Source organism: Hemitrygon akajei, chromosome 1, assembly GCF_048418815.1.
Source record: "Hemitrygon akajei chromosome 1, sHemAka1.3, whole genome shotgun sequence".
NCBI classification, from domain to species: domain Eukaryota; kingdom Metazoa; phylum Chordata; class Chondrichthyes; order Myliobatiformes; family Dasyatidae; genus Hemitrygon; species Hemitrygon akajei.
The window spans coordinates 34,361,908-35,255,834 of NC_133124.1; the positions used below are offsets into that span (position 1 = coordinate 34,361,908).

Sequence of the window (893,927 nt, forward strand, 5' to 3'; positions counted from 1 at the left end):
TACTCACTAGTAGTAGCAAGATGCTCTCTGTGGCCAGCAAGTCCAGGCAGGCTCCTGATATTCCGAAGACTGGGTCCCTAAGCTATACTTTAAATTAGATGCATCTTTACAGGGCTGAAACTGCTGAATTTGAATTGGTCAATGGTCCAGAAACCAAGACTGCCGGACCGTGAAATGTCAAAAGCTGCTGATGGGCAAAGATAAAAGACAAAGCTGAATTCGACTGGTTGGCCCATCACATCTTCTCCACGATTCCATCATTTATTATTCTCTCAATCCCATTTTCCTGCCTTCTCCCTGTGACCACTGATGCCCCTCCTAATCAAGAACCTATCAACCTCTGCTTTAAAAACGCCCAATGACCTGGCCTCCACATCCTGTCATGGCAATGAATTCCACAGATCCAACACTCTCTGGCTAAATAAATTCCTCCTCATCTTTGTTGTAAAGGTATGTTCCTCTATTCTGAGGCTATGCCTAGACTTATGCCCACTATAGGAAGCATCCTCCCCACATTCACCATCTAGGCCTTTCAATAGGTTTCAATGAGATCACCCCTTATTCTTTTAAACTTCAGTGAGTACAGCCCCCAAGCCATATGCTAACCCTTTCATTCCCAGTACTATTTTCATGAACCTCCTCTGGATCCTCTCCAATGCCAGCACATCTTTTAGATAAAAGGCCCAAAACTACTCGATATCCCCAGTGTGGTCTGACCAATGCATAAAAAGCCTCTGCATTAAATCCTTACTTTATATTCTAGTCCACTAGAAAAGAAGGTCGTCCCTACCTCCAACTCAACCTGTAAGTTAACCTTTAGGGAAGTCTGCACGAAGACTCTGTCCCTTTGCCCCTCTGATTTCTGAATTTCCATCCTGTTCAGAAAACGGTCTCAGTCTTTATTCTTTCTACCAAAGTACATAACTATACACTTCTCTACAATTTATCCTATCTACCACTTATTTGCCCATTCCCTTCTGTCAACGTCCTTCTGCAGATTCCCTGCATCCTCAACTGTAGCTGCCACCTCTACCAATGTTCATATGATCACAAAGCCATCAATTCCATCATCCAAATCATTGACATACAACATGAAAAGAAGTGGTCCCAATACCACTGTTCCCTCTGAGCTGTGTGGCTAACCAAAGTGCTCCTGCGCATAGACCACTTGTTGCAGTGCAGCTGGAATTTTCTTTTATATAACGTTTTAATAAAGTGCTGCACAGTTTTCAGGCCATGTAAAAAATTTCCTGCTCAGGAAACCATGTGCCTCAAAGTACTCCAAAACTTCATCCTTAATTGTGGACTTGAACATCTTCCCAACCACTGGCCTATCATTTTCTTCTGTCTGCCTCCCTCCCTTCTTAAAAAGTGGAGAGACATTTGCAATTTTCCAGTCCTCCAGATCCATTCCAAAATCTAGTGATTCTTGAAAGATCATTACTAATGCCTCCACAATCTCTTCAGCCACCTCTTTCAGAATCCCAAGATCTAACCCATCTGGTTCAGGTGATTTATCAAGCTTCAAACCTTTCAGGTTCTTAAGCACCTTCTCCTTAATAATAGCAACTACACTCAGTTCTCCCATAGAACCATAGAACATTACAGCACAGAAACAGGCCTTTTGGCCCTTCTTGGCTGTGCCAAACCATTTTTCTGCCTAGTCCCACTGACCTGCACCTGGGCCATATCCCTCCAAACCCCTCTCATCCATATACCTGTCCAAGTTTTTCTTAAATGTCAAAAGTGAGCCCACATTCACCACTTCATCTGGCAGCTCATTCCACACTCCCACCACTCTCTGCGTGAAGCCCCCCCCCCCCCATGTTCCCTTTAAACTTCTCCCCCCTTCACCCATGACCTCTGGTTTTTTTCTCCCCCTGGCATTGTCAAATTTCTAGCTACAGCTAGTGTCATCCACAGTGAAGACTGACACAAAATGCTTAAGTTTGTCTGCCATTTCTTTGTCCACAATTACTACGTCATTATTGTTATGTCCCAGTAGTCCGATATCCACTCTCACCTCTCTTACTCTTTACATGTCTCAAAAAAAATTTGGTATCCTCTTTGATATTATTGGCCAGCTTAATTTCATATTTCATCTTTTCTCTCCTTATTGCTCTTTTAGTTGCCTCCTGTTGTTTTTAAAAGGTTCCAATTCTCACACTTACCACTAAATGTTTGCTATATTATATGCCTTCTCTTTTGCCTTTATGCTGTCTGACCTCCCTTGTCAGCCACAGTCGCCTCATCCTCTCTTTAGAATACTACTACTTTTGGGATGTATCTATTATGTGCCATCTGAATTGTTCCCAGAAACTCAAGCCATTGCTGTTCTGCTGTCAACCGTGCTAATGTCTCCTTCCAATCAACTTGGGCCAGCTGCTCTCCCATGCCTCTGTAATCCCCTTTACTCCACTGTAATACTGATACAACTGACATTATCTGCTCCCTCTCAAACTTTAGTGAATCCCATCATATTATGATTACTGCCTTCCAAGGGTTCCTTCACCTTGTGTACCCTAATCAAATCTGGTACATCACACAACACCCACCAGACTGCCTTTCCCTCAGTGGGCTCAACCATTAGCTGCTCTTTAAAAAAAATCTCAGGCATACTACAAATTCCCTCTGTTGGGATCCAGTACCAACCTGATTTTCCCAACCTATCAGCATACTGAAATCCCCTTTGACTATCGTAGCATTGCCCTTTTTACGAAAAGTAATCCCAACCACCCTCCCCCAAAGGTTTTCACAATCTATTGTTTTACAGCATTGAATCACAGTGGACTTAATTCAGCTTTTTTTTCCACATCGATCAACAGAAAAGATACTTATGTCAAAAGTATCTACAAATTCGTCTAAATGTATTACAATTATTAAACACAACATAATTGATTGCATAATTACTCACCCACTTCAAGTCAGTATTTAGTAGATGCACCTTTGGCAGCAATTACAACCTTGAGTCTGTGTGGATAGGTTTCTATTAGCTTTGCACATTTGGACAACTGTAAATTTTCCCCATTCTTCTTTACAAAACTTCTCAAGTTCTGTCAGATTGCATGGGGATCGTGAGCCCTTTTCAAATCCAGCCGCAAATTCTTAACTGCTTTGAGGACTGGACTCTGAATTGCCACTACAAGATATTAACCTTGTTTTTAAGCCAGTCCTGTGTAGCTTTGGCTTATACTTGGGGTCAGTGCCTTGCTGGAAAATAAATCTTCTCCCAAACAGCAGTTCTCTTGTAGACTGCATCAGGTTTTCCTCCAGGATTTCCCTGTGTTTTGCTGCATTCATTTTACCTTCACAAGCCTTCCAGGGCTTGCTGCAGTAAAGCATCTCCATAGCATGATGCAGCCGCCACCATACTTCATGGTAAAGGATGGTGTGTTTTTTGATGATGTTGCAGTATTTGGCTTACGCCAAACAGTGTTTAGTCTGGTGGCCAAAAAGCTCAATTTCATCAGACCATAGAATCTTCTTCTAGCTGACTTCAGAGTCTACCACAGCCCTTCTGGCAAACTCTAGCCAAGATTTCTTGTGACTTGTTTTTGTCCAACTGTGTCTTTCTCTTTGACACTCTCACATAAAGCAGCAACTGGTGAAACACCTGGGCAACGGTTGTTGTCTGCACAGTCTCTCCCATCTTAGCCACTGAAGCTTGTCACTCCTCCAGAATTGTCACAGGTTTCTTGGTGGCCTCTCTCACTAATCCCCTTCTTGCACACTCAGTTTTTGAAGACAGCCTGCTCTAGGCAGATTTATAGCTGTGTCATATTCTTTCCATTTCTTGATGATTGACTTAACTGTCCTCCAGGGGATATTCAGTGGCTTCAAAATTTTCTTGCATCCATCTCTTGACTTGTGCTTTTCAATATCTTTTTCACAGAGTTGCTTGGAGTGTTCTTTTGTCTTCACGATGCAGTTTTTGCCAGGATACTGACTCACCAGCAGTTGAACCTTCCAGATACAGGTGTATTTTTACCACAATCAATTGAAACACCTTGACTGCACATAGGTCTCCAAAAAAAAAATCTCCATTTAATTAATTATGTGACTTCTAAAACCAATTGGCTACAGCAGGAATGATTTGGTGTGTCATATTAAAGAGAGGCTGAATACTTACGCAATCAATTATTTTGTTTTATATTTATAATCATTTAGATCACTTTGTAGAGATCTGTTTTCACTTTGAAACAAAATTTTTTTTTTCTGTTGACAGTGTCAAAAAAGCCAAATTAAATCCATTGTAATTCAATGCTGTAAAACAATAAGCATGAAAACTTCCGGGGTGGGGGGGGGGGGGGGCATGGCATGAATCCTTTTTATAGGCACTCTATAGGCCTTTTCTATCTAATTTGTTCTGCGATATCCTGGGTACTGTTCAGAGGCCTGTATATAACTCTCATCTGGGTCTTTTTATCTTTGCAGTTTCTTAACTCTACCAATAAGGATCCCACCATATTCCGTTCAAGTGTTACTTCTTTCTAAGGATGTACCTGGGGTAACAATGTAGACATACAATGGAACCAAGTGGTTGTAGATAGTTGCCTGTGACTAGTGGTGTGCCACAAGGATCGGTGCTGGGACCATTGTTCATTGTCATCTATATCAATGATCTGTATGATAATGTGGTAAACTGGATCGCCAGATTTCAAGATGAGAACAAGATCGGAGGTGTAATGGACAGTGAGGAAGACTCTCAAAGCTTGCAGTGGGAAGTGGCGAAATGGCCTGAAAAGTGGCAATGGAAGTTAATGCGGACAAGCATGAGGTGTTGCACCTTGGGAGGACCAACCAGGGTAGGACTTGCGCAGGGAGCGGTAGGGCACCGGGGAGTGCAGTAGAATAGAGCGATCTAGGGATACAGGTCCATAACTCCTTGAAAGTGGCATCACAGGTAGATAGGGTCATAAAGAGTTTTTCCCCATTGGCCTTCATAAATCAATGTACTGAGTACAGGAGTTGGGATGTTATGTTGAAATTGTGTAAGGTGTTGGTAATGCCTAATGTGGAGTATTGTGTAGTTTTTGTCATCTACCTACAGGAAATGTGTAAATAAGATTGAAAAGAGTGCAGAAAAATATTACAAGCATGTTGCCGAGACTTGAGGACCTGAGTTGTAAGGAAAGGCTGAATAAGTTAAGACTATTTCCTAAAATATAGAAGACTGAGGGGAGATTTGATAGAGGTATACAAAATTACGCAGTGTGTAGATAGGGTGAATACAAGCAGGCTCTACCCACTGAAGTTGGGCGAGACTAGAAGTCGAGGTCATGGGTTAAGGATGAAAGGTGAAATGTTTAAGGGGATCATGAGGGGGAACTTCTTCGATCATGGAGACGGGAGTGTAGCACAAGCTGCCAGTACAAGTGGTGGATTCAGGGTCAATTACATAACAACACAAGAAATAGGAGCAGGAATAGGTCATCTAACCCAGCGAGCCTGCTTCGCCATTCAATAAGTTCATGGCTGATCTGGCCATGGACTCATCTCCACCTACCCGACTTTTTCCCATAACCCTTAATTCCCCTACTATACAAAAATCTATCCACCCTTGTCTTAAATATATTTACTGAGGTAGCCTCCACTGCTTCATTGGACAGAGAATTCCACAGATTCACCACTCTCTGGGAAAAGCAGCTCCTTGTCTCCATCCTAAATCTACTCTGCCGAATCTTGAGGCTATGTCCCCTAGTTCTATTCTCACCTAACCAGTGGAAACAACTTTCCTGCCTCTATCTATCCCTTTCCTAATTTTATGTTTCTATAAGATCTCTACTCATTCTTCTGAATTCCAGTGGGTACAGTCCCAGGCGACTCAATCTCTCCTCATAGTCTAACCCCCTCATCTCTGGAATCAACCTGGTGAACCTCCTCTGCGCTGACTCCAAAGCCAGTATATCCTTCCTCAAGTATGGAGACCAGAACTGCACACAGTACTCTATGCTACAACTGTACTGGGTACTAATGAGGCTGCAGCTAACCTCCTGCTCTTAAATTTAATCACTCTAGCAATGAAGACCAACATTCCTTCTTGATAGCCTGCTGCACCTGCAAACCAATCTTTTGTAATTCATGCACAATCACTCCCCAGTCCCTCTGCACAGCAGCACACTGCAATTTTAATATTTAAATAATAACCTGAATCTTCCATTTTTCCTTCCAAAGTGGATGAAATTGCATTTACAAACATTCTACTCTATCTGCCAGACCCTTGCCCACTCACTTAACCTATCTATATCTCTCTGCAGACTCTCCATATCTTCTACACAATTTGCTTTTCCACTGAATTTAGTGTCATCAACAAACTTAGATACGCTACACTTGGTCCCCTCTTCCAGATTAATGTACATTGTGAACAGTACTGACTCCTGCGGCACACCGTTCACTGATTGCCAACCAGAGTAACACCCATGTATCCCAACTTTCTGCTTTCTATTAGTTAACCAATCCTCTATCTGTGCAAACCATCACTCCCAACTCCATGCATCCTTATCTTCTGGACAAGTCTTTTTAAAATGCAGCACCTTATCGAACACCTTCTGGAAATTCAAGTAACATCCATTTGTTCCCCTCTACCCACTGCACTCGTTATATCCTCAAAGAACTCGCCTAAGTTTGTCAGACAGGATCTGCCGTTGCTGAATCCATGCAGTGTCTACTTCATGGATCTATTTCTTTCCAGATGCCGCGCTATTTCATCCTTAATGATAACTTCAAGCATTATCCCAACTACACGTGTAACGCACTGTGAGGTTTCACTGCTAATGTAATGGTTAGAGATGTAATGACTAGAGATTGTGGGGCCTTGGAATGAGGGATGTTGTTGTTTCTTGTGGGTCTGGGAGAACGGATTTTGCAGTCTTTTGCCAGGGAGAGATGGAGCGAATGGAGAGAGTTGGTAGATCGCCGGACAGAGTGGACTTGGAGCGAGGGTCTGAGGGTCGGTTTTGCTGGGAGGAGGTTGACAGGAAACCAGTGGATTGAACCATGAGCTCCAATGTTCTGCATTAGACTGTTTCATGAGAATGGGCCCTTTTCTTTGTTTTGTTTCTTTACTAACCATATCGTCAAATTAATTATAAAGCTCAATCGTTTAATTGCATATTGTGTACTGTTTGTTATTTTGTGGTACTGATTTGTAACAGGGGAACACATCACGCAGCATCCACTCAAATGAGATTTCTCAAGTTTGGCCGGGCAGGAAGCTATCATCCCCTAGATTAAGCCACTAGCTCATATATGTCAAACTCAAGGCCCGCGGGCCAAATCTGGCCCGCGGTGGAATTATCTTTGGCCCGCGAGATAATATCTAATTACTATTAAAGCTGGCCCCAGTAATCGAAGCGCCTATGGCGTATGATATGGCTAATGCTGAGTTTATTCAGGTACCAGGTTTTCAGGGTTTTTAGTGTTTATTTGGCAGTCTTGCTCGGCAGTCTTCTTCATAAGAAATGGAATTTGTAAAGTGAAACACTTTGTAGTTATAGCAGAGACTGAGACACATGAGAGCAGGCTGAAAAAACGGAGGCAACGAAAGCTGCGTTCGCACGCGTCTGACTGATCCGGCCCGCGTGAAGCTGCATTTTGCTCAATCCGGCCCGTGACCTAAAATGAGTTTGACACCCCTGCTAGTAGCTGAAGTGAGAGTTACACATGTTAAACTAACTGGCCTATAGTTACCTGTCTATTACCTACATCCTTTTTTGAACAGTGGTGTGACATTAGCTATTTTCCAATCCACCGGGACCTGCCCAAAGTCCAGAGTATTTTGGCAAATTGTCACCAAAGCCTCTGCTATAACTTCTGCCATTTCTTTCAGTACCCTGGGATGCATTCCATCAGGACCAGGGGACTTGTCTATCTTCAGGCTCACAAGTTTGCTCAGCACTACCTCTTTAGTGATAGCTATTGTATCGAGGTCCTCACCTCCCATCGCAACCATAACATCTCACTTTAGCATGTTAGATGTCTCCTCCACAGTGAAGACCGATATAAAACAGTCATTCAAAGCCTTGGCCATTTCCTCATTACCCAATATCAATTCCCCCTTTTCATCCTCCAAGGGACCTACATTCACTTTAGTCACCCTTTTCCACTTTATGTAATTATAAAACCTTTTACTATCCATTTTTATATTTTGTGCTAGTTTATTTTCATAATCTATCTTCCCTTTCTTTATTGCTTGCTCAGTGGTACCTTGTTACTTTTTAAAGTTTTCCCCAACCTTCCAGTTTCCCACTACTCTTGGTGACTTTGTACACTCAAGATTTTAGTTTAATGACTTTTTACTTTCTTAGTTATGCAAAGCTGGATCTCCCCACCCTTACTCTCCCTGCTTTTAACTGGAATATTGTTGAGCACCATGAAAAATTTCTTTGAAATTCTTCCACTGTTCCTCAACTGTCCCACCATATAATCTGTGTTCCCAGTCTACACTAGCCAAATCCTCCCTCATCCCATTGTAGTCTCCATTGTTTAGGCATAATGTACTGGTTTTAGATTGAACTATTGCACCCTCCATTTGTACGAGAAACTCAATCCTACTGTGATCACTCTTTCCAAGAGGATCCCTAACTACTAATTTTACCTGTCTCATTGCACGGGACCAGATCTAAGATAGCACATTCCCTTGTAGGTTCAGTAACATGCTGTTCAAGAAAGCTATCACCGATGCATTCTATGAAGTCCTCCTCAAGACTGCCTCAACCAACTTGATTCACTCAATTTATGTGCAATTTAAAGTCCCCCATGATAGCTGCTGTTCCATTCTTACGTGCCTCGGATATTTGTTTATTGCCTGTGCCAGTGTAAAGTTATTACTTGGAGGCCGATAGACAACTCCCACCAGTGATTTTTCCCTTTACTATTCCTAATCTCTATCCAGATGCACCTTAGATTTTATATCGTTTCTATCGCCCAGATCTCATCTTCACTTACGAGTGCTACCTCACCTCCCTTACCTTCCTGCCTATCCTTCCGTATTACCTGATATCCTTGGATATTTAATTCCCAATCCTCTCCACCCTGCAACCATGTTTCTGTAATGGCCACTAAATCATACCTCTTTGTACTGATCTGTGCCATAAGTTCAACATTTGAGAGAAATTTGATAGGTATATGGAGGGTTATGGTCTGGGTGTTGGTCAGTGGGACTAGGCAGATTAATGGTTTGGCATGGAGCAGATGGGAGAAGAGACTGTCTCGGTGCTGTAGTGTTCTATGACTCTATGAAGAAGAACCCTCACTTGAGTTGCATCTTATGCAAAGAATATTTCTTATTATTTGAGGTTACTCACTCCATCCAGGATATCACTGTAGGAGATCCATAGTATGTTGTCCTAGCCCCAGCCATCTTCACCAATGTCTCTCTTCTAGGTCAGAAGAGGGGATGTTTACTTATTGCACAATATTCAATTTGGTTTGCCCTCTTACATGCCTGTACATGTGAAGATCTAGATAACATTTGGGCATCAATTGATAAATATTGTGACATTCAAACCATGAGTGTCAGGTAATGACTAGGCCCAGCAAATGAGAACCTAGCCCTCTATCCATGATATTCAATGACATTGTCACTGTTTAAACCAGCTTCCTGGAGTTCACTATTTGCCCACAAATTTTTATGGGCTGATAATGTTGTGGCTGTACTAGCAGATCAGATGTTAGGTATCCTCACCACCTGACTGCCCAAAGTCTTTCCAGCGTCTGCAAGTCAGGAGTGTGATGGTTTGCTCTCCACTTGTCTGGATGAACGCTTTCCAACACTTAAATAAGATCAATGCTATCCAGGTCAAAGCAGCCTGCTTGATTTACAATCCATTCATTCCTTCTGCCGCTGGCGCACAGTGGCTGAGGTAAATGCACTGCAGTCTATTTTCCAACAAATTCCTCACCCATGCCTTCCATCACAAACACTTAATGGGGAAATCCCTTCCCCTGAAGACATATTTGTCTGATTTGAAAATATTTTGTTACTCATTAAAACTGACTAAATATAAATTCTGGAAGTCTTGTTCCCAACAATGTCGGGAGTATGTTCTCACAAGGACTGCAGTGGATCCAAAAAGTTCCTCATCGTCATCACCATCCCTGTGGTGTTTGCTGAAGGGCAATAAACAGTAATCTTCCAATTGGCATCCTCATACCACAGATTAATATTCATTCTGTGGGATTATTCAGTACAGTCCACCTCAGTGAATGGCACGCTGATGACCCACCGTAACCACCTTCAGCAGCTGACTGGTCTCCAAAGTCAACTCTGCATTGACAAGGCTCTGTGCAGTGGAAATGTACGGTCAGGAATGCTTTGACAGCTGATTAAACTGCACCCCGGACTTGCTGGCCGTAAAAACAGCTTTGGGAATGGGACATGCAATTTAAAGGGACTGATCTTTTACTGAACAAAGCTTTAGGCATCTGTGAATATCTCTGAGGCATTAAGATAAATCAAGACTATTTAAAGAAGTTAAGGATAAATATTTAAGTTAGGAACAAACACTTTTTTTTAAACAGCAGATAAATCAGATTTATAACAACTACAAATTTTAACCAATGAAAAATTGTAAATTATACAAAGCTTGCCTATATCCATTGGAGCTGCCCTTCTCTATCAAGATGAATAGAGTTGCTAAGCTAGCCCCAGAGCACACAATATAATGCCCAGATTTGCCAGTGTGAAAGCAAAGAATCAGCAGGAAGGTTGTGATGTGCTGGTGGACACCTTGACAAGTCCCAAATTGCGACACAGTCAGAATGACAGTGACAAGGAGAGCTTAAGAAGTTTAGAACTCATGCACTCATGTGAGCTTTGGCCAGAAATGACTCTGGTTTTCAATGTGACTTCCTCCGGATAAAGCAGGTTGTACCCACCTATTTAGATGTTGATGGAGGAGGTTAGAATATATATAAACTAACAGAATGAAAGAATAAGCATGACCTTGAAGTTCTCAATTTTTCACCACAGGAATCATCAATTATACTTTTTTTCTTAATTTCCAAAACAATTTATTTTGTCCCTATAAAATATGTAAAAGGACAACCACAAGAAAGCCAAGTGAGTGGCTTCCAAGTCGAAGAAGATTTAAAAAATCTATCAGCTTGCACTGAGAACCAGTGGTGTGTGTTCCAAAGGAGTATCCAAGTTACAAATGCACTGCTTCCAAGGGTTCCAGTTACATACAAAAGACCTTAACATTTTCCACCATAAATCACAACCTGGATTCCCTGGAAAATAAAGCCCCTTCCTCATTACAAGGGATGTAGACTCCTGCAATTCCGACCACAAACTTTATTCCTATTCTCACTGGCTTAGTCGAAGAGATGATCCAGCAAATGAATGGTTATGAGGGTACACTCTTCACCCTTTGGGTAAACTGTCTTCTGTAAACCGTCTGTAATAAACTTGAGCATCTCCGGTCGATTGGGGTTGAAGATTCAGGGCTAAAGTACAATCCCTGTTTTCATATTGGCAATCCATTCCACTTGTGTTATGGCCCCTCTCTAATTTTAGTGTCCCCTCTAATTTTTATCTCATGTGATATTGTGATATTGTGATATTCTCTGTAGGAAGCACATGAACGGAGTCATTCATTTTGTTATTCATGAGGTAGATGGTAGACGATTGAATGGTACTGCACAGTGCAGGCCTATCGGCACAAGATATTATGTCCATCTTTTAACCTACTTGAAGGCAAATTTAATCCTCCTACATAGTCCTCCATTTGCTTTCATCCATGGCCTAACTAAGCATCTCTTAAATGTCCCTCATGTATCTGCCTCTACTGCCAATCCTGGCAACACATTCTATACACACTGTACCATTTTCTGTAAGAACAAAAGAATCCTACTTCTGACATTCTCCCCGCCCCTCAATATTTTCCTCTAAATACCTTGAAATTATGTTTTTATTCCCTTGTGCATTGGGGAATTTCCACCCTGGTAAAAATGTATTGGCTATCCACATTATCAATGCCTCGTATCATCATATACACTAGTATCAAATCACCTCTCAAATCTGTGATAAACTATTTGTCTGTGATGGCTACTCTGTCCAAGATGACACATTAGGACAGGGATTGTTAGTGTTCATGGGTTCATTGCCTGTTCAGAAATCTGATGGTGGAGGGGTAGAGTTGTTCCTAAAATGTTGAATGTACGTCTTCAGGCTCCTGTACCTCCTCCATGATGGTAGCAATGAGAAGAGGCCATGCCCTGGGTGGTGGAGGAGCTTAATGATGGATGCTGCCTTGTTGAGTCATTGCATTGAGTTGATACATTCTCTACTTTTTTCTTCCTTTTAAGGTGCCCTTCTTCAAACAATATTTTTGGATCTTTGTCCTAATATCTGCTACTTTGCCTGATATTTTTTGAGTTTGATAATGCAATTCCATTGGATATTTTGGCTATGTTAAAGGTGCTATATAACTGGAAGTTATTTTCAAACTATTCCATTGCAGGAATATCACAGTCTCTGAGAAAATGCTTTGAGGAAAAAATACTGAAAAATCTGCTATATCTGATTTTCTTTCTAAGGGCAAAAATCAAGAGATTTCTGAGAGAAGGTGTTTAACGCAGAGAATATGTATAGAAATGACGAAAAAGGGCAACCACATTTTTATGGCACTGATTCTAAAAAATGGGAAGCTAACAAGAACGTAAAAACAAATATGTTTAAGAAATTAACTTGCAAGGGAAGTTTGGATACTCTAGGCATTTATCCGTAGTGATTAATGTATATGGGATCTCAGTGAGAGAATGGATGTGGAGATGGTGTTTGTTCTTGTAGGAGATTCCAGTACCAGAAGTCACACTTTAAAAGCAAAGGGGTTGGCTCATTCAAGACAGAAAGGAGACAAACATTCTCCAAGAAAATTGTTTTTCTCTGCGGTTCTAAGTCTTTGTACCTTCTTCCTCAAAAGTAGCAGAAACAGAATCTTTGAATACTCTTAATACAGAGACAGACGCTTGATGAGCAAAGGGTTGAACAGTTATGAGTAAACAGGAATGTGGAATTGAGAATACAATCAGATCTAACATGACCTTATTAATTGGCAGAGCAGGGTCAAGGGGCTGATGGCCGACTGCTAATTCATATTCGGGTGAAATAAGGAAGGGAAATGGAAAACAGCAGATTGGGGTGAGGGGAGAGGCCATTCAGCACATCTAGTCAATGTCTATAATTGTACAGAACAATCCCATTTCCTTGCTGCATCTCTACAGCTCTGTAAATTATCTCAAATGTCACTGCAGTTCCCTTTTGAAAGACTAATACAATGTTTTCTGTAGTCCTTAAGCCAGTGAGTTCCTAATTATAGCTATTCACTATGTAAAACAGGTTTTCCTCATAATCAATCTGCATCTTTTTCTTTCACTTTATATGGTGCCCATAAGAAGTATCTCTTCCCCCTGCGTTCATTTTACCCACTCCCTTCACAAGCCTTCCAGGGCCTGCTGCAGTGAAGCAACCCCACAGCGTGAAGCAGCCGCCACCATGCTTCAGTGTAGGGGTGGTGTGCCTTTGATGATGTGCGGTGTTTGGCTGATGGCCAAAAAGCTCAATTTTGGTTTCAACAAACCATAGAACCTTTTTCCAGCTGAGTCGACAAGCCTTCTGGCAAACTCTAGCTGAGATTTCATGTAAGTTTTCTGTCCCCCAACAGTAGCTTTCTCTTTGCCATTCAAAATAAAGCCGTGACTGGTGGAGCACCCGGCAACAGTCCTATGTGCAGTCTCTCCCATCTCAGCCACTGAAGCTTGTAACTCCACCAGAGATGTAATAGGTCTCCCTGGTGACTTCTCACTAACCCTCTTCTTGCACACTCGGTTTTTGGCCTGCTCTAGGCAGATTTACAGCAGTGCTGTATTCTTTCCATTTCTTGATGATTGACTTAACTAGATTTCAAGGGATACTCAGTGACTTCGAAATTTTCTTTCATCCATCTCCTGAATTGTGCTTTTCAATAAACCTTTTCGCAGAGTTCGTTTGGAGTGTTGTTTTGTCTTCATGGTGTAGTGTTTGCCGGGATACTGACTCACCAGCAGTTGGATCCTCCAGATACAGGTTTATTTTCAATTGAAACAACTTGAATGCACACAGGTCCAAAAACAGATCTCCATTTAACTAATTATGTGACTTCTCAAACCAATTGGTTGCACCATTGATGACTTGGTGTGTCATATTAAAGGGGGTGGTGCTGAATACTTCTGCAATTATTTTGTGTTTTATATTTGTAATTAATTTAGAACACTATACAGATCTGTTTTCACTTCGACACACAAGAGTCTCTTTCAGTTGGTCAGTGTCAAAAAAGCCAAATTAAATCCACTGTGATTCAATGTTGTAAAACAATAAAACATGAAAACTTCCAAGGGGTGGTGGGGGAGGTGAATACTTTTTATAGGCACTGTATCTGCATCCCTGGTCCATGAAACACCTGCTCATGAGAACAGCTTCACACTATTTAGACCATCCCAGCCCAAGTTCATCAACTATTATCAATTCTTCTCTCAAACTTCTTTGCTCCAAGTACTCTTCTCCAGTCTAAATCTCTCATCCCTGGGAACATCCAATAAATATTTTCTAGATTCTCTTTAGGACAGTTCTATCCTTCTTAAAACATGCAGAATTCAAGCAAATTGTGGACTTTTATAAATATTTAACATCACCGCTTGGTATGTAAAGAGGAAATAGGAGAGAAGCAGTAAAGCGCAGGATTCCATTTTCTTTAATAATGTCCTGCTGTTTTCAGGTTTATCTGCAAATGCACCCAACTCCTGTTTTTGTTTGTATCAATATGTCAAAATTGTTCCTCCTCATCTTTTCTATCAAAATGTTTCACTTCACACAACTGCCTTATCTCCTCTTACTGCCTGCCTATCTTGACACCTTACCATCCATTATGGGAGTAAGGGAGATGAACTTAGAGAGTGGATCAATATGTGGAACTATGATGTTGCAGCCACAGCATAGGTTTGGTTGAGAGACGGACAGAAGTGGCTGCTTAATGTTCCAGTGTTTTGATGTTTTAGAGGAGTTAGAGGGGGAGAGATTGTATTTCTAATCAAGGAAAATATCATGGTTGCACTCAGAGGGCTCAACACTGATTTTATATGGGTAGAACTCAAAAATAAAAAAAGTATAATCACTTTGATGGGATTATACAATAGACACTCCAATAGCCACAGAAACATTGAGGAATAGATATGCAGGCAGTTTAGTGAAGGGTGCAGAAACAGCAGTGTTATTGTAGTAAGTGACTTCAACTTCACCAATATAGACTGAGACAACATTAGTATAAGAAGATTAGACAGGGTACAATTTGTTCAGGGCACCTATTGTCAGAGAGAGTTAATTGGGAACAGTTATTTTGGTGAAAGTCCACATCTGAAATATGGAGTTTGTTAAAAGACCAGCTGCACAAAATACAGGACTGGTATATTCCAGTAAGAAGGAAGGAAAGATAATGACAAAATAAGGGAGTTTTGGATGATGTGAGAGGTTGTGAATTTAGTCAACAACAAAAAGGAAGCATATGAAAGTTTTAGGAAGCTAAAAATTAACAGGGCCCATGAGGAATATAAAGAAGGCTGAGAGGAACTCAAAAGGGATTTAAAAGAGCTAGAAGAGGTCATAAAAATCCGGAAAGTACAGTAGGATTAAAGAGAATATCAAGTCATGCTATATACAGCATATATTGAATAGGAGTGTAACCACAGGAGAAGGATAAACAAAGGAATATGTGCTTGGAGCCAGAGGTTCTAAGTGAGTATTTTGCATTGGTATTCACCAAGGAGAAAGACACAGAAGATACTGAGAGCAGTTTGGGCCATGGTAATAACTTGGCCATTTGGATTTGCTGATTTCCTCCAGCATTGTGTTGCATTGTTGCTTTGGATTCAGAATTGGCTTGCCCATTGATGGAAGAGCACAGTGGTTGAAGAGTCACATGACTAACAGTGTCATCAGGAATCTGTACTGGGACTTCTGTTTGTGATACGTCTCCACATCCAATCTATCAAGGCTTTTCACCATCCGATGAAGGTCACCCCTCATTCTTCTGAATTATAGTGAATACAGGACCAGACCCAGCAGGCGCTCTTCATACGACAAGCCATTCAATCCTGGAATCATTTACCTGAACCTCCTTTGAATCCTCTACAGCTTCAGCACATCCTTTCTAAGATAAGGGACCCAAATCTGCTCACGTACTCCAAGTGAGGCCTCACCAGTGCTTTTGAAAGTTTCAACATTACATCCTTGCTTTTATATTCTAGTCCTCTTGAAATGAATGCTATTGTTACATTTGGCTTCCTCAACTTGCAAATTAACCTTTAGGGAAACCTGCACAAGGACTCCCAAGTCCCTTTGCAACTCCATTTTTTGTATTTTCTCTCCATTTAGAAAATGATCAGCTTTCATTTCTTCTATCAAAGTGCATGACCATACACTTCTTGACACTGTAATCCATCTATTTCTTAGCCCATTCTCCTAATCTGCAAGTCCTTCTGTAGCCTCTCTACTTTCTCAAAACTACCTTCCCCTCCACCTATGTTCATATCATCTGCAAACTTTGCAGCAAAACCATCAATTCCATCATTCAGATCAATGACACATCACGTAAAAAGATTTGGTCCCATCACAGAACCCTGTGGAAAACCATTAGTCACTGGCAGCCAGTCAGAAAAGGGTCCCTTTATCCCAGTCTTTGCCTTCTACCAATCAGCCACTGCTTTATCCATGCTAAAGTCTTTCCTGTAATATCATGGGCTTATAGCTTGTTAAGCAACCTCACTTGTGGCACCTTGTCAAAGGCCTTCTGAAAATCCAAGTACACAGCATCAACTGATTCTCCTTTATCTATCCTGCTTGTTATTTCTTCAAAGAATTCCAACAGATTTGTCAGGCAAGATTTTCTCTTGAGGAAACCATGCTGTCTACGGCCTATTTTATCATGCCTCCAAGTGCCCTGAGACCTCATCCTTAATAATTGACTCCACTATCTTCCCAACCACTGAGGTCAGACTATCTGACCTATAGTTTCCTTTTTTTCTGCCTCTCTTCCTTACTAAAGAGTGCAGTAACATTTGCAATTTTTCAGTCTTCTGGACCCATTCCAGAATCTAGTGATTCTTGAAAGATCATTACTAATTCTCCACAATCTCTTCAGCCTCCTCTTTCAGAACCCTGGAGTGTACACCATCTGGTCCAGGTGACTTGTCTACCTTCAGACCTTTCAGTTTCCCAAGAACCTTCTCTCTATTTATGGTAACTTCATGCCCCCCGACACCTGGAACTTCCACCATACTGCTAGTGCATTCTTCACTGAAAAGTGGTGCAAAATACTTATTCAGTTCATCTGCTGTTTACTTGTCCCCCTGTACTACCTCCCCAGTATCATTTTTTAGCAGTCCGATATCCATTCTCACCTCTCTTTTACACTTTATGTATCTGAAGAATCTTTTGGTATCCCCTTCAATATTATTGGCTAGCTTACTTTCATATTCCATCTTTACCTTCTTAATGACTTTTTAGTTGCCCTCTGTTGGTTTTTAAAAGCTTCCCATTCCTCTACCTTCCCACTAATCTTTGATCTATTTAATGCCCTCTCTTTGGCTTTTATGTTGTCTTTGGCTTTGACTTCTCTTGTTATCAATAGTTGTGTCATCTTTCCTCTAGAATACTTCTCCTTCTTTGGGATGTACTACATATATATATCCTGAGCCTTCCCTTATTGCTTCCAGAAATTCCAGCTATTGCTGCTCTGCCATCATCCCTGCCAGTGTTCTTTTGAAATCAATTCTGGCCAATTCCTCTCTCATGTCTCTGTAATTTCCTTTACTCCACTGCAATACTGATACATCTGACTTTAGGTTCTCCTTCTCAAATTTCAGGGTGAATTTGATCATATTGTGATCACTTGGCCCCAAGGGTTCTCTTACCTTGAACCCTCTAATCAATTCTGGTTCATTTTATAATACTCAATCCAGAATAGCTGATCCTCTAGTGGGCTCAACCGTGAGCTGCTCTAAAAAGTCATCTCATAGGCACTTTTGAAATTCCTTCTCCTGGAATCCAGCAGCAACCTGACTTCCCTCATCTACTTGCATATTGAAGATGATTGCAACATTGCCCTTTTGACATATGTTTTCTTTCTCTTGTTGTAATTTGTAGACCACATCCTTACTACTGTTTGGGGGTTTGTATACAACTCCCAACAGCGTCTTTTTACCCTTGCAGTTCCTTAGCTCTATCCACACCTTCCGACCCTTTGTTACCTCTTTCTGATGATTTGATTTCATTATTTACCAACAGAGCAACACTGCCCCCTCCACTTTGTTGCCCATCCTTTTGATGTAATATTTATCCTTGGACATTAAGCTCCCAGCTACAATCTTTCAGCCATAATTCAGTGATGCCTACAACATCATACCTGCCAATCTGCAACTGTGCATCAAGTTCATCTACCTTATTCCATATACTGTGTGCATTCAGATACAACACCTTCAGTTCTGTATTCACCTTTTTCGATTTTGTTGCACCATGCTGAACCTTTTGATTCCTAACTTTGTCTAAGGTCTTACTAACATCTGCCTCTACAACCTCTCTGCGTACTGTTCTGGCACTCTCATCTCCCATCCCCCTGCAACTCTCATTTAAACCCACCAAGCAGCATTAACAAACCTTCCCACTATGATATTGGCCCCCTCCATTTCAGGTGCAAACCATCCCTTCTGTACTGGTCCCACCTTCCCTGGAAAAGAACCCAATAATCCAAAAATCTTACACCCTCCCTCCTACACCAACTCCTTAGCCAAGTAGTAAACTGTATAACCTTCCTAGTTCTAGCCTCACTAGCACCTGGGTATAGATCAATTGCAGGTGTACCTTAATGTATCCAAATGCGAGGCACTGCACTTTGGGTGATCAAAATGTAAAGTACACAGTTAATAAGAGGACCTTTAACAGTCTTGATGTGCAGAGAAATCTTGGGGTCCAAGTCTATTGCTCCCTGAAAGTGGTCACACAAGTTGATAACATGGGAGAAGTGGTGTATGGAATATTTACCTTTATTAGTTGAGACAGAGTTCAAGAATCAGGAAAGATAAGAGTAGGAAAGTCATGTTGCAGCTTTATAAATTCCTGGTTAGGCTGCATCTAGATTCCTGCATTCACTTCTGGTCACCACTTTTTCGAAAGGCTTTGGAGAAGGTGCTGAAAAAATTTACCAAGATATTTCCTGGATTGGAGGATATGTGCTATTAAGAAGAAAGTTGGTCAACTTGGGTTGTTCTCTCTGGAGCACTGGAGGCTGAGGGAAGACCTGGCAGAATTTTATAAAATTATGAGAAGCAGAGATTGTTGTTTCCCCAAGAGTCAAAATGTCAAGCATACACTTAAGGTGAGTGGGAAATCTTCAGAGAAGATGCATGGAACAAGAGTTTTATTGAGAGTGACGGTTATCTGCAATGTGCTGCAAGGAACGGTGGTAGAGGCAGATATGACAAAGCCACTCAAGAGGCAATTAAGGTACTATTTAAAAGACAGAATATGTAGAGAATGGTAGGAGATGGACCACATGCAGGCAGAATGGATTAGTTTAATTAGCTGTCATTAGCTTAACTGGTTAACAGTGGGAAGCTAGAGAGGACATTGTGGGAGTCCTGGCTGAGATATGGTTAGTGATTGGTGAAGTACCTGTAATCAGAGAGCTGTGCCTGTCCTGTGACAGCACTGCCCTCACCTGCTCAGCAGTCACACCACCTGTCAGTCAACATTTCGCCCCTCCCAACTAATCAATGCACACTTAACCATTGGCCACCTTAATTGGATTCACCTGTCTAGCACCAAGCCGTTGGCCCCCTGACCTGACATGTGCTTGGTTCGCTCTCTTTTGCCATCCTCGAAGGACTACCCTTCTTCACTCCAGGTAAGGTGTGCATTGAATAGGGTTGTGGGAGCGTTTATTGTTGTCCCTTTAGCAAAGAGCCGTGCTTGGGGTGGCAAGTATTGTAGTTACTTTTCCCCTGCTTGTATGTGTACCTGTACACCGTCCCCACACCGTTTTCCCATGTATTGTACTGCAGACCCAACATTTTCCCACGCTCCTCCATTCTAAGCGTGTTTGTACGAATACTATAGCCGCTTGTGTTTTATCTGTGGCAGTTAAGTTATATGAGCAGATACTTTTTTTAAGGATTTCGAAGAGGACAAGACAGTTGACAATGTCTATAATCAGGGTATCCCAACATTTTTTAATGCCGTGGACCAATGCCATTAAGCAAGGGGTCCATGGGCCTCAGGTTGGGAACCTTTGGTCTATGTGGACAACATAAGATCTTTGATAAGGTCCCACACTATAAGAAAGTTAGACCACATGAGATCCAGGGAGAGCTAGATACAGATTTGTCTCAATGATAGAAAGCAAAGCGTGATATGGTTCCTATTTCACCAATTTTACTCTTATAGATAACATTTTGAGGGACAAAGATAGCTTGTGGTCTCTTTCCCAAGGTTTGGGAATCAAGAACTAGAGGGTGAGAGGGAACAGAGTTAATAGGAACCTGAGGAGCAACATTTGTGGAAGTGGTTCAGGCAGGTACCTTGACAATATTCACAGCTCTTGGGTTGCATTCCCTGGAGTTCCGGAGAATGAAGGGGGATCTCATTGAAACATTCTAAATGTTAAAAGACCTAAACAGGTTAGATATGGCAAAGTTATTTCCCATGGTAGAGGAGCCTAGGACAAGAGGACACGACTTCAGGATTAAAGGGCGCCCGTTTAGAACAGAGATACTGAGAAATTATTTTAGTCAGAGGGTGGTAAATCTGTGGAATTTGTTGCCATGAGTGGCTATGGAGGCCAAGTCATTGGGTGTATTTAAGGCAGAAATAGATAGGTTCTTGATTTGCCAGGGAATCAAAGGGTATGGGGAGAAGGTAGGGGAGTGGGGATGACTGGAAGAATTGGATCAGCCTGTGATTGAATGGCGGAGCAGACCTGATGGGCTGAATGGCCTACTTGGCTCCTATATCTTATAGTCTTATATAAAAGGTAATTGGACAGCTACATGGACAGAAAAGGTTTGGAGAGATATGGGCCAAACGCAGACAAATGGGACAAGCTTAGATAGGAATCTTGGCTGGCATGGACAAGTCTATGAGGGGCCTGTTTTTGTGCTGTACTGTTTATGTCCTAAGTTCACAGCTCTGTGTTCTGTTAGTAGAAAAGGTGATCTGTGAGGAATTAGTTATGGTCATAACCATCCTGCACATTTACAGTATCTACAGTACAACCAATCATTTCAAGATGAAGACAATTTATATTGTTAAGGCAGGAACACTTTTAGAAGACATCCAGATCTGATTCCTTGATGCTATACATTTCTGCTTGATGAAACTATAAAAATGCTTAATTTTGTACTAAGAAATGAAATGTGTATAGTTGATGATGGAATACAAGAAAAATTGAGAAATAGGAACCAAGTCATAATGTTTGGTACAAGTATCCAAAAGGAAAACAAAGAATTCAAATTAAGTCTTGACTGGAAAGCAGGTGCATTAATATAAAAGATCAGCCCTGGACCAACAAGGCATTAATATCACTAACAGTTTAGCAGCGCAAAATCTTCAGATATGCAGTGGAAAGAACCTGAACTAAACACAGTAACCACTTTATTCGGGGCCTCTTATCACAAAAAAGTGGCTACTGTGGGTATGTTTGTGGTTGTCTGCTGCTGTAACCTATCCACTTCAAAGTTCAACGTGTTGCAGATTCAGGGACAGTCTTCTGTACACCGCTGTTGCAACACGTGGTTACCTGAGTTACTGTCACCTTCCTGTCAGCTTGTACCAGTCTGGCTACACTTCTCTGACCACTCTCGCTAACAAGGTCTTTCCCTGGATGTTTTTGTGGGGGGGTTTTTTTGCACCATTCTCCGTAAACTCTTGAGCAGGGGTTCCCAACCTTTTATATGCCATGAACCCCTACCATTAACTGAGGTCCATGGTCAGCAAATTGGGAGCCCCTGCTCTAGAGCCTGTTGTGCGTGAAAATCCCAGGAGATCAGCAGTTTCTGAAATGCTCAAATCACACCAACAATCATTACACGGTCAAAGTTACTCAGATCACATTACTTCCACGTTCCGATGTTTGTTCAGATGACTGCTGAACCTCCTGACCATGTCTGCATGCTTTAATGCATTGGGTTGCTACCACATGATTGGTTGATTAGATGTTTGCATTAGCGAGCAGGCTACTGAGTACAGATGTGCAGTGAAAACAAGATACATTAAAAAGTGGAATTAGATGAATAAATAAAGGCTAACATGCTGAAAAAGTGGTGGTTAGGAGGTTAAATGATAAAGCTTGAGCTACCAGAGCATATAAAAGCAACAGGAAGAGGAAAAGGAAGTGGCTTAAAAGGAAAGAGGAAGGAAACAAAGATGGGCCACAGTTTTATGCAAGGAACGACTCCAAGTGTCTGTCATTGATTCGACCTACCTTCTGCATTTAGGTTTCAATTCTTCTCAAAAGTGGCATGTCACTTAAAGTGCGAGCTTTCAGTCACAGCAAGTGGTAGTAAGGTAAACTGAGGAGCTGGAGTCTGAGAAAAGAGGCAACTATCTGACTGCCTCCTCATTTACTCGTCTGAGAAGGAAGTGTAAATATGAGTTTGAGTATCGAATGAAAGAGTCAGTACAGAAAGTGAGAGGAAAGCAAAATGTTACTGGAAAAGGGAGAAATGAAAATAAAACAATTATAACATGCTGTGTTTTATTTAAAATATAAAGCAATCATTTCATACAGAACAGATTTCTGTGCCTGCATGAAACAATCACAATAAGTAACACAATTTATTATCAAAAGAGTACATTGAAACAACAGTCATATAGAGTTGTATAGCATAGAAATTTACTATCCATAGTAATCCTATTTGCCTGCATTAATCCCATATCCCTCTATGCCTTGTTCATTCAACTATTGTCCATGTGCCTCGAAATGTCATTACATTTTTGCGTCCATCATCTTCTCTGGCAGCTCATTCCAGCTATCACTGACTCATTGTGCAAAATATTTACATCTCAAATGCCCTTTAAACCTCCCCCTCTCACTTAAATCTACGCCCTGTAGCTTTAGACACCACTATCACAGAAGCAGACGCTGGCTATCTAGCTTCTTTATGCCTCTCAGAATTTTACGCATCTCTAACATACCAATTGTCAACCGCCTTTGCTCCAAGGAAATCAAGCTCAGTCTATCCAAACTCTGCTTTTTACTCAAGCCCTCCAAGCAAGGTAACATCCTTGTAAATCTCCTCTGCACCCTGCTGACTTAATCACCTCTTTCCTGTACATGCCAACCAGATCAGCACAGCATCCTATACAATAATGACTTGCATGCTAAAACGTCCCAAAGAACTCAAGGACCAACTATGTGCCGTAGACATTTACATGTCTTAGGAGTTTGCTGTGATTTATTAGTTAAGATGGGACATGCAACAAAAAACCAAAATTCAACCATTATAAAGAATAACAAATTGTATAAAAATAAATTTAAAGGCTAAAGTACGGATATGGAATAAAATACATAAATGCCAATATATATTGACAATATATTAGCATTATAAAAAGTAGTTTAAAATGTTTACAGTACAGTGACGGGGTAATAGATAGAGACAGGTGGGGAAACAAAATGGAATGGATGATCAGATCAACTCCCTGGGGGAAGAAACTTTTAAAATAATGTGGAGTTTTTGTTTTAATAGCACTTTTCAGAAGGGAGTTTTTGGAAAAGACAGTTTGCAGGGTAGGTAATGTCTGCAATTAATTTTTCTGCCCACTACTTTGTCCTGGATACATACAAGTCCTGCCTTAATGGTTGACCCCAGCCAATGACCTTTTCTGCTGACCTGACATTTTGCTGTAGTGCTTGCATATTGTGAAGGACGCTGCACCAAACGAGACAGTACTAACTGTCTCTCTATGTTGGCAGTGTAGAACTGCACCAGTATGTTCTGGCACATCACAGGAGCTAACAAAGTATAATGCCAAGCCACATGAGGAGATAATAGGACAAAGGTGGTGTTAAAGTAGAGAGACCTGGCACTTTAGAGAGGAAAGAATCCAGAGGTTAGTGTCTTGTTGACTGAAGACATGCCACCTTTCTGAAGGTTAGCAAGTGATTGTTCCCAGGATCAATACAGACACTACTTCTGATCCTGCTGTGGAATGCTAGTTTGTAATTGAGGTTTGCATATGAAAGATTTAGAAAATGAATCTTTTAGCAGGGAGAAAGCAGTGAGGATTACAATATAAGAAAAAATGGAGGCAAGGAGGAGTTATTTCACAATTATTTACCACATGTAGCCACTGAGGCAAGATCATTGCATTTTTAATTAAGACTTCATAAAGATCTGTAAGTGTGATTAAATTTAGATTGTTCTGTCAGGTACTTCTATGAAAACTTATTTCAGAACTGAACTCCCAAAGGACTATGGAACTGAGAGGTCAGTGCTCAGTTAGGAACGTGGCTTGACCGAATGAAGAGATGAGGGCTAAGAGCTAGGAGCTGGTGCAGATGGCCTTGATTTTAAAAACAAAGGGCTCCCTGCATTTAGTGTCAGATGTGAGGGTGGTGTACATGTCACTTTATAATGGGGGGAAAAAAATGCTTGTTATTGTTCTCAGGGCATGGTCCAAAAGAGCAGTGATGGTTGAATCTGAGCTTTGGTGAGGTGCTGTAAATTTTCTTCCAAAGTAGTATTAAATTTAACTCTGCTACAGTAGCAAATTTAAAAATGCAGGATGGAAACACACTTAAATGATCTATGTGAAAGAAACAACCAATAGATGGCACTTTAAGACAAGTCATAAGATTCGAGATTGTTCATGTAATATCTCATACACAAGTGTAAAGGAGAATGAATTAATTGTTACACCCGATCTGATGCAGCTCACAAAAAAAATGATAAAGAACATAATAATAATTAAAAACACAAATATAAGTACATGAGCGCTTATAGACATCGTATGTCCATGAAGTGACATGATGTACATAAGGTGACTGACCGGAAAGTAATAAAGTTATGGTGGTGTTAATGGGTGGAGGAGTTGCTCAGCCTTACTGCTTGTGGAAAGTAACTGCTTTTGAGCCTGGTGATCCTGGCATGGATGCTACATAGTCTGACTGGTGGGAGTGGGATGAACAGGGTGGGTGAGTTCCTTTACAGACAGACAGACATACTTTATTGATCCCGAGGGAAACTGGGTTTCGTTACAGTCGCACCAACCAAGAATAGAGTAGAAATATAGCAAAATAAAACCAGAACTAATTAAATAATAAGTAAGTTATGCCAAGTGGAAATTAGTCCAGGATCAGCCTATTGGCTCAGGGTATCTGACACGCCAAGGGAGAAGTTGTAAAGTTTGATGGCCACAGGCAGGAATGACTTCCTATGACACTCAGTGTTGCATCTCAGTGGAATGAGTCTCTGGCTGAATGTACTCCCGTGCCTAACCAGTACATTATGGAGTAGATGGGAGACATTGTCCAAGATGGCATGCAACTTGGACAGCATCCTCTTTTCAGACACCACCATCAGAGAGTCCAGTTCCACCCCCACAACATCACTGGCCTTACGAATGAGTTTGTTGATTCTGTTGGTGTCTGCTACCCTCAGCCTGCTGCCCCAGCACACAACACCAAACATGATAGCACTGGCCACCACAGACTCGTAGAACATCCTCAGCATCGTCCGGCAGATGTTAAAGAACCTCAGTCTCCTCAGGAAGTAGAGACGGCTCTGACCCTTCTTGTAGACAGTCTCAGTGTTCTTTGACCAGTCCAGTTTATTGTCAGTTCGTGTCCCCAGGTATCTGTAATCCTCCACCATGTCCACACGGACCCCTTGGATGGAAACAGGGGTCACCAGTGCCTTAGCCCTCCTCAGGTCCACCACCAGCTCCTTAGTCTTTTTCACATTAAGCTACAGATGATTCTACTCACACCACGTGACAAAGTTTCCCACCGTAACCCTGTACTCAGCCTCATCTCCCTTGCTGATGCATCCAACTATGGCAGAGTCATCAGAAAACTTTATGATATTACCAGCCCTTTTCCAGCACCTTTCTGTACGTATGTCCTTGAAGGCAGGTAGGCTGGTGTAGGTGATGCGTCGAGCAGTTTTGTCTACCCATTGTAGACAACCCATTGTATCTGCTGCAGTGCCATTTCTGTACAAAGTAGTGATGCAGCTCGTCAGGATGCTCGTTAGTGCCCATCTGTAGAATGCCGTGTGACTGGATATACAAAGTCCAGCTCTCCTCAGCCTCTTCAGAAAGCAGAGGTGTTGGTGAGCTTTCCTGACTGTGTAGGATGTGTTCTGGGACCATGAGAGGCTTTGTGTGACGTGCATTCCAAGGAATTTGAAAATGCTTGCCATTTCCACTGCTGTGCTGCCAAAGCAAGGGGGAGGGCCAGTGAGTTCTTGTAGTTGATAACCATCTTTGTCTTGTTGACACTGAGGAAGAAGTTCTTTGCCTGGCACCAGGCCTCGAGCTCTTCTACTTCCAGTCCATTGGCCATCCCATCGTTGTTGGTGGTGAGCCCCACCACTGTCGTGTCATCGGTGAACCTGATTGCGCGGGTGTTTGGCCATGCAGTCACGTGAGCAGAGTGTACAGCAATGGGCGCAGCACACAGCCCTGGAGGCACCTGTGTTTAGGATGATAGGGTGGAGGAGCGAATCCAGGATTTCTGAAGTCTGGTTGTGAGGAAGTTGGACTGCACAATGGTGTACTGTATTTATATTGAGGTGTAGGACTTTGTTCACCAAGTCTGTGGGACAATAGTGTTGAATACTGCACTAAAATCCAAAGTGTGTGTACATCCAACTAAAATGACACTGGAACCAAAAATATATGTAAAGGTAGGTAACACACATTCCAAAATAAATCTAAGTGACGGAATGCCTATGAATTGACTAAAACAATCAATCAATATCACTGAATCCGAAAAGAAATGCTATGAAAATATAAGCCAGGCTTCAAATTAATATTTTACGAGTCTGTAGCACTGGAACCGCACTCAAGGACTTCATTAATGCTTTATGTCGTTTAATTATTTTTAAAGAAGAAATTACAGACCAACTAATCTAGAGAGCAAGACCAATTCACTACAGCAGAACTCTACTTTGAATTAAATTAACTGGCACCATGAATATGTTGCAAATTTCACAAGATATTTTACTTTAGGGTTTTAAAGAAGATATCGAATTGATGACAGTTTGGCAAAAGGGATTGAGGATATGCTTCAATGAAGAAATAGGAACTGATGTTGAGAGAGCTGTCTCTGTCTGTACTGGTTAGGTATGGAAGTGATAGAGACACTTGAGCAAAGATATGTGTCTCTGGTTCAGTTTCATTAGTCAGATGATTTCAGCCAGTGTGAAGCTCCTGCTGAACTCAAAACCTCACAGCTATGGAAATATAAATCTGGATTACCAAACGTTTTGAAGTATTTGTATGAGAGATTGGGTCGGATGATAAGCAGTGTAATTGCAATGCTCTCTGCTCGTCCCCACCTTACCCCGTTCACTGATACGGTCAATTCACCAAAATGGTGGAAGTACAGGAGAAAGGCAAAAAGAAAATTAACAGGAAAGGAACACACAAGAAATTGATGGCTAATAATAGAAAGGCATATCAACCAGATTCAAGCTTGAAGTACGTTTATTATTGAAGAACGTATACTATACACAACCTTGAGATTCCTCTCCTTACAGGCAGCCACAAAACAAAGGAACCCAATAGAACCCATTCAAAAATAGACCGTCAAACACCCAATGTGCAGAAAAAAATCCTGCAAATAATAAAAAGTAACATTCGGAACTGAAGTTTAGGAAAGTGTTCACAGCCAAGAAGCCAGTCACAACCAATCCAGAACCCCATTAGTTGCAGGCCACAGCCTCCGCTTTAAGAAGAGAAACATAAAGAACAGCAGTGAAAATAGAACAGGGATGTTTTCATTTTTTTTAAAAAGTGTTTACTATTTGGACCATAAAGTCATTTAAAAAAAAATGTTGGTAGTTTAATTCTGAATACTTTGAGAAGCTGTACCATGTAGCTTGGGATTAAAAGGCAAGTTCTAAGTTATCAACCTCCAGACAGTCGAGCATGGTAAAGCACTTTTAGGTTGGAATTAACGGGATACGAAGTTTTTAATATTACATTCTCCAGGGAGCCAGTCACCAACCACTGCGCTAAATCTGTCTTACGAACTCAGGTAGTGTTTGCGATCCTTTCTCACAATCCGACTCGTCTTGAGAGGAAGTGCATTATATCTGGCCTGGAAATATGCACAGAGCAACATTGTATAGAGGGCAAAATTAAAATCTGAAGGTAACAGAGCACGAGTTAAAATACTTCTATAGGTCCAGTCGACCGTCATTTACTGAATTAAAAATATCCATGAAGATATTTTATTTAACAGCTGAATATAAACAATAAAGATTCACAAATTTCTCGGAGACTTACCAGCAACGGGGACAGTCGGCAATCTGCAATATCGTATTAACCATTTCCTCCGCTTTCTCCGAGCTAACCCTGATGGTTCAGTTTACAGGGATGGTATGCATTTAGGTAGTTAATACTGATCCTATAGGTGATTTTAATAACTTCTGAGAAATTTCAGACTATTAGCGTGACGCTATTCCAACCCGGCGCGTTCCGGAGTTCGAACATTCTCCACGTGAACTGCGTGGATATTCCTTCCGGGCGCTTCGGTTTCCGCCAATAGTCCAAAGGCTCACGGGTGAATAAGTAATCGGAAATCGATTATACTAGTGTTAAATAGTGGGTTGTTGGGTGGAGAGGCTCGTTGGCCGGAGGGGCCTATTCGCGTTGTATCAATCAATATAATAAAGTAAGTACATCACCGATAATCTTTCCGTCAGCCGATCACAAATTATATCGCGAAAAGATTAAAAGCAGAATGTATCTTATTTACCAATGACTGATGAAATAGAGGAAGATTAGAAAACACCTGTTTTAAATGAATTGATCTTAAAGAAAAGTTTTAGCTATTGGAATACAAATTATTTCAGCTGGTGTTCGACAAAAAATCAATTAAAGAAAATATTGAGAACGATAACCTTACACTCAGACGCAACCTTACCGTCATCCAACCTCCTGGCTCCTCAAAATGTTGGGAATACACAGCAGGCCCCTCAGCATCTGAACGGATTTGACCAGGAGAGGGAAAGGTTCTTCACACGCGCTCACAACTTTCTAAAGGCTGCCCGACCTGCTGTGTATTTCCTGCTTGTAATACCCAACATCTGCAGTTTTTCCCTCTTGCTCTATCTATTCTCCTTGCACCTGAGCCCTAGGACAAGAACATCGCCAATCTTCCAAAAAAACCAATGCGCTCAACGAAATACTTTAATGACGTTAATACTACCGATAAAAAAAACATCCATTATCCCTCCTTCACACGCTGGGTCTCAGTGTTGATGTAACAAAGCTCTGTCATCGGGAGCTCCGAAATGTACTACATTTGTATATATTTTTGCGAATGAGTGGAGAGAGATTGTTCTACCCGCCCCAGCCTAGTTACTTATGTAGACAGTTGAGTTTCACCTGCCGGCATGAATGCAGTAAATTCGGATATCCAATGAAAATCCGTTAGTGCCATTACTTCCTAAAAACTAACCTAAGATTGAGCTTAACTGATGTTGAAGTCTGTGTAGATTGCATAACACAGATCTTCCAGTTATGTTTTACGGGATATAAAGTTACGAAAACCATAAATCCGATCACTTTAATTAAAGGTTTTTGTGTTACAAGTAGCAGAGATAAATATATATAATATGGAAAGGGAGGGGGAACGCCTGCGCCTGTAATATTGTCTGCATAGCACAGTTTTTTTTCGAAAAAGCTAATTTCAAAGTAAACGACGTTCATGCTAACAATCTCCCTATGGATTCATTAGAATTTTAAACTTTGAAATAATCGCTATGGTTTGGTACATTTCCATAGTATTTCAAATATTTTTAAAAGAATGTTTACTTAATTTGGCAAAGTTATTCTCCCAGAAGCAGACATACTTTAAGCGTTGCCGTTTAGTACGGATTCATTAATGATCCGTAATCTGATCGGAGCTGTTGAGGGGAACAATACTGATTCAGTTCGGCCGATTCAATTTTGGCAAATAAAATCACTTCGTTTTCATTATGAGTTCAGATTTCGCCATATATTTCACGTAATGTGTGCTGAATAAATCTGTTTTGTAATCGACATGTTCCAAACCCAAATATTCTTGTATTCCGACCATACCGACCTTTTCAGTCGCAGGGTTCTGCACTTTCTGTTCCCTCTCCTTGACCAAATATTTGGTTTTATTCGGCATCTAGTCTCTTGTGACTCCTTTGGTTCTATCTATTGGAAGTGCTTTTTGCACCAAGTATATCGAACGTATAACATTTAGTATAATTTACTATGGAGTTGTTACAGAATGAAAACAAAATCTCAGAAACAGGGATAGTGGACAAGGTGTGAATCGTTGTGATCTTAAATTAATATTTGTTAGAAGTCTAATTCGAATAAAAATGGACATCAGACTGAAAATGTCATGTCAATGTGAAGACATTGGATAGGGGTTACATCTGTTTTAGATTCTTTCACCAAGCGGTGGCTTCCTTGTCTTTTTTTATTGCGGTGTTTTGGCCGAAGAAGCGAAATGTCCGGCTTCAGGCAGCAGGCAGGCTCGTGAGGTGGTCGGGCGAGTACATCTCGATTTTACTGGCGAATTCATCGAGTTTTACCAGCAAAGGTGTCCGAAGATTTCAAATGATATTTTGCTGTGCTTGAGATTATTGGTTGGGTCTGCACCGACAACCACAGTTTACTCTCAGCCACAACGTTTGCGAGGGTCGGGAGATGCGGTGACGGCGAGCTGTAGGCTTCTAATGTGTTAAAGTGCAGTCCCCAAGGAGGTCTCTCTCTTTCTCTCCTCTCTCTGTTTTCTCCACTCTCTGCCTCCGACCAATCGTCAGTGAAGGGAGATGCCGCAGCCCCTCCTGTTCCCTACACTCCTGCCATCTGCCCTCAGCTGACCACACGCACAGCTCAAGTTTTTTTTTGTAAACAGCAACCCGTTAAAATACAAGACCCGTGCCGATCACCAAGTCGCTACAATAAAGGAACTCCTACAAATTTCGTATTTGTAGCCAATGCTCTGAAGGATTTAGATGACCTCACGGCAAAATAGGTAAGTGACAGCTGCTTTCTGCGAAATGTTCCTTTTAGCGACCTCGGTAATGCTATAAAATTGCATCATTAAAAAATGCGGGTTAAGTTCTTGCATCCGAGGCAATGAGAACATTAAAAAGTAATTGATCAAACTGGCGTTTTGTTTACTCAATACTTAACCAAGGCGTTAGATGTGTTCATGATCTCGTTTCCCCCTGACCTCTGCGATTGACCCGATGTTCTTTAATTTAAATGTCACGACCCTGTTGTGTCTCAATTGTTGGCGAATATTGATCCCAATGGATAATATCGAATTCATGGCACTTCGAACGGAATACTGAGATTGTCAACTTTGTACTCGGCGGAAGATAGTGTTTCAGCCCTGCTTTAAATCCATATAATTTCGACAATTATCGGCCAGCCGGTCTCTTTGCACTAAAGAGATACAGCACGAAACAAACTGTAACATGTTTCTTTAAATCAAATGGCGTGATGGGAATTGTTGAAAAAAATATTGTTTACGTCTCCTGGAAGATGCATGTGTTTCAAAACATCGACGGAATCGTACTTCGTAATCTCATTCACCTTGGTGCAATTCATCAAGCGGAAAAATGATGCTTCAGTTCTGTGATTTGTTTCGGAGAGTCGGGAAAATCTACCGAGCACTGAATTTAATAAGGCGAACTTCCCAGTAAGTGCAAATTTCTTGCACTTTCAAGCGAACGGTTAAGACTAGTTGATTTGTTTTCTCGTCGCGATTTGTAGCATGCGGAAGATACAAAACATCGCCGCATCACTGAGTGACAGCGGGTTCTTGGAAAAACATACAACATTGGGGAGAGATCGTTCAGGTCTGTCTTGGGGATGGGCGTGGGGTGGAAATGCAGTCTATACACCCAACTGAATCGAAATCAGAATCAGGTTTAATATCACCGGCTTAGTCGTGAAATTTGTGAACTAGTTAATATTGCTTTGGGATACCAATTTTTCCAGATACAGAAACCATGATTCTCCGCAATTCTGGAAATAACACGAACTGCTTGTTTCATGGTCAGACTTTGCTGAAATTGTATTTCAATTTTCTTCTTATAGCCGGCAACCTTGCCTTCTTTCTGTCCTTGACTGGTTAATCGCTGCGGGCTATTCATTTAGAAACGAGCCTGCAGTCTGTTAATTATTCGTCTTTAGAGTCGCGCCACGATTTGGGACCCGATTATTTACCGGGTTTTTAGTTCTGCATAAAAGTTTTTATATTGTTTCTTCCCGCACACGTCGGTTCACCTCGTTTGTAGTAGAGTAATTTCGTTCCATGTTAGAGTTTTGCATTTGCCGCTTGGAACTAAAATACTGTTGAAAGTAATTTTAAAGCATTCAGTATAAACTTCGTTGCGTCGCTTTTCCTCAAGATGAAATTCAGGCAATTTCCTCCGGTTAGTTTCGTATGTACGCGCATATATTTTCAGAGTTGCTGTAGTGATAATCAGATTTCAAATACAATATTTTACAGTGGGGCTTTAATGTGTATAATTAATTTTGCACCAAATTGTTTCCAATAGCTGTCTTCCGTTGATAACTGCTTTCCCGGAGATTTAGTTCTCGAATTGAGTAAATGTTCTAACTGCTGCTTTGGAAAGCCTTGCCTGGAAACGAACTGGGGATATCGTACTGACCCTTGGAAAAACAGCCCCTTGTCCGTGCAACCCGCGGGGTGGGAAATACACCGGTTTACGGGATCAGCCAGCTACTCACAACCCGTACCCGCCAGCCAGCAGGCAGGGTCCTAGAAAGGACGGTACGAGAGGCAAATGTCAGATTGACCTGAGATTTTCTAAACTGTACAGAGATCCTCTTTCAAACTCCAATTCCCAGAAATGTTTGTACTAACGTTCGGTGATGACCCTGGGAGCGGGAGTCGCGGGAGCAGTGGGGGGAATGGTCACCCATTTAGTCTGATTAGTTTGAGCCATGATTGCAGGAATTTGGGCGACGGAAGCGCTCCTTACTTATGTTAATCCAAGCTTGTATTCACAATGGTGACGGTTTCTTTCTGCTCAATTCACAGGCGAGCGGGCTGCCGCGCAGTTGCAACGGGAATGTCCCTGTCACTGGATGGGCAAGGTTATCCATCTGCAACTGTAAAGACGGCGCCCCCTCCAAGGGTGCCTGGTTATTACCCCTCCATCCAGCCCCATGCCCACTACCTGGACGTGCTGCACTCCTCGGAAGAAGTGCTGCAGCCTCTCAAATCCCTGGGCAGGCTGGTCAGTGACTCCAGCCCAGTCATGCCCCTCACCCTCAGCGGCTTCTCGTTCCTCAGCGGATCTCCGCCGGCCACCGAGCGGATCTGCAGCGTCCTGCCTGCCGGCCCGCTTTCCTTCTTCGGTAAGATGCCGAGCAGCATTGACCCGGCTCACCTCCGAAGCCGAGAGAAGCCGGGCGTTACCGGGTCCCGAACGGCTGCCCCGACAAGTCCCGGAGACCTGCGGTGTCGGCGCCACCGCATGCCGCCGAACTCCGGCGGTGAGCCACCGGGTTCTCAGCGCTACCCGGGGGAGGCAAATGCAGTCGCCCTGCACCACCAATCCGGCCACTTCACCGAGGAAGACCTCAACACTGTTCTTTACGGTCGTATGAACTCAGGCAATGACGATCGGGCAGTTGGTCACGCCATCTCAGGGCTGCGAATCTCCGGAAACACAGGTACCCACAACCTGGTCAGAGAGCAGGGAGGGAGGGGGGGACTAAGATTGACCTCGACCCCGTCACCTGTAACTCAACTTCTCTCAGTCAAATACTTGGTAAAATATCCCAGTGACATTTCTGCGCTTCTCCCCTCTGCAGGTGGACACGAGACCCAGATTCAGCTCCTGGACAGAGACTCCCTCCAGATCCCCGTGGGTGAGCGAGCGAAGGAGCGCGGATAGGTGGGAAGCGAGAAAGGAGGACGGTTGAGGGAACGGAACAACGAGAGGGTGGGGAAGAAAGCGCGGGGAGGCATGGGGAAGGAGGGAGGAGGATTGGGCTGAGTCAAGTGGGGGGTGATACTGGGTTGTACGAAGGAGGCAGGGAGTTGGTGAACGGGGTGGGGGAATGGGGACGGGCGGCTGGAGTGGGTGTAAGAGAGAGGTCTGAGGTTGGAGAGAGGGAAGAACCAGGAATGAGGAAGGGAGGGGTGGAGTGAGAGAGAGAGAGAGAGAGAGGAGAAAGATAAAGGAAGGAGTGAGAGAGGCAGCAGTGAATGAGATACGCGCTAGGATGTGGAGGAGAGAGAAATGGAGCCAAGAATTGCAATAGGGAGGAGGGAGAATTGAGAGAGTGTGTTCCGGTCTGAGCATCTCTCGGTTCAAAGACAGCGCACAAAATCCTGGAGGAACTCAGCTGGTCAGGTATGGAGAGAATGAATAGTGGACGTTTCGGATCGAGACCCTTCATCAGGACTCAGGACTCATCAGAGGTCCCGGTGACGTCAACATTTTATTCCCCCTCCACGGATGCTGCCTGACCTGCTGAGTTCCTCCAGCATTTGTTTGTGTGTTTGTGTGTGTGTTACTCGGTTCAATCCTTCGCAAGTGACCGGAATCTCCCTGCTCTCCTCCCCCCAGGGCTCATTGTCTCTCACACTTACTACGGTGGAGTTCCTCATCACGGCGTCTTCTGTTGTCAAAATCTAATCCCTAAGGGGGTCCGGTTCGGACCTTTTACAGGAAAAGTGGTGAATATGAGTGAAATTAAAACCTATGACGACAACTCCTACATGTGGGAGGTGAGGATTACACGTGGGTTTCGTTCTGAGGGTAAGATGTCTGATTACGTTGAAATCGGTACCGCTTACGAATTGCTGCGTTTAACCTGGGCATTCCGAGCTGGTCAGACGCACGTTGTTTATCCCAGCGCGGTTGAGTTGTGGGTGTCCGGAGCAGCCCTAATCATTTCATCGGCTCGGCCAATTCATTTTACAGATATTTGAAGACGGCCGCTTGAGTCACTTTATCGACGGCAAAGGGGCGGCGAGTAACTGGATGGCCTTGGTAAACTGCGCCAGGTCGCCGGAAGAGCAGAACTTGACTGCCGTGCAGAGCGACGGAAAGATCTATTACGAAACCTGCAAGGATGTGCGAGAGAACCAGGAGCTGCTGGTGTGGTATGGAGACTGCTACCTGCAGTTTATGGGAATACCGGTCACTTTAAAGGAAATGACTGAAAGCCCATTCACTGAGCAAGCCGAAGGTTAAAACACTTAAACGATTTTCTGCCCTTCTGCGGTTTACTGTCATTAGCTGCGATCTTTTGACTGAAATGTGACTTTTATTCCTTTGCCAGAGTCCGGAGAGGGCTTTAAATGTGAGCGGTGTGGCAAGGTATTCGCTTACAAGTACTACAGAGACAAGCATCTGAAGTACACGCGGTGCGTGGATCAGGGCGACCGCAAATACCCCTGCCACCTGTGCAGCAGGTCGTTCGAAAAGAGGGACCGGCTGAGGATCCACATCCTGCACGTGCACGAGAAGCACCGGCCGCACAAAGTGAGCAGCGTCCGCCCAGACCGGTCCGACCCAACCGCACCCTCGTCTCCCAACCCTGTGACTGTATTTTGTTGGAATTCATACTTCAGTGTCTGATCAGTGCTGGGTCCACGTCGCACTAACAGAAAAACAGGATGGAAGTATTCCAAACAATTTGTCCCGGGGGCAATTCCTGCTAACAAGTAGAAACGGAATGTTGCTATAACATTATGACTTTTGGTTTGCTTCTTTAGTCATAGCCTTTTGGACGGTAGAGGAGCTGACAATATATAACATGGCCTCTTATTTAAATATTGTCTCCAGTTTCCATGTTATTTTCTGTCTGCTCATTTCTATCAGGTGAACTTCGCCATTTGGTATAGTATGCTTTAGTTTTAACTGTATTTACACTGCTTTGGGGACGTTAAATCCTCTGTCCACGTCAGCTTATCAAGGACAAATTAGAGAAATACAAAATAAATACTTTATCCTGGATCAATTCAAAACCACATTTGTATGTCATTCCACATCTACTGTCTATAAAGTTCATACTATTCAGGTCCCATCTTTCTACAAATTTTTACGCTGTAATCCCATCAACAGTTCCTCAACTCCACACAATTCAGTATAGCATAGGCAATATGTTTAGCTTATGTGAAAAATATTTGCTGGAAACTTTGTGAAGTCAGTCAGGGAACAATTAGTTCTACACTTTCCAACCTGTGACTCTCTCTGTTGGACAGTGCACGGTGTGCGGAAAGAGCTTCTCGCAATCCTCCAGCCTTAACAAACACATGAGGGTCCACTCAGGAGAGCGGCCATACAAGTGTGTCTACTGCAACAAGGTAGGTGGGCCATTTTCTCCAACCATTTTAAATATTACAAGGATATGAACAAAATGTTTTTTCCTGGGAACGTGGGAAAATTAAACTGCATGGCATGTGTAAAATATTTTTCAAACAAATCCAAGAATTTCTTTAGCACAAGAGATTTTGGAGATGCTGAAAATCCAGGAGCAACACACATAAAATGATAGAGAAACTCTACAGGTCTCTCTCTCTCTCTCTCTCTCTCTCTCTCTCTTCTCATTAAAGTTACACTTGCCCTTCCAAAGTGTCACATCTGTTCACATCTGTAGCTAACAAAGTGGACAGCAACTCTGTACTAAGCATCACACAGAAAATGTTGGAGAAACTCACTAGGCCAGGCAGCATCTCTGGAAGAGAGTAGAGTTGACATTTCGGCCCAAGGCCCTTCCTGCTGAACAACACTCTGTACTCTCTCTACTTCTGCTGACTGGAGAACAAATGATGAGGTCAGACTTAGAGAGTGGGGGAGGAAGAAACACAGGGTGATAGGTGAAACTGGGGGGGGGGTGAAGTAAAGGGCTGGGAAGTTAATTGGTGAAAGAGATACAGGGCTGGAGAAAGGGGAATCTGGTAGGAGAGGACAAGGTCATGAAAGAAAGAAAAGGGGAGGAGCACCAGAGAGAGGTGATGGGCAGGTAATGACATAAGGTGAGAGAGGGAAAAGGGAATGGTGAAGTGGGGAAAGGCATTACTGGAAGTTTGAGAAATTGATGTTCAAGCCATCAGGTTGGAGGCTACCCAGATGGAATATAAGGTGTTGCTCCTCCAACCGGTGAGTATGGCCTGGGTTTATTAAGTTTGACGGTGAAAAGTTTCACATTTTATCAGTTCTCCTTGGCTGCTGGCTATGGATGTGTTGTTAAGGGAGTAAAAGAGAATGTCTGGGTATTAGACATGTCACATGTTGGAATATCCTATTTGGTGGGTATAACTGTGACAAGAACATGAGGTTTCATAGTTTAACTGGATACTGTAGTGAGCAAGTTTCGATGTTGTGCTGAATTTCATCCAGTATTTTGTATGTGTGACTCTGGATTTCCAGCATCTGCAGAACCCCTTGTGCTTTCAATTACTTGGCTTGATGGTTCTGAGCATCACTAATTCTTTTCCACCCTTTCATCTCCCCCCCCCACCCCCCCCCCCAGGCTTTCACTGCCTCAAGCATCTTACGAACCCATATCCGTCAGCACTCTGGAGAAAAACCCTTTAAATGCCGTCACTGCGGCAAAGCCTTCGCTTCTCATGCAGCCCATGACAGCCACGTGAGGCGCACACATTCGAGAGACAAAATGTTTTCCTGTGACGTCTGCACCAAGACCTTTATGGAAGCACATGAGCTCAGTTATCACCAGATGCAGCTGCATGCAGGTTAGTACCAGGGAGCACTGGGTGGGGTCAAGGGCACCTCGTGTCTGGCATTCCATTACACCCACCACGGCCCTAACACTTAAGGTTTAAGGAATATCATTTTTAAATGATTTATTATGCACAAGCATTTCTCTCTTCTGTAACATTGAAGTCTGCCATAGGTTTGTCTTGGTCTTGTAAACACTGCAGTATTACTCATTCTGAATAAGGGTGCAGGTGGCACTTCAGCTTGGCACCACACATGTATTTTGCAATCGTTGCCATCAGAAATCTGTACATCTCACTTTCTCTTCCAGGGTTTTCTCACCCTCTCTCTCCTGAAAGTAATGCTTCAGCTGCAGCAGGAATGTACCCTGTTCTGAGTAGGATGGCTGAGTCATGAAATGAGGGGAAACCCAGCTTTTGATTTTTTTCCCCTTTGAAAATAAAGAGCTTTAATAGCGTGGATTTAGAATCTTTTTGCTAATCCAAATGTCATTGCTTGTCTATTCCATAAATGTGGTAAATTGGTTTATTATTGCCACATATACTGAGATACAGTGAAAAACCTTGTTATTTATTTATTGCGATACACTGTAGAATTGGCTCTTCCAGCCTTTCGAGCCATGCCACCCAGCAAACCCTGATTTAATCCAGCCTAATCACAGGACAATTTACAGTGACCAATTAACCTAAAAAAACAGTACATCTTCGGACTGTGGGGGGAAACCTGCGGTCATGCAGAGAGTGTACAAACTTCTTTAAAGATTTGTGTGTCACGATCATTTTATTACAACAGAGCATTGAGGTAGTAAAAAGGAAAGCAATCTCAGAGGGCAGAATAAAGTGTTATAGTTTCAAAGAAAGTATTCTACAGGTAGGCAATAAAGTGCAAGGCCGTAATGAGATAGATTGTAATGTCAAGAGTCCATTTTTCATACTGGGGTACTGTTCAATAGTTTTGTAACAATGGGCTAGAAGCTGTTCTTGAGCTTGGTGGTGTGTGCTCTCAGGCTTTTGTATCTTCTGCCCAATGGAAGGGGTGGAGGGAGAATATCCAGAGGCTATTTGGTTTTAAATACCCTACTCATCCAGATTTGGATTAAGCATGAAGCTGTAGTTACTGATCCAGACGGTGAATTCAGAGCAACTATTTGATACCAGTGGCAATCTATCTAAGACATTATTTCTATCTCTGCTCCTTTTAAATTTGTATTGGGCAACCTCTTAAGTAGCAGTTGGATACAAGAATTCTGCCCGTGACTAATGTGGGGATGCTGAGGGAAGTGATCATCCTTCTAAGATCCAACAAGTCAGAACAGTAGAACAAATCAAACCTAAGATTTATTTTCTTGTTTGGAACATTTCACACTTGGGATATTGACTGATTGATTATCCATGAAGATGCAGCTATTTTCATTTAGTGAGATATGCATAGATTTTGGAGAACTTGCTTGTTGCATTGAACTATAAACATATACAGGCAGAGAAGCAACAAAGTCTGTTGTGAAAATATACTTGCCTTTCTATATATTCATGCTTATTCCAATTAATTAACTATGCACTATGACGAAAAAAATCATTTACCAGTACCAGCTAGCAGACCTGTGATAGACGCAAACTGACTGTAATCATTAACTATCATCACTCTTAATCTGGTTTAAACCCAGATTAAATAATGACTTGTATTTATCATCGATGTATTGAGCCAGCATTATGTTTTTCATTTTTAATGATGGATTTTGGGATGCAAGTCCACAGCTCCCTGAAAGTGGCATATTAAGTAGATAAATGACATACTTTGCCTTCATAGATAGGAGCATGAATAATAAAGTTGGCAAGTCCAGTTGCCGCTGTATAAATTTTTGGTTAGGCCACTTTTGTGCGGTTCTGGTCCGCGTGCTACAGGAGTGATGTGGAGGCTTTGGAGAGGGTGCAGAAGAGTTTCGCCACAGTTACCTGTATTAGAGAAGAGGTCAGACAACCTTGGATTTTTTTCGCTGGAGCACTGGGGGTTGGGGGAGCAATCTTATTGAAGTATATACGATTATGAGAGACATACTTGAGTAGCTAGTCGGTCTTTTTTTCCCAGGGTAGAAATGTCAAAAGCTGGAAGAAGTGGCTTTAAGGTGAGTGGAAGAAAGTTTAAAGGTGAGTTACAAGGAAAGTTTTTTTTTATGCACAGGGGAAGGGGGTGGGGTGGAAGCAGATACAATAGTAATGCTTAAGAGGCTTTCAGATGGATATGAACAGGCAGTGAATGAAGTAGACCACATGCAGGTAATTGTGATTAGTATCATGATCTGTACAGACATCATTGCCAAAGGGCCTATTTCTGTGCAGTATTCTATAAACTGTACTCTGCCATGCTCTATAAACCACCTTGTATACCTGTTCAGACAGAAGTGTGCAGAGGTTCCAAATGTTACCTCAGAATGATATGCAGGTAGCCACTCGCATGTTAATTTGCTGGTTCTAACATTACTCTTTTTCAAGCTAGATTATCTGTCAATAAAAATTTGATGCTGAGTTCTGCGTAGTAACTTCAGAGTGCTAATTTAGCATTGACAAGTGTTGATGGTTCATTTGGATTCCCACCAACACAAAGAATAGTCAACGGTAATTTTAAATATCCATCAGGAAAAATGGCTTGCCTAGGAACTTTTAAAATCTTTCAACATAGCACAAGATATTTGTTGCTATCTTCTGACTTTATATTCGCTAAATTATCTGTTGTTTGTCAATATATGAAGTCAATATTTAATATATTGGAACATAAGAAGCAGCAACATAAGAAGGCCATTCGGCCCCTCACACCTACTCCATCTTACAATATCATGATCGAAATTTTACCTCACCAACAATATTTGTACCAAGTCTATAAACATTGATTCCCCTAATATATAAAGTGCTGGAGGAACTCAGCAGGCCTGGCAGTTTTTTTTGAAAAAAAGTACAGTTGATATTTCAGGCCATAAGACATGGGAGCAGAATTAGGCCATTTGGCTCATCAAGTCTGCTCCGCCATTCAATCATGGCTGATCCTTATTTTTTTCTCTCCTCCTCAGCCTCATTTCCTGGCCTTTTCCACGTAATCTTTGATGCCATGTCCAATCAAAACTAACCTTAAAAACACCCAATGACCTGGCCTCCACAGCTGCACATGGCAACAGATTTCACAAATTCACTACTCTCTGGCTAAAGAAATTTCTCTGCATCTCCTTTTTGAAAGGACCCCAGCTGAAGGGTCTCGGCCTGAAACACCAACTGTACTTTTTTCCATAGATGCTGCCAGGCCTGCTGAGTTCCTCCAGCATTTGCAGATTTTCTCTTGCCTACAAAGAATATCAGTCTCTTTCTTGAATATACTTAACTAAACTCTGGTGATTAGTGGTGTGTCACAGTGGTTAGTGTTGGGACCACTTCTCTTCATATTATATGTCAATAACTTGGATGACAGCATTGATGGTTTTGTGGTTAAGTTTGTGGATGATATGGAATCAGGTGGAGGGGCAGATAGTACTGAGAAAGCAGAAAGTCATGTTAGCATTCAGTGTGAGAGGGCTAGAATACAAGAGCAAGGATGTGATGCTGAGGCTTTCTAAGACATTGGTCAGATTACACTTGGAGATTTGCCTAGAGTTTTTGGCACCTTGTCCAAGAAAAAAAATGTTTTGGCATTGGGGACGGTCCAGAGGTGGTTCGTGAGAATGATCTAGGAATGAAACGATTAATGTATGAGGAGCATTTGATAGCTCTAGGCCTGTACTTGTTCAAGTTCAGAAGAATGAGGTGGAATTCTCATTGAAACTTATTGAATATTGAATGACCTAATTCTGCTCCTATGTGTTACGTTCTCGTGGTCTATGGCCTACTTACATTGAATTTAAAAGAACTAAAGAAATTTCTTTTTGTTTCCAATCTGAATGATCGGCCCTTATTTTGAAACTATTTCTTATTCTAGACATCCCAGTAAGGAAAACATCACCTCTGCATCTATTCTGTCAAGATTGCAAGGATATGTTTGTGTCAAGAGATTACTTTTCATTCTTTTAAGCTCAAGAGTATATAGCCCCAAAGAACTTTAATCTCTCCTCGTGGCACAATAACCCCTATTTCAAGAATTAGCTTGGAGAACTTTTGTTGCAATCCTAATATCAGGTAGGCAGGGAGGAGAGCAGAGCTGTACACAATCTTCCAGAGGTCCTATAATTGCGATAAGAGATCATTGCTCCTGCACTCAAGTCATCTTGCAATAAAGGCCAAAGGCCTGTGATGTGATGTGACTTGGATAGGCTGGGTGAGTGGGCAGATACTTGGCAGATGACGTTTAATGTGAATAAGTGTGAGGTTATCCACTTTGGGAGTAAGAACAGGAAGGCAGATTATTATCTGAATGGTGTAGAGTTAGGTAAGGGAGAAATACAAAGAGATTTAGGAGTCCTTGTTCATCAGTCACTGAAGGTGAATGAGCAAGTGCAGCAGGCAGTGAAGAAGGCTAATGGAATGTTGGCCTTTATTACAAAGGGAATTGAGTACAAGAGCAAGGAAATCCTCCTGCATTTGTACAGAGCCTTGGTGAGACCACACCTGGAGTATTGTGTACAGTTTTGGTCTCCAGGGTTAAGGAAGGACATCCTGGCTGTAGAGGAAGTGCAGCGTAGATTCACGAGGTTAATTCCTGGGATGTCTGGACTGTCTTACGCAGAGAGGTTAGAGAGACTGGGCTTGTACATGCTGGAATTAAGGAGATTGAGAGGGGATCTGATTGAAACATATAAGATTATTAAGGGATTGGACAAGATAGAGGCAGGAAATATGTTCCAGATGCTGGGAGAGTCCAGCATGGTTTGAGAATAAGGGGTAGGTCATTTAGGACAGAGTTAAGGAAAAAACTTCTTCTCCCAGAGAGTTGTGGGGGTCTGGAATGCACTGCCTCGGAAGGTAGTGGAGGCCAATTCTCTGGATGCTTTCAAGAAGGAGCTAGATAGGTATCTTATGGATAGGGGAATCAAGGGATATGGGGACAAGGCAGGAACCGGGTATTGATAGTAGATGATTAGCCATGATCTCAAAATGGTGGTGCAGGCTCGAAGGGCCGAATGGTCTACTTCTGCACCTATTGTCTATTGTCTATCACATAGGTTGGTTAGAACAAGAACCTATTTCAATCTCTTATTTAAAAAAAATACTTTCCCTTTCTCTTTTTCTACCAAAATAGATGTTTTTTTCATTTTTCACATATTCCACCTGACATTTGCTCATGAGTTCATTTAGCTTGTCCATATTTCCCTATATCAGGGGCTCCCAACCTGGGGGCCATGGATCCCCTGCTTACTGGTATTGGTCCAGCGCATAAAAAAGTTTGAGAATCTCTGCCCTATAACCTCATTGCAGCATTGGCATCAGGCCTTGTATTAGTACTAACAATAATATCAACTGGATGGAAGGGGAAAATCAGGGCTCTGACAATTATGGTTTCTACACTTTAATAGATGTCGGTAGTAAGCATCCATTAAAATTACAATTATTTGACTATTCTTAACAGGAAGAAACAATTCAGAGCAATTCATGTTACCTTTGGTGTTGAAGATCTATGTAATTAATAGTTGAGACCATTCAGTCTCCAACTTAGATTGGTTACATGTGGGCAATGACTGGGTTTAATTAAGTTCACTGCAATTCTTTTGCACTGGGGCTGTGAAACTCAGCTGATAATTTATTCCTCTGATTGATATCCAGAATCCTGATGTCAGTATCCTCAGTGAGAGAGGATCAAACTGAGTGGGCACAGAATTGGGTTTAACTCTAATGGAACTCCCTAGTTAGTTGCCAATTCTGAATTGTTGGTTTATGCATCTTACAGTCCTGTGAGTAGATAGTAGGGGTGTTGCTGATCCTTAGAATCAAATCTCAGGAAAGATCAGATCTATTTTTTTACAAAAGAAAGATGTTCAAAGTAGGATAGGTATATCACACATACTACCCTGAGATTCTTTTTTTTTTGTAGGCATTTACAGTAGAACAAAATGTGCAATAGAATCAATGACAACTACACACAAAGACTGACAACCAATGTGCAAAAGAAGACAAACTGCATAAACAAATAATAATAATTAATAAACTGAGAACATGCGTTGTAGAGTGAGTCCAACGGCTGTGGAATCAGATCAGTGTTGAGGTCAGTGAAATGCAGACATTACCTTTCCAATTCCCTTCTGTGTACTTCCCTCAGTTTTACGTAGAAATTGGAAAAAATAACACAGAATTGCAAAATGAAACAGGTTTGGCGATTATCGAAACCGAAACCCATCTTATCCAAACCAAATCTGCATATATGCATTTAAAGTTAGCATTTTAATGCTAATTGGTTACTCCCAATCAGCATCTAAATGATTTCCTCCTCTCAAATCCTCCTTGGCCCTGCAGCCAACTAAGGTGTCGCTATGGCCATTCTGGGTGAAGTAAGCCAAAACACCACCCCCTCAGGGATGCATCTGTAACTTTACTGCCTTGTATGATTCAAACCACTCTATGTCCTAATGAGTCAAGCCACCAGAGAGCTGTATAGCTGTTTGAAGGCTTCCTGTCTTCATGATACTAAAGGGATTGGTCACCAGCAAAACTTCTTTAATGGTGAGCCATAGCCCCTTAAAACATAGTGGATCAGATTCCTTAGACCAAGTTCTGAGATGATGGTACACTGTAAATCTGCATTCGGGAACAGCTCTACAGAACGTTGCCATTTTTCTTAAATTTAGCCAAGAAAGTGGTGTTAGTTGATGTAAAATAAATGTTTGCTTCCAATACTTGAAGCACATGATATTAGCCTGACATGAGTGCTTAAAAAATTGGCAAAAGTAATATTTCTGCACACGTTCTCTTGTTTGCTAACAATAATCTGTTGGCCCAGGAGTGGATATGGCCTGGTCCACCATGGCTAGATCCCTCCCCACCATTGAGCACATCTACACGGAGTGTTGTCGCAGGAAAGCAGTATTCATCATTAGGGACTCCCGTCATCCAGGTCATGCTCTCATCTCGCTGCTGCCATCAGAAAGGAGGTACAGGAGCCTCAGGACTCACACCACCAGGTTCAGGATTAGTTATTACCCTTCAACCATCAGGCTCTTGATCTAAGGGGGAAAACCTCACTCAATTTCACTTGCACCATCACTGAATTGAAATGTTTCCATAACATATGGACTCACTTTCAAGTATTACTCACCTCATATTCTTGATATTTAATGCTTATTTATTTGTTATTATTATAATTTCTTTTTGTATTTGCAGCTTATTGTGTTTTGCACAATGGTTGTTCACCCTGTTGGTGCAATCTTTCATTGACTCTGTTATGGTTATTGGATTTATTGAGTATGCCTACAAGAAAATGAATCTCAGGGTTGTATATGGTGAGATATACGTACTTTGATAATAAATTAACTTTGAACTGTTGAAGTTTAGCCTCTGGAATGTAGCTCTTACTAAGTTTGCGATGCCAATCATTTACCTATGTAGAGAGAGAGAGGGTGCATTTTTAGATTTCAGTTTGGGATCCTGAGTTTAAATTCACCCACAACAATGTGGAAATTCTCTGCTTGAATTGACAGTCAGTCTGAATAACAGTTTCTCATGGACAAGGACAATAAATCACAGCACAGAGGTTTCCTCAAAATTTCCTCTGGATTAGCAGCCTAAGTAATGAAGATGGCTGGAGAAAATACTATACTCTAATTGAAAATTTATCACAAGTAATTATGAATCTGGTGCACAATAGGTGTAGAAGATGATAAGAGACATTGGTTAAGTGGACAGCTAGAGACTTTCTCCAAGGATGTAAGTGGCTAATACAAAGGGTATAATTTTAAGGTGATTGGAAGAAAGTATATGAGTATGTCAGAGGTAGGTTTTCTACACAGAGAGTGGAGAATGCATGGAATATGCTTCCAGACAGGTGTTGGAGGGAGATGCATTAGGGGCATTACTAAACTCTTGGAAAGGCACATGGATAATAGAAAAATGAAGGGCTAAGTTGAAGAGAAGGGTTAGATTGACACAGTACCGTGGGCTAAAAGGCCTGTACTGTGTTGTGTTCTTTAGAGAAGTGGTGACTTTACTCTGCGTTTGGTAAACCTGAGTCCTGAAGAAGGGTCTCAGCCCGAACTGTCAACTGTTTGCTCTTTTCCATCGAAGCTGCCTGACCTCATGAGGTCCTCCAGCATTTTCTGTGATTTGATTTGCTAAACATGTCCTGGGACTTTTCACAGGTGACACTGAGTGTCCGAAATCACTGAATGTCTTCATTCCCACTCTAAAGAACTCTGCGTTACTCCAGTTCTTATCTTTTCTACCTGTAGTTTGATAATACTGCCAAGGGTTTTCATTCCTAAAGCTGCTTAACGCTGGAATTCATTTTGTAAGACCTCTCTGCCTTATTGCATCTTTTTTCCTTTAAGAATGTCGCTGAAAGCTTATTTTCTAATATCTCTACATGGGGCGCAATTTCACTCTTTGTTTAACAGTGCTCCTGAGGAACACCTTGGGGCACTTTGTTGTGTTAAAGATGTTATTTCCTGGAAATCCAATCACAAGGTGCTGCTTTTCTTTGTCCTTTGTGTATAGACATGGGTAGGACAGGAACAGACCCCTTCAGGTGACAATGTCCTGAACTAATAAGCATAATTAATAATTGATGCATGAGCATTAACTCTCTCCCCCCCCCCCCCATTTGAAGCACTGATACAATGTTTTCTGGGTCAATTATTGCCACTCAAGAAATTCCATCTGGCAAGCCGGCCGTGTATTCGGTATTAGTAAAGCACATAACGTCATTGTTCCTTGTCCAATGCAAGGACATTGTCAGGAGATAGTATTCACTGAATGAGGTTCTGAAGTGCTCCTGTCATGTCCCAATGCAGATTAGGGAAATTGAGACAGGCAAGTTTCCTTTAGCTTGCTTCCAGGCATGACCCTAATTATACAACATTACCCATGTAAACTTACAGTGATTGCATGATCCAATCCTTCTATTCATTTCCTGATCCACAATTTCCAGGCCCTGCTTTCAAACCCTGATCCTTAACTACTGCCCCCCAAACTGTGATTGCCTTATCTACTGTCCCCCCCCCACCATCTCCAACATACTAACCTCACACCAACCCTTTACAGACAAGCTTCCCAACCAGCAATATCTCTCTATCTGGAAATTGGTCCCGATTCAGCCGCCTCCATATTCAACAAACTTGCAGTTTTAGGCCCAGTGCCACCAACCTGTTGTGAAGATCTCTTGCTTCTAATTCTCCATCCCTGAACGCACCTCCCAGGCTGTTTTTTCTACACAATCCCCCAAATCCAGGTTTACCATTTCATTTCATACTCTGGCCGGAGTGGTGTGTGGAGGACAATCGATCAGTAATGGCCGATGCCTTGGGTCGTTTTGCTGCAGATCAAGGACAAGGGATTTGCACCTCTTCAGCTGCTGACAATCTTGTACATTTAAAATTCTTGCTTTTGTTCTGGAAAATAGAAGCTTCCTATAAAGTTTAATCACAGCCTGACACCCAAAGAACAAAACCAAATACAAATATAATCAAAGTCTGGTTATTGAAAATATACTTCAAGGCTTATTTTTTATATCAAACTTACACACATAGTGCTGCACAGAAGCCTTGGGCACATATACATAGCTAGCCCCTGATGAAGGGTCTCGGCCCGAAACATTGACTGCTCGTTTCAATGGATGCGACCCGACCTGCTGAGTTCCTCCAGCTTGTTTGTACATGTACATAGCTAGGGTGCCTAAGGCATTTGCCCAGTACTGTAGTCATTTTATGTATTGCATTGTACTGTTGCCACAAAATAAAACAAATTTCATGATATATGTGAGTGATGATAATGATTCTGATATGGGTCTCTTTTGTGGATGGAGAGTAGGAAGGGGGCAGGGAGAAGGGAATCATAATTGGGGGAAAAAGGGAATGGAGAGCAGGGGGAGCGGAAAGCACCACAGAGACATTCTGTAATGATCAATAAACCAATTGTTTGGAATGAAATGACCTTGCCAAGTGTCTCAGGGCTGGGTGGGTCTGCACCCACGCCAATCCCCCTTCCCTGGCACTCATTCTCAGCCACTTATCCCACACGTCTCCCGGAGCACTCCACCCCTCCCAATTCCCAACATCCTTTGCTCTTTGAGTCCTGACAAAGGGTCTCGGCCCGAAACGTCGACAGTGCTTCTCCCTGTAGATGGTGCCTGGCCTGCTGTGTTCCACCAGCATTTTGTGTGTATCCTTTGCTCTTGCTAGATTTACAAATTCACACTCTACTCCAAGATGATAAATAAATTACTGGACAAAAGTCTTGGGCACCCTATCCAATATTTATATGCCTAAGACCTTTGCCCAGTAATAACCAGACTGTGATTGTATTTATAATTTTATTTAAAATAGTCCTTTTTTATGATAATTGCATGTTCATGCATAGGCAGCCCATTTGTACTCCCTTATTATCTCAAGATTCTCATGATATTTTGACATTCAGCCTCTACAAATTCACACCTTTCTACATACTTGTTGCTGTATTTCATCCCTTTTTACCTTACCATTCATCTTTGTTCTCAGCCTGGGGACCTGGCCCGCCTACTCTAATTAAGACAACCACTGCTCCAGAAACACAATGGAAATGGGATGTGAAGGTGGCACCTGACTGAAGTACTCAAGGACAAACTTCTTAGTCATTTTATTCACAAGTACTCATTGGGAAAATTGGTATCTAATTTGAAAACCACTGTGATTTTTAATTAGAAGTCATGTCACAAAAGCTGTTCACTTGTTTGGGGCAGCCATACTTAGAGTATTTCTGGGCCTAAGAATCAAACGGCATGCATTTGTTCCATTGCATTTGTTTCATTAATTTAACGATGGACTTCTGCTGTAGATTCTGCTCCACCCCCCACCAGACTTTGTGCCAGATGAAATTGCATGGAACTGGATTTGCAAATGCATAAAAGAGACTCAGTGTTTGATACTCGAAAGAGGAGACACTTGTTCTGACTGTAGTTCGCAAGACTTTTAGAAACCTGGTTCTCTGCTCCATTTTGTCCATAAGACAGAGGACAATTTGGCTTATTAAATCTGCTCCATTAATCATGGCTGATTTACTTTCCCTCTCAACATTGTTCTGCAATTTCCCTGAAACCTTTGACCTCTTACTAATGAAGGACTTATGAACCTCTTCTTTAAATATACCCAATAACCTGGTCTCCACAGACGACTGTGGCAGCCTCTGGATAAAGTAATTTCTCTGCCTCTGCTCTGAAGGGACACTCCTCTATTCTGAGGCTGTGTCCTCTGGTCCTGGACTCTTCCACTATTGGAAACATCCTCTCCACATCCACTTTTGGCCTTTCAATGTTCAGTATCTTGTCCTGTGAAGATTGGATTGTTAATGGTTCAGTGCAATGCCATGTGCCTACAGTGAGTATCACTTTATCTGAGGAAAACTACCCGGTAGGATCATAGAATAATGCTGATTCTAATTCTTCTCCACGATAGGAAGTTACCCTCACAACAGCAAATGTAATCATTTCTATGTTCTAAATCCAACATTGAAAGTCGCAACTTGGATGCAGCTATAAGTATCTCATTTTCTCTGCTCCAATCATTCTGTCTTGTTTCTCTGCTAACCCTGGGGAGAGAGTGGCCACAGCTGAAACAGCCAACTTGTACTGCTGTTTGTGAGCCATCACGATGGTTGACTATTCTGTAATGGAGGGAACTTTGAATGGAATTACATCTAATCTGACTGTGACACACACACTCGTTCACACATACATGTACATATCCATACAGACACATATACACACGAGTTGCTATGCAGTGCAAGTATTTTACAGGTATGAAAATTAAGTAATTTACTTGCCAATGTCTGTTTCAGGTTTTCCAATAGTATTTGCACAGTACCTTTGGATGGTAATGGATGTTGTTTTGAAAGAAAGAACAAAGTGTTAGCTTGCAGTAAAATCTCAGAGCAGGAGTGATTTTTGAGGTCTGAATGGTAGTGATCCCTGGGACTGAGATATAGGAAGCTGATGGACATGTGATTGCTGATGTGACACCAAAACTTTGCTGAAAATCAATTGACCCAGGAGTAGGTGGAGGTGGAACTCCCACAAAATTCAAACGCAATGCCATGGAAGGGTATGGAGGGAATACCTTACCCAGTTGTTAAATTACGTTGGCTCAGCCTAACCAACCACCCAGTGACACGGATATCAGATGGTGCAGTTACTGAAACAAGCCGCAGAGTTGTAAACTTAGCCAGTTCTATCATGGGCTCTAGCCTCCGTAGTATCCAGGACATCTTCAGGAAGTGATACCTCAAATCCATCATTAAGCATCCCCATTTCCTGGGTCATGCCTTGTTCTCATTGTTACCATCAGGAAGGAGATACAGAAGCCTGAACGCACACACTCAACAATTCAGGAACAGCTTCTTCTCCTCTGCCATCCAATTTCTGAATGGACACTGAACCCTTAAACACTACCTCACTACTTTTTTTAATCTCTATTTTTGCACTACTTATTTAACTGTTTAATATATGCAGTATATACTTCAATTCACAGTTTTTTTTCTATTATTTTGTATTGTATTGTTTTGCTGCAAAGATGACAAATTTCATGACATATGCTGGTAATATTAAACATTATTCTGACTCCGACCTCCGATGTTCTCTGTGTGGAGTTTGCGTGAGTCATTTCCTCTGGGTTCTTCCCATGTCCCAAAGATAAGCTGTTAGGAGGTTAACTGGCCACTGTAAATTGTGCCTGGTATAATCTGGGTAGCTCAATCTGCGGGGAGTTGAAAGAACTGTGATGAGAATAAATGGGATTAGTGTAAAATTCTGCTTGAGGGAGAGTGTAGGCTGGAGGGCGAGTTTCCATGCCATGTGACTGTGTGGCGTTACCTGTCCTCCTCTTGACGCTCTAAGATGCACCTTGGTGACATGGACGCCTGCCGCTAATGCGAATCCAACCCATCCGATTCTGAGCATTGCGGAAATATCCATAACCACCAGTGGGAATTCATCTGCTCTCACAGTGGGGCTGGCTAATGACTTTCAGCACCTGTGTATTTCATTTTGTTCCCATTGAACATTCTAGTTTTGTGCTTCTTTTTCTTGCCAATTAAACCGACATATACACGAGAAGATGTTGGAGCTATACACAAAAAGGAACACGGGTATCATTTCCTGAATTGCAAAGGGAAGTATTATTTTTTAAGTTTTTTTATGTTCTTTTTAACAGTGGTTCTCTAAATTGTTCTGATCTGGAAATGTAATGATTTGCTCAGCATTTATGTATCATATTTGGTACATTTTAATTAAAAGGAATAGTTATGGAAAATCAGAGATCTTCTGCTCTGCAATTCTCAATACATTTTGGATTCTTTTTAACTCCACAGGGCAGCGCTGGTGGGATTGACATACTGAAAGTCTAGAATGAACCGGAGCCCGTCTGGGGGAGTGGGATGGGGGGAAGAAAGCCGAATCAGCGAAAGCATGAGTTTGAAAATTGCACAGACATAGGAACAGAACTAGACTATTTGGGCCCATTAAATCTGCTTTGCCACTGCATCATGGCTGATTTATTATCCTTCTCAACTCCATTCTCAGGCCATCTTATTAGGGCCTGAGTCCTGTTCACTACCCACTTACTGATATGGATTATCTTGTTATTATACCATTGCTTCTGATTGAGTTACAAAGCAAAAATCCTGAATGAAGTGTCCTGTTGAAATTTATACCCTGTTTAATCCAAAACAGTGCAGTTACTCTCATTAAGATTGCTCATTTACTTCCTCTGAGAAACTTGTGTGTGCTTCCAGTTCTAACGTTATATTCATTTGCTAATCAGGTGAGGGGCTCCAGGTAGGTGCTTCTGCCACCCAAGAATTGCACAGCATGCCGACCAATCAGACAGACTCTATGAATGGAGATTACCTTTACAATTCAAGTGAGGAGCCGTTGACAACCCCCCTGAATCCAGACAAAGAGGAGAGCAACCCCTACCGAGCGACCACAGGAGTCTCCATACTGCATAATGATGGCTACAGACCCTGGAATTAGCAAACCATTGACAACCTAACCTCAGGGTATTTGCTAAACTACAGCGCACATGTAGGTGGTTCCTTATCTGCTCTCAGGGTTAGCAAATATCTGGTTTGAAGCAGTATGGGAATTAAGAATTTTGCACACTTCGCCTGTTACGGATCCTTTTAATTTCTTTTGCCAAGATATTACTTTGCAATAATGCACGCCTTGACATAGTTTTGCACTGACTGAATCTGCTGTACGTTGGGAACTGCAGAGTGGGAGTTACAGTCAAACTACAGTATGAAAGTGAGATTTTTTTGTGACCATATAGAAGCATTCTTGATCATAAAATAAACTATCCTTTCTTAATCTATGCTGATTCAAATTAATATTAATTAATTTGAAATTGAACACAACAACCTAAACATCCAGTAGTTGCTCATACCTTTGTTAGATAAAGTGTAACACTTAGAAATAAAACAGAATTGTTACTACTAATTATTCTGCTAATATTTCAGTAAGTTAACCCAGTTGACCAACCAGGTCCCTGTTTAAGTTGGCTGATCTTGGACCGAGCCCTGGTGACTGTAGCTTGATCCTGATGGGCTTCATAAATTACATTTATTTCTTGAGTTTTTGTGAATTTTAGTTTTCAGGATCATTTTATAGACAATAGACAGTAGGTGCGGGAGTGGGCCATTCGGCCCTTCTAGCCAGCACCGCCATTCATTGTGATTATGGCTGATCATACACAATCAGTACCCCGTTCCTGCCCTCTCTAGAGCTCTATCTAACTCTTTTAGCTCTTCTTTTACTCCAGTCATGTAAACATTTATGACATTCCAGTAAAATTCTATGTTCTGTTATTTTAATTTGTGGGAAGAGGAATTCTGAGCTGAATTTATTAAGTGGGGATTTAGAGGAGGCCTTTGGCCTACTTTTCCCACTAGAGTCATAGTTATACAACATGGAAACAGGTCCTTCAGGCCAAGTGATCCACGCTGATCAAGATGTCCCAGCCAAGCCAGACCCAGACCCACTTGCCAGTGTTCCGCCCATAACCTTACGAACCTCCCCAACATATGTACCTGCTCTACTGTCTTAAAATTTACTTAACTGCCTTAATTACTTCTGCCGGCAGCTCATTTCTTATTCTTCTGGCAGCTCATGAAACTCTTGTGTAAGAACGTTGCTCCTGAAATTCCTGTTAAACCCTTCCCCTCGCTTTAAACCTGTGTTCTCTAGTTCTTGATCCCTAATCCTGGGCAGAAGAGTACATTCACCCTTTCTTTGCCCCTCATGATTTTATACATTTCTATAAAATCACCTCTCAGATCCCTACACTCTAAGGAATAAAGTCTAGCCTGTGTAAGTCTTTCACTGAGTCAGTTCATCAAGTCCAGGCGATATCCTTGCAAATACTTACTACCCTCTTACCAGTTAAACAGCATCTTTCTTATAGCAGGCTGACAGCAGTTTCATGCACAAATTAACTTTCCAATTTGCTCCAAATTCCCTGACTTACGAAAACCACTACCTAGAGTTCTGCAAATATTTCCTTTACAAACATACATCCAATTCCAATTTTAAAGGTGCTGTAGTACTTATTACATGACCATTTTCAGAGCTATGCATCCTGGTTCATGATACACACAGCACTCATGATACAACATCTAGTGTACAGTGATGTTTAACATTCTGCTGATTATTTTAAACCACTGATCAGTTGCATGACACAAATTTCTAGATAATTTTGCCATATTTAGATAATCGGCTAAATACCTAGAAAAATTTGCAATATTAGGTAAATAGAAGGCCACATAATAACCTGGATAGTTGGAAACTGTTTCATAAATGTTTCCTCAATGTCAGGTTCCCCCCCAAATACTTAGTAATATCAGAACCAACTCACAAAATAGTTCAATTGTAGCCTAGAATGATTCTCAGTGGCATCATTGTACCCTCTGATATTGTCAAGGGACTCTTTATAGTAATCACCTTTCCCTTTAAATAGTCAAAGATCAATGTTATCCGATTTTATTATTTATATCAGCAAATTACAAGTAATTCAACTGAAAGTAATTCATCTCTCTCAATGAATAGTCTTCTGTCTAGCTGGATGCTTTCAGTTAAAATTTCATTTTGAATGTAAACAAGAAAACACTTAATTTGCAGTCACAGATGCTTTCCTGTATGTACTGTGCTGTAGTATTTTTATAATGGTAAAGTATTGATACAGTGATTGTACCAGTGATTTTAATCTTGACAATGATGAACCTCCCTTTCACTTTATCATTCACTCAGCCAAAAACACAAAGTACTGTCCTGAAATGACACCTAAATTAAATCACACAGTTGGCCAGGCATTGAATAAACTGCGTGCACTGTTGAAATCTTATTGGCAGCACCAGCATCATAAATGAGCTATTCTCCAATTGGCTCTTTGGTGACCTTCTGATCCCAGTTACAGAATAGTTCGGACTAGAGCTGAGGTGGCTTCACATTAGGAGGAGCTGAATAGTGTCGCACTCTTTTACACCACATAATCGAGCTGTTAATGTGTGATGACGTAGAGGACATTCATCCCTAAATAACATTTAAGAATTGTTGTGTGGTAGAGCATGATGATCACAGAATTATGAGGAAACTGTGGAGCTGAGAGTTTTTAATCTATGTAATTCAACAGTCTATTTTATTCAAGTAATCTTTAGTATCATTCGTGGGAATTATGCAACCATAATACTACCTCAAATCTTTACATAGCTCTGATAATTTAACTGTTTTACAATGCAATGAAGAGTTTGTAAGTAAGTGTATTAGTGTTGTGTTAATTATACTGTATATTTCCATAACAATGTGTGCTTCACTATAGCATTGGGAGCTGTATGTGGTTTGTGGTATTTTATGTGGATGTAGACTTAGTCCTTTTATAAAGATTCCTTTACAGCAATTCACAACAGTACAAAGACAAGTACAGATGTTTAGTGGTATCAAGAATACAGAAATGAAAATATTCCCATGTTTCCTACAGATTTAATATTTGTATTTCGCTATGTTCTAGCAATATATTGTACACTTGTTAAATTTCTTAAAATATCTTACTTGTAATGTTACTTCTACTTTAATCTTATGCAAAGCAATTTAAATTGTAAAGCTGCTAATTTAAAATGCTCTTTGTTTAGGGATCCCTACTTATGCTGTCCTCCAGCTTATATGCAGACACACTTGTTTAAAGGTTGTTTTAAGATATTGTGTATAATTGGAAATGAAAAAAAAGGAATAAAATGTAACCCTATGATGAAGTCTTGATTATTTTTCTCCACACATCCGTTATTGTCCCAAGAGATTAATAGTGAAAGTTTCTGACAAATTAAAGCTGAACAAATCTGTTAGTGAGTTAAAACACGAATATTCATGAGCATGCAAAGAGCCAAGTTGGAGACCTTTCCAATGGGACCCCACAGCTGTTAGCTCCATTAAACTCAAGCCTCATGTATAACAAGTAGGTTAAATTCCTTTCCAGGCAAGAAACTTAGCTTTAAAGATGGAAGTGGTCTACATTAAGTAAACCTAGTAGCAGCTGCTTTTGCAGAGTACTGCACAGATAGATGATGAAAGAAAAGCAAAAATGAAAACCAACACCATATTGCTTGAACTTCATGACAATAGTTTGGAACAAAGCTGTGGATTTGCTGGTGTTGGAACAAAGGACTTTGGACTGGTGACATCTGCTGCCCTTGGAGAACTCCATCGTATTACCAAATATCTAAAGTTTGTTTTTTCAGACGCTCTCCAACAATTCCTCACTGGGAGTCTCATCTCCAAGAAAAAGTCCAGCTAGCTCAGTAATGCATAATGCTGCTAAAAGATATTGATTAGGGTCAATAAACAAGGTAAAGCATTTTCGGCTGTGAGATCTGCACTGTTAGTGTTGTTCGCTAATGAAACGGTAAAACAAGATCACTGCATTAAACCTTCAGGTTTCTGCCTCCCCACCCCCAGTCCCCACATGTCTGGCCAAGCTTGAGTATCTTCTTTCCTTTGCTGTTGTGAATGTTATTTATTGTTGCTTTAATATTGCTTCGGCTCACTCAAAAACAGTCTTCTCTGGTACTGGGGAAAGTGAAGCAAATGTGAACTAAAAAAGAAAACACCGGCAACACAAAGTAGTCTCATTATTATACTAAAGTGGAAAAAGACAGGCATAAGCCCTTCAGATTCAGGTGTAAACCCTTTGGATTCAGGACCAGGTGTAAACCCTTTGGATTCAGGTTCAGATTCATTTATTTATTGCATGTACATCGAAATATGCAGCGAAATGGCTTGTATGCGTTAATGACCAACACAACCTCAGTATGTGCTAGGAAAAGCCCACAAGTGTAGCCACATATTCCGGTGCCAATATAGCATGTCCATAATTTTCAGTAGGACAACATAGGCGGCAACAACAGTAACACAAGAAGCACAGAAAAGCAAGCCCTTTTCCTTCCCCTGTCCCCCCACCCCAGGACAGGCTACATCTGAAACATGAGCTGTCATTTTTCATTTTCCAGATCTTCACTGAATTGTTGGGTTCTTCCAGGATTTTTGTTTATCTTTCACACATTCACACTAGATTGCAGTACTGTATTTGATTTTCATTTATTTTAAACAGCCAATCAGTAAATGAACCATGGCCGATGAGCTTCTGAATCCCAGGTAATGCCCTGATCCAGGACCTCAACCTGAAACACCGACAATTCCTCTCCCCGCCCCTCCCACAGTTGCTGAGTTCCTCCGACATATTGCTTGTCGCTCCAGATCCCAGCACCTTCAGCTTCTTGTGCCAGGAGGTGTACGGTATGATCAGCCATATTCTGCTGTGTGACTGTCACGGGTGCTTCTATGAGACAAGATGGTTCATTTATCTTCTGCTTTTTAGGTTGTAAACACTAAAGAAATTCCCATGAGGAACACATTTTTTCCCAATGCGTTTGACCCATGGACCCTCTTCAAATGACTACCTGTCAATTCTTGTTTCAGTACTCCTTACTCCATTGAGGCTGATATATTACCCACATTGATTGTTTAATAGCTGTCACGATGGATGGCAAGTAGTCCTAATTTACTAGGCTCACTGACAGATCATAACTCAGATTCAGATTCAGTTTATTGTCATTTAGAAACCACAAATGCAATGCAGTTAAAAAATGAGACAACGTTCCTCCAGAATGATATCACAAAAGCACATGACAAAACAGACTACACCAGAAAATCCATATAACGTTTGGCAATCCCCAATCCAGAGTCCGGAGAGGCTGCTGCGTATTAATATCGCACTACCGTCTAGCACGTTCCCCGGAAAGGAGCTCCAAATCCACCAGACAAATACAAGACCAAAAACTGAAGCTACAAGACCTGCACAAAACCACATAATTACAACATATAGTTACAACAGTGCAAACAATAGCATAATTGATAAAAAAACAAACTATGGGCACAGTAAAAATAGTCCAAGATGTTAAAGGACTGTAAGTTCAAAAGAAATCACCACAGTTTCCAAGTCCCCAGGGTCCCGACAGACTCGCCATCCCACGCCGACGGCAGAAGGGAATACCCCCGCTATGGACTTCCAAGACACCGCCCAACTCAGCCTCGCAGACACAGCACACAATGAAAGCAACCTGAGTCCATCGACCCTCCGAGCACTGTCCTCTGCTGAGCGTATTAAGACGGCCCCGCCAACGGCCACTGGCAACGTGACCCCGAGGACTGGGGGCCTGTTCTTCCCAGCAGAGTCCCGGACCTCACAGCAGCAGCAGCAACGAAGAAGGTCTTCCTGGAATTTCCGGATGTTTCTCCGTGCTTCCACGTCCGTTTTCAATCAATTATGATTGCACACGGCACCCCACTTCACAAATAACAGATAATCAGTTCCGGAGTGGCCGCTGCATAAGAGAAAAAGAGGTGCCCTGTTTCACAGCAAGAGGGGAAACATAACAAACAACTCACTGATTTACGATGTTAGAGGTCTGTTGTGTCGCCTTTTCAGAGTTCTGTGCCCAGCCAGCAGTCAGCAGTCTTTCTGTCTCCCACGACGCATCAAGTGGCAACGGCACTGACCTCGAATCCGCCTGCCTCCAGAGCCATGAAAATCCGGCACCCTGAAGGCGTGCTAGTCTTCATTGAGGGTTGCCATGTAGACCCGAGTCAGTGTGGGGTCTTCTCTGGCTTCTTTTTGGATCATCTCTGCCGTGATAAGAAGACTTTCAATTTGCATTAGGGAGAATATATCATGAGGAGTGTCCTCTTTTGTAAATTTTTCAGGTATTTCCTTTTGCAAGGGCAAATGGGATAATCCATCAGCATTTCCACGTAATTGTGTCCTCTGAGAAACAAAGCCCACCTCTGCATTTGTGCTGCTGCTGTTAGTGAGACATCCTTCTGTAGATTGAAAATGGACACCAAAGGTCGATGATCATCAATGCCCCTTCCGTCACTGGTGTTTATGGCAGCAATGAAGGTCATCCATATCTGGTGGTGTACAGTGCTTCCATAATCGTGTCCGTAGCTTCCTTTTAGTTTTCACTACTGTTAGTCATGCAAGTCCTGTGTAGAGACTTGGGAGCATCACTGCACTCAGATGTAGAAGGATTCTTCTTTGCTGTTCCTGTAACAATTTTGTTTTTTACCAGTCGGGGTTGTAAACCTGGAGAACCAGTGGACCACTCAGTCTGTCCTCTACTCTTTGACCTGTTTGGCATGGGTGACCCTACCACGAGCTAAAGCACAAGGCCCTGACTCCAGCCAGCATAGTTCTCCAGGTCATTGTGGCAGGCAAGCCTCCAAACCATGACAAGGCTGTGGTCCTCTTGGAGGGACTGAGGGTAAATGCTTTCCCACACAGGTACTGGTTGCAAAGTTTTACACTACAAGCAAGACTCAAGGCCTCTCTGTCATCCTGCTCATTTTTCTCTGTAGCGATAAGGGAACATGGTGCAAGGGCTATGGACGTTCACGTCCATCTCTCATAACATGTGACATCACTACACCTGTACCATAAGGCGAGGTGACACAGGCAAGATTCACTGGACAATGTGGACCATAATGTGTGAGTACAGCATCTGATATCACCAATTCTTTTGCCTTTTGGAAAGCCGCCTCACACTGCTATGTCCATTGCCATTTCTTCCAGATCTGTAGTAGTGAATTCAAGGGGTGGAGCACAGTAGCCAGGCTTGGCTGGAACCTGTTATGCTAATTGCCAAAACCAAAAGGTCCATCAACTGTGAAACGTCCTTTCTCCTTAGGGTATCCACCACTGCTTAAATGTTCTCAGCACACTTGTGTAATTTTAGTGTGTCAATGGTGTAACCACAGTAAGTGATGCTTGGTTTAAAGAATGCACACATGTCTTGCCATGGTCTGAGTCCATCATCTTCTAATCTTTTTAACGCTGTCTTTAGATTTTGGAGATTTTCCTTGTCATCCTTACAATGAGTGCCTTGCAGTTCCTGGCCCATTGTTACCTGCCAGGTTGCCAGTGCAGATGCTGCTCCAAAAAGAAGCCTATTATAGTGATAAAGCCTTTTGTGACTTCTATGGTGAGAAATATTTTACACTCTTCTTCCATCTCCTTCTGTAGATAGGCCTTTAGCTGAGTTACTGTGCCGAGGTGTTTCCCTCCAGTAAGATTTGCAAAGATAGAGATGGAGACCTTAAAATCACCACAGCTCCGTTATTCTTTGCTACTGGGACAAATGACATTGCACATGAGCTCCATACAACCCTGGAAAGAATTCCTTCAGCCTTTACGCATTCTAGTTCACTGGCCACTTTATCACGGATGGTATAAGGAACCCAATTGTCTTTGTAAAACTTGGATTTGACATTTTAATTTACACTATTTTATCCTTGATTTGTTTGGAGTTTTCCAATGCCATCCTTGAACACTGCTGTGGCTTCATCCAGTACCTTTCTTAATACACTTTCAGTGCCAGAACAGTTAGTGGAGAGATTGTGACAGCAGATGTTGGTAAGACTTCAGACCAGTCAGGAATCAAAAGGTTAAGCGTGGTGCGAATAGTGTCCTGAGCTGCCTATATTTCAATGCAGGAAGACCATAAGACCATAATATAAGATATAGGAGCAGAATTAGGCTATTTGGCCCATTGAGTCTACTCCGCCATTAAATCATGGTTGATCCTTTTTTCCACTGCTCAGCCCCATTCCCTAGCCTTCTCCCCATAACCTTTGATGCCATGTCCAACCAAAAACCTACCAAGCTCTGCCTTAAATACACCCACCAACCTGGCCTCCACAGCTGCGTGAGGCAACAAATTCCACAAATTCACAACCCTTTGGCTAAAGAAATTTCTCCACATCTCTGTTTGAAATGAACACCTCTCTATCCTGAGTCTGTGCCCTCTTGTCCTAGACTCCCCCACCTGTCCATGTCTACTCTGTCTAGGCCTTTCAAGATTCAAAAGATTTCAATGAGGTCCACTCCTCATCATTCTAAATTCCAGCAAGTACAGACCCAGAGCTATCAAACGTTCATCATATAAAAGACCTTTCATTCCTAGAATCATCCTTGTGAACCTCCTCTGGACCCTCTCCAATGCCAGCACATCTTTTCTATGATGAGGGGCCCAAAACTGTTCTCAATACTCAAGGTAAGGCCTCACCAGTGCCTTATAAAGCCTCAGCATCACAACCTTGCTCTTGTATTCTAGACCTCTTGAAATGAATGCTAACATGGCATTTGCCTTCCTCACCACCGACTCAACCTGCAAATTAACCTTTAGGGTGTTCTGCACAAGGACTCCCAAGTCTCTCTGCACCTTAGAATCCTGGATTTTCTCCCCATTTACAAAATAGCCCACACATTTATTTCTACTACCAAAGTGCATGACCATGCATTTTCCAACATTGTATCTCATCTGTCACTTTCTTGCCCATTCTCCTAATCTATCCAAGTCCTTCTGCATCCTACCTGTTTTCTCAACACTCCCTGCCCCTCCACCAATCTTCATATCATCTGCAAACTTGGCAACAAAGCAATTTATTCCATCATCTAAATAATTGATATACAGCATATAAAGAAGCGGTCCCAACAAAGACCCCTGCATAACACCACTAGTCACAGGCAGCCAACCAGAAAAGGATCCTTTTTATTCCCACTCACTGCCTCCTACCAATCAGCCAATGCTCCTACCATGCCAGAAAATTCCTGCAATGCCATGGGCTCTTAACTTGGTAAGTGGCCTCTTGTGTGGCACCTTGTCAAAGGCCTCAGAAAGTCCAAAGATACAACATACACTCCATCTCCTTTATCAATCCTCTGTGTAATCTCCTCAAAGAATTCCAACAGGTTTATGAGGCAGGATTTTCTCTTAAGGAAACCATGTTGACTTTGTCCTGTGTCACCAAGTACTCCATAATCTCATCTTTAACGACTGACTCCAACATCTTCACTACCCTTGGGGTCAGGCTAACTGGTCTATAATTTCCTTTTTGCTGCTTCTCTCCTTTCTTATAGAGTGGAGTGACATTTTCAATTTCCCGTCCTCTGGCACTATAGACCAGTTAGCCTGACATCAGTGGTGGAGAAGATGCTGAAGTAAATTATAAAAGATGAAATAATGGTACATTTGGATAGCAGTAACAGGATCGGTCCAAGTCAGCATGGATTTACAAAGAGGAAATCATGTTTGACTAATCTTCTGGAATTTTTTGAGGATGTAACTATGAAAATGGACAAGGGAGAGCCAATGGATGTAGTGTACCTGGACTTTCAGAAAGCCTTTGATAAGGTCCCACACAGGAGATTAGTGGGCAAAATTAAAGCACATGGTATTGGGGGTAGGGTACTCACATGGATAGAAAATTGGTTGGCAGACAGGAAACAAAGAGTAGGGATTAACTGGTCCTTTTCAAAATGGCAGGCAGTGACTAGTGGGGTACCGCAAGGCTCGGTGCTGGGACCACAGCTATTCACAATACACATTAATGATTTAGATGAAGGGATTAAAAGTACCATTAGCAAATTTGCAGATGACACAAAGCTGGGTGGTAGTGTGAAATCTGAGGAGGATGTTAGGAGAATGCAAGGTGACTTGGACAGGTTGGGTGATTGGGCAGATGCATGGCAGATGCAGTTTAATGTGGATAAATGTGAGGTTATCCACTTTGGTGGCAAGAACAGGAAGGCAGATTACTATCTGAATGGTGTCAAGTTAAGAAAAGGGGAAGTACAACAAGATCTAGGTGTCCTTGTTCATCAGTCACTGAAAGTAAGCATGCAGGTACAGCAGGCAGTGAAGAAAGCTAATGGCATGTTGGCCTTCATAACAAGCGGAGTTGAGTATAGGAGCAAAGAGGTCCTTCTGCAGTTGTACAGGGCCCTGGTGAGACCACACCTGGAGTATTGTGTTCAGTTTTGGTCTCCAAATTTGAGGAAGGAAATTATTGCTATTGAGGGAGTGCAGCGTAGGTTCACGAGGTTAATTCCCGGGATGGCAGGACTGTCATATGTTGAAAGATTGGAGCGACTGGGCTTGTATACATTAGAATTTAGAAGGATGAGAGGGGATCTGATTGAAACATATAAGATTATTAAGGGATTGGACACGCTAGAGGCAGGAAACATGTTCCCAATGTTGGGGGAGTGCAGAACCAAAGGCCACAGTTTAAGAATAAGGGGTAGGCCATTTAGAACAGAGTTGAGGAAAAACTTTTTCACCCAGAGAGTTGTGGATCTATGGAATGCACTACCTCAGAAGGCGGTGGAGGCCAATTCTCTGGATGCTTTCAAGTAAGAGTTAGATAGAGCTCTTAAAGATAGCGAAGGGATATGGGGAGAAGGCAGGACCAGGGTACTGATTGTGGATGATCAGCCATGATCACATTGAATGGCGGTGCTGGTTCAAAGGGCTGAATGGCCTACTCCTGCACCTATTGTCTGTTGACTATGCTAGACTCCAATGATTCTTGAAACATGTTTTCTAGTGCCTCCACAATGTCTACCATTACCCCTTTCAAGACCCTAGGATGCAGTTCATCTGGTCCAGGTGACTTATGCACCCTTAGATCTTTCAGCTTTTTGAGCACCTTCTCCCTTGTAATAGTAACTGCACTCACTTCTCTTCCCTCACACCCTTCAACACCTGGCACACTGCTACTGTCTTCTATAGTGAAGACTGATACAAAATACTCATTTAGTTCATCTGCCATCTCCTTGACCCCCATTATTATTTTTCTGGCCTAATTTTCTAGCAGTCCTATATCCATTCTCATTTCAATTTTATTTTATACATACTTGAAAAAGCTTTTACTATCCACTTTGATACAGTTTGCTAGTTTGCTTTCATATTTCATCTTTTCCCCCTTAATGATTCTTCTAGTTGTTTTCTGTAGGATTTTAAAAAGCTCCCAATCCTCTGTCTTCCCACTAATTTTTGCTCTGTTGTATGCCTTCTCTTTTGCTTTTACATTAACCTTGACTTCCCTTGTCAGCCAAGGTTGTACTATTTTGCCATTTGAGTTATTTCTTTGTTTTTGGAATACAAGTATCCTGCACCTTCTTCATTTTTTCTAGAGACTCACACCATTGCTGCTCTGTTGTCATCCCTGCCAGCAGCTCCTTCCAATTTACTTCAGACAACTCCTATCTCATACCACTGTAATTTCCCTTACTCCACTGAAATACTGCTACATCAGACTTACTTTCTCCCTATCAGATTTCAAGTTGAACTCAGTCATATTCTAATCACTGGTTCCTAAGGGTTCTTTTACCTTAAGCTCCCTAATCACCTCTAGTTCAATACGTAACACCGAATTGCTTGTCTTGTGTTAGTTTTCACATTATAAATCTCAAGGCTAGCCAGTCCTGTGTTGCTCTCACCTTTATCAGCTTTTTCATGAAGAGCATGCAGATTAGTGTTCATTTTGAAACCGTCTTTTTATCTTTTTCTCTTCCCTGTGCAGTCACATTTATTTTAGTTTGCCAATATGTTCTTTGTATGTGTCCTACATTGTTATATTTTCTGCAAGTTTCAACTTTAAACCTGTATTGGTCTGACGTATCTGAGCCCCTAACAAATGTTAACACAATTTGTTCAGCCAAGCAGGTTTCTGCTTACATGTTGCAATTTTGTTCACGCACACTTTTGTTCCTGACTGTAACTCAATTGCGTCTCTGGTTGTTGTTTTCTTTCATACAGGAATTTCAACTGCTCTTTTAAATGTGAATCGTGCTTCCGATAGGAGCCATATTTGAATGATTTTTTTTAGGATTCCACAAACTAAATGATCCCTTGGTGCATCATTTTGCCCATTACTGAACTGACAATGCTCAAACAGTTTCTTCAATTCAGCCATATACGTTGAAATGGACTCCCCTTCTTTTTGGTGCCTTTTATAAAACCTAAAGCAAAAATGGTTTCAGTTCTAAATGTTCCTGCGATATCAGCAAAGTTCATTTCAGCTGGTTTGGTTGCAAAAGTTAAATCTCTAAACTTACTGTATGCTTTTCCACCCAGTGCACTCAGCAACACTGGCACTTGCTTTGCATTAGCTATTTCATTTGTTTCAAAATACTGCTCAATTATTTCAGTATACATCATCCAGTTATTTGTTGTGCAATTGAAAACATCTGTCCTTCCAATATGGCTAGATATTTCTGCTTTTAAAAATTTTATTATTATTATTATCATCACTCAGTATTCGCTGTTTATGAACCTATAGCTGTTGCAGTTGCTTCTGAACTTAATCAGTTTTCTGCCTTTTTTATAAACTTGAATGTCTCCTTCCCATTCTGAAGAAAAACGTGCTGCATTTCAACAGGTAGGTAGTCATCTCGAGTTTTTTCAAACTTCCTTATTGCCACTGTTATGCTTTGTAACCGCAGAGACTAATTGAAACAAAAACACAGGAGTTGGGATACTTGTCTACTTAGTTTTTTTTAGTGGGACCCTCACATCTGATGTGGTGACATCATGACATATGCCATTCACATACTTCTTACATATCTGGGAGGCAGGGTTTAAGGGTTGGCACAACATGGTGGGCCGAAGGGCCTGTACTGTGCTGTATTGTTCTATGTTCTATGTTAACCCATTATGAATTATGTAAACAAACAAAGAATATTTATTCAAACAATATATTGACAATATTACTCCGATATTACTGAAACACTGAATACACTACAGTAACTTCCATTGCAGTACATAAACTTCTGGAACAGAACTTGTCATTAAAATATATTCAACAATATTATTTTGGTTTGAAGCTCCAAGGTGTACTCCTAAAACTGAATGAAATGCATTAACAAACATGTAAACAAATTTAATTTGTACATGGTCCCTGAGGCCACTTTGAAATCATGCACAAGTTGGTTCACTGTCTTTCATTCACAGGACATGCATATCAGTTACAAGATCTAAATTTATTGCCAATTCCTAGCTGCCCTTGAAAGGTGGTGAAATGCTTCCTTAAACAGTTAAAGCCTTGCAGTGAAGTTTCTGACATTATGCCATTAAATGGAGAACTCCAGGATTTGGAGGATCTTGTGGAAGAATACAAATGTACTTTTAGACCTGACCTGACTCTGATGTCACCTGCATAATATTGTTTATCCGAGGTAGGTGAGTGGGTCTTGCACATCAAAGTAGGCCTTGAGCGAAGGCTTGTTTCAAGTTTAAAGTTCAAAGTACATTTATTATCAAAGTATGATTGAACCTCAGGTCTTCCTCGCTCTAAGCATTGGCTCTGCCACATCAAGTTGCTTCCAAGTCGAAAAGGAAGTTACAGGCTACTGTTTGCAATGGTTGTTGTGGTTCATCTGATTGTAGTCAAGAGTCAGACATCTACATCTTCAGGTAGGTTCTCCCTTAAGAGGTGTTCTTCGCATTATTCCAAGCTCCTTCCCTCAAAGTAGATGACCCTAGGGGCCTCAATCACCACTCATCCCAACACCTGATCAACGCTTTAACTTCTCCCTGCTCTCCAATCATCTATCCATACCAATTGTCACACCCTACACTGATCTTCTTTCTATCCAACCCCTGGTTTGATTTTATGACATTATCCTCTTTATCAAATACTCCTCATCCCCAGCTGTCTCGCCGCTCCTCTGTGGCATCAAAGTTCAATGATTTGGACCTCTTAAGTGACAGAATGTTTCTGCTGGAAAGCCTCAAGCAAAATTAGGCCAACACTGTGCTAACACACTGTTCTGACTACTGTATAATTGCAGCCCAGCATCTCTGACAGTACAGTGTTTATTCAATACTACACAGGAGTGTCAGCTAAGTCTTTGCACTCAGGTGTCTTGCCTAGGAATTGAACCTACAATCTCATGACTGAGTGACAGCTGGCAATGTGTCATCCACAATTAGTTAATAACCTGAGATGTGGGAATGGGGAACAATTTGCTAAGATGCTACATATCAAATTTAACATCCTTAGTTTAGGAAAGGGTGAAATCTGCCAAATGTCCTTAACCCTGTGTCTACTCATAACTGGAGGCACAGATGCTGATGAAATCTGAGCCAGGCAAAACTAAATACTGAAAGTTCTCAGTTGCTCAGTTGGTATCTGTGGAGATTGAAAGGGACTTAATGGTTTAGGTCAGTAAACTTACATCAAAAAGTAAGAAAATTGTTTTCATTGTCTTAAAATATCATTTGTCTTCATAGATTGGAGGAAGTAGTCATTGGGCTTACTCACTTGTTCAGTAAATGCATCTCATGTGGTGTTATAACAGAAATATTAACTAATGCCAAATTACTGCTGCTCTCTTCAATTTTAAAATTGCTATTGAGCTAAACATTAACATGGTTAAACATTAACTCCCGTACATTACTGCAATGCACAGCCTAAACAGCTACAATGGTGACATCATCTGTCTTCCTATGCACAGCTGAAGAGTATGACATCAATCGCTAACTTTAATAATGGAAGTGTTTTCATTGTGTCAAAGATGACCAAATTAGGGTGACAGGAGAAAGGTTAAGTGAAATGTGTGGGGCGAGTTTGTTACACTGAGCCGTAGGTGCCTGGAGTGGGCTGGCAGTGGTAGTGGTGAAAGCAAACATGAGAATGTCTTTCGTAAGAAGACTTTAGAAAGACACGGGTATGTGACAATGAGACACATGTAGGGAATGGAGGGATATGTATCCTGAGGAAGTGGAAAGTTTTAGTTTAACATGGTATCATGTTTGCCAGATATCGTGTGTTGGAGGGCCTTTTCCTGCACTCTACTGTTCTATATACAGTAAATGATAATGAAACACTCATCCTTGTACTATGGTAGAAAATAATAATAAAAAATAAGAGATACATACTTGTGTTATAAGAGGGGTTGATTTATAATATCTTTGAAAATCTATCTATTCCCTTTTTCCCTCACCCTTTCACCCTCTCTCCCTCTCTCCCTTCCCTTCCACTTCCCCTCCCTGCCTCTCCCTCTCCCTCTCACCCGCCCTCACATCCTCCCATCCCCCTCTCCCTCTTGCCTTCTCTCTCTCACCTTCCTCCTCTCTCCCTCTCTCTCTCATTCCCTGCCTCTCTCCCACTTCCTCTTACCCTCCCTCTCCCTCTTTCCCTCCCTATCTCCCCCTCTCCCTGTCCCACTCACCCACTCTCCCTCCCTCTCTCCCCCCCCTTCATTGTGAGGGAATGCTGCACTGCTGGAGGGCACATCTTTCAGCAAATCAAGCTCTTGAAGTAAAAGATGCCTCAGCTTTATTTTAAGAAGAACAGGAGAATCATCTGCTGTGTCCTACCCAATGTTAATCTCTCAATCAACATTTCTAAAACAGGTTATCTGCTCCTTAATACATCTCTGTTTGTAAGCATGCTGTGAGTAAATTTGTGTGTATTTCTCTTTCCCTTATCCTTGCTGCACTCAGCAACTCCTCCCATTCTTATTCCTATTGACTTTGAAGCTGATGATACCGAATTGTGGAAGCAATTCTTGGACAAATCTGGGAAGAATTTTGCATATCCAGTAAGTTTTGTTGGGAATTACTGGTAATGGGCTCTCCCACTGTAACGTTTTGTAACTTCAAAACATTAAACCGATTTGAAGGAAGATGTAGGAGTCCGAAATGAGAGTGTAACTTTGGGTTTACTTTAAGCAAGGTGTGCATGTACATGTGGTAGTGTGATGACATCTGCAATTAACATAGTTTTACATATAACTTGTAATTAATTAACAGAGAGCGTTGCTGGGCAACGTGGTCTCGGCCTGGGACCCTTCATAGCAGCGGTGCCCGAGTCCTAGAGCGAGGTACAAGGCGCTGTTTAGACAATTTAAACACCGGTCCAAATCGGAGGCGAAAACTGATGTTTACTCCTCTCTCTAGGAAATTGGAGCCCTTCGCTTTTCTGTTGTTGGGTCAATTTAAATGCCCCAACAGTTTGACTGAAAAGACAGGGTTAGGATGAGAGCCAATTTCACTCATTCACTGCAATGGTCATCTCCATAGCACTGAGGCTATGAAAACTGCCCCAGCTGCTGTGCTCCATGCCTGCTAAAATGATAAACTGATAAGTGGGGCTTTGGGCCTACACTGGGCTGATCCAGGGTTCAGATCTGAGGACTAATTTTTGGTTTGGAAGACTGTTCTTCAATTATTTGCATGACTTATATTTTTTTTTAATTCCTCTTGCGCATCGAGTATTGGTCTTTTACTTTTATTTTAATTTTTTTCTTTATTGGGTTCTTTCAGGTTTCTTGCTTTGTGAGCAAGTGAATCTCAAGAGTGTACAATTTATACTTTCTTTGAAAATAAATGTACTTGGATCTTGAATCTATAAATATTACCTAAATATTAAATACACAACACCTACAATCACCCCAGCTGAAGGACAGGCTGGTGAATCAACTAATTACTTTTCTGTATGAACTGAGGAATTAAGCTCATATTGAATAATTAAGTGCTGGAGAAGGAAGTTATTTGACTATCAGTCCTGAAGCAGGATTTTGACATGAAATACCAACAATTCCTTTGCCCAAGCAGATGCTGCTGGACCTACTGAGTTCCTCCAGTGGACTGTTGCAACTATGATGCCTGTTGGGTCAATTCACAATTGCATGGATTATTTCATTGCAACTGAAAAGAGGAGAGGATTGGGGGGAAATGGAATAAGATAAAAAATTATAACACAATTAAAGTAAGAGTATAATAAAGAATATATTTAATAGCTAAGGTAGATGATGAGAATAAACTAGCTAAGAAGTATAGTAAACTGAAATATTTTCTCCAAGTGCATTATATAAAAAGAGAGCAGATAAGTTGTTAGTCCTTTAGCAAGTAACGTGGAGAATTAATCTGGAAAGTTTGGATTTAGGAGGGACTGTGAACAAACATTTCTTATTCATGTCCATGGAAGAAGATGCAAATTCATCCCAATACATGTAGGAAAACTGGGAGCAAAAGAGAGGGAAGAACTTAAAACAATCACTGTCACTGGAGAAAATCTATCAGGCAAACTAATGGGACTAAAGGCTGACAACTCCCCTGGGTGTGATAGATTTCATCCAAGAGTCTTAAAAGTAGTGGATGCAGAAAGAGAGGATGTATTGATTGTGATCTTCCAAAGTTCCCTGGTTCTGGAAATGTCCCAGTGGATTGGAAAACTGCAAATGTATTGTCCCTATTCAAGAAAGGAGACAGAAAACAGGAAAATACAGGTCAATTAGGCTGACATCTGTGTTGTAAAATCCATTACTAAGGAAACAGAGGCAGGGTATTCAGAAAATCAAAATACAATTCCATGGAGTCAATATGGTATGATGAAAAGGAAATCATGTTTGACATTTACTAGAGTTCTTTGAAAATACAACGAGCTGGCTAGATAAAGGAAAACTAGTAGATGCGGTGTATCTGGATTTTTAGAAGATGTTGAGATACCATGAAACACCAAATAAAAGATTATTGCTTACTAATTAATAGAGATCATGCTAATTAAATGAATTGGTTAATTTACAGAAATCAGCATGGGATAAATAGGAGGCAACTGATGAATAAATGATACTAATTATACCGTAACATATTTTCTGACCATACAAAAATAGATGGAAAAGCAGTTGTGCAGAAGCTGCAGAGTTTGAAAGGGGTATTAGGCAGTGGCTACCATTGATTTCTCTAACTTCTGGTCACCAGTCCCCTCTGTCTCCATACCCTCCTCCCCCACTATCATTTCCCTTTATCTCTCAGAGAATTCATTGTGTCAAAGAATGTACACAAAGGAAGCAAATCCTTCAGCCCTCTTCCTTTTTCCTCATGAATACTGTCTTCATCACAACTGCATTTCTCCACATAAGCCAATCAAGATTTCAATTGGTCTGAGGCTGGTCTGCATCTCAGCTTAATTTATCAGCCTAATATCCTCTGATGTGCTGAGCTGTCAGCCTCAGTGTTGAGTGTTTCAGTTAACTCAGCAATCTCACCTATCGCAGAAGAAGGTACCAGAAGGTTGTGGTATAGAGGTCGATGGTCCGGGTGCAGGTTGATGGGAGTAACCCATTTAAATAAAATAGTTCAGCACGGACTAGATGGGCTGAATGCCCTTTTTTGTGCTATACTTATCTATGACTCTGTTTCTTTTACACCTTCTGTGTGAAGAATTGTTTTCTTATGTTATCCTGTACAAAGTGCTATTGATGCTTGATTCTGAAATAGAAGCAGAAATCACTGGAAACACTCACCAGATTAGGTAGCATCTGTGGAGTCAAAGCCAGAGTTAAATCAAATGCTTCAATAGTCCTTTCGTCGTTTCACTTCTCAGCGTGACCATTCCCTCTGTGATATTCTAATCCTATCAATATTCACTCCTCTTCAATGGCGTCTTCCACACAACTAATGGAGATGACGTATTTGCTCCTTTGATCTTCCCTGTCAGCATTGGAGAGACCAAAAGCAGATGATCAACCATTTTATTAGCCACCTCTCTTTCTTCTTCAGACATAACCACATGCATGCAGTCACCTGTCACTTCAATTCTCTAATCCACTCCCACCAAACCCGTTCTTACATTATTTGAAAGAAACACTATTAAAGTTTGAGGATCAAACTCAGCTGAACTTGTCCCATTTGCACCATGGCCTCAAAGCTCTTGGGTTTAACACTGGCCTCGGTTGCTCTTAGTGTGGAGTTTGCATGTTTTCCCTGTGACCATGTGGGTTTGGATGGTTGTTTTAGTTACTTCTCATATCCTAAAAATGTGCTGAATAGGTGATTGGTTACTGGCAATTCCCTACTTCCTCAGTGTGGGTAAATGGGAAAACAAGTCAGAGAGTCGACAGATGTGTGAGAGGGAGTAAACGGCACAAAGATGCGAAAATAGAGAAAGGGATTGAGTTAGAACATCTGGGATCCAGTAGGCTGAATGGTTTCCATGCGCGTCAAAATAAGTAGGAAATTCTCCTTCACTTCTCTATATAAGAGTGAATAAAACTACATTTTTGTGCTGTATGCCTGTTTTGGACCAGCAACACTCTAGTGATTTTCCATTCTCTCCTGCCTTAACCACCAATTAGACTATATGTCCACTTTACCAACTCAGATGCCACCAACAATTTCGGGCCTATGACTTACACTACAAACCTGTCTTCAATTCCACACACTTTACTTTCTCACAATCTATCTTCTTTATGGATCTGTGCCAATGCCTTGACAAAGATTTGCTTTAAGTTCTCTTTTCTTTTTTTCCCTCCCTGCTCCACACTTAATTCTCCTAGTATGCTGAATTTCCACTATTGGCATGCTTTTAAGCATCTTCTTCCATTTTATTTTCTATTGCAATTGACCAACAAGGCATTTTTTAAGTTTTCACTCCAACTTCCTGATTGGGTTTCTGGCCAACTAATGCTGAAGTCATATTATAGATCAATATCCAGTGCAATATCCACAAGCAATTCTATCTATGTAACTGGCTAGATTTTAGATATTGCCTTTTTAGTCCTGCTAAACTGGTGTCTGTGTGTAAAAGCAAATGTACAGCTCAAGGGCTTCCCTCTGGAAAGTGGACTGAGGAACCAAGGTGGCGTGATACTATTCATGTACTTCACCTCTGTGGGAGCAGCATTGATAGTGATGGGTGTCTGGATTGGTTGGTGGGAGTGCTGGCACCATTGGTGGAGATGTTGTTCTGGCAGTATGTCGGAAGGCTGGATGAGACTCTGGGCTGTGGATTGGAAGGAAGATGCCACTGAAGGTTTGTTTGAGCGGTTTAGCTGGTACATTGTTGGGAGTTTAAGCTTGATGAGTGAAGGGTATGGATTGATTATCAATAGTCAGTGGTGAAGGAGTGAGGCTATGGTGGTGCTAGGGAAGGGGAATTCAGATTAGTAGACTGGTGGTCGGTAGCCGTCAAGCAGGGTCGTGAGCAGAGAGATGAGAGAACTGTCACAGACTGTCAGTACAGTAAGGTAGTGTAGCCGTTAACATTTTGTTTTACAGTGTTGGCTAGGGATCACTGATTGGGGTTCAAATCCCGCTGCTGCCTGTAAGGAGTTTGTATGCTCCCCCTATGACTGTAAGGGCTTCCTCAGGGTGCTTTGGTTTCCTGCCTTATTCCAAAGATGAACTTCTCGGGTTAGCGATTTGTGGCATGCTAAGTTGGCATTGGAAGTGAAGCGGTATACGTGGGCTGCCCAACACAATCATTGCAGATTTTATCTGAGGCAAATGACCCATTTCACTGTATGTTACGTAACAAATAAAGATTCAAAGTGCACTTATTATCAAAGTATGTATGCAGTACACAACTCTGAGTTTCCTCTTCCCACAGACAGCCATGAAACAAAGAAAGACATCAAATACCACCCCCACAACATGCAAAATAAAAGCAAATTGTGTAAACTGCAACAAAAACAAACGAGTGAAAAACACAGAATATAAAACACAAAAATCAAAAGAGTCCAGTCCAGCTCAGGGTTTGTTATCTGTAGGCAATCCTAATTCAAAGTCACCCAAAATAGCAACAAAAAAATGAGTGACCAGAAACCAGAAACACATCACTGCAGAGCCCAATCCATAAACAGCGTTGATTAAATCTTGCCCAGAGCATCCTCTGACAGCATCGAGTGAGACAGAGGCCATGTGAACACAAGGATCTTCCTCTGGGAGCAGCGAGTCGGGGGGGGGGGGGGGGTGCGGAGAGAAGAGAGAGAGAGGGAGAGAGGGAGAGAGGAAGAGAGGGAGAGAGAAAGAGAGGGAGAGAGAGAGAGAGGGAGAGAGAGAGAGAGAGAGAGAGGGGAGAGAGAGAGAGAGAGGGAGGGAGAGAGAGAGAGAGAGGGAGGCAGAGAGAGAGAGAGAGAGAGTGAGTGAGTGAGTTTCACCCAGACACCTTCCTCTGGTCCCAGTGAGCAACAGGCTGATAGACTTCACCAAATACTTGCTGCCTTCTGCTTTCACCTCGTTGATTTCAATCTTCTTTGGCGATTTAATCAGTGAGAAATGGTCAATAGTGGGCTCGCATCCTTGGCTTTGAAGCTGCACGCTTCACTCGAAGCCTCATGGAATTCTCTCGGAGTCACCAAAGCGTCAGATCTCTCAATTGGCTTGAAAACACACCACCAAAATGTAGAACACAGGCTCCAACAGAAGCGGAACCACATATGGAAGAAAAAGAAAGACGTAAAAGAAATGAAAGAAGTAGTTTTGTGAACTATCTGGAGGATGCTGCCCTTGGTCGTGTTGTTTTCTGGCACCATCTTCTTCTGGATAAAGCTAATCTTTAAAAAGGTAGGGTGTGTAGGGGTGGGAGATCCCAGGAAGGCAGGTCCATTTACAGCTACCTATAGTTATAAACTTATAGTTTATAGAAAACTTATAGTTTTCTACTTTCCCTTGTTGGTGAACTCCTTCAGTCCCTGATACCAATGTGACCCTGAATTCCATACCACAAGAGATTGTCCCCCTCCCCATGAACTCTATACCCAACCCTCAAGGTCCTGATCCTTTTCCACTGCCTGAAGCTCGGATTCTATACGCCCTTCCTCCAGGTCTCTTCACCCTAAGGCCTGTGATCTGTCTGCTCTCTGAGTTCTCCCACACTTGTTTTGACCTGACAGTGTGTGCAGCATTATAGTGGAGATGCATACACATTCAGATCATTGGTTTACGCACCATTCGTGCCATGGATAATTTTCAAAGCCAGGGTTCCAGTACTGGACAACGTTGCCTCAGGAATGGGTAAGGCAAAGACTGCTGCATCTTTTAGGAAAAACTAAATAAATGAAGGAGGTGAGGATGCAGGACCGCGGGGGAGGACGCTGTACATTGCGGAGAGCACTGGGTTATGGGAGTGGGGGGATATCGGCCTTTCAGAGGGGGAATTTAAGTTTAGCCTTAAATTTTATCACAAAGACAAAGCCTGACTTGTTTCGTTCTATGCTGTGCTATAACCAGTTCTGGCTTCATTTTTCGCAAACGAGGAACAAGGTCTCTAACGAATAACTATCACTAAAACAAGTAGCTACCATTGAACACACCAGCCAGGAACTGCCGCTGAAAATAAGTACCACTGTGTGTCAGGCAGTAAGGAATTTCCAACGTGGGGTTGGAAGGAGAAAAGATTACTGCTGCACCTGCTGGACCAAAGAAAAAGAATAAATCTGTTCCGTTGGATAGAGCGATGAACTGATCTTTGAATGTGCTCTCCACTGAGGGTCTGAGCTTCAGTTTACCATTCATTAAATTTAATCCACTGCATAAAACACCCCAGAGAGCTTTGTTTATGAATGTACATATCAATAAACAGAAGAGCTTACCCCAAAGAGCTTGACCCAGTGCTCTAAATGCTTTCTATTTTCATGTGAATTTTACTGTTGCTCAATCATTCACTTTGACACCGGGCAAGACGTGGGAACAGATAAATCACTGCTCTGAGACTACGTGCCTGGAACACAGCATGCCCGCATACGGCCTGCATCGGGAGGTGACACTTTGACACTTTGACACTTTGCCCCGAAATTCCCCTCAGGCACTCGAGTGAGTCCCGGTCTGAAAGTTGTCCTCTGTCAATTAACCTGCCATGCTCAGCTCACAATTAGGTATAACATAGAGGGAATCTATTCTGTCCTTTCCTTCTGTAATGGCTCTTCCATGATCCAGTTCACTTTCCCAGTGCCTCTGCTTCTTCCCTTAGGACCCGTCTTTCTCAAACTAGAACAGAAAGCTGCAAGTATTTGAAATCAGAAGTGAAGAACTAATGCTGAGTATTCATAAAAGAGATGGCTGAAGAGATTGTGGAGGCATTAGTAATGATCTTTCAAGAATCACTAGATTCTGGAATAGTTAGGAAAGACTGGAAAATTGCAAATATCACTCTACTCTTCAAGAAGGGAGAGAGGAAGAAGAAAGGAAAATATTGTCCAGTGGTTGAGAAGACGTTGCAGTTGATTATTAAGGACAAAGTCTCAGGGTACTTGGAGGCACATGATAAAACAGGCTGTAGACAGCATGATTTCCTCAAGGGAAAATCTTGCCTGACAAATCTGTTGGAATTCTTTGAAGAAATAATGAGCAGGATCGACACAGGAGAATCAGTTGATATTGTATACTTGGATCTTCAGAAGGCCTTTGACAAGGTGCCACACATGAGGCTGCTTAACAAGCTACAGGCCCATAGTATTACAAGAAAGATTCTAGCATGGATAAAGCAGTGGCTGATTGGCAGCAGTCAAAGACAGGGAATGAAGGGAGCCTTTTCTGACTGGCTGCCGGTGACCAGTACTGTTCCACAGGGGTCTGTGTTGGGACAGATTCTTTTTATGTTATATGCCAATTAACTGGATGATGGAATTGATGGTTTTGTTGCAAAGTCTGCAAACAATATGAAGATAGGTGGAGGGGCAGGTAGTTTTAAGGAAGTAGAGAGGCTACAGAAGGACAGACAAATTAGAAGAATGGGCAAAGAAATGGCAGATAGAATACAGTATTGGGAATTGTATGGTCATGGACTTTGTAGAAGAAATGAAAGGGTTGACTATTATCTAAATGGAGAGAAAATACAAAAAACTGAGGTGCAAAGGGACTTGGGGGCCCTTGTGCAGAATTCCCTAAAGGTCAATTTGCAGGTTGAGTCGGTGGTGAGGAAGGCCAATGCAATGTTAGCATTCATTTCCAGAGGACTAGAATATAAAAGCGAGGATGTAATATTGAGACTTTGTAAAGCACTGTTGAGGCCTCACCTAGAGTAGTGTGAGCAGGTTTGGGTCCCTTGCCTTAGAAAGGATGTGCTGAAACTGTAGAAAGTATAACAGAGGTTCACGAAAATGATTCCAGCATTGAATGGTTTGTCATGTGAAGAGCGTTTGATGGTTCTAGGCGAGTATTCGCTGCTATTCAGAAGAACAAGGGGTGACCTCATTGAAACCCATCAAATAGTGAAAAGCATTATTAGTGTGGATCAGGAGACAATGTTTGCTATGGTGGGTGCTAAGACCAGAGGATACAGCCTTAGAGTAGAGGGGCATCTTTTTAGAATTGAGATGAGGAGGAATTTCTTTAGCCAGAGAGTGGTGAATCTGTGGAATTCTTTGTCATAGGCGACTGTGGCAATGAAGCCTTTATGTATATTTAAGGCAGAGGTTGATAGATCCTTGTTTTTTCAGGGCATGAAGGGATACGGGGAGAAGGCAGGGAATTGGGGCTGAGAGGAAAATTGGATCAGCCATGATGAAATGGCAGACTCGATGGGCCAAATGGCCTAATTCTGCTCCTATAGCTTACGGTCTTTTGCCAGGAGGCGTGTTAACTACTCCTGCATTCAATGGACCTCCCTGTGTTGCTGAGGGGAGAGCGTAGCACCGTGTAGTATTAAGCTACTCTTAGGTTGTACTGTCTGCACACCCACTTCAGGGCTTCTCTGAGTTTGTTCTCTTCATTTTCACATTGTGTCAGAAAGTGCAAGCTTTCAAATTCCCAGTGTCTGGCTTCACTTCTCCCTCATGTCCTTCATGTTTCTGTGGAGAGAGCAGGTAAGAAGACAACCCATTTTTGAAAGGCCGCGGATGCTCCAGGCTGACTTTGCACTGGTGTCCTTGGCCAGTGCACTAGCACTAGCAAAAAACCGGCACTTGGCAGGCAAATGGAAAGGAAGTAATTAATTTTGTAAAGCAATAGCACAAGCAATAGATACTGCCTTGTTAAATTCTTTAAGCTGTAGGCACTCTCTGAGGTATAATTCAGACTTTATATTGCTGTCTTTGTCATAATAACATTCTGTTTATTATAAACAGCATCAGCTCTTACTGGGAAGTGACACAGGAATTCTGGGGTAGGAATGCTGTAGCAGTGAGCCATAGACTGGAAAAGGGAAAATATTAGATATGGTCCCCTCTCTGCTTAATATGCAATAGCCCTACAAGAAAAATAAATGTCTGAGTTTCGGTACTAGGCACCTTGCTATGGTTAACGTCCTAATAACCAAAGCCCAATATTGGTTATCTGGTAGAATAATGTAAATTAAATCATATCATTTGAAAAACATAAAGTTTGCTAATTTTTCCATGTTTTGAAAATCTGAAAAAAATTTTGAACCCTAGGTTATCAATGAGCACATCTGTGCATTAGATAGATGTGGTTTCATTAAGAGTTTGCCTGACCTTCAGCATCTTGTTTGTTGCTCGGATTCCCGTGTCTGCAGTCTGTTGTCTCCCCACTTAGCATGAGTTATTAATTTTATCTTTACTTTGAGGTACAGCACGGCCTCAGGCCCTTCCGGTGCAAGTCCACGTAACCAATTACACCCACGTGACCAATTAACCCGTTCACCCGCGTGCACTTGGAACGTGGAAGGAACCCGGAGAACCCGGAAGAAACCCGTGCAGTCACGGGGAGAAAGTACAAACTGTCTACAGACGGTGACGGGAATTGAACCCACATCTCTGGCACTGTTATAACCTACTGAATACCCTAAAGATTAACCACCAGGTTGGATCAGCAGTAAGGAAAGCGAATGCTACATTGGCATTCATTTCAAGAGGAACAGTGTATAAGGGTAAGGAGGTGTTGATGAGGCTCTATGGGGCACTGGTGAGACCCCATCTGGAATACTGTGTGCAGTTTTGGGCCCCCTATCTTAGAAGGGATGTACCGATGTTGGAGAGAGTTCAGAGAAGATTTACAAGGATGATTCTTGAATGCAGGGGCTAACATATGAGGAGCGTTTGTCGGTTCTTGGACTGAATTCATTAGAGTATAGAAGAATGAGAGGGGATCTGATAGAAACATTTTGAATGTTGAAACGGTTGGACAGAGTAGATGTGGAAAGGCTGTTTCCCTTTGTGGGTGAGTCCAGGACAAGAGGCCACAGTCTTATAATTAGAGGATACCCATTTAAAACAGAGATGAGGAGAAAGTTTTTTAGCCAGAGGTTCATGGATTTATGGAATTCGTTGCCACATACAACTGTGGAGGCCCGATCATTGAGGGTGTTTAAGGAGGAGATTGATAGGTATCTAATTTGTCAGGGTATCAAGGGATATGGGGAAAAAGCTGGAAATTGGAACTAGACGGGAGAATAGTTTAGCTCATGGTGGAGTGGCGGAGCAGACTCGATGGGCCGAATGACCTACTTCTGCTCCTTTGTCTTGTGATAACCTTGTGATTTTGTTAACTGCTATGCTGCCAGTATTGCATTTGGTTCCCTTGCCCTCTCCCACTTTCTTGCTTTGAGTAAGCAAATAATCCGCGCAGAGGGATCTCCCTCTCTGCAGTGCTGCTCAGGAAAGGAGGAGGAGTGACACTACAATGCAGGTTAACAGAGGGAGGACATTGTGAGTACTGAGGCTGGCACAGTGGCCCGGCTGATGGAACTGCTGCCTCACACAGTTCCACCTGGCCATGATCAATCTTGACCACTGGTGCTGACTGTTTGGAGTTTGCATGCTCTTTCTGTGACTGGTTTCCTCCCAAATTCCAAAGAGGTGTGGATCAGTTGGTTAACTGGCCACAGTGAACTGTCCCCAGTGTACACGTGAGTGATAGCATCTGGGAGAACTGATGGGAATGGGGGGAAAAGTGTAACTGGGCAGGATGGTAGCATAGTGTTCAGCACGACTCTTTTACAGTCCCAGTAACCGGGGTTCAATTCCCACCGCTGTCTGTAAGGAGTTTGTACCTTCTCCCTGTAACCACATGGGTTTCCTCTGGGTGCTCTGATTTCCTCCCATAGTCCAAAGATCATTGGTTTAGGGGTAAATTGGGGATGGCTGGGCAGTGCAGCTTTAAGGGCCAGAAGGGCCTGTTCCACGTTGTATCTCAATTAATAAATAAATTAGTATACATGGGTGCTTGATGTGGATTCAGAGAGAATGGCCTGTGGCACTATTATGATTTTATAACTAATCTTTCAAATTGGAGGAGCATTGACTTATCTGAACATTGTGCATTTTTAAAATATTGTCTGGACATTAATGATCCCAGCGCCACTGAATATCCTGCAATATGAACCCCAGCCCTACTGACTCCGGAGAACGATGAAAAAAGCTCCTCTAACTGCTTAAATTATAAATCTTAATTTTCTTAAGTTTGCATATCTTAAAGATGCATGACTGTTTTAGCCACATATCAGGAAACAACAAAAAAAACAATCCCAGGAAGTGAGAACATAGAACAGTGAGATCTGTTTGAATGAATACAGACAATAGAACAGCTGTATTTTTTTGCCATATTATGTTGGAAAAGCCAGAGCTATTTGTCCCTTTTATATTTTAGTGGGGAATAATATCCCAGTACCCTGACACCATTGTCCTGTCCAGATAACTGAAAAAAAAATGCAATTAAGTAACATTTTGGCAGTTCTCCCTCTGGGATTTTTCGAGGTCTTCAATATCCTGGGTTATGTGAGAGAATTAAACTGGGCTCAATAGTCAAAATGAGTTGTATCGTCCATGAAGTATTTCAAAGAAGGTAAGAAATCCCCCCAGTGCTCAGACCGATATTCAATCCTTAACCACGATTATTAAAGAAAAAGATTTTCTTCACTGACTTCACACAATCTGAAGGTATTTGCTTTACATAAATTGGCTCTTAGATATTTGTCTTATATCAGTTGTGGATTGCATTCAAAAATACTTCCATGAACGTGAAAAATTTTGGGACAAACTGACCTGACATCACAAAAAAAACTTATATAAATCCCAATTATTTATTTTCCTTTATTTCACATAGAGCATCCTGTCCGTAATTTAAAAAGGGTGAGTGTTGAATTCCAGTCCTGTACTTTATTATCTCTGCTATACATCTCAATCTTCTCTACAGTCTCATGATGCTCATCAGTGATTTCCAGCATTTCATAAGCAGTCAACTCCATTAATAAAACATATTTCATATTCTAACTTAAATAGTCTTATCTCATTTATCCAGCTTTGATTATCAATAAGAAATCACTTAGAACTTATGAGAGTTGGGCCCTTAAGCCTGAGGTCAAACAACCTGATTGCTGCACCTTATTTGTGACCCACTGCACCACAGGCATTCATTTATATACTTGATTAAAAATTTAGATTTCCTGGTCTATGGTCCGAGGGCAGTTATACTGGATTAGTATGAAAGGGTGGTTGAAAGGAAGGTTGCCAATGATGGCCTTAGTGCAGGAGCAGAAGTCCAATAATCAAGTCCCTGGTGCACAATCTGCTGATAAGAGCACGTATACGGCAAGGGTATTACTGCACGACTGATCACAAATGCACTGGCCTCGCTGTTGTCCTCCTGATGGATGGAAGGGGTGGTAAACTTAATGCATCAATAAATGTCACTTGGAATTAACAAAGCAGGTACAAAAATAGTCAAAGAGGGTAAATTTATCTACGAACCACTCCCCTCCCCCTTCCTTCTAATGCTGGTGTTCACTGATATAGTGTATAGGGCTGTAGCAGTTTCGCAAGTAATCATGACAATGACTGTGATAATGGTCATCCCCATAAGGCTATCTGCCCCAGGCCTAAATAGTTTGCATGTATAAGTAGCCCATTCACATATCAATGGGCTGTATCTGTTCTCTTAATGTAGTGTGGGTTCAGATACGGAATCAGGTTTATTTATTGAGATACAGCACAGAATGCCCCTCTGGCCCTTCGAACCATGCTGCCCAGCCATCCCTGGATTTAAATCTAGGCTAATTATGGGACAATTTACAATGACCAATTAACCTACCAACCAGCACAATTTTGGACTGTGGGAGGAAACTGGAGCACCAGGAAGAACCCCATACAGTATCAGGGAGAACGTACAAATTTCCTACAGGCAGCAGTGAGAATTGAAACCCAGTTCACTGGTACTGTAAAGCATTGCGCTAACCACTACACTGTGTGCCAAGGTTTATTGTCTATATATGACGTAAAATTTGTAGTCATATGGCAGCAGTACAGTGCAAACAAATAAAATTGCTATCAATTACAAAGAAATCTGATGGCAGAGGGAAAGAAGTCAAAACTGAATCATTGAGTTGGGTCTTCAAGCTCCTCTCCCTCCGCCCTGATGGTAGAAACAAGAAGGGGGCATATCATATAACATATAACAATCACAGCACGGAAACAGGCCATTCCGGCCCTCCTAGTCCGTGCCGAACTCTTAATCTCACCTAGTCCCACCTACCCGCACTCAGCCCATAACCCTCCACTCCTTTCCTGTCCATATACCTATCCAATTTTACCTTAAATGACACAACTGAACTGGCCTCTACTACTTCTACAGGAAGTTCATTCCACACATATCCTGGATGGTGATGATCCTCAGTAATAGATTTCACCACCTCATGAAAATATGCTCAATTTTACTGAATTAACTCTTCAGCATTTTTTGGTAGTGATCTCGTGGTGGGTTTACTAAATTTGTTTCTTCTAATCTTAGAGAAAAGACTGAATGGGGGAGCTGTCTCCTTCTCTCCTGCCTCCTCTGCCTCATGCGTGGCAAAAGCTGTATGTGCTGCTGCCGAGTGGGTCCTTTGAGGTGGACGACTTTAAGGAATGACACACCTCTGCGGTTGTTGTACAGTTTTGGGAGCTGTGCTAAACTGTGTGAAATGCCATCGGAATTGTGTAGATCCCATAAGAGCACTGGCTTCTGGGTGTGAACCAGTCCAACATCGCTTTACATTGGATTTTGGCTACTTTTATAAGGGGGGGGGGGGGGTGTGTGTGTGTGTGTGTGTGTGTGTGTGTGTGTGTGTGTGTGTGTGTGTGTGTGTGTGTGTGTGTGTGTGTGTGTGTGTGTGTGTGTGTGTGTGTGTGTGTGTGTGTGTGTGAGAGAGAGAGAGAGAGAGATGGTGAGGGTGATGGGGAACATGAGTTGACGACCGCGTGTTAGTGCACCAAAAATAGCAATCCAATTCAGTTGTAGAAACATACAGCACAGAAATAGTCCCTCGCAGCCACTCACATCCATGCCAAACATTTTGTCCATTGACATTAATCCCATTTGCTTTCACTAAAGATAAAGATTGGCTTTATTTATCACATCGAAACATCAAATCTTACAGTGAAATGCTTTATTTGCGTCAAATCAAGTCAGCAAGGATCAGCCCGCAGATGTTGCCATACTTCTGGCACCAACATAGCATGCCCACGAATCGATTGTGCTAACTGCTGTGCTACCATGCTGATCTTTCAATGCCTTGCCAATTAAGGTGCTAATCTAAATGTTCCTTAAACATGGTAATTCTATTTGACTCTGACACCTCCACTGACAGCATGTTCCTGATATCAATCACTCTCTTGTGAATATTTTCTAGACTAATATTCTGACAGCAAAATGGGAGCAGTTTTGATTTGGGAATTAAAATATGCATTTTTTCATCGGAATATATAACCTAAGGAAACCCAAAGCAAGACACACAGAATGCTGGAGGTCAGGCAGCTTCTATGGAAAAGAAAATGTTTTGGGCCGAGAAGGAAGGGGGAAGATGCCGGAATGAAAGGGAGAGGGCTGGAGAAAGAGGCTAGCTGGAATGTGATAGGTGAAGCCAGGTGGGTGGGAAAGGTCAAGGCCTGGAGAAGAAGGAATCTGATAGGACAGGAGAGTGGACCTTAGGAGAAAGGGAAGGAAGGGGAAATAATAGGCAGGTGGGTAGAAGTGAAAGGTCAGATTGGGGAATAGAGGAGGGGGCCGGAATTTGTTCACTGGGAGGAGAAATTGACATTCATGCCATCAGGTTAGAGGGACCTCAGTCAGTCCGGATTGGGAGCAGCATCTCCAACACCATCACACTGCGCACGGGGGCCCTCCAGGGCTGTGTGCTCAGTCCACTGCTGTTCACTCTGCTGACCCACAACTGTGCTGCAACACACAGCTCAAACCACATCATCAAGTTCACCGATGACACGACCGTGGTGGGTCTCATCAGCAAGAACGACGAGTCAGCATACAGAGAGGAGGTGCAGCGGCTAACAGACTGGTACAGAGCCAACAACCTGTCTCTGAATGTGAACAAGACAAAAGAGATGGTTGTTGACTTCAGGAGGGCACGGAGCGACCACTCTCTGCTGAACATTGACGGCTCCTCGGTAGAGATCGTAAAGAGCACCAAATTTCTTGGTGTTCACCTGACGGAGAATCTCACCTGGTCCCTCAACACCAGCTCCATAGCAAAGAAAGCCCAGCAGTGTCTTTACTTTCTGCGAAGGCTGAGTAAAGTCCATCTCCCACCCCCCATCCTTGCCCTATTCTACAGAGGTTGTATTGAGAGCAGCTGCATCACTGCCTGGTTCAGAAATTGCACCATCTCGGATCGCAAGACCCTGCAGCGGAAAGTGAGGTCAGCTGAGAAGATCATCGGGGTCTCTCCTCCCGCCATTACGGACATTTACACGACATGCTGCATCTGCAAAGCAAACAGCATTATGAAGGACCCACACACCCCTCATACAAACTCTTCTCCCTCCTGCCATCTGGGAAAAGGCTCCGAAGCATTCTGGCTCTCACGACCAGACTATGTAACAGTTTCTTCCCCCAAGCCATCAGACTCCTCAATACCCAGAGCCTGGACTGACACCAACTTACTGCCCTCTACTGTGCCTATTGTCTTGTTTACTATTTATTGTAATGCCTGCACTGTTTTGTGCACTTTATGCAGTCCTGGGTAGGTCTGTAGTCTAGTGTCATTTTTTTCCTGTTGTTTTACTAGTTCGGTGTAGTTTTTGTATTGTTTCATGTAGCACCATGGTCCTGAAAAACATTGTCTCGTTTTTACTGTGTACTGTACCAGCAGTTAAGGTTGAAATGACAATAAAAAGTGACTTGACTTGATATAAGGTGTTGCTCCTTCGCCCTGAGGGTGGCCTATTCTTAGCACAAGAGGAGGCCATGGACTGACATGTCGGAATGGGAATTAAAGTGTTTGGCAACCGGGAAGTGCCGCTTGTAGTGGATGGTGCAGAGGTGCGCATAAAGTGATCCTTCCAACTTTCCACAGCAGCATTTCCTGACATTCAATGGCCACTTTATTAGGTACTCCTGCACACTAGCTCGTTAAATGCAAACAGCGAATATCTGAATGCTTTCAATGCACGATCTGATGCAGTGAATGATGTGACGTCAGGGAAGGCCTCTTTCTCCCTGTCTGGCCACAGCCGAAGTGAGGAGGGTCCTAGCAACGCAAACAAGATGCTGGAGGAACTCAGCAGGCCAGGCAGCATCTATGGAAAAGAATAAACTGTCGACGTTTTGGGCTGAGACCCTTCATCAGGATTTCCAGCATCTGCAGATTTTCTTGTCTTTGAGGAGGATCCTAGGCAGGGTAAACCCACGCAAAGCTGTGGAGTGAGACAACATACTTGGTCAGGTGCTGAGGGATTGTGCAGCCCAGCTAACAGAGGTCTTAACATCTCTTAGCAACAGTCCATGGACCTTGCAGGCTTCAAGATAGCCACCATCATTCTGGTGTCTAGGAGAGCGCTGGTAAATGGCCTAAATGATTACCGCACAGTGGCACTGATCTCGGCAATCACAAAGCACTTTGAGCAGCTGGTAATGGATTGTATAAAATCCCACCCTTCAGCTGCTTTGGACGATTTCCAGCTCACCTCCTGCCGATGATGCCATAGCCACAGCCCTGTGCTCTGTCCTTTACCACCCGGAAAATGACGCCTCCAACGCCAGGATGTTGTTCTTCGACTCCAGCCCAGTGTTTATCACGATCATCCCTCAGAGGCTGGTGGGTTAACTGTCCTCTTGGGGACCCAACACCACACTCTGGAACTAGGCCTTAGAGTCCCCGATGGAAAGACCGCAGTCAGCCCGAGTTGGTAGCAACAGCTCAAGCTCCAGTGTTAGGACCGCCAGACCGGGTAACAGCTTTTTCCCTCAGACTGTGAGAATAATAAATACCCTACCACCGCCGAGGCCTCGTCACCAGTACAGTGAATTACTGTTGCCTGTGCTGCGCAGTATGTGCATTTTTAATTATATTTGATTAACTTATTTGTGGTAATACCTTGTTTTGTGTGCTGTGTGTGATGTATGTTTTATGAATGCTCTGTGGTCTGAAGAAACGTTGTTTAATTTGGTTGTATATGTGTAGGCAGGTGATAACAAACTTGACTGTGGAATGATTGTTGGTGCCAGGTGGGGTGATCTGAGTATCTCCAAAACTGCTGATCTCCTGGAATTTTTCTGTTTCTAGAGTTTACAGAAATTCAAAGAATTTGTAAATCCAGTGAGTGGTGCTCTGTGAGCAAAAAATGTCTTGTTAATAAAAGAGGTCAGAGGAAAATGGCCTGATTGGTTCAAGCTGCTCAGACATCCGTGGTGTACAGAAGAGTGTCCCTGAGCGTACAGCAAGTCAAACATTGAAGTGGGTGGGCCACAGGGGCATCAAAGCACACCAGGTTCCTCTCCAGTACCAAATAAAGTGGCCACTGAGTGTTTATGTGTTAAAGAACGATCCTCATTTTGCCCTTGCAGTGTTCAGCATCAGTGCTCCATTGATCAGAATTAGGAAGTTAATAAGGTCTGGGATAATGAATCAGGTGGGTAGGAACTGGAACAGCATGCAAGGCTTAATCAAGTCATCAAGGATCTTAAACCATGAAAAAGGTAATTAAAGGAAAAGACTGCATGTAAGTTGGTTGGAGGGATCTAGGCAGAGGTGGAAGGAAGATAGAGAACCTACATTTCTCCCTGTCCGTGTTCAAGATATAAATCAGGATAAATGACCAAAGAGCAACAAAGTTAACATTTAAATTATTCTAATAGAAAATACTCATTTTTGTTTTAAGGTCTTAGATATAATCAATACAGCAAGCAGAGTAGAAGGTATATATCTTGCCGGTAATAATTACTGTGTGAATAGTAAAATGTCTTTAGGCTTGTGATACATTGGCTTTGGTGCAAAGTTGATGGCTCTCATTAATGATGAATTTATCAGGGAAATCACTAGTAATTACTCCAGTCATCTTTTCCAAAACATTGCAGTGACTGTAGCAATGTTAATGGGACTCAAGCGCAAATGAAAGGCTTTATGGAGTGCCTTAAAGGGGGAAAAAATCGGTAGAATAAATAAAAGCTCCAGCAAGGTAATTCCATGGTTTGTTGGTTGGACTGTTAAAGGTATGACTGCCAGCAGCTTGTGGATTGGAAAACTCAAGTTCAGATGGAATTGTAGGATGAAAGCACACAGAATGGAAAGGACAAGAATGGCTCCAAAACAATAATGAAGATGTTAAATTAGGAGGCCTTTGGCATAACTGCCATTATGGGTCAACTTGGGACATCTTGATAAATGACATTCACTGTGAGCATGGAAACAGATTTTTAAATGAAGATACAAGAAAATCTGCAGATGGTGGAAATCTGGAGCAAAACACAAAAAAATGCTTGAGGAATCAGCAGGTCAGCCAGCATTTTTGAAAGGAAACAAGCAGTCGATGTTTAGGGCCAAGAGCCTTCATCAGGATCCAGTTGAACAAATTTGAATGAGCTCCAAATACATGAAGGTGGGAAGTTGTCCAAAACTTAGGGAGATAGTAAATGCAAGATGGATTGAAGCAGAGATGGATATGAATGAAAGAATGAAAGTTGGCGAATACTTGGATGCATCTGACTCAAAGTTAAATAATGACCAGCGAAGGCAATGGAATGGAAGAGCTGCTGATTAGCTTTCCCGGCCAGGCCTCAAAGCAATAGCTTTAGTCTTCCCACTAATCAAGTGGAGAAAGTATCCACTCATCAAAGCATGTAACAATTCACAGGAACCAGAAGCATTTATGGTGAAATAGGGCAAAATGCCATCTGTGCCCTGGTGGAATCAGATATTGAGGCAAATCACACTCAACCTGGGCTGTGCATTGTGCTTCTTATCCTAGCAAATGGACAGGGAGTTCCAAAGATTACAGCCTTGTGTTACTGCCTTGTGTAGCCTTGTACAGCCTTGTGTAACACTGCCAAGTCAGTGTTACAGCCTTGTTTGTTCCACGAGTGAGAATGGACTGTACATGCTAAACCAGGCACAGGTGTCAATACTGGAAAACCCAACACAGGAAATACAGATGTACCGTCAAAGGCCTTTGCACTACAGCCCCTTCCACTCCGTCATACCTGTGCTGTGTGCAGAGGGTTGTACACCTGTCCCTTTTTCCTGGGAGTTAGATGGGCAGAGCACAAGGTTTCCATGGTGTTAAGTCAGTGGCTCATTCCTGGAATATGCTGAGAACCTTTGATAGGACAAAGACTGGGCTGAACATTGGCTCCCATCAAATCTGAGAGCATTTGCAACAGCCTTTAAATTTCCACAAATATCAGCTACATAAAGTTACTTACATGTAGGGGCAATGAAAAAACAATTGGCCGCATTTAAAAAAATACGGAGATTAAGGAAAAAAAAATTCTAAACATTTAAAAACATTAGGAAATGATTAGAGTTAGTTAAATTTCCCCCTCTAATCTATAGCTTTGGAATCTCAAGCCTGCTGACTGGGCACAGTGCTGGGATGTCCCAAAGCACTCAAGCTCCATTGTTGGGCACCACATGCAGTCTGGCATTAAACATCTACTAGTCAGCTCTTTCCTTCAAACCTGCAGACTTCAGCACAATTCAGCCCGTTAAAAATTAGCAAGTCAAATCCTCAGGCTGGATGATCAGTGTCTTGTTTCATAATTAGCTTGACCTGACACTAATTTGTGGATGGGGTGGGATGAGTAGTGGTGGCTGAATGTAGACCATAACACCATAAAACATAGGAACAGAATTAGGCCACTTGGCCCAACATGTCTGCTCCGCCGTCCAATCATGGCTGATCCTTTTTTTCCCCCCTCTCACTCCCCAGCCTTTTCCTCATAATCTTTGATGTGGTGGCCGGTCAAGAACCTATCAACCTCTGCCTTAAATACACCCAATGACCTGGCCTCAACAGCTGCTTGTGATTAAAAATTCCGCAAATTTACCACCCTCTGGCTAAAGAAATATCTCTGCATCTCTGATTTGAATGGACACCCCTCTCTACGGAGGGGTGTCCTAGACTGTCCCACCATGGGAAACATCCTTTCCACATCTACTCTGTCTAGGCCTTTCAACATTCGAAAGGTGTCAATGAGATCCCCTCTCATCCTTCTAAATTCCAGCGAGTACAGGTCCAGAGCCATGAAATGTTCCTCATAAGATAAGGCTTACATTCCCAGTATCATCCTTGTGAACCTACTCTGGACCACCTCCAATGCCAGCACATCTTTTCTTAGATAAGGAGCCCAAAACTGTTCAATATACCCAAGGTGAGGCTTCACCAGAGCCTTATAAATCCTCAGCATCACATCCCTGCTTTTATATTCAAGACCTCTTGAAATAAATGCTAACATTGCATTTGCCTTCCTCACCAGTGACTCAACCTGTGAGTTAACCTTTAGTGTGTTCTGCAAGAGGATTCCCAAGTCCCTTTGCACCAGAAAAGGATCCTTTTATTCCCACTTGCTGCCTCCTACCAATCAGCCAATGCTCTAACTATGCTAGTAACTTTACAGTAATACCATGGGCTCTTAACTTGGTAAGCAACCTCATGTGTGGCACCTTGTCAAAGGCCTTCTGAAAATCCTGTACTCCATAATCTCATCCTTAACAATTGACTCCAACATCTTCCCAACCACTGAGGTCAGGCTAACTGGTCTATAATTTCCTTTCTGTTGCCTTCCTCCTTACTTAAAGAGTGGAGTGAGATTTGCAATTTTCCAGTCCTCCAGAACCATGCTAGAGTCCAATGATTCTTAAATGACCATTACTAATGCTTCCACAATCTCTACCTCTTTCAGAACTCTAATGTGTAGTTCATTTGGTCTGGGTGACTCACGTACCTTTAAGTCTTCCAGCTTTTTGAGCACCATCCCCATTGTAGTAGTACCTGCACTCTCTTCCCTCACACCCTTCAACACCTGGCATATTGCTACAGTCCTTCACAGTGAGGACTGGTGCTAAATACTCATTTGGTTAACCTGCTATCTCATTGTCCCTCGTTATTGTTTCCCTGGCCTCATTTTCTAGTGGTCCTATATCCACTCTCATCTCTCTTTTATTTTTTATATACTTGAAAAAGCTTTTTCCATCCACCTTGATGTTACTTGCTAGCTTGCTTTCATATTTCATCTTTTCCCTCCTAATGATTTTTAGTTCCTTTCTGTGGGTTTTTAAAAGCTTCCCAATCCTTTATCTTCCTGCTAATGTTTGCTTTGTTGTATGGCTTCTCTTCTGCTTTTACATTAGCTTTGACTTCCCTTGTTAGCCACAGTTATACTATTTTGCTATTTGAATATTCCTTTGTTTTTGGAACACATCTATTCTGCACCTTCCTCATTTTACCTTGAAACTCAAGCCATTTCTGCATTGCTGTCATCCCTGTCAGCATCTCCTTCCAATTTACTTCGGCCAACTCTTCTTTCACAACACAGTAATTTCCTTTACTCCGTTGAAATATTGCTATGTCGGACTTTTACTTTTTCCCTATCAACTTTCAAATTGAACTCAATCACATTATGATCACTGCCTCTTAAGGGTTCCTTTACCTTAAGCTCCCTATCACCTCCTGTTCATTACATAACACCCAATCCAATATAGCTGATACCCTAGTAGGCACAATGACAAACTGCTCTAAAACACCATCTCTCAGGCTTTCAACAATTTCACTCTCTTGAGATCCATTACCAATCTAATTTTCCTAATCTACTTGCATGTTAAAATTTCCCGAGACTATCATAACATTGCCCTTTTGACACACCTTTTCTATTTCCCTTTGTAATCTGTAGTCCACATGCCAGCTACTGTTTGGAGGCCTGTATATAACTGCCATCAGAGTCCTTTTACCCTTGCAGTTTCTTAACTCAACCCACAAGGGTTTAATGTCTTCTGATCCCATGTCACATCTTTCTACTGATTTGATTCCATTCTTTACCAGCAGAACCACATCACCCCCTTCTGCATAACTTGCTATTCCTCTGATACAATGTATAAACTTGGACATTGAGCTCCCAACTACAACCATCCTTCAGCCATGATTCAGTGATGGCCTCAACATCATACTCGACAATCTGTAGAAGTGCAACAAGATTATCCACCTTATTTCTTATGCTCTGTGTATTGAGATATAATACTTGGCTTACTGTATTTGCTACCCTTTTTGATTCTGCATCCCTAATGCACTGATACTCAGCCTGCTGGCTACCATTCTGCCTGCCCTTCCTGACAGTCTGACTGCACGCTATCTTTGCTTTTTTTTAACCATCCGTCCTATCCTGAGTCCCTTCACTCCAGTTCCCATATCCCTCCCAAATTAGCTTAAACCCTTCCCAACAACTCTAACAAGCCAGCCTACAAGAATATTGGTCCCCCTCCCTTTTTTACAAGTCATAACCTCCACCAGAAGAGATCCCAATGATCCAAGAAGCCCTGACCCCTGTACCAGCTTCTCAGCTACGCATTTATCTGTCAAATCATCCTGTTTCTACCCTCATTGGTGCCTGGCACAGGTAGCAATCCAGAAATTACTACCCTGCAGGGAAGGTCTTGCTTCTCAGCTTTCTGCTGAGATCTCTAATTTCTCTCTTCAGGATCTCATTGCTTTTCGTTCCTATGTCATTGGTACCAATATGTACCAAGAAATCTGGCTGCTCTCCCTCCCTCTCCAAAATGCTGTGTACACGATTCGAGACATCCCTGACCCTGGCACCTGGGAGGCAACATACAATCTGGGTGTCCGGTTCATTTCCACAGAATCTTCTGTCTGTTCCTCTGACTATTTAATGTAACCTCCTGTAATGGGAAGGGTAAAGGTGTTGCTTTTTAAATCCAATTTATCTGGTGAGGATGGAATGGGTTTGGGCGAAATCAGTTTGTGAAATATATAGCTCAATGCTTCATCAGAGCCAATGGAGCATTCCTGAAGGCAGCTTTTAAAGAAGATTGGCTTTATTGGTCATATGTACATCAAAACTTTCAACCATAAGATAAAATGTGTCATTTACATCAAATCAAATCAGCAAGGATTGAGCTGCAAGTTGCCATGTTTCCAGCACCAGCATAGCATGCCCATACACACTATCTCTAACTGCACATCTTTCGAATGTGGGAGGAAACTGGAGGAACCCATGCAGCCATGGGGAGAATGAAGGAGTCATGGGGAGTCCTTACAGACAGTAGCAGGAATCAAAACCCAATTTTAGCAACACATACAACAAGCTGGAGGAACTCAGCAGGTCGGGCAGCATCTGTGGAAACGAGCAGTCAATGCTTCAGGCCGAGACCCTTCATCAGGACTGAAGAGGGAGGGGGCAGAGGCCCTATAAAGAAGGTGGTGGGGTGGGAAGGAGAAGGCTGGTAGGTGCCAGGTGAAAAACCAGTAAGAGGAAAGATCGGGGGGGGGGGGGAGGGGAAGCAGAGAGGGGAAAGGCAGAAAAGGTGAAGAAGGAATGTAAGAAGGGTAAGAATGTACAATGGGTAGTAGAAGAAGGTGGAATTGTGAAAGGCAGCTGGAGGAGGAGGCAGAGTGAAACTGGGATGGGGAAGGGAGGGGGAGGCAATTACCAGAAGCTGGAGAATTCAATGTTCATGCCAAGGGGCTGGAGACTACCCAGATGGTATATGAGGTGTTGCTCCTCCAACCTGAGTTTGGCCTCATCATGGCAGTAGAGGAGGCCATGTATGGACATATCTGAATGGGAATGTGAAGCTGAGTTGAAGTGGGTGGCAACCGGAAGATCCTATCTGTTGTGGCAGACGGAGTGGAGGTGCTTGACGAAGCGGTCCCCCAATATGCGTTGGGTCTCCCAGATGGAGGCTGCACCGGGAGCACAGGATGCAATAGATGACCCCAACAGACTCACAAGTGAAGTGTTGCCTTACCTGGAATGGTGAAACCCCAATTTTAGCCACCTATGACTGCGTGGTGAAGCACAGCTCCAATACCATATTCGCTTGCTGATGATACCACTGTTGAGGGCTGAGTCAAAGGTGGTGATGAATCAGTATACAAGCAGGAGATTGAAAATTTGGCTGAGTCAGAATCAGAATCAGGTTTATTATCATTGGCATGTGTCTTGAAATTTTGTTAACTTAGCAGCAGTAGTTCAATGCAATACATACTTTTGAAAAAATAGGTACAAATAAATAAATTACAGTTGATGTATATTGAATAGATTAAAAATCATGCAAAAGCAGAAATAATATATATTAGAAGAGTAAGGTAGTGTTCATGGGTTCAGTGTCCATTTAGGAATCGGATGGCAGAGGGGAAGAAGCTGTTCTTGAATCACTGAGTGTGTGCCTTCAAGCTTCTGTACCTCCTACCTGATGGTAACAGTGAGAAAAGGGCATGCCCTGGGTGCTGGAGGTCCTTAATAATGGACACTGCCTTTCTGAGACACCGCTCCCTAAAGATGTCCTGGGTACTTTGTAGGCTAGTGCCCAAGATGGAGCTGACTAGATTTACAACCTTCTGCAGCTTCTTTCGGTCCTGTGCAGTAGCCCCTCCATACCAGACAGTGATGCAGCCTGTCAGAATGCTCTCCACAGTACATCTATGGAAGTTTTTGAGTGTTCTTGTTGACATATAAAATCTCTTCAAACTCCTAATGAAGTATAGTTGCTGTCTTGCCTTCTTTATAGCTGCATTGATATGTTGGGACCAGGTTAGATCCTCAGAGATCTTGACACTCAGGAACTTGAAACTGCTCACTCTCTCCACCTCTGATCCCTCTATGAGGATTGGTATGTGTTCCTTTGTCTTACCCTTCCTGAAGTCTACAATCAGCTCTTTTGCCTTATTGATGTTGAGTGAGAGGTTGTTGCTGCGACACCACTCCACTAGTCAGTATATGTCACCCCTGTACGCCCTCTCATCTCCATCTGAGATTCTACCAACAATGGTTGTATCATCAGCAAATTTAAAGATGGTATTTGAGCCATGCCTAGCCATACAGTCATGTGTATAGAAAGAGTAGAGCAGTGGGCTAAGCACACACCCCTGAGGTAATGATAACACTGATGATGTAACCCTGAGGTGCACCATTGTTATCATTACTCCGCACAGGTTGTGGTCTTCTGGTTAGGAACTTGAGGATCCAATTGCAGATGGAGGTACAGAGGCCCAGATTCTGTAACTTATCAATCAGGAGTGTGGAATGATGGTGTTAAATGCTGAGCTATATAGTTGATGAACAGCATCCTGACATTGGTGTTTATATTGTCTAGGTGGTCTAAGGCCTTTTGAAGAGCCATTGAGATTGTATCTGCCATTGACCTATGGTGGCGATAGGTAAATTGCAGTGGGTCCAGGTCCTTGCTGAGGCAGGAGTTCAGTCTAATCATGACCAACCTCTCAAAGCATGAGTGGTGTCGTAACAACAACCTCTCACTCAATGTCAGCAAGACCAAGGAGTTGATTGTAGGTTTCAGGAGAGGGAAACCAGAGGTCCATGAGCCAGTATTCATTGGAGGATCAGAACTGGAGATTAGCACTTTTAAATTCCTGGGTGTTACTATTTCAGAGGATCTGCCCTGGACCCAGCACTTAAATGCAATTGTGACGAAAGCATGGCAGCACCTCTACTCCCTAAGGAGTCTGCAGTGATTTAGCATGTCATCTAAAACTTTGAAAAACTTAATAGATGCGTAGTGAAAAGTGTATTGACTGGCTGCATCAGAGCCTGGTATGGAAACACCAATGCCGTTAAATGGAAAATCCTACGAAAGATAGTGGATTCGGCCCAGTACATCATGAGTAAAGCCTTCTCAACCACCAACTGTTGAGCACATCTACACAAAACACTGCTGTAGGAAAGCAGCATCCATCATCAGAGATCCTCACCACCTAGGTCATGCCCTTTTCTTGCTAGTGCCATCCGGTAGAAGGTACAAGAGCCTCAGGACTTGCACTACAAGGTTCAAGAACAGTTAAGCTTTTGAACAAAACTGCACACACTTGCCCATCCATTGGGACGGTCCCACAACCAAGGGTCTCACTTTAAGGACTCTTCATCTTGGTAGCTCATGTTCTTGTTATTTACTGCTACAGTATTTATTTATATTTGCAGTTTGTTGTCTTCTGTACTTTGCTTGATCTTTCAATGATCCTGTTATAGTTACTATTCTATAGATTTGCTGAGTATGCCCCAGGAAAATGATTCTCAAGGTTGTATATGCTGTCATATATGTACTTTGATAATAACTGGACGTTGTACTGGTGCATGTTGTAAAGTGTTGAGCCAACCACTTTTTCTTCCCATTCTGCATTTTGTGCCTTGCATAGGGCTCTCCTCATATTCTTAGGACTATCATTGGGTGAACTCTCACTTCCAATGAACTTACCCTACCATTGGTAGCTCAGTACATTGATACACCTAGCATACTTATATGGCCGTGAAGCACACCCATACACTGTTCCCATAGTAATTAGGCAGAATGGTAGCATTGTGATTAGAGTAATGCTATCACACACCAGCAACCCATATTCAGTCCTGCCACTGCCTGTAAGGAACTTGTACGTTCTCCCTGTGACCTCAAGGGTTTACTCTGGGTGCCCCAGTTTCCTCCCACATTCCAAAGGCATATTCATTGGTAGGCTAATTGGGCATCATAAGCTCGGTAGGCTGAAAAGGCCAGTTATTGTGTTGTATTTTTAAATAAAATAAAAATAAAATTATTGGTAATCAAGCAGATTCTTTATTAGTTGTTGCACAATTCTTGACTGAAAATCAAACAGCCATTTTTCACACAAACACCTACTACAAACTCACTGTCTCCCACAGATACCTTACCACAACTTCTCCCACTCTGTCACTGACATAGAAGCCATTCCTTTTTCTGAGTTCCTCCATCTCTGCTGCATTTGTTCTTGAGATGAGGCCTTCAATTCCAGGGCATCACTTCCTTACCACTATTATTAATAAGAGCCTTCAACCTCATTTTCTCCATTTCCTGCACTTCTGATCTTAACTTCCCCCCATCCCAAATGTAACAGAGATAGAGTATCGAGTTCCCCTGGTTCTCATCAATCACCTCACCAGCCTATGCATCTAGCATGCCATTCTTCTGCATCCATCCACAATGTGATTCCACTACCAGACACAACTCCACCCCCTATACCTTTCTGCTTTCTGCATGGATCACTCTCTCCGTGACTCGCTGATCTGCTTATCCCTCCACACCTATTCCCCTTTCTCCCATGATCTCCATTCTCCTAAGATTGTCACTATCATCCAGGGCCTTAAACAGCCCTTCCAAGTGAGCCTGTCTCTCATACCCCCCCAGTCTTGTTTCATTTAGTGCTCCTGATGTGGCCTCCTCACTGTGGTAACTTGGTAACTGCTTTGCTGTGCACCTGCGCTCCATCCACCATGGCCATCTGGATCTCCCGGTTGTCAGCCATTTTTGTTCTCCTCCCCTTTCCAGTGCTGACACATCTGTCCTTGACAGGATGAAGCTAGGTACAAACTAAAGGAGCAGCACCCCATAATTCCCATGGGTAGTTTACGACCTGATGACCTGAACATCGTATTCTCCAATTTCCAGTAAACATCTCCCCTAAGTTCCATTTTCTCTTTTCTCTTGATCTACCATTGCCATTTTTCCATATTTCCCATTGCCTTCTTTTCTCTCCATTTGTCCATCACCCACACACTCCTCCCACTGCTCCCCCCAATACTTCCACCTGCCTTCCTCAAATCCCAACCTTTATTCGCTCCACTTTCCTCTCCTATCAGATTTCACTTTCTTTAGCCCTTTATCATTTCCACCTATCACCTCGCAGCTTTTAGCACTAACCCACTCTCATCTCTTAATTATCACCCTTCGTAGCTGGATCCACCTATCACCCTTTCCTTCCACCTTTTTATTTTGGCTATTTCCACTCTATCTTTCAGTGCAAATGAAGGGTCTCAACCCAAAACATCAACCGTTCATTTCCCTCAGTAGATGCTGCCTGACCTGTTGGGTTTCTCCGGTATTTTACATGTTGCTCAAGATCAAGCACCTCTGGTCTTTTGTGTCTCTGCAGATCCATTTTCCCATGCCTGATATTTTACTATTTAAATCTAGTAATCTAAGAACACATTTGAATGACACAATTTTGTTATTGCTCTTACATTTCATTCTGTTGAGTTGTTTAGGTCAATGTCCTAGAATATGATCTTTAAGTTCTGGAGACACCAGGATGTTTTGTAGCACTTGTAATTTAGCTGCTAAAGAAATAACAGCAAAAACATTCAGAGGAATGTACAAGATGGAATAATCAATAGTGATGAGACTATATGGTGTGCAAGATTTAGTGTCATTTGGTTTGAGGGCATATGAAATCAAACAATTTCAGCATTTGTTTCATTTTGGACTTTTTAACAATGAATTTAGATGTTACAATTGTACTACACAACAATGAAATATAGCCTCCACCTAAATTCTGCTTAACTTTAGAAAATTTGGATTATGGTTTAATTTTGAGATATATTCAATGCCAGGGAAGATAAATGCAGAAGTCAACATTTAGAAGAAAGGGTTTAGACAAGGCCACAACCTGATGGAGCCAAACAAATCAATCTCATGTATTAAAGGCAAACCTATTCATGCAGCTAATTTTCTTTTGCTAACTCTTGTTTTTCAGCGGAGATGAGAAAATAGCTGTTATTGAGTATTGATTATTGAAGTTGTTGTAGGCTTTCTTAACCCCTTGCGGTACAATCCCAAAATAAGAATGTAAGGTGTAGTTCCTGAGTGAGACCACTGGGTCTGAAGATCTGAGTATCTTGCTATGCTGGGGTAATTGCTCTCAGCCAGGATTCCAAGAAGAACATTTCCAATGGGTCACTGCTCCCTGGAGGAACCTTATGCCTCATTGTAATTTATAGTATAGTTTATGTATTGCACTGTAATGCTGCAGCAAAACAACTTTCACCACATATGTCAGTGATAATAAACCTGATTCTGAGAACAGTCTGTGATAATTTTTTGTGTATGGTAGAGCGGATACTAAATGATTTTTTTTTTGTGCCTCATCCAAATAACTACACATGTTGAATGAGCAGAGATCTTCAAACTTAGCAGGTTTTATTTCTGTGGGTAATGTGGAAACCGAGCCAATGTTTCATTCAAGGTCTGCATGTGCACAGTCCCCCAAAGTTACATTTAGCAGTGATCAAGAGAAAACATACTCGATGCTTTTTCATTTATTAATTTTATCCAGGTGAACTGCAAATAACTTTGACTGAAGGTGGGAAAAGTCAGCATGGGCTGGGGATGAAATCTGAACCCTTCCTGAATAAATATGGCCAGTGCACTGTATATCGAATGGTTAACTAGCAGGGTAATCTCAGTCCTAAAACAGAATAGACAGACAGACGTACTTTATTGTGGTTCTACTTTTGTGTGACCACTATATTACAGGGTCACCAGGTAAGTATGGATGCTGGTGGGAGTTGGTGTTGGGTTTTTGAGTGCTTGCTGAGTTTTCTATTAATATCGAATAGACAGGGAGAGGAAGTCCAGTAGGTTTTGACACACTAAAGAATGTAACAATGGAAGTTGTTTACAAGCCCATTGAAGTTGAGCATATGCTTCTAGATATATTAACAATTGATTGCACATAGGAACTATCAGCACATAAGTGATAGCTCTTCTCGCTACTGCCATCAGGAAAAGGGGTACAGAAGCCTGAAGACCCGTACCACCAGGTTCAGGAAAACTTATTACCCCTCAGCCATCAGGCTCTTGAACCGGAGGAGTTAACTTCACTCAGCTTCATTCATCCCAACACCGAACTGTTCTCACCACCTGTGGAATCACTTTCAAGGACTGTTCATTCAACTTATGTTCTTGATATTTACTATTTATTTATAATTATTATTTTGTTTCTTTTTCTTTTTGTATTTGTACAGTTGTCTTTTGCACACTGGTTGTTTGTCTGTCTTGATGTGTGAGGTTTTCCATTGTGTTTCTTTGAATTTAGTGAATGCCTGAAAGAAAATGAATCTCAGGGTTGTATAAGGTGACATACATGTACTTTGACAATAAATTTATTTTGAACTCTGAACTTTTGAACTTTGGAATGGAGCACCAGAAATGCACTATTATGTATTGCACTGTAATGCTGCAACAAAACAACTTTCACCACGTATGTCAGTGATTCTGAGAACAGTCTGTGATAATTTTTTGTGTATGGTAGAGCGGATACTGTATGTGACCATGTGGGTAGGGCAGAGGTCCCTGGAGTTAGTGTAATACTATGTTATGACAACTACGGAGGAAGCAAAGAATGAACAGCACTCTGAAGATGGGCACTGGATGAGACTTATTAAAGTGGTTAAAACTGTCAAAACAGTTTTGAAGTTGAGGAGAAGGAAGGGAAGAGGAAGGAAATTAAGGTCAAAATCACACAAAATGGTGCCAAAGGCAAAAGGTTGAAAAGGCAAAATCGATTATAGTTTTAATGCTGAGCGTGGTAGAATTCAGAGATCATTCCAATGCATAAAACATCATGATCTCCCAGCACAATATCCAACTGCTTCTTTGAAGATCTCAATGTTTTTTTTTGCCAGGCATATGTTTCTTAGGGACACATTCCATGCATGGGGTACTCCTGATGAAAAGGAACGCAACAATAAAAATTGGTGATGAAATGAGGAGCAAATTACATTCCCATTTCATGCACATTATGTTCAGAGCTAGCAGAATGTAAATGCTTCATTATGTGCATTTAAACGGCTCCAAGCATTAAATATAAATGCTCTTCTGTAAAATAGCAGATAATATGTGGAAACCAGGAATACCAGTCATGAAAGTAAAGAGCTAAATAATAGATAACTTTCCATTAAAAATCCACCTTTTGAAACATTTTGTACTACTATACTGCAGAATTCAACAGTAACTGTTTAAAAAATTAACTATAGTATATATTTGTGTTTAAAGCGCATAAAGATTTATCACTGCAATTTTGTCATTGTATGTGATGGTAAAAATTAGTGTGAAGGGTTCTAGCCAAGATATTTCTCTGAGGGTTAATTTTTATCTTGCACGGCCCATGCATAGGTCATTTCTTTTTATAAATCATAATAAACAAGTTATTTGGCCTGACTTCCCCAGGACAAAAACAACAGGTGTAATTATCTCATCAGTTCTTGGAGGCAAAATCAACCTTAATTTACCTTTTTTTTTGTTCACATGTTGAAACACAATATGTGATACTCATATTAGTCAACTAATAAGCCACTGAGGGCATTACCTGCACCTCAGCTCAAATTATTGATTTGGAACTTGAGTCAGTGAGCCATAAAAAAGTAATGATGGAAATGCTCAGAGATTGCCTAACTTCCCCTGGATGGGGGGGGGGGGGCGGGGGGGTGAAGAACTGATAAATTTGCCACTATACCGTCCAAATATAAGGGCATTCTCACTGATGATTCAAAGGGTCAATGTCACATGTTGTGTATGCTACACTAATTGGATTAGGACCTCATTGATCAAGAAAGAGACACTAATCCAGTTGGTTTAGTGCAGACAACATATGGTGAGTGTGCCCTTTCCCAATTATTATCTTTTAAATATCACTGGAAAGGGCATGGGGAGTCTAAAATAAAAGGGCATTTTATTAAGGTAAGAAAGGAAAGATTTAAAGGGGACCGAAGAGTGAAATCATTCCACACAGGAGGTAAAGGGTATGGGGGATCGTGCCCAAGATTACAGAACTTTCGAGTATGGCACTCATATCTCTTCACCATGAAACACTACAGATATCATTCACAGAAAAAAATCCATTGCCTTCTCTGAACTCTCATTCAGGTAAGATCAAATCTTACCTTGGTGCCCACTTGCTTTTATTAAACCACGGATAGTTTTCTTACTAATCAGCATGTCAGCTCGCAGACCCCGTCACTCCATTCAGGCAAACATTTTTCACAGTCTCTCCCACCTACCCACCTTTCTGCTCACCTGATCTCATCTATCACCTGGCAACTTGTACTCTTTCCCCTCCCCCACCTTCCTTTCCAGGCCTGGTGAAGGGCCTCGGCCAGAAACTTTGACTGTTTATTCCCCTCCATACAGCAGATCCTGGCCGATGAGCTGAGCTTCTCCAGCATTTTGTGCAAGTTGCTTATGTAACGCACTATACTGTTTCATGCTAATGAAATAGTTTCTCTGTAGCAGAAGTGTTTGGGTTATGACTATAGATAATGGGGACTTTGGAATGTGCGCTGGCCAATGAGGGGAGATGTTTCTCTTTCTTGTGTGCCTGAGCGAAGGTTTCGCTGTCTTTTGCTTGGCGGAAGATGGAGAGAGAAGATGCCAGAACGGGGAAGTCGTAGTCTTCAGGACAGACCAGAGTAGACTCAGAATGGGGTTGGAAGTCGACTCCCGAGGAGAAAAATGATGGAGAACTAACTGATGGGAAAACCGTGAGCTCCAACTTTGCGCATTAGATGGTTTCATGAGAATGGGCCCTTTTTCTTTTTTGTTCCTTTACTAACCCTATAGCCAAATTAAAAATGAAAAAGCTCAATCGTTTAATTGCATATTGTGTACGGTTTGTTATTTCGTGGTACTGATTTGTAACAGGGGAACACATCACACAGCATCCACCCAAACAAGGTTTCTCAAGTTGGCTGGGCTGGAGGCTGTCTTCCCCTAGATTCAGCGCTAGCCGTACCTCAGGGTTACACTTGAGATTTTCAGTTTCAGCAGAATCTCCTGTGTTTATGATTTATCACAGTTTATTTGCTGCCAGCAACTTCTGTTACCCAGGCTGACCATCCCCACTCCAATCTTGGCAAATCAGTGCCTAAGGGCTGTCTGGGATAAAGATTACACATTACATCTTTTGGGGGAAATTGTTTCTCACTTACAGAAAACTCAGTAAGTGGATGGTTTTCAGGAAGCAAGCCCTTGTGTAACCCAGCTGCCTTTGTGGAATGAGCTGGCAGAGAAAATGATAGAGACAGAAACTTAAAGACAGTTGGATAGACACATGAATAGTAAAGGTACAGAGGGATATACCGTTGGTCAAAAGCAGGGAAATGGGACTACACTGGGTATAGACTTTAGTTGACATATATGAGTTAGGCTGAAGGGCTTGCTTCCATGTTGTATGACTGCATAACTTTGGGACTTCAGGAAAGATTACATTTGAATCGAGTGTTTGAATATTTGAATGATATCCAGTCCTGATGAAGGGGCTCGGCCGGAAACTATTTATTCCCGTCCATTGATGCTGCCTGAGCTTCTGAGCTCCTGTAGCACATTACCTGCATTGCTCCAGGTTTTCAGCACCTGCAGTGCCTCTTGTGTCTTATATTTGAACAAATGTTACCTAAACTCACTGAGTGGCATGGAAATTCTTGTTGTGAACTACCGGTACATGCTGGGATTTTATCAAATGGGCTTCAGAAAAATTTAAACAAAACTGATTTTCTTTGTATTTTTGAGACTGCGCAATTATGTGCAGATCGCTACAATGACCAATCTCCCTGCAAGTGTCTGTATGTGGTGTCTAGTAACTTCCTTCTCAGACAGTCCCTTGGGATTGAGGAGGACTTGCTTCTTCTCCGATTCAGTAGGTTCTGTGAATATGACCCACGGAGAGAGGCATTGGTAATTTAGAAGATTGTGCATCACTTATACTGCTTACACTGGGCATCCTATGTGCTCCATGAAGTCAGGATTTTAATGGTATTGGAAATGCCCGGTCTGGTGTTGGACGTGCAAATACTGTGGCCTACCCAGCATAGCTGAATGAGTGAACTGACAATAGACGCTGAGGTGAGTCAGTCAATCCTTTAATGAGTTTGGAGAATTTTGCAGAGAGAGTGTTGATGTATCTTTTGAAAGCTTTGAGGTGCTGCTATTGATAGTCCTTGTCCTAGAAAAGTACAGAACGACAAGGATCTCATTGATCATGAGCTTGAATTCTTGAAATTTAGGGATATATAGAAATTAACAATAAAACACTGTTTTACTCAGGCAGCACTGAAGGGTTGGCGCAGACTGTTTATAGAACTCTTAAATACTACTGAAATATTAAGTACACAACCGAGGTGGTGAATTTATTAATCGATATTTGTCCTGTCGTTAAAAGGTGACCACCAGTATAGGGGAAGCAGTGAACATATGCCAGAATCTTGATGTGGATCTTCATTTTTGGACAGCAATATATTGTTTAGTAGGATTAGGTTGATAGAGGATTTTTGTTTTTTGGATGTTATACATTACTTATATGAGGAAATGATGGAAGCAACCATGGAGCGTAGAGCCTTGGAGCTTACTCTTCAATTACGCCTGTAGACAAGTGTCTTCTGCATATTAGAATTTGATGACTGAAGTTGGGGTGACGTTGATTTTGGAATGGAAAGCAAGTAGATTGCTTTAGGTGGCACGGTAGCATAGTGGTTAGCACAACGTTTTACAGTACCAGCCACCCAGGTTCAATTCCCACCACTGTCTCTAAGTTCTCCCCATGACCATGCAGTTTTCCTCCAGGTGCCTCGATTTCCATTTATAGTCCCAAAATATATTGCTTGATAGGCTAAATTGCACTGTGATTAGGCAAGAGTTAAATTGGGTGTTGCCAGAAATGTGTATTCCACACCGTATGTCAATAGATAAATCTAATAAATGATTGAGGTGTTTTTCATTGGTCTTACAGATAAGTTCCACTCCAGCTAGGTGCTTGCTGGAAGTGGGCAACATGGATTGAGAAACGTGTTGGGAGTACGATGTGGCCTCTCTTGACAGCAGTCTGTACTGAGTTTAGTCTGCTGTTGATCCATTGGATAAGACCATGAAACAAAATCTGCTGCAAAGTATAATTAATTCTCATTTTGAGGGTGCAGCATATCAAAATAAATCCAAGTTGTTTTTTTCTCTGCTTAGTAGCATTATTCTGGGCACATCAGCCAATATTCATCTACGATTGATCAACTACCAGGTAATTATCACATTACCGTTTCTAGGAGCTTGCTGTGTACAAATTGACTGCTGCATTTGCCACATTATAACTTGTTGATAAAACATTTTGCATCACCTTTAGCCACCTATTTTTCCTTCTACCGCTCAGACTCTTGTTCCCTCATATTCTTCGAGACAGGTACATTATCTGACGGTTATCCACGTTGAACTTTACTTGAATTGTCACCACCAAAGTGCCATGTTCTTGCATCACTTTTCTCTGTAATGTTAACCCCACTGCCACTTTGGTGTCATCCACAATTTTGGATACCATATTTCTGAATCCTAATTCCAGAATATTTACAGGACTTATGAACATTTGTATGGTCCCATCATAATCATATCAAATGTTATTTGATTGAAGGAAAACCATCACAGTTGTCTCACAACTCAATTGATCCTTGTTCAGCCCTTGCCTCTGATGCTGCCTGTAAGGAGTTTGTATGTTCTTCCTGTAACTGCATTAACACATATCAAGTCCAACCTTCCAGTCTGTTAGCTTTTGTAACTTAAACTAATTGAAAGGAAAACATGGGAGCCTGAAATGTGGGTCTAACTTCGGGTTTACTTTAAGTGAGGCATACATGTATCATGTGATAGCATGATGACATATGCAATTCACATATTTATACATATAACCTGTAATGAATTATTTAAACAAACAAGAATGCTTAGTCAACCAGTTTACATACAAGATTATTTAAATATTAAATTCACAACACAGGCAATCTCGACACACTGCAATTTGCCTACCACAAATGGAGGTCAATGGCAGATGCCATCTCCATGGCCCTACACTCATCTCTGGAGCACCTAGTAATGACATCTACATTTGAATACAGTTTATTGATTGCAGCTTCGCTCCTATAATTCCAAGCAAACTCACCTCTGAACTCCTAGACATGTAACTGGATTCCTGACTTCCTGACCAACAGACTTCAATCAGTAAGGATAGGCAGCAGCATCTCTGCCATGATTATCCTCTGCAGACTGCTCTATTCCCTATACAGTCATGAGTGTCTGGCCAGATTCTAATCCAACTGCACCTGCAGATTTGTAGATGAGAAGACCGTAGTGTGCCAAATCTCAAATAATGACAAGTTAGTACAGGAAGGAGAAAGGCAGCCTAGTGGCATGGTGTCATGACAACAACCCATCTCTCATTGTCAGCAAAACAAACGAGCTGGTCATTGACTTCAGGAAGGTTGGCGGTGAACAAAATGGAGAGAAACTGAGGCGAGTGCTTTGTGTGGCTGAAACTTTGGCCACTAATAGTAGGGATTTATCACAGATGTTGACAAAAGGCAACATTTAAAGGATTTAAGGATGCAGGTGAGATACAAGAATAGTAGATGATTGGGAGGGTTGGGTGGACTGAGTAGGGTGGGGGTGGTGGTGACAATATGTACAGGGTAAGATGAGGTAGGAGTTTCAGTGACAATATTGCAAATGGATTGGATATGGATGAATGATTGTTCTATAAGGATCTAGAACTTCAGGAAAGTTGAGTTCAGGAACAGGTACAACATTGGATTAACCACTGTATTTTTATTATTATTAACTGGAAACAGAACCAGTGCTGTAGTTAAGTAACAGAAGGGTGGGTCCAGTATGATAAGGCAGGAGCAGCTGCACCTCATGTATACTGCTTTTCTCTGTGTGGACAGGATTGTGAGTCAGCAAATGGTTAATGGGGGGTTCGTGGACAGGATATTGCTTCAGCCCTCAGCTTACAGGAGGCAAAAGTATTTCAGCCAAAGTAGATAGAGAGCTTGATAGTCTATATATTGTATTAAACAGCAGACATTTCCTGTTGGAATATATTATTGGAAATGAAGAAGAGGCATTTTGTTGGTAATCACTATTGTACAGGGAGGGGATTTGCATTGCCTTTGAGAGATTAAAATTCTCCAAACAGTCCCCTATTTAAAAAGTTAAATTTATGTAACCTTAATAAGAAAATGGATAATATGTTGATTTTTGACTCAATGTAAATACAATTGTTTTGTTGTACAATAAAGCACATTTATAGACGACACAACTTTTACCTGATAACTAAAACTAATAGATAATTTATAGATTATACTATTTGCATATTCACCATTCCTTAAAATTAAATCCTTTTTTTCCCAAGTTAGTCTAAAACAATTCAAAAATATATGATTTCTATCTTCTTAATCAAGGATGAATTCAAGCCAAGGTTATGTCAACCCTTGGATAAGAGACGATCTATTTGTGCTGAACCTGGCAGGTACAGGAGCTAAGCGCATATGTCTGTAATTAAACACCAGAAGTAACAGGAAAGCTCTCTGAGGGCCAGCTTACAGTTGGATTGGCCAGCTGTTGTACAAAGCATAGGGCAATAGATGTTGCCGCACCTGCTAGTCGTTGTCACCCACTGTGTGGAAACTGTTAAAAGCATTTAATAAATGTATCTCCATACAAGTAGGAATGTCCAATTCTGAACTTCAGGTCTGTTGAATTAAGGAAAATGCAATCCTCAAGATTCAGTACTGATTACTGTTGGTGACCTCTGCTGGAAGTGTACTCAAAATACTTTAATCTGTATCCCTGCTACATGAGTTACATATGGGATCTGCTAACAAATAAAAGAAGTCGCAACAAAAAGGGTGATTGGAAAGAGGAAACTAAAATTATCTGACTCCACATTAAATTAAATCTTCTCACTTCAAATATTTTTGGAATTTAATTGCTGCAGAATGTTACAGAACATCTGTGAGTTTGAGGTTTTGACAGGCTTCACCTGGCTAAAATTTCATCAATGGAGAAAGAAAAACTCAAAACTCACCAAGGTGAAAAGTAATTAAATTACTCAAGAACACAAAACATAGACAGATATATAATTTCCAGAAACAACCTCTCCTAATTTTTCCTGAGAAGGGTTGATTGTAATCATGGAGCTTGTTGTGCTTCTGTTAACAGAGTAAGATGATTAAAATTGCTAAAGAAATAAGAATGATTCATGTTCTAACAAAAAAAATGGCAACAGTTAACAGTAAAGGTGGAGTAGTTTACTCCAAAAAGAAATCCATCACAAGAGGTTTTAAATATATTCATAAAACATAAATGGATTAATTTATATAAGAAAAAGTTAATTGGAGGTTTTTTGTTCTAGTCATTCAGTTGACTATAAATTAGATTGGATTTCTCCTAGACAGTTCACTGAGACTTAAGGCAGGCAATTAAAACCTGGAACTTTGGTTAAGAAGAGCCCTGAGACCATTTTCCAGCATCAGAATACTACAAATGGAGCACTTAACAATAAAAAACTGACTTTATAGAAAATGATTTCAAGATAGATATTTTCATCAAAAAAGTAAAAGTGGCTCAGGACTTCCAATTATTCTGTTGCAGAATGAACCGAGGGATAGAGCCAAGCCAGCACACAGTTAACGGTCCTTCCGATGGTCACAATGCAAGTAAGAAACATTGTCATTTAGATAATGTGATTGGAGTTTTGACAACAGTGGGGCAAGTGGGGGATGGGTGCTTATGGGCTCCAGGCTTTTTCTGTAGGATTGAGTTAAGATGTGCATCTTCAATAACAGTGGAGAGAGAAGAATATTTGGTTGTCTGTACTCCAGTTAGTTGGCTGTTACATATAGAACATGAGTCCAGAAAGGCAGAATGATTAAATTAAAGAACGAAGTGTTAACTGTAATATGAAATATAATGTAATTGAATTGGTGAATTTATGATAAGAAGATTTATTAATACTTTAAAAACCTTTAGTTTATTTGAATAATTATTTATATTGATAAAGATACAGTAGGAAAAAAGGACCAGATTTATTTAGCATTCAACTCTAATTTTATAAGGAACAAGCAATACTGATTTCTTTTCCATGCGATAACTAGAAATAAAGAAGTTGATGAAGTAAATTAACATAATGTCCCCAGCTTCAAAGCAGCTGAGAGGCTCTCTGATAATGAGTTTTATTAACTCTCATAATGTCAGCAAAATAGCGCTGCATCAAAGTATTGAATCTATTGTGTAGTCACTCCCAGAAGAGCCACTTACAGGAGCATGTGGGTCAATGAGTAATTGATCTGTGAAAGGTTCCTTGTTTCCACTCTTTGCAAAAGCTGCAAGAAAACAGCAATACAGGATGCACTATCCAGCCCCTTCTGCGACATTGTAAGATATAGTGTTGGGTACACCGTTTGTTAATTCCCTTCTCTTTTGAGGGCAACATTTTCTTGAACACTATTATGTGTTTGTTGCAAAATTAAACTAAAATCTATTTAAACAGTTCTTTTCTGCCATGAAACATTTTAGCTTTGGTGGTAATAAGTGGATGGCTTTGCTCATGGTATGTTGGAGACTACATATGGATAAAGCAATAGGAGAAAGAATGTCACATTGATTGCAATGGTAGCCATGCCTGGGAATTTTAGTTAATCTGAAAATATAACCTAATGGTAATGAGAGATGGCCTCTTATTTTCTCATTTGGGGATGCCAGGAAAATGTGTTCCAGAAATCATGTATCAATGTTTAGGACCAATAACAGAAGATGCCCATGTCTGAAGACAGTGGTGATGGTCTATTGAGGTTTTGTAGCTATTGTGGGATAAGAAAACTTGCTCAGAAAGTAGGAAGGATGAAGAATGAGAGAGAATGAGAGAGAATGAACTACCGAGGATCGAAAGGATTTGGTGGAAGTTATTTGTCCAACCAGTGACTGTTGGAATCAAAGTGTGTTTTGGAAATAGGTGGGAAATGAAGTATCAGGGGACTAGGACCTCATCCATCATTAACCATGAGGTATTAAACTCCCGTTTGTTCTATGGATCATTTATCTTTACCAATTACCAGCCATACCCAATTTATTTTTGCAATGCAGTTTTTCTTTCCAGTTCTTCAGTTTCTGAGGAGGTGCTGTGGCCAATATTGGATGCAATAACTGTGCCACTGGTGGGGCGGAAAGTGCTTGCCAAAATGGGTAGGTGGGAGGTTTGGGAGGTGGTGCACTCCCTTTCTTCTTTGCACTGAGCTACTTGTGTTCCAAAAATGGATGTGGAGTTTCCAGTGCCATCCCAAAAGCTCATTCTCCATTTTCAGAGGTCATGAACTTGGATTTCCCAGGTGTCAGTGGGGATATTCCACTACCTCTAACGAGATTTTGAGAAAATATTTGAACTCATTTCTATGTCTACCCTTGTCACGATAGAGCTTAGAGTCAACAAACTGTTTTGGTGATCTGAGGTCAGGTGTGTAGACGACCCATTGGAACTGATTGAATCTAATTAGTACATCAGTACTAGGGATGTTGGCCTGGATGAGGTTCGACATTGGTTTGCCTATTTTGCAGTGGGTTTGGATGATTTTGTGTTGGTGATGTCTCATCATTATTTTGAGGTGGTGCATGTTTCAGAAGCTTAAAGGAGGACAGGAAACATTGCCACCAGTTCCTCGGTCCTGTGTTTGAAAACCTTGAACTATTTAGATCCTACTCTGCAAATGTCCAGGGCAATGATGCAGCATTATTTCATAGCAGTTTGCACTGAGATTAAGTCAATTATGGGTACAATAGTTTTGATAATGGCTTCCATGCATTCACGTTGGAGATAAATGATAATTTTTATTCTGTGGGGAGCCCATAATTGGAAGATGTTTAAGTTTCATGCTTATTTAAGAACTCAGAATTTTCTGTGAGGTCCAAAGGTCATGTTTAGTGTAGTGTGTCTAATATTTCAGCAATATTTGAGTACTATTGTAAATATATTTGATTAAGCATCCTTTGTTGTTTACATAATTCATTATAGGTTATATGTAAGAAGTACGTGAATGGCATCCATCATTATGCCACCACATGATATGTGCATACCTCACTAGAGTCAAACGAAGTAGAAGCATGTATCTCTGGCTCCTGTGTTTTTTTTCCCCCAATTAGTTTCTGGAGTTACAAAACATAACAGTGGTGATGAGGATAATTTAAACCAAACCTGAGACAACTATCTACCTGTTGAAATGCAGTATGTACTTTTTCTTCACAAGGGGATTGAGAGGGACATTCAAGTTAAAAAAAAATCCAGCACGTGTTTCTTCAGAAAGGGAGAGAGACAGTCAAGTTGAAAGAAAAGGCAGAAAATAGACAAAATTCACGGGTTCATAACAGTGAGTTGTGGGTGATAATAATAATAAAATGGAAAAAAAGCAGAAATAGCTAACTACTTTGGAAAGACAGATGTGTTTGATAATACAAGAGATAACTGGATGATGTATACTGAATGAATTGAGCAGTATTTTGAAGTAAATGAAATAGCCAATGAAAAACAAGTGCCAGTGTTGCTGAGTGTAATAGGTGGAAAAGCAAACAGATTGCTTAAAAGTTTAACTGTTCCAAATAAATCAGCCAAAATAACTTTGCTAATATCGTGAATATAATGCAGGAACACTTAGAACCAAAAACCACTGAAGATTGAAGAACATTTTAGGTTTGATCAGCGGAATCAAAAGGAAGAGAAGTTCATTTCAGCTAACGTGGCTGAATTGAAGAAGTGTCCAAGCATTGTCAGTTCAGTGATGGGCCTAATGATGCACCAAGAGATCATTTAGTTTGTGGAATCTTACAAGAAAGCATTCAAAAAAGGTTCCTAACTGAAGCAAATACACATTTAAAAGAGCAGTTGAAATTGCCCTATCAATGGAAACAGCAATTAGAGACATAATTGAATAGCAGGCTGGAATGAAAGTGAGCATGAACAAAATTGCAACATCTAAACAGAAATCTGCCTGCCCTAATAAATTGTGTTACTGTTGTGGCAGGGGCTCACAGACCAATGCAAGTTTAAAGGTGAAAATTGCAGAAAATGAAACAAAGAGCACATCAGGCCAACAATAATAAATGGACTGCACAGGGATGAGAAAAAGAGAAAACTTCAAGTTGCAGTTTCAAAAAGAGCACTAATCTGTATGCTGCTGATGAAAAATCTGCTAACAACAAGAGTGACACAGGACTAACTAGCCTTGATACTTACAATGCGAAAACTAACTGTAGACAAGCAATATGGCTTACACCAGAAGTGAACAAAAAATTAATTAAAACGGAATTGGACATCAGCTTGGGGGTTTGTCATTGCACAAAATGAGTTTGATGGCATTTTAAAGATACTGAACTGAAGCCCACAGATATCCTAAGCATTTATACTGGAGAAAAGATGACTCCTGTGTGAATGACATTCTTTACACAGGTGTTAATTATTATGGACTTCAGACAGTCTACATGCTTGGGACACTCTGCTGCTCGCTCCTGCTGGTGGGGAGGGGGGGGGGTCATCAGGTTATCTGTGAGGAACTGTCTAAGAGCCATCTGTACTGTGTCCTTGGGACTTTCAACATTGATTTTCTTTTGCAGCAGTGTTTCTGTTGCCACCAATATTTTAGGAAATGGGTTGAACCTGATTTGATTGGGGAGCTGAAGGAAAAAGAACCCTTAGGAGACAGTGCTCAAAATATAAGGAAAGAAACATGCTGTTTGAAAGAAAGGAACTAAAATCAGACATATCAGTATTACAGTGGAGTAGAAGGAACTGCAAAGGGATGAGAAAGGAGCGACCGACGTTAATTGGAAGGGGACACTAGCAGGGATGACAGCAGAACAGCAATGGCTGGAGTTTCTGGAAGCAATTTGGAACACACAGGATAGATTCGTCCCAAAGAAGAAGCATCCTAAGGGAGAATGATACAACTGTGACTGAGAAGGGAAGTCAAAGACAGCATAAAAGCAAAAAAAAAGTATATAAGAGGGCATGCCTCAGACAGCTGTACTTGCTGGAGTTTGAGAGGGGGGGATTTCACTGAAACTTACTGAATACTGAAAGTCTAGGTAGAATGAATGTGAAGAGGATGTCTTCTATAGTGGGGGAGTATAGGACCACAGGGCACAGATAGAGTGGACATGGAGAGGATGTCTCCTATAGTGGGGGAGTCTAGGACCACAGGGCAGAGCCTCAGAATAGAAGGATGCTCCTTTAGACCAGAGGTGACTCCTTTGTCTATCCTACCTGCCATTTCCTCAAAGAATTCCAACAGATACGTCAGGTAAGATTTCTCCTTAAGGAAACCATGTTGACTTTCATCCTTTATTATCATGTGCCTCCAAGCACGCTGAAACCTCGTCTTTAATAATGGACTCCAACATCTCACCAGCCACTAAAGTCAGGTGAACTGGCCTATAATTTCTCCCTCCCTTCTTAAAGAGGGAGTGACATTGCAATTTTCCAGCCCTCTGGAACCATTCCAGAATCTAGTGATTCAGGAAAGATCACTACTAATGCATTCACAATTTCTTCAGCTATCTGTTTCAGAACCTTAGAGTGTAGTCTATCTGGTCCAGGTGACTTACCTAACTTAAGTTCTTTAAGCTTCCCAAGCACCTTCTCATTAGTAATAGCAACTGCACTCACTTCTGCCCTTAACACTCTCGAATTTTCAGCATACTGCTGGTATGTGAAGACGGGTGCAAAATACTTATTGAGTTCATTGCTATTTCTTTGTCCCCCATTACTACCACTCCAGCATCAATTTACAGTGGTCCAATAACCATACACTCTATTTTACTCTTTATATATCTGAAAAAACTGTTTTCTTGTATATTATTGGGTAGCCTGCCTTCATATTTCATCTTTTCTCTCTTTATTGGTTGCTTTAGTTGCCTTCTGTTTGTTTTAAAAATATTCCCAATCCTCTAACTTCTCACTATTTTTTCCCTTTATTAGCATAAGATCATAAGGCATAGCAGCAGGCCATTCTGCCCATCGAGTCTGCTGCGCCATTCCATCATGGCTGATTTGTTGTTCCTCTCAACTCCATTCTCCTGCTGTCTCCTCGTAACCTTTGATGCCCTAACTAATCAAGAACCTATCAACCTCTGCTCTAAATATACTCAATGACTTGGCCTCTGCAGCCAACTGTTGCAATGAGTTCCACAGATTCACCACCATTTGGCCAAAGAATTTCTCCTCATTTCTGTTCTAAAGGGACATCCTTGTATTCTTAGGTTGTGCCTTCTGGTCCTAGACTCCCCCATTATAGAAAACATTCTCTCCCTGTCCACCCTATCTAGGTTTCTCAGTATTCGATAGGTTTCTATGAGATCCCCCCTCCCCCATTCTTCTGACCTCCAGTGAGTACCGGCCCAGGGCCATCAAATACTCCTCATATTTCATTCCTGGGATCATTCTTGAAAACCTCCTCTGGACCCTCTCCAATGCCAGCACATCTTTTTTTAGATAATGGGCCCAAAACTGCTCACAATACTCCCAAGTGTGGTCTGACTAATGCCTTGTACAGCCTCAGCATTACATTGTTGCTTTTGTATTCTAGTCCTCTCAAAGTGAATGCTAACATTGCATTTCCTTTCTTACCATCAACTCAACCTGCAAGTTAGCTTTTAAAGTATCTTGCATGAGGACTCCTGATTTCTGAATTTGCTTTCCAGTTAAAAAATAGACCTCGCCTTTATTCCTTGTACCAAAGTACATGAACATATACTTCACTACATCTGCCACTTCTTTGCCCCTTTTCCTAGTCTGTCTAAGTCCTTCTGCAGGCTCCCTGCTTCCTCAACACGGCCCCTCCACCTATCTTGGTATCCGCAAACTTGGTCACAAAGCTAATAATTCCATCATCCAAATCATTGATATATAATGTGAAAAGCATCAGTCCCAACTCCAAACCCTGTGGAACTGCACTAGTTTCTGCCAGCCAACCAGAAAACACACACACACACACACACACACACACACACACACACACACACACACACACACACACACACACACACACACACACACACACACACACACACACACACACACACACACCACCACCACCACCACCACCACCACCACCACCACCACCACCACCACCACCACCACCACCCCACCAGGCTTGCCAGTGCTTTGTCCTTGTTCCCGTCTTTCCCTCTTCACTAACGATCTCTGCTTCCCCTGAAACTCTTTTGCTTTGCCATCCCCCCCTTTGCCCTCCCACCTGCCACATTCGCATCCTTTTTTACCTGCACCAAATACTCCTCCCACACACCTTCCTTTGGCCCTCTGCATTATCGGGAAGTGGAATTATTTTTTTTCAGCATAATGGTCACTACTAGTTAGCACAGATGCTGCTCAGCTCTTTTCCATAGTAATGGTGGTGATCTTGGTACCAATACTATACAATGCCACATGTAAACAAACAGCACACATTCCGAAGAAGTGGACTTGAGCAGATCTGAATGGGCCTTTAGAGTATTAGCAAAGCTTAATGACTTTAGCTGCAGGGTATTCTTTAACAATAGTAATAGCAGCATTTCCCTTTTGTTTTGGAAGCTTACTACAGAACATTTGCAAATGCTGCAAGCTAATTTTCTTTTTCATTGGTTGCAGATCTTTCTAAACCACTTTTATTCGGGCCCTAGCAGGGTGCCAGTGCCATTGGCTTCTGACACCCACATCTCCCACTAAAAGCACAGACCATATGTCCAGCAGATTGTCTGCTGCTCCAGATTCCAGTATATGCAGCCTCTTATGTCTCTATAGTCATTATAAATATTATGATAGTAATGCTGTTTCCTGATAGTTTACAGTCACTGAGTTACCAGGTTAACAGCACAGAATTTATATCAATAGTAAATTTACAGTAAACTCACTGTAGCAGGCAAGCAGAAAGATACCTTTTGTGCTGCATTTTAAGAAAATGAACTTCAGTAAGTGCAGCAAGGTTATTAAAACATGTTTTTCATGATATAGAAAATTTCACAACTCCCATATTCTCCAAAAGACAACTAATGAAGTATTATAGAAGCAACACACACAAAATGCTGGAGGAACTCAGCAGGTCTGGCAGCACCTATGGAAATAAATAGTCAATGTTTTGGGCCAAGACCCTTTTTCGGGAAGTATTATAGATGACCAGTTGTAACTGCAATGTATGACTTTGACCAGAATAAGGCCCCCAGTGATCTGATTTCTGTGATGTTGATTGGGAGACTGGGAAATATTTCCTGCTCCTATTTGAATATTACTACGGGATCTTCTATCCCCAAAGAGAGTAGATAGGGCTCCTTTTAGCATCGTACCTGAAAGGTGGTGCTTCTGACAGTGACAATGGTCCTGAGTATTGCATGGAAGTTTCAGGTTAATTTTATGCCTTATGAGAATAGGTTGAGTGTACGTGGCCTTTTCTCCTTGGAGCGACGGAGGATGAGAGGTGACCTAATAGAGGTGTATAAGATGATGAGAGGCATTGATCATGTGAATAGTCAGAGGCTTTTTCCCCAGGGTGGAAATGGCTAACACGAGGGGCTATAGTTTTAAGGTGCTTGGAAGTAGGTACAAGGGGGACATCAGAGGTAAGTTTTTCACACAGAGAGTGGTGGGTGAGTGGAATGCACTGCTGGCAACGGTGGTATTTGCGGGTCTTTCAGGAGACTCTTAGATAGGTACATGAAGCTTAGAAAAATAGAGAGCTATGTGCTAGGGAAATTCCAGGCAGTTTCTAGAGTAGATTACATGGTTGGTACAACATTGTGGGCCGAAGGGCCTGTAATGTGCTTTAGATTTCTATGTTTCTTTACCTGGTTTCCATATTGTATTTTTTCTCATTAACATTTCTCACTCCTTGAGTCTTCACCCCTCCTTCTTCAGTTTTGATATTGCATTTGTCTTGGTGAAAACAAGACAACTCCACCCTTGTAAAATAGACCCTCCACCAAGCTCCCTTTCATTTCCTCCTTGAATACGCCTTCCTCACCGAATCAAGTCTGAATTCTTTCCTTTAATCCTTCAAATCAGGCTTCTGTCATTACAAAATTATTTATTAACAGCTATTATCATAAACACCAATAGCATTCTATGAAATGGTCCACAGGCCCTCATGAAAGCAAGTTAAATGCTGGGAAATAGTATCAATAGACAATAGACAATAGGTGCAGAAGTAGACCATTCGGCCCTTCGAGCCTGCACTGCCATTTTGAGATCATGGCTGATCATCTACTATCAATACCCGGTTCCTGCCTTGTCCCCATATCCCTTGATTCCCCTATCCATAAGATACCTATCTAGCTCCTTCTTGAAAGCATCCAGAGAATTGACCTCCACTGCCTTCCGAGGCAGTGCATTCCAGACCCCCACAACTCTCTGGGAGAAGAAGTTTTTCCTTAACTCTGTCCTAAATGACCTACCCCTTATTCTCAAACCATGCCCTTTGGTACTGAACTCTCCCAGCATCTGGAACATATTTCCAGCCTCTAACTTGTCCAATCCCTTAATAAACTTATATGTTTCAATCAGATCCCCTCTCAATCTCCTTAATTCTGAAGGATGTTGAATCCCATTTCAAAGTAAGCAAAAATGTATTAATTGTTCATATTTTATGAGCAAACAGATGGTAACATATTTAAGAAAGCAGCATGTATATGATCATGTAAAGTTGCCTACTCTTCTTGGACGTAATGCTGTGATATTTAATCACCAGGCTCCAACTATCTGATTCAGTCAAACCGTCTTTTACCTATTTTCAATATAATTGACAAGTGTAGAAAGGTAATGAAAAAATGTATACTTTTAAAGATTTTATTATCTTTCAGCTGAAATGCTGTCAGCTGTCTTCAGAAAGTTAATCAGTAATTCTTGGCAGCAGTGATGCACCAAAAACTCAATCATCCTGTTCTTTCCACTCTCCCCAGTGTCCTTGTCTCCTCTGCTGGGGGATGATTCTGTTCAGCATTTACATATACAAGACACATCACAAATATTCTTGAACTTCATAAATTTGGCTCTATCAAATAATTAATGTTGGTCATGCTTTTTGGTTACAGTTGCTGAAGGTATATGTGTGTGATATTTTCTCTGTCCCTGTCTGTGTTTTGTATTCTAATCGGATAGCATTAACTACCAGAGGCATGCACTGCTTGATGACAGGAACTATGTGGGCCCAATGAGATAAATAAAAGAAATCAGCAGAGAAATGACAGTAACTGTAACAGTAATACCTTAAGATATTGCCTCTATTGTACCAAAGCATGGCAAGGCACTTCACAGTAGTAAAACTAAACATAATTAAACCCACCTCAGGAAATATTAGGACATACAACTCAAAGCTTGGTCAGAGAGATGGTTTTTAAAGAGTTTTACAGAGTATTTAAGGAACAAACAGGTTAAGGAGAGACAGAAAGGTGGAAGGAGGAAAAACTAGAGTTTAGGAGTTTAGGCCCTTGATAACCGAAGGCCCAGCTATCAAGGGTTGTAGTAATAAAATCTGAGGGTAATCAAAAGGCCAGAATTGGAAAATCACAGTTATCACTTGAGGGTTTTAGGGCTGAGGAGATTAAAGATGGGGAGGGGCAAGGCTGTGGAAGTATTTGAAAACAGAAATGAAAAGAATAGTGCCTTTAAATTTTGCCAAGGACAACTTAGAGATTTCAGAAGGAGGCTTTGTTTCCTCAGTACAATATGGCAAAGATTGTATTTAATTTAAATTTGATACTTTATATTTTGGGAAAATTGAACCTGGTCCCAACATATCAATGTAGTCATAAAGGAGACAAGACAGCTGCTATACTTTATTAGGAGTTTGAAGAGATTTGGCATGTCAACAAATACACTCAAAAACTTCTATAGATGTACCGTGGACAGCATTCTGACATACAGTATACAGTACTTCTGTTTTTGCACATTTAAAAAAAATCTACTCAATATAAATATTTACTTGTTTATTTATTATTACGTTTTATCATTATCATTATTTTTCTCTCTCTGCTAGATTATATATCGCATTGAACTGCTGCTGCTAAGTTAACAAATTTCACGTCATATGCCGGTGATAATAAACCTGATTCTGAAATTATTAAATGAAAATTCATGAGAATGACTCGCATTTGCTTGAGATTAGGCTTCTTAGAGGCTGTGAATTGGTGGGGGCAGGGGGTGGTCTTTATTTTAGCAAATAGCCTAAGCACTTAGCATAGGTTTTATACAAATCACAGTGGCTGTGTTGTAATGCATTTACCCTGCTGGGCCATTATCTCCTCTTCCTTCAAGTACAGTTCTTATCTAATGTCACCTATAGATATCTCTTGGTGAGCTTGGATAAAGCTCCTAAAAAATAATGTAAAAAAGGATATTAATGCACCTGTCAAAAAGACAGATTTGTCTCTAACTGGCACCAATACAATATGAAAAAGCAATAAGGCAGTGTTAAGCATTTGTTATAAACCAGTTTTATTGATTTCTATATTGAAATGCAGTTTTCAGTAATTTAGACTGAAATATGCTTTTTTTTCACTAATGTTTTATCTCCTCACTCCCCAGTGTATTACTCCAAACAGTCCTGCTGACTCTTCAAGGTTAGAAACTACTTGTATTTTTATATATTGCATTATCCGAAACAGCTATATTCTAACAAGGGGAACATCCTGATAGACAGAAAATAGTAAAAGCATGTATTATGCAGAATCTGTAGGGACAGCGAAGTTAATGTTTCAAGTATAATTTTCATTCAGAATATCATTAAGACTGAAATAATAACTTGTCTGTCTAACTGCCCAAGTATTTCCTACATATTGTGTCTTCAATATTTATTTTTAATCACTTTTATAATTTATTTAATTAATTTATCATATTCTGCGATGAATATTTTGATAAAGTATGGGAGATTAGTACAGATTGTAATGGTAATGTTCAATAGGATTTTTGCATATTAGTGTAAAGGAAAGGAATGGAAAGAAATAGAGTATTTAGTAAATGAGGCTTAAGAATTCTTGTTTGTTCTATCATGATTCCAGAAGCCATGGTAGTGGTTATCTTCATTACAACCAGCGAATAGTAAACTTGTGAAACTAATCTTATAAATAGCAATAATAGGACAAAACACGAAAATAGGATGACTTTAGGAAACTTGACTATAAAAGCTGCAACACACACAAAATGCTGGAGGAACTCAGCAGGCCGGCAGCATCTATGGAAAAAAAGCACAGTTGATGTTTTGGGCTGAGACCCTGCATCATGTTCTGAAAAGTTGATTGTTTACCCTCTTCCAAAGATGTTGCCTGGCATTCTGAGTTCCTCCAGCATTTTGAGTGCGTTGCTTGGATTTCCCGCATCTGTAGATTTCCCATGTTTATAAAAGCTGCAATATACTTAATGTAGACTGCTTGTAGACCATATTCTCAATCAGAAAATAAACACGGCGCTCTCTTATTATTGGAATGTGTGAGGATGTTAAATAAGGCATGCATTTATATACTGCTTATATGTTTTTTGAAACCTCAAGACTTTGCAAAGTGTTCACATAAATGAAAATTCTTTGCAGTGCCCGTGCCAATCACACAATCAGCAATATTATACTGATTAGGTAACTGGGAACAAATTCTCCTTGGTCTCATGCATTGAATGAGTAATATAGTGAAAGACAAATACAAGAAAATCTGCAGATGCTGGAAATCCAAAACAACACAGGTACAATGGAGGAACTCAGCAGGCCAGGTAGCATCTATGGGAAAGAGTGAGCAGTCAACGTTTTGGGCCGAGACCCTTCATCAGGACTGGAAAGGAAGGGGAGCAGTCAGAATAACAAGGTGGGAGGAGGGAAGGAAGAATTACAAAGTGGCAGGTGATAGGTGAAACTGGGAAAAGGGAAGGAGATGAAATAAAGAGCTCAGAAATTGAATGGTGAAAGAGATAAAGCTCTGGATAAGGGGGAATCTGATAGGAGAGCACAGAAGACCATGGAAAAAAGGGAAGGGGGAAGAGCACCAGGGGGAGGTGATGGACAGGTAAGAAGAGATGGTGAGAGAGGGAAACAGGAAAGGGGAATGGTGAAGTGGGAAAATTCGAGTAATTGACGTCCGTGCCATCAATTTGGAGGCTACCCAGACAGAATATAAGGTGTTGCTCCTCCAACCTAAGTGTGGCCTCTTCTCGGCATTAGAGAAGGCCACGGACTGACATGTTGGAATGGGAATGGGAAGTAGAATTGAAATGGGTGGCCACCAGGCAATCATGCTTTTTGTGGTTGTCGGAGAGAGGTTGTAAGATGTGTGCAGAACTTCCGACACTTAGTTCCAGTGAAATGAGAAAAACATACATAAGCATGACTCTTAAAGTTGTAATTTAGAGGCTAACAACAAAATTCAAGCCACTTATATTTCAATCGAATTGATCAAGGGTTAAATATTGGGAAAGTCATGGGTCAGTTTGCCTGCTCAGCTTCAAAGTAGGCTGTAGAATCTATTACATCCACCTGAGGAAGCAGAATCAGCTCCTGCCTAAATAGGACCCGGACTCACTGCAATTTGTCTATTGCCACAATAGGTCCACAGTGGATACAATCTCACAGGCTCTCCACTTGCCCTTGGAGCACCTGGACAACGGCAATACACACATCAGGCTGGTGTTTATTGATTACAGCTCAACATTCAACACAATCATACCCTTCGTTCTAATCAAAAAGCTCCAATCTTGGGCCCCTGTACCTCCCTTGAGTTTCTCACCAGGAGTCCACAGTCTATGCAAGTTGCAGATAACATCTCCTCCTTGCCGACAATCAACACTGATGCCCCTTAAGGATGTGTGCTTATCCCACTGCTCTACTCTCTCTGTACCCACGACAGTGTGGCTAGGTACCACTCAAATGCCATCTATAAACCTGCTAATGACACTACTATTGTTGGCAGAATTTCAGATGGTGTTGATGGCTTACAGGAGTGAGATAGATCAGCTAGTTGAGCAGAACTACAGCAACAACCTCACACTCAATGTCAGTAAGAGCAAGGAATCGACTGTGGACTACAGGAAGGGAAGTCGAGGGAACACACACCAGTCCTCATTGAGGGATGAGAAGTGGAGAGGGTGAGCAGTTTCAAGTTCCTGGGTGTCAACATCACTGAGGATCTATCCTGGGCCCAACAGACTGATACAATTACAAAGAAGGCATGACAATGGCTATACTTCATTAGGAGTCTGAAGAAAATAGGTGTGTCACCGAAGACACTCAATAATTTCTACAGATGTACGGTGGAGAGCACTGACTGTTGCATCACCTTCTGGTATGGAGTGGCCACTGCAAAGGATCGGAAAAACCTGCAGGAAGTTGTAAACTCAGCCAGCTTCATCGTGGGCACTAGCAAGCCTTCAAAAGGTGATACCTCAAAAAGGCAGCATCCGTCACCCAGGACATGCCCACTTCTCATTGCTACTGTCGAGGAGCAGGTACAGGAGACTGGAGACAAACACTCAACATTTCAGGAGCAGCTTCTTTCCATCAGATTTCTGAATGGACGATGAAGGCATGAACACTTCCTCTGCATTTTACTCCCTCCCCTTTTGCACTACTTATTTCATTTATATGTATATGTATATCTTTTATTAATATGTATTGCAATGTACTGCTGCCGCAAAACAACAAATTTCATGACATATTCCAGTGATATTAAACCTGATTCTGACCTTGGTTTAAAAAGAATCATCACTCTGCTGAGTCAAATTAATTGAACAAATTTAATTTGATTCAGCAGATTAAGTTGGCCAAATTTGACGAATGTATTATGATTTAAAAATCCAATAAAGAATGAAAAATGTACAGAGAACTGGTGGAAGGAGAACACACATTCTTATAAACGCAATTTAATTCAGACCTGTTCTCTGTCTTACAAATTGGTCTGAATTTGAGATTTGATGGAAATGGCAGACCTTATGGGCACTCATTTTGCCCATATTCATTGACTAGAAACACTTACTAAAAACGCTAGTGGCCTGCAGCATAAATTGGTAAATTTGTTTTGCATTGTGTTAGTGAGCCATGGATATTAGAAACACCCATACTTTTGGACCATGATTAAGATAACAGGCTTCTGATTAAGAGAAGAGTTAATTTCTGTTCAGTATCTAAATACAGAGGGATCTTGGACTGTCAGTGCTTGAAAGAGAAAACACTTGAAAGAGGAATACTGTATCCTTGTCTTCATCAGCTGGGGCATTGAGTATAAAATTCAGCAAGCCATGCTACAGCTGTGTAAAACTTTGGTTATGAGTATAGTGTCCATTCCATCTGAGATTAGATGTGGAGAGGATGTTTTCATTCATAGGAGAGTCTAGGGTCTGAGGGCACAGCCTCTGAAGAAAGAGGTAGCCCCTTAAAATAGAGATGGAGGAATTTCTTCAGCTAGAAGGCGATTAATCTGTGGAAATTGTTGCCACAGAGGGCAGTGAGGTCAAGTCCTTGGGTGTATTTAAGACAGTGATTGATATGTTCTTGATTGGTAAGGCGGTTAAGTGTTATGTTAAAATGGTGGGAGAATGGGATTGAGAAAAAAATCAGCCATTGAATGACAGAGCAGACTCTACAGACCAAATGGACAAACATTACTTCTATATCTCATGGTCTTTGAGCTCAGTGATGATCGGGCTCCGCAGCTGTGGACTCACTCTCAGTGACTCTGCAGTTGATGTTCCATGCGTTTTTGTTTACTTTTCTTCACCATTTGTTCGATCCGTCCTCTTTTGCAAATTGGACACGTGGCAGTCTTGTAGTGTGTGTTTTTGAGTGAATTCTATTGTATTTCTTTGTTTTGTGAGTGCCTGCAAGAGGACGAATCTCAAGATTGTATATGGTTTACATACTTGGAGAATAAATTAGAACTTTGAGTATTCAGGAAGAATGCGGAGGCTTTGGAGAGGATGCCGAAGAGGTTTACTAGGATATCGCTGGTCTAGAGTGCATTGAATGCAAGGACAGGCTGCACAATCATGGATTATTTTCTCTGATGTTTCAGAGGCTGAGGGCTGGCCAGATAAAAGTATATAAGAGGCAAAGGTAGATAGTCCGAGTTTTTTTCAGGATTGAAATATCAAAATACTAGAGGGTATAGCTTTAAGAGGGGGAAAGTTTAAAGGAAACTTACAGGGTAACTTTATTTTACAGAGATTGGTAAATGGCTGGTACGCTTTTCTAAGGAAGGAGATGGAAAGAACATTTCAGAGGTACTTATACATTTGAACAAACAGGGACTGGATGGATATGTCAGTTGGGATTAGGTTAAATTGGCATCATGGCTAATTCAGATATTATAGGCCGAATGGCCTACTCTTGTGCTGCACTGTTCTATGTTCTATGGTCTCAGTGTGAGTTGAATCACTTAGACAACTAAGTGATGAGAAATTGTGAGACTAACTGTTTACAAGAAATTAAGAATAAGAAACAGCCGAAGGTCATATGGCCTCTTGAGTTCGCTCTGCCATTCAATAAATTCATGATTGACTCTAACCTAATTCTGCCCATGCTCAAATCCTTTGAATCCCTTGGTGTTCAAAAATCTATCAGTTTCAGCCTTGAATATGCACAATTATGCATACACAAACATTTTGATAGAGGACTGTAAATATTCGGCTCTTTGAATCAAGAGATTTCTCTTCATCTCAGTCCTAAATATTCAATCAGCTCACTCTGAGATTATGTCCAGACTGTATTGTCGGTGGAAATAGTCAGTAATAACCCTATTAATCCCTCTTGTATATTTCAATGTGATGATCTATTACCAATCTAAACTCTAGTGAAATCAGGTATATTTTAATACTCCCTTCCATGCTATGAAGACTAAATGTATACATCATTCTCCAGGTGATATCTTAGCAAATACCTGCAGTACTTCACAACTTAACATCGTGTCAGAAGTCGGCGTTAGGTCTAAACAGGGAGCATAAATGAATACCGCAAGTTACTGAGAATGACTGTCCAATGTGAATTCGGGGATTTGGCTGTGTGTGCAGAGCTGAACTGTCAGGAGCGGAACACATAATCTTCATAGTGAACAGGTTTGAGATTCCAGTGTGGCTATGCAAGGAAGTGCTACAGAAGATACATGAAGGGCATCTTGATGAGGAGAATTGTAAACGAAGAGCTTGTAAAGTGATGTACTGGCCAAAAATGAACCAAGGCATCAGCCAGACCACTGCTTCATGTGAAATATGCCTTACCTGCAGACCAAAGCAGGAAGCAGAACCATTTACACCACACCCTGTACCAGACAGGCGGAACTTCAAAGTTGGAGTGGATTTGTTTGAATGCAATGGGAAGAGTCACATTGTTGTAACAGACTACTTTTCCAATTACCCAGAGGTTGCAACACTGCAATCAACATCCAGCAAAATGGTCATCACTTTCCTGAAAGCTGAGTCTGGGAAGCATGGAGTTCCATGTGAGATAGTAATCAGGCAATGGTCCACAATTTTCGAGCGGTGAATTTGAGTCCTTTGCCAATGATCGGGGGTTTTGACATATAACGTTAAGACCACGTCACCTGGAATCTAATGGCCTAGAAGAGAGTTCGGTCAAGGTAGCAAAGGGCCTCATGAAGAATGTGCAAGATGGACAAGAGAGCTTCCACAGAAGTCTGATGCCTTACAGAAGTGTGTCGCTGCAGATGGGTCAATGCATACGTACTGACCTTCCACTGCACAAAAACCTATTGACACCTAAAGGTGCACACAAGGTCAACTTGACTAAAGAGAAAGGGGAAGAAAAACAGAAACATAATCATGACAAAAAGCCTACCAGTCCTGAAGCCCAGAGATCAAGCACGAATCCAAGATCATGATCATGGTTATAGCACATGGTCCATTCAAGGATATGTGCAAGAAGAAGTTGCTCCACATTCCTACCAAATCCAGAAGGAGCGAGGACCACCTCTGAGCAGGAATCATGTGGATCTACGACCACAAGCTCCAACCCATATCTGTGATACATCACCTGTCAGTCAGTACACCACAAGGATCTGCAGATGTGAAAAATAAACTTGTTGTTCGAAGTTCTCAGAATGACATTAATATTAACACAACAAGTGAAAGCAAGACGTCTGTGGATATAAACAGCAGACCCAAAAGGACCATCAAACCACCTCAGAGACTGATTGAGAGATGTTGAGTGAAAAAGGGACTGTATTTGCTCATTACAATTGAAGTTACTGTAAATATCTATGTTGGAAAGCATTATTGTTGCGTGCAGGTTTATGAGGACATAGTTTTGTGTTTGTTTTCTTTAAAGGGGGAATATGTGTTATTATATGTGCACATAATAAAGAACTGCAATTCTTACTGTGCAATGCGGGCAGTTCACCTGGAACCCGATGTGATGTTGGTGGGCTAGTCGCACACACTCATGTTGGCTGGAGTGTCTAGAATAAAAGTGTGTTAGTTTTTACCCATGCTGTTCGTCTTTATTAACAACAAACATAGTAATACTTGTATGTAACCTTCTGTGCTTTATATACCATGACACACTGATCGCCCATTTTCAGACTACATAAACTGAGCCAGCAGTCACTCAGCCCAACTAAGCTTACTGATTGCTGGTCTTCAAAGCGTAACATTTTATGCAGTGTCTCCTTGAGACTGAATGTTTGTGAGTGCCTTTTACATTCACGAACATTAAAAAAAATGGATAAACAATTGAAATATTTTAAATTATTTGCTACTATTAGATTTAGGAACATCAGAAATAACTGTACATTTAAAAAACAATTAAATTAAATAAAAAGGAAATTACATTCAACTTACTCTCTTGACCACAGACCAAGCATACGAGAATTAGTTTAATCCATATTTGACACTGAAAGTATAAAGGATTCAATGGTGCAACTAGGTGTTCAAATGTCAAACAGCTGGGTGAGAGGTACAATCTCTGTTTATAAGATCATCTTGAACTACCCAGTTAAACTGGTAAAAGTCAGCATTTCCAAGCGGAATTGCTAGCTTTTAAGCAGGAACTCAATTCCACTATTTTGTCCAAAATATTATTTACTGGTCAAACCAGAAAATTAAAAAATAACACAAGGAAAAAAATTACACCAGTGGAACTGGGGATTCAATTCCCTCTCTCATATATGAAAAACATTATCTGTCCAACAACAATGGCTTGAACCAAGGACCAATATCTCCTGCACAACTGCCTAGAATGGAAGTAATAAGTAACTACCGGTAATGTGTTCTCAAATGTTGTATATAGAATTTTCAAATTTATTTATTTTCAAATAAGTAGTATTTCTGTGAAAAAAACTGTAAACAGCAGTCTTGATAACCAAATAATTCAAATATATCATTGGTTGGAGTATGATTATGTGTAATGTCTTGACATAAATTATATGTAGTAATTATCTCCCATTCATTCCCAACTACTCTCTTGAATACACTGTGGCACGATTCCCCAGGTACTGGTTATTCTCCTGTATCTTATCTGCACGAGCTGGATTTAGGATTGCTTTTGGACAATAAACATCTCCCATCTGAGAAGAAAAGAGTGATGCATTTTTAATGTCACCAAACCTGGTCAAGTGGCCTGTAGCTAACTGCATTTCCTTATCCTCTCCAGTTGAGATCAGCTAACAGCACCCAGGGGATCAAACTTGGTCAGTACAAATCAGCTACTGTCAACTATGCAAGTGAACATAGGTGAGTGGCTAGCTACTGATATTCTGCAGTATCAAAATGTTTTCTGTGAGGTTTGAGTAGGGGTTCCTCAGGAAATGTTTGCATTCACAAGAGTGGGATGAAAGCCCCACTTGTGTTACTAGAGATTCTGTTCACCTCAAGTAGGAGCTGTTCTGAGGAAATACCCATCAGTTAACCAGGAGCATTCTAAGGGAAAATTTAGGTTACAGGCACAGAAGACTTGATTGAGACAAAAACAATTCCTCATTCCTCCGAAGAGATAAAATTTGGCCGCTACTTTCTATTTGTGAGATGATGGACATGAAGCCTTAAATCTTTTGTGAAGTCACAGCACGTACTGGATTTCTGGTAATGACTCAGTAAATTGTTTCTGTGAAAATAGAGCTACTCCTAAGTGCCATAATTCCATTGCCATAGGACAACCTACAGTCCATGGCCATGCTTATGATGCTGTTCTCTACTGTGGAATTACGATCCCTACTTATAGCCAATGGTATCATTTCTTCTATCATCAGCTAGCTTCCCACTAAGCAAGGACAAGATTGAAGACGTTCATATCCCTTTCACTAACACACACGAGTCCCTTGTTGATTTCTACGTTTGGTCACCTACCTGTGCATCATGTCCTTGGGACGTGGCCACCTTTCACCCTGTGCAGATAGCTGAGCTGATGTAACTCACCCCTTTGCCTCAATAGGAAGACTTCTCTCAGAGCCATTTTAAAGAGGCTTCTCCAGTTAGTTGACTGGACAGCTCTAGAGCACAATTAGCTTTGGATCAGGTAGGTTGGTGGTGGATGTGATCTTACGTCAGCTGCAAGAGTCGAGGAGAGGAGGCAGCAAACTCCACTCTGCACTGTTCCTCTGAATGGCACCCAAAATGCTGCAAGGACCAGATGCAGGAGAAAACTATCTATCCCCAAATCTTTAACATGCATAGAAAGATACTATTTTGCCACTTCCCTTATGTTAGCTTGGAGGAACATAGAACTGTACAGCTCAGGAACAGAGCCTTTGGCTGACAGTGTTGTGCTGAACAACTGAAATAGCTGCTGACACTACATCCATATCCTTCTATTTCCTGCACACTCAAGTGTCTATTTAGAAGCTCTTGAATGCCCCTATTGTTCTTCCCTCCACCTTCACCCCAGGCACTCAACACTCTATATAAAAAATATTGTCCCACACATCTTCTTTGTACTTACCCCTCTTACCATAAATTGATGCCCTTTGGTATTAGACATTTCAAATGTGGGGAAAAAGATACTCTAACTATGCCTCTCATAATCTTATAAACCTCTGCCAGATCTCCAGAGAAAACAACCCAAATATGTACAAGCTCTCTTTAAAGCACATGCCCTCTAATCCAGGCAGTATCCCAGTAGACCTCTTCTGTGGCCTACCTAGAGTTTTATAAAGCAGCAACGTAACTTGCTGAGCCTTGAACTCAATTCCTAGTGAATAAAGGCAAGCATGCCATATGTCTTCTTTACCACTCTATTAACCTGCACGGTCACTTTCAGAAAGCTGTGGACTTGAACCCCAAAACCCCTCTGCACTTCAGCACCATTAAGGGTCTTACCATTAACAATGTACTGTCTCTTTGCATTTGATCTCCCAAAGTGCATACCTTCACATTTATTTGGAGAAATGTCAAATGGTTAAACTCCATTTGCCATTTCGCCACCTACATTTGTAAACGATCTTTATTCCTCTGTATTCCTTGTGTTAGTCTTATACATTATCCATACCAGCACCAATTATCATATCATCTGCAAACTTACTAACTAACTTCTCTATGTTTTCATCCAGGTCAGTTATATCTATCACAAACAGCAGAGGTCCCAGTACAAATCCCTGCGGAACACCACTAGCCACAGACTTCCAGCCCGAATAGGCCCCATCAACCACTACCCACTGAAGCCAATTCTGAATCCAAACATTAAATTCACCATTAATTCCATGCATCTTAATCTTCTGGATAAGTCTCATGTGATGGACTTTGTCAAATAACTTACTAAAATACAATATTCTCAGCTCCACCTTCATTACCTCCTCAAAAACTCAATCAATTTAGTAGGACACAATTTCCTCTACACAGACAGTGCTGCCTGTCCCCAATAAAGGCCACGGTTTTCCAATTACTCTTAAATCTGATCCCTGAAAATCCTCTCAGGTAACTTCTCTGCCACTGACATGATAATAACTGGTCTGTAGTTTCCAGGATTATTCCTGTTTCCCCTCTTGAATAATGGAACAATATTACCTATCGCCCATCCCCTGGGACCTCTTGTGTATCTAGAAAGGATATAAAGATATTGTTCAAGATGAAGAACATGTGAAACAGGACTATACTGGTCCTCATGCAGTTGGGTACCTTTTGCTCTGCACTATTTACCATGCAGGTCTACAGGGAACATGTATGGCCCATGGTCAGCCAGAGAACAAACAGGGGAAAGAAATAAGGAACCAGAAAGCTATTTTTTCATGTCTTTTTGTGCTCTTGCAAAACCGCTTATTTTAAATAAAAACAATGACCCTACTGTGTTTTGAATGTGGCCTATGCACATTCACAACATTTGCAGCCTGATATTATTCAGTCACTCTTAATGGAGAGCAAATCAAGAGCTGCTTCTTCTTTTGACCTTTACTGGTGATTGGCAGTCCAACTTAAAGGCACATACCACCACCAGCTGGACTGGTGTGTGGTGTAGAGAATTGGGGAAAAAAAACATTACTACTTTTTTCAAATGAAAGCAAAATTATCCCCAAAAGCCCTCTAGATTGTAAAGTGTATAGTGAAAGACAATACTTACTATATTAAAGTCTCTGAGTCTTTATGTGTATTTAAGGCAGAGGTTGATAGATTCTTGATTGGTCAAGGCATGAAGGGATATGGGGGGAAGACAAGAAGTTGGGGCTGAGAGGAAAATTGAATTAACCATGATGAAATGGCAGCTCATTCGATGGGCCAAATGGCCTCATTCCATTCCTGTATCTTATGGTCTTAATAATGTTTTTAAATGAAAACTATCAACCCCCAAAGATTGAAATGAAGCCTGTAATTGATTTCTTTCAACTTTATATGCTTCAAACTGCAATAGCATGTGTCCAACTGTTTCATAATGATGACCAAAGCAAAAGCTACTGGTCAGGCAGGCAATGTATTCAAGCCATTTCAGAGCATTAATTGAAAAAGCTAATCTGGAGTCATTTCCTAATTGGAAAGAATAAGACGACTGATTTGTTGATCTGATGTCTGGTTGTTACCAGAGTATTAGTAGGTAACAGCAGCAGATGGGTGATTAAAGCCATCATTAAACTAAGTCAAGGTATCAACAAATTAATGATCACATAAATGCCCCATGTTTAATGCCACTTTCAAAGGGTGAAGAAGCAATTTTCATACAAGTGATCTATGCATTGATACAATGCAGGAAATTGATGTAACTGTTTATGAGCATGTAATTACACTGGGTCCTTTTTGTGAGTTTAAATCACCTGATAATTATTTTGATTTCCTCACTGTAATTGGTATTTTGCATGGAATAGTACATTGCAGCAAGTTGGAAGCCTAAAGCATATTAAAATGGTAAATGTTCCAAGTTATTTAATGAGGTAGGGTACTGATGTAAGAAATAATCATACCTGTGTTCTACCAGGTAACTTTTGAGCTATCTTTTGAAGTAAGTGGAGAGAAGTAACAAGGTGGAGGGGTTTGGGTAGAGAGTTTGAGAGAGGGGCTGAGTTTGTTGGTCAGTTTGGGTATTAAAATGATGAGTGGAGGACTACGTTAAGCCCTTGTGTACTGAAATCAAAAATAGAGCCAATAAAGCAGTTTTTTTAATATAAGTCAAGTGTTATTATAAGGAAAATCTACAAGGATGTTGCTGGGACTTGAGTTATAGGAAAAGGTTAAATAGGTTAGGATTTTATTCCTTGGAAGAGAGGTTCCCAATCTGCTTTCATAGATCACTCAGTTAACAGTAGGGGTCCATGACATAAAAAAGTTTGGAACCCCCTAGCCTAGAATGAGGGGGAGATTTGACATAGGAACACAAAATTAAGAGGGGTATAAGATAGGGTAAATGTAAGCAGGCTTTTCCTGCTGAGGTTGGGTGAAACTACAACTAAAAATCATGAGTTAATGGTGCTTAAGTGGAACATGAGGGAGAACTTCAGAGGGTGGTGAGAGTGTGGAATGAGGTGCCAGCACAAGTGGTGGATGTGGGTTTGATTTTAACAATTTTAAAAGAAATTTGGATAGACATATGGATTGGAGGGCTGTGGTCCTGGTGTAGGTTGATGCAATTAGGTCGACTTAATAGTCTGGCATGGAGTAAATGGGGCAAAGGGTGTGCTTTTACACCCGCAGAGTTCACAGACTCTCCGACTCTTCTGTGACTAACTATACCAACAGAGTCCTCTAGTGGAGATACATTGCCTAACAAACATCCTTTCTTAAGAGGGTATCTGAGCCTAGCTGCAAAACAAAACTACCGTATTCATTTTAAAATGATTCTGTGCCACAGTAATGGTTCTCAGCATTTTTGTCTGCTTATTAGCAACAACCACATGCAGTGAAGTCAAACAGCTTCCAAAGGTGCTTGTTATAGGCACCAGCAAATTAGATGGGATCAGCAGCTCTAATAAGTGATACTGCCAACCAGAATGGAGGTAATTAGATAATACCTTTATTGATACAATTTGGTGGCCATTTTGCTTCAAATAACTGAGTTTAATTTTATGCACCTAATTTACAGAAAACTATCCCCATATTCACTATATTTTTTCAACTTAGATTAACTTTGTTTAATTGGTGTTAGTTACTGTAGTTTGTTCTTCTGCCCTTTAATTTGTCTCTGTTTCTGACAAACTTGCTTTGGAATTGATTATGTATATAAGCTATCTTATGTATTTATACTTAGTGTTTTTTTTATTAATGTGTTCTTTATCTTATTGTGCGTTTTTCGGTGTGGACAACAATTATTTTGTTCTCCTTTACACTTGTGTACTAGAAATGACATTAAACAATCTTGAATCTTGACTATTTGTCACGCGTTTCGTGTGTCTATTCATCGGCTGACAGCATACCAGGGACTTAATGTCATGCAGCTTTTGGTCATCTAAAATTTGGATGTAAAGGATGGAAGTCAAATCTGTGGAGCTGAAAACTAGCCTGAAATGCACAAGATGTTAATGTAGTTTCAACTAAACTGGGTTGAGGTGGTGGTGGGTTTGGGGGTAGGAGGTTTGTGAGGGAGGAGGAAAATGGGCAGTTTTTGAGGTGGACAAGGCATGAAAAAGGAAACAGCTTGAAACTGATTATGACTATTGAATGCAGACAGCCTGGTTTAGTCAGATAGTTACGTTTGGTAGTAAGATAATTTTTTTAGCAATCACATGGAATTTACTGCATGCCCTGGAAGAAATCTGTTCAAGGGGGAACTGAGCTACATGAGAGCGACTTCCATGCCAGTGTAGGAGGCTGATGGTTGAGGGTAATAAGTATTGCTGAACCTGGTGGTGTAGGAGCTGAAGGTATCTCCTGCCTGATGGTAGTAATGAGAAGAAAGCACAGCCTGGATGGTGGGGGGACCTTGATGATAAATGCTGCTTTCTTGCAGCAGCACTCTTTGTAAGTGTGTTCAATGGCGAGGACAGTTTTGCTTGTGGTGAACTGGGCTGCATCCAGAACTTTCTGTACACCTTTCCATTCCTGGGCATTGGTGTTTCCATACCAGGCTGTGATGAAATCAGTTGGGATACTCTCCACTATGCGTCTATAGAAGTTTGTCAAAGTTTTATATGACATGCTGAATCTGCGAAAACTTTGAAGAAATCATGCTTTCTTGAGATGGCACTTGCGGGCAGGCAAGGCTGCTCTAAATTTGAGAAGGAATAATTCCAAGGCTTTTTTGTGGAAACATGAGGCAATGTTTTACAGGACATGAGACGGAAGGTATGTGTTTTCAGGAGCTTTGTGGGGAAAAATGAATTTGAATAGAGAAGAACAGCATTTGAGAGGGAATCATTTATAATATCAGCTGGCACAATGGTCAGAGAGGGGTACACTGTGGCTGGTAGTTTAAGGGGGTTATGGTAACCAGGTGGATTTCCTGAATGAGATGAACTTAGAAGGGGCATGGGAAGATGAGTGTGAAGTTAGAGAAAGACATGGTACAGGACTTACTGCAAGGGTAAAGGTGCAGCCGAGGCACCAAAAGAAATTGGTTTAATGTGGGTACCAAGGAAGTCCATAATCCTTGCAATTATTGGAAATGGAGTGGAGAGAGAGTAGAGGAGAAGATTATATGGGATGGGTCAGAGGTGGAGAAAAGCAACTGGGGTTATCTTTAAGAACCTATCTGATCCTGGCATGGTGGCTATTTTCAGAAAAGGGAAGTGACAATTGATAGAATTTGCTCTGTTCTAGCCACATGGATGTACCTGTAATGTGTATCCATTGGATTCAAGTAGTTAAAATTGATTCCTACTGAGAGTGAGCTTAAATAGAGAAAACATACGTTTTGGAATTAATGGCATTTTCTGCATTGATGGTTGAAGAAATCAAAGTGCACGAGTTTTGTGGTTAACAGACCATTGAAAGTTTTATGATCCTGGTTCTTGCTTTCTTCATTGGATGGAAATAGGCTTTAAGAAATGTCCATCATCTACATGGACTTTGGAAATGTTTCTGTTATTTAGTGATGGAGGAGCTTACAAAAATTCCAAAGTTAATTCTGTGAAAGATGCCCAGGCTAAGAATAAAAATATTTTAAGATTGTAAGACAAAATGCTCTTAAGGATTCAATGATACCTATTTCCCAAGCTGTTCAGCTGCAAGTAAGTCATTACATATGTATTAACCAATATGCATCCAGGGGCATAACCCATCGTAAAATTACTTACAGTTATGAAAAGACTCTAGACATTATTGTAGTATAGTGACATTTGGGTGTAACCACAAATACATGAAATTGAAAAAAATCAACAAATAGACATAAATATTTGCACTCACATCATTCTATAACAGGCCTCATTTGTTGTTGCTGCTGTTCTTGCTTAGAAGCATTTTATACAATACAAAACAAACTTCCAACAATTCCCTTCCCTTTGATTAGCATTTCAGTTGGGGCAGGTTATACAAATCAGCTATCTCCTTGACAAACTGACTTTTTCCTCTAAGTCTTGGTAAGGTAAGCATTTTTGTCTAGACACAATTTATCAGAGGCATTTGGAGTCATAGAACACTACAGCATAGCCTTTCTGCCCATCTAGTCTGTCCTGAACCATTAATCTGCCTAGTCCCATAACCCTCCATACACTTCCCATCCACGTACCAATCCAAATTTCTTTTAAATGCTTAGATTGACCCTGCATGCTAAATGCTAGAAAAGATCTTTTCTTTCAGTTAGTCCTGACGAAGGGTCTCAGCCCGAAACATTGACTGTACTTCCTCCTTTAGATGCTGCCTGGCCTGCTGCGTTCCACCAGCATTTTGTGTGCGTTACTTGAATTTCCAGCATCTGCAGATTTCCTCGTGTCCACACAGAGTATGGTGGTTATATAGAATGAGATGCCGGAGTAAGCTGTACAGGCAGATACAATTACAATGTTTAAAAGGCATTTAGACAAGTGGATAGGAAAGGTTTAGATTGGGATATGGATCAAATGCTGGATAATGGGACAAACTTAAATGGAGCGAGACATCAGAACCAGGTTTAATATCACTGGCATATGTCATGAAATTTGTTGACTGTGCAGCAGCATTACAATGCAATACATAATAATAGAGTGAAAAAACATGAATTACAGTAAATAAATATTAAATAGTTCAATTTAATAAGTAGAGCAAAAAACAGATATAAAAAAGTAGTGAGGTAGTGTTCATGGGTTCAAAGTCCATTCAGAAAATGGATGACAGAGGCAAAGAAGCTGTTCCTGAATCATTGAGTGTGTATATTTAGGCTTCTGTTCCTCCTTCCTGATGGTAACAATGAGAACAAGCTATGATCTGGGTGATTGGGGGGGGGGGGGGGGGTCCTCGATGCTGGATGTCACCTTTCTGAAGCATTGCCCTTTGAAGATGTCCTGGATGCTGGTTAAGTCTTGGACATGGATATTTCTGACTCTTCAACCCTATGACTAATTCAGCAGCTCTGGCACCATTAGTGGAGAAAGAAAGTTTCCTGAAAGGTCATTGGTCTGAAACAGTGGAATAAGGTGCGCGTTTCTTTTGCCAGTGGTTTCACGGTCAGTTAATCCCTGATTTCTGTGTCTTCACACTGGAACTAGAACATGGACGACAACTAAATGTCCAGTGCCAGAGCATCAACCTCCAGTCCTGCATCACTGAGCTAGGGGGTGGCTGGAGTAGAGATTTAGTGAGAAGAGAGTCTGCATACGTTGCAACAGACCTCTCAACTCATTAGCTAGGATTGGCATATGTGATGTGGCAATGTTCGTTTGATGGCCATGCCGACTTCAGTTGAAAAGCTGGTTAGTTTTTTTTTCTTTATTTTTCTTTAATATATATTTACATGTATTTTAGGTCACCAAAATTTAATTTTTGATTGCTTTTTAAAACCATTTGTCCCTTTGAATTGTTTTCAAATATCTTTGATAATCAACGACTTAAAAACAGTTTCAATTAATAAAAACAGTTTCCATTAGGCTTTACAATTCAACTGCCAGGACTTAAGAACTTTTTTTTTATTTTTTTTTTTTTAAAGCTATTATTAATGCTTTTTGAGTTAGTGATTTAGATGCATATCATATTATTACTGAGTTAAGTATTGTATGTAATGAGTTTTTGCTACAACAAGTGTATGGGACATTGGAAAAAATGTTGAATTTCCCCATGGGGATGAATAAAGTATCTATCTATCTATCTATCTATCTATCTAGGCCATCAAGATGGTTTCACTCCCGGAGCTCAGGATTTGTCTGGTGTAACTTCCAGAACTCTTCCTTGTGGGATGACAGCAGCACCAACACCCAGAATGAGTTTGAAACTACAGGGTTGCAAGAGAAGTGTGACTGTGCGAACAATGCCAGAGTTAGCACAAAGAGTAATGCACAATCCAAAATTCAAAGGAAACTTATTATCAAAGTACATACTCGCCATGCACCGAGATTCATTTTTTGTGGACATACACAGTAAATCCAAGAAACGCATTAGAGTAAATGAAGGACTGCACCCAAAGGACAGACAACCAGTATGCAAGAGATAACAAACTCTGCAGAAATGGAAAATAATAATAATAATAATAAACAATAAATATTGTGAGCATGAGACGAAGAGTCCGTGAAAGTGAGTCTCTGGGTTGTGGGAACAGTTCAGTGATGGGGTGAATGAAGCTATCTCCTCTGACTGAAGAGGCTGATGGCTGAGGGGTACGACTGTTCCTGAACCAGGTGGTGAGGCTCCTCTACTTCCTTCCTGATGGCAGCAGCGAGAAGAGAGCATGGACTGGATGGTGGAGGTCCTTGATGATGAATGGTGACAGCGCTCCTTATAGATGTGTCAATGGTGGGGAGGGCTTTACCTGTGATGGACTCTAAATCCATTAACTGCTGTGTCTCTCCACAAATGCTACTGACCTGTTGTGTCTTTCTACAGACTTGCAGTTTCAATGTTAGTTTACATCTGCAGTGGATACAATATCATGGGCTGGTGTTTCCTTAGTGTCTCATCACATGCTGGAAATATGCATGCACATTAAATATAAAACAAATAATAAGTCATTAACAGTCTTCTCCTTCCACAACTGCTGTCTGACCTGCTGAGTTTTTCCAGTATTTTCTGCTTTTTATATTTTGATTTTCAGTGGCTTTTTCCCCCAGTGGGACTAGAAATGAAGGTCACAGGTTAAGGGTGAAAGGAGAAATGTTTAAGGGGAACATGAGGGGGAGCTTCTTCACTGAGGTTAGTGAGAGTGTGGAACGAGCTGCCAATGGAAGTGGTGGATTTCAACATTTAAGAGAAGTTTGGGTATGTATATGGATTGGAGGGGTATGGAGGTCTATGGTCCAGGTCCAGGTCGATGGGACTAAACGAAATAATAGTTTCACATAGACCAGATGGGCTGATGGAACTGTTTCTGTGCTGTAGTGCTCTATGACTCTAAATCAAAACATTAAAAGCAGAAATATAAAATTAAATATAAAATATTCAAATCAAAATATGAAAATGGAAAATATAGTAGTAAAATTGAAGAGTTAGATTTTCATATATCTGCCTGTGTGGTACTTTTGTAAGTTAGCTTCAGCAGCTGAGCCACCAAAGGTGCAGTGTAAAGGTGGTCACAAAATAATAGGCACAACTGTTCAGTATACTATGCTACCATGCCTTTGCATGAGCTGGCAAGAATACCAGGATTATACTGGAGCATTTTGTTCAAATAGACAAGTCTAGGCTGGTGGAACATCCAAAGAGAGTGTGCTCTGTTGAATCCTGTAACGAGTTTATAAAATTACAGAAAGAGAACCAGATAGTTCATGCAACAACTTCCTGAGCCAATGTAGAAAATGTGAAAAGCAGCTATAATCATGTTGAAAGAACTGTATTTAAAGGATATTTTCCTGAATTCAGAGGTAAAGTTATACATCACAGAAAAAGTAGCAACTCCTCTGGCTGGGACAAGGTGATGGGAAAAAAATCCTTTAAAGACTGAAAGATTGACTTTATTTGTCACATCTATATCAAAACATACAATGAAATGCTTTGTTTTGCGTCAAATCAAATCAGTGAGGATTGTAAACACGAGGAAATCTGCAGATGCTGGAAATTCAAGCAACAAACACAAAATGCTGGTGGAACGCAGCAGGCCAGGCAGCATCTATAGGGAGAAGCGCTGTCGACGTTTCGAGCCGAGACGTTTAGGGCACCCCCAAGTGTTGTCACAGTTCTGTTGTCAGCTGCTCACTAACCTTAACCTTTGGAAGGTGGGAGGAAACAGGAGCACTAGGATGAAACCCATGTGGTCACGAGGAGAATGTACTGACTCCTTACAGACAGCGGCAGGAATCAAACGTTGATCTCACAGTAAATTGTTGCGCTAACCCCTACACTGCCATGCCACCCCTCCTGAGGGCTTAGCCAGATCACAAGTGTATGGGTAGAATTACAATGGAGTAAAGTTAGCAGATACAATGAAGAAGGAAATAAAGACAGTGAACCAAACAATCGAAATATAGCGCCGCTTTTCTCACATGTTGTGACTGCTCAAAAATACAGGCCACATGCACTAAAGTAACTTGAATTCTATACACAGTAATTGCATATAAACTATTATGAAGTAACAGCCGTGGCTGGTAGTGTTAAATGTGCTGTATGGTACATTAATACATTTTACTCTTATCTTGGAAATTCATTCTAATTACAGCTATTTAGTAGGCTTTGCGGGGAATACATTTTAGATCTTTTTTATGAATGGCAACATGGTGATCACATTTGTTTAACAATTTCAAAGCACAATGTTCAATCTGGGTTGTGTACTATTTATAGAGATTAAAAGATTGAGCCTCTTTTGAGCATGTTTCAGACAGTTTATTATTTAACTTAATTTGAAGCTAAAATTTATTTGAAACTAAAGCAATCATTTCTACAGATCACATTAAAAAGATTATCATTTTTTGACATATTTGTTGAACATTAAAGGATCTCTATACTTGCAAGCAGTGATATAAATAAGTATCAAATGACTCAATCCCACGAGGACTACCATCAACAAAATATAAATAATTACCATAAATAATAGGGAAGAAACATACTTGTTTTATTGTAAACACATCGTGCCTCAATATAAATCCCAGGGTATTAGCAGATTATTGCCATGTAGATTATAATGAGTTTGGTAACCCTTAATGATCTGGTCATGAAGCTCTCCTGTACAATATAATGAGAGATCTGGGAATGGCAAATCCTCTCATTTATGTAAGTCAGGCAACACAACATCAAAATTTCTCACTGATTAACAAGGAGACTATCTGCGCTGTTTATGTCTTATGTAAGGTCTTTCCAATTATACACTTTAAAGTGAGGTCATTTGAAATCGCTCATTATCTGAGCATTTTCTTATTAGTAATTACTAATGCAAAATTTTACATCTTATTCAATGTATTTGTATTTCTCTTAAGAAATCTTCCATTGTTGAATTTATTCTACCTTACGCATTGATAAATCCTTGCAGCATTCTGAAGGAAAAGCAACCATATTTCGGTGAACAGTTTCCCTCTCATTATTGTGTGCATATGTTGAAATATTTTCCTCCTGATGTTCACAAGTGACAAACCAGCCATCATTGTCAATATAATATGCAAAATTTTGTTGGTTTCAATTGCAAAGCTATATTTGCTACGTTCCTTTTTTAAAACTAAGTTCACGAAAGTATTGATTGCGCAAGGTGAGATGGCTGTTTAGTCTTTCCTTAATCAATGTTTTCAAAACTATTGCATGAAGTTACCTGGAGAATATTCTGTCCATTCAAACTTGCTTAATTCATTCTGGTTTTAAAAGGTGTAAAGCTAATCATCCAATCATTTGGCTGCAACTCACTGCATTAAATCATGGAGACATGGCTAAGATGTCTCTGGAGTTTACAGAGAATGGTGCGAAAAACAAGAAACATCCATGGAGTGGCAGTTCTTTGGATAAAAATGCCTTGTTGATGAGAAAGGTCAGAGGGCAATGGCCATACAAGTTCAAACTGATAGGAAGATGACAGTAACTCAAATAACTACGCATTACAACATAAGAGCATCTCTGTAAACCTAACCCATCAATCCTTGAAGTGGATGGTCTTCGGCGGTAGAAGACCGTGAACATATTAGGTAAAGTCGGCATCAACCAAAGTGGCCACTGAATGCAACTGGATTTACAGAAGGCATTTGACAAGGTTCCAAAAGAGACTGCAGCATAAGAGCTCATGATATTGGGAGAGAATTATTATCATAGATTTAAAATTGATCAAAATATAGAAGGCAGAACTGGACTAAACAGGAGTTGTTCAGGTTGGAAGGATATAGCTAGCAAAGTGCCTTGATAATCAGTTATTGACTCTAATATTCAGTACCTTATAATAATTCAGTATTACCCTGGAGGAGGACACAGAATGTAATATTTCCAAACTTGCTGATGACATGAAAATAGGTAAGAGGGCATTTGAAACTATTTTGACTCTGAAATAGAATATGGGTTGAGTGAATGGGTGAAAATTTGGAATGTGGAAAAGTGTTAGATCAAGCACCTCAGAAAGAGACTAAGAAAAAGATTACAGATGAGCAAATTACAGAGGGATCTCGGTTTCTGATGGAATTATAAAAAGTTAGAAACCAGGTGAAACACTTTGGTCATTATTGCAAGAAGATGAGAGTTTAGGAATGAAGAAATATTGTTACAATAGTACAGAGTACCATTGAGGTCACATTTGGAATATTGTGGAGAGTTTTGATCCTTTTATTTAAGGAAGTACTGTATATGCTGGCAATGGATGCAGATCAAAAGAAATTTATTTGGCTATATTCTGGGATGAGAGAGTTGTCCTATCATGATCTGTATTCTCTGTCATTTAGGGGTGATCTTGTTGAAACATATTAGATCATTTGGGGGCACAGCAGGATAGATGCCAAGGTGTGCCCAATGGCTTTGATCACAGCTGTATTAGAACTGGCCACATCTGTTAGAAGTCATCTGTCTATGAAATTGGGTCAGATTTTCTCCGTCGGTTAACACAACCTGAACTGCTGGGTTTGTCCAAGAGCTACGCATTTCACAACATTTAGCATTCTTTTATCTCTATGATCACTCCCTCATTGCCACTATTAACCACTGGACCACTTGTTCCCATGTCATCCTGACCTCATCGTAGTGCAGATTTTTTTTGTCCTATATATATAGCTTCCTACCTTCTTTGTAACATCTAACTTGGCTCTTTCTTTCCCATTCTAATGATGGGTTTTTGACCTTAGATGTTGCCTGACCTGTCGAGCATTGGCAGAGAACTGGCTGAATGGCCTAATTTTGCTCCTATGTCTTATAGTCTCATTTCCTGCATTTTCTGTTTCTGCTTCAGATTTCCACATTTACAGGTTTCCAATTACTGTACCCGACTTCTCTCTACTCTTTTTCTGAGATCTCCATTCTTAGTTTCATTCTGCTAAATCACTTACCTGCTGTTCTCAAGCACAAACACCCCATTTTCAGACCCAGTCTGCTGCCAGTGGCTTTCTGTAATGCCGCTGCAAGCTGACAGTCAGTCAGAGGTACATCAAGAACAGAATTTCCTTTATCAAACACACTGCCTCTCAACTGGACAACAGTATTACAGCGTGTGGTGCAGTAAGTTTCTCAGAGATACTTGTGTACACAGGCGCAGCAGCTCACAATCCCGTCTCTCCTTGAACAGTTAAGATGGTTTGACAGCTAGCATATGACTGTAATTCATCTAACTACTCAACATTAAAAATAATTTCCCAAAAATGATATTCTGATAACCAGAGAAAAATGTTACTGCATTTGATTAAACAATTTCAATAAAATTGTTTAAGTTTTAATAGTCAGTGACTCCACCCACCCTTTTTGTCCACTCCCATCAGTGAGGAGGCAACATAGCATCCACACCAGGACCAACAGACGCAAAAACACTTGCCCCAAGTAGTAAGGCTGATCAACACCTCCACCCACTCAACTCCCCACCTCCATACCCCCAGACACCACTATTTTATCATTTCCTGTCAGTCACCTCATGTAAAGACATTCCTGTGCCTAATGTCACTTTATGGATATACAATCATTCTATGTATATAAGGTATCTTATGTACTTACACTTATTGTGTGTTTTTAAGCTTACCGCGATTCCTTAAGGCTGTCATAGCCAGGGGAGGTGGAGGGAATAAGCTCTCACTACCCATTAAATGCTCCCGATAGCCTCCGACAACCAGTCCACCTCTTGGACTTCCCGGGTGGTTTAGCTACTAAGCCCAATGGAACAGCTTCTACTGACAGGAGAAAGGGCAAAGGCAGGTCACTGGTACCTTAAAACCAGTTGGTTTGGGCAGGTGGGGCTCATCAGCCGTGGTTGGCAGCTCACCTAGGAGAAGGAAAACTCTGATCTCAAACTTCCACCGCCTTGTGGCTATATCCACTCATGGGGAAGGCCTCAGGAATAAACCCCGAGGAGAAATCTGGAGCTGGTGACCCTAGGGCAGTCCACCGTTAAGTTCAAAGCTGACCGGTAACTCCTGCGATGCCGCTGGTGCCACAGTGTGTTGGTCTCCGCCGTTCCTTTGGATTCGTCAGCTGTGCGGAGACGGGGAGTCTGCCGCACGGGCAACAGCTCGTTCTCCGTTAAATACGGACCCTGGCTTGCATGTAGGCAGCTGGAACGCAAACTCCGTTATCAACCCTGACCAAAAGAGGGCTTCAATATTTTATTGTGCTGCATCAGATCCAGGGTAACAATGATTTCATTTCCCTTTACACTTGTGTACGGGAAATGACATTAAGCAATCTTGAATTTTAATACTGTTATTAAATGTAGGTAATTGATAAGAAAAAATAATGAGGGACCAACAAAGACCATTGACCGATGTTGACTATATTATTTGAAACAAACTGCTCCATTACACCTGAATAATTTTATAACATGACGTTCTTATAGTTTTAAAAAATGAAGCCGGACGTTAATTAGCCCAGTGCAGGTCCTCCCAGACTGACTTGTGCACAGCCTGTTTGAATGAATGAACGTTTGGGAGACCTGGCAAGAAGAATCTGTTGGCTGCTACAGGGCTGCAGACATCTTCTGCCGCCCGGGACATTGGCTTCTGGATACATTTCTGACTTGCCAGCTGTCCGGGTCGAGAGCAGGTTATTTGAGGTTTCCTATATCTGTGCGATGTGCGCATCCACCACCAGAGAGCAGCAACTCAGTGTTAATCTTATCGCAGTCCCTCAGGGTCCCAGGTACCGTATCTGCTTCCATTCCAGATCTGCGGTGGCTACCGAGTCTAACGTCGGACTCATAGATTTTGACACAGGTGAGAAAGGATACGTTCGGTGGCATGTTCCTCCTGTCTGGTGCAGCATAAAGTGTATGGAAAGACAGCTGATAGTAATTCCAGATAAAAACTAAAATACTGGTATTTTAAATTTGAAAATCAGAACATAAGATATTGGAAAAGTTTGTTTTCCTGTTCCTGCTCTGCTATTCAATAAGATCACGGCTGATCTCAGCACCACCTTCCTGTACCACCCTCTCTATCCCGGGGTTCCTGTAAATTCCGGAAATCTGTTGATCTTTTAAAAAATTTTCTCAGGAGCTCTCTATACAGCCCTTTTGGGTACAGAATTCCAAAAGTTTACTACATGCCACCGGCACAGTAGTGCATTGCTATTACAGTGTCGGCGACTTGGGTTCAATCCCACCGCAGTCTGTCAATGTTTGTTCGTCTCCCCGTGACTGTGTGGGTTTGCCCCCACATTCCATTGGCGTACGGATTAGCAGGTTAATTGGTCAAATGTCTGTAATGGGATAGCACGGTCTCGATGGGCCAGAATGCGCTCTATCTCCAAATAAATAAATAACATTTCATCTCAGTCCTGAAAGGCAAACTTCACCCCCCCCCCCCCCAAATGGCCGTCAACCTTGCAGTTAACTATAAGAGATTGGCATCTTTCAATCACATCATATCACATTCTGTAAATTCAAGTCTGTGTTCAATCTGTATCATTCATCCTCATGCAACAGATCATCATCCCTGGGAACAATCTTCACTACAGTCCAAGTGATGGTCCCGATTCATTGTCTGCAAAGCCCCAAATTCTGAAGGAGATTTTAAGCCTTATCCCATTTCCCTACCCTCACTATCGGGGGCATTATACTGTATCAAGCTACTTTTCAAAGACTGGCTTATTTCCCTGTCTATTCTCTGTGGTGAGGTCCAGCTGCCAATACCCACTATCTGAGTAGTGGGGTTTTCCTTCCTTCCTGAGGAGGAGGTATGTCCAGCTAACAAGGTAGTTTACACACAGTGTATTTTATTTTTAATGCTACTCATTAACCCTTATACGTATCCTTTTTGTATCATTCTCACAGTTGGCACTGTAATGCAACTTTAAATCATAAGCATACTTGGAAATATTACATTCACCCTATGATCCAAAGAATGTATGGATTATGAAGAGCTTTAATCCTCATAGAACAACACAACACAGCCTCCCACCATAAAATGAGCTATCCATTCCTAATTTAACCTTCTGTTCATTAATCTGTCCTCCATCCATGTCAGTGTACTCTAATTTTGCACTCTACACCACACACTCTACTTTTGTTTTGATGCCTTTTGTATGATACTCTTATAGAAGGCCTTCATATATCACATCAATCAATTTATCATGGAACAATATAGCACAGGAGCAGGTTCTTTGGTCCAAGGCATGTGCCAGACATGATACTGAATTAAGCTACATCACCTCTGCCTGCTATCTACTGTATATGCATTCTCATCTGTTCTGCTAGTTACAACCTTAAGAAACTCCAACAGATTTGTCAAACAAGATATCCCTTTCATGAATGCCTACTTACTCTGATCATTCCTATTTATTTTCTAAATAAGAATGAATTAAGATAACTTGAATGGCTTTGTCATCAAAAATATTTTGACTTAATAAGCACTATTACTGAATCATCCCGCAGAGACTAGTGGAGAAACTGTCGCTGCTTGGCCTTAACATTGCCATGTGTCGATGGATTCTGGATTTCTTGACAGAGAGACCACAGTCAGTCCGTGTTGGCAGGAACATCTCTGACTCCATCACACTGAGCACTGGATCCCCACAAGGCTGTGTGCTTATCCCATTGCTGCTTACACTGCTAACACATGACTGTGCAGCCAGATTCAAGGAGAACCTGATCATTAAATTTGCTGATGATACCACAGTGGTGGGGCTCATCAGCAAAAATGATGAAACAATGTACAGGGAGGAGGTCAAACACCTAGAGAGCTGGTGCAGTGACAACAACTTGATGCTTAATGTCACCAAAACCAAGGAGATGATCGTCAATTTCAGATGGTCTCAGCCTGAGCACACACCCCTCAGCATCAGCGGCTCCACAGTGGAGAGAGTGGAAAACATCAAGTTCCTTGGGGTGCAGATCTCAGACAATCTCACCTGGTCCAGGAACACCACTGGGATTGTGAAACGAGCCCAGCAGAGATTGCACTTTTTGAGGAAGCTTAAACAAGCAGCACTCCCCACTAACATCTTAACTACATTCTACAGAGGAGTGGTTGAGAGTGTGCTGACCTTTTGCATCACAACCAGGTACTCCAGCTGCAGTGCTGCCGACAAAAAAGCCTTGCAGAGGGTGGTTAGGGGAGCAGAGAAGGTTATTGGGGTCTCCCTACCTACTGTCCAAGACCTCTTTCAGAGTCAATGCCTCCAGAAGACATGGTACATCATTAAAGACCCCTCACACCCTCTCCATGAACTGTTTGTTCTTCTGCCATCAGGTAAACGTTACAGGAGCATCAAAACTAAAACCACAAGGCTACTAAACAGCTTCCTCCCACAGGCAGTCAGACTGCTAAATAGCTGCTCTACCTGACTCTGCTTTGGACACTTTTAACTTGCACTGGACATTTATAACTTGTTTTTAACTGACATGTGGCTGTTGTGTTTTACTATTTATTGTTATGTTTATTATTTAGTGTTGCGTTTGTTATGTTATGATTGCACTACTCCTACTCGCTGTCTCATTTTGCCCTGCAGAGCTGATGTACGGTTAGAATGACATAAAGTTTTTGAATCTTGAATAGCATTGAGTAATGCTGTTAAAAACAGTTTTTCAAAAGTTGAAGAGTTTAAATAAATTAGCATTATTTAAAAAATAGCAATGGAGAAATTAATGGAAAAGAAAGAAAATAAATCCTCAGGTCCTGAATACCCTCTGTTGGGGTATGATAACAACCCAGTGCATCTATTAAATTCCATAGGTTCTAGAACATTTTCCACAGATTGGAAGGCAGCAAATGTAACAACGTTATTTAAGTAAGTACAGAGAGCTACTGATTGTTAGTCTGGAATTGGTTAAAAGAAAATTCTTTTGTTATTTACTTTTTTTACAGTTGACAGTATTTTCATCGCACTGATTTCAAGTTAACGGAAAACATCTGCAGGACTTCCTGTGAACCGGCTCTGCCTCTTTTGTGTCGTAGTCCCAGACAAAATGTCACTGTGACTCCTCAAACATCTGATCCATGTGGGAGAATGTTGCAAGCATCCCTCCAGTGTATGTTTAAAAGATTTTCATCTGTCTTGTTGCTTTGCACTTAAACCTACACTTTACTTGGTTGCTTCACCAAACTCAAAGCAGATACAGTTTTCTCATCTGACAACAGACCCTCTGTTTCAACTTAATATGGTGACTAGGCAGCAGAGAAGGGTGCTTGGATATATGAGATTTCAAAGTTCAAAGTACATTTATTATCGAAGTACGTACACCTTGAGATTTATCTTGCAGACAGCCACTAAAACAAAGAAACACACATGGAATCCATGAAAAAGCCCCACACAAAAATACTGTCAAACATCCAATGTGCAAAAAGAACAGGTCATGCAAACTATGTTAAAAAATTAACAAATAGCACGCAGAACATAAACAGCAGAGTCCCTGAAAGTGAGTCCACAGTCGCTGAGCCAGTTCAGTGCTTCAACTGGTCCAGGAGCCTGATGGCCGCAGGCACAGTCACAGAGCCACAGGTGAGTGCCGATGGGTGCAGGCCACAGCTGCAGAGGCAGTTCAGTGCCAGGATGATGCCTGGATCATAAAGTATGTCTTCTCTAATTAGAGAAGCGATTTACATTTTGGAAGTTTGCAGCCTGAAACAGGAAAATGCTTTGGACACTTGTCCATAGATCATTTTCATTAAGCGGAGGAATTTTGTGGTAGAACAGTCCCATTAATGGTAGGCAACATACATTAACATCCAGTCTGTGGTGAGTTTCTGCAACCAATCTGGATGTGAATCAGGGACAGCATTACCCTTCTCATCATTTCCTAGAGCTTTTCTTCTGAAACTCACTGGTCAATAAACAGAATGTGTACATTACTGCAATGTCAAATATTGTGTGCAACAAAATGGCCAGCATAAAGAATCAGCTGAAGAGCTGGGAGGGAAGTGGTTGAGAATCAGCCATGGAGTTTGGATCTAGTCCTTGCAGGCTGTTCAAGGGCACTGAGAAGGAATAGTTATGATTGACAATTGGGAAAGAGGTGAGGGTTTTATCAGATTGAAGATCTTGGGGGCTTTGGAAGGGAAATGAGGATTGTAACGTGGGCTCACCAAGAGAGATAACCCCTTCTAACGCTGTTTCCTAGAAGTAGATGCCATGGTTTGAGACTTGCTTGAGCATCTTAGCTCTGAATATTGAAAAGTAGGACCTCCAAAGCAACTAAAATGAGTGCTAGAGCTATGTTCAAATTATTAAGCAGGTTTTAGCTGAATGCATGCAACACTGAGTGGTGTAAGAGACACTAATTTATATTCATAGAGCCTCAGGAAAAGTTATTTTGTTGGCTCCACTTAACCAGGTGAAAACCAGTATCCTGGTTTTCTTTTTTCCATGGCCTTCTGTCCTCTCCTATCAGATTCCCCATTCTCTAACCTTGTATCTCTTTCGCTAATCAACTTCCCAGCTCTTTACTTCACTCCTCCCCGTCCCTCCTGGTGGTTCTTCCTCTCTTCCCCCCCACTTTCTAATTCTGACTCCTCATCTTGTTTTTCTCCAGTCCTGCTGAAGGGTCTCGGCCTGAAACGACGACTGTACTTGTTTCTATAGATGCTGCCTGGCCTGCTGAGTTCCTCCAGCATTTTGTGTGTGTTGCTTGGATTTCCAGCATCTGCAGATTATCTCTTATTTGTGATTCTGGGGAATTGAGTGATGATGGGTAGGTGTTTAAATTTAAAAAAAAGAAATGAATGAATGAGAAGATTCAGGCTTCAGATATGAGGAAAATATTTATGGCTACAGAGTAAAGGAAAGGGCATTAATAAGCAGGACAGAATGGAGAAGGGAATTTAAGACCATAAAACCAAAAGATATAGCAGCTGAATTAGGCCATTTGGCCTATTCAGTCTGCTCTGCTGTTTGGTCACGGCTGATCCATTTCCCTCTCAACTTCAGTCTCCAGCCTTCACTACATAACCTTTCATGTGCTGACTTAACACGATTCTATCAAACTCTGCCTTAAATACACCCAATAATCAGGCCTCCACGGCCACCTGTGGCAACAAATTCCACAGATTCACCATCTTCTAGCTAAAGAAATACCTCCTCATCTTCATTCTAAATGGATCCCCTCTATTCTGAGGTTGTGCCCTCTGGTCGTAGAATTCCGCTACTATAGAAAACTTATGCTTTACACCCACTCTGTCTAGTCCTTTCAACATTCGATTTGTTTCAATGAGACACCCCCCCCCAATCTTCTAAAATCCAATGAATAGAGCGCTAGACACATCAAATGTTCCTCGTATGATAAGCCTTTTATTCCCAGAATCATTTTTGTGAATCTCCTTTGAACCCTGGCCAGTTTCAGCACATCCTTTCTAAGATAAGGGGCCCAAAACTGTTCACAATACTCCAAGTTGGGTCTCACTAGTGCTTTATAAAGCCTCAGCATTACATCTTTTTATAATCTAATCATCTCAAAATGAATGCTAACATTGCATTTTCATTCCTCATCAGTGACTCAACCTATAAGTTAACCTTTAGGGAATCCTGCACCTTGGAGTTTTGAATTTTCACCCTGTTTAGAAAGTAGTCTATACTTTAATTCCTTCTATCAAAGTGTATGATCATACATTTCCCGACACTCTATTTAATCTGCCACCTCTTTGCCCAACCTCCTAATCTGTCTAAACCTTTCTGCAGCCTCCCTATTCCTCAACACTACCTGTCCCTCCACCTACAGTATTTTCATATCGTCCACAAACTTGGCCACAAAACCATCAATTCTGTCATCCAAATCATTGACATACAACATAAAAGAAGCAGTCCAAACACCAACCCCTGCAGAACACAACAAGTCACAGTCATCTAATCAGAAAAGTCTCTCTTTATTCCAACACTTTACCTCCTACCAGTCAGCCAATGCTCTGTCCATGCTAATATCTTTCCTGTAATACCATGGGCTTTTATCTTGTTAAGCAGCCTCATGTGCAGCACCTTGTCAAAGGCCTTCTGAAAATCAAAGTACACAACATCCACCAATTCCCCTTTGTCTATCCAACTTGTTATTTCCTCAAAGAACCCCAACAAATTTGTCAGGTAAGAGTCTCCCTTAAGGAAGCCATGCTGACTTTGGCTTATTTTATCATGAGCTTCAATGTAACCTGAAAACTCACCCTTAGCGATAGACCCCAACATCTTCTCAACCACTGAGGTCAGACTAACTGGGCTATAATTACCTTTCTTCTGCCTCCCTCCCTTCTTAAAGAGTGGAGTAATATTTGCAATTTTCCAGTCCTGCAGCAACATGCCAGAATCTAGTGATTCTTGAAAGATCATTACTAATGCCTCCACAATTGCTTCAGCTACTTTTTTTCAGAACCCTGAGGTATAGTCCATCTGGTCCAGGTGACTTCTCTGCTTTCAGCTTCCCAAGCACCTTCTCCCTCATAATAGCAACTGCACTCACTTCCACCCCTTGACACTTTCAAACTTCCAGCATACTGTTAGTGCATTCCACAGCAAGACTGATGCAAAATACTTATTCAGTTCATCTGTCATTTCCTTGTCCCCCATTACTACCTCTCTGGCCTCATTTTCCAGTGGTCCAATATCTACTCTTACCCCTCTTTCACTCTCTCTCTCTCACTCTATATATAAAATTTGTAAAACTTTTGGTATCCTCTTATTATTGGCTAGCTTCAAATGTCATCTTTCCTGGTTTTGTGGCTTTTTTAATTGCCTTCTGTTAGTTTTTTTTTAAAGCTTCCCAAACCTCTAACTTCCCACTGTGTTTTTTTTTTGCTCTATTACATGCCTTCTCTTTTGCTTTTATGTTGGCTTTGACTTTCCTTGTCAGTCATGGTTGCATCATCCTGCCTTAGAATACCACTTCTTCTTAGGGATGTATCCATCCTCCACCTTCTGAATTGCTGCCAGAAACTGCAACCATTTCTGCTCTGCCATCAGCCCAGCTAGTGTCCCCTTCCAATCAATTTTGGCCAGCCCCTCACTCATGCCTCTGTAATTCCCTTTATTCAAAGGATTCAAAGGTTCACTTATTATCAAAATGTAAATCTCTGAAATTCATTTGACTTCATCTTCTCCGTCTCAAATTGCAGGGTGAATTCTATCATATTATGACCACTGCGTCCTGAAGGTTTCATAACACCATAAGTATATAAGACGTAGGAGCAGAACCTAGCCATTCAGCCCATCGAGTCTGCTCCACCATTCCATCATGGCTGATCCCAGATCGCACTCAACCCTATACACCTGCCTTCTCACCATATCCTTTGATGCCCTGACTGATTAGGAAACTATCAACTTCCACCTTAAATATACCAATGGACTTCGCCTCCACCGCAGTCTGTGGCAGAGCAATCCAAAGATACACCATTTTCTGGCTAAAAAACATCCTCCTTACCTCTGTTCTGAAAGGTTGCCCCTTATTTTGAGTCTGTGCCTTATAGTTCTGGATACCCCACCATAGGAAACATCCTTTCCACATCCACTTTCTCTAGTCCTTTCACCATTCCTTAGCTTTCAATGAGATATCCCAATATTCTTCTAAATACCAGGGAGTACAGGCCCAAAGCTGCCAAACAGTCCTCATATGTTAAAACTTTCATTCTGCGAATCATCCTCGTGAACCTCCTCTGGACTCTCTCCAGTGACAACAATTCCTTTCTGAGATATGGGGCTCAAAAATGTTGACAATACTCCCAAGTGCAGCCTGACTAGTGTCCTATAAAGACTCAGCATTATCTCCTTGCTTTTATATTCTATTCCCCTTGAAATAAATGCCAACATTGCATTTTCCTTCTTTACCACAGACTCAAGCTGTAAATTAACCTTCTGCAAGTCTTGCATGAGGACTCCTAAGTCCGTCTGCACCTCTGAAGTTTGAACCTTCTCCCCATTTAGATAGTAGTCCGCACTATTGTTCCTTTTACCAAAATGCATTATCAAGCATTTCCCAACACTGTATTCCATCTGCCACTTTTTTGCCCATTCGTCCAATTTGTCTAGGTCCTGCTGCAATTGCATTGCTTCCTCAGCACTACCTACCCCTCCACCTATCTTCATATCACCCATAAACTTTGCCATAAAGCCTTCAATACCATGATCAAAATCAATGATGAACAATGTGAAAAATAGGTGTCCCAATACTGACCCCGAGGAACACCACTAGTCACTGACAGCAAACCAGAAAAGGCCTCTTTTATTCCCACTCATTGCCTCCTGCCTGTCAGCCATTCCTCTATCCATTATCTTTCCTGTAATGCCATAGGATTTTATCTTGTTAAGCAGCCTCATGTGAGGCACCTGATCAAATACCTTCTGAAAATTCAAGTAAACGACATCCACTGCCTCTCCTTTGCCCGCCCTGCTTGCTACTTCCTCAAATAACTCTAACAGATCTGTCAGGCAAGATTTCCCTTTACAGAATTCATGCTGACTTTGACTTATTTTATCTTTAGTCTCAAAGTACCCTGAAACCTCATCCTTAATAATAGATTTCAACACGTTCCCAACCACCAAAGTTAGGCTAACTGGCCTGTAATTTCCTTTCTTTTGCCCTTCTCCCTTCTTAAAGCGTGGAGTGACATTTGCAATCTTCCAGTCCTCCGGGACCATGCCTGACTCAATTGATTCCTGAAAGATCATGACCAATGCATCTGTTCCTCAGCCACATATTTATCTGCCAAATCATCTAATTCTTACCCTCACTGGAGTGCGACACAGGCAGTAATCCAGAGACTACTACCCTGGAAATCTTGCTTTTCAGTTTTCTACCTACTTCCCTAAATTCTCTCTCCAGTACCCCCCCCCCCCCCACCCCACCTTTTCCTACCTACATGATTGGTGCCAATATGTACCAAGACTTCTGGTTGCTCAGCCATCCCCTTTAGAATGCCATTGACCTGACTCGCCATATCCTTGACCCTAGCATCTGGGAGGAAACATACCATCAGGGTGTCTCTATCACATGCACATAATCTGATGTCTTCTACTCTAACCATGGAATCCCCAATCACTACTGGAGTCCTCTTCTCCTCCCCCTTGCTTATGAGCCACAGCACCAGACTTAAGTGTCAGAAATTCAGTCACTGTGGCTTTCCCAGGTAGTTTGTCCCCCCAACAGTATCCAAACCTTGTTCCACCTATTATTGAGGGAAATGGCCACAGAGACACTCCGTTGTTGTTTTTCCTTTCCATGCCTCGTGGTGCATCAGGCAGCAACCTTTCCATTTCTTTCACAAACAACAGAAAATCTGCAGATGCTGGAAATCCAAGAAACATTCACAAAATGCTGGAGGAACTCAGCAGGCCAGGCAGCACCTATGGGAAAAAAAGTACAGTTGACATTTTGAGCCGAGACCCTTTGGCATCATGCCTTTAGCGTTTTTGTCTGCTTTTTATGAGGCTGAGTTGCTAGCTCAGCACGGACGGAAAGCGTGCAAGGAGTGAGCCAGATTTGAACCTGCGACCGCTCACCTCAAAGTCCGGTGCGGATGCTGCCACACAACAGGCTGGCTGGGATACTCTGTACTGGCTGTCTATTTCCTTTCCCTCTCCTGACAGTCACCCAGGTACCTGCCTCCTGCAACTTAGGGGTGACTACCTCTCTGTAGCTCCTATCTATTACTTCCTCGGTTTCCATACGAGCTGAAGGTCATCGAGCTGCTGCTCTCGTTTCTTAATATGTTCTCTAAGGAGCTGCAGCTCAGTGCACCTAGTGCAGCTGTGATTATATGGGAGGCTGGAGATCTTCAGAATTCCCACATCTCACACAAAGAACACAACACAGCCCCTTGAGCCATTCTCACTGCTACAACTATGTACCAATAGATGAAGAATGAAGAAGAAACTTAACAGATACATACCTCGCCCCAGCCTGATGAGCTAAAGCATGTCCACTCACACAATGGCCCCTTTGCTTTTCCCTGCCTTATTTTCATTTGCCCTTGCTAATAAATAGCTATTTGATTGGCTTGACAGAAAATGCCGAAAGTCCAGGAACGCTCCTCTTTCAATCTCTCTCATGGACTTGTGAGTCGCCTCTGCTCCTAGTCTTGAGTCAATTGAGCCACCAGAAAAATGAGTAAAAGAGTTCCAGGGAATAAAAAAAATTGTGGTATTATAGTAAAATGTTAGAATTAAAGACGTCTTGAACTTATTGAAGCATTCATAACAAGATACACCAAATCAGTGGGACAAATAGAGATCAGTTTATTCATTCAAACATACATTTACAAAGATGGGATAGTGACCATGGCTGGAAATTAAATATTTATTGGAACTTGAAATATGTTATTTTTGTTTTTACCTCACTTCATGGTTTGGAATAGTCCAGGTCCTGCCATGCCATGCTCTTCATGACTCTAAGAAGCAAAAGGCTTTTCAGCATCATCTTCAAATTGATCATATTGATGGGGTTGCATTTCTTTCAGTTACAATCTTTTCCAAAGTCAGTGTATGTTGTTGGCTTACTGCCAACCCAAAAAAATGCATATTGTTCAGATTCTCCTTCATTGATTCAGTCTCGATTTTTGATTTATTATGCTCCTGTAAATTATCTCTGAATATTATACCATTTTAAAGACAGTATATAAAATCCATTGGTCACAACTGAGTTCATTATTTTGCACAAAGACTATAAACAGGAACTATTTGATGGAAGTCTTTCGGCTGCTGGAGAAGATTGTTTTTAGATGCATTTCTTTAAAAAATTGTTATCTTGCTACTGCCTCATTTTAATAGATAACAGGAATAAACACTTGTGCAAGTAAAATTAACTTTACCAGTCATTATGCAGATAGATAAATTTATAACACTGAAAGGATACAAAGCTAATAATTATCTGAATGCAAAGGCAATAATTATTCTAAGAGGATTGGCTAGATTTTCCTCCTGATAGTTGGCAGAGGTAATTACATTGAAAATCCATGTAATTACTGCTGCCAATGTGATAATGTGCAATTTCACACTGTAACTGTAGGGATAAACTTAGCCGATTAGTCAAATTCAAGCCAAAATCAAGCTATATTATTAACTACGGCCTTTTTTGATGATTTCATCAGAAAACCACTGGTCTAATTCTTTATCTGTCGTTGTTTCCTAGCTTACCTTGATAAATTGCTGACAGAACATAAACACAATCTAGAAAAGAAAACAAGCCAGGATTCCTAATTCTAATAATTGGTCAGTGACTTTGGACATTGTATTACGTTTACCTTGGATAGTCCCCATCAAATTGCCTTAAATTCTGTTTATGACTTCTCTGAAATGATGCAAAAATATATTCTACTGTAGTGTCTACTAATGAATAACTAAACCATATAGACCTGCAATGCACACAAAATGCTGGTGGAACGCAGCAGGCCAGGCAGCATCTATTAGAGGTACAGTCAATGTTTCGGGCCGAGACCCTTCGTCAGGACTAACGGAAAGAAGAGATAGTAAGAGATTTGAAAGTAGTGGGGGGAGGGGGAGATTTGAAATGATAGGAGAAGACAGGAGGGGGAGGGATGAAGCTAAGAGCTGGAAAGTTGATTGGCAAAAGGGATACACAACTGGAGAAGGGAAAGGATCATGGGATGGGAGGCCTAGAGAGAAAGAAAAAGGGAGGGGAGCACCAGAGAGAGATGGAGAGCAGGCAAGGAGTGATTGTGAGAGGGACAGAGAGAGAGAAGAAGGAAAAAAAGGGAACAAATAAATAAGGGATAGGGTAAGAAGGGGAGGGGGGTCATTAATGGAAGTTAGAGAAATCAATGTTCATGCCATCAGGCTAGAGGCTACCCAGATGGAATATAGGTGTTCCTCCAACCTGAGTGTGGCTTCATCTTGACAGTAGAGGAGGCCAAGGATAGACATATCAAAATGGGACTGGGACGTGGAATTAACCTGTATAGATCATATAGACCTGTATAGTCTTAGGGCCATTGAGCTGTGGTAGAGGTGCTGTGAGATAATTGTGAGGGATGCTGTGACTTGCCTCACCAGAACGAAGAAACCCATAATGTAACTATAATTGTACAGAAAGCACAACAGTGCCTCTACTTCCTCAGGAGCCTGTGGAGATTCGGCAAGTCATCATAAACCTTGGCAAACTTCTACAGACGTGTAGTGGAAAGTGTACTGACTGGCTGCATTACAGCCTGGTAATGGGAACACCAAGGCCTTTGAGCTGAAATTCCTACCAAAGGTAGTGGATTCAGCCCAGCACATCACAGGTAAAACCCTCCCAATCATGAGCACATCTACGTGAAATGTTGCCATGGAAAAGCAGCATCCATCATCAAAGATCCTCCCCACCCAGAGTATGCTCTTTCCTCGCTGCTGCCATCAAGTAGAAAGTACAGGAGCCTCAGGACTCACACTACCAGGATCAAGAACAGTTGTTACCCCCTCAACCATCAGACTCTTGAACAAAAGAAGATACCCCTACACACTCACTGCTTATGCTGTTCCCATAGCTGATGGTCTTACTTTAAGGACTCTTTATCTTGTTAGTTAATGCTTGCTATTTATTTATATCTGCATTTGTACAGTTTGCTGTCCATTGATCCTGCTTACTGCTCTATAGATTTGCTAAGTATGCCGCAGTAAAAGAATCTGGGTTGTATGTGGTGACATGCATGTACTCTGATGAAAAAAATTACTTTGAATTTTAAAAGGGAGTAGGGAAAGCTGTGGGAATTATCGACCCTTGTGTCTTACTTCAGTAGCGGGCAAATTATTGGAGAACATTCTTAGAGACAGGATTTATGAGCATTTGTAGAAGCATAATCTAATTAGGGATAGCCAGCATGGCTTTGTGAGGGGCAGTCATGCTACATTAGCCTGATTGAATTCTTTGAGTATGCGACAAAACACATTGATGAAAACAAAGGAATGGATGTAATTATATGGATTTTAATAAGGTTCCCCATAGTAGGCTCATTCATAAAGTCATAAGGCATGGGATCCAGGGAAACTTGGTTGCATGGATTCAGAATTGGCTTGCAAAGAGAAGACGGAGGGTGGTTTTAGATGGGGTGTATTCTGCCTGGAGGTCAGCGACCAACGGTATTCTGTAGGGATCTGTTCTGGGAATCCTGCTCTTAGTGATTTTTATAAATGACTTGGATGAGGAAGTGGAAGGGTTGTTTAGTAAGTCTGCAGATGGCATGAGGTTTGGTGGTATTGTGAATAATGTAGAACCATTGCCGAAGACTTCTGGTCAAGATGGCACCTGCGTACAACACTCCTTCAGTTGACATCTCCTGGATAGATCATGGAACCCTGCATTTCACTTCTTTAATGTCTTTTACGTTTGTTTTTTTTTGGTCTTGAATGCGATTCTGGAACTGTTAGAGCCTGTGGTTTGCTGTTTAGAGATTACTTGGGTGTTCCAGCACTCTGCCGTCTTCTAGAAGATTCCGGGAGGCAGAGTCAGAGGCTGCAAACCAATGTTTGACTTCATCTCGACCATTAAATCTTCCATTGTTCACCGATTAAAGCAAACATCGAGGCGAGGCGAGTGCAAATGCTTGCAGATCGTTTGGGAGTTCCAGAGGATTCTAGGAGACAGAGAGAGTGTGTGCAAACTTCAAGGCGAGAAGCCAACAGGACAGGGCTTAAGCCGTTGTTTGACTCCATTAAAGCTTCCATTGTTCGCTGATTAAAGTGATGTGGGAGATTGAAGCATTGAGGTGAGTGCAGATGATGAGCAATGGCTGCCTGTCTTTAGAGCACTCTGCTATGGGGAGGGAAAGGTCTGCTGCTGGACCTGGAGAGCGTTCCCCAGGTTTTCTGCATTTTGGATGTGGACTTGGACTATAGACTTTTTTTTCCAGTCTTATAGTTTTTTTTATAGTGTGTTTTTTTTGACTGATCTTTCTTGTTTTTCTTTTGTGCAGGGAGAGGGATTTGGGGGTCGGTGTACCTGTCCTGTTTTGTTCATTAGTTTTGTGTGGGGAGGGTTATTTAGGGTTGGACGCGCCTGTCCTATTTTGTTTGTATTTTTGTGCAGGAGGAGGGATTTGGTTGTTGGTGTGCTCATTCCATTTTGTTTGTTTTTTTTGTGTGGGAGGAGGGAGGAGGGGGTTGATGTATCTGTTCCATTTTTGTTCATTTTTTATGCTGGGAGTGGGGAGTTTGGGGGTTGATGATCGTGCTGCCTTTCTTTTCTTTCTTGGTTTCATGGCTACCCAGAGAAGAAGAACTTCAAGTTGTATATATTGATAATAAGTGGACCTCTGGACCTTTTAGAAGGTTGTCATACAGTAGGTTACAAAAGGACTTTGATAGGATGCTTAGCTGGGCTGAGAAGTGGTAGAGGGATTTCAGTCTGGAGAAGTGAGAAGGGAAAGCCGAATCTGAAGACAGAATACAGGCTAATGGCAGGATTCTTGGCAGTGTGGAGGAACAGAGGGACCTTTGGGTGGACATCCCCAAGGATCCCTCAGTGTGACCCCGAAAGGGCCGTTAAGAAGACTTCCGGTCTGTCCATCTTCATTAGTTGAGGGATTGAGGTCAAGAGCTGCATGGTAATGTTGTAGCTCTATAAACTCCTTATTAGATCACAGTTGGAATACTGTATTCAGTTCTCATCATATCATTACAGGGAAGACATGGAAGCTATTTCCTTTGGAGTGAAGGAGGATGAGAGGCGATTTGATAGAGGTGTAGAAGCTAATAAGAAGCACAGTTGAATGGACAGCTAGAAATTTTTTCCCCAGGGTGGAACTGTCTAATATGAGGGAGCCAATGTTAAGGTGATTGAAAGAAAACATATGGGGAGGGGATGTCAGAGGTTATCTCTTTTTACACAGAGAATGGTGGGCGTGTGGAATGCTCTACCAGGGGTGGGAGTAAAGCAGATACATTAGGAAGGCTCTTAAATAGGCACATGGAGGATAAAAAAAAAAATGGAAGACTATGTGGGAGGGAAGAGTTAGATTTATCTCGGAGTAGGTTAAAAGGTCTGTACAATGTGGGCCAAAGTGCCTTCACTGTGGAGTCATGTTCTTTGCTCTATGTAACTAGTTTGGCAAGAGCAAAACATTTCCACTCTTGATCACCCTAGTACAGGGGTTAGGCAACCTTAAGTGCAAATGATTTCTAGCATGCATTATTCATTCATTTGAGGCAAAACTTAACTAGATGTATTTAAATGGATAATTCCCATATTTCAAGTTTTTTTAATGGCATTTATCTGGCCCACCGTCTGTGCATTATTACGTGATCTGGCCCACAGAGGCAAAAAGGTTGCCGACCCCTGTTCTAGTCAATACGTGGATATTAAAAGGCAGCGCAATTAGTTATCTGAAGGTTGACTGCACACGTAGAATTATTTGAGACTTCAAGAGAGGAAGGAAAAAGAGACTTCTAAAAGGTGTAGGAAACTCTGAGACACTTTGCATCAATTTGGTAGCATCATTGCTTCCTGGTTACAAAGGTATATGGTCCCACTCACTGCGGAACTTGAGCACAGGCACTACAAAATGATACTAGAAAGTAAACTCTGAGATTAGATTGTCCTTAAGTATTTTACAAACCATGAGGTCTCAGTTACAAATTTTACTTAAGAAACAATGTAGCAAGTGTCAACTTCCACTGGCGGTGCCACGAGATTTTTAATATCTTCCCAAACAGACAGATTAAGATTAAGTTTAACATATAAAAGACCTCTGCTAATGTAACAATCCCCTGTGCAATCAGCTATGATTATGAGCAGTCATGTCAGAGTGAAAATAAAATCAATTAGACTTGGAGAGGAAAGTCACTCTGCTTTCGTACTGTACCTAATGGGAAGAGCAGCACATCTTAGAGGATTCTGGATAACTCATTTAAAGTTAATTGTTTCAGGCAAGCATAAACAAATCTTTGAAACCAGACATTTCATTCATATTCAGAATCAGAATCCTGTTTACTATCCAGCATGTCGGACAATCAGTATCTCAGCACTGCATTGCATGTGACTCCTGTGTACTAGTTCATAGCAGATGCAGTATATAGATACCAAAGGAAAAACTAGAAATACTGGGAAGTATATATTGGGCCGATAAGAATTTTAAAAAAGTAATGGGTAACATGCTGAATCTGAAAGAGAAAAATTGCATAAATATTTTAACTGTAAAATGTTAAAGCTCTACAAGACTTTAGTTAGACCCCACTTGGAGTATTGTGTTCATTTCTGGTCACCTCACTACAGGAAGGAGAGAGAGTGTGGAGAGAGTGCAGAGGCGATTTAAAAGGATGTTGCCTGGATTGGAGAGATGCCTTATGAGAGGAGGTTGAATGAACTTGGTCTTTTCTCCTTGGAGCGACGGAGGATAAAAGGTAACCTGATAGATGTGTATAAGATGATGAGAGGCATTGATTTTGTGGATAGGCAGAAGCTTTTTCTCGGGGCTGAAAATGGCTAACATGAGGGGGCATAGTTTTAGGGTACAGGGGATGTCAGAGGCAAGTTTTCACACAGAGAGTGGTGGGTGTGTGGAATGCACTGCCAGCAACGGTGGTAGAGGCGGATACAATAGGGTATTTTAATAGACTCTTAGAAAAATAGAAGGCTATGCGGTAGGGAAATTCTAGGCAGTTCCTTGAATAGACGGCACAACATTGTGGGCCAATGGGCCTGTAATGTGCTGTAGGTTTCTATGTTTTATGTTCAAATTAAAGGAATCTACACCATATATTCGGTGGCCACTTTATTAGGTACACCTTCTCAGTAATGCAAATATCTAACCAGTCAATTATCTGGCAGCAACTTAATGCATAAAACCATGCAGACATGGTTAAGAGGTTGAGTCGTTTTCAGACCAGACATCAGAATGCGGAAGAAATGTGATCTAAGTGACTTTGACTGTGGAATGATTGTTGGTGGCAAACACGGTGGTCAGAAACTGATCTCTTGGGATTTTCATGCACAACCATTTCTAGAACTTACGGAGAATAATACAAAGAACAAAAAATACAGAGAGCACCAGTTCTGTGGGTGAAAACACTTTGTTAATAAGAGAGGTCAGAGGAGAATGGCCAGACCGTTTAAGCTGACAGGAAGGCAACAGTAATTCAAATAACTATATGTTACAACAGTGGTGTATAGAACAGCATCTCTGAATTTACATGTTAAACCTTGAAGTGGATGAGCTACAACAGCAGAAGACCACAAACATACGCTATTAGGTACATCCAGTGTACTTAACTGTAGCTCTTTTACCAACTCCAAGAGATCTATACCAAACATATCTGTAGCAGAGTTACTTGTAAAACTGGGAAATTAAAATGGGGTGGTCCCCTACTTGGTAAAATTGTCCATCTATCACTGTCATATTAGTGCCACGGTTGTTAGTATCTGGTTAAATTAACTTATTTTGCCAATTTGATAACATAATTTTATTTTGCTGATTCTAAGACTTAATATATCCTTATCTAAGAGAAATAATTAGCTTGTTGACTCCAATGGCTTCCAACCTCACAATCTCTCAAAATTATTCAGACACTAAACTACTCAAATGTGCTGATTGTATCTGGTACAGAATACAGTAGAAAGTGTATTTTTGTTCAGATAGCAGCTAAGGAAGGCACTGACCACTCATCTATCATTTGTCTATAACTGCCTTTCTTCATAAAATGCTAATGCTTGCTGGTGCCTTGTCCATGTGCATTTTGCAAGAAAAATCAATGTTTATGCATAAATCTGGTGGCTAGTTGTTCTTGAGAGCATGAGAGCTGATACTGTACACTTTTAAAGTCAATATGTACACATTTTCCAGTAGGGGATTACAAACTGGAAGTTGGTTCATTTTTCTTTGCCCTAATGCAGTAAAGCTGAAATCAATTGCAGTGTCTAGCTGCTCCAGCTGAGATCAGCTCTTTCACCAAAGAATAGGCCAGTTTATTTTGATGGTTAGTTCAATGTGACATAACTTTACAAACTAGATCATCTGATGAACAATCTGTCTCCTGTATTATATTGATATGGTTGCCTATGCTCCTGTTTTTCCAAGTTGTGGGTAGGATGTCCAATGGGTTCACAGTCCTGTCCACATCCCACTGGATTGCAACTGCATTTGACAAAAGTCTCATTTCCCTGGAATGCAAAACTATGGGATTCTTTTGTCTTCCTTCACCTTATAATCTTCACTAGTTTCTACGTCTTTCAGTTTTCAAAGACCTAATGACTACTCTGACCTAGAACACACAATCAAAGGAGAAGTTATGGCCCTAGGCATTCGTTCTGCTGACAGCTGCCCACAGAGTTTTTGTTATCCTTTTGAGGTTTGCTGTCATTGGGTGTTTGATTTGGCTCTATGCCCTCTACAGGGAATTTGTGAATAGAACAAGCAATCAGAATGAATTATTCTGATTGCGCAGAGACACCGAATACTGTATGAACTATAAATTAGATTTAAACCTCTCAGATTATAAAAGTAAGAAACAAGTATGAATGTATAACCAAAAGTAATTGTTACAAATTTTGTTCTTGTGTTTGACAATGATAATGCTCTGTCATGTTAAACGTTCATTTACACCTAATACACCAAGTCTAAGGATTTCTGGCGTGTTTACCAATGGGTAAAAAATGGAATTTCTCACATTTACCTGGATGTCTTTGCTCGCACGCCACCTGGAAACGGGGCAACCGGAGAACTTGCAGCTCGCATTCGGCGCATGTGCGAACTCCAGAAGTTGTCCTATTTACTCTGAAAGTGACGGAGCATTGATTGGAACTACATAATCACTTAATGCAAAATTAACCCGTACGGTATTCTTTTCTATGGACATCGATCCTTTTAAATTAGGGGTCATCAAATTTGAAAAAAAAATACCAAGAACGCCCTACAACTTGTTCCAAGGACAACCATTATTCTTAAAGGAGCACCGAACCAGCGCTCTTAATCTTCTGCGAATGAGAATTTATCAAGGTGGGGGGGGGGGGGGATTTATCGCGCAGACACAGCAGCGTAACACGTTCACTACTTTTTGAAATAATCAAAACAATGTTTGAAATAAAAATGTTGATTATTATTTTGAACAGTAGTGAAACGGTGTCCGAATTATTTTCAGCCGCATGCCAACATATTCCGCATATGTTCCAGATCCTCTACTCACGGGTTAATCGAATTAAGCGTTTGTGTTTCATTTTAATGGAAATTACTTTGCGAATAAATTTTCCATTGTACTAGACATAGATTTCTTCATGCTTATTAAAACCGCGGAATTTGATGGCGGTGTTAGCTCGAGTGCCTGTCGTCACCCCGGGTTACGAACCTGTGGAGAATTAGGCTTGCATTTAGCTTCTTTCAAAAAATTGTAATTATAATGTCGAGCTGGGGATGCAGGGCACTTCTCTGATATACTTGTCCTATGTAGCATCCGGCGTACCACGAAACACAATTCATTCATAAATAATAGCCGGGGAGGAACAAAGCGCAATACCCAACGACGCTTGAGTGGGGCGCCCGTGGTGACAGTGGCAGGCAGCATTCGTCCGCCTGGGGAACGCTGCGCAAACTCCATTGTCCACATTGCGCCCTCCCCCCATCTACAACCCTCCCACTCAGTGCGTTTGAGGGTAGTTAATCATCATCTCGCCTGGCCACCGGTCGAAGCTCTCTTGGCGATGGAGCCGGCGACAGCTCAGCAGCCCGGCATCTCCGGCCACCCGCTGTGGCACCGGTGAGAAGAAAGCAGCCAGTGCCGGTCCGCCATGAGCAGCCAGTCGGTCCGCCTGCCCGCACCGCGCCGCCAGCTGTCACTCCGTGCCCCGGCCCCGGCGCCGGGCACACACCGGCTCCAGCCTCCAGACCACTGCTCGCTGCCCCCCGCTGCCCCGACTCGCGTGGCGATCCAGCAGCCTTGATTCTTCTCTGTCGACGGGGAGCAGTGTAGACGGAGCGGGAATCGTCGCCGGCAGCAGCGGGGAGCGAGGATGGCTTCGGCCGGCTCGCTGCGGGAAGATGCCGCTCAGCTCCGCGGGCAGGAACCGGCGCCCAGTCAGTCCAGAAGTTTGCCGGCGTTGAACGGCCCTTATGATTGGTCCCTGGGAGTCGGCCAGCCCGGGTCGCCGACTGCCAGGGGCGCTAACCTGGCCGCCGTTACAGCCCGAACCCCGGGTAGCGGCAGCTGTGCAACGACGCCGGGGCGGAAGGAGAGCCGGTGCCGGGTGCTCAGCGACTCCCGTTGTTTCCTGGCGTGTATGTGTTGCCTGACCTTCATCCAATCACTCATGGTGTCCGGCTACCTCAGCAGCGTCATCACCACCATCGAGAAGCGCTACAACCTGAAGAGCTCCGAGTCCGGTCTCCTAGTAAGCTGCTTCGACATCGGCAGCCTGCTGGTGGTGGTCTTCATCAGCTACTTCGGGGGTCGGGGTCGCAGACCCCGCTGGCTGGCCGTGGGCGGCTTCCTCATCGCCGTCGGAGCCGCTCTCTTCACTCTCCCTCACTTCATCTCCCCCACTTACGAGATCCAGGAGCTGAACACCACCTCGTCCGGGCAGGGTTTGTGCAGCGCCAGCAATGGCACCGGCGCCAGAGACTCGGGGTCTGGCTGTGCGGGCAGACACTCCTCCGGCCGACAGCACTCACTCTACGTGGCTCTTTTTGTCTGCGCCCAGCTGCTCATCGGCGTGGGCTCAACCCCCATTTACACGCTGGGGCCCACTTATTTGGACGACAACGTTAAAGCTGAGAACGCATCCCTCTACTTGGGTAAGTGAGAATTTACAGCAGTCACCTGCCAACTTTAGCAGTAAGAATGACCCTTTAACTTGTATTGAGGCGGATAACGTACTGGATTTTAAATGTGAACTGAACCGAAACCCAGTTTCATCGCTATTCAGTATTACTGTATTCTCTCTTTGTATTTTCATAATCCAAAACTGATTAGTAATTCTCTACGACTGTAGTACAAGTTCTTTTTGTTGTGTACATACAAGATTATTACTTTGTGGCATCTTTCTGACTGCTCTTATCGGATGTATAAAAGGGTGTATAAATAAACACTGCAATTTCATTGAAAAATTTGGAAGGAATGATGATTAAGGAATCTATTGATCATTTCACGTTTGATTCAAAGATCGTGGCATGAGACTGAATTATTTACTCAACAGCAAGCTATTGGCACTGATCTGTTAATTAACAAATTCTGTAAGAAGGCACACGTAATCATGGTAGCTTAGAATATAGACGAAACATAAATGACTGCTTAGATTCCGATGTCTGATATTTTAACAGTATCATGAATGCCAAAACAAATTTATAGAAACGATACTACACTGAAAATACCACCAGTCCTGTTCAAGACCAGGAATATATTAAATAGTTGAACATTCTTCTGTGATTTACTCATTCACTTGACAGATTCTGGTGCAAACTTGTGCTAGGAGTCTTGAATAAGAAAGAATTGTCTTGGTTATTAATGTGATAGTTTGATTAACAAAAGTTGCATGGTATCTGATATGTTGCAGAAATAACCTTGATTATTAACCGAAGAATAATATTGCTTCACACATTCTTGGTAAATTCTGAAACAGTGACAGAAATTTGTTTGTGAATTTGTGAAGCGGGACAATACAGGCCATTTGTTTATCAGAAGTAAATTTCATTAATGAGTCCTTGTTCATCTTTCAGCAGTCTAGTAATATTGAGGGGTTCCTTGTAGAAAGTTGCTTGTTGGCAGAGCAATGGTATCTCGCTTCGCAAGAGAAAATGTATGATTTTTAATAAATTATAGAGATTGATAATTTGTAATGTTAGTGTACAGACTGCAAACTAAGATAATTTTCTCTCAACTTTAAGTCTGAAAATGTTTCATAAATCTAGATTTCAAACTCCAGAGTATTTAAAGGAATTTATGACACTGGTAAAGCATTGTCCTTTGTACTTGCTCTTAGAACTAGTGTTTCAGTAGTGATTCACCTATTGAAGCTGATAATCACACTATTTTAATAACAAATGTTATGTATTGAAACTGCATTGGTTTTGTATTTGGGAAGGTAGATTTTACATGCTGATTGTACAGTCGTTAAGTCATTGAACTGTATTTGCACTTGATGCAAAAATAGATGACATTCTCTTCTACAGGTCAGGGAATTCCAACTGGTAGGACTTTATAATATCACAGCATGAACACATGTTGCACTGAATTCAGTGGAGAAGTTAGTATGGCTAAGATCCAATGCTATTCTGTTTGTATTTAATTTATCTAAATATTTGTGCCCACAATACCAGGCAGTTCAACCACTGTTAATCATTGTGAAATAAATCAGCAATTGTCAGTAAAGCCACTGACTTACTAGATAATGCAATATTTTCCTCTGTCTGAACTAGTTATTCTCCATATTATATACAATCTGCTATGGATTTTTCTCCCTGTGACCGAAAAGATGCCATTCCCCTTTAAACTATTTTCTTTCTCCTTTGTGAGGGACAGAACAGCTGTAGGTGTAAGTCTTTGTGGGACATAGATGCTTATAACAGCTGTGAAATTTCTCAAGCTTGAGCAGGCGTAGCAATACAGATGAGAAATCAGGGCTCAGAGTCCTATACTATAGTTGGCACAAATCATACAGAACAGAGACAATCTTTTGTTTCTTGGAAAAGACTGGTTATCACAAGCACTATACTAACGTATAATCTGGCCAACAAAAAACAATTATCAATAGTAGAATAGTTGAACAAAATATATATGTAGAAGCGGGCATTAATGAAAATAGCTTGGATTTACGTATGTTTTCTTTGTAATTATAAATAATTATGTTAGCAGCAAAACTAGATTCATTGCCTAGATATGTATTAAATACACATTTGCTGTCACTACATATAAACTTGCATTCCTATTAGGGATTTCCCATACCTTTGTTTGTTTTAAAAGGAATGATTGTTTCATTACTTCATGGTTTTGAATAATTCTTTGATTCTATTGATATTTGTAAGGAAGTAGTACTTGGTGAACAGAACAGTATTCGATATTTTCTTCCTGTCCTAGTTTGATAAACTACTTTGTCTTTTGATGCATTCTTTATAGTGTATGCAATATTCAGTGTACTATCAGGAACACAGCTTCCCGTCTCTCAAAGATGGTGAGGTAAAAAATGGGTTTTTAGCAGATTCTATCCAGTTAAATAGATCAAAATTACAATTTGTAATGAGTAGTTAACATAGAAACATAGAAAACCTACAGCACAATACAGGCCCTTTGGCCCACAAAGCTGTGCCGAACATGTCCTTACCTGAGAAATTACCTAGGGTTACCCATAGCCCTCTATTTTTCTGAGCTCCATATACCTGTCCAGGAGTCTCTTAAAAGACCCTATCATATCCACCTCCACCACCATCGCTGGCAGCCCATTCCACGCACTCACCACTCTCTGTGTAAGAAAAAAACACTTGCCCCTGATATCTCCTCTGTACCTGCTTCCAAGCAAATTAAAACTGTGCCCTCTCGTGCTAGCTATTTCAGCCCTGGGAAAAAGCCTCTGACTATCCACATGATCAATGCCTCTCATCATGTTATACACCTCTATCGGGAAACTGAATATAGAAATAATAATGTACAAACATTTATCCATGATACCTATAGTACATGGGTCTGAATATGGCTTACCAGAATATAAACTCTTCGGTGCTGATTTGATATATTTTCAGGGGGAAGTGTTAGCATGGACAGATTTGCAGGGGCCAGGACTTTCCATTAGTTAGTAAACACTTACAGATACAAGACATTGTAAGATATATTTCTAAATACAAGGGATGGTAAAGGTTTTGAAATCCTACAGTTGGCAGTTGATGAAATGCCAAAGTTTTGATTTGATTTGATACAGAACAATGCAATTCTCTCTATCTTTCAATGTTCCTGTACAAATAAAGGTAATCTCTGTCTTTAATCTCACTCTAATTTTAAACCTCAGACTGATAGACCAAATGCTGTTGATGATCAAATGCTATTAAGGCATTGTGGAGCAGAGCAGTATACTAGAATTAAATCATTAATCGGCCATAATCATATTGAATGACTGATCAGGTTTGAGAGGCAAAATGCACGTGTTGGTGTGTTCCATTGAAAATGTTGGAAGCAATCAGAAGTGGTACTAACTTTTACTTTTTAAAAACTTGTGAGGTGTTGAATGAGAAATACATTTTGAGAATATTTCCCATGTTTTCAGGTTAAGTTCTGTTCAAACGAGTGAGTGTTGGAACAGAGAAGACAGATGTGCTATTTGATATCCAGAAAGGCACTGGTGGGAAAGCAGTCTGCAAATCCTCTTTGTCTATATCCAAAACTATAGTTGGTGCTTCAGTTTTCTTCAGGAATGCTAATTTAACAGCAGAAGTGCAACACTGTAAAGTCAGATGTTTATTTCACAACCATCATAATGTAGAACTAAAGGAGAGAGTGGGATCTTTGTTAATATTAATAGCCTAGAAACATTAAAGACGTAAATAACTTTCATATTTTGACTTTATCGTGTTTCAGATTATATAACATGCCTGAATGGAATGTAGTTTGTAAATTCAAAAAGAAAACTAGTGACCTAGAAATTCTATCACATAATGCGGTGCTATATGACTAAACTTCATTCAGTAGAAGGCTGGTCACTTGTCTTTCATTAAGTTTGTGGTTTTGCTTTTGAGTCCTCAGGACATATGACTTGGCAATGAATGGAGGCACCTGCGTGTGTGGAATATTTTAACATGCAGCACATATCAGGACGTCACTTGCGTGGACTCTAGGAATGAGAAGCGGTTGCAGCTAATTCCACTTCAAAGTTTTTTTAAAAAAAGTTCCTCATTATGGCTTTCCCGTGGGAGCAGATTAAAATCGCAAAGAATGTGAAGTCACATGGTACAGAATCTCAGGAGGACAGGAAGGAAGCAATAATAGTTGTACATATTAAGGACCCCTCTTGGTGAGAATTTTTTTTATTGTATGGGTGGGCAGCTGATTTTAAATGGTGTAATAAGATGAGATGCTCAGAGGAAGAGTAGGGCAAACAGGAGCAGGTAGCCACTGCAACAGTATGGACCGGACAAGTGTTCGAAGGTGCAGCCAGGCATTGCTCGTAATCTCCAGGGTTTCCTGGCAAGATCACTATGTCAATGCAGCCATTCACAGTTTACAACTGAATGAGCATTCTGGAGAGAATTGTGGCAAGAGACAGAATTGATAGATCTGCTGGCTATCATCTCCTCAATAGCTTAACGTACATAGGATCACATAATACAATGCACTGAGAAATGAGCCACTCATCCCTACCATTTTATTCCAGTATATTTGTTATATATGAGCCTCCTTCCACCTCTCTTCACCTACATTTCTCAGCATAACCCTCTATCCTTTGTTTGACACTGTTTACTGTCTTAAAGGGTTGCCTTCCTTACAAATTAAACTAGTTTCTGCATTCTCTCTATCAAAACCCTTCACAATTTCAAAGACCTCATGTTTACCCATTGTTTCTAAGAGAAAGATGATTCAGTCTGTTCACACATTTCGATATTTATACCCACGTATTTCAAATCTCGTTTGCATAAACCTTTTCTGCCATCCTTCCAGTATTTCTATATCCTTTTTATAAAATGGCAACCAGAGGTGCGTAAAAGCTCTGTCACAGGAAGAGATCACAAACTGGACAGAGGAAAAGATTGAAGGATAATCCTTAAAGGCTTTTTACAGGACATTGGGCATGTCTGGCTAAATGAAGAAGAAACATCTTTGATTGTACTAGAACCTTCTGTCCATACATTGGGAATGTAAGTGACAGAAGGAGCTTACCATCTTATCAACTACCCTTCAGTCTGCCCAAACAGGGATCCTTGCAAATCTGTGGAAAAGTCTAGTGTTACAACATTGGCCTCTTCAGAGCCAAAGAGCAGACAAGTTTTCCGAATTCCTAAGGGACTGGGCAAAAGGAAAAAGCGGTGTTCCAAGGCTGCATGCAAATTTTGCACAGTTTACCAACTTTTGAGTTCCATTTCTCTAAAAATAAACTTCAGTGCTTTGTTTACTTTCTTTATGGCTTGCTGATCTCTGGCACATTTTACTAATTGATGCCTTTGTGCTACAGTCTTCCTTTGTTCCTCTGCATCAATTTGATTCGCATCCAGTAATGTGACCTACCCATTCTTCCTTGTAAAATGTACTGTTATCTGTACTGAACTTCGTTTGGCCAATCTGCAAGTTTATTAATGTCTTTTATTTCTTTGCAGTCCTCTTCACTAGTGACTGTCTGACAGTTAACCCAAACTTGTAATTGATCTCATTTGCAAATTTAGTTGATGTTTTGATTTTATGTTTAAAAATTTTTATAATGTAAGTTCTGAACAGCAGCAGTTCCAGCACTGGTCCTTGAAGAGCATTACCAATCTTTATTCCTTTTCATGCTCCTTATTTCTTCTTGTTTTATTTTGAGGAATATTTCTAAACTCTTAACAAGGTGAGGTAAGAGGTCAGAGTGGGGAATAAAAGAGGGAAGGGAGAAGGAAAAAAAAATAGAAGAAGAAATCGATGATGTTCATTCCGTTAGACTGGAGGTTATCTAGATGGAATATGAGGCGTTGCTTCTCCACCCTGAGAGTGGCCTCATCATGGCAGAAGAGGAGGCCATGGACTAACATGTCAGTATGGGAATGGGAACTAAAATGGTTTGTCACTGAGAAATTCCATTTTCGGCAGATGGAGCAGAGATGCTCAACAAAGCCCTCCTCCCCAGTTTCTGTCTGGTCTCACCAATGTAGAGGAGGCTGCATTGTGAACACTGGATACAATAGACGACCCCAAGAGATTAATAGCTGAGTTGTTGCCTCACTTGGAAGTACTTTTTAGGGCCCTTAATGAAGGTGAGGGAGGAGGTGAATGAACAAGTGTAGTATTTTTGTCTCCTTCCCTTTTCATCCATTCCCAATTCTGGTCTCCTAAATCTCCTCACCTCCCCCGGTGCTCCTCCTTCTTCCTGTTCTCCCATGGTCCACTCTCCAAGTCTATCAGATTCCCTATTTTCCAGCTCTTTACCTTTCTCACCCACCTGGATTCACCTATCACCTTCTAGCTGGTCCCCCTTCACTTCCCCCGACCTTTTTATTCTGGTGTTTTCTGCCTACTTTCCCAGTCCTGATGAAGTGTCTCAACCGAAACATCAACGGTTTATTAATTTCTGTAGATGCTGCCCAACCTCCTCCAGCATTTTTTTCTGTGTTGCTCTGGATTTCTAGCATCTGCAGAATCTCTTGTATTTGCATGATTTCTGTGATTAGTTGATTTGGATTGCTTTCTAAGGAATCATCTTTTATACTTAAATTGCAAATACAAAATGGTTGGGAACAATACTTTTGAAAGAATGAGGGTAATAGTTGGTGGGTGCCTAATAAGTAATGGCAATTATGTGCAGTGCACTTCAGCAAAGTATTGTAGCATCTCTTGAACATCAATAAATGCGAAGTGAATCTCAAGATCATTAATCAATAGAAAGAGCATTTGGCCAAACAGCGGTCCTATTGGATACTGGAGACTGTCCAATACAACATCGCAATCCAAGTGTCATGACTTAGCGCTTTTTCCCTTCAACCAAGTTGTAGATACGTTATCACTGCCTCCAGATTATGCAGAGAAATCTTGTGTGCAACACCTCTTTGAAAGCTTTTTGAAAATTCACTAATACTGTAGTGTCTTTGTCAAAAGAAACAATCAGAATTCCAAGGCAATACTTAAGATGACTCTGACAGAGAACTTTGGTCATAGATAGGTACATGGGACAGGTATATGAAAGCTTTTAAAGAAACATGGTTAAGGGATGTGCAGGGTTGGTAGCTTAATGTTCTGGGGTCCAGATGCTACCAGTGTGATAAGAATGAGGTAAGAAAGAAGTGGAATTGCATTTTTGAGGAAGGTGAGCATAATGAGAATACTTGGGATGTTCCTGGGATTGAGGCTATATGGGTGAAACTTAAGGCTGATTTATACTTGTGTGTACGGGCTATGCCGTAGCGCTGAATTTCACTTCTGTGTCGCTCTATGCTGTAGCAAGCATGTGGTGGTGTGCGCCAAAATGCTAGTTGGCGGTGGGGTTTCAATGCCACTGTGTTGAGTTTCTCCGTGAGAGATGTGGACGAGAAAATGCATTTCAAACATTTTTGCATGTCGGCAGGTAGATTTGACAAGTTGGTTCATCTATTTCGCATTGGTGTACAGACATGGCGGAGAAGAAGCAACCGGAAATGCGTAGGAGGAATTGCGATGCTACCAAGCGGACCAATCACAGCTGTTGTGGTCTGCATCGCCGTGACGCGTGAGTGAGTTTTTTGGGGAGGTGCACGTCACCCTACGGTGTAGAGTACAGCGTAGGGTACACGGTACCTATGGCGTAGATACGACACGCAAGTATAAATCTGCCTTTAGGGAGTGATCACTTTGATGAGGTTGTACTTTAGGCCCCTCAACAATCAGTGTAAATTAGATGAATAAGGATGTAGGGAGATTGCAGAAAGCTGAAAGAATAATAAGGTTGTAATAGTAGGTGATTTTAACTTCCTAGATATCGACTGTGGGTGGCTAGGTGGAGGTACGTCCCCAGCAAAGCAGGTGTAAAGCACTCCTTCCCTCCGCTAGTCAACCAGTTACCTTTAAATACTTTTATCTTCAGATTACTCTGTTCTACAACATTCTCCATGAACCTGTTACTTACTGTGCATGTCCTGCCCTGGTTTAACTTACCAAAATGCAACACATTGCACTTGTCCAAGTTAAATTCCATCTGCCATGTTTGGCCCGTTTTCCTGGTTGATCTAGATCCTGTTTTGATCTTAGCTAACCTTCTTCACTCTCCACTATACCACTGACAACCCTTTACCTACTCTCTCACTGACACTTGTCTTGCCTCATTTCCCAAGAAGATGGTTATGTTACCCCTCTCTACTATAGTTATCTACATAATACATGAGAAAATGGTCCTGGACATATTTAACAAATTCTATCCCATCCAAACTCTGGCAGTCCAAGTTCAATATTCATCATTATTATCATATGTCATGTCGTATGACATGGGCCACCTTGATCTCATAAGCATGACTGTTCTTGGCCAACTTTTCTACAGAAGTGGTTTGCCATTGCCTTCTTCTGGGCAGTGTCTTTCCAAGACGGGTGACCCCAGCCATTATCAATACTCTTCAGTGATTGTCTGCCTGGTGTCGGGATTTGTGATATGCACCAGCTGCTCATACGACCACCCACCACCTGCTCCCATGGCTTCATGTGACCCTAAACAGGGGGCTAAGCAGGTGCTACACCTTGCCCAAGGATGATCTGCAGGCTAACAGAGGGAAGCAGTGCCTTATACCTTCTGTAGATTTCTATGTTGTATGTAAGTTTGGACAAAATGCATCCTACTTGTTTTTGGAGATAGAGCACAGTAAGAGGCCCTTCCAGCCCAACGAGCCTGAACCGCCCAATTACACCTATGTGAGCAATCAGCATTCTCACCCATCCATCTTTGGGGTGTTGGTGGAAACTGGAGCACACAAAGGAAGCCCATGTGGGCACAGGGAGAGTACACAAACTCCTTACTTACAGCCCGGTCGCTGGCATTGTGTGCTGCCCATTGTGTGAAGGTTATCATCCAGGTTGCTTCAAGATCGTATTTTCCTGAAGTAATAATAAAATATTTTTTTAAAATTTGATGTTAAATATGTAAATCAATTGGTCACGTTTTTGAATTCAGGAGTAGAGAAAAATTGAAAGTGCTGACTTTTTTTCTCCCCTCCCCCACCTTTCAAATCTACTCCTCATCTTTTTGTCTCCAGTCCTGCTGAAGGGTCTCGGCCTAAAACGTAGACTGTACTTTTACTCGTAGATGCTGCCTGGCCTGCTGAGTTGCTCCAGCATTTTGTGTTTGTTGCTCAGATTTCCAGCCTCTGCAGATTTTCTTTTGTTTGTGATAGAAAATGCTTATTTCAGTTTTTTTTGTCAAAACTGTTTATTTCCTTGTGATCTGTTCTTGACCATCTTTAATGATAGATAGATAGATAGATAGATACTTTATTCATCCCCATGGGGAAATTCCAACTTTTTTCCAATGTCCCATACACTTGTTGTAGCAAAACTAATTACATACAATACTTAACTCAGTAAAAAAATATGATATGCATCTAAATCACTATCTCAAAAGCATTAATAATAGCTTTTAAAAAGTTCTTAAGTCCTGGCGGTTGAATTGTAAAGCCTAATGGCATTGGGGAGTATTGACCTCTTCATCCTGTCTGAGGAGCATTGCATCGATAGTAACCTGTCGCTGAAACTGCTTCTCTGTCTCTGGATGGTGCTATGTAGAGGATGTTCAGAGTTATCCATAATTGACCGTAGCCTACTCAGCGCCCTTCGCTCAGCTACCGATGTTAAACTCTCCAGTACTTTGCCCACAACAGAGCCCGCCTTCCTTACCAGCTTATTAAGACGTGAGGAGTCCCTCTTCTTAATGCTTCCTCCCCAACACGCCACCACAAAGAAGAGGGCGCTCTCCACAACTGACCTATAGAACATCTTCAGCATCTCACTACAGACATTGAATGACGCCAACCTTCTTAGGAAGTACAGTCGACTCTGTGCCTTCCTGCACAAGGCATCTGTGTTGGCAGTCCAGTCTAGCTTCTCGTCTAACTGTACTCCCAGATACTTGTAGGTCTTAACCTGCTCCACACATTCTCCATTAATGATCACTGGCTCCATATGAGGCCTAGATCTCCTAAAGTCCACCACCATCTCCTTGGTCTTGGTGATATTGAGACGCAGGTAGTTTGAGTTGCACCATATCACAAAGTCCTGTATCAGTTTCCTATACTCCTCCTCCTGTCCATTCCTGACACACCCCACTATGGCCGTGTCATCAGCGAACTTCTGCACATGGCAGGACTCCGAGTTATATTGGAAGTCTGATGTGTACAGGGTGAACAGGACCGGAGAGAGTACGGTTCCCTGCGGCGCCCCTGTGCTGCTGACCACCGTGTCAGAACTACAGTCTCCCAACCGCACATACTGAGGTCTATCTGTCAAGTAGTCCACTATCCAATCCACCATGTGAGAGTCTACTCCCATCTCCGTTAGTTTGTGCCTTAAGATCTTGGGCTGGATGGTGTTAAAGGCACTAGAGAAGTCAAGGAATGTAATCCTCACAGCACAACTGACCCCCTCTAGGTGAGAGAGTGATTTGTGCAGCAAATACGTGATAGCATCCTCCACTCTCACCTTCTCCTTATACGCAAACTGAAGAGGATCCTGGGCGTGCCTGGTTTGTGGCCTCAGATTCTGTATTATCAGCCGCTCCATGGTCTGATATACTCACTAACTCTTCTCAAAACTGCAAGATGTTTCTTGTTACTGCTATGACTGTCTATTTCAACATTTTCTTTAACATTTTAGTACTCTTAACAGCCGTCATCATCTTCTCAAGCTGAGAACAATTACAGCTTATAAAATTATAGATGTTCATGCCAAGGTCAAAGATGCTTCTGGAAAGTTTACAGCTTGTGAGAGCAGGTTTAGAAGATTTCACACTTGGTACAGATTAATACTATGCTTGCGTGCTTAATTTCTGTAGGCAAATGTTTAATAATGGTCTTAAAGTGATAAAACAATTAAAGCTACGGTCTGGCAGTTTCTAAGGAAAGGAATATGCAGTCCATGTTTCAGGCCAAGACTCTACATAGATGCTGCTTGACCTGCTGTGTTCCTTTTAGCATTTTGTGTGTGTTACTCTGCAGTTCCAGCACCTGCAGAGTCTCTTGTGTTTATGAAAAGCTAATTGAAAACTTGTCTTTTATACCTCTTTAAAAATTATGCATAAATTTTGTAGTCATTTCCGGACTCCCAAATAAATGAACTTGGTTATTAAGCAGTGATTACATGTACAGTATGCTGGAACCTGGAATCTTCGGATTCAGCTGCGCATTCTGTGATGGCCATGTGAAAAATGCCACACTGTTTTCGACTTTCCATTAGTCCTCCAGATTGTAGGTCTGAAATTGGCCGGGGCCAATTTATTAGTCCCTCTCTTGCTTTTCATTTTGAGCAATTTTAGTGGACTGTTCTCGTACCTATAATAGATCTGAAAATCATCCCTGTGAGCAGATACCGTAGAACAGTACAGCTTCGTCCAACAATGTTCGTGACACGATGCAGAATTAAACTAATTCTCTTCTGCCTGAATATGATTCATATCTCTCCATTCCTTACATATTTATGTATCTATCAGCTTCTTAGACATCACTACTGTATCTGCTTACACCACTCCCCACAGCAGCCTGTTCCAGGCACCTACCATCTCCGTGTTTCTTAAAAAAAAAACTTGCCCCACAAATTTCCTTTAAACTTTCCTCCTCTCACCTTAGACCATGATCTTCAGTTCTTGACATCGCTACCCTGAGGGGAATAACGATTTTCTCTTGTCTCTTTCAAAATCAAAGACGAGTTTTTAAATTACACACAAACACACATGCACAGGTGCAATGAAAAACTTGCACAACTTTGCAGCTACATTGCATTATATAAGCAGCATTCATAAGGCCGTTTTATACCTCTCATAGTCTTATGAACCTTTATTAGATCTCCTCTCAGCCTTTGAAGCTCCAGAGAAAGCAACACAAGTTTTTTCCAGCCTCTCCTTATTGCTCAGAAACTCGAATCCAGGCATTATCCAGTTAAAACACACAATCTGCTGGAGGAACTCAGTGGGTCGAGCTGCATTTGTGGGAGGAAAGGAACTGTTGACTTTTGGGTCGAAAAACTGGCATTGGGACCAAAAGTGGAGAGGCAACATGGTCAACATAGAGAGGTGAAGGGGAGTGGCGAGAAAGGATTATGAGGTTTATGAGGTGATTGGTGGACTGAGGAGGGGTGTAAGATGCCAGGCAGGTAGGGGAGGTGAGTAGGGCTGTGAGGCTGTGGCAGGTGAATGATGGATAGGGAAAAAAAAGCATCTGGTGAATGTCTTCTGCACAATTTCCAAAACCCCAACATTCCTCCTGAAACTGGGTGACCAGAATTGCACATAATATTCCAAGTGTAGCCAAGCAGAATTTTATATAGCTATAATTTCCTGACTCTTATTATCAGTACTCTGACTAGTATAGCATCTGCATTCTTTACCACACCATCTACTTGTGTAGCCACTTTCAATGACCTGAAGATTTGGACCCCATGATCCCTCTTTTACATCAATGCCCTACCGTGAAATGTGCACTTTCCCCTTTCGTTAGACCTCTCAGTGTAACTTCTCACACTTATTCAGATTAAACTCCATTTACTATTTCTCTGATCATATCTGTAACTTTTCAACATTCTGTTGTATCCTTGGACAGTCCTGTAAACTGTCCGTAACTGGAGCAGTCTTTGTGTCAGAGCCAGAGTAATGCAGAATGGAAACAAGCTCATGTGTGCACTCTTGGTTCTACACTCATATCACATTCTCAAGGATTTTATTTTACTCCTGTTATGACATTTCAAGGCAAAATCAATGTATAGTTCAACAGTGTCTTGAAACAGAATCTCTAGGATGATATGTAGAGTGGCATTTTTTTTTTACAGCCCCTGCCCCCCTGACAAAGGTGGTTTGATGCAGTTCCTCAATGGTCATTTAAGCTCCATTCTGAAAAAAAACATACATTAATATCTGCAGTACGTCCTACCAACCGATATGATTTGCGTCGGCTCCTGGATTCCGGATGATACTCAGAAATGGCCAATAAATAATGGAAAGAATAAGACTCTTTATTTTAATATAGGCTTGTGCTCATTTGCTGAACCTGTGTATGCCTTGTGATTGGAGGAATGGAAGTCAGCACATTTAGTTCTTTAAGTCCATCGAAGTGTATTAGCACAAAAGGCCCCATTTGCCCAGGAAGTCTATGCTGCTCCTGAATAAAGCAATCCCATTGGACTCATTCTCCACCATTCCGCAAATTGTTCTTAAGTTGCAGAAGGCAACTGGGGAATTGTACCACTGGAACAGAAAGGGGTGGAGTGGCACCACATTATGGAAAACACTGCATTTCAACCAACAAAGTAACATAATACACAAAGCTTGAACTCTCTCTTTTCATTTTTCCTTGACCTTTAAGAGTCTCGCAAAGCCTGAAAGAACATGTTCTTTCAAAATACTGTAATCATTCTGAATATAAATGCTTTATTAAGATGCATTAGGTTTGTTTAGTTTACACTGATGTTGAATTGTTTAGATCTGGGGACACTTCATGACGTTCCTTAAGCAAACATTTGCTAAATGAAATGTGCAAGGTAGTAAGGCTCCTGTGGACATTTTTTACAAGATGGCAGGGAGATTCAAGTTAATTAAAAGCAAGTAAATCAAAGTGTCTATCTTTAATTACCTTCACCAATGCTTCGTCATCTGCTGTCTGTGACACACTGTAAACTTACTAACCTGCCAATCTACATTTTAAATCTAAGTCATTCCTATACATCACAGGGGCTGCTCATGGACGTCCAGTCAGAATAACAGCCTTACAGCAACACCCTCTGTCTATGCTATGTGCAAGCCAGTTCTGAATCCCCAATGATTAAGTCACCATGAATCCCATGTACCTTAACCATCTGGATAACCATGAGGGACCTACCTAAATCCACGTAGACTATATCCACTGCCCTAGTCTCAGCAGTCAGCTCTGTTACTTCCTCAAAAAAAATCAGTTAAGTTTTGGGGTGCAACCTGTCATGCACAAAACCATGTTGACCATCCCTAATCGGGTTATGTTTTCCAAATGTGTGTAAATTCTACCCGTAAGGCTCCTCTCCAACAGCTTCTCTACCAATATATGAACTTACTGAGCTGTAATTTCCTTGATCATCCCTATTTCCCTTCTTGAACATAGAAACAACATTGTATTATCGTAACTATACCCCTCATAATTTTGTATACCTCTATCAAATCTCCCTCATTCTCCTATGCTTCAGGCAGTAAAGTCCTGACCTGTGCAACCTTTCCCTATAACTCAGGTCCCTGAATCCTGGCAAAATCCCTGTGTCTGAGAAAAGTTATTTGTCATCTGTTTGACCGCCACCTCACCACCAAATCTAACAAATGAATGTATAGCATATGCCAGAAGAATGTTGAATTGATATTAATTAAATCACACTTTTTATTGTGCACTGGACCAAACCAATTCCATGACAATAAAATTGATTGCAATGAATGCTCGTGTACAGTTTGCTAACACTATCCCGACAGACTGTGTTGTCTACTCAATACTCATCCATATCTGACTCATGGTGCATTTTTATCTTCCCTTAGCACAGAGATTCCCAACTTGGGGTCCATGGACTCCTTGATTAATGGTAAGACTCCATGACATAAAAAGAGATTGGGAACACCTGCCTTAACATTATTGAGGCCCTCAGTTAGCTGGAGTTGACCATGGAGATTGCATCCTAGCGGTCTACATGATACACAAGCCAGAGCAGTGTGATATGGAGAGCAAGCTGGTGAGTCCAAAGGAACAGCAGAGACTGATACGGTTTGGCACTAACTGTGTAGCAGGAGCGGCCAGTCAACATTGAACTCAATCTGAGACTGCCTTAGGGACTCCAGCTCTGGGTTTTTCCTTGGGAAATTTTTCCTCCTGAGGCCTTCTGCATGAGTGTGCAAGGCAGCGGAAGTTTGAGATCAGAGTTTTTCTTCTAGATGAGCTGCCAACCACGGCTGATGAGATCCATTTGCCCAAAGCGATTGTTTTTAAGGCACCAGTAACCCACCTTTGACCCTTATCCTGTTTGAGGAAGGGTTCTGCTGGACTTGGTGGCTAAGCCACATGTGAAGGCAAGGAACTGGATTTGTTAGTCAGAGGCTATTTGATATGCACACCATTGGAAGCATTTAATAGGTAGTGCGAGCTTATCCCCACTATCTTCCTTGGCTATGACAACCTTAAAGGACCACCCCTTTCTCAGACTGAGGAAATCTTGCTTCCAGTCCAGAACTGTGATTGCTGAGATGGCAGATGAGATAATTATAGGACTTATGGACTACTCTGCAGGTGGAACAAGAAGGTCTTGATATGTATGTGGCTGGGTGATATGAGAAATGGTAGTCTATAATCATCGTTTTCACTGGGTTTCACGTCTTCCCAATGAAGAGATTTGTCAAATGAAAATCAGATAACGAAATGGGGAGGGAAATTGACATTACATTCATCACAGTCATCAAATGCTTCTGCTGACTGTTGATAAGGCTTGAGGAATGAGTACTAGTGAAAGCCTAATTAGCTTTTTTGCAAACACATGAACTATCATTGACCTGAAGCATCAACTCTGTTTCTTTCTCTGCTGATGACTTAGACACCAGTATATTATTACATCATGACATCTGTTTGAGAGCAAGTACTGTACATGTTTTGAGGAGAGCTGAATAACTTTGAGGGTTTTTTTTTACTGGTAAAAGGAAGCAGCCTTTGTTCTTGGATTATAGGTCAGTAGGTATATCAGTATCAAAGGAATAGTTTTGTCCCTTGATGTGCAATAGCCTGAATGAATCTAATCAAGGAAAGAACATCAGCATGTTGAGGTATTAAACTTCCTATGCTGACAATTTATGAGATGCACTTATGTTGTGTCTGAAGCATATTGAAAGCATATTTCCCTTGGGTTTTTGACTTCTCAGGACTGGGAGTGCAGAGCTGCCAAAGTACTTGTAAATTTAAGGCAGGACTTTCATCTTGTACATGCTCTCGTGCAGTGCAGCAAGAGGGCAATCTATCGCTTTGTGCAGTAAAAGTTCAGCGGCTTTAAAACTGTCCGTGTTCTAGGTGCTTCTTTAATGACATTTGGTCCTCGAGTTGCTCACTTGTTTTACCGGATAATTTTTGAGAAATTTGTAATCAAACCTATCCTGACTAACATTGAGGAGATCAGACACATTGCTTGTTTTACCTCATACTGACTTCAGTTTTCAGTGAAGTTAGGTGTAAAGACAAAGATTTATCTGAGGCTTCAGGTTCCAGGTTAAAAGAATCTGGTTCTTGCACTCTAAAGGAGGTAGATGAAAATGAAGAAATCCCCCAAGAAAGAAACTTTAAGTTCTCTTTTTGAGTGTCCATAAAGACAAGGAAAACTCAACAAATCCATATAAAAATAATTTGGGATCTTCTCCACTTCCTCATCCACTATTTACTTTGATCGCAGTTGGGCATCCTGATGTTGACCTGATTCTGCATGGGGTTGAAACAGAGTACAGTTCTATTTAGGTGAGACCCAGCAGTTTACAATGTTTCCAGGTTTCTTGCTGCCAGGACAGGCACCTGTCAGTGAGTCTGCTGATCAGCCACCCAACAGTTGGAGTTGACCCTCTACTCGCTCTTATAGCTGGAGGGCCTTCAGAGAATGTCTGTCTCAACAAGGCTGCATTGTTGCATGACTGTAGGAATCCTTCTCGGGTTTTTTAAACTGTTAGGCTTTCTAACCAACACAAGAAGAGGGTCTGTTGCATTAGATAGTGTGATAATTTTGGTACAAAAGCCACAATCATCAGGAATGGAATTTTACTCCCATTTGCTTCAGGCTGTAGACTGAAGCTACCATGAACTGGATGAAAGAAGTTTCCTTTTTTCAAATTTAGATTGAGAAACCAGAATCTATCATACTTAAGGGTGAAGAAATTTCGTCTCACCATGACCTGAATGAGTGGCCCTATGTTTTGAGATTCTGCCCCCTACTTTTATGGACTTCCACCAGTGGAGAGTCGCAGAGTGATACAGCAGGGAAACATGTTCTTGGGCCCACTGAGTCTGTGCCAACCATCAATAACCCATTTACACTAACCCTGCATTAACCCAGAATTCCTCCCTCTCTTCTACCACTCATCTGTAGACTATCAGCAATTTACAATGGCCAATTAACCTGAACTAATTTGTGATGTGTGAAGAATATGGAGCACCCAGAGGAAGCTCACAAGGTCATTGAGGGAAAATGCAAACTACATATAGATAGCTTCCAATGTCAAGGTTGAACTTGGGTCTCTAGTGTTGCTAGGTAGTGGAGGTACTATCTGTACCACTGCCCCACCCCTGCATCAAACCAGTCAATCATTAGATTTCTGAATGTTTCAGCAAGTTCACCTTGCAATCTTCTAAACTCATATATAATCATGTCATCCTGGAGTCAACCTGGGGAATCTTTGCTGCAAGTCCTTTATTACTAATGTATTTTTCCTCAGATAGAGTGTCTTCATCTCCAAGCTCAGAGACGTGGATTCAACACCTCCCTTGCAATTGGATCCTTGACTTCCTGACCAACAGATAGCAAGTAGTAAGGATAGAGAGCATCACCTCTGCCAAGGTTATTCTCAACATTAGTGCTCCATAAGGCTTCACCCTCAGCTCCCTACACTGTTCCCCATACACTTACGACAATGTGGCCAGACTCTGCTCCAGCTCCATTTACAAATTTGCAGATGACCCCATCTTGTCTCAAAGAATGATGTTAGGGTACAGGAATAAATTAGAGAGCATATTAGCATGGTGTCATGAACAACCTTTCCCTCAGTGTCAGCAAAACAAGAGAACTGGTCACTGACTTCAGGAACGGGAGCAGTGCACATACTTCCGTTTACATTAGTGGTACTGAGGTCAATAGAGTTGAAAGCTTCATTCCCAAGCGTGAACATCACCAATAACCTGTCACCAACAATGGACAGGCTATTAGTGTTGCCATGACAAAGGAAGCTCACCAGAGCGTCCACTTCTTCAGGATGTTAAAGAAATTTGGTATGTACCCTTTAACCCTCATTAATTTTTATCAACGCATGAGAGAAAACATTCTATCTGGATGCATAATGACTTGGTGTGGCAGCTGCTCTGTCTGAGACCGTAAGAAGCTGCAGAGCATTGTGGACATGGCTTAGCATGTCATGGAAACCTGCCTCCCCACCATGAACTCTGTCTGCACTAAATGCTGAATTAGCAGACTGCTTTCCTTTCTGCTACCTCAGTGCACTTTTGTACTGGAATGTTTGTATGAATGGTACGCAAAACAAAGTTTATCACTGCGCCTCGGTACATATGACAAAAATAAGCCAATTTACCAATTCGTATTCCAGCGAACCAGGATTCGGTGTTATTAGACCAGCACATCACTAATCAATAGAGTCTATCATAGAATTTTCTTTTGTATTTATAGTGGATTTTGATTCAAAGTATTCTGATAATTCTGATCCATCAGAGTAATGGGATTCACAAACACATTTTCCTTTGTTTTCATGGAAGAGGCAATAGAGGGTTTTTTGGATATGTGATAGAGTGGACACTGAGATTAAATCCTCAATTCATAAACAAAATCATAATTGTCTTTATAATGCAGTGCTATCACTTTTCTAACCATCCACAAATGGCCTGATACTTGACCTCAGTCTTTGCTGCACGATAATAATCAATTGTTCTTTGCCTTTTGTTCTTTCTTTAACCATTTCTGAGTGTAAGGGAGAAGGAAGATGAAATTCATCATTTTTATGGTGGGAATGGCACGAAAGGTGATATCATTCACAATGGAGAAAAATAAGTAAAGATTTTTGGGGAGACATTTGCCTTTTTTGGCTACTGGTTGCACTCCTCTTTGTAAATCTACTTCCATTGATTTTATTTAGACATCGACTTCAATGCCTAACTTTCGACTGTGAAGGCAGTTTTCAGATAAGGGGCTGGAATTATTGTGGAAAGTGTATACTTGTGCAAAGGTGTTGCTCATTGATAAATTAAGCTGGGGCAGGACTTGTCTAGTAAGTGGTAGGTCCCTGGAGGTTGTTGTAGAACAAAGAGAGACTTTGGGGAGCTGGAAGTGGGGATATGGTTGGACATGTTGGTGAAGAAGGAACTTGGCATGCATGCTTTCATCGATCATGGTACTGAGCACAGGAGTTGGGATGTCAAGTTACAACTGTACAAATTGTTAGTGAGGCTGCGCTTGGAGTTCTGGTTGCCCACCTATAGGAAGGATGTCACTCGGAAAGTGTGGAGAAAAGATGGGTGAGGAAAGGCTGTGCAAGCTAGCGCTTCTCTCTTTAGAGCGAGGGAGGATGACAGATGTTTGGTAGATGTAAACGTGTGTAAGATTGTTAGGATGATGGCCATTGCCTTTTTCCCAAGGCAGCAGTGGTTAAAACCAGAGGACATGCTTTTAAGGTTAGTGGAGGAGTGTTTAGAAGAGATGTCAGAGGTAGATTTCTTAGATGGAGCGTGGTGGCGTACACTGCTGGAGGTGGTGATAGGGGCTGACACATTAGGGACATTTGAGAGATTCTTAGATAGGGACGTAAATGAAAAATTATTGAGGGTTATGGGCTATGTCGGAGGGAAGGGTTAGATTGATCATGGTTGGCACAATATGGAAATCATATATGGGCATCCAAATAGTGGCCAAGATGTGGGGTTGAAATTGCAAAGGGAGCTGGAAAAGGCTTGTAATAAGGGCAGTGACACACTTGTATTGGGGGACTTCAATATGCAAGGGAATTGGGCATGTCAGGTTGGTGTTGGATTGCAAGAGTGGGAATTTGTTGAGTGCCTACGAGATTGCTTTTTAGAGCAGCTTGTGCACGAGCCTACACGGGGAAAGGCTGTCTTCGATTGGGTGTTGTGTGATAACCCAGATTTTATTAGGGAGCTTAATATAATGGAACCCTTGGGAGACACTGATCATAATATGATTGAATTCATACTGCATAACTCAAATGTATCTGTATCACAATGGAATAAAGGGAATTACAGAGGTATGAGAGAGGAGCTTGACCAGGTGGATTGGAGGAGGATACTGGTGGAGATGATGGCAGAGCAGAGATGGCTGAAGTTTCTGGAACTAGTTCACAAGGCACAGGATAGATATGTCCCACAGAGGAAGAAGTTCTGAAATGGCAGGGACAGGCAACTGTGGCCAACAAAGGAACTTAAGGACTGCAAAAGAGCCAAGGAAAGGGCCTATCAGGTAGCAAAAGTGAGTGGGAAGTTGGATGATCAGGAAGCTTTTAAAATCCAACAAAAAAAAACTAAAAAAGCTATAGGGAGGGAAAAGGTGAAATATGAGGGCAAATAATATAAAATAAGGTACCAAAATTTTTTTCAGTTATATAAGGAGTTAAAGGGAGGTGAGAGTTGATATTGGATCTCTGGAATCTCTGGAAAATGATGCTGGTGAGGTAGTAATAGGGGACAAAGAAATGGCAGATGAACTTACTGGGTATTTTGCATCTGTCTTCACTGTGGAGGACACCAGGTCCGTGAGTGTCAGGGAGCAGGAGTGAGTGCCATTGTTATTACAAAGGGAAATGTGCTAGGCAAGCTTGAAGGTCTTAAGGTGAATAAGTCACCTGCTCCAGATGGACTACATCCATTGTTCTGAGAGAGGTTGCTGAAGAGATAACGGATGCATTGGTCATGATATTTCAATAATCACTTGATTCTGGAATGGTCCCGGAGGACTGGAAAATTGCAAGATGTCACTCCACTGTTTAAGAATGGAGGAAAGCAAAAGAGAGGAAATTATAGGCCAGTTAGCCTAACCTTAGTGGTTGGGAAAATGGTGTTGGAGTCTATTATTAAGAATGAGTTTTCGAGGTACTTGAAGACTAATGACAAAATAAGTTAAGGTCAGCATGGTTTCTGTAAAAGGAACTCTTGCCTGACAAATCTGTTAGAATTCTTCAAGGAAGTAACAAGCAGGGTGGACAAAGGAGAGGCAGTGGATATCATTTACTTGGATTTTCAGAAGACCTTTGATAAGATGCCACTCATGAGGCTGCTTAACAAGGTAAAAACCTATGGCATTACAGGAAAGATACTGGCATTGTTAGCGGGTTGGCTGCCGGTGAATAGTGGTGTTCTTCAGGAGTTAGTATTGGGACCACTGCTTTTCACGTTTTTTTGTCAATAATTTAGATAATGGATTAAGGACTTTGTGGCAAGGTTTGCGGATGATACGAAGATAGGTGGAAGGGTAGGTAGTGCTGAGGAAGCAATGCGATTGCGGCAGGCAGACAAATTGGAAGAATGGGCAAAAAATGCCAGATGAAATCCAGTGTTGGGAAATGTATGATAAAATTTTGGTAAAAGGAACAATAGTGCAGACTCTGATCTAAATGGGAAGAAAATTCAAACATCAGAGGTGTAGAGGGACTTGGGAGTCCTCATGCAAGACTCCCAGAAGGTTAATTTACTGCTCGAGTCTGTGGTAAAGGAGGCAAATACAATGTTGGCATTTATTTAAAATGGAATAGAATATAAAAGCAAGGAGATAATGCTAAGCCTTTGAAAGACATCAGTCAGGGCACAATGGGAGTATTGTAAACAGTTTTGGGCCCCATATCTCAGAAAGGATACTCTCTCATTAGAGACAGTTCAGAGGAGGTTCACGAGGATGATTCCGGGAATCATATGAGCGTTTGGCAGCCTTGGGATTATGTTTCCTATGATAGGGATATCCAGAACTAGAGGGCACAACCTCAAAATTGCGGGGTGACCCTTTAGAACAGAGGTAAGGAATTATTATTATTATTATTATTATTATTATTATTATTATTATTATTATGTGCCATGTCATATAACATGGGCGATCTTTGCAAGATGGGTGACCCCAGCCATTATCAGTACTCTTCAGGGATTGTCTGCCTGGCGTTAGTGGTTGCATAACCAGTACTTGTGATTTGCACCAGCTGCTCATGTGACCATCCACCACATGTTCAGTGGCTTTATGTGACTCTGATAGACTGATTGTTGGGAAGGGGTGTGGCTAAGTAGGTGCTACACCTCACCCAAGGGTGACCTGCAGGTTAGCAGACTGAAGGAAATCCTTGCACCTCCTTTGGTAGAGACGTATCTCCACACTGCCACTCATGGTCGGTGAGTTTAAAACTAGAGGATGTAGGTTTAAAATGAGAGAGTAAAATTTTAAAAGAGGACCAGAAGGGCAACTTTTTTCCGGAGTGGACATGGGTGCCAGGAGGAAGCTGTAACTTGTACTTAATTTTTTTTTGGATTTGCACAAAGGGGTCATTCAACACATTTCTGGGATGTTGGAGGTTCTGGAGTACCTGGAGGAAACTCATCAGATCATGGGGAGAAACTACAACTCTGCAAACTGTATCTGAGATCAGCATTGAATCTGGGTCGCTGGAGCTTTGAGACAACTATACCTACTGCTGCACCGCTGTACTAAACAGCCAATGAGGTAGCTGTGGTTCACAGAAACAATGGGAAATAGCAATGGTTTCTGAAAGTCAGACTGAAAAGAGTAAACTATACAAACTCATTTCAGATAAAAGGATTGCTGTTGATTTCGCAAGAGATTCTGCAGATGCTGAAATCTTGAGCAACACACACAAGATATTTGGAGGAACTTGGCAAGTCAGGCAGCATCTGTTCAGGAGAATAAACTGTTGACTTTTCGGATGAGATCTTCATCAGGATTGGAAAGGAAAGGGGGAAAAGCCAAAATAAGGTGGAGAGGAGAGGGGAAGATGATAAGTGAGCCCAGATGATGGGGGATGGGGGGATGAAGTGAGAAGCAGGAATGGGATAGAAGAGGTAAAGGGCTATAGAAGAAGGAATCTAATAGGACAGTGGAGCATTAAAGAATGGGAAGGAAGAGAGGAACCAGAGGGAGGTGATGGGCGGGTGAGGAGGAAAAAAGGGATGAGATGGTAACCAGAATGAGGAATGGAAAAAGAGAGAATGAGGGAGGGGACAGAAATTACTGGAAGTCAGAGAAATAGAGACGTTCATGCCAGTTGAACACTTGGAGGAAATCCAACTGGTCACTGGGGAAACGCATAACCTCTTTAGAGACAGGGGCAGAGCTGTAGAGCCGTAAAGAAGTACAGCACAGAAACAGGCCCTTTGGCCCATCTTGTCTGTGCTGAAAGCATTTAAACTGTCTACTCTCATCAACTTGCACAGGGACCATTGCCCTCCATACCCGTACCGTCCATGTACTTCTCTTAAACACTGAGAATGAGCTTGCATGCGCCACGTGCTGGCAGCTTGTTCTGAGTGAAGAGGTTTCCCCTCATTTTCCCCCTAAACTTTTGACCTTTCACCCTTAACCCATCACTCTGATTGTAGTCCCACCCAGCCACAGTGAAAAAAGTCTTCTTGCATTTGCCCTTTTATACCCCTCATAATTTTGTATACCTCTATCAAATCTCCTCACAATCTCTACAAATGAAGTCCTAACCTATTCAATTGTTCCATATAACTCAGGTCCTGCAGACCCAGCAACTTCGTTGTAAATTTTCTCTGTACTCTTTCTGTCTTATTTACATCTTTCCTGTAGGTAGGTGACCAAAACTGCACACAATACTCCAATTTAGGTCTCACCAACTTCTTGTACAACTTCAACATAACATCCCAACTCCTGTGCTCAGTACCTTGATTTATGAAGGCCAATGTGTCAAAAGCTTTCTTTATGACCCTATCTACCTATGACTCCATTTTCAATGAATCATGGACCTGTATTCCCAGATCCCTTTCTTCTACCATGCTCCGTCACTGTGTAAGACCTACCTGGTTGGTCCTACTGAAATGCAACACCTCACACTTGTCTGCATTAAATTCCATCTGCCATTTTTCAACCCATTTTTCCTGCTGTTGCAGATCCCTAAGCAAGCCGTGATAGCCTTCCTCACTGTCCACTATACCTCCAATCTTGTTGTCATCCACAAATTTGCTGATCCAGTTAAGCACATTATCATCACGATCATTGATGTAAATGACAAACAGCGATGGATCAAGCACCGATCCCTGTGGTACACTACTACCGCAGGTCTCCAGTCAGAGGCAACCATCTACTACCACTCTCCGGCTTTTCTCACAAAGCGAATGTCTAATCCAATTTAATAATATCAAAACCAATGTCTAATCTAGTTTAATAACAAAACCAACATCTAATCTAATTTAACAACTGTAATTACGTTATGCTAACCGCTACATTACTGCGCTACCTTTACGTTCCTTGTCTTGACTGAATATTGAAGAGCAGGTGGATTGCAGGATCCTGTGAACCAGAATTCTGTGGCTCACATCATTGTGTGGCTGGAAGCTCTAATGGAAAGTGGACGGGAGGCTGGAATCAGGAGCGAGATAGATCCACTGGCTGAGTGATGTTGCAGCAACAACTTTGTATTCAATATCAGTAAGAGCAAGGAACCGATGGTGGGAGTACGACAACGTGTCTCAATGTGGATGGGACAATGTGGAAAGATGATTGTGGACTTTAGGAAGGTTAGGCTGATCACACCCCACTGCACATGTACAGCTCCTCCATGGAGAAAAGTAGGAGCGCCAAGTCTCTGAGTGTTCACAGAATGGATGATCTCACTCGATCCCTCAGCACCACCTCCTTAGACAGAGTCAACACTTCCTGAGGAGGCTGAGGCTTCCATTCTAACCAATTTTTACAGGAGCATCATTGAGAGTGTACTGACTAGCCACATCCCGGTGTGGTATGGGAATTGCAAGGCATCTGACCTGAAGCCCCTACAAAGGATTGCGAGGACTGCTGAGAGGATCATTTGGACCTTTCTTCCACCTACCTGAGATAGGTATTTACCAGGGACAATGCATATGCAGGGCCTTAGCATTGTTAATGATCCCTACCATCTCCTTCACCTCCTACCAATAGGCAGGAGGTACCATAGCATTAGGACAAAGACTGTTCGGATGGGATCCAGCTTCTTCCCCTAGACTGTGAGACTTCTGAACTCCCTGCCACCACACAGGTATCACTATGTATGAAGTTCCAGTAGTGTTATACACTTTGGTATTTAACTTGTGATGTAAGTGCATCTTATTATTTGTTAATTTATTGGCAGTAATATTATTTTTCTTGTGTGAGTATTATGAAGAGTGTTGTGCACCTTGGCCCAGAGATCTTCATGTATACAGTGGAAATGACAATAAACTTGAACTTTAACTTACCATATTTTGGATAATAGAATTGTTCTAGAGGTATGACAGCCAGCAAACATGATAGAAAGTGTAAACACAAGAAAGTTTGCCGATGCTGGAAATCCAAAGTAATACAGGTAAAATGCTGGAGGAACTCAGCAGGCCAGGCAGTGTTTATGGAAATAAATAATAGTCGATGTTTCAGTCCAAGACCCTTCTTATGGAAAGTGAAATGGAATAAATTGATGGAGCTAAAATTGGTTTAAATGCATGAAGGGAAAAGAATATTTAATCAAATAAAATAGAAGTATAATAAAAAAAATTGACATCTGTCCAAAAAGGGATGGTCAGTATTGAACAGCCTTATTAAATTATTTGAAGGAGTAACTGTGGGTAGTGTTACAAGGATGTTGCTGGGACTGGAGGACCTGAGTTATAAGGAAAGATTGAATATGTTAGGACTTTATTTCTTGGAACATAGAAGATTGAGGACCTATGCTTAGCTACACTTTCATAGATATAAAGCAGGTAGAGCAGGGGGGCTAAGCACATGACCTTGTGATGCCACTGTGCTGATGGAGATCACGGAGAAGATGTTGTTGCCAATCTGAACTGACTGGGGTCTACAAGTGAGGACATCAAGGAATCAATTGTAAAAGGAGGTATTGAGGCCTGGGTCTTGAAGCTTAATGATTAGTGTAGAGGAGATGATGGTATTGAATGCTGAGCTGTAGTCGATAAAGAGCATCCTGATGTTTGCACCTTTGCTGTTCAGATGTTTCAGGGTCAAGTGGGGAGCCAATGAGATGGCATTTGCTGTGGGCCTGTTGCTCCGGTAAGCAAATTGGAGTGGATTCTCTTCTCAGGCAGGAGTTGATATATTTCATCACCACTTCTTAAAATGGATGTAAGTGCCACCAGATGATAGGCACTGGTATAATTGAAGCAGATGGGTAACACAGACTGCCAAAGCGAGAGGTTAAAGATCGCCATGAGCACTCCAGCCTGTTGATGACCACATTTCTTTAGTACTTGGCTGGGTACCCCATCTGGGCCAGATGCTTTTCAAGGGATCACCCTCCTGAAGACTGCTTGCACATTGGCCTCACTGGGGGCTGTGGGGATTTGTGATGGTTCCTCCAAGTTTTGATGGTCAAATAGTGAGCATCTATGGAGTTGATATTGTGGGCTGAGACCCTTCATCAGTCTTGATGCAGGGTCCAGGCCTGAAACGTTGACTTTACTTTAGATGATACTTGCTGAATTTCACTTGTGTGAACTTGGGACTGGGGCGGGGGGGAAGCACACAATGTAGCAATTGCATCTAAAACAGCAGATTATTTTGACCCAGAAAGGGTAAGTTGAAGTCTTTAATTCAATGCAGAAAAGATGATTTCAGCAGTGGGATGTCTGCCAGCTTTTTGGGATAATTCTGTTTTGTTCCTTTTGTGTGGCATGAGGAGCAAGGCAGAAGGAGGTTTGGAAATACTGCTCTTTTTTTCAGTAATGTATGTTCTGAGAAAAATCCACCCCCATCCCCCTCTCCACTGGTATCATGTTTATTTAATCTCTTGAGAGTTTCTTATTTCCACCAACTGAAAAAAGGCACCTGAAGGCAAATTAGAAAGGCACTGTTTGGATGATGGGGGATGGAATGTTTCAAACCCTGGTGTCATCATTTAGATAAAACAGTGGACAGTGAATTTGATTTTGGAAGTTTAGAGATGTGGGATCCTCTTTACTAAAGTGACCTGGGTGAGTGCATCTGGGCATGGATGAGAAGGGCATAGAGGGGTATGGTCTGGGTGCAGGTTGATGGGACTAGGCAGATCAATGGTCTGGCACAGACTAGGTAGGCTGAAGAGCCTGTTTCTGTGCTGTGGAGTTCTGTGACTCTATTCCGTTAAAATTTGCATTAACTGGTATGTAAACAGACACTGTTGGAGTGTTGCCAGCAATCTCTTGCAAATTTGAAACCTTTTGTTATAAATAATACACTGTAAAATAGAAAAGTAGATTTAACTAATGCATGCAATTCACAATGTAACCCAAATGAAGACATTTTTAAAATGCTATTGATCACAGGAGTAAATACTTATCATCAGTGTAACAGATGGTCCGTTGAAAGTGTAGGGCTAAAAACAGCTTGTCTGGGGGAGGGAACTGAAACATCTTCTGGGAGCCAATGGCCAAGGCATACTAGAGGAAACTACTTAAGAGATATGGGAATGGATTTTTTTAATGAACTTTTATGAATTATTTTCTATTTTGCTATCTCCACAGTAAAGAATGTACATTAAGAGAGTCTGGATGCAGGAAGACATTCCTGATTTATTTTCTATGGGGAGATGGTGTTTGTGGGGAGGCAGAAAGTGAGCAAGGAATCTGGTGAGATGGAGCTGAAGATGTGGCGATCCTATCGAACCAGCAGGTTCACTGTCTATTGTTTACCTTCCAATTTCTTGCCCTGCCGCTGGCCGGCTATTCAGCCTGTGAGAGGCTGCAGAGTGAGCAGGAGCCACAGCCAACAATCTGTTTGTGTGGCTTCCGAATACTAAGAGAGTTCAAGGCTTGGATGAGGGAGAATGTGGTTGTGATCACAGCATAATGAGATCTTATTGAAGAGGTGTAGAGAGACAGGACAGAGAGGTGGTCGGTTGGTGATCAGTTCGGGGGTGCGTACTGACAGGAAGTCAGTAGTGATTAGAGTCATAGGGTCTTTTTGGAGAAGTCTCTAATATCTTTGCACAAAGTAGTGGAGCAAAATTTACCTATTCCTCTTTGCAAAATTACTCAAGTTGCACCAGGTTAGTTGGGGAGCAGCGGTGGACAAAGATGTTCAATTGGGTTAAGGTCAGGACTCTGACTGGACCACTCAAGGACACCAGTTTTCTTCATGTGAAGCCACTCCATGGTTACTCTGGCAGTGTGCTTTGGGTTGTTGTCCTGCTGAATGATGAACTTCCCAGTTTAAGCTTTCTGGCAGAGGCTATCAGGTTTTTTTTTCCAGACCTCTCCGTGTTTAGCAGCATTCATCTCCCTATCAATCCTGACCAGATTTCCAGACCCTGCTGCTGAAAAGCTTCCCTATAGTATTATGCTACCTCTGCCATACTTTACAGTAGGGATGGTGTTACCTGGCTGATGCACAGTATTAGATTTACATCACACGTATCGCTTAGTGTTGAGGCCGAAAAGTTTCATTTCAGTCGCATCAGACTACAAGATCTTTTTCAACATCTTTACATTATCTTCTGAGCAAAGTCTTCATGGGCTGCAAGGATATGCCCCTTTTTTTAGCCAGGGCTTCTTTCTTGCCACTCTTCCAAAATACCCTGTTTGTGCAAGGCCTTAAAGACTGTGGAGTCATGAACTTCATCTCCACTTGCAGTCAATAACTTCTGCAGCTCACTCAGAATGAGCTGACTGAGTGATTTTGGTGTCACAGTAACAGGGTCCAGACCTCAATAATAGTCTGCTTGAGATAGGTGACGAGGTCCTCCAAAGTAAATTCAGAGAGTTAGGAGCTAACTAAAAGTACAGGAAACCCAGAGTTGTGATCTCAGGATAGCTACCCATGCCATGTACTAGTGAGGAATTTCATACAGTTTAATACAGTTTTTGTGGGTAAGGTGTTGGTGCAGGTGGGTGGGCTTCAGATTTTTGGATCATTGGACTCTCTTCCAGGGGAGGTGGGGCCTGTACAAAAGGGATGGTTTGCACTTGAACTGGATGGGGTCTAATAACCTAGTGGGAAGGTTTGCTAGTGCTGCCTGGAGTGGTTTAAACTAGAGTTGTTGGGGGGAGAGGCAGTGGGAACCAGAGAGCCAGAACAGATAGTGGAGTGGTTGTGGAGCAAGATGTTAAGTCTACATACAAGATCAGCAATCAAATAGTCAAACGTGGTGGGACTAATGTTCTGAACTGTGTATATTTCACAGCAAGGAGTATGACAGGAAAAGCAGATGAGTTTAGGGCATGGATTAGCATGTGGAATTATGACATCGTAGCCATTAGTGGTTGCAGGAGGGGCATGACTGGCAGCTCAATGTTCTGGGGATCTGTTGTTTTCTTGGTATGATAGAACAAGCAAGATTAAAGGGAGAAGGGTGACATGACTGGCCAGGGAAAATGCCACAGCAATGCTCAGTCAGGACAGACTGGAGAGCTTGTTTAGTGAGGCTTTATAGTGTTACGTTCCCCAGTAACCGGGTGACTTATCAGCAAAGATAGATAGGTCCGCTGAAGCCTGATGCTACTATTTTCAAACGTTTTTATTTATAAAGGGGCACAAACATATGGTTAATACAAAACATTCAGATCATATATGTCGTCACAACTCAATCTAAAGCACAGGTATAGTAATAATCAATCAGAAATAAGCTCTATCGTTGTCTAGGGGTAATGTAGATATATATTGTTTACTGGATATCTAACAGTCTTTTATGGTCACTGCAGTTCCACCAGCTGCCGTCGTTGTGGTGTCGCGTTGGTGCACTTTTGTTAGAAAGAGAGAGAGAGATGGGATGAAAGAGTTACCCGACCGGTTTTCCAACCTGGAGGAGTTCGGTTTGTCGGAGCCTCGTTGGGGGAATGAACGCTCATCTGTGGCCTCCCCTGTAGCTAAGCCGTTCTTCCGTTGTGGGGTCGCCAATCCCAGGCAAGGAAAAGACGCACATGGACCCCACCACCGGCTGTCGCTATCAAAACGCTGTCTTCTGGTGCGTCTCTGGCCCCGCCTCGGCAGCCCACCTTTTATCTTCCTCACGGGATCGCCGGTGTCAATCTCTCTCTCAACCAGCCCACGTTGCCCGAGGGCTTTACACGTGGTCTTCATGAGACAATAGTCAGAGTCACTTTATTCTGCTTCCCGGGGGAACGTGGTCTTCCGCACGTCTCCCTCTCTCTCCCATTTTCCTGTGTCTATTCAGCACGTCTCTCCCCCTCTTGGGTCATTTGACCCCCCCTTGACTAGGGCTCTTGCGATTCTCACAAAGGAGGGGGCTGGGGTCATAACAATAGGTTGAACTGAAAATTAAGAAAGGTATGACCATGTTAATGGGATTATATTATAGACCACCCAAAAGTCTGCATGATTTAAGGGAGCAAATTTGTGGAGAAATATCAGACTGTTGCAAGAAACATAAGGTTGTAATAGTAGGTGATTTTAACTTTCCACATACAGTATTGTCTGGGGCTCCCAAACTGTAAAAAGGCTGGATGGTAAAGATTGTGTCAAATCTGTTCATGGAAGTCCCAGCTTGAGAGAGTGCATTACTAGATCTCTTATTGGTGTTAGGGAATGAGACAAAAGTTTGTGTAGGGGAGCAATTAACATCTAGTGATCATAAAGCCTTTAGTTTCAAGATAATTATGGAAAAGGGTAGGTCTGGTCTGCAAGTTGAGATTCTCAATTAGAGAAAGGCCAATTTTGATGGCATCAGAAAGGATCTGACTCGTGTGGATTAAGACAGGTTGTTTTCTGGCAAAGGGGTACTTGGTAAGAAAGAGGCCTTCAAAAGCGAAATTTTGTGAGTGCAAAGTTTGTATTTTGTCAGAATAAAAGGTAAGGATAACATATTTAAGGAACCTTGGTTTTTGAGTGATATTGAAGCCGTGGTTAAGAAAAAGAAGGAGGTGCATTGCAAGTATGGGCAAACAGGAACAAATGACGAACTTGAGTATAAAAAAATGCAAGAGAACACAAAAAGGAAATCAGGAGGGCTAAAAGAAGACACAAGGTTGCTCCAGCAGACAAGCTGAAGGAGAATCCTAAGGGCTTATAAGGATACAGTGTCTTGAAAATGTATTCAACCCCCACAACTGTTTTCACATTTTAAGGTGTGATTTTCTAAATTTAAGATGTATTGAAGTAGGATTTTTTGAGCTAATCTACAAAACATTGTGCATTTCAAATCAAAAGAAAAATTACAAATCCTGTCAACAATTTACTAAAAATTAAAAAACAAGGTTTGTGAGGCTGAAAAACCACTCATTCCCTTAGTCACGTGTTAAACTGCATGATGTTCCTATTTCTGACCTCATTAGCAGGTGGTATGGGTAACAGTCCTGAGATGACAACCCTGGAGCTCTTGTCCTTTAAACTAGCACTTAAATCCCCGACAGGATCCTATCCATGTCATTGGTGCCAATGTGGGCCACAACGCCTGGCTACTCACCCTCCCTTCAAAAAAATGCTGTGGACTTGATGTCCCTAAACCTGGCACTTGGGAGGCAACAAACCCTCTGGGAATCTAGTTCTTGTTCAAAGAACCTCTCTCTATTCCCACACCAAATAATTTCCCTAATCACTACAGCTTGCCTCTTGTCCCCCACCTTCCTTTCTGAGTCACAGATCTAGACTCAGTGTGAGACGTCTGCTCATGTGGCTACTCCCTGGTAGGTAGTCCTCCCCCAGTGGTATCCAAAGCAGTAGACATTATTGAGGGGAACAGCTACAGGTACTCTGCACTGGCAGCCTATTCCCTTTCCTATTCCATGAGACCATAAGACATAGGAGTAGAATTAGGCCATTGGCCCATCGAGTCTGATCCACCATTTCATCTTGGCTGATCCAATTTTCCTCTCAGCCCCAATCTCCTGCCTTTTCGCCATATCCCTTCATGTCCTGACCAATCAAGAATCTATCTGCCTTAAAAATACATAAAGACTTGGTCTCCGCAGCTGCCTTTTGCAAAGAATTCCACAGATTCACCACTGGCTAAAGAAAGTCTCCTGACAGTCACCCAGATATCTGCCTCCTGCAACATAGGGGTGACCACCTCCCTGTGGCTTCTATCTTCTACCCCTTCATGCTCCCATACGTGCTGAAGGTCATCCAGTTGCTGCTCCAGTCCCTTAATATGGTCTCTAAGGAGCTACGGCTCGGTGCATTTTATGCAGATGTAGTTATGAGGGAGACTGGCGATCTCCCAAGTTCCCACAACTCACACAAGGAACATGCCACTAACTAATTAACTAATAAACTGGACTATGTTACCAAAGTGCCTCAGTTCTCCAGGGCACCATGAAATCTGCTATAAATACAACAAAATTATGTACAGTACATGACTTATTTATCTCTGTGTTACTACCCAAATCATTGGGGAGAACCGATTTCTCCGGAATGGGAACAAAGTCAAATCTTGTTAACTAATGGGACTCTGCCATTTTGTGGTTCCTGGGTCAAAATAAAAATTGGTGTTCCTTATCATAAAGTATTGCTGAAAACTCTGCCAATAAAGCCTCTCACAAGTCTCTGCAGTTCTTCTGTGGAGAGCTTTCCGACTGGTTGCATCACTGTCTGGTATCGAGGGGAAACGCACAAGATCCAAGAAAGCTGTTGTAAATTCAGTCGGCTTTAACATGGGCACTAGCCTCCCCACTATCAAGGACATCTTCGAAAGGTGATCCTCTTCTGATTACTATCATCAGGGAGGAGGACAGGAACCTGAGTATCTTCCCTCCATAAGATTTTGGAACAGTGAACACAGCCTCACTATTTTTGCTCCCTTTTTCCATTATTTAATATTATTTTTCTTACTGTAACTTACAGCACTACTGTACAACAAATTTCATGACATGTGATGCACCATCAATAACTCACTCTGAGACATAAGAAGTGAGGTATCGGCTTTTATTGACTGGAAGAATGAACAACACTACATCCTGGAGAAGAGGCCGGGCATCAGGCCTCAATTGCCTTTATACAGGGGTCTGTGGGAGGAGCCACAGGAACAGTCCAGACAGGTATATGTAGTTCACCACAACATGTCTGTGTTAATAAACATTATTCTGATTCTGCCATAATAGGGTAATTTGTTGAAGGTAGATCTTGCCCAAAGGACCATGAAAGGCACTTGCCTTTTAAAAATCCTCTTTACAGGGTGCATGTATAAAATTATAATTGTAAATAAAAACTGAGCTGCAAACCTCCAAATGTTGATATTCTAATTTTTTTACATTAGAATTACCACCCTAAAGATAAAATATCTATTTTTGATTTTTTTTTTTAAAGAGCTCTTCCAGCTTTATTGGAACCTGCTGAGGGGATCTTGTCTGAATTCAAGGCAGATTCTTGTTAGTGAAAGGCAGTGTTAGTTTATTTAGAGCACATTAATCACTTCCTGGAAAGATGATATTTTGCTACTGAGTGAAATTGACAATAAATTGACAAGGTTCCACACGGAAGGTTAGTTAGGAAGGTTCAATCGTTAGGTATTAATATTGAAGTAGTAAAATTGATTCAACAGTGGCTGGATGGGAGATGCCAGAGAGTAGTGGTGGATAACTGTTGGTCAGGTTGGAGGCTGGTGACTAGTGGTGTGCCTCAAGGATCTGTACTGGGTCCAATGTTGTTTGTCATATACATTAATGATCTGGATGATGGGGTGGTAAATTGGATTAGTAAGTATGCAGATGATACTAAGATAGGTGGCGTTGTGGATAATGAAGTAAGTTTTCAAAGCTTGCAGAGAGATTTAGGCCAGTTATAAGAGTGGGCTAAAAGATGGCAGATGGAGTTTAATGCTGATAAGTGTGAGGTGCTACATTTTGGTAGGACTAATCAAAATAGGACATGCATGGTAAATGGTAGGGCATTGAGGAATGCAGTAGAATAGAGTGATCTAGGAATAATGGTGCATAGTTCCCTGAAGGTGGAATCTCATGTGGATAAGGTGGTGAAGAAAGCTTTTGGTGTGCTGGCCTTTATAAATCAGAGCATTGAGTATAGGAGTTGGGATGTAATGTTAAAATTGTACAAGGCATTGGTAAGGCCGAATTTGGAGTATTGTGTACAGTTCTGGTCACCGAATTATAGGAAAGATGTCAACAAAATAGAGAGAGTACAGAGGAGATTTACTAGAATGTTACCTGGGTTTCAGCACCTAAGTTACAGAGAAAGGTTGAACAAATTAGGTTTTTATTCTTTGGAGCGTAGAAGGTTGAGGGGGAACTTGATAGAGGTATTTAAAATTATGAGGGAGTAGATAGAGTTGACGTGGATAGGCTTTTTCCATTGAGAGTAGGGCAGATTCAAGCAAGAGGACATTAGTTGAGAGTTAAGGGGCAAAAGTTTAAGGGTAACATGAGGGGGAACTTCTTTATTCAGAGAGTGGTAGCTGTGTGGAACAAGCTTTCAGTAGAAGTGGTAGAGGCAGGTTCGATTTTGTCATTTTTAAAAAAATTGGATAGGTATATGAACAGGAAAGGAATGGAGGGTTATGGGCTGAGTGCAGGTAGGTGGGACTAGGTGAGAGGAAGCATTCGACACGGACTAGAAGGGCCAAGATGGCCTGTTGCCATGCTGTAATTGTTATATGGTTATAATTGCAAGGATGTTTTGCTAGATTCTGCGCCCTGTTTATGTGCACCTAGAGACAGCTAATTCAATTGTTAAAGTTTTTAATAACCTGTTGTGGTTGACCTTAGCCAGCTGGTGGTGTAGTGGTGTCAGCACCCTCCTTCGAGGCGAATAGTCCTGGGTTCAAATCTGGCCAGGCTCTTGCGTGCTTTTCATCTATGCTGGGTTGAGCGTTGAGCTTGCAACTTGGCCTTGTAAAAAAAAACAAATGCTAAGGAAACAGCAAAAAAATGCCGCCTGATGCACCACAAGGCGTGCTGAGGAACAACGAGTTATGATGGTCCAAACGTGTTGAATTCGCAGCCAAGAAAGTTAACCAACTTCCCCAGGAGGCTAAAGAAATTTGGCATGTTCCCATCAACCCCTAGTAATTTTTATCAATGCACCATAGAAAGCATTCTTTCTGGATGCATAATGGCTTGGTAATGCATCTGCTCTGAACATGACTGCAAGAAACTGCAATGAGTTGTGGACACAGCTGATCACGTGGGTTTCCTCCAGGTGCTACGGTTTCCTCCCACAGTCCAAAGACGTACCAGTTGGTAGGTTAATTGGTCATTGTAAATTGACCCATGATTAGGCTAGGATAAAATCGGGATTGTGGGTGGTGTAGCTGTAAGGGCTTATTCTGTGCTGTATCTCAATAAAAATAAGTAAACACGGGGACCAGTTTCCCCTTTAAGGGCTAATCAAAGATGGCAGTGCAACGCAGTTTGCAGCGGCCTCTCTGGAGTTGATATGTTATTTGTTAAGCGGGGTGCCGTGCACAATCCTAATCTGATGTAAAAAGGACGTAGGAGCACAGAGGAACATCTGGAAATTTCCAGGAAGGCCTTCTTGGTTGCTGCTGATGTTGTGAGGCCCAGGTCTCTGCTGAGAAGAACAGGCCCCCAGTCCTCGGGGTCGCGTTGCTGGTGCCCGGTGGCGGGGGCGTCAGAGTGCGCTCGGCAGAGGATGGTGCTCGGAGAGGCTGTGCCAGAGGGGATGGGCGGAGGCTTGGAGGTTCGACGGACTCGGAGTCCACTGCGATTGGGGCGCTTTCGTTGTATGCTGCATCTGCGAGGCTGGGTCCGGCGGCGCCTTGGAAGTCCATAGTGGGGGTATTCCCTTCTGCCGCCTGCGTGGGATGACGAGTCTGTCAGGACCCTGAGGACTTGTGGAAACTGTGTGGTGGTTTCTTTCAAACTTATAGTCTTTTAACATCTTTGGACTATTTTTACTGTGCCCATGGTCTTTTTTAAAATCAATTATGGTATTGTTTGCACTATTGTAACTATATGTTGTAACTATCTGGTTTTGTGTATGTCTTGTAGCTTTAGTTTTTGGTTTGTTGGGTGGTAGAGTTGGTCTCCTGACTTGGTTTGTCTGGGTAGTCTTATTTTGTCTGGTGGGTTTGGAGCTCCTTTCCGGGGAATGCGCTAAGATGGTAGCACGATATTAATACACAGCAGCCTCTCCGGACTCTGGATTTGGGGATTGCCAAACGTTATGTGGATTTCCTAGTGTAGTCTGTTTTGTCGTGTGCTTTTGTGGTATCATTCTGGAGGGGCGTTGTCTCATTTTTTAACTGCATTGCATTTGTGGTTTCTAAATGACAATAAACTGAAATTCAATTCAATTCAATTCTCTGCTGTCTTAGTAAAGTAACTAGCATAATCATAGACCCTAACCACCCCAAGGATTCTTTTCTCCCCTTTCTCAATGGGCAAAAGATTAAAAAAAAGCTTGAATACTTTCAGGCTCAAGGACACCTTCTATCCCATTGTTATCAGACTTTTAAATGGACCTCCTCTATAAGATAGACTTTTTGTCTCTGAATTTACAGGTTGTGATCTTGCACTTTATCATTTACCTTCCCTACTTTTTTTTTCCCCAGTAGCTTTTAATAATTATTATCCCTATTGCATTGTATAATGATTTAATCTGTATGAGCAGTATGCAAGACAAGCTTTTCATTGTATTTTGGTTCATGGTGACAATAATATACCAATGCCATTGAATCTTAAGTTGTATTTGAATATTTTAGAACTTGTCTGGTAAGGTTATGTCAACAGTTTAATTATTGGACTCTATAACTGTATAAATGTATCTGTCCAGTGACTTATAGTTTTAAAAGGTGCATCCAGTATTCAGGAGTTGTTCAGCATTTTTGGATTTTTAGTAAATTCAATTTACAAATAGTAGCTATATGCGTCTATACTCATTTGTCATCATATTATGATATATAATTAATCTGGATCATGGCAGCAGTCCCCAAGTTATTTCAGGGATTGAAAATTGGATCTGTGAAGATGATTACTGACAAATAAGTAATAGCTTAAAAAGCCTTAAATAATAGTAATGTTGATATCACAAGTGGAAGATTCTACTAAAGGTAACCACAATAGATTCTGCAGATGCTGGAAATCCAGAGCAACACACACAAAATGCTGGAGGAACTCAGCCGGTCAGGCAGCATCTATGGAAATGAATTTGGGAGGAGATGATAGGAAGATGAGGAGAAGAGATGAGAGGCCAGAGTGGGGAATAGAAGAGGAAAGGGGGAGGGAAAAAGTACTGGAAGGAGAAATCGATGTTCATGCCACCAGGTTGGAGTCTACCTTGATGGATATGAAGTGTTGCTTCTCGACCCTGATCACAGCAAAAGAGGAGGCCATGGATTGATTTCAGAATAGGAATGGGGATAGGAATTAAAATGGTTAATTCTGCTTTTGGCAGATGGAGTGGAGGTGCTTGACAAAGTGGTCCCCCAATTAACAGTTTTCGAATAAACAAGTGTATCTGAGAAATACAAATGAAGCCTAATTGAATGTTTGATGGAGAGTGGCTGGGCTGCTCAGTTCCCAGGGGAATTGCTGTCTGTGCCTTGTCTACAGCTGTGGACTCCCATGGTTTTGACATTTGGATCCTGTTCAGCGGCAGCAAGAGGGGCATTGACAGATGTGATAACATCACGATTGTTTTAGTCAGTGCGACTGACCCGGAGGGATTGGGCCAGCTGTCTCTGATTTTTCTACTGCAATTCTATAAATAATAATAAAAAAAAGAAAATATATCAAAAGTAACCTGAGAGAAATTATATGAATTAGTGACATAATTTCTCATATAATAGTGCTCTTTCAACTGAAAATGTGCCTACTAGCATTGTAATTACTTCAAAATGCATATTGAATATTACAGTGTATGATATATAAAATATGTAAACTATAATAACCAATATAGTTTTCCTGTGAATACAATTATGATATTTGCATTTAATGGATGAATAAGTGGACAATGAAGTTATTTATGAAAACAAACAATAAGACCATTCCTAATATATTCAGTGATCCAGGTATAATATGGATTTATAACATGTAATGTGCTTGTGTGCATAAATATGTCAACATGACTGTCATGGAATGTTTGGATTTCAGAATTGTATGAAGTTTTAAATTGCGATCTTGTCTCCTTGACCAGGTGTTTGTAAGTAATTACAGATACAAAAGTTCAGGAGAACTGCACATTCTCCAGGTGTCCTGGCAGCATTTTGCCTCTGCTATGCCATTAAAAGTAGATGAACTGCACACTTTGCTCAGTTCGTTGAATTAGTGTTTTATTAGTTTATCTGACAATATAAAATATTAATCTCCTGATTGTGTGAAGGCATAAATAAATGAATGTTCTAGGATGGTTAGGTCAAAAATCTCTCAATGTGTCTGTTTTTTGTTCATTTTTTTGTGTCAGGGAGAGATTTGGGGGTTGATGTCCCTGTTCTGTTTTTGTTCATTTTTTTTGTGCTGCGAGAGGGGATTTGGGGGATGATGACTGTGCTGCCTTCCTTTTCTTTCTTGGCTTCATGGTTACCCGGAGAAGAAGGATTTCAATTAGTATACTTTAATAATAAATGGACCTTTGAACCTTTGAATCCATCAAGGGTCACTTTCACTTTTAGTGGTTGTGGGAAACTCTCAGCTAAGCGCATAAAATACTGGTAGAACATAGCAGGTCAGGCAGTATCTATGGAGAGGAATAAACAGTCGACATTTCAGGCCAAAATCCTTTTTCAGGATGTGGGAAGATGATAGAATAAAACAGTGGGGGTAAGGGAGGGAGGATAGCTAGAAAGTGATAAGCTGAAGCTAAGAGGAATGAACCTGATAGAAGATTTGAGTGGACCACAGGAGAAGGGGAAGGAGGAGGGCACACGGGGGGATGTGATAGGCAGGTGAGAAGAGTTAAGCCAGTTTCTCCTTTAGTCCACTCTCCTCACCAATCAGATTTCTTCCTCTCCAGCCTTTTACCTTTCCTACCCTTTGGCTTCACCTATCACCTATATATCCTCCTTCCCTTCTTTCCGCACCCCCCCACCATTTATTCTGTCATCTTCCCTCTTCCTTTCCAGTGTTGTTTTTTTCTTCAAGCATCTGCAGAATTGCTCCTGACCATTAAACACTGGAGCATCTATGAAGAAGAATCAACAGTTGACATTTCGGCCAAGTTTCTTCAACAAGACTGGTGGCCATTCATTTTAACTCTACTTCCCATTCCCATTCCGATACGTTGGTCCATGTCACCTTTTACTGTTATGGTGAGTCCATTCTCAGGTTGAGGGAGCAACACTTCATATTCTGTTTGGGTAACCTCCAACCTGACAGTGTGAATGTCAATTTCTCTAACTTCTGGTAATTTCTCCCCTCTTCCCATTTCCTCTATTTATTTCATTTACCACTCGGACTACTGGATACTTCTGTTGATTGTAGTTGGATTTAATTAGGACATAATTTGTGGAAGATTTTGCAATTCTGAAGGAAGTTGATGGTTTGGCATCATTATAGTAATCAGATGAGAGATATAAAAATGAAAGTGTAAAGGGAGCAAATCTGCATTTGTAACAAGGAGAGACAGAGTAGGACACATTTTGGTGTGCAATTTTCATTGTTCAGGAACGGTAACCTGCAGTTTGTTCCTTACAGATATTGATCTGCTGTACATTTTTAGGTTTCATTTTTGTGTTTCAGATTTCCTGCATTTGAGGCTTTTTCCCTATTTACATTACAGATGCAAGATATCACAAACTCCTGAAACTGAATACCTGAGGCTGCATTTCCCTGCTCTCATCCTTTGAGGGTAGAGTTATTTGAATCACTGTTTTCTTTAATTTTTAAAAATAGTTAAAAATTTGGCCTGGTACACTTGACAAGCACAGGCAGGAAAACTGGATAGAAACCAAGTCAAGGCACTTTTTATTGTCATTTTGACCATAACTGCTGGTACAGTACACAATAAAAACGAGACTATGTTTTTCAGGACCATGGTGCTACATGAAACAATACAAAAACTACACTGAACTACGTAAAACAACACAAAGACTACACTAGACTACAAACTACCCAGGACTGCATAAAGTGCACAAAATAGTGCAGGCATTACAATAAATAATAAACAAGACAATAGGCACAGTAGAGGGCAGTAGGTTGGTGTCAGTCCAGACTCTGGGTATTGAGGAGTCTGATAGCTTGGAGGAAGAAACTGTTACATAGTCTGGTCGTGAGAGCCCGAATGCTTTGGTGCCTTTTCCCAGATGGCAGGAGGGAGAAGAGTTTGTATGAGGGGTGCGTGGGGTCCTTCATAATGCTGTCCGCTTTGCGGATGTAGCGTGTCGTGTAAATGTCCGTAATGGTGGGAAGAGAGACCCCGATGATCTTCTAAGCTGACTTCGCTATCCACTGCAGGGTCTTGAGATCCGAGATGGTGGAACTTCCGAACCAGGCAGTGATGCAGCTGCTCAGGATGCTCTCAATATAACCTCTGTAGAATGTGATTAGGATTGGGGGTGGGAGGTGGACTTTCCTCAGCCTTCGCAGAAAGAAGAGATGCTGCTGGGCTTTCTTTACGATGGAGCTGGTGTTGAGGGACCAGGTGAGTTTCTCTGCCAGGTGAACACCAAGAAATTTGGTGCTCTTAATGATCTCTACCGAGGAGCTATTGATGTTCAGTGGAGAGTGGTCGCTCCGTGCCCTGTTTTGTTCCATTCAGAGACAGGTTGTTGGCTCTGCACCAGTCCGTTAGCCGCTGCACCTCCTCTCTGTATGCTGACTCGTCGTTCTTGCCGATGAGACCCGCCACGGTCGTGTCATCGGCAAACTTGATGATGTGGTTCGAGCTGTGTGTTGCAGCACTGCGTGGGTCAGCAGAGTGAACAGCAGTGGACTGAGCACACAGCCCTGGGCGGCCCCTGTGCTCAGTGTGATGGTATTGGAGATGCTGCTCCCGGTCCAGCTGAGGACTGACTGAGGCCCCCCAGTCAGAAAGCCTAGTATCCAGATGCAGAGGGAGGTGTTCAGGCCCAGTAGGCTCGGCTTTCCAGTCAGTTTCTGAGGGATGATTGTGTTGAATGCTGAACTGAAATTGCAAAATTCAAATGCAGTTCATTTGAACTGCTGTCAAATGAACAGCATTTGAACATACGTGTCTTCTTTGTCCAGGTGGGTTAAGGAAATGGGATGGAACCAAAAGATAGAAAGTGAGCTTTGCTCTATAGAGGACCAAGATATGATCAGGCATACAAATGCTCCTTTAAATAGAGAACAATTTATCCAGGACTTACAAAATGGGTCTCACTTGAGACTCATCCAAAACTGATGCAGACACTGAACTCTCGCAATATGGTTTCTGTTTTTGGAAAAACAAAATTACAAGTGGTACCCATTTCTCACTACCCACTGAAGATAGCATCCTGTTTATTCTAAGCACAAACCCAGCAAACATTAACTCTTTTTGCATTCAGAGATATTGGTAATAGTTTTCAGATAGCCGGTATAAATAACTTTATCCGCGGGAATATTAAATCAATTCAAAATGCAAGTGTAAATTACATATTATCATGCTTCAGTAGTCAAGGTATTAAGTTTATCAGCAAGATGTCTTCAAATGTCTTGCAGGATTGCATAAGATCCTAGGATTTGAGTGGCTCAGTAGGTAAGAGAATGCTCATTTCCCTTCCTATATCCAGGCTCAGATTCAATCTGAATAAGAAGATGCTAGCTCCTCTCGGGTATAAGGACCCTTTATGATTTAATGAGGACAACTTGAGCTGCAGCACTAAATTATTCTTAACAATGCCATCTGCCAGTCTCACTTAAACAAGATATTGTCATACCAGAGCTGAGAAAGGATGAGGCTGAGCCAAGCCTTTAAAATACTACATCCATTACATTATTAGTTAGATGAAAACATGAGCATGTATATAATCTGTTGTTTAATTTCCAGGAAAAGCATAACTGGAAATAAACATTTAAAAAACATTTAATTACCAATATGGAGATGCACAAGACTGCAGATGCTGGAATCTAGAGTAACAAATCATCTCCAGAGGAACTTAGTGTGTTAAACAGGATCAGTGAAAAGAGTTGTCAACATTTTGTGTCAAAACCAAAGTCACAGTTGAGTTGATTGTCATATGTACAGGAACATGCATGCAACGAAAAGCCTAGTTGAAGCAGCAACACAGGCACAGAGCATAGGGTGATGATAACCTGATGCAAGGATTTGACCCAAAATGTCAACTGTTCCTAACCCACCCACAGATGGTGCTCAACTTGTTGATCTCCTCCAGCAGATGATTTTTTTTTTGCAGTTTTGCAAGTGTATTTTGTCTAGCATGTTCAATATAGAATGACTGAAACTTATGGTTTTGATTACTTGAAATACATTGTGTGTAAACTGAACAAGTTTCTATCTGGAGACACTGGAAAGTTAGCTTCTTAACCGGGTAAAATATTCAATAGCGCACCATACAGCCACTATTCCCACATACTTCGGATGCTTTGTATTTAGTGCTTTCATGTCTCTTTACACTGACCCGGTCCAGGAACTGAGACAATTAACCTGTAAACATGAGGAATGTAAGGAAAAATGTTTGCAGTTTTCTCTTCAGCTTGATTTGGATTTCCCATTTCAATGTCAGTTGCGTCAAATTAGTGGGACTGTTCAAGTTCAGTTTATTGTCATTCAGCCATGAGCATTTATACCATCAAATGAAGCAATGTTCCTCTAGCACTGTACAAATAACTCACATACAGCACATATAGTAATATTACCACAAATAATTTAACAAATAATAAGGTGCAGCTGTGGCACAGTTAGTATTGTGTCATTTAATACCTTGACTACTGAAGCAAGGAGTATTACACAACAGGTACTTAATATATAATGAGTCTAGGGTGATGGCAGTGAATTCATTAGTCTTACAGCCTGGGGGAAGAAGCTGTTTTCCATCCTAACAGTATCAGCCTAACGTCATGTTATGTCCTGCCTGATAGTTGGGGGTGGGGGGGGGGAGGGGTCAAAGTGACTGTTGGATGGATGTGAGGGAGCAGTAATAATGTCAAGTGCATATACAGCACTCTGGACAAATATCTCTAATGGGTGGAAGAGTGACCCCGATAATCCTCTCAGCAGTCCTCAGAATCCTTGGTGGGGTTCTGTGGTCAGGTGCCTTGTTATTTCCGTACCAGAAGGTGGTGCAGCAGCTGCTCTGGGTACTCTCGATGTTACTCCTATGAAATTGGTTAGAATGGGTTGGGGGAAGGTGGGAGGCTGTCTCAGCTCAATCTCCTCAGGAAGTGAAGATGCTGCTCTGCCTTCTTGTGCAAAAAGATGGTGTTGAGGAACCAGGTATAATCGCCCATCATGTGCAGTCCCAGAAACTTGGTGCTCCTAACCATTTATGTTCAGTGAGGAGTGTAGCCTGCACCGTCCTAAAATCCACAATCATCTCTTTGGTCTTGTCCATACGGAGACTCGGGTTGTAGTGCTGTCACCATTCTACCTCTACCTTCTCTCTGTACGCTGTCTCATCATCATCGTCGATGGGAACCAAACGTGTCATCAGCAAACTTGATGGTTCAGTTCAAACTGGATCTAGCAGAGCAGTCACTCTGTCAGCATCGCAAGCAGCAGCAGGCTGAGCATGCAGCCCTGTGGACGGTGGTGCTGACCGTGCTAAAACAAGGGAAATGCTGGCTAGTGCTGGCTGTCGGGAAGTCCAGATCCGGTTACAGAAGGAGGTGTTGAGATCCAACGAGGACGATTTACCCACCAGCTTCTGTGTGATGATCACTGAGGCACGTGAGGCACCATTTTCCAGGTGGGGCAGGACGGAGTGGAATGGCATCGTCAGTGGACCGATTTGAGTAATAAGCGAATTGGAAAGGCTCCAGTGTGGCAGAAAGATAGGATTTAATGCAATCTATAACCAGCTGCTCAAAACACTTCATTGCTATTGAGGTCAGTGCCACTTGCCAGTAGTCACTGAGGCAGATTATTTCTTGGATGCTGGTGGCCACTTTGAAGCCTGCAGGGACTGTGGATTGTTGCAGAGAGATGTTGAAGATGTTAGTACCTCAGATAACTGGGCTGCACAGTCCTTCAGCAGGCATGTTATCAGGTGCTACAGCTTTACATGGTATATCTGCTCCTATGCCAATGCTCCATATATTTCGACCAGTAGATAATGTTCATTTTCTCTCTTTTACCATCGCACCAGCATTTTCTCTCTCCCCATGCTTTATTATCCAGAAATCTTTAACAATTTAAACAATTTCCATTTCAACTTGCATGGATGTTTAACGTAGGAAAACATCCCATAGTACTTTACAGAAATATTATCAATCAAAATTTGATACTTCATGAACTGATTATGGGACAAGTGACTAAAACCTTGGTCAAAGAGTGCCTTAACCGAGGGGAGAGTGATTCACAGGTAGACAGATTTAGGGAAGGAATTAAAAAGCTTAAAATTTTGACAGTTGATTGCATGGCTGCTGGTTTGTGTTTGATCAAGAGGCAGAATAGGCTCATGGGATTATGGATCAGATAACAAAGGGCAAAATCATAGAGGACATTGGGGGTGAATAAGGGTCAAAATTTATTGTCAGTGCATTGCTTAATTGGATTTGAGTATACACAAGAGAACTAAGAAATAGACAATCTACTTTTGAAGGAACTCAAGTAGACAGAGAGTAGAATGAAAAAGGTTGACTAGGAAGATACTGATGCGGTTAAGTCAAGATTTGGTGAAGGATTGGATGCAGATGACTTGAGTCTGTGGTGGAATTTGGCAATGATATGAAAGTGGAAATATTTGGTGTAATGATGGTAGGAATCTGGCTTTGAAGCTTATTTTTGGGTCAAATATGTCACTTAAGGCTGTGAATAATTTGGTTCAGTTCGTAGGGTAATGCCACAAGAGTAAGTTACTCGACTAGCAGCTGGATTCTGTGACCTTCGATCCAGATACGTTAAGTTTGAAGCTCTTCATTGTGGCTGGGGAATTTAAATAAAAAATGCTAATTTCACTAATATTAAACATGAAACCATAAGATTGCCTTGAAAACACAGATTTGCTGGCATTCTTAGTGGACGTCGGGGGAAATCTGTCATCCTGACTGTTTCATAGACCTGTTCCATAGAACACTACAGCACAATACAGGCCCTTCGGTCCATGATATAATGCTAACATTATAACCTACTCTAAGATCAAGCTAACCCTTCCCTCCTACGTAGCCCTTCATTTTTCTATCATCCATGTGATAGATCACGGTGACATTAGACTCAATAATATGGTTGAATCTTGGCTGCCTCCTGACATTAAGAGCAATTATTGAACAAAGAATAAGTAAAGCAATAATGTCAGGGAAAGAAAGTGTATGGTGAGGATCAAAGACAATGGCTTTAGATCACTCATATTCAAATAGAGAAATCTTCTACTCATCTGGGAGTAAATGGTACAATGTCTTAAGAGAGAAAAAAAATATATATATCATGGTTAGTCATTCTCTGCTTCCTGCAGTAGCAGAAGTTATTTTGTGTCTTTAGTCATTGTCTCACATTAAATTTATCACAATCTATTCAGTTAGTGCAATTTCCTGTTTCCTTTCAGTCTAGCATAATTGTTAAAGCTGTAAAATTGTAATGATAAAATAGACACCATACACTATTTTCTCTACATAATAAGCAGTCCCTCATTTTCTTTTCAGAAACCTTGTAGGAAATGAAATGTAAGGATGATATCTGTTCCATCAGAATCCTCTGTAAAAGAGGTAGAAAAAAAGTGATGTGGCTAGTTTAGATGATCTTCCAGATGACTTCAAATTTGTCATTAAACATTCTTTGCTTGACATTCATTTTTTATTCCTGAGGCATAAGCTGAAAATACTCAGATGAGCAATGAAATATGATACCAATGTCAAACTGACAGTAAAATCCAGCTCTTGCTTGAAGAAATAGATTGCATCAGCATCTACTGCATGACCCGGCAGCCTGATTTGTAAATTCACTAATTGTGAAGAGCATCATGCTGCTCTGCTATAACTATGCAAAAAATTGTGACTGTTGTGCTTGCCACCCTGTCACATTGTACTAATGAGACTATTGCTCTCTGCTCCCTTGTACACCATGACCAGATTATTCCAATCTCTGCCCAGTTTATTACGACCATCCTGATAGAAAACATACTTTATATTGGAATCGTCCACTACAGTCTTCCCAAAGTGAGGAGACTTGAGCTAGATTTTGATGTTCGATGTAAGATTATCTAAGGTCTTAGACAAGAACTAAATGCTATCCATTGTTTTACAGTGAATAGTTATTTTAAAATAACCCAGCACTATATGCACTTTTAGATTGCAGCATTGTTCAGGAATCTTTAGAAACCTGGACACCACAGCACACATTCCCTGCTTTTGCTCTTAACCCAGCACCCGTATAGGGGAAGACGTACTTTAGCGGTCATTCCAGTGTGTTCATCCAACTAAGTGACTTGATGTTTCATTCTCTCTCTCAACAGCAGAACACACCATTTGTCTTGGGAATCTTGTAAAGCTTACTCTACAGTTATCAATGTTATTTCATAACGCAATGCAGAATAACACAATACCATTGATTCCAAATGGTAATAACAATAGTTCTCTGTGCTACTTGTTAAAATATTTGGAAATCTTGCACCATCCTCATGCCAAGTTCACTTGTAGCACCTGTGTGTCTGCCTTTGCATTGTTATCTGCTGTGATTTGCTTGCTAGTTTACTGCTGCTCATTTGACAAGACTGTTAATCCAAATAACCATTGTTGGTAGAATCTCCAATGAAGGCGAGAGGACATACAGGGAGCGAGATATACCAACTAGTGGATTGGTGTTGCACTCAATGTCAGTAAGACGAAAGAGCTGATTGTGGACTTCAGGAAGGGTAAGACAAAGGAACACATACCAATCCTCATAGAGGGATCAGAAGTGGAGAGAGTGAGCAGTTTCAAGTTCCTGGATGTCAAGATCTCTGAGAACCTAACCTGGTCCCAGCATATTGATGCAGCTATAAAGAAGGCAAGACAGCGACTATACTTCATTAGGAGTTTGAAGAGATTTAGTATGTCAACAAAAACACTCAAAAATTTCTATAGATATACCTTGGGGAGTATTCTGACAGGCTGCATCACTGTCTGGTATGGGGAGACTACTGCACAGGACCGAAAGAAGTTGCAGAGGGTCATAAATTTAGTCAGCTCCATGTGGGGTACAGGTCTGCAAAGCACCCAGGACATCTTTAGAGAGTGGTGTTTCAGAAAGGCAGCATCCATTATTATTAAGGACCCCCAGCACCTGGGGCATGCTCTTTTGTCATTGTTACCATCAGGTAGGAGATACAGAAGCCTGAAGGCACACACTCAGTGATTGAGGAACAGCTTCTTTCCCTCTGCCATCCAATTCCTAAATGGACAGTGAAGCCGTCAACACTACCTCACTTTTTAAATATATATTATTTCTGCTTTTGCACGATCTTTAAACTATTCAATATACATATATTGTAATTGATTTTTATTTATTTTTCTTCTATATTATATATTCTATTGAACTGCTGTTGCTAAGTTAACAAATTTCAAGACACATGCTGGTGATAATAAACCTGATTCTGATTCTGAATTGGTGTGATGGCTTTCAATAACCATGGGATTGAGTTCAAGAGACATGAGGTAATGTTAAAGCTATATAAGACAGTTACTTGGAGTACTGTGTTCAGTTCTGGTCACCTCACTACAGGAATCATGTGGAAACTATAGAGAGAGTGCCAAGGAAATTTACAAGGATGTTGCCTGAATGCCTTAGGAGAATAGGTTGAGTGAACTTGGCCTTTTCTTCTTGGAGTGATGGTGGGTGAGAGGTGATCTGTTAGAGGTGCGTAAGATGATGAGAGGCATTGATCGTGTGGATAGCCGGAGGCTTTTTCCCAGGGCTGAAATGGCTAACACGAGGGGCATATTTTTAAGGTGCTTGGAAGTTGATACAGGGGGATGTCAAAGGTAAGTTTTCAGACAGAGAGTGGTGAGTGCGTGGAATGCACTGCCAGCAACGGTGGTAGAGGCGGATACAATAGGGTCTTTTAAGAGAGTCTTGTATAGGTACATGGAGCTTAGGAAAATAGAGGGCTATGCGGCAGGGAAATTCTAGGCAGTTTCTAGAGTAGGTCACATGGTCAGCAAAACATTGTGGGCCGAAGGGCCTGTTCTTTGCTGTAGATTTCTGTGCTCTATCACACACAAAATACTGGAGGAACTCAGCAGGTCAGGCAGCATCTATGGAAAAGTGTAAACAGTCAATGTTTTGGGCTGAGACCCTTGATCAGGACCTGCGGGCATACTCATCAAATTTATAGAATAGTAACTTTACCAGGATCAATGAAAGAGCAAGAGCATAGAAGCCAACAAACTGTGCAAATACAAATATAAATAAACAGCAATAAATACCAAGAGCATAAAATAACAAGATAAAGAGTCCTTAAAGTGAGATCATTGGTTGTGGGAGCATCTCAGTAGATGAGTGTAGTTATCCCCTTTTGTTCAAGAGCCTGATGGTTGAGGGGTAATAACTGTTCTTGAACCTGGTGGTACAAGTAGCTGTCAGTAATTACTTTATTGGCAAATGGGTTACCTATTCAAGTAAGGGTTACAGGTAACAGTTCCTATTCTATGCCATGACTGAAGATCGTCAGAATTATCACCGGTCTCCCAGTCTTTTTGGTCAATTTTCAAGAGGGTTTGGGGTGGCCTACACACCTTATTCCCATGGCATCCCCTCCTGGTGTGTACATTCTGTGGCTGCCCTACCACTGAAAGGATCCAGCTTACTGTGTTCACTCCCATCTATGCTGGAGAAACTGCCTTAAGATGCTGCAAATATCTTCTCTCATCTGGCCATTGTAGTTGTGGAACTTGCTGCCTTCCCCATTTACTCGGACCCCTTCCTATCTATTTCCCAATATCTTTCTACTTTGATTTATTTTGCTAAACTCCTACCTCCCAGAACCAGCATTCATTACAAAGTAAAATTACTGTTACACTTTAAAACGTTTATCGCAGCTTCTAACACATGCTGTTCCCATTCCCTTTCATTCATATGTCTGGCCCCAACAGGAGAGGTCTGATGTGAAGCAACAGACTGCTGTTCATCATTGAAATTCCCTGTAATGATATTGTTACTGGATGGGCTTGGTTTCTTGGTCTGTCTGTGAGGGCGAGGAGAAGATGAGTTACACCCTTTCCCCAACTGTGGTCTATCCACCTGGGAGCAAACCCTATCTTTTCAGGAAGCTCGGTTACCATGGCACCAGTTGTGGGAGGATTACTTTCTCCTCCTCTGGCTCTCTCTGGTCAGCAGTATGTTGCTGTTTTGCTTGGCCCCTGCACACTTTAACCTAGTTACAATGGCCCTGAATATCTCCACATGATCTCATTAAATTGACTTCAGTAGTTTGTTTTTTCAGTTCTAGTTTCTCTGATCTCCTGATGTGCTGCCCTTTTTACCCGAGTTCGTCCTGCTCTTTTCCTTTATGGTGTATCTTTAATTACAGCTTCCTCTGCTTCTAATACCTCTTCTCTGTGTTTAGCCCCTACCCTGATGTGATTCACACACATTGCCTCATCTCCTGTTCCTGCTAGAAACTGTTGTTTTTGTGGATCGTACATGTTCACTGCCCCTGCCTCAGCCATATAAAACGGTCCCCTTCGTGATTCTGTGATAGTACTTTCCTTACTTTGCCTGCCTGTCCTCAGGACTGTGTTCTCATTGTTTGGACATACCCACAACTTCACTGGGAGTTGCACTCCCTCTATCTGGAGTACCTGAGGCTGACTTCTTTCTGTTCTCGTTTGTTTTGCTCCTACACTGGTAATGTAAGTCGCGTCTCTAGTTGTGGTCAAGGGTATGTCTGCTATTGACACTGATGATCATGTGTCCACTAACATTTCATATTGCTGGCCCCCTAATAAAATTCTTCTGAACCTTTGTGGGAGACCAGTAATGGCAACGTAGGCTGCTACAGGACATTTGTCTGACCTGGCTGCTGTCCTCATTAGCTCTATGTCCTGGTCAGCAATTAAACTGGACAGCAAGGGCACTATTATAGTTTTTCGATGCACCACAGATAGGTGACTGGAAGGTGACTGCTCTGCGCGTGACTGCAAGAAACTGCAGTAAGTATGGACATAGCTCAGCACATCATGGAAATCAGCGTCCCCTCTGTCTACTTAACACTACAGTGAAGCAGCCAGCATAATCAAAGAACCCACCCACCCCAAACATTCTGTCTTTGCCCCTCTTTCATTGGGCAGAAGATACAAAAACCTGAAAGCATGTACCAACAGGCTACTATGCTGCTATAAGATTATTAAATCTTTCTTAATATGATATGATGGACTCTTGACCTCACGATCGACCTCATTATGATCTTGTACCTTGTTTTTTCACCTGCACTGCACTTTCGCTCTTGCTGTTCCACTTTATTTTGCATTATTACTGTTTTAATTAGTTCTACCTCACCTTTGGTGCCAACCATCTGCTGGGAGAACTCAAGAACATTTTCAACCTTTCTCTGCTATAGTCAGAAGTTCCCACTTGCTTCAAAAAGGCAACAGTTATGCAAGTGTCTAAAAAGAGGGCAGGTCTCCAGGCAGGTCCCAGCGCATTGGAAGACAGCAAATGTCACGCCACTTTTTAAAAGAGGATGTAGGCAAAAGATGGGCAATTATAGGCCAGTTAGCTTAATATCTGTAGATAGGAAAATGTTTGAAGCTGTCATTAAGGAAGAAATAACGAAACATTTAGAAACGAGTGCTTCCACTAGACAGAGGCAGCATGGATTCAGAAAGGGCAGGTCCTGTTTGACAAACTTACTGGAGTTCTTTGAGGGCATGATGGGTGAAGCAGATAGAGGGGAACAGGTGGATGTTGTATACTTGGATTTCCAGAAGGTGTTTGATAAGGTACCGCAGAAGAGACTTATAAATAAGATACAGATGCATGGAGTCGGAGGAAGTGTATTGGCATGGATAGTGGATTGGTTAATAGAAGGCAGAGAGTTGGGATACATGGGTGTTTCTCCCGTTGGCAATCAGTGGAGAGTGGGGTGCTGCAGGGGTCGGTGCTGGGCCCGCAGCTGTTTACCATTTACACTGATCATTTGGAAGAGGGGACTGAGTGTAGCGTAGCAAAATTTGCTGATGACACTAAACTGAGTGGAATAGCAAATTGTACAGAGGATGTGGAGAGTCTGCAGAGGGATATAGATAGGTTAAGTGAGTGGGCCAAGGTCTGGCAGATGGAATACAACATTGGTAAATGCGAGATCATCCACTTTGGAAAGAATAATAGAAGAGCAGATTATTATTTAATGGTGAAAGATTGCAGCATGCTGTTGTGCAGAGGGACTTGGGAGTGCTTGTTCATGAATCGCAAAATGTTGGCTTGCAGGTACAATAGGTTATTAAGAATGTAAACAGAATGTTGGCCTTCATTGCTAGAGGGATTGAATTCAAGAGCAGGGAGGTCATGCTGCAACTATACAGGGTACTGATGAGGCCGCAGCGGAGTACTGTGTGCCGTTCTGGTCTCCATACTTGAGGAAGGATATACTGGCTTTGGAGGCAGTGCAGAGGAGGTTCACCGGGTTGATTCCAGAGATGAAGGGGTTAACCTATGAGGAGCGATTGAGTCGCCTGGGACTATACTCACTGGAATTGAGAAGAATGAGAGGGGATCTTATAGAAACATACAAAATTTTGAAAGGGATAGATAAGATAGAAGTAGAAAAGTTATTTCCATTGGCAGATGAAACTAGAACTAGGGGACCTTGCCTCAAGGTTCAGGGGAGAAGATTTAGGATGGAGATGAGGAGAAACTGTTTTTCCCAGAGAGTGGTGAATCAGTGGAATTCTCTGCCCAGGGAAGCAGTTGAGGCTTCTTCACTAAATATATTTAAGATGCAGTTAGACAGATTTTTACATAGTAGGGGAATTAAGGGTAATGGGGAAAAGGCAGGTAGATGGAGCTGAGTTTACGGACAGATCAGCTATGATCTTATTGAATGGCGGGGCAGGCTCAATGGGCTGGATGGCCCACTCCTGCTCCTACTTCTTATGTTCTAAGAATTGTATGGGCTGCCTTAATGACTATCGCCCAGTAGCTCTCACATCTACAGTGATGAAATGCTTTGAGAGGTTGGTCATGACTAGACTGAACTCCTGCCTCAGCAAGGACCTGGACCCACAGCAATTTGCTTGTCACCGCAATAGGTCTACGCAGATGCAATTTCAATGTCTCTTCACATGGCCTTCAATCACCTGGCCAATATAAATACCTATGTCAGGATGCTGTTCATTGACTATAATGTAGCTCAGTGTTTAACATCATCATTCTCACTGTCCTGATTGAAAAGCTACAGAATCTGGGCCTCTACCTCCCTCTACAATTGAATCCTTGACTTCCTAACTGGAAGTCCACAATCTGTGTGGATTGGTGATAATATCACCTTCTCACTGATCAACACAGGTGCATCTCAGGGTATGTGCTTAACCCACTGCTCTACTCCCTCTAAACATATGACTGTGTGGCTAGCTTCTGTAGTATCCAAGACATCTTCAAGGAATGGTGCCTCAGAAAGGCGGCGTCCATCATTCAGGACCCCCATCACCCAGGGCATGCCCTCTTCTAATTGTTACTGTCAGGTAGGAGCCTGAAGGCACACGCTCAGCGATTCAGGGACAGCTTCTTCCCCTCTCCCATCTCATTCCTAAACGGACATTGAACCCATGAACACTGCCTCATTTAACAAATATGTTATTTCTGTTTTTGCATGATTTTAATCTATTCCATATACATATGCAGTAATCTATTTATTCTTCTATATTATGTATTGCATTGTCCTGCTGCTGTTAAGTTAACAAATTTCACATCACATGCTGATGATAATAAACCTTTTTGTCTGTCTTCCTACCTTTCATATCTAGTTTTGATTTATAAAGAAACTTATAAGTCAAATCTATAAGTATTCATAATGGGGGGGGGGGAGGGAGTAGGGGCTGGTGCGCTCCACTGGGTCGTTGTGGTTGACTAAAGTTTTCAATGGGCGGGGAGCAGTTCAGACTATATACAAGCAGAAGTTAACAAAACTAAAGAGAAGGTTTTTGAGAAACTGAAAGGTCTAAAGGTAGATTAGTCACCTGGACCAAAAGGTGGACAAGCAGCATTCTGAAAGAGGATCTGAAGGTATATAAAACACCAAGACCAGATTGTGTACACACCAGGGTTGTGGCGGTATTAGTAATGATCTTACAAGAATCAGTAGATTATGGAATGGTTCCAGAAGACTATAAAATTACAAATGTTACTCCACTCTTCAAGAAGGGAGAGAAGTAGAAGAAAGGAAACTAAAGGCCAGTTAGTCTGACTTCAGAGGCTGGGAAGATGTTGGAGTCAATTACTAAGGACGAGTTGTCAGAGTACTTGGAGGCACATGATAAAATAGGCTGTAGTCTAGCAAGGTTTCGTCAAGAGAATATCTTGCCTGACACATCTTTTGGAATTATTTGAAGAAAGAACAAGCAGGATAGAGAAAGGAGAATTGGTTGATATAGTGTACTTGGATTTACCGAAGGCCTTTGCTAAGGTGCCACACATGAGGCTGCTTAACAAGCTACAAGTCCATAATATTACAGGGGGAAAAGAGTGGGAATAAATGGAGCCTTTTCTCATTGGCTGCTGGTGACCAGTACTGTTCCACAGGGGTCTGTGTTGGGATCGATTCTTTTTATGTTATATGTCAATGATTTAGATGATAGAATTGATGGCTTTGTTGCAAGGTTTGCAGATGATATGAAGACAAGTGGAGGGGCAGGTAGTTTTAAGGAAGTAGAGAGGCTACAGAAGGACTTAGACAGATTAGGAGAATGGGCAAAGAAATGGCAGATGGAATACAGTGTCAGGAAGTGCATGGTCATGCACTTTGGTAGAAGAAATGAAAGAGTCGACTATTTTCTAGATGGAGAGAAAATACAAAATACTGAGGTGCATAGGGACTTGGGAATCCTTGTGCAGGAATCCCTAAAGGTTAATTCACTGGTTGAGTCTGTGGTGTGGAAGGCAAATGTGATGCTAGCATTCATTTCAAGAAGACTAGAGTATAAAGGCAAGAATGTAATACTAAAAGTTCGTAAAGCACTGTTAAGTCCACGCTTGGAGTGTTGTGAGAAGTTTTGGGCTCCTTATCTCAGAAAGGATTTGCTGAAACTGGAGAGGTTTCAAAGGAGATTCACAAAAATGATGCCAGGATGGAATGGCTTGTCATGTGAAGAGCATTTGATGGCTCTGGGCTTGTATTCACTGGAATTCCAAAGAACGAGGGGTGACCTCATTGGAACTTATCAAATGGCGAAAGGCCTTGATAGAGTGGATGTTGCGAGGATGTTTTCTGTGGTGGGAGACTAGAGGGCTCAGCCTCAGGATAGAGAGATGTCCTTTTTGGATGGAGATGAGGAGAATTTCTTTAGGCAGAGGGTGGTGAATCTGTGGAATTCTTTGCCACAGGCATCTGTGGAGGCCAACCCTGATGATTAAACATATAATATATTTATTCCTTAAGTTTGTTATAGCTGGGGGTGGTAATGGGGACAAACTCCCTCTGCCTATTAATTGCCCCCAAATGGTGTGCACCACAAATAGCAATCTGATAACCAAGTCCAACTCCTGGCCTTCTGGTGTAGCTTAGTTACTAAGTCCAGTGGAACTGTTTCTACAGACAGCAGAAGAGGCAAAGGCAGGTTACTGGTACCTTCAAACTAGTCGCTTTGGGCAGATAGGTCTCATCAGTCATGATTGGCAGCTCATCTTGGAGAAGGGAAACGCTGATCTCAAATCTCTGCTGCCTTGCAGCTATACCCACTCATGGGGAAGGCTTCGGGCGTACACCCCAAGTGAAATATCCGGAGCTGGGTTCCCTAAGGCAGTTTTACTGTGAGTTCAAAGCTGACTGGCAGCTCCTGTGATGCTGCTGGTACCAAACTGTTATCGGTCTCTGCCGTTCCTTTGGGTTCATCAGATGTGTGGAGAGGGGGAGCTTGCTACATGGGCAACAGCTTGCTCTCCATATCATACTGCCCAGGCTTGCATATCTAGACAGCTAGGATGAAATATCCATGGTCAAATCAACAGAGGCCTCAGACAAACAGATTTATTCAGGAAGGTTTCAGATTTAGTCACCAGTCCATGCTGACTTTTGCCACCTTCATTTAGGTTTACAATGAGGTATTTGCTGTTCACCTGTATAGAATTAGTAAATGAAAGAGCATCAACTATGTCTTCTCTTGATCACTGTTAAGATCATAAGACATTGGAGCAGAACTAGACCATTCAGCCTATTGAGTCAGCTCCACCATTCCGTCATGGCTGATTCCAGATCGCACTCAACCCCATACACCTGCCTTCTCACCAGAACCTTTGATGCCCTGACCAATCAGTAAACTATCAATTGTTGCTTTAAATATACCCATGGTCTTAGCCTCCATAGCTATCTGTGGCAGAGCATTACATAGATTCACTATCCTTTGGCTAAAAAAATATGTCCTTACCTCTGTTCTAAAGGGACATCCCTCAATTTTGTTCCAGACACCCCACCATAAGGAACACCCTTTCTGCATCCACTTTATCTAGTCCTTTCAACATTGGTTAGATTTCAATGAGATTCCCTGGCATTCTTTTAAATTCCAGTAAGCAGAGGCTCAAAGTTGCCAAATGCTCCTCATATGTTAATCTCTTAATTCCCGGAATCATCCTTGTAAACCTCCTCTGCACTCTGTCCAATGACAATATATCCTTTCTGAGATACAAGGTCCAAAACCGTAGACAATACTCGAAGTGTGGCCCCACTACTGTCTCTCATAAAGTCTCAGCATTATTTCCTTGTTTTATATTCTATTACCCTTTAAATAAATGCCAACATTGCATTTGCCTTCTTTACCATAGACTCGACCTATAAATTAACCTTCTGGGAGTCTTGCAAAGTCCCTTTGAATTTTCTCTCCATTTAGATAATAGTCTGCACTATTGTGCCTTTTACCAAAATATATTATCATACATTTCCCAGCACTGTATTCCATCTGCCACTTTTTTGCCTATTCTTCCAATTTGTCTCAATCCTGCTGCAATCGCATTGCTTCTTCTGCATTACCTACCCCTCCACCTATCTTTGTATCATCTGCAAATTTTGCCACAAAGCCATCGTCCATGATCAAAATCATTGACAAACAATGTGAAAAGTAGAAGTTCCAATACTGACCCCTGGGGAATACCACTAGTCACTGACAGCCGACCAGAAAAGGCCCCTTTTCTCCCACTTGTTACCTCCTGTCTGTCAGCCATTCCTCCATCCATTGCCAGTCTTTTTCCTGTAATAACATGGGATTTTATCTTGTTAAGTAGCCTCATGTGTAGCACCTTATCAAATGCCTTTTGAAAATCCAAGTAAATGACATTTACTGCCTCTCCTTTGTCCACCGTGCTTGTTATTTCCTTGAAGAACTCTAACAAATCTGTTAGGCAAGATTTCCCTTTACAAAAACATGCTGACTTTGATTTACTTTAACATTAGTTTCCAAGTACCCTGAAACCTCATCCTTAATAATAGACTCCAATACTTTCCTAACCAATGAGATTAGGCTTAACTGGCCTATAATTTCCTTTCTTTTGCCTTCTTAAGTAGCAGAGTGACATTTGCAATTTTCCAGCTCTCCAGAACCATGCCAGAATCAAGTGATTCTTGAAAGATCAAAGCCAATGCATCTGCAATCTCTTCAGCAACCTCTCTCAAGACTCTGGGATGTAGTCCTTCTGGTCCAGTTGACTTATCAACCTTAAGACCTTTCAGTTTGTGTAGGACTTTTTCTTTTGTAATAGCAATGTCCTGCTCCCTGACACTCATGAACCTCTGGCATACAGCTGGTGTCCTCCACAGTGAAGACAGATGCGAAGTACCCATTAAGTTCATATGCTATTTCCTTGTTCCACATTACTACTTCACCGGCATTATTTTCCAGTGGTCCAATATCAACTTGGCTCCCTTTTACTCTTTATATAACTGAAAAAAAACTTTTAGTATCCTGCTTTATATTATGGGCATGTTTTCCCTCATATTTCATCTCTATAGCTTTTTTAGATGCCTCTTGTTGGATTTTAAAAACTTCCCAATCATCCAACATCCCACTACTTTTGCTACCATAAATGCCCTTTCCTTGGCTTTTATCCAGTCCTTAACTTCCTTTGTCAGCCATGGTTGCCTACCACTGCCATTTGAGAACTACTTCTTCTGTGGGACATATCTATTCTTCGCCTTGTGAACTATTCCTGAAATGTCAGTCACCTCTGTTGTGCTGTTGTCCCTGCCAGTAACCTCCTTCAGTCTCCCTGAGCAAGCTCCTCTCTAAAGCCTCTAACCTTGTGGGATTGTGCACATGCAGAACTTGAATAAAACATTGGGGTCAGTTTCCAAGTCTTTATGTATACTTAGGGCAGAGGTTGATAGATTCTTTATAGGTCAGGGCATGAAGGGATACGAGGAGAAGGCAGTAGATTAGGGTTGAGAGGAAAATTGGATTAGCCATGATGAAATGGTGAGGAGACTTGATGGGCTAAATGTCCTAATTCTGCTCCTATATCTTATGGTCTTATGGTTTATATTTTGTGTAGTTGTATTTTTTCTAATATCCTATATGGGCTTGTAGTCATGTATGTGTGTGGACCGGGCATCGGGCTGTGGTGTTTCTGGGACGAGAGGATTTCAGGGGCATTTGAGTGGGTGCCCATGCTGGAGGATATGAGTTCTAAAGTAGTTGACTGTGGATTAATGGTGCAAGTTTTGACTCTTTTATTGCGTGATATCTGTGATACTCTTTGTGCTTTCTATCTTTTGGGTGATTTGTGCTGTACATGACTGTTTGTACTGTGTTTTGCACTTGTCCCTGTAGAAATGCTGTTTTGTTTGGCTCTATTCATGAGTGTTCTTGTATGGTTGAATGACAATTAAACTTGAATTGAATTGAAATTTGATTGTGTTAGGCTCTAGTTCTTCATCTCAGCTACAAATATTTAATACAGACAGTAGAGACCTTAAGTCTGATCCTTATAGTGTACTAGTGAAAAGCTTTTCCACCTGAAAAGGACTCACTTAAGGATCATCAGCTAATTTCCTAGCCATGTTAATATATTATCACCAACTTAATAAGCATCTATCTCAAATAAAACCTTTTGTGCAGTACTTTAACAAATATCTTTTGAAACTCTAGCACTTTCCGTGCTTGTGTCCTTTAATCAACCCTGCCAATCACATCTGCAAAAAATTGTGAACTAGTATTTTATTTAATAAAGATATATTGGTACCCACTGATGTTATGAATTTCCAAGAGCCCCATTAACACGTTCTTAATACAGGTTGAGAACCCCTTTTCCAAAATGCTTGAGGCCGGATGTGTTTCAGATTTTGGATTTATTTTTGATTTTGGAATATAGTTTGGGGTTGCCATAATTTCCAACTCTGAATTTATGTGCTGCTGGTTCATCACACATGCGTACTGATGCAGTCATTCGGTGTGTGAGATTTATGTCAGTGATGATCTTCCAAGCTAAAGTAAAATTTATTATCAGATTACATAGAACCCTGAGACTTTTCCTGCGTGCACACTCAGAAAATCTATAGAATAGTAACTGTAAACAGGATCAATGAAAGAACAAGAGCATAGAAGAACAACAAACTGTGCAAATCAACTACAGTATAATTAAATAGCAACAAATAACGAGAGCATGAAGTAACAAGATGAAGAGTCCTTAAAGTGATTTAATTGGTTGTTGGAACTTCTCAATAGATCAGTGTAATTATCCCCTTTTGTTCAAGAGCCTGATGGTTGAGGAGTAGTAACTGTACTTGAACCTGGTGGTGTTGGTCCTGAGGCACCTGTACCTTCTACCTGATGGCAGCAGTGAGAAAAGAGCACGGCCTGGGTGGTGAGGATCTTTGCTGATAGATGCTATTTTATTATGACAGTGTTTCAATGGTTGGGAGGGCTTTACCTGATCTTGGCAAACTCATCAATGAATTTTTTATGCTGCTTCATGATCTGCAGATACTTTATCACTGCAAATCTTTAAAAAAATTAAAATTTAAAAATGCCTTAAATTTCTGCAACTAATCTGATGAACATTCACAATTACTTCAATTTTCAGTTCATTGTGATAGATCTTTCCGTGTTTCATGATCAGCATTTTAAACAGTATGTGATCACTCTCTGAAGCTGATTGATGAATCTACTCTTTCAATACGTGACCAAGATCTTCATTTTTTGCTTTATGCAGTGTTTTTATTTTTCATTATCTTCTTTTCATTACATATGTGAGATCACTTCTCAGAACTGTCCATGTTGCACAGACACCTGTGCGTCACCTGGGAACCTTCCCATCCCCTTGCGGAATTTTCCTTTTGTGATGTTATGTCAGTGCTAAAAAAATTCTGGATTTTGGTTCTTGGAATTTCAGTTAAGGGCTACTCAACCTGTAATATATTCTGGCATTTCCTGACAATTGGTGGCCTAATTGGTCTTCCATTGTCTGTTTTTTTTCCTATATACCTGCTGCTGAGATTGAGTAATAAAATGATCCATGTTTTGGAATATTTGCTGTACCTGGAGGAATAATTTGTATATTTAATTTAACATTTAAATATTTAATTTGCATATTCCATGATTAGAATAGCCCAGATCAAATTTATCTTTTGCAGCAATCTTATCTCAGAATATTAAGTGTATTTTCTTTGTTTTATATAGAGGCTGCCTAATTCAGTTTGTATTGGAATATATTCTTAAAGAAGAATGGCATTTTTATTGAAGAGTTATTTTAATGAAGTATTAATTTTTATTTTAGCTTCTCTTGCATCATTGAATAGCCATAGCTTCCAACGCATTCAGCGATTACTGCGTGACTGATCAGGGGAGGCTGGCAGATGGTACTTATTTAAAGTAGACTGAATCCTCTGTTTGAAATTGTATTGTGCCTGTGTAGTCACAGAGCTGCCTGTTGTGTTGTAGCTGAAACAAACAGTCCCAACACTAGCTCAACAATGGAGTTCCAGTTGAATCAAGCTGTTGATTCTCATGAGTTCTATAAGCCTAATGCATAGCTTTTTGAGGCTCCGAATTAAGAAACTGGCTGTTCATGCTGAGACACTCATTTAGTAGCTGAGGTATTTATTTAGGTCTGACATGGTAATCAATTAAAAATTGGAAACTTTTAAGGCGTTATCTTCAGTGACCACAAAATATGCAAATTATTGTCTTCAATATTAATTCAAAGCATTTAATTTAATGTGAAGCTTTATTGTATTGCTTTTACATGTTCTTGAATGCAATTTAATTATTTTTCTTTTTTATTCCGATTCCTTTCTGTGTATAATTGCCATTTAAAGGATAAATTTCAGGCTAATCAATTCTGTAATCTTTAGCGGATTAATTCCTGAGGCTGCACTTTTCTGTCTGAGAAGCACAACCACCTAAGTGTTTTAAAAGTGATAGTGATTTCTGAAGATGAAAATTTATGCAAAAACCCTCCAGCAAAATAAAAGGGCTTAATTTTTATTAATTCTTAGTGATTTCAGTCAAACCCATAGCTGATAACAGAATGTGATACAAAGCTTACAATGGAGACGCCAGATGAGCTGTTTTAAGTTAAATGTCAATTATGATATTCAAAAGTTTCAAAGTTCCATTTATTATCAAAATATACAACTCTGAAATTTTTCTTCTCATGAAACCAAGAAAGAAAACAACAATAACATAATCATCAACCCCCAAATCCACCACCCCCACAAAAAAATACAAACAAAATGGAACAGGCACGCTGATCCCTAAATCCACCTCCCCCGCACAAAAAAAAACACAAAGTTCAGGTGAAAAGCACAGAATATAAGATACTATAAGATTGAGAAAAAAGTTCATAGTCCAAGTCCATATTCATATCCATGACCAAAATGCAGATAAACCAGGGTAACGTTCTCTGAGCACAGTGGCAGGCCACACAGACTTCCCTCTCTGGCAGCAGAGTGATCCCACCAGCGATGAGAAGGCAGTCTCTCCTCTCTGGCAGCAGAGCGATCCCACCAGCGATGAGAAGACAGTCTCTCCTCTCTGGCAACAGAGTGATCCCACCAGCGATGAGAAGACAGTCTCTCCTCTCTGGCAGCAGAGTGATCCCACCAGTGGTGAGAAGACAGTCTCTCCTCTCTGGCAGCAGAGTGATCCCACCAGCGATGAGAAGACAGTCTCTCCTCTCTGGCAGCAGAGTGATCCCACCAGCGATGAGAAGACAGTCTCTCCTCTCTGGCAGCAGAGTGATCCCACCAGCGGTGAGAAGGCAGTCTCTCCTCTCTGGCGGCAGAGTGATCCCACCAGTGATGAGAAGGCAGTCTCTCCTCTCTGGCAGCAGAGTGATCCCACCAGTGGTGAGAAGGCAGTCTCTCCTCTCTGGCGGCAGAGTGATCCCACCAGCGATGAGAAGGCAGGCAGCCAGCATTCACCCTCTGCATTCACCTCGCTGTTTCAGTCTCCCTCATCACTTTAATCAAAGCATAATGAAAGCTTTAACTGGTAAAATGGAGTCAAGCATCAGCTCGTGCCCCATCTCCTCACCACAAGGCTCACTGCCTCGGCCTCTTGGAATCCTCTCAGAGACTGCAGAGCACTGGATCACCCAAACAATCTGCAAACTGCAAATCACAGGCTCCAGCAATATTGGATCAAATATTGTCAATGATTTGTCTGTAAACAGAAGAATAATGGACAGGAAACATAGGCTGTTGAGAAGACAACATTTCCATCTTAAAATACTATGATGAGGCAGGAGACTTGCTATGAAAATGGAGCAATTTGCAACAGTGAATTTACGTGGTATACACATCTGGTGTAACCGTTTTATGTCCTCCACCAGATCTGAACTTTTTGATGGTTGGCTTCACACGGCAGAGACAGAGAACTTTCTGATTGTGGATTAGACACCTGTTGTAGCATCAGCAGTTTTTTTCCTTTTCAATGACTGTAAATTCCTAGCGACTCTGATATATTCCTGTCAATAGTAAGGGTTCACTACTAAGCAATTTGAAGCTTTTGATTCTCTCCTTTAAAAATTATAAAATTGATTTGGAGGAATCTTTTCACAAATTGGAGTTATTATTTTGAGGTATGTGCACCAGGTTCAGTAAGTAAAAATATCTATTTCTGCAAAGTCAGCTGGAAGAAGATGACTTAACCTTGTGATATCATCCTTTCCTGCCTGGTGTTACAGGATGATGCCTATAATTTTACACCTCATTATGTTAGAGCTTCTCAGAGAAGGTATTAACTTACAGTCAATGCTCAAGGGCTTAGGGACATCGGGAATGATGCCAGCCGTTGAAAGGTGAAATGGTATTGCTGGGGATATAAATGAATGAAGGAAAGGAACTGGTAGAAACATCAAATTACCAGTGTAGGAGGTGGAGTGGGCTGTGGAGCACCTTAAAACCATTTTCTTCTTTATTAGTTAATGAAAAGAAAGATTGCAATTGCTGGAAGTCTGAGCTGAAAACAGAAAATGCTGGAATCACACAGCAGATCAGGTAGAGTCTATAGAAAGAGAAACAGAATTAATCATTCAGCTTGAAGTACCTTTGTGCAAAGCATTCTTTGACTCTTTCACAGATGTTGCGTGACCTGCTGAGTCTTTTCTTTAGTTTCAGATTTTACTAGATTGGAATTAATCTATGTGTTAACAGCATTAACTTTGATGAAATTCATTCAGAGGATGTGGAAATTATAATTGCAGCATCAAGGTTCAGACTCAGATTTATTGATCACATGTACATTGAAACATAAAGTGAAACGTGTCATTTGCGTTAACAACGGATACATCCAAGGGTGCACTGGGGGAAGCCCGCAAGTGTAGCTGCCCACAGTTGTCAGCAGAACATAAGCCAAGCAACAGCAGCAAAATAAGCTCCTTTCCTCACTTCCATCCACCCACTCACACAAGAGTTAGTCCTTTAACCCCCGGATAGACCGAGCCTCCAGCGTTCATTGGATTCACAAACTCACAGACTTGCATTTATTGCCATCTCTTGAAGAGGGCAGTTGCCACTTTCTTGAACTATCACTGTCAGGGATGGTGGACCTTTTTGAGAAGGTGTGTCCAAATAGGTGATAATCTTCTAAAAAAAAAATACTCCTGCATGCCAGGATAATTTTCAGCAGGTACTAGCATTGAGTACTGAATTAGTAACAATAATTGCAGGCATATTTAAGGAAAAAGGATGAGTCCTGTTGCTTATGTATGTTTATTCATTGTTTAAATATTAATAAAATATAGCAGAGACATATTGAAATAAATGAAGTGTCTTCAAAAACTTAAATGATTAATATTAATCTATTAAAAAGACAACCAATAATAACATCATTTCTAAATAGTATTGTTAGAATTGAGGGGTGACTCTGCATAATGTGAGTCAACACAATTTTGCATGTGCTATCGGTTGGCCACTCCTGATTACTGTCCTTAAGAGCAGGAATTTGGTAGTGAGATCTAGGTTTTGAAAAAGGACAGTGATTTCCTAGTTAGTGTGATAAGTAGTTTTGAATGTAATGTATAGGTGACATTGTCTTCATTTACCGTTTTCTACATCTTCTGGAGGTGGTAGAGTTGGTAAATTTGGGTAGTTTGAACAAGTCTTAATGTTCCAGCAATGCATTTTGCAAGTGGTATATCCTGCAATTCTGTTCACTGGTGGAGCCGAGTGAATATTTAGCGTTGTGAATGGGGAGTCATTCAATTGGGATACTTTACCTGGTGCAAATTGTTGTGTGTTTCACATCCTTAATTATTGTCTTGGTTGTAGGTCTTTAAGAGTTAAATTAGTCTCTGCAGAACTTCTCATTGAATCAGAATCAGGTTTATTATCACCGGCATGTGATGTGAAATTTGTTAACTTAGTAGCAGCAGTTCAATGCAATACATAATCTAGCAGAGAGAGAGAGAGAGAAAAAATAAAATAAAATAAATAATAAATAAGCAAGTGTTGATCGTCAGTCAATCCAGTCCTATGGAAGAATCTTCACTATAATCACTGCCACAGCTCAAGCGAGAATGCCATCAATGTGAATTTCTCTGCTGGACTTCCCTCTCGACAGCATTAGGGCTGATCAGTGGAAAGTGGACTCACAGTGTTACAAACATCCAGTGACATCTTAGTTTCCTTCCTGTCCAGCCTTCTTGAGGTTGCTGATTTTCCCGGGGTTTCATGGGTCATATCACTGACAGAATCACAGAACTGGTACAGCACAAAAGGAGGCCATTGGCCTGTGAGTATATGTAAGAATGATGTAGATCGCCCCACACCCAGCCTGCAGGTTCTTTCTTTTCACATATTTAACCACACTGATGAAGTGGACACCAAACCAAATCATCATTCCAAACATTTGAAATGAAAGTCCTCACCTGAGTGCTTTGGAGACATTGAGACTTATCTTTCAGCTCACTAGAACCACGGACTCCTTTACATTTGCCCTTTATATACTTATAAATATAAGCTGCAGTTCACAAAGTGTCAAAGTATCAGTCATGTTGTTATGAGTGGCAAATCAAATGATGAGTCCCGTCTTCATTGTTTTTTTGATGCACACAATGAGGCCTTTTCTGAAGGACACCCTCTGAGGGTCTTTATCACTCTCCCTTCTATTGCCAAGCTCTCTGAGTGTTGTGATCTCTGGTTTCTCAGTACCAAATTTAAAAATATCAGAAACAAAAGCCCATCTACTAACCCTAACCCTGCCTGACAAGTGGGCTCTCAGAGATTCTTAAATTGGTTCATATTTATAATGTTCTACTCAATTTAGTTCCACTCAAAGCAGATAGTATATAAGATTTACATATTTTATAATATATCCAATAGATGCAGCACATGTTGTGAAGATTAAAATTTCCCACACGGCAATATTAATAATGACCTGAATTCTTACTTTCTTCTTCAGTTTGTCCTGAACATTTCATGTTCTATCTCTAATTAATGTTCTTTGATTGCTGCTTCCAGTAACACCAGAGCAAACAGCTAGTTTGATAGCAATAAATGATCTGCTGGAGGAATTTAGCAGATCGAGCAGCATCTGTGAAAGGTAAGGAGTTGTCAGAGTTTTGGGCTGAAGCCCTGCATACCATTAATACTGATCAAATCATTACAGGTGGTACATACTTTAAGTTTCTTTTTAACTTTCTGACCGATGGAAGAGGGAAGAAGAGAGAATGTCCAGGGTGAATTGGGTCTTTGATTATGCTGGCTTTTTAACCGAGGCAGTGAAAATCCAAAGAGAGGAGGCTTGTTCCCTTGACATGCTGAGCTGGTTAACAGTGTTGCCTGATTCAGAGAATAAAGACAAATTCATGTTTGGTATCCCCCTGTTGTAACTTTTGCAAAATTTACAAGAGCCCCTTTAAGCCACGTTAGAGGAACTTCATCTCAAAAGGGTATTTACCGGTTAGGAGCTTTGTTTGGGTTTTTAAAACAGCTATTCCAGCCTTTTGTCATTGTCATTAGTTTGGCAACCCAACATCACATTAGTCGAAATAAGTCAGTTGTGAACTTGAACTGAATACTTCTTTCCAAGTGTGGGATACAAATTTGTTGCTGTCTTTTGTATTTGTGCATTCTTTATCAGCTCTGAATGCCGTTACACTTAAAGCAATGGTGCACGAAGCATGAGTGCATTCCCCCTGGTTTTTCTGGTTACCCCAACCTTATCTAGTGTACTGCAAGGTCAGAGCAGTTTGTAATCAAGTGTCACTGCTCTCTCTTCTCCATGTTGTCTTTGAATATTATCTTTCTTAAGTGATTACTTCAAAGGAGTGAAAAGCACACTTCTGAAATAGAACACAAGTACCAAATGTACTCAGTGGAGAGAACAAAGCCTATTTGTAAATTGAGACAATAAGTAGTTTGTTTCAGACACATAAATCAATTATTGAGCGGACTTGCTAAGCATTGTGCCCGGGATTGTTGTTGTTCAGTTGGTGAAGATTATGCTTGTGAAGAGAGTGCAGATACTCTGCCAGCCTGTCCTTAACTTTACATAGTTACTTCAACGTAACTAGATAATATTATGAGTATTAGCTATACCTACTACAGAAACAGTAAATATTGGGTACACTTAGTAATAGAGTTGATATTTTGTGTTAAGAGCTCTTAATCAGAAATTTTAAAAGTTGATAAGCCACCATGTGTTAAATTGAACAGAAGGGAGGGCAGAGCGAATAAAAGGAATATCTGTTATAAGAGGACATCATAAACCAATTGTATAGAATGTCTTATCATCAGATTGGGTAGCTGAATTACAGAACACCTTCAATCGGCAAGGGCAATGCTGAGTTTCTAGTCCTTATCTCATTAAATGCTGAACATTTTCATTCCGATTCCCATTCTGACTTGTTGGTCCATGATCTCCTCTTGTGCCACGTTAGGCCACCCTCAGGGTGGAGGAGCAACACCTTGTATTCCGCCTGGGTAGCCTCCAACCTGATGGCTTGAATATTGATTTCTTATTCTGGTAAACAATTACCTCCCTCTCTATTTCCTACTCTGACTTTTACCTCTTCTCACCTGCCTATTACCTCCCCCGGGTTCCTTCCTCCTTCCCTTTCTCCTATGGTCCACTCTCCTCTCCTATCAGGTTCCTTTTTCTCCAGCCAGTGACCTTTCCCATCCACCTGGCTTCACCTATCACCTTCCATCTAGCCTCCTCCCCTCTCCCCCAACTTCTTATTCTGCTATCCTTCCCCGTTCCTGCTCAGACCTGAAGAAGGGCCTCGGCCCGAAACGTCAATTCCTTATTCATTTTCATAGTGCTGCCTGTCCTGCTGAGTTTCTCCAGCATTTTGCATGTGTTACATTAATTCTCTTACTGCTCCCCCTCTGGGAACTCTGTCTCCAGCATCTTGCATTGCTTCAGTTTCCCAATGTAAACTTGAGACACAGCACCTCATCTTTCATTGCAGACCTGGGGATCTTAATATTTCAGGTAAGTTTTTCCCCTTTCTCTCTCCATGGATGTGGTTGTACCTTTGTGCTTCAATTGGTTTTTTATTCTTTTCTGGCACCAAGTGCTGTTTTTTAAAATAATTGTTGTCTTGCTAGCCTTGGTTTGTGCTCTGTCACAGACATCCCCTTCATTTTTGCCTGGTCTGCAACCTGGAAGTCCTGTTCATTCAGTTTTTTAGTTCTCGGGGAGGGTTCCTGACATCTGTCCTCACAGACACTGCCTGACCTGCTGATTGCTGCCGGAATTTTCTCTTTCCATTTGATTTTCCAGAAATTGCAGTCTTTTGGTCCAACTATAAGGGCAAATTGATGGGAGTCGATGTTATTATTGTTCCATGTTGAAAGGAGTCTGAGATTGAGCAATTATTATCCCAGAGCATCATTCAAAGAAGAGCAGTGAAATGATCTCTAATCTCCTGGCCATTTTTTTAAAATCTCATGACCAACATCTCTAAGATAGGCTCTTAAGTCATCATCTCATTGTTATTTCAGGGAGCATGCTCAAAGTAAGTTAGCTGTTGTGAAGACTGTGAAAAAGTGGTTTATTAATGTAATTTTTTTCTTATGATTACTCATACATCAATTGGAATTTGCTCTATGTTTTTCTGGAAAGAAGAAAGATGGATTTTACGTCATGGTACTTAGGTTATGTTGGAATCTTGGCCAAATTACTGATATAATCCTCAGCTGAGTTTTGTTCTGAATAGCTTCATTGTGTCCTCTTCCACTCGAGATACAGATGCTGCTGATGCTTCTCCTACAGCTGTGCTGTTTGGTGAAAAATACTTGAGGATCAACTACAAACCTTTTTCCAACAACAACACACACAAAATGCTGGTGGAACACAGCAGGCCAGGCAGCACCTATAAGGAGAAGCGCTGTCGACGTTTCGGGCTGAGACCCTTCGTCAGGACTAACCGAAAGGAAAGATAGTAAGAGATTTGAAAGTAGTGGGGGGAGGGGGAAATGGGAAATGATAGGAGAAGACCGGAGGGGGTGGGGTGAAGCTAAGAGCTGGAAAGGTGATTGGCGAAAGTGATACAGAGCTGGAGAAGGGAAAGGATCATGGGACGGGAGGCCTCAGGAGAAAGAAAGGGGGGAGGGAGCACCAGAGGGAGATGGAGATCAGGCAAACAACTAAATATGTCAGGGATGGGGTAAGAAGGGGAGGAGGGGCATTAACGGAAGTTAGAGAAGTCAATGTTCATGCCATCAGGTTGGAGGCTACCCAGCCGGTATATAAGGTGTTGTTCCTCCAACCTGAGTTTGGATTCATTTTGACAGTAGAGGAGGCCATGGATAGACATATCAGAATGGGAATGGGACGTGGAATTAAAATGTGTGGCCACTGGGAGAATCCTGCTTTTTCTGGCGGACCGAGTGTAGGTGCTCAGCGAAACAGTCTCCCAGTCTGCGTCGGGTCTCACCAATATATAAAAGGCCACACCGGGAACACCGGACGCAGTATACCACACCAGCCGACTAACAAGTGAAGTGTCGCCTCACCTGGAAGGACTGTCTGGGGCCCTGAATGGTGGTGAGGGAGGAAGTGTAAGGGCAGGTGTAGCACTTGTTCCGTTTACAAGGATAAGTGCCAGGAGGGAGATCGGTGGGAAGGGATGGGGGGGACGAGTGGACAAGGGAGTCGCGTAGGGAGCGATCCCTGCGAAAAGTAGAAGGGGGGGGGGGGGGAGGGAAAAATGTGTTTGGTAGTGGGATCCCTTTGGAGGTGGTGGAAGTTACGGAAAATTATACGTTGGATCTGGAGGCTGGTGGAGTGGTAGGTGAGGACAAGGGGAACCCTATCCCGAGTGGGGTGGCGGGTGGATGGGGTGAGGGCAGATGTGCGGGAAATGGGAGAGATGCATTTGAGAGCAGAGTTGATGGTGGACGAAGGGAAGCCCCTTTGTTTAAAAAAGGAAGACATCTCCTTCGTCCTGGAATGAAAAGCCTCATCTTGAGAGCAGATGCGGCAGAGATGGAGGAATTGTGAGAAGGGGATAGCCTTTTTGCAAGAGTCAGGGTGGGAAGAGGAATAGTCCAGGTAGCTGTGAGAGTCTGTAGGCTTACAGTAGATATCAGTAGATAGGCCGTCTCCAGAGATGGAGACAGAAAGATCAAGAAAGGGGAGGGGTTGTCGGAAATGGACCAGGTAAATTTGAGGGCAGGGTGAAAGTTGGAGGCAAAGTTAATGAAGTCGATGAGCTCAGCATGCGTGCAGGAGACAGCGCCAATGCAGCCGTCGATGTAGCGAAGGAAAAGAGGGAGATGGATACCCGTATAGACTTGGAACATGGACTGTTCCACAAAGCCAACAAAAAGGCAGGCATAACTGGGACCCATGGCTACACCCTTGGTTTGGAGGAAGTGGGAGGAGCCAAAGGAGAAATTGTTGAGAGTAAGAACTAATTCCGCTAGACGGAGGAGAGTGGTGGTAGAGGGGAATTAGTTAGGTCTGGAATCCAAAAAAAAGCGAAGAGCTTCGAGACCATCTCGGTGGGGGATGGAGGTATATAGGGACTGGACGTCCATGGTGAAAATAAGACGGTGGGGGCCAGGGAACTTAAAATCATTGAAAAAATTCAAAGCATGAGAAGTGTTACGAACATAGGTGGGAAGAGTTTGAACGGGGGGGATAAGACAGTGTCAAGGTATGCAGAAATGAGTTCGGTGGGGCAGGAGCAAGCTGAGACAATAGGTCTACCTGGACAGGCAGGTTTGTGGATCTTGGGTAGGAGGTAGAAACGGGAAGTGCGGGGTGTAGGAACTATGAGGTTGGTGGCAGTGGATGGGAGATCCCCAGAGCTGATAAGGTTGGTGATGGTATAGGAAACAATGGCCTGGTGCTCCTTAGTGAGGTCGTGATCAAGGGGTAAATAAGAGGAGTTATCAGAGAGTTGTCGCTGTGCCTCGGCCAGGTAGAGGTCAGTATGCCAGACAACAACAGCTCCCCCCTTATCAGCAGGTTTTATAGTGAGGTTGGGATTGGTGCGGAGGGAGCAGAGAGCAGTGCGTTCGGAAGGAGTGAGGTTGGAATTGGAACAGGGTGTCGTGAAGTCAAGACGGTTGATGTCCCGTCGACAATTAGCAATAAAGAGATCCAGAGCAGGTAGAAGACCAGAGCAGGGTGTCCATGAAGAGGAGGAGGGTTGAAGATTGCAGAAGGGGTCATCGGTGGGTGTAGGAGAGTCCTTGTCAAAGAAGTAAGCTCGGAGACGGAGCCGGCAGAAGAAGAGTTCAGCGTCATGGCGTACGCAGAACTCACTGAGGTGTGGGCGAAGGGGGACAAAGCTGAGGCCCTTACTGAGGACAAAGTGCTCTGCCTCAGAGAGTTGAAGGTCGGAGGGAATGGTAAAGACCCGGCACGGATGAGAGATGGGATCAGAGGGGGGAGGGAGGCTGGTAATGTCAGTGGAGAGGGAAGGGTTGGGGTGAGAGGAAGATGGAGCCTCTGAGGGCCCAGGAGCTGACAATGGGATCTGAGGGAGAGGGGATTGCAGAGAGGTGGTGGGGGAGGGGGAGACTGGAGTCACAATCGCAGCATATGAAGACCCGGCCTGGAGTTCAAGGCTGGAGTCGCAGTCGGTGGTTGCGCAATCGCTTTGAATCTGTCCATGGCCATTGGAACCCGCGTTGATGGCGCTGGAGTCCGGGTTTTCAATATGCCCTAGGTCGCTGGGGCAGCCAAGATCAACTACCGGGGCTGGGGACGTGATACGAAGACCATGCTCTGGGGTCTGCAGATGGAATATCTTGCGATCCTTGCAGGACGTGAGAAAGTCAAAGAAACGGCGATTGCATGCATGGATCCGACGGAGGATGAAATAACGGACAGGTCCATTGTAAACGGAGAAAAAGGTGTCCCGGAGGCGTGGAAGGGATTGTCATAGGGACGCCAGGTACCTTCTCATGGCGGAGAGTGTCGCCCTCAGAGCTCGACTTGAGAAACAACGGGAGGCAGAGTCAATTAAATGTGAGTACCTGGGATCCTCAGAAGGTCCAAATTGAGAAGCTCGAAAACGGATCCTGAAGCCAACTGGAGTCAGTTGGCGGCGGAGACACGTTCCAAGGAAGGATATATGGCTGTAATAGCGGGTCTGGGTCAAAATATGATCGAAAAGTTGAAGGGCCAAAGGAATTATAGATGGGGAGCAGTGAGAGAGGGTTTCACTGAACTCCCGTCGAAGAGGAGATTTAAACTTCTTCAGTGTAGGCATCACTGGCAGAGGCTCCGCAGTAGTGAATTTAAAGAGCAAACACGAGGAAATCTGCAGATGCTGGAAATTCAAACAACAACACACACAAAATGCTGGTGGAACACAGCAGGCCAGGCAGCATCTATAGGGAGAAGCACTGAACTCCCGTCGAAAAGAAGATTTAAACTTCTTCAACTGAACTCCCGTCGCACCTTTTTCCAAATTGGTTCTAACCACTGATGTCAAGGTGGTGTTTTATTTTTAATTTGATGGATTTTATTTTGTCCTCTGTGCTTCTACATTGAACCATCGTTGGTTACCTTTGTCATTTGCCACTTCGCACTTGCTCCCTTGTGCTTGTTGTGGCTTTGTTGCTGTTTATATTTCCTGAAGACTGGGAAAATTATTGAATATGTCTTTCCTGTGATTTTTCGAAGATGGTCCTCGGCTTACATTTATAGAACTTGTGAAACTTTGAGAAGAACATGTTAGGTGGTTTCAAAAATGCCTAAAGGATTTCTCTTAGCTGGATTTGTTTCTTCTCTACCATTATTGTCAAGAGAATGTAAATTGGAAGAAGTAGAACATTATTCATATAAACAGAAACAAAAATTTTTGCAAAGTGGGTTTGATTAATTGAAAATTGTGTCTTAGTGTTTTTATGCATTTTTGATGGAAAAGGTTTGAATGTTTCTTATTTCAAATCCATGTCAGTGTTAAAAGTGAATCAGATTCAGTTTTATTGTTACTGTCACGTCATGAAATTTGTTACTTGAGGAGATGATGGTGTTGAATGCCAAGCTGTAGTTGATAAACAGCAGCATGACATGATGTATTGCTGTTGTTCAGGTGGTCCAAAGCCCAGAGGAGAGTCTGTGAGATTGCATCTGCTGTAGACCTATTTTTCTAGTAGGCAAAATGCAGTGGACTCAGGTTCTTGCTGAGGCAAGAGTTAATTCTGCCTATCACCAACCTCTCAAAGCTATTACGAGAAAATCTGCAGATGCTGGAAATTCAAGCAGCACACACAAAATGCTGGTGGAATGCAGCAGGCCAGGCAGCATCTATAGGGAGAAGTACAGTAGATGTTTTGGGCCGAGACCCTTCGTCAGGACTCAAAGCAATTCATCATAGTAAATGTGCAAGCGATTGGGTGATAGTCATTGAAGTAGTTCACCCTCCTCTTCTTGGGCACCGGTAAGACTGATGCCCTTTTGAAGCCAGTGGGAACTTCCAGCTGTAGGAATGAGAGGTTGAAGATGTCCTTGAATATTCCAGCCAGTTGGTTGGCACAGTTTTTCAGTACCCTGACAGTGGGTGTGGTTAAATGCAACTTAAGGTTAGCTATGGTAGTTACAACAAATAATCTTTAATCAGATCTTGACCAATTAGAAAAATGGGCTGCAAAATGGCAGATGGAATTTAACCCAGACAAGTATGAGTGTTGCACTTTGTAGGATAAACCAGGGTAATACTTACACAGTGAATGGCAGGTCTCAGGTGTGTCATAAAACAAAGGGATCTGGAAATACAGTTGCATAAATTCTTGAAAGTGGAATGACAGGGTCATAAAGAGAGCTTTTGGCACATTGGTCATCATAAGTCAGGACACAGAGTACAAGAGTTGGAACGTTATATCAAAGTTTTACAAGACATGTATGAGGTCAAATTTAAATTATAATGTGCAATTCTGGCTGTCTACCCACAGGAAAAGTACTAATAAGTTTTAAAGAGTGCAGAGAAAATTTACGAGGAGTTTGCCATGACTTGAAGACCTGAGTTATAGGGAAAGATTGAATAGGCTTGGACGTTGCTCCCCGGAGGAAAATGAGGGGAAATTTTATAGAGAGATACAAAATTATGAGAGGTAAGGTCAATGCATGCAGGATTTTTCCCTTCAGGTAAAATAGAATAGTATAGAATTTCATTGCCATTGCTCAAGGCAACAGTCCCAGCAAAACAGGTATTTCAACTATTTACAATGCATGCTGTATGACAATTTTTAAAAATCCTATATTTACATGCAATGTGACTTTGATAGTCCATAACACTTAAAGGCCATTGGCAAGCCGGGGAGTAGCATTATTCAGCTGCATAACAGCCCTTTGGAAGAAGCTGTTTTTCAGTTTTACTTCTTAGCCAAGATGTTTCTGTATCTCCTACCAGATGGCAGAAGATTGAACAGACAGTGTGCGGGATGGGTGGGTCATTAATGAAGTTACAAGCATGCCATAGGCATTCGAGAGTTATAGATTGTCTCCAGGTCCGGTAGTTGAATCCCAGTGATGTGCCAAGCCATTCTAATCATCCACTGGAGTCCTTTGAGATCTGTCTTGCTGCAGCTCGAGTTCTACACTGTCATTCCGTATGTCAGAATGCTGTCCATCGCACATCGATAAAAGTTGCCCATTGATTTTTGGAGCAGATTAGCTCTCCTTAAACATCTCGGGTGATATAGTCTCAGAAAGGCAGTGTCCATTATGAAGGACTTCCAGCACCCAGGGCATGCCCTCTTCTCACTTAGGAGATGCAGAATCCTGAAGGCATACACTCAGCGATTCAGGAACAGCTTCTTCCTGTCTGCCATCTGATTCCTAAATAGACTTTGAAGCTTTGGACACTAACTCACTTTATTAATATACAGTATTTCTGTTCTTGCACATTAAAAAAAAATTCAATATATGTAATTGATTTACTTGTTTATTTATTATTATGTTTTATTTTATTTATTATTATTTTTTCCCTCTCTCTGCTAGATTATGTATTACATTGAACTGCTGCTGCTAAGTTAACACATTTCATGTTACATGCTGGTGATAATAAACATGATTCTGATTCTCTTGTGCTTTCCCTACTATTGAAGTTGTGTTGAAAGACTAAGAGAGCTGGTGATGTTCATTCCCAAAAACTTGAAACTGGAGACTCTTTCCACTACCTCACCATTTATGAAAAGTGGGGCTTGTTTGGGACCTCTGCCTTCCTGAAGTCAATTGTCATTTCTTTTGTCGGCTTGACGTTGAGTGATAGGTTGTGGTTTCTGTACCAATTGCACAGTTTCTGCACCTCCTCGCTATGTGCAGATTCATTATAGTTTGTGATTAGGCCAGTCACAGTTAAGTCTTTTGAAAATTTGATGATTGAGTTTGTGCATGAGCAGGAGTGCAGTCATACTTGAGGAGAGAGTAGAGAGAGAACTTCACTCAGAGGGTGATGCGCCTGCGGACTGAACCAACTGCGGAAGTGGTCAATTGTAACATTTAAGAGAAGTTTGAATAGGTATATGGATGGGAGCAGTTTGAAGTGATATGGTCTGGGAGCAGGTAGATGGGATTAGGCGGCAAATCAGGTTGGCATGGACTAGATGGGTCAAAGGGTCTGTTTCTTTGCTGTAGATGTGACTCTTATGATTCAAAGAAGTACTTGCTACCATGCTAAAGTGAAGCTTGCAGTTTCTTTATATTCATTGAAAATTCAAATATAAATCAAATATCACCCCAATTTCAAACTACGCTGAATACACAGACCACCTGTATATGACATCAATACCATTGTACATTTTTCTGTGCAACTGCACAAGAAGATTGGAACAGTAAAGGGTTCATGAGCTCATAATCTACTTCATTCAAAGTTCAATTTATTAATCTGACATGAGCTTCTCTTCCATATTAACTGATGACAATCTCCTTTGCTGAAAGTCATGTTGCTTTTTTTTTCAGTCTAAAGTAAAAAAAAACAGGTATTAAATTTTAAACAAGTTTTAAATATTACAGTCTGTTTCAGTAAAATACTCATTTAGTCCTATCATAGAAGTGGCAATTAATCTCAAGTTCATCATACATACTAACTGATAAAAAGATAAAGCTTCTAATAAATGTGTCTTCTGAATTGTGGAATAATCACCTTTAGTCCTGTCTTTATTTAAGATTAATTGTGCATTATTCATCAACTCATTCCTATTTCTGGGTTTTCAGATTAATAGAGCATATTTACCCTTTGTTATTTCCTCCTGCAAAATTAAGATTAATGGCAATAGTTGTGATCTGAAATCATCCCAGCCAATATTTTTCCTAAATCCCTTTGTTCTGGCTCAGTTAAAAAAAAATGCAGAGTAGATGGGAGCATACTGTCTTGTCAGTGTGAAGTCTGTACAATGGGGTGTGCTGGCCAGCAGTGTAGTTGCAGCAGCTCTGGACTTCGAGGTCAAAACGGCCGAGTTCATATCTGGCTCGTTCCTTACATGCTTTCCATCTGCATCAAAATGCTACAGAAATGGCAAAAACACTGCCCAATGCACTACAAGGCGCAGACGGTTCAGCGATCTGCGGTATCAGATTTTTAAAAATACAAGTAATTAGTGTTTACAGAATTTGGTCAGTAAGTAGGCTCTAGACAACTTAATCGTAAATGCTAACTTACATAATTTGTCCATTTGATCGTTGCTTCCCACTGACCAGAATATTGAACATAATATCGCTCAGATTCCCTCTCATACACTATTTAGAGTGATTGAATAAAAGACAGAGGTTGTTTAACCCACCATGTCCATGCTGGTTGAAAATTAAATTAGTCTCACGTCCAAGTCTTCAGATTATGGGCCCATCCAGTTTGCTCATCCAGTTTCTTTTTAAAAATGATCTGGGCTTTTGCCCCCCACCACCCTTTTAGGCTGTGAATTCTACCTTGCACCCAAGTGAAATAATTTTATTCTCTGACATTCTTCCAACCCTCCCAGTTAAGTCAATTTTATGCAGTTGATTTGTGAAATAGGTCCTTTTTGTTTACCTTAATCCCTCAAAATACAATTCGGTAATATTCCCCTTCAGACTGTTTTATTCTGAAGAGAAATGTTCCAGTACTGATAGTCTCTTCTAATAATTATAGGTCTCTAGTCCTGACAACCCCAAGGCCAACATCCTTCATTGGTCTTATTACGTCCTTCCTGTGGTGTAGTAACTGGAGTTTACACACTATTCTAGCTGTGACCTAAATAAAATTCTGTAGCTTGAGCTCCATACTTCTGAAATCTTGGCTTATCCAATAAAGGTAATTATCCCATTTAATTTCTTAATCACTTTGTCTACCTGTCAGGCTAATTGAAACACATCACCAATAAGATGACTTAGTAAATTTTTTACAGTTGAAAGTGATGCGTTCATGTAATGCCATGCGAGCCCTGACACAGCTATTAGAACCATAGAACATTACAGCACAGAAACAGGCCTTTTGGCTCTTCTTGGCTGTGCCCAACCATTTTTCTGCCTAGTCCCACTGACCTGCACCTAGACCATATCCCTCCATACCCCTCTCATCCATGTACCTGTCCAGGTTTTTCTTAAATGCTAAAAGTTCACCACTTTAACTGGCAGCTCATTCCACACTCCCACTACTCTGTGTGAAGAAGCTCCCCCTAATATTTCCTTTAAACTTTTCCCTTTTCAACCTTAACCCATGTCCTCTGTTTTTTTTTCTCCCCTAGCCTCGGTGGAAAAAGCCTGCTTGCATTCACTCTATCTATACCCATCATAATTTTACACACCTTTATCAAATCTTCCCTCATTCTTCTATGCTCCAGGGAATAAAGTCCTAACCTATTCAACCTTTCTCTGTAACTCAGTTTCTCAAGTCCCGGCAACATCCTTGTAAACCTTCTCTGCACTCCTTCAACCTTATTAATATCCTTCCTGTAATTAGGTGACCAAAACTGCACACAGTACTCCAAATTCACCCTCACCAATGTCTTATACAACCTCACCATAACATTTGAACTCTTATACTCACTACTTTGATTTATAAACGTCTATGTGCCAAAAGCTCTCTTTATGACCCTATCTACCTGTGATGCCACTTTTAGGGAATTTTGTATCTGTATTCCCAGATCCCTCTGTTCTACTGCACTCCTCAGTGTCCTACCATTTACCTTGTATGTTCTACCTTGGTTTGTCCTTCCAAAGTGTAATACCTCACACTTGTCTGCATTAAACTCCCATCTGCCATTTGTCAGCCCATTTTTCCAGCTGGTCCAAATCCCTCTGCCAGCTTTGAAAACCTTCCTCACTGTCCACTATACCTCCAATCTTTGTATCATCAGCAAACTTGCTGATCCAATTTACCACATTATCATCCAGATCATTGATATAGATGACAAATAACAATGGACCCAGCACTGATCCCTGTGGCACACCACTAGTCACAGGCCTCCACTCAGAGAAGCAATCCTCCATTACCACTCTCTGGCTTCTCCTATTGAGCCAATGTCTAATCCAATTTACTACCTCACCATGTATACCTAGTGACTGAATTTTCCTAACTAACCTCCCATGCAGGACCTTGTCAAAGGCCTTACTGAAGCCCATGTAGACAACATCCACTGCCTTCCCTTCATTCACTTTCCTGGTAACCTCCTCGAAAAACTCTAATAGATTGGTTAAACATGACCTACCACGCACAAAGCTATGTTGACTCTCCCTTATCAGTACTTGTCTATCCAAATACTTGTAGTTCCTATCTCTTAGTACTACTTCCAATAATTTACCTGCTACTGATGTCAAATTTACCGGCCTATAATTTCCTGGATTACTTTTAGAGCCTTTTTTACATCCAATTGTGTCTCAAAAATCACACAGAATTATCTTTTTTCTCTTGTGTAGGGTTCTGGATCACTGGTCTTGAATGCCACAGGTTCTGCGAATTTCCTGATTTATCCAGGACTTTCTCGCCTGTAATATTTCCATATCTGTTTATACCTGTCCTTCAATCATTACTCTACAAGCTGATGGAATGTTTTCATATCACACTCGTCAGCTTTCAGAACAGAGTAAATAAAATTAGTGGATAATGTCAAGTTGTGATTAACAGGGTTGAGGCTACATGGCTGATTCTATACAGGAACATATAGCTGCTCAGAGAGTCTAGAGCAGATTTATATCCTTACCCAAAAGGCACGGTCAGAGTTTGACACCACTGGAGGTGAGGTGCTAGAATTTAGAGTTTGGGCAGGTATTCAACAGAAAATGATAACTCCCCTAAACGTATATTCCTTTCATCATTCCAGAACATTACCTTCTAAGAAGTATCTATGTGATTGAAGTCTGATTTAAAAGCAAGAGCCATTGAACAGAATGCTAAAATCCAACGGAAAATTAATTAGACCATCAATGAGAGTGCAATAATGACTTATCACACAGCTTCCTGGGCTATACCAGACTGGGCATATTTACGAAAAAATACTGATACATTGAAGTATTTTATAAGTGCACAAGTACATAACTTGGATTCCACAGCTTATGTAGTTTACAATTTATCGAACACTTTTCAGGCAGCCTGTGTAGTTCAATGTAGATCGACTACAGCTCAGCATTCAATATTATCATCCCCTGAAAACTAATCAATAAGCTTCAAGACCTTGGCCTCAATACATCCCTGTGCAATTGGATTCTCGATTTCCTAACATGCAGACCCCAGTCAGCCTGGATTGGCCTCCTCAGCAGTCCCTATCTGCACAGGAGCACCACAAGGCTGTGTACGTAGACACCTGCTCTACTCGCTTTACACTAATTACTGTGTGGCTAAGCATGGCCCCAATGCCCTATTCAAGTTTGCTGATGACGCCACTGTCGTAGGCCAAATAAGAGGAAGAATGAAAATCTGGCTGAGCGGTGCCGCAATAACAATCTCTCGCTCAATGTCAGCAAGACAAAGGAGCCGATTATTGAATTCAAGAGGAGGAAACCAGAGGTCCAGTTCTCATTGGAGGATCAGAGGTGAAGAGGGTCAGCAACTTAAAATTCCTCAGTGTCATCATTTTGAAGGTCCTGTCCTGGGCCTAGCATGTAAGGGAAATCATGAAGAAAGCACGGCAGTGTCTCTACTTCCTTAGATGTTTGCGAAGATTCGGTTTTACATCTAAAACTTTGACCAACTTCTATAGATGTGTGGTGGACAGTATATTGGCTGGTTGCATCATAGCCTGGTATGAAAACACCAATGTCCATGAATGGAAAATCCTACAAAAAGTAGTAGGTTCTGCCCAGTCCATCACAGGTAAAGCCGTCCCCAGCACTGAGCACATCCACGTGAAGTGTTGTTGCAGGAAAGCAAGGATCAATAAATGGGTTTTGAGGTGGTATTTATGTGGTGAACTAGATATACCTGTCTGACTGCTCCTGTGGCTCCTCCCAAGACCCTGCTGACTACCCCTGTGGCTCCTCCCACAGACCCCTGTATAAAGGCGACTGTGGCCTGCTGCTCTCCCTCATTTCCCCAGGATGTAGTGTTCTTCAGTCAATAAAAGCCGATATCTCACTTCCTAAGTCTCGGCGTGAGTTATTGATGGTGCATCAATTTTATTGACTGAAAGTTACAACATGGAAACCGCTTTACGCCCAGAACGCCTAGACTTGGACCCCCGAGACCCTGGAGCAGCTCTTGCCTTTGAACACTGGCTGGTGTGCTTCCAATCGTACTTAGAGGAGGTTCGTGCCACCGACTCGGCTGTTCGGCACAAACTTCTCTTCTCGAGGGTCGCCCCAAAAGTTTATTCGTTCATCAGGGACATATCCACCTACGAGGAGGCGCTTGCCGCCCTCCAAAGACAGTACCTGCGGCCAGTAAATCCAGTTTATGCACGGCACCGCTTGGCAACGCGAAAACAGCGGCCTACGGAGTCGACTGCTGAATTTTTCCGCGAGTTACTGACCCTAGCGCGGGACTGTGACTGCAAAGCGCTCACAGCGGAACAGCATAAGGAACACTTGGTCCGAGACGCTTTTGTGACTGGGGTTCGGTCAGTGTGTATCCGCCAGCGGCTGCTGGAAAAAGCTGATCTTACCTTACGCTCCGCGATAGAGACGGCCGATTCGATAGAGGCTGCGCAACTGTACGCCGAAGAAGTCCAATCGAGCCATTCCCCGGTTCCGAGCGAATTCGCCAACGCCGCTGCCAGTCGCGGTATCTCAAACCCCACGAATTCGCCAGGTACGAAACTCTGTTACTTCTGTGGGCTTCGGAAACATGCCCGGGTAAGCTGTCCGGCGCGCGAAGCGACGTGTTCCAGCTGTGGGAAGAAGGGCCATTTCGCCAAGGTCTGTAAATCTAAACCGCGCCCGGGGTCGAGCAGCGCCGCGTCTGAGACCTGGGGGCCGCCATTTTGCATGACCGGATGTGGACAACCATCTTTGCCGACGTCACCAGGCCCCGCCCCCGACTCGCCATCTTGCATGACCGGATGTGGACAACCATCTTTGCCGGCGTCACCAGGCCCCGCCCCTACCTACCCGTGTGCGACCTGGGAGCCGCCATCTTGCATGCCCGGATGTGAGCGGCCATCTTTGCTGGCGTCACCAGGCCCCGCCCCCGACACGCCCCGTTCTACGCTGGCTTCCGTGACCCTCGATCAAAGCGCCCCGCACCAGCTCGCAAGGTCGATGATGGACATCCTGGTGGAGGGGCACAGGACTAGCTGCCTGTTTGACACGGGCAGCACTGAGAGTTTTATTGACCCGGCCACAGTGAAACGCTGCGGACTCGTGACACGGCCGGTCCGTCGGAAGATCACCTTGGCTTCAGGGTCGCATTCCACAGACATCCGGGGGGGTTGTGTAGCGACATTGGTGGTGCAGGGCACAGAATATCGGAACTTTGCGTTCCTGGTCATGCCTCGACTGTGCGCACCTGTGCTATTGGGGCTGGACTTCCAGAGCCATCTCGAAAGTGTGACTATGGCATATGACGGGCCCCACCCGCCACTCACTGTCAGGAATCCTCAGTTTGGTGGGACTTTGCCATATACTCCGTTACCACACGCACATACACCCCGAACCCCACATCCCGCCCAGCACCATGTCGATAGCTGTGCTGCTGACACTATTTGCAACCTCTCCACCCTCAAGATCCCTCCCCCATCGCTGTTCACCAACCTGACCCCCGACTGTAAACCTGTGGCAACTAAAAGTAGGAGGTACAGTGCGGGGGACAGGGCCTTTATTCATTCAGAGGTGCAGCGGCTGCTCAGGGAGGGGATCATTGAGCCAAGCACAAGCCCATGGCGGTCCCAGGTGGTCATTGTTCGGACTGGGCAGAAAAATAGGATGGTTGTGGACTACAGCCAGACCATCAATAGATTCACGCAGCTTGACGCGTACCCCCTACCCCGCATCGCGGATATGGTCAACCAGATAGCTCAGTACAAGGTGTACTCGACAATTGATCTGAAATCCGCTTATCACCAGCTCCCCATCCGCCCAGAGGACCGCCCCTACACCGCCTTCGAGGCGGGTGGCAGGCTCTATCACTTTCTGCGCGTCCCGTTTGGTGTCACAAATGGGGTCTCGGTCTTCCAGAGGGAGATGGACCGGATGGTGGACCAGTACAAACTGACGGCCACATTTCCCTATCTAGATAACATCACCATCTGTGGTCGCGACTGGTCGGACCATGACGCCAACCTCCAACGTTTTTTCCAGGTGGCCGATGCTTTGAACCTGACTTATAACAAGGACAAGCGTGTGTTCAGAACCACACGACTCGCTATCCTTGGGTATGTCGTGGAGAACGGGGTCATTGGCCCTGACCCCGACCGTATGCGCCCCCTGTTAGAACTCCCTCTTCCCACTACTCTCAAGGCCCTCCGGCGGTGCCTGGGTTTTTTTTCCTATTACGCCCAATGGGTTCCCCATTACGCAGACAAGGCCCGCCCCCTGGTCAAGTCTACCACCTTTCCCCTCTCTGCCGAGGCCCGCGCGGCCTTCAGCTGCATTAAAGGGGACATTGCCAAAGCAACGATGCATGCGGTAGACGAGACCATTCCCTTCCAAGTAGAGAGTGACGCCTCTGACGTCGCGCTGGCTGCTACCCTCAATCAGGAAGGCAGGCCAGTGGCGTTTTTTTCCCGTACCCTTCAAGGCTCTGAACTTCGGCACTCCACGGTGGAGAAAGAAGCCCAAGCCATAGTGGAAGCTATTCGGCACTGGAGGCACTATCTCGCCGGCAGAAGGTTCACCTTGCTGACCGACCAGCGCTCGGTTGCGTTCATGTTCAGCAGCCAACAGCGGGGCAAAATCAAAAATGATAAAATTTTGCGATGGAGAATAGAACTCTCCACCTATACTTACGATATCCTGTACCGGCCTGGCAGGCTCAATGAACCGTCTGATGCCCTATCCCGGGGACCGTGTGCTAGTGCCCAGCTCGACCAGCTGTATGCCCTTCATGCCCAACTTTGCCACCCGGGGGTCACCCGGTTTTATCACTTCATTAAAGCCCGGAACCTGCCGTACTCCCTGGAGGACATCAGGACGATGACCAGGGACTGCCAGATCTGCGCTGAGTGCAAACCGCACTTCTACCGTCCTGACACTGCGCAGCTTGTCAAGGCCACCCGCCCTTTTGAGCGACTGAGTATTGACTTTAAGGGCCCCCTTCCCTCCACCGACCGCAATGTCTACTTTCTCAGTATTATTGACGAGTACTCGCGATTCCCCTTTGCCGTTCCCTGCCCCGACACTACTACCACGTCGGTCATAAAAGTCCTGCGCCAGCTCTTCACACTGTTCGGATATCCCTGCTATGTCCACAGTGATAGAGGGTCCTCCTTTATGAGTGACGAGTTGCGCCGGTTCCTGCTTGCTAGGGGCATAGCTACTAGTCGCACCACGAGTTATAATCCCCGGGGGAATGGCCAGGTGGAGAGGGAGAATGCCACGGTGTGGAAGGCCATACTTTTAGCCCTTAAGTCACAAGGGTTGCCGGTCTCCCGATGGCAGGAGGTCCTCCCTGAGGCACTCCACTCTATCCGCTCCCTGTTGTGTACGTCCACTAATGCCACCCCTCACGAACGCTTATTCTCTTTTCCCAGGAAGTCTGTCACTGGGACCACCCTGCCAGTTTGGCTGACGTCCCCGGGGCCAGTGCTGCTGCGTAAACATGCGAGGAGTAATAAGTACTCACCACTGGTCGAGAAGGTTCACCTCCTGCATGCTAATCCCCAGTATGCCTACGTGGTCTTGCCTGATGGGCGGGAGGACACGGTCTCTGTCCGCGACCTGGCGCCCGCCGGAGCAGCAGACCACTACCCCGAGCACTCCACGGTAACTTTGCACCCTGTACCCGAAGTGACTCCGCGCGCACCGTGCCCCACACAGACTCCGTATGCGTCTGTTCCAGGGCCCTCGCTCACACGCGAGGGATCCCTGACACCTCCTGTTGGGACAGAATTAACCCACTCTCCGCCTTCGGAGCACACACCACCTCCGGCACCTGTGCTGTCATCACCTCCGGCTCCTGTGCAATTGCAGCCGGAGCTCCGTAGATCGCAGCGAACGATTCGACCACCTGATCGACTTAACCTGTAAATATACTTGGGAATTTTTTTTTAAACAAAGGAGGGGTGAATGTGGTGAACTAGATATACCTGTCTGACTGCTCCTGTGGCTCCTCCCAAGACCCTGCTGACTACCCCTGTGGCTCCTCCCACAGACCCCTGTATAAAGGCGACTGTGGCCTGCTGCTCTCCCTCATTTCCCCAGGATGTAGTGTTCTTCAGTCAATAAAAGCCGATATCTCACTTCCTAAGTCTCGGCGTGAGTTATTGATGGTGCATCAATTTAAAAGCGTCAATTCAGTTTATAGTTTTAGGTACAGTATTGTGTAATTCAAAAAAGCTGATCTGCCAATTATCTTTTGAGGGAGATTGTTTAAATTTAAGAGACCGGCGGCAGGGGACAAAGACCACAAGACATAGGAGCAGAATTAGGTTGTTTGTCCCATCAAGTCTGCTCCACTATTTCATCATGGCTGATCCAATTTTTCTTTCAGTCCCAGTCTCCTGCCTTCTCTTTGTATCCCTGGCCAATCAAGAATCTGTCAACCTCGGCCTTAATATACATAAAGACTCGGCCTCTACAGCTGCCTGTGGCAATGAATTCCGCAGATTCACCACACTCTGTCTAAAGAAATTCCTCCTCATCTCATAAGGCTTTTATTTGTGAAAGTCTTTGTAAGCCAAAAAGGGTCTTGTACTTTCCCGCTGTATATGACGAATAAACTCTTCTCGAGCTTCCAGCCAGGTACAGGTATCAATTATAGACAATGTTTTGATACAAACTCCAGCATCTTCCTAACCCTGATGAATATTGCGGAGTCTGTCATTGAAACATCGGCTATAATCAATTTGTATGAAGTGTGATGCTTTGTGCAGCTGGAGAAGTAATTGTGGTTTATTATTGGGAGTTTAAGGTTAGCTATGCTCAAGAGTTAGAAGGTGGCATCTTGGAACAATCTGCACAAAGATCAACAGAAACATCCAGGCGACATACAGTAGATGTAGAGATGAGTCCATGAGAACCAAAATGCCAATAGGGTATAGATGTATAGGGTGAAGGTATAACTTGATAAATGATGTGGTCACTAAAGAAGTTTGTTTGACCACAGACGTTGACAGTCATCAAATTGCACATGCTATTTTTGTCTCTTTGAAGGCACACAAGCTTTGACCTTCATCAAGCTGCAATTACAATGCTAGCTGGTGACAAAGTGCACACAAACAACAGAACAATCGCTTGCATTTACTCAAATATATTCACTCTCACCAGAAATTTCATTGTTTAGTCCCAGAAAGGTATAGTGGGGCTAGTCTTTGGGAATGTGAAGTCATTAATGAATTCCCTAGGTATTTATGCAGTGAGTTGTTTCTGCAGTGCTTGGTTTCAGTGCATATTAGTTCTGTGGGTTTTGTAGAACAAGGAATGTGTATGGTTATTTGCCTTTGTTGAGCAGGAATGGACATGTGGAGACAAGATAATCATCTGGCAAGCTATCTGCATTGAACTGGAATATTGCTGTCTCGGCATTAAGCTTCATGAAAAATGTCAATAATTATGGACATTTATCTGCATCTGCTTTTAACATGAACTAAACCTTACACACATTACCTGAAGCCCAACATTAACCATATAACAATTACAGCACAGAAACAGGCCATTTCGGCCCTTCTAGTCCGTGCCGAATGCTTACTCTCACCTAGTCCCACCGACCCGCACTCAGCACATAACTCTCCATTCCTTTCCTGTCCATATATATCCTGCCACATGGATGTTCTACATATTAGTGCAAGCAGAGCATCTATAAGTTCAGGTGAGCCAAGGAGAGTTGTCAACCTTAACAGAAGATGTGAGTAAAGAACATTGTGAATTGTTTGGAACAACATAAGAAGCAGAAGTGGGCATAAATTGGGGGAACACTTCATTGAGCACCTATGCTCCATCCACCAAAAGTGGAACTTCCTGGTGGCCAAACATTTTAATTACCATTCCCATTCCGACATGGCATCCTCTTCTGCATCCTCAGGATCGAGGAGGAGCACTTTATATTCTGTCTTCATTGCATCCAACCTGATGGCATGAATATTGATTTCTCCTTCTGGTAAAAAAAAATTCCCCTACCCCTCCCCTCTTCTTCTATTCCCCACTCTGGCCCTTTGCCTCTTCTAACCTGCCTATAACATCTACTTGGGCCCCCTCCTTGTTCCCTTTCTCCTATGATCCATTATCCTCTCCTATCAGATTCCTTCTCCAGCCCTTCGCCTTTCCTAACCACCTGGTTTCACGTATCACTTTTTAGCAATCCTCCTTTCCTCCTCCACCATTTTATTCTGTTGTCTACCCCTTCCTTTCCAGTCTCAAAGAAGGGTCTTGGCCTGAAACGCCAACTGATTTTCATAGATGCTGCCTGACTTGCAGAGTTCTTCAAGCATTTTGTGTGCGTTGCTTTGGACTTCCAGCATCTGCAGAATGACACTACAGACAGACTTTGACTATTAACATTTTTGTGATTATCATCAGAGTAGTATATATTAGTCTGAACTTAGAACTCTGTTGTACACATTTATTGATAACATTTTCTCAACTCAAGCATTTGGGATTTCCATCAAACAGACAGCAAATCTGTTCTGAGCAAACTTACCCTGAGTTTGAACTCGTGCTACAGAATGTTGTTATAATCCTTTCCCACCAGAACACTTGAGTCTCTACAGCAGGGGTTCCTATCTTTTTATGCCACGGACTCGTATCATTAACCATGGACCCCAGGTTTGCTCTACAGTCTTTAGTTGTCCTATAAAAGACAAGTCATAGTGGAAATTGTGAGAGAATGTTTGAATTTCTTGGTAGAGATGGGAGTTGGTCTTCCCAGAGCTACATAGTTGGCAGCCACAGGATAGGAAATGTAGTGGTATGGTTAGGTTCTCACAGGGAAATTCACAGAAACTAATTTAAATCACATTTCTGTTTTGTGTCTTTAAATCAGGAAGTTTCATTCCCATCAATCAATCCTTGTATTGTGTAAAGATATGACATTTTCGTTTGCATTAAACAGAATAAAGCATTTTAATTTTATTTAGTCTGACTGTCTACCTTTTTAAATTGGGGAAGTCAATCAATTGCACTGCGGTGCCTTGATCTGCACTAATTCAGTCAAAAGTTAAAGTCTCTGCATGAAGAAATCTTGCTAATTTTAGGAGTTGAGGATTTCATTTCATGAGGACTTTTCTGCTTGAACAGTATTTTCTAGCATCATCACACAAGGCACTCTTGCCGGTTATGTTATGAGTCCACATAAGGTTAGGCATTCTAGTTTATAGATATTGCGTCAGAAAACAAACTCTGCTCTTGGCAGCAGCTGGCTCTTTCTGCGTTCTCTTAAATAGTTAATTTTATTGTAGTATGAAGTGTGCACAGGTGCAGCTGTTTCGAAATCTTACATAACAACAATATTTGCAAAGCTTTTTGGTAGATGGACAGTGGTGCCACGATGATTCATATCCCGTAAGTAGGTCACTCAGCAGTTCATGAAGGTTGTTTTGGAAATGTGAAGATGATCTTCACTGTTCTATTGCACTGATATGTCAGATATCACAGGGATGTTTAATGCTTTCTTGGCTGTGAAATATTTCAGATACAATGTTGATGATAGGTTGAGGGATGGCTCAGAGTTAACAAACCGGACCTACAGAGCTGTAGGTGTAGGCTAGAAAATAATGCATTTCAAGCATGAGTAGCTTCTTAATTAGCAAGAGTTCAAAGTGAAACATTGCTGGTTGTGAGGGATTGTGATTTTTTTTCACAAGTTTGTGCTGAAGTTCACACTGCACTACTAGAATGCAGGGTTGTCGTATTATTGTCATCATTGGGTGAGGGTCTTGCAAAAGAACTATGTGACCAAAATGAATGGAACTCCAGACTAAGTTTGCAGATAAAGTCACAGAAGATAGAGCACTTACAGAAATACAGAGATCATTGAAGGGCAGTGTTGTAGAGCACTCTTTTCTAGCAGCAGTGCTGCCACACTATAACCCATGTTTCTACCTTTTATATGTAAGCTTCTCAGTGGGAGAGCTTTTTGGAGATAGTGATCACAATTCTATCTCCTTTACTGTAGCATTGGAGAGGGATAGGAACAGACAAGTTAGGAAAGCATTTAATTGGAGTAAGGGGAAATATGAGGCTATCAGGCAGTAACTCGAAAGCATAAATTGGGAACAGATGTTCTCAGGGAAATCAAAGAGCAAACACGAGGAAATCTGCAGATGCTGGAAATTCAAACAACACGCACAAAATGCTGGTGGAACACAGCAGGCCAGGCAGCGTCTATAAGGAGAAGCACTGTCGACGTTTCAGGCCGAGACCCTTCAGCCCGAAACTTCGACAGTGCTTCTCCTTATAGATGCTGCCTGGCCTGCTGTGTTCCACCAGCATTTTGTGTGTGTGTTGTTCTCAGGGAAATGTATGGAAGAGATGTGGCAAATGTTCAGGGGATATTTGCGTGGAGTTCTGCATAGGTACGTTCCAATGAGATGGAAAGGATGGTAGGGTACAGGACCTGTGGTGTACAAAAGCTTTTGTAAATCTAGTCAAGAAGAAAAGAAGAGCTTACAAGAGATTCAAAAAACTAGGTAATGATGAAAATCTAGAAGATTATAAGGCTAGCAGGAAGGAGCCTAAGAAAGAAATTAGGAGAGCCAGAAGAGGCCATGAGAAGGCCTTGGGGGACAGGATTAAGGAAAACCCCAAGGTATTCTACAAGTATGTGAAGAGCAAGAGGATAAGACGTGAGGGAATAGGACCAATCAAGTGTGACAGTGGAAAAGTGTGTATGGAACCGGAGGAGATAGCAGAGGTACTTAATGAGCACTTTGCTTCAGTATTCACTACGGAAAATGATCTTAGTGATTGTATGGATAACTTACAGTGGACTGAAAAGCCTGAGTATGTAGATATTAAGAAAGAGGATGTGCTGGAGCTTTCGGAAAGCATTAAGTTGGATGAGTCACCAGGCTACTGTGGGAGGCGAGGGAGAAGATTGCTGATCTTTGCATTATCAATGGAGGTCGGGAGAGGTTCTGGAGGATTGGAGTGTTGCGGATGTTGTTCCAGTATTCAAGAAAGGGCATAGAGATAGCCCAGGAAATTATAGACCAGTGAGTCTTACTTCAGTGGCTGATAAGTTGATGGAGAATATCCTGAGAGGCAGGATTTATGAACATTTGGCGAGGCATAATATGATTAGGAATAGTCAGCATGGCTTTGTCAAAGGCAGGTCGTGCCTTACGAGCCTGATATTTTGAGGATGTGACTAAACACATTGATGAAGGTAGAGCAGTATATGTAGTGCATATGGGTTTCAGCAAGGCATTTGACAAGGTACCCCATGCAAGGCTTAATGAGAAAGTAAGGAGGCATGGAATAGAAGGGGATATTGCTTTGTGGATCCAGAACTGGTGTGCCTCAGGGATTTGTTCTGGGACCACTTCTCTTCGTGATTTTTATAAATGACCTGGATGAGAAAGTGGAGGGATGGGTTAGTAAATTTGCTGATGACCCAAAAGTTGGGGGTGTTGTGGATAGTATGGAGGGCTGTCAGAAGTTACAGCGGGATATTGATAGGATGCAAAACTGGGCTGAGAAGTGGCAGATGGAGTTCAACCCATGTAAGTGTGAGGTGGTTCATTTTGGTAGGTCAAATATGATGGCAGAATATGTATTAATGGTAAGACTCTTGGCAATATGGAGGATCAGCAGGATCTTGGGGTCTGAGTGCATAAGACACTCAAAGCTGCTGCACAGGTTAACTCTGTGGTTAAGAAAGCATATAGTGCATTGGCCTTCATCAATTGTGGGACTGAGTTTTGGAGCCGAGAAGTAATGTTGCAGCTATATAGGACCCTGGTCAGACCCCACTTGGAATACTGTGCTCAGTTCTGGTTGCCTCACTGCAGGAAGGATGTGGAAACCATAGAAAGGGTGCAGAGGAGATTTACAAGGATGTTGCCTAGAGAGGGGAGCATGCCTAATGAGAATAGGTTGAGTGAACTCGTCCTTTTTTTCTTGGAGTGACGGAGGATGAGAGGTGACCTGATAGAGGTGTACAAGATGATGAGAGGCATTGATCATGTGGATAGTCAGAATCTTTTTCCTAGGGCTGAAATGGCTAGCACGAGAGGGCACAGTTTTAAGGTGCTTGGAAGTAGGTACAGAGGAGACGTCAAGGGTAAGTTTTTTGTACAAAGAGTGGTGAGTGAGTGGAATGGGCTTCCGGCGATGGTGGTGGAGGCGGATACAATAGGATATTTTAAGAGACTCCTGGACAGGCACATCGAGCTTAGAAAAATAGAGTGCTATGGGTAACCCTGGTAATTTCTAAAGTAAGTACGTGTTCGGCACAGCATTGTGGGCTGAAGGGACTTTATTGTGCTGTAGTTTTTCTATGTTCTATTCCCTTAGTAATCTTAAAAATGGTGTGTAAGGTGTGCCAAAGATTCCTGAAATTGTCACTACCTTTAATTCTTGCCACGTGTTCTGAGAGTGTACGCCTTGCTTAGCTAAAATTATGCCTTTGCACATGATGCCTGAGCATATTTTACATATGGGTGAGTTTAAGCATGTTCCTTCAGACCATGTTGACTATCCTTTTGGATGAGTCTGAATATTCATGAGGGTATTTTTCTGGGAGCATGTTTTGGTGGGCCTTTTGATCAGCATCTGGAAAGCTGCAAAAATGGAAAGTGGTGCTTGTCATGAAGATATTCGCCATTTGATAAGACTATTTATAGAATTGACAGGTGGTATTTGTGGAGATTGATGTGCGTAGATGGAATTGTTTCAAACAGCCTTCACAGAGTGTATTGAGATCAGAATAAGCATAATTAAGCAATCAGCCTGGTATGATCAAAATTCCTTTGGTCTCAGTGCAAGCTATGTTACAGAGTGTATTTGGTAGAGAAACACTACATCAATTGGAAGGTTTTTTTGAATCATTAATGATTAATGAGCTGGAGCTGATAAAGTGCTTCTAAATGGCTAGTTGTCCCAGTGTTTATTAATATTTCTGGAATATTGCATTTCCTTAAATTTCTTTGCTGTATATTCCCACAAGTTGGCCTTGCTCATTTGATAGCTAGATTGTGGAGTCATCAGCAATGATTGCAAAAAAATGTGTCCCTAGTTAATAAGTATTCCAGTTGCACACCCAAACTAATGAGGACAGCAAAATCTCACTTTGAGAAGATGAGTTGTGGCCTCCACTAAATTCCTAGTGGTTCCTTACAGTGGGACTCATTTGCATTGTCTGAAGTTGACAGAGTGAGAATCTATTTCAAGTGTGTATATTTCCTACGGCCTGATATTCATCCTTCTGTATGGCATGAAAGATGCTGGGAAATGTAACTGTCTTAGAATGAATGTACCTGTGTGACTTCAGCTGACTGTGAGAAAATTCCTATGATGTCTGTCCACATATTGAGTTGGTAAGTGCTAAATAATATTTAAACCACATCAATGTTAGACAGCAAAGGTCTCCAACTAGTGGATGTCTAACCGCATACTCTTGACATTCTGCACTTCCGTCTTTGAGTCCCGTATTATTGATGATCAGTAACTCAACCTGACCAGCCACAACTGTTCAGCTAGAAGTGTAATTCAGAGGCTGGGCATCCCCTTTTTTTCTCCTGACACCACAAATACTCCTACTACCTATAAAACACAAGTCAGAAGTTGTGACAGAGTACTCTTCATTTGCTCCAATAACACTCTTCACTTGGTCCAAATACAGTCAAGAATCTTGAAGGTCATCCGGGATGAAGCAACTTGTTCACCACATTAAACACTTATTCCCTCCAGTACAGTCTGTGATGTGTACTACTAGTATAAGCAATTTTGCCAGCTTCTCCCACACCTGAGGCCTCTACCAGCAAGAAGGGTTAAAGGCTTACTTGCATGAGAATATCATAACCTCTGTGTATATACCTTTCCAACCTACTCACTTTTGTGACTTGAAAATATGCTGGTGATCCATCACGGTCATGTGGTCGAAAGCCCAGAGCTCCCTACCCACCAGCACTGTGGGAGTAACTTCAGCCTGCAGCAGTTTATAAACGTGGCTCACTACCACTTTTTCAAGGGCAGTTCAGGGTGGGCAATAGATTCAAACCTTGTAAATGAGAATAAATGAAAAAAAAGGATGCGACTGTATTAAAGAACAAGGCAGCTCTGAGAAACTTATTGGGCATAGCCTTCGTATGTTTACACTTCAGGGAAACCTTCAATGGTTATAGATCTCCATTCCTGTGCTTTGTGATCCTGTCTGCAGGAGGAAAGGTTGATGAAGTTTTCTGTCCTTTTGTGTGTAGCATCAGTGACCTCCCTAATGCAGTGGTGGGCAGCAGATTGTGAGTTGCAGCAAATTTATTTGAGGTGGCGGATATTATTGGATCTGGGGAAATACTGTTCAACAGAAACATACAGTACTGTGCAAAAGTCTTGGGTACATATATATAGCTAGGATGCCCAAGACTTCTGCACAGTACTCTATTTGTCAATGTGGAGTGGAGAGCGAGTTTGTAAATCTGGTGGGAGCAAAGGATGTTCCGAATGGTGAGGCTGGACTACTGCAGGAGGGGTGTGGGGACAGTTGGCAGTGAATGAGTGCCAGGACAGGGGTTGGCACATGTTGAGATACACTCAGCCCTGAGACACCGGGCAAGGTCACTTAGTCCCAAACAACTGGTTTATTAATCATTACAGACTGTCTCTCTGCAGCTTTCCACTCCCTTCCGCTTTTCCCAACCATGATTCCCCCTCTCCTTGTTCCCTTTCCACTCTCAGTCCACAGTAGAGACCCATATCAGAATCAAGTTTATCGTCACTCACATAGATCATGAACTTTCTTTTGTGGCAGCTGTATAGTGCAATGTATAAAATTATTTTTTTTGCACTTATTTAACTTGGTTATATATATGTATACACATCATACTGTAATTCATAGATTTGATTATTATGTATTGCAGTGTACTGCTGCATAACAATAAATGTCGTGACATATGCTGGTGATATTACACCTGATTCTGATTCTGAAAATTACTACAATACTGTGCAAAAGTCTTAGGCTCTATAGCTGTATAGATTGCACAGTACTGTAGTTTCTCAGTAATTGTTTTTCAGACAACTTTAGAAATGAACATGAATCTTTGGCACTGAATGTTGGTGCTTCTAATAACAAAGGGTCATTGTGTCTGCTGTGGTTCCTCTATTGTTCATTTCTAGGTCTTACGGAAACAGGAGTCGTTGATCCAGGTTGAAGTCCATTGCAATTAACTTTTGCGTGCTAAAATGTCATTGCAGTTTGAAGGTGTGCAAGCAGACTGTAGAATAAATAAACAGGACCTATAAAGCTGCGGATGTAGGCTTGCAAATAATGCACTTTAAGTGTGAGTGGCTTCTTAATTAGCAAAACTTCCAAGTGAAACATTGCTAGTTGTGAGGGACAAGTGATAGTGTTTTTTTCCACAAGTATGTGCTGAAGTTCGCATTGCCATGCTGGAATTCTGGGTTGTCGTGTTATTGTCATCATTGGGTGAGGATCTTGCAACAGAACCATGTGACCAAAATGAATGGAACTCCAGAATAGGTTTGCAGATAAAGACAGGTAATTTTATTTCACACAAAGTGAAAGAAATTTACAGCTTTACTAGTAATTGTTGGACTTCTAGATTAATCTGAGATGTATAAAAAAAAGTAGTTAAATATCACAAGTAACTTTACGACTTTGGAAGTGCAGTAGAATACTTATTGTTGTATGGCCATGTTTATATTCCATACCAATTCTTTTTCTTTTTCCATGATCCCTTTTCACCTTGCCATAATGCTGTATAACATAATTCACATTTATGGAGCAATTTTGTCCCTTAACTGCATCTGTGCATCTTCACCTATTTAAATACAGTGAGAAATTCTGCAATCTCATTTCTCTCCAAGAAAGTTCTTTCTGATTTCATTATCTGATCTAACTGACTATATCATAGACAACCCAGTTAATCTAGATTTACCCACTCATGGGAACATTTTCTCTCGTATTCATCCTTCATGCAACTTCATTATCTTATAAACTTTCAACACATTTCTTCTTGGCCTTTGTTGCGTAAACATCCCAGAGCCTGCTCAATCTTTCCTGATAGTACCATTTAAAAAAAAGATATCATCTTTGTAAATAAATCTTCCAATATCTAATTTTATATAAGGAGAATCCTCACAGTACATGGTACTTTGGGTCTGTTCAAAATTTGTTACAAAATTTAACCTACCCATAATTTTGTATTGCGTTCATCTATTATGAATGTCATTATACGCTTTTTCTCTGTATATAATTATGTTGCGCATTTTAGTCTAAATGATATGAATACTTCTATTTTGTTTCCCGGTGAAAAGAATTCAGTTTATAAAGCCCTCTGCTTAAGACAGCTCAATATATAAATTCTACCTCTTGCTGCATTTCAACCTACAATTGAATAGGTCATTGTGAAATGGGGATTTCTAAACACATTGGAAGTAGTGTTTTGTATAATGAACAGCTTTTAAAATCCTTTGTATGTTCAGTGGCAATTCTGGGCATTTCTTTTGAAAAGATGTTGTCGGAACTGCTGAGGACTGATTTTATTTGAATGGGCACAGCAGAAACACGACAAGGTCCAGTGACTGTTCTTTGCAAGTGCTTGGGAAGGGTGAGAGGGTCTAGATATAGAATATTGTATTTAATTTATATAGGACATTAAAATAATGCAGAAAAATGAATTTGTGATTGGCTAGTAAATTTTTGGAGGCATTTGTAAGGATTATGCAGTCTGAAGTCTTCATTGTCATCATTCTGTTTGGATGTGAAAAGTGAAATTACAATCTTAAACTAATCTTGGTGAGAATGGTTTCATTTCAAGTTGGATTCTTCCTAAAACCAGAAGACAAAGGAGCAGAATTAGGACACTCAGCTCATTGAGTCTGTTCCATCAATCCATCATGACTGATTTATTATCTCTCACTCTATTCTCCTGCCTTCTCCCCATATCCTGATCTGCAGAGGAATTTGCAGTGGGAGGGGAAAGTTCCAGTTGACGTGGTCCATATGGGTACCAACGATAAAAGCAGAACGAGGAAAGAGGTTTTGAGGGAATTTGAGCAGCTAGGGACTAAATTAAAAAGCAGAACCAAAAAAGGTAGTAATCTCTTGATGGCTACCTGAGCCACATGCAAATTGGTACAGGGTCAAGAAGATTAGAGAGTTAAATGCATGGCTCAGGGATTGGCGTGGGACAAGTGGGCTTGAATTCATGGGAAATTGGCACCAGTATTGGGGAAGGAGGGAGCTGTACCAGTGGGATGAGCTCCACCTGAACCGTGATGGGACCTGGATCCTAGTGAATTGCATAACTAGGGCTGTGGATAGGGCTTTAAGTTAAATAGTAGGCGGGTGGGTTCAACAGATTGGGGAAGTGTGGATAAAGATAAAGACAAAAAACAAAAGATAAAATAGAGAGAAAAAAGAGTGGAGTGAAGAAAAGTCAAGTGCAAAAGAGTAAAAGATTGCAAGATTTGAAAAGCACAGTGAGAGTAAGGGCACTATATTTGAATGCCCATAGTATTCGAAACAAGGTCAGTGAACTTGTGGTTCAAATCAGTACAAAGAGGTATGATTTAGTGGCCATTACAGAGATGTGGTTGCAGGGTGGAGCAAATTGGGAATTAAATATCCAAGGATATCAGGTAATGCGGAAGGTTAGGCAGGAAGGTAAGGGAGGCGGGGTAATGCTCTTACTTAAAGATGAGATCAGGGCGATAGTGAGAGATGATAGAAGATCTAAGAAACAGAATGTTGAATCCATCTGGATAGAGATTAGGAATAGAAAAGGGGAAAAATCACTGCTGGGAGTTATCTATCAGCCACTGAATAATAACATTACAGTGACACAGGCAATAAACATCTCAGGCACGTAAGAATGGAACAGCAGCTATCATGGGGGACTTTAAATTGCACATAAATTGAGTGACTCAAGTTGATTGAAGCAGTCTTGAGGAGGACTTCATGGAATGCATCGGTGATAGCTTTCTTGAACAGCATGTTACTGAACCTACAAGGGAATGTACTATCTTAGATCTGGTCCTGTGCAATGAGACAGGTAAAATTAGTGGCCTTGTAGTTAGGGATCCTCTTGGAATGAGTGATCACAGTAGGATTGAGTTTCGCATGCAAATGGAGGGTGCAATAATTTACTCTCAACCCAGTGTATTATGTCTATACAATGGAGACCACAATGGGATGAGGGTGGATATGGCTAGTGTAGACTGGGAACACCAGCTATATGTTGGGACAGTTGAGGAATAGTGGAAGACTTTCGAAGAGATTTTCACGGTGCTCAGCAAAAGTATATTCCAGTTAAAAGCAAGGAGAGTAAGGGTGGGGAGATCCAGCACTGGATAACGAAGGAAATAAAAGAAGTCATCAAATTGAAAGCTCATGCGTACAAAGTTGCCAAGAGTAGTGGGAAACTGGAAGATTGGAAAAACTTTAAAAAGCAACAAGGTACCACTAAGTGAGCAATAAAGAAAGGGAAGCTAGATTATGAAAATAAACTAGCACAAAATATAAAAATGGATAGTAAAAGTTTTTATAATTATACAAAGGGGAAAAGGGTGGCTAAAATGAATGTAGATCCTTTGGAGAATAAGAAGGGGGAATTGATATTGGGTAATGAGGAAATGGCCGAGGCTTTCAATAACTATTTTATGTCGGTCTTCACAGTGAAGGACACGTCTAACATGATGGGCGATGGGAGTTGAGGACCTCGATACAATAGATACAACTACCACTGAAGAGGTAGTGCTGAGCAAACCTATGGGCCTGAAGATAGATAATTCCCCTGGTCCTGATGGAATGCATCCCAGGATACTGAAAGAAATGGCAGAAATTATAGAAGAGGCTTTGGTGATGATTTACCAAAATTCTCTGGATTCTGGGCAGGTCCTGGCGGAATGGAAGATGGGGAATGTCATGCTGCTTTTCAAAAAGGGATGTAGGTCAAAGACAGGTAATTAAAGGCCTGTTATTTTAACATCTGTAGTTGGGAAAATGCTTGAAGCTGTCATTAAAGAGGAAATAGCGAGGCTTCTGGAAAAAAATGGATCCATCAAGCAGATTCAGCATGGATTCAGCAAAGGCAGGTCCTGTTTAACAAACTTACTGGCTTTCTTTGAGGATATAATGAACACAATGGATAGAAGGGAACAGATGGATGCTATTTACTTGAATTTCCAGAAGGCATTTGATAAGGTGCCACATAAAAGACTTATCCATAAGATGAGGATGCATAGAGTTGGGGATGATGTATTAGCATGGATAGAGGATTGCTTAACTAATAGAAAGCAGAGAGTTGGGATATGTGGGTATTACTCTGGTTGGCAATCAGTGGTAAGCGGTGTGTCGCAGGGGTCGGTGCTGGGCCCGCAACTGTTCACGATATGCATTAACGATCTGGAAGAGAGGACCAAGTGTAGTGTATCTAAGTCTGCTGATGATACTAAATTGAGTGGAATAGCAAATTGTGCAGAAGATACGGAGAGTCTGCAGAGAGATATAGATAGGTTAAGTGAGTGGGCAAGGGTCTGGCAGATAGAGTACAATGTTGGTAAATGCGAGGTCATCCACTTTGGAAGGAAAAATGAAACAGCAGGTTATTATTTGTGTGGCATCCGTCGGTCTCGAGAGACAATGGATCTGCGCCTGGAGAGTTTTGATTCAGCTGCTGATGGTGGTGCAGCGTCTGTTGTGGCTGTACAGGCCCACACGGGAGTGACAGTCTTGGTTGCAGCGATTGCATTTGAAGACGCTCTTCTCCAATGTTGCCGTGTTGTTGTTTATCGGCAAGCGTGCTTTTCCTCGGCGGCAAGCCTCAGTTTCTCTTCTCCTCGCCCCAGCCCTCTTTGTAGTTCTCGTCTCCAGCGTGAGCGATCGTTCGCAACGTCTTCCCATCTTTTGACGTCCAGGTCCATTGACTTCATGTCCCTTTTGCAGACGTCTTTGAAACAAAGATGAGGACGTCCTCGTGCTGTCTTGCCGGTGGTCAGTTCCCCGTACAGTAGGTCTTTCGGAATCCTCCCGTCCGGCATGCGATGTACGTGTCCCAGCCAACGGAGTCGGCGTTGATGGAGAAGGGTGAAGAGGCTGGGTAACTGGACACGGGTAAGGACTTCGGTGTTGGTGACTCGGTTGGTCCATTTGATGCCCAGAACGTGTCTCAGGCTGTGAAGGTGGAAGGCATTGAGACATCGCTCCTGCCTGGAGTAGAGGCTCCAGGTCTCGCTGCAGTAGAGCAGTGTGCTGAGGACACATGCCCTGTAGACTGCAATTTTGGTGTTTGTAATTAGCTTTCTGTTCTGCCAGACTCTCTTGGTCAGCCTGGCGAATGTGGTGGCTGCTCATCCAATCTGCCTGTTGATCTCGGAGTCCAGGGAGAGGCTGTCCGTGATGGTGGAGCCGAGGTATGTGAATTCGTGGACTACCTCCAGCTCGTAATTGTTGATGTTGATGACGGGGAGTTGTTCAACGCCTTGGCCCATCACGTTGGTCTTCTTCAGACTGATGGTTAGGCTGAATTCCTGGCAGGCTCTTGAGAGGTTGTCCATAAGTCGCTGTAGTTGCTCTTCAGAGTGTGTCGCCAACGCTGCGTCGTCTGCAGACAGCATGTCTCTGACGAGTACTTCACGGACCTTGGATTTTGCCCTCGGCTGGGACAGACTGAACAGCCTTCTGTCCGATCTGGTATGAAGGTAAACTCCATCGGTTGAAGTTCCAAACGCATGTTTCAGCATGACTGCGAAGAAGATGCCGAATAGGGTGGGAGCAAGTACACAGCCCTGCTTCACATCGCTGCAGGTGTTGAAAGCCTCTGAAGAAGAGCCGTCAAATTGAACGACGCCTTTCATATCCGCATGAAACGATTGGACGATCTTGAGGAGCCTCGGAGGACAACCAATCCTGGCGAGGATTTTAAACAAGCCGTCTCTACTAACAAGGTCGAATGCCTTTGTGAGGTTGATGAAAGCGACGTAGAGTGGTTGTCTTTGCTCTTGGCATTTCTCTTGTAGCTGTTGAAGAGAGAAGATCATGTTGATTGTGGAATGTTCCAACTTGAAACTGCACTGAGATTCGGGGTATACCCTTTCGGCGATTTTCTGTAGTCTGCCCAGGACCATGCGGGCGAAGACCTTCCCAACGATGTTCACCAGCGAGATTCCTCTGTAGTTGTTACAATCGCTTCTGTCCCCCCTGTTCTTATAGAGGGTGACAATGTTGCAGTCTCTCATGTCTTGCGGCACCATTCCCCCCTCCCAGCACTGACAGAGTAGTTCCGGCAGGTGGTTGAACAGAACTCCCTTTGCACACTTGATGACCTCAGGTGGGATGCCATCCAACCCTGGTGCCTTTCCAGTGGGTAATCTGTCGATGGCTCTGCTCAGCTCTTCAGCAGTCAGCAGTACGTCCAGCTCCTCCACGACAGGTAGGCATTCCACGGTGGCTAACGCGTTGTCCGAGATATCATTTTCCCTGGAGTAGAGTTCAGAGTAGTGCTCCACCCACCTCTCCATCTGCTTTCTTTTGTCTTTGATGACCTCGCCTGTCCTGGATTTCAGTGGAGCTGTCTTGCTCTGGGTTGGACCGATGGCTTTCTTGATCCCCTCATACATTCTGCGAATGTTGCCTGTGTTGATTGATAACTGGATGCTTTCGCATAGTTGTAGCCAGTAGCCATTTGTACAGCATCTGGCTGTCTTCTGTGCGTTGTTCCTAGCTGTCCTCAACGCTTGCAACATTGCCTGAGTGGGTCGGTGTTTGTGCTTCAACAGTGCAACACGCTTCTCCTCGATGGTCGCATTGAGCTCATTCGCGCTTGCCTCGAACCAATCCTGTGTCTTGCTCCACTTCCTCCCGAAGGTCTCCAATGCAGTGCTGTGGATGGTGTCCCTGAGAGAATCCCATCTCCGCTGAACAGCTCCTCCTGGTGGGTCTGCAAGGATGGCGTCCTCCAGTGACTTGATGAATACCTCCGCTTTGGTTAAGTTTTGGATCGGAGTAGCATTGATTGTTTGCCTAGAGGCTTGGCGCAGTGGAGTCTGAGTTTGCAGCAAACCAGGGAGTGATCCGTGTCACAGTCAGCACTCTGAAAGGACCGAGTCATGAGCACGTTTTTCAGGTGGTTGCGTCTTGTGTGGAATGTAGGGTTGGGGCGTAAGCGCTAATAAGGTTGGCGGGCCGATCGGAGGTGTGCAGCCGCAGTAAGTAGATGCGCTCCGATCCATCCTTGCTGGGTTCCACCATCTTCAGCAGCGAGTTTTTCACAGCAAAGCCGACACCATGCTCTCTGGTCTCGTCCTTGCCTTTCCCCTGCCAGAAGAAGGTGTACTCTCTCTCACGAAGGGTCCCCAATTCTGGAAGCCGCATCTCTTGGAGCGCTGTGATGCCCACTTGAAGACGAAGCAGTTGGTTGTTAATCACTGCTGTTTTGCGGGTGTCAGTGATCTCGCGAAGGTCGTCTGATAGACCGGTTGTCATAGTCCGTATGTTCCAACGTACGAGTCTGAATGCTGGCTTCTTGCCTTGTTTCCTTGTTGTTTTGCTTGGTGCAGTGTTTACAGACCGCGATTCAGGATACTTGTATCCCTAAGCCCCACACATCCAGCGAAGCGGGCGGACTGTGGCGGGACAGCATCTTATTGGCTGGGGGCTGCCCAGCTTGAGGCGGGCGGTAGCTGTCTAGTGAGGCACGATGGCCTCTCCCTCTGTTGAAAACAACCCCTGGCGCCTTGCTCTACGCCAATCGAGCGCAGGCTTATAACCGGTAGACTGCTGCTTTCCATGTTTTGCCGCCACGGTGAGGCGACGCTGGATTGTCCTCTCCAGGGCGCAGGCCTGGGCAAGGTTTTATGAGAGATCGGCAGTTGCCCATGCAGCACGTCTCCCCTCTCCATGCCACCGGTGCTGTCCAAGGGAAAGGCAGGGGCCGATACAGCTTGACACTGGCGTCGTCGCAGGAGTTGCCAGAACGAGGTTGAATGTAACATCGGACTGCCTTAGGGACTCCGGCTCTGGATTTATCCTCAGGGTTTACTCCCGAAGCCTTTCCCATGAGTGGGTATGGCCGCAAGGCAGCGGAGGTTTGAAATTAGAGTTTTCCTTCTCTTAGATGGACTGCCCTCCCAGGCTGACGAGCTCCATCTACCCGAAGCACTGGTTTTAAGGCACCAGGACCCGCCTTCACCCCTTTTCCTGTCAGTAGAAACAGTTCCGCCGGGCTTGCAGGCTAAGCCACACGAGAAGGCCAGGAGTTGGACCTGGTTTCCAGAGGCTGTTTGAGACACATGCCGTGAGGAGCACTTTTTAAGCAGTGGGAGCTTATCCCCACTACCACTCCTCGGCTTGGCAACCTTGGAACCAGTTTATTATTTAAATGGTTAAAAAATTGCAGCATGCTGCTGTGCAGAGGGACTTGGGAGTGTTTGTGTATGAATCACAGAAGGTTGGTTTGCAGGTGCAGCAGGCTATCAAGAAGGCCTCCATTACTAGAAGGATTGAATTTAAGAGCAAGAGGTTATGCTGCAACTGTACAGGGTACTGGTGAGGCCGCACCTGGAGTACTGTGTGCGGTTCTGGTCTCCTTACTTGAGGAATGATACACTGGCTTTAGAGGAAGTTCACGAGGTTGATTCCAGGGATGAGGGGGTTAGACTATGACAAGAGATTGAGTTACCTGGGACTGTACTCACTGGAATTCAGAAGAATCAGAGGAAATCTTAGAGAAGCATATACAATTATGAAAGGGATAGATAAGATAGAAGCAGAAAGTTGTTTCCACTGGTAGGTGAGACTAGAACCAAAAGACATAGCCTTAAGATTCAGGGGAGCAGATTCAGGATGGAGATGAGGAGGAAATGCTTTTCCCAGAGAGTGGTGTTCTCTACCCAGTGAAGCAGTGAAGGCTACCTCAGTAAATATATTTAAGACAAGGTTGGATATATTTATGCTTAGTAGGGGAATTAAAGGTTATGGTGAAAAGGTAGGTAGGTGGAGATGAGTCCATGGCCAGATCAGCCAAGATCTTATTGAATGACGGAGCTGGCTTGACAGGCCAGGTGGCCTACTTCTGCTCCAATTTCTTATGTTCTTACAACCTTTGATGCCCTTACTAATCAAGAACCTATCGACCTCCAGAACCCTCTGTGACAATGAATTTCACACATTCAACCCCTCTGACTAAAGAGGGTAGCGGTTGATCAACTGGAGAAGTGAGATAAAATCATGTTTTCTCATGTTAGAGAGCCGGTGTGGTGAGCAAGAGGGGTGGAGTTAACAGAGAAAATGCTGGTGTTCGGGTGGAAACCAAACCATCAAAGTGACAGAAGAGGGGAGAGAGAGAGAGAGTGGTGGGGGAGGAGAAACACACGAGAACACAATCATACTGGAGCTGAGAGACAAAGAGCACTACAGTCGCGAGAAATCTGCAATCAAAGAGAATGCTGGAAGCCCTCAGCAGGCATTATAGAGAGGGGAGATCTGAGTTCCAAGTTGGTGATCTCAGATCAAAATTGGAAATTTTAGAAATGCAGTCTGGAGGTCTGAGGCTGTAACAGAAGATGAGGTGCTGTTTTTCAAACTTGCATTTTCCTTTGTTGGAACATTAGAATCAGAGGCGGAAAGATCAGATTGGTAATGTGATGGAGAATTAAAGTGTCAATAAACTGGAAGGTCAGAATTGCTATTATGAACTTAATGGATGTGTTCTGGCAAAGGGGCACCCAACCAGTGGTTTGATCCCTGGTACAGAAGAGATCTCATTGTCAGGATAGAATTTCGGTATGCTGATTAAAATCAATACAAGTGAATTATTGCTTTACCTGGAAGGAGTGATTTTGTTCCTGGATAATGTGAAGGGAAAAATTAAAAGTGTAGGTATTGAATCTTCATGACACCAGTGCATTTGATACATCAGTCCTGATGAAGGGTATCTGCCTGAAATGTCGACTGTACTCTGTCGACTAGATGCTGCCTGGCCTGCTGAGATCCTCCAGCATTTTGTGTGTGTTGCGTTGATTTCTGTTGGTCCTTGCAGTATCTTAGCCATTTCCTCAGTTTGGCCTACCTCTTCTCCTTCAGCAAATGTAAGCATGCTTGTTTCCCAGTTATGATGAAAAGCTATTGACCTGAAGCATTAACTCTCTCTTACAAATGCTGCCAGATGTATTGTAAAAACACAAAATGGTGGCAGAACTCAGCAGGCCAGACATCATCTATGGGAGGAGGTAGTGACGACGTTTCGGGCTGAAACCCTTCATCAGGAGTGAAGTAACATGGGATGGTGGAGAGGGGATAAGAAGTGGGGGGAGGGATGAAGTAGAGAGTTGGGAAGTGATAGGCTGGAGGGAAATGGGCTAGAGGGAAGGGGGAATTCTCCGCCTTCCCCCTAGCCTATCACTTCCCAACTCTCAACTTCATCCCTCCCCCCACTTCTTATCCCCTCTCCACCATCCCATGTTACTTCACTCCTGATGAAGGGTTTCGGCCCGAATCGTCGTCACTACCTCCTCCCATAGATGCTGTCTGGCCTGCTGAGTTCTGCCAGCATTTTGTGTTTTTATTTATTTCCATCATCTGCAGATTCACTCGTGTGCCAGATGTATTGTGCTCTCCCAGTAATCTCTGTTTTTGCTTCATATGTCCAATGTATGGTCTATAAATATCTCTTATATTGGCCAGAAAAAAAATTGACAGAGTTCTCCAAAAGTAGTACAATGAATTCTGCCAGCTGGGTTATATTTTAGAATTATTTGCGCTTTTGAGAAGTTAACAATGTACACAAATCTTTGAAGTCAGCAGGACAAGTTAATGGGCCCTTTTTGTCAGTAACAAGCATGTATTACCGATGGGTTTAGACATTCAGTACAAATATAATGTATTTATTTTGAGCCAGTGGTTGGGCACCATGTGGAGCTTTGTACTTAAGGAAGATGTCAAGACGTGTCCTAGATTTTCCCTCAAGAGGAAACATCCATTCCACATCACCCTGTCAAGACCCCTCAGAATCTGAATTCTATGCCTGTGTTTTTTCCCTTGCTGCTCTATAATTAACAACTATGAACACACTCACTGAATGTTCTTATCCACAAACCTGCCTACTAACTGACGGCTATCTGAAAATTTAGTTATTAAGGTAAGATTATCAATGCAGATAATTCAGAGAAAAAAACTCAACTATTTTTAAATGGAGTGAGAATGTTGGAAATTTGAAATAAAATAAAATGCTGGAGATATTTAGCAGATCAGGGAGTATCTGTGGAGAAAGAAGCATAGTTTACAGAGACAGATACCTTTCATCCTGGTCAGGCAATGCTAGAAAACAAGTATTTTTTAAATTGGTAGGAAAGCAGAGAATAACCGTTAAATTGCAGTCCACAAGAGATGAAGTGTGAACTGTATTGTCAGCTGAGAGAGGGCGATGAAGGTTTGTTTAACCCCTGATGAACAATGTGAAGGAGATGTAAATAGGAGGAAATGAATTGGGACAAAAGACAGGCAAAGCAAAATAACACATACAAAATGCAGGAGGAACTCAGCAAATCAGGCAGCATCTATGGAAATGACTACAGTCTCCACAAAATTTAGAAACATCTCAGGGACCATGAGTTGCCCTGCTCCATTCCCAAACAAAATGCTGGAATTGTTAGATGATAGAAATCATAAATAAAAAAAGGATGCTTGAAATACCGAGCAGGTCAGGTAATACCTGTAACGTTTTGGGAAAAAAAACAGAGGTCGTTTTCCAGAATTGCAAAATTGCATGGCTTTCTAAGTAATGGGACCACTGCCCTGTAACTCCAGGAACATGGGTCCAATCCTGACCTCCAGTGCTGTCTGTGTGAACTTTGCACCTTGTTTTGGGACCCCTTCTCCTTGTGATTTTCATAAATAACCTGGATGAGGAAGTAGAAGGGTGGGTTAGTAAGTTTGCTGATGACTGAAAGTGTGGGGGGTGTTGTGGATAGTGTGGAGGGTTGTCTGAAGTTACAGCGGGACATCGATAGGATGCAGAACTGGCTGAGAAGTGTCAGATGGAGTTCAACCCAATTAAGTATGAAGTGGTTCATTTTGGGAGGTCAGATTTGAAGACAGTGTATAGATTCAAAGGTCAAAGGTTCAATTTAATGTCAGAGAAATTTATACAATATATATTCTGAAATGCTTTTTCTTCACAAGCATCCACAAAAACCGAGAAGTGCCCCAAAGAATGAATGACATTTAAACGTGAGAATCCCAAAATCCACCCCCCCCACGTAAGCGGCAGCGAGCAACAATCCCCCTCCCCCCACTGGCAAAAAAAAAGCAGGCATCAGCACTGTCACCGAGCACTCAAGCGGGAACAAAGCAATAGCAAAGACACAGATGTGCAGTTACCTCAAAGGCTTTGCATTTCACCCGGTATTCGACATCCCACAGGTTCTCTCTCTCCCTAATAAGGGAGAAGGAGGTGTCTCCATTTTCCCAGCGAGCGGGGAGACATAACATCCAGTTTCTGGTTTGCGATGTTAAAAGTCCGTTATGTTGCTTTTATTGAGCTCTGTGCCTGAAGATCTTAAAGATCTTGGGTCTTCAGGTCCACAGCAGTAGATGATCTGACTCTCTCGACGACACACGGGTCTCCTGCCGTGACACTGACCCTCGATCCGCCTGTCTCCAGAGCCCTGAGATCTTAGGCTTCCGAATCCGAGCCGGACTCTCAGGTCGATCCCTTGGCACACCAAACAACAGCCAGTCCTGAAACACTGAGAAAGGGTCCCATTCCTGCAAGAACCGAAGTCTGCCTGTAACTCCAGGTCAGGGTCTTCTAAATAACCCTGAAAGGGAAAAATAAAGATATTAAAGATGGAAATAGAGCTGTTTCCAAAGATGCAAAGGAGTCGCTGTTTAGTGCCATCTTAACTCCTACTTCCTCATACAGGTCATTTATAATCGTATTATTGGTAAGACTCTTGGCAATGTAGAGGATCAGAGAAATCTTGGAGTCCATGTCCATAGGATACTCAAAGCTGCTGTGCACATTGACAGTGTTGGTAAGAAGACGTATGGCGTGTTGGCATTCATCAACCATTGGATTAAATTCAAGAACTGTGAAGTAATGTTTCAGCTATATAAGACCTTGGTCAGACCTCATTTGGAGTACTGTGTTCAGGTCTAGGCACTTCACTAAAGGATGTGGACAGAATGCAGAGGAGATTTACAAGAATATTGTCTGGACTGGAGAGCATACCTTATGAGTATTGGTTTAATGAACTTGACCTTTTCTCCTTGGAGCGATGGAGGATGAGAGGTGATCTGATGGAAGTGTATAAGATGATGAGAGGCATTGATCATGTGGATAGCCAGAGGCTTTTTTCACAGGGCTGAAATGGCTATTATGAAGGGGTATAGTTTTAAGGTGCTTGGAAGTAGGTACAGAGGGGATATCAGAGGAATCAATGAAAGACCACACATAGCAGGACAGACATACAACAACCAATGTGCAAAAGATAACAATCTGCAAAATACAAAAAGGGAAAAAAAAGAAAAAGATTAACAATAAATATTAAGAATATGAAATAAAGAGTTCTTCAAAGTGAATCCATAGGTTGTAGGAATAGTTCAGTGTTGAGGTGAGTGATGTTATACCCTGTGGTTCAAGAGCCTGATGGCTGTGGTAATAACTGTTCCTGAACTTGGTTTTGTCGGCCCTGAGGCTACTGTACCTCCTTCCTGATGACAGCACTGAGAAGAGAGCATGGCATGGATGGTGGCGGTCCTTGATGCTGCTGCTTTCTTATAACAGTGCTGCATATGGATGTGTTCAGTGATGGGGAGGGCTTTACCAGCGAGAGTCTGGTCTATATTCATTACTTTATATAGTTCGTTCAAGGGCACTGGTGTTTCCATAGCAAACTGTGAAGCAGCCAGGCAATACACTCTCCATTGTGCTTCTATAGAAGTCTGCCAAAGTTTTAGATAACATGACAAATCTTCACAAACTTCTAAGAAAGTAAAGGTGTTATCTTGCTTTTTTTGTAATGGACCTAGTTAGGGCATATCCTTTGAAAGTATAACACTGAGGAATTTAAAGTTGCTTACCCTCTCCACCTCTGATTCCCCAATGAGGACTCCAGTTTCCTCTTTCTGTGTTCAATAATCAGCTCCTTGATTTTGCTGACACTCAGCCAAATTTTCCGTCTCCTTCCTATATGCTGATTCATCACACCTTTGATTTCTCCAATAACAGTGGTGTCATCAGCAAACTTAAGTATGTAGCTAAGCAGAATGAAAATCAGAATCAGGTTTATTATTGCTGACGTATGCCAGTAAATTTGTTGTTCTGCAGCAGCAATACAGTGCAAGATATTCACATCACACTGTAAATTACAAAAACTAAAATGTGAGCAGCACAGAAGAGAAATAACGGGCAGTATTCATAGGTTCACGGATCATTCAGAAATGATTTCGCTGATTATGATAAATGATAAACACTGCTGTGTGACTCTAAATCTGATAGAAGAGGAGAAGAAGTTGTTCCTAAAATGTCCAAGAGGTTGAATGTGAGTCTGCTGTGTGGTTTCTTATTACTGTGTCGGAAGTCTAGGGCAAGCCCTCTGTGCCAGACGTGCAAAGAAAGATTGCTTCCTGACATTAACAAGCTAAACTGGTGCAGATGGTGCAGAAATGTTTTGATGTGTGTTTGTTAGTTCAGAAGAATTTATGGAGATTATGTTTTACTCTTCTAGAGGTGGTGAAGTTTGGCTCACTGCATAACCAGTTTGCGAGTTTAAAAGATTCAGAAGGTTATACGTCTCAATGCCAGGAACCTCCTTTTTTTGATTTACCGTACTTCGGCACTGCTAATGAATATTCCTATGGCTTCTTTGAACTAGAGGAAGAATTTTAGCTTCAATTACAGGCCAGGTGAGAGTTGACATAACAACCTTTCAGAGTGCAAACTTGAAGCCGGGATCTAATTTGTCTTGGTCTCGCAAAGAAAGGCTTGTTTTAATGAGTAACTCAAACCACTCACACAGGGATTAAAGATACCAAAAATAATTTCCTTTATACTGGTAACATTGGTACAGACATAAACAGCTGTGTACATTATTTCTAGACACGCTGGCTCAGATAGTGACAGGGTTTCCAGGAGGACAGACACCATCATTTATGTTCACATGGCCTAGTGGCTTGGAAGGTACAACTGGCAAAATTCAATTACTGTATCTGCATTCAATCATGGACTTTGGTGCTGCCTGTGGTGAAGTTTGCATGTTGTCCCTGTAACTATGACACAAATTTCCTCCAGTTATTCTGGTTTCCTCCCATGCCCTACAGTTATAGACAGATACTTTATTGATCCCAAAGGAAACACGGTGTCACAGTAGCATTTCAAGTGCATAGATATACAAATATTAGAAGAGAAGTAAGAAAGAATAAAAAAAAGTTACCTTAGAAATAAGATGTACAAGATTACAAGCCAAAGGTCATAAGATCTACAAGATTTCCGAGTTCACACTGATAAGATGGTACTGCAGTTTAGAAGATTACTTGGCCAATATAATTGTGGGTGAATGTAGTAGCAGTTATAAAATAGTGACAAATTGCTGGGAACATCTGTAAAAGGGTATGGGGTAGCAGCATGGTAGTGTAGCAGCTAAAGTAATGCTTTACAGTTCCAGTGACCTTGGTTCAATTCCTGCCGCTGTCTGTAAGGAGTTTATATGTTCTCCCTGTGATTTTGTGGGTTGCCACAGGTGCTCCGGTTTCCCCCTATGTTCCAAATATACATAGGCTAGTAGGTTAATTGGTCACATGGCTGTATTGGGGAGCATGGCTTTGTTGGGCTGGAAGGTTAAAAGTACCATGCTGTATCTCTAAATAATAAAACAAAACCAAATCACTGTATTTTACCACTCAGGGTTGTCAGCTCTAAGCTGAACGCCTGAACCTGGAGGACTGGTGGACAACTCTTAATTTAACCTCTAACCTTTGACCAGTTTGGCATGGGTGACCCTACCATTAAATCCTATCTCCAGCCAACATTGCTCTCTGGGTCAGTGAGACATGCAAGCCTCCAAACAACAGCAAGGGCTGTGGTCCTCTTGGAGGACTTTTGAGTGTAACTACAATGATTTTGAGGACCAAAGTTTTCTAAGAGGTGCCAACAGGAATTTACCATGTTTTTGCAGTAGGCACCAATGTCAGATACTAGACTGCACAACGAAGAAAAGGTCTTTCAATTGTTCTGTGTTCCCCCCTAGATTATTGTCTTACTGAGAGCAGGCGCCTTGGTGTGAATGGGCCAATACAACACACGTGTGTATGTGGATTCTGTATGAATTTTTATAGTACAATTGAATAAATAAAGAGACAAATATTGCAGTATGAGGAAAATGTGACAGGAGTGGCAGAGAAATGAGCTGTCTCGAGGTGCTGAGTGACTGGTGTGATGAGCTAAATCTATAACAGTACAGTGGGATTTTATGAAAGGAAAACAGCTCTCAAAACTGCACCGACATATAAAAATATAGTTTCTATATAATAACTCTTCTGTTAGCAACATTTAAATTAATAATAACTTTTAATAGCTGTTCTTTAGGGAGGTATCATTTATACTTAAAGTATATGATATTATTTATGCCCAAAACATGTTGAAAAAATATTTAGTAGCGGACGAACTTCCTTTGAAGAGTCATTTATATTCTGTTGGGAAATTTAACAGTCCATTTGCACACAGCAAGGTCTCACAAGGCACCTGTGAGATGATGATTCTTCAGTCTTTTCCAATGTTGTTAAACATTAAATACCTAATTTGATAGTTGGAAAACTTCCCACTCTATTTCTGCAACAGTGCCATGAAATCTCTTCAATTACCTGGAGGAGTCCTGCAGTAATGGAGGTAACACTCTTCATATGAACCAGTGGATAGGTTTTTCAACGTTAGTGGGGATAAAACAACCTGTCTGGAGCCACTACACTGAGTCTCGGTGAAATTCCAGAAAATTGCTGACAAAATATTTATTTGGGAACAATAATGGTAAATGAAAACAATCGAAGACAGCTATCGGCGCTGCTTAAAGGCACACAACATGATGTAAGTTTAATTAGTGAAATAGATTGAGTGCTCTTGGTAGCCTTGACATGAAATACTGAAAATCCAAACTGGTCCAGTTGACCAGTTGAAGGGTTTCAACCTGAAGCATTGACCGTCCATTTCCCTTCACAAATGGTGCCTGATCTGCTGAGTTCCTCCAGTGCTTGTGTGGTGCTCCAGGTTTCAGCATCTGCAGTCTCTTCTATTTTCAAACTGCTTGTCTTATACCCACCAATGTTGGAGGCTGTGCCTACTGTATCATATGAAAAGTGGCATCTCCACTGCTGCAGCACTCCTTCAGCACAACTAATTTATGAGACCGGAACTGCTAAACTATCAGACCCAACTGCAATGGTTACCACTGAACCTGGATGTCACTGTTGTAAGATACTATTTGTGAAGTGGGGTGCCGTGCGCAATCATAATCAATTGAAAACGGACGTGGGAGCACGGAGGAACATCGGGAAATCTCCAGGAAGACCTTCTTCGTTGCTGCTGCTGAGGTCCGGGACTCTGCTGGGAAGAACAGGCCCCCAGCCCTCAGGGTCGTGTTGCGGATGGCCGTTGGCGGGGGTGTCTTAATACGCTCGGCAGAGGATGGTGCTCTGAGAAGCGGTGCCGGAGGGGATGGTCATCAGCTCAGAGGTTTGATGGACTCAGAGTCCGCTGCGGTCAGGTCGCTTTCAGTGTGTGCTGTATCTGCGAGGCTGGGTTTGACGGAGCTTTCATTGTGTGCTGCGTCTGCGAGGCTGAGTCGGGGGACATCATGGAAGTCCATTGCAGGGGTACTCCCTTCTGCCGCCGGCTTGGGATGGCGAGTCTGTCAGGACCCTGGGGACTTGTGGAAACTGTGTGGTAATTTCTTTTGAACTTATAGTCCTTTAACATCTTTGGACTATTTTTACCGTGTCCATGGTCTGTTTTTTAATCAATTATGCTATTGTTTGCACTGTTGTAACTAAATGTAACTATGTGGTTTTGTGCAGGTCTTGTAGCTTTAGTTTTTGGTCTTGTTTGTCTGGTGGAATTGGAGCTCCTTTCCGGGGAACGCGCTAAGATGGTAGCGCGATATTAATACGCAGCAGCCTCTCCGGACTCTGGATTGAGGATTGCCAAACATTATGTGGATTTTCTAGTGTAGTCTGTTTTGTCATATGCTTTTGTGATATAATTCTGGGGGAACGTTGTCTCATTTTTTAACTGCATTGCATTTGTGGTTTCTAAATGACAATAATCTGAATCTGAATCTGAATTAGTACCCAGATTAATTTGGGGTTTATATTTTCTATTTTGAATTAGTACATATATTGTTCCTAGTATTTTATTTAATATATTATCTCTTCTTTCCAGCAATTATGTATGTTATGGGAGCATTGGGCCCTGCAGCAGGATATCTTCTTGGCGGTGTCTTGATTGGCTTCTATGTAGATCCCAGGGCCACAATTCAGATTGACCAGACTGACCCACGCTTCATTGGAAATTGGTAAGAGATAGCAGCAACCTTTTATTTTCCTGTTTTTGCATACCACAGGAATCCATATCTTACAGTGAATGAATGAATGGAACAAGTTAAAAGACATATTAGTTTTAACTCCATAAGGTCATTTGTTGTAAACTTGAAGGCCCCTGAATAACAAAACCAAACAGGCATTGATTCAAAAAGGATGATAACTTCTGAGAAAATAAGAAAATGTATAGAAAGGTCAAGGAATATGTTTCAATTTGACACTGCAGGATATCCTATAGTATAAACACAAGATACTTGGATGCTGGAAATCCAGAGCAACACACACAAAATGCTGGAGGAACTCAGCAGGTCAGGCAGCATCTATGGAAATGAATAAATAGTTGACATTTTGGGCTGAGACCTTTCTTCAGGATGGGAAAGCAAGCAGGAAGATCGGAATAAAAAGGTTGGGGGGGTGGGTGGAGGATTAACCAGGAGGTGATAGGTGAAGCCAGGTGGGTGGAAAAGGTAAAGGGCTGGAGAAGAAGGATAGGGGAGAGAAAACATTACTGGAAGGAGAAATCGATGTCCATGCCATCAGGTTGGAGGCTACCTAGAATATGGGGCGTTGCTCCTCCACCCTGAGAGTAGCCTCATCGTGCCAAAAGAGGAGGCCATGGACTAACATGTCGAAATGGGAATGGGAATTAAATTGGTTGGCAACCAGGAAATTCCGCTTCTGGTGGCCCCTCAATTTACTTCGGGTCTCACCAATGTAGAGAAGGCCGTCGGGAGCACTGGATACAATAGACTACCCCAACAGATTCACAGGTGAAGCGTTACCTCACCTGGAAGGACTGCTTGGGGTCTTGAATGGAGGTAAGGGAGGAGGTAGGTAGACATTTGTAGCATTTCTGTTGCTTATTGGGATATGTGCCAGGATTACGTGAAAGCGGAGAGTCGGGGGAGGTAAGGATGTGTTTGGTGGTAGGATCCTATTGAGGATGCTGGAAAGTGCGGAGAATGATGTGTTGGATTTGAAGTCTCATGGGGTGGTAGGTGAGGAGGAGAGGAACTCTATTCCTGTTAAGGTGGCAGGAAAATGGGGAGAGCGTGGATACCCAGGAAACGCAGGAGAGGCGGGTGAGGGTAGCATCAGTGGTGGAAGAAGGGAAACCCCATTCTATGAAGAAATAAGGACATCTCTGGTGTCCTGGAAAAAGAAAGCTTCAACCTGGGAACAGATGTGATGGAGATAAAGGAACTGAGAAAAAAGCATAGTATTTTATGATTATACCATTTTGACAAACAAGAGTAGGGCTCTGTGATGTTTTTTAATATTCCCTTACCACATTGAAGGAGACCACTTGACCTATCTATGGTCTATCAATCTCACTCCTCTCCCCCACTCTCCATGCCATCTGTTCTCTCTTACACGCCCATCAAATCCATTCTAATATTCTTGCCACCCAATTCAGGGTTACAGTGTTGATGAAGGCTCTTGGCTCAAAACATTGACGGTTTACTCTTTTCCGTCGACATCCCCCCACAGCACATTGCCTCGGGCCTAGATTTCACTGCCGGAGAAGCCCTTTTCGAGCTCTCCAAATCAGCTTGGCACTTAGAGCGAGCTAGCTCGACACCCTGCCTTTCCAGTCTTTCTAGCCCGACATTTAAATTGTCCAAACATCATTTTATACCTCAGATTAGGATCCAGGCGTCGCCGTAGTGAATCACTTCGGGCCTAGAACGGGTGCTCAGTGATTTGCTTCGGACCTGGATTTTGCTGCCGAAGAAGCGGTTCCCTACCTCTCTAAATTGGCTCGCCGCTTAGAGCAATTCACCCTCGCACCAGAGTAAGTTGGACGGGCATTGGATCTCCTCTGCCTCGACTTCTCCCCTCCGAATCACTCATTGCAACTTCAAGTACGTCGATATTGCAGCTCACCAGCAGGGCACATCTCTTGAGTTCACTTCACCCTCACTCGCCTCTTCAGTGTTTGTGGTGATAGTCTACCACAATTTACTTCAGAAAAAGTGTTACTAATAATGTTTTTAATTGAATTCCTTTGCTTTCGAACCACAAGTAAGCTGTTGCACGTCTTCAGTAGTGCCATCTTAAATTGGAAGGGTAGATATCTGGATATATAATTGAGATATCAAAGATTTATCGATATATGGAATATAATTTTAGAAAGGGTAACAGAGAAAGAAAGAGCAAGCACTCCTTAAGAAGTGGTTTGATGCTATGTGGAATGAGTCCAGTTGAGCAAAATAATGCTCACCTGAGATTATCTTCTCATTATGGAGTTTCCTCATCACTAAAAACACTTCTGTGATTTGTGTTTTGTGCCTTGTCATTCCCCCTTTGGATTCAGATGGGATGCATTACTTGCCTGGGGCAAATAGGAAGATGTGAAGCAGGAAAACAGTGCTGAGAAGTCAGTGCGCTGGCCTCCAGCACACAGATTACTGGCTGTAAGTGAGGCTGAGAGAGGAAAGTGACTGAGCTAATTTCCTTCCCCGCCAGGATACAGAGAGAAAAAAAATCAGTACCTTTCTAGGCTCCTCAGTAGTGGCTCCCCGTGGTAACACTCCTTTTTTAATCTCAACCATGAATTAAGTTTGAGATGCTGCATAGCCATAAGACTGTTCTCATTGTCAAGATTGCCATCACTGCTTGATATGCATATTAAAAGGGAACACTTCATCCTTGGGCAGGTCTCTCATCATCTGTTTAAAAGAGCAACATACAGTATGTTAATAACCTTTGGAGAATCAGTGAATTTATTAAGGGCAAGGCACTATGGTCATCCATATGATGTTTGCTGTAATGGAGAATGTTAAGATTTTCCCTCAAGTTCCTGTTTTCTTTGGAGGCAACTATGTGTGTAAGAAATTTCTGCCTGGGAGTTCATTGCCAAGAGCACTTACTGTACAGATCAATAACATTAGAAAGTTATATCTGAAATTAATTCTGTTAGTTTCAGTGGAACGTAATTTAGAAGGTAATTGCAATGTGCTGATCCTAAAGTTGGTGTTCTATGGATATAATTGGGGTGCAATAATTCAATGCACACAAAATGCTGGAGGAGCTCGGTGGGCCAGGCAGCATCTATGGAAAAGAGTAAACAGTTGACGTTTCGGGCTGAGACCCTTCATCAGAACTGAACTGTATTCATACAGAATTCTCCAAGGCAAGCTCCTGTCAGGGACACGTGATCCCCAGTATTCTCAGTGGCTTTCTTGCACAAAACCATGCTTCTGCTCCAGCTCCCTCTGGAAATGCTCTCCTTGCTCTTTCCCATCTCTCCCATGTGATATATGCTTCTATGCGCTGGCCTCAGCTGTGACAACTTGCAGCATTGTGTGGGAAACACTGCGTTCAGACCAACAATATTATTTCCACTGAGACGTTATACAGAGAACTCCCAACAATGTTGTTCTGTGAACCTCCCATTTGAAATTCTCCCTCTTTATGCAATTTTCAAAAACAGCATTATGCTGACCTACAATAATTATATTCAAAGGTAATCATAAAATTTCTAGATATTCCAGCTGTAGATTGTGTTCCATTTTTCAACAATTAAGGGTGATCCAGGACAATTGAATATTCCTCCAGTGATAATATTGAGACCGATCACCAAACAACTTCCCAGTCCAAATTATTTATGTGGAATAGGGTTGCATTGTTTTGTGTTCCTGAAATAGCCTCTGCCCCTCCCCCACCGGTCAATAGGGAATTACTCTGAGTAACATTGAAATCGATAAATATGCAGTACTTTATGCTCTTAAATCCTTGCTTATTTGTATTGAGTTATAATAAACCTGCCGTGCCCGTGCTTTACTGGAAGATATTGTTTTGATCATGCTGACCAATGATTCCATTGACAGCTCCCAGCTACCTACAGATTCCGTGTCAGCATGGTCTAAACCCCTACCTGCCTACTGTTCTGTAGCAATGCAGAACACACAGGAAGTGAGATGTGGGCACACATTCACTTTTAGATGTGCCCCTGGGCTCTATAGTCAGTGTTTGGCCTACTGAACCAGAAGGCCAGATACACCACATGTCTGGCAAGCTGGCTTTCCACTGCAGCTCCTTTCGATCGAGTGGGTTTCCTACTTTCATTAAAAAGGCAAACATTGCTTATTTCACTATATATTTATGCTTTTGTTAATGATAATTTATTGCTTTCAACTTTTAAAAAGTTAATTTTAAAGCAATTTTAATGTTTGATTTTCAGAGGCAAATAGACAGAATAAGGTATCTGTTTAACACGAGCATAACGGAGGTCTCAACAGGGACCTGCCTAGTTGTAAATTAGTTACAGGGTTAGAATGTTGTGGTAGGGCTGAGAGGAGTGTGAGTGAGAGGTTAGATTGAACATGATCAGCTCCATAATGTTTCTTTTAAGCCGGCATTCTAAACGAGGTTATGCTTCATATATTTTAAAGCTAAATTGTTTTCCTACTTTTATATTTCTCATAAAATTTGAGATTCAACATAGCATACAGTGTTTCTTCTTAGGCAGTCCCTCAGGTTAAGAATATACACTTTGATTTGTGTCCCACTGCAAAACAAATTCTCTGAAGATGTTGCTTGGCCCGTTGAGTATCTCTCACATTTTCTGCTTTTATTTTTCCAGCGTCGGCTTTACCGATCTCGAGTTCTCTTCACGTATTTTGTCAAGTTGTCTTGTTCTTTCTGAAACTTCACAGGTGGAGTGGATTTTTGCTATGTGCGGTTACTATGCTCCTTGTTATAGTGCCAATGTTCACCTTCCCTCAAAGACTTCCACCTCGACAGAAGAGGAAGAAGAAAATGGTCTCAAATAATTTGAATAGTGACAATGAGATGATGAAAGGGAAACCTGAGAACAGAGAACACAAAAGAAGCACTGTGACTTCCTCCATGGGTTTTGGAAAGGATATTAAAGGTGGGTAAAATTGATATGCCATTTTGTGAAATTATCAAAGTATAGCTGAATTCATTTGTACAATTGTGATCAATCCTTCACAGTCGTGATTTTATTAAGCACAGCAATGCAAGGTGATGCACGTTTATGAGATTAAGGCATAGAAATTAATTGTATCTTAAAACAGTTTTAAAAGAACAATCTCTTGTAAAGTTTTTTTGAGCATCTCCAAGTTCATCAGTGACACTTAAAGATGGTGTTGTCAAGCCCCTTCATGCAAACCACAGTTTATTCAGAAAGGCAGGTATAATTGGTCAGAAACCTGGCTGAGATACACAGCTGAGCTTCTGAAGCTGCAAGCTCATAACACCCCCAGCACACTTTCAACTACTCGATAGTGTTGCTTAATTTAGTTGTGGGTGCATCAATGATTCCTGCGGACAGGAAAGTTCTTCCTGGGTTGATTAATGTGAAGCTACTGAATCACATTATCTATGCAAGAGATGTTGTTTGTTTAAGAGGGTGAGATTCACAAGTCTTCAATTGCTGACACTGCATTTAAAAAGAATGAGGGGTGGCTTTCTGAGCTACCAGTAGTAGCTGATAATACTTTGGCACTGTTCACCTACATTGAGCAGGAGTACTTCTCTCTATTACAATCGGGTCTTCTTGTGCAGAAGTCCTTTGCATGAATGGCCAGTCTGCCTGCTTCTGCTGATGGAGAGCTGAATGGAACCTGACTGTAGATGTCAGTGACCTCTGAAAAGCAACAATAAACTTTCATATGTGGTGTGTGTCAGCAGCTGTTGGCTGCGTGATCCTGAATCTAAGTTGAGAATGACTTTCCATTGTGCGATCGGGTGTGTGAGTTTATACTTGAGGCTTTCCCAGGTCAAGGTCAGGAGTGACAACCATCTTGTGGACGCATAACCTGAATAGTCATTGCAGCCCCAAGAAGTGTTGATCAGGGTGTGTCTCCCTGTGAAGTGCAGACAGATCAGCTAGTATGTGCTGTCTCTTGTCTCCCAACCGTGGATATTCATCAGGACTCAAGGGTTTCTACCCTAAGTAATGACTGTTTACTCTTTTCCATAGAGGCTGCCTGGCCTGCTGAGTTTCTCCTGAATTTTTTTGTGTGATACTTTTGGTGCCTGGGAGTATTCTTTTCATGTAAAAATGCATGTTGTAACTCAGTTTTGGGTATAGCAAAGTGTTTGAAGATGCAGTGTAACTTAAGGTCTGAGTGCATAGAGTGTGTGCAGTAGCCTGGCTGCTGGAGGTTTGGTGTGACTGGCTTGGTAATTAATGAACATTCAGCATTGTTTAAAAGAGTGGATCTTCTGCCTGTGAACAATACCCACTTTTATCCAGACCACTGAGGAGAATGAATTGAGAGCATTGTAATTGCTGGTGTCATTTGGAGTGACACGGGCAATGAAGAAGTGTTAGGAACAAGAGAGGAATCTCAGAAAAATGAGCATATGAACGGTGTTAATGAAAGGTGTTAAGACACCGAGAGAAATGTACAGAGTTGTTCATGAGTTCTCCCAACTTTGCAATTCCACTTTTCTCAGTACTGTGCTTATTTATTTCTAGACGAAGTATTTTAGTTTTCTTTCTCTGACGTAAGAGGCAGTGCAAAAATATCTCTTGTTGTATGAAGTATTTTGCACCTGTGACAGGCATAATGATATACTGGTATAGATAAGAAAGAAAAAGGTGGCCTAGTCACCTTTGTTGTGAATGCTCATTACATTGCAAAGGAAGGCTATTAATATATTGGTATTGCATCTGTCTAATTCTGTACCCCGCATTGGTGAAGAAGGGAAGGAGAAAATGGATGGTGTAATAATAGTCTTTTAAATTCTGTTAGGGCTTCCTTGCCTTAAAAACATATAAATGGACCACAACATTTAGTTTTGTGTGTCTGATAGTTCACATAGAGCTGTAGAACACTACAGCCACAGAAACAGACCCTTTGACCGATCCAGTCCGTGCCAAACCATTGATCAGCCTGGATCCATTGACCTGCACCCGGATATAGCCCTTCACTTCCCTCCTATCCATATACCAACCTAGCCATGTCATTGGGGCCAACATGGAACATAACTTTTAGCTGCTCACCTTCCCACTTCAGAGTGCTGTGGACTCGATCTGAGATGTCCCTGACCCTGAAGCATACTATTCAGGAATATCATTCTCATTCACAGAACTTCCTTGTTGTTCCCCTAACTGATGTATTCCTTATCACTAATACCCACCTCTTCTTCCCCCTTCCCTTTTGAGCCACAGAGCCAGGCTCAGTGCCAGAGACCTGATTGCTGTGAGGTCATTCACCACCCCCCACCCGCAAACTGTATCCAAAACAGTATCCACATCTCCACAATTCTATTGTTAGAAAACCAGGTAACTAAAGCCTCTCTTATGAAGGAAGTTATGAAAAAGTCTCAGATTAGTAAATGTTTGATGTACTTTTTGGGCAAATATGCTGAGACCGCCCCAAAGAATGTACTTGTCTTTCTTTGTTAACATGTTACACTTATTGCTACAGTTCCAGAAGTTTATTTCTTCTTGTCTCCTGGTCTTATTTTCTTTTTTAAGCATTGCAAATCCCTCTCCAGACCCTCTAACACCTTCCTCATTTTCTTTCCTTTGTACTGCTTTAAATATTTTATTTCTTTCTCACTCTCTTTAACGCACAACTATTTCTTTTGACTTTCCTGTGTGTTCATTTGAATCTATTCATTGATCCCACAATTCCCACTTTTTCCTTGCGGAGAAGTCTCTCTCCCATCCCATTGACAATCACCCAATCTCCCTGCCACCCACCTATATTGGGGCAATTTACAGTAGCTAATTTACCAAGCAGCTCAGCCCAGGGCAACAAAACAAGGCAAGCCCAGGGAAAACTCGCATGGAGAGAATGTACAGATTCGATCCAAAGTTAGGATCAGCTGAAGCTGGGATGCTGTAGTACTAACAGGCATACCACTGTGTCACACTAACTCTAAGCTTATAGAATTTCCTTGCTCTAGATTTTAAAAAATTGATTGGACAATTCCACTGCCCAGTAATTGGACACACTTGCGTGATTCAGCTCAGAGAAGCAGTCCAGTGCATGATTTAAGTTTATGTTCGAAGTAGGAATTAGTTCATGAATTTATGTGTAGCATCATTTGCAGCCTGCTGATGACACAGTTGATGTTCATCGTAGATTCAGCTGCATAAATTGGGCTTTAGGGATGCAACGTAATCGATGCAATGCTCCTCAGACAGGATGAAGAGGTCAATACTCCCCAATGCCATTAGGCTTTACAATTCTACCGCCAGGACTTAAGAACTTTTTAAAAGCTATTATTAATGCTTTTTGAGATAGTGATTTAGATGCATATCATATTTTTTACTGAGTTAAGTATTGTATGTAATTAGTTTTGCTACAACAAGTGTATGGGACATTGGAAAAAAAGTTGAATTTCCCCATGGGGATGAATAAAGTATCTATCTATCTATCTTTCATTGTTCATTCAAAGTTCAGCTCTCAGTATGTTGAACTACTCTGCATTTGCTTTCTGGCTTAAAAGGACATAATTGATAATGGGACTCCTGACAGGGCACCTTCAAAATTTAGTGATTGCTGCTCAGACATCATAAAAGGTCTGTGGATTCTGTTGCAGCTCAAAGTGAGTGTTTTTTTCCCATCATTTAATTTAATTGTTTACATACTGATGCACAGAATGCTCACATCATGGGACCTGTCAAAGTGGTGAGGATTGACATGTGTGGTGAACTGGCAATCATAGGGAAACACCCCCCCCATTAAAACACATCTTTTCTGGAAGTCTTCAGAAGCACTGTACCTTATGTAAACTTGTTAGATAAACAATTTCTTCACAGGGTCGGCTTTTCTAAGTATACCATATGGAGTTATGGTGAGAAAATAAGCTGAAGAAGCCATTCAGCCCTTGTATTACTCTTTTCAGGTGCACATGCGTTGTTAAATGTACAACGCTGAATGGTTCCTCACCTTATTTTCTGAGAAACCTCTGAGTGAAGGGGTTTGTGAAATGATCTGGAGCTCGCTCAAGGCAGGCTGGCGAAAAGAAGCCTCTCTCTCTAAGGAGGCCCATTTTGCCTTTATACTGGCAGCCTTCCTCCATTGCACTGCAAGGAGATTAATGGTGTGGATGTTCATTGAGGAAAATTCCCACGAACCAAGATTGCAGTGGCTTGATGCAGTGGCTGTAATACCAGTTGAGTGGCATTTATTTAAAAGAGCATTAACTTCTTGGAAAAAGAAACACTTGTTCTTGCTTGTTCTTTAAACATAATCCTTGTTTCTGACATTGAGCCCTTTGGACTTAAGCTCAAGATTGATGGCTGCTAGAAAACAAAGTAAACACTACAGCAGTGAAGTCATGCATTTTACAACAATTTGATCAGGTTGGCATTTAATGGGTATGGAGACTCTTTGAATTATTTATATTTTACATTCAACATCATACACAAATAAGATATCGTTCTTGGCATTTCTTTTGAGGATTGTGTTGACTGATTGCACGAAAGGACCATTTCAGGTGGACACAGCTGTTATTAGCAGGTGGTGTCATAAGCTGCCAGAAAATTGCTCTGCTCGGTACGTTGTGTCACTTCCCTGCACAATCCATCACTTAACACCAGATCTCTTGCAGTGGAGTCTGCCTGGGTGGCCCCTCAGCCAGACAGAGTTCCAACAGATGGGGCACATTCCATCTCGTCCAACAATCTTCCTCATGTTTAGCTGTGTCTTCCCTGAGTTCTCGTCTTAGATAACTATAAGACCCAGGAGCATAATTAGGCTATGTGGCCCATTGAGTCTGCTCTGCAATTCCATTATGACTGATTTATTAACCCTCACAACCTTATTCTACTGCCTTCTTCCCATATCTTTGATGCACGGATTAATCAAAAACCTATCAACCTGTGCCTTAATTAATGGCCTGCACGGCCATCAGTGGCAAAGAATTCCACATATTCACCACTCTCTGGCTAAAGAAAATGGTCCTCATCTCTGTTCTAAGTGGACATCTCTCAATTCTGAGGCTGTGCCCTCTGGTCCAGACTCCCCCACTACAAGCGTCATTCTATCCAGATTTTTCAATATTCAATGGGTTTCAATGAGAAACCCCTCATTCTTCTACACTCCACTGAGTATAGGTCCAGAGCCATCAAGCACTCCTGATATGTTAACCCTTTCATTTCCTCTTCAATGGCACTACATCCTTTCTCAGACAAAGGGCCAAAAATGCTCACAATACTCCAAGTGTGGTCTGACCAGTGCCTTATAAAGCTTCAACATAGTATTCCCCAAATGAATGCTAACGTTTTATTTGCCTCTCTACCACCCACTTAACCTTTAGGGAAACCTACACAAGGACTGCCAAGTACGTACCTCTGTACATCTGAGTTGTGAATTTTCTCTCCATTTGCAAAACAGTCCATGTCTTTATTCCTTCTGCCAAAGTGAGTGACCACTTCCCTACATCATAATGCATGTCCCTAAATTATATTCCATCTGCCACATTTTTCCCCATTCCCTTGTGGTCTTTAGGAACCATGGCAGAATCTAGTGATTCTTGAAAGATCATTACTAATGCCTCCACAGTCTCTTTAGTTAACTACCTGCATCTGGTCCAGGTAACTTAACTACCTTCAGACTTTTCAGATTCTCAAGCGACAACACTCACTTCTGCCCCTTGACACTCCCATATTTCTGGCATTCTTCTAGTGCCTTCCACAGTGAACACTGACATAAGATACTTATTAAATTCCTCTGCCATTTATTTATCCCCTTTACTACTGCTCCAGTGTAATTTACCAGCAGTCTGATATCCAATCTCATCTCTCCGTTATTCCTGATATTTCTGAAAAAAAAATGTTGTATTCTCTTTTACATTGCTGGTTAGCTTACCTTTGTATTTCATCTTTTCTCTCTTTATGGCTTTTCTAGTTTCCTTCTGCTGGTTTTGAAAAGATTCCCAATTCTCTACCTTCCCACTATTTTTTGTTATATTATATGCCCTCTCTTTTGCTCTTATGGCTGTCTTTGAGTTCCCTTGTCATCCACAGTTGCCTCATTTTCCCTTTGAAATACTTCTCTGTTTTTTTTTGAATATTTTTGTCTTGTGCCTTCCAACTTTCCCCCAGAAACACCAGCCATTGCTGCTGTGCCGTCATCCCTGCTAGTGTTTCCTTTCAATCAACTTTATCCAACTCCTCTCTCATGCCTCTGCAATTCCCTTTACCCCACTGTAATACTGATTCATCTGACCTTATCTTCTCCCTCTCAAACTGCAGGGTGAATTTTATCATATTTGATTACTACCTCCTAAACGTTCCTTATATGTATAAGGAAAGTTGATGAAGGCAAGGCAGTGGATGTTGCCTACATAGACTTTAGTAAGGCATTTGACAAGTTCCTGCATGGGAGGTTGGTCAAGAATATTCAGTTGCTCGGTATTCAAGATGAGGTAGTAAATTGGATTGGACATTGGCCTTGTGGCACAAGCCAGCGAGTGGTAGTAGATGGTTGCTTGTCTGACCAGAAGCCTGTGACTAGTGGAGTGCTGCAGGGATCGGTGCTGGTCTATTGTTGTTTGTCATCTATACCAATGATCTGGATGATAATGTGGATAACTGAATCAGCAAATTTGTGGATAACACCAAGTTTAGGGTTCTAGTGGACTGCAAGGAAAGCTATCATGGCTTACAGTGGGATCTAGACCTGCTGGAAAAATGGGCTGAAAAAGGCAGATAAAATTTAATGCAGGCAAGTGTGAGGTGTTGCACCTCGGTGCAACCAACCAGAGTAGGTCCTACAATGTGAGTGGTAGGGCACTGAGGGATGTGGTAGAACAAAGGGATCAGGGAGTACAGGTCCCTAATTGTTGAAAGTGCCATCACAGGTAAATAGGGTCATAAAGAAAGCTTTTGGCACATTGGCCTTCATGGATCAAAGTACTGAGTATTGGAGATGGGATGTTAAGTTGAAGTTGTATAAGACATTGGTGAGGCCTGATTTGGAGGACTGTATCGCATGCAGTTTTGGTCACTTTCTTACAGAAAAGATGTAAGTAAGGTTGAAAGAGTACAGACAAAATTTACAAGGATGTTGCCATGTCTGGAGGACCTGAGTTATAAGGAAAGATTTAATAGGATAAGACTTTATCCCTCTGAATGTGGAAGATTGAGAGGAGATTTGATAGAGTTGTACAAAATTGTGAGAGGTATAGATAGGGTAAATGCAAGCAGGCTTTTTCTACTGAGGTTGGGTTGGACTACAACCAGAGGTCATGGATTAAGGGTGAAAGGTGAAAAGTTTAAGCAGAACATAAGGGAGATCTTCTTCACTCAGAAGGTCGTGAGAGTTCTGAATGAGCTGCCAGTGCAAATGGTGCATGCATGCAAACTCTATTTCAACGTTTAGGAGAAGTTTGGATAGGTACATGCATGGTAGGGTTATGGAGGGTTATGGTCTTGGTGCAGGTAGCTAGGAGTAAACCGTTTAAATGGTTTGGCATAGACTGGTTGGGCAGATAGGCCTGTTTCTTTACTGTATTTTGTATGACTCTATGACAATGTGTGTTCTTGGATGTTAAGCTTCCAACCATGATCTACTTTCAGCCATGACTCAGAGATGCCCACAATGCCATACCTGCCAATCTCTAACTGCACTACGAGATCATTTATCTTATTCTGTTTACTGTGCATTCAGATATAATACTTTCAGTCCTGTTTTCATCACCCTTTTTGATTTTGTCCCCCTTTGACATTGTAACTGTAACTGTAATTTTGCCCTATCATTAGCCTGACCTTGCTCGCAGTCTCATTACACAATACCTCTGTTTATATGCCAACTGCTACATCCTCAGCCCTTTCACTTCAGTTCTCATTCCCCTGCCAAATAAGGTAAAACCCTCCTTAACAACTCTGGCAAACCTGCCCATAAGGATGTTGGCCCCCCTCTGTTCAGGTGCGACCCGTCCCTTTTGTACAGGCCATACCTTCCCTAGAAGAGATCCCAATAATCCAGATATCTGAGCCCCTGCCCCCTGCACCAGTTCCTTGGCCACACATTTACCTGCCAAGTGCTCCTATTCTTACATTTACCGGTGCGTGGCACAGGCAGAAATCCAGAGATTACTACCCTGGCTATTCTGCTTTTCAGCTTTCTACCTACCTAAAATCTTTCTTCCGGACCGCTTCACCTTTTCTACCTCTGTTATTGGTGCCAATATGTACCAAGACTTATGGATGCTCACCCTCCCCCTTCGAATGCCATGGACCCGATCCAAGATATCCCTGACTCTGCCACCTGGGAGGCAGTATACCATCTGGGGTGTCTCTATCACATCTAAAGAATCTTGTCTCTATTTCCCTAAGCATGGAATCTCCTATCACTACTGTAGCCCTCTTCTGAGCACAGCAGCAGACAGCGCCTGGGACCCGGCCACTGTGGCTCCCCCTGGTAGGTTGTCCACCTCAGCAGTATCAAAAAAGGTATACTTATTATTGAGGGGAATAGCCACTGAAGTACTCTGTACTGGCTGCCCATTTCCATTCCTTCTCCTGACAGTCACCCAGTTATCTTCTGCAACCCAGGGGTGACACCCCTATCACATCCTCAGTCTCCTGTATGGGCTGAATATCATCAAGCTGCAGCTTCAGTTCCTTAACACGTCTTTTGAGGAGCTGCAGCTTGGTGCACTTGGTGCAGATGTGGTTATCTGGGAGGCAGTATTCCCACATCTCACACAAACAACATAACACTGGCCCTGGAGTTCTTCTCACTGCTTTAACTATGCCCTAATAGACAAGGGATGAAGAATATAAAGAAGAAGAAGAAACTTACCAGATACTTACCTCTCCTAAGCCTGATAAGCCAAAACTGCCCCACTCCAACAATGGCCGGGCCACAACCTCTGCAATATATTCTTATTCGCTCTTGTTAATAAATCCTGTTCACTGATTTGTCACAGTTCAAACTTCATCTTGAATCTTCATCACAAATAGCGTAGCACAAAATGCTGGAGGGATTCAACGGGTCAAGCAGCATTCTATGGAAGGAAATGGACAATTGATATTTTGGGTTGGGAACCTTTAGCTGGACCATTTCATGTTTTGCTTCTGATTTCCAGCATCTGCAGTCTTTCTTGCTTTTATTTCCATTTCAGATATGTAGCTCCTGCATTTTTTTTCACTTTTCTATTACTTTTGGGGAGTGTTGTTGTTTGTGAATTCAAATAAACCACTGTTTCTTTTTACTGCTTAAAATTGGAGTATTTATTTGCAAATAATGCTTAAGTTTAATTAAGATTTATAAAAATGTATATTTAACATTTTATAGAATACATGCCCCCCTCCCGGTGCCCTCTCAGATATATCAGGCACTCCAGTTCTTGTTTTCACATGTTGTGTTCCTAGCCCTGTTCAGCAATGGAAAATCACTATTATCTCTATAAACATATTTTGCCTTGTTAACTTTTAACAATTTGGAGATTTTTTTTGGCTGGGCATTGTTCCTTCTTACCCTACTTCTTGTGAATTTTTCTCTTCCTGCTTTCAATGAAACCTTGTCGGTGACTAATCACATCTGTATTTAAAATATTATTTTGGCATTATATTGCTTCATTGGCGAGTGCAGTACTGAATTGAAATAAAGGTATTTAGACTAGGAAAATCTACACTAGCTGGCTTTTTTGCAAAGAAAGCAGTACACTAGGGCTTGTGGTCTAAGTTAGGGAGGCATGTCCTGGGTCCCTTCTGTTTATTTTGCAGGGATTTCCAGAAATTCATATGGTCAAGGTTGACCATCACAAAATAGCTCACCAAATCCGGATCCTAATTGTGAAGAACTTCCACATTTCTTAAGTAAGCAAGCAGGATTAAAAACTTTTGGAAGTGAAGATAGATTATTATATATTGAATTAAAGCTGTTATATTTTGATTTCTGGGAAATCAAAATGTATACAATATACGACCTGAAATTCTTACTCATTGCAACATCCACGAAACAGAAAAAACCTCAAAAAATGAATGTCATAAAATATTAGAATCCCAAGGCACCAAAGAATGTGGACAGATGCCAGCAGCAGAGAGCAATAAATTTGTTTCTCCACTGCGTATGTGTATCAGTGTAGAGCTGTCAACACCTGTCATGGCCCACAGAGGAAATTTGTGCAGCATGAGAACAGGTGGCTGGGCCACTGACCCTGCATGGGAGGTGGGAATGAGGAAGAATGAGTTGCAATCAACATCAGCCTGAGCTGGAATATGATTACATTGGAATTTGAACAAAGAATGAGCTTCTAAAACCTTCACTTTATGTTAGATGCATCAATACCTGTTGAATAGACCTGAAATGAGCATATTTGTGTTCAGAAGCACTGAACTGTGATATCAGACCTATTTCCCTTTGAATCCCATGTTATAAGGGGAGATGTTTTTGCTTGGGGTAGTTTTCTCTCAACTGTAATCCCACTGGTACCACAGCTGCTGCCTCACAGTGGCAGGGAGTTATGTAAGAGACTGCATTGTCAGTTTTTTAATGTTTAAGTTTTCCTGTTCTGTTTTCATGTGGTTGTGTTCCAAACCCTGTCAGAGGCCATCAGCTGTGTTTGGACACACAAACACCTGCAGATGCTGTTAACTGGAACAAAAATTAGGTTGAAGGCTGGAGGGAAGTCGACAGATAAGGATCACATCAATCACTGGTTGTACTTATCATCTTCAAATCTTCAGTTAAGTTTACAATTTGCACTTAAACCTGATGGCCTGTTTCAGACATCTTTACAGTAAATGATATGGGAAAACAATTGTTAAACAGCAAAATGAATCCTGTCGTGCTTAAAAATAATATCACATTGGAAATCAATTGGAAAAGATGTAGTTCAGGTGATTGACAGTTTGGTTCAGTTGTTCTCCGATCTTGGCAATTTACTTGCAAACATTTTGTCACCATTCTAGGAGACATAATCAGTGCACAGTTAACATCCGTCATGAAATGTGAATTGAAAATAAATAAAAGAAGACAAAATGTATTGTTTCTTTTGCATTTGTGTTTATTTCTTACATATTTTCCATAAGATAATTCCATCATGAAGTAGGTTAAAAGGTTGGCAAAACATCGGGAACAGAAGGGACTGTATAGTACTCTACTGTTCTATGTTCTAAGAGCAAATTTTACTGTGTATCTCAGAATTTTTAGGTAGTAATTTGTGAATGCCATAAAGGTGAGTTTCCATAACCTGAATGCCCATAATGCTTGGTACACTCAGCAGTGTTGCTATCAGTGCTACCAATTTTGGTTTGTGATATAAATGAGTGTATTTGATAGGAACCACAAAAGACTGCAGCATTGCTCAGTTTCTGCAAAAAACTACATCAATCTATAACCACTCGTTTAAATATCAGATATGAGTTGGATTTTCCTTTTAATATGATGACCTATAATGCTGCAGTTCCACAATTTGCCCATCTTGTGCCACAGCAGGCTATGGTGTTTCTCACCGGATAGATACATTGATTACTTCACTGATGATGTTTTGGCTCTGAAGATTTAATAGTTACAACATTTTTGAGCTCTAGTCAATTTTTAACCAAAGTCATTGTCTCTTGTTGCTTGCCCACAAATCATCTATCAGTTCTATAATTACTAAGCTTATGCTGGTACCATTGTATCTTCTGATGAGATTACTCATCTGGATTCACCATTCCATTGTTCTTACCATCTGCTGTTGACCACAGTACATTCGCACATTAGTGCAGATCCACATCACTGCCTTCATTAAGTATCTGTTTCATCTCAAAGGTTATTCATCACTGGTATATTTGACCCAAGGAAGGATCTCTGATCTGAAACATTGACTTGTGCTTGTCTTTAAATGCAATATGATTTGGCATTTCCATCTTCTACCTCAACAATTTAATCATCAGATTCAAAGGGAAAGAATTCAGATTCATAGTGTCATCTTCCAAATGTAGACAAAAATCCAACTTTAAAGAGTGTAAAGAAAACTACACAAATGGAAAATAAATTTTAATTGCACACAACAATGTGCTGAAAGCTGATCACTTGAGGGTGAATAAGGCAGTGAAGGTTTAGGTGTGGAATTACTGGCTAAAACCTGAAAGTAAAGTCATTGGATCAGACTCAAAGATTTTGGATTGACTAAACAATAAATTATAAGATACGGGTTTTATATTTCAAAATTGCCTACTGGGCAGGTGTCCTGTTCAATAATCCACTACTTTAAGTCTTGGAGAGTCAGTGCAGAATTGGCATTTATAGAATCCAGCAGATGTTTAGGATGGATGACCAGAGAGCAAAGGAATTTAACGTGCACCCTGGAGTTATCAAGGAGTGTAACCTGGAGAAGCAGAGACATGCATTTCCCTGGTTGTGGAAAGAAGAATCCAGTGCCCTTCGCCAGACGAGATAGCTGAGGAGATGAAGAGCAGGAGAGTGCTGACCAGGCCTTGGGACGGAGAACTGCAAATTATATAATGACCTAAGCCAAGTCAGGAAAAGTAAGTATATTTTTTGATGGACCTGCATCCTTTGTTTTAAGCTTTATATCCTTCCACTCTGTCTTGATGAACATCTGCTTGGCACCACTCCTCATTCTCAATCAATTTTTATCTATCCCAGTCTTTGCTATCAACGCAACAGTCTATCCATTCATTCATTTCATGCTGTCTCCTACTCCACTCCCATGTGAGCTGATGTGTTTGCCTCATTATCACTCTCACCAAATACATGCGGAAATCTGAACTTCGTTTATTGGTTCTTTTTGCCGCCAGCAGGCAAAGAGTGGTGATGGGGTTGCCTCAACAAGAGGTGAAAATCACAGTTACAGAGGTGTCAGCGGGGGAAATCAGACTTTCTTAGTCAGTGATACAGAAGCCGGGAACTTTCAGATAGCTGGTGACTGTATTACAAGTAAATCTGGCACATCTATGCTGACTTTATTTCATCAGTGACTGAACTGTGAGAATGCCAAGAATGGTGAGTGTCAGATTGTGACTTTGCCACAACTGAATCATATCCCTTTTGTCTTCTAGGACCTTCATGCATATGGCAAGCTTTGCTGGACATGCACAAGGACAGTTCCTCGGAGGATTAAGTTCCTTCAGAAGATTCACTGTAGCAGCACACAGCTGTGCCCCAGTGCAGGTACTCACATTTCAGTGGGTGCAGTTAGACAGCTGACTAGGATTTCACCTGGAGGTGCACTAGCAGATGGCAGAGACAGGAACCCTTGTGGAAAGTCTGTGTCAGGGGCACACTCCTCTCCAGGCTCAGCTCAGCTGGGCACATAATCTCTACTTTGATGACTGGGGTTGAGAAGTAGATGGTGTTGAAGTGCAACAACAACTTTAAGAGGTTCCGTCAGATACTCCACTCCCATACTCCATACTCCACAAAGACAAAGAAGATGATGGTGTGAAACAAGTAATTACAAGAATATCTGCTTTGAAAAAAAGTGGGCAGCCACTTAACACTCAAATAACGCCACACAAGACGGGATCACAATGTGCAGATTTTGAACAGAGGCTTTTCTGCTGCTTTTATGTGCACCATTGTTTTCATCAATACTATGATTTTAATAAGAAAATGCATTGTTCATCAAACCATCCATATTTTGTGTTAGTAACTGCAGCTGTTGTATCTGATCATGTGACTTTAATTGCAGAGTTGTGGCGACCCACTTCCTAGCGCACTCGAACCGGCTCACAAATAGCCAGCGCGCAGGCACAAAGGCCAGGTCCGCAACAAAGGGAAAAAGCCTGCGGGGGTTTGTGAGTACGTGTCCCTTACAGCATCTGCGCCCGGGGAGGGCGGGATGAGGGAGGCTTTAAAGCAAGGCTGTGAAGTTCGAATAAAATCATCTTTAATTGCAGTTTACCGACTCTGTGTTGTTATTTTAGCGCTGCGTGTAGCACACCGCTACAATTGGTGACCCCGACGGTCCAAATGAGTTTTGGACCGGAGATGATCGACGCCGCATCTGTTCATGTGGTTTCGTTGAAACTGCCAAGCTTCTGGACACTGCGACCTCACCTATGGTTCCAGCAAGCAGAAGCCCAATTCCACGTTCGGCAGATAACCTCAGAGGACACACGTTACTACTACATGGTGAGCTTCCTCGACCAGGACACAGCGGCCCAGGTTGCGGAGTTCGTACGGTCTCCCCTGGCGGACGGCAAGTACATGGAATTCAAAGCCCTGCTCCTAAGGACTTTCGGACTCTCACGGCGCGAGCGAGCTGCCCGCTTACTGCACCTGGATGGCTTGGGAGACAGACCTCCATCGGCTTTAATGAATGAGATGTTGTCTTTGGCCGGCGGACACACACCCTGCCTCATGTTTGAGCAGGCTTTCCTGGAGCAGCTGCCCGAGGACATACGCCTGCTGCTGTCCGACGCGGATTTCAGCGACCCCCGGAAGGTGGCAACCCGGGCGGATGTGCTGTGGAAAGCCAAGAAGGAGAGTGGGGCGTCCATCGCACAGATCACCAGGCCATGCTCACAGCAGCAAACCAGTCCAGGCCCGGCCGCAGAGCCCGCTAAACCCAGAGGCCAGGGTGTGGAGCCCAACGAACACTGGTGTTTCTACCACCAGCGGTGGGGCGCAGAAGCCCGCCGTTGTCGCCCGCCCTGCCAGTTCCCGGGAAACGCCAGGGCCAGCCACAGCTGATGGCTACGGCGGCTGGCCGTTGGGATAGCCTCCTGTATGTGTGGGACAAGAGGTCGGGACGCCATTTTTTGGTCGACACCGGTGCCGAGATCAGCGTCTTACCTCCGACGAGTTACGACACCCGCAACAGGACACTGGGTCCCCCCCGAGGGCCGTGAACGGCAGCACGGTAAGGACCTAAGGCAGCTGTATGGTGCAGCTACAGTTCGGCTCCAGCCGGTTCACGTGGGACTTCACACTGGCCGCCGTAGCCCAACCGCTTCTGGGCGCGGATTTTTTGCGGGCTCACAGCCTGCTGGTCGATCTGCCGAGGCAGAGGCTGGTCCACGCCGAGACCTTTCAGACGTTCTCCCTGGAAGAAGCCCAGTTGCCAGCCCCACACCTCGGCTCCATCACGCTGTCTGACAATGACTTCACCAGAGTCCTGGCGGATTTCCCATCGGTTCTGGCACCGCAGTTCACGGCAGCCATGCCCCGACATGGCGTACAGCACCACATCCCGGCCCAGGGACCACCCCTCCACGCCCGTGCTCGGCGGCTTCCCCCGGACAAGCTCCGACTGGCGAAGGAGGAGTTCAAGAGGATGGAGGAATTGGGGATCATACGGAGGTCCGACAGCCCATGAGCCTCCCCCCTGCACATGGTGCCCAAAGCGACAGGGGGCTGGAGACCGTGCGGCGACTACCGCAGGCTGAACGAGGCTACAACACTGGACCGCTACCCTGTGCCGCACATACAGGATTTTGCAGCAAACCTGCACGGCGCATGGATCTTCTCCAAGGTAGACCTCATCCGAGGATACCATCAAATCCCGATGCATCCGGACGACGTCCCCAAAACGGCTCTCATCACCCCGTTCGGCCTTTTCGAGTTCCTCCGCATGCTGTTCAGCCTGAAGAATGCCGCACAGACGTTCCAGCGGTTAATGGACGTGGTGGGACGCGACCTGGACTTCGCATTCATCTATTTGGACGACATTCTCATAGCCAGCAGCAGTCGTCAGGAGCATCTGTCCCACCTCCGTCAACTCTATTCCCGGCTGAGTGACTACGGTCTAACAATCAACCCGGCCAAATGCCAGTTCGGGCTCGACACCATTGACTTCCTGGGCTACAGGATTACTAAAGACGGGGCAATCCCTCTGCCCGCTAAGGTAGATGCGGTCCGCCATTTCCCCCGACCCACCACGATCAAAGGCCTTCAGGAATTCGTAGGTATGGTCAATTTCTACCACCGCTTCCTCCCTTCAGCTGCCCGAATCATGCGCCCCCTGTTCGCCCTGCTGTCGGGTCCGGGCAAGGACATTGCCTGGGACGAGGAGTCCGCCGCCGCTTTCATTCAAACGAAGGAAGCCTTGGCGAACACCGCGATGCTAGTGCACCCCAGAATGGACGTCCCTACCGCCCTCACAGTGGACGCATCTAACATGGCAGTCGGTGGGGTGCTGGAACAACTCATCGAGGGGTGCTGGCAACCCCTGGCGTTTTTCAGCAAACACCTGTGGCCACCCGAGCTCAAATACAGTGCTTTCGACCGGGAACTGTTGGAATGCCTGGCAATCTGGCATTTCAGGTACTTCTTAGAAGGTAGGCCCTTCACCGCGTTCACGGACCACAAGCTGCTTACCTTTACGTTCACGAAGGTGTCCGATCCCTGGTCGTCCCGCCAGCAGCGCCATCTGTCCTACATCTCTGAATACACAACGGATGTCCGACACGTCTTGGGTAAGGACAATGTCATGGCGGATGCGCCCTCTCGCCCTAACATTCATGCCCTTTCCCAAGGGGTAGACTTTGAGACGCTGGCAGAGGCACAGCAGGCAGATGAGGAGATCCCGAGTTACAGGACCGCAGTCTCTGGTTTGCAGCTCCAGGACCTCCCTGTAGGCCCAGGTGAGAGGACCCTACTCTGTGACGTCGCCACTGGCCAGCCTCGTCCTGTCGTCCTGGCAAACTGGCGGCGCCGTGTTTTCGACTCCATTCATAACTTAGCGCACCCCTCCATCAAGACAACTGTCCAGATGGTAGCCAACCGGTTCGTTTGGCACGGACTCCGCAAGCAGGTCAGTGAATGGGCCAGAACGTGCATGCACTGCCAGACGGCCAAGGTGCAGCGACACACCAAAGCTCTGCCGCAGCAGTTCCACCCCACCCGCCAGCGTTTCGACCACATTCATGTGGATATCGTGGGCCCCCTGCCAGTGTCGCGTGGAGCACGGCACCTCCTGACTATCGTGGACCGGTTCACAAGATGGCCAGAGGCGATCCCGCTCACAGACACCACCTCCGAATCTTGTGCCCAGGCACTGATTGCCACCTGGGTGTCCCGCTTTGGTGTACCGGCCCAGATTATCTCCGACAGAGGCGCCCAGTTCACCTCCAGCCTGTGATCAGCTATGGCCAGCCTTTTGGGGACACAGCTGCACCACACCACTGCCTACCACCCACAGTCGAACGGCCTGGTGGAGCGTTTCCACCGTCACCTAAAGTCAGCTCTCATGGCCCACCTGCGAGGAGCTAACTGGGCGGACAAGCTTCCCTGGGTCCTGCTCGGCATCCGCACGGCACCCAAAGACGATCTGCACGCTTCGTCGGCCGAGTTGGTGTACGGCGCACCCCTGATCATTCCCAGGGAGTTCATACCAGCCCCAAGGGGGCAAGAGGAAGAACCCGCAGCAGTCCTGGGCAGACTACGCGAGAGGCTCGGTGACCTGGCCCCCATACTCACTTCGCAGCATGGGCAGAACCCGACCTGCGTACCCAAAGACCTGCAGAACTGTAAGTTTGTGTTTGTACGACGGGGCGGGCATCGGCCACCGCTGCAACGGCCCTACGAGGGGCCGTTCATGGTGCTCAAGAACAACGGGTCCACGTTCGTGCTGGACGTTGGGGGGAGAGAGGAGGTTTTCACAGTGGACCGACTCAAACCGGCCCATGTGGACCTGGCGCAACCGGTGGAGTTTCCGGCACTGCGGCGCAGAGGCCGACCTCCCAAACAGGGTCCGGCCCAGACTGTGGACATTGGGGGGGTGTGTCGCCAGTTCTGGGGGGGGGGGGGGTTATGTGGCGACCCACTTCCTAGCGCTCTCGAACTGGCTAACAAATAGCCAGCGCGCAGGCACAAAGGCCAGGTCCGCAACAAAGGGAAAAAGCCTGCGGGGGTTTGTGAGTACGTGTCTCTTGGAGCATCCGCGCCCGGGGAGGGCGGGATGAGGGAGGCTTTAAAGCAAGGCTGTGAAGTTCGAATAAAATCATCTTTAATTGCAGTTTACCGACTCCGTGTCGTTATTTTAGCGCTGCGTGTAGCACACCGCTACAGAGTAATTCTTTCCAATTTAGCTTAATTTAGGGAATTAAGCAATGTTTAGGGAAATTTATGCATAGATTCTATGAAATATAATCTGTGGTCCAGGTTCTTTTTTGTACATTTGTGCATGTAGAATAGATTTGCTAAAAACAGTAACTGTCCCAACCGCCATCATACTTGGTTACAGTCTTTTGAGGAAGTTTAGAAAAAATAATCTGGATTGATAGGCTCAAGGGCACAAGACAGAAAATTTTAAGACATGTTTTATGTCATGTTTTTGATGAACAAAAAAACCTGCCTTCTGTTCTCTATTGGCTCTCCAATGGCTGAAGAGGCAAGCTGTGGTGATAAGGGGTTTATTGGTTTGAGGAACAAACAGGTGATTCTGTGGATGAGAATGACATTCCTGGATGGTATGTTGCCCCCCCGGTGCCACAGTCATGGACATCTCAGACTGAGTCCACAGCATTCTTTAAGTAGGAGGGTGAGCAGCCAGTTGTGGTCCATGTCAGTACCAATGTAATTGGCTGGAAGGGTAACAAAGTCCTTCAAAATGGGTTCACGGAGTTAGGTGCTAAATTAAAGGAGAGAACCTCCAGGTTTGTGACCTCAGGATTGCTCCCCATGCTATGTGCTAGTGAGGCCAGAAACAGGAAGATCACACAGTCTAACACATGGCTGAGGAGATGGTGCATGGTTAAGACTTCAGATTTTTGGATTATTAGGCTCTCTTCCAGGGAAGGTAGGACCTGTACAGAAGGGCCTGTTTGCATCTGAGCTCGAGGGGCACTAATATCCTTGCTGAAAGGTTCGTTAGTGTTGCATGCTGGGGTTGGGGTTGGGTTTAAGTTGGAGTTACAGGAGGATGAAAACCAGAACAGTAGAGCAGATAGTTGGGTAGTTGTGGGGAAAGATGTTGTAAAGCCTACAGACAAAGTTAGGAATCAAACGGTTGAGCATGGTGGGACTAATGTTTTGAGCTGCGTCTATTTCAGTGCAAGGAGTATTATAGGAAAGGCGGATGAGTTTAGAGCATGGATCAACACATGGAATTATGACATTGTAGCTAATAGTGAGACTTGGGTTGCAGGAGTGGCAGGACTGGCAACTCAATGATCCGGAGTCCATTGGTTCAGATGTGATAGAGCAGGAGGCATTAAAAAGGGAGAGGTGGCATTACTAGTCAGGGAACATGTCATAGCAGTACTCAGACTGGGTAACTAGAGAATTCATCTACTTGATGCTATACGGGTGGAACTGCGAAATAAGATAACCACATTAATGAGATTATATTATAGACCACCCAACAGTCTGCGTGATTTAGAAGACCAAATTTGTAGAGAGATCACAGACTGTTGCAAGAAACAAGGTTGTGATAATAGGTGATTTTAATTTTCCACATATTGAGCAGGACTCACCTACTGTAAAAGGGCTGGATGGGAAAGTGTTTGTCAAATGTATTTGGGAAAGATTCCTTGATCAATATACAGAGGATCCACCTAGAGAGACCTCGATATCTGATCTCCTATAAGGGAATAAGACAAGGCAGGTGACACTTAGCATCTAGTAATCATAATGCCATTAGTTTTGAGGTAATTATGGAAAAGGATAGGTCTGGTCCTTGGGTTCAGATTCTAAATTGGAGAAAGGCCTATTTTGATGGTGTCAGAAAGGATCTGAAATACATGGATCAATACAGGTTGTGTTCTGGCAAGGATGTACTTGGTAAGTAGGAGACCAGAAGTGAAATTTTGTAAGTACAGAGTTTGTATGGTTTTGTCAAAAGGCAAGGATAACAGGTTTAGAAAATCTTAGGTTTTGAGAGATATTGAGGCCTTATTTAAGAAAAAGAAGGAGGCGCTTTCCTGGTACAGGCAGTAGGAGCAAATGAGGAGTATAGAAAATGTAAGAGAATACTTGAGAAGGAAATCAGGAGGGCTAATAGAAGGCATGAGGTTGTTCCAGCAGACAAAGTGAAGGAGGATCCCAATGGCCTCTACAGACACTAAGAGCAAAAGATAGCAAGAGAAAAAAATTGGTCCTCTGAAAGATCTGTGCATGGAGCTGAAAGAGATGTGGAGATCTTAAATGAATTTTTTGCATCTGTATGTACTTGGGTAACAGACACAGAGCCTATAGAAACGAGTAAAATTAGTGGTGAGATTATAGATCGTATGCAGATTACAGAGGAGCAAGTGTATGCTATCTTGAGGCAAGTTAGTGTGGATAAATCCCTATGGCCTGACAAGGTATTCCCTCAGACCCTGTGCAGAAATTGTGGGGGCCCTATCCGAGATATTTAAAACATCCTTAGCCGTGTATGACGATGGGAGGATAGCTGATGTTTTTGTGCTGTTTAAGGAAGGCTCTAAGAATAAGCCAGGAAATTATAGACCAGTGAGCCTGACGTCAGTAGTGGGTAAGTTATTGGAGGGTATTCTAAGGGACCGGATATATGAGTATTTGGATAGACAGGGACTGATCTAGGGATAGTCAGGCAGCATCTATAAGGAGAAGCACTGTCGACGTTTCGGGCCGAGACCCTTCGTCAGGACTAACTGAAAGGAGAGATAGTAAGAGATTTGAAAGTAGTGGGGGGAGGGGGAAGTGCGAAATGATAGAAGACCGGAGGGGGTGGGATGAAGTTAAGAGCTGGAAAGGTGATTGGCGAAAGTGATACAGAGCTGGAGAAGGGAAAGGATCATGGGACGGGAGGCCTCGGGAGAAAGGAAGGGGGGGGGGGGGGGAGGGAAGCACCAGAGGGAGATGGAGAACAGGCAAACAACTAAATATGTCAGGGATGTGGTAAGAAGGGGAGGAGGGGCATTAATGGAAGTTGGAGAAGTCAATGTTCATGCCATCAGGTTGGAGGCTACCCAGCCGGTATATAAGGTGTTGTTCCTCCAACCTGAGTGTGGTTTGTCCTGACGAAGGGTCTCGGCCCAAAACATCGACAGTGCTTCTCCTTATAGATGCTGCCTGGCCTGCTGTGTTCCACCAGCAATTTGTGTGTGTTGTTGTTTGAATTTCCAGCATCTGCGGATTTCCTCGTGTTTGCTCTAGGGATAGTCAGCATGGCTTTGCGCATGGTAGTTTGTGTCTAACCAATCTTGCAGAGTCTTTTGAGGAGGTTTGCTGGAAAGTTGATGAAGACAAAAGAGTGAATGTTGCCAACGGACTTTATGCAAGCCCTTTGACAAGATCCCACATGGGAGGTTGGTCAAAAGAGTTCCATTGCTTGGCATTCAAGATGAGGTAATAAATTGGATGAAACATCGGTTTTGTGGGAGAAGCCAGAGACTGGTAGTTGATGGTTGCCTAACTGACAGGAGGCCTGTGACTAGAGGTTTGCTGCAGGGGTCGGAGCTGGTTCCATTGTTGTTGGTCATCAATATCAGTGATCTGGATGATAATGTGATAAACTGGATCAGCATATTTGCTGAATAGACAGCAAAGATGGCTATCAAAGCTTGCAGTGGAATCTAGACCAGCTGGAAAAGTGGGCTGAATAATGGCAGATGGAATTTAATGCAGACAAGTGTGAGTTGTTGTGCTTTCAGATAACAAATCAGGATAGGATTTGCATGGCTGGCAGTAGGGTTCTGTGGAGTGTGGTTGACCAGCGGCATTTGGGAATACAGATGCATAATTCCTTGAAATCCTTGGATTCGGACAGGTGGGGTTTGTCAGCCTTGGACGGCAGCCCACCTAGGAGAAGGAAAACTCTGATTTTAAACCTCCGCTGCCTTGTGGCCATACCCACCCATGGGAAAGGCTTCGGGAGTAAACCATGAGGAAGAAATCCAGATCCGGGGTCCCTGAGGCAGTTTGATGTAGTTTACAACTTCACTCTGGCAACCTCTGCGATGACACCGGTGCCAAGCTGTATCGGTGCTTGCCCTTCCCTTGGACTACATCAGTGATTTCGAGAGGGGGAGCCCGCTTCATGGGCAACAGCCAGTTCTTCAAATCTTCCGGCCCAGGCTTGCGCCCTGGAGAGGACACAGTCCACCAGACGCGCAAATCCATGATCCCCTGGGATTGATGGCTGCCTACAATTCCTTGAAAGTGGCGTCACAGGTAACTCGGGTCAAAAAGAAAGCTTTCCGCACATCGGCCTTCATAACTCAAAAGTACTGAGTACAGGATGTTATGTTGAAATTGTATAAGGTGTTGGTGAGGCCTAATTGGGAGTTTTGTCATCTACAGTACTTACAGGAGAGATGTCAATTAGATTGAAAGAGTGCAGAGAAAATTTACAATGATGTTGCCAGAACTTCAGGACATGAGTCATAGGGAAAGGTTGAAGAGATTAGGATTTTATTCCTCAGAGAGTGGGAGAATGAAGAGAGATTTGATAGAGGTATACAAAATTATAAAGGGTATAGATCGGGTAAATACTAGCGAGCTTTTTCCCACTGAGTCTAGAACAAGAGGTCATGGGTTAAGGGCAAAGGTGAAATGTTTAAGGGGAACATGAGGAAGAACTTCTTTACTCAGAAGTCAGTGAGAATGTGGAACGAGCTGCCAGCATATGTATTGGATGCGGGTTTGATTTCAACATTTAAGAGAAATCTGGATAGGTGCATGGATGGGAAGGGTATAGAGGGCTGTGGTCCGGGTGCAGGTCGATGGGACTAGTCAGGTTAATAATTTGGCATGCACTAGATGGACTGAAGGGCCTGTTTCTGTGCTGTAGTGTTCTATGACTTTATGTTTCAGTATATTTAAAATAAGTGTGGTTGGACAGAGTGAGTTTATGTGATTAGTACACTTCGAACAGATTAATCAAATTGTGCAATTATTCCTCTTAAAAACATCGGGTTATTGTTTACAGCTGAATCTTAGTTTTTTAAAAGAATGTATCTAAACTGCTCAATTGTACAGGTTCATGACAAATTATGTGCTGGCTGGTGACAAATGAAATTGTGTGAGAACATGCAAATACTTTTCAAACCAAGAATAATTTTGAAGTGCGATTTTTTACCTGTTTTTCACAATGCCACCAGTCTGCAGCTCCACTCTGCACCCAGTTCAAAGCCACAAGGTGGTGATGACCTGGCAGCGAGACACTGAATCTTTACTGGGCATCGCATTACTACATCATCTCAGTTGTCTGGAGCTCTCCGGACTGCACGTTCTCACTAATATGTAATTTTTACTTGTGTGCATTTGAGGGATCAAGCAACGTTTCAGTTGAGTTCACTTTCAGTATTTCCATCGGCCTTGTATTGCATTAACAATTTGCTGCTTTTCATCTCCTTTGTAGGCCTCAATCCACATCAAGGCTGGCACTATGGCAGAGCTAGAAGAGCCACTGCCACACAGTGCCAGAGGCCCATGACCAATCCTGACCTTCAGTGTTTTCTGTGGAGAGTCTGCAGGTTCCTCCTGTGACCCCCCCAGTGCTTCCTCTGAGTGTTCCGGTTTCCTATGGATGTGTAGTTTGTTAGGTTCACTAGCCTCTCTGCCTCTAGTGAGTAGGTGAGAGGTAGAAGTTGGCGAAGGGGTGGGGGGGGGGGGAGTTAATTTGATTGGAATGTGGGGACGAAAAGAAAAATCATATTAATAAAGGATTCGTGTAAATGGGTGCTTAACTGTTTCTGCAGAATCAGTGGACTGGAGGATCTGTTGCATTGTAGTATCTCTCTATAATTCTATGTGTCTAACTTAACATTTGGTGTCCAGATTCTTGTTCATTTGACCCCATATAAAGAAGTTGCTCTCCCATGTTTTTAATATTATTATCTCTTTTGAATCTGATTTTAAAAAGACATCAGTTCAGTTTTGAAATCAGTTTATTTTTAATAATAGTTTTGTTCTGATAGTACCTCCTGCCTCCCAATATACTTCTTGAAACAGTATGTTAAATTACATACTTGTGAATTGACTTATCAAGATTATGCATTGTTTGAATGTTAATTCACCAGATTTTCTTGCTATAGCAACTGCACATAGTAAGGGACCATATCCTATAGCATACAAATCCACAAACCTACAGTAGAATCTATGAAGAGAAAGTGTTTAAAAAAAACATTTGACAGAACAAGCCAATTTGTGAATAGTCTAGTGTCTTGTCTTGGGCTTTGTAATGGACATTTTGTGGATTCATTTTGGTCCTGTGCATAAGATTGTATTTTAACCTTTAGCTGTGGATCAAACAATGACCTCAGTTGATGAACATTGACGGTCTTTTCCCAAAAAGTTGATAATGTTTAAGCTTTGTCTTTATCATTCTGCCAGTTAGGTCTCCAGTTTGGCTTGAGACACAAAGTAGAGATGATAGTTGAGCAAGACTGCAATGTCTGAAAGGAGATTGAGACAGGTTCAGTGAGTGAAAAAAAAAGGCAACTAATGTGGGAAAATGCAAAGTTATAGAAAAGCGGAATATTATTTAAATAGTGTAAGACTGATGAATGCTGTTCATTGAGATCAAGAGCTGTCACACAAGGAAATCATTATGCAACAAGTCATTGGGAAGAAAGAAAGAATGTTTTCCTTTGTTGGTTGAGTGAGAGAGTACAACAGTGGGGGAGTCCTATAATAACTGTTCTTTCGCACTGTATCATCCTTATTTAAGGAAGGACATACTTGCCTTTGATCTTTTAAAAGATTAAAAGCTATTTAATCATTCAGATGAAAGAAACTGAAAGATCTTTAATCTTTAAGTTGTGCTTATTTTTTGAGTTCTTGTGATTCTTCTTGGTTAATTTTATTAATTTTATGCCAGCGCTATTCTGATGATGAGTTAAGATGAGTAAGTGGTCAGGATGTGCCCGACCTTGCACTTTGCTGGCAGGATGCTCACAAATGCATCAACTTTCACCACTTGCTCCTGACAGTGTCCTGGCTTGCCGTAGCTGTCCTTCGAGGGACAATAGAGCACAAACTGTGAGGGGTTCCTCTTTAATTAAACGGTGTTTGAAGTATGTGGATCAGTTATTAGAATGAAAACTTACCTGCCACAGTCCAACAAGCTATTCATCATCATCAAAACTTCAGTTAGATCAACATAATGTCTAATTTGCTAAACTCTTTAACAACTTAACTATGACGCTATGAATAATCTTTGGTTGTATATACTGCAATGGTTCTTTAGGGATAATAATTCTTTATGTGGTTTGAGGACAGCAGCAACATGTTATTTGACATATTAGATCTATCCCTGCTGGGGTTGTCGAACAACTAAACAATATCATCGGTGTTTAGGAGGGCGAACATTTTTACTATTGTCCAAAGTTACTGGATTCCTCCAATTGTTTCAGTGTGATGTGAAGAGGAAGCTCAGACAGAGGGTCTGTCCCACAGAGACAATGCCGTTGCCTTCTGACTGTTCCAGCCGACTGGTGATATTTTAAAAGCATTACCATCTTGTGGTCTTCACTCACACACCTCTCAGCTTCAGACCCAGTCCAACCTCACCACCTAAGCATAGGAAACAGGGGTGAGATGGATTTTGCTTTGTCTCACTGCAATGAGTTGTGGTTTGACTGCTGCGCAAACCGCAAAACTATTTTGCCATTGCCTCGTCTTTAGCAAAACCCAGTATTTTTTAAAACACTCTTTTCCTTTTAACATCTGTGCTTAACATGTTCTTAAGAAATAACTTAATTTGTAAATGTTTTATTTGTTTTGTTTTATTTATATATCACCTACTGTGTGTCCTACCTCACAGCAAATATTAATACCGTTCCACAATTTGGTCAGTGTTTCTAAGTTAGATTAGAAAGGGAAACGATGTCTGAGCCATATGTTCACCCTTGGCTCAATCACAATAAAGGAAATAGATAGAGGTTCTTTGGTAAGCCAGCCAAGGCATTGCCATTCAGCAGTCTTGGCAGCTATGGTAGCTGTAAATCAGCAATCTTGCCCTTCGGAAGGCAAAGGACTCATTTCAGAATTGAGAGCACAGAACTTTCAGCTGACTGTTCAGTCTAGTAGCTAAGAAGTGGTGTAGTATTAGAGATGCATTTGAGTATGATAATGCATTTCTGTAACAGTGCAGACTATTATCTAACTGGGGAGAAGGTTCAAACATCAGAGGTGCAGAGGGACTCAGGAGTCCTTGTGCAAGACTCCCAGAAGGTTAATATACGGGTTGAGTCTGTGGTAAAGAAGGGGGATGCAACGTTGGCATTTATTTCAAGGGGAATAGAATATAAAAACAAGGAGATAATGCTGAGCCTTTTCAGAAACTAGTCAGACCACAGGAGTATTGTCAACAGTTTTGAGACCCATATCTCAGAAAGGATATGTTGTCATTGGAGCGAGTCCAGAGAAGGTTCACGAGGATAATTCTGGGAATGAAGGGGTTAACATATGAGGAGCGTTTGACAGCTTTGGGCTGTTCTCGCTGCAATTTAGAAGAATGCGGGGGGGGGGGGTCTCATTGAAACTTATCAAATGTTGAAAGGACTTGATAGGGTGGATGTGGAGAGGATGTTTCCTGTGGTGGGGGTATCCAGAACTAGAGGGCACAGCCTCACAATTGAGGGGCGACCTTTTAGAACAGAGATAAGGAGGAACTTTTTAGACAGAAAATAGTGAATCTGTGGAATGCTGTGCCACAGACTGCAGTGGAGGCCAAGTCTGTGAGTATATTTAAGGCAGAAGTTGATCGTCTCCTGATCGGTCAGGACATCAAAGGATATGGCGAGAAGGCAGGTGTTTGGAGTTGAGTGATATCCAGATGAGCCATGAGGGAATGGCGGAACAGACTCGATGGGCTGAATGGCCTAATTCTGCTCCTGTGTCTTATGGTCTATGTGCTGTCTTTCACATGAGGTGTTTAAATGCACAGGTCATCAAAAGTATGTTTATCAACATCACAAGAATAGATTATCCAATTATTGCAGAATCTTGTTTTGTACAAATTGGCTGCAATATTTCCTTCAAAAGTACCATTGACCATGAGGAGCTTTAGGCTAAACTGTGTTCTTGAAATTCACCAGGTAAATATTCCTTTCTTTTTTTAAACATGTACCTGCCCACCCTAATGTTCAGTCTCTGCAATCTGTCATGTATAGGTTGGAAGGCAGCAGACTGCAAAAGGTACCTCCCAAGCCTGTAATCTCTAGCACTTTGAGGGACAAGGAGAGAGGTTTGAAGAAAGTTCAAAGTAAAAACTATTATCAGGATGCATACATGTCACCACATACAACCCTGAGATTCATTTATCTGCGAGCTTCACCTCCAACATACTCCAAGTCACACATCATCCTTCGATACTTCCTTCACCTAATAGGGCATTGGGATCAAATTTACAAGGCTAAGTTCAATGGTTCGTTCTACTACCTCCTCATGGCGATTAGGGATGGGCAATAATTGCTAGCATTGTCGGCAGAATCTACATCTGTGAAAGAACATATAAGACAAAAATATCTTTGCTTCTAACAGTGAGAGAAGTGAATGACGTCCATCTGACAAAGCTACAAGTATTTCACATTTCCATTCTATTATCATTTCAGTGCTTGCCTTTGGCAGAACTCTGCTCAGTATGAATCCTTGTTACATTAGGAAAATAATAAACAGTATAATAAACAGGATTTCCTCTTTCCACGTCGCAGAGACATGCTGGAAGGTTGATTAGCTACTTTAAATTGCCTCTGGTACGAGTGAATGGTAGGAGAAGTGGTGGTGAGTCACTAGGCACGTGAGAGAGAGTTGGCTGCTAGGTGATAAATGGAAGAATGGAATGAATGTGTGTGTTCTGAGAGTCAGTGTGGCTGGATGATCTGCTGTATTGCAAGGAAAGACGTGAAATAGAGTGCCCTATCTTTTTCATCTGGAATTTACATTTCACAGATTGTGCTAATTTTGAGGTATTAAACCCCTCTCTTCTTTACTGTAATCAAATAATAATTGGATTATTTTGTGTTTTGACTTTGATATTGCGACGCACAGGTGCTTATTTGCCTTTGGAACATTATATTGCTGGGAGGAAAGTAGGGTTTGGACAACAGGAGAACCTGGATGGGCTGAGACTGCTGAGAGCTTACTGCCTTTCGTGGCAGGGCCCCACCACTATATCTTAGATCAGTTTCCCACCTGACAGCCCAGTTAATTTGCATAGCTAAGACGGAAAGCTAATAACTGTAATATTGGAGGACAGAGAGAGATCAGCAACTGCAACATAGAAAAGAAGGCATCATAACCAAAGGATGGGACAGGGTGGCTGCAAATGTGTAGTCTGGAAGTTGTAGAAATGGCAATGTGCAGGATGGGTTTGGTTAATTTGACAATTTAGCCACATTCCTGAGACTCGACCTCCTAGTGTTTGGCTGAGGGGGAAAAATAAAAAAAGCATGTTTTTTTGCTCAAAAAAAAAACAACACACTACAGAAACTGGAAATCTGAAGTAACAACAGAACATACATCAGGCAAGACAGCGTCAGTGAAGAGAGATCAACAAGTCTAAGGCCATTGAACTGAAACATTTAACTCTTATTCTCTCTGCTTGACCTACTGGGTTTTTTCTGTGCTCATATCTTGTTTTAGGCAATCAAATGCTGTTGCTTATCTTTGATTCAAAAGCATCTTTGAGCTGTTCATTTATTACCTCTGTTTGAAAAACAATAAAAAATATGAGAGAAGAGCTCTGTAGGGCAAGCGCCAGTTCTCTTAAAAGGCCTGACATTGCTTACAGCTTGTGTATGCCGCATTATATCATATGCATGATGCATAAAGTTTACATTTGACTTTGTTTGGCTTTTATGTATGAAGGTGATCGTACACATTTTTAAAATTAAGAGTTCCAGGTCCAAAGAAAGCTGCTAAAATGCCAGGAATTTGATTTATATTATCACCAATGTTCCAAAGGCCTATATTACATTTGTGGTTAATTGTTAATATTGAGCAATGTCTATTTAACTTAATGCGTGATATGTCCAGTTGTTAGCCTTTTAATTTGCACTAGAAGCTACATTTTTCAACTCATGACAAATGATTTTCCTGGGACTATTTCAACTACAATCAATGAAAAGGTATATCCTGGATGTTTGGACTCCAAACTACTTTCCATTTATTTTCACTATATGCCCAGCTTCAAATGTTGCCGTAGCAACCACACTGTCATCTGCGAAGAGTAAACTTGCTTACATTGTTCAGTTAGAAATGTTGATGCACGGCTATGGCAATAATACACATGAAATTATATCTGGTGTTGCACTTTGCAAAAAAAATTGAAAAGATGCTATGCCGTCAGCTAACTGGCTATGACAAAGATGGCAGCAGAGTAAATTAAAGAGCAAGAATCATTCCATTAGACCAAATGGACTCTCTTACTGAGTCAATACAGTTTGGTGATTCAATGGCATTGTTTAGCTTTATTAAGCACTTAAGATATGCCTTAATTTATATCAATAATGGAAAACACACTTACAATGTGCATGCTGTATAGGCCTAGTTAATGAGTGTGAGTTCCCTCCTCACTTTATCTTCTTGAGCCCATCTGATAGTTGTCTTATTCAAGAAGGTATGTGTGTGCAAAGGCTGTTGTTTAATTGGTTTAAACAAGGTAGTAAATGGAAAGGAGTTCAGTGGAATTCTGTGGTAAAGTACCAACGTTCCATTTGTTTTGGGAATAGATCTCACTTTGCCTTGCATACATTTTCTGTTTTACAAATGCACGTGCCACCATTTCCAGTGAGCGAATGGACCTCTTTACATTAGCTGCAAAGCTTCTCAGTGTCTGAATGCTTCCCTCCATTGTGTTTCATTCATGGTGAAAGTGTTTCTCTTGTCATTTTTATAGACATTCCCAAAGCTGCTGTCAGGATCTTGAGCAACATGACATTCCTGTTTGTGAGCTTGTCATACACTGCAGAAAGTGCCATCGTCACCGCTTTTATTACCTTCATACCCAAGTTCATTGAATCTCAGTTTGGCATCCCAGCATCTAATGCAAGCATTTACACTGGTAAGATGTGCACATTCCCACATATTTTGGGAACTGAAGTTATTTAAAACAACAAAAATGTGTGTTGTGCCATAGAATGGATGCAATCGTTTTGAGGATTTTACATCTCCATGGATCAGTTTGAAAAAGGTGTATTATGAATCCATGCCTTATGTGTATCGTATGAGTCAGATTGTCCTGTTCTCTTTGTTAGATGTATTTGAATGCTAGATGCATGGAGGTTTAAAAACTCTGAAATAATTAGCAGAGACAACTTGGATAGTTGTCATTTATATGTTGATTTTAGATTTTTTGTAATACGCTACATGAAACTCAGTTGTATTGTGACAAGAACAAACAAATGAAGTGTTGGAAATAAAAAAACGAAAAATATCAGAACTGCTCAGCAGCCTGTGTGGGGTTAGAAACCGAATTAGCAGATCAGGTTGATAAGTTTTAATCAGAACTGGAAAAATTTAGAGAGAACTAGAAAAATAATGAGAGGCAGTGATCGTGTGGATAGTCAGAGGCTTTTTCCCAGGGCTGAAATGGTTGCCACAAGAGGACACAGGTTTAAGGTGCTGGGGGGTAGGTACAGAGGAGATGTCAGTGGTAAGTTTTTTTAAGCAGATAGTGGTGAGGTGCGTGGAATGGGCTGCCGGCAACGGTGGTGGAGGCAGATACGACAGGGTCTTTTAAGAGATTTTTGGATAGGTACATGGAGCTTAGAAAAATAGAGGGCTGTGGGTAAGCCTAGTAATATCTAAGGTAGGGACATGTTCAGCACAACTTTATGGGCCGAAGGGCCTATATTGTGCCGTAGGTTTTCTATGTTTCTATCAAATGAGTTCTAAATTGCAGAGGATGAGGAGTGTGGAGAGATTAAAGGGAATCTATGACAGAATAAAAGACTCGGTAAAACCAAATGGCACAAGAGATGGTCGTACCACTTGCACAGAGTGATGCGAGATTGTTAATCACATGTCATCTGTCGAGAGAGGATGCTGTTCAATGGCAGCATTAATGCCATTTCTGTCTCTCAATCTCTCTGGGTCTTCATCATATCAAAGGCTTCTTCCTGTACTCTGGAACAAAATGTGCTAGTTCTGATGGAAGGATTTTAACAGAGGTCAAATCTTTTTTGTTCTCCAGACATGCTGCCTGACCTACTCAGTGCTTCCACCATTTTCCGCATTTATTCTACATCTCCAGCTTGTCAAGTGAAATATTATCACTGAAGTTTTGGTAAAATTTCAAATACAAATCTTGTGACAAAATCCAATCCTTATTCGTTTAAAGACAACTCATTTTCAGATGTTTCTAGTTTGATGGTAATTTAGTTGAAGTAAAACGGATGATGGTGCAAACCAGCTATCACCAGTACACCAAATGTCATTGCAGTGTTTAGTAAGGACAGACTGAAGAGCTCACCTAAGGAGGCCTTGTGAGTAGAACTAAGAAAGGCATGACCACATTAATTGGATTACATTATAGACTACCCCACAATCTGAAGGATTTAGTTTGTAGAGAGATTGCAAACCGTTGCAAGAAACATAAGGTTGCGATAATAGGTGATTTTAATTTTCCACATATTGACTGGGACTCCCATACTATAAAAGGGCTGAATGGGAAAGAGTTTGTCAAATGTGTTCAGGAAAGTTTCCTTAATCAGTCATAAAAAGTCATAACAAGAGAGAGAGAGTGGTACTACATTTCCTATTAGGGAATAAGACAGAACAGGTGACAGATGTTTGTGTAGGGGAACTCTTTCCATCTGGTCTGGTCCTTGGGATAATATTCTAAATTGGAGAAAGGCCAATTTTGATGGTATTATAAAGGATCTGGCAAGTGTGGATTGGGACAGGTTGTTTACTGACAAAGGTGTACTTGGTAAGTGGAAGGCTTTAATAGTGAAATTGTGAGAGTACAGTTTGTGTGTTCCTGTCAGAATAAAAGGCAAGGATAACAGGTTTAGGGAACCTTGTTGGAGAGATATTGAGGCCCTGGTTAAGAAGAAGAAGGAGGTGCATAGCAGGTGGAGGCAGGTAGGAACAAATGAGGTACTTGAGTATAAGAAATGCAAGACAACACTAAAGGAGGAAATTAGGAGGGCTAAAATAAGGCATCAGATTGCTCTAGAAGACTAGGTGAAGGAGAATCCTAAGGGCTTCTACAGATACATTATACTAAGAACAAAAGGTCAGCAAGGGACAACATGGAAGATCAGAGTGGTAATCTATGCGTGGAGCTGAAAGAAATGGGGGAGATCTAAAATGGATTTTTTGCATCTGTATCTACCTGGGAGACAGACACAGAGCCTATAGAAGTGAGGCAAAGCAGCAGTGAGGAAATGAACCCCATACAGATTATAGAGGAGGAGGTGCTCGCTGTCTTGAGGCAAATTAGGGTGGATAAATCCCCAGGGCCTGACAAGATGTTTCCTCAGACTCTGTAGGAGGCTAGCACAGAAATTGCAGGGGACCTAGCAGAGATACAAACGTTAGTATTTAAAACATCCCTAGGCATAGGTGAGGTGCCAGAGGATTGGAGGATAGCTAATTTGTTATGTTGTTTAAGAAAGGCTCTGCAAACAAACCAGAAAATCATAGGCCAGTGAGCCTGACATCATTAGTAGCAAAGTTATTGGAAAGTATTCTAAGGAATTGGACATATAAGCATTTGGATAGACAGGGTCTGATTAAGCATCGTCAACATGGATTTATGTGTGGTAAGTTGTGTCTAACCAGTCTTAGAGTTTTTGAGACGGTTACCAGGAAAGTTGATGAAGGCAGGACAGTGAAAGTTGTCTACATGAACTTTAGCAAGATCTTTGCAAGGTCCTGCATGAGAGGTTGGTCGAGAAGGTTCAGTCGCTTGGCGTTCAAGATAAGGTAGTAAATTAGATTAGATGTTGGCTTTGTGGTTGAAGCCAGAGAGCGGTAGTAGACTGGAGGCTTGTGACTAGTGGTGTGCTGCAGGTATTGGTGCTGGGTCTGTTGTTTGTTATTTATATCAATGATATGGATGATTGCTGTGGTAAACTGGATCAGCATATTTGCGGATAACACCAAGTTAGGGGATGCAATGGACAGCAAGGAAGACTATCAAAGCTTGCACTGGGATCTGGTCCAATTGGGGAAATGGACTGAAAAATAGCACAGACCCTGTGGGAGGCTAATGTTGCACCTTGGGATAACCAACCAGGGTAGGTCTTACAAGGTGAGAGGTACAGCACTGAGGAGTGTGGTAGAACAAAGGGATCTGGGAAAACAGGTCCTCAATTCATTGAAAAAGGTGTTACGGGTAGATAGCATCGTAAAGAAAGCTTTTGGCACATTGGCCTTCATAAATCAATGTATTGAGTACAGGATGTTAAGTAGAAATTGTATAAGACATTGGTGAGGCCTAATTTGGAGTTTTGTGTCTAGTTTTGGTCACCTGCTTACAGAAGAGATGTAAGTAAGATTGAAAGAGTGCAGGGAGAATTTACAAAGATTGTTGCTGAGACTTGAGGATGAGTTATAGGGTAAGTATGAATAGGTTAGGACTTTATTTTCTAGAACTTAGAAGATTGAGGGGAGATATGATAGAGGTATAGATAGTGCAAGCAGAGAAATTTGGATAGATACTTGGGTAGGAGGGTGCTGTGGTCTAAGTGCAGGTCAATGGGATTAGGCAAATTAATGGTTCGGCACGGAGTAGCTAGGCCGAAGGGCTTGTCTCTTTGCTGTAGTGTTCTATGACTCCATGACTATATCAGCAGTAAAATAATGTACAATATGCTTCATGAACATTATGAAGGAGCTGCTATCTTCCAGCTTGCATTGCATTAGGATGATTTGCTCATCATCTTCTGTTTTCGCCATGAGATTTATCTGTACTTGTGTGTGTAAGTATACAGCGTGTGAAGCTATTTCTAGTCTGATTGAGAATGCTAACCTTATTTATGATTGTCAGGGATTTTTAAAAAAGATTTACCACTAATTCCTTTCTTTAGTGAAGGAATTTACTGAAGGCTTTGGTGAATACTGGGCCTCAGTGAGAATGGCGAGTAGCAACAAGGCAAAACTTTTCCTTCTTTCCCAAGTGGACTAGTTTATTAAAAGGAGCAGTAATGTCAGTCTGTGATGACGTATCCTCCTCCTGTCAGATGTGGGAGATCAAAGAGCCAGATTACTGTGTTTGCAGGCCATGTGTTCCGCTGCTGCTCCTCTCAGACCATATGGATCAGAAGGAATTGTAGTGGGATTCCCTGAGGAAAATACAGGAGACAGGAAGTTTTATAGTACCATAGAACACTACAGCACAGAAAACAGGCCATTTGGCCCTTCTAAACGGTGCTGAAACTTTATTCCGCTAGTCCCATTGACCTGCACCCAGTCCATAACCCTCCAGACCTCTCCCATCCATGTATCTATCCAATTTATTCTTAAAACTTAAGAGTGAGCCTGTATTTACCATGTCAGATGGCGGCTCGTTCCACACTCCCACCGCTCTCTGAGTGAAGAAGTTCCCCCTAGTGTTCCCCCTAAACCTTTCCCCTTTCACCCTAAAGCCATGTCCTCTCGTATTTATCTCTCCTAATCTAAGTGGAAAGAGCCTACTCACATTTACTCTGTCTATACCCCTCATAATTTTGTAAACCTCTCTCAAATCTCCTCCCTCATTCTTCTACGCTCCAAGGAGTAAAGTCCTAACCTGTTCAATCTTTCCCTGTATCTCAACTCCTGAAGACCTGGCAACATCCTAGTAAATCTTCTCTGCACTATTTCAATCATACTGATATCCTTCCTATAGTTAGGTGACCACAACTGTACACAGTACTCCAAATTTGGCCTCACTAATGTCTTATACAAACTCATTATAACATCCCAACTCTGATACACAATACTTTGATTTATGAATGCCAGAATACCAAAAGCCTTCTTTACAACCCTGTCTACCTGTGACGCCACTTTCAGAGAATTATGTATCTGAACTCCCAGATCCCTTTGTTCCTCCGCACTCCTCAGTGCCCTACCATTTACTGTGTATGTTCTACTTTGATTTGTCCTTCCAAAATGCAACACCTCACAATTGTCTGCATTAAATTCCATCTGCCATTTTTTGGCCCATTTTTTCCAGTTGGTCCAGATCCCTCTGCAAACTTTGAAAGCCTTCCTCGCTGTCCACAACGTCTCCAATCTTAGGGTCATCAGCAAACTTGCTGATCCACTTTACCATATTATCATCTAGATCATTGAAATAGACAACAAACAACAATGGTCCCAGCACAGGTCCATGAGGCACACCACTAGTCAAAGGCCTCCAGTCTGAGAAACAATCATCCACTACCACTCTCTGTCTTCTCCCACACAGCCAATTTTGAATCCAGTTTACAACTTCTCCATGGATACCTAGTGTCTGAACCTTCTGAACTAACCTCCCATGTGGAGCCTTGTCAAAGGCTTTACTAAAGTCCATGTAGACAACATCCACTGCCTTTCCTTCATTTACTTTCTTGGTAACCTCCTCGAAAAACTCTACAAGATTTGTTAAACACGATCTACCAGGCACAAAGGCATGCTGTCTATCCTTAATCAGCTTTTGGCTGTCCAAATACTTGTATATCCGATCTCTCAGAACACTTTCCAATAACTTACCTACTACTGATGTCAGGCTCACCGGCCTGTAATTACCTGGTTTATTTTTGGAGCGATTTTAAACAACGGAACAACACGAGCTACCCTCCAATCCTCCGGCACCGCACCCGTGACTAAGGACATTTTGAATAATTCTGCCAGGGCCCCTGCAATTTCTACACTAGTCTCTCTCAAGGTCCAAGGAAGAATTATGTTAGGCCTGGGGGATTTATCTACATTTATTCGCTGTAAGGCAGCAAACACCTCCACCTCTTTAATCTCTATATGTTCCATGACACTACTACTTGTTTCCCTTCCTTCCATATACGCTATGCCAGTTTCCTGAGTAAATACTGATGCAAAAAAACTGTTTAAGATCTCCCCCATCTCGTAAGGCTCCACATGTAGACGACCACTCTGATCTTCTAGAGCAGGGGTCACCAACCTTTTTAGCACTTCGAAACGGTTTAATATTGACAATATTCTTGTGGACCGGCTGACGAGTGGGGGGGCAGGTGTTGTTAATCACGACCGGAATATAGGTGATAGGTCAACTATAAGTCACTTACAAGTGGCTAATACACTCAATTCACTCAATTTCGTTTCTAAAAGGGTTTATCTGACGAATTTAATATTAAACACACAGCACATATTTTCCTTGCATGAATATAGTGGTAAGTCAGTTATAAGTCATTTATAAGTCAATAGCATCATAACATTTTAAGTAACGTTTGGATATTAAACACACAGCGCATATTTTCCCCGTATGAACATATAAAATCATTGCAACAGTGGGAGCCCTGGGCTAGCTTCCCTGCAACAAGATGTGTGATGGGAGACGGCGATTCTTGAAGGGGGTTCCTTATGTCCAGTCTATTCCGCAATTTAGTTTTCATTGCAGAAAACCCCACTTTGCAGAGATATGATGTTGGAAACGGAAGCAATGTGCTTTTGTGGCTATCTCAGGATATTCGGCCTTGACTTTGATCCAGAATGCTGGCAGAGATGTTATGTCAAACATACTTTTCAGCCCACCGTCATTTGCAAGCTCGAGGAGTTGATCTTCTTCCCATGCTGACATGGATGATTCACCGGGGACATTCACAAATGGGTCACAGACCCATTCCTTCGCACGTCTTGAGTCATTTGCAGTTGGGAAGTAATGCTCGAATTCTGTCGACAGCGAAGATAGGTGATCGCGCACCAGTTGTGAGAAGGACGGTGCAGCCTCAGTCTCTCCCAAAATCCCAGCTGATGTTGGGAACATGTCAAATATGCCCCTGTCCGCTCGCCGTGCCCACAGTTCCAGTTTGGCTTTGAAAGCAGACACTTTATCTGCCAACTTGAAGACAGTTGTCATTCTCCCCTGAAGTGACAAATTGTGTTCATTCAGCAGGTTGATGGTGTCACAGAGATAAGCGAGTTTTGCTATCCACTCCTCGTCACTGAAGTGTGCTGCCAGTAGTGACTTTTTTCCTGAAAGAAATCTCTGTAGCGGCTCTCTTAACTGAAAAACCCTGGCCAGGGCTCTCCCCCTCGATAGCCACCTGACTTCAGTGTGAAAGAGAAGGCGTTTGTGCTCTGCATCCATTTCCACGCAAAGCTGCTCAAACAGACGTGAGTTAAGGGCTTTTGCTTTGATGTGATTGATAACTTCAACAACGTCACTCAATATGCTGTTAAGATCCGGTGACATTTTTCGGCTAGCCAGCATTTCCCTGTGTATGACATAGTGTGTAGACTGGCATTCATGAACAACCTCTTTGACTCGGGGAGTGAAACCAGACAGCTGTCCAGTCATAGCTGCAGCCCCGTCTATGCATATTCCAACACAGAATGACTAGTCCAGTTTGCCTGACGTGTAGTCATTCAAAGACTTGAATAGTTCTGCCCCAGTTGTGTTAGTTGGCAGTGGCAGTGCACACAACATATCGTGCACATCGTCTTGAAATATATATCGCACATAAAACAGCAGTATTGCCTTGTTGTCGACACAGGTAGACTGGTCGACCTGGATGGCATACCATGGTGATTCGTTAAGCCGTTCCAATAGTTGATGTCCTCCGCTATGTCATCAATTCTCCTTGAAACCATGGTAGCTGAAAGAGAAACCTGTGCCATCTTGTTAGCTGCAGCTTCTCCCAACAGTTCACGGCACACGTCCTTGGCAGCAGGTGAATCAATTCTTCACCAACAGTGAGAGGCTTCTTAGCCTTAGCGATACGGCTAGCCACTAAGTACGACGCTCTCAGAGCAGCAGCATTTGTGGAGGTGGTGGCTCTCAGCACTTGCTTCTGTCCCGCTTGCTCACGTTTTTTCCGCTCAAAAAACTCAACGGGTTTGTCTTTAAGTGCAGGGTGCTTGGACTCAAGGTGCTGAAGCAGTTTTGAGGGCTTCATTGTCTCATTAGACAGCTTGTCTCCACATATCACACAAAGGGGGCTTGGAGCGTGTGAGTCACCGCTCGCATTAAAGGCATATTTTGTGTACGACTTGTCGTATTTCCTGTTGAAGGAAGCTTTCTTTTTTTTGCAGTCTCAGCCTCAGCTGTCTCTGCGTTATCATCATCGTTAGGCCTTTTATGATCCCTACCACCTCTTCCAAAGAACCTCTCAAGCGACATTTGGTTTTTATTCATCGAGTAGTTGTGGGTTAATGACAGACTGATGACCTTGTGTGGGTTATGATCTCGCGTGTGTTCAAGTTCAACAGTGGGCGTGACAGGGAATGAGGAAAGGTGCAGCTGACTCATATCATTTCATATTGCCAAATCATATTGTTTCACATTGCCAAATTTTATCATTTCCTCGCGTCCCAATAGCACATGCTTTGCAGCCTGGTACCGGTCCATGGCTTGGTGGTTGGGGACCACTGTTCCAGAGGACCAATTTTGTCCCTTACTATCCTTTTACCCTTAATATACTTGTAAAAACCCTTCAGGTTTACCTTCACATTATCTGCCAAAGCAACCTCATGTCTTTTTGCCTTTCTGATTTCCTTCTTTAGTATTTTCTTACATTTTCTATACTCTTCAAGTACCACATTTGTTCCTTGTTGCCTATACCTGCTATACACCTCTCTTTTTCTTTACCAGATCGCCAATATCCCCTGAAAACCAAGTTTCCCTATGCCTTTTAATTTTGCTTTAATCCTGGAAGGAACATGAAACTCTGCACTCTCAAAATTTCACCTTTGAAGGCCTTCCACTTACTGATCACATCATTGCCAATAAACAACTTATCCCAATCTATTCTTCCTAAATTCTTTCTCATTTCCACAAAATTGGCCCTTCTCCAATTTAGAACCTCAACTCAAGGACCAGACCTACCCTTATCCGTAATTAACTTGAAACTAATGGCATTATGGTCACTGGACCCAAAATGTTTGCCTACACATACTTCTGTCACCTGACCTGTCTGGTTCCCTATTAGGAGATCAAGTATTGCATCCGCTGTCATAGGTACCTCTATATATTGATTTAGAAAACTTTCCTGAACACATTTGACGAACTCTAAGCCATCTAGCCCTTTCAGTGTGGGAGTCCCAGTCAATATGTGGAAAGTTAAAGTGCCCTACTATTACAACTTACGGTTCCTTACATCAGTCTGCTATCTCTCTACAGATTTGCTCCTCCAATTCTCTCTGACTATTGGGCGGTCTATAGTACAACCCTATTAGTGTGGTGACACCTTCTCGTTCCTCAGCTCCACCCATATAGCCTCTGTAGACAAACCCTCCAGGCTGTCCAGTCTACGCACAGCTGTGATATTTTTCCTGATTAGTAATGCCACTCCTCCCACTTCATCCACCCCCTCTATCACGTCTGAAACAACGGAACCCTGGAACATTAAGCTGCCAATCCTGCCCCTCCTGCAATCAAGTCTCACTAATAGCAATAATGTCGTAATCCCACGTGCCAATCCACGCCCTAAGCTCATCTGCTTTACCTACAATACCCCTTGCATTGAAATAGATGCACCTGAGAACATTTCTATCACATACAAACCTTTGATTTCTGTCTATACATGCAGTCCTCGCATGACCTTTATCCTCCTCCACCTCACTATCTGCTCTAACACTCTGGTTCCCTTCCCCATGCAAATCTAGTTTAAACCCCCCAGAGCAGCACTAGCAAACCTTCCCGCAAGGATGTTAGTCCCCCTCCAGTTCAGGTACAAACCATCCTGTCGGAACAGGTCCCACCTTCCCTGGAACAAAGTCCAATTGCTGCACATTCCTGACCTCATGAACTTTCGGTGCTGCAGTTTCATTATTGTTTCATTAAGCCATTCCGCTTTAAATGAACTCGCAGCTCTTTTGTGCTTCATGCCTTTTGCTTCTTTGGAATTCCACAGAGCGAATCAATAACTTCTTCAATAGAAACAGTATGAATAAGCCTGTTCTAAAATTAGCAGACAAATTCATCGCAAACTCCATGTTGTCAAAACCGTCTGCATCAGAAACTGGAAAAGGAAGTGTGATTGTGAATGATTGTGAAATATACTCAGTAAGCCAACGGGGTAAAAGGTGACAAACAGTTTAAATTCCTTTGTGCGCAGGTAGCAAAGGATGTGTGTGTGGCACACACGCACGCCTGAGAGGGAACATTGTTTGGTTGCTGCCCTCCATCCCTCTCTCTGGCACTGCTCTGTCAGATCCTGATATTTGGCCTTCTTCCGCTCAAATCGTCTTCAATTTGGTCTTCCCAAGGCACTGTCAGTTCCACATGACCACATTCTTCGATGTTTCTGAGAGAATGACTATTTTGGCCTCTGATGATAATGTGATGAGGTCAGGGAATTTCAATTGCTTGCCAAGATCAAGTTTCAGTTGCCAGTCAGATGCCACGGCGAGCAAATCTGCTGGTGACCTAGGCTGAGGCAGTGGCTGGTCTCCAGCTTTTTGGGTTGGCGGCATTGCTCACTGTTGTTAATGGTGGAGGAGATACATCGACATACACACCAAAGTGTTAGATGTCACAGTAATTTGCTGATCACACATCTAATTTGGTGAAGAAAATGGCAGAAAATCACCTGATAGATGCAGAATCTTCAAAATAGCAGTGTAATCACAAGAAGTTAAGACATAGGAGCAGAATTAAGCCATTTGGCCCAGTGAGTCTGCTCCGACATCTCATCTCATCATAGCTGATCCTTTATTCCTCTCAGCCCCAATCTCTCATCTTATCCCTGTATCCCTTCATGCCTTGACTAATCAAGAATGGATCGAACACTCCAATATTTGTAAAGACTTGTCCCCCACAGCTGCCTGTGGCAACGAATTCCACAGACTCACCACCCTCTGGCGAAAGAAATACCTCATCATCTCTGTTCTAAAAGGATGCCCCTCTATTCTGAGGCTGTGTCCTCTGGTCTTAGTCTCCGCCATCATAGGCAACATTCTCACCATGTCCACTTTGTCAAGACCTTTCACCATTCTATAGGTTTCAATTAGTTCACCTCTCATTCCTCTGAATTCTAGTGAATACAGGCCTCGAACCATCAAATGTTCTTCATATGACAAGCTGTTCAATTGTGGAATTATTTTTGTGAAACCCCTTTAAATACTCTCCAGTTTCAGCACATCCTTTCCAAGATAAAGGACCCAAAACTGCTCACAATACACTAAGTGAAGCCCCACCAGTGCTTTTTCAAAGCTTAACATTATATCCTTGTTATTATATTCTAGTCCTTGAAATGAATGCCAACATTGCATTTGCTTTTCTCACCACAATCTCAAAGGGGAAATTAACCTTTAGGGAAGCCTGCACAAGGACTCCCAAGTCCCTTTGTGCCTCAGATTTTTGAATTTTCCCTCCAGTTAGAAAATAGTCTATCCTTTAATTTCTTCTACCCAAGTGCATGATCATACAGTTCCCAACACTGCATTCCTTCTGCCATTTCTTTGCCCATTCTCCTAATCTGTCTAAGTCCTTCTATTTCCTCAAAACTACCTGCTCCTCCACCTATCTTTGTACTGTCCGCAAACTTTGCAAATAGACCATCAATTCATCATCTGAGTCATTGACATGTAACGTAAAAAGAAGCAGTCCCAACACAGATTGCGATGGTCACCACTAACAGCCAACCAGAAAAGGTTCCCTTTTTTTCTCACTCTGCATCCTGCCAATCAGCAACTGCTTTAACCATGCTAGAATCTTTCTTGTAATACCATGGCCTCATGTAGGGCACGTTGTCAAAGGCCTTCTAAAAATTCAAGTATATAACAACTGATTCTCCCTTGTCTATCCTGTGGTTATTTCAAATAATTCCAACAGGTTTGTCAGTCAATATTTTCCCTTGAGTAAACCATGCTGACTGCGGCCTATTTTATCATGTGCCTCCAAGTACCTCGAAATCACTTCCTTAACAATTGAGTCTAACATCTTCTCAACCACTGAAGTCAGACTAACTGGCCTATAAATTCCTTTCTTCTGCCTCTTTCCCTTCTTGCAGAGTGGAGTGCATTTGCAATTTTACAGTCTTCCAGAACCATTCCAGAATCTTGTGATTCTTGAAAGATCATTATAAGTGGCTCCACAATCTCTTCAGCCACCTCAGAACCCTGATGTGAACATAATCAGGTCCTGGCGAATTTATAAACCTTTAGACCTTTCAGCTTCCCAAGAACGATCTCCCTATTAGTGACAACTTCAGACCCCTGACAGTCTGGAGCTTCCACTATACCGTTAGAGTCTTCCACAGTGAGGACTGATGCAAAATACTCATTCAGTTTGTCTGCCATTTCCTTGTCCCCATTGCTACCTCTCCAGCATCGTTTTCCAACAGTCTGTTATCTACTCTCACTTTTCTTTTATACTTTATGTATCTGAAGAAACTTCTGGTATCCTCTTTAATATTATTGGCTAGCTTACTTTCATATCCCATCTTTTCCTTCCTGGTTACTTTTTTGTTGGTTTTTAAAAACTTCCTAATCCTCTAACCTCCCGCTATTTTTTGCTCTATTATAGTGGTTGCCAATCCGTCGATCGCGATTGACTGGTCGATCTTTGAGAATTTCCCAGTTGATCCCGAAAAAAAAAGAAAAATAAATACACAAATACTGTTGAGAGATTGTTTCTGGGTTGCGGGGTTTTAGTTCCGTTCTTTCTGCCCAGTGCGCATGCGTGTAGCTCCCCCGCACTACACAGTGTGCTTCCGCGGTCCCCAACCACCGGGCCGCGAGGAAACGATAGGAGTCAGCTGCACCTTTCCTCATTCCCTCTCACGCCCACTGTTGAACTTGAATACATGCGAGGTCATCAGTCTCCTAAACGCAGTGATACTCTCGCGCCAGGGATCACCGGTTGGCCTCGGGCGGTCGGCGGGAAGTACCGTTGCTACTGGCCCCGAGCGGTGCCTCTAAACCTGTTTATCACACCAAATGTTCGTGGGGAACCCGGTGCTAAAATATTCGCAGACAACCTAATTCAGGGTTTCGTAAGTATCAGAGTAGCTACCACGCTGCGATTTACTGAAACAAACTTTTGTCAGCCGATAGATCCTACAAGGGGGGCGGGTGGGCGCTCTGTCGCACTCCCCGCTCGGTTGGCCACTCGCTCCGGACTGCGACCGCTGCGGCCCCAGTACGGGCACCTCCGGCCCTGACCTTGTCCTCTCACCCCATCCAGGACCAGCTGCACCTGGCCAAGGCGGCTGGTGGCGGGCGGGCGGGCGGGAGGCTGTCTAATGAGGCAATGTCTCAAAACTGCTTCGGTACCCTGAGTCCAAGCACCCCACACTCAAAAACAAACCTGCTGAGTTTGTTCAGTGGAAAAAACGCGAGCAGCGCAAGACAGAAGCCGAGAGCCGCGAAAGCTAAATTGCAGAATAGGCTGGACATAAGGAATCTGCTTCGAGTATCGCTGTATTCCGGTCGTGTTTACCCTCCCTCCCCATTGGCCGGTCCGCAAGAATATTGTCAATATTAAACCGGTCCGCGGTGCAAAAAAAAGGTGGGTACCCTCGGTGTTTATACATTATTTCTACTTCCGGGTTGCGGGGTTTTTACTTCCGGTCTTTTCTGCCCCAGTGCGCATGCGTGTAACTAATTGATGTGTGGTCGATCTTGCCTTTTACTAAGGTCGAGGTAGGGGATCTTGGGCTTAAAAAGGTTGGTGACCTTTACTCTATCTTATGCCCTCTCTTTGGCTTTTATGTTGGCTTTGACTTCTCTTGTTAGCCATGGTTGTGTCATCTTGCCTTTAGAATACTTGTTCCTCTTTGGGATGTATATATCCTGTGCCTTCCGAATTGCTGCCAGAGATTTCAGCCATTGTTACCCTTCCTTGCCAGTGCTCTTTTCTAATCAGTTTTGGCCAACTCCTCTCTCATGCTTCTGTAATTCCATTTTCTCCACTGTAATACTAATACATCTGTCTTTAGCTTCTCTTTCTCAAATTTCAGAGTGAATCTGATTATATTATGATCACTTGCCCCTCAGGGTTCTTTTACCTTAAGCTCTCTAATCAATTCCAGTCCATTGCACAACACCCAATCCAGAATAGCAGGTCCCCTAGTGGGCTCAACCATGGGCTGCCTTTAAAAGCCATCTCACAGGCAGTCTACAAACTCCCCCTCTTGGGATCCAGCACCAACCTGATTTTCCTAATCTACCTGCATATTGAAATCCATCATGACCATTGTAACATTGCCCTTTTGGCATGCATTTTCTACCTCCTTTTGTAATTTGTAGGCCACACCCTTACTACAGTGTGAGGGTCTATGTATAACTCAAGGACTGTCCTTAGCTCTATCCACAACAATTCAACACCTTCTGGCCCTATGTCACCTCTTTCTAGTATTTGATTGTATTTTTTACCAACAGAGAAACACCATCCCCTCTACCTACCTGCCTGCCCTTTTGATACAATGTGTTTCCTTGGACATTAAGCTCCCAGCTATAATCTTCTTTTGTCATGATTCAGTGATGCCTACAATATCATACATGCCTACCTGTAACTGTGCTACATGTTGATCTACCTTATTCTGTATACTGTGCACATTCAAATATAACATCTTCAGTCCTGTATTCACCCTTTTTGATTTTGTCTGCCTTTTACATTGCAGCACATCCTGTTGACTGCTATTTTGCCCTAACATCAGCCTGTCTTTATTAGTAGTTACGCTATACATCGCCTGTTTGTAAACCAACTACCTCATCTTGCACACTATCACTCTGGTTCCCAACCCCCTGCCAAATCAGTTTAAACCCTCCCAAAAACTCTAGCAAACCTGCCCGCAAGGATATTGGCCCCTCTCAGTTTAATTGTAACCCGTCCCTTTGTACCTTCCCAGAAGAGATCCCTAAGATCCATAAATCTGAATCACTGCTTCATGCACCAGTTTCTCAGCCACACTGTCACCTGCCAACTCATCCTATTCTTACCCTCACTGGCACATGACACAGGCAGCACTCCAGAGATAACTATCCTGTTTTTCAGATTTCTACCTAGCTCCCCAAAATCACTCTTCAGGACCTCCTCACCTTGTCTACCTATGCCATTGGTGCCAGAATGCACCAAGACTTCTGGCTGCTCACATTCACTCTTGAAAATGCAATAGACCTGATCTGAGACATCACTGACCCCGGCACTAGGGAGGCCACGTACCATCGGGGTGTCTCTACTGTTCTCACAGAACCTTGTCTCTGTTCCTCTGACTATGGAACCTCCTATCAACACTGCAGTCCTCTTCACGTTTCTACTCTTCTGAGCCACAGCAACAGACTCAGTCTTAGAGACCTGCGAAGGTCGTTCCCCTCAACAGTATCGGAAGTTGTATGCATTGTTAAGGGGAATAGTCACAGGTGTACTCTACACTGGCTGTCATTTCCCTCCCTTCTCCTGACAGTTGCCTGTCTCCTGCAACCAATGGGTGACTACCTCCCTGTGGCTCCTACCTATCACTTCCTCATTTTCCCATACGAGTTGAAGGTCATCGAGCTGCAGCTCCAGTTCCTTAATATGTTCTCACAGGTGCTGCAGCTTAGTGCACCTGGTGCAGATGTCTTTATCCAGGAGACTGGAGATCTCCCAGAATTCCCATATCCCACACAGTGCAGAACTCTGCCCCTGAAGCCATTCTCACCACACTGCTATGCCCTAACAGATGAGGAATGAAGGAAAAAGATCTAGTGCTTTCCTGGCGTATATGACGAATAAACTCTTCTCGGGTTTTCAGCTGGGTACAGGTATTAATTATGACTGATATTTCAATGACAGACTCTGCCTTCTTCTTCAGGGATAATGCCTGGGCAAGTCTAGTCTAGTGGTATTTGTATTCCTGTATTCCGCCCCTCCTGATTGGTTAGATTTTCATGGTTTCAGGAAGGATCGCCAGGATCATGAAGAGATACTGGATTAATACCATCTACAAACCAGTAAGGAAGCTTAAATAGGGTCAAAAATGACCGAGGACTTAGATCAGCTGGCATTTACAGGATTCCTTGTGAATTTGAAGCAGCTTTGTCGGCCAAACAGGAGACACAGTGTAAACCCGGATCAAGGAGTACAGGAGGTACATCCGTTTGGGTTACCTGGAAAAATCGGCGGTAGCAGAAAACTGCAATGGCCTTAGGATTGACTTTGATGGACTATTGCGACCATCTGTTAAAGGAAGCCATTGAAATAAAACTAGAGGAAAAGAATTTTAACAAAGATGAAGGTCTCACTTTAAGTAAGAACTGGAATTAAATTGTAAACAAGGTGGGAGAGTGGAAACCAGATTGGATGAAGACTAATTAATCAGGAGCGATGGAATACAGGGGTATAAATGCCACCAGACTTGACATCATCCAGACTAGCCCAGGCATCATCACTGAAGAAGATAGCAGAGTTTGTCATCGAAATGTTGGCTATAATTGATACCTGTACCCAGCTGGGAGCCTGAGAAGAATTTATTTGAGGAATGACAAAATAGGAAGAAGGAGAAAGTTGGCAGATACTTTACGTCACCCAACCTTGATGTCACCCAAGCTTGATGAGCCAAAGCCACTCTAAACACCGGCACGCTCACAGGAATGGCCACTCCTTGCACCTGTGTTACTTTTATTCACCCCTTCCAATGAATCCCTTTGTGTTGATTGGTCCCCACACAATTCAGAAAAAATGCTGCAAAGCCCTGCCTTTTAAATCTTGATTGTGGACCTGATTGAAAAGGCAGCCCCTTTTACACATTCCCTCTCTGTTGATTGGCCACCACACAACTTATTAATGTAAGGGATCTTCAACCACTCATTTAAGTTATTTGACTTTCTGGATGAGGAATTTCACTTGCTTATCTGTGAAGCTACCATGATAACGTAGTGAGCTGGGTAAGCTTTGCCAACTGGTTCCTCAGTCAGCAAACTGATTCAACCCCACAATGTATGTAATTCACTTTTATTTGAATTGAATTGAAGTGAATGATCTTTATTGTCATTATACATAGGTCAATGAAACTCTGTTATGCTTCCTCTCAGGCAATTAAATAAAGCGGTAGATAAAAACAAGACAGTAATAGAAAAACAGTATTAAATAGACAAGTAGCAGAAAATAAGTTGCAGCAGCACCAGAATATCACAGTAATGAACAAAGTGCCGTTAGTGCAAGTATTTGAGTCCTTGTGTGAGCTCACAGTTTCAGTCATTGTTCTGTGGGAGTGGTGTGATGGAGGCCACAGCTCTGGGGTAGAAGCTGTTCCTCAGTCTATTTGTTCTGGCTTATAGTTTTTCTCAGTTTTTGGGGGAAAAGTTAGAATGTATAACTAAAGTGGGCATAAAGTTGTTTCAAAAAAATAATACGAATTATGGGGAGAAAATGGTTTCCTTCTATGCATAAGAACTTACAGATTGCTAGGAAAGGCACGTCAGAGTGGCACTGCAAGAAGATTGTACCAGATTTGTATGGGACATTGCCTCTATGCACTAAGACCCTGAATGAACAAATCAGGTTGGAATCACGTTGTTAAGGACAAGGATAGAGAAGATCAGGTTTGACATAAGAACGTTAGAAACATTGGTGATTGGTGCGGGGTGGGAAGGTAGCCTGAGATCTGGGACATCAGTACCCATTGCATCATATTGCATAAGCCATGAGGGATGCAGAAAGACTAAGTAATCAGTATATGGGTTACAGTGAGATGCGAACAGTGGCTCCAAGAATGTTGGCAGTGAGGAAGAGTGTGTGTGGGGGGAGCAAGTACCAAGGAAACCCTTTAAAATAAGGATCTTTCTGCAAAATGATGGGCACTTTGGAAATACTGGCTAAAGACGAGTTAAAATGGTGTCCCCAACAAATATTGAAGCAGACACCAATTCTCGGTTAAAGTGTGCTTTACTGAGAGTGAGCCTAAATGCATAAAATGAGATCCCTGCTCATACAAACACATTCTGCGCATAGGTGTGGCAGACTCAGATGAAATTTGAGGATTTGGGGAATTTGAGGATATGTTACCACTTTTGAATGAGAATGTTTCTCTCTCCAGTTTGCTCTTTTACCCTGGCTGCTTCTACGTTAGTATAAAACTAACATGAACCATTCAAACATATTGTGCAAGAATTTCTAGTCAGCTTTTTTGAGGGAGTCACAAAACTTGAGATCTGCAGAGTTTCAAAATAACCAGCTCCAGTTTAAAATGATGCCGATAATGTTCAGGCTAAATAGTATTAGCATATGATGAATTTCCATTCCGTGAAAGATAACTAAATCAGAAAAAATAATCAACTTGTCTTTCTTGACCCAGCTAAATGTATATAAAGAATGGGTGGGAAGTAGACCTAGTTGTTTTTTTTCATTTCTGATAGTTGGATTTTGTTATAGGTACATTATACATACACCATATTTTCCACATTGCAGCCTTGACTGTGCTTCACATTATTTTAAAACAAGGTTGGGTAGCTTTTTGCATAGTAGAAGAATTAAGGGTTATGGGGAAAAGGCAGGCACGTGGAAATGAGTCCATAGCCAGATCAGCCATGATCTTATTGAATGGCAGAGCAGGCTCAACGGGCCAGATGGCCTACTCCTGCTCCTATTTCTTATGTTCTATTCAATTGGCTGTAAAACATTTTGGCACATTCACAAGTTGTGAAAAATGTTTCTTCTGTTCACCCTGTCTTGATGTAATTGCACATTTCAGTCACGTTTGCTTCACCTGGTAACTTCAGAACCTCCAACTGAACTGTTACTGGTATATATAATTTCAGGTTTAAAATTAGAAGTTCTCTTCTCATCTTTTTCTTGTCATTCAGGTTTACCCTGGCTACTTCTACAGTAACATTTATGATAGCTTGTTGGTCAGAATGATATGCTATAGCACATGGAATTTTTAGGCCACACAACACAGGAGCAGAATTAGGCCATTCAATCCATTGAGTCTGCTCTGCCATTCCATCTTGACTGATTTATTATCTCTCTCAACCCCATTTTCCTCCCTTCTCCCCAAAATCTTTGATGCTCTGATTAATCAATAACCTATCAACCGCTGCATTAAGTATGCCCAATGACTTGGTCTTATTGTCTGTGGCAAAAAGTTCCATAGATTCACCACCCAATGGCTAAAGAATTTTCCTTCATCTCTGTTTTAAATATGAGCACTTTTGGGTTCCTTATCTAAGAAAAGATGTGCTAGCATTGGAGAGGGTGGTGAATCTGTGGAATTCATTACCACAGATGGCTGTGCAGGCCAATTCATTGGGCATATTTAAGACGGTTTTTGATAGGTTCTTGATTCTGAAGCTGTGCCCTCTGGTCCTAGTCACCTACTATTGGAAACATCCTCTCCACATTCAGATTATCCAGACCTTTCAATATTTGATAGGTTGCAATGTGATCTCCCCTCACTCTTCTGAACTCCAGTGAGTACAGGCCCAGATCTATCAAATGCTCCTCATGTATTAACCCTTTCATTCCTGAGATAATTCTCATGAACTTCCTCGGGACCCTCTCCAATGTTAGCACTTCTTTTCTTAGATAAGGGACCCAAAACTGCTCACCATATACCAAATGCAGTCTGACCAATGACTTATAAAGCCTCAGAGTTACATCCTTGCTTTTGTATTCTGGTCCTGTCGAAATGAATGGTAACATTTGCTTTCCTTACCACCAACTCAACCTGCAAGTTAACCTTGAGGTTAACACGAGGACTCCCAAGTCTCTCTGCACCTCTGATTTTGATTTTTCTCCCCATCTAGAAAATAGTCTATGTCTCTATTTCTTCTGCCAAAATGCTTGACTGTGCACTTCCCTATGTTCCCCATATTCGATCTGCAACTTCTTTGCCCATTTTCCCAATATGTCTAACTCCTTCTGCAGAAATCCTGCTCCTTCAACACTACCTGCCCCTTCAACCTATCTTTGTATCATTTGCAAACCTGGACACAAAGCCATCAATTTCTTCCCTTAAATCATTGACATGTATTGTGAAAAGAAATGGTCCCAACACCAAACCCTGTGGCACGCCACTGATCACTAACAGCCAACTGGAAAAGGCCCACTTTATTCCCACTCTTTGCCTTCTGCTCATCAGCTAATTTTCTATCCATGCTAGTACCTTTCTTGTAATACCATGGGCTGTAGTTATGCAGCCTCCTGTGCCTTCTGAAAATCTAAACACAAAACGTCCACTGACTCCTTACTCTGTCCTGGCTGTTATTTCCTCAAAAAGTTCCAAAAGATTTGTCAGGCAAGATTTTGCCTTTACAAAACCATACTCTCTTTGGCCTATTTTATCATGTGCTTCCCAAGTATCCCAAAACCTGTTCCTTAATAATAACTCCAACATCTTCCCAACCAGTAAAGTCAGGCTAACCAGCCTGTTATTTCCTTTCTTCTGCTTCCCTCCCTTTTCAAGAGTGAAGCAAAACTTACAATTTTCCTGTCCTCAGGATTAATTCCAGAATCTAATGATTCTCGAAAGATCACTACTAATGCCTCCACAATCTCCTCAGTCACCACTTTCAGAACCCTGGGGTGTAGTTCATCTGGTCCAAGTGACTTATACATGTTGAGGCCTTTTAGCTTCCCAAATACATTCTCCACATAATAGCAACAGCACTCACTTCTGCCTCCTGACACTCACTTCTGCCTCCTGACACTCACTTCTGCCTCCTGACACTCACTTCTGCCCCCGACACTCACTTCTGCCTCCTGACACTCATGCATCTAACATTCCACTAGTGTCTTCCACAGTGAAGACTGACGCAAAATACTGGTAAAGGAAGCCATTGAAATAAAGCTAGAGGAAAATAACTTTAACAAAAATGAAGGTCTCTCTCTAAGTAAGAACTGGAATTTGATTGTAAACAAGGTGGGAGACTGAAAACCTGATTGGGTTGTTACGTACCCCGTAACTGGGTCACTTACCAGCAAAGATAGAGAGGTCCGTTGAAGTCTGATGGTACTATTTTTAACAGTATTTATTGATAAAAATACACAAAAAGAATATCAATGCAAACATACAGATAATATACGTCGTCACTACTAAGTCTCAAAGCACGGGTATAATAATAATCACTAAGAAATAGCTCTATCGTTGTCTAGGGGATAATGTATTGTCCGATGAAAATATAAAAGTCACTCAAGTTCATGCAGGCTGCAGCCTTTGGTTGGAGTCAAGAGAGAGAGAGTTTAAAACTTGCCCATTCCTTTTATGATGTCAATCCTTCGAGAGTCGTTGGGGCTGATTTCTCCTTTGTTTTAGCTAAAGCCGTTCTTCCGTGGTAAGGCCCACCAGTTCCGAGGCAAATGGAAAAGGACGCACGTGGGCTTTCCACTGGCTGTCGCTATTACGCTGTTATAGGATTTCTAGCGTTTCTTCTGGTGCGTCTAAAGGGGCTGTTCCCCAGACCCTCTTTTATCCTGACTCACAGGGTCTCAGATGTCAATCAGGTTGGAAGGATGCCACCCCTCAACCAGCCCACTTTTGGTCATTCCCTCAGGGCTTCAAATAAATAGCACAGTACTCAATACACAATTCCGTCTCCAAGAGACAATGGCCGTTTCCCGTGGCTTTGTATCGCTGAGGGGCCAAGACATTCCAAATGTCTCTCTCTCATTTCCTGGGTCTCCTGACCTGAATTAATAGCGACCTTGCGATTCTCAAAAAGGAGGTGGCTACTTTGGACCCTTCGGCCCCTCAGAGTTGGGGGCACAGGCATAACAGGGTGAAGACTAACCAATCAGGAGGGACGGACTATGGGGTTATAAGTACCACCAGTCTAGACATGCCCAGGCATCATCCCTGAAGAAGATGGCAGAGTTTGTCATCAAAATGTCAGTTATAATCACTATCTGTACCCCTGGTAGCCCAAGAAGAGTTTATTCATCATATAGGCTGGGAAAGCTTTAGATCCTTTTTCTCCTTTCCATTACCAGTAGCCATATTTCTGAGGCCTGTCTGGGGGGGCATCTCAGAATATTTTAACAATAAAGAAATGATACATAAATGCAACTTGATAGTAGAGCAAACCAGAACTGTCACTGATGTATTTGGTAATAATATTATAAATTTCCTAATACTTCTCAATTGTAAAACTTTTAAAGGAAAATATAGCTTAATATTTCAGTCAAAAGATAAGCTCTATTGGAAAAATATGGCAGCATTTCTCAAATAATGGCATCTGCAATAAGTTAAGCCTAGAATCTTCTTTGAAAGGAAGGTAAATTTAAAATTCTCAGTGGTATATTGTAGAAATCTTTAAGGTGAACAGTGCATTGTTAGATTGAAAATGTTCAGGAGCTCCATTTCTAATGAATAACTGTATTTGTCTTGTCTGCTAATAAAACTAAATTACATTTCTGTGAGGAAATGTGTAAGTTAAAATGATCTACAGGATTATTTAGAGGATGACAGTAAGAACAAGGAACTGTTAAAGAGGGGTGTTAATTACAAAATAGGATCTTGTCCATCCTGTGAATGTACCAAGGTTTAAGTAACAAAATTAGGTAGTTTATAAATGCTTTATATGTAACTGGAAGGAAAATCTATGAAGCTGTCAAACTTGGCTCACTCATACATTGCACTTTAGAAATGATGCGTAGTTCTCTATATGTGAATAATTTATAAATTGATGCTTGATTTAATTGCAGGTGTGGTCATCGTTCCCAGTGCTGGTGTTGGCATTATCCTTGGGGGCTACATTATTAAAAAACTCAAGCTTGGCGCACGAGAATCAGCTAAGCTTGCTATGATCTGCAGTGGGGTTTCTTTGCTGTGCTTCTCCACACTCTTTATTGTTGGCTGTGAAAGCATTAATCTCGGAGGCATTAATATACCCTACACCACAGGGTAAGAAATATCTTACTTTACATTTTGAACTTCTTGTGATTGCCGAGTTCTGTCTGTCATAACGTTTGAGAGTAAAATTGGTTAAAAAAAAAAGAATGGTAACGGTAAATTGGCAGCTGTTTGTTTATTGGACCTGGTATCCTTTATCTCAGTTTTAAAGTGAAAAAATATTTGGGCACAGTGGAAAATGAGAATCATTTGTGGTTTCAAACAGCCAGCAAAATCAATTTCCTTCTCATTGACCAAATCAAGTCACACAGTTCTGGTTATGCAGCAGGAAGTACATAAAGTGTTCTGGTCATATTGATGGATCCAAGTGAAACTGCAGTTTTGGTCAATTTGTATTAAAAACAGAAATATGCCAGTGATATTAAACCAGATTCTGGTGTGATTAAGAGTAGTGTACAGAGTTTTCCTTCATGGTTCGTTCATAATCATTGGATTAAAAATAAGAATACTCATCAGGCAGGTTAAGTGGCATCAGTTGATGGTGGACATCAAGCTTGATAAATGTTTAATCCTTCATTAAAGTTCAAAGTACGTTTATTACCTAAGTATGCATATATTATGCAACCTAACAGGCAGCCATGAAACAAAGAAAACCCAAACAATCCATTTTAAAAAAGATTGTTGAACGCCCAATGCGCAGAGAGAAAACAAGCACATCATGTAGACACAGCACTTCAGTCCCGACCAAACATAGAGTTCAGTTGAATTAGAATGCTGTGGTACCTGGACCTCGCTGCCTCGATACGGATTTCAGCACGGTGTTAAAACGTTCGAACCTTTTGGCGATGGGTTCGAGGCTCGTCTTGCCTCGGTTCTGCCACGCCGAGTTGCCTTCAAGTCCAAAGGAAAGTTACGGACTATTACTTACCATGATCATTTGCAAGGCAAAATGTGATTAACAATGTATTTAGTTGCTATCTTTGTTTCGCTAGCCACCAGCCAGAAGTCGCTGAGGGTCACCAGCGCCATCTTAAACCAGAAGTTGATTTCCAGCCCTTTTTAAAAAAATAGAACCTGTAGTGTTCTCGCACAGGTGTAAAAGAACTCTGAACTAAACACCAAGCATAAACCAGTCAATGAGGCGGTCCCAGTGAGATTAACCGTTTACTGTTCACTCTTCCACATTAACGTATGGTGAAAACTGTTGATAAAACAATACAAAATATATACAGTATTTGTTTCCTTCTTGACATCACATTTACATCATAAATACTTGCAAAAGTAAAACTACAACAACTATATTACATTAAAGTGCAACATACAGTCAGAATCTACCTACGCCATCGACTGGCTTTAAATACACTTCAACACAAACTATCCGCAACTCTTTAAATAACAAAAAACATAAACTTTATCAATCATCATTACTTTTAACAGAATCAGCGTTAACATTTTAAATTCAACATATCGATTATCTCATGAACTTACGGCGTTGCTTCACTGATGTTTCTAGTGCGTAGAAAGAAAACTTTTCTCGCGCTGATCCTGCACATGTGAGCCCCCTCCTTCCCGTTTCTCCAAACCAGTATTTTCCCACAAGACGTGGCGTAACCGAGTGTGACGTCATCGCATGCCGCGATATATCACAGACAACGAATATACTTTAAACAACCTTAACTTTAACTAGAAAACGATAACAAACGAATTACTAAAGCGAAAATATAATAAGCTAAACAAATGCCTTAAAGGCAACACAGAACCTGTTTACTGGCTTCATCTATTTATAAATATGGATAGATGTAAACAAAAGTTTACTTCCAGTTATGGGACATATGGAGCAACTTAATCCTTTAAGATCTTTATCTTTGTAAACAGCAAGGTTAATGATCCACAAATGATTCTGGTGTCCTGATATTTTTCACTTTCTGGTATCAGAATTAGAATCAGGTTTATTATCACTGGCCTAAGTTGTTCAAGTTGATGTTTTATGGCATTGAAACAGTTCAAGACATAAAAATCACTATGCTGTAATAAATAAATAAATAGATAGATAGTGATAAAGGGAACGATGAGTTACTGCTCATGGACAGTTAGAAATCTGATGGTGACTGGGAAAAAACTTTCCTAAAATGTCGAGCAAACACGAGGAAATCTTTCCTCTCGGTTAGTCCTGACGAAGGGTCTCGGCCCGAAACGTCGACAGTGCTTCTCCCTATAGATGCTGCCTTCTTGAGGCTTTGTCCCTTAAAGATGTCTTGGAGACATACCTTTCCCAGCTTGGATTTCAGAGCTATTCTAAACTATTTACCGCCAATACTGTGTGCTCAGTAATTCACTCTAGTTCCCTGTCAAACATTTAGTCAAGACCCCAGAAGGTCAGGATCATTGTAAGAGACTATTTTAGGAGATGACAAAAAGCATGCTTGTAGGCAGAATACACTTAAGAGGGGAATCGGAAAGGCATAGAGAGAGAATGGGATAAATCTGGCAAGCGTGTTTAAGGAAAATCCCAAGAGGTTCTTTTGCTATACTAAAGTAAGAGGGGACCTAGGAGAGAGTAGGTCCCCTTAGAGATGAACAGGGACACCTATGTATAGAGCCACAGTAAATGACTGAGATTTTTAAAATAATGCTTATCTTCTGAGTTTACTAAGCAGAAAATTATGGTTGACAATAGACAATAGGTGCAGGAGCCAGCACCGCCATTCAATATGATCATGGCTGATCATCCACAACCAGTACCCCGTTCCTGCCTTCTCCCCATATCCCTTGACTCTGCTATGTTTAAGAGCTCTGTCTAACTCTTTCTTGAAAGCATCCAGAGAACTGGCCTCCACCGCCTTCTGAGGCAGAGTGTTCCATAGATCCACAACTCTCTGGGTGAAAAAGTTTTTCCTCAACTCTGTTCTAAGTGGCCTACCCCTTATTCTTAAACTGTGGCCTCTGGTTCTGGACTTCCCCCAACATCGGGAACATGTTTCCTGCCTCTAGCGTGTCCAATCACTTAATAATCTTATACATTTCAATCAAGAGATTGCTCAAGAGATAATGGAAACAATTGGAGATGTTTTGGAAAACATCTGTATTACAGGTGGAGGTACTTGTAACTTTACAGTGCATTAAGGCAGATAAATCACCAGAGCCTGACCAAGTGGACTTTATGAATAGAGGCTACAGAAGGAATTTTGTAGGTCTTTGCTAATGTCATTTCATTGCTTAAGAAGGATAGCAAGGACAAGCCAGTGAACTCCAGGCACACCTGTCAAACACCAGTGATGGAAAATGCTAGAGGGCATTCTGAGGAACGGGATGTACCAGCATTTGAGAGAGTGATGAGCAGGATTCAACATAGCTTTGTCTGGAAAGTCAGGCTTGATGAACCCTTTAGAGTTCTTTGAGGAAGGAACTAGAGGGATATATGAGGGCAGGGCGGTGGATTTTGTCTATTTTAGTTTAGCTAAACCTTCAAAGATGTCCTGCTGGCCTGGAAGGTTAGACCCCACGGAATCTGGGGAGAGCTTGTTAGGTGCATTCAACATTGGCTTGGAGGTAGGAAGCAGAGGCTGGTGGTTGAAGATTGTTTCTTAGAATGATGGCCATTGGTATTCTGCGGGGATTGGTGTTAGGACCCTTGTTTTTCATTATTTATATAAATGATTTGAAAGCGAATATTTAGTTGGATAAGTATATATTTAGCCACCTTCCCTGCTCACTGCCACAACCACGCTGATGAAAAGTATTCAAATGCAGAGTTAACCATCTCCCAGTGGCCAGCCATTTTAATTCCCCTTCCCACTCCCACACTGACGTATCTGCCCTCAGCCTCTCCACTGTTTGGTTGAGGCTAGATGCAGATTTGAGGAACAAATCCTCACCGTCCTCCAACCTAAGGCATAAACATTGATTCCTGTAGCTTCCACTAACCACTGTCCCTTTCCTCCCACTGATACCCTTCCCCACCTCCTTGTCTTTATTTCCTGTTCATTTATCATCTCCTATCAGAACCCATTTTCTTCAGGCCTTCTTCACTTTCAGCTATCAGCTCCCAACTTCATACAGCATTCCCACACTCCTCCCTCCCTCAACTGCAGATCACGCCTTTTAGCTGGATCCAACTGCACGCATCAGCAACTTCCCATTCCTTTCCCCACAGCTATCTCCCCTGAATATTTTCAGTCCAGATGAAGGATTTCAACCTGAATTTTCAACTGTGAAAATTTTCAACCTGACCTGCTAAGTTCCTTCAGCTCCTTAGAGTCTTGTTCCGAGAAACCCGTGCCTCACCTTTTTTTTTAAATTGTTAAGGGTTTTAAAATATAGTCGGCCCTCCTTATCCATGGGGGATTGGTTCTGGGACCCCCCCCCCCCAGTGGATACCAAAAAACGTGGATGCTCAAGTCCCTTATTTAACCTGGCTGAGTGCGGTGGTCTTTAGGACCCAGCGGAACCCTGGACTTTATTTAACATCTCGGTGCAGTGGACATTAGGACCTGGCAGCGCAGCTCTGAATCTGCAGTGTTTCTGTTCACGAAAATAATCACGATCATGATTGAAAATAAGGTGGAAGTAATAAAGCGATTGGAAAGAGGTGAAACGCCATCAGTCATTGGAAGAGCGTTAGGTCTTCCACAATTGGTCAGCGATCAGAACAATTTTAATGGAGCATGTGAAAGGCCCTGCCCCGATGAAAGCTACAATTATTACTAAGCAATGCAGTGCTTGAATTATTGAAATATGCATGTTTCTTAAGTGTTTTATATGCATAGAAAGGTAAAGTATGTACTATATACTAAGAAAAACGTTTGACTAACTGACGTTAAATAATACTGGATGTACCTGTTCCGACTTCGAATCCGACTTAAATACGGACTCAGGAATGGAACTCATTCATAATCCGGGGACTGCCTGTACTTTTAAGTCATTTCTAGATTACTTCTAATACCTAATACATGTAAGTACTATGTAAATAGTTGTTATACTGTATTGTTTAGGGAATGATGACAAGGAAAAATAGTCTGTACATGCTCAAACAACGAGTGCTGGAGAGAGAACTTCCGGGTTTTCCCGATCCACGGTTGGTTGAATCCGCGCATGCGGAATCGGCGGATAAGGAGCTCCGACTCTAATCTAGTATTGATCAGTGACTCTGCTAGAGGAGTAATCTTTCCTTATTCGCTATCAGATCTGTTCATAAATTTAAATACCAAGTCGCCATGGTGGTGTGAAAGTCAAAAGAAGCTTTAATAGTACAGGGAAAACTTGAAAAATGTAAATTATTGGAATATACTAGGCTGAAAATTTCTTTATTCTTTCCTTAGTTTAGAGTCATAGAGTTATATAATAACCATATAACCATATAACAATCACAGCACGGAAACAGGCCAACAACAGAACTACAACAACACTGAATACTACATAATACTGAATAATACTACAACACTGAAACAAAGCCCTTCAGCCCATCCAGTCAATGTCGATCTAGACCTGGCCCATATCAATCCAAACCCCTTCTATCCAAACTTAAGTGTTGAAATTGATCCCATATCCGCCACTTCCATTGGCAGCTCATCCTACACTGGTATAACCCTCTGAATGAAAAGTTTCCCTTCAGATTCCTCTTGAATATTTCACCTTTCTCCCCTAAAACTATGACCTCTAGTCTCGGCCAACCTGAGGGGAAAAGTCTGCAAGCATTCATCAGTATTTATTGAATATTGAGCTATCATTCGGCAACCCTACATGGAGATTCACTTGGAGATCATGCCTGCCTAAACCTTTCCAGTCCCACTGGAAAAGAATAATTCTTCTTTGTTTAGTGTTTAAGAATGATGACTAGGCAAGCTCGGGAGTCTATGGTAGAAGAATTAAGGCAGAAGCTGCTCTTTTTGTTTACTTTTCAGCCCTTCACTTACAATGGCGCACAGAAATCTAACTGGTGACTGCAATGTAAACTGTGGATGCAGAATCCATGATTATGAACCTGTCTGTGGATCAGATGGGATAACATACTTCAGTCCTTGTCTGGCTGGTTGCTCAGTCCTCGTCAATGAAAGCACAAGGGTGAGTATCGAGTTTGTTAGTTTTTCTCCTGAAGCAATGAAAGACTAAGGTTTATGCTGGAGAAACTCAGCACTCAGGCAGCAGCCATGGGGAGGAATAAACAGTTGAAGGTTCAAGCTGAGATCCTTCATCAGGACTGGAACGGAAGGGTGAAGGTACCAGAGTTAGAAGGTGGGGGGGAGGAGAGGAGTAAAATCTAGAATGTGATAGGTGAAGCCAGGAGGGTGGGGGAGGGGATGAAGTAAGAAGCTGGGAGGATATTGGTGGAAATGGTGAAGGGCTGGAGAAGAAAGAATCTGACTGGAGAGGAGAGTAGACCATGGGAGAAAGGGAGGGAGGATGTGTACCAAGGGGAGGTGATAGGCAGGTGAGGAGAAGAGGTAAAGCGGGGGCCAAGTGGGAGATTGACCAAGGGAAAGGGGGGGGGGAATGACCAGATGTGGGAGAAATTGATGTTCATGCCATCAGGTTGGAGGCTACCTAGATGGAGAATGAGGTGTTGCTCCTCCAACCTGAGCGTGGCCTTACTGCGTCAGAAGAAGAGACCATGGACTGACCTTTCAGAATTGGAATGGCGGTAGGAATAAAAATGATTTGCCTCCGGGAAATCCTGCTTTTTGCAAATGGAGTGAAGGTATTCAACAAATCAGTCCCCAGTCTACATCGGGTTTCACCATTGTAGAGGAGCTACATTGGGAGCATTGGATATGGTAGGTGACCCCCTCCCCCCCCCAGAAGATTCGCAGGTGAAGTATTGCCTCACCTGGAAGGACTGTCTGGGGTCCTGAATGGAGATGAGCGAGGAGGTGAATACGCTCACAGGGATAAGTGCCAGGAGGGAGATTAGTGAGGAGGGATAACTGGACAAGAGTATCATGGAGGGAACAACCCCTGTGGAAAGCAGTGTGTGGGGGAGGTAAATATGTGTTTGGTGGTAGGGTACCATTGAAGATAGAGGATGTTGCAGAGGCTGATGTGTCTGAATTGGCATGTAGAGGCTCATGGGGTGGTACATAGGTGAGGACGAGTGGAACTTCTTCCCTGTTAAGGTAGCGGGAAGATGGGGTAAATGTGGATGTCTGGGAAATGGAGGAAATGTGCGTGAGGGTAGAAGAAGGGAAACACAGTTTTTGTTTGAAGAAGGACGTCTCTAATGTCCTGGAAAAGAAAGCATCATCCTGGGAATAGACACAATGTAGACGAAGGAACCGAGAGAAGAGAATGGCATTTTTACAGGAGACAGGGTGGGAAAACTTAAAGTCAAGATAGCTGTGGGAATTGGTAAGGTTTATTAAAGAATTTGATAGATGGTTTGTCTCCAGACATGGAGACAGAGAGATCAAGAAAGGGGAGAGAGGTGTTAGAAATGGACCGAGTGAGTTTAAGGGCTGGGTGGAGGTTGGGGAGAAGGTTTTTGAAATTGACGAGCTCAGCATGGATGCATGAAGCAGCAGCAATGCACTTGCCAGTGTAGTGCAGAAAGAGTTGGAAGCATTACCAGGGAAGGGCTGGAACATGGACTGTTCCATGTAGTCAATGAAAAGGCAGTCAAGCAACACAGAGAAAATGCTGGTAGAATGCAGCAGGCCAGGCAGCATCTATAGGAACAATAGGATCATTTCGGATTTCCCTCTCCCCCTCCCACTTTCAAATCTCTTACTATCTTTTCTTTCAGTTAGTCCTGATGGAGGGTCTCGGCCCGAAATGTCAACTGTACTTCTCCCTAGAGATGCTGCCTGGCCTGCTGCAGTCCACCAGCATTTTGTGTGTGTTGCTTGAATTTCCAGCAACTGCAGATTTCCCCATGTTTGCGTTTTTAAAAGGCAGTCAAAGCTGGGACCCATGCGGGTGCCCATGGCTACATCTTGAGTTTGGAGAAAGTGGGATATTGAAACAGGAATTGTTGAATGTGAAGACCATTACTATCAAATGCAGGAGTGTGATGGTGGAAAGGAACTGGTCGGGTCTGTTGTCAAGAAAGGAGAGCATTAAGGCATTTTTGATGGAAGATAGAAGTGTATAGGGACTGGGCATCCACGGTGAAAATGAGGCAATCTGGGCCAAAGAATGGAAAGCTGAGGAGATTGAGAGCATGTGAAGTGTCACAGATGTAGCTGTGAAGGGAGACGGAATCAAGGTATGAGGACACAAGTTCAGTGGGGGAAAAGCAGGCAGAAACAATGGGCCTACCTGGACTGGCAGATTTGTGGATCTTGGGTAGGAGATACAGTGGGTTGAATGACCGTTTGCTGTTCTATGAGATAGAAACAAGTAGAGGGGGGTAAGGAAACTATGAAGTTGGTGGCAGTGGATGAAAGATTTCCAGAGTTGATGAGGTTTCAAGAGTTCAAAGGTTCATTTTAATGTCAGAGAAATGTATACAGTATACTTCCTGAAAAGCTTTTTCTTTGCAAAACATCCTCGAAAACAGAGAAGTGCCCCAAAGGATGAACGACAGTTAAACGTGAGAACCCCAAAGTCCCCCCTCCCGCGCAAAAGCAGCGGCAAGTAACAATTCCCCCCCCCCCCCCCCGGCAAAACAAAAAGCACACCCGCTACTGAGCATAAAGGTGAGCTAAGAGATAGCGAAGACACAGACCTTGCAGTTACCCCAAAGACAATCGCAATCCATCCGGCATTCAACAACCCACATGCTCCCTCTCTCCCTGGTTTGTGATGATGGCAGAGACCATCATCGATGGTCCTGAGTGAGGTTCTTTTCAAGGGGTAAGTAAGAGGAGGTGTCTGAGAGTTGCCGCTTGACCTCATTAAGGTAGAGGTCAGTTCGCCGGACTACAACGGCAGCCCCTTTGTCTGTGGGTGTGATGCTGAGGATGGGATTGGTGCAGAGAGAGTGGAGTGCAGTGCGTTCAGAAGGGCTAAGGTTCGCAGAGAAGAGAGTGCTGAAGTTGAACTGGTTGATGTCTCATCGCAGTTTTAGATGAAAGGATCCAGAATAGGCAGAAAACCAGAGTGGGGTATCCAAGAAGAAGAGGAAGCTTGCTAAAGAAGTGGGCTCAGAGATGGTGGTGATGGAGTAAGAACTCGGAGTTGTGGCAGGCATGAAAATAACTGAGGTGCAGGTGAAGGGGAGCAAGCTCTTGCTGAGGACAGAACATTCAGGACGGGGGGGGGGGTGGCGGTGGTGAAGACATGGCAGGGATTAGAGCTGGGATCAAAGGGGGGAAGGGAGTTGAAGGCCTCAAAGGAGATGGGAGAGTTGGGATCTTCAGGAAAAGTAGGGTGGGAGAATCCAAGAGGTTATGGAGAAGCCCTGAGGGACCTAGGGTTAGGGGGAGGGAAGGAGGGCCCAGGGACCCAGTAGCAGTGAGAAGTGAATTGGCCTGGGGTTGGGGCTGGAGCTGGAGGCCAGGTAATGTGTGGTCTGATGGCACCAGTGGTCATCGGACCAGAGATGCCAATGGTAGGATACCCGGTCTGGAGCTATCTGGAATCCTTGGAGCCAGAATTAGCAACAGTGGTATCCATGGTCTGGAATCTCAGTCTGGGAAGTCTGGGAAGACTGAGGTTCCCATATGAACAGCAGAGCCAGGCACTTAGTTGGGGTAATGTTGACCTGTTGTAGTTTCAATTGAGCAATGATGAAAATGATTATTACTGAGATTCTTCTGCTCATTGGCATCAGCTGACTGAATTCCCATTTTGCCAAATGTCATTGAAACAATTAAGTTCTGTGTTCTGAATCATGCTCCTCTTATTAAATTAAAAAATAAGACAATTTATTAGTCAAATCTGTTAGTAAATATGGATAGAAATAAACACAATTTTGCTACAAAATTTAGTGCAAATAAACAAGTATCAATGATCCACAGACAATTAATGCCTCATTATATTTTCTATTTTTGCTCTAAGTAATGGCGGACTGTGAAGGAGGTCACTGCAGATTTCAGACAATTGTATACATGAAACATCCACATCCGCTCTATGGTACCCCAGTTGCCCCAAAATAAAGCCATTTCACCTTAAAGACATTACAGTTGCAGAGTATCAGTACACCACCCATCCAGACAAACCCCTAAGCCTTGTCTGATTCCCCAAAGGCCATACATCAGTGAACAGTAATGATCTTTCAAGAATCAATAGAGTCTGGAATAGTTCCGTAGGACTAGAAATTAACAAATTTCACTCCATTCTTGAAGAAGGGAGGGAGGCGAAGAAAGAAAATTATAGGCCAATTAGCCTGACCTCAGTGGTTGGGAAGATATTGAAGTCCATTATAAAGGGAGAGGTTTCGAAATACTTGGTGTCACATGATAAAGTAGGCCAAGCTCTGCACAGTTTATTTAAGGTGGAGTCTTGCCAAACATATCTGTTAGAATTCTTTGAGGAAATAACAGGCAGTATAGATAAAGGCGAGTCTGTTGATGTTGTTTACATGGATTTTCAGAAAACCTTTGACCAGGTGACCCAGATGAGGCTGATTAACAAGATAAAGCCCATGGTATTACAGGAAAGATACTGGCTTGATACTAGCATGACTGAAATAATCAGAAGATCAGAGAGCTAAATAACTTCAAACATATGGCATTCCAGCACTGTGGAATCCAACATTGGGTGACTGGCTGGAGGCAGAGTTGGAAAAGGGGGCCTTCTGTGGTTGGCTGCTAGTGACTAGTGGTATTCTGCAGGGGTTGGTAATGGGACTTCTTCTTTTCACATTTTATGGCAATAATTTGAATGTTTGCAGACGATACGTGGAGCAACAGGTAGTGTTGAGGAAGCATGAAGTCTGCAAAAGGAGTTTGACTGGTTGGAAGAATGGGCAAAGAAGTGGCAGATGGAATATAGTGTAGGGAAGTGTACGGTCGTGCACTTGGGTAGGAGGAATAAAGGTGTAGACCATTTTCTATGCAGGGAGAAAATTCAAAGGTTAGAGGTGCAAAGGAAATTGTGAGACCTTGTGCAGGATTCCCTGAAGTTTAACTTACAAGTTGAGCTGGTAATAAGGAAGGCAAAGATGTAATACTGTGGCTTTACAAGGCATTGAGTAGACCGTGTTTGGAGTATTGTGAGCAATTTTGGACCCCTTATCTAAGAAAAGATGTGCTAGCATTGAAGAGGGTCTAGAGGAGGTTCACAGGAATAATAACAGAAATGAAAGGGTTAATGTATGAGGAACATTTGATGGCTCAGGGCCTGTACTCGCTAGAGTTTAAAAGAATGAGTGGTGATCTAATCAAAACTTGTCAAATACTGAAAATCCTAGATAGACTGGATATGGAATAGCTGTTTCGTACAGTGGATGAGTCTAGGACCAGGGAGGACAGCCTCAGAATAGATGAACATCTATTTAGAACAGAGATGAGGAAGAATTTCTTTAGCCAGAGGGTGGTGAATCTGTGTAATTCATTGCCATGGACAGCTGTGGAGGTCAAGTCATTGAGTATATAGAAAGCGAAGTTTCATAGGTTCCTGATTAGTCAGGTTGTCAAAGGTTACAGGAGGAAAGCAGGAGAATGGGATTGAGAGGGATAGTAAATCAGCCATGGTGGAATGGTGAAGCAGACTGAATGGGCCAAATGGCCTAACTTTACTACTATGCCTTGTAGTTTTATGGTCTAAATAGATATGCTGCCTGGTCACCATGCTATAGGAAGTATGAGATTAACATAAACAAGAGACCCGGCACAGATTCCTTTGTCACACGTTTGGTCGCAAGCCTTCAATCTGAAAAACAGCTTTTCACTACCACCATCTGAGTCCTACCTCAATCCAATGTTCTATTGGTCTAGCTCACCTTGGATCCCATGTTATCCAATGTTCCAGCCCAGCTGATCATGAGGGACCTTGTCAAAGGCTTTGACAAAGTCCATGATAAACCTGTTGGTTTTATAGAGGTTGTGGTGAAGTATAATACTTTATAGTTAAAGTAGGAAGGTATGAGCATCTAATGAAATCTGAAGCTAATGAGAGTCAGCATGTCCAACCAACAATTTTGATTTTTAGAAGAAGTATCATTTTTGTGAATTTCTAGAATGCCTTCATTGAATTCCACATGACAGCTGTTGACTAAAGAAAAAAATCTCATAGAAAATGCAGTTGATCAGCAGTTTTATTAAGCAGCAAAGAAAAGATAACCTTTTACCAATTGAAAAGTCAATGCTAGTATCCTATGAAGATCTGCATTGGGACATCAGCTATTTGGTATATTTATTCAAATGTTGGATTAAAGACTCGGTGATATATTAATTATACATGTTGATGACAATAAATGTAGATGGTGATCAAACTGAATGGCAGAAGAGCTGGATGGGTAGAATGACTTACTTCTGTTTAATGTGTTTAAATCACTAATGCACACCTTGAAGATGTCTACTTTCAGATCTTGGAACTAATAGTTCCCTAGTGAGGTATTGTTTAAATAACCGGCTGTATCTGTTGTGAAAGAGTTATCTTTTTCAGTACGAACTGTCTTTAGTTGATAGGACATAGGTCAGTAAAGCATGGGAACAGGCCCTTGTGCCCATACTCTTGTGCCAAACCAGCTAAAAAGTAGATCAAAAAACCCTGAAAACCAATTCCTTCTACCTACACAATGTCCCTATCCCTCCATCTTCCTCATATTCATGTGTCTATCTAAACGCCTGTTAAAATCTTCTAATGTATTTGCTTCTACCACCATACCGGGCAGTACATTCCAGGCATCCATCACTCTCTGAGTTTAAAAAAAAACATACCCCTCATATCCCCTTTGAACCTACCCTCCTCTCATCTTCTATGCATGCCCTCTAGTATTAGACATTCCTACCTTAGGGAAAAAAGATACTTCCTGTTTATTCTATCAATGCCTGTCATTATCTTATCAACCCCTATCAGATTTCCCCTCAGCATCCACAGATCTAAAGCAAGCAATCAAAGTTTGTCCAGCCTTTCATGATAGTATATGACCTCAAAACCAGGCAGCATCTTGGTTAACCTCTTCTGCACCCTCTCCAAAGTTTCAACATCCTTCCTATAGTGGGGCGACCAGAAATGTCTGCAGTACTCTTGATTTGGCCTAACCAGAGGTTCTATAAAGTTGTAGCATAATCTCTTGACTTTTGAACTAATAACAGCAAGTATTCCATAAGCCTTCTTAACCATCCTGTCAACTTGTGTAGCCTCTTTCATGAAGCTATGAACTTGGATGCCAAGATTTCTCTTGCCCTTAACAGTGTCCAGCCACCTTGCATTTGCCCTACTAATGTGCAACACCTCACACTTATCTGGGTTAAACACCATCTGCTATTTCTCTGCCCATATCCGCAACTGATCAATATTGTGCTGTATTTTAAATCTGTTGATATTGCAAACTAGAGATCTGAAGGACACTAGTTTTAGCTCATAGATCCAGTGTACAAGAAAAGTAATTACTGACTTAAGTAATGAAATGGGGAATAACTGATATAATGTAAATTATATTATATTGGTTAATAGCTTTTCTCTATTTCCATAGCACTTGCGATTATGCTATTATAGAGAATAGCTATTAACCAATATAATGTAGAAGTGATTTTCCTTTGATAGTAGCTGTTTGGTTTTACAGTAAAAATGACAAAAGCTGCTATTATTTCCTTCAAGTATAGAGTGCGGCTGTTTTGTAGGACAGGAATTAGATTATAATATTTTACCATTATTCCTTCGCACATTTACTAACTCAGACTTTTTGCAGTGACTAAAACAAGCTTAGTTAATTTTTGGCAGTGCCTCTTTCTGAAGAATAATAATGCTTATTTTCCACAGATGAGGAACTATACTGACTGTGCCTGCGTTCAAAGTCGGCAAGTGATAACCCCGCCTACAGTAGGGCAAAAGAATCAGCTCCGATTGGTCATTGTGAAAACGTATCTGAATGAGAATGGATACGCAGTGTCTGGCAAGTGTGAGCGGACATGCAATACCTTGATCCCTTTTCTAGTATTTCTCTTCATCGTCACGTTAATTACAGCTTGTGCACAGCCATCGGTAATCATAGTAACACTCAGGTAAGAGCTCCCTGCTGCTAAAACTCTTGTCATTGATGCTTTGGCTTCGTTGGTCTAACGTCACTGGAAGTTGTAAGGAAACTTCATGCTGATGTGGTGAAGTGGGAGAGACAGAAGTGAAGAAGTATTTTAGTCCTTCTGTCCCAGCCATCTCACTCTCCCCGTCATTGTGTGGAGTCCTCTTGAAGGAACAGGCCATCTCACTCTCTCCATCATTGTTGTGTCTTTGTATGCAAGGCTGACGTGCCAATGTGTGCTGTATAATGGCTAATTTTTGAATAATCACTAAGCTAACCAAAACAGCGTTCATGTATTTTAAAACATGTCCTTAAAACTATTTTATGAACTTCTTTAACAGTGTTGTTGGTTCTTTTCCAAATGGTACCATACTAATTATAACCAATCAGTGTTTTACAAAATAAAGAATCAAAAGGCATTCTTGTAGATATTTCAATCAGTTTGCCTGACAAACCTAGTGCAATTTTTTGAGGAAATTACAAATAGGCTGGACAAGGGAGATGCAGTGGATGTTGGGTATTTGGATTTTCAGAAGGCCTTTTACAAGGTGCCGCACATGAGGCTGCTAAACAAGATAAGAGCCCATGGAATTACGGGAAAGTTACATACGTGGATAGAGCGTTGGTTGATTGGCAGGAAACAGAGTGGGAATAAAGGGATCCCATTCTGGTTGGCTGCCGGTTACCAGTGGTGTTCCACAGGGGTCCGTGTTGGGGCCGCTTCTTTTTACATAGTATATCAACAATTTGGATTATGGAATAGATGGCTTTGGGGCTAAGTTTGCTGAAGATACGAAGATAAGTGGAGGGGCCAGTAGTGCTGAGGAAACAGAGACTGCAGAGAGACTTGGATAGATTGGGGGAATGGGCAAAGAAGTGGCAAATGAATTACAATGTCGGAAAGTGTATGGTCATGCACTTTGCTAGAAGAAATAAACGGGTGGACTGTTATTTAAATGGGGAGAGGATTCAAAGTTCTGAGATGCAACGGGACTTGGGAGTCCTCGTGCAGGATACCCTTAAGGTTAACCTCCAGGTTGAGTCGGTGGTGAAGAAGGCGAATGCAATGTTGGCATTCATTTCTAGAGGAATAGAGTATAGGAGCAGGGATGTGATGTTGAGGCTCTATAAGGCACTGGTAAGACCTCACTTGGAATACTGTGTGCAGTTTTGGGCTCCTTATTTAAGAAAGGATGTGCTGACATTGGAGAGGGTTCAGAGAAGATTCACTAGAATAATTCCGGGAATGAGAGGGTTAACATATGAGGAACATTTGACCGCTCTTGGACTGTACTCCTTGGAGTTTAGAAGAATGAGGGGAGACCTCATAGAAACATTTTGAATGTTGAAAGGCATGGACAGTGGATGTGGCAAAGTTGTTTCCCTGGTGGGGGAGTCTAGTATGAGTGGACATGACTTGAGGATTGCAGGGCGTCCATTCAGGACAGAGATGTGAAAAAATTTTTTTAGCCGGAGGGTGCTGAATCCGTGGAATTTGTTGCCATGGGCGGCAGTGGAAGCCAAGTCAGTGGGTGTATTTAAGGCGGAGATTGATAGGTATCTGAGTAGTCAGGACATCAAAGGTTATGGTGAGATGGTGGTGGAATGGGACTAAAGGGGAGATTGGATCAGCTCATGATGAAATGGCGGAGCAGACTCAATGGGCCGAATGACTGACTTCTGCTCCTTTGTCTTATGGTCTCAAAAGCCATTTATGCTGTTTAAAGTTATTCCTCTATCAGCAGAGCCCACAGTGAATATCATAAGAATCAGATATGATGGACATACCTTCTTTCTAGATGATGATGTCAAGGACAGAAATAAAATGTTGAATTATTTAGAACATAGAAATCTACAGCATATTACAGGCCCTTTGGCCCACAATGTTGTGCTGACCATAACCTACTCTAGAAACTGCCTAGAATTTCCCTACAGCATAGCCCTCTATATTTTTTCTATGGTCAGTGTACCTATCTAAGAATCTTTTAAAAGACCCTATTGTATCCGCATCTACCACCATCACTGGCAGTGTATTCCATACACCAGTACTCTCTGTTGGAAAAAACCTACCCCTGATATCCCCTCTGTACCTGCTTCCAAGCACCTTAAAACTATGCCCCCTCGTGTTAGCCATTTCAGCCCTGGGAAAAAGCCTCTGGCTATCCATACGATCAATGCCTCTCATCATCTTATACACCTCTATCAGGTCACGAATCATCCTCTATCGCTCCAAGGAGAAAAGGCCGAGTTCACTCAACCTATTCTCATAAGGCATGCTCGTCAATCCAGGCAACATCCTTGTAAATCTCCTCTGCACCCTTTCTATAGTATCCACATCCTGGTGACCAGAACTGAACATAATACTCCAGTTCGGGTCTAACTAAGTCATATCATTGTAACATTACCTCACGGCCCTTGAGTTCCGTCCCATGGTTGATGAAGGTCAACACATCGTACGCCTTCTTAACAATACTGTCAACCTGTGCAGAACTTTGAGTGTACTATGGACACAGACTCCAAGATTTCTCTAATCCTCCACACTGCCAAGAGTCTTACCGTTAATATTATATTTCATCAGCAAATTTGACCTACCAAAATGAACCACTTCACACTTACTGGGTTGAACTCCATCTGCCACTTCTCAGCCCAGTTCTGCATCCTATCAATATCCCTCTGTCACCTCTGACAGCCCTCCACACTATCCACAACACCTCCAAACTTTGTGTTATCAGCAAACTTACTAACCCATCCCTCCACTTCCTCATCCAAGTCACTTATAAAAATCACAAAGAGGAGGGGTCGCAGAACAGATCCCTGCGGAGCACCACTGTTCACTGACCTCTACAACCATCTACAACCACCCTTTGCCTTCTGTGGGCAAGCCAATTCTGGATCCACAAAGCAAGGTCTCCTTGGATCCTATGCCTCATCACCTTCTGAAGGAGCCTTGCATGAGGAACTTTATCAAATGCCTCACTGAAATCCATATACACTACATTCACTGTTCTACCTTCATCAGTGTGTTTTGTTACATTCTTAAAGAATTCATTCAGGCTCGTAAGGCATGACCTGCCCTTGACAAAGCCATGCAGACTATCCCTAATCAGATTATGTCTGTCCAAATGCTCATAAATCCTGCCTCTCAGGATCTTCTCCAACAACTTGCCCACCATTGAAGTAAGACTCACTGGTCTATGTTTTCTTGGGTTATCTCTACTCCCTTTCTTGAACAAAGGAACATTTGCAACCCTCCAAACCGCTGGTACTTCTCCCATCTCTATTGATGATGCAAAGATCATCACCAGAGGTACAGCAATCTCCTCCCTCACTTTCCACAGTAGCCTGGGGTTTATCTCATCTGGACCTGGCGACTTCTCTAATTTACTGCTTTTCAAAAGCTCCATCACATCCCTTTTCTATGAAAGTGTGATCCTCTTGCTCTTCACATACTTGTAGAATGCCTTGGGATTTTCCTTAATCCTGCTCACCAAGGCTCACCATGGTTCTTTCTAACTCTCCTAATTTCAGTCTTAAGCTTCTTCCTGGCAACCTAGTAATTTTCTAGAGCTCTAACAGTACCTAGTTACTTGAACCTTTTGTAAGCTTTCCTTTTCTTCTTAACTAGATTTTCTATGTCCTTTGTACACAATGGTTCTTTTACCCTACCATCCTTCCCCTACCTCAATGGAATGTACCTACGCAGAATGTCATGCAAATGTTCCCTGAACATTTGCCTCATTTCTGCCATGCATTTCCCTGAGAACATCTGCTCCCAATTTATGTTCCCAAGTTCCTGCCTAATAGCATCATATTTCCCCCTATCCTAATTAAATGTCTTTCCAAAATTGTCTGCTCCTATCCCTCCCCAACACTACGGTGAAGGAGATAGAGTTGCGATCACTAACTACAAAATGCTCTCCCACTGAGACACCTGCTCAGGTTCATTTCCCAATACCAGATCAAGTACAGCCTCTCCTCTAGTTGGCTTATCTACATGTTGTGTCAGGAAACCTTCCTGAACACACCTAACAAACTCCACCCCATCCAAAATCCTTGCTCTAAGTAGATGACAGTCAGTATTAGGCAAGTTAAAATCAAGCATCACAACAACCCTATTATTAATGCATTGTTCCAGAATCTGCCTCCCTATCTGCTCCTCAATGTCTCTGCTTCTATTGCCCCCCCCATAGTATATAGCGGGGAGGGGGTGGGTATATAGCGGGGTTTATAAAACATATATAGTTTATAGCGGGGTCTATAAAACATCCAGTAGAGTTATTGCCCCTTCCTGTTTCTAACTTACACCCACAATGACTCAGTAGACCACCCCTCCATGTCTTCCTCCTTTTGTGCAGCCATGATACTATCCCCAATTAGAAATGCCATGCGCCCAACTCTTTTGCCTCCCTCCCTGGCCTTCTTGAAACATCTAAAGCGTGGCACACTCAGCAGCCATTCCAGCCCCTAAGACATCCAAGTCTCTTGTAATAGTCACAATGGCACAGTTCCACGTATTGATCCATGCTCTAAGTTCACCCACCTTGTTTATCATACTTCTTGCATTAAAATGGACACATCTCAAACCATCTGGCTGAGTGCATCTTTGCTCTATCATCTGTCATCCTTCCTCACAAACTCCCTCTCTACTTGTGTGCCAACTCCTCCATCTTCTGCCTCTTCACTTCTAGTTTAAACCCTCCCCAATAGCAAACCTCCCTCTCAGGATATTTGTCACCCCTTCCCAGAAAAGGTTCCAATGATCCAAGAACTTGAAACCTTGCCTCCTGCACCATCTCCTCAGCCACTCATTCGTCCACGCTATCTTCCTGTTCTGACCTTCCCGAGCTTGTTGCACCACAAATAATCTGGAGATTACCACCTTGGAAGTTCTGCTCTTCAATTTCCTTCCTAATTCCCTAAACTTACTGTGTAAAACCTCTACCCCTCTCCTGCCTATGTCATTGGTGCCATGTCCTCTGGCTGCTCACCTTCCCCTTCAAGAATATTCTGTAACCACTCAGAGACATCCTGGACCCTGGTACCCAGGAGGCAACACACTACCCTGGCATCTCTTTTGCTGCCACATAGTCTCCTATCTGTCTCCTATGACTATTGCTCTGCCTGACTTCACCCTATCCTTCTGAGGCTCAGAACTGAAACTGCTGCTGAGGGAAATGGCCACGGGGGACCCTGCATTGACTTCCTTCTCTCTTACCTCTCTTGGTTTTCACCCATCAACTCCCTGAATTCTGCATTCTGTGTGTAACCACCTGCTCAAAAGTCTTATCTGACAATTGCTCTGCCTCCCGGATGATCCTTAATTCATCCAACTCCAGCTCAAGCTCCTTAATGCGGTCTTTCAGGAGCTAGAGTTGGCTGCACTTCCCACAGGTGTAGTCGTCAGGGAAACCATCAGGTTACATGAGTTCCCACATCCTACAAGAGGAATATTCCACTGCCACAGCTGCCATCCTGCCTGCACTGTACAATGGGCAACCAAGACCAAATCAGCAATAATGAAAGGAAAACCCTACCCTTCTTACCTGTTTCTTTGGCCTCAGTCTTTTCTCGTTGAAGCCTCTAAGTTCCCACGTTGACTCTAGCCCCACTCTGATGATGGTCAGTCTGCTTGACCCCATCTCTCTTTTATGGTTTTAAAAACACGCACACAAGGAGAAAGAACTCACTGTGTTTGGTGGCATTCCGCCTGCCTTCTGCTGCCACCGATCCCTATTTTGTGCAGTATTCCCAGTATCTAGTTAACATGTCCAAATGAAAATGAAAACAATATCTTCAGACAGTGGAAATTTGAGTTAAAAACAGAAAACACTGGAAAAACTCAGGTCAGGCAGCGTTGTTGAGATTCTGTATTTCAGGTCTGAGATCCTTATCAGAACTCAGAGGGTCTTGGCCCGAAACATTGACTGTTTATTCCCCTTCACAAATGCTGCCTGACTTACTGAGTTCCTCCAGCGGTTTGTATATGTGAATAGGTATCCCTATTCCCGATCCAAAATGTTGGTCCATGGCCGCCTCTTCAACCATGATGAAGCCATTCTCAGGGTGGAGGAACAGCAAATCATATTCTGTCTAGGTAGTCTCCAATGTGATGGCACGAACATCTATTTCACCTTTTGATAATTTTGTTTTCTCATTTCCCCTCCCCCTTCCCTCTTCTATTCCCCACTCTTCTCTCCTCATCGGCCTGTTATCTTCCCCTGGTGCCCCTCCTTCCCTTTCACCATGGTCCACTGTCCTCTGCTGTCAGATTACTTCTTTTCAAGTCCTTGACCTTTCCCACCCTGCTGGCTTCACCTATCACCTTCTAAGTAGTCCTTCCTCTGCCTCCCCACCATCTTTTTATTCTGGTGTCTTCCCTTTCTTTTCAGTCCTCTTGAAGGGTCTCAGCCTGAAGCATCAATTGTTCATTCATTTCCCCGTATTGTGCATGACCAGCTGAGTTCCTCCAGCATTGTGTGTCTGTTATTTTGTTCTATACAACCACAAACAGTTGAAAACTCAGCAGGCCAGCCAGCATCTGCTAAAAGAGAAACCTTATGATTGCCATATACATGATCACAACTACCAAGGTTGAAAGGAATGCTTGGATACATTATGCAGTATGATTTTCATGATTTAATGGAACAAATTAAATTAAATACTTTTCTATTTTAGGTCCGTAGAAGATCAGGAGAGACCTTTTGCGCTGGGTATGCAATTTGTTCTCCTACGAACTCTTGGTAAGCAACTAAGTTATGTGGACTGGTAGTTACATACATTTTAAAATCCAGTAGATAATTATCTTTTATAATATTTATCATTTCCACTCGAGCAAGGCAGAGTGCAATAATTCCTCAATGGGTCTTTAGTTTTGGATTTATTAAATGTATTAATTCAAACTCTGGGCAAGTGAATCGAGCTGAAAAGTTGAAAATCTACTGCAAAATCCCATGGTACCATTTTGGAGAGGAACAACAGAGCAGTGGAATTAGACAGTGAAATATTGTTATGATACCCTTCCTAGCACCTGGATGGCCCAGATTGTTCATAGAACATAAGACATAGGGCACAATACAAGCCCTCCGGCCCACAAAGCTGTGCTGAACATGTCCCTACCTTAGAACTACCTAGGCTTACCCACAGCCCTCTATTTTTCTAAGCTCCATGTATCCATCCAAGAGTCTCTTAAAGGACCCTATCATTTCGCTTTCCACCATGGCTGCCGGCAGCCCATTCCATGCACTCACTACTCTCTGCGTAAAAAGCTTACCCCTGACATCTCCTCTGGACCTACTTCCAAGTACCTTAAAACTGTGCTCTCCCGTGTTAGCCATTTCAGCCCTGGGAAAAAGCCTCTGACTATCCACACGATCAATGCCTCTCATTATCTTGTATACCTCTATCAGGTCACCTCTCATCCTCCTTCACTCCAAGGAGAAAAGGCCGAGTTCACTCAAACTATTCTCATAAGACATGCTCCCCAATCCAGGCAACATCCTTGTAAATCTCCTCTGCACCCTTTCTATAGTTTCCACATCCTTCCTGTAGTAAGGTAACTAGAATTGAGCACAGTACTCCAAGTGGGGTCTGAACAGGGTCCTATATAGCTGCAACATTACCTCTCGGCTCTTAAACTCAGTCTCACGATTGATGAAGGCCAATGCACCGTATGCCTTCTTAACCACAGAGTCAACCTGCGCAGCAGCTTTGAGTGTCCTATGGACTCAGAGCCCAAGATCCCTCTGATCCGCCACACTGCCATTAATGCTATATTCTGCCATCATATTTGACCTACCAAAATCAACCACCTCACACTTATCTGAGTTGAACTCCTTTTTCTACTTCTCAGCCCAGTTTTGCATCCTATCAATGTCCCGTTGTAAATTCTGACAGCCCTCCACACTATCCACGACACCCCCAACCTTTGTGTCATCAGCAAACTTACTAACCCATCCCTCCACTTCCTCATCCAGGTCATTTATAAAAATCACAAAGAGTAAGGGTCCCAGAACAGATGCCTGAGGCACACCACTGGTCACCGGCCTCCATGCAGGATATGACCCGTCTACAACCACTCTTTGCCTTCTGTGGGCAAGCCAGTTCTGGATCCACAAAGCAATGTCCCCTTGGATCCCATGCCTCCTTACTTTCTCAATAAGCTTTGCATGGGGTACCTTGTCAAATGCTTTGCTAAAATCCATATACACTACATCTGCTGCTCTACCTTCATTAATGTGTTCAATCTAATAAATTCATTTTCAAGTGTAGCCTCTGTTTTGTCTGTAGCTTTCAGTCTGCATGATTCCATAACCTGTTAAACGGATACTGGTGGAAGGATGACAACTGTTCTGAACACCGGGATTCCAACCCCCACCCCACCATACCCTCTTTGACTCTTTAGGACACTGCCATGGGATCTTTAGTAGTTTTAGTTCTTTGCTCCTGAATGATAACCCACATCCGGAAGGCAGGGAGAGAAATGTTTGGCTGAATCGTACATCTTTCATACTCTTTTTCATTCAGATTTTTTTTTGGAAGTGTGTGATTAATTTCTCACACACAATTTCTCACTCAACCTTCCATTCAGGTGATGCTGAAGACCAAGTGGCCATTTATCATAGAATCATAAAAATCTACAGCACATTACAGGCCCTTCGGCCCACAATGTTGTGCTGACCATGTAACCTAGAAACTGTCTAGAATTACCCTACCGTGTAGCCCTCTCTTTTTCTAAGCTTCACGTACCTGGCTAAGAGTCTCATAAAAGACCCTATTGTATCCACTTCCACCACCGCCACTGGCAGTGCGTTCCACACACCCACCACTCTCTGTGTAAAGAAACTTACCACTGACATCCCCCTTGAACCTATTTCCAAGCGCCTTAAAACTATGCCCCATCGCGTTAGCCATTTCAACCCTGGGAAAAAGCTTCTGGCTATCCACACGATCAATGCAATTTATGTTGACTGATAAACCTGCTTCTAAACTTACAAACAGTTTTTTGATTACTTGTATTTGGTTAAATGAAGGAACTAGAGAAGCTGGGATTGTTCTGCTTTGAGCAAAGAAGTTTAAGGGGTTAAATGAAAACTACAGATATTGTAAAGCTGAAGTAAAAATTGAAAAGACTGAGAATATTCAGCAGGTTGGGCAGCATTTTGTGGAGAGAGAAATCAGATCATTTCAAGTTGATGGTCTTTATTGCTTAAGATACGTTAGAGGTGTTCAAAATGTGGAAGAGTTTTTTAATGGAGTTAATTAGAGATTAACTGGCAGAAGGGTATAGACTTATAGTCATTGTGACAGAGCCAGAGGTGATGTGGGGAAAGGCACTTTCATCCCGGATGCTCTGACAATGTGACGTGCAATGCCTCATACTGCAGAGGCAGCAGACTGTGCAACACACTCAAAATGCTGGAGGAACTCAGCAGGCCGGGCAATATCAATGGAAAAAAGCGCAGTTGATGTTTTGGGCTGAAATCCTTCAGCAGGACTGCTGCAATACTTTTAAAAGTAGATATGGTTAAGTACTTTAAAAATAAGAAAAAATGGAATTCTGTGGAGAAACTGCCAAGGAAGGAGGCTTCACGATTCAGAAATTTTATGGTACAAATCAGACATGAGTTTAGGCATTACAATAGTGCCACCCTCTGACAAGCAAATGAAACTGCATCAAAATTACTGATACTTTTTACACTAGTTCATGGGGAAAGTCACATTGCTCATACCTAGTTGCTCTTGAGAATATGGTAAAGAAATGTTTTATTGAATCACTGTAGTCAATGTTTGCAGTCAGTGCTGTGTTGGATATAGATCTTCAGGACTTCAGATCTTCAGAGCCAGAATAAAGGAATGTGTGTCCAAAGTGTGATGATGTGTGCCTTGACTAAAAATTGAAGATGATGATGCTTCCTGTATTGTTGCTGTTGTCCTTGATGATGAAGGAGGTTGTGTATTTGGGAGCATGTGTTGAAGACCGTTGGAGTTACTATATGCTACCTTGTCAATGGCCCAGCCTGCAGCAGTAGTGGAAAGGTGATTCCACCTTTCCTCAGTGCACTCAGCACATGTTGCATATAATGGTAATGCCCATTCAGATTTGTGCAAACAAAAAGTACAAGATGGTTTACACACAGATTAGAGTACTAAACTAAAGGCCATATGGTTTCCAATGGGAGTATCACAAAATCTTCCAGCTGATCTGTCTTTGCTACCATAAGACTATAAAGGAACTTGCTCCATTGAAGTCACAGTACATCAGGATAGAAGTCTGGAAGGAAAGCATAGGGGAGAAGTGAGAAGGGAAACCTTTTACATTTCTGAACCGACACACACAAAATACTGGAGGAACTCAGTAGGTCAAGCAGCATCTATGGAGAATAGAAAATAGTCAGTGTTTTGGGCTGAGACCCTTCTTCAGGAAGGAGTCCTGAAGAAAGGTCTCAACCGGAAACGTCAACTGTTTAAATTTTTGCGCAGTTTATGGAATAAAGTTGATGAACTTGTAGCGCAGTTGCAGGCTGGCACGTATGAAGCTGTAGGCATCACTGCATCATAGCTGGAAGAAGATTATAGCTGGGAGCTTAATGTCCAAGGATACACATTGTATCAAAGGACAGGCAGGTAGGGAGAGGGGGTGGCATGGCTCTGTTGGTTTAAAAAAAATGAAATCGAATCACTAGAAAGAGGTGACCTAGGGTCAGAAGGTGTTGAGTCATTGTGGGTAGAGCTAAGGAACTGCAAGGGTTAAAAGACCCTGAAGGGAGTTGTATACAGACCCCCAAACAGTAGTAAGGATTTTATCTACAAATTATAAAGGGAGGTAGAAAATGCATGTCAAAAGGACAATTACCAATATTCGTGGGGAAGTTCAGTATGCAGGTAGTTTGAGGAAATCGGGTTGGTGCTGAATCCCAAGAAGGAGTATTTTTAGAATGCCTAGAGATGGCTTTCCAGAGCAACTCGTGTTTGAGCCCACTTGGGGATCAGCTGTTCTCGATCGGGTGTTGTGCAATGAACCGGAATTGATTAAGAGAGCTTAAGGTAAAATAACCCTTAAGGTAAAAGAACACTGAAGGGAAAGTGAATATAGTAAGTTTGAATTCACGCTGAAATTGGAGAAGGAGAAGGTAAAGTCAGATGTATCAGTATTACAGTGGAGTAAAGGGAATTACAGAGGCATGAGAGAGGGGTAAGCTTGGAAAATTGCAAATGCCATTCCACTGTTCAAGAAAGAAGAGAGGCTGAAGAAAGGGAATTGTAGGCTGGTTAGCCTGACCTCAGTGGTTGGGGAAAATGTTGGAATCAGTTGCTAAGGATATGGTTTTAGGGGTGGTTTTAGGGCTAAGGATGTGGTTTTAGGGTACTTGGAGGTAGAGGATAAAGTAGGCTGTAGTCAGCATGGTTTCCTCAAAGGAAAATCTTGCCTGATAAATCTGTTGGAATTCGTTGAAAAAATAACAAGCAGGATAGACAAAGGAGTATCAGTTGATGATATGTTCTTGGATTTTCAGAACACCTTTGACAAGGTGCCATACAGGAGGCCCAATAACAGGTTACGAGCACATGGCATTACAGGAAAGATACTAGCATGGATAAAGCAGTGGTTGATTGGCAGGAGGCAAAGAGTGAAAATAAAGGGAGCCTTTTCTGGATGGCTGCCAGTGACTTGTGGTATTTTACAGGGGTCTGTGTTGGGCCTGCTTCTTTTTATGTTATAGTTCAATGACTTGGATGATGGAATTGGTGGCTTTGTTGCAGTTTGCAGATGATATGAAGATAGGTGGAATAGTAGGTAGTTTTGTCGAAGAAGAGAGGCTACAGAAGGACTTAGACAGATTAGGAGAATGGGCAAAGAAGTGGCAGTTGGAACAGTGTTGGGATGTGTACAGTGATGCACTTTGTTAGATTCCAGGATTGAACTGCTTGTTGTATGAAGAGCATTTGATGGTTCTTGGCCTGTATTCACTAGAATTCAGAAGAATGAGGGGCAATCTAATTGAAACCTACTGAATGGTGAAAGACCTTGATGAAGTGGATGTGGAGAGGATGCTTCCTATGGTAGGAGATTCTAAGACAAGAGTACACAGCCTCAGAATAGAGGGGAGTCCTTTTAGAATGGAAATGAGGAAGAATTTCTTTAGCCAGAAAGTGGTGAATCTGTGGAATTCGCTGTGGAGTCCAAGTCTTTAAGTATATTTAAGTTTCTTGATTGGTCAGGGCATGAAAGAGTATAGAGGGAAGGCAGGAGATTGGGGCTGAGAGGAAAAATAGATCAGCCATGATGAAATGGTGGAGTGGACTCTGTGGGCTAAGTGGCATAATTCTGTCCTATATATTATGATCTTATGGTTTACGTTTTTCCATAGATGCTGAGTTCATCCAGTATTTTCTGTGTGTTGCTTCAAATTTCCAGCATCTGCAGACTTTCTCTTGTTTGTAATTTACTTCTGCATATCCATCTTGCATACTTCCCAGAGAATTGTCTGCCTTAGTGAATCCAGTGCTGCATTGATTTTGGCCAGCTCCTCTCTCGTGCCTCTGTAATTCCCTTTACTCCACTGTAATACTGATAAATCTGACTTTATCTTCTCTCTCTCAAACTGCAGGGTGAATTCCATGATATCATGCTCACTTTCTCTTAAGTGTTCCTTTACCTTAAGCTCTCTATTCAAACCTGGTTCGTGATAACACCTAATCCAGTATTCCCTAGTGGGCTCAATCACACACAGGCTGCTCTAAAAAGACATCTCATAGGCATCCTGCAAGTTCCCTCTCTTGGGAGACGCAGGGATGATGGCAGAACAGTAATGGCTGGAGTTTCTGGGGGCAATTTGGGAGGAGCAAGACTGACACATACCAAAGAAGAAGTATTCTAAAGGGAGGATGAGGCAACTGTGGCTGATAAGCGAAGTCAAAGACAGCATAAAAGCAAAAGAGAGGATATATAATAGAGCACCATTTAGTGGGAAATTAGAGGATTGGGAAACTTTTAAAAACCAACAGAAGGAACAAAAAATCCATAGATTTAATAGAGGTATGCAAAATTATGCAGGCTCTACATAGGGTAAATACAAGTTGGCATTTCCACTGAGGTTGGGTGGGACCACAACCAGAGGTCGTGGGTTAAGTTTGAAAGGTGGAACGTAAGAGGAATAAGAGGGGAAACTTCTTCACTCAGAGGCTCATGAGAGTGTGCACTGAGCTACCAGCACAAGTGGTGCATGCAAGCCCGATTTCAATGTTTAAGAGAAAATTGGTTAGGTACATAGATGGTAGTGGTATGGAGTCCTATGCTCCTGGTGCAGGTTGATGGGAGTTGGCAGTTTAAATAGTTTTGCATGGAGTAGATTAGGCGAAGAGGTTGTTTCTGTGCTGTACTTTTCTATGACTCTAGGACTGTCTGAGGTAAATTAAATCCAGTGCTATTCTGGTATCAGGTTCACCTCCTCAGTGTAGCTGTTTTGGATCAAGACTGTAAAGAGGTTCAATATAGAGCTGTCTTGGTACAGCACAAACTAAGTTGTGTTTGATAAATTCCGTGTTCACTAAAATTGTAGTGTTCCTCATTCGAGAACACTTTTTTGATCAGGAAAACATAAATCCAGCTCTTATGGACCCAACCTTCCATTGCAATCTAACAGTTTGTAGTATTGGAGGAAACGTAAACCAAAAAGTGAATTAAAAAGTCTACAGCAATGCTTGGATAAGAAAAAATTGCAGATTATGACCAGCACTCCTCCACTAACCAAACACTACCAAAAAAATGATCGAGAAATATACTACTCACTAACTGAACTGACACGGGCACATCAAAACAATTCTCCGAGTGGAGTATTTTGAGATGCTTTTATAGAGGCACTAATTAACGTAATTACAGAGTGGAAGAATTATTCTGAGCTTGCAGACAGCAGTTGTTTTGCTGACGCCACAGCTATTTATAAGGTTTTAGTGACATTCCATTACTGTTCCAGCAGAAGTGAATGCGTCTTCCCACTCTTCAGTGTTAAATTTACACTTGATTGGCCAATCTAAGATTAAAAATGTACACACGAAAAGGGAGGCTTTGAATCTTTCAGGATCAGGTTTATTATCACCAGCCTGTGACGTGAAATTTGTTAACTTAGCAGCAGCAGTTCAATGCAATACATAATCTAGCAGAGAGAGAGAAAATAATAATAATAATAATAATAGTGTCCAGGTTATCAGAGCAGTCATGTTTTGAGGAATTCTTTCAACATGCTTACTCAAAGAGTTTACAAAGTACACACACTAGGCCAATTCTGATCTGACATCCCCTTTTTAAAAATTGTTATAAAGATCAAGTTATTATTACATTAATATGCTGTCGGTGGTGAAAAAATTACTCTGCATTCCTTAAAGCTGGATATCAATTGTCTTGGAAACATGGAAGATAGTGTGTTGGCATGCAGTTACTGAACAGCAGGATTAAGGTTTTCCAGTTTACAAGAGCTGCATAGATTACAGTGAATGTCTCCCCTTCAAATTAACATTTTAATTGTTCCTGTATGCAGGTGGCATAGTGAACCTGTAATGCTTCAGTTACATAACTGTTGCTTATTTAGAGCCAACAAGACATCTCAGGATAGATTGCAAACAGCTTTATGCCACTTTTAACCATTATGTTTTTCTATTGCCCGTTTAATATTGACATTAAATGAGTGTTTTCTTAAAAAATAAGTTTTACACTGCACCTGAGTTTCTTCATTTGACCATAACCATTTTGTTGCTTCCAGCTTACATTCCAACACCAATTTACTTCGGAGCTGTGATCGACACGACTTGCATGCTTTGGCAACAGGAATGTGGCATTGTCGGCTCCTGCTGGGAATACGATGTGACCTCCTTCAGATTTGTCTACTTTGGGCTGGCAGCAGGCCTCAAGTTTGCCGGCTTTGTTTTTATCTCTTTTGCCTGGCACTCAATCAAACAGAAAGAAACCCATCTGCAAAGGTGGCGACGGAGAGCTTCACCCATAAGCACTGTCAGTGAACTGCTCAGTAACCCAGGGAACCGCCACAACTATGCACAGACTCGATCATGTCCTTCCTTTCAAATAAGAGCCGAACACAATGAACACCTACCACAGTCTGGAAAAGTTCAGCATGTAGCATAGACATTATCTGATATCCCAGGAAAAAATAATATACACGGTTAAGAACACTGAACAAAGTGGTAATTGACACAGGTGAATTCACATATACTGTATGTTGTCTTAGGGATTTAGTTGTCAAAAAATTACTGATGGTTGTTCTTAAGTTTAATTCTTTGACAAAGCACCATTTGGAAAGTTTCTCCAGGTAAACAACAAAACCTGTGCCTTTTTAATTTAAAAAGTGACATCCACTGACTAAAGGAAATGGATTATCACATCAACTATGGCACACTGGAGGGCTGGTTACCTCAATGTGATTTGAATTCACAGATAACTTGTGTCATTTTTAATCTTATGGAGTGATGATTTGCACTCAAGTCAATTTAAGGATAATCTCTGAAAGAATGAGAAACAGAGAACAAACTTACATAACATTTTTTAAAAATAAATTCTATTTTGATCTGTTCTAGATTGTTAGAAACTAATTAAGTACTCCAAGATACAAAGTGGGTAAATTCTTAACTTGGTAGTTTTGAAATAAAATTGAGGTCTGTTCCCCATTATAGGATCTGCAATCCTATGACCTCTTCAGTGACTTCCTTCAGAAACAAACAGCCAGCAAGTTTAAAATCTGTCCCCATATCCTTGAACTGGGTCTAATGCTTTATGTGTAAATGGACATCTTTTAACATACTGTAATCAGTAAAAATCTGTGCAGCTTACAGTACTGTACAAATGTCTTAGGCACCCTAGATTTTTTAAATATGGTTTCAGATGGTATGGTCTCCACAGAGCTGTGACCTGAACACCATCAGTACCTGGAGAGAGAGAATCAAGCAGGACAGTCAAAGTCTGCTGAAGAACTGTAGCAAGAGAATTGAAGCAGGTTTAAAAGCAAAGGGTAGTCACACCAAATATTGATTTGATTTCGTTTTTTACTGTTTACTGCTCTTCATAGTAATTTTTTTTGATATCTAGAAACTTTACTCATTTCATTTTTGAAAGCATTTTCGCTTTACAAAGTTTTCTTTCATGTGCCTAAGACTTTTGCTCAGTACTGTATTACAAGATAGTAAATTCCAACAGTCTGTAAAAGTATGTTAAAAACATTGCAAAGGTTTGAAAAATGGATCGGGTTTTGACTGACAGGTTGTGCTCTTCCAGCTTTTTCTGTTCCTGTTATGTGTAATGTTGATGAGTCTGGACCGTGTGCCTTTGCCACAGATAGGGGCAACAAATTCCTGAAGTTCTAGTGCTTACCAGTAGGTGGCAATAATGACCTGGTTCAAAGAAGCACCACCTGTGCTTAGAATACAGAGTCAAAGGTCCAACCAACACCGTTAATGTGACAAGCAGTTGGTATTGCTGGCACCCGCTGTTGGAAATGGGTATGAAAAGAACATGCAGGTATTTCAGGAATAAATAAAAACGAAGTTTGTTGAAAGCAGATTTACCATATCTATAACAGAGAAAGATAGATCTTACAGATTCTGAAATGCTAACTTCTGTCTTTTAGATCCTGACAGATCTGCTGTGTGTTTTGAGCATCTTTCTGTGTTTTGTATCAGTGGATATGTGTGGGATCATAGGATATTAGCTGGTTATTTTGCATAGGATGATGAAAAGGATGGTTACTGTAAAAGTAAATGGAAATCACTGTACAAAGTTAAGCTGTTGCTAGTCAACCGTACCTTAGTCATAAAAATAATCCAAGTGTTGATACTGTGTGCTGAATGTTAATGTTCCAAAGCCATGGGAGCAGGACCCAGGAAACCCAGCTGTTTCTGCAGCATATTTATTAGTAATCAAGCTACCACTTTAACCTCACATTTCAGCTTTATTTTCCATTAATTACATTGAGCAGGCAGGTTCAATTTCAGGTTCACGGGTTAAATAGACATTTCAGACAAAGGTTGACGGAGTCGGCTGCAGAGAGAAAAGGAGCGCGCAGAGCTCAGGATGCTCCATTCTGAGGACAGAAGGGCACGCAGAAGCACGAATACTCCCACTGCCGGGAAGAGCAGGCAGGAACAGAGCTAGTCTTCGGAGAGAGTAGCGCCGGCATGGTTTCCTGCTGCTGGATTCTAGGTGAAAGAGAGTTTAGTGCCTTCGTATGATTAGGAAAAGTGAGCACTGTGGTTCATGTGTGTTACCGTAACTCCATAACTCTACTCCTATTCCTCTTGCCCCGCGTATTCACATGTGGGGACAGCCATCATCTTGTATCTGCATTCCCCCACACCCTTATGCAATGCCTTATCTTCACCCCAAACAAATGTTCATACATTTATGTCTTCTCCTTCCCTCGTCACTAAAGACAGTGTGGTGTAGTAGGGAGAGGGAGGAACTCAGAGATGACCTCTTACGTCTGCAGGGGAGTACTGCCAGATGGTTGGTCAGTGAAGATGTGCAGATGCCTTCCCTCCATTGCCCGATGCCAGTTTTGAATTTTATCCAGCCATGTAGCATGCAATTTGAACCGGCAGTGGCTCATCACTGGGAGAGGAGTGGCTACTGATGCACCATCAATAACTCACTCTGAGACGTAAGAAGCGAGATATCGGCTTTTATTGACTGGAAGAATGAACAACACTACAAACCTGGAGAATGAGGCCGGGCTCAGGCCTCAATCGCCTTTATACAGGGGTCTGTGGGAGGAGCCACAGGAGCAGTCCAGACAGGTATATGTAGTTCACCACAGCTACATTTGTAGAATATGCAAACACTTGGAGGGAGGTTCAGGGTAAGTTAGACTTTGTTTATGACATGGAGCTTGGGGGAGGTTTAGAGTGACTGGGGTGGAAATGTTGTGATCTGGATATATGAGGGAATAAGATAAATCCATTGTTTCTTGATGCTGCAGCTGGTGCAGTAAATCTTTTTCAAAGGCTTTCACATATTATAATACTCAGCTTCATGTTAAATCAAGAAAATATAGTTAAAACAGGGACAGCACATTTGTCAACAGTTTTGAGCACTGAGAACAGATTTATTGACCAACATTTGACTCTCCTCCATTATAACTGGACATGAGTAGGGAGGGTTTTTACATTTTAAGACTTTTAGCATTGCCTTTGTCCCCTTTCTATTTACTTCTGGGAATTTAAAAAAAAAATCTCTTCAGAACCTTCTGCAGTGGAGTCTGCTTCCAGGAGGCTGAAATTAGGACTCAGGATAGAGATGGTGTCGATGCCTCTGAAGGTTGAACCATCTGTTTACATGGAGTACTCTGAAGCAGTGTATGAGGTCTGCAGCCTGGGACCACCCCAGTAGTGATTGACTATATATGTCCAAAAATTGGATGTGGAGCTAGATGGTATATTCAAACACAGCACTCATTGACTCCATGAAAATACAGAGCCTCTCACTAACCAAACAACTGTATTGCTGCAGTGCCAACCGTACAATCTGGGGCAGCTGGGGATGGCCAAGGCCATGGCCATTTGTGCAGCCCAAAACACACACATAAACATCATGCTTGTTGAAAAAGGAAGCACGCTGTGCCTCATTTAGCTTTGGTTGGTTCAGCCGCTATCATCAGCCTCTTTATTAAAGGGGTGCATAACCAGGTATATTTTGGTCACCTTCCGCAGTGTCAGCAGCCTAAGTGTTCCTCTCAGGAGGGGATAAGGGTGACGATGGCTGATTGAGGGGTAATAGTTTTGTGACGGAGTTAGGACAATGCCCACCTTGCTACCTGCCTGGCTCAGTGGGAAGGTTAATCTGAATTCTGTTTCCCAAACTTGACACTCATCAACAATTTCTGAAAGTTGTACAGTGTCTCTTACCTTGTTTTGCCTCTCTCTGTAAAGCCCATTCATATAGTGTTTTAGGAGGCCTTAAATTAACTCATCCCAATAAAAGATCTTACTGTTCATTCTTACTATGTCCATTCTACATCTATGATCCCAGATTTTTCTTTTGATTCTTGTGCATTGAGCTCCCCCATGTGAAGGGGATAAAGACTGAATGGTCTCAAGTGCTACTTGCAATAAATTTACCAGGATATTTCTCAACCAATCATGAACAGATGAAGTGTTTGCTCAGATAAACTAGATTACGTCTTGAGATTTCATAAAATGTTTATCAATATTTTTGTCGCCTTTGGTAATTTTTTGTTAGAGTAAATGAGCACAGAAACAAGCTTCTCTGCCTATCCAAATCAGTACCGAGCATTAACCTTGCAACTAGAAATCCTCAGGGAGTTCAAAAGGGAATCATTTCCAGGGGACTCTTTACCCCGGCACTCAAAAAAACAAAGTCAAAAATTGTGAAATTATCCACCAATTTCGCCTTCCAAAGGTGATCCAGTAGAGTTGACACTTTTTTAACACCACCATGTTCTAACCAACAAATCCATTGCTCTCATTAACACCAATTCCACGCCCCCCCCCCCCCACAGATTCTGCCACACATTTACAGTTTATAGTTGCCAATTAAACCACCAAACTGCACCTCTCTGGGATCCACTGGAAATCCCTGCAGCTACAGGAAACTTGGAAACTCCACGCAGACAATATCCAAGGTCAGGTTTGAATCCAGATCTCTGGCACTGCAAAGAAGCACCCCTACTAGCAGCGCCACAGTACTAAAACATAATTCATTTTATACCATCACAAAATATTTGTAAATGAGAAAGAAAGCTTTGCCACAAATGTTATTATGAAGTCTGTTTCCTCAAGTATAAAAATGTGAGATCATATTTTCAGGTCCCACTATATATTATAATTTTACATCATAGGATAATAAATAGGAATTGCTAGCGCTGGAAATTCACTTTTATTATATGAACAAATGAATACTTAATATGAGTCACTTAAGGCCATTTGTTCTGTAGATGAACGCAGGGGTTAAGGTATTATTCTTAATTTTTTTTTGCTTCTCTAAGAATGCCACAGGGGCACAGTAAGCATTCATCAGCTACATTTGCCAAGGCAACTTCTGGATTGAGACCAGAGTAAGCAGGGATTTTCTTCTTCAATTATACTGAGTGCATGGCACATTCAAGACACATTATCAAAACTGCACACAGCAAAGCATCCTTCAACGCTATTGAAAGGACATGCTGAAGTGAAATGTAGTGGTCTTCACAAATAAGAATGAAAATTAATGCCAAATATCTGCAAAAAAACTGGAACATTTGGTCTCATTTTCAGCTATCTCATTGAAGTACTGCCTACTGTAAACATATTTAAGTACTTTGCTATGTTTTGTTACTTATCAAGTGACCTGATTTTTAACTTGAATAAGATCAAATAGAATTTGAGAAGAATTCATATTGCACTTAAGAGCTGAGAAAACAATTGGTTTGGAACATGTGATTTATTTCCAAAGTGTGTGTTTTTATAACTGCAACCTTATTTTGTTATAGCTGAAGCGGGGAAAACTAAAAAAAACTTGAATTTTGATGTTCAGTATTTCCTGCTTACTACTACTGTTTCAGGTATATGCACCAGTGTTCCATCTTAGCAGTCACTTTCTCACACAAACCTGCTCAACTTCTTTGATGTACCCTACAGAATGGTATTTAAATTGTACTCTCACATTAGCTCAAATTCTAAAAGTTGAAGATACTTTTCATATTTGTGTAGTTTAGATCTCACAATTAGGTCCTGTAGAAATTAGATCTAATTCAATTGTCAAGAAGTGCACAGTAATGCATATTTGCCTGCAATAAACAATTTAGCTTAAATTCTACACTGATTGCAAATGTATCCCGACATAGAGTTTTTTCCTGTTAACGGCACCAACATGCAGTACAGTTGCACTGGTGCATCGTGCTTTTTTTCAGAAACTGCTTCTATTAAAATTAACAATGGAGCCATATTTCAGAGCAAAATATTCAATGCATTAAGGACAAAGTATTGAGGACAACTTTCTACCGTATGACTATAGTATTGCAGTTTTTATACTCTGAGCTCATATTACTATGATCCTTCTATTTTGATTTTCCTTTCTCTCTGCTCTTTACAAAGCTGGATTCACGTGTGTGTGTGTGTGTGTGTGTGTGTGAGAGTGTGTGTATCTGTTTAGCCTGATGCTCAGGGCAATATATTTATGGATATATATCTTACATATTACTCTCATGAGATATCATATCTTGTTATTCAATTTATACAAATACTGTATTTCAAAAGCAAACAAAACACTATGGCATAATACACGTAATTGCAAATCCTAATGCTGTTGTATTTTTACTGTGTGTAAAATTACTAACTTGAAATTCTCATTGTGTTACTGACATGCATTTATTCATATTTATGGAGTGGAAGGTTGCATTTTGATAAAACACGGAATTTGGTGCAATTCTTTTTGGTGTCAGGTTCTGAACTGAAAGATCAAGCTGTTGGAACTGTGGAGCAAGGGCAGCTGATGGCAACTGATCTGGTAATAGTTATCCTGTACTATACGTGGTCCTTTGGTATATTTGCAGTTGTGATTTATAGGAAAACAGTGTGAGAAGAAAGGTGAGTTATAATTTACGGGAAGACTCCTTGGCAAACGGCCATGGGCTGCATTATATATGTAGGATTAACTCTGCCAGCAAACGTACTGTAGATGGCTTTCTGGTCACATATATGTTCTTGCCAGTTTTTTTTCTCTCTGATGACATTATGCGTATCCTTATATCCAGAAGGCAATGTCTCTTTGCAGAGATTTGATGAGTGCTTACTCCTCTCAGGTACCTCCTTGGATGAATGAGTGTTGACAGGGAACGATAGCAGGTTGCTCAGCCAGCAGAGGGCTTTGTGACTGAGCCTAACCCACCCTGACACATTTAACTCTTCCGCGGGGGACAACAACCACCAGGATTCATGTCTCTCAGCCCAGACACTGTAGTATCTTTTACTGCTGGCTAAAATCAGCTACTTGAGCACATACATCAGGCCTTAGGAATTACATGAATTAAAAACATGATTCACTGAGTGCAGGTAAATTGAATTCTTGTATAATTTTCAGAATGGGCATTTTTATTAGATCTGTTACCTCCACCAGCAGGAGCAATCTCCTCCTTGAATAGGTGGGAACTTTCACTGGGACGAGGAGTTGACTTGTATTTTTAAAAAACAGTGTTTATAAGCTTATTGCATCAATTGTACTGGATGTATATGTGGTGTGATTGTGATAAGCAAAGGGGCAAGAAGTGATTGGTTATTTTAAGTCCTTTTAATTTTGAAATATACTGTAGTCAATATTTGAGTTTTCTAAATGATTGGTCATTTTTATTTATTTCAAATGTAGTATTAATGACAGTATTGTAAAACCTTTCATTTTATCAGGAAAATCAGTAATCATTATATTTGTTAACAACTGTTTACAGTAAATGCTTGATTCCTTGTCAATAATAAAAAGTTCATGCAAATGGCTTAATATTGCTCCATGTTTAATTGGATCGAATGGAAATAAACTGTAGAAAACTTGGGAAGATTTTATGGTGTATTTTATGTATGGTAAACATACCATGTGCTTTGAGTCTGGATACCAGGCTTGTTCTAGATTCCAACATCTGGAGGCTCATGTCCTGACATCGAAGAAAAGCAGCTGATTTTACCATGGTGCTCTGGTTAATATTTAACCTTCAGCTAAAGTCTGAGGAGCCTTATCTTGAGAAAAGAGCTCTCAGGGCTCTAGTGAAGACTGAATTTAATATCATCCATTTCAATGGGTGTTGCTAAGCACGTGATGAAAACAAATAGTCTGATCAAACAATCAGATTGAACAGTTCTCACAATTCAGGACATATAAAATAAATACCGCGGTATATACATGGAATTATGGTAAAGACTGAAATATTAACAAACTTTAGTTATTTCAGAGATGATTGATTTTTAACTGATTCTGCTGGATCGCATTCCAATGTTGCATGTTTTTATTCAGCAGATAACTGTGAGCACTGTGAGAATCTCAAGCATAACTACAGGGCAGAATAGTTTCAATGGGACTTACAGTGAGAAATGTGTGCAAAAATATATTAAGTTCATATTAAATCACTTGCTGTTGACTTCAAATTCAAACATGGTATCAGTTCACCGAGGATTGAAGCAAGACGCAGCATGAGCAGATTTCTGCAACAACTCTGCATGTGCAGATATGGTAGGCTGCTGTCAGTTTTATATTATTATGAAGTTCAGTACTAACGATCATCCTCCAATCATGCAAAGTTAACACTTTCAATTATGTATGATCTTCAGGGGACACTGATATTGGCTTGGTTCTTCTGCCAATGAACTTGAAGGATCTTGAGGAGGCAATGTAAATAATACTTATCCTGAAGATCCAAGTGTACTCCACCATTAAAGTTGACAAAATGTGAGGACTATTTTATCTGACTATTACTAACATGCAGCATCATCTGCTGGGAGATAAAACCAGCATTATTTTCCATTTCCCAATATATGCAACCGTACAGGAAACTTCCCATTAAATTTAACTTCTAACTCAACTCAGAAGGTGATGAAAGTGTGGAACGGACTGCCAATGGAAGTGATGGATGTGGGTTTGATTTTAACTTATAAGAGAAATTTGGATAGGTACATGCATGGGAGGGGTATGGAAGGCTATGGTCCAGATGCAGGTCAATAAGAATAGGCAGAGTAATGGTTTGCATAGACTAGATAGACCAAAGGGTTTATTTCTGTGTTGTAGGGTTCTAATATCTCTGACTCAACTCTTACTAGGTTTTTCATTGTGCAAGCTTCTTGAGACAGTTTCTTATTATCTTGAGACAGGACCATGGCAGTGCCAAGTCAGTGTGTTGTACAGCAGCAGCAAGTTGGTAGAGAACTTTTTGTTTAGAAGATCTTGCAGGTGTAATGCAGGCAGGCAGGAATGTAGGATGCTAGAGAGCATGTCTAAGATCACCATAAGATATAGGAACAGAATTAGGCCATTTGGCCCATCGAGTCTGCTCCGCCAGTTCATCATGGATGGCTGATTCAATTTTCCTCTCTGCACCAATCTCCTACTTTTTCCCTGTATCCCTTCATGCCATCAAGATTCTGTCAACCTCTGCCTTAAATATACAGGAAAAACTTAGCCTCCACAGCTGGCTGTGGCAAAGAATTCCACAGATTCACCGGTCTCTGGCTAAAGAAATTCCTCCTCATCTCTATTCTAAAAGGGTGTCCCTCTATGCTGAGGCTGTGTCCTTTGGTCTTCGAATCTCCTGCCACAGGAAACATCCTCTACATATCTACTCTACCAAGACCTTTCACCATTTGATACGTTTCATCGAGGTTGCCCCTCATTCTTCTGAATTCCAGCAAATACAGGCCCAGAGCCATCAAACACTCTTCATATGACAAGCTAATCAATCCTGGAATCATTTTCGTGTACCTCCTTTGAACCCTCCCCAGTGTCAGCACATCCTTTCTAAGTTGAGGGCCAAACTGCTCACAATACTCCAAATGAGGCCTCACCAGTGCTTGAAGTTTCCACACTACATCTTTGCTTTTATATTCTAGTCCTCTTGAAATGAATGCTAAAATCACATTCGCCGCCTTCTCCACAGACAACCTGCAAATTAACCTTTAGAGAATCCTGCACAAGGATTCACAAGTCCTTTTGCACCTCAGTTTTTTGTATTTTCTCTCCATTTAGAAAATAGCAAGCCCTTCCATTTCTTCTACCAAAGTCATCCTACTTCTTCAAAACTACCTGCCCATCTTTAGACCATCTGCAAACTTTGCAACAATTTCCATCCTTCAAATCATTGACATATAACATAAAAAGAATTGTTCCCAACAGAGACGCCTGTGGAACACCACTAGTCATAGGCAGCCAGCCACAAAAGGCTCCCTTTATTCCTACACTTTGCCTCCTGCCAACAAGCCACTGTGTTATCCATGCTGGAATCTTTCCTGTAATACTGTGGGTTTTTTTTAACTTGTTAAGAGCTGCATATGTGGCACCTTGTCAAAGGCCTTCTTAAAATCCAAGTACACAACATCAACTGATTCACCTTTGTGCACCTGCTTGTTATTTCTTCAAAGGATTCCAGCAGATTTGAGAGGCAAGATTTTCCCTTGAGGAAACCATGCTGACTACAGCCTATTTTCTCATGTGCCTCCAACTACCTTGACACCTCATTATTAATAATTGACTCCCAACATCATCCCAACCACTGAGGTCAGACTAACCAGCCTATAGTTTCCTTTGTTCTGCCTCCCATCTTGAAGAGTGCAGTGACAGTTGCAATTTTCCAGTCTTCTGGAACCACTCCAGAATCTATTGATTTTAGAAGGAACATTACTAATACCTCCATGATCTCTTCAGCCCTCTCTTTCAGAACTCTGGGGTGTACACCAACTGGTCCAGGTGTCTTATCTACCCTCAGACTTTTCAGTTTCCCAAGAACCTTCGCTTTAGTTATGGTAACTTCACACACTTCATGCACCCTAACACCTGGAACTTGCACCATACTGCTAATGAAGACTGATGTAAAATACTTATTCATTTTCATCTGCCATTTCCTTGTCCCCCATCACTACCTCTCCAGTATCATTTTCCAGCTGTCCAATATCCACCCTCACCTCTCTTTTACACTTCATGTACCTGAGGAAACTTTTGCTATCTTTAATATTATTGGCTAGCTTAATTTTGTATTCTATCTTTACCTTAATTACTTTAGTTGCCTACTCTTGGCTTCAAGAAGCTTCCAAATCTCATTAACCTTTGCTCTATTATATGCCCTCTCTTTGGCTTTTACATTGGCTTTGACTTCTGTTGTTGGCCTCAGTTTTATCATCTTTCCTTAGAATACTTCTTTCTATTTGGGATGTATACATCCTCTGCCTTCCGAACTGCTTCCAGAAATTCCAGCCATTGCTGCTCTGCCGTCATCCCTGCCAGTGTTCTTTTCAGGTCAATTCTGGCCAACTGCTCTCTCATCAGAACATAGAAAAACCTACAGCACAATACAAGCCCTTCAGCTCACAATGCTGTGCCAAACATGTACTTACTTTAGAAATTACCTAGGGTTACCCATAACCCCTTATTTTTCTAAGCTCCATGTACCTATCCAGGAGTCTCTTAAAGGACCCTATTGTATCCGCCTCCACCACAGTCATCGGCAGCCCATTCCACGCACTCACCACTCTCTGTGTAAAAAATCTTACCCCTGACATCCCCTCTGTACCTACTTCCAAGCACCTTAAAACTATGCCCTCGTGTGTTAGCTATTTCAGCCCTTAGAAAAAGCCTCTGACTATCCACACAATCAATGCCTCTCATCATCTTATACACCTCTATCAGGTCACCTCTCATCATCACTCCAAGCAGAAAAGGCTAAATTCACTCAACCTGTTCTCATAAGGCATGCTTCACAATCCAGGCAATATCCTTATAAATCTCTTCTGCACCCTTTCTATAGTTTCCACATCCTTCCTGTAGTGAGGTAACCAGAACTCCAAGTGGGGTCTGACCAGGGTCCTATATAGCTGTTACATTACCTCTTGGCTCCTAAATTCAATTCCACGATTGATGAAGGCCAATACACCATACGCCTTCTTAACCACAGAGACAGCTTGAGCAGCAGCTTTGAGTGTCCTATGGACTCGGACCCCAAGATCCCTCTGATCCTCCATACTTCCAAGAGTCTTACCATTAATGCTATATTCTGCCACCATATTTGACCTACCAAAATGAACCACCTCACACTTATCTGGGTTGAACTCCATCTGCCACTTCTCAGCCCAGTTTTGCATCCTATCAATGTCCCACTGTAATCTCTGACAGCCCTCCATACTACCCACAACACCCCCAACCTTTGTGTCATCAGCAAATTTACTAACCCATCCCTCCATTTCCTCATTCATTTATAAAAATCATGAAGAGAAGGGGTCGCAGAACAGATCCCTGAGGAACACCACTGTCTTGCCTCTTTAATTTCCTTTACTCCACTGTAATACTAATACATCTGACTTTAGCTTCTCTTTCTCATATTTCAGGCCATGGTCACTTTCCCCTAACAGTCCTTTTACCTTAAGCTCTCTACTCAATTCTGGTCCATTGCACAACACTCAATCCAGAATAGCTGACACTCCAGTGGATTCAACCACGAGCTGCTCTAAAAAGTCATCTCATAGGCACTCTAGAAATTCCTCCTCCTGGAATCCAGAACCAACCTGATTTTCCCAATCAACCTGCATATTGAAATCCCCATGACTATTGTTCCATTGCCCTTTTGGCTTGCATTTTCTATCTTTTTTAACTTGTAGGCCACATCCTTATTACTGTTTGGGGGTCTGTATACAACTCCCATCAGGGTCTTTTTACCCTTGCAGTTCCTTAGCTCTACCTACAACGACTCAACACCTTCCGGCCCTATGTCGCCTCTTTCTAATGATTTGATTTCAATTTTTACAAACCGAGCAAAGCTGCCTCCTCTCCCTTCCTCTCTGATCTTTCACTAAAATGTGTATCCTTGGACATTAAGCTCCCATTATAATCTTCTTTCAGCCATGATTCAGTGATGCCTACAACATCATACCTGCCAATCTGCAACTGTGCTATGTTGATCCACCTTGTTCCATATACTGTGTGCATTCAAATACACCTTCAGTCCTATATTCACCCTTTTCAGTTTTGCCTGCCCTTTACTTTGACTGCAATTTTGCCCTATCAACAGCCTCTCTCCACAGTGCCTCTGTTTGTAAAGCAGCTCCCTCATCCTGACCACTACAAAACCTTCTGTCCATTCCTCTAACAAATTCCCTATCACCACAGCGTGCCTCTTCCCGTGCCCCCCCTTCCCTTCTGAGTCACAGTGTCAGAGACTCGACACTGTGAGGTCAAGCCCCCAATAGTATCCCAAGTGATATACCTGTTGTTGAGGGGAATGACCACAGGGATACTCTGCACTGGCTCATTAACTCCTTTCCTCTTCCTGGCTGTCATCCAGTTTCCTATGCCCTGCAGCTTGGTGTAACTCTCCTTCAATACGTCCTATACCCCTTCAGCACCGCGAATGATCCGAAGTTCATCCCATTCCAGCTCCAACTCTTTAATGCTGTTTGTTAGAAGTTGCAGCTGGGTGTACGACTCGAAGCTGTGGTTGTCAGGGACACTGGAGGTCTCTCTGCCTTCCCACATCCCACAAGAAGAGCATTCCACTAGCCTGCCTATCATCTCTACTGTCCTAGTCAAGCTGATATAGAGAACAGAACAAAGAAACTTGAGCTTTTCTTTCCTTTGCTTTCTCTGACCGAAGCCTCGAAGAGCTAAAGCCTCAATGTCACCACTCTGACTAGGTCCATTCAGAAGCTTGCCTTCGCCTTCCTTTAATTTGTTCTTATTCATCAATCCCAAACGCCGATTGGTCGCTGGCCAAAACTCCTCTTCGCTGTACTTATCCAGTGCTGCCTTTTATCCGTGGGCAATGGACCTGATTGAAGTATCCTCCTCTCAAAACCTGAGATGTCCGGATTGGCCACTGGTCAAAGCTCTCTTCTGAAGTGTTGAAGTGTTGAAGTGTTGGGATGGTGTATCCAGAGATACCGGCCACGTGACAGACGCACTGCCACCTGGCTGGTTGGAGGACACACCACATGCCAATCAACATTTGGTCCCTCCCAACTAATCAATGCACACCTAAATTATTGGTCACCTTAATTGGATTATCTCGCCCAGCCCCATGTTATAAAAGGTGAGACTTGCCCCTGGCTCGGTCTCTCTTACAGACCACCTCATTGAAGGTAAGTGCATTGATTTATGTTTGGGAAGGTCTATCGTTTGTCCTGGTAAGGGAGCCGCAGCTATCCAAGGTCAAGGGGGATAGCTGTTGTAGTGCTTTTCCCTTGTTCTTTGTTTGTGTAACCGTACCCTGTCCCCACACCACTTCCTGTGTATTGTAGTTGCTTGTGTTGACCCGACTTCCCCTTGTAAATAAATTCCTTATTATTAAAACTGTGTGTGTCCAGGCCTCTACTGTTGAGACTCAAAGAACCAGTTATTTTCCATCACAACAGATGGACAGTAGTTTGAAATGGACTCTATTGCTTGCATGGTGAGTGTTGGGATTTGCTGCTTTTGCTGGTGCAAGTGGGGGGGAGGTGGAAGGGGGTGGGTTGTTATTTTTGCTGCTGCTTGTGTGTGGGACGATGGCTTTGGGGTGCTAACATCTGCCATTCATTCTTTGAGGTATTTACTGTTTCATGGATGTCTGTGAGAGTAAGAGTTTCAGGTCTCACTGGAGCAATGGCTATCTGTACAATGAGTAACGGCTTCCAACAACAGGCATGCTGCATTGTAGATTTTAGGAAGCCTGACTGTCCATGGGGTCTGTGAACCAGTTTGTAGAAATCTCCATCTTAGTTTAAAAACTACCTGACTGGGCCATCAAATTGCACTCCATTCATCACTTCCCTTCGTCAACCTTAACAATCATCAACACTCGATTCCCTAACTTAAAACTCAGTTTCGTTCTCAGCCAGTGACTGATGGCTTACCCTCCCTCCTATAGAATGCTTCCTATAGTGGGGGAGTCTAAGACCAGAGGGCACAGCCTCACAGTACAAGTACATCACTTTAGAGTAAGAGATGAGGAGGAATTTCTTCAGCCGCAATGTGGTGAATCTGTGGAATTGATTGCCATAAATGGCTGTGGAGGCCAAGTCATTCGGTGTGTTTAAAGCAGAGGTTCTTGATTATTAAGAATGTCAAAGATAATAGACAATAGACAATAGGTGCAGAAGTAGACCATTCGGCCCTTCGAGCCTGCACCGCCATTTTGAGTTCATGGCTGATCAATTCCTATCAATACCCAGTTCCTGCCTTGTCCCCATATCCCTTGATTCCCCTATCCATAAGAAACCTATCTAGCTCCTTCTTGAAAGCATCCAGAGAATTGGCCTCCACTACCTTCCGAGGCAGTGCATTCCAGACCCCCACAACTCTCTGGGAGAAGAAGTTTTTCTTTAACTCTGTCCTAAATGACCTACCCCTTATTCTCAAACCATGCCCTCAGGTACTGGACTCTCCCAGCATCTGGAACATATTTCCTGCCTCTATCTTGTCCAATCCCTTAATAATCTTATATGTTTCAATCAGATCCCCTCTCAATCTCCTTAATTCCAGCGTGTACAAGCCCAGTCTCTCTAACCTCTCTGCATAAGACAGTCCAGACATCCCAGGAATTAACCTCGTGAATCTACGCTGCACTTCCTCTACAGCCAGGATGTCCTTCCTTAACCCTGGAGACCAAAACTGTACACAATACTCCAGGTGTGGTCTCACCAGGGCTCTGTACAAATGCAAGAGGATTTCCTTGCTCTTGTACTCAATTCCCTTTGTAATAAAGGCCAAAGCCTTCTTCACTGCCTGCTGCACTTGCTCATTCACCTTCAGTGACTGATGAACAAGGACTCCTAGATCTCTTTGTATTTCTCCCTTACCCAACTCTATACCGTTCAGATAATAATCTGCCTTCCTGTTCTTACTCCCAAAGTGGATAACCTCACACTTATTCACATTAAACGTCATCTGCCAAGTATCTGCCCACTCACCCAGCCTATTCAAGTCACCCAGAATTCTCCTAACATCCTCATCACATGTCACACTGCCACCCAGCTTAGTATCATCAGCAAATTTGCCGATGTTATTTTCTATGCCTTCATCCAAATCGTTAACGTAAATGGTAAACAGCTGTGGTCCCAATACCGAGCCCTGTGGCACCCCACTAGTCACCACCTGCCATTCCGAGAAACACCCATTCACCGTTACCCTTTGCTTTCTATCTGCCAACCAGTTTTCTATCCATGTCAATGCCTTCCCCCCAATGCCCTGAGCTTTGATTTTACCCACCAATCTTCTATGTGGGACCTTATCAAATGCCTTCTGGAAATCGAGGTACACTACATCCACTGGATCTCCCCCGTCTAACTTCCTGGTTACATCCTCGAAAAACTCCAACAGATTAGTCAAGCATGATTTACCCTTGGTAAATCCATGCTGGCTCGGCCCAATCCTATCACTGCTATCTAGATATGCCACTATTTCATCCTTAATAATGGACTCTAGCATCTTTCCCACCACCGATGTCAGGCTGATAGGTCGATAGTTCTCTGTTTTCTCCCTCCCTCCTTTCTTAAAAAGTGGGATAACATTAGCCATTCTCCAATCCTCAGGAACTGATCCTGAATCTAAGGAACATTGGAAAATGATTACCAATGCATCTGCAATTTCCAGGACCACCTCCTTTAGTACCCTAGGGTGCAGACCATCTGGACCTGGGGATTTGTCAGCCTTCAGTCCCATCAGTCTTCTCATCACCGTTTCCTTCCTAATGTCAATCTGTTTCATTTCCTCTGTTACCCTATGTCCTTGGCCCATCCATACATCTGGGAGATTGCTTGTGTCTTCCTTAGTGAAAACAGATCTAAAGTACTCATTAAATTCTTCTGCCATTTCTCTGTTTCCCTTAACAATTTCACCCAATTCATTCTTCAAGGGCCCAACATTGTTCTTAACTATCTTCTTTCTTTTCACATACCTTTATATTAAAAAAAAAGCTTTTGCTATCTTCCTTTATATTCCTGGCTAGTTTGTGTTTGTACCTCATTTTTTCTCCCCGTATTGTCTTTTTAGTTAAGTTCTGTTGTTCCTTAAAAACTTCCCAATCATCTGTCCTCCCACTCACCTTAGCTCTGTCATATTTCCTTTTTTTTTAATGCTATGCAGTCTCTGACTTCCCTTGTCAACCACTGAGGCCCCTTTCCCCCCTTTGAATCCTTCCTTCTCTGGGGGATGAACTGATTTTGCACCTTGTGCATTATTCCCAAGAATACCTGCCATTGCTGTTCCACTGTCTTTTCTGCTAGGCTATCCGTCCAGACAACTTTGGCCAGCTCCTCCCTCATGGCTCCATAGTTTCCCCTGTTCATCTGCAACACTGACACCTCCGAGCTGCCCTTATCCTTCTCAAATTGCAGATAAAAGCTTATCATATTGTGATCACTACCTCCTAATGGCTCCTTTACTGCAAGATCGCTTATCAAATCCTGTTCATTACATAACACTAAATCCAGAATAGTCTTGTCCCTGGTTGGCTCTCGTACAAGCTGTTCCAAGAATGCATCCCGTAGGCACTCTACAAACTCCCTATCCTGTGGTCCAGCACCAACCTGATTCTCCCAGTTCACCTGCATGTTGAAATCCCCCATAACTACTGCGACATTACCTTTGCCACATGCCAATGTTAACTCCCTATTCAACTTGCACCCAATATCCATGCTACTGTTTGGTGGCCTGTAGACAACACCCATTTGGGTCCTTTTGCCCTTACTGTTCCTCAGTTCTATCCACACAGACTCTACTTCTCCTGACCCTATGTCCCTATGATAACATATCGACCACAATTAAATGGCGGAGCAGACTCAATAGACTAAATGCCCTCACTCTGTTCCTATATCATATGGTCTCTCACCTCTGGGTGAGAAAGGGTCAACCACAAAAAGTGACCTATAGCCCAAAAAAAAGTGATCAACCTGCCTTGTTTGCTCAGTCCTAGTTCCTCAGCAGTGTGCTCCTGGGGGAAACTTCTAATGGAATGCCACACAAAGAAAAACTTAATGCTCTATTCCAGGTGTTGAAGAAATTCCAGCCCTCCTCCTTTTTCAAATCTTACCACTAGGTTTGGCACATTTTCTCCTTACTTAATGAACTGCATGGGTTAACTCTTAATATCATCAAAATCAATCATTGTGCAAATGACTCTGATCTGACTTTGTTTCATATTTCAATCCACTTGTACAAAATGTTTTAATTTTAGATGTTTTACGGAAAATAATGAGTACTTGTGAGCAAATGCAGCCGTGATTTGAATGAGTGCCTTAAATGATACAAGTCAATACATTTTAAATGTGGTTCATTTACTAATGAAAAGGAGTTTGTAAATCCATTTGCGTGCATTTGATAGTGTAATGATCTCATAAAAGATGTTCCTACATTTGCTGCAAATTTTATGCAGGCAATTTTAATTTTGGTTAATATAAGCGGTGTTGAATTAGGCTTCTGTTATTATTGAATTAGGTGTGGGTTATGCACCTTGGCCGATTTTAAGAGAGCAATATGATTATTTAGAAAATTGCTCCATCATCACTGAAAGTCAATATGGTTTTAAAGTTATTTATTCACAAATTTACCACTACGAGGTAAGAGCTCATAGCACTTATGGCAGTGGTTCCTAACCTTGGGTCCACGGACCCCTTGCTTAATGGTATTGATCCATGGTTGGGAACCCTGATTTTGGGCAATATATTAGCATAAATAGAGAATAGAAAATAGTGTCTGGATCAGTGTCATTTTTGGGTTGTCAAGGTGTAACTAGTTATGAAGATCAGTGCTGAGGCCTCAAGCACTTACTATCAATGTGGAGAAATTAGATGAAGTGGATGAGTATATCGTCATCAATAGAAAGTCAGGGGAAAGAAACAAGTTGTGACAAGGGCGCAAAGAATACAAAGGGATATCGACAGGTTAAGCGAACTTGGCAGATGGACAATAATACGGGGAAATGTGAGCTTATCCATTTTGGTGGGAAGGACAGAAAATTAGAATATTATTTAAATAGATGAGAACCAACAGAATATTGCTGTAGAGAGGGATATGTGTGTCCCTGCTCAGACAGCACAGACCATTAGACTGAAGATAAAGCAGTAATTAAATGGAATGTTGGCCTTTATTATGAAGACAATGATGAATAAAGACAGCTGCATTAAGTCTCACTACAACTGTACAGGGTATTAGTGAATCCACATCTAGGGCACTGTATAGTTTTAATCTGCCTGTTAAAGTGGCTTGTGCTTGATTGAAGCCAGCGTGGGAAGTCTCAGAAGAAAGGAGGATGTTTTTATGAGGAATGATTGAGCATCATGAGAGCTCAGAAGGAGAGGTATTGTTATTAGAAAACATTAAATTTTGAGGGTGATTGACAAGAATAGATGCTGTGAGAATGCTTCCCCCTCATAGGGAATCTCAAACTACAGTCATAGATGTAAAATGTAAGGCCACCACTTAAGACAGATTTGAAGAGGAATTTCTTCAGATTCTTGAGCATTTGATGGCTCTGGGCCTGTATTTACTAGAATTCAGAAAAATGAGGGGCGACCTCATTGAAACCTGTTGAATGGTGAAAAGGCTTGATTGAGTGGATGTCAAGAGTATGTTTCCTATGGTGGGAAAGTCTAAGACCAGAGGACATAGCCTCAGAATGGGGGGGGGGGGGGGGGGGCGTCCTTTTAGAACAGAGATGAGGAGGAAATCCTTTAGCCAGAACGTGATGAATCTGTGGAATCCTTTACCACAGGCAGCTGTGGAGACCAAGTCTTTATGTATATTTAAGATGGAGTTTGGTAGATTTTTAATTGGTCAGAGCATGAAGAGATAATGGGGGAAGGCAGGAGATTGGGGCTGAGAGAAAAAATGGATCAGCCATGACAAAACGGTGGAGCAGACTCAATGGGCCAAATGGCCTAATTCTGCTCCTATATCTTATGGCTTTAAATAGTTGTGGAGACTAAGCCATTGAATATGTTCAAGTTCCATAGTGAAGTTCAAGAGTGTGAGGGACAAGCAGGAAAGTGGTCACTTTATATATAATCTTCCTGAATGATGGTGAGGGCTTCAGAGATCGTAAGGTCGACTCCTGCTTTTATTCTTGTCTTTCATTTAAATTAATGGAAGAAAGAAGTTGAACAGGGTGCACAATGGCAGCCAGTTAAGTATTGTACCTTTTACATGATCAAAACAGAGGTCAAGGGAATTGCAACACAAATCAGAAATTGTATGTAACTCAAAAGCCCAAATTGTTGATTAGACTTAATTTTCAACGGATCATGCAACGCAGAAAAACGTTGATGCAACCCAACCCAATTTATTGGCATGTAACTTCTAGAAACATTTTGGGGATTAATGGAGTATGGGACTCTTCTTGCATATAGAAACCAATTCCTCAGCTATGATAGGTCACCTATAATTAGACATGCACTGTTATGAACTGTATGGTGTTTTTAATTCCCATTTTGACTCCGGAGAAAACACTCTGTATCAGTAATAACACTTACATTCTCAATGAAAGATTAAGCATTGTGTTTTAATCACTGCATGTTTATCCAGAAACAAGCAACAGGTAATTATCAGTAAATAGTATGGCCAGTGTATATTACAGACAAAAATAAAACACCGCTACAAATTTTGTCCTCTGAAGAACATAGTATGAATTGCACTAGTCTGATCTCTCCAACCTATGCACATTGATTACATTGGCTTTGTAATGTATGGGTTTTACCGCCATATAATAAAAAAAATTAAAACATCTGTGACCACTGTAAAAACCTACACAGATTATATAAACCATGCAAATGAATCTAAGGATCGTGCTAAACGAGCCTTCCAAACTATAAACAGATTTATTAAAACAGTTACACATCAAGTATATTGTAAGCAGTTTTACCTACTTTTCAATCTTAAAGAGGCACCATATTTATGAAAATTGCTTGGAAACTTTATAGTAATGCATCTGTCACATAGTAATTTCATTAAAAGTGCATCATTATGACCCTTGCACTCAATGCTCCTCCTACGTCCCTCTAAAAAGACAAATTAGAACATTTTTTTCACAAAGATTATACCCCTTTAAGATGATGAGGGAAATAATAAGAAAAAGTAATAAACTGAAACAAAATACAATACATTGGCTTTATCTTGTTCCTTCATTAAAGAAGAATTCTAAAATGCGCCAAGGCATAAAAAGATACTAAGACAAAAATAAGACAATGCTAAATAATTTTAGAAGTGAAACAACTGATAAGTGAGAGCATGTTACAGCATGAAGGACACAGAATAAGATTTCCTTTACACATTACAGCTGAAATCGTCAGCTGGAACAACTCACTGAACCAATGCTCTGCACTGTTAATACATCCACATTTGCAAATGTTTTGTGAAGAACTTCGAAAGTGCAATTTATTTTATGAGAGGAAACACTGCTGTACTCAATACTTGTCAGGTGAAGAATGTATGATGAGAGCTTTTTGGAATGGACAGCTCACGGATCTCAACACTCATAAAGGCCAGGCTAAAGCAGCTAGATACTGAACCGCCAACAGGAGGCTTCAAGGACTTTACACACCTTTAGGACGTGTCTATTGTAGACACCTGACATTGAATATTTAAATACATATTTATATAGCTGACTGCAAAACATTAGTTATAAGAGGAATATCTGTTTCTTGTTCCCAGGCAATGTAAATAAAGTAAAAGTGTGTGTGATATTTTGACCACTGTCAGCCTGTTATGAAATGTACCTCCAATGGAAATGGAATGTGCTTTGCTTCAACCTCACAGTGAAAGCTGTTAAATTTAAAGCTATAATACAGAAGATTATAGTTGTTCCTCAATAAATAATTAGTGGGCTGAGAGTTGATGAAAGGATGGAGGGGGCAAGGCACTGCCTTCTGCATTGAAACTTTCTTGTGTTCCCTCTCCACTACTCTGGGGGTCTTCCTGAAGCTGAACGTTTACCAATTTCTCTTTGTTACTGACCCTGATTTCTCGGGGGACTGTGAAAGTTTTACTATGAAGGTGACCAACTGACCCAGCAGGAAGATACATTTGCCCTTCAAAGATGTCCTCTTTCTCCTCCACTTCATTCTGGATGCTACGTGATGGAAACAGAGCACTCTGCTGAAGGAAGAGGCTGTTTCTGGTCTCAATCTCCACCAGACCGTTACCACTGACACCTTCGTCGTATTCCAGCTCCGCCCATTCTTTTATCAACTCTTTCGTCCGATTTCGTCGCCACCACTCAGTAGCTGAGAAATGCTTTTCGGGTATATGATTGTAATTTATCGCATCCTCATTTGGATCCTTGCCACTTTTAAGGGCTGGGCTCGTGGTTGCCCCTTCAGAGTCAGCAAGTACAGCAGGTCGTGCTTCTGTTGCCTCCCATACAGTCATGCCACTAGATTCATCCTCAGGCTCAGTAGAGAACACATTGCCCAAAACAGGCAGTGGAGTTGGTGCCATTTCCAGTGCTGTGGTGTCAATGCTTAAATCAAGAGTCCCGCCCTTATTTAGCGCAATGGCCTCAGAAGTTTGAATGTGTCCAGAGAAAGTCTTAAGCAGTGCAAACATTCTATCTACATCCTTCCAGTAATTAGTCCAGTCACCAAGGCTAAGGCTATAATTATGCCTGTGTTCAAACAAGCTTTCATCCACACTGTACAAAGTTTCAAGTCCTCCCCAGTTGATATTTTCTGTGAAGTTTGGCAGTTTAAGTGGATTAACCTTCCCATCCATCCCATAGCTGTCCCCTGCTGGCAGAAACAAAGATTCACAGTAGTTTATTTTCAAGTCTGTACATCGCTCCTCTGTAGTTGCTGAAGCACATGCACCTGCTCCACTATCACATGGTTATTTAAAGCAAAATTAGAGATAGCATGTCTCACCACACAAAGACTTTAGCAAAGATGCAGAGCAGGAGCAGATTTAAACCATACACCGCAACATGAGAAACTGGAAGAATGCTCAAAGAAAGATATGATTTTTAAAACAAAGGAATGTACATAAAAAGATTTCATAAAGTAAATATCAAATATGTAGCCATATTGATTTTGCGGACAGCAAGCATGCTATCGGTGTGCAAGTTTATTTTACTGCCTTTACTATTTGATTACTATACAATCAAATATTTTTTGCACAAAGGGGTTGATACTTGCATTATTTTGATCTCTCTCAAATACACACATGCATGCACACATACCAATATATAGTATATAGACATTTGCTTTATTTAATTTATTTGCATGTCCCTGTATTAACACTTATTGGACCAATTCATTCAACAAAATACAATCTCTATTCCAACACATTTCCTTATTTAATATATCCAGTATCTCAGAATCCACTGCCAGATTGTAAACAATCTGTGGTCTAATCACCTCAAAGTGCCAGTGGGTTTGAGGAAAGTTCAGATGACTGCATGCCTATTCCCGACCAGTAGCACTAAATATATATATGTCTTAACAAACTTTGTGTTCTATTCCTCATGGAAATTTGATTCCAGGCTTTCCCGAAAATGTGGGGACAACAGGGAGAAATTGTAATGCATTATTGCAAAGCAGCAGGAAGAACATGCATAGAGAGAGCTAAGTGATTTTGCAATCAGTTCAAGCTCTGTCGTCCAGTCATCTTCTAATGATGAATGGTAGAACACAATTAAAAGATAGTAAGAGAATTTCCCCATCCTCAATGAAATGGGCCAAAAAGTGAGTACTAGAGGATGTTCCCTATAGAGGGGAAGTCTAGGACCAGAGGGCCCTGCCTCGGAATAGAAGGACTTCCCTTGAGATTGGAGATGATCCCTTTAGCTAGAGGATGGTGAATCTGTGGAATTCATTGCTGCAGATGGCCATGGAGGCAGTCATTGAATATATTTAAAGTGGAGGTAGATAAGTTCTTGATTACTAAGAGCATCAAATGTTACGCAGAGAAGGCAGGAGAATGGGATTGAGAAGGATAATGAAACAGCCATGATGGAATTGTGGAGCGGACTTGATGGTCTGAATGACTTAATTCTGCTCCTGTGTCTGACAGTCTTAGAGATGAGGATGAAACAATAGCAGTCATGTCCAGCTCAAACCAGTGAGCCATCTGAGCTTCTTACTGAGATTGCTACCATCACACAATCCATTCTTCATCCAGCTTGATCACTTCATGTAATTTCAAGACATTATTATCTGAACCCTCTTGGCTGAGAGTACTGGAGACAGCAAAGGCTTCAGGATCAGAGCCTCAATCCATAACTAAGATATTCCAGACAGTTACAACACTGGCCTCTGCACGATAATAAGGAAATATGTTTACTATAAACAAGACAAATGCATTCTGAGTAATTACTGCCCTGTCAACCATCAACCGTTGCTAAATGGTGGAAGCCATAAATGTTTATTCTTTCCACCACTTGCACAAAGTGGATTGCTGTGCAATCTGCTGCAAGATGCATTTCAGTTATCCCCACAGGCTATTCCAGCAACACCTCCCTGATCCACAACCTCCATCACTAAGAAGGAGAATGGCTTCAGGTTCATGGAAACACCACCTCCGCCCTGAGCTGTACACTATCCAGACTTGGAAATACATAGCATTTCTTCTTTTTATCTTGACTGAAACTCCAATCCAGAACATCTCACCGATTATTAGGGATGAATACCTAGGAAGTTGCATCCTTATACAAACTATATGCATCAGAGCATGATGTCCACTAATTTGACTATCTTCAGCATCTCCTTTTCTTTATCTACTCTCTCAAATCATTAGACCCTTGCCTTATTGGGAATCTTTGTCTTATTGCTTTTCCCAGTAATTGTGGTCACTTGAAAGAGACAGCATTCCTCTTACAGTTAACAATTGCTCCAGAGAAGTTTCAACAATCATAAGAACTTGTATTTATATAATAGCTATAATGCAATCACCAATTCCACATTTTTCAAAGGATTTGACATCCTGCTATATACATAATGCAGAGGCAGGTTTTCAAAGAAGTAGTAATGTCTTAAAGTAGAAAAATGAGAGGCAAGACTTTGTAGGGAGATGCAAGAAAGAAGAGAATTAAAAAAAAATGTAGTGTCGCATAAGTGGCAGCCAGTGTAGGACAGAGAATGGATGACAGCACAAAAGGGCATAAGAGATTGAGATTATCTCAGGTTTATAGGAGTAGAAAGCAACATGATGGCTGAGGGTGTATTGGGCCAGTCTCTGCCAGAGCAAGTACAAAGATTGATTGACCTGAACTGGGGGGACATGCACTAGATTTTCTTAATATGGAAATCCCCAACCTTCATTTCAATTGAATTATTTTCAACATGAATTTATTACCAAGTATTAAGGAAAACTGAAAGGATGGGGTTAAGCATGTTAGGTTACTTGCTAAAAGATCAGAAGTTGGTTAGCGACAATGTCAAGAATCCAAGCTTGTAAATAAATCTGAAATCTGATTTATTTGACCAAGTTTAAAAAGTATCATATGGGTATCTAGTGGGATGAAGAGGCATCATGTCCACTTGGGAAGATAGAGACAGAGGTGAGGCAAACCACATTCAGATCAGATCTTTTCTGAAGCCATGAAAAGGGAGAAAGGTCAAGGAGAAACATTAGGTAGATGTTTTGCACCATCAAATATAGTTTTGTCTCAGACTCAGAATTATGAACTCTGTAGAAAACACATTGAGCCTCTATTATTTCCCACCTCTAATACTGTAACGAATAAGAATAGAAATTAAGAAATAAATTTGATAAGACATTGTTGGTGACCAATAATGCCAGTTCAAAGCCCAGTTTTTAAATTGCATTAGTAAAAGAAACTTCCATCATTATCAAAGATTCCACAGTGGAAATATTTTCCTCACATTTTATTCAGGTTAGGAACAACTTTGGCTTGGTCCTGCTGGGATCCTTGTAGTATGGCTACTGTTCAGAGATCATTAGGTTGGAGCTTCTTTTTGATTCCTGCCTACTCTTCCCCCCCCCCCCCCATTATTCCAAGGTACCTTTCACAGGGTTGCTTTAATTCAATTTTGAGGTATTAATCTATCAGAGGACATCTGATGATGCTCTGCTCGAGTTAAATGCATTTTGTGTCCTAAGCCTGGCCTCTCATGGACAGTAATCCCACTTCTACCAAAAATTCAAAATTGGCCCCATGAAGTTTCCTAAACCAGTATTTTACATCACTTAAATGATCTGTTATGAATATAAAATGTCATAATGGCAAACTGAGAAAAGCATGTTACTGGGTCAGGGGAAAGGTAGATATGTAACGCAAGGCAGTTTGTGAGATCCTGTGAGAGTTAGGAAGTTTCAAAGCTAAAAATAAAATCAAAAGCAAACACAAAGAAAATCAACAATAAGGCAGGACAGCCAATAATCTTCCAGCTGGATGGAGAGGATTCTCCCTAGGGAAATAAAACAATGAAAGATGGCGTGCAGGGCAAGCTGACAAGCAATGCAGCAGCAGCAACACGACAGACCTACATGCTAAAGAAAAGTTTAATTAGTGAAATGGGCAATGGATGAGAGTGATGTGAATCCAATGACATGACGAGCTGCAACTTATTGGCATGAACTGATTTATCCTCTAGCATGGCCACCAGAGAAATACACAAGCCCAGAAACGATCACTTTGGTCCATTCATTAGATACATACAGTCCATTTTCCATTAAATCACAGCAACTTTTACTTTCACAATTTAATTTGAACTTTGATCAATTCTGCCTCTCCACCGTCTACTCTCATGCAAAAGAAGCTAAACTGCAAGGAGAGCTAATGATATTGGAAGAATAGGGGAAGCTTTGTTAATTCTTTTCACTCAGTTTCTTTTACCATTCTGTTGCTACAATGGAGCAATATTTTTGAAGCCATAGTTGGCTGCTGAGGCTGGCACAGAGACCTTGGTAAAACGTGGATTGAATGTCAGTGATAATTAAAATTATAGACAACTATCAAGTAAACTTCCCTTGGTCAAAGAATTGGGGCCTATGCATCTGGAATTTTCAGATATGAAAAATATAAATTGCCTTGCGTTTATACAGTTCCTTTAATGCTGCATGATCCATTACAAACCCAAGGAGCACAAGGAATACGACAGGCAGTTTGTGCAGAACAAGTACGCACAACCACTCAATTACACATGCATTTCGGTGCATTTAGCCATGAAAAGCAGGACTATTCTGCCTTACTTTCAGGGGTTTCATGAAATCTTTTACATATGCTTGAAAAAGACTGGATCGCATCCAAAAGACAGGGCAGGTGCATCTGCCTAGGTTCTTTGCACAAGACCCTGGTGTGAAGTTTGAATATGTGACTCAGAACAGAAAGTTTCTGAAGGTTATGGATGAAGAGAAATGTGAGATTCTGTAAACAGATCATTTAAACATATGTTTACATAGAAAATTATTCTGTGGGATGCTTTGTCAAAACAAATGGGTTCATGCCTCTGCTACAATAGCAGAGCGGACAGATCTAGCATTCTGAGTGTTTATACTCTTCTAATAAATGGCAGCGTAGGATCAGGACAGCGGTGAAATGTCATCCACCCGTGCGTGTGAGTGTAAATGGCCTTCGGTACTCGATCACATGAACAATGCATAAGGAGAGAATGGAAGTGATGGGTGTTAAAGTCTGCAAATGTATTTTCATTGTAATCTGTATATTTACAGCAGAGGTTGATAGGTTCTTGATTAGTAAGGGTGTCAAAGGTTACAGGAAGAAGGCAGGAAAATGGGGTTGAGAGGGGTAATAAATTAGCCATGTTAGAACAGTGGAGCAGACTTGATGGGCTGAATTCTGCTCCTATATCTCATAGTCTTATTGTCTTATAGTCTAATCTCTACACTGTACCTCATTTTCACTGGGATCAAGGGAGCATAGTGTTTATTTAATCACTTTTCTTTTATCCATATCCATGGGACTTCTCTGCATGATGTTTTATGATTTTTTTCCTGGGCAGCTGGGAGATGTTGCAGATCAGACATTAGTCTGGGAAAAGGCTTTTGCCTCTACATATTACATTGTTCTGGGGGAAAGATGTGAGAAGGTCCAGGACTGAACCAGCATATTCACCTCCATGGCTGTTCCATTAAGAACTGCACTCTCTTCAACCTACCATTCCCCATCTACCACTCTCCCAACAAATCAATCCTCCAGTGAAAGAAGTTCAATAACAGAAAGAGCCAGCCCTGTACAAAAGGAATTTAATAAAATATGGCTTGCAGCATAAAGCAAAAGAGGCCCTTTTGTTGAAAATGGTAAAGCAGCGGGAAGAGACACAGCACTGAAAAATCTTTTATTCGTTGCTACATGTCCATCCTCAAAAGCACACTCATGTTGTGCATGTTAACTACAATGTCAATATTCACACAGCAGAATACCACAAGTTATCAATTCCTTGCAATCCCAGCTACTGTCACTTCTGAACAGCTTTTAGCCAATTATACAGAAATAATAAATATTTTGCTGCTGGTACATTTTAAGAAGGAAGTAGAAATAGAACTGTTACAGCCACAGTATTGATTTGGGGATGCATATGAATTGAAAACTTAAGAGTTAGGTTAAGTCACCACCTTAACAGTGATTTCTTCCCTACTGGTTACTAAAGAATAGCTTTTAGTCACTCACAAGGACTTGAAGCTCGGCCTCCTCAACTTTGGCCACTTTCGATGCTGCTGTAGCCTGGCAACCAGGTAGCAGGAACAAAAAGAGGCAAAGATCAAACAGTTAGATTCTAAAGTTAAGATTATCTTGGTACATTTATTCATTTTCTGATTCTCTATATAAATATATTCATTTTTATCTGCTAGGTTATCTCAAATAAAATACACTTATTGCCAGGTAATTATTTGCAATATATGTTAGGATAATTTCATTAGTTTATTAAATGCTTTGTCTTTCCACCTATTTGCACTCACTTCCTCCAAGTGTCATCGAGTCTAATGAACACCTCGTGTATTTTTCTACTTGTTTATTCTTTTTTCTCTCCCCCTTTAGCATTCTCCTATCCTACACACAATTTTAGAACTAAGAGAAGAGATAAATGAAAGTTCTCAAAAGACTCTGGAATCTGTGAGAGAAACATTCGTCAACTGTTCAAGCAAGTGTTGGGGGAAACTCTTCCCTTAGCACTTCCTTGAGCAACACTTATCAAGTATTGTATAGGTACTGCAGATACAAATTAATTTTGTTAGTTCTATGAAGCTTGTGCTTTTACTGAATAACACAGTTTAGTAAATTTATATTAGATTTTAGAACCTATATGCAAGATGAGAAGAGAATGTGAAGCTTACCAGTTGTACAGAGAAGGAAAGTTTGTAAAATAAATTACAAAGGCACCAGAAGTTTAATTTTGGCTCATTGTCTGTTTTTGACATATGTAAATTTGAAAAAAATTATCAAGAGTATCTGTCACAATAATTTACTGAATCACAGTACAAACTAGGGGAAAGAATTAAAATATTCAACCTTATCTGGATATTATATCCTTGGTGTAGGATAGTGGACACAAGGTGGTGATTAAGTAGAATCTAAATCCATTGTTAATTGATACAAAGAATGTTTTACAGAAGATTAAAATGATATTACAAATTTTCATTTGAGGAGTTAGTAGAATGGTTCCTAAAGCACAGTGATTGAATTCCCTGAAAACATTGGGTAGGGTTTCTCCTGTGGACATACTGTACAGTATTAATAATTGTGATTGTTCTGTGGTGTGAGCGTACGGCTCATGATCTCAAAGAAACATTTGTATTATCATAAATGTAAAATCATCCATGAACCTAAGTAACCGGGAAAGGATTTTAAAACATAATTATAACTTTATTTTGTAATTCCAACAAACTCTAGATGCTGTAAATCTGAAATAAGAATAAAATATGCGGGAAACACTCAGTTGAGGCAACACGTGTGGATAGAGATACTTATCAGGTTGGACGGCCTTCATTAGGATCTACTTTGACTCCATTTCTTTTTCCATGGATGATTTCAGCATCCGATGGCGTTATGATTTTATTTTTCTTCGTGTTTAAATACATTTCTAATATATTTACTTTCTGGGGTTTTATTGTCACTGCAAAAATTGTTAGCACAAAAACTAAACATTTACTTTGCGTCTTGTCCACCAATTTTGAGTAAACTGACTTTATCTAACCAAATATAATAAACACAAGAAAATCTGCAGATGCTGGAAATCCAAAGCAACACATACAAAATGCTGGAGGAACTCAGCAGGTCAGGCAGCATCTATGGAAATGAACAAACAGTCGACATTTCGACAAAGCATTCAGTAATTTCACTGGTGCACAGGGTTCAGCATCTTAGTAAATTATCTTTTGTTATTTAAAAACATATAAAGGGTGCCTCTAAATGCAGCCAAACTTTAGGAATTGCCATTAAGGTCCTTGGATAGGCACAGTATGATATTCTTTAAATACTGCTCCATCGGACAGCTGGGACAAATGTGTGGTTTCAAACTGAACGCTTTCTAATTCAATGTCGAAGAGCATGGCATTGGATTTGTTTTGAACATAATTTGAGCTTAAGCTTTGCCATTTTTTTAAAGATGGTTATGTCCAATTTGGGATAAATATAAAGTCTACCTACACACCGTTCAGTTTTCTAGTAATCGAATGGCTGTGTTAGTGTGCAAATGTAAAATGTGAGTGTGTATGTGCATAAATTTACGTGTATATGTGTGCAAAATGTATGGAGGGAATGGTAGGATCAGACAAATTTTTTTCACTTTGAAATCACTTCCATCTTTAAAGAGCAACAAATGAGCTGGGTTCATAACAGAAGCAAATTATTAGGACTCCTGTGGTTCCCAAAGAGCAGAGTTGAGTAAAGCAGATGGTCTGAAATAAGATTCAGTTGTTATTTGTTAAAGGATGTGTTATCATGCATCAAAGGTTGCTGAATGGAACAGACAATACAAGCAAAAGAAGCTTCAATGGGCCAGCCCATGCAATTGGTTGAAAAGATAGTTGTTCAAGAGAATAAAAAGTAAGGATACCTGTGCTGATCAAAGCTTCCTCCATCTTTATTTCCTGATTAGGAAAATACAAGAGTAATTAAGGTTAATGTTTTTTAGAATGGTAAAACTATTCACAATGTAGTTGTCCATGCATTACCTGAGGAAAAATGTCAAGTGGTTAAAATAGAAAGAGAAGGTAACCTTTGACATGAGAAATAATTAAGAGAACATGGTTTGGAAATCCAAACTAAAAGGGGGGAACAATATCAGTCTTGTTTTAATGTAAATTAGATCAGTTAGGATGGTAAGACTCTATACACACTTCCTCAGCAGTGATAACATGGGTAGGCTTCAACTTCAGTGTAAGTGTAAACCGGGTGATAGCAAATCACCTGTGCCTTTCAATCTCTCCTGCCTGATATTCCCAGTCACTTAAATGAAAAGAAAAAAAAGGGGAAATAGTTGTCAGTACACATCTTGCGCAATCAACTGTCAAATTTATCCCTATGGCACTGTGTATCTAATTTTAACCTAAATTTCAACAACAGGGCAAGTTCCATGCTGAGAATAGCTGCTTATATGACTGCATTAAATATATATTTCTCTGTGTCCCTTTCGTAGACTGTTATATCACTTCCAGACCAGACACCCTGCCATAGAGTAATACAGCATGGAAACAGGCCTTTCAACCCATCGAGTCCATGTTGTCAATACACTTACATTAATCCTATGTTAATCTCATTTTATTCTCTCCACAATCTCATCAACCCACTCCCCACCCCCACCAAGATTCTACCACTCACCTACACACTAAGGTCAGTTTACAATGGTCAACTAACCTACTAATCTACACATCTTGGGAATGTGAGAGGAACGTAGACTCCCTGAAATTTATACTCTATGTGAATCCATAGCAGACCTTCCCTGGTTGCAATTATCAAGACGACTTTTTTCCTCTTTGTCAAAACAAGGGAGTGGCAAATAAATTAATTAATCCTCTTTAAAAATAAGCTGCTGAAAATATGTTGACCATTAATATGTTAAAATCAATGAGCTTTCAAGACTCAGCAATAACAGAGCATACAAAATGATATGCCTGGCTTTGTTGGCAGTTTCATGACTAAAAACAGAGTTTTCAGTAAGTTTTCCTCAGTCAAAAATGTGGATGTAGTAAATACTTCATTTTTTATGGATGCACAGATGGTCACTCTCTTATGAAGTGTTTGTAATTATACTGGCCCCATTGTTAATAACCATTGACATTAATGTGTAGAAATGTACACCAGGAATTTTTTGAAAATGAACCCAGGAAGTATAGATTTTTATGACTGACAGGAAAAACAGAGTGAACCAGTAGGTTTAAAAACTGATATATTTTAGTGTCATATTCTGTGCTGTCAGGTCCTATATAGCATTGTGCTTTACTTACACTGGACTATCAAGATAGATATGTCAATGAAAGTTCTCAGTCATCCAGGTAATTGAATATCAAACAGTAATGAATCGAGGCAAATGCACTTGCTGTGTTGTCTAGAAGACGTTTTGTCACTCATTCAAGAGGGGTTCTTCAGATCTGATCCATGGTGGGCAGTTTTCCAGTTTATAAACTTTGAGTTGTTTAAAAGTATAGCAATCACGCGAGGATCATTGAGTCATAGAGGTAATGAGAGAGTCATTAGTCTTATCCTTGCATGAATGGAGGTGTGAACTGTTGTGGAGATGCTGGGATAAAGATGTTAGGACTGCACTGTAAGTAGCTGATAGTGTTGTTGTACCCCACACCCTCGGTTCAGGGATGTGTTTTCCAGTTTGACAAAGACAGCTTCCTGAACCGAGGGGTGGGGAATGACAACACCTATCAGCTACTCACAATGTAGTCCTAACATCTCTAGCTCAGCGTCTCCACAACAGTTCACACCTCCATTCATGTAAAGATAAGACTAATGAACCTCTCATGATCTCCATAACGACCCTCATGTGATTGCTATACCTTTAAACAACCCACAGAGTTTATAAACTGGAAAACTACCCACCATGGATCAGATCTGAAGAAGCCTCACGGATGAGTGGTGAAACGTCTTCTAGACAACACAGCAAGTCCAGTTGCCTTGATTTACTACTGCTTGATACTCAAGATAGATAGAACCCACTTTGTCAGAAAGTTGAACTGAAAGTAAGTGTTAAATAAAGAGTAGTGCAGCATTCCGATCCATTTCAAATACTGCAGACTTTCATGAGGATTTCACCTGAAAAGTGAAGAACAATGGGGATGAATTCAATTTTACTGGTGAAGAGCAAATTCACATACAGTATGCAGGCAAGAATAGAAATACACAGGCAACACGAGTGAATCTGCAGATGCTGGAAATAAATAAAAACACAAAACGCTGCCAGAATTCAACAGGCCAGACAGCATCTATGGGGGGAGGTAGTGACGATGTTTCGGGCTGAAACCCTTCATCAGGAGTGAAGTAACATGGGATGGTCATGGGGGGGATAAAAAGTGGGGGGAGGGATGAAGTAGAGAGCTGGGAAGTGATAGGCTGGAGGGAAATGGGCTAGGGGGAAGGTGGAGAATTATGGGAAATAAAAGAGAAAGAAAGGTAGGGCTGGGGGGAGATTATAGCGAGGGGGGAGAAAGAGAGAGAAAGAGAACCAGACTAAAATTATAGATAGGGATAGGGTAAGTGGGGGGCAGGGGTATCAACGGAGGTCTGTGAGTTGAATGTTCATGCCGGCAGGCAGGAGGCTACCTAGGCGGGAGATAAGGTATTGCTCCATCAACCTGCGCGTGGCCTCATCTTGACGGTAGAGGAGGCCATGGACAGACATGTCGGAGTGGGAGTGGTCTGTGGAATTGAAGTGTGGCCACAGGGAGATCCCGCCACTGCTGGAGGACTGAGCGCCGGTGTTCAGCGAAACGGTCTCCCAGTCTGCGGCGGGTCTCCCCAATGTATAAGTGGCCACATCGGGAACACCAGATACAATATATCACCCCAGTTGACTCGCAGGTGAAGTGGTGCCTCACCTGAAAGGACTGTCTGGGGCCTGGGATGGTGGTGAGGGAAGAACTGTGGGGGCAGGTGTAGCACTTCTTCCATTTGTAGGGATAGAAATACACATTTGGTTTTATAATTCTCTTACTATTAGGCAATGACTCCCTGTGAAGAGAGCTTAGAACAATGGTCATACATTGTCATCAGAAAATTACGATAAGTGTTACCTGTTTCCGCACCCTTAGTCCGGGGAGTGCATTGTTTGTGCCCTTGGCAACTTCTTAGTTCCATTAACTGTAAATGCAACTGATTAAGGATTTCCCGGTCAACCATGTGTACTGTATTTGTCAGCTGAAACCACAAAACCAAAATAGAACATTTCAATGAATGATGCTCTTTACATCTACATTGTCAGAACTGATTACTTAAACTGTGTTTAAATGAGGGGAATCTTTATTCCCAAAATATTTAGTGATAACATTTCTGAGTCCAAGTACAGGACAAAGACCATAGGAGCTGGGAAGGACTTGTTACACAATTTTAAGAATACATTGTATCTGTGAAATCGGCACCATTTAAGTCTGTGTCTGTAATGGCGATCATGAGATGATGTGAAAAAATGTAAAGGATTAAAACGATAAATTATAATCAAAGGCCTGTTGAGTCATCAACAGGAGATATTTTCTGTTCTTGGGCTGGATATCATATCAGGCCAAGGCAGGACTACACACCCCAGGCTGAATGTGGTTTGTTGCTGTCTACAGAGATAGCTTCAGAGACACTTAGCTACTTCAACAGTGCAGAGGGATTGATGTTTTAGATTAGCACAAGGGAAGCAAATCTCCCTACTTCACCAATGTCATGTTGTCCATCTCTCTTGGGTTTGATGCAAGGTTCACCTACATACATCTGTCAGGTCAGGACAGCAGAAAGGGTTACTGGCTGCAATCTACCATCACTGCAGGACTTTTCATAGAGTCATAGAAAAACAGCCCAGAAACAGGCCCTTTGGCCCATCTAGTCCGTGCTGAACCATTTAAGCTGCCTACTCCCATCAACCTGCACTGGAACCATAGCCTTCCATATCTCCACCATCCATGTACCTATCCAAACTTCTCTTAGACATTGAAATCAAGCTCGCATGCACGACTTGCGCTGGCAGTTGGTTCCACACCCTCATGACCCTCCCTCTGAGTGAACAAGACTCCCCTCGTGTTCCTTTTAAACTTTTCACCTTTCACCTTTAACCCATGACCTTTAATTGCAGTCCCAACAAACCTCAGTGAAGGTGTATGTGTCCAGGACAAAGAAGCTGGCAGGAAAATCATTACAGACATTACCCAACCAGCAAACTGGGCTTTCCAAAAGCTCCCTTCTGGAAAGTGTTATAGGGCTATTAAAACAAAAACTTCACGCCATGTTAAAAGTTTCTTCCCCAGGCAGTTAATATGATCAACCATTTTAGTTAGCCCCTCCCAACCCCTTTACCTATTACCTCAGTCACTGCTTTAAACTGTAAACACTTTAAACTACTTTTATTCCATATCTGTACTTTAACCTCCAAGTTCATTTTTTATAATTCTTTATTTTATTAATAATTGTTGAATGTTGTTATTTTTGCTGCATGTCATGCCAACACACCACAGAAAATTTCTAATGTATGTAAATGTATACAGATAAAGTTGGTCTTTGATCCTTGATGCTCTGCATTTTTATGTGTCATTTTTGTTGTCCTTGTAGGAAGACATCCTTCCTGTTGCATGGAATACATATTCACCCAGGTCTGTCAACTCCCTAATGTTAATTTCCATCAGATATCTATAAAGCAGCCACTTTAAGAGAATCAGAAGTAACAGTTATTGCAGTTTTGCACGATTTGATAACATTGAAACAGATTCTTTGATTTTGTAAGTTAAGGAAGCACGCGCTTTGACTGAGGCTACGTCCACACTACACCGGATAAATCTGTAACCGAAGCTTTTTCTCTTCGTTTTTACCCTCCGTACACACTAAAACGGCGTTTTCGTCCCCTGAAACCAGAGCTTTTCAGAAACTGTTTCCTGGGTGTGTACTTTTGAAAACTCCCCTCGGGCAGATCAGTGTGGACGGGGTAACTGGAGAAATCTGAAAACGCTGTCAGACGGCAGCACGTCATTTCATTGTTTTCTTGAATGCAATCCAACAATTTCAGAACAGATGGCAACAAGACTGAAGCCAGAAATGTAGTCACCAAATACTTTGACACATAACTTACTGAATAAATAAGTATACTGTACTCACTTTGCCCTGTTTTCTGTCCTTGCTCGTATGAAGGTGGTTTCCCTATTTATGCAAGTACTTCTCTGACAATAGATGTGTAACAGCCTAATGTAACATTGTATGGAAATACAAGATAATACTGATGCAGACATGTTTTATACATTTAACAAGGTGCTTTATTAATGCAACAGAGTTAGTCAGTTTTTCACCGTTCATCGTCAGCCAGGTCATACAATCTGTGAACTCCCTGTCGGTTGCCTCCATACGCTTCAGTATTTGTTTTTTTTAACTTTTAAATTCTCCTGCGCGAGAGCCAACAGCTGTCCGATATTTAAGTTTTTCTAGTCTGTAACTGAACAAACACGCATTGTCTTTCACGGCGAGATTCGACACCAAACGTGTCGCTTGTTTTTGGTAGATGTGTCCTGCGCATGTGCAGTAGGAGGAGATTCACCAAAATCTCCATTTCAATACGGACAGAAATCTTTTTAAAAACGCATAGTGTGGACGCCTATCGTTTTTACACGAAACCGGCGTTTTCAAAATTATCTGGTCTAGTGTGGATGTAGCCTGAGTCTCTTTCCACCTTTCTTGAGCTCATCTCATGAACTTGCCACATTTCCTATGTTATTTATTTACTTATTCATTAACAATACAGCTGAGAATAGGCCTTTCTAGCCCAACGAGCTGTATGGCCCAGCAGCCTATTATTTAACCCTAGCCTAATTATGGGACAATTTACAACGATCTATTAATCTACTAATCAGTCTTTGGAAGGTGCGAGGAATCCCACGCTTTCACAGGGAGGACTAATAAACTCTTTACAGTTGTCATTGGAACAGAACTCTGTATTCCTCCATCCTGAGCTCTAATAGTGTTGCGTAATAATATCTCTACCAATTACTAATGGCAATTATTTTGGGGAAATCATAACATTTTACCATTGACTGCTCTTCGGATACATATAAGGGGAAATGCTCTCTTCAGTTTGCAGGTCACAGTGTATGGGTCCGTGGTGCAGAAGGGAAAGAGGGAGAAGTGGTGAACGTGGTGATAGGGGACTCAATAGTCAGAGAAGCAGACAGGAGATTCTGTGGACGTGAAAGGGCCACCTGAATGGTATGTTGTCTCTCAGGTGTCTTGGATCGTGCTCACAGCTCTTTGGAGGGTGAGGGAGAGCAGCCAGATGTCTTGGTATATATTGGTACCAATGGCATAGGAAGGAAAAGCAAAGAGGTCCTGAACAGAAAATTTAGAGAGCTGGGTAGAAACTTGAGAAAAAGGACATCCAGGGTAGTAATTTCTGGAGTGTTACCTGTGCCAGGCGCCAGTGAGGGTAGAAACAGGATGATTTGGCAGATTATTGCGTGGCTGAGAAGCTGGTGCAGGGAGCAGGGCTTCAGGTGTTGGATCATTCAGATCTCCTCTGGGGGAGGTCTGAGCTGTTCAAAAGTGACGGATTGCACCTGAACCCAAGGGGGTCCAATATTCTTGTGGGCAGATTTGTTAGTTAGAGCTGTTGGGGAGGTTTAAACTCATTTGGCAGGGGGATAGGAACTAGAGTGAAGGGACTCAGGATAGGACAGGTGGTGAAAAAGCAAAGATAGTGTGCAGTCAGACTGTCAGGATAGATGCAGAGGATGTAGTGGATGTTGTATATTTGGACTTTCAGAAGGACTTTGACAAGGTGTCACACATGAGGCTGCTTACCAAGTTAAGAGCCCATGGCATTACAGGAAAGTTACTGGCATGGTTAGAGCATTGGCTGGTTTATAACCATATAACATATAACAATCACAGCACGGAAACAGGCCATCTCGGCCCTCCTAGTCCGTGCCGAACTCTTAATCTCACCTAGTCCCACCTACCCGCACTCAGCCCATAACCCTCCACTCCTTTCCTGTCCATATACCTATCCAATTTTACCTTCAATGACACAACTGAACTGGCCTCTACTACTTCTACAGGAAGCAAGTGGAAATAAAAGGATCACTGTCTGCTTGGCTGCCAGTGACTAGTGATGTCCGCAGGGGTCGGTGTCGGGATTGCTTCTTTTTATGCTGTATATCAATAACTTAGATGACGGAATAAATGGCTTTGTTGTCAAGTTTGCAGATGATACAAAGATTGGTGGAGGAGCAGGTAGTACTGTGGGAACAGGAAGGCTGCAGAAGGACGTAGTCAGATTAGGAGAATGGGCAAGAAAGTAGCAAATGAAATACAGTCTTGGAAAATGCATGGTCTTGCACTTTGGTAGTATAAATAAATGTGAGGACTATTTTCTAAACAGGGAGAAAATCCAAAAATCTGAGATGCAAAGGGAATCTTTGTGCAGAACACCCTAAAAGCTAACTTGCAGGTTGAGTCGGTGGTAGGGAAAGCAAATGCAATGTTAACATTCATTTCAATAAGTCTCGAATACAAGAGCAGGGATGTGATGCTGAGGCTTTATAAGGCACTGGTGAGGCCTCACCTTGAGTATTGTGAACAGTTCTGGGTTCCTCATCTAAGAAAAGATGTGCTGGCATTGGAGAGGGTTCAGAGGAGGTTCATAAGAGTGGTTTCAGGAATTAAAGGGTTATCATACAAGGAACGTTTGATGGCTCTGGGTCTGTACTCACTGGAATTTAGAGGGGGGAGGGGATCTCATTGAAACCTTTCGGATTTTGAAAGGCCTAGACAGAGTAGATGTGGAAAGGATGTTTCCCATGGTGGGAGAGTCTAGGATAAGAGGGCACAGCCTCAGGATAAAGGGGCGTCCATTTAAAACAGAGATGCGGAGAAATTTCTTTAGCCAGAAGGTGGTGAATTTATGGAATTTGTTACCACAGGCAGCTGTGGAGGCCAGGTTGTTGGATGTACTTAAGGTGGAGCTTGATAGGTTCTTGATTGGCCACGGCATCAAAGGTTACAGGTAGAAGGCTGGGGAGTGGGAGGGGAAAAAAAGGATCAGTCATGATAAAATGGTGGAGCAGACTCTGCTACAATGTCTTATGGTCATTTCAAAGAAAGAAAGAGAGATCAGTTAGACAAAATAACTTGGGAAATACGAATGTTAGAAAATACTGTACTGGGAAATGTGTACACTTCATGAATGGTATAAAATTGATTTTAGATAACTCATTAATAAACACATTACTGTGAAACACCATCCAAACAGAGTATGTCAGAAGATCTGGAAGAAATTGCACATGACACTATGGTGTCCTTACAAGCAGTATTTTCAGGCTTTGGAACTTTGAAAATGGCCTTTAGTTTTTTTTTCTTCACTGGCTATAAGCATTGGCAACAACCTTCAAATCAATGTTAAGAAACCTCTCATTGGAAAAACATGCATTTGCTTCACATTCAGTCAGGATTCGTATAATCTCTTGAACAGTCTTTTCCTGTGTTTGTGCTCAAGGCATTCATCAGATCAGCTTGGTTACAACAATAATGATCTAGTCTTTTCAATACCTTATCCACGATGGCTTGGAAAATTACAGGCCAGCTTGACTTCTTAGGATAAGTTTGTTGCATGCTGAATGTAGAGTTCATTGTAAGTTTTTATGGCTGGGTCCTGTGAACTGTCATTTTCAATCATAAACATGAGAAAGTCTGTGGATGCTGGAAATCCAGAGCAATACACACAATGATGGAGGAGCTCAGTGGTCAGGCAGCATCCATGGAAATAAATAAACAAGCGACGTTTTGGGCCGAGACCATTCTTCAGTTCTGGGAAGGAATGGGGAAGAATCAAAAAAGGTGGGCGTAGGGGATGGAGGCCAACTGGAAGGTGATAGGTGAAGGCTGGTGAGTGGGAAAGGTCAAGGGCTAGAGAAGAAGAAATCTGATAGGAGGGGAGAGTAGACCATAGGAGAAAGGGAAGGAGGAGGGGATTCGGGGGAAGTGATAGGCTGGTGAAAAGAGGTATATGGTCAAAGTGGGGAATAGGGGAGGGGGGGTATTTTTTTATTGGAAGGACAAATCGATATTCATGCCATTAGATTGGAAGCTCCTCAGACGGACTGTAATGTGTTGCTCCTCCACCTCGAGGATGGCCTCATCTTGACATGAGAAGAGGCATGGCAATGCTTGCCAACAGAGATGTCAGGGGCAAGGTTTTTACGCAGAGGGTGGTGAGGGCGTGGAATAGGCTAGCAGTGATGGTGGTGGAGGCAGATACAATAGGGTCTCTTAAGAGACACCTGGATAGGTACATGGAGCTTAGAAAAATAGAGAGCTATGGGTAATCCTAGGTGATTTCTAAAATAAGTCTTTTTCATTCAGCGTTGCTGCTTTTGTCATTTTTGGCATAGCACATCTAGTCAGTTTTCATACACCATTTTGTTTAACTTATGAATTTTTTTTCAGCTTGACACAGAGTACACAGGATTGGTCAGAGCTTGCATTACACCAGGTCTACATCTGATCTGTTTTATTTGTATACAATGCCTCTGTTACTCTAATGAAGCTGTCTCTGAACATGTTGTCTTACATTTCCTGAAATGTGTCAAGGTGAGATTGACGTGTCAAGCACGCTTTCAATCTGTCTTCAGTTGCCTCCACTCTTTTTTCATAGTTTGCTGCATTGATTGTCAGCTGTACTTGTTGCCTGAGTAACACACACAAAATGCTGGAGGAACCCACTAGGTCAGGCTGCTTCTATGGAGAGAAATAAACAGTCGATGTTTTGGCTGTGACCCTTCATCAAGGCTCATCTGTACCTGAAACATCAACCTTTCATTCCTCTCCATAGATGCTGCCCGATCTGCTGAGTTCCTCCTGCAATTTTTGTGTGTTACTCTGGGTTTCCAGCATCTGCAGAATCTCTAGTATGTATGAACAAATTGCCTAATGCTTTGCACTCTCCACACCAGTTCAGCTTGGTCATAAATGTTGCGGTTCATAACATAACCTGTCAGAAGATCCACCAGTGACATGGCTAAGCATAGCATATGCTACATGGCAGCCTATGAACATGGTACATGCAGAGGCCTTACACAAAGGAGGTTCCATGCTAACACTGCAAAGAAAAAAGAACAGTTTTGGAGGGACAGTTGCCAAGCAAGAGCTTTCAGTGGTCTTCAACAATCCCAAATAGACCACCATCCCCTATGTCAGTTTGGAAAAAAAACCCATGAGTGCATTGAGACACACATACAAAGAAATAATGGCCCATTAGCTAGACAGAATACTTTGATTTGAACATGTATGCACTTCAAGCTGCAGATGCACACTGAACGTTCCAGACTGCATGTGATTATGCAGTATTGCATTGCTCAAAGTTTGCGTAGCATATGGCCAACCCTATCTGTTGAATTGTAATTTAAACAAGCATGCACGTGAATATGATTCATGCTTAAAAATGCACCACTCTGCTCTTTTTCTAGTGCTTGGTTCGAACTCCTTCTCCTGCACTGTTACATTTACCCTTTTAAGCAGCAGAAAGTTCTGCACCTACTAGCCCTTCAGCTGTTTTCTACGCAAGTCCACCCAACTTATTTCAGGCCTGAATTCTTGTTGATGAGAGTTTCCTGCCCTTAACCACCCCCTTCTGTATCCCTTTCCACTGAACACAATGTATTCTGAACTGTGCTTAGACAGCATCTAAGTCTTTAAGCATAATTTTGGGCAGGTTTATTGCTAAGATATATAGCGGCTGCAAATGTCACCACAGCCCTATGTCTTCTTGTAAGGCAATGGAACAATCAGAACTTTAAATCTAGGTTTCAACAGTAGATAAACTCAAACAAAGGCTTCCATCATCTGCATCATCATTTTGTGATGAATGTAGTTTTGATTGCTGATGACAAAGTACAAAATCTCCTTACTTGATACGGATCGTTGTTCATGTCAAAATACTCAAGAAAGCCAGTGGCAAATTCACAGAAAAGGATGTTGTGAGTCTCGTTGATGGTTCGTAGACACCAATATGTGTTATTGTTGGAACTTGTACATGCACAGAAAGATCCTACTGTAATAAAAAGGAAAAAAATGTTTTCAGTTTAATGTCAACAGAAAGACGATGTTTCTGAATGCAGTCCAACTAACGGGTGCAAGAGGTAGATGGTAGGGTATTTATCAGCTCTTGTACCAAGTCCACGTATCCTTTTCCTTTCCTTTGAAGGCAAAGTGTTTAATAAGTGCTTGAACCACTGCCACCTGCTTTTTGCTCCCTATAGAGTTGCAGATTATTTCTAGCAAGTTCAAAGGAGAATTCTCCTGCTGTGTACAGACAAAGAACTTCACAATCAGAATGAAAACCAACGATGGATGTGTAATTTCATTAATGCACACACTTTTTATTTTGGTCCTGTTTTATTTGAATCACCACAATGAATTATTTTAATTAACAATTAAGGAATTAAATTAATCAATTTCAATGAATTAAATTGACTAGTTGAGAACATCGGACTCAAAAGGGTCAAATCGTCTAATCAGTAAAAGGCTGAAATAAAAGGACCATGAAGAAGTTTGCACAAACAAATTTTGCTCATTTATAAAGGTACATAGCAGCAGAATTGTGGTCTTTGTTCTTTGCACACGTTGAACTCTGCTTTTGAAATTCAATTCCACTGAAATAAATAGAAATGAGGAATGTTTATGTCCATATACACCCAGATACATCCTGCCCTGGCAGTTTCTTAGAAATCCTGGAACAGAGAAATACATAAACATTTTTTTCTAAAATGCATATTTGACCACTGAAGCGTATGATTCTGGCATTTTCTTACACAGCTGTGATATGGTCTAAATCATACTGAGCTTAATTGGAGAATGCAAGTAGCATATGGTCCACAACATAAGACTTTTGATGAAGAACGCTGCATCCTGTATAGGACAGATGAGCCTGACATTTGTAGTGGGAAAGTTATTGGAAAGTATTCTAAGGGACCAGATAAATGAGCATTTTGATAGACATGGGCTGATTAAGGATAGTCAGCATGGCTTTGTGAATGGTAGGTTGTGTCTAAGCAATCTTTTTTGAGGAAGTTACTAAAAAAGTTGATGAAGGCAAGGCAGTGAATGTTGTCCACATGGACCACAGCGGAAGGCACTTGACAAAGTCCTGCACGGGAGGTTGTTAAGAAGGTTCAATCGCTCAGCATTCAAGATGAGTTTGTAAATTGGATTAGATATTGGTTTTGTGGGAGAAGCCAGAGAGTGGTAGTAGATGGTTGCCTCTCCGACTGGAGTTTTGCGACTAGTGCCGCAGGGATCGGTGCTGGGTCTGTTGTTGTTTGTCATTTATATCAACGATCTGGATTATAATGTGGTTATCTGTATTAGCAAACTTGCTGATGACAACAAGATTGGGGGTATAGTGGACAGTGAGGAAGGCTATCATGGCTTGCAGCTAGAAAAATGGGCTGAAAATTGTCAGGTGGAAACCAATGCAGAGCTGTAAGAGGTGTTGAGCTTTGGTAGGACCAACCAGGGTAGGTCTTACACAGTGAGCGGTAGGGCACTGAGGAGTGTGCTAGAACAAAGGCATTTGGAAATGCAGGTCCATAATTCATTGAAAGTGGTGGTGCAGGTAGATAGTGTCGTGAAAAAAGCTTTTGCTACTTTGGCCTTCATAAATCAATGTGCTGAGTACAGGAGATGGGATGTTCTGTTTAAGTTCTCTGAGACATTGGTGAGGCCTAATTTGGAGTATTGTGTGCATCTTTGCTCACCGACCTACAGGAAAGACAGACAGACAGACATACTTTATTGATCCCGAGAGAAATTGGGTTTCGTTACAGTCGCACCAACCAAGAATAGTGTAGAAATATTGCAATATAAAACCATAAATAATTAAATAATAATAAGTAAATTATGCCAAGTGGAAATAAGTCCAGGACCAGCCTATTGGCTCAGGTTGTCTGACACTCCGAGGGAGGAGTTGTAAAGTTTGATGGCCACAGGCAGGAATGACTTCCTATGACGCTCTGTGTTGCATCTCGGTGGAATGAGTCTCTGGCTGAATGAACTCCTGTGCTTAACCAGTACATTATGGAGTGGATGGGAGACATTGTCCAAGATGGCATGCAACTTGGACAGCATCCTCTTTTCAGACACTACCATCAGAGAGCCCAGTTCCACCCCCACAACATCACTGGTCTTACGAATGAGTTTGTTGATTCTGTTGGTGTCTGCTACCCTCAGCCTGCTGCCCCAGCACACAACAGCAAACATGATAGCACTGGCCACCACAGACTCATAGAACATCCTCAGCATCGTCCGGCAGATGTTAAAGGACCTCAGTCTCCTCAGGAAGTAGAGACGGCTCTGACCCTTCTTGTAGACAGCCTCAGTGTTCTTTGACCAGTCCAGTTTATTGTCAATTTGTATCCCCAGGTATCTGTAATCCTTCACCATGTCCACACTGACCCCTTGGATGGAAACAGGGGTCACCGATGCCTTAGCCCTCCTCAGGACCACCACCAGCTCCTTAGTCTTTTTCACATTAAGCTGCAGATGATTCTGCTCGCACCATGTGACAAAGTTTCCCACCTTAGCCCTGTACTCAGCCTCATCTCCCTTGCTGATGCATCCAACAATGTAAATAAGGTTGAAAGAGTACAGAGAAAATTTATAAGGATATTGCCAGATCTGGAGGACCTGGATTATAAGGAAAGATTGAATAGGATAGGACTTTATTCCTTGGAATGTGGATGGTTGAGGGGAGAGTTGATAGAGGTATACAAAATTATGATTGGTACAGAAAGGGTAAATGTAAGCAGACTTTTTCCACTGAGGTTGGGTGAGACTACAACTAGAGGTCATAGGTTAAGGGTGAAAGGTGAAAAGTTTAAGGGGAACATGAGGGAAAACTACTTCACCCAGAGGGTGTTGAGTGTATGGAATGAGCTGCCAGCACAAGTGGTGCTGTAAACTTGATTTCAATGTTTAAGACAAGTTTGGATAGGTATACTTATGGTAGGGGTATGGAGGACTTTGTTCTGGGTGCAGGACAATGAGAGCAGGCAGTTTAAATGTTTCGGCATGGATGTGCTCAAGGGCATGTTTCTATGCTGTATTTTCAATGACTATGATGGCAGACGATAGTTGAAATTGTCAGCAGCCAGTCGTGGCAGCAGTAGAGATATTGATCAGGTGGTGAGATACAAGATCCACCATGGAGAGGATCATGAAATTTAAGTTTTGTTGTCCCCTCTGCTACCTCCATAATGGCAGGGAAACCTTGTTGATGGTTGATTATGGAAGGAGTTTGCAGTCAAGAAGAAAAATGGTGGGTAATCACCAAGCTTCAGTTGGTTAGGCAAAGCTACAACTTTAAAATTTCATCTTTGCTGCCAACAGAAGTCCTTTGGACTTCCCCTTTCTCTGTAATCTGCTTCAACCTTCTCTGTAAGCATGGTTGATGTTCATTCCTTCACCACTGAAGACCATGCCTTTAACTGACAAAGCTCAGAAATCCCATTTCACAAATGCCTTCATCTTCCTTCCTTTCTCTTTTTAGCCTAGGAAGCCCCAGAGCTCTGGGCACACATTTGTTCATTTGGCTTAAATTTTCTATGGTATTAGTTCAGACTCGGGTTTTAAATTCTAAAGTGCTGCATAAGATGACTTTCATTGTGTTAATAAATATAAAACTTGTATTTGATAAATATTTGTTTGCCATCAAACCATGATGGCTTCAAGGGAAGTGTGGAGAAGTATGTGAAGCCAGTATATATTTTGGCAAAGGGAAGGTTCTAAGGTAGTTTTGAACTGTTGTAACAAAATGTTGCAGAGACATGGTGAACTGTTTGGCCACCATTTTTGCTATAAATTTTAATGCCCCCTCTGTAGAACCAAGGAAAGTTGTGTCAAATGATTACCTTGTAATTCAGTGGAATTAATGAACATCTGAATCTACAAAAACAGATATGCTGATTCACAAAAAAAATCTATTTCATGTTTATCCCAGTACCTGCAACCATCTAAAATGTTTCTGTTTTTATTTCATTATTGAAAGCTGGTGCTAAAGTGGCTTTAAAAACCAGTCATCTCTGCAACAGTTTTAATGAATCCATGATGATAACTTCTGTGACCTGCTTACAATCCTGTGATGATTAATGCAGGGAAGATGACATTTAGATATAAAAGCCAAAATAAATAAGTATCTATTTTAGACATACAGTATATTGCTACAGAATTTACTGGTGGGAGGTTAAATATGATAGAGACGCTTACAGACTCTTTGATAGGTACAGGAATATGCAGCTAATGCAGATAGAAGGACTAGTTTAGTAGGCTTTTAGTTATTGGTTTAATTAGATCAGTACAATATTGTAGGCTTAAACTAATGTTCCTGTGCTCTACTGTTCTAAGTGAGAAAGTGGTGCCTCAGGGTAATAACAGGCTGGTACTATTTAAACATAACTCAGATGTTTATGATGTAACCCACAGAATCAAACTCTACTTACAGTTCCAGTATGGCGGCGTCTGCCAGTGCTCATTATTGTGTGTGAAGCAGGTGAGGCCAGGAAGGCTACAACTATCCCCCTTCCTCAGCCGCTTCTTTATCTTACGGTCTTTCTTCTTCCTCCGATTTTCCTTGAACAACTGGAGCTTACTGTCCACCTCCTGAGCCACTTCCCTGCAGAGAGTGAGAATGCAATGTGAAGGGAAGTGTAAGACAACTCGAGGTTTCACCAAGGTTCCCTCCTCTTCACCAGACGGCATCGTGAGCAATATGCACCATCTTGCTTTTGAATTTTTTTTTTGATTTTGTTGCTTTTGCAGGAAATAAGAGGAAGGAGCCCCACGTTTACCTTGCTGCAGTAGGGATTTTACACCAGAATAACCAGCTGGCTGACAAGTGAGGGATTGTCTTTTCCCAGATGAAGGTAGCTGTCAGCATTAGGAGAACTAGTGATGATGAGGTGGGACGGAGGTGAGATTGGCTGAATGATGGAAGAAGGGGTGGTGAGGAAAGCATTGGGTAAGGGTGCAACAAGACTTACTTATGGAGAAAAGCACTGATTCCCCAGGCCCTAAAGCAAACAAACCTAAAGAATATTTTCTTTCTTAGAGCTTTATTTCTGATTGGCATCATTGACGGTATTGAGTAATAGTTGGCCCATCAGATGGCACCTGAAGGGTTAGAAATATTTTGGTGCATTCTGTGTACTCCAAGATTCATTAAGAAACTGCAGAGGATATGGTTAATGTTTCAGGTTAATGACCTTTCATCAGAACTTTCTGATAAAAGGTCCTCTCCTCGAAACATTAACACTCTCTCCACAGCTGCTGTACAACCCCTCTGTATTTCCAGCAGTCTCTGTTTTCCTGCACATGGAAACCATACATTGATGGATCTTTGAAGCAAGCTGAACAAGCTTTGCTCCTATAAGACCATAAGATACAGGAGCAGAGGTAGGCCATTCAGCTCATCAAGTCTACTCCACCATTCAATCATGGGCTGATCCAATTCTTCCAGCCTTCCCCACTCCCCTGCCTTTTCCCCATACTCTTCGATTCCCTGGCTAACCAAAAACCTATCTATCTCTGCCTTAAATGCACCCAATGACTTGGCCTCGTGGCAACAAATTCCACAGATTTACCTGTGGAACTCTGCCTCTCATTCCCATCTAGATATGTCCATACATGGCCTCCTCTACTGCTATGATGAGGCCAAACTCAGGTTGGAGGAGCAACACCTCATCTACCATCTGGGTAGCCTCCAGCCTGGTGGTATGAACATAGAATTCTCCAATTTCTGGTAATTCCCTCCCCCTCCCCCTATCCCAGGTCCCTCTCTGCCTCTCTCCCCTTTCAACTTTCTACTTCTTTATCTCTACAGTTCTTTCATGCTTATCCCCTCCCCCCTTATCTTTTCTCTGATTGGTTTTCCACCTGGCGCCTCTAGGCCCTACCCTCTCCCCTATCTCTATTACTGGGCTTCGGCCCTCTCTTCCCCCACCATTCCTGATGAAGGGTCTCGGCCCGAAACGTTGGCTACTCTTTTCTCATGGATGCTGCCTGACCTGTTGAGTTCTTCCAGTGTTGTGTACGTATTCTTTGATCTACAGCATCTGCAGTTGTATTTTTGTGCAACAGATTTACCACCCTCTGACTAAAGTCATTTGTCCGCATCACTGTTCTAACTGGACATCCTTCAATCCTAAAGTCATCCCCTCTTGTCCTGGACTCCCCTACCATGGAAAATAACTTTGCCATATCTAATTTGTTCAGGCCTTTTAACATTTGGAACGTTTCTATGAGATCCCCCTCATTATCTTGAACACCAGGGAATACAGCCCAAGAGCTGCCAGACGTTCCTCATATGGTAACCCTTTCATTCCTGGAAACATTCTTGTAAATCTTCTCTGAACCCTCTCCAATGTCAGTATATCCTTTCTAAAATAAGGAGCCCTAAACTGCACACAGTACTCTAAGTGTGATCTCACGAGTGCCTTATAGAGCCTCAGCATAACATCCCTGCTCTTGTATTCTATATCTCCAGAAATGAATGCCAACATTGCATTCGCCTTCTTCACCATCAACTCAACTTGGAGGTTAACCTTTAGGGTATTCTGCACAAGGACTCCCAAGTCCCTTTGTATCTCTGCATTTTGAATTCTCTCCCCATCTAAATAATAGTCTGCCTGTTTATTTCTTCCACCAAATTGCATGACCATTCACTTTCCAACATTGTATTTCATTTGCCACTTCTTTGCCCATTCCTCTAAACTATCTAAGTCACTCTGCAGGCTCTCTGTTTCCTCAACACTACCTGCTCCTTCACCTATCTTTGTATCATCGGCAAATTTAGCAACAGATCCATTAATCCTATAGTCCAAATCATTGACATACATCGTAAAAAGCAGTGGTCCCAACACCGACCCCTATGGAATTCCACTGGTAACTGGCAGCCAGCCAGAATAGGATCCCTTTATTCCCACTCTCTGTTTTCTACCGATCAGCCAAAGCTCCACCCATGCTAGTTACACCCCTGTAATTCCATGGAATCTTATCTTGCTAAGCAGCCTTATGTGTGGCACCTTGTCAAAGGCCTTCTGAAAATCCAAGTACACCACACCTACTGCATCTCCTTTGTCTACGCTGTTTGTAATTTCCTCAAAAAATTGCAGTAGGTTAGTCAGGCAGGATTTTCCTTTCAGGAAACCATGCTGGCTTTGGTCTATCTTGTCATGTGCCTCCAGGTACTCTGTAATCTCATCCCTAACAATGGATTCTAACAACTTCCCAACCACTGATGTCAGGCTAACAGGTCTATAGTTTCCTTTCTGCTGCCTCCCACCCTTCTTAAATACCGGAGTAACATTTGCAATTTTCTAGTCATCCGGTACAATGCCAGAATCTATCAATTCTTGAAAGATCATTGTTAATGCCTCCACAATCTCTCCAGCTACTTCCTTCAGAACCCGAGGCTGCATTCCATCAGGTCCAGGAGATTTATCCACCCTCAGATCATTAAGCTTCCTGAGCACCTTCTCAGTTGTAATTTTCACTGCACATACTTCACTTCCGTGACACTCTTGAATGTCCGGTATAATGCAGACATCTTCCACTGTGAAGACTGATGCAAAATACGCATTCAGTTCCTCTGCTATCTCTGCATCTCTCATTACAATATCTCCAGTGTCACTTTCTATTGGTCCTAGATCTACCCTCAACTCTCTTTTAACCTTTATATACTTAAAAAGCTTTTAGTATCTTCTTTGATATTAGTCGCCAGCTTCCTTTCATAATTCATCTTTTCCTTCCTAATGACCTTCTTCATTTCCTTCTGCAAGTTTTTATAAGCTTCCCAATCCTCTATCTTCACACTGGCTTTGGCTTCCTTGTATGCCTTTTCTTTTGCTTTTACTTTGGCTAGGACTTCATTTGTCAGCCACGGTAGAGTCCTTCAATTTGAAAATTTCTTCTTATTTGGAATATATCTGTCTTGCACTTCCCTCATTTTTCACAGAAACTCCAGCCATTGCTGCTCTGCCGTCCTTCCTGCTAGTGTCTCTCTCCAGTCAACCTTGGCCAGATCCCCTCTCATGCCATTGTAATTTCCTTTATTCTACTGAAATACCGACGCATTGGAATTTAGTTTCTCCTTCTCAAATTTCAAAGTGAACTCAATCATATTGTGATCACTGTTTTGTAAGGGTTCCTTAACCTTAAGCTCTCTTATCACCTCTGGATCATTGCACAACTCCCAATTCAGCACAGCCGATCCCCTAGTGGGCTCAACAACAAGCTGTTCTAAAAAGCATCCCTTAGACATTCAACAAATTCTCTCTCGAGGTACAGTACTGACCTGGTTTTCCCAATCCACTTTTAACCTCTCAGGATTTCATTAGGGCTGCTTCCTCATCGCTCCAGCAACCCATGTCTAGTCCTGATCTTCCATGCTGGCAATGCAGAGTATGTCTGTCCTCCTTGTGATCAGGTGGATTTTCTTTAAGTGCTGGTTAAGCAGCTATCATAAATTGCTCCTGAGTGTCAGTGGCAATAGGGAGTTGAAGGACATATGTGAGTAATTCAATGCTGCTTAGAAACAGAGCACAGCAGCACCTCCACCTCCTGAGGAACCTGAGGCAACCCATGCCTCCCCCCCCCCCCCACCATTCTCACCACACTCTACCGGAGCACCAGCATCTGGCATGGGAATTGCAATGCATCAGATCGCAAAACCCTGCAATGGATAGTGAGGACTGCTGAAAACATCATCAGTGTTTCTCTACCTCCCCCATTCAGGACATCTATCAGAAGCACTGCACACACAGTGCCTTCAGCATTAGCAAAGACACCTCTTTGACCTCGCCTTTAACAGCTTCCTCCCCAAGGCTGTTAAACTTCTTAACACCCTTCTTCCATCAAGCACGCACTCTGAATGTCCTGTCACCACCACCCCTCTCCACTCTCACTTTTCATCTTTTATTGATGCAGTTTCACATATTTACACCACTGCTTGTTTTGTTATGATAGTGCCAGAAATATTATACTCTGTCACATAAACCTGCACCTCACACTTTATGTCAATCTGTCAATCTTCAGGCCATGGCATTCAGGGACTTGCTAAAATTATTTTTGTGGCTGCTACATGCTGGATCATAACTATATGTACAGAGTGTGACTATATGTACTACATTTTGCTCCTTGGCCCCAAAGGAACAGTGTTTCGTTTAGCTGTATACGTGTGTACGATTGAATTACAATAAGTTTTATTGTGAACCTGAAATACACAGCTCTGATCAAAGCTGGTATGGACATGATGGGCCAAATGGCATTAGACAGGAAACAACACAACATTCGTATTGCTCCTATAATTCACGTACAGCTGGAGAAAGTCAGCAGGTCAGTCGAGATCTTTCATATGGACTCTTTGTCTCCATTTAGTGTTGTTTGCAGTCGGCAGCAAAAGATGCCATCATTCTTTTGTTAGTAGAAACTCCAGGAGGGAACAATGATAAAATCATTTCATTTAGTTTTTAAAAAAAAATAAATAAATAAATTGTGAACCATTTCAAGATAATTCCCCGCTTCTTTGGAAAATAAGGCAAATTTTGCCTTATGTGAATAAGTGAACATGAGAGAGACCTGCCACCAGTCAGTGGGACTGTGACCAATTCTACACCTCAAATCCATGTCCTGCCCAGGCTGGTTCTGGAACAGAGGTTCACTTACCTGAAGGGGTGGAGATGGCTGTTCTTGTTCTTCAGTTTCCCCTGGTTTCTCATTCCTTTATCTCTAAAATAACTACAGATAACAGAAATAAATTTCACGTATTAAAGATTAAAGTTCTTGTGGTAAGATTAAGAAACCAATATTTCCAGGACAGTAGAGAAATGATGTGCAGATTCAGTAGCCATTTAGTGTGCTGTAATTTTGTTCCATGAAGGGCGGGGGCCAGTGCCACTAGCCGCTGCCCTTAGATGACATTGCTTCATTGAGGGTGGTCCTGAGCACTGCCTTCTGTTGGGGAGTTGGCTCCCGATTGATGAGAGAAGCTCAGCTCTGAGGCTAACCTGTGTAAGTGGCTGGCAGCCTTGACAGCTGGTGCCGCCCGGCCTTGAGAATTACCAGCTGTCAAAGCTGCCACTGAAATAAAATGTTTGTAAATGGCTTTGACATTAATCACAATCAGTCAAAAGCATCTGGGTGCTATTAACAAAAATAAAGAACAAAATGTTATTTTACAATTAAAATATTGAAATCCAAGCAGTTAGAAGTAATTACAGGGATTTAAACTAACAAAATTAAATCAAGTAAAAAGGTCCAGTTACTTAGTCTCCTGTGGGCAATTTCTCCCCATTGCTTTTCAATGAGGTGGCAATACTTGTGCCAGGTTTAACCTGATGCCAGATCATCTGAAATCTTGCTGATCCTGAGAATTGGGAAGTCTGTATAAGATGTTATGCTCTGCTGGGCTCCACAAGGAGTCACTGGTGGAGCCCAAAAGGCAGAGGCAGCATTGGAAAAATGCTGGTATTGACTTAAGCCTGGACCAACGCTGGGCTCTGGGACCACCAAGGGAGGGTAAATCTGGCATCCATGCTGGTGGCCAGATGTAATCTCTGCTTCAATGTCACAGGGCAAATGAGAATCTTGCTCATGTCCTTTGGGAGATGTAGCTCCCTGCAAGGAGCTGATAACCCTGGATAGATGGGATCTATATTGTTCCAGCATATGTGTTGTTCATCTCCTTTTCACTGCCATCATGCTCAGACATTTCAAATTTACTCTATATAGGAGATAACAGTAAGATGTTGGAGATCTGGCATTCAAAACAGAAAATGTGAGGAACACTCTGCATCTAAACAGGGAGAGGGAGAGGGAGAAGGAGAGGGGAGGAGGAAAGGAAGAGGGAGAGGGGGAGAGAGAGAGAAGGAGGGGGAGAGAAAAGTGGAGAGAGTGAGAGAAAACATTTGGTTTAGTCCCATGACCTGTAACTTTAGCTCTGTTCCAGTCAATTTTGACCATGTGAGACCATAAAACATAGGAGAAGGATTAGGCCATCGAGTTGCTCCGCACACTTTTCCTCTACCTGCCATTTCAGGAATAACAATGGATGTTGGAACGCATCCAGTATTGAGGGCAGTAGGCACGGGGCTGAGGAATTTGACTTTATAACTGTTGCTAGGGACACAGACCTTTTCCTGTCGCAGTGACATTCCTCGGGCTTCTTTCTTTTCAGGTGACCTCGCACTTCCCTCAGGTTCTTTATCTTATCCTGAAGAGCTTCAATCTACAATGCAGACGCAAATAACACAAGGTTTCTTTCTAGCTTTAAAAATCACCAAAATAATTTTATTCCGTGAATTTTGTTGGGAGTAATTTTCAGGTCGACGGTGTACCCAAAGTCTGATTTTGCCCATGACAGAACCAGGCTTGTGTCCATTGCATTATGTTCCCTCAGATGTCTGCAGAAGGCATGATGCCTCAGAACTCACTTAGCAATTTATTAGTCAGGTGACATTCCGTGGGTGTTGTCACAGCTCCTGAATTTCTATCATGAATGCTGGGATGGTGTGACAGGAAGTTTTAGACTGCCCATCCTGCCAATAAATGGAAATTTATCTTTGCTAAGAATGCCTTCCAAAATGTATCTGAGCTTTGTCCTTAGAGCAGGGGTTCCCAACCTTTTTTATGCCATGGAGCCTTACCATTAACCAAAGGGGTCCATGGGCCCCAGTTTGGGAACCCCTGCCTTAGAGGAAATCTATCTGTTCCTCATCTCAGCATACAAAAAGGTTGATTAAGGTTAACTTTAAGGATGTCTGAGAAGTTTTCAGCCCATACTTTGGTGCATAACTGAGATATCCATCTGTTGGTTTCCTGCCATTGGAAGTTGGCCATTTCTTGGCATTCCCGTAGGAATTTACAATTATCAGTTCCTGCCCCTTCCCACTGGCAACAACCGGCCTGTCATTGACAAAATCTGCTGACCGCCAACTCGAAAATTGTCTTCCTGAACGTCATCTAACCTCTTTGTCTATGTAACTCTTGTGGTCCTTCCATGCTCTAGCTGACTGATACAGCTCTTTCTCACAATGCACTGTTTCATTGGCAAGAATGTAACACCTTCAGAGGAAAGAAATAAGTACAGAAGATAAAAGACCACATCAATATACAGTCCAGCAAAATCCAAAAGTGAATCCAGGAGTTCTATAACATGCTTACTCAAATAAACTCATTCAGGATATTGAGAGAATAACTCCAAATCTTTCTGTGGTAGGTTTAGGGCGTATTCTGGAGTTATGGTATCTAGTAAGTATTAACTTTAACAGCAACCAGCTTTCAGAACTGAACATGATTGTAGATTGAATTTAAAATGCAGCCCAGAACAATGGTCTTCCTAGAGCTGCAGACTGGCATTATTGCAAACCAGGAAACATCCATTCACCTGTGCTGTCTGCCTGCATATACATGAATGCAGCTGTAGTGTCAGTGGAGATTAACATTCATTTTGGGTGTCTGGAGCGTGGGTGTGAAGTTGGAGGTATTTGAAAATTATATGTAATTCAAAGGAAGCATCGTAGATACATGTAACTATAGAATTGTCCTCCTGTTACGTTTGATCTTCAGCATATAAAAATGTTGTGTAATGTTGGGTCAAGCAGGTCTCTTCTTCCAAGTGTCTCAAGTATGATGCCTGCTGCTTTTCTTTTGCTAAATAAAGACTTCTGCATCCGGCAGCTTCAGTGTCTCTCGGGTGACTTCGTTCACAGTCACAACGGTAGGTAGGAGGGGAGGAAGGCAGTTTGGAAGGGGAGCACAGACTGGGAGGTAGTTAGTCTTGAGGGGAAGGTGACGGACTGGTGTCAGGTTGGAAGTGTAGCTGATTGGGAGTTGGATTATGGTTGGTGAAGGTTTAAACTGGATAGGCAAGGGCCAAAGGGGAAGTGTGTGACAGAGATGGGGGTAAATATATCACTTGAGGGCAATCTCCCAAAGCCAGGTTCCCCAGTGTGAGGAATGCTCAGTCAGGCTCCCTTTGAGTAACATCAATGAGTAATATAGAAACAGGCCCTTGGGTCTAACTGGGCCATGCTAACCACAGCATACTCCCTGAAAGCATTGTGAATGGCTGCAAAAGTTGCCCATAGCTGATGCAGCTGTATATGTGCCTGTTGAAATCCTGGCAGAGGTTCCAGGCGTGGACAGAAAATCTCTGCACATGTCTGGGCTCCTCTGTGGGCTGATGAATCAGACACAACACCTCAGAAGGAAAATCACAGGCTTAGTGCTTAAAGTTCATTTACTACTGATTTTTCATTAACAATGAATTGTGCAATTTCTAAGCATAGCTCTGAAATGTTATAGAATATGGCTGTTCAGGGTATAAGCCAAACTTACTTGTGTGTGACTTTAACTGAATCTGTCACTGATTCATGGGTCTTACTACTGTCTTCAGCGATTACTTTGCTGCCTTGCTCTCCTTCACCAGCTGTTTTCTCTTCTTGAGAAAGGCCCATGCTAATATTTTTTGGCATCAGCGACTCAAGTTCTTCGATTTCCAGATCAATGTCATACACCTCGCCTTCCAATTCGACAGAAACTGAGCGGATCGGGCGAGTGCGGAGGAAGCGGTGCTTAAATTCTGTTTCACAGGAGAGACACATTTTTAATATACAGATATTCATCGTGCACATACACCCATATCACTAAAGAACTGTGTACAGTGGGAAACTCTCAGTGAGAATTTTTCATATTATCTTGCTTTAACAATGGCTGCCCTCATCGTGGAAGGGGTTGAACCATCTAATTGTTAGTGAAGAGTCAGGGTGGTGGACCTAGTTATCAGAAAATCATTAAAAAAGACAGGCCAGTGTTTTTTTTCTACCATTCACACTACCATAGTTTTTCCAGCTGTTAAGAAATCCAGCCCTATAGCTTTGCCAACACATCTTTAAGCTTTCCTGGTTCTTTCAAGGCAGGACAGGCCTTCATCAGCAGTCCTTACAAAGGGTGTTGACCCAATGCCATTCGGCTTTACAATTCAACCGCCAGGAGTAAGATATGTTAAAGTGCCGGGGTTAGGACTCAATGTATTTAAGTAAACTACTTAAGAACTTTTTAAAAGCTATTATTAATGCTTTTTGAGAGGGTGATTTTAGATGCATATCATATTTTTACTGAGTTAAGTATTGTATGTAATTAGTTTTGCTACAATAAGTGTATGGGACATTGGAAAAAAAGTTGAATTTCCCCATGGGGATGAATAAAGTATCTATCTATCTATCTATCTATTCCCTCCATGGAAACTGCCTGACTTGCTGAGCTCCCCCAGCATTTTGTGTGTTCCTCAAGATTTTCAGCATCTACAGAATCTTTTGTGTTTTTGAAAAAGTTAACTAAATAGTTTTATTGATATTTTAAAACCAAATGGAGCAGGAATGCTTTGCTCGTGACTCAGAACTTCCCTTGTTGGAGTTGCCCTAAATGTCTGCAGGCATCTGAGTGGCCATTATAGCATGTGGAATCTGCAGTCCACTGGATTAGCTGGGAGTTGTCCTCCTTTCCGGAGACGGTGCCCAGAAGCAACCACAAGAATCTCTTTGCCTAAGCATGCAGCAAATGAGCCTAGGCAACATGCTTGTCCTTGGCTGACCTGACCCTAGATCTTCTGGGTAATAAACTATTAAAACTGACCTAGTGTTAAGGATGGAAATGATTTGTCTGCCACTAGGTGGCACCAGAGACCCGTTTCCAGGGAGGTGCCACCATGTTAACCCACTGTGTACTCACTGTGAGCTGAGTGGATGCTGAGGAATTGTCTCTGGTTCCTCCTCTCCAACGGACGTGTCCTGTAGCTGCTGCCTGAGCAGTCGCAGTCGTTACTGCCGTAGGCCTGACCACGCAGACTTTTACTTTTCTTGCTGCCTGTGTGCACTTTGCTCGTGCCTTTGCACTTGTGAAGCCGGAGTCTTCCTGCAGCATCTTCAACGCATTGCCACTTCTGATTTATAAAGAGCAAGACGTTACAAACCCCAATTAACAATGAACACTGAGAAGTCAAACTTCAGAAGTTCCTTTCTATTCATTATTTTATACTAATTAGTATGTGAAAAGAGAGCTGGCATTTCTATTACATCTTTCCTGACTGCAAAACACCTCAAAGCCACTGTTACATTATCTGAACATAGGCGTGGGATATCAGTACTTGTATGTTTATTTTAGTTGCTCATTTAAAACACGTAGGTTAATCCCACTCAATGGCCAAGGGGCTTTGGCAACCTATAATGTGTTAAATATTTGTACAATGGGATGTATTGACATCGAACATTCCCGAATCAGGTCTGTTGGGGAAATTTGACACCATTATGTTGAATTGCCTGAATCATTAATTGAGGATCATGTGGTCATCTCATTGTTAATCTGTTTGGCCAGACAAATTAACAAATTAACTATCAGTCCATTTGGAGGACAAATGGACTGATAGTAATGCAGCAAGTTATCTTAGTGTCAGCTGCTCGAAACCAGAGCACAGCTCAAATTGAATAATACACCCTACAGGTAAGGGTAGAGTGTACTTTGCAACAACAAACAACAATATGGCAAACAAGGAGCAAGGCAAAACCCAGAGCTGTCCATTGTCGTCATGTGTTTAAAACAAAGTATAGTTTAATCCTTCAATCAGGAATCTAATGTCTTTATTACCGTAATTGGATGCCTCTACCTGCATTTGATACCAGGCCGGGCCTTCACATTTTATTAGCTGGACATCAGACCAAGGCAATATAGTAGAGACATGGAGTATACCAGGGTCTGTGGTCAAACAAAAGAGTTTACCAGCTCCATTGCTTTCCACAGAACTCTCGTCTTATTGATGTTTCTGTATTTGTTCTGTTCCTCTGCTGAATTTGACACCATGCTCACATGAGCAAGCAGTTTTAGCTACCTCAGGAAACTCAAACAAGTGGAGACCTTTCTGCTGAATGTAGTCACTATTATAGTTTAGGACTTAATGACTTAAAGAATAATCCACCGAACATGACCAGGGTACTCAATGGTATCCTCAAAATAATTAATAGTGCCTTATAATTTTTGTCAACACCTGAGAAAGAAATATTAATCAAAACAATTTACTTTGTCTACATTTTTTAATTCTGATAGGATTTTTTCCACCATGTTATTTATTTCCCCTCAGATCTGCTTGATATTTGACATGTGTATTACATTCCAATCTTCATCCTAATGAACCTTCTTTCTCTCTCTCTCCAGACATTATAAATGTAATATTTATTCTTTGTTACTGTTTTTTTCTGCACACCATGTTTAAGGGAAGTCTGAGCTTGTCAAGTGAAGGTGTGCACATCTCTTTGTCCTGCAGCTCTTTTCACTGCAGTTTAGGTCAGGTCGAACAACCCCTTCATTAATTTATTTGATTTTTCTCTTTTCTTTGAAATCTGCTTATAGTAAATAACCAGCTCCTCTTTGCAATATCTGAATCACTGATTTGCACCAATCCTCTAGTGGTTGATGGTTGACAGCGAGTTCAAAAGCTGCACCATCCATTCCTCCCGTGTCAGAGTCTCATTAATAAAAGCGAATGCAACAAGTCTGCTCTGTCGCCTGTTCTTGTGTGGCTGTTCCGAGTTACACCCCCAGCTTCCAAGTGATGATTTGCAGTAATGGAGTTGGGCATTACACAAGCAATGACATCATCAGACTTAATAAAGTGAACAGAAATGCCTGATTTGCACACATGAATTAGGCATAAGTATCTGACAGAAAGTGTACAATACCAGTCACTGAAGAGGAGTGTAGGAATATCAGCTGGATTTCCCTGACTGATCTTCGTATTGCCTGGCCCTCAGCCACACATTAGGGAATTTGCATGTTACTATCTTCTTGGTCACCAATTAATGTCCCATATAATTAAATCTCCTGTGTTGGGCAATGAAGCAAAGTGACAGCACGGCTTTTCACAGCAGATAGGAACTCTCCGATTTGGTGTGGGGGGGGTGTGGGGGGGTGGTGGATGTCGGACATACTGGTTGAATCCAGACTGCCTGGAGCAACTCCTTAAGGGTGTGGGAGCAAAGAAAAACAAAGGGGTGTGTGGAATAGAATCAATGAACAAAATAAAAGCACTCGATAAACTCGCACAACTTTAGCAATGAGTACCTATACTGAATGGCCTTAAGAATCAGTAAATCAAAGACTCGCGTAATACTGCGACCTAATCTAATACTAAACCTTCTTAGAAGATACAAAGTCATTCAACACTCCTTTTTCACAATGTCTCTTCAGAATATCCATAAAACGCTGGAGGAACTCAGTTTTGGGCCGAGACACTTCATCAGGATTCTTGCTGAAGGGTCTCTGCCCGAAACGTTGACTGTTTACACTTTTCCACAGATGCTGCCTGGCCTGCTGAGTTCCTCCAGCAATTTGTGTGTATTGCTTTGATTTCCAGCATCTGCAGATTTTTCCCTTGTTTAGAATGCCTATTATTATATGTGTACAATGTGAAAATGATGGGGAAAAGCTGGGCAGCCTCTCATGTCAACCTGATCTAGACCTGATGCAAGCTGATTACACTTTCAGCCTGGCTCCTTATAGCTACATCTCTTTAGGTGATGTAGACATGTAAAAAGAGAGTTCTCATATGCATCTTTCTCTATGTTAGATCATGACTGTATTTCAGTCGCTATTGATGAATGCCATTCGATAGCATTCAGTGTGAGCCAAGCACTCATGTAAAATGTGATGCTCCCAGTTCACAGGCTGCTGGTATTCTGGAGGTAGTGTTACACCTTCTGACACCTAGAGAAAACCCAGGTCTTTCTATTAATCTGCAAAGCAATTAATTTGCCTGCATGAGCGCAGTTCCAACAACCTGCTCAAGACAAATCACATCATCCACCGTCTTACACATTCACTGCTTGCGATCTGATGCAGCTTTACTGTTCTAAGTATTAGCGACACGATGGTTGACGCAAACAATTGAGGAAAGTTCCAGAAAATAAAGAATTGCTAAGTATGCCCACAGAAAAATGAATCTTAGGGTTGTACATGGTGACATATATGTACTTAAATAATAAAATTTACTTTGAACTTTTTGAGCTTTGAACAGCCAGTACAAGGATGTGTATCTAGTGACAATGAAGTGGTGTAGCAGGACGTGATGTTGCCTCATAGCTTCACCTGCCTGATTCAATCCTGAACTCTGCTGCTGGTGGTTTGGAGCTCTACTTTCTTCCTGTGACCATCTGGGTTGTCCTCAGGCTGTCCGGAAGATATGCTAGTTGGTAGGGTAATTGGTTGCTGTATTCCTGGAGGAGTTTATTTATTGAGACACAGCGCAGAATAGGCCCTTCGAGCCATGCCGCCCAGCAATCCCCCTATTTAATCCTAGCCTAATCATGGGAGAATGTACAATGACCAATTAACCGACCAACCGGTACGTCTTTGGACTGTGGGAGGAACCTGGAACACCTGGATGAAAGCCATACAGTTACGGGGACAATGTGCAAACTCCTCACATGCAACGGCTTGATGAGCAAATGAAAGGGAATAAGCTATAGTGGGGAAATGGGATCAATCTGTCAGCCAGCATCGACTCAATAGATCAAATGGTCTCCTTCCACATCAGAAAGATCCCTTCCACAATACACGTCAGCCTAAGTAGAGAGTGCACACTGCCTGTTACTATCACATTTTGAAACATTTCAAGAAGCCTTGAACATGCAAAGTGATGGGAAATAACAATCACCCAAAGCTTCACATTAAGTGTTACATAGGAGAATTAAAACTGCCTACCTCTGACACTACTACCTTTCCTGCACTGCCATTGACTCCACTCCTGAACCATTCTAACCAAACAGAACTGCTACCACCATTTTCTTGAAGGTGGATTGGGCAACAGGTACTGGCCTTGCCAACTGTGCCCACAGTTAATGAATGAACAAAATATATAAAGACATTTCACAGGTTTCTATAAACTGTATTTTGATCGGAAGATTTCATTACGGCCTCATTTCAGTCTGAGTTTGCAGTTTGGCCTGAAATGACATTGTATGCAATGACTATGCAGTTGGTGAATCAGGGTGGATGCTGATTTTGGACAACTCTTAAAGAACAAAAGCTCATCGAGAAAATAGCCAGGTTTCTTTCATTTATTTAGGACACTATGCTGCTTAGTTAGGGCAGGAGACTGTTGCTGAACAGTGTCTCACTAAGTTTCTAACTACATGTGCACTTGTGTGGCTGTTAGTCTCTACACTGTGCTTAAAGTGAACAATTTTAAAATATCTTCAATTGTATATGCTTGTGTTCAAAAAGTGATTTTTGCCACTGATGGTTGGTGAGATATAAACAGTAGGACAGTTCAAAACTGTTTTGCTCACTGCAGTTTCAAGCATTCAGGCTTGGAGATCCTAGAAACAGCCGGAAGTGAAAATGCAATATTTCACTACTTCAACAAGTTAGAAACTATGAAGAATTTGAAGGTATCATCAATCATCTTGAATGGTACAATGAAAAAGATTTGGAGGATGCTATCATCAATAGCATTGTATGAAGGCAGTCCATTATCTATGCTAGGTGTCCGCACTGGTTTTGTTCATATACAGTCAATCAAAAGAACGTGGCAGTGTACATTGAATTAATTCCTCCATTGATAAATATTAGGAACAAATACACAGTTTTATAGTACAGTATTGATAGTGCTCTAATTTGTTCTGTATTCCATTTGATTACATAATTTGTTGCCCAATTAAACAGTAGTTTGTCTTTTATATACCTTTAACACCATTCAATGAAACTTTGGCTAATTGGCTCAAAATGGACTGGTCCCGATTAACTGGAACCCACTGTAATAATTTTCGGCATCTAATACAACAACACAACTCAATGTTGTATTGAAAAACACATGACATACTAGCGTAATTGTGCTGCGAAGTGAACGGCTTTGACATATCAGTTCGCCGAGGCCAACTCGGACAGACATCTTCCACTCACACGTAAAGCAAAGGGAAATAAAAACAGTGTAAGGGGCCAAATAGTTTTTCCATGTTAATGTTTCCATTTTCCTGCTAATATTTGCCAATAGCTTTACAACAAAAGAGTTTTTAAAACCGTAGCCCTGCTATTTCTTTCTTTACTTGTCCCCATCTTCCCTCTCCTCTGTCCTCAAATTGTCACTTAACTTCTCCCTGGTTTCCAACTCTACTCTGCCTTCCATTTCTCTTCCTCTTTTCTCTCCCAACTTTCCTAGTACTGTCCTATAGTCAGTCCCCTGGTAGCTCTGTTTGACTCCATCATTTATTTCCCTTCTTCACCTCTCCTGTGGTCCCCCCCCCATTCCATTCCTTTCTATCTCATTCTTCATCTGTTCCTTTCTGCCCTTTGTTCCTTTCACCCTTCTCTCAATTTTCCATTCCTCTGAACCATTCTCCATTCTATTTCTGGCCATCTCTCACCCTAATGTTTTTCCTCCCTCCCTCTTCCCAGTTTTCTCTTCACTGATTATATTTCTCCTTCAGCACTCTCTTTTCTTTTATGTCTTTTTCTCCCTATCTTTCTAACCTCTATTCCTTTCCTTCCCTCATCTCCCTCACCTCTGTCTTATCCTTCTCTATATTTCGTCTCATCTCTTCTCCTGTGTATTTGGTAAGTTGTTTTCTAAGTAACTCCAAGGCAACTGTCAAAGTCTGACTGTTGCTCCCATGCATCAATTACTAAAGGAAAGGAATGAATGTTTTCCTGCTACTATTTGATGTTACAAAATGAAATACTAATCTGAATTTGCCCGAACAAATTCAGTAGGAGTATTATTGGCTTAGCTTTTCTCTCTTCCCTTGCACAGCCCAACGGGTTTGGCATTCCTGATAGCTCTGCATTTCACAGTTCTGATATCACTTTGTTTCTGTTTTCTCTGCCTGACTGCTCTCATCTCACTGTTTTTAGGTTTCTTTGCTCTTGTTCTCTCACTATAATTTCCCTCATTAATCCAACACCCAGATCACTTCATCAACGGCTTGTCCTCACAGCAGCCCTGACCTCCCTCCTTTGTCCTATCCATTCCTCTCTACAACTTAAAAACAGATTCATTTTTGCTCTCTCCTGATCTGCACAAAGGGACTTCGACCTGAAACAGTAACTGTCTCTCTTCTTTCAGATGCTGCCTGACCTGTTGGCCGTTTCAGGACTTTCTGTGTTTGTTCAGGCTTCCCAGTATCTGCAGTTTTTGATTTTCACAGGCTTCGAAAGGTCACGGTCTGCAGCCAGAGTAAGGAGTGAAATGTAGCATCAAATAAATTCTAATACTGGGCCAATAAACCAAAATGTTTTCTTTGGCTTTGACCAGCATAAACATACTGTAGATGTTGAATCAGATCCATGTATTATATTTCTGCAATTGACTTAAATGATTTATTATGCAAGATTTTAATCCTTGCCTTTTAATCTCACTTTTACAACCTTTTACGTGTCTCTTTGGTAAGTACTTCCAAATATAAATTATTTCTCAGCACAAATGTCATGCAACTTAAACTCATTAATCTCAGTTAAATGGAATTAGCAAAAGCCTAACATGTCCAATCATAGCATATAATTGGCAATGTGGACTTTAATGTATATTGTTTCTTTCAAAAAGCACATACCATGTAGAGCGAACAACTTTCATTTCTGTTGAAAAGTTCTCTGTTGTGGTCAGCTCACATCCAGTGAAAGCTCCATAGCTTTTATACTTTCTTGTTTTTAATGCTTAAGATTGCCTGCCATGAAATATTAACTTATTGCAACATAGTCAAGTAAATCTTCAGTAGATTTGCTCGTAAACATTTATGGATTTCTATCCATAGGAAGCTATTCAAAGATGCTGCATTATTTTATTTTTAGCAGATATTAGATTACATTTCTTTCAAAGGCATTCTTTTCAATACCAGCTCCACACCCTCACCAACTGCTATATTGGAAATTAAAAGGTGCAGTTTTATTCTGTTTAAGTAATATTACTTTCCTAAAGAGGACACTTGTGTGGATGAAAAGATCCATATGGCCTTATCCCAAGGGCACATGAAATTTTCCTGTGAATCTTCTAGCTGCCAGTTGGATAATATGGTAGCGTTTCTGCCCACTGCTTTGGCCTACTCATGCTTAATCCCAAATATCAAAAAAAAGAATTACACCCCATCACTTATCAGCGCATCACACTTATTTTGCTGCTGGACATTCGAGAAAGGGGCTGATTTCCAGACTTCTAACTACAACAATCTTTCAGTTTTGAAAGATTTAATTAACCCTGCTTCTTGGAGAAGCATTCGAGATTTCTTACTTGGCATTGTGTGAAAACATGCTGCCTTCTGCCTGCTTTCTTAATTATAGGATTGTTCCTTATCGTTCTGGTTTTCTTCACTAGGGTTCATGTAATCATCTCTCCACTCCATGAAGTCCCTTTACAGTTATAATCAGCTCGACTAGCCTATTGTTCTGCCTTGTACACTTGAGGGAATACAAGTCAACTTTGAACAACCTGGCCTAATAATTTTAACATTTTAGGACCCAGTGTGGTTTTATGGCCTTCTTCTATTACCATGCATTGATTTCCCCTCCATGCTCAAAGTGCAACAGTGGGCTACATGCAACTTAAGTATTAATTTCTGCAGGCTTTCCTCCAGCTCCAAGTCTACTAAACTTACAGGGCTTTTCATGATTCTACTTGGCTATTTAAACTTCATTCCTGATGTAGATCTGCCACATGGCTTCGACTTCCAACATTTATTTGCTCTAATTATTATGCACCGAATGATAAGCCATTATCAACTTAATTCTGTCATTTCTCACATATCTGGCATCACTTGGATTCTCTCTTCAACTTCCTGAATCTGAGTTCTTCTTATCAACTGGAGGCCGTGTTGCTCCAACTTCATGACACACAGTATCATACTCAAGCAACTCTCTAATTCCTGAAAGTAATTTCTCCAGTGAGTACTCCTTTTTAAAACTCTGCCACATGAACGTAGGTTTTAACTGCTTCACTCAGGTGAATTTCCTGATAGGGATCCATCCAGCCTTGTGTGTTTGCATAATATTTAAAAGGGTGTTATCACCTCAGTGGGAAGCAGCAGGCTTGGCTAAGTTCCTGAAACATCGCGCTCTGAACATTCCTTTTATAATTGTGTTGTCGTTGGCTTCTAGGCAATTTGCTGCTGCAACGGATGTTGCACCTGCTGCATTACAATCTTCAGCCAAGTCCTTTGCATTATTTTTCAAATTTAGTTAATGGCATGAATGGTAATGTAATTATATCCCTAAAGCATTAATTTCCGCATTCTCCTCTTTATATTCACCCACTCTATGTTAATAGAAACATAGAAAATCTACAGCATGTTACAGGCCCCTCAGCCCACGATGCTGTGCCGAATATGTACTTACTTTAGAAATTACCTAGGAGTACCCATAGCCCTCTATTTTTCTAAGCTTCATGTACCATTCCAGGAGCCTCTTAAAAGACCCTATTGTATCTGACTCCACCACAGTTGCCGGCAGCCTATTCCACGTACTCACCACTCTCTGCGAAAAAACTTACCCCTGACGTCCCCTCTGTACCTACTCCAAGCACCTTAAAACTGTGCCCTCTCGTGTTAGCTATTTCAGTCCTGGGAAAAAGCCTCTGTCTATCCACATGATCAATGCTTATCATCATCATCTTGTACACCTCTATCAGGTCACCTCTCATCCTCTGTCGCTCCAAGGAGAAAAGGCCGAGTTCACTCAACCTATTCTCATAAGGCATACTCCCCAATCCAGGCACCATCCTTGTAAATCTCCTCTGCACCCTTTCTATGATTTCCACATTCTGCCTGTAGTGAGGCGACCTGAACTGATCACAGTACTCCAAGTGGGGTCTGACTAGGGTCCTATACGGCTGTAACATTACCTCTTGGCTCTTGAACTCAATCCCTCAGGGAAGGCCAAAGCACTGTATGCCTTCTGAAGCACACTGTTAGGCTGTGCAGCAGCTCTGAGTGTCCTATGGACTTGGACCCCAAGATCCCTCTGATCCTCCACACTGCCAAGAGTCTTACCATTAATACTAAATTCTGCCATCATATTTGACCTACCAAAATGAACCACCTCACATTTATCTGGGTTGAACTCCATCTGCCACTTCTCAGCCCAGTTTTGCATCCTATCGATGTCCTGCTGCAACCTCAGATAGCCTTTCACACTATCCACAACACCTCCAACCTTTGTGTCATCAGCAAATTTACTAACCCATCCCTCTACTTCTTCATCCAGGTCATTTATAAAATTCATGAGGAGAAAGGGTCCCAGAACAGAACCCTGAGGTACACTACTGGTGACCAAACTCCATGAAGAATATGACCCGTCTACAACCACTCTTTGCCTTCTGTGAGCAAGCCAATTCTGAATCCACAAAGCAATGTCCCCTTGGATCTCATGCCTCCTTACTTTCTCAATAAGCCTTGCATGGGGTACCTTATCAAATGCCTTGCTGAAATCCATATACACTACATCTACTGTTCTACCTTCATCAATGTGTTTACACATCCTCAAAAAATTAAATCTGGCTCGTAAGGCACGACCTGCCTTTCACAAATGAACTTTTTGTCTGTAAACCCAGCTATAGATGTTCAAGCTTTCCCTTTGGCCATAAAACAAGTGCCATCAAAATCTGACCAGATCCTAATCTGAAAACTCAGAGGCTACTTGTCCCACCCTGCTGCATTAGTGCAGCACTTGATGCAACGTGATGCACTTGATCATCGGTGTATCACTATGTCACAAACAAGAGAACATCTGCAGATACGGGAAATCCAAAGCAACACACAGGAAATGCTGGAGGAACTCAGCAGGCCAGGCAGCATCCATGGAAAAGAGCAAACAGTTGACTTTTCGGGCACGGACCCTTCATCAGCACACCCCTGATGAAGGGTCTCCGATTGACACATCAACCGTTTACTCTTTTCCATGGATGCTGCCTGGCCTGCTGAGTTCCTCCAGCATTTTGTGAGGTGGTACCAGTATGTTCACATCCAGAATCACTATAGCTGTTTGCTTCTGTCACTGAAATGTTTGCTTAATAATTATTTGATATATTTCAGGCACACCCCGACTAACATTCATTTGTAATCTCAATTGCACACGACACCTCAGGAATGTTGAAAGTTGATGCTTAAAGAATTTTTATTGGTTTACTCTTATTCTTTTGTGATTTAAGGTTTAGGACAACTTGACTCATAGCTATCGTAATGCATATCAGCCTTCCATCAAACCCTTCAAAATGGGCTTTGAAGGAAAAGGCTGTAATTCAACAGTGAGAGCTAAAAAGTCACGCAAGGTATTCACTGAACATACGAAAGGATCAAAAAGTGGTTTGGTGAACACTATGATCAATTTCATTTCCCATGAATTTCTATTTGAAGATTTTTCTTACAAGTTTTTTTAGTGTCAACAACAGGGAACTAAATATTGCAAGCAGCACGCAATCTATCAGGGCTCTGTCACAATGACTCACAGGGGACGGGGCAGAAAATTACTAACTGCTACATAGAACCACAAAAGAGTCCAATACTTTTGGGATAATCCTTTTATAATGGAAGTATTCAGGCGGATTTTACAGTTAAATACATTTGGTGTTTGTAGGTCATAGAAAGGAATGTAATAAAGTAGACTATTGTGGTTTTGTTCAAAAATCCTGTTTCCATTAAGGCATTTTAATGCAGAGAAGAGTTTGTCACTTGCTCCTGATTATGGCAGAAGTTGACCACCTTTGGGATTGATACACGCTGATCTATGTGAACGGAGGACGTTCAAATGTAGACCATAATTTCTGAATTGTTAATATATTATTAGAATTTACATGAAACTGCTGTTATAGCCCGAAAATTATAATATGACATCCTCAGATATATAGATGATCTGGACTCTGCCCAGGATTATTGGTTTCAGCATGGGCTGAGTACCACTTGCTGCCTTAATCTAGCCTCTGAACAGTTCAGAGTAGCTGTTCAATCAGAATCAGGTTTATTATCACCAGCATAAGTCGTGAAATTTGTTGTTTTGCGGCAGCAGGACATTGTAATGTATAATAATAAAAACTGTGAATTTCACTATATATATAATTTAAACTAAATAAATAGTGCAAAAAAAAAGAAGTGAAGTTGTGAAAAAGGATCTAGTGTTTTCTCAGCATATATGATGAATAAACTCTTCTTGGGCTTTCATACTGGTTTTAACTGACGTTTCGATGACAAACTATCCCGATGAAGATGGCAGAGTTTGTCATTGAAATGTCAGTTAAAACCGATGCGTGTACCCATCTGGAAGCCTGAGATGAGTTTATTCATAGTGAGGTAGTGTTCATGGGTTCAATATCTATTCAAAAATCTGATGGGGGAGGGAAAGAAGTGATTCCTGAATCATTGAGCGTGTGCCTTCAGGACTCTGTACCTCCTCCCCAATGAGAGGAAGACATGCCCTGGGGGATGGGTGTCCTGAAAGATGGATGCCGCCTTTCTGAGGCATTGCTCATAAATGTCCTGGATGCTGGGGAGGTTAGTGCTCATAATGGAGCTGACTAAGTTTACACCTTTCTGCAGCTAATGTAGATCCTGTGCTGTGCTTCCCCCCATACCAGACAATGATGCAGCCAGTTAGAATGCTCCCCATGTAGAAGTTTGCGAGTGTCTTTGGTGACATACCAAATCACAGAAATATTTTCAGTGGGAGACTAATTGCAGTAAGCATGGTTCACTCATTGATAAGGGACACCAGGCATACTAAACACCAACCCCAATGGCTCGTCGGCAAGGATAACTGAAATTTTATCCTGGGACCAGGAAAAGCATGAGCATTCCATTGGAACAGGAGGTGCCAGGAGAAAAACAAGCACAGAAATGTTCAAATATAAAAAGAGAAACAAATCAAAAAGTCATTTTGGCTGCAGGTGAAATTCCCTCTCTCCATTGCCCAGGTTGACCTGAATTTTGCAATAATTTACAATTGTTTGTATTTTAACCATGTAACAGTTTCCATTAACTCTTCCCCATGGGAACTCTGACCTCACCTTGTCAGAGATAATTCCTTTGTCATATTTATCCTTCCCACTCACCTTCTCCATAGCTCAAAATTACTTGCTTTTCTCTTTCCCAGCTCTGACAAAGGAAATTCCACTTGACAGATTTTTCAGCTGGAAAAATGGGCCAAAAAAATGCCAGAGAGTGGAATTCTTTGCCACAGGCCGCTGTAGAGGCCAAGTCTTTATGTAAAATATATTTAAGGCAGAGGTTGATAGATTCCCGATAGGTCAGAGCATGAAGAGATATGGGGGTAAGGCAGGAATTTGGAGCTGAGAGGAAAATTGGATCTGCCATGATGAAATGGCAGAGCAGATTCAATGGACCAAATGGCCTAATTCTGCTCCTCTACTTTATGGTATTATGGAAAATTGGCAGATGGAATTTAATGCAGACACATGGCGACAAACCAAGGTACGACTTGCACATTAAACAGCATGGCACTGAGGGATGCAGTAGAACAGAGGGATCTGGGAATACAGATTCATAATTCCTTCAAAGTGGTGTCACGGGTAGATAAGGATGTAAAGAAAGCTTTTGGCACATAGGTCTTCATAAATCAAAGTAATGAGTACAGGAGATAGGCATGCTATGTTAAAGTTGTATAAGACCTTGGCGAGGCCTAATTTGGAGTATTGTGTGTTGTTCTGGTCACTTACCTACAGGAGAGCTATCAATAAGATTGAAAATGTACAGTGAAATTTACAAAAATGTTGCTGGGACTTGATGTAGGATAAGGTTGTATAGGTTAGGACTTTATTCCCTGAATTGTAGCAGACGGAGAGAATGGAGATTTGATAGAGCTATACAAAATTATGAGGGGTATAGACAGGGTAAATGCAAGCTAGGCTTTTCCCACTGAGGTTGGGTGGGATTAGAACTGAAATTAGTATTAAAACTGGAGGTCATAAGTAAAGAATGAAAGGTGAAATATTTAAAGTCAATCTGAAAGGGAACTCCTTCACTCAGAGGATGCTGAGAGTGTGGAATAACCTGTCAGAGGAAGTGGTGGATGTGGGGTCGATTTCAATGTTTAAGAAAAATTTGGATAGGAACATGGAGGGGAGCATTATGGATGGCTATGGTCCAGATGCAGCTTGATGTGGGATGAGGCAGAATAATAAATAGTTTGAAATGGACTAGATGGGCCAAAGGTCTGTTTCTCTATGACTCTATAATGTTGACTGTTTCTCTTTTATTCATGCTGCCAGACCTGTTGCGATTTTCCACTACCTTCTGATATTGCCTTGCCTCTAACTAACACTGAGAAACCTTGAGTGGTGTATAAAGAGAAGCTCAATAACATTCAGGTGCTTTGGTCATTGTAATGCTGTCGGAAGCCCCTGTACACTGTGCAGAAAGTTGGCACAGAAGTGGAATGTCTGACAACTCCTTGTTGTGGTCATTCCTAATGATTTTAGTGAAACAAAGCATTGGCCAGGCTACAATGCTCCCTCCTGGAAGCTTTTTTGAAGAGAAGGTAGAAGTTGTATGAGAGTACAGTTGAGTACATTGCACAACACTAGAGATGAATTGATTTAGTTTCAGTAGATACTCAAAATCTGAAACTCCATTAATTCAACTCGAGAGGTTTAAGAGAAAATCTAAAGTGTAATTAAAATTCGGTAAGCAGAGAATAAATAGAGAAATGAAGGGTATGACATCCAGAATATTAAATGGAGGGGACGGATATGTGGAGAAAAGAGTCTGGTGGTGGAATCTTGGAGCTGAGGGAAACTGCAAAAGCTGACTTGTTGAATGCAATTTTCCTGGGGTAATCATCAGAATAATAACAAGGATCAAACAGAATGGGAGGTTAAGGTCATTAAGGCAACATGTTTCCAATCAGAAACAACGGTTGAAGCAAAATTCATAATGAGTGGCAATGGCTGGGGTGTCAGGGCAAATCCTGTATGTGCCAAGTACATCTATGCACAGGAATCAGGGGCATTGTGGAGCAAAAATGAGAAATTAGGTGAGTCATGGATTAGGGATTGGAGCATGAGTGAAGGAAAGTGGTTCTGGTACTTTGTGGATCAAGCATATGGTCAGCTGGCAGAAGTGAGTGAGATTCCGGATGTGACCCGTTGCTGGTGGGAACATGGGTGAGGGTTGGTCTTTTATGTCATTTGGCAGGGTTAGAGTGGTCATAAATAATCACCACTTTTTTGGGCAAGAACTAAGCAATAAGAACAAAGTCTTTCATACGTACCTGCTACACAATCCATACATTGGACTCAGTATCATAATTCAAGTAATGGAGACCCTATTTAAAGAGCTAAGGTCAGCTTTTGTGTCTGGTCTGCATCATTTGCAGGCACACTTGCAAAATAAAATTTGAATGTACAATTTCAATGTGCACGTGTGTACCCATTTGCATCACTGTATAAGTATAGAGAATCTGATCTTATTTGTTTCTTGGGTTATAAGCAACACTGTACGTAGTACACTGAAGTGTCTACACTGTGGAAAAAGGTTCTGAACTAAGGCCTTTCCTGAGCCTACTTAAATAACACAAGTCAGACAAGTCTTGCCAAAATTTGTGCATTAATTCTACACACACACACATATATATATATATATATATTTATAGATTGGCTATGGGACCCATTTTCACCTGGTAGAGGGAGAATTCCCAATGAAAGACGAGTGGGAAGACGAATCTCAGGGTTGGATACTGCATATTTAATTTGAGGATAAATGGACTTTGAATCTTTGAATTCTTCTTCATTTCAATTACTGCCACAGAATTGGGATGTTTGAGCTAAGTGAGCCCTCCGTTTAATCTCTTCTCTCATTGTACAAAAGTATTGGCCTAGACGACATAAATTTTGGTGAACCAACCTAGGGGCTTGATAGGAATCAATCTTGAAGAATACAAAGCAATTATATATTTGGTATTGGAATAATAACATCAAAGACTGTGTTCTCAGAGCCATAGCTGTTTTATGTTCTGCTTGCAGGTGGCTTGTGACATCTGTGCTCGGGGAATTGGTGGTGATCACATGGCATAATTGAAGCTATAATTAAGTTTACAACCTGGTCTTTGTAGTTAATGCTTTTATGTTAAACAACTTCAAACTTCAACAAATTGGCAAACAACGGGCAGTAGCTGTGTGATTGCTGTAATCACCAAGCAACTGACATAAAGCTTCAAAGAGACCAGCAAAATAAATTGAACATTGATGCTAATAGTGAGTGGCCCCTGACCTCATTTCCTACACCAGTCATGCATTGGTTTCTCTAATGCTTTACACAATACTTTTAATTTGTTCCCTGATATTAAGCTGCAGATCTACAATCAGGCACAGCATAGTCTCATTCACGATTACTGTCATTTACCTGTCCAGGTTGTTCGCAGGCTGTTTGGTACTTCGCCTGTTGGCAGACCTCCTTTACTCTTTCATATTTAGGTAGATAGTTTGTTTGTTGGGCATCACCAGTTCCATCTTCCTTCTTACGAAGCAGTTTGCTGGAAAAATGAACAATGTTCGTGTGAACTACATGAGTAAGGTTTGATCACAGCTTGCTTTAAGAGTACAGGCCAGTTGCAAGAGTTTGATTTCAGCTGGTAACCAGAAAAGATGTACCAGATTTTCTGAAAAGCTGCACAATATTTCCCTGCAAAGAAGTTTGGTACATGACCTTCAATAGGCAAAGGAACTTTGAGACTCACAAGGACATTCAAAACAGAACGAAGGGATGCTTCCCAGAGAGAAGGCCATTTCTTTTCAGCTTTTGGAGTAACTTGACTGAATTCAGCTAACATTGCAATTAAAGACTCTGACAATAATGTCCTCATTCTCTTTTCAGTTTTGAAGAATATTATTGATTTGTGTAAAATCTGCAACCAGCATTGTGTCAGTTAACCACAGGGTCACTTCATGAAGCACATTTATAAAATTAGTCAGTATAGTGGATATAGTTAATTGGGACATATTGGGACCCATTACATTTTGGCTCTATTAAGCAACCACCCCAATTAGCCGAAGTTTCATGGAAATAGTTAAAAAGGTGTAAAAAGGACAAATGAGTAACAAATTACATATTTAAATGAAATACAGAACAAATTAGAACATACCAATAGTACTAACCACATTGTAAAATTGTGTATTGGTTCTTAATAGTTATCGATGGAGGAATTCATCCAGTGTACACAATGAACAAAATCAGTGCAGACCCCTAGTGCAGATAATGGACTGCCTTCATATAATACTATCTACAAATGCAGGTTCCAAATCTTCCTTTTTAATTGTGACATTCAAGATGATTGTTGATACTTTCAAATTGTTCATATTCCTAACTTGTTGAAGTAGTGAAAAGTTCCATTTTCACTCACGGCCTTACTGGTATCTTCAAGCCTGTATACTTGAAACCTCAGTGAGCAAGACAGTTCGGAACTGTCTTGCTGCTTATTTCTTGCCAACTATCAGTGACAAAAATTACTGCCTTTTCAACACACACACCTGACTTTATTTAAAAATTGTTCACTCTAAACATGTTGTAGTATTTAATGGCCACACAAGTGCCCATGCCTGATACTAGTTAGAACCTGTTCAGCAACAGTCTCCTGCTCCAATTAAGCTGCATAGTGCCCAAATAAATGAAGGGATTCCTGGCTATTTTCTTGATTAGTTTTTGTTCTTTAGGAGTTGTCTCAAATAAGCAGCTGTCCCAATTAAGCGATGACTCAAGTAACCGGAATATACTGTATTTACTGCATAACCAATTTTCTATTTGATAAAGTGAAATGAGAAACTTTTACAGAGATTTTTTTGCTGAATATCCTCACACCAGATAGTGACACCAATAATGATCTTATTACTACTCTGCCTTCAGTGGAAATGGGGTGCTGTTTCTGTGCAGGTTTTTATCATTATGAGTTTAGACAGAATCAAGAAATAGTCATCCTGTGGACTGACTTGATGCTGGTGTTAATTTATGCAAATGAAGTTTGGGATGACATATAAAGGATAAAGTGCAATTCATTGTGACTGTGATTTCCTCCCCAGTTCCTTATTCTCCCATTCTCTGAAATAAAATGGGGGCTCGGTTCTGCCATGGTCACATTTCTTGTTTCACAGATTGATGAGTGGTCCAATTGCCCCAACAAAAACCTGAGATGATTATTAAGCAGACTGGCTTCTGGTCACTGGTCTCACATTGTTGAGACGGGTACAATGGCAGAACTGCAGACCTGTTCGGTGTTGAATATGACATAGCCCAGTACGGCACACTGCTTTCTGAGAGAGGATGTGAGGACAAATGGAAAATGTGTTTTATTTCTACATTAAGTGTACTGACACACCGAAGTTGTTAGTTCCAGTCTTTTGAAGCCACTCTCAGTGTGACCTTTAGCAAGATTTGCAGAGCTGAAGTTACTTATTCAACTTTCAAAGTAACCTGCTACCAACTTGTTAGATTACTAATGCATATTGCATGGGTTTCACTAATACAGGCACTCAGATGTGAACATTAGTTTTCTGTCAGTAAGATTTATATTCCTTCTCCATGTTAATATTATTGAGACAAGTTTCAAGAGAGAGCATCGAGTCTTCAGGCCGGAGGAATCTATCCAATCAGAGACCGAGGGAAAAAATCAATTCCCATTACAGTGGTGAGACCAAGGCTTAGTGCTATTTTCTTGGGGCTCGATTTTAATCAGTGTTCAGCTGCCTTTTAAGATGGCGCATCTCCATCTCAGTGGAATATGTTAACTTTCAGAAAACCTGGCACTGAGAACGATTAAGCCTGAAGGCCTTTAGATGTATACTTTGATTAGTGAGGTTGCTAAAATGTTCTCTGACAAGGTTGAAACCCTGACAGTTACACAGAATAAAATAAATGGCTTCATAGTTGCTGCTGGTAAGAAATTTCTCACACAGTGTGTTTCTTGAAGTTGTGGACTGACCCTTGTACTCATTAGGCAAAGAAATAAACAAAATTAGAACAAGCAGCATTTATTCAAAACTATGTTGGTGTATCCCTGGGAGTATCAATGTCGCAGCATGCTGATTTAACTACCACGTTTTCATGTAGTTACTTTTCTTGTGACAGTAGGGCACAGGTCATTTGGAAGGGGCTCAGAAAGGGTAAGACGAGGGCACACACACCAGCCTTCACCGAGGGATCAGTAGTGGAAATGGTGAGCAGTTTCAAGTTCCTGGGTGTCAACATCCCAGAGGATCTATCCTGGGCCCAGCATATCAGTAAAGTTACAAAGAAGACAGCTTTATTTCATTAGGAGTCTGAGGAGACTCAGTATGTCCCCAAAGACACTTGCTTATTTTTACAGATGTACGGTGATGAGCATCACTGTCAGGTATGGTGGTGGGGGGGGGGTGGGGGGGGGGGGTGGCGCGGAAGCCCTGCACAAGATCGAAACAAGCTGCAGAAACTCAGTCAGCTCCATCATGGCTGCTAGCCTCCCCAGCATCCAGGACATCTTTCAGGAGTGGTGCCTCAAAAAGGCAGCGTCCATCATTATGGACCCTCCGTGATCTGGATGTGCCCTTTCCTCATTGCTACCATCAAGAAGGAAGTACAGACTCCTGAAGGCACACACTCAATGATTCAGGAACAGCTTTTCGTCCTCTGTCATCGGATTTCTGAATGGACATTAAACCCATGAACACTACCATACTATTTTTTTCTCTTTCTTCACAAATAATTTGATTTAATTTTAAAAATATATATACTTACTGTATTTTTCAGTTTTTATTATGTATTGCAATGAACTGCTGCTGCATAACAACAAATTTCACAACATTTGCCCGTGATATTAAACCTGATTCTGATTTTTAACGTTCAGTTATATTTGAACATAGGCAATTGAAGAGACATCACTAAAACACCTAATGAATTCCACTGACCCTGATTTCCTTCACGTCTCACTCATTTGTTAATTAGACTTACTGGTACTAATGACACTCACCACTTTACAGAGAAAATATGGTGGATTCCGATTAGTTGGGCCATCAGTTAATGGGAACAGGTGCATATTTGGGACAACTCTCAAAAAACAAAAACAAATTGAAAAGATAGCTGGGATTCCTTTCGTTTAATTGGGCCACTATGCCACTTAATTGGGACAGGAGACTTCTGCCAAAGAGTTTCTAACTAGCATCAGTCATGTGAACTTGTGTGACCGTTAGACACTACACTCTGTTTAGAGCAAACAAGTTTTTATTAGCATCAGTTACATGTGTTTCTGTTCAAAAAGCAGTGAATTGTGTCACTGATAGTTGGTGAGAAATAAACAATGGGAGAATTCAGAATTGTTTTGTTCACTGTGGTTTTAAGCATTCAGGTCTGGAGATGCCAGAAAGGGCTGGGAGTAAAAACTACTTCAGCAAGTTAGGGAGTATGATGAATTTGAAGATATCAACAATAATGTTGAATGTTGCAATGAAAGTGAAGATTTGGAGAATGCAATCATCGACAGAATTATATGAAAGCAGCCATTATCCACACCAGGGTGTCTGCGCTGTTTTGTTTACTTACAGTCAATTAAAAGTACATGGCAGCATGTTGGTTGTCCATTGTATCCAACGATAGCAGTGAAATTGGAGCATCAGGTGTTTTAAAGTAGAAAAGTCATTGCACGGGGACTGTTCCACTCTTTCAGCCTTGGAAGGCTGGGTCCCATGGTACGAGTAGTCATCACAAACTGGGTCTTCCCTGGTTGCTGTGGATAACCATGACTTCTTTAACCCTTACCATGCCCTCCACTCTCCACAAAAGTGTTGCAGAACAGCCTTCTTTGCCATTAGATCTCACCGTTGATCTTATTCGCCCAGTCCACAGGAGCTGCCTTCACATACTAGGACAGGCAAGTCCCCGTTTCACCAGGGTATGATGCTTGCCAGCTACCCTCACCTTGCTTAGCCTGCCTGTCGAAGTGGTGTACCGGGATCAGGCTGCTGTCGCATACAAACGGTGACGTATGAGAGCTGAATGTCCAGTGGGGACCAAAGGTGAGTGAGCTGCTCCAGAATAGATATGACAAGCTCCCTCTCCAGAGGTGCTACCCCTCCATGGGCACTCTATACACGGCAACATACACTGTATGAATTTCTCCGTCGATAACTATTTACTAATACATCATTTTATAGTACTATCGTAGCATTGGTGGATTCTAATTTGTTCAGTATTTCATTGAAATGCATAATTTGTTACTCAGTTAAATAGTAGTTTGCCTTTTTTATACCTTTTTAACTATTTCCATGAAACTTCGGCTAATTCGGGCAGACGCTTAATTGGGCCAGAATTTACTGGTCGCTATCAACCAGAATCCACCATATACCTTAATTTTAAAAAGATTTTTAAAGAATACTTGGCACCAAGTATTCCTAATATAAATTCTAAATACTGCCTCTATGTCTAATTCTGCTCTCCAAGTCCACCACAGATGGACTTGACAGATGTTGCTGAAATTTCTGACTACTGGATTTGGCAGGGCTCAATGATGGATTATTTGGCCTTACCTTGACCTGCCAAAAACACTTACACTTTTCTACTTCTAGCTCAGAATCCAAAAAATAACTGTTGGCTTCTTTCATCTTCTGTTGAACATCTTCTTAAATTGCCCCCTCACTTTTTCTTAAATCTCTTGCAAGTAATACGAGTTGTTCATGGACTCCTTTGAAATCAAGATGAAGATCATCCCATCACTTGCTTCTGTTACATAGAAATGTAGAAAACCTACAGCACAATGCAAGCCCTTCGGCCCACAATGTTGTGCTGAATAGCCTTCTATTTTTCTAAGCTCCATGTACCTATCCAAGAGTCTCTTAAAAGACCTTATTGTATCCGCCTCCACCACCATCGCTGGTGGCCCATTCCACGCACTCACCACTCTCTGCATAAAAAACTTACCCCTGACATCTCCTCTGTACCTGCTTTCAAGCACCTTAAAACTATGCCCTCTTGTGCTAACCATTTCAGCCCTGGGAAAAAGCCTCTGTCGATCCACATGATCAATGCTCTTCATCATCTTATACACCTCTATCAGGTCCTTCTCAACCTCCATCGCTCCAAGGAGAAAAGGCCAAGGTTACTTTCCTTCATCTAGTCCATCAATGCAAATCTTCACTAGGTTCCCATGGCTTGGACCTTACCCTATATGTATACTGATTTCACTCCTGCATCCCTTCATACCCCTCAGAGCTAATCCTGTTAAACAAACCTACTCCCTTCTTTGCTGAAAGTATTCCCTAAGCAGCTGACCAATCAAATTTGTTACATCTAGTCTGCGATAACAGTGCCAGCAAGTATGTCATTAACTGCTTAGAAAAATCTCTCTTTGAAACAGCCATTGTTACTTCCATCCCTCCAATCTACCATGCCATCTCTACTATCACTCTCCCCTCAAATCCTAGAATCTGCTAATGTTTCCCATATCCACAGTCATTTCCTTAAAGTTTTAGTCGGAAATCCTACCACATCACTACAGCTTTCATCAAAAAGTTCATCACAATATACTCTCTGCACTAATCTATCCTTCCTCAGTCCATCCATAGCCTGTGGCATGGTTGACCACACCATCATCCTCCAACACCTCTTCAGTGCATCCAGCTGACCAGGGGTCATTCATCTGTCTCTTATCAATCCAGTCATAGCCAAAGAATCACAAGCATTGGGTTTTCTTTCCACTTCTGCACAGTTACCTCTCGTGCTGTCCAAGGATCTCTCCCGTCCAATATTTCGTTTCTGTTCTGTTGTTGGTATCCTGACCATGCCTCAAAAGTACTTCAGCAGTGTAACATGCTTTGAGATTTTTTGAATGAAGTAGTGAAATGTGCCATATAAATTCAATCTCTTTATCTTTCTTTCCATTTACTATCTGACAGAAGGAAAAGTATTTGAATATGTACTGGTGACATCCAATTTCTGTTTGAGTGAGGAAGCCAGCAATCACTATGAATATACGGATGCCCAACTCTGCTTTTGCTTCATCTGCTGCTGTAACCATCCTCCATGCCTCTGCTATCTCTAAGTTTGACAATGTCGATAAACTTCTTACATGCTTCCAGTTGTAATCTTCCAGTTGTCACACAAAACATGGCTACGTGCATCCTAACCAGAACCAAGTTAGTCCCAATCGTCGCTCATTGCTTTATTCTCTACTTTGCTTTGATTTTGTAATTTCTCAGACTTGTTTTAAAATTTTCCATAATTTCTCCCCTTCCCATCAGCAATGTTCTGTAGGAAATCCTCACTCATTCAGAATCAAAATCAGAATCAGGTTTATTATCACCGGCATCTGTCGTGAAATTTGTTAACTTAGCAGAAGCAGTTCTATGGAATAGATAATACAGAAGAGGAAAAATGATAATAATAAATAATTAAGTAATTTAATTACAATTACGAATGTGACGCAACTCTGAGGGGCCGAAGGGTACAAAGTCGCCCCCTCCTTTTTGAGAATCGCAAGATCGCTATTAATTTGGGTCTGGGACCCAGGAAATGAGAGAGAGACACTCAGAATACACAAGGTTTGGAACGAGTCCTGACCTCAGCGGAACGGAACCACTGATAACGGCTATTGTCTCTTGGAGACGGAATTGTGTATTGAGTACTGTACTATTCATTGAAACCCCTCAGGGGATGACCAGAGTGGTCTGGTTGAGGGATTGCATCATCCCAACCTGATTGACATCTGAGACCCCGTGAGTAAGGATAAAAGAGGGTCTGGGGAACAACCCCTTTAGACGCACCAGGAGAAACGCTAGAAATCCCGTGACAGCGTTTTATAGCAAAAGCCGGTGGGGGCTCGTGTGCGTCCTCCCTTTGCCTGGGTGGCGAGCTCATCACGGAAGAACGGTTTAGCTAAAGGAGAGGCCACAAGTGAACGGCCACGGCAACGAGACACCTGACGGATCGAAATCATAAAAGGAAAGCCGGCAAGTTTTTCTCCAAATCTCTCTCTCTCTCCAACCATTGCAACCCAGCGGTCCCCAAAGGCTGCAGCCTGCATGAACTGAGTGAACTTTATATTTCCATCGGACAATACATTATCCCCTAGACAACAATAGAGCTTATTTCTTATTGATTATTATTATACCAGCACTTTTAGATTTAGTATTGATGACGTATACTATCTGTATATTTGCATTGATATCATTTTTGTGTATTTTTACTAATAAATACTGTTAAAAATAGTTTCATCAGACTTCAACGGATGTCTCCATCTTTGCTGGTAAGTGACCCAGTTACTGGGTTCGTAACACAGTATATGTAGATTAAAAATCGTGCAAAAAAACGGAAATAATATAAAAAGCGAGGTAGTGTTTAAGGGTTCAATGTCCATTTAGGAATTGTATGGCAGAGGGGAAGAAGTGAGTGTGTGCCTTCAGGCTTCTGTACCTCCTTCCTACCTGATGGTAACAGTGAGAAAATGGCATGCCCTGGGTGCTGGAGGTCCTTAATAATGGACGCTGCCTTTCTGAGACATCGCTCCTTGAAGATGTCTTGGGTGCTTTGTAGGCTAGTGCCCAAGATGGAGCCAACTAAAATTACAACCCTCTGCAGCTTCTTTCAGTCTAGTGCAGTAGTTCCCCCACCCCCATACCTGTCAGAATGATCTCTATGGTACATCTATAGAAGTTTGTGAGTGTATTTGTTGACATGCCAAAACTCTACAAACTCTAAATGAAGTATAATTGCTATCTTGCCTTCTTTATAACTGCATCGATATGCTGGGACCAGATTACATCCTCAGAGACCTTGACACCCAGGAACATGAAACTATTCACTCTCTCCACTACTTATCCCTCTGTGAGGATTGGTATGCATTCCTTTGTTTTATCCTTCACGGTCCACAATCAGCCCTCTCATCCTACTGACGTTAAGTGCAAAGTTGTTGCTGCGACACCACTCCACTAGTTGGTAAGTAATTTTGGATCTTAGTTTGAATCAGTTTGTTAGTATAGATCTGTAACAAAGGTTCAGAGCATGCTGGACCATGGGAGTTGCCAGACCAGAGAATGTCAGTCTGTACTTCCATGACATAATTGTTCTCTCTTTCCAAGATATCCATGTTCAGGCCTCTTGATCGTAATATTAGCAGTGGGATAAGCCACTCAACCCTCAAGCTTGTTCCATCATTTAATAAAATAATGGCTGACAGCATGGGTGATCAGCACATGGGATTATGACATTGTTGCAATTACAGAAATATGTTTGAGGGAAGGGCAGGATTGGCAGCCCAGTGTTTAGGAGTATAGAAGTATTGAACAGAGGGGTACAGAATTGGAGGGATGTTGAACAGTGCTCATGAAGGATATTCCGAAGGGATCAATTAAAATGGTGAAATGGATGGAATTTAAAATAAGGCAGAGACGATCACTTTGATAGGGATATACAGTATATGACAGGTCCCCCAATAATCATTGGGAATTAGAACAGATAATATGTAGGTAAGCAACAGTGGGGTGTATAAAGACAACATGGTTGTAGTAGACGTGGATTTTAACTTTCCCAATATTGACTGGAATTGTCAATGCAAGGGAATTGGATGGAATGGAATTCACAAAATACACTCAATAGGGTTTCTTAAAGCAGTACCTAAAGAGTCCTACTTGGGAAGATTAACTTATCTTTGGAAATGAAGACAGGCAAGCGGTGGATGTTTCTATAGAACAGCCTATTAGAAACAGCAACCATTATTGGCAAGTTTTAAAGGTAAGTTTGGTAAGGTAGTTAAATCCCAGAGCCTGATGGGGTTTATCCCAGAATGCTACAGAAAGCAAGGGAGTAGATTGCCTGAGGCTGAAATGGAGATTTTTGCATTTGAAGCAATAAGCTTAAAGTGGGAGGAGAGGAATTTTAAAGGAGATCAGCAGGAGGTGGGGGGGGGGGGTGTCAATATTTTCATACCAAATGTAGTCCTTACATGGAATGAGATGCAGCTGTACACCACGTGACAGGTGTTTCTCTCCCTTGCTCGCTTAGGACAACACCAAATACGGAAATGTTGAACCAATCATACCTGTTAGAATTAGCCATAAAGTGGGTGCCTGTACTGATTGTAAATGGAGTTGTTGCTTTCTGAAGGGATGGCTCTTTGTGTCACATAAATAAAGAGTCTCCTAATGAATACCTGGGTCTGAGCGTTGTGTGGAAAAGGAAATTCCCTAACAGTGTCTATAAGGCATTTAGACAGGTACTTGGAGAGGTGTACAGGGACATGGCCCTAATGTAGGCTAATTGATTATCATAGTATAGTCAGCGTGGATGAGGTGGTCTAAAAGGCCCTGTTCTGTGATAGCAACTCTATAACTCTATGAACTGCTTTTGGTGAATCACACATATCAACAACTACATTTCCGAACTGTGCAATCTCTTACTTTTATAGTTGATATACTTTTATATTTTCCTGAAGAAATGGACAATTTCACATTTTCCTACATTCACCCCACTCTTATGCATCTTCCTTATGTCCACTGCACAGTACAGTATATTGGTTAAAATAGGAAAGTGGTTGGGAAACAGAAATAAGAGTACTTAGCTTTGTATTAAGTGTTATTTACTAACAGGAAAGACATAATATACAGTACTGTGTAAAAATGTTAGGCACCCAAGCTATATATATGAAATTGCCTAAGAATTTTGCACAGTACTGTAATGTCCTAATTTTCTTTACATCCTCAACACATTTAGAAATCATACCTAATTGCCTTCCTTTAAATCACTGATGCTCAGACAGAGACTTAGAGGCTGAATCGATGTGGCAAGGTCTGACATATCCAAGAGGCAAAACCCACTGTTCAGATGGAAATTTAAGCACCTGGCTAGACTGAAAAGGTCCAGGTGTTCTGATCACAGCTCCATCAGACATTTACTCAGCTCTGCACTCAACTATGGGACTCCCTTTGTGGACCTCAGTTCAGAAATGCTATTTGCTTGTGGTTACTGTTGCATGAATTTTTTCATTGCACATTGGGTGCCTGACGGTCTTCTTTTATGGGTCATTTTATTCTTTGATTTTCTTTGTTTCGTGGCTAGCTGTTTGGAGACGAATCCCAAGGTTGTATAATGTATACATACTTTGATAATAAATGTACTTCAACCTTTCAACTTTGAAATAATATCTAAAATGCTGATGTTATTCCTTATGGCACTCAACACATTACATTTTACCAACCAGAAAATACTTATAGAGACAAATGAGCCTGCAGACTCTGGAATCTGGAGATACAGTAAAACTCTGTTTTTTCTGTCTTCCATCAATGTCAATATTTCTCCAACATAAGTTTTTATTTTTCTCAAGAACATTTGATGCAGCACCTTCCCATTCCCATATTTATTTGCTCCACAAGTGTTGGTACTATTTTTGGCTGCTGAGCTTCAGGAAGGTCAATGAAGGTCCTCATGTAGGGTCTCGGCCAAAAACGTTGACTGTTTATTCCACACCATAGATGATGCCTGATCTGCTGAGATTTTTTCTGGCATTTTGTGTGTGCAGCTTCATCAAATACTGCCTTGATCATGTCTGGAGCTGAGTGGTTGTGGCAAAAACCAAACAGAATACAGGTGAGGAGGCTATTGGTGAATGAGGTCCACTTGATAGAACTGTTGACAATGACTTCCATCATTGGGCTGATAGTTGAGTAAAGACCGACTGATTTGTGAGTTATTAGCTAGATTGCATTTTGCTCTGTTCTTTTATGAATCGTTTCAAGTCTCAAGTTTAATTGTCATTCAACCATACACATGAACACAGCCAAATCAGCGTTCCTTTGGGGCCAAGGTGCAAAACACAGTACTGACAGTCACGCACTACACACAGCTCACATTGCAGATACAGTTATGATAGCAGAAAAACATACAGATACAAAAAATACCAATAAAAAAAATGATGTAGCCCAAGTCCCTGAGCGTTATGGCCTGTACATCGATTGTAAATAGATGTTGTCCTGGAGCCATGTTTCTGCAAGGACAGCCCACAGCAGTTCCTCATCTAGCACAAGTACAATCATAGACAAATGCAGTCCAGCTTGTCTTCCTGGGAGCTAACACTGGAGAGCAGCACTGACAGGAGGGGCCAGCCCCAACCCAGTACGGAATCTGGTGCCACACGGCCAGCTCTGGAATCCCCTTCCCCAGCGGCCACAGCTGGAGACCCCCAGGCATGGGGTCTGGTCTGCGCCACAACCGACACCATGCAGCCCCCCTCGTCGTCGGTCTCACCAATGAACCAGCGAATAGGACTCGCAGTGATCTGCATTACCAATTTCCAACAGGATCTTGCGATCATAATAAAAAACATCCAAGCCATCCAAACAAATTTCCACCGTTTGTTGGATGGCACACCACCCCCATACGCTGTCTTTGTTGCCTTCTTCCCTGCGTGGCCGTGACATGGTGCACAACAAGTCTTGCTCAACCACTATCAAGCAACTGACTAGTGGGGTGGACCTGCCGTACTCAGTGTTCTTAACGTCCAGCGATCTTACGATCGTAAAAAGGCATGTAGGATGAACAACTACGCCTTTGTTTGGACCCAGAGACGCCGCAGCGTCTGAGTGTGTTGCCATCTTACTGGAACAGCCCTGAGCAATCTTCTACACTGCTGAGTAGATGCCAGCGTTGTAGCTGTACTCAAACAGTTTGGCTGGGGGCACAGTTAATCTGATAATCAGGTTCTCAGTATTACATCGGGATGTGGCTTGATCATCATGAATGTTGTCTTTGTTCAATCCAGTGCTTCACAAATTTCTTGGTATTTCATGGAGTGAATCAAATTGGCTTCCGTGACTGTGGGAATCTATCTGCCAGATAGTGGTTGGAATACTTTAACCTTATTTTTCACACTCACATGCTGGGCCTTGTCATCATTAAGGTGGAGATGTTCTCAAAGCCTCCTACTGTTAGCTGTTTGATTTCCACTACCATTCACAACTAGATGTGGCAGAACTACAGATCTTTGATCTGACCGACTGGTTGTGAGATTTGCATGTGGTGTTTGCTGTTCAGCACATGAGATATCCTGTTTTGCAGCTTCACTGGGATGTGCTTCTGCATGCTTCATTTGATCAGTGTGATCTCCTGGTTAGATAGCAATGGTAGAGTGAAGAATATTCTGAATGAATAGATTAAAGATTGTGGTGCTTTACTCTGGTGGTGCTTGCTGATGGGCATCTCATGGATGCCCAGTCCTGAGCTTGTGGAATTATACTAGACCATTGCATTTAAAACATCTGCAGATCAGGTTAAAGGGTGTCCCTGGTGTGAAGGTGGGACTTTAATTCCACAAGGACTGTGTCGTGGTCTGTTTTACTAATGCCATCATTGACAGTTGTGTTTGCCACTGGTAGATGATGAAAGCAGGGTTGCGACATTAAAGATTTAGCAAATTGTTGTTGTGATTGACAGCAGTAGAGTGAACTTTAATAAAGTCTATTAATTACATAAGTAAAGTGAATGTAAGAGTTTCTATGGAAGTTAATAATTTCATAGATTGCATTTCTGACACACAGAATCCAGTCAAGCCTTCAACACATAACTTATTTCTTCGTGTTAATCTTTGTAGTACATGACATAGGAGCCCTTTGTCTAATATGCATGGAAATCTGCTTTGTAATCCAGGAGAATGCACCTCCAACAGAGAAAGTTTATTGAAGTTAACCTTGCACAACTTATGGCAGCCACATATACGTAAGTGCTACATGTAAAATTTTTCTCTCTCCCCAAAGAGAAAAATTTAAACCAGTCCATTCAAGTGCAAAAGTGAAGTTCCCTAAGAGCATGGGATTTGAATTAGTAATCATAGTGCGAAGACCCAAATCATGAAGTGTAAACAAGGTGTGTTTCCAGATCAGTATATTGAATAAGCAGCAAGGCACCATGCTCTTTCAGATTTGGTATTTTACTTTAAGAAAGAATTGATTAACAAAGTGGAAGTTCAGGAAATTGCACAAAACCCAATCATCTTATAATCACAGTTCCCGAAAGAGTAAAAGTGATTTAGTTTTTTTTTCTGAACGTGGAACATAGAACATAGAACATAGAAATCTACAGCACATTACAGGCCCTTCGGCCCACAATGTTGTGCTGACCATGTAACCTACCAGTACTCTAAAAACTGCCTAGAATGATTCTACCGCATAGCCCTCTATTTTTCTAAGCTCCATGTATCTAAGAGTCTCTTAAAAGACCTTATTGTATCTGCTTCTACCACCATCGCCAGCAGTGCATTCCACTCTCTGTGTGAAAAATTTACCCTGACATCTCCTCTGTACCTGATTCTAAGCACCTTAAAACTATGCCCCCTGATGTTAGCCATTTCAGCCCTGGGGAAAGGCCTCTGGCTATCCACATGAAAGGGTCTTAAATCTAAGCAAAGGAAATACTTTCTTTTTTGGTAAAAAGGTTGGATATGGTAGATAGTAAAATACATCGAAAGGTATGAATGTAAACAAGTAGTGACTAGTTATAAATTTAATACGTAATTTACAAGACATGCATAATCCTCTTCAGGCTCAAAATACAACAGAAAAAGTTAAAGACTGTGTTAAATCAGATAAAACGGTTCATATAATGTTGTTAGTAGAAAAGAGGGTTCAGAACATTTTGGCTTTCAGCAAAGGAAGACCAAAACTTAAATAAGGAAATCAGAATAATAAGAGTAATTAGTAGCACTACTGTGGAATATAGGGAAAAATAAACAATCCTTACAATATGAAACAGATGGTGTAACTGGTAAATAAGGACATGAATATTTTGAGTCAACCCCTCGTGGAAGATACAGAGAACTTTCTGAAATAGCGCAGAACAAAAAGTCTAAGATTAATTAGATGAAAGAAATTAGCATCAGCAAAACAACAATTGTTAGAGAAATTAATGGGACTGAGAGCTGTTAATTCTCCAGGCCCCGAGGACCTGAATGCAGGCTAAAATCTTGAGAGAGGTGCCTGTGGAGATAGGGGGAGCAGTTGGTCCCAGTATCCACATTCCAAAATTCCACAGATTCCAGAATGATACTCACAGACTGTGGCAAGTGTAACATCAATACTTAACAAAAAGTAGGGAGGGTGAATGTGGGGTAATACAGACTAGTACATTAGAGAGCATCTTGACTGGTTGCTTCACAGCCTGGTATGAAGACACCCACGCACCAGACCGGAAAAAATCTGTAGACTGAGCAATCTCCATCATGGGCACAATGGAGATCATCTTCAAAAGGCTATGCCTCAATAAGGCAGCATCCGTCACGAAGGATCTTCACCATCAGGATACACCCTCTTCATTAGGGAGGAGGTACGTGAGCCAAGTTTTAGAAACATCTTCTTCCCCTCTGCCATCACATTACTGAATGGCCCATGAACATCACATCACTATTTTGATCTCTTTTTCCATTACTTGTTTTTATATGTTATTGTATAGATTTCTTATTGCAATTTATAGTAATTTTTATGTATTGCACTGTCCTTCTGCTGCAGAATAATAAATTGCACAACATATTTCAGCGATAGTAAATCTGATTCTGATTCTGAACTATTGAAGGAAAAATGCTCAAATCTATTTTTCTTAAGGAAATTGTAGAATAACAGAGTTAATACAGGTCTAAAAGGAGGAATCATATTCAAATCAAATCAGATCAAAAGAGAATCAGTGACTCATAGAGAATCAGAAATCAAATCAAAAAAGAATTATAGAGTCACACAACAGAGAATCAGGACTTTTGGCCCACCATGTGTCTGCCACTCTATGCTGTTCTATCCATTTACCTACTTTAGGTCCATGGCCTTCTATGCCTTGGAAATTCAAGTAGCTGTCTAGATGCTATGAGAATATCTATGAGAAAGAATGCTTCAGGCAGAACATTCCAGAATCTTTGTGAGGAAGTTGCTCCTTCAGGTCCCTTTCTAACTTCTTATCTCTCATGTTCTCATGGTTTAGACATCCCTACTATTGGGGGAAAAAAAGCCTCTTACTTTCTATTTACCCTATCTATCTCCCCCATGACCTTCCTGCTCTATATTCAATACTCTAATTAATGAAAGTGAGCATCTCATATGTTTTCTTAACCACATTACACATCACAGTGGTCCTCAACCCCCGGGCCGTGGACCAATACCAGGCCGCGAAGCGTGCGGGGGTGCAGCGGTAGGCGGAACGCACCCAGCATATCTTTAAGACTCTGATCTGGGCTGACATTTACGTGCCGGGTGGCACCTAATTAATTAGCTTGTTAATTTCAGCTTTTTTCTTAAAGATGTGCTGGGTGCGTTCGGCCTACCGCTGCACCCCTGCATGCTCTGCGGCCCGGTATTGCTCCGTGGCCCAGAGGTTGGGGGGCACTGACCTACAACTCTGCAAGAGAACACCTAAAATGGCAACCCAGTCTCAATTCTGAGGTGTTTGGGCACCCGTTCTTGACAGGCTAGCTGGATTCTCCAATCTGCAGCCTGAAATTCATGGGTATACTATTATTGGTATGCATATATGGTTCATTTCCACCTGAAGAATATATCATAACATAGGCAAAATGCTGGTGGAACACAGCAGGCCAGACAGCATCTATTGGAGAAGCACTGTCGACGTTTCGGGCCGAGACCCTTCGTCAGGACTAACCGAAAGGAAAGATAGTACAAGATTTGAAAGTAGTTGGGGGAGGGGGAAATGCAAAATGATAGGAGAAGACCGGAGGGGGTGGGATGAAGCTAAGAGCTGGAAAGGTGATTGGCGAAAGTGATACAGAGCTGGAGAAGGGAAAGGATCATGGGACGGGAGGCCTCAGGAGAAAGAAAGGGGGGGGGGGGGGAAGCACCAGAGGGAGATGGAGATCAGGCAAACAACTAAATATGTCAGGGATGTGGTAAGAAGGGGAGGAGGGGCATTAACGGAAGTTAGAGAAGTCAATGTTCATGCCATCAGGTTGGAGGCTACCCAGCCGGTATATAAGGTGTTGTTCCTCCAACCTGAGTTTGGATTCATTTTGACAGTAGAGGAGGCCATGGATAGACATATCAGAATGGGAATGGGACGTGGAATTAAAATGTGTGGCCACTGGAAGATCCTGCTTTTTCTGGCGGACTGAGCGTAAGTGTTCAGCAAAACGGTCTCCCAGTCTGCGTTGGGTCTCACCAATATATAAAAGGCCACACCGGGAGCACCGGACGCAGTATACCACACCAGCCGACTCACAGGTGAAGTGTCGCCTCACCTGGAAGGACTGTCTGGGGCCCTGAATGGTGGTGAGGGAGGAAGTGTAAGGGCAGGTGTAGCACTTGTTCCGTTTACAAGGATAAGTGTCAGGAGGGAGATCGGTGGGAAGGGATGAGGGGGACGAGTGGACAAGGGAGTCGTGTAGGGAGCGATCCCTGCGAAAAGCAGAAAGAGGGGGGGAGGGAAAGATGTGCTTGGTAGTGGGATCCCGTTGGAGGTGGCGGAAGTTACGGAGAATTATACGTTGGATCTGGAGGCTGGTGGGGTGGTAGGTGAGGACAAGGGGAACCCTATCCTGAGTGGGGTGGCGGGTGGATGGGGTGAGGGCAGATGTGCGGGAAATGGGAGAGATGCGTTTGAGAGCAGAGTTGATGGTGGACGAAGGGAAGCCCCTCTACTGTCAAAATGAATCCAAACTCCGGTTGGAGGAACAACACCTTATAATACCGGCTGGGTAGCCTCCAACCTGATGGCATGAACATTGACTTCTCTAACTTCCGTTAATGCCCCTCCTCCCCTTCTTACCCCATCCCTGACATATTTAGTTGTTTGCCTGTTCTCCATCTCCCACTGGTGCTTTCCCCCCCTCCTTTCTTTCTCCTGAGGCCTCCCGTCCCATGATCCTTTCCCTTCTCCAGCTCTGTATCACTTTCACCAATCACCTTTCCAGCTCTTAGTTTCATCCCACCCCCTCCGGTCTTCTCCTATCATTTTGCATTTCCCCCTCCCCCAACTACTTTCAAATCTTGTACTATCTTTCCTTTCGGTTAGTCCTGACGAAGGGTCTCGGCCCAAAACGTCGACAGCGCTTCTCCCTATAGATGCTGCCTGGTCTGCTGTGTTCCACCAGCATTTTGTGTGTGTTATTTGAATTTCCAGCATCTGCAGATTTCCTTGTGTTTGCTCATAACATAGGCCCTCTTTTAGAAAAAAAAGTCTGATGCAATTTCCTGGCTAATGTAGTTTCTTTAATTTAAGCTACTGGACGTTTTTGATAAATTATCTGCAATATCAATAAATTCCAAAATTCACTGAATAATTTTCCTCAAGGAAGTTACACTGATGTGGGTACATAACTATCTAGAATCATGACAACTGCAGATTAACAAATCCCGAGGAAGTTCTATTGTCAAAGCAGAGTCATATCCACGACATTCATCTTTGTGTGAAACTGATGAATATTATAACTACCAGGTTCAATGCAACTAAAAGTCAGAAAATCACCAAAGGATAGATTTTTGTGAAAAAGCTACCCTTGCCATCTAAAACACTGTCTCCGAACAGGTATCTCTTTATGAAAACTGGGGAAAAAAACATGCAGAATGCATTGTGTTAAATTTTGGCGCAGAGTTACTTACCCTCTCTCAATAAGGAATGTGTCACGCCAAATTCTGGCCCTTTTATTTGAACGGAATCTGGAAAAGACATATTGCATGTTAGGTACTAATGACTAAAATTAGGTTTATATACTTTCTTCCAGTGCTGCTTGTAACACTTGAACCGAATCAGGTAACTCAAATATCTGCCAAACTGACAAAACTCCCAAAAGGAAAGTCATTTGCGATTTTCAGCTTTTACTCATTTGTTAAAACAATTGACTATTAATTGTTGGTGGCAGTCCAAAGAAGTTGGAGTTGCCATGTCATTCTCATACTGACCATTTGGAAGCAATTTGGATTCTTAAAAGTACCCTCACCATGGCAACGTCTGTATAAAGGTTATTGTGGAAGTGTGAAGAAACGGAGGTGGGGTGACGACAAGAGAAGACATATGGTCTAGTGTTAGTCTGTTCCAGTGGGCCCCCATGACAACGTGATGCACTTGATCATCGGTGTAACGGCAGCATCTTGAACCATGTGCAGAGTACAGTGATCCTGCATCCTTGTCACTGGTCCAAAATTCAGCACAAAGACACTGTTATAACAAAACTTGTTTGCAAAAGATCAATTTTCCATCAGGGCCCTATTAATTTGTATAATGTTGTTCTGTCAGTTTTGCTGCAAGTTTTATAAAGAAAAATTTGAAAACCTGCTTGTTCCTCCTTCAATTTCTGTCCATAAGTCAGAAGTCAGCCCAAAGTGTCGACTCTTTATTCCCTTCCATAAATGCTGCCTGAACTGCTGAGTTCCTCCGTCATTTTGAGTGTGTTACTCTGAATATCCTTAAGGTTGTTATAGCCAGGAATGGTATTGAGGACAAGCTCCCATTACTCATTAAACGCTCCAAATGGCGTACGCCTCAAATAACGCCTCACAACCAGGTCCAGCTCCTGGTCTTCATCAGTGGCTCAGCTACTAAGCCCAGTGGAACCATTTCTACTGACAGGAGAAGGGGAAAAGGAGGGTTACTGGCACCTTAAAACCAGTCGCTTTGGGCAGATGGGGCTCATCAGCCATAGTTGGCTGCCGGAAGAAAAACACTAATTTCAAACCCACTTCAAACTTGCAGCAAAACCCACTCATGAGGAAGGCTTCGGGAGTAATCTCTGAGGGAAAAATCTAGAGCTGATGTCCCTAAGGCAGTCTTGCATTGAGTTCTATGCTGACTGGCAACTCCTGTGACACTTCTGGTACCAAACTGTATTGATCTCTGCTGTTCCTTTGGGTTCATCACAGCTGCAAGGAGAGGGGGAGCTTGCTACATGGGCAAAAGCTTGCTCTCCATATCGTAGTGCCCCGGGCTTGCATTTCTAGACAGCTAGGTCGCAATTTCCATAGTCAACTCTAACCGACGGAGGCCTCAGCCTCACACTGAAACTCTGTATTTCCAATATGTCTCTCTCACTTCCAATTTAATGCAATGTTTGTCCAAGTGTAGGGTTCAGTCATTTCAGCTCACCTATTTCCTGGCTTTTCAGGCTCCAGTAATTTCAGGATAGATTTGCCATCCATGTCTGCTGGAATATCGAGGCCAGCGATATCTAGGATGGTCGGAGCGAGGTCAATATTCAGAACCAGTTGAGGAATGCTGTTGAAGTAAACACAACCACAGATGAAAAAATGCATTAAATTAAGCAATTTCTTTAAATGCCTGTACACTTGCACTTCAGTTTTAGTGAATTAAGCTCCAAATGAGCTTAATAAAGATGAGCCTACAAACGGTCAAAACAGTCACATTTGCTTATTTTATTGAAGAAACATTAATTTCAAATAGAACAATTTATAGGTTATATGTTCTCCACCTGAAGCAACTTTCTGTGGTTAAATTTCCCTGCCTCTCATTTTTTTCCCGTTCAAAATCAAAATTCCTTTTCAAAGAAGTTATTGTGATAGACTTCCTAATGGCCTACACTCAGCACTTGCGCTGAGATAGAGCTACGCTCCTGTGCAGCCCGGGCATGTTGGATGTTTCTGTTCCAGGTTCAAAAAGAACCCTGCATGTGCCTCACATCCAGGATTAGTGCCAGCGAAAGGGAGCAGGGAGATCTGCGGTGGCTGCAGGCTTGTCACATTACACTTTTATGAGGTTCTACATTTACTGCACTCTAGGTCCAACTGGTTAAGAAGTCATAAACATAAGAGATTCTGCAGATGCTGGAAATCCAGGAAAACACACATAAAATCCACAGGATCTCAGTAGATTAGGCAGCATTTATGGAAATGAATAAAGAGTTGATGTTTCAGACCGAGACCCTTCATCAGGACTGGAAAGGAAAGCGGATGATGCCAGAATGAAAAGGTGGTGAGAAGGAGGACAAGCTAGAAGGTAACAGGTGAAGCCAGGCGGGTGGGAGGATAGGAATGAAGGGAGAAGCTGAGAGGAGATAGGAAAAGGTGGAAAAGGCAAAGAGCTGAAGAAGAAGGAATTTGATGGGGCAGGGTGGATCATGGGAGAAAGGGGAGAAGGAGGGGCACCAGGGGTAGGTGACTGGCAGGTGAGGAGAAGAGATAAGAGAACCGAGTGGAGAATAGAAGAAGGAAAGGGGAGGGAAAAATTACAGGAAGGAGAAATCAATTTTCATGCCATCTAGTTGGAGGCTACCTCGACGGAATAGGAGGTCCTGCTCCTCCACCCTGAGAGTGAACTTATCATGGTGGAAGAGGAGGCCATGGACTGACAGGTAGCTGAAGAGATTGTGGAGGTATTAGCGATGATCTTACAAGAATCACTAGATTCTGGCATGGTTCTGGAAGACTGCTGAACTGCAAATGTCACTCCACTCTTCAAGAAAGGAGGGAGGAAGTAGAAAGGAAATTATAGGCCAGTTAGCTTGACCTCAGTGGTTGGGAAGATGTTTGGAGGTACATTGTAAAATAGGCCATAGTCAGTGTGATTTCCTTAAGGGGAAGTCTTGCTTAACAAATCTGTTGAAATATATACTGTATATATGAATGACAGATTGAGTAATTGAGGGTTATGGGAAACTAGCACAAATGTTAAGGCAAGTCAGACTAGATCAGGCATGATCATATTAAATGGATTTCTGGCTCGAAAGTCACAATGTCTCACTTCTGCTCCCAATTTTTTCTGTCTGCATTCTAATTTGAATCTTCCAATCAACAGGATGGTTGAACTCTGGGAAATAATGAGTAAAACACAAATCAAAGAAGATGCTGGAATCCCAGGAATGCCCTGGCTAAATCTGATTATTATTTTTTCTTCCTGACCACTGCACTGGGGGCACTGAGCTCTTCTTGGGGCAAGGATCATCTCTACTTCAATGTCTATTCTCTAATAAAGCAATGGAGGAATACCGTACTAAATTTCCTCAGTGCCTCTGGTAAATTGCTCCCTAATTTCCATTTTCCCCCTTTAAAGAAATTGGCTTTTACTGTTTGTCTTTTCAATGGCTGAAAATGTTTTTATTGACTACCTTTCCTCTATTTTTCCTTCTCTGCCCTTCGGTGACTATTCCATTTCCAAGGATTCTGGCAACACTTCAAAATCATTTCCCTCTTGACTTCTGCCAGCTGTAGCCATATTCATATTCCCCAGTATTTCCTTTCCTTTCACGTATTGAATTGCTGTTTTTTTTTCACTTGCCTCTTTATTTGCTTTCATTTGCTCAGAAGATTTTCCTTAGTACTATTTTAGACTCTGTTACTCTTTATCCATTTCATATCCTCTAAGTCTGACTAATTCTTTACTTCAGGTTATGTTGATGGAGAAAATGGTATATAACTGATCTCGGCTGGTTCATTATATTTGCTTGAGTATTCGGGAGCTGAAGTGGACTTCTGAGCTAGGGTTCCTACTTATGCTTGTTATGTATGGATTGTTGATGATGAGGACCTGGGGGAGTTTTGGCTTAGCTACAACACGCCTGACTGAAGAGACTGCTGATAAAATCTAGATTCACAAATAGCAAATGATTCATTGGACAAGTTACTGAAGGACTTTCAGCTCTCAATGAATCATTCCATAGTGACAGTCATGACTTTGAGCAGAAGGGACAGAAGTGAGCACAAATATTAATCAAAAGGAAAACTCCCAGGCTGGTTTGTGACATGACCACAAAACTACACTAGGCTTTGGCACAAGGGTTTTAGAAATGAGGAATAAAAATCTGCTTTCTAAATTTATCCCTGTCAAAAGTTCCTGTATAGATTGCCTTCTCCTTGAACTGCATTCCACCACATTTTGTTCTACTCCATTGCAACTCCAAACAGGAGAAAGGATAGTATTTGGTACTCACAAATAGTGATGGTAGACCCAAATGACCACATGCTTGCCCTAAAGTAACTGTCAAATCCAAAATTATTAAGTGTAAATGGAGATGAAAATTCTACCATGTTTTTTAAAACATTCTAATTTTTATAACTGTTAATGGCTCTCTAGTGTCACTTTCTTCCACTGAATCAATAATCAATAGGGTGTCTGTTACATTTCACATGACTACATTTTACCAGCGGGAAATCGAAGTTCTGACCTAAATGACAGGCTCCTATGAGGTTGCTGCCAAGTCATTACTGATTCTGTTTTCTAATGATCAGATCGCTATACTGAACACTTGGCGATCTTTTCATTCATTTAAATTCCAGACTTTGCTGCAATTAGATTATTCAATTCACCAGATTGATTCCTGGGATGGCAGGACTTTCATATGAAGAAAGACTGGATCGATTAGGCTTATACTCACTGGAATTTAGAAGATTGAGGGGGGGGGGGAATCTTATTGAAACATATAAAATTCTAAAGGGATTGGACAGGCTAGATGCAGGAAGATTATTTCCGATGTTGGGGAAGTCCAGAACGAGGGGTCACAGTTTAAGGATAAAGGGGAAGCCCTTTAGGACCGAGATGAGGACAAACTTCTTCACACAGAGAGTGGTGAATCTGTGGAACTCTCTGCCACAGGAAACAGTTGAGGCCGGTTCATTGGCTATATTTAAGAGGAACTTAGATATGGCCCTTGTGGCTAAAGGGAGCAGGGGGTATGGAGAGACAACAGGTACAGGGTTCTGAGTTGGATGATCAGCCATGATCATATTGAATGGCGGTGCAGGCTCGAAGGGCCGAATGGCCTACTCCTGCACCTATTTTCTATGTTTCTATGACCAATGCTATAGATATATCTGATTTTGCTACTTTTGAAATTCAAATTAAAGTAAAGTAGCATTGCTTGGAAATATTTTCTTGGTAATTTTTTCATATATATTCTGTTTCCTGGTGTCAGTTTTTTGAATTTTTTCTCCTTTTTGAAAGATGATTCTGATTTTTATGGAGAGTAGATTTACCCTTTTGACATCTTATTAAACTTCATGAATTACTGTGCTTAGCAGATGATTACATACCAGCATTGTTTCATGCAGTATTCATGAATATTTTGCCGAATTTAGTTCATTTATTGTCGTTCAACCATGTGCATGTATACTGCCAAATGAAACAACATTCCAGTTGGATTTACCTATTGGATACATTTTCTTTACTTTGTGTATCAAGTAACTGGCTGTAAAATAGCAGAGAATATATATTCATGAAGATGCAATTTTCATAGCTCTGTAGTATCATATTTTCGTGGACTTCCCTATTTTAAAGTTATATTTCCTTTGCTCAAGGTTTCCCTACAAGTGCCTGCTGCTTGTTTTTGAGGATGTTGTGTCACATTTCTGATAAACTGGTCAGCCATTATCATTACAGAGTGCTACAGCTGCATCACGGACAATGCTCTATCAAAGTTCTAGTTAATGGGTTATGAGTACGTCAACAATAAAAATTGCCATTCTCAACTACTTCCAGTAAACTTGAAAATTCTAGAAATAATCCCTTACATTGACCCTGGCTCCACATTTGGTCCACGAACAAAGAAGGGAACCCGGATATCAAAGTCATATGGCATTGATTTTCCTTTTACCAGTCCAAATTGGCCAATGTGGTAGCCATGATCTGCAGTGTAGATGACGTAGGTGTTCTCCAGTTCCCCAGTCTCTGCAAGCATCTGAAATATCTAAATCATAGTGCAAGGTGTCTTAGTATAACTTTGACTAGTTGTAAAATAGAAAGAAAAATATTGCAAGAAAAACTTATTTTACTGCATTTTCATTGAAGTGCTTGTGGGAAAACCATTGTTTACTTCTTGTCATTAAATGATTCAACAGTGACCCTTACCCTGTTTACAGAGTCATCCACTGACATAAGTGTCTGCAGCCGCTTTCTCTGAAGAATGTTGGTGAACTCCATATGGATGGGCCTCATTGCCCCTGTGAATTGCATTATCCAATGCTTGTCCATATTCGGAGCATAGTTATAGCTCGGTGTACTGGAGACAACAATACAGAAATGGTTCAAGACAATGTTTAATTTGATTCCCATTTACCAACTTCTACCTAATGTCTAACACTGTGTTGTCTCATATTCCAAATGCTGGTAAGGAAAGATGAGCAAAACATTGATATGCCACAATTCTGGTCCACAATCTGATCAGTTCTCTCTCAGTGAGAAAACTACTTGAGCATTTCAATCGGTGCACATGCATTAAACAACAGTTTGCTTTTAATTCCTTTCTCTAAAATGACTACAGCAGAACTACAGCTCTTCAGCCACAAACCATAATATTATTTGCCACCTCTAATGATGTTGCTTATCAAGTACATGTGGAGCTCCATTCTGAGCAATGATTACTTTCTAAATAATACAATAAACACATTATTTTGTTCCCACGTCACATAATAGACGTATTATGACGTATTCACATAATAGAATAAATGTATTCTATTTTCATGAAAGTACTGCCTTAATCATTGCTTGATTGTTTTAACTATGGTATATTAACTCCAGTTCCCTTAAAATGCATCATTATGCTATTGGTTTGGATTTATATCAGTACGACAATAATGAAAATTCACAAACATGAGAAAATTTGCTGATGCTGGAAATCCAGTAATCCCATCCAACCATAAGAACCTGCAAGTATCTCCATGCTACACGGGATTCGAGGGTGGTGACGGGAGTGGGGAACAACAAATTGCCTTACCTGCTGGACACTTCCTCCTTCGGGTGTGGAAAATGGGCGCAGGATTGCGGGGGGTGCAGGTCTAAATTTTCACTCTATCCAAACAACCAAGGGTTGAACAAAAGTACTTAATCTAACTAAGTAAAGCATATAGAACTAAAGAGAATGATATTTTATTATGATATTGGCAGATGCATGAAAATTTAACAACTGCTAGATGAAAGAAAGATCCAGGTCATCATGAACTGTCCTGGTTAACTTACGATACAATGATAGTGGAGTTGTTGACTTGTTAGACATATCAAACTCAATACAATAGTCCCATAAAAGGTAGTATGAAAAATAAAAATATATATTTTAAGGAACCTTAATTTCAATAAATAGGAAATAAAAATTAAATAAATAGGACTTTATTTCCTGGAGCGTAGAAGAATGAGGGGAGACTTGTTAGAGGTATATAAAATTATGATGGGTATAGATAGAGTGAATGCAAGCAGGCTTTTTCCACTGAGCCTAGGGGAGAAAAAAAAACAGAGGACATGGGTTAAGGGTGAAGGGGGAAAAGTTTAAAGGGAATATTGGTGGGGGGCTTCTTCACACAGAGAGTGGTGGGAGTGTGGAATGAGCTGCCAGATGAAGTTGTAAATGCGGACTCACTTTTAACATTTAAGCAAATCTTGGACAGGTACATGGATGCGAGGTGTATGGAGGGATATGGTCCAGGTGCAGGTCAGTGGGACTAGGCAGAAAAATGGTTCAGCACAGCCAAGAAGGGCCAAAAGGCCTGTTTCTGTGCTGTAATGTTTTATGGTTCTAAGAGGACTAATCACCCTCAAAGACTCAAGTTAACAATAAAATATACAAAAGAAAGCTAGGGTAAGTAACTTTTAGGGAAAATTGAATAGCCGGCCTCAAGTCCCTTTGTACACTTGATTTTTAAAACTTACCCCATTTCGAAAATAGTCTACGCCTGTACTCCTTCTACCAAATTGCAAGACCATACACTTCCCCACACTGTATTCCATCTGCCACTTTTTAACCCATTCTCCTAATCTTCTATCCATGCTAGTATCTTTCCTACAATACCAGGGGCTCTTATCTTGTTTAGCAGCCTCGTGTGGCCCCTTGTCAGAGAATTTCTGAAATTCCAAGTAAACAACATTCACTGGCTCTCTTTTGTCTATCCTGCCTGTTATTTTCTCCAAGAATGCCAACAGATTTGTCAGGCAAGATTTCCCCTCAAGGAAATCTACTTTATCATGTGCCTTCAAGTATCTTGAAATGCCATCCTTCATAATAAACTTCATCATCTCCCCAACCACTGAAGTCAGGCTAACTGGCCTACAATTTCTTTTCTTCTGCCTCTCTCCCTTCTTAAAGAGTGGAGTGACTTTTGCAATTTTCCAGTCCTCACAGAACCATTCCAGAATCTAGTGATTTTCTAAAGATCACTGCTAATGCCTCCATGGTCTCATTAACTACCTTCTTCAGACCCCGTCCATCTCATCCAAGTGACTTTTCTACCTTTAGAACTTATAGCTTTCTAAGCACCTTCTCCTTAGTCATAACAACTATACTGACTTCTCCCCCTTGACACTGTTGAATTTCTGGCACACAGCTAGTGGTTTCTACAGTGAAGACTGGTGAAAAATACTTAAGTTCACCCACCATTTCTTTGTCTCCCCTTGGTATCTCTCCAGTGTCATTTTCCAGTGGAGAGATAACCACTCTCACCTCTCTTTAGCTCTTTATATATCTGTAAAAACTTTTGTTCATCCTCTTTTATATTATTAGCAAATTTAATCTTTTCTCTCCTTATTGTTTTTAAGTTGTCTTCTATTGGTTTTTAAAATCTTCCCAATCCTCTAACTTCCCACTAATTTTTGCTATATTATATGTCCTCTCTTATACTTTTATGCTGGTCTTTGACTTTCCTTGTCAGCCATGGCTGTAACATACCCCCTTTAGAATACTTCTTATGATTGATGTTCAAAAGTATTTTCTATATTAACCAAATAAATGACAAACATAATAGCAAACAGCCAAGTCTAGAACAAGTCTGGTGATCATACATTAGAGCTAATTAACACTCAATTTGAAATTCACATCTTTCAAAATGTAGAAATTAAAATCACTGCAATTTCCATTAATAATAAACAATGCTTCCAAAACTGCCACACACAAATGAATCAAAATTGGCATGAATTGATAAAATATGTTAAATAAATAGTTTTAATTGCTAAGCATAAATCAGGATTACATAATTCCAAAGTAATCATTGAATATTGATTTCAAAATTAAATAAAGGCAAATTGGGACACTTTTTCTTAAAACATTTTTAATATATTCAGACAGAAAGAAAATAGGCTCCACTGCACCGGCCTTCTTAATTGTTAATTTAACATTGATTAAGAGTTCCTTTTCAACAAGCTGGAACTAATCCTGCTGTTGACAGGTGGTTTTGTCTGATTACTATACAAGATCTGAGCTTGCTGTAATGCCAGAATATTTTGCAACTACCTTTTAAGTCCATCACTTGTAGTCTAAAATGCCACTATTTTTTCACTTAAAAACAGGTAATAAGGTCATATTACCCCCTAAATCCAACCTTTGATCATAAGGATATTTCCAATAAGGATTCTTGTGCAAATATTCTCTGCATCTTGAAACTGTCAGATGAACACAGTCGCAGCTAACTGGAGATCAATGATCTCAAAATGGAAGGGAATGTAAAGATGATAATCCACACTCCGAACTGATGCTATCCAGAGAAAACAGTTAGCTTAGTGCACTACTTCAATGAGTGTTGTGTAACCACCAGAAATGTAAGGTTCAATTTACCACCTAAAAATAATTAATTTTATTAAAATAATTTTTTCTTTTTCCTAAATGCTGCAAAATAAAAGGCAGTTCACAGCTGTGCAGATTTTAATGTGAATATCCAATGATTATTTTTCACTAAAATAGATTGTGGAATTCATAATAGTATCACATACACTTTCAGTACCAGCCATTTCTTCTTCATGCCTGCCCAGAGCCATTAAATAACAAGTTAAAAAAATGAGCTGCCATCAGAAATACATTTGAAAACTACAAAACTAACATCTTCCACTATTAGCAGAATAAAACCATTAGCCTTAAATAGTTAAGGTCAGTTGATAAATATTGGATGTAATACTGCATTGCAGTTTTCTTTTTCATTTTAAATTAAACATAAAATCTTCGGCCCTTTACTCATTAACTAGTTAGAACTCATGAATCACAAATACACCAAAGGATAAGAATGAAAAATAAGTCTAATTCCACTTGCTGACCAGAAGTCTTACTTTTAAAATTGAATATGTAAATTCTGAAAAGGCACTCAATCCTTCAGGATGTAATTGCTGTTATGAAGCTAAGAATTTATAATAAATTACATGTGTTATTCCTTTTACTTTTTAATGTACTTTCACTCATTGTTTGCACAGGTAATCAATTAGATTATATAAGCCAACCTGATGTGAATGTCATGTCATACTAATGTATCACTGGAAATAATACTCGGCTGTAAAGCAGTGCGATGTAATTTTCTACTTAATGTACTAAATGAGCTCTGCACTAAACTGCTGTTGGAACAGATATTGCAACATTGGCAGAGCTCTCATCCCTGGTAAAGATGCATGCAGTATTCTTACTTGTATCTCAGCCAGGCTTTCTGGCTCCAGAAGGATATTTCACCTTTGATCTCTAATTGATCCAATCCTATCTCTGAAAATCATTCTGTTATGTATGTGCTTGTAAAAGAATTCTTAGTTCAGTTTTTAGGTTAGCAGCCAATCTATTCTGGCAACTCTCTGTCCCACTCATCTGCATTTTTCACTTTTGCTTTGTGTTTCATTCTGTTTGGTTCTCCAGTATACCATTTAGAAAACCACGTTCTTTTCTCTTTTAGTTGATATTTAATCCTGCAGGGAATACCATCTTTGGACTCCTTCATCCCTCTCAGTTTCCACACCAACACATCCTGACTCCCCCACTAAATTAGCATGTACCTGCTCTTTCAAAAGCCCCCATTTTGCCATTTAATAGTTTATTTGCCAATATGATTCAAATCTACTTGTTCAAGATTTATTTTTGTCAAGTAAAATTAGCTTTTATCAATTTCAGTGGTATCATCTTTGATTTTCCCTTGTCATTTCTATAACTATTTCATTCTTCTCCCACCAAGACACGGTCTACCTTGTTGGGCTGGGAACATAAAAGACGAAGGTATTTTCCTTACACATATTTCAGGAATTATCCCTTTATTTGCTCTTTATACTGTTACAAATTACAATAATCAAATTCCCTCATTAGCAGTGTGTGTTAATTGCTTGCACCATTCTCTAGGTTACCTGGAAATTTGTTCCTATATCTCCTTCTCACTACTTGATAAATTTGAGTAGTAAACAACTAGTAGTGCACGAGATGTGTTATTATTGAAACCTATTGAATGTTGAAAGGCCCAGATAGAATGGATATGGACAACAAGTCTCCTGGTCTCCTTAGTGGGGAAGTCTAAGACCAGAGTGCATAGCCTCAGAATACAAGGACATTCCTTTGGAATAGAGATCAGGAAGAGTTGACTGTGGAGATCAATTCATTGGGTATGTTTAAAGTGGAGATAGATTTTTCATTAGTAAGGGTGTCAAAGGTTATGAGAAAAAAAGCAGGGAGAATGGGGTTGAGAGGGATAATGTATCAACCACGACAGAACGGCAGAACAGACTCGCTGGGTTGAATGGCGTAATTCTGCTCCAATGTCTTATGGCCTACAGCTTTATGACAGGAACTATAATCAGTGCTGCTAAAGCCTTTCTTTTCATTTTAGCCATCTTTCATGTCCCTGGAAATATCAAACACTTTACTTCCTTTATTAAAATGTTGCTCTGACTGCTGCAGGGTTATAATGAAGCAGCAACTTGAGCAGAAGCTGGTTGACTTAAGAACGTGCTCCATTACCGGAGCCTGGAGAGCAGAAGTTACCTTGTCCATTATTATTGACTCTTTACAGGAAGTGAGCTATAGAGATTCTGAGCCAAGAGCCATGATGTTGGTACATATAGTTATTTGGGCTTACCACAGGAGTTACTACAATAATTGTTTATTTTCAAGCTAAAGTTCATTGTCAACATGGTGAATGACCACATTGTATGTAGATCAGAAATATTCTTGTAACTTGACTCACCAAGAGACCAGAGAGTAGAACTGGAAGTATTTTGTCTAAGGGAAACACAGTTACTACGGTTAACATAAAGCACAAGCACCTGACTCGCCTAACACCCAAAATGTAATAAAAGCAATGGCCAAGAATTTCAGGAAACTTTGGACCTGCTTAGAATGAAGTCAAATCCAACAAAGTAAGACTGGTTTTCCAGAAGGAAAGAGCGGACACCTTCATACACATTTGAAGGAAGTCTTAGAGCAGAGGTTCCCAACCTCTGCCATTGATCTTTTCCATTAACAAAGTGGTCTGTAGACCCCAGGTTGGGAACCTCTGTCCCTGAAGCTGATTTCACATGAGGGCAACCTTTACAAGGGTATTAGGCATTTGGTGTCTCAGTACTCTAGACCTAGAAAAAAAACCCTTGGACCAGTAATATTAAATACCAGATTCCCTGTTACATTATCAGAGCAGTGAAAGTTTACAGTGCGACATGGCAGAAGCAACAAAAGTTCATCAAATTCTAATTGCTATGCTATTCTAACAAGAAATTATATCCTGGAATACATTTGCGATTCCATATATTTTCAATTAGTGTGGGATTAAACAGCTCAGTCATGTAACAAGACTTATCCAGAAGAGTTAAGCAGGTTGGCAGTTTAATCCTACACTGGCAACATGATAGCCACATAGGTTGATAAGGGTGAGAAAGACATTGAGCATGCTTAATTTTCATAGATGAAGACATAGAATTGTGGTAAACTATGTATACCTGTCTGGACACGCCACTCTGCTGACTGCTCCTGTGACTCCTCCCACAGACCCCTGTATAAAGGCGATTGGAGGCACTGCTCCTCCCTCAGTCTCTAGGATGTCGTGGTCTCGTTTGCTGCTAATAAAAGCCTATCGTTCACCTCCCGTCTCCGAGAGTTATTGATGGTGCATCAAGAATACAAGAATCATGATGTTGTAACTGGTACAAAACACTAGTTATGCTATAATTGGATATTCTGTGCACTTGGGGTCACCACACTACAGGAAGTCACCTGAATTGGAGGACTTTAGTAATGGGGAGAATAGTGTTAATTGTCCAAATCTTTTCCCAATGGTCAGGCTATCAAGAGGCCATAAGTTTAAGGTGAGAGGAAGGAGTTTTAAAGAGGATTAGAGGGGTTCGAATCTATTTTACACAAAGAGTGATTGATAGTTGGAATGTACTGCTAGAGGAGGAGCTGGGATCAGATACAATTACCATGTTTAAATTCCTTTGCATAGTGCTGAGTAAAGCTGTGCTTTCTAATCAGATTTGTGTGTCATTGAGAATGCAAAAGGAAGTATTACTTAGAATAGTTAATTCAACACAGGCAAAAGGAAAAGGGACAACCGTAATAAAAAATCAAGGATTTTTAAAAAATCTCGAGCAATAATTGAAGTGTGATTAAATGAGAGATTAAGTTACTTTTCTGTATCGAAGAGGCTGTTTGGCAGTTACTAAAAATGTACTTTTCTTGGAAGCCCTACCATTCTAGCAAGGCTTTACAAAGGCATGTCTGAGCAATGGGACAGCAGTTACATTGTGCCTGCTTGCTCACAATTTATTCTTTAACATTGCTATTTTTTGCTGCCAAATCCTGCCCAAGGTGTTTTTGGACTGGACCATTTCCCCCTTCTTTAGATCTGTGGGATATCACCAGCCTTCTCTTCTTTGCTGTATGGCCTGTGTCTGACTTTCATGACTGTGCATTTAAAAGTGAAAGTAAAAATCTAGTTAGGAGTCAGGTGCAAATACATTGACTGCCCCCTCACCACTGGACTCATAACTGAATCTAGTCTGCACTGAAATGTACTGAAATGAAGAGCCCAAAGTGAGGTGTACCCAGAGCTTAACTCCAGTCGTCATTGTGTAAACCTAACCCACTGATTCTGAGTAAAGAGCTTAGTAAATAATTTACTTCAACTTTTTAAATTAATGATATTAATGTCTCAGACATTATAACTTCTTAAAAATTATTATTGTTTTTTTACTTGCTTACTTATTGAAGCCTATTTGATCATCAGAGTTACTTAAGAATAAGTCACAGTAGTGAGTTGTGAAGTGGTGCTCAGGCCTTTCTGGGGCAGGGCTGCAGGATGCATCACCCCAGGCCAAGTTTCTACATGTGAGCTGCCTCATTCTACTGAAGGACACTTGGCACAGAGGGTCAACTCGAAGTTCCTCCCACAGTATATCAATTAGTGCGGGTGAGTGCCCATTGAATTCAGGCAGTCAGCAGGAGATTATTGGATCCATGATTAAAATTCACAATAACTGTGGCTGAGGCAGAATTAATAATTAATATAAAACTTCCAGAAGAGATAGAGACAAGACAGGAGATATGGCAGTAATAAAACTGAGACAATGTCACAATGCTACAATATAGTACCATAAAGCAGGTGTTTGAGCCTGTTTTATTATTCAATTAGGTCAGAGTTGATCTGCATCCCTGTTCCATTCACCATCCTTTGATACATGTACTTAACATAATCTGCAGATTTCAGGCTGGAAAATGTAATTGACACCCAACAACTGTAGCCTTTGTCAAAGAGGTTTTGGAATTTCCATGAACTCTTGTATCACTTTAAACAGACAAGCAATCAAATAAATCTCTTTGGATCAAGTTTAGGAATGGCAAATGATTAGTTATTTCAGTGAGACCATCCGGAGGTGGAAATATAACTGTAAGCAAATTTACACTCACACAAAAATTGTACATTTTAACAAGACTTTATGCTGCCTGTTTTGTTTCTCACAAAGGAATATTTATGAATTGGAAAGGGAAATTGATTTTACCCTCCCATTCAATATAGCTTTAGTGATGCATGTTATTTACCCACAAGGAAGGATGTCCTCTGACCAATCGAATGACATACTTAAGTCTCAAACTATAAAAAAGGATATAAGGTGCATTGAATCAAATAAGCTGCAAAGGGCAATTAACCTGCAGTCACCTTGGGAAACCAATGATATAGTACCCTGTAGCCTAATGAGGCTCATTTATTTATAAAATTCAACAATTTGAACAATTTGGTTATATATTGTGCACAGCAAAATGAATCTCAGGGTTGCGTATGGTGATATATATGTACCTTGATAATAAAATTTATTTTGAACTTTGAAGTCGTTTAATATTCCTATCTTCATTTAACAGTGCATTCTCTTGTCTACTGTATCTAGCACATAAAGACCTGCTGCCAGTTTTGATGAACTATAATTGATATATTAATCTTTTTTTCCCATTGTGAAAGAGAGCTGCTACAGTTTTTCAAAAAACAATTTTTGCTTTTGCAGTTTTTCTTTGCATCACCATTTTCAAGATTTCTAATTTTGTAGCACTCAGCAGTAATGGTGACCCTGTTACAGGTCCAAATATACCAGACATTCACTATATCAATACACTGCTGTCACTGGGATTTCCACTAAAGGTGACCAATGAAATTTTCAAGATGCTGGAAATCCAGAGCAATACACACAAAATGCTGAAGGCAGCATCCGTGGAGAGAAATAAACCGCCAAAATCTCGTGCTGAGGCCCTTCATCAGGATTGGAAAGGAGAGGGAAAAGAAGCCAAAATATGAAGGTGGGGGAGGGGAAGGAGTACCAACAGGTAGGTGAAGCCAGGTGAGGTGCGGGTGAATGAAGTGAACAGGTGGGAGGTGATAGGTGGTCAAGGTAAAAAGCTGAAGAGGAGGAATCTGATAGGAGAGGAGAGTGGACCACAGAAGAAAAGAAGGAGGAGAGGCACTAGAGGGAAGTGATGGGCAGGTGAGGTGAAGAGAATTGTCATCTTTTGCACGTCATCTGCAGAAATTCTCTGATGACTCAGTAATAGCTGAGTGTATACAGGGAGATGGGAGGATGAATACAGAGCTCTGGTGGAGGATTTTGTCAAATGGCGCAAGCTGAATCATCAGCAGCTCAACATCAGTAAGACAAAGGAGACGGTGATGGGCTTTTTCGGAAGACTAAGCCTGCACTGCACTCTGTTATTACTGATGGTGAGGACATGGATGTGGTGAGGATCTACATCTACCTGAGGGTGCACTTGAGTGAAGCACCAACACAGAGATGTGTACAAGAAGGGCCAGAGTCACCTCTACTTCCTGAGGAGACTGAGGTCCTTTGGAGAATGCAGGCCTCTCCTTCACATGTTCCACCACTCTGTTGTTGTCAGTACAACCTTCTGCGTGGTGGTGTGCTGGGGCGATAGCATTCACACAGGTGATGCCAACAGGCTCAATAAACTGATTAGAAAGTTTGGCTCTGTTATAGGAGTCAAACTGGACACACTGGAGGCTGTGGTAGAACAAAGGACCCTACGGAAAATCCTGACAATTCTGGACAATGCTTCTCACCCTCTGTATGCCAGTTTGACTGAAGAGAGGAGCACTTTTAGTAATAGACTAAGACAACTGCATTGCTCCAAAGAGCGCTATATGAGGTCATTCTTACCCCTGGCCATTAGGCTCTGTAATGAATCAACCAATAACTGGGGAAGTGATGACCCTCTCCTGTTAGATTCTTTGAGGTAACTTATTTTTTATTCTTTCTTACTTCTCTTCTAATATTTGTATATCAGTGCTCTTGTAATGCTACTGTGACACTGTAATTTCCTTTGGGATCAATAAAGTATCTATCTATCTATCTATAATCATTTTAACATTTGTATGCTTTAAAATTTTAAAAATGTCCCAAGGTGTTTTGCAGGATCATTCTAAGAAAATAATTGATGTTAAGCTACTGTGGATGTTAAAGCAGGTGACCAAAAGCTGGTCAAAGAAGAAGGTTGAGTAGCTCGGTTTAATGGAAAGGAGAAAGGTAGCTGAAGGATTGTGGAGAATTGGGTGCTGAAGGCTGGAAGGAATGAAGTTATGGAGTGCTTTGAACTTTTGGACTGGTAGCACTGGGTCACCAGTGCTTTTATCCAGAACTGTAAGTGATTTTTCTTCATTCATTATCGGATTACCTGTTGGCAATAGCTAATCACAAAACATTAAACTGCTTTTTCAATCTAATGCCTTATTTTCTCTGCGCTCAGTACACTTAGTGGCATCACGAATAGATGAGAAAAAGGTGATTTTTAATGGAAATTGGATATATTACAAAACCCTACAATAACAATTGTTGATGGATCTATACTTGTAGCTGTTCAGTTACTGGAACATCACCAGGGCAGGGAATATTTCAGTTTTATATTACATTTGTGGGCATGCTGTAATAAACATTATAATTTAATGATCAAATTATACAGTCCATATTTAAAATCCATTTGCCAAGGGACACTGATAACCTTACTAAATATGTCAATATCACTGTACCTCTCTTGACTGATGGTTAGGTTTTCACAGACTCTTCTTAGAGCAGAGACTTTCTTATTACAGGATTTGCTATAGAAACCAGCTATTCATTCATTCTATTTGGAAATCCTTCTTGCTCTACCTTTGTCACTCTAAAGAACTGTTGATGAATTGGCCGCCAGAATAATAATACTGCATATAGGAGAAACCACAAACTACAGGAACAGTTTGCTCCAAAGATTAGAATCAGAATCAGGTTTAATATCACTGGTATACATCATGAAATTTGTTGTTATATGGCAGCATTACATTGCAATACATAAAAATAAAAACTGTAAATTACAGTAAGAAGCATATATATATAAATATTTACATTAAATAAGTTGTGCAAAAAGAGAAAAATATAATAGTGAAGTAGTGTTCATGCATTCAGAAATCAGATGGCAGAGGGGAAGAAACTGTTCCTGAATCATTGAATGTGTGCCTTTGGGTTTCAGTACCTCCTCCCTGATGGTAACAATGAGAAGAGGGCATGTCCTGGGAGTCCTTAATGATAGAAGCCTCCTTTATGAAGCATGGCTCTTTGAAGATGTCCTGGATGCTGGGGAGGCTGGCGCCCATGATGGAGCTTATTTTCACAACTTTCTGCAGCTTATTTTGATCCTGTGCTGTGCTCCCCCCATCCCATACCAGATAGTGATGCAGCCAGTCAGAATGCTCTCCATTGTACATCTGTCTTTGGTAACATACCAAATCTCCTCAAACTCCCAAAGAAATCTAACCTCTGTCATGCCTTCTTTGTAACTGCATCATGTTGGGCCTAAGATTTGATCCTCAGAGATGTTGACACCCAGGAACTTGAAATTGCCCACTCCTTTCACCTCTGATCCCTCTATGAGGACAGGTGTGTGTTCCCTCATCTTACCCTTTCTGAAGTCCACAATCAATTCTTTGTTCTTACTGACATTGAGCACATGGTTGTTGCTGTAACACCACTCAACCAACTGACCTATCTTGCTCCTGTACATCTTCTCCTCACCATCTGAAATTCTGCCAAAAAATATTCATGTCATCAGCAAGTTTATAGATGGCACTTGAGCTGTGCCTAGCCACAGCCATGGGTGTAGAGAGAGTAGGGCAGTGGGCTCAGCACACACCCTTGAGGTGCGGCAGTGTTAATTATCCGCGATGCGGAGGTGTTACTTTCAATCTGCACTGACTGCGGTCTTCAAGTAAGGAAATCAAGGATCCAGTTGCAGGGGGAGATGCAAAGGCCCAGGTTTAGGAGACTTTTGATCAGAACTGTAGGAATGATTGTCTTAAACCTTGGAATCATCTGCAGCTGAGCAAAGAGGCTCGCCTGACACCATCACTGGCATTTTACACAAAGCATGTTGATATGTTTAACCTATTTAGTCTGGACTAGATGCTTGAGGCCAACAGCATCATGGCAAAGGTTTTTAATAATAAAGGAAGGAGATTTAAAGATTAGCTTAATTGTCACATGCACATCAAGCTATACAGTGAAATGTATCATTTAGGCAGCCCAAAAGTGTCGACATGCTTCTGACACCTACATAGCATGTCTATAACTCACTAACCCTAACAGTACCACTTGGAATATGGGAGGAAACTCACGTGGTCAAGGGGCAAGTGTACAAACTCCTCACAGACAGCGAAGGGAATCACATCCCAATCTTACAGCTGATGCTGTAATGCATTGTGCTAATCACTATGCCATTATGTGGCCCTGTATTCACTTTTGCTTAAGGAAGGCAGCTGCTCTGAGCACAAAAGTGTTCCAATGACTTACGTATTAAATTTTGAAACCATTTTAAATGTAGCATTCTTTGTGTTTGTTATAATAAGAAGTGCCTGTTGAGGTGTCATCCCTTTCCTTGAAATAATATCAGGCTGACAAGTAAAGCGACAGCCCAGTACAGTACCTATAGTTCACTATGTTAATACTTGTACAGAATAGATCCTGTATCAACGAAAATACATTCTAATTTTTGTCATCTACAGGTTTCCCCCGCTATCCGAAAGTAGAGCGTTCCTATGAAAGCTTTATGAAGCTGAAATGGCATAAAGCGAAGAAGCAATTACCATTAATTTATATGGGAAAAATTAATATGTGGAATTCTATAAAGGAATTAATATCCTTTGCTTTTTATGCAGCTCATCTGAGAAGCCACAGCTGTGGGAAGGCGAATACACCCAAGAACAATCTATTTCTTTAACTAATATTACAAGTGAATGAATATTTGGGAAGGGGCAAAGAGTTTAGTTAAATCTCAAATTATATGCCATATCTTTACAATGCTTGCCTAATCGGGGACACCATTTCCTTTGCTATTGCTTCAGTTCATTTCTTTGCAGTTCATGGCACTTGTAGCCAGGATTCAAGATTCTTTTGTAGAATCCATTTGTCTAAAGTACCAGGCAATTCTAGGAATATGGAAACTGAAATCGTAATCATCCCTTTAAGACTTTTCTTTCATGATCCGGTGTACCCTTGCATATTTCATTCGAAGGGTGGTGGCAAATTCTTTAACTATTTTACAAACCAGAATTGCAAAGCTCAGCTATGATCCTTTGTGTTTGGAAGCTCCAGGTAATCCCTTTCATGGCCTACTGTCACAGAGTAAGCATCCTGCCACGTAAAATAACTGATAATGTGAATCAATTCTTCAATTGGTTCTAAGTCAAGTGCAAGATCAGCACTTTATCTTAATCAGACCAATTCCATGCATAGCTAGCCAGTGGCTAGTGGCATCCAGAACGAACTCTGAGGCGAGTGGTCCCAGGAATGAATCTGGCTGGCTCCTCGCACACTTTCCATCTGTGCTGGGGTGAGCGTTGAACTAGCAACTCAGCCTCATAAAAAAGACAAACACTAAAGAAACAGCAAGGTTGCCGCCCAATGCACCACGAGGTGCAAAGATGAAGAATAAGTTCCATGAAAACCCGTGCACCAACAAGCTATCTGATCTCAGCTTCCATTTGTGAACAGGATTCAAAGGCAAGCACAAATTATTTAATCTAAAAGGTGCAACTTTTCTAATATCATATTGGGCATGGATTCTTTTCCTGTTAAATGTTATATATATTCATTTAATTCTTTCAATGTTATTCAAACAGTCCTTCCCCTCTCTCATCAGATTTCAAAATGGACGTTGAACCCATGAACACTACCCCACTACTTTTTCTTTCTCTTTTTGCACCACTTATTTAATTCTCTCTCTCTCTCTCTCTCTCTCTCTCTCTCTCTCTCTCTCTCTCTCTCTCTCTCTCTCTCTCTCTCTCTCTCTCTCTCTCTCTATTTTTATATATATATACACACACACTCACTTCTTACCATAACTTACAATTTTTATTATCATTATTATCATGTATTGCAATGTACAGCTGCCACATAACCTCAAATTTCATGACATACTGTATGCCATTGTTATTAAACCTGATTTTGATGTACCAATTTAAACTGCTACTTTTTTGTGAAAGTGACCAGCCTCCCTGTAAAGAGTCATGTAATTAGTTATTAGGGATTAACTACAGAAATGTTTGGAATTTAGAAGCTACACTCCAGTTATCTTTGGAACATCTTGTTCATGATATTTGCAACAGCAGACATTCCACTAAGATTAGAGAAGATGTCAATATTGTACCTGCTCAAAGTGAAATGTTTGTGGATATATTGTCACAGAAAACATTGCATGATTACCAGTGTAGACTGATGGCATTCTTTCTATTATTTGCAATTATAATGTTAAAAAGAGCTGCTGCAGGCTAAATGCACTTACGCAAATCAAGAACGTGAGTGATTGTTATTTTTGTCTGTTATACATTACATAATCAGATCATGTCAAGCTATTTTGAAGAACAGAGACGACAAATACATAAATGGTGAAAAAAGGCATTTGGAGATTTGCTGACATTTCATCCTTGGATTGGGTTGGAATCCAGCAGATTGATAGCAAGAAGTTTTCCACTCTCCTGCCAGCTGTATGGTCTCATGTGAAGTAAGTTTGGACAATAGCAACTGAGCCATAAAGGCACTGACAAGCAGCAAAAATTGGCAGTATGTTTCAGACTGATTGAGAGTGCAGACAGACGGCAACTTGAGAAAGAGCTGCTGGTCTAGAAAGAGCCGTTGCTTTGTAATTGGAACGGAAGCTATTGGCGTACGTTGCCAGGAGAGTTCATTGCACCTGGCAATGCTCATCATGACCTGCATGGACTTAGTACTCAAGAAGTTTCAAAACAGATGTGTTTCAATAGTGAACACAAGAGAGTCTGCAGATGCTGGAAATCCAGAGTAATGCATGCAAAATGCTGGATAAACTCAGCAAGTCAGGCAGCATCTATAGAGAGGAATAGAGAGTCTTCATCAGGATGATAATAGTGAAATTTTTCAGATTTTAATGGAAAACATAAATATGTTTTTTTTGTTCTCTAATTGAGCTAGGACCTGCTTTCTGTCGCAATATAGTTTTCTGAGTTGAAGAATATGCACCTGATGGACGTGAGTTAAGTACATGCAACACATCAAGAAAATCTTCAAAGGCTTTATGCGAATATGATCCTTTTCTATGTATTATATAGATATAAGTCTTTACTGAAAAAAATTAGATAAGTGATGCACCATCAATAACCCTTGGAGACGTGAGGTGAGATATAGGCTTCTATTGGCTGGAAGAAAGAACAAGCAGCAATTGACCACCATACTACATCCTGGAGACTGAGGCCGGGGCTGTGCCTCCAATCATCTTTATACCGGGGTCAGTGGGAGGAGCCACAGGAGCAGTCAGCAGAGGGGGCATGTCCAGACAGGTATATGTAGTTCACCACAATAAGGATCCCATGTTGTAATGTCAGGTTACTGACAACGAAACAGCAACTCAAGCAAATCACTGCAGAACCTTCATGTGGGAGATGCTCTGATCAGACTCCTTGGTAAAATGACTGAAAAAAGATCCCTTTCACTGGTTAATTCCTTTGGTTAGGTAGGGCAGTCTTTCATTCATCTTCAGATTAGTAAGCCAGATCTTGGATAACCAACCTGCAGTGCTATGTTCGATTTACACTGAGCTGGCAAGTGACAAGTCTCAGGCAGGTTGAGAGCAACTCCTTTGTACTATCCAGTTGAAAGCCAACCCTTCTTAAACATGTGTCAGGGATACATTTCATAATAGTTACACCAGAAACACCTGAAGACCAAAAGACCATAAGACACAGGAGCAGATTTAGGCCATTTGGCCCATCAGGTCTACTCCACTATTTCACCGTGGCTGATCCATTTCCCTTTCAACCCCACTATCATGCCTTCTCCCCATAAGGTTTCACACCCTGACTAACCAGAAACCTATTAACTTCCTTCTTAAATATACCCAATGACTTGGCCTCCACAGCTACCTGTGGCAATGATTCCACTGATTCACCACCCTCTTCCTAAAGAAATTTCTCCTCATCTCTATTCTACGTGGACACGCCTCTATTTTGATACTGTTCCATCTGGTCCTAGGCTCCCCCACCATAGGAAACATCCTCTCCACATCCACTCCATCTAGGCCTATCAACACTTGATTGGTTTCAATGAGATCCCTTCTCATTCTCCTAGATTCCAGTGAGTAAAGGTCCAGAGCCATCAATCGCTCCTCATATGATAGCCTTTCATTCCCAGAATCATTCCAGTGAACCTCCTCTGAACCTTCTCCAACATCAGCACACCCTTTGTTAAAGGGTTGTAACTTTCCCACCAAATGAGGTACAGAAAAATGAATCAGGCAACATAGAAATATGCATTCCTCTCTCCTATGCATAAGTCAGTTCATGCTCTAACCAGTACTAGCCTATCACATGGTTCATCCCAAGGATAATTCCAAGAGAAATAAATAATCTTGCGAAAAGTGATAGATGTTCGTATACTCCAAGATTTTCCTGGAGTGATTGAAAGATCCTGGACTGATTGAAAGATCCTGGACTGAAAGATATTTGTAATAATGAAATGAACACAATAACTACACTAAATACTATTAAATTCTCAGGATCTGATGACCTGCATCATGAGGGTTTCAAAGAGGTAAGATAGAGTTAATATAAGCACAGGATGCCATATATCGAAGTCCATAGATTCTGGCAATTTGGAAAGTGCAAAATACAGCTTCACTAACTAGGAGATAAAGGAGAGAAAGAGAAAACACAGTTCAGCTAGCCTGACATTGATAGAAGGGAAAATATTTGGATCTATTTACATTAGCAAGTGGTAACAAAGTAATATCAAGACTGAGCAGAATCAGCATGAAATCACATTTGAATGTCTGTTTAAGAGTTGTAACCAACAGAATAGGAAAGGGAGAATCAGACGAAGTTAGAAACATTTGACAATTCTTTTCCTTACACAGATGCTGCCTGACTCTCTGAGTTCCTCCAGCAGTTTGTTTCTATCATCCAATACACAGTGTCTGTGGTTTCTTTTGTCTCCGAATGAACGGTGATGTGGAGAGGGATATTGGGATGCAAGTGCATAGCTCCCCGAAAGGAAAAAAAATTGGATAGGGTGGTAAAGAAGACATACATCATGCTTGGTTTCATCCACTGGGAAAATTAATATAAAACCTTGGAAGTCATCTAGCAACTATCTGAAATTTGGCTAGGCCATTTTAAAGTACCATTTGCAGTTTGGATGACACACTATAAGACAGAACAGAAGCTTAGGAGAGAGTGCAGAAGAGGTTTGCCAGAATGTTGTCCTGGATTTGACAGTGTTAGCTATCAGGAGAGGTTGGATGATCTTCCATTGTTTTCTCTAGAGTGTCCTGATAAATGTATAAAAATGATAAGTGGCATGGACTGGAGAAAGAGCCAGAGTCTTTTTGAGCTAGAGGACATAGCTGAAGGTTAGGAGAAAGCTTAACAGAAGCAATTTTTTTACATGCAGAGTAAGTGCCTGGAAAGCATTGCTAGAAGCAGATAAAAGAGCAAAGATAAAGAGACTTTCAGACAGCCATCAAGAGGCAGATAATAGAGGGATATCAACCACATGTAGGCAAATGGATCTGGTTAGATTGGGGTTGTGGTCAGTGCAGACATGAAGGGCCTGTTCCTGTGCTCTACTGTTCTATCTCTATGAGTGTATGTGGGTACAACATGTAATTAGCAAGGCAAAGGGTATGTTGGTCCTATTGCATTAAACTCCAAGCAGAAGATTAACAACTTCCCACTGAAATTATTTGATCAATGTTGAGACCATACCTGAAATACTGTACGTAGCTCCAGTCTCTCTACTCAAGGAAGGAGAAAGATGGATGTGGTTTTAGGCAATGAAGGGAGATTATACGCTCTAAAGATGAATGAGTTATAGTTTTGGTAGTAGGCATTATTATTCTTTTTTTATTTATATTTACAGTTTGCACCGACTTTTTTTTTACAAATTGTAATGGTTGGCCTGGAGTTTCATAGTGGGAGTGAGGGGAGGATACTAACTTTATACGATTGTATTGTGTACAGTTCTGGTCACCAAATTATAGGAAAGATGTCAACAAATTAGAGAGAGTACAGAGGAGATTTACTAGAATGTTACCTGGGTTTCAGCACCTAAGTTACAGAGAAAGGTTGAACAAGTTAGGTCTTTATTCTTTGGAGCGAAGAAGGTTGAGGGGGGACTTGATAGAGGTATTTAAAATTATGAGGGGGATAGATAGAGTTGACATGGATAGGCTTTTTCCATTGAGAGTAGGGGAGATTCAAAAAAGAGGACATGAGTTGAGAGTTGGGGCAAAAGTTTAGGGGCAACACGAGGGGGAACATCTTTACTCAGAGAGCGGTAGCTGTGTGGAACGAGCTTCCAGTAGAAGTGGTAGAGGCAGGTTCGATTTTGTCATTTAAAAAAATTGGATAGTTATATGGACAGGAAAGGAATGGAGGGTTATGGGCTGAGTGCAGGAAGGTGGGACTAGGTGAGAGTAAGTATTCGGCACGGACTAGAAGGGCCAAGATGGCCAATTTCTGAGCTATAATTGTTATATGGTTGTATGATTTTATTCTGGGTGCTGTTTCCTTTTTTAGTTAAAAAAAAATAAAAAAAATAAAATAAAGATGAATGAGATGTGATCTTATTGAAGTAAGTGATCTGAATTCTTACAGGGCTTTCAAAGGGTGGTGCTACCCCAGCTGAGATTTCTACAAGCACAGATCAAAACAAGGAGTGGGACACTGAGACAGAGAGAAGTTCTTTCACCCAGGCAATTGTGAATCTGCGGAGTTCTATACCCAAGAAGCCTCGTCACTGAATATTTCAAGGCAGAGATCAGCAGAGTTTTTGGACATTAAAGGTATCAAGGGATATGGGAATTGTCCCCATAAATGGTGTTATGATGAAAGGTCAGCTATGGTCTTATTGAATAGTGAAACAAACTTGGAATCAAAGAACCTATTGCACTGTTTTATTTTTTATATTCTTAAACACCACCTAGTCAGTGCATAAAGAAATGAAGGTAGCCCTGGGTTTTAAAGAGATGCACGATGAAAATGAAACTGATAGTATACTTATTTTTTGAAGCTCAAGTTCTTGCCAATTTCATTCAAAACCAGAACCTGCTGGAAAATCACCAGCAGCAAGCCAGCATTTTTATGAAGTAAGATGGTAATGGCTATGTGCTCTCCTGGTGGTAACAGCCCTTGTAAAATGTACCCTGGATGTTTCCTTTGGCATTATGATAATCTTAGCTCAGTGTTTAAACATTCAACTGACCTTCCAAAACCCAAGTACTGTAATTCTAATCAGAAGCAGATTAGAAAACAGCTCAATATGGTTCCCTAGACTGTGCATGTTCTTTATCTGTTCTGGTGTAGAAAAATTATTGCATTCATAGATCAAATCTAATAATGCTATAAAACAAGTGATATGGTACCAATGGGAAGATTTTAAAATAGGTCAAATGGAGAATGGAATGCTAGGACTGTGATTTAGAGTTTTCCTTTTGGACATTTATGAGATTCTGTTGATATTAACCCACCTGGTTTCCTTTATTTTCCAAGGTAGAGTTGCAGTCCAGAATTCACTTGCTTCTGACAGCATCAAAATAAAGTTGATGGTGAAGTTGTTATGTGGGAGGCTGGTTCCAATGAATGGTGTCGTGTTTTTCACACTTGCGTTGGTTTTAAGCCTTAACTGAAGATCAAACTCCTTTTTGTATTAAACAAATTTTCATGTTGGTCACCTTTTGCCAGTCCCCTTCCGAAGGTCTTGTTGGGGTGAAATTAACTTTTTGATGACTACGCAACTATAATTTTCCCCAGTCAGCAATCTTCAGGTATTACTCCAGATGGTGAACGTCTGCAGGCTTTTTAACCTCGAATGTGTTGAATTTTATTCTCAATTATACTCTGCTACTCTGCTGCTAAAGGTCCTTTGGGCAGGATTACCCCTGCTCACAGTACTCAAGAATATAAATAAAGCACCTTAACCTGGATGTGAGTTTGGAACTGGTGGTGTCATTTTTAGACTCAACCAGGGTCTAAAATTGGCTGAGAGGGGCCAGGAGGCTGTGACAGACATCAATCAGATGAGCCATTGAATTTGAGAGAATGGAGAAAGCATTCCCTGATAGATGTGAAAGAGGAAAATCTTGGGCAAGAAAGATGCTGAATCTTCTGATGTCATTCCAGATCATTCCAGCTGAGTTTAAAGCCTCTAGTTATTTGATTTAATCAGACTTCCAGGCTAATTACTTAAAGAATAAGCACATCAAGGGAATGCGACTGATTTCAAGACTTGATCAAATTTAGTCTTATTTTATGATTTATTGCTTCTTCTAGCAGAGTATTTGAATCACTTATTAAGGGCATCCAATTCATCATCATTAACACCAAGCTAATCTGAGCACGTACAGACGGGAGCATAAATTCCTGTGAGGACGTCACAAAAATGTACCACCATTCTGACTCGGGATGAATGGCTCCTACTGCACGTTTGCAGCATTTACCACAAACATTATGAACACAGAAATTAACAAAGGTGTAGGCTATTTGACCCCCTCAAGCCTATTCCGTGATTCAGAAAAAATCATGATACAACTGACTGCACCTCAACCTTAAATTGCTGACTGCCTCCAGTGGCCTTTCACCACCTCCCTGCTTATTTAGAATCTGCCTTAAACACTTACAAACACGTCTGGGTGGCACAGTTGTGCCGTCGGTAAAGCTGCTGCCTCACAGCCCCGGCAACCTGCTGCGTTGTCTGTGTACAGCTTCCATGTTTTCCTTCTGATTTCCTCCCACGTCTCAGAAATATGTGAGTTCTTAGGCTGATTATCCATCGTAAATTGTGTAGATAAGAAGAAGAACCAGGGAACGATTTGATGGGAATGTTTTCACAACCATTTGAGGAAGAGAACACCCTCTGAGCAGAAAAAATGTCTCTTCTTCTCATTTTTAAATTGGCGACCCTGTATTTTGTAAATAGTGACAAACCCAGCTCCAGTCTCTCCCACAAGAAGAATTATCCTCTCCACACCCATCAAGTCATGACTCCTCTAACCTAAAAAAAAACCTCGCTCAAAAAAAAAGTGAAATAAATGCAGAAGTAGGAGTTTTGCAGTCAGGAGCCATTATTAGCAGCAACTGGATTGACAGAGCCTAAATTCATTTTGTGTAGCATCCTTATAATCAACAGAAAGAGAGAGAGAGGGGTCCAGTATGCTATCAGTCTGGGCTTGACTCAAATCACAGATGAAATGTGGTTTCATTTGGTCAGAAGGGATCTGTTTTAATAGGCTGCAATTCAACCTCTGCTTTTCATTACTGTGCATAAATATTAATGAGAAAGCAGCATATGAAATGCATTCCACATTTTGTTGCACCACAGAACATATATATCTAATAACACCAGAAAGCACAGTGTTGCTTCATCCCTGAATTAAGATGTTTTACTCACATATGCTGCGAAGCATTGGGGAAGAGCTCTGAAAACTGTGGGGCTGAGTCTTCTGGGCCATGGGGTGCAGCGTGGCTGATGACCATGAGCACAGGTCTGTGCGGATATATCTTCTTGGATATGCGGAAGTAATTGATACTATCGTTGGTGATCACATCTGTGAAGTAATCCTGTAAAAGAAAATCCCAGCATACAATAAATCCTTTTTTGTTTTCACAGAACAATGACACATGTTTATAAGCTCCACTGGTTCTTTGAAATCCGGCACGCTTTCCAAAAGGTTAAACATTAAAGAATTGAGAACAGCAGTTTTGTAAAACAGTGTAGAGGATTAAAATGTTCCGTTTATTTCAACAACAATGCCAAAACACGCCATTGTAGCATTTCAAATAACTGTGCCAACAGAAGAAAAGGGAACAAGATTTTGGTGGCTCAGTGGTGCAGCATTCAGTTCTGATTCTCCGCAACTCCAGCAACCCAAGTTCGATCATAAACCTCCAGTGCTGTTCATGTGGAGCTTGCATCATCTCCAAGTGACATTGGTTACTGTAAATTACCTCTGGTGTAGGAAGGTGCCACTAGTACCAAAGAGAGTTAATGGTCATGTCAGAATAGGTCATGTGACCATAGACAGGGGCGTGTTCTGAGAGCTGGTACACACTTGGTAGCCAAATAGCCTTCTCCTATTTTGAATGGTGATGTGCATAAATTAAGATAGAAAATGTATTTTTTATAAATTACAGCCAGTACATATAAAGAAATCCAAACTGATTTATCAGTAAGGTAAAGTCAAAACCAAAAATCATATTTCTACCTTTGAAACCATTGATCTCACAGATAGAATCAGGTTTACTATTCAAAGACTCAAAGCACATTTATTATTAAAGTTTGTATGCAGTATAGAACCCTGGGAATCGTCTTCCCATAGACAGCCACGAAACAGAAAACCATGGAACCCCTTCAAGATAAACATGAAACCCCCAATATGCAAAAAAACAAATCATGCAAACAGCAAGAAAAAAATGAGGGAAAAACACAGAATACAAAACATCAAATCAGAAAGACATCGAGAGAGTCCAAGCATATTCAGTTCAGCTGACATAATGTAAAATTAGTTATCTTGCAACAACAGTACTATCCAAAGACATAAATTTTTTTATAAATTATAAAACTGATAAATAGTGCAAAAAATAATGGGGTAGTGTTTATGGCTTCATGAACCTTTCAGAAACCTGATGGCAGTGGGGAAGAAGTTGTTTTGGAATTTTTGAATGTGGGCTTTCAAGCTTTGTAATTCCTCCCCAATTGTAGTAATGAAAAGAGGGCATGTTCTAGAAGGTGTGAGTCCTTAGTAGTGGATGCCACCTTCTTAAAACATTGTCCGCTTCTTCAAGATGTCCTCAGTGGTGGGAAGGTTGTGCCCTCAACAATTTCTTCTTCAGCTCCTTCCACTTCCCCCAAACTCAAGGGACAGCCATGGGCTCCTGCATGGGCCCCTATTATGCCAGCTATTCATTGGCCATGTGGGACAGTCCATGCTCAAAGCTTCCCCGGTAATCCTCTCAAACTCTTCCTGCTCTACATTGATGACTGCATTGGTGCTGCTTCATGTACCCAAGTTATCAATTTAATAAACTTTGATCCAACTTCCAGCCAACCCTTAAATTAACTTAGATCTTTTTTGAAACCTCTCTCCCCTTCCTCAATCTCTCTGTCTCCATCTCTGGACACAAGACGTCTTTTATAAACATACTGATTCCCACAACTATCTTGACAGTTTCTCTTCCCACCCTGTCTCCTGTAAAAATTGTCAGTTTCTTTTCTCAGTTCCGTCATCTCCACTACACCAATTTCTTGCTCAGAATGGTGCTTTCCTTTCCAGGACATCAGAGATGTCCTCCTCCTTCACAGAACAGAGTGTCCCTTCCTCCCCTTTGATGCTGCCTTCATCCACATCTCTTCCATTTCCCAGGCATCCGCACTCACAACATCTTAACAGGGATAGAGTTCCTCTTGTTCTCACCTACCACCCCATGAGCCTCCGTATCCACCACATCATTCTCCATAACTCCTGCCACCTTCAATGGGATCCTACCACCAAATGCATCTTTAACTTCTCCCCACACTCTGCAGGGATAGCTCCCTCTGTGACTCCCTTGTCCATTTGTCCCTCCCCACCAATCTCCCTTCTGGCACAGATCCCTGTAAGCAACAGAAATGCTATACCTACCATCCACCTCCTCCCTCACCTCCATTTAGGGCCTCAAACCATCCTTGTGGGTGAGGCAACACTTCACCTGTGAATCCGTTGGGGTCCATTATTGTGTCCAGGGCTCCTGATGCAGCCTCCTCTACATTGGTGAGACCCGATGTAAACCGGTAACCTCTTTGTCGAGCACCTCTGCTCCATCCGCCAAAAGTGGAATTACCTGCTGACCAACCATTTTAATTCCTATCCCCATCCCTGTTCCAACATATCAGTCCATGGCCTCCTCTTCAGCCACGACGAGGCCGCTCTCAGAATGGAGGAGCAACGTTTCATATTCTGTCTAGGTAGTGTCTACCCTGATGGCATGAACATCGATTTCTCTTTCTGGAGATTTTCTTCATTTTTTTTCCTTTTTTCCCTTCTCCTTCTATTCTCTTACCTCTTCTCTTCACCTGTCTATCACCTCCTCCTGGACCCTTCCCTTTCTCCAATGGTCCATTCTCCTCTCTTCTCCTATCAGATTCCTTTTACTCCAGCCCTCTACCTTCTCCACCCACCTGGCTTCAGCTATCACCTCCAGCTTGTCCTCTTCCCCCTCCCCTCCTTTTTGTTTCTTTCCAGTCCTGCTACAGTGTCTCAGCCCAAAAGGTTGACTGTTTATTCATTTTCACAGAAGGTGCCTGACCTGCTGAGTTTCTCCAACATTTTGTCTGTGTTGATCTGATGATTGGGTGCTCTAAAACAGTGTGGAGAGCCAGTGAGATTGCATCTGCTGTTGACCCGTGTTGCGGTAGGCGAATTGCAGTGGGCTCGGGTCCTTTCTCAGGCACTAGCTATGATCAACCTTTAGTAGCATTTCATTATGGTAGATGTGCGTGCTTCCAGGAAAGTCATCGACACCCTCATGTAACATTATTCACGGAATATTGTTGACTAGAAGCAATAGTCCGACCAAGCAAGGTCACTGTGCAGAATCAGATAGAGGGAAAATGAAAGGAGAGGTTATTGCAGGGGAAAGGAAATGAGAGATAAAAAGGAAGGTGGAAGAAGGAGGAGTGAGGAGGTTTAAGGAGGCAGATAAAGGAATACTCACCAGGACATATTGCAAGAGGTAAGGAGAGAGAGAAAGAGAAACAGAAGAAGGGCTGTGAGCATAAGACTGGCAAAGCAGGAAAACTACTAATATAATTGTTCTTCAGCAGTAATGCAGCAAAACACCCCAGTGAAGATGGTACTGGGATCAGGTTACGTGTATCATCTGGGGGATATACTGTATATATCTCCATCTCCAAGCCCCTTCAACTTCCCCTTCAAAGTTTTTGAGTGCACTGTGAAAATCCATGCATTTTTTTCTTTGAATCTCTTGTCAGTTTTCAGTTCCTACCACATTTATAGCTCTTATTAAAAAGTACAAATGGAATATGTGTGTGGTAAACCTCTCAGTTTAGCTTTGTTGGACAAAGTTGGCCACACCAGCTTCTTTTTCTACCTCTCCTCAATCACTTGACTGGATGGGACTACACATTCTTACCTATGTGGTGATAGTCAGAAACCACCTGCACTGCTTTCACTTCATATTTCTTCACTGGTACTTCTGGTGTCTCTCACTGATCTGTTCTCAGCCCTTCCTGTTTCTCATCTACAAACTGATTGGTGGAATCATCCAGAAACAGAAATCAAGTTCTGTGCAGGTGTGGATAATGCCAGGCCCAACCACAACTTGTCTCTTTCAACTCCTCCACTTTCTCTGATCTGTTGACTGGATGACACCTAGTTCTGGGTGAGCAGAATTTTTTTCCAATTTAATGTCAGTAAGAACTGTTGACATTTTCATTAATTCTGTTTCCTAGCCACAAGCTCCATCATCTTCCCAGCAACCGAATTTCCAACCTTGGTGTCATAGTTAATTCAAAAGTATGTTTTTGGCAACACCTTTAACCTAGAATATTGATATTTACCATCGTGACATCCCCTGCCTCACTTTACATGCTGCTAAAGCCTTCATCTCTGCCTTTTCCAATTTTAAAAAGATCAATTCAAAGCCTCCTTCTTCCCAGCCTTCACAATCTTGAGCTTTTTCAGTCCCCAAAACAGCTCCCTTTCTAGTCACCCATTAGCCTAGTGCTTACTGACATGCAACAACTTCCAGTTCAGCGACATCCTGACTTTAAAAATTCTCACCCTCATTTTCAAATCCCTCACACCTCTCCCTCCGTAATTACCGGCTCTCTCTGGGTAAAAGTTCCCCACAGTAAATGCTGGGAAAGCTCCTGGTCTGTTGCTGCACTCCTCAGAAGAGTTCAGCCGCCATCAGAACTTAGTGACGGGCCAAGAACTGTCAGGCAACTGCTGGCAAAATCCCGGCTAATGAATTGAACATCACTGTCAACAAAGTTCTTTTTCCAAACATATGAAAAAACATCTCAGACAGTGGAGGCATTAACTCTGGAACAAATGGCAGAGCTAAGCAGTTTTCTGAATGGATGAATGGGCATGCATTAAATGGCCAGTTGCTGGCATATTTGGACCAACCTTTTACTCACTGAATATACAGGTTCTGGGGTCCGTGCTAACTGTTCGCGCCAGGTGGCGGTAGCAGACCGGGCTCCTGATTTGCACTTTGTCCGATCTTCTGTTGCACTGGAATCAAGGAGAAGGGCAGTTGGGCAAAGTGCGAGAAGGCCAACTGGCACATTGCCATGCATTGCCTGCCCATTGGGAGCTATTGAAATCAACTCCAGTCCTAAAAAGGAATGTTATTCCTTTGATGAAGTTAGCTATTATGAAAGGGTGCCCATTGGACAAATACAGATTTTGCTCCACAATGGGGCAAACCATTGAAAAGCACATTGCACATTATTAATGGGATCAGCAGCAAAGTTAGGCCAGTTGAAATGTTTCTGTCGGTGACGGTCTTGATATTGATTTCTTGCACATTATCTTGGCTGGTAATTTATAGGTCCCTCCTGGCAACTCTCCCACCCTGTATCTGGAAGCTGGGTACAGCACCTTCAAATGAGATGGGTAAAGTTTATATTGTGAACAAGATGTGACCATTTCTTGATCCCATTTGGTACATGGGACTTTTGTCAACAGACTTGTAATATGAATGGCATATAATACAATGTGAATGAAACCTCAGTTTGTCCCCAGAGTAATGTTGGATGCTTGGATCAAACGAAGCCTGAAATTCCCAAATTGCCAACATTGTAGGCACTTAAAAAATTAAAGCATGGTTATTATTTTGTAATTGAATACAAAAGGTACTTGGATAGGAAAAATTTAGACAGATCTAGGCCAAACGTTGGCAAATGTAACTAGTTTAGATGGGAATCTCATTCAGCATGCATCAGTTGGCTCAAAGGGTCTGCTTCCCTGCTGTATGTCTCTATGACTCTATAACTGTAAGATGATTTATTTTATTGTTAGAAATAACTAAACAGGCAATGTGAGAGATTTTGGCAGACACAAAGACAGGCCTGCTAATGTTGTGACAAGGCACTGGGACAAAATGACCAGCTAAGATGGGTGCTCTGGGAATAAAACATCAAGTATGCCTGCCCGCAGTGTTTAATTTGGCTGACCCAGGATCTGAAGGTCAGTGATGAAAGTTTTTCTAACCCCAGACTAACAATCATAATGCTCTTCCCTATCTCTGATAGGGATTTACAACTGAACAGGATTTGTGGCCTTTTTAAAAATCTTAATGTTGCCTGAAATCCCTCAAGAGGGTTTACAGCTGTTCCTTAATGCCACTTGAGATACTACGGTTACAAAAATGTGTCAGAAGAATATGTATATCAATTCAACGTAAATGATTGATTTAACACATATTCCAGTTTAGATGACAGCTGATAAACTTAAAAACAGTAACAGTTTCAGTCCCGGTTTCAAATCCAGAGCTGCATTGAGCTTCTACCTATGTGAGGCTGAACTGGTCAAGTGCAAGATCATCAACAAGATTTATACATTTCCGGCCAAACCTCTCTCATAACTGAGAGAAAGTGAGGAAGGTAAGTAACCCTGTTATTTAACGACTGGGAAAACTCAAGGAGAAAGCTACAATTACTTACGTTTGAGAATTGGCTCACCTATTATATGTTTGAACAATTCTGGTAAAGCCTAGATGTAGGGTTACATTCTCTCTACTCCAAAATAAAATCTTCTCAAACTACTCAGTAAATAACGAGGGAACTGGAGCTAGAAATAGAGCAAGAGTCTGTCTGCACCAGAAAGCAAGACATATTATACGGCAAAGAAAAAAAAAGGGAAATGTTTCTTGAAGTTGGACATCACAAGGGGAACACTCTAGACTATTTCCCCAATGCGTGAGGATGGCACTGGATGCAGTAAATGAAAGGAAAGCCTCTTTACTGAGGCCCTTCTCTGTGTCTTCTGTTGGCCAGACAGAAACAGAAGCAGAGGCAGTTCGTGGTTACATGGCCTCTTGAAAATCAGTTCATTACAAATCTATCACAAGAGAGCAAAATGCAGCCTCAGTGATTCTGCAGTTGGAGCCTTTAATGTGGTGTAATAGAACTGCATAAAGTTACTAAATTATATCAAAAGATATAAAAAAAGAATAAAGTGATAACCAAATGACACGAATATGTTCGAAGTCTTTATAATGGTCAGATGGTTTGTTTTACTAAGAGACCATAGGAGTTTGGTGGGATGTGCTTCCCTCTGAAATTCAAAGTTCAAAGTAAATTTATAATCAAAGTATATGTACGTCACCATATAGAACGCTGAGATTCATTTTCTTGTGGTCAACACAGTAAGTACAAAAAAAACAATAGAATCAATGAAAGCCCGCACTCAACAGGGAGGAAAACAACCGATGTGCAAAAAAAAAATTACAGGCTGTGCAAGTACAAAAGGAAAGAAAAAATATATAAAAGTTGTAATAAGAATTAATAAATATACAATAAATATTGAGAACATGGGATGAAGAATCTTTGAAAGTGTATCCACGAGTTGTGTGAACAGTTCAGTGACGAGGCATGAAAAGTTGAGTGGAATTGTCTCATCTGATTCAAGGTTGAAGGGTAGTACTGTTCCTGAACCTGGTGGTGTGGTCCCTGAGGCTTCTGTGCCTTCATCCTGAAGGCAAAAGCGAGTAGAGAGCATGGTCTGGGTGGTGGGGGTCCTCGATGATGGATGCTGCTTTCCTGCGACAGCGCTCCGTGTAGATGTGCTCAATGGTGGGGAGGATTTTACCCATGAAGGTCTGGGCTATTTCCTCCCAGTATCTTTCATGGACATAAAATTTTGAGATTTTCTGATACTCACTCCTGTTGGATGGAAGTCAGCACTATGAGCGTAAACTCAAAAATTTTGCTGATATCAATATAGTTGCATCTTGCTGAAGTGCTGTCAACACCATTTAGTTATACTTAATTTTCCAGAAGATAACAAGGATGTTTAATTCAAAAGCAAAACACTAAAATAGCACTGAATGAATCCCCATTTCGAAAGCAGGGACTGTGGTAAAAAATTGCAAGAACTTTTTCACTACACCGTCAAATAGCAAAAAGCCGTGTAACATTGCCTTCAGCAGAAGTGAAGGCCACGTCTTGGGCTTTTCATTCCGATACAAGCATCAGTGAGAAACTGCTGCAGAAATGGCTATAATTTAAAGCACTTATAAGCATGAATAATCACATGTTCCTGATACAGGGTGCCTCACAGCTGCAAATTCACAGCCTGAGGCCGGACTCCATGTCACATGTCAATGGCAGGACAAGACAACCAGCTGTGTCCTTTCTCCCCAACACCAGGATCTCAGCGGGCATTGGGATTCTAGAAATTAATACTGTAATTATGCTCTGCAGAGAAAGCAATCAGAGCTATTGTTTATAGTAATATTAATGATGAGCCTAAACTGGAATCACTTCCTCTCAACCTGTTTTGAAACTTGGATGACGTTCTTGTTTAAAAAGTAATATCTTTTAAAAATATAGCCTTTGTCTGCAGGCTAAATATAGTGATTCATATAATACTAATGGGAACCTAATGATTCAGAGCTCCAGGTTTTAATTTTTTTTGTTCTTTTAAATATTGAATGTTGCATACCTGTGATTGATTGTAAGATAATCTAATTGGAAAATCAAGCTAATATTACAAAGTCAGTCACTGGATACTTGGGTGACATAAATAATAGCTTTGAATCACTGTCTTTTGTCAGTTGCTGTACTAGTTCATCAACTTCTACTTTATAAATTGATTTTTGGCTACTTTTCTTACCAGTCCTGGTGATGTAGTGGCACTGGAGCCTGTTCAAAGTTCAACATTCAAAGTTCAAAGTAAATTTATTGCCATATGTATGTATATGTCAACATATACTACAGTACCTCGAGAACAAAAAATACAATAGAATCAGTGAACAACTACACACAAAAAGACAAAGCCTGTGATCTTGATGAAGGCTAATATTCCCACTGTAATTTAATTAATTACCATGACTCAAAAGGCACAAAGAAATTGAGAAATTACAGCTTGCTCCCTAAAATCTAATAATTTGTTGATATGTGTTGAGATTTTGGGGACAAAAAAAAAATCCATTGGATTTTGTATATGTGTGCTTATTCAATGCTGCATTAGATCAAGCTCTTCATAGGGCTCTCACTGAGAATATGTTGAAGGACTGTTTAAATAAGGATTAAATAGAAAGTAGGTAAACGTAGTCAGAGGGTATATCGATAATAAGAAAATCAACTTTCAAACTACTCCTATTGAATACCTGTATTGTAATCTTTAATTAATATTGAACTGACCGTGGAAACTAATCAGGACAATGTACACTTTTTGTTTTTCACCCTGCATGTGTATATAAGTATACTGTATGCTTGTTAAACATTGGGATAAACCAAATGATGCTTGAGGAATTCTGAACGTTAATCTGAATATACAGGAATTATAATGGGTGATGTCGATACAGAAGAGTATCTGAACAACTGAATACATTGCAAATAGGTGTGAGATGTAATAGGTTTGTGTGATGAGCCATTGATAGGAAGCAGTGAGGCATATGGACCAGGCATTAATACCATTATACAGAGACAAAAAGAGAGTTGCTGGAGGAGCTCGGCAAGTCAGGCAGCATCTGTGGAGGGAAATAAGCAGTCCACGTTTCAGGTTGAGACACATCATCTGAGATAAAAGACCAGAGGGGAGATAGCCAATGTAAAAAGTAAGGCAGAAGGGAAGCAAGAACTAGCAAGCAGTAAGTGGATGATTGACTGCCAGGTGGAACAAAGGATGGAGATAGATAGAGACTGGGAGCTGATGGCTGGAGGCAACGAAGAGCTGCAAATGATGACATTTGTTAAGAAATTAAGGTGAAGGTGAAGGTGAAAGTGTGTAACCAAAGGAAAGGATGTTGGGCAGATGGGATCTTTGGGGAGGGGAGAGGGGACCCAGTGGGAGGAATGTGTGACTGATGGCCAGATGGAGTAGGTGAGAAAAAGGAAAGAAAGATGATAGGCGGAGGGGGCAGATGGCCGATGCAAACAGAGCCAGGCCATGATACATTTTACATTTAAGGCATTTGGCACCACTGAATCTCAAGTACTAGAGATTGCGCTTGGGCCCCAGCAGGTATTGTATCCGGTAGCCTTGCCTCACTAACCTTGGCCACGGCTATGGCTGATGGGCTGACAATTACACATTACTATTTTACATAGAAACATAGAAATCCTACAGCACAATACAGGCCCTTCGGTCCACAAAGTTGTGCCAAACATATCCCTACCTTAGAAATTACTAGGCTTACCTATAACCCTCTATTTTACTAAGCCCCATGTACCTATCCAAAATGTCTCTTAAAAGACCCTATCGTATCCGCCTCCACCACCATTGCTGGTCATTCCACACACTCACCACTCTCTGAGTAAAAAACTTACCCCTGACTTCTCCTCTGTACTTACTCCCCAGCACCTTAAACCTGTGTCCTCTTGTGGCAACCATTTCAGCCCTGGGAAAAAGCCTCTGACTATCCACACGATCAATGCCTCTCATCATCTTGTACACCTCTATCAGGACACCTCTCATCTTCCGTCGCTCCAAGTAGAAAAGGCCGAGTTCACTCAACCTATTCTCATAAGGCATGCTCCCCAATCCAGGCAACGTCCTTGTAAATATCCTCTGCACCTTTTCTATAGCTTCCACATCCTTCCTGTAGTGAGGCGACCAGAACTGAGCACAGTACTCCAAATGGGGTCTGACCAGGATCCTATATACCTGCAACATTACCTCTTGGCTCCTAAATTCCACGATTGATGAAGACCAATGCACCATATGCCTTCTTAACCACAGAGTCAACCTGCATAGCTGCTTCGAGCATCCTATGGACTCGGACCCCAAGATCCCTCTGATCCTCCACACTGCCAAGAGTCTTACCTTTAATACTATATTCTGCCATCATATTTGACCTACCAAAATGAACCACTTCACACTTATCTGGGTTGAACTCCATCTGCCACTTCTCAGCCCAGTTTTGCATCCTATCAATGTCCCTCTGTCATCTCTGACAGTCCTCCACACAATCCACAAAATCTCCAACCTTCGTGTCATCAGCAAACTTACTAACCCATCCCTCCACTTCCTCATCCGGGCCATTTATAAAAATCACAAAGAGTAAGGGTCCCACAACAGATCCCTGAGGCATTCCACTGGTGACTGACCTCCATATGGAATATGACCCGTCTACAAGCACTCTTTGTCTTCTGTGGACAAGCCAGTTCTGGATCCACAAAGCAATGTCTCCTTGTTTTTATCTAATCTGAAATGAATTAATCTCAGTGATTCACAGAGACAGTTCCACTTGATCTCCTCTGCATGTTTGTTTGTACTGAGATTGGCTTGGGTCTGGTCATAACCATAACAAGAATCAAACATGTTCTCCTAGCAGGGAAATTTCTTTCAACCTGGAACCCTCCTTCACTTATTTCTCTCTTTCTCCATTCTAATGAAGAGAACGAAGAGTCCCAGATCCAAAGCATTAACATTTCTCTTCCCACCAGTGCTGCCTGACTTGCTGACTTTTTCCAGCATCTTCTAATTTTATATCATACATCCACACAGATTGACACGTGAAACATGTTGAAGATTGAAGTCTACTGGCCTTTCCCTATTTCTTACTGACCAATCTGTGGTGCTGGAATCCAGTTTGGTGGAGGAACTCAGCAGGTTAAGCAGCATCAGTGCCAGGCAAAGGAATTGGCTGTGTTTCAGGCTGAAACCCTGCATCAACACTTGGTGCTACTGGCTAGGGAGGGTCTTCCAACTCCACTAGTAACAGTGCAGATTCCCTCAATTGAGTAGAGTTGCTGCTGTGTTCTCTTCTACTGATTAACTAGAGGGTTCTCATCTGTTTTCAAGCTATTAATCTGAACTCCTGACTTCTAAGCAGCTTTTGCTGACTTGGGATACCTTCCCCTGTGAGAAGACAGAGAGAATTGGAAGGAACTTACTCAGAAGGCAATACCCACAATATACTATATCTTCAATAAGCAGTACTTTACTTATCAGGAAATAAAGCAACCCATGCTTGCATGATCCAAAGCCTAGATAATATTCAAATATGCACTATTTAAATAACCACTCAGTACTAATCTTCAAAACATAGACCTCTGTTCTTCCTTCTGTAAATGGATCCTCAAATTCCTTATTGGGAGACCGCAGTCAGTATGGATTGGTAATAATACCTCTTTGCTTTTACCACTGTTCCACTCTCTCTATGCTCATTACTGTGCAGTTAGGCACCACTCAAATGCCACCTATAAATTCACTGATGACACCACTGTTGTTGGCAGGATCTCAGATGGTGATGGAAAGGTGTATGGGAGTGAGAAAGGTTGACTGGTTGAGTTGTGTCACAATAGCCTCCTTGTACTCAGCATCAGAGAGACCAAAGAATTGAAACCGCGCTGGTTTTCTTGGCTGGTTTCCTTCCCAGGGTTTTACCAAATTGTTTGTGGACTTCAGGAAGGGGAAGAGGGGAAAACACATACAAGTTTCACTGAGGAGGTCAGGAATGGAAAGGGTGAGCAGATTCAATCTCCTGTAAGTCAACATCACAGAGGATCTATCCTGGGCCTAATATTTTGATGCAATCACAAAGAAAGCACGCCAGAGAATATACTTCATTAGGAGTTTGAGAAGATTTGTAAGCCTGTTTGGGAAATTTCTCCGGATGTACCCTAGAGAGAATTTTGACTGGTTTCATCACTGCCAGGTATGGAGCCTCCAATGAACAAGACTGGAAAACACTGCAGAGGGTTGCCAGTTCCATCACAGGCACAACCCTTCTCACCTTCAAGGGCATATTCAAAAGGTGGTGCCTCAAGAAGGCAGCATCAATCATTAAGGTCCCTCACTATCCGGCACACGTCCTCCTCATTAACATTATCTGGGAGGAGGAAAAAAGACTGAAGATGCTTACTCAATATTTTAGGAACAACTTCTTCTCCTTCGCTGTCAGATTTCTCAATGGTCCATGATCCCATGAACTATTCTAAGTAACATCCATGCCACACGGGTCTGAGTTAAAATGACATGGAACAACAAAATACAAACACCTACCTTTGGTATTCAATGACTATGGTGTCTCTGAAAGTCCCACTGTTATTGTGCTGGGGGTGGGGTGGGGGGGGGCGTTATCACTAACCAGTGACTCAGCTGGACTACTCAGATAAATACTACGACTTCCAAACAGGATATTCTTTGATAAATAACTTGCCACCTGGTATCCTCCCAAATTCTCTCCTCTTCCCACAAGGCAGATCAGAAACGGCCATGGACTACTCCTCATTTATCTGGATCAGTGCAGTTCCCTCAATATTTAAGTAACTCAACAGCCTCAGGACAAGGCAGCCTGGTTAACTGGCACCTAATACACAAACTAATCAATCCTTTGTAGCTGCTGTGGACCATCTGACAGCACTCAAACATCTAACATTTCCCACCAGACAGCCAGCACATGGAAACATCACTACCTTAAGGTACCCCTCCAAGCTGCACTAGAAGGGCTTCAGTGTTTCAGGAAAGTGGCTTATCACCTAGCTTATTGGCAATCACCAACAGAGTTCATATAAATGGAATCAAATCTGAGGCAAAATGGAGAATCAACTATATAAAAGGGATAAAGAGAAACATACACCAAACTTCATGCTCCTCTAAAGGTGATTTCTATGGAAATGTACTCAATGCATTTAATCACTAATTCATCTTACTGAAGTACGCAGGTCACCTTGGCCAATAGCTATATTTTTCACAGAAAGTGACTGAGCAAGAATGTCACTGCCCCAGATGCACAGTGTACTTACATCACACTCATTGTAAAGAGTCATTTTCCTATAATTAAATGACAACCTCATTAAGTTTAATCTGTGAAAGTGTAGTTGCTGTGGACTTTATACTGAACAACAGAGGGGCAATTATAAAAATGAAAAATGAAACTGATTTCAGATCTTACCCTGGTACAAACCAATACACAAGGAAAACCTGAGGCAAAAACCAATACATGTGTTTTGAATTAAATCAATTCTTCTCTAAAAGAATTAATCCTATTGAAAACAATTTTGAATATATATTAGAGACTGTATTATATGTTTGTTATGTATTGTGTAACTGCTCTTACTGAGTCTATCTTTCTATCCAGAAATTTCAAGTTACGCACATTTTCCCTGAGAATCCAAGGACCCACTCATTCAAAATAGTAGCAAATGAAGTGCAGAGCTCACACTTACAAACAAACAAATTAAATACCTTGGAATAATCAAATCCATGCTTCTCCTTAAAGCCATTGCGACTAAGGGTGTAATTATAGAAACGAGAATTCTTTATAAGGCCAACCCACTCTCGCCATCCTGGTGGGATGTAGCTGCCATTGTATTCGTTGAGGTATTTCCCAAAGAAAGCTGGAGGAGAAGGAAGTGGAAAACAGTTAAAATATGGCACTTACATTGAAATAATCACCATCTGAAATAGTAGTAGGCTTTTTGCATTCCGGGAGACCTGGACACCATTCACCTTAAAGTTGGCTTCTGTCGGTGCAGGTTGGCACTATTCAGATTTTCTTACATTCCTTTTGGCCCTCTGAATTAATGAGCAATCCTGTCATTTACACCCCTGTAATTTATTCTCCCTCACATACCCATCAACCTCCATCAACTTACCTGTCACCATCAACTGAGGACAATCTGCAGAAGCAAATTAACCCAATAACCAGCATGTCTTTGGGATGTAGGAAGAAACCAACGTAGTCAGAGGGGAAATATAATTTCAATACTGGCCGAATGGAATCCAGGTTGCTGGGGGTGTGTGACAGCACTAACTGACTTGCCAATGTACTGCACCACAGTGTGTCTTGTTTCTCTACTTGTCCACTACTGACCTAATTAATGTCATGGCCCAGTACACAGCTTCATGGACCTTTTGGGGATACTGAGAGGTAGAGTTTCCCATAGTTGCTGTCAAATCAGCCAGCTGAAGCAAGATGTAGTTAGAGGGTTACGTATGTCATTATTTTCCTGACCACCCAGTTTCCAGTCCTTCTCATTTGATTCCATGGTAAGAAGGAAAATAAATTATTTACATAACTATACAAGCCCATTAAATAGTGAATGTCACATGGCATTAGCCCATATCTCCTCTCAAGGTCCTTCAGATTAACCTCTTTCTATAGTGGATACAAGAGACAGAGTGCAGAGGAGATTTACAAGGATGTTGCCTGGATTGAAGGGCATACCTTACGAGAATAGGTTGAGAGAACTCGGTCTTTTCTCTTTGGAGCGACGGAGGATGAGACGTGACCTGACAGAGGTGTATAAGATGTTGAGGGACTTTGATCGTGTGGATAGCCAGAGGCTTTTTCCCAGGGCTGAAATGGCTAACATGAGGGGGCATCATTTTAAGGTGCTTGGAAATAGATACCGAGGGGATGTCAGGGGTAAGTTTTTCCACACAGAGAGTGGTGAGTGCGTGGAATGCACTGCCAGCAGTGGTGGTGGAAGCGGATACAATAGGGTCTTTTAAGAGCCTCTTAGGTAGGTACATGGAGCTTACAAAAATAGAGGGCTACGCACTAGGGAAATTCTAGAGTAGGTTACATGGTCGGCACAACATTGTGGGCCAAAGGGCCTGTACTGTGCTGTGGATTTCTATGTTCTATATTCTCTCAATGGAAGAATCCTTGCTCAAGATTCAAGATTGTTTGATGTCATTTTCAGAACACAAGTGTAAAGAACAAAATAATTGTTACTCCAGATCTGATGCAGCACAAAAAAACACAATGAGATAAAGAACACAATAAACATGCAGTAAATACTTATATAGCTTATATACACAGATTGATTGTAAGTCCATAAAGTGCTGGTGCGTGGCCTAGTGGGCAAGGCATCAGACTAGTAACCAAAAAGTCACTGGTTCGAGCCTCAGCTGAGGCAGCGTGTTTGTGTCCTTGAGAAAGGCACTTAACAACACATTGCTCTGCGACGTCACCGGTGCCAAGCTGCATGGGTTCTAGTGCCCTTTCCTTGGACAACATCGGTGGCGTGGAGAGGGGAAGGCCTGCAGCTTGGGCAACTGCCGGTCTCCCATACAACCCTGCCCAGGCCTGCGCCCTGCGCCCTGGAAACTCCAGGCGCAGATCCATGGTCTCTCGAGACAGACAGATGCCACCTAACTAACCTAAAAGCAACACTAGGCATAAGGTGATTGGCAGGAAATGATGAAAGTAGTGGTGGAGTTAATGGGTGGACATGTTGATCAGTCTTACTGCTTGGGAAAAGTAACTGTTTTTGAATCTGGTGAAGCTGGTGTAGATGCTATGTAGCCTCCTCCCAGATGAGAGTAGGGAAAACAGTCCATCAGCAGTGTGGGCAGCATTCTTCATGATGTTACTGGCCTTTTTCCAGCACCTTTTGGACTGTAGGTAGAGTTGTAGATGATGATTCAATATACTAAAATACAAAGTGTTACTCTAAAATTAATTCTTGTAATGCTGTATCTAAGTCGCAGAATATCATCAGGTTATTGTGTCCACCAACTTTGGTTAAGACATATATCAATTGAGATCAGGTCCAAAGCTACCGGCATCCTTATTAAGGAGCACATTGTGTCAAGAGTACCAAATGTCATGTTATTTGCTGTAGAACTAATGATAACAAATTTTGTTCCCCAAGACACAGTAACGACTCACTAAACTCAAGAGATTCTGCAGAGGCTGGAAGTCTTGAGTAACATATACAAAATGCTGGGACTCAGTAAATCACGCAGTGTCTATGGAGTGGAATGAACAGTCGACATTTTGGGCTGCGATGCTTCATCAGGACCTGAGTTTAACAAACCATTACCTTTAATACTGTGAAGAACTATAGCATCAATGCTGTGGACATGCCAAAAACTGGCTAACTGATACACCTTTCTGAATTGGGGACATAAAGTACTGTGGCTTCACTTAACAAGAGTTTGTTTTGTTTACACACAGAATGCCAGCTTTGCTGAGAAGGCCAGCATCTATTATCTATTCTTAATTCTGATTGAGAAGTTGATAAACATTTTTAACCCCTATGGTGAAGCGTTCTCACGGTACTATTAAATACTGCAGAATGCTCTAGGATTTTGATTCAGCAATCTTGGATCTGGTGACACTGATCCAGAGGTTCCTCAAAGAGTGAGGCATAAAACTTGATGGTTACGGCCATTTTATTAAGTGTTACAAGAACGTAGAATGAATTTTAAAAAAAGACAAAGAAAAAAATGTTGTGTTAATCTCATACTCAAGAGTAGAAATAAAAGCACATTCGATTGATAACTAAATAACTAATTAAATAGCCAGATTCAAGTGGCATGACACCTGCTGCAGAAAAACTGAGAAGCTTCTAGAAAAATGCAGAATCAAATATACCGGTACTACAATTACTGGAAAATTTACTGAACAATTATATGTACATAGGTGATTACTGTATATAGAAATTATAAGTAAGGATAAAAAAGTTCAACAAAAGAAAAATAACAATTCTACACCCTACACGAGAAAATCTGCAGATGCTGGAAATTCAAGCAACACACACCCTAATCCAACGACAGCAATGAAGAAATGATCATACTTTGTGAAATCTGGTTAATGTAAGGCATGGGAGGGGAACTTGGAGGTACTGATGTTTCTATGAACTCGTACATAACATTCTTAGAACATCACACACAAATGCTGGTGGAACACAGCAGGCCAGGCAGCATCGATAGGGAGAAGCGCTGTCGACGTTTTGGGCCGAGACCCTTCGTCAGGACCCTGTTGGCCCAAAACGTCGACAGTACTTCTCCCTATCGATGCTGCCTGGCCTGCTGTGTTCTACCAGCATTTTGTGTGGGTTGTTGTTTGAATTTCCAGCATCTGCAGATTTCCTCGTGTTTGATTCTTAGAACATAATGATCTCAGGACAAAATGATCTTTCGATCACACCACATTTAAATAAACCATTGCTGGAATTTAATTTTCTTTTCACACTATTTTACTCTTCTTCAATATCTTATTTACACTCGCTTGTTGTACCTTCACAGACTGAGCTCTTATGCATCTGCAGAAATACTAGAAGCAGCAGAGAGGATTCAATTCAGTTGCTAAAAGTAATCATGCAAATAAGTAGTTTGTTTTCACAAACTGCTTAAATGAGAGTAGATTGGTTCCAGGGAATCATGTGTGATTAATTGAAATCTTCAGCAGAGCATTATAAATGAGTTTCATTGAACTACAAGGGGATTTAGGACGCTGATTACAAGGATGGCTGAGGTGACATGCTGGGGGTTGAGACAGCAGGATACTACTGTTCTCTCCTACAATAACATTATTCTTAATCCCACCAGTACTAACTGCTCTCGATATTGTTTAGGAGCCTGCCACAGTGGACCAGTGTTGCTCATGAGATAAACACCGAAATTGGGGATTGCTGACCTGACCCTGCTAGAGGTTATGTAGCCTTGTCGTCCACTGAGACCAGCTTTACAGTAGCATAATGTAGGTAAATTGGGACAGACAAGAGCAAATGGAGGCATGCACAAGCAAAAGTAATTGATGTTTGTGTGATGTTTAACATGATATAACAGTGGGATGCTAATGTTGACACAGTGATGGTACTTGTGTTGGTTGGTAGTAGGACTGAATGAATTGATCAGAGTCAGAAGCTTGGCCAGTCAGACAAGTGAGATGGAGACATCCAGCCAGACAGACAGATGAACAGATATAGACAAAGCCTTACTGGCTTACTGACATTGCTACCATTTTCTGTTTTTGTATTAGTGAGAGACAAAATCAGCTATTCAGACAAGCAACAGAAAGAATTACATGGTATATTTCTTGTTGTCAAGACAGCCCAAAATCCTTTATAGTCAGTGAAGCACTTTTGCAGTTTAGTGAAGGTTGTGAGCTGGGACACTGTTGAGAGCTATTGCTTCACTCCTAATACGAGTGAAGTAGGCTGCTCAGGCAGAAATGAGCTGAGTGTGGCTGAGGCAGATAGCATCAAGATAGATCTGGGTATAGCTGTGTTTTCAAGTAATTAACACATTTGTGTTCCTTGGACTCGAGTGAATAGCTGTGGGTGATACCTGGCAAATCAGCTTGATAAGAGACATGATGGCCTGGTGGGGGGATATCAAAGGAAGAGGTAGGGTGGAGGCTGAGAACAGTTCCTGATGTGAACAGTGACTAGAAAGCAAAATGATAGAAAGCAGGAAGATGAAAGGAAGCGCTTTTTTTTCCAGGACAGATGTATGTTTCTTAGATTTAGTGCTGCTGATAATTAAACAGAGATGGAGGCATAAACAGGACCCATATATTGATGTCAGTAACTCTCAACTAAGCAGTGGCGGGAACAACAATATATATAGGTCATTCCACATGCCCTGTTCATTTCCAGCTTTAGAGATATACTGTATCTGTTACAAGATGCAAATTGGGGTTAAAGGGGTTATGAACAATATGTGACAAATGGGCTTAGCAGCTCAATCTATACACCCAATTCTCACATCCTAATCATCCATAAATAATCTTTCCCTGTCAAGTTGCACACATTGGTAAATAGCATCATAGAGTCGTAGGGCTATACAGCATAGAAACAGGCCCTTTGGCCCAATAGTTCATGCCAAATCAAGATTGCCATCCAAGCTATTTGCCCACATTTAGCCTGTATCTCTCTAAATCTTTGGTATCCATGTAGCCGTCAAAGTACATTTTAAATGTTGTGAGTGCACCTGCCACAACACCTCTCTCTGGCTGCTTAACCACCTCTAGGTTAAAAATATTGCCCCCCCCCCCCCCGGTTCCTATTAAATGACTCCCCTCTCACTTTAAATCTATGCCTGTTGTCTCTTGATTTCCCAACCCTGGGAAAGTGACTGGCCTGAGTGGGCACTTGATGCGCAATGCACCTTTAGGTTGCTGATCAGACTCCCCGCTTCAATCATCATCTTTATCACTTAACAAGTCACAAACTGCAGGGAAAGCTACGAAATGTTTTGTTGCAAAACCAAGTTGCATATGATTTAATATAAATAATAAATGTAGAATCATATGGAAGACCATCCCGACCATAGCTCTGCATATAAATCCAGTCAGTGCCACTCCTCTGCCACTTCAGAATGGCCCTGAAAGTTCTTTTGTCCATCTGTCAAATTCCAATTAGCAGATCCTGTTTCCACTGTGTTTACTAGCAATCAGCACTAGATCATAAACAGAATTTACATAAAAAGGATTTTCCACATATCTTCCCAAAACATCAATCCAAAAGTGTCCCTAAAACCTAATTGGAAAACATGGAGCAATATCCCCAAAACCTAATGGGGGTAGTTTTGGGAAGATATGAGGAAAAACATTTTACATAAAAGCAGTTTATTCTCTGGCATGGTGGAAACAGAGGCAGTCAGGAATTACAATGTGAAATTGGACCGACAGGAAGAAGAATAACTTCTCAACAGGTTTTAGGGGCACGTTGGATCAGTGCCCTTAAAATCTGATGGGAATTGCTTTCCTCTACTATTTAAACCTGTCATGATCTAGTACATCTCCATCATATCCTCTCTACGTATATTTTTACTTTCATTTGGGACTGTGCCAGTAGCTCTTTGGTTTAACGAGAAAGGCCGCAAATTAGGATGAAATTTCAGCCTTGATTCCAACTCCTGTGATCCCTGCTGGGAAATGATTAAACCGTATCCTTATTAGCAAAGCAGTCTGCAAATAAAGCTTTTGCTGAATGACTGGGCTTACAGTGCGGCAGCAGGGAGATGCCATTGAAGTCATGGCTCTGTGTGATTCATTGTCTTCGGAGGGGGGGGGGGGTGGTTACTGGAGGAACCAATAAAAGATCAAGAGCTCAGTACGGCGAGAGGTCCCAGTACTGGAAGGGACAAATTAGGTACCTACATCAGCCCAGTGAGCTTACTCACATTCACAGAAAGCCAATCAATCAGATTTATAAAATAGGCAGTAGAACCCATTACTGTAAGACACTGGCCAGGAGGAGGCAAAGGGAAACCATTTCTATAGAAAAATTTGCCAAGGGCAATCACGGTCAAAAAACCAGCATCACCCACATCGTACAACACAGCACATAATGATGATGATGACAAGTGCAAAACCAAGGGGTGGCCAACCTTTTTCAGCTACAGACCCTTGATCCTTTTTTAGATACATTCACAAGCATGGTACGGTAGGGTGGGGGGGGGGGTGTGTCACAGTAGCACAGTGGTTAGAGTAACGCTTTACAGCGCCAGTCACCCTGGTCCTTTTTCCACCGCCATCTGTAAGGTGTTTGTATGCTCTCCACCGTGACCACACAAGTTTCCTCAGGCGGTTTCATCCTACGTTCCAAAGATGTACGGGTTTCTAAGCTGCGGGCATGCCGTGTTGGCACCAGAAGCATGGTGACACTTGCAGGCTGCCCTCCAGCATATTCTTGGATGGTGTTGGTCATTGGCGTGAACAATGCATTTTACTGTATAATTTGACGTTTCAATGCACATGTGACAAATAAAGCTAATCCTAGGAATGCTGGAAGTCATATTTTCACATGGAATGAGTATGGACACACTGCCAGTGCCACACAAACTGAATACACAAAGTTTTAATATGATTGCACATCATAAAAAAGCGTTGTTGAATTATTAGAACTTTGTACAGAAAAACATTAACTCCTTTGTAACATTCGTGATGTTGCCAATAGTTTTGGTTGATGCGAATATTGGGAATATTACATCCAGCTATTATGTATTGCCTCCCTTCAGCTGGTTCCCATCGGGTTTCGCTGAATTTTACTGACACGACTGCCAGGCAAACAATCCTTGACAATGCATCTTCTTTGTATTTTGTCAAGTTAATTTATTTGGACTGCCTTTCACAGAGCGCCGTCTGAGCTAGAGCACACTAAATGAGCTCTAACCAGTGTGCCGTATGCTAATTGCTTCATTACAATGCTGCCTGGTAAATGTTCCTTTGTATAAATCCCTAAGCTCTATTAACTTTACTGCTAATACCACCAATATTAATTCTTTATGCCAACCACTTTTACACCTAGCTCCAAATTCTATCCAGTTCCTTCTTTTTTTCTTAGGCAGTCCCTTTGAATTACAATGGTTTTCTATCTCTCCAGTTCCCCTGGGTTCTGAGGTGGGTGATTTGGAAGGAGGCACACCCCTTCTGTCGTTGGCACCTTGCTTCTCAATGCCATCCTGAAATGCTCCTTCTCTGTATTTAATGGTCATTTTAAGGGATGGTGGAGATTGCCATTTTTTCAAGGGACCTTTGAGGACATCCTTAAACTCCTTTCCTTTACACCTGATAATCTCTTGTTCTGATAAAGGACTGTCTGTTTCCCCTGAGTCTAATGTTGGAACTGAGAACAACGTGGCCCACCAATCAGAGATGATCAAATATAATTAGGGTCTAATAACTTCCTTTAGGTTGTTATAGCTGGGGGTGCTAATGGGGACAAACTCGCACTACCTATTAAATGCTCCCAATGGCATACGCCTAAAATAGCCTCTGCCAACCAAGTCCAGCTCTTGGTCTTCACATGTGGCTTTGTTACTAAGCCTGGCAGAACTATTTCTACTGACAGGAGAATGGGTAAAAGTGGGTTACTGGTGCCTTAACGCCAGATGGAGCTTGTCAGCCATGGCTGGCAGCTCATCGAGGAGAAGGAAAACTCTGATATCAAACCTCCGCTGCCTTGCAGCTATACTCTCTCATGGGGAGGCTTTGGGAGTGAACCTCGAGGAAAAAATCTGGAGCTGGAGCCCCTAAGGCAGCCCTACATTGAGTTCAATGCTGACTGACAACTCCTGTGATGCTGCTGGTGCCAAACTGTATCGGTCTCTTCCGTTCCTTTGGGTTCATCAGATGCGTGGAGAGGGGGGAGCTTGCTACATGGGTAACAGCTTGCTCTCCATATCGCACTGCCCAGGTTTGCGTATCTAAACAGCTAGGATGCAATGTCCATGGTCATCTCTGACCGACGGAGGCCTCACTCGCTCAAGCGCTGATGATCTTAGCCTGGGAAATGATGCTGATATTACTCTGAATATTCTGCCTGCAGATCTGGAGGACTCTGCAGAAGCAGTAACAGTGCTATCTACTTCAACATTGCAGTTATTGACATGACCGTCAGGAAAATAATTAGCACTGGAAGATCGGGGTTCAAACTCTGTAAGGAGTTTGTACATTCTCCCCATAATTAGGTGGGTCTCCTCTGGGTGCTCCACATTCCAAAAAGCCACGCAGGTTAGAGTTAGTATGTTGTGAGCATGCTTTGTAGGTGCCTGAAGCACAGCAATACTTGAGGGCTATGCCCAGCACATCACAAACAATGACACAAAATTAGCCGTTTGACTGTCTGTTTCAATGTTTTGATGTACATGTGACAGATGATCATTAAATCTTTATCTAGTGCACTGTGTTTTGGGCTAAATCTAACCATCAATCTAATCCACGGAAGTGATGGTTTCAGTGATGCTTACCTCAATAAAGTGTACATCGCTGTGTACAGAGGGATCACTGCTGCCTAATATACCATGAACTTTGTGCCACATTTGAACTTAACAATCCTCAAACGTTGTTTTGCTGAGATGACCAGAGGCTGTGTTGATACATTGAAGGCAGTGCCTGCTGTACTTAGTTCTTCCGCTTGATCTATGGGTTCTTTCACTGGCTTTTTACTGCTGCATTCTGGGAGTTCTTGCAGCCTCAAATTTCAATGAATCATTCTTGGAAACCATGATAAAGCCAGAGGCAAAACTAAACCAAATTTCAACATATCATTCTGGCAAATGGCAGAATTTGTTTAACTGTAACTCTTCCAATAGTAAATCTTGTGCTCAAGCATATAATTACATCATATCACTGCAGATAATTCATACACTCAGTTTATTTTTAATAAATTTTCCTGATATCTTAAACCAAATATAGGGGCAGGTAAGATGGCCCAATTAGCTTGAAGACTGAAGTGAGATGTTAAGGAGGTAAAAATAGTTCTAACTTGAATACTAATAGCATAGGTTACATGATTCGCTCTTCTTAGTATGTTACTAGAAGCTTTACTAAAGGCAAACAGTCCTGAAGGTGTTTCAGAAGAGAATGATTGAATGTATGAGTCAGAATTACAGCAATAGGCAAGAACATAACAATTTGCTCAGTTCTTCTCAGACTACAATAAATTTAAACCAGATAATGTAAACAAGTTTTTTTTCCACTAAGGTTGGGTGGGAATACAACCAGGGGTCATGGTGAAAAGTTTAAGGAGAACGAGGGGTAACTTCTTCACTCAGAAGGTTGTGAGATTGTGGAATGAGCTGCCAGCGCAAGTGGTACATGCAAGTTCAATTTCGATGTTTAAGCGAAGAGTATTAAGATATGTGGATCGTAGGGCTATGAAGGGCCATTATTCCGGTGCAGGTCGACGGGCGTAGGCAGTTTAAATAGTTCAGCATGGGCTAGATGGGCCAAAGTGCTTGCTTCTGTCCTGTACTTTTTTATGTCTCTATAAACTTTAGAAACAGTGTAAGATCAGTGCTCATGAAGTGCTCAAGATTGGTGCTCATGAAAGTCACCAAACAAACATACGAAAAGACTCGCACGTAAACGAGAAACTATTAATCTTCGTAGCTACGAGGGGTGATGATGTGTTCATGGCCTAAGGTAGAACAAGTCAATTTTAGAAAACCTAGCACATTTAATTTTCAACATAGTCCCCTCCTACATTTACACACATGGTCCAGAGGTCATGGAGCATACGGATCTTGGACCTCCAGAAAGTGCCCACAGCACGGGTGATTGATAAGTTTGTGGCCTAAGGTAGAAGGAGATGAGTTATACAGCTCTCGTTGCATGCACATGCAGTTCAACTCTTTGAGTGAGTATGCAGAAAGTTTGAAGTTAATAACTCATCTTCTTCTACCTTAGGCCATGAACTTATCTATCACCCCGATGAGTTATTAACTTCAAACTTTCTGAATAATCACTCAAAGAGTTGAACTGCATGTGCTTGTAACGAGAGCTGTACAATTAATCTCCTTCTACCTTACGCCAAAAACTTATCAATCACCCGTGCCTGTGGACACTTTCTGGAGGTCCAAGATCCGTATGCTCCACGACTGCTGGACTAAGTGTGTAAATGTAGGAGGGGACTACGTTGAAAAAAAATGTGCTGGGTTTTCTAAAGTTGACTCCTTCTACCTTAGACCACAAACTTATCAATTACCCCGCATATAAATAAAATACTTGTTCAATAAAGGAACACATATGTTAATCTTTGATATCAAAAAACATCTATGATTAATCTTTGGATCTATAAATAAGAGATGCCCTTTTTCATTTGATAATGAGACTTTAAAATGAGCAAAGTAGGTACAAAGGTGAAAAATTACATGTACTTAAAGATTAGTCACAGTTATAAAATTGTGTGTGGTAGAGATACCTAGTACTAGCTATGCAGCACTTGAATTTAGTGTGGATATAGGACGTCTCTTAACTGATGAGTTGTATTCTTTTACTTGAAGCTAAAATAGGTGGAAGAAGTTATTAACTTCACATGTATTATAAATTTTATTGATTTAGTTAATTAAATGATCAGTGCACTAAAATTTATTATTGGTTCCAGTCCTAAAATTAACATAACAATTTGAAATCATTTAAAAACAAAAGTCCCCAGTTAATGGAATATAAATGATGTTACAAACCTGTTCTGTAGCCCGTGTTGTTCAGATACACTGCAAATGTCCGAGGCTCGTGCATCGCCTGCCAGGAAGGTGAGGAGCAATTCTCATTGTTTGTGTAAGTGTTGTGGTTGTGGACGTATTTTCCTGTTAGCATTGAAGAGCGGGAAGGACAGCACATTGGAGTTGTCACAAAAGCATTGGTGAAATGAGCTCCCCCTTGTTCCATGAGCCTTCTGGTTTTATTCATCACCTGCAGTGAACCTAAAAAGGTGTAATAGTAAAATAGAAGTGTTACACATCACTGAGTTTCACTCTTCGATTGAATTTGTTGGCAATCTATTGGGGCAATGAAAATAAGTATTCAGAAGAAATAAAGGAAAGACTTGTATTGTCACCAGATTTTAAATATATATATTATATATTTCTCCTTGTAATTTATGGTTTTTAATGTGATTCTGCCACATCAAATTTCACGACATATGTTGATGATATTAAACCCGATTCTGATTCTTCTTATTTTTTGAAGCTTGTTACCACCAAACAAACTTAGTTGAAATACAGTTTACACTGTTAGGTTAGAAATGCGACACCGAATTAATGCAGAGGTAACTCCCAAAGTAAGCAGTTAGTTAACCAGATAATCCATTTTAATGATGTTGGTTGTGGATAGGTATTGTTGAGGACAATGAGGCAAATACTGCACAACCAACGGACACCTTCAAACCAATATCAACCAAACACATTGTAAGAATCAGTTACAAATATTACAGGATATTTATTATAAAATATACCATCTATGAAACATTTTGACTCAATTTTGTCTCAGTGAGGAAGAATTCCTGCCAATACCAACAATTTTTCTAGAAATGGGAACAGAGGCAACCTTCACTGTTAGGTACATGGTTCTGCGAATACAAAGTAATCCCTTTGAATTCAGATTCATTGTAAAACATGAGGCTCCAATCTTGGCCTATTCGTTGTGTGTGGCATTTCTTTATGAATAAACAGTCACTCTGGGAATCTTTAACATAATAAGAAGGAATGATGTGAAAAGTAAACTAAGTCTTTTCAGAATCACCCATGGCTCTGTGTAAATCTGAAAGACATTCAGACTTCAGCAGCAACTTCAGACTGTTTTACCATCTGTATAGGCAGACAGTTCAAATGCAATTTATTCATTTTTCCCAGGCTACTCAAACCTTTTTCAGGCTTTTATTTTTGACTATAGGCCCGTTTACACTAAGAAGAGTCCACCAGCATGAAAGCTCTATTAACGCTCTACAGAAAATGCTTTCTTGTATAAATGCCTCTTGAATTGCTAATTCTGGTATAAATACATATAGGAAGTATGTTTGCTTGGTGCTGTCTTTAAGAGATGGCAAAGGATTCTTTGCAATAAGGCTGTTTTGCCTGTCCCGCAAACCAACCTGCTGTTACAATAGCCATAAATGATGCATTTAACTCCCTGCAATGATGTTTAACCAGGTTTTTGATGCACAGGATAATTATAACACTGACATTTTCAATCAATTGCACTTAAGGTAAATAGTACAGATATGGCTGGGATTAACCTTTGTGAGCTTTCAGTTTTGATATGTTGGATGCTGTTTGAAATCTAATTGGATTAATAAGGTCTTCAGCTGAACCCATTTTAGAAATATAATGCCATCAAGCAACAGGGATTCGTCCAAGTTGTTTGTAGATATGGGAAACTACTGCTGAGAACAAATACAACTGAAAATGTTATGTTCAAAGAATTTTAGGCCAAGATAAGTGATATGCTGAGAAAAAGACATCATAGCAACAGTAAATGCAAGATAGTGAATGTTAAGAGGTGAAATATCAAATGAATACAGATAATGAATACATATCCAATTGCAAAGCATAGAAAAGGAAAGCAATTTGGATTTAATGACTAAACTAAAAGGCCTAGCGAATGTGAAGGTCAACTACAAAACCCATCAAGTATTAGGATTCATTTAAAAGATGGCTAATTGTTAATTGAAACAAGATATCCATCCTGGAAGGACACTTGTTCTGGATGTTCCCTCAAAGTGAATTGTAAAAATATTCTAAGTATGTCTGCTGTGTTACTATACATAGTGACTGAAGAAATGATTTCACCCACCCACTTTTGCAGGTTATTGGCGAATCCATTAAGTAATACTTATCACAAAGTCATCAAAAGCTCACTGATGTACAGGAGGGACCAAAGACTGCCTAACAATTCTGAATGTTATCAGTTTTTTTAACATTCATTTTATTTGCTTACAGATACATTCAGAGCTGAAGCTAGCAATTGCAAAGGTAAATGGGGTGATGGCCTATATTACGAGCAATGCTACATTACAGAACAAGAACTGAAAAACCTTGCTACAATTGTACAAAGATATGGCTTTGAGAGGGATTGACCTAGAAGAAGTTGAGAGACTGTTTTCTCTACAAGTTCAGAATTAGGAAGCATGAAGTGGGTTCAGAACACTCTCTACAAATATGTTTGCAGTCCAAGGAGAAAGGAAGCATTGCTGAATCTTGTAGCAAATGGGAAGAATCGATTGGAGTAAGAGTCGATGGCAGCATGTTTATGAGCAAATATAGCATAAAATTTTGACCAGTGTATGAAAAAATGCTCAATTGATTGGAAATGGATGTGGTCAAAATAAAAAGGTAAATTGAAATCAAGGCATAGGGTGCAAAATGGTAATTAATTAAAAGAGATGGTTAAGTATAATCCAGGCCAATTGACACTGTGGGGAAATGTAGGGAAACCAAACGTCAAACTCTCCAAATGAAACAGAAAAGGTGGATAAATGATATTGGAGAGCATGACAGAAAATCGGGCTGAAGGTAGATGATGAGAGGGTTACATGAAGGAAGAACATAGACGGAATATGACTGGATCAAAAATCCACAGTAGTTTAGTGGTTAGCATGATGCTATTACAGCTTGGGGTCAGAGTTCAATTCCAATGTCACCTGTAAGGAGTCTGTATGTCCTCCCCAGGGAATGCACAGGTTTTACCTGGGTGCTCTAATTTCCTCCCACAGTCCATAGACATACTGGCTAGTTAGTTAATTGATCATTGTAAATTGTCCCATGATTAGGTTAGGGTTAATTCAGAGGTTGCTGGGCAGCCTGGCCCAAAGGGCGGGAAGGAATTATTCTGCACTGTATCTTAATTGAAAAATAATAAAAATGAAAATCAAAACATCTCAGATCCCAGATTCAATCCTCGCCTCAACCGGACCCACCCTGTCCAATAATCACAGATCAGCATTTATCCATCCGCTGATAATAGACCCCCTTTTCCATCCACCAATCACAGCCCCATCTCAATCATAAAACCCATCCGCTGATCACTGACTGCTGACTCACCCCATCTACCAATCACAGGCCGCTAACCCCAGAGTCAGCACCACTTGCCACCCATTTACGTCATTTGCCTTCATGCACGGACTGATAACTGACTTACTAATCACTACGACTAACAGTCATTAGTGTGCCAGGCAGTATTTTGCTAATTCCCTCTGCACATTCTGCTGAATTTTCTCACCATGCTATTTCAGCTGCTCATTGGCTGATGACAACACAACAGAACTGCTTGCAAGCCAACTGCTGTAGAAATGGGTGGCCATAAAAATGGACCAGTGTTCTCTACCCAGAAAACACTTTTAAGCCGTACAGGAGCACAAAGGGGACAACAGATGTTTGGGTAACTAATTCAATCAGTACTGATTTCCCCAAATTAATATGGAAATTCAAAAATGCAGTCAACAAGGCCAACAAATGTCCCTGGGTAAATTTTGCTTTATTAAGTTCTGTAAGTTCTCAGCAGCTCTGCAGTGCATGCAGCAACTGAAAGCAGGAAATTCCAAAAGGGTTATTTTGGAAACATCAATTTGTCTTTGTCTTTGCTGATTTGCATTTAATATCAGCACTTTCTGTTTGATTCTCAACAGATTAATGTGCTAAAGAAATAATAACAATGGGCTACTTCTAGGCAGCATTGTCTCTTCTAACCGCATGATAATATTGCAGTAAAACATTTACAACCTGGTTTGGCATCATTATCACAATCTATGCGAAAAACAACAAAGTATAATGCAGGGCTACCAGATGTGACTGGCAATGAAAAATGCAATTTTAAGCAATTGCAAGCTCTCATTCCTTTTCTTCCATCGCCAGACAGGAAGGAGATTGAAAATTTCATGCTCTCATTATTTACTGCTATTTATTTGCATTTGCACAGTTTGTTGTCTTCTATACTCTTGCTCTTTCATTGATCCTGTTTTCAGTTAATGTTCTCTAGATCTGCTGAGTATGACGCAGGAAAAAGAATCTCAGTGTTGTATGTGGTGTCATGTATGTACCCTGATAATAAATTTCCCTTTGAACTTTGAAGGGCTTCCACATTACTGTACTAAGAAAGACCCTTTGATTATTCAGTCATATGAAAAATAACTTTTTAATCTGAAGTGCAAATGGGAATCAAAATCCAGAGACTGGTAATATTAATATTGCTTACATTACAGATTCAAGCTGGGCAAAAAAAGTGACTTTACAATTCCTTTATATCTTACACTGTGAAACAAACTCTTTTTTTAGTCAGAGGATATAACCATTTTATAATTATGTAGACTGCTTCTGAAACAGCAGTGGTGTAATTTTACTGTGTTGAATAGTGTTAAATGTTCAGCCGTGGCAGCTTGTCCTTCTGAATTCCACTGATAAATAAGCCCCTGCTGTTTAATCCAAGAGTATGTCATTACACAATTTGTGTGGGTGGATTGAAGAATCTGCAGGCTACGCTTCAGGTAGCTGCAACAGATATTAGTTCCATCAGATCATTATTATTATGCACTGGGTGGGGCTGGTACACCTGCAACAGGATCAAATGTGTTTCTCACCCATGCCCATTTGACCTGGTGCAGGTCAGAATATTTGGGCACTGTGACTCATCAGCATCATTTCAGTGCTCACTTAATACTAAACTGCATGTGCGTGTTGCCTTTGCAAGCATCCACTGGTCCCATTATTGAGCAGCTAGGACCAACTGAAGCAAACTGGTACTGACTAAAACCATCCCTGTGCCTCTCAAAGGGGAAATGTTTGGTGATATAAATTATTCCACAGAATTTTGGAGTTTACAACAACCATAACAGTTCACAAATGACAGTGGATCACCACGGGTCTGGAGACCCAAAGTGAGGTTAAGGATAGTGGTTATCTTTTCACTGGGGATCTAAAGAGCTGTCAAAGCTTCCCAGCCTAATCATGGGACAATTTACAATTATGAATTAACCTACCAACTAGTATGGCTTTGGACTTTGGAAACAAGAGCACCCGGTGGATACCCAAGTGGTCATGGGGAAGACGTACAAACTCCTCGCAGGCAGTGGTGGGAATTGAACTTGGTTTGCCTGTACTGTAAAGCATTGTGCTAACCATTATGTTACAGCACTGCCTCATGCATTGGCAGCCCTACCTGAAAGCTGCTACTTCCTATCTTCATTTACAACTTTGCTATTTTCAAAAGGTCTCCATTGCTCCTGCCAATCATTTCCTCCTTAATATAATTACAAAGTATATTTGTGCTGATTTTAACCTTCTTAGGCAATTCCTATTCACACACCCTTGTTTTTGTTTCTTGAACTGTTCCATCACCATTGCTGCTCTTTATATTTCTCCCACTCTGTAGGTTCTCTGATTATCTTGTGTTAGTTTTTGATTAGTTTCATCTTTCTGTCCTTTTTCTCTTTAGCTATTTGTGGCCTTCTTCATTGGCAAATAAATCTATTGCTAATTATGTCTGTAACAAAACACAAGCGGTTCTGCAGACCCTTGAAGTCCAGAGCAAGACAGACAAACTACTGGAGGAACTTGGCAGGTCAGGCAGCGTTAATGGAGAAGAATAAACAGTTGACGTTTTAGGCCAAGACCTTTCATCGGTCCATATTTACAAACTTCGTAACTGCTTCATGATGTTTCCTTTTTTTTTTACACTATATTCGCTCAAATTCATAACCCAATTAAATAAATATGCACACATCATTAGGCTGCCTCATGAATCATTTCTAATATGGGCATCCCCCTTATTGATTCTAAATTACACTGATGTAGTGAACTAGATTGAACTCATTCAAGAAATTCATTACCACAGTAATGTAAGCTATCCTGTTTTAACTCAATCCATGTAAAACTTTAAATCACCCATTCAAATTGTTTAGGTTGCTACATGCTGGTCTAATTTTTATCATCTATAAAGTTTATCTTTCCTTAATGCAATTACCAGAAATCCCATTTCCAATTTTCTCTTTCCTAGGTTTTGTGTAATTGAAGTGATTCTGAATGACTGAAGTTATTCTTTCCTTTTCTCTCCTCTATACTGCATAACATCATAAGTTTGGAAATTTGGTTGATCACCGAGCTTTGCAAAATTTTGGCAGACGTTTTGGTTCCAATCAAGAAGCCATCATCAACGCGCAGTTGAGGATGTTGTCTCCTCAGAATGTCCGCTTATATACTCCACCGGGGTCTGAATGGATATTGATTAGATGTTGTGATCTGGTTGGCTGGTACCAAACATTGAAAAGTTTAGCAGTAGAAGATTCTGACTGGCTAGCTTCGAGAGAGATCCGTTGGGAGTGTTTGCTTCGCTGTCCAGATCCTGAGATTACTGATGATTCACTGATTGGTGACGTTGTTGTTTCTCTTTTCTCCAAAAGGGTTAATATACCAGATGTATGTCAATGTGTTTGTTGATGCATCCTTCTCTAGAGAGCCACACTTCGAGAAATTCTCATTCTTTTTCTGTTCTCGCTTGAGTCAAGACTCTGGCTGTTGTCCAGTTGAAAGGCCGTCCTTCTCTGTCTTCATGAACTGATACTAGCACGAGTGGGTCGTGTCTTCTGCTCGGAGGCTGATACTCGTGTAGCCTGGTCGATAGTTTTCTTCCTGTTTGACCAACCTTCGAAGCTTCATCCAAAGATACCTCAAGGTCAGAAACCCAAGTATACAAACTACATGAACGATGAATAAACAAATTGTATTGCCATACGTCTCAGATACAACAGCAAGACTGCTTCAGCAGCACAACAACACAGTTGCTCATAAGCCAACTGCAACTCTGAGGAGGAACCTATCAAAACTCAAAGCACAACAAAATGTGACTGATAGAACAAATGTTATCTACAAAATCCAGTGTAGTGACTGCAACAAGTACTACATTGGTCAAAATTGTTTCTACAAAATTGTTCCTCCCTGTCCCAGTACCATTACCTATAGAATGCATCTTCCCCACACCATTTCTTCAGGTAAACACAAAGTACACTGCAGATGCTGTGGTCAAATTAACATGTACAAACAAGCTGGATGAACTCAGCAGGTCGGGCAGTATCCGTCGAAACGAGCAGCCAACATCTCAGCCCAAAACGTTGACTGCTCATTTCAACGGATGCTGCCCGACCTGCTGAGTTCATTTCTTCAGGTATGTGTTCACCTCTCAACCACACTTATCTCTATACTAATTTAGAGGCAAATAGAGTTTAAAACCATTGCATTCCTCTTCTGCAATTTACTTTGAAGATATCACACTCACTCTTCTATGTTGCTCTCTCATCTTGTCACCAGTTTGTTAACATGTATGTGTGATGTCCAACAAGCTTACAATGAAAACTATCATTTCCCCGAATCACTGAATCTCCAACAGCTTAGCACATTAAATTTCTCCTCCTCCATCACCCCCACTGCCCCAAAACTTTTGACAACTTCCCGATCCAAGGTGCCTCTATGAGCCTCCTGGTCATGCCTTCAGGCTGCTTCAGAACATTGTTCAATCAACTGTTCAATCAACAACTGCAAAGGGTCCCACAACCAAGGTAATCAGGCCAATCTCTATGCCTCTTGTTGACTTGTTCACCAAACTATATAAGAGGATGGCTCTAACACTCAGCATCCACAGAATGAAAGACATTTAGAAATCGGCTCTCACTGCGAAACATTCCCACCCAATCTGCACGACGTGGCCTTCCAATAATCTCAGAGACAGGATATGCAAATATAAACAATCAAGATTAAATTCATCATCACTTTCAATGCACCAGCACAATGTTTGGCTGATTGACAAAAATGGTATTTGAAGATCAAAATGTTAAATATGGCGTAAATTTCATTGTCTACTGGCCTCCTCTCCTATACGCTTCAGGGACCTGAACTATCTACTGCAGGCACCTCAGAAAGTTACCACTAATACTATCTCCATGAAATCCTCCAAATTCAGTGAAAGAAGAAATTGACCAATATCAGTGTCCTCTCTCAGGAAAATCCGCTCAGCCCTGAGCCCTGATATACTCTGTTGGCTTTTTTGGGAAGACATCTTTCACATGACTGAAAACTGATTTCCAAAACAATCACTCTAATTCAAGCTTTGCTAGGAGAAGAGGTCACAATTCAAGAATATGTTTAAAGTCTCCTTGCAAAAATGTCATCTCCCCAGTGATGACAACAACTGGGAATCCCTGGCCCACGACTGCTCAAGATGGAGTGGGAGCATTCAGAATGAATCCAAGCATCAGCAGCATACAGAAGCCCACCTCACAAACTACCCATCCACCTGCTCAGTAAGATACTCCATGCACTATCTGTGGAAGAGTCTATAGTTACCATATTGACCTCATCAGCCGCTAAAGAATGGAAGCAAGAGATCCTCGATCCTCTGGGACTTCCTAAGAAGAAGATATTACATCCTTTAATGGAATCCAGATTTCCAGCTTCCTTTGGTCACTTTGACTCTGCACACAATTGATAATGCAAACCCCATTTTGATCACACAGCTTTGCACAAAGTAATCACAATCACAGGACACAACCAACATATCTGAAGTAGGAAGAATAAAGTAGCTAACTATGAAATCACCACAGTTTATATCAGCAAGGCTTGGACCAGCTGAAGATTACTCATAATGCTATATTACATCCCAGACTAGTCTTTGCTGTAAGACTAAAATTAAAATCAGCTTTATTTGTCACATGTACATTGAAACATACAGTGAAATGTACCATTTGCGTCAAATTAGATCAGTGAGGATTGTCCTAGGCAGCCCTCAAATGTCGTCTTGTTTCCAATGCCAACGCAGCATGCCCACAACTCACTACTCCTAGCCATGTGTCTTTGGAATGTGGGAGGAAACCGGAGCACCAGGAGGAAACCCACGCAGTCACGGGGAGAACGTACAATCTCTTTGCAGGTAGCGGCAGGAATTGAACCCCAGTCTTACAGCTGGTGCTGAAATAGCATTATGCTAATTGATATGCTACTGTGCTGCCCATATGTGAGCACATAAAACGACTGCAGATGCTGGACGAACTCAGAGGATCAGGCAGCATCTGTGGAGGGAAAAGGACAATCCAAAATGACAGGTCTCAACCTGAAATGTTAACTATCTATTTCCCTACACAGATGCTGCCTAACCCACTGAGTTCCTCCAGCATTTTATGTTATTCCTTTGCTCTAGTGTGTTTCACTTTCAACGTAACTGTAGGCATCCTACAACATTCATCAAACTATGTCTTCCAAGCTGATCGGCCAAATCTACATCAAGCACATAAAGCAAATGAATGAAATATTTTAATTTTTGTACTGTGGGTATACACATCAGCTGCTTGCTTGGTAGCAATTTATCTTCATGCATCAATATATTAAAAATGATGAGAGCTTGGATCAGTGCCCACAGCTTTCCGGTGTCATGAGTAAAGCATTACATTCCAGCATTGATGAGGACAATAATATCAAGAGCTGTGGCTGGGTAAAAGGCAGCATGTTGTACTTAAATACTGTAAATGACGCCTGGAAGGATCATAAGAAATGGAGGCACAAGTGAATCATTCGGCTGTTCATGTCTGGTCTGCCATTTGGTATAATCAGGCTGACCTTTTGTGTCAGTTCTATTTTCCTCTACTAACTCTGTATCACTTGATTTTTTGGACAGCGCAAAGTCTATAAATGTCAACTTTAATGGCGACACACTCCAGATAATCTCATGTTAAGTTCAAGAAAAAAACACATATAATGTGTGAGGATTTTATGATAATTAGATATTTTATGTGCATGGTCCTGAATTAGTTCCTCTGTATAAATCTAACAAAAAGAAAAGTCATGAAAGTATAAATGCTATATTATAACAGTTTTTCCTGTCACAAATACAAGCAATAACAAATACCTATTTTGTACTTTTTCTGATTTTCCTTTGAAATTAAAGCTGAAATTATTTTCCACCCTCCCTGAAGGCTCATTCAAGACGATACTGAATTGCAGGAAGGGTGTAAAGAGAGGAAAGCAAATCAACACTCCACATTAAAATTCTTCTGAATTTTATTTCAATGGAAGGATTTTATTTTGCTAATTCAATCTCACAAGTTCCATGCTATTGCACAAGGCAAAATTACCCTCAGTGTGTCTAGGCAACAAATGGATAAACCATAGCCAATTGAAAATTGAAGAACACATCCTTGATTTGTGCTGAGTTGGCTGATAAGTCCCCGATTTAAAACAAGGTGCAGATGGAATGTTAATGCTAGCCTCAGTACCTCTAAGTCAAGGAATATAAAGCCGTTCTGGTTGCTGCCTTTAATCACTTTCCAGTGTCGCCTTATGGAATTGCACATACAGGCTTAGTTGTGGTGCCCCCTATTGTCGAACAACCTTGCTACACCATTTACCAGTGCTGACAAATTAATACCAGCAGGCCTGACATCAGGAGATGAGGGGGAAAGCAAACACAGGTGAAAAAAGGTGAAACTTTCTTACCAAGCTCCACGTCCTGATCATCTGTGATAATAAGAATGATGTTAGGTCGGATATTCCTTCGGTCACGCTGCACACGTCCTTTAAACCGCTGTGGCTTTAAGCTTGAGCTAATGACTCCCATCAGCTCAGTACTCAGTACAACCAAGAAGAGAACAACTGGCAAGATTTTCATTATGTCAGAACGTTTGAGAACACAGCAGCAAGCAAGGGTATCTTTGGTTTCACCGTCTGACGCCAAGTGATCTGTAATTAAGATGGAACAAATTAGAGACAAGTCAGCTTCAATATATTGCTGCCTATGACCAAATTTGAAGAGGGTAAAAGAGATTTTAAAATGAAATCATGTGCAGGAATTTATGACAAAACAGCTGCCCTTGAAAATGAACATTTTATTGACGAGCTGTGACGAAAGATGCTGTATATAAAAATGCACAATAAACACGGAATAGGAATAAACACTGAAAAATAACTGTTACAGAAAACCCTTGTCAGGTTGCCGTGGCACTAAAACACAATAATAATCAGTGAAAAGCTATGCCAGAGAATTTACTTGCTTCTAAAACCAATATAAAGCCAGGAAATAGGCTACATATGTTTTGCATTAATACATTTAAAAGGATCAGAATGATTCACTGAATAATTCCCTTCTTTATCCATATTTCTCCTCAAAATATGAACTTTATGAATCTATAGTTATCCTGACAAACTTACAATGATATTAAGAAAAAGCAGTAGTAAGTGGAATTCCTAGAAGGTTTTTGATACTCAGTGCAAAAACCCAACTGTGCACCTGCACAATACCAGCCCTCTCAATAGAAGCACAAATAATTTGATTTCTGGCTGAAGTCCTACCATGCAGTGGGAAACATTCCGAAACTATCGTTTCCAGAAGAAACACATCAAGTGACAGTGATCATCTTTCTCTGTATCACCAGAACTCCCAAATGAATTCCACCTATCAATAATCCAATCTACATGAACTCACTGTGTAATGAGGTTCTGTCGAGCATGCATCATTTTAAGACCCATGCAGTCTCTTTCAAAGGCACTTAACCCTTTCCTATATCCACATGCTCCCTCAACTCCTACTGGCCAAAGAGCTTTATGTCCATGAGCCCGAGAGTGCACAAGAGGGGGAGGGGAGGGGCTGTTTTAGCCACAATCGATCTAACTGCTTCAGAATTGATTGATGGGGCCTAAGACCAAAGGTAACTTGCTCCACTTTGACATTTCCAGCATTCAGCTGTCACACTGGCAGCTGTACACATTTGAGAATTCTTTGCATTGAAATCTGAATGTGCGCATAGTTCAAAGTGATTAGTGACTTACTGAAAGACTATTTAACAAAAGCACTTAGGCCAGCATGCACATTTATACCAGTTTCGTTCGAAGGGCAGAAGTCCATTATAATTTAACATTTGCAAGCGGGGTAATTAGGAAATGGCACATGAGATTCTCCGTCAAATGGCCCAAATGAGCATTTAATGAGTTTCATCTCAAACCCGAATTCTCACACCTGGGATTTTGTCCTTGTGCTCTCGTCTGAATGGCTGCTATTACAGCAGCCAGCCTTCTGAGATCAAAGCTACTTAAATAAAAGGAAAATAGACAGCACGCACTAAGAATACCATTATTTTAAGAAAATTGATGCCAGCATATGTGTATTTGCAGCAGAATCCATTACTGAAAGAGGTGACCTGATTCTTTAGGACAGCAAAAGAAAAGTGTCCCCCATCTTTGTGAATTCTCCATTACTTTCAGCTCTTTTTATTCGGACTTCAAAACCAACACAGTTTACGGTATGAGGTCTGTAAATGTTCTGAAAATCTGGAACACATTATTATTACAACTGCATAAAAAAGTAACACTGCATGCAGCAGCTATTGCAGGACTGGCCACTACAAGCTTCAGTGGTCAAGCAACTGTTTTGCACTTGAAGGGTAAGTGATTGATGCTGGAGCTTTTACACAGTATAGCTACTACTTAAATAATGGTTACAGCAATTGAAGCGAGATCTAGAAATCTACACTAAAAGTACTTCAAGACATAAGGATAGAAAAAGTCAAAGACAATTCAGCATGGTATTGCTTATCAGTGAGTGTGATCGGTTTTACATTAAATGTCTGAAAGTACACTAGTACAAAAAACAACCACTTCAAAGAGTTAAATATATTTCTGCCATAGTTCATTTGATGCTATTTAAAACCAAGAACAAACCCTCACTGCAAATGAATCTACTCTAAAACCCACACAGCGGCTACACCCAAAACAAAATTAGCAATCTAAGAGCATCGATTTCCAAAAGGTCTTACTTGACAGTCACACAGGGAAATACTTTCAGCAAAAATATAGTACGTGCTTCGAAAGAAGTCTGTCAAATAACAGTGCAGTACTCACAACTTACTAAAATGCGAAAAAATTGAAATGCAAGGATCTTCAGTGTCACTTACTTTCAGAAAATGAACCGGGTGTCTGGAAGTGAACAACTTCAGTGGCTGAGTGAGCTGGGCCTCACTGCCTTCATTTAGTACAGTACAGCAAACTTTGCAGATACTGTTGACCCAACTACTGCAGTTATTCTAACTGCATTGAGTAAACACTGGCACCAATGACTTTAAATAATCCCTCACTGTATGTTGTTACAAATGCCAGACAATCATACCTCAGTGACAATGCAAAAGAAAGCAGAGTCACAGCCAAATCTACTGGCTTTAGATCACCCGTACAGTTCTGCAGCCTGAAGCATCATTTCCAAGCTGGAGGAAAGCCAGGAGTACCTGGGATGAAGTTTTTCAGCTGTGGGAGACGGAGATCCATATCACTCATCCTCAAACCTGAACAATTCTCCATTCAGCACTGACCTTTTCAAACCTGACATCCCGACACAGACAATTCTCATACTGCAGTAGGAAGTAAAGCTGTAGAATTAGCACTGACAAAGTGCTGTGCTTGTCTTCAGGGACAAGGATGTCGGTATTTTTGTGCAGAATCCAATGAGACTGGCTTCTGGCACTTAAGCAAGTCTCAGAAACCTATGCACTTATTTGACAACAAAACACTGGTGGAATGTCAAACACGGGCTCTGCAGCTAAAAGAAATTACACTGAAATCAAGTCAGTGATGCACAGTATTGCAGTAATTCTGGCAGCACAGCACTGTAATTATTTGCTGTTGTCTTATCCAAACAGAATACCTAGATATGAAATTGGTTCCATTGATAGCAATCATCAGGCTCGCTGTTCCACTTCCCATGCATTGTGATGTACTCCAATTTTAACAAATAAATACATTTCAAAAACACTTCAAAGACCCTTTATTCTTTAGGCTTACATAGAAAAACCTAAAGTACACTTTGACTGGAGTGCAAATCCCAATAAACACATGAACTGCCTACATTTGAAAGTAGTGGGCGAGTCTAGGACCAGGAGGAACAGCCCCAGAATACAAGGAACAAGGAGGGGGAGGAATCTCTTCAGCCAGAGGTGGCGACTCTGTGGGATTCATTGCCACTGATTTCTATGGAGGCAAAGTCCTAAAGTGGAAGTTGATAGGCATTTAATTAGTAAGGACCTCAGATGTTATGGGGAGAATGCAGGAGAAGGAAAATTAATCAGCATAATCGAATGCAGGAGAAGGAAAATTAATCAGCATAATCGAATGGCAGGGTAGACTTGATGGAACGAATGGACTAATTCTGCTCCTATGTCTTAAGGTCTTATAAAAGCCCGTGCCGTGTATTTAAAAAAAAATTTGAGATACCTTTGCTTTGTTCTAATGGAAATAAGAACAACTTATAATCTTACTGGTAATGACATCAATACTGTTAATACTTTGAAGAATTTCCTATTGTGGCTGATTTGGAACTACAGCATGTGCAGTTCCATTTTGTGGCATTGAATTACCTAGATTGTTCATTTATGTGAACAATAATGTCCCTTAATATCAGGCAGATTTCTTTTGAATTCTGGAGAAAAGCCTAACACTTAACACTTTATTATTGTTCTTACTGTTTTTAACAGGCTGTTTTTTTAATTATTTGCTTTGGCTCACAATGACATCACACAAAAAAAATTCATCTGAAAAATCAGATTGAGAACAAAACCAAAGAATTGTTCTTTTCCCAAAATCCTCTTACATTGTTTTGATCTAACTTTCTCCCCCAGGTCAAATCTTCCTCACAAAAAACTCCAGCTGAGAACATGACTTGCCAATGTACTAACCTACTGCCTGTTCTCCAGTAAATTGTAAAGAGATGTAAAGATGACCAATCCAGTATATTCCTTAAAATCCTAACACTTGAATGTTGCACCCCCGCCCACTAACCTGCAAGTCCACTTAAAAGTGGAACACCAATGCCTTTGAGTGGAAAATCATACAAAGGTTAGCATATTTGGCCCAGTACATCACGGGCAGAGTCCTCCCAACCATTGAGCACATCTACATGAAACGCTGTCGTAGGAAAGCACCATCTATCATCAAAGATCCTCACTGCCCAGGCCAAACTCCTTTCTCACTGCTGCCAACAGGTAGAAGGTACAAGAGCCTCAGGACTTGCACCACCAGGTTCAAGAACAGTTACTACCCCCCAACCATCTGGCTGTTGAGCAAAAGAGGACAACTACACTCATCTATTGAGATGTTCCCATACCAGTGATCTCACTTTAAGCATTAATTATCTTGTTATTGCATGCTCTCATTATTTATTTATATCTGCACAGTTTGTTGTTTTCTACGCTCTACTTGCTCTTTCATTGATCCTGTTTACAGTTACTGTTCTATAGATTTGCTAAGTATGCCCGCAGGAAAAAGAATTTCAGGGTTGTATGTACTCTGATAATAAATTTTACATTGAACTTTGATTTTGATTCAGATTTTTAAGAAAAAATCCTGAATCATAAACAATTATTGCAAACCTCTAAGGTTGAAAGACTTTGGTTTCTGTGACCTCCTCTGGATCAATTGTTCAGTTTGCCCAGATATAAATGTGTGGAGATGTTATATATGCAAATTCTATCTTATCAATGTAGTAATTAGCAAGAAAATCAACAAACTAATCTGGTCTCTGTTCAAGGAACTCAATTGATTATTTGACTGGAGCGTGAGTTAAACCCAAATTGAAATGAAACAAGCAAAATCCATACACATTTGTGACAGAGGGAAAGAACATAAGGCTTGGCAAACACAGCAAATATCTTTTTAATGGGTCATTAAGTAAATAGAAAATTAAAATCTGGTGTTCTGCTGAGGTACAAAATCCCTACTGCAAGTATGTTTCCAAAACATCCCACTGTTTTTTTAGTAGACTGATTTTTAACTCTTGCCATCTGTAAATACTGGATGATAGCAATAAAATAAGACTGTTAGACAGAGGTATTGAAATAGGCCATTTGGCCCATCAAACCTGCTCTGTCATTCCAACCTGGCTGGCTCAATGACATGGCCTCCACACTAGCTATGGCTATGAATTTCACAGATTCACCACCCTCCGATTGAATAAATTCCTCCTCATCTCTGTTCTAAAGAGAGGCCCTTCTACTCTGAGGCCTAGACTCCCCCACTGTAGGAAACATCCTCTCCATGTCCACTCATCTATATCTTTCAATATTCAATAGGTTTCAATAAGATCCTCCCTCATTCTTATAAACTTGAGGGGCTGGCCTAGAACCATCAAATGCTCCTCATACATTAACCCTTTCATTCCTGAGATAATTTTTGTGAACCTCCTCTGGATGTAGGGAAGGGGGAAAGTGGGGGAATGAGTGAATGAAGAAGGTAGTAATACTGGAGCAAAAAATAAATGGCTGGAAGAACTCTGTAAGACAAGGAGCATCAGTGGAGACAAAGGGATAGTCCATGTTTTAGGTGGAGACCTTGTATCATGACTTAGAGTACACAGGGAGGGTGGCCTGTACATAGAAATGAGATGGAGGGGTGAGACAGTGGCTGGCAGACGAAGGGTGAAAAACAGATAAGGAAAGAACACAAATTAGGCAGATGGAGCTGGAGGACAAGGGGAAGGTAGAGACTGGGGTGATAGAGATAGATGTTACCAGAAATCAGAGGGTGGAGGAATGATGGGCATTTGGACCAAGGAGGGGGTGGGAAGTGCATAAACTGTTAAGACAGATATCTCACAGGTGATGGGAGGATATGGGGAAAAATAGACTGATAGAACCAGTTAGATGGAGAGGGGAGGTCGAGAGTAGAGACAGATTCTGATAGTTGATAGGCAGAACCAGATAAGGGAAGGTGAATGGGCAGATGCAAACAGGAAGGGGACTGACGAAGGAGGAAGGAACCAAAACGGTGATCAGAAGGAGCGAGAACCTGAGTGAACTGATGGTGTGAGAAAGAAATATTCAATTTTCTTACTTCTGAGTTGTGGGCTATTCGAGCAGAATATGAGGTTTTGTACTAGTTGGCACTTAGCATCACAACAGCAGTGGAAAAGGCTGAGGACAGACAAGTTTATATGTGAATGAGAAGGGAAGTTGAAATGGCCTGTACCAGACGCTTAAGCTTGAAGCCAGTATTACTCCCTTCTTTTTACAACACTATTGACATTTGAAGTCTCAACCAACTTTCTATACCGCTGTGAATAATATCTCCCCATTCTTGCTGATTCCAAGGCTGCCTTGTGTCATAGCTAACGAACTGCATGTAGGTTAACTTGGCCCATTTCTCAAAATGGACTGAACTACGGGCCCTTGAGAAATTAAAGCAATCCCCTCATAAACCTACAAACTCCCTGTAAACAGGGTTCCATGAAACAATACAGACCACCTGCTCCAATCTGACTGTAGTCTACCAGTCTGGAAACACCTGAGCAAATCTCCATTCATACCATCCAGGTAGGGAACCAATCCTGGTTCAAAGAGAAATGCCAATGACAAAGACACAAACTGGTGGCAGTTTATTTCTATTCTTTTCTGCATTCCTTCTTCTTCTCCCTCCACCCCACCATCCAAATATTGTTTGGGAAGAAACAAAAACTAAGCTTAAATTTTAGCAGGCTACCTAAAGGGAATAAGAAGAGCCTCTCTTGAAATAATTAAATATAAAATGCGCGGTGAAATGCAGACACTCACAAACTTCATGGTAGAGGAAGGAGGATCACTCTTTAACCTCTATGGATGAAGACTTACTGCTGAAATTTTATTCCACAATCCTCTTATGCAACGTGTTCTCTCTGCATGTCCTCTGCCCATTCTTCTAAACTTAGTACATTTCATGGGGGAATGTCCATTAATACACTTACATCTGGGGAGCAACTGGTTTACAAAGCAGCCTTAAGACCATCAAAAAACCTTCAGCAAGTCACAGCAGCAGTCGTTTGCAACTGGAAGCAATTATTCAAACTACCAGATATTTGTAGAATCATGGAAATTAGGAGGAAGTAGTTAATATTTAGTCTATAAATAGTTAATCACACTTAACATGTTACATTATGTTGATCTGGGATCCCTCCTGTTCAACATGCAAAGTTACAGAGGGTATAAAGTTTTGCAAATGGGGGCAGTGGTCAGAAATGCTTGATGTCATGAAAAGCTGCAGATGCAGGAGTCAGCAATTAAAACAGAAAATACTGAAAATGCTCTGCAGGGCAAGCAACATCCAATGAAAGTAGAACAAATCACTTTTCTTCAGGACAGATGAAGGGTCTTAGACCTGGAATATTAACTTTGTTTCTCTTTCCACTTATGCAGCCTGGCGTGCTGAGTCTCAGCCTCTTAGAGGATCTACCCTGGGCCCAACACATTGATGCAATAATGAAGGCGGCACATCAGCAGCTCTACTTCATTAGGAGTTTAAAGAGATCTGGGATGTCATCAAAGACTCTTGTAAATTTCTACAGATGTACTGTGGAGAGCATTCTGACTGGTTGCATCACAGCCCAGTGTGGAGCTCCAGTGCACAGGACTGCAAGAGGCTGCAGAGGGATGTAGACTCACTCATCTCCAATACGGGCACAATTCTCCCTGCCAGTGATGAGATATTCAACAGGTAGCACCTTGAGAAAGTGGAATCCATTATTAAAGACCCTCGCCATCCAGGACATGTCTTCTTTGTCTTAATACCATCAGAGAGGAGGTATAGGAGCCTAAAGGTTCATACTCAATGATTTAAGAGCAGTGTCTACCCCTCATCCATCAGATTTCTGTCAGTGATAATAAACCTAATTCTGATTCTTTTTCCAGCTTGAAATGACATCTCTGACACACAGATATTAACTGCACGTGTAATGAAATCACTAATTTTTATCTGGTGCATTTTATGTTAAAAACATAAAATTACCCAATGGGACTCAATGCATGGGATCTAACTGTGAACCTCTGTTGGATATCCATAACTTCATTCAGGTCTTTAAACAGAAAGAAAAGATCATTATGCTATGTTGACATGGACCTTTAAAAAGAACAAAAAGCCTTCATTCTTTCAATTGTAGATGATTAAGTAATTAAAAAGTCAGTGTCATGATCAGTCATTACATGCAATTGTTGGCAATCATGAGGATAAACAAAACACTTTAATTTATCATTTGTGAACTGTGTGGGACGCTCCCATTGTGAAGTTGTTCAACAGATTTACCAGATTGGATGACACATCCACCACTTTATTTGTGTTGAAATCTCTTCAATAAAGTGTATAAGATATCAGACAAACTCTGCTTCCGATGAGAACTTGGGTATAGAATCATTCATTTCAGCTGTTTTGTAAATTGCCAGTGACACTGCAGGTGAAGAAAATCTAAGATTACAGAAATGTACAATAATGCCCTGGATGAAGTTCTGTCAAATGTGACAAGATCACTGCAGGCTTGATCTATAATTAAGTGGTAGGGAATTGTATAGGCACTGTATATGACATAAAGGAGATTAAATGACTGATGACAGAAGAGGGTCAAGTAATAGAAGTTATAAGAGCTGAATCTGAGCATCCTGTTCATCGTCAATCTTTCAATTTAAGTTATCCCAATAATTTTGGCCCAGCATCCAATGTAAAGTGCACTTTAGCTTGACTTTTCTTTAGCCATCGTCATTGCTCTGACATTAAAACCATAACATTTGTCTTTCATTTGTTATTTTATATGGTGAATAGAAAAGAAAGTTCACCGTCCTCCAGATAATGTATGTCTCAGAACAGTGTTGTAAAGCAAGATTTTAACACCTTAAGGGACAAGCTAAATCAATTTATCAAAATCATCTCAGCCTTTAAATGTATTATTTCATTGAAGACAGGATTATAATACATAGAAGCTGAGTTCTTTTGGAAATCATTTCAATTTGTTCCCCATATTTGATATCTTTTTGTTGTCACCTTAAACTACAATAGGTTCCTGCAAAGGCTTTGCAGACCGGGTATGAAAAAAAGTTAACTATAATATCTCTTCTCCTGTTGGGCAGTGACGTTGGTTTGATATTGCTGAGCTTGGATTCTGCTAATTTTGCTTCATAATGCATAGATTTCATACAAATCTGTACTTATGCTTTTATAGATGAAGGCTTAGATGAGGGGAAAACCAAGACGGGAGGGTATTTGCTGCTCCCCAGTTAGGGCAGCCCTCCAAGGATTCAGTTTCTGAACAGACTAGACTTCCTGTCCCATGCTAACTAGTCATCATGACCTAGAGAAAATATTCAAACTTTAGAGAAATATATTTTACAACTCTGAGATTTTGCTACCAATGCATAAAATGATCCATGAAATTAAAAAAGATGAATGTTTTTGTTAAATTCTAAGAAACATAGCTTAGCTATAAATTACTAAAATGGCCTATTTGGGACAGATATCAGTAAGTTTCTGTCTATGCAATGAGATCAAAATATTTTTTAAAAATGAATTTATATGGCAGTTTTTTACCTCAGTACTCCAAAAGCACTTTGCTTCTGAAGTATAAAAATTGTTGCAATATAGAAAAGATGCAGAGAAGATTTACAAGGAAGTTACCTGGACTGGATTGGGGAGCATGCCTTATGAGAACAGGTTGAGTGAACTCGGCCTTTTCTCCTTGGAGCGACGGAGGATGAGAGGTGACCTGATAGAGGTGTACAAGATAATGAGAGGCATTGATCGTGTGGATAGTCAGAGGCTTTTTCCCAGGGCTGAAATGGCTAACACAGGAGAGCACAGTTTTAAGGTGCTTGGAAGTAGGTACAGAGGGGATGTCAGGGGTAAGTTGTTTTATGCAGAGAGTGGTGAGTGCGTGGAAAAGGCTGCCAGCGGCGGTGGTGGAGGCGGAAACGATAGGGTCTTTTAAGAGACTCCTGGATGGCTACATGGAGCTTAGAAAAATAGAGGGCTATGGGTAAAGCTATGGGCTATAGGTAGTTCTAAGGTAAGGACATGTTTGGCACAGTTTTGTGGGCCGAAGGGCCTGTATTGTGCTGTAGGTTTTCTATGTAATTTCTAAGGTAGGGACATGTTTGGCACAGTTTTGTGGGCCGAAGGGCCTGTATTGTGCTGTAGGTTTTCTATGTAATTTCTAAGGTAGGGACATGTTTGGCACAGTTTTGTGGGCCGAAGGGCCTGTATTGTGCTGTAGGTTTTCTATGTAATTTCTAAGGTAGGGACATGTTTGGCACAGTTTTGTGGGCCGAAGGGCCTGTATTGTGCTGTAGGTTTTCTATGTAATTTCTAAGGTAGGGACATGTTTGGCACAGTTTTGTGGGCTGAAGGGCCTGTATTGTGCTGTAGGGTTTCTATGTTTCTTAGAACATAGAGCAGTACAGGCCCTTCAGCCCAGAATGTTGCACCAGCCTTTTAACCTACTCTAAGATCAATCTAAGCCTTCCCTCCTACATAGCCCTCCATTTTATATCATCCATATGCCTATCTATGGATTTCTTCAGTGGCTCGAATGTACCTGCCTCTACCACCACCCCTAGCTGGATGTTCAACACATTCCCCACACTCTGTAAAATAACATACCTCTGACAACACCCCTGTACTTTCTTCCAATTACTTTAATATTATGCCCCCTTGTGTTAGCCATCTCCAACCTGGAAAAGAGTCTACGGCTGTCTGTTCGATCTATGCCTCTTATCAATATCAAAAAGATTGTGAAAGAGTGCATTTACAGATAGAGTAGTGGGGCTCAAAACTCTTCAGATCATTTATGAAACAATTGCATGCTGTGAAGAATTGATGAGGCTGGAGAACTTAAGATGGGGCAAAATTGTCCACTTCCCAGCTACCCTGTGATCTTAAGTTGTTTAATACCTTGTGGTTTTAACTGATTTTGTTTTGATGACATGGGTATACACCAATTATTCACTTAACAGACAGGATGTGTTCCCAGGGGCAAGAATGTCAATAGGATGACTACTAAAAAGAGTCATTATAAATAGAGAGTGGACATAGAAAACATCGAAACGTTCTTTGGAGCCATCAAATCCACCCTGACCATTAAGCATTAATTTACTGTAATCTCACACTAATCCCATTTTATTCTTTTCACATTCTTATCAATGTCTCTGGATTTTACAATCACTGACACTCTAGGGGCAATACATAATGGTTAATTAATTTAACAACCCTTGAGATAAGATTGGCAAACCCAGAGGAAATCTATGTGGTCATAATTTCCATAAACACCACAAATCCCTCAGAACCCAGCATTGAACAAGTCACTGAAGTGTATGGTAAGAGCTCTAAAAGCTGCAGCACTGGTCCGGAATGAATAACACCATGGTTTGAGGTAGAGAGACAACCTGTGAGCATCGGGGGCCATTGTTGGAGATTTGCGTCAGCAACCTTCCCACAGAAAATCTCTGTATTGAATAGAAATGTAAAACCAAATGAAGAGAGGAGAAGGCAGCAGCTTCAATTACATCCATCAGGAGGTGACGAGAGAGACAGTAAGATCGGATGGTCTGCCAATACGCTGAGTGACTACTGTTCCAACAACAGCCTGCACTCATTGTACCAGCCAAGGTGTGATCTGAAGCCCCTGTATCAGTACTGAGCAACCAAACTGCTGGATTCGGCCAGCCCAGCATTATCTTTCACAGGTAGCCACATCGAGTCACAAATAAGTCATTGCAGGGAGAACAGCAGCAAAGGCAAGGCTTTGTACCAGGTTTCCAGCACAGTGCTGTATTCCATTGCCAGATGCTTTTGTTTAAAGTGGAGGGGGTGTACTTGCTGGGGTGTTTTGGCTGGAGGATCAAGATCTCTGTTATGTGGTAGTAACAGAGGAGTGATGCCTCAAAAAGGCAGCATCCATCATTAAGGACTCCCACCACCCATGACATGCCCTGTTCTCATTGCTACCTTCAGGAAGAAGGTACAGAAGCCTGAAGACACACTCTCAATGATTTGGGAATAGCTTCTTCCCTGCTGCCATCTGATTTCTGAATGGGCATTGAACACATGAACACTACCTCACCATTGTTTTTCATTTTTTAGTTTTACACTAATTATTTAACAATTAGATATATATATATATATATATACACACATACATACATACATACACACACTTACTGCAATTTATAGTTTTTTCTCTATTATGTATCACATTGTACTGCTGCGGTAAAGACAACAAACTTCATAACATCTGCCAATAATATTAAACCTGATTCTGATTCTAAAATTGCAGAGTTTAACTAAACCAGATACGATTGCAACATACTTAACATATACTCAGTGACCACTTTTCTAGGTACACCTGTGCACCTGCTCGTTAATGTAAATATCTAATCAGTCAATCATGTGGCAGCAACTCAATGCATAGAAGTATGTAGACTTACTGGTAGTCAAGATGCTCAGTTCTTGTTCAGACCAAACATCAGAATAGGGAAGAAATATGATCTAAGTAGGTTTGATCGCAGAATGGCTAATGGTGGCAGATGGGTAGTTTGAGAATCTCAGAAGCTCCCAGGATTTTCATGCACAACATTCTTGAGAGTTTAAAGAGATTCTGAGTGAAAAGCAATTCTATGTGTGAAAAAAGCTCGTTAATGTGAGAGGTCAGAGGACAATGGCCAGACTGGTTCATGCCGACAGGAAGGCAACAGGAACTCAAGGAACCTCATGTTACAAAAGTGGTGTGCAGAAGATCATCTCTGAATGCACAACGCATTGAACCTCGAAGCAGATGGGCTACAGCAGCAGAAGACTACAAATATACTCTCAGTGGCCAATTTCTTAGGTACAGGATGTACCTAATACAGGGGCACTGAGTGTATGTAACATTGTAAATAAATGGGGAGCCAGGGGCAAGTTAGGGAAAGGAGTAATTTTCCAGAGGGGTTCAGGTGAATACATGCATAAAAAGAATAACAAATACAGTAAACTATACGTACGTTTTCCAAGCCAAGAAGAATAAATTACAAAAATGAGAGAGTCTGCAGATGCTGGAAATCCAAAACAACACACAAAATGCTGAAGGAACTCAGCAGGTCTGGCAACATCGCTGTAAATGAGTAAACGAGTCAACGTTTCAGGGCAAGACCCTACATCAGGAATAAATTAAAGCCCTGATCTCCGACACAACGTTAGTATTTGTGATGTGATCTTAACTTCTTTCATTGCCATTGTATCTTATTTGCTGCACCTTTCAGACAATGATGAAAGATGGTGAAAAAAAACATCAAACATTAGGTGGAGTCACAGGAGAATACAGATGCTGGAATCTCAAGTGAAAACAGATTCTGCTGAAGGAACTCAATGGGTCAGACAACATCTGTGGAGACTGAGGCATAGATGATGCTTTGGTTCAAGACTCTGACGCAGTTTCTTCAGCAGTGCATTTTTTTCCTACAGAATATTAAATTTCTGATTAAGACAGCACTGTTATAGATGTGGTATATTACATTCTTATCAGTGAATCACAAGAGAATTCAGAATCTTTTGCATGTTATTTCAGCCCACAATTTTTGTGGTATCCTAATCCTGTTCTGATTACCTGCCACTTGCTCCATAAATCATAAAACAGCTTGAAGTATTACAGTGATCACTTATTGGTCTGAATTGCAATTGTAACGGAGCTAAAAAAGGATGAACATTATAACTGCAAACTCTTTTTTTAGTAACGAAGAAAGCTGTACAATAGCTTCTGCACATATGAAACCAGTCATTAAAGAAACCATGAATCAGGATGCACATTCAAATATGTATGGATGGGGAAATGTGCATTGAAGTGCAAATGAGAGAATGAGTATATTATAGTACAAATGAACAGAGCCTCTCCTATTGAGCCCTCCGTACACAGAGAGCCTTTACTTGGACATAAACAGAGATGTCCATTACACTACACATGCTCAAAATATAAGACGGAACAATATATGCACAGAGTTGCACTTTGTTTTAAGTAAGTTTGCCAGTGGGCAAAGTAATCTCCTACAAGCACTACTCAAAAAATAAAACCAGAATAAATGTGATGCATATATTGCAATTGCACTAACATAATATAGTTAAATTAGAAATTTGTGACTAAATAGGTTTCCTCTGGATTCCCCTGGAAAAAAAAAAGCAATAAAGAGCAAAAAGCTAAAATATAAAGGTGCTTGGGAAGCTGAAATTTCAGAATGTAGGTAATTCTGATGGATCAGATAGACTAAAGCCCAGCGTTCTGAAAGAGGTGACTAAAGAGACTGTGGAAGCATTAGTAGTTTTCTTTCAAGAATCACTAGATTCTGGAATGGTTCCAGAAGACTTGAAAATTGCAAAAGTCACTCTACTCCTTAAGAAGGGATGAAAGCAAAAGAAATTATAGGCTAGTTAGTCTGACTTCACTGGTTGGGAAGATGTTGGAGCCTACTTGGGGTACCCGAAGGCATAACAAAATAGGCCAATGTCAGTATGATTTCCTTCAGGGGAAAACTTGCCTGACAAATCTGTTGGAATTCTTCAAGGAAATTCTTTTTCTCAGGGCTGAAATGGCTAACACGAGAGGGGATAGTTTTAAGGTGCTTGGAAGCAGGTACGAGGGGGATGTCACAGGTAACAGAGAGTGATGGGTGCATGGAAAGCACTGCCAGCGAAGGTGGATACATTAGGGTCTTTTAAGAGACTCTTAGATAGGTACATAGAGCTTAGAGGGCTATGTGGTAGGGCAATTCTAGGCAGCTTCAAGAGTAGGTTACATGATCAGCACAACATTGTGGGCCAAGGGGCCTGTGATGTGCTGTAGATTCTCTATGTTTCTAAATAACAGACAGGATAGACAAAGGAGAGTCAGTGGATATTGTTTACTTGAATTTTCAGAAAACCTTTGGTAAGATGCCACACATGAGGCTGCTTCACAAGATAAGAGCCCCTAATATCATTGGAAAGACACTAGCATGGATGGCCGATTGGCTGACTGACAGGAGGTAAACACTGGGAATATAGGGGGCCTTTTCGCATGGGCTGCCAGTTACTAGTGTTGTTCTACAGTGGTCAGTGTTGGGACCGCTGACATTTCATGGTTCCATGTTAATAATTTGGATGATAGAATTGTTGGCTCTGTGGCCAAGTTTGCAGATGATACAAGGATAGGAGGAGGGGCAGGTAGTGTTGAGGAAGCAGGGAGTCTGCTGAGGAACTTAGACAGATTAGGAGAATGGGTAAAGAAGTGGCAGATGAAATCTAGTATTAGGAAGTGTACAGTCATGCATTTGGTAGAAGGAATAAAGGCATAGACTATTTTCTAAATGAAGAAAAGATTCAGAAAACAGAGGTGCAAAGGGACTTGGGAATCCTTGCGCAGGGCTCCTTGCAAGCTGAGTTAGTGGTAAGGTAGGCAAATTCGATGTTATCATTCACTTCGAATGGACTAGGATGAAATGCTGAGGCTTTATAAGGCATTGGGCAGACCACTCTTGGAGTATTGTGAGCAGTTTTGGGCTCCTTGGCATTGGAAAAGGTTCATAAGAATGATTCTGGGAATGAAAAGGTTAATGAATGTAGAACATTTGATGGCTCTAGACTTGTACTCACTGGAGTTTAGAAGAATGAGGATGGAGTGACCTAATTTCATGGTCTGACTGGCCTAATTCTGCTCCTGTGTCTTATGGGTTGGTAAATTGATTAACCATTGTTTATGCCTATATACTAACTTTAAGATGCTATTTAAGAATATTTCTTTGACATGGATTTCTTACATGCTTGTTGTTGATTATGAGACCTTGCCTCTCCTGCAGATAATTCTAGTGAAGATATAACTTGTGATGGGAACAATCAGTGTGCCATTGTGTATTCAGTCCACTATTTCTGAGTCAGCCATTAAGCTCCTGAAAATGATAGATGAGTTGTGACAAGAATCCAATGATTGGGCCAACAAAAGTGTCACATCCACTGATCAGCAGAAGGAAACCTAGTGTTAATGGCTAGATTCTGGAGTCCTGAGGCTCTTTGAATTTGATCCAAAACTTTCTTGAAAAGATCCTGCATCCTCGAAGCTAATGGTCAAAGCATCCACATCAAACTAGCTGGCAATCCGTCTTTTGAGAACAAGTAATACCATACTCTTCAGATCGCAGTGCATTGTGTTGAATTTTCGGATATTGCTATTGACTCAAGAATGAACCTTTCCAACTGCCTCAGACTTTCCAAGATTATTTTAAAGGACTTGTATTACCTGGATCCAATATTCATCTTTTAGTATTAGAACCACAAAGATTTGAGTCCAAAGGAAAAGGTCTTGTTCTCCAGGCATTCTGAAAATAACTGATGCCACACAAGGAAAAGAACTGCAAGGTTTGGGCAAGCAGATTTTGCTTATTCTCACCCTGTCATAGATATTTCCTTTCTTCAACCCATCTCTCCATCACTTACGTAGCTACTGGAAATTAACTTGGTTTTCTTCATTTCCGTTTCTGACAAAGGGTCCAGGAGCTGAAACATTACCAACTTATCTTTGTAAAGAAGCTGCCTAACCTGCTGAGACTTTACATTTTCTATTTTAATTCCAGATTTCTAGCAGCTGCAATTTTTAAAATTTCATTCACTGTGAGACAGAACCATCGAGCAATCAAGGAGTTCATTGAAATGTCTTAACCACCTTCTGCCATGATGTGCTTTCTATCGAGCTGATTGTTTGCAGACCCTTTCTCAAACAGCTTATCATTAAACTCTGTATTCAAGGAGAAGCTGATTTTAGTTCTCAATGCTGCACCTCTTCTTCAGCTACTTTCTAGTTCACTATACCACTCAAAGGATGGCATCTTGTTACTTTCTCATTTCGGAACCTACAATATAAGTGAGAGTCATCCTCACACCATAATGGCAGGTGGAAGTCTGTCTCACCTTATTTCTGGTTGTGTAAGTTTCAGGCTATGGCCTTAATCCCTAAGCAGCAAGAAGTGCTATTAAATTTCATTTCAAATAGTTCAGCAAAAGAGGCAGCTTCGTGATCATGGAGGAGTCAGGTTCAGTTATGACTCCATAAAAGTCATATTTCAAAACTCCTAGAGAAGACACAATAATGATTCAAAACTTGCCTGGTTATTGGGCACAGAATCTTCCTAAATAGATTAATTACATGTTTAAATTCATAAACCTCACTATTTCCAATTTTCAAATCCTGTAATTAATTTCTAGCAGGAATGAGCATTGTCAATATGAAATCAGTACAAATCCACTATAAGTGCCCTTTTCTGTTAAAAATAATATACACATTCTCCAGACTAAATAGACAGAAAAACTAACATTATTGAACATTCCTCACATTATACTGTATCTTAAAATAATCTCTGGGAAATGTCAGTAAGTCTTCAAAACAGCATTTACCTCCATTGACATTCTAAGCTTTTGTGAGAATTGTAGTAATGGCACAAGTACTAACGACAAAAATGAAATATGCTGTATTGCATTTGTAAGGCCTAGCACCAATTACTAGCACCTACAATTTCTCCTATTCTACCCTGGAGACGTTTGCTAGTGTACGGTTCACAGCAGCTGCTCCCAGTACAAGTGTCTATCCTTCACCCGTGAACCTCAGTTGACAAGCTGCTCCATCATGCAAGGATCCTCAGGCCTCACCTTCACCTGGCATCCACCCACCCAGCAGGATGGAACGGATAGCAATCAGGAGTAAAAAGCCCTTGGCGATCCTTCACCTGAGATCCAAATGTGTTCAGCAGAATTGCCGCCCTTCAGCACCATTTCTGACAGTTAATCCTGCTCTTCATTCTCATACAGTATAATGCATTTAATGATTGGTCTTTGAAGACTCTTTGGAAAGCTGGGATATCTTGTCGAAAACATGTCTGTTTCTTCAATAATCACAAAGCCACCATCATTTCAGAGACACAGTGCAAACTGATGTAATGATGTAAAGCTATGTGAAAGTTGGTCATGAACCTTTACTCTGCTGGCTATGGAATGCCCCCTTATTAAGTGTATGTGTGCTCAGTGAGATCTTACATTGTGAGTGTAAGATCAGTCTTCCAGAGAGTAAACCCACGGAAAGCATCTGGCCTGGATAGGTCTTGACCATGTCCTTAGATCCTGTGCAGTTCAGCTGGTGGGGATATTTGCAGACATTTTTAAACCTCTCCCTATTTCAGTCTATGGTTTCCATTTGCTTTAAGAAGACCACTATTATCCTGGTAACTACAAAACACAAGATAATGCCTTTATGACTGTGACCTGAATAATCTGACATCCACCGTCATGAAGTGCTTTGAGTGACTGGTCATGGCGCACATTAACTCTAACCTCCCATAAAACCTTGACCCACTGCAACTTGCCCCCTGCTGAAACAGACCTACAGCAGGTGTGTCATCTCCTTGGCTCTACACTCATCACTGGAGCATATGGACAGTAAAGACACATACGTTAAATCACTGTTTATTGATTATAGTCCACCTTTGATAAATAATTCCAAGTAAACTGATCTCCGAATACCCAGATCTGAAACTTAACACCTCCAGATCCTTGAATGCCTGAAAAAACAGACCACAATCCACAAGGATGTGTCCTTAGCACCCTACTATACTTCCTATACATTCACAGCTGCATGGCCAGGTCCTGCTCTAACTCCACCTACAAGTTTGCAGATGATACCATCATAGTGGGCCATATCTTAAATGAGAAAGGGTACAGGAAGGAAATAGCCTACTGGCATTGTATAAAACAAGAACCTTTTCCTTTATCTCTATCTCAGTAAAGGAGCTCCAGGACTTCAGGAAGGAGGTCATCCTGTCTACATCAATGGTGCTGAAGTCGAGAGGGTCAAGAGTTGCAAGGTACTTGGAGTGAACATCACCATAGCCTCTGCTGGTCCAACCATGCTGACGCCACTACAAAGAAAGCTCACGAGCACTTCAATCACAGAGAGTGGTGTGAACAGCCCAGTGCATCTATAGATGTGAACTTCCCACTATTCAGGACATTTACAAAGACCGATGGGAGAAAAGGGCCCGAAGGATCATTGGGGACCCGAGTCACCTCAACCACAAACTGATCCAGCTGCTTCCATCTGGGAAATGGTACCACAGCATAAAAGCCAGGACCAACAGGCTCCGGGACAGCTTCTTCCACCAGGCCATCAGACTGCTTAACTCATGCTGATGCTACTGTATTTCTATGTTATATTGACTATCCTGTTGCATATACTATCTATTATAAATTGCACATTGCACATTTAGACAGAGATATAATGTAAAGATTTTTATTCCTCATGTATATGAAGGATGTAAGTAATAAAGTCAATTCAATTTCCTTAGGTGGCTAAAGAAAAAGGGTACGTCCCCTTTGACCCCCTCATCGATCTTTATCAATGCACCGTAGAAAGCATCCTCTCCAGATGATGCAGCTAGGTATGGCAACTGTTCTGCCTGCGACCGCAAAAAAAACCACAAAGTTGTGGACACAACTCAGTACACCTTGGAAACCAGCTTCCTCTCAATGGACTCTGCCTACGTTTCTCTCTGCCTCAGTAAAGAAGCCAGCATAATCAAAGACCCAATCATTCTTTCTTCTCTCCCCTCTCATTGGGTAAAATATATACAGAATGAATGCACTTACCACCAGGTTCAAGGACAGGTTCTATCCCAATAGACTATTATATGGTTCCCTAGTATGATAAGATGGACTCTTGACCTCAATCTACTTTTGTGATGATCTTGCACCTTTTTGTCTACCTGCAATGCCCTTTCTCTGTAACTGTAATACTTCATTCTGCACCCTCTTGTTGTTTTTCCATGCACTATCTCAGTGCTCTGTTGTAATGCATTGACAGTATGTAATTGTACACTGTTGAATGAACAGACTGCAAGTCAAATTTTCCACTGTACCTCAGTACATGTGATAACAATAAAGCAATTTACCAATTTAACCACCAAAGTGTAACAGAAAAGTGTACTGACTGAAATATGAGATACAAAAGATATCAAAGCAGGCCTGCATAGTTTATTATAAGCTCCCACAAATTGCCTCTGTAAATTCTCTTCAAACTGTTACAGCAAAACAAAGTAATTAGTCACAAGAAATATTCCTTAAAATGATGACAATCTGAAAGTAACAATTATTGTTCAAAGCCAATTTTGTATAAACTATAAAAAGGAATATGTGAAAAAGGTAAGCAGATTGGGAAAAGACTTATGTGGTGCATTAGCTGAATTGTAAACCAATTGAACAGAAATGTATGTTTCTGCATTATACATTCTAGGTAATGGTACTTTTGATAATATAGATTCAATTAATTCCAATAGGGAGATTCAATATGAGCTCAAATTATGCAAAACCCAGCAAATTCCTTTGTAATTTTCAAGCTAATTTCAAGCTTCTCATTAGATCAAATGTTACTAATTGTTTAATAAGACATACTGAAATTAACATTTATTAATTTGAATCAAAGTACATTAGTCCTGCTGTAAATTGCATGACATTCATACAGACCAATTCATTACAACGGTGCATTGAAGTAGTACAACGTAAAATAACACAATGCAAAATAAAGTGTTAGTTACAGACAAAGAGCACAACAGTCAGATGAACTGTATAAAGCCAAAGCAAGATAGATTGTGCAGTCAAGAGTTTATCTTACTGTACTTGGGGACCATTCAATTATCTTATTACAGCAGGGTAGAAGCTGTTCTTGTGCCTGCTGGTACAGGCTTTCAGGCATGTGTATATTCTGTCCAATGGGAGGCAGGAAAAGACAATGTCTGGGGTGGGTAGGGTCCTTCGTTATATTGATTGTTTTACTGAGTTAGTGAGAAGTTTAGACTCAGTTCATGGAGGGGAGGCTTGTTTCCATGATGTGCTGAGCTCCGTCTACAACTCTCTACAGTTCCTAACCATCACGGGCTGAGCAGTGGCCATACAAAGCCGTGATGCACCTGGTTTGTATGGTTTCTGTGGTGCAATGATAAAATTGGTGAGGGTCAAAGAGGAGAAGAAAGTTCTTTGCCTTCCTGAGGAAGTAGAGTATTAAGCTTTCTTGGCAATGTTGTTGTTGAACTAAGACAGGCTATTGGTGATGTGCACTCCTAGGAACCTAAAGCTCTCAACCCTCTTGACCTCGGCAAATTCACCAATTTATTGTACCGATTTGTTTGCTGAGTTCAAATCTAAAAGTTATTTTGTTTCAGTTTCAGAAGTTGAACTCTTGTTTCTGATTTCATTCAGTTCAATGCCCACATTATACTGCAGAGCTCAGGGATCACTGCACTGATGGAGCTGATCTTTTCAAGTAGATATTAAACTAAGATCATGTTGCTCTTGTAGATAGTTGAATAAGTTCCATGGAAGTACTCAAAGATGAGAAAGGAAGGATCTATTGGTGCGTGAACATTACTTACTTTTCAGACTCTTTTCAGCAAACCTGCTGAGACCTCCATTGGTTAGGGATGAATATGGATCTTACATCCTAGCTGTCTAGATACACAAGCCTGGACAGTACGATATGGAGAGCAAGCAGCTGCCCATGTAGCAAGCTCCCCCCTCTCCACACATCTAAAGAACTCAAAGGAACAACAGAAACCAATACAGTTTGGCACCAGTGCTGTTGCAGAAGTTGCCATTCGGCACTGAATTCAACATGGGGGCCCCAGTTCTGGATTTTTCCTAGGGGTTTACTCCCAAAGTCTTCCCCATGAGTGGGTATAACTGCAAGGCAACGGAGATTTGAGATCAGAATTTTCTTTCTCTTAGATAAGCTGCCTAACATGGCTGACAAGCCCCATCTGCCTGAAACGACTGGTTTTATTTGGTTCCTTAAGGTTGTTTTAGCTGAGAGTGGTAATGGGGATAAGCTCCCAATAGCTATTAAATACTCTCAATGCCGTATGCCTCAAATAGCCCCTGACAACCAAGTCCAGCTCCTGGCCTTCACGTGTGGCTTAGCTACTAAGCCTGGCAGAACAGTTACTACTGACAGGGGAAGGGACAAAGGCAGGTCAGTTACAGCATTTTAATGGCAGTTTACTGTAACAATCTGTTGATTGCATTTACCTACTTTACAACACTGACTATTCTTCATTAGCTGCAAAATATCTGGGAACATCCTGAGGCCAACACAGATGTAATTTAATGTAAGTTCCATGCTCCTTTAGTTACAGTACAAACAGAAACCAAACAACTTCATGGCTAATCCTGGAACTTCGCAAATGTCACATAAATTCAGTTAGTTTTGACGTACATTTCAAACTTTTCAAACAGCCAGGATAAATGAAATAAACCACATTTATGTTATTTCAACAAAGGAACAAGTAATCTCACTACTTTATACATAACCTAACATAATTAAATTGAGATACAACTGTTTATGCCTATTTCCTGGATCACTTTCAGTGAGCTGTGCTCAATTTTTTGGTTAATTAGATTGACAGGATTAGAAATTTTTAGTATTACAGTTGTTCAAAACATACATTGACATTTATGGGGGTTTTGTGGAAGGTTTAGAATGCAGTATATAGATAAATTATAAAAATACTTGTGATTCCATGATGCTTTTATTTATTTACAGTAACTTCACAAGTCCATACAGTTTGACAATATGCAGCAGCAATTTTATTACGTTGGACAATTAAACCAACTGAATTCCTGGGCTCACTGAAGGAAGTACTAATACTACTGCCAGAAGCAGTTTAATTAGATTAATATTTATTTCTGGCATTTAAAATTACATTCAACGCTTCTAAAAAAAGAAACATTGTATAACTAAATTGCATTCAGGGCATGGAATAATTCTCAATAAAATTGTATTTTAAAATGTTTAAATATGATTTAATTATTTCATACAAATAGCATAAAATGGAAAATACCTAACCTTTTTGTATGAACGCCATTCAGCAAATTGCAGGATTAAATATCAATTCAATGTAATAGGCAGCACAAACATTGATAGCTTTTCAGGTGAGTGCTGTTATTAGAAAGGATCAGGACTTTCTCTCTAATAAGATATTAAATTGTCAATGGCATTTCCAGAACCAGACTCAAAATCCCTGATGATTTATACCTACAGTAGTTTTTCAGCAAACAGTGGAATAGATTATGCTACTTAAAGAACCAATACTTTGAGGTCCCGCCAATGTTACATTGCAAACCCTGAAGTAGTATCAACCACAATAACTTACTTAGACTGCAAAATGAGATGAAGCAATTCTGTAAATGTGAATATTGTCAGATGTAAAACCATTTAAAATAAATAATCACAACTTAAGGATATGATCTAAAAGTAAGTGCAGGGTGGTATTTTCCAGTTCCAGTTCAAAAACATTTGGTGCTTCCACAAAGTAATCAGCTGGCAGCATTTTTTGTGTGAGCTGTTTCTGTCTCCCTTTCATGTTCAAAGGGATCTTTAATTTCAAAAATAAGTCAACTGCATCTGTTTTGTGAAAATAAAACAAAACCTCCTGGAAATTTTTTCCCTACTACTTCACTAAACATTTCCATGTAGAAATGGGAACTGCAAAATGAAATATGGACAGGATGAGGGATATTTTCCTGCTTGTGCAAGATTAAAGAAAATACTTTAATTCAGCTGCCATTATAGCCCTTCTCAATTTTAATAAAAATATGCATCTTTGTACATAAGTAAATGCTAACATAAAGGAGAATAACAGGCGCAGAAGAATATCGAGTAAACATATGAATACAATTAAACCTGATAGATTTCATTTTAACAGTTGGGATTCTTGTCAGATGATGAACAATACAGAAAAAACAATCTACTGCAAAGAGAGTAATCAACTGATATTCACTTTGTGATATGAATGCTCTCAAGCTCTTCTTTATTTTACAAATTTTGTTTTCAATTGTTAAGTTTTTCATGAACTCCTGGAATGCGAATAATATACACAAGTTACTTTTTCATCCATTGCTACTTCCATTGAAAAGGAAGTACTGGAAATTCTTAAGCCACTGGAATGGACAAAGCACCCAAAAAGATTTTCATTCTGTGAAGTATGTTCAAAACTTTACTGCTTGTATTGCTGGAATCTGATTATTCTGATTTAAACATAATACATGGGAACATATGTTGGGATAGTTATAAAACAAATGTAAAGCTGATGACAATCCCATGCTCTTCCTAGTGAGAGAGCTCATAGGAGTTAAAATGACCTTGTTCTAGTTAGTACATCCAGCAGACATCTATACAACAATGTACTGTGTTGGACCAGTGTACACAGTTCTGTTATGGGGGCAATATTTTACTTGAACATGGGAATAGCTTGCAAGACTAGCCTTATTCTGCATCTTGCAATGTTATTGAGATGGTTGGTGGAGGGAGGGGAGCAGCTTCTCCTTTTGAAATTACTGTAGTTGTGTCAGGAAGGTAGTATATTAGTTAAAAAAAAAGGGTTATCTGGAACTATGGTACAACAACAGAGAAGTAATTGCAACATATGTCCAAGTCAGGATGTTGTGCAACTTGTGGTAAGAGTTGGGTGGTGGAACCTGCAGAAAGTGGTTTTCCCTAACTCCTGGGTGTTCACCCCATTCTGAGTGTGTAAGAATTTTAGCTTTCAGAAGGAGCCCTAGTAAACTGCCGCAATATATTCCATAGATGGTACAAAGTATTGAATCATCATATTAATATTGGAGAGGTACATAGCTTTTTAGAACAATCCTAAAATATCTAAACCCTAACTTCTGAAATTCTCCCTTCAGATCTAACTCAGCTTTAACCCCTTGATATATACTTAATTCATCAAATTTTTAGATACATCTTAAAATCTCTTTCAGGTTTATGTCAACATTTAGACCAAATGACAAAGGAGCAAAATTAAGCCATATGGCCCTTCAAGTCTGCTCCACTATTCAATCCTGGCTGATTTAATTTTTTCTATCTCCTCAACCCTAGTTCCCAGCCTTCTCCCCATAACCTTTAATGCCATGTCCAACCTATCAGTTTCTGCCTTAAATACGCCAATGACCTGGCTTCCACAGCTGCATGTGGCAACGTATTCCACAAATTCACTACCCTTTGGCTAAAGAAATTTCTCTGTATCTGTTTTGAAAGGGCGTCCCTCTATCCTGAGGCTGTGCCCTCTTGTCCCAGACTCTCCCACCATGGGAAACATCCATTCCACATCTACTCTGTCTAGGCCTTTCGAAAGGTTTCAATGAGATCCCCCCTCATGCTTCTGAATTCCAATGAGTACAGACCCAGAGCCATCAAACGTTCCTCATATGATAACCCTTTCATTCTTGGATCAAACATTTGTTTGATAATGTTCCAGCAAAGCAATTTGGGATGTTTTTCTTATGTAAATGCAATTTGTAGTTTATTTTATGTAATTATGTAGAGGAGAGTACCAAGAAAATTATTGTAATACTCTGGGACTTTGTCAAATATCACAGAGGTTGGGAATGAGGCAGTCACTAGGACCTAGGTTTTTCAGCACTATCATCAAGTGATAAATTATTTTTTAAGTATCTTCTCTTAAATCTTGTACATTCTGAAGGACATGGGAGCTTGTACATTCTCCCTGTGACCCCCGTGGGTATCCTCCGGGTGTTCCCATTTCTTCCCACAGTCCAAAGATGTACCGGTAGGTAGGTAAATTAATCATTGTGATTTGCCCCATGATCAGGCAAGGATTAAATCGGGTGTTGTTGAACGGTGCGGGTTGAAGGGTCAGAAGAACCTATACCGCATCTGTATATTCAATGATTTTCCTTGCTTGGCTGATGTTTAACTGGTAAAGGTTTATCTTTTTATTTGTTGTTTACTTATAATTAACTACATCGAATTTTGGCATTGAAGAATCCCTTTAAAGTATCATTATCTAGTCTGTACTTTACAGTTTACCGCTAGCCTTGAAATGTCCTTCCTTAATCTTTATTGAAACAATAGTATGTGCAAAGCTGAACAGCCACTTTTAAATGTAAGTGCATGGTTACAGCAAGGACATCATTGGTTATACTGTGATGATAAGTGCCATTCCAGCTTAATGGTGATGATCATGAACATTATGCTTGACACACGACCAAAGGTCAAACTCTGCTGCTGCTACAATAACAAGTGGCATGGTAACGTAGTGGTCAGTGCAATTGGTATATATTGCCAGCAATCATTGATTAAAGCTCAGTTCCCACTGCTGTTTGTAAGGAGTTAGTATATTCTCCCTATAACCATGTGGGTTTCCTGCAAGTGCTCTGAATTCCTCCCACATTTCAAAGACAAGCGTTTTAGGGTTAGTAAGTTGTGGGCATGCCGTATTGTTGCTCAAAGCCTGACAATGCTGTAGAGACTGCCCCCAGCACAATCCTTGCTGATTTGATTAGACACAAATGACGTACTTCACTGTATCAACATGTACAAATAAGCTGGATGAACTCAGCAGGTTGGGCAGCATCCGTTGAAATGAGTAGTCAACGTTTCAGGCCCAAAACGTTGACTGTTCATTTCAACGGATGCTGCCCGACCTGCTAAGTTCATGCAGCTTGTTTGTACGTGTTGATTTGACCACAGCATCTGCAGTGTACTTTGTGTGTACTTTACTGTATGTTTTGAAGTAAATGTGACAAATAAAGCTAACATTTATTTTTATCTCTTACTACTATTATTAGGGCAGTCCATTAGAATCTGTAAGGACTTGCTTCCACTCCACTTCTGTAGTTTTTGAGGAGATTGATACAGCCGATGTGGAAAGGGAAGGTAGCACTTGATGAGATGACCAGTTTCATTGTGAAGTGCTGGATTCTTTCTAACAATTATGAAAAGATTTATAAAATCCTTACCAACACATTAAAAATTCATACTTTTCCTGATGGTAGAGTTGTAAAATATCAGAACAAGAAATCAATGGGGTAAGTTTTCTTAGTAAGTTGTTCTCTTATTAAACTCAAGGTCAATACTGCCAACTCCAAGCAAAGCACTCTAACACTCCTTAGTATTACAAAATTAAACCCCATTACTGTGGCCCTGCAGTGTGGGAATTTCATTATTTTCCCCTCCAGAAGAAACTAGCTAATCACATATTTGACTGTAAATCTCGTAATATCAAGCAAGGTATAGAAACCTGATTGTTTTGATTTCTACACACAGATTTTTCTGGTAAAATCATTTAATAACAGAGGTTTACCTAAATAATTTAGCCTTCAAATAGATTTATTTTAGGTAAAATAAAAAGTTCAAGTGTCTCTTACAAATAAATTGAAAGCTTTGTCAAAGATATTACAATTGAAAAATGTCACACATGTATAAGTGGAGCTCTTATAAGATGAAGCATCAAGCCAGAGTAAGGAGCTTTGTCATGGACTTAAATTAACTGTATTTCATATCAACATGAAGGGCTAGATTTTCATGTATTTTCTCATCCTTACACTGGCAGGGAGGAGAGCCTGTGTCAGAGGAACCAAAAAAATTAAGAGCTCCTAGCTGGTCTCAACTCTTCTGTGTTATTTCTCTACCCCTCCCCCATTCCTCAACTTATCTAATATTTATCACCACTTTAAATATTTCTAATGATCTAGCTTATACCACCCACAGAAATTCACCAGCCTCTACGAAAAGAAATTTCTACATACCTCAATATTAAATGACCAGCCTTTTATGCTGTACCTTGTTCAAAACTCTCCCATTAGTGAAAACATCCCAACAGTTACCTTGGTAGGCCCTCTAAACAAGGTCACCCACTCATTCTACTACTTGGTTACTGCACAGAATCAAAGTAAGCTGCAGAGAAATATATTATTAGGCAGCTCCAACATGGGTACTAGTCTCTGTAGTGCCCAAGACATCTTCAAAGGGCAGTGCCTCAGAAAAGTGGCTTCCATCATCAAGGATCCCTGTCACCCAGGACATGCCCGCTTCTCATTGTTACAATCAGGAAGGAGGTACAGAAGCCTGAAGTCACACACTCAGCAGTACAGAAATAGTTTCTTCCCCTCTGTCATCCAATTTCTTAAAGAACATTGAACCCCCTGAATATTACCCCACTACTTTTTTAAAAATTTGTTTTTGCACTACTTACCTTAATTTACCTTTTTAATATACATATATACTTACTACAATTCAGTTTTTTCTATATTAATTATGTATTGCATAGCAATACTGCTGCAAAGCTAACAAATTTCATGATGTATGCTGGTGATATTAAACCTGATTCTTATAACTCCAGGAAATCATTTGGTCTTTCTTGGAAGGACGACCTTCTTTCCAAGGATTAGCCCAGTGAATTTCCTTTGTACTTCTTTCAGTATCACATAGAAACATAGAAAATATATAGTACAATACAGGCACTTTGGCCCACAAAGCTGTGCCAAACATGTCCCTACCTTAGAACTACCTAAGCTTTACCCATAGCCTTCTATTCTTCTAAGCTCCATGTAGCCATCCAAGAGTCTCTTAAAAGACCCTATCGTTTCCACCTCCACCACCACCGCCAGCAGCCCATTCCATGCACTCACCACTCTCTGTGTAAAAGACTTACCACTGACATCTCCCTCTGTACATACTTCCAAGCACCTTAAAACTATGCCCTCTCATGCTAACCATTTCAGCCCTGGGGAAAGCCTCTGACTTTCCTCTCATTTATCTGTTCACCTATATTAAGTCACCTCTCATCCTCCATCGCTCCAAGGAGAAAAGTCCGAGTTCACTCAACCTATTCTCATAAGGCATGCTCCCCAATCCAGGCAACATCCTTGTAAATCTCCTCTGCATCCTTTCTATGGTTTCCACGTCCTTCCTATAGTGAGGCAACCAGGATTGAGCACAGTACTCCAAGTGGGGTCTGACCAGGGTTCTATATAGCTGCAACATTATCTCTCGGCTCTTAAACCCAATCCCACGATTGATGAAGGCCAATGCACCATACGCCTTCTTAACCACAGAGTCAACCTGCACAGCAGCTTTGAGTGTCCTATGGACTCAGACCCCAATACTACATGTTGTATTTTAGGAAAGGGAACCAAAACTGTATGCAGTATCCTGAGTGTTCCCTCACCAATACTCTATACAAATGCAACAACACCTTCCTATTTTCAACCTCTACTCTCTTTGCAATGAAGACCAAAATGCCATTTGCTTCCTTGGCTACTTGTTGACCTGCCTACAAAAAGCAAGCAGCTGGAAGAACACAGCAAGTTAGGCGGCACCTGTATAGGAAAAGATAGTCAACACTTCAAATCAAGGCCCTTCATCTGGACAAAAAGGAAAGAGAGAAGAGGCCAGTATTAAGACATGGGCTGGTGGAGGGGGGAACAAGACGAGGCAGAGAACAGCTAGCAAGTTAGGTAGACTCAGGTGGGGGAGGGAAAGATGAAAACAGTGACCGGGGCTTGGAGATGATGGCTGAAGCAACAAGGGTTGCAGATGATGGAATCTGAGAGCAAAAGGAAGGTGGGGCATGAAACCAAAGGAGTTAGGTTGGGCAGATTGGAACAATGGAGGGTAAGGGTTCAATGGGAAGAGCATGGGTAATCTATTCAGATGGAGTAGGTGAAAGAAGGGAAAAAATCTGGGCAATAGGGATCTGGGGTGGGAGAACAGGTAGAGAGTGTAGGAGGACCTGGGAGGATAAAAGGAGAGGGGGAACAGGTTACTGGAGGATTCAGTATTCATGTCATCATGAATGTCGACTTAACCAAGCCAAATATGAAATATATTCTTCTAGTTTGTGCTTGACCGTGGAGGCCAAGGAAAAAGGTGGGATTGGGGAAGGGAATTAAAATGGCTTGCAACTGGGAACTCCAAATAGTTGTCGCGAGGGAGCACTCATTCGCAAGATCTCTCTATTTAGATAATAACCTGCCTTTTGATTTATTTTACCAAAATGCATTGTGTCACACTGCCCCACATTAAACTCCATTTTTCATCTTTTGCCATTCACTCAATTTATTTTCATTTGCAGAATCACAGTATCCTTAACAAAATACATCCTTTCATCTATTTTTGCATCATTGGCCACTGTGGAAACCTTACACACTGATACTTCCTCTGGGTCATGAATGCAAACAGTGAACAATTGTAGGCCAAGAATGCATCCCTGCTGTACTCCACTAGTTACCTCCATCTCTTCTATAAAGGACCCGTTTATTCGAACTCTGTTTCTATGAGACAGCTAGTTTTCAATCCATTTTAATACACTTCTTCAATACCATGAGTTTTTGTAATTTATGCATCAGCCTTTTATATAGCACCTTGTCAAATATCCTTTAGAAATCTAAATTCACTACATCTACAGGTTCCCTTCTATCAATTTCTCTTGTTATACCCTCAAATGATTTCAGCAATTTTCTCTGACACAATTCACCTTAAAACCATGTTATCTCAGTTTAAATACATTCAGCTTTCCTAAATGTTTAGCTACTTCCTCTTTGATTATTGACCTAAGCAACTTGCCAATAAAAGTTGGTTAACTGACTGATCTGTAGTTTGCTGCCTTTGCTTTTCTCCTTTTTGTTTTGAGAAGGGGATTGTTTTCTGTCACAAATCTAGAGTTTGGAGCAAGGGTTCCCAAACTGGGGTCCATGGACCCCTTGGTTAATTGTATGGGTCCAAGGCATAAAAAAGACAAGGAACTCCTGGTTTAGAGGGTTAAATTTGAACTGAAAAGTCCATTATGTCTGCAGTAATTTCCTTTAAAATTCTAGTGTGCAATCCATTGGGTAATGGCGCTATGTTCACATTTGGCCAATCTAAGTTTCTCCAATACCTTATCCTTTGTAATTGGGATTTTTGCAAGTTCTACCATGTTATTTGAAATGAGCCCATCTGACACCTTAGGGGTATTAGTAATGTTTTTCACAGTGAAGAACTGATACAACCATCAGCATATCTATTAATCCTTAAGGAGCAATAGAACAACTGTCCTTGCTGTAGCTGTAGTGAGTACCCTAGGTTGCATTGCTGGAAAAAAAGTAAAAGTAATGATAGTAACAAAAATTGATTGCTTTCGGTGGTAAATTCCTAATCTTTGTAACAAATTACCCTTGACCTTGGAAAATGGGTTTGGGCTTTGGAATGTTACAATAATTGGTTAAATTTCCTTCCTGCCATTACCCTGCCAACAAGCAGATAATCCAGCTAGGAATCTCACTAAGTAAGAAAATGTTTAATTTCCCAGCCGTAAGAAATCTCTGCAGAAGAACAAAGGTTCAGTAAATTCAAATAGTGACAAATCTAACACAAAGTATGGATGGTCCTTGCTGACCTCTTTGGGCCATAAGCTGCATGTTTGAAATAACTCCAGCTAAATAACTAAATTTATCTTGCTTAGAAGTACTATCTAATCACTGTTAAAAAAGTTACAAAATATGCTGTATATTTTCCAGGCGATGGACTGACTGGCTGCTCCATTTTTCAGTTTTACCAAAGACAAGTTATGAGATATGTGTGAATAGTTTAAATCATTGCTATGTGTGCTCTGAAAATGAACTTTGCCGCACCCTCTTCAAGACCCCACCATTCCTCTGGTACCTCTCAGAGCTGATTTTATAAACTAGTTATTTCACACATTCACTGGACGCAATTCAGCATGCATCACTTCTGCCTTGACTTACAATTTATTAGAATCACGTGCTGCATTGTCTCTCCAAGCAAATATTTATTGCAGAACATTATGCAGCAAAGGGATTGCTCCAAAATTTTGAATAAACACTTCAAAAGAGAGGCCTTATGCAAACAAAAGATAATAATTCATTCAGAAAAAGGCAACACTGATTAGTCCTTCTAGGAAACTTCCCTGCTTTCATGCTCAACAGAACCGTTCCACTTTAAGCAAGGATCTGCAACGTTCATTTATCATTTCCACGGCACCTATTCAATGAGTCCTGCTGGAAAATGCATGTGACACTCTGTTGAGTTCAAGATCAGGCTTACAGGATTCTCTTTTTATTCATTTTTTCAGTTTTTTTTTCATTTGCATGTTATAATTAACACATGTTGGTAGGTTTAGTAGTTATTTAATCATTTTTAACAGAGAAATATACATGAGGCTTCCTTAAAGTTGAATTACCAAATAGAGTAAAAGTGAAGACCAGAATGTTGCAGGTATCATGTATCTAAGCCTCATGTATCAACAATGATACCTCTATGTGAATTTTGACTAGATGAAAATGCCACTTTTGCACCACAACATATTAGGAGTGAGGAAGGTCAGCTTGAATTTCACATCTCATTCCTCCATACTTATTCGTCATGGATTCATTTGAATCCTTGATGGATAAATTTCATCCAAAAGACCACTGTCACTCACGGAAAAGGCCATATTAATGAATGGCACTTGGCTGATGCACTAGAAAAATAATTCAACTAGACGTAAGTATACCTTTAAAAAAATTATTTAGGAAAGACACAGCCATAGTACAATTCCTTGCATTAAGATGTAAAATGAAATGCTATTTAAGTGAAAGACAATGAAGGATGATTTTGCAGTATGTGAAGAACGATTCCTATCACTTGTTCCTTCCTCTAAGTTTTATCACATCACTGATCATTCAATCACTGACACTATCTATCTTGTCCTTATTCCAGGTAAACAGCCCTTTTCTCACCTCTGGTATTTTAAAACAATAAACAAAATCATACAAAAATTATTTTTAACACCTCTATGAACTTGCTTCTGGGTTGTTTGCAGGAATAGAATCCAGATCAATCTGAGCAACTGTATACTCACAGAAGGAAACACTTACTACTTGTTAACTATTTCTTCTTTCTTTGTATACATGGAAATATCTGGTGTTTACACCACAAACAAAACCCATCAGGCACTGGTCACACCGAGGAAGTGAAATGATACCTCTTATTCTATGACACTGAATATTCAAATGGTCTTTGGTGTAGGCCTCACTCTGTTAGTATTCTGACTTAATGAGCTATGCCACTGCTTTTGAAAACTTTTATATCATGAAATAAATTACAGTGGTGCATGACAAATCCAGGAAATGAATAGAGTCCTTATCTTGTCCTTGGGCATATGCAGGAAAAAGCAACGTTGTTGCTAATTGTTACTGCTATCCTGTCTGCATTTAATAGCATGTGAAAATGTCAATCCAGGCCTGGAATACATGAGGTGATACGTAAATAAATTAATATATATTAAATTCTTGCTCCTCTTCCTCGGAGTGCCATGATTTCTGTTCTGTCATAGCAATCAGAGTTCCAAAGTCATCCTTCATGTACCATCACCTAATTAACCACCTTTTACAACCATCTGTCATTCTAATAAAAAGTTTAAATGCACAATATGAACTCTAAATTACTCTAGGTCAAAAGCTTGTCCTTGAGTATTCCTTACTCATCGGGCTTTTAAACTTGCGAATGTTTCATTGTTTAACTTATTTTGATGTTTAATCCAGTAGGACTACCAACAGTGTAAGTACACCATGTGCTCTTTAGGTTTACAGAGTCTTGTTTTACTTATCCTTAAAATATAACTACATGATCTTATTGTCTGGCAGCTATTCAGGTACTCAACTCAGTAAAGAGGACAAGTAAATCATCAATAATGCAAGCAGCAGACATGTAGATGATGAGCCAGTGAAACAGCAAAAATATTTTGCTTGAAATATTGAAAATATAACAACATAAAAGTACTCAGCAGGTCAAAGAGCATCATGGAGTTAAAAAGCTATTCCACATACATTAGCACCTAGAAATTGAAACAAAACAAGATCTTCCCTTTTCTTCTCAGCATTCTGAAGAGATGATGGTTCACTGCCCATTCACCACCAATAGCTCCCCTCATTTCCAAAGTACCAAAGGACTGATTTCCTCAAAATTTGGAATATCTGCTCTCTTTCTTCTACGCTCACTTTCCACAGCTCCAGACATACCTCTCATATGAACAAGATCAGAAGATAGAGGAACAGATTTAGGCCATTTTGCCCATCAAGTCTGCTCTGCCATTTCATTATGCATGATTCATTTCCCTCTCAGTCCTAATCTCCTGCCTTCTCCCTGCATCCCTTCATGCCTGGACTAATGACGAACCCATCAAACTCTGCCTTAAACATATCCAATGACTTGGCCTCCACAAGCCACCCATGGAACAAACAATTTATATGTGCTTTTTTTGTGATTCTATTCACAACTCTCTGTACTGAAGCTGCCCAGCTCAGAACATCTGATCAGTTGGCAGAAAGAACTCCTCTTGGAGTACAAGAGTAATCCCAACCTTTTGCTTATATGTCACATTAATTTCCAGTGCCAACCTACCTCTTTGCCCTTAATCTCTTAATCCATTCAAAGGAGCTCAAGGAGTAGTATCTCATCTAAACTTAACTTCAGGTTCAACAATACATAGTAAAGATCATCTGTTCTCTCTCAGTCCTCCACTACACACAAACTGTTGTTCCTCAGCTTGTCCCATTACACCTATTTGGCCCTGATTCTGTTCAATCACTCCTGGCTCCCAACTCATTACAGATCTTCTGTTTTGTTCTTTTCAGTCGTCATCATGTTCTCCAGTAGTGATGAAATGCAAACTCTCCTTTCTCCCCATAGATGCCACCTGACCTGCCAACACCGTGGTCAGTTAAAGCTTGTTGGGGGATGGGGGAGGCAGAGAGACAGACAACCAGCCTGTCAGAAATGTGACAGTAGAGAAAGTGGTATAGATCAATGGATATTTCAACCTTTTGAAAATTAAAACTGAGAAACAAAAACTACTTTATCAATTAAACTGACTAATGCCTGCTTTTGACAAATGGGCAAATACTGGCAGGTAATTTTCAGTAGGATGATATAGTATCATGCCATGCATAATCTTTTGCAAAGAGCATCGCTGACTAAAGTCTCTCTGAAGTTTTGTCAACACATCCAAGTGAGCACATGGTGAGATAGCATACTCGACCACTGCTACTCTCCCTTATGCAACACCTACAAAGCGCTCCTTCACAGTCCATTTGGAAAATCGGATCACTCCTCCATCTTGCTGCTGCTAAAGAACAGGCAGAAACTGAAACAAGAGGCAGCCATAGTTAAAACCATCCACTGTTGGTCCAACCATTTGGCCTCTATGCTACAGGACTGCTTTGATTACGTCAACTGGAATGTCTTCCATGATGAGGATGTCTCCGAGTTCACGAATGGGGTCACAAGTTTCATCAGGAAGTGCATCAAGGATGCTGTCCCTTAGAAATTATCCCTGGATCAACAGTTCCATGTGAGTAGCAATTACCACGCGACACAGAGCTGACACATGGAAATGAAGCTACAATCTGCACAATCATCAAAGCAGCAAAACAATACAAGGACAAGATCTCAAAATAATTTTCCATCAGCAACACACACAGATTATGGCAGGGTCTGCACACCATCGCAGACTTCAAAGCTAAACTCAGTAGAGTTTCCAACATCGCTGCCTTTCTCCCAGACGAGCTAAATCTTCTTTACACTCGATTTGATGTTGCCTACATGGAGACCCTGGGGAGATCTACAGCTGATGCGACCTGCAGCTTGTCATCTTTGAGGCCGAAGTACGCAGGTGTTTCCAACAAGTGGACAGTCAGTCACAAGGCTGTGGGACCGGACGGCATCCCAGAGCGGGTACTCTGGATGTGCATAGCACATCAGGCAGATGTGTTTAGACATTTTTAATCTCTCCCTCTCCCAGTGTAGAGTGCCCTCCTGCTTCAAAACATCCACCATTGTTCCTGTACCTAAAAAGACCAAGGTAACATGTCTGAATGACTGGTGTCCTGTCACACTCACCTCAATAATAAGCAAATGCTTTGAGAGGCTGGTGAAGGACTACATCTGCAGCATGCTACTGCCCACACTGGACCCCCTACAAATTCACCTACCAACAAAACCGATCGACAGATGAATCATACGCACATCTCTACACACCGTTCTGACAGACCTGAAAAAGTGGGATGCTTATGTGAGAATGCTGTTCTTGGACTACAGTTCAGCATTCAACACCAGAATTCCCTCCAGGCTCGACAAGAAGCTCAGAGACCTCGGCCTTCACCCTGCCTTGTGCAGCCTGGACTTCCTGTCAGATCACCGGCAGGTGGTAAGAGTGGGCTCCCTCACCTCTGCCCCTAGGACTCTCAACACAGGTGCCCCTCAGGGCTGTGTACTAAGCCCTCTCCTGTAGTCTCTGTATACCCATGACTGTGTTGCCATCCACAGCTCCAATCTGCTAATTAAAATTGCTGACTACACAAAATTGGCTTAATCTCAAATAATAATGAAGCAGCCTACAGAGAAGAAGTCACCACCTTGACACAGTGGTGTCAAGAAAACAACCTCACCCTCAATGTCACAAAATCAAGGTGCTGGTTGTGGATCACAGGAGGAATGGAGACAGGCTAGCCCCTATTGACATCAATTGATATGGGGTTGAGAGGGTGAACAGCTTTAAGTTCCTCGACATAAACATCACCGAGGATCTCACGTGGTCTGCACATACCAGGGGATTGGTGAAAAAGGCACAACATTGCCACTTTCACCTCAGACAGTTTAAGAAGTTTGGTGTGGGTGAGCCCCCAAATCCCAAGAATTTTCTACTGCGGCACAATTGAGAGCATCCTGACTGGCTGCATCACTGCCTGATATGGGAACTGTACTTCCCTCAATCACAGGACTCACTCTGCAGAGAGTGGTGCGAACAGCCCAACATATCTATAGACGTGAACTTCCTACTATTCATGACATATACAAGGTCAGGTGTGTAAAAAGGGCACAAAGGATCACTGGAGACCTGAGTCACCCCAACCACAAACTGTTCCAGCTGCTACCATCCAGGAACAGTACTGCAGCATAAAAGCCAGGACCAACAGGCTCCGGGACAGCTTCTTCCACTAAGCCATCAGACTGCTTACCGTAATTCCTGCTGACACAACTGTATTTCTATGTTATATTAACTATCCCATTGTACATACTATTTATTATAAATTACTATACATTGCACACTTAGACGGAGACATAACAAAGATTTTTACTCATGTATATGAAGGATGCAAGTAATAAAGTCAATTCAATTCCATTCAATTCAATTCAACATTCAAGCAAGAAGACATTCAGTAGAGCAAAATTGTGGAAACCTATGAAAAAACAGGTTGTCCAGGATCATAATCTCAAGATTACTACCCATGCCTCATGCTAGTCAGGTGAAATAGATAAATGGTGCAGTTCAATATGGATCTAAGGAGACAGTGCAGGAGAGAGGGCTTCATATTTATGGACCATTGGGCTCTCTTCCAGGGCAGGTGGAACCATACAAAAAAGATGGTTTGCATCTGAACTGGGGTGGGGGGGGGGGGGTGGAATCAATATCCTCGCTGGGAGGTTTGTTAGTGCTTCTCAGGAGAGTTTAAACTAGCATGATGAGGGGATGGGAACCACAACAGTATGGCGAGAGGTGATAGGGTTGAGAGCAAGGAAGATGGTATGACAATTAAGACTGAAAGAAAAGACAGCGAGTCAAGCTAATAAACATAGTGGGACTGATGGGCAGCAATATGCTTATTTCAATGCTAGGAGTATTATGGGAAAGGAAGATGAACATAAAGCCTGGATAAATACATGGAATTACAATGTTGTTGGCATTTCTGAGGGTCAGGACTGGCAGTTCAATGTTCCTGGGGTTCATTGTTTTAGACATGATGGGAGGGAGGGGGGTAAAAGATGTGGAGAGGTTGCACTAATGACAGGGGAGACAGTCACACTGATGAAATTATACTACAGGCCTCCAAATAATGACCAAGAGGTAGAGCAGCAGATATATCGACAGATTATGGAGAGGTGCAGAAACAAGGTAGTTACAGTGGGGGACTTTTAACTTTCCCAGTATTGATAGAATTTCCTTAATACAAGAGGCATAGTTGAGGAAGGATTTCTTCAATACCTCATCCATGGTTTTGCAGGCGGGGGGGGGGGGGCGGTTCTTAAGACGGTATGTGGAGAATCCAATGAGGAGAGAGAGCATTGTGGATCTGATACTGCAACTGGACTTTGGGGACAATGAACACAGCCCATTATATTTTAAGATAGCAGTGAGTAACAATAAAGTCTGATCTTGCATCAAGGTACTAAATTGGCAAAGGGCAAATTATGACATGATTAGACAGGAGCCGAGGGGCATTGTTAAGAAGTTGCTAGTATTGAATAGGTGGGTATTGTTTAAAGACCAGTTGATAAAAGTTAAGGATTGCCTTGTTCTGGTGAGGAATAAGAATAAGGATGGTAAGATAAGGAATGCTTGGATGACCCAAGAGGTCCTAAATTTAGTCAGCAAGAACAAGGAAGCATACATAAGGTTTAGGAAGATAAAATCAGACTGGGCCCTTGTACAATATAAAAATCACAGGAAAGTGCTGAAACAAGCAACTTGGAAAGCCAAAAGGGACCATCAGATATCCTTGTATCCTTGGCAAGCAGGATCAAAGGGAATCCAAAGACATTTTACACTTACATTAATAGATTAACTAAAGAGAAGGCAGATCCACTCAAGGATAAAGGATGGAATTTGTGCTTGAAGTCAGAGCAAGTGATTGTGGTACTAAATGATTACTTTGTGTTGATATTTATTGAAAATGATTTAGAAGATGATTTAGAAGGGCATATGTACAAAATTAAGGAAGGGAAATTTAGGGGAGACATCAGGGGTAAGTTTTTTTACACAGAGGGTTGTGGGTGCCTGGAATGACTTGCCAGGGATGGTGGTGGAGGCTAAAACATTAGGGGTATTTAAGAGCCTCTTGGACAGGCACATGGATGAAAGAAAAATGGAGGGTTATGGGGTAGTGTGTGTTTAGTACTTTTTTTTTAAAGGATTATATGGGTCGGCACAACATGGAGGGCTGAAGGTCCTGTACTGTGCTGTAGTGTTCTGTGGTAAGATAGTGAAGGCAGAGTGAGGCATGCTAATGTGCTGAGACATTTTGAGATCAAGACCGTAAGGCATAGGAGCAAAATTAGGTCATTTAGTCCATCGAGTGCACTCCACCATTTCACCATTTGATCCTGGATCCCATACACCTGCCTCTCACCATATCCTTTGATGCCCTGACCTATATGGAATCTATCAATTTCCGCTTTGAATATTCACATGGACTTGGCCTCTACCACAGTCTGTGGCAGAGCATTCCACAGATTCACCACCTTTTGAGCAAAAAATTCCTCTTCTATTCTAAAAGGTCGCCCCTCAATTTTGAAGCTGTGCCCTCTAGTTCTGGATACCCCCACCATAGGAAATATCCTCTCCACATCCACCTTATCTAGTCCTTTCAACATTCAGTAGCTTTCAATGAAATCCCTCCCGCATTCTTCTAAATTCCAGTGAGTACAGGCCCAAAGCTGCCAAGCGCTCCTCATATGTTAACTCCTTCATTTCCAGAATCATCCTCGTGAACATCCTCTGGACACTCTCCAATGAGATAAGGGGCCCAAATCTGTTGACAATACTCTAAGTGCAGCCTGACTAGTGTCTTATAAAGCTTCAGCCTAATCTCCTTTTTATATTCTACTCCCCTTAAAATAAATGCCAACATTGCATTTGCCTTCTTTACTACAAACTCAACCTGTGAATTAACCTTCAGGGAGTCTTGCACGAGAACTCTTAAGTCCCTTTGCATCTCTGATGTTTGAATTTTCTCCCCATTTAGTTAAGTCTGCACTATTGTTCCTGTTACCAAAATGCATTATCATATATTTCCCAACACTGTATTCCATCTGCTACTTTTTTCTTCCAATTTGTCTAAGTTCTGCTGCAATTACATTGCTTCCTCAGCACTACCTATCCCTCTACCTATCTGCAAACTTTGCCTCAAAGCCAACAATTCCATTATCTGAAATCATTGAAATTAAGGAGGTAGTGCTGGGCTTTCTGAAAAACATTAAGGTAGATAACTCCTCAGGGCCTAATGGCATACAGTACATCCCAGTATATTGAAAGAAGTAAGTGAGGAGATTGCTGGGGCTTTGTCTAAGATCTTTGTGTCCTCATTAGCATCAGGTGAGATCCCAAAGAATTGGAGAATAGCAAATGTTGCATATTTGTTCAAGAATGAATATAGGGATAATCCACTAATTCTAGGGCAGAGTGCCTCATATCAGAGATAGAGAAGCTATTGCAGAAGATAATGAGGGATAGAATTGACCGTGTGTGCCGTTAGAAAGGCATGGCCTGCTTAGGGATGGCTTTGTGCAGAGTAGGTCAAGGAGGTGACAAAAGATCTTTATGAGGGTAAGGCAGTGAACATTATCCACACAGACATTTAGTAAGCTCCTTTGCAGTAGGTTGATGAATGGGATGGATTGGTGGTGAATTGCAAGCTTGGGTTCACAACTGACTTGCCCATCGAAGACAAGAGAGTAGGGATGAAAGATAGCTAATCTAGCTGGAGTTCCATGATTAGTGGTATTCCACAAGTATATAGATAGATAGATGAATTAATAAGTTTGCAGATGACACCAAGATTGGTGGAGTTGCAACAGTGTAAAGGACTATCTATTAATACAATAAGATAGAGATCAAGTACAAATTTGATTGTCATTCAACCATACATGAATGCAGCTAAATGAAACAGCTAGAAATACGGACAGTAAAGTGGCAGATGGAGTTTAACCAAAGCAAGTGTGAGGCATTTCACTTTGGCAGGACAAAGGAAAAAATATACAACTAATATACAACTAATAAAATATACAAGGTAGGCTCCTTGTAGCACTAGGGTACAGAGGAATGTTGGGATCCAGGTCCAAAGTTCACTGAAATTCACTACACAAGTGTTTAAGATGGTAAAATAGGTGTTTGGCATGTTTGTCCTCATTGGTAACAGGTATTAAGTATAAGAGTAAGGAGGTCATCCTGCAGCTGTATAAAACTTTAGACAGGCCACACTTGAAATATTGTGCACATTTCTGGTCACCCAATTATGAGAAGGATGTGGAACTGTGCAGAAGAGGTTTACCAGGATGCTGCCTGGACTAGAGGATATGAGCTAAAAGAAAAGGTTGGACAAACTTGGGCTGTTCTCCCGAGGACATCAAAGGCAGAGCAGAGAACTGATAAAGGTTTCTAAACGTTTTGAGTGGCATAGATAGACAGTCAGAATCTTTTCCCCAGGATAGAAATGTCAAATACCAGAAGACATGCATTTAAGGTTAGAGGAGAGAAACTTAAGGCTGATTTATACTTCTGTGTCAAATGAACGCCGTAGGTACGGTGTAGCCGTGTAACCTACACTGTACCCTATGCCTTACCCTATGCCTTAGCCTGACGCGCACCTCTCAAAAAATGTAACTGCTTGTTGCGGCGACGCAGACCTCAACAACTGTGATTGGTCCACTTGGTAGCATCGCATTTCCTCCTGTCTATAGGCATACTGTACATACACTGATGTGAAATAAATGGTTGGAGACGATGAACCAAATTGTCAAATTTACCTGCCGACATCCAAAAATATTTGAAATGCATTTCCTCATCCATGTCTCTCAGTAGCCGGACAAGTACCGAAAATTCACCCTCCTTCTGCCTCAATTTGTTCAATGGTCGTACATACCATCTCCTCCTCCGTCTTCTCTCTTTTCTGCATTGCAGTAATTTCAATAAACCCTTGTTCAACATTTATTAGCTCCAACATGATGCGCTCAGTCGCCATTGTTTGAAGTACACGAAGAAACTCTGCACAGTGGCGTAGAAACCCCACTGCCAACTAGCGTTTTGGCAGTGAATTGCAGAGCGACGCAGACACACCAACCCACAGGTATAAATGCTCACAACGGCGCAGGCCACTTACAAAGGCTACGGCGTAGGCCTCTACGAAGAAGTATAAATCAGCCTTTAAAGGCAACACAAGGGATAGTCTTTTTGTTCATAAACATGGAGGGTAGTAGGTACCTGGAATTGATTATCAGAGGTAGTAGAGGAAGCAGGAGAAGTTAAAAGCAATTTCAATATGCCATGAATGTGAAGGAAATGTAAGGATATGATGATACACAGGAGTACATTTAGTATAAATTGATATCAAGATTGGCACATTATGAGTGAAATGGCTTGTCTAGTGCTATACAAAACTTGACTAAGTATGTAATTTTAACCAAAAGAGCTAAGGATTACACATATATGGATGTAAAAATACTTACACATTTTTAAAATGTGGAGTAAGACAAGAATGATATATTTTTTTAAATTACCAATGCTGGAAAGAATTGTGGAAAAATTGAAAATTTTCATTTTTGAAAGCAGCACCCTTATCATCTACAAAAAAAATTGCACTTTCATATTTGTCAGGAAGAAAATTGCATATATTGTATTGCAACGTAAACTTCATTTTATAATAAATAGAATTTCATTAGTTTTTCTAAATATTACATCATTGACTATATTTCCAAAGCAATTGTTTCTGAACTTAGATAGTAGGAAAGCTACCTTTACAAGCAAGTTATTTGGCTCTAATTAAATTTTAGTTCTTTAGCTCTCTAAATAATGCTCCATTATTGAAACATATAGATTAATACATAAAAATATAAATCTCACAGAGAAGCTTTGTGTGACAGGAAGTACACAAGCTAAAATTCAGTATTTGCTGTTTTATCCAGGCAGCTGATACTTCACATAATGTACATTAAGTTTCTATTTAAAATGCGGATCATTCGCCCTAATTTTCATGTCATCTTCACTGAAATTAATAGAATGTGGGAATACCCTATAATGCACAAAACTATCAAATTTAAATTCCAAGGTAGCTATTGCTAAAGCATAAACGTGATTGTTACAAGGATTTTATTTTCTTAGAACTAGTAACAAACATCAAACGTGCTGTCTTTTAGCCTAAATTTTAATCCCATCTCATGCTTTGTGCGTAATATTTAATTAAGCTTAATGGTTCATAAAATTTTGTGAAAGATTTCCATTTAATTTACATTAACACTTGAAAAAGATGAAATATTAAATAGTTAAGGTTGTGAGATTAGGATTTGATTTATATTAGCTATCAGATCATCAGTGAAGAGCTGTACTGAAAAACATTGAACTGTACTACGAAAGAATTAACATTCTTTACTTTTACTTCTGATACATTTTAATAGACATCGTGATTAGTTACAAAGATTGAAAAAAACATAATTATTGAATAATGGGACATTGAAAAAAGTAATTCTCACAAATTTCTCCATCATGGTTGTGAAACCCAGTGGAGACAGTTTACAACGCTCCAGCACCATACCCAATTAACTTTTTCATGAATGACCTAAGTGACAACTATCTGTGCGCTGTTCTTGCAATAGGAATATCACGGGTTCTATCCTAACCTGATGTTCATAAGCTGCTTTTACATTAGCCCTTGTTCAGTTCCAATTCCAGTAGACTGGTGTCAGAGAGTCTGAGAGTCAACTCCTTGTATTCATACTATTAAATACAAGTCCTTTATTCCAACGTTTTGGCAGAACTGTAAGTCTAGTTTAACATGGGATTTAGTAGAGTAAATGTCAGGGGCAAAATTACAGATACCATTCTACTGAAATCCAAGCTAAACATGGGTCAGCCTAAAAACAGCTACACACATAGACTTTTCAGCAGGATCGACGTGTTATTAATTTGAGCTGATTTTACCTCTTCCTTACCCAAGTTGAACTGTGCTTAAGTTCAACAGAAACCAGGCATAAAAATCAAATAAGTTACAGATTTAAATAAAAACAAAAGTAACAACTCTTATACAGTTCATAACTTGTTAATGTAAATGGCTTTACACACCCCAATATCCTTCAGTTTTAAAAGGTAAAAGAGTCCGAAACTTAAAAATGCTTTCTGAATTTTCACAAATCAGGAAATCGACAGAAATGTGTTGGCATGAGTAAATGCTACTGAAATATACCAGGTTTCCAAATTTCAATAATGCAAATATAAAATTAATAAAGGAATGATTTGAAATAATGACTGAACTTCAAATGGTTTGTTTCACAGAAGCAATTCAAATCTGAAACTTTACACTGATTAATGTGGTTAAGCTTACAAATTAAAAGCTACTTACTGGCTAAAGTGGCTGATGCAGAAAGTTACTGCAAAACAGAAAGCCATCACAACACTTGCAATTTCTCTCCTCAGTATTTGCTTCTGGAATCAATCCACGGCATGTACTTGAAGCAGCAGTTAACTGCTGAGAAGGGTGCAGCAAATGGTAGGACAGATACACAAAGGAGACATTTAATACAATACTTTCTCTTCGAGCTTCAATAATGCGAATACCTCTCATATTCCGCAAACCACAAGCGGCCTACAAGGTCATTAATAATGCTACACTTTACTATCTAGCTGTCATCGCTGTGCTACATCCTTTCATTTCATCTTTGCTGCTATCTCGAAGCAGCAGTTCCTTGCACAGACACAGCTACCCCTCCAAATGATTTCCAACTGCAGCTGGTCAGCATCATGTAAAATGCAGCTATGCAGCTACTACGTGGCTTCCTATTACCTGCTCGTTTCAAGTGCAATCCTATTCCAGTGTCTGCATCCAATTAAGTCAAAGTTTGTGCTTTTACCATCTGCAAACGCTTCTTGAATTCAGCACAGTTTATCTGATCTGCTATGTTGGCATATTTCTTAAGTATCCATTTCCTTCTTGTGTACAGTGATCTTCATGACATGGGCTGTGAGATCAGCAAATGAGAGCATGAATCACATTGAAATGGCATAGGAGTCCTCAAAAATATTAACTTTTTTTAAAGAAACATATGTGGACTTCTATGTAGTAGTAATGACTATATTTGAGCTAATTACCAAATCAAAAAGTAATTTGATGTATATATTTCAAGATTCAAATTTAACCTATTTCAGGCCACAAAATTATTGTATCTTTATTCTAGTTTATTTTATGACCCCATTGTAGAATATATTCAGTGTGTGTATACCTTTAAGAACTACGTTGATCATGTAATGTGACTTTTGATACATTATGGTATCACCCATAGCTGTTTGCTAAGTATTGATTGTCATCAATAAGGGATGTTTAGCATTATTATCCTTGTTACTTGCTTTATGAAACAACAGTAACTCAAAGATACTACAGGAGCAACATGCTTGGGGTGTCATAGTCATGTTTAGGTGTGAGAGGAAACAGTAGATAAAGCAGTACTGATGGCAACATATGCAGTATAAAATTGGAGTGCCACAGTGGCATAGCAGTTAGTTCAACGTTATCACAGCTCAGGGTGGAGTTCAGAGTTCAATTCCAGCTCGTCTGAGAGTTCATATGAACTTTGAGTTTGAGCATGGGTTTCCTCTGGGTGTGCTGGTTTGCTCCTACTGTCCAAGGACATACTGGTTAGTAATGGTTAATTGGTCCTGTGCTTAAGCTAGTATTAAATTTTTGGATTGCTGAGCAGCATGGCTCGTTAAGCAGGAAGGGCCTGTTCCACGCTGCAGCTCTATATATAAATAAATAGAATTAGCAAGTTAATAAATCAATGATTAGAACAGTGAAATAAAAGTTTTGTTATGGAAAATTTGGGAGTTCCTCAGCTTTCAGAATACTCATACAGTATGGTTCAATGTTATTTGTCACCAAATATATTGCAAAGGTGAGAAAGCAACTGCTGATAAGATGAAAAACCCTTCACAAGCACTGGGCACTATTGTATCAAAATTGGGAGACTTTTCTAATTTACTAATCAAGAAACAGCTTTACATACATTACAGACCCCATGCCACAATATTCCTTCACAACTTTTATGTGCAGGAATGTGGGACAACACATGTACAGGGAGCAACACTTTAAGTCTGCAATGTTGACTCTAGTCTTCATGAAATATGACTATGTCAGGTCAAACGTGCCCAAAGCCTCTTCTTGATTTTCAGCTGCTGTTAGCCCTAAGCTACTGAACCATTGCTTTTCAATGTTAAGCAGCTCCTGGAAGAGCACTTTATGCGACAATGCCATAGTACATATGCTGGGTTGTGGTCTTCAATGTACATCATAAAGAGCAAATTGGTGGCAGTACCAAAGACTACCTCGCTAAATTCTGAAGAATACAGATGTCATACAGCGTCCATGGCAGGTATCGAGCACTTTCTCAGCAATCTACTTGGGCATATACATCTGTTCTTTGAAGGTAGTGCAGATTCAGCATGTCATCTCCATCTTTTGATGAGTATCCTGACTGATTCATCACAGCCTGGTATGGAAACACCAATGCCCAAGACTAGAAAAGCCTACAAAAAGTGGTGGATACAGCCCAGCCCATCACAGGGAAGTCCCTCCCAACCATAGAACACATCTCCATGGACCATTACCAGAATAATCTGCAATTATCATCAAGGATCCCCCACCATGCAGGCCATACTCACTTCTCACTGCTGCCATTGAGAAAGGGGTACAAGCCCCATGCCACCAGTTTAGGAATAGTTATTACCCTTCAATCATCAGACCCCTGAACCAGTGTGGAGAACATCACCCACCTCAACTCTGAACTGATTCCACAATCTATAGACTCACTTTCAAGGATGCTACAACTTATGTTCTGAGTGATATTTATTTATGTATTTACTTATTTTAATTTGTCATGTATCTTTTTTTGCACATTGGTTGTTCGTCAGTCTTCTGGGTGTAGTTTTTCACTGTTTCTCTATCTCTTTGTTTATTCTGAATGCCTGGAAGGTATTAGATCTCAGGGTAGTATATGATGGTGACATATACATACAGTCGGCCCTCCTTATCCGCGAGGGATTGGTTCCGGGACCCCTCGTGGATACCAAAAAACGCAGATGCTCAAGTCCCTTATTCAACCTGTCTCAATGCAGTGGACCTTAGGACCCAGCGGAACCCCAGACCTTATTTAACCTGTCTCAGTGCGGTGGACAGTAGGACCAGGTGGCGAAGCTCTGAATCCGCAGTTTCTGTTCATGATCACGATTGAAAATAAAGTGGAAATAATAAAGCGATCGGAAAGAGGTGAAACGCCATCGGTCATTGTAAAAGCATTAGGCTACATCGGTCAACGATTGGAACAATTTTAAAGGATAAAGTGAGAAAGGCCCGGTCCTGATGAAAGCTACAATTATTACAAAGCAACGCAGTGGTTTAGTTATTGGGATTTTGAGTTTTTGCTCCTCCACATCAACCTGGCACGGATGGAGAGCGCACTTGGGAGTGATCTGTCATTGGATCGAACTCGGGAACTTCTGTTCCTGAGCTCGGCGCTGAAACATACGTTCTTAAGTGTTATATATGCATAGAAAGGTAAAATATATACTATATACTAAGGCAACACGAGTGAATCTGCAGATACTGGAAATAAATAAACACAAAATGCTGGCAGAACTCAGCAGGCCAGACAGCATCTATGGGAGGAGGTAGTGATGACGTTTCAGGCCAAAACCCTTCATCAGGAGTGAAGTAACATGGGATGGTCAAGGGGGGATAAGATAAAGTAGAGAGCTAGGAAGTGATAGGCTGGAGGGAAATGGGCTAGGGTTTTCTCGATTCGCGGTTGGTTAAATTTGCGGATGCGGAACTCGCGGATAAGGAGGGCCGACTATACTTTGATAATTAATTTACTTTGAACTTTGTCCAGGACAGGCTTAGCAGAAGTGACCACTGCACCACGAGAGCCCTTCAAGCAGCATGTCCATAATGTGGTGCAGCAATATAAATGCTCTAAATGGAAAACACTCAGAACAGATTCTGGCAGGTCTAAACCAGGTCCTGACGAAGGGTCTCGGCCCAAAATGTTGACTGCTCATTTCAACGGATGCTGCCCAACCTGCTGAGTTCATCCAGCTTTTGTACGTGTTAATTTGACCACAGCATCTGCAGTATACTTTGTGTTTAATGTGAAAAAATTGTCCATATATGTCCTTCTCTCAGCTGGGTGCCCTGTAGAGATACTCTCCTCCTGGACATCCCAAGGCCTTTCAGCATATACAAGGCACAAATCAGGACCATGATGGAATATTCTCCATTTGTTTTGAAGAGCACAACTCCAACAATTCTCAAGGAGCACTCAAGATAAAGTAGCCTGTTTGATGACACCCTATCATGCTAAACATCCACTTACTCTGCCTCGAGTGCAGTGACAACAATGTACATTATTGGCAAAATCCAGGCTCCTGTAATAGCACTTTCTAAACGCATGGCCTCCACTACCAAGGACAAGAGCAGCAATTAATAGGAACATCAGTGATTTTACTATTTAGATGCAAGAGAAAAATGTGTAGAATTGTTGGCATTCTTACCATCTATCTAAAAATAATGGATTCACCACGAGAATATGGTGGGGGCACCGATAATTGCTTCTTCTGAGTGAATGGAGTATTTACTCTTCAGTAATGCAATCTTTTGAAAAGATTTGTTTTGTTAGAATACTTTGCCACAATCCACTGAAAGTTTGGAAGAATCGGTACAGGGTGTTGTAGCAAGCCTTTTTCAATTATCAAATGGTACTGTTGAGAATGAGAATAGAAAAAAGTACAAGGTCCACAATGCCCTAAATTTGGCTTTGCAAGAGGCAAAGACTTCATAGTTTCAATGTGGTCACTAGTGAAAAGGAAATGTCCAATATCAATATGAAGCTGCAAGAAGGGTTGCAATGCGAAAAAAAACAATGAAATGCTAAGAAAAAAGTGAAGTTAGAAATTACAGTAGTTGAGTTAGTAATACTTGGGAATATTTTGGAACCAATGTTAATTGTAACTACTGTAGCAGGTAATTACTATTGTAATTAATGGGTGCTTTATAAATTTGGGAATTATCTACATTCCATATGTAATACGAGATAAGATATTATGCACACTGTAAGGCATCAGTAATTAAGGTTGCCTATTGGAAAAATAACTAATTGGGTCTCAAGTTATTAGGAGTATAAGCATCTTCAAGGGAACAAAGATTACAGGCTGTCCTCAAGTCCAATTTAACTGGCACATGTGCAGATTTGTGGCTTTTTTTAAAAACTAAAAACAAAGTGGTTTGATTAGAATAATCAGAAGATCGAAGAGCTAAATAACTGCAAACATATGGCATTCCAGCACTGTAGGATGTAACATTTCTCAGGGGTAACAGTTCTGTGGACATCTGAAGGCAGAAAATGTGTGACTAAGAACAAATCATAGATGGAAATAACAGAAGTGGAACTATAATTCAGTGATAGCTAAGACATGCTGAGGTTCTCCACCTGCAGCCCAACCACCAAACATTATCTACCCTGAATTATCTACCCATTCTTCACTATCTACAGCATACCAAATATTTTCAATTCACAAACTCTCTTTCAGCATTCCAAAAGGCATTTCTCCATAACAGCCCATTTCTCCTGTCAATCTATCACATTGTTCCCCCCCCCCCCAACAGCCATCTCCTGACTGGAGTAGCAAGATTTACCTTTTCCTCCTTCCTGACTGCTGCTGAGAATTCCTAACGTACTTTATTCGATTTTGTAAATTTACTGCTTGTGACAATTTCCTCTAAAATGGGGAAACAAAAGCAGTGATTGTGTTCTAGTACACTTCCACCTAGTATGCAAAAGGGAGTCTCAAGAGTGAAACACTATGTATTTTTCTACTCTATGCACTTTTCCATAGATGCTGCCTGGCCTGCTGAGTTCCTCCAGCATTGTGTGTGTGTTGCTTGGATTTCCACTTTGTATTCTCCTTATTCTCAAGTGATGATTTCTTTAAGAAAAAAAAAATCGGTTTGTTTTACAACCAAAATTATTGGGAATATTTAGCGGATTGAATTGATTATCAAAGCTCCATTTTTAGCTGGTTGTCACAGGTAGATCTATCAAGTGGGTAAGGATCCAGGATGGGATGGGAGGACTGACATATACAAAACACAACAAACACTTGGAAAACAACACAGATAATGACCATGGAACAAGACGACTACAAACATTTAGGTTAATTAATAGTATTTTTACAATTGCAGAACTTCAAGTTCCATTTTCAGTCCTAGCAGAAAAATTAACATATTTATTAATTCCAATGTCATTGGTCTGTTACCTGCAATATCTTTTTTACTAGATCACTAATTAGTTTCTCTATTTTCTCTCTTCTCTGACCCAGTGGTATCTGTAAATCACTGGTTCATCCATGAACACCTGAACTTTCAGCTTCTGGTGGTACTCCAACACCCAAATCATAAAGTCCTTCATCTCACCAAAGGGTTGTGGCTCTAATGCAGGTAGACCACGAAGAGCTTGATCCAAGAGCTCCGACAGCTTATTACAAATTCTATTATATCCTTAGAGCTAAGTACCATAAACATAGGCATGTTTTTCCATTTCTGTTCATATTGTGGAAGTTTTATTATGTACCAAGTATAAACCATACTGTAATCTATTTCATCGGTATAAAATGTAACAAAATACATAATACTAAATAAGCTCTCTTTATCTTAAAAACTGATAACTCCTTAGTCCAGACGATTGTAATTTAGCATGTTTTACATCTCACATTTATTTACAATGAAAGTAATGGAAGGATGTAAATGGATTACCAATTTATTACCTATCGCTTCTTCTGCTTGAGAATAACCTAAACTTAAAAACAAATAGAAAACTGGTCAGTTCAAAGGACTAGTGCAAACAAGGAAGCCATAACTCATTTCTTTCTATTACAGGAGATTCGTTAATGCCTGTATTTTGTCTCTGTAGATCAATCAGCACAATTGAAAATAAAATATAACTATCCACGCTCACAAAATTTGCATTTTATCCATTTTCATTCAAAGTAAGGCAGAGCAAAAACATAAAAGCTCAAGCAGTAAGAAATCTGAAATCTCTGGGGAAAAAAATAGAGTAAGTTGGTGATTCTTGTGTTGACCACTCAAAATGCATTTTGTTTCAGATTTCCAGCATCTGCAACACTTCATTCTACAAATATGGTAACTCTTGTTTCTCAAATATCCAAATATAAATCAATACATTTCACATCCTTACAATCAGTTGGTATGAGTGGACAGTGCAAACCAACCTTCTTCTTTCAATCTTTCTGGCTTTGTTCCTTGAGTAATAGGTGTCTTATTTCCATCACCTTTATTTAAGTGATATATGGAACTAGCTGTACTAGTGTTATCTACTGATCTATTTCTATTAATTGTACTGGCAGGGGAAGGTGTGCTACCCACAGAAAAATCCAATTCACTGGGCAGTGGAATCAATACTTCCAATGTTTTGCTGCCAGTTCCTGTTGTCGTACCCTCAGGTGGTATAGGAGAAATGGCTGGCGAAACTGACTCAGAGAAAATCTGTCTTTGCTGTTCAATCAGATGCAAAAGTTTGCTGCGTGCTTCAGCACTCTGATGGTTGAGCTCAGCAATCCTTTGCTGAAGACTTTCACAAGTGCTGGGAATAATCTTTCCAATTTGTGGTGCTGGCTCAGATAATTTACCTGTTTTGAACTGTCCAAGCTGGGCTTTGAGAGCAGAATTCTGCAACTGTAGCTCTGTAATTTGAGCTAACATTGCTTCATGTTTCAGCCAATTATTCATAGAAGGATTTTGACTGTCTTCAGGTTCTATATGGTTTTCTATTTTTCTCAGATCGTGTTCTGCAGTGTCATCAACAGTTCCGGTTTGCATGCATGGCAAACTGGTAACAGCTGAAGTGAGACTGAAGTTCTTATGCTCACTGATAGGCTCATAAATCTTCAGTTGTTGAGCAAGGCCCAGGCAATCTGGCACTTGGTTCTGTACTGCTAAATGTCTGACAAAGTCAGTTTCCCCTTGTGGAACACCTGAGGCTTCTTTCAGAATCTGTGAGGGATTATTTGATTCTTTACATACACTGCTAGACAGAGACAGAGGGGAGTCCTGACACAAGTTAACTGTGGTTTGTGATCCAGTTCCTATTTGGCTATTCCTCTGTCTTGGAGGAGAAAGTAACACAGCAGGACCAAATGGATGCTCAGGTAAACTGTGACCTTTCCTTGCATTCTCCAACTGATTCCCTTTGTACTGATAATAAACACAGGGCTGCTTTTGGTTCAGGCCTTTTAAAAGCCTCTCGTCATCATTTGGTAAAACACTTGACTGAACATTCCCTTGATTCTTAGAGCAAGCACAACTATATAAACTCTCCTGCTCTACTGGATGTGCTGTGGGTTGTCTTAGTTTATTTGTTTCTGCTTTTGGAGACCTATGCAACGTTTGTTTCAGTGATTGCAGCTCTTCATCTGTCTTGATTACATATTGCTGCAGGTTAGCCTGTAGTGAAACAAATTTATTCTGTACTGTTAGAAATTCTGATGTTAATGCATCAATCAGTGCTTGCTGATTATTGGCTTTTTCCAGAAGTTGCTGATGGTTTTCTTTGTCTTGCATCTGCTGAATTCTGTACACTTTTAAAGAATGGGTCAATCGGCTGATCAAGCTTACCAATGAGAATGTAAAGCCTGTTAAACCGCGGTCTTTCTTGGGCAACCAGCTGGTAACCTCGCCTTCTGTTTGGCAGTCCAATTCTACCAGCTCCTTGTCAATTTCCTCAATCATTTCCTGCAGCGCTTCCAGGTTCATCTGCCTGCCCTCAGGCCTCTTGTTTTCTATTCTTTCGGTAGATGCATCGCAAGCTTTGCCCTTTGATATGCCGTTTTGAGAGTTTCTTGAAGTAGGATGAAGTACTTGATGGATTACTCTCGTGGTTTGCGTTGGGGATGTGTCACTTGCATCCGCATCGCTCTCCGCTCTGCTTTCCAACCTCGACTTCACTCTCTGGATGGCTGCGGTTGCATTTAAACCCGAGGCACCAGTTGGGGTCCAGGTGGGCGATGTCTGGGGCCGGCCCCCTAGGGATTCGGGGGTTTTCGGTTCCAGTGGGTAAACGCCGGCCTGGTGCTGTGCGGACAGTGAATTGTCTGCCTCCGGCTCTTTGCAGTAGGAAGCTTCATTGAGAGCCTGCGAGTCCATCACCGACTCGCTGAGCAGCGACAGCTGAGTGGGCGGCTCGCCCTGCTGCGCTATCAGCTGTGCGGCAGGAAACTGGTCGCAGCCGGGGGCCACGGTGACGTTCGGGAAGCCGGTCTGGAGCCGGGGGGCGTCGCCGAACGGATCCCGCAGCACGGCCAGAGCGCGGTCGGACCGAGCCAGCACGTCGCGCAGCCGCCACTGCTCAAGAAACAACTCGGCCATCGCCGGCCGCTGCCGCCTCTGCCCGCCGCTCGCCGCGGCCCGCTGCCGGAGCTCCCACTGCGCGGCGTCCCGATTCCGGGACACCCGAGCTTCGCGGCGCCGCGCCAGCTCTTCTGCGTCGGCCCGGTGAACGCTCAAGTCATTGATGGTGCTGTCCCACTGCTTTTTGGAGGCCAGCTTCCCCTTCTTGCGGCTCTTCCCAGCTGGCTGCCGGTGGACCGGGCGGTTAGAACGGACGAACGACATCGCGTACGCCCGAGGGCCTGGGAGCAACGCGCGGCCTGCAGCAGCGCGCACGCGCACGGCTCGCGGCCTCCCCGCGCCGTTAACAACCGCCTTTGGATTGAATGCTCGCGCCGGCGCAGCGTCACATCCGGGACGCCCGTGCTGTGGCGCTTCGGGTCCCGGGACGGGCGGGAAGTGTGGAGCTGGCAGAGGGTGCATGTCAATTCCTAAAATGTAAGCTTGTTTCTCTCACAGTGCCTCTTTAAATGGGTTCACTTGTCATGATCGGTGCAGCGGGCGTTAAATAAAGGAGCATCCCTTGTCCAACTTACTGCCATGAAACTGCATTAGGTCTGGTACTAAATATCACAAAACGTATTTCGTTCACTATCAAATCACTAAAAAAATGTCGAGTTGTTACGGTGGGAAGAAATGGCAGTGAACTAATTTTCTTCGCGGAATTTTAAATGTGCATTGGATAAGAAGCAATTTGTATTCATTGTGAGACCAATGAAATTCCCTGCCACTACTGAGCTCTTGGCGGCGAGTTGTTTATTGTCGACCTTTGCGCTCTACATGTACTTCAATCTTGTGTGTGATTATGTACTGTATGAGCACCGTGGTCATTTGATTGTATATACCTATAGTTAAATAATTAACTTGAACTTGTTAATCTGACTGGACCCATTAAAAGGATGGCACTGAAAGCTTAAGTAATAGATAAATGCCTCTATTTGTGGAAATATGAAATTAATTCTGAAATGATAGTCATAATACTACCCAATCATTTTCTCACTTGCTAAAATGTTAAAAATATCAAGTAGGCCAGCCAGAATCCATGGATGTTGAAACTAATTCAGTGTTTTAAGTTTGAGACCTTTTTGTCAGAGGTGAATCAACATTAAGTTATTACCACTGACATATGTTGTGAAATTTGTTGTTTTGTGGCAGTGGTACAGTGCAAGACAAGAAAATGTCATTTATAAAAATAAACAATGCTTAAAGACAATTAACAAGATAGTGTTCACCAATGTGAACTTTTTCTGCAAGTGCTGCCTGACCTGATAGTTTCTAGTGTTTTCTTTGATTTAAGATCTTTAGCATGTTTCTTTTCAGGTTCTCTTTTTAACTTGAAAGTGAATTACATGTATCTGATAACTTGCTGGAACTACATGTGCTGTGGATAATTTTAACTAAACAATTCTCTTCAATGTTGCTACTTTCTAAAACTTACTGTGTTTGACCTTTCCAGCTGAACCTAAATACAACAGTCAATAATCATCTGTACTGTTCTTCCCCGAGATATTGACCGATTTTAGTAGGTTGAACAATTAATATTAATAAATCATATACTGTATATTATTTGGGCAGTGTCAGGAGCGCATTGGATTTGAAAATGGACCTTGAATACTACAACAATAATTAGCTTTTATTTTAGGGCCTTTAAATTAGTGGAAATTCTAAGCCAGTTCACAGGAAGGTTATGAGACCAAATGTAATTAACGTGACATTGATATTGTGTGCTAAAGTTAAGTCTTGGACAAACAAAAGTGAATGCACTTGTCAAGAATGTTTTTGCTAATCAGGTTTAGGATTATGTGGTGAAATTCTTTTGAGGGGTTTGAACTGGTAACCTTTCAACTAAGGCAAGAATGTAACCAACTGAACCAAATGACATTAGCTAAAGGCACATTCACTGTCAAGATCGGTTTTTGAAGTGTACAAAGTTAGTGAAGTATTACTATATTATTTTCCCTTTATAAAATTAAAAGCAGGATTTTCATTCTTTACCTCTTTTATTGAAATAGTTCTGAAATTATTAGATATGCCGATTACATTTACAATGACCATGTCACTTTGAATTTCTCCCCACTAACCTTGCATTGGCGATTTTGGAAGAAACTACAGCTATTATCATCAAAGGATCAGCTTTTTCTTCTAAGTCAACAGAGTACAAAACTTTGTAATTCCAGAAAATTAGCCAGTTTCCAATATCCAGTCTGTGTCTATCATGTCAGTTTATTGGAAATCTGTGAAGCCCACCTATTAACCGAACCAATACTTAAGTGTGACGTCCCTGGGGTTCCAAAGTAGATCAGTGACTGATGAAGGCTTATGTAACGTTAGTCAGGTCAGCAAACCAGATTCCCAGTGTACCTTCCCTCCACCCCCAACACATCCCCACCCTTTCCTTTGCAGCCTGAAAGAATTAGATGTACTCATGGCTTTAAACACTGTGTTTCCACTTGTCTAATTTAATTTAACTGAACTATTTTGGTGTTTTCCATTTTAATCGACTTGGATCTCAACAATATTTCAATGTTTTAAAACATTTTCTTTTCCAAGCGTTTTTTTTGGATTGTTTGTTCATTGTTGAGAAGCAGGCTGATTACTGATACCCAGGAAAACTCACTTTATAAATGGCCACTACAAAGTAAGTAAATGCTTGCACACAAGCAGCTTGAAATGACTTCTGACAGATCGATCCCCCCAGTCAACACTTGCAGCTTATTTAAACCATGTTTTAAGTGAATTTAGTAATTATTTGCCAACATTGAAAAGCCTATCTTGGACTTCAAAGAACACAGTGTTTCTTACTAGTACCATGTTTATGCCTAGAAGTTAAAATTCATAATACGCTTATGCCCTTAGATAGATATGCCTATGACAATGAACTTGAGGTGAAAAAAGCTTTCACAAATTGTACTGGGCAGCAGACTTCCTGGTGCTAACTGAATAATGCAGCATTTGATCAGTCTCACATTAGGTTTGAGCTGACTGAAAATTCCTATGGATGGCTAGTGACCACAACGGCTGTTTAGTGTTGTAGGCTGTGCATTAGAATTTCTAAGCATAGGTATTTTGAATTGATAAATCCAATTTTGGTCCAAGGTCAGTACATTTAAATGAGGTTCAAATACACATTTGGTTTTACTGACAATATTCACTAAATTTAATGGTTATACTAAATTGATGTGTTTTAATATAAAATAAACATCTGAAGAGAAATAGTAAAGTCCATCTTTTTATTTATTTAACCTAATGACATCCAATGGTGTTAATGCAATAGAGTTTCCTTAATGAATGATCCAGCTATAAACATTATAATTGCACATTCCTTGTTTGGTTGTAAGAATTTTAGTCTAATTATTTCTTTCAATTGGCATTGATACAGCTTAAATCCAAAGAAATAAATACACACTTCAAGCACACAAATGGACAAATCAGTATGTATACCTGGGTCATCACCAACAATTCACTCGTGAAACCAATGGTGGTGGTGCTACGTAGTCAACATACAAAAAAAAGTTATTTTTGCAATTGAAATCCAAGAGGTAATAATGTTGCAGCTATATAGGACCCTGGTCAGACCCCACGTGGAGTACTGTGCTTCGTTCTGGTCGCCTCACTACAGGAAGGATGTGGAAGCCATAGAAAGGGTGCAAAGGAGATTTACACTGATATTGCCTGGATTGGGGAGCATCCCTTATGAGAACAGGTTGAGTGAACTCGGCCTTTTCTCCTTGGAGTGATGGAGAATGAGGGGTGACCTGATAGACGTGTATAAAATGATGAAAGGCATTGATCATGTGGATAGTCAGAGGCTTTTTCCCAGGGCTGAAATGGTTGCCACAAGAGGACACAGGTTTAAGGTGCTGGGGAGTAGGTACAGAGATGTCAGGGGCAAGTTTTTTTTCTCAAGAGAGTGGTGAGTGCGTGGAATGGGCTGCCGGCAATGGTGGTGGAGGTGGATACGATAGGGTCTTTTAAGAGACATTTTGGATAGGTACATGGAGCTTAGAAAAATAGAGGGCTATGGGTAAGCCTAGTAATTTCTAAGGTAGGGACATGTTTGGCACAGCATTGGGGGCCGAAGGGCCTGTATTGTGCTGTAGGTTTTCTATGTTTCTATGAAACCAAAGAAATGTGTAAATTATACATTTATAGAGATACAATGAACATATTGATAAGTTGCAAATAAGATTTAATCTGAATTTAGATTTTGGCAGTGGAGCAGGGCAGGCTAAAGGTACAGAGGGGAGAAGTGAGGTGTGAATAGTAGGTAAGACAAAAATGAGAGTTACAAATGGGTGGTTGAGCCTGGGGGAAATGGTGATTAAATTGCAAGGTGAAGAAAATCATGGCAAAGAATTGACTGCAATAGGAAGAAGGATCCCTGCTCGTAGATGCCCACAAACCAGACTAGAAATGCACTTGCCCCTTCTGTGCAAGTCCTTGTCTGCCATCTTTTTTCAAGGCCTAGGAGGCCACTTAGGGTTAAGTCTGGAATAGGAACTAAATGTTTTGTACAGATTTAATAAGGTATTTAAATACTCAGCCCATTAATAATGGAAGCTGACAGACTTAAAATAGATAGGGTTTATGTATAAGATTTAAAATTTTTATACATCTAATATGACCTAAAGCCAGATCTGTTTGGATTAAAATTCAAGAGAGTTCTACTTTTAACATAAACATTGTTACACTGTCAGGATGCAATTTTGAATGGAGCAGGAACATTGACTTTATTTATTTCTGCAATACTTCACAGATTCACGATTGTTCTTTGTCATTCTTCAATACACAAGTGTAAAGGAGAATGAAAGTATTATTACACTGGATCTGATGCAACATAAAAATATAATAAGCATAAAGAGCACAATAGCTATAAAAGCAATCCTATAAAATTTACATTAGCTGTTATATAGATAGACTGATTGTATGTACGTAAATTGACACAATGTGATAGTGAGGTGGGTTCATGGGTTCTTTCTACCTTCTATATCAATGCATCCCACCTTATCAAGGCAATGGCATAAGTGTATTGAATTTAACAGGGTAAGCAAACTGTAGATGCCAAAAATAAACATGAAGATTTAAAAAATATATTTATAATTTTGATGGTTGAAAAGAGATTCAAGCTTGATATTTTTCTTTAGGGTGAAATTAGAACAAAACTAAATAAACACAACGGCATTGAGGTTCAACAAGAGCAGAAAACTTGCTAAATCTGTCTGCAATTACTTAGCCCCATCCATCCTGAGGACATTGTTAAGATATTAATATTTAGTAGTTAAGACCAGTACTCCCCTAATCTTGCAAACCCTTCAATGTCTATGCTGACTCAGGTTTATCTACAGTGAAAAATGTATAGACAAGAGTAACATGAAGTATAATATGCTTCTAATCTTAATGAAGAGTTTTTCTGCTATTTACATAGTGCTTATATTTTGCTATAAAATTATACCACTAAACATATGGAAACAAATTATGGATGCTTAATAGGAATTAAAAGAAAGCACTTTCTCCAAGAATTCATATTCATACCAAATTACATTGCCAAGAATGCATTTTCCAAAATTAATTCAACAAAACTAAATGTTTATGGTTTGGTGTCTTTTCTACCTCTCATACTGTAGACACAAGGGATTCTACAGATGTTGGAACTCCAGAGTCGCACACTCAACGTGCTGGGTCTTGGGCCAAGTAAATGATGAAGGGTCTCGGCCTGAAACGCCTCTCCATAGATGCTGCCTGCAGCATTTTGTGTATTATACTATAGACTACCATATTTATATTTTAGAGTTATTTATGAACTAAGATATGCTCAGTTTTGTGAGTGTTTAGTTAAGCGTGTAATGCATATTCTATCTAAATCCATAGTCTGTCTACTGATTGTTCTTCAGCTAAAAAAATTTATACTCACCATCAAGGAAAACTATTTACACATTACTAATATCTAAACTTGTTATTCAAAAAATAAACAAATTTAACATTATATCATTCTCTTTTTAACTTTTGATGTAATCATCTTCCTCACCATATTGGTTGCAAAATCTAGATGTGTACTGAAGAGTTTTGTGTGTGGTTTCACTTCTAAAATGAGAATCTGCACATACAGGTTAGTGACGAGAGTTGAATGCCAAAACAGTGAGGGAGCCTGCACATCTGTAAATAACGTCTGACAGAATTGTAGAGATTGAACAAATTTTGAAATCATCCTATGCTGTCCGGGTGACTATTCTACCAATTTGAATTTAATCCTCCAGCCAAAGCTTATTCAGCATTCAGCAGCAGGATGAAGTCCCATCAGAGCTATTTAAACTAATTTTATGTTAGTTGATGATTGATTTCCACTGGCATTCACCATAATTTTACAAATACTTTATACTTTCTATGGTTCTTTCATGCTGCCAAGGTCTCTGGGAAGTGGTCTTGTTTCAATGCTCCAGAGAGTCTAACTACCTCTGGACCTGGTGTACTGCTAGGCATTTCATAATTGGGAGAAAACTAAACAGAAGTAACAGAACAAGGAGAACTGATGGAGGGGTGAGGAGGGATTCAGGTATGCACTTCTGGAGACAGTTCATGGAGGAAGGAAATTGGTGAAACATCTGCATTTTATTAAAGGTGACCTCATTGAAATCTGCTCCCTCTCCAGCTCAATGTGCCACCATTCAAGACGTCCAGTCTGGCTTTGAATAGTGCATTTTTCTGCCACTATATCCTATAGTCAAGTTAATCTGCAGGAAACATGAAGTTGGAAACAATAAGTACATTTTAATCACATACTTTTATTAACTTTGACTTACATTTACTGTAACTCAAATCTTGTGTAGGAAGGAAATGAACAGAAATTGGATTAGGTCAAATTTGGAGCCTGCTCTACTATTCAGTAAGGATCGTGGTTAATCCTCTGGCCATCCAATTTACCACCTAATTCCATATTCTCTCATTAATGTCCAAAAATCTATTAATTTCAGCCTTGTACAGCAACCGTGTATTCATGTCCCTCTGAGGTAGTGTATTCCAAAGATTTGAAGTCCAGTGAATAGCCGCCCCTCTGTGGACTCTGATTATGTTGGCTGCTTTACCGAGGCAGTGAGAAGTTAAGACAAAGACTCCACCTAACCCGAACATTCTCCTCATCATCTCCCCCTCCCATCAGGCAGAAAATACAAGTCTGAAGGGATATAGTAAATTCATTATCATAGTACATATATGCCATCATACACTATCCCGAAATGCATTTTTCTTGTGGCTATTCACAGTAAATATAAAGAAACACCAGAGAATGACTATACTTACTAGGCAGAATTTACTAAATTTGTTTCAGTGCTTGGGGCTTCTGGAGGGTAAATTCAATTCCAGAAACACCAGGTATTCACTATACACAAGATAAATATGATAAACACTGTGAGCTCTGTTAAGAACATAGTTTTTATAGAAACATGGTTTCCTGTACTGTCATTATGCACATACATTTAGGAGCCACAACGTACATATCATCAGTTTTGTTATTTTGGTGCAGTGGTGCCTCTTACCTTTCATGCCATCTTCATTCAGTTATCTTTTTTTAACCTGCTATCATAAACAGAAACTCAGCTCATGTTTAAACAGGTATCTAGGAAATGGTATGTGGGTTGGTAAGCTGAAGTGTGCAGCTTTATCAACCGTAACTCATCTATTGTCAGTTATTCTGCAATCAAAGATGTTTGGTCTCTCTTTTTATGCTCATCAGGCGGAAGAATGGAAGTAAATAGAAAAGAAGTGTTTATTTTGTCACTTGAGGCCATCTCCAAATGAAGTATAATACCACCCAGATGTGCAGCTAGACCATCCACAGAGCATTTTTTCATCACTTCAATTTGGTTTCTTTTACTCACATTCTTTTTTCCTAGTCTGAGACTCCAACAGTGATAATTCATGGTTTGGCACCTGGCTCCCCCACTCCCTTGAAACTCACTGGAGTCCTGATTTTTGCACTCTTTCAAAATCAAGCCCACATTTTAAACTAGAAAATTTATTGTAACAGCGCAGCATCTACATAAAGTGTGATGGAGGACTACTGAGTAACGTCCAATAGTCCTGAGAATATGTTAGTCCAGTGTCACCAAAAGGCAAAGCGGGTTTTTAATTTTGTAAAATGTTTTGAAAAACTAATAAAAATTTTTTTTTAAAAAGGCAAAGCATGGTGGATTAGCAGTTTTACTGTAATATTAACCTTCAAAATTGTTGTTAAGTAACCTCATTTTTCTAACAGGTACAGTTAGAAATCTGTAATTACACTTTTATTTATCTCACTATTTGGATTGCTCTGTACCTGTCCAACTTGCTCCACAGAATCCAGAAGTATAACTATAAGGTCATAAGACATTGGAGAAGGATTAGGCTATGTGGCCCATTGAGTCTGCTCCACCATTCTTTTTTCCCTCCTCAGCTCCACTCCCCGGCCTTCTGCCCGTAACCTTTGATACTGTGTTCAATCAAGAACCTATCAAGCTCTGCCTTTAAAAAACACCCAATGACCTGGCTCCTGCGGTAATAAATTCCACAAATTCACCACCCTCTAACCTCAGAAATTTCTCTGCATCTCTGTTTTACATGAATGCCCCTCTATCCTGAGGCTCTGCCCTCTTGTCCTAGAAACACCCTTTTCACATTTACTCAGTCTCGGCCTTTCAACATTTGAAAGGTTTCAATGAGACCCCCCCCCATCCCTCTAAATTCCAGCGAGTACAGACGCAGAGCCATCAAATGTTCCTTGTATGATAACTCTTTCACTCCCAGAATCATCCTTGTGAACCTCCTCTGAACCCTCTCCTATGCCATCTTTTCTTAGGTGAGGAACCCAGAGCTGATTACAATTCTCAAGGTGATGCCTCACCAGTGCCTTATAAAGCCTCAGCATCACATCTCGGCTCTTGTATTCTAGACTTCATGAAATAATTGCTAACATTGCATTTGCCTTCCTCACCACCAACTCAATCTGCAAGTTAACCTTCAGGGTGTTCTGCACAAGGACTCCCAAGTCCCTTTGCATTACAGATTTTTGGATTTTTTTAGTCTACATTTATTTCTTCTACCAAAGTGCATGACCATATGCTTTCCAACACTGTATTTCATTTGCCACTTTCTTGCCCATTCTACTAATCTGTCCTCCTGCAGCCTGTCTATTTCCTCAACATTACCTGCCCCTCCACCAATCTTCATATCATCTGCAAACTTGGCAACAAAGCCATCTATTCCATCATCTAAATCATTGATATACAGTATAAAAAGAAACTGACCCCTGTGAAACACCATTAGTCACTAACAGCCAACCAGAAAAGGATCCTTTTATTCCCACTGGCTGCCTCCTACCAATTGACCAATACTCTGTGACACAGGACAAAGTCAACATGGTTTCTTTGAGGGAAAATCTTGCCTGACGAACCTGTTGAAATTCTTTGAGGAGATTACAAGTAGGATAGATAAAGGGGATGCAGTGGATGTTGTGTATTTGGTAAGCAGCCTCATGTGTGGCACCTTGTCAAAGACCTTCTGAAAGTCCAAATACACAACATCCACTGCATCCCCTTTATCTATCCTACTTGTAATCTCCTCAAAGAATTTCAACAGGTTCATCAGGCAAGATTTTCCCTCAAAGAAACCATGTTGACTTTGTCCTGTGTCACCAAGTACTCCATAACCTCATCCTTAAAAATTGATTCCAACATCTTCCTAACCACTGAGGTCAGGCTAACTGGTCTATAATTTCCTTTCTGCTGCCTTCTTCCTTTCTTAAAGAGTGAAGTGGTATTTGCAATTTTCCAGTCCTCTGGCGCCATGCCAGAGTCCACTGATTTTTGAAAGATCATTATGAATGCCTCCACAATCTCTATCACTACCTCTTTCAGAACCCTAGGGTGCAATTCATCTGGTCTGGGTGACTTACGTACCCTTGGGTCTTTCAGCTTTTTGAGCACCTTCTTCCTTGTAATGATAACTGCTCTCATTTCTCTTCCCTCACTCCCTGCAGCATCTGGCACACTGCTAGTGTCTTCCACAGTGAAAGCTGATACAAGATACTTATTTAGTTCATCTGCCGTCTCCTTGTCCCCATTATTATTTCTCCGGCCTTATTTTCTAGTGGTCCTATATCCACTCTCATCTCTGTTATTTTTTCCCCATACTTGTAAAAGCTTTTACTATCCACTTTGTTGTGGTTTGCTAGATCGCTTTTATATTTTATCTTTTTCCTTCTAATAATTCTTTTTAGTTACTCTCTGTCAGGTTTCAAAAGCTTCCCAATTCTCTGTTCCCACTAATTTTTGCGTTGTTGCTTTGCTTTGTCTCAGAAAAAGCAATGCATCAGACTTTCAACATTGTAAATCAGTGAGTTGTTTGTTATGTCTCCCCTGTGAAATGGGAACACCTCTTTTCCCCTTATTATGGAGAGAGAGCGCCTGTGGTATGCCGAATTACCGGGTAGTCTTTGGGGTACTGCAAGTCTGTGTCTTTACTGATGCTTTGCTGCATGCATGAGTACTCTGTGGGGAACGCCAATGTTTTTTGCTGGTGAGGGAGCGTTGCTTTGCTGCTGCTTATCGTGGGTGAGGGTAGCTGGGGGGGTTGGGGCTCTAACATTTAACTGTCATTCATTCTTCGGGGCACTCCTCGGTTTTCGTGGTTGGTTGTGAAGTAAAACAATTTCAGTATGTATATTGTATACATTCCTCTGACATTAAATGTACCTTTGAAACATTTAAAACCTTTCTTTTGCATTTACATTAGCTTTGACTTCCCTTGTCAGCCATGGTTGTACTGTTTGCCATTTGAGTGTTTGTTTCTTTTTGAAATACATCTGTCGTGTGCCTTCCTTATTTTTCCCAGAAACTCACACCATTGCTGCTCTGCTGTCATCCCTGTCAGCACCTCCTTCCAATTTACTTTGGCCAGCTCCTCTCTCATACTATTGTAATTTCCTTTACTCCACTGAAATACTGCTACTTTACTTTCTCCCTATCAAATTTCAAGTTGAATTCAATTATATTGTGATCACTGTCTCCTAAGGATTCTTTTACCTTAAGCTCCCTAATCACCTCCAGTTCTTACAGAACACCCAATCCAGTACATCTAATCCCCTAGCAGGCTCAATGACAAGCTACTCTAAAAAGCCATTTTGTAGGAATTCAACAAACTCACTCCCTTGAGATCCATTACCAACCTGATTTTCCCCAATTGACCTGCATGTTGAAATCTCCCATCACCATCATAACATTGCCCTTTTGATACAGCTTTTCAATTTCACATTGTAATCTGTGGTCCACATCCCAGCTACTGTTAGGAGGCCTGTATATATAACTGCCATCAGGATCCTTTTACCCTTTCAGTTTCTTAATTCAACCCACAAAAAATTCAACATTTCCAGTCCTATGTCAGATCTTTCTACTGATTTGATGTCATTCTTTACCAGCAAAGCCACACCACCCCCTCTGGCTACCTTCATATCCCTTGGATACAGTGTGTAACCTGGGACATTCAGTTCCCAACTACAACCAAATTTCAGCCATGATTCAGTAAAGGCCACAGCATCATTCCTGAAAGTAAAACTAATTTAAAGTTAAAAGATACTGGAGATCTAAATTAAAAACAGAAAATACTGGAAATACTCAACAAGCTAGACCACATCAGTTCTGTTGCAAGTTATTTGACTTGAAATAGTACCCTTGTTGCTCTTCCCATAAATATAAATAACTGACTTTGGGGGAAAAAAAATCAGCATGTTACCTTGTACATCTTACTATTAAGATTTATGTTTTTTTAAATTATTTTGAAGCACTAGCTAGTACAACTACTAATGTCATCACTTTATGACCACATTTCATTAAGGCACAGTTGACGTTTACCACAAAAAGCAACGTGGTCCTCACTGAAATGTCTGCTGTCTCTTGCTGATAGACTGATTATGTACTTCTACCGTTTTCCATACTTAGTTTTTTTTAATGAAATGCAGAGTTGATAAATCTTAAGTGTTATATTTGAGGAATGACACTAATTGTTTTGGTTTAAGTCATATAGACAGATGGTATTCACTTGGAATATCTTCCTGCAAACTTGCTAAAGGGCAATAAAGACAATGTCATAGTTTCAACCTTAGCCCTCTAGAGGAGCAAATACACAATAGGTTTATACAAAATACATGTTTTTCCTGTATGACCATAAGACATAGGAACAGAATTATGCCATTTGGCCAATCAATCCTGCCCCGCCATTTAATCATGGTTGGTTTATTTTCCCTCTCAACCCTGTAACCTTTGACGTCCTTCCTAATCAAGAATCCATCAACCTCTACTTTAAATATACTCGATGACCTGGCCTCCAAAGTTGCCTGTGGCAGTGAATTCCACCTATTCACCACCCTCTAGTTAAAGAAATTCCTCCTCATCTCGATTCTGAAGGGACTCCTTTTATTCAGAGGCTCTGCCCTCCGGTCCTAGATTTGGCCACTATAAAGGAACATCCTCTCCCTGACCACTCTCTATATAGGATGTAATGCCGAGGTTTTATAAGGTATAGATCATACCACATTTGAAGTATTGTGAGCAGTTCTAGACCAATATCTGAGAAAGGATGTTTGTGTTGGTCCAGAGGAGGTTAATGAGAATGATCCCAGGAATGAAAGGGTAGTATGAAGAGTATTTGATGACTCTGTGCCTGTAATCACTAGAGGTTAGAAGACTGAGAGAGGATCCCATGGGAACCTACTGAGAAGTCTATATAAAGCCTCAGCATTACATCCTTTAGATGTTGAAGAATTTCCTTACTTTGGGAACTGTACTATGAATTTCAACCTTATGGCAAATTGTCAGAACATATGAAGTCCATGTTTCTAAATTTATTAAACACAAAGTGCACTGCAGATGCTGTGGTTCAATCAAGACGTACAAAAAAGCTGGTTGAACTCAGCAGGTCGGGCAGCATCCGTTGAAAGAAGCAGTCAATGTTTCGGGTCGAAACCCTTTGTCAGGACTAAAGAATGAGGTCAAACTTCGGTTGGAGGAACAACATCTCATATACTGTCTGGGTAGTCTCCAGCCCTTTGGTATGAACATCAAATTCTCCAACTTCCGGTAATTCCCCCCCTCTCCCTTCCCCATCCCACCTCTACTCTGTCTCCTCTTCTAGCTGCCTATCACCTCTCATGACTCTGCCTTCTTCTACTACCCATAGTGCTTTCCCCTTAGATTTCTTCTTCACCTCTCCTGCCTATCCCCTCCCTGCTTCCTTTCCCCACCCCTTGATCTTTCCTCTGATTGGTTTTCCACCCTCTCCCCACCTTCTTTATAAGGCCCCTGCCCCCTCATTCTTTAGTCCTGACGAAGGGTTTCGACCCGAAACATTGACTGCTTCTTTCAACGGATGCTGCCCGACCTGCTGAGTTCATCCAGCTTTTTTGTACGTTCTAAGTTTATTAGTTTTACAATATGACTACACTAATTTTCCAAGCATGGTTGAGTTTTTAAATGGACATGTTTATTGTTTCCCAGCATGTTTATGGTATGCCAGAATCCGTAGGAGTCCTTACAATTGAGTGCATAGGTTGTGGGAATAATTCAGTGATGACGGGTGAGTGAAGTTATTAAAAGCCTGATGATTGAGAGGTAATAACTGTTTCTGAATCTGGTGGTGTGGGTTCTGAGGCTCCTGCAGCACTGAGAAGAGTACATGGCATGGATGGTGTGGGTCTTGATGATGGATGCTGCAATAGTGTTCCTTGTAGATGTGCTCAATTGTGGGGAGGGTTTTACCCCATGATGGACTGGGTTGCTTTTCCATTCAAGGGCATTGATGTTTCCATACCAGGCTGGGATGCAACCAGTCAGTATACTGTAGAAGCTTGTCAAAGTTTTAGATGACATACAAAGAAAGTAGAGGCGCTGCCATGCTTTCTTTGTAATGACACTTACATGCCGGACCCAGGATAGATTGTCTGAAATGATAAGTCTGGCAAATTTAAAGTTGCTGACCCTCTCCACCTCTGATCCCTTGATGGCTTATGAACCTCTGCTATCATCTTCCTGTAATCACACCAATCAGCTCTGGTTTTGCTAATGTCGAATGAGAGGATGTCATTGTGGCACCACTCAACCAGATTTTCTATCTCCCTCCTATATGCTGATTCATTACCACCTTTGATTTGGCTAATGACAGTGGTGTCGTCAGCAATCTTCAATATGGTTTTGGAGCTGTGCTTAGATGTATGCCTCTTCACTGTTCTGATGTTCCAGGGTTGAGTGAAGAGCCAATGAAATGGCATCTGCTGTGACAGTACACATATTGAAGCAGATCCAAGTCATTCCTCAAGCAGGAATTGATATGTTTTATGATCAACCTCTCAAAGTAACTCATCACAGTGGATGTAAGTGCTTCTGGACAATAGTCATTGAGGCAGGTTGCCACGTTGTTTTTGGGCACCGGTATAACAGAAGCCTGCTTGAAGCAGGTGGGTACTTCAAATTGCTGAAGCAAGAGGTAAAAGCTGAAGAATTTATATTCTCATTGGTGTTTGCAGTGATTGCCAACTTCAGTAAGGTTAGGGTGATTCCTTTTATTTTAAAAAACTAGTCTTTTCAAAGCTCTAGACACCTGAACCAGTTGACATATACTACCTTCATGGTTACTGATCTGAGATAATGCCTCTAGGGTTGTCAGTCTGGTTGTGGAATTGCTAAAAGAAAGTTTTTCCCTTGAACAGAAATAGACATTTTAAATACAAGACAGATCCTGAGTTAGTCATGGCAGAAATAATAGTAGATATTACTTTATTATACAAAAACCCACCTTCTATGTAGGAACTGAGCCAAACATTTTCTTTACATTGGCTTGATAGCAGCTTTACTTAGCTGTAATCTTTGATGACAGCACAACCACTTTTCCTTTATCCTTTCACAGTATGTTTATTTAATGTTCTATTATCGGCACGCAACCTCTTTCCTGTATTGGAAGCAGAATACAATCCCCTGGAGTTTGGATAACCCTCCCTAAATGAAGTAAATTTCCAATGAAACCAGTGGCAGGATCACTGACATGCGAGGGTAGTATCTTCATTCCAGGGGCATGTTAATCATCATTGGGAGACAGGGAAGGAACAGCAAGATTGGCTGCCCACATCCGGACAAAATTTGGAAATACAGGACAAATCGGTGTTTACTTATGCTCTAAAAAAGCATGAATAAACTATAAACTTTGCTTTTGCGTAGTAGATTCTGGGTGTCGGACTGAGAGGGATGTGGTTACTTCAAAATTCTTGGTATGTTTGCTGAACAGCAGTAAAATACAATAAATACATAAAATGCTACAATGATTGTGATCCAGTTTGGCATCAGGGCCTGGAACAAGAATTAGAGCCTTGACTGGGATTTGCAAAATGCCTCTTGCTATTTTCTGAAAGTTCAAAGTAAATTCATTACTAAAGTACATACGTGTCACCATATACAACCCTAAAATTCATTTTCTTGTGAGCATACTCAATAAATTCAACAAGCATAATAGAATCAATGAAAGATCACTCCAAAAGGGCGGACAGCCATTGTGCAAAAACAAAAAGAAAGAAAAAATATGTAGTAATAGTAATTAAAAATGTAAGCGATAAATATCAAGAACATGAATGAAGAGTCCTTGAAAGAGAGTCCATAGGTTGTGAGAACAGTTCATTGATGGGGCTAGTAAAATTGAGTCTTAATATGTATATATGATTTTTCACTATGAATTAAAAAAAGGGCACCAGCAGAACAAGAGCTGCAGATTGCCTTTTTATACCAAGGACTTTACACTAGGAACTGTTAGTTAGCTGGTTTATTCATAACAGGGAAATATAGGCAATAGATTAAGATTTTGGGATCTGCAGCAGAAAGCCACATTCGTATTTGGTTATCAGATGCTCAAAGTTCAAAGCAAACTTATTATGAAAGTACATACTGTTTATGTCACCATATACAACCCTGAGATTTGTTTTCTTGTGGGCATACTCAATAAATCCTATAATACAATCAATGAAAGGTCGCACTGAACCAGTGTACAAACTATGAAAATACAGAAGAAAAAAACAGAAATAAGAATAATAAACAAGCAATAAATATCGAGAACATGACATGAAGAGTCCTTGAAAGTTAGTGCATGAGTTGTGGGAACAGGTCCGTGATGGGCAAGTGAAACTACAATAAGATGCTGTGTTCCTGTTGAACAGGTCAGTCATCCAGGATAACTGATATCAATAGTTGACTTCAAATACATAGTACTTCAAGGAAAATGCACAATCTTTCTGCCCAAGCCACATAGTACAATTTCCTTAATTGGAAGGAGTGACTTTGTAATTATACACAATCTTGCTTCTTGAAAGGTTAATGGAAAACAAATGGTGAGTCTGTTCATTGTTGTATAGACAAGATTTCTCATTTTGCACTCAGTGTAAATGTTTGGTTGCATTTTGGTCCAGCTGGTTTTTGGTATATTAAATTGATTGATTTTCCTCAGTTTGTCAAGCCACCCGAGGATTTCTTGCATTAAATATAATTAGGAATATTGTACCTCATTTTGTCTAAAAGAGCCAGACCTTGAGAGAATACTCAAGAGTGGATGCATTGTTAATCAACGATAACACTTATCACTTATATGACCCGGAAACTTTTGTGCTAACAAAATACTGATGGCACAATTAGGACTTATCCTTACTGAAGAAGGGTCTCGGCCTGAAACATAAACTGTTTACTCATTTCCATAGATGCTGCCAGACCCACTGAGTTCCTCCAACATTTTGTGTGCATTATCATCACTGTAGCTACATATTAATACATTGCCTTATAGTTATTTCTGGCAGTTATCTTTGGCCTCTGAAAATGGGTGGAAGTTGGTCGTTGTACTCCATGAAGTCATTGCACAGTATGTTACTTACTGCAGCTGGCGTGTGAACCATATAGGATCTCACAAAGAGTAGTGAAGTCTGGATGCACAGAATTGAACACTTAACAAAGAAGTGTAAGACCTCCATCTAAAACTTTGCTGACCATCTACAACCCTGCACCATTCTGCCTCAAGTCTATTTTACCTAACAGAACTAAGTTAACTGAACAAAATTATCATGATTCCTTACTTCAAAAGCAATTTTTATCTTAATGCCCCTTTGCAGTCTCTCCTTTTCCAATTTTGTGACTCCCCTGTAGCCCTGCAGCTTCACTGTTAACTCTGCTCAACCTTGGATCACCCACATTGTTCCAACAGTCAGTAGTTAACAAAAATATGGAACTAATCCTTAGATTTAGTCATAGAGAAGTACAGCACAGAAACAGGCCCTTAGCCCATCTTGTCCATGCTGAAACCATTTTAACTGTCTACTAAACCAGAGGTCATTGTCACTCAGATCCTCTAAGTGAAGTAGTTTCCCCTCATGTTCCCTTTAAACTTTTACCGTTCACCCTTAACCCATGATCCCAACCAACCTCAGTGAAAAAAGCCTGCTTGGATTTGCCCTCTCTATACCCCTCATAATCTTCTCAATCTTCTATATCCTACGGAACACACTCCTAACCTATTCAATCTTCCCTTATAACTCATGTCCTCCAGACCTGACAACATCCTTGTAAATTTTCCCTGTACTCTCAATCTTGTTTACATCTTTCCAGTAGGTAGGTGACAAAAACTGCACACAGTACTCCAAATTGGGCCTCACCAATGTCTTATACAGCTTCAACAAAACATTTTCATCCCATGTACTCAATACATTGATTTATGAAGGCTGGTGTGCCAAAAGTTTTCTTTATGACCCTATCTACATGTGACACCACTTTCAATGAATTATGGACTTGTATTCCTAGAACTTTTGTTCTACCGCACTCCTCAGTGCCCTACCGTTCACTGTGCAAGACCAACTTGGTTGGTCCTACTGAAGTGCAAAATCTCTCACTTGTCAGGTTCTCTATCTCATCTCTTCCTTTAAGTCCCTCCATAAACCTTACTCTCTGACAATGTTTTGGTTACTTTTAATATTTTACACAGTGACCCAATGACTACTTTTTAGCTTCCCTCATTTCCTGATAAGCCTGAATTATTGTCCTTCCTAAGAACTTCAAAATAAAGTTTCTATGTGACAGCCACTTTTTATGCCATGCAGACCTTAAGCAGGAAAATTCTCATTGGTGTAGAATAGCTGAAAAGTCCTATAAAGACAAATCAGTAAAGTCTAAATTAAAGACAATTCATCTGGTGTGGCAATGACAGATTTAATAATCCTGCAGAATTAACACATTCTCAGATACCCGCAGACTACTTGAACAGAAGATTCTTAAAATTCTCCAAGGTCAGGCAATTTGAATGCTTTTGAAACCATCTAAAGAGATTTGGTTATCTCTGAAAAAAGCATCCCATTTTTCCAGCCCAAAATCTTTGAAGAAGGAATTATAGAAATCAGGAAGTATGGCTGAGAAATAGCTCTGTACCAAGAAACGTTTGTTAGCCCTGTAATGTGAGATAGTCCAATGCATGTTTACCATAATCCTTTGCACTCATACCAAAGGCATTTTGCAGAACAACAGATCAGGCTGTGCACAACAGCTTTCTGATTGTTGACAGCTGTCTAGCTGTTGTAGGAACTGGGGACTTTGAGTGTCAGATTGAGAGGATGGAGTGCAATCAACTACAGTGTGAAGTGAATTGGTTGGTTCTGTGATTGGTTTCGGCTGAGGTGGTAGAGAACTAAAAAGTGGGGAAGTTGTGAGGTGGAAGTACAAAATTAAAGGTGATTTTAATTGCATACCTGTAGATAGAGTCTGGTGCAGAAATCTATGCTCAGAAGCTCAGACAGGCAGGTTACTTTCAAATTGTAGTGAAGGAAGCCTAAATCTAGTAATTTGTACCCATAAATTTTGTGAATGTAAATCCAAAATTTACTTTGATAACTTTTTGCTGCACACTTATATCTTTGTGCACAGGTGTGGAGGATATAGACTAAATTCAATATCATGAGAACCAATTCATGTGTTTGGTTACCTTAGCTTCTTTCAGATCTCACAAAATTGTTGTACTGCATTAAAACTGGGGGAATTGGTTGCTGTTTCATACCTTGGGCCCAAGTATTTTCAAAGATCCTTTAGGCCTTGAACAAGCCAGTGGGTGATCTGTGTTGAAGTACTCTCGCTTCCATTAAATATGACAATCTCCAATGAGAAAATCTGTAATGGCAAATAACAACACATTAAGAAACACACAGGATTTTCATTGGAATGTAATAAAGGGATATTGTGAGCAGATGTTTCTTTTTTATAAAAATACTATGCTTTCATGTGAAAAATGGCAGTGAAAATTCTAATAACAGGGAACAGGTTGCAAATGGAGTGGAAATTCAAACAAATAAAAATTAGGATTTGGTCAGACTATGTTTATTTTTATGCAATTTGAAAAAAAATATTTGGATAAGATCACCTTAAAAAGAAAATAAGCTCTGACTGAGCAGTAGTAAATTCCCTCCTATTTTATGAGTTGCGATATGACCAACATGGTTTACTTCTCAGCTTGTGGTATCTGCAGTGGGAAGGAAGTGCCATGTAAATATATTTTTTAAACTTGTTTGTTTTTGTTCTGATTTTTATGTTTTTCCTGATGATCTGCATCGTACAGTGAATGCTTTCTGTGCAAATGTCCTTTTCTTTGGCAGCCTCTGGTAGTAGAATATATTGATAGGAATCGTGCTATTGGGACTGGGTTTTGATTTTCCTTACTACACAGCTAGAGACAAAGCATTAATGACAGGAAACATAAAGCAGACAGTGCAGAGAGCCGCAGGCTGCATACTGTCATTGCTGAAACCCAGGGATGCACTAAACTCGCAGTTTGGTTGCGTTCATAAATATTCTTGGACCAGAAAACTGCATTGTAAAAACTATTTTTCAACCTGTATTATAAGAACATTTTTACATGCCTCAAGTTTGGGCAGTTGCTTTTCGTAGCTCTTGATTCAAACCCATTTTTCTATGTAAATTAGAAATAAACAAGAATTCTGAGCACCAGAAGTATTTGAGTTAGAAACAAATATTGCAATATTTGTCCATAATTCCAATATTCTATGTGAGTGAATAAGCTGTCTTAAAGCATTGCAAAGACTAATCACAAAATGGATATAAAGTGTACCGCAGTGGATATAAATTCAAGAGTGGTTTTATACAATCCACTGACAAAATACCAAGGGACTCATGAAAGTGAGGACGCATGCTACATTGTGCATTGCTGCCATTGCTCTAACACAACAGACAGGAGAGAGGTTTGACTTGGTGACAGGCTGGCTCATGGTGGAGCTGATGTTAGGCTTAGAGCTTCATTACTTAGGCCTGGTGATCCTCGGTCCACAGCCAAGCATTTTCTGGCAACAAATGAAAAGAGGATTCTGAATCAAGTTACTGATTGTAGGAGGCACTGTTAAGAAGGTGGGGAAAGGCAACTGATTTGTAAGATGCCGCAGGTCCCTTTCCCTTGTTTGGTGGTGCGATAGGTGCATAGCCTCAGTTGTAGGGAGGTCTAGACCCCAAACACAGGCTTGCCTGCTGCTGCAGTCCAGGAGAGGAGAAGCCGGAGGTCGTGTAGCGTGGTGTCCATGCTCGGGTGGGGGCTGGCCTCTCCTGTCGATGCTGCCTACAGTATTAGAGCATTGGAATGACAGGCTGGATTGTGTGCTCCTGCGCACTGCCAGGAACTGTACCATCAATTTGTGGGACATGTCGCTCAGGGACTTGGGGGCTATACAGATGTTTTTTTGCTCACTATTTTGAATATGCTGTGCACATTTTGCACTTTGGTCCCAGAGGAACAAAGTTTCATTCAGGTGTATTCATGTATGGTTGAATGATAATTAAAGTTAAATTTGATTTGATTTGATTTGCACATTACTGAGGGTGTTTGAGTAAAAAGGAGAGAGGTAAGAATTCTAGCAGAATTATCTCCACATTCAAGTAAGGATTTTATATATAAAGCATTGCTTTGACAGTAAACTTCAGTCATCCTTTTAGAGTTGCTGGTTAAATAGCATACAACCTGACTACCGCTTTTAGGACAGCTCAGTCTTACATTGACCACTTAAGACAGATGTTACCCCTATTAGGCACTTGCAGAGAGACCACTTAACATTCAAGTCAAGCTTGCATCATGGTAACCTTCTCTTACACAGAGGAAATCAAATCACAGTTGCCTTCTGTTTTCAAAAGGCCTTTGATGATGTGCTGCACACAAAGCTGCCTGGCAAGATATGAGCCCATGCCATTACAGGGTAGATAAAGCATTGACTGATTGGCAGGAAGCAAAGAGTGGGAATAAAGGGAGCCTTTCCGATTGGCTGCCAGTGGCTAGTGGTGTTCCACAGGGGTCGGTGTTGGAACTGATTCTTTTTGCATTGTATGTCAGTGATTTGGATGGAACTGATGGCTTTGTGGCCAAGTTTGTGGATAAGGGGCAGGTAGTATTGAGGAAGCAAAGAGGCTGCAAAAGGACTGAGACAGATTAGGAGGATGAGCAGATGGAATACAGTGTTGGGAAGGGTATGGTCATGCATTTTGGTGAAAGAAATAATAGTGGAAACTATTTTCTAAAGGGGGAAAAAAAATTAAAAATCCAAGGGTTGAGGGGACTTGGGAGTCCTCCTGCAGGATTCCCCAACGGTTAACTTATAGGTAGAGTTGGCAGTGCTGTGTCCTAAACCCCCTCCTTTACTCTCTGTATACCCATGACTGTGTCGTCATGCACAGCTCCAATCTGCTAATTAAATTTGCTGACTATGCTACACTGATTGGCCTAATCTCAAATAATAATGAGGCAGCCTACAGAGAATAAGTCATCACTCTGTCAAAAAAACAACCTCTCCTTCAATGTCACAAAAACAAAGGAGTTGGTGTGGACTACAGGAGGAATGGAGACAGGCTCACCCCTATTGACATCAATGGATTTAGGGTTGAGAGGGTGAACAGCTTCAAGTTGCTTGGCATATACATCACCAAGGATCTCACGTGGTCTGTACATACCAGCTATGTGGTGAAAAATGTACAAAAGTGCCTCTTTCACCACAGACGGTTAAAGGTATGGGCCCCCAAATCCCAAGAACTTTCCACGGGCACACAATTCAGAGCATCTTGACTGGCTGCGTCACTGTCTGGTATGGGAACTGCACTTCCCTCAATCACAGAACTCTGCAGAGAGTGGTGCAGACAGCCCAGCGCATCTGTGGATGTGAACTTCCCACTATTCAGGACATTTACAAGGACGGGTGTGTAAAAAGGGCCCGAAGGATCATTGGGAACCCGTGTCACCCCAACCACAAACTGATCCAGCTTCTACCATCTGGGAAGTGGTACTGCAGCATAAAAGCAAGGACCAACAGGCTCCGGTACAGCTTCTTTCACCAGGCCATCAGACTGACTAATTAATACAATTGTACTTCTATGTTATATTGACTATCCTGTTGTATGTACAATTATAAATTACTATAAACTGCACATTTAGATGGAGACATAACAAAGATTTTTACTCATATATATGAAGGATGTAAGTAATAAAGTCAATTCAAATTCAGTGAGGAAGGTAAATACAATGTTAGTATTCATTTCAAGAGGACTAGAATGTAAAAACAAGGATGTAATGCTGAGGCTTTACTTGGAGGCGTCACTTGGAATATTGTGAGCAGTTTTGGGCCCCTTATCTAGGAAAGAGATGTGCTGATGTTGGAGAAGGTTCAAAGGAGGGTCACAAAAATCATCCCGGGATCGAAATGCTTATCATCTGAGGAGCATTTGATGGCTCTGGGCCTGTACTCACTGGAATTCGGAAGAATGAGAGGTGGTCTCATTGAAACCTATCGAATGTTGAAAGGCCTAGACAGAGCAGATATGAAGAGGATGTTTCCTGTAGTGGGGGAATCGAGGATCAGAGGGCGCAGCCTCAGAATAGAAGGACTGTCTATTTAGAGTGGAGATGTGGAGGAATTTCTTTAGCTAGATGGTGGTGAATCTGTGGAAATCATTGCTATAGGCGACTGTGAAGGCCAGGTCATTGAGTGTATTTAAGGTAGTGGTTGATAGATGCTTTTAAAATTTAAATTTTTTTTAATAGGTTACAGAAAGAAAAGAAAATTGTCAACCCTTTCCTCCTTCCCCTTAACACCCCCCCAAACATATCCCTATAGAAAAAAAGAAAAAAAAGAGAAGAAAGAAAGAAAGAATGCCTGGATAGCGGAAGATCCCCACATGCTCCATGGAGTTCATAATAGTTTTAATATGTATATTTAATTCTTTCCCCAGATAACCAATAATTTTATCTTTGGAGCACCTATATATTTAATCCTATCTTTTGTAAATAAGGGTGCCAGATTTTCAGAAATAGTTCATATTTACTCTTAAATTATAAGTAATTTTTTCAAGTGGAATACAGCTAAAAATTTCATTCTTCCAATGATCTATACTTAAGTATGAATCTGATTTCCAAGTAACTGCAATAGCCTTTTTGGCTACTGCCAATGCAATTTTTATGAATTCTTTCTGATATTTATTCAATTTGGATTTTGATTTTATCCCTTCAATATCACCTAGTAAAAATAATGTTGGATTATGTGGAAGTTGTATTCAAATAATTTGTTCCAGTAAAACTCTTAAATTTGTCCAAAAAGGTTGAATTTTAAAACAAGACCAAGTAGTGTAAAAAAGTACCAATTTCTTCATTACATTGAAAACATTGATCAGATAAATTTGAGTTTAATCTATTTTTTGTGGTCTAATATATATTTGATGTAAAAAGTTATATTGTACTAATCTTAGTTGAACATTTATTGTATTTGTCATACTGTCAAGACATAATCTTGACCAACTTGTTTCATCAATTTTAATATTCCAATCAGTTTCCCATTTTTGTCTTGACTTATGAATTCCTTGTTTAATTGCCTGTTTTTGAATCAAATTATACATACCAGAAATATTTTTTTTAATTTTTCCTTTATGAATTAAAGTTTCTATTTCATTAGGTTTCGGCAATAACATTGTTTGACCCAGTTTATCTCTTAAATAAGCCCTTAATTGGAAATAACAGAAAAGAGTGTTATTTGATATTTTATATTTATTCTTTAATTAGTCAAATTACATTAATATACCTCCTTCAAAACAGTCTCCTATATATCTAATCCCTTTGTGAAACTAGTTATATAAAAGTTGATTAACCATTGTAAAAGGGATAAGTTTATTTTGAATTAAAGGTCTCTTTGCTAATAAAGATTTCTTTATCTCATCATCAACATTTATCTTATTCCATAAATCAATCAAATGTTTAGGTATAGGAGATTCTTTCTTTTCCCATATCCATTTAGATTCCCATTTATATATAAAATCTTCAGGTATATTTTCTCCTATTTTATCTAATTCTATTCTAATCCATGCCGGTTTATCTTCATCAAAAAAAGATGCAATAAATCTAAGTTGATTTGCTTTGTAATAATTCTTAAAATTTGGTAATTGTAACCCTCCTAGGTCAAATTTCCATGTCAATTTTTCCAACGATATTCTTGACATCTTACCTTTTCAAAGGAATTTCCTCACACATTTATTTAACTCTTGAAAAAACTTCTGCGGTAATTGTATTGGTAGTATTTGGAATAAATATTGTAATCTAGAGAATATATTCATTTTTACAGCATTGACTCTACCTATTAATGTTATTGGTAACATCATCCATTTATCAATAACCTCTTGAATTTTTTTCAATAATGGCAAATAATTTAGTTTATATAAATTCTTTATATCATTATCAACTCTTATACCTAAATACTTTATACCATTTATCGGCCATCTAAATTGGGTTATTAATCAACATTGACTATAATCTCCTTTAGTAAGGGGTAAAATTTCACTTTTATCCCAATTTATTCTGTACCCTGATATTTTCCCATATTCTTCCAATCTAGAAGATAATTTATGCAACGAATGCAATGGGTTAGTTAGATAAATCAGAACATTATCAGCAAATAAGTTAATCTTTTATTCCTCCTGATTAACTCTGAAACCCATAATATGAGTCAGTTCTAATTAATTCAGCTAATGGTTCTATCGCCAACACAAATAAAGCAGGTGATAATGGACAACCTTGTCTAGTTGACCTTGTTAACTGAAATGATGTTGAAATTTGGCCATTTGTCACCACTTTAGCTTTGGGGTTAGTATTTAAGGTTTTAATCCATTTTATAAAAGATACTCCTAATCCATATTTTTCCAATACCTTAAATAAAAAATCACATTCCAATCAAATGCTTTTTTCTGCATCCAAAGCAACTGCCACAGTCATTTTTTCCCTCTTTTGTGCCAAATGAATTATGCTAAGTAACTGAGTTACATTATCTGCAGATTGTCTATTTTTAATAAATCCTGTTTGGTCCATGTGTATTAATTTTGGTAAGTATTTAGATAATCTATTAGATAAAATCTTTGCTATTATTTTATAGTCTGTGTTCAACAAAGAAATAGGTCTATATGATAGGTCCTGACGAAGGGTCTCGGCCCGAAACATCGACAGCGCTTCTCCCTGTAGATGCTGCCTGGCCTGCTGTGTTCCACCAGCATTTTGTGTGTGTTGTTGTTTGAATTTCCAGCATCTGCAGATTTCCTCATGTTAGGTCTATATGATGTTGGCTTTAAAAGATCTCTGTCTTTTTTTGGCAATACTATTAAAATAGCTGTTGAAAAAGATTCTGGAAGTTTATGCATTCTTTCCGCTTGGTGTATTAGCTCCATAAAAGGATAAGGTTGATAGATTCTTGATAAGTCAGAGTGGGAAGGTTATGGGTAGAAGGCACAAGAGTGGGATTGAGAGGGAAATGAGTCAGTAATGATCAAACAGTGGAGCAGACTTGATGGGCCGAATAGCCTAATTCTGCTCCTATGTTTTATGGTCTTATGGCCAAAATCTTGAATTATTTACATTTTAACCTAGTACTTAAAATTTGGGCTCATTCATATCTAGGACAGTACATTTCAATGAAAAGGCGCACTCATAACTCTGGAAAGATGCATGCTTTCTTAAAATATGGAGATAAGTGGAACATTGAAGATAATGTACAGCTTAGACCAATAAACTTATAGTTAATTGTATCCACTCTACAGAAATCTGTGGCATTTTGAAATGTCCAAGTCACACATATTTCTTTCTAGATTTCGGGTCAGAGAATAAACAGAAACTAGCAGCATTGAAAAATTCCAGGTACTTAAATGACAGTCATAGATCACTTGTACTGGGAGGACTCAAATGAGCTATGGTTCTTTAGCTGCTGTAATTCACAATGACTGAGGAGATATCCTCCTTATCTGATCCCATCAAGGCATGTTGCTACAAACCTTGGTGATTTAAAATGCACACTGCTAAGTCATTCTTTTTATTTGTCCTGTTTACTTCTTCATTCTACTTTAGGTAAGAAGTATCCATGGTAGAAATCAAGAGTTAAAATTGCATTATAAAATATTAGTAACAAATAAATAGGCATACTTGCATTTACATTTTTGACAGATACATAAATGAAAGCATTACTTACTGCATTTGACTTAAATAACAACTAGCTGAGCAATCTCAAATGACTGTGGCATCCTATTTAATATACCAAATAAGAGCTTCTGTCAGAGGGAAGGTCAGCCTTGTGTCAATGAGGTGAATATCTCACAATCCATTAAGCGTACTGATAATGGGAAGCTGCCTTTGAACATACTTAATGGGGGTTACTCTGATCATATTTTAATTGCAGTTACTATGCAGAACAATAGGATTTTTATGACACAAAGATAATGAGTTCACATTATTCTTTCTCTGACAATTGTTTGCCATGTAATGCTGTCATTGATCATTAAAATGGAGTTCTTGAAGGTTTTTGGCCCAAGAAGCAAAGACCCATCAGAAGAGGTGTAATGTACAAATGTACCGTGGAGAGCATTCTAACTGGTTGCATCATTGTCTGATATGGAGGGACCACTGCACAAGGACAGCAAAAGCTACAGAAATTTGTAAATCCAGTCAGCTCCACCATGGGCAGTAGCCTCCCCAGTATTGAGGGCACCTTCAGAAAGGCAGAATCCATTGTTGAGGACCCCCCCCCACCCATCACCCAGGACATGCTCTCTTCTCATTGCTACCTTCAAGGAGGAGTCACAGGAGCCTGAAGGCACACACTCAACATTTCACAAACAATTTTTTCCCCTTTGCCATCAGATTTTTGAATGGAAAATAAATCCATTAACACTAACTACTTCACTATTTTCCCCATTGCTTTTTACGCTGTTTATTTTATTTAATTTGTTATATGTACTTATTGTAATTTATAGTTTTTATTACTATGTATTGCAGTGTACTGCTGCCACAGAACAAGAAGTTTCATGACATTGATATTTAAGTCTGATTCTGGTTCTGATTCTAATCAGTGCTCCCCATGAAGCCAGCAGGGATCATTGTGCTTTGGGAGATTTACCCAGTGTATATCTTGGACAGACATCATTTTAGTTGCTTTTTGGAAGGGCTGTGTTTGCAAACTTGTGCACTCAACAGACTTGAAGAAAATAAATGTCCTAAAGGATGAAAGTTAGCCTCCATCTTTGTTGTAAGCTCATTTATGTTTTATGAACCCAGACCAAACTTTAGGGTATGACAGTCACTGAATCATTCGATCCAGTGTGTCTACAAGGATCATTCTACTATTATTAGGCTGTCGAATGGCAAGGCCCCATTGTGACATGCTAAAATGAGCCTTTGGGCAGAGCTTTAGAAGGCTGTGAGCCAGAGGCAAAGGAAATGCCTTAAGCCATCAGTCAAGGGGCCCACTTCCGGAACGTCCATTGGCTCAAGCTATACCAGAGGAAACTGGAAAACTGCACATAAACTGATGGGCTGAGTTTAGAAAGTCAGGGAAAGTTGGAGAGCCCAGGTTCAGGATGGCTTCGGAAAGATGCAGCTGTACTTTGAGAACCATCTTTGTTTAATTTGGCTTAGTCTTGAAGGGGAAAAGCTGAGTCATTTCACCTATACTGATACAACACAATCGGAAAGATTGGAGTTCATACATTATTTTTTAAGGCAAGATGGGCAAAGTAAACTTACAACCAAAACCACAAGAATTTCTGCAGATGCTGGAAATCCATAGCAAAAAGCACAAATTGCTGGAGGAACTCTGCAGGTCAGGCAGCATCTATGGAAATGAATAAACAGTCGACATTTCAGGTTGAGACCCTTCATCAGGACTGGAAAGGAAAGGGGGAAGAAGCCAGGTGGGTGGGGAGGGGGGTTGAAGTAAGCTGGGAGATGATAGGTATAAAATGTAAAAGGGCTGGAGAAGAAGGAATTTGACAGAAGAGGAGAGTGGACCATGGAAAACAGGAAGGTGGAAGGCAGGTAAGGTGAAGAGGTAAGGGGGGCAGAGTGGGGAAATGAAGAAAAGGGGAGGGGGAAAATTACTGTAAGTTGGGGAAAATTACTGTAAGTTGGAGAAATTGATGTTTATGCCATCAAGTTGGAGGCTACCTAGACAGAATAAAAGGTGTTGCTCCTCCAACCTAAGAATGGCCTCACGATCGCAGAAAATGACATGTCATGGAATGTCATGTCAGAATGGGGATTAGAATTGAAATGGTTGGCCATCAGGAAGTCCTGCTTTTTGCAGATGGAGCAAAGGTGCTCAACAACCTAGCTGTCTGCAGTACAGCACCACTCAGTGGCAAGTATTTGGAATTGCAGCAAAGTAAGGAAACACAATCAAGTCACATATGTGGTGGGGAGCTCCAGTTAAACATCAGAGAATCTGCTATGTTCATATACATACCATTAGATCACTCCCTCAATACAATATACTTTTTGATTTTGTACAGTAGATACACCATTTGCATAATGCAGATTGTTTCCTTTCTGCAATCCATTTATCATGGATCTCCATATTTCTAACTGTTGTAAACCAAACCATCATAAAGAGGAGAAAGAAAAATGTTTTTGTTCAGTTCTCTTTCGTTGTAATGTCTCTGATTTGCAAAAGTTGGATATCTATATGAAAAATGGCCTAATTTTGCTCCAAGCAGGAATTTGCCTTTCATTGAGTAAGGATAAATCTTACAGCAGCCAAGCCTTGAATTACGAAGGGGGCAGGTTGCACCCTGGACATTATTAGCAGGACCTTACTCAAGATTCAAGATTGTTTAATGTCATTTCCTGTATACAAGTTCAAGGAGAACAAAATTTATTACTCTGGATCCAATGCAGACAAATAAAAAGTGAAAGATTTTTTTAAAAACACAATAAATATAAATAAATTTGACTGTGTAAGCTGTGTTTTGTGACCAATACAGGTTGTGAATGATTTGCACTCCCATGAGTTTGAAACTATTTGCAGCTTCCACCGCTGTGCCGCCGACGTAAAGCGGCATGGGTCCTGAAATTGATAAACATCTCCTTTGACTTCATGACATTAAGGAAGAGGTTATTTGCCAGGTACCAAGCTTCGAGCTCTTCCACCTCCTCTCTGTAGGCTGTCTCATCGTTGTTGGTGATGTCGTGGCAGTGGTAAACTTGACGATGTGATTGCTCGGGTGTTTTGGCCATGCAGTCATGTGTGAGCAGAGCACTTATATGGTGAGCACTAAAAGTATGTGTTACGATTTACAGCAAGCAGTCCTAGATCCTCTGGAAAAACAACTAAAGTTTGTGCCATTGCAAATGTCCAACCATGCTGGAAATCCCACTTTGCAGCATTGAAGGAAGGTACTAGCACAAGTGACTTTGCTTCAAAGTAAATTATATATATCACCATATAACACCCTGAGATTCATTTTCTTGCACACATTCACAGTAAAACTGAAATACAATAGAATTGGGTGAAATACTATATACAAACAACCAATGAGCAAAATAAAGGCAACCTGTGCAAATGCAAAAAAATAATGAGAACATGAGTTGTTGAGTCCTTGAAAATGACCCACTCCATAACTTCCTGACAGTTTTATCTTCCTCCACTGTAACATTCAAAAGTTCATTAACATGGCTCTACTTGCCATTACAAATAAGGGTGACTGCAGATATCTATAATGAAAGCTACTTGTATTTCTGCTGTCCTTTGGATCAGTAAATAATAGAAATGGTGGCTCTTAGTGAGATATTGATTTTAACATCCATTGTTGGGTTGCTGTTTTCTTTCCACTATTTTTAAAACCCTGGAGACATACAGAATAAATGATTTTAATTAAATTTTGAAATTGATGTCTTTGCACTTGTTAGACATACCAATATAATCTCATAACAGGTGTCACTGCCTGAGGTGCTGATGGTGCTTCCTTTTTTTTATTTCACTGCAACTTTGACAGCTGAATGTGCTTTTTAAAAAATCATTTTACTTTTTCCAAGTTTGTTATTAAAACATCAACTTGATAGCAAAAGCTGATTCAATTTAGTAAATGCATAGGGTGTACGTGCAATATTTTGAATCAACAATACAGCCTGTACTTTTCTGAAATGTTAGCTTTGTCATTTTTCTCAAATTATTTTCATACATCAGTTGCATCCATCTGTCTACAATCAACTTTAAAGGCACTAAATTACCTTTGATGGAAATAAAACCGTGGGTAATGAGTGGGTCTCAAGGATTTTGTTATTCAAGCTTGAATGTATTATTCATGCTGAATCTAAAACACACAGATCTCAAATCCAAACATGATCCTCGTACCTGAATTTACTCAAATTATATTAAGTTTTGATATCAATATTATAGCCAAAGTAGCCAGTTCTAATGAAAAGACAGGGTTGAAACATATACTGTTTGACATACACTGATATCTCAGTCCTAATGAAGGGTCTCGGCCTAAAATGTCAACCATCTATTGATTTCCATAAATGCTGTCTGGCATGCTGTGTTTCTCCAGTATTTTGTGTATGTTGTTTAACATATACTCTATCTCTGGGATATTTTCAGGATTTTGGATTTTATCCCAGATTTCCACCATCTGTGCATTTTGCTTTTAGCTTGTCTCCCATTGCATTTTGTGTAAATTTAGGATTATTGAGTCTGGAAAGGAATTTCCGTGAAGTCTCTGCTGTTCTGTGAGACTTGCCTGGATTAGAAAGGAGGAGTTTAAACGGGAATTTGGTGGAGCAAGTAAAACACACAGATTATACGTTAGATACATGTGTATTATTAACATTCTAAATGCTTGTTGAGGACACCTGTACTCTTCCTAGACTCCATCTATGTAGTAGTACAATCAAGTCGAGTGTGATATTCTCCTAAGGGGTTATCTATTGATGTGTCCTGAGGGGGCTGTAGAGGCCAACCCCAGGATCCACGTATTCTGATGCAGTGTAGGCAAGAGTAAGTGGTGGCTGTATACACTCTGGACAAGGTAATACAGGACTGTTAATAATTTACATTACTGTCATAGAGCAACTATTGGTAATGTATTGTGACAATCAAATGTAACAGACTAATAACTTCACTGATAACCAAAATTATCATTAGCTAAATGTTTTTCAACATTTTTGATGGCATCCTTGTGTCAAAAATGTACATTAATCTATAATACCTGAATAAGATTGATTTATGAACTATCAACAGAATATTCAAGAATTCATATTTTTGGTGTATTTAATGTAAGAACTCTGAATAAGGGATTTAGGTACAGGTGCTATATAGTGAACTTTTCAATTTCTAGTGTGAAGTTAAAGTCAAAAGTAAAAAATTCCTCACCCATATTTGTGCCCACTTGGACGAGAACTTTATAATTATTCTTAGGTTATCTGTTTTACACGGTATCAAATTATATTTAGAGCATAGAACACTATATCACACTACAGGCCTTTTGGCCCATGATATTGTACCAATCCTTTAACCTCCTCTAAGATCAATCAACCCTTTCCTCCCAGGAAGTCTTCCATTTTTCTTTAATCCATGTATCCATCTAAGAGTCTCTTAAATGTCGCTAATGTATCTGCCTCTACCACCATCCCTGGCAGCGTGCTTCACATACCTACCACTCTCTGTGTAAAAGCTTACCTCTCACCTTCCACCTGTACATTACTCCAAACAGCTTAAAGTTTTGCCCCCATTGTATTAGCCTGAGAAAAGTGTCTGGCTGTCCATTCTTTCAATGCCTCGTCATGTTGTACATCTCTATCAAGTCTCATCCTTCTTGTCTCCAAAGAAAAAAGTCCCAGGTCACTCAGCCTATCCTCACAAGACAAGTAGCTTCCTGGTAAATATCCTGTGCACCCTCTCTAAAGTTTCCACATTCTTCCTATAATGAGGTGACCAGAACAGAACACATTACTCCAAGTGTGGTCTACTCAAAATTTTATAGAGCTGCAACATTACCTTGTGGCTTTTGAGCTCAGTTCTCCAACTAATGAAGTCCAACACTCCATACACCTTCTTAACCACCTGTCAACTTGCACTGCAACTTTAAGCAATCAATGGCCTTGAACCCCAAGATCCCTCTATTCCTCCAAACTGTTAAGAATGCTGCTATTAACCCTGTAAAAGAATACCCTGTATTTTGCCTTCAAGTTCAACCTTCCAAAGTGAAACACTTTGCACTTCTGAATGGTTGAACTCCATCTGCCACTTCTCAGCCCAGCTCTGCATCTTACCAATGTCCCTACGACAATCTTTAACACCATCCACACCACCAACCTTTGTGTCATCTGCAAACTTACAAACCCACTTCATCATTCATGAAACTCACAAAGGACAAAACCCTGTGGAAGATTACCTATCACTGACCACCAGCCCGAATAAGCTCCATCAATTACCATTTATTCAGTTTTTTTTTGAAACACAAATCTAATGATGTTTATATACAGTGGTGAAAATGCATTATGTCTACGCTCTTTGCTATTGAATCTAATTCCATGAAATGCTGTATATATTAGAAAGCATAAATTAAGAAAGATCACAGACTAAGTTTGTTGGTGACATTGCTGAGAAAGACTATCATAAATAGCCCGACAGGGCATTCTACACCAAATTAGAAGTATCAGTGTCAGCTGATCAACCATTTAAAAAGGCCTTGTCTTTAGAAGTGAAAAAGGGTCACCAAGTCAGAAAATCCATTTCTAAAAGAACATTGTTCTGGATTAAATTGAGCCACAGCATCATGTACCAGGCAAGTAAAATGTCCTCTTCAAATTCATTAAAAATGATCACATCCCTTTCAACAAGGTTTGTAAAGGTCCGTAAAACTATTTGAATTTTGTTTTAATAGTCTGCCATCTTATGTAACTGCCATGGTTAACTTACACCTTTCTATTCAGGATCAACCATCAGTTCAGAGGTTGACATTCCTGCTTTATAGGTGGCACAGAGGAACAATATAATTTAATAGAAAAGAAAACTCAAGTTGTCAAATGCAATATTTCTACAATGTTTACAAAGACTCTGGATTTCATCTGTTGATATCAACTACTTGTTGAACAATTCTGAAAGGCTTCCTTGTGTACACAGACGTTCAATATACAATTTAGTAACTTTTCATAACAGTTAACAATGCTAGAAACAGATGTCATCAAGCCTTTTAGCTCTCTAATGAGGCAGGAAATGAGCAGCACCATAAGCAGGGCTACTTGTAAATGGATGAGTGCCCATCTGCAGTTAATAACAATCAGTCTGTTTCACTAGCTACCAAGACTGCACGTGCAACTGCAGTCCTCAGGTGTCAGCTTACACTTGCTTCAAGCAAAATCAAACAACGCAACAATTTATGTGAATAAGCCGCAGTTCAATATGGTCTTTTCAAACGTGTTCTAAAAGCACCAGGTTTCCATGGCAACTATATCATTATTTTTCCTCCATTTACTGAAGCAGAGATATCACTGCCTTTATAAAAATAAAGGCCTGTCAATGCCTTAGTTCAAAAAAAAATTTAGATGCATCTGAGAACTGCATTGCAGACTATGTACATTGCTACAATTGCACTGACACTGTAAAGGATCAATATGGCAGCCTAATAGCTTCAATTTTCAAAGCAGGCTAAATCCAGAAGATTTCAGAGCAGAATCCAAAGCAAATCCCCCCAAAGAAAAACATCCACATAAAATCAGCTGAAGCAGAACTCACAACTCGAGAGGGCATACAATTGCTTTATTTAAGAATTTTTGTTGAGGTATTTTTATTGAAGTTTCTTGCGTCATTATATAATGTTCACAAGGATAGTCCTTGTGGCACTCTTTAGAGGGAATACTGTTTCTAACCCTTCATTGCAATCATACTGGCCTGCCTCCAGCCAGCTACCTGACAAACTGCACTCTCACCACTGCCCCAGGACAGAGACCAGATATGCCCCAATTTCTTATTCTCATCCTATCCCCAAACCTTCCAATTTGAGATTCGATCAAACCTCCCCTCAAGCAACTCCCTTTCCCATAGTGCCATGGTAGCATAGTGGTTAGTGCGACACTATTACTGCTTGAGACATTGAAATTTGAAGTTCAATTCTAGAGTCCTCTATATGCAAGTTTGTATGTTCCTTCCTGTGTGTAGGAGTGTTTTCTCCAGGTGCTCAGGTTTCCTCCCACAGTCTAAAGATGTCCTGGTTAGTAGGTTATTTGGTGATTGTAAGCTATCCCATGATTAGGCTAGAGTAAAACTGGTGGGTTGCTGGGCAACATGGCATGAAGGACCATAAAGGCCTGTTCTGCTCTGCATCTCTAAATAAAATAAAAACTTTCTTTCAGTGTGTTATTGCTCTTTCCCAGACTGAGTAAAACTCTCTTCTCCCCAATATCTGAGGAATGTTATCTCTCCCCTGGTCCGGGGCCCTATTTTCTTTTCCTCTCCAATCAGAGCTGAGTCAGTCTTTGGACTAATACCCCTTTGCTACCTCCCCATTGAGTTGCAGCAACTTGCTGCTGTCCCCTCACTTTCAACCCTTCCCTACACAAAACTGTACCTAAGGGCTAATTGTTCTTGGTCACTGGTCTAGAAGTCTCTTTCTGACTTCAATTCTTGTCTTTCTCCTTTCAAGGTCTGACTGCACGAACTCATCATTCACCCCTTGGTGATAATGATAATAATCCACCCATGGATGATGATCTATTGATCACTCACATTAGCAGATGATTAACTGATTGCACATCCAGCTGATGATCAATTAATCCTACAGCCAGACTAACAATTGATTTCACATCCCAGCCCATGATCAATTGATTCCACAGCTCAGCTAATGACTGATGTATAAATCTTCTGAAACATTTGGAATTATGCAAAATGCCATCTGCCATTTTTTAGCCCATTTTTTCCAGCTGGTTCAATACTACTGCAAGCTTTCATAGTCTTCTTTGCTGTCCACTACACCCACAATTTGGTGTCATCCACAAATTTGCTGATCCAGTTTACCACATTGTCATCTATATCAATGATCTGGATGATAAACAATAATGGACTCAGCAACGACCCCTACTCACCAGTACTCACAGGAGGCAACTATTTACTACTAATCTCTGGCTTCTCCCATGAAGCCAATGTTGAATCCAATTTACTAACTCATCCTGAATGCCAAGTAACTGAACGTTCTTGACTGGTCTCCGATATGGGACTTGGTCAAAAGCCTTGCTGAAATCCATGTAGACAATGTCACTGTCTTTCCTTCATCAACTTTCCTGGTACTTCATTGAAAAACTCTAAGATTGATTAGACAACAACAAAAAAAGCTGAGTTAACTAGGTGTTCATTGACACTTCTTGTTGAAACTGCCATCAGCCTTGGTATTTTTGTGCATGTGTAGTTTAATGCAGAAATCCTAAATTGTTCCTATTTTGGCTGTGCTGTTTGAATTCTTCTCAATTAATGCAATGAAAAAATCAGTAGAATCAACATGAATTCTGGGCCAATGCAACACAGATTGAAAATCAAAGGGGAGTCAATTAGATTATCTATCTGCTGACTTTTACTTAGACCTGGAGGGGGTAGGGGGCAGAAATTACTGTAAGGTACAGAAATCACTGATTTCATTTCTTAATGGATCTCCCAACCATTTGTACATGTATCTTCCAATTGAACTTATGTCACCGACCTTGCTATATATTGAACCTAACCCACTGCAAAGCATCATTGTCTTAGGTGCAGATTCACCTTCACATAGAGTATAGAGGTATATGCTCAAATTGTTAAATAATAATGGTATCGCGTTTTGGTGTACTGTGCAGTTTGCCAATGTGTTGCCACCTTTCTCTGCTTGAATTTGAGAGAATTTGAAAGAAGGCTTCTTTTCCTGCTTCAGCATAAAATAAATGCAACCTGGACAGGAAACTGAAAGGCTGCTCAGGCAGATTATTAAAAGTGTTGCATCTAAAACTAAATAGACGAAGTGTTGGGGTACATGACTCCATGAATGCTAACTGGAGAAGGTGAACTGTGATTGAATGTGAACAAAAAATGTATTCAGAATATTCTCAGTTGAACTCAAACTGTGGTCGAACATTGGTGATTGTGAATATGGGTCTCAGAATTCATCAAAAACTGAGGAAATTCAGAACTTTTGATTTTTTGTTGCATTTCTATGAAAGGATTACAGCTGTTCGGAGTGGCTTCGGTAGGTATAATGGAAACCTTAGGAAGAACGATTTACTGACAATATCAAAGAGGGAGGCCCTTTGAACTGCAACACCATGGTTGGTAGGAGGGTTGTTAAACAACATAGAACATTCAGAAAGCTAAAAGACTCTAGTCCAAACAGAATGAATTATTTTTCTATAGATTTTCAATTCCAGCTGTTAAGTCACAAAAATATAGTCTCTTAGTCCACTGAAAAGATAACATTGAGGGGAAGTATGTCAGATGTACCGAATCTGAAAAGTCTGGACATTTTGGATCTCTTACCCTGTACACACACAAAAAAGCACAAGAACCGAAGAAACATGAAATGAAGCTTTCTTTTACCTAAATATATTTGGAATAGATTATCGACATGGGCTGTGAAACAAGAAATTCATGATTGTGTTTGTGTAAAATAGGATGCAGTGAACATTGTGAAGAGGTGGATAAGGTGGACTACAAGTCTTGTCTGAATCTGTCACAGATCTTACAGGATGAAGACTTACACTACAACAATTCATCTTTTACTAATTAATTTGTAAGTCACTCAACTGTCATTTTCTCCTAAATACCAAATGTTCTTCCTTTAGTCTTGGTTCACAAAGTGACAGTAACACACAATTCATAATTTACTGCAGTTAAAACAAAATCCAGATTACAACTGGAGGACATGGCTGCCTTCTCTTTTTCCTTACAATCAGCATGGCTCTCAGTGAAAGGGAAGTAACAAAATTATTTTGAATTTAACCAAATGTGAACAATCCCAGATGGCAAGGCTGGGTTCTTTGTTTCAAGACACATTATTAGAATTACTTCAGCCAGCATGCGTCTTTCAACCTTAACCAGACCAACTGGAAAATGCAGCTAAAAACACCTGTTCTTTCAACTTTTGAACCCACCACAATTTGCTTTATAATATTTCTTATGTGACAAGGTTTTTAGCAATCTAGGAGCAAAGATATTTTATTCTGCTGTATTTGGTTCTAATGGTTTTGATGAAGAGGGATGAATTAAGAATGATCACAAACCAAATCTATTGCTTACAAACCTTTCTCTCACACTTTGAAGTGCCAGATGAATATATTACATTTAGAAATAAATCAGTCATGAAAATATTGCCGATAACATTCCTCTCCTTGCCTTTGCTCCTATCAGGTGTCCTTTCACTATTGCTCTCAATTGCTTTAATTGCACAGCAAGGGTCTACATCCAGTTCAGCCAGCTTCACTGAAGCTTCCTTATTCATATAAGAGTTAGTTATTAAGGGTTTATTTGCATTTACAATGATTAAGCAATTCAGCCAGCACATTTAAAAAGCTTCTCAGAAAACATAATATTTTATGCCCTGAAATAGAAAATGGCAAGCAGCTTAATTGGAAAGTGAATAATAGTTTCAGCACCAATGATGCATGGCTCATTGTTTTGAAAGAAACCTTAGATCAGCAAGTGTTTGGTCTGTTCTTCGCTCAGGACTTGGAATCTATTTCCAGCAGACAATAGAGTCTCAACCCTATTCAACAAAGAATGCTAAAAGAAACAAACAGATCAAAAAAAATGCAAGGTATGGAACTAATTTGGAACCTGACCTACCACATATGTAATGTGAAATGGCCAATCTTGTGCATCCAAGCATATTTTTATCTTTTTTTTATTAATCTTTACAAATTAACAATATTCTGCAAGAATGCCATCTTCATTCATACTGAGCTGTTCTTTTCCCTTCAATTCAAATAGCAATAGAAATTTAAGTAAATTTAAGAAGCATAGATTGTAAAAGAAAGGAAACACAATAATTCAGATCGCATCTGTGGAGAAAGAGGAAAAGATAATGGGAGATTGAGTAAGAGAGGTAGCGAGTGAGTGAAAAAGATATACACAAGGAAATAGAAATGCAGAAAGATAGAATGAGAGAAAGCTAGAGCGAGATAGAGAAAGACAAGGAGATAGTGATGTATGATAGAGAGCAAGAGACACAAATAAAGAGATGAGAGTGAGAGATAAAGAGAAATAGAGAAAAAAGCAGATATTGAAAGAAAAATGGAGAGAGGACAAAAGCAAAAGGGTAAGAGAGGGTGGGGGAGAGAGAAGGAGGGTGGTGGGGTAAAGTAGAGGGAGGGAGAAAGGGGTCCGTGGTGAGAGTGGTCAGGAGGGAGAAAGGGGTCTGGAGAGTGAGGGGGGGAAGGGGGCCGGAGAGGGAGGGGTAAAGGGAGGTAGTGAGCGAGAGATAGAAAGAGCACTAAGATTCCAGATTTAACTTCTGTCAAAAGAGGAAGAATTTTTTCCCATTCTCTTTCTCCCCATCCCTGCTTTTTCTGCTTGTGTATTTGATGAAAGATGGGAGGAAAGAGAACAGGAAACATCTGAGAATGGAAGGCAGAGGAATTTAACAAAAGGGATAAAGAAACAGACAAGTAATTTTTAAATAAAAGTATATTTAGGGAAGCTGCAAACTGGAATTTGAACATTCTTATATTTAATGAACTTTCTGTACGAATTCAATGCAGGTGGGAATGAACCCTTTTGATGTTCCACTTCACAATCTACTATGCGCAACATAGCTTTCACTGCAGCAGATTTTTCCACTGCTAGTAATTAGCTAACACCATTTACATTTGTGTTGATTTAACTTCTTTTGCTTGTCCCACTCTTGCCCATTTTGTGTCTACTCTCTCCCCTTTCCTCTCATGCCTTCCACCCTTTCTCTTACTCATCATCTTTTCCTGCCTCTATGCTTTTCCTCTTCTCTGTTATGTGTTTAACTTTTTCCAGTCGTGATTTAAAGGCCATCGACTTAAAATGTTAACTCAGATTTCCTGTCCACATATACTGGCTGATGTGCTCAATTTTTCCAGAATTTATGGTCTATTGCTGGAAATTAACCCTGTCCGAGCTAGCCATGAACATCATGAAATTCTTATTTCTTAATTTTGTGTGTGGTACATCCTTGTGACTCAGTAAAGATTTTGTACCTTGAAATCCTATTAGTAAGTGAAGATTTGTAAAGATATAATCAAAACTTTTCCCATGAATATAACCTACCGTGAGTGCTTAACAGAGCCATAGGATTTGTATATAGTAACAAAAAGATTTGAGTGAAATATCTACAATTTCCTGCCATACAGATTGGGACTGCTTTTATATTGATGGTGCTTTAAAGCATTTTTGTATATTTTTCTAAATCTGGTTTATAACGTAGAAAAGCACCGCACAGGAAAAGCTCTGTTCATGAATCCATCTAAATGCCTTTAAAATCTGCTATTGAATCTGCTTCCAGCATCTCTCCTGGCAGAAAGTTACAGGCACCACCACTCATGTGTAAGAAACTTGCCTCGTAAATTTCTTTCAAATTTTCACCCTCTCACCCTAAAATTATGCATTGTAATATTTGACATTTCCACTCTGGGGGAAAAAAAGACTGATATTAATGATTTTGTCAAGGTCCCCATTGGGAAGTTGGTCAAGAAGGTTCAGTCACTTGGCATTCAGGATGAGGGAGCAAACTGGATTCGACATTGGCTTCAGTGGAGAAGCTACAGAGTGGTAGTAGATGGTTGCCTGACTGGAGGCCTGCTGCAGTGATCAGTGCTGTGTCTGCTGTTGTTTGTAGATAGATACTTTATTGAATCCAAAGGAAATTACATTGTCACAGTAGCATTACAAATGCATCGATATAAATATTAGAAGACAAGTAGAAACAATAAAACATAAGTTACCTCAAATAGTCTCACCAGAGGGGGTCATCACTTCCCCGGGTACAGGTTGACTGATTACAGAGCCTAACAGCTGAGGGCTTCCCCCTCTGTTCCTCTGCACGCTCTTCTGTTCAGCCAAGGTGCCATGCAGAGGATGAGAAATATTTTCCAGAATTGCGAGGATTTTCCATAGGGTCCTATGTTCTACCACAGCCTCTAGTGTGTCCAGTTTGACTCCCATAACACAGCCAACCTTTCTAGTCAGTTTATTGAGCCTGTTGGCATCACTCATGTTCATGCCATTGCCCCAGCACACCATCGTATAGAAGATTGTACTGGCAACAACAGACTGACAGAACATGTGAAGGAGAGGCCTGCAGACTGCAAAGGATCCCAGTCTCCTCAGGAGGTAGAGGTGACTCTGGCCCTTCATGTACACATCTCTGTGTAGGTGCTCCACTCAACTCTGTCATCCAGGTGCACCCCCCGGAGTACACCAAAAATAGTAACAGGGAGTAGTGCAGACTTCCTAAAGTCCACCACCATCTCCTTTGTCTTACCAATGTTGAGCTGCAGATGATTCAGATTCTACCATTTGACAAAATCCTCCACCAAGGCCCTGTATTCATCCTCCTGTCCTCCTTTTGTACAACTAACTACTGCTGAGTCATCAGAGAATTTCTGCTGATGGCATAACTCAGTGTTGTATCTGAGGTATAATCCGAGGTATACAGGGTAAACAGGAAGGGAGCCACGGCCAAGTGCTGCTTATAGCCATGTCTGACACACAGCTCTGAAGCCGCACAAACTGTGGTCTGCCAGTCAAGTAGTCCATTATCCAGGATACAATGGAAGTGCCAACCCGCATTGAACAGAGCTTCTTCCCCAGCAGTGAAGGCTGTACAGTATTGAAGGCACTTAAACAAAAAAAAATGATCCTCACAGTACTGCCCTGCTTATCCAAATGGGAGTAGGCTCTGTTCAGCAGGTAGATGACAGCATCATCGACTCCAGTGTGCTCCTGGTAGGCAAACAGCAGGGGATCGAGGGCTGATCAGGGTCCGAGGTGAGCCAGGACCTGCCTCTCTAGGGTCTTCATGATGTGTGAGGTCAGAGCCACTGGATGGTAGTACTCAAGCCTTTTGGTTGGCCCTTCTTGGGTACTTGGACCACACATGATGTTTTCCACACAGTCTCACAGGCTGAGACTCAGATTGAAAATGCGCTGGAGAACTCCACACAGTATACGTCTTTTGGGTCAATATCAGTGATCTGGATGACAATGTAGTAAATTATATCAGCAAGTTTGTGGGTGGCACCAAGATTGGGGGTGTAGTGGACAGGGGAGGGGGGTAAGGCTATCAAAGGTTGCAGCAGGATCTGGACCAGCTGGAAAAATGGGCTGAAAACTGGCAGATGGAACTAATGCAAATAAGTGTGAGGTGGTGCAGTTTGGGAGGACAGACTAGGGTAGGTCTTACATGGTGAGCAGTAGGGCACTGAGGAATGTGGTAGAAAAGAGATATCTGTGAATACAGAACCACAATTCCTTGAAAGTGGTGTCACAAGTAGATAGGGTCATAAAGAGAGCTTTTGGCACATTGTGACCTTCATAAATCAATGTATTGAGTGTAGGAGTGGGGATGTTATGTTGAAATTGTTGGTGAGGCCTAATTTGTAGTATTATGTGCAGTTCTGGTTACCTCTGGTGTCTACAGGAAAGATATCAATAACATTGAAAGAGTGCAGAGAAAGTTTACAAGGATGTTGCCAAGTCTCGAGGACCTGATTTATAGGGAAAGGTTGAATGGGTTAGGACTTTATTCCCTAGAGTATAGGGGACTGAGAAGAGATTTGATAGAGCTATACAAAATCATGAAGTGTTGAGATAGGGTAAATGCAAGCAGGCTTTTTCCGCTGAGGTTGAGTGAAACTACGATTAGAGGTCATGGGTTAAGGGTGAAAGGTGTAATGTTTAAGGGGAACATGAACTTCTTCACTTAGAAGCTGATGAGAGTGTGGAATGAGCTTCCAATGGGAGTAGTGGATGTGTTTTTGATTTTAGCATTTAAGAAAAGTTTGGATAAGTACATGGACAGGAGGAGTATGGAGGGCAGGTCAACAGGTCTAGGCAGATTAATAATCCACTAAGGACTAGTAGGCCAGTGGGCTTGTTTCTACGCTGTGGTGTTCTATGACTCTATGAAGGAATTGATGCCGGTATATTTGCATATGATGTGGTAGGAATATGCAAGGAAGATACTAAGCCTACAAAGGTACATAAATACACATCATGGACTAGTACGGCAATTTAACTGTGAAGGAATACAAGTAGTTGCACAGTAGTGCACAACCCAAATCACCATGGGCATTTCCCTTCCCACTATCGGTAGTATCTACGTGAGGCACTGACTCAAGAACATCAACAGTTATCAAAGATCCTTGTCATCCAGACCATGCCATCTTCTCACAGCTACCATCAGATAGAAGGTATAGAAACTTGAAGTCCCACACCATCAGGTTTAACAAAAGCTGTTTCCCAGTAACCAAAGCGATACACACAAAATGCTAGAGGAACTGATCAGGTCAGGCAGCACCTATGGTAATCAATAAACAGTCGGCATTTCAGGCCGAGACCCTTCATCAGGACTGAGAAGGAAGGGGGAAGATGCCAGAATAAAACATTTTGTTATTGAACCAACCTGAACAATGATAATCACTACCTTAGCACAGCAAAACTGTAACCACTTTCCACTACAATAGACCTTTATTTGTTGAAATTGCATTTCTTCTTACATGTTTTGTATGATTTCTGCTTATGTTTTATTTGTGAACATTGTGTATCTAATGCTATGTGCCTATGATGCTGCTGCAAATAAGTTTTCATTGCATCTGTGCAGACATGTACAATACTTGTGTGTATGACAATAAACGTCACTATCTCTTCAACATTATGTGAAATGAGCATGAGGTTGGCAGTTGGAATATAACATGAGGAAATCTGACTGTTAAGAAGGGAAGCAAATTATTATTTACATGGCGTGCAATAGCATTCCAAGTACAGGAAGTAATTAGGATCATTAATGGAATGTTAGCATTTATTGCAAAATACGTAAGAGTACAAAAATGGGAAGGTTGTTGGAAATTTCCAGGGTATTAATTAGATTGCATCTGGAAAACTGCATGCAATTTTGATCTCCATAGTTAATGAAGGAAGATAGTTGCTGACCTTGGAATGTTCATTAAGTTGATGGAGACATAAAACTCTGCAGATGCTGAAATGTGGAGCAACGAATAATCTGTTAGAAGAACTCAGCAGTTGAGTACTTCCAGCAGAATGTGTTTTGCTCCAGATTGACTTTGTAAGCATAAGGATTTGTCAATGTCTCAAGTCAAGAATAGAGAGAAGATGGCCATCGTAATGGGGGAAGGTTAGATAGGGACCAGTGATTGGTAAACTAAGGGGGAAGCGGAGCATTGAATGATAATGGGGGTGATCAAATCAGGTACGGGAAGGAGAAGGATAGAATTAGGAGACTTGGTGGATGGAGCAGAGAGGGGGGAAAAAACTAATGAGGAAGATGGAACTTGAAGAGAGGTGGGGAGGGTGAAGGTGGAGGCTGCTGCTAGCGAGCGATGAGCACAAAGACTCCCAGTGACAGAATTTAATGTAAAGAAGGTGATGATAAGAACCATTAGGGGCAAAGTAAAAGGCAGATGGAATTTGAGTGATGGTTGAGAGAACAAGTGGGTGAAATGTGTGGGTAGCAGGTGAATGGAACTAAGAAGGGGCAGGGTGAGGGAGACAGAAATCATTGGGGATAGAGGGGTGTGGATTTTAGGACATGGGACAGACAGAGGACAATAAGAGGAGGTCTGGAATGAGAAGGAGAGAGAAGGGGATCCTGAGAAGAGGGTTACATGAAATTGGAAATATCATCAATGGGCTATTGAGTACCCAGGCAGGATGAGATGCTGATCCACCACTTTGTATTGTATCTCATCCTGATAGTGGAAAAGTCCAAAGACAGTCAAAGGTGGACAGTTTGGTGTGGGAATGGGAAGGGGATTTGAAATGTCATTAATCTGAGAGTTCTGGATAGCCACTGGACAGAGTGAAGATGTTCTGAACATCAGTCCAAATTTGCATTTGTTGTTGTCAGTGTGGGGGATTGCCACACTGAGATCATTTAATGCAATGGGCAAGGTTAAAGAAGGCACAGATGAATCATTTCCCTAAAAGTGCTGTTTAGGACCCAGGACTCATCCGTTTGCAGAGACCAAGTAATTTGGTATATTTCAACTGGAGGTATGTATCTTCTTGGTTAGTAAGGGTGTCAAAGAATATGGGGAGAAGGCAGGAGAGTGGGGTTGAGAGAGATAATACTTCAGCTATAATGGAATGGCAAAACAGACTTGATGGGCTGACTGGCCTAATTCTGCTCCAATGCCTTATGGTCTGCATGGGGTTGATCTACAAATGAAAGTTGAGAAGCTTGAGCCTATATTTATTGGATTATATAATATGGAAGAATAAAAAGTGATAAATTTATATAAGAGAATTCTGAGGAAGACAGCAAGGATGGATGTTGAGAGGAACTTTTTCTTTGCAAGATAAGTGAGACAAGTCAGAAAAACAGGTCTTTTCATATGGCTTTTTAGTTGTCTTCTGTTGGTTTTAAAAGCTTCCCAACTTTTGCTATCTTATATGCCTTCTCCTTTGCTTTTATGCTGTCATTGACTTTCTTCGTCAGTCATGGTTGCCTCATCCTCCCTTTAGAATACTTCATCTCTGGGATGTATCTATCCTGTGCCTTCCAATTTGCCCCCAGAAACTCTAGCCATTGCTGTTCTGCCATCATACCTGCTAGTGTCCCTTTCTTTGGCCAGCTCCTCTCTCATGCCTCTGTAATTCCCTTTATCCACTGTAATACTGATACATCTGATATTAGCTATGAACATTGCCTCCTAAAGGTTCCTTTACCTTAAGATCCTTCATCAAATCTGGTTCATTACACAAATGTCAATCAAAATTGCCTTTCCCCTAGTGGGCTCAACCACAAACTTCCCTAAAAAATCCATCTTATAGGCATTCTACAAATTCCCTCTCTTGGGATCCAGCACTAGCCTGATTTTTGCAATCTACCTACACATTGAATTCCCCCATAACTAACGTAACTTGCCCTTATTATATACCTTTTCTATCTCCTGTTCTAATTTATATCCCACATCCTGGCTACTGTTCAGGTGCGTGTATATAATGCCCATCAGGGGTCTTTTCACCCTTGCAATTTGTTAACTCTACCCATAAGGATTCTACATCTTCCAATCCTATGTCACTTCTTTCCAAGGATTGGATTTTTTTTTACCAACAAAGCTACCCAAACTCCCTCTGCCTACCTGCCTGTCCTTTCAATACAATGTGTATCCTTGGATGTTAAGCTCCCAACTATGATGGGCCAAAGGGTCCATTCTAAGCTATGGTGTTCTAGAACATATTACAACTATGGGCATAATTTCAGAATTGCTTACTTAGGAGAATTAGGAGAAATTTCTTCTCTTAGGGGGTCATAAATGTCTGGAATTTTCCACACCAGAGAGCTGTGCAGCTATAGTGATTGGAAATATTCAAAACAGAGATGGACAGAGACTTGAATTATGAGAGAGAATTATTAGTGAGAATAAGGGAAAGCTCAGAAAGGTAGTGGTGAGACCAAGATCACATTAACCATGGTTTTAATGAATAGCACAGCAGAATAGAAGGGCTGAATGGCCTCTTCCTACTTTTGTTTCTTATGTTCTGAAGTAAATGGGCCCTGGACCGCTACCATTAGATTGTAATATTGTATGTAATGTGTGTACACCAAACAGCTGACATTCTTAAACTAATTTATTGGATTTTAAATGGTTTTGGAGGTACTGACAATTTGTTAAGATACTTCATATGAAAAAGTTTGCTTTTTAAAATATAACATATTATTCACGATTCTGAGAAAACAATACTCACACCAGTGAATGTGCCTTTTAAAATCTTCGCAACAAATTTCTAGGTCAACAATTAGCAAGGATTGGATAATCAATGGTTAAGACTAAGTTCCCAATTTAACAGAATAATAAGTAAAAACTAGTCTCCAGGAATTTGAATTTAAAGAAACAAGGTCAAAATAACAGGTTTACTTCCTTCACAGGGAGAGTGCTAAATAGCCCAAGTTTTGTTGTTAACAAGGCAATCATTCCATCAGAAAGGGGAGGGGTAGAGGAAACTAGAAGAACCTGCTTCGTCCAGATCATACCAGATATGGCCTCTATTGGAACGTTGCTAACCATATTCTTGCTTCAGAGCTAGTTGCCAGCTTTTGAGTAAACTTCAGCCAAAATTTTGCAAGAGAGCCCTTTGTGGTTTTAGTGTATTCTCCTTAGTACTCTGGCTTACTGATTTAACATATAGAACTGAGAAAGTATTGATAAGCCTCAAAAGCGCTGCTTTACAAAAAAGTGTCATTTTTTAAAATGAAACTTTTAATGACTTTTCAGTTAACTTCAATAATCTGAAATGGATTCTCCTGTGTTCCAGAATTCCATGTGGTATTTAGATCCCAGCTTCTTGCCTAGAAAATGCAATTTTTAAATTTGACTACTCCAGAATATCATGCTGCTAATTTGGATACTTTGATATAAATAACTACAGCTCAAGAGTTCCACTACCATCAATTACTCAAATAAATGGTCCAGGTTCCAGCAGTTAAAACAAAAAAAAACATGGAACTGGATTTTCTTGTGCCGAATCCCTGACACCAACCATGCCTTGCCTTTACATCACACACAATTCCATGCCCTGTAACCCCCAAAGCCACACTGGCTTTTGTACCCTTCAGGTCTAATCAGATTTGAGGAACCGCTGCCCCATTTGTCCCATGAAGCAAAGCAAGTGGCAATGAGGGCTCTTGTGATTGTAGCTGGGAATCTGCTCATGGGCAGTTTTTGACACTGGATGCAGTGGATTAGTCCATAACAAACTTCCTCCAGAGTTAAATGTTATAAAGGAATTTCTGCAGTTTTGCACATAGTATTTAGAAATGCTTCTCTGTGGACTTGCTTCCTGGAGGAGCCGAAACAGATATTTTCAGAGTACCAGGTTTAGTCTTTCCTGGAGTTTGGCAAGGTGTAAAATATTTAAAATCATAGTTATATACTACTGAACATAATTACCTGCACTACCAAAGTGAAAAGACTACAGAATACTTTATTACATTAAGTGCTTTGGGATGTTCTGGTGACCATGCTATATAAATGTAAATCTTTCTTTTTATTTGATCTGATTTTGTGGAATGTGAATGTGAATATTTATTTGTATTATGTTAATAGATGCCAGCATCTTTTTGAACTATTTCTATTTTTTGAACTTGTTCCCACTGCATTTGGATAAATTGCTGCATGTATTATGGTGTAGCTGATAGCTGTCCGTGTACCATGAATGTCCACAGCCCATATCACAAGCTTAATGTAATCTGTTACAATATCTCACCAATGAAAGATAAGATTATTTTTATATTGCTGTTTCAATTTGGATTATACAAGGCTCAGACCCTTACCTTGGTGGCAAAATCTTTAGGCAAACATCCAATTGCAAATACAGCAACAAGAAAGTTGGGAAGAATACATAAAAAAATCAACCAATTTGGAACCCACAGAACTGAAAGGTCCACAAAGAACTGGGTCCATCAGCCTGTTGCCTGGACAACAAAGCTAGACTTAGCAGTATGATTTGTGGATGTAAGGCTCTCAGTCTCAGGCTAAAAGCAGCCATACAAAGAGTCAGTTTGATTCAAAGTTGAATCTCTTCCTAAACTAAAGATAATATATCTCTTCTCGAGTTCTCTTGCCAGTTATCTTAAATTTTTACCTTCTGCTTAGTGGTCTTTCAGCCAGAAGAAAAGGTTTGTCAGAAAGTGTCAATCCCTCCATAGTCTATTGTTATTTATGCAGAGCCCAGCAAAACAAAAACATGCAAACAATTGAAAGCTAAAATATCAGAAAATGACTGAATCCTCAAACATCAACATTACCCTAAAAACAGAGGTCCCCAACCTTGAGTCAGTGGATACCTCAGTAAGGCATGAGAAAGGTTGGGAACTTCTGTCCTAACACGATCCATGATAGTATTTGGTCTATTCCTTCTTAAGATTATTTTGTTGATGAAAATTTGTTATTTCGACACAACCTTGAAAGAAAATAATGCCATCACAAACAAGAGAAAGTGTGCAGATGTTGGAAAACACACACAAAATGCTGGAGGAACTCAGCAGGCCAGGCATCATCTATGGAAAAGTATAGTCAACGTTTCGGGCCGAGACCCTTCTTCAGGGCTGAGAAGGAAGGGGGAAGATGCCTGAAAAAAATGGTAGGGGAAAGGGGAAAGAGACTAGCTGGAAGGTGACAGGTGCAGCCAGGTGGAAGGGAAGAGGAAGAGGTCAAGGGCTGGAGAAGAAAGAATCTGATAGGAGAGGAGAGTGGATTATAGAAGAAAGGGAAAGAGGAAGGGACCCGGGGGAATTAATGGCTAGGTGAGAAGAAGTGAAATGTCAGAGTGGGGTATGGTGGGGGGGGGGGGAGAAATTTGTTCAATGGAAGGAGAAATCAATATTCATGTTGGAGGGTACCCAGATGGAATATAAGGTGTGTTTCATCCTTCACCCTGAGGGTGGCCTCATCTTGGCACAATACATTAGTTCCATCACTATTAATGGTAGTTGTTTAAATGGTTCCCTTAACTGTAAGACAACAGGTTTATTGCTCAGTTACAGTTACAATCCTCCAATTCACTGCCTCTGCTGCTTCTCTTTCCTTCTGTCCCAATACGTGTTTTGCCCAGGTCCCTTGTACTCCAGGTTCTCCTCTCTTCTCAAGGCCTCTCTGAGCTCAACCACATCACACTACCTTGCCCAATTGTTGATTAAGTATTCTTCACTCAACATCCTCTCTGGTCACACGTTCTCTGCCTGAAATATTGCCCTTTCCTTTCATGAACTGCCATAAATCTCACCCCTCTTCATAATGGCCCACCCATGAGCTGCTGGCACTTGAAATATCACCTTCTCTCTAAGTTCTTTGAACATTGGCCACTTGACACTTAAGTGAATATTGTTCCTACAACATGTCTCTGAGTCTCTTGAAGTACCAAACGATTTCAAATCAAAGTCAAAATAGCATCTTCTGTCAATATGACCCTAGTGAAGACCCCTCTTCTTCATTTTCCTGCTTGCAGCCCTTATTATGAATGATTAAACTATATTCATCCAAAGGTTTGTTTCTATTGTCCAACTCACTGAGATTTCTGCTGCTTCTTTCTACAGCTACCCAGATGGTGGTAGCTAGACTCAGTATTGATGCAAGGTGTTGCCTCAGTACATCAACAATTTCTTTCCTCCACCCAATGCTGCTTGACTTGCTGAATTCTTCCAGCAGACTGTTTGTTGCTTGAGGAAGTTTCTTTTATCTCTGTAGCTGGATTCTTTCCTGCGGTGGGTTCTCTTCCTGTCTGTAAAGTGTTACTTCTCGAGTTCCTCAGTGATCTCTATCTTTGACCTCCTTCACCTACCTGAGTCATTCAGAGTTTTCTCATATAGGCCAGCTTTCAAACAGCTGACAGATTAGTCCTATCTCTGCACTACATGCCTCAAAAGTTCCTCTTCTCCTATCATGTCAAGATTATTTGTTCATAAGGAGCATCAGAGGAGGCAAAATCTCCTGATGAACATTGGTTTAATCAATGTAGAGCTATGGGTCATACATCCACTTCAACCAACCAGATCCACACTGAGTATCAAGCATTCATTTGCACTAATGCTCCGTTAATATTGTTTAATTTTCTCCACATTCCAGTAAATTGCTCATCATGTTCTACCACTCAGGGACACCCTACAGCAGCCATCTGACCTGCCAACCTGCATATCTTCAGGATATGGGAGGAACCCGGAGCATCCAGGAAAAAGCAAGGTAAATGTGTCATACATCATACAGGCAGTCAGGATTGAACCTAGGTTACTGGAGTTCTGTGGCAGCAGCATTGCTAAGCTGTGATACAGTGCCGTCCCAAAAAACTTATGGTCGCTGCCACTATAATCTTCTCAGGGTTTCCAATCCATACCTTGCCACACTTATCACCCACTCTCCAGTAGCTGTCTCCAACGTCACTTCCCCTCCCTGCATCTGGCTCCATTCGCCTTTACCTTCTTTGTCTGCTTCAACCTACCACACACCAGCCTCCTTCTAACAACACTACCCTTGCCCCTCCTCCACTTGCCCAACACCATTCACCCCTCCTTAGTCCACCTACCAACTCCTGTGCTCCATCTCATCCTTCTTTACACCAGTGATCTTCCCTCTCTGCTCTCAGTTGCAAGGCCTTGACTTAAAATATTGGTAATTTCTTTCCCCCGCAGAGCTCCTTCAGCAGCTTTTTTTTTAACTGAATCTTGTCTTCTGACTCTCTAGCTGAGGGTTTTGCTGTAGATTTTCTATTTCTAAGCCTTCCCCCTTCCTCCTCTGCCTATCTTCACCCTACTTTAGACCTCTGCACCAGGAACACTCATCTTTGCTTCTGTCATAACTGTTCTATTTTTCTCCTGATCAGTCCACTTTCACCTTGTGTGGACCTCAGCACACACACGACTCACTGTCCTGCATAGAACTCCAAATTACCCAATGCATTCAACCTTTGCTCATTTCTATCAGTTTGTGTTCACTCCATGCTGCAAATTTATGATGCTTATTTATTATTGCTTATGATGCAAATTTATTATGTTTATTTATGGTGTAAATATGTCTACATATGGTCTTGACTCTACATCTGTGACATCAGCTTACCCCCCCCCCCCCCAACTCCCCAAACCCCTACTTCACCCCTCATCATCTTTCTCCTGGCCTTTGTTCTCCATATTTAAGGCCATGCTCTCAACCATCCCAAATCACTCTATTGTAGCACCCACAAGCTGTTGTGAAACACTTTGAGCCATTCTTTTTGCATTAAAGATAACATTCAACTGCATGTTGTTGTCAATATCTTTGCACTCATAACATGATAAATTTCCAGGAATATTACCAGTTGTTATCACTTCCTGTGGAAAGTCACTTGCCTTCCTTTTGTGGGTATGTGCACTACTACTTCAAAGTTTGAAATGGATCATCAAAATATCCGGTATGGGATTGGTTCCATGTTCTGCAACTAGCCCTTGTTCCCTTTTCAGAAAAAAGGAGGTTGAATTAATTTGTTTGCCTAGCTGAATAGGGCAGAATTTTAGCAGCACTTCCAAAACCTGTGACTTCCCCCATGGCAACAGACACACAGAAAACACTCCCAGGTTACACATCCTACTGACTTGTATACTTTTCACCGTACTATCAAAATCAAAATTCAGACCAAAAATCCCAAACTTTCCTACCTGCATTACTTGAAGCAAATTTCCCCACACTAACTGCAATGGTTCAATAGCCATACCACCATCACTCTACCAGGTCAGTTGAAGAAGGACAAAAGAAACATTTCCAGTAATCTCAGGAATTAATTCAACTTCAGTTACAATACATTGGACCAGTGGAAATCTAAATTAGCTTTAATGAATAAAGTAAGTTTGAATAAAACAGCAAATTTCATAGCACAAGTGTCATGGTCCGGTCCGTAAAGTCTGCATTCCGGTTCACAGTCCAGTCCGTGGACTCCGGGTCTTCTGGCTGTCCGTTGTTTCAGTTGGGCTTAATCACAGGCACCTGATTCTCATATTGGAGCTGGAATATAAGTGGCCCTGGGTTTGAGTGTAGTTGGTATCCTGTCCTTACCTCTGTGGGGGTAAGTCAGGCTGTTCTTGTTGTTACCCTGAGGCTGAACTGTTCCTTTCCTTCCCTCTGACACCTGGCCTGAAGCCTTTCCGGCAACCTCGCCTGTATTGCCGTCAAGTTCAGCTGCTGGAGTGAGACTGGAGCCTTGCCATGCCATGCCAACAGAAGAAACTATCTATCATTGAACTTGGAACAGTATCTTTGTGTCCCTGTGTTTAGTGTCTGCGTATGAGTCCTGGCCCTATGGCCTGTACCCAAGGAGGGGTCTTGACTCTGTATTCTGTGCTCCAGTCCAAGGCTCAGTGTTCCAGTCTGTGTCCAGGACTCTGAGGAGGTTCCAGTCTGGGTTCAAGTCTTAGCCTAGGCCCTGAGTCCTGGTCTCATCCAGGGCTAGTGTCCATGTCCAGCTATGCCTCTTCCCCACTTCTGCTTTGCTGTCCCTTGACCAAGGCTCTGCATTCCTGCTCTCCCTCGATCAAGACCAAGTCTGAGCTTCACATCCTTGTCCAGCCCTGGAGTCCCGCGTCCTGCCCACATGTCCAGTCCTGTTGCCTGTCATGTCCAGTCCTCACCTGGATCTGGAGTCTAAGCCTGAGTAAGACCCAGGTTCCAGGTCCCTGTCCAGTCTCTGGCTCGGAGTTGTCTTCCAGGTTCCTAGCTCCTCGTCCAGGTCCCACTTTCCTACTCTAGTCCTAGTCGATGCCCTGTCTCCTAGTCTTGTCCAGGGCCTGTGTCTTGTCCAGTGTCGTTTCTGCCCTACTTCCCTTGCTTTCTTGATACACCTAGTCCTCTCCCTAGTACTTCAGTGTCTGTGTCTTGCTTTTTGGGTCTGTTCCCAATGCCCACCACATGACAATGAGCTTTGAATGCAAATAAATAGATGATACAAACTGAATATTTTGATTAAATTGAACTGCACACATGGCTCATGTCATATAGTAATGAGGTACTGTAGATGCAACTGGATCAAATGAAAATGGAATTACACATTATCACCCCAATGTTTACAGAATACTGTATACCATCATTTCAGATTTGATGCATCAGCTGCTGGACGAGTCCTTCAGTCACTAACAGGTCTAATCTTCTGATTTTTTTTCTTAGCTACAGTTATCAACACATGAACAGTTTCATTTATTATTGATCCCACATGGATTTAACGCTATTAAACTCCTGCTGTATGTTTCAAATCATGTTACTCATGAATGTCTCTTAAATTCCACACTTAGCACACTTCGAGAAACTTGTAAGACAAGATCAAATTCCTGGACAGTTTAGTTCCTCTGAGTCACAATAGCCAAATCTTCTGAATATGTTTAGCAGCTGCTTTTAATGCAGCACATGTGAGATAGATGTGAGAAAGGGAAAAAAGTACAGGTCACTATTGAGTGAGACATTGGGGCTTAACATTTTCAAGATGTAGTGCCCATTTAAAAAAAATTGAATTAACATTTAGCACCCAGCTTTGTGAATGAGAAGCATGCACCCAGAACATTCTGGAAAATCAGGCTTTTGAGCTGAATGTGGTCCTTAAAGGGGTGAATTTGCCAGATGGTCAGATTAATGACCAAACCTGCTGCATCCTGATACTGGACTGGAAAACTGGCTCAAGCTTGGGTTTAGATTTGAAAATAAGAAGTCAGTGTTATGTTGAAGTCAAGAGACTGGGAAAACTTAAAGAACCTTGCTTTGCTGACCTTTAGCAACAGGACCAATGGAACTGCAGAGCAAAAGAATAAGTACAATGATTTCCCTGCCATCCTGTCGACTAGTGTTGTCAGTCAGCAGGCAACCAGCACATAAGTATTGGCAGTAACGTATCTATAAAACATAATGATGGGTATTTAAAGTTTCCATACTAGTCCATTAAACTATGGGACATTTGAGGTTCTTCCAAATTTGCTTTATATCCGGGGAGAGCTACTTGAGCTCCTTGCAGCAGGATGCCAAACTGATGTCCACAGATCTGACATGGGCAGAACTGTTGGGTGATAAATAAGCCAAGATAAACCTTATTGCATAGTTTTAAAACATGTTGGCACGAGTAATTTATTTTTCTTTGGTATATAGATACATTCAATTTCTCTTAAAACATCAGTGCTTCTCTTGCAAGGACAATTGTGCAGCTGTACAGAATTCATGGTGCATGGATGTGAAGGCTCAACAAATTTAAAGGAGCTTTTTTATGACGTGGAGCCCGCATGAGTCCTATGCCTGGCTCCCGATATGTAGATCTTGTGCAACCAAATGGAACTCAAGTGTAAAACCGTTGGCACACGCTAAACCTGACTGTCAGCAAAACCAGTTTTTTTCCCCACAGATCTTTCATACTACTGGCAGGTCCTGGCAATTTACATTTTACTTGCTGGTTGAGAGCAACCTGTGCTTGAGAACCCAAATGCTGAACGAAAGCGCCTTTTACACAAGGCATGGGGATTAATAATTTTTTTTCATTTTCTCCATATCATTTTATTATTATTTTTCACATTGTCTATGCATGCAAATGATTTGCTATTTTTTCCCCCTTATTCTGTACTCTTATTTTCTGAGGGATTGTTGTACAGGGTTCAGTCATTGGGTGCTGCTCTTACAACACGGCACTGTAAATCTACAGGTGCATACAGCTAATATTTCATCAATCAGCTTCCACAGGCTTGCTGTTAGGCACTGAACATAGGGAGATGCTTAACTTCCCACAAAAACACTCATACACTTGTTGCTCCAGAAGACACATGCAAGTGTTATTCACATTAAAAAGGGATGCACTTAAACCCATGTTTCTGAGGTGCAATAAATAGATATAAATAATTAAATTCTATATACATAAACTAGTTTTTTTCGCAACTCCTATACTTCTGTCCTGCAAATGCAGACTTCTGGTCAATGCAGAAAATGCAAGTAATACAGAGAGCCAATGATATTCACAGCAGTCTCAAACCCTTGGTGAGAAAATGTTTGTTACTGTTGGAATTTGTCCAAAATGACATCTTTCATACTCTAAGCGTTAGAAAGTGAAAGAAAATGTGCTCAAACTATTTTCTGTATTTGGTGCAATTGTAATTGGAAACATGTTGTACGTTGCTATAATTCATTACTTTCTTACAGATAGAAAGATCACGTCAACATTTTATGCTTGATATATTTAATATTCTTGATATTTAGTAAGAAAATCTTTAAAATGTTAATATGCCAAAGTAGTATTGTTATAGGTTGGTTTTGCTCCATTGCTGATAATTCAATCTGTTACAAATAATGTGTCAAATGAGCATTTAAAACATGTCTGTTAGTTTCCCATTGACAGTGTGTAAATGGATAGAAAACAGAAAGTGTCAGAGACTGAATCAGGCTGTGCTTGCTGCACTTCCATCACAGCGCATATTACTGCCTTTGTGATTCCATTAGTGGTATCACTGCAAACAAGTAAAGGCTGATTGAAGACTGAGGCTCCTAACCTCCTGAGCTCTCACTGCAGCTTAACTCAGTCTGCCCTCACTGAGACTGAGGCGATTTGTTAGAAACACCTTTTGTCCTTCTAAAACTTAAAAGGACAAAGAAATTGAATTACCCTTGATGCTCAAACATATAGAAAAAAAACTTGGTTATATTAGTCAAACAGTAGTAAATGACAGAAAAGACAACAGTTTTATATTTAACAGTTTTACATTCCAAACACTCAAAAAACTCTCCCTGAAAAAATAAAATGCCTTTTCCTGTACCTGAGAGATTGTATCCTTTATGCCTTGCTGAAGTGATCTTCTTGAAGGGATCTGCTTTACACACGCAGTGCACTCTCACAGGGACCACACAGTTCCTACTGTACAGCCTTCCTTCTCTAACCCCCACTCACATGTGATGACACAAACTAACCCCAACCATCTGTTGAAACACGTCCTCAAACACTCAGCACAAGACAGCTTATCCAATCCAATCACTGGCGCTGGGTGGCTCTTAAAACCAGGAGGCTGGGACAAGGACATAAAAACTTTAGTTTTTTAAGACTTTAAGCACCAGTAACCTGAGAGCGTGTGAAAGAAAAGACTGCTATAAATGAGGGAAGGGGAGGTGCTGAACAAGAGGAGAGTGAACGTTTTTTTTCGCCGACAGTTAGCTGTTAGTTATTTAACACAGCTCCCTGGAATCCCAAGGGACACCCTTCCCCCCCCTCCCTCCAAGAAGACTTCACAATAAGGTAAATAGAGGCACATTACTCCCACTTTAACATTCACGGTGCTTGAACTTTTAAGTTTTTATTTTTTGTTCACTTCAGGTGTATTTTTTTTCCAATTTCATTACTTTTAAGTAAAATCATGCGTTTTTGACTGTTAAGACAAAAAGGCACGAGAATAATCAATTTTCTGTTCCTATAAACTAAATCAAATGCGGTGATAATAATGATTACTAATTAGTTGATGCTTTACCTTAATTATTTATCTGATAATGTATAGTCATGAAAACTTTTGTTCGTCACCCTAGTTCCATCCGTGGTTTTAATCTTCTGCCTTTTTTTTAACCACAGTCACACCATAAACAAAAGGGTTGGTCAGTAAGTTTATAGAAGCACTTTGAAAGCCATGTCTGGCATTCTCAAAGCGAAATAAAATACAATGTAAATTCTGAGTGTTTGATTTGGTTGACATTTATTGCCGCCAGAGAGTTTTATCAGTGAAAATAAAACTGATTTTCAAAATGGCACTTGGTGTTATCTTTTATCAGTTAAAGCTGAAACATTCATCATTCCTTAAACATTTGCAGCGCATTCAATGAGAGTACTTTCCCCTAATGGCTCCAGTCCTTTGGAGGTGGAGGTACATTCTATTTGATCTGCTGATAAAATTGTTAACACAGCCATGACTGGGCAGGACTGCTTCAGCGGCAACCCAGCAGACTCTCTGAGAAGTCTGGAACTCATTCCTGCCTTTTGCTTTCCAAAACTCCAGAAAAGAAATTTGAACAGCTCCATTTATTGTTTTAGGAGTAAACACTAAAGGTATTTAATCAAATGAGCTTGTAATTAATCAATAAGACATATTCACTGTACAACTCTAAATTTTATTTTTATTTGAAATACAACACCGTGACAGGCCCTTCCAGCCCAACAAATCCGTGCGGCCACATACGGCCAAGTGATGAATTAACATACTAACCGACGCATCTTTGGAATATGGGAGGAAACTGGATCACCCACAGGAAATGCACACGGTCATGGAGAGAATGTACGAAGTCCTCACAGACAACAGGAGGAAATGAACCTGAGTCCCTAAGCAATTGCACTAACCACTACACTACTGTGCTGCCATAATAAATATATGAATTCTCCACAGCATTGCTTTGTTCTGGTGGTATGCAAGCCCACCTAGCATGTGGGTGAGGGAGGAAAAGGTGAATAAACTGGGTCATAGCAATTGCTTTGAATGCAGAGCAGGAGTGTGCCATCTTTTTTTTGTGCTCCACTCCATATTCAATAACCTTGCATTGCCATCATGCTCTAATCTGAAAGTTATGACAAGGTAACCTTCCTCTGTTTAATCTCCCATGCTGTGCTCACAAAACAGGACAATATTGCTAACAGCCCACTTTGTGCTTCAGATTTGATATTTCATGGCTCAACTTTCATTGGAAGTTATCTTTAAGTATATTTTGTTAGGTCATTTTGCACCTAATATTACCAGCTTGCATGTGTTTTAAAATAATTTTTACACCATTGAACACCGAAGAGAGTTCCCTATACAATTCACAATCTCCCATCCTGATAAAAGATCTGCTGTACCCGAGTCCTGGTGGATGACAAGCCATTAACCTTCTGACCAGAAGGTGAGAAAACTGCTTCTGAGCCAAGGTAAGCATCTATGAAGTATTTATTCTTTTTTGTTTGAAATACACTACATTCATCCTTCACCTCAGACTTTGGGTTCTGTGGCTGGGATGAACCAAAAGTTTGCCAAGCAAAGGTGTGAATGTGTAAAGCACACATTACTGGAGTCAAACCTTACATAAGAGCTAACTATTTTCAAATGTTCAATGCAAAATACACTTTTACAGAGGTACCTTTCAGTTCTTCATATAAATAAGAAAATTCAGCTGTAAACTGAAAGGAAATTATTGTGGTTTTGAGGTAGCCTTGATTCTTAAAAAAAAGGCTCAGCAAAACCTGCCCTAAAAACTCTTAGATTGCCCCTGATAGCCACTTGGAAAGATTGTGCTGGGATGCACATCTATTTCAAAAAGTAATTTCCATCCAATGGTAAATTCAGAATGATAATTCAAATTAATCTGTGATAGTCCAAGACGATAAAGGTCAAATTGATAAAAAGGCCCAACTATTTACTGATATTTCTCTACATAAACAATGATTCAAAATCTGTAGCAGTATTCTACAATTGAGTGCAGGATGGCCTTATGAATAAGCAGAACAACATTAACTATCAACTCAAGGACTGCATTGGCTTGGACTCCTTTAACTGCCATAGGTAGGGAAAAGGGGGAGGTCCTGAAGAGAGAACCTAGGGAGTTCAGTAGAAAGTTGAAAAACAGGACCTCCGGGGAAATAATCTCTGGATTGCTGCCTGCGCCACAAGCCAGTGAGGGTAAGAAGATGATTCAGCAGATGAAAGTTTGGCTGAGGAGTTGGCACAGAAGGCAGGGTTTCAGATGTACTGGATCATTGGGTTCTCTTGTGATGTATACAGAGAAGAGGGATTACACAAACCCAAGGGGGACCAATATCTGTGCAGGCAGGTTTGCTGGAGCTGTTGGGGAGGGTTTAAACTAATTTTGCAGGGGGATGGGAAACTAAGGATAAGGATGTTGGTTTACAAGCAGAGGTAGTGTGTAGTGAGGCTGTCAGGAAGGACCGGGCAAATGATTGGGCAAAATTGCAATCAGTGGGATGAGTTAAAGTGTAACGCGGGGACAAACTCGAAAAGGGTGATGGATACAGGACTGAAGGTGTTATATTTGAATGCTAACAGTATACAGAGTAAGGTAGATGATCTTGTTGCCTGGTTCGAGATTGACAGGTATAATGTAGTGGGCATGTCTGAGTCGTGGCTGAAAGAAGCTTACAATTGGGAGGTTAACATCCAAGGATACACCTTGTGTCAAAAGGACAAGCAGGTAGGCAGAGGGGATGGGGTGGCTCTGTTGGTTAAAAGGGTGAAATCAAATCCTTAGAGAAGGGTGACATAGGATCAGAGGATATAAAATCTTTGTGGGTAGAGCTAAGAACTGCAAGGGTAAAAAGATCCTGATGGGAGTTATATACAGGCCCTGAACAGTAGTCAGGATGTGGCAATAAATTACAAGGGTAGATAGGGCATGTAAAAAGGTCAATGTTACTATACTGACGGGGGAATTTCAATATACAAGTATATTGGGAAAATCAGGATCCCAAGAGAGGTAATGTGTAGAATGCCTAGAAAATGGCTTTTTATAGTAGCCTGTTGTTGAGCCCACTAGGGGAATGTCAGTGTTGGATTGGGTGTTATGTAATGATCCAGATTTGTTTAGAGATTGTTGAGGTAAATATGATTGAATTCACCCTGCAGTTTGAAAAGGAGAAGCTAAAAGTCCATATGCATTAGTACTACAGGGATGTAAAGGGAATTACACAGGCACGAGAGGGGAGCAGGTCCAAATTGTTTGGAAGAGGACACTAGCAGGGGTGATGGCAGAATAGCAATGTCTGGAATCTCTACAGGAAATTCAGAAGGTGCAGGAGGATACATCCCAAAGATGAAGAAGTATTGTAAAGGGAGGATGAGGCAAAAGTGGCTGACAAGGGAAGTCAAAGACAGCATAAGAGCAACAGAGTGGGCATATAATATAGCAAAGATTTGTGGGAAAGTAGAGGATTGGGATATTTTTAAAAGCTAAGAGAAGGCAACTAAAATGCCATAAAGAGAGAAGATATGAAATATGAATGTAAGCTAGTCAATAATATAAAAGAGGATACAAAAGGTTTTCTCAGATATATTAAGAGTAAAAAGAGCAATTATAGTGGAAATTGGATCATTGGAAAATGATGCTGGAGTGGTACTAATGGGGGACAATGAAATGGTGGATGAAATTTATAAGTATTTTGTCTCAGTCTTCACTGTAGAAGACAGTAGCAGAATGCCAGAAATCTGAGAGCGTCAGATGACAGAAATGAGGAGAAGATGCTTGGGAAGCTTAAAAGTCTGAAGTTAGATAAGTCACCTGGACCAGATGGACTACACTCTAGGAGGTTCTGGAGGACTGGAAAATTGCAAATGTCACTCCACTCTTTAAGAAGGGAGGGAGGCAGAAGGAAGGATATTATGTGCCTGTTAGTTTGACTTCAGTAGTTGGAAAGCATTGGAGTCTATCATTAAGGATGAAGTTTTGGAGTACTTGGAAACATATGGCAAAATAGGCCAAAGTCAGCTTGGTTTCCTTAAGGGGAAATCTTACCTGACAAATCTATTGGGATTCTTTCAGGAAATAACAGGCAGGATAGACAGAGTCAGTGGATGTTGTTTATTTGGATTTTCAGAAGGCCTTTGACAAGGTGCCACACATGAGGCTGCTTAACAAGTTAAGACCCCATGGGATTACAGGAAAGATGCATGTAAAGAGAATTGGCTGATTGGCAGGAGGCAAGCAGTGAGAATAAAAGGAGCCTTTTCTGATTGGCTGCCAGTGGCTAGTGGTGTTCTGCAGGGATCAGTGTTGGGACTTCTTCACATTATGTATCAATGATTTGGATGAAGGAATTCATGAACTTTATGGCCAACATTGCAAATGATATGAAGGCCAGGTGGAGGGGCAGGTTCTGTTGAGGAAGCAGAATGTCTGCAGAAGGACTTAGACATATTGGGAGAATGGGCAAAGAAGTGGAAGATGGAATATAGTGTAGGTATCTGTGTGGTCATGCATTTTGGTAGAAGAAATAAAGGCATGAACTATTTTCTAAGTGGGGAAACAATTCAAAAATCAGAGGTGCATGGGGATGTGGGTGTCCTCATGCAGGATTTCCTAATGGTTAACTTGCAGGTTGAGTTGGTGGTAAGCAAGGCAAATGTAAAGTTAGCAGTAATTTTGAGAGGACGAGAATACAAAAGCAAAGATGTAATGCTGTGGCTTTATAAGGCACTGGTCAGACTGCACATGGAATATCGTGAGCAGTTCTGGGCCCTTATCTATCAAAGGATGTGCTGGTATTGGGAAAGGCACAGAGGAGTTTCATGAAAATGAAAAGGTTAACAAATGAGGAGTGTTTGATAGCTCTGGGCCTGTACTCTCTGGACTTTAGAAAAATGAGTGGGGATCTCATTGAAACCTGTCTAATATTGTAAGGCCCAGAAAGAGTGGATGCTAAAAGTATGTCTCCTATAGTGAGTGAGTCTAGGACCAGAGCCCATAGCGTCAGACTAGAGGAACGTCAATTTAGAACAGAGATAAGGAAAAAAATTCATTAGCTAGACGGTGGTTACTCTGTGGAATTCATTGCCATAGACGGCTGTGCAAGCCAAGTCATTTGGGTATATTCAAGGATGATGATAGGTTCTTGATTAATCAGAGTATCAATAGTTACAGGGAGAAGGCAGGAGAATAGTTTTGAGACTGATAAGAAATCAGCCATGACGCATTGGTGGAGCAGACTCAATCAGCTGAACAGCCTATTACTGCTCCAATGTCTAATGGTCTAACTTCAGGCTGCAGAAACACATTTGCTTGTTCTGTTCAAGTTGCACATCATGGTGTGACAATCTCCCAAGCACTCTCCCCACCCCATGCCTATTGTCTGTGGTACTGACAATGTCAAAACGGTTGCTCAGCCATCTTAGTGTCACCGGCAGTTTTTACTCTAATAGAGCATGAAGAAATTTTGGGGCGGACTTGCCCCTGTAAACAATTTGAAATTAATATACAGGTGTCCCCCGTTTTTCGAATGTTTGCTTTACGACACCTCACTGTTATGAAAAAGCTACATTAGTTACCTGTTTTCACTAACAGAAGTTGTTTTCACTGTTACGAAAAAAGGCAGCGCGCATGTGCCGAGCAGCCAAACTCCTCCCCTGGAACTGCATTCTAGCTGCCATAGCTTAAACATGTGCCTGTGAGCATCTGTGCTTTATCTCAATTTGTTTTGTGCATCCATTAGCAAGATGAGTTCTAAGGTATCAGAAGAGCCTAAAAGAGCTCGTAAGTGTGGTACTCTTAGCATCAAAATTAAGACATAATTAAGCGTTTCAATCATGGTGAATGAAGTAAGGACAAAGTGAGTTTGGTTTGTGGAAGTTGACGAAGATGACGTTGAACAGGTTTTGGCATCCCATGACCAAGAACTGATAGATGAAGAACTGATGCGATTGTAAGAGGAAAGGATAACAATTGAAGCTGAACGCAGTAGCGAATGGCCCAAAAGTGAAGTCGTCCAGGAACTGAACGGGAAGCAACTGCGTGAGATTTTTGCTGCGATTGACAACGCTGCAATGATTGCAGAAAAGTACGACTTTAATTTTGAAAGGGTATGTAGGTTTAGGGCATATTTGTGAGATGGTTTGAGTGCTGACAGAAAACTGTATGATAGAAAAATGCGCGAGGCTAAGCAGTCAAGCATACCATCGTTTTTCAAGCATTGCACATCAGCCACAGCAGACGACGAACCCCGACCTTCGACATCGAGGCAGGCAGACATAGAAGAAAATGACCTGCCTGCCCTGATGGACGACGATGAGATGACACCCCAGTGTCCCACCACCCCAACCTTCGACAACTCAGCCTAACACACCATCATCAGTGTGCTCGTTATCTTCCTGATTCCAGTAAGTGATACTACACTGTACATACATTATTTCTACTTTATATAGGCTGTGTATTTTTATGTGTTATTTGCTATGATTTGGCAGCTTCATAGCTTAAAGGTTACTGGAGAGAGTGCTTCCGTGAGAACGCTTGCGCCGCGTGTTTCTGCCAAGAGCGCTTTGTTTGCGTGAGATTTTCGCTACAGTGGACAGTGCTGCAATGATTGCAGAAATGTATTTCTACTTTATATAAGCTGTGTATTTATCGTATCATTCCTGCTTTTACTATATGTTACTGTTATTTTAGGTTTTATGTGTTATTTGGCAAGATTTGGTAGGTTATTTTTTGGGTCTGGGAACGCTCACAAATTTTTCCCATATAAATAAAAGGTAATTGCTTCTTCACTTTACGACATTCCGGCTTACGAACCGTTTCATAGGAACGCTCCACCTTCGGATGGCGGGGGAAACCTGTACTATGGTCAGATTGTCCGATTCTTCAAATCCACAATTAGCTGCACACAAACATGAAATGGGTCCAAATGACAAAAAAAAAATCAAAAACCCGCCAACTGCACAATGCTAGGTTGGCAGTGTATATTGCTTATCATTACCAGTGTTTTTTTTTTCAGAGTAAATCTGTAATCTCCACATTATCTCAGTCTCTCCGTGTCATCCCTCTGCCTATCTTATCTGCTAGGGTAGCATCGCCAAAGGATCTGCTCAGTTACTCTGTTGGACCTTTTTCAGCATCTGATTCTATCCCATGCTGCACACCTCTTCCTTAACTGTGGTTTAAGGACATGTGTTAACATAACTGTCCAGTGGGCAGACTATACAAAAACAGAGAGAAAAAAATAAAATCTGAACCCAAATAAAGGCAGGGAGAAATGGCCAGTATTGGTTTAAACACAACAGATGAGCATGTTATCCAAATTTGGCGAGCAATCCTCAGCTAACAAAAACAGCTGAACTAATAAACCAGAAATAATACCATGTGGCCCACATAACACTTAAAGATACAGTCACTCTAATGCCCTTCCCTTGGAAAACATTGGTGGCATGGAGAGGGGAGACTTGCAGCTTGGGCAACTGCCAGTCTTCCATTAAAAAAAACCTTGCCCAGGCATGCGTCCTGGAAACTTTCCAAGGCGCAAATCCATGGTCTATCAAGACTAACAGAGGCCTACTACACTCACTCAGGTCAAACAGAAGTGGATAAAATTAAGAGAGCCTCCCAATATAGTCCCTTAAGTGAAATGGAGAAATTGAGAAGAGGGAAAGGAGTCAAAAATGGATCAGGTGCAGGTGAGAGCAGAGAAGGAATTGCCAGCAAAGTTGACAAACTGCTGAGCACTGTATGAGAACAAGAAGCAGTAGCAACAAAGTCACTGATATACACAGAAAGGTGAACGGGGAAACCTGATTGAACTAAAATGCAGACAACTGAAAATGGTTTGGATAGACATCTTGGCATGATGAGTTGGACTGAAGAGCCTACTTCTGTGACACTTGGCTCTATGATTCTAAAAGAAATGCTACTCTGTGCATTCTGCCAAGAGAAAGGCATAGCTTGGACCCAACTGGGTTTCTGTTGCTACCCCTTTCATTTGGGGGAAATGAATGAAGTTGGACAAAAGATTGTTCAATGTGGGAAGAGTCTTTGCTCGGTTAGTCATGAGGTTATTTTGGTGTGGGTTGATGATACAGATTGGGTATCCAGGAGTGAAAACCGAGCAAGGAGACTAAAAGCTTCAATTGATGGATTGTGTCTGAGGTGTCACAGATGTAAACTGGATTGCATGAAGAAAGAATATAGTCAGGGAGGAAAGAAATTAGATCTTTGGGACAAGAAGAGGCTGAATCTTAGATCCACTGAAACAGTCCTGCTTGAAGGACATTAATGCAGGCACATATTTGGGAGACTATTAAGATGGAGGCTCCTAACAGCTTCTTCTATTCAGGGCCATTATGGATAGACCAATAAATACTGGCAATGCAACTAGCTAACCACATCTCAGGAAGATCTGCAGAGGAAGTAAGGTCAATGGTGTCAACAGTTGCTTGGAAACCTGATGTTTTGTGGTGGGATTGTGGTCCAGAGGGAATTTTATGGGGGTACCGGAGAACTGGCAGCTAGCCTCTGCACATGAGAGATCAGTTTGCTGTACCACAACAGCTCCACCCTTGTGAGCAGGTTTGTTAGCAATGTTGGAGTTGATCCTTCGTGGGAGGAATGCAAAAAATTCAAAATGTGTGTGTTTTTAGAATGAATAAATAAAGCAGAAATATTGCCCAAAGTACTCTATTTGTTTTAGACAGGAAAGGCTATCGTTATTCATTGGTTCACCCAAACTTCCACTAATCAGATTTCTGGAAAGGCACCAGTTTTTGTTCCCACATTAGATCCTGTTATTATTACATTCTGAAACCAACTCCTCATCAATTCCCTGAATATGGTGACTCAGAGCTTAACATATTTCGGTAATAGTCAGGAGTACCCTGCAATTCATTTAACTGGTGGTAATTTATAAATATTTCCATTTAACATCATCCATAAACTGTAATTCATCTTGGAATAAGTTGCCAGAGAAAGTGGTTGAGGCAGGTACAATAGTATCATTTAAGAAGCTCTTGGATAGGGACATGGAGGGGCACACTTAGAGGGTTATGGCCTGAATGCAGGAATTTCGGACTAGTAGCAAGGTTGGGCTGAAGGGCCTGTATCAATACTGTACTCTATGACTCCATCTTTTCTAGTCTCCACTTGGTTCTGTGGCTGGTTTCCACATATTATTTTGGGAAAATTGGGTAAGTTATAAGCTGTATATGATTTTATCATTTATACTTACATATGATACACACACACACACACACACACACACTCTATAAATTAAAGAGTTCAGATGACTGCAGATATACACTTGTCCCACTACTAAAGAGCCGCAAATATTATCATGAGCCAAGACACAATAAACCAACAAAAATACATCTCTTATATAATAAACATGAAGAAGTCTGTAGATGCTGTAAATCCAAAGCAACACACACAAAAAATTGCTAGAGGAACTCAGCAGGTCAGGAAGCATCTATGGAAATAAACAAACAGTCGACGTTTCGGGCTAAATCCAGAATTTGAGTCCTAAGGAAGGGTCATGGCCCAAAACCTCAACTGCTTATTTATTTCCATATTTTATGTGTCCTGCTATGGCTCTTAATTGTTGCTTTTGGGTAAACATTTTGCAGTGAAGTGTTATAGAAGGCAAGCCAGCATGTTTGCATTCGTCATTTGAACACTTATGAAGACTGACCAGAAACCAACAGCACCATATATAGGGGCTTTGGAACTGATAGAAGTGCTGCTTTCACCTCTGAGACAAAAGGCTGAAATCCTATTTCAGTAACTTTATTTTGTAATTGCCGCCTTTTTAAAAGATCCTGAACACACAAGTAGATATTGGAACCTGAAGAAATAAACAACTCAGCACTAAATCCCCTTTCGCACGTGGACAAGGAATTTCTCATGGCACAATTTTAAAGAAATGTAGTAGTGGTCGCCAACCCGTCGATTGCGATCAACCGGTCGATCTTTGAGACTTTCCCAGTAGATCCCGAAAAAAAAAGAAAAATAAATACACAAATACTATTGAGAGATTGTTTCCGGGTTGCAGGGTTTTAGTTCTGTTCTTTCTGCCCAGTGAGCATGCATGTAGCTCTCCCACCACGCGCTGGTCCCCAACCACCGGGCCGCAAGGAAACGATATGAGTCAGCTGCACCTTTCCTCAGTCCCTGTCATGCTCACTGTTGAACTTGAATGCACGTGAGGTCATACCCACGTGCGTCAGGGATCACTGGTTGGCCTTGGGTAACCGGCCACACGAGAAGAGCCGTTGCTACTGGCCTGGAGCGCGGACAGATGGGCGCCGCCTCTAAACCTGTTTACCACACCGAATGTTCATGGGGAACCCGGTGGTAAAATATTCTCAGACGACCTAATTCCGGCTCAGGGTTTCGTAAATAGCAGAGCAGCTACCTCGCTGCGATCTACTGAAACAAACTTTTGTCGGCCAATAGATCCTACAAGAGGGGCGGACGCATCCTGTCGCAAACCTCGCTCAGTCGGTCAGTTGCGCTCTCCGGACTGTGACCGCCACGGCCCCGATACGGGAACAGACGCACCTGGCCAAGGAGGCAGGTGGGTGGGCGGAAGGCTGGAGCTCGGGCCTGGGTGCTGTCTAATGAGGCAATGAGGCTCTCAAAACTGCTTTGGTACTCTGAGTCCACCCTGCACTTAAATACAAACCCGCTGAGTTTTTTTCCAGCGTTAAAAACATGAGCAAGCGGGACAGCAGGTAAGTGCTGAGAGCCACGTAAAGTAAATTGCGGAATAGACTGGACATAAGAAAAGATGTTTTTCTTAAACTTAATTTTTCCTTCCACTCCAGCAATTAAAAGACATGATACCTCTGTTTAAAGTGATCACAGGTCCTCCCCAGTTTATGAATGCCTAACTTATGTATAGTCCCTCTACCACACAATACTTCTGTCAGCTGGACGTCACTGCATTACCTGTCCTTTGTGGAAGAACTCTTCCAAGTAAACGCCTTTGACCAAAACTCCATCAGGCAGTGGTCGGCACAGAATGTACTTTGTACACTGCAGGAGAGGGACACTCTGGATTTGGCAGGTTTGTTCCCCGTCAGGCAGAATGCCTCAACACGAGATCTGACCACCAAACACCAAGACCTCACTTGGCTGATGGAGAGAGTGGCCGTCCCAGTTGGAGCCTTCCTCTACCCCCAGCAGGACAGCTACAGTAAGGAAGAAATGGTCTCCACCTCTTAGCAGTGGAGGGTGTGGAGATGGATGCAAGCATCCATGTTCCAGTTCATCCCCAGCAGCTTGCTTAATAGGAGACTCTCTGTTCCCAGGGACACACAGCGAGACAGTACCACAACAAAGAATATTTACTTTCAGAGGAAGAGTCTGTTTAAGGTTGTTGAAGATGAATATGAAAGTTGACAAAAGAACATAGTTCAAAATTTTAAAGTTCAAAATAAATTTCTTATCAAATACGTATATGTCACTATGTACCATCCTGAAATTCATTTTTTGTGGGCAATCACAGTAAATAGAAGAAACATAATAGAATCAATGAAAGACTGCACTCAACAAGACAGACAACAACCAAATTGCAAGAAAAAACTGTGTAAATACAATGTATTACAAATCTAGAACTATAACATTCAAATTAGTCCTCAGACACAAAGTAATGATATCAGCAAGCATTTCTTCATGCAAGAAATTGTGGAAATCTGGAACTCTCTCTCAGGAAGCTGTTGGGGTTAAACATTTCCCATCTGAATCTGACAAATCTTTGATGGATGTTAAGCATGAGTGAACCAGGCAAATAGATAGAATTAAGAAACAGATCAGACACAATGCAACTGAATTGTAGAACAGACTCAAAGGCATTTCCCCTTTCTTTGTGCTTTGTTTCCATTGAAGAAGTAAGGGATCTGAATGTGCTCAAAAACAGATTTTTATTTATTTATTTATTTAGAAATACAGGCTTTTTGAACTCAAAGAGTCTGTGCCATTCAATTCCACCTATGTGTCTAATTAATTTACTAAATTATACCTTTGGAATATAGGAAGAAACCAATGCATTCACAGGGAGAACGTACAAACTCTTTACAGATGGCAGCGGAATTGAACCCAGGTTACTGGTGCTGCAATAGTGTTATGCTCACTGCTCTTTTAGTGTGCTACCCCATGGTATGATATACCTGTACATCCAGCAGTTTGGATGGCAATTGGTACATGGATCTCTACTGCGAATGGTCTCTCTTTCTGTTAGAGTCTTCACTGATATCACATCCAGAAGACCTTGTGCAGTGATGGTCTCTGTGCTCGTAGATTTTTGCCTTTGATTTCTGGCTGAGGCATTTGCAGGGGTGTCAAACTCATTTTATGTCACGGGCCGGATTGAGCAAAATGCAGCTTCATGCGGGCCGGATCAGTCGGACGCGTGCGAACGCAGCTTTCGTTGCCTCCGTTTTTTTCAGCCTGCTCTCATGTGTCTCAGTCTCTGCTATAACTACAAAGTGTTTCACTTTACAAATTCCGTTTCTTATGAAGAAGACTGCCGAGCAAGACTGCCGAATAAACACTAAAAACCCTGAAAACCTGGTACCTGAATAAACTCAGCATTAGCCATATCATACGCCGTAGGCACTTCGATTACTGGGGCCAGCTTTAATAGTAATTAGATATTATCTCGCGGGCCAAAGATAATTCCACCGCGGGCCGGATTTGGCCCGCGGGCCTTGAGTTTGACATATATGCATTATAGGAAAAGGAGACACTGATTGCAATGAACCCAGAATTGGAGTTAAAAGAGTGACTTCACTTTCAGATGCTAAGTAGGACACTATGGAATATCAAGAGGGTGCATGAAGCTGTTCCCTACAGCTTAACTTTAAATTCTTTGGCATTATTATATCAGACAGAGGGAGATACAGCCAAGCCCACCACAGGCAAAGCCCTCACCACCATTGAGTGCATTTCTAAGGTGCCACATCCAGGACATGTTCTCTTCTCATTACCATTGAATAGGAGGTACAGGAGCCTCACATTTCACCTGACAACATCAGGAACTGTTATCCTGCAGCCATCAGGCTGACCATCAACTCTGAATTGATTCCACAACCTACAGACTTACAAACAACTAATGTGTAAAAGAAGACAAACTGCACAAAAAAAAAATCCACTTAGTGGCTACTTTATTAGGTACACCCGTACACTTGCTTGTTAATGCAAATATATAATCAACCAATCATGTGGCAACAACTCAATGCATGCAGGCATGGTCAAGAGGTTCAGCTGATGCTCAGACCAAGCATCACAATGGGGAAGAAATGTGATCTAAGTGACTGACCGTGGAATGATTGTTGGTGCCAGATGGGGTGGTTTGAGTATCTTAGAAACTGCTGATCTTCATGTACAACTGTTTAGAATTTATAGAGAATGGTGCGAAAAGCAAAAATCATACAGTAAGCGGCAGTTCTGTGGGCAAAAAGGTCAGAGGAGAATAGCTGGACTGGTTCAAGCTGACAGGAAGGCAACAGTGACTCAAATAACCATGCGTTATGACAATGGTATGCAGAAGAACATCTCTCAGTGCACAACACATCAAACCTGATGGGCTACAGCACCAGAAGGCCACACTGGGTTCCACTTGTATTCCTAACAAAGAGGCCAATGAATTTATTTTATTTATTACTTGCACAATTTTGTTTTCTTTTGCACTTTGGTTGGTTGTCATTCTTTAGATATCTATAGCTTTTCAAACATTCTATGTATTGCTTTAATTTCTGGTAAATGCTTGCAAGAAATGAATTTCAAAGTGGTATATGGTGACATATATGATTCACTTTGACTCATTACCCAAAGAGTTATTTGATTAATTAACTTATTTACTTGTTTAGAGATACAGCAGGGTACAGGCCCTTCCAATGTTCCAATATTCAGCAACTCACCTATTTAAGCCTAATCTAATCACAGGACAATTTACAATGACCAATTAACCTACTCACTGGTATGTCTTCGGAATACGGGAGGAAACCAGAACACCCAGAGGACACCCACGTGCTCACAGGAAGGGCACACAAGCTCCTTACAATGGACGCCAGAACTGAAATTCCAAACCCCCATGTTGGAATAGCATCACACTAACCGCTACACAACTGTGGCTTGTCTTTGCTATACCAGTAAGTGTGACACCTTCAGCCTCAGCCATTAAGACATGTCAATTCACTTCTTTGCTTGCTCCAGACAGCAAAGCCTTATTTGAACCTGGTGATTGAAAACTGGCAGCAACAGCGGACTGTCATGTTCGAAGTGAATCATGGGTTCTCTATGGATGGCAGTTCTTCACCAACACTACATTTGTAACCATGCTCACGGGTGAGCTAGACATCCACAGGGAGTGGGAACACCTTTCAATCCTGTACACGTCAGGCTTTCGGTGCCAAGCCCTGTGAACACTGCGGGCGAAACGAATGATCGCTTGCACCGCTGGGAATCCCACTGTTGTGGAAAATCCCCATGCTCGTTCGCTACACGAGAAAAAGGAAATGAGCGCAGTTCACCACAAGCAGACAGCCTCTGTAAAATTCCTGACGCAGTCATGTGTTGCAAATTTCCAGCTGTTTTCATTTTTGTTTTAAATTTCCTGTACCTACAGTTTTGCATTTTACACATTATATGACATTTTTTTTTATTGAATAAGTCAGTTGCCTATATCTGCATCTACTGTACACTAGAAGAATAAAAATAGGTTCTTCTCTTATTGAAATGATTAACACTGTGTTATTAATTATGTCATTATAATTACTAATTATTTATTTTTAAATTATTAAAACCCAGTGAGAACAGTGGATTGGCACTTCAACCATCAGTCAGTACTACCTAAACAAAAAACATCAAAACAGGCAGCACCTGACTTTAAACCAGGTACTGTGGTTATCACCACTATAGAGGAATCAAACAGTATATATGTTTGCTCTTAGCAACAGCTGGGTAACAGCTGCAAGTACCACCTGACACTAGCAATGTAACCAAATAAGATTTTGCAGACACTGAAAATTCCACTAATCATGCTGAATGAAAGCTGTGGTTTGAAAGAATCCTGCTCTTCCTTTAATATGAAAAGGAAATTACTGGTGGGTTTGATTTAAAAGTGCCTGCTTGTTTAAATTAGTAGCTCTTTAAGCCACAGTTTATTTGAAGCTTCACTTTTAACACACCAAAATCACAAGGTTATAATCAGGCTTTGGTTCTGGCATTCGTTTGTTACCATACGAATATTCATTTGCCCAGAAGACCACAAGAAAAACAATTATTTTTATAATACCCTTATATTATTACAACATGCTTAACAATTCATCCAGTACTTACCATTTAAATCATTCAACTTTATTTTAATTGAGTCACATGGTAAAGTGTAACATCAAATAACTAAGGGACTTTTCACTGGGAAAAAGTTTGGAATTATTTTATTGTTAAAACCTTGCTTGAGGTTAATCACGACTTTGGTCCTATGTTTGATTTTAGAAGTATCTTGAACCCTCACAGGCCTCTTGATGCTCTACCTTCCTGCAAACAGATTAAATTATTGAGCAGCTTCTTGACAAGTTCCATCAGAAGGTTTGACGTCTAAGCTATCTACTTGAAAATGTCTGTAACTGTTTCTTATAGAATAGGAACAAAGCTACGAGAAAGAAAGAGAATCCTGTGGAACTCAAAACCAATTCCCCTCTAAGAACCCTCGTCCATTACTGATCACTTACTTAATGGCTCCAAGTGGAAATATAGCCATTGGTTTACGTGTATAAACTCCTGGTCTGGCTGAAGATTTCTGTCGATCTAATTAACCAGTCTTGATGAGGATAATACACTCAAAATTCTGGAGAAACTCTGCACATCTGGCAGCATTTATGGAGAGGAATAAACAGTTGGCATTTTGGGTCACCCACCTTCCCCCTCAACTTGTTTCACTTATCACCTGTTAGCTTATACTGTTTCCCCAGGTGAATCTCAACCCAAAACGTTGACTGCTTATTTACACCTTCTTATTCTGGCTTTTGTCTCCATTCCTTTCCAGTCCTGATAAAGTCTCTTGGCCCAAAATGTTGACAGTTTATTCCCCTCTATAGCTGCTGCCTGACCTGCTGAGTTCTTCCAGCATTTTGTGTGTGTTGCTCTGGATTTCCAGCATCTGCAGAATCTCTTGAATTTTTGAGCAGGGTAAATCAGGTAAATTTTGGACCAAGAGACTTCATTGGCGCAATTGGGTTCAGCATCCTTATGCTAAATGGGGACAAAGTCAGTCATATTTCATACTCTTCCTACCAAAAATGTCTCCTCAAAACCCTGACCAGGGCAGAACTGAGCCAAAGAAAGCAATAAATTCTTCTATTCCACACTCTGCCCATTTACCTCTTCTCACCTGCCTATTACTTCCCCTGTGTCCCCTACTTCCCCCCTTTGTCCCATGGTCCACTCTCCTCTCCTATCAGATTCCTTCTTCTCCAGCCCTTTATCTTGTCCACCCACTTGGCTTCACCTATCACCTTCTAGTTAGCCTCCTTCCCCTTCCCCACCTTCTTATTCTGGCATCTTCCCCCTTCCATTTCAGTCACAAAGAAGGATCTCAGCCTGAGACATCAACTGTTAATTCACTTCTATAGATGCTGCCTGACCTGCTGAGTTCCTCCAGCATTTTGTGTGTGTTGCAATATATAAATTAGTCAAGAAGATCTAAAGGTAAAGAACAGAGGCACATTTTCTTGGAGGGTATTATAGCAATATGTAGTTTATTGTGAGGCAGTACTCCACAGTGCACAATAACCTCTTTGTTTTTATTTTCTGTGCCTTGGTTACTGAAGGCAAATATTTAATATACTTTCTTCACCATCTTATCTACCTGTACTGCCACCTTTAGGGATCACTGGGCTTGTATACTGAGATTTCCCCATTACTTGCCTCGGCCCACCAACTTGTGTGGGTTCTGCACTTATTACTCCACCCAAAGTGCGTCACTTAATAGACAATAGACAATAGGTGCAGGAGTAGGCCATTCAGCCCTTCTAGCCAGCACCGCCATTCACTGTGATCATGGCTGATCATACACAATCAGTACCCCGTTCCTGCCCTCTCCCCATATCCCTTGACCCCACTATCTATAAGAGCTCTTCTTCACAGTTAGCAGAAGACCTTCACCCGCTATATAGTGACAAGATGCATCACGAATATTTCTTCCCCACCCAACTCTACCTCCATCCCTAGTGGTTACAGTTCTGCCCATCAACTCGATGCTACCACAAGCTTCCTGGCCTCCCCACCACTGAGACGCTCAGGAGGACACTTGAGCTGTCTCAACTCCGCTGCTGGCTGACGCAAGAGTAAACTGAAGCACAAACTTTCTTGCACTAAATTAGCCATCAGTCTCAGAGAAGACAGAGAGATGGCTTTCATGGAGAAATATCACAGTACTGGAGAACGGAGTATCCCTGTGAGGTTTAGTTAAGCTACGTTATTGGATACAATGAAATGAGTCTGGGACTTAATGGTCCAAAAGTGACACAGTATCAGAAAAGAAGTGCCATAATTTTATAATACAGATCAAATCTAAAAAATTGGGAAAGTATTTTTAAAAAAATAAAATTGCTTGGCCCTGATACTTACTGGAAGTATGTTTGGAATGTGAATAGGAGTAGATGGTGGGGGTGGAGTTGTGGGCAGAAACTGCTCGGAAATTGATCAGTGCTTGTAAAGGTGCATTCAGAAGTCAGTTTGCACTGAACTAACAGAAGTTTGCCCACAGATCCAAGGCACTGCAGGCCACTGATCTGACCTTGTACACTCAACCTTTCCTGTCTGCTTTCCATTAACTAGATCATCATGGAGTACAGGAGTCTGGGATTGGAGTAGGATCATAAAGGGCCTCGAGGTCTGTCGTTTGGCGATGGAGTTAATGAGATGATCGGCGGCTAGAATCATGGAGGGGGGGGGTCCAGATTCAGAATCAGGTTTATTATCACTGATATATGTCATGAAATTTGTTGTTTTGCAGCAGCATTACAATGCAATACATAAAAATTACCAAAGATTACAAAACGAAACAGAAAAAAATAAATAAATAGTGCAAAAAGAGAGCAAAATACCGAAGTAGTGTTCATGGGCCATTCAGGAGGAGAAGGGGAAGCTGTTCCTAAGACACTGAGTATGTGTCTTCAGGCTCCTGTACCTCCAGCTTGATGGCAGTAATGAGAAGAGGGCATGTCCAAGATGATGAGAGTCATTATTTCACTCATCTGGACATCAGAGGAAGCAGTAGGGGTAGGGGTAGGGGATAGGGTGAGCGTGGGATTGGAAGGAGTGCCACCATAGACAAGTGAGCACTGGAGCACTTACAGGACTGCTTCGAATCAGTGGGCTGGAGAATATTCAGGAACTCATCCCTGAATCTGAATGAATATGCCACAGTTGTCAACAACTTCATCAAGACCTGTGTGGATGAGTGCGTGCCTTTGAGAACAAACCGCTCATACCTAAAACAAAAGCCATGGATGAACCTGGACACTCGCAGTCTGCTGAGGGCCAGATCATGGTATTCAACAATGGTGACCCAGACCTATACATGAAGTCCAGTTACAACCTAGGAAGAGTAAAGAAGCAATCCTGTTTGAAGTTAGAAACAGAATCGGATGCACATTTGCACAAATTACTTCCTCCAAGGTGACACCTAACATCATGAGTGGCAGTGATGCTTCACTTCCAGATGAGCTCAATATCTTTTATGCACGCTTTGAAAGAGAGAATAAAAGTACATCTGTGTGAATCACTGCAGCATCTAGTAACACAGTGATCTCCGTCTCGGAGGCTGACATCAGAACATCCTTCGAGAGGCTGAACCCTCACAAGGCATCAAGCCCTGATAGAGTTCCTCGTGGAGCACTGAAAACTTCTGCTTATAAGCCTGCTGCTTATCGACGCCAGCTCAGCGTTCAACACCTTCACACTCTCAGTTCTAATCAACAAGTTTCAAAACTTGGGCCTCTGTACCTCTCTCTGCAACTGGATCTTTGTCTTCCTCACTGGGAGACCACAGTCAGAAATAACATCTACTCATCACTGGCGCACCTCAAGGATACGTGCTCAGCCTACTGGTCTACTCTATCTACACCCATGACTGCGTGGCTAGGCACAGCTCAAGTGCCATCTATAAATTGGTTGATGACACATCTAATGTTGGCAGAATTTCAGATGGTGATGAAAAGACATACAGAAGTGAGTGAGATAGATCGGCTGGTTGAGTGGTGTCACAACAACAACCTTGTTCTGAGTGTCAATGAGACCTGTAATTGATTGTAGATGTCAGGAAGGGACAGTCGAGGGAACACACACCAGTCCTCATTGAGAGATCAGAAGCGGAAAGGTGATCATTTCCAAGTTCCTGGATGTCAACATCTCTGAGGATCTATCCTGGGCCCAGCGTATTGGTGCAATTACAAAGAAGGCACAGCAGCAGCTATATTTCATTAGGAGTTTGAGGAGATTTGGTATGTCACCAAAGACTCCAGCAAATTTCTACAGATGGACCAATGAGAGCATTCTAACTGGTTGCATAACTGTCTGGTATGGGGTGGGCACTGTATAGGATCAGAAAAAGCTGCAGAAATTTGCAAACTCAGCTAGTTCCATAATGGGCACTAGCCTCTCCAGCATTGAGGACATCTTCAAATGGTGGCATCCATCATTAAGGGTCTCCATCACCCAGGACGTGCCCTCTTCTCATTACTACTAACAAGGAGGAGGTACAGGAGCCTGAAGACACACTCTCAATGGTTTAGGAACAGCTTCTTTTCCTCTGCTGTCAGATTTCTGAATGCACAATGAACCATGTACACTGCCTCACCATTTTCTTCCTCTCTTTTTGCACTACTTACTGTAATTGTCATCAATGCAGCATAGAAAGCCTTCTACAGGAATACATAACCACTTGATATGACAAGTGCTCTGCATGTGACTGCAATAAATTGCAGAGTTAGGGACACAGTTCAGTACATCACAGACACCAGCCCCTGCATGGACCCTGTCTCTACTCATCACTGTCCTGTCAAAGCAGCCAACATTATCATTGACCTCACCCATCCCAGAACATTCTCCTTTCTCCCCTCTCCCACTGATCAGAAGATACAAAAGCCTGAAAGCATGTACTGCCAAGCTCAAGGACAGCTTCTATCATGTTATTATCAGATTCCTAAACAGGCTCCTTGTGCTATAAGATGGACTCCTGAACTCGCAATCTCCATTGTTATGATTTTGCAGTTTATTGTTTACCTGCTCTGCACTTTTTCTGCATTGTTCCTGTTTTACCTTGTTCCACCTCAAAACACCGCAGAATGATTTTGATCTGTATGAACAGTAGGCATGGAAAGCTTTCCATTGTAGCTTGAACACGTGGCAACCACAAACCATACCAGTACCATTGACGTTTGGAAGGTACAATGGTGCACTGATCTCAAGGTGGGCCAGGCAGGTAGGCAGATTGATGGGTGGATGGTTGTACTCTTGGTTCAGCTGACCAGTGGCTGGCTAAAGATTATATACTTAAAATCGGAAGTGGACAGTCTGGGAATTTGTGGGTGGTGGATATCCCTTAGAAGAGCCAGCTGGTTTCAAATACAAAGTGACCAAATATGAGTTGGTTTGCAGCACTGGACCTGCTCCAACCAGCCATCACTCTAAAACAAGCCTCATGGGTGTTGTGAAAGTCTGATTTGCCCATAAGAGGGCAGCTACACCAAAGTGAAAATTACTGAACAGAGACCAGACATATATATGTCATAGCTCCTCTAGGCATCAGCGCATCGGGAACATGGAAGACCTGCAGCAAAAATTAGAGACTTTATATAATTTCCATAAAGTCCTGTCTCTCAATCTTGTTTCATCTTACATTGAAACTGGATCATGTAACACATACATATGGTTTTAAAATGATTCTGCAGGTTTCCTGCACAAAGGCAGTTGGAGGGATAGGCCTGTCTTGTGGGAATACTTGCTGCACTGAGCAATTTGGAAGGCAGGGAGAGTTCACAGTTTTATTATGTATTATTTAAGCAATGTGGATTTCCCTGGTTGAGCCATTGCATAGGTGGTACTGAGCTGCTTTCTAAAACAACCCCATTCGTTAAGGTGCAGAGAGCTGTGGACACAGCCCAGTCCGTCATGAAAAAAAGCCTCCCATCCATGGACCCTGTCTACACTTCTCGCGGTCATGGAAAAACGGCCAACATTATCAAAGACCCCCCCACGCCCCCGTTCTCCTTCTCCCCCCTTCCATCAGTCAAAAGATTTTAAAAAACCTTCAGAACACCCACCACCAGGATCCACAACAGCTTGGTCTTGCTATTATCAGACTCTGAAACTGACGTCTTGGATGATAAATATCAACTCTTGACTTCACATTCTACCTCATAATGGCCCTTGTATCTTCTTTGTCTACCTGCACTGTACTTTCTCTGTAACTGTAAAACTATAATACTATGCAGATACAATAGTGTCTTTTTAGAGACTCCTGGATAGGTTCATGGAGCTTAGAAAAATAGAAAGCTATGGGTAACCCTAGGTAATTTCTAAAGCAATTACATGTTTGGCACAGCTTTGTGGGCCAAAGGGCCTGTATTGTGCTGTAGGCTTTTCTATGTTTCTATAATCTACATTCTGTTATTGTGTTTCCCTTGTATGACAATGATGTACGGTATTTATGTTTTGAAATCCACTGGATGGATGGCAGGTAAAACAAAGTTTTTCATTACATCTAAGTACATGAGACGATATTGAACCAATTGCCAATGCTGTTAGGGTGTGAGTCCCAAGATTTTGAACCAGCTGTGGTGAATGAAAGGTGAAATATTTCCCAATGAAGATGAAGTGTGGCTAGGAGGGTAACTTCCAGGTGGTGGTGTTCCCACATTTCTGGTACCCTTGTCTGCCAGGGAGTGAGTAGGTGTGAGGAGTGATGGCCTCAGGTTGATGAGGAGGACAGTAATCACGAGGGAGGGATGATGGTGAGCTGGAGAAGAAGGGTCAGGAGACATCATATTGCAGTTAAGACACATATTGTATTTATTTTCAGACTAAAGACTATGTGCTGTCAGGAGATGGGTGTGGTTTTATGCAGAAAGTAGATACCTGTGAGTGATATAATACAAAAAGTAGAAAAGGAACACATGCTCCTATAAGAGTATAAATCCCTTTCCATTTTTAATATATGACATCCTTTTTTAAAAAAAATCTGCTTTCATAAAAGGTCTTACTATTCAGATAGGGAAATGTTTAGGGGTAGATTCTGGAATGACGAACAGAAAGGGTTGGGCTTGCTTTTGATCCTACGCATTCAATCAAATGTCCTCTTAATTATTCAGCCATTTTGAAGTCAGCTGGAAGGACAGACACAATAACAGCGGTGTACTGGAAGAGGTCGACATGGACAGCATTTCCACAATGTTAAAGCAACACCAACTCTGATGGATAGTGCATGCCATTTGGCTGCCTAACTCACGTCTCCCTAAACAGATCCTTTACTCCCAGAGGTAGGAAGGGCAGCAAGCTCCAGGTGGGGCAAGGAAATGCTTCAAAGATAACATCAAAATTGGCCTGAAGAAATTCAACATTACATCTAAAAACTGGGAAAACATCACATTTAGTAGATACACCCAGAGGGAAATCTGTTCAAAGGGTGGTGCACTACATGAGAGTAGCCTCTGCTGTTCCTCAGAGAAACAGTACAGCTGCAAAAGGAGAGAATGAACAACCAAGAGACCCGATCACTAACCACGACCACCACTTACTCGTGTCCACACTGCACCAGAATATGTGGATCCTGGATCAGCCTCTGCAGACAACTGAGGACCCAGCAACAGACAACCCCTTAGGAGAACATCTTACTCAGCTCGAAGTGATTGAGTATCTTTTTTTTAAGATCATCTAACCCATGAGCATGGCACAATGGTAATCCGAGGCACTTGGTAATCTCCCTTAATTTTCCAGCAGAGCATTGTGTTATCGTGTCACTAGTTTCTGAAGAACTTCTTGCTCAGCCATCAAGATTCAAGTTCCAAAAGTAATTGTTCTGGTTCATATATCTAATGGATGGGAACTTGTAGCAGTAATCTACCAATACATTGTCTGTTGCATTTGAGCAAATCCACCCTCTTAGTGTCTCATGGCATCAGTAGTATCTCAGAGGCCATTTCTGGATTCACCAACATCTACCACCCTCAGCTCATGGTGTTGAGTTGTTGAAGATGAGAAACCATGTAACAGCTGTATCAAAAATTTTGCTTAGGCCACATTTTGAGTACTATGTGCAGTTCCGAATGCACAGAATTACAGAAAGGCTTTGGAGATTGGGTATATTGGATGGAAATCTCAAATACTAGAGCTAGAAGGTCTACCTTTAAGGTGAGAAGGGAGAATTAAAAGGAGATATATTTATATACAAGGCAATTTTTTACATAGTAGATGCCTGAAATGTACTGCCAGGGGAAGTGGAGGAAGCAGGTACATTCCCAATGCTTAAGAAGCAGGTATGCAGTTTAAATTGACATAATGTTTGGCACAGACATTGTGGGCCAATTGGTCAGTTCCTGTGCTGTTTTATGTTCTCTACCTTTGCACCTTATCAAACCACATCTCAAATTTCATTGCTACACTTGTATGGCTTTCTTGCATCTTCTGAAATAATTCCCTTTGAAGATTCTACATCCAGCTAATTGATCACCATTTACAATCAGATTCCATCTCTAATTGACCATCAATTTTACTAACTGTTTTATCCTTTCGCGCTGCCACTGTATCAATGACTGAATCTTGTCTTTGTGCTCTCCTCTCTCACATTACTTAGCTTTGATAGGGTCACACATGAGACAGAGTAATTCCACACCTTGACCTTTCATCTCATCCATCTCCTGCAGCACCAGGGTAGTGCATCTATTGGCAGCAAGTTCAAAATTCAAAGTATATTTCTTATCAAAGTATGTGCACTATATATGTACAGCAATGAAATTCGGCTTCTTACAGACAGCCACAAAAACAAAGAAACCCAATAGAACTCATTAAGAAAGAGCGTCAGGCATCCAATGTGTGAAAATAAAAGAACATTTCGTGCAAGCAATAAAAAGTAAACAAATTAGTTTATTTCAGGGTGGAACTACAACTTCAGGGTCAGCCTCAGGAATAGATGCTGAGCCAAAGGACCCATTTTTGTGGGGTACAGTTCTATTAGTCAAATCCTTGTAGGCTGCTGGATCTCCCTTGTAAATTTGTTCTAAGGGCTACTGATCACTTTATAACATTCAATTGCACAGTAGAGGCCCTTCAGCCCTCCATGTTGTGCTGACCTTTTAATCTACTACAAGATCAATCTAATTCTTCCCTCCCACATAACTCCATTTTTCCTTCATCCATATGCCCATTTAAGTGTCTATTGAGGTAGGTGTGGAACTTTCCTTAGTCATACTCTATATGACTGCTAATAGTGCTCGCTCAATTTTTATTTATCTTGTTTCTGCTGGCAAGAATGCTTTGGATGCAAATATAATCAAACAGCTTGCCGTCTTATGCAAGAACTGCTCCTGGGCCTTTGAAAGAGGCTTCTATCTGTCAAATGGCAAATTGTTTTCAGCTGTTGTATGATGGGCTCATCTCTCCGTGAATTGTTGAAACTTGTTTCATGGGATTGTGACAGAGGTATTTGGCATCTTTCATTAAGTTGATCTGTCTGGTGTGCGACGGATGAGAAAAGAAACAATTCACAGACGGGGTCAGGCCAAGAAAGATCTTCAGCTTATTTATTTATTTATGGAGATAGAGCACTGAATAGGCCCTTCCGGCCTTTTGAGCCACGTTACCCAGCAACCTCTGGTTTAACCATAGCCTAATCACAGGACAATTTACAATGACCAATTAACCTACCAACTGGTATGTCTTTGGACTGTGGGAGGAAAGCAAAGCACCTGGAGGAAACCCACACGGTCACAGGGATAAAGTACAAACTCCCGACAGTCAACGGTAGGAATTGAACCCGGATCACTGGTACCGTAAAGTGTTGTGCTAATGATTTACTCTTTGGCATTTTCATCCCATTGATGGCTCTAACATTTTCTGATCTGTACATCATTTTCAAAACTGGTGATTCTTTCTCATTTCAAAGTGTGCAGCTTGAACTTGGCCTTTCTGATTCTGATCATCGCCTTGTGGAGGTTGTTGTTGTGAGCATCATTGTTCACTCAGCAGAATTAATCATCCGCTCATCTGGTTCTCTGCTGCACGCTTCAAATCTAATCTATGTTTTACTGAACACATCCTGGCTTTCTCTACAGTCAAAAGGTAAACATCAGGATTTGTATTCCAGAAGTGAAATGTTAAATGTTGTCAGAATGAAGATTTCTCAATGAAACCTCACACCTTGTTGTTTCTGGCATCAAGTTTGCTGTTTTTAAAAAATTAAATGTAACAGTGTTAGGATTGGATAGTGATCTCTCTTGGCCATCTATTTCATGTGTTTTGCTTCTGGGCATATCATTAATCACCTCTCCTCAAAATGGATCTCAAGCATCACTAGGTTTCATGACTATAGCTATCTACTTTATTCTTCTGCATCAGTCAGAATTCATTTTCAAGTTTTCCCTTCAACTTGATTGCTACTTGGGGGCTGGATCCCTGGTTTCACAATGAAGTAATATTCAAATCTTCAAGCTATAAGACCATTTTACAGACCAGTTTATCAAACAAGTTAGACATACTTGGATTATTGTTGTTGTTCAGTCGTTAAGTCAAGTCGGACTCTTCATGGACCATGGGTTTTCATGGCAAGATACAGAAGTAGATTGCCAGACCTTTCTTCCGTGCAGATACTGCTGCTGCTCAGGTTGGGACCCGGCTGGGTTTGAACTCAGGATCATCTGCCTTGAAGTCCTGTGCTGATGCCACTACACCGCCAGCCAGCCCACTATACTGGGATTGGTTCTGCTTAAAACTGTAGAGCAATCTTCGATTGCCATATTGTTCTCAATTTTCAGTGTTGTCTCTTCCTTCTTGAGATTTACAGTGATCACCGTTTATCATCACAACTTCTAACTTCTGTAACATAGAATGTGCAGTGAACAACTTCCTCTCTCTGATTTAGATTATTCCAAGTTCCTTTGTCTTCTTATACGTGAGGCCATTTTCCCTTCGATACCCAACTCCCTTCAGGTTTTCAGAGAAGATCTTTTGGTAAAACCTGACTGGTAGAATATTATTTTGAGCTTCTATATCCAGTTTAACTCAAGGATGATGGAAAGGGAATTCATCCTCTGGATTGTCATGTAGATTTCATTTCTCAGTGAATTGCCACATTTAGTCACTCCATGATAGATGATATCAAAATGAGCCTCAATCTCTGTTATCTTCCATGTTCCAATTTTATCTCTTTAACATTAATCCTTTCATTCTTCCTATGAGGCTTCTTCCAGAAATTCTCACTTTTGATTTTCACATTTTCTCCCAGCAGATGAGATTACTGCTTTGATTCATTGGAAGCCATTACTCTCTGTGAATTCATGTGGCAGAATTCACAGAATTCTTCTGCATGGCCTTCTTTCAATCTGGTTTTAATTCTTTTGTAAAACTCAGAATCAGAATCAGGTTTATTATCACTGACGTATGTCATGAAATGTGCTACTTTGTGACAGCAGAACAGTGCAAGGTATAAAAATTACGATAAGTTACAAAATTAGACAAATAGTGCAAAAGAGGACTAGTGAGATAATGTTCATGGATTTGTCGACCATTCAGAAATCTGATGGGAGAGAGGCTGTGTCAAACTCGTACAAGGACAAATCTGAGGATAGAGCAATCAGCGGCCTTCTCTGGCTTCCAGTGCTTCGGCTGCACCTGTATCTGCAGCCTACATGATTGTGACTTCCTCCTCTCAATTATGTGCTCATATGTCGAGCCCCAAATGAGTTGGTCGACTAATCTTTCATCCACTTCCTTGAATTTGCATCCATTGGCCACGTTTCTAAGCCTTGTGCGGAAATAGTTAACAAGCGTGCCAGGTTCCTACCTCTGGTTTTGAAGCTCTGATCTATGAGTCCGGTGACTGGAGGCCAGCTCAAAGTGTGGGTTGAATTTTTGCCAGCATTTTGTTCTCTCAATCAGTTATTTTGCAGCTGTTGAAGAAGTCCAATCATTCTTCATCCACCCATTAAAAGATTTTAACTGACCTTTTCCCTCATCACTTGAGACTTTCAGAAAACCGTTGACTGTCACTTAAATTTTCAGTCCCCCTACATTTTTTTAACCTCTCTACTCAACACTCTACAGACATCACAGCCATCTTTTACACACTGGCCACAGGTTACTCGTGATTTTTGAGCATCAGACTTAGCACTCACATCATTCATGTCATATGGAACTCTGCTCACTCTGTTCCATTCTGTTGTTGCAGCCACTTTATTTTCTCAATTAAAATTTAATACTTCAATCTGCAGATTACATTCTGTTAATTTCCAGACTGCAGCTGAATGATCAAGTGCGTTTCTGTGTAACTAATGTGCAGAGGGTACAACAGTTTGGAACCCTATTCACCTGGTAAACATGGTTAAGTGAGTACATAGTGGCCTAGTAATCAGGTTTGAGGAATCAACGTGGTTAGAAGGATTAATGATTATGGGAGGGAAATCATGGGGAAGTGACCACGGTCAACCTGTAAACAACCAACCCTGCTAGGGTGGGTTTATAACTGCTCCTTCTGCCCCTTAGGCAATACTGTACAGACAATAGGACATTAATCAGTACAGCGCAGAAACAGGCCTTTTGGCTCTCCAAGTCTGTGCTGACCAAGTGTCAATTTAAATTGCACAACTGCCTGTAGACAGTCCACATCTTTCCATTCCCTGTTTGTTCTTGTGTCTGTCTAAGTGCCTCTTAAATGCTGTTATCATATCTGTTTGCACCACCTACCCTGGCAGTTTGTACCAGACCCCTACCACACTGGGTAAATCTTTATACCTTAAAACTACACTCTGTACTATATGACATTTCCACCCTGTGAAAAGGATTCTGACTAACTACCCATCTCATAGTTTGATATACTTCTATCAGACTCTACTGCTTCAGAGAAATCTATCCAAGTTTGTCCAACCTTATAGCTGATACTTTTCAAATCAGGCAATATCTTGGTTTGGAAAGTATTTGCTTGTGCACCTTTTCCAAAGCCTCCATATCTGCTTTCCAAACAGGAAGGAAGCTGGTAGACTTCAAACTTATTAAATGTTAATCTTTTCCCCAAATAAAATTTAAATTAGCCACCTCGGTTTCATTTTGAAAAACTTTTTTCTTTTCTCTGAATTGTTGACAAGAACTATTAAACTCCTATTTCAACTCAGTATACATATTGTTTTTAGAAAGAATGCAACTCTACTTAGAAGCATATCTCCGCTGATCACACTGCAGCTAATGATGGCTACAAACACCGAGCATTCTCCAATGCCAAGGAAAAAAGAACTTACTTCCTGTGCTTTCTTGGACTTAAATCATATTGTTACTTGTCAATTTCACACATGTCATGTGCTTACATTGAAAGCTGGTGGCCTGCATTTCCCTGCCATTGTCATAGCTGTCCTTCTTCCCTTCTCCAACTGCTCCAAATACGGTGACCTTTGCTGTCCTGTTTTGTCAAAGCCCAAATGCAGCCCATAGAAAACTAATGTAGCAGAGAAAATGGCTCTGTGTAGTTGTGTTGCCCAATGGGCCATTATCTCACTCACTCTGTTTGTAACACATTGCATAGCACAGCATATCTAAATGTGCACCACAGCAACTACATTTCTGGACATCTTTAAGGTTTCCTTCAATATTTTATGGCAGAAAAATACACTCAGTTCATTAAGTATTACTCATGTTCCCCTGACTATTCCTTTATTGTATTTTAGGTGATTGTGTGAAAGTATATTTTTTTGTTTTCTTGCCATTGTCTGGTTCCATTCAGGGCCAATGAAGCCACACAAGTTTCCCGAGGGTTTTCCCTTCCAGTCACCCGAGAACTATTCTCAATTTAGCTCTTTTTAAATCGCTTCCTAGTTAAGGACAATTACTTTTCTGAAGCCCAGCCTTGAAATAAATTTGTTTTCTAGGTTGTGGAAACATTTTACATTCTACTTGTTTCAAGGTCTGTGTGTTCCCTGCTGCTTGTATTCTTTTTGACCAACACCATAAAGCCCAAGGGGCAACATGTTTCAATAACTGAACCCTTTAGTTTTCCTTCCAGCTCCTTGAGGGACTTGCATATTGATGTCTTTATGAGCTCAAAAGGAACTATTTTGCGTGTTTCAGAATGCACTTACTGCGGGTCATGAAGTTAGCTCACATAGAGTGAAACAGCTGGCACTTTAACAGCCAAATCTTGCTGAATAAAGAAACACAATACCAACCAGTGAAGTCCTGTTCTGTCTACACTTAAACGATCAGAGAGGCAGGGGAGAAAAGATGGCATTATACCAAGTTGATTATATTTTAAATAAAAATTCTAATAACATCTCTTCTTAAAGAGATTAATGTGAATTACAGTATATTTATTCAATCCCCAAATATATCAGTGAGAACTTTAAAGAGTTTTGGTAAATCATCTTTTGGCATTTTGGATTTCTTCTGGCATTCCTGATGGGTAGTGTTGAATCTGCGTGTTTAGCTACTAATGACGTGCATTTAAGACTACTAAATAAGCAACTTCAGGTCACTGGAGCATCCTATGACTGCTGAGGTGAATCAGAGGACATTTGTAATTGCTTGTAAATTCCAGACTCAGGTCAATAATTAACTTGATCTCGGATTTTGTCACAGTTTTATTTATCACCTATAGCAGTAGCAGTATCTGCTTATCCTACCCCAGTGACAAAATATGCCTTCAGAGTTTTAAGCAAGGTTTTGAACCAGGTTATTCCTTTTCTTCATTGTTGCACCTTAGGGAATAGCCTTGAATAGCTGATTTGTGGATTACTTCAATATGACACAGAGCTGAGTTCAATCTTAGTCTTACATGCTGTCTGGGTGGCATTTGCACATTCTTCGTTAGACTGCCCTAAATGCCTAGGTCTCCTCCCACTTGCAAAAGATATGCTGGGAGATATTTTAATTGGCTTCTGTAAATTTAGTAGATGGGTCACAAGAAAATAGAGAGATGGGATGGGACAGGAAGTAATGAGGATGTGCAATACAACAAAAAGGATTAGTGTATGATTGGTGAAGGTGAGTATTGAGGCCTGACATAGACACCGTGAGTCAAAAGGCCTGTTTCCTTGCGGCATGTCTCATGGCTCTATGGATTGGTTAGAACAGATGGCTACATGGTGGGCACACCTTTGATAAGGTCACAACATTTCATGCACCTTCACTTTAATATATCATCTAATTGCTGACCTTGCAATTTGGAGTCAGATCAGAATACCGCTAAGAAAACAAAGTTAAAAATTCAATCAAGATGTAACTGCTTGGTGTGGGTGGTATCAGTCAGGGGTTAATTGCTCTTCTTGCTGCAAATTGATAGAAGCATTATGTTTCTGACTTTCTCTTTTTATTAGAGGGCCTCTGTTAAGGTTAATTTTTAAGCTATAGATCACAGAGATTTGTATTAGTAGGATATTCGATAGCAGTTAGGGATTTCTTTTTGTGCGTACGTATCAGATCACCCACCGGCTGTTTGTGACTATGCCTTCAGCAGCCAAGGTCCAAAGGTCTGGAATTCTCTCCCGGAATCTCTATCTCGCTCTTCTCTCTTAAGACATTTTGTACAACTGATCTCTTTCATAAAGCTCTTTGTCAACTGCTCTATCATATGTTTGAGGGTGGCTGTCAGATTTTGTTCCACAATGTTTCCAAGCCATTCATTTATGTTAAAAGCGCATTATGAACACTTCATAAATGAAGGCATTGAAAAATATTTGCATGTAAGGCAATAAGTTCAAAAGCTCCTAAATAAATGTGACCTTAAAATATGATATGATGCATGAGGATTAAATCACTTAATTCTGATTCTAGCAAATGTGCCCAGCACAGAGATTGTGTTATTTAAGAACTATTTCACCTAATGCCTGAAATGTTTCCTGTTGTTGTGTTTCAATTGCAGAAGCAGAGTTCCTTCAGAGGCTGGTTGGCAGGCTAGAAAACTGGAACAGAGTTAACATTACAGAACTCATTCTGAAAAACGGTCATTGACCTGGACCTCTAACTCTGCTTCTCTCTCCAAGGACGCTGCCTGGCCTGCTGAGTATTTGCAACATTTTATTTTGTTTATATTTCAGATTTTCAGTAGCTGCAATATTTTGCTTTTAGAGATCTAAGGCCATAATATCATAGGAGCAGAATTAGGCTGTTCTGCCCATCAAGTCTGCTCCGCCATTCAATTACAACTGATCTGTGTTTTTGTCTCTCAAAAATCTGAAGATCAAATGGAACAGATATCAGTGGGCAATTACATTGCCAGGAGTGAGCAGAAGACATGCAGAAGGAGAAACAGGCATGATTTGAGAAGCGCAAATTAACAAGGCAGCAATAATGGGAAATGTCAATGGCCCCAAGGTATACAGGGGACTGGCCAAATGAAAGAGTATAAAAGGTCCAGAATTCTAAAACTGCTCAGGAGAACAAGGTGAGTCCAACAAAGGATGGAACCGCTTTGTTTTAGGGGATAAATCTGCAAGTAAAATGATGGCATCAGGCAATTTTACTCCAAAGGTTTGGCATGGTTATGCAAAAAGATATCAATAGACAAGGAAATAAAGTTATAAATTGGGCCAAGGATAAATTTATAGGTTTATGGTATACCAGATCTGAACAGAATACATTTATGAACAATAAATAATTACTTGAAGCTAAATCAGTGTGTATGTGTGCGGTGGGATGGGGGAGTGGTGGTGGACTGGTAGGCATTCAAGGAGGGGACAATTTGGGCTTGGACGAATATTTTCTGAATAAGGGACAAGGCAGAACCCGCAAATACAAAAGCCATGGATGCTGTGGAACACACACTGCCAGTTAAGGCAGGAAAAAAGGGAAGCTTATGAAAAATACCGAGGGGTCACACTGGAGAAAGTCAGAAGTATAGAAGATGTAAGGGTACAATTAAAATGGAAATTCAGAAGCTAAAGAGAATGCATGAAAAATATTAGCAGGCCAATTAAAGAAAGCCCTAGGACTTTTATAAAAAAATATAAAAGGAAAGATGACATCAAAGGAAAACACAAATCTTGTCAGAGGAAAGAACCATACCCTGTATGGAGGCAGAATTCTAATGCGTATTTCTAGTTGTATACTTTGCATCTGTCTTCCCAGGAGACAGAAATGTGCCAAAAAGGATGAATTATGAAAAGTATTGAGAATGATAAACAAAGAATAAAAGGCATGTTAGATATGGATGAAATGCTGGACTTAACTAAAAATGTATCTCAGAGTTTAGAGAGAAAACAAACATAGTGCAGCCATTTTCCTTTGGCCATATGCACAGCTTCAGAAGGCTGGAAGGCAGATCATATCTACTGACATCTGCTAAAAGAGAAAGGGATAAATGAGTGTCCACTGGTCAATCATGCAAACTGCAAATCATTGGGCAGGATATCAGAGTAGGCATAAATCACTATTTACGGAAGCAGAGATTACTTACTCTCAGGCTTTACAGGGTCATCCAAGCAAAGCTGTGTTTAACTAACTTTACCTAATTTTTTGCAGAGATAGCAATGGAGGCTGTTGAGAGAAGAGCCTCAGTCTGGCCTTCATGGATGTTAGCAAACAAATTTAAAATTTCCTGTGGCAAATCAATGAGAAAGCCAAAGCTGTGAGATCCAACGTAAAGTGGTGAATTTGGATTAAAAACTGGCCAAGCTGCAGAAAGGGAACACATTTGGTTTCTATACACAGTGAGGTTCTGCAGGGCCACCATTAGGCCTTTTGCTTGTTGTGATAGCACCTTGTAAGACAGCAAGGGAGAAAGAAATAGAGAAAGACAGCTTGATATCAATACTGGGGAAAATGCTAGAATCCATTATTAAATAATTTGGTACAGGGCACTTGAAAAATCAGATTGAGTAGAGCCAGCCTGGATTTATGAAAAAGAACATTTTATGAGTTTGCTAGAGATTTTTGAAGTTGTAATTAGCAGAATATATAAAGGGAAGCCAGAGGATGTGGTGCATTTGGCCACATAAGGTGTTATTAAACAAAATTAGAGCATGTAGAATCATGGTAATATATTTGCATGGATTGAAGATTGGTTAACAAGACAGAGCATAAGAATCGGGGCTGAGACTGCTCCTAGAAAAATGCTTGCAGGTATCATTCCTCTGAGCTAAAGAACAATACAGTTGCAATACACAAAGTATAAAGGAAGCTTGGATCATGGGGTGAGGATTAGGTCCCAGACTGAAAACTTAAACAGACTATGTTTATACTCACAAGTGTTGAAGAGTGTTGAGGTGATCTCATTAAAATGTAAATTCTCACGGAGCTTGAAAGGGCAAATTCAAGAATTATACTTTCCTCTGATGTAGTATCTAAACCTGGGAGTCACAGTCTCAAAGTAAAAGGTTAGTCATTCAGGATTGAGGTAAAAGAAATTGCTTTACCCAGCAGGTGATATATCATTGGAATTCTCTAAACAAGCCACTGAGCATGTTCAGCACAAAACCAGATAGATTATTGGATATTAAGCAATTCATGGGATTTGGGTTAGCACAGGATGCTGATGATGAGGTTAAAAACTTAGCCGTGATTTTATTGAATGTCAAATCAGGAGCAACGTACAAAATGGGTTTTATCTGCTTCAGTTACTGATGTTTATTTGGATAAGATATATTAAATTCATATCGAGGAAGAATTCATGAGGACGAAAGTTCCAAGCAGCTTTAAGGGAACAATAGATGCATCAGGCCGTTGCAGACTGGCAAAAGGATTTCATTCTGAATAAATGCAGAGTATTTAGAGAAGGTAAACAGGATCAGGGCAAGTGATACAAAATAAGGAACTGGATAATAAGAAACGCTGAACAATAGGGGGTTCATGGAGTGCCTTTCCGCAAATCCCTGAAGCTAGCAGGATGAGTAGTTAAGGCATTTCTTTAACCAAGGAGTGGTGAATCTTTGGAACTTATTGCCAAAGGTGGCTGTGAAGGCCAAGTCATTGGATACATGTAAAACAGAACTTGATTGGTTCGTGATTAGTAAGGGTACAAAGGTTACAGGGAGAAGGCCGGTGAATGGGGTTGAGAGGGATGATAAATCAGCCATGATGGAATGGCAGAGCAGAAGTGATGGGCCGAATGGCATGATTCTGCTCCTATGTCATATGGATGCACAAGAAAATTGCCATGCTGAGGCACTAATATTTTTATCAAAATAATCTTTATTCATAACAAAAGAAACACAAAAATAAACCGTGCAATACTTTTTATTCTTACATTCATAATCTATGCTATACAGAATATTTCATTATAGTCCTTAAAACTAATTAGGGCTATTGCCACTCATGTAGCCTTCTGGGGTGCTATACGACTAAAATAAGGACACAGCAGAACTGCTTAAAAAACTGTTTGGGCTGCAACTAGATAGACTTCTGTCTACTGTCCTCATCACCGCATCGTAGCAGAACCACAGAGGTTTGCAAAATCCACAAAATATTGTCAAGGCTTACAGTACAAGGACAAAATAGCTAGGTTGGGTCATCATCTTTAAAACAAATGATACAAAGAAGAGACTTAATTTATATTTGCATAATTAGAAAAGGTTAAACAGGAACAACCTATTTTCTCTGAACAGGCAGAACAATGATCAGGTGACATGGGTTAAGTCATTAGGTGGAAGGATTAGGGTGTGTTGATGGTATTTTTCACAGAGGGGATCTGGAGTTCACTGACTTTCACATCACTGAAACCAACCTCCCCTGTATGGACTGTCTTTACATCTCACTGCCTCAGCAAAACAGCCAACGTAATCAAAGACCCCACCCACACTGGATATTCTCAATTCTTTTCTCTCCCACTGGGCAGAAGATACTAAAAGCCTGAAAGCATGTATCACCAGACTCAAGAACACCTCCTGCCCTGCTGTTATACGGTTATAGAGTGGTTCCCTAGTTCAATGAGATAGACTCGACCTCCTATCTCATCATGGCCTTGCACCCTACTAACCACCTACACTGCACTTTCCTTGTAGCTTATTCTGCATTTGTTATTGTTTGATCTTGTACCATCTCAATGCACTGTGTTGTTCTGTATGTACATAATGCAAGACAAGCTTTTCATCATATCTTGGTACGTCTGTCAACAATAATAAGCTAACCAAATAAACCAAACAAAAGGGGCGGGGGAGAGGTAGAAACACTTACCACTTGGATGAGCATCTGAAATATTGTAGCCTACAAAGCTATAGACTAAGAGCTAGGAAGTACAGGTCACCAAAATAGTTCCATTTTTGGCCTGCATGGTTGTGAGCCCAGCCTCTGTACTGTCAATGACTGGGATTCTCTCTGTACTCAGAAAATGCAGGTTGTTGCCTTTATGTTTCATGAAGTGCTACAGGAAGGTATACCAGATGTTTTATGATGTCTGAAAGCAAAGAGGAATTTCACACCGATTGAAAGCTTATATCAAGAAATAAATTTGGAATGACTGGAAATATTTATAAGATAAGATTCACAAATACTTAGAAATTTACAAGTCTCCTCTCTTGCCATTCTCTGCCATTAGAACATAAGATTTACCCCTGACCTTGAGATAGACGTTGCAAGGTCAACAGGAGCAGCTGGACGCTGGTGTCTAAGCTAGGAGGGCTCATCCATTGGGCAGGCACAGTCGTACTCCGAATCATGCCTCACAGATAACATGCCAGACTACTTCACTGTAATATCTGGACTGATCCACCCGTGGGAATGGCACAGTGATTAACTCGTGGAAGACAGTGGCCTTGGGAGTCCTCAACATCAGTTGAAGTCTCACAGTCTCAATGAGGTCAAACATAGGAAGATCATCCCCTCCTGCTTACAACCTATTGTCCTCTGTCAGTTGTTAATCAGTACTCTTCCATTTTGATACTTTGCTAAAACACCCAGTGTAGTCATGGTGCATAATATCCTCTGGCTGGAAGAGTTTAATGGCCAAAAGTGTGAATTGTTTGGTAGCATCACCACTGACTAAGCTGGCTGAATCCCAAAGGACACAACACCCAGACAGAGTCTGCAGCAGGTAGTATAGAAATAGGAACGAAGGATAAACCTACTTGATCTCATCCTCCCAATCCACGTACTGCTGCTGCATCATTGGGGGATGTTGCAAATACTTCATGGGGACAAAGTTCCATTTTACAATCTAGGTTTAAATTACAAGTGCCTTGAAAAAGCATTCAATCCCCACAACTGTTTTCACATTTGACTGTCTCATTTTCTAAATTTAAAATAGATTGAAGTAAGATTTTTGAGCTTATCTACAAAACATTGTGCATCATGTCAAATCAAAAGAAACATTCCAAAAGCTGCCAACAATTTACTAAAATTTAAAAAACGAAATTGTGAGGCTGAAAAAGTTTTCATCCCCTTTGTAATTACTGAGCCCATTTTCCTTGGTGCAATATATTACCTTATTGTTAATGGTTAATATTCATCAATATTTCTTGATGTAGAAACTGGAAGATGACCTGCTTTCAATGAATTCATCAGAATGAATATCCCCTCTCTCTGTAAGGTCCAGCAGTATAGTAGATATTTAACAGACTAAACCAAAATCAAGATAAAATAGAGCATTCAAGACAAGTCAGGGAATAGAGAAGTATAAATCCGGGAAATAGTAAAAGACCATCTCAAAGGCCTTGGAGCTCAGTGCAGTCTATCATGAAAAAGTGGAAAAAATATGAAACCACAGCCACGCTGCCTAGGTCAGGCGCCCCTCTAAACTTAGTCACCAGAGAAGAATGGCACATGTAAGAGGGGCTACACAATGCCAACAGTTACTCTGTTTCCTTCCCTAGCAAGGGAAAAACCCTGGATAAAGCATACCCTTGCAAGTAAAGACTTTGCAAAGCATCACTTAGAAGATACTGTAAAGATGTGGAAAGAAGGTCTTGTGGTCAGATGAGACTAAAGTGGAACTTCTTGGCCTCAACAATAAGCAGCATGTACGGTGTAAATCTAGTACTGGCATCGGCAAAGTAACGCCAACCCAACAAAGTATGGTGGAGGTGCCATCGTGTTATGTGGATGCTTTTCAGCAGTAGGGACTGGAAATCTGGCCAAGTTCGATGGGAAGATGAATGCTACTAAATACAGAGAGATCCTGGAGAAAAACCTGTTAGCCTCTGCCACAAAGTTTAAACAGGGGACAATGACTCAAAGCACACTGCCAGAGCAACCATGGAGTGGTTTCAAATGAAGAAAATTGATGCCCTTGAGTGTCCTCGTCAGAGTACGACCTAAACTCGATCAAACATCTCTGGCAACATCACATGAATGCTGTCTGCCGCCACTCCCCAACTAACTTGGCACGGCTTGAGCAATTTTACAAGGAAGGATGGGCTACTCTTGCTCCATCGTGTTGTCCAATGTTCACGGCAACTTATCCAAGAACACTACTGGCTGTAATAGCTGCGATAGGTGGTTCAACTAAGTACTGAGCAAAGGGGGATGAATAAGTCTTTGCCCTCTCACTTTCAACTTGTGCCATCGTGGGCTTTGATTCTCCTACCCTGGGTGCAACTTTGACAAATCATCTTCATTCCTGCCTCTCAGGAAGGTGGACTCAGGACGTTTGGCCTTGACACCCCTGGATATCTGGGTTATATCTTGGTTAGAGGCATTGATTGTGTGGATAGCCAGAGGCTTTTTTCCAGGGCTGAAGCAGCTAACATGAGGGGACACAGTTTTAAGGAGCTTGGAAATAGGTACCGAGGGGATGTCAGGGCTAGAATTTTCACACAGAGAGTGGTGGGTGCATGGAATGCACTGCTGGCGGTGGTGGTGGAAGTGGATACAATAGGGTCTTTTCAGGGCCTCTCAGATAGGTGCATGGAGCTTAGAAAAATAGAGGGCTATGAGGTAGGGAATTCTAGGCAGCTTCTAGAGTAGATTACATGGTCGACACAACATTGTGGGCCGAAGGGCCTGTAATGTTCTGTAGATTTCTATGTTCTATGTTCTATTGAACTGCTGATGCTAAGTTAACAAATTTCACATCACATGCTGGTGATAACAAACCTGATTCTGATTCTGTTATCAGTGAGATGTTGGGTTACTACAGTTTATTCATTAGACCATGGATCATCCTTTAACCTCAAGCATCAGGTCCCTCTGGAGATTTGTTTTCCCCTCTTGGGTTCTGCTGCTATTTCCAATCTGCTACTTTCTGGTAGAGAAGCTAAGAGTATCTACGCTGCAGATAATTATGGTAGGCTTTATGGAAACCCAGTTGCTGTAGACATTGTGTGGTTATTCTAGGGTAAGGCTCATCAGGTTATCTGTATACTGGCTCTCTGCGGAGAGCACTCTTTGTCGATGGCAATACCGAAGATCGAAGAGCAAAGATCAATCAGAAGTTGAGGTGCAATGGCTGAAGCCCTGAGTCTGCTAGTCCACTGGTGAGGTCAGAGGTCAATGTCTGCAAGTCCCTGAGTCCAATAGAGGCTGGAGGCCCAGCCTGTCCTAGGGCTGGAGGACTGTTTGTGTGTATGAGTGGGTAGGAGGTTGAATGGGAGGAAGGAAAGGGGCTTGTTTTGTTGCTGCTGTTCTTCTGATCATAGTGAGCATTCTATGCTGGCACCAACACTTGCAGGCATATCCTCAGTTTGTGCTGGTTGTTAACACAGACACACATTTCACTGTATGTTTCGATCTACATGTGCTGAACAAATGAATCGGAATCAGAATCCCTGTAAGATCTTTGAGAATTTCATTGTCAGTTTTATTGAAGCAGTGCTTCTGATGCCACCGTCATTTTGAGAGAAAAAAGTAGATTCGGTGGTAGTCAATCTAACAGTCCTGGTATCTGTCACAGTGTGCGAAAAGGAGCAATCCTACTTGTCTTTCTCTCAAATAACCATGTACTTTAACAGCTACCGCTGACTAGAGAGAGGATGTTGCCATGAGACCTTGTACTCTGTCCTTGATAGTTGTTGATTATGATGAGGCTACACTCTGAGTGTTTAATAAGGACATAATTGAACCTAAAGCTCTCCTACTCCAACAGAGAAGCAAGGCTAACTTACTCCTGATGAACTGGCCTCCTATCTCCCTTTTTCTACCTCTCTCCCTTCTTGAAGAATGGAGTGACATTTGCAATTTTACAGTTTTCCGGACCCATTCCAGAGTCTTAATTCTTGAAAGATCATTACTAATGTCTTGACAATCTTTTCAGTGATCTCTTTCAGAACTCTGGGATGTGGTCCATCTGGTCCAGGTGATTTATCTACATTCAGACCTTTCAGTTTCCCAAGAACTTTCTCCCTAGTAATTGCAACTTCACACACCATGACCCCAACACTCTGGAACTTCCACCATACCGCTAGTTCCTTCCACTGATGCAAAAATACTTATTCAATCTGTCCGTCATTTCTTTGTCCCCTCCCCCACCCCATTACTACCTCTCCAGCATAGTTTTCTAGTGGTCCGATATCCACTCTCACCTCTCCTTTACTGGCCAGCTTACTTTTGTATTCCATCTACTTTCTTAATGACTTTTTAAATTGCCATCTATTGGTTTTTAAAACCTTCCCAATCCTCTAACTTCCCACTAAGTTTTGTACTATTATTTGCCCTCTCTTTGGCATTTACTTTGACTTCCCTTGTTAGCCATGGTTGTGTCATCTTTCCTTTAGAATACTTCTTCCTCTTTGGGATGTATATACCCTGTGCCTCCCGAATTGCTTCCAGAAATTCCAGCCATTGCTGCTCTTCCATCATCCCTGCCAGTTTTCTTCTCCAATAGATTTTGGCCAACTCCTCTCTCTTGCCTCTGTAATTCCTTTTACTCCATTGTAAAACTGATACATCTGACTTCTCCTCAAATTTCAGGGTGAATTCAATCTTATTTGGCCCATCAAGTCTGCTCCACCATTTCATCATGCCTGGTCCAATTTTCCTCTCATCCACAATCTCCTGCCTTCTCCCTGTATCCTTTCATGCCCTGACCAATCTAGAATCCATGAACCTCTGCCTTAAATATACATAATGACTTGGGCTCTTCAGCTTCCTGTGACAAAGAATTCCACAGATTCAACACTCTGCTTAAAGAAATTCATCCTCATCTCCATTCTAAAAGGACACCCCTCTATTTTGAGGCTGTGTCCTCTGGGCTTAGACTTTCCACCATAGGAAGCATCCTCTCCACATCCACTCTATCAAGCCCTTTCACTATTTGATGGGTTTCAATGAGGTCACCCCTCGTTCTTTGGAATTCCAGTGAATACAGGCCCAGAGCCATCAAATGCTCTTCATATGACAAGCCATTCAATCCTGGAATCATTTTTGTGAACCTCCTTTGAACCCTCTCCAGTTTCAGCACATCCTTTCTATGATAAGTGGCTGAAAACTGCTCACACTACTCCAGCTGAGGCCTCACCAGTGCTTTATAAAGTCTCAAAATTGCATCCTTATGATCTCTTTCCCCTAAGAGTTCATTGGGGAATTCCGGTTCATTGCACAACACCCAATCTCTTAGCTGGCTGAAACACAAGCTGCTCTAAAAAGCCATCCTCTTGGGAAAATCCCCCTCTTGGGATCCAGCACCAGCCTGAAATCCCCCTTGACTATTGTAACGTTGTCCTTTTGGTTTGCATTTTCCATCTCACATTGTAATTTGTAGACCATATCCTTACTATTGTTTGGTGCTGCGTATGTAACTCCCATCAGGGTCTTTGACCCTTGCAGTTCCTTAGCTCTACCCACTGCGATTTAATACCTTCTGACCCTATGTGACCCCTTTCTAATGATTTGATATCATTTTTTACCAACAGCCTCTGCCATCCCTCTGCCTTCCAGCCTGTCCTGTGTGTATCCTTTGTCGTTAAGCTCCCACCCACAACCTTCTTTCAGCCATGAGTCCGTGAAGCCTACAACATCATTCGTGCCATTCTGTAACTGTGCTACAAGTTGATCTACCTTATTCCATATACTGCGCACATTCAAATAAAATACCTTCAGTCCTGTGTTCATCCTGAAAGCTGAAGCAGGCATTATGGACTCCTGAAGAATCTGCTTCTGCATTGTGACCCCTGCAGCTTGTGAACTGTACAAGAACAACAACTAGCTTTGGGCATGCCATGCTGGCCTGGATGCCAATGACGTGAAAGTCTGGGAGCTTCTGCGTAAGCACTTCATACAGACTGCGAACCCAGACAGCAAGTCACAGACTTCCCAATCCATGGAGTGATTCCAGACTTGCTTTCAACAGGAAGTTTTCACAGAAATTCATTCCACTGTCAGACATGAATGATAACATTGGTAACATTGGTAAGCTGTTGTACTTTGCCATCAGATGCAAAATGAAAAAGGATTTGGAGTAGGATGAAATTATGTAAACACTTTCACTGCAATGTCTGCGTTAATGAATGGCACTGAAAATTGCTGATTACTTAGGGTGATACTTTGTTTGCGGAATTTTTGTTGTGTTCCTTTCCAGCTTACCAGTAAGCGATGACACTTGCTGGCTGCCTTCCAGTATTGCGAAAGCCCTTTGTAAAGCAAACACGTGCACCACACACACACACACACACACACACACACACTTCAAATTTCCAGTATAAGGGACGGAAGAAATTACAAAACATGAATTTAACTCTTAAAAGAACTCTGCATTAATTAAAAGAAGTTGTAAAGTATTCGTAATAGTTGTTAAATGAGAGGATATCCACACGCCTCCACTACTCCAGAGGAATCTCACAGGAGGTGCTGTTGAGAAAAAGGAACGTCTACTTCCACAGCCATAATGTCCCAATAGTCCTAATCCTAATAGTCTCCCCAAGAAAGCATTGCTGCAGTTGCGATAGGACATAGACAGTGGTAATATCACCTTGAGTCATTATGTGCAGTGCTGGATAAAATTAATGATCTCATGTCAGGAAATGTAAGGAAGGTGCTTATTTTCCCTCTTCTTCACCACCAGCTACCAGCTATTCCCTCTCACTCCCATTCTCATCCCTCTTTTCCTTCTGATTTTATATACACACGCAGAATCAGTATGCTAATATGAAAAACACACACTTCCTTCCGATTTTACAGGAAACCTGGGTGCATTATATGGTTCAAGAAGACCGGAATGGTATCAGCTATCGCCTATAAGTTAACTTCATGCAGGCACACCAAAATGCCCTGGGGAAATCTGGGCACTGCAGCAGTGTAACCCTGGCACCATAGGAACCTGGCAGTCTTGATGACCTAACTTCTACACTTTCATCCAGTACAAGCCATGGTACTAAAGGCCCACTAAAGTTTCCATCCAATGTGGTTAATTCCTCTTCTGCTTCTTATCGTCTTATACAATTTGATCAAATCACCTCTCATCCTCCTTTCTCCAAAGAGAGCAGCCCTAACTCACTCAACCTTTCCTCATTAGACGTTCTCCAGCCCAGGAACTTCCTCTTCACCCTCTCTAAAGCTTCCACCTCCTTCCTATAATGAAGTGACTAGAACTCATCACAGTACTCCAAGTGTGGTCTAACCAGTGTTTCATAGAGCTGCAGCATTACCTCGCAGCTCTTGAACTCAGTTCCTCAACTAATGAAGAGCAACACCTTACGGCTTCTTAACAACCTTATCAACTTGCGTGGTTAGTTGTATCACTGTCCTCATAGCTCCAATGCCTCATCAGAAACTGTCTGTTCAAAGCATGGATCAACACTTTGCAAGGCTGCATTCATCAAGTATTGTAGGTAGACCCTCTCAGACCTATCATATCTAAATCTCAGCAAGGGAACCATTCAGTGTGCATCTTGTGGGTGACATGACTGGTGGTATATCTAATCTGCTCAAGAGTGAAAGTGGTTTCAAAAGGATTTCCACTGACACAGTAGGATTAGGAGATCCTCACCTGTATGGAAACCTGTCACTGTGTAAGTAACATGAGAGCCAATAGGATCAGAAAGAAAACTTTGTCCATGTTGATCTTGATTAATATCAGGGCAATGTTGCCTTATAGCATATCAATTTGATGCACTGATTGAATCAAAATACCTCAACAGAAATTGGGGATTGAACTTTATATATCTACTTAACTGAATATCAGACTGGATAATGCACATGAAAACTAATCTGAAAGTAAAGAGTTAATTGTGAGTTCAGGATATTTGTCAAATCCTTGTAAGTTGGCAGCACATTGAGCAACCGCTTGGCCACATCATGACTTCCAGTCCATAACTTTAACTCACCTTCACTCCGAGTTTGTCAGAAAATGTGAACAGCTTTTTGACTGCTTTTGCAGGTGCCTGGAGTTTTTGGCAGAAGCCACCCGGAGACAGAGATTCGCTGCTTCTCCTACTGACCAGACAAGTTTCAAACTTAGCACTGCTCTGCGCCATTGCTCTAAATCTGAGCTCCAACCATCAGCACTAATCTTTATTCAGTCAATCAATTATAAGTATATGGTTTTGGACACTATTGGGGGTTGAGAGAGAAACGACCTACCCCCCCACCCCTCCCCGAGAAGCCACAACAACGAAATCTCTGGCACTGTACCTTAGAAGGGAAGGAGGGGAGGAGTGTAGTAATGTATCTCAAATAAAAAATTAAATTAAAAAAGTTCTATTTAATTATTTTTTATTTGGAGAGCCTGCGCAAATCAGGCCCTTCCAGCCCAATGAGCCCCATTACCCAGCAACCCACCTATTTAATCCTAGCCTAATCACAGGACAATTAACAATGACCAATTGACCTACTAACTGGTACATCTTTGGACTACCAGAAGAAACCAGAGCACACGGCCGAAACCCATGAGCCCACAGGAAGAACGTACAAACTATCTTACAGAGGATGCCGGAACTGAACTCTGACCTCTGACACCCTGAGCTGTAATACTGTCACGCTAACTTCTATGCTACCACGGTTCCCCCACAGAATCATTTAAAATGCATGACCAGCAGTGACAGGGTCAAGAGGCGTTAGGGTTAGCGAAATAAGAGACTGTAATCTGGAGCAACACAGAGGATTTAGCAAGCCAGATGGCTTTTATGGGGTGTAATCAATACCCAACATTTCACATTGAGACCCTTCATTTGGATGAGACTGGTTGGGGTAGATTGTGTAAATGGCATATAAAAATAGAGGCAGGAAAAGTAGGTCATAGTCCAGCAGTCTTTGAATCGGATAAAATTAGGGCAGAACAACGCCAAGTGTATCGGTCCAAAATCAAGCCCCAGACTAGCTGTCAGTTGTGGCAAGGCTTGCATGCTATAATGGACTACAAAATGAGGTCAGGCAGCATCACCAATAGCACTGCATCCCCTCCCCATAAGCTTAATAAATACTACACATGTTTTGGATGGAAGGGGACTGGATTACCTTCACCCAACCCAACAGTTTCCAATACACTTGAACCACTGTTGTCCTGGACCCTAAAAAAATAAGGTAACATGCCCTAATGACTATCACCCATGAGTCCGACACCCACCATCATGAAGTGCTTAAAGAGGGTGGTCTTGGTACACATCATGACACACATGACAACTTCAATACACTGCAATTTGCCTACTGCTGAAACAGATTTACAGCAAGCAACATCTTCCTGGGCCAGCATTTATTTCTGGAGGATTTGGACAATAAAGACATCTATGTCAGACTATTGTTTATTGACTACAACTCCACCTTCAACGCTATAAGTCCAAGCAAACTCATTAAATTCCTAGACCTAGGACTCACACCTCCTTTTGCAACTAGATCCATGATTTCCTAATCAACAGACTACAATCAGTAAAGATAGGGAGCATCACCTCCACCACAATGGCTCCCCAGAAAGCCGCAGTATCAGTCCCTTACTCCACTCCCTATACACTCTTGACCTGTGTGACTAGATTCTGTTGTAAGTCCACTTACAAGTCTGCAGATGACACCAGTGAAGTGGGGTATATCTCAAATAATGGCATCGCAATGCAGGAAGGAGATAGAGAACCTAATGATGTGGTGTGATGACAACAACCTTGCCCTCAATGTCAAATAAAGAGCTGGTGATTGACTTTAGGAAGGAGGGATGTGGACATGCTCACGTTTATGCCAACATCACTAAGACCAAGAGCATTGACAGCTTCAAGTTCCTCGGAGTGAACGTCACCAACAGCCCGTCCTGGTCCAACCGTGCAGGTTTCATGGCCAAGGAAGATCAGCAACATCGCTCCTTTCTCATGAGACTAAAGAAAGTTGACATGTTGCCTTTGGTCCTCAGTAATCTTTACACCTTGCAACGCATCCTTTTCAGATATGTCACAGCTTGGTAAACAACTGCTCTACATGTGACTACAAGTAACTGTAGACAGTTGTGGCCATAGGGAAGCAGCCTCTTCTTCATGGATTCTATCTATGCTTCTCGCTGCCAACATAATCAAATACCCCACTCAATCTCTCTTTCTCCCCTCCATTGTGCAGAAGATACGAAAGCCTGGAAGTACAAGAGCTGTGAGGTAATGTTGCAGCTCTATAAAACCTGAATTAGAACATACTTGGAATATTGTGTTCCGTTCTGGTCACCAGGAAGGACATGAGAGGAATGCTTAGAGAGGATGCAGAGGAAATTTACCAGGACGCTGCATGTCTGATGACGATAGGTTGAGCGAGCTAGGACTTCTTTCTTTGGAGCAAAGGAGGGTGAGAAGTGACTTCATAGAGGCATACAAGATGATAAGAAGCGTGGATAACCAGAGACTGTTTTCCAGGGTGAAAATGGCTATTACAAGGGGGCATAATTTTAAGGTAATTGAAGGAAAATTTAGGAGGATGTCAGTGGTAAGTTCTTTATACAGGCTGGTGGGCATGTGGAACACCCTACCAGTGTGGTGCTAAAGGCAGATAGATTAGCAGCGTTCAAGAAACCCTTAGACAGGCACATGGGGGGGGGGGGAAGGGTTAGATTGATCTTAGTATGTTAAAAAAGTCAGCACAACATCGTGGGCTGAAGGATCTGTACTGCTCTGTGTTCTATGACAGCTCTACCCCTTTGTTGTAAGACTACTGAATGGTCCCCTAAGTATGATAGAGGGGGCTCCTGACCTCAATATAGCCTTGCACCTCATTGTCTGCCTGCACTGCACCTTCCCGATACCATTTTGTGCCACATATTGTTATTGTTTCCTCTTCTACTTCCCCAGTTCACTGAAATGAAATGATCTGTATGGACAGCATGGAAAACAAGTTTTCACTGTACCTCTGTATGTGTGACAATAATAAACCAACATATCCTCTGCACACAGTTATCTAAATGTCCAAGTCTTTGGTTCCTGTCACACACCAGGATAAACGTGTCTTTCCCACCCCAACACTTGTTTTGCCAGGAGGACATCCTATCTCGTACTATTAACCTCATCGGTTTCTTCTCCAAGGTTGCCCTCCTATGCTTTTGTTCATTAACAGCATCTCTCCACACTTCCTACCAGACCTGCAGGGCATTTGCACAGTTTTCTGCTTCCAAGTTCCAGCATCTCCAGTGTTTTATTTCTGAATTCCTGCTTTCAGGATTTTGTATCAGCAGTAAAAAAAATCTCACTATCCGATTAAGCAAGTTGGTATGAATGTGTGTCTGGGAGAGAAGCAGAGAGAAAGAGAAAGAGAAAAAGAGAGAGAGAAAGAAAGAGAGACAGAGAAGGAGAGAGCGAGAGAGAGAAAGTGAGAGCAAGAGAGAGAGAGAGAGAGGAAGAGACAGAGATTGAGAGAGAGAAAGAGAGACAGACAGATAGACAGAGAGAAGGAGGAAGAGACAGAGAAGGAGAGAGCGAGCGAGAGAGGGAGAGAGAGAGAGAGACCTCTGCACAATATGAAACAGACCCAGAGTGGAATCAACCTTTGATCTGTGCCACGTGTCTCTAGGCAACAGGGGCCAGCAACAAGTTGAGACAATATCATTGCAGTACCCTCCATCCTGTGTGGCTGTATAACTACATTTTAAGCAGCTAGGCCTGCGGCAGTGTAAACACTGCTGAGACCCTGGGCTTTATCTGACCAGTGGAGTAACCCTTTGTATAAACATGTGTAAATGCAGCTTAAATCTTTTCAGCCATGATACAGTACACTGCTTCTAAACCTCATTGTCATTCGCTTTTCTCCAGCTAGGACAAGTACAAAACAAGGGTTAAGATTTGACCTTGAATTCTCTGAGCTCTGTGAATTTGTTTGACATTAAGTTTTCTCCACAATTCAACCTTGGGGGTCGGCTGTACCATTCTAAGCATGTGGCGGGATTGGTCTGCTCTAGATAGGATAATCTGACTCCCACCTGGCTGATCACAGTTTCAGATACACTTGTGATAACATGGAAATAACAATTTATCTTTGATGACTTGTCTCCAATTTAATTGCTTGAGATTAGGGTTTTTATCCCAACAAAACGTTATCCATTTGTCTACAAAAATAAAATTATCTTCCTGGCTTCTGGAAACTAATGTTTTCTAAAGATTTTTGTAAATTTATTATTGTATAATAATCGCAAAACAGAAATACATTCAAAGTCTGGGCAGTCCTTTGGAAATTTGTACTTGTCATCTAGAACTCTTCCACCAGCTCTGGACCACAACATTAGATGAATGCTTATCATCTCATCCACTCAATAACAACAAGGTTCAAAACAAATACTTTCTCCTTAAAAATATAAGGGAATGAAGCAAGGTCCACCAGGTTAAACAATTCCCTATTCAGGACATGTGAAGCCCTCATATGACACAGCTTTGGTTAGGCATGTCCCTGGTGTCCTTGCATACTGCTGAGCCTGCTCTATTTTTGTTTTAGAGATAGAGCACAGTAACAGGCCCTTCGGGCCAACAAGCCCGTGTCAGTCAATTACGCCCATGTGACCAATGAACTTAATAACATGCATGTAGTTGGAATGTGGGAGAAACCCGCATGGTCACAGGGAGAACGTACAAACTCCTTACGGTGGCATTCTGATAGTGTTACACTAACTGCTATGTTATCGTGCCACCCAATAAATCCCTCCTGGGGCCAACTCTAGATTAGGAAGCTGCAGAGGAAGAAGTAAGGCATCAGCTCCCCATGTCCCTTTGCTGAAAAGTTCACAGCCTGAAATTTGACCTAGAACTTGGATTTCACCCTCTATTATGAACTTCAAGTTATGCATAATGCTAAGGCACAATCAGGTCATTTACAAAAAATCCATTCAACTAGACAAAATAACATTAAAAGGGTCATTGTTATGGTTTGGACACAGAGAGATCATGCACGAAAGCAGGACCAGGAACTGCACGAAGAGTTTCCATCTGCCATGTTATTATTGCCTCATGTGTCACCGCATAAAGGAACTTCCTCTACAGATGCTAATAACAGCTGCAGGAAAGGCTGCCATGGTAGCAAGGTACTACACAGGGGTGGGAGGGGGGAAGGAAAATGTTGTGCTTAAGACTGTGTGGCCGCACAACCTCCCGCCCCAACCCCACCCAGTCTGCCCCGAGCAATTCCCAAGCCCCAGATAACCCCACGCCACAGTGAGGTGAGGCTAATTTTGCATTAGGCTGTCTGGCCATGATTTGGACAAAATGGATCAGTTGGAGGAGAGCCAGAGTCACAGATTCTGTAATCCCAACTATAGAAAACAGACGCCGGTAGATGGACTTTGATGCCAGAGGAGCATTTCTTTTCCTTTCCCTGCATGATCTTCTGCTAGATTTTTCTGTGAGACGTCAAAGGAACTAAGTTGTACACTAAAAATTCCAACATGGGAAACTGTGCAATGGGCAGCCTGTGACATTACTAGGAGATGACTAACACTGGGAAAATGTGTGTGTCACTGAATCATGCACGCAGCGTCTGGACCAATTTCCTGATTTCACCTAGATGTGATCATTGGTGTCATCTACCCCGAATAAAGGAAATTTTATGTCCCTTTTTCACATTAAAAATGTACAATTTAATGTGATTTCATGGCTTTAGTATCTCATCATGGCTCACTTTCCTTATATTGTCCCTGAGCAGAAAAGAGAATAGGGCTTATTGAGCAAAACAAAATGGAAAGGTTGAACAAGTGGTGTGTCCTAGCTTTCCCTGTCTGTTGGCTCATTGCTTAATGTATCTAGAAGGAAACCTAACTGTGCTGCGGACACTATAGAATGAGGAAGCTAGAGAGAAGTTGCATTCTGCATATCAGCTTTTGAAAGTGCCCTACCAGAGAGACATCCTGAACTTTTCAAATACCATACCTGGTAAATTAACTCCTTGTTTTCCCAAGGTGCTTCTTCCTTTGTTGTCTGTTAGATCACAACTCGTTCGAAGATCTTTTAATTGCCTTTTGTTACCCAACTGATCCTGAATAACAATATTTTTATTTTAGAGATACACATTAGGCTCACTTTAACAGGACAACCACCAAAGGACAGAATCACCAAATGCAGTCAGCCTTGCAATTAATAATTTAGCAGAACCTCCTTGGTGGGTGTTGTCGATAATATTAATCCCAATGCTTCTCTGGTACCTCCATAACTGTTACCAGAAACAGCAAGGAAGAATCCTTCTACATGTGTGTGCAATGGTATTACTGAGTGTCTACCTGCAACTTGCATGGCTGTAAAAACCAAGTGGAAGCTACTGGCATGATGAAGGAAGCCCTGAACACTGCCAAGAATGGAGGACTTTTACTGCAGCTCATCGTTACACCAACTACATAACGTTCAGTAAGTAAGTAAGTTATTTGGTTGTCTCTTACTCTCTCTCCACCCATCATGAGCATTTGATACACATCAAAGTCAGCAAGGACTTTAAACTGTGCTGAGAGGGTATGATGAAGAGTGGGTTGGGCAACCATGCTGGTGGAAATCTTTGCTTGAGTCAGTAAAGTTGAATTGTCTGTTTTTGTGCCTGATATTCAATTAAGTTCTACATGATGAATTTTTTCAAGACTTTAAAAGAATGATATTCCAGGATATAGAAAGAAAAGGAGAAATAAAACTTTGTCAAAGGTTAAGCATGAAATCTGTCTTCTCTAAGGTGGAATTCAGGAAACCATCAAGCAAAGTGTTAAGTGCACAAGCAGGATGGACAAAGGAAAGGCAGTGGATGTCATTTACTTAGATTTTCAGAAGCCATTAGATAAGGTGCCACACATGAGGCTGATTAACAAAATAAAATCCTATGGTGTTACAGGAAAAATACTGGCATGGATAGAGGAATGGCTGATAGGCAGGAGGCAGCGAGTGGGAATAAAAGGGGCCTTTTCTAGTTGGGTGCCAGTGACTAGTGGTGTTCCGCAGGGGTCAGTGATGGAATCACTTCTTTTTATGCTGTATAATGGCATTGATGGCTTCGGGAAATGTTGGGAAACGTATGATAATGCATTTGGTCAAAAGAATAATAGTGCAGACTATTATCTAAATGGGGAGAAGGTTCAAACATCAGAGGTGCAAGGGGACTTGGGGTCCTCGTGCAAGACTCCCAGAAGGTTAACCCACAGCTGAGTCTGTGGTAAAGAAGTCAAATGCAATGTTGACATTTATTTCAATGTGAATTGAATATAAAAACAAGGAAATAATGCTGATGTTTATAAGACAGTAGTCAGGCTGCACTTGAGCATTGTCAAGAGTTTTGGGCCCCATATCTCAGAGAGAAAGTGCTGTTATTGGAGAGAGTCCAGAGAAGGTTTACAAGGATGAAGGGGTTAACATATGAGGAAAGTTTGGCAGCTTTGGGCCTGTACTCACTGGAATTCAGAAGAATGAGTGGGGACCTCATTGAAACCTACCGAGGGATGTAGAGAGGATGTTTCCTATGGTATAAAGAACTAAAGGGCACAGCCTCAAAATTGAGGGGCAACCTTTTAGAACAGAGGTAAGGAGGGATTTTTTTTAGCCAGAGAATGGTTAATCTATGGAATGCTCTGCCACAGACAGTGGTGGAGGCCAAGTCTGTGGGTATATTTAAAGCAGAAGTTCATAAGTTCCTGATTAGTCAGGGCTGCAAAGGATATGACGAGAAGGCAGGTGTATGGGGTTGATGGGATCCAGGATCAGCCATGATGGAACGGTGGAGCAGACTCGATGGGCTGAATGGCCTAATTCTGCTCGTATGTCTTATGGTAGTAACAGAGATGAAGTTGACCAGATTTATTATCACTGACATATGTCATAAAATTTGTTGTTTCGCAGCACCTGCAAAACATAAAATATACTACTGTATGACTTACAATAAGAAATACATGGAAAATATAATTAAGTAGTGCAAAACAGAGATCATGTTCAGAAATCTGATGGTGGTGGGGAAGGAGCTAATGAGTGTGTGGCTTCAGGTTCCTGTACTTCCCCCCTGATTGTAGTAATGAAAAGAGGACATGTACTGAGTGGTGGATGTCCTTAATTATGGCTGACACCTTTTTGAGCTTCATCTTTTGAAGATGTCCTTGATGTTAGATGCTGGAGAGGCTAGTGCCAATGATGGAGCTGGTTGAGTTTGCAACCCTCTGCAGCTTTTTCTGATCCTGTGCAGTGGCCCTTCCACACCAGACAGTGATATTACCAGTTAGAATGTTCTCCATGATACAAAAGTCGATTTTTGGTGATGATATGTCAGCAAATGATAGGACAGAGTTGTAGCCAGCAGGAAGAGTATCAGAACATTAGGGATGCAGAATCAAAAAGAGAGGCAAATACAGTATTCAAATTGTTATATCTCAATGCATGGAGTATAAAAAATAAGCTGGATGACTGGTTGCACTTTTACAGTTTGATGGGTATGATGTTGAGGCCATCACTGAGTTGTGGCCAAAGGGTGGTTGTAGCTTGGAGCTGAATGTCCATGGTTAAACATTGCATCGGAGGAAGGTAGGCAGAGGGGGTGGTGTGGCTCTGCTGGTGAAAATGGTATCAAATCATTAGAAAGATGTGACACAGGATTGGAAGATGTTGAATCCTTATAGGTTGAGTTAGGAAACAGCAAGAGAAGTAAAAGACCCTGATGGCAGTTATATACAGGCCTCCCTACAGTAGCTGGTATGTGAACTACAGATTACAATGGGAATTAGAAAAGGTATGTCAAAATGGCAATGTTATGATAGTTGTGGGAGATTTTAACATGCAGCTATCTAGGGGACATAACCTCAAGATTCAGGGGAGTAGATTTAGGATGGAGATGAAGAGGAACTGCTTTTCCCAGAGGGTGGTGAATCTGTGAAATTCTCTGCCCAGTGAAACAGTAGAGGCTTCCTCAGTAAATATATTTCAGACAAGGTTGGTTAGAGTTTTGCATAGCAGGGGAGTGAAGCATTATGGGGAAAAGGCAGGTAGGTGGAGATGAGTCCATGGCTAGATCAACCTACTCCTGCTCCTATTTCTAATGTTCTTATGAAGATGTTGGAGTCAATTGTTAAAGATGAGGTTATGGAGTACTTGCTGACACAGGACAAGATAGGACAAAGTCAGTATGGTTTCCTTCAGGAAAAATCTTGCCTGACAACCTGTTGGAATTCTTTGAGGAGATTACAAGTAGGATAGATAAAGGGGGTGTAGTGGATGTTGTGTATTTGGACATTCAGAAGGCCTTTGACAAGATGCTGCTTACCATGCTAAGAGCCCATTGTATTACAGTTAAGTTTGCAGATGATACGAAGAATGGGGAGCAGGTAGTGTTGAGGAAACAGGAAGGTTGCAGAAGGACTTAGACAGATTAGGAGAATGGGCAAGTGGCAAATGAAATACAATCTTGAAAAATGTATGGTCATGTACTTTGGTAGAAGAAATAAATGTGCAAACTATTTTAAAAACAGGGAGAAACTCCAAAAGTCAGAGGTGCAAAGGGACTTGGGAGTCCTTGTGCAGAACACCCTGAAGGTTAACTTGCAGGTTGAGTCGGTAGTGAGAAAAGGCAATGCAATGTTAATATTCATTTCAAGAGGTCTGGAATATAAGAGCAGGCATGTGATGCTGAGGCTTTATAAGGCACTGATGAGGCCTCACCTTGAGTATTGTGAGCAGTTTTCTCCTCCTTATCCACTCCAAAAGAAAACCATAAGAATTATAAATAAGACAATTTATTATGAGCCAACCAATCCAATATTTATTCAACTAAACACTTTAAAATTCAGAGATTTCATAGATCTTAAAATAATACAACTTATGTATAAAGTAAAAAATGGACAGTTATCACAAAGTATCCAAAGGTTGTTTAAAATGAGAGAAAGTGAACATGATTTGAGAGGAACACGTATATTTCAAAAACAAAGGATAAGAACAAATATAAAAAAATCAGTCAGTGGGGTGAATCTATGGAACAGTTGTAGTGACAATTTAAAAACATGCACCACACTTAAGTTTAAAAAATTATTTAAAAATAATTTAATGAACAAATATAAAATACATGATGTAAAATGAATGGGAGTAATGTAAATAAATTATATTTGGAATTGGATTTTCTGTTAAAAGATTATGAAATTTTTTGTTTTGATGTGATGATCGATGCCAGATATGTTTTTGTGTAAGTAAGAGGGGTAGGCATAATAAGCTGTAGCTTCAGCCGACACTCTTTCGGTCTGTTTTAAAGATTTTTATTATTTAATTTTGTCTTATGACATCATCGTTGAAAATGATGCTTTTTGTTATGTTTGTACTGACTGAAATAAAATTTCAAATTTCAATTTCAATGTTCCTGCACTGGAGAGTGTTCAGAGCAGGTTCACAAGGATGATTCTGGGAATGAAAGTGTTATCATGTGAGGAACGTTTGATGGCTATAGGCTTGTACTCACTGGAATTTAGAAGGTTGAAGGGGGAATCTCATTGAAACCTTTCGAATGTTGAAAGGCCTAGACAGAGTAGATGTGGAAAGGATGTTTCCCATGGCGCAAGAGGGCACAGCCTCAAGATAGAGGGATGTCTATTTAAAACAGAGATACCGAGACCAAAGGGTGGTGAATTCGTGGAATTTGTTACCATAAGCAGCTGTGGAGGCCAGGTCATTGGATGTATTTAAGGCGGAGATTGATAGGTTTTTGTTTGGCCAGGGCATCAAAGGTAATGGGGAGAAGGCTGGGGAGTGGCTGAGGAGGGTGAAATAAAAGGACCAGTCACGATTGAATGGTGAAGCAGACTTGATGGGTCAAATAGCCTAATTCTGCTCCTACGTTTTATGGTCTTATGGTCCTTTGATCTTACACCATCTCAGCTCACCCTCCCAATGAAATACTGTTGCTGGTGTGCCCAGGATGGATCGTGAGAATTGCTAGACTACAGGATACTTGAAACTGCTCACCCTTTCCACTGCTGACCCCTCGATGAGGATTGGTGTGTGCTCCCTCAATTTCCACTTCCTGAAGTCCACAATCAAATCTTTGGGCTTACTGACATTGAGTGCAAGACTGTTGTTGCAACACCACCCAACCAGCTGAACTATCTCGTCTCTTCGTCATCGTCTGAAATTCTGCCAACAATAGTCATCAGAGAGTTTACAGATGGTGTTTGCACTGTGTCTGCCCACATAGTCATGGGTGTAGAGAGAGCCGAGTCATGGGCTAAGCACTCATCTTTGAGGTACACCTGTGTTGATTATCAGCATACTGACTGTGGTCTCCCAGTGAAGATGTCAAGGATCCAGTTTGAGAGGTCAGATGCCCAGGTTTTGAAGCTTATTGATTAGTACTCAGGGGATGGTGGTGTTAAATGCTGCGTTTTCATCAATAAACAACATCCTGGCATAGGTTTTGCTATTGTCCAGGTGGTCCAACACCAAATGGATAGCCAGTAAGATTACATCCATTGTACACCTAAAGTAGTTGTGAGCAAATTAAGCAGGAACACAGACAACCCACCCTGCAAAAACTCATTTCAGGGAGGTAGCACCCCCGCCCCCCACAACCCCATATACCCCCTCCCCCGACCGGTTGACCTCCAAGGTTGTATGTAATACTTTGTTTAGTGATTTTGTCTAATCTGTAAACCAAGTTGGGTATATGCAGAAAATGTGACATTAAAATATGTACTTATGTTATATTATATCATCATGGAGTCTTTTTTTATTCTATTACAACTTTAAGCAAGTCTACAGGGAGTTTGGCCTCATCACGTAGGACATCAATAGAGTAACTCCTTAGCAGCTAACCAGCTAGTTTAAATAACATTAGCTATGCTAATGAATGAATGACACCTGTTAAACTCACCTCAAAATGTCTTTTACATTTTAACCCGCCATGGGCAATAGAACAGTCACTGTTGCAAACAGTGCAGTGAGCAACACTGGCATTATTTTTGAGGTCGACTGTAAAGCCTGCCCACAGAGAAAACTGATAGGTCTACTTAGCACGAAGAGAGACCAATCAGGATGCTCCCTCTCACTCTCGCTCTTCCTCTTCCTCTCCCTCTCAAACAAGTCGATTTCTGGGATATTATATATAATTTGCCGGCGTCAGGGAGCCACTATCAATATACGGGAGACTTCCGGAACTTCCGGGAGAGGTGGAATGTCTGGGAACAGATTTTTGGTTAGGCAGTTAATTCTAGCCATGACAAACCTCTTAAAGCACTTCATCACAGTAGATTGTAGACCTCAAAGAATTTATTTGTTCGTCCAATATTTGATGTTGGCTAAGCGGTTGAATAAATAAAAAAAAAGTGAAACCAGACAGACTAAAATGATAATCAGTGTACTTTGAAAAATGACTCCATACCTGCAAGTATGTCATCCATGAGTTCATAGGCAACAAAAATAAAAAGATTTGTAGATGTGTCACTGTGTAAATGAAGAGATCCTTGCTTATGACTGATGGTCCATTTATTTAAAGATCTTGCACAGCCACGTCATAGCCATCATTAACCTTTATTTGACTTGGCAACTACCACCGACCTGTCTGCCTTGTACTTAGTTGCTTACTTGTTCCCAGAGCTTCAGTGAAAATATGAACTTTTTCCTTCATTTCACCAAACTGGAAGATTTTGTAAATGCTTTAATTATAGCCAGCTTGACACTGAATTAGCAAGTATTGTCTAACTAGTCTGCAATTCACTTAAACATTTACTACTGATGTGAGAAAATATTTCCAGAAATTATACATGTTTATCAATTGCCCACAAGATGTAATGCTCTTATGCTAAAAAAATACAGCAAAGCTGAAAATTAGATATTGCCCAAGGAGCCACTGCTTATCCCTATTTGCAGATAAAGGGAGCACTGGAAATGACAAATATACAAAGGAGGACGGAGCACGAAACAATTCATAGGTATCATAAAATACAAATTCCAAATTGTTTTCAATGGGTCAGTCTCAAAAAAATTCCAAAAATATTCACAAGATATCTACATTCCATTGTATGAATCTCAGCTGAATTTTGTCCTTTGGTCAGTTCTGATGACTCCAACATGAAGATTTATATAAAATTGACATTTTGCATTTCATGTGTTCATTTCCTTAAAGATCAACTCAAAGAACAAACTCAGAGGCATGAGAAAGTTGGTCTGATGACCACGGGACATTGAGCAAAGCACCTTCTAAACAGAAGACAATGTACTTAACTACTTTAACATGATGCTGGTTAAAATTCAATTCCGAAAACAAGATGCTTTACGAATTTTGTTATGGCATAATTCTCTCTGTCATTCCAATGAGGTGGAACACGGAGTTGTTTTGCTGGCAGTTGTTGAAGGAGCAATGCAGGTCACAGGCCTAGTTTCTTGTCAAAATAGTGTGATGGAATCCTCCAAAAATAATGTTAATTGGAAGGAATAGTGAAAAATACTTATTGTTGGGATTCTGGATTTCCACGTGAGCAGCAAACAGGGGAAACAATCAGTAGAAAGCTGGGTCTGGGGCTGTTAACCTTCTGTGGGAAGCAATTGGAAAGTGTGTCACAATATTTAAGAAGAATACTGAAGAACATTAATATAACCTGCTCAGTGGATGAGACCAGTATTCAGATAATTTAATGAAATCCCTTCCAGTTTCTCATATTGTGACTTGAGTTGTATATCTAATGTTCAGAGTTTAATTCCCTGCTGAAGCTGTGGAAAAGGATTATTAGAATGCAAGAGACGTGTCCACTCCGGTGAGGAAGTGTAATCCTGGAGCTGTGCTGAAAGGGTCAATTGGCCCAATAAAAGAAAAGCACCACCAAATTTTAATGACTGCTTTTCTCGGGATGTATAAGCCCTTTACCCAATGACAGACAAACCCCTCACTGTTTATGGGGCTCATACTCAGCTTAGAACAGACTAACCTTTCACTGGACCAAAGGCTGAATTCTGGTGGGATTCCAGCAATCTCACAACATCCGATACATGCCCCCAGACAGCCACTGAGGTATAGGCAAGATCAAGGTTTTAAAAAAAGCCATCAGGCTCCTAGATTTTGAATCTCTTCTTCAACACGGAATTGGCAGAATCTAGACAGATTCTGCTTTCCTGCCACTGCTTTTTGATGTTGGGAAGCATTTCCCTGCTTCAAGTGACCTCAGTGTTCCATGACAGAGAGAAGGGAAAGTTCAACCTCCTGGTATTCAGTGACATCTGCTAAGGAATAAATATGGTAATGTTACAAACAAGAGAAAATCTGCAGATGCTGGAAATCAAATTAATACACACAAAATGCTGGAGGAACTCAGCAGGCCAGGCAGCATCCGTGGAAAAGAACAAGCAGTCGATGTTTCAGGCCTAGACCATTTATCAGGACTCAAAATGTAATGTTACAATACTGTTCACAGTTTAACAGCTCACTGACTACCTCCTCTCACATACCTAGAGTAACAGTATGCATGAAGCAATGGAGAGCAGCCATTTTCCATGAGGCTGTAATGTTTTCCTTGCCATCTTTCTGAATCTGGACGTTGCTAGCAAGGTTAGCATTCAGTGCCTGTCTCAAACTGCCCTGAAGAAAGTGGCAGTGAGCCGCTTTCCTGAAATGCTGCATGTCTTCTGGTGAATGTACTCTTACATTGCTGTTGAATGGGGAGTTCCAGTAGAACAGCTCAGGAACAGGCCATTCAGCCCACAAGGTTTTGTCAAACCAGCTAAAAAGCAAATCAAAAACAACCAAACGCTAATCCCTCCTACCTCCACCATGTCCATATCCTTCCATCCGTGTGCCTATCTAAACATCTCTTAAAAAGCCTCCATGTATTTGCCTCTACTGCCATACCAAGCAGTTCATTCCAGGCATCCACAACTCTCTCCGAGTGAAAGACTTACCCTCCCATCCCCTTTGAATCTACTCCCTCTCACCCTTCAATGCATGCCCGCTGCTTTTAGACACTTCAACCTTCAGAAACAGATACTCTGTCTACTCTATCAATGCCTCTCATAATCTTAGAAATCTCTATCAGATCTCCCCTCAGCCCTGGCACTCCAGGGAAAACAACCCTAGTTTTATCCAGCCTCTCATGATAGCATGCACCCTCTAGACCAGGCAGCATCCTGGTACATCTTGTGTACCCTCTCCAAAACCTCAACATCATTCCTATAGTGGGGTGACCAGAACTGTATGCAATAGTCCAGATGTGGCCTAACCAGAGTTTTATAAAGTTGCAACATTATTTCTTGACATTTGAACTCAGTACCTTGACTGGTAAAAGCAAGCATTCCATATGTCTTCTCAACCACCTCATTGACTTATGTAGCCACTTTCAAGGTGCTATGAACTTGGATCCCAAGACCTCTCTGCTCAGCAACATTGTTAAGGATCTTGTCCTTAACCGTGTACAGTCTCCTTGCATTTGCCCTACCAAGGTAGGCCTCACATTTCTCTGGGTTAAACTCCATCTGCCTTTACTCTGGCCATATCTATAACTGATCTATGTTGTGCTGTGTTCTTTGCCAGTCTTCTACACTATCCACAACTCCACCAGTCTTGGTATCATCCTGCAAACTTACTAACCCACACATTACATTTTCATCCAGGTTATTTATATAGAACACAAGCAGCAGAGGACCCAGCACAGATCCCTGTGATACACCACTAATTACAAACCTCCAGCTTGAATAAGTCCCTTCAACCACTACCCCCTTGCCTTCCAAGCGTAAACTAGTTCTAAATCCAAACTGCCAATTTGCCTTGGATCCTATGCATCTTAATCTTCTGGATTAGTCTCTCATGAGGGCTTTGTCAAAAGTCTGACTAAAATCCATATAGATGACACCCACTGCCCTACCTTCATCAATCTCTCTCATCACCTTGTCAAATATCTGAATAAGTTGGTAAGGCACAACCTGCCCTATACAAAACCATGCTGGCTCTCCCTAATTAAGGCATGGGCTTCCAAATGCTCATACTGTATATCCTATCCCTAAGAAATTTCCCCAGCAATTTTCCTACATTGATGTGAGACTCACCAGTCTATAGTTTCCAGGATTTTCTCTTCTTCCCTTCTTAAATAAATGTACACCATTAGACACTTGCTAGTCCTCTGGGACCTCATCTGCAGCTAGAGAGGACATGAAGATACTGGTCAAGAGCCCACCAATCTCGTCTCTTGCCTCCTTCAGTAACCTGGGGTAAATCCCATCAGGCCCTGGGGAATTATCCACCTTAATACTTATTAGGAGGCCCAACACTTCCTCCTCCTTGACCTCTAAATGTCCTAATGTATTTATACACTCAGCACAGTATTTAGACACAACAATGATAAAGAAGCAACAACACATTCCCAACTCAGGGTGGTGTGTGGGTTGAGATCTGCAGATGGTGGTGTTCCCATGTACCTGACATCTTTGACATTTTTTGTGGTAGGGGCTGCAGTTTGAAACTGCTGTGGAAATAGCTTAAACAAGGTAGTGTGGTGTACCTTGTAGATTACTCTGTAGTCATTGTGCGCAGATGGTAGAGGTAAAAAAAAACACACACAAAATGTTGGTGGAACACAGCAGGCCAGGCAGCATCTATAAGGAGAAGCACTGTCGACGTTTCGGGCCAAGACCCTTCGTCAGGCCAAGTCTCCGCCCGAAACGTTGACGGCGCTTGTCCCTATAGATGCTGCCTGGCCTGCTGCGTTCCACCAGCATTTTGTGTGTGTTGTTGTTTGAATTTCCAGCATCTGCAGATTTCCTCGTGTTTGCTTGGTAGAGGTAAATATAGTTAGGAATTGTGCAGAATCAACAGAAGAACCAATAGCTTCACAATGATTTTATGATTAGCATTGATATTTTTGATGAAGAACAAGTAGAAAGTAGTGAAGATATCAGCCATTAAAGTGAACTATATTTAACTAAATTAGGGGTTCCCAAACTTTTTAATGCCATGGACCCCCACTATTATCTGAGGGGTCCATGAACCCCAGGCTGCAAATGATTTGTTTGCAACATCAGTTGTGGCAGCAGTTTGACAAGACTATGGATGCACCAATGACATACAAATTCTTGTTGTCTTCAGTGTTTTGATTATACTAAATATCACTGATACTAACATAATAATCAACCACTATCCCTTCATCCCATCTCACAGTAATATAACTGCTTACTGTGACACAAGCAAGCCAAGAAAACAGATTCATTTTATGACAGAAGGGAACCATGGTAACAACCCCATAATAAGCAGTTGGTCTACCTGCCTGCAGCAAGTGCCTCTTTCAATAACCAAAGCAATTAACATGAGAGCGGCTGCAAATGTCCTGCGTACGATCCATCATCTATAATTTTAGTTCTTTTTATAGAAAGTGCCTTTCACTTTCAGTAATTTATGACATAGTCCCAGTGTTAGAAAATCTAAGCTGGTCTTATCCCTGGCATACAAGAACCCCAGGAACAGTAGAACATCGATATGGGAACCTTTTGAGAAATGCATTTGCATTATCTTGCAGGTTTTCTTCTAACATCAGAGTAGCGAATGTTTTCTTTTCAATTCTAACTGTCCTCCACTTAAGTTAATGACTTACAACAAGTATACTGTAGTTTATGAGAACGAGCAGCCCTTTGACATTTCATGCAAGTGGTTGTTCTCTCTACACAGGTTGGAAAAAAAGTACCTGGCTTTGAAATGCCCAGGAGCAGCCCTTTTATGAACCCCTGGAAAATGCAAATACCCTGAGTACCCTGTTGTCGTCTCACACCTGCTGGTGAATGAATTTATATTTGACCCCAAGATATCCTAGTTTTGAACTGTTCAAAATCAAAATCTGACTTGACCTGAAATGGTTTTCCTTTTGTATTGAAATAGTGAAGAAGGTTAGACCAGGTTTTTTTTTAAATATACAGTATATGTTAGAACAATACATAAAAGGCCATGTGGCCTATCAGGCCTTTTAGTTTATATTTTTTATTCATTGAGATATAGTGCAGACCAGGCCCTTCCAGCCCTTTAAGCCGCACTGCCCAGCAAACCCTGCCTGATTTAATCCAAGCCTAGTCACTGGACAATTTGCAATGACCAATCAACCTACCAATCGGTACGCCTTCAGACTGTGGGAGAAACCCGAAGCACCCGGAGGGAACCCATGTGATCACAGGGGGAATATACAAACTCCTTTCAGAGAGCATCAGGAAATTAACCTGGGTCACAGGTACTGTAAAGTGTTGTTTTAACCACTACACTACCTTGCCACCTCGCAAAGGACCTATCCCATTAATTCATTCTCCCTGTCATTTTCTTCTGTCTCTGCAATTTACATTTGCCAATCAATTGCCCTTGGATCTATTTTGGTCCTTACCTACATTAAGGGGCAATTTATGGTTGTCAAGTAACCCGTTGGAAAGTGGGAGGAAGCGGAAGCATCCAGAGGAAATCCATACAGTCATGAAGAGCACGTACACAATCTGCACGGGTTTCATTGGAGGTCAGGTGAAATCGCAAGGCAGCAGCACTCATTACTGTACCACCCTGTCACCTTTCAGTTAGTCTTTGATAAACATAAATTCAGCTACATTCTCTCATATTTGGAATCAAATTATTTCATAATACTCACTGTAACTGAAGAGATAACATAGAAACTGAAAATTTCTCTTCATCGGAACAAATGACACCCCTAAGTTGCTGTAAGAATACAAAGAAAGTGATACCAAGCTGCACAAGACCAAAACCAATCTTGGTCAAGGAGACTGGTTCACATGCATGTCTTTGAAGAGGGAAGAGAGATTGAGAGTGGAAAGGTTTAAGGAGGGACTTCCAGGCTGCAGGCTTCAAAATCTGGAAGCATAGCTCCCAGATAAAAATTAAAATCAACTTCAAAGTCAGGGAAACTCAAAAGACCAGAATTGGTGGGTTGAGATCTTGAAGAGATTAAATTAAGCTTTTACCAGTCTGCCCATGGAGAAATTTCAACAAATGTCACCCAGTTGCACTCACATTAATTGTGATGAAGTTCTTTGAGAGGTTGGTCATGATCAGAAACAACTCCTGCTAAGTAAGTACCTGGATCTGCTGCAATTTGCCTATCACTGTAATAGGTCTACAGCAGATTTTCAACCCTAATGCACTCTCACTGGCTCTCTACTCAGTCTTAGATCACTTGGACAACAGCAATACCTACAGTACGTTGGGCTGCTGTTTATTGAGTACAGTTCAGCATTTGGCACCATCATACCCTCAGTACTAATCAACAAGCTCTAAAATCAGGGCATCTGTACCTCCCTCTGCAACTAGATCCTTGATTGAAAATAACATTTCCTTCTCACTGACAGTCAACACTGACGCTCCTCAAAGATATGTGATTAGTCCACTGCTATGCTCCCTCTACACCTATGACTGTGTGGCTAGGCACGGCTCAAACGCCATCTATAAATTTGCCGATGACACAATTATTGCTGGCAAAATTTTAGATGGTGGCAAGGAGGCATTCAGCAGCAAGATAGATCAGCTGGTTGATTGGTGTTGCAACAACAACCTTGCATCAACATCAGGAAGACCAAGGAATTGGTTGTGAACTTCCGGAAGCTAATGTCGAAGGAACACACACCAGTCCTCATCGAGCAACCACAGTGGAAGGGGTGAGCAGTTTTAAGTTCCTGGATGCCAACATCTCTGAAGATCTAGCCTGGGTCCAACATATTGATGCAATTACAAGGAAGGCACAACAGTGGCTACTTTTCATTAGGAGTTTGAGGAGACTTGGTATATCACCAAAGACTCTTTGCTTTAGAGCCATCACATAACAGGCTATGATGCAGCCAGTCATCATGCTCTCCACTATGCATCTATAGAAACTTGTAAGAGTTTTTGGTGACATCTCAAATTTCTTCAGGCTCAGCTGCTGGTGTGCCCTCTTTGTGGCTGCATCAACGTGTTGGCTCACGTCATCCTCTGACACGTTGACACCCAGGAACTTGAAGCTGATTACCCTTTCCACCACCGAGCCTTCAGGATTGGAGAGTGATCTCTTGACTTCCCCTTCCTGATGTCTGCAATCAGTTCCTTGGTCTTGCTGATGTTAGGTACGAGGCTGTTGTTGCAACACCACCAGTCCAGCTGACCTATCTCATTCCTGTAAACCTCCTCCTTGTCATCTGATTTTCTATCAACAGCAGTGTCATCAGTAAATTTATAAATGGCTTTTGAGCTGTGCTTAGCCGCACAATCATGAGTGAGCGTGAAGCAGTGGTCTAAGTGCTCATCCTTCAGATGTGCCTGTGTTGATAGTCAATGAAGCAAAGATGTTTTTACTTATCTGCACTGACAATAGTCTTCTCTGACTAGAAGTTGAGGATCCAGTTTTAGAGGGGGGCACACAGATTCAGGTTTTGAAGCTTGATTACTGAGGGACTGATGGTCTTGAATGCTGAGCCATAATCGATAAACAGCAGCCTGACTTGTGCCTTGCAGCTCTCCAAAGCAGATTGGTGAGCCAGTGAGTTTATATATGCTGTAGACCTGTTGCAGCGCTAATCAAATTGCAGTGGGTCTAGGGTCCTTCCTCAGACAGGAGTTAATTCTAGCACTTCATTATAGCAGATGTAAGCACTACTGGATGATAGTCATTGAGGCAGCTCACCGTGCTCTTTTTGGGCACTGGAATGATTGCTGCCCTTTTGAAGCAGCAGTAAACCTCAGACCGGAGCATTGAGAAGTTAAAAATATTCTTGAACATTCTATAGGTCGGCACAAGTCTTCAGTATTCTGCCAGATACACTGTCAGGACCTGGTGACTTGAGAGGGTTCACCCTCTTGAAGGCTCTTCGGACATTGTCTTCCAAGACAGAAATCATAGGTCACTGAAAGCAGTGGGGATTCGCACAGGTGCAGGGTTATTTTCCCTTTCAAAGCGTGCATAAAGGACATCAAATTCAGCAGGGAGTGAAGCATTACTGCCTGTTATGCTGTTAGGTTGAGCAGAAGTCCAAAAGTCAAATACTGTATGATAGTAGAAAATACTGGACTACCAAAATGATCCGACAGCACCGTTCATTGGAATTGACCCAATACTCTTGGTACTTCCATAATTTTCTGTGATTATCTTTGCCTGATGAGAGGAATGGGTTTAAGAATACCTTTAATGAGGAAAGAGAGAGACAGAGAGGGGGAGGTAAAGAATTCCAGAGCTTCCCGTTTATAGAGCTGGTGACGCAAATGATAATGTAAATAAGATCCTCGTGGTTAAGAAAGCAGAAGAGTTGGAGGGAGGATTGACTGGATTGGAAGTGAGGTCATGGAACATGTGGAGGTGGTGAGACCATAAAAGGATTTGAAAATAAGGCTCAGAAATTTTCAGTGCTAATCGTGAGATTAATCATAAAGTGATCTGATACAATAGCAATTCTCCAAACCACTTCCTCCCTTCTCTCACCACTTTCTCTTTCCTTGCTCATTCTCAATTTCTAATTCACAATTCACCACCCACCATCTGCCACCCCTGGAATACACCAGGCTCTCAGCTGCGCAGGTTTTGACCACCCATCAGCAGGAAAGTCTACGGCTGTTGATTTCACCAAATAATATCCGTCCACTATCTCTCCTTTCCACATGTCCACCTCCAGTAAAAGTTTAATTCTGCTTTTTCAACTGCAGTTCTGTAAGTGACACAATCATTCATTAGATTCATTCCTGGTGTGTGATGCATGAAGAGAGATTCAACAGATTGGACATGTACTCACTTGAGTCTAGGTAGGGGAATAACTGGAGATTCCATTGAAATTTAGGTAAATTTAGATAACTTCACTCAACTTGCCCCATCACTGAATTGTTCCCATACACACTTCCAAGGACTCTTCATCTCATGTTCTCAACATTTATTGCTTATTTACTTATTATTATTATTATTATTATTTATTTTTGTATTTCTACAGGTTGCTGTCTTTTGAACACCTATTTGGTGTGGTCTTTCATTGATTCTATCATGGTTATTATTCTATTAAGATTCAAAGATTAATTTAGCATCAAAATATACAACTCTGAAATTCTTCTTCTCCAGATAGTCACAAAACCAAGAAAGAACATAACGGCAGCACTCAATTATACTCACTATTATGGATTTATTGAGTGTGCCTGCAAGAAAATGAAACTGGGAGTAGCAAATGGTGGCATATATGCACTTTAATAATAAATTTACTTTGAACATTGAATTGTTTTGAGGACAGATATGTGCTTAATGTTCCCTGGAGTTGGCTGTCCATTTGGGGGCAGAGATAAGAAGCAACATCTTCACCTAGAAAGTAGTGGAAATTCACCCCCAAGAGGCCCAGTTGCTGAGTATATTCAAGGCAAAGATTTGATAGATTTTAAAATATTAAAGGAATCAAGAGCTGGTCCAGCATTGTGGCACTGAGGTTAAAGATCACCCACAGTATATTAAGTAGCAGAATAGGCACAATGGGGCCAAAATGCCCTATTCACATTATGTTTTATCTTTGCCATCCTCCCCCCACCCTCCTTCCTGTATCAGTATAGCTGTAACTTTGATCTCGCATGCCTACTGTACAATTGAGAAGGGACGCATCGCCAGATCTGGTGTGATTATAGAGTTAGACAGCATATAAACATGCCTTTTGCTCAGCTTCCATTTTACTGATCTCCATCGTTACTGGTTTGTTTGAAACCCAGTGGTCCTTAATCCCTTCCTCCAGAATCAGAAGCTGAATCACGTTTGTTATCACTGATGTAGGCCTTGAAATATGCTTTGCGGCAGTAGTGTAGTGCAATACATAAAATATATTATGAATTACAATATAAATAAATAGTGCAAAAAGAGGAATAATAGTGAGTTAGTGTTCATGGCTTCACTGGCATTTCAGAAATCTGATGGGGGAGAGGAAGAAGCTGTTATTAAAACTGTGTGTGCATTCTGACTTTCATCTGCAGACTGCTGAGAACTGCTTGTTCTCACTAACACTCATGCGCCATCGATTTACAGGATACGTTCTTCAGGGACTTGGGCTATATACTTACTTGTTGTGTGACTATATGTCTACTTCTATCTTATATGTGCTATATGTGCCTTGTGCTGTGTATGACTGTTGGTTTTGTGTTTTGCACCTTGGGCCCAGAGTAATGCTGTTTCATTTGGCTGTATTCATGAGTATTCACAAATGGTTGAATGATAATTAAACTTGAATGTGTGTCTTCAGGCTCCAATACCTACCCCCAGTGGTATTAATGAGAAGAAGGCTCTCTGAATTCCCCAAACTCTGCATCTGCCTTTTCTCTGATTTGTTCTCTCTACATTTATTCCATTCCTGAAATATGCCTTCTGCTCTCTCAACACAATTGGCAAGCAGCTTCTAATCTCTTAAATCCCTTCCTTTACACTGCATTTACAGGGAAGCATGTACGACATTACAAATTCAACACCTTTAGCGAAGAAAGCCAAAAAAAAATCTTTCTGTTCTAACATCACACGATGAGGAAAAGCCAAAGTCAGGGAAAGAAGCTTTGAAGAAAAAAAAAGCTGTTTTAATAAATTGACAGTTGATTAGTTCCCAGCTGCTTCTGTTCAATCAGTCAGGTACATCATTAAAAGCTGTTTTGGTTGGCACAAGTTAAATGAGTGTCAAGCATGTTTACCCAAAGCAAGAAAGAGCTGGAATTGCAAGTTTAGTAACAAAATTACCTCTGGCTGAATGTAAATACATTATTTCTATCAGCAGTCATCATTCGATGAACAGCCCAAAGCAAAACCTGTTTCCGCCCTGATATCACAAAGAATTTTAAGGTTATTTTAACATGAAACCTTCAAAATAATATTGCAGATCTCTGTTTGTACAGATATAAATTTTATCTTGCAGTTTATTCCAGTGGCCCAAATGCTAATTGGTAGTGAAGCTTAACTCTTTCACAGTGAAAAAAAATGCAACAGATAGGATTCCAGTCTCTAATTCAGTAATTATGCAGTCATACAGCAGTATTAACATTATTACTTTGAAAGTGGGAAGAGTTTCAGATTTAGGACTCTTTACCATGCTCTTTTAGGGCAAGAGATGGACAAAAGATAATTTGCAAGGATGTTCTCAAACTCTCTTTGAAAAAAACGGAAGATCCGTTACTACTCCAAGAATCCCTGGTTCATGACTGTTCAAAACTGGAGAAGGGGCATTTGAGTTAATGTTGAGAAAACTGAGCCAAAGCACACAAACCCCACAGTAAATAATACACCTCCACCCAAACTACCAACTCAAAATCTCATCAAAAGCACCTCTTGTCCCACCTGTAGATAAGTCTCTGGGTTTCACTTTAGTCTCATCAGCCACCTCAAAAAGGGCTGCCTAAGAACTGTCAAATAATTCAGAAATGGAATGAGGTTATCTGAACTCACAAAAAACTTTAGGGGCGCATTTTCCTGGCTCTCCTTTCTAGTTTACTTAGTCTAAGAAAAAGGGTGTAGACTTAAATTCACAGTCACTCTGTGGGATTACTGAAGCTTTGGTGGCCTTGGTTAGACTGGGTGTACAATTTGCCCCGGGCTAGAAGCATTTGCAGGCCTGGGCACAGCGCATAAGGAGGGCATTCCCTCCCTCACTTTTCACCTGGAATAAGTGCTGAGCACGGGGAAAGATTGTCTTTAATGTTTTCACTTTGTTACTGTGCATCCAACACTTCTGCTTTTTTTTTAAGGATAGCTACACATCTGACAACATCTGCAGAAGATGCAAAAGTAGAAATTACAGACAGCTGGGCGAATCTGAGGCAGACTGTGCTATTGCTGCCAAAGCTGCCTTATACCTGCAATTTGCCTTTTAGGGAATCATCATTAATGGTCTTTTTCTTTTCAACCCTTTAACAGTTCCTTAATGTTGTAACTGGCGGCTCATTTAATGATACAGTCATCAGTAATTGAGTGGCACATCTTTGTCTGGAAGAAGGGCAACAGTCATGAGTATGAAAGAAATATACCTACCCTTTACACAGCATGTACATACTCTGCCATGGAGAGCCCTTCCTTTCAGTGACTGCTCTGTCTGTCTTCATCAACAAGGGAAGCTCACCAGCATCTTTCTCAGGTCTCTCTGCCAGTGCTCCTAATCTCAAGATCCACCACTTACTCTGTGGCACTACTGAATGAAAATCTTACTAGCTCCCTCCAGCCACAGTGCAGGAATGCTGAGAATGTCGCTGCGGTCCTGATACTACCTTGGAGTGGAATAGCAGGTTGCCAGAGCAATTAATTGAAATAACTGAGATGAGCAAAGTGAAGATCTTTTTTCATCTCTCTGGCAAGATAGATTTGGAGACTTTTAAAACATTATACACAGAACAAAATGGCACAGAAACAGGTCCTTCGGCCCGTAGTGTTGTAAACAAAACTAGAGTTTAAGGCCTAATGGACTAACCTCTTCAGCCTTTACAATGTCCATATGCCTCCATGTTCTGCATTTCGATGTGCCTGTCTAAGAAGATCTTTTAAACATCTCTGTCGTACTTACCTCCACTGCTATACCTAGCAACACATTCCAGGCACTCATTGCCTCTTTACAATTGTGACGGCCGAATGAATCCCCAGTTGTAATTACCTCACTTGATTAAGTTTGAAAATTTATACAATTATTGCAATCACATTCCAATGCAACATAGAACTGGTAATTCAGGAACATTTTAAAGTGCAAATAACAGACGGTGACAGTAGATAGTCATTTTTCACACAAAAAGTTGTTGCATTTTCCCCCACAGAACTACCATGATTACATTGTTAGAAGCTTCTCAACTAAAATGAGAAATTGGGAAAAATCACAAGGAATGCTGGGACTTCCTTTTCCCTTTGGCCAATACTCACAACAAGCCCCAATGTCTGCCCATCGCAGGCCAGTTGGATTACAATGACACTTGAATTGAAGTTTGGATGCTGAGGTCATGCTGCTGGTGTGACACACTTCTTTTAAGATGTTCCAAATTGCTCAACAAAGAATTAAAGGTCATATGTAAATGACAGCAATCTATAGTTTATCTTGTATGGTCAGAATATACATTTAAATCATCTACTTAAGCTGTTTCAGTCATCTTTTAAGGCATTATCAAAAGTGACATAACAATGGATTTGAATTTCCACAGTACATGAGGAGCAGAATTAGGGCAATTGGCTCATCGAGGTGGCTCCACCAATCCATCATAGCTGATTAATGATCCCTCTCAATACCATCCTTCTTCCTTTTCCCTGTAACCTTTGACACCCTTACTAATCAAGAACCTATCAAAACTCCACTTTAAATATACCCAATGTCTTGGCCTCCACAGACATCTGTGGCAATGAATTCAACAGATTCACCACCCTCTAGCCAGAGAAATTCCTCCCCATCTCTGTTCTAAAGAGAAATTCTTTTATTTTAAAGATGTGCCTTCTCCACTTCCACTCTATCTCAGCCTTTCAATATTCAATAGGTTTCAATGAGATTCCCCCTCATTCTTCTGACTACCAGCAAGCACAAGCCTAGAGTAATCAAACGCTCTCATATATTAACCCTTTTATTGCCAGGATCATTCTTGGGAACCTCCTCTAGACTCTTTGCAATACCAGCACATCCTTTCTTAGATATGGAGCCCACAACTGCTCACAATTCTCCAAGTGCAGTCTGATGAATACCTTATAAAGCCTCAACCCCAACTTAGAAACACGCTGACTTAGAACATTGAATAGTACAGCACAGTACAGGCCCTTCGGCCCTTCCTTAAACCCTGCCTCCCATATAACCCCCCCCCCACCTTAAATTCCTCCATATACCTGTCTAGTAGTCTCTTAAATTTCACTAGTGTATCTGCCTCCACCACTGACTCAGGCAGTGCATTCCACGCACCAACCACTCTCTGAGTGAAAAACCTTCCTCTAATATCCCCCTTCAACTTTCCAACCCTTACCTTAAAGCCATGTTCTCTTGTACTGAGCAGTGGTGCTCTGGGGAAGAGGCGCTGGCTGTCCACTCTGTCTATTCCTCTTAATATCTTGTCTATCATGTCTCCTCTCATTCTCCTTCTCTCCAAAGAGTAAAGCCCTAGCTCCCTTAGGAGCTTACAACTTATGGAAAGCTGTACAGATGTACGAGATTCAGGACAACAGTGGGATGGTTTTGCCAACTGCTGTGAGGCCACAGATATAGAACATCGAACATAGAAAACCTACAGCTCAATACAAGCCCTTCGGCCCACGATGCTGTGCCTAACATGTACTTTCTTTACAAATTACTTAGGGTTACCCATAGCCCTCTATTTTACTAAGCTCCATGTACCTATCCAGGAGTCTCCTAAAAGACCCTATTGTATCTGCCTCCACCACCATCGCTGGCAGCCCATTCCACGCACTCACCACTCTCTGCGTAAAAAACTGACCCCTGACATCCCCTCTGTGCCTGCTTCCAAGCACCTTAAAACTGTGCCCTCCCATGTCAGCCATTTCAACCCTGGGAAAAAGCCTCTGACGATCAATGCCTCTCATCATCTTATACACCTCTATCAGGTCACCTCTCATCATCCGTCGCTCCAAGGAGAAAAGGCCAAATTCACTCAACCTATTCTCATAAGGCATGCTCCCCAATCCAGCCAACATCCTTGTAAATCTTCTCTGCACCCTTTCTATGGTTTCCACATCCTTCCTGTAGTGAGGTGACCAGAACTGAGCACGGTACTCTAAGTGGGATCTGACCAGCATCCTATATAGCTGTAACATTACTTCTCAGCTCTTAAACTCAATCCCATGGTTGATGAAGGACAATACACTGTATGACTTCTCAACCACACAGTCAACCTGCACAGCAGCTTTGAGTGTTCTATGGACTCGGACCCCAAGATCCCTTTGATCTTCTACACTGCCAAGAGTCTTACCATTAGTGCTATATTCTGCCATCATATTTGACCTACCAAAATGAACCACCTCACACTTATCTGGGTTGAACTCCATCTTCCACTCTTCAGCCCAGTTTTGCATCCTATCAATGTCCCGCTGTAACCTCTGACAGCTTTCCACACTATCCACAACACCCCCAACCTTTGTGTCATCAGTAAATTTACTAACCCATCCCTCCACTTCCTCATCCAGGACATTTATAAAAATCATGGAGTAGGGGTCCCAGAACAGATCCCTGAGGCACACTACTAGTCACCGACCTCCATGCAGATTATGACCTGTCTACAACCACTCTGCCTTCTGTGGGCAAGCCAAAGTCCCCTTGGATCCCATGCCTCCTTACTTTCTTCAATAAGCCTTACATGGGGTACCTTATCAAATGCCTTTCTGAAATCCATATACACTATATCTACTGCTCTACCTTCATCAATGTGCTTAGTCACATCCTCAAAAAATTCAATCAGGCTCATAAGGCACGACCTGCCTTTGACAAAACTATGCTGACTATTTTTAATCATATCATGCCTCTCCAAATGTTCATAAATCCTGCCTCTCAGGATCTTCTCCATCAACTTACCAACCACTGAAGTAAGACTCACTGGTCTTTCATTTCCTGGGCTATCTCTACTCCCTTTCTTGAACAAGGGAACAACATCCGCAACCCTCCAATCCTCCGGAACCTCTCCCGTCCCCATTGATGGTGCAAAGGTCATGATGTGACAATTCAGCAGGCAGCAATATCATTACATCTAGCAGAGAAATTTGAATGGTTGAGTTGGTTATGCAGGCTACCATTGGTTGGCCTGTTTTAGTTTAAATATATCACTGGTGCGCATTTCAATCTTGAGGACTGTTTGGGTTACCAACAGTTCTCAGGAATGGAACTTTACCCTAACCTAAGCAGGATGTGTGTTTGTGCGGTGTGCTACAACTGCGTACATGTTTTCTGAAGTGCTCATGACAAGCTTATGACAGCAAAAGTGATAAGGAAAGCTGGGAAGATTCTCCTGAATTCACACATGGCTAAGTTAGTGTGAAAATGCTATGGGCTCAAACTCTACTTGATAGGCTTGTGGCATCGTTTTAATATCCTTCCTGTCTTGTGCACATCCAAAGTTTTCATGAATGGCTGACACACAGGCCTTGTGAATTCCTGTACATCTGAATGATGCCAGTTCAGTGGATTACTAGCCAGACTTTCGGCTCACTGAAGTCTGGTAGACAAAGCTCAAAGAGGTAAGTGTTAAAATGATTTCCTGTGAAAAGTTCGATACCTCTGCATCTCCTCTTTACTGGCCTTGTATTCATTCATAACCACTTTGCCCACTGCTACTGGTCATGACTTCTAGGCTGTGGTCATCTTATCCCACTCCCTCAATGAACCTCCCAAAAACCCATGTCTTTGACTAAATTTATCATCTCCTGAAATAATGATTCCTTGCAATGGTGTCATTTTTCCTTTTAATAATTCAGCACCATAATATGGTTAAAGTGGGTTATTTTTATTAGTATTATATCTGTTTCAGGCAAATTTACTTTTTATTCTAGACTTCTGCCTTTGAATATTTCATTTAACTCAGTAGTAGTAAGATCCCAGATTGACTAAATTGTTCCACAGGCTGAAATTAGCAACATTAGAGAGCAATCTGGAGGCCTGGAGTAAATTTTCAAGAAATCTCAGCAACTGAACAAACAAAATCTATTTCAGGCAGTTTGCCCTGATCCCGTCATTAGTTGTGTTACTGTATCAGGCACGTTACTGTATCATGAGCTCAGATTGCTCAGCTACAAACTAATACCAGGAAGTATTTCTCTCAGTAACTTCATTGCTGATATGGTTCGGCTTTTACTAGTTATATAAATATAAAAGTTTGTTTCAATCCTGATAAATAAATAGTATCTTAAAATAAATCTTACTGCCAATTGTACTGTATATGCATTGGAATGTAACCTGAAAAAATGAACTATCAAGGAGTAATTAGATAACCATATATATATTAAAAAAAGCAGATTACAGGAATAGTACTGCAGAACAAGAATATTACTACATTAGAAAGTCAGTAACTCCTAAGCTAGCTCCACAATAAGAGCAACAGGATTCACGAAGCTGGACGAAGAACGAATTGAAAATAAATGAATAATTTCATGACATTTGTTAACAGTCCCATCAAGGTTCCCGGCGGCAGAGATGAGCTGACAGGATTCCCTCTTGCAGCTCCAACCATCGGAATCCCCCACTTTCATTCACGCTACCGTCCCAGCATAACAGAGAACAACCCACAGAATAGAGTAACTCTTCCTACCTTTCAACAGCTGTAGACTATATCCCACACAATAAACTTTGCTTTTGGAAGGAATACTTCAGATCCAGCCAAAACATGGCTGTGCCGCTGCTCCTACGATTGTTCAACTAGCATTGAAATACAGCTGTTTCTGTAAGCCTCGATCTTTTGTACTGCTCATCTGACGCACAGCCAGACCTTCTTACTCAGGATATGCTTGCATATGCATGATGCAGAGTTTAAAAAAAACATCCCTTCTTCCACTATTATTTCATGCTCCCTGAATTCAGATGTACTTTTTCGGAAGGCCTTTAATTAGCCCTTATTGTTCTCTGTCCACACGGCTGTCTTCTGCCTCACTTCAGGAATCTAAACTTTGTAACTGAATCAATCAACAAACTCTGCATGTCGTGTATATTCAGTAATGAGGAGGCGACAGGAAGAGAAGTTAATATGCTCTGTGCTTACTCCCCGGCTAAGGGGGCTTTTACTCAATTACAAAGTGCCAGGCTTAGTTTCATTTTTCCTTGCTTGATCCACTGGACTGGTTTCTCCCCTCCCCCACCTTTTCAGGTGGGGGCCAGTCAACTCTGCGGCTTGTGCTGTTTTAATCGAGCACACTTCTTGAAGTTGCCACAATGTTATCAGGCGACCCATTGAAGAATGATCCCTTTGGTTTAAGGTGCTGGGGGGGGGGGGGGGGGGGGTGGTTGTGGACTGCCTGCATAAGCATTGCAGAGAAAGGACGCAGGCTGCGGAGGAAACGAAAACTGTGCCACTCAATATTTTATCGCACTAAGTTCACATCACATCACAAAAACGTTCAAAATGTATGAATTAAAGAATTTCGAGCTCTTAACATGTGCCCTGCTTCTAAAAGTTTGATTTAAAAAAGGCTTTTCTGATCAGTTCAGCACCTCTCGGCACCTGGTAAAGAGAACATTCTTTGTTCACCCTAATTCGCTGTATTACACAGAAACAGGGAGAGAGCGAGAGCCGGTGAAAAGGTTTACTGTTTTCTATGTAGACTTGCCTATTGACTGCCCTCAATTGACTGAAACTCCATCAGATAACAGCCTGCATTGCATCTTGTATCACTGAAAGCCGAGCATAAACGCGCGCGCGCACGCACACACACAGGAGCAGTTCTAAGCAGCCTTTAGGCATCGCTACACAGGGCAGGCTTTAGAGCGACTCTGAGCAATATTAATTTTTAATATCCCTAGATGACCTTCAGTTAACCATAACAGATCAATACAGGTCAAAGAAATCAGTTAAGAATGTGAGGAAATATTAAACAAATCACTCAATTAAACAAATCAATTAAATAGGAAACAAGCAGGCAAATGTTTAAATGTAGTAAATATTGCTTACATATTTAATTAAAGCTATTAATAGATTATTATACTCTATTTTCATTCCTTGACAGTCCTCAGTAATTCTGGGATACTTCTCCATTAGTCCTGTGGTTGCTAATCCAAATAGTCTTTTTCCATGTTGGTAAAGTTTGGTAAACATTGGGTGATTATGCTAATCTACTGTAAGATACATCAAGGTCAAACTTGAGACCTTCACCCTCCATCCATATGGGTACGTTTTCAGCACCATTCCTAATATAAAGTCTTAGAGGCATTTAGAACATGTGTCTTCAGCCCACTGCATCAATGCCTACCATCAATCCCTTTAAAAGAGAGGTGAACAGGTACAAAGATAAGAAATTCCACCATTGATGTTGCCCTCGCTTTGATTTCCTCAATTTCCCACACTGAAACCATATTCCCGCAGCCTTATCAGGGATAGAGTTCCTCATGTCCTCACCTACCACCCCAGGAGCCTCCACATCCAACACCTCATGCTCTGCAACTTCCTAGCATTCTACCACCAAGTGCATCTTTACCTCATTGTCCATTCTCTGCTTTCTGCAGGATCGCTCCCTCCCTGACTACCTTGTCCATTCATCTCTCCCCACTAATCTCCCACCTTGCACATTTTCCCTGCAAGTAACAGAAATGCTATACCTACCCACTGACTTTCTCCCTTACCTCCATTCAGGGCCCCAGGCACCACGTCGTCCGCAAATTTGTTGTATCTAGTGCCTCCTCTACATTGATGAGACTCGACGTAAATTGGGGACTGCTCTGTCAGGCACATCTGCTCCATCTACCAAAAGTGGAATTTCCCAGAGGCCCAACATTTTAGATAGATAGATAGATACTTTATTCATCCCCATGGAAAAAAAGTTGAATTTCCCCAATGTCCCATACACTTGTTGTAGCAAAACTAATTACATACAATACTTAACTCAGTAAAAAATATGATATGCATCTAAATCACTATCTCAAAAAGCATTAATAATAGCTTTAAAAAGTCCTTAAGTCCTGGCTATCTCCATTCCCATTCCAGTTCCAACATCTCAGTCCATGGCCTCCTCTTTTGCCAAGATGAGGCCACTCTCAGGGTGGAGGAGCAATACCTCATATTCTGTCTAGATGGCATGAACAGTAATTTCTCCTTTAAGTAATTTTTTTCTCTCCCTCTTCCATCTTCTTCTATTTCCCACTTTGGCCTCTTCCCTCTTCTCTTCTTCTGCATATCGCCTCCCCCGGTGCCTCTTCTTCCCTTTCTCCCATGGTTCACTCTCCTCTCCTATCAGACTCTTTCTTCTCCAGCCCTTTACTTTTCCAACCCACTTGGCTTCAGCTGTCACTTTCTAGCTAGTTCTCCTGCCTGCCCCCCCATCTTTTTATCTTGTGTCTTCCCCTTCCTTTCCAGTCCTGAAGAAGGGCCTTGGCTCAATGCATCAACTGTTTATTCATTTCCTCACATGCTGCCTTATCTGCTGAGTTCCTCCAGCATTTTTTATGTGTTACCCTAGATAAGGACAGTTTAGAAAGATAGCGATCAGATGCTGGGAAATGGGACTGGACAGTGAGGCAGCTAGGTTGGCATGGAGCAGAAATTTCTGCTTCCACATGTATGACGCGATAGTTTCTATCTAAACAAATCCCATTTACCAGCACTTGGTCTATAGTCATCTATACTTTGGCTATTAAACTGCTCCATCTAGATCGTAAAATACTGCTGCTTTAACATCATTCTTGTGGTCTGTGGTATCATCTGAACTTCCCCAATCAGATTTATGCCTAGCAGTCATAACCAGGAATTTCCCCTTTAGTTTAATAAGTAAAATATAAGTCTGTCCATTTATTTAAATAAACTTTAGGGATAAGATGACTTACTGATAAGTAGGAGAGAGTGCTTAACATTTCTGGTTGAGAGAGAATAATACTGAGCTATTACAAAGGCAGCTCTACAAAACTCAAATACTCTGGCAGTTATTCTTCATCAGATTGTTTTTTTTCATTTGGAAGATTAGCAGGGAAGCACCCGAGGCAGAGCATTTTCCTGAAAAACAGATATTGTATTTTCCCACAGCCTTGATTGTGAGCTCACAAGCATTTGGCCAGTAATGACTGAATCTAATATAGTTATGTGCCCAAAATGCCATTGGCTGTTATGATTTCAATGCTTATCCTGGCCAAGATGTCTTAATCTGAGTGACTGTGATCTGTTAGATTTCTTGACAAAACTGATTTTAAACACACTGAACAGTTTACTGGTTAAGTTCATCCATCTGTTGCCAAAGCTGTGCTTTTCTTTTAAAAGTTTAGGGTTGCCCATTGGAAACAAAGCAAGTTATCAGCTTGGTGTGCTCAAATATAACGTATACTGCTGGGTCTGTGTTTCACATCCTCTCCCAACACAACTTTTAGGAAGCAGGGACAATTGGTTAATTAAGCAATTTTGAATGAAATTTCCTAACTTTTACCTGAATGTTAGAGGCCCCAACCCCAGCACCAAGCCTACTCAGGCCTCACTCAGGTCCTTTCTGGCTCTCTAAACTGATGGACCTAGCCTCAAGTCCAAGTAGTGTTTATTTAACCTCAGGAAAGTATAGTCCTAATCTGTAGCACTGAGAGTAAAGTTTGTGCAGCAAAGCCCAAAGTCCTGCTAGTTATTGCCTTGTTGGTGCCACGGTCATTCTGGAAATTTTCAGACATACGTTGAGGAAAGGGTATCAGGAATGCTCCACCCCTAGCTCCACAAACATTCTGCCAAACAAAAGCAGCCTCAGCACAAACCCCCCTGAGATGTGCTCCAATTCCCTCATTCACTAACTGGCTCCCAGTTTGATGGCAGAATGATAAACCTTCCCAATGTCTCGCATTTGAGGCACTGCCTCAGTATCAATCCTGGCAGCTCACCACCAACATTCATGTGAGGTGTGGTTTCGCTGTGGTAGACTGAAGTATAAATTGTTGCTCACAATTTGACTTAGAAAGGTCTGATTTCAAAGACTTTGAAAAATGGACAGGCTAAACCAGATCAGCAACACTGCAGCTGAGAACAAGTGGAACAATTTGCAGGGCCCAGGGCTTTCAATTCAGGGGTCTGTGTTTTGCTGGCAGGGCTCCGCATCTTGTTTCCTGCCCCAGAGGATTTTTGGCCTTAGGTCAATTCCTGGGTTGGACTTGAACCCCTATAGTCAAGCCTGGTGAGTGGTACAGTAGCAAGTACAGTCGGATCTTGCTACCTTCATAGGAGTTCCTGAGGCACAAGATGAGTCACAGCGAGAAAGCAAAGACTATAGTCAGTGATATCATCTGAACTTCCCCAATTAAAGAGAATTCTTTGTCATTAAGATTGAGGCTGTCTATTAAGTTGCCTTGTCTTTTCCTTTCATTGTACAGCCCAATGTGTCACGCTGCCTCCAAGATTCCCACGGTCAACATTTGAACTCATATCCTTTGCAACTTTCTCTCCCTTTTTTGTTAACAACCTTTCCAAATTCATCCATGAAACCCACTATCTCTCTCCACCCTACTCTTACTAAACTACTGATCCTACATCCTCCCTCATGAACTAAAATTATCAGCTGCAATCTCTGCTCAGGTATTGAGTATTTCTCCTTCATTATCCCTCTGAAAATTCTTGATACTTTTAAACTATTCTAGAAGATTATAAGGCTAATAGGATGGAATTTAAGAAGGAAATTAGGAGAGCCAGAAGGGGCCATGAGAAGGCCTTGGCGGGCAGGATTAAGGAAAACCCCAAGGCATTCTACAAGTATGTGAAGAGCATGAGGATAAGACGTGAGAGAATAGGACCTATCAGGTGTGACAGTGGGAAACTGTGTATGGAACCAGAGGAAATAGCAGGGGTACTTAATGAATACTTTACTTCAGTATTCACTATGGAAAAGAATCTTGGTGATTGTAGTGATGACTTGCAGCAGACTGAATAGCTTGGCATGAGCATTGAATTCTCCAACTCCTGGAAATTCCCTCCCCCTCCCTATTCCAGTTTCACTCTGCCTCCTCCTCCAGCTGCTTTTCACCTCTCTCATGATTCCACCTTCTTCTACTACACATAGTGCTTTCCTCTTACATTCCTTCTTCACCTTTCCTGCCTATCCCCTCCCTGCTTCCCTTCCCCCACCCCTTGATCTTTCCTCTTACTGGTTTTTCACCTGGCACCTACCAGCCATCTCCTTCCCACCCTCCCCCCACCTTCCTTATAGGGCCCCTGCCCCCTCCCTCTTCAGTCCTGATGAAGGGTCTTGGCCCGAAACATTGATTGCTCATTTCCACGGAGGCTGCCCGACCTGCTGAGTTTCTCCAGCGTGTTGTACGTGTTGCTTTGACCCCAGCATCTGTAGTGTACTTTGTGTTTCTGAAAAGCTTGAGCATGTAGATATTAAGAAAGAGGATGTGCTGGAGCTTTCAGAAAGCATCAAGTTGGATAAGTCACCAGGACCAGATGAGATGTTTCCCAGGCTACTGTGGGAGGTGAGGGAGGAGATTGCTGAGCCTCTGGCGATGATCTTTGCATCATCAGTGGGGACGGGAGAGGTTCCGGAGGATTGGAGGTTTGCGGATGTTGTTCCCTTATTCAAGAAAGGGAGTAGAGATAGCCCAGGAAATTATAGACCAGTGAGTCTTACCTCAGTGGTTGGTAAGTTGATGGAGAAGATCCTGAGAGGCAGGATTTATGAACATTTGGAGAGGTATACTATGATTAGAAATAGTCAAAATAGTTTTGTCAAAGGCAGGTCGTGCCTTATGAGCCTGATTGAATTTTTTGAGGATGTGACTAAACACATTGATGAAAGTAGAGCCATAGATGTAGTGTATATGGATTTCAGAAAGGCATTTGATAAGGTACCCTCTGCAAGGCTTATTGAGAAAGTAAACAGGCATGGGATCCAAAGGGACATTTCTTTGTGGATCCAGAACTGACTTACCCACAGAAGGCAACGAGTGGTTGTAGATGGTCATATTCTGCATGGAGGTCGGTCACCAGTGGAGTGCATCAGGGATCTGTTCTGGGACCCTTACTCTTTGTGATTTTTATAAGTGACCTGGATGAGGAAGTGGAGAGATGGGTTAGTAAGTTTGCTGATGACGTAAAGGTTGGAGGTGTTGTGGATAGTGTGGAGGGCTGTCAGAGGTTACAGTGGGACATTGATAGGATGCAAAACTGGGCTGAGAAGTGGCAGATGGAGTTCAACCCAGATAAGTGTGAGTTGGTTAATTTTGGTAGGTCAAATATGATGGCAGAATATAGTATTAATGGTAAGACTCTTGGTAGTGTGGAGGATCAAAAGGGATTTTGGGGTCCGTCTGTGGTTAAGAAGGCATACGGTGTATTGGCCTTCAACAATTGTGGAATTGAATTTAGGAGCTAGGAGGTGATGTTGCAGCTGTAAACGACCCTGGTCAGACCCAAGTTGGAGTACTGTGCTCAGTTCTGGCCGCCTCACTACAGGAAGGATATGGAAGCCATAGAAAGGGCGCAGAGGAGATTTACAAGGATGTTGCCTGGATTGGGGAGCATGCCTTATGAGAATAGGTTGAGTGAACTCAGCCTTTTCCCCTTGGAGTGACGGAAGATGAGAGGTGACCTGATAGAGGTGTATAAGATGATGAGAGGCATTGATCGTGTGGATAGTCAGAGGCTTTTTCCCAGGGATGGAATGGTTGCCACAAGAGGACACAGGTTTAAGGTGCTGGGGAGTAGGTATAGAGGAGATGTCAGGGGGAAGTTTTTCACTCAGAGAGTGGTGAGTGCGTGGAACGGGCTGCTAGCAACGGTGGTGGAGGCAGATATGATAGGGTCTTTTAAGAGACTTTGGATAGGTACATGGAGCTTAGAAAAATAGAGGGCTATAGGTAAGCCTAGTAATTTCTAAGGTCGGGATATGTTCGGCATAACTTTGTGGGCCGAAGGGCCTGTAATGTGCGGTAGGTTTTCTATGTTTCCATGTCTCTATTCCTAATAATCCAACCACCCTTTATGCACTGGGAGTTTGATACACCCTTTTCATCTGAAGTTTTTTTTGAAATAACTGATTAGGTTTCCATTAATACCAATATGTAGCAAAAAAATCTTTTAAACTACCATCATCTTCCTTTCATGACCTTTCCAAAGTAAATGTACCATGGTCACCTTCCATTCAGCAGCCATTGGCATGGTTGATCATAATACAGTATTTTCTCTTCGCAAGCCTGCATCATTATATCTAGTGCACCAAAGAATGCATCCTTGATTTCTTTTCTCTTATTATTGCAGAGTCACTTACTTCTCCTCAGCAGCTTCTAAACATACAGTAGCCATATCCATGTGACTGTTGATGACCTTGCGGCATATCCACCTTGCTGACGATCAACACTGGTGCACCTCAGGGGCGTGTGCTTAGCCCACCGCTCTACTCTCTGTATACACGACTGTGTGCTGAGGCATAGCTCAAATAACATCGAAAATTTGCTGATGATACAACCATTGTTGGTAGAATCTCAGGTGGTGATGAGAGGGTGTACAGGAGTGAGATATGCCAACTAGTAGAATGGTGCTGCAGCAACAACCTGGCACTCAACGTCAGTAAGACGAAAGAGCTGATTGTGGACTTCAGGAAGGGTAAGACAAAGGAACACATACCAATCCTCATAGAGGGATCAGAAGTGGAGAGAGTGAGCAGCTTCAAGTTTCTGGGCATCAAGATCTCTGAGGATCTAACCTGCTCCCAACATACTGATGTAGTCCTTCTTGGGCACTAGCCTACAAAGTACCCAGGATATCTTTAGGGAGCGGTGTCTCAGAAAGGCAGCGTCCATTATTAAGGACCTCTAGCACCCAGGGCATGCCCTTTTCTCACTGTTACCATCAGGTAGGAGATACAGAAGCCTGAAGGCACACACTCAGTGATTCAGGAACAGCTTCTTCCCCTCCGGCATCTGATTCCAAGGACATTGAAGCTTTGGACACTACCTCACTTTTTAAAAAATACAGTATTTCTGTTTTTGCACATTTTAAAAAATCTATTCAATATACATAATTGATTTACTTGTTTATTTATTATGTTTTATTTTATTCATTATTATTATTTTTTCTCTCTCTCTCTGCTAGATTATGTATTGCATTGAACTGCTGCTGCTACATTAACAAATTTTATGTCACATGCCAGGGATAATAAACCTGATTCTGAACATAGAACACAGCACAGGAACAAGCCCTACAGACCACAATGTTGTACAGAACTAATTAAATTAGTAATCAAAAGCTCAACTGAATTAATCCTTTTGGCCTACACAATATCCGTATCCTTCCATAGACTGCACCTTTATCTGCTTCTCTGACTCTCAAATGCACCCATTGTATTTACTTCCACCACCACCACCACAGGCATTACATTTCAGAAATCCACCACCCTCTGTGGAAAAAACTTGTCCCACACATCTCCCTTGAATCTAACCCCTCTCAACTTAACACCCTCTGGAGTTAGTCATTTCAAATTTGGGAAAAAGATACTATGTTTCTCATGATATTATAAACCTCAATTGGATCTCGCATCAACCTCTATCATTCCAGAGAAAGAAACAACCCAAATATGAATTTTCTCACCATTTAGAAAATAGTCTACCCTTTATTTCTTCTACCAAGTGCATGATCATACACTTCCCGACACTGTATTCCATCTGTTCATGGTTTTTCTGTGACTATGATTGTTCTTGGCAAATTTTTATGCATAAGTGATTTGCCATTGTCTTCTCCTGGCTGTGTCTTTACCCCCAGCCGTTATCAAAACTTTTCAGAGATTGTCAGCCTGGTGTCAGTGGTTGCATAACTAGGACTTGGCTCATTGTGACCTGATCAGAGGGCTAAGTAGGTGCTACAACTTGCCCAATGGTGACCTGCAATCTCACAGATTGAAGGAGCTCCATACACTTCCTTTGTTAGAGATTTATCTCCATTCCACCATCCAAAATAGACAATAGACAATAGGTGCAGAAGTAGACCATTCAGCCCTTCGAGCCTGCACCGCCATTCTGAGATCATGGCTGATCATCTACTATCAATACCCGGTTCCTGCCTTGTCCCCATATCCCTTGATTCCCCTATCCATAAGATACCTATCTAGCTCCTTCTTGAAAGCATCCAGAGAATTGGCCTCCACTGCCTTCCGAGGCAGTGCATTCCAGACCCCCACAACTCTCTGGGAGAAGAAGGTTTTCCTTAACTCTGTCCTAAATGACCTACCCATTATTCTCAAACCATGCCCTCTGGTACTGGACTCTCCCAGCATCTGGAACATATTTCCTGCATCTATCTTGTCCAATCCCTTAATAATCTTATATGTTGCAATCAGATCCCCTCTCAATCTCCTTAATTCCAACGTGTACAAGCCCAGTCTCTCTAACCTCTCTGCGTAAGACAGTCTGGACATCCCAGGAATTAACCTCGTGAATCTACGCTGCACTTCCTCTACAGCCAGGATGTCCTTCCTTAACCCTGGAGACCAAAACTGTACACAATACTCCAGGTGCGGTCTCACCAGGACCCTGTACAAATGCAAAAGGATTTCCTTGCTCTTGTACTCAATTCCCTTTGTAATAAAGGCCAACATTCCATTAGCCTTCTTCACTGCCTGCTGCACTTGCTCATTCACCTTCAGTGACTGATGAACAAGGACTCCTAGATCTCTTTGTATTTCTCCCTTACCTAACTCTACACTGTTCAGATAATAATCTGCCTTCCTGTTCTTACTCCCGAAGTGGATAACCTCACACTTATTCACATTAAACGTCATCTGCCAAGTATCTGCCCACTCACTCAGCCTATCCAAGTCACCCTGAATTCTCCTAACATCCTCATCACATGTCACACTGCCACCCAGCTTAGTATCATCAGCAAACTTGCTGATGTTATTCTCAATGCCTTCATCTAAATCGTTGATGTAAATTGTAAACAGCTGTGGTCCCAATACCGAGCCCTGTGGCACCCCACTAGTCACCACCTGCCATTCCGAGAAACACCCATTCACCATTACCCTTTGCTTTCTATCTGCCAACCAGTTTTCTATCCATGTCAATATCTTCCCCCCGATGCCATGAGCTCTGATTTTACCCATCAATCTCCTATGTGGGACCTTAACAAATGCCTTCTGAAAATCGAGGTACACTACATCCACTGGATCTCCCTTGTCTAACTTCCTGGTTACATCCTTGAAAAACTCCAATAGATTAGTCAAGCATGATTTGCCCTTGGTAAATCCATGCTGGCTCGGCCCAATCCTATCACTGCTATCTAGATATGCCACTATTTCATCTTTAATAATGGACTCTAGCATCTTCCCCACTACTGATGTTAGGCTGACAGGACGATAGTTCTCAGTTTTCTCCCTCCCTCCTTTCTTAAAAAGTCTCAATATCCTTTCTATAAAGGGCAGCCAGAAATGAATGCAATACTTCAGAGGCATCCTAACTAGAGTTAATAAAACTACATCATAATTTATCCAACTCTCAAAACAATTCCTTCCAAATAAAGGCAAATATGTCATATGCCTTATTTAACACCCTATCAACTTGTGTAGCCACTTTCGGGAAGCTTTAGGCTTGAACCCCAAGATCCCCCTGCTTAACAACACTGTTAACAGTGTTAACAGTCTCTTTACATTTGATCTCCCAAAGTGCAAAACTTCATATTTGGCTGGGTTAAACTCCACCTGCCATTTCTCAACTTAATCTGCAACTGATCTATATCCTGCTGTAGCCTTTGGCAGTCTTCTATGCTATCCATATCACTACCATTCATTGTATCCTCTGTCATCTTGTTAACCCACCCAGCTATGCTGTCATCCAGGCATTTATATATGTATGTCGCAAATATCTTGTCACTATTTCAAGAGTCAGACAACTTGCTCTGTGAACATTATCTGATCAGCATAAGCTTCCTCCATCTGAATATTGGCAAGAACATTGTCTTTAATCCCCATCACAAGCTCTACTCCCTTGTCATCATCTCCATCCCTTCTCTGACAAATGTCTGGAACTGACTAAACTGTTTGCTGTCTTGATGTCACATTTGACATAAATATAAAATCTGAATCAGAATCAGTATCACTGACATAACATGAAATTTGTTGTTTTGCAGAAACGGCACACTGCTGAGAAACAGAATTATTATACACATTACAATAATAAATAACTAGTGCGATCAAGAGAATAACAAGCTATTCAGTTCACGGGTTCATGAATTCTCAGAAAACTGATTGGGGAGGGAAGAAACTGAACTTGAATGATTGTGTGGGAGTCTTCAGGTTCCTGTACCTCCTCCTCGATGGCAATTAGATGAAGAGGGCATGTCTTGGATGGTGAGACATTTGAAGATGTCTTTTGAAGATGTACTCAATGGCAGGAAGTTTTATGGCCAAGGCGGTACTGGCTGAGTCTACAACCCTCTTCAGCCTTTTACGATCCTGTGCATTTGAGCCTCCATACTGATCTCTGATGCAACCAGTCAGAAAGTTCTCCTTCATAAATCTATAAAAAATTGCTAGACTCTTTGTGACATACTAAATCTCCTCAAGCTCCCAATGTAGTAGAGCCACTGGCATGCTTTCTTTGTGTTGGGCCCAGGATAGATACTTAAAAATTATGAAACCCGGCAACTTAAAGCTGCTCAACCTTCCCATTACTGATCCTTTAATGAGTTCTAGTGCATGGTTTCCTGACTTACTCTTACTGAAGTCCACAATCAATTCCTTGGTCTTGCTGAACTATCTCTCTCTGGTAGAGGCCTGGCATGTACAGCACAGAAAAGGGCTTTTCAGCTCACTGTACACATCCATGCCCAAGTATTTTGCCCCTGTACAAAGCTCATGCGCTTGCATTGAGATCATATCCTTCTACACTTTGTTTATTTAAATACCTCTTTAAGATAGTATCAGATTCCACCATCCTCTCAGGAAGAGCATTCCAGATAACAAACATATGTATCAAATTATTACTGTAATTGCCTAGTTCCATTTTCATAAGCTTGCCTGGTTCTGACTTTTCATCAGCTCATCTGTGGCTGAGACATTTTGTGTTGACTACTCTAATGCTCTTTTTGGCTGGCATTCTTAATCTGCCCTCCATAAACAAGGTGGGCACAGTGCTGCAGCTCCTGGAGTTGCTGCAACATTACTCCTGCAATCTGCGTTCAATCCTGACCTCCCGTCTACATGAGTAAAGTTGATATGTTCTCTCTACAGCTACTTGAGTTTTGCTATGGTGCTCTGATGTTCACCTGCATCCAAAAGTTGCAGGAGCTGATAACTTATCAGTTAACTATTTTATGATATTTCCTGAATCTAACTCTAAAACTGAACAGTCAATCATCTTCCTTCATATCTCCTCAGGTTTTGGTGGATAATAGCAACCGTAAACTTATTATAAACACAAAGGAGTCTGCAGATGTTAGAAATCCAAAGCAACATCCACAAAATACTGGAGGAACTCAGCAGGTCTGGCAGCATCTATGGAAATGAATAAGTCGAAGCTTCAGGACGAGACCCTTTTCTCAGGACTTATTTCCTTCTTGTGTTTTGGCCTCCAATTTCAGAAACTTGTTACATAATATGATCCAGTATTACACATATTATGACACAGCAGGAGACATTCAACTGATCAAGTCTATACCAGCTTTCAGTGCCCCTTAGCTTCATTTCCCCCATGTATCTTTCTGCAACTTGTTCTTACCCACGTGTCCAACAGGTCATCCCAATACTCCTACCAATCGGCTGTATTTGGAGGAAATGTACAGTAGCCAATTAGCCTACTAACCACAGTTCTTTGGGATGTGGAAGCAAACTGGCGCATCCAGAGTCATAACTAAAATGTGCAAGCTTCACACAGATTGCGCCTGAGGTCAAGGTAGAACCCACCGGAAGTGTAAAGCTGTGAGGTGTACATTCGGTTTGAACTCAGTAAGAAGTCATTGTGCATTCAGAAAGGGACAAGTCCCCTCACTGATCTATTTTAAAAACAAGAAGGTGGAACCAGGAAAATCTAGATTGATTTTCAAGCCTGTCCCATTTGAATGGGGCATCAACCCACTAAACATGATGACACAACAGGCCAAAATGCAAGAAAGATATTAGGAAATAAACTCTGACAATTCACCTTCTTCCCCTACAGGAAAACTAGCAAGTGTTCCAGGAGCTTATGTTAACAATATTGATAGTATTATTTGTTCAACACCCACCACCTCATCAGCCTCCATATTGTGTAACTTATCCCACTCACAAGGATTTGCCTAACTTTCTCTAAAGTCATGCCAACCCTCTGACACATTGAATGGAAACCTAATATAGAGTTTGATGACTGTCTGTGAAAAGTAGTACTTTCTGGCAGCCAGCCTAGATGTGCTTTGTACCAACACCCCGAAACATCCCCTGCCTCTCTGGCTCAAATAATCCATTCATTCATACAGAACTAATCCGTTCATATCTCCATTGTGTCTCTTTTCAAGAGGAAAACACCCCAATCCATAATAATTAAAGTGCTACCTAAAAACCCTTAGAAAAGAAATATTTGCATTTACATAGAACCTTTCATGACCATAACAATTAATGAAGTAGTTTGCAAGAATTGTCACTGTTGAAATATGGGAATCAAGGCTGCAAACATGTGCTTAAGCTTTCTTTTTGGAAATAGAACATAGAAAAGTACAGGACAGTAAAGGCCTTTTAGCCCCCGATGTTGTGCTACCCTTTTAACCTAATCTATGATCAATCTAACTCTTCTATCCTGCATAGCCCACCATTTTTCATTCAATCATTTGCCTATCGATGAGTATCTTAAATATCCCTAATGTATCTGCCTCTACAACCACCCCCAGCAGCATGTTCTACACATCTCCCACTATCTGTGTACAAAACCTACCTCTGATATCCCCCCATACTTTCTTCCAATTACCCATAAAATGATGCCCCTCATTTTAGCCATTTCTTCCCTGGGAAGAAGTGTTTGTTGTCCACACTATGTATGCCTTTTATCACCATCAGTCACCTCTCATCTTCTTCATTCCAATGAGAAATGTCCCAGCTCATGCAACATATCCTTATAAAACATGTTTTACAATCCAGACAGCATCAAGGTAAATCTCCTCTCTAAACCTTCCACATCCTACCTATAATAAGGTGACCCAAACTGACACAATATTCCTAGTGTGGTCCAACTAGGGTTTTGTAGAGCTGCAACATTATCTTGCAGTTCCTGAACTCAATCCCCCAACTAATGAAGGCCAACTTACTACATAACCGCCTTCTTAACCACCTGATCAACTTGCACAGCACCTATTTAGGTAGAAATCATTGCCCTGGTAAAGGCTCATTTCTAGGCAATTTGACTGATAACCTGTCTCATTATCTGTGCATCAGTTTAGCATTCACCTCTGAATTAGAAGCTTGAGAATTCAAGATCCAGTTCAGTGACTTGCCACAAAATCTCCTCACTTGCAGACCCCAGTCAGTTCAGATTGGGAACAAGATCTTCATTAGTACAGGTGAATCACAAGGCTGTGTGCCTAGCCCCCCCCCCCCCCCCCCGTTCTACCCAATTTACTCTAATGATTGTGAGGATATGCACAGCTCCTGTGCTATAGTTAAGTTTGCCAATGACCCCACTGTGGCCTGCTAAATCAAAGACGATGATGAATCAGCAGATTTGAGTTTGATTAAAAATCTGGCTGTGTGATGCCAAAACAACAACCTCTTACTCAATATCAGCAAGACCAGGGACATGATTATTGACTTCAGGAGGAGGAAAAGGGAGTCAACGAGCCTGTCCTCATCAAGGGATCAGAGATGGAGAGGGTCAACAACTTTAAATTCCTCAGTATTATCATTTCAGAGGATCTGTCCTGGCTCCAGCAAGCGAGTGTCACAGCAGTGCCTCTGCTTTCTTAGAAGTTTGCAAAGATTCGGCATATCATCTAAACATTTGACAACGTTCTATAGACATGCGGTGGAGAGTGTAGTGACTGGTTGCTTCATGGCCTGGTATGGAAACACTAATGAACTTGTGTGGAAAAGCCTAGATAAAATAGTGAATATGACCCAGTCCATCACGGATAAAGCCCTCCTCATCATTGAGCACAGCTATGTGGAGCAATGTTGCAGGAAAACAGCATCCACCATCAAGGACCCCCACCATCCAGGTCATGCTCTCTTCTTGCTGCTGCCATCAGGAAGAAGCTACAGGACCCTCAGGACCTGCCCCAACAGGGTCAGGCACAGTTATTACCCTTCAACCATCAGGCTCTTGAACCAGAGGGGATAACTTCACCCAATTTCATTGACTCCATGACTTAACTGACTTTCTAGGATACTTCAGCTCATGTTCTCAATGTTTATTGCTTATTTATTTTGTAAGCGTTGTTTCTTTTCCCTTGTACTTTTTGTATTTGTACAGCTTGTTGTTTTTTTTCCCTTTGCACGGTGGCCATTGTCCGTCCTTTTGGGTGGGGCCTTTCATTGATTCTGTTGTGTTTCTGGTATGGTTGCCCCAAAAAAATGAATCTCATGGTTGTAAAAGGTGATATATATGTACTTTGATAATAATTTTCCCTTGACTTTGAACTTGATTTAAAAGCACAACCAAAACAAGCTCCTCTGACTGTGTAGCATGCCACAGTGAATGTTGGGCTGAATTTTGTGGCAAGTCATTGAACTGGGTTCTAAAGCTTCTAATTCAGTGGTGAGTGCGAAAGAGACTGGTTATCAGCTAAATAGCTTGAACGGAGCCTTTGATATACATTGTCTTGTGCAGGAACGAAAACCTGTTGCAGTGTTCTCAATTCAATCAAATCAGTGTCTTCTCCAACCGTACTTCTAGTGTAATATTGCATTTGTTTTTGAAACAGCTGGTAATATGTTTCATCAACTGCAACCCACTGGTCTACTCCCACTCAGCAGCTCTGAGTGGACAGTCTAACACAAATCTGGAACTCGTGGATCCAAATGCATCAAACATCACTTATTCAAGCCAAGTATTCCAATTTCCTTGGCTCCATCTGTATACTGTTTACGTTGTCTAACTTATGTCATCAGCAGATGTGTGGAATGTTGCCCAGATTCTTTTATCTAGTTCATTAATAAAGATGGATGAAAGCAGCAGACATCTCACAGAATTGCAAACTCTAACACTGATCAACATCATCAGAACTGATGCCATTATTTAATCACCTCCCATCTCAACAATAGCATCCAATTCCTTCCTCCAAGCTAATCTCGTCCCCAAGTATACAAAATACAACATTCTTTTTTGTAATCACTTGGGCAGCAGTTAATCAGAGGAAATAATTTCCACCATACTTGGAGCATCCTATAACTTCATAAACTCTTCATAATATTCAGTCATAGAACCTACCATACAAAACTTCCTTTCTCAGAAATAATGCTGCCTTTACCTAGTAGGCTCTCCTCTTTCCAGGTCTCTGTCCCACACATCTCCGAAGACACCTGCCATTGACTTACCTGTAATTGAAATTAAACTAGAAAGTTATTAGCCAGAACTGATTGCCCGATTTTGATTTGCTGCTAATTTTTACTGTTGTCATTACATGGGATATATTCCAATTCATGGAAGCAATCATAAATTTCAAGGAGAGCCAAGTCATTCTATATGGCCCCCCTATCTTATATCTGAGGGGTGGACACTTCCAGGCTCAGCAGAAAAATGTGCTTTAGCTCTCAAGCCAGCATTTCATCACTTTTACATATTGTTAGCATCACTTCCATGTAGTAGTTAAAGAACCTGCATTGCCCCTCAGTGATATAGGCTGCTAGAATTTTAACATTAACTATATCAACAAAATCAACACAACATTAAAGTGTTGCTGCTGGTGCTTCCCTTCCCCAATCCACAATCGTTTTTGACTTTGCTCTTCTGTTCAATCTGGTGGCACGATTTGCTGCCTGAACTAAATTTGATACCTATTCCTATTGATTTCAGATGTGCTTATTTTGTACCTGAACAAGTATTTTCTCCTTGACTGAAAATCTCTTTACACATCCATAGTTGGAAGTTTGGTTAAGTTTTGTTGTTTGCTCTCTTTTTGACTTACAGCGGGCAAAAATACTATGAATATGGGAGAGGTCAAAGGAAAATGACCAGACTGGTTCAAGTTTTACAGGAAAGTGACAGTAACTCAAATAAACATGCATTGCAATGGTAGTGTGCAGAAGTGCATCTCTGAATGCACAAAACATCGAACCTTAATATGGTTGGGCTAAAGCAGCCGAAGTCCACACCGGGTTTCACTTCTGAACCTTGTAAAGTAGCCAATGAGTTTATATGAATCGGACTGTAATATTACCGTGACAGCCAGTGCACGAAGCTGGCTGAACAGGCCAAAACAGTTAATGTTGTTCACTTTCCTTCAGGGCCAGGAAGATCAGAATTCGCTGCTGAATAATTATTTTCTTATATACTAGCTGGCACTGGGACACATCTGGGTGCTATAACAAATGTATCCTTCAGAATTATAATCTCACTGTACAATACTGGAAGTAGGGCAAAGTGATGTATAACAGGCAAGCACAATCCAAGTGAAACAGCAACTTACAGTTTACATGTTTTGTATCGCTTTGGTGCAAGTCCAAGTAGATACAACTCTGAACTTGAGACAATTACCAATCTTTGACAGTCTCCTCCTACTTGTTAACTCAGAATCTACACACTAACTCCATTGTTTTGAAGTCTACCACTGCAATCATATATTCATTCATATACTTTCATAGGTAAACATAGAAACATAGAAAATAGGTGCAGGAGTAGGCCATTCGGCCCTTCGAGCCTGCACCACCATTCAGTATGATCATGGCTGATCATCCAACTCAGAACCCTGTACCTGCTTTCTCTCCATACCCCCTGATCCCTTTAGCCACAAGGGCCTTATCTAACTTCCTCTTAAATATAGCCGATGAACCGGCCTCAACTGTTTCCTGTGGCGGAGAATTCCACAGATTCACCACTCTCTGTGGGTAGTTATTCAATTGGTCTGCCATGTCTTTGTTCCCTATGATCAATTCACCTGTTTCTGACTGTAAAGGACCTACATTTGTCTTGACCAATCTTTTTCTTTTCACGTATCTATAAAAACTTTTACAGTCAGTTTTTAGGTTCCCTGCCAGCTTTCTCTCATAATTTTTTTCCCCTTTCCTAATTAAGCCCTTTGTCCTCCTCTGCTGGTCTCTGAATTTCTCCCAGTCCTCAGGTTTGCTGTTTTTTTTTTGCTAATTTATATGTTTCTTCTTTGGACTTGATACTATCTCTAATTTCCCTTGTCAGCCACAGGTGCACTACCTTCCCTGATTTATTCTTTTGCCAAACTGGGATGAACAATTGTTGTAGTTCATCCATGTAATCTTTAAATACTTGCCATTGCATATCCACTGTCAACCCTTTAAGTATCATTTGCCTAGAGTGCATATATTTTGTATTATCCCGTTGCATGGAAATCACTGAGTCTGCACTAACTTTCAGATCAATCCCGTTCCAAAACCGCCTCCCCTCCACACAACCCACTGTCTCTGATCACACCAATTCTTCACTGCCCGTTACACCACTGGCATTTAGAGCCCCAATGAAGGTTCTCCGTCTCTGGCAGTGTTCTGGGCCTTCTTCACCGTGCCAGTAGCTTCCTCTCAGTTTTCACTCCTGTCAGCCATGTAACTTCCAGGTGGAGATTGGTGAATAATGTCGCACTGCAATATAGAAGGATGCTTCATTGCTGTTTCCAGAACAATAAGGGAGCTAGGGCTTTACTCTTTGGAGAGAAGGAGGATGAGAGGAGACATGATTGAGGTGTACAAGATATTAAGAGGAATAGACAGAATGGACAGCCAGCGCCTCTTCCCCAGGGCACCACTGCTCAGTACAAGGGGACATGGCTTTAAGGTAAGGGGAGGGAAGTTCAAGGGGGATATTAGAGGAACGGTTTTCACTCAGAGAGTGGTTGGTGCGTGGAATGCACTGCCTGAGTCAGTGGTGGAGGCAGATACACTAGTGAAGTTTAAGAGACTACTAGACAGGTATATGGAGGGATTTAAGGTGGGGGGGTTTATATGGGAGGCAGGGTTTGAGGGATGGCACCACATTGTGGGTCGAAGGGCCTGCAATGTGCTGTACTATTCTATGTTCTATGTTCTAGTCAGGGTTGTTAGCCCTGAGCTGAACTCCTGAGTCTGGAGGACCGGTGGACCACTCTTAGTTGTCCTCTACCCATCGATCTATTTAGCACAGGTAACGCTACCAAGAGTCAAAGCATAAAGCCCTGACTCCAACCAATGTAGCTCTCTGGGTCATTGAGGCATGCAAGTCTCCATGGTTGTGGTCTTCTTGGAGGACGACTATCTATATTAGGGATAATCGGATAATTTACAGCAGTGAATAAACCTACCAACTAGCATGTCTCTGGGAAGTGAAGTACCTGTGGTGAAACAGATACAGTAGCAGAGAATGCACTCACCATATATAGCACCAGAGATCTGGATTGAAACTGGGTCACTGGAACTGCTTAGCAAGTTGCACCATCGTGCCAGCTGCAAGATTGTATTGAACTAAAAAAATGTATCTTGCCTTCAAGTATGTGTCACATTTTTGTTTTGATAAATGTGGCAAACTCCACCAAAGAGATTAAACTTCTTGTGGTTCAGATTTCCAATAACACCCTCTTGAAAGATGTTCTGACATCAGCTTCCAGATGGAGATCACAGGGTCACCAGATTCTGCAGGGATTTGCACAGGTGTAGTTTTATTCTCCCTTTCAAAGTGTGCATAAAGGGTGTTGAGCTCGTCCGGGAGTGAAGCATCACTGCCATTCCTGATGTTAGGTTTGTCTTTGTGGGAAGTAATTCATGCAAACCCTGCCAGAGGTGATGTGCATCCAATTATGTCCCTAATGTGAATCAGAACTGTTTTTCTACTTTTAAAATAGCCATCTGTAGGTTGTACCTGGGATTCTTGTATAGTTCTGGATCATTGGTCTTGAATTCCACAGATCTAGCACTCAGCAGATTATGAATCTTCTGGTTCATCCACGGTTTTTGGTTTGGATATGTGTGGTATGTTCTCCAAGATACATATTCATTCACACACGTCTTGATGAAGTTGATGAAAACTGTGGCTTATTCATTCAGACTCGAAGATGAATCCCTGAATATTGTCCAATCCAAAACCATCCTGGAAGTGCTCCTCTGCCTCCCATGACCATACCTTTTTGGTCCTCACCACTGGTGCTGCTGTCTTTAATCTCTGCCTATACACTAGGAGTAGAGGTACTGCCAGCTGGTTGGACTTTCCAAAGTGTGGGCTTGGGATGGCACAGTAAGTGTTCTCGATGGTGGTATAACAGTGGTCAGATGTGTTGTTTCCTGTGGTTCCACAGGTGATACGTTGATGGCAGTTACTCAGAGACTTCTTCAAGCTGGACTGGTTGAAATCTCACACAATGTCAAGGAAGGAATCAGAGTGCGCAGATTTGTGACTGCTGATTACATTCCTCAGTTTCCCCAGTGCCTGTCTGATCTTGGCCCGAGATGGGATGTACGCTGCTACCAGGATGATGATTGAAAACTCCCACAGATTTTCTGGGTCGGGTGAATAGGGCTGAGAAAGAACATTTGTGCACCAAGATAAGTTAATGATAAAGCCTACTCCACCTCCTCTGTCTTTAAAAGTCTCAGCTGTCCTGTTTTTCTGGAGAATTGTGAAGCCATTGGGTGACAGCGTTGCTTTCAAAATAATGGGGGATAGCCATGTTTCCATGAAGCAAAGTGCACACTAGTCCCTGATGTCCCTCTAGGACAGCAATCTTACTCTGTGGTCTTGAATTTTATCTTCCAGAGATTGTAGCAGGATAATTGGGAGTGATGGTACAGGGGTTCCCAGCATGACCCCTTGCTTAATGGTATTGGTCCATGGCATAAAAAAGGTTGAAACACATCTGTGTTTCAATGGCATGGACAAAAATAAAGTGCTGGAGTGGCTGCTAGAGTTTGTGATCAGACTGGTGCGTCAGAGGTGATTGAAAGTGATGGAAATTTAAATATAATTAATTTTCTATATGTCACCCACTGTCTCTTCTGGATTCAAAGGCACAAATAACAAAAACATGCACTTGCCCTTTCTTCCTTTGGGTGGCAAAGCCCCACAGATCTGAAGAGTCAGACCAAAGATAAGGGCTGTTATTCTACCAGGCCTTGGAGGAGCTGCTGTTCTCCCAGAGTCTTCACCCACCATGATTAAACCTCATCACAGCCTGAAAGTTACCGTGCAGATTACTATCTCATGTTATATCAATGAAACCACAACACAGAAGCTGAGTTCAGCATTTCCATCACTAGACTGCACATTTAGTGCATGCAATAGGGGAGGAATTTCAACCCCCTGTGACTCTGATGGTCCCCCACTACCTCCCATCTCTCCAAATAAAAACGGTTTCTTTATTAGGCAATGTAAATGATTGAATCAAGAACAACATAAACTTTCAATATTCACAGGCATGACACAAAAGTGTTATCAAACTAAATTTTACTGAGTCATATAAAGAGAAATTTATTGTTGATATTGTGATCAAGGCTTCTATGTTTTTTAATGGAAGTGAAGTGAAAAAGTAACGTGTCAGGGAGGGAATTCTTGGACTTCGTGTCATGAGAGCTGAAAGTGCCTACTAATGATGGATTGATGGTACAAGAAGCGAGAATTAGAGGGTCATATTGAAGAAGTGTGAGGATAGGAGAAACTACAGAGGAATTCAAGTGGAAGATTTGAAAATAAGGATGGGAATTCAAATAAAGACTTGCTCCACAGGTGCCAGTGTGTGTCAGTAAACGCCACATGCGCCGTGGAGGGTAAATTGAAAGAAGCCCAGAAAAGAGGAAAAGTGGGCTGAAAATGGAAGTTCCAGTACTTCTCATTACTAGTGAGCCATTATAAGCAATCCTGGCTCACAGAATCCTAAATCAGACACTAAAGTGTGTGGTAGCCTGTCATGTAAATTCGGCAACCACAGTGGAAAAATTTGCAGTGATTTGAAGTGTTGCGTAGCTCTCTGAGGATAAACCTGGCAGGTACCATCTCATTTAACTCTGTGTACATTGGCCCACCACAGAAGATGACAACCAGAACGTCAGGGGTGGACCAAGAGCTCCTAGCCTAATAAATAAAGGGAAGAAAGTGGGATAATATGAGGTGAAAATCAAGAAAATGTTTACAACCACATTTAAAATGCACCAGACTGTTGATGATTTTCACAGAAGCTGTTCAGTTTTCTTTCCAGATGCTTGTGTTTGATTTTAAATATACAGGATCCGTTTTGTTTCCTTTGAGTTACTATAACAGACATCTGTGAGTGGATCATGTTCTTTCTTGCTGCAATTAATGCTTGCTTGTATAAATACAGATGACATATCAAGGCTTTGTAGTGTTTTGTTTAGGCTTCTAAACAACATTCATTCTTCTGTCTTGTGTAAAAGCTCATTATATTTAATACACCCCATTAATGTTGAAAGAACTTGTGAAAATCAAAAAAACACATGCTTTGAATTCTGTCTTTCTGCCTGTGAGCTTCTTTAACTTTAGATAATTCAAGTCTGAAAGGGAAGGAAGTATATCTTTGGTTTGCCAGCACTAAACATGTGCAAGAATATTGGCTGCCAGTTATACTTAACTCTGCATATTTAGAACTTGTAAATAGGCTGGGAGTCTGTCATCACATGGCTATATCACCAGGCATTTGTAAATAAAATAGAAATGTAAAGAACTCATTCCTGTTAAAGAACTCTCAGTAACAGTTAACAATAGCCATTTAGAGCATTCTTGTGCTCCTCAATAGCACTTTGGTACCTTCATTTCTTTTACCACTTGGTTCTACATAGGATGCTCCCAATAGTCATGGCTTGGGAGATGGTAAGTTGTTGAGCTTCCACTGCGGACATTAACCATTATTAGTGACATCAGTCAGTTCTGGACTGTGAAGTTCTTAAAGACCATAGTTTGAGACAGTCTGGCCAGGTGGTCATGTGATACTGGCAAGGATTCATACAGTGAAGTTATGCTCTTGTCCTTAGGAAGAACAGATACATGGGATCTACTGTCAATTGGCCATTTAGATTCAGAATTGGTTTGCCCATAATAGACAGAGTAGTGGTTGATGGGATTTATTCTAGCTGGAGGTCCGTGACAGGGTATTCTGCAGGGATCTATACTGGGACCTTTGTTTTATATATAAATCACATGGATGAAAACATGGATGTGTGGGGTGTGCAGTTGATACCAAGACTGGCAGTGGTGTGGATTGCACAGAAGACCGGCAAAAGGTATAGTGGGATATCAATCAATTGCAGATATGATGGAGAAATGGCAGGTGGAGATTAACCCTGCCATTTGCGAAATGTTTCATTTTGGAAGATCAAATGTAAAGGAACAGGAGACTTAATGGAAATGCTTTTGACAGTGTCGATGATCAGAAGAATCTTGGGTGTCGGAGTCAATAGCTCCCTGAAAGTGGCTACAGAGGTTGATAGAGTGCTAAATATGACCTTTATTAGTTGGGGACCTGGGTTCAAGAGTTGGGAATTATCAAGAGTATTGCATTCAATTCTTATTGCCCCCTTATAGGAAGGATATCAAAGCTTCGGACAGGTTTACCAGGATGCTTCTAGATTAGAGGGCAACCTTGTTTCCTCTGGAGCAGTAGAGACTAAGGGGAGATGTGATGGAAGTTTGTAAGATAATGAGAGGCATGGATCAAGGAGAAGCCAGTATGTTTTTCCCAGTATTGAAATGTTTGTTACCAGCAGGCATGTACTTAATGTGAGGGGAGTAAATTCAAAGGAGATGTGCGGGGCAAGTCTTTCCACAGAAAGTGGGGGGGGGGGGGGGGGGTGCCTGGAATGTGCTGCCTGGTGTGGTAGCAGTGGCTGTCAGAGGCATTCAAGAGGCTCTTAGTAAGGCCCAAGAATGCACGGAAAATGGAAGGATATGGACATTGTGTCGGCAGAAGGGATTAGTTTAGTTGGGTTGGATCATTTATTTAATTAGTTCAGCACGACATTCTGGGCAGAGTCTGTTCCTGCGTTGTACTGTTCCATAAGCTGCAACAAAAGGAGTACTCCGATGATTCATATCATTGCAACTGATTCAATTACAATATTGAGCACTAGGTTTCTATAACAAAATTGAATTAAACATTGATTAAAATGTCCAGCTTACAAGTACATTGAAACATATTTTAAAGAAAAATCTGTGTATTGGGATTTGGTAAGATGCAAATTCACATTTGACACAGAACTTTCCTAATAGGAAATTTGCAGTCAACACTCTGAATATATGGTGTAGCACATAATTGATTGGAAAACAATGAATCACTGTGATTATAATGACTTAAACGCAGATGAGTTCAATACTATTTAATGAAGATGCATTAGGACCCCATGTTGCATCAAAAAAAAATCCTTACTTACATTGCTCCATTATCATTGGTCCAAAGCAGGACTAATTCATGGACACTATTGTCATGTTGCCAATGTAAATAGGCATAGGAAGTAAGCTCTTAATGCCAAGAAGAAAAAAATAAATCAGTCTTAACGACATACTTATGAATTCAAAGAGTTTAAGTTATAAAATGTTGGAAAATTTGCCCCCGAAGAGTTCAATGCTAAATTTAAGTTTCAGAGATTCTATTCAAGACAGACATCATATATAATGAGATGATTGTGATCTTGACATTATCTGATTCCTACTAGAGCATGATTCCTTAATGTGGACCTGTTCTGTTCTAACTGTTCTCAGAATTGCAGAAGATATTTATCCAGTCACTCCCTCCTATGCTGATCCCAATGCTTCACAGCTAGAGTCTGAGATTTGGCAATAAATCTAAATGAGATTCTTATTGATTTTCAGATGTACTTCACATAGTGGGACTAGATATATTTTGCAGCTGACTGCTTCAGAGATTAGTGTTGGAACTGATCTGTTATATGGCTTATGCAAAGTTTTCAGATGATTATTAAACATTGCAAACATTATACGTATTTCCCATATAACTTACCTTCAACAACCAGACAGTAGTGCTCATTCTGTGCGTCTTTTTTCCCCCAGAAAGCAACCTCCTTTCCAGGTTTTCCCCACTTCACTTCTAGAACAGCTTTAATGCATCAGATAAAAAAATCTTAACACCTCCCAGAGGAACTCTCACTTGCCTAGAATACCAAACATGTTAATCCAGAAGTGGATGGCAAAAAATTTGGTATAGATTTGGATGCCAGGTTTTATCAGATAAATAGTTAACTATGAATGTGAAATTGCTCCAAAAAAGGAAAATACATTTACCTCTGAGAAGTAATGGGTGTTACTATAGTAAAGTGTACAGTGTTAACTCATAATATTCATTGGAACATCAAAAAGAATGTGGATAGATAATCGGATCTATCTTGATTACTAAGTTGTTGGCATTCTATATAGGCATTGAAAGTATGGCAACTCTTGTGGGCTGGCCCCATCACTTATTCAGACTGCGTTGGTTGTTGACACAAATGGTACATTTCACCATACGTTTTGATGTTTCAATGTACTGGTGATAAATAGAGCTAATCTTTAATCTATTCTTAAGATATGCTTCCAACCATTGTAGGGTTATGACTGCACCGTAACAACTTGACAAGGCCAATCATGTCCTGCATCTTTACCACTAGAATGGTAATCAGCATTTCAACAGTTTGGGGAAGGGAGGATAAAGTAAAAGGGAAGGAGAGTGCAAGAGAGATTATAAGTGACTCCAGAATAAATTTAAAAAAACCAAAAGTTTAGAAAGGGATAAGAATTTCACTTTGGGTCACAGGGGAGCAAAACTGAAAAAGGTGATGAATATAGGAGTGAAGGTGTTACAGGATATTCAAATGCACACAGTACAAGGATTTTGTAGATGATCTAGTAGCACAGTTAGAAACTGGCAGGTATGACGTTCTGTGAACCTCTGAGTTGTGACTGAAAGAAGATCATAGTTGGGAGTTAAACATCCAAGGATACACATTGTATCGAAAAGCATAGGGGGTGGGGCGGCTCTGTTGGTAAAAAGTGAAATCAATTCCTTAGAGAGGTGATACACAATCAGAAAGTGTAAAATCCTTGTGGGTAAAGTTAAGATACTACAATTACTACAATACTAAAAATACCTTAATGGGAGTTTTGTAGAGGCCTCCATAAATTACAACAGGAGATAGAAAAGGCATATAGAAAGGGCAATGTTACGATAGTCATGGAGGATATCAATATACAGGTAGACTGGGAAAAATCAGGTTGGTTCAGAATCTCAAGGGAGCCCACTTTTAGCTTTTGAGAAGCTTTTAACAACCATCAGAAGGTAACTAAAAAAAAGCAATAAGGGGAGAAAAGATGAAATATGAAGATAAGATATCCAATAAGTTAAAAATGTTTTCATATATATAAGGAGTAAAATAGTGAGGCAAGAAAGCATATCCGAGCACTGGAAGATAATAGGGGAAAAAGAAATGCGGAAGACATTAACAGTATGGCAGAAATTCAAGAGTGTCATAGTGTAGTCATTATTACTAAGGAGGAAGTGCTTAGGAAACTGAAAGGTCTAAAGGCTGACTACAACCCAGGGTTCTGAAAGAACTGGCTGAAGTAGTGATCTTTCAGGAATCACTAGATTCTGGAATGGTTCCAGAAGATTGGAAAATTACTGATGTCACTATATTCTTTAAGAAAGGAGGGAGGCAAAATAAAGGAAATGATAGGCCTGTTAAAATGATTCCGGTGGTTAGGAAGATGTTTGAGTCCATTATTAAGTATGAGGTTTCAGGACACTTGGACACACTTTATAAAACAGGCCAAGGTCAGCGGGGGATATCTTGTGTGACAAATCTGTTGGAATGCTTTTAGGCAGAGCTTAGGAGGGTCAATGGCGCCTGTCGGCGACTCCTTTGCTTGCATCTTCGGAAACAGCTCTATTTCCATTTTAATATCTCTATTTTTCCCTTTCAGGGTTCCTTTGAAGACCCTGGCCTGGAGTTACATGCAGACTACAGTTCTTTGTGGGAATGGGACCTGCTCTTGGGGTTCCATGATCGGCTGTTGTTGTTCGGCATGCCAAAGGGTCCGGCTCGGATTAGGAAGCCTAGGATCTCAGGGTTCTGGAGACGGGCAGATCGAGGGTTGGTGTCACAACAGGAAAGCTGTGTGTCATCGGAGGAGTCGGGTTACCTGCGACTGTGTGTCTGGAGACCCCGGATCTTTGCGATCTTCGGGCACAGAGCTTGAAAAAATGGACTTTTAACATCATAAACCAGCGAGTTGTTTGTTATGTCTCCCGGCTTGCTGGGAAAATGGAGACACCTCTTCCTCGCTTATTAGGGGGAGAGAGAACCTGTGGTATGTCAAATACTGGGTGAAATGTGAAGTCTTTGGGCTAACTGCAAGTCTGTGTCTTTGTTGTTGCTTTGCTCACGCTTGAGTGCTTGGTGGTGGTGTTGATGCTTTTTTTTGCCGGTGGGGGAAGGGGGGGGGATTGTTGCTTGCTGCTGCTTACATGGGGTGGGGGGGGGAGCTGCGGGGGAACTTAGGGGTTCTAACATTTAACTGTCCTTCATTTTTTGGGTCACTGTTCTTGTGGATGGTTGCAAAGAAAAAGCATTTCAGGATGTATATTGTATACATTTCTCTGACATTGAATTGTACCTTTGCACCTTTGAATTTACTTACTTGGATTTCAGAAGGCCTTTGACAAGATGTTGCACATGAGGCTGCTTAACAAGATAAGAGCCCATGGTATTACAGGAAACATGGATAGAAGATTAGCTGATTGGCAGGGAGCAAAGAATGGTAATAAAGGGGACCATAAGATAGAGGAGCAGAGTTAGGCTCATCCGGCCATCTAGTCTACTCTGCCATTTCATCATGGCTGATCTGATTTTCCTCTCAGCACCAATCTCCTGCCTTCTCCTGATATCCCTTCATGCCCTGACCAGTCAAGAATCTATCAACCTCTGCCTTAAATATACACAAAGACTTGGCCTCCACAGCTGGCTGTGGCAAAAATTTCACAGATTCACCACTCTCTGGCTAAAGAAATTGCTCCTCATCTTTATGTTGAAGAAATGGATGAGGTGATTTTCTTTTCTCAGATTATGAGTTTTTGGAGCTCCCTTCCTCAAAAGGCAGTGGAAACAGAAAGCTGGAATATTTTTAAGGCGGAAGCAGATTGATTCTTGATAAGTGAAGGAATGAAGGGTTACTTGGGTTGATAGCGATGTGGAACTGAGGTCAGAAATTTGTCATTTAATAACAGCCATGATTTTATTAAATGGCAGACCATGAAATGGGGTCAATTGGCCTCATCCTATTCCCAAGCCATTTTCTTGTATGTTGGAGCTCATTAAAGTGTTTACTGTCTCTATTCCAACTCACAGCACCTTGCTCATCCACCCAAACTCATTGAATAGCATTGCCTTCCTGTCCAATGTGCCTCAGTTTTAAAAATCTCCACCCATGTTTCCAAACCCTCCATGGGTTCATTCCTCATCTCTGTACGTCTTCAAGCCCTACAGCCCTTAGGCTTCTGTGCTCCTTCATGTTTCATGATTCCATAACAGTGAATAACTGCCTCGTGAGAAGACATTGGAATTTATTTCCTCAGCATTCCTGACTCCATTCTCCTCCTTTAACATGCTCCTTAGAACCTACCACCACCACCACTCTTTTAGTTATCCATGTAACTGTGTCTTCCATAGACAAATTTTGTTTGCTATCACCCTGAACATATTGTTGTCTGCTGACGCAGCTTCTTCAGGACACAATGAATGTGACTTTGCATGCACATGTGCAGTTCTGGTTTTCCAGAAAACTAGTCTTAATTTTCAGATCATTTTCATAAATTAATGAAATTCTGGTTCAAATCTGGAGCGATCTCAGCTATATCTAAAAATACTCCTGTGGTTCACCTTGAATGATTTCTTTCTCCTTCGCTGTGTCCTCATTCAAATGGTGCTAACTTTGATGAGAAAGGCACGGCAAAGTAGCACATTAAACATGACACAAATTGAACACATGGATTTTAAATATGAGGCATTGACATTGCAGGATGACATGTCAAAGGAAAAAACACATGACCAATCCCTGGAGAAAGCACTTGCCTCATATTGGGAATTAGAAAATCTGATGACAGCTTGCTTTGAGCTCTATGTTACCTGAGATATAAGTAAGGTAATGGACTCATCACTAAGTGTTGGGCACAGGACCACAGATTCTTCATCCTGGCTGTGCAACAAATGGAGCACTTTTCCTGTAAACGGCATTCCTGGGCAACAGAGGCATCACAAGCAAAGTTATGATTTGTCAGTCATAGTGTCATGTGATCATATCATACAGAAAACAGCCCTTCACCATGTGATGCCTATGCTCAAGTACCCATCTATAGCACAGCCAATTATCTGCGCTTGGTTATTAGCCTTCAATCCCTTGGTGGTGCAAGTGCTCATCCAGATACTTTTAAAGTATTGTAATAGCACCTGACCTCACAACCCACTTAGGCAGTCCTTTCCAGGTTCTAACCACCAGCCGAGTGAGAAATATTCTTCCTCTATCAGGTTTTCCTCCATGCAAAAATATACAGCCTATCCAGTCTCTGCTCACCACTGAAATGCCTCATTCCTGGCAAGATATTGGTGAATCCTCTGCACCCTCTCCAGTGTAATCAGGCTCATCCTACAGCAAGGGAAGTGTGATATTGCAACACATGTGAAAGTACCGGTCCGCTGATCCAGGATTTCAGTTTTTATCAACGCTTCTTTTTAAAATACTTTTCTACACCAGTGTTGGATGAGTAGATGGTAACTATGGTTTCCTCTCTTTCAAATGTCACAACTTTGTTTCTTTTGGGAAAAGTAAGAGCAGTGTGGAAGAGCGACAGTGTGGAAGTTCTGTACACGGCACAACAGAAATTCAATGCGGGTGGTTCAGCACTGCCTCCCTCATTTGTGGCTGCAGCCACCGAGAGGACAAGAACAACAATGACTGGCATCTCCAGATCGCCAATAACTCAACGTATTGGACACATGTTATTGATGGTCAATTGGAGATTTTTAACACTATTTCACACAATGAGGGGGGCAGTACTGAACTTTCTTTGATGAGTTTCCATCATTCATCGTGCAGACCTTACACACTACAGCTACAGGCTCTTGAATAGACATCTTGAATGACAAGATGGACTTCTGGCCCCAAAATCTACCTCATTATGACCTTGCACATTATTCTTTACAGGTACTGCACTGTTTTGTTTGCTTTTACACTTTATTCTGCATTATTGTTCTTTTACCTGATTCTAGCTCAATACACTGTGTAATGATTTGATCAGTACAGACAGTATGCAAGATAAGCTCTTCACTGTACATGTGACAATGCCAATAATGATATCAATAGTTTTCGGGGCAAATAAAGTTGTGAATAACTCCTGACTTGCTCAATTCCAAGAGCAAGTCTTATAAAGAAGATTGAGTAAGTAGGTTTAGATTGTAGCTCCTGCACTGAATGAGAGTAAGAGTTCCAGATGGAAAGTAAAGCTCTCAGAGCACATGTATTATGTTATTAGTCCATTAGCGAAATGGAATGGGATCAAGTTGATCAGCCCCAGGGAATCATAGTAGTTTTGTTTTCCTTATTAATTAATGACTGAAATCTTTAACCGATTCATTAATTTTAGAAATGGACTTGAAGTCAATTAATATAACAATGTATACATACAGACAGACAAAGAGATAAATTATGCTCTTGCTACTATTTTAGTTTCTTTTCATTAATAATTTATACATCTACAAGAGTATATCATATAACATTTTATGATTCTATATAGAAGACTTTTGCAAAGATGCTGAGGGGAATGTGACGACATGTATCCTATTTGTCTGGAGACTAGAAAGAAAAGGTAGGATTAAAAATCAGCTTCTCAGACTCCAAAGTTACAGTAAATAGCACATTTGATAAGAATTCATATTTTGACAAATCTTATTTACTGGAATAATAATATCCTAGTCTGATTCAGGTTAAATACAATGTTGTGTACAATTTTGAGAATTCTTCAAAGGAATGGTTAAAATACAATGAAAAATACAGTGCGATTCTTCACAGATTTGAGCGTAATAGCCCCACAGTGTACAGTCATTCCAACACACAGCAACACAAGAGAATGCAGAAATTGATAGTCCATCACAGGCACAGCTCTCCACCACTGGCAACATCTGCAGGAAGTACTGCCTCAAGAAGATACCATATATCTTCAGGGATCCCCAACAACCATATCATGTCCTCTTCTGATTGCTACTGCTAGACAGGAAGTACAGAAGCCTAGAGTCCCACACCACCCCGTTCAGGAACAACTACTTTCCTACTACTATCAGGTTCTTTGAACTGACCTGAACAATCCCCACCTTACCTCTGTAATAGAACCCTACAGACTTTTTACACTGTTTTACACTGTTAAGGACGTGTCTCTGATTGTGCCTTTCTTTTTGCACCAACATCTGTTTTTTCATCATATTATAATTGTTTCCATCTCAGTACTGTATGATGTATGTATAATTTACTCTATATTCTGTGTGTTGTCTGTACCCATGGCCCTGTGATACTGCTATGGATAAGGTAGGCATAGTCTTTTCCCCAGGGTTGGAAAGTCCAACATTAGATGGCACAAATATAAGATAAGAAGGAAAAATTTTTTGAGAGATCTGAGAAGTAGCTTCTTTACACACTGGGTATTGAGTAACTGGAATAAGGTTTCAGAGGAAGTGGTCAAAATGGGTACAATTGCAATATTTAAGATATGTTTTGATGGGTACATGATGAGGAGCGGCTTGGAGAGTTATGGGCCAAATGTGGACGGCAGAGAATAGCTGGGAGGATGTTGTGGTCAGCACGGAACAGTTGGGCCGAAGAGCCTGTTTCTCTACTTTATAACTCTATACTATTAAAATGATAATCACCAGAAATGTAATGCTAAGCAAATTATTGGGGCTTTAGTCTTCTGATCCTGGTGGATTACTAAACTGATAGCTTGGTTTCAACTTTCCAAAGTTCCTTAGATTGGCAGAAAATTCTGACGGATGGACATAGCAAGTATAATTCTTTAATTCAAAAATGAAGGAAGTAGCAAGAAATAGCAATGATTGGAGATCTATCAAGAAGTAACATGTCAGGTAGAAAATGGGGAATCAGCAGATTTCCAGAAGGCATTTGATAAGGTGCCGCATCAAATATAATTACAGAAATAAAACATAGAAAACCTTCAGTACAGTACAGGCCCTTTGGCCCACAATGCTGTGCTGAATATGTACTTACTTTAGAAATTACCTAGGGTTACCCATAGCCCTCTATTTTTCTAAGCTCCACGTACCTATCCAAGAGCCTCTTAAAAGACCCTATTGTATCTGCCTCCACCACCATCGCCAACAGCCCATTCCATGCACTCACCACTCTCTGCGTAAAAAACTTACTCCTGACATCTAGTCTGTACCTACTTCCAAGCACCTTAAAACTGTGCCCTCTATTGTTAGCCATTTCTGCCCTGGGAAAAAGCCTCTGAATATCCACATGATCAATGCCTCTCATCATCTTATACACCTTATCAGGTCACCTCTCATCTTCCGTCGTTCCAAGGAGAAAAGGCCGAGTTCACTCAACCTATTCTCATAAGGCATGCTCCCCAATCCAGGCAACATCTTTGTAAATCTCCTCTGCACCCTCTCTATAGTTTCCACATCCTTCCTGTAGTGAGGTGATCAGAACTGAGCACAGTACTCCAAGTGGGGTCTGACCAGGGTCCTATATAGCTGCAACATTACCTCTCGGCTCTTAAACCCAATCCCACGGTCAATGAAGGCCAATGCACCGTATGCTTTCTTAACCACACAGTCAAGCTGCACAGCAGCTTTGAGCATCCTATGGTCTCGGACCCCAGATCCCTCTGATCCTCCACACTGTCAAGAATCTTACCATTAATACTATATTCTGCCATCATATTTGACCTACCAGAATGAACCACCTCACACTTATCTAGGTTGAACTCTCTCTGTCATCATATAAGCTGATGCTGTAGGAAGTAACATAGCATAGATAGATAGATAGATACTTTATTCATCCCCATGGGGAAATTCAACTTTTTTCCAATGTCCCATACACTTGTTGTAGCAAAACTAATTACATACAATACCTAACTCAGTAAGAAAATATGATATGCATCTAAATCACTATCTCAAAAAGCATTAATAATAGCTTTTAAAAAGTTGTTAAGTCCTGGCGGTAGAATTGTAAAGCCTAATGGCATTGGGGAGTATTGACCTCTTCATCCTGTCTGAGGAGCATTGCATCGATAGTAACCTGTCGCTGAAACTGCTTCTCTGTCTCTAGATGGTGCTATGTAGAGGATGTTCAGAGTTTTCCATAATTGACCGTAGCCTACTCAGCGCCCTTCGCTCAGCTACCGATGTTAAACTCTCCAGTACTTTGCCCACGACAGAGCCCGCCTTCCTTACCAGCTTATTAAGACGTGAGGCGTCCCTCTTCTTAATGCTTCCTCCCCAACACGCCACCACGAAGAAGAGGGCGCTCTCCACAACTGACCTATAGAACATCTTCAGCATCTCACTACAGACATTGAATGACGCCAACCTTCTAAGGAAGTACATAGGTAGAAGATTGACTGGTTCACAGGAAACAGAGACCAGGCATAAGAGGGACTATTTTTGAGTTGCCAAAGAAGAACAAATGGTATGGCACAGCTTTGTTACTTTTTACATTTTTACATTTTATATCAGTGATCAGGCTGAAAGCGCCGAAGCTATGCTGGCAGATGATACAATGTGGAAAAGTAGGGAGAGTAAAAAGATCTATAGATAGGTTAGGAGAGCTGTTAACAATATGACCAATTTTTGTAACTTATGAATTTTTGGTAACCAATCACACCTATGAGGTTCCATTATAATTGGCCGAGTATTTTAAAGCACACAGGTGCTCTTCTGCATTGAGTCAAGTGGATTAGTTGCTGCTCAGACTAAACATCAGAATGGGGAAGAAATTTGATTAAGTGTCTTTGACTGTGGAATGATTGTTGAGGAAGTGTGCGTATCCTAGAAATTCAAACTTTAAATGCCTTATTAATGAGAGAGGTCAGAATGGCTGGACGGGTTCAAGCTGATAGAAAGGTGACAGTACCTCAAACGACCACGCCTCACAACAGTGTTACATAGAAGAATCCTTGAAAACACAAAATGTCAAACCTTGAAGTGGATGGGCTACAGCAGCGGGAGACCATGAACACACAGTCAGTGGCCACTTCATTAGTTACTGGAATTACCTAATAAGTAGCCACTGAGAGCATGTTGCTTTGAGGCAAGACTATTGGGGTACATTTTATGTAGTTGTGTAAAACAGATGGTAGCAAATTAATACAAAAGATTCTGCAGATGGTGTTAAACTTGGGCGACACACATAAAATGTTGGAGGAACTCAACAAGTTTTGATGCTGCCTGACTAACTGAGTTTCTCCACCATTTTGTGTGCGTGTTGCTCAAGATTTCTAGCGTCTGCAGGATCTCTTGAATTAATTTGCTGTCATCTGTTTAACAGACAAGTTAACAGCCACTTTGTTCCTGATTTTTATTTCTGTCAACTTCAATGGAAATAAAAGTAGTTGAAGTGAATTAGATGTAATGCAGGCTTTGACAATCCATTACTTCACTGTATATCACAGGGAGAAAACTAATCTTACCACACCTTAACTGAATTCTCACCGACAGAGCAAGTGCATTTAGCTTCAGAGATCCATGTCATATCATTAAGGTGTGAAATATGAAGGGCAGCTTTGGAAGCCATGAGAGACAGAGAGGTTGTGGTCCAACAGCATTTGCTTGCAATAGGTAGCATTTAAAGAAACTTTACATACTTGCTTTCCTTATAGAAAGAAAAATTGGTCTAATAATGCATTGTAAGATAATTTAAAAGTATGAAATCTAAGGTAAATCATGAAATCCAAAGGACAAGATGCTTTTTAGAATTAAGCAAAAAAAAAAATCCAGATAAAGTGAAAATACAATGTTTTTTAGTGAGAGAAGAATAAAAGCAGACAGTGAGATTTCTTTTAGCTAAAAAAGCACAGCGAGACAAATATTTGTTCCATTCTTCATATAATAAGACACAAACGGCTTCCACAAGGCTCCAGTGCAAATAAGGAATTCAAGGAAATTAGTATTAATAAACAAATGTAGCAACATTTTGGCTGGAGACCAAATGTATCATTTCCAAGTATGCTGATGACATGAAACTAAATGTGAATGTAAGTGGTGATGAGAACGCAAAGAGGCTTCAAAAGCAATTAGGGAGACAAGTAGTTTATTAGCCTTTATTGCAAGAGGATTTGAGTGTAAGAGTAAGGAAGTCTTATGATAATTATATAGAGCTTCAACAAGTTCACACCTGGAGTACTATACAGAATTTTGGTCTCCTTTCCTAAAGAATGATAGTTTTGTTATAGTGGGAATGCAACAAAGTTTCTCATGACTGGATCCAAGGATGTCTGATGTGCCATATGAGTAGATCAGCCACAATCTGGTTGAATTGAAGGGCTTTATGACGTGGCAATTCCTATTTTTAAAATCTTATTCATTTATTTACTTATTTATTGAGAGATACAGGGCAGAACAGGCCCTACTGGCCCAACTACCTATTGAACATTCACCTAATCACAGGACAACATTTAATCACCACTTAACCTGTTAAATAGTTGAGTATCCCTTATCCAAAATGTTTAGGGCCACAATTCTTTTGGATTTCAGAACTTTTTTTTATTTTGGAATATATAATGAGATATCTTGGGATCACCATAATTTCTGATTGAATTTATGAGCTACTGGCAGGCAATCTTTGTCTTACATTTGTAAGTACTGAACAGTAAAAATTATTACATACCATTGATATAATGAAAAAATGAATGTGTGCTGGGTAGTCCGTCAGGACTAACTTTCGAGGGTCTCGGCCCGAAACGTCGACAGTGCTTCTCCCTATAGATGCTGCGTTCCACTGGCATTTTGTGTGTGTTGTTTGAATTTCCAGCATCTGCAGATTTCCTCATGTTTGCTCATTGAATTTCTCTGCTGCTTTGTGATCAGCAGTCATTTTAACAACGTAGTTCTGTGCTTTTTCATAAATTTCACAGATTCAAAGTACATTTATTATCAAAGTATGTATACAGTGGTTCCTTAAGGTTGTTATAGCTGGGGATGGTAATGGTGACAAGCTCCCACCACCTATTAAATGCTCAATGGCGTGCGGCTCCAATAGTCTCTGACAACCAAGTCCACGTCCTGGCCTTCACATGTGACTTAGCTACTAAGCCCAATGGAACTGTTTCTACTGACAGAAGGAGGGGCAAAGGCGGGTCACAGGTGCCTTAAAGCCAGTCACTTTGGGCAGATGGGGCTTGTCAGACAGGTTGGTAGCTCAGCTAGGAGAAGGAAAATTCTGATTTCAAACCTCCATGCCTTCTGGCTAAACCCACTCATGGGGAAGGCTTCAGGAATAAACCCCGAGGGAAAAGTCTGGAACTGGAGTCCCTCAGGCCGTTCTACATTGAGTTCAAAGCTGACCGGCAACTCCTGTGATGCTGCTGCTAGCAAACTGTATCGGTCTCTGCCGTTCCTTCAGATGCATGGAGAGGGGAAATCTGCAACATGGCCAGCAGCCTGCTTTCCATATCATACTAACCAGGCTTGCATACCTGGACAGCTAGGATGCAATACCCATGGCAATCTCTAACTGACGGAGGCCTCAGACTCAGACATATGTAGTGTACAACCCTGAGGTTCTCCTTCCCACAGCCTGCCGAATATTCACAATTACCTTCAATTTTCAGTTCGGTGTGACAGGTCTTTGCTTGTTTCATGATCAGCATACTAATGAATCCAATGCTGATGAACCCATTCTTTCAATACACGATCAAGGTCTTCATTTTTCGCTTTAATCAGCGTTTTTCTATTTTTCATTGAATACTGTTCATTACATATGTGAGGTCACTTCTCAGAACTGTTTGTGGTGCGCAGAGACTTGAGCATCCCAGTGTCTTGTGGAATTTTCCAATTGTGATGTCTTGTGATGTCTCAAATAAATTTTGGATTTTGGATTGGCTTTTTGGATAAGGGGTCCTCAACGTGTACCATCAGCCTCAATCCTGTCTTCAAACTAAGTACTATAGAGGGACGTAATCACATTGCAAAGCTGCAAAGTCTGAAAACTTTTATTCCTATATTACAAATTAATGATAGAAAAGTCCTGTGGCAATTCATTAATATTACCCAATGCACATAAAAATAAAGCACTTTAGCAGTATGATAGCAAAAGTTAATGACTTGCAACATTCTTTTACATAATTGAGAAAACATTGATAATGTCATGGGAACAAAGCAATAATATATTTATTAGATGGGAAGACTTTGATTGAAACATCTGTTGCAGGCAATTTAAATGCAATAAATCAGAATTCTGTAAATTGGTCTTTCTAACTGGATTTACAGCTTGAGTTATTATTCTTGCACATATGTGCTTACCTTTATTATACTTCACACCACAAACTAAATATTGCTACTATATTACTATTTAATTTGATGATTTTTTAATATATATTTTGATCTTTCAATATAAGACAGAAGAAACACTGGGCCACAGATTCAATCAAGCAACATCTGGGAATGTAAAAGAATACTGTAAACAAGAGCTTTATATGTCTTAAAAACGCAGAGCACAGAAGCGAACTTTCAAATATAATGTACTATTTTCAACCACAATGTACCATTTAAAACAATTAAATGCCTTCACAATAGGCAGTGATGATTGTGAGTGTTGGTTGTAAGGTTAATGAGAATTTATTCAGGATATGCATTAATGTTATCCACTGGTTGGTCAAGCTGAGAATAGGTGAAGTTCCGAAGACTAAAAGGATTAAGAGTTACAAACAAGATTGAAAGCACTCAGGGCAGACCAAGGTAGGAACATTACTTAAGGAGATAACCAACCCAAGGCAGGTTCTGATGGTGGACTCCACAGGCATGGGATCTCCTTGAACTACTGGTGAAGCTAACCTCACAAGCATTGTAAAGTCCTTCTTCTGTACTAGTTTTTTTTAATAACAAAATATACTTTATTCAAAAATAAAATTATGTATAATAAACCATTCAATGACTCTCAATCCTTTACAGATGTTTCCACTGTATTCTATACATTTCCACACTTTTTGACACTCACATGGCACTCTGTTGTTTCAGCTTTACACACCATTGTTGAGAGTTATACTCCCTGCCACCCGACCCCTCCCACTCCCGCCGGAGAAGACCCTAAACCGTGGTCCTTCCCCACCGGGTTCTTACGGCGGCTGTACCAAGTTTCAGTGCGTCCCTCAGCACATACCCCTGCAGCCGAGAATGTGCCAGTTGGCAGCATTCTCCCACTGACATCTCCACGTGCTGGAAGACCATCAAGTTTCGGGCTGACCAAAGGGCACCTTTCACTGAGTTGATGATCTGCCAGCAGCACCGGATGTTGCTCTCCCCAAAATAGCGGCCAGGCATGCATTGCGTGCTGTAGGATGCCACTGAGCATGCCAGGCTTCTCCTTGGGCACACACATCAGGCTCAAGGAGGAGGTTATGCAACGTACATCAAGTCCTCAGTTTCCTGTTACATTTTGCAGGAGAACATAACAATAACGTGCTGTGATTTCCGGCCAACTTTTCTAGTCAGCATATAGTATCTGAGGTCTTCTTCAAATTGTTTTTCACCCTTTGCAGTCTGATTGAGATTGTAGCAAATCAGCTATTATGTCGTTGCCTAACAACATAATTAAGCAACATACAGAGTAGACCTTCATTTTTCTCCCCGTAGGATTATCTTTTCCATTAAATTGATGATTAATGGAGTATCACAGGCTCAACTAACAATAAAACCAAAGTGTTTATTTTCCCTCTGAAACAATTGTCTGTAGTAATTAGGAAGGATTTTAGGGAACAGTGGTTTTGATTTGAGAGTACAAGCAAGAACCCAAATAATACATAAATGACTTCAGTTCAGCAACATTTATGTGGTTGCTTTTTATTTCTCCACAATGAATAGCTGTTCCCAGCCGGCGAAGGGCTAGTTATTTGAAACCACCTTTCACTTGTACAAACACATGAAGGCCTAGTTTCCACTTGTAAAAACAGATGACGGCCCATGTGCTTCCCCTATTTAATATCAACAGAAAGCCTCTACCAAACGCTGGACCCTTGGGATTCCTCCTCTCTTTTTTGGTTTGTTTTTAAATCATCTGAAAAACAGACCTGGAATCATTTCTGTCAGGTATAACAGTAGGTTCCAGGCTGCTCTGATTTTCTGCATGTAAACTGCTGTGATTCAATCAAGCTTAAAAGTACAATATTAAAACAAAATAGGCCAGCTGCAGACAGGGATTAAAATCATATCGAAAGTTAAGCTCACCATGTAGATGTCATTTAGAAATTGTATGGTTCAATTTCTTTCTTTAGGTAAAATAAACAAGAATTTTGGAAAATGGTTAAAAGTAAATTGTTTAAGCAACAACATAATAGCTGAATTGCTTTGGTTTTACATGGTTTGATCTAAAAAAATGCAATAATAGCTTCAATACTTAGAGACTCATCTCACACTCCCAAGTGCTGCTTGTTGGTTCCTTTAGCCTCTTCGACTAGCCTGTGATGTCCATTGCTTCAGGATGCTGAAATCCCCCAGGACGAGATTCTCATAAAAGATTTGTAACTTGATAGTACCAACACCATGCAACAGAAGAATTGCTAGCTATTATCCTCAAAGTGTACCAATCTTGGATTACCTAAGGCAGCCACATGATGCTCTCCTGTGATGAGACCACAGTAAAGAGAACGTAAGTACTTTTTTCCCCATGTGAAAATACTACACATTTTTTTTTAGAGAATTATTTTAATCTTCAATAGGACACATGTTTTCTGGGCTGTCTTTGGGTCAGTGAATGGCATTGTCACTTCTGGGTCAGATAGTAATAGATTCAAGTCCTACTCTGAGACTTGGATTAAAAAAAAACTCAGTTTCATTGCAATGCTGGGAGAGTTCTGCGCTGCCATTGACATAGTCTCCTGGATAAGACATCAAGCCACAGGTCCATCTGCTTTGGCAGATGAACTGTAAGGCTTGGAGCTGCAACCCTTACTGTTTGTCATTAACATTACAACCTGGATAAAAAACTGGAGCTATGATTGGTGATTTTGCAGTTGTCACTAAAATTGGTGGTGTTACTGATAGCAAGGAGGAAAAGCTTGGAATATGGAAAGATATTAGAAATATAGAAAACCTACAGCACAATACAGGCCCTTAGGCCCACAGAAGGTCTGATGGACTGTTGCGGATTCACGATCGACGACATCTACTGCATCCAGGACTTTGCTGGGTTCTTCGATGTCACCTTCCGACGACCCACAGGGTGGCAGAAGTTGCTCCAGCTGTTCCAGGAGAAGGGGAGAGAGACGCCGCTGTCGCTGCTACAAGCACAGCCCCTCTTCGCTGCCGCCCAGCAGGAACGGACCACCACCGTGCACATGTTCAACCCGTACGTGCCGGTGGCCGACGTCCTTACATTCCTCGCTCGGTATGTGGAGAGCGTAGGAGCTTATCTGGACATGAAGGACAGCCTGGGGTGCTGGACCAGCAAACGGCAGGTGAAGGTGAAGCTGAGGGTCGACTCCAACGGCTGCGTCGTCCACCCGCCCTCGGTCTTCGCCATCGGAGGGAACCGAGGCTACCTGATCTACGCCGGGCAGCCCAGGGTGAGCCGCAACTGCGGCAAGGTGGGGCATGTCGCAGCCCAGTGCAGAGCGATAATCTGCAAGGTGGAGGGCCACCTCACCAAGGACTGCACGCAGACCAAGTCCTGCAATCTCTGTGGAGACACCAACCACCTGTACAGGGCCTGTCCGAAACGTGCCGGCACCTATGCACAGGCGACCAGGGGAGGTGCTGGCACTGGAAGGGCCCCGGCAGGATCGGATGTACCTGTCACTCCCGCAGTGGCAATGCCCGAAGCAACGGAAGACGCCAGCGGAGGAGAAGGCGCAGCCACCCCGAGGGCCCCCTCCCCCTTGCAGACCCTCCAGGACCCTCCACAGGAAAAGGAGGAGTCCATGGAGGAGGGGAGAGCCGAGGGGGAGGAAGGCTGGAGCGTTGTGGGCAAACGAAAGAAGGCCCAAAAAGCTCCGGCCAAACGACAGAGGGCGGAACGGAAGGTGCACGTGAAGAGAAGGGCAGGGGACCACACAGCCCCCGGCAACCTGCCCACTTCAGACGAGGAAGGAGTTGGGGGAGGCCAGCAGCAGTCCCGGCAGAGGAAGCGGTGCACAAAGCCAGCAGAGAGGAAGAGAGGGAGTGAGGAAAGCCTGCTGCCCCCCCCCCCCCCGCCCCCAGGACAAGCACAGGAGGCGGAGACAACCGAGACCCCCGGCTCCAGGAACCCGGGAGCAGAGCCACGTATGGCACCTCGCAGCCTGAAGGGGCAGCAGGCCTGGGAGACACCAAGCCCCCAGGCACAGAACAGGAACTGCCACACCCAGGGGAGGATAACCTGCAGTTCCTGAGCCCACAGAAGGTGAAGGACTTCACAGAGGCCGTGGGCATAAAGGCTCAGGACTGCGAAGGTAAGGACAGTGTGCTGCTGAAATAAAGAACTTTAAATGGTGGACATTTTACTGGCATCTGTCAATGTGCGCAGTCTGAAGAGTACCGGGCGATGCGTCAGCACGCTCCAGTACTTGGACTCGGTGAAGGCCGACGTGACCTTCCTCCAGGAGTGCGGACTGCCACACCTCCACAACTACCGGAGGTGGTCGCGTTGGTGGACCCGGGGTTTGTCGGTGTGGTCGGGGGGTAACGACTGTCGCGCTTCCGGCCTGGGGATTCTGCTACGGGGAGGCAACTTCGCAATCACCCAAGTCAAAGAGGTGGTTGCCGGGCGCCTCCTGGTAGCAGACGTCAAATACCGGGGCACTCCGCTCCGGCTGATCACCGTGTCCGCCTCCCCCGTGCGGAGCGAGCGGCTCCCACCGCTGCTGGTGACGTCCCGGCCGGTCGTTCTGGCCGGAGACTTCAACTGCACCATTGATGCGGCTGGACAATCCGGCAGGCTGGACAGTAGCTCCAGACTCCTGATGGATACGGTAAAGACAGCCAGGCTGTGCGATGCCTTTGGCGACCCCACAGGTGCAGCTCAGCCGCAAGCCACCTGGACACGATCGGACGGCTCAGCCCGATCCCGGATCCACTTCCTCTTCCTGTCAGAGCCCCTCACGGTCAGAACCACCGATGTCACGCCGGTGTTCCTCTCTGACCACTGCCTCCTGCGAGCCACCTGCCACCTACGGGAGGACCGGAAGGCAGGGAGGGGGACGTGGAAGCTGAACGTCAAGCTGCTGACCCCAGAGAACATGGAGGAACTAGAGAAGGAGTACACAGGTTGGAGAACCTTGAAAGCCTCCTTTGGTTCCCCGGTTCACTGGTGGGAAGCCACCAAGGAGAACATCAAGAGGTTCTTCATCCGCAAGGCAGGGGCAGAGGGAACTGAGTAAACTCCAGACAAAGTTGCAGAACTCCTCCTCCTGCAGTCGAGGGGGGTGGATGTCAGGGAGGAACTGTGGGAGGTGAAGGGCCGGCAGGCCCAGCACTTTGCCGCCGAATCCTCCAGGATCATCTTCCGATCGAGGGTCCAAACCGTGGAGCAGGACGAGACGTGCTCACGATTCTTCTTCCAAAAGGTGCACAGGGGGAGCTCTGTGATCCACCACCTTAAGGAAGAGGACGGCTCAGTCGCGTCCTCGCAGACAGACATACTGAGGATCTGCAGGTCCTTCTATGCCAGTCTGTACGGAGAAAAGGCCACAGACTCCACAGCCTCTCGCAACTTCCTGTCGTCTATCACGCAGGTCTTAGACGACGGCAAGCGGGAGAGTCTGGAGCAGCCACTGACCCTGGATGAGCTGACTGGCTCCGTCTGTTCCTTTGAGTCGGGTAAGACTCCCGGAGGCGACGGCTTACCGGTCGAGTTGTATTCGGCTCTGTGGAACCGGATGGGCCCCGACCTGCTGGAAGTGTACAACGCTACGCTGCTGGCAGGCAGCATGTCCGAATCCATGTGGAAGGGCATCATCACCCTCATCTACAAGCAGAAGGGAGAGAGGGAGGACATTAGAAATTGGAGGCCCATCTCACTCCTGAATGTGGACAACAAGAACCCGTCCAAGGCTATCTCCAACAGGGTCAAGTCTGCACTGGAGCAGGTGATCCACCCGGACCAAACCTGTGATGTACCGGGCAGGACGATCTCAGACAGCCTCGCGCTGCTGAGGGACACCATCGCCTACGTGCAGGACAGGGGGGTGGATGCCTGCCTGGTCAGCTTGGACCAGGAGAAAGCCTTCGACAGGATATCGCACACGTACATGGCGGATGTACTCTCCAAAATGAGATTTGGGGAGGGAATCTGGAATTGGATCAAACTGCTCTACACGGACATCTGTAGCGCAGTCCAGGTCAATGGGTGGGAAACAGACAGCTTCCCCATCAGGTCTGGAGTCAGGCAGGGCTGCCCTCTCTCCCCTGTCTCGTTCGTGTGCTGCATAGAACCCTTTGCCAAAGCCATCAGGAGGAATGAGGGCATAAGAGGGGTGACGCTGCCAGGCAGCGGAGGGACACAAGTCAAAACCTCCCTGTACATGGACGATGTCACCGTCTTCTGCTCTGATCCGAGGTCATTTCGCAGGCTGATCGGCATCTGCGAACAGTTCTAGCAGGCGTCGGGGGCCAGGGTCAACCGCACGAAGAGTGAAGCCATGCTCTTCGGCAACTGGCCCGACTGATCCAGCGTCCCCTTCACCATCAGGGCTAATCACCTGAGGGTGTTGGGGATCTGGTTCGGCGGGGCCGAGGTGTGCAACAGGAACTGACAGGAGCGGACTGCCAAGGTGAAACAGAAACTGGGGCTGTGGGGAGGACGCTCCGTATCGATAGCGGGCAAGAACCTGGTCATCAGGTGTGAGGTGCTCTCAGGGCTGCTGTACTTGGTGGAGGTGTGGCCAGTCCCCCGCTCCTTCAGCTCGGAAATCACCCGAGCCGTCTTCAGATTCGTCTGGGGATCCAAGATGGAATGGGTCAGATGGACCACCATGCACAAGTCCCTGGACAACGGGGGCAAAAACGTCTCCAATGTCGCCCTCACCCTGATGGCCAGCTTCGTGTGTGACTGCATCAGGTTGTGTGTGGATCCCAGGTACGTGGGCACCAAGTACCACTACGTGCCCAGGTTCTACCTGTCGCTCTGGCTACAAAGAATGGGTCTGGCCCCACTCCCACGCAACGCCCCTGTCAGCTGGTCGTTGCCGCCATACCTGTCCTTCGTAGAGAAGTTCTTTCAGGTCAACGCCTTTGACCACAGGACCATCAGGCAGTGGTCAGCACGTAAGGTCCTGCAGGCACTGCAGGAGAAGGATGTGATGGACACAGTGGGGTGGTTCCCTGAGCAGACCGTCCAGTTCATCTGGCAAAATGCCTCATCGCCAGACCTCACCAACAGGCACCAAGACCTCGCCTGGCTGGCGGTGAGAGGGGCCCTCCCAGTCCGATCCGTCCTGTACGCCCGGAACGTCGTCTCCACACTCCTCTGCCCACGGGAGGACTGCGGAGAGGAGGAGTCGGTAACCCACCTCTTTGCACACTGTGGGTTCGTGGAGGAGGTGTGGAGGAGGATGGGAGGGGCAGTGTCGAGGTTCATCCCCAGCAGCTGTGTAACAGAGGACTCTCTGATCTACGGGCTGTTCCTGGGAACGCACACCGAGACCAACATCCGGTGCTGCTGGCAGATCATCAACTCGGTCAAAGACGCTCTTTGGTCGGCCCGAAACTTGATGGTCTACCAGCACACGGAGATGTCCGTGGGGGAATGCTGCCGACTGGCACATTCTCGGCTGCAGGACTACGTGCTGAGGGACGCATTCAAACTCGGTGCAGCCACCGCAAGTCTAGTGTTCTTCTCCCATGGGAGTTGAGGGGTAGGGGGGTTGGGGGTATACCCCCGAATGTAAATATGAAAGAACAAAGTGCCACGTGGGTGGAAAAACTTTTGAACTTTGAAAATGTGAAGACAGTAATGGTACCAACTGTAAAGAATTGAAAGTCTTTGAATGGTTATTGTATATAATTTTATTTTTGAATAAAGTATATTTTGTTTAATAAAAAAACTGTGTGGGTAATAGAAGCAGGTATGGTCACACTTGAGAACCACTTACATAAATATTTGACTTGCTAAGATATAGAATGCTACAGATCAAGTACTGGATAATAGGGTTAGAGTAACTATTGTTCACAGAGCTGTAAAGACTAAGAATATGCTTAATTCCTGAGTAGTTATGTCTGGTCTCAGCAAAAGGGAAAATAGCAACAGTATCACAAAATCAATGTGAAATGCAAGCCAGAGTCCTTGCTGCTGATTCGCATCCATCCATCAATCAGTTCAATAGATAAAGACATAATAAGGCTCAGCTGAATGATTCTACGTTAGAAAATTCCTGGTGTTAATCGGAAAAGAATAGCTGATTTGGAAAGATAGTAGCGCACCGTTGGCACTGGAAGAATTGTAATCAATGCAGTCAACTCTATCTGAAGGAAAAATTAGAGACTCAGCTGGAAACTATGCATTCTGCCAAATTTTATTCTGGGCACAAATTAAGAGTTTTGATAGTTTTGGTTGTGGATGATATATTCATAATCCACGTTGAAAGAAAGATTAGCTTTATTTATCGCATGAAATGGAAACAATGAAATGTACCAGAAGCTAGAGAGAGCAGGTCTGTGGCTCTGTGACTCAGAAGGAAGTGGGAAGAGGAAGAGTGCAGTAGTGAGAGGGATTCCACAGTTTGAAAAGCAGATCTGTGGGCATGAAAATAAAGTCTGGATAGTGTTTTACCTCCCAGGTGCCAGGGTCTGGGCTATTTCAGATTGGGTCCACAGCATTCTAAAGAGGCAGGGTGAGCAATGAGAAGTCATGGTACATACTGGTACTGATGACATTAGGTAGGAAAAGGGAAGAGGTCCTGGACTGAGAATACAGGGAGTTTGGTAGAAAGCTGAAAAGCAGGACCTCCAGGGCAGTAATCTCCGAGTTGCTGCCTGTGCCACGTGCCAGAGAGGGTAAGAGTAGGATGATTTGTCAGATGAATGTGTGGCTGAGGAACTGGTGCAGGGGGCAGAGTTTCAGATTTTGGGATATTGGGATCTCCTCCTCAGGGAGGTATGACCTGTACAAAAATGATGAGTTACACCTGAACACAAGGGGTACCGAAATCTTTGTAGACAGGTTTGCCAGATCCGCTGGGGAGGGTTTAAACTCATTTGGCAGCGGATGGGGACCAGAACAATGGGGCTGAGAATGGTGCAGTTGGTATAGAAGTAGATGCAGTGTGTGGGGAGACTGAGGGAAGTCAGGCAGATGATAGGGTGATGAATACAGGACTGAAGGTGTTGTATTTGACTGTCTGCATAAGGTAGATGATCTTGTGGTGCAGTTAGAGATCGACATGTACTATACTATGTTGTGGGCATCACTGCATCATGGCAGAAAGAAGATCATGTTTAGGAGCTTAATATCAAAGGATAGACATTATATTGAAAGGACAGGCAGGTAGACAGAGGGGGTGTGGAGGCACTGTTGGTCAAAAGTGAAATCAAATCCTTAGAAAGAGGTGACATAGGATTGGAAGATGTTTAATCCTTGTGGGTAGAGTTAAGAAACTGCAAGGGTAAAAATACCCTGACGCGAGTAATATACAGGCCTCGAACAGTAGCCAGGATGTGGGATACAAATTACAATGGGGGATGGAAAAGGCATGGAAAAAGATCAATGTCACAATTGTCATGGGGGATTTCAATATGCAGGTAGATTGGGAAAATCAGGTTGGTTCAGAATCTCGAGAAGGGATTCATAGAATGGCTACAAGGTGGCTTTTTAGAGCAGATTGTGATTGAGCCAACTTTTACCTTCTGGAAGGTTCTGGATCCCAAGAGAAGGAATTTGTAGAGTGGTGGCTTTTTAGAGTAGCTTGTGATTGACCAACAGAAGGTAACTTGAAAACAATAGGGAGAGAAAAAAATGAAATATGATGGTAAGCTATTGAATAATATAAAGTTTTTTTCAGATAAATAAGGAGTAAAATAGGGGCAAGAGAGGATACTAGACCATTGGAGGATAATGGGGATCAAGGCAATGTTGGAAAACTTTAATAAGCATTTTGTGTCATTCTTCACTTTGGAAGACAATTACATTATGCCAGAAATTCAAGAGTGTCAGAGGGCAGAAATGAGTGTAGTCACTCTTACTGAGGAGAAAGTGCTGGAAAGCTGAAAGGTCTGTAGGTTGATAGGTTACCTAGACCAGATGAGCTACACCCCAGGGTTCTGAAAGAGGTAGCTGAAGTAGGGACCTTTTAAAAATCATTAGATTCTGTAACAGTTCTAGAGGACTGTAAATTTACAAATGACACTCCATTCTTTCAGAAGAATGACTTCAATGCTTGGTAAGATGTTGAAGTCTATTTTTAAGGATGAATTTTCAGGGTACATAGAGGCACATGATAAAATGGGCCAAAATCCGTATGGTTTCCTTAAGGGGACATCTTATCTGACAAATCTGTTGGAATTATTTGAGGAAATAGAGGACAGGAGAGTCAGAGGATGTTGTTTACTTGGATTTTCAGATAGTCATTGACAAGATGCCACACACAAGACTGCTTAACAAGATAAGTGCCCATGGTATTACAGGAAAGATACTAACATGAACAGAAAATAGTCCAACTGGCAGGAGGCAAAGAGTGAGAATAAAGGGGACCTTTTCTGATTGGCTGCTGAATAACTAATTGGTGTCAGGCTCTCTTCTTTTCATGTTATATGTCAATGATTAGGATGATGAAATTGATGGCATTATGCCAGGCTTGCAGATGATATGAAGGTAGGTGGAGGGGCAGGTAGTGTTGAGGAAGCAGGGTGCCTGCAGTAGGACTTAGATTAAGAGAAGGGACAAAGGAGTGGCAGATGGAATACAGCATGAGGAAAGTATAGTGATAGACTATTTTCTAAATGGGGAGAAAATTCAGAGATCAGAGTTCAAAGGGATTTGGGAGACCTTGTGCAGGAAGTGTAACTTCCAGGTTGAGTCAGTGGTAAGGAAAGCAAATGCATTGTTCACATTCATTTTGAGAGGACTTGGAGTATTGTGAGCAATTTTGGTCCCCATATCTAAAAAAAGATGTGCTGCCATTGGAAAGGATCCAGAGAAGGTTCATGAGAATTATTCCAGGAATGAAAGAGTTAACATATGAAGAGTGTTTGATGGCTCCAGACTTGTATTTGCTGGAGTTTAGAATCCTATCAAATCTTAGGATCCTATGAGTAACTCCGAATCACTTTCTGGATGTATTAATTCGCAATGAAAAGTTGTCATCTATTAATTGGAAGTACCTGTCTCGTCCTGTATGACTTAGAAATATTGATTTCAGATGTCCCACAACTGCTTTCATGAGATTTAGTACAAGTCAGCAGAGCCATCCCTGTAAAATATAAAAAGTAAATTACAATCAAATAATAACCGATAATTTTACAGTTAAAAGAAAAATTGTCTTGAAATTCTACCAACAACATTTAGACAGTGATTTTAGTAGTTTTGTCATAATTCAGAATGATTTCATTTACTTATTTACTTAAGATCATATTTTTGGCTTTTGAACTTCCTTAGAAGTTTGTGAAGATTTGGCATGATATCTAAAACTTAGACAATCTTCAACAGATTTGTGTGGAGTAAATTGACTGACTGCATCACAGCCTGCATGGAAACATCAATGCTCTTGAACGTAAAATCCTACAAAAGTAGTGGACACAGTCACGGGTAAAGCTCTCCCCACCATTAAGCACATCTACATGGAATGTTATGTCAGGAAGGCAACATCCATCTTCTGGGATCCCTAACACCCTTATCATGCTCTCTTCTCACTACTACCACCAGGAACAAGTTTTGGGAGGCTCAGGACTCACACCACAAAGTTCAGGAACTATTGTTACCCCCTCAACCATCAACTCTTGAATCAAAGGGGATAACTTCACTCAACTTCACTTGCTCCATCACTAAACTCTTCCCACGAGCAATGGATGCATTTTTAAGGACTCTTCATCATCTGTTCTCAAAATTTATTGCTTATTTATTATTACCATTTTTTTCTTTTTTTGTATTTGCACCATTTGTTGTCTTTTGCACATTGGTTATTCGCCTTCTTGGATGTGGTCTTTCATTGAATCTAATGGATTTATTTCTAATTATGATTTATAATTTAAATTTTTTATTATATTTATTTTGATTTGTACTTCAGTGAGCGCGAAGTGCAGAAACAAATATCACTGTGATGATTGTACGCTCTAGTATCAATTGTTTGGTGACAAAGTAAAGTATTGAGTATGCCTGCAAGAAAATGAATCTCAGGGCTGTATGTGGTGATGTATATACATTTTGGTAATAAATTTACTTTGAACTTTGTAATTTAGTAATATATAGATGCCTTGATATCTTGCATATAAATCAGTTTTGAGTTCTAAATGTAAGAATCACTCAATGTGAATAACTGGTAGCCACATTCAGTGTTGCTAACTTCACTCTTACTTAAGCTTTCATCACTAGAAAATATATTTAATTCAGCTGTGAAGATATTTCATGGGGTAGTTTTTACTTTTTGGTAAATCTGGACAATAAAGTTTACTTAATCATCCTTATCCTCACAGAAACTCTATGGTCAGTCAGAAATGGATATGCTTCATTCAATTACCCCAGGCTCTGAGAAATTATGTATCAAAAAGTTATGTAGCGTAAGAAAAAATTCTGTGCTGGCAGCTTGCAGTTCATTCCTCTGTTTTAGATCCCAAAGAAGATATTTATGGCTTTTGGTCAGTCTAAGTGTGGGATTACTGAGTAATTCTTTCTCATCCCCATTAGGTTTTAGACACAAAACCAACTCCAGGATTCTATTTTTAACAAATCTGATGTGAGGTCATGAAACTGAGATATTTACTCTCGCTCCACATCCACTGCCTGACCTGATGAGAGTTTTCAGTACTTTGTTTTGTTTTTATGTTTTTATAGTTGCTCTATCGTCCTGTAATATTTAGTGTGAATATTCTCAGTCAGCTTCTCAGTACCCGGGGACTATTACATTTCACAGGAGGAAACCAACTGCAAGGCACAAAGATCTTATCAGGAATGGCTTTATCCATTGTCATGTGCCCTAAGAAACTCACCAAAGTCTTTAAGAATTTAAACTTTTATTCATTATAGTTCCTTTGACTTGTAGTTTTTTTTCTGAGTGAGCAATTATGTCTCCTTCAGCCTGCCCATAACTGAGGACATACAATGCTTCTATCGAAAATATCTCAGTAGTTAGGACACATGGAATGGTAATCTCTTGTATTGCTAAACCTGCGAAATAAGTTTTCTTTTATCTTTAAATCAGATTTACATGGTACATTAGATGTGGCTTTTCTGATAGGTCTGCGTTCTGAGATTAAAAACTTACCCTGGATATCAAGCCTGCAGTAGATTCTAATGATTTAAAATGCTGCTTTTCACAGTGCTCTCTTTATGTTGACACATCTGGTAAATTCAGCAGATGTTTGCTAACTTCAAATAATTAAATAATAAACCAGAGTGAGATATTTAAAAAAAAACATCTTTTTACATAACATATGCAAATAGACCTTTATGCAAATTGCTGGAACAGCTGAAACCCATTGCCTGCAATTACAGAGCGATGTTTTGCTGAATCCTGCAGAGAGTTATAATATCTCAGGGGAGTGTGGTAAAGTGCCTCTCCACAAGATGCTAGAATGTGATTGCCTTGGGTTGGATGACGCATCATAAGAGATTATAAGGGATTTAGCAGTTCACAGACTAGACAGGTATTTGCAACCAGAGGCATACTGTTAGGGTAGAAGATATCATTAAAATGGGTGAAAAATATCTTGGGCAGGGCAAGGGAATAGGCCTTTCATAAGAATATAAAAACATTAGAATGAGATGGAATGGGGCTCTAATAACTCCAGATATATTTCTTTATGCAAGGTATGACCCCATCCATGGGAGTGCTTGTACCCTAAAGATCTAAAGATAGAGATTAGCAGACATTGTTGTAAAAGTTTCTCAGAGCTCAAATGACACATATTCAGTTCTGCTTGGTATTTCTCAGGAAGCAAGCAGCCCATGCCTGCGTGTGCGACACCAACATGGAATAAGGGGCAAGTAACATTCATATTCTCAAGCCTCCTCTCCCTTTCTGGCCATAGGTGAGGTTCTGGATGACTAGAGGGTGGCTGATATAGTACCATTATTAGACAAGGGCAAGAAAAACAAGCCAGAAAACAATAAGCCATTGAGATTGAAATTGGTAGTGGAGTGGATTCTGAGAAGATCCATCAGCATTTGGAGAGACAGGGGTTGATTTAGGCCAGTCAGCACAACTTTACAGTTGGGAAGTCATGTCTGACAAATATCTTGGAGTTCTTCAAGAAGGTAGATGGGTGTAGAGTAGTGAATATTGCCTACAGTATATGGACCTTTGACAAGGTCCCTCTAGGTAGTCTAGGGACCAGGTGAGGGTGTCTGATGATTAAGGACCCATAACATCATACGACCCCGGGTTCGTCACTGAAGATGTGTCCAAGCAGCACACGAAGGTGTATTCTACAACTAACTGTCTGGAAGGTTAGATCTTATGCAATCCAGGGGTATAGTGAATTGGATTCATGACACATTAGTGGTAAAAAGCAGAAGGTGATGTTCAAGGGTTGTTTCTGAGACTGAAAGCTGGTGTCTACTGAGGCTCGCCGAGTTTAGTGCTAGGACTTGGAGTTGTTTGTAAGTTATATAAAGGATTTGGATGTGAATATACATGATTTGTAAGTTTGTAGACGACACTAATATAGGTGGTGTGTAGATATTATAGAAGATTATAAAAATTACAGGGGGAGCTCGGTCAGATAGGTACATACGTGGGCTGAGGATTGGCAACTAGCGTTCAATCCAGATGAATGTGAAGTATTGTGTTTTGTGAGATCAACAGTGAATGGTAGAGCCCTGGGGAGAGTTGTGAAACAGAAAAAGCGAGGAGTATAATTGCATAGTTCACAGAAAGTGAGATCACGCATAGATAGGTTGGTAAAGAAGGCAGTTGGTACGCTGGCCTTCATCAGTCAGGACATTGTGCAGAGGAGCTGAAAAGTTATGTTGCAATTATGTAAGATGTTGGTGAGCTGCACTCAGTGTATTGTGTGCAGTTTTGGTCACCCTGAGATAGGAATGATGCTATTAAGCCAGAAAGAGTGCAGAAAAGATTTACCAGGATGTTGCCTGTATTTGGGAGCCTTAGTTACAAGGACAGATTGTGTATCCCAGGACTTCATTCTCTTGAACAGGACAAATTGAAAGGTTACCTTAAACAGGTATGCATGATCATGAGGGGCATCGAGAAGGTAACAACATTTATTCTTTTTCCTGGAGGGATGTGGGATGCTAAAAACAAGATGGCAGATGTTTAAGATCAGAGGCAAGAGATTTAAAAGGGTTATTAGGGTCAGCTTCTTCATGCAAGTGGCAGTGCGTATTTGGAATGAACTACCCAACAAAGTGGTTGTGTGGGCACATTGATAACATTTAAAAGACATCTAGATAAGTTCATGGATAAAAGAGGTTCAGAGAGCTATGGTCCAAATGAGGGTAGATGGGACTAGCTTGCTGGGCCACTGAGTCGGCATGGATGAGCTGGGCTGAAGGGCCAGTTTCATGTTGTATGATTCTAAAACGGAGTATCACGGTGTATATTGGCAATGACGGAACCCAAATGCAGAGGAAAGACAGACTCTCATACAGAGACCGCAACCAGTTTATAATCGGAATCCTGACAGAACATCAGTGTTTAGGCTGAGTGGCACCGCTTGACATAATGTTTTTGGAACTATGACCCCACGATTGTGCTAATAGAGCATATGTATAAGTGATAAAAGTAACAAGGAATCCCTGAGCCTGTTAAAATAAACTAAACAAGAAAATAGAAACAATTAATAAATTTTATTAAACAACAATTAACCGGTTCAGGTGATCTGAAAAACCTCAGAGCCCAATGCTCCTCAACTCCCCACAAATGCCCAGAGAGCTTACCGTAATTCCAGGAGACTCTGTTTCTGAACTGATAGTTGAAGTAATATCTGTAATACTACGTCACCTCAAACAAGCTACTGTATTTCAGAGACAGATGTTAACTATATCAATTGTTTGCAATCTCTACTCCAGAAGAAAAGTCAATAGACAATAGGTTCAGGAGTAGGCCATTCAGCCCTTTGAGACAGCACTGCCATTCACTGTGATCATGGCTGATCATCCACAATCAGTACCCCGTTCCTGCTTTCTCTCCACATTCCTTGACTCTGCTATCTTTAAGAGCTCTGTTTAACTCTTTCTTGAAAGCATCAAGAGAATTGGCCTCCACTGCCTTCTGAGGCAGAGCATTCCACAGACCCACCACTATCTGGGTGAAAAAGTTTTTCCTCAACTCCGTTCTAAATGGCCTACCTCTTATTCTGAAACTGTGACCTCTGGCTCTGGACTCCCCCAACATTGGGGACATGTTTCCTGCCTCTAGCATGTCCAATCCCTTAATAATCTTATATATTTCAATCCAGTCATTCCAGTCTAAACCATTGAACTGTAGTATACGGTTGATGCTTGCACGTTTTGCACAGTAAACAACAAAACTCAACATGTGAACATGCCAATATATTCACTGAAGTGAACATACTAACTTGATTATGGGTTCCCTTTCAAGGACTCTTCATCTCATGTTCTCAACGTCTCGGCCCGAAACGTCGACAGTGCTTCTCCTTATAGATGCTGCCTGGCCTGCTGCATTCCACCAGCATTTTGTGTGTGTTGTTTGAATTTCCAGCATCTGCAGATTTCCTCGTGTTTGCTCTCAATGTTTATTGCTTATTTGTTATTATTATTATTTTTCCTGTTTATCTTTGTATTTGCACAGTTTGTTGTTACTTTTACATTTTGATTGTTCTGTTGGGTGCGGTCTTTCATTGATTCTATTGCATTTCTTGTATTTACTCTGATTGTCCCTCAGAAAATGAATCTCAGGGTTGTATACGGTGACATATATGTACTTTGACAATAAATATATTTTGAACTTTGAACTTTTAAAGTGAACTAGAGATTTTACCTTGCACTTAACACCTGAAAACTAAATTTCATTTACCAGTTTGGCCTGATTCACAATGCCACCCCAGAACAATAAAAGTGAGAAATGAAAACCTTGAGCAAAACTCTTAACAACGTTGATGAGCAGAGAGATCAGGCAGCTGGATGGGTTAGTAAGTTTGCAGATGATATGATTGGTGGTGCTGTGGATAGTGTAGATGACTGGCAAAGAATACAATGCGATATAGATCAGTTACAGAACAGGGCAGATAAATGGCAGATGGAGTTTTACAAGTGTTGCACTTTCGCAGGTCAAATGTAAAGAGACAGTACACGGTTAAGGGCAAGATTCTCAACAATGTTGATGAGCGGAGAGATCTGGGGGTCCAAGTTCGTAGCTCCCTGAAAGTGGCTACACAGGTTGATGGGGTGGTTAAGAAGGCATATGACATGCTTGCCTTTATTAATTGAGGCATTGAGTTCCAAAGTCAGGAAGTTATGTTACAGCTTTATAAAACTCTGGTTAGACTGCATCTGGAATATTGCATACAGTTCTGGTTGTCCAACTATTAGGAAGGATGTTGAGGCTTTGAAGAGGGTACAGAAGAGATTTCCGAGGATGCTGCCTGGATTAGAGGGCATGTGCGATAATGAGGTATTGGACAAACTTGCATTGTTTTCTCTGAAGCAGCAGAGGCTGACAGATTTTTATAAGATTATGAGAGGTATAGATAGAGTAGACAGACAGTATCCTTTTCCCAGGGTTGAAATGTCTAACATCAGAGGGCATGCATTTAGGGTGAAATGGAGTAAGTTCAAAAGAGATGTGAGGGTGAAGTTATTTTACACAGAGGGTGGTGGTACCTGGAATACACTGTCTGGTGTGGTGGTAGATCCAGATACAGTAAGTATTTTTATGAGATGTTTAAAAGGCATATGAATGTGAGGGAAATGGAAGGATATGGACATTGTGTAGGCAAAAGGGATTCGTTTAGTGAGCCATTTGATGAATAATTTAATTGGTTTGACACAGTATTGTGGACCAAAGGCCTGTTCCTGTGCTGGACTGCTGCATGTTCTATGTTCTTGGAAACGTGGATCACTTTCCATGTCCTGAAAGACCAGTTTCCACACTTGAGCAAAGCTAGACGTCAGGATGATATGTACCATTGCTTTCAGTGCGCCAACAAAGCCTTTGGACTTTTGCGGAAATGAATGTTTAAAGATAAAGATCACCTACTTGGCATAAAGTTCAATGGTTTCAGAACAGCAGCAAACCTTGTTTTTCTGACTCCTGATTGATCTACAGCAGGTACCTCCAAACATGGGAAAAACACCACAAAACCCTGGAAATCAGTTGGTGAGATCCTTTCCCAGTACAGCATCCACAATACTGAGAGCCTAATTATGCTCAGCTTCAATGGGCAGGCCACGTTGTTCATGGCTGCCAAAGAGACACTGCAGTCCATCTTCCTTCACAGCAAGAAGTTATCAGAACAAAGTAATCTATTCAAATCGTTGAGGAAAAAGTGTAGCATACCCATTGACTTGAAGGAATCATTAATCCATGATTATTCAGAATTGAGAAGGAGCTCACAGAATGAGTTTAGAACTGTAGGTACCTTTGTTGTAAGCATGCAGAAACCAAATGTGAATAGCGGGATGGGTGCAGCACCTCTCAAACAATGCTCAGTTCTGAAAAGACAAGCACTTTCTGCTTCATCTCCGGCAGGTTACAAATTCTGCATAAGCCTCATTGCCCACCTCAGAAACCACATGAGTTGAAATAGGTCCCTCTTGAGGGATCACTTGAGAAGAGTGGGGAACACCAGGAGGGTTTTCTCATAGACTAAGGGAATTTATAAAAGACAATAGAAGGTAATGTAATTGTCTCCAAAGTAAAGCTTTAGTCTTAAAAACATGAGGATTATTGAAAAATGGGATTTCTGAAGGAAAACATAAAAGAGCAGAACAAGTGGCTGGAAACAACATAACTGGTCAGGCAGAATCTGTGGAAAGATAATAGGGCTAATGGTCAGGTGAATGAAGAAGACAACAGTTCAGGGCAGGTTGCTACCTTCTGAACTCAATAGTGAATTCTACAGCACACACAAAATGCTGGATGAACTCAGCAGACCAGGCGGCATCGATGGAAGAGTACAATCGATGTTTCGGGCCAAAACCCTTCGGCAGGACTGTGTACTTTTTTCCAGAGATGCTGCCTGGCCTGTTGAGTTCATCCAGCATTTTGTGTGTGTCATTCAGATTTCCAGCGTCTGCAGATTTTCTCATCTTTGTGACCGAACTCTACAACTTCAGGTGACTTGTTTTTTCTCTGCCCGTATCAGAATTGGCCATTTCCACTCTAAGCAATCATCTGTGATTTTGCCCATGTTTCTCGCTTTGCCTAGTTGAAATCATCTGATTCATTTGATTTATTTAAATTCTGGATCTGTTATGGATTAATTCTTCAGCTTTAACTAGATATTTACTGCCTGCTAAGGACAACTAGAGTCTTTCCTGTGGCACAATGTAGTTTATTAAATTCACAACACCTTTATCTAGGTTTGACCCAAAAACGCCTTTCAAATCAGAGACTCCATCACAGCCTTGCAAATCAAAACCATTCAATATGACTCAATTTCTAAGCAAACACCAATTCCTGCATGATATCCATTTCAGATAAGCTGGGAATTTTAATGAGTGGTGTCTCACTTCCCATTATCTCTTTCAGTTTTCCATTTTCCTGCATAGATTTCTTTCCAAGCGTTTCATTATCAGAACACACAAGACATTTTTTTTGTGTGGATTATATCTCAGCTCTTGCGAAGTGCAGTAAAATTGCATTCCTTAAAGGCTAATAATTTTAACCCATGTATCATGTTTGGATTCTAAAAGCAAAGTGACCTAGAAATTTGACGTAACATTGCTTATTTCCGCAATATGCTATTGAAAATGGACTTTACTTGGAATAAGATAGGATAATAACTCTTTCTGGTGTACTTTCAACAATTTTAGAAATCTTCTATTGTTCTTACCAACTTCAGGGGTCCTTGTTGCTGTAATGCAATTTCCTCATCAGCCTTGCATCAAATCTCAACGTTCTCTGCACAATATCCACCACAAAATTAGACTGTACTCTTCAAAGAAGAGCCATCAATAACCATTATGGGAATATTAACTTATGCAGTAAACCTCTGATAATCCACTATCCGATATTTGCAAATCCCAATATAGGTCCTTCCCAGGCTAACAACACCCCACTAATGGACTGCCCATATGTATGAATGAGGTTTGTGAGACCTCTGGGATGGATTTACTGGCTGCCAACATCTTCAGCCCTGTGGAAACTCAGTTTAGAACAGTACAGCACATTACAGGCCCTTCGGCCCACAATGTTGTGCCGACCTTCAAACCCTGCCTCACATATAACCCCCCACCTTAAATTCCTCCATATACTTGTCTAGTAGTCTCTTAAACTTCACTAGTGTATCTGCCTCCACCACTGACTCAGGCAGTGCATTCCACGCACCAACCACTCTGAGTGAAAAACCTTCCTCTAATATCCCCCTTGAACTTCCCTCCCCTTACCTTAAAACCATGTCCTCTTGTACTGAGCAGTGGTGCCCTGGGGAAGAGGCGCTGGCTGTCCACTCTGCCTATTCCTCTTAATATCTTGTACGCCTCTATCATGTCTCCTCTCATCCTCCTTCTCTCCAAAGAGTAATGCCCAAACTCCCTTAATCTCTGATCATAATCCATACTCTCTAAACCAGGCAGCATCCTGGTAAATCTCCTCTGTACACTTTCCAATGCTTCCACATCCTTCCTATAGTGAGGCGAACAGAACTGGACACAGTACTCCAAGTGTGGCCTAACTAGAGTTTTATAGAGCTGCATTATTACATTGCGACTCTTAAACTCTATCCCTCGACTTATGAAAGCTAACACCCCATAAGCTTTCTTAATTACCCTGTCTACCTGTGAGGCAACTTTCAGGGATCTGTGGACATGTATCCTCAGATCCCTCTGCTCCTCCACTCTCCCAAGTATCCTGCCATTTACTTTGTACTCTGCCTTGGAGTTTGTCCTTCCAAAGTGTACCACCTCATACTTCTTTGGGTTGAACACCATGGCAATAGAATTGCATCTTACAGTGAAATCTAAACACCCTGATTTAAAGATAAGCTTTATTTGTCCGAAATGCACTGGGGTCAGCCCATAAGTATCGCCTTGCTTCCGATGCCAACCTAGCATGCCTACAACCTCCTATGCCGTACGTCTTTGGAACGCGGGAGGAAACTGGAGCACCTGGCGGAAACCCAGGTGATCACAAAGAGAATGTACAAACTCCTTACAGATAGTGGCAGGAATTGAACCCTAATCACAAGTGCTGTTTTATCTCGGCATAATCCTACTAAACATCATGGTCAGAGACTTCAACCAGGTTTTTCTGAAGAAGACTCTGCCCAGTTAGCACCAGCATATAACCAGGAGGCCAATGAGGCCCTGCAAGGCTGCTTTGAAGAGACAGATCAGGGTGTGCTCTATAGTCCATATGGAAAGGACGTTGATGGAGTGCATTACAGGGTACATCAGCTTCTGTGTGGATAATACCATTCCAACTAGGACTGTATGTTGTTTCCCTAACTATAAACCTTGGGCCATACTGAACAGGAAGAAGAGGGTATTCAGAAATGGAGATAGGGAGGAGATGAGGCTAGTTCAGAGGGAACTGAGGGAGAAGATTGTCCAGGGCAAGGACTGCTACAGGAGGAAGCCGGAGAGGAAACTACAGTAGAAAAACACAAAGGATGTGTGGAGTGGTATGAAAACGATCACAGGGTACAAAAAGACCAGAGATCAGGTGATAGAAGGGGACTTGGACAGGGCCAATGAGTTAGATTGGTTTTTCAACAGGTGTGATGAGGAGGCATCTACAACACATCTACCCCCGGCTCCTTTCCTCTCACCCCTCACCCTCTATCTCTCTCCAAGGAAACCAGAAAACCAGCGACCATAGGCACATAGATTGCCACTGCTGAGCAGGTAAGGAGAGAGCTTAACAGGCTTCACCCAGGCAAGGCAGCGGGTCCAGACGGCATCAGTCCAACGGTACTCAAGGTGTGTGCTACTCAGCTGGGTGCAGTCTTTCAATACATCCTTAATCTGCGCCTGAGCCTGGAGAGGCTCCCTGTGCTGTGGAAAAATATCCTGCCTAGTTCCAGTACCCAAGAAGACATATCCCACAATGCCTACTGACTGCAGGCCAGTGGCACTGATCTCACGTGTTATGAAATCAGATTGTACCCCTTACCTACACAGTGGCCAAGTAACCTACCAACCAGAGTACCTTTGGAATGTAAGAGGAAACTAGAGCATCCAGGGGAAGCAAAAATCAGCCACAGGGACAACGTGCCAACTCCACAGAACAAAACCTGATGTCAGGATCAAACACTGATCCCTGGGTCTGTGAGGCTGTAGATCGACTTAGTGCACCACTATTCCTTCCTGAATAAATAGCATCATTATGTGGTGTTTGAAATTACCTCATAAAAATACAGCATGTTCCATGTATAATATTTTTATAACTGTCAGGTCCCCATCTGTATTCAGAAGTAACTGTGTATCCAGATCTTACATTAAAGGCCAATATTCCAGTTTGTTACCACTGATAGGATTAATTCTTTTCATTAAAGAAAAGTTGGCTGAATATTAATCTTTCCCACCATTTGTTAACCAATATCTTTACTAAATCATATTAATGGTGTTTGCACACAGCCTTTGGAATCTAATTAAATAGATATTGCCTTAATTTGTTATACTCCTCATTAATCTAATAATGCACAAAGACATGGTGATTTAAATCGATTTATTATACAGCTCCAGATTTCACAGACTCTTCTCTAATATACTTTTAGCACCCAGAAGATTTGATTTCCAACCCAAATTCTGAACCCACTCCTGACATCATAAGACTATAAGACAGCGGAGAAGAATTAGGCCATTCAGCCCATTGTGTTTAATCCCTGCCATTCAATTAAGGCTGATTTATTTTCCCTCTCAATCCCATTCTTCTGCATTCTCCCAGAATCCCATTATGAACTTACTAATCAAGAAACTTTCAACCTCAACTTTAAATATATCCAATGACTTGGCCTTCTCCAGTCATCTCTGGCAGTGAATTCCACAGATTCACCACTAAATGAATCACCACTAATACGGCTAAAGAAATTCCTCCTCAATTTTGTTTTAAAGAACACCCTTCTGTTTTAAGATTTCCCTCTAGTCCTAGACTCTCCCACCATTGGAAACATCTACTCCACATCCAGTCTATCTAGGACTTTCAATATTCAGCAGCTTTCAATGAGATCCCCCCTCATTTTTCTGAATTCCAGCTTGTACTTTATGTACTTAATTATTATTTATTTATTTATCTCTTGTATATTATGTATTGCATTGAACTGCTGCTAAGTTAACAAATTTCACGTCACATGCCGGTGATAATAAACCTGATTCTGATTCTGATACAAGCACAGAGCTATCAATCCCTACTCATGCATATGTTAACCTTTCACTCCTGAGATCTACTCATAAACCTCCTCTGGACCCTCTCCAATGTCAGCACATAGAATCATGGAGTCATAGAAACAGTACAGCACAGAAACAGGTCCTTCAGCTCAACTAGTCCATGCTGAACCATTTAAACTGCCTACTCCCATCAACCTGCACCGGGACCATAACCCTCCATACCCCTGTCATCTATGCACCTATCCAAACTTCTCTTAAATGTTGAAAACAAACTCCATTATACCACTTACACTTGCAGTTCCTTCCACACTCTCACGACCCTCTGAGTAAAGAAGTTTCCCCTCATATTCCCCTTAAACTTTTCACTTTTCAACCTTAACCCATGACCTCTGTCCCACTCACCCTCCATGGAAAAAGCCTACTTGCATTTTCCTTATCTGTGCCCCTCATAATTTTGTATACCTTTGTCAAATTCTTCCCAATCTTCTACATTTCAAGGAATAAAGTCCTAACCTATTCAATCTTCCTTTATAACTCAGGTCCTCCAGACCTGGTAAAATCCTCGTAAGTTTTCTCCGTACTCTTTCAACCTTATCTATTATATGTGTGCTAAGATGTAATGAGCATATTAGAGCATAATTATTTGTCTAAATAAAGAAAGTGGTGTACCGAAAACCATGCTGAGTTGCATTTGGTTCCTAGATGAGAAATGCCTTTGATGCACCTGATCAGCTATTCACAGGTTTAACACTTCCATCTGGGCATTAATTTTTTTTAAACACATAATTTTATCAATGTATTTTTGAAAGGTTTATAAGATTAGCTCTATTTGTCACATGTGCATCGTAACACACAGTGGAATGCATTGTTTGCATCAAAGACCGGCCCCATCTGAGACGTGCTGGGAGCAGACTGTTTTAGCAGACTGGTAGTGGAGCCGTGCCTCTGGCACCAACATATCATGCTCACAACTTACCCACTCCAACCCGTGCATCTTTGAAATGTGGGAGGAAATCAGAGCACCCAAAGGAAATCCTCTTGTTTACAGGAGAATGTCAAACTCCTCACAGACAGGCACTGAATCTTAGAACTGACATTCAACAGAATTCTAAATGATCTTCCATAAGCTTTTAAACCAATGTGCTACTGAGTGGGTTTTCTCTCTAAGGAGAGGTTCTATGTCGCCAACAGCAGGTACTGGTTCAGCCACGTTGATTCCATGGCTAATAAAGCTCAGCAGTGCCTCTGCTTCCTTGGAAACCTGAAGAGGCTTGACATATTCCTGTTGACCCTCAGTACTCAGAGATTCAGGAAAAGCTTCTTCCCCTCTGCCATTGGATTCCTAAATAGACATTGAACCCTTGAACACTACCTCACTACTTTAACATTTTTTTCCACTACTTATTTTCACTAAACTATTTAATAGATATATACTTATAAGACAATAAGACATAGGAGCAGAATTCAGCCATTTGGCCCATCGAGTCTGCTCTGCCATTCAATCATGGCTGATCCTTTTTTTCCCCTCCTCAGCTCTACTCCCCAGCCCTCTCCCCGTAACATTTGATGCTGGGTTCAATGAAGAACCAATCAAGCTCTGCCTTAAATACAGCCAACAACCAGGCCTCTACAGCTGCCCGTGGTAATGGCTAACACAAGAGGGCACAGTTTTAAGGTGCTTGGAAGTAGGTACAGAGGAGATGTCAGGGGTAAGTTTTTTACACAGAGAGTGGTGAGTGCGCGGAACGGGCTGCCGGCGACGGTGGTGGAGGCGGATACAACAGGGTCTTTTAAGAGACTCCTGGACAGGTATATGGAACTTAGAAAAATAGAGGGCCATGGGCCCCTTTTCTTAAACTTTTACTTTTTCTAAAGTAAGTACATGTTCAGCACAGCTTTGTGGACCAAAAGGCCTGTACTGTGCAGTAGGTTTTCTACATAATTACATTGATGGCATGGCTGGTTTCAGGACTCTCGTCCTTCTCCCATTTTCTTGTGTTGCTGTTTCTTGGTGTAAATATGAATAATGACTCATTCCATTATCTCTCCTCTACTATCTTCCCCTCCACCATCTTTGCTTTTTAATGCTGTGATTCTGTTTGTTTTTGGCCTGGTTAATAAATTCTCTTTATCTCATTTTTGACCACTTTTTTAAGACAAATTGGTAACTTTTCATCACGTTGTCAAAAATGTTTTACGCCAACAATTTGTGATTTGAAAAATTGACAAATATAGTAAATGGAAAGTAGCCTGCCTCTAATTAAATCATCAACATGTACTCCCTTCATTCAAAACTCTACACCAATAGAAGCACATTATAGTTTATCCCTTTTAATTTACCTCCTTTGTAGCTTTTCCAGTAGATGACCGGATATTGAGATGCAAGTTTAATGGTGATTTATGAATATGACATCAATCTTACAATACATTATAATTCAATAATAACAATTGCCAAAGGAGTCCTTTTATTAATGAATTGATGTCTTACTAACTTCCCATTGCTGCATGATTATGCTTGCAAACAGCCCCGTGGCAAAGACAATGGAGAAGTAACGTTCAATGGATAATAATTAATTTCCATATTTCAGTTTATAAAATGGCACAAAACTACTTCATTGGCCCTAATGCAGATTTGGACAACTTCAGTACCCTGCCTACCCGCCACTAGCTTTTGTCATAATGAAGCACTTGTCAACGCCAACATTGTCAGGTATTAGCATTACCTTTGTTTATAATCAAAATACTTTTAGAAAAGCAGATTTTAAAAAGTGATTGCATCCTTTGAGGGAGTGGAGAAACTTTTGATGAAGGCAGAGCAGTGGATGTGGTACATATGGAATTTAGTAAGGAGCTCGATAAGGTCCCTCATTCGGAAAATCCGGAGGCATGGGAGCGAGGGAAACAGAGCTGCCTGCATGCAAAATTGACTTGCCCGCAGAAGACCGGTTTTAACAATTGGAGAGTATTCTGCATGGAGCTTGGTGGCCAGTGGTCTGCTCTGGGATTCCTGCTCTTTGCAATTTTTTATACATGACTAGATGAGGAAGCGGAAGGACGGGTTAGTAGGTTTGCAGATGACATGGAGCTGGATGTACTCAGGTCCATCTAGGATGATGAAAAACTCATCGATGAAACTTTTACTGAGGTGGTCACTCCCGGAGTGCAGGCTTCAGAAAGAAAATGGATGACCACCAGGAGAAGTAAAGGGAGCCAGCAGTTAGTGTAGGCTTCTCCTGCAGCCATTGCCCTCAGCAACAAGTATACCCCTTGGATTCTGCTGGGGGTGTGATGAACTATCAGTGCACAGCAGCAACAGCCAGACCAGTGGCATTGTGGTCGGCTCTGAGGCTCAACAGGGAAGGGTAAAGTCAGACAGAACGATAATGATAGGAGACTCAATAGTTGGGCAGATGGACTGGAGATTCCATGGCTGTGAAACTAACCAGAGTTGGTTTGTTGACTCCAGGTGCTTGGGTCCAGGATGTCTCAGAGTGGCTGCAGAAAATTCTCAAGCGGGAGGTTGCACAGCCACAGGTTGTGGTGCAGCTGGGAAGAGATCCTGCACAGACCGTATAGGAAGTTAGGAAAGAGGTCAAGGAGCAGGACCTCCAAGGTAGTAATCTTTAGATTGCTCCCTGTTTCATGTGTTAGTCAGGGCTGGAATATGATAAATATACAGATAAATGCACTGAAGACAGGCTGGGAGGGGACCAATATCCCGGCTGCAAGTTTCGCTAGTGCTGTTCAGGAGGTTTTAAATTAGTTTGGCAGGGGCATAGGAACCAGAGCACCTGGTCAGAAAGTGGATGAATGGAGAGGAAGATAGATGTCAGGGCCATTAAAACCAAGCAGGAGCAAAGTACTAAATTCGATAGGATGTATAGTTTGAAGTGTGTATATGTTAATGCTAGGAGTATTATGTGTAAAGGTGATAAACTTAGAGCATGAATCTGTACGTGGAACTATAATGTTGTGGCCATTACAGAGACTTAGTTGAGAGAGAAATAGGAATGTTTCTTTTAATATCCTAGGGTTTCTATGTTTTAAAAAGATAGAGAAGGAGGTAAAGGAAGGGGTGGGTGGGGTTACACTAGTAATCAGGGACAATATCACAGCTGCACTGAGAGGGGACATAATGGAGGCTTGTCCACTGAGTCTATATGGGCAGAACTCAAAAATTAAAAGTCTGTAATCACTCTGATGAGATTGTACCCCAGACCCCCACCCCACCCCACCCCACCGATAGCCACTGGAACATAGAGAAAGAGATATGCAGGTAGACTGAGGAAAGGTGTAAAGACAATAGGGCATTTGTCATGGGGACTTCAACTTCCCTAATAGTCCATGTGTAGCAAGTCCAACAAGAGGAGTGGCTGTACTGGATCTGGTGTTGGATAATCTGCCTGGCCAGATGAACAATCTTCCAGCGTGTGAGAAGTGAGGAAGTGTGGAGACCTTGCAGGAGAGCTTTAAGTTGGAGCAGGGCAAATTATGAGAGCAGTAACTAGAGAGTTAATTAGGAACAGCTGTCCACATCCATCTTGTGAGGGTTTAAAGGCCGACTGTACAGAGTACAGGACAGGTATGTTCCAGTCGGAAGGCAGGATAAGGATGGCAAGGTAAGAGAACCTCGGCTGTCGGGGGAGGTGAGCAATTTAGTCAAAGAAAAGGATAAGTATGTAAATTTAGGAAATTTGGATCAAACGGAGACCTTGAGGATCATAAAGGAGTCATAAAAGAACTCAAAAAGGGAATTAGGAAAGCCAAGAGAGCCATGAGAGGTCCTTGGCAAGTTGGATTAAAGAGAATACCAAGGCATTCTATACGTATTGTAGATCAGGAGTATGAGGATGTTGTGTTTGCTCCCCTATAACTACTGTTGAGACCCTAAGTCAGGAGACTGGACAAAGTTGTTACTCGAAATACAGACAGACACACTTTATTGATCCCGAGGGAAATTGGGTTTTGTTACAGTCGCACCAACCAAGAATAGTGCAGAAATATAGCAATATAAAACCATAAATAATTAAATAATAATAAGTTAGTCATGCCAAGTGGAAACAAGTCCAGGACCAGCCTATTGGGTGTCCTGACAGGGTGTCTGACACTCTGAGGGAGGAGTTGTAAAGTTTGATGGCCACAGGCAGGAATGACTTCCTATGACGCTCAGTGTTACATCTCGGTGGAATGAGTCTCTGGCTGAATGTACTCCTGTGCCTAACCAGTACATTATGGAGTGGATGGGAGTCATTGTCCAAGATGGCATGTAACTTGGACAGCATCCTCTTTTCAGACAACACCGTCAGAGAGTCCAGTTCCACCCCCACAACATCACTGGTCTTACGAATGAGTTTGTTGATTCTGTTGGTGTCTGCTAGCCGCAGCCTGCTGCCCCAGCACACAACAGCAAACATGATAGCACTGGCCACCACAGACTCGTAGAACATCCTCAGCATCGTCCGGCAGATGTTAAAGGACCTCAGTCTCCTCAGGAAGTAGAGACAGCTCTGACCCTTCTTGTAGACAGCGTCAGTATTCTTTGACCAGTCCAGTTTATTGTCAATTCGTATCCCCAGGTATTTGTAATCCTCCACTATGTCCACACTGACCCCTTGGATGGAAACAGGGGTCACTGTAAATACTCTTTTATTCAGTAAAACCACACAGCTACAAAGTCTCAAATACAAAACTTAAATGTACATCCTAAAGCACGACTATTTAAATGGTTTACCCAAAGAACATTAAAGACATTGATTGTTACAACTATCAATGAGTGAATGTCAGCCCAGGATTTGTTGTCAGCTGACTAGTAGGCATTAGTTGATTTGAAACAGAGTAATACCTCCCATTTGAAGATGATTACCGTAGGATTTGAGCCAAGGTTTGATTTGGATTGGAACAATTATCTCATATTGGCAATCAGTCATTCTTAGTGGTTGCAAGCTGTCACGTTTCTGTCATTATGTTGCTTGTGGCTAGGCTGTGGTGGTTGTTTCAGTTGGGGTAAATTGAAGTCTTCCAGGAGGAGATGAAGATCCTGCTCTGTGTAAGATTATCCGCTCAACAAACTTCTTGTGCCTTCAGGAACAAATGGTTGCGACTGCTGATTACAGCAATGTCCATTCATGAAATAGTGCACATTCCCCTATTGATTTGCCAATCCGACCAGGTACCCAGGAGTCTTAGCAATTGCATTGTGTCCGATTCACACTGCAGCTTCAATGATTTTACCTGTCAGCCAAGGTCTGTGAGGCTGCGTTTGCGCAACTGACCATCTGCTGTCTCTGATGTTGGACGCTGTGGCAGCACTGGATCCAACACTGTGTGCAGCTTTCTCCCCAAAAGTGCTTAAGCTGGTGACCCCACTCGAGGCTTGGATGCAGTGTAATTTGATACATCGGCAGAAATGTGTTGAGAGCGTTTGCCAATGGTCCTTCCCCTCTTGATTTCTGAAGTGACCACTTGAAGGTATTCACAGCCTCTCTGCTTGACGTTGTACTGTGGGTGATATGGGGGTGAGTTGATGTGGATAATTCTGCTGTTCTGGCAGAATGCAGCAAACTGCTGTGAACTGAATTGAGTGCCACTGTCAGAAACAAGCGTTTCTGGCATCCAAAAGCAGCGAAAGATCTGCAGCAGTTGTTGAATGGTAGTCTCTATCATTGTTGACTTCATAGATAATTCTTCTGGCTCTTTGGAATAGGTATCAACCAGGTAGGTACACCTGTTGATTAGGTCAGCAAAGTTAATATGTAGTTGACTCCAAGGTCTGCTAGCCTGGGGCCATAGTTGTGGATCAACTACTGTATACTTGGATTCTTTGCTGTCATGGGGCACTGAGAACAATGTTTGCATATGGATGTAATATCTTCGTCTATGCCTGGCCAGAACGCAAAGCTTCTTGGCAGAACTTTCATTCGATTGATGCCTGGGTGACCACGGCAGAATTGTTTCAGTACTTTTGGTCAAAGTGTTCATGGAATCACTATTTCATCTCCAGACATTAGGCAGGAGTCCACAGTTAATGGCGATATGATGTAAGTAAAAGGGTACAAAATCTTCCTCAACCTTAACTCACTATCCATCAATGAGGTGTCTGGAGGTACACTGAAGAGGACCTGCTGCCACTTCTGCTCTGATCTTGTTAACCATGACTGGAAGACCTTCAGCAGCACCCCATACAACCCAGCGGATTTTAGAATCCACTGAAATTGCAGCAATGATTATGTCTTCGCTTTCAGTTACTTGCTGATTCATAAGTCTGGAGAGAGCATCTAACTGACCAAGTTGCTGGGTTGATGTGCACTTGATTTCAAAATTGTAGGCTAATAATATCATTGCCCATATTTGTAGACAGCTAGCTTAGTACTCCAGAGGGCCTTTCTTAGATCCAAACATGGACAACATAAGGAGAGTGAAGCATCTGCCTTAAAGCATCTTGTGAATTTCTTCACTGCAACGATAATTCTGAAGGTGTGGTGAACTAGATATACCTGTCTGACTGCTCCTGTGGCTCCTCCCACAGACCCTGCTGACTGCTCCTGTGGCTCCTCCCACAGACCCCTGTATAAAGGCGACTGTGGTCTGCTGCTCTCCCTCATTTTCCCAGGATGTAGTGTTGTTTGTTCTTCCAGTCAATAAAAGCCAATATCTCACTTCCTAAGTCTCAGCGTGAGTTATTGATGGTGCATCAGAAGGCTTCCTTCTCGATTTGTCCATAGTTTCTTTTTGCTACAGTTAGTAATCTGGCTGCATACTTGACAGCTTTTTCAAAACCATTGGGCAAGATATTGGATATGACAACTCCCACCCTGCAGTTGAAAGCATCTGTCATGATGACAATTGGCAACTCTGGGTTGAAATGTGTCAAGAAAAGGTCAGATGACCTGATCATAAGCCTTTTGGCATTGTTTGGACCATTTCCACATAATACCCTTGTTAAGTACGGTATTGAGTGTCTCCCTCAGCCAGTGTATTTCTGGGAGAAATACTAAATAATGACATCATGGCCAAAAATGATCATAGAGTGCTGACATCTGACGGCAGAGCCGTCTTTAAAATAGCAGCGATGTTTTCAGGATCTGGGCAACGACCATGCTCATCAATGATGAATCCCAGATACTTGATTGAAGACATCAGAAGGCTACATTTTTCTGCTTGAAGTCTCAATCCAAAGTCTTATAGTTTGTTCAAAATGTTGTCCAGATGCTGGCAGAGCTCTGACTGATCTATGCCCATCACCACGATGTCATTGAAGTAAGTGGCAACACCATTAGTACGATTCAGCATGATGTTCGTAAGCTGTTGGAAAATTGAAGGACCCACCTTTATCTTGAAAGGTAGTCGGAGTAAGGAAAGCTTACATCTTATATCCTGTAAAGGCACGAAGCTCCTGTGAATTTTCTGTTACTCCTACCGGGAGGAAGGCTTCAGCCAAGTCCAACTTTGCAAAGTATTAATCACAATTCAATTTTGCAAAGAGATCTGCCAGTACTGATTATGGGTACTGGTGTGAATCCAGAGCCACAATGAGACCAGTTGAGAAGTCTGCACACAACCTCACTGTACCATTGGCTATCTTGATAATGACTGCTGGAGCTCCCCAACATCAGTTGTTGACAGCTTTGTTGCAAGTGATCTAGCTCTTGCTCCATGATTAGTAAGGCAGTGTATGGGTACTGCTCTTTTGGGACAGAAGACTGGCTTTGCATCTGGATGGAGATAGAGTTCTTTTTGCAGATTAGTGCTGCAACCTAAACCTTTTTGAAGCACTGTTGCAGATTTTGGTGGATGATCTTACCTACTGATGGTGGTATGGTGTCGAACGACATGATGTAAATGGCCAGACAGACAGACTTCATCCAGAGAGATGCCCCAGAGATCAATTTTCTCTATCTAGGACATTCGGATCTGGCTGGTCTGTTAGGTAACACATACCATAGACTTGGTTACATATCAGCTTCACCATGCAGTGCAGATGCACTGTAGCTGGAGTGATGGGTTAATTTGACTCTGGGAACCTAAGTGCCTGTCATGTGCATTTGGCGTTAATGGTGATATCTGAAGCCATATCAAGTTGTAGTTTGATCAACTGATTGTTGATAAATACGGTGACGTACCTTCTCCTGCGGGCAAGATCAACTTTGAAGGTGACCATTAAATTCCTTGTAGATTTTGATGGCTTTTGAAATTTCCTGTCCTTGTAGTTCATTGGCCTAGAAGACAGCAAAAGCCTTCTTTGTGACCACATTTGTTGCAGGTGTGTCTCTTGTTTTGACAGTTTCTTGTGTAATGTAACTCTTCACACACTCTCGACTTCATCAACTTTCAATTCCCTGGCCCTGATCGTCTCACTTTCACCATTGATGTCCACTCCCTATATACTTGCATCAAGAAGGCCTTAAAATTCTTCACTTATTTCTCAATAACAAACCTGCCAGTTCTCTGCACAACCACCCCTGTCATATGGCAGAACTGGTCCTCACACTCAACAATTTCTCTTTCAGCTTATCCCATATTCTCCAAACAAAGGTGTTGCCTTGGGGACCCACATGTGCCCCAGCTATGTCTGTCTTTTCATTGGCTATGTGGAACAGTCCATGTTCCAAGTCTTCACTGTACATGCTCCTCAACTCTTTCTGTGCTACATTGATGACTGCATTAGTGCTTCATCAACTTTGCCTTAACTTCCACCTGGCCCTTAAATTCACAGAACATTTCTGACACTTCTGTCAACTTTCTCAATCTCTCTGTCTCCATCTCTGGAGACAGACTGTTGACTGAGATCTTTTACAAACCTATTGACTCTCATAGATATCTTCACTATACCCTTTCCCATCCTGTCACTCGTACAAGTGCCGTTCCCTTCTGTCTCTTCCTCCATCTCCACTGCATCTGTTCCCATGATGAGGCTTGCACACACAAAATGCTGGAGGAACTCAGCAGGACAGGCAGCATCTATGGAAAATAGTGCAGTTGATGTTTCAGGCTGAAACCCATGATGAGGCGTTCCCATCTAGAACATCAGAGATGTCCTCCTTTTCAAAGAATGGTGTCTCCCTTCCTCCATTGATGCTGCCCTTACCCACACTTTGTCCGTTTCCCAGACATCTGCGCTCACCCCATCTTCCCACCACTTTAGCAGGGATGGAGTTCCTCTAGTCCTTTCCTACCCCCATGAGCCTCCACATCATTCTCTACAATTTCCCCCATTGTTAATGGGATGCTATCACCAAACACATCTTTAGTTCCCCACCACCAACTTTCAGATTTCTGCAGGAATCACTCTCTGTGTGATTCCTTTGTCCATCTGCCTCCTGGCACTTATCTCTGCTAGTGCAAGAGGTGCTACGGCTGCCCATTCATCTCCTTCCTCACCTCCATTCAGGCCCCCAAACAGTTCTTACAGATTGGCAACACTGCCCCTTTGGGGTCTTTGGGGTCACCTATTGTACCTGGAGATCCTGGTGTGGCATTTTCTACATCAGTGAGGCCCGATGTAGACTGGAGGACTGCTTTGTAGAACACCTTTGCCCTGTCTGAAACAAGCAGGATTTCCCGGTTGCCAGCTACTTTACTTCCAGTTGCTATTCCCATTCCAACATGTCATTCCATGGCTTCCTATACTGGCACAATGAGGCCACTCTCAGGCTGGAGGAGCAACACCTCATATTCTGTTTGGGTAGCTTGCCAACCTGATGGCATGAACATCGATTTCTCTAACTTCTGGTAGTTTCTCCATGCTTCTCTTTTTTTCTGTTCTCCATTCTGGCCTCCCCATGATCTCTTCTCCTCACCTGCTTATCACCTTCCTCTGGTGCCCCTCCTACTTCCCTTTCTCCCATGGTCTGCTCTCTACTCCAGTCAGATTCCTTCTCCTTCAGCCCTTAATCTTTTCGATATATCAACTCCCAACTTCTCACTTCATTGTCCTCCCCCACCCTCCTACCTTCCCCCTCGCTTGTTTCATCTATCACCTTCTAGCTGGTACACTTTCCCCTCCCCCACCTTTCCATTCTGGCTTTTGCCCCCTTCGTTTCCAGACCTGATGAAGGGTTTGGCCTGAAGCATCCACTCATTATTCTTTTCCATAGATGCTGCCTGACTTACTGAGTTGCTCCAGCATTTTGTGCATTCAGTTCTGAGTGGATTTCCAGCATCTGCAGAATCTCTCATGCTTATACTTCCTCATTTTTCTCACTTTCCTTCATCACAAAGATCTGCTACTTACACCTGTGTAATAAAACTTTTTTTTACCCCAACAAAACCATTTCCCATACAGTGACATCCAGATTCAGCTGGATCATTCACACCGTCATAGCCAGACTACAAACCCAGCACCCGAGTGCCCTCATTACCATCTCGGGTGACTTCAACCACGTTACCATGGCTAGAACACTGCCCAACTTCACGCAGTATGTGAGCTGTACAACCAGAGGGGAGAGGACCCTGGACTTGATGTATGCTAACGTTAAGGATGCATACAGCTCCTCTCCCTTCCCCCCACTGGGAAGGTCAGATCACAACCTGGTGCATCTCAAACCCTGCTACGTGCCTCTGGTGAAGAGTAAACCTGCAACCTCGAGGACAGTGAGGAAATGGTTGGGGGAGGCTTATGAGGCACTCCAGGGTTGTTTTGAGGTGACAGGCTGGCAGGCCCTCTGTGAGCCACATGGAGAGGACATTGATGGGCTCACAGAGTGCATCACTGGTTACATCAACTTCTGTGTGGACTGCAGTGTTCCGCAAGAACTGTCCTTTGTTATTCAAATAACAAGCCATGGGTAACAAAGGACATTAAGGACATCCTGAACGCTAAAAAGAGGGTGTTTAGAGATGGAAATAGGGAGGAGCTGAGGACAATACAGAGGGACCTGAAAGCCAAGATCAAGGAGGCTAAAGACAGGTATAGGAGGAAGCTTGAGTGGAAACTCCAGCAGAACAACATGAGAGAGGTCTGGAGTGGGATGAGGACCATCACTGGGTTCCGGCAAACTAGCAACAGAGGAGCTGAAGGCAGTGTAGACAGGGCCAACGAACTTAACCTGTTCTTCAACAGATTTGACACTGTGGCCCCTGCCCATCCCCCACATGATTCATCTGTTGTCGGCCCCCAATCAACACATACTCCACTCTCCCCTCCTACCCCTCCTCACAGCCCCCCACCCTGCCCTTGTGACTACACCCCTCCCACACCTGAAACCACCATGGTGGTTTCACAGCTGAACAGGTGAGAAGACAGCTGAAACGTCTTCATCCAAGCAAGGCTGCAGGCCCGGATGGTGTCAGCCCCAGGGTGCTCAAAGCCTGTGACCCCCAGCTATGTGGAGTACTTCACCATGTCTTCAACCTGAGCCTGAGTCTCCAGAGGGTTCCTGTGCTGTGGAAGACGTCCTGCTTCGTCCCTGTACTGAAGATGCCGCGCCCCAGTGACTCCAATGACTACAGACCGGTGGCATTGACCTCCCACATCATGAAGACCTTGGAGAGACTTGTTCTAGAGCAACTCCAGCCTATGGTTAGGCCACACTTAGACCCCCTCCAGTTCGCCTACCAGCCCTGACTAGGAGTTGAGGATGCCATCGTCTACCTGCTGAACCGTATCTACGCCCACCTGGACAAGCCGACGAGCACTATGAGGGTTCTGTTTTTTGACTTCTCCAGTGCGTTCAACACCATCCTCCCTGCTCTGCTGGGTGAGAAGCTGACAGTGATGCAGGTGGATGCTTCCCTGGTGTCATGGATTATTGATTACCTGACTGGCAGACCACAGTACGAGCGCTTGCAACACTGTGTGTCAGACAGAGTGGTCAGCAGCACTGGGGCTCCACAGGGAACTGTCCTGTCTCCCTTTCTCTTCACCATCTACACCTCGGACTTCAACTACAACACAGAGTTTTACCATCTTCAGAAGTTTTCTGATGACTCCGCCATAGTTGGATGCATCAGCAAGGGAGATGCGGCTGAGTACAGGGCTAAGGTGGGAAACTTTGTCACATGGTGCGAGCAGAGTCATCTGCAGCTTAATGTGAAAAAGACTAAGGAGCTGGTGGTGGACCTGAGGAGGGCTAAGGCACCGGTGACCCCTGTTTCCATCCAAGGGGTCAGTGTGGACATAGTGGAGGATTACAAATACCTGGGGATACGAATTGACAATAAACTGGACTAGTCAAAGAACACTGAGGCTGTCTACAAGAAGGGTCAGAGCTGTCTATATTTCCTGAGGAGACTGAGGTCCTTTAACATCTGCCGGACGAAGCTGAGGATGTTCTACGAGTCTGTGGTGGCCAGTGCTATCATGTTTGCTGTTGTGTGCTGGGGCAGCAGGCTGAGAGTAGCAGACACCAACAGAATCAACAAACTCATTCGTAAGGCCAGTGATGTTGTGGGGGTGGAACTGGACTCTGTGACGGTGGTGTCTGAAAAGTGGATGCTGTCCAAGTTGCATGCCATCTTGGACAATGTCTCCCATCCACTCCATAATGTACTGGTTAGGCACAAGAGTACATTCAGCCAGAGACTCATTCCACCGAGATGTAACACTGAGCATCATAGGAAGTCATTCCTGCCTGTGGCCATCAAACTTTACAACTCTTCCCTCGGAGTGTCAGACACCCTGAGCCAATAGGCTGGTCCTAGACTTATTTCCACTTGGCATGATTAACTTATTATTTAATTATTTATGGTTTTATATTGCTATATTTCTAAACTATTCTTGGTTGGCACGGCTGTAACGAAACCCAATTTCCCTCGGGATCAATAAGGTATATCTGTCTGTCTGTCTGTTAAATGCTGAGCTATAGGAAACAAACAGCATCGTGATATAGGTGTTTGTATTTTCCAGGTGATCTAAGGCCGTGTGAAGAGCCATTGAGATTGCGTTCACCATAGACTATTGAAGTGATAGGCAAGTTGCAGTGGGTCGAGAATGTTGCAGTTTAGGAGTTCACTCTAGCCATGACCAACCTATCAAAGCATTCATCAACGTAGATGTGAGTGCTACTGGGTGGTAGTCATTAAGGTAGCTCACACTGTTCTTCTTAGGCACTGCTATAGTTGTTGCCTTTTTGAAGCAGGTGGGAACTTCCGACTGTAGCAGTACGAGGTTGAAAATGACCTTAAATACTCCTAGAAACTCCTAGAAAAGGCATAAAATTAGTGCAGTTGTGTCTCTTCATTTTCCGGACCTGTGGATTATCCTACTTGTTACAGTGGGAGATCAATGGAAACACTGAGAGATGGCAATAATTGTAATGAGACCACTGTAACTTAGGATTTAAAGGCATGGTGTTGGCAGTAGGCAGGGTGAAGAGTATGGCCAGCCTTGTTAGTGTCCTTTAGATATATAGACAGGTACTTTATTGATCCCAAAGGAAATTCATGTCACAGTTGCATTACAAGTGCACAGATATACAAGTCTACAACTATTAGGAGAAAAGTAATAAAGAATAAAAAATAAATTGTCTCAAACAGTCCACCAGGAGAGGATCATCTCTTCCCTGGATATAGGATGACTGATTATAGAGCCTAATGGCTGAGGATAAGAATGGCCTCATATAGCACTCTTTGGAGCAGCACAGTTGTCTTAGTCTATTATTAAAAGTGCTCCTCTGTTCAGCCAAGGTGGCATGCAGAGGGTAAGAAACATGGTCTGGAATTGGCAATATTTTCCGTTGGGTCCTTTGTTCTACCACAGCCTCTAGTGTGTCCAGTTTGTCTTCTAATACAGAGCCAGATTTCCTAATCGGTTTATTGAGCCTGTTGGCACCACCCATGTTGATACCTTTACCTCAGCACACCACCACATAGAAGGTTGTACTGGTGACAACAGACTGGTAAAACATGTGAAGGAGAGGCCTGCATACTCCAAAGGACCTCAGTCTCCTCAGGAAGTAAGTGATGCTGGCCTTTCTTGTACACAGCCTCTGTGCTGGTGCTCCACTCAAGTCTATCATCCATGTGTACCTCCAGGTACTTGTAGGTTCTCACCAGATCCATGTCCTCACCATCAGTAGTAGCAGGGAGCAGTGCAGGCTTAGTCTTCAGGCAATGCATAATTGTATTTTATTGTTTTTCAGTTTAATTGATGTCAATTACTTCACTTTCCAAAGGGGCATTCTAAATATTTGACTTGAAGGAATTTGAAGCAGGAACCCAAAGAACTGTCATTGAGTAGTTCTGTTGGTAAGCATATTGGTGGGTGTTCAGTGTGGCAGGAATGGAGTTTTTGACTTGTACTAGCTACTCAAAGCAGTTCATGATGATTGGCCTCCGTTCCACCGGGCAGCAGCTGTTTAGTTCTGAAGGTGGATTGTTCTCTGGTACAGGGATGACGGTGGCTGATTTGAAGCATGTGGGGACCAGCAGCCTGGATGAGGGAAGTGTTGAAGACGTCCGTGAAGATGTCAGTGAGCTGGTGTGCGCACTCCCTGAATACTCAGCCTGTGATGTTGTCTGGTCTCGTTGCCTTGGGGAGATTGACTCTCCACAGAGCCCTTCCCACATCAGCTGCTGTTACAGACAATGGGTGCGCACCAGGGACAAATCCTTGCACGTAAGCCAGCAAGAAAGCAGCTCTGAGCTCTGAATACCTACTGGCATACTTTCCTGTCACAACATCAGCTTGTTAAATGTTACTGGGTTTTGCTTACAGAAAACATGCATCCAAGATTAAACTGTTAATAACATCACTAATTAAATTCACAACAGGCTTTGTGCACACTCAGTGTAACAGATTGGCCTGAAACATGGAAGTCACAGGAAGGAGCAGCATTTTTCTTGGGATTTTATTCCCATTACTACCCAAGCCCAGGGGAACACTCAGGATAAATATGGCATGTTGATATTCAGTTTCATTACAAAATAGGTTTACTGAATGATATTGAAAATAAATTATGAAAATTTGTATATAGCATTTAATTTGATCATAGATTTACCTCAGATTTGTGGAGTCATTTAAGATTACCCAAGACTATAAGGTAGACATCTAATATATGTGCACACAAGCAATTCTAATACTGTCAAATTGCGATTGCAAACTGAAGCCCAGTAAACATGTAGAAAGTATACTTCTGTCACTTAATTTAATTTCTTTACTTATGCATTTTAAAAGAGTTTGTGGCAGCTGTAAAATATCAACATGTATTAATATTTTCCCACAGGTTCACTACAAATTAATGAAGACACAACATTAACATTTTTTTCTCTCTCACCGATGCTGCAAACTAACTGAGTAGTTTTTTTTTCCATTTAAGATTTCCAGAAAATGCACAGCACTATATCCCACAGTTGTAGGAATGGTTGTTCGTCCACTGTATTTTCTCTCTGTGATGAACCAGCTTTCTTCACCCCCACCCAGCCAGCACCACCCTCACTTCTCTCATCGGTTCTCTCCACCCCTTTCTTGACTTTTCAACATAATAACTTCTCCTACATTTGCTGAAGTATTATCTTAGTTCTCCATCCACAGATGGTATCCTAATTTCTAAGTATTTTTAGCACTTTCTGTTCTCTATTGCAAATATCCAGAATGTACAGGTTTTGTTTTGCTTTATGAACATATTAAACAGACTTGAAGAAAAAGACAATTTTAAACAGGATCATCACATAACCATTTTATCATATAGACTTCAGTGGGAAAAGAATGGGGAAGCGGTGTGTTGCAAGTGGAAGGGAATGTACTACATGTGCAGTACAGTTTGAATTTCTGCACTGAATACTCGTCTTTATTGACTACTCTCTCTTACACATACACACCCACAATCAATTCCTGTCTTTATTTGTACCAACATGTCAGTCCTTTCCATAACTTTGAGTACAAGTATTATTCCATGCTTTTCTGTCCTCTACATTTTCACTTCAAAGTTCAAAGCTCAAAGTATTATGAAAGTACATATACAGTAGACAATGGAGATGCAGTAGACGTGGTGTACTTGGATTTTCAGAAGGCCTTTGACAAGGTGCTGCAGATGAGGCTGCTTAGCGAGACAAGATCCCACGGAATTACAGGGAAGTTACTAGCGTGAGTGCAGCATTGGCTGGTCAGCAGAAAACAGAGTGGGAATAAAGGGATCCTATTTTGGCTGGCTGCTGGTTACCAGTGGAGTTCCACAGGGGTCAGTGTTGGGACCGCTGCATTTTACGATGTCTGTCAATGATTTGGACTATGGTATTAATGGATTTGTGGCTAAATTTACCCATGATACAAAGATAGGTGGAGGAGCAGGTAATGTTGAGGAAACAGAGAGCCTGCAGAGAGACTTAGAGAGTTTAGGGGAACAGGCAAAGAAGTGGCAAATGAAATATAATGTGGGAAAGTGTATGATCATGCACTTTGATGGAAGAAATAAATGGACAGACTATTATTTAGATGGGGAGAGAACTAAAAATGCAGAGATGCAAAGGAACTTGGGTGTCCTTGTGCAAGATACCCTAAAGCTTAACCTCCAGGTTGAGTCGGTTGTGACGAAGGCAAATGCAATTCATTTTTGGAGGTATTGAGTATAAGAGCAGGGGTGTGATGTTGAGACTCTATAAGGCACTTGTGAGGCCATACTTGGAGTATTGTGTGTAGCTTAGGGCTTATTTTAGAAAGGATATACTGACATTGGAGACGGTTCAGAGAAGATACACAAGAATGATTCCAGGGATGAAAGCGTTACCGTATGAGGAACGTCTGGCAGCTCTTGGGCTGTATTCCCTGGAGTTCAGGAAAATGAGGGGGGTTCTCATAGAAACATTCTGAATGTTAAAAAGCCTGACCAGATTAGATATGGCAAAGTTATTTTCCATGATAGGAGATTCTAGGACAAGAGGGCACAATTTCAGGATTGAAGGACGTCCTTTTAGAACTGAGATGCGGAGAAATTACTTTAGTCAGAGGGTGGTAAATTTGTGGAATTTATTGCCACAAGTGGCTGTGGTACATTTAAGGCAGAGGTAGATAGGTTCTTGATTAGCCAGGGCATCAAAGGGTATGGGGTGAAAGGGGAGTGGGGATGACTGGAAGAATTGGATCAGCCCATGATTGAGTTGTGGAGCAGACTCGATGGGCCGAATGGCCCACTTCTGCTTCTATATCTTATGGTCTTATGCCACCATGTACAACCCTGAGATTCACTTTCTTGCAGCCATACTCAATAAATCCATTATAGGATAATAACCATAATAGAATCAGTGAAAGACTGCACCAACTTGGGCGTTCAACCAATGTGCAAAAGACAACTACAAATACAAAAAGAAAGAAATAATAATTATAAATGAATGAGCAAAAAGTTTTGAGAACATGAGATGAAGAGTCCTTGAAACTGAGTCCATGGGATGTGAGAACATTTTGATGATGGGGCAAGTGAAGTTGGGTGAATTTATCCCCTTTGGTTCAAGAGCCTGATCACTGAGGGGTAATAACTGTTCCTGAACCTAGTGCTGTGAATCACTTTGTTCAAAACCAGTAATCTTTACACAGAGCTCATTTTTATGGTACTCATGGCCACCATTTTTTCCTACAATCCTTAATTTAAAAAAGAAATCTAATTATATCTACTTTTCTCATCTTAAAATGATTATTGATAATATTTGGCGTACCTTGCCCAGTGGACAGAGCCTGTACAAACCTTTAGCTTCATTTACCATTTGCTGCTCCAGATACAAAATGTTAACTGTTGGGAGTTCTAACTTAGTTTACAGAATAAGGATTAATCCTGTAAATATTTCATCATTCTTGCACCACAAGAAGTTTGTCCATGTGTCAGTAGGTAATGTACCATCTGCTGATTGAGTATATCTCACCAGCTGTCATATTATATTGGAGTGAAACTCTTTCATAATTTCAAAAGGCAAATCTCTGCTAAGGCAACATATGCAACGAGATGGTTACATGCAAACACCAAACTGCTTTTGTAGAAGGAGATTTTTGTGTGAAATCTGTGTAGTTTGTTACTTGGTTGTTCGAAAATATTTCTATCAGATGTTGCTCCATCAGGACTATTATGAATTCTTCAATCTGTATTAAAATACAACCAGTAACAATTTCACAAGTAGACTACAGTTGCAATGCTTTCTAGGCCTCTTTTACATATTGGTTAAGCTCACTTTCTAAAAAGCTGTCACTTATAAGATTATACTTTCATGAAGGAAACAATCTTTGTAGTTGTAGAATTCAGTGAATAGATAGGTGAAAATCTAATACAGGTCTTCACAAATCAGGAGGAGGCACTCAATGTCTGGCTGAGCTGAAAGAAGGATAAATCCCCAAGAGTGGGTGGGATTTATCCCAGGCACTTACTGGAAGCAAGAGAAGAGATCACTGGATATCTGGCTGAGATTTCTATATCTTTGCTAGTCATAAGGGAAACATGTTTTCCCTTTTCAAGGAAGGCAGCAGGGAAAAGCCGGGAAATATAGACCTGTGAGCCCAACATCAGTGACAGAGAGGATATTGGAAAAGAATTGGAGGTGATGATAGAGGGCTTTCAGCTGTTCTAATAAAACATCATTTGTTGTACTGAAAGCCTCTGGTAGGACAACTACATTACACTTACCATTTTGACAAGTTTTCTGCAGCTGTACTCAACATGTTAATAATCTCTGTACTGATACCCCTGTTTCTTTGAACCATTGTTGTTCCTATATTTTTACAGTATAAGTAATATTCAAACTCATCTTTTTAGATCCAATGGCCAGGACCAATGATGTCCTCCAGGGAGATCTACCAGGATTTCAACCTTTGTGTAATATCTGCAAATTGTTTAGATGAAGGACATCTAAGTTTGGACATGGTAAATAGTGCAGATTGGAGAATAAAGTTGAAAGAGGGTCTAATATTTGGACAACTTTGGGGCAAATGGGGTTCATAATGGAGAAATGTGAGTGCATCCACTTCAAACAATGTATTCCTCAATAGTGAGATGCAAGGAATATGGAGGATCTGAAAGGGTTAAGACACAGAAGGCATTTAAATGTTACTGATCCAATGCACAATGTATTAAAACATCCAAGGTGATGTTGGCTTTTATCCTAGTTTAATTACTAATTTAATTGGTTTGGCATAACTTTGGGGGATTGAGAGCCCGTTCCTGTTTTGTACTGTTCTATGTCCTGTCTCGAGGAGAGATAGAAAATATAGTCCCACAAAGTTCTAATGTGGCACAATTCAAAGTACTGCACTCAGTTCTGCTCACCAGGGATGTCATGATGGTTCTGTGGAGGATGGAGGTGAGGTATGTATGTTGAGCACATAAGCCAGACTTTGCAGATTCATCTGGATGATTGCTGGGTAGGAGAGGTCGTGCAGGCTCGCGTTGTGTTCCTTTGAGCACAGTAGATTAAAGGGTGGTGGAATAGACCCATTTAAAATGATTAAAGGATTGGGAAGAGTAAATGGAAAGAAACTGTTTCATCTGGTGGAGGAGGTCAAGAATAAGGCAGTTTGAATGGTTCATATCAGAGTTATTCTCTTCAGGCATGAGGCGTAACGTCAGAAATTGCTTCCAGGGGAAATGCGGAACTTTCTTTCCAAAAGGTTGTTTCAACAGAATGTCTCCAAACGGATTGATTTATCTCTGAATTTCCAAACCAAGTCAGGTGGGTGGAACTATGGCAAAAATAAGCCACATTTGGTAACTTAACAGTGGAGTGGCATGAAGAACCAAAATATTCGTTCCATGTATTACGCTGCCAAAATCTGTAAGGTGGATTTCCAGCCACACACTTGCCCCACTGCTCCCTCCTCACCCCCAATCTCACTATGTTTCATTCTGCTGCAGGTCTGCAAGGTTTCAAGCATGCCTTTTCTTGACTCCTCCAACAGGTGAACCTGTTTCCTATATTTCTGAAGAGTGAGTAAGAGTACGTTAGAGTTAGCAGTCTGAGCTGTGTATGTGCAGATCAGTTTTACATCTGGCCCAGCAACGGGTACTCAAACTTTCAAGCCATCCTTGTGAATGAGGAGGATTAGATTACCCTCTGGGTGCGTTCCAGGCTCTCTCCTCCTCTTCATAATAAGGAAGAAGGCCATTTGGCCCGCTCATATATGCCCCTCACAGAACAATTCCATTCTCCTATCAATTCCCCTGTATTGATTTTGGTTGCGGACATGATCCTGCGCATTCCCTAAATACAACATGGGCCTCTTCTATCAATGCCTATATCCAGCCTCACCTCACTGCTGGCCAGCTGGCCTTTAAATTAACCAATCACAAACAAAAGCTGTCCTTTTAATGGGAAGCACAAGACATTCTGCAGATAACACACGCAAAATGCTGGAGGAACTCAGCAGGCCAGGCAGCATCTATGGAAAAGAGTACAGTTGACTTCTGGGGCCCGAAATGTTCACTGTACTTTTTTCCATGGATGCTGCCTGGCCTGCTGAGTTCCTCCAGCATTTTGTGTGTGTTACTTGGATTTCCAGCATCTGCAGATTTTCTCTTTTTGTGGAAGGTGATAACTGAAGCCAGGAGGGTACGTAAGGGAACTGTTGGAATGGGAATAACGATAGGAATTAAAATTGTTGGCCACCAGGAAATTCCACTTTTGGCGGATGGAGCATCGTTGCTTAACAAAGTGGTCCCCCAAGTTACTTTGGTTTTCATCAATGCAGAGGAAGCTGCATTGGAAGCATGGATACAATAGACGACACTAACATTTGCAAGTGAAGTGTTGCCTCACATGGAAGGAGTGTTTGAGGTACTGACAGGAGGTGAATGGACAGGGCTAACATTTCTGTTGCCTGGAGGGAGATTAGTGGTGGAGGGGGACAGATGGGAAAGGGAATCATGGAGAGGGCGATCCCTATAGAAAGCAGAGAGTGGGATGAGGTAAAGATGAGCTTGGTGGTAGAATCCTGTTAAAGATGGTAGAAGTTGCAGAGAATGATGTGTTGGATGCAAAGGCTCGTGGGGTGTTAGGTGAGGACAAGAGGAACCCTATCCTTGTTAAGGCAGCGGGAAGATGGGGTGACTGCGATTGACCAAAAATGGAGGCAATGTGGGTGAGGGCAGCGTCGATGGTGGAGGAAGGAAAACCCTGCTCTTTGAAGAAGAAGAACAGCTCTGATGTACTGGAAAGGAAAGCCTCATCCTGGGAACAAGTGTGGTGAAGACAAAGGAACTGAGAAGAAGGAATAGCAGTTATACAGGAGACAGGGCAGGACAAGGTCTAGTCAAGATGGCCGTGAATATCAGAAAGTTTATAAAAGATTTAGTAAGGACTTACACTGGAGGAAAGATAACTCCTGTGGGAATGACATTCATAATTGTGAAATACAACAACCAACAAGCCACATAAGGGTTGTATGTGATAAAAACAGGAGCATTGTGGGGGTGTGATTGGCTGAGACAACTACAACTTGATTCGAAATTCATTCACCTTTTGCATGCCACATACCCAGTAATAGAGTCAACTGAAAGCAAATTAAGAAAGGTACTGGATGATGCCACAGTAGTGTTCAAGAATAGCATTGGAAAACTCAAACATATCAAAGGTAAAATAGAGTTAAATGAAAGTGCTGTGCCTAAATTTTACAAAGCCCGCCTGTTGCTTAAACTATTCCTGATAAAGTAGCCAATGAGCTGGATCACATAGAGGCTGAAGGAATTCTTTCCAAAGGTTGAGTGGAGCTCATCAGCAACACCAGTGGCCCAGCAGCCAAGAAGAATGAGATCTGTGGTGATTTTCAGGTCACCGTCAACCCAGTACTGAAAGTAGATCAATATCCTCCGCCCAGGATAGAGAATATCTTTGGAAATCTTTCTGGAAGAAAACACTTCAACAAAGTGGATTTAGCTGAGGCCGACCCACACTTGGAAATGGAAGAACGGTCCACAGTGTTTATCACCATAAACACTCACAAATAGGCCTATTTTTTAGATTAGCATCTGCCCCTGCACTCTGGCAGAAAGCTATGGACCAGGTACTGCAAGGCTGCCCAGATACTCAGTGTTATCTGGATGACATCATTGTTACTGGTAAGAATGACATGGAACATCTCCAAGATCTCGGGACAGTGTTAAAAGGATTAAAAGATTATGGACTCAGAGCACAGTGCACCAAGAGTGACTTCTTTAAATCAAGCATCATTTATTGTGCTCACACCATTGATGCACAAGAATCATACAAGTGTGCTGAGCAAATTCAAGCAGTAGTGGATGCCCCAAGGCCAAAGGACGTGTTACAGTCGTGGTCCTTTTTAGAATCTGTTATTTGCTATAACAGGCTCCAACCAGGTCTTGGCTACTGTGCTCCACCACTTGAACTCATTACTGCAGATTGGAAAGAAATGGCGATGGAGAAAGCAGTGTGAGGTGGCTTTCCAAAAGGCAACGGAAATGGTGTGGTCAACACGGTCCTCCACATCATCCAGTGAGACTTATGGTATAGGTGCTGTCATTTCACTTACTATGAGTAATGGAAGTGACCACCCCTTAGTCTTTGCAACACATTCTTTTTACTGCTCCAGTGAAAAAATTCATACAGATTGACAGAGAGGCCTTGAGTTTTGTTTGGGGTGTAGAACATTTCAATCAATTGTTGTATGCAAGCAAGCTTACACTCATTACTGTTCACCAACCACTGGTGTCCATTTTCAATCCACAGAAGGGTGTTCCACTGACAGCAGCAGCACAAATGCAGAGACAGGCTCTGTTTCTTGGAGGACACAATTACATGATTGAATTCAAGAGAATAACTAATCATAGAAATGCTGATGGACTGTCCTGTTTACCCTTGGAAAGAAAATACCTGAAAAATTTACAAAAGAGGAAACTTCTCTTTACATATTCTGCCTAATGCAAATTGGAAGTGTCTCTATTATGGCAGAGATGATCCAAAGGGAAATCAGAAAAGACCCAATATGGTCTCAGGTCTACATGGTCACCCAAAGTGGCTGCGATGTGCAGCAGAAATTCCAGTTCCCCCATTTTTAACAGTGCTGGATGCCTTTGACGGAGGTTGCCTTTTGTGGTGCTTGAAGGTATTGTGGCATCCAATTTGACAGGTAAGGTGTTGGAGGAGCTACATGTTGGTCACCTAGGCATGGTCAAAATGAAAGCATTGGCTCAAAACTTTCTCTCTTGGCCTGGGATAGGTCAGCAGCTTGCCATGCACTCTTCCGGATGCCAACACATCAGGAAGAAAGGTGTCCAGAGCTGTCAGAACCACTTCCTGCATTCCCAGAGTCAACTTCGACTGTAGGAGGCCCCAGAACTGAGATTGTTTCACAGCCGCAAGACTCACCTGCCAAGCAGAGTGACCCCCTCTTGTCGGGAAAGACGGTCTTCCACAAGAGTAAGAAATCTATCACAGCAATTAAATCTTTAGACCTGCACGGGACAATTTAAGAGTCACTGTACTGTGGACATCGTATAGTGGTTGTATTATATAGTAGTGTGTGAGTGGGTGTATGTGCAGATATATACGGAACAAGCTAGTTTCCTTGGCTATGTAAATCTAGGGATGACACTCCCAAGTCCCGCCGAACTCGTGAGATTGAGAAGGCTTGTCCCACCCCAAACCCCGGTTTGTGTGGAGGCTGTGTAATTTGCTACCCTGTTACAAATTAGAGTCACAAAATAACAGACAGTACACTGCATATGAATAAAGGAATTATATTTATGAATCTTAACTAAAGGGTTAGTAAAGAATAACAAAACGAAAAATTAAACAGTCAAGTGTGCATAAGTTTGGAGCTCATCTTCAACTTCTCTATCACTCACGTGCTGGGCCCCTCGGTCAGCACGAACAGCTACAACACTTTCCAAACGTCACGTGCAATCCATCCCGAACAAACGGGTCTCCCACCAGATCGTAGGCTACAACTGGTTCTCCCCAGCATCTTCTCTTGTCATCTCCCACCAAACAAAAGCCCAAGACCAACCTTATCGTCCCTCACCAAGGAAACCTTCTGCTAATTGGTTGGCACACATTCCACATCATCCCTTATCTCCCCTATAACTAAGCAGGATGTTGTGTATTTAATATTTTAGCAATATTATAAATACATTGTTTGATTAAGTATTCTTTGTTCTTTTAAATAATTGATTATGGGTTATATGTAAAAACAGGTGAATGGCATATATCATTATGCCACCGTATTGTATGTGCATGCCTCACTTAAAATAAAAATAAAACCAGACACACATCTCTCAGGCTCCACACACAAAATGCTGGTGGAACACAGCAGGCCAGGCAGCATCTATAGGAAGAAGCACTGTCGACGTTTCGGACAGAGACCCTTCGTCAGGACTAACTGAAAGGAAAGATAGTAAGAGATTTGAAAGTAGTGGGGGGAGGGGGACCTCCTATCATTTTGCATTTCCCCCTCCCCCCACTACTTTCAAATCTCTTACTATCTTTCCTTTCAGTTAGTCCTGACGAAGGGTCTCTGTCCGAAACGTCGACAGTGCTTCTTCCTATAGATGCTGCCTGGCCTGCTGTGTTCCACCAGCATTTTGTGTGTGTTGTTGTTTGAATTTCCAGCATCTGCAGATTTCCTCATGTTTGCTCTCTCAGGCTCCCTTGTTTTTATTTATCAGTTTTATGCTTTGGAGTTATAAATGTAACAACCACCCTGGGTAATATGCCTGATTTATTTCAATTTGTAAATACAAGGCACAGGGGACAGTATACTTTGTTTCACTCAGTAACCAGAGTCATTTTGCTGTTAGCAATCTTTAATGATCTCATTAGCTGAGTCACCAGGGCCCAACACTTGTTATTACAAATCTGGTATTGTCCATGGAACAGATTTGCTACATAGAACCCTAACTTCCAAAACCTATGTACTTCGATTTCCTCTCAGATTTTCAACAACGAGAATCTTCCTGACACAATTCCAGACCATCTGTCGTAAATGGAATTGATGTAATTTATTTTGTCACAGTTGTCAACATTAGTTGAAGGGGATGCCCGAAGGAATGGTATGGTGCAATAGTTCCCTTTGCCAAACTCTAAATCTTCCCATTATCGCTCAGCTTGTACCACACAAAGGAAGAATGTTTCTCTTTTCCTTTCCTGAACAATAATCACCACATCTCTGATGGCAGGAACACACAGCATATGCAAATGACCTGCCCCTGACAAAGATTACTTGCATGCAGAGCTAAAAAGATATGCTGTTATGACTTAAATTAAAGGTGAACAAATTTAATATTTTTTGGGGTGAAAATAGCACTCAAAGGGAAGTAAGAGCATTAAAACGAGGTGAGGAGGTGGGATAAAGTATTACTACAAAAACAACCTCTTGCTCAACATCTGTAAAGCTAAAGAATTGAATGGTGACTTCAGGAAGAGTAATAAGGGTGAACAAGCACTAGTCTATCTTGGTGGGTGGATCAGTATTGGAGGAGGTCAGCAGATGGGTATATCAGATGACCTATCCTGGGCCCAGCATATAGATCCAATTACTGTGTCTATACTTTCTAAGGTTAAGGAGGTTTGGCTTGTCAGTGAACATTCTAACAAACACCCACAGATGCACTATTGAAAGTATCCTGTCTGGTACAGCAGTTCGAATGTGCAAGAATATAAAAAGCTGCAGAGTGTAATGAACCAAGCACAATGCAACATGACACATCCCTTTCTACTGTTCAAATTATCTAAATGAGGCACTGCATCAAGAAGGCAACATCTTTCATCAAAGATTCCTACCATCCTATCTCCTTGCTGCAACCAAGCGAGATACAGAAGCCTGAAGTCCCACACCATTGGATTCAAGAATAGCTACTTCCCTTCATGCATTCAGTTCTTGAACCAACCTGCAGAACCCTAATCACTACTACAGTTCAGCAATACTATGAACACTTATACCACTTTGCACTATAATGGACTTTGATTTTCTTTTGGTTCCGGTTATGTTCTTGTGTAATTTTGTATAATTTATATTTATGTTTCTCTTGTGTTGCCTCTCTGAAGCTCTGTCTGTGAGGCTGCTGCAATTAAGTTTTTTTATTGCATCTGTGCAGACATGTACTTGTGCAGATGGCAATAAACTCAGTTTTGATTTTGATGATCTCATTAACTGGTGGAGCTGGTTCAGGGCCTACACGTTGAAGAGAAAGCCAATCGCATATCTGTTCTGTAAAGGGACTTGAGTCACTTCTGACTGTTGTGTTTCTTGTATTATTTCAGAGATGATTTCTTAACTTTGCATTCTCTCATCAAAGCCATCAGTGACCAAACTCTGATAGGAAACTCCCAGACTTCATTAATCTATCTATCCATCCTTAAATTAATTGGAGTTGTCAGTTATAAAATCATTCCAAAATCATTCCAAAATATTGTTCCCATGGAGTTTGAAGAGACAGGATTGCTTAATATTATTCTGCAGAACAATCAGTGTCTGCCATGAGCATGCCCAGAAATCCTTTTTGTTTCCTCCTCTAGGGCTTGGTTTTCAGTTTGGACCTATTCGAAAACCACAAACTGAATAAGCCAAACAGTTTCAGGCTGCCTGATTGACAGCTGCCACTTACCTGATCAGTTCTGAGAAATTTACCTGGGTCCTTACACTGACTCTCTGCTCTTGCTTTCAGTCATTGAGAGAATTAGGCTTCATATATTTTATATAATGCAAAATTTTCCGTATCCCTAATGATATGTTCATTGCAGAGATAATAGAGTCACTAATTAGAAGTGCACATTATTAGATGTGTGTAATTATGTTACATAGACACAACTATACTACAGTTAAAGTTTGTGTAGTAAATCATATTAGTACTTTGAATTCAAGAATATAATATTACTTTTAAACATAGTGCAAGTTCAGGGCTACAGTCCTAGATATGAAACAGAACTGCATGAACCCTGTGCCTCTTTCCCTCAGTCTGTTTTAATGTTGGCAGCCAACGGGAAATGATTCCCTCATCAAAATGTTAAATGGCAATATTTGTCACTGTATCTTAGCAGTGCTGCACTCTGTTTCTTCAATAATTCTAGATGCTTGCTTTCCCTAAGTGTTCATTATTTATATTAATACCATATTTTCTGTTTTATAAATGACTTGGAGCATAATCATTTGAGAGTTGAATTCAAGCCTCACTCTGTTCAGACAACAAAAAATCTTATTGATATAATAACAATAAGCATAGTATCAATATATGATAGTGAGTATTACTTGCTTTGTACATCTTAGTGAGCCTTCTCCATCACATCAATATTGGGAAAGACTGGTGGTAAGACTGGAACAGGGGAAGGGATAAGGAGATTAAGGAAGAATCTGAATCATAAGACACATAAGGTGGGGGGTGGGTTAAGTGGAAAGATGAAAAAGTTCCCAAACTTTGAAATTTGGACTAACCACCCAAAAACTGCAATCCACTACATACTGAAGGACTCAGTCTTATTGACAGCAAATCAATGCAGCAGTCTGGATTGGTGTAACATATAACATACTGCATGACAACATATTTTGAATGGGAGAACATTGCTATTGGAATATTTCATTTTTGACTCAGTGAAATGTTCTTGCTTTATTTAAAGGTCTGACAACAGTTAAGGGTTACTATGGAAAGTTTTCTAGACAAGCCAAAAGCTGGGGGGGGGGGGCGGGGGGAGGAATGGGTGGAAATGCTGACATTACTAAAAGATATTTAATAATATGCTTTCTCTTATTTGATATCTCCAATAACCATTGTTTCTAATTAGCACATCATATCATTTAACTCAGGTTGTAATCATCTCTTTTCAGTGCTTTAAAATTTGCGCTTTTAGCTTCAGAGTTAATATATAGTCTCTAATCATCATACATAGTTTTAATCATCTGTTTCAAATTGCACATGTTTTGAGGTCTTTTGCCCACAGTTTTATTAAAGTTTTCCAAACCAAACTAACCAACAACATCAGAAAAGAATAATAAAAACCAGGGTTGCTTCCAAATTTTAAAACACAATGATCCAACACAGAGGAATTTGGAGAGATTTTATGTCAGATAAATCTCAGCTTTTGCAATCTCAGAAGGTGATATTATGAAGGTAAAATGTATTTAGAAATTCTACAAAGGAATTCAGACATTTTTAATTGCACATAGAAAACATGGAGTTTCAAGAGAGATTTCATGAAGTCATCAATTTTTGCATCTTTGGAATCACCACATTCACTTGGTGAGATCTAGATTGCATTTGGTCGATATTTTAAAGGACTTACCACAACATTCAATACTCACATCAAAGACTTAAACACTGAGGCCAAATATGCAACCATATATGGATTCAGCACTATTTTTGTATGCTAAATGCTTTTCCAGTGAACTTGTCCTTTTGACTTGGTTAGGAAAGATTTTAACCCCAGTTGAGTAATTTGACATTAAGCTCTAGAAATTTTTACTATGAAGTAACATAAAAATTATACCAACTTTAAATTGGATTTCCTGAAAAACATACACTCCACTCCCATACAGACCTCATCTAGTGAAATGTGAAAATGCATCTTTTCCCAGAGAATGATGGACTCTAGAATTCACAAAGTTTAATAAATTCAAAGTTCAAATACATTTATTATCTAAGTATTACTGTATACATTATGCAACCTTGAGATTTCTCTCCTAACAGGCAGCCACAAAACAAGAAACACAAAAGAATTAATTTAAAAATATCCAACAAACACACAATGTGGAGAGAGAGAGAGAGAGAGAACAAATCATGCAAACAATAAAAGCAAACATAAGCATTCAGAGCAAAAGTGAGTCCATAGATACAAAGCCCGGAGCAGCTGGAGCCGGCCCACAGTCTCTGCTAGGACATGAATGCTAGATCACTGGAGGCATTTAAAGAACAAGAGAAGAAGAAGATAAATTGTTGAAAGATGGGCAAATTGGGAGCAGGCACAGATAAGGAACTGAGACTTGGGGCAGATCAGCCATGATCATAGAGAATGGGGGGAAGAGGCCTGAGTGGAGGAGATTTTCTGAGATTCTTGTGTGTATAAAGTAAGTGAAAATAGTCAACAGGAACATGGGAAATTATTTGGAGACACAAAGAATTGAAGATACAGGAATCAGGATCAATGAAGAAGATGCTAGAGGAACTTGGCAGATCAGCTGCATCTGAAGGGAAATGGACAATCAATATTTAGGGTCAAGGCCCTTCATCTGTGTTGAAAGAGAGGGGACAGTGCAGGATTAACCTAGTAGCAAAAGTAGCATATGCTACGGGCCCCGCACTAAATGCTTGCAAGCTGCAGTTTGGTGAAGTCAGCATCTCACCGTATTCTCACGATGATCTGGCAATGCTGTTGTTTTCATGTCCGGGGAGCTGCATGGTATGTGTGTGCAGGCGTGTGTGGCTCTTTGCTGTGTCATGGTGACCTTTGTACTATCTCCCACGCTCCCAAGCTGCTGCAGTGAGCGCTGTTATGCCGCTGGAGGATGCGCCGCTGCAGTGAACCTGCGACAAGGGATGTGCGACTTGACAGTTTTATGTGAGCCAGTTCATGATTCCTCATTTTTTTCCTGATTTTAGTTTGTCTGAACCAGCTCAGGAACATACAAGATCGGATTAGACTGTGAGTTTCAACCTGTATTTCTGAATTGAAATGAGTTTCAATAAGCAGCTAAGCAGATAATTTTCAGAACACTATTCCTAGTTGGTTGTTGAGTGCATGTGATCCACACGCGCTCATAGCCACAACAGTCACAAAAATTTGTTATTGTTCACTAGTCTTTGTTGATACCACTACATAGCTTTTGTAACATAAACTATTTGTTTCTAAATGCATATTTCATTATTTTTTTCCATTGCAGATAGCAATGAGCAATAGAGCCAGAGATATTGGACGTCATTATGCTTCTGGAAGTGCAAAATGTAAAGCAAAGGAAGAAAAAGAAAGAGGAGACCAACTTGGGATATCAAAAACACTTGTAAGTTGACAGAATATTTTATAAATGAACTAAGGAGCACCATGGGTCAAAACAGATTAAACAATCTCACTCTAATGAGCATTGAACATGAACTTCTGCGTGAAATAGACATTTCCAGTACCATCAACAAATCTGCTCAAGCTAAATCTAGAAAATGTAACTTTTAAATCGTAGTTTTGTTACTTTTGACATTTGAAATTGATACCTACATGTAAGTAATAGTATTACTGAAGAGTCAGACATTTGTTATATTATCTGGCTGTATAGCAAATGAAAAAAATTGAATTACTTTATTATGCAAGTAAATAATTTAATTTTTAATACTTATGTGCATTTTTAAAATTTCAGGTCCCTTTATAGCATATGCTACAGGCCCCGCACTAGCTTAATCTGGCCCTGAGAGGGGAGATGGCCAGTATAAAGTGGTGAGGGGACTGGCTGGAGAAAAAGTTGGTATGTAATAGGTGGATCCAGGTGAGTGAGTGATGAATGGCGACAGAGGCCGGGGGGGGGGGGGGGGAAATGGAGGGAACAAACAGCCACAAACAATGGAATTTGATTGGAGAGGAATGAGGAACATGGAATAAAAAAGGGATGCGGGGTAGGCAGGTCACACCAGGGAACCCAGTGGGAGAATTGAATGGGTAATGGGCAAATGGAATGGGAGGAGGAGGGGAACAAGGCCAAAGAATCAGGGTGAATAGGAGTTGAGGAGGTAGGAAGAACTGGGTAGATTCGGAAACTCTGTGTAGCTGCTCTCTACAGTCCTAGTGCAAAATTGGGATGTGCCATTTAGAATGGAGTCCCTGACTATCTGGACTTTCCAAGTGTGTGGGATGTGGTCATGTTTTCCATGGTGGATGGAGATATTTGAGATATGTGAGGTAGACTCACACCACCAGCTCTTAGATCAGCAGATATTAGTAAGAGACATTAGAGAAAGGTGGTGAGAAAATTACTGTCAAACCCCTTAAGTTATATTTGGCCATACATAGAGCTATGTAAATACATATTGGTGAGTAATGTGAGCTTTCCTGGAAAAAAATTGTGCGTCATTTCTTAACTTATAGTCAAGCTAAAACATTTCAGTGAATTCTGGGCCACAGCAGATAAATTAATCTTTATTATTTTTCTTTTTCTCTCTCTGGGAAAAGTGAAACAATTTACAACTCTGCTGCCTTGGCTTTGTAAAATAAATTTGCTCAATTCTCCCTTGGTTTCAATCAACACCGGAACAGAGTGAAGGCCGCAATTAGAATTGAAGGCGTTTCATTAAATCCACTAAACTTCCCTTCATTGGAAGGAATTTGGTGAAGTTCTGGAAGAAGTCTATCATTCACCAGCTCTTTTGCAATGATCCAATGATGCTCAATGCCAAGGGGACAATTTCACCCATATTCCTCAACAACTGTCTTCTACCAATTTACAGAACAATCAAGTTGAGAACAGGGGCAGAATTGAAATCAATTCTAGTCTGATTAACTCAGCCTCTTCTCATAATTAATTTGCATTCATTATTCCTGCAGCCTTGAATTAAAAGGGATTTGCCTGAACAGAATAAGAGCCAGGGAGCACAGTGCTCAGAAATGTCTATAGATTGGTAATATCTCTTTGAGTTAATCTACCTCCTTGTGGACTATGTGTTTTTTCAAGTAAGGAATGTAGTGGCCTTCGACAAAGTCCTATTAGGGCAGCTGCATGACACAGGAACTTTGTGCACTATAGGCTGTTTCCAAGGACACACACTGAGACAAATATTAACTGTTGCTCAAAGATCATCAACTCTCTGAAAGACACACTTCAGTCTGCCACTGAATGCCTCCGTCTGGTACATTCCAAGGTGCAGGAGTACGTGCTGAGAATTCACTGATGCAAGGTGCAATAACCATAAAGGCTCAGTGGGGAAGGGCCTTACTCCTAGGTCCTGCTGTTATTGGACATTAATTGAATTGATTGAAAGGAATGGGTCCTGTCTAACAACTTCTAAAATGTTTCACTGAGGGTATGTTGTGAATGAAATATTAGTGATATTTAGTGAAATATTGTTCTAAGTTAACTTCAGGCTCTCTATCACTAGCTCTTAGCTCACTCACAACCCAACATTGCATCTGCTGCATAGAGTCCCAACTATTCCATAGCAACCCCAGTGGAATTCTCCAGCTTGAACCTTGGTGAACTCTTCAACTCTCTATTGATTGAAGCTCCAGCACTGCCTCTATCCCTCATTTGGCAGATGCCTACTGTGTCATGGTCCGGTCCGTGAAATCCACATTCCGGTTCACGGTCCGGTCCATGTTCCTTATTCCAGGTTTTCTGGTTTTCCCCAGTTTCTGTTGAGGCAGCTGATTCTTGTTTGGGCTGGCTTCATAAATAGCCTCAGGATTCAGCCTCTGGCTGCTGGATTGTTCCTGTCCAAACCCCCTGTCTGTATCCCTTCCCTTCACCTTCCTCCTGGAGCCTCGCCTTCACCGCTGTCAAGTTCTACCACTGGAGCAAGATAAGGAACTGTCTTTCATTGTTTTGAACTGTCTCTGTGTCCATGCCTTCGCTAGGTAGGCCTGGCTGTCTGCTGCTACCTTGTGTTGGGAACCATCTCGTCGTATTCTGTGTAATGAGTCCTGGCCCTGCGTCCTGTACCCAAGGAAGGGTCCCGGCTCTGTGTTCTGTGTATGAGTCCTGGCCCTACGTCCTGTTTCCAAGGATGGGTCCCGGCTCTGAGCTCCATGTTCCTGTCTCTCCCTCGACCTAGGCTCTGTGTTCCTGCCTCTTCCTCAACCAAGTCAAGGCTTCGGGGTCTTGTCCAGTCCTAGCCATGTCCAAGAACCTTGTCCCGTCCAAGCCACGGCTTTGTGTTCTCATCTTGTCCATGTGCCTTGCCCAGCCCAGGAGTACATTGCCCAGCCCGGTGTTGGGATTCCCTCGTCCTGTCCAGGAGTCTCACGTCCAGTCCTGTTGCCTCTCCTCATCCTGTAGCTACGTCTTGTCCGAGCCTAGTTCTGGAGTCCGAGCCCGAGTCAAGACCCAGGTTCTGGGTCCTTGCCCAGTCTCTGGCTCGGAGTCCTAACCCAGGCTCCGAGTTCCCAGTTCCATGTCCTGGTTCCACTATCCTAGTCAAGTCCTAGCCCAGGCCCGGAATCCTTGTCTTGTCCAGGGCCTGTGTCATGTCCAGTGTCCCTTCTTCCCCACTTCCCTTGCTTCCTTCTCATGCCTAGTCTTGTTCCTGGTAGTCCAGTGTCTGTGTCTTGCATTTGGGTCTGCTCCCAGCGCCCATCCCATGACATACTGTTCCCAGTGTACCACTGATGGCTCCACAGTGATAGTGAGCATGGGGAAGGTGTATATACTGATGCTAATCATGGCTAACCAGAGAAGATGAAGACAAAGCCAACATAAAAGCCAAAGAGAGGGCATATTATAGAGCAAAGATTAGTGGGAAGCCAGAGGATTAAGAAGCTTTTAAAAACTAACAAAAGGTAACTAAAAAAAAAACAATAAGAAGGTAAAGATGGAATACTAAAGTAAGCTAGCCAATAATATTAAAGAGGATACCAAGAGTTTCTTCAGGTACATAAAGTGTAAAAGAGAGGTGAGAGTGGATATCAGACCAGCGGAAAATGAAGCTGGAGAGGTAGTAATGGGGGACAATGAAATAGCGGGTGAAATAAATAAGTATTTGCATCAGTCTTCACTGTGGAAGACACTAGCAGAATGGTGGAAGATCCAGGTGTCAGGGGGCATGAAGTGTGTGAAGGTATCATAATTAGTTCTTGGGAAACTGAAAAGTCTGAAGATAGATAAGTCACCTTGTGTACACACCAGAGTTTTGAAAGAGGTGGCTGAAGAGATGATAGAGGCGTTAGTAATGATCTTTTAAGAATCACTAGATTCTGGAACGGTTCCGGAAGACTGGAAAATTGCAAATCAAGATGGGTGAGAGGTCAAAGAAAGGAAAATATAGGGCAGTTGGTCTTACCTCAGTGGTTGGGAAGATGTTGGAGTCAATTATTAAGGATGAGGTCTCAGCGTACTTGGAGGCACTTGATAAAATAGTCTGTAGTCAGTATGGGTTCCTCGAGGGAAATTCTTGCATGACAAATCTGTTGGAATTCTTTGACAACATAACAAGCAGGATAGACAAAGGAGAATTGGTTGATGTTGTGTACTGGGATTTTCAGGCCTTTGACAAGGTGAGGCTGCTTAACAAGCTACGAGTCCATTATATTGGATAAAGCAGTGGCTTGTTGGGACAATGCAAAGACGAGGAACAAAGGGAACTTTTTCTGATTGGCTGTCAGTGACTAAGGGTGTTCCACAGGGATCTGTGTTGGGGACCAATTCTTGTTATGTTATATGTCAATGATTTGGATGGTGGAATTGATGGCTTTGCAGATGATAGAAAGATAGCTGGAGGGTCAGGTAGTTTTGAGGAAGTAGCGAGGCCCCTTATCTTAGAAAGGATATGCTGAAACTGGAGAGGGTTCAAAGGAGATTCATAAAAATAATTCCAGGATTGAATGGCTTGTCATACGAAGAGCATTTGATGGCTCTGGGGCTGTATTCACTAGAATTCTAAAGAATTAAGGGTAATATTGTTGAAACCTGAAGAAAAGGCCTTGACAGAGTGGATGGAGAGGATGTTTCCTGTGGTAGGAGAGTCTAAGACCAGATGACATTCTTGAAAGTGAGTCATTTCAACTTTGAAATTTGATCTAATCGTATGATCCTTGTGCAAATGACTTGATTATATTAGAACAAACAGCTATTGATTAATATTTAAGATGGTGCTGGTGAAGTCCAGTGACTACTTACTGGCAACAAACAAAACAAAAAAATACAACTAAATAATTAATAACATGTTTTCTTGTAAAATTTATTGCAAACAGTCACCACAAACAATGCAATCCACACAAAATGCTGTAGGAACTCAGCAAGCCAGGCAGCCTCTATGGAAAAGAGTACAGTCGAAGTTTCTGGCCGAAACCCTTCATCGGGACTGGAGGAAAAAAAGATGAAGAATAGATTTAAAGAGTAGGGAAACCAGGAGGGGGAAGGATGAAATAAAGACCTGGGAAGTTGATTGGTTAAAGAGATACAGGGCTGGAGAAGGGGGAATCTAATAGGAGAGGACAGAAGGCCATGGAAGAAAGAAAAAGGGGAGAGGAGCACCAGGGGGAGGTGATGGGTGGGCAAGCAGATAAGGTGAGAGAGGGAAAAGGGGATGGGGAATGGAGAAGGGGGAGGGCATTACCAAAAGTTTGAGAAATCACTGGTTTACTACAAGCAATGGAGAGGTGAGCCAAGGCAAGGCTAAGTTGAGGGTCAAAACGTGCAGGGGTGAGTCAAAGTCGAGGTATATTCAAGGCAAAGTTGAGTCAAGCTGAGCAGAGCAGATTTGGAACAGAAGAGAGGCAGATTCGAACTCTATCCACCTAAACTGATACTGAGGTTTAATGTGGTGGACTAGATATACCTGTCTGACTGCTCCTGTGGCTCCTCCCACAGACCATGCTGACTGCCCTGTGGCTCCTCCCACAGACCCCTGTATAAAGGCGACTGTGGCCTGCTGCTCTCCCTCATTTTCCCAGGATGTAGTATTGTTCTTCAGTCAATAAAAGCCGATATCTCACTTCCTAAGTCTCAGCGTGAGTTATTGATGGCGCATCACTGATACTGAGGTTTGATTCATCTAAGCACCAGGCTGATGTAGAAAGGTCAGTATGGGCTGTTGTTATGTGAATGAAATCACCTGAGAGAGAGTTACTGGTAGATACAAAGCAGCTTCTTTATTCGACAAAACAAGGTACAGCAGGCATCATACTGAGATGCTTTTGGTGGAAAGATCTGTTGTCACAATGTGGGGCTCGATATTTATTTGCTAAACACAAAGGACAATTCCATATTTTCAAAGTATAGACAATGCTTTCTTCTGAAGCTACATAGAAACCTCACACCTTCTGGTTCACAGTCACCAGCATCGTCTGTTGACTGGGATTCACAGCTTTTAGGAAATGCATTGTTCCAAATTAAATCCACAATACATTGTCAAGGAACAGAAGACTGGTAGCCAAAGCCATTTGCTAAATGTAAATGACCTAAACCCAAAATTCACTCTAACATGGGCCCAGGGTGTATCGATGTGATGGGCCTGGGTCCTAAGGTGAGGAATGACCTGAAATGTCTGGATGATATAAACAACAGGCCAGATGGATTAAAAAGTCAGGGTGTCAGCAAAAGTGGCGAGAGTTTGGCCCTTCTGCTTGCTGCTCCGCAATGTTCACTCAACTCCACTGAGGCTGTGGCCTGCTCCGGTCTCTGTGTCTATTGACTAACTTTTGTCCTGAATGCTATTTGCTTACTTTCATTGTTTGCACAATTTGCTTTTATGTTCTCTCTGCACATTGAGTGTTTGACAATCTTTCTCTATATGGGTTCTTTTGGGTTTCTTTGTTTTGTGGCTGTTTGTAAGGAAACAAATCTTAAGGTTGTATAATGTATACATACAGTACTTTGATAATGAATGTACTTAGACCTTTGAACATTGAATCTAGGCCAACCCTTTCCAGTAACAAAGAATGCTTATCAGTGAATATGTTAGCACTGACCTAATGACATTGACACCATCCTTATCAGATCACACTTCTGATACATACCGGAACCAGCTCATTTTAATGTGAATTAATGCATCTAGATTGGTCAAACCTAGTGTAATTTTTACTGCTTTTTATGACATAAGTATAAAATATAAACGTTCAGCATTGGCAAAATTCAATTTATTTCACAATCTTTAAACTTCAATGTTTGAAGCAAGAGGATTAATAGGGGAATCTGTCCAAACTTGAACAGTTTATACAAGAAAATTAAGCATAGATCCAAGAGTTCCGATGAAGGATTACATGCAAAGAACATTATCTTGCCATGACCTGGATGATGGAATTGATGGTTTTGTGGCCAAGTTTGCAAATGATACAAAAATAGGTCAGGGAGCAGGTAGTGTTGAAGAGGCAGGGAGTCTGTAGAAAGGGCAAAGAACTAGTAATTGTAAGTGTATGGTCATGGACTATGGTAGAAGGAATGAAATTGTTGACTATTTTCTAAAAGGGAAGCAAATTGAGAAATCTCGCATGCAAAGGGACTTGGTGGCCTTGTGCAGGATTCCCTAAAAGTTAACTTGCAGGTTAAACCAGTGGTAAGGAAGGCAGATGCAATGTTAGCGCTCATTGGAGGACTAGAAAATAAAAGAAAGCATATAATGCTGAGGGTTTATAAGGCATTGGTCATGCTGCACTCAGAATTGTATTATTGAATACATAATCAATGAACCTATCAATCTTTGAGGTGCTCAGTAAAGTCGTCAGTTGTCCTGCAGTTGGTCTCATCGATGTAAAGGAAGCCAGAGCAAGAGCGCTTAAAGCAACAAATACAATTAGTGTAGATGCCTGACACTGAGGGTCTTTTCAGATCTTGTGTAGTAGTGAAGGAAGGGCCTCCTACAGTTGCAGGAAAAAGAGCTAGAGAATGGAGAAGTCAAAGAGGGAGAGGTCTCTGCAGAAAACAGGAGGGGAAGGTGTGACTGGTGCCAAAACTAAATTGTAGCTGGGGGTAGCTACATTGTAATATGAAAGACTTCAACCCGCAGTTTGAGAGGGAGAAGCTAGAATCAGATGTATCAGTATTATAGTGGAGTAAAAAGAATTACAGAGCCATGAAAAAGGAGCTGGCTAGAGTTGACTCAAAGGGAACACTAACAGGGATGTCAGCAGAACAACAATGGCTGGAACATCCCAAAGGAGAAGTAGCACTTTAAAGAGAAGATGAGGCAACCGTGGCTGACCAGGGTAGTCAAAGACAGCATAAAAACAAAAGGGAGGGCATTTAATATAGCAAAAATTATTGGGAAGCTAGTGGATTGCGATGCTTTTAAAAATCACCAGAAGGGAACTAACAAAAACATAAAGAAGGAAAAGATGAAATATGCAGGGAAACATGCCAATAATATTAAAGAGGATACCAAAAGATTTTTCAGATACATAAAGTGTAGAGGAGAGGCAAAAGTGGATATCAGACTGCTGGAAAATGATACTGGAGAGGTAGTAATGGGGATCAAGGAAATGATGGACAAACTGAAGAAATATTTTGCATCAGTCTTCCCTGTGGAAGACACTAGCAGAAATTCAAGGGTGTCAGGGGTTAGAAGTGTGTGAAGTTGTCATTACTAGGGAGAAAGTTCTTGGGAAACTGAAAGGTCTAGTCTATGACCACAGTCCATAGTTCTACCATAGTCCATGACCATACACTTCCAACTGAAAGGTTAAGTCATCTGGACCAAATGGTATACATCCTAGGATTCTGAAAGAGGTGGCTGAAGATATTGTGGAGTGATTAGTAATAATCTTTCAAGAAACAATTGAATCTGGAATGATTCCAGAAGAGAGGAAAATTGCAAATGTCACTTCTCTCTCCAAAAAGAGTGAGAGACAGAAGAAAGGAAATTATTGGCCAATTAGTCTGACCTCAGTGGTTGGGAAGATGTTACAGTTGATTGCTAAGGATGTGGTTTCGGGGCACATGATAAAATAAGCCATAGTTAGCATGGTTTCTTCAAGGGAAAATCTTGCCTGACAAATCTGTTGGAATTCTTTGAAGAAATAACAAGTAGGATAGACAAAGGAGAATTGGTGGATATTGTGTACCTGGATTTTCAGAAGGCCTTTAACAAGGTGCCACACATGCAACTGCTTAACAAATTAAGAGCCCGTTGTATCACAGGAACGATTCTAGCTGGATAGAGCATTGGCTAATTAGCAGGAAGTAAAGCATGGGAATAAAAGTAGCCTTTTCTTGTTGTCTGCCGGTGACTAGTGGTGTTCCACAAGGGTCTGTGTTGGGACTGCTTCTTTTTACATTATATGTCAATGACTTGGGAGACGGAATTGATAGCTTTGATGCAAGGTTGCGGATGATACAAATTTGGGTGGAGGAGCAGGTAGTTTTAAGGAAGAAGAGAAGCTACAGAAGGATATAAACATATTGGGAGAACAGGCAAGGAAGTGGCAGATGGAATGCAGTGTCAGGAAGTGCATGGTTATGCACTTTGGTAGAAGAAAGATGCAAAGGGACCTGGGAGTCCTTGTGCAGGATCCCCTAAAGGTTGATTAGTCAGGACATGAAGGGATATGGGGAGAAGGTAGGAGACTGGGGCTGAGAGGGAAATTGGATCAGCCATGATGAGATGGTGGAGCTGACTTAATGAGTAAAATAGCCTAATTATTCTCCTATATGTTATGGTCTTATGGTCTTGTATCTGCTTGGGGGAGGCGGCACAGTCACATGGTGCAGCAACACGGGTTCAGTTCCATCACAGTCTGTAACGAGTTTGTACTTTCTCCTGCGATCACATGAGTTTCCCTTCACATTCGAAACCCATTTGGACTGCTAGGTTAATTGGTCACATGGCTGAAAATGGATATCATGGGCTCGTTAGGCCAGAAGGGCCTGTTCCCTTGCTGGATGTCTAAATAAAATATGAAAACACTTTTTTTGTGGTTCTTAAGTATTAGCCTCAACCACCAGGAAATTACAGAATGTGCTTTGCCTAGGAAACACAGAGAAACCTCAGAATGTTGATGCAGCATCATTTCAGTATTATGAAGCTTATGTTAAATTCAAGCCAAGGTTACATAATCTTCATGCCCCGAAGAAATTACTAAGGCATAGATGTGGCATTTGAGTGTATGTCATCTTCTCTTAAGAACATGTTGGGAGTAAGTTTACACAGTAAGAAAAACTGCACTTACTGACTCACTGATTCTTGTGACGGATATTTAAAAGACATTTGGACAGATACATGGATAGGAAACGTTCAGAGGGATATAGGCCAAGTACAGGCAAGGACTAGTTCAGGTATACACTTCGGTTGTCATGGATGAATTGGACTGAAGGGCCCAATTCTATTGAACACCTATGCTCGGTCTGCCAGAGAAAGCAGGATCTCCCAGTGGCCACACAATTTAATTCCACGTCCTATTCCCATTCTGATATGTCTATCCATGGCCTTCTCTACTGTCAAGATGAAGCCACACTCCGGTTGGAGGAACAACACCTTATATACCGGCTGGGTAGCCTCCAACCTGATGGCATGAACAGTGACTTCTCTAACTTCCGTTAATGCCCCTCCTCCCCTTCTTACCCCATCCCTGACATATTTAGTTGTTTGTTTTTCTCTCTCTCTGCCCATCATGCTGCCTGTTCTCCATCTCCCTCTGGTGTTTTCCCCCCTCCCCCTTTCTCCCGAGGCCTCCTGTACCATGATCCTTTCCCTTCTCCAGCTCTGTATCCCTTTTGCCAATCACCTTTCCAGCTCTTAGATTCACCCCACCCCCTCCGATCTTCTCCTATCGTTTCACATTCCCCCCCCCCCCGCTTTCAAATCCCTTAGTATCTTTCCCTTCAGTTAGTCCTGATGAAGGGTCTCGGCCCAAAACGCCGACAGTGTTTCTCCTTATAGATGCTGCCTGGCTTGCTGTGTTCCACCAGCATTTTGTGTGTGTTGTTTGGCCCAGTTCTATGTTGTATAGCTCCATGATTCTATGACCCTATAGTCTAGGTATTGTCAATCCTCTAAGTTGAAATTGCCTGTCTTCTTGCCTGACCTGACACATTACCTATTTGAAGTTGAAAAATATTTGTTTTAAATATTTCCATCAGAATCCCTCAAAGCTGAATATCTGGTCATTCTAATGCTATTCTCCACCATGCACCGATGACCTAGCAATAGAAACATAGAAAACCTACAGCACAATACAGGTCCTTTGGCCCACAAAGCTGTACCAAACATATAGGTACTTTAGAAATTACCTGGGGTTACCCACAGCCCTCTATTTTTCTAAGCTCCATGTGTCTATCCTGGAGTCTCTTAAAAGACTCCATTGTATCTGCCAAAATTGACCTCTTCTCCCGTCTTCATCTCTCCTCCTCTTCTTGGATACCCCAGTTCTTTTAATCTCTAAATGCTGACAAGACATCAACCAGCTTGACTTCAGCACTACGCTCTCCTCCTTGAACCTTACGCCCACTGAACCCACTGCCCTCCACTCTCTGCACACCAATCCCAACCTTACCATTTGTTACATAACCTCGTAACCAGGTAACTTACCAGCAAAGATAGCGGGATCAGCTGAGTCGGATGCTACTATTTTCAAACGTTTTATTCAAAAAAGGGCACAAACATATGGTTAATACAAAACATTCAGATCATATACATCGTCAAAACTCAATCTAAAACACCGGTGTAATAATAATCAATCAGAAATAAGCTCTATAGTTGTCTAGGGGTTAATACTGAGTCCAATTGAAATATAAAGAGTCACTCAGAAGTTTGCAGGCTTTTCCCTTTTGGGAACCGCTGGGGTTTCACGTTGTGGAGAGAGAGAGATGGTTGAGAAAAGGATAAACACTTGCCCGTTGTCTTTACAGAGCAAATCCTTGGAATCGGGAGCAGGCTTCCCCGTTGTTAGTTAAAAGCAGTCTTCCGTTGGTTCTAGCCACAGATTCAAAATTTGGAATCTAACGCACGTGGCTTCCTTCAAAATGGCTTCCCGCTCCCACGGGAATCGGTATCGTGCTTCCTTGGTGTCTCCTTGGTGCGTCTGAGGGTTGTCCCCCCCTCAGACCCTCCTTTATACTTCTTCACAGGATCGCAGGTGTCAATCAGGTTGCAGGTGATGCGATCTCTCTCTCAACCAGCCCACTTTGCCCGAGGGCTTTTCACGTGGTCTTCATGAGACAATAGTCAATATCGCCTTTATTCTGCTTCTCGGGAGAACGTGGCCTTCCGCACGTCTCTCTCCCTCTTGGGTCAGTTGACCCCCCCTCTTGACTAGGGCTCTTGCGATTCTCACAAAGGAGGGGGCCGAGGGCATAACACCTCCCCCCATAGCAGGTTTTTTACCAGCGGTTAAAAACAGGTTGGTACAGGACTTTTTTTTTGAATCTACATACTACACAAGCTTTTCTCTTCACAGAGTACTACCGTTATACATTCAAGTCAGTATCTAAACAGGTAACAAGTACAGTGCCCCTTTCTTTAATACCTTAACCTCACGTGCCATACTAAAGTCTGGTAGCATCAAACTTCAGCTTAATAACCACCTTATTTATTTATTTTCTTCAGCAACATAACTAAAGAGTTGTGATCTTAGCTTACGTGTGTACTACAAAAGTTCATGCAAAATACTAATTTTTATGTTACTTTCAAACTTAACAGTCAAGCTTCCATGGGTGTTGTCTTTATTATTCACATACTTTGTCAAAATCCCTTAAAACCGGCTTCTGCTATTTAAAAATGGCGTCCCCATTAACCCTCGCCTCTTTTCCGGTTAATTCCCTCATGGTGATCTTGGGCACCCTGGCGAAATAGGCTTTCGCCCACTCCTTTCATAGGAGTTATTTTATCAACAATGTGTTCCAAACTTAGACCATCTTCTGAATTTCCACCCAATTCTTTAATTTTATGCAAGTTGTTAGTTTCCTCTTCAGGACCCTTCAGGCTGTTAGTTTTCAATTTAAACTCTTTGTTCAAACAGCATTACAAATTCTGCCTTTTCACACCACACTCTGGAATAACAATAGCGTGTGGGGCCCCTTTACCTTCCAACTCAACCTGTAATTGATTCACAGGCTTTGTGGTACCAAGCCATTGTCTCTGTAGCCTGGTTGCTGCTTCTGATATCAGTCCAGCCTTTAGATTTTCTTCATTCAATTTGGGAACTACACATTTCCCTTTTCCTTCAATAATAATATTCACCTCACCAACTTGTAACCCACTTTCGAGCACAAACACCTGGGAACTCTTACTTCCCAAGGTTAACCCTTTTTTTTCCGAACCAAGTCTATCTGCTGCAAAAGGACGGCCGTCTCGTCCAGCTGAGTCAAATACCTCAGCTTTTTCCTGAGCTCCGTGACTAGGTTCAGCACCATGTGCATCCCCATCTTGGACACACTCAAACGGGACATTGGTCTCTTCCAGGCTTTCAACACCCGTACCTTTTTCAAATTCTAACGTCCCCCGATCCTTCCAGCTACTCTCTAGGCAGCCCCCCATTGGGGAAGGCGCAACCCTGCGAGCTGAAACAACCTCCTCGGCCATTTCAGCTGACTTCTCCACAGCAAGGATACCCTTCCTCTCTAAGACTGCCCTCATTTCACTCTCGGGACCATCGAGAACACCTTTAGAACTCTCAACTTCTCCAAACAATTCTGCCAAACCAGACAGATCAACCATGTCCAACTCTGGACCTTTTAACAGCTTTATCTGTTTCTCATCTTTATTTCCTACCTCTAGGACCTTTCTCTTCACTAAGGGGGGGGGGCTATCTCCTCGCCCTTACCCCCTTTCACTTTACTACTTTCTGTTTTACCACCCTCGGAACCCTCGTGGTATAGGGTCGGTAAAAAAGTCTTGGCCAATTCACTACTGGCCCGATTTAAACTGCTCTGGTTCTCAGCTGCTTTTCTCGACAGGCTGCAAGTGTCCGCGCATGCGCAATAGCTTGGGGACTCCATGGGCGGGGCCTCAACTATCAGGGCGGTTCCCATCTTCCCACCCGCGAGGTCATTAACTAAAAGGAGGTCCACGCCCTCCCCCGGTAACTCCAGCAGGACTCCTAGTTCCACAGGTCCCGACACCAACTCGCAATCGAGAAGGACCCTATGCAAAGGCACTACTTTGATCCAGTTCCCTAGGCCTCTCAGGGCTACCTCGCCCGTCGGAGGTCCGAAGGGTAACACGTTACGGCTAATTAATGATAGCTCCGCCCCCGTGTCTCTCCAAATTCGTACGGGGATGGGGGGGTCCCCTTCCTTCAAAGACACGGTTCCTTCGGAACTAAATGTCTCCCGCCCCTCCTGTCTTCCATCTACCTGGGGCCCTCTTGTCCATTTCCTGATTACCACTGCACACCCGATGGGAATCGCTGCTTTCCCTCTCTCTGGCTCCTTTCTTGGAGCAAAGCATTTTGATGCGATATGACCCACCTTCCCACAATTAAAGCAGGTTAAACCAGGGGGTCTCCAGGTTTCCTGTCTGTTATCCTCACTTTTTCTGCTAGCTCCCGGTGGGATCTCCGCCTCAGCCGGCGGGCTTTCCCTGCCGTTCCGACGGTCTCTCGGGTAACTTTTTGGCGAGGAAAACTTTGGCTTGTGGGTTAGGGCATATTCATCTGCGAACCTAGCCATCTCTGAGATGGACTGATTCGTCCTCTCATTTAAATACATTCGGATCTCTTCCGGAACGCAACCTTTAAATTCCTCAATCAAAAATAACTCCCTGATACGCCCATAATTCTCGGCCACCTTTTCAGCGGTGCACCAACGGTCCAAGAGCACACCCTTCTCATGGGCTAGCTCGGTATATGTTTGATTCCACCCTTTCCTTAAATTTCGGAACCTTTGTCTATACGCCTCAGGTACTAACTCGTAACCTCGGAGAATGGCCTCCTTGATCATAATTCCCATCCCTTTCTGGGGGCAGCGCGGCATATACCAGCTGTGCTTTCCCTCGTAACACACTTTGTAACAACACCACCCACTGCTCTCTGGGCCACTTCTGATTCACTGCCACCTTCTCAAAAAGCAAGAAATAACTATCAACATCCGTCTCCTCGAATGGGGGGACCAACCTCAACGCCCGACTAACATCAAACCCCTCCTCTCTCTCGTGCCCTTGAGCTCTTCGCTCTTGCTTTCGCCTGTCCAGCTCCAATTCATGGCTCCTTTGTTTCTCTTTCTCTTCTGCTTCTAGCTGCTTTAGCTGGAGCTCATGACCCTGTTTCATCTCTAATTCCTTTAGTTTGAACACATGCTCTCTTTCCGCAGCCTTTTCAGCTGCTTCTACTTCTAGCTGCTTTACTTTAAGCTCATGGTCCAACCTTGCTTTCTCCAACTCTGCCTGATCTGTCCCACTCGCTAATCTCTTTTCGGGGATATTTTCCAAATCCTCAGCTGCAAACACCTTCTTCCCAACGTAATACTGTTGTATGACCCTTCGCACTTCCTGCTTTTTCATTGCTGGCTTCACCGCTGTGGGGTCTAACGCCTGCGCCAAATTTACCAAGTCCGATTTTGTAGCCTTCCCTAGCGCCTCTACCGTCGGGTTTCTCGTAAATTCATCCACATCCATCTTTGCTGGTTTCCTGTCTGGCTACCTGCGTAACCAGATTTACGTTCGGACTTACAGCCCGATTCACTGACCCTCCCCTTTGGTTTCAAATCCCGGATGAGCCCCCACTTGTTACATAACCTTGTAACCAGGTAACTTACCAGCAAAGATAGTGGGATCAGCTGAGTCGGATGCTACTATTTTCAAATGTTTTATTCAAAAAAGGGCACAAACGTATGGTTAATACAAAACATTCAGATCATATACATCGTCAAAACTCAATCTAAAACACCGGTGTAATAATAATCAATCAGAAATAAGCTCTATAGTTGTCTAGGGGTAATACTGAGTCCAATTGAAATATAAAGAGTCACTCAGAAGTTTGCAGGCTTTTCCCTTTTGGGAACCGCTGGGGTTTCACGTTGTGGAGAGAAAGAGATGGTTGAGAAAAGGATAAACACTTGCCCGTTGTCTTTACAGAGCAAATCCTTGGAATCAGGGGAGCAGGCTTCCCCGTTGTTAGTTAAAAGCAGTCTTCCGTTGGTTCTAGCCACAGATTCAAAATTTGGAATCTAACGCACGTGGCTTCCTTCAAAATGGCTTCCTGCTCCCACGGGAATCGGTATCGTGCTTCCTTGGTGTCTCCTTGGTGCGTCTGAGGGTTGTCCCCCCCTCAGACCCTCCTTTATACTTCTTCACGGGATCGCAGGTGTCAATCAGGTTGCAGGTGATGCGATCTCTCTCTCAACCAGCCCACTTTGCCCGAGGGCTTTTCACGTGGTCTCCATGAGACAATAGTCAATGTCACCTTTATTCTGCTTCTCGGGAGAACGTGGCCTTCCGCACGTCTCTCTCCCTCTTGGGTCAGTTGACCCCCCCTCTTGACTAGGGCTCTTGCGATTCTCACAAAGGAGGGGGCCGAGGGCATAACACATTAATCACACAGACAAAGTAGTGTGGAAACTGACCTTTACCTTGCTGAGGCCAGGCGGCAGCAGTCAGTCATCTCCTCTTGCTTACCATTTTGAAAGAACCCTTTGCTGGACAATCAGGCCACCATCTCCCGCATCATCACTAAGCTCAGGTTGACTCTATGGTTAAGAAAGCGTATGGTGTATTGGCCTTTATCAATCATGGAATTGAATTTAGGAGCTGAGAGGTAATGTTGCAGCTACATAGGACCCTGGTCAGACCTCACTTGGAGTACTGTGCTCAGTTCTGGTCGCCTCACTGCAGGAAGGACGTGGAAACCATAGAAAGGGTGCAGAGGAGATTTACAAGGATGCTGCCTGGATTGGGGAGCATGCCTTATGAGAATAGGTTGAATGAACTTGGCCTTTTCTTCTTGGAGCGAAGGAAGATGAGAGGTGATCTGATAGTAGTGTACAAGATGATGAGAGGCATTGATCGTGTGGATAGTCAGAGGAGTTTCCCAGGGCTGAAATGGTTGCCACAAGAGGACACAGGTTTAAGGTGCTGAGGAGTAGGTACAGAGGAGATGTCAGGGGTAAGTTTTTTTTACTCAGAGTGGTGAGTGCATGGAATGGGCTGCTGGCAACAGTGGTGGAGGCGGATACGATAGGGTCTTTTAAGAGACTTTTAGATAGGTACATGGAGCTTAGTAAAATAGAGGGCTATAGGTAAGCCTAGTAATTTCTAAGGTAGGGACATGTTTAGCACAACTTTGTGGGCCAAAGGGCCTGTATTGTGCTGTAGGTTTTCTATGTTTCTCACCAACTCTGGAGAACACTCATCCACTGCCACCCTTATCCCACACCGCTTGTTTCCACCTCCTATCCAAGATCCACAAACCTGTTGTCTCAGCTTGCTCCTGCCCCATTAAACTCATTTCTCTAAACCTTGAATTCATTCTATTCCCCTTGGTTCAGTCCCTTTCCAACTGCTGTATATCTGCAACACTATACATACTCCTGATCTCAATAACGTTCAATTCCTTTGGCCCTGACTGCCTCACTTTCACCATGGATATCCAGTCCCTATACACTTCTATCCCCATCAAGAGGCCTTAAAGCTTTTTCTCAACAAAAGCCCCAACATTTCCCCTCCATGACCACCCTCCTCCATCTGTAAGAACTGAACCTCACCCTCAAAAGTTTCTCCTTTGGCTCCTCCCACTTTCTCCAGACTCCAGGAGTAGTCATGGGCACTCACATAGGCCCTAGATATATTTACTTTCTGATGGCCACATGGAACAGTCCATGTTCCAAGCCTTCCGCTGTAGTACTTCCCGACTTTTACTATGCTACATTGACAAATGGTGCTGTTTCATGCATCCATGTTGAGCTCATCAATTTCATCAACTTTACCTCCAACTTCCACCCTGCCCTTAAGTTCACTTGGTCCATTTCTGATAGCTCTTTCCCCTTTCTCAATTTCTCTGTCTCCATCTCTGGAGACAAACTGTCTACCAATATCTTTTATAAAGCTATTGATTCCCACACCTAACTTGAATTTGCCTTTTCCCACCCTGTCTCCTGTAAAAATGTTATTCCCTTTTCTCAGTTCCTTCACCTCTACTGCATCTGCTCAAAAAATGAGGGTTTCCTTCCCAGGACGTCAGAGATGTCCTTCTTCAAAGAACGAGGTCTTCTTTCCTCCAGCATTGATGGAATCCTGGAGTGATTTATAAATATAAACATATCTCCCTCACTATTGCACATGAGTGAATCTGCAGATGCTGGAAATAAATAAAAACACAAAATGCTGGCATTTTGTGTTTTTTATCCCTCACTATTGGTCAAATTTTGACTTGTTTTCCCACCTTCCCAGTTTTGGAGTATTGAACCAAAGGCCTGACAGACAGAGCAGGCAGGTAATCTACTGACAGCTTTGTGCCAATGTGCCAATAATATTTCCCATGCAATTAGAAAGTGGCAATATGCAAATAAATCTGAATCCTTGTTCTCCCTTCTCCCTTGTCAACCAAGGTTTGCATCCAAGGATGTTGAAATTACATTCTCCATAAAATAAATTAAATATATTTGCCCCTCCCACAAGAACAGCTTCCTCTCGGATCACACGCATGGAGATTGAGCAACACACATTACATTGATAAACACACCCACAGTCTTAAATGCATAGACAGGCATAATATTAGAATCATAGATTTATTGGAATATGAATTTATTTCACTTCAGCCAAATCCAGGATCAAGTTTTTGTGAAACTTACCACCAGAGTCTGGTTTATTTTTGGCTGGGAATTACTGTTCAGAAAATTAAGTTTGTGGCCTCATGAATAAACAGGGCTTTGTCTGTGTTGACTTCCTTCAGTATCTTTGCCTATGGACACATTTACATCTGTACCTCAAGGGAAAATAGCACAAGAGTCTCTTGGTAGAGAGCTGGAAATCAATCTGAGCGGTTTCATTAACACTAGTCCACACACGAGCAGCTGCTCCTCTGACTGCAAACACTCAGCAGCATGCACAAAGACAGCATGGCAACATCAGGCGCAGTGTACATTTGCCAAAAGCCTGCTGCCAGCCAGACTCGGTCTCAAGATAGAGATTCCAATTTCCGACAGAGAAACCATTTAGTCTACCGACCCTTAGGAGTTTGATTATCCTGAGGCTCGATTGTGCAGAGTTTGGGGGCAGAGGTGGGGTGCTTTTGTGAAATGTATCGTTCAGAAGGTCTGGAATGACTTTTTGAATTGAAGGAGCTCTGACTCATACAGTCCAATGAATATTTCAAATGTTAGACTCTCCCTTTCAGAATCCATGGCAATATTGGGATTACAGTGATATAAAGCAGACTTAATGCTTTGAGCTACTCTGAATGAAATAAATGGTGTGGGCCATTTGGCAGAAGTATTTTTCCTTGGTGTACAACTATGTGCTCTCATACACAATGCTGCAGTCTGAGCATGCAAGTGATTATCTTATTTGTTCTCACCAAATTTTTGAAATCTGGGGAGAGGAGTTTCTGCTATCTGGAAGGACATGAGGAACAGAGATTGTACTCCTCCGAACTGAGAGAGTTACGAGGAAATTTTATGAAGCTGTTGATAAGTGGCAGAATATGGACGCGGAATATGGGTCATCGGGGAGAGAGGGTAACGTTTTTAATGAAGCAAGTTGGCTTGATTTGGGAAGAACTGCATGAAAAATTGATGATATTAAAAGTGCTTCTTGACTGTGAGCCAATGTAAGTCACAAGGATGAAGGGCTCAATGGAGTTTTGAATGACTTTGTTTTATGGAAGTTAGAAATAGAGGATCTGTCCTGGAACCAGCAGGCAGGCGCCATCACAAACAAGGTACGACAGCACCTCTAGTTTCTCAGAAGTTTGCATAGATTCAGCACGTCACCAAAAACTTCGGAAAACTTCTATAAATGCGCCGTTGAGAGAATCCTAACAATACAAGTACAGTGTACTGTAACTTTTAATCAAAATGCAACATCGTTGATGGTGACTGAAAGCCTGCCACTGTTTATTGCTGTTCAACAGCTGATTCAGCTATTCTCATGATGCTCTTTTTGTTACCCTGAACATAGTATATTTTCGTTATATTAATGGTATGTACTACTCTTTACTGTTCAGTACATATAAGACTGTAAGAACATTAGACATAGGAACAGAATTAGGCTATTTGGCCCATATAGTCTGCTCCACCTTTCTATCATGGCTGATTAATTATCACTCTCAAATGTATTCTCCTGCCTTCTAACTGTAACATTCGATGCTCTGACTAATCAAGAAGCTTTCAACCTCTACTTTAATGACTTCCATGACTTGACCTCCTCAGCTACCTGTGCCAATGAAATCCATTGACTTACTACTCTCTGGGTAAAGAAATTCCTCTTTATCTCTGTTCTAAATGGACATCCCTCTTGTCTGAACCTGTGTCCTCTGGTCCTAATCTCACCTACTATAGAAAACATCCTCTCTACAGTCCACTCAATCCAGACCTTTCAATATTTGATAGGTTTCAATGAGATTCCACCCCTCCCCTTTCTAAACTCCTGTGAGTATAATCTCAAAACCATGGAATGCTCCTCATATGTTTAACCCTTTCATTATGAGAAATCATTCTCATAAACCACCTATGGCAACTCTCTGATGCCAGCACAACTTTTCTTCGATAACTGTTCACAATTCTTCAAGTGTGGTCTAACCAATGTCTTATAAAGTCTCATCATTACATCCTTGCTCTCATCTTCTAGTTCTCTGAAAATGAACGCTAACAATACATTTGCCTTCCTTCCACTGACTCAACCCGTAAGTTAACCTTTCAGGAATCTTGCAGGAGGACTCTGAAGTCCCTTTGCACTTCTGATTTTTGAATTTTCTCCCCATTTAGAAACAGCTTCCACCTTCATTCCTTCTACAAAAGTGCATGATTTCCTTACACTATATTCCATATACCACTTCTTTGCCCATTCTCCCAATCTATCTAAGACCTCCTGCTTCCTCCACACTACTTGCCCCTCCACCTCTCTTGGTATTGTTAACAAACCTGGCCACAAAGCCTTCAATTTGGTCATCCAAATCATTGACATACAACGAAAGAAGAAGTGGTCCCAATGCTGATCCCTGTGGAACACCACTAGTCAAAGGCAGCCTACCAGAAAAAGCTCCCTTTATTCCCATTCTTTGTCTCCTGCCAGTCAGCCAATCTTCTATCGATGCTAGTAGATTTCCTGTACACCGTGGGCTCTTATCTTGTTAAGTTGCCTCATGAGGTGTGGAATGGCAATTGTCCAGTATTGAACCGCAAAGCACTCCAGCGTGTGGTGAAAACTGACCAGCGGATTATCAGCACCCATTTACCCACCATTGAGAACACCTACCATAAACGATGCCTGGGCAGGGCGAAAAGCATTATCGAGGATGCATCTCACCCTAACCATGGACTTTTTACTCTCCTCCCATCCGGTAGGCGCTACAGGAGCCTCCGCTCCTGCACCAGCAAGCTCAAGAAGAGCTTCTTCTCTGAGGCTGTGACCCTGCTGAACCTCACATCACAGCGCCAAGTAGTATTGCACCCATATTGTACTGTCTCATACTTTTATATTTGTGTGCTGTAGCACTTTTTATTCACAGTTATTTTGTAAATAATACTATTCTTTGCATTTCTGGTTAGATGCTAACTGCATTTCATTGGCTTTGTATCTCAAAGGCTTCGGAAAATGCAAATAAATAACATCCATGGACTCTCCTTTGTCTATCATGTCTATGTGTGACAGACAACTGTAAGACAAAACTGCGTCCTGGTAGCACAGAAATTCAGCAGTGGTCCTAAACCATCTCATTATATATTCCAATTTCAGAAGAAATGCATAATCTGAAGCATTTTCAGCCCCAGGCATTTCAGATAAAAGGTACTCAATCTATACCATCAGGCATGAAGTATAGAAGCCTTGGGTCCAACATCAAGAACAGTTATTACCCTACAAGCATCAGGCTGCTGAACGGGCGTGGATAACTTCACTCACCACAACTCTGAGTTGATGATACAAGCTACAAATTAACTTTGAAGGACTCTGTACATCTCATGCTCTCAGTATTATTATTTTTTAATTTTCAAACTTTGTCTACTTTTGCACATTGGTTGTTTGTCAGTTTTTGTTTATGTATACTTTTTTCATAAGTTCTACTGTATTTCTTCATTTTCCTGTAAATGCCTGCGAGAAAATAAATCTCAAGGTAGTATATGGTAGTATATACATACTTCGATATAATGTTTGCTTTGTGTAGTAAATGCACATGGCAGGAAAAATGGAATATAATTGCTTGGAAAGAATGGGATTACATAACTATTGTAAAACAGTGGAACAGATAATGGGTCAAAATGCCTCCTTTTATGCTGTAACTGTATTTCTTTGTCATAACTAAGATTGCCTTCCTCTACTTCAGTAAGATCTCTCCTCCTCATCCCTGCATCAGCTCACCTGCTACTGCAATCGTTATCCATCGCGTTTCACTTGGATGCTTGAGCTCCATGTCCTGTCATGTATCAAATCCACTCTCAGTCTCCCTGCTGACCTGCACTCAGCAATGGTCCATATTGGGACATTTTCTTATGTTAATGGCTGTATGTTGGAAAGATATCAATAAGATTGAAAGAATGCAGAGCAAGTTTACAAGGATGCTGACAGGACTTGAAGACCTGAGTTATAGGCGAATAGGTTAGGATTTTTTTTCCCTAGAGTGTAGGGGAGATTTGATAGAGCTATACAAAATTATGAGAGGTATAGATAGGGTAAATGCAAGCAGGGTTTTTCCACTGAGGTTAGATGACAGGTCACAGGTTAAGGGTGAAGGGTGAAATGCTTAAAGGGAGCATGAGGGAGAACTTTTTCACTCAGGTGGTGGTGAGAGTGTCAAGGAAATAATGGATGCAGATTCAATTTCTACATTTAAAGGGAATTGTATATTAATTGGTATACGTGAGGGATATGCAGGGATATGGTACAGGTGCAGATCAATAGGACTAGGCAGAATAATAGTTTGGCATTGAATAGATGGGCCAAATAACCTTTCCTGTGCTCTAGTGTTTTATAACTTCATGATTCTATCCAAATACAAGTTCGTCATTGATCTTTTCTGAAGATGTTGACTCCAGGCTAGTGATCATCTGATATCTTGATCAATTTCATGTTTGCTTAATTATTCATACGACACATTTTTCCCATGGATTACTGATGTTAATCATGAGCAGGAGATTGGGGAAAACTTTATTTCCTTAATACAGAGGAATGAAGATTATTGTGTGGTCCTATTGCCCGATTAGTCATATCATTGAATGCTTAGCAAATTGAAGAACAAAGTGCATTCTCTTCAATGCTATTATGATGATATGTATGGATCTCCAGCTGAAGTTCAAAGTAAATTTATTATCAAAGTATATATATGTTACCATATACTACCTTGAGATTCATTTTCAGCAAAGAAGAATCTGGTGTGAACTCCATTTATGCTTCACAATTCAACATGAATGAATTTCAGCAGAGAAACCAAAGTCCAGGATGGTCCTATCTACTACGTGGAACAAATACTGCAGGGTAGATTCCAATGTTAATTAGTTATATCGAACATTTTACAATCCTTGTGTAGCCTGACAATCGAAGAAAGAAAACTTTTACTTCCACAGTAGTTACATCATCAGCTATACACAGCTACCATTAAATCCCACAGCATGCTTGCAAGCTTCCTTATGGATTCCGTGGAGACAACAGGCAAGAGGCTTCCATCCGATCAATTGGAGCTCCAATACGTTACTTAGCCAACAGATGGAATTTAGATTTTAAGTAATCATATATCCTTACAGTTTTTTCACAGCCAAAGGGGAAGTGAAATTTGAACATTTGTCCCAAGAAACAAAAGAAAATGTATAGCTGCTGCAAAGCAATTTCATTATATATTGGATGATGAGATTAATTTATGTAAATAGAAAATTATGCATATTTTCCATTTTCATTTCTCCACTACTCTTAACTGGGCTTGAAACAAGGAGGTGATAGGCTTGTCTGCAGTGATGACAGTTTGTAAAATGCTTAAATTCACATCGGTTCAAGCAGCTTTCATTAAATGCAGTGTCAAAAGCTGTGAATAGCACAGATACTCGGTGAATCACTGAGTGCTAAGTTGCTCTCGGTTGCTTAGATGATGAACAGGAGTAATTTTGCAATACCACAGCAGGTAAATTTGTGTATGGTTGCTCAATAAGGAATTTATTTCAAGGAGGAACTTCAGCAGGAGGATTTGTGGGAATATGGGCATCATTGTTGTCTTGACTCTAGGAGGGAACTGAAATGTTTGAACTTGTGTAGCCCCAAAAAAATGATCCAAGCCATTGTCAATTCTTCCCGTGAGAATCCTTTTGTGATCTTGTGTCTGACAGTATTAAAGACGGGACCTGTAGTTCTTGGAAGGCTGCTTCTCACTGCTGTAGAAGACCAGCTGCACTGGTGTTGCTGCCTAATTGCTTGTGCAGGAGTTTCTCCTGTGGGTTGCTGTTAGGGTTCTTCCTGTGTGGGGCTTTTGTCCAAGAGTCATAGAGTTAAGCAGCATTCTTTCACCTCAGCCAGAACCACAGTGCACGGTCCGGGCATTCCATTGGACCTGCCAGGGGTTGCCCTGGACTAGCCAGTGGAGGGGAAAGAGCAACACACGCATTTAAGACTGACCTTGAAGAATGTCTTGCAGCCACCCCCTCTGATCCAAATACAGCTGCCTGCCCACGTCATTTCCTCAGGGACACTGTAAGCAGTCTGTCCAAACCTGATCCTTGTACCTACACGTCAGTCCTGCCCGTTAGAAGATTGCCCAGGCCTCTAGAACCTGTCACGTTGCCAGTGAGGATACTTGCAACACTAGTCAAACATTGACCAAGAAGATTACAGAGGTCTTTGGTTGGGAGGGAATAACTTTTGATTCTCTGCCCATGAAAAGTGGTAAACAGCAGTGCAGGAAGACACAGAACCTTTAGCCATAAGGCAGGCTTAAGAGCCAAGCATCACCGATGTAACTTATCAAGGACCCAAACGACCACTATGAGATCTGTAAACAGGAAATGCTCTCATTCAGTCAACACTCAAGAATCCAGGAATAACTTCAACTTGCTAGGATGAACAGGATGGATAAAATTCAAAAAATCTAAAGTCAATTTACAAACCACTTTCAATGTGTGCTCTTGTAGTATAAACTTGTTGGTGTTTACTAGGCATGTAATGTCTTTTAGGAGTTGTAGGATGGGGGCAGCAGCCAGTTAACACAAACAAGAACTGGGCTTCAATCTAAAACAAGGGCAGCTGAATGCGTATACACAATTGTCCGCAGAAAGCCATCTCTCAATACAATGGTAAAAGAAGGCTTTCTGTGTGCCTGGATCCTAAACAGGGAACAAATTCAGACTAGGAGGTGCTGTAGGTCTTGGAAGCCCTTGGGCAGGATTCTCTAAAGGTTAACTTATGGATTGAGTCCGCACTAAGGAAGGCAAATGCTATTTTAGCGTTCATTCCAGAGGACTAGGGGATAAAAACAATGAAGTAATACTGAGGTTTTGTAAGGCATTGGTCACACTGGAGCATTGTGAGCAGCTTTGGGCCTCAATTCTAAGAAAGAATGTGCTGGCATTGAAGATGGTCCTGAAGGGAGAAGAGGTCAGATGGAAGGAGAGCACAAGTGCCATCGGGCGGTTCTGCCACTCTATGAAATCATGACTCGCCAGTTACTGAATTCCATTCATTTTGCCTTGCCTTTATAACTGTTTATACAAAAGTGAGACCTTAAGACCATAAGACATAGGAGCAAAATTAGGCCATCACCTTGGCCGATTTATTATCCCTCTCAACAAAATTCTCCTGCCTTCTCCCCATAACGTTTGATGCTCTGACTAGTCAAGAACCTATTAACCCACGCATTAAAAATACTCTCAATAACTCAGCCTCACCTGTCCATGGCAGTGAATTACACAGATTCACCATCCTCTGGCTAAAGAAATTCCTCCTCATCTCTGTTCTAAGTGGACATCCCTCTATTCTGAGACAGTCCCCTCTTGTTCTAGACTCATCCACTAAAGGAAACATCCTCCTCACATCCAGTCTACCTAGGTCTCTCAGTATTCAATTGGTTTCAATGCGATCCCTCCTCATTTCTTCTAAGCTCCAGTGAGAAGAGGCCCAGAGCCATCAAACACTTCTCAAACATTAACCCTTCCTTCCTGGAATCACTTTTGTGAGCCACCTCTGTACCCTCTGCAATGTCAGCACATCATTTCTTAGATAAAGGGCAGAGCTGCTCACAATACTCCATGCAGTCTGACCAATACCTTATAAAGCAACATATACTTGTTCTATATATTCTGGTCTTCTCGAAATGCATGCTAACATTGCATTTGCCTTCCTTACCATTGACACAACCTGCAAGTTAACCATTAGTGAATCCTGCACAAGGACTCCCAAGTCCCTATGCCCCTCTGAATTTTCTCTCTGTTTAGAAAATAGTCTATGCCTTCATTCCTTCTAACAAAGTGCATGACCATGACACCATATTCCATCTGCCATTTCATGTCCATTCTTCCAATCTGTCTAGGTTCTTCTGCTTCCTCAACACCACTTGCCGCTCCTCCACCAATTTTTGTATTCTCTGCAAACTTAGCCACAAAGCCATCAATTCCATCATTCAAGTCATTGACATATAATGTGAAAAGAAGCGATCCCAATGCTGACCCCTGCAGAACACCACTAGTAACCAGCTCCAAGCAGAATAGGCCTCCTTTATTCCCATTCCTGCCTTCTGCCAGTTAGCCTATCTTCTATAAAACCATGGAGTCTTATCTTTTAAGCAGCCTCATGAGCGTCACCTTGTCAAAGGCCTTCTGAAAATCCAAGTAAACAACATTTACAGACTCTCCTTTGTCTATCCTACCCATTATTGCCTTAAAGAATTCCAACAGATTTGTCAGACAAGATTTTCCTTTAAGGAAACTCTGCTGACTTTGCCCTACTTTATCATGTGCCGCCAAGTACACTGAAACTTCATCCTTAATAATGGACTCCAGCATCTTTCCAAGCACTGTAGTCAGGCTAACTAGTCTATAATTTCCTTTCTTCTGCCTCTCTTCCTATCTCAAGAGTGGAGTGACATTTGCAATTTTCCAGTCCTCTGGAACCATTCCAGAATCTAGTGATTCATTACTAATGCCTCCACAATCTCTTCAGTTACTTCTTTCAGAACCCCTGGGTGTAGTCCATCCGGTCCAGCTGACTTATCTACCTTCACACCTTTGAGTTTTCCAAGCACCTACATGCACTTCTACCCCCGAAACTTTCAAATTTCTGGCATATTGTTTGTGTCTTCCATAATGAAGGCTGCCGCAAAGTAATTATTATATTTGTCTGCCATTTCTTTATCCACCATTACTACCTCTCCAACATTATTTGCAGATACACTCTCACCTCTCTTTTACTCTTTAACAACCTGATAAAAGGTATCCTCTATTATAGTATTTGCTGGCTTACCTTCATATTTCATTTTTTTCTCTCCTTATGGCTTTTAGTTGCCTTCTGTTGGATTTTAAAAGCTTCCCAATTATCTATCTCCCCGGTTATTTTGCTATATCATATGACCTCTCTTTTCCTTTTATGCTGTCTTTGACTTCCTGTCAGCCACAGTTGCCTCCCCTTCCATTTTGAATACTTTTTCTTCTTTAGGATTGATGTATCCTTGCCTTCCAAATTGCCCCTAGAAACTCCTTCCATTGCTATTCTGCTGTCATCCCTGATGATGTCCCCTTCCAGTCAATTTTGATCAGCTTCTCTCTCATACCTTTGTAATTCCTTTACTCCACTGGAATGTAGCTACATCTGACTTTATCTTCTCCGTCTTAAACTGCATGGTGAATTCTATCATATTATGATCATTGTCTCCTATGGGTTCCTTTACCTTAAGCTCCGTAATCAAATCTGCTTCATTACACATCACCCAATCCAGAATTGTGGGCTCAACCCCAAGCTGTTCTAAAAATCCATTCTAGAGCTTCCATTTTTGTGATCCAGCACCAACCTAATTTTCTCAGTCTATCTGTATATTGAAATCCCCATGACTATCATAGCTTTGCCCTTATCACATGCCTTTTCTATCTCCTTTGTGATTTATATCCCACATGCTGGCAACTATTCAGAAGCCTGTATGTACTCCCATCAGGGTCATTTCACCCTTGCAGATTTTTAACTCTGCCCACAATTTTCTACATCTTTTGATCCTATGTCATCTGTTTTTAAGGATTTGATTTCAGTTTTTCCCAACAGTGCCACATCAACTCTGCCTACTTGTATGTCTTTTCGATACAATGTGAATCCTTGGATGTTAACCTCCCTACTATGATCTTCCAGCCACGACTGTTGTGCCCACAATATCATAACTGCCAATTTCTAAATGCGCTGCAAGATCATCTATCTTATTCCGTGTACTACATGAATTCAAATAAAAGCCTTCAGTCATGTATTCATCACTGTTCAATTCTGCCCCCAGATTAAAGTTCAACACATCTCACTTACTGCAAGGAAGCCTGTCCTTCCTCACAGTCTCATGCTGGAGACAGAAGAAAGACCCTACAGAAAATCCTGGCAATTCTGGACAATGTTTCTCACCCTCTGTATGCACCTTGGCTGAACAGAGGAGCACTTTTAGTAATAGACTAAGACAACAGCGCTGCTCCAAAGAGAGCTGTATGGGGCCATTCCTACCCTTGGCCATTAGGCTCTATAATGAGTCAACCTATAGTCGGGGAAGTGATGTTCCCCACCCCCATTAGGCTGTTTGTGGTAACTTATTCTTTCTAATTCTCTTCTAATATTTATACTTGTGCACTTGTAATGTCACTGTGACACGAATTTACTTTGGAATCAATAAAGTATCTATCTATCAACATACTGCTTCGACTTGTTTACCAACTGTCCTATCCTCAGCCCTATTCCTCCAGTTCCCATCCCTCTACCAAATTAGTTTAAACCTTCGCCAATAGCTCTACGGAACCTGCCCCCAAGGATGGCTTGATGGGCCGAATAGCCTAATTCTGCTCCTATGTCTTATGGTTGTGACTTGTATCCCACATCCTGGTTACTGTTCGGTGAACTGTATATAACTTTCATTAGGGTCTTTTTACCCTTGTCATTACTTAACTCTTATCCACAAAGATTCTACATCTTCCAATTCTATGTCACCTCTTTCTAAGGATTTGATTTAATTTCTTTACCAACATTGCCACCCCAGCCCATCTACTTACCTGCCTTTCCTGTTGAAGCTCCCAAATATGATCTTCTTTCAGCCACTACTTAGTGAAGGTCTCAACATCATACCTGTCAACCTCTAACTGTGCTACAAGATCATCTACCTTATCCTCTATACTACCTGCATTCCAATATTATGCCTTCAATCCTGTTTTCATCACCCTTTTCAATTTTGCCTCCATCTTGCACTTCAACTCAAACCACTGAGTGCAATTTTCCCCTATCATCTGCCTGTCCTTCCTCACAGTCTCAATACACAACTTGTATACCAACTGCCCCTTCCTCAGCCCTCTCATTCTGGTTCTCTGCCTCCTGCCAAATTAGTTTAAAACCCTGTCCAAAAGCTCTAGCAAACCTACTCACAAAGATGTTGGTCCCCCTGAGGTTCACGTGTAACCTGTCCTTTTTGTACAAGTCATACCTGCCCCAAAGAGATCCCAATGATTCAGAAATCTGAAAACCTGCCCCACTACTCCACTTCCTCAGCCACCATCTGTACTATCATCCTATTTCTACCCTGACTAGCACGCGATATGGGAGTAACCCAGAGATTACTGCCTTAGAGGTCCTTCTCTTCTGCCGCTTCCCTAATCCTTCTACTCACTGGGCAGGACCCGTTCCCCCTTTCTACCCATGTCATTAGTGCCATTGTGCACCATGGCCTCTGGCTGCTCACCTTCCCTCTTGAGAACCTTCTGCATCTGTTCTGAGACACCCTGGACCCTAGCACTTGGGACTCAGCACATCTTCCTGGTGTTTCTTTTGCGGCCCATGGTAATCCGCTTGGCTTTACCCTTCCCTGCCGAGCCTCAGAGCCTGCCACCCTGCCGCTGACTGGCTGCTGCTGCTGTGCCCTGATAGGTGATTTCCTCCTCTGCCACCCAACCCCACCTTGCCAGCAGCATCCCCACCTTGCAAGCTGCTGAGGGGGATGGCCACAGAGAAACCCAGCACTGACTGCTTACTTCTCCTGGTGGTCACCCACTTACTATCTGAAACCTGCACTCTGAGAGTGCCCACCTCAGTAAAAGTCTCATCTTTAAGGTTTTCAGCCTCCTGGATAATCCTGTGTACATCCAGCTTGAGCTCCAGTTCCTTGCCCTTATCAGTCAAGAGCTGAAGTTGGGTGCACTTCCTGCAGTTGTAGACATCAGGGATTCTGTTAGGTACCTTGAAATCCCATATCTCCCCGGAGGAGCATTCCATTGCCTGCACTCCTATCCTGTCTACATTTGTTGTATCTCTAACTTCTCATGCTTAAGTTCTAGCCTGCACCTGTTCTCATTAAAGCCCACTGAGTCAAAGCCTAGCCACTCTAACACTGCAATGGATTCTCCATTACACCTTTCTTCTTATTACTGACCTAAGAGATCATTACAATTGCAGCATGCCGAAAAATTCCAAAAGGCCCTGAGCTGTTTTTAAACCTCACACTGCCTCACCAATGAATGACTTCTCAAAGTGACTGCAGTCTGCCAAAAGGTTCTAAAACACCTGAGCTCTTTTTAAACCTCGCCTGCCTCACTAGCAAATGACTTCTCGTGATGATTGCAGCCACCGAGAAGTCACTTGGGGTCTCTGCTTTAAAATCATTAATTGAGCCATCAGCAACTGAATTTATGGAAGAGAATTGTAAAGCTCCAGCAAGCTATGTGTGAAGAAGTGCTGAATGGCCAAACTCGGTCAGGCCTCGTGGTCCCCAGGTTAGGGAATTGTGTTCCCCGGAGCTGTAGTTCTGATTTGATTGGTGTTTCAGGATTTCATCAATAGATGACATGTTTAGATAGAATTATGATCCTTCATGGGGATCATCTGAAAAGGATCTATCATAGATTTTTCTTTCACACATTTGTTATTTCAGGAATGGACAGTTGGTTGTGATTGTGAATGAGCCACGTGGATACTGGCTCTGTAGATGTAAAAAATCTTTATTCAGCATGGTATCGGATATTCTGAAGAATCTTTCTTCCTTGGAGACACTCTGGAGAAATTCGCTGCACTGGTTCAAATCCATCATCCCTTCACTGCTAATCAACTAGCTTCAAAACATGGTGCACTGGGATGTCAGTGTTAAAGACCTATTCCCTGACATTAAACATGCGTCTGAGGTCAATGAATTTCTTGCTGCATTGCATCCAGATTTTCAGGCTCTGTCGGCTGGCAGTGACGGACATGGTTTTCCTTCAGCTGCATTTGGAACACGTATGTGTATCCTGAGGACGTGGAATGCCTCCCTTATTCTTCACTTCCTCTGCCAGCCCCTGCACTGTGTGCAAAAGCCTCACTGTTAATCACATTAATCTATTCTTCATTGTCTCTCAGGCAATCGATGGCATAGTCAAGGTGCGCTGGATGCGGCAAATACCGAACCTGTCTTCAGTCTGCATTGGAACAATTGACATGACTTAATTAAAATTCACAATCCTGACAGACATGCATGCTGCCTGATCCTTTGAGTATTTCCAGAAATTTCTATTTTTATGTCACAAACTTCATGCCCATTTTTCTGAGCGATCCAATTTTGTCCTTTTTACCTTCTGACTGCATTAAGTTCAATAATCGCGCTTCCTGGGTGAGCAGAGTTGACATCACTGCTCAGGAGTAGAGGAAAATCAGACCAACTTCCTACCCCTGTTCCCTATCCAACTGTACCCCATCTGGAAGGTGAGCACAATTGGATCAAGGAAGAGGTCTGGCTCTGCTGTTCTCCATCTGGTCCTTTCTCCTGGTTTCATATTTTACAGCATTTAACATTAAAGTGCAGAACTGAAGAACCATCAATAGAGGTTCTGGAGAAAATAGACACTTTGCTATTAGTCAGGAGAATGTTGGCAGAGTAAGAAGAAACCCAATGTTAAGTGCAACATATTCTGTTGCAGCACCACACACAAAATGCTGGAGGAACTCAGCATGCCAAGCAACTTCTATAAACAGTCAACGTTTTGGACCGAGATTCTTCAGCAGCACAATACTGCCTGACTTGCTGAGCTCCTCCAACATTTTGTGTGTGTTGGTCAAGATTTCCTGCATTTGTGTTTATGAAATTCTGCTGCAGACACATTTTGAAACCATCTCAGAACACGGGCAGAGGTTTGATTGCATTTTATCTCCTGGCAACACAGTGCAGTCTGATCAGAAAATAATCGTGACTGATTGTTTAGTTACAGATTGGAGCACTGTGAATCGTGGACAATATGTAGCAGCTACGCATGTGGCTTCTAACAACAAACTTCTATCCATTATGCAGATTTCCCAGTTATCACAGCAGGTAGAGACAGAGCCTTGCCTGCAGGAAGGTGTTGAGAAGAATATTTTCATCTGAAGCTGGTGAGGTTTTTTTTAGAAACATGTCAGTGTGCTCCCAAAATATTGTTTCAATATTCTCAATACCATATCAAATGTTCCTTCTCCATTTTGTTTTTTTTATGGGTCTAGGATTCCCTAGAGTTGGAAAATATGTTATGATTTTTTCAAGGAGGTTTTGAGAACATACCCATGAACATTCGTCTTTTGCTCTGTTTATTTATTTTATTTTTATTACAATTTAAAGTAATTTTTATGTCCTGCTCTGTATTGCAAACACAAAAACAACAAATTTCTCAACACATGTCAGGGATCTTAAGCCTGTTTCTGATTCTGGTATTCTGTTACCATTTCAGAGTTCTGTCTTGGGACTGCGGTGTCAGGCAAGCAAACAATGGGAACTGTGTTTCAGAGCTGACCGAGCATACTTGAGAGAGCAAAGCATGACATTGGTTTACCATTGTATTGTGAAGACAGTTAGTGGCATCACTCCAATGCTTTGAAATGTCAAACAATAGCCCACCTGGCAACAGGTTAATATTAAACTCAAAGGCTGAATGAGTTCTGCTTGTTTGGTCAAACAATGACCACGTGGCTGTGGTTTTAAAAGTAATAAGCTAATTTATTAACCATCAAAGAGAGCAAACTAATGGGCACTCTCAGAGCTCAGTCCTGGTGCCAATTTTTCATCACGTACATTGTATGCGCGTTCTGAACTCACGAACACTATCTCATTCCTCACCTTCTGCACTATTTATGTTGATAACTTATAGTAAGTTTTGCCTTGCACTGTACTGCTGCAAAGCAACAAATTTCATGACATACACCAGTGATAAAAAACCTGATTCTGATTCTATTAATAATCAAATTGTAAAAACTGACCATCACTGATGATTGTGTCTTTGCCTCCCTAGTGACGATTGAAAGGTGGAGGTCTCTCCTGCAGTCTCATGAAGCTGATATCAAAGGACAACTGGAAATGGCAACTCAAAGCAAGTGCCTCAAATCCTAGCTCAGGAACTTTGTGTCCATTATATCATCACCCTAAACTCCACTCGCTGAGTGGGTGGTTGAGGCAGGTGCTCTCACAACATTTAAGATGAGTTTCAATGAATACGGGCCATGGCCTGGAGGGCAATGGGATGAGTGCTGCAGAACAGGGCCAGAAAATGTTGATATTTGATGGTGGATACAGTCTCACCGGGCCGAATGTCCAGTTTACATGCATGTGGGCCTGGGGCTTCACGATTCAGTGACTCACTGCCTCTGGACCTGTGCCGTCCAGCAGTCTGTGCCTCACTGGGAGAGGTCTACACCTGGCTAGCACCAAGTAGATCTTTGCTAGAATAGACTGATCTTCAGTGCTGCATGCAGACTTTGGGCAGCCTCCACCTTTGCTGCCCTAGAATTGGGAACCCCGTCTAATGGATTGATGGGTATAATAAGCACAAAGGCCTGCTTCTGAGCTCCATGATGCTACAACCCTGTGACTCTAGTGGTTGTATCCTGGCTAGTACTATCAACCAATTTCTGAATGTTGTGTTGGCACCTGGCTCCATGAAATCTTCACATAGCTTTGGAAAATGATTCTCCGTGTTTTGGGACTTCTCAAAAACTCCTAGCCAGGTGACAATGTGTTGGACATACCCATGTTGTAAATGTTGTGAGAGTCTCACTTGGAGTACTATGAGCAATTTTGGGCCCCTTATCTTAGAAAGAATGTGCTGAAACTGGAGAGGGTTCAGAAGAGGTTCACAAAAATGATTCCAGGGTTGAACGGCTTGTCATATGAAGAATGTTTGATGGCTCTGAGCCTGTATTCACTGGAATTCAGAAGAATGAGGGTGACCTCAGTGAAACCTATCAAATGTCTCATTGTCTTGTTTTTACTGTGTACTGTACCAGCAATTATGGTCGAAATGACAATAAAAAGTGTCTTGACTTGAAAGGCTTTGATAGAGTGGATGTGGAAAAGATGCTTCCTATGGGTGGAGAATCTAGGACCAGAGGGCTACAGAATAGAGGGACATCCTTTTAGAATGGAGATGAGGAGGAATTTCTTCAGCCAAAGAGTGGTGAATCTGTGGAGGCCAAGTTCTTACTTATATTTAAGGTAGAGGATGATGGATTCTTGTTTGGTCAGGGCATGAGGGGATATGGGGAGAAGGCAGGAGATTGGGGCTGAGAGGGAAATGGATCAGCCATGATGAAATGGCAGACAGACTCGATAAGCCAAATGGCTTAATTCTGCTCCTATATCCCATGGTCTTATTATGTGCATCTGACAGTGCCTTCTACTATAGCTTCTCCTATAAGAGTCACCCTCTAAGTCCTCCAGGCAGAGCCACTGGTGCAGCAGTCTCCCCAGGAGAGGAAAGGGAAGCCACTGAAGCTGATCTCAGCAATCCTCAAGTTTAAGGGAAGATGATAGTGGATAAGAGGAAGATGCTGTTCAGAGATGCATTCGGTTGACACACACATGTACGACGGCAGGTCATTCGATGGAGGGGAGGGAAGGGGGAAGTTTGAAGGGGAAGATAAACTTCTTGCTGGCTGCCACCCACATCATCAGCTATTATGCAGATTTTAGGGTGCCAAGCCATTAATGGGTGCACAGATCATCCAGCCCAGCAAGCTGAGAGTGGAAGAACACCCCACCTCGACCTTCCCCTTCTCACCCAACCTCAGCTGAGCCATTCTTGCCACCACTTTCCTTGTGACCCTCAGGTGCTGAAGGGAAACTCCTGCCATTGTAGAGAAGTTATGTGTCTGTGAATGTGAGCATTGTTCTGCTGGATTTGTCAGAAGGCATGATGATCCAAGGTTGATCAAACATACGAGATCATTCAACCTCTCTGCACTGGACCTAGACTTGTGGTGACTAAATGGCCATTTCCTCCCAACGATGTTTCATCTCTAATTGAGGTGGCCTCCTGGTACTCCTGGTGTACCTTTCAGCAGTTCTCCGTTCATTCGTCAAGCTATTGCAGCAACCTGAGAGCTTGCTTGCTGCATATCCGTGGATCTATAACAACACTGGAGCTGGAAAGCTTTGGAGCAGCTTCAAGCACTGTGCACTTGACTGGATCACATCCACTTTAAGTGCTAGAAACCTGGCATCAGTTTGTGAGGGATCAATTTCTTACATGGATTTGCTGGATAACAAATGTTTCACGCAGAGCAATTTAGAAAACTCACTGATCTGCACATCTAAGTTTCACTTGCTACCACACAAAGAGATACTAGAAACTATATTCCAGTGACACTGGGAGAAAGAGACATGGATCACCGCTGCACATGTTCTTAGGGCAGAATATTCTCCATCCATCTGTTCCAAGCCCCAGGTTCCTTTCTAAACTTCTGCTCAGAGGATTTAAATTTCCTCCCACATTTAAAACCTGTCGTTTATAATTCTCGTTTATATGCAGGAAGTATCAAAGGAAACCCAGAAACTGTCAAATCCACGTTACGATTATATGTCATGTGAAAATATGGTCAAAGAAACTCCAGCTGCTTTAGTCTTTTATAAAGTGTTCACAGCTCTGTAAATGTGCTGGTGCGCACTTCCAGAATGCATCGTCTGCTTATAAGTACACATTTCACTTCAGTTTCCTTAGTTTTGCTATCAATAAGAAACATTTCTGAACTCTTGAGACATTAAAGCTTAACAGCCGTCTGAAAATTAAAAAAACAGCATAAAAAGGAAAGAAAGCAGTCGGGCAATGACTGTGATCTGATGACTGAAGATTTTCCACATTCAGGATCAAGAGTTGGTTAGGCAGGAAGAGCTGTGCTCTAGCCAGTGATAACTTGGAAATGCATAATTCCCACATTCTCTTCCAAAGTAGTTAATAATGCTTTCTATCTTACCAGCTTGAAAAACATGCAATGCCCCTCTCTGCTGACCTTTGAAGTGACTTGGAATCAATTAAACCACTTTCCTAATGGTTTTGATACTGTTCGAAAGTTTTTTCTCCTATGGACTGAACAATCACTGGCTTATCCTCAAATTTTAGATATTTTTCTTCATTACGACTAATGACTCATATGATTACACTAAATGCAGGAAGGTAACAACTATGCATAGTACCAAATAAAGATGTATTGTTGAATGTCTTAAGCATTTTTCTTTAGAACAACACAGTGCACATTGTATTCAGGTTCAGTGATTAAAGGCTGTCTATTTATCGCAGTATGCATCATTCAAAACCAAGCTTTCTGTTCATCCGACATTCATAGCACCGACAAGCTCATGCTACAGGCAAAAAAAAAAGTTGAAAATAATCTGGTAACTATTTTTGTTCTGCCTGCTTTTAACATTATGCACTTTCAAAAGTTAAGAATGTGAAAACACACCTTCATTATGTAAGGTGAACATAAGGTAAGCATTCCGCTTCAGGCTAGAATTCTTATCTATTTTGTCTACTATTTTCTGTAGATTACAAATATTCTTAGGAATGTTCTATGAGAATGTGTAATGTCAGATGCTCCAAGCCCACCATATCCGCTGGGTTTAATATGCAGGCATAATGTTCCCCACCCAGTGAACTCACATCCACAGCCATGATGAGGGCTCTAGATGAGATGCCACAGGAACTGCTGTGCGTGAAAGAGGCCTGATTCCAATTTGCTGCTACACGCAAAGGTAGTTTTGCTCATTCTTTCCCACCCGCAGTCCTCACTTCACTGATTGAGCCCTGCAGATCAAGGAACGAGCTGCTTGTGGGCTGGAATAGATGTCCTGTATCGTTAGAAGCAAAGAGCTAATTAGGAAACAAGTGCATTTATCATCTTAAGCAAATACTTTGAAAATTGTGTAGCGCTATTTTCTAAATATCAGCTACAATCAGCTTTTGCTGGCACATGCAAAGGATTGCAGTTACTAAAGGTTGTGCAGAAAAAAAAACTGGCAGTAAATGGATTGGATAGAAGTAAATCCCAAATTGTTCATCCTAATTTCTTACTCAAGAGTAGTATTGTTATAGCTTTGGGAGCAGACACAATGAATTGCTGTTCTCTGAATGGAAAATGCATTAGAGGACCTAATGGGAAGGAGAATTTTTCTTTTAAATAAATGCAATAGTTGTAAAATGCTGCAAAGTGTCACAAGAATCATTGAAAAGGTTGTGAATGATTGAAAAAAAAATTTGAAATCTTTCGGCCTAAGTTTCTGAAGAATTCATCTTTAAAGCATTTTGTGATGAATTTTGCAGAATAATTGGGGTCAGATTTAGTGTGCAGGAGTGGGGTTTAAAGTAAGATAGAACTACCTAACCATAAACTGATCTCATTATCCCAATGGCAATAGCTCGGCCTCTGCAAGATGATCCCACCAGAAACGGAGAGAGGTCTAAGTAAAATGCAAGAGTCAAGGCTTGAGAACTGTCCCAGTGACTGGGAAGCAAAGAGAAGATGTATGGTTGTGGATTGGGGAATAGAGAGTTGTGGGCTGGTGAGAGAAGAAAAAAATTAAGACTGGAGGAAGAGGATGCCATTAAGGCAAGGGATAGGGAGTTATAGGCTTTCGGAATGGAAAAAAAATGTCTTGGGACTGGCAGGCAGAGGACGTCTTAGTAATGGCAGTTGGCGGGAGGTTGCTGATCAGAGGGATGCTTCCAGAGCTGCAGTGGAGAGACATTCAAATCTCACGAAAAGCAAGATTTAGGACAATTAGGCAGCATTCCTGGAAAGAGAAGTAGAAGTGGTTTTTCAGGTGAAAGGCCCTACATCAGAACTGGGAAAGAGGAAAAGCAAGCTAGTTTTAAGTTGCAGAGAGGGGGGGGGGGGGGTGGAAAGGATTGAAGGGACAAAAGAAGTATTCCTGCTTCTAGATCTGCCTTTACAGTTTGATGAAGTTAACTGGTTTTAGATCATTGAGGTAGGCTAGAAATAGAAAAGGAACAAAGGGAAGTAGAAAGGAGAAAATGCTGATCAGTGCAGCAGGAAATGTCCAGCAGATCAGGCAGCGACCGTGGAGAGACAAAAATCCGAGTTGCCTATACTAGTGGGCCAGCTACAGTAGAATTGGTCAGTTCTGATATGAATGAAGAAAGCAAGTTGCCTGTCACTTTAATTCTTTATTCCACTCTCACTTCTCCGCTTGAAAATTAAAGCAATGTTTGACTTCTGCATTGAATCCAAAAGGCTATAACTTACTCATATGGAAAAAGGCATGCTGTTCCTCATTGGGTCTTTTTGGAACAGTGCAGAATACCACAGACACAGAGTGTGAGTGAAATCTTGAATTAAAGTGACGGGTAACTGAAGCTCTGTGTTGCTCTTGTTGGCTGAACAAAGTGGTCACATAAGCTGTGTCTGGTTTCCCTAATGCAGGGAAGTAACTTACAGTAGCCAATGAACCATTCCAACAGTATGCCTTTTGGGATGTGGAACACATTGATAGCAGAGAGGATCAGGCCCAATCTGGTCGTCGCAGTGGGTCTTCGCAAATGAACTTGTCTGTGCCTCCTTTGCTGGGGTCTCAAGCCCCAAGTAATGGATTCTTGCCAACAGTAACACCATTAGAGCTCCCATTGAAGAGAATCTCAACAGTTAAATGTTACAGCAAACACTCTGTTGTCATTATACTCTAATGCATGGACATTACAGAAAGATTGTGCAACCATTTCTGATGCTGCCCCGCGAGATGTTTCAATGTCAGTCAGATGTTGCTTTAAATTGTGAACCAGACACATCGTCTTTAATGAATCTCCTGAGACTGTTCTATGATGATCAGTTCTGGAGCTTTGCGGTCCAGTTTATTTCAGTATGGGCAGAAAGATATAAAAGATATTAAAGAGCATGTCTACTACCAGGAAAATGACTGGCACATTAACAGGAACTGTGACCAATACAATTTTGAAGCTAAAATTATTTGAGAAATCATGCTGGCACTGTTCCTTGAAGATTAAAAAAAAAAGCAAGAGAGACTGCAGATGCTGAAATTGGGAACAAAGAACAGGATACTGGAAAAAAATCAATGGATCAAGCAAAAGATATAAGTCAATGTTTTTGGTTGAGTTCCTCTATTGGGACTGAAAGGAACAATAATGTTAAGGGGTGAAAAGGAGGAGATTGCTGGGGCCCTGGCAGAGATTTTTGTGTTTGTTAGCCATAGCTGACGTACCCGAAGACTAGAGGAGAACTAATGTTTCTTAATTAAGAAGGGAACAGCGATAAACCAGGGAACTACAGACCAACGAATCATATATCAGTTCTGGGAAAGTTATTGGAAAGGATCTGAGTGATAGGATTTATTTGGAAAGGCAATAAATGATCAGGGGTAGTCAGCATGGCTTTGTGTGTGGGAAGTCATGTCTCACAAATTTGACTGAACCAAGAGGATTGACAAGAGGAGGGCGGTAGACACTGGCTACAGGGACCTTGATGAGGACTTTGACTTGGTCCTGCATAGTTGACTGTCCAAGAAGGTTGGAGCATATGAGATCCAGGGTGAGCTAGGAAAATGGGTATGAGATTGGTAGGAAAAGAAGGTGGAAATAGAGGGTTACTTTTCGGATTGGAGGCCTCTGACAGGTGGCATTCTGCAGGGATCAATACTGGATCATCTGCTGTTTTCATACATACGCTATGGATGGGAATGTAAGTTGCGTGACTCATGAATTTGCAGATGACACCAAAATTGATAGTACAGTAGATAGTGACAAAGGTTTTCAAAGGTGACAACAGGATAGAAATCATCTGGGAACGTGGGCAAGGGACTGGCTGATGAAATTCAATTCCAGCAAGTGCCAGTGATGCATTTTGGGAAGTTACATCAGGGTAGGACTTACAGAGTGAATTGCAGGGTTTGGGGGAACTGAGTGACCTTGGGGTATAAGTAGATAGCTCTCTGACAGTGGCAACACTGGTAGACAAGGTAGTGAATGTGTATGATATGCTCGCCTTCATCAGATTAGGCATTGAATACAAGATTTGGGACATTACGTTACACTTGTGTAAAGCATTAGTTGGCCTGCATTTGGAGTATTATGTGCAGGAAAGATGTGAAAACACTAGACAGGGTTTAGAAATGATTCATAAGGCTGTCACCTGGACTAGGGAGTCTGATTTTATAGTTAATTTATATTCCATCTGCTCATTATTGCCCTCCCCATCTGGTTCCTCCTATCACCAACCAATTCCCCCAGCATCCTTGTACTGCTACTAGCAACCTTTCCTCTTCCCTCTCAGTCCTGATGTAGGCCCTTGATCCAAGGTGTCAATTATACCCACTGCTTGAGTTCCTGTTTTTATGCTTCTGCTTACTCCAAGTAAGATTGATTTTGAATTGTATTCTGCCAAAAACAACAGCACTATATGATTCAATTTCTAGGCAAGAAGGTTTAATGATAATAGTGAGCTTGTGACTAAAGTCAAGTCCTGGAATCCCATGAAAAGCTAAAACTAATACCATTGGATATGAATGCTCCTATGTTCTCATGATGCATTGTATCAAAAGGCAGTACAGCTAATAGCTGCATCTTATACAAAGGAAGGAGAACTTTCCTATCACTCACAGTAAGCAATAATCCTGTGCACCAATCCAATAACCCTTCAGGTCCTGTAACACTAATCTAATAATACTCTGGGTTCAATGAGGTAGAATCAATACTTCGCAGTTGATTTCTAGAAACAGCAGCAAATGCTAAAATATGGTCTTATATATGAAACATAAAGAAAAGCAAACTGGGTGATACATATGGTGAATAATGTAAATAAATTTAAAGCTGTCTCATTCTTGCTAGATCAGAAATGCTGCAAACTCATTAAAGTTTTTTAGATTCCGTAAGCTGTTCTGTTGCTTGATGTCATCTAAACTGCTTTATCGGATTACTGATTCGCAATGCACTGACAGCTATCTATTGTTCTCTATTATCTAGGCACAGACGTTGGACAGAACTAAGACAGACTTTAGCCTGCCTTCTCAAATAATTTCAATACAGGGCATTTAACTCAGGCACATCAATAAAGATTCGTGCCAAGTCTGAAAAAAAATTAGGATTGAGCATTAGCATTGAGCTTCCCATGTATGCACTTGACTTCCAATCAAACGTTTAGCAAAGAGAAATAATAAAGGCTGACAAGTTTGAATCAACACCTTATGTAAATACTGTTGAGTTTAGCTAATGACAGCAGAATCTAAGCTTTCTTTCACTCTTCACCACTTCAATCAACACCGAAAAGCCAGAAAGGAAATTTTTTAGAGCTAGACCATTAACCTTTTACTCTCACAAACTTGCCTTAGCCAAGAGAGGGGAATTGATCGATATTGTGTCAAAAGACCACTGCATCAGCACAACATTAGCTTGCTTTTCTTTTGCACTGCTTTCTGCAGCTGTCAAATGTGAGTTGTCAAAAGTAATCTATTTTATATCAGCCAAATCCCGAAAAAGACTTTCCCATGCTCAGGATGAAGGCAGATTTAAACCTGAAAGAAGTATCAGCAGCCATCAAATGGATGCACATTGAAATCCTAGAGGAGCTAAAATGCCAGATTGTAAATTACCTGATAGAAATATTATGCACCAGAAACATATAATTGACAAAATCATTAGTCAATTCTATATTTCATAGTTTTTTTAAATATTCTGATTTCATGGGTTAGCAATACCAAAGCTGGTACACACAGTAGAGATAGGAAGGCTAAAGTGCATAGAACATGGAAGAGCTGTGCTATTGTTTGTTCATTCCAGATGAGTAGGCGTGTTTATAACTGAAACCCTGCAAGGTCAGTTAACTGCCATTCTTGCATTGCTCCAACCTTTTAAGATAAACCTGAAGATCCAAGTCACTAGCTACAATGCAGTTTAGTGTTGTTTTTGAGATACGCTTTTCACCCTGTGTGAACTATGCCCGTCTGTGGTGTGAGGAGGGTGAGCAAACGGACTGATGTGAAAGGGTTCTGGAGCGTCACGCCGAGTCCCTTTACAACTCTGCACAAAATTAAACCTTTGCAATGTTCATCAGAATTATGGTGGGAAAGAAGATTACCATCTCCAAATTATGATGTGTTTATTCCGATAGAGATGCAATAATAAATGATTTGGAGAATGCTGATAGCCAGTCTGATTCACTTGGTCAACACGTACAAACAAGCTGGATGAACTCAGCAGGTCGGGCAGCATCCGTTGAAACGAGGGATGCTGCCCGACCTGCTGAGTTCATCCAGCTTGTTTGTACGTGTTGATTTGACCACAGCATCTGCAGTATACTTTGTGTTTCTCTTGGTAAGTAGCCTGTGTAGGGCAGAGAATGTCATCTATCAAACTGCCACTGAAAACACAGTTTAAGAGTTCCAAGGCTGACAACTCTTTTTTTCCAGATGAGTTTATAAAAGATCAACGATAAAGCAATTAAGACAAAGAAAGTTATTTGTTGGAAATGCATTGAATTTCTGACATTGGTATGAACTATGCACTTACTGATATGAGCATAGAAATACTAATCACAGTACAAACAGGTTTTCCTCAGCCATCAAGCAGCTTTTCTATAAAATGCCATTTCTTCTTGGCTTCACTACGAAGCAATCTACATATTCACTCAAATTCCATTTTGAGTTAGATTGGATAAATGCCCCTCTTAATCAAGTGATATTAGCAGAAGAGCAAATAATAAAGACAAACAGTTTGTTTCTACTTCAAGAGGCAAAGTTAGCTATTGCTTGCTGGAAGGTTTCACATCATTTTTTTTTAGAATCTCCTGTTCATGAGTATCGTAAAAGTGAAACAGATGATTTTTCACCACATATTTCAGATGCAATTTGATGCTTACTGCCAAATGTTACTAATACAAATGTAATTCTATTGTGCAATTCTTTATTTTCCTTTTAATTTTAAAAAATGTGCTAATGTGTTAAAAGCCTATTCATATGTTGATTGCCGTCTAATTATCCCTTGGCTCTATATTCATTTGCCTTTGTCTCAGTTTTAGCCCACTTTTTCTGGATTTCAAGAGTAAAGATTCAAGATTGTTTACAGTATTGTCATCAGAACACGTGTAAAGTGAGAAATGAAATGATTATTACTCTCAATCCAATGCAGCAGAAAGAACACAATAAGCAAATGATACACGATAATAAAAAACCCAAAACACAATAAATACAAACACAGAGCAATCCTATACAACACAATGCATAAGTAACTGAGTCCTGCCATATACATAGATTGATTGTATGTACGTAAAGTGACACTAAGAGTATCTGTAGATGAGATGAAGCTGGCAGGAAAAAGTGACACATCGACTCTTGGTAAGAGAAACTCTTATGAAGGTACTTTGGAAAGGTATTTTAATCCAATAACCAAATGGACTGTGATTCAAAAACAAAAACAGAATAATAAGCAGTCTGGACTGTTAGTGGACTACCATTTCACTCGAGTATGATTTTAAAGAGGGTCTGCAGGCACTTAATGAAACAAATACACTTCTGTTCTTCTGCCCCAGTCCAAGCTCTCTCTGTATCTCTTACCATCATTCACGTGCATTCAGACACTGTCTGCAAATAAATATTTTGTAGGCTGGTAGCCTATGACAGTGGCAGTTTTGATTAATGCCTTGTGTAATTGGCTGATCTTCATCACTCTTCTTGTTACTCCAGACTACAAGAAACAAATTATTCACGGCATTTCATGATTAAATGTATCGGCTATTGTAGTACCAGGCTATGCAAATTACAAAGGTTTCTTTCTTCTTGACTTCTGCTGACTGTTGATAGCTCAGTTGCAATGGGTTTGCCTGAGGATGCTGAAATCTCCCCAGACACCCTTGCCTGAAAGTGTAGGCCCTTGCTGAGAGCAAAGCCTTAGCCTGCTTTTGCTGCAAATGTCGAATAAGGTCAATGTTTGGGAGGCAAAAAAATGATCATGTGAACTATAAAAAAATGAGCACGTGAAGGAGCCTATTGAGTGAGCAATCCTTTCCCACAGAGATTTTGCATTGGCTGCACCATTTCAGTGCATCCCACACCATGCACTTCTGCAGTCTAGACTGAGCCAGTGTGCAACCTTTTGCTATTGTACGTGGAGGGGCTGGAGTGTGGGTGGGAGAGCACCTAGAACAATGCAGGGGTGTATCACCCATTGGGGGGGGGCTGGGGAGGCACACGAGTTGCATGGCGTGCTTTTAGTTATTCTTGTAAAAAGACTCACACTACTCAATGTAACAACCATTAATATAAATCTTATTGCACTGTTTCTTCCTTTATATGCATTTTTAATATGAATTAAGTGAAAAATATGATCGTGTGAACATGGTGATGGCACATGTGCAACTGCATCCAGCTTAAGTCAACAGCTTTAGCAAAGAAAGCGGTGAAAGGGAAGGTAAAAGCAAGAAAATATTGTAGCCTTTGTTTGCTTTCTAGAGAAAACAGCCCTTACATGGGAGTGTCTGGATTTAATCTTTAAATTCTACAGTTTTGGGATCTTTTAAGACATTTTTTCATCCTCCAAAAAGTCACTTTGTGATATGTATTGATCCTAGTGTATGTTACTGTAGGATCTCCCAGTGGCCACACATTTTAATTCCACGTCCCATTCCCATTCTGATATGTCTATCCATGGCCTCCTCTATTGTCAAAATGAATCCAAACTCAGGTTGGAGGAACAACACCTTATATACCTGCTGGGTAGCCTCCAACCTGATGGCATGAACATTGACTTCTCTAACTTCCGTTAATGCCCCTCCTCCCCTTCTTACCCCATCCCTGACATATTTAGTTGTTTGCCTGTTCTCCATCTCCCTCTGGTGCTCCCCCCCCCTTTCTTTCTCCTGAGGCCTCCCGTCCCATGATCCTTTCCCTTCTCCAGCTCTGTATCACTTTCGCCAATCACCTTTCCAGCTCTTAGCTTCATCCCACCCCCTCCGGTCTACTCCTATCATTTTGCATTTCCCCCTCCCCCCTCTACTTTCAAATCTCTTACTATCTTTCCTTTCGGTTAGTTCTGACGAAGGGTCTCGGCCCGAAACTTTGACATCGCTTCTTCCTATAGATGCTGCCTAGCCTGCTGTGTTCTACCAGCATTTTGTGTGTGTTACATCTCACGGCTCTGCTATTTAAAATTGAGTTCTAAAGATCCAGTGATGCATGGGTTATCATGGACTCCTCAGAGTTAGGCACTAGGGTTTAATTGCATTTATGTAATAGATTTTTAAAAAAAGTGAACATAACTAAGTGGATTTAAAATATATACAAAGCTTAGCTATAACAGTGAAGACATTATTAAACATGGATTATAAGAATATATTTTCCTTGATAATTATAAGCTTAATTTGGATTTCCTGAAATATATAATTGTAGATCCCATTCAGTGTAGACATGTTGAAACGATGAGCTTGTATGAGTACTCTGCTCCTGAGGGAAGGGGTGTAGTGCTCCATTAACACCATCAATGCTTATGAGATAAATGTCATATGGACCAGACTGTAAAACCTTGATAATGTGCCAACAAGTCTAACCTGAGGAAGTAATGCTGAATTTATTAAAGTTCTGTGGGAGACATCTGAAGTAACACCTAGCAGGTCACAATTGATATAATAAAGTGAATAATATGCTTAATAAACCATTTAATCTGTGGACAGTAATCATTCTTCAAAAGCTTAGTGAATGCTGATCTTTCTTTTAATCACACACTAAAACAGGTAGTTGAAGTAAAGCACATCGTTTCTCAGTGGCAGTCATGAGTTCATGCCCAAGTCTAGAGGCTCTCTTTAAATGTTCCAGATTCACTTTTAGATCCCCTAGCTCTGGTAAATCCAAATTATACAGATTGATTTGACAAGCACCATTAGATGAAGGACATAGTGTCATGAGCCCTGTGGCTTGCCGTACGACGTAGGGCTTCGAATTTGCTAATTGGTATAGCCGCTAAGCTCTGGTGTTTTCTGCTCAGTCTTGTTAAGTTAACTGTGACTGGCACCAGTTTTCTGCATTCTATGATTATTTAAAAGGGATTCTTGTTTAGCACTGGAGTGGAGTCCTTGTGTGTTTGTGGAGAATGATTTGTCTTGCAATGTTGCTCTGTGGTGCCAGCGATGATCTGTTGATGTTACTACGTTTAGCCTCTTGCTTTTTTCTCTACATGGGAGTCTGCCATCCTGCACACCTGGGATGAATCATCGCTAGCATCCACTGTGACAGAGTCTGGCTTTCTTCCACACGTGGGTCCAGTTCTGCGAGCGCGCACCGTGCACGTGGCAAAGTCATTTTCTTTTCAACTCCAGGGTACCAAGTATTGTTATTATGATTAAACAAACTGTCATTGGAAATTATGGTAGTATTTGACAATTACATCGCTTGGGATGAAAAGCCATTTGGAATTGTGATGCTGCTGCAAGTTTTCATTGCAGCTATACATACAGTACATGTACTTGGGCATATTACAATGAACTCAATGTTGTCTTTAACTTTGAACTGAAAATGTAGTTTATACCAGCAAGAAAGGAAAAGGATTATGAAATTAGAATCTTCTTTTGTTTATTTGTACATCCATGAACATATCTCTAACACATATATACATTTCTCTGCATGCTCTAGTTTCCTCTCATACACCAAAGATGTGCAGGTAAATTAAATACCACTATAAATTACCCCTTAGTGCAGATTAAAGACACAAAATAATGGAAGGAAGTTGATGTGCATGTTTGAGAGAGAATAAATTTCAGAAGTTCAGTGAAATAAGGTGAGAGAATTGAACAATTGGGATTGCTCTCCTGGGTATAGGCATTGTCTGATGGGCAGAATGGCCTCAATCTGTTCATTATAAGGCCATTTCATTGTACTAATGCTACCATAGCATCAAAAATAAAATGTATCTTGCAGCAGCTACCATTAAAACTGCATGGAGGACACCATTAGGTGGTTTACTTAAGGGCAAATGTTATATCGATAACTGTTAGTTGGATCTGAAGAAAGACAGCTTCTTAGGTTCATATCAGTTTGATATGCCTGATACATATGATACAATACATAAACACTGATTTTTGTGGTAAGATCAGTGTTCACCCTACTTTATTGCTGAGTACCTGTATTTAGTGACAGCCTCCAAAGTTCTCTTGTCACAACCTGAGTTGCTATTTGTTAAATGCCATGCAAAAGTTGAGAAGTTCATAATCAAACACTGTCGATTTCAAACCATTTCTTAAGTTCCAATATCAGTAAAAACTTGCATCTATTTAATACCTTCAACATACCAAAACTTTCCAAGGTGCTTCATAGAAGTTTTAGCAAACAAAAATTGACTGCTGAGACGAAAAGGGCGGTTCATTGAAACACTTGGGACTTAAGGAGAATTTTCAATGGGAAAAGAGTGGTAGAGAGGTAAAGAGGTTTAGGGACAGAATTTGAAAGCGCTGGCCCTTGAAAGTCAAAAGCATAACTTCCAGGGTTGGAATGATTAAATCTGGGTATGGCAAAAATCCAAATTTATATGCCAAATGTATCTCAGGGGATTATAATCATGGGGAAATTACAGAGATGGTGAAGTGTGAAACCATAGAGTGATTTGAAAACAAGTCTGAGAATTTTGACATTGAAGTGTTAACTGGGAGACCATATACAGTAGTTCAGTAAGCATAGTGGTGATAGGTGAATTTGATGTCCCTGTAAGTAAAAAGTAGAGTTTTAAAAAATAATAAAGACAAGAAAGTCTGCAGCTGCTAGAAATCCAGATTAACACACACAAAATGCTGGGGGAGTTCAGCAGGTCAGGCAGCATCTATGGAAGTGAATAAACAATTGACATTTTCTTAGATGCTGCCTGAACTGCTGAGTTCCTCCAGTATTTTGTACGTGTTGTCTTAGAGTTTAAAAAAAACCTGGCCTGAATATTCTGTGTTTAAAAAAAACTTCATGAAGCAAGTGTCATATGATAAGGCAACCATTTCTTTGTGAGTTAATCGACTGCTACAAAATTCTATTGTACACAAAGCTAAATGTATTGAGGACAGCTGAAGAGATCTTCCACATTTAATGTGACTATGGCCTTTCCTTCACATTCCCTGCCATTGCATGGAATAGGATGTAAGTAATGAAAGGTCATTAGAGTGCCAGAGGCTAAAATGAAGTGAGAAGGGATTGATGAGGTATTGTCCATGTCTGGGTATGGTGGTGGGATGTCCCAGGGAAAGTCAGAGTAGGGGCTTCAGGAAAGGATGCCATTGAAAGATTCCACAAGTAGGCACGTAGTGAGACAGGCTGACTTCATTTATTGTTAAAGGAGCCTCTCTTCGGTGTTATGGAAGCATCATTCAGTATGATGCCTGTACCATTCATAGACAAGGTATTACATGACTGAAATTCTGGAAGCACTGACAAAACAAGCATTTCATAATTGGCCATTGGCCATCCTCTGTATGTATGGGCACCTAGGTGCTTTATTATGTTAAGATAAATAGAAAAAAAGATGAGTGGCTCTCTTCATGGAGTTTCAGTTGTGTAATAACATTTTACCATGGACCTCATGAATATATAGTACCATGTGATAGGATTTTTAGATCCTTCAGCTTACTCAAGGTAGAAAGAGCAAGATGTCTAAATCTGCATAGTGATCATGAAGTCACCGATAATATGGGCATTGATGAAAGTTTCCGACGCAAACTGGCTGCAGTTCGGGAAGTGTCTTATGGTTTAATGGAGATAGTAATAGATAGCTTTAAGTGATATGATCTGAGATGAAACTTGGATCCAAAACACACCTGTCAGTTAAATGATCTGATGTAGCTTCAGGTAGTTTGCCAAGGAGAGGAATGGAATGAGAATGGAACTCAGAAATGGAGGTGATGATTGATAAAACTAATTGAAAGAAAAACGTGGATCTGGGAGTAAAGTGTTTACTCTAGCTTCATTTTTACTTTAGTGAGGCATGCACATATAACATGGTGACATAATGACGTATGCCATTCACATATTTTTACATGTAACCCACAATGCATTATGTTAACAGCAAAGGATACTTAATAAAGGAATAGATGTCTCCAATATTACTGAGATATTAAATATGCAACTCTTCACTGCTTAGCCATAAACACCAACTGAATGTAGAATGCAACACAACTCAAATATGTAACATATTGCTTTCTAGTCATCACACACACACACACACGCGCGCGTGTGCACGCTGCCGCCGCTGTAGAGGATTTCTTACTCTTGTGGGATAATCAGAATCAATATCAGATTTAATATTACCAGCATATGTCCTGAAATTTGTTAATGCACTGGCAGCAGTACAATGAAATACATGATGAATATAGAAAAAATGAATTACAGCAAGTATATTTATGTAGATTAAATAGTTAAATTAAAAACAGTGCAAAAACAGAAATTTAAAAAAAAATTGAAGTGGTGTTCAAGGGTTCAATGTCCATTTAGAAATCAGATGGCAGAAGGGAAGAAGGTGTTTCTGAATCACTAAGAAGCCTTCAAGCTTCTGTACCTCCTTCCCAATGATTACAATGAGAAGAGGGCATGTCCTAGGTAATGGACATCCTTAGTAATGGACGCCACCTTTCAGAGGCACCACTCCTTGAAGATAGCTTGGATACTGATGATGGAGCCTATGCCCTCCCTCCCCCACACCAGACTGATGCAACCTGTCAGAATGCTCTCCATGGTACATCTGTTGTGACCTTGCTTTGTGGATCCAGAATTGGCTTGCCCACAGAAGGCAAAGGGTGGTTGTAGACAGGTAATGAGGCCGGTGACCAGTGGTGCGTCTCAGGGATCTGTTCTGGGACCCCTACTCTTTGTGATTTTGATAAATGTCCTGGATGAAAGAAGTGGAGGGATGGGTTAGTAAATTTGCTGAATGACACAAAGGTTGGAGGTGTTGTGGATACTGTGGAGGGCTGTCAGAGGTTACAGCAGGATATCGATAGGATGCAAAACTTGGCTGAGAAGTGGCAGATGCAGTTCAACCCAGATAAGTGTGTAACACTTACCCAACAGGCTGGTATATGTCTAGGGGAAAAAGAGATCCAGCCACACACCAACCCCGCCTCCCGTACACGCAGGTGCTGTGAGAATCGAGTTTATGCCTCGCGCCCCCGCTGGCAGTATCAAACTCACAACAAATACCATTATGAAATACACTTTAAAGAGTTTACTAAAATTAAAAGAGTATTAGGCAGTACAATATATATATATACAAGAAAAAAACAAAAGGCGCCAACTTATCAAAGTTCAGTCAGTTTAGTGCACATCGGTGGAGCTCATCCAGCGAACCATTCGACTCCTCGGTGGTCGTCCTCCCAAAACTCCCACTTCGGACTCCCCGGTGGTCTCCCGAGCGCACGTCCTCCTTCCTCGGCGTCTCCCTCCGGCCTCCCCAAGCCCGCGCAACCCCTCCCCCAAGTTCCCAGCCTCACAAAACACAATAACATTCCCCATTGATTAACAAATGAATACAATTACCATATCAGCCATTCTAAAGCGAAACAACGGCAAGAGAAACTTTTAACAGACAAAGAAGCATTCCTACTCGTAACAAACCAAAGAAGCCCTTTTTAGTAACATACACAGGACATTGTACAAGTGTGAGGTGGTTCATTTTGGTAGGTCAAATATGATGGCAGAATATAGTATTAATGGTAAGACTCTTGGCAGTGTGGAGGATCTGAGAGATCTTAGGGTCCATGTCGATAGAACACTCAAAGTTGCTGCACAGGTTGACAGTGTTGTTCAGAAGGCATATGGTGTGTTGGCATTCATCAACCATGGGAATGAGTTCAAGAGCCATGAGGTAATGTCATAATAAAGACCTTGATCTGACCCCACTTGGAGTACTATGTTCAGTTCTGGTCACCTCACTATAGGAAGGATGTGGATACTATAGAGAGAGTGCAGAGGAGATTTACAAGGATGTTGCCTGGATTGGAGGGCGTACCTTATGAGAATAAGTTGAGTGTACTTGGCCTTTTCTCCTTGCAGGAACAGAGGATGAGAGGCAACCTGACTGAGGTGTATAAGATGATGAGGGGCATTGATCGTGTGGATAGCCAGAGGCTTTTTCCCAAAGCTGAAATGGCTAACACGAGGAGACATTTTTAATGTGCTTAGAATTAGGTACCAAGGGGATGTCAGGGGTAAATTTTTCACACAGAGAGTGGTGGGTGCGTGGGATGCACTGTCAATGGCAGTGGTGGAAGCGGATACAATAGGGTCTTTTAAGAGCCTCTTAGATACATGGAGCTTAGAAAAACAGAGGGCTATGTGCTAGGGAAATTCTACGCAGTTTCTTGAATAGGTCACATAGCTGGCACAACATTGTGGGCCGAAGGGTCTGTAATGTGCTGTAAATTTCTATATTCTATAGATTTTGATCCATGGTGCATGGAGGTCTGTACACTTGAAATATTCAACTTTCCATCTTTCAACTGCAAGCCATGAAAAGAGGGAGAGGTAGGGAAGTGGAGATTTAGCGAGAGAATTCCAGAGCAGGCGTTTGGCAGCTGAAAACATGCGCACCATTAATGGAGTGATTAAAACCACAAGTATGCATTGGGCCAGAATTGGAGGAACACTGAGATCAGAAGACTTTGTAGGAAGATTTGTTGCAGAGATGGGGCAGACTGTGGTGGAAGTGGAAAGTCTGAGGCCACAGAGGTTTTGAAAACAAGAATGAATGTTTAAAACTGGAACGGACAAATTTTGGACAGCAAATGAAAATGTAGCAAGCAGATGAGTCTTGGAGTGAGATATGAAATTGGCAGCAGGGTCTGGATGTACATGCTTATGTAGGGTAGATAAGGGAATGTGACAAGTGGAACATTGGAATTGCCTGATCTGGAACTGTGGTGTCACCCTGGCAGTTACCAAACTAATAATTCTCAGACTAGGCTCAACAGTTCAGGCAGGAAAGTAGAAAACTTATTTTGGCAGCTGATATCAGCTCTACTGGCAATATCTTATTGATTTGTTTTAACATAATTTTTCAAACTAGGGGATTTAGCACTGGAAACTGGAATATTTATCACTTCAAGCTAGCAATTCAGCACCAGATATATCAGGAGAAGCACAATTACATGGCTGGAGATAGTCGCTGATGCACTGCCCTAATAATGCGTCTCAACACCCTCCCGAGGAAGATTGTTCTCGATGCATCCATGTGACATAGCTGAGGCAGCTCTACATTGTGAACCCTGAACCTTTGGAGAATAGACAGATAAAATAAGGATGAGGAGGAAGTTCTTCAGCCAGAGAGTGGTGAATTTGTGGAATTCATTGCCACTCCTGGTTGAGGAGGCTAAATCATTGGGTATATTTAAAGCAGAGCTTGATAGGTTCTTGATTAGTCAGGATGTCAAAGGTTATGGGGAAAAGGCAGGGCAATGGGGTTGAGGGGAAAAGAAATCAGCCTTGAAGGATTGGCAGAGAAGACTCGATGGGCCAAATAGCCTAATTCTGGCCTTACGTCTTATGGTCTTAAGGATCAGAACTGAAATTGCTAACACTCATTTCACACAGGGGAGATTTGTAACCTGTCTATTTTAACTGGGTTTAAACCTTGAAATGAAAACTGTTTGATTAATGATTGATACACTGCATTATTTAGTTTCTCATTAACGACGTTATGGAGAATTGGGCTGAAAAATCATTAGAACATCATTTGAAAGTTTGGTTACTTATTTTTAATTTTCGGACGCAATTTAAATATAAAAGCCAAAGCCTGGGATGTCTGACGCTTGATGGATGGTGCAGCTGTTGTTTCAGGAGAAGGACCTTTCATAAAGGACTTGGGCCCATCAGTCTGTGTATTATCATGTCAATGATCTTATCAATCAACCCAATCATAAGGAACTGCGATGAAAATTGAATAAATAATAAATGTTTCCACTAATTTTTTATTAGATCTGCTTATCTCTAACTAAGTTAAAGTAGAGAAGAGATTAAAATCTCGCTGGCCAAGCTTTTCTGCAGTGGGTCAGCTGCAGCCATTGTGGCTTTGTCATGGTAAAGGCAGCACATTGTACGCACTTGTACTGGTGAGCTGACCCATGACTAAGGGGTCAAAAAGATAGATGCTGGCAGAAGGAAATGCTTAAAGAGAGAATTGGACGTAAGAATAAAGGGACTGAATTTGAGAGGCCCTGTTAATGAGAGGCAGGAGGGCAGCTTGAAAACTGTGCCCTCAAACTCTCTGTCCGATTTGCAGACCATCCAACTTATGATGATCACTCTGAGGTCGGAAACTGAGTCTGGATTACAGTTACATGGGTTTTTGTTTTAAGATATGGAAGTGACAGTTTGAAAATGACCCAGTGGTCCTTCCAGCCTGCCCATGTCAGGAGTGACATTTTCCACCAGTCCAGACACATGTAATCATGCGTATGAGTGATGAAAGATAAATTTTCAGACTAACCAGAGGGAAGGAAATATGTATAACTTCTTTCCAACTGCCCACATGCCCAGTATCTGTAACGCACCAGTGTGTTGTGGAGCCACGACTTTTTAGCCTCACTCCCTTCATGCACCCTAAACTGCCAGATTGACTAATTACCCAGTAAATGCCTGAATGAACAGAGAACTATGTATGACTGTTCAGCTTTAACAATAACACAGAACATTATGAAAAAAGATAACTCAGTTAACAATCTACAGGCACCACAGCTCTTTTCTTGACCACTGATATCATAACGCCCTGTCAGTTCATACACTCAAGATATTTTTTCCCTCATTGAAACCCATTTGGTTTCCTTGTGAATACATTGCAGTAAATCCATTTTAACCAGGTGCAGTGGACTGCGTTTTCATTGGTCAGCGACAATGCCAAAATAGAACTTATCTGCTGAACTGAAATGTTTTAGTATGCTGATACTGGACTAGATTTAAACGGTTCATGTAAATCAATTAAAGTAACACACAGTAGAACCAGATTAACAATTTCGCAACCGATGGATCGAATTCAATCTCTTGTACTCTTGCCGTATAATCGCGAATGGTAGTGCTCGATGAATCAGCTAACGGGATGAAGAAGAGCCAAGGACATTTTCAAAGGGCCACACGGCGAAGCAGTCAGTGGAGGCACTGTAGCACAGAGAGAAGAGTAGGTTCAGTTCTGATCTCTGGTATTGTCTGTGTGAAATTTGCACATTCCCCCTGTTCTTGTGTGAGATTCATGTGGCTTTTGCAGCTGATCAGGGCACCAGCTAGATAAACTGGAAAGAGATAAGGGGACTGGGTACATTAGGCTTCAATCCAACAGCAATTGCTCCTGTAAAAGTGAATTGCTGGAGATGCTGTCAGTATGTCAATGTGATATAACACCATAAACCCCTAAGAAATAGGAGCAGCATTAGGCTATTCGGCCCAATGAGTCGGCTCCGTTATTCCATCATGGGTGATTTATTATCCCTCTCAACCCCATTCTCCTGCCTCCTCCCCATAACCTTTGATGCCCTGATTAATCAAGAATATATCAAACTTCGCTTTAAATACACCCAATGACTTGTGTTGTGTATTTAATATTTAATCTTGTATATATATTGTTTGATTAAGGATTTTTGGCAATTATGGGTTATATGTAAAAATACATTAATTGCATACATTATCACGCTACCACATGATACGTGCACGCCTCACATAGAGTAAACAAGAAGTTAGACCCTCATTCTGGGGTTCCAATGCCTTCTTTTGTATAAGTGTAATGTTTTGAAGTTACAAAACATAACAACTTGGCCCGCACAGCCCAAAGAATTCCACAGATTCAACACCCTCTGGCTAAAGAACTTTTACCTCCACTCTGTTCTAAATGGGCATCCCTCAATTCTGTGGCTGTGCCTTCTGGTCCTGGACTCCCCACTATCGGAAACATCCTCTCCACATCCACTCTATCTAGGCCTTTCAATATTCGATAGTTTTCAAAGTGATCTCCCTCATTCTTCTAAATTCCAATGAGTACAGGCCTAGAGCCATCAAATGTTAACCCTTCTATGTTAACCCTTTCATCCCTGGAATCATTCTCATGAACCTTCTCTGGACTTTGTCCAATGCCAGCACATCTTTTCTTAGATAAGGGGACCAGAATTGCTCACAATACTCTGTGTGGCCTGGCCACTGCCTTATAAATCCTCAGTATTACATCCTTGCTTTTGTATTCTAGTCCTCTTGAAATAAATGCCAAGATTATATTTGCTTTCCTTACCACTGACTCAGTCTGCAAGTTAACCTTTAGGGAATCCTGCATGAGAACTCTCAAGTCCCTTTACACCTCTGATTTTTGAATTTTCTCCCCATTTACAAAATAGTCCACTTCTTAACTATCTTTGCCAAACTGCATGACCAGGCAATTCCCTATATCCTATCCGTAGTCCAGTTTTGGTCACCTACCTACAGGAAAGGTATAAATAAGGTTGAAAGAGTACTGAGAAAATTTACAAGGACGTTGCTGGTCCTGGGGGACCTCAGTTATAAGGAAAGTTATTAGGACTTTGTTCCTTACAGTGTAGAAGATTGAGAGGAGATTTGATAGAGGTATACAAAATTATGAGGGGTGTAGATAAATGCAAGCAGGCTTTTTCCGCTGAGATTAGGTGGGAATACAAACAGAAGTAATGGGCTAAGGGTGAAAGTTGAGAAGTTTAAGAGAAACATGAGGAGAAACTTCTTCTCTCGGAGGGTTGTGAGAGTGTGGAGTGAGTTATCAGCACAAGTGGTGTCTGTGAGCTTGATTTCAATGCTTAAGTGTGTTACGAATGTGCCACAACTCTGAGGGGCCGAAGGGTACAAAGTAGCCCCCTCCTTTTTGAGAATCGCAAGATCGCTATTAATTCGGGTCTGGAACCCAGGAAATGAGACAGAATCCACAAGGGTTTGGAATGTGTCCTGGCCCCAGAGAGGCGGAACCATTGATAACGACTATTTTCTCTTGGAGACGGAATTGTGTATTGAGTACTGCACTATTCATTGAAGCCCTCAGGGAATGACCAGAGTGGGCTGGTTGAGGGATTGCATCATCCCAACCTGATTGACATCTGAGACCCCGTGAGTAAGGATAAAAGAGGGTCTGGGAAACAACCCCTTCAGACGTACCAGGAGAAACGCTAGAAATCCCGTGACAGCGTTTAAGAGCGACAGCCGGTGGGGGCCCGCGCGCGTCCTTTTCCATTTGCCAAGGAATTGGTGGGACTTACCACGGAAGAACAGCTTTAGCTAAAAGGAGAAACCAACACCAACGGAACTCTGGAAGGATCGACATCATAAAAAGGAAAAGCTGGCAAGTTCTAAAAATCTGTCTCTTGACTCCAACCAAAGGCTGCAGCCTGCATGAACTAAATGACTTTTTATATTTCCATTGGACAATACATTATCCCCTAGACAACGATAGAGCTATTTCTTATTTCTTATTATTACACCCACACTTTTAGATCTAGTGTTGACGACGTATAGTATCTGTATGTTTGCATTGATATTATTTTTGTGTATTTTTACCAGTAAATACTGTTAAAATAGTAATAGTATCATCAGACTTCAATGGACCTCTCTATCTTTGCTGGTAAGTGACCCAGTTACGGGGTTCGTAACAACTGAAGTTTGGAAAAGTACAAGGATGGTGGAGGTATGGAGGGCTATGCCCTGGTTCAGGTCGATTGAGTAGACAGTTTAAATGACTTAGCATGGATTAGATGGGCCGGAGGGCCTGCTTCTAAGCTGTACTCCTCTATGATTCTACCTGCCACTTCTTTGCATATTCTCCCCATTTGTCTAAGTCCTTCTGCAGACACCCTGCTTCCTCAACACTAACTGCCCCTCCCCCACCTATCTTCACATCCTCGGGAAACTTGGCCAGAAAGCCACGAATTTCTTCATCATTGACATATAATGGGAAAAGACGTAGTCCCAACATTGACCCTTGTGGCACACCACCAGTCAGCAGCAGCCATCCAGAACAGGCCCCCCTTATTCCATTCTTTGCCTCCTGCCAGTATCCTAATCTTCTATCCATGCTTTCCCGTAATACCATGGGCTCTGATCTTGTTAAACAGTCTCATGTGTAGCACCTTGTCAAAGGCCTTCTGAAATCCAAATAAGCAATGTCCAGCAACTCTCTTTTGTCTATCCTGCCTCTTACTTCCCCAAAGAATTCCAACAGATTTATCAGGCAATATTTCCACTTTCGAAAATCATGCTGACTTTGGCCTATTTTATCATATGCCTCCGAGTACTCTGAAAGACTCCAACATCTTTCTAACTACTGAAATCAGGCTAACTGGCCTATGGTTTCCTTTCTTCTGCCTCCCTCCCTTTTGGAAGAGTGAATTTGCAATTTTCCAGTCCTCCAGAACCATTCTGGAATCAAGTGATTCTTGAAAGATCATTACTAATGCTTCCATCTCAGCTACTTCTTTCAACCCTGGGGTGTAGTCCATCTGGTCCAGGTGATTTTAGACTTTACACCTTCCCAAACATATTCTCCTTAGTAATACCAATGACGTTCACTTCTGTGCTTTGACGCTCTCACACCTCTGGCACTTTGCTAGTGTCTTCCACAGTGGAGATTGCCACAAAGTACTTATTTAGTTTGTCCCCAATTTCTTTTTCCATAAGACCATAAGACATAGAAGTAGATTTCGACCATTTGGCCCATCGAGTCTGCTCTGCCATTCAATCATGGCTGATCCTTTTCTCCCCTTCTCATTCCCACTCCTTGGCCTTCTCCTCATAAATTTTGATGAGATGTCCAATCAAGAACCTATCAAGCTCTGTCTTAAATATACTCAATAACCTGGCCTCCGCAGCTGCCTTACATTCCATGAATTCACCAACTCCTGGCCAAAGAAATTTCTCAGCATTTCTGTTTTAAATGGATGCCCCTCTATCCTCAGGCTGTGCCCCCTTGTCCTAGACTCCCCCACCATGGGATACATTCCATTCCACATATACTCTGTCCAGGCCTTTCAACATTTGAAAGATTTCAATGAGATCACCCTCATCCTTCTGAATTTCACAAAGTACAGACCCAAAGCTATCAAATATTCCCAGAGTCATCTTTATGAACCTCCTCTGAACCCTCCACTATTACCTCTTCAGTGTAATTTTCCAGCAGTCAATATCCACTCTCACCTCTCTTTTACTCTTTATGTATCTGAAAACACACTTTGCATAATCTTTTATATTATTACCTTCATATTTCATCTTTTCTCTCTTTATGGCTTTTTAAATTTGCCTTCTGTTGGTTTTTAAATGCTTCCCAATCCTCTACCTTCCTACGAATTTTTTCTCTTTCTTCAGCTTTTATGCTGATTTTGACTTCCCTTGTCAGTCACGGTTGCCTCATCTTCCCTTCAGAATACTTAATCATCTTTGGGATATACAGTATCTTTCCTGCACCTTCCAAATTTTCCTCGAGATCAGCACCAATTTTGTCAAAAGGACAAGACTAAACTGTCCCTCCGTTCAGCTGTATTTCTATTGCCACATTTAAATATTTTCATCCTTTACTGATGTTTCCTGTTGACGTACATATTAACTGGAACTGAATGTGGAAAGAATTTCCTGGCACAAGCATGGATTTAGTTGCATAATCTGATGTGAAAAATATTTCCTGCCTGTTAATACAGGACATGCACAAAGAATAAGATCTTGAACCATGGTGGAATGGCAGAGCAGGTCTGATGAGCCAAATGGTGTAACTCTGCTCCAATGTCCATGGTCTATGGTCTTATGTTTGACAACTCATCCACTTGAATCATTAACTGTGTTCCTGTCTCCAAAGATGCTGCTCAATCTGCTGAGTATTTCCAGCATCTTCGCTTTTATCTTTGGAGAGATTCTCATAGGAGTAAAGGAGCAGAAAAAAACTAAATAGTGGGAACAGTTGTATCAATTAATGCACACGTAGACAAACAGCCTTTCCAGTTCACTTTAACTGAGGCATAGTAGATGGGTTCACGCTGCTGCTAAGCTGACTGTCCTGCAAAACACTGTTCATTAGTTGCCATGCATGGGTTAACACATTCTGTACTTGTGAGCATTGCTATTTGGTCATGCATATGCCTTGGAGGTCAGATAAAGGTACATCCAGGGTAGCATTCTATCCCGAAATCACGGCTGATTTCAGGGGCATTTCTGCAATTTGCCATGCATTCAACCAGCTTCTCTTTGAATTTACACCAGCAAAATCTAACATGTCTAGCGATACTCCATTCAATTTGTTTTAAATTACTTAAGTCAACTAAGTTATGTTGAAACATTTCCGATTATCAGATACATTCTACTGTAAGTAGTTGACAGTATGAGCTGCTAATGGCAGGCGGGCAGCTAAGCTGTGACAGAGCAGTGGAAAGGGTGAGCAGTTTAAGTTCCTGGGTGTCAACATCTCTGAAGATCTATCCTGGGCCCAACATATTGATACAATTACAAAGAAGGTACGACAATGACTGTATTTCATTATGAGCAGGAGTAGACTTGGTATGTCACCAAAGATTTTGCAAATTTCCACAGATGTTCTGTGGAAAACGTTCTAACTGTTTGCATCAACGTCTGGTATGGAGGGGCCTGGGACAGCACTGAAGAAAGCTGCAGTGGGGTTGTAAACTCGGACAGCTCCAACATGGCCAGTAGCCTCTCCAGCATCGAGGACACCCTCAAAAGGCGATGCCTCAAAAACGTGGCATCCATCATTAAGGACCCCCATCACCCAGGCATGTATTCTTCTCATTGCTACCATCAAGGAGAAGGTACAAGAGCTTGAAGACACACACTCAGCAATTCAGGTACAGCTTTTTCCCCTCCACCAGATTTTTAAACAGACAATTAACCTATGCGTGCTACCTTACTTTTTGAAAGATCTCATTTTGCACTACTTATTAAATTTAATTTTTTAATATACACCTACTTTAATTTATTCATTTACAGGATGTGGGTATCACCAGCTAAGCCAGTATTTATTATCCATCCCTAGCTGCCCTTGAGAAGGTGGTGATGAGCTGCCTTCTTGAACCCGTGCAGTCCCTGAGGTGTAGATACACCCACAGTGTTGTTAGGGAGGGAATTCCATTATTTTGACCCAGTGACAAGGAAGGAATATGTTTCCAAGTGAAGATGGTGAGTGACTTGGAGGGGAATTTCCAGGTGGTGGTGTTCCCAGGTATCTGATGTTCTCGTCCTTCTCGTCCTTCTAGTGGTTGTGGGTCTGGAAGGTGCTGCCTTAGGAACTTTGGTGTGTTGTTGCAGTGCATCTTGTAGATAGTTCACACTGCTGCAACTATACATCAATGTGGAGGGATTGGATGCTTGTGGAAAGGGTACCAATCAAGTGGGCTGCCTTGTACTGGATAGTGTCAAGCTTCTTGAGTGTTGATGGAGGTGCACTCATCCAGGCTAGAGCAGTTCAGTTTCCTGTCAATGATAAGCCCCAGGATGTTGATAATAGGGGATTCAGTGACGGTGATGTCACTGAATGTCAGGGGACGAAGGTTAGAAAGTCTTTTGTTGGAGATGGTCATTGCATGGCACTTCTGTGGCTCAAATGTTACTTGCCACTTGTTAGCCCAAGTCCAAGGTGAAGTCCAGGTCCTGCTGCATTTGGGTATGAACTGCTTCACTATCTAGGAATCACGAATGGTGCAGAGCATTGTGCAGTCATCTGCGAACAGTATTTGTTATATATGCAGTATTTTTATGTTAGTTAAGCTTTTTATTATTATGTATTACAATGTACTGCCGCCATAAAACAAGAAATTTCCTGATATATGCCAGTGCTGTTAAACCTGTTTCTGATTCTAATTCTGATTCTGATAGAACTTCAGAATATGATGCAGAGAGGACTGATTGCCAATTACAGCTCTATGCCCCTGCAGGAAAAGTGGCTTCAAGACAGTAGGTAACTACATGGCTGCATGGTGAGGTTAAGCCATGGTCGGAATGTGTATGATTCAATGCCCTACAGTGGAAATGTTTTTCCTCAAACATGACTGACAATAGAGGATAGAAAGAGTCTGCCTTCTTTGTGATAAGAGACATAAATTACAGGGATAAAGACTGACCTTGAGCAATGTACAGTAGCACATTGTAATTACTCGATTCTTAAATCAGTTCTGATTTCTTTGCACTTATTTACAAATTTAGAGCTTGACTCTGACCCTTAAGACTATGCAATACGTAGGTGAGGTTAGAGAAGTATCCACATTAATGCAGGCCTCATAATTCACTCTTGGCAAAAATCTCATATTGTGGGGTTGTCATCTGCTGTAAAAAAAACACACCAGATTTCCATTGACTTCTGAAGTACTGCTGAAAACTAGTTCCTTTGATAATTGTTCTAGGAGTTTCCATCCACCTGATAATTTGCACAACCACCATTTTTATTAACAGTAATCAGACACGACATCAATCTAATAAGTGAAAATTATGGATTACCTCCAAGATCTCATAGTCTAAAGAAATCTTTTGTTTTACTTAATGGATCTATTCTCACTAGCTAACATTGGTTGTTCAGGTGCTAAATCCTGGACTTGCACAGATGTGCTCTGAAATATGGAAGTCTCAAACTTGCTGACAGATTTGCAGCACTAAACCTGTCAGTCTTCTCTATTGCTGGACTCCCCATGGAGACCAACTGGGAGCCTAGTCTTCCTGAGATTTTCTAGCATGACACTGAGGAATTGCCTCACTGAGCAGTTTCCACTTAGCTCAATGCAGTTTGGAAGGACGTGAAGGCAAGAAAAGGTTTTAACTTCTGAAAATTATTTTTCTTTAACTTAATGTTTTTAAATGCAGTATTTGGTGATTTTGGTTGATGACTTAATTTTAAAGCATTAAAAAATCCAAGTGCTTTATTTCAATTCTAATTGTGTTCAAGTATTAGGTATAAGGGCAAAGAGGTCTGGGTGTGGGTTTTCCTTATTGTATTAGTGAATGCCCTTTCACCTTGTCATTGGAATTCACAATCCTTGGTCCAAATGGATGAGACAAGTACAGAGAGAGGGAGACAACAGGTTAAGATTTCCAGCAAGGGAACCTGTCCGCAAGGTCTGGTTCAAAATTACTTCCCTTTAACCATCAAATGAAGTCAAATCAAAGTACCTAAGCAAAATTAAAAAGAGCTACATGGGCACAATTCCTACAAAGCTTCCCTTTATTTATTTCCTTATATGCATGATTTTAATTCAGATTGACAACCGATGTGGATGAAACATGACTTAAAGGCTCTCTAACTTGCATCCAATGAGGTTAGAAAGACATCCGCTTAAACACGAAGAGAGAAACGAACTAATTGGACTTGATATAGTACCTCATTCTTCGCAGCCAGTTTAAGTATTTCAGCCCCGTATGTCTCCAGCTAGGTATATGCGGCAGCTTGTCAGAATAAAAATATTCTCAGAAACTTTGTTAGCAACTCATACCCATCTTATTGCTGTATTTCTATGAGTACATAGTTTCTTGTAATCAGCTGTGACTTCATCCTTAATGTCATCTGCTAAATACTCTTACCCAATTAGTCCTATCAACTACATGTTTAGACTGCATCACACTCCAGATGTGCTCTTCTGTCACTGGGGAAACATTTATTCTAAAAACATATGCAGAGTTCCTTTTTCAACTCCAAAGTCTGTTCCAAATCAAATAGCTCAATGTTAATAATCTCTTGGATTCCTCTTATTAAAACTTCCCTCAGAATACCACATAATTATTTACAGATTATGGAGCCCATTGTATATATGTGCAAATTTTAAGTATCTTATGGATGAATTATTTCACAGCTGAGCATTTGTATAGGAATAAAAGAATCTGTTTTGCCTTCAATAAGATTATGGCTGATCTGTGACCTTATTTCATATATTTGCTTTTTCTCCACATCTCTTAATAGCTTTTTTTGTCAATGATCTATCAATCTCAGGTTTAAAATTAACTACTAACCAAGCATCAATTGCTGTTTTTGGAAGAGGGTTTCAAATTTTCTTACCCACTGTATAGAGAAATGTTCCCTCTTTTCACAGTCAAATCAGACAGATGCCTGGGTCCCAGACTCCATATCCTGTGGGAGTAGTGTTTCACTCCATAGTTCTTAATATCTTCACACTTTTCGGAAAATCACTTGCAGATTTCTACAGATGTGTGTTGGAGAGGATTATGACTAGTTGCGTCACAGTGTGGTTTGGAGAATCCAATGTACTGGATCACCAGAGGTTGCTGATGGCTGGAAACTCTGCCAGCTCCTTCATGGACACAGCCTTCCCAACCACTGAGGACATCTTCAAGAGGCAGTGCTTCAAGAAGATGCCATCCAGTGTTAAGGACCTTCACCATCTAGATGCCCTCTTATAGTTACTACCATCAGACAGGAGGTACAGGAGCCTGAAGACTCACACTCAATGATTCAGAAACAGCTCTTTCCCCTTCGCCCTCAGATCTCTGAATGGTCCATGAACACCACCTCATTCTTCCTTTTCTTTTGCACTATTTATTTATTTCATAACTTTATGTCTTTGCACAGTAGTGCTGCCACAAAATGACAAATTTCACATCACAGTGATAATAAACCTGATTCTGATTCCTTAGCCTTTTAAACTCATTGAAATCCTACACCGATGTAACCTTTCGTCATGAATATTGGCTTACAGTTTTCATTGCAATAAATGTTTGGTGAACTCTCCCCAAGGTCAGTGTATCTTTCCCAAGGTATGATGTCCAGAGCTGTCCACTGTATTTCAGGAGGAGTCTAACTATAACATAACTTATATTACTTACAGCCCTAATCTTGCAGATCTTTTAGTTGCTTTCTGTTCCTGTCCATTAGATTTTAATGATCAATGTATATGAGACCACAAGTACAAGCAGTGCTACCAGGATAATCAAGGACAAGACCCACCCAGCCAACACACTTTTTGTCCCACTTCCCTCCGGGAGAAGGTTCAGGAGCATGAAGATACGTTCGGCCAGATTTGGGAACAGCTTCTTTCCAACTATGATAAGACTGCTGAACAGATCCTGACCCGGATCTGGGCCGTACCTTCCAAATATCCGGATCTGATTTGCACTACCTTACTTCCCCTTTTCTATTTTCTAATTATGATTTATAATTTAAATTTTTATTATATTTACTTCGATTTGTACTTCAGGGAGCGCGAAGCGCAGAAACAAATATCACTGTGATGATTGTACGCTCTAGTATCAATTGTTTGCTGACAATAAAGTAAAGTATCTAAGTATCTAAGCCTCTTTAGACCTCTATTCTTTCTAATAAATACACTATTTTACTCTTTACTATGCCAAGGAGGATGAACTTACTTTTCTCTCCATTACGGTCCATTCACTACATTTTTACCAGGAGGTCGCAATCTGCTAAGGCCCATATCAGAAGCATTCAGGTTTGGTGACCAAGAAAGATACAAGAGATTCTGCTACAATCTCCAGAAAGCCATCCCAAGTGCGGAGTGGCAGTTCCGGACTAAAACTTGAATCAATGAAGGCTGCTGGACAGCTGTGGCAGGGCTTAAATGGTATTACCTCAAACAAAATGAAATCAAGGGGGCTCGGTCAAGGAGGTTAAATTTTCAGATAAGCCCAATGCCTTCTATGCTCAGAGGACCTGTCCTGAGCCCAGCATTTAGGTGCAATTATGAAGAATTATGCAATTGTGCTGTAGCGTTTCCATGTTCAACGTTCTATGTTCTATGAAAGCACAGCAGTGCCTCTACTTGCTTGGCAGTTTGCAAAGATTTGGCATGACATCTAAAACTTTCACAAAATACCCTTGAATTGAAAATCCCACAAAAGGTAGTGGATAGAATGCATTCCATCATGGGTAAAGCTATCTCCTCCATTGAGCACATCAACACGGAACGCTGTTGCAAGAAAGCAGCACCCATCGACAGTGACCCCCACCACCCAGGTCTTGTTCTCCTCTCACTGCTGTCAGTGGAAAAGAGGCAGAGGAGCCTCAGGATTCAAACTACCAGGTTCAGGAACAGTTATTACCGTCAACCATCAGGCTCTTGAACCAAAGGAGATAACTTCATTCATTCAACTTCACCTCCCCCATCACTGAACTGTTCCCACAACTGTTCACTTTCAAGGACTTATCATCTCTTGTTCTCAGGAGTTATTGCATATTAATTAATTAATTAATTAATACATTTAAATTTTTTTCACAGCTCAAGCTTGTAAAGCCTGAGGTACAAGTACATTCATTTCTTAATTGCTAGGGACTTCTAGACTAACCTGGTGGTGTTTAGTACTGTGACTTGCTGAAGATTTACATAAATATTGCTGTGTAGGCCTAATTATTTAATGCTATTGTGTAGAGACTTTGGGATGATACCAGTTGTAGGTATTACTACTGGGACAATGTGTTGCCTGTTCATGTTCCGTAGTCTCCCAATTTCCTTTTTTTATTCAGCATATTTCTGGTGTTTTTCACTTACTGATTTCTATATATTATGTGTGTTTAGAATGGCTATATCTATGAAGTAAGTTGTTCTTGCTTGTTTACGGATTGTCATATCTGTAATAATGGATCAGTTGTGATATAATTTATAGAACTCTGACACTAAAACTGGATTAGGCTTGTTTTTATACAAGGTCTATGGATTTGTATTTTAAAGCACGATTAATCATCTTGAATTTGTTGTTGTTTTATTAAGTATTTTGTTAATTTTTTTTGTGAAACCACTTGGTCCTGCATTGCCACAAGGAACCCCTCTGTTTTTGGAAAAAGGTTTTCAGGTCTGAGCCAAGTGTTTGATGCTTCTTTGTCAACCTCTAGTCTGCTTGGCTCGTGGGGATGTCTTCCACTGGTTAACTTTCTTCTTTTGTAGAGGTAATTTCTTCTTTCTTTTCTGGGCTGTGCGTTCATTTAAGTTTCGAAGTGTACACCATAAGACCATTAGACACTAAGATATCGGAGTAGAATGAGGCTATTTGGCCCATCGAGTCTGCTCCACCATTTTATCATGGCTGATCCAATTTTCCTCTCAGCCCCAATCTCCTGCTTTCTCCCCATATCCCTTCATGCCCTGACCAATCAAGAAACTATCAACCTCTCTCTTAAATATACATAAATGCTTGGTCTCTACAGCTGCCTGTGGCAAAGAATTCCACAGATTCTCCACTCTCTGGCTAAAGAAATTCCTCCTCATCTTTGTTCTAAAAGGACACCCTTCTATTCAGAGGCTGTGTCCTCTGGGCTTTTCCACCATAGGAAACATCCTTTCCAAACCCTCTCTATCAAGGCCTTTCACCATTTGATAGGTTTCAATGAGGTTATCCCCATTCTTTGGAATTCAAGTGAATACAGGCCCAGAGCCATCAAATGGTCTTCATATGACAAGCAATTCAAGCCTGGAATCATTTTTGTGAACCTCCTCTGAACCCTCTCCAGTTTAAGCACATCTATTCTAAGATTTGGGGCTCAAACTTGTTTACAATACTCCAAGTGAGGCCTTACCAGTGCTTTATAAAGTTTCAACATTACATCCTTGATTTTATATTTTAATCCGCTTGAAGTGAATACTAACAACACATTCACCTTCCTCATCAAAGACTCAACCTGCAAATTAACCTTTAGGAAATCTTGTACAAGGACTTCCAAGTTGCTTTACACCTCAGTTTTTTGTATTTTCTCTCCATTTAGAAAATAGTCAACCCTTTCATTCCTTCTACCAAAGTGCATGACCATACATTTCCTGACATCTGTCATTTCTTTACCCATTCTCCTAATCTATCTAAATCCTTCTTTAACCTCTCTACTTCCTCAAAACTACCTGCCCCTCCACCTATCTTCATATTGTCTGCAAATTTTGCAAAAAAGCCATCAATTCCATCATCCTAATCATTGACATATAATGTAAAAAGAATTGATCCCAAAGCAGACTCTGTGGAACACCACTAATCACTGGCAGCCAGCCAGAAAAGGCTCCCTTTATTCCCACTCTTTGCCTTCTACCAAACAGCCACTGCTTTGTCCATGCTAGAATCTTTCCTGCAATACCATGGTCTCATAATTTGTTAAGCAGCCTGATGTGTGGCACCTTGTAAAAAGCCTTCTGAAAGTCGAAGTACACAATATCTCCTTTGTCTATCCTGATTGTTAATTCCAACAGATTTGTCAGGCAAGATGTTCCCTTGAGGAAACCATGCTGACTACAGCCTTTTCCCAATCACTGAAGTCAAACTAACTGGCCTATCTTTTCCTTTCTTCTGCCTCTCTCTCTTCTTGAAGAGTGGAGTGACTTTTGCATATACTTTGTTTTATCAGAGTTGCAAATCCTCTCCTGGAGTGCTGACTCCCGTTTATGTTCAGGAAAATTTATCCTCAGAAGTTTTATCTGACAGTTGTGTAAAATTTTTATGTCAGTTGTTCCTCATTCCTTCTGTCCTAGGTGATGTTAAAGTAAGTATGTTCAAGTGTACATCATGTTTTCTAAAAATTTGACATTTCAGTTCTTATTTTTCTTTGTGAATTTCCTAGATGAGTTTAGGCCCAAGATATCATCCCAAAAGGGTATCACAAAAGTGTTTATTGTCATTGTTTTATTTTTTCTAATGAGCTCTGTTTGGAGGATTTTCTTAAACCTTGAAGTAAATTCTGTCAAATGTTTAACCTTTATCACTATGATCTTTGTTGATATCCTGGATACTTACATGTTTCATGTTCATCCACCGGTGGTATTGCATCCTGCTGCTCTGTTTTATATTCTATTAGCTCTTTTGCACCTTTCTTTATACTTAATGTTCTGCATTTATCCAATCCAATGTTCAAGTTTAAGGTATATACTTAGAAAATAGTTCTACTATTTGAATTGATTCCTTTAGCTCTACTGATGAAGGGGCATATAATTTTAAATTGTCTATGTACAGAAGGTCTGTCAAAGTATAATTTGTTTGGTTGTCTCTGATTTGATACCCTATTTTCGTCTGGTTCAGTAAATTAGAGAGTAGGTTTAAAGCTAAACAAAGCCATGCTGGGCTTAGAGACTCACCCTGGAAAATGCTTCGGTTTATTTTGATAATGATGTTGTTCTTTTTGGCTGTTTATAGATCGAGTGATTATAGTACACCAGTGCTTCGTCAGATGTTGTAGGAATTTCACAAGTATTGGGTATAGTTTATAAATATTAAGAGCTTCTGTTAACCATGAGTGTGGGAAAGAATCAAATGCTTTTTCATAGTCAATACAACAACATGAAAGATTTCTGCTTTCTGTTAGATTTATTATTATTGCATTTTTCTTTCTTACACTGATAAAATTTGAGGTTTGAGCATAACCAGGCATAGTCATTTCTCAATTGTAGGAACTTTTGGACTAATCCTGTGGTATTTAGTATTGAGGCTTTCTGAAGATTTACATAAATGTTGCTGTGTAGGCCTAATTCTTTAATGCTATTGTGTAGTGAATTTGGGATGATATCAGTTGTTCACATTTCATCGTCTTTCAATTTTCTCTTTTATTTCATCATATTTCATGGTGTTTTTCACCTATTGATTTCTGTATCTTTGGAATGGCTATTAACTAAGTTGTTCTTGCTTGTTTATTCTGTAATATTATATCCAGGCAGTTACTTTGGATTGTCCTATCTGTAATAATGGGTCAGTCATAATATAATTTGTAGGACTCCGACTCTAAAACTGGATCAGACTTGTACGTATACAAGGTCATTTATAAATTTGTATTTTAAAGTAAGATTTTGGCGAATGATGTTTGTAACAAAACACACTGATGAAGGTAGAGTAGAGGATGTAGTGTATATGGACTTCAGTATGGCATTTGATAAGGTTCCCCCTGTAAGGCTCATTCAGAATGTAAGGAGGCATGGAATTCAAGGAGGCCTTGCTTTGCGGATCCAGAATTGGCTTGCTCACAGAAGACAAAGGATGGTTGTAGGTGGTTCATATTCTGCATGGAGGTCCGCAGTGGTGTTCTGCGGGGTTCTGTTCTGAGACCTCTCCTCTTTGTGATTTTTATAAATGACTTGGATGAAGAAATAGAAGGGTGGGTTAGTAAGTTTTGCTGATGACACAAAGGTTGAGGGTGTTGTGGATAATCTGCAGGGTTGTCAGAGGTTACAGGGGATAGCAACAGGATGCAGAACTGGGCTGAGAAATGGCAGATGGACTTCAACCCAGATAAGTATGAGGTGATTCATTTTGGTACGTCAAATATGATGACAGAATATAATATCAATGGCAAGATTCTTGGCAGTGTGGACTGATCAGAGAGATCTTGGGGTTTGTGTCCATAGGACATTTAAAGCTGCTGTGCAGGTTGACTGTGTTGTTAAGGCGGTGTATGGTGTGTTGGCATTCATCAACTGTGGGATTGAGTTCAAAAGCTATGAGGTAATGTTACAGCTATATAAGACCTTAGTTAGACCTCACTTGGAGTACTGTGTTCAGTTCTGGTCACCTCACTATGGAAGGATGTGGATATGATAGAAAGAGTGCAGAGGAGATTTACAAGGATGTTGCCTGGATTGGAGAGCACACCTTATGAGAATAGGTTGAGTGAACTTGACCTTTTCTCCTTGGAGTGATGGAGGATGAGAGATGACCTGATAGAGGAGAGTAAGATGATGAGAGGTATTGATCGTGTGGACAGCCAGAGGCTTTTTCCCAGGGCTGAAATGGCTGACACGAGGGGGCAATAGTTTTAAGGTGCTTGGAAATAGGTACAAGGGGGATGTCAGAGGTAAGTTTATCACACAGAGAGTGGTGGGTGCATAGAATGCACGGTGGTAGAGGCGGATACAATAGGGTCTTTAATAGACTCTTAGATAGGTACATCTAGCTTAGAAAAATAGAGGGCTATGCGGTAGGGAAGTTCTAGGCATTTCTAGAGTAGGTTACATGGTCGGCACAACATTGTGGGCTGAAGGGCCTGTAATGTGCTGTAGATTTCTATGTTCTATCTTCTATGTCACTTGATTGATTACCTGTGTAAGTAATCAAATCGATTTTAAACTGCTGCAGGATCCTGTAATATGTTGAACTGCTTCTGGTTTCTTTTGGCATTTTTTTGCATTGATCATCTTGAATTTGTTGGTCTTTTATTATGTATTTTTGATAATTTTTTTTGTGAAACCACCTGGCCCTGTATTGCCACAAAGAACCACTCTGTTTTTTTTGGAAAGAGGCTTCCAACTCTGAACCTGGTGCTCGATGCTTCCTTGTCAACATCTAGCCTGCTCAGATCCTGGGGATGTTTTCCATGGAGGGCCATGCTCTTCCACTGGCTAGCTTTTCCTTCTGTTTGTGATCATTTCTACACTTTTCTGGGTTGGGCTTTCATTTAAGTTTAGGGGTATGTACATCTTATCAAAATTGCATATGCTCACCTGGAGTGTGGAATCCTGTTTCCATTGATGAAAATATATTCTTAGAAGTTTTATCTGACTATTCTGTAAATTATTATTATTTCTATTTGCATTTGCACAGTTTGTCGTCTTTTGCACACTGGTTGTTTGTCCATCTCTGCTGGGTGTGGCCTTTCACTGATACTATTATGGTTCTTGGATTTAATGAGTATGCCTGGAAGAAAATGAATCTCAGGGTTATCTATGGTGACATGTATGTACTTTGATTGAAAACTTGCTTTGTACTTTGATCTTTGAACTTCATAAATCTGCATATCTTCAATGAGAGGGTAATATAAGGTAAACGTTATTATAAAGTATTATAAGGACATAACTGATTTTTAACATCGTAAACCAGTGAGATGTTTGTTATGTCTCTCCCTCTCGCTGGAAAATGGAGTAATCTCTTTCTCCCTTATTAGAGAGGGAGAGAGCCAGCAGCATGTCGAATTACCGGGTGAACAATGTAGTCTTTGGGGGTAACTGCAAGTCTGTGTCTTTGCTATTTCCTTGCTCACGCTTGAGTGCTGGTAGCGGGTGTGCTTTTTTGCCGGTGGGGGGACGAGGGATTGTTGCTCGCTGCCGCTTACACAAGGGAGGGAGGGGAGCTGGAGGGGACTTTGGGGTTCTAGCATTTAACTGCCATTCATTCTTTGGGAGCACTCCTCTTTACGTGGATGGTTGCGAAGAAAAAGCATTTCAGGATGTATATTGTATACATTTCTCTGACATTAAATTGTACCTTTGAACCTTTGAAATTACTCTGGGTACTGAAACATTGAGTCAAATTTAGTTCTTCTGTTGAACAATCTACTTAGTTCCTACACCTTCTCCATGCAACATTTTCACCTTTATGTATTGGTTCATTTCCACTTGGAAGGCTACCATTGAATCTATATCCACTGCATGATTAGGCAGCTCATTCCATATCTTAATCACACATTTCATGGAAAAGATTTTTTTTGTACAATTATCAGATGGATAATTTGTGGTGTAGAGGAAAAGAGTGCTTAAGGACAAGTAGATAGTGCACGAACATGGAAGGAGCATTATGTTACATAACTATATTTTATGAAGTAGGATAGAAAAACGGCTTTATAGAACATAAATGCCAGCAACAACCTGTTGAATCATTAGGTTATTTCTGTGTTGTAGACCTATGTCAATATGCCCTGACAATTTTGTATGTCTGATATCTTGTTCTCTGTTATCCATCATCAGCCATCAGACCATCGTTCATCAGAATATACCCCATATCGACCATTTTGTAAAATACTGCCTGTTCCCCATTTATGTTATATATCAACAATTTTCTACATTTCTCTTGAAAAAAGAGCCATTATCGAACATTTATAAGCTGCCAAAAGTATTGAGGTAAAACAGCTGCAGTGTTAGAAAATGTGTTCACATGCTTATAAATCTTATACTCAAACTCTATCTGTGTGCATTTCACTGCAATTTTTCTGCCCAATGACATGAGCATCTGGTTATTACAGCTCTGGGATACTAGTAAAATGCAGGCATGAAAACCTGTCCCCCTTTAGTTTGTCCAAAGCCTTGCATCATTCTTGACAGAAAGCCAAAGTAATTATGGCATTTGGCACCTTTAATTTATTGACACATTTCAAATCAGTGTTGCTTTCACTAAAATGACCCCATGCAGGAAGAGTGTTTAAGCTCGGTCTTTTCACAGCTTGGATTAACCTGCTAATTTAGTATTCTGAATAGGTAACTTTTGTCAATGTCTGACTTCAGTTTGCTTCAACTGGTGCTTTATATTTGCGAAGACCAAATCTTAGTAAAACTGAAGTTGTTTGTGTCAATATAAATTGTCAAGACAAGTTCCAGAAATATCACAAACACATTGATCTGCAGAAACAAATCCTTACATTTTCTGCCAGTCACAAGAAGCAACTTAATTAAACTACCTAAGCAAATCTTGAGGGGCATACAACAGAGTAATACAACACAGTACTACAGCACAGTAATACAACACAGTAATACAGCATAGTAATACAATGCAGTACAATAGCACAGTAATACACATAGTAATACAACACTACTACAACACAGCACTACAGCACAGTAATACAACATAGTACTACAGCACAGTACTACAACACAGTAAAACAGCGCAGTAATACAACACAGTAATACAGCATAGTAATACAATGCAGTACAATAGCACAGTACTACAACACAGTAAAACAGCGCAGTAATACAACACAGTAATACAGCATAGTAATACAACACAGTACTACAGCACAATAATACAACACAGTAATACAACTCAGTAATACAACACAGTACTACAGCATAGTAATACAACACAGTACAACAGCACAGTAATACAACACAGTACTACAACACAGTACTACAACGCAGTAATACAACGCAGTACAACAGTACAGTAGTACAACGCAGTACAACCGCACAATAATACAACGCAGTACTACAGCATAGTAATACAATGCAGTACAACAGCACAGTAATACAATAGAGTACTACAACACAGTAATACAACACAGTACTACAGCATAGTAATGCAACACAGTACTACAGCATAGTAATACAACACAGTACTACAGCACAGTACTACAACACAGTAAAACAGCGCAGTAATACAACACAGTACTACAGCACAATAATACAACACAGTAATACAACTCAGTAATACAACACAGTACTACAGCATAGTAATACAACACAGTACTACAACACAGTAATACAACACAGTAATTCAACACAGTACTACAACAAGGTACTACAACACAGTAATACAACGCAGTACAACAGTACAGTAGTACAACGCAGTACAACAGCTCAATAATACAACGCAGTACTACAGCATAGTAATACAACGCAGTACAACAGCACAGTAATACAATAGAGTACTACAACACAGTAATACAACACAGTACTACAGCACAGTACAACAGCACAGTACTACAACACAGTAATACAACACAGTACTACAGCACAGTACTATAACACAGTACAACAGCACAATAATACAACACAGTAATACAACTCAGTAATACAACACAGTACTACAACACAGTACTACAACACAATAATACAACACAGTAATACAACACAGTACTACAGCACAATAATACAACACAGTACTACAGCACAATAATACAACACAGTACTACAGCACAATAATACAACACAGTACAACAGCACAATAATACAACACAGTAATACAACACAGTACTACAGCACAGTACTACGGCACAATAATACAACACAGTAATACAACACTACCACAGCACAGTACTATAACACAGTATTATTTCTGGAATACTTCCAAAAGGACACAATAATGTTAAATTTTAGTTCACAATATAAAAGGCACAGAGCCCGATCAATAAAATATAAAATAGTTTGAAATTTAATATATAAAATGGCTTGAATTAGAAATGGCAGGCACCATTTCATTCTATTGACAACAGGCATTTCATTCCTATTTGTCCTAGGATATTCATTCACATATTTTGAAAAATATAAAACATTCCGTCCACAAAAATCAAATGAAATACATTACGTACATACATTTGTTCTGTTTTCATCCTCTCACTCCATCTAAATTTATCATAACTACTTTAAAAATAATTTTTTCAACTATTTGCAGGAAGAATTAGACAACAGATTGTTATAATTATTACTTTTTACTGCTTGCTTTTAACCTGAAGGATGAGTGCTTAGACATTGAGTTGTCCATATTTTGATGCGTTAATATATTGTGTTTAGAATGAACACCAAAACAGGTGCCTTTCAAATTATTTGTTCAAAAACAGGTCTGCAATAGTGTTAGGATATTTTACATACAGAAGTCATTGTTAAAGTACGACCTGCACAGCTCCTAACATGAGTGCACTAAATTCAACGAGGCTGACTATACTTTATCAAACAGTAATCTTCAAAGTGTTTCAATACTTTACAGTACACCCTCATGGTAGTCATATAACAGCAACACACTTGGAGAGCAAGAAGGAGATTGGAGAGATCTACGATACTTAGAGATGGCCACAGAAGTGCTACTTGGTAGGTTAGCAAAAGTTAGGATACTCAGACAGTAGAGAAGCTCCTCAAGAAATTTTATGACTCCACAACATACATCAATACAAGCCACACGCCATTACAAATATTGTTCCTCATGGAATTAGACACTCTAATCTACACATACAAAACCAAACCTACTGTAAACACAGACAGACAGACAGACAGCTAGGCATGCACACACACACACACACACACACATGCGCGCACACACACACAGGTGTGTATATATACACACACACACACACACACACCTATACAGTCACACACACTCAAAGGGTGGAGTGGGCAGTATGTGTGGCTGGATGGTCACATTACTGATTAATGAGCACATCATGGCAATAGAGAGAATATCCTGAATGGATTATTCAATGAAGCCATATGCATAAAATTTAATATTAAGCGAGGGACCGTCACTTTGCTGGGGTTATACTATAGTTAATAGGAACTTGAGGAACTGTTATGTAAACAAATTACAGAAAGGTGTATGAGCAATGGATTAAAATAGTGGTGGATTTTATTTTTCCCAATGGTGACTGAGATTTCCACAGTGCGAGGGGCTTACATGGGGTGGAATATAACTGTGTCCGAGATAGTTTTTGAAACAATATGTCCAGGGAAGCATTTCACCTTATACTAGGAAATGAAACAGGACAGCTGGTGGACAAGTCAGTGGGGAAACACTTTGAGAACAGTGGCCATAATTCCCTAAATGTCAAGGAGCTTTTGAAAAGGGATAATGTTGGTCTTCAAGTTAAAGTCCTACATGGGGGGTGGGGTGGGGGGGGGGAAGCTAATTTCAGAGTGCAAGAGGGGACCTGGCTGAAGGAGGCTGGGAGCAAATGTTTGCTGGTAAATCAACATATGATAAGTGACAGTCAATTAAAAGAGAGTAATTAAGAATTCAGGGCTAGTCTGTTCCAGTAATGATAAAATTCAAAAATAGTTGACAAAAGATATAGAACGTTGGACAGGAAAAAAGTGGGAAACACATGGAAAATAGGGGCAACTGGGATTGAGTAAGTTTTCGAGGAATATATATGGGTGCAGGACAGATTTGAAAGAAGAAATTAGGGTGGCAAAGGTGGACATAAAATATCCTTGGCAAGTAACATCAAGCAGAATCTCAAGGCATTCTATGAATATATCAGGAACAAGTGGGTGGGAAGGAAAGAGCGAGTCACCTCTTGGGGTCCAAATGGCTAATATATGGATAGAACCAGATGATTTGATGAATACTTGCAATCTGTATTCACCAGGAGAAGGGCATGGAAGATACTGAGTTCAATGAGAAGTACATTGATAGTCTACAGCAGGTCAGTATTCAGAAGAAAGTGTTATATGGCATGGAACACACAAGGGTTGACAAATCTCCGGCACCAGAAGAGATCCATTTCAGACCAACCATATCTGTAGAGTATTTTGAGATTGAAATCCATTCCAGTCTGCCACAGGAATCAAGGAAGAAGATAACTGGGCTTCTGACAGATTTTTGCATCTCACTGGGATCTTTACTTATGAACAAAACATAGTTCTTCAGGACTAAGCAGATTCTTCACATAAGCAGCTAGCTGCAGTCAATAGATGGAGCGAATTTATGGCTGGCAATACTCTTTCCCAGTGGCTCCTTTCTCCCTGTGAGATGGATCATTGTCTGTAAATGCAGCTAACATTCATAGAGAGGTGGTACCTATGAACCATTTGCGTAAGATTACCTATGATCTCCCACTTGAGATCAAGAGTTTTTATAAGTGGGATGTCATTTGTCAGAAACTATACCAATCTATTTAAATAATTAGAAATTAAAATAATTCATTTAATGGTACCTATGAACCATTTGCCTATGATTACCTATGATCTCCCACTTGAGATCAAGAGTTTTTTTTAAGTGGGATGTCATTTGTCAGAAACTATACCAATCTATTTAAATAATTAGAAGTTAAAATAATTCAGTTAAGTCATTCATTGATGTGTAGTACTTTGTGTCGTTGTACTTGGAAAGCTGCTTATGAGAGAATATGGTGTATTAGGTGCTTCTTAGCTGTTTATTGTGCTGGTGATAATGAATGGAATGTAGAGATGGCCACTTGGAATAGACAATTCCCCAGCATGATTTGGAGAACCTCAGATCTCTTGAAGAATGCTTTATTGGCTGTACCAACTTTGCTTCCCTCCTTCAGTCAGCCAGAAGACAAAGCTGCTGGTGATGCAACTGACTATCATAATATTCCCATTGTCAGCATTGCCCTGGGGTTTCAGGAGTGAAAGGACCTCCTGTTTAAGTGAAGAATTGGGTTTTTGGTAAAGACCTGGCTGTCTGCATTTGAAAGAAGCCAAAAATATTTGCAAATATTATCTCAGCTGTCAGTTTTCCATCGCCAATATCAAAAACTGAATTCAACTTTCCACGAATACAGAGCCTCGGTCACTTCTCTGAGGGCACAGTATGCAAGAGACCAGGAAAGAAGACAGAGCTCAGCAGCAGCTGTGGGGAAACTGAGATTCATTGAGACCATCACCTCCACCTTCCCAAGGCAGTTGTCTAGTCATATGAGTGTAGTTAAAGATCACCCACACAATGCCACATTTCTCTCTTAAAACTTCGGAAACTATGCCTGTAGAGATGCATTAAGGTACAGTGTGGAGTCTCTGAAGGCTCCCTCTACATGCACTCTTTACAGATAGACATTTCTATTCCTCCTGTCTCTTCTCCCATTGTCCCTGACCCTCTCTAAATACTATCAGGTACTTCAGTTTATTTACGGACTTAAGGAGGTGTTTGAGAAGTTTGCAATCAATATTTGTGCCCTGTGAAATTCTAATAGCCTGCTAAATTACAAGCAAAGTTACAGTATAGTTTTAGGCTATTTCAGAACATTCATTGGTTGGGCCTTTGAGCATTAATTTATATTGGTACGGTCTGAAAACTCTCTATTACACTGTAATGCTGTTGCAAAACAACAAATTTCCGGATTTTATATAATGATAATAAACCTGATTCTGAAACACAATGATTGGCAGCCAACGCTAGAGAATGCCAGGCATGCAATGTGACTCACAGCCAAAAGAGCTGGGAAGAATTTTCAATTAGCAGAATTTTATGTGGAAATAATTGTAAATGTGATTACTCCGAATAAGATCAATTATTGTTCAAGTAGCAATGAAGAAAAACAGCCCAAAGAGATGTGAATTCTAGGCAGCAGTCTCTTGACATAGTAGTTTTAATGTCATAATCAGCACGGTGAAATGGTTTTTGGTCATCGGCATTAATCCGAGACTAATGACAACATAATACCTTACAACATATATGTCAAACTCAAGGCCCGCGGGCCAAATCCGGCCCACGGTGGAATTATCTTTGGCCCGCGAGATAATATCTAATTACTATAAAAGCTGGCCCCAGTAATCGAAGCACCTATGGCGTATGATATGGCTAATGCTGAGTTTATTCAGGTACCAGGTTTTCAGGGTTTTAGTGTTTATTCGGCAGTCTTCTTCATAAGAAACGGAATTTGTAAAGTGAAACACTTTGTAGTTATAGCAGAGACTGAGACACATGAGAGCAGGCTGAAAAAACGGAGGCAACGAAAGCTGCATTCGCACGCGTCCGACTGATCCGGCCCGCATGAAGCTGCATTTTGCTCAATCCGGCCCGTGACCTAAAATGAGTTTGACACCCCTGCCTTACAAGGTACTTACTAATCAATTTTATGTAAGGTGGTGAATTTTTACATGTTGTTATGTGGCTCCTGTAGGAAGGAAAATGTAAACACATATTAACTTTGATGTCAGCAGTATCTGATGCGGTATTGATTATATCGATCATAAGCCTCAACTGAACCACTGCAACACTTGCATTTTTGCCACCAGCCACTGTACCAGATCCTGTGTTAATGCTAATTTGATTCCAATTGTTGTTAAATTGAAGCAATCTTGCATCAAGGGTACATGATCATTTAAAACTCAATTGGCCTTCAGCATCTTCTGAGGAATCTTGCAGTCAGTAAAAATATAAAGGTAAGCTCTATTTGTCACACGTACATCAAAACATTGAAACGTACAGCGAAATGCGTCGTTCGCATCAAAACAAATCACTGAAGATTGTGCAAGTATTGCCACACTTCTTGCGCCAACACAGTTCGCCCTAAATTTACTAACTGCAACCCGTAAATTTTAAGAATGTTGGAGGAAACCAGAGCAGCTGGAGGAAAACCACAGGAAGAACGTACAAATTCCTTACAGACAATGACGGGAATCAAACCCCAGTTGGGGATCAAAGTAAAGTAAATTTGTTATCAAAGTACATATATGTCACCATATACAACCCTGATATTCATTTTCTTGTGGGCATACTCAGCAAATCTCTAGAACAGTAGCTATAACAGGATCAGTGAAAGGTCATCCAGAGTGCTGAGACAACAAACTGTGCAAATGCAAATGTAAGTAGTAGCAGTAAATAACGAGAGCATGAGATAATGACATAAAGAGCCATTGAAGGTGAGCTCATTGCTTGTGGGAACATTTCAATGACGGGGCAAGTGAAGTTGAGAGTAGTTATCCCCTTTTATTCAAGAGCCTGATGGTTGAAGGGTAGTAACTGTTCGTGAACTTGGTAGTGTCAGCCCTGACACTTTTGTACCATGTGTTGTATAGCAATTGCACTAACTACTACACTACCATATCACCAGTGTACAATGAACGTTATCAACATTTCAACATATCAACATTGGCCTTGGTGAGTGTGTGGAATGGGCTGCCAGCAACAGTGGTGGAGAAAGGATACGATAGGGTCTTTTAAGAGACTTTTGGATAGGTGCATGGAGTTTAGAAAAATAGAGGGCTATAGGTAAGCCTATTTCTAGGGTAGGGACATGTTCAGCACAACCTTGTGGGCTGAAGGGCCTGTATTGTGCTGTAGGTTTTCTATGAACTCCCGATCCCATTAAGGGTGTCCATAAACAACTGAAATGGCAAATAAGCTTGATACATACACACAGGGAAATGATTCTAACTAACATTATGTGTTGAAGTTGTGAACACATTTATGAAGATTATCTTTAGTGATCCAAGCATGGATTCAGTGTTTCCAATTAAAAATGTTCAGGGAATTGCATAAGGTCAAATCCCAGAGCAGAGCTGGCAGTTAAACTCAAAGAGTTCAAAATTAAAATAATGAATGACTTGGAGGCAAATGACTGAATGTTAAATAAAAGGAAAAGGAGTGAGAAATAATGAAAGATAATGCATGAGGAAACAACAAATCAGCAGGAAAGAGTGGAAGACGAGCTTAACACTGACTATGATATTACAGAGGATGCTGGAAAGAGTCAACATGTCCGATAGCATCTGAACAGAAATGAACAGAGTTAATGTTTCAAGTTGACAAATTTCGTGACACACGCCAGGTTCTGATTCTGATGGCCTTTCTTCATATCTGGGGAAAGTCAAAGGTTAAACTGCTTTTAAGTTGTAGGGAAAGAAAGATTTCTGGATGGAAGGCGGGACAACAGCAATGATAGAGGGTTGTAATGGCTGATCTGGAACAAGTGAAAATTGGAGAAGGCAAACAGATATCTGGAATTACCAGCATAAAATGGAAGAAGGGAAGAGGAAATCTAAATTACCGGTAATGCTGCAAATGAGTGATACAAAGATAAGGTTGATGATGTTCCTAAACTGCTGAAATCAGCACTAAGTCGAGAGACTGTAAAATGAGGTAATTTTCCTTGACTTTGCATTTGTGAGAATGAGTTTGGATTCAGAAGGAAGGAAGCCCAGGGAAGGATTGGAATTGAGAGGTAAACTGTCAAGCAAGGAGAAGATCTAGGCTATCCTTGCAATGGAAAGAGGTGTTCTATAAAACGATTACCTATGGATGTGGTGGAAGAAGAATGGATGGATAGAAAGAATAAAGTTACAATAGAACAAAATGAGTTCTGTAAGACATAAACAGACCCAGACAATGGGCAACTGAGGATGGCTTTCCTTGTGGATCATGGGGAGGAGGTAGAGGTGGATTGTGAGCGGTTGAAAGCCCAAGAGGATCTCCAGAGGAAATGAGGTCAGAGGCTACCTGGAAAATAGTGGCCTGATATTCTATCCTGCGTCATGGTTGAGAGAGATTTACAAAGAGGTCTCAGAGAGCTGATATTTAGTCATTGTAACGTAATGGTTGGAACGTCAAACAATGGCACTTCCCTTGTCAGCCAGTTTGATAATGATACTGACATCTGGTGCATGAAATGCTGCAAGTTCGGAGGTTAGAGAGTTCAAGCTTCAAGGTCCATTTACTATCAAAAGTGTGTATGCAGTTAACAACTTGAGATTTGTTTTCTCCCGATAGCCACGAAATTTAAAAAATGGAAGCCGTTCAAACAAGAACATCAACCACCTCCATTTGAAAAAGAAAATCATGCGGGCAGCAACAAGAACATTTAAACCCCACCTCCCCCCCAACCCATGCAAAAAAAACCCAAACAAATCTTGCATACAGCAACAAGAACATCACAGCTTCCAAGACCCAACCACACCCCAACCCCACACAAAAAGCCCAAACAAACAAATTGCGCAAAAGGCAACAAGAAAGAATGGGCAAAAACACAGAATGAAAGAAAGAGTTGCTGGATTGGAAAAACTGAGGAGGTGAATGTCACACCAGGAGTTTAGAATTAAAAAGTAGGGATAAGTGATAGGGGGAGGGTTGTGGGTTGATTGTGAATTTTGAAACACAGAATGAGTCCACTATTTGTGGTGAGGATCCCTGACAAAGGGAAATGATGTGAGGGTGAAGGCAGCAGACGATGAGCCAAGGAGAAGGAATAAGTGCTAAGGGTGGTCAAAGAAGTGTCGAACATCTTGTAGATACTTTCAATCAGGGATAGATCCAAACTGCAATGGGTGGAATTTCAATTAAAATCCACGTGTAATGAATTGGAAATAATAGAAAATGCAAATAACAGAAATCTGAAATAAAGAATAGGAAATGCTAGACAGTCGGCAGCTGTTGACAGAACATAGAACACAGAACCATAGAGCTCAGAACTTCAGGCTATGATGTTATACCAACCCTTTAACTACTCCGAGATCAATCTAACCCATCCCTTCCGCACAGTCCTCCATTTTTCTTTCAAACATGTTGCTATCTAAGAGTCCCTTAAATGTTCCCTAATGGTTCAAATCACTGACACTTTGTCAGACAAATAGCCTTTGAGCTAAAATGTAATTTAGCATCAAGTACACCCATCTTCAACTTACTAATTAAATTCTAGGGGAAAAAAATGAGGCCTGAAACCTGGTTACTAGAACATATTAGTTAACTACATGGACTCATGGATTTGACTGCTCTTCTTTCTATTTTATAATAACTCTATGATTCCTAATAACATTTATCACCTACATTTGGATCTGGTATGCATCTTAAGTTCTAGCATGAATGTAACAAGGGGCTGGATCCCGCACTGCATTATTGCAAACTTTGACATTTGAGGACAAACATCAGATGGTACCGTGCATGCCAGTTACAAAAATACCATTCCATTTATTTTAACCGGGGTTGTCCTTAGATCCCAATTTTGAATCTTATTGTGAATTGAAAATTGGTATTTATATAAAAAACATATGCTTACTTTCTGAAGCCACAAGTGACGTCAGTGAGATCAGAATTATTATCTCTCATGGTAATCTGGAAAGAGAAAATAGTTTGTATAGTTGCATTATTGTCAGTCAAAAAGATCACAAACAATCTGATAGCACAATTGTCTCTGAAATATTTCATATGAATCATTTGCCTCTGAAATATTGTTCCAGCTTTTTCATATGATTCCTTAAAATTGAAAGGAGTGTTTGTTCCGGTCTAAAGAGCTCAGTGTTACTGTCATTTTTTGAGGGAGTTCCTGGTTCATTGCAAATGTGACAGAGTGACCCTGGAGTCAGGTCCCCATCTGACTTAACGAGGTCACAGTGAATTTTATTTCACAGCATGTAAATCCACCGATCCTTCAGAAATCATTCCATTTTATGAACTGTATTCTTTAATCTGCTGAGTGAAATTGATATAGTTTCAACATCCATCTCACAACATCTATCTAAAGCCACATCTTGTCCCATGTACTTTCTGCTGAAGCTCTCTTGCAACTCATCCAAAATAATCCTCAATGGGTGATTATTACTGCCCATTTTCTTCTTTAATGTCCAATTTGACTTCCAACTTGCTATTCCCTTTATCATTTTCAGCAATCATTGGAAAAAAGATCTTTTCCAGCTTTGTGCAGGCTTATTCACATATTCACTAGTTCTGCATTCATAGCCTAATTTAACGTCCTGTTTACATAAATCATAGAAGCACACAGGGAGACATTCAGTTCATTGGGCTTTGTGAAGGAGCTACCCAATTAATCCAATTTTACTGTTCTTTCCACATAGCTCTATATTTTTTTGTAATACTAATTGAATTGAATTTGGGTCTCCATAGCACAACATACTATTGTTACTGGTTACTCATACAAATTCCTTTTGAAATTTCTCGAAACTCAAATTCTAAAGTGGAGGCAGGACCATGCAAGATGATTTTTTTTGCTGAACCAATTCTTGAGAATGTTAATTTGTTCTCAATTATCAATCTTCAGAATTAAAAAAAAATCAGGTTCGATATAGAATCTTGTCAAAAATTTGGAAAACACATTTTCAAATGCCAAAATTAATTAAGCCTTTAAATGATGGCCAATGATATTGCTGGATAGGGGGTCAGTGTGTTCATATGACATTCCACTGTGTGCTCCTTTACCATAGGAGTCAATGCATTTATTTAATTCATTTCTGGGCTAAAATACAACTCAGAATAGACATCGATTTGGTATAGGAGCAAAGTCAATTATTGCCACTTTACTTTAATTGCTATGGTTATTCTGTGATTGTATTTGGCACTTTGTTATCTTGCTTATTAAAATACTGTATGTACATGAATTTTATCAATGTAGGCCACAGTCACGGCCAAGAACAGGAATAAAATGTAAAACTGTTACATTACAGAGAGCTTAGTCCTGCTGACTTGGGACACATTTCCAGAAATTCATAGAATAACAGTGCCTCAAGCATATTAGTGCTTTGCATGCATTTGCCATAGTTGTGACTGTTCATAGTTATTTAGTTAAATTTAGTGGCCAGCTCATTTTCTGATGTTGCTCTTTGAGATTTATGCTAAAATTACAAAATAAATGCTATGAAGTAACTCATGTTACTATTGGCAGAAGGACAGAAATATAGTTGATGGAATGATGACAGATAGGTAATAATTTTTTTAAAGAAAACCTTCCAAAAATCTCAGTGGGAGGCCCATTGCTAAATTGCTACTGCACGATGTTTTACAGTGAAATCTATGTCATATGGGTGATCATGCAAAACTTATTACATTGCTGTAACTTTCACGGAGATGTAAAGAAAGTTAGTGTCAACTAGCCAAAAGCTACATTATGTCAGCAGTCCTAAATCTATGAACACACCATAGATATTACTTGAAAAAAATATGGTTCCAAAAATTACTTCACGGTTTATTTTTTGCTTTATAATTGAAGTTTTATATTTGGTAAAATATGATGCCTCAATGTGTGCCCTTGTAGTACATGCTACAAAGGTACACATTGTTGTGGTGCTTTTCCGTTATCAGCTTCACTATTGAGCTAAATCAATACATCTTGCCAAAATGGAGAAGATTTGTAAGTATGCACGCAGCAATTGAACTTAAGTACAGATTATCACAAGGCATGGAACTTTGTGCATCTATGATGTTTCAGAAAATATTCATGAGTCAACAACATGAGAGTTTAAAAGTCCTTCATTTGCAAGTTAATAGATGTTATTTATTATTTCCGGAACATATTCCATTTTACCTTTATAGTGAGTGCAAAAATCAACAATCCTTCTCAATCCTTATGCAGGATGTCCTGAAGACAGTTCAGAAACTACCCGATGAAGGGCCTTGGCCTGGAATGTCAACTGGTTTTCCATCCACAGATGCTGTGTGACCTGCTGAGCTCCTCCAGCACATTGTATGTATTGCTCTAGATCTCCAGCATCTGAAGCACCTCTTGCGTCACAAAATTACTTGTTTTACTTCTTTTAATTTCTTCTTCTTTCAAATATCACTCTATTTCTAAGCTACATGTGGTTGGAACCTGTGATGTGCATTTTAATGGTGTGTTTTGGGGCTGTTGAGCGATCTAGTGCTTTACTGACTCCAAGGGAGGTCGGCAAGGTTTGGAGCAGAGTGCCTGATAGCCTGGAGATAGGGTGCGAGTCCATGATCGACTCCATTGCTTCTCTCCGATTGAGGCATCAAGCAAGTTTGAAGTCGACGAGGGTGTGTGCAGAGGACAGGCAGGTGTTCAGTACCGTCTGCCTGCATTTGAGCTGTCTTCCTCTCCCTCTTGCTGGTTGATTTTGGAGGAAAGTGCAGGAGTCTTGGGATCTACATTGTAAAGATTGATCGGCAAGCCTGTGGAATCGTTTTAGGGGTCTGTGAGGTTCAGGTTGCATGTGATTCTGGATTCTGTTTACTGTTTTTTGTTGTCTTTGTGGGTTTTGATCGGGGGCAATCGATGTGGACTGGGGCACTTTGGCGAACACCAGCTCTGCAGCCCGCAGTGGGATAATGGTATGGTGCTACACTGAATACTACTGGACTCCTGGCTTGATGTTTGATATTCTATATATTGTCCATTGCTTTTTGCTGTTTGCGCAATTTGTTCTTTTCTCGCTTGTCGGGTGTTTGATGTTTTCCTGAATGGGTTCCGTGGTGTTTTGTTGTTTCGTGACTGCCTGTGGGAGGACGAATCTCAGATTTGTATTCTATACACATACTTTGATAATAAATGTACTTTGAATCTTGGAAATATATTTGCGTGAAAATCTCTTGCCAGTTATTTCAAAGAAAACAAACATCATTTAATTCAAATGTTAATTGAATATGTGAAGTTGAATACGTGAAATTTGATTAATGATTCCACATCAGGGGATTACAGCAATGTTGGTAATTGAACTTTGCTTTAAAAGATGACTTTGGCTGCTACCTATGTACCACAAATATGTCTGGCGCATTTTAGCCTAAGATTGGGCTGTTGTCCAGCGTGCTACTGCTTGCAGGCATCGACTGTTTCAATATCAGAGAATTTGAAAATGGTGAGCACTATCAAATTATCAGCAGTAGAAGAATTTACTCTGATTTACCATAAACGAATTATGCCGCCAATCACTGTGCGAGATTTTACTCTGTTAGGGAACAGAAATAAAGATGCACACCTCGGTATACGGTTAACCCTTTTATTATGTGATCACGGGGAGCTGTTGTCTTATGATTCCCACAATGTCAGGTTACATCTTAGATTTATACTGTAAATTTTGGACAATAGCCAACACCTAAACATACTGGGTCAGCAATTTCTAAAGCACTTGTTGGGTATCAGCAAGATTACTAACATTCCTGCGCATTGCACAAAATTAGAAATACATGTCTATAGTCAGTTCCTCTACTTGCTACTTGATAGACAATCTCGCAAAAAGGTTAGAGGAGATTTTATAGAAACATATAAAATTATGAAAGGGGTGGATAAGATGGAGGCAGGAAAGTTGTTTCCACTGGTAGGTGAGACTAGAACTAGGGAACATAGCCTCAGGATTTGGGGGAGTAGATTTAGGATGGAAATGAGAAGGAACTGCTTTTCCTGTGGAATTCTCTGCCCAATGAAGCAGTGGAGGCTACCTCAGTAGATATATTTTAGACAACCATGAGGAAATCTGCAGATGCTGGAAATTCAAACAACAACACACACAAAATACTGGTAGAACACAGCAGGCCAGGCAGCATTTTGTGTGTGATGATATTTTAGACAAGGTTGGTTAGATTTTTGCATAGTAGGGGAATTAAGGGTTATGAGGAAAAGGCAGGTAGGTGAAGATGAGTCCATGGCCAGATCAGCCATGATCTTATTGAATGGCAGAGCACGCTCGACATGCCAGATTCTTATGTTCTTACATTCTTAACAATACCTCATTGCTGATATGATCTATGTCTGACTATTGTTAGCTTGCACAAGCAAGGCCGTATCTGCCACTTATCCTGTCACCCTCGTGACCCAGCTCCTAAACAATATAACCAGTTAGAGCAAGCTTGACAACATTTAATTGAAATTAATCTTAACATTGTAATTTTCTTCCACATCAGCAAACATGTTCCTTCATGATCTGATGATTGTGTAAAAAGTCATTGACAATGTTAGACATCATATTTTTGCCAGTTATAAGTCATCCATTGTAGGTTTGTTCTTGATCCACTATTCCTTGCTTTTCCATTACCTCCATTCTATGAAAATTCATTGATATAGTGCTGTCTTGCTGTTTGGGGCATCACTATCCCACATACACTCTCATGCAGATATCATGTCATTTTATTCATCAATGCTTATTTTATAAATGTACAGAAGATGGCCCAGGATACTCTACTACCTTCATTTCAGCTTTTTGTATTAAAATTGATGGATATTATTTGACAGTGTCCTCCTAAATTGTCTGGTAAACATTCTTAACAAGATATTTTTTACATCATAAGGGATGACTTCGTTCTTTTTCAGTTCAACACAGATTAAAACAACTTGCTTTAAGGAAGACTGAAAGCATAATACCTGTAACACATATTTGAAAAGGTCATAGAAACAGAAAAACTTGTGTTAAAATATTATTCGATAGATTTCAAGTTAAAGGATTGAGGGATTTGGTGACAGGAAATCGGTAGTATTAATTTATGAACAAAGAACACATTGAATGGTACTGAAGGCCCATTTTTCCATTTAGGTTTGTCCTTTATGTACTGTTTGCCACTTCATTAATATCTATCAATAATATGGCCTTTCAGATCAAGAATTTCCACGGCAGATTAAGCACATTAAAAAAGGCAGTGTTAATCAAAGGGATATCTGGATTAGTGACAATGTCACAACCATAGCTAACAAGAGTTGTATACAGACTCCCAAACAGTAGGAAGTATGTGGTAACAATAGGAGATGGAAAATGCATACCAAAAGGGCAATGTCACAATAGTTGTGGGAGACTTCAATATGCAGGTAGATTGGGAAAATTAGATTAGTGCCAGATTAAAGGAGGGGGAATTTCTAGTGTGCCTATGAGATGGCTTTTTAGAGCAGCTCATGGTTGACTACTCCAGAGGATCAGCTATTCTGGGATGGGTGTTGTGCAAATTACCAGAATTGAGTAGAGAGCTTAAGGTAAAAGAACCCTTGGGATCAAATGATCATAATGTGATCAAATTCACCCTGAAATTTGAGAAGGAGAAGCTAAAGTCAGATGTATCAGTATTCCAGTGGAGTAAAGGGAATTACAGAGGCATGAGAGAGGAATTGGCCAGAATTGATTGGAAAAGAACACTGGCAGGGATGACGGCAGAGCAGAAATGGCCAGAATTTCTAGAAGCAACTTGGAAGGCACAAGATATATACATATATAAAGAGCAAGGGCTATTCTAAAGGCAAGATGACACAACCATGGCTAACAAGGGAAGTCGAAGCCAACAGAAAAGCCAAAGAGAGGGCATATAATAGACCAAAAACTAATGGGAAGTTAGAGGATTTGGAAGCTTTTAAAAACCACCAGAAGGCAACTAAAAAAGTCATTAAGAATATAAGGATGGAATACGAATGTAAGCTAGCCAATAATATTAAAGAGGATACCAAAGGTTGCTTCTGATACGTAAAGTGTAAGAGAGAGGTGAGAGTGGGTATTGGACCACTGGAAAATGATGCTGAAGAGGTGGCAATGGGGGAACAACAAAATAGTAGATGAACTAAATAAGTATTTGCATCAGTCTTCACTGTGGAAGACACTAGCAGAGTGGTGGAAGATCCAGGTGTCAGGGGGCATGAAGTGTGTGAAGTTATCATAACTAGAGAGAAGGTACTTGGAGGCACATGATAAATAAGCCATATATGAGGCTGCTTAACAAGCTACAAGCCCATGGTTTGACAGGACGAACAAAGCAGTGGCTGATTGGTAGGAGGCAGAGTGGGAATAAAGAGAGCCTTTTCTGGCTGGCTGCTGATGATTTGCGGTGTTCCACAAGGGTTCCTGTTGGGACCAATTCTTTTTTACAGTATATGTCGATGATTTGGATGATGGACTTCATGACTTTCTTGCAAAATTTGCAGATGATATGAAATAGGTAGGCAGGTAGTTTTGAGGAAGTAGAGAGGCTACAGAAGGACTTAGACAGATTTGGAGAATGGGCAAAGAAATAGCAGATGGAATACAGTGTCAGGAAGTGTATGGTCATGCACTTTGGCAGAAGAATTGAAAGGATTGACCAACTACTAAATGGAGAGAAAATACAAACATCTGAGGTGCGAATGGACTTGAGACTCCCTGTACAGGATTCTCTAAAGGTCAATTTGCAGGTTGAGTCAATGGTGAGGAAGGCAAATGCAATGTTAGAACTCATTTCAAGAGGGCAAGGATATAAAAGCAAGGATGTAATGTTGTGGCTTTAAAAAGCACTGGTAAGCCCTCACTTACATTCTAACTGAGGCAATGAAAGTTTGGTTCAGCATACATTTTCTATGTGAAAATGTCTGCAGCAGAAGACTAGGATGTTAAGTTTCATCTTGTGGCAAAAAATCATGAAGGCCCTGGAGAGATTTGTTCTAGAGCAGCTCCGGCCAATGGTTAGGCCACACTTAGACCCCCTCCAGTTCGCCTATCAGCCCCAACTAGGAGTTGAGGATGCCATCGTCTACCTGCTGAACCGTATCTACGCCCACCTGGACAAGCCGGCGAGCACTGTGAGGGTCATGTTTTTTGACTTCTCCAGTGCGCTCAACACCATCCGCCCTGCTCTGCTGGGTGAGAAGCTGACAGTGATGCAGGTGGATGCTTCCCTGGTGTCATGGATTATTGATTACCTGACTGGCAGACCACAGTACGTGCACTTGCAACACTGTGTGTCAGACAGAGTGGTCAGCAGCACTGGGGCTCCACAGGGGACTGTCCTGTCTCCCTTTCTCTTCACCATCTACACCTCGGACTTCAACCACAACACAGAGTCTTACCATCTTCAGAAGTTTTCTGATGACTCTGCCATAGTTGGATGCATCAGCAAGGGAGATGCGGCTGAGTACAGGGCTAAGGTGGGAAACTTTGTCACATGGTGCGAGCAGAATCATCTGCAGCTTAATGTGAAAAAGACTAAGGAGCTGGTGGTGGACCTGAGGAGGGCTAAGGCACCGGTGACCCCTGTTTCCATCCAAGGGGTCAGTGTGGACATAGTGGAGGATTACAAATACCTGGGGATACGAATTGACAATAAACTGGACTGGCCAAAGAACACTGAGGCTTGTCTACAAGTAAGATCAGAGCCGTCTCTAGTTCCTGAGGAGACTGAGGTCCTTTAACATCTGCCGGACGATGCTGTGGATGTTCTATGAGTCTCTGGTGGCCAGTGCTATCATGTTTGCTGTTGTGTGCTGGGGCAGCAGGCTGAGGGTAGCAGACACCAATAGAATCAACAAACTCATTCGTAAGGCCAGTGTTGTTGTGGGGGTGGAACTGGGCTCTCTGATGGTGGTGTCTGAAAAGAGGATGCATGCCATCTTGGACAACGACTCCCATCCACTCCATAATGTACTGGTTAGGCACAGGAGTTCATTCAGCCAGAGACTCATTCCACCGAGATGCAACACTGAGCATCATAGGAAGTCATTCCTGCCTGTGGCCATCAAACTTTACAACTCCTCCCTCGGAGTGTCAGACATCCTGAGCCAATAGGCTGGTCCTGGATTTATTTCCACTTGGCATGATTAACTTATTATTATTTAACTATTTATGGTTTTATATTGCTATATTTCTTCACTGTTCTTGGTTGGTGCGGCTGTAACGAAACCCAATTTCCCTCGGGATCAATAAAGTATGTCTGTCTGTCTGTGCTGTTTAGAGTTATACTTAAGGTAAAATATATCACTATGGCCTTATGTTTTTCTCATTCGATCCTTGCTGGAGTTCAAGCCTGATGAATGTCTTTGACCCTAAAGCAGTTATGTCTAGAACTTGCTGTGTCAGCTCTGATTGTGACCTTAGAATCAGTCATATCAATGAACTATGTGGGCAAACAGAACAGTAAACCTGTAACAGAGTATTAGTTTTAATGCCTTCTGGGAATGATAGGTTGAGTTACATTACATTCTCTTTTCGTAATTGTGTTGAAAATTGCAGAAAATTGGTATTTTTAAAAACTAAAAGAAGTTCAAAGTACAGAATATACATGTTTTTACAAAGATTAAAGGATGAATCCTGGTTGGTGTAGGTGTAAAAGCTCGTTTGGTGCAAATGCTATGTTGAGAATGCTTAAATGGTGGTTCTCGACTGAAAGTAGACAACAGAAGTTTAACATGCAATTATACTAATTCAGCAGTAATAACACTGAGATTTACCCACAAACATCATTAACCTGCATTGCTCCTTGGATGCTTACGATGAACACTCTGTTCCAGGCTTTTCATTTCGGGCGCAACTGGAAATCCAGGTCCAAACTGAGCTCAAAACGGACTAAGCCTTTAGACACTTTTCCCCTTTAAATTTTCACTCACTCCCATTAAGATCTGCTATGAAGCACAAGCAGTGAAATTGTGTTTTTTAATAAAAGATAAAGAGTTATATTTTTGAGAGGTCATTTGCTGTTGCTTCATTAATAAAACTAGAATCAATAATGTATTTTAATCAGTATGTTTAGTTCACCATTTATATTTTTAAATAATTGAAAATGAGTTTTAAAAATGAATGTAGATTTATTTACTACTTATAAGCATTTGTTAAAAAGTGACACTTAGAAAGTTTTAAAAGCAAGTCTGTGGATGCCCTTCTACTCACAGAAGAATTAAATTGCCCTGAAGGTGCACAGGTAATTAATTAATCCACAGCCTTAGACAGTTGTGTGTCCAGGGATACAAGGACCTGAAAATCCTGAGAGGTACTTGCTGCCTGTACTTGCCACTGAAACCATATACTATATGAAGAGATTGAGGCAAGAACCACACCCCCCTCACCAAAACCTAACCAATTTTTACTGGAGCACCATGGTGAGTGTCCTGACAAGCTGTATCTGCTAATGGAATTAGACCACAAGACCATAAAACATAGCAGCAGAATAGTCCATTCAGCCCATTGAGTCTGCTCTGCCATTCCATCATGGTTGATCCCAGATCCCACTCAACCCCATACATCTGCCTTCTCGCCATATCCTTTGATGCCCTGACTGATCAGGAAATGGTCAACTTCTGCCTTAAATATACCCATGGACTCAGCCTCTACCTCAGTCTGTGGCAGAGCATCCCACAGATTCACTACTCTCAGGCTAAAAGGATTCCTCCTTACTTCTATTCTGGATAACCCATCACGGGAAACATCCCCTCCACATCCACCCTATCGAGACCTTTCAACATTTGGTAGGTTTCAATGAGATCCCCATGCATTCTTCGAAATTCTAGTGACTACAGGCCCAAAGCTACCAAACCCTCCTCATATGTTAACCCTTTCATTCCTGGAACCATCCTCGTAAACCCCCCCGGACTCTCTCCAATAACAACACATTGTTTCTGAGATATGGGTTATCAACAGTTATCAACAAAACTGTTGATAATACTCCAAGTGCAGCCCAACTAGTGTCTTAAATAGTGTCAGCATTATCTTCTTGCTTTTATATTCTATTCCCCTTGAAATAAATGCCAACATTGCATTTGCCTTCTTTACCACAAACTCAACCTGTAAATTAACGTTCTGTGAGTCTTGCACAAGGACTCCTAAGTCCCTCTGCACCTCTGATGTTTGAATATTCTCCCCATTTAAATAATAGTCTGCAATATTGTTCCTTTTAACAAAATGCATTATCATATAGTTCCCAACACTATATTCCATCTGCGACTTTTTTGCCCATTCGCCCAATTTGTCTAAGTCCTGCTGCAATTGCATTGCTTTCTCAGCACTACCTACCCCTCCACCTACCTTCCTATCAAAGCCATCAATTCCATTTTCTAAATCATTGGCAAACAATGTGAAAAGTAGTGGACCCAATACTGACCCCTGAGGAACACCACTAGTCACCGGCAGCCAACCAGAAAAGGCTCCCTTATTCCCATTCGCTGCCTCATGGCTGTCAGCCATTCCTCTATCTATGCCAGTATATTTCCTGTAATGTCATAGGATTTTATCCTGTTAAGCAGCCTCATGTGAGGCACCTTATCAAATGCCTTCTGAAAATCTAAGTAAATGACAATCCCTGCCTCTCCTTTGTCCACCCTTTGTGATGAAATTGCAAGGCATCTGACCATGAGTCCCTATAAGGGATTGCGCAACTGCTAAAAGGATAATCAGGATCTCTCTTCCACCCATCGGAGATACTTACGAGGAGCACTGCATACACAGGGTCCTTAGCATTGTCAATGATCCCTCCCATCCTTCCAATTACCTCATTAATCACTACCATCAGGCAGGAGGTACCACAGCTTTAAGACGAGAATTGTTAGGATGGAAAACAGCTTCTTCTCCCGGCCTGGAAGACCACTGAACCCCTGTCACCAAGTTCAAGTTTAATTATTATTCAGCCATACATAAATAGAGCCAAACAAAAGAGTATTTCTCCAAGACGAAGGTGCAAAGCACATTAACAACAGCACACAACACACTGCACATAGCACATTGCACAAGCAGCACATATGGTTATGATTTTGGAAAAACATACAGTCGGGAAGAAAAAAGATATAGTCCATGTCCTGGAGTGTTCAGCATGCACTTCCACTGAGTGACCATTGGAGGGCAGCACTGAGTGAATGCTGGAGGGCAGCACTAAGATGGAATCTGATAAGTGACGAGAGTGGAGCATGGGCCAAAGGGAAGAAAGAGGGGCACCAGCAGGAGGTGATAGGCAAGTGAAGAGAAGAGGTAACAGCACAGATTGGGAAATGGAAGAAGAGAGAAGGAGGATGGAACAAAAAAATAATGGAAGAAGAACTCAATATGCCATCAGTTTGGAAGCTTACGTGGTATTTTTCCTTATTCCCTTTCTCCCATAGTCCACTCTCCTCTCCTATCAGATTCATTCTTCTCCAGCCCTTTACCATTCCCAACCACCTAGCTTCACCTATCACCTTCTAGCTCATCCTCCTTCCCCTCCACCACTTTTTTATTCTGGTAACTTCCCTCTTCCTTTCCAGTCCTGATGAAGGGCTTCAGCTCAAAATGTTGACTGTTTATTCATTTTCATAAATGAAGCCCGAGTTTCTCCAGCATCTTGTGTGTATTGCCCTTGTACATGTACCCTATTATTTGTAATTTATTTGTGGCAATATTACTTTCTGTGTTATGTGTGCAAGTCAGATGTACTGTGTTATGCAGCATGGTCCAGAAGAACGTTCGTTCATTTGATGGTAGACATGAGTATGGTTGAAATGACAATAAATTGAACTTGAACTTGAATTGGATCTCAAACTTCAACTCAATATAGTCAAAAAGTCATAGAATACTACAGCACAGAAACAGACTTTTGGCCCATCTAGTCCATACTGAATCATTAACTTGCCTAGTCTCACCAACCTACACCCCTGACCATAGCCCTCCGTACCTCTCCCATCTATGTACCTATCCAAGTTTCTCTTAAACGTTGAAATTAAACCCACATCCATCTCTTCCTCTGGTGACTTGTTCCACACTTTCATCACCCTCTGAGATAATAATTTCCCCACATGTTTCCCTTAAATATTTCACCTTTTACCCTTAAGCCATGACCTCCAGTTGTAGTCTCACCCAATCTCAGTGGAAAAAACCTGCTTGCATTTACCCTATCCTTAACCCTCATAATTTTGCAAACCTCTATCGAATCTCCCCTCAGTCTTCTATGTTCCAGGGAATAAAGTCCTTAGCTATTCAATCTTTCCTTATAACTCAGGTTCTCGGGTCCTCAAGTCCTGGCAACATCCTGGTAAATTTTCTCTGCATTCACTCAATCTTATTTTAATCTTTCCAGTAGGTAGGTGACCAGTGCTGCACACAATACTGCAAATTAGGCCTCACCAATGTCTTATACAATTCCAACATAACATCCCAACTCCTGTACTCAGTACATTAATTTATGAAGGCCAATATGGCAAAACCTTTCTTTATGACATTCTACAGTTCTATCTATACTTTCAAAGACTTTCAAGGAATTATAGATCTGTATTCCCAGATCCCTCGCTTCAATACCACACCACTTACATTGTCAGACCTAACCTGGTTTATCCTCCCAAAGTGCAACAGCTCACATTTGTCTGAATTAAATTCCGTTCTTCCATTTTTGAACCAAGGCTCACTGGCCTATAATTTCCTGACTTATTCTTAGAGCCTATCTTAAACAACGGAGCAACATTGGTTATCCTTCAATCCTACAGCACCCAAATTGTGCCTAAGGCTGCTTTAAACATCTCTGGTAGGGCCCTTGCAATTTCTGCACTGGCCTCCTGCAGGGTGCAGGGGACACCTTGTCAGGCCCTGGGGATTTATCCACCTTAATTTGTTTCAAGTCGCAAACACCTCCTCCTCTGTAATCTGTATATTGCCCATGACGTCGCTGCTGCTTTGCCTCACTTCTATAGACTCTGTGTTTTTGTCCTGAGTAGATACAGTTGCAAATAAACCATTAAGAACTCTCCTGTCTCTTATGCATATATTACCACTCTGATCTTTCAGACCACCAATTTTGTTCCTTGCAAACATTTTGCTCTTAATATCTATAGAATCCCTTAGGATTCTCCTTCACTTCATTTGCCTTGTGTGCTAGAGCAAGACATGCCTTCTTTTAACCCTCCAGACCTTTTTGTTTTGTGGTTTCCTGTAAGGAGACGCGTCTCATGGATGTATAATGTATACACATTTAAATAATAAATGCACTTTGACCTTTAAACTTTGAACTTCTAAGCAAACAGAACAATTTAAAGAATAAACCTTTCCTTAATCTTACCTTCTTGTTTACAGCTGTGATATCTCCTAGGAAATGACAAGCTCCCTGATCCTGATCTACGTCAATAGTCGACTTCCTCCGTGTCTGAATGAAGCAAGGAGAGGGATACAAGCCCAATGATCTAGAAATTTAAGTATTTCTGAATATTTGTGCATCTGACACAGACCAAAGCAGAAGCATATATGAATCTGCTGCCCCTTCGAGTGGCACCTACTCAAGATGTTAACATTATAAGGGGAATGTGAGCCATGTACACATAAACACAAGTTACACATTATTTTGGATGATCATTAAGCTACGGTAGTGAGCCATGTCACTGATGACAACTAACCCCATCTCAAAGCCTTCTCCAGTTTGTATATGCCAACAATCCTTAGTTGCTGACGGAAGCAGAGATTTATCCTAATCTTTCAATCTTCAGCAATTACAGACCTGGGTAATTGCTAGTGTAATAGCATTATTCAGAAAAGGGGCAAGAATAAATCAGGAAACTAACCTCAACATTAGAGAAATTATTTGACACCATTATTGAGAGTATTAAAAATAAGGCAGAAGATGTTCAAATGACAGTCAGCTTGGAGCTCTTTTCCAAGAATGAATCGGAAGAATTTTTAATCAGATAGCAACAGTAATGAAGTAAGTATCACAGAAATGGGGTTTCAAAAGGTATTTGACAGTCACACAGCATGGAAGCTCACAGACACAAAAGGAAAGATGTGGCATGTATGGAAATTGATTTTGTGACCGAATGGTAGTGAATAGATAATTTTACAAACTGACGTGTTGTTTACAGTGGTGTGTGACAAGAGCTGGATTTTTTCCATCCATTATACTTGACAACTTTGATTCATGTCTTGGACTTAATCTGATCAAAAACAAGAGAAGATCTGCAGATGCTGGAAATCCAAGCAACATCCGCAAAATGCCGGAGGAACTCAGCAGGCCAGGCAGCATTTATTGAAAAGAGTACAGTCGACGTTTCAGGCCGAGACCCTCCAGCAGGACTGGAGAAAAAAAAGGTGAGGAGTAGATTTAAGAGGTGGGGGAGTGGAGGGAGAAATGCAAAGTGTTAGGTGAAACCAGGAGGGGGAAGAATGAAGTAAAGAACTGGGAAATTGATTGGTGAGGGAGATACAGGCTGGAGAAGGGAGAATCAAATAGGAGAGGACAGAAGGCTGTGGAAGAAAGAAAAGAGGGGTTAAAGCAGCAGAGGGAGGTGATAGGTAGACAAGAAGGTAAGGTGAGAGAGGGAAAAGGAGATGGGGAAAGGTGAAGGGTGGGAGGGGCATTATCAGAAGTTCGAGAAATCGATGTTTGTGCCATCAGGTTGGAGGCTGCCCTGACGGAATATAAAGTGATGTTTCTCCAACCTGAGTGTGGCCTCTTCGTGACGGTAGAGGAAGGCATGAACTAACAGGTCAGAATGGGAATGGGAAATGGAATTAAAATGGGTGGCCACTGGGAGATCCCGCTTTTTCTGGCAGATGGAACATAGGCATTTGGTGAAACAGTCTCCCAATCTACGTTGGGTCTCACTGATATACAGGAGGTCACACCGGGAGCACCGGACACAGTGTTCAGACACACCGGACTCCCCAACAGATACAGATTCACAGGTGAAGTGTTGCCTCACCTGGAAGGACTGTTTGGGGCCCTGAATGATAAGTGCCCGGAGGGAAATCAGTGGGGAGGGATGATTGGACAAGGAAGTCGCGTAGGGAACAATCGCTGCAGAAAGCAGAATGTGGGGTGGGAAAGATGTGCTTGGTGGTGGGATCCCGTTGGAGATGGTGGAAGTTCTGCAGAATTATGTGCTGGACACCGAGGCTGGTGAGGTGATAGTTGAGGACAAGAGGAACACTATTCCTGGTAGGGTGGTGGGAGGATGGCAAACGTGCTTCAAATTGAGGAGATGCAGTAGAGGACATTGTTGATGGTGGAGGAAGGGAAGCCCCTTTCTTTGAAAATGGAGGATATTTTCTTCTTGGAATGAAAAGCTTCATCCTGAGAGCAGATGCAATGGAGGCGAAGGAATTGAGAGAAGGGGGTGATGTTTTTACAAGTAACAGGGTGGGAGAGGTATAGTCCAGGTAGCTGTGAAAGTCCATGGGTTTATAATAGACATCAGTAGATAAGCTCTCTCCAGACACAGAGACAGGTTAAGAAAGGGGAGGAAGGTGTTGGAAATGGACCAGGTAAATTTGAGGGCAGGGTGGAAGTTGGAGGCAATGTTGATGAAGTCGCCAAGCTCCACATGGGTGCAGGAAGCAGCAACAAAGCAGTTGTCGATGTAGCATAGGAAAAGTAGGGGACAGACACCAGTGTAGGCTTGGAACATAGTCTGTTCAACTCAACCAACAAAAAGGCAGGCATACCTGGGACCCATGTGAGTACCCATGGCTACACATTTTGTTTGAAGGAAATGGGAGGAGCCAAAGGAGAAATTATTAAGACTGAAGACAAGTTCCATTAGATGGAGAAGAGTGGTAGTGGAGGGGAACTGGTTGGGTCTGGTGTTCAGAAAGAAATGGAGAGCTTTGAGACCTTCCTAGTGGGGGAAGGAGGTGTATAGGGACTGGACATCCATAGTGAAATTAAGAGATGGAGGCCAGGAAACTTGAAATCATTAAAAAGATCCACAGTGTATGAAGTGACATGGATATAGGTAGGAAGGGACTGAACATGGGGGGATAAAACAGAGTCGAGGTATGCAGATACGTGTTCAGTGGGGCAGGAACAAGCTGAAACAATGGGTCTTCCTGGACAAGCAGATTTGTGGATCCTGGGTAGGGCTTAGAAATGGGAGGTGCGGGACGCAGAGACTATGAGATTGGTGGCAGTGGATGTGAGATCCCTAAAGTTAATAAGGTTGGTGATGGTGTGGGTGACAATGGCTTGGTGCTCCTTGGTGGGGTTCTGTTCGAGTGGTAAGTAAGAAGAGATGTCTGACAGTTGTCGCTAGACCTCAGCAAGGTAGAAGTCAGCACGCCAGACTACTATCGCACCCCCCCCTTATGTGCGGGTTTGATTGTGAAGTTAGGATTAGTGTGGAGGGAGTGGACAGCAGAGCGTTCAGAAGAACTGAGGTTGGAATTGGAGAGAGAAATGTAGAAGTCAAAATGGCTGATGTCCCATCGGCAGTTGGCAATAAAAGGATCCAGAGCAGGTAGAAGACCAGAGCGCCGTGTCCAGGAAGATGAGAAGGGTTGAAGATGGAAGAAGGGGTCATTGGTGCAGGGTGGATAGGCCTACTCAAAGAAGCAGGCTCGGAGATGGAGGCGGTGGAAGAAAATCTCAGCATCATGGCAGGCGCAGAACTCACTGAGGTGTGGGCGCAAGGGGACAAAGATGAGGCCCTTACTGAGGACAGAACATTCTGCCTCAGAGAGGGGAAGGTCAGAGGGAATAGTGAAGACTCGACATGAATGAGAGCTGGGATCAGAGGGGGAAGAGGATTGGTAGTGTCTGAGGAGAAGATAGGTTTGGGGTGCTCAGTGATAGTAGGTTGAGAGGAAGATGGAGTCTCCACAGACCCAGATATACAGTGTAATCTTAATTTTCATGTATATTAATTCTTGAAGGTGAAAATGTCAGTGGATAAGAGGTGATAAAGAAAGAATATAATGAACCTCCCTTAAACCTTCTTAATATATCTACATCCTTTCTAAAGTGTGGGGCCAGAGTTGTCCACAAGATTAAGACAGATTTTGTTGTACCAAGCATTCATTATCATCATTGTGTTCCGTGTCATATGCGATCGTGATCGTGATCCTTGACCATAATTGTCCCTGGCAAATCTTTCTTTAGAAGAGTTTTGCCATTGCCTTCTTCTGGGCAGGTGTCTTTGCAAGACAGATGATCCCTGCCATTATCAACTCTCTTCAAAAATAGTCTGCTTGGTGTCGGTATTCACATAATTTGTGATATGCACCAGCTGCTCATAGGACCATCACCACCTGCTTCCATGGCTTCCATGATCCTGATCGGGGGGCTAAGTAGGTGTTACATCTTGTCCAAGAGTAAACCATGCGCCTCTTCAATATCCTGGAGAAGTGCTTCCACCATTTTTACTTTGATGCCTCTGTCTATGCGGTTAGCAGAGTGACAGTCAGAGCAATGTTGTCCTGGGAATAGAGACTATTATCTGACTTCTCTGGAACGTGAGGGCATGGCCCAAGTATTAACAAAAGTTGAATAGCAGAAAAACTGTAGATGGACAGTTTCAAGCACAAGCAGTAAGAAATTATTGAGCAGCTTGTCACGTAGAGTTTAGATAGGGATGGTTCTATCATGCATTGAGACACTTCATGAGTGGTGTCTGTGGCTTTTAATCCCTGAGCAGGTTAATCAGTCAGTAGGTAGTGGGAGATTAACTGATAGTTATCTACAAGATAAATATTCAACCCAGAAAGGAAAACATATTTTATCAACTCCTACACAGTTTGAATGTTTAGGTCCAGAAAAAGACACAATTCTACCACATTCTTTTGAGATCTTGCTGGTGGAAAAATAAATTGTTTTAACTGCAAGGATTAAATTTCTAGTATTTGTTTGTATAAAAGAATTGATTGAAATGCATTATAAGTGTAACTGTTTTTAAGTTTCTAAGGTTTTTTTTAGTTCTTTGATTCATTTCATAGAGTCATAGAAAAGTACAGCACAGAAACAGGCTGTTGTCCATGTCGTATTATTTAATCTGGCTACCCTCATTGAACTGCATCTGGATCAGAGCCCTCCATACCCCAACCATTCATGTATCTATCTAAACTTCTCTTGAATGTTGAAATAAAACTCGCATGTACCACCTGAGCTTGCTTCACACTCACGACCCTATGAGTGAAAAGGTTTCCCCTCATGTTCCCCTTAAACTTCTCACCTTTCATCCTTAACCCATGACCTCGGGTTTTAGTCCCACCCAACCTCAGTGGAAAAAGCCTGCTTGCACTTACCCTATCTATACCCCTCATAATTTTGTATAACTCTTTCAAATCTCCTCTCAATCTTCTGCATTCCAAGGAATAAAGTCCTAACCTATTCTATTTTTCCTTATAACTCAGGTTCGCCAGACTCAGCAACACCCTTGTAAATTTTCTCTGTATTCTTTCAACCTTATTTACATCATTCAAGTCAAGTCAAGTCAAATCACTTTTTATTGTCATTTCAACCATAACTGCTGGTACAGTGCATAGTAAAAATGAAACAACGTTTTTTCAGGACCATGGTGTTTCATGACACAGTACAAAAACTAGACTGAACTACGTAAAAAACAACACAGAAAAGAACTACACTAGACTACAGACCTACCCAGGCCTGTAAGTAGTTTCAAGTCTTGAGTTTTTTCAAGTTTTAAAATTATGAGTAATGAATAAACTAATACAGAATACAATTAAGTAGCCTCAGTGAATACAGGTGATTCCCGTGTTATTGGGTGATTGCATTCATAGAAAACAGGCCTTACCACCATTTTCCATAAAGTGAAGCCACTATACTTGCAAAGGTGTCTACAAATGCATTGATTTATTTAATGGGAGTGAATTTTATTCCATCTTCCAACATTTTTTGTGTAATGATTTGTGAATGTTGGAAGGGTAAATTTCTGAAACCCTTGAACACAGGGGTTGCCTTTAGATGGTAAAGAGAGGAAGCACACTTCCTACGTGATGCAATGAGTATTAGCAATTTCAGATCGATTGCCAGTAATATCATCCAGACTAAAAGTGTAAGTACCAGAGGAACAGAAATCACTTGCAAAATATTCCCTGGACTTTGCACTGAGCCGGTAACACGGAACGGGACTGAGAAGCCTGGCATTGTAAAACATTGAGCAGGATCTTGTTGTTCTTCAGCAAGCATTTTCCCAGGGCTGAAATGGCTAACACGAGAGGGCACAGTTTTAAGGTGCTCGGAAGTAGATACAGAGGAGATGTCAGGGGTAAGTTTTTTACGCAGAGAGTGGTGAGTGCGTGGAATGGGCTGCCAGCAATGGTGGTGGAAGTGGATACGATAGGGTCTTTTAAGAGACTCCTGGATAGATACATGAAGCTTAGAAAAATAGAGGGTAACCCGACGTAATTTCTGAAGTAAGTATGTGTTCGGCATACATTGTGGGCCAAAGGGCTTGTATTGTGCTGTAGGTTTTCTATGTTTCTAAGCAGTTTGATCAAGAATAGACAAAGAGCTTGTGTGTGTGTGTGTGTGTGTGTGTGTGTGTGTGTGTGTGTGTGTGTGTGTGTGTGTGTGTGTGTGAGAGAGAGTATGAGTGTGTGTGTGTGAGAGAGTGTGGGACTGTGTGTGAGTGAGTGAGTGTGTGAGAGAGAGTGTGAGTGTGTGAGAGAGTGTGAGTGTGTGTGTGAGTGAGTGCGCATGTGTGTGTGTGTGAGAGAGTGTGTGTGTGGGTGTGTGTGTGAGAGAGAGTGTGTGAGTGTGTGTGTGAATGAGTGTGTGTGAGAGTGTATGTGAATGAGTGTGTGTGTGTGTGAGAGAGAGTGTGTGTGTGTGAATGAGTGTGTGAGAGAGTGTGTGTGAGAGTGTGTGTGTGTGTGTGTGTGAATGAGTGTGTGAGAGAGTGTGTGTGTGTGAATGAGTGTGTGAGAGTGTGTGTGTGTGAGAGTGTGTGTGTGTGTGAGTGAGTGTGTGTTTGTGTGAGTGAGTGTGTGTGTGAGAGAGAGAGTATGAGTGTGTGTGTGAGTGAGTGTGTGTGTGTGAGAGAATGTGAGCGTGTGTGTGAGTGAGTGAGTGTGTGTGTGAGAGAGAGTGTGTGGGACTGTGAGTGAGTGAGTGTGTGTGTGAG

At 41.5% G+C, this 893,927-nt stretch overlaps 4 protein-coding genes and 1 long non-coding RNA gene across 18 annotated transcripts in view; 3 read left to right on the forward strand and 2 right to left on the reverse strand.

Moving 5' to 3' along the window:
- The first annotated feature begins 33,285 nt into the window (after nt 1-33,285).
- LOC140713578 (PR domain zinc finger protein 14-like) lies at nt 33,286-85,100 on the forward strand. The gene is made up of 8 exons (XM_073027941.1): nt 33,286-33,955; nt 34,097-34,153; nt 34,858-35,018; nt 35,215-35,482; nt 35,576-35,778; nt 36,501-36,602; nt 37,772-37,994; nt 84,919-85,100. The coding sequence occupies exons 1-8, from the start codon at nt 33,286-33,288 to the stop codon at nt 85,098-85,100; spliced, it is 1,866 nt and encodes a 621-aa protein (XP_072884042.1).
- A 76,527-nt stretch (nt 85,101-161,627) lies between these two features.
- On the forward strand, nt 161,628-364,797 carry slco5a1 (solute carrier organic anion transporter family member 5A1). Of its 2 annotated transcripts, XM_073040807.1 has the most exons (9): nt 161,628-162,867; nt 273,951-274,083; nt 278,770-278,987; nt 308,759-308,923; nt 331,592-331,790; nt 337,640-337,799; nt 345,543-345,784; nt 352,477-352,541; nt 360,558-364,797. In XM_073040807.1, the coding sequence occupies exons 1-9, from the start codon at nt 162,087-162,089 to the stop codon at nt 360,935-360,937; spliced, it is 2,343 nt and encodes a 780-aa protein (XP_072896908.1). In that variant the 5' UTR covers nt 161,628-162,086; the 3' UTR covers nt 360,938-364,797. The 2 variants fall into 2 exon arrangements, with proteins under 2 accessions (XP_072896908.1, XP_072896912.1); XM_073040811.1 differs by lacking the exon at nt 308,759-308,923.
- An 18,256-nt stretch (nt 364,798-383,053) lies between these two features.
- Nucleotides 383,054-699,922, reverse strand: sulf1 (sulfatase 1). Of its 13 annotated transcripts, none has more exons than XM_073040838.1 (23): nt 625,151-625,283; nt 620,735-620,837; nt 588,417-588,526; nt 515,919-516,161; nt 505,137-505,376; nt 493,674-493,825; nt 479,696-479,865; nt 457,400-457,550; nt 457,063-457,238; nt 452,690-452,818; nt 451,210-451,266; nt 433,022-433,151; nt 417,375-417,585; nt 415,983-416,226; nt 414,611-414,707; nt 413,777-413,871; nt 412,311-412,382; nt 407,090-407,262; nt 402,503-402,645; nt 394,658-394,781; nt 391,474-391,507; nt 389,088-389,141; nt 383,054-383,229 (listed from the first exon to the last, which is right to left on the reverse strand). In XM_073040838.1, exons 4-23 carry the CDS (start codon nt 516,088-516,090, stop codon nt 383,196-383,198), a joined length of 2,658 nt encoding a protein of 885 aa, XP_072896939.1. In that variant the 5' UTR covers nt 516,091-516,161; nt 588,417-588,526; nt 620,735-620,837; nt 625,151-625,283; the 3' UTR covers nt 383,054-383,195. The 13 variants fall into 13 exon arrangements, with proteins under 13 accessions (XP_072896939.1, XP_072896947.1, XP_072896932.1 ...); XM_073040846.1 differs by having other exon boundaries at nt 620,701-620,837; XM_073040831.1 differs by lacking the exons at nt 620,735-620,837; nt 625,151-625,283 and adding an exon at nt 699,432-699,922.
- spice1 (spindle and centriole associated protein 1) lies at nt 566,461-569,639 on the reverse strand. The gene has a single exon (XM_073040933.1). The coding sequence runs from the start codon at nt 569,556-569,558 to the stop codon at nt 567,129-567,131; it is 2,430 nt and encodes an 809-aa protein (XP_072897034.1). The 5' UTR covers nt 569,559-569,639; the 3' UTR covers nt 566,461-567,128.
- Nucleotides 699,923-892,669: 192,747 nt separating the features above from the next.
- The window catches only part of LOC140730301 (uncharacterized), a 17,151-nt gene continuing 15,893 nt past the window's right edge, over nt 892,670-893,927 (forward strand). The window contains exon 1 of the long non-coding RNA XR_012099558.1: nt 892,670-893,069. This is a non-coding gene — a long non-coding RNA (uncharacterized lncRNA). The remainder of the gene's footprint in view (nt 893,070-893,927) is intronic.

What these genes read in the sequence shown, in the direction of transcription:
- LOC140713578 (XM_073027941.1), top strand. Translation starts at nt 33,286, where the DNA reads ATGGTGACGGTTTCTTTCTGCTCAATTCACAGGCGAGCGGGCTGCCGC. An exon ending in GCGAATCTCCGGAAACACAG is followed by an intron (nt 33,956 to 34,096) that starts GTACCCACAACC and finishes TCCCCTCTGCAG; the next exon opens with GTGGACACGAGACCCAGATT. An exon ending in ATTCACTGAGCAAGCCGAAG is followed by an intron (nt 35,483 to 35,575) that starts GTTAAAACACTT and finishes TTCCTTTGCCAG; the next exon opens with AGTCCGGAGAGGGCTTTAAA.
- slco5a1 (XM_073040807.1), top strand. Translation starts at nt 162,087, where the DNA reads ATGGCTTCGGCCGGCTCGCTGCGGGAAGATGCCGCTCAGCTCCGCGGG. An exon ending in GAACGCATCCCTCTACTTGG is followed by an intron (nt 162,868 to 273,950) that starts GTAAGTGAGAAT and finishes TCTTCTTTCCAG; the next exon opens with CAATTATGTATGTTATGGGA. An exon ending in TCGTCAATGAAAGCACAAGG is followed by an intron (nt 337,800 to 345,542) that starts GTGAGTATCGAG and finishes TATTTTCCACAG; the next exon opens with ATGAGGAACTATACTGACTG.
- sulf1 (XM_073040863.1), bottom strand. Translation starts at nt 516,090, where the DNA reads ATGAAAATCTTGCCAGTTGTTCTCTTCTTGGTTGTACTGAGTACTGAG. An exon ending in CAACACGGGCTACAGAACAG is followed by an intron (nt 493,826 to 505,136) that starts GTTTGTAACATC and finishes CTTCTCCTCCAG; the next exon opens with CTTTCTTTGGGAAATACCTC. An exon ending in GACTAAGGGTGCGGAAACAG is followed by an intron (nt 391,508 to 394,657) that starts GTAACACTTATC and finishes TTTCCTAATCAG; the next exon opens with GAAATAAAGATGGAGGAAGC.
- spice1 (XM_073040933.1), bottom strand. Translation starts at nt 569,558, where the DNA reads ATGTCGTTCGTCCGTTCTAACCGCCCGGTCCACCGGCAGCCAGCTGGG.